Here is a 1073056-nt window from a genome sequence, read left to right on the forward strand (position 1 = left end):
TTCCAAGTCTAATTCTGTCACTAAACCCATACCTGTCACCCAGCGCCTAAATACTAGGCCTCAAATTTATATCCTGCTAAATCTGTCCTTAGTGCTGTAGCTGGGCGAGTTATTTAGTGTCCGTTCATGCACATTTCTTGTTCTGGGTTGAAATACAATTCCCAATTTAGCAATTTCATAATTTAGTGGTTTCTGCTATATCAGAGCTATTTGAAATCTATCCCTAAAAGGGTATATAATATTCAAGGTGCACATTGGGTCATTCAGAATAACTTCACACACACCCGCTACTGTGTATTTCCAAGTCTAATTCTGTCACTAAACCCATACCTGTCACCCAGCGCCTAAATACTAGGCCTCAAATTTATATCCTGCTAAATCTCTCGTTACCGCTGTACTGTTGTTGCTGGGCAAGATATTTAGTGTCCGTCAAAGCACATTTTTTGTTCTGGGTTGAAATACAATTCCCAATTTAGCAATTTCATAATTTAGTGGTTCCTGCTATATCAGAGCTATTTGAAATCTATCCCAAAAAGGGTATATAATATTCAAGGTGCACATAGGGTCATTCAGAATAACTTCACACACACCCGCTACTGTGTATTTCCAAGTCTAATTCTGTCACTAAACCCATACCTGTCACCCAGCGCCTAAATACTAGGCCTCAAATTTATATCCTGCTAAATCTCTCGTTACCGCTGTACTGTTGTTGCTGGGCAAGATATTTAGTGTCCGTCAAAGCACATTTTTTGTTCTGGGTTGAAATACAATTCCCAATTTAGCAATTTCATAATTTAGTTGTTTCTGCTATATCAGAGCTATTTGAAATCTATCCCTAAAAGGGTATATAATATTCAAGGTGCACATTGGGTCATTCAGAATAACTTCACACACACCCGCTACTGTGTATTTCCAAGTCTAATTCTGTCACTAAACCCATACCTGTCACCCAGCGCCTAAATACTAGGCCTCAAATTTATATCCTGCTAAATCTCTCGTTACCGCTGTACTGTTGTTGCTGGGCAAGATATTTAGTGTCCGTCAAAGCACATTTTTTGTTCTGGGTTGAAATACAATTCCCAATTTAGCAATTTCATAATTTAGTGGTTCCTGCTATATCAGAGCTATTTGAAATCTATCCCAAAAAGGGTATATAATATTCAAGGTGCACATAGGGTCATTCAGAATAACTTCACACACACCCGCTACTGTGTATTTCCAAGTCTAATTCTGTCACTAAACCCATACCTGTCACCCAGCGCCTAAATACTAGGCCTCAAATTTATATCCTGCTAAATCTCTCGTTACCGCTGTACTGTTGTTGCTGGGCAAGATATTTAGTGTCCGTCAAAGCACAATTTTTGTTCTGGGTTGAAATACAATTCCCAATTTAGCAATTTCATAATTTAGTGGTTCCTGCTATATCAGAGCTATTTGAAATCTATCCCAAAAAGGGTATATAATATTCAAGGTGCACATAGGGTCATTCAGAATAACTTCACACACACCCGCTACTGTGTATTTCCAAGTCTAATTCTGTCACTAAACCCATACCTGTCACCCAGCGCCTAAATACTAGGCCTCAAATTTATATCCTGCTAAATCTCTCGTTACCGCTGTACTGTTGTTGCTGGGCAAGATATTTAGTGTCCGTCAAAGCACATTTTTTGTTCTGGGTTGAAATACAATTCCCAATTTAGCAATTTCATAATTTAGTGGTTCCTGCTATATCAGAGCTATTTGAAATCTATCCCAAAAAGGGTATATAATATTCAAGGTGCACATAGGGTCATTCAGAATAACTTCACACACACGCTTCTGTGCATTTCCAAGTCTAATTCTGTCACTAAATCCATACCGGTCACCCAGCGCCTAAATACTAGGCCTCAAATTTATATCCCGCTGAATTTGAATACAATACATTGGGCCAAATAATATATTTGTTGTTGTGGTGAACCATAACAATGAGAAAAACATCTAGTAAGGGACGCGGACGTGGACATGGTCGTGGTGGTGTTAGTGGACCCTCTGGTGCTGGGAGAGGACGTGGCCGTTCTGCCACATCCACACGTCCTAGTGTACCAACTACCTCAGGTCCCAGTAGCCGCCAGAATTTACAGCGATATATGGTGGGGCCCAATGCCGTTCTAAGGATGGTAAGGCCTGAGCAGGTACAGGCATTAGTCAATTGGGTGGCCGACAGTGGATCCAGCACGTTCACATTATCTCCCACCCAGTCTTCTGCAGAAAGCGCACAGATGGCGCCTGAAAACCAACCCCATCAGTCTGTCACAACACCCCCATGCATACCAGGGAAACTGTCTCAGCCTCAAGTTATGCAGCAGTCTCTTATGCTGTTTGAAGACTCCGCTGGCAGGGTTTCCCAAGGGCATCCACCTAGCCCTTCCCCAGCGGTGAAAGACATAGAATGCCCTGACGCACAACCACTTATGTTTCCTGATGATGAGGACATGGGAATACCACCTCAGCATGTCTCTGATGATGACGAAACACAGGTGCCAACTGCTGCGTCTTTCTGCAGTGTGCAGACTGAACAGGAGGTCAGGGATCAAGACTGGGTGGAAGACGATGCAGGGGACGATGAGGTCCTAGACCCCACATGGAATGAAGGTCGTGCCACTGACTTTCACAGTTCGGAGGAAGAGGCAGTGGTGAGACCGAGCCAACAGCGTAGCAAAAGAGGGAGCAGTGGGCAAAAGCAGAACACCCGCCGCCAAGAGACTCCGCCTGCTACTGACCGCCGCCATCTGGGACCGAGCACCCCAAAGGCAGCTTCAAGGAGTTCCCTGGCATGGCACTTCTTCAAACAATGTGCTGACGACAAGACCCGAGTGGTTTGCACGCTGTGCCATCAGAGCCTGAAGCGAGGCATTAACGTTCTGAACCTGAGCACAACCTGCATGACCAGGCACCTGCATGCAAAGCATGAACTGCAGTGGAGTAAACACCTTAAAACCAAGGAAGTCACTCAGGCTCCCCCTGCTACCTCTTCTGCTGCTGCCGCCTCGGCCTATTCTGCTGCTGCCGCCTCGGCCTCTTCCTCCGCCTCTGGAGGAACGTTGGCACCTGCCGCCCAGCAAACAGGGGATGTACCACCAACACCACCACCACCACCTCCGTCACCAAGCGTCTCAACCATGTCACACGCCAGTGTTCAGCTCTCCATCTCACAAACATTTGATAGAAAGCGTAAATTCCCACCTAGCCACCCTCGATCCCTGGCCCTGAATGCCAGCATTTCTAAACTACTGGCCTATGAAATGCTGTCATTTAGGCTGGTGGACACAGACAGCTTCAAACAGCTCATGTCGCTTGCTGTCCCACAGTATGTTGTTCCCAGCCGCCACTACTTCTCCAAGAGAGCCGTGCCTTCCCTGCACAACCAAGTATCCGATAAAATCAAGTGTGCACTGCGCAACGCCATCTGTGGCAAGGTCCACCTAACCACAGATACGTGGACCAGTAAGCACGGCCAGGGACGCTATATCTCCCTAACTGCACACTGGGTAAATGTAGTGGCAGCTGGGCCCCAGGCGGAGAGCTGTTTGGCGCACGTCCTTCCGCCGCCAAGGATCGCAGGGCAACATTCTTTGCCTCCTGTTGCCACCTCCTCCTTCTCGGCTTCCTCCTCCTCTTCTTCCACCTGCTCATCCAGTCAGCCACACACCTTCACCACCAACTTCAGCACAGCCCGGGGTAAACGTCAGCAGGCCATTCTGAAACTCATATGTTTGGGGGACAGGCCCCACACCGCACAGGAGTTGTGGCGGGGTATTGAACAACAGACCGACGAGTGGTTGCTGCCGGTGAGCCTCAAGCCCGGCCTGGTGGTGTGTGATAATGGGCGAAAACTCGTTGCAGCTCTGGGACTAGCCAATTTGACGCACATCCCTTGCTTGGCGCATGTGCTGAATTTGGTGGTGCAGAAGTTCATTCACAACTACCCCGACATGTCAGAGCTGCTGCATAAAGTGCGGGCCGTCTGTTCGCGCTTCCGGCGTTCACATCCTGCTGCTGCTCGCCTGTCTGCGCTACAGCGTAACTTCGGCCTTCCCGCTCACCGCCTCATATGCGACGTGCCCACCAGGTGGAACTCCACCTTGCACATGCTGGACAGACTGTGCGAGCAGCAGCAGGCCATAGTGGAGTTTCAGCTGCAGCACGCACGGGTCAGTCGCACTACAGAACAGCACCACTTCACCACCAATGACTGGGCCTCCATGCGAGACCTGTGTGCCCTGTTGCGCTGTTTCGAGTACTCCACCAACATGGCCAGTGGCGATGACACCGTTATCAGCGTTACAATACCACTTCTATGTCTCCTTGAGAAAACACTTAGGGCGATGATGGAAGAGGAGGTGGCCCAGGAGGAGGAGGAGGAGGAGGAGGAGGAGGAAGAGGGGTCATTTTTAGCACTTTCAGGCCAGTCTCTTCGAAGTGACTCAGAGGGAGGTTTTTGGCAACAGCAGAGGCCAGGTACAAATGTGGCCAGCCAGGGCCCACTACTAGAGGACGAGGAGGACGAGGATGAGGAGGAGGTGGAGGAGGATGAGGATGAAGCATGGTCACAGCGGGGTGGCACCCAACGCAGCTCGGGTCCATCACTGGTGCGTGGCTGGGGGGAAAGGCAGGACGATGACGATACGCCTCCCACAGAGGACAGCTTGTCCTTACCCCTGGGCAGCCTGGCACACATGAGCGACTACATGCTGCAGTGCCTGCGCAACGACAGCAGAGTTGCCCACATTTTAACCTGTGCGGACTACTGGGTTGCCACCCTGCTGGATCCACGCTACAAAGACAATGTGCCCACCTTACTTCCTGCACTGGAGCGTGATAGGAAGATGCGCGAGTACAAGCGCACGTTGGTAGACGCGCTACTGAGAGCATTCCCAAATGTCACAGGGGAACAAGTGGAAGCCCAAGGCCAAGGCAGAGGAGGAGCAAGAGGTCGCCAAGGCAGCTGTGTCACGGCCAGCTCCTCTGAGGGCAGGGTTAGCATGGCAGAGTGATGGAAAGTTATCCTATGCTTACACAAACATATGACAAGCTAGTAATGGCTACCGACTACTTGGATGATCAGATTTGGGAAATTATGAAACTGATGAATACATCTAATGTTGTCCAGAATCAGCTCATCATAGTCACTAATCAACACACTTTAGTATTAGACTACTTCACTGCAAAGGATGGAGGTATGTGTCAGGTAGTAGGTAGGAAAACTTTTGTCAACACGCCACAGCTAACTGCACCACCACCTGATACGCAACGTGTTAGCAGGAGGCAACATTTCACTAACATGGTGGAACAGTACGTGTGCACACCCCTCCACGTACTGACTGATGGTTCGGCCCCATTCAACTTCTGGGTCTCTAAATTGTCCACGTGGCCAGAGCTAGCCTTTTATGCCTTGGAGGTGCTGGCCTGCCCGGCGGCCAGCGTTTTGTCTGAACGTGTATTCAGCACGGCAGGGGGCGTCATTACAGACAAGCGCAGCCGCCTGTCTACAGCCAATGTGGACAAGCTGACGTTCATAAAAATGAACCAGGCATGGATCCCACAGGATCTGTCCGTCCCTTGTCCAGATTAGACATTAACTATCTCCCCTTAACCATTATATTATTGGACTCCAGGGCACTTCCTCATTCAATCCTATTTTTATTTTCATTTTACCATTATATTGCGAGGCTACCCAAAGTTGAATGAACCTATCCTGTGTCTGGGTGCCGGGGCCTAAATATATGCCAATGGACTGTTCCAATGTTGGGTGACGTGAAGCCTGATTCTCTGCTATGACATGCAGAATGATTCTCTGCTGACATGAAGCCAGATTGTCTGTTACGGGACCTCTCTCCTCTGCCTGGGTGCTGGGCCTAAATATATGCCAATGGACTGTTGCAGTGGTGGCTGACGTGAAGCCTCATTCTCTGCTATGACATGCAGACTAATTCTCTGCTGACATGAAGACAGATTCTCTGTTACGGGACCTCTCTCCTCTGCCTGTGTGCTGGGCCTAAATACAGACGTGGACAAAATTGTTGGTACCCTTTGGTCAATGAAAGAAAAAGTCACAATGGTCACAGAAATAACTTTAATCTGACAAAAGTAATAATAAATTAAAATTCTATAAATGTTAACCAATGAAAGTCAGACATTGTTTTTCAACCATGCTTCAACAGAATTATGTAAAAAAATAAACTCATGAAACAGGCATGGACAAAAATGATGGTACCCCTAGAAAACACAGAACATAATGTGACCAAAGGGACATGTTAATTCAAGGTGTGTCCACTAATTAGCATCACAGGTGTCTACAACCTTGTAATCAGCCATTGGGCCTATATATATGGCTCCAGGTAATCACTGTGTTGTTTGGTGATATGGTGTGTACCACACTCGACATGGACCAGAGGAAGCAAAGGAAAGAGCTGTCTCAAGAGATCAGAAAGAAAATTATAGACAAGCATGTTAAAGGTAAAGGCTATAAGACCATCTCCAAGCAACTAGATGTTCCTGTGAGTACAGTTGCACATATTATTCATAAGTTTAAGATCCATGGGACTGTAGCCAACCTCCCTGGACGTGGCCGCAGGAGGAAAATTGATGACAAATCTAAGAGACGGATAATCCGAATGGTAACAAAAGAGCCTAGAAAGACTTCTAAAGAGATTCAAGGTGAACTTCATGCTCAAGGAACATCAGTGTCAGATCGCACCATCCGTCGTTGTTTGAGCCAAAGTGGACTACATGGGAGACGACCAAGGAGGACACCATTGTTGAAAACGAATCATAAAAAAGCAAGACTGGAATATGCCAAACTACATGTTGACAAGCCACAAAGCTTCTGGGAGAATGTCCTGTGGACAGATGAGACAAAAATCGAAGTTTTTGCCAAGGCACATCAGCTGTATGTTCACAGACGAAAAAATGAAGCATATCAAGAAAAGAACACTGTCCCTACTGTGAAACATGGAGGAGGCTCTGTTATGTTCTGGGGCTGCTTTGCTGCGTCTGGCACAGGGTGTCTTGAATCTGTGCAGGGTACAATGAAATCTCAAGACTATCAAGGAATTCTAGAGAGAAATGTACTAGCCAGTGTCAGAAAGCTTGGTCTCAGTCGCAGGTCATGGGTCTTGCAACAGGACAATGACCCAAAACACACCGCTAAAAACACCCAAGAATGGCTAAGAGGAAAAAATTGGACTATTCTAAAGTGGCCTTCTATGAGCCCTGACCTCAATCCTATTGAGCATCTTTGGAAGGAGCTGAAACATGCAGTCTGGAAAAGGCACCCTTCAAACCGGACACAACTGGAGCAGTTTGCTCATGAGGAGTGGGCCAAAATACCTGCTGAGAGGTGCAGATGTCTCATTGACAGTTACAGGAAGCGTTTGATTGCAGTGATTGCCTCAAAAGGTTGCGCAACAAAATATTAAGTTAGGGGTACCATCATTTTTGTCCATGCCTGTTTCATGAGTTTATTTTTTTACATAATTCTGTTGAAGCATGGTTGAAAAACAATGTCTGACTTTCATTGGTTAACATTTATAGAATTTTAATTTATTATTACTTTTGTCAGATTAAAGTTATTTCTGTGACCATTGTGACTTTTTCTTTCATTGACCAAAGGGTACCAACAATTTTGTCCACGTCTGTATATGCCAATGGACTGTTGCAGTGGTGGCTGACGTGAAGCCTCATTCTCTGCTATGACATGCAGACTGATTCTCTGCTGACATGAAGCCAGATTGTCTGTTACGGGACCTCTCTCCTCTGCCTGTGTGCTAGGCCTAAATATATGCCAATGGACTGTTGCAGTGGTGGCTGACGTGAAGCCTCATTCTCTGCTATGACATGCAGACTAATTCTCTGCTGACATGAAGACAGATTCTCTGTTACGGGACCTCTCTGCTCTGCCTGTGTGCTAGGCCTAAATATATGCCAATGGACTGTTGCAGTGGTGGCTGACGTGAAGCCTCATTCTCTGCTATGACATGCAGACTAATTCTCTGCTGACATGAAGACAGATTCTCTGTTACGGGACCTCCCTCCTCTGCCTGGGTGCTGGGCCTAAATATATGCCAATGGACTGTTGCAGTGGTGGCTGACGTGAAGCCTCATTCTCTGCTATGACATGCAGACTAATTCTCTGCTGACATGAAGACAGATTCTCTGTTACGGGACCTCCCTCCTCTGCCTGGGTGCTGGGCCTAAATATATGCCAATGGACTGTTGCAGTGGTGGCTGACGTGAAGCCTCATTCTCTGCTATGACATGCAGACTAATTCTCTGCTGACATGAAGACAGATTCTCTGTTACGGGACCTCCCTCCTCTGCCTGGGTGCTGGGCCTAAATATATGCCAATGGACTGTTGCAGTGGTGGCTGACGTGAAGCCTCATTCTCTGCTATGACATGCAGACTAATTCTCTGCTGACATGAAGACAGATTCTCTGTTACGGGACCTCTCTCCTCTGCCTGGGTGCCGGGGCCTAAATATCTGAGAATGGACTGTTCCAGTGGTGGGTGACGGGAAGCCAGATTCTCTGCTATGGAACCTCTCTCCAATTGATTTTGGTTAATTTTTATTTATTTAATTTTTATTTTAATTCATTTCCCTATCCACATTTGTTTGCAGGGGATTTACCTACATGTTGCTGCCTTTTGCAGCCCTCTAGCTCTTTCCTGGGCTGTTTTACAGCCTTTTTAGTGCCGAAAAGTTCGGGTCCCCATTGACTTCAATGGGGTTCGGGTTCGGGACGAAGTTCGGATTGGGTTCGGATCCCGAACCCGAACATTTCCGGGATGTTCGGCCGAACTTCTCGAACCCGAACATCCAGGTGTTCGCTCAACTCTACTTCTCATCTCTCATTCCTGTGGTGGAGAGGACGAGTTAAATGGTGCAATACCAGAAGGTACTTGTTGAGAGATTGCTCCAAAATTTTCCATTTGATAATGCGGCCTGCAGTGTCCGTACTTCCTTAGGCAACCGAGGAAGGGAGACAAGGGGAACACACAGCAGTTCCAACAAAGGCAGGGCAGCACTCTCCAAGGCATGGGAAACTTTCATGACACCTCGCCAGCAACCTCACCCTGAAGCACGGCCTAGTGGTACAAGGAGGGAAACGTTTTGGAAGATGGTGAAGGAATACATAGCAGACCATGTCAGCATCCTAAATGATCCCTCAGTGCTTTACAACTACTGGGTGTCCAAGCTGGACACATGGCACAAACTTGCACTCTACATCTTGGAGGTGCTGGCCTTCCCTGTCTGAGCATGTATTTAGTGCTGCTGGTGGCATTATAACAGATAAGAGTATCCACTTGTCTACTGGCAATGCTGACAGGTTGACTCAAATAAAAAGGAACAAGGCCTGGATAGCCCTTGACTTCCCTACTCCACCAAAGGAGAGCTGAGCTGATGATGAACATAAAGGCAATTTCAATCTATCATTTATATGTACTCAATCTTTTGTAGTGTATTCCCATGCACCTTTTCCACCACAAAAAAAAGAGTATATGGATGAATCTTATTTTCTCCTCCTCCTTCTCATCCAGATTGTATATATTCCCTCCACTCAAATTTTTTTTTTTATAGGAACAGCTGAAACTGCAGGCCCTCAAGTCAATTTTTTTTTTTTATAGGGTCAGCTCAACTGCAGGCCCTCAGCTAAAAATGTTTTATAGGGTCAGCTGAACAGCATGCATTTGCATATAATGTTTTAGAGCATCATCTCACCTGCAGGCACTCACATATAATGTTTTACAGTGTCTGCTCACCTGCAGGCACTAACATATAATGTTTTAGAGCATCTGCTCACCAGCAGGTACTCTCATATAATGTATTAGAGCGTCAGCTCACCTAAAGGCACTCACATATAATGTTTAAGAGCGTCAGCTCACCTAAAGGCCCTCGCCCCTAATGTTTTAGAGGGTCAGCTCAGCAGCAGGCCCTAGCATATCATGTTTTACAGGGTCATCTCAACTGCAGGCCCTCGCATATAATGTTTTACACGGTCAGCTCACCAGCAGGCACTCGCATATAATGTTTTAGTGCGTGAGCTCACCAGCAGGCACTCACATATAATTTTTTACAGGGTCAGCTAACCTGCAGGCCCTCGCATATAATGTTTTACAGGGTCAGCTCACCAGCAGGCCCTTGCACCTAAAGTTTTACAGGGTTAGCTCACCTGCAGGCCCTCGCATATAATGTTTTACAAGGCCAGCTTAAATGTAGGCCCTCGCATATAATGTTTTACAGGGTCAGCTCAACTGCAGGCCCTCACATATAATGTTTTACAGGGTCAGCTCAACTGCAGGCCCTCACATATAATGTTTTACAAAGGGTCAGCTCACCTGCAGGCCCTCACTTAAAATCTTTTACAGGGTCAGCTAACCTTTTGATGAGGACAGCGAAGTCTTGCCTGTTGCTACTCCTGCACACATTACTGACTTCAGGCTGCCTTTCCTGCACATTATATGCATTTTAAACAAGATGGATTACTGGTTGTTCACCCTTCTAAACCCCCGCTACAAAGAGAACTTCTCATCTATCATTCCTCTGGTGGAGAGGACAAGCAAAACAGTGCTATAATAGAAGGTCCTTGTTGAAAAATTGCTCCATAGTTTATAGGGAAGACATCCAAATGGATCGTCGCTGTCACGGGGACGTGCAATCGCCTAGAAGTTATCTAGAGTCAACAAAGCGGCAGCAGGCCCTCACCTATAAGTCCAGTCTCAGTAGCCAAGAGTCTGGTCAACACAATCCTCACCATCATGGCACACTGGGTGAACGTTGTGGAGGCCGGGAACAAGTTGGCTGCTGGCACCAGACTTGCCCTCCAATAGATCCTCGTTAACAGAAAGTGTACTCATTCCAATAACATGGCCACTTAGGAGTGCTGTATTGTTATTTATCGTCACTACCTCCCCGAGTCGGGAGTGGGTAATTCCTTCCTTGTATGCTTCTGCTTCAATAACTTGACCCACCCTCTCTGGGTGGTTCACATTTAGGAAAAAAAAGGGGCAAGGCAACAATAGCCAATCAGATTTCAGCCATTGACCTCCCTTAGATGTGGTATCCGTTTCTCAAGCTCCCTCTCCGGCATCGAACCCTGATTAACCCGTGAACACCATGGTAGGTGCAGAAAAGAACATTGAAAGTTGATATGGCAGACATCCAAATGAATTGTCGCCTTCACGGGGACATGCAATCGCACAGAGGTTATCTAGATTCACCAATGCGGCAGCAGGCCCTCGCTCCTAAGGTTTTAGATGGTCAGATCAGCAGGCCCTTGCTCCAAATGTTTTGAGGGTCACCAGCAGGCCATCAATCATAATTTTTATAGGGTGTGTATGATGCCCTCTTTTATGTGTAACAAAGGGTGTTTTGCACTGCCGATTCCTTGTAATTTTTGGCAGCCCTTTCACTTAGTGCATACTTTCACTTATGAGTGTAGGAGTCCCATTACCTGAACAATTGTACCACAATGTGAATGAGGCCCTCCTTTGTGTGATATACAGGCTGTTTCAGAGTGCCTCTTGCTTAAAATTTTTTGCAGCACTTGCACTTCATATACAATTGAATGTACAGGAAAGAATGTTTCCTAACAATTTTTTATGTAAAATAGATTTTTTGGGGGGGTTTTGTGCGTATTATTGTCAGTCTGTAAAAGTGGCATACAACTCAGACAACATGGTTCCCAGCAGCGACCTGGGAGTCCAAGATGCATCCAGACATGCTGTTCCCGATCCATTTCAGTGGTGTCTCTGTCACTTTCTGACCTTTTCCAATGGACCAGGCACCCTCTCCTATTCAGAGCAGATGGTGCCTGGCTGTCTCCCATTGACTTCCATTATACTCCGGTTCTCGGCCGAGCTGCGAATATAGCAATGTGTTTGGGCCAAACACCCGAATACTTTGGTGCTTGATCATAACTACTGCTCAGGTTGAGGAGCCCTGACTGGTGGAGAAAGAGGTCTGGGCTGCTGGGAGAAGCAGTGTTTGCTGCATCAGATTTTACCACTACATTAGTACCACAGTTTTCCCAAGCCACTTTATGTTGATGCTCCATGTGTTGATCCAGGGCCATGGTGCCATCATTAGCACACTGACCATGATTAACCTTCTGCCCACATATCCTGATTCCTGCCACGCTAACGTCCTCCAGTGACTTGATAGAAAAATTCCCACACTGCCGAGTATGGCATTTTATCCCCACCACTCAGTGTTGACTGCCTCTTGCTGCCTTTATGAACCTATGCACTGATAGTTGTTTCCTGACAGTTAAGACAGTAGCAGACGGTCTACCCAGGGCATATATGGCCCCAGATCTCCCACTGCTTCCACCCTGCTGACTCATCAGCACACTGCCACCCTCACTCCCTGATAATGATGATGATGTCTTGTTCGGATGTGGGAGGAAAGAACCACACCAAACATAGGAGAAAAAAGGGTGAGGGAATGAGAGACATGGACACCTCCTAATAAAACCCTCATCAAAGTCTTGACTAACTACTAGTATAAACAGGCCCCAGAGGTAGGCGAGTTCATACATAGGAATACCTAGTGTCCTAACTGACCCTATAGGACCCTAGTACTAATGTCACGACTGAGACAACCTGTTCCTCCAAAAGGAAAACAACCCAAAACAAAATACAAAAGTAAAAGAAAACACTTAACTTAAATACAAGTGGCTATGGCAGCACCAGGAACTCAGCCGAGATTCACACACCAGCTATCCAAAACTCAAACAGAAGCTATAAACCACATAGCATAGTGGGCAAAACAACAATAAAAAGAAAAGTTTAAATGACCATAATAGCCACACATGGGGAAAGAAGGTGTGCCAAGCGCCAGAAACAACACAAATGTCATTTGATCAAAAAGGAAAACATGTCAGATCAAACCACGTGTTGCCAGTCTCACCGATCTCCTGCCAACTGACGTGGCAATGTCCGTGACAGTACCCCCCCTTCTACGGGTGACCCATGACCAACCTTATCTGGGTGAGACCTGTAAAAGTCTTTTACCAAACGACTGGCATTCACGTCAGATGACGGTACCCACATCCACGCCTCTGGTCCATAACCCTTCCAGTGAACAAGATACTGAAGAGATCTACAGAGAACTCGAGAGTCAATAATCTTGGCGATCTGGAATTCCAAACTGCCGTCCACCATGACAGGAGCTGATGGCAAGGGGGGTAACTCCAAAAGGTCAACATATATCTTCAATAAAGGTTTATGAAACACATTGTGAATTTTCAGAGCCTGAGGAAGTTCAAGATGAAAAGCTACAGGATTTATAAAGGCAGTGATCTTATATGGACCAATAAATCTTGGATCCAACTTCCAAGAAGGTACCATCAACTTAATGTTTCTTGTGGACAGACACACAGAATCACCCACTCTTAGGTCCGAATCATTCATACATTTTCTGTCAGCCACACATTTATACTTGCTGCCCATATTCTTCAAATTATTTAGAATTTTTCGCCATATCAATGACAATGATGACGAAAAACGTTCTTCCTCACAGATACCAGAAGTATCAGAACCAGAAAATGTGCCAAACTGCAGGTGAAACCCATATGCCCCCAAAAACGGCGATTGTTGATGCCAAGGTGTTCTCCTAGTTGGACATAAGGGAGGCATATAATCTGGTTAGAATCAAGGAAGGGGATAAATGGAAGACGGCTTTTAATACCCCAGAGGGTTACTTTGAGAACCTGGTCATGCCTTTTGGGTTGACCAATGCTCCTGCGGTTTTCCAGCATTTTGTCAATGACATTTTTCATTACCTGGCGAGTGGTTTGTTGTTGTGTATTTGTATAATATAATAATTTATTCTCCAGACGTGGAGACTCATCAGGATCACGTTAGACAGGTGTTACAGATCCTAAGAGATAATAAATTGTATGCAAAGTTAAAGAAGTGTGTTTTTGCTGTACATGGGGTGCAATTCTTGGACTACCTGCTGTCATCTTCAGGTTTTTGAATGGATCCAGAGAATGTCCGTGCTGTATTGGACTGACATCGACCCGAAAATCTGAAGTCTCTCTTGCAGTTTTTGGGGTTCACCAACCATTGCCGAAAATGTATTCAGAACTGTTCACCAGTGGTAAAACCATTAACTGACATGACTAAGAAAGGGACGGATGATTCAGTGTGGTCTGATTCGGAGTTGCAAGCATTTTCTGTGGTTAAGGAGTGCTTCGCTTCTGCCCATATATTGGTGTAGCCGGATGTATCACAACCTTTTATTGTGGAAGATGGCACATCCGAGGTGGGTGTAGCAGCAGTCTTATCGCAGGGCCCGTCACATGGTAAATGGCGCCTGTAACAGACCGTTTCAGCAGACAAGGGGTTAAAATCCGTTTAGGCGATATGCCCCTTTCTGAGAGACAGGCACAGCTACTGCAGAACACCAACCTCCCGAACTGGATACAAAATAGCACTCCAAACTGGAACCTCGCGAATAGCTGCTGGCAGACGAACAGGAAAAGCATACAATCGGCTTACACTCCTGGCTTGAGGGTCCAGCAGTGGTCTGACTGTACTTCAGATACAGCCTCTTTTATTCAAAAAAAAACAAACATAGTACTGCCCACAGGGTTTTGAAATCCAACCAATCAATATCTTACAACACACACAATGCAAGTACAGCAACCAATCGTTCACGCCCCCTAGAGGACCAGAAGGGAGACTGCGACACAGAACAGATACAACACATCCCCACAATGCATCATGGTTTCCTCCTCTCTGTCCCAGAGACAACCGAGGGCAATCCAATTATCTCTCAGGACCAGAAGGGAGACTGCGACACAGAACAGATACAACACATCCCCACAATGCATCATGGTTTCCTCCTCTCTGTCCCAGAGACAACCGAGGGCAATCCAATTATCTCTCAGGACAAAGGAGAGATCGCCAATATACATGTGGAGACAACAGTACAGACATCACCATTTAAACACACAATGGGACAATAGAACCACACCCAGCATATTCCTCCCAAGCTGACAAGTTACACTTATTATAAATTGTTACAACTTTGTGAGGTTACATTGTCCATACATATAACTTACATTAATTTAAACAGTATAACTTGGGGACAAACCTATCCAAAATTCACTTGAATAGGTTCAGGGGTTTAAAAGTTAGCAAAAGTATCTCAAAGGGCCTTAATCCTGGGGCAGGAGGCTGGCAACTAGCCCCCTCCAAAACACTGTGGCAAGGTTGGTTTCGCCACACAGCGCCCATGTGCATTTTTTCTCTAAAATACTCTCTGCTGGGCGTGGCCTGGCTGCTGAGCGAGATGGCCGCATGTTAGAGGAGCTCCTGCACCGCAGCGACTATTCCGCAGCCAGCCCATAACCATCAGCTTCTGTGTGGCCGTTCTTCCTCCCACCGCCATCACTGCCGTCCCCTACAGCCATGGGAAAACCGAAGAAGTCCCTCCCGAAGCTACAGTACGGGTCAGTGGACTCTTTCTTCACAAGGGGGAGAGGGAAAGATGGCGCCGACCGCATGACGGAATCCCCGCCGGCATCCCCACTCAGCGCTCCGTCGCCCTCACCTGCAGTCCGCTCCCCGTCCCCACCGGACCATCTGGAGCTGACTCACCTCCTCCATGGCCCCCAGCCATCGCTCCCTCCGACTCCTGCAGACGTCGCAGATCCGGCACATGTTGGACAAGATGGCGCCCGATCCCCCTCAGTCAGCGCGGGCCTCTGCGAGTGGCCACAACTTAGAGATTCCCAGCAGCTGAACCTGGACCTCTCCGAACCACATGCTGGGCAGGTCAGTGACTTTGTTAGCAAGTCTCCTGTTGCTGAGCAGCCAGAAGACCCGTTCCAGAGTTTCCCTGCTTCTAATAATTTAGTCACTGAGGATTCTCTAAAGAATATGCTGCTGGCCTTAAAATCCTCTCTTAGCACTGATATGGGGAAGCTCATTAACCCCGTGCTCGCCAGAGTACAGACAGCTGAAAGAAAAATTACCCATATTGAAACAAAAATGGGCGAGTTTGCAGCGTCCCAAAACGAGCTTATTGACGCTCATAATGAAATGGCGGATCAGATTGAAGCCATTAATTTAAAGATTGCTGATATGGAAGATCGCTCCAGGCGCAATAATATTAAATTTAGAGGCATCCCTGAAGAGGTGACCCCAGAGGACTTGCAACCATACTTGAAAGGCCTCATGAAATTGCTCCTGCCTCAGATTCCGGGTCCAGACATGATTATAGATCGAGCTCACAGGATTCCAAAGCCCTCTCATCTAGGGTCCCATATCCCGCGTGACACCCTGGCTCGCATCCACTTTTTTCATACCAAGGAAGCCATGATGTCAGTGGCGCGAAGAAAACATCCACTCCCAGCGCCGTATGAAACGGTGAAGCTTTTTACGGACTTGTCCCGATTTACGCTCCGCCGTCGCAGAGAACTAATACCTATAACTATGGCTCTTCAGGACAGTGATGTCCCCTACAAATGGGGATACCCCCTGAAAATTCTTATTCGCAGGAACGGGCAAGTCCATGCGATCAAAAATCTGGATGAGGGGAAACATCTCCTCCAGCTCTGGGGTATCCCTTTATCTGCTAAGTCCACTGGAGATAATCCCCCTGTCTCATTATAACCTTATTCATTCTTCATAGGGACTGTGACGGGCCCTCCATTTGATATATAGCACTCCTGACAGGAATGGACACTTTGAATGTATGGAACCCACCGGATGACGGAACTAACACGGCATTCGGACTCTAATAAAGGGCTATTTTCTATTGCTCACACAGAACCGGTGCGATCTCCTACCTCCTTCTACTTGTTCTCTACCTCGCCAGCCCTGGCAGTGGACTTTCGCCCCTAGTTTGTCTAGGTGACTGGTTAGTCGCCTCTCATCCTATCCCGTCCTAACCCTCTTTCCTTCCTCCCTTTGTCGTCTAACCCTTCCTTCTCTGTCTAGGAAAGTTGTTTTTACATCTGTCATTTTAAGGAATATTTGTCTGATTTTATAGTTCCATTTTGTATTGCACTGAGCTGAAGTTGTATCTCCGTTGCTTTCCTAATATATAGGTGTCCTGCACTGTGTAGAGATGGGTCTCAAGATTATGAGCTTCAATGTCAAAGGCCTCAACTGTCCTCAAAAGCGTACCTATCTCTGGTCTGAAGCATTGGCTTCTCATGCCGATGTGCTGTGCATTCAGGAATCCCACCTACTCCAAGCAGACGCCTTTCGAATACATCATCGCCTCTTTTCAAACGTCTTTCACTCACACTTCTCCAGGAAAAAACGAGGTACTTTTATTGCAGTTAAAAACACAGTAGCTTTCACCCTAATTGCCTCCAAGACAGCCCCTTCTGGCCGATACGTGATCTTAGTGTGCTCCATCAATAATATAGTATACACTCTCGTCAATATATATGCCCCTAATTCACATCAGTTGGCGTTCCTACATAAAGTCTTGCGCCAAGTTCACTCACTTAAGCAAGGTAAACTGATTATCTGTGGAGACTTTAATTCGGTCCTGCAACCTACCGTGGATTCTTCCTCCCCCTCCCGTAGAACAGATGTGGGTATAGCCCCCTTTTTGCAGTCAGAGGGATTGTATGATGTGTGGAGGGCCCAACATAGCCTGGAGAGAGACTATACCTTTTTCTCGGTCCCGCATCTCTCCTATTCCAGGATAGACCTTTTTATGGTAGACCATACCTCCCTACTTCATACTACTTCCTCAGAGATAGGCTTGATAAAGTGGTCTGACCATGCCCCCATCACTATCACTCTTGAAGAACAGTACCAATCCCACAGGGCCCCAGTGTGGAGAAACAACACTTTTCTTTTTAATAACCCTAAATACATTGAGGAATTGTCTGCCCATCTCTCAGAGTTCTTTCAGTTCAACGTTGGCTCTGTCTCGAGTGACTTTGTTTTATGGCAGGCCCATAAAGCCTTCATGAGAGGCTCCCTAATTAAATTGAATATTAACTTAAAGAAACACAGGGAGAGGGAGATAGCGTTGATCTTGAAAGAAATAGAGGATCTGGAAACTACCAACAAGTTATCCCCCACTCTACACGGCTCTAATTCCCTCCGAGTAGCGCGGAATAAATTGAGTGCTTTATTGATGCAAAACTATCATAAATCTCTTCTTAGACTGAAAGCAAAGTTCTACGCTCAGGGAAATAAGGCCGGCCGTCTCTTGGCCCAGCAGCTTAAAAAGCAACAAGCCAAATCCAAAATCCCATACTTACTTCACCCGGTTACAAAGGCGAAATTGATGGACCCAAGAGACATCGCCGATCAATTCAAACAATACTATCAAACCCTGTACAATTTAAAAGACCATACCCCTCTGCCGCAAGATTACCCGACACTGGTGGCGGACTTCCTTTCCAAAGCGTCCTTGCCCACTCTAAACGAAGCGCAACTTCTATCTCTCAACTCCCCTGTTTCCTCCCAAGAATTGACCAAAATAGTCATGTCATTACCCCAGGGTAAATCCCCGGGCCCCGACGGGTTGTCGAACGAATATTATCGTCATTTTCTACCCGCCCTTCTCCCTCACCTACTAAGTCTGTTTAATAGGGTAATGGCGGGTGACCCATTCCCGGCGGACATGTTGGAAGCTTTAGTGGTCACAATTCCTAAACCAGGCAAATCCCCTGATGTGCCCCAGAATTTCAGACCGATCTCCCTGTTAAATTCTGATATAAAACTTTTTGCCAAGCTCATTGCAAGCAGGCTCTCTCCCCTGATCCCTTCCTTGATCCATCCGGACCAGGCCGGCTTCGTGGCGGGAAGACAGGCTTCCGACAATACCAGACGCATTGTAGATTTGGTTAACTTTGCGGAGGTGCATTCTCTTCCAATGCTTGCAGTGACCTTGGACGCCGAAAAAGCGTTTGATCGCTTACATTGGGATTACGCTTTTTCCACTCTCCGATGGATGGGGTTCTCAGGTCCGATTATTCATGCCATCTCCAGTCTGTACTCGCACCCCTCGGCGAGAGTATGGGTTAATGGTATCCTGTCGGATCCGTTCATAATCACTAACGGGTCGAGACAGGGCTGTCCGTTGTCGCCGCTTCTATTTATTTTGGCATTGGAGCCACTGGCACAACACATCAGAAACCTGCCCACCATCTCTGGGATTGTAGTTGGTAATAGAGCCCACACAATTACCCTATACGCTGATGACATCATTCTCACGTTGACAAACCCCTCACAATCCCTCTCGGCCACATTCGATGTGATCTCTCACTATAGCTCCCTCTCGTATTACAAGATTAATAGCTCGAAATCTCAGGCCCTCCCTATCAACATTTCACCTGCAGATTTAGCCACTCTGAAAGCTTCCCACGACCTGGACTGGCAGTGTTCAGAGGTTCCCTATTTAGGAATCAAGGTCACCTCGCCCTGTTCTTTATTATACACACAGAACTATGTCCCCCTTCTCAATACCTTGTCTACGGACTTCGCGAGCTTCTCTATGCAGACAATCTCTTGGGTGGGTAGGATTGCATCGTTCCAGATGATGACCTTGCCTAAGCTGATTTATATCTTTCGGGCCCTTCCAATCCCGATCCCAGCTGCATTTTTTCAGAAAGCCCAGGCATTATTGGGCAAGTACATATGGGGAGGTTCTAAGCCTAGGATAGCTCGCGAACTCTTGACCAGAAGGAGACGCGCTGGTGGAGCGGGTCTCCCAAACATTAGAGATTATTTTATAGCAATCGGCCTTTCCTTTGCTAGGGAATGGTGGGCGTCGAGTAATGAAAAAGCGTGGCAACAGATTGAGAGCCATGCGTTGAAACACGTTCCGGTTAGAGATTACTTAATCCACCTGTTGTGGGGTCCTGCTTCCCTCGCACCCACGCTGCTCACAATATCGCATGTGGGAGCCCTGTGGACCACCATACATAATGCATCGAAAGATGATTCATCCCAGCTCTTCAAAATAGCCTCCACACGGGCTATCGAGTTGTCCATACCCGACATTAACTTAGCGCCTTGGCGAGATAAAGGGGTCGTCACTATTTCCCAACTGATAGCTGACCACTCAATTCTCCCGTTTCCTACCATTCAAAGTGCTTTTGCATTACCTCACTCTGAATTTTTCACATATTTAAGAATACGTCACTTCCTTTCAAAGACCCTTCAATCCCCTCCACAGATCAACTCATCCGTGATGCGATTATTCCAGTTTCCCTCCCTGTTCAGAAAACACTCCACAAGATCACTTTATGACATACTGGGGGATAAAGCTTCTTTTGTTAAATCCCCTCCTGTCCTCAGATGGGAAAGGGATCTAAATAGGACCTTTTCAGAGGACTCATGGACTGATGCTATTGGATTTGTAGCTTCAAATTTCAAGTGTGTCACTCACTATGAGGCAGGTCTAAAAACCATCCTACATTGGTACTTTACCCCCCAGAGACTTCATATAATTTATCCTTCTACATCGCCATACTGTTGGAGAAACTGTGGAGGAGGCGGATCCTTACTCCATGTCCTATGGTCATGTCCCATCCTAAACGACTATTGGAAGTCAGTCTTCCGTTTGGTTTCAAATTTAGCGAGGCGGAAAATAGACCCATCCCCTGAGTTAGCCTTGTTGTTTATTGGGATTAAGGAAATACCGCTCCCGAATAGACACATTGTAGGCCATGTTTTGCTCAGCGCCAAATTGGTAGTTACCCGGCACTGGAAAAGTCAGATCCCTCCTTCGATTTTCGAAGTTATACAAGAGATTAATCAGACTTGCAGGTATGAACATTCATTACCCCCATCAACCATACCCATTAAATTGAGACAGGCGACTTGGAGTGAGTGGATCAGTAGTCCCTTCTACTCCCCTTGAGGAGGGAGTCCGGGATACAGGCGGAAGCAGCGGAGATACAGCTGAAATACGATACGGGTATTTCTTAACCCTTCCTTATGTGTGTTCCTCCCCCATCCCTCCGTTATTTCCTCTTCCCTAGAGGAGGCCTTACCCTAGGTTGCTCTGTGGTTATCCACAGCTCTTGGTTTGATCTGTTTATACTGTTGGTGTATACGGCGGCATGGCCTATGCTGCGGAATGTGGATAACACCTGTAGGTGTTTTGGCGTTACACCTGGGTTACTGCTGATATGTACGGTTATGGTGTATTGTGCATTATTGTGTGGCAGTGGCTGCGCCCACTGATGTATTGTCATAACGCATCTTCTCATCTGACTACTGTGATGGTGTCTATGTCCGAATACTTCTTTGTTTTTATTGATAAAATAAAAAACTATTGAAACTAAAATACTCTCTGCTGCAGAGAGAAATTACGATGTGGGTAACATAGAGTTGCTGGCCATTAAGTTGGCTTTTGAGAAGTGGCGTCATTAGTTGGAAGGGTTGATTCATCCGATCACGGTGTTCACACACGGTGTTCACAGATCACAAAAAATCTGGCTTACCTGGTGTCAGCTAAATGACTGAACCTGAGGCAGGCCAGATGGTCTTTATTTTTAATCAGATTCAATTTCATTGTCACTTATCGTCCTGGGGTTCAGAACGTCAAGGCGGAAGTTTTCCTGGAGGTGGTGATTTTGAAAATCCAAGTCTGATACTGTCGGAGGGGGGTGGTGATATCCGCTCCATACCCTGACCTAGCGGTGAAGGTGTTAGAGGCTCAGGGAGACGCTCAGGGAGACGCACCGGAGTCTTGCCCCTCTTGGAAATTGTTTGTTCCATCAGAATTGCATCATAAGGTGTTTGAGGAACATCACTGTAGGGTTCTTACGGGAAACCCTGGGAGTAGATCCACTGCCTACCTCTTCTCTCATAGATTCTGGTGGCCGGGGTTGCATAAGTGAGTTAAGGACTATATGTTGGCCTGTAGTATCTGTGCACGAGCTAATGTGACACATACTCGACCTTCTGGATCTCTACTTTCATTGCCCGTCCAGACCATGGACTCACTTGTCTATGGATTTTATTACTGATCTGCCTAATTCATCTGGAAATACAGTTATTCTGGTGGTAGTTGATTGTTTTAGTAGAATGATGCACTTTATAGCATTGCCTGTCATACATTATGCTAAAACACTTGCGCAAGTGTTTGTTGACAACATTGTGAAACTTCCTGGAATTCCCTCTAACATGGTCTTGGATTGTGGGAATCACTTTGTGTCCAGTTTCTGGAAGGCGTTCTGTACTCGGCTGGGGGTAAAACTGTCTTTTTCTTCTGCTTTTAATCCTCAGATGAATGGACAGACAAAGCGCAATAATCAGAGTCTGGAGACTTACTTGAGATGTTTTGTATCTGAGAACCAGGAGGAGTGGTCTTCTTTTTTGTCTTTGGCAGAGTTTGCCAGGCCCATAAACAATTGTAGTAAGGAGTCCACTGGTAAGTCACTGTTTTTGGGGGCATATGCGTTTCACATGCAGTTTGGCACATTTTCTGGTTCTGATACTTCTGGTATCTCTGAGGAAGAATGTTTTTCGTCATCATTGTCATTGATATAGCAAAAAATTCTAAATAATTTGAAGAATATGGGCAACAAGTATATATGTGTGGCTGACAGGAAATGTATGAATGGTCTGGACCTAAGAGTGGGTGATTCTGTGTGGCTGTCCACAAGAAACATTAAGTTATAGGTACCTTCTTGGAAGTTGGGTCCAAGATTTATTGGTCCATATAAGATCACCGCCATTAATAATCCTGTAGCTTTTTGTCTTGAACTTCCTCAGGCTCTGAAAATTCATAATGTGTTTCATAAACCTTTGTTGAATAGATATGCTGAACCTTTGGAGTCGTCCCCCTTGCCACCAGCTCCTGTCATGGTGGACGGCAGTTTGGAATTCCAGATCGCCAAGATTATTGACTCTTGTGTTTTCTGTAGGTCTCTTCAGTATCTTGTTCACTGGAAGGGTTATGGACCAGAGGAGAGGATGTGGGTACCATCATCTGACATGAATGCCAGTCGTTTGGTGAAAGTATTTCACAGGTCTCATCCAGATAAGGTTGGTCATGAGTGCCCGGAGGTCACCCGTAGAAGGGGGGTACTGTCACGGACTTTCCGGCGACAGGTGGCAGGAGATCGGTGAGACTGGCAACACGTGGTTTGATCTGACATGTTTTCTGTTTGGATGAAATAATGTCTGTGTTTCTGGTGCTTGCCACACCTTCTTTCCCCAGTCATTTAACTTCTATTTATTGTTGTTTCTCCCACTATGCTATGCGGTTTATAGCTTCTGTTTTAGTTGTGGATAGCTGATGTGTGAATCTCAGCTGTGCTCCTGGCGCTGCCATAGCCACTTGAAGTTAAGTGTTTTCTTTCCCTTTTGTTTTTTGTTTGGGTTATTTTGTGTGTTGCATTTCCCTGTAATTTGTATTAAGGCCTGAGGGAGACTCCTGCTTGTCCTTTCTTTTGGAGGAACAGGTTGTCTCAGTCCTGACATTAGTACTAGGGTCCTATAGGGTCAGTTAGGACACTAGGTATTCCTATTAAATGAACTTGCTTCTCAAATTTTGCGTGCAATTTATTATCTCTTAGGATCTGTAATACCTGTCTAACGTGATCCTGATGAGTCTCCACATCTGGAGAATAAATTATTATGTCATCCAAATACACGACAACAAACCTCCCGCCAGGTGATAAAAAATGTCTTTGTCAAAATGCTGGAAAACCGCAGGAGCATTGGTCAACCCAAAAGGCATGACCAGGTTCTCAAAGTGACCCTCTGGGGTATTAAAAGCCATCTTCCATTCATCCTCTTCCTTGATCCTAACCAGATTATTTGCCCCCTTATGTCCAACTTGGAGAAAATCAACAATCTGGTTAAACAAATCAGGAATCAAAGGAAGTGGGTAAGGATCACAGACAGTAATCCGATTAAGCTCACAGAAATCCAGACATGGCCTAAGAGTTCCATCCTTTTTTTAACAAAGAAAAACCCTGCTGCCACTTCAGCTTTGGAAGGTCTTATGTGTCCTTATCCAACCTAGATTTTGTCAACTTAGCTCCGTGAATAAGGTTGATAGGACAATCATATTCCCGATGTAGAGGTAAATCCTGGCATCCACTTTCAGAAAATGCATCGGCAAAATCAGATTTAAAAGAGGGTAATGTTTTAGTGGTTTAAGCATAAAAGATGTATTCAGACGATTGTCAACTCAATAATCAACCTAATCCAGAATCTGTCTAGCTTGCCAATTGATGGTTGAATTGTGCTTGCTTAGCCACGGTAAACCCAGAACCAACGGCGCAGGGAGACCCTCCAACACAAAACACGAGAAAAATTTCTGATAAAAGTCACCCACTCTTAATCCAATGTCATGCACTCAGTATCCGTAGCCCACGTCCTAAACTCAGAGCAATAGATCTCATCAGAACGCTCTGTAATGGGGCGCCGAAGGCACACTCAGCACTTGGTCTCCCATCAGCCGCAGACCTGCTGCTTAGCTTCGGGAGCAAGGATCTATGTTCACCCTGGTTACCAGGGCAGCTTTTTCTAGCTGGGAGGCTCCCTGCTCCTAGGTCTGGCTTCAGCGCTGAGCTGATCACTCGGTGCTTGACTTGTTTGCCTGTCGGTCATGTGACACTGGCCACGTCACATGACCCTCACTCCCTACTATAAATACAGTCAACCTGCTTGCTACAGGTTGCCTGTGATTTTGGTCCCTTAGGCTGTGTATTATTATTGTTATTTAGCTTAACTTTGGATTTGACCCTTGATCTGCTTCCTGACACCTCTTCTGCTTGCTCCCTGAACCTTGACACTACCTCTCGGATTTTGACCTCGGCTTGCTTTTGGATTTTGTCTTTGCCTCTTCTCTTGTACTGACGTGACCTTCTGGACTGACCCTGGCTAGTTGACCCACCTTGCCCTTCCATTTTTGGTGGTACCTTTCTTGTTCCACCTCTCTGTTCGCTCTAGTGCTACCTCTCATTGGCTGTCCACTTCCTTGCTGTCTCTATCTTTCTGCTTGCACTTACTCAGGTCAGGGACTGTCACCCAGTTGCACCCTGTCACCTAGGGCGGGTGGTGCAAGTAGGCAGGGACAGGGGATCGGGTGGCAGCTCAGGGGGTGCACCTCCGCTCTATCTTTATACCCACGACTCTACCCCCGTGACATGCTCTCTCTGATTAAAGCTACGTAGCTTGCTCTCGGCGAGGGAGGTCCGATCCGGGTCATCATAGATACATCAACCGACCGGAGAGACTGCGATCCGGTTGTCAGATAAAAAGCCCATGACTGAGCGTCTCATTTAAGCAATGAAATAACCACATTAACTCTCTGAATCTCATCCTCAAATGAGTGTGGACATAGCCTAAAATACAATTTGCACTCCTACCTAATCAAAATTAAATGATCACTTTCCCCAGAGAATCTTTCCGAGAGGGCAACTTTAGGCTCAAGACAGGTCTGGTAACCACCATTAGGACCAGCAGCCTGTGGTCTCTGGATCTGCAAGACGGTTGTGCGGAGGTCAGCTACCTTCAAAGACGGCCCCTGCAGATTTCCGGCCAGTGCAGCAATAGGATCCATGGCTGTACTGAAACAAGCAAAACAATTACCCTAATCAAAGTCTTGAACTACCAGTATGAACAGACCTCAGAGGTAAGTGAATTCATATGCAGGAATATTTAGTGTTCTAACTCACCCTCTAGGACCCTAGTACTAATGTCAGGACTGAGACAACCTGGTCCTCCAAAAGGAAGGATGAACAGGAGTCTCCCTCAGGCCTTAATACAAATGACAGGGAAATGCAAAACACAAAACAACCCAAACAAAATACAAAAGGGAAAGAAAACACGTAAAGGGATTCTGTCATCAGATTTTACCCCTATAACCTAAAGATATCCTCATGTCCGCACTAAGAAGAAGAATCCTAAACTGGCCTTATTAAACCTCACTGAGGCTCTATTTGTCCAAAAAACAGGTTTTTATAACCTGCAAATCACTTACTTAAGGTGCCCAAGGGGAGGTCCGTTAATACAGTGTGCCCGTCCGCACCCCTCGCCATCCGGTGCCCAGCGCCGCCTTCCGTCTTCATCGCAGCCTTCCCTGTCTTCAGCGCCGCCTTCTACAGCTCAGCACCGCCTCCGCAATCCTCCCCGTCTCTCTGCCAGATCCCGCGCCTGGGCACTAAGCTCAGCCAATCTGCAGGTCATATTAGGGTTGAGCGAAGTGCGCATCACGCTGGCGCATGCGCACTTCGCTCAATGAAGCCGCTGACAGGAGTCCGCACAGGCGCATCAGGCCGAGCCTAGTGCGCAGGCGCGGGATCTGGCAAAGGGACGGGAGGATTGCAGAGGCGGCGCTGAAGACAGGGAAGGTGGCGCTGAAGACAGGGAAGGCGGCGATGAAGACGGAAGGAGGCGCTGGGCACCGGACGGCGAGGGGTGCGGACGGGCACCCTGTATTAACGGACCTCCCCTTGGGAACCTTAAGTAAGTGATTGGCAGGTTATAAAAAACAGTTTTTTGGACAAATAGAGCCTCAGTGAGGGTTAATAAGGCCAGCTTAGGATTCTTCTTATTAGTCCGGACATGAGGATATCTTTAGGTTATAGGGATAAAATCTGATGACAGAATCCCTTTAACTTCAAGATCCACACACCAGCTATCCACAACTGAAACAGAAGTTATCCACAACTGAAACAGAAGCTATAAACCGCATAGCATAGTGGAAGAAAAAACAATAAACAGAGAAGGTTAAATGACCATAATAGCCACACCTGGGGAAAGAAGGTGTGACAAGCACCAGAAACAACACAAGATCACACTAGGTGTTGGCAGTCTCACCGATCTACTGCCTCTTGTTGCGGGATCATCCATGACATGACTTCACCCGGCTCTAATGTTCGATCGGTCACATCATCATCCATTACTGTCAGCTCGTCACTTATGACACCCCCACCAGTCTCATTGCTAGGTCCCTGACTGCTCGCAACACGAGCTCGCACTGACTGTCATCATCGCTAGTTGCACACCTAAAGGAGGATGCAGCAGACGTCTCCTTCAAGTCTCTGCTGGCCTGTATTTGGTGAGTGTCCTCACTACGATCATCCTCACTGAAAAGCTGAGCAGAGCCAGCAGCATACATTACTTCCCAAGCAGGACAGGTGATGGTGCAGAGGTTGTTCCTAGGCCTTTCCAACTAAGTGTGGTGTCAGAGGAAACCACCAATTCCTGGTTGTGTGCGTGTGAAGTCACTTGAGATAATGTTGGAGAGAGTCAACAATTCCAGTACAGCTGGATTATTGGTCAAAACACAACCACTGGATGACAGTGGCAGCTTTAGCCTTTTGCTGCAGCTATTGCTACCACCACCCCTTCTTATGCTGCTACTTGTGCCAGCTACAGCAACATTTTTGCCACTGTCTGTTCCTTTTGAGAGCCCAGGCAACTGTCTGTTGGCCATAGTGTATATTCAGTGAATCGCAAATACAAAAAACAAAATGGCTGTACACCGTTATATATACACACAATAGAGCTAAGAAATGGGGGTCATTTTAGATACAAGTGGTGCAATACGACTATAAATGAGTGATGGAAGCTCTTAGCGCACATACGTGTCGGGCCCATCTACCAGGCGTCAAGGTGGCTTCCGCAGATGGGTCCCTATCACTAAATATACTGCCTCACTTTGGACCTTCTTAAGTCTACAATATTCAGGGAAGTGTAGGAACCAGCTACAAATGTACTCTGCTCAGAAGTCCCAGGTAGATGGGCGTGTTCAGTATAAAAGAGGTGCTACCCTCAATTTATTGCAAGAAAATTTAGACTAGAACCTTCAGAATCACAGGTGCATACGTTTGTAGCTGGGTGCTACACTGCCATGAATATCAAGATCAAAATTAATTTTGTTAACTTCAATTTGCTCAACACTAATGACATGTATACACTATTGCTTTAGGATGTGACCTGGCTGCCATGAGGAAGACTGGTAGAAGCAGGATAGACTTGTTACGATTTGAGATGTTGGCCAGTTCGATTTTCCCACTGTATCCGTTGATGCTTCCTAATGTGCTGCAAATGATCCCTGGTACCTTGTCCAGCGTAAATGCTCCCTGGCCCATGCAAGACAATGACGCCTGTGCCTGGTGGTGTGGTCAGGTACACTTGCAGGTAATTAAAACTGATATTGGGTGGTGTCATGATGTGATATAGTAGCTATATCACAATTGTTTTCCGAACCCTTTGAATAATTGGTAAAATAACTTCAAAAATGTTTGAGGCTCATTTTTCATTTTATAATTTATTGCAGGATATGTTGGAAACTCGGTTCCAATAAGTTTCTTATCCACTAAATCTTTTCCTACAAATGAGTTTATAGATAGATGTTTATCAATCGATAAAAGCCAAGTGTAATTATTCGGAAATTTCCCAAAGCCGATTCTAAACTCCTTACCTGTCTTCCATCCAACTTTGATTACAGCTGCAGCGACAAAACCAAATTGATCAGCAAAATCAGTGTCTTCAGGAATAAAAGAAGAAAACATGGGACAGTAGATGCTGAACCAATCAGTGCCCAGCTAAGACGTAAAGCAATAATACATAATTGCAGGACTCGCCAAGCTGTGCTAGATAAAAGATCGTTCATAATTGTCAAGTAAATTGCATCTTGTATCGAGCTTAGAAAATGAATCATGAGAAGCATTTTCTTATTGATTAGTGGAGTAGAAAGAAGTATTATCCTGCTTGTGCGGAGAAAGGTGCTGTAATTGTTTTCTTATTCAATTTGTTTCTAAAAATAAAATATATCTTGCATTACTTTGATCAGTCCTAAATTATGCTCCTACTTATTTATTTTTATAGAACCATTGCTAAATTATTAAATACAGTAAAGAGCTATAAAGTTAAAGGGGTTGTCCGAGATAATTAAAAATCTCGGATAAGCCCTGCAAGAGTCTAAAATAAAAAATCATCTATATACTCCCCCCTTTCTCCAGCCCTGTTCTATGTGGCACTGGTCCTTTCCTCCTGCTGAGGCTTGTTTGTAAACTGCAGTGGAGACTTGCCAGCATACTGCATGACAGGCCTGCAGCCAATGATTGTCCTCATTGGTCTAGCACTGGGGATAGCAGATAGTTGCACTGGTGTCATTCGATGCACCTGCATGTCACTGTGCACACCACAATGTCAGTTACATGCACAGTCACATGCAGGTGTGTGGCATGTGACCACTGTAGCCAATCACTGATCTCAGTGGTAGACCATTAAAGACAGTGAATGGCTGCAGCAATCATTTGCTGTATAGTCACATGTCCACACTGCAGTTTGTTAACAAGCCGTGGCAGGGGGATAGGCTCAGTGCCACAGAGAGCTGCTGGAGAAATAGGTAACTGTATTTTGGCTATTGCAGGCCCTGTACAAGAGTCTTAATTATCTTAGATAACCCCTTCAAAGGGTATCAATTGTTTATTTTCTTTATTTTTGGGAGGAAAGATTAAATAAGGTGATCATTTATATAAATGTAGTAGTAGCAGTAAGAGTAGTAGTAATAGTATCACTGCCTAAATGTACGGTTAAAAGGAAATCTTTATTTAGAAAATTATTAAAATCACTAGGCTCATATGCCCTTACTAGAACTAAGCAGAAAAGGAAAGGCACCAAAATGAAGCTGTGTGAGGTGATACCTACAGTCCCAATGGCACTTTAAATGGTCAGAGCAGTAGGTATGCTGATAGATGGTCGCAATACCTATGTACAATACAATACTGCTGTATCTCTTCCCTGAACCACTTCCCAAAGAAAATTAGTGGTAATTTGTAAACTCACTGGACCTTTGTGTGCGTCCACAAGTGAGTACTACTAATAAGGCAGTGATACGTTTTGAATTGAGTACGATCTCATGACCAAATATTTTTCAGTGAACCCCGTAGTAGTAATGGTAGTAGTAATAGTAGTAGATCTAATTTTTTTGTAATTTTTATTTAAAGATGAGAAAATGTTTTTCATGTTAGAAAAAGAATGGAGAACATTTAGGGGGAGATTTATCATCTCCCTTTGCCAGCAGTGGTAGGGTTAAAAGGTTGTAAAATGTGATTGACTTTTACATTCTTTCGCCGCCCATTCTACGTTTCCAAAAGATGGCTTGGTGAATGCAGGTGTGGTCAGCTGCATCAAAAAATGTATCTTCATTTACGCCAGTTTTCTTGAACAAATGAAGCCAGAGATGCACGGCAGTTCAAAGCTGCTGTAGATGGCTGTTTAGGTGCACGGACTGCCGGAGGATATGTCTAATTTATCACGAGGCATGCTTCCAGCAGCACAGGGGATATCAAGACTGGTGCTTTAATCTCCCCCTTAAAGTTAATGTTTTGTACTGTAAAACAAAACTTTATTATAGGAAAATATGATTATTTTTTCCTTTGGTCATTAAAAATATATAAATATATAAACAAATTATAGAATTTGTTCATCTCTCAATTAGTTACATATAAAGTAGCTCTAAATATTTCTGAAAGCCTAATGGCAAATTTATTAAATCCCTGTGCTACTGCTAATTTATATTGGACACATCAAACAGATTTGACACAATGGCTATTAAAATACAGTAGAAAACAAAATAAGGTTCACTTTACATCTTACTGAATATATATTTAAAAAAAATGGTTAGCATAAAAACGGGTTGAACAAAGACATTCCAAACGGTGGTGTTGAGTATTCTGACAGCTCAAAGTGAGAGAGTCATGCATCCTAAGGACTAAATCAAAGATCCTGGTAGTTGAGCAATTTGTATACCAAGGCATAGTAGTTCATCGGGATATTAGAACGTTCACAGAACTTAACCTCATTCCTATCATGAATTGTGGCATGGCAATCTTCCTTTATCCTTAGTGGATCGCATACTTTTTTTTAAATGGTGTTACTTCCAAAGTTACTCTATGTGTATAGGGCACCTCTCCTAAAGTTAGCTAAGACTCACATTATAACAATTGATAAACTTTTTCTGTATTTTTTTTTATGAAATAAGCAAACCCCAGACTGGCAAGAGACATGGTGGATCTCTACAGATTCTTTGTTGGGCTTCTGTGAGCCAATTGCTAACTTAGTCTACCCCAAAAGTAAATACAAAGCCCACTGTTACACTTCTAATATGGCTGATTTTGTGGTGGTTTAGAATACTTTTGTTGACTTACATGCAATTAAAGATGATAGAGAGACCTGTTCTCTGTATTTGCCATTTTGGAGAAATGTGTGTCACCCGAGTTATTACATTTAACAGATTTTGATTTTGGTCAAGAATAGGCCTAAAGTACCATATGCAATTATTTGAGGGCACCTCCAGGACCATCATAAATCTAAAACAGCAATTAGTCTATATAGATATTTTCAACTGCAAGATTCATGTGTGACTAAATTTGGTGCCAGACTTAAACCAATCTCCTCCTTTTACAATGCAATATTAGTAGAACTGGAATCCCCTTTGAAGAGATCTTTTGATAAGTAGAAAGAGAATGTTTAAGAACTAGAGGATCAATATCTTGAACTAGAGGATCAGCATCTTAAGAAGTTGAGCTATATGTGGTGATCCTCTGTAATTGGTGCCAAGCATCAACTGATACTGGTTGAATGGCTCCATAGAGACTTTTTGACCCCTTCCAGTCGGTGCCAAGTGCGTAGGCTTCCCCAGCCCATTTGCATCAGATGAAATGCTTCTAAGGGCTCTTTACTAATTATGGTATGAGCCTGTTCTGTTCTACAATAATACTGGTTAGACATTCACAAGTTTATTGATGCTAAACTGAGGCATCCTGCAGTTTTTTCACTCTTAATTGGAACCCCCCTCAATGTCCAACAGTTGGCCAATGGATACAATTGATTAATACTGACCTATCACTCTATGAACTGACCCATGCTGCTAGGGTAATCCCTGACCATTTTCTACCATTTGAGATCCTTGGATCCAAGCTATGATGAATTTTGCATTAAACTATTGTGTGTTGTTATACGTATGATGTATGGATGTTAGTGTGATAATTTGCTGTAGGTTGTTCATGCCGGCTGTTTACTCTGGGTGTTGAGCAGAACAAAATTTTTAGTTGGGCAAAACTAAATTTTTTGTTGTCATATATTGTAATATTGTAGGGTAGCGATGTATAAAGTACTGCCTAATGTACTATTGCAAACTTTTGATTATATAAAAAAATAAAAATATATATTCAAAAAAATAAAAATAGAATATTCTAACAAAATTAGAAATAGAATCAAATTTGATGTTTTTTTACATCTTATTTTGGTTACTTAAAAATTAATGAAAGGTTAGCTTTCATAAATTTTTGTGCAATGGTATGCATAAATATGCTTTTTTTTATTTATTTTGTAGTTTTTTTTTCCCCAATATATTGAGTACATAATTTAGTGATTCATTTTTGTTTTATATATTGATTTATTTATTTCATTTTTAATCATTTATATGGGGCAGGAAAAAATAAACATCATATACACCATAGTTTTTATTTATTGTTTATTCGATAATTTCAGTAGTATCAATTACAGGTCCTTCTTAAAAAAATTAGCATATTGTGATAAAGTTCATTATTTTCTGTAATGTACTGATAACATTAGACTTTATATTTTAGATTCATTACACACCAACTGAAGTAGTTCAAGCCTTTTTTTGTTTTACTATTGATGATTTTGGCATACAGCTCATGAAAACCCAAAATTCCTATCTAAAAAAATTGGCATATCATGAAAAGGTTCTCTAAATGAGCTATTAACCTAATCATCTGAATCAACTAATTAACTCTAAACGTCTGCAAAAGATTCCTGAGGCTTTTAAAAACTCCCAGCCTGGTTCATTACTCAAAACCGCAATCATGGGTAAGACTGCCGACCTGACTGCTGTCCAGAAGGCCATGATTGATACCCTCAAGCAAGAGGGTAAGACACAGAAAGAAATTTCTGAACGAATAGGCTGTTCCCAGAGTGCTGTATCCAGGCACCTCAGTGGGAAGTCTGTGGGAAGGAAAAAGTGTGGCAGAAAATGCTGCACAACGAGAAGAGGTGACCGGACCCTAAAGGAAGATTGTGGAGAAGGACCGATTCCAGACCTTGGGGGACCTGCGGAAGCAGTGGACTGAGTCTGGAGTAGAAACATCCAGAGCCACCGCTGAACCAGAAACAGCGGCAGAAGCGCCTGACCTGGGCTACAGAGAAGCAGCACTGGACTGTTGCTCAGTGGTCCAAAGTGCTTTTTTTCGGATGGAAGCAAATTTTGCATGTCATTCAGAAATCAAGGTGCCAGAGTCTGGAGGAAGACTGGGGAGAGGGAAATGCCAAAATGCCTGAAGTCCAGTGTCAAGTACCCACAGTCAGTGATGGTCTGGGGTGCCATGTCAGCTGCTGGTGTTGGTCCACTGTGTTTTATCAAGGGCAGGGTCAATGCAGCTAGCTATCAGGAGATTTTGGAGCACTTCATGCTTCCATCTGCTGAAAAGCTTTATGGAGATGAAGATTTCATTTTTCAGCACGACCTGGCACCTGCTCACAGTGCCAAAACCACTGGTAAATGGTTTACTGACCATGGTATTACTGTGCTCAATTGGCCTGCCAACTCTCCTGACCTGAACCCCATAGAGAATCTGTGGGATATTGGGAACAGAAAGTTGAGAGACGCAAGACCCAACACTCTGGATGAGCTTAAGGCCGCTATCAAAGCATCCTAGGCCTCCATAACACCTCAGCAGTGCCACAGGCTGATTGCCTCCATGCCACGCCACATTGAAGCAGTCATTTCTGCAAAAGGATTCCCGACCAAGTATTAAGTGCATAACTGAACATAATTATTTGAATGTTGACTTTTTTTGTATTAAAAACACTTTTCTTTTATTGGTTGGATGAAATATGCAAATTTTTTGAGATAGGAAATTTGGGTTTTCATGAGCTGTATGCCAAAATCATCAATATTAAAACAATAAAAGGCTTGAACTACTTCAGTTGTGTGTAATGAATCTAAAATATATGAAAGTATAATGTTTATCAGTACATTACAGAAAATAATGATCTTTATCACAATATGCTAATTTTTTTAGAAGGACCTGTATATATTTTTAGTTTGTGGTCAACTGTTTTTAAAGGATAAAATATTCAAACATGTAACATGTACATTAACACATATAGCTACATACTTCAATGGATTAAAAAATAATAATACATTTTTATTTCTCCTGGAATGGAATAAGGGATTAAACTAAAAGTCCATAATAGACTGGTCCTAAAGAGGTTAAAGATGACTTTTCAATACTGTATTACCAGTTGTTTATCATGTTTCAATATTATATTGAATTTGTTTTATGAGAGGTTGGAGTCCCTAACCAAGTTCAGGAAAGAAATAAAACAAGTTTATTGGCGCTTTTACTTACAAATGTTGTGAGTATTCTGCAAGGAGGGTCAGTTCCGCAATGACAATTTAGAAGAATTCCTGCACTTACTCTCTGACTGCACCTAAGTACCAGTGACTAGTAGTGATGAGTGGCATAGGCAATATTTGAATTTGCAATATTTAGCAAATTTTTGGGTGAATATTTGCCACAAATTTGCAAATTCAAGAGTTTGTGATCTCCAGTCATTTACTTGATTGCGAAAATCTGCAATGTAATATATTCCATTTGTGGCAAACTTTGCGATATTCGCGCCCACCATATTCTTTAGGGCCACAAAAGTATTTTAAGGACTGGTGTGCTATCGATAGGTGTGATACACAGAGGGGTGCGGTATACTTATAATATACTTTTTTAATGAGTCAAAAACACATAGATCTATATAGTGATCACCTGGAAGTCTGGGGCTTAGGGGCTAGGGGCTTACTAGGGCCATTTTCATATAGGGTAAGGTCCCGGAAGGGTCGCTCTTATCAGGGCAGGTGGTCTGTGGTTAGGCTAACAGGGCCAGAATAACACCCCCCTGTAGGGCAATATCAGAGACAGTTCTTTGCCCACCCTGTCCTTCAATGCCACATCATGATCTAGCCCAGGGATAGATGTTTTTTTGCTTTCACTCTGGGATTCATGGATGTGCACTGGAACCCCCCGGATTGTGGTAGGACATATAGTTTCTGATTTGGTGCCGCCGAGCACCTGATTTAGTGCTGCCGAGCACTTGTTATTGCCTACCACATCAATGCTTTTTGCTTAATTTTTATAATTTAATTTATTTTCATTTTGAGGGATATATTTTCCATTCACACGTCCGCATTCATACGTCCATTCATTTTCACTGGGGCCGGAATGTGCTGTCCGCATCCGCATTTGCGGATCCGCACTTCCGCATCTGTGCTTCCGTTTCCGCAAAAAAATAGAACATCTCCTATTCTTGTCCGCAATTGCAGACAAGATTAGGCATTTTCTATTATAGCGGAATGCACATTGCCGGTGTCCGTGTTTTGCGGATCTGTGCTGTTTCTTTCAAATTTAATTAATGCACTGTATTATTATATCTCCTTTTACTATGTTGTTTCTACGTATTGTTTCTCTGCTGCCATCTGCTGGCCGGAATTTGTATGCTGCACGCCTTGTTCCTTATCTATAAAGTTTTTCTCTGCTGGGCGTGGTTTTTGCAGCCTTGGTCCTGGTCACTTCCTGTAGCCATTTTCAGTGCTGCACTCCTTGTGACTGGAGACACACATCTTGGCTTGTTAAGGCATCAGTTTTTGACCAGCAGTTGCCTCAGCAGTTAGCCTCAGGAAGACATCCACATGACAGCATCTACACTGCTACTGCATCCCTGTATTGTATAACCGTATGTTGCTGCTCCGGATCAAATAAACCCACGTTTGATTGCATCCTCATGTCTACGTCTGGATCCATCTAACCTGAGCATCTGCCGGTCCGGTCTGCTCCACTGCTTGGATACGAAGGTAGGACAGTCACAAGGTCATCATCAGTTACACCTTCACTCGCCTTCATGTGGGGACAGAACAGTCAAAAACTGCCTTAAAGCCTTATACCCCAGTAAATACTCGTCTCAACGTCCAATGCCCGGCTACAGGTTCCCTCAGAGCCCAGTGCCACACTCAGGAACCTCCCTTGCAACAGGCCCACTCGCAGCGAATCTGCCCGGCAACAGTGCATGTCCCACAAGCCCAAGGGGAAGCACGGCGTGTCCGCAGTAGATATACTCTTGCCTGGAAGTCCTCCACTACTCACCAAGACACTTTCTACATCCTATATTAACCCTTGCTCGCATGATATAGGAACTGTTCACGCACGCGGGGCCTCCCTCAAACCGAAACCCCGCAATTCACTCAAAATACTTTAGGAACCTCATCGGGGTGCCTCATCTGAGCCGCACTGCAATTTTCAGCCCCCAATTCGAAAGTTCATTTTCTTAAAGAGACAGCGCACCTTAAATCAAAATGGCCGAAAAGGACCTCGTACAGTTCCCCAGTGATGAAACAAAGCAAATGCAACCTGATACTGATCATTATGAAGAGCTGGAGGTAGAATCCACACTTCCAGCAGACCAAGTCACGCGACCAAGGCGCTCTCTCAAACCAACTATAAAGATCACGGAAAATTATCACACCAGGAAAGATGAGCTATGTGACAACCTGGAAGAGCTATGGGAACGAGTTTCCTCCCTCATATCAGGAATTAAGTCCTCCTCAGGCGATGCCACCAGTTTAAAAGTTGCCGTCGGGCGGCTGAACTCAGCCCATGAAAGATACAAGAGACTGTCCACAAGGTATATAACCTTTCTAAAAGACTCTAATATTGAAGAAGCCCCATCAGAATTGTGCAAGGCGGAATCAATAGACAGACAAAGAGACGCCATGGTGACGGATGCCAAAGATAAAGTGGAACTCCGCGTATCTCATTTGCAAGAAACTAGATCACACAGATCGCATTCATCCAAACATTCCTCGCGGTCCTACAGATCATCATGCTCCAGAAGCTCCGCCCTGAGCGACAGATTACTAGAGGCCCGTATAAATGCAGAGCAATCCAAAGTGAGACGTTCCTTCACCGAAAAAGAAGTCCTTGCGAGGGCAGAAGCACAGACAGCGGCCAAGAGGGCTGAAGCAGAGGCGGCAGCCAAGAAGGCTGAAGCGGAGGCGGCGGCCAAGAGGGCTGAAGCGGAGGCAGAAGCCAAGAGGGCTGAAGCGGAGGCAGAAGCCAAGAGGGCAGAAGCGGAGGTAGAAGCCAAGAGGGCAGAAGCAGAGGCTCGAATAAAGATCCTTGAATCAGAGAGGGAAGAGGAAATTGCATTAGCAAAAGTAAGACTACTTGAGCAAGCATTGAGCCAAGGCCTTGATTCAGTCTGTTTACCACCAGAGGAGATAGACGATCCAGTTGATCGGACCAGCGACTATGTACTGAAACAGTTATCTGCACCACCCCCAGTGTGCAGTACTGTCCAAGCCAATAACACTGAAACCTCCAAGCCAGCTCTACCCACAGTGCCAGCGATACCCACAGCACCTGAGCAACCCAATAACAGTTGCCCAGGCGCGCCCTCTCAAGGGCATTTATTACAGCAAGATGGCTACCAGGTGTTTCCTGGCCTACCTCCACAGCTCAAGCGGCAGTCATCAGAATCTACAGAGGCTAGACCACAGCTCAACCCTGCAGCAACATCATTCTACCCGGAAGCATCTCACCCTTTCACGCCACACAGCCTATACGCCCCAGGGGCATCACAAGTTGTCATGGCAACAAGCAGTGAGAGATCAGATATGTCTGAGTTTGCCAGGTTTATGGTGAGCAGAGAGCTAATTAACACCAGTCTCTCAAAATTTGATGACCGTGCGGAGAGCTACAGAGCCTGGAAGGCAACCTTCAAAGCTGCCATCGCCAACCTCAACCTAACTGCAGAGCAGGAGCTCGACCTCTTGATCAACTGGCTGGGCCCAGGCTCCACAAATCGCATCAAGAGCCTTAGAACTGTCTATGTGGGACAAGCAGAAGCAGGTCTCGCTGCAGCCTGGCAAAGACTCGAACGCACCTTTGGCAGTGCAGAAGCAATAGAGAAGGCACTATTCAGGAGACTGCAGAACGTTCCCAAGATCAGTCTCAAGGATGTCCACAAGCTTCAGGATTTAAGTGATTTGCTCATGGAACTGGAGCTCGCCAAAAGAGATCCTCGTCTGTCCGGGCTGTGCTACCTGGATACTGCCCATGGGGTGAACCCAATTGTCGTGAAGCTACCATACAGCCTGCAAGAGAAGTGGGCGGCATCAGTCTCAAGGTACAAAAGAGTGCATGACGTCACCTTTCCCCCATTTATTCATTTCTGTAGGTTCATCGATGAACAGTCCCAGATGAGGAATGACCCCAGCCTCGACTTCCTGGAGTTCAATACTACAGCTTCAGTGACACCATCATCAAGGTATGAAAGTATTGTGCATAAACACAGAGACTTTAAGAGCAGCGTGAATGTTAGAAAGACTAACCTACCATCATCTGCAGTACCCACTGGTAAACAGTACACTACCTCATCAGGAGACAAGGCCTTCAATCGTGAATGCCCCATTCATAAAAAACCACACTCACTAAACAAATGCAGAGGATTTAGATCCAAAACCATACAGGAGCGCAAGAAAGTCCTCACCGAGCTTGGGGTATGTTTCAGGTGCTGCGCTTCATTGGAGCACATGGCTAAGGACTGTAAATCCATTATCAAGTGTGAGGAGTGTCATAGTGAAAGACACGCCTCAGCTATGCACCCAACTCCACTTACAAGGGATTCACCGGCTGCTGTCACCACCAGTCCCGCTCCAAGTCATGGCGGGGAGCCCCAAAACAACGCTAACACAGCCACTGCTGTTTCCTGCTCATGCTTGGACGTATGTGGGGAGGGCCAGAGTGAGAAATGTTGTGCCCGCATATGCCTTATCAAGGTCTACCCGGAGGGGCTACCAGAAAAGGCAGTAAAAATGTATGCCATCATTGACGACCAAAGCAATCGCTCCCTAGCAGGACCTAAATTCTTTGAAGCCTTTGGAATAAAGGGACCGTCAGAACCCTACATCTTAAACACCTGCTCGGGTCGCATAGAGACTAGCGGCAGGAGGGCACAAGGATTCATCGCTTGTTCCGTCAGTTGGAATACAGAAATACCTCTACCGACGCTGATCGAATGCGATCAAATACCCAACCATAGGGATGAAATTCCTACCCCGGAAGCTGCATTTCACCAACCACACCTAAGGCACCTAGCCAACGTTATCCCACCTATGGACAACAACGCCGAGATTCTACTCCTGCTTGGCAGAGACAATCTAAGGGTACACAAGGTGCGTCAACAGTGTAATGGTCCCGACTATGCACCATACGCCCAGAGACTGGACTTGGGATGGGTAGTCATAGGAAATGTATGCTTGGATCAACCAAGAATCCACTCTTTCAAAACGTACGTGCGTGGAGATGGACGCACAACTTGCATTAAGCCTTGCCCTCATCACTACGAGGTGAAAGAGAAGCCTCCAGACCTCATACAACCACCTGACGACATTCCTCCCTTCTTTGCCGACAACTTGGGAAGATTAGTCTTTCACACAAGCAAGGACGATGATAAAGTAGCTTTGTCAGTAGAAGACAGAGAATTTATCAAGATAATGGACAATGAGTTCCTTAAAGACGAAACCAATCACTGGGTTTCTCCATTACCCTTCCGAGCTACCAGGGTGAGACTCCCGAACAATAGGGAACAAGCTCTGTCTCGATTTAACTCTCTTCAGCGTACTATGAACAGTAAGCCTGAGATGAGAGAACACATTGTTGCCTTTATCGACAAAATATTCCGCAACAACCGTGCAGAACCAGCTCCATCCTTAGGGAAGAACGACGAGTGCTGGTACTTGCCTTCATTTGGAGTGTATCACCCACGGAAACCTAATCAAATTAGGGTTGTTTTCGACTCAAGCGCCAAACATCAAGGTGTATCTCTTAATGATGTCCTTCTTACAGGTCCAGAGTTTCTGCTTGAAGAGGCGGACAAATATGTACAGGAAGCTTTCAGCATCCAGGATCCGGAAAATGATCCAGAAATCCGTGCTGAAGTTAGCGCATTAGTCACTGGAACTAAGCAAACAGCCAGCTTCGGTTGTCAGCGCTTCGAGCGTTTCTCCAGCTGGATGAGACTCGTCAGAACTATTGCAAGGTTAGTGCACATTGCAAGATGTTATCATAATACTCACCAAGATAAAGATTGTCATGGTTGGCATGCCTGCCATAAACCCTTCTCTGCTGAGAACATCTCTCATAGTGAGTACCTCATAATACGTCACGTCCAGCAGGAAAATTTCAACATAGAATGGAAGTGCTTGTACAACAAACAGCAGATTCCTTTAAAAAGTCCTCTCGCCAACTTAAATCCAGTTATCGACAATTTTGGCTTGCTGAGAGTTGGTGGTCGTTTGAATCAAGCCCACCTGGGAATTGCAGAACAAAATCCTCTCATCATTCCCAGCAAACATCATATCACCATCTTGCTAATCCGACACTACCACGAAAGGGCCGAACACCAAGGCAGGCAAATTACTGAGGGCAAATTACGGTCTGCAGGCCTTTGGATAATAGGTATGAAAAAACGTGTGGCCCAAGTACTGCATCAGTGTGTGCACTGTCGTAAAGCAAGAGGAAAACAACTACACCAACAAATGGCCGACTTGCCTGCAGATAGACTATGTACAGAGCCGCCTTTCACCTATGTTGGCCTAGATGTCTTTGGGCCATGGATGGTATCCGCACGCAGGACCCGCGGCGGTCACGCAAACAGTAAGCGTTGGGCCGTACTATTTACTTGCATGAGTGTGCGAGCAGTTCACATAGAGGTGATAGAATCTATGGACACATCCAGCCTTATTAATGCCTTAAGACGGTTCTTTGCAATCAGAGGACCAGTAAAACAATTGAGGTCTGACCAGGGAAGCAACTTCATTGGAGCCTGTAGAGAACTTAACATCGACACCAAGTCCATTCAAGATCAGTTGGCGGAAAAGGGTTGCACCTGGATTTTCAACCCTCCTCATAGTTCCCACATGGGGGGCTCTTGGGAGAGAATGATCGGCATCTCACGCAACATCTTAAATTCTATGTTGATGGATGTAAACTCGTCTAGACTCACACATGAGACTCTAGTTACTCTCCTCGCTGAAGTTTCAGGCCATTATCAATTCAAGACCCCTTGTGCCAGTGTCTATGGATCCTGAGACACCAGCCATTCTGACTCCGGCTATTCTACTTACCCAAAAAACTGAGAGTACGCTTATTCCTAGTGGAGAATTCACTCATGCGAACATCTATCAAAAACACTGGAAACGTGTACAATATCTAGCAGATTACTTCTGGAACAGGTGGCGAAAGGAGTACCTCAGTGTTCTTCAAGGAAGAAGAAAATGGCAACACCACAAACCAAACTTGAAGGAAGGAGACCTTGTATTGATGAAAGAGCAACAAACCGAAAGGATTGACTGGCCTGTTGGGCTAATTTCAAAGGTTTTCCCTAGCAAGGATGGTAAGGTCCGGAAGGTGGAGTTGAAGATCTTCAGGAAAGGCGAGCTTAAAACGTTCTCAAGACCAATCAATGAACTCATCTTAATACTACCCATCGAGAACGTCCCTGACGGGTGAACAGGACTGTATTTAGCTTCGCAGATCTTCTCCATTCCAAGTTGAAAACAGGACTATCTATGTTTTGCATTCTAACATGTTTTTTTTTACAGGTTGTTTATATTTTATGGACATTCGTCATAGTGAAATCCCCAAAGTGAATTTCAGACGGGGAGTGTGCTGTTTCTTTCAAATTTAATTAATGCACTGTATTATTATATCTCCTTTTACTATGTTGTTTCTACGTATTGTTTCTCTGCTGCCATCTGCTGGCCGGAATTTGTATGCTGCACGCCTTGTTCCTTATCTATAAAGTTTTTCTCTGCTGGGCGTGGTTTTTGCAGCCTTGGTCCTGGTCACTTCCTGTAGCCATTTTCAGTGCTGCACTCCTTGTGACTGGAGACACACATCTTGGCTTGTTAAGGCATCAGTTTTTGACCAGCAGTTGCCTCAGCAGTTAGCCTCAGGAAGACATCCACATGACAGCATCTACACTGCTACTGCATCCCTGTATTGTATAACCGTATGTTGCTGCTCCGGATCAAATAAACCCACGTTTGATTGCATCCTCATGTCTACGTCTGGATCCATCTAACCTGAGCATCTGCCGGTCCGGTCTGCTCCACTGCTTGGATACGAAGGTAGGACAGTCACAAGGTCATTATCAGTTACACCTTCATTCGCCTTCATGTGGGGACAGAACAGGATCCGCAAAGCACTTACGGATGTATGAATGGACGCTCATAGTAACATTATTAAAGGTTACGTTTTATTTTTATGAATATTCTAATGGATTGCCTTCCTTGTACAATGTTATAATATACTTTCTATGTTACAAAGTATATTATAGTGCATTTGTATTGTGCAGCAGTTGTGTGCGGATCTGCTGCGATACTGCAGGTATATAGAGGGACAAGCGTTATTGGAACAAATAATTTCTACTGGTGTGATATACCAGTCCCCCCCCTAAAAAAAAAAAACTGATTGAAGCGGGGTGTTATATACCAACTAGACATTAAGCCCGTTATAATAACGGGCGCTAGAACACTGTTATGGAGGGGTACCTGTGGATGACACTGTTATGGGGGGGTACCTGTGGATGACACTGTTATGGAGGGGTACCTGTGGATGACACTGTTATGGAGGGGTACCTGTGGATGACACTGTTATGGAGGGGTACCTGTGGATGACACTGTTATGGAGGGGTACCTGTGGATGACACTGTTATGGGGGGGTACCTGTGGATGACACTGTTATGGAGGGGTACCTGTGGATGACACTGTTATGGAGGGGTACCTGTGGATGACACTGTTATGGAGGGGTACCTGTGGATGACACTGTTTTGGGGGGTACATGTGGATGACACTGTTATGGGGGGTACCTGTGGATGACACTGTTATGGGGGGTACCTGTGGATGACACTGTTATGGAGGGGTACCTGTGGATAACACTGTTATGGGAGGGTACCTGTGGATGACACTGTTATGGGTGGTACCTGTGGATGACACTGTTATGGGGGGTACCTGTGGATGACACTGTTATGGGGGGGTACCTGTGGATGACACTGTTATGGGGGGGTACTTGTGGATGACACTGTTATGGGTGGTACCTGTGGATGACACTGTTATGGGGGGTACCTGTGGATAACACTGTTATGGGGGGTACCTGTGGATGACACTGTTATGGGGGGTACCTGTGGATGACACTGCTATAGGGTGGTACCTGTGGATGACACTGTTATGGGGGGGTACCTGTGGACGACACTGTTATGGGGGGGTACTTGTGGATGACACTGTTATAGGGTGGTACCTGTGGATGACACTGTTATGGGGGGTACCTGTGGATGACATGGTTATGGGGGTACCTGTGGATGACACTGTTATGGGGGGTACCTGTGGATGACATTGTTATGGGAGTACCTGTGGATGACACTTATGGGGGGGTACCTGTGGATGACACTGTTATGGGGGTACCGGTGGATGACACTGTTATGGGTGGTACCTGTGGATGACACTGTTATGGGGGGGTACCTGTGGATGACACTGTTATGGGGGGTACCTGTGGATGACACTGTTATGGGGGGGTACCTGTGGATGACACTGTTATGGGGGTACCTGTGGATGGCACTGTTATGGGGGGTACCTGTGGATTACCCTGTTATGGGGGGCATCTGTGGATGGCACTGTTATGGGGGGGAGCCTGTGTGTGTGTGTCCATCCGCTGCGCATGCACACTTCTATAATCGGCACACACGCATGGACACCAGCCCTGAGCACGTACACAGGGCTTTTATTAGTATAGATATATATCCTCTATAATAAAGTCCATGTGCGACCGTGTGTGTGTGACGATTAGTTAAGTGCGCATGCGCGGCGGCCAATCAACACTCGGCGCTCCGCACGCACCGCCCACCCCTTCGCATCGGCCCGCTGCTGTTCCCAGCTCCACCGTGCCTCCTCCTCCTCCTCCTCCTGCTTCCTCTGCAGCTGACTGACACCCCGGGATCTGGGCCCGGCAACCGCCGCCTGCCAGGACTTCAGTAGCGTGGCTCCTGGCTGCCATGGTAACCAATCGGAGCCCCAGCATTACACTGCTCGGACTCCGATCAGAACTGCCCACTGATATGGCCTCTGACCTCCACTCACAGAGACTGCCGTCGGACTCACATGTAAGGGCGCTGAAGGCGGTGTCCGTACGTGAGTGCCAATTGGCCAGCGAGCCGCGCATGCGCACTTAACAAGTCGGCACACACGCACGGACACCACGTACACAGGGCTTTTATTAGTATAGATATACTTTCTTTATAGTGCATTTGGGTACTGTATAATGCATTTGCGCATGCACGTACGAGAAAATTATTTTGCCAATATTTCACCTTGAAAAAAATAATGAATGGAGATCGCAAATTCAAATAATGCATCTGGTATGTCACTGTCTATGTTGTGGGACTATTTGTGCACTTCTAGTAATTATTTATTGGCTGAAAATATGAGCAGAAGGTTTTTCAGGTTCGCATGCTATTAAAATGAATGGGACCCGCCGCGAACTTGCTGTTCGCGAACATTTGATCGCAAACGCGTTTGCGAACCGTCCCGGCGGATGTTCGCCCATCACTACCTATTTGTGCCTGGCACTGCCCTGTTCACTTAAAGCAGGGATTAGCAACCTTCAGCACTCCAGCTACTGTGAAACTGCAACTCATAGCATGCAAACATGATTAGTAGTGATGTCGCGAACATAAAATTTTCCGTTCGCGAGCAGCGAACCGCAATAGACTTCAATAGGAAGGCGAATTTTAGAACCCACAGGGACTCTTTCTGTCCACAATAGTGATGGAAAAGTAGTTTCAAGGGGACTAACACCTGGACTGTGGCATGCCGGAGGGGGATCCATGGCACAACTCCCATGGAAAATTACGTAGTTGACGCAGAGTGTGGCAAGTTGAAATCGCAAGGTGATTAATATAAACTGCATTAATTGCATTGCGATTTGTTGAAATCTTAATGCGATTTATAGAACTTGAATTAATCGCATTGCGATTTCAACTTAGAGCTTCTGCAGACTTCGGTGCTAATGGAGCGTCCCCATCACCATGGGAACGGCTCCATGCTAGAATGTACTGTCGGATTTGAGAAAGTTGAAATCGCAATGTGATTAATTCAAGTTCTATAAATCGCATTGTGATTTCAACTTAGAGCTGCTGGGTTCCTAATGGTTGTATTGCTAGAATATAACGAAGATTGAGAATATAGTGCTATATTCGTTATATTCGTCAATTCTAGCAATACAACCATTAGGAACTTATCTCTAAGTTGAATTCGCAATGCGATTAATATAACCTGCGTTATTTGCATTGCGATTACAACTTAGATCTGAGTTCCTAATGTTTGTATTGCTAGAATTGACAATGAATATAGCACTATATTCTCAATCTTCGTTATATTCTATCAATATAACCATTAGGAACCCAGCTCTAAGTTGTAATCGCAATGCGATTAATATAACCTGTATTAATCGCATTGCAATTACAACTTTGTGACACTGCAGCTTCAGAATTAATATAAGATGGATGCTGTCATTGCTTTTTGATAGGCGGTGGGAGGGTCTGGGAGGGAGGGTCTGCTGCTGATTGGCTGGAATGTGTCTGCTGACTGTGAGGTACAGGGTCAAAGTTTGCTCAATGATGATGTATAGGGGGCGGACCGAACATCGCATATGCCGGCGAATAGTTCGGGCCATCTCTAATGATTAGCTGTTCTTCTAACTCAAATAGAAGTGAATGGAGCTCTCAGGAAGTTGTAGCTTCGGAGTGTCAGAGGTTGCAGATCCCTAGCTTAAAGGATGGAGTTTCTTTTCTCTGTCAAATGCATTAGATGATGTAGTCACTAATGACTGCAGCATACAAAGGCTTAAGCAGCAAGGATTGATTGCACATATCATGATTCACATTTATGGCATACCTATAGATACAGCATTTCTTAATCTACAATGACAGTACATGATGGTGTGAAAAGGCGTAAATGCAGTTAAAGAAGTTGTGCCATGGGTAAATATTACATTTCTCTCAGCATGGAAAACAGAGCTGTTTTTCAATGAATAATAAGCTAAAAATAATAAATTAATAAGCCATGTGCCTAGATATTGCTATTGCATACTTGTCATGGCACCCCAATGATCTAACTAAAGTTTCCAGTGACCTAGGACAGATTGGTAACTTAAAGTGGGAAATCTCGCCCGGCCCGTGACGTCATAAGTCACCGAGCATGGGATTTTGTGTGAGATCTCAAATCAAAATGGTGGTGGCCGGCCTGTCATGAGCAAATGGAGGAGGCAAGTATGAAAGAAAGATATTTTTTTTCTAAAGTTTTAATTATTTCAGTATTTGTTTAAAGTATTATAACACAAGGAAAACTATACTAATGTGGTATAATCGTAATCCTACTGACCCAAGGAATGAAGATCATGGGTAAGTTTTACTGCATAAGGAATGACATAGAAACAAAACTCATAAATCTGTGGAGGAATTGTCCGCCCCCCCCCCCCCCCCCCCCCCCAATTTTACCGCATTTGGATTTTTTTTCCAGCTTCCCGATATGTTATATGACATAGTCAATGGTGTCATTAGAAAGTACAATTTGTCCCACAAAATACAAGTCCTTGATTGTCTATGTGTATTACATTTTTTTATTTTTATTTTAGTAACATGGTAACATAGTAACATAGGGGATCATTTACCATGTTGAAATATGCTTAAATTAGGAGCATTTCAGGCGCACATAGCGGTTAGTTGTGCCCAGGAGCGTAACTAGAAGTGACTGGGCCCCACAGCAAATATTTGTAAGGGCCCCTCCAGCGCGCTTCGCACCTCCCTCCTCCTGTGTGTCCCCATAGATGCCCCCATCATGTGCCAGTATCAAGTGCCTCTCTCACCCCCCCCCCCACATGTCCCAGTATCATAGTGCCATCTCCCCTTCCAATGTGCCAGTATCAAGTGCCTCTCTCCTTCCCACCCCCCATGTGCCAGTATCATAGTGCCAAACCCCCACATGTGCCAGTATCAAGTGCCTCTCTCTTCTCCCCATGTCCCAGTATCATAGTGCCATTTCTCCCCCCAAAAATTGGCTAGTATCAAGTGCCTTTCCCCCCCATGTGCCAGTATCATAGTGACAAACCCACCCATGTGCCAGTATTAAGTGCCAAACCCCCCCCCCCCCCACATGCCAGTATCAAGTGCCTCTCTCCCCCCCATGTCCCATTATCATAGTGCCATCTCCCCCCAAAAAAGTGCCAGTATCAAGTGCCTCTCTCCCCCCATGTGCCAGTATCATAGTGCAAACCCACTCATGTGCCAGTATCAAGTGCCAACCCCCCCACGCATGCCAGTATCAAGTGCCTCTCTCCTCCCCCCATGTCTCAGCATCATAGTGCCATCTCCCCCCCACAAAAAAATGTGCCAGTATCAAGTGCTTCTCTCCCTCCCCCCCATGTGCCAGTATCAGGTGCCTCTCTCCCCCCCCATGTGCCAGTATCAGGTGCCAAACCCCCCTCCCCCCAGGTGCCAGTATCAGGTGCCTCTCTCCCCTCCATGAGCCAGTATCAGGTGCCAACCCCCCCCCCCAGGTGCCAGTATCAAGTGCCTCTCTCCTCCCCCCCATGTCCCAGTATCATAGTGCCATCTCCCCCCCACAAAAAAATGCCAGTATCAAATGCCTCTCTCCCTCCCCACCCCATGTGCCAGTATCAGGTGCCTCTCTCCCCCCATGTGCCAGTATCAGGTGCCAACCCCCCCTCCCACCCAGGTGCCAGTATCAGGTGCCAACCCCTCTCCCCCCATGTGCCAGTATCAGGTGCCTCTCTTTCCCCATGTGCCAGTATCAGGTGCCAACTCCCCCTCCCTCAGGTGCCAGTATCATGTGCCAACCCCTCTCCCCCATGTGCCAGTATCATGTGCCTCTCTCCGCCCATGTGCCAGTATCAGGTGCCAACCCCCCTCCCCCCCAAGTGCCAGTATCAGGTGCCAACCCCCCTCCCCATGTGCCAGTATCAAGTGCCTCCCGCTCCCCCCCAGGTGCCAGTATCAGGTGCCAACCCCCCTCCCCCATGTGCCAGTATCAAGTGCCTCCCGCTCCCCACATGGCAGTAACAGTCGGGTATTAAAAAAACAAATAATAAACACTTCCACTTACCTCCATGTCAGCGATGCAATGCAGTCTCTTCCTGTGTCCCGCCCTGTATGTCCATATATGGAGTCAGTGCTTGTATTTCAGAAAAGTTTCTGCTGGGATTCGATCCCACGACCTACTGTATCAGAAGAAAAGCACTTAACCACAATACCATAAGACCTGCCTTGCTGCTGACTGAAAAAATATGAGACTTTTAATGTTATAGCTGGATTGGACAAGTGTACATCTATACACATGACAGCTGCTCATTTATAGAGATATAGCAGAGCTGAGTGTGCTGGGACAGCTGTCATATAGAGATATACTGTAGCAGTGCTAGGGGTTTGGGGCAGCTGTCATGTGTATAGATGTACACTTAGCTAGCTATAACAGTAGAAGTCTCATATTTTTTCATTCAGTTGCAATGCCCCCCTGATGCACCCCTAGAGTAGAAACTCCATAAAAGTGACCCAATTTTAGAAACTACACCGCTCAAGGTATTCAAAACTGATTTTACAAACGTCATTAACCCTTTAGGTGTTCCACAAGAATTAAAGGGAAATAGAGATACAATTTCTAAATTTCCCTTTTTTGACAGATTTTCCATTTTAATATTTTTTTTCAAGTTATAAAGCAAGGATTAACAGCCAAACAAAACTCAATATTTCTGGCCCTGATTCTGTAGTTTACAGAAACACCCCATATGTGGTCGTAAACTGATGTACGGGCATAGGCAGGGGTGCAGAAGGAAAAGAATGCCATATGGTTTTTGGAAGGCAGAATTTGCTGGACTGTTTTTTTTGACACCATGTCCCATTTGAAGCCCCCCTGATGCACCCCTAGAGTAGAAACTCCAAAAAAGTGACCCAATTTTGGAAACTACGGGATAGGGTGGAAGTTTTTTTGGTACTAGTTTAGGGTACATATGATTTTTGGTTGCTCTATATTACACTTTTTGTGAGGCACCATTTTTTTTGTTATTTACAAAATTCATCTGACAGATTAGAGCACGAGGTATTTTTATAGAGCAGGTTGTCACGGATGCGGCGATACCTAAGATGTATATTTATTTTTTATTTATGTAAGTTTTACACAATGATTTCATTTTTGAAACAAAAAAAATCATGTTTTAGTGTCTCCATAGTCTGAGAGCCATAGTATTTTAATTTTTAGGCGATTATCTTAGGTTGGGTCTCATTTTTTGTGGGATGAGATGATGGTTTGATTGACACTATTTTGGGGTGCATATGACTTTTTGATCGCTTGCTATTACACTTTTTGTGATGTAAGGTGACAAAAATGGCATTTTTACACAGTTTTCATTTTTAATTTTTTTACGGTGTTCACCTGAGGGGTTAGGTCATGTGATATTTTTATAGAGCCTGTCGATTCGGATGCGGTGATACCTAATATGTATACTTTTTTTTATTTATGTAAGTTTTACACAATGATTTCATTTTTGAAAACAAAAAAAATCTTGTTTTAGTGTCTCTATAGTCTGAAAGCCATAGTTTTTTTTTCAGTTTTGGGGCGATTATCTTAGGTAGGGTCTCATTTTTTGAGGGATGAGATTACGGTTTGATTTTCACTATTTTAGGGTGCATATGACTTTTTGATCGCTTGCTATTACACTTTTGGCTTTTTTTACACTTTTTATTTATTTATTTTTTACGGTGTTCATCTGAGGGGTTAGGTCATGTGAGATTTTTATAGAGCCAGTCCATACAGACACGGTGATACCTAATATGTATACATTTTTTATTTACTTTTCACACAATAATAGCTTTTTTAAAACTAGAAAATATCCATTCTGACCTTTAAATGTTTCCATATTCTGAGCCATATATTTTTTTTTGGGGGGTAATTGTCTCAAGTAGGGGCTCATTTTTTGCGGGATGAGGTGATGGTTAGATTGGTACTATTTTGGTGGGCATACTCATTTTTGATTGCTTACTGTTGTACTTTTAGTGATGACAAAAAAATTGTTTATTTAGCACAGGTTTTTTTTGTTTTTTTTTACAGTGTTCATCTGAGGGGTTAGGTCATGTGATATGTTTATAGAGCCGGTCTATACAGACGCAGAGATACCTAATATGTTCACTTTTTTTTTTTTCCTATTTTTTACCAATTTTTTTTAACTTTATTTGGGGAAAGTTATGTTTTTGTTTATTTTTACTGGAAACGTTAAATTTTTTGGGGGGAAAACTTTATTTTTTCAACTTTTTTTATCTTTATTTTTTGTTCCACTTTGGGATTTCAACTTTTTGGGGTCTGATCCCTTTTACAATGCATTCCAATCATTCTGAATTGGAATGCATTGCCTATATGAGTAATACTGTGCTTATTACTCAAACAGCTTCCGGCCTGTGAGATTTAGAGGGCTGGATCTCACAGGCTCAAAATCAGAAGGCAGCGCTGATGACTCAGGAAGGCATTGCGCTGCCTTCCATGCCATCAGGTCCCCCCTACAGCCGCATGGGAACCCGATGGCACCGCAGCCGCCCGCAGCTGCCGCTTAAGGTAAAAGCCGCAAACCGCAGGTCTGAATTGACCTGAGGTTTGCGGCAATCACCAACACAGGGGGGTCACGGGACCCCCCATTCGCATTTTGCCAAGGTGCCTGCTCAATGATTTGAGCAGGCATCGGGTTCCGATCACCGCCCGACACGCAGCAGTGATCGGAAATACTTAATGTCCTTAAGTACCAGGACATCAGGGTGTACCTGTACACCCTGTGTTCGTAACAGATTAAAGGTCAGAAGGCACAAAAGAAGAAATCTACCACTAAAAATATCCCTTCTGACCTTTATAATGGTGGCATCCATTTTCGGCGATTCATCCAAAACAAATAACAAAAAAATTGTATGACAATGCAATACATTTATCACCACCAGTTACTGTCATCCATTTACACATAGCCATTGCAATGTAACGTGGATTCTAAAGATTTGAGAATGAATAAGCTTACACAGGCTTAGTGAATAAATATATTTACTAAGTGTGATTAAATATACGATAGCACAAACAAATCACATAATAAAAAGTAAATAAGCATCACTAATCTAAATGGGGTTGAGACTCAGTCGATCATGCTATAACCCATGGCTGTCTACCACGTTATAACACATGACCAACACGCCAGGGCAAGCCATACCTACATCCTACTTAGGATGAAGTCTTCAGTGGAGTCTCCACCTCATTTAGGTAAGTCTTGTTTATTTACTCTTTATCATTCTATATGTGATTATTTTTGTGTTATCGTATATTTAACCGCCTCCGGCCCGCCTAATACAGGATTGCGTTCCGGCGGCGGTCGATTTGTTCCTCCTTGACGCGCCGGAGCGTCATCTCGCGAGATGCGAGATTTCCTGTGAACACGCGCACACAGGAGCGCGCGTTCACAGGATCGGGAGGTAAACTAGTTCATCTACAGCCTGTCAGCGGCAATCATTCGCTGGCAGGCTGTAGATGCGATTTTTTTTAACCCTTGAAAGGTATATCAGACACTGTTTTGTTAACAGCGTCTGATATACCTGCTACCTGGTCCTCTGGTGGTCCATTTTGCTTGGATCGACCACCAGAGAACACAGGCAGCTCTGTAAGTAGCACCAAACACCACTACACTACACCCCCCACCCCCCTGTCACTTATTAACCCCTTATTAACCCCTGATCACCCCATATAGACTCCCTGATCACCCCCCTGTCATTGATCACCCCCCTGTAAGGCTCCATTCAGACGTCCGTATGTGTTTTGCGGATCCACGGATCCACAAAACACATAGGGAAGTCTGAATGGAGCCTTACAGGGGGGTGATCAATGACAGGGGGGTGATCACCCCATATAGACTCCCTGATCACCCCCCTGTCATTGATCACCCCCTTGTAAGGCTCCATTCAGACGTTCGTATGTGTTTTGCGGATCCACAAAACACATAGGGAAGTCTGAATGGAGCCTTACAGGGGGGTGATCAATGACAGGGGGGTGATCACCCCATATAGACTCCCTGATCACCCCCCTGTCATTGATCACCCCCTTGTAAGGCTCCATTCAGACGTTCGTATGTGTTTTGCGGATCCACGGATCCGCGGATCTGCAAAACACGGACACCGCGGATCTGCAAAACACGGACACCGGCAATGTGCTTTCCGCATTTTGCGGATCCGCACATTGCCAGAACTATATAGAAAATACCTTTTCTTGTCCGCAATTGCGGACAAGAATAGGACATGTTCTATAGGCTCTACAAAAAACGCAGTGTTCGCCCGATCAGGCCTGATCTTGTGCGCACACTTGCGTTCAGTCTGCCCTACCACAGTGACAGAATTTTTTTTTCTGATCACTGCAAAAACACTGTAAAATTACTGTGGCGCTATAAAAAGATCACTTTTGAGGGGCATGGCGAGTTCATAGAAGAATATTTTTTTTTTTGGCACAAGTTAGCAGAAATTAAAAAATATTTTTTTTTTTTCTTACAAAGTGTCATATTCCACTAACTTGTGACAAAAAATAAAATCTCACATGAACTCACCATACCCCTCACGGAATCCAAATGCGTAAAAATTGTGTGTGATATACCTGCTTCCACCAAATATTGATTGAGGTGTTCTATATAACTGCTTCCACAAAATACTGAATATGGGGATTGATATACCTGCTTCCACAAAATACTGATTAAGAGGTTTGATATACCTGCTTCCACAAAATATAGATTGGGGGTGCGATATACTTGCTTCCATAGAACATTGTTTAAGGGGTTCTATATTCCTGCTTCCACAAAATACTGATTAAGGGGATTGATATAACTACTGCCACAAAATACTGATTGAGGGAAGTGATATAACTGCTTCCACCAAATATTGATTGAGGACTGCGATACACCTACATCCACAAAATACTGATTAATGGGTTTGATATACCTGCTACCACCAAATATTCATGAAGGGGTTCTATATAACTGCTTAAACAAAATACTGATTATGGGTTTTGATATTCCTGTAGCCACCAAATAATGATGGAGGCCTACCAGATACCTGTTTCCACAAAAAACTGATTGAGGGGTTTAACCACTACAGGACCGCCACACGCAGGATTGTGTCTTTGCGGCGGCCCTGTTATTTCTCCTGGACGCGCCAGGGCGTCATCTCGCGAGACGCGAGATTTCCTGTGAACGTGCGCATGTGTGTTCATAGGAAGTGCAGGTGAACTAGCTGATCTACATCCTGCCAGCGGCGATCGTTCGCTGGCAGGCTGTAGATGCGATTTTTTTTTAACCCCTAAAAGGTATATTAGACGCTGTTTTGATAACAGTGTCTAATATACCTGCTACCTGGTCCTCTGCTGGTCCCTTTTGCTTGGATCGACCACAAGAGGACACAGGCAGCTCTGTAAAGTAGCACCAAACACCACTACACTACCCCCCGTCACTTATTAACCCCTTATTCGCCCCATATAGACTCCCTTATCACCACCCTGTCATTGATCACCCCCCTGTCATTGATTACCCCCCTGGAAGGCTCCATTCAGATGTCCGTATGTGTTTTGCAGATCTGCGGTGTCCGTGTTTTGCGAATCCGCAAAACACATACGGACGTCTGAATGGAGCCTTACAGGGGGGTGATCAATGACAGGGGGGGTGATCACCCCATATAGACTCCCTGATCACCCCCCTGTAAGGCTCCATTCAGACGTCCGTATTTGTTTTGCGGATCCGATCTATGGATCTGTGTATCCTCAAAACACATACGGACGTCTGAATGGAGCCTTAGAAGGGGTAATCACCCCATTTAGACTCCCTGATCACCCCCCTGTCATTGATCACCCCCCTGTCATTGATCACCCCCCCTGTAAGGCTCCATTCAGACGTCCATATGTGTTTTACGGATCCACGGACCCATGGATCGGATACGCAAAACACATACGGACGTCTGAATGGAGCCTTACAGAGGGGTGATCAATGACAGGGGGGTGATTACCCCAGATAGACTCCCTGATCACCCCCCTGTCATTGATCACCCCCTGTTAGGCTCCATTCAGAGGTCTGTATGTGTTTTGAGGATCCGATCCATTGACCCGTGGATCAGCAAAACACATACGGACCTCTGAATGGAGCCTTACAGGTGGGTGATCAATGACAGGGGGGTGATTACCCCATATAGACTCCCAAATCACCCCCCTGTCATTGATCACCCCCCTGTAAGGCTCCATTCAGACTTTTTTTGGCACAAGTTAGCGGAAATTGATTTGATATTTTTTTTATTTTTTTCTTACAAAGTCTCATATTCCACTAACTTGTGACAAAAAATAAAATCTCACATGAACTCACCATACCCCTCACGGAATCCAAATGCGTAAAAATTTTTAGACATTTATATTCCAGACTTCTTCTCACGCTTTAGGGTCCCTAAAATGCCAGGGCAGTATAAATACCCCACATGTGACCCCATTTTGGAAAGAAGACACCCCAAGGTATTCTGTGAGGGGCATGGCGAGTTCCTAGAATATTTTTTTTTTGGGCACAAGTTAGCGGAAAATTATATATATTTTTTTTCTCTTACAAAATCATTTTCCACTAACTTGTGCCAAAAAATATATATATTCTAGGAACTCGCCATGCCCCTCACAGAATACCTTGGGGTGTCTTCTTTCCAAAATGGGGTCACATGTGAGGTATTTATACTGCCCTGGTATTTTAGGGGCCCTAAAGCGTGAGAAGAAGTCTGGAATCCAAATGCCTAAAAATGCCCTACTAAAATGTACTCATTGGAATTTGGGCCCCTTTGCGCACCTAGGCTGCAAAAAAGTGTCACACATGTGGTATCGCCGTACTCAGAAGATGTAGAGCAATATGTTTTGGGGTGTATTTTTACATATACCCATGCTGGGTGAGAGAAATATCTCTGTCAAATGACAACTTTGTATAAAAAAAATTTTGAAAAGTTGTCTTTTAGAGAGATATTTCTCTCACCCAGCATGGGTATATGTAAAAAGACACCCCAAAACACATTGCACTACTTCTTCTGAGTACGGCAATACCACATGTGTGACACTTTTTTTGCAGCCTATGTGCACAAAGGGGCCCAAATTCTAAAGAGTATCTTTATGATTTCACAGGGCATTTTTTACGCATTTGGATTACAAACTACTTCTCACGCTTCAGGTCCCCTAAAATGCCAGGGCAGTATAAATACCCCACAAGTGCCCCCATTTTGGAAAGAAGACACCCCAAGGTATTCCGTGAGGGGTATGGTGAGTTCATGTAAATATGAGACTTTGTAAGAAAAAAAAAATATAATAATAAATCATTTTCCGCTAACTTGTGACAAAGAATTAAAACTTCCATGAACTCATTATGACCATCAGGGAATGCCCTAGGGTGTCTACTTTCAAAAATGGTGTCATTTGTGGGGTGTTTCTACTGTTTGGGCATTGTAGATCCTCAGAAAACATGACAGGTGCTCAGAAAGTCAGAGCTGCTTCAAAATGCGGAAATTCACATTTTTGTACCATAATTTGTAAACGCTATAACTTTTACCCAAACCAATAAATATACACTTATTGCATTTTTTTTAATCAAAGACATGTAGAACAATAAATTTAGAGAAAAATGTATATAGAAATGTAGTTTTAGTTGAAAAATGTTACAACCGAAAGTAAAAAATGTAATTTTTTGGCAAAAATTTCGGTACATTTCGATTAATATCAAAAACATTTAAAATGTCAGCAGCAATGAAATACCACCAAATGAAAGCTCTATTAGTGAGAAGAAAAGGAGGTCAAATTCATTTGGGTGGTAAGTTGCATGACCGAGCAATAAACCGTGAAAATAGTGCAGTGCAGAATTGTAAAAAGTGGTCTGGTCATTAAGAGGGTTTAATCTAGGGGAGCTGAGGTGGTTAATCACACTTAGTAAATATATTTAATCATTAAGCCGTTGTAAGCTTAATCATTCTCAAATTTTTAGAATTTATGTTACATTACACTTGGTGTCAGAAGTGGGATTTAAGCAATTGAATATGCTTATCGTTGATAGGGTGTTACATAGAGATAGGGAAGCTGGGACCCGCTACTCCTCATGGGAACCAGGGAATTCACGTGCATTAATAATCTGCAGATGGATTATCAGGGTTGTATGTGTTGTGCAAATCTGCATGAGCTGTGAGTGGGACGGTAGTAGGCTTGGTAGAATCTTGCAAGGTTCTTTTGGTAGTTGTAGAAATGAGCAGATTCGAATGACAATCTGTAATACTCTGTGAAGTTAGAAAGTACAGATTGTGGACATCAGGGCTCCTATGATGTTGAGGGGGCTTCTGATTAGTTAGAACGCAGAGTGGTGTCAAGATGTTAATTTCTGGCAATAGCAAGAGAGAAAGCGACCAAGTGTCTGCAATCAGAAAGATACTTATGATTAGAGTTGAGCGAACACCTGGATGTTCGGGTTCGAGAAGTTCGGCCGAACTTCCAGGAAATGTTCGGGTTCGGGATCCGAACCCGATCCGAACTTCGTCCCGAACCCGAACCCCATTGAAGTCAATGGGGACCTGAACTTTTCGGCACTAAAACGGCTGTAAAACAGCCCAGGAAAGGGCTAGAGGGCTGCAAAAGGCAGCAACATGTAGGTAAATCCCCTGCAAACAAATGTGGATAGGGAAATGAATAAAAATAAAAATTTAATAAATAAAAATTAACCAAAATCAATTGGAGAGAGGTCCCATAGCAGAGAATCTGGCTTCCCGTCACCCACCACTGGAACAGTCCATTCTCAGATATTTAGGCCCCGGCACCCAGGCAGAGGAGAGAGGTCCCGTAACAGAGAATCTGGCTTAATGTCAGCAGAGAATCAGTCTTCATATCATAGCAGAGAATCAGGCTTCACGTCAGCCACCAGTGCAACAGTCCATTGGCATATATTTAGGCCCAGCACACAGGCAGAGGAGAGAGGTCCCGTAACAGACAATCTGGCTTCATGTCAGCAGAGAATTAGTCTGCATGTCATAGCAGAGAATGAGGCTTTACGTCAGCCACCACTGCAACAGTCCATTGTCAGATATTTAGGCCCAGCACCCAGGCAGAGGAGAGAGGTCCCGTAACAGACAATCTGGCTTCACGTCAGCAGAGAATTAGTCTGCATGTCATAGCAGGGAATGAGGCTTCACGTCAGCCACCACTGCAACAGTCCATTGGCATATATTTAGGCCCAGCACACAGGCAGAGGAGAGAGGTCCCGTAACAGAGACTCTGGCTTCATGTCAGCAGAGAATCAGTCTGCATGTCATAGCAGAAAATCAGGCTTCACGTCACCCAGCACTGTAAGAGTCCATTTTCATAAATTTAGGCCCAGCACCCAGGCAGAGGAGAGAGGTCCCTTAACAGACAATCTGGCTTCATGTCAGCATTGAATCAGTCTTCATATCATAGCAGAGAATCAGGCTTCACGTCACCCACCACTGTAAGAGTCCATTTTCATAAATTTAAGCCCAGCACCCAGGCAGAGGAGAGAGGTCCTGTAACAGACAATCTGGCTTCATGTCAGCAGAGAATTAGTCTGCATGTCATAGCAGAGAATGAGGCTTCACGTCAGCCACCACTGCAACAGTCCATTTTCATAAATTTAGGCCCAGCACCCAGGCAGAGGAGAGAGGTCCCGTAACAGACAATCTGGCTTCATGTCAGCAGAGAATTAGTCTGCATGTCATAGCAGAGAATGAGGCTTCACGTTAGCCACCACTGCAACAGTCCATTGGCATATATTTAGGCCCAGCACCCAGGCAGAGGAGAGAGGTCCCGTAACAGACAATCTGGCTTCATGTCAGCAGAGAATTAGTCTGCATGTCATAGCAGAGAATGAGGCTTCACGTCAGCCACCACTGCAACAGTCCATTGGCATATATTTAGGCCCAGCACACAGGCAGAGGAGAGAGGTCCCGTAACAGAGACTCTGGCTTCATGTCAGCAGAGAATCAGTCTGCATGTCATAGCAGAGAATGAGGCTTCACGTCAGCCACCACTGCAACAGTCCATTGGCATATATTTAGGCCCAGCACCCAGGCAGAGGAGAGAGGTCCCGTAACAGACAATCTGGCTTCATGTCAGCAGAGAATTAGTCTGCATGTCATAGCAGAGAATGAGGCTTCACGTCAGCCACCACTGCCACAGTCCATTGTCAGATATTTAGGCCCAGCACCCAGGCAGAGGAGAGAGGTCCCGTAACAGAGGATCTGTCTTCATGTCAGCAGAGAATTAGTCTGCATGTCATAGCAGAGAATCAGGCTCCACGTCACCCAACATTGGAACAGTCCATTGGCATATATTTAGGCTCCGGCACCCAGACAGAGGAGAGGTTCATTCAACTTTGGGTAGCATCGCAATATAATGGTAAAATGAAAATAAAAATAGGATTGAATGAGGAAGTGCCCTGGAGTCCAATAATATATGGTTAAGGGGAGGTAGTTAATGTCTAATCTGGACAAGGGACGGACAGGTCCTGTGGGATCCATGCCTGGTTCATTTTTATGAACGTCAGCTTGTCCACATTGGCTGTAGACAGGCGGCTGCGTTTGTCTGTAATGACGCCCCCTGCCGTGCTGAATACACGTTCAGACAAAACGCTGGCCGCCGGGCAGGCCAGCACCTCCAAGGCATAAAAGGCTAGCTCTGGCCACGTGGACAATTTAGAGACCCAGAAGTTGAATGGGGCCGAACCATCAGTCAGTACGTGGAGGGGTGTGCACATGTACTGTTCCACCATGTTAGTGAAATGTTGCCTCCTGCTAACACGTTGCATATCAGGTGGTGGTGCAGTTAGCTGTGGCGTGTTGACAAAAGTTTTCCACATCTCTGCCATGCTAACCCTGCCCTCAGAGGAGCTGGCCGTGACACAGCTGCCTTGGCGACCTCTTGCTCCTCCTCTGCCTTGGCCTTCCACTTGTTCCCCTGTGACATTTGGGAATGCTCTCAGTAGTGCGTCTACCAACGTGCGCTTGTAATCGCGCATCTTCCTATCACGCTCCAGTGCAGGAAGTAAGGTGGGCACATTGTCTTTGTAGCGTGGATCCAGCAGGGTGGCAACCCAGTAGTCTGCACAGGTTAAAATGTGGGCAACTCTGCTGTCGTTGCGCAGGCACTGCAGCATGTAGTCGCTCATGTGTGCCAGGCTGCCCAGGGGTAAGGACAAGCTGTCCTCTGTGGGAGGCGTATCGTCATTGTCCTGCCTTTCCCCCCAGCCACGCATTAGTGATGGACCCGAGCTGCGTTGGGTGCCACCCCGCTGTGACCATGCTTCATCCTCATCCTCCTCCACCTCCTCCTCATCCTCGTCCTCCTCGTCCTCCAGTAGTGGGCCCTGGCTGGCCACATTTGTACCTGGCCTCTGCTGTTGCAAAAAACCTCCCTCTGAGTCACTTCGAAGAGACTGGCCTGAAAGTGCTAAAAATGACCCCTCTTCCTCCTCCTCCTCCTCCTGGGCCACCTCCTCTTCCATCATCGCCCTAAGTGTTTTCTCAAGGAGACATAGAAGTGGTATTGTAACGCTGATAACGGTGTCATCGCCACTGGCCATGTTGGTGGAGTACTCGAAACAGCGCAACAGGGCACACAGGTCTCGCATGGAGGCCCAGTCATTGGTGGTGAAGTGGTGCTGTTCCGTAGTGCGACTGACCCGTGCGTGCTGCAGCTGAAACTCCACTATGGCCTGCTGCTGCTCGCTCAGTCTGTCCAGCATGTGCAAGGTGGAGTTCCACCTGGTGGGCACGTCGCATATGAGGCGGTGAGCGGGAAGGCCGAAGTTACGCTGTAGCGCAGACAGGCGAGCAGCAGCAGGATGTGAACGCCGGAAGCGCGAACAGACGGCCCGCACTTTATGCAGCAGCTCTGACATGTCGGGGTAGTTGTGAATAAACTTCTGCACCACCAAATTCAGCACATGCGCCAAGCAAGGGATGTGCGTCAAATTGGCTAGTCCCAGAGCTGCAACGAGATTTCGCCCATTATCACACACCACCAGGCCGGGCTTGAGGCTCACCGGCAGCAACCACTCGTCGGTCTGTTGTTCTATACCCCGCCTGTTGTTCTATACCTGTGCGGTGTGGGGCCTGTCCCCCAAACATATGAGTTTCAGAATGGCCTGCTGACGTTTACCCCGGGCTGTGCTGAAGTTGGTGGTGATGGTGTGTGGCTGACTGGATGAGCAGGTGGAAGAAGAGGAGGAGGAAGCCGAGAAGGTGGAGGTGGCAACAGGAGGCAAAGAATGTTGCCCTGCGATCCTTGGCGGTGGAAGGATGTGCGCTAAACAGCTATCCGCCTGGGGCCCAGCTGCCACTACATTTACCCAGTGTGCAGTTAGGGAGATATAGCGTCCCTGGCCGTGCTTACTGGTCCACATATCTGTGGTTAGGTGGACCTTGCTACAGAAGGCGTTGCGCAGTGCACACTTGATTTTATCGGATACTTGGTTGTGCAGGGAAGGCACGGCTCTCTTGGAGAAGTAGTGGCGGCTGGGAACAACATACTGTGGGACAGCAAGCGACATGAGCTGTTTGAAGCTGTCTGTGTCCACCAGCCTAAATGACAGCATTTCATAGGCCAGTAGTTTAGAAATGCTGGCATTCAAGGCCAGGGATCGAGGGTGGCTAGGTGGGAATTTACGCTTTCTCTCAAATGTTTGTGAGATGGAGAGCTGAACGCTGCCGTGTGACATGGTTGAGACGCTTGGTGACGGAGGTGGTGGTGGTGTTGGTGGTACATCCCCTGTTTGCTGGGCGGCAGGTGCCAACGTTCCTCCAGAGGCAGAGGAAGAGGCCGAGGCGGCAGCAGCAGAAGAGGTAGCAGGGGTAGCCTGAGTGACTTCCTTGGTTTTAAGGTGTTTACTCCACTGCAGTTCATGCTTTGCATGCAGGTGCCTGGTCATGCAGGTTGTGCTCAGGTTCAGAACGTTAATGCCTCGCTTAAGGCTCTGATGGCACAGCGTGCAAACCACTCGGGTCTTGTCGTCAGCACATTGTTTGAAGAAGTGCCATGCCAGGGAACTCCTTGAAGCTGCCTTTGGGGTGCTCGGTCCCAGATGGCGGCGGGCAGTAGCAGGCGGAGTCTCTTGGCGGCGGGTGTTCTGCTTTTGCCCACTGCTCCCTCTTTTGCTATGCTGTTGGCTCGGTCTCACCACTGCCTCTTCCTCCGAACTGTGAAAGTCAGTGGCACGACATTCCATGTGGGGTCTAGGACCTCATCGTCCCCTGCATCGTCTTCCACCCAGTCTTGATCCCTGACCTCCTGTTCAGTCTGCACACTGCAGAAAGACGCAGCAGTTGGCACCTGTGTTTCGTCATCATCAGAGACATGCTGAGGTGGTATTCCCATGTCCTCATCATCAGGAAACATAAGTGGTTGTGCGTCAGTGCAGTCTATGTCTTCCACCGCTGGGGAAGGGCTAGGTGGATGCCCTTGGGAAACCCTGCAAGCGGAGTCTTCAAACAGCATAAGAGACTGCTGCATAACTTGATGCTGAGACAGTTTCCCTGATATGCATGGGGGTGATGTGACAGACTGATGGGGTTGGTTTTCAGGCGCCATCTGTGCGCTTTCTGCAGAAGACTGGGTGGGAGATAATGTGAACGTGCTGGATCCACTGTTGGCCACCCAATTGACTAATGCCTGTACCTGCTCAGGCCTTACCATCCTTAGAACGGCATTGGGCCCCACCATATATCGCTGTAAATTCTGGCGGCTACTGGGACCTGAGGTAGTTGGTACACTAGGACGTGTGGATGTGGCAGAACGGCCACGTCCTCTCCCAGCACCAGAGGGTCCACTAACACCACCATGACCATGTCCACGTCCGCGTCCCTTACTAGATGTTTTCCTCATTGTTATGGTTCACCACAACAACAAAAATATTATTTGGCCCAATGTATTGTATTCAAATTCAGCGGGATATAAATTTGAGGCCTAGTATTTAGGCGCTGGGTGACCGGTATGGATTTACTAACAGAATTAGACTTGGAAATGCACAGTAGCGTGTGTGTGAAGTTATTCTGAATGACCCTATGTGCACCTTGAATATTATATACCCTTTTAGGGATAGATTTCAAATAGCTCTGATATAGCAGAAACCACTAAATTATGAAATTGCTAAATTGGGAATTGTATTTCAACCCAGAACAAAAAATGTGCTTTGACGGACACTAAATAACTTTCCCAGCCACAACAGGACAGCGGTAACGAGAGATTTAGCGGGATATAAATTTGAGGCCTAGTATTTAGGCGCTGGGTGACCGGTATGGATTTACTAACAGAATTAGACTTGGAAATGCACAGTAGCGTGTGTGTGAAGTTATTCTGAATGACCCTATGTGCACCTTGAATATTATATACCCTTTTAGGGATAGATTTCAAATAGCTCTGATATAGCAGAAACCACTAAATTATGAAATTGCTAAATTGGGAATTGTATTTCAACCCTGAACAAAAAATGTGCTTTGACGGACACTAAATAACTTGCCCAGCCACAACAGTACAGCGGTAACGACCGATTTAGCGGGATATAAATTTAAGGCCTAGTATTTAGGCGCTGGGTGACCGGTATGGATTTAGTGACAGAATTAGACTGGGATATGGCCAAAAAATAACCACACTATTGCTGGTTAAATGCACTTGGTGACGGGCGCAGCTTGCCCCTGATGTAGTATATGGCCAAAAAATGAACAGACTATTGCTGGTTAAATGCACTTGGTGACGGGCGCAGCTTGCCTCTGATTTAGTATATGGCCAAAAAATGAACAGACTATTGCTGGTTAAATGCACTTGGTGTGATAGCTTGACCAACCACACTACTGAGGGTTAAATGCACTTGGTGACGGGCGCAGCTTGCCCCTGATGTAGTATATGGCCAAAAAATGAACAGACTATTGCTGGTTAAATGCACTTGGTGTCACAGCTTGACCAACCACACTACTGAGGGTTAAATGCACTTGGTGACGGGCGCAGCTTGCCCCTGATGTAGTATATGGCCAAAAAATGAACAGACTATTGCTGGTTAAATGCACTTGGTGACGGGCGCAGCTTGCCCCTGATTTAGTATATGGCCAAAAAATGAACAGACTATTGCTGGTTAAATGCACTTGGTGTGATAGCTTGACCAACCACACTACTGAGGGTTAAATGCACTTGGTGACGGGCGCAGCTTGCCCCTGATGTAGTATATGGCCAAAAAATAAACAGACTATTGCTGGTTAAATGCACTTGGTGTGACAGCTTCACCCTGATGTAGGCTTTAGCCAAAAAACAACCACACCATTTAGGGTTAAATGCACTTGGTGACAGGCGCAGCTTGCCCCTGATGTAGTATATGGCCAAAAAATAAACAGACTATTGCTGGTTAAATGCACTTGGTGTGACAGCTTCACCCTGATGTAGGCTTTAGCCAAAAAACAACCACACCATTGAGGGTTAAATGCACTTGGTCGCAGCTTGTGCTGGCGCACCACAAGACACAAAATGGCCGCCGATCACCCCAGAAAAATGTGACTGACAAACGGTCTGGGCAGCCTAAAAACAGTGAGCAATTGAGTATCAGCAGCTCAATGACCCACAGCTGCAGATCGATCAATAATCAAGTCCTTTGGAGGAGTTAATCTGCCTAATCTCGCCCTACTGTCGCAGCCGCAACCTCTCCCTACGCTAATCAGAGCAGAGTGACGGGCGGCGCTATGTGACTCCAGCTTAAATAGAGGCTGGGTCACATGGTGCTCTGGCCAATCACAGCCATGCCAATAGTAGGCATGGCTGTGATGGCCTCTTGGGGCAAGTAGTATGACGCTTGTTGATTGGCTGCTTTGCAGCCTTTCAAAAAGCGCCAAGAAAGCGTCACAAAAGCGCCAAGAAAGCGACGAACACCGAACCCGAACCCGGACTTTTACGAAAATGTCCGGGTTCGGGTCCGTGTCACGGACACCCCAAAATTCGGTACGAACCCGAACTATACAGTTCGAGTTCGCTCATCCCTACTTATGATTAATGCTCAGAACTGAACTATTTAAGCTTTGTTTTGTTACCTTAATGCTATGGGTGTGTTGGTTCAAGTAGGAAAGACATGTGGCTAAAATATTAGAGATTAGAGCTAATAATTAATGAGCATGGTACCTAGTGTGCTAATAGATGTGTGACTAGCACTATGAATACAAAGATGAAGGTGTTAGAAATATATCTCTGTTGAAACATCCCCCTAGTCTGTCTAGCTCTGCTTGAATACCTTTGCTAAAGTCTCAGGAAAAATGGATAAATCCTTGAGAGATAAGAGTCAGGAAAGGGGGACTGACAGCTGTGGTGGGCTAATTTCATCCCCAGCCTTAACAGAGAAGACTTAAGAGACAGTTTGCTAAGTCGCACACATTCCTTAGATAAGGGATTTTGGATTTGGATTGCTTTGCTAAGAAGGGTCTAAAAGTGACTGGTTTGGATTGGAGGGGGAGGGGGTATGATGTATCAGACAGAGGAGTAAGACAAATAGAGTTTAGGATGTGTTTAGTAAGTGATTTGATATGTTTTTCAAGACACAGAAAGGTGAAGATCTTTTAATGGTTTTTCTGTCTTCTTTCCCAAGCAGCTAATTGTATTTTGGGAATCCAGCCTTAAAGGAAAATTATTATATATGTGCACCACAAATTGAGTCACCACCAATATAAAATGATTCAGTTTTAACAAAAATTGTTTTATCATTATAACTTGTATGCTGTCCTATGATAAGATTTTGATTGATCACAGATTGAAGACCAGAAGGCCTTGGAAAGAATGGCAGAACAGCAAAAAAGATTTCTATCTATTTCCAGGAAAGCCTTGTAGATGAAAGTTGTAACACATTCAGTGGAATTTGAATGAATGCAGCTTCAAGTTGTAGTTGTCTTTAATATGTATGAAGTGAAGACTGATGGAAGCTCAGCAGAGCTATGCATGCAGTATACTTCACGTATAAGGGTGGGGTTATGAGCTGTGTGTGGATATGAATAAATTATGCTGCAGCAAGAAATGAATAAATTAAAATGTGAATGTGGCTGGAGTATGATATTATTATTTTTTTATAATGCACATTGGGGATTTTTATTTTTCATGGAAGATTTTTGGTTTTAATTAGTGCAAACATTTTTGATTGAGCTCAAACATTTTTTGATTTTTTAGTTTAATTCAATAAAAAAAAAATGTCATGGTCCCTTCATGTGTTCATGTCTGTATTGTCAGATCTGTTCCTTTTGATGTTTGTGGTTAGGTGTTATATGTTAAACTTTTTGCTAACACCAAAGATCTGTCCTCATAAACAGCTGAGAATAGACTGGCTGAAGGAGGGAGGACCAGAAGGGGTGGATTGAAATGGCTTAGAGGGGAGGGAGGAGAACAAGGTGGACATCATAGACACAAAGACAGCCCTTGTGCCCATCCCCTGGTTAAAAGACACCCCCATTAAAGACAAGTCCTATGTTCATTAAAGAACAAAAAACAGTCTACTCATTTAAACATCAATACAAGCTGGGTACTTCTACAAAATGCCAAAGGGTATTAAGTGCAGAATACACAATATAACACATTAGTAAACAACAAACAGCATTGGGTATCTTAAGAAGAGTCATGAATAAAAATTATATTAATGGTGTTGTGTTTTATTAAGATTATAATTGGTAAAAATGTTTTATATTTACATTAAATAGTTACATAGTTAATATGGTTGAAAAAAGACAAATGTCCATCAAGTTCAACCATGGGATAGGTGGGGACACGAATCCCAGAAGGAAGCAAGGCTCAGATTTCTACACATTTTCATAAGCATTTATGTTTTTTACTTTTAAGAATGCGTCTAAACCCTTTTTGAAACTGTCCACTGTTCCTGCTGTGACCATGTCCTGAGAAAGTCTATGCTACAGATTCACAGTACTTACAGTGAAGAAGCTTTGACAAATCTGGAGACTGAACTTTGTCTTCTTCAGCCGGAGGCAGTGCCCCCTTGTCTTTTGAGAACATTTTACATGGAACAGCTTTTCGTCGTATTTTTTGTATGGCCCATTTATATACTTATACAGGTTAATCATATCCCCCTATAGACGTCTCTTCTCAAGACTAAATACATTCAATTATTTTACTCTTTCTTCATAACTGAGACCCTCCATGCCCCTTATCATTTTAGTCGCTCTCCTCTGCACTTTTTCTAGCTGAAGTGCATCCTTTCTATGTACTGGTGCCCAGAACTAGACTGCGTACTCCAGATGAGGCCGCACCAGCGCTTTGTAAAGTGGTAGTATTACATCCCTGCCCTGCGAGTCCATGCCTCGTTTTATTGTATGACAATATCCTGGTGGCCTTAGACGCAGCTGATTGACATTGTATACTATAATTTAATCTACCATCCACAAAGAAGGCCCAAATCCTTCTCTATAAGTGACTCTCCCAGTGCTACATCACCTAGGAAATATTATTACTACCAAGATGCATAACTTTACATTTGTCCACATTGAACCTCATTTGCCAAGTTGATGCCCAATCACTCAGAGTGTTGAAGTCAGCTTATAGTTTGTGGACATCTTCCATAGACCGTACAGTTCTACACAGCTTAGTGTCATCTGCATAAATAGATATGGTGCTATTAATCCTGTCCTCAATATCATGAATAAATAAATGTAATAATAAAGGGCACAGCACTGATAATAAATGGGACCATTCTGAATAGGAATCATTGACCACAACTCTCTGGACCCGGTCCTTTAGCCAGTTTTCAATCCAATTACATACTATATTTTCCAAGCTAATAGACCTTACTTTACCTATTGTCTATGAGGGACAGTATCAAAATCCTTTGCAAAATCCAGAAACACTACATCCACAGCTGCCCCTCTGTTCAGGCTACTACTCACCTCCTCATAAAAACAAATCAGGTTAGTCTGACAACTTCTGTCCTTGTTAAACCCATGCTGGTTATCACGTATAATATTATTTATAGTCACATACTCCTGTATATAGTCCCTTAAGATTCCTTCAAACATTTTTCCAACAACAGACGTTAAACTAACTAGTCTATAATTACCTGTGGAGGACCTTGATCATTTTTTGAATATGGGCACCATGCTTGCCTTGCGTCAATCACTTGGCACTGTACCAGTCCCTAGAGAAAACTCTGGACCCAGAGTTTTGTTCACATTGACTCTATTTAACTTCTCTTGGACCATATCTACAGTTAGCCAATTGAGTATATCACATTTATATATATAAAAAAAATAATAAGATTTGTTTTGCTTTATTTTGCTGCCTGCTGTTCATTTTGGATCATTGCTAATTTTATCTCCTTTTTGCAGATTTTATTAAGCCCTTTGTAATCTTCAAACGCTACAGCTGACCCTTCAGATTTGTATTTTTTAAATGCCCTCTTTATGTCATTTATTGCTCCTTTTACAGTAGCTGTAAGCCATGGGGGGTTTGATTTTAGCCATTTTTACCTAAAGGGATAAATATTTTAGTGCAATTACTTAATGTGGATTTGAAGCTCTCCCATTTATACTCTGTATTATTATGTGACAGTAGCTGCTTCCAGTCTATGCCCTGAAATGCTGCCCTCAACCAGGAAAATTATCCTTTTTGAAATTCAGTGTCTTTGCTGACAGCGTTTGCTTTTTATAGTTTAAGGGGAATATAATTATATTGTGGTCACTATTACCTAGTGTTTCTCAAACAGTAACATTACCAACAAGCTCTGCATCATTATAAATTACCAGAACCAATAGAGCATCGCCCCTAGTGGGAGCTTCTACAAAGTGACCCATAATGTGGTCCTGCAGCAAGTTGAGGAATTTTCTCCCCTTCGCAGTTGAGGCAGAACCATGACCCCAGTCAATGTCTGGGAAGTTAAAATCGCCCATTATGACTATTGTACCAGCCTGTGCTGCTCGCTCTATTTGGTTATACAGTTGTGTTTCTATCTCTTCTGTGATATTAGGGGTTCTATAGATTACACCAAGTATTATTTTTTCAGTCTTTATATCCCTTTGAACTTCCACCCATAAGGTTTCCACATCCTCACGCACAATTGCCTCTTTCACACTTGTCTTCAGATCACTCCTCACATATAGGCTCCCACCACCACCTTTTCTATTGACCCGATCTTTCCTAAATAGTGTAAAACCCTCTAGTACCATAGCCTCCAGCTCCCCCATTTTGCTAGCTATACTTCTGGCATTTTTGAAAATACATATTAAATTACTATTACCTGTAAATTAATTAGCCAGGATTTTTTGGTTACCTTGGTTAATTTTTGTATGTAAGAGGTTCTTGTTACCAGCAGTTCTATTTATTTTTTTTATAAATGTATAGTTATGCCCAGTCTTCTCCCTATTTTCCTTGCTAACCCCAGCCCCCACTAAATCCCCACTGTCCTCTTCTATAACCCACTCTCTATCTACACTATCTACCCCCTTATTAGTATGACACCTCCACCCCAGATCCTAGTTTAAAAGCTCCCCCAGCCGTCTAACCACTTTTTACCCCAAGGTAGTTGCACCCTCCCCATTGAGGTGCAGACCGCCCCTACTGTAGAGCCTGTAACCGACTGGGAAGTCGACCCAGTTCTCCATGAACCCAAACCCTTTCTTCCTGCACCAGCTTTTGAGCCACTTATTTAACACCCTAAGCTCCTGTTGTTTCTCTAGTGATGCTCGTGGCACTGGTAGTATTTCTGAAAACACTACCTTGGAGGTTCTGGACTTGAGCTTCTCAACTAGCTCCCTAAAATCATTTTTAAGGACCTTCCATCTCCCACTGACTTTGTCATTGGAGCCAATGTGTACCATGACCAACGGATCTTCCCCAGCCCCACCCAGCAATCTGTCAATCTGATCCACAATATGCCGAACCCCAGCACCCGGCAGACAACACACTGTTCAGCATTCATGGTCTTGGCGACAGATGACCCTGTCTAATAATAGAGTCCCCTACCACCAGAATCTGTCTGACCTTTTCTGCACTCCTTTTCCCATCCTTCCTGCAGCAGTTATCCTCCTGTTTGCTAGGAGAAACAACCTGCTGCAGTGTTGCTGGCCCTGGGCTTTCATCCATAATATCAGCCAAACAGTCATATTTACTAGGGCGTTCCAGCTCAGGACTAGCCTCCTTGGCACTTTTAACTCTACCCCTTCTTTCTACATTAACCCAACTGCTGATCTGATAGTCCTGATCTTGCCCTCCTCCACCCCCCTCCATTTCACTGACCCCAGCCAGTGCCTGCACAGTGAGGTCTAAGCCTCTCTCTAGTTTAGCAATGCCCCATAGTATTTCAAGCTGCTTATTTAGATCCAAGATCTGGGCTTCCAAATATGCAACATGATTCTATCTAGTGCAAATGTATTCACCCTTGAATGGCTTTTCAAGGCATGCATACATTTCACAGGACACACACTTGGTGGCATTGTCCATGGAGCACGTGTTTAATGGGGATGAACAGTAAAGAAGGAAGACAGTAAATATTAGTTAGAATTAGACCCTGTCTGCTGTAGTTGAAGGACGAGCTAGAATCAAGCCAACAACACACAAGGAAATTCTATCCAACCTTAGTTTCTTGCTCCTTGTCTTAAACTCCTTTTCTTGAACTCTACTTAAACAGAAGCCATTTGGTACCGCAAGCCTCAGGAAGAGCAAGCTCTGGGAGAGTTCAGTGGTTCAATTTATAGCACCTGGTTGCCCAGGCCACTCCCCTTAATCAATCAGAGAAAAAAAGGGTTTAAATGGCAATACACAGTATAGAGAAAAAAATAAAAAAGCTTTAAATGCCAGTACTAAAATGCAAAAACGTAACTTTCAAGGATCTCTGCTTCAAACCACACTCAGCCACCTGCTATCACTACCACGAAATCACACTCAGCACCAGAAATACTTTTCTTTAGCTCCACTTAATCAGAAGCCGCTTGGTACAGCAAGCCTCAGGAAAAGCAAAAGATACCTGTGCATTGCTATTATTTAATGTGTTGAAGTATGAAGATAAAGATCTCTATCACTTATAAAAATATGTATGTTTGTTATGAAGTATTATCAGTATGAATGTTAATATACAGATAATTAGATCTGGTTTAGGGATTTATAAAAGTTTATGTTGCTTTGGCAAAAGACCTCTATGATACCACAGGAAAGTGTTATTTAAGTACAGTGTTGGACTGACAAAAGTTCTAAGGACTTTTGTTTGTTAATTTGATCTATTTGATGCAGGGGTAGAGAGGAAACCACCCCATCAACATCAGTGATAGACGAACATCGGCCGGCCATTCGCAGCGGGCCCCATTCACTTTAATTGCAAGCAAACCTGAAAAACCTTCAGGTCATATTTGCAGCCACCAAAAACTTACTAGAAGTGCACAAATAGTCCCATAATACAGACAGTGAAATACCAAAGGGGGATTAATGGCAAAAATTCCCACAAAAAATATGTATTTTAATCAGGGGCCATTTTTATGTGTAATAAAGGGAAACTCTGCTGGAGCCTAGAATAATTTTATTTTAGGCCACGGGAGTCGAATTAGGCATTCATCTGACAGAAAAGAATAAGTGATTATGTGGCTGGAGGTATATTAGACGGTCAGTCAATAACAATTTTATTGTAGGCCAGTACAGGCCCCAAAAATTAGAAATTCACCTGACAGAAAAGATCTAGTGATTGGTCACTGGATAGAAATTTTACTGTAAGCCACTGGAGTAGAGGCCCCAAAAATTAGGCATTCACCTGACAGAAAAGGCTTTTTATGCCGCTGTATATACATAAGACAAGGACCATTCTTTGTTCTGGGTAGTGGCAGATATGTGTGGGCTGGCATGAGGAAATTCAATTACATGTGGTCGTCACAGGTGTTGAATTCCTCCGAGATTTATGCCTCATTCATTTTTAGAAATGTGAAGTAGTCCACACTGTTGTAAGCCAGGCGAGTGTCCTTTTCAGTCGCGAACCCCACCTGCTGCGTTGAATGTCTTTTCAGACAGGACACACGACGAGGGGCAAGCCAAGAGTTCCATGGCAAATTGTGCCAGCTCTGGCCATAGGTCAATCCTGCACACCCAGTAGTCCAGGGGTTTCTTGATTCTCATAGTGTCCACATCGGCTGTTAACCCGATGTAGTTGGACACCTGTTGGTCTAGGCGTTCTCTGAGGCTGGACCTGGATGGCGGCTGTCGATGAGTTGACTGCAAGAATGATCTCATATCCGAAGTGACCAACACATCTTCTTTCCTGCGGGGTAGGATTAGTACCCACACCTGTTTCGCTGTGGGTGGAAATTCCTCTGTCAGCACCTGCAACAGCAGAAAGCAGCATCTCTCCCAGCCTGGAAGGCCTGGAAATGCTGCATTCTGAGAGCCCTCTGTGATGCTGGCAACATGGCCTCCATTTTGTGTTTGTACAGGGGGTCTAAGTATGTTGCCATCCAGTACTGGTCCTTGCTCTTTATGCTTTTTATACAGGGGTCCCTCTTCAAGCACTAAAGAAAGAAGGCCACCATTTGCACTAAATTGGAAGTTGTCGAGCGCTCTGGCTCCTTCTCAACACCCAGGAGAATTTTGTCCTCAGTCTCCTCCCCCCAGCCACGGAAAACACCAGTGATCCCAGAAAAGTTTTGTCCCCCTCAAAGCGTGCTCTTCTTGCTACTCCCCCCAGTCAGCATCCTCCTCTGACTCCCTTTTCACACTCCTGCTGACTTGTCTCAGATGGGGTAGTTCCCCCTGTGAATTCATTCAGCATTGTGACTTCCTCATCTTCCAGCTCCTGCTCCTCGACGGCTTGATCGGCTTGATCAATGACACTGCGCAATGCACGCTCCAGTAAGAAGAGCAATGTCACTGATGTCGCCCTGGCTGCGACTGACCAGTTTGGCGATCTCATCAAATGGCCGCAGAATTCTTCATGCATCTTGCATGAGCAGCCACTGTCGCGGTGAAAAAAAAAACAAGCTCCCCAGAACCTGTCCTGCCGCAGAGTTCGTACAGGTAGTCATTAACTGCACATTTCTTGCTGGAGCAGCCTATCAAGCATATACAAGGTGGAGTTCCATTGCGTCGGGCAGTCACAAATCAGAAGTCTGACAGGCGGGTAGTGTCGCCACTAAATGTCAGCAAGGCGAACCATGGCCGTGTAAGAGCTTCTAAAATGGCTAGAGATTATCGTGGCCTGCCGCAAGACGTCCTGGACCCCGGGGTATTTGTCAAGGAATCGCTGCACGACTAAGTTCAGGACATGTGCCATGCACTGCACCGGTATCATTTTGCCCTGTTTCAGCGTGCTGAGAAGATTTGCACCTTTGTCGCACAACACTTTACAAACTGTGAAATTGAGCGGGGTTTGCCACTGATCGGCCTATGACCGCAGAGCTGGAAGCAGTGCAGGACCAGTGTGGCACACCGGCCGCAGCACAGCATGGCAACGTCTCACCTGACACATCAAATAGGTTCTGTCGAGCTTGGCGGGTGCAGCAGATTGGAAAAGGAGGAGTCAGCTGAGGAGGAGACGGAGGATGGAGTAGGAGGAGGAGGAGTAGAAGAGGCAGGCCTGCATGCAATTTGTGGCAGTAAAAGCAAATTCACACTGGTGACACGGGTTACATGCTTGACGGCCGTCAGAAAGTTCACCCAGTGGGCAGTAAAAGTTATGTACCTTCCCTGCCCGTGTTTGCTGGACTATGTGTCTGTGGTCAGATGTATCTTGGCACTGACACTGTGTGCCAGAGATATATTTACTTGCTGCTGAACGTGGCCATATAGCTCTGGGATGCCCTTCTGGGAGAAATATTTCCTTCCGGGTACTTTCCATTGTGGTGTGCCAATGTCCACACATTTTCTAAAGGCCTCCGAGTCCACCAGTTTATATGGCAGTAGTTGGCAGGCTAGCAGTTCTAACAAGCCAGGGGTCAGCCGTTGGGCAAGAGGGTTATCCGCTGTCATCACCTTATGACGTTCAAACATTTGGGCCACGGAAGCCTGCCTTCTGCAAGATGAACGCGACGACTGCACGGTGGAAGGTGGAGTTGAGGAAAAATGGGTGGAGAGAGGAGAAGAGGCAGGACATGGAGCAACGGGAGTGTGGCTTTGTGGGTTCTGACTGCTCCCACTGGGCTCGGTGATGGGAGGACAGGTGCCTTCTTAAGGCGGTCGTCCCTAATTGAGTGTTGGGCCTACCACGACTTATGCGTTGACAGCACAGGCTGCAGATGGCAACATTATTGTCAGTAGCTGACATGTTAAAAAAAGCCCACACTACAGAGCCGGCGTCCTGGGAGTGCCAAATGTGACCGTGCATGGTGGATGGCTCGCTCCAGATGCATTTACAGTCTTCTTTTTGCCTCAGGTGCACTGCGAGTTTTGCCTACTTCTCCTCCTTCTCCTCACTATCTGCTGCTCCATCTCTACCTCTGAACTCTCCTCCTTTTGCTCTCTTGTGGGCACCCATGTGAAGTCTATCAAAACGTCATCATTGTCACCTTCACCACCACTGACATTAGAGATCTCGGAGTATGTAGCAACAGTGGAGACTACCCTCATGGGGCTGATCTGGGTACTGTTGTCAGACTGCTGGGTGGCGGCCGTTGCTACCACCTCTTCCTCATTCGATGCCAAGAATGGCTGCACATCGGTAAGGTCTGGGAATGGATGGAAAAATAATTCCTCTGACTCGAGTGGAGGGGCTATGCTGGTGGTGGTGTCTTTGGAGGAGCACACAGCAGAAAGTAAAGAGAATGCAGATACAGAGGATAAGGATGGTGCAGAAGCGAAAGGCTGTGAGCAACTCAACCAAATCTGGTGAGTCCTTTGATGTAATATAACGCACCTTCTCCAACTTACCAATAAGGCTCCGGCCTGGTGCACCTGCCTGAACCCAACTACCCCTACAGAATGGCCTGACTCTTCTTTTGCCTGTCATTTTCAAAATTACCCTGTGCCAAAGTCCCTAGAGAAGAACAGTATTTGTGGAAGCAGGTATATTGCAGGCCTCAATCAGTATTTGGTGGAAGCTGGTATATGAAAATCCCTTTAATCAATATTTTGTAGAAGCAGGTGTATTGCAGGTCTCAATCAATATTTGATAGAGGCAGGTATACCAATCCACTTTAATCAGTATTTGGTGGAAGCAGGTGTATAGCAGGCCTCAATCAATATTTGGTGAAAGCAGGTATAGTGCACCCCTAAATCTATATTGAGGTATATCAAACCCCTTAATCAGTATTTTTCGCAAGAAGGGATAAATCACCCCTTAATCAGTATTTTCTGGAAGCAGGTGTATCGCAGGCCTCAATAAACATTTGGTGGAAGCAGGTATATTACACCCTTCAATAAGTATTTTGTGGAAGCAGGTATATCGCACCCCTCAATCTGTATTTTGTGGAAGCAGGTATATAGAACCCCTTAATCAATATTTGGTGGAAGATGGTATATCAAATCCCTTCAGTATTTTGTAGAAGCAGGTGTATTGCAGGCCTCAATCAATATTTCATAGAGGTAGGTATATCAATCCACTTTAAATAGTATTTGGTGGAAGCAGGTGTATAGCAGGCCTCAATCAATATTTGGTGTAAGCAGGTATATCAATCCCCTTAATCAGTATTTTGTGGGAGCAGGTGTATCACAGGCCTCAATCAATATTTAGTGGAAGCAGGCATATCCATCCCCTTAATCAGTATTTTGTAGAAACAGGTATATCGCACACCTCAATCAGTATTTTGTAGAAACAGATATATAGAACTCCTTAATCAATATTTGGTGAAAGCAGGTTTATCGCACCCCTCAATCTTTAATTTGAGGGTATTTACTCAAATGTATAGCTTTAATTTGAGGGTATTTACATCCAAATCAGGTGAACGGTGTAGGAATTACAACACTTTGCATATGTGCCTCCCACTTGTTAAGGAACCAAAAGTAATGGGACAGAATAATAATCATAAATCAAACTTTCACTTTTTAATACTTGGTTGCAGATCCTTTGCAATCACTTACAGCCTGAAGTCTGAAATACATAGACATTACAAGATGCTGAGTTTCATCACTCTGGTACAAGTTGATCTTGGTCTCATCTGTCCATAGGATGTTGTTCCAGAACTGTGAAGACTTTTTTAGATGTTGTTTGGCAAACTCTAATCTGGCCTTCCTGTTTTTGAGGCTCACCAATGGTTTACATCTTGTGATAAATGCTGTATTCACTCTAGTGAAGTCTTCTCTTGATTGTTGACTTTGTCACACATACACGTACCTCCTGGAGAGTGTTCTTGATCTGGTCAACTGTTGTGAAGGGTGTTTTCTTCACCAGGGAAAGAATTCTTCGGTCATCCACCACAGTTGTTTTCCGTGGTCTTCCGGATCTTTTGGTGTTGCTGGGCTCAACGGTGCGTTCCTTCTTTATAAGAATGTTCCAAACAGTTGTTTTGGCCATGCCTAATGTTTTTGCTATCTCTCTGATGGGGTTGTTTTGTTTTTTCAGCCTAATGATGGCTTGCTTCACTAATAGTGACAGCTCTTTGGATCTCATCTTGAGAGTTGACAGCAACAGATTCCAAATGCAAATAGCACACCTAAAATTAACTCTGGACCTTTTATCTTGTCATTGTAATTGGGATAGTGAGAAAATAACACACGCCTGGCCATAGAACAGCTGCGAAGTCAATTGTCCCATTACTTTTGGTATATTAAACCCCTTAATCAGTATTTTTCGCAAGAAGGAATATCGCACCCCTTAATCAGTATTTTCTGGAAGCAGGTGTATCGCAGGCCTCAATAAATATTTGGTGGAAGCAGGTATATCGCACCCCTCAATCTGTATTTTGTGGAAGCAGGTCTATAGAACCCCTTAATCAATATTTTGCGGAAGCAGGTAAATCGCAACCCCTCAATCAGTATATTATGAAAGCTGGTATATAAATACCCTTAATCAATATTTTGTGAAACCAGAAATATCAATCCCATTAATCAGTATTTTGTGGAAGCAGGTATATTGCACCACTTAATCAGTATTTGAGGAAGCTGGCATATAGAACCCCTTAATCAATATTTGGTGGAAGCAGGTATAGCAATCCCCTTAATCAGTATTTTGTGGAAGCAGGTATATCACACCACTCAATCAGTATTTTGTGGAAGTAGGCATCTCATATCCCTTAATAAGTATATTGCGGAATCAGGTATATCAATCCCCTTAATCTGTAGTTTGCGGAATCAGGTAAATCACACCCCTAAATCAGTAAGTTGTGAAAGCTGGTATATAATTCCCCTTAATCAATATTTTGTGGAAGCAGGTATATCAATCCCCTTAATCAGTATTTTGTGGAAGCAGGTATATCGCACCACTTAATCAGTATTTTGTGGAAGCTGGCATATAGAACCCCTTAATCAATATATAATGGAAACAGATTTATCGCACCCCTCAATCAGTGTTTTGTGGGAGTAGGTACATCAAATCCATTAATCAGTATTTTGTTGAGCCAGGTATATCAATCACCTTAATCAGTATTTTGTGGAAACAGGTATATTGCACCCCTCAATCAGTATTGCTTGCAAGCAGGTATATAGAACCACTTAATGAATATTTGGTGGAAGCAGGTATATCACACCCCTCAATCAGCATTGCTTGTAAGCAGGTATATAGAACCACTTAATGAATATTTGGTGGAAGCAGGTATATCGCAACCCTCAATCTTTTTTTTGTGGAAGCAGGTATATAGAACTCCTTAATCAATATTTGGTTGAAGCAGTTATATCTCACCCCTCAATCTATTTTTTTGGGAAGCAGGTATATCAAACCCCTTAATTAATATTTTGTGAAAACAGGTATATGGTAGGCCTCCATCAATATTTGGTGGATACAGGAATATCCAAACCCCTTTATTAGTATTTTGTAGAAGTACTTGTATCGCAGGCTTCAATCAATATTTGGTGGAAGCAGGTATATTAATCCCCATCATCAGTATTTTGTGGAAGCAGGTATATAGAACCCCTTAATCAATATTTGGTGGAAGCAGATATATCAAACCCCTTAATCAGTATTTTGTGGATGTAGGTGTATCGCAGGCCTCAATCAATATTTTGTGGAAGCAGTTATATCAATACCCTTAATCAGTATTTTGTGGAAGCAGGAATATAGAACACTTTAATCAATATTCAAAGGAAGCAAGTATATCGCACCCCTTAATCTATATTTTGTGGAAGCAGGTATATCACACCCCTCATTCAGTATTTTGCAGAAGCAGGTATATAGAACCCCTTAAATATTTGGTGGAAGCAGGTATATTGCAACGCTTAATTTTCATTTTGTTGTAGCAGGTATATCAAACCCCTTATTTAGTATTTTGTCGAAGTAGCTATATTGCACCCCTCAATCAGAATTTTGTGGAAGCAGGTATGCCAAACCCCTTAATCAGTATTTTGTTGAACCAGGTATATCAATCGCCTTAATAAATATTTTGTGGAAGCAGTTATATTGCAACCCTCAATCTTTATTTTGTGGAAGCAGGTATATAGAACACCTTAATCAATATTTGGTTGAAGCAGTTATATCTCACCCCTCAATCAATTTTTTGGGGAAGCAGGTATATCAAACCCCTCAATCAGTATTTTGTGGAAACAGGTATATGGTAGGCCTCCATCAATATTTGGTGGATACAGGAATATCCAAACCCCTTTATTAGTATGTTGTAGAAGTACTTGTATCGTAGGCCTCAATCAATATTTGGTGGAAGCAGGTATATTTATCCCCATCATCAGTATTTTGTGGAAGTAGGTATATAGAACCCCTTAATCAATATTTGGTGGAAGCAGATATATCAAACCCCTTAATAGGTATTTTTTGGGATTTAGGTGTATCGCAGGCCTTAATCAGTATTTTGTGGAAGCAGGAATATAGAACACCTTAATCAATATTCGAAGGAAGCAAGTATATCGCACACCTTAATCAATATTTTGTGAAAGCAGATATATAGAACCCCTTAATAAATATTTGTTAGACGTAGGTATATCACAACCCTCAATCTTTATTTTGTGGAAGCAGTTATTTCAAATCCCTTACTTAGTAGTTTGTGGAAGCAGGTATATTGCACCCCTAAATCAATATCTTGTGAAAAGAGGTATATTACACCCCTTAATCAGTATTTTGTGGAAGCAGGTATATAAAAAACTCTTAATCAGTATTTTGTGGAAGCAGATAAATCAAACACCTCAATCTTTATTTTGTTGAGGCAGGTATATAGAACCCCTTAATAAATATTTGGTGGAAGCAGTTATATGTCACCCCTTAATCTAGATTTTTTGGAAGCAGGAATATTAACCACCTCAGCTCCCCTAGCTTAAACACCCTTAATGACCAGACCACTTTTTACAATTCTGCACTACACTACTTTCACCGTTTATTGCTCGGTCATGCCACTTACCACCCAAATTAATTTTACCTCCTTTTCTTCTCACTAATAGAGCTTACATTTGGTGGTATTTCATTTCTGCTGACATTTTTTGTTATTAATCGAAATTTAATAACATTTTTGCAAAAAATGACATTTTTCATTTTTAGTTGTAAAATAAAAAATAAAAAAAATTCTATATAAATTTTTCTCAAAATTTATTGTTCTACATGTCTTTGATAAAAAAAAATGTTTGGGTAAAAAAAAATGGTTTGGGTAAAAGTTATAGCGTTTACAAACTATTGTACAAAAATGAGAATTTCCGCTTTTTGAAGCAGCTCTGACTTTCTGAGCACCTGTCATGTTTACTGAGGTTCTACAATGCCCAGACACTAGAAAAACCCCACAAATGACCCCATTTCGGAAAGTAGACACCCTAATGTGGGCATAGTGAGTTTATAGAACTTTTTATTTTTTGTCACAAATTAGCGGAAAATTATGATTTTTTCATTTATTTATTTTTTCCTTAAAAAGTCTCATATTCCACTAACTTGTGAAAAAAATAAAAACTTCCATGAACTTACTATGCCCATCATGAAATACCTTGGGGTGTCTTCTTTCCAAAATGGGGTCACTTGTGGGGTAGTTATACTGCCCTGGCATTTTAGGGGCCCTAATGCGTGAGAAGTAGTTTGAAATCAAAATGTGTAAAAAATGCCCTGTGAAATCCTAAAAGGTGCTCTTTGGAATGTGGGCCCCTTTGCCCACCTAGGCTGCAAAAAAGTGTCACACATGTGGTATCGCCGTACTCAGGAGAAGTTGGGCAATGTGTTTTGGGGTGTCTTTTTACACATGCCCATGCTGCGTGAGAGAAATATCTCTGTCAAATGACAACTTTGTATAAAAAAATGGGAAAAGTTGTCTTTTAGAGAGATATTTCTCTCACCCAGCATGGGTATATGTAAAAAGACACCCCAAAACACATTGCCCAACTTCTCCTGAGTATGGCGATACTACATGTTTGACACTTTTTTGCAGCCTACGTTGGCAAAGGGGCCCACATTCCAAAGAGCACCTTTAGGATTTCACAGGGCATTTTTTACACATTTTGATTTCAAACTACGTCTCACGCATTAGGGCTCCTAAAATGCCAGGGCAGTATAAATACCCCACAAGTGACCCCATTTTGGAAAGAAGACACCCAAGGTATTTTGTGATGGGCATAGTGAGTACATGGAAGTTTTTATTTTTTGTCACAAGTTAGTTGAATATGACACTTTGCAAGAAAAAAAAATCATCATTTTTCGCTAACTTGTGACAAAAAAAAATAAAAAATTCTAAGAACTCGCCATGCCCCTCACGGAATAACTTGGGGTGTCTTCTTTCCAAAATGGGGTCACTTGTGGGGAAGTTATACTGCCCTGGCATTTTAGGGGCCCTAATGCGTGAGAAGTAGTTTGAAATCCAAATGTGTTAAAAATGCCCTGTGAAATCCTAAAGGTGCTCTTTAGAATTTGGGCCCCTTTGTCCACCTAGGCTGCAAAAAAGTGTCACACATGTGGTATCGCCGTACTCGGGTGAAGTAGGGAAATGTGTTTTGGGGTGTATTTTTACATATACCCATGCTGGATGAGAGAAATATCTCTCTAAAAGTCAACTTTTCCAATTTTTTTATACAAAGTTGTCATTATAGAGAGATATTTCTCTCACCCAGCATGGGTATATGTAAAAAGACACCCCAAAACACATTGCCCAACTTCTCCTGAGTACGGCGATACCACATGTGTGACACTTTTTTGCAGCCTAGGTGCGCAAAGGGGCCCAAATTCCTTTTAGGAGGGCATTTTTAGACATTTGGATCCCAGACTTCTTCTCACGCTTTAGGGCCCCTAAAATGCCAGGGCAGTATAAGTACCCCACATGTGACCCCATTTTGGAAAGAAGATATCCAAGGTATTCAATGAGGGCCATTGCGAGTTCATAGAAGATTTTTTTTTTAGCACAAGTTAGCGGAAATTGATTTTGTTTTGTTTTTTTCTCACAAAGTCTCCCTTTCCGCTAACTTGGGACAAAAATTTCAATCTTTAATGGACTCAATATGCCCCTCAGCGAATACCTTGGGGTGTCTTCTTTCCGAAATGGGGTCACATGTGGGGTATTTATACTGCCCTGGCATTTTAGGGGCCCTAAAGCGTGAGAAGAAGTCTGGAATATAAATGTCTAAAAAATTTTACGCATTTGGATTCCGTGAGGGGTATAGTGAGTTCATGTGAGATTTTATTTTTTGTCACAAGTTAGTGGAATATGAGACTTTGTAAGAAAAAAATAAAAAAAATATCAAATCAATTTCCGCTAACTTGTGCCCAAAAAAGTCTGAATGGAGCCTTACAGGGGGGTGATCAATGACAGGGGGGTGATTTGGGAGTCTATATGGGGTAATCACCCCCCTGTCATTGATCACCCACCTGTAAGGCTCCATTCAGAGGTCCGTATGTGTTTTGCTGATCCACGGGTCCATGGATCGGATCCTCAAAACACATACAGACCTCTGAATGGAGCCTAACAGGGGGTGATCAATGACAGGGGGGTGATCAGGGAGTCTATCTGGGGTAATCACCCCCCTGTCATTGATCACCCCTCTGTAAGGCTCCATTCAGACGTCCGTATGTGTTTTGCGTATCCGATCCATGGGTCCGTGGATCCGTAAAACACATATGGACGTCTGAATGGAGCCTTACAGGGGGGGTGATCAATGACAGGGGGGTGATCAATGACAGGGGGGTGATCAGGGAGTCTAAATGGGGTGATTACCCCTTCTAAGGCTCCATTCAGACGTCCGTATGTGTTTTGAGGATGCACGGATCCATGGATCGGATCCGCAAAACAAATACGGACGTCTGAATGGAGCCTTACAGGGGGGTGATCAGGGAGTCTATATGGGGTGATCACCCCCCTGTCATTGATCACCCCCCTGTAAGGCTCCATTCAGACGTCCGTATGTGTTTTGCGGATCCGCAAAACACGGACACCGCGGATCTGCAAAACACATACAGACATCTGAATGGAGCCTTTCAGGGGGGTAATCAATGACAGGGGGGTGATTAATGACAGGGGGGTGATCAGGGAGTCTATATGGGGCGAATAAGGGGTTAATAAGTGACGGGGGGTAGTGTAGTGGTGTTTGGTGCTACTTTACAGAGCTGCCTGTGTCCTCTTGTGGTCGATCCAAGCAAAAGGGACCACCAGAGGACCAGGTAGCAGGTATATTAGACACTGTTATCAAAACAGCGTCTAATATACCTTTTAGGGGTTAAAAAAAAATCGCATCTACAGCCTGCCAGCGAACGATCGCCGCTGGCAGGATGTAGATCAGCTAGTTTACCTGCACTTCCTATAAACACACATGCGCACGTTCACAGGAAATCTCGCGTCTCGCGAGATGACGCCCTGGCGCATCTAGGAGAAATAACAGGGCCGCCGCAAAGACGCAATCCTGCGTGCGGCGGTCCTGTAGTGGTTAAACCCCTCAATCAGTTTTTTGTGGAAACAGGTATCTGGTGGCTACAGGAATATCAAAACCCATAATCAGTATTTTGTTGAAGCAGTTATATAGAACCCCTTCATGAATATTTGGTGGTAGCAGGTATATCAAACCCATTAATCAGTATTTTGTGGATGTAGGTGTATCGCAGTCCTCAATCAATATTTGGTGGAAGCAGTTATATCACTTCCCTCAATCAGTATTTTGTGGCAGTAGTTATATCAATCCCCTTAATCAGTATTTTGTGGAAGCAGGAATATAGAACCCCTTAAACAATGTTCTATGGAAGCAAGTATATCGCACCCCCAATCTATATTTTGTGGAAGCAGGTATATCAATCCCCATATTCAGTATTTTTGTGGAAGCAGTTATATAGAACACCTCAATCAATATTTGGTGGAAGCAGGTATATCACACACCTCAATCTATATTTAGTAGAAGCAGGCATATTAAAACCCTTAATCAGTATTTTGTGGAAGCAAGTATATTGTAGGCCTTAATCAATATTTGGAGGATACAGATACAGTACAGACCAAAAGTTTGGACACACCTTCTCATTCAAAGAGTTTTCTTTATTTTCATGACTATGAAAATTGTAGATTCACACTGAAGGCATCAAAACTATGAATTAACACATGTGGAATTATATACATAACAAACAATTGTGAAACAACTGAAAATATATCATATTCTAGGTTCTTCAAAGTAGCCACCTTTTGCTTTGATTACTGCTTTGCACACTCTTGGCATTCTCTTGATGAGCTTCAAGAGGTTGTCACCTGAAATGGTTTTGACTTTATAGGTTTGCCCTCTCCGGTTTAATAAGTGGGATTTCTTGCCTTATAAATGGGGTTGGGACCATCAGTTGCGTTGTGGAGAAGTCAGGTGGATACACAGCTGATAGTCCTACTGAATAGACTGTTAGAATTTGTATTATGGCAAGAAAAAAGCAGCTAAGTAAAGAAAAACGAGTGGCCATCATTACTTTAAGAAATTAAGGTCAGTCAGTCCGAAAAATTGGGAAAACTTTGAAAGTGTCCCCAAGTGCAATCACAAAAAACATCAAGCGCTACAAAGAAACTGGCTCACATGCGGACCGCCCCAGAAAAGGAAGACCAAGAGTCACCTCAGCTGCAGAGGATAAGTTAATCCGAGTCACCAGCCTCAGAAATTGCAGGTTAACAGCAGCTCAGATTAGAGACCAGGTAAATGCCACACATAGTTCTAGCAGCAGACACATCTCTAGAACAACTGTTAAGAGGAGACTGTGTGAATCAGGCCTTCATGGTAGACTATCTGCTAGGAAACCACTGCTAAGGACAGGCAACAAGCAGAAGAGACTTGTTTGGGCTAAAGAACACAAGGAATAGACGTTAGACCAGTGGAAATCTGTGCTTTGGTCTGATCTTTGGTTCCAACCACCGTGTCTTTGTGCGACGCAGAAAAGGTGAACAGATGGACTCTACATGCCTGGTTCCCACCGTGAAGCATGGAGGAGGAGGTGTGATGGTGTGGGGGTGCTTTGCTGGTGACACTGTTGGGTATTTATTCAAAATTGAAGGCATACTGAACCAGCATGGCTACCACAGCATCTTGCAGCGGCATGCTATTCCATCCGGTTTGCGTTTAGTTGGACCATCATTTATTTTTCAACAGGACAATGACCCCAAACACGCCTCCAGGCTGTGTAAGGTCTATTTGACCATGAAGGAGAGTAATGGGGTGCTGCGCCAGATGACCTGGCCTCCACAGTCACCAGACCTTAACCCAATCGAAATGGTTTGGGGTGAGCTGGACCGCAGAGTGAAGGCAAAAGGGCCAACAAGTGGTAAGCATCTCTGGGAACTCCTTCAAGACTGTTGGAAGACCATTTCAGGTGACTACCTCTTGAAGCTCATCAAGAGAATGCCAAGAGTGTGCAAAGCAGTAATCAAAGCAAAAGGTGGCTACTTTGAAGAACCTAGAATATGACATATTTTCAGTTGTTTCACACTTTTTTGTTATGTATATAATTCCACATGTGTTAATTCATAGTTTTGATGCCTTCAGTGTGAATCTACAATTTTCATAGTCATGAAAATAAAGAAAACTCTTTGAATGAGTAGGTGTGTCCAAACTTTTGGTCTGTACTGCATATCAATCCACTTTATTAGTATTTAGTGGAAGTAGGTGTATCCCAGGCCTCAATCAATATTTGGTGGAAGCAGGTGTATCAATCCCCTTAATCAGTATTTTGTGGAAGCAGGTATATCACACTCCTCAATCAGCATCTTGTGGAAGCAGGCATATAGAACCCCTTAATCAATATGCAGTGGAAACAGGTATATTGCACCTCTCAATCTATATTTTGTGGAAGCAGGTATATAATACCCCTTGTTTAGTATTTTGTGTAAATAGGGATATTAAAACTCGTAATTTGTATTTTGTCAGCAGGTATATCACACACCTCATTCAGTAGTTTGTGTAAGCAGGTATGTAGAATCCCTTAATAAATATTTGGTGGAAGTAGGTATATCGCAACCCTCAATCATCATTTTGTTGAAGCAGCTATATCAAACTCTTTGTTTAGTATTATGTGGAAGGAGGTTTATCACACCCAATAATCAGTATTTTGTAGAAGCAGGTATATTGCACCCCTCAATCAGTATTTTGCACAAGCAGGTATATTAAACCCCTTAATCAATATTTGGTGAAAGCAGGTATATCACACCTCAATTTATATTTTGTAAAAGCAGGCATATCAATCCCCTTTATTAGTATTTAGTGGAAGTAGTTGTATTGCAGGCCTAAATCAATATTTGGTGGAAGAAGGTATATCGCACCCCTTAATCTGTATTTTGCGGAAGTAGATCTATAAAACCCTTTATTCTGTATTTTGTGGAAGCAGGTTTATAGAACCGCAAAATCAATATTTTGTGGAAGCAGGAATATAGCACACCTCACTCATTAATTTGTAGAAGCAGGTACATATAAAAAATAAAAAAATAAATCAGTATTTTGTGGAAGCAGGTATATTGCACCCCTCAATCTGTATTTTGTGGAAGTAGGTATATTGAACCCCTTAATCAATATTTTGTGCAAGCAGGTATATCAAACCCCTTAATCAGTATTTTGTGATGTAGGTGTATCGCAGGCCTCAATCAATATTTGATGGACGCAAGTATATCAATACCCTTAATCAGTATTTTGCGGAAGCAGGTATATTAATACCCTTAATCAGTATTTTGTGGAACCAGGTATATCGCACCCCTCAATCAGTATTTTGTGAAGGCAGGAATATAGAACCTCTTAATCAATATTTGTTGGAAGCAGGTATATTGCACCCCTCAATCTATAGTTTGTGGAATCAGATATATCAAACCCCTTATTCAGTATTTTGTAAAAGCAGGTATATTGCACCCTTCAATCAGTATTTTGTTGAAGCAGGGATATCAAACCTCTTAATCAGTATTAAGTGGAAGCAGGTATATCACACATATAATTCACTGTAGTAAGGAACGCTATGGGGTTCAGAAAAAACAAATACTTTATTAAATTTACAAAAAGTGTGAGGAAAGGAAACTTAATGACTATATAAAATACCAAGTGACCAGATCTATCCACGGTTCCTGAGGCGGATCAAGGTATCACATGCAAAACCATCATCAGCGGTACCGCTCAGGTGTGGATAAGGTCACCAACAAATCCACTTCAGATGCACTACTAATGGTTGCATAACCACGCCAGCCGGCTGTAGTAATCTGACACAACCAAAAGTGTGCACTGTGGCACGGACAAGGTGCTCAGCTCAAACACCCAGTCTAGATGGCCCTAGACTACATTAACAAACTAATCAATTGATAAACATCTACTCATTGGGTCCGACCAGGATAAAGAACCACCTGTTCATGGATATAAACCAGATGTCTGATTGTCGGCGCTGTGAGCACGAATCAAGGGACGCTAACTACCTGGGTGTGAGCAAAAAGCTTGAGTGCACCAGTTCACATACTACAGAGGGCTGGATTGACGCAGACCACTTATGTTGTGTGAACACAAGTCAAGCGAAAATTAAAAAAACATGGGTTTTCACCCCCTGATCGCTCAACGCGTTTCCCATATTTGGCTTGTCAGGAGCAGTAAAATGTCGGTAGAAGGACAAACAAACAAGTCAGCTGCCTGACCTTGTGACAGAGGCTGCAGCTATCAGCACTGAGTGGCCGTACACGGCTGCACAAGGACAAGAGCTATATAAGGAGGAGACTCCTCCCCTCTTCTGGATCAAGATCCTGGGGCGGCCAGTAAGAAAGCAGGAGGCGCGGAAACGCCGCAGCAACCAACCTGCCCCACTTACCCGCCCCCTCTGTGAAATGATCACAGGCGAATGTCAAAACATTTGCATAATAATGTTAGAGTGACCAAACGGCGGTTTGAAATTAATAAGGTAGCATAGCAATGCAGGAACAGGGATCGTTGTCTTATTCTGGTCAGTGGTCATGTGTAGTAATTATAGTGATTAACTACTGGAATATGAAAAGTACTGGATTCTCTTGGAATAAAGGGGTGATGCATCATCTGACTTTTCATAATGTTTCGAGGTGACGCACAGCGTACCCAACTCTAAGATAAAAATATAGAGCTGGGCAGGATATATCGTATCCTCATTTGATTAAAAACCAAAAGCACTCCCCATAGTAGTATGAGACCAACTTCATGCATCAGGATAGAAGCAGACAAAAGAGTTATACAAATTGAGTCCCTGCGGTTGGAGTGTGTGCAAGCGGTAAATCCACTGTGTCTCTTTTTGTAACAATCGCTTGTCAAAGTTGCCTCCTCTTGGAGATCTTCTTACCACCTCTATGGCCTAACATCCGCATTGCCACCGTGTAAGGTGGATGTATGTCTCGCAATCGGGGTGTCGGTACCCTTGCGAATGTCATTAAGATGCTTTGCGATTCTTCTGCGGAATTCCCTAAAGGTTTTCCCCACATACTGTGGCCAAATATACCAAACCTCTAGTCCTACAATTGACAAAGGATCTGATGGTGAATGTTTGCTCTGTTACAATGCAGGTGAATGTAGCACCTAACTGAACAGAGAGCACGCCACACATCCTCCACATCGGAAGGTCCCTTTGAGGTTGGTACTCAGCCAAGTGTTTGTAGTGGGGGCTTTAGAGAAACTGTGGACCAATCTCTTAGATTGCATCCATGTCGGTACGTTATCAGAGGTGTATCTCCTACCAGATGACCAATATCGGGGTCAGATTTTAAAATACCCTAATAACTGGTAAGTAACTCTCTTACCGTATCCTGTGCCTCGTCATAAGTGGCCACAATGCACAATTGTTCAGGCACAGATGGTCCTGATTTGGGTGTCAACAAAGTGTCACGATTCAAGGCCAAAGAGTGTTGATAGGCCTTGGCTAACACGTGTTGTGGGTATCCCATACTTCTGAATCTTGACTGTAGACCATAAGCGGCAGCCCTAAAGTCAGACATCCTAGAACAATTGTGCCTTACCCTAAGGTATTGTCCTTTGGGGATTCCTCTCTTCAAGGGCAAGGGATGGCAACTGTCCCACCTAAGGAGACTATTCGTGGCCACCTTCTTCCGAAATAGACGTGTACCAATGTTGCCATCACAATCCCTGAAGATGGTGAGATCAAGAAACGTGATTTGAGATTCCTGAATCTCGGCTGTAAAAAACAATCCCATTGTGTTGTTATTCAGGTCTGTGACAAAGCTGTTAAAATCAACTACACTTCCTGATCACAGAATCAGCACATTGTCGATGTAACGTAGCCATAAATTAATGTGGTCAGCCCATTTATGGTTATTCTCAGCAAACACAACTTCCCGTTCCCACCAACCCAGGTAGAGGTTGGCGAAAGTGGGTGCACAGGGGCTCCCCATCGCTACCCCCCCTGAGCTGGTGGTTCATTCAGTGATTAAAATAAATACATTGTGTTTGAGAAGAGTTCAAGAACAAATTTGTTGTGCTACCAAAGATGGATGCCACGTTGGTTTAAAAATGAGGCTTCAACTCCACACCCCTTGTCATGAGGTATGTAGCTGTAGAGTGCCTACACATCCAAACTGGCCAGCATAATGTTTTCACCAATATGGATCCACTCCAATTTCTTGATCACATCCATTGAATCACGTACGTACGAGGATAGGGCCACCCCAAACGGTCTCAAAATCCGATCCACGCACGTACTGATTGGATGTGTCAAGCTCCCTGTCCCAGAAACAATGGGTCACCCCTTCAATGGTGATAAGCCCTTACTGTATGTACTTTGGACAATCCATAAAAGCATGGGATCTAGGGATATTTGGGAAACAGGAATTCATGTTCTGTTCGGCTGATCAGACCGTGCTCCTGTGCTGTATCCAAGAGATTTTTCATTTTTTTCCTGAATAGCTCAGTTGGATTGGACTCCAGCACACGATAGCACAGTACATCACTGGGAATGCTGAGGCACATGATCTTATACTGGTCGTGATTCATAACAACAATGTTCCCTCTCTTGTCAGATGGTTTAATGACAATGGAGGTGTCACATTCCAGAGAGAGCAGTGCGTCAATTTCTCTCTTATTGAGATTTGATTTAGTCCTCTGTCTTTATCTAGCATTCTCAACTGATCAGTCACAACATTTAAGAAATTGTCAGCGGGTGTGCCATCACCTAGAGGTGGGTTCTTTGTAGAGGGCAACTTGAGGTCCGTAAATGGACCCTCTCCAGGATCCCTTTCCCCTTCCTTCAGAAGATCAACCAATAATTGGATGTCAGGCAAATCTTAGATTTCAATGCCAAGTTCACTACATTGTTTTTTTTTCCATTTTTGTCTCCTTATGAATAGGGTCAGATCCTTTACCCACTTAAAGGAGCTAAATGAACAAGTGGGGACGAATGATAATCCTCTCCTAAGGAGCCCCATCTCGGTTTCCGTTAGGGTCCTATCTAATTAATGATTTGCAACTTATCCATTCATTTGCCCAATTCTGTGGTGTTGGCAACTTGAGGGCAGACTGCAGTCGTCCTTTGATAATATGCTATTGTTTTTTTTTGTCCATCAAAGTGTATGACGTTGTGGGTTGATTCCCTGACACCACCCCCCCCCCCCCCCCCGTGATCCTACCCCTTCCTACTCTTGCTCTAGGCCCTCTATTAGAAGGTTGTAAGGTGGGATATTGACTATTAGGGTAAGGTGTACCCTCTATTTAAGTTTCGCTCTCTGAGGATGAGGGTTCTGTCTCAACCTTTAGGGTCCTGGCGGTCTTAGTTGCAAACTCGAGGATGCGCACGTCTTTAAAATCTGCTTTTTCTCTCAAGAATTGGGAGTGTTTGCGCTCTTTTAAGAGTTATAAACCGTTCCACGGTCTGCTGCAAGAATCCCTCCTTGCGAGTAAAGTCAGGGCTGTTGGAGAATTTGTTTATGGCTGTAATTTGCTCTGCAGCAGTTGTGTATTTTTAATATGCAGGGACTTCTCTTCCTCCAAAAGCAATGCCATCAATTTAAGTGAGCTTTCAATCGCCTCCTTTTCCAATTTTTTACGGAACTCCGGCGACTGAACTCTATTAGATGGAAGAAAGGGAATGCACATACCTCTGGGCACTATCTGATGTATATCACACCCCTCAATCAGTATTTTGTGGAAGCAGGAATATAGAACCCCTTAATCAATATTTGTTGGAAGCAGGTATATCGCAACCCTCAATCTATATTTTGTGGAATCAGATATATCAAACCCCTTATTCAGTATTTTGTAAAAGCAGGTATATTGCACCCTTCAATCAGAATTTTTTGGAAGCAGGGATATCAAGCCTCTTAATCAGTATTAAGTGGAAGCATGTATATCGTAACCCTCAATCTTCATTTTGTTGAAGCAGGTATATCAAACCCCTTGTTTAGTATTTTGTGGAAGCAGGTATATCACACCCCTTAATCAGTATTTTGTGGTAGAAGGTATATCACACCCCTCAATCAGTATTTTGAGGTAGCAGGTATATAGAACCGCATAGTCAATATTTGGTGGAAGCAGTTATATCACACCACTCAATCTATATTTTGTGGAAGCAGGCATATCAAACCCCCTATTCAGTATTTTGCGGTAGCAGGTATATTGTAGGCCTCAATCAATATTTGATGGAAGCAGGTATATCAATACACTTAATCAGTATTTTGTGTCAGCAGTTGTATAGAACCCCTTAATCAATATAAAACCCCTAAATCTGTATTTTGTGGAAGCACGTATATTGTGCCTCTCAATCAGCATTTTGTGGAAGCAGGTATTTAAAAACTCCTTAATCAGTATTTTATGGAAGTAGGTGTATCGCACCCCTCTATATTTAGTGGAAGCAGGCATACAGTACCCATTAATCAGTAATTTGTGGAAGCAGGTATATCAATCCCCTTAATCTGTATTTTTTGTAAACAGGTATATTGCATCCCTTAATCAGTATTTTGTGGAAGCAGAAATATAGATCCCCTTAATCAATATTTGGTGAAAGCAGGTATATCGCACCCTTCAATCTGCATTTTGTGGAAGCAGGTATATCAAACCCCTTATTCATTATTTTGTGGAAGCAGGTATATTGCATCCATCAATCAGTATTTTGTAGAAGTAGGGATATCAAACTCCTTAATTAGTATTTTGTGGAAGCAAACTAAGGTATTTTGTGGAAGTAGGTATAGAGAATATTTTGTGGAAGCAGGTATATCGGACGTTTCAATCGGTATTTTGTGGAAGCAAGTATATTGCAGACCTCAATCAATACATGGTGGTAGCAGGGATATATCACCCCTCAATCAGTATTTTGTGGAAACAGGTATTTCAAACCCCTTAATAAGTATTTTGTGGAAGCAGTTATATTGCACCCCTTAATCAGTTTTATGTTGGGCAACAGGTATATCACACCCGTTGCAAATAGTTGTTCCAATAGCGCTTGTCCCTCTATATACATGCGGTATCGCAGCAGAACCACACAAAACTGCTGTGCAATACAAATGCACTATATACATTCTATGTTAGAAAGTATATTATAGGTATATGACACCCCTTAATCCGTTTTTTTGGGGCAACAGGTATATCACACCAGTTGCGATTAGTTATTCCAATAGCATTTGTACCTTTATATATCCGCAATATTGCAGCAGAACCGCACACAACTGCTGCATAATGCAAATGCACTATAATATACTTTCTATGTTGGAAAGTATATTATAAGTATGTCACAGATATTCAGTGTATCACACCTATCGATAGCACACTTATTCCAGTCCTTAAAAGGATTTTTTTGGCCATATTAGCTAGCGTTTGGTGTCCCTAAAAGTCTGTACCTTCTCCACAAAGCAACCTTTCCCTACACTGGCAAAACACAGAATGTTAAATGACTGCTAGATCGGGTTCTGTTAAAGGGTGGGGGAGTGTCCTGTACCACCTGATGGATGCAAAAGAATGTGGCACATGCGAACATTGCCATATGTTCGCATGTTCGGCGAATCGCGAACGAGCAAAGTTTGAAGTGAAAAGGCCGCCAGGCTAACTTTTAAAGCCATCTCTAGTTGCTAGTGTTCATGCCCCTGCTCATTTTGGTACGGCACAGGTTGCAAATGACAATTATTTTATCGTCTGTACTTTCCTCAAAATAGAGCCAGACTGCGGAACACCTACCCTTTGGCAAGGGAGATTGACAGAAAGGGATGCTCCGGGGAACAGTTGCAGGCCTGTTTGGTGTGGCCCATCTTCTCCCTTTTGCCACCCCACTGCCTCTTATTGCCTGTTGTGGTGCAGCAGATCCCTCCCCCTCTGTACTGCTTTCCTCGCTTAGCTTTCCACCTTCCCAGGTTGGGTCAGTGACTTCATCGTCCACCATTTCCTCTTCCACTTCCTCACTCTGCTCATCCTCCTGACTTGTTGACCTAACCACTACCTTAGTGATTGACAACTGTGTCTAATACTCTTCATCAACCTCTTGAGACAGCTATTGCCGTTGAATTATTGGCAACTGTGTCCCATCATCATCCACCTCATTGAACAGTAATTGCCGTTCCCCACCGTCATCTTCTTGTGATTGTGGATGCTTAATAGTTTGGGAATCAGGGCACAAAATCTGTCCATCTTCAAGTGTGCTTGGCGAGAGGGCCAAATCAAGGAATGGCACTGAACAGAGCTCCTCGGACTATCCGAGTGTGGGATTACTTGTTTGCCCAGGCTCTCCATGGTGGGAGGAAGGAGGATCATGGTGATGATTGAGTTGAGCAGACTTTTGGCTACTGAGACTTGGTGGAAGACAGGGTGGTGCTTAACCGACTGGAAGCATTATTTGCTGCAATCCAACCGACCACCTGGTCGCACTGGTCTGGCTTCAAGAGTGGTGTCCTTGGCCACCCTGCAAACTAGGACATGAAGCTAGGTATCATGGATGTTTGTTTTTCTTGTGCTCTGGCAGCAGGCACAGTTTCACCGTGCCCAGGGCCACGGCCTCTGCATGCACCATCATCAGCACTGCCACTTCCCTGTCCCTTAATGTTTACCTTGAGCATATTAAATGGTATATATAGTTGCCAGTATGTCACATGTACAGTAGTGCAGGTTTTGTAAGTGTATGCGCAAATAAATTAGACAGAATGTCACAGATATGTACTATGCACAAACATTATACAGGAGAAGTAGTGCAGGTAATGTCGCTGTCACCACCACCGAAAAAATTGGACTGAATGTCACAAATAGGATGTACAAACGTTGTACAGCAGATGTATCTCAGGTAATGTTGCTGCCACCAGCAGGGAAAAAAATTAGACTGAATTTCACAGATATTTTAGGATGCACAAACGTTATAAAGGAGATGTAGCGCAGGTAATGTCGCTGTCACCAGCGGCGAACAAATTAGACTGTATGTCACAGATATTTAGGATGGGTACTTCTGGGTACCACTGTCCACTGGGCAGCTTCCTTCTGGCTTCTCTCCTCCAGGCTGCAAATTTTGAGTTTTGGCATTATTTTTTCCTTTTTTAGATATCATTTCTTTATTGTTGCAAAAAAAAAAAAACTGTAAGTAACCTACTTTGTTGTATAACCTACTTTGTTGTATACTTTGTTGGTTTAACCTGTACTGGATACTACATGGCTTATTAGTCTATTACACCACTGGGGAATACTCAGCTTGAAAGTTTGGTGAGCTGATAAGTTTTTCCAACTTTTTGGGGGTTTTCATTATTTTTTATTTTTTTTCATGATCATGGTCATGAATGTTCAGCTATTAGAACTGGGATTATTTTCACATATCAAAATTTTTAACACATTGACTCATCTGGATTCTGTACTATCCTTTGGCATGGTAATATATTAATTTTCACTTTAGATATGATATTTCAAGTTCTGAGTATCAAGTATTTAAGTATTGCACATTACATGAGCACGGCTTTTCACTCTAACTGTACAATTTTAAGTCTACACAGGTACTGAACCAATTTCAAGAAACTGAAGAGGCAATCAACACACATCATGAATTTGTATCACTGAAGATAGCTGAATGTAATAGTGCTCATAAAGAACAAGAATCAATAACACAACAAAAACATGACAGACATCATATAAATGATGGACAAACTGAATGCCTTGGTAAACATGGATTTAGAAGTATATAAGGACCAACAATAGTCATTACTTGTGGACACTTTCTATGTTTTCAACAAAGCCTCTTAACTAGGAGCTAACTTGATTTTGAGACTTTGGTGAAGAACTTCGGCCAGTCGGTACTGAAGCCAACTTGGGATTGCTGTATTAAAAAAAAGTTTTACAATCAAAGACCAACGTTTTTCACACAGTCTCGTGAGACTTCGGACTTAACAAATTTCACCTCCACACAGCCCATACATTTGAATGCTGTATGGAGACGGGTTTCCGGACAGCATTAAAAGTTTTGAATGAAATTACTTCAGATCTATGATCCGAAGCGTACTTTACTCAACCCTAATTGTAAGCATTGCCCAAAGTACTCAAAGGGAGTCCAGAATATCTAGGTGTGTGGGTTGACATTCTGTAGAGATTGTTATGAATTGAGATTGTGGATTTTTTTATTTACCTCAAAATGGTCTTGCAGATCTTAATTTTATGTTAGGTTGCTATAATGGTTGCAAAACGCAACAAGGTCAAGCGCCTTTATGCAGATCAGAATAGTAATTTCTATTGATGCAATTTAGAAAAAAATTGAATATTTTTTCATGGATCCATTTTGGAGAACAGAAAATCATACACAGTTGTGTGAATACTCTCTTATTTGAATATTCTTGGGGAACCTAGCTCTCCAAAGGTGCTGTTCAAATGAATTCCAGCTTAAGCACAGACCTTCCTCAGATAAATGGTGCTATGTGCCGGGCGCATCATATGACCTGGAAGAGAAAGTTATTTAAAGAGGCAACCTGCTGGCCACAGGTTGCCTGTGAATGATATTGTGTTTTGCAATTGACTCACTAGCTCTTGGAGAATTCTACTGATTTCTGGATATATGACCTCTGGATTTGGAACCTGACTTTGACCTTGCTTGACCCTCTTCTGGATGTGATGTGCTATCTTGGTTTTGAGCGCTGGCTATGGTTACTCCTCGATTTAGTACTGATTGGATTCTCCTGGTATTGACTTCATCTTCATACGTTTCTGGATTTGACTTCTGTTTTCTGTGTTATTCTGTCACTAGCTTTTTGTTATTTTGTCTCCCTTTTACCCATGCCAATTCGGTCCATGCACTTACTAGTGTTGATCACGAATATTCAAATTGCTAATTTTTATTGCGAATATCGGTACTTCGAGAATTTGCGAATATTTAGAATATAGTGATATATAGTCATAATTTCGAATATAGAAGATTTTTTTTAAATCAGTACACATGATTAGGGTTGAATGAACCCGAACTTACCGGACTTTAGGATTTTTGGACCCCAGACCCGAACCCGAACATTCCTGTAAAAGTTTGGGTTCGGGTTCAGTGTTCAGTGATTTCTTGGCACTTTTTGAAAGGCTGCAGAGCAGCCAATCAACAAGCGTTTAACTGTGTACCCTTCATCACAATGGCATGGCTGTTATTGGCCAGTGTAGCATGTGACCCAGCCTCTATATAAGCTGGAGCCACGTAGCGCTGCACGTCACTCTGCTGTGACTAGTGTAGGGAGAGGATGCTGCTGCTGTGAGGGAGAGAATAGGACATAATCGCCCAAAAACTGAAAAAAACTATGGCTCTCAGACTATGGAGAAACTAAAACCATTTTTTTTTTTGTTTCAAAAATGAAATCATTGTGCAAAACTTACATAAATAAAAAATTGTATACATATTAGGTATCGCCGCGTCCGTGACAACCTGCTCTATAAAAATACCACATGATCTAACCTGTCAGATGAATGTTGTAAATAACAAAAAAAATATATTGCCAAAAAAGCTATTTCTTGTTACCTTGCCTCACAAAAAGTGTAATATAGAGCAACCAAAAATCATATGTACCCTAAACTAGTACCAACAAAACTTCCACCCTATCCTGTAGTTTCTAAAATTGGGTCACTATTTTGGAGTTTCTACTCTAGGGGTGCATCAGGGGGGCTTCAAATGGGACATGGTGTCCCAAAAAACTGTCTAGCAAAATCTGCCTTCCAAAAACCGTATGGCATTCCTTTCCTTCTGCACCCTGCCGTGTGCCCGTACAGCGGTTTATGACCACATATGGGTGTTTCTGTAAACTACAGAATCAGGGTCATAAATAATGAGTTTTGTTTGGCTGTCCAAAAACCGTATGGCATTCATTTCCTTCTGCGCCCTGCCATGCGCCCGTACAGCAATTTACAACCACATATGGGGGGTTTCTGTAAACTACAGAATCAGGGCCTTAAATATTGAGTTTTGTTTGGCTGTTAACCCTTGCTTTGTAACTGGAAAAAAAAATAAAAAATGGAAAATTTGCCCAAAAATTGAAATTCTGAAATGTCATCTCTATTTGCTAATAACTCTTGTGGAACATCTAAAGGGTTAACAATGTTTGTAAAATCAGTTTTGAATACCTTGAGGGGTGTAGTTTCTTAGATGGAGTCACTTTTATGGAGTTTCTTTTCATGGGGTGCATCAGGGGGGCTTCAAAAGGGACATGGTGTCCAAAAAAAAACTGTCTAGCAAAATCTACCTTTCCAAAACCGTATGGCATTCCTTTCCTTCTGCGCCCTGCCGTGTGCCCGTACAGCGGTTTATGACCACATATGGGTGTTTCTGTAAACTACAGAATCAGGGTCATAAATAATGAGTTTTGTTTGGCTGTCCAAAAACCGTATGGCATTCATTTCCTTCTGCGCCCTGCCATGTGCCCATACAGTGGTTTACAGCCACATATGGGGTGTTTCTGTAAACTACAGAATCAGGGCCATTAAATAATGAGTTTTGTTTGGCTGTTAACCCTTGCTTTGTAACTGGAAAAAAAATGGAAAATGGAAAATTTGCCCAAAAATTTAAATTCTGAAATGTCAACTCTATTTGCCAATAACTCTTGTGGAACACCTAAAGGGTTAACAACGTTTGTAAAATCAGTTTTGAATACCTTGAGGGGTTAAGTTTCTTAGATGGAGTCACTTTTATGGCGTTTCTACTCTAGGGGTGCATCAGGGGGGCTTCAAATGGGACATGGTGTCCAAAAAAAAACTGTCTAGCAAAATCTGCGTTTCAAAAACGTATGGTATTCCTTTTCTACAGAATCAGAGCCATAAATATTGAGTCTTGTTTGGCTGTTAACCCTTTCTTTGTAACTGGCAAAAAATATTCAAATGGAAAATATGCCAAATAAGTGAAATTTTGAAATTGTATCTGTATTTTCCATTAATTCTTGTGGAACACCTAAAGGGTTAACAAAGTTTGTAAAATCAGTTTTGAATACCTTGAGGGGTGTACTTTCTAGAATGGTGTCATTTTTGGATGGTTTCTATTATATAAGCCTCACAAAGTGACTTCAGACCTGAACTGGTCCCTAAAAATAGGGTTTTTGAAAAGTTCAGAACAATTTCAAGATTTGCTTCCAAATTCTAAGCCTTGTAACATCCCCAAAATATAAAATATCATTCCCAAAATGATGCAAACATGAAGTAGACATATAGGGAATGTAAAGTAATAAATATGTTTGGAGGTATTACTATGTATTATAGAAGTAGAGAAATCGAAACTTGGAAATTTGCAATTTTTTACTTCATTTTTGGTAAATTTGGTATTTTTTATAAATAAAAATTTATTTTTTTTACTTCATTTTACCAGTGTCATGAAGTACAATATGTGCCGAAAAAACTATCTCAGAATGGTCTGGATAAGTTAAAGCATTTTAAAGTTATCACCACATAAAGTAACACTGGTCAGATTTGCAAAAAATGGCCTGGTCCTTAAGGTGAAAATGAGCCGGGTCCTTAAGGTGTTAAGGATGACTGCTTCTTTAACCGGGAAGCTGAGGAATTTGCATATAATGTCTATTGGTGGGGCTGTGGCAGCAGGCTTCGGCCTTAGAGTTCGGTAAGCCCTCTCTAGAATGACTTCATGGACTGTTTCGGGGCCCAGAAGTGACATGCATATTTGCACCACAGTGCTTGGAATGTCTCCTGTGTCCACAGATTCAGGAACACCGCGGAAACTTAAGTTGTTTCGCCTACCTCTATATTCCTGGTCTTCCAGGGAGTTGCAGAGGCTGTTCATCTTTTGTTGGCTGGTCTGGAACCGCTGGGACACTTCAGTTTAGTGCCGTATGATGGCTTCTTGCGTACATTCAAGCGTTTCCACCTGGCCTCCCACCTGCGAGATTTCTTGCTTGATAGCTGCTAAATCGGAGCTTAGAGGCTCCAGTGCAGATGCCAGGGAAGAGGATAATAGCTCCTTCAGAAAGGTGCGTGAGATAGGTAGGTCGTCTGTGTCCTCCTCACCGCCTGCAGCTTGATCCAGCATCTCAGTGCGTTTAAAGCACGGGGCGCGAGTTGGAGCCGGCGCCATTTTAGGATCTCTGGAAACATGTAGCGTTGCTGCTTTCTTTATGAATTTGTCCATCTCATTCCTCCTGTCTTGTACGGTTTGGTCTCCGGTTCTAGGGCCTCCGATTTTTACCATGATCGGTGCGCCAGCATATGAGAAAAAGGCTTCAGTGGTGATTTCAATAACGGAGCTGCAGCCTCAAGCGTCCATGCTGTTCAGGCGCTAGCTCCACCCCCGGTATTTTTTTTATATAAATGTTTTTTGTTTTTTTTTACTTCATTTTACCAGTGTGACGAAAAAATGGCCTGGATATGTCAAAGCGTTTTAAATTTATCAGCACTTAAAGTGACACTAGTCAGAGTTGCAAAAAATGGCCAAGTCCTTAAGGTGAAATAGGGCTGAGTCCTTAAGGGGTTAAAATATAATGTATAGACGAGCGCTCCTCATTTGGTCTTATGCAGAAATTAATATTTATTAGTAAAAATTTTTTATAACATTTAAAAAAAAAGATATGTTTAAGGAAGATTTGATGTACAGATAAAATGGCATATACAGTTACTTATTGGAATTCCCACAAACATAAAATCAATATGGACTTGATCACATTGGTGCAATTGTGCAAAGAAAGTGCATGTGCAGTGAAAAGAATATTCAAAATTGGATATTAAATCGATAAAGGTAGATAAAAAAATATATGAAAAAATAAAAAAATATGAAAATTATAAAAATTACTAAAATATCATACAAATAAGTGTCCCATCTAGTTGACAAATTGATCCTGGTGCTGGTGAATTAATTGTTGTTGATATTCTTGATAGAAGATCAAAAAGTAGATGAAAAATATGTGTAAGAAAAGTATATATTGTTGTCTTTATTGTCTTCTGTTGTTTGACAAATAAAGATACAAGATTAAAGCAAGAAAGGCAGCTGGGATTTATTTTTATTTTTTATTGGATATCTTTGTCTATGCATGACCTCAGCTGTACACAGAGCTCCTCTCGGCATCCTAGCCAATAAATAGGAGGCATCCTTCTGTAGAGGGCACCAGTCTCCCCTCAATATGCTGATTAACCATAGGCAGGCTCAGAGACTGTTAAAAAGCATCTGTCAGGAGATTACTACATAGAGGTTTGAAACTATCTAAGCCTCTAGGAGCAATGGGGCCATTGCCTTTACTCCTAGAGGCTCCGTTTTTCTAAAATCTAAAACTTTTGTTTTTGTGTGGTGTGAATCAGTCACTGTACTTATAGTAAACCACACTGACTGGTGATCGCTAGATCCCAAGTTTTCCCCTACAGTAATATCAGATACCAAATTCCCATTTGTGAATACTAAATTTTAAAATGGCCTCCTTCCGGGTTGGCCCCTCAGCTACTTGATGTAGAGATCCCAGTAGGGAATTTAGAATCTGTACTCCTGGCAGAACTAGCTAATTTGGTTTTCCAGTTTACATCAGGAAGATTAAAGTCTCCCATAATGATAACTTCCCCCTTCAATGTCATTTTAGCTATTTCCTCAACTAGTAGATCATCTAATTCTTTGACTTGGCTACATGGTCTATATATCACACCTACACGAGTTACCTTATGATTATCAAGCAGCAAGGTAACCCAAACTGACTCTAAATTGGTCTCGTAACTTGTATTAACTCCTTAAGGACTAGGCTCATTTTCAACTCCAGGACCAGGCTATTTTTTGCAAATCTGACTAGTGTCACTTTATGTGGTGATAACTTTAAAACGCTTTGACTTATCCAGGACATTCTGAGAATCTTTTTTCGTCACATATTGTACTTCATGACACTGGTAAAATGGAGTAAAAAAAGAAAAATTAGCAAATTTCCAAGTTTCAATTTCTCTATTTCTATAATGCATATTAATACCTACAAATAGTTTATTTTACATTTCCCATATGTCTACTTCATGTTAGGATAATTTTGTGAATGACATTTTATTTTTGGGGGACGTTACAAGACTTAGAATGTTAGAAGTAAATCTTGAAACTTCTCAGAAAAAAAAAAAAAAAAACTTTTTAAGGACCAGTTCAGGTCTGAAGTCACTTTGTGAGGCTTACATAATAGAAACCACCCAAAAATGACCCCATTCTAGAAACTCCACCCCTCAAGGTATTCACAACTGAAAAGGTTAACGACTTACAGATGTTGTTAACCTTTTAGGTGTTCCACAAGAATTAATGGAAAATAGAGATACAATTTAAAAATTTCACTTTTTGGGCAGATTTTCCATTTATTTTTTTTCCAGTTACAAAGCAAGGGTTAACAGCTAAACAAAACTCAATATTTATGGCCCTGATTCTGTAGTTTACAGAAACACCCTATATGTGGTCGTAAACTGCTGTACGGGCACACGGCAGGGCACAGAAGGAAAGGAATGCCATATGTTTTTTGGAAGGCAGATTTTGCTGGACTGGTTTTGTTTTACACCATGTCCATTTTGAGGCCCACCTGATGCACCCCTAGAGTAGAAACTCCATAAAATTGACCCCATCAAAGAAACTATACCCATCAATGTATTCAAAACTGATTTTACAAACGTTGTTAACCCTTTAGGTGTTCCACAAGAATTAATGGAAAATAGAGATACAATTTCAAAATTTCACATTTTGTGCAGATTTTCCATTTTAATATTTTTTTTCCAGTTACAAAGCAAGGGTTAACAGCCAAATAAAACTCAATATTTATGGCCCTGATTCTGTAGTTTACAGAAACACCCTATATGTGGTCGTAAACTGCTGTACGGGCACACGGCAGGGCACAGAAGGAAAGGAATGCCATACGGTTTTTGGAAGGCAGATTTTGCTGGACTGGTTTTGTTTTACACCATGTCCATTTTGAGGCCCACCTGATGCACCCCTAGAGTAGAAACTCCATAAAATTGACCCCATCAAAGAAACTATACCCATCAATATATTCAAAACTGATTTTACAACTGTTGTTAACCCTTTAGGTGTTCCACAAGAATTAATGGAAAATAGAGATACAATTTAAAAATTTCAAATTTTTGGCAGATTTTCCATTTTAACATTTTAAAATATGATTTTTACGGGATGAGATAACGGTTTGTAGGTCATGTGATATTTTTATAGAGCCGGTCGATAAGGATGCAGTGATACCTAATATGTATACTTTTTTTTTTATTTATGTAAGTTTTACACAATGATTTCATTTTTGAAACAAAAAAAAATCATGTTTTAGTGTTTCCATAGTCAAAGAGCCATAGTTTTTACAGTTTTTGGGCGATAATCTTGGGTAGGGTATTATTTTTGCAGGATGAGATTACGGTTTGATTGGCACTATTTTGGGGTGCATATGACTTTTTGATCACTTGCTATTACACTTTTTGTGATGTAAGGTGACAAAAAATGGTTTATTTAGCACAGTTTTTATTTTTCATTTTTTACGGTGTTCATCTAAGGGGTTAGGTGATGTGATATTTTTATACAGGGAGTGCAGAATTATTAGGCAAGTTGTATTTTTGAGGATTCATTTTATTATTGAACAACAACCATGTTCTCAATGAACCCAAAAAACTCATTAATATCAAAGCTGAATATTTTTGGAAGTAGTTTTTAGTTTGTTTTTAGTTTTAGCTATTTTAGGGGGATATCTGTGTGTGCAGGTGACTATTACTGTGCATAATTATTAGGCAACTTAACAAAAAACAAATATATACCCATTTCAATTATTTATTTTTACCAGTGAAACCAATATAACATCTCAACATTCACAAATATACATTTCTGACATTCAAAAACAAAACAAAAACAAATCAGTGACCAATATAGCCACCTTTCTTTGCAAGGACACTCAAAAACCTGCCATCCATGGATTCTGTCAGTGTTTTGATCTGTTCACCATCAACATTGCGTGCAGCAGCAACCACAGCCTCCCAGACACTGTTCAGAGAGGTGTACTGTTTTCCCTCCTTGTAAATCTCACATTTGATGATGGACCACAGGTTCTCAATGGGGTTCAGATCAGGTGAACAAGGAGGCCATGTCATTAGATTTTCTTCTTTTATACCCTTTCTTGCCAGCCACGCTGTGGAGTACTTGGACGCGTGTGATGGAGCATTTCCTGCATGAAAATCATGTTTTTCTTGAAGGATGCAGACTTCTTCCTGTACCACTGCTTGAAGAAGGTGTCTTCCAGAAACTGGCAGTAGGACTGGGAGTTGAGCTTGACTCCATCCTCAACCCGAAAAGGCCCCACAAGCTGATCTTTGATGATACCAGCCCAAACCAGTACTCCACCTCCACCTTGCTGGCGTCTGAGTCAGACTGGAGCTCTCTGCCCTTTACCAATCCAGCCACGGGCCCATCCATCTGGCCCATCAAGACTCACTCTCATTTCATCAGTCCATAAAACCTTAGAAAAATCAGTCTTGAGATATTTCTTGGCCCAGTCTTGACGTTTCAGCTTGTGTGTCTTGTTCAGTGGTGGTCGTCTTTCAGCCTTTCTTACCTTGGCCATGTCTCTGAGTATTGCACACCTTGTGCTTTTGGGCACTCCAGTGATGTTGCAGCTCTGAAATATGGCCAAACTGGTGGCAAGTGGCATCTTGGCAGCTGCACGCTTGACTTTTCTCAGTTCATAGGCAGTTATTTTGAGCCTTGGTTTTTCCACACGCTTCTTGCGACCCTGTTCACTATTTTGAATGAAACGCTTGATTGTTCGATGATCACGCTTCAGAAGCTTTGCAATTTTAAGAGTGCTGCATCCCTCTGAAAGATATCTCACTATTTTTGACTTTTCTGAGCCTGTCAAGTCCTTCTTTTGACCCATTTTGCCAAAGGAAAGGAAGTTGCCTAATAATTATACACACCTGATATAGGGTGTTGATGTCATTAGACCACACCCCTTCTCATTACAGAGATGCACATCACCTAATATGCTTAATTGGTAGTAGGCTTTCGAGCCTATACAGCTTGGAGTAAGACAACATGCATAAAGAGGATGATGTGGTCAAAATACTAATTTGCCTAATAATTCTGCACTCCCTGTAGAGCCAGCTGATACGGACACGGCAATACCTAATATGTATACTTTTTAATTTATTTATGTAAGTTTTACACAATAACAGCTTTTTTAAAATAAAAAAAATGATGTTTTAGTGTCTCCATTTTCTGAGCCATATTTTTTTATATTTTTTAGGTGATTGTCTCAGGTTGGCGCTCATTTTTTGCGGGATTAGGTGACGGTTAGATTGGTACTATTTTGGTGGGCGTACGCATTTTTGATCACTTGCTGTTGTACTTTTTGTGATGTAAGGTGACCAAAAAATGGTTTATTTAGTACAGTTTTTATTTTTTATTTATTACGGTGTTCATTTGAGGGGTTAGGTCATGGGATATGTTTATAGAGCCGGTCGATACGGATGCGGCGATACCTAATATATCAACTTTTTTATAGTAATACAGTGTGTATTACTTATACAGCTTCCTGCCTGTGAGATCCAGGGGGCTGGATCTCACAGGCACGTCACAGAAAGGCAGTGTCGATGCCTCAGGAAGGCATTGCGCTGCCTTCCATGCCATCGGGTTCCCCCGACCGGCCCATGGGAACTCGATTGCACCACCGCCCGCAATATGAAAAGCCGCAAACCGCAGGTCTGAATTGATCAATGATTTGAGCAGGCACCTTGTTCCGATCACCGCCCGCCGCGCGGCGGTGATCGGAAATACATAGGGCGTTCAGGTACGCCCTGTGTCCTTAAGTACCAGGACATCAGGGCGTACCTGTACGCCCTGTGTCCTAAAGAGGTTAAATTAGATTTTATGCAATCTTTCACATGCAGGGCCACCCCTTATTGCCTTCTCTGTCTTTCCTATATAGAGAGAACCCTGGTATTGTTATATCCCAGTCATTACTCCCATTGAACCACGTCTCAGAAACAGCCACTAAATCTATATTCTCAGATGCCATTATAGCCTCAAGTTCATTGATCTTATTCCCTAAACTGCGAGCATTTGTAGACAAGAATCTGAGCTTGTCATTACTTAACCTATATGCTACTGGCATCTTCTGGCATTGTTCCGGAGGGCAGTCGGACTGCTGGATTATCACTCTTTTGCCCCCTTTCCTAGTTTAAATTTTCTTTAGCAAATACATGGAACTGTTCACTGAGGACATTTGTTCCCTTGAGAGATGAGAAAAAGATGCAAACCATTTTTCTTGTACAGTTCTTTTCTATTCCAACGAGAGCTAACATGAGACATAAAGCCAAACCCTTGGTTCAGACACCATTCACCAAGCCATACATTGAATTCCATAATGTGCATCTTCATGTCATGCTGAAAGTTATGCACAGGCAAAACTGCAGAGAATGAAACAGTTGATGCAACCTCCCGTATATTATTTCCTAGTGTGTGAAAAGCTTCCTTCACCTTTGAAACCTCATTGCAAGCTAGATCATTTGTCCCAAGATGGACAATAACATCCATCTCCGTTTCCTGCTTTGCTTGCCTAACAATATTAAGGAAACGTTGTCTATCTCTGCTAGCGGTAGCACCAGGGAGACATCTCACAACACCATTTTCCTCAAACTTCACACCTCTTATGATGGAATCGACCACCAACAGCTGCTTACTATCAATCCTCACCTTCTCCTTTTTGTTTTTGGGCTGCAGTCTTGCATTTCTTAGGCATGGGAGATGATTGTTTCTCACCCACTGTGCTTGAGCCATCCTCCCTGTTGCTCTTGCACTCTGAAAGATCTGCAAATGAATTATGGAGAGCCACAGACTGTTGGACATGTCTTCTATCAACAACTCTCAGTCTACCAGAACCTGCAGTAACCCATCTTCCATTTCTAGGGGGCCTCTGTGGCAGTGGCATTGCAACGTTCTCAGCCTTAGTTTAACAGTAAATTTACAAATCTCAGATTTCAAAAATGAAATTTCCTGCTGCATTACGGAGAGATGTCTACAGATCAGACAGCATCCAAACCTCCAAAGAGTGGAACCTGAAACAAAAGCACAACAATTTCTGCACAGGAATACCTCAGTAATACCACAGGATTACCTCTTGGAATAGTCCCAGGGTAGTTGGCTGCAGATCCATGGTGTTCTGAGACACTGGTGCAAAGTACCAAGGGAGTAGGCAATGCTTGCAGTGCAGAAACGGTCAGAGATCAAGGGCAGGCAGAGTATGTGTGTAAAATAATAAAAAGTCAGAGGTCTGGACAGGCAGATGAGGGTCAATACGATAAAAAGACAGTGTTCACGGCAGGCAGCAGAGGACCACAGACGGTTAACAAAGACAGTCATACAGAGATATGCACACCTTCATTAGGTCTAAACAAACAAATAATTAAAGCTTAGGCACCCTTCCTTATTGGAAGATGCCTTAAATACCAAAAGATTACCAGTAGTGTTGCTCGAGCAACAAAGTGCTCTGGTGCTCGGGTGCTCGGGTCGAACACCTCGGGATGCTCGGGTGCTCTACCGAATGCCCAAGCACAATGAAAGTCAATGGGAGATCCAGAGCATTAAACCAGGCACCCTCTGCTGTCATGGATGAAGTTGCAGATAGCTGGAACTTATAAATAAACAACCAACTGGCTTGATCCTAAACTAAGGAGCATATACAGTACAGACCAAAAGTTTGGACACACCTTCTCATTCAAAGAGTTTTCTTTATTTTCATGACTATGAAAATTGTAGATTCACACTGAAGGCATCAAAACTATGAATTCACACATGTGGAATTATATACATAACAAAAAAGTGTGAAACAACTGAAAATATATCATATTCTAGGTTCTTCAAAGTAGCCACCTTTTGCTTTGATTACTGCTTTGCACACCCTTGGCATTCTCTTGATGAGCTTCAAGAGGTAGTCACCTGAAATGGTTTTCACTTCACAGGTGTGCCCTGTCAGGTTTAATAAGTGGGATTTCTTGCCTTATAAATGTGGTTGGGACCATCAGTTGTGTTGTGGAGAAGTCAGGTGGATACACAGCTGATAGTCCTACTGAATAGACTGTTAGAATTTGTATTATGGCAAGAAAAAATCAGCTAAGCAAAGAAAAATGAGTGGCCATCTTTACTTTAAGAAATGAAGGTCAGTCAGTCCGAAAAATTGGGAAAACTTTGAAAGTGTCCCCAAGTGCAGTCACAAAAACCATCAAGCGCTACAAAAAAACTGGCTCACATGCGGGCCACCCCAGGAAAGGAAGACCAAGAGTCACCTCTGCTGCGGAGGATAAGTTCACCCGAGTCACCAGCCTCAGAAATCGCAGGTTAACAGCAGCTCAGATTAGAGACTAGGTCAATGCCACACAGAGTTCTAGCAGCAGACACATCTCTAGAACAACTGTTAAGAGGAGACTGTGTGAATCAGGCCTTCAATGTAGAATATCTGCTAGGAAACCACTGCTAAGGACAGGCAAAGTGAGGCAGTATGGGAGGGAATATAAAGGAAGACGATTAGACTAAATAAGTGACACCTAGCAGAAGGAAAGGAGATGACAAAGTGAAACCAAAACAAAGAACATCACACAAGAGGTGGAGAAGAACGTCTGCCAGACCTTCTTTTCTTTTCAATTTTCTTTTTATTGATTTTACATTAATTCTATTGCAAGAACAGAATATAAAGGAGACAGGTAAACGTTTGTTACATAAGATACATAACCAATGAGGCAATTGTAATGTTACAATAACATAGCGGATAAATGCCATATCAAAGCGCTGTGTAAAAATATGAAGCCGAGGTGGTGCGAACCAACAGTCCTGGGATTGTATTGGACAGGACCTTGAAGCGTGTAGTTGCATCAGTATAAAATATAGTGAGGACATGAACTTGGAGCGCAAGCCGTGAAGAATGATGCGCTGACCGATGCCATGTGTGACCTATACTGTAGGGTAGCATCTACTGTTGGTAAGTGATAGTGCAGATATGGCGACAGGGCTAGACATCAGTACAGTATAGTTATGTATCGAGTATGTAACCAATAACATAGTGCATAGTATAACAAGAAGTAGGAAATGGAATGAGGGATAGGGGGTGGAATTAGGATAGGAGTAGGGGTGGGGGGGGGGGGGAAGATGAAAGGGTTGGGATCAGTATCAGAATTTTTAAAGTTTAGAGTCAGACCACAGTGGTTTGTGACATAGATGTGAGTTGTTGCAAAACTTGAGAGGATGATCGGAACTCAATCCAGTCCTGCCAAATTTTTTGGAACTTGTAGTGAGATCGTAGTTCCCACGCTGACAGTTCTTCCATTAGGAAGATGAAATTAACCTTTTGTAACCATTGCGCCGTGGTAGGGGCTTTTGGTTGGTTCCATTGTTGTGGTATTAAGGATTTGGCCGCGGCCATGAGGTGTTGGAAAAGAATCCTTTTCCCGGTAGGGATATTATCTAGTCTAATGTTAAGAAGGATGGAGACTGGATTGGGATCTGAGGTTAGAGAGCAGATTTGTCTGGACAGTTTCAGGACTTCAGACCAAAATGGAGTTATGACAGGACATGACCACCACATATGTAAGTAAGAGCCTTGTGCAGAGTTGCATTTCCAACACACGTCTGTGTCAAGGCATCCCATTTGTTTAAGCCTGACTGGGGTACGGTACCATCTAGAGATGAGTTTAAAAGAATTCTCCTGTAGTTTTGTGCAACGTGAGATGCCGTGAGAGTTCTTGTAAATCTGTTTGGATTCTTGCGGGGTCCAAGTGGTATCAAGATCTTTAGCTCCATTCTGAGATATAGTGCCTATCTGTAGGGGAACTAGTTATTTGTAATATAGAGTACACTTTTGAAAGAATGTGTGGTGGTGGTTTTGAAAGTGAGGACAATTCTTCAAAGGGGGTAAGATCTCTTGGGGTGCCAGCTTGGCGAAGGTAAGGAGATATAAGTTTGGTAATGTGCAATCTTTGTAGATGTTGAAGGGAAGTATTTTCTAATGGGTTCTCCCCGAGATCTTTATTGAGGAAGTTAATGAGGCCTATTTTATTTAGCTCAGGCAGATTGAGTTTAACTTCCTTAAATTTTGGAAGGTATAGTTCTGATATGTCCGTTATTGTCATCAGAGGGGAGAGGGTGGGGCTAATATCTTTTTTATATTTCTTCCAAATCTTTAAGGTGGTTTGTGTGATGGCATTCGAGGAGAGTTGGCTAGGAGGGTTATATGAATCATTATCGCATTGCCATAGAAGGGATCTTAGTGGAAATTTAGCTAGTTGCGATTCTAATGTGAAACTGAGTCTTCTGTCACCATCTCGTAGCCACTGAACTATTCTGGATAGATGTACAGCGTTGTAGTAGTGTCTCCAGTCGGGTAGGGACATACCTCCTCTTAATTTATGTTGAACTAATAGGTTGTGACTCAACCTAGGTCTGTTGCCTCGCCATAAGTAGTTACTAATCAGTCTCCTAATATTTGTGAAAAATTGTACGGGCAATGAGATGGGGAGAGTTTGGAAAAGGTACAGTAATTTAGGTAGAAGGATAGATTTGATTTGATTTTTCCGTCCCATCCATGATAAAAATGGTAGGGCCCAGGAGTCTAAGGTTGATTTGAATTTCAGTAAAATAGGGGCATAATTTAAGGTATACAAGTCTTTCCATGTGGAGCTGATTTTTAGTCCTAGGTATGTGATGTGGGTTTTGGGCCAATGGTATGGGTAGCGTGATTGGAGCAGTTCTGCGTCTTTGCTCGTGCAGATTGAAACCTAAGGCTTCCGATTTTGTAGTGTTGATTTTAAAGTTAGAAATCTGACCATATTCTTTAAGTAACTGATTTGGAGGGTGGGGAAAGCAGAGGTAGGGTTGGTCAATATAAGCAAAATGTCATCAGGCATATGCAGCCGTAGTATGTGACCGGGTACCGTCATTGTAACCTCTAATGTCTGGATGTGATCTAATGGCCGTCAATATGGGTTCCAATGAAAGTATGAACAGGATTGGGGAAAGTGGGCAGCCTTGTCGGGTCCCGTTTTTTATGTGGAAAGGGGCTGAGAGAGACTTGTTAATGCGTAGCCTAGCCGTGGGACTGGAGTACATGACAAAAATCGCATCAATGAAGGCCTGGGGGAATCGGTCCCAAGTAGTACCAATGGTTGCTTTCTGTGTGACACAATTTGTATTAATGAGAGGATCCTCATGGTGTTGTCCCTCCCTTCTCTTCCGGACACGAATCCAACCTGTTCAGGGGAGATCAAGTCGGGGATTATAGGTTTGAGTCTGCTAGCTAAGAGGGTTGCGTATAATTTTAAATCGGTGTTTAGGAGCGAGATGGGCCTATAACTACCGCAACTGGCCGGGTCTTTGCCCTCTTTGTGGATAAGGGTGATATAAGCCTCTAAAGCTTGTTGAGGTATATTTGAACCCGAGAGATATGAATTTAGCGTGTCCGTTAGTTGGGGGAGGAGAACTGAGGAAAATGAGTCATAATAGGAGCAAGGTAACCCGTCTGGTCCTGGGGCCTTATTTTTAGGACATTTTTTAAGCGCCATGCGAACCTCAGATATAGAGAAAGGCTTAAGTAGAGATGAATGAGACTTGGAATTTAGTTTAGGGAGTTCAAGTCGTGATAAGAATTCCGAGATGGCCATTTTGCGCGAACTCTGGTCATGCGCTCCAGCTTCTGAGGGGAGTTGGTACAAGGAGGTATAAAATCGTATAAATTCAGACTCTATGTCTGATGGATTTGATGTGATTTTACCTGAGTCCTGTCTGATCTCTGAGATGTTGGTGTGGGATTTTTTACGTTTCATGAGGGACATCATTAGTTTTAAAGATTTGTCTCCGTGTGCGAAAAATGCGTGTTTGGTTGACATATATATTTTTGTGGAAGATAAGTTCAGTGTATCTTTGAGTTGGAGGCGGGCTTCAGTGAGTTTATGGAGATGAGGGGTGGAAAGGGATTGCTTGTGAAGTCTCTCCAGTTTGAGTATTTCGGAGTATAGTGATAATATTTTTTGGTCTCTTTGCTTTTTATGGAACGAACCTGCTGATATAAATTCACCTCTGACAGTGGCCTTATGTGCTTCCCAAACATAAGGGATTGAGGTGCCTTTGTCTCTGTTTTGCTGGAAGTATAGTTCTAACCGTGCCTTGATCTTATTGTGTATCAAGGGGGCCGATAATAATGTTTCATTGAGCCTCCACGGAGGTTTAGCCTGGGAGGTGCTTGTAATAAGCAAAGACATTTCTATGGGGGAGTGGTCGGAATGGACACTAGCACCGATATCTATAGAGCGGAGTTTAGGTAATGAGGATTGTTGTAGGAAAAAATAGTCTATTCTGTGGTAGGAGTTATGCGGAGTTGAATATAGGGTGTAGTCTCGATCAGTGGGGTGATCAAAACGCCATGCATCTCTAAGGGAGAGAAGTTGGAGGGAGTTTTTTATATGATTGAGTGCCCTGTGGGATAAAGCAGACTTACCAGTGGACGTGTCTAACATAGGATCTAGAGCTAGATTAAGGTCCCCGCCGACTACTAACAGACCCTGTGATATGCCATTAATCAGTGAAAGCACGTCACGCAACCAAGGAGCTTGTTTTGTATTTGGGGCGTATAGATTAGCTAACGTTACTGGTATACCTTCTAGCTTTCCGATTAAGAATCTGCCATCCTTGTCTTTTTGTTGGAGGGTTAGGTCAAAGGATACCCGCTTCGAGAAAGCAATGGCTACTCCCTTTGAGTTCTTGGTAGGAGTGTGGGAATGGTACCATTTATCATAGAAGTGCCCACGCAGAGCCGGTGTCTTTTTTTCCCTAAAATGGGTTTCTTGAAGGAAAATTATATCTGAGTGGGTTTTTTTCAAAGCGTGCAGGATTTGACTGCGTTTTACTGCTGCATTAAGACCTCTAACATTATAAGAGGTAAATTTTATGTTGGCCATATGAAAGTGAGATTAAACTGAATCTTTGGAGAAAATGTGGTCTGAAGAAAATTTGTTAGGTGTGCCCAACGCCTTTGAGGATTAAAGAGGTGGGTGTGGGGGGGGGGAGGGGATGAATGGGTGTGGAAAGGGATTGGAACCAATAAAAACATGCAAATATCAACATAGCCTGATACCATTATCAAGGCTAATAATAACATATGACAAAATATCACAATCATGAGAACTGATAGCCATGAGGGACATGGTTAAAATAAGCACTGCTGTGCGAGTGATGAACAAATAAACATAAGTTGAGAATGTTGGTGACGCCTGTAGGGCCTAAGACCCTTAAACAGAGAGACATGAGACCCTTAGGATGGCTCAGTGGGGGAACCACCTGGTTTCCAGGAATCTTGGGAATTAGGAGGGCGGAAATGTCAGGGCCGAAACAATGGGAGACGGGAGGTAACCCATCGTTCCGGTCCCCCACCCAGTGGTCAGGCAATATCAACTAGTAATAAAGTGACATAAAGTATATAAGACAGAGTGACTATTAAGAAACAACATACTATATACTATATGATCTGCCTGAAAAGGCAGTGGGGTGGAGAGGAGGAGGGAGAATCCCGAGCTCCAGGATGCTCTACCTCTATAAAGGACCGAGATGCCTGGGCTATAATTATGGGAAAAGTGGGGAACAAGAAGGGTAATATCCCACTAGATCGGTATCTCCCCAATCCCCGCCTCCGCAAAAGGGAACACTAACAATATAGCAAGACTCAAATGAGAACAAAAATGGTTAAAACTCAGTGAACCCTGAAATGCGTATATCACCCAGCTTCAATGGGTATCAGGTCGGGTCCATCTCGATTCTTCTGGGGGTCATCTTCCCTTGTCTCTTCCGATTTTTATTTCTTTTTTCTGATCCTGCGGATTCCAATGTAGTGGGGGGAGGGATTCTAGGTAGACTTGTGATGTCTTGGATCGGGGACCAATCTGAGATGTCAACGTCCGAGATATTGAGTTGTGTGAGGAGATCTGGTAGCTCCATGTAGTTTCTAAGGATGTATCTTTTACTCTCGTATGAGAGAGATAGGCCAAAGGGGAAAAGCCATTTGTATGGGATGTTTCTTCTCCGCAGGATTTCTGTGAGAGGCCTCAGGATGTTTCTTTTAGAAAGTGTGACTTTTGCTAGATCTTGAAAAATAGATATCGCTGAGCCCTCTAGTGGATTAGGAGGGTTTGTGCGTGCTAGTCGTAATATATCATCCCTAACTTTGGAATAGAACAGACGACAGATAACGTCCCTGGGGGGTTCTTTTGGTGTAGGTTTGGCTCTGAGGGATCTGTGGGCTCTTTCGATGGTTATCTCAAGGGGGTAGTTATCTCCTAATATTGCCATGAAGATTTGTTTGACAGTGTCAGGGAGGGACTCTGCAAGGAAAGACTCTGGGATTCCCTTGATCCGTAAGTTGTTGCGTCTGGCACGATTTTCTTGGTCCTCCATCCAGTTTACAATCTTATTCATGTGTGATTGGCAGGAGGTGAATGAGGTTGTCGCTGCTTCAGTATAGGAGGCGATTTGAGATTGAACGTTCTCTAGTTGTTCGACTCTGTTACCAATGCTCCTGACATCTTGTTTTATATCTTGTAATTCTTTAAGCACTGGTTCCAAAGCCTTAGAGAGGGCTTTTCCCAGGAAGTTTCTTGAAATTGGGCGGCCCCTATCCTCCTGGAATTCTTCTGTATCGCTATCCATGTCTGAGGTGTCACGTGATGTGTGGACACGATTTTTATCCTCTGTAGGAATCTGTGCAGGGGTGAGTTTGGATGAAGAGACCCCTTGAGTTTTTTGCAAGTAAGAGTCCAGAGATCCTGAAACTTTTATGGTGGAGGTTGTTCTAGATTTCCCTGGTCCGATTTTGACCATATCTGTAGATAGTCAGGGATGGACCTGAAATTTTTTGCAGACAGGCGGTGTAGCTTTTGTGGATCACTCGTTGTAGTTGGCCCTCATTGGCCAGTCAATGAGAGATTATAAGAACATAGTGCTCCAGTAAGTTATTTCCCTTGCGGTAATGTCACTGTAGCATGGGAGAGAAATTGGGTCAGGGGCCCTTTAAGGGACAGAGATCTGTAAAAATTTAGGCTTGGCCTATTGAGAGTTATTGTGAACTCCGGGGGGGATCGGTTATATTGTCGCCTGAATGAAGAGGTGATGTAGTGTAAAGCAGGTGTGGGTATTCAAACAACTTTGCTGGCACTACTTTTGGACTGTGCGGTTAGTTAGAAGGTGGTAGCACAGTGGTGATAGGAAAAACCACCTGATTGTAGGCTGCTGCCTTTAAATTCCTGTGTGGACAGTCCTGCTCTAAAGTGCAGAGTCCTGAGCTCTGCTTTCTCCACAGTCTGGGGCCCGATTATGGAGTTTAGCTGAATGAGCTTACCCGCAAGATTGGTGTCCACAGCAGATGGTCTTGGGCTGTAGGTGAGGGATCTTTTCTGGAGCGGTGACTTTAATAATCGCGGGGATGCTGGTGTCTCTAATTTGCCTTTGATCTACTGCAGATATGTGGGAGCAATCAGCAGAGGACCCACGAGTAGGCAGAGATCTTGGCGCAGTGAGGAGCTGCTATGGATGTGAAAGATCAATATTCAGATGATCTGCAGCTATATCGGCAGCCACACTGGCTGAAAATTGTTTTCAATGTGCCGCTTAGGGGAAGACAGCTAACCGCTGGAGCCCGGTTCAGGCGATTGTATTACCGTGAGTGTCAAAATGGCGCTCACTCAGTGAGACCAACTACGGTGAGAGTCTATGTCCCCTGAATTCGCCAGACTGAGGTAGGCACTCTTTATGCGATCCGCTACCTTGACCCTGGTATGCTACCGACCGGGGCTAAATAGACAATATTAAAGTCGGCCTCACCTCTCTTCCAAGCTGTGGGTTCTTCCTCCGCTAGGCCTCTCTCCAAAATGTCGAGTCGGGGCTGTTCTTTGGACGCAGACGGGCCTCACAGGGTGGCGGGCGTTGGGTATAATCACCGGCTTCAGTTTCCGTCGGGGTCCGGACTTGAGGGGATGTGAACCTCAATGTAATACAGTTGATCTTGGCGAGTCTGGATGGATTCAGGTGCTGTTCATCCCTTTGGGTGTTAATGGGACCCGGGCAGCCGTGGGATGGCATGGGTGTTGCGGCTTTCCTCTGAACTTTAGCCCGGTGCCTTGTGTAAGGTCGTAGGCTGCGGCAGCCGACTATGTCCAAGATCGACAAAAAAGGTGTCTTTCTAATCCAGGAGTTGCTCTGACCCAAGTGGTGGTATTTTTGGGCTCAAAGGACCAACTCTGACTGAGTTATAGCTGTTTAAACACAGATTCTGCTCAGAGCTCTGGTGATGTGCGTCTGCACGGCTTTGCTGCTAGCTCCGCCCCCCCGTCTGCCAGACCTTCTCACAGAACTGGCGGTGACAGTACCCCTCCATGTACGGGTGGACTCCGACACTCAGAGCCCACATTCTCAGGATAAGACCTATGGAATGCTCTGATGAGATGAGTGGCCTTAATGTCCGCCACTGGGACCCACATCCTCTCCTCAGGACCATAACCCTCCCAATAAACGAGGTGCCTAAGAGAATCCACAATCCTAGAGACCTGAAATTCAAGATTTCCATCAACAACAACATTCAGGTCCGGACCAGGCACACATCTCTTATCCGCCACACGCTTATATCTCTCACTAATAGTCTTCAGATTACCCTGAATCTTTTGCCAAATAAATGACAAAGACGCAGAAAATCTCTCCTCAACAGGTAAACCAGAAGATTCCTCTCCAGAGAATGTCCCAAACTGCGCATGAAACCCATATGCACCAAAAAACTGGTAACTTATCAGAGGACTCCTGGCGAAGGTTATTTAAAGCAAACTCAGCAAGGGACAAAAAAGAATACCAATCCTCCTGATTCTCCGCCAGAAAACAGTACAGATATGTCTCCAGATTCTGATTGACGCGTTCAGACTGACCATTCGACTGCAGGTGAAAAGCAGAAGAGAACGACAACCGAACCCCCAAGCGAGAACAGAAGGCCTTCCAGAATCTGGAAACAAATTGTGTGCCCCTATCAAAAATGATGTCTGAAGGAATGGCATGCAATTTAACAATGTGATCAACAAACGTTTGCGCCAGCGTCTTAGCATTGGGTAACCCAGGAAAGGGAATGAAATGTGCCATTTTGCTAAAACGGTCCACTACCACCAGAATCACAGTCTTCCCCGAGGAACAAGGCAGGTCCGTAATGAAGTCCATGAACAGATGCGTCCAAGGACGGTAAGGAATGGGTAATGGGAGGAGAGAACCCGATGGCCGTGAATGAGGGACCTTGGCACGAGTGCAGGTCTCGCAGGCTGCCACAAAACCCTCAACCGTCTTATGAAGAGCCGGCCACCAGAATCTCCGAGCAATGAGATCCACTGTGGCTCTACTCCCCGGGTGCCCAGCAAGAACAGTATCGTGGTGCTCCTTAAAAACCCTGTGTCGTAAAGCGAGAGGCACAAACAACCTCTCAGGAGGACAAAGATCAGGAGCCTCTGCCTGGGCTGCCTGAACCTCTGCCACCAAATCAGGATAAAGAGCAGAGATGACCACCACTTCAGCCAAAATGGGACCCGGGTATTCAAAGTTTCCCCCTCCCGGAAAACAACATGACAGGGCATCCGCCTTCACATTTTTAACCCCAGGCTGGAACGCAACAACAAAATTAAACCTAGAAAAGAACAAAGACCATCTGGCCTGTCTTGGGTTCAGATGCTTGGCCGATTCCAATTAGGCCAGATTCTTATGGTCGGTAAACACGGTAATAGGGTGTCTGGCTCCATCTTACCAATGGCGCTATTCCTCAAAAGCTAATTTGATGGCCAACCACTCCCTATCTCCCACATCGTAATTTCTCTCTGCAGAGTTTTCTTGAGAAAAAGGCACACGGTCGCCATTTGGCAGGAGAGGGACCCTGAGATAAGACCGCAGACCCACCTCAGACGCACCCACCTCAACAATAAAAGGTAGAGAGACATCAGGTTGTACCAAAATGGGAGCGGAAGCAAAACTCTCTTTAATACTAGAAAAGGCTTTAAAGGGCTTCTGTCACCCCCCAAAAGTCATTATTTTTTGGGGCTAATTAAAATAAATCTACTGTGATTTTTCAATATATAGAGCTCTTACCCTATTCTGTTGGCTAGTTTATTTAAAAACGGCACTTTTATAATATGTAAATTACCTCTCTACCAGCAAGTAGGACGTCTACTTGCTGGTAGCCGCCGCATCCCCCTTTAAAAAAAACGCCCCCTCCTCCTGCTGTTTGACAGGGCTAGGGAGCGCTCTCCTCCTCCGACTGGCCCTGTCTGCAATTCAAATCCCGTGCCTGCACCTCATTCGGCGCAGGCGCTCTGAGAGAAGGTTGCTCGCTTCCTCAGCACTCCCTCAGTGCGCCTGCGCCGATGATGTCACCTCTAAACTATAAAGAGAAGACGTCATCGGCGCAGGCACACTGAGGGAGTGCTGAGGAAGCGAGCGTCCTTCTCTTACAGCGCCTGCGCCGAATGAGGTGCAGGTGTGGGATTTGAATTGCAGACAAGGCCAGTCGGAGGAGGAGAGCGCTCCCTGGCCCTGTCAATCAGCAGGAGGAGGGGGCGTTTTTTTGAAAGGAGGATGCGGCGCCTACCAGCAAGTAGATGCCCTACTTGCTGGAAGAGAGGTAATTTACATATTATAAAAGTGACGTTTTAAAATTAACTAGACAACAGAAAAGGGTAAGAGCTCTATATATTGAAAAATCACAGTATAAGGATTTTAATTAGCCTAAAAAAAAATAATGACTTTTGATGGGGGGGACAGAAGCCCTTTAAGCGCATCTAGCATCTACCGACCACGAGGAAAAATCCACCCCCTTTTTAGTCATGTCAGTGAGTGGCTTAACAATAGAGGAATAATTCAAAATTAACTTTCTGTAATAATTGACAAAACCCAAACAGCGCATCAACGCTAGTGTTGATCACGAATATTCAAATTTCGAATTTGTATCGCAAATATAGGTAATTTGAAAATTTGAGAATATTTAGAATATAGTGATATATGTTCGTAATTTTGAATATTTGCGATTTTTTTTATTGTGAATTTTTTGTAATGCTAATTTTTAGCGCAAATTTTAAATACATGTCTCCTCCCTGCTTCTTGCTTGTGGGCCAATGACTCATTGGCCCACAAGCAAGAAGCAGGGAGGAATCATGACTTTAAATGGGAAAAATGACGACTATTCTAAAAAACTTATATATAGCACTATATCGAATATATTAGTTTTTTTCGAATATTCGTAATATTCTAAAACAAGAATATATAGCAATATAGCGAATATTCCTAAAAAACTAATGTAGAACAATTTAGCTAATATAGTGCTATAATCTTCTTTGTCTAATAGTTGTAATTTTTTTCTCATCTGAAGTTCAGATTGGAAAAAAATTCAACTATTCCAAAAAAGATTATAGCACTATATTAGCTAAATTGCTCTATATTCTTTTTTTTTTTTTTTTCGAATATTCGCTATATTGCTATATATCCTTGATTTAGAATATTACGAATATTCGAAAAAACTAATATATTCGATATAGTGCTATGACTCATTGGCCCACAAGCAAGAAGCAGGGAGGAATCATGTTTGTGCTCGGCATCGGCAATTGAAAAATTTGCGATAAATTTGCATTATGAAAATTATCATTACCTTGTCGATTTTTCGAGTTAATTTTTTTTAGAATATAACGAATATTCAAATTTGAGAATATTCGCCAAATATTCTACAAAATATTTGCAAAATATTGCAAATTCGAATATGACTACTGCCGCTCATCACTAATCAGCACCTTCTGATTCTCAGGAAGCTCCCAATCAAGCACTGCGCGGACCTTCTCAGGGTCCATCTGAAAACCAGAAGCAGAGAGAAGAAAACCAAGAAATTGAATCTCTGAAACCGCAAACACACATTTCTCCAGTTTAGTGTACAATTTATTCTCCCACGGAATCAGCAAGACCTGACATAGGTGGTCCCAATGAGTCTTGAAATCAGGAGAAAAAATTTAAATGGCATCTAGATACACCAGTACAAATTTCCCCATTAAATGATAAAAAATGCTTTTCACAAAATGTTGGAAGACGGCCGGAGCATTCATCAAACCAAAGGGCATAACCAAATTCTCAAAATGACCCTCAGGGGTATTGAAGGCTGTCGTCCATTCGTCCCCTTCCCTGACCCTGACTAGGTTGTATGCCCCTCTTAAATTCAACTTAGAAAAAACTTTAGCCCCAACAATCTGGTTAAACAGGTCTGGGATCAGAGGAAGCGGATATGGGTCATGAATCGTGATACTGTTCAGCTCCCTGAAATCCAGACAAGGTCTTAAAGAAGCATCTGGGTTTCATCCGCAGTTTGGGACATTCTCTGGAGAGGGGTCTTCTGGTTTACCTGATGAGGACAGATTCTCCTTGTCTTTGTCATCTATTTGGCAAAAGATTCAGGATAATCTAAAGAGCATGAGTGAGAGATATAAGCGTGTGGCGGATAAGAGACGTGTGCTTGGTCCGGACCTGAATGTTGGTGATCTGGTGTGGTTGTCTACTAAGAATATCAAATTGAAGGTTCCCTCCTGGAAGTTGGGTCCTAAGTTTATTGGGCCTTACAAAATCTTGTCCGTCATCAATCCTGTTGCCTACCGTCTTGATCTTCCTCAGACTTGGAAGATCCATAATGTTTTTCATAAGTCCTTATTAAAACCTTATGTCCAACCCATTGTACCCTTGTCTTTGCCTCCTCCGATTGTGGTTGATGGTAATCTTGAATTTCAGGTCTCTAGGATTGTGGATTCTCGTGTTGTCCGCGGTTCTCTCCAGTACCTCGTTCATTGGGAGGTTTATGGTCCTGAGGAGAGGATGTGGGTCCCAGTGACGGACATTAAGGCCACTCGTCTCATCAGGGCTTTCCATAGGTCCCATCCTGAGAAGGTGGGCTCTGAGTGTCCAGAGTCCACTCGTAGAAGGAGAGGTACTGTCACCACCAGACATCTGAGAAGCTCTGACAGACGTTCTTCAGAACCTCCTCCTTGAGACTCCTTTTGTTTTGCTTTCGTTTTCTCATCTCGTTAGCCTCTCTAAGCTGTCATGTAGTTGCACTGATTGATTCACTTTAAATCCCTTCCCATACTGCATCACTTTGCAGTTTATACAACTTCCTGGAGTGTGTGCATGCTGGATGCTACTACTGAGTTCTACAGATAAGTTTGTTAATTCATTTGTATTTTCCTGTTTGCTGGATCCTAGGTGACCCTGACTCCCTCCGTATTAAGTGTAGGGAGCCGGTGGTTGTGTCCCCTCACTATTATAGGGTGTTCAGGTGTCATACAGTCGAGGAATCGAGGAACGAGGATATGCAATCATCTGCCATAGAGATTTTTGCATAGGCTGAGCAGTAAGGGAGAGAGCCAGCTCTGTTACTGTGCTTACCCTCTGGTTCCTTAGTTTTGGATCCAGTCAGTCGGATCTTCATTTTGTGTCTTCTAGTTTCTGTACACCTTCCGTGACACATGTTTGCCAATCAATGGTGGGGTTATGTTTACGAAGCCAGGGTAGCCCCAACACTAGAGGAGTAGGTAATCCGCTTAAGATTAAACATGACATAGAGCGTCACCCACAGTCAAATGGATATTGTGAACTATGCCCTTTAACGGTCTTTGAGAAAGTGGAGCGGAATCAATAGCAAAAACAGGTATATCTATTTCCAAAGTGCACACCAGGAAACTATGTGTTGTTGCAACTTGATTATCAATGAGATTGACAGCTGCTCCACTATCTACAAAAATCTCACAAACAATGTTCTTGCTGTCTAGCGCCACCCTGGCAGGTAGGAGAAAACGGGAACTACAAGCAAACGGCAAACCTTCAATTTCCGCATCAACCTTGCCAATAGTAGCAAATGGAAAGCTTTTAGAGGTTTTTTTTCAACAGCTAGAGACATGGCAGACTCTAACGACGCTGGTCTCTCATGAAAAGCGAATACATCTTTCAATCTTTCTGAAAGACCATGGCAAAATTGACTTCGGAGTGCAGCATCATTACAACCAGTATCAGCTGCCCATCTCTGAAATTCAGAACAATATATCTCTGCGGACTGTTTCCCCTGGCATAAAAGACGCAGTTTAGTTTCAGTCAGAGCAATACAATCTGGGTCATCATATATCTGCCCCAGGGCTACAAAAAATGCATCCAACGATCGGAGGGGCCATGCCCCCACCGGCAGCGAAAATGACCTAGACTGAGCGTTATCCCTGAGCAGTGAGATGATAAGTTCCAGCTATCTGCAACTATATCTGTGACATTATAAACCGCCATATCCGGGGTGAGGGTCACCCCGGATATGGCGGTTTATAATGTCACGGATATAGTTGCAGATAGCTGGAACTTATAAATAAACGACCGACTAGCTTGATCCCAAACTAAGGAGCATATAGGTGAGCCCTATAAAACCCTAAGAGCTCTCCCTGACTGCTATGCAAATGCAAGGGTCTCAATGGTAGACGATTGCATGCCGATGTACCTAAGACTGTGTGACACCTGAATACCCTATAATAGTGAGGGGACACGACTACCGGATCCCTGCACTTAATACGGATGGAGTCATGGTCACCTAGAATCAAGCCAGCAAGGAAACACAATAAAGTAAAGGACTTATCTGAACAAGCAGCAGCAGCAGCCTCCAGCAGTGAACACTTCATCCAGGAAGTAGTATAAACCGCAAAGTGAGGCAGTATGGGAGGGAATATAAAGGAAGACGATTAGACTAAATAAGTGACGCCTGGCAGAAGGAAAGGAGATGACAAAGTGAAACCAAAACAAAGAACATCATACAAGAGGTAGAGAAGAACGTCTGCCAGACCTTCTCACAGAACTGGCGGTGACATCTGCTCTGTAGAGGGGAGGGTGTCTAGTTCAGAGGAAAAGGTCAGAAATTGATGGAAACACCACTGAAATGATTCGGGAACAGTATGGGGAGGATGTCTGGATAAATCTTAGACTCCCAGGTCACTGCTGGGAAAGATGTTTTCCGAGTAGCACGTCACTTTTACAGACTGACAATGATACGCACCAAACGGAAGGATAAAATCTATTTTAGAGGAAAAGTTGTCAGGAGACATTCTTTCCTGTATATTTATTTGTACATAAAGTGCAAGTGCTGTCAAAAATTACAAGGAAGAGGCACTCTGATACAACCTGCATAAAGAAGGGCCTCATTCACATTGTGGTACAATGGTTCAGGTAGTGGGACTTCTACACTCATAAAGACTATGCATTAAGTGAAAGGAACCGGCACTCCAATATACCCTTTATTACACATAAAGAAGGGCATCATATGCCCTTGAAAAATTATGATTGATGGCCTGCTGGTGAGCTGACCTTGTAAAACATTATATGTGAGGGACTGCAAGTGAGCTAACCCTATAAAAGATTGTAGGTGAGGGCCTGCTGGTGAGCTGACCCTCTAAAATTATATTTGAGGGCCTAAAAGTGAGCTGACCCTCTAAAATGGTGGTGGCCGCCATGGCAGAAGTTATGCCAGTGTGGCTGCGGCTATAGGTGGGGGGGGGGGCTGTCTTTGTTGGTTTCCTCTCTCACAGTCTGGTGATGGTGACTTGCAGTGGCGACTGCTGGAGGCCCTCAAAAAGGTGGAGAGCTCCATCACTGTAGAGGGGAAGACCGCTCAGTTCTTCACCCACAGCCGACCCTGGAGTCAGACGTAATGTGGTATGCCTCAAGTGGATTAGCGATGAAGCCTGCCCTACAAGAAAGAGGGTGGTGGAGCTCCTGCTTGGGATGGGTTTCAAGGCATCTGACATCTTTGCTTTGATCCATCTGTATGGCTACAAGGAGTTTGACGTCAGTTTTGTCCGGCCGGAGGGGCTAGAGCTCTTCTGGTCCGGATATTAGCTGGCAAAGAACATGCCGGACAGCAATAACCTGCCAGAGTCAGGTCAAGAGAGGTACCGTTCTGACCCATAACGAGTCGCTCTCTTGCGTTGACAACATGACCTGGCTGGGCAGATATGGAGAGATCAAGGGGGTTCTATCTAAGAACCTGGATGACCCTCTGCAGGTGAGCTGACCCTGTAAAACATTGTAGGTGAGAGCCTGCTAGTGAGCTGACCCTGTAAAACATTATATGCCAGGGCCTGCAGGTGATATGACCCTGTAAAACATTATATGCGAGGGCCTGCAGGTAGAGATGACTTGCAGTTCGCCCGGCGGTCGTTTCGTAATGAACTTTGCTCATTGCGGTTAACCGAACGGACGAACATATGACGATGTCCGCCGGCACCATTATCTTTTACATTGTTAAGAACTTTGACCCATGACACATTCATCAGGTGGTACAGGAAAGCCAATTGAGAAGTTTCAGCACATAAATAAACGTAATCTGGCCGCTATTTTACATTCAGTCTTTTACCAATGTAGGGAGAGGCTTCTGAGTGGAGCAGGGGCAGACTGTTAGGGACACCAAACGCTAGCTAATAGGGCCACAAAAGTCCTTTTAAGGACTGGTATAGGTGTGCTATCGATATGTGTGACTTGCTGAGCAGTGTAATATACTTATAATATACTTTCTAACATAGAAAGTATATTATAGTGCATTTGTATTGTGCATCAGTTTTGTGCGGTTCTTCTGCGATACTGCAGCTACACAAAGTGCCAAACGCTATTGGAACAAATAATTTCTACTGGTGTGATATACCTGTTGCCCACCTCCAAAAAACTGATTGAAGCAGGGTTGTGGTATACCAATAATATACTTTCTATATAGTGTATTTAGGTAGTTCAGTATTTGTTTGGGGATTTTCTGCATTACCTCAGCTACAGATAGTGACAAACGCCATTGGAACAAATAATTTCTACTGGTCTGATATATCAGTTGCCCCCCCAAAAAATTATTGAAGCAGGGGTGTTATATACCAATTATATACTTTCTATATAGTGCATTTTGGTAGTGGAACATTTGTTTGCAGTCAAGCTGCATTACCTTAGCTACAGAGAGTGACAAACGACATTGGAACAAATAATTTCTACTGGTGTGATATACCAGTTGCCCCCTCCCCCCCCCCCCCAAAAAAAAAAACTGATTGAAGCAGGGGTGTTATATACCAATTATATTATTTCTATATAGTGCATTTGGGTAGTGCAGAATTTGTTTGCAGTCAAGCTGCATTACCTTAGCTACAGAGAGTGACAAACGATGTTGGAACAAATAATATCTACTGGTGTGATATACCAGTTGCCACCAAAAAAACCTCATTGAGGCAGTGGTGTGATATACCAATAATATTCTTTCTATATAGTGCATTTAGGTAGTGCAGCATTTGTTTGTGGTTTTGCTGCATTGCCGTAGCTACAGATAGTGACAAATGCCATTGGAGCAAATAATTTCAACTGGTGTGATATACCGGTTGCCCCCCCCCCCCAAAAAAAACTGATTGAAGCAGGAGTGTTATATACCAATTATATACTTTCTATATAGTGCAATTGGGCATTGCAGCATTTGTTTGCAGTTAAGCTGCATTACCTCAGCTACAGATAGGACATTGGAACAAAAAACGTCTACTGGTGTGATATACCAATTGCACCCCCAAAAAACTGATTGAGGCAGTGGTGTGATATACCAATGATTAGAGATGGGATGGGGGATTCGTAGATTCCACAAATCTTTCGAATCTTAGTTGATTCGTGGGATTCGTAGATTCAAACGAATGGGGGCTCTGTATGGCACATGGGGGCTCTGTATGGCACATGGGGGCACTGTATGGCACATGGGGGCACTGTATGCCACATGGGGGCACTGTATGGCACATGGGGGCACTGTATGGCACATGGGGCATTGTATGGCACATAGGGCAAGGAATGGCACATGGGGGCACTGTATGGCACATGGGGGCATTGTATGGCACATAAGGGCAATGAATGGCACATGGGGCACTGTATGGCACATGCGGGCACTGTATGGTGCATGGGAGCAGGCACGTACATACAGGGATCGCAGTTGCAGAGGGGGGTGGCTTTGACGGGGATGGGGCACCATGAATCAGTTTCGCACTGGGGCCCCATGGAATGTGTGTACTCCACTCGCCTGGGCTAACCTATACTAGGGCACTATACCTGTCTAACCTATACTGGGGCACTATACCTGGCCAACCTATATTTATTGGGGTACTATACCTGGTTAACCTATACTGGGGTACTATACCTGGCTAACCTATATTAAAGCACTATAGCTGGCTATTGTCTAACCTATACTGGGGCATTTATACCTGGCTACCTAATACTCTGGGCAACTATACTTGGCTACTTATCCTGGGGGCAACTATACCTGGCTACCTACAAATGGGGGCATCTATACCAGGCTCCATATACTGGGGGCTACTATATCAGGCTGCCTATACCAAAATTCAAGTGATATAGCTAAGCTTGCTGTTGATAACTGCACTATTCTTAATTGCATATTGACATCTTCTGTGTAGGTCCTGCTCAAGTACTGCTGTTGCCTGCAGTGGAGACCTAACCCGACCTTGTTTGGAGCCGCCGAGCAGGACATCAACCTTGCCTGGAGCAACACAGCTGGTCCTTATGTTTGTTGTGCAGGTAGGTACTTTTGACAACACCAATACCTGGCTACCTAATACTGTGGGCAACTATACATGGCTACCTAATACTGTGAGCAACCATACCAGGCTACCTAAAAGTGTGTGGGCTACTATACCTGGTTACTTATCCTGGGCGTAACCCTTTACTGGGGACAACTGTACTAGGCTACCAATAACAAAATAAAATTCAAGTGCTATAGCTCACTACTGCACTTTAATTGCAAATGCACTTCTTCTGTGCAGGTCCTGTTTAACTACCAGGGTATATCTTATGTGTTTTGACTGGGAGGTTTATATTACTGTTACTTACTAGAGGGGGTTCTATACTGAGGGGTAGTATCTAGTCTACTAAGGGGCATTATATTGAGGTGGCAGGCATGAGAAGAAGGGAGCAGTGACATGGAGCAATACAACATGTAGGGTTAAAGACTTATATATATATATACATATTTTTTTTTATGTCACTTTCTGGCAGAGTGGGCCAATAGCACCCCATATGATGGCATCATCTCAAGTAGCATCAAACTTCCTGGACTATTTCAAAATATCACTGAATGAAAATTATGCAAAATGCAACCTGTGTCCGGCTAAAATATCCAGAGGAAAAGACTCCCATACCACCTCAGCTGCGTGAAAACAAAACATTTCTCCAAATTTCAGGAACTGAAAGGCACACGTTCACCATCGCCACTATTGCCTCCAGCTTCACCCTCAGCCCCTCGGTCTGTCAGTGAGGATTTAACATCCGAAGACCTAGAGGAAGAATTAGCCTTTGTTCACAGTCCGGCATCAACGTCTAGTCCAGCTCCTAGTCCAGGATCAGCAGAGTCATCGTTTACTGAAAGTCTGTTCAAACCACCCCCAGTGAAACGCAAATCAATAACACCACCTTCTCAGCAATGGACTATGTCAGCCTTTCTAGACAAAAAGCTAATTTTCAAAACCAGGAGACAAAAGAGCTAAAACAGTTACACAATTAGTAGCTGAAATGATCTGTCAGGACAACCAACCACTATCCATAGTAGAAGATTAAGCTTTCAGAAAGTTGATAAACCACCTAGAGCCAATATAATGTCATCCCAAGCAGGAAACACATTGCAGAAAAGGTAATTCCAGAAATGTATGAAGAGGTAAAGACAAAAATTCAGGACCTTCTAGTGCAAACCAATTTTATTGGAGTAACAACAGACATGTGGACATCTACATCTTATGATGATTATCTCAGTTTGACAGTTCACTTCATAGATTACAACTTTCTGTATCATCACCTGTGCTTGGAATGTATTCCCTTTCCTGAGGTTGCACATACAGCATCTGCCATAGAAGCTTTCATTACCAGCACTATGACAGAATGGAATCTGTCACAAAAAGTTGTGTGTGTCATGAGAGACAATGGTCCTAATGTGGTAGCAGCTTTACAGAGCAGTCAGTTTCACCACTTGCCTTGCCTGGCTCATACCTTTCAATTAGTTCTGAAAGATGGTTTATTGAACAAGAGTGAAATTAAGGAAATTATGGCATCCTGCCGGAGTATTATAGGACATTACAAACACTCTTCAAAAGCCATGAAAACCTTACGATCCGCTCAAGACAAGTTAAATCTGAAACCTCATTGTCTCATACAAGACAAACCAACTAGATAGAACTATCAGCTTCACATGCTAGCTGGTCTCCTGGAACAAAAACCAGTTGTTTTACTATCTGCTTCTGACCTAAATTTTCAGGTAGATCTTAGTGCTTGGCAGTTGACAATTATAGAAGAAGTGATATGAATCCTTAATGTGTTTGATAGAGCTACTTTTGTGGCCAGTTCAAGCCAAGTGACAATCTCTGAAATAATTCCTTTAGTCAACAGTACAATTCGTGCTTTGCAGAATTTCAAATCTACTATAGCTTCCATAACGGGATTCAGAAATGATTTGCTTGCATCAATGAAAAGGTGCTATCCCTCTGTTGAGTCTGAAAAATTCTATGCTCTTGGTACTTTACTGGATCCCCAATTCAAGGGAACTGTGTTTATCAATAGAGTAAAAATTGAGGAAGCTAAATCCACACTGGCCATTGAGATTACAGATTCAGATGTAAGTATGCAAGTCGAGGACACTGATCGACATTCATCAGCACAAGGACTAGGAAGAGATAACAGTCAAACATCACAAACTGAACAACAAGGAGGTCATAGCATGTGGAGTTATTATTATTCTCAATTGAGGGTACCATCTTCCAGCAGCAGCGAGCATTCTCTATCGCTGGAGGAAGAAATAAATGCCTACTTAGCAGAACCACTGATTTCAACCATCCTCTGATATTTTCAAGTACTGGAAGAAAAACAAAAAATATTAGAATTTGAGAACATTCTCTAAAAAGTTCTTAATTACACCTCCTTCCACTGTAATTTCAGAAAGACTATTCAGTACATCAGGCATCATAGTTGCTAGGAAATGAAGTAGACTGGACCCAGAACGAGTTTGTATGCTGGTTTTCCTGAACAAAAATCTTCCTTGAACAACTTTAGCAAATTGGGATATGGAGGGGGGTGCATTGTTTTAGCTTGAGGCCGGGATATGGAGTGTGCCATGTTTATATACAGGTTGCCTGTTGTCCTGTTCATCTTTCCTGCATCTCTTAATCACATACCAGTAGGTGCAAACATGATTTTTAAAATTCCTGTAAAACTCCAGTCTGAAGTAGATAGAAAATCCAACTGCCTGCTTCCTCAGGGCCTATGTCGAAATAGCTGAGGTGGTATGGGAGTTTTTGCCGGGCACAGGGTGCAATTTGCATTTCAGTGATATTTCGAAATAGTTCCAGATGTTTGATGTTGGTTGAGATGATGCCATCATATGGGATGCTATTGACACACTCTGTCTGAAAGTGACATGAAGAAAAAAAAAAAAAAAGTCTTAAAACCCTACATTTTGTATTGCCCCCTGTCACTGCTCCCTTCTTTTCATGCCTGCAACCTCAATATAATGCCCCCTTAGTAGACTAGATACTGCCCCTTAGTATAGAACCCCCTCTAGTAAGTAACACAGCAATATAAACCTCCCAGTCAAAACACATAAAATATACCCTGGTAGTTGAACAGGACCTGCACAGAAGAGGTGCATTTGCAATTCAAGAGCAGTAGTAAGCTATATCACTTGAATTTTGGTATAGGTAGCCTGTTATAGTAGCCTGTAGGTATAAATATCCCATTTGTAGGTAGCTAGGTATAGTTGCCCCCAGTATAAGTAGCCAGGTATAGTAGCCCACACTATTAGGTAGCCTGGTATAGTAGCCCACACTATTAGGTAACCTGGTATAGTAGCCCACACTATTAGGTAGCCTGGTATAGTAGCCCACACTATTAGGTAGCCTGGTATAGTAGCCCACACTATTAGGTAACCTGGTATAGTAGCCCACACTATTAGGTAGCCTGGTATAGTAGCCCACACTATTAGGTAGCCTGGTATAGTAGCCCACACTATTAGGTAGCCTGGTATAGTAGCCCACACTATTAGGTAGCCTGGTATAGTAGCCCACACTATTAGGTAGCCTGGTATAGTTGCTCACAGAAGCATCACAAGCAGAGGATCAGCTGGACAGCCAGGCAACTGGTATTGTTTAGCAAACATGTCAGCCTCCAAATCCTCCTAACTTCAGGTGCTTTAAAGGACAACTGAAGTGAAAGGTATATGGATGCTGCCATGTGTTTCCTTTTTTAAGCAATACCAGTTGCCTGGTAGCCCTGCTTGTCTATTTGGCACCAGTAGTGTATGAATCACACCAGAAACAGACATGCAGGTAATCTTATCTGATTTTACAAAAATGTCTGATAAACACCTGATCAGCTGCATGCTTGTTCAGGGCCTATGGCTAATGTTTTCGAGGAAGAGGATCAGCTGGACAGCCAGGCAACTCTTATTGCTCAAGTAATGGCAGCCTCCATATACCTCTCATTTCAGTTGTCCTTAAAGGGAACCTGTCACCGGAATTTTGTGTATAGAGCTGAGAACATGGGTTGCTAGATGGCCGCTAGCACATCCGCAACACCCAGTCCCCGTAGCTCTGTGTGCTTTTATTGTGTAAAAAAAAAACGTTTTGATACATATGCAAATTAACCTGAGATGAGTCCGGTCCCTGAGATGAGTCCGGTCCCTATGGGGACTGGGTAAGGCGGATGTGCTAGCAGCCATTTAGCAAACCCTGTCCTCAGCTCTATGCACAAAATCCTGGTGACAGGTTCCCTTTAAGGTTACTTTCTTTCTCTGTTGACGAATACTTTGTTAAAAAAGTAAGGACTCTTTATTTTTTCATATTAAAAGAATATTGAGTTTGGATCACTTTGTTTCTTACACCGTTCACACAATTTATATGTACAGGATTTGTAGGATTTGAGATTCAAAAGATTCAAAAGATTCAAGAACCTTTTCGGATTCGGATTTGAAAAAAATTGGATTCGTCCCACCTCTACCAATAATATACTTTCTATATAGTGCATTTGGGTAGTGCAGCATTTGTGTTATCAAATTTCAACTATTATTTTTAGGGTTTTTTCAAGAGGGGGGTTTTGCCTTGTTTTTAATCCAATTTTATATTTGTAGCTCTTTTAAAACAGTTATATTTGACCTGTATTTGTACTGGCCTGCAGTAAACTTGATATCCATTGACTGTGTAATATACCTCTGGCCACATAATCATTTGATATTTTCTGTCCTGTGAATGCCTAATGTTTGGGGCCTGTAATCCAGTGGCCTACAGTACAATTTTTATACATTGACCGCATAATGTACCTCGAGCCACATAGTCAAAATTTATTTTATGTCAGGTGAATGCCTAATCTTTAAGGCCCGAAACTCCTGTGGCCTAAAATAAAAGAATTTCTAGGCTCCAACAGGGCACATTTCAGAGAATTTCCCTTTAAGACGCATAAAAATGTCCCCTAATTAAGATACATATTTTTTGTTGAAATTTTTGTCATTGATCCCCCTCTAGTCTTTCACTGTCCATGTTGTGGGACTATTTGTACACTTATACTAAGTATTTGGTGGCTGAAAATAAGAGCTTAAGGTTTTTCAGGTTTGCCTGCCATTAAAGTGAATGAGGCACAGCACAAACTTGCGGTTCGCGAACATTTGATCGCGTTCGCTCGATCGCGTTCGCGAACGGTCCGGGCCCATGTTTGTCCATCACTACCTGCAGGTAAGCTGACCCTTTAAAACATTATATGGAGGGTCTGCAGGTGAGCTGACCCTGTAAAAGATTGTAGGTGAGGGCTTGCAAGTGAGCTGACCCTGTAAAAGATTGTAGGTGAGGGCCTGCTGGTGAGCTGACCCTCTAAAAAATTATATGCGAGTGCCTGCAGGTGATCTGATCCTGTAGAAGATTGTAGGTGAGGGCTTGCTGCTGAGCTGACCCTGTAAAACATTATATGCTAGGGCCTGGAGGTGAGCTGACCCTGTAAAACATTATATACGAGGGCATTATATGAGACTAATAAGCATGTTCATATGATGGAAGAGGAGGAGGAGGATGAGAAAAGGAAGATTTAACCATATACCCATTTTTTTTTGGTGGAAGGGGTGCATGGTAATACAGTGTATTCAGTATATTAAAAGCAACACATTTAATGTGCCTTTATGTTCATCAGCTTTCCTGTGGTGGAGTAGAGAAGTCAGGGGAAATCCAGGCCTTGTTCATTTTTATAAGAGTCAACCTGTCAGCATTTTCAGTTGACAGACGGATACGCTTATCTGTTATAATATCACCAGCAGCACTAAATACACGCTCAGACAAAACACTGGCGGCAGGGCAGGTCAGCACCTCCAAGGCGCAGTGTGCCAGTTCGTGCTACGTGTCCAGCTTGGACACCAAGTAGTTGTAAAGCATCGAGGGATCATTGAGCATGCTGACACGCTCAGCTATATACACCTTCACCATCTTCCAATTTTTTTCCCTCCTTGTGACGGGGTGTCATGAAACTGTCCCAGGCATTGGAGAGTGTTGCTGTGTCTCTGTTGAAACTGCTGTGTGTTCCCCTTGTCTCCCCTCCTTGGTTGCCCAAGGAACTACGGACGATGCTGCCAGCATTGTTAGATGGAAATTTTTGGAACAATTTTTTAACAAGGACATTCTGTTATTGCACCGTCCTCTCCACCAGAGGAATGAGAGATGAGAATTTCTCTTTGTAGCGGGGAGTCGAGAAGGGTGAACAAGTCGCAATCTGTGTTGTCTAAAATGCGTATAACGTGCGGTCAAGGGAAAGGCAGCCTATAATGAAGTGCCAGAGTACCAACAGGCAAGACTTTGCTGTCGTCATCAGGCGGATGACTCTTAATTTCCTCATATTCTTCCTCCTCTTCTGCCCACCCACGCAGAACAAATTAAATTAAACTTCCATTGGTACTACCCTCTGTAGCGGAGGCAACCGTCTCCTGCTCCTCCTCCTCTTCAGCCTCCAATTCGCAGTGAGAAGACAAACTAAGGGTGGTCTGGCTATCATCAACCTGTGTAATGTCTTCCCCCATTTCCACCTCTTCAACATGCACAGTGTTGTCCTTAATTGTGAGCAGCGAGCATTTAAGAAGACACAGAAGTGGGATGGTGATGCTGATAATAGCCGCCCACCATCTGTGTTGATTCCTCAAAGTTGTGCAAAACCTCACAGAGGTCAGACATCCATGCCCACTCCTCTCTTGTGAGTAGCGGAATCTGACTGGAAAGGTGATGACCATGTTGCAGCTGGTATTCCACAATTGCCCTCTGCTGCTTGCAAATCTGGCCAACATGTGGACCGTGGAGTTCCAGCATGTGCTCACTTCGCACAATACCCAGTGAACTGCAAATTTCCTGCGCTGCTGTAGCGTTGACAGACCGGCTGAAGCTGTCGATGACTTGCAGAAATGTGCACACACGCGGCGCACCTTCACCAGTATCTCAGGCAAATTGGGGTAGGTTTTGAGAAACCACTGAACCGCTAAGTTTAAGACGTGAGCTAGGAATGGGATGTGTGTGAGCTTGCCGAGCTCCAAAGCCGTCACCAATTTACGGCCATTATCAGAAACAACCATGCCTGGTTCTAGGTTGAGTGGCGAGAGCCACAGATCAGTCTGGTCTCTTATCCCCTGTCATAGCTCTGTGGTGGTGTGTTGTTTGTCCCCTAAGCATATCAGCTTCAGCGCGGTCTGTTACCGCTTCCCCACTGCAGTGCTACACTACTTCCTGCTACCGACTGATGGCTGGTGCTCCACGCAGATAATTCGGAGGTGGAAGTGGAGGAGGAGGCAGAGGAGGAGAAGTGGGGGTTGAAGCCACTAACTTAGGTGCTGGCAGAAACCTGATCGACGTAGAGCCCACAATCCTTGGCGCCGGTAGCACCTATACCATCCCAGGGTACGACTCGCTCATGGCCTCCACAATGTTCACCCAATGTGCCATCAAGGAAATGTAGCGTCCATGGCCGAATGCACTTGTCCATGTGTCTATGATTAAGTAGACCTTCCCAGGAACTGCGTTGGTCAGGGCACGTGTGATGTTAAGGGACACATGTTAGTGTAAGGCAGGCATGGCACACCTTGAAAAATAGTGGCGGCTGGGGACAAAGTAACCTCAGTGTCCACAAGCCTAAATGGCAACATTTCCAGGGTCAGCAATATGGAAAACTGCACATTTAGTGCTATGGCTTGTGGGTGGGTGGCTAGGTATTTGCTCTTGCGTTCAAAGGCCTGGGGTAAAGACATTTGGACGTTGCGCTGGGACACGGAAGTGGATGTGGTCGCTGATGGTGCTTGGAAAGTTCTACGTGCAGGGCAGGAGGCATCCGGGACTGCGCCTTTGACAGGGGATTGGCCAGCACATAACACAGGGGAAGAGGAGGGAGTGGTGTGACCCGCAGACAATGATTGTGGACCCAGGCGTTCGTCCCACTTATTATGGTGCTTGAATGCCATGTGGTGGACCATGCTCGTGGTGGTGAGGTTGCTAGTGTTCACGCCCCTTCTCATTTTGGTGCGGCACAGTTTACAAACTACTATTCTTTTGTCATCCACACTTTCCTCCAAAATGTGCCATACTGTGGAACACCTACCCCTTGGCAAGGGAGATTTCTGTAAGGAGGTGCTGTGGAACAGTTGTAGGCCTGTTTGGGGTGGCCCACCTTCTCCCTTTCCTTAACTTTTTTGCCACCCCAATGCCTCTTCCAGCCTGTTGCGGTGCTGCAGATCCCTCCCCCTCTGTACTGCTCTTCTCGCTCAGCTTTCGACCTTCCCAGGTTGGGTCAGTGACTTCATTGTCCACCACCTCCTCTTCCACTTCCTCACTGTGCTCATTCTTCTGATCTTTTTCACCTAACCACAACCTTATTGATTGACAACTGTGTCTCATCCTCTTCATCAACCTCTTGAGTAATTGCCGTTGAGTTATTAGCAACGGTGTCTCATCATCACCCACCTCATTAAACAGTAATTGCCGTTCCCCACCGTCATATTCTTGTGACTGTGGATGCTCAAGAGTTTGGGAATCAGGGTACAAGATCTGTCCCTCTTCAAGTGTGCTTGGCGAGAGGGCCAAATCAAGGAATGATGCTGAAAAGAGCTCCTCTGAATATCCGAGTGTGGGATCACTTGTTTGCCCAGACTCTCCATGGTGGTAGCATGTAGTGGCAAAGGAGGAGAGAAAGGCGCTCATAGGGTGAATATGTTAATTTCCAGTGCTGCAACCACAATGAAGGCCAAATGGAGAAAGTTACTGGTTGGTGTAGCTAAACTTGTCCGATAAGCTTGGGTGGGAGCCAAGCTGCCGGTCAGGTAAGTAGTAGTGTCAGAAAAACGCTGGACCATAGGAATCAAGCAAGCAGGAGGACAACACAGGGTGCACAACCACAACCAGGAGTCAAATCAATTCAAATGTATTCATAGACTACGCATTTCGGGATACATGACCCCTTTATCACGTATAAAAATATAAATATAGCTTGTGTATATATGTACAGTATATGTACATCAATATAGAAGGTATAAATTCATTTAAATGGATGAATAAATGGGCATAATAAAAATGCATAAGCACATACATTCATAAAAAAATTGATATATAAATGGATATAGATGTAGATATACAGATAGATATAGTATAAAAACACATACTTCCTTATAAGAGGATGGGAATTCGTATAAAAGTGGAGGGCATAAATAAATAGATAAATAAATATAATAAGTATGATGGTGAAAATGCATCCATATAGAGCTTATAATGTAATGTGGCATAAAAAAGGAATGAAGAATGATAAATAATACGTAATAAAAACAATTTCATGACAATAAAAGGGGGGACCCCAAAGGCTGGTGTTGCAATTGTGTAATAGAAGGTTGGGCGGGGTTGTAGCACACTGCTGTACTGTGTGCTAACACAGGAGCAGAGCAATAAGAGGATGATCATACCGAAGGGGACCATGGTGTATGGCAGTGACAGAGGGAATGGTGATACTAAATGGGATAATAAAACTGAGGGTAAAATAATGGTGCATGTACCCGGGAGCTATAATAAAGGTTAAAACACTTTAAAAGACTGTCTATAAAAAAAGGTTATACTAACTTAGGAGCGATGCAATAAAACCTATGCCAATGTGCACTTTAAATCATATAGCGACTTTTCTGTATATGGGTGGGCATTGCAAGGAAGTGTAATGGAATTGGTAAATTGAGCTGAAATTAATACAGTGAGAAAATGATTGAGCAGATGGGGATGGTGGGGGGATTTGGACACATGGCGTGGGAGGATTATGTGTGGATATAATGATGAGTGGTATTGGAGGACATGGAATGGGATGTGGGCCCATCGAGTGGGGCGCCTGCTGGTGGATGGCTTAGTTGGCGAGTACATTAAAAACACTTGTTCTCTAATCTTTCGTTTAAACCCTAAGGTTCAAGGGTCTGTAACTTGAAGATCCAAAACATCTGCCTTTTTTGTAGCGTCCTTAGCCTATCTGGATGGGTATCATTAATTTGTTCAATGGGTATAATGGTGAGTTTGGAAGAGTCCTTGTCATGGGTGGAGAGGAAATGCAGAGACACACTATGCTTCAGGAAACCATGTGTGATGTTCCACTGATGTTTATTTGAACACTCTCTAAGGGACTGGATTGTGCCACCCACATACCCTCCCTCCCAGACCCTCCCACCTCCTAGCAAAAAGCAAGGACAGCATCCATCTTAGATTCATTCGGAAGCTGCAGTCAGGGCCATCTTTAATATTGATTGGACCCTGGGCAAAAATTAACTTGGGCCCCTGGATCCCGCCTTCCCACACCCTAGCAAGCAATCACGCCCTCCACCACAACACACACACAAAAAATCCACACACCTGGTAGAGTACAGTGAATTACTGTAAATACTTCCAGTTCTGAAGACTCCAGCGGCTCAGCTTCCGCTCGGAACCCTGACGCACCATCCTCCTCCAGCTCAGCTTCGGGCACCTCTCAAGTTACCACTGGCCCGCCTGCCGCCACCACCACCAACACTAGCACCACAGCTGCTTCACTTGATCTGTCAGAGGAGTTATTTACACATCAGTTGGAAGAAATGAGTAATGCACAACCATTATTGCCAGAGGATGTAGATAACAGGGATATGTCTCAGTCAGGCAGCATTACACACATGGATGTACGATGTGATGATGATGTTCTACCCGCTGCTGCTTCCTTTGCTAAGTTGTCAGATACAAGTGGAGCAGTTGATGAAGACAATGGGCCAGATTTATCATTAGCTCAGGTCAAAATAATGGAGTGAAAAAGTCCCCAAAAAGTCCCAGACGCTAAAACTGCGCACAAATTTGCGACTTTTTTCTGCTCTGCACTATGCTCGCCAGTTTTCTGAAAGTGGGCGTGTTTTCTTATGTAAATGAATCTCTAGACAGATTTACTATTGGGACTATTTAAAAAGTTGCATTTCACTCCAGTGAGGACCATGCTTATCTTATTAGACTTTTTAATAGAACATGCAACTTTTTCATAAGAACGTGCGACTTTTGTAAAGATGCTTACAGACGGATAAACTGCTACCGTCAAACCACATTTATTACAGTCTTAAAGGGCCGATCATAAATCTGACTTTAGCCATATGTGAAAGTGGAGTGAGCTGTCAGAGTCATGATAAATCTGACCCAAAGTGTCCATGGATGTAACCCGCTCGAAGAGAAGAAGAACATGGGGAAAGTTCAGATGGGGAGACAGAGAGGAGGAGGAGGCGAGTTGGAAGCAGGGGGAGGGCGTCACAAGGAGCTAGTGGCACAGTCAGACAGCATGTACCGGCACCCGGGGTTATCCAGACAGCACGCCAATCAGCGCATGCTGTTGCCACCACCAGAATGCCATCATTGCAAAGCTCAGCAGTGTGGAATTTTTTTTGGGACACTGAGTCGTGGGAAGTCCATCACCCACCTAGGTACAACTGCTTTGAGAAGGCACATCAGTGCTGTTGCAAGTGGGGGTGCCGCCGCACTGGGTGGCACCAGCAGGGCCAGCAACTTGCACACTTCTCATTTGCAAATTGCAGGCATAGTCATCTCAGGAGAGGATGTGTCTGGGATTCAAACCCACGATCTTCTGTATCTTTGTATTTCAGAGAAGTTTCTGCTGGGATTCAAACCGATGACTTTCTGTATCAGAGGCAAAGCATTCACCCACACAACCATAAGAGCTGTAATGCTTCTGACTGAAAAAATATGAGACTTCTACTGTTATAGCTGGCTAAGTGTACATCATATATAGAGATATAGCAGAGCTGAGTGTGCTGAGACAGCTGTCATATAAAGATATAGCAGTGCTGGGTGTGTTGGGGCAGCTGTCATGTGTATAGATGTACACTTAGCCAGCTATGACAGTAGAAGTCTCAGATTTTTTCAGTCAGAAGCATTGCCGTGTGGTTAGGTGCTTTGCATCTGATACAGAAGGTTGTGGGTTTGAATCCCAGCAGAAACTTGGAGGTAAGTATAAGTGCTTTTTTTTTTTCTCCCCATACCCGACTGTTGCTGCTATGGGGGGAATGGGAGGCACTTGATACTGGCACACGGGGGAGGAGGGTTGGCATCTGATACTGGCACATGGGGGGGGGGTTTGGCACTATGATACTGGCACATGGGGGAGGGGGTTGGCATCTGATACTGGCACATGGGGGGGTTTGGCACTATGATACTGGCACATGGGGGTGGGGGGGTTGGCACTATGATACTGGCACATGGAGGGAGAGGCACCTGATACTGGCACTTGGGGGGGTGGCACCACCTGATGCTAGCACTAGGGGGGGGGTTGGCACCTGATACTGGCTACTGACACATGGGGGGGTTGGCACTATGATACTGGCACAAGGGGGGAAGGAGAGAGGCACCTGATATTGGCACATGGGAGGGTTGGCACTATGATACTGGCACATGGGGGGGAGAGAGACACTTGATACTGGCACATGAGGGGAAGCAGAGAGGCACTTGATACTGCCACTTTTTTTGGGGGGTGGCACTATGATACTGGGACATGGGAGGGGGAGGAGAGAGTCACTTGATACTGGCACATGGGGGGGTTTGGCACTTGATACTGGCACATAGGGGGGTTTGACACTATGATACTGGCACATGGGGGTGGGAAAGAGAGATGCACTTGATACTGGCACTTTTTTGGGGGGGAGATAGCACTATGATACTGGCACATGGGGGGGTTTGGCACTTGATACTGGCACATGGGGGGGTGGGAAGGAGAGAGGTACTTGATACTGGCACTTTTTTTTTGGGGGGGGGGCAGCTGTCATGTGTATAGATGTACACTTAGCCAGCTATAACAGTAAAAGTCTCATATTTTTCCATCAGAGGCATTGCACCTCTTATGGCTGTGTGGTTAGGTCCTTTGCCTCTGATACAGAAGGGCGTGCGTTGAATCCAAGCAGAAACTTTTCTGAAATACACAAGCACTGACTCCATATATGCACATACAGGAAGAGGCTGCATCGCATCGCTGACATGGAGGTAAGTATAAGTGTTTTTTTATTTATTTTTTAATACCCGACTGTTGCTGCTATGAGGGGGGCGGGAGGCACTTGATACTGGCACATTGGTGAGGAGGGTTGGCATCTGATACTGGCACATGGGGGGATTTGGCACTATGATACTGGCACATGGGCGAGGGGGTTGGCATCTGATACTGGCACATGGGGGTGGGGGGGTTGGCACTATGATACTGGCACATGGGGGGTTGGCGCTTGATACTGGCACATGGGGGGGTTTGGCACTATGATACTGGCACATGGGGGAGGGGGGTTGGCATCTGATACTGGCACATGGGGGTGGGAAAGAGAGATGCACTTGATACTGGCACTTTTTTGGGTGGAGGGGAGATGGCACTATGATACTGGCACATGGGGGATTTGGCACTTGATACTGCCACATGGGGGGTGGGAAGGAGAGAGGCACTTGATACTGGCACTTTTTTTGGGGGGGTGGCACTATGATACTGGCACATGGGGGGGAAGGAGAGAGGCACCTGATACTGGCACATGGGGGGGGGGGTTGGCACCTGATGCTGGCCACTGGCACATGGGGGGTGTTGGCACTATGATACTGGCACAGAGGGGGGAGGAAAGAGGCTCTTGATACTGGCACATGGGGGGAGAGGCACTTGATACTGGCACTTTGAGGGGGGCACTATGATACTGGCACATGGGGGGAAGGAGAGGGGCACCTGATATTGGCACATGGGGGAGGGTTGGCACTATGATACTGCCACATGGGGGGAGGAAAGAGGCACTTGATACTGGCACTTTTGGGGGGGGCACTATGATACTGGCACATAGGGGAAAGGAAAGAGGCACCTGATATTGGCACATGAGGGGATTGGCACTATGATACTTGCACATGGGGGGAGGAGAGAGACACTTGATACTGGCACATGGGGGAGGAGGGTTGGCATCTGATACTGGCACATGGGGGGTGGGTTTGGCACTATGTTACTGGCACATGGGGGAGGGGGGTTGGCATCTGATACTGGCACATGGGGGGGTTTGGCACTATGATACTGGCACATGGGGGTGTGGGGGTTGGCACTATGATACTGGCGCATGGGGGGGTTTGGCACTTGTTACTGGCACATGGGGGGGTTTGGCACTATGATACTGGCACATGTGGGTGGGAAAGAGAGATGCACTTGATACAGGCACTTTTTTTGTGGGGGGAGATGGCACTATTATACTGGCACATGGGGAGATTTGACACTTGATACTGGCACATGGGGGGTGGGAAGGAGAGAATGCACTTGATACTGGCACTTTTTTGGGGGGTGGCACTATGATACTGACAGATGGGAGGGAAGGAGAGAGGCACCTGCTACTGGCACATGGGGGGGTTGGCACCTGATGCTGGCACATGGGGGGAGGGGGGTTGGCACCTGATACTGGCTACTGGCACATGGGGGGTGTTGGCACTATGATACTGGCACATGGGGGGAAGGAGAGAGGCACCTGATACTGGCACATGGGGGGGTTTGGCACCTGATGCTGGCCACTGGCACATGGGGGGTGTTGGCACTATGATACTGGCACATAGGGGGGAGGAAAGAGGCTCTTGATACTGGCACATGGGGGGAGAGGCACTTGATACTGGCACTTTGGGGGGGAATATGATACTGGCACATGGGGAGATTTGACACTTGATACTGGCACACGGGGGATGGGAAGGAGAGAATGCACTTGATACTGGCACTTTTTTTGGGGGGGTGGCACTATGATACTGACACATGGGAAGGAAGGAGAGAGGCACCTGCTACTGGCACATGGGGGGGGGGGTGGCACCTGATGCTGGCACATGGGGGGAAGGAGAGGGGCACCTGATATTGGCACATGGGGGAGGGTTGGCACTATGATACTGCCACATGGGGGAGGAAAGAGGCACTTGATACTGGCACTTTGGGGGGGTGGCACTATGATACTGGCACATAGGGGAAAGGAGAGAGGCACCTGATATTGGCACATGAGGGGATTGGCACTATGACACTTGCACATGGGGGGAGGAGAGAGGCACTTGATACTGGCACATGGGGGAGGAGGGTTGGCATCTGATACTGGCACATGGGGGGTGGGTTTGGCACTATGTTACTGGCACATGGGGGAGGGGGGTTGGCATCTGATACTGGCACATGGGGGGGTTTGGCACTATGATACTGACACATGGGGGTGTGGGGTTTGGCACTATGATACTGGCACATGGGGGTGTGGGGGTTGGCACTATGATACTGGCACACGGGGGGGGGTTGGCACTTGTTACTGGCACATGGGGGGGTTTGGCACTATGATACTGGCACATGGGGGGTGGGAAAGAGAGATGCACTTGATACTGGCACTTTTTTTGTGGGGGGAGATGGCACTATTATACTGGCACATGGGGAGATTTGACACTTGATACTGGCACATGGGGGGTGGGAAGGGGAGAATGCACTTGATACTGGCACTTTTTTTTGGGGGGGTTGGCACCTGATGCTGGCACATGGGGGGAGGGGGGTTGGCACCTGATACTGGCTACTGGCACATGGGGGGTGTTGGCACTATGATACTGGCACATGGGGGGAAGGAGAGAGGCACCTGATATTGGCACATGGGGGAGGGTTGGCATTATGATACTGGCACATGGGGGAGGAAAGAGGCACTTGATACTGGCACATGGGGGGAGGCACTTGATACTGGCACTTTTGTGGGGGTGGCACTATGATACTGGGACATGGGAGGGGGAGGAGAGAGTCACTTGATACTGGCACATGGGGGGCTTGGCACTTGATACTGGCACATGGGGGTGGGAAAGAGAGATGCACTTGATACTGGAACTTTTTTTGGGGGGTGAGATGGCATTATGATACTGGCACATGCGAGAATTTGGCACTTGGTACTGGCACATGGGGGGTGGGAAGGAGAGATGCACTTGATACTGGCACATGGGGTGGAAGGAGAGAGGCACCTGATACTGGCACATGGGGGGGGGGCTTGGCACTTGATGCTGGCCACTGGCACATGGGGGGTGTTGGCACTATGATACTGGCACATGGGGGGGAGAGGCACTTGATACTGGCACTTTGTGGGGGCACTATGATACTGGCACATGGGGGAAGGAGAGGGGCACCTGATATTGGCACATGGGATAGGGTTGGCACTATGATACTGGCACATGGGGGGAGGAAAGAGGCACTTGATATGGCACTCTTGGGGGGGTGGCACTATGATACTGGCACATAGGGGAAAGGAGAGAGGCACCTGATATTGGCACATGAGGGATTAGCACTATGATACTGGAACATGGGGGAGGAGGGTTGGCATCTGATACTGGCACATAGGGGGGTGGGTTTGGCACTATGTTAGTGGCACATGGGGGAGGGGGGTTGCCATCTGATACTGGCACATGGGGGGTGAGTTTGGCACTATGTTACTGGCACATGAAGGAGGGGGGTTGGCATCTGATACTGGCACATGGGGGGGTTTGGCACTATGATACTGACACATGGGGGTGTGGGGTTTGGCACTATGATACTGGCACATGGGGGTGTGGGGGTTGGCACTATGATACTGGCACACGGGGGGGGGGGTTTGGCACTTGTTACTGGCACATGGGGGGGTTTGGCACTATGATACTGGCACATGGGGGGTGGGAAAGAGAGATGCACTTGATACTGGCACTTTTTTTGTGGGGGGAGATGGCACTATTATACTGGCACATGGGGAGATTTGACACTTGATACTGGCACATGGGGGGTGGGAAGGAGAGAATGCACTTGATACTGGCACTTTTTTTTTGGGGGGGGGTGGCACTATGATACTGACACATGGGAGGGAAGGAGAGACGCACCTGCTACTGGCACATGGGGGGGTTGGCACCTGATGCTGGCACATGGGGGGAGGGGGGTTGGCACCTGATACTGGCTACTGGCACATGGGGGGTGTTGGCACTATGATACTGGCACATGGGGGGAAGGAGAGAGGCACCTGATATTGGCACATGGGGGAGGGTTGGCATTATGATACTGGCACATGGGGGAGGAAAGAGGCACTTGATACTGGCACTTTTGTGGGGGTGGCACTATGATACTGGGACATGGGAGGGGGAGGAGAGAGTCACTTGATACTGGCACATGGGGGGGCTTGGCACTTGATACTGGCACATGGGGGTGGGAAAGAGAGATGCACTTGATACTGGCACTTTTTTTGGGGGGTGAGATGGCACTATGATACTGGCACATGGGGGAATTTGGCACTTGGTACTGGCACATGGGGGGTGGGAAGGAGAGATGCACTTGATACTGGCACATGGGGTGGAAGGAGAGAGGCACCTGATACTGGCACATGGGGGGGGGGCTTGGCACTTGATGCTGGCCACTGGCACATGGGGGGTGTTGGCACTATGATACTGGCACATGGGGGGGAGAGGCACTTGATACTGGCACTTTGTGGGGGGGGCACTATGATACTGGCACATGGGGGAAGGAGAGGGGCACCTGATATTGGCACATGGGATAGGGTTGGCACTATGATACTGGCACATGGGGGGAGGAAAGAGGCACTTGATATGGCACTTTTGGGGGGGTGGCACTATGATACTGGCACATAGGGGAAAGGAGAGAGGCACCTGATATTGGCACATGAGGGATTAGCACTATGATACTGGCACATGGGGGGGAGAGGCACTTGATACTGGCACATGGGGGAGGAGGGTTGGCCTCTGATACTGGCACATAGGGGGGTGGGTTTGGCACTATGTTAGTGGCACATGGGGGAGGGGGGTTGCCATCTGATACTGGCACATGGGGGGTGAGTTTGGCACTATGTTACTGGCACATGAGGGAGGGGGGTTGGCATCTGATACTGGCACATGCGGAGGTTTGGCACTATGATACTGGCACATGGGGGTGGGGGGGTTGGCAATATGATACTGGCACATGGGGGGGTTTGGCACTTGTTACTGGCACATGGGGGGTTTGGCACTATGATACTGGCACATGGGGGTGGGAAAGAGAGATGCACTTTATACTGGCACTTTTTTTTGTGGGGGGAGATGGCACTATGATCCTGGCACATGGGGAGATTTGACACTTGATACTGGCACATGGGGGGTGGTAAGGAGAGAATGCACTTGATACTGGCACTTTTTTTGGGGGGGTGGCACTATGATACTGACACATGAGAAGGAAGGAGAGAGGCACCTGCTACTGGCACATGGACGGGGGGTTGGCACCTGATGCTGGCACATGGGGGGAGGGAGGTTGGCACCTGTTACTGGCTACTGGCACATGGGGGCTGTTAGCACTATGATACTGGCACATGGGGGAGGAAAGAGGCACTTGATACTGGCACATGGGGGGGAGGCACTTGATACTGGCACTTTTGGGGGAGTGGCACTATGATACTTGCACATGGGGGGAAGGAGAGAGGCACCTGATACTGGCACATGGGGGGGTTTGGCACCTGATGCTGGCCACTGGCAAATGGGGGGTATTGGCACTGTGATACTGGCACATGGGGGGGAGGAAAGAGGCACTTGATACTGGCACATCGGGGGGAGAGGCACTTGATACTGGCACTTTGTGGGGGGGCACTATGATACTGGCACATGGGGGAAGGAGAGGGGCACCTGATATTGGCACATGGGGTAGGGTTGGCACTATGATACTGGCACATGGGGGGAGGAAAGAGGCACTTGATACTAGCACTTTTGGGGGGTGGCACCATGATACTGGCACATAGGGGAAAGGAGAGAGGCACCTGATATTGGCACATGAGGGGATTGGCACTATGATACTGGCACATGGGGGGAGGAGAGAGGCACTTGATACTGGCACATGGGGGATGAGTGTTGGCATCTGATACTGGCACATGGGGGGGTGGGTTTGGCACTATGTTAGTGGCACATGGGGGAGGGGGGTTGGCATCCGATACTGGCACATGGGGGGGTTTGGCACTATGATACTGGCACATGGGGATGGGGGGTTGGCACTACGATACTGGCACATGGGGGGTTTGGCACTTGTTACTGGCACATGGGGGGGGGGTTTGGCACTATGATACTGGCACATGGGGGTGGGAAAGAGAGATACACTTGAAACAGGCACTTTTTTTGTGGGGGGAGATGGCACTATGATACTGGCACATGGGGAGATTTGACACTTGATACTGTCACATGGGGGGTGGGAAGGAGAGAATGCACTTGATACTGGCACTTTTTTGGGGGGGGGGTGGCACTATGATATTGACACATGGGAGGGAAGGAGAGAGGCACCTGCTACTGGAACATGAAGGGGGGTTGGCACCTGATGCTGGCTACTGGCACATGGGGGCTTTTTGCACTATGATACTGGCACATGGGGGGAGGAAAGAGGCACTTGATACTGGCACATGGGGGGGAGGCACTTGATACTGGCACTTTTGGGGGGTGGCACTATGATACTGGGACATGGGGTGGAGGAGAGAGGCACTTTATACTGGCACATGGGGGGTGTCACTATGATACTGGCACATGGGGGGGTTTGACACTTGATACTGGCACATGGGGGGTTTGGCACTATGATACTAGCACATGGGGGGTGGAAAGGATAGAGGCACTTGATACTGGCACTTTTTTTGTGGGGGGGGGAGATGGCACTATGATACTGGGACATGTGGGGGGGAGAGGCATTTGATACTGGCACATGATGGTGGGCATCTATGGCGACACTTGCTGGCACATATTTCGGGGGCATTATGGGGGACACTAGGCCGGCAGCCTATCAGAGGACGGACACTGAGGGCATCTACTTGGGCACTATATATGGGGCATTTTATACTGGTACATTATGGGGGGCACTAGCAGGAAGGGGGGAGAGGAGCACTATGAGGGAATTTACTGGGGGCACTATAAAGGGGTATTTTATACTGGCACATTATGGGAGCACTATGGGGACATTAGCTCAACTGGGCACATTACAAGGGGGTATTTTTTGCACTGTCACATTATAAGGAGAATTATTTCTACTGGGGGGGGGGCATTATGGTGGGCTTTATTACTCCCCCATGGTCTGACCCCCTAGTAGCAGCACCGGCCTCTCCCTGCTCTGCTATCCCTCTGCCCTTTCTCCAAATCCTTATTATGAAATCTTTCTCATTAGGATAAAACACAACATCAGCTCCACAAGCCCCCCGGCTAAAGTGTTGAAGTGATGTCCGAGATCCCCAAGGGCCAAGTGACTGTAAGTTTTCATGTGGAATATGTTTGTTATACACATATAACATACACTGTGCCCCACAATTTACAGTATACCGCTACACTGTGCCCCACAATATACAGTATACCTCTACACTGTGCCACACAATATACAGTATACCTCTACACTGTGCCACACAATATACAGTATACCTCTACACTGTGCCCCACAATATACAGTATACCTCTACACTGTGCCCCACAATATACAGTATACCGCTACACTGTGCCCCACAATATACAGTATACCGCTACACTGTGTAGTATGTTCTATAAGCACCATTGTTTTGTGGCGGTGGACAGAAAATAATCTGGAAGTGCCCCTCCCGAGACCAGGCTCTGACTACTAGGGGGGGTCTGCTGAGCTAATGGATATCCCCTATGGCAGTAGCACCACCATAGCCTCCATATATGGCTAAAGAATTATTGCTTCGGGGGGTGGAGAGTGACACAATTTTCTACCGCACCGGGTGACACCAGCCCTAGCAACGCCACTGAGGCACATGATCTCACATCACAAGCGCCTATGGGATAAACACATGATGAGGAGTACAAGCAGCACACAAACTCAAAGCCACCATCCTCCTCCTGGTCCAGCATCTTCAGCCATGTCAACCACTGCTGTCCTCCTTGCCCCCTCTCAACCACCCGCCACTCCGCCTCTCGCCTTGAGCAGTTCCTGCTCATCTGCCCACAGTCAGGTGTCTGTCAAGGAAAAGTTTGAGCGTAAGAAGCCAATGTCACTGAGTCACCCCTTTGCCCGGCGTCTGACAGCTGGCTTGTCGGAACTCTTGGCCCACCAGCTTTTACCATACAAGCTGCTGGAGTCTAAGGCCTTCAAAAAATTTGTAGCTATTGGGACACCGCAGTGGAAGGTACCCGGCCAAAATTTCTTTTCACAAAAGGCAATCCCCAACCTGTACTCTATTGTGGAAAAGGAAGTCATAGCATGTCTGGCACACAGTGTTGGGGCAAGGGTCCATCTGACCACTGATACCTGGTCTGAAAAGCACGGTCAGGGCAGGTATATCACGTACACTGCGCATTGGGCAAACCTGCTGACGGCTGCCAAGCATGAAATGCGCGGCTCTGCAGAGGAGTTGGTGACACCGCCATGACTTGCAGGCAGGCCTGCTGCCACCTCCTCTACTCCTCCTACTCCATCCTCTGAAAGCAGAGAGTCACATCGGACCAGCACTCTTGTCCGCCCTGAACGCACAGGTGGATCAGTGGCTGACTCCGCACCAACTGGAGATCGGCAAAATAGTTTGTGACAATGGAAGCAATTTGTTGGCGACATTGAATTTGGGCAAGTTGACACATGTGCCATGGGGGGAAGAACAGACCTTTAGTGAAATCAGTGAGGAAGAGGAACAGGACATGAGTAGCTCGGCATCCAACCTTGTGCAAATGGGGTCTTTCATGCTGTCGTGCCTGTTGAGGGACCCTCTTATAAAAAGGCTGAAGGAGAACAACCTGTACTGGGTGGCCACGCTACTAGACCCCCGGTATAAGCAGAAAGTGCCTGAAATGTTACCAAATTACCAGAAGTCGGAAAGGATGCAGCAGTTCCAAAACAAGTTAAAAAGTATGCTTTACACAGTGTATAAGGGTGATGTCACAGCACAATGGGAATATAACAGGGGAAGAGGTGAAGTAATCCTTTACAGACATGTTGTTGATGGAGGACATGCAGAGCTTTTTAAGTCCTACGCATTGCCACAGCCCTTTGGGGCCCACCCTCAGAGAACGACTCGACCGACAGGTAGTAGACTACCTCGCCTTAGCTGCAGATATCGACACTCTGAGGAGCGATGAACCCCTTGACTACTGGGTGTGCAGGCTTGACCTGTGGCCTGAGCTATCACAATTTGCAATAGAACTTCTAGCCTGCCCCACTTCAAGTGTTCTGTCAGAAAGGACCTTCGGTGCAGCAGGAGGTATTGTCACTGAGAAGAGAAGTCGCCTAGGTCAAAAAAGTCTAGATTACCTCACCTTTATTATTATGAATGAGGCATGGATCCCGAAGGGACTGACAGTGGGCAATACATTTGACTAAAAAAGGCCTGATGAGATGAGATACCTTGGGCTAAAAATGGTCTACACGCTGCTGTATTTTATCTCTGAATGCCGGATGACTTGCGTGACTTCAAACAGCTGATCGGAGGGGGTGCCGGGTGTTGGACCCCCGCCGATCTAATATTGATGACCTATCCTGAGGATAGGTCATCAATAAATATAACTTGGACAACCCCTTTAAGCACTCATCTTGGCTTTGTTGGCTGGAACTCAAATAGGCCTATTCGATGATTCCCCTGGGAAATTTCTTATTGGAGAATCTTGACCATAAGATTTGGCGTTGTTCAGTGAAATCACTCGTAGTAAGAATTTTAAATCTTTATTTAACACCAACTACAACACAACAGCCGCAGCACAGCATGGCAATGTCTAACCTGGCACGTAACGCAGCAGAACCGCAAACAAATGCTGCACTACCCAAATGCACTATATAGAAAGTATATTATTGGTATGTCACACCCCTGCCTCAATCACTTTTTTTGGGGGGCATCTGGTATATCACACCAGTTGAAATTATTTGTTCTAAGAGTGTTTGCCCCTTTGTATAGCAGCAGTATCGCAACAGGAACACACACAACTGCTGCACAATACAAATGCACTATAATATGCGTTCTATGTTAGAAAGTATATTATAAGTATATCACACCCGTCAGTAAGTCACACCTATCGATAGCACACCTATACCAGTCCTTAAAGGGACTTTTGTGGCCCTATAAGCTAGCGTTAGCTAGCTTTGCTAGTTTGGGAACAAAAATTTTATGTTGATAAGTGCAAGTTAATGCACCTGGGCCAAAAACCCAAGAGCAGAATATAAAATTAGTGATACAGTCCTAACCTTAGTATCTGAGGAAAGGGATTTATGGGTCATTATTTCAGAAGACTTAAAGGTAGGCAGACAATGTCATAGAGCAGTAGGAAATGCTAGCAGAATGCTTGGGTGTATAGGGAGAGGCATTACCAGTAGAAAGAGGGAGGTGCTCATGCAGCTCTACAGAGCACTAGTGAGACCTCATTTAGAGTATTGTGCTCAGTACTGGACACCATATATCCAGAAGGATATTGATACTTTGGAGAGAGTTCAGAGAAGAGCTACTAAACTGGTACATGGATTGCAGGATAAAACTTACCAGGAAATATTAAAGGACCTTAACATGTATAGCTTAGAAGATAGACAAGACAGAGGGGGTATGATAGAAACTGTTAAATACATAAAGGGAATTAACAAGGTAAAAGAGGAGAGAATATTTAAAAGAATAAAAACTGCTACAAGAGGACATAGTTTTAAATTAGAGGAGCAAAGGTTTAAAAGTAATATCGGGAAGTATTACTTTACTGAGAGAGTAGTGGATGCATGGAATAGCCTTACTGGAGAAGTGGTAGCGGCAAATACAGTTTAAGCATGCGTGGGATAGGCATAAAGGCATCCTTCATATAAAATAGGGCCAAGGACTATTTATAGTATTCAGTATATTGGAAAGACTAGATGGGCCAAATGGTTCTTATCTGCCGACACATTCTATGTTTCTATGTTCGGTGTCTATAACAGTCTTTTCCTGCTCCACACTGCAACCTCTCCCTATGTAAGACCGTGAACCGGGGAGGGACCCCCAGGATACAGCAAAGTCATGGAATAAGTATAACGACACAGACACCAGCTCTTGATGCAAATACAGTAACTTTACTGAACAGTGGTATTAAACATTACAACAGTAAGTACAGAGAGTATATATCACATACAGTATCAAATACAATGAACAACACAATGTCAAATTCCCTTCTCTTGCCCCCAAACGACACTGTTCACGTGCCCTGAATACTCTCAGCCTAGACGCTGGAGTAGCCTTGTAATGTCCAGAATACCTGATACTCCAGGCTCAGAGTCACGGTAACAACCCAACAGAACAATCACACCCAAGTCGGCGTACACAGCAGAGCCCGCAAGACGATACTATGCCGCAGGGTAACGGACCTAACTGATGGCACACACAGCATAGCCTACAAGTCAATAACTGTGCCACTAAGTCACTGACCTGGTTATGTCCTGTATTCATTGGTTTCTCCAAACAGAGAGCAAATCCTTGCCACAACATGTGACCCTGCAGAACCTGTAACTCTGACCTTCTGTTCCAATCAGCTTCCTGACACCGGTACTCAATCCTGTGAACAGAATCCGGATCCACATGGTTCTCTCATGCAGCTCACAAAATGGCGGACTACTTCCTCTCCAAGCTGAGCAACTACAGCTCTTCTGGTAGCTCCAACTGTTCACGGCTCTTCCAACCTTCTGGGACCCAATCCTCTCTCTCTCTTTTGGAAGCCTTCTGGATCACTGACCCTGGTCTGGTCCTTATCCGATGGCGACTTACACCAACTCGCAAGTCCTTCCATCCACCACGAGGCCTCAAAGGGTCCGTAACCACGTTCCATGGTCCAACTGACCTTCTGGGAACCGATCCTTTCTTCCTTGACAACATCTGCATTGCTGACAGGCATCAGTCACTTATTAGAGGGGCAAAGGTTTAAAAGTAATCTCAGGAAGTATTACTTTACTGAGAGAGTAGTGGATGCATGGAATAGCCTTCCTGCAGAAGTGCTAGCTGCAAATACAGTGAAGGAGTTTAAGCATGCATGGGATAGGCATAAGGCCATCCTTCATATAAGATAGGACCAGGGGCTATTCATAGTTTTCAGCATATTGGACAGACTAGATGGGCCAAATGGTTCTTATCTGCCAACATTCTATGTTTTTATGTTTCTATGACAGTGACTTTGACCACTCCAAGTCCCACAGACCCAAGGATGGCACTGAATCCTGTCTTCAACATCTGCACAAGCATGTCTCCTCATGTCACCATTTTCTCTCTCTCTGTCACACACAGCAGCATGATTCATCATCTGTTTTGCATATTCAAATCTCAGAGTGTGCTGCCTGTAGCTGCAAAACAGTGGCCTCTAGTGCCCAAAATGCCAAATTACAGTTTTCAGAAACAGCATTCAAGAATCAGTGGCTGTTTCTCCATCTTACACCTACATTGGAAAAATATTGAATGTAAAATGGCAGCCAGATCAGGTTTATTTATAAGGTAGGGAGTGTGTCCATGTGCTGAAACGTCTCAATTGCCTGTCCTGTACCACCTGATGGATGTGTCATGGGTCTAAGTTCTTCATAATGTAAAAGAATATGGCGCAGGCGGACATCGCCATATGTTCGCCCGTTCGACGAATTGAGAACGAGCAAAGTTTGTCGGGAAATGACCGCCGGGCGAACCGCCATCTACAGTCAGGAAAAAAAATTATCTGCTCCTTCCCAGATGAAGAAACAGGAGACTCCCTGAGGCCTAATACCAAAAGATAGGGAAATACAAGAAAATAGAAATAGGAAAAAGACACATAACTCCGAAGTACTCGTACGAGTAGGACCTCAGTGGAGAACCAAACACTAGCACTTTCACAACAAGAAAGGAGCTAGCAGGATGGGTGAGACCAGACTAAATAAAGAAGTTAGAATGACCATTTAAGCTACACCTGAGACAAGAGGTGTGGTCATAACCAGCAACAGCACAGAAACAAGTGAAACCAAAGAGGCTGTCAGATCACATCACGCGCAACCAGAGAATATGAAGTTGAGGACCACAAAGACTGTGTTTGGACTGAGACAGTAAAGGTAACACCTGCATACAGCTTTGGAATTCACTGCATGTCATTAGGGTTAATTGCTTTTGGCACCCAACACATTTCTGAGATGGGTGCATTTATAAATAAATGGGAATTGCATTTATATAAAGGGAGAATTTGCACGTCTATGGCCATTTTGGAATGGTGCATGGCATGTCAAATACTTTAAAACTATGCCTGCTGCTTATATTTTACTGCAACTCTCATCATCTATTCAGTAAAGAGAAATATTATTTATTCTAACCAAGTGGGTCTGGTCACTACCTCCACCACCTGCAGGTCTTTGTGTCTGTCCTTCTGTCTTGCACTTCATTGCAGCTGTGGGAGAGCCAGAGAGTGATCAGCTACTACCCCCTTGTCACCACGACAGCCACTCTTATCTTCTCCACACCCCTTTAGCATACCCCCCCCAGGAAGCCATGCCCCCTGCATTATTATGCAGTTTTATTTAAGCCATTGTGAAGATAGTTTTCTACTTTCAGGGGGATGGGTGTGACACATCATATCTGGCGCAAATAGTGCTGTGCATGGCACCAATATAATGGCATTATTTGATCTCCTGCAAACACAACATTCCTGGTTTTACATAGTATGTACTGTGAGCGTGATTTGCTGTGGAGAACATTTATCCCATATATTTTTTTCTATTAGGATTAGATATTGGACAGATCTATATTAATTATTGCATTACTCTGATGTGTGCTGTGATCATTCCTGTGATCTTTACCCATTTTCTAGGCTTTGTTGTCTGATGTTTTTTCCCCTTTGGTTGTAATCAATAATAATAGCATTTGACATCAAATTTTGGATATTTTTGTACCCCTGTTTTGTGTTGGTTGTTATAAATGATTATATACCTCCATCCAAATTTCCTGGAAATGTCTCCATGCATCAGCAAAAAACAGCTATTACCTGTGTAGTAATGCGAAGAGGAATGACAAGACATCGATCATAGACCGTCTTAATGTGTGGTTCTTAATGGCAAACTTACTCCAGCTTCGTGCTCAGTGTCAGCATACATTCAAAGGAACTTCTTTAGGACCTGGTTGATATGTTCCATTTGACCATCATTTTAAGGCTATGGCTACACGGTCAGGTTTCTGCATGCAGTTTTGGAAGCCAAAATGAAGAGTGGATCATAAAAGAAGATAAAGTACAAAGGACAGATAATTTTCTTTTATTTTTTTTTTGTATTCACCCCAGGTTTTGGCTTCTAAAACTCTACACAGAAACCTGACCCTGTGGTTGTACTATTTGGGCAGGGGTGGCCAACCTGTGGCTCTTGAGCCACATGCGGCTCTTTGCTTCTTCAAGTGAGGTTCTAGCTGTGAAGCCAGGAAAGCTCACTCTCCACCCCATGCTCAGATCTCTTTTCCTGATAGGGCACTGGTACTACTTTGCAGCTCCAGCTCACTCTTCACTATGTCCTAAAGCACACAGTGTGAGAACGTAGTATGTGGAGACCACACACTAGGACCTGACATTGTGCTCATCAGGTCACAATGGAGAGTGTGTCAGACCAGCAGAGTAGCAGGAGCCCAGTGCCTGATCAGGAGAGGGAAGATATTTTTTATTTATTTATAGAACTGAGCATGGGGATCTGATCTTAGCATGGGCAGATCTGATTATGGGGGTCTTGTTTGAGCATGGGTTGGTCAGGTCTGATAATGGGGGGGGGGTCAGATCTGAGAAGGGGGAGATATGAGCATGGGGGGGAGATTCGACACTGGGAGGCTGATTTCTGTTGCCTCATCCGAGCATTGAGGGTCTTATTTTGGAGGTCTGATTTGGAGGTCTGATGAGGTTTAGGGATCTTATTGTTGGTCAGATTAGGATTGGGGATCTCACAGAACCTGGGGTGAGCATTAAATACAGGTAAAGGACCTTTGATGACGTCACTCCGGTCATCACATGGTACGTCACATGATCTTTTACCTTGGTGATTCACCATGGTAAAAGACCATGTGATGACCGGAGTGACGTCATCAAAGGTCCTTTACCTGTATTTAATGTTCACCCCAGGTCCTGTTCAGCAAAGGAGACACAAGGAGATGCCGGGCTTTGCGATCAAGTGGTCTAAGGTGAGTTAAATTATTATTATTATTTTTTTAACCCCTCCAGTGCTGTTTTACAATGCATTCTGTATTCAGAATGCTATTATTTTCCCTTATAACCATGTTATAAGGGAAAATAATACAATCTTCATAACATCAATCCCAAGCCAGAACTTCTGTGAAGAAGTTCGGGTTTGGGTACCAAACATGCACGATTTTTCTCACGCGAGAGCAAAACACATGACAATGTTTTGCACTCGCGCGGAAAAATCGTGCATTTTCCCGCAACGCACCCGCCTCTTATCCGGGCAAAAAAACTGACGCCGTGTGAAAGAGGCCTTAGTGTGGCAGCTTGGAACTTAAACTGCAGGGAGATTGCAGGGAGAGCGTATTGCCATGTGCACTATGTTCTAGTGGATTCATAATTAATCTATTCTGTAGGTAATATGCCGTCAGTGTTACAGGTGTAATTACTCGCCATCCACGTCACTGTGCAGTGCACCAAGATTCATAGCCATTCTCTTCTGTTAAGCAAAATTAAAAACATACAGCACCCTCCAGTAAAGGCATAAACCCGTGCATGCCCCGGCAGGTCCTGTGCCCAAATGGCTCTTTAGTGGAACAAAATGTAAAAAATTAACGCCAATTAAGTAGTGGAGAAAAAAAAAATCCTTTAATGCATGTTGTTGGTAGTCCAAACACATGCTCTTTTTTTATCCTTTCTGTTAGCTGTAGATTAACTGTTCGTCAGTATTACATGTCAATGTTAGTTTCAGGTCTAAATTATTGCTGTGGACTTAACTGTGCAGTTCCCGAAGATTCAAGTAGTGGCCCCATGACATAGTGGAGAGGGTGGGAGCACCATTGGCAGAAACAGTAACAATAGTGGCCCCATGACAGAGTGTGGAGGGTGGCAGCAACAGAAGTTGCAATAACAGTGATAATAGTGGCCCCATAACATAGTGGGGACGGGGGCCAACAGCAGTGGTAGTTACAGTGACACATCACTGTTTATTGATCCGTCAAAAGAGCAGAAAACAAAACAAAAAAAAATAGCCTGTATTTTGCGTATCCATAAAGCCTCTTTCAGACAATCAGTATTTTATCATTATTTGTAAGCCAAAAACAGGAGTAGGTCCAAAACAGAGATAAAATATATTGGGAATTTTTGCATCTCATCTGTGTTTTGAACCCTCTCCTGAATTTGACTTACAAATTCTGATCAAATACTGGTGTAAAATACTGACCAAATATTGACTTTGTGAAAGAGGCCTTATGCTCAATTTGCATCAGTTTTGGCCATTTACAGGTAAGTTTACACCTGTGGGTTGCACAGTTGCCATTATTTGCAGATGTTTCATAGGGACTCTTTATTTTTGACACAGGATTTGTTTTTTTAGGGTTTGCCAGAATATAGTTTTTTCTCCAAAACATTCTGGGATATTGTCCTCACTTTGTGAACCTTACAAATGAAGAAGATATAGAAGGATATGATTGTCCACAACATTGATATCAGATGTCATTTACTGTTAAAGTTACAGTATTTATAAAGCCTGTATAACCTCATTGAAGGGATTGTCTGACCATTAAATAGCATTAATTATGTATAGAAAGTAGAGTTGAGTGAACACCTGGATGTTCGGGTTCGAGAAGTTCGGCCGAACTTCCCGGAAATGTTCGGGTTCGGGATCCGAACCCGACCCGAACTTCGTCCCGAACCCGAACCCTATTGAAGTCAATGGGGACCCGAACATTTCGGCACTAAAAAGGCTGTAAAACAGCCCAGGAAAGGGCTAGAGGGCTGCAAAAGGCAGCAACATGTAGGTAAATCCCCTGCAAACAAATGTGGATAGGGAAATGAATAAAAATAAAAATAAAATAAATAAAAATTAATCAATATCAATTGGAGAGAGGTCTCATAGCAGAGAATCAGGCTTCACGTCACCCACCACTGTAACATTCCATTGTCATATATTTAGGCCCCGGCACCCAGGCAGAGGAGAGAGGTCCCATAACAGAGAATCTGGCTTCATGTCAGCAGAGAATCAGTCTTCATGTCATAGCAGAGAATCATGCTTCACGTCACCCGCCACTGGAACAGTCCATTGTCAGATATTTAGGCCCAGGCACCCAGGCAGAGGAAAGAGGTCCCGTAACAGAGAATCTGGCTTCATGTCAGCAGAGAATCAGTCTTCATGTCATAGCAGAGAATCATGCTTTACGTCACCCAACACTGGAACAGTCCATTGTCAGATATTTAGGCCCAGGCTCCCAGGCAGAGGAGAGAGGTCCCGTAACAGAGAATCTGGCTTCATGTCAGCAGAGAATCAGTCTTCATGTCATAGCAGAGAATCATGCTTCACGTCACCCAACACTGGAACAGTCCATTGTCAGATATTTAGGGCCAGGCACCCAGGCAGAGGAGAGAGGTCCCGTAACAGAGAATCTGGCTTCATGTCAGCAGAGAATCAGTCTTCATGTCATAGCAGAGAATCATGCTTTACGTCACCCAACACTGGAACAGTCCATTGTCAGATATTTAGGCCCAGCACCCAGGCAGAGAAGAGAGGTCCCGTAACAGAGAATCTGGCTTCATGTCAGCAGAGAATCAGTCTTCATGTCATAGCAGAGAATCAGGCTTCACGTCACCCAACATTGGAACAGTCCATTGGCATATATTTAGGCCCCGGCACCCAGACAGAGGAGAGGTTCATTCAACTTTGGGTTGCCCCGCAATATAATGGTAAAATGAAAATAAAAATGGGATTGAATGAGGAAGTTCCCTGGAGTACAATACTATATGGTTAAGGGGAGGTAGTTAATGTCTAATCTGCACAAGGGATGGACAGGTCCTGTGGGATCCATGCCTGGTTCATTTTTATGAACGTCAGCTTGTCCACATTGGCTGTAGACAGGCGGCTGCGTTTGTCTGTAATGACGCCCCATGCCGTGCTGAATACACGTTCAGACAAAACGCTGGCCGCCGGGCAGGCCAGCACCTCCAAGGCATAAAAGGCTACCTCTGGCCACGTGGACAATTTAGAGACCTAGAAGTTGAATGGGGCCGAACCATCAGTCAGTACGTGGAGGGGTGTGCACATGTACTGTTCCACCATGTTAGTGAAATGTTGCCTCCTGCTAACACGTTGCGTATCAGGTGGTGGTGCAGTTAGCTGTGGCGTGTTGACTAAACTTTTCCACATCTCTGCCATGCTAACCCTGCCCGTGACACAGCTGCCTTGGTGACCTCTTGCTCCTCCTCTGCCTTGGCCTTGGGCTTCCACTTGTTCCCCTGTGACATTTGGGAATGCTCTCAGTAGCGCGTCTACCAACGTGCGCTTGTACTCGCGCATCTTCCTATCACGCTCTAGTGCAGGAAGTAAGGTGGGCACATTGTCTTTGTACCATGGATCCAGCAGGGTGGCAACCCAGGAGTCCGCACACGTTAAAATGTGGGCAATTCTGCTGTCGTTGCGCAGGCACTGCAGCATGTAGTCGCTCATGTGTGCCAGGCTGCCCAGAGGTAAGGACAAGCTGTCCTCTGTGGGAGGCGTATCGTCCTGCGTTTCCCCCCAGCCATGCACCAGTGATGGGGTCGATCTGCGTTGGGTGCCAGCCCGCTGTGACCATGCTTCATCCTCATCCTCCTCCACCTCCTCCTCATCCTCGTCCTCCTCGTCCTCCAGTAGTGGGCCCTGGCTGGCCACATTTGTACCTGGCCTCTGCTGTTGCAAAAAACCTCCCTCTGAGTCACTTCGAAGAAACTGGCCTGAAAGTGCTAAAAATGACCCTTCTTCCTCCTCCTCCTCCTGGGCCACCTCCTCTTCAATCATCGCCCTAAGTGTTTTCTCAAGGAGACATAGAAGTGGTATTGTAACGCTGATAACGGCGTCATCGCCACTGGCCATGTTGGTGGAGTACTCGAAACAGCGCAACAGGGCACACAGGTCTCGCATGGAGGCCCAGTCATTGGTGGTGAAGTGGTGCTGTTCCGCAGTGCCACTGACCCGTGCGTGCTGCAGCTGAAACTCCACTATGGCCTGCTGCTGCTCGCACAATCTGTTCAGCATGTGCAAGGTGGTGTTCCACCTGGGGGGCACGTCGCATATGAGGCGGTGAGCGGGAAGGCCGAAGTTACGCTGTAGCGCAGACAGGCGAGCAGCGGCAGGATGTGAACGCCGGAAGCGCGAACAGACGGCCCGCACTTTATGCAGCAGCTCTGACATGTCGGGGTAGTTGTGAATGAACTTCTGCACCACCAAATTCAGCACATGTGCCAGGCAAGGGATGTGCGTCAAACCGGCTAGTCCCAGAGCTGCAACGAGATTTCGCCCATTATCGCACACCACCAGGCCGGGCTTGAGGCTCACCGGCAGCAACCACTCGTCAGTCTGTTGTTCTATACCCCGCCACAACTCCTGTGTGGTGTGGGGCCTGTCCCCCAAACATGAGTTTCAGAATGGCCTGCTGACGTTTACACTGGGCTGTGCTGTGCTGAAGTTGGTGGTGAAGGTGTGTGGCTGACTGGATGAGCAGGTGGAAGAAGATGAGGAGGAAGCCGAGTAGGAGGAGGAGGCAACAGGAGGCAAAGAATGTTGCCCTGCGATCCTTGGCGGTGGAAGGACGTGCGCCAAACAGCTCTCCGCCTGGGGCCCAGCCGCCACTACATTTACCCAGTGTGCAGTTAGGGAGATATAGCGTCCCTGGCCGTGTTTACTGGTCCACGTATCTGTGGTTAGGTGGACCTTGCCACAGATGGCGTTGCGCAGTGCACACTTGATTTTATCGGATACTTGGTTGTGCAGGGAAGGCACGGCTCTCTTGGAGAAGTAGTGCCGGCTGGGAACAACAAACTGTGGGACAGCAAGCGACATGAGCTGTTTGAAGCTGTCTGTGTCCACCAGCCTAAATGACAGCATTTCATAGGCCAGTAGTTTAGAAATGCTGGCATTCAGGGCCAGGGATCGAGGGTGGCTAGGTGGGAATTTACGCTTTCTCTCAAATGTTTGTGAGATGGAGAGCTGAACTCTGCCGTGTGACATGGTTGAGATGCTTGGTGACGGAGGTGGTGGTGTTGGTGGTACATCCGCTGTTTGCTGGGCGGCAGGTGCCAACGTTCCTTCAGAGGCGGAGGAAGAGGTTGAGGCGGCAGCAGAAAAAGAGGCTGAGGCGGCAGCAGCAGGAGAGGTAGCAGGGGGAGCCTGAGTGACTTCCTTGTTTTTAAGGTGTTTACTCCACTGCAGTTCATGCTTTGCATGCAGGTGTCTGGTCATGCAGGTTGTGCTAAGGTTCAGAACGTTAATGCCTCGCTCCAGCGTGCTCGGTCTCAACAATGCCTCTTCCTCCGAACTGTGAAAGTCAGTGGCACGATCTTCATTCCATGTGGGGTCTAGGACCTCATCGTCCCCTGCATCGTCTTCCACCCAGTCTTGATCCCTGACCTCCTGTTCAGTCTGCACACTGCAGAAAGACGCAGCAGTTGGCACCTGTGTTTCGTCATCATCAGAGACGTGCTGAGGTGGTATTCCCATGTCCTCATCATCAGGAAACATAAGTGGTTGTGCGTCAGTGCATTCTATGTCTTCCACCGCTGGGGAAGGGCTAGGTGGATGCCCTTGGGAAACCCTGCCAGCGGAGTCTTCAAACAGCATAAGAGACTGCTGCATAACTTGAGGCTCAGACAGTTTCCCTGGTATGCATGGGGGTGATGTGACAGACTGATGGGCTTGGTTTTCAGGCGCCATCTGTGCGCTTTCTGCAGAAGACTGAGTAGGAGATAATGTGAACATGCTGGATCCACTGTCGGCCACACAATTGACTAATGCCTGTACCTGCTCAGGCCTTACCATCCTTAGAACGGCATTGGGCCCCACCAAATATCGCTGTAAATTATGGCGGCTACTGGGACCTGAGGTAGTTGGTACACTAGGACGTGTGGCTGTGGCAGAACGGCCATGTCCTCTCCCAGCACCAGAGGGTCCACTAACACCACCACGACCATGTCTGCGTCCGCGTCCCTTACTAGATGTTTTCCTCATTGTTACGGTTCACCACAATAAGAAAAATATTATTTGGCCCAATGTATTGAATTCAAATTCAGGCCTTTTTTTTACAGCCACCTAACACTATCTGGCTATGTATTTAGGTACCGTATTACACTAATAAAGGCACAGCAGTAACGACAGATTTAGCTGAATATAAATTTGAGGCCTAGTATTTAGGCGCTGGGTGACAGGTATACGTTTACAGACAGAATTAGACTTGGAATTGCACAGTAGCGTGTGTGTGAAGTTATTGAGAATGACCCTATCTGCACCTTGAATCTAATATACCCTTTTAGGGATAGATTTAAAGTAGGCCTGATACAGTAGAAACCACTAATTTAGAGAATTGCTAAATTGGGAATGGTATTTCAACCCAGAACAAAAACTGTGCTTTGACGGACACTAAATAACTTGACCAGCCACAGCAATAACCACAGATTTAGATGAATATAAATTTGAGGCCTATTATTTAGGCACTGGGTGACAGGTATACGTTTACAGACAGAATTAGACTTGGAATTGCACAGTAGTGTGTGTGTGAAGTTATTGAGAATGACCCTATCTGCACCTTGAATCTAATATACCCTTTTAGGGATAGATTTAAAGTAGGCCTGATACAGCAGAAACCACTAATTTAGAGAATTGCTAAATTGGGAATTGTATTTCAACCCAGAACAAAAACTGTGCTTTGATGGACACTAAATAACTTGACCAGCCTCAGCAATAACCACAGATTTAGATGAATATAAATTTGAGGCCTATTATTTAGGCGCTGGGTGACAGGTATGCGTTTACACACAGAATTAGACTTGGAATTGCACAGTAGCGTGTGTGTGAAGTTATTGAGAATGACCCTATCTGCACCTTGAATCTTATATACCCTTTTAATGAATACATTTAAAGTAGCCCTGATACAGCAGAAATTACTAATTTAGGAAATTGCTAAGTTGGGAATTGTATTTCAACCCTGAACAAAAATATATCCTTTGCCAGACAGCAGACAGTATTACAATTGGCTGGCCACAGCTGGAACACCAGATTTAAGGTACTGATATTTTGGCAATTGTATTTCACCCCTCAATAAAATAGCAAGCACAGCCAAGCCCCTGATGTAGGATATAGCCAAAAAATAGCCACACTGTTGATGGTTAAATGCACTTGGTGACAGCTTGCCCCTGATGTAGGATATAGCCAAAAAATAACCACACTATTGATGGTTAAATGCACTTGGTGACAGCTTGCCCCTGATGTAGGATATAGCCAAAAAATAACCACACTATTGATGGTTAAATGTACTTGGTGGCCACTTGTGCTGGCGCACCACAAGACGCAAAATGGCCGCCGATCACCCCAGAAAAAAGTGACTGAAAACGCTCTGGGCAGCCTAAAAACAGTGAACAGCTGTTGAATCATTGAATAGCAGCAGTTCAATGATCCACAGCTGTAGATCGATCACTGAATTAAGTCTTTTGGAGGAGTTAATCACTGCCTAATCTCGCCCTAACGTCGCAGCTGCAACCTCTCCCTACACTGATCAGAGCAGATTGACGTGCGGCGCTACGTGCCTCCAGCTTAAATAGAGGCTGGGTCACATGCTGCACTGCCCAATCACAGCCATGCCAAAAGTAGGCATGGCTGTGACGGCCTCTTGGGGCAAGTAGTATGACGCTTGTTGATTGGCTGCTTTGCAGCCTTTCAAAAAGCGCCAAGAAAGCGACGAACACCGAATCCGAACCCGGACTTTTACGAAAATGTTCGGGTTCGGGTCCGTGTCACGGACACCCCAAAATTCGTTACGAACCCAAACTATACAGTTCGGGTTCGCTCATCCCTAATAGAAAGTTAATACTGGACATTTACTATTGTATTGTGATTGTCCATGTTGCCTCCTTTGCTGGCTTGATTCATTTTTCCATCACATCACACACTGCTCATTTTCAGGGTTTAGGACCACCCTGCTATTCAGTGGTGGCCATGCTTGCACACTATATGAAAAAGTGTCGGCCTCTCTGGTGGTTGGGACCATGGGAGCACGCATAGGTACCCATGTGTAATACCTCCCATCCTGGCCCCCTCATATCTGTGCTGAAGAAGTTGCCATAACCCCTTGAAACAAGCAGATTATAATGCAATAGAAAAATGAATCAAAGGAGGCAATATGGTCAATCACAATACATAAGTAAGTGCCTTGTACTAACTTTCTCTACATGATAAATGCTATTTGATGAAGTGAGACAACCCCTTTAAACCATTTAAGACCACAAAATTATTCCAGACCCCAAAATTCAGTCCCAGACCAGGTTAGTAATTAATATTGTCAGTTACTTTTGGAATTAATACAATTAACAGAGGCATCTGCAGCAGTAGTGAACTGCTCTGGGCCTACTTACATGGTGTAACCCATCATAGGAAAATTGGCTCTCAACTGAATTGGTGACTTCAGGACACCAATACATTTATACTTTGTGGTAACATAGAGAGACATATATTTTCTTTCCTACCACTCGCTGTCTTGTCTGACACCCAGGGCCCCCGTCGACTAGCTATTTGAGAAGGCACTAGAGCTAGGAAACAAATCCAACTTTGGATCCAAGTTCGAAAATGGTTTTCCAGTTTAAAAATCAAATGTTAAAGTTATTCACAAAGTCTTGCAAGACTTAGGGAATAGCTCACTTCACCTTGTCGGAGGCCATGCATTCTAATGATGTACGGAGACGGATCTCTGTACAGCATTAAACCAAAATTTTGAGCAAGGTGACTTTGGATCCCTAAGTGGCGCTCCTGTGGGCAGGGCTGTGATACCAAGCACAGCTGCTTTACAATGTACAGTGTTGTGCTAAGTAAGCTGCAAGAGCAGTGGTTCATTCTCAAACAGCTAATCGGAGGGGGTCCTTGGTGTCAGGCCTCCAATCCGATAATGATAACCTAGGTCATCAGTAATAAAATCTTGGAAAACCCCTTTAATTTTAAATGTGGCAGGTTCCCTTTAAGTTTTATTAAACAGCAAAGAACAGCAGTTTAGTACTGGACCCCATAACAATAGGTCAAACTTGGTCTGCCTCAATGAAAAGAAGGTATGCCACCACAGTGTCCTTACCATTCATGATGCTGTGCAATCTGGGGAATTTTATGCACCCTCCTAATTCAAAGGTTATACTATCCCTAGTGCAGCAGCTACCAAGTATCTCAGGCAGAGCTGTTCGTTTTTTTAGTTAGGTCCAAACTGACAGAAGGCAGGGCCAACATGAGTGGGTAGGGTCCAGAAATATCATATTGTGGCACATAATACCACCTTAGTAGAGCCAAAGACCACAGTGCATCACAAAATACTGCCCCAGCAGCATAAAATACATGCCTAAAAACTGCCACTGGCCAGCTGTAATGATGGCTCAGGCGGCCCAGTGGGCATCAGCCCACTGGGAAGTTTTCCTGTCCTAACCAATCGTGAACCACAACAGTAGCACAGCTTCTGCTATAATTACTATTACAGATAGCTGACAATGTTGCAACTCACAGCCCGCCAGTCCAGTCCAGTCTACTACCATACAGGGAAATAAGTGGTAGACAAGGAATATCCAATATACAATAAGGACACAATATTGACTTGCATGACATGACCGGACACATTATCCCAGAGGATCACGTACCCCCCCACCTGCGACTGGAATCACACGTACAATTTTAGAGGCCAAACATAGGAGTGGATTTAAAGGAGAGGAGAAGAGACAGGCTTTTAGTGACAAAATCCCTGTTTTAGGAATGCCCAGACTCTTGTATTCCGTCTGCTGTTCATGCACTTAACCCTATTTCACCGTTTAAATGTACACAAACCACCTCATCTGCCTGTGACGCAGTTAGTGAACCCAGTGGACATCAGTGAACACAATGGACATTAACGAACACAATGGATATTGCCCGTGACGCAATCCACAAACACAATGGATATTGCCTGTGATACATTTAGCAAACACAATGGTCTTAGTCATCGACCGCATGGAATTATGTCCGTCCCTTTATACAATTATCTCCAGGATAGAGAGGAGATATTTTACTGTTCATGTGGGAGTGTGTCATATCTTACTGTGAGAGTAACCCTTGCTGGAGGACTTGATAAAAGGCTGAGCTGTGGCCATCAAAAAAGATGATCGTTTTTACCCCCTTCCTGAAGTCCTGGATGCTGTTTGTGGGGGATTGGGAGCTATATATTCACAATACCTTCAGATTTACTTTGGGAGACGCTGTACGGATTTACTCAGCTGGAGTGTAAAATATCTGTAACACTGGTGGCAGCAGTGAGATTTTCTCCCAAATTGATATATTGAACCGAAAGAAGGAGTGAATGGCTCACAGATATGAACGACTCAAACTAACGACATTAAAGGAACTACTGGAAGCTCACGGCATAAAGTCAAGTAACAAGCCGAAAGCCATGATATTTGACGAATAGCTAGAGAGCGACAGAACCAGCGACGCTACTATGGAGATGCCAGAAGAAACAGAATTTCAAAATGACATAAGATGGAGGCTTAGCATTTTGGGGCCCAACCCATCACAAGAGACAATCACCCAAATAATGGCGCAAGCAACGCAGGCACACAGCAGAAGAATACAAGCGACTGCAACACAACAATGGAATGTAATGGCACTACAGAGAGCTGCTAATGGACAGGCACATAAGATTAATTATGCTGCATTTAAAGCCTTTACAGATGGCAAAATGGACATAGACAGCTATTTGCAGGATTTTAAACGACAATGTGCATTTTGAGAACCTGGAGAGAGATAGCTGGGCTGCAATATTGAGCAGTAAGCTATCAGGTTGAGCAGCTGAAGCCTACAGAGCGGTGCCAGATGAAGAGGTCAAGAACTATGACAAGGTAACAGAAATATTGCTGACCCGCAATGCCGTCACGCCAGAGGCATATAGGAAAAAGTTCAGGGCCCTCAGGAAAACGGGCAAAGACACTTTTACTGAGTGGGCCTTTTGTATGCACCGCGCTGCCCGCAACTGGATGCAGGGGTGCCAGGCGACCACGTTGGCAGAGGCCTTACAGTTGTTACTGCTGGAGCAGTTTTTTTATTTTGCTCCGCCAGATGTTAGAGACTGGGTTCGTGACCGCAAGCCTCGGACGATAGAAGAGGCTGCTAGACTCGCTGATGAACACCACAATAGCAGGGCTATGGAGAGTAGCAGAGCACCGACGGTCCAGCATACCCCCACCTACACCCCAACATCCACCACACCAGCCAGGCCCAATGGGTCCCACATCACACTAAGCAATTAGGGAGCACAGAGGCCACCACCGATGTGCTATGGGTGTAGCCAAATAGGACACATCAAACCCAACTGCCCGCAGCATACATCTAACCAAGGGGGCCGACAACCAGCACCACTGCACCGAGCCGCAGCCCATTGCATCCAGGAGGACTACAGTAAAGATACCCAAGGGAGTTATGCAGCGTATTTACCCCCAAACCCACCGAGCAATGGTCCGTACAGCACCAGGTCAACCCTGTACAGGGCGCCGGAGACAACCGGGCACAGCCAGTCCGTCCGCCTAAATGGACAGGAGTCTAGGGGCCTGAGAGACAGCGGAGCCACCATCACCCTGGTCCAACCTCCCCAGGTTAAGCCATCCCAACACACTGGATGCACCGTAGCAGTCCGGGTAGCTGGAGGGGCCCTCCATAAGATACCAACAGCCCGGTGACTACTTGGCAGCAGACTCGGGCAATGGAGACTGCACGCTCTGAGGAACCCCAGGAAGGAATCTGATGTCCTGACTCTTGCCTTAAACCCCACTTTGTATTGGGACACCCCCCCCCCCAAGATTTTGAGAAGGAACAAAGGGAAGACCCTACCCTAGCAAGTTACCGCAGAGTCGTAGAGAAACCCCAGGTAGACACAGGCCAGGCCAGGTTTCAATGGGACAAAGGACGGTTATACAGGGTGACAGATATACAGGGATTGGACAGGGGGCCAAGCAAGTGACCAAAAAACAACTAATAGTACCCCGCAAATACCGACCGAACCGAACTGTTGAGGATTAGCCACGAAATTCCCCTAGCTGGACATTTAGAGATAAAGAAAACCCGGAATATATTGACCCAATGAACGGATCAGAAGATCCTTTCATGTGAACCTGCTCAAGCCATACCTAGAAAGAGCTGAGGAGATATCCACAGTATGCGCCCCAGCCGGCAAAGGTAGCTAGGGCATCCCCTTACCTGATATGCTAGCAGGCAACCCCGTTGGGGTAGAGCAAGTAAGTCTAAGGAAATTTAGCCGTATGTTCTCTGCCATTCCAGGGTACACGACACTGGCAGTCCACAGAGTGGAGATCCCAGATCAGGGACCCCTCCGGCAGCAGCCATATCGCATTCCTGAGGCCGTTAGGGAGAGCATGAAAAATGAGATACGGGACAAGTTAGCCTTAGGGGTGATAGAACCCTCCCAGAGTCCATGGGACTCCCCAGTAGTGTTGGTGCCAAAGCAAGATGGGACGACGTTTCTGCGTCAACTACCGGAGGCTCAATGACCGGTCAGTCACCGATGCCTACCCCGTGCCCTGGGTAGACAAATTGTTAGACCGGATGGCAAAAGGGAGTTACTTGACCACTATAGATCTGTGCAAGGGATATTGGCAGATCCCTTTGGAGCTGGAGGCCATCCCCAAGTCGGCCTTCGTCACCCCATTTAGCTTGTACCAGTTTAAGGTCATGCCATTTGGGATGAAGAATGCTCCGGCTACTTTTCAGAGGATTTCAGGACTTTGCATGTGCATATATAAATGATATAGCCACCTTCAGTTGCACATGGGAGGCCCATCTGGAGCACGTGTCTGTGGTGCTCAAGAGAATCCAGACTGCCGGCCTAACCCTAAAACCGGACAAGTTCCATTTAGGGATGGCAGAGGTGCAGTACCTAGGTCACCGAGAAGGCTCCGGGTAACAGAGGCCCGAACCCGCAAAAGTAGAGACCATAACCCAGTGGCCCCAGCCCTGCACCAAAACACAAGTTATGGCATTTTTGGGGACCACTGGGTATTACCAGAAGTTTGTACAGGATTACAGCACAATAGCTAAGCCCCTCACAGACCTCACCAAAAAGTCTCTACCCAAGCAAGTTGTATGGACCCCAGAGTGTGCAGACTCCTTTCAAAAGTTAAAAACGTCCCCCAGCGAGGCACCTATATTAGCGGCACCAGATCATTCTAAAAAATTTCTCGTCCATACAGATGCCTCAATGTTTGGATTGGGAGCCGTATTGAGTCAGGTCGGAGAGGAGGGCATGGAGCACACAGTGGTGTACCTGAGCAGAAAACTGATACTCAGGGACGTCAGTTATGCCACTGTGGAGAAGGAGTGCCTTGCCCTTGTTTGGGCCCTCAAGAAACTACAACCTTATTTATATGTGTGCTCCTTCACTGTTATGACTGATCACAACCCCCTGATTTGCCTCAATCGGGTGGCAGGAGACAACCCCAGACTATTGAGATGGAGCCTGGCACTGCAGCCTTATAATTTCACTGTGCAATACAGACCAGGGAAACAGAATGCCAACGCAGATGGGTTGTCTCGCCAAACAGAACTGGACCCATTGCCAACTACTTCTCGGGCATCCCCAAGCCAACCCGTTGGGGTCTAGGCGGACCCCTGTTTTAGGAATGCCCAGAATCTTGTATTTCGTCTACTGTTCATGTAATTAACCCTATTTCGCCCTTTAAATGTACACAAACCACCTCGTCTGCCTGTGACGCAGTTAGCGAACACAATGGACATTAGCGAACACAATGGACATTAGCGAACACAATGGATATTGCCCGTGACACAATCCATAAACACAATGGATATAGCCTGTGATACATTTAGCAAACACAATGGTCTTAGTCATCCACCATATGGAACTATGTCTGGCCCCTTTATCCAATTATCTCCAGGATAGAGAGGAGAGATTTTACTGTTCATGTGGGATTGTGTTATATCTTACTGTATATTGATTGGTCACTGTATTTTGTGTGCCTGTTCCCCACAAGGGCCCCTTGGGAGTAACCCTTGCTGGAGGACTTGATAAAAGGTTGAGCTGTGGCCATCAATAAATTGATCATTTTTGAATCCTTCCTGACGTCCTGGATCCTGTTTGTGGGGGGATTGGGAGCTATATATTCACAACACCTTTGGATTTACTTGGTTTTCGGGAGACGCTGTACGGATTTACTCAGCTGGAGTGTAAAATATCTGTAACACTTTCCTTTATACAAATCCTTCCTTTTGCATTCACTCTTCAATTTGACACAAATACTGCATTAAAAGCTGCACCAAAAACGTCATTTGTGACACCAGATTATAGGTAAACTAGATGGGGATATGGAAGTCATATTTATCAATGCATTACATTTTTACAGGTTCAATCAGCTTTGTATTAAAACCATTGTCCTGTGGTCATGAACTATTGATATGTGACCCTCAGAGCTCAGCACTTTTCCCAGTTCTACTACATAAATTGCATTCTTTTCAACTTAATTACTGAGCATGAAAAGATAAAACTGCATTGAGTTGTCCATAAGAACAAATAAACGGTAACCTTTTTTGTTCTCTGAATCCAGTGCACTTGGGAATGGTGCTTCGTAAAGCAAACTTCATTAGCAGTCAAATGCACATATCTCAGTAGAGGGCAGTCATGACTTAGGAATATCTTGCTGCCAGATAGTAAATGTGATTGTGTGAAAAACCATACAAGTATATAGTAATAGAATTAGTAGTGTTATCTTCTGTATGTCCGGCTTCTGTACAGGATTAGAATGCAAAGATTCATGGATACAGCGGATGTGAAAGAGACTATCTGCATATCTTCAGCCTCTCCTGCAGATTGCAGTATTCTACAGACAGATGACTTTTTGGGTATATATGCGGTACGTTGTGAAACTGGTCTGTTGGGACCAGATATTCTGCAAACAATAGATAGATAGATTAAATGCATAGAAAGATAGACAGATAGACTAGCTAGATAGACAGGTAGAATATATATATATATATATATATATATATATAGATAGATAGATAGATAGATAGATATAGATATATAGATATATAATGAATGGATAGATAGATAGATAGATAGATAGATAGATAGATAGATAGATAATAGAGGGATAGATAGATATTAGAAAGATAGATATTATATAAATAGATAGATAATTGATAGATAGATAGATAGATAGATATTACATAGATAGATACTGTAGATAGATATTAGATCAATAGAGATAGATGAGCAGAGGAAACTCCACATCCTACCGGGGGAAGAGGAGTCCACTGTGGAGATTGCCGCCCAATATGTCTCTACCTGTCACCAACTGAGAGGAAGATGATATACCATGGACTATTATACCCCCATACTGCCCCTTTAACCCAACATCCACCCCCTTTAATTCCCACATCAAACCCCCCTCCACAATACCTATTATTTATTTTTCTTTGGCAATGCTAAATGTTTTACTTGGACGTGCCAATAAAGTTTTATAGAATTGATAGATAGATAGATAGATAGATAGATAGATAGATGTGATTGCATTCAGTATCTAGATTATGAGATGCTCCTAATCTTTTCTCTTACATGAGGAGATCTACTGAATCCACATGGCATTGTTATGTTCTTCCTGATGAGAACAATTGCAACTTTCTATTTCCCTGTACCCAGACTTCCATATCTGCTATTGGCTGCCCATGGTATTGTGACTTCTGGTGCTCCCCTAGTAGGTAATGTGCTGGAGTTATGAGGAGTTTCAAGGCTAGAGTCCCATGCCTGCATTCCAAATGTATTTGGACAGTATCAAATCATTAAGTTCTCCAAAAAGATCTAGATTTTGTGCACATCAGAAGTGTATAGGACCTGCTTATCAGCAGTGTTTATTGTATTGGGACTGTTGGAATATTAGAATTAAGATTTAGAGAATGGAATATGTTGTTTGGTTGCAGGGGTATATAAGCTATTGTCGGGAAGTTTGATAAATTATGTGAGCGGACAATGTAATGACAATACATTTTTTGTATTGTTTTTATGGTACATTGTATTTTTTGTCTGATTTTGTATTCATATATGTATATCCCTGTAGGTATATATTGCATTTGTGTCGGCACGTTGTCCACATCCCAGAAGGAGTTACTGCCGAAATCTTAGATGGGTGCTTACAACGTAACTTGGATATTTGTATAAGCACCAATTTATTTCACTACATGTATGTATCGTAAACTATCTTGCCTTTTAACTTTTCCAACTTAATGTGTATTGAGAGCAGAAAAAGATGATGTCTTGGAGATCCCTGGAATACCAGATTAATGTTTGCTGTAAGAAGTGGTTTTCTAAACATCAGCTAAGTGATAAGACATGTGTTTTTCATCTATTCACCTAGTGTGAACGGTGGTGACTAGTGTTGGGCAAGCATGCTTGGCCGAACACTAATTTTAATCGAGCATCACGATACTTGGCACATTGCAGTGTTCGGCCAAATACCGTGTGTGCTTGTGAGCGATGCTCGAGTGTCCTCCCCACACGTTTGTTGGCTGCTTTGCAGCCAATAAACGTGCAGGTAAGTACTACCATTCACTGTAATGTCGTAGCCATGTAGTACAGTGATTAGCTGGCCGGAACGTGTCATCGGGTGCTATATAGCACCCGATGACACGTGTTCGGCTCAGTCTTAGTCAGGGAGAGCTGGAGAGCAGAAGGGAGAGATAGTGTAGGGAGTGAACTAGGAATATTTTAGCTTTTATACTCGTTATAGACCCAAAAGTCCTATTAAGGACTATTGTGTGTGGCAGCAATATATATTTTTAGTGTAACCTGCGGAGACCCAAAAGTCCTTTTCATTTTTTTTGCTGCTGGTGGCAGTGACATTACCTGTGCTACATCTCTTGTATAACATTTGCCCATCCTAAATATCAGTAACATTAATTCAGTGTAATTTTTAATTAGCCGTTGGCAGCAGCAACATAATCTGCGCTACATCTCCTGTGGCGGTGGTGACAGCGACATTACTTGCGCTATACCTCCTGTATAACGCTTGTGCATCCTAAACCTGCAATACTGTACATGTGACATACTTACAATTATATATACCTTTTAATATGCGCAAAGTGAGCAGTAAGGGGCAAGAAAGTGGCCGTGCTGCTGATGGTGCACTCAGAGGCCATGGTACTGGGCGCGGTAAAACTGTGCCTGCTGCCAGAGCACAAGAAGCACACTCATCCACGATACCTAGCTTCATGTCCCAGTTTGCAGGGAGGCGCAGAACACCACTCTCAAAGTCAGACCGGTGCAACCAGGGGGTCGGTTGGATTGCAGCAGATAATGCTTCCAGTTGGTTAAGCACCACCCTGTCTTCCACAAAGTCCAGTCTCAGTAGCCAAGAGTCTGGTCAACAGAATCCTCACCCTGATACTCCTTCCACCCACCATGGAGAGTCTTGGCAAACAAGTGATCCCACACTCGGATATTCCGAGAAACAGTTTTCATCGCCATTCCTTAATTTGGGCCTCTCGACAAGACCGTTTGAAGAGGGACATGAGGAGATCTTGAGCCCTGATTCCCAAACTCTGGATGATGATGATGAGACACAGTTGCCAATAAGTCAACCGCAATTAGTGAGGTTCATGATGAGGATGAGACACAGTTGTCAATAACCGAGGTTGTTGTTAGGTCAACAAGAGTGAGGAAGTGGAAGATAAGGTGCTGGACGATGAAGTCACTGACCCAACCTGGGTAGGTGGCAAGCCGAGCGAGGACAGCAGTACAGAGGGGGAGGGATCTGCAGCACCGCAACAGGCTGTAAGAAGCTGTGGGGTGGCAAAAGGGAGAAGGCAGGCCACACCAAACAGGCCCGCAACTGTTCCATTGATCACCCCATTGCGGCAATTTCTCTTGCCAAGAGGTAGGTGTTTTTCAGTCTGGTGCTTTTTTTTTTAGGAAAGTGCAGACGATAAAATAATTGTCATTTGCAACCTGTGCCGTACCAAAATGAGCTAAGGCATGAACACTAGCAACCTCACCACCACCAGCATGATCTGCCACATGGCATCAAAGCACCCTAACAGGTGGGCCAAACGACTGGGTCCAAAATCAGTGTCTGCAGGTCACACCACTGCCTCCTCATCCCCTGTGTTACGTGCTGGCCAATCCCCTGATCAAGACGCAGGCCCAGATGCCTCCCACCATGCACCTGAACCGTCGCAAGCACCATCAGCTTGGACATATACTTCTATGTCCCAGCTCAGCGTGCAGATGTTTATACCCCAGGCCTTTGAATGAAAGAGAAAATACCTAGCCACCAACCCACAGACCATAGCACTAAATGTGCACCTTTCCAAATTGCTGGCCCTGTAAATGTTGCCATTTAGGCTTTTGAACACTGAAGCTTTCCACAGCCTGATGGTGGTGGTTGTCCAGTGGTACTCTGTTCCCAGCCACCAATATTTTTCATTCTGTGCAGTCCCAGCCTTACACAAGCATGTGTCCTGAAACATCACCTGTGCCCTGACCAACGTAGTTATTGGGAAGGTCCACTTAATGACTGACACATAGACAAGTGCTTTAGGCCAGGGATGCTACATTTCCCTGACGGAACACTGGGTGATTGTTGTGGAGGCCGGGAGGGAGTCGTCCCCTGGGATTGCACAGGTGCTACCAATGCCAAGGATTCTGGGCCCTACTTCCATCAGGGTTTCCGCCGCCACCTACTTTAGTGGCTGCAACCCCCCCTTCTCCTCCTCCACCATCTCCTCCACTTCCACCTCTGAATTATTATCTTTCATCACCAGTCAGCCATCAGTCAGTAGCCGGAAGAAGTGTAGCACTGCAGTGGGGAAGCGGCAACAGGCCGCGCTTAAACTGATCTTCTTATGTGACAAACAGCACACCGCTGCAGAGCTGTGGCAGGGGATAAGGGACCGGACTGAGCTGTGGCTCTCGCCACGTCATCCTCCTGATGAGGATTGCAAAGTCTTGTCTGTTGGGACTCTGGCACGCATGGCTAACTTTATGTTAGGCTGCCTTTCCCATGACCCTCGCATTGTACGCATTTTTGCCAACACTGATTACTGGTTGTTCACCCTTCTCGACCCCCGCTACAAAGAGAACTTCTCATCTATCATTCCTTTGGTGAAGAGTATGAGCAAAATGGTGCAATACCAGAAGGTCCTTGTGGAAAAATTGCTCCAAAAATTTCCAGGTGACAACGCTGGCTGCTGAGTTTGTCGTTCCTTGACCAACCGAGTAGGGGAGACCATGGAAACACACAGCAGTTCCAACAGAGGCAGGGCAACACTATCCAAAGCCTGGGACAGTTTTATGACACCCCGCAAGCACCCTCAACCTGATGCATGGCCTAGTGTCACAAGGAGGGAAAAATTTTGGAAGATGTTGAAGGAGTATGTAGCAGACCATGTCAGCATTCTCAGTGATCCCTCTGTGCCTTACAACTATTGGGTGTCCATGCTGGATACGTGGCACGAACTGGCGCTCTACGCCTTGGAGGTGCTGGCCTGCCCCGCCGCCCGCATTTTGTCGTGTTATTTAGTGCTGCTGGGTGCATAATAACTAATAAGCGTATCCACCTGTCAATTGAAATTGCTGACCGGTTAACTCTTATAAAAATGAACAATGCCTGGATTGCCACTGACTTCTCTACTCCACCAGAGGAAAGCGGCTGAACATAAAGGCACTCTAAATGTACCTTTTATGATGTATTGAATACACTGTATTCCCATGCACCCCTTCCACCACTAAAAAGGGTATATGGTTCAATCTCCCTTTTCTCATCCTTCTCCTCCATCATATCAACATGCTTATTAGGCTACTGTCACTCCTAATGTTTTAGAGGGTCAGCTCAGCAGCAGGCCCTCACCCACAAATTTTTTTAGATGGTCAGCTCAGCAGCAGGCCCTTGCCCACAATTTTTTTTAGCTGGGCAGCAGGCCCTCGCCCACAAAATATTTTTTAGATGGTCAGCTCGCCAACAGGCCCTCGCCCACAAATTTTTTTAGATGGTCAGCTCAGCAGCAGGCCCTTGCCCACAAAATTTATTAGATGGTCGGCTCGGCAGCAGGCCCTCGCCAACAACATTTTTTAGATGGTCGGCTCGGCAGCAAGCGTTTGCCCACAATATTTTTTAGATGGTCAGCTCGGCAGCAGGCCCTCGCCCATAATCTTTTGGATGGTCAGCTCGGCAGCAGACCCTTACCGATAATGTTTTAGATGGTCAGCTCAGCAGCAGGCCCTCACCCCTATTGTTTTAGATGGTCACCAGCAGGCCATCAATCATAATTTTTCAAGGGTGTAATTGATACCCTCCTTTATGTGTAATAAAGGGTGTATTGGAGTGTCGGTGTCTTGTAATTTTTGGCAACCCTTTCCCTTAGTGCATAGGCTTTATGAGTGTAGGAGTCCCACTACCTGAACAATTGTACCACAATGTGAATGAGGCCCTCCTTTATGTGATATGCAGGTTGTATTGGAATGCCTCTTCCTTGTAATTTTTGGCTGCACTTTATATACAAGTAAATATACAGGAAAGAATGTTTCCTAACAATGTTTCCTCTAAAATCGATTTTATCTTCAGTTTTGTGCATATTATTGTCAGTCTGTAAAAGTGGCATACTACTCGGACAACATCATTTCCAGCAGCGACCTGGGAGTCCAAGATGCATCCAGACATCCTCCCCATGCTAATCCCGAACCATTTCAGTGGTGTTTCCATCAATTTTTGACCTTTTCCTGGGAACCAGACACCCTTCCTTCTTCAGAGCAGAGGGTGCCTGGTTTAATGCTCGGTTTCTCCCATTGACTTCCATTGTGCTCATGTGCTCAGTAGAGCACCCGAGCATCCCGAGGACTCGAGCACTTTGGTGCTCAACCAACACTAGTGGTGACAGCACTACTAATTTGAATATTTAGACCTGAGATTGGGGAGAGCTACAGGGCTTTTTATTTGTATACTTTGAACAGGGATTGTGGGCTATCCTTCTGTATTTCCTATTTAGCTTCTGCTATGTCTAGAGTTTGTGATACTGCAGTATAACATGTGCACTGCCTCTTATTCTGGGGTCTCACCATAAGAACAGAGCTTCCTGGGCTTTACCACTGCCAAAAATATACAAAAGAGGTGGGCACCACAGACATAATCTTAGGGTGCTGCTTGATGTGCTTTTAGTACCTGTGGCCTTTGTCCTTTTGCTTGGGTACCATAGCAAAAATGTTAACATTTTCTAAATGTATCTTTTAGTTTCTCTCATGAACCCAACTATACCTCATCAACAATTGGGTGATACCTCGCAGCTTGAGAAGCCCCGCTGTAGATAGATAGATAGATTAAAAAAAAAATTGATATGTTAGATAAATTAGATTACATTAGATATCTGAATAGGTTTCCAATACTTATTTGAAGATACTGATACATTAAGGCTTTCAGCCCCAAAGGATTTTCCTTTATTTTGCATTTCCATTTTTCTCTCCCTGTCCTCACAGATCCATATCTTGTTTATTTTCCCATTCACAGTCGTATTAGGGCTTGTTTTTTTAGGGACAAGTTGTACTTTTTAATGGCACTGTTTAACATTGCACACAAAATAGTGGGAAGCTGGGAAAAAATTCAAATTTAGGTGGAATTGGAAGAAAAAAAGGTTTTGTTTTTATGGAAATCTATGTGCAGTAAAATCGACTTATTGCCTTCATTCTCGGGATCAGTGCTATTACGACTATAACACATTTATAGAGGTGATTTGAATTTTTATATATTTTTTATATGAAAAAAATAAAAAAATATGAACTTTCTTTTTACTTTTTAAACATTTTTTATAATAAGCAATCATTAGGTTTCTTCTACAATACATTGCATTGAATTGCTATTGCAATTCATTGGAGATTTATGTTGCCACCTGCAGGACTCCATAGGAACTACAGCTCTAAAAGGTGTGGTTTCTTCAGAGAGACCAGGGCTTTCCTAGATTACCAATGACTCCCTCAATTACTGCATGGTGGAGCCATTTAGTACTTGAGAGTACAGCGCTCCCGGGTTTTCAGTTCTCAGATGTTGCGGTCACATTTGACCATGGCATGTTAAGGGTTCAATGTCTGTAATTGGTGTTTTCGTAGATTGCACGCAATACCCCTAGGTGTCTGCAGTGTAAGCAAGCATCTGGAGGCTGTGGTGCTCGCTCCAGAGCAGACACCAACTTTAAAGAGCCGACTTCCACCGTATATGTACAGAGCTAGTCATGAAGTGGTTAATATAGACATACAGTACACTGTATATGTTCTTTAAATTTGAAGGTGACAACCGAACAAGGGTGATTGTGGAGAGTTTTGTCATTTGCATTGTGAAGTCTGCTAAAATTTATCTACAATTGGCACTGTTCATGACATACACTCATTATCCATCCCTTTATTGCTAAAAGAAAGTGTGTGGGGGGGTTAAAACCATTAAAATAAGTAAAACCCAAGCTGATAAAGCTTTTTTTTTTTATCTATCTTCCGTAGTTTGAACTATAAATTCAGGTTAATGGGAAAAGACCAGTTCTAATTTTATGAAGATGTTCTGCAGATTAGTAGCTTCTTCAGCAGAAGGCCAGGGGCTGACAGCAGCAGGATGGGAAAAATATGATGCTGCAAGAGACAAGTGAAATGTTCCTGTAAAATGCTGCAAGGAAAATAGAGGCTTGTACTGTAGCTGTGATGGAAAACATGCAACCGTTTTAGCTGGGGATCGGTGGGGGATTACACCAAACATGTATGTAGTCTTTGCAGGTAAGACAGATAAATATTAGTGCTCGGCAGACATGGAGCACAGTGATGTGACCTGGATCCATGAAGCAGGTTGGTACAATGGAAAGGTACGTAGCACAATGGGAAGCAGGATAACATTTAATTCACCATCATACAGTAAATCATGGAGCACCCTATGGTTATCTCTGGCATTTCCAGTGTGAACATGCTCTAAATGTAATGCAACACATCCTTCTATATGCATAGATACCAACAGAAAGCCAAATTGGGCTCTACTTCTGAAAGGAAATGTGTAAACGTATGGTGATATTCTTTCATCTATTCCAATATCTCTTGCTAAAAAAAACTCTATTGGATATTTAAATAATTTGACTGGATTTAGTTTTTATTAAGGACTCTGGTGATATCATAAAAGTCTGATCTTTGGGGATGCAACTGCTGGAAATCTATGATGCTAAGAACAGGGTATCTAAGAAAAGGGTTGTGGGGTTCTGTCCTTGGTGAAGTGGCTGCACCTGTTTGGACAAGCTCTACAAGCACCCAGACCCCAACCTGGACTTTTTAACTGAGGTATGGGTTTGGATTCGGTGTTCAGGTGATTTTATTATTTTCCGTTATAACATTTTTATATCAGAAAATAATAGCATTCTTAAGACAGAATGCAAAACAATATGGCCATTTAGGGGTTAAAAAAAAACCTCACCTCATCCACTTGATTACGCTGCAGGAGCTTCTCATATCTTCACTGAACAGGACCTGACAAAAAGGACCTGCAATGTGCGCAATGATGTCACTGCACTCTGGTGCACGTGGTGCCGTCATCACGCAAATCGCAGGCCCTGTTCAGTGAAGATAGATGCTGCTGCAGCATGATCTAGTGGATGAGGTGAGGTTTGTTTTTGTTTTTTTACACCAAAATGGCCATATTGTTTTGTATTCTCTCTTAAGAATGCTATTATTTTCCAATATAACCATGTTATAACGGAAAATAATAAAGTGATGCTCGGGTCCAGGTGAACCCAATCACACGGCCCTGTCAATCAAAGTGCAGAATGCGCCGCAGTTTCAAAGAAAGCTGAGCCTCTAGGAGTAACGTCAAAACGCCCCATTGCTCTTTGAGGCTCATTTGCATATATTCAATCTTCATATGAAAACGAGACCAACACAGATGCCGTCAGCTGCCAAATGGACATACAACCGGTCAGCCAGTTTCATCTGCTGACAGATGTCCTTTAAAGCCACCCTCCAGTTTAAGAGAAAAAATAAATAAATCACATTAACTGGGGAATAAACAGATACATTTACCTGGTGACCTCCTTTTCCTCTTTTTAGCTGCAGATCCACTCCTCTTCTGCTATCCAAGATGGCTGACCAACTTCTCAGACTACCTGATGCAATTGGGTAGCCCAAAGTAGTTCCTACTGCCCTTGGATTGGCCAGCATTGTTCACATGAACAGGGCTGGCCAATCCATAAGGAAGTCTCGGAATGTGTCTTGGGCTGCAAATGCACAGTGTGCTTCATGTAGTCTGAGAAGCTGTGTAGCCATCTTGGATAGCAGAAGAGGAGCCTGAGAATTAGGAGATCTGCAGTTGAAAAGATGAAACGGAGGTCACCAGGACCTGTTTGTTTCCTAGTTAATGTGATTTTTTTTTTTAACCAGAGGATCAATTTAAAGATGCACGATAAGAAATGTTGGCGGCTATAAATAATTGTTGGCTTAAACTTACATATTGATGTATTGATGTGTTTTCAGCCTCCATTACTTTTTAGCAGTTAGATCATGTTAGACCAGTGAGACTCACTGGATCTCATAACGTATGCTGAGTGGAACAGGAACTCAGTTTCTTTATTCATTCCTATATTCCTATGACAGCCTTGTTTTCAGTCTCATAGGAAAGAATAGAAGACCTGACTTTCTGTCCACACAGCAGATGCTATGAAATTCAGTGAGTCTCATCCGGAGGTCAATGATCTAACTGTCAAAAGAAATGGCGGGTGCAAATACTCAATACATCAATAGGTACATTTGTTAAACAAATGATTACATATACCAGCTCATTTACAGAAGGTAAGACCAAAGATGTCTTTCTGGCAGTGACTCTTTAAATGCTCCCCTTTTGAAATGTTGTGCTACTGATTAGTCCCATCTTCTGTCATGATTGCCAACTTCTAGCTACTAGAGATGGGTCGTTGATCCAGGGAGTTATTCTGATTGCCTGATTTGAGTCAGGAAGGATTTTTTTTTTTCCCTTAAGTTGGGAAAATTGGCTTCTACCTCACAGTCTTTTTTTTGCCTTCTTCTGGATCAACTTGCAGGATAACAGGCCGAACTGGATGGACAATTGTCTTTTTTGTCCTTATATACTATGTTACTATGTTACTTCTCAGACTTCCTCCACTATGCATAGTAAGCTGCTGTTGTCTGACACCTCCTTCTTCCATGTAAATGATAATGATTGTGAAGGAATATGTGGGGAATGACCCAGGTAGGATAGACACTGCCTTGATGTCATCAGTGCTGGTCCATCTGTCTCACGTTACTCCACGTTACTGTACAAAGGGTAGTCTGAGAAGTTGGTACCCATCTTATGTACAAAAAGTGGGGCCTGGAAATCAATGGATCCATGGCACAAAACTTAAAAATGAGGGGCAGTACATGATAACAAAATTCAAGTAACACCACTCGTTTTTCTGGAATGTTCTTTAAAGGTGTACTACCATCTGATAAATTCATGACATATCCATTGAATAGGCCGTAAATGTCTGAAAGGTGCAAGTCCCATCTCTGGGCCCCATCCCTATCTAAAGAATGGGGCCACACTGTGAATGGTGAACACTTTGCCATTTGCAGCCATTGGACTTCCAAAAATAGCCAAACACTGGCTTAACTATTTTTGGAAGTACTATAGCAGTGAATGAAGTGGTGGTAGTGCATGCACAGTGTCATATGTATTCACTGCTATGGAATGTCGAAAAATAGTGAAGCCAGTGCTGCTCTATTTTTGGTCATGTATATGGTATGCTCTACATGCGTGGCGGCACCCTGTTTGTAAGATAGTAGCAGGTCCCAGAGGTACCCACATCTATTTAACATTTATGGGACAACCCTTTAATATATCTGGTCAATGCAGTTTAATAACAGCATAAGAGAGAAATATTGAACTTTTTATTCAGTTGCTTAAATATTTTAACTGGTTCACAGTATAGATTATTTGTGCCTTTAAATGAAAAAACTAAATAAAATCCAAAGGGGGTTAAATGGGATTTGTGTCCTTCCATCATGGTGTTCCTTGCAGTCTGCCTGATTATATATCTAGATGCTTAGTTGGCTAACGGTAGTAACATTGCTCCAGTTACATAAATGGTACCCGTTTAATACAGTATTGCTACGCTCCATTATCTGTGTATGTGATTGCTATTTGAGTGTGATCTTATATAATAGCGATACAGATATAAATAGCTGCCCTCATATCCCCTGTGTGCTGTCTCTGCCCAGAAGTACCTCTGCCCTCTCCACTTGCATCGCTGATATGGAATGTGGTCTTAGGTGGGATATTTCCCTCTTTTCTCCAAACTGACAGTTTAATTGAAAAGTTTCATGCTGCAGTGGCCAAAACGTCATCTCTAGAAACTGTCAGGTCTATACTAGGTAGAGGAAATTGCCTTAATTGCTCATTTCTCTTCTGTTAACCCTCTCTCGGCCAGCACAGCATAAAATGCTTATATAATGCTTCCACTGCCCATTACATGCTGTGCAACAAATTCAGGTTCGGACAGAAAACTCTAGGGGATAGACCTATGCATTAATGTTTGTACACTACGCAACCTACAACACAAAACATGTTTCTTCCCTTCTGGTATTCTTCTATTCAACAGTTTCTTATACTAAGTCTCTCAGCATGATCATTTTTCTTTTATATTTATGTTATACTTAGAGACAAAGACAAGACAAACATGGCTTTTCATCATCAAGTCTATACCCTGAGTTCTAGGACTGTTGCTAAATGAATCTACTTTATACATCCCAATGTGTAAAATGATTAAGTCATTAATGTCAAAGAGTGTCACAGAGTGTCATCAGTAGGTTGCAACAGAGAGACAGAGAGACTGGAAAAGTCACAGAAAGGCCTAGAAGTGGACGTCCTTTGGCCACATACTCTATTGCGGAAACAGATGATGAATGCCACACAACTCCAGGCACAGTTAAGGGAAGTGAGAGGCATCCAAGTGTCACGTCAGACCATTTTAAACCATTTACATCAGTGTTTGTCTGTGTGATAGATGACCTGCAAGGGTACCTGACCACAGGCAGGTAGTCATCATCTTGCATGGACCAGGCAACATCAACTCTGGACTAGGAACCAGTGAGCCTCAGTGTTGTTCACTGAGCAGAAATGATGGCCACCAACGATGTTGGAGACATCAAAGAGAGTGCTATGAATCAGCCACATAGGAGCCTTTGGTGATGGTGGTATTACTGTGTGGGCAGGTGTGTCTAGTCATTACAAAACTACCCTACACTTTGTGAATGGTACAGTGACAAGTCCATACTACTTAAATAACATCATTAATGCAGTCATTGTGCCTATGCATGAACAACACAGGTCTAATTTCATCTTCATGGATGACAATACGCTACCTCCTCAAAGTTCCATCATTAGGGAATGGCCGCTGGAGACTGGGGTACCTCAAATCGATTTTAAAATGCATACTATCCTTTTCCCTCTACCCATCCATCTTTCATGTATCTGTAGAATGATCCACAGTTTCCTGTAGCAACTCTCCCACCTCTGTCTTTGGACTTTCTTATATATACACATCTGTCCTTTTTTAACTGTCCTTGACTCAAAGTATCCTGAGATGTCTAATGTGATATAAGTAGCCCAAAAAATGACAACAATAAAAAAAAAAGGTTTTTTTTAATGCGATGTCTATGTTACATGTGTCTATGTGTTGTTGTTTTTTTGTAAATTACAGTCCGTCAAGAGTTTGGTTAGCATGTCACAATATTGTATTGAATTTGTCTCATGAGAAATTAGACTACCTAATGGAATTCGATAATTGGTATGGGTGGACTCATCTGTAGGGGGTTGTAAAAGTGTTCAGGTGGCGTGGATAACCTTGATGATTTGCTGTGTGTCACTCTATGGATCTTGGAATATATCCCTTTGATGACATTTATGGAAGCTTGTTTGCCAAGGGATGTAGGGGTTCTATGAGTGGATGTGACCGTCCGGGAGCTCACTAGTTTTCTGTAAATGTTATATATATATTTTTTTATCACTATCATCAATTGTCATTGAAATGACCATGACTGGTAGCTATGTCTTTCATTTTCATCACAATTCACATAAGGCACTCTACACATTTAGCAACTTCAAGCATTATCTTTCAAACATGTCTAACGGCATAGCATGAGTGAAACCTCTTTTCATTCATATGAAATGTACAAAAATGGAGTCACTAGGTTTCATATCACAGAGAATCAGCTTATCCGCCTTCTCAAGATCTCTTATATGAGGTAATTTATTTAAATGCCTCTCGACCTTGTGAAAAATCACCCTTTGGGATCCACAAGCTGCTTCTTATAAAGAGTCACTCTCTTATGCATGGCATGACATTGATCTTTGATCCCTATGCCTATAGCTATTTGTGTACACCGTTTATTGGGTATGTACAGTACTATGGTTAGCATCACGTTTTTTTTTTTATTATTGTTGTTGCACCCACTTGAGAACAGTTGAAGCAGAATAATTTGCTGGTATACACACATTTTTATTTCTCCCATGTACAAATAGCATCTTGAGAAAGGATACATTAATCATGTATTCCATATTCTCTATCTATTTCACTACATGGGACATATTTCAAGTTTGTTCTTTGTTTTTATACCCAATATTCCACTAAGTAAGTTTATCTTATTCCATGTAAGTTTATCTTATTCTAATGTAGAGCATAAAACGCACTGTCTTATGACGATAATCGGTGAGAAATATCACTGTCATATTAATACTGCTAGATAAAGCACTTTACAGACGCCAAGTGAAACCCTCATTCTGAGAAATAGGAATCAGAAGAGACAATAAACCACACCTTCCTTAGAAGCACCTGCAAAACTAAAGATTCATTTTTCCATCCCTGTGTCACCAAGCCAGAAAAACGCACGATGATAATGCCAAGTAAATGCTGGCAGGTTACCCGCTCCAACTAAGTAGCTTCATTGTCAAAAGGAGGGGCTCTCTGAAAGCCACCCTGTGTGAATTCAGCCCTGACACCCCTATTTTTGAATGTCTAAGATTTTGCTTGCTATCCAGGTTTACCCTCTGGTTTGTCTCGATTTTCAGTCCACCCCTAAAGACTACACACAAGTGCAATGAATTGTATTCTCCCACTGAACAAATCACAGTCATGAGATGGTAGCTGCTTTGCATGTGGAGCAGGCAGGCTGCCTGAGTGTGTCTGCCTTTGTCAGTCCAATTCTCTCACTTGTGCTAAATCTCTGAAGCTCGAGACGGGAATATACATTTTTTTTCCTTCAACTGCAGGATGGCTTTTGCTGCATCTGTCTTTCCATTTTATGAAGCCCCAGGGAGCTCCTGATTTCTATGTCTGGGATTCCACTCCGCAGCTTTGCTAAGGACCAGTTGATAGCATCAATGAGGACTGCATCTAAGCGTCTAGTCTCCAGCAGGTGAATGGGACTGGGAGAAGCAGAAAGCAGTGGAGAGCACACAAGCGGGAAGCTTTTTGTGGTTAGGACAAATATCATCTAACCTTTGATTTCATCTGCTCAAGCTTGGGGGATAGTCTGCTAACATGTGCAGTGCAAAGGCATTCAACTGTGACTGTCTTGGACTATCACTGGAATCTTAAAATCAAGAAGGAAGTCCCAGGGAATCCCATATTAACTTAACTTCAGGGGGATTTTGTATCTAACAATGACACATTACTGGCTCTCTATTAGGAGTATGGTTTTAGAATGCTGGGCAGTTTTGCTCTGCTACATCTTCTTGCTTCAGGACTGTCAAGGAATGCCACATGTCATTCGAATAGGTAAGTCCAGCATGCTCTTCTGTCACCTATTTCTTGAGGATAAAGTGTAAAATGTCACTCAGAGCTGTGTTAATGAATGGGTTAACTGCATAGAAGTCCCTTTTGACTGCAAAATGTAAGCTCAAAATAGTAATGGCCAGGTATCCAGGACATTTGGATGTATATGTGCTGTACCTTCCTCTGACTGGAAGACTTTATGTAAGAGGTCCCTCGGGACATAGCAATGGGATGTAACTGTATCTGTATATCTGCATGTAGGTGGATTCATATCATAGGAAGTTATATGATTTTATAACAGTTAAAGCAATGCTCTCTTAAAAGTTATGGAGCTACAGAATAAACCTCATGCCTTTATGTAAGCCCACTTGGTACACAAAGGGTAGGGTTATTATTCAGTTGGAATTCAGTATGTACATTGTGGGCATGCAGATCATCAAGTAGAGTCATTCAGGTTGATATTATGCAGATGCCTGGTCTCTAAACAACGGTTTCACCCATTATCCTTAGCAATGTCTCAGATCAGCAGTGAATCCTGCTCTCAGGGCTGTCTCCTGCTCAGTGGTATTTGTACAGAGAACTGTGATAGCCTGGGAGAAGTCACACAATTGTGATCGGATGAAGAACACAAAGTTAATCTGCTAAGAAAGAGGCAAAGTAGGAGGCAGGAAGCTTCCCAGCTCCTAATGCTGTTAAGGTTATGGACTAGGTTGTCTTCACTTATTGACCTTGGGTGTCTATTAATCTCCTTGCTCCCCAAGGAGAGGCTCTATCAAATTAGGTTAACATCTGCATTTTATTAGGTACAGAGATAGGACAGTTCTTCCAACCTTATGACAACATATGAAGTCACCACAGTGTGATAGCTATCAGTAATGGTAATGAACTCACGTATACCAACATGGCCCAAGGAACACATATGCAAATCAGTGTAGGTATCTACAGTACTTATGTGGTGACCCTTATAATTTGCCCATGTATGGTGGCAGTATACAGTATATATATATATATATATATATATATATATATATAGAGAGAGAGAGAGAGAGAGAGAGAGAGAGAGAGAGAGAGAAGAGTTAATGCTTCTATGCGTATGAGTGTACTCTGTATTTCTCCTTACCTATAGATTATTTATTTCACTATATCTATATTTTTTATTTTTTTTCTGAGAACATGATTTCATTTTTTATAGTTTTGCCATTCTCCGGTTGGTCTTATAGTTTTTCCATTCTCAGGTTGGTCTTCAGTTTACAAAAAATATTTGATCCTCGACAATACGTTTTTTCTATATATCTTTTTCAGTGTTGTAAGCAAAACAGTTTAGTGAGTCCTAGGAGAAGCTTTTAAAAAGGGTATGGTTTGCAAGGAATTAATGGAGATTCTAAAGTGAATGCCTTTGACACTTTGTTACGAGTTTACTACAGTGAATATGCTGCAGCACAGGTAGAAAGTGCTCAATTGACCCATAAAGTGACCTAGAAATAGCAAAAACAAAAATAACATAGTATGGCAATGAAGCAGTGCTGGGGTTGCCTTTAGCTGAGGAGCTCACTTAATGTAGACAATCCATGGAAGGGTCATTGACCAGAGCGAATTGGAGAATACCTGTCAATATGACAATAAATGGAAATACGCACTCAATACTTTCGACTCCTATCCCTAATGTTGCAAAGCACAAAGTCTACTGCAAAATGTGTTGGATTTATGTTTTGTGTGCAAGGTTCTCACTGCAGCAGGACGGTACAGAAAACTATCTATCTATCTATCTATCTATCTACAAATGTACATGAAAAGAGAAATAGTACAAAATATACGCATATATAATATATATATATATATATATATATATATATATATATACATTTTTATGTATACTGTATATGCAGTCATTTCTGCATCTTGAGATTCTGATCCTTTTAATCCAGTGGTATCTTGGCCAATAATCTGTTGTTAGTGATTCATTACTTTTCTTTTTACAATATGATCTATTAGGAAGTTAGGAAATCGATGTATGTATGTGGCATGGTCATGAAATAGCATGGCAGAGTACTGTCAGATCATCAGCTGAGGCCATAGAGGAAACTGCAATGCTTCAGGCTGATAGTAAACTTGAATTCACCAAGTAGGTCAGAGAGCAAATAGGGTTAACATTGCAGACTACTATACAGACAGGACTGGGAAGTGGAACCTTTTTTGGCCATTTTTCCGTAGTATTTTTTCTATATTACTATATAGCGATGGTTAAGTGCAATTTTTTTTTTTTTAGTTTTTAAATGAAGGTGTACAGAAATAATATTTTTTATGTAATAAATGGCTTTATGTTATAAGGATAGGAACCCTAATATCATTTCTTGTAGTTTGAGAAGAAGAAATTATGCTATATATCCAATGCAACTCTGATTTTTCGTAAAATAATTTTAGGATATTCAAAGGATGCAAAATATGCTTAGATTGCTATAGCCATTATATAACATGCACATGTAGACTCACTTGGAATCATCAAGGGTGCGGAGCAGCCATTAAGACAATACTTTTCTATACCTTAATTATATAGCTGTAATGGACAGTATCTCCATATCTATACCGCCACTTAATTACCCACTTATCTATACTGCCACTATAAATATTTACTCATTTTTGCAAGAAATTAGGAAAAATAAGACCGAATATGATTGTGGTCATGACTGTCATGTCTTTGGACATCTATAAGCTGTGATACATCACCGCAAAGCCGTAGCAAAGATCCCTGATGGATGTGTTACATTGTGACATCTGAACCTGTGGAGCTTAGCCACCACACCAAGAAGACACTTAGTGTTTCATACTACTATGCATTATCTGACACCTGTTCACCTGGAACTCCCAATGCCCTCTATAAGCAGGACCCTTATTTCAAATATGAAATAAGACCTACACTAATACTCGGATTCGATTTCATGGAGAGAGAAGTCAGACTTCTTCACACTTTGATATTATTTTTTTACATTTAGTGACCATTAATTCCTGCTTTTGAGATTTCAGGGCTCATTTCTCCAGTGTGGCTCCCTCTATCCAGACAGTATTATCTGCTGTATTGCCTTTTCTTTAATACCCACCATAAACATTATCTTTACAACCAAGGCTTTTGCTCCTCTGGCAATTGTCTTGTTCTTTATTATGTTCATAGATGAGCTTTAGTACCATCCTGGTGATAATATTGGAATTATTAGATGATAAAGGGTTAATGTTCAGTAAAAGACACAAAAACTGAACTGGTCATAGAAAAGAGAGGCTAGAGGGAGAGCTATCTATCTCATATCTATCTATCTATCTATCTATCTATCTCATATCTATCTATCTATCTATCTATCTATTTATCTCATATCTATCTATCTATCTATCTATCTATCTCATATCTATCTATCTATCCCATATCTATCTTTCTATCTATCTATCTATCTATCTATCTATCTATCTATCTATCTATCTATCTATCTATCTAATATCTATCTATCTATCTACTATCTATCTATCTATCTATATATCTCATATCTATCTATCTATTATCTATCTATCTAGATGATACAATAAACAGGCTTGACAAAGGCCTCATTGTGCTGGGCTGAAACGTTGTAACTGGGGAAATAAATGGGTCTAAGAACCTTCACTGATACCGGAGTGTTGCCTCATCATTTGTTTGCTTTTTATATCTATCTATTCATCCATTCATTATGTATCTATTATCTATCTATCTATCTATCTATCTATCTATCTATCTATCTATCTATCTACCATATCTATCTATCTATCTATCTATCTATCTATCTATCTATCTATATCCCATATCTATCTATCTATCTATCTATCTATCTATCTATCTATCTATCTATCTATCTATCTATCTATATCCCATATCTATCTATCTATCTAGCTCTCTATCTATCTATTTATCCATTCATTATCTATCTATCTAGTTATCTTTATGCATGTATCTCTATCTATATTCCATATCTATCTATCTATCTATCTATCTATCTATCTATCTATCTATCTATCTATCTATCTATCTCCCATATCTATCTATCTATCTATCTATCTATCTATCCATTCATTATCTATCTATCTATCTATCTATCTATGTCTCTATGTCTCTATCTATCTATCTATTTATCCATTCACTATCTATCTATCTATCTATCTATCTATCTATCTATCTATCTATTTATCCATTCACGATCTATCTATCTATCTATCTATCTATCTATCTCCCCTATCTATCTATCTATCTATCTATCTATCTATCTATCTATCTATCTCTATCTATTTATCCATTCATTATCTATCTATCTATCTATCTATCTAGTTATCTTTATGCATGTATCTATATCTGTCTATCTATCTATCTATCTATCTATCTATCTATCTATGTTATAATATACACATTACAAATATAAATTAACTTGACATGGTACTGACAATTCAAAATGTAATAAAAAATGTTGGAAGCTCAAATTACATGATAACACAGTATGAAATCTTGCTAATTTTAACATTATGAAAAATGATACTTTCTTCACGGTCACTGAAACCGGGAATGAAAAATGTACGATAGTGATCTCTTGGCTTTACTAGAAAATAATATTGCTGTATACAGTACTTTTATTTCCTCGCCACATTTCTCATGTGTTTCAGCTCTCCACTTCTAGAAGGTTTCCTTATCTTAGTTGTTACACATCAAGTACATTTTGTCTGTGACCACCAACTGTACAAGGGAGCTGCAGGATTATTAATAAAATGAAGCACTTTCTGAGGATAAAATGGCTAACACCAGGTGGCCTACACACAGCTATCAGATCACCCAACATAATAAAGAGCTGTGTCAGGATACACAGCAGCTGAGCTTTTGATGTTCACCTTCCTCACCCAGTGTGATCATTAGCTCTGGCAACCAATTAAAAGTTGCAAAATGACCAGCGTTATGTCAACGGCTAAAAAGAGAACAGTAAGGTAAAGGCTGGGTAGAATCAGACAACACGGTAGAACCTTGGAACCACTGGTTCACATATTTGATCAAGTTGAAAGTATATTCTTACTGAAGAATTCATTCTAAAGTCTTTTATCTGCATATGAAAACGAATATAGTGTTACAACATTAATGCATCCATACGGTTTCTGTAAAATAGTCACAGTTTTGATTACAAATGAAAGGGTTGGCCACTTTCTGGTTACTGTTGACCAATGTGTTTGTGAGATGATTATATGGCTCTTACTAATAGAGTCTTTGTTGAAAGTCTGTGCCATTTTCTATATTTTGTAAGACATTTCCCCTTGTTGACCAAGTCTTGTTTGCTGCACACCGAGAAGTCCTGTCTATAAAATGGCTGCTGGTGGTGGGTCATTTGACCAGACACATCGCTCGGTCTCATCCACTCAAATACACTGGACCTATCATCTGTATTTCACTGTTGAGAGTTTAGTATAGGTGCAGTGTGTTTGAAAGGAGGAGGCTGAGTGTTGTGTCTGGTCACATGACTCTCCATCAGCGGCCATCTTGTGGACAGGACCGATATGTGGACAGAACAGAGGATCTGTCTAACAAAGAGGCCTGACTTATAAAATCTAGAAACACGACACACACTATCAACAAATACTATATTAGTAATTGTCCTGCAGTCATCTTACGACACTGGTCAACAATAGACAGAAAGTGGCCAACCCGTTTAAGACTTTGACAGGCCTAAAGAATGTTTTGTTCTCAAGACAATGTGAAAACTAAAGATCCCCTACTCTGTGTAATGTCACATCTGGTCGCTGAAAATCAGAAAAACATGGTTAAACGTAAAAGAAACATGGTGTCTGAGCTGCAGGCAGAATGGTGTGGAGGAGGGGCCGAGCAGAATGATATATATACATTTATGAGAAAAAATTCTGTATAATTGTATTTGATTCATTTTAATTCCTGCTCATTCTGGGCTTTGAAGTCAAGGCCCTATCAGTGATTGACCGCCTTCCCTCTATGACTGTGTGTACACATAGCTGTCAATCACTGATAGCCCCGCCTCCTTGACTTCAAAGCCCAATGAGCAGGAATTAATATGAATAAAATGCAAGTTATATTGAATATTTTCCCATAAAACTATATATCAATCTGTTTGTCCTCTCCTGCTCTATAAGCTACTGCTTGCACCATAGATATCATGTTCAATGTGACAGGTTCCCTTTAAATATTTCAACTTTTACGTGTTGAAGTATTTTTGTAAGATTTATAGTGGTCCTATAAATGTCAGTTACCTATTTATTCCTTTTTCATTCAAGCTATCTACTATAAACTGTATGGTACTAACTATCCCAGTTCACACATAATCCCTTTATTTTACATGTGAAAGATTGCTGATAATGCACTCTCTGCGTATTCAGCTCTACCAGTCACTATTATGTTTCATCCCATCATGCATTATTTCTGTGGGTGGAAATTAATGAAGCCTGTGGTCATAGAGTGAACAGTTCAATTCACGCTTCTGACATACTTGAGCTCAGCGCCAAGTTAGAATGTTAACGCTTTGGCATACGTCCATTTGGCATATAGCCAACAAATGCATACTACAGCACAACAAAAACGACAACAAAAAATAGTCTAACAAAGGCAAGTGATGAAGAGGTCAAGGAAAATATAAGTAACAGGTATAGAAAAAACTAAGGTGTTTCAGGTCCAAATATGCTAATGTTTCTGAAACATTCATTAGTGAAGTATTCCAAGGCCATACCATTCTCAGATTAGAGGTAAGGACTAAATCCGTCACCTTTATTATGGAGCAAATTAAATCCAAGCGTATCCTTGAAGACTTAATTTTCATTCATAATTGTGACTGGTGCTACTTAAACTGATATAGTCACAGCAATGTATGATCCATTTGAACAGACCAATGATCTGGGCTTTATGAAGGATGAACAGAGTGACTAAACAGAAGAACAGTCTCGATGGAACCACTCAATAAACCGTATAGTACGACATATTCATTTCAGTGGTTTCTGAGCAGTGTCCCCATCCTGTAGTAATATGTATTGCTCGGTAAGGCTAAGTACGAACCACATAGTAACTGCATTAACTTCAACGATGTGACTGTACTATGTACAAAATCCATTTCCCGAATGTGATGTATCCCCGACGTTCACTAAACCACTTGTCTAAAGCCATTTGCTTTTAGCTGGAAAACCCCCAAACATATTGATTTTCATTCAGGATCTGTCTGCCTCTACACCAGCAGATGTATCCAGGAATCTCCGAGAGACACAGAGACTGCAAGCTACCCGCAGTGGCAGAAGCAGTAGGACTTTCAGCTTAGAGGGCAGTTGAAGGTTAAAATTAGCGTGTCGAAGACCAGAGATGGGCCTTTTCTATTAAGGAGGACCATATTGATTGCGGTGGGGTTTTTACTTCCATTTATTGTTTTATTTTACGTGGATAAACTGCATCTTTAATCATATGGTATAGTAGAATTAAATCTAAAAATAGTCCGTCTACGTCACTGTTAACCCTGAGTGTAAAATGACAGGAATAATACTAAGAGCTTTTGACGGTATGATTTTTCAATCAGTGAAGCACAGATGGAAGAAATTGCCACCTATGGCTATGAGAGAGAGTTCAAAAATCTTAAAGATGCATTTCCTCATCTTGGCCAATTTTTGAGAAAAAAAAAAGATTACTATTAATAATATAATTTTGATCTATATTAACTGTAAATATAATGTGCAGAACATGGAATTTTGTGTATAAAAACCTTGTGTGGTCATAGCAGCGATAAAAATATTTGTCAGCAAGGGCTATCAGGGTAGTACCATACAGTAGAGGCGTTTACAGGGTCAATGCTTCCCTTAGGTGTTGACAGAACATGTAATTCTACCTAGCACAAGCAGAGGGGAAGCAAGAGCTTCTCCCTGGTGCCTGAAGTCCCTGTGAAGTATGCATATTAATGCAAAATTGCAGAGCGATCATGTACCAGCTTGGTGACCAGGCATAGCTTAGCAAAGGGTCTCAAGATAATGCAATTGGGTGTATTTGACCTTCTTTCATATCAAAGTCAAAGGTACACTATTAAGGTTTTTTATATGTGGCAAAAGGGGTGATTAGATAGATACATAGATATGAGATAGATAAATAGATAGATAGATAGATAGATAGATAGATAGATAGATAGATAATGATGATAGATAGATAGATAGATAGATAGATAGATAGATAGATAGATAGATAGATAGATAGATAGATATGACAAAGGCTCCATAGAGAGAGCTGAAACGTTGCTGTTTTCACATGGGTGAATAAAATACCCTTTTGCTTTTTATGGATATTTGTGTGCTGCCTTGGATTTTTTACTACAGATAGATAGATAGATAAATAGATATAAGATAGATAGATATGAGATAGATAGATAATGATAGATAGATAAATAGATATAGATATTAGATATTAGATAGATAGATAGATAGATATGAGATAGGTAGATAGTAGATAGATGATGATGATGATAGACAGATAGATAATAGATAGAAAATAGATGATAGATAGATAGATAGGTAGATAGATAATGAATGGATAGATAGATAGATAGATAGATAGTATGCACAAAAAGAGTTAAAGAGCAGCACACAAACAAAGGCTTGACAAAGGCTCCATGGAGTGAGCTGAAACGTTGCTATCACATGGGTTAATACATTTCCCACTGTTTGACAGTGTGCTGCTTTTGCTTTCTTTTTTTGGTATAGATAGATAGAAGATAGATGATGATGATAGATAGATAGATAGATAGATAGATAAATAAGCAGTCTGTGCAATGGTTTGTACTCTTCTAGACAACCAATCAGCATATGAACCCCAGTGTGTGGAGGAGCGATCGTCTGGTCCTGGTGCACCACTAACGACTAAGGGTCCATTCACACATCTGTTGTTTCTTTCCTGATCTGTTCCGTTTTTTTTTGCGGAACAGATCTGGACCAGATCTGGACCCATTCATTTTCAATGGGTCCTGAAAAAAATCGGACAGCTCAATGTCTGATTTTTTTTCAGGACCCATTGAAAATGAATGGGTACAGAACTGGTCCAGATCTGTTCCGCAAAAAACTGAACAGATCAGGAAAGAAACAACAGATGTGTGAATGGATCCTTAATGTGTATTGAGAGCAGAAAAAGATGATGTCTTGGAGATCCCTGGAATACCAGATTAATGTTTGCTGTGAGAAGTGGTAATCTAAACATCAGCTAAGTGATAAGACATGTGGTTTTCATCTATTCACCTAGTGTGAACGGTGGTGACAGCTCCCCAAATATCATTTTTAGACCTGAGATTGGGGAGAGCTACAGGGCTTTTTATTTGTATACTTTGAAAAGGGATTGTGGGCTATCCTTCTGTATTTCCTATTTAGCTTCTGCTATGTCTAGAGTTTGTGATACTGCAGTATAACATGTGCACTGCCTCTTATTCTGGGGTCTCACCATAAGAATAGAGCTTCCTGGGCTTTACCACTGCCAAAAATATACAAAAGAGGTGGGCACCACAGACATAATCTTAGGGTGCTGCTTGATGTGCTTTTAGTACCTGTGGCCTTTGTCCTTTTGCTTGGGTACCAAAGCAAAAATATTAACATTTTCTCAATTTATCTTTTAGTTTCTCTCCTGAACCCAACTGTACCTCATCAACAATTGGGTGATACCTCGCAGCTTGAGAAGCCCCGCTGTAGATTAATGGATAGATAGATAGATAGATATGAGATAGATAGATAGATATATACTGTAGATTGATAGACTGACAGGGAAGTACACTGTACATTACTTTGATTTAGTGATGAGCGGCAGGGGCAATATTCGAATTTGCAATATTTTGCAAATATTTGGGTGAATATTCGTCATATATTTGCAAATTTGCGATTATTTTCTTGAATGCGAAAATCAGCAATGTAATATGCAATACAGGCTGGGTCACTGTTGTTACATTTTCCAAGCTGCTAGAAGTTTCACATTTTATCAGGTCTGAGTAGATATTACTGATTGGTGCACTATCTATTGTTGTGACATCACAGACCTATGTCTGTAACATGTATGTATGGACAGCAGAACCTATCACACTACCTAACACACTGCACTGGAACCTATCAGCTACACTCTATCACTATCTAACCTACACTATGATGAAGTGGAGAACCGCACTCAATTCGATGGACTCTGGTGCCAATCAAGGGCTGAAATCAGCCAATACACATGCAGTGACATTGAGGCACACAGCTTTGTTTAGTGTTGCAATTAAATTATTTATTTGGTTTTGCAGTAGTTTCATCCAATTACCCAATAATTATCTTCAAGATACACACAGAATATCTAGACCGGACGTTTCGGTCACATCAGACCTTCATCAGCACCCCAGGTACCACGTGACTTCCGGTAACATGAGCGGAACTACTAGGAGCCCATACACTTTAAAACCGGATAGTTGCGATGCAGACGCCGCACATCCGAGCCCAGAAGACCCATTCTTCCCTCCCAGAACAGGTACAGATGGATTAACCTTTCTTCTTTTGTAGGTAGCGAGCTGGCCCGGCATCCTCCACGCACCATGTATTACGGTCCCCATTTGGAGGCAATAGTACAATTCCACTATATTTTATACCAGCAGCCTCCAGGCACATGACGATTCTATGGACTTTAGACTCAATTTACTTCACTACTACTCCTTGTTGTACCCAGCATGATAACTTGTGGCATGGCATTGTTCTTCATGTACCCAGCATGTATTACTCAGGATAAATATGTTCGTCAACTTATAGCAAAGCAGTCTCTTTTGATGTTAGCAGCACGTACCACTCTAATATAAGACAACTTATAGCAGAGCATTGTCCTTTGAAATACCCTATATGTACTACTAGGATGTACTGTATGTGTTCAACAACCTACAAACAATCTGTGGTCTTGACAATGAGCACTCTTCCTTTAAGCTCCGTACTTGGAAATACATCGTAACCTACCGTTTGTTCCAAACTTTTGTTTAGTGTGGATCGCACACACCAATATAGATGGCCTATATAGAAGATCCATGGTTTGGGGCGTCCTGACTACATCCATCCATCACTCTCCTCAACAAGCCACAATCTAATCTATACTAATACTTTATGTATTTTATGTAATCTGGATTATATTTATTCATTATGTGGTTCCCTTCCATTGTACCTGTGGACTTGCCTTGTGTCGTTTTACTTGTATATCTAACAATATGTTGGATAGTTTTTTATAGATATATATATATATATATATATATATATATCTTCTATAGTATTGAATGTACCCACTATGAATCTTCCAGTGGGATGACTCCAGCTCATCTCCTTTATTGTATATGATTACAGATAAAAATGTGACCGCTGATGAAGGTCTGATGTGACCGAAACGTTGGGTCTAGATATTCTGTTTGTACCTTGAAGATAACCATTGGGCAATTAGATGAAACTACTGTGAAACTAAATAAATAATTTAATTGCAACACAAAAAAAATCTGTGTGCCTCAATTTCACTGCATATCTAACCTACACTGACTATCTCCAACTAACTATCTGTAATATATATATATATATATATATATATATATATATAAGCTATCTATCTATTGTAATGACACAGCAAAGCACAAAGCACAGCAATAACACTGATGTCTCTCCATAAAACTACAGAAAATGGCTGCTGAGGAGGTTCTTATATAGTAATGGGTAGGCAACTTTCCTATTCCTTCTCATTGGCCCACAAGCAAGAAGCAGGGAGGGATCATGGGTTCAGATGGAAAAAAAAAATCTAGAATATTCGCAATTATGAATATATAGCACTATATTCTAAATCTTAGGGAATTCACGATTAAAATTTGCCATTCGAATATTCGCGCCCAACACTACTTTGATTGCATAAGACCAGAAAATTCATTAATCTACTTTTCCACAGACCTGTTATCTATTTTCTAAATGCTAATCCTAGTATTACTCTTTACCAGTATGTGTCACAATGAAAAGAAATGTTCTTGTACATTCCAGGAAGTGTCCAGAGCGGTGGAGTGATTGCTGTGTGATTGCACATACCTGTATGGATCAATAACTTTCATCTATAGAATAGCTCAATCTCAAGGCATGTATAGGAGGCAGGTCCTCTTTACCCACTGCTCGCCATTGTGGATGAAATCACAGGAAGATGTTGCTAACCTTTAGATGTAATAACAGCAAAAGCTTCACATATAGATTTCTTTTTTCTCATTGTAAATTGATTTTAAATGTAAAATTATACATCATAAATGCTATTTCATATTTCTGAAGTTTCAAGAAGCAGAATATGTGGATGCCAATAAGGGTTTGTGACCATTGAGAAAGGACTCTTCTTGACAAACTAAAAGCATGCACTTTTTATTATTGATGGTGAATAGTAGGTCATGAAGCCGCTATATGAAATTATTGGGAAAACACATTATCTTCTAATAGGTTCACCAAAGGTAGACAATACATTACTAGCTTTACTTATCTCTATTTATCAGCCACTGTTACTGCTAACATGATCATTTTGAGGTCTATGTGCTTCTATTAACCTCATTCTGACCTTTTGATCCCACTATTCAGCTTGCATTTACTATGTGTCCATTAAAGAAATTGTCTCACAAAAATATTCTACATTTTTCAAACCAGCACCTGGTTCTGAATACTTTTTGCAAATAAACGTAGTTAAACACGTATTATATCCAGTGACTTATTCAATAAAATATGTATGTATAGTGCCACTGTTTGTCTTTTTCTTATTTCTCTGTCCACCTCACTAAGGTGGACGTACATGCTCAGGCTAAATCATCAACTGTCACCAGCTGTATCTACTGCTAGAAGCTGTCACAGTTTACCTGTTACAGGTAAAAACTGCAGAAGAGCGGACACACCCTTGAGCTGTGATAGGGACAGTTGCAGAGAACATATACATACCCTAAGCTGTGATAGGGAGAGAGCTGCAGAAGAACGGACACACACCCCAAGCTGCCAGCCCAAAATACATCTAGCAGAGCAATGAATGGGGAGAGCGCTGGCTCATGTGAGGTACAGAACTGGTTCTAGCTTTGTTAGAAAAAGGTTATGTACTAGATGGTACTTCATGGGATGATCCCTTTAAATCCTCTCAAAATCACTTTTCAATTAGCACCTTGTTAGCTGATAACATCTTTTCATCTATTTAAATAGATAGATATAACAATATGGACCACATTCAGTAATTTGGTCATCTTAGACATTTATGTTTCATAGGTGAGGGTCCTAACTCTGTCTATAAACATGATTGTAAAGTTGTCCAAACCACAAATTTTGGCAGACCAACTCACTAACTTGCATGTATGGGATTGTACCAGCTGTACCCATGATGTCAAGGGGAAAACTCATTGGGATTGTTGAATTTAAACTTCCTATCTTTTTTATTCTCAATGGAGAGGAACAACTGCAGGAGTTTCTATCAGCATATTTTTCACCTCTTCCCACTGGAAACACGTGCTTAGCCAAAACCAGAATGTATGTGTTTGGTGGAGTTGGGAAGAACAGCTGTTGGATAGTCAACAGCTATTGTATATGAGCACCTTTACTTTTGAGAACCACACCTTTTAGAAGAACAAGGTTCCCATGACCCCTGTTCTGCTATATGAGGTAGTTGGCCATGACCACATTCAGACAGGACATAAATGCACTGGTGGGTTTTTATATATAAAACTCTTTTGAGTCAAGTCTACTTGAATGTCCGAAATGGCAAAAATTCTAAATTGCTTGAATGTTTCTGGACTTCTCATAAAATACTCCATTCTGTCTGCAACTGGATATTATCTGTGGATATGTCATAAAAGTGGAATCTTAAAGCATATTAGGTTTTATTATTAGATTTTTTATTAACCTAATTCTTATTGCCATACAGTAAGAGTAGGCTGTACTACAGTTCACAATAGAATTGCAATACAGATGTAGCAGGCTGAGTTTACCATTTAACACAATTTATTTTGATATGAATGAAAGTGATTCAAGATCATTACTGTATGTTAAAAGGATTTTCTGAAATATTTTAACTGATGATCTATCCTCTCGATAGGTCATCAGTATCTGATTGGTGGGGGTCCGACACTTTGGACCCCTGTTTCTCAGCTGTTTGAGAAGGCACCGGTGCTCGCAGTAGCGCTGTGGCCTTCTCTCTGCTCACCAAAATCAGCACTGTACATTGGATAGCAACTGTGGTTGGTCTTGTAGCTCACCCCTATTTACTTCAATAGAACTGAACTGCGCCTAGGCCACTTGGCGAATGAACGTGATGTCATTGGCCTAGGCAAAGCTGCAAGAAGACCATGGTGCTAATGCGAGCACCTGTGTCTTCTCAAACAGCTGATCAGTGGGGGTCTATTTACTTGTATATAAAGTGCAAGTGCTGCCAAAAAATTTCAAGGAAGAGGCACTCCGATACAACCTGTATATCACATAAAGGAGGGCCTCATTCACATTGTGGTACAATTGTTCAGGTAGTGGGACTCCTACACTCATAAAGCCTATGTACTAAGTGAAAGGGCTGCCAAAAATTACAAGGAACCAACACTACAACACACTCTGTATTGCTCATAAAGGAGGGCATCATACACACCCTTGAAAAATTTGGATTGATGGCCTGCTGGTAACCCTCAAAAACTATTGGAGCAATGACCTGTTGATCTGACCATCTAAAACAATAGGGGCGAGAGCCTGCTGCTGATCTGACCATCTAAAAAATTAGGAGTAAGATTCTGCTGCTGAGCTGACCATCTAAAACATTAGGGGTGAGGGTCTGCTGCTGAGCTGACCCTCTAAAACATTAGGGGCGAGTGCCTGCTGCTGATCTGACCATCTAAAACATTAGGGGCGAGAGCCTGCTGGTGACCCTCAAACACATTACGAACAGGGGCCTGCTGGTGACCCTCTAAAACATTATGGGCAAGGGCCTGCTGGTGACCCTCAAAAACATTAGGAGCAAGGGCCTGCTGGTGACCCCCAGGACAGTTGATACAAGTCGTGACGTCACTCGGCCAGCGGTAAACAGTGAGAAGGCCTGGGCGGGTCTAAGCTCCATTCAAGGGAACGGAGCTTAGCCGCACCCAGGCCAGTGATACTAGTCGTGGCGTCTGGAGCGTCGCTGCCGTCCCAAACAGCTGATCGGCGGGGGTCCCGGGTTTGGACCCCCGCCGATCAGAAGCTGATGATCTATCCAGAGGATTGATCATCAGTTTTAAACAAAGTGCAGAACCCCTTTAAGAGCGAGGGCAGCCCAATAAGCATGTTGATATGATGGAGGAGGAGGACGAGAAAAGGGAGATTGAACCATATACCCTTTTTAGTGGTGGAAGGGGTGCATTAGAATACAGTGTATTCAATGCACCATAAAAGCCACATTTAGAGTGCCTTTATGTGCAGCTGCTTTCCTCTGGTGGAGTAGAGAAGTCAGCGGCAATACAGGCGGATGCTAAATACACGCTCTGACAAAACTCTGGCGGCGGGGCAGGCCAGCACCTCCAAGGCGTAGAGCGCTAGTTCATGCCATGTGTTCAGCTTGGACACCCAATAGTTGTAAGGCACAGAGGGATCACTGAGGAATCTGACATGGTCTGATACGTACTCCTTATCCATCTTCCAAAATGTTTCCCCCCTTGTGACACTAGACTGCACATCAGGTTGAGGGTGCTGGTGGGGTGTCATAAAACTGTCCCAGGGCTTGGAGAGTGTTGACATGCCTCTGTTGGAACTGCTATGTGTTCCCCTCATTTCCCCTCCTCGGTTTGCCAAGGAACTACATACTCTGTAGGAGATTTTTGGAACAATTTTTCCACAAGTACCTTCTGGTATTGCACCATTTTGCTTGTACTCTCCAAAACAGGAATGAGAGATGAGAAGTTCTCTTTGTAGCGGGGGTCGATAAGGATGAACAACCAGTAATCGGTGTTGGCTAAAATGCATACAATGCGAGGGTCATAGGAAAGGCAGCCTAACATAAAGTCAGCCATGTGTGCCAGAGTCCCAACAAACAAGACTTTGCTGTCCTCATCAGGAGGATGACTCTCAATCTCCTTACTCCTCTTCTTCCATTCCACACTGAACAGATAACACTTCCATGGGTACTACATTCTGTAGAGGAGGCAACCGTCTCCTGCTCCTCTTCCTCCTCCTCTTCCTCATCATCCAATTTGCGCTGAGAAGACAACCTGAGGATGGTCTGGCTATAACCCTGTGTATTGTCTTCCCCCATTTCCACCTATTCCACATGCAAAGTGTCTGCCTTAATTGTGAGCAGCGATCATTTGAGTAGACACAGAAAGGGGATGGTTACACTGATAATAGCGGCATCGCTGCTCACCATCTTTGTTGATTCCTCAAAGTTGCGTAAAACCTCACAGAGGTCAGACATCAATGCCTACTTGTCACTTGTGAAGAGCGGAAGTTGATTTGAAAGGCAATGACCATGTTGCAGCTGGTATTTCACTACTGCCCTCTGCTGCTCACAAAGCCTGGCCAACATGTGGAATGTGGAGTTCCAGCACGTGATCACGTCGCACAACAGTCAGTGAGCTGGCAATTGCAAGCGCTGCTCAGGCAAATTGGGGTAGGTTTTTAGAAACCACTGAACCACTAGGTTGATCACATGGGCTGAGCATGGTTTGTGTGTGAGCTTGCCGAGCTCCAAAGCCACCACCAATTTATGGCCATTATCAGACACAACCATACCTGGTTGTAGGTTAAGTGTCAAGAGCCACAGCTCAGTCTGGTCCCTTATACCCTACCACAGCTCTGAGATGGTGTGCTGTTTGTCACCTATGCAGATCAGTTTAAGTTTGGCCTGTTGCCGTTTCCCCACTGCAGTGCTACACTGCTTCCAGCTAATGACTGATGTCTGACTGGTGCTGTAAGAGGATAATTTAGAGGTGGAAGTGGAGGAGGAGGCGGAGGAGGAGAAGTGGGGGTTCCAACCACTAATGTAGGTGGCGTCCGAAACCCTAAAGGAAGTAGGGCCCGCAATTCTTGGCGTCGGTAGCACCTGTGCCATCCCAGAGAACGACTCGCTCCCGGCCTCCACAACATTCACCCAGTGTGCCGTCAGGGAAATGTAGCATCCCTTGCCTAAAGCATTTGTCTATGTGTCAGTCATTAAGTGGACCTTTCAATAACTGCGTTAGTCAGGGCACGGGTGATATTACGGGACACATGATGGTGTAAGGCTTGGACTGCACAGAATGAAAAATATTGGTGGCTGGGGGCAGGGTACCGCAGGACAGCCGCCACCATCAGGCTGTGGAAAGCCTCAGTGTTTAAAAGTCTAAATGGCAACATTTCCAAGGCCAGCAATTTGGAAAGGTGTGCATTTGGTGCTATGGCCTGTGGGTGGGTGGCTGGGTATTTGTGCTGTCGTTAAACGGCCTGGGGTATAGACATCTGTATGCTGCGCTGGGACACATAAGTAGATGTGCTAGCTGATGGTGCTTGCGAAGATCCAGGTGCATGGCGGGAGGCATCCGGGCCTGTGTCATAGATATAGGATTGACCAGCACGCAACACAGGGGAACTGGTGTCACCCACAGACACTGATTGTGGACCCAGTTGTTTGGACCACCTCTTAGGGTGCTTTGATGCCATGTGGCGGATCATGCTGGTGGTGGTGAGGTTGCTAGTGTTCATGCCCCTGCTCATCTTGGTATGACACAGGTTGCAAATGACAATTCTCATCCTCACTTTCCTCATAAAAGCGCCAGACTACGGAACATTTACCCCTTGGCAAGGGAGATTTCCGCAAGATGGTGCTGCGGAGAACAATTGCGGGCCTGTTTTGTGTGGCTCGCCATTTCCCTTTAGCCACCCCACTGACTTCTCCAGCCTATTGTGGTGCTGCGGATCCCTCCCCCTCTGTACTGCTGTCCTACCTCGGCTTGCTACATTCCCAGGTTGGGTTAGTGACTTTATCGTCCACCACCTCCTCTTCCACTTCCTCACAGTGGTTATCCTCCTGACTTGTTGACTTAACAACAACCTCAGTTATTGACAACTGTGTCTAATCTCATCATCAACCTCTTTAGAAACTAATTGTGGTTAACTTATTGGCAACTGTGTCTCATCATCATCATCATCCACATTGTGAAACACCAATTGACGTTCCCCACCATCATCTTCTTGTGACTGTGGATGCTCCAGAGTTTGGGAATCAGGGTGTAATATCTCCTCATGTCTCTCTTCAAGAGGGCTTGTCGAGAGGCCCAAATCAAATAATGGTGATGTGAAGAGCTCCTGGTAAAATCCGAGTGTGGGATCACTTGTTTGCCAAGACTCTCCATGTTGGGAGGAAGGGGTGTCAGGGTAAGGATTGCTTTGAGCAGACTCTTGGCTACTGAGACTGGACCTGGTGGAAGACAGTGTGGTGCTTAACTGACTGGAAGCATTATCTGCTGCAATCCAACCAACCACCTGGTCGCACTGGTCTGACTTCGAAAGTGGTGTCCTGCGCCGCCCTGCAAAATAAAGTTAGGTATCGTGGATGAGTGTATTTCTTGTGCTCTGGTAGCAGGCACAGTTTGACCGCGCCCAGGACCACGGCCTCTGCGTGCACCATCAGCAGCACGGCCCACTTTCCCCTCTCTTACTTCTCGCTTTGCGCATAATAAATGGTATATATGCTTGCAAGTATGTCACACGTACTGTAGCACAGATTTTGTAGGTGTATGCAAAAAAAAATTACACAGAATGTCACTGATATTTTTAGGATGCGCACACGTTAAACAGGAGATGTAGCACAGATAATGTCGCTGTCCGCAGCGTCTATGAAAAAATTGCACTGAATGTCACAGATAATTTTAGGATGCGCAAACGTTATACAGAAGGTATAGTGCAAGTAATGTCGCTGTCACCAGCAGTTAATAAAAAATTGCAATGAATTAATGTCACTGATATTTAGGATGGGCAAACGTTATACAGGAGATGTAGCGCAGGTAATGTAGCTGTCCGCAGTGGACACTGTCTACGGAAAAAGTGCACTGGATGTCACAGATATTTTTTGGCTGCACACACGTTACACAGGAGATTTAGCGCAGATAATGCCGCTGTCATCAGTGGTGAAAAAAATTACACTGAATGTCACTGATATTTCGGATGCGCTAACGTTACACAGGAGATGTAGCGCAGGTAATGTCGCTGTGACCAGCAGCCAAAAAAATTTGACGGAATAACACTGATATTTCGGATACGCAAACGTTACACAGGAGATGTAGTGCAGGTAATGTAACTGTCCGCAGCAGACACTGTCTATGATAAAAGTACACTGAATGCCACAGATATTTTCAGGCTGCGCACACGTTACACAGGAGATGTAGCGCAGATAATGTTGCTGTCTGCAGCAGCCAAACAATTGCAAGCTATTTAGAGCAGGTTGCGCTAAAAATATATATTGCTGCCAGATACAATAGTCCTTAAAAGGACTTTTGGGTCTCTATAACAATTGCACGCAATTTAGCGCAGGTTGCGCTAATAATTACATTGATGCCAGATACAACAATAGTCCTTAAAAGGACTTTTGGGTCTTTAACAAGTTTTCTTTTTAAAATCTTACTATTTCACTCCGTGCACTATCTGTCCCTTCTTCAGCACAGCTCTCCCTAAGACTGAGCCAAACACGTGTCATCGGGTGCTATATAGCACCCGATGACCCGTTCCGGCCAGCCAATCACTGTAATGCCAGTAGCCATGCATAGCAGCCAACAAACGTGCGGGGAGGAGACTCAAGCACCGCGCTCGAGCACACATGGTGTTCAGCCAAACACCGCGATGTGCCAAGCATAGCGATGCTCTAGCCGAACTGGTGTTCAGCCGAACATGCTCACCCAACACTAGTCATCAGCTATATCTTGGCAATCCCCATAAATTCAGAGCATGACCAAATTCCTTAAAACCAGTACTAGAGTACTGAAACTGGATACCAAATGACACATCCATCCTGATTCATGATATGTTGCTGCATTGACCAATTCAGCACTTCTACATCTGTACCTTGGAAGTGAAGCTGCTCATTTTGCAAGACGTCAGTATACCTACACAAATTAAGACGTACAGTAATTCCAGGAAGACTTTCTAGAATTTAACATGGAAGAGATGCAGTATTAATAGATCTCTCTCAAGCGTATGGTTCTCTAAACATGTAGCTCTGCTGGTTTATATAGTCACAGTGACAACTAACCGCCAGTAGAGGGCAGTATATCATACCAAGATAGCACCAGCATGAGATTACAGTACTGTGAATGTCCCCATTGTATTACATTGTAATAAATAATCTATATTTTCTAAACTACTAATATAGAGATGATGAAATAGAAGAAAGTGATAAACACAGAGAAAAACATGGCCATGCAAAATATCATTGTCTTTTTTTCTCTAAATGTTTATATTTATATTTTATATCATTTTATATATTAAAGAAAATTACAGAGAGTCAATAACATGCCTCTTTAGAAGTGTACAACGTTGTAGTCTGGTGTTTTGGATCTTCTAGAGGACATTACAGTGCTAGGATCTGCGGTGGTAATAATTACTTTATTACTTTAACTGGACAGAGTGTCCTAAGCTGCACCTCTCTTATTACTATATGGTAGTAAACTGTGAAGATGGGAGGCAAGGACATGCAAAACTGGACATAAAGGAAGCATAGTTAAAGCGGCGGGCGGAAAAGACATAGAATAGTAGAACACCATATAATTTAATGAAGGTGTAATATTAGATTTTTATTTGCCAATATTATTGGCATATTCATGCACCATTTTCATATACAAGGCTGTTATACCAGTTGTTAAACCACGCAGCCATCCAGTGATGGATAGTTGGGTCCAGGACTTAAATAGTTTCATTCTTTTTTTTTTTTGCTTTAAGTTTACCTTTCTAATAGATTTTCAATATCACAAAAGCCAAACTATTCTGGTTAAATCCAAATAAATGGAAAATCTATACAAATAAAGGACAATCCACTTAAGGTAAATTATTTCAGGCTTCAGTTTTTCATCAGACACGTGCATCCCGGATTTGCTCCGGGTGCGTCCCGGGTGCATTGCGGGAAACCCGTGCGAGTTCAGTCAGTTTTGACTGCGATTGCGCTGCGTTGTTCAGTTTTTATCGAGTGGGTGCAATGCGTTTTGCACGCGTGTGATAAAAAACTGAATGTGGTACCCAGACCCGAACCCGGACTTTTTCACTGAAGTTCAGGTTTGGGATCGGTGTTCTGTAGATTTTATTATTTTCCCTTATAACATGGTTATAAGGGAAAATAATAGCATTCGTAATACAGAATGCTTACTAAAATGTCAATTGAGGGGTTAAAAAATAGAGAAAATTTACTCACCTCATCCACTTGATCGCGCAGCCGGCATAGTCTTCTTTCTTCTTCTTTCAGGACTTGCAAAAGGACCTTTGATGAATTAATCGCAGCGCAGGTCCTGCTGAATGAAGATAGAAGATCCTTCTGTCTTCATTCTGTGCTGACGTCACCATGCTCACCACGTGGTGTGCACGATTATGTCATCAAAGGTCCTTTTGCAGGTCCTGAAAGAAGAAGAAAGAAGACTATGCCGGCTACGCGATCAAGTGGATGGGGTGAGTTAATGTTTTTTTTATTTTTTAACCCCTCAATCAACATTTTAGTAAGCATTCTGTATTAAGAATGATTTTATTTTCCGTTATAACCATGTTATAAGGGGAAATAATACAGTGAATTTACTTTAATGGGGTCCGGGGTTGCTCATCCCTATCATCTCCTAGCAACCATGCGTGAAAATCTCACCGCATCCGCACTTGCTTGCGGATGCCAGCAATTTTCACGCAGCCCAGAATATAGAACGTGCTGCGATTTTCACGCAGCGCACAAGTGATGCATGAAAATCACTGCTCATCTGCACTTCATCTCACGCATTGTACCCACGCGGAAAACTTGCCCGTATAAAAGGGGCCATACTGGACAGTTTTTTTTATATGTTCTACCCAGCAATGTAACTCATAGTGTGACTATAGCAGAATCAGAAGGTTTTATGAGGATTTCATGACTGAAAATGCTTTCTTTAAAGGGGTTGTTCAAAACTTTTATATTGATGGTCTCTCAGGTCATCAGTATCTGATCACTGGGGTCTGACTTCCGGCCTGTTTGAAGTGGCTGCATTGCTCAGGTGAGTGTTGCAGTCTCTTCGTAGGCCATTGACGTCACAGTCATTGGTCACATGGTCTAGGCTCAACCCTTTCCCATTGAAGTGGACGCTGCTGAGCTGCAATACCGAGCGAAGCCGTTATACAATGTACAGTGCTGTGCTTGGTAAGCTGGGAGGAGGCCACTCCCTAGAGCACCAGAGCCTTCTCAAACAGCTGATCGGCGGTGTGCCGGGTGTCAGACCCCTATCCTGAGGATATGTCATCAATATTAAGCACCCAAGAAAACCCTTTAGATGCATAGTCCCATATCTATGTGAATAAAAGGACATATATCACATACTCTCACTGTAGAGGACTCTCACCATTCTTCCACGATATCAATGGGTATGATATAATGCTTCACTTTTCCTGCTATGATATTGCATACTTACTGAGATGTTCCCATTATAATGTCAACTGATATGGGGCTCAGTGGCAGTGATCAGCCATATAACTTATTTTATATGAATAACTTATTTTATATGAATTTTTCAAAGAGATCAATAAGTAAGTATTTACAGTTTGTGTTGTCAATGGGAGAGGGGAGAAAGCCTCTGCTAGATAGTTCTGGCAGCAGCTTATCTCCTTGGCAACAAAAGGCTGAGACACTTATCTTCCCCAACACTTGCCATCAGGCAGGAATTGGGGGTCACCATACATATTAGATGTTTGACCAATCAAAATAGTCGGATTCAACCAACATACAATATTGGGGTACATTTTTCAAAGCTGGTTTAAATGAAAACTGGCTTAGTTGCCCATAGTAAGCAATCAGATTCCACCTTTCAGAGTTCCTTTGGAAGATGAAAGATGGAATCTGATTGGTTGCATTGGCGTAACTACCGGGGGAGCAGGGGAAGCGGCTGCTTCGGGGCCCGGGCTGACAAGTGGCCCGGCGCCCGACAGCGTGCCAGTCAAGTTTAATCTTTTTTATTTATATGCAAATTACCTTCCTAACATGCCCAAGAGGTTGTCCCTCCTGCCATTTGTGCCCAGCCACGCCCATTATCGCCAAACCCACCACTGCCGCGCTGTTAATTATTCACTGCTATCCTTGTCTTTTTTTTTTTCTAAGTGCGCTGTATTCTTGCACATGCGCTGATGTTACTCACGTCTGGGTCCATGCAGTGTCCAGGCAGCAGCCTCAAGTAGTGTAAACACGCATTCGCCAGCTTTCTCCGCTTTCTGGCGCATGCGCGATTACATTACTTGAGGCTGCTGCCAGGACACCGCGCCGGTCCGCACGAGAGTAACATCAGCGCATGCGTGAGATTACGGCACTCTTAGAAAAAAAAAAGACGAGGGCAGCAGAGAATAATTAATAGTGGGACGGCGCTGAGCTTGGCGATAATGGATGCAGCTGGGCACAAACGGCCAGAAGGACAGCCCTTTGGGCACGTTAGGAAGGTAATTTGCATATAAATAAAAAAATGTTTTATCCAAAATAAAAGGGACAGGTGGGGGTAAAAATAGTATATAAAAAATTGGGGGGCTAGGGAGGCCCATACAAAAATTTGCTGTGGGGCCCAGGCACTTCTAGTTACGCCCCTGATTGGTTGCTATGGGAAACTAAGCCAGTTTTCCTTTACAACAGTTTTGAGAAATCTACCCCACTGTACGGGTAACCATGTCTCAAAAATGCTACAAAAGTGCTAAAAAAAGTTTTTTGTAAGTTTTCTTTTTGTACTCAAAAGACACAACACATAACTGTAGGAAACAGTGCCTTACGGGCCTCTACACAAATTTGCTTTGTCATTTTTGACTCACTAAAAAATATAGTATATAGAGAATATGTCCGCTATTTTTTCATACTGCATGTATTTTTTAAGGAAATTTATTTTAACATTATTTATTCAAAACTCCTGTATGAACCATATTTCTTTTAGTTTTTTGTGGGTTTTTTTTGCCTATAGAGAGCTGATTGTTAAAATGCCAGAAAAACACCACTAACAATGCAAATGTGTAGTTTATTTTTTAAAAGAGTATATCTTGGCCAATAGGAATTATATATAGGAGATATTTATCTAGTGGTTTTTTTGTCCCTTGGCTTTTTTTCTTAAATTTTTTTTTTCCTAGTGATTGCATGCTCTAGATTTGGCATTTTTTCAGGAGTTTTCCCATGGACTTATCTATAGGAAATACAGTGTGTCTAATGTGTGTGGCTATCTTAAAGAGAACCTGTCACCAGTAAATTATCTGTTAAATCAGACAAACTGCATTGTAGCAGTATCTCAACTGAATACTTTCAATAATATGCAAATGACAAGAGCACTTTGGGTGGGCCCAAGCCACTCTGTACACCCTTGCTCCATGTACTACCTCAGTGGTTGTGGACTACTGTACCAACTAACCGGTTTGACTTTGGGAAAGTCCTAAAGACCTTATCCTGGTCATCCCCTGGTTTTTACGCTTTAACCCCTATACAGGGATGTGGTCGCCACAGCAGGGGACCCACCAGGTTGCTGCCTCCTGAAATAGTCCCGGTGTAGTTCCTGAAACTATATGAGGTCAGGGCAGGCAACGGAGTATCAGAGTTAGGCTCATGCACATGGCCATTGTTCAGCCGTGCCTGTGTGCACCCCGCATCATGGATGCGGACCCATTCACTTGAATGGGTCCGCAATCTGTAAGGTCAGTGTGGAGCGGGGGCACAGAAACCCACAGAGTGCTTCTGTGGGGTTTCTGTCCGTGCCTCCGCACCGCAAAAACATATAACATGTTCTATTTTTTTGTGGTGCGGACAGATCACGGACCCATTTAAGCTGAATGGGTCTGCATCCATGACGGCAGCCGCACGGAAATTGCAGCCCCCAATCCACAAAACGGCTGAACAACTGCCGTGTGCCTGAGCCCTTAGTAAACAGGCCGGAATTCGGTACACAAGCAAAAAGAATTGCACACCTTTAATAGTAAACTAGTAAATTAGGAACCTAAGCTCAGGCAAAGAGTGAGAGGACAGAGCAGCACTCATAGCAGAAGATGATTAACAATTTGAAGCAGCCATGCAACAACACACAGAGCAAGGAGAAGAGGGGACTGGTGGTTATAGCAAAATGGGAGTAGTAGTACTTCAATGAATAATGCTTCTAAAAGAAGTAGTAGGCCTTCAACAGACATGGCCACTGATGTAACAGAGATCAAGTAGTAGAAGGATAAGAAAAGAACCGGAATGAAGCAAGAGATTGCTAAAGTGAAAAGTATCATTTCATTTCACTGTGGCAGTCAGTCCTACAAGGCAGGACCTGGTTTAACGGTGAATTTCCTGGTGACAGACTCTCTTAATAAAAATAGAACTTTTTTTCTGATCACATATAAAGACTTCTATTGTTCAGATTAGAGAACCATAGGGAAGTGTGGAAAACATAGTCTAGCCATATAGTTTACGTAATGGCATTTTCTTTTCCTATGTTACCATAACATGTCTTCTTCTAACACAACTCAAGGAGTATAACCATTTACTTGTCCTTTGTTACATGACATGCCTTGTTATAACACAACTCGAGTATAACCATTTACTTGAAGTAAAATAATAGACAGAGTTGTTAAACTTGTATTTTTTTAGGTCTTTGCGACATTCAACCAGGAAAAATGAAATTTTCAAGGTCAAAGGAAGCCATGCTATGATTTGAACTTAGGTTACTGACAATAAAATTACTACTAACCTGCTCTGTCATCCATAACCACTTTAATACCCTGACTGCTATTTGTTCACTCTAGTCTATAGTCTGCCTCAACACCTTTCTCTCTCTATTCTTTAAGAAGATGACAGCAGCTTCTGCTAAAAGAGTTTTATAAGGCAGGTAGCTGACAGCAGAGCGTCTCTGATAAAACTTCTCTCATTTTCACTATAAAGGTTATTTATTCAGCAGTTCTGCTTACAGGTGACAGTTAACATGTTATACATGTCTTTCTTGTTTGTACCAATTGCTGGATATCTTCCACATCTGATGACAGTGATAGGTGTCCATGGTTCATATGAGGTCATAGTAATCTTTTGTGTCTTTCTGTTATTGGCTGTCTGGATGGTGTCTAGCTATGTGGTTACTTTGTTAAAGGCCGTTGTGAATATATCAATAACTAGGGAGCGTTAGTTGCATCCAACTAAGTGATCATACCAGATAAAGGAAAAAGGGGAAGATCTCCTCAAGAGTCTTACACAGTAGAAGCAATTGTGCACATCAGCCAGAAAGTTCTCAGGTTCTCCACAATGACAAAGATGTTACAAAATGTAATCAAGTGGAGGTGCAAAAATCTGATTTTGATATATTTGTCACACTATGGATTTAGAGATCAACATGGAGGCCAATTTTATGTATTTATGGTAATATGTAGATCATGTTATGCATCATCTATATTTAAAGAAGATTTTTTGGGCTCTGGGAGAGTATATAGTGAAATAAATGAATTCCCTATAATCTGAAAACTATTTTTTTTTTAAATGCGAGGACCTGCCCATCAAGATAACCAACTCTGGTATCTGGCTCCTTGGACCACTGCATTTTTTCGCCACTGCATGGGAAATGTGGTACTGCATACTGGTCATGCACATGATTTCCTAACCATGCAATACTGGCCAGGTCTCTATGATGCCCTTATCCCCAATTAGGAATTAAGGAATGAATTGCCTTGACCATATCTTTAATGTACAGTCGACGGCTTCTAATACTAACATGGATCAAGATGTTGGCCATACATTTTAAACATGTGTTTTCAATAATTACAACACCAACTACAATCAGCTAGTCTTAGTCATGTAGAGCATGTTGAGATCACAGAATATAATTCACAATTTGTAGCTAGTAAGGCTCTCATCTATAATTTCTCCCAACACACCTGTTAAATTCTTTCTTCTGTTCCCCTAACTGATGTTTCCAATCAAGATGAGTTTTTTTATCTTAACAATCTAAAGTAAAATCTGATGCCTTTATTCCAACACCCTGTGGAACTTCTTTCATAACCGAAATAAAATGCCATATTAAATATCATTCAAATTAATAAAAAAAAGGTTTTGACTTGAATTTTGGAAACATAAACTCTTGACTCAATCTTATGTTAACCCCATCTGAGAATGTAGTAACATAGTGTGCCAAAGTAGGACATGATGTGTTGGAAAAGTACTGTTTGAGACAAAACATTTATGAACTTATCAGTGGCGGAACTAGCACTGACTGGGCGCCACCGCAAATTTTGAACAAAACCCCTTTCTCCTCTTGGTCCCCTTAATGCAGACCTCAGAACAGACAACAAAAATGCTCACATCTCTTCTCTTCCTACAGGAACGGTGAATAATACCATGAAGGGGTGAGTAATACCAGTGCTAGAACTATGAGCACTGTACTCACCAGTCCCTGGGCTCTGAAAATAAATCCATTTGTCCTCTTCCTGAGCCCCTTCCTGAGTTTGGGCCCTATAGATTCCCCCGCTTCCAAGGACCTTACAGTGTATAAAAGTGTTCCTATTTTTTATACTATAGTTGTTATAGTTGAAATTCACCTCTTCGCCATCTACAATGACCTAATGTTCACCTCTCTCATTAATTCCACCCTTGCATGCCTCTAAGATTTCCTTGAAGCTGATCATATATTTTTGAACTTTTTTCTTTTCCTTATTACATTTTCCATCCTTAAAGCAAATATGTCATCCTGCTATGGCACAGTGGATCAGGACCACTCTCCTACTAGCCAAAATTTGGGCAGATTTACTAATCCTGTATAATCTTTAAACCCATAAATTTATCAGAGGGGCTGATGCTACATGCTAAATTTGGGTGTCTTTAGACACGTCCTAATTTATACCACCCATGGGTTGGCTTACTTTTGCCACAATTTTGGTATATGTTGTTGCATCTTAAGCCATGCCCCTTTATCTCTAAGACACTCCCCAAAAAAAGATGGCACACAACTTGTGCACCAGAATTCTGGCCTATTTTCATTAGTAATTATGCCCAATTCTGCTATTTGGCTAAAAACAACAATGAAAGAATAAACTGGATCAGGCATCAACAACCTTTGGTGCTCCAGCTGCTGTGAAACTATAACTCTCAGCATGCACACATACTCAACTGCTATTGTAACTTCTATAGAAGTGAAAGGAGGATTCTAGGAGTTTCAGTTTCAGAACAGCTGGAGTGCCAGAGGTTACTGATCCTTGCACTAGACACATAGTTATAAGTCCAGTGTCTTTATGATGAGAGTATTTTTTCCTGCTTCTTACGGAATCCCCAGAAATCTCAGTAATGATTAATGGCTGGTTGCTCGGTATCTGCATGCACAGTATCCCATCAATCACTGTTAGGGTTGGGGAAGGTGGAGAGACTGGACTCATAACTACTTGTCTGGTGTATTTTTGATCAATACTATTAGCCAAATTGAATAATATTTTTTGTGTCATTTCAGCTAATAGTAGAGTGGACCTGCCCCAATACTATGCTGCTCTTATATTAGACAGTCTGATGACAGATTTGCTTTAAAAAAAAAAAAACTGTCACCATGAAATATAATGCAATCTGCAGGATGCATGTTATAGAGCAGGAGGAGATGAAGAGATGAATACATTTATATATAGTTTCATGTGAAAAGATTTAGCAAAACTTTTTATCCATTTAATTATCTGCTCTTTCTGAGTTCAGTTGTACAAAGGGGAGGGGTTATCAGTGACTGGCAGCTATCTCTGTGTACACGCTCACACAGAGAATTCTATCAATCACTGATAAGATAAAAAATGATATTTACATGTATAAAATTCAGGTTTATTGCATCCTTTCCAAAAAAAAACTTTATATCAATCTGCTCAGTTCCTCCTGTTCTATAACATGCTGCCTTCAGATTGTACTGCATTTCATGGTGACAGGTCCTTTTTGAGCTTTTTACTCAAAATTTGAGATGAGTGAATCGAATCCCACGTAGTGGAATTCGATCCGAATTTCAGGATAAATTTGAATTTCCTCATGCTTCGTGTCAGCAAATCGATTTAACCTGAAATAGTATAAAAAACTAAAACATTCAAACTTACCTCCTCCATTTGCTCGTGACAGGCTGCCAGCCTCCATCTTGCTTAAAGATCTCAGCTGAAATCCTGTGTGGCGCGAGATTACATCATGACAAAGGCCAGCCGGCGTAATGATGTAAATTCGCGCCACACAGGATTTCGGCCAAGATTTTCAAGCAAGATGGTGGTGGCCGACCCGTCACGAGTAAATGGAGGAGGTAAGTTTGATAAAATATTTCGACCCAAGTGCTCTGATTGCCTAGAAAAGTCTCTCTCTCTCTCTCTCCCTCTCCCATTGTCTCTCTCTCTCTCTCACTCACTCTCTCCCTCACTCTCTCCCTCACTCTCTCCCTTTCTCTATCTCTCCCTTTATCTGTCTCTTTCCCTCCTTCTATCTCTCTCTCTTCCCTCCCTCTCTCAATCATGCAAAATGAGTTTTGGAAAATCAGAACTTTTTCCAAAAAATATAGATTAAATTGCAGAATTTTAGAATTGATTCACTCATCTCTAGTAGAGATGGGCAAGTTTCTTAAAAGTTTGATTTGGCTGATTCGCCAAATTTCAAAAAAAATTGCTTTGGGACGAATTACTTTGTCATGAAGCGCTTTTTTTGTAAGTAGTGGGTGCAATGACAGGGAGCTGCGATAGTGCCACCCTCATCATTGTAACCCTCAGATGCCACTTTCATACATGATCGCAACATTTAAGTGTAAAAAATTTTTTTACACTTAAATGTTGCGATCATGTATGAAAGTGGCATCTGAGGGTTACAATGATGAGGGTGGCACTATCGCAGCTCCCTGTCATTGCACCCACTACTTACAAAAAAAGCGCTTCATGACAAAGTAATTCGTCCCAAAGCAATTTTTTTTGAAATTTGGCGAATCAGCCAAATCAAACTTTTAAGAAACTTGCCCATCTCTACTAGAGATGAGTGAATCAATTCTAAAATTCTGCAATTTAATCTATATTTTTTGGAAAAAGTTCTGATTTTCCAAAACTCATTTTGCATGATTGAGAGAGGGAGGGAAGAGAGAGAGATAGAAGGAGGGAAAGAGACAGATAAAGGGAGAGATAGAGAAAGGGAGAGAGTGAGGGAGAGAGTGAGGGAGAGAGTGAGTGAGAGAGAGAGAGAGACAATGGGAGAGGGAGAGAGAGAGAGAGAGACTTTTCTAGGCAATCAGAGCACTTGGGTCGAATTTATTTGGACCCAAATTGAATTCTCTGAAATTCTCTTATTTCTGCTGTCTTCCATCTGCATCCCAAATACCTTAAAAATACCCCTACTCTGTGTTGCCACTGCCTGACCCTGTCAATAAAAACAGCGAGGAAGAGACTTACCACAGAAAAGAATGAAGCATGGGTACAAGAGCAGCGGTGATGCTCTCATTGCTCCAAAGTCCTAATTTGCATATTAAGGGGAAAAAATCATAGCTCAGGAGCCTCTGATCAACAAAAGAGAAACAGCACGTTAATCAGGTGAACTACAGCTATGTGTCTATGCAAACTATTTCATAGGGAGGTCGCTGGTGACAGACTGCCTGTGAACTGATCTCTTTGGGCAGAGCCCTCCTCTCCTATATATTTTTTATCCCCTTGATCATATAATAAATTACACTAATGTTATCTACTCAATAGAAGCATACAGATAAAGATTAAAAAAGATGATGTATTTATCACCAGATCCTATTGATACTATAGGACCGAAATGAAATAGATTTTGATTTAAATAAAAAAAAAAGAATTAACATATAAGCTATGATCTATTTAAAAAAAAAAAAAAACAAGGGTGCTCCTTACGCTAAGCTATCAACAAGCAAGTTAAACCTCCCCCTGAAACTCCATCAGTCTAGGGTGTCAAAGGGGAAATCACTTGAAGATGCATTTCCAATCCATTATTTGGTATTACAGTGATGTTGGAAGAATATGACCTTGTTTATTTCATAATTAGCACTTTCATCTATAACGTTTTGTGCTTCGACATTGTAGCTCTCTTATACCATGAATTACATTAGGTTTGAATGTTTTTTTATGAATATATTGTGAATTTTTCATTCATACATGTAAATGTGTAAAAAAAAATGTGATTAGATATTTTTCTTGCGCTATAAATCCTTTTGAAATTGTGCTGGGTTACAAATCTCAGAAACTAATTTGAAATGGATTTTCTTCTAAAGTCATACAAAATTACATCCATTTTTGTTAAATCACAGCAAGGTAATGAACAGAAGAGAATTTGGAACATTCATAGCTTAGGTGCTTTTGCAACAAACTTCAGTCTATATTTCATTTACATGATGGACATTGATGTTAATACAAGTCCATCAAGTAAAAGTCCATCATTCCATCATGGAGAAATGAAAGGTAATTGTGTGTGGTGTGATTGTGGGGGGGGGGGGGGGTGAGTAGTAGGCAATTTCAAGCTTAGGTACAAGCTTGACAGCACTTAGGTAGGGATGAGCGAACTCGAACTGTATAGTTCGGGTTCGTACCGAATTTTGGGGTGTCCGTGACACGGACCCGAACCCGGACATTTTCGTAAAAGTCCGGGTTCGGGTTCGGTGTTCGTCGCTTTCTTGGCGCTTTTGTGACGCTTTCTTGGCGCTTTTTGAAAGGCTGCAAAGCAGCCAATCAACAAGCGTCATACTACTTGCCCCAAGAGGCCATCACAGCCATGCCTACTATTGGCATGGCTGTGATTGGCCAGAGCACCATGTGACCCAGCCTCTATTTAAGCTGGAGTCACATAGCGCCGCCCGTCACTCTGCTCTGATTAGCGTAGGGAGAGGTTGCGGCTGCGACAGTAGGGCGAGATTAGGCAGATTAACTCCTCCAAAGGACTTGATTAACTGATCGATCTGCAGCTGTGGATCATTGAGCTGCTGATCCTCAATTGCTCACTGTTTTTAGGCTGCACAGACCGTTTGTCAGTCTCATTTTTCTGGGGTGATCGGCGGCCATTTTGTGTCTTGTGGTGCGCCAGCACAAGCTGCGACCAAGTGCATTTAACCCTCAATGGTGTGGTTGTTTTTTGGCTAAAGCCTACATCAGGGTGAAGCTGTCACACCAAGTGCATTTAACAAGCAATAGTCTGTTCATTTTTTGGCCATATACAAAATCAGGGGCAAGCTGCGCCTGTCACCAAGTGCATTTAACCCTCAATGGTGTGGTTGTTTTTTGGCTAAAGCCTACATCAGGGTGAAGCTGTGACACCAAGTGCATTTAACCAGCAATAGTCTGTTCATTTTTTGGCCATATACAAAATCAGGGGCAAGCTGCGCCTGTCACCAAGTGCATTTAACCCTCAATGGTGTGGTTGTTTTTTGGCTAAAGCCTACATCAGGGTGAAGCTGTCACACCAAGTGCATTTAACCAGCAATAGTCTGTTCATTTTTTGGCCATATACAAAATCAGGGGCAAGCTGCGCCTGTCACCAAGTGCATTTAACCCTCAATGGTGTGGTTGTTTTTTGGCTAAAGCCTACATCAGGGTGAAGCTGTCACACCAAGTGCATTTAACCAGCAATAGTCTGTTTATTTTTTGGCCATATCCCAGTCTAATTCTGTCACTAAATCCATACCGGTCACCCAGCGCCTAAATACTAGGCCTCAAATTTATATCCAGCTAAATCTGTCCCTAGTGCTGTAGCTGGGCGAGTTATTTAGTGTCCGTTCAAGCACATTTCTTGTTCTGGGTTGAAATACAATTCCCAATTTAGCAATTTCATAATTTAGTGGTTCCTGCTATATCAGAGCTATTTGAAATCTATCCCAAAAAGGGTATATAATATTGAAGGTGCACATTGGGTCATTCAGAATAACTTCACACACACCCGCTACTGTGTATTTCCAAGTCTAATTCTGTCACTAAACCCATACCTGTCACCCAGCGCCTAAATACTAGGCCTCAAATTTAAATCCCTCTAAATCTCTCGTTACCGCTGTACTGTTGTTGCTGGGCAAGATATTTAGTGTCCGTCAAAGCACATTTTTTGTTCTGGGTTGAAGTACAATTCCCAATTTAGCAATTTCATAATTTAGTGGTTCCTGCTATATCAGAGCTATTTGGAATCTATCCCTAAAAGGGTATATAATATTGAAGGTGCACATTGGGTCATTCAGAATAACTTCACACACACCCGCTACTGTGTATTTCCAAGTCTAATTCTGTCACTAAACCCATACCTGTCACCCAGCGCCTAAATACTAGGCCTCAAATTTAAATCCCTCTAAATCTCTCGTTACCGCTGTACTGTTGTTGCTGGGCAAGATATTTAGTGTCCGTCAAAGCACATTTTTTGTTCTGGGTTGAAGTACAATTCCCAATTTAGCAATTTCATAATTTAGTGGTTTCTGCTATATCAGAGCTATTTGAAATCTATCCCTAAAAGGGTATATAATATTGAAGGTGCACATTGGGTCATTCAGAATAACTTCACACACACGCTTCTGTGCATTTCCAAGTCTAATTCTGTCACTAAATCCATACCGGTGACCCAGCGCCTAAATACTAGGCCTCAAATTTAAATCCCTCTAAATCTCTCGTTACCCACCGCTGTACTGTTGTTGCTGGGCAAGATATTTAGTGTCCGTCAAAGCACATTTTTTGTTCTGGGTTGAAGTACAATTCCCAATTTAGCAATTTCATAATTTAGTGGTTTCTGCTATATCAGAGCTATTTGAAATCTATCCCTAAAAGGGTATATAATATTGAAGGTGCACATAGGGTCATTCAGAATAACTTCACACACACGCTTCTGTGCATTTCCAAGTCTAATTCTGTCACTAAATCCATACCGGTGACCCAGCGCCTAAATACTAGGCCTCAAATTTAAATCCCTCTAAATCTCTCGTTACCGCTGTCCTGTTGTAGCTGGGAAAGTTATTTAGTGCCCGTCAAAGCACATTTTTTGTTCTGGGTTGAAGTACAATTCCCAATTTAGCAATTTCATAATTTAGTGGTTCCTGCTATATCAGAGCTATTTGAAATCTATCCCAAAAAGGGTATATAATATTCAAGGTGCACATTGGGTCATTCAGAATAACTTCACACACACGCTTCTGTGCATTTCCAAGTCTAATTCTGTCACTAAATCCATACCGGTCACCCAGCGCCTAAATACTAGGCCTCAAATTTAAATCCCTCTAAATCTCTCGTTACCCACCGCTGTACTGTTGTTGCTGGGCAAGATATTTAGTGTCCGTCAAAGCACATTTTTTGTTCTGGGTTGAAGTACAATTCCCAATTTAGCAATTTCATAATTTAGTGGTTTCTGCTATATCAGAGCTATTTGAAATCTATCCCTAAAAGGGTATATAATATTGAAGGTGCACATAGGGTCATTCAGAATAACTTCACACACACGCTTCTGTGCATTTCCAAGTCTAATTCTGTCACTAAATCCATACCGGTGACCCAGCGCCTAAATACTAGGCCTCAAATTTAAATCCCTCTAAATCTCTCGTTACCGCTGTCCTGTTGTAGCTGGGAAAGTTATTTAGTGCCCGTCAAAGCACATTTTTTGTTCTGGGTTGAAGTACAATTCCCAATTTAGCAATTTCATAATTTAGTGGTTCCTGCTATATCAGAGCTATTTGAAATCTATCCCAAAAAGGGTATATAATATTCAAGGTGCACATTGGGTCATTCAGAATAACTTCACACACACGCTTCTGTGCATTTCCAAGTCTAATTCTGTCACTAAATCCATACCGGTCACCCAGCGCCTAAATACTAGGCCTCAAATTTATATCCCGCTGAATTTGAATACAATACATTGGGCCAAATAATATATTTGTTGTTGTGGTGAACCATAACAATGAGAAAAACATCTAGTAAGGGACGCGGACGTGGACATGGTCGTGGTGGTGTTAGTGGACCCTCTGGTGCTGGGAGAGGACGTGGCCGTTCTGCCACATCCACACGTCCTAGTGTACCAACTACCTCAGGTCCCAGTAGCCGCCAGAATTTACAGCGATATATGGTGGGGCCCAATGCCGTTCTAAGGATGGTAAGGCCTGAGCAGGTACAGGCATTAGTCAATTGGGTGGCCGACAGTGGATCCAGCACGTTCACATTATCTCCCACCCAGTCTTCTCCAGAAAGCGCACAGATGGCGCCTGAAAACCAACCCCATCAGTCTGTCACATCACCCCCATGCATACCAGGGAAACTGTCTCAGCCTCAAGTTATGCAGCAGTCTCTTATGCTGTTTGAAGACTCCGCTGGCAGGGTTTCCCAAGGGCATCCACCTAGCCCTTCCCCAGCGGTGAAAGACATAGAATGCACTGACGCACAACCACTTATGTTTCCTGATGATGAGGACATGGGAATACCACCTCAGCATGTCTCTGATGATGACGAAACACAGGTGCCAACTGCTGCGTCTTTCTGCAGTGTGCAGACTGAACAGGAGGTCAGGGATCAAGACTGGGTGGAAGACGATGCAGGGGACGATGAGGTCCTAGACCCCACATGGAATGAAGGTCGTGCCACTGACTTTCACAGTTCGGAGGAAGAGGCAGTGGTGAGACCGAGCCAACAGCGTAGCAAAAGAGGGAGCAGTGGGCAAAAGCAGAACACCCGCCGCCAAGAGACTCCGCCTGCTACTGACCGCCGCCATCTGGGACCGAGCACCCCAAAGGCAGCTTCAAGGAGTTCCCTGGCATGGCACTTCTTCAAACAATGTGCTGACGACAAGACCCGAGTGGTTTGCACGCTGTGCCATCAGAGCCTGAAGCGAGGCATTAACGTTCTGAACCTGAGCACAACCTGCATGACCAGGCACCTGCATGCAAAGCATGAACTGCAGTGGAGTAAACACCTTAAAACCAAGGAAGTCACTCAGGCTCCCCCTGCTACCTCTTCTGCTGCTGCCGCCTCGGCCTATTCTGCTGCTGCCGCCTCGGCCTCTTCCTCCGCCTCTGGAGGAACGTTGGCACCTGCCGCCCAGCAAACAGGGGATGTACCACCAACACCACCACCACCACCTCCGTCACCAAGCGTCTCAACCATGTCACACGCCAGCGTTCAGCTCTCCATCTCACAAACATTTGATAGAAAGCGTAAATTCCCACCTAGCCACCCTCGATCCCTGGCCCTGAATGCCAGCATTTCTAAACTACTGGCCTATGAAATGCTGTCATTTAGGCTGGTGGACACAGACAGCTTCAAACAGCTCATGTCGCTTGCTGTCCCACAGTATGTTGTTCCCAGCCGGCACTACTTCTCCAAGAGAGCCGTGCCTTCCCTGCACAACCAAGTATCCGATAAAATCAAGTGTGCACTGCGCAACGCCATCTGTAGCAAGGTCCACCTAACCACAGATACGTGGACCAGTAAGCACGGCCAGGGACGCTATATCTCCCTAACTGCACACTGGGTAAATGTAGTGGCAGCTGGGCCCCAGGCGGAGAGCTGTTTGGCGCACGTCCTGCCGCCGCCAAGGATCGCAGGGCAACATTCTTTGCCTCCTGTTGCCACCTCCTCCTTCTCGGCTTCCTCCTCCTCTTCTTCCACCTGCTCATCCAGTCAGCCACACACCTTCACCACCAACTTCAGCACAGCCCGGGGTAAACGTCAGCAGGCCATTCTGAAACTCATATGTTTGGGGGACAGGCCCCACACCGCACAGGAGTTGTGGCGGGGTATTGAACAACAGACCGACGAGTGGTTGCTGCCGGTGAGCCTCAAGCCCGGCCTGGTGGTGTGTGATAATGGGCGAAATCTCGTTGCAGCTCTGGGACTAGCCAATTTGACGCACATCCCTTGCTTGGCGCATGTGCTGAATTTGGTGGTGCAGAAGTTCATTCACAACTACCCCGACATGTCAGAGCTGCTGCATAAAGTGCGGGCCGTCTGTTCGCGCTTCCGGCGTTCACATCCTGCCGCTGCTCGCCTGTCTGCGCTACAGCGTAACTTCGGCCTTCCCGCTCACCGCCTCATATGCGACGTGCCCACCAGGTGGAACTCCACCTTGCACATGCTGGACAGACTGTGCGAGCAGCAGCAGGCCATAGTGGAGTTTCAGCTGCAGCACGCACGGGTCAGTCGCACTACAGAACAGCACCACTTCACCACCAATGACTGGGCCTCCATGCGAGACCTGTGTGCCCTGTTGCGCTGTTTCGAGTACTCCACCAACATGGCCAGTGGCGATGACACCGTTATCAGCGTTACAATACCACTTCTATGTCTCCTTGAGAAAACACTTAGGGCGATGATGGAACAGGAGGTGGCCCAGGAGGAGGAGGAGGAGGATGAGGAAGAGGGGTCATTTTTAGCACTTTCAGGCCAGTCTCTTCGAAGTGACTCAGAGGGAGGTTTTTTGCAACAGCAGAGGCCAGGTACAAATGTGGCCAGCCAGGGCCCACTACTGGAGGACGAGGAGGACGAGGATGAGGAGGAGGTGGAGGAGGATGAGGATGAAGCATGGTCACAGCGGGGTGGCACCCAACGCAGCTCGGGTCCATCACTGGTGCGTGGCTGGGGGGAAAGGCAGGACGATGACGATACGCCTCCCACAGAGGACAGCTTGTCCTTACCCCTGGGCAGCCTGGCACACATGAGCGACTACATGCTGCAGTGCCTGCGCAACGACAGCAGAGTTGCCCACATTTTAACCTGTGCGGACTACTGGGTTGCCACCCTGCTGGATCCACGCTACAAAGACAATGTGCCCACCTTACTTCCTGCACTGGAGCGTGATAGGAAGATGCGCGAGTACAAGCGCACGTTGGTAGACGCGCTACTGAGAGCATTCCCAAATGTCACAGGGGAACAAGTGGAAGCCCAAGGCCAAGGCAGAGGAGGAGCAAGAGGTCGCCAAGGCAGCTGTGTCACGGCCAGCTCCTCTGAGGGCAGGGTTAGCATGGCAGAGATGTGGAAAACTTTTGTCAACACGCCACAGCTAACTGCACCACCACCTGATACGCAACGTGTTAGCAGGAGGCAACATTTCACTAACATGGTGGAACAGTACGTGTGCACACCCCTCCACGTACTGACTGATGGTTCGGCCCCATTCAACTTCTGGGTCTCTAAATTGTCCACGTGGCCAGAGCTAGCCTTTTATGCCTTGGAGGTGCTGGCCTGCCCGGCAGCCAGCGTTTTGTCTGAACGTGTATTCAGCACGGCAGGGGGCGTCATTACAGACAAACGCAGCCGCCTGTCTACAGCCAATGTGGACAAGCTGACGTTCATAAAAATGAACCAGGCATGGATCCCACAGGACCTGTCCGTCCCTTGTCCAGATTAGACATTAACTACCTCCCCATAACCATATATTATTGGACTCCAGGGCACTTCCTCATTCAATCCTATTTTTATTTTCATTTTACCATTATATTGCGATGCTACCCAAAGTTGAATGAACCTCTCCTCTGCCTGTGTGCTAGGCCTAAATATATGCCAATGGACTGTTGCAGTGGTGGCTGACGTGAAGCCTCATTCTCTGCTATGACATGCAGACTAATTCTCTGCTGACATGAAGACAGATTCTCTGTTACGGGACCTCTCTCCTCTGCCTGGGTGACGGGGCCTAAATATCTGAGAATGGACTGTTCCAGTGGTGGGTGACGGGAAGCCAGATTCTCTGCTATGGAACCTCTCTCCAATTGATTTTGGTTAATTTTTATTTATTTAATTTTTATTTTAATTCATTTCCCTATCCACATTTGTTTGCAGGGGATTTACCTACATGTTGCTGCCTTTTGCAGCCCTCTAGCTCTTTCCTGGGCTGTTTTACAGCCTTTTTAGTGCCGAAAAGTTCGGGTCCCCATTGACTTCAATGGGGTTCGGGTTCGGGACGAAGTTCGGATCGGGTTCGGATCCCGAACCCGAACATTTCCGGGATGTTCGGCCGAACTTCTCGAACCCGAACATCCAGGTGTTCGCTCAACTCTACACTTAGGTCAACCCAGGGATGTTAACTTTTCCACTAATTTGAGAAACAAAAGTTGTTGTAGCCCAAGAGGTCAGCATTGTGCTTCCTCTCTTATTAAAATGTATATAAAAAATTGACAAGTGAGCATAACAATTCTTCTTGCCAATGAGTCTTCTTTTACACTCTGCCACTGTCCAGTCAGTGATAACTTGTAGGAATGTGTCTTTGGGCAGAGCCCTCCTCTCCTATATATTTTTTATCCTCTTGATCATATAATAAATTACACTAATGTTATCTACTCAATAGAAGCATACAGATAAGGATTAAATGGAAACTGGAAACACTCAGTTGCCCATTGCAGAACAATGCTAAAATGCTGCATTCTAAGAAAATATTCTCCAAAATCATTAGTTTTTGTGCAGTGCAAAGTATTTATTCCACATGCATCTCAGGAGAGCTGACAAGTCATTTTTGAAATAGTTGCGTGGGTGGAATGCGTTCCTTGGCAAGTATGCAGTACTTCCATTTCCATTAGAAACTCTCATTAGAATACCAAAAATCCTGACACCAGGTTAACCATTGTTAATGTCATTATATTGGACAAAATTAGTACCTTGTTGGCTTTATTCTCCCTCATGGGTGGTAGTTGATGGCAATATATGTACATAATGAACTAAACCTTTTCTTCTTTGATTCTCTGCAATACTTAATTATCCAGCAATTTGTTGTCCTAATTGTTTGCATTGTATTTCTCTTAACCAAGCTGGGGCAATGTGAGGATTAAACAGAGCTATGTTCGGTATAATTCACCTCAGCACTAACGCACATGCTTTTTATGCCTAGAGTTATTATCGCTGATCGAGCCGTGATTGGAATAGTGTTCACAGAAATCTATGCCATCAGTCACACACATGGAGACTGGCACTCTATGGAGTCCTGATTGTGTTCACTTATTTTTTTCCTAAAGCTTTACTGCAAGAGCCGGCAATTTATTTTTCAGCCTAGCAAGCAAAGTGTGTTAACCTCCTTCGCTGCCAGAAGGATTTGTTTAACGTTCTAAATCTATTGTACATTTTAATGACTTGAAAGCCTGTTTGTCTATCTTATAATCATCTTTAGAAAAAAAAAAGTTATTTGAGGCAAAATTACCAGCAATTTATGGTAGGATATACTTAGTAACAAATTGTGCTAATGGACAATGGATTGAAAATGTGGTTTCTTTTTTAGATATAGGCGATCCAAACAATGCCTGCTCACTAATCTAAGAAAATATAGACATATAATGGTCAAAATCCATAATCAATCCATTAAAAAAAACTACATACAGCGCATGTAGATCAACATTGCTTGGTAAAAGTTGACATGGGAGAGGGAACTAGTCCCACTCACCTGATGTTATGCTGGGCGCATATGCTGAGCGCACAACAGCCCAAAAGACCTGGAGTGGTGGCTGCAGCACAGTGGTTCCGCCAGAATGATGTCTGGAGACCAATGCAAATAAATGTGGAAAAAGGAACCTTTAACTGGCGCTGCTACCCAATGATGGATTCAGAAAACTGGCATCTCTCCAATATTTAAACAATAGCAGAGAATTTGGCGGCTCACTCACTGTTTACCTATGGAGTAGGTGCACTGCCGCACAGCACTCCCTATTGCTGGTAAATTGCAAGGATTTAAAATAAGGTTGGGCGTCACTCAATATCGGGCATCAAACAGACAACACCATATAGTCTGAAAATATTATATTTGTATTATGCTTACAACATGTTGTATAAAACTTGCAATAAAATTACATAAAATACTCTAAAATCACACATATAACACATATAACCCCCTATAAGACCGCTGGTTGGATCTCCAAAGCTCAAATATATCAATGTCCCCGATGGTTCAATTGGCCACCAAGGTGGAGCCAGGGAGGCAAAGAGTCAATATTGAATTGCAAAGAGTCACAAAGATACTTAGGCGTTAGTTGTAATAAAACGCAGGGTTACTTTACCACTCCTATAGACTGCTTGTCCTTTGAAATGCAATTGCTCTGTGAGCTGTAAGGACCTGTGGATCCGATCTCTTCTATTGGAAATCCCCGGTGTTTAGCAATGTTATTTATGCCTTTGGCCTTCCAGGATCTGCTTGTGGCGTCCCACGTGGTGCTACTGGATAGGTCAGGTGACTTTCAATTCCAGACAGGGTTTTCAAATCTGTTCGGCATCCGATCGTGAATGTAAATTTCTTCCTTATGTCGTCCCTCACTGTCTGTTTACCATACGCGTTTCGGGGTACAGCAGCCCCTTCCTCAGTGGTGACCCCGTAACCATGGGAATGCATGGGGGTTAGAATATAGAAAAAAAGGAGAAGTTTTTGCAGCTCTCACCTCTAATCACCTTAGCGAAGCACGGAAAGAAAGTGGCTTGAACCCAGCCACACTTGATATGTCCAAAAACAAAAGGGTCGATTCCAGCTTCTGACGTATAAAATAATATGTTCTTTATTCGGCCTTCAAAGTTTAAGATCCAACATATATCACATGGAGAGACACAGAGTAATTGTGATGCGTTTCAGGCTATAGTATTGAGCCCTTCATCAAGACAATACATAGTGTGCTAAAAACAAGTTCTTATATATAACATAAATGGGTTCCTCCTCCTTCTCTAATTGGATAGAGGTTGCATCCCAGGCCCAGGTGCTCCAGGATTAGGAAATCCACCCAGGAACACATGGGCGGGGAAGCAGCAATTCAGTGTTATACATTCAGGATCACATACTGATGAACTACATATACTGCAAAGTTAAATCATATTTTCTGTTTAGACCCTTTGGTATACAAGTTTCCAGAATAAACATCCAATATGTTTCGCTACTCAAAAGCTTTTGTTTGCGATCACCTCCTCTGATAGGTGCAGAAACAACCTCCACCCCCTGCACAGAAAACGCAGAGATATCGCCCTTGTGAACAGTGGCAAAATGCATTGTTGCCGCTGAAACATTTCGGGACATAAAATGAGGGACATCATTTAGATGCTTTCTTATGCGTACCTTCAGATCATTTGTGGTGCAGCCTACGTATTGTAGACTGCATGTTCTACATGTTATAACATATACTACGTGGTCTGTATTACAGTTTATGTACTGTTTTAGCATATGTTTTTTGTTGTTGGCTGTAGATGTAATCTCTTTTGAGATAAACATGGGGGTTAGAATATACCATCGGATCTGAGTTTTCACGATCTCATTGATTCTCACTATGAAAATTCGCATTATGAAAATTCGCAATCAACAGTACTCCTAAAGTCAAAGATATTGCAGCCTTCTCATTGGCCCACAAGCTAGAATCAGGGAGGGATCATGTGTACTGAAAAAAATATTGAATATTTGAAATGACAAATATATATAACTATATTCTAAATATTCGCAAATTCTCGAAGTGCCAATATTTGCGATAAAAATTTGCAATTCAAATATTTGTGATGGACTAGTTCCTTCATCAGGTGCTACACAGTGTACATCATCAGTAAATATATGAAAGAGATGCCATCTTTGTGAATCCATCATTTAGCAGAAGAGCCAATTCAATGCTCCTTTTTTCCTCATTTATCTTGAAAGATCAAAAGACAGATATAAAAGAAATTCTAACATGTCAATCAATAAAAAAAAAAAAAAATATTCTGAGTAGTAAATTTTGTAACAAAGTTTTCAGGTATTATTTTTATGCAAATTAGCATACATTAGTCAAACCAGCAACTCCTCCTAAAAGAAGAGCGACCCATCTGTAGAAAGCAGTTTCAGAGCAGGGTACTAGTTGGCTCGCTGAGATACCTTAGCCAACCAGTATCCTATTCTATGCTGAACAGCATCAAGAACCCTGAAATAGTCTATAGATGCGTCACTCCTCCTATTCAAGGAGTGTCTGATTTGGTTGACACAAGCTAATTTACATACTTGACCCATGGTACATTCACTGTGTATAGATCTCCAGATACCTGTTGAGTCCCCTCAATGACAACAAAATGGTGTGATGAGCAAATTCTTTAAAATTCGATTCAGGTTCAATTTGGCCGAATCAACTGTCCGATTCAATTGAAGTACGAATAACTTCTGCTTGAAGTGCTCTGATTGCCTGTAAAAGTCTCCCATCTCTCTTTCTATCCCCCTGATTATCTAAAATTAAATTATATGAAATTTGAGTTCGGCAGAATTAGAACATTTTGAAAAATTCTAATTGATTGGCTCATCTCTAACAGTCACCCATTACCCCCCTCCTCCACCAAAGCTATTATTTCTACATAAGAATACTATTACAGATTCAGCTTTTTCTATGAAAGTAACTGTATTTTCTCCTTAAGCCATCTTGATCTATAAATATAATTTAGGAGGCCAATTGGATATTTATTCCAATCATGTCTATGACAAGCAATTGAATTCTCATTCAAAGGGACATGTTACAATCAACTTTTATCACAACCATGGAAAAATGAATCAGTCTCTTGATGCTAATTCAGAAAGGCTTGTGTTACAGCCCCTTATGAGAAAATCTAAAATGAGCAAACTGGGCAGCTGTCATTTCATCTAATCTGTCTGACATTATTACAGGGTAGGACGACTGCCGTAGGTAACCTGTCCTGTTGCAGTCCATGAGAGACATTTTTTAGTATGCAATTAAGCACTTACCCTACAGAGCAGCAAATGAGAGGCCTGCAGTGGTGTGCAGGGTGCCAGCTGGGGACTGTCCAGCTGTGTCATCAAAGCATGTCCTAGAACTGTCACATTCTAGGCAGTATGGCCCGTTATTAATAAAGCACTACACAGACATAAAATAATCCTTCATTTTACATATCTTCTGGAATATCAGACGTCAGATGACTGCTTTAGGAGGTCTTTAAGCTACTTGTAGTGAATATTGTTTTATAACTGTCACATGCACCAATACTGAAAAGGACACCAGAGGCTTGGGGTGTGAGGAACAGGAGAAATGTACAAGGGCTCTCCTCTATCCAGAATCTGATTGGGATATAGCAATGCGCTCACTTCCTAGGGTTCTGTCTTGGGCACAGTTCCAAATACTAATGGAAGATGGAAATATATTGTTTAGTTTCACATCTCATAAGCTGTAAAATTGTCATAAGAACCCTGGTGCTGGTTTACTTGCCATGTTTTGGCATGCATTGCAAGATAAGCTCAAGCTTTTTTTGAGGCTGAATTTATGTCTTCTCCAATGCAAGTGGTTTCAGACTACCTCCAACCTGAAGACTGTAATGTTTGTAGAGCTGAACCCTAGACTGTGGAATGAGTTGTGACTGGAGACTGTAACCCAGCCAGCCTACTAGGCACTGCAGATGCACGCTGCATGTGTACTGAGGACTGTGATAGCTGGCCCTGTTAAAGTGTACCGTGAGACACACTGTGGCCTGAGTAAACAGATTGACCTGTACCTATTGGCGCCCACCTGCTGTGAGTAAACTGTGTAAGCAAATGAAGTGTCTATATTTTTGCTAGGGGCAATGCAGCAAGCATTGGAAGCAGAGCGGAGGATGGGAGTGCCAGTGGATCTGACTATAGGTTGTGTCACAAGGGTTTCCTTCAGACCATAGCCCCCTAGAACCGATGCAAGGAGAGGAGGATGCACCCTTTCTTCCCTAAGGGAACGCCCTGTAGTTAGTGCTCCTGCCTGATGGTAGTTTGGGGTGCCCTTGATGTTGGTGGCTATATGTGTGCCTGGGAGGAGGTGTAGTAAGTAGTTCAACAGCAGCATATGGTGTAATAGAAGTCAGAAAACCAGGCCATAGGTAGAAGAATAAATATTTATTTTTACTTAAGTGAAAAATAGGGGTTGTAAAACATCCAACAACAATCTGTACACAGTGCAAATCTGTTTCCCCAAAGGCTAGGTATGGAGGCTGGCACTCTTTCTATGATATCTTGCTGTCTCTCTGTCTGAACATCTCTCAGTCTTTCGTTCTAGAATATCTGGCTAGCAACTGTAATTTGACAATTATGGCTGTAATTAGAGATGAGCGAATCTAAGCTGACAAAGTGGAATTTGATCAGAATTTGATCAGAAATTATTTCATTCGTACTGAATCTAAAATTTCCTCACGCTTTGCGGTAACGAATCACATTTTTTTCCTAAAATGTCTGCTGCACGTGTTAGGACATGGAGCAAGGATCTCTGGGAATGAGGGATCACCCACAATGCCATTCATGCAGCCAATCAGCAGCCAGCCAGCCCTGTGATGTCACAGCCTTTTAAAAAGCCTCAGCCATCTTGGATTCAGCCATTTTCCAGTGTAGTTAGTGTAGGGAGAGACGTCAGCAGGCGCTAGGACAGTGCTAAGAAAGACTTAAAAACGTATATTTTGTTTAATAGAAGTTCAGGGAAAGAGCATTAGAAGTGTAGGGAAATGATAGGGAGGAATTATTCCACAGTATTAAAACAGAACAGGGTTCAATAAGGGAGTGGACAGCCTGGGTAATAGGAACAATCCTATTACACCTTGCTGCACTGACTGGGGATCCAAATTGCCACCATTACACTGCTGCTCATTTTAGGTTTGCAATACCTCTGTAATTCCAGAGACCCCAATTGCTATTGGGGTCTTATTAGCCCTGTGCGGTGCAGTTATATATATATATATATATATATATATTTATGGTCAGGGCTAGGACAACGTCGGCGCACGCAGAGACACCTGCCCTGAACATAGTGGCTGAATTGTGCCGGGAGCCACGGCGCGGGTACACCAGTGAAAAAAAGGGGGCATACCTGAAGGGAGTTTAGAGAAAAAGGGCGGGAGGGAGGGGCGTGAGGCTCGGGCGCCTGGCTGAGCGGCAGGTAGGGGGATAAATAGCCAGACGCCCCTCCCACAAATGCAGGCTGTTAACAGCCTTATTATTTATGGTCAGGGCTAGGACAACGTCGGCGCACGCAGAGACACCTGCCCTGAACATAGTGGCTGAATTGTGCCGGGAGCCACGGCGCGGGTACACCAGTGAAAAAAAGGGGGCAAAAAACATCAGTTAGGTACAACACTTTGCAAACTACAAAGCCAGTGATCGAAAGGCGCGAGATATCTCTACTCGAGGATTGGGTATATACCTAGTGAAGCAGGAGGGCCGCCACCGCCCCATGGACCGGATGACATGAGCTGGCACCTGATGCCGAGAAGCAGCGGAGTCTGCCCCTAGTGACATGAGTGGCCCGAATTTACCCTGGGGTCATAGCCTAGACCCTGGGCGAGGGCACGGATGAAGATATAAACTGAGGGTGCTGAGAAGCTTGCCTGCGTGTGGCAGGAGCGGGCTATCTGGTGATGAACCTTGGATGAGGCCTAGCAGTTGACGCAGCACCTGAACTGGGCACCAATCGTTCAGCGTGGGATAGAATTTACCTCAGAAGGGGGTCCCGTCTGAATGGTTTTGGTGGAAGGTAGCAGGGGAGTGTAATGGCCCTGGCCCCATAACAGATGCTGCTTCAGAGGATGGTTATGGCGATTTGAACCCGCCAGAACCTCACCGGGCCGGAGGAATCCATAAAAGGTGAGATGCATGGCCGCTTTCAAAATCAGGTTAGTGAAGGGCCCAAAAAGGATTACCATCCAATGACGAAAAAGATCCCTGAACAATTTACCAGACACAGGTTGCCTATGGCTCACGGACCCCTTCCCCTCCTTTTGAATACCCCGAAGGGTGGCTTTAGAAAACGAAGACAGAACCTGGGTGATCCAGGAACGCTGACCACCTGGGCGATCCAGGAACGCTGACAACCTGAGCGATCCGGGAACGCTGACAACCTGAGCGATCCGGGAACGCTGACAACCTGAGCGATCCGGGAACGCTGACAACCTGAGCGATCCGGGAACGCTGACAACCTGAGCGATCCGGAAACGCTGACAACCTGAGCGATCCGGAAACGCTGACAACCTGAGCGATCCGGGAACGCTGACAACCTGAGCGATCCGGGAACGCTGACAACCTGAGCGATCCGGGAACGCTGACAACCTGAGCGATCCGGGAACGCTGACAACCTGGGCGAAGCGGGAACGCTGACCACCTGGGCGATCCGGGAACGCTGACCACCTGGGCGATCCAGGGACGCTGACCACCTGGGCGATCCAGGGACGCTGACAACCTGGGCGATCCAGGGACACTGACAACCTGGGCGATCCAGGGACGCTGACAACCTGGGCGATCCAGGGACGCTGACCACCTGGGCGATCCAGGGACACTGACCACCTGGGCGATCCAGGGACACTGACATTTAAAAGAAGACAGAACCTGGGCGATCCAGGGACACTGACCACCTGGGCGATCCAGGGACGCTGACCACCTGGGCGATCCAGGGACGCTGACCACCTGGGCGGTCCAGGGACGCTGACCACCTGGGCGGTCCAGGGACGCTGACCACCTGGGCGGTCCAGGGACGCTGACCACCTGGGCGATCCAGGGACGCTGACCACCTGGGCGATCCAGGGACGCTGACCACCTGGGCGATCCAGGGACACTGACAACCTGGGCGATCCAGGGACACTGACAACCTGGGCGATCCAGGGACACTGACCACCTGGGCGATCCAGGGACACTGACAACCTGGGCGATCCAGGGACGCTGACCACCTGGGCGATCCAGGGACACTGACAACCTGAGCGATCCGGGAACGCTGACAACCTGAGCGATCCGGGAACGCTGACAACCTGAGCGATCCGGGAACGCTGACAACCTGAGCGATCCGGGAACGCTGACAACCTGAGCGATCCGGGAACGCTGACAACCTGAGCGATCCGGGAACGCTGACAACCTGGGCGAAGCGGGAACGCTGACCACCTGGGCGATCCGGGAACGCTGACCACCTGGGCGATCCGGGAACGCTGACCACCTGGGCGATCCGGGGACGCTGACCACCTGGGCGATCCAGGGACGCTGACCACCTGGGCGATCCAGGGACGCTGACCACCTGGGCGATCCAGGGACACTGACCACCTGGGCGATCCAGGGACACTGACAACCTGGGCGATCCAGGGACACTGACATTTAAAGGAAGACAGAACCTGGGCGATCCAGGGACACTGACCACCTGGGCGATCCAGGGACGCTGACCACCTGGGCGATCCAGGGACGCTGACCACCTGGGCGGTCCAGGGACGCTGACCACCTGGGCGGTCCAGGGACGCTGACCACCTGGGCGATCCAGGGACCCTGACCACCTGGGCGATCCAGGGACACTGACAACCTGGGCGATCCAGGGACACTGACAACCTGGGCGATCCAGGGACACTGACAACCTGGGCGATCCAGGGACACTGACAACCTGGGCGATCCAGGGACACTGACCACCTGGGCGATCCAGGGACGCTGACAACCTGGGCGATCCAGGGACGCTGACCACCTGGGCGATCCAGGGACACTGACCACCTGGGCGATCCAGGGACACTGACATTTAAAAGAAGACAGAACCTGGGCGATCTAGGGACACTGACCACCTGGGCGATCCAGGGACGCTGACCACCTGGGCGGTCCAGGGACGCTGACCACCTGGGCGGTCCAGGGACGCTGACCACCTGGGCGGTCCAGGGACGCTGACCACCTGGGCGATCCAGGGACGCTGACCACCTGGGCGATCCAGGGACGCTGACCACCTGGGCGATCCAGGGACGCTGACCACCTGGGCGATCCAGGGAAGCTGACCACCTGGGCGATCCAGGGACGCTGACCACCTGGGCGATCCAGGGACGCTGACCACCTGGGCGATCCAGGGACGCTGACCACCTGGGCGATCCAGGGACCCTGACAACCTGGGCGATCCAGGGACCCTGACAACCTGGGCGATCCAGGGACACTGACAACCTGGGCGATCCAGGGACACTGACAACCTGGGCGATCCAGGGACACTGACAACCTGGGCGATCCAGGGACACTGACAACCTGGGCGATCCAGGGACACTGACAACCTGGGCGATCCAGGGACACTGACAACCTGGGTGAACCAGGGACACTGACAACCTGGGCGAACCAGGGACACTGACAACCTGGGCGATCCAGGGACACTGACAACCTGGGCGATCCAGGGACGTTGACAACCTGGGCGATCCAGGGACACTGACAACCTGGGCGATCCAGGGACACTGACAACCTGGGCGATCCAGGGACACTGACAACCTGGGCGATCCAGGGACACTGACAACCTGGGCGAACCAGGGACACTGACAACCTGGGCGATCCAGGGACACTGACAACCTGGGCGATCCAGGGACACTGACAACCTGGGCGATCCAGGGACACTGACAACCTGGGCGATCCAGGGACACTGACAACCTGGGCGATCCAGGGACACTGACAACCTGGGCGATCCAGGGACACTGACAACCTGGGCGATCCAGGGACACTGACAACCTGGGCGATCCAGGGACACTGACAACCTGGGCGATCCAGGGACACTGACCACCTGGGCGATCCAGGGATACTGACAACCGGGGCGATCCAGTGACACTGACAACCCGGGCAATCCAGGGACACCGACAACCCGGGCGATCCAGGGACACCGACAACCCGAGCGATCCAGGGACCCTGACAACCTGGGCGATCCAGGGACCCTGACAACCAGGGCGATCCAGGGACACTGAAAACCTGAGCGATCCAAGGACACTGACAACCTGGGCGATCCAGGGACGCTGACAACCGGGGCGATCAAGGGACCCTGACAACCTGGGCGATCCAGGAACATTGACAACCTGGGCGATCCAGGAAACACTGACAACCTGGGCGATCTGGGAGGCACTGAGATCCCGGGAGGGCCAGGGGACCCCGGCCATACGTAAAGACCAGGAGACAGAAGCAGATTTGAACCGGAAAACGAAAAACCTGTGTTTTCTGAGACCGTGAAGTGAAAACACGTAAATCGCTAATTCTGGTATTGTGATGCAAGGCAGATAAACTAAAAATTAAACGTACAGAGCCCCAAATAATTTGGCAGGGGACCCAAAACTGCGCCCCCCCCTGAAAGCGGGAGGGCAACCTGCATCCCAAAACCAGAATTAATAGATATGCAAGATAGCATGGTTATATGTGAAAACAACCTCTGACACCATTTTTAACACAATAGGCTCTCATGCTGAGCCGGCATGTGACCGGCAGTTCCCTGACTAGAACGCCGCTCCCCCAACCCTGCCGCCCGCACACGTGCGAGCGCAACATGCTGGGGGGGAGCGGCAATCAAGCGTGCACCAACAGGTCATATGCACACCGGATCCGAACCTGACTAAACGCCTAACAACCCCAATTGACCCTTGCTATATGTGCTGCACTGATGCTGCCACAATTATTGATAGCGCAGCATCGCACTGCGTGCATTCATCCGCTGGAATACCATCAAATGAACTCCTTTTCCAGAGTGTAATGCTACTTTCGCCTAAAAGAGCGGTCTGAGCCTTAATACAATATAAACTTGCTGGAGTGTCACCGTATGACTATCACGTCAGCCTGCCTGAGCAGCCCACACATCTCAGAGCGGAGAGGCAAAACATAGTACTGTGACGCCGCTCCCCCCCCCCGCCCCCGTCACCTGAACCAGCGAGGGGGATCCGTGCTGGGGGAGAGCGGCGTCTAAAACCAGCCCCGGGAGCTGGAAACCGGCTGGGAGAGGAGCTGAGCTAGACCGAAGCTAGCCGAGCCCTGATTACTTTCTGGGAGCCAGACGATCGACGATCCAGAATTCGGTGGCGCAGGCGCAGAAGACCGGAAGCCACTTGGACGGACGAAATGAGGAAGCGCGATACGCAGGAGATGCGTGAGGCTCGGGCGCCTGGCTGAGCGGCAGGTAGGGGGATAAATAGCCAGACGCCCCTCCCACAAATGCAGGCTGTTAACAGCCTTATTATATATATATATATGTGTGTGTATATATATATATATATATATATATATATATACAAACTGGATTCCCAAAAAGTTGGGACACTAAACAAATTATGAATAAAAAATGAATGCAATGATGTGGAGATGGCAAATGTCAATTTTTTTTGTAATGGAACGTAGATGACAGATCAAACGTTTAATCCGAGTAAATGTATAATTTTAAAGGAAAAATACGTTGATTAACATTTTCACGGTGTCAACAAGTCCCCCAAAAGTTGGGACAAGTAGCAATAAAAGGCTGGAAAAAGTAAATTTGAGCATAACGAAGAGCTGGAAGACCAATTAACACTAATTAGGTCAATTGGCAACATGATTGGGTATAAAAAGAGCTTCTCAGAGTGGCAGTGTCTCTCAGAAGCCAAGATGGGTAGAGGATCACCAATTCCCACAATGTTGCGCAGAAAGATAGTGGAGCAATATCAGAAAGGTGTTACCCAGCGAAAAATTGCAAAGACTTTGCATCTATCATCATCAACTGTGCATAACATCATCCGAAGATTCAGAGAATCTGGAACAATCTCTGTGCGTAAGGGTCAAGGCCGTAAAACCATACTGGATGCCCGTGATCTCTGGGCCCTTAAACGACACTGCACCACAAACAGGAATGCTACTGTAAAGGAAATCACAGAATGGGCTCAGGAATACTTCCAGAAACCATTGTCAGTGAACACAATTCACCGTGCCATCCGCCGTTGCCAGCTGAAACTCTACAGTGCAAAGAAGAAGCCATTTCTAAGCAAGATCCACAAGCTCAGGCGTTTTCACTGGGCCAGGGATCATTTAAAATGGAGTGTGGCAAAATAGAAGACTGTTCTGTGGTCAGACGAGTCACGATTCGAAGTTCTTTTTGGAAATCAGGGACGCCATGTCATCCGGACCAAAGAGGACAAGGACAACCCAAGTTGTTATCAACGCTCAGTTCAGAAGCCTGCATCTCTGATGGTATGGGTTTGCATGAGTGCGTGTGGCACGGGCAGCTTTCATGTCTGGAAAGGCACCATCAATGCAGAAAAATATATTCAGGTTCTAGAACAACATATTCTCCCATCCAGACGTCATCTCTTTCAGGGAAGACCCTGCATTTTTCAACAAGATAATGCCAGACCACATTCTGCATCAATCACAACATCATGGCTGTGTAGGAGAAGGATCCGTGTACTGAAATGGCCAGTCTGCAGTCCAGATCTTTCACCTATAGAGAACATTTGGCGCATCATAAAGAGGAAGGTGCAACAAAGAAGGCCCAAGATGATTGAACAGTTAGAGGCCTGTATTAGACAAGAATGGGAGAGCATTCCTATTTCTAAACTTGAGAAACTGGTCTCCTCGGTCCCCAGACGTCTGTTGAGTGTTGTAAGAAGAAGGGGAGATGCCACACAGTGGTGAAAATGGCCTTGTCCCAACTTTTGGGGGATTTGTTGACACCATGAAATTCTGATTCAACATATTTTTCCCTTAAAATGGTACATTTTCTCAGTTTACACTTTTGTTCCGTGATTTATGTTCTATTCTGAATAAAACATTAGAAGTTGGCACCTCCACATCATTGCATTCAGTTTTTATTCACGATTTGTATAGTGTCCTAACTTTTTTGGAATCCGGTTTGTATGTTCTAAAGCCTTTTTTGTTATGTATTAGTGATGGAGAAAAAAGAGGCTTATTAGCCATTGTGTGTTAAAGTTAGAAAATTTCAGCCCTTTTTGGCGTGTATTAGTGGCAAAAAAAAAACTTTATTTACTGTTCACGGCTGCAGTTATCTGCTCTAAAGCCTTTTTTTTGGGGCGTGTATAAGTGGGGAAAAGAAAAAGGGCTTATTAGCCATTGTGTGGTGAAGTTACAAAATTACAGCCCTTTTTGGTGTGCATTAGTGGCAAAAAAAAAGTATATACTGTTTACGGTCACAGTTATATGTTCTAAACCCTTGTTTGGCGTGTATTAATGGGGAAAAAAGGCTTACTAGCTGTGAAGTGAGAAAATGAAAGCCCTTTTTGACGTGTATTAATGTAAAAAAAAACTTTATGCGCAGTTCACGGCCGCAGTTATATGCTCTAAAGCCTTTTTTGGTGTGTTTTAGTGGGGAAAAAGATAAATGGCTTATTAGCCATTGTGTGGTGAAATAGGAAAATTACAACCTTTTTGGCGTGTATTAGTGGCAAAAAAGTTTTATTTGCCATTCACGACCGCAGTTATATGTTCTAAAACCTTTTTTTGTCGTGCATTAGTGGGGGGAGGGGCTTATTAGCCATTGTGTGGTGAAGTGAGAAAATGACAGCCTTTTTTGAGTGTGTTAGTGGCAAAAAAATATATTATTTGCTGTTCACTGCCACAGTTGAATGTTCTAAAGCCTTTTTTTGCTGTGTATTGGGGGGGAAGGGGCTTAATAGCCGTTGTGTGGTGAAGTGAGAAAATGTAGCCCTTTTTGGCATGTATTAGTGGCACAAAACAAAATATTTGCAGTTATATGTTCTAAAGCCTTTTTTGTCATGAATTTGTGGGGAAAAGAAAAAGGGCTTATTAGCAATTGTGTGGTGAAGTGAAAAAATGAAAACCCTTTTTGGTGTGCATTAGTGGCAAAAAAAACCTTTTTTTTTATTAGCTGTTCTGCGGTGAATTGTGATTGCTATATTTTTTTTTTTGGGGGTGTGTTAATAGGAAAAAGAATATGTCTTATTAGCTGGTCTGCAGTGAACCAACATTGTTATACAGCCATTGTTGGTGTGTATTAATGGGGGAAACAAGTAAGTTTTATTAGCCATTCTGTGGTGAATTTATATTGTCATACAGACATTGTTGCGCTGTATTAATAGCAAAAATAAGTATGTGTTATTAGCCATTCTTCCGTTGACATTGTCATACAGGCATTGTTGGTGTTTATTATTAGGAATAAAAGGTATTTCTTACTAGCCATTTTGCAGTGAATTTACATTGTCATTTAGTATTGAAATTTTTTCTGTGAAACAGCCTTGTTTGGGAAAATTGGTCGGTGAATGTAGACTTTCTTCTGTAGGGACTAATTGTGTCAATTAGCCATTCAGTGGTGACATTTTTAGTGAAAATGTTTTTTGGGGGAAATTGATGGATGATTATAGAGTAAATTTTGTAGGGACTAACAATTTGTTGATTAGCCATTCAATGGTAAAAATTGTTTGTGATAGCCTTTTTTGGGAAAAAATTTGCGGACAACTGTAACTATGGTCAAGGACAATATATGTTCTTTACAGCCCACTGGGTAAATATGGTTCCTACCTAGCCACACCAGCAACTTGGCCATGTGACGCCTCTTCCGCCTCCTCATCCTCCACCGACAATGTCCGCCTCTGCCTCCTTATACTCCACTGTGTCCTCATCCTCCACTGCAGTGACAATTCACAGAGCTCCTCCAGCATACCACATGTGCACGGCACGGCGGTGTCATGCTGTTCTACACTTGGTTTGCCTGGGCGAATGGAGTCACACAGGGGAGGAACTGCTCAGTGTCCTTCATCAAGAAATCAAATCCAGGAAACTTTACATGCACGTTAGCCACTCGTACACCGCCAAGCAGACCCTTCTTGAGCTGCAGCGGCAGAACGGCATCCCCCAAACATAGGCTGATATGCGACGTTTCCCCAGTTGGAATTCCACCCTCCATATGTTGGACTGACTATACGAAAAAGGCCATAAACGATTTCTTGATGATCCATGTGGACAGAGGTACTCCCCCTGCAAAACTTCGATGTTAGCCAGTGGCAGAACATGCGTGACAACTGCCGTTTGCTCGTGCCCTTCGAGAAGGCCACTTAATTTGTCAGTCGCCAGGACAACGGAATTAACAATGTCATTCAACTGATTCATTTCCTGAAAAAGATACTGATAAATCTGGCTGGTCAGAAGACTGGAGACGTAGCGCCTATATCTCACGGCCACAAAAGCGCTGTAGGGGCTGAACTGGAGGAGGTGGACATTGGAGCAAAATCAATGTGTAGCAAAATTTGTGTTTTTCTACACAGGTGACAGGATAGGAGGAACAGGAGCAGCCGGAGGAGCAAGAGGGAGATGAGGAAAAGGAGGCAAAGGACCTAGACACCCTGTGGCAGTATGCAGTGGAGATGGAGGCAGGGAGTCCCTACAAGTCACTTACTCAAATGTCACAATGCATGCTAACTTTCTTGCGTAGAGACAGCCAAATTGCTACCATTCGCCAGAGGGATGACTAATGGCTCTCCACCATGTTAGATCCTCGCTACTGGTCCAAAATGGGGGGCTTTTTTACACACGCTGAGAGGGAGGACAAACTGAAGTACTATAGAGACATCCTACGTAGTTAGTTGGCCGCTGCCTATGTGAGCCATTGTCCTTCCTCTCGCAGGTCTAACCAGAGGGGTGCCCTCTGAGCTCATGTTCCACTGCCATGGCTGCTGGGGGGTGGGAAGCAGGAGCAGTAGCTCCATCAGCAGCAGCCTGAGTTTAAAGTCGCTGATGAGCAGTAGCTTCTAGACCTGGAGCAGGACCTGAACCAGCAAGTGGTGGCATACTTGACAGGACCCTGCCATCTCACATTGAAGATCAGCTGGACTACTGGACAGTCAAACTGAATTTGTGGCCACAACTAGCAGAGTTTGCCCTGGAAAAGCTGTCCTGCACAACCAGTAGTGCGGCATCAGAGCGTGTGTTTATTGCGGCGGGGGCCATAGTTACCCCAAGAAGAACTCACCTGTCCACTCAAAATGTGAAGAGACTGACCTTTGTAAAGATAAATCAGGCGTGGATCAGTCAGGATTTCCACCCACCAATGCCTGATGCATCAGACTAGATCATCCATGGTGCGACAGCAACACTTTGACAAAAGAGACCGGTTTCTTCTGGCTACCTGTCTCAGCTACTGTTCTGATGCTGCCACCTGCCTGATGCCACACATCTGATGCCAAGTGCTCCTTATTAAACCCACTATTGTCAGCGGGTATTGTTATTGCTACCCACCTTCCCACTTTGTCACCGGGTCACTCTGTGGTCTCCTCATGCTGCTGCTGCTACCTCCACACTATATCACCTTGCCACTCTGTGGTCTCCTCATGCTGCTGCCACCTCCACACTCTGTCATTGTGTTACTCTGTGGCCTCCTCATGCTGCTCCACACTCTGTCACTGGGCCACTCCCTGACTGGGCAACTATTTTGCCTTTTTGGCCTGGCTGACATCACCATTTATTTCACCTTTCTTCTGATCTGTCAGAAGGAAGGTAAAATGACACACACAACATATCCTGCCTGTGTAGCAGCTGTAAGGCCTGTATGATCCTATTAGAATTGGATTATGATTTGGTAGCCAAAGGCAGGAGTGGGCACAAAACACAGAAGACATGCAAATATTCCATTCACATGTCATCTCTGTTTTGGATCCACCTCTATTTTTTGGGGAATTAGCAGTACTGATGGATTACTGACCAAATGCTGACCAAGTGAAGGTGGATCCATTTTTTGGGGGTTATTGTTCTGACGGATCAGAGGAAGGGCAATATAATCAGTTACTGCTGACACCCTCTCCACTCTGTTGGGGGGCTCTACTTGTTTAAGCATTTAGTAGACATCTATGTGAAATCAGTTGTCGACGGTGTAAAAGGAGTGCTCTTCTTCATGATGCTAGCATTGACCTGTAAGGGCTCATGCACACAAAGGTATTTTCTTTCCGCTTCCGTTCCGTTTTTTTTTTCGGACTGTTTGTGGAACGATTCACTTCAATGGGTCTGCAAAAACAACGGAAGGTACTCCGTGTCCGTGTGCATTCCGTTTCCGCATTTCCGTTCCACAAAAAAGTTATGCATGTCCTATTATTATCCACAAATCACTGTCCGAGGCCCCATTCAAATCAATTGGTCCACAAAAAATACGGAACACACACGGAACACATCCGTATTTCATCCGTATTTTGCAGATCCATACTGTAGAAATTCTATGCCAGCTCATATTGCTCATGTGTTTGGTGATTAATAAGTTGCTGTTTCTGTTTCCAATTTGCAAGAAATGGATTGCATACGTATATGTTTTGTGGAATAACAGAATGGAAGAGGACTTAAAGAGGACCTTTCACCAGAATTAAATTTCTAAAGTAACTTTACAGGCATGTAGAGCGGTGCCCAGGGACCCCCCTGCACTTACTGTTATACCTGGGCGCCGCTCCATTCTCCCGTAATTGCCTCCGGTATCTTTACAGTAAGGCTCCACCCAGGGGAACCTCATTCTCCCATGCTGTAGCGCTGGCCAATCACAGTGCTCAGCTCATAGCCTGAGAGAGAAAAAAGCCTCTCAGGCTATGAGCTGAGCGCTGTGATTGGCCAGCGCTGCAGCATGGGAGAAGGAGGCGCCGGCAGGTTCCCCTGGGTGGAGCCTAACTGTAAAGATACCGGAGGCAATTACGGGAGAACGGAGAGGCGCCCAGGTATAACAGTAAGTGCAGGGGGGTCCCTGGGCGCCGCTCTACATGCCTGTATAGTTACTTTAGAAGTTTAATTCTGGTGAAAGGTCCTCTTTAAATCAGAGGAAAAAAAACTTAGATACGGAACAACGGATCCGTGAAAAACGGACCGCAAAACAGCAAAGGTTGTGTGCATGAGCCCTAAGGCTGAATTCATACTTGAGTTATTTGATCAGTTTTGGCCCCATAACTGCCCAAATAAGTGAAGTGTGCAGTGATTTTAAGGGCTCATGCACATGACCATTGTTGTTTTGCGGTCCGTTTTTCATGGATCTGTTGTTCTGTATCTGAGTTTTTTATTTTTTTTCTGATTTAAGTCCTCTTCCGTTCAAGTTCATGGGGTCGCGATCTGCATGCGGTAGCCCCACGGTCGGTGCCTGTGCATTGTGGACCGCAATTTACAGTCCACAGCAAGGGTAAGGAGGGGCAACGGTTGTGTGAACAATCCCTAGGAGTGACGCCTGTCATCTGCGTGTCATACTGACTCACAGTATTGTTTCACTACCATAGCAGACTCCCTATGCATGTTACTGCAAGGCACAGTGTTCTACACCACTATAAAGGCTCTCTGCAGCCAGGAAATAGCCGTTTTTTAATGTGATTCACTGCAAATAAATTTGGATCAAATCAAATTGTTTCGGAAAATTTGGTGTATCGGCCATATTGAATTTTTCGATCACCTCTAGCTGTAATGTTACAAACCTATCTAAGAGTCTTAAGGTGGCACAGTGACTGACATTTTTGCCTTGCAACACTGTGGTTCTGGATTAAGCTAAATCTTCATCTTTCCCCGCATTTTTTTCTAAAAGCAATTTGCAATACACAGAAGATGAGTTGACAAAATTCTAATGAAAGTGCAAAAACTTGTTGTCCCTTTTAAATCTATTCCTAAGGCTACCCAACTTAATTCTTAACGGTTTCTTGGCTGCCAAACATCAAGGTTCTTTTTAGTTGACAGGCAATCAATCAATTAACTACAATATAATTCAGGAAGAAAAAGTGTTTATTGAAGCAGGTTGTCAATGGAGCAAGGTTGGGCAATTTCAAATAAAGCTTAAGTTAATTAGACTTGAAAAAACAATCTCTTATAATGAAGGGCAGGGTCAACATAGCTGTATGTGTATTTCTGAATAAATAAATGCATCTTCCTCAAATTGACACCAGTGTACTCAAGTACTGGGCACATTTGTTTTCACAATCTATGCAAAATGCAGAGTTGTTTTAATTAAACATTAAATTACTGTATGGAAGGGGCATTTTCATCTCACAGTAGTGACATATTTCAAGGATACGCTATTGCTGATTAACGTTGGGGGTTTGACCACTGGTACCCCTACTGATTCTGAGAAGGAAGGCCCTGTAGCACTGAATTTGCAATGTTGCCCTTTCACAGTTTTCCCCTACACATTACCACTCCGGCCATCACTTTGTCTCATAGCTCTGTTCAACTTAATGAGTCCCACTGGTGCCTTAGTTCCCAGCTGTCTGGTAGCCGAAGCACCACTGTGCAAGGAAAAACAAGGAAGGAGCCACAGCTATGAATCAGCCTATATATTCTAGGCATCATTAGGGTCCTAGAGGTCAGTCTATCAGGTGATGACATATCATACTTCTTCAACTCAGCATGAGCGGTGTAAAAAAAAAAGAGTCTTCTTCAATGGGTAGTGGGAGAAATTGAATGTGCAGATTAAAATTGCTGGCATGCCTGCTCTGTTACATAATATATATATATATATATATATATATATATATATATATACTTGACAATATTGCAAAACATGTACAGTAGGGCAGATTTTAATTTAATTTTACTTGTATATTTTCTTTTATTCTTACTTTATTTTTTTGCAAATATGTGTGCATTCCCAAGGGGAGATATTAAAGGGGTTTTGCAGTGCTGAAATATTGATGACCTATCATTATTATCAGATCGGCGGGGGTCCGATTCCTGGCTGCCCTACTGATTAGCTACTTGAAGAAGTAGCATTGCTTGTGTGAGCGATGCTTCTATTTCAGTATTACCTGCACATTGTTCTGCTTGTAGTGTAATTACAACTGCTTGACCCTTTCAAGTCAATGTGATGAGCAGTTCTTACACTGCTCCACCACTGCAATAAGAGGGTGCATAGGTTTTTTGAAGCAGAAGCAGCACAAGCTCTGATACCCCTTCAAGCGGCTGATTGGCAGTGGTGCCAGGAGTCGGACCCTTACTGAGCTGATATTGATGTCCAATCCAGAGCATAGGCCATCAATATTTTAGCACTGCACAACCCTCTTAGGTGTGAAAAACAAGACCTTATTTTTTAGTTTAAACTCCTCTTTCTCCCCATTGCACTTTTCTTTTTGTTTTCTTTTTTTTTACCTGGGATTTATATTTTATTTTACACCTAAAATAGAAAAATAGAAGGATTGAGTATATTTTGCATTCTGAGAAAATATACATTACATCTGTTCCATAACTTAATTTTCATTTGTAAAATAAATTTACTTTTTCCAAGTGTTTTGCAACTGAAAGGTTTTACTGTACCAGTTAAAACATAATAGACATGATTAAAATGGAGCAATACCCCTCAACCTCCTTCAGATCCTGATTTATAATATGTGTTCTATGCATCCTTTTAAACTGCAGAAGTTGATTTATTGGATAATCAATTCTTGTATCTGTCTAATACTTTCAAGTGATCCATCAGTGACACACAGTCAATCTTGCTTGAAATGCGGAGCACAGTTTCTGTGCCACATCCTGGGAGAGATGGCAAGGGCATGCATCATTTTTCATTTCATTCTGTTCTTTTTTTTTGTAATTCATTGGTTTCTATATGATCTACTTGTATCAGTGTGGTGTGCAGTTCTTGGGCACGTATTTTTAATTTTCTTACCCTTTTGCATAGAACATATGCTTAAGCAGAAGTCATGTATAAGGTACTCCTTCTTAAACCTAAAAGCAGAAAACTTGAACATATTTGACTAATGACACATTTAGGAGCATTTATTAAAGCTTTTACGTCACAACTGTGGAGTAAAAAAAATTAAAAATAATCCCAAATTATGATGCACACCGTATTTGTGCCATAATTTGAGATTTTTTTTGATTATTGCAACTCTTCTGAAGTGTTGACTAGTGATGAGCGGCAGGGGCAATATTTAAATTTGCTATATTTTGCAAATATTTTGTAGAATATTTGTCATATATTCGCAAATTCGAGATTATATTCTTGAATGCGAAAAATCGCCAATGTATTATTTGCGAAATGTGTGGGAAATACTGGCGTGGGTCACTAATGCTACATTTTTCAAGCTGGTATAAGTTTCCTGAGACTGGAGAAAATGGTTGGCACGGCAGAACATTAGAATAGCTTTATATGCAGATAGAGTGCTCCAATATACTTGTGCTTGCGAATATTCGGCAATTAATGATGCACATATTTTTTTCGCAATATGTGCAACTTGTGACATCACAGCACTATGTCTGTAGCATGTATGTATGGGCAGCAGAACCTATCAGCTACACTATAGATCAATCTAACCTACACTGACTATCTCCCACTAAATATCTGAATTTTATATATATATATATATCTATATATATATATATATATATATATAAATAAGTTAACTGTCTAATGCAATAACACAGAACACAGCAATGACACTGCTGTCTCTTTCATAACTGCAATAAACTTTAGAAAATAGCTGCTGGGGAAGTTCTTATATAGTAAGGGGTAAGCAACTTTTCTATTGGTTGTTAGGGATGTTGCTAAGCTGTGACAAAGCCTTCTCATTGGCCCATAAGCTAGAAGAAGGGAGGGAAAAGCAAATATTCGTCATTACGAATATTTAGCACTAGATTCTAAATATTTGTGAATTCTCGAAGTGCCAATATTCGCGATAACAATTCGTAATACGAATATTCACGCTCAACACTAGTGTTGAGAAAGGAGTGGTGTTAATATGGGGTGGGACTTAATTTATGGGGTGGGACTTAATTGGGGTGCGGCTTAGCGGTAGGGCATGGCTTCCAAACCACCCACCTGATTTACTATAACTTGCTCCAAAAATTGGCGTAAGTTATAGCTCATGTCTAAGCCAGCTCCTGGCTGTCATAGACTTGAACTTCTGGTGCAAGGACCAATAGAGATATGACTTATTTATTAAGCCCCTAATAGTGCATTCACATAGGCATTACCTACACTTTCAACTAATTAGTCCTACTTTATCAGCTATTGGCTAATTCAGTAGCATGCCAGAGTTGTAAACCCTTTATTCCAGTTTTAAAGACCACCAGTTTTGTACTTCTAGCATTTATATTTGAAGTTGAAACAGAATGTATTCATGATATGCTCCTGTGACAACTCAGAGTCACTTAGCTCTCCAGGATCGCCATCTTCTGCGCCGAGACGGTTGGCACATCTCAAGAAGCCACTCCAACACTGCAGATGTGTGTGAAAACTGGCCACGACCCGCTTTATTGTCACTTTTGCAGGCATCAAAACATAACCCATAAACATAAATCCTCAGCCGTCTGGCCACTGACTACACAGTAGTTTTCCCTCTCTATTGGGATCTTGGTCTACCACCCAGCTCCCCAAAACACAACTCAGTGCTTACCCCACACAGGGTTAGAGGGTCCCAGCCCCCACAGGCCTTGGTACAGCCTGCTTCTTCCTCAGACTGGGAGCCATGATTAAGGAGCTCAGCCCACATTTACCTGATCTTGACAGCTGGCTACTAGTTATGTTTATTATCAGCCTGGTTGGTGCAGACAGAGGAAAGATCCTATTTTATTAGCCTTTCTTGTCCTCACCCAGCTTCCTCTGGGTAAGATACATCATTTTAATGGCTCTCATATGGCCCTCTGGCAGCTCCACTGTCACACTCCTTATAAATTACTGTTCCCCAGATGTATTTATTTTTATTTTATTTATTTATTTTTATTTTTATTTTCTTCCTAAATGCAAAACTAAAAAATCTTCTGCATGCTCATCATTAAAAAATTTCTCTCATGTTTTTTGCATGTAAGTCTGTCACCTAGCTGTGGTCCCAACTTAACCTGGCATGAATCCTAAAGAGATTCAGATTCTCTTACTCTCTTACTCTCTCTGCTCTCACCCTCCCTTCTATCAGTGTTTGAGATAGCATTAGGAGGTTATACACAGCAGATCAAAGAGTAGAAAGTGGAAGAGGGAGATGCCCATATGGGAAATGTCTGAAACTAGGAGCAGGTTACAAACTGAGTATGAAGAGAAAATAGATGGTCGGCAGACTGAAGCTTATTTTTTTTTATTTATTTTTTTACTCAAGTTAACCTCTAATATACATATATACAGTGGTGTCGCTAGGTCAAAACATCCGGGGCTTGAGCCCTGGATGTTTTGTTCAGTGCCCCAAATGTTATGCTGCCTGCCTGGTAGCATTCCAGGGCGGCAGCTGGCAGGGCTCTTAATTGATTGGTCCCTATCGTGGGCAGCCAGTGGCGAATCCTGCAAACAACCAAACCACCCCCCCCCCCACCAGTACCGCGGTGCACCCACACTTACCTGTGGGCTACTGGCGCAGGGCAGAGGTTTACTCATTCAGGACTCAGCAGCACAGCCACTGACTGCATGGGGGGGGGCGGACCCGGAGGAGGCAGAGTGTGCAGGCTGGTGGCATCCTGCTGCGTGCCTGCCTATGCGCCTGCTGGACCTGGTAGCAAGGTGAGGGCGGCAGCACGGCAAACTTCAAGAGTGTGTCAGCCAGAGCCTGGCCGACTAGTTAGAATACTGTGCAAGAAGAACTGTGCCCTCTTCCTCACCCTGGCCCCAGTGCCCTGCTGAGCCTGTGACTGGAATTGAAAAGTATGTACCTTACCCAGCGGGGGATCTGTGGATGACACTGTTATGGGGAGGGGGATCTGTGGATGGCACTGTTATGGGGAGGGAGATCTGTGAATGGCACTGTTATGGGGAGGGGGATCTGTGGATGGCACTGTTATAGGGAGGGGGATCTGTGGATGGCACTGTTATGGGGAGGGGGATCTGTGGATGGCACTATTATGGATGATCTGAGGGGTTGCCCAGATGGCTAGGCCCTTCACTGTAGTTATTAACCCCATTTAGCAGTCCCCCATTCACTGAAGGGGGGACTGCTGAAAGAGGTTAATAACTACCAGTGGTGATGAGGGCGTGGCTTCATGGGATGGGGGTGTGGCTTCACGTGGGCTCGTGCCCCAGATGTCTTTAGACCCTAGCAACGCCCCTGCATATATATATATATATATATATATACACACAGTATATATATATATATATATATATATATATATATATATATATATACATTTCAATGCCATAGGTAGCCATAACCTTTAAATTAAGATCTTGCACTACATAAGACAAGGTGACTCCATTCACGTACAGCAAAATAAAGATTTTGGGGATCATTTAGTAAAAGAGTAGTTATTTTTTTGTCCTTTGTCTGTTTCTAACTAGGCAAACATAAGGGCTTTACCATGCACTTACTGCATCTGCAGTGGCTGCTTTCTCAGATTTCACTGATGGTCACATGACCTGTGATGTCAGCCCCTCTCCCTGCTCTGATGATGTTTTATGCACAAGCCTGAAAGTGCTGGCCACGACCACCTGCACTGTCTGCTGCTGTCTGTCCTCTCCCTGGATTGTTCAAAAAATGTTAATTGCTTCAGCAGCAGAGAGGGCTGGATGCTTTCCTGAGTAGCTGTAGGCAGTGAAGAGACACAGGATCTTCCCTCCTCAACCTGCAGACACAGACTGGAGGAGTTCTGCAGAGCATTGCATAAGAACAGGTAAGAGGAAGATCCTGTCTGTATCAACAGTGTCATTGTACAGCTGGGACTTGTTGTCCTACACATACAACATGCTGCAGAGTCTCCCAGCAGGCAGACATGTTACTCAGGGCAGCACTGTATTCACTCCCTTTGCAGAGCAGGGGAAGGGGCACAAATATTCATGAGGAAACTCCAGAGATTGTTGTTATTGCATTTAAACAAAGGGCCAGAAGAGAACCAGGGAAATTAGGAAATATATATTTTTTTTGTCTAAAACTTGCTTAGCTTAGCTATACATTGCTTACCATCAGATGTACAGTGCTATATAAATGTTTGTTTCATAACTCAGACAACCCCTTTAAACAAAACTACGCCTTTATTAGATGTATTTCTGGCACAGATTACAGCTCAAAGATTCTTTGCCCCATAATCTACGACATTTCCTCACTCTAGTCAGGCCTAAAGGGAAGGGAACGAGCTGGCAGGCCCATCTCATTTACTATTTTCTACGCCTGTTTTAGGCATAGAAAAATGTCCAAATAAAAGACATCTAGAAAGCTGTCTTACATTTAGAAGCGACGGTGGATCCGCCAAAGTTATGTAGAGGCCTGCACCTCTTCATAACTGCGGCGGATCCACTACCAGTGCAGGGCCTTATTAAGGCTACTTTCACACTTGCGTTCGTCGGTCCGCTCGTGAGCTCCGTTTGAAGGAGCTCACGAGCGGACCCGAACGCCTCCGTCCAGCCCTGATGCAGTCTGAATGGAGCGGATCCGCTCAGACTGCATCAGTCTGGCGGCGTTCAGCCTCCGCTCCGCTCGCCTCCGCACGGACAGGCGGACAGCTGAATGCTGCTTGCAGCGTTCAGCTGTCCGCCTGGCCGTGCGGAGGCGAGCGGATCCGTTCAGACTTACAATGTAAGTCAATGGGAACGGATCCGCTTGAAGATGTCACCATATGGCTCAATCTTCAAGCGGATTCGTCCCCCATTGACTTTACATTGAAAGTCTGAACGGATCCGCTCAGGCTACTTGCGCACTTAGAAATTTTTCTAAGTTATTAATGCAGACGAATCCGTACTGAACGGAGCCTCCGTCTGCATTAATATGATCGGATCCGTTCAGAACGGATCCGATCAAGCGCTAGTGTGAAAGTAGCCTAAGACTGACATTTAAAACACCAGTCTTAATAAATGTGCCCCTTTATTCTTATACTTATGCAAATACATACATGACTTTATTATTATAGCTTTCATGTTTTTATCACAGTGTTTTCACTGTTAATGGACACTTTACACAATAAGTTCATTCTTTACCAAAAACATATTTTTGCTTTAAGAAATTGATGAAATAATTAGACATACAAATCAACCATTTAAATAAAAAGTGTCTGCATCATAAGATGACTGACAAATGCTTATTAATCTCATGCACATGGTAACATTTTTAGTTTATCCAGCATTTGACTTTAGGCATATTTTTTGATGTGTAAAATAGCAGAGAATAAAAATGTGTACACAATGCTCTGTTTTCCAAGATTATATCTCTGTTATATCTGTTGAGAATTTAGCTGGTATTTTGAAGGTCATGCACATGTTCAGAGCATCACAACATGGTGCTTTGTAGATAATAAACAAATGATATTAAAGTCACTATACAATTATCTATGTTAACCAGTGTCTGCCATATCAACAAGAGAGAAAAACCTTTGACATTACCTGAAGAGAGATAACCAGGTGTTAGTGGAAATTATACACTACACTACTAGTGGAAATAAGAATTCAGATATGAATATTGCCCAAAAATATTTATAAACCTCATTCAGGACCCTGCAATTTTTCACCTTAAGGGCCAGGACATTTTTTGCAAAACTGTGCAAATGTGTCACTTTATATGGTGATAACTTTAAAATGCTTTTACTTATCCAAGCCATTCTGAGATATTTTTCTTGTCACATATTGTACTTCATGACAGTGGTAAATTTGAGTCAAAATATTTCATTTTTTATTTATAAAAAAATACCAAATTTACCAAAATTTGATACCTCCTAAAATAGTTATTACTTTATATTTTCCATATGTCTACTTCATGTTTGGATCATTTTTTAAATTACATTTTCTTTTTTGGGGACGTTAGAAAGCTTAGAACTTTAGAAGCAAATCTTACAATTTGTAAGAAAATTTCAAAAAAACTATTGTTAAGGACCAGTTCAGGTCTGAAGTCACTTTGTGGGGCTTACATAATGGAAACCACCCATAAATGGCCCCATTTTAGAAACTAGGTGTTCCACAAGAATTAAAGGAAACCGTAGATTAAATTTCTGAATATCACTTTTTTGGCAGATTTTACATTTTAATCCATTTTTGCCAGTAACAAAGCAACGGTTAACAGCCAAACAAAACTCAATATTTATCACCCTGATTCTGTAGTTTACAGAAACACCCCATATGTGGGGTCGTAAACTGCTGTTCGGGCACACGGCAGGGCACAAAATAAAAGGAACACCACATGGTTTTTGGAAGGCAGATCTCACTGGGATAATTTTAAGTTTCCATTTCACATTTGAAGACCCCCTGATAAACCCCTAAAGTAGAAACGCAAAAAAAATTGAGGGTACATATGATTTTTGGTTGCTCTATATTACACTTTTTGTGAGGCAAGGTTTTTATTTTTTGTTTTTTACAATGCTTATCTGATAGGTTAGATCATGTGCCATTTTTATAAAGAAGATTGTTTTTTGGTTGTTTGTTTCAGTTTTACATAATAAAGCATTTTTGAAAAAAAAAGATTTTGTTAGTGTCTCCATATTCTGAAAGCCATATTATTATTTTTTTTTTTGTTTTGGGTCGCTGTCTTATGTAGAGGCTCATTTTTTTGGAATGATATAACGGTTTGATTGGTACTATTTTAGGGTGCATATGACATTTTAATCACTTGTTATTACACTTTTTATGATGTAAGGTGACAAAAAATTGCCTTTTCTACACCATTTTACATCATGTGATATTTTTATATAGCAGGGGGTTACGTCATGTGATATTTTTATATAGCAGGTTGTTACGGACGCGGCAATGCCTAATACTTATACTTTTTAATTTAATTAAGTTTTGCACAATAACAGCATTATTGAAACAAAAACAAAATATGTTTTAGTGTCTCCATATTCTGAGAGCCATCATTTTTTTTTGGGAGAGGGGCAATTTTCTTAATTAGGGTCTCATTTTTTGCGGAATGAGATGATGGTTTGATACCATTTTGGGGTGCGTATCACTTTTTAATCGCTTGGTATTACACTTTTAGTGATGTAAGGTGATAAAAAAAATAGCTTTTTTGACAACTTTTTTTATAGGGGTTAGTTCATGTGATATTTTTATACAGCAGGTTGTTAAGGATGTGGCAATACCAAATATGTTTACTTTTTTATTTATTTATGTTTCACACAATAACAGATTTTTTTAAACCCACAAATCATGTTTTAGTGTCTCCACATTCTGAGAGCCATAGTTTTTTTTTTTTTTTTAGAAGATTGTCTCAGGTAGGGTCTCATTTTTTGCGGGATGAGATGACAGTTGGATTGGTACAATTGTGGTGTGAGTATGACCTTTTTATCGCTTGGTATTAGACTTTTTGTGATTTAAGGTGACAAATAATGGCTTTTTTTTTACACCTTTTTTTTTTTTTTATGGTGTTCACCTGAGGGACTAGTTCATGTGATATTTTTTATACAGCAGGTTGTTACGGACACGGCTATACCTAGTATGTCTACGTTTTTATTTTTTCATTTTTAACAGAAGAAAAGCATTCTTGAAATATAAAAAAAAAACATGTTTTAGTGTCTCCATATTCTGAGAGCCATATTTGTTTTTATTTTTTGTCCTATTGTTTTATGTAGGGGCTTATTTTTTGCGGGATGAGGTGATGGTCTGGTACTATTTTGGGGGGCATACACATTTTTGATCGCTTAGTGTTTTACTTTTTGTGATGTAAGGTGAAAAAAATGATTGTTTTAGCACAGTTTTTATTTTATTTTTTCTACGGCGTTCAGGTGAGGGGGTGGATCATGTGATATTTTTGTAAAGCCAATTGTTACAGATGCGGAAATACCCAATATGTCTGGTTTTCTTTTTTTCAATTCTTTTTTTTTTTTTTTACAATTTTATGTGTTTTATTTTGGGAATTTTATTTGTAAAACAATTTTTTTTTACTTTTTATTTTTGTCCTACTCTGGGACTTTAACTTCTGGGGTCTGATCCCTCTGCAATGCATTACAATAAAACCTGTATTGTAATGCACTGGCTGTCAGCTTTTATGCTGACAACCTGCCTGTGAGACCAAGCCTAAGGGCTGGATCTCAAAGGCTTCCATAGAAGGAAAGCTCCGATGCCTATGGAAGGCTTCGGGCTTGTCTTCTTTGCCATCTGGTCCCCACTACTGCAGCGAGGGGACCCGATGGGGAAGCGGAGGGCACCCATACCCTCCGCGAACCCAGTGCATGCCACGGTCAGCTTTGACCTCGGCATAGAAGTGGTTAAAATGCCGGCATCTGTGTTTTCACCGATGCTAGCGTATGCAGCAGGCGCCTGGCTGTCAGTGACTGCCGGGTGCGTGCCACTGATAGGGCAGGCGCAGCTCATGCATCCACCTGATCAGCCGGCCGTGCATGTACGGCGCTGATCCTTAAGTTACGTCCACCAGTGCCGTACATGTACGGCTCGGGTCCTCTATGGGTTATAAAATGTCTTTCTTAGATTTGTTATAGTTGATTCCCAAAAATCTAAATTATGTGTATTGACTAGAAATTAGCAAGAAGGGAAACTACAGTGAATGTTTGCCTGTTAACAAATCAGGTCCTTTTTTTAGTTTATTTCAACTTTCTGAATTTAACCAATGACAAGGTAAATAGCGGCTTACATAATTTTGGAATTGTTCTTATAAAATATTTTACTTTACAAATTGGACTAATAGGTCCATATATGACTGTGTTTTGATCTATCCTGATAATTCAGTTGTTGGTGTGATTAGGAAAAACAATGAGAGTAAATACAGGAAGGAGGTTAAACTACTAGTCGGGTGGTGTGATGATAACAAGTTGGCTATGAATATCGAGAAGACACACGAGAATAAGCTACAATCTAATTCATATAAATGATGTGGTGGAAAGAGTGAACTTGTATACATTTTTGGTAGTTTCCATCTCTGAGAATCTTACAGGGGCTACATAGGGTGATCTTTAAGAATGCCCAGCAGAGAGTATATTTTTTAAGGTGTTTGAAAAAGGTGAACCTGTGCCAAACAATATCAGTTGAGTTTTATGATTGCACTATAGAAAACAATTTAACGAATTGCATTTCCACCTGGTACGGAAAGTGTTCTGTTCGTGACCGTAGAGTACTACAACGGGTGGCTAATACTGCACAACGGATCATTGGAGTACAATTGCCTCCCATTGAGAGTTTGTACATCAATGCTGCTTGGGAAGTGCACATAGGATTATGGAGGACAATTGTCACCCATCCAAGCATCTGTTCGAGCTGTTATCTTCATCCAGGTGTTACAGATGCCTTGGGTGCCGGACGAACAGATTACAAAACAGTTTTTTTTTTCCTGCAGGCAGTGATATTGTTAAATGAGGAGATGTCTTTGTAAATTATTGTCTTACGGCTTCCAGTACTAGACGGTTGGATTGTATTACTGTTTTGTTGATAATGTGCAGTATGGTACTTGTACAATAATAATAAATTGAATCTAATCTAATATAGAAGGTAAAATATATGTCTTATAATTGCAATAGTGGCTGTTTTCCATGTCAGTTTTAAAATATTTCATTATCAGGAATCAGGTTTTCTTGGCTTATTTCAAGGCATCTAGCAGACAGACAACTGTGGTTACTGAAAGGAGTAGATTTTAAGAAAAAACAAACAGGTACAAATCATCCATTGAAAATATTTGATGATTTATGTATGATAGAGAAACTTTTACTGTGAAAAATATTTCAAAAACATACTCTAGATCTGAGTCTAAGGGTGCATTCACATGAACGTATGAATGGGACTGCATCCGCTCTGAAATTTTGTGGAAAGAGTGCAGAATCATTTCAATGGGGCTGCAGAAGATGCGGACAGCACACCGTGTGCTGTCCACATCCATAGTTGCGTTCCACAGCCCCACAAAAATATAGAGCATGTTCTATACTTGTCCGCAATAGCGGACAAGAATAGGCATTTTCTATATAAAAATGCAGAACAACCACGGACGGTGTCCATGTTTTGCAGATCTGCAATTTGCATACTGCAAAAAACTTAGGGCTCTTTCACATGAGCGGATCCAAAAACTTGTCACCGTGATTTTGTAGTAAAAAGATCAGAGAGAGGCACAGAGCATAATCAATCATAATAATGCTCCGTGTCTCTGCTGTCCGGAGCGCAGCTTGGCACTCTTTCACACAGCGGATTACCCGCACGGCATCCGCTCGTGTGAAAGAGTCCTTACAGTAAATGTAGCCTTAGGCCTCTTTCACACGAGCGTGACGGATTAGGTCCGGATGCGTTCAGGGTGCATTCAGGGAAACTTGCACCTTTTTGCAAGCAAGTTCAGTCAGTTTTGTCTGCACGGGTGCAGTGCACTTTGATGCGTTTTTCACGCACGTGATAAAAAACTGAAGGTTTACAGCCAACATCTCTTAGCAACCATCAGTGAAAAACGCATTGCATCCGCACTTGCTTGCGGATGCAATGCATTTTTCACACAGCCCCATTCACTTCTATTGGGCCAGGGCTGCGTGAAAAACACAGAATATAGAACATGCTGCGATTTTCACGCAACGCACAAGGGATGCGTGAAAAACAACGCTCATGTACACAGATCCATTGAAATGAATGGATCAGGATTCAGTGTGGGTGCTATGTGTTCACTTCACGCATTACACCCGCGTTGAAAACTCGCTCGTGTGAAAGGGGCCTTAGGGGAAGATCACACAGAGTTTTTGGTGCTGATTTGGGATTTTTTTTTTTTTCAGGTGGGCCTAGAAAGCCCCAGTAAAACTCTGAATTGACAACTCCAATAAAGAGTGTTATGTTGTGTCAATTTATATGTATTTTACTTATTGACTTCTAAGTTGTACACATTTCTAATATCAAATAATATATCAAATATCATAATAAGTTGTTTACAAAATATAACATTTTATTAAACTTCCAAAATGACCAATGTTTACCTAAAAGAAATTTAGAAAAAAACTTTAGCAGCATGTAACCAGGTTGAGGTTAACAATGGCTACAACTTAGGTGTCATGTTAATCATATACTGTATTAGTAGAATGCCAGGTTTCAGTTTTCCATTACATAGGATTTTGTGACCTGTTATTTCTCATATAATGTGATATGGGGGTGATTTATCATCTCCTGTGGACAGGGTCATACAGGGTCATAAGAAATCTTTTTTTATTTTTTATTTAACAGATGGGCTTTATGTATTAGATTATATGAAACTTATTTAGGTTTCTTCCATACATGGTTGAGGTTACTTATAATCTTTAACATTTGTTCATGTATATAATTGTAATTCATCTAAATCAGGAGCCAGTAATACCATAACTGACAAAATTGTATCTGGTGCCCCCATATAATTATAATGCATAATAAAATAATGGCAATACGAAAATAGCACAAATGATTGACATGCGTCTAATACAAGGTCAAGTCATCAATTTTTTTTAAAGAAATATAAATCTTAACATGAATATCTTGATACCATATGTAAAAAACTGTAAAAACGTAAGTTCCCTTTACATGGTCAATTCAGCAGGCGATATGTTCCTTCCCTGCAATCGCTTGCTCATCAGTGGAGGGGACTTCTGCATTTACATGCAGCGATCACCTTCACAGTATGGGAGGAGCGATCACTAACACTATCGCTCCTCTCCATACAGAATCATTATTTGCTGGGAGCAAAGTGTGGTTTAGGCAGCACAACTTGCTGTCGGCAAACAACAATTTAGGAGACTGCATAAAAGATGTGATTATGAGGAAAAAGCATTTTGCTCGTTCATCAGGTAATCTGCAGCACCTTAACACTGCCAATCACTAATGAGCATTCCTATTAAGTCTTGTTAGCGATTATCTGGCCAATATTCGGCCCGTGTACAACGGCCTTTAGTAACGTCCATTAAAAAACAAAGAAAAATAAAGACACCATAAATCAGATCGGGAAATAAACCCCCCAGCAACAAATAAGGATGAGCGAACCCGAACTGCTAAGTTTCGGTTTGTACCGAACTTTGCGAGTTTGGGTACCCGGAACCCAAACCCAGACCTTTTCACTGAAGTCTGGGTTCTAGTTTGATGTTGGGGTGATTTTATTATTTTCCATTATTACATGGTTATGTCGGAAAATAATAGAATGCAACAAAACAGAATGCAAAACAATATGGCAATTTAGGGGTACAAAAAAACACTCACCTCATCCACTTGATCGCGCTGCAGCAGCTTCTTCTATCTTCACTGAACAGGACCTGCTAAAGGACCTGCAATGTGCGTGATGATGTCACTGCTCTCCCACGTGGTGCCGTCATCATGCATATCGCATGTCTTTTGGCAGGTCCTGTTTAGTGAAGATAGAAGAAGCTGCTGCAGCGCGATCAAGTGGACGAAGTGAGTTTTTTTTTTTACCCCTAAATGGCCATATTGTTTTGCATTCTGTCTTAAGAATGCTATTATTTTCTGTGCCTTGTTGACCATGTTATAACGGAAAATAATAGAGTGTAGTTCGAGTCCCCATTGACTTCAAATTGATACATTTCCATAGATTAGCTGAAAGAGGTTTTTTCTTTTAACTACAGGCCCAGAGTACCTACTTAAACTTAAAGGGGTTGTCCAGGTTCAGAGCTGAACCTGGACATACCTCCATTTTCACCCCGGCAGCCCCCCTGACATGAGCATCGGAGCAGTTCATGCTCCGATGCTCTCCTTTGCCCTGCGCTAAATTGCACAAGGCAAAGGCATTTTTCTGAGTTCCGGTGACGTGCCGGGGCTCTCTATGGGGCTGACAGGAACCCCGGTGACGTCCCCGGCACTGATGGGCGGGATTTGGCTCTGCCCTAGCCAGTAAAGTGGCTAGGGCAGAGCTAAAGCCCGCCCCTCAGAGCCGGTGACGTCACCGAACACACCGCTGGGCGGAATTTACCGCCCGGCAGTGTGTTATTGAAAACAAAAGAGCCCGTGCTCTGCGCGATCTAGCGCAGGGCACTGGAGCGCATCGGAGCATGAGATGCTCCGATGCTAGGCTCAGGGGGGCTGCCGGGGTGAAAATAAGGGTATGTCCGGGTTCAGCTCTGAACCCGGACAACCCCTTTAATGCTTGTGGAACCAACTTACAATGAAATATTTTTTTTAATGTGAGATTGCAGTCAGCTGTAATTGATCTTTCCTAGCTGAGTGCACAGTGGCCATACAGAATGTACATGATCTGCAGCAAAAGTAATGTGTGCCAGGGAAAAAAATCCTGCATCTTCACATCTTTACTAACTTGAACCACTGGCAAGATGGACCATTTTCATGGTATAGTGAACATAAAACTTCTAAGTTTAGGCAATATTTTTTTTTAACTTTTTGGTGAACTTAGTGTGTCCAGCAGAAAGTTCCTTGAAATGTGTCAGTTGCTAGTCTCTTGCTCCCTATGGCAAGAAACATGTACCTGTATGTTCAGCCAATGGATACTTATACTAACAATGCAGGCATTTGGGGCATCAGTGATGTAATCAATGAATCTCTTTTGACACATATAAAAAAAAAAAAAACTTTCAACTCTCGTATAGCAAGTGGTGGTGATGGTCCCTGACAATTTCACCTCATATGCTCTATATAATCTGTTCCTATTAGTAGAAATAATATTGCTGTGTCTAAAAGAGTACTAGTAATGTAGAGATACTTGCTCTTGCTTTTGCCGCTAGCCAAAGCATTAGAAAATAAAGGAGATAAAAAAATATATCATATTTAAATAACCCAAAATGCTGTTGTCTACTTGTTCCCCAAACTAATTGCAAAAGTAGCCATGCATTTAATTTGTATAGCCTTAACTATGATAAACTTAAGCAATATATGTACAAAATGAATGGCCTTTCTCTCTCTGACATTCTGTGTTCCGGCCTTTGTACGGATTTTTTTTATTATATTTCAATGCCATTGCCTCGTACCTCTGACTCACACCAATAATAAATTACAGTGGTATTAAAGGCCATGTTTCAGAAAAAGACAAAAATGGATACATTCTAAATAATTTGTAATCATATTTCATCTTATTGATATACCCATTATTTTATACTGTGCACAGCATATCTTCAAGGGGCTACAATACTGTGGGTGAGTTATTATTAAGCCTGATCTTGGAAGTTTGCATCATACTGTGATATTTGATTGCAGCAGGAAAGACGTGGCCAGCATCAGGCATTAGCAAATCTTGGCATTGGTCAGGACAGTGGTGCCCACCTGTCTGGTCTGGATTGTGGCCCAGTGCAGCTGTTACTGCACTGGAACATAGATCTGTTTTTCTGGGCAGATATTCTACATTTTAACTTAAGCTATAGTGACATGTCTGTCCTGAGACCTACTAGAAGCATAAAATTGATGATGGTCAAAAACCTCTGGTAATATATCAGTCTTTCCGTGACATGCTTCCAATTTCACTTGTTTGGCAACAGCATGATTTTGGAAGGTGCTATACACAGTGATATTATGACACAAGTCATGAATAAAGCAAGATTAAGGTTATTCTCTCTTTTGCTGTAATTAGTTCTATGTCATATGGTATTTATATTTATTTATAAGACATTTCTGTGCCAAAATTGTCATTTTAATCTTTTATCTAGATAAATTTTAGTATGTTTTACAGTAACCACAATTTTAAAGTTTTTACTTACAGCTATTACTTTTTCAGTGTTTGTATTTATTTGTGTGTTTTAATTATTTGTGTATTTATTTATTTAGGCTGTGTTCAAATCTGCTCAAGACTTTTGCTGTTGTGTTCCGCCTAGGAACGGAAAAAAAATATCTGCAAGATCCAATTTGTGATGGAAACAAACATTATCTGATGGATTGATTACAGTTTTTTTTTTTTTTTACTGGACAAAGTAGGGTAGCAATTTTTTCTGGTTTTGTAATATACAAGTGAACAGAGCCTTATTTTTTTGTTCAAAGATGAGTAAAGAAAAGAGGGCAGCAATTACCACTGCTGTATCAAACTTCTTTTATTTTTACAAAAGTCCTCATTAAAACAGGGCTGGGGCTGATTCCACCTTTACACAGACCACTGAGTGGCGACGGCCTTTTTTTCTGCTTTTGTGACAACCTGATTATTAATCTCACGGGGTGCAAGCTGCCGCCTGGCTGTGTGACAGTCCTCAATAAGGGACTGGGATACAGCTTGGTGGAGCGGTTCGACCCAGTGAGCTTTGAAGTAGATTTGTAAAAATCGATACGTAAACTGAACTTGCATAAACTATTCAATGATACACAGATACAAGTGCGCCCAAAATACCAGGGTGATATCCCAGTAGATACTAACTATTTAGGTTTCAACATTTTAGAAAAAATGTATGAGATTGAGGTCTCCTGTTTGGAGTTTTTGGCAGACATGGATTTACAGCAGGAGGCTGCAGAGGGTCCTCAGTCTGACAGATTTGAGGGAGGGATTAAGTCCACATATTGTTCCCCTTTGCCCGCCGGTAGCAGCATCAATATCTTTCATAAGCGTGTATTGAGGGAAGTCAGAGCACTGGTTTACCCGAGTATTCAGGAGAATATCACCAAGAAGGAAAAAGCAGTGTTGAACTGGTTAAGTGCACAAGAGGATGTTGTTGTGAAACCGGCGGACAAGAAGGATAATATTGTCTTAATGACTAAGGATTATTATTTACAGGAGTCCAATAAACAATTTGGAGACAGTTCACTGTATAAAAAACTTCCTGGTCATCCCATAATAGCCATACAATCACAGCTCAAGAGGATGTTAGCAAAGTATGTGGCCTTGGACTTCCTCGCTAGTAATACGATTGATAAACTTGTGCCATTGTTCCCTAGTAAACCATCATGGTACTTTGTATCTAAGGTCCACAAGTCACTGACCCAGCCCCCTGGCTGCCCTATTGTGGCGGGGATTGGGTCAGTGACGGAACCATTGTCAAAGTACATTGACTGGCTCTGGAGACCACTCTTGAAAAAAGCCTCCGCTTATCTATGGGACACCAACAAGTTCCTGCTGACAGAGAAGAACAGGGATACAAGTAAAATTTGGGAAGGGGGGGGGGGCTATAAAAGTCCAGCCCAGCAAAGAAACCCCCCAGATGGGGATGGCACTGTTAATGGGGGATCTGGGCATGGCACTGTTAATGGGGGATCTGGGGATGGCACTGTTAATGGGGGATCTGTGGATGGCACTGTTATGGGGTGGAGGATCTGTGGATGGCACTGTTATGGGAAATCAGTGGATGGCATCCACAGATCCCCCATCCTATAACAGTGCCATCCACAGACCCCCCATCATATAACAGTGCCATCAACAGACCCCCCCACCCCATAATAGTGCCATCCACAGACCCCCATCTTATAACAGTGCCATCCACAGACCCCCCCACCCCATAACAGTGCCATTCACAGACCCCCCTTAACAGTGCCATCCACAGACCCCCCCACCCCATAACAGTGCCATCCACAGACACCCCTCTTAACAGTGCCATCCACAGACCCGCCCACCCCTTAACAGTTCCATCCACAGACCCCCCCCCACCCCTTAACAATGCCATCTACAGACCCCCCATTGCCGCTCCAGTACAGTTATAAAATGTGTAGTTCAATGAATAATGATTCATGCTGCCCCCTCTGTAGTATAACATTCAATATATCCTACTCACAGGGCTACTGTTATATCGTAATGCAGGCCGGCCGGGCAGACAAGCGGCAGCGTCACTCACTGATGTCACGTGCCTGCCCGGCCTACTTTATGAATAAAGTAGGCGGCGCAGGCACGTGACGTCAGTGAGTGACGCTGCCGCTCGTCTGCCCGGCCGGCCTGCATTACGATATACCAGTAGCCCTGTGAGTAGGATATATTGAATGTTATACTACAGAGGGGGCAGCATGAATCATTATTAATTGAATTACACATTTTATAACTGTACTGGAGTGGCGGGGCCGGAGCACAGTGAACGCACCGGCCCCAGCTCCTCCTCCCAGTCCCTCCCCGCTGATACATCACAGCCTGCCGATGCTGGAGCATGGCAGGCTGTGATGTCAAAAGGTGGCGGAACGCCATTCCGGTGCGTTCCGCCAGAAAAAAAAGCCCTGGTGCTTACTAACACTGTGTTTAAGTTTGGTGTACAATGGTATAAGCAAGTGTATGGCACAGCCATGGGGACATCAGTATTGTGCTCTTTTGCCAATATTGTTTTGGATATGTTTGAAGATAAATATGTCTTCTCTACGAAAAATCCTTACCTATGTCAAATGCAGCTTTTCCTGCGCTATGTGGACAATGTTTTATTTGTGTGGTCGGGTTTCTCACCTGAATATGAAGTTTACTTTAAATTATGGCAGAACGGAATTGGAGTTCCTTATGGAGTTCCTTGATGTCTTGGTCGCGGTGAGAGAGGGTGACTTGATCACTAAGGGTCATCACAAACCTACTGCCACTAACTCCCACCAGGAGAGCTTTCATTCACCTAGCGTGAAAAGTTCTGTCCCCTATGGTCAGTTTATTAGACAAAAAAGATATGAAGAACAAGCCTTGGATTTAAAGGGCAGATTGTTGAAGAGAAGGTATTCGGAAGACTGGTTAAAAACAGTTATGGACAAAGTAAAGTCTTTTACACAGGAAAAAATACTCAAAGGTGATAACGCAGAAAAATAAATAAATTAAGGTTTGGCTTTTCATTTAGATATAGTCCTGATGCTAACATAATCACACAGGTCATTCACAGCAATTGGGATATATTAGGGAATGAGGAAGGCCTGAAAGAATATCTAGAGAATAGGCGTTAATAGCTTTTAAAAGGTGTCACACACTCAAAGAAAAATTGGTCAGGAGCCGTTTCAGAGGGAAAAGGGCTAGTGACTGGCTAACAGATGGCCAACCCATAGGTAATTCAAAATTTGGGAATTGTTCATTTTGCAAATATAACAGCCCAAAAAAGTTCCTGTCATTTGGAGGTTTACAACACAAGGTGACTTAGTTCATTACATGCAGAAGTAGCTATGTAGTATATGTGATCCTGTGCAAGTGTGGCACTTTCTATATAGAGAAGACTGTTAGACCGCTATTCGAAAGATTTAGGGAACATATTAACTCCATAAGAGCAGAAAAAGGGTGCCTCCGACTCATTAACCATGTGTGTGATAGGCATGAAGGTGATCCAGGTTGCCTCAGCTTTGCCGGCATTGAATTGATCTTGAACATGCCGCAAAGAGGTGATAAGCAGCGCCTATCATTACAAAGAGAGGCAAGATGAATCATCCGTGCAGCAGCCATGGGACCCATAGGTTTAAATTAAAGAAACGATCTGAGTGTATTTGTATAACGAAATGGCTTCCATGTATCCAATGTGCATTGCAGTGTTGCTTTTAGCGAATTAAGCGTCTTAAGTTGCCTCTACGACCAGGGATAGTGACGCTTAAAAGGGAGCGCAAGTCGGCGCAATTATGTCAGTGGCCTGAGGGAGCGTGCAAGTGCGAAACGGCAGTCGCCACTCAGCGGTCTGTGTAAAGGTGGAATCCGCCCCAGCCCTGTTTTAAAGGGAACCTGTCACCGGGATTTTGTGTATTGAGCTGAGGACATGGGTTGCTAGATGGCCGCTAGGACATCCACAATACCCAGTCCCCATAGCTCTGTGTGCTTTTATTGCTTTAAAAAAACGATTTGATACATGTGCAAATTAACCTGAGATGAGTCCTGTATGTGAGATGAGTCAGGGACAGGACTCATCTCAGGTTAATTTGCATATGTATCAAATCGTTTTTTTCCCACAATAAAAGCACACAGAGCTATGGGGACTGGGTATTGTGGATGTGCTAGCGGCCATCTAGCAACCCATGTCCTCAGCTCTATACACAAAATCCCGGTGACAGGTTCCCTTTAATGAGGACTTTTGTAAGAATAAAATAAGTTTGATACAGCAGTGGTGAGTGCAGCCCTCTTTTTTTTTTACTCATCTTTGAAGATTATATGCATCTCTAATATTGGGCTGTGCACCATGTATTCTGCGGGAGGATGGGGATACGTGAGAATCCACTAATCTCGGTACAAACATTAGCAGTGCCACCCCATTCACTTTGATTCAAATGGGACAGTCTTATATTTTGTATTTTTTTATAAAAAAATATTATGTCCTTAGCACATTCTTTGAGTCTAGAAATGAAGAATCATATGGCATATCTTGAAATGAGTGGCCTGTCTGTGTAATGCCTTTGCCCCTATTGAGTCAGGGGGGGGGGGTAGAAGGGTCATAAGGTATTTGAAAATGAGTTTTATAAAACAAAAAACACTTTTCATTACTTATCATCTATTACTTGATGCATAGCAGTAGTTAACTATATTTGCTTCAAGAGTTGATTGTGAATTTCCTGACGGTGCTCTGAGAATGCAATCTTTCCATGTTTTACACAGAAAAGTCTATGTAAGTAACTCTCCAGGTGCTGACTCCAAGAGATAAATCGTTTACAACTTTTAGCTGTTTCACACCAAAATAGTAAATGTCTTTGGATGGCAGTGATCCATCTTCCAGCCATTGCAATTTGCATGTCATTACCTCTTCCATCTTTCTGCAGTAGTCTCCTACCTTATTAAATCACTGGCGTTTTCAAGAAAATGACACTTTTCATGGTAGTGATTAGTGTTGATCGAGCACCATAGTGCTCGGGTGCTCGGGCCGAACACATCGGGATGCTCGGGTGCTCTACTGAGCACCCAAGTAAAATGGAAGTCAATGGGAGAACCCGAGCATGAAACTAGGCTCTGAAGAGGGGAGGGTGCCTGGTTCATAGGAAAAGGTCAGAAATTGATGGAAACACCACCGAAATGGTTCGAGAACAGCATGGGGAGGATGTCTGGATGCATCTTGGACTCCCAGGTCGCTGCTGGGAATGATGTTGTCCGAGTAGTACGCCACTTTCACAGACTGACAATAATACGCACCAAACTGAAGATTAAATCGATTTTAGAGGAAAAATTGTTAGGAAACATTCTTTCCTGTATATTTACTGTATATAAAGTGCAACTGCTGCCAAAAATTGCAAGGAAGAGGCACTCCGATACAACCTGTATATCACATAATGGAGGGCCTCATTCACATTGTGGCACAATTGTTCAGGTAGTGGGACTCCTACACTCATAAGCCTATGCACTAAGTGAAAGGGCTGCCAAAAATTACAAGGACTCCTATACACCCTTTGTTACACATAAAGGAGGGCATCATACACAGCCTTGAAAAATGATGATTAATGGCCTGCTGGTGACTCTCAAATACATTAGGAGCAAGGGCCTGCTGATCTGACCATCTAAAACATGATGGGCGAGGGCCTGCTGCCGCTTTGGTGACTCTAGATAGCCTGGGACCAATCGCACGTCCCCGTGATGGCGACAATCCATTCGGATGTCTGCCCTATAAACGTTCGATGTTATTTTCAGCGCCAACCATGGTGACCCCGGGTAAGGGGGAATCAGTGTTCGATTCTGAAGAGGGAGCCTGAAAAACGGCTATGGCTACCACATCAAAGCAAGGCAGCATGCGCGGAAATTACCTATTAGGTATATTTAGGTGAGAGCCTGCTGGTGAGCTGACCCTGTAAAAGATTGTAGGTGAGCGCCTGCTGGTGAGCTGACCCTGTAAAAGATTATAGGTTAGGGCCTGCAGGAGAGCTGACCCTCTAAAACATTATATGCAAGGGCCTGCAGGTGATCTGACCCTCTAAAAAATTATATGTGAGGGCCTGGTGCTGAGCTGACCTTCTAAAACATTATGGTTGAGGGCCTGCTGCTGAGCTGCCCATTAAAAAAACTATGGTAGAGTGCCTGCTGCTTAGCTGATCATTTGAAAAAAATTGCAATGTTCAAAGTAGGTTGGGTCGCCTGAATACTTCAGCTAGGAATAAGGGAATATGACTCCAGTTCTATTTTGTTAGTTTTCAGAACTGGGGCCATGACTAAGAGGGATGGCTGGGGGCATCCTTATCGCGCCACTAGAGGTGAAATTCTTGGACCAGCGCAAGACAAACCAAAGTGAAAGCATTTGCCAAGAATGTTTTCATTAATCTAAAACTTAAGTCAGAGGTTTGAAGACGATTAGTTACCGCCGTAGTACTGACAATAAACGATAACAACCGGCGATACGGCGCCATTATTCCCATGACCTGCTGCTTCCGGGAAAACAAAGTCTTTGGGTTCCAGGAGGAGTATGGTTTCAAAGCTGACAAAGTACACTGTATCTCACAGAATTTTTTATTTTTTAAGCGTACACATTACACTGCAGATGTGGCCCTGGTATAGTCACTGTCAGAAGCAGACACCGTGTACGGAAAAATTACTATGTATGTCACAGATACATTTTTAAAGCACACATGTTACACTGCAGATGTGGCCCTGGTAAGGTCACTGTCAGAAGCGGACACCGTCTACGGAAAAAGTACAATGTATGTCACAGAATTGTTTTTTTTAAGTGCACACGTTACTGTGATGTTACTAGTAGAATACTGCTGGAATCCAATGGCAGGGACAAGGCCTGAACACAGGAAACACTGGAGTCTTGAACAGGAGGTAGCAGGATAGAAGGATGAAGCAGAGCCAGGCAGGCAGAGCCATTACCAGTAGCAACCATGCAGCATTGAAGGAAGAATTAGAGCCGAGGTCAGACGAGCAATGGGTCAGGGCAGGCGGCACAGGAACATAGTCAGGCAATCTGGGTCGGCAACAGGAGGTAGCACAGTAAACCCCAAGGAGGAGGAACAAAACGGAGAGCAAGTTCCAAGCGAGAGGACTGCACAAGCATGAGCTCAAATACAATACTCAAGCAATTAGTAACAGGCTTGTGAGGTTTAAATGTGAAAGAGGAAGTAAGATGGCATCCAGCTAAGACACAATCCACCATCTTAACTGAGGGAAAACTTGAGGGCAAGACAATCTGAACTAAACAGACATAGCAGGATGATTCCTGACAGTTATACTGCAGATTTGCCCTGGTAAGGTCACTGTCAGTAGCGGACACCGTCTACGGAAAAAGTACAATGTATGTCACAGAATTTTTTTTGAAGCGCACACGTTACACTGCAGACGTGGACCTGGTAAGGTCACTGTCAGAAGCTGACAATGTCTACAGAAAAAGTACACTGGATGTCACTGATATTTTAGGGATGCGCACACTTTACACTAGAGATGTGGCGCAGCTTATCTCACTGTGCGCAGCGGACACCATCTATTGAAAAAGTACACTGGATGTCACAGATATTTTTGGGGATGCAAACACTTAACAATGGAGATGTGGCGCGGCTAATCTCACTGTCCACAGCGGACAATGTCTATTGAAAAAGTACACTGGATGTCACAGATATTTTTGGGATGCGCACACTTTACACTGGAGATGTGGCACGGATAATTTAACTGTCCGCAGCAGACACCGTCTACGGAAAAAGGACACTGGATGTCACTGATATTTTAGGGATGAGCACACTTTACAATGGAGATGTGGCGTGGATAATTTACCTGTCCACAGCGGCCTATTGCACGGTATTTAGCGCAGGATGCTCTACAAACATATATTGCGGCTGTCACACACAATAGTCCTTACAAGGACTTTTGGGTCTCTGAAACATTTTTGCAGAAAAAATATTCAATTACTCTCCCAAACACTCTCTGTCCCTTCCTAAGCTCAGCTATCCCTGACTACGAATGAGCCGAACATGCGTCATCGGGTGACGATATATAGCACCTGATGACGCGTTCTGGCCAGCCAATCACTGTAATGCCAGTAGCTAACATGGCTATTGTCATTACAGTGAGGGCAATACTTACCTTCATATTTATTGGCTGCGTTTTAGCCAAGAAACTTGCGGGAAGGAGACTCAAGCATGGCGCTCGAGCACATGTGATACTCGGCCCAGTACCATGTGCTGAGCTTCGAGATATTAGAGCCGAATAGGTGTTCGGCCGAGTATGCTCGATCATCACTAGTAGTGATACTATAGCCAAATATGTTGTGCTCAATCTCCTTCAGATTTCTGTGTCATCTAAGAAACTGTGACATTTGTGTATGCCAATCTGTAAGAAAGTTAGCCTGATGGTTACTGAAACGAACCTGAATGTCTTTTAATTTATAGGGAGAGGAAGAGAGGGAGAGAAATACATTACCAACTGGTGGTTGCCTCAAACTGTTCAATCAATACTTTATCGTAATAGGTTTTCCTATGGTGGTAGCCTCAAACTTTTCAATCAGTGCCGGATCTGACACAAAAAGAATTAATCTAAGTAAAAAGTAAAGTAATCGTCTTTATTGGCATAGTGGCAACATATTCTGCAGCACTTTACAATGCAGAAGATACATGTAAAAACAAGATCAGACATTACAAAGTAATGAGCAAATTAAACAATTAGGTTCTGTTAGGGTCCTGCTTATAAGAGCATTCACCTATGAGAATTATCACACTATAATCCTTTGGAAAGGTGAAATGAGAGCAGTGCGGGATCAGTGAATAGACGAGTATGATGTATGTATGCTTTGTGGGGGTTCGCTCTGTTAGGCAAGGTAAGCGGACACAGTACATAGGCACAAAACAGTTCTTAAACACAAGTTCAGTGTTTATTCATACAAGCAGGTTAACAAAACCAAACGTCACCTTAGGTTGTAAGTCCTGGTGCTCAATTCACACTGTGCCGCGGGTACTGCTTAAGAAGGTCCAGGGACAAGTCCAGGTGATCGCCAACATGCCACAGGCCTCACACACCCTATTGCCGCCCAGCTGGCCTTTTAAGACATTCAGCTGTCATCAAAGCCTGGACCGGTATATGAGATACAGTCCGGTCCTTGAGCTCACCTGGGTGTCAATCAGTCCAGCAGCACATGCTGGGAGGAAAATACCTTCCTCTCCACACCAGATGTGTGTATGTATGTTTTTTTTTTTTTTTTTAACATAATTCTGACACTAATTCTGAGAATAATTTCTATCCCCTGGTCTGAATAGACCTGCAGTGATCAAGGGTGATCACTTCTCCATTCAAACAGGGGAGAGTGGGCTGCCATTCCTATGATTGGCAGGAGCTCCAGCAGTCAGACCTCTGCCAATCAGAAACTTATTTTCTATCTTGTATCTACAACTTTGTCTACACGTGACTGCAAACCAGGAGAATTTCAGGACCATGGATAGTACCATTTGACATAAGGATCTGTAGTTAAAGTATCATTAAGGGATCATCGGACCCGTGGATGTTCGGGTTTGGCCGATCTTCGGGTCAAAGTTCAGGTTTGGAACCTGAACTTGACCCGAACTCGAACCTGACCTCCATTGAAGTCAAAATAGCTGTAAAATAGTCGTAGTAAGGGCTAGAGGGCTGCAAAACGAAGCAAAATGGGGGTAAGAGCAGGGTAAATGCTTTGCAAAAAAATGATAGACATAATAGAAAAAAATAAAATTAAAAATTATAATCTTAAACTAGGAGGTGGAGGTCAAATTGGAGTAGGAGGTGGAGGAGGCAATGGACGTGGCAGTGTAGGTGGAAGCGGTGGTGGAGGAGGAGGAATAGGTAGCCAACATGTTTTTGTTGTTATTTTTTTCCTTTTTTTTTTAAACACATGATTGGACAGGCCACAGAGCTCCAGCAGTCAGACCTCTGCCAATCAGAAACTTATTTTCTATCTTGTATCTACAACTTTGTCTACATGTGACTGCAAACCAGGAGAATTTCAGGACCATGGATAGTACCATTTGACATAAGGATGTGTAGTTAAAGTATCATTAAGGGATCATCGGACCCGTGGATGTTCGGGTTCGGCCGAACTTCAGGTCAAAGTTCGGGTTTGGAACCTGAACTTGACCCGAACTCGAACCCGACCTCCATTGAAGTCAAAATGGCTGTAAAATTATAGACATATAACAGAAAAAATAAAAATAAAAATTATAATCTTAAACTAGGAGGTGGAGGTCAAATTGGAGTAGGAGGTGGAGGAGGCAATCGACGTGGCAGTGTAGGTGTGATCACTACCTCTTCCTCCGAACTGCACACGTCATTCGCATGACCTTGATTCCATGTTGGGTATAGGACCTCATCATCCGCCACATCATCTTCCACCCACTCTTCACCCCTGCCCTCTTTGCTGGCCTGCACACTGCAGAAATCAGCAGCAGTTGGCACCTGTGTTTTGTCATCATCATCAGAGACATGCTTGCTGCGGTGGTCCTTCCATGTCCACATCCTGAAACATAAGTGGTTGGGCATCAGTGTACTCAATCACTTCCACTTCTGGGGCAGGCTAGGTGGATGGCCCACGGAAACCCCGCCAGCAGTCATCAAAAAGCATAAGAGAATGCTGCATGCCTTGGGGCTAAGACTGCTTGGCTGATTTGCAAGGGGCAGGGGGTTCAAAGACAGATGCCCATGGGCTGCAGGCGACAACTCTGTGTTTTCAGCAGGGGGCCAAATGGGAGACAATGTGAAAAAACTAGAAGCACTGTCAGCCATCCAATCTACTACTGCCTCTACTTATTACCTCACCATTTGTACACCGGTATTCAGGCCTATAAAATGATGCTAAACGTCCTGTCGTCTACGTGCACCTGAGAAAGATGTTTCATTTGGGCATGTAGCTGGTACAGATCGACCACTTCCTCTCCCTACAACAGGAGCTCCACTAGAAGCACCACGGCCACGTCCCTTTTTTGATGCTCTCCTCATTCTTTGAGGTCACCCATTGAACTATCAGACAGATTAACTAAATTAATTTCCCTGTCACTTATGCAGTGCAGGTGTAGCTTGATCCAAAAATTGGTATATGTCACCCACCAAACTAACATACAGATTAATTATGTTAATATCCCTGCCTTGTATGTAGTGCAGGTGTACCTCACACCAAAAATGGGTATGTGTCACCCACCGAACTAACATATTGATTAACTATGTTAATTTTCCTGTCACGTATGCAGTGCAGATGTACCTCACACCAAAATTGGGTATATGTCACCCACCAAACTAACAGACGGATTACCTATACTAATTTCCCTGTCATGGATGCAGTGCAGGTGTACTTCACACCAAAAATTGGTATATTTCACCCACTGAACTAACAGAAAGATTAACTATATTAATTTCCCTGTCATGGATGCAGTACAAGTGTACCTCACACCAAAAATGGGTATATGTCATACACCGAACTAACAGAAAGATTAACTATATAAATTTCCCTGTCACGTATGCAGTACAGGTGTACCTCACACCAAAAATGGGAATATGTCACCCACTGAACTAACAGACTGATTACCAATATTAATTTCCCTGTCACGGATACAGTGCACATGTATCTAACACGAAAAATGGGTATATGTCACCCACAGATCTAACAGACGTATTAACTATATTAATTTCCTTATCATAAATGCAGTGAAGGTGTACCTCAAGCCAAAAATGTGTATATGTCACCCACTGATCTAACAGACGTATTAACTATATAAATTATCGTGTCACATACAGTGCAGGTGTACCTCACACCAAAAATGGATATTTGTCACTCACCAAACTAACTGACAGATTAACTATATTAATTTCCTGTCATGGATGCAGTTCAGGTGTACTTTACACCAAAAATGGGTATATGCCACCCACCGATGTATCAGACGGATTAACTTTAGAAATTTTGCTGTCATGTATAAAGTGCATGTGTATCTTACACGAAAAATGGGTATATGTCGCCCACCGAACTAACAGACAGATTAACTATTATATTTTTTGTTTCACAAAACACAGCATTTAATAAATTAAACAAATATTTTATTTAATACATATTAGAAAGACACATAGATAAAAAGTAGCAGCAGCATATATACACCATATAATAAGAACCATATAATAAGTCATATTTCAGATATCCAGACTCCTTAGTCAGTGATAATCATATCAACATCTATCACACTTGTATGTGGATAGTGTGAAATCACACCGCATAACAGATAAGAGAAACTTCAAGTGGACGTCAAGTGATTAATAGATGTGAGTATCACATGAACATTGTAAACCAATCTAAAGTGCCAAGTTCCATAAATAACATATAAACAACAAAAAGGAGTACTAATTGTAATGAGTAATACTGACCAAAATGGTTCAAAACCCATATTTCAAAATAATTTATTTCATTATATTTTTTTCATGATATATTATGCATTATATTCTATTTAATTATAGTTGTATTAATTCTCACTTGATATTGACAATTTTTATGGAATGTATTATGAATTTCAACATACTATGTCTGTCAATAGTTTTTATTTTTTTTATAATCATGTACTTTATTAATTATATATAATTGTGTACATGTCTGTCACTCGTTTTCTATAATCATTTACTTATTTATTTATTATATATAATTATGTAATTAATTTATTCATTGCAATTATCATTTGAATCATGTATTACATTTTTATATCACATCATTGTATTACATTTTTATATCACATGATGAATTTATATGTATTTTCTAGTTCTTTGTTTGGTCCTGTTTTCATCACTGTATCGATTATTGGTAGATGTTGGTTTGGTCATTATATCTAATATGTGTTTGTCTATTGTTCCATCCTGCTGTTCTCACATACATTTAGGTGCTCATTGGCGCGACTGTCGCCGGTATATTATCATTTCAATTCATTGTTACGCCGGCCGATGGATCGCTAATATTGGTGGTGATCCCTGCTTCCCTGTGCATTCTAGGTTGTGTTCCACCTGGTCACGTGACTTCCTGTCGCGTTCCGGGGTGAAACGCATAACGGATTTCCAGTTTTTGGCGGGTGCTCCCGACATCACCGGTCAACCTGCCTGCCGATATTCTATATTGTTATGGGTACATTTACCTTCTTCCCCCTTTTAGTCTCTGTTGATCAAGTTCCTTTTAACCTTGAATCCTCCAAATATGATAAATGGCTAATTTCATCTGGGGCAGTCCCTATTAGATGACAGGGTGTGACGTTGTGCCCGTGAACATCCTTACATGTGTGGCCACACATTAACAGGCCTTCCTGCATATGATTTTAATTAAGCACTGATAATTATAATGGTATATAAAGCTAGTGAGCACAGTGTATATTCATCCCTTGAGGAAGCTGCACACAAAACAGGCATCGGTATTACTCATTACAATCAGTACTCCATTTTGTTGTTTATATGTTATTTATGGCACTTGGTACTTTAGACTAGTTTACAATGTTCATGTGATACTCACATCTATTAATCACTTGACCTCCACTTGAAGTTTCTCTTATGTGTTATACGGTGTGATTTCCCACTATCCACATACAAGTGTGATAGATGTGGATATGATTATCACTGACTAAGGAGTCTGGATATCTGATATGTGACTTATTATATGTTTCTTTTTCTTTCCTGTGTATATATGCCGCTACTACTTCTTATCTAAGTGTCTTTCTAATATGTATTAAATTAAATATTAGTTAAATGCTGCGTATTGTGATTTGGTGTAGAGGTGCAAAGATGTTGCATTGCACCTACAAAAAATCGCTATAGGTCACCCACAGAATTAACAGCCAGATTAATTATTGTATTTCTGTGTCAGGGGTGCAAAAATCACTATAGGTCACCCAGAAAATTAATAGCCAGATGAAATTCCTAACACTTTCCATAACTTCAGCTGCCTGCTTCCTGCCTCTGCATAATTTAGAGCTGACGGGCGGTGCTACACGTGATTCAGCTTGTATAGAGGCTGGGTCACATGATGTACCGGCCAATCACAGCCATGCCATTAGCAGGCATGGCTGTGATGGCTTCTAAGTGCCCACAGCTTCAAAGCTTGTTGTTCGGCTACTCTGCAGCCTTTCAACAAGCTTTATTAAATGCACGAACACTGAACTCGAACCCAAACTTTTACGACAAAGTTCGGGTTCGGGAACCCGAAATCCCAAAGTTTGGTACAGACCCGAAATTTACAGTTTGTGTTCGCTCGACACTAATCATTACTCAACAAAGTGAAAAAAAAATATAATGCCGACAAAGATGAGGCAATTTTATTCACTCTGCTTGAAACAGAGTGGAGGGGTCCTAAAATTACCAAATTAGAGGATTAGAGGATTTGCCAGTACAAGTAGACTTATTCTAAAAAATAAATTCCTCACATAAAAGTATTCATAGTGCCATCTAATAGAAGTTCCTTTTAGAGTATGGTCAACTATGAGACTGCTTCAGTGCTTATTATATGTGTATATATATTTAAATAAAATATTTGGCATTGAGTTGGCTTGAACACAAACCTCATACATAAACAGTTACACATTTGTTAAGAAAATTATCACACTTACCCATGCGCGTAAATATTCACCGCTCACTTTGATAAAATATACATGTGAGCTGACTGGGAATCAACATGCAAATTTTATCTCATGGTTTTATGACTTTGATGAATAGACCTGTTAGTGTCTTTGGTTACTCTCATTGTCATAATATTTCAAGCAGATAGAGCTGCAGAATAAATGTGCAGAAGCCAAGCATAGAGAAGTGATGTTGTGCTCCACTAACTCACTATAGGAAATGTACACACCGGAAAAGCTTGGAGTATACTCCATACACTAAGAGATTGTGTTTTTCAACTGAACCTAGACATCTAAATCAGGAAAGAAAAATTAAGCCATTCCTATTTAAAAATCTGATAAGCGGGTATTCCTGCTTCTGGGATCCTAAGCATATAGCTCCCCTGCAACACCCTCATAGGAGAAATGAAGAACTACACAGTTATTTATTTTAAGAGACTCGTTCACGTAATTTCTGCTGTCATGTGACATGATCCCATATGAGGGGAAAAAAATCTGAGCTCTGAAATATAGGTAGATATCATTTGGATCAAGATTTGAGTTTAAAGCAGAGTAAATATTGACAGACTCTTAGGAAAGATAGCGAGAGTTATGATTATTCTACCCATACAAGATAATTGGCAGACTTCCCTGTACACTGATATAAGGATATTTGTCAATCAATGTGTATTGGCGGGGAAAGTAGGACTCTCACTGTCTCTGCCAGGAGTCCAGGTTGTTGTTTTTTCCTAACAACTCATACTTCATCTAAACATATGCATATCACAGCACTCATATAATAGATAAGGGTTCTGTAAGGCCCTTCAATTAACTCAGGATTTCCTAATATAAAATATCTGAAGAATCGTTCTCTAAACCGGAATCTCTCCTAAAATATTGAGGAACTGCCAAACTGCAATAAATGGATCTCTGCTTAACAGCAAAAAAAATTTTGACAATAGCAAGTAAGGGAAGAATATAATACAATGCAAAATAGTACACCAGGGGTTTGGTAAAATGTGTTAGCACAGGGCTGCATGGCAACAATAGCGGCTGCAACATAACAGAGTTCATACCGTCATCAACATGTGTCCCAAAAATAAGACAATAGCAAGTAAGTGAAGAACATAATGCAATGCAAAATAGTACACCAAGGCTTTGGCAAAATGGGTTAGCACAGGGCTGCATGGCAACAATAGCGGCTGCAACATAACAGAGTTCATACCGTCATCAACATGTGTCCCAAAAATAAGACAATAGCAAGTAAGTGAAGAACATAATGCAATGCAAAATAGTACACCAAGGCTTTGGCAAAATGGGTTAGCACAGGGCTGCATGGCAACAATAGCGGCTGCAACATAACAGAGTTCATACCGTCATCAACATGTGTCCACTCTGATAGCTTGGGCCCAAGTCTGATGAGTGGCTCCAAGAAGATAAAGACAATAAGTATTGATTAGCCCTTTTGTTCTATCAATTTATGAATAGCCAGACATGTCTTGTGCTGTAATAGGAATGCTATAAAGCCATAACAAGAACAATATTGATTGTAAGTGATAATAAAAGAAGAAGCAACATAATAAACCATATAATAGATGAAAAATGTAACACAATTATGTCCATTACATAGTGTTTTTCATAGTAAACCTTTCACAACTACTCAAAAGATTTGTCTGTCATATAACTTTCCCAGACACAATATCTTAGATATACCAGTGTCGAGCTGGGGTAGCAGTAACATTCATTCTACAGGCCACTGTACTGGTACATGCAGACATTACCTGACCTCGGTTTGCAAATTCCCAGGTGCTACATTCTCCATGCACTTCAATAGAAAGTCAACTGTATTTGCACTGAAGCATGTTCTGTACTGTATATAGGGGGAGCGGGAATTCATGGACAACTGGACCCCTGTTTACCTGATAGGTGTGGATCCCAGTAATATAATTTATGGCATGTCCTGTAAAGGGTGGCACTCACATAATGGCCAAGTGACCCAAAATTGTACTAACATGCAGTTCTACTGCAAAACAGTAGAGTTTTTAGAGAAATTCGTTATGGCTTCATGTTTTGCAAAATAAAAATAATAATAATAATAATAATATTTATATAGCACCACCATATTCCGCAGAGCTTTACAATTTCAACAGCAGTTTATCTGTGAAACCATGTTATCATTAAAGAGGTTTTCCAGAACTTAAATGTTAATGGCCTGTCTTCAGAAGGCTCATCAATATCAGATTGGTGGGGGTCTGACACTCCCATCGATCATCTGTTTCAGGTAGCTGCTGGTGCTGGGAAAATATACAGTAGACAGAGCTGAAAGGACAAGGTTCTGTCCACCATGGAGAGTCTGTGATGGAGTACTGCAGTTCACCTTCTACAAGTGAATGAGAGCTAAGCTGTAGTAGACCTCTGCTGGAAACCTCGCCGTGGATAGTACCTTCCACTTTATCAATTCATTTGAAAACTGCACTGATTGCCAGTAAAATAGAATGATAATGTGGTTTTCCTCTGCATTTCCGAGAGTTTTAGTTATCCATGGAGGGAAAAGGAATCACAGGAATCAGATTTTTTTATTTTTTTATATCTAGTAGGAGATGGAGCATGCACACTTTTTTTTATATAGTAAACTGTTGCCTGGTATTTGCCTCAGACTCTTTCTGACCTGGAGACCCTCTCACTAGCCTACTACTTGGCTTTTGCATTGGCCCAGGGACCCTCTTAGCTCTGTGAAACAAAGAAATGTGTTTGCACAACAACAGGACTCAGGAAGGAGCAAGAAACTATAACATGATAGTGATGAGGGCCCTTGCATATATGTCGAGAAGGTCGGTCCCAGGAGGGGGATACAGGCCAATCTGCCAGTGGGCTTAGTTGTCATCTCAGCCAGTCTACACCATGCACCTGTAAGTTCATGAAATAAATTGCCCAGTTTTCTATATGAGCACACAGGCTTGCTGAGCTGTTATATGCTGCTAAACTGTGTGTCGCCAGTTAGGCCAGGATGAGGGACTATAGCACTCCGTAATTGACTTCTTTATAGAGAATATTTATTAATACACTGGTAAGAATTCACTATTCCTAAGCTCCAATTCCATGTTTCTCCTTTTCTTCTCTGGCAAATAGCGTTTGAAAAAGTTCACCATCTGACTGAAACGTTGCACTTTCTTTTGACATTAAATTTAATAAATATTCTCTATAATTGCATAAATTATAGACTGATATAGTCTCTCTTTTGCTATACTACGGGTGGGCAACCCTACATAGAGCACCTGCCTTGGAATTAACAGAGTGCAGTTGAACTGGATTTAGTGCAGGATGAGGGACACTTCTGTGTCTAGGGTCCATGAGGGGATTCAACTGTACCCTTGTGAGCTGGTCGGAGTACAGTAGGAAGATTAGCCTTTTAGAACTATAGAAATGGTGGGTGACAACCTCTATGACAGTTCTAATGGTGACATAGTTTTTTTTCCATATTTTAAATATTTAGATTTAACTGACATAGGGAAAAATAGAAATGTTTTAATAGAATTTTTTAAAACTATTAATGACATAAATTAGCTGTTAAATTGTATTTTAAGGAACAAATGCTAATTCAGAAATTATATTTGTCAGGTTAAATATATAAGAAAACCTTAGTATATAAGTACTCAGACATATAGAAGAACATTCCCTCCATTGACAGTTCCCTCATGGTGATATTCACCCCAGGCATCATGGCCTTTTGTGAAATCAGGAATGGTTGCAAGTACATGGATCGGTGGTACAAATATCAGGATTACTACTATCACCAGCACAGCAAGCAAAGGATGAAGACTAGTTGTGTCATATGTTAAGTTCCGCTGATGTACAGGAACAACATCAGAACAAGCCACATTTCAGTTTAAAATCTTTCCACCATGTAAATTAATGGTTGGGCTCTCTCTGTCAGAGAAAAAGTTGCCCTTTGTGAGCCTTTGTGGCTCATAGATAAAGTTGACTTCTATGACTTATATATGCCCTAACAGGATTAAACAGTGACACAAACAACCCATTAGGACCTTGGCATTGATACAACACAATTATAACATACACAACTGACTATAAAATTAAAGACTTAGTTCTTAAGTCTATGAGATAAAACTTGGGTGAAAATGAGAAGAAAATGGGCATACGCAACTTAAATAATAAATTAGAGGAATATTCTTAAATGTAGACAGTTTAAAGGTGTGCTATGGGATTTCATTGTAGGTTTAGTAATAAAACGGGCAGTTGGTATCTTATTAATGTATCTGCGAGATCCAGTGTCTAAGCACATGTATTTTACTGTTCACAATATGATGTGTACTCATTGCTCATTCCCAGCCGGACTCCACAGTGAATTAAACCTCTGGCAGCTTTAGTGCACTGTAGAAAAATGTTGATTTTCCTCTCTTTAATGCAGCAAGGAAAACATATTTTTGAATGATTTGGTTGGCTGAAGATTTTCCAACGGAGAGATTTCTGTGATGACTCTTCTCCGCAAAGTTAATTAAGTGGAGAGTACATTAAAAGCTTAATATATTGGGGTCAGCTGAGTTCTCACTTTGTAATGTTAAAAGCATGTTAAAAAGACTGCTGTGTTGCTTTTGAAGATGCCTCGCATAATATGAATCAGTGACATAAAGTAATGATGTGTATTGTAGGTAGCGCAACTGCAAAACATGCCACACAGCACAATTTACTAATCAGTTTGTAAAATTTGCCTCATGCATAATTAATCACCATATGTTTTAATTACTAAACCATATTTAGCAAAAGTATCCTTTAAAGTGAACTTGCTTTAATTACTAAGCCATATTTAAAGGGAACCTGTCACCAGTTTTATGGTGTCCTAACTAAGGGCAACATAAATAAGTGACTGATTCTCTTAGCAAAATGCTGGGCCACTTTCTTTAATTGACCCATTCAATCTGCCAACATCTTGTATTCTAGTCATGAATATTTATGAGCTCCTGACTCTCCCTGCCCACCTGTTGCTGAATGACAGTTTTTTCCCAAATGAATCAGCAGCAGGTGGGCAGGGGAGTGGCTATAGCTCTGAATTAAATATACGCTGGTACTCAATGACATCACGCTGGACTCAAATCAGCTCATTAGCATGTTGCATGCGGCATCTTTTTGTGTATATTATGAGGTAACCATCTGTCACACCAGTAAGTGAATACATCTAAGGTACTTTTTAGCAGTTAATGATTGTATATAATTAGTTAGATTATAATCAAATATCCACATGACAGGTTTCCTTTAACAAAAATGATTCTTCAAAGTAAACTTGCACTTAGAATATAAGCTTTCTTGGAGGCTTTGCTCCACAAACATATAGTTTCTTATCATTGCGTAAAAGGCCATGACCTTCAATAAAGTTGTTGCTTACACATACACCTCCTGTGCAGACAAGATGGTAGGTGGTTAGTGTCCTAGCACGTTGTCCCTTAATCTAGTTGATTCACAAGGACCAAGTCCAGTGGCATTAGGGTTTCATGTATATGAATTCCTTTGACATCTGCTTTGTTCACAGGCACTCTGGTGTCAAAATATGGGTCTAAGGCTGCTTTTCATCGGTTATCCCTGGAGGGGCATAAAATATGTACAGGAGTAAAACTGTCCAAACTTGCATCAGGCTTCACTGAGCTCTGATGTACAGAATATTATAGTCTTCTGCAGCCTTGATAGACCTATTATTGGTCAGTATGATGCTTTACATAATGAATCCATCATGGCTCCTATAATAGAGAAAGTGATGACTCCAGTGTAAGCAAAGAAGGAGACTTCTTATAGCAACAGGTCAGCAGAGGTACAGTACAGATGTGTCCATCCTTACCTTTCCTCCTTGGTAAAGCTATGTACTTTACTCACAATATGTTAGAATATCACAAAAGACTGCTTTTCAAAGCTGGTTATCTCTAGTGATCAGCGGCAGGGGCAATATTCGTGATATTTAGCGAATATTTGGGTGAATATTTGTCATATATTCGCAAATTTGAGAATTTATGATTATTTTCTTCATTGTGAAAATTAGCAATGTAATATATGTGCATTGTGTGCGCAATACAGGTGTGGGTCACTGTTGCTACATTTTACAAGCTGCTAGAAGTTTCCTGAGACTGGATAAAATGGATGGCATGGAAGAACATCACAATAGCTTTATATGCAGATAGAGTGCTCCAATATATCCGCAATAGCGCAAATCAGCAATTAATGATGCACATATTTTGGCAGAATGCTTGCAACTTCATATTTTAGCAGGTCTGACTACATATTACTGATTGGTGCGCTAAGTATTGTTGTGAACTTGTGATATCACATCACTATGTCTGTAGCATGTATGTATGGACACCAGAACCTATCACACTAACTAGCACCCTTCACTGGAACCAGCTACACTATATCAGGATATAACCTACACTGACTATCTCCTACTAACTATCTGTATTATATATATATAAGCTAACTAACTAACTATCTAATGCAATTAAACAGTAAAGCACGGAGCACAGCAATGACACTGCTGTCTCTCTCAGAACCCCATAAAACTACAGAAAATGGCTGCTGGGGAGGTTCTTATATAGTAAGGGGTAGGCAACTTTCCTATTGGTTGCTAGGGATGTTGCTAATCTCAGACAAAGATATTGCAGCCTTTTCATTGGCCCACAAGCAAGTAGGGAGGTTACTGATGAAAAAAAATCTAGAATATTTGCAAATATGAATATATAGCACTATATTCTAAATCTTCTCAAATTCTCGAAGTGGTGATATTCGCGATTAAAATTTGCAATTCGAATATTCGCCCCCAACACTAGTCATCTCACTCTGCTCATGTCAAGATATCTTGATTCACGAGTAAAGGTATCTTTACACTGCCCAATGTTCTGGCAAATTATCGTTAATGAGCATTTGTATGAGCGCTCGTTAGCAATAATCTGCTGGTGTAAAGGTACCACTGATTACCCAATGAACAAGCATAACAATCGTTCATTGGGCAATAGGATAGTTGGTGTGGACGCCTAAATCATTGTTTGCCGGCAGCAGATAGACTGTCTAAACAGTTGCTGCCGGCAAACAATGATTCTATATAGGTTAGCATCTATACAAACTCAGATAGACTCACTGGATTTCCCATACCTCTCTTGGTTTGGAAGGAAAAACATCCTAATGTCTCTAATCATACCCAGACTCACCTACTTAATGCAGGTACTCCCTATAGAAATCCCTAAATCCTTTTTTGCCTCCCTTAATAAGCTCATACGAAAATGTATTTGGAATGGTAAAAACTCCCGCAGCTCATTCCTTACCCTAACTAGATCTAAAGCTAAAGGCGGTATTGGACTTCCCGACCCAGAGACATATATGAAGGCCATACAACTCTCTCGGGTAGTCGACTGGATCAGAAATCCACCCCATAAATATTGGCCCATAATAGAGAATGCCTTTTTATCCTCCCCCATCAGGGCCCTCCTACTAGCTTATAAACCACCTCCCCCACCTGGCTCCATTCCAAACCCCCTCATCCGTAATACATTGAAGGTCTGGAGAAGTTTTTCTCTTGACTCTAAGGTCTTAAACCTGCCTTCCCCTCTTCTTCAGATAAGAGATGTTATTAATCTGGCCCCTAAAGACTTGAGAGATAGCTGTCCTTTAGCTTTAAGATCCCTTGAAACTCCTGTTTCTCAGCTCCTAGACCCAAACGGATGTGTACTCTCAGAATTAGAAATTTGTAAAGTACTAAACACACAGATCCACAACCCTGTCCTTATGAGCTTCATTAGATCCGAGTCCCTTCTCCTCACAAAAAAATCCCCCTCTTCCAACACTACCTGCTGGTTTGAAGGATTGATAAGTATTAGGAAATATCCCCCTAGAATCATCTCCACAATATATAAAAACCTGACGTCCCCCCCTACAACCCTCAAACCCGCAGTCATTGGTTTATGGGAAAAAGACCTCCAACGAACTCTGACACCTCCCGAAATTGCCAAAGCTTTAATTGCCCCACATAGGATCTCCAGATGCGTGCGTATCCAGGAAAATAGCTATAAGATCCTTATGAGATGGTACAGAACTCCAGACAAGACATGCCTATATAATCCTAGCGCCACGGATAGGTGCTGGCGTTGTTACAAATCCAAAGGTTCGTTCTTGCACATCTGGTGGTCATGTGAGCTAATCAACCCGTGGTGGCTTAACTTAATCAAATTATGCAACCAGATCTGCCAGACTTCCTTCTCTTGCTCACCAGATATGGCTCTGCTATCTTTAGGAATAGGGGGGGTTAACTCATTTAAGTCCTCAGTTTTCTCACTCTTGATAGCTGCTGCCAGACTACTACTCCCGACTTGTTGGTTGTCTTCTGCAGTTCCTAGTCTGGAACAATGGATTAGCAGAGTTGACCAGATCTACAGAATGGAGGAGATCTCCCATTGGGAATCTCGCACCAGACACACTTTTCTCCAGATTTGGTCCCCATGGAGAGCCTATAGAAACTTCTCTTAACTCTCTTCCACTACCCCACTGTTCCTGGGCCAATACCTTGATTTCACTCTAATGGTTCTCATACATGCACCATGTCGGTTCTATCTTAGTAACCTGTCACAAAGTTGAATTAATTTAGTGTTATTGTTCACTTTTATTTGACACTTGCCCTTATGAGGCCTTATAGGCCTCTCTCTGCGTTTACTAATGCAATCTGTACTTATGCCTGTTGATTACAGTTATCACATATGTATAACTTTCTACATTGTATACCGGTCAATGCTCTTTATTATGACTGTGAATATGAAAAAGGAAAAAACAATAAAAATTGTCAATATAAAAAAAAAAAACAATGATTCTATATAGGGACGAGCAATGGCATTAGCTATCGTTTCACGCGATACTGTAGATGAGATGTAAATACAGCGGTCTCCTCCGCTGATGAGCAGGCTATTGTCGGGAAGAAACACTTCCCTCCCAAGAATTGACTCCTCAATTGAGCAGTGTAAAGGGCCTTTAAGGTAAGAAAGGGCACATCTGTAACCAGATTATCAGAAGATTATGGATAGGACATAAAAATTTTTTACAAGTATAAGTGAGCGCCAGAGAAGAGCATCAATTTGGACAATGATAGACAGATAAAGCTTAGGTCACAAAGTAAGACACCACTGGCAATGCTACCCTGTCCTTGGCAGCTTACATGCACTTTAACTACCCATGTAATACCTACCATCCTAGCTTATACTCTGTGCATAAAGCTGAAATAGCTGACTCTGTTAAAAGATGTGTCCATCTATGCAAACAATTTTTATTGTCTAAGTTTTATGGTCTATTTTCAACATCTACTACAATTTTGTATCTACAGCTATATATATCTATCTGTCTATGTGCTAATGGCAGAAAAGCAAGACATAGAGATCAAATGGATAGGAGTACAACTGCAGGTCTTTCAGTGCAGTACTATATGTATCACTCATCTTCATGTGGCATCAAACAAGTTGGTAAATCTGCAGGCAGCATGCTATAGAGCAGTGTTTCCCAACCAGTGTGCCTCCAGCTGTTACAAAACTACAACTCCCAGCATGCCCGCACAGCCAAATGCTGTCCGGGCATGCTGGGAGTTGTAGTTTTGCAACAGCTGGAGGCACACTGGTTGGGAAACACTGCTATAGAGTATGAGGAGCTGAGCAGATTGATCTAAATCTATGCTAATTCTGGACTAAGTTGTCCAATGGGTGGTACTTAGTGATTGGACAGCTGTGCACTAGGACCACTCACTTGACCCCTGAGTCTAGAATGAGCAGAGATTTAAGTCAATAAATTTCAAGTTATATTTAAAGAGGACCTTTCACCGATCCTGACATTGTGAACTAAGTATACAGACATGGAGAGCGGCGCCCGGGGATCTCACTGCACTTACTGTTATCCCTGGACGCCGCTCCATTCTCCCACTATGCCCTTCGGTATCTTCGGTCACTAAGTTATGGTAGGCGGAGATTTCGGTCACTAAGTTAAGGTAGGTGGAGTCTGCCCTTGTTCTGCTGTAGTGCTGGCCAATCGCAGCGCAGAGCTCACAGCCTGGGAGGTTATTTTCTCCCAGGCTGTGAGCTCTGCGCTGCAATTGGCCAGCGCTACAGCAGAATAAGGTCAGACTCCGCCTACCATAACTTAGTGACCGAAATCTCCGCCTACCATAACTTAGTGACCAAAGATACCGGAGGGCATAGCGGGAGAATGGAGCGGCGCCCAGGGATAATAGTAAGTGCAGTGAGATCCCCGGGCACCGCTCTCTATGTCTGTATACTTAGTTCACAATGTCAGGATCGGTGAAAGGTCCTCTTTAATGTTTTCCCATAAAACAACAGATCAATCTGCTCAGCTCCTCCTGCTCCATAATATGGGAGAAAGAACAACGTGTTCAACATAACAGGCTCACTTAAGCTATTCAGTTGACTTTTATGACCAGAGAAGAATGTTTTCCTTCCATTCAGTGTATTTGCTAAGTGAAATAACTACATAGCACTGATTTGTAGAAGATATGACTATCATCAATAAAAATATGGCTAATTATAAAATCAAATAAAATGTATTAGAGGTGACAAATTGTTTCCTTAAATCACTTTACAACATTCACTGCTAAATTAGATCTTAACCAGTCCCTTGCTAGAGCGCTCCGACAAGGAGCCTGATCTAAGAGGGAAAGGTTAAGTGATTTATAAATGATTCATTACCATGACAACCAGCCGTCCTGCATTTCTCACGAGGAAAGGCGACTTCCTCAGCCTTTCCAAGTTACACCATCCTGAAAATGTCCACAAGCATTTGTATTTTGCTCAAATACTGTTTTCTTGGAGAATATGGGCCATAAATTATAATTTTACGAGCAATAAATGCTATGAGTAGAGAATATATTAATAGACTTGTTTACTGATATTTTATGATTAGATTTATGACTTGAATTTCACATCTATGACCCGACAAACCATGTACCTTTCAGAAAGCCAGAATAGGCTGCATTTTAAGCTTTGTGTTTCAGCATCCAGACCCCATATGGTTTTACTAATTGATCTTTGCTTACCAAATAAGAACTTTATTGCAACTGAAGTGTGGGTCATTAGCACCTAAGGTGTTACAATATAGACTTTTAAATGCATCCATAGCACAACCGTTTAAATCTTGCCTTAGACATCCCAAAAAATCTACAGTGTATATTATTGCTGATTGATTTTATGTAATTGGGGGATATGAAATATTAGCTAATTTGAAGATAAATTCTTATTTGGCTTCAAATATAATTATTGGCTAAAATAAAAGAATACCCCAATCAATCATACATTTCCCCTCCGTAGAGGAGCAGAGCAGCAAAAAATATTAGATAGAAGAGTGTGTAGCATAGTATGTCAGTGGACTAATATAGAGCAAAGAGAAAAGGAAAAAAGCAAAGTACAAAGGAATAGCCCATGCAAATCCCGGAGATAATAGAAATGTTATAAAAAAAGAAATTCACAAGAAAATATATATGATTGCATATTAGGGATAAGTATCTGTGCAAGAGATATTTTTGTCATATGACAGAACCCTGTTCATACAGGGAGTGCAGAATTATTAGGCAAATGAGTATTTTGACCACATCATCCTCTTTATGCATGTTGTCTTACTCCAAGCTGTATAGGCTCGAAAGCCTCCTACCAATTAAGCATATTAGGTGATGTGCATCTCTGTAATGAGAAGGGGTGTGGTCTAATGACATCAACACCCTATATCAGGTGTGCATAATTATTAGGCAACTTCCTTTCCTTTGGCAAAATGGGTCAAAAGAAGGACTTGACAGGCTCAGAAAAGTCAAAAATAATGAGATATCTTCCAGAGGGATGCAGCACTCTTAAAATTGCAAAGCTTCTGAAGCGTGATCATCGAACAATCAAGCGTTTCATTTAAAATAGTCAACAGGGTCGCAAGAAGCGTGTGGAAAAACCAAGGCGCAAAATAACTGCCCATGAACTGAGAAAAGTCAAGCATGCAGCTGCCAAGTTGCCACTTGCCACCAGTTTGGCCATATTTCAGAGCTGCAACATCACTGGAGTGCCCAAAAGCACAAGGTGTGCAATACTCAGAGACATGGCCAAGGTAAGAAAGGCTGAAAGACGACCACCACTGAACAAGACACACAAGCTGAAACGTCAAGACTGGGCCAAGAAATATCTCAAGACTGATTTTTCTAAGGTTTTATGGACTGATGAAATGAGAGTGAGTCTTGATGGGCCAGATGGATGGGCCCGTGGCTGGATTGGTAAAGGGCAGAGAGCTCCAGTCCGACTCAGACGCCAGCAAGGTGGAGGTGGAGTACTGGTTTGGGCTGGTATCATCAAAGATGAGCTTGTGTGGCCTTTTCGGGTTGAGGATGGAGTCAAGCTCAACTCCCAGTCCTACTGCCAGTTTCTGGAAGACACCTTCTTCAAGCAGTGGTACAGGAAGAAGTCTGCATCCTTCAAGAAAAACATGATTTCCATGCAGGACAATGCTCCATCATACGCGTCCAAGTACTCCACAGCGTGGCTGGCAAGAAAGGGTATAAAAGAAGAAAATCTAATGACATGGCCTCCTTGTTCACCTGATCTGAACCCCATTGAGAACCTGTGGTCCATCATCAAATGAGAGATTTACAAGGAGGGAAAACAGTACACCTCTCTGAACAGTGTCTGGGAGGCTGTGGTTGCTGCTGCACGCAATGTTGATGGTGAACAGATCAAAACACTGACAGAATCCATGGATGGCAGGCTTTTGAGTGTCCTTGCAAAGAAAGGTGGCTATATTGGTCACTGATTTGTTTTTGTTTTGTTTTTGAATGTCAGAAATGTATATTTGTGAATGTTGAGATGTTATATTGGTTTCACTGGTAAAAATAAATAATTGAAATGGGTATATATTTGTTTTTTGTTAAGTTGCCTAATAATTATGCACAGTAATAGTCACCTGCACACACAGATATCCCCCTAAAATAGCTAAAACTAAAAACAAACTAAAAACTACTTCCAAAAATATTCAGCTTTGATATTAATGAGTTTTTTGGGTTCATTGAGAACATGGTTGTTGTTCAATAATAAAATTAATCCTCAAAAATACAACTTGCCTAAAAATTCTGCACTCCCTGTATAGCTGCATGTTATAATTTATAAAATATCACAGACTGCTGATTTGATGCCAAAACGTCTACAGTTTAATATCAGTTCTATACATTTGAAAGGGGTTGTTTCTGCAGGAAGCAAATATATTTCTTCAACCTCATTCAGATGACCGAGAGAGAAATTTCTGCAACCATTCTGCTGAATGTCCACATACCAGTAAGGTTGGGTTCACAATACATTTTTATATTATGTTTAATGCATACAAAAACATATAGGTAAATGGATGCCTCACACGGTTGCCATACCGTGGCATTCATCACCATAGAGTTCTGTTGCAAAAAAAAAAAAGCTGCTCTTTAACATAAAGGGTGGAATCTGATTGGTTACTATAGACAATTAAGTCAGTATTCATATTTATGTAAAATATGCCTTACAAATGTCTTAAAATACATCGTTTTGGTTTCTCACTTTGATGGGAAGGAACAACAGCTTCCTTCTAATGACTTTGATGAACTGACTGCTGGAGAGGGGGTGTGGGCCAATGGGAGATGCAACAGTTGGCATAAGGCTGTAAGACTAAAGGCTGTAAGACTAAATGAGTGGCGTGGTTTTCTCATGGCACTTTATGATATTACTCCATGTGTTGATGCAGGGCCGTCATGCCAACATTAGCACCCTGCCCGTGCCTCACTTTTTGCTAACACATCCTGCATATCGCCACGCTAAGGTCCCTCAGTGACTTTGTGAAATATTTTCACACTGCCACGTATTGCATGTTCCGTCTTGCCCGCTTGCTGCTGCTTTCATGAACCCATGCACTCCTAGTGTGTTCCTCACAGGTAGTCTCTCAAGTAGCATACCGTGTATCCCTCCCACATTTGGCTCCAGATCTGCCTCTGCTTCTACCCTGCTGTTTTACGGGCATGCTGATGCCCTTGCCCCCTGATGATGACGATGCCCCCTCTTCACCTGGCTCCCATGTAATATCAGCTATATATAAAATAATCTATGTTTTGTGATATGTTTGAGAGTCACTTGTGTCACCCTCACCTGTCTCGCGTGCATGTTCCTGACCTCCAACATGTGCTCCCACCCGACTGTCATCATCAGTAGTTGCACTCCTAAAGGAGTCCGAAGCAGGCCCCTCCTCCAATTCTGGGCTGGCCTGTAACTGCTGACTGTCCTCATAAAGGTCATTGTAGCAGAGCCCGTGACTACATTACTTGGTTAACAGACGGAGCAGCAAAAGCAAGAAGCAGGTTCAGGACGGTTGAAGGCATAGAGGCAGTTCCTAGGTCATGCCAACTCAGCATGGTGTCTGAAAAAACACAGATTCCTGGCTATTTGTATCTGTTGTAAGTTGAGATGATTGTGAAGAGCGAGTCAACCATTCCAGTTAAAACACCACCACTGGATGACAGTGGCAGCTTTGGCATGTAGCTCCTGCTGCTACCAGAACCCCTTCTTCGGCTGCTACTTGCTGCCAGCTACAGCATCATGTTGCCACTGCCCATTCCTTTGGTGAGCCCAGGCAACTGCCTGTTGGCCATAGTGTAAAAAAACTGTATCACTAACAGAACAGATTAGCTATGAATATTGGTGCACTACACAGTTATGTACATGGCCATAAATTAGACCTGCCTATAGTACTAATGCACAATAACTTTACAGCAAATAGAACGGATAAGTTCTGAATAGTGGTGCACTGCACACATATGTACATGGCGATAAATTAGACTTGCCTGTAATACTGACGCATAGTAACTTTACAGCTAACAGAATGGATTAGGTATGATAAATTTTGGTGCACTGCACAGTTATGTACATGGTGATAAATTAGACTTACCTGTAATATGGATGTACATATTTCTATTTTTTTTGTTATAAAAAAGGAATAGAGACACAAAAATAAAATTTAGAGTTAAACAGTGTAATGCTAATATACATTCTTTCTGGTAAGGTTAAAGGATGCAATTTTTGTCCCTAAGGCTGCTTTCACACTAGCGGCAGGAAGGATCCGACAGGCTGTTCACCCTGTCGGATCTGTCCTGCCACTATTTTGCTGTGCCGCCGTACTGCCACTCCCCGCCGTACTGCCACTCTGTCCCCATTGACTATAATGGGGGCGGGGGCGGAGCTCCAACGCAGCACAGCAGTGCACGGCGAGAGGCCGCCGGACTAAAAGTCCTGCAAGTCCGACTTTTTAGTCCGGCGGCCTCTCAACGCGAACTGCTGTACTGCGCCGGAGTTCCGCCCCGTCCCCATTATAGTCAATGGGGACAGAGCGGCAGCACGGAAAAATAGTGGCAGGACGGATCCGACAGGGTGAACAGCCTCTCGGATCCGTCCTACCGCTAATGTTAAAGTACTCTGTCAACATGTATAAATCAGTTTAAATAAACATTTAAAAATCTTTTCATGGCCATGTTTTATCAGCTACATATTAGCTCCCCCTCACTCACGGAAGCCATCTGGCACCAGGAGAGAGATAGTGTGTGGACTCTCATTGCAGTCTTTGGTGACCTTTTGGCGCCAGTGGTGGTGTGGAGTGGGCCCGGCATGCATGCTGGTAACTGCTTTCCGTGGATATAATGGAGGCCATTTTGGTACCAAAAATGACAGAAATTCAGGCGGATCCAGAATGCATGTGGAACCTGCACTTTCTGAATTATATGGTAGCCGTCATGGCACATAACAGGTAAAATTTTGTGTTAGGAACCCGTCTAACTAAAGATCGCCTTGACGTGTTGCAGATGGGCTCAAATAATTTTGTACAAAACGATTTGCTCAGCATCTCTAACTTATTAGTATAGCATTTGCAATTATGATGCAATTTTGTACTTTATTTGGTTTGCAGTGAGCTGTTGCATTGCATGTTTTGTTTAACAGTCTTGTTCTCAGCCATAGCAACGTGCCCCTGCGCTTTGGGATGTGCTGACTGACACCCTTTTTCTTTGCATCCTCTGACCGCGAACTGCCGTACTGCGTCGGAGCGCCGCCCCGTCCCCATTATAGTCAATGGAGACAGAGCGGCAGCACGGCAAAATAGTGGCAGGACGGATCCGACAGGGTGAACAGCTTGTCGGATCCGTCCTGCTGCTAATGTGAAAGTACCCTAAGTCAACATGTATAAATCAGTTTAAATAAACATTTAAAAATCTTTTCATGGCCATGTTTTATCAGCTACATTTCACCCATAACAAATTCCTAAGCCCCAAAGGCAAGAAATGAGATTTGCATGCCTTTGGAACCCTGTGCTTGACACAATGCTAAGAGTCATGTGGGGTCTTTTCACTGTCGCTTGATAAAAGGCAAGAGTTTCCAAGAATCGCCTTCATTAATCAGCCTTTTCAGACTGAAATGCTTTGTCATCACTGATGTCTTCTTTGGAACATACTAAATTGCTGCTCTTTTCACAAAATGTCTACCACTGACATCTTTCAGCTACCAACTCCATGGCGTTCTGTTTTTAGTTCTATTAAGTGTCTTTACTTAAGGTGATGTTACTGGTGGCTGTTTACCAGGAATATGTCTTTAAGTACATTACTTTCAATGTACTGTTCAAATGGACGTAGGTAGATATTGTTCCAGACACTGCGCATTCTATGGCACAATAATATAGAAAAAGTAAGGGTTCAATTAGAGGAAAACAGCTCAGTATAATTGTACCTCGGATGCTATTTAAGAAAGAATTAAGCTACATGTTCACCAAAGATGACTGTGTGAGATGTTAAAGGCTATGTACACCTCCGGTGGCATGTTTTTCTGATTACATTTTACTCATTTTGATCTAAAGATCTTTTTTCTTTTTTCTATTGGTCTTGAATAAAAATGTACAGGAGTTTAAAAAAAATCTGTGTGTTTGCAAGGGGCGACTTTCTGTTTTCTTCCAATCTTGTCATCTGATGGCTCATGCACAGCTCAAATCTCTGACCTCCTTACCTCATATACACTTATTTAATCCACGTTCTTATCAGTTTGATAAGAATTGATCTCTAGTAATACATGTTTATGAAGTCAGGAAATCAGAGATAAGAGCTCTACATGAGCTATCAGATTATGTGGTTCAAAGAAAACAAATAGTCACTGCTTGCAGACTGATTTTTTTTAACCCTTATTTGTCAGAAATGGATGAACATTTTTAATAAAGAACTCAAAAATTATGTTAGTCCAAAATTAGTAAAGTGTAATCATTAATGCCTCAAAGGTTTACATAGTCTTTAAAGAATGCTTGTCAGTAGGGATGAGCGAACTCGAACTGTATAGTTCGGGTTCGTACCGAATTTTGGGGTGTCCGTGACACGGACCCGAACCCGGACATTTTCGTAAAAGTCCGGGTTCGGGTTCGGTGTTCGTCGCTTTCTTCGCGCTTTTGTGACGCTTTCTTGGCGCTTTTTGAAAGGCTGCAAAGCAGCCAATCAACAAGCGTCATACTACTTGCCCCAAGAGGCCATCACAGCCATGCCTACTATTGGCATGGCTGTGATTGGCCAGAGCACCATGTGACCCAGCCTCTATTTAAGCTGGAGTCACATAGCGCCGCCCGTCACTCTGCTCTGATTAGCGTAGGGAGAGGTTGCGGCTGCGACAGTAGGGCGAGATTAGGCAGATTAACTCCTCCAAAGGACTTGATTAACTGATCGATCTGCAGCTGTGGATCATTGAGCTGCTGATCCTCAATTGCTCACTGTTTTTAGGCTGCACAGACCGTTTGTCAGTCTCATTTTTCTGGGGTGATCGGCGGCCATTTTGTGTCTTGTGGTGCGCCAGCACAAGCTGCGACCAAGTGCATTTAACCCTCAATGGTGTGGTTGTTTTTTGGCTAAAGCCTACATCAGGGTGAAGCTGTCACACCAAGTGCATTTAACCAGCAATAGTCTGTTCATTTTTTGGCCATATACAAAATCAGGGGCAAGCTGCGCCTGTCACCAAGTGCATTTAACCCTCAATGGTGTGGTTGTTTTTTGGCTAAAGCCTACATCAGGGTGAAGCTGTCACACCAAGTGCATTTAACCAGCAATAGTCTGTTCATTTTTTGGCCATATACAAAATCAGGGGCAAGCTGCGCCTGTCACCAAGTGCATTTAACCCTCAATGGTGTGGTTGTTTTTTGGCTAAAGCCTACATCAGGGTGAAGCTGTCACACCAAGTGCATTTAACCAGCAATAGTCTGTTCATTTTTTGGCCATATACAAAATCAGGGGCAAGCTGCGCCTGTCACCAAGTGCATTTAACCCTCAATGGTGTGGTTGTTTTTTGGCTAAAGCCTACATCAGGGTGAAGCTGTCACACCAAGTGCATTTAACCAGCAATAGTCTGTTCATTTTTTGGCCATATCCCAGTCTAATTCTGTCACTAAATCCATACCGGTCACCCAGCGCCTAAATACTAGGCCTCAAATTTATATCCAGCTAAATCTGTCCCTAGTGCTGTAGCTGGGCGAGTTATTTAGTGTCCGTTCAAGCACATTTCTTGTTCTGGGTTGAAATACAATTCCCAATTTAGCAATTTCATAATTTAGTGGTTCCTGCTATATCAGAGCTATTTGAAATCTATCCCAAAAAGGGTATATAATATTGAAGGTGCACATTGGGTCATTCAGAATAACTTCACACACACCCGCTACTGTGTATTTCCAAGTCTAATTCTGTCACTAAACCCATACCTGTCACCCAGCGCCTAAATACTAGGCCTCAAATTTAAATCCCTCTAAATCTCTCGTTACCCACCGCTGTACTGTTGTTGCTGGGCAAGATATTTAGTGTCCGTCAAAGCACATTTTTTGTTCTGGGTTGAAGTACAATTCCCAATTTAGCAATTTCATAATTTAGTGGTTTCTGCTATATCAGAGCTATTTGAAATCTATCCCTAAAAGGGTATATAATATTGAAGGTGCACATAGGGTCATTCAGAATAACTTCACACACACGCTTCTGTGCATTTCCAAGTCTAATTCTGTCACTAAATCCATACCGGTGACCCAGCGCCTAAATACTAGGCCTCAAATTTAAATCCCTCTAAATCTCTCGTTACCCACCGCTGTACTGTTGTTGCTGGGCAAGATATTTAGTGTCCGTCAAAGCACATTTTTTGTTCTGGGTTGAAGTACAATTCCCAATTTAGCAATTTCATAATTTAGTGGTTCCTGCTATATCAGAGCTATTTGAAATCTATCCCTAAAAGGGTATATAATATTGAAGGTGCACATAGGGTCATTCAGAATAACTTCACACACACCGCTACTGTGTATTTCCAAGTCTAATTCTGTCACTAAATCCATACCTGTCACCCAGCGCCTAAATACTAGGCCTCAAATTTAAATCCCTCTAAATCTCTCGTTACCCACCGCTGTACTGTTGTTGCTGGGCAAGATATTTAGTGTCCGTCAAAGCACATTTTTTGTTCTGGGTTGAAGTACAATTCCCAATTTAGCAATTTCATAATTTAGTGGTTTCTGCTATATCAGAGCTATTTGAAATCTATCCCTAAAAGGGTATATAATATTGAAGGTGCACATAGGGTCATTCAGAATAACTTCACACACACGCTTCTGTGCATTTCCAAGTCTAATTCTGTCACTAAATCCATACCGGTGACCCAGCGCCTAAATACTAGGCCTCAAATTTAAATCCCTCTAAATCTCTCGTTACCCACCGCTGTACTGTTGTTGCTGGGCAAGATATTTAGTGTCCGTCAAAGCACATTTTTTGTTCTGGGTTGAAGTACAATTCCCAATTTAGCAATTTCATAATTTAGTGGTTTCTGCTATATCAGAGCTATTTGAAATCTATCCCTAAAAGGGTATATAATATTGAAGGTGCACATAGGGTCATTCAGAATAACTTCACACACACGCTTCTGTGCATTTCCAAGTCTAATTCTGTCACTAAATCCATACCGGTGACCCAGCGCCTAAATACTAGGCCTCAAATTTAAATCCCTCTAAATCTCTCGTTACCCACCGCTGTACTGTTGTTGCTGGGCAAGATATTTAGTGTCCGTCAAAGCACATTTTTTGTTCTGGGTTGAAGTACAATTCCCAATTTAGCAATTTCATAATTTAGTGGTTTCTGCTATATCAGAGCTATTTGAAATCTATCCCTAAAAGGGTATATAATATTGAAGGTGCACATAGGGTCATTCAGAATAACTTCACACACACGCTTCTGTGCATTTCCAAGTCTAATTCTGTCACTAAATCCATACCGGTCACCCAGCGCCTAAATACTAGGCCTCAAATTTATATCCCGCTGAATTTGAATACAATACATTGGGCCAAATAATATATTTGTTGTTGTGGTGAACCATAACAATGAGAAAAACATCTAGTAAGGGACGCGGACGTGGACATGGTCGTGGTGGTGTTAGTGGACCCTCTGGTGCTGGGAGAGGACGTGGCCGTTCTGCCACATCCACACGTCCTAGTGTACCAACTACCTCAGGTCCCAGTAGCCGCCAGAATTTACAGCGATATATGGTGGGGCCCAATGCCGTTCTAAGGATGGTAAGGCCTGAGCAGGTACAGGCATTAGTCAATTGGGTGGCCGACAGTGGATCCAGCACGTTCACATTATCTCCCACCCAGTCTTCTGCAGAAAGCGCACAGATGGCGCCTGAAAACCAACCCCATCAGTCTGTCACATCACCCCCATGCATACCAGGGAAACTGTCTCAGCCTCAAGTTATGCAGCAGTCTCTTATGCTGTTTGAAGACTCCGCTGGCAGGGTTTCCCAAGGGCATCCACCTAGCCCTTCCCCAGCGGTGAAAGACATAGAATGCACTGACGCACAACCACTTATGTTTCCTGATGATGAGGACATGGGAATACCACCTCAGCATGTCTCTGATGATGACGAAACACAGGTGCCAACTGCTGCGTCTTTCTGCAGTGTGCAGACTGAACAGGAGGTCAGGGATCAAGACTGGGTGGAAGACGATGCAGGGGACGATGAGGTCCTAGACCCCACATGGAATGAAGGTCGTGCCACTGACTTTCACAGTTCGGAGGAAGAGGCAGTGGTGAGACCGAGCCAACAGCGTAGCAAAAGAGGGAGCAGTGGGCAAAAGCAGAACACCCGCCGCCAAGAGACTCCGCCTGCTACTGACCGCCGCCATCTGGGACCGAGCACCCCAAAGGCAGCTTCAAGGAGTTCCCTGGCATGGCACTTCTTCAAACAATGTGCTGACGACAAGACCCGAGTGGTTTGCACGCTGTGCCATCAGAGCCTGAAGCGAGGCATTAACGTTCTGAACCTGAGCACAACCTGCATGACCAGGCACCTGCATGCAAAGCATGAACTGCAGTGGAGTAAACACCTTAAAACCAAGGAAGTCACTCAGGCTCCCCCTGCTACCTCTTCTGCTGCTGCCGCCTCGGCCTATTCTGCTGCTGCCGCCTCGGCCTCTTCCTCCGCCTCTGGAGGAACGTTGGCACCTGCCGCCCAGCAAACAGGGGATGTACCACCAACACCACCACCACCACCTCCGTCACCAAGCGTCTCAACCATGTCACACGCCAGCGTTCAGCTCTCCATCTCACAAACATTTGATAGAAAGCGTAAATTCCCACCTAGCCACCCTCGATCCCTGGCCCTGAATGCCAGCATTTCTAAACTACTGGCCTATGAAATGCTGTCATTTAGGCTGGTGGACACAGACAGCTTCAAACAGCTCATGTCGCTTGCTGTCCCACAGTATGTTGTTCCCAGCCGGCACTACTTCTCCAAGAGAGCCGTGCCTTCCCTGCACAACCAAGTATCCGATAAAATCAAGTGTGCACTGCGCAACGCCATCTGTAGCAAGGTCCACCTAACCACAGATACGTGGACCAGTAAGCACGGCCAGGGACGCTATATCTCCCTAACTGCACACTGGGTAAATGTAGTGGCAGCTGGGCCCCAGGCGGAGAGCTGTTTGGCGCACGTCCTGCCGCCGCCAAGGATCGCAGGGCAACATTCTTTGCCTCCTGTTGCCACCTCCTCCTTCTCGGCTTCCTCCTCCTCTTCTTCCACCTGCTCATCCAGTCAGCCACACACCTTCACCACCAACTTCAGCACAGCCCGGGGTAAACGTCAGCAGGCCATTCTGAAACTCATATGTTTGGGGGACAGGCCCCACACCGCACAGGAGTTGTGGCGGGGTATTGAACAACAGACCGACGAGTGGTTGCTGCCGGTGAGCCTCAAGCCCGGCCTGGTGGTGTGTGATAATGGGCGAAATCTCGTTGCAGCTCTGGGACTAGCCAATTTGACGCACATCCCTTGCTTGGCGCATGTGCTGAATTTGGTGGTGCAGAAGTTCATTCACAACTACCCCGACATGTCAGAGCTGCTGCATAAAGTGCGGGCCGTCTGTTCGCGCTTCCGGCGTTCACATCCTGCCGCTGCTCGCCTGTCTGCGCTACAGCGTAACTTCGGCCTTCCCGCTCACCGCCTCATATGCGACGTGCCCACCAGGTGGAACTCCACCTTGCACATGCTGGACAGACTGTGCGAGCAGCAGCAGGCCATAGTGGAGTTTCAGCTGCAGCACGCACGGGTCAGTCGCACTACAGAACAGCACCACTTCACCACCAATGACTGGGCCTCCATGCGAGACCTGTGTGCCCTGTTGCGCTGTTTCGAGTACTCCACCAACATGGCCAGTGGCGATGACACCGTTATCAGCGTTACAATACCACTTCTATGTCTCCTTGAGAAAACACTTAGGGCGATGATGGAACAGGAGGTGGCCCAGGAGGAGGAGGAGGAGGATGAGGAAGAGGGGTCATTTTTAGCACTTTCAGGCCAGTCTCTTCGAAGTGACTCAGAGGGAGGTTTTTTGCAACAGCAGAGGCCAGGTACAAATGTGGCCAGCCAGGGCCCACTACTGGAGGACGAGGAGGACGAGGATGAGGAGGAGGTGGAGGAGGATGAGGATGAAGCATGGTCACAGCGGGGTGGCACCCAACGCAGCTCGGGTCCATCACTGGTGCGTGGCTGGGGGGAAAGGCAGGACGATGACGATACGCCTCCCACAGAGGACAGCTTGTCCTTACCCCTGGGCAGCCTGGCACACATGAGCGACTACATGCTGCAGTGCCTGCGCAACGACAGCAGAGTTGCCCACATTTTAACCTGTGCGGACTACTGGGTTGCCACCCTGCTGGATCCACGCTACAAAGACAATGTGCCCACCTTACTTCCTGCACTGGAGCGTGATAGGAAGATGCGCGAGTACAAGCGCACGTTGGTAGACGCGCTACTGAGAGCATTCCCAAATGTCACAGGGGAACAAGTGGAAGCCCAAGGCCAAGGCAGAGGAGGAGCAAGAGGTCGCCAAGGCAGCTGTGTCACGGCCAGCTCCTCTGAGGGCAGGGTTAGCATGGCAGAGATGTGGAAAACTTTTGTCAACACGCCACAGCTAACTGCACCACCACCTGATACGCAACGTGTTAGCAGGAGGCAACATTTCACTAACATGGTGGAACAGTACGTGTGCACACCCCTCCACGTACTGACTGATGGTTCGGCCCCATTCAACTTCTGGGTCTCTAAATTGTCCACGTGGCCAGAGCTAGCCTTTTATGCCTTGGAGGTGCTGGCCTGCCCGGCAGCCAGCGTTTTGTCTGAACGTGTATTCAGCACGGCAGGGGGCGTCATTACAGACAAACGCAGCCGCCTGTCTACAGCCAATGTGGACAAGCTGACGTTCATAAAAATGAACCAGGCATGGATCCCACAGGACCTGTCCGTCCCTTGTCCAGATTAGACATTAACTACCTCCCCATAACCATATATTATTGGACTCCAGGGCACTTCCTCATTCAATCCTATTTTTATTTTCATTTTACCATTATATTGCGATGCTACCCAAAGTTGAATGAACCTCTCCTCTGCCTGTGTGCTAGGCCTAAATATATGCCAATGGACTGTTGCAGTGGTGGCTGACATGAAGCCTGATTCTCTGCTATGACATGCAGACTAATTCTCTGCTGACATGAAGCCAGATTGTCTGTTACGGGACCTCTCTCCTCTGCCTGGGTGCTGGGCCTAAATTTATGACAATGGACTGTTGCAGTGGTGGCTGACGTGAAGCCTGATTCTCTGCTATGACATGCAGACTGATTCTCTGCTGACATGAAGCCAGATCGTCTGTTACGGGACCTCTCTGCTCTGCCTGTGTGCTAGGCCTAAATATATGCCAATGGACTGTTGCAGTGGTGGGTGACGTGAAGCCTCATTCTCTGCTATGACATGCAGACTGATTCTCTGCTGACATGAAGCCAGATTGTCTGTTACGGGACCTCTCTGCTCTGCCTGTGTGCTAGGCCTAAATATATGCCAATGGACTGTTGCAGTGGTGGGTGACGTGAAGCCTCATTCTCTGCTATGACATGCAGACTGATTCTCTGCTGTCATGAAGCCAGATTGTCTGTTACGGGACCTCTCTGCTCTGCCTGTGTGCTAGGCCTAAATATATGCCAATGGACTGTTGCAGTGGTGGGTGACGTGAAGCCTCATTCTCTGCTATGACATGCAGACTGATTCTCTGCTGTCATGAAGCCAGATTGTCTGTTACGGGACCTCTCTGCTCTGCCTGTGTGCTAGGCCTAAATATATGCCAATGGACTGTTGCAGTGGTGGGTGACGTGAAGCCTCATTCTCTGCTATGACATGCAGACTGATTCTCTGCTGACATGAAGCCAGATTGTCTGTTACGGGACCTCTCTGCTCTGCCTGTGTGCTAGGCCTAAATATATGCCAATGGACTGTTGCAGTGGTGGGTGACGTGAAGCCTCATTCTCTGCTATGACATGCAGACTGATTCTCTGCTGTCATGAAGCCAGATTGTCTGTTACGGGACCTCTCTGCTCTGCCTGTGTGCTAGGCCTAAATATATGCCAATGGACTGTTGCAGTGGTGGGTGACGTGAAGCCTCATTCTCTGCTATGACATGCAGACTAATTCTCTGCTGACATGAAGACAGATTCTCTGTTACGGGACCTCTCTCCTCTGCCTGTGTGTGTGCTGGGCCTAAATATATGCCAATGGACTGTTGCAGTGGTGGCTGACGTGAAGCCTCATTCTCTGCTATGACATGCAGACTGATTCTCTGCTGACATGAAGACAGATTCTCTGTTACGGGACCTCTCTCCTCTGCCTGTGTGCTAGGCCTAAATATATGCCAATGGACTGTTGCAGTGGTGGGTGACGTGAAGCCTCATTCTCTGCTATGACATGCAGACTGATTCTCTGCTGTCATGAAGCCAGATTGTCTGTTACGGGACCTCTCTGCTCTGCCTGTGTGCTAGGCCTAAATATATGCCAATGGACTGTTGCAGTGGTGGGTGACGTGAAGCCTCATTCTCTGCTATGACATGCAGACTAATTCTCTGCTGACATGAAGACAGATTCTCTGTTACGGGACCTCTCTCCTCTGCCTGTGTGTGTGCTGGGCCTAAATATATGCCAATGGACTGTTGCAGTGGTGGCTGACGTGAAGCCTCATTCTCTGCTATGACATGCAGACTGATTCTCTGCTGACATGAAGCCAGATTCTCTGTTACGGGACCTCTCTCCTCTGCCTGTGTGCTAGGCCTAAATATATGCCAATGGACTGTTGCAGTGGTGGCTGACGTGAAGCCTCATTCTCTGCTATGACATGCAGACTAATTCTCTGCTGACATGAAGACAGATTCTCTGTTACGGGACCTCTCTCCTCTGCCTGGGTGCCGGGGCCTAAATATCTGAGAATGGACTGTTCCAGTGGTGGGTGACGGGAAGCCAGATTCTCTGCTATGGAACCTCTCTCCAATTGATTTTGGTTAATTTTTATTTATTTAATTTTTATTTTAATTAATTTCCCTATCCACATTTGTTTGCAGGGGATTTACCTACATGTTGCTGCCTTTTGCAGCCCTCTAGCCCTTTCCTGGGCTGTTTTACAGCCGTTTTAGTGCCGAAAAGTTCGGGTCCCCATTGACTTCAATGGGGTTCGGGTTCGGGACGAAGTTCGGATCGGGTTCGGATCCCGAACCCGAACATTTCCGGGATGTTCGGCCGAACTTCTCGAACCCGAACATCCAGGTGTTCGCTCAACTCTACTTGTCAGCTCTTTTATTAAATATTTGTATTCCCTATAATTAGAGATGAGTGAAATAAAGCTGCAAACGAATGCACATTTTTCCTAAAATGGCTGCTGCAACTGTGAGGACATGGAGAAAGAAAGTCTGGGAAGGCGGGATCACCCATGCATGCAGCCAATCAGCAGCCAGCCAGCCCTGTGATGTCACAGCCCTATAAATACGGTGGCCAGCTTAGATTCAGACATTTTCCAGTATTCTGAGTGCAGGGATAGACATGAGAAGGCGCTAGGGACAGCAATTGTAAAAAGCTGACTATGAAAAAAAAACTGAAAAAATTATTTATAAGTGCAGGGAAAGAATAGGGAGGAATCATTTCACAGCATCTTAGTGCAGGGAAAGACGTCAGAAGACGCTAGGGACAGTGCTAGAAAAGCAATTTACAAGTGCAGGGAAAGATTATTTGGGCATGCAAATAGCCATTTTATAGCTCTGTCATTCCAGCTATTGGTTCTTGTTATTGGGGTGCAAGTGCTTTGGTGAAAAGCATTTAGTGGCCTATTTTAGAACAAAAAGAAAATTATATACGCACTTCGCTGTTGCTGTTATTTGTGTTGAATGCGTTTAGTGGCCTATTTTAGTACAAAAAAGAAAAATATATACATACGTCACTTGTTGCAGTTATTTGTGGTCAAAGTGTTTAGTGGCCTATTTCAGCACAAAAATAAAAATATATTTTCAGTTCACTTCTGCAGTTATGTGTGTTGAAAGCATTTAGTGGCGTTTAGAAAGAAAAATATATTTTCAGTACAAAAAATATATTCTCAGTTCACTTCTGAAGTTATATATGTTGAAAGCGTTTAGTGGCCTATATCAGTACAAAAATAAAAATATATTCTCAGTTCACTTCTGCAGTAATATCTTGTGAAAGCGTTTAGTGGCGTTTAGAAAGCAAAATTTATGCGCAATTCAAAATTGCAGTTATTTGTGACGAAAGAATTTAGTTGCCTATTTCAGTACATAAAGAAAAATATATATGCATTTCAATATTGTAGTTATTTGTGGCAAAAGCATTTAGTGGCCTATTTCAGTACAGAAAGACAAATATATACGCATTTCTCTTCTGCAGTTATATGTATTGAAAGCATTTAGTGGCCTATTTTAGTGCAGAAAGAAAAACAGATACACACTTCACTGTTGCAGTTTGTTGTGGCAAAAGCATTTCGTGACTTAACAAAAAGAAAAATGTATTCTCAGTTCACTTCTGCAATTATATGTGTTGAAAGTGTTTAGTGGCTGATTTCAGTACAAAAAGAAAAATATATAAGCACTTCACTGTTGCAGTTATTTGTGGTGAAAGCATTTAGTGTCTTATTTCAGTACAGAATGAAAAATATATACGCACTTCACTGTTGCAGTTTTGTGGCGAAAGCATTTAGTGGCCTATTTCAGTAAATAAATAAAAATATATTCTCAGTTTATTTCTGCAGTTATAGGTGTTAAAAGTGTTTAGTGGCCTATTTCAGTACAAAAAGAAAAAATATATACACACTTCACTGTTGAAGTTATTTGTGGTGAAAGCATTTAGTGGCCTATTTTAGTACAGAAAGAAAAATATACACGCACTTCACTGTTTCAGTTATTTGTGGTGAAAGCGTTTAGTGGCCTATTGCAGTACAGAAATAAAAATATACACACTTTACTGTTGCAGTTGATTGTGGTGAAAGCGTCTAGTGGCCTATTTCAGTACAGAAATAAAAATATATTCTCAGTACACTTCTGCAGTTATATTTGTTGAAGGTGTTTAGTGGCCTATTTCAGTACAAAAAGAAAAATATATACCGTATTTTTCGCCCTATAAGACACACCGGCCGATAAGATGCACCTAGGTTTTTGAGGAGGAAAATAAGAAAAAATATATTTTGAACCAAAAGGTGTGCTTTTGGTGGGCTTTGAACTAATGGTAGCCTGTGAATGACACTATTATGGGGGATGTGTGGATGATGCACTGTTATGGGGGATCTGTGGATGACACTGTTATGGGGGTTTGTGGCTGACACTGTTATGAGCGTTTGTGGATGGCACTGTTATGGGGGTCTGTGGATGGCACTGTTATGGGGGATCTGTGGATGACACTGTTATGGGGGTCTGTGGATGGCACTGTTATGGGTTCTGTGGCAGACACTATTATGGGGATCTGTGGCTGACACTGTTATGGGCGTCTGTGGATGGCACTGTTATGGGGGCATCTGTGGATGGCATGACACTGCTATGGGGGGATCTGTGAATGAGGAGGCCACCAGGCCCCACTCACTGTACTAATCGTATCTAACAGCAGGCAATGTTTAACTATAGAATATCTTCAATCCAGCAGCCTGTACTTACATCCATGCAAGAGGAGGCAGGAGGCAGGGGGCTGGGCGGGCGGGCACTGGCAGCGTAACTCACTACGTCATGCACCCACGCCGCCTGTTTCATTCATAAAGTGGGCGGAGCAGGCGAGTGACATAGTGAGTTACGCTGCCAGTGCCTGCCCACCCAGCCTCCTGCCTGCTACAGACGTAAGTACAGGCTGCTGAATTGAAGATATTCTATAGTTAAACATTGCCCGCTGTTAGATACGATTAGTACAGTGAGCGGGGCCTGGTGGACTCCTCATACTGCTGCCACCTCCCGGCTTTCGGCCTGGCTGACATCATCATTTATTTGACCTTTCCTCTGATCTTGACACACACAACAGATCCTGTCTGTGTAGCATCTGTAAGGCCTGTATGGTCCCCTCAGAATCGGCTTATGATTTGTAAGCCAAAAGCGGGAGTGGGTACAAAACACAGAAGACCTGCATAATCTCTGTTTTAGATTCACTTGTGTTTTTTTTGGCATTAGCAATATTGATGGATTATTGAGCAAATGCTGACCTAGTGAAGGCGGATGCTCCACAGACAGGATCAGTTTTTTGTGGGTTATTTCTCCGACGGATCAGAGGAAGGATAAATGAATCAGTGATGTCAACACAAACTTACTACTGACACCCTCTCCACTCTGTCTGGGTGGGGGGAGGGGGTGCTCTACTTGGATAAGCGTTTAATAGAACAGGATCTGTTGACATCTATGTGGAATCAGCTGACAACAGTTTAAAAGGAGTGCGCTTCTTCTTGGCGCTAACATCGACCTGTAAGGCTGAGTTCATACTTAGTTTTGGCCCTACAACTACCCAAATAAGTGAAGTGTGCAGTGATTCTAAGAGCAACACCTGTCATCTGCATGTTATACAGACTCACAGTACTAATTTACTACCAAAGCAGACTCCCTATGCGTGTTACAGCAAGGCACAGTGTTCTACACCACTATAAAGGCTCTCTGCAGCCAGGAAATAGCTGTTTTTAACGTAATTTGCCGCAAATATATTCGGATCAAACCAATTTTTTCCGGCAAAATTTGCTCGTCTCTACCTACTGTATAATGCAATATCTTTTCTCAAATTATTTTATAATTTTCTATGAGGAATACGAGAGTAATGGCACAACATAGAGTTATGAGAAATGATGCTTCAGAATTATGGGGATATAAGCATTTAATTGGAAGTAAAGACAATTGATGTAGGTAATGCTACTGAAGTAATTTCATGAGAGTTTATTGCTAGGAACAGAAATTCGATCCCAGTTCCACTACAGCCAGCTAACTTAATGCAAATCTCCAGCACTTTAATATATTGAGGCATTTCAATTAAAAGGGGTTATCCAGCATTAAAAAAGGCTGCTTTCAAAAACAGCACCACAGTGTTAATGTAGATGGGGTTCAGCTGCAATACCAGACATCACCTATGCATAAGTTTGACACTTTATTACAAGAAAGTATGTTTTTCTTATCCTGGAAGACCTCTTTTGGGTGGTTTCAGACATTACTTAAAAAAAAAGTGATTCTGGCATTTTTTCATGTATTTTAAATCAAAGCAAGTAATAGATTCAGAAATACCGTAATTGGACTTGAAAGCTATGAACACCATTGTAGCTCAGTTCTTTGATGAGAATTTGCCTATAAGAACTGTTTAGGCACTATCAGGAGTTCAGAGTTAAGGGCTACACATGATCTTCAATTTAAACAGAAAGCAATAGTTTGCAAATACACAGAAACTGGCAGCTCTACAGGGAAAACTGCTGAAATGTTTTAAAACTTGGAACAGAACTCAGGTTCAGTTCCGACTGGTACCTCGGAACTGAAGCCAAGCTCAGTTTCAAATTTCAAAGTGGTTTCCACTTTAAAAATCAGCTACCGAAGTTATTCAACGAAGTCTTGCACGACTTTGCGAATAACTAACTTCGGCTTATCAGAGCCCATACATTCTAATACTGCACGGAGACTAATCTCCGTACAGTATTATTCCGAAGTTTTAAACAAATCGACTTCGGATGTAGCGTCTGAAGCTCACTTCGCTCAACATTAATAGCCATAGTAGGATCCTTTTCTGACTCAAAAACTGTAGTAGTTAAAAAAAATACAGTTTGGAAAACTCACCTATATATTACCAATGTTATCATGATATTCTTACCATTGTAAACTATTCTATAATGCATATTACATTAATGTGTTGTTGTACTGGCCTGTATGAACATTTTACACATTTTTTAATAGCTTGTGTGTCGGTGTACAGATGTCAGTTATTTTCTTTTTTTATTCACAGTTCACTTTTCTGTCAAACACAAATATTTGAAATATTCATTTGTAGTGTACCTTGAAATGATAGGCAGCTGGACTTTAATGGCAAGAAAGTAATATAATTTGGTAGGAAAAGAGTCAGTATAACTTTGGTTTATTTATATCCCTGTTTTGTTTTTTTTTCTTTCTATTCTTAGAGGTCCATTGAGCGATCCTACTTAGTGACTGATAACTAGAGTATTTACATGCTTAATAATACAGGGAAGACTTTCCACCACTGAAAAGACTGGTTACTCTACTCCTAATCCTAGGATTAGCCGGGATAGAACTAATAAAATGCATGTTATACTGCATATTTTCCTACAAAACTATACAGTATATCCATCTGTCTACCTCCTTCTGCTCTGTTACCCTGCACGCTCCTATGGTAACTTTAACACTATTATTTTTAGTGTTTTACACTTATCTTGTCTAGTCTCAGACTGCACAATAATGGAGCTATATTATAAATAGCTACAGAAATATGGCAATTTAAATTTAGAGTTCTAGGGACTGGAGAAGTTTGTTGCTCAGTTTAGTTACGGTATACTTCTCTTGAAATAAGTAGCTATAAGTTAGCTATAGTTAGAAGGATAAAGTAAGCAGCTATTGACATACTGAAAGAACACTAATGTTGTGTCGTAGGAAACCTAGACCACTTTAGAGGAGCTGTCCAGCTAAAAAAAAAAAAAAAAAACTGATTTGAATGTATTTAACTAGTATGTTTTTATTTTTTCATTATTTGAGCCAAATTGCCATTTTTTTTATATTTATCTGGACAACCTGTTTAATTTTTTTTCTCCCATTTTAACTTTTTAATGCATATACATAATGAACATTTTTTCACATTCCTCTGCCTTGTAAGATGGTACATATTTAGAGTGTGGCCCTTGAAATTGACAAGTTATCCTGTTGTAGCATTAACAAAAGTGGGCACAGTACAGTTCTAAGGAACAGAACTTTATCCTTTTTTTCAGAGAATGCAAAGTTAAAAGACACTTAGCTTGGTGGAAAATGCAAATTCTACGGTTTACTTTTCATAAATGACCACATTATTCATATTATTAGTGTATCTCTTGCATGTTATAGTCACTAACGTCAACCACCGGAATTATGAAACCTAATATGTTAATATGTTATGGTTAGGCTGAAGGTACATGTTGTTTTTTATTGAGGTTTAGTTGCATACCCTACATTGATTTTCATCCCAAGTATATGAGATCTTACATTGGTATTCTCTAGTGATGATCAAGCATGCTCGGCCAAACACCAGTTTGGCTCGAGCATCTCGATGCTCGGCACATGGCGGTATTCGGCCGAATACCGCATGTGCTCGAGTGCAATGGTCGAGTCTCTGCCCTGAATGTTTCTTGGCTGCTACGCAGCCAATAAACATGCAGGTGGGTACTCACTGTAATGCCGTAGCCATGTTGGCTGCTGGCATTACAGTGATTGGCTGGCCGGAACGCGTCATCGGGTGCTATATAGCACCCGATGACGCATGTTCGGCTCATTCTTAGTCAGGGAAGCAATAATAGAAGAAAACGTACGGCAGCTCTCACCTGCAGTAGTAAAATCACCAGAGGTGCACGGATGCCGCTCCTGGATGCGGTATATACAGTAAGAAAAAGAAGAAAATCCAGCTCTCTCCGGTGAAAAAATGAAAAACTTTAATCCAGCAAGTTTAAAATCCATACAGGTGTACAAATAGCAGTCAACGCGTTTCAGACCTCAGAGAAATATGGGTCCTTCCTCATGACAAACAAGGAGATTCTTAGTCAGGGAGAGCTGTGCTGAGGAAGGGACAGACAGTGTAGGGATTAATTAAAGAATATTTTTACCACCAAAACTATTCAGAGACCCAAAAGTCCTTTTAAGGACTACAGTGTGTGGCAGCAATCTATAATTTTAGCGCAACCTGAGCTAAATTTCTAAAACTTTACAGACCCAAAAGTCCTTCTAAGGACTATTGTGTGTGGCAGCAGCAAATATCTTTTTTTTGCGCAAACTGCACTAAATATCAAAAAATTTCTGTGGCCGTGTCTGCTGCGGACAGTGACATTAGCTGCGCCACATCTCCAGTGTAAAGTGTGTGCATCCCAAAAATATCAGTGACATCCAGTGTACTTTTTTCATAGTCGGTGTCCGCTGCAGACAGTGACATTAGCTGCGCCACATCTCCAGTGTAGAGTGTGCACATCCCCCAAAAAGTGACATCCAGTGTCTTTTTTCCATAGACGGTGTCCACTGCAGACAGTGACATTAGCTGTGCCACATCTCCAGTGTAAACTATGCGCATCCCAAAAATATATGTGACATCCAGTATACTTTTTCCGTAGATGGTGTCCGCTGCGGACAGTGACATTAGCTGCGCCACATCTCCTGTGTAAAGTGTGCACATCCCCAAAAATATGTGACATCCAGTGACTTTTTCCATAGACGATGTCCGCTGCCGACAGTGACATTAGCTGCGCCACATATCCAGTGTAAAGTGTGCGCATCTAAAAAATATCTGACAACCAGTGTACTTTTTCCGTAGACGGTGTCCGCTGCGGACAGTTACATTAGCTGCGCTACATCTCCTGTGTAAAGTGTGCGCATCCCAAAAATATCTGTGACATACAGTGTCCTTTTTCAATAGAATATGTCCGCTTCTGACAGTGACATAACCAGTGCCACATCTGCAGTGTAACGTGTGTGCTGAAAAAATGTATCTGTGACATAGTGTCTCTTTTCCGTAGATGGTGTCCGCTGCAGACAGTGACATTAGCTGAGCCACATCTCCAGTGTAAAGTGTGCGCATCCAAAAAATATCTGTGGCATCCAGCATACTTTTTCCGTAGACGGTGTCTGCTACGCACAGAGGACATTAGCTGCACCACATCTCCAGTGTAAAGTGTGTGAATCCCAAAAATATCTGACATTTAATGTACTTTTTCCGTAGAAGGTGTCCTCTGCGGACAGTGACATTCGCTGTGCAACATCTCCAGTGTAAAGTGTGCGCATCCAAAAAATATCTGACATCCAGTGTCCTTTTTCCGTAGACGGTGTCCGCTGCGGACAGTGACATTAGCTGAGCCACATCTTCTGTGTAGAGTGCGCGCATCCAAAAAATATCTGTGGCATCCAGTGTTCTTTCTCCGTAGACAGAATTTTTTAGAGGGTCAGCTCAGCAGCAGGCCCTCACCTACAATGTTTTACCGGGTCAGCTCACCAGCAGGCCCTCTCATATAATTTTTTAGAGGGTCAGCTCACCAGCAGGCCCTCGCATATAATGTTTTACAGGGTCAGCTCTCCAGCAGGCCCTCACCTACAATGTTTTACAGGGTCAGTTCACCAGCAGGCACTCGCATATCAATTTTTACAGGGTCAGCTCACCAGCAGGCCTTCGCCTACAATTTTTTAAAGGGTCAGCTCACCTGAAGGTCCTTGCATATAATTTTTTAGAGGGTCAGCTCACCTGCAGTCCCTCACCTATAACTTTTAGAGGGTCAGCTCACCTGCAGTCCCTCACATATAACCTTTAGAGAGTCAGATCACCAGCAGGCCCTCACCTACAATCTTTTACAGGGTCAGCTCACTAGAAAGCTCTCACATATAATTTTTTAGAGGGTCAGCTCACCAGCAGACCCTCGCATATATTTTTTTACAGAGTCAGCTCACCTGCAGGCCCTCACCTACAATCTTTTACAGGGTCAGCTCACCAGCAGGCCCACACTTAAAATATTTTACAGGCTCAGCTCACCAGCAGGTCCGCATCTCAAATATTTTACAGGATCAGCTCACCAGCAGGCCCTCACATAGAATGTTTTACAGTGTCAGCTTAACAGCAGGCCCTCACACATAATGTTTTACAGGGCCAGCTCACCAGAAGGCCTTCACCTACAATCTTTTACAGGGTCAGCTCATCTGCAGGCCCTCGCATATAATGTTTGACAGGGTCAGCTCACCAGCAGGTCCTCATCTACAATCTTTTACAGGGTCAACTCACCTGCAGACCCACACCTAAAATTTTTTACAGGGTAAGCTCCCCGGAAGACCCTCACCTAAATATGCCTAATAGGTAATTTGCACGCATCCTGCCTTGCTCGGATGTGGTAGCAGTCGACGTTTCTCAGGCTCCCTCTCTGGAATCGAACCCTGATTTCCCTTTACCCGCGGTCACCATGATTTGCGCTGAAAATAACATCAAAAGTTGATAGGGCAGACATCCGAATGGATCGTCACCGTCACGGGGACGTGCAATCTGCCCCAAGTTATCTAGAGTCACCAAAGCGGCAGCTGGCCCTCGACCATAATGTTTTAGATGGTCAGATCAGCAGGCCCTTGCTCCTAATGTTTTTGAGGGTCACCAGCAGGCTATCAATCATAATTTTTCAAGGCTGTGTATGATGCCCTCCTTTATGTGTAACAAAGGGTGTATTGCATAGGTTTTATGAGTGTAGGAGTCCCACTACCTGAACAATTGTACCACAATGTAAATTAGGCCCTCTTGTATGTGATATACAGGTTGTATCAGAGTGCCTCTTCCTTGTAATTTTTGACAGCACTTGCACTTTATGTACAAGTAAATAAACAGGAAAGAATGTTTCCTAACAGTTTTCCCTGTAAAATCGATTTTATCTTCGGTTTTGTGTGTATTATTGTCAGTCTGTAAAAGTGTTGTTCTACTCGGACAACATCATTCCTAGCAGCGACCTGGGAGTCCAAGATGCATCCAGACATCCTCCCAATGCTGTGCACAAACCATGTTGGTGGTGTTTCCATCAATTTCTGAACTTTTCCTATGAACCAGGCACCCTCCCCTCTTCAGAGCAGGGGGTGCCAGGTTTAATGCTCGGGTTCTCCCATTGATTTCTCATATACTCGGGTGCTCGGTAGAGCACTTTGGTGCTCAAACAACACTAGTATTCTCAGTAGGAGGAACAGTAATGGTCTACAACATAGTCAGTTAGATGAGTATATTAATTTGAGATGAATTGTTTTGATCCAAATTTTGTAAACATTTGAGTTGCATCAGAATCCACATTTGTGATGAATTTTTTGGAGACAGATAGAGAGAGACTGAGAGAGAGAGAGACAGAGACAGAGAGAGAGAGAGAGTGAGACAGAGAGAGAAAGAGAAAGATTAGGCCTAGAAAACCTCAGATTGCCATACACAAGTTTTCAAGCCAATTGCTGCACTTTCGATTTGGGTAGAATTGATTCATACCCAAATAGAATCGGTCGTCTGATTCAGCAGAACCAAATAGGTGGACCAATTCAGCCAACCCAAACCTGAACTAAATTAAAGCAATTCACTAATCTCTATCAGTTACCTTTTTCTGTTAATGTAAAGGCTGATCATGCCCATTATATAGTTGTCAGCCAAAAATGTGTTCGTAAAGTAGGTATTCCTCCCGACCCCCCTCCATATACAAACTTCTGCCAGATACCTCTGGCGGTGGCTTGTCTCCTTTAAGAATAAAAGGATCTGGCAAGTTGAAATATAACTGCTTTTTTCCTCCAATATGTACAGTAAGTAAATGGTCTGCTGTACCAACCAAAATCTGTGATTTTTTATGAAAATAATCTAGTTGTTACGGGAATGGGTGTGGAACCACTGTGCCAGCCAAAAGATTTGACGTAGAGCCAAACCTGAGTGTATTATTCTGATGGTTCCCTGGTTTTCACCATTCAACCTATATACAGGGATCTGGACTTCTCTGCAGGGAATGCACCAGGTTTTCACCTATTTAAGAAGTGTTGTGTGGTTGGCTAGTGACCCACAGGGTTCAAGAGACACCAAAGGGGAAGGCAAAACTGATAGTCCGTAACAGGCCAAGGTCAGGGAAGAGTATATCTAAATCCATGAAACAGTCTGAGTTCAGTGCAGTTAGTGAAGGGTCACTATGGAAATCAGGCACAGGTCAGGTCAAGCAGAGGTAAATCAGAGTTGGTAAACAGGCTAGGATTAGAACATAGGCAGACAAATGCACAGCACACCTTTGCAGACTAGCAACCCTATTCCTTAGGCACTCTGCAAAATATGCCTTAAATATCCCAAGGTGACCAGCCATAGGCTTGTGGAGATGTGAGCTTGCACACAGTAGCCTTTTAAGAGATGGAGGAAACATGTGTCTATTCCCTAAGGACAGAGTGAAAGAGGCTAGAATGGTGAGCAGACTGAGTGGAGGGCACTGCGAGCGAGAGACGGGTCTGCACTGTCGAGACCAGAAGTGCTAGAGAGAGATTACAGTAAAAATTCAATGTGCACAAATACTGCACAATATATTACGGAAGATTTACTGCCCTTAGCAAACAAAAAAGCTATGTGTATGGCACAGACAATTATAAAATTGGCAGATCCTGTAAAAACAGACTGAATTGCTGTTATAAACATAATTTTTGAGTTTTGCAGGACCTAACTATTTGCTATCTATATATCGTATTTGGATTCATGCAGTAGAACAAACTAAACCACAATAGGCCTAGGTACATATGTAGCCAGAATTATTTTGACTCCAGGCGTGGCAGAATGGCCACTTTAATTAGATGTGTTGTATTACTTTAATGTGATTTTATTGCGTTAATGTGTTAAGCCAGCCAAAATAACACTGGCTACATGCGTATGTTTGTTTGAAAATTTGATCAGTTCTGGTAACTGTTTTGCCACTGGAATAGTGATGAAAAAGTGACCAGAGAAAACAAAGAGAAAACAGGATAATTATAAAGATAAAAATGTCATCCTATCACAAAAGCAATCCCACAATGCATGTATTTGCATGACATTAAGACAAAATAAAAGCAGAACAGAATCAGAACAGAGGTTCGGTTGTAAACATGTGTAGTCTCCATTGAGCCACCCTGAAAGTCTTTCTGTGTGCAGCAGGAAGAGGGAAAAAACAAAACAAAAGAAGATTTGTCAAGGACGTCTTTGTCTGAAATCTCCTTCTGTGAGGCAGCCAATGCAAGAAATGCCTTTGAAGCAGTGGCAAGGAGACATGAGGAGCCATTTACTGAGCAGGATAGCTTTCTGTGTGACTGGCCTCAGTTCAGATCTGCAAGCTCATGCTTCTAACTTGGCTTAGAGCTAGACTTATTAATGTTGGATATGCAGTACGGTTAAGTGCCTGAGGCATAAATCTGGCAGTTAGTAACAATTCTTTATGTCTCTGACTTTGCTTCAACACATTAACAGTAAGTGTATGGAAACATGTTGATATGTCCAAGAGAAGAATAGAATTGGCTCATTCACATAAAGCAAATAGTAATGGGTACATGTATATTGTTGGGAGCGCCACACATTAACATTTCTCACCTCATGAAGTTCCATCCTAAGGCTGGTATATCATGGGGTTAATAACGCTACATTAGAGCAGCCATAATACATTGGCAGACAGTGTTCACAATGTGTCGCTCATATGCTTTGACATAGAGAGCATGCATTGATTATGAATTTCACAGAAATTTGTCTGTCAAACAAATGTAATGTTTTGGTGATTTGTTTCGGAGGAATTAGGCAAAAACAGTGCCAGCCCCATTTTACTGTGAAAATTGGAAAGAAAAATGACGGGTAGGAAGAAGATGGAGGAACACATGACACTGGGAGGGGGGAAGGCTTGCTCTGATTGTCTCAGAGGCTGACAGCCTGATCAGCCAAAGAGGGATGAGATTCAGGGAGGTCCGTTTGCTGAGAACACCATAGAACACTATTATGTGTTAAACTTGTGACCTGAGAGCATGTGTTGTGGCTACGTAAAGCAATTGCAGAGCAGACACAAGCCAATACTCAAGCTGTACTAAGGACACATTATAAGCCGAAAAGAGGGTGATGTAATTTATTAAATTTTAGGGCTTTATCTGGAAAAGCTTATCACACAGAGTGAGGGACTGGTAACTCTTGTGTCATAGTTGATACAGCTTGCTTGCAAGTTCTATTCAGCAACAAACATTTTTTTCATCTTTATGGACAGCTACCCAGCTTTTTATGTGAAAAACCTTGTTTATACAGTTCATAGTCTTATTGCCAGAACCCCAATAGCATACATTCTGCTACAGAGCAATTGCCCCCTTTTTTTTTCTAAAAAATCTTTTAATCACTTAAGTGTATCAATATACCAATGTTAGTGAATATACTTCTGTTCAGTTTTTACAAAGGAAAATGAAGGAAAAGGACCTCAGTTAGGAAGGAAGACTAATGAATCTGTTGATGCATGTGTCTTTACAGAGGAAGAGGTTCTAAGTCAGCTGTCTAAAATTAATACAAATAAGTCACAGGGGCCTGATGGGATACACCCAAAGCTTTTAAAAGAGCTTAGAGGTGAACTAGCAAAAGCATTAACAGATTTATTTAACCAATCACTGGTAACAGGAGTCGTGCCAGAAGATTGCAAATTAGCAAATGTTGTGCCCATTCACAAGAAAGGCAGTAGGGAGGAATCGGGGAACTATAGGCCAGTAAGCCTGACATCAATAGTTGGGAAATTAATGGAAACCATACTCAAGGAGAGGATTGTGGAACCTATGGATTGAAAGATGAAAAACAGCATGGGTTTACTTCTGGGAGATCATGTCAAACTAATCTTATAGATCTTTTTGATTGGGTGACTAAAATAATAGATGGTGGAGGTGCAGTAGACATCGCTTATCTAGACTTTAGTAAGGCTTTTGATACTGTCCCACATAGAAGGCTTATCAATAAATTAGAGTCTTTGGGCTTGGACTCCCATATTGCTGAATGGATTAGGCAGTGGCTGAGGGACAGACAACAGAGGGTTGTAGTCAATGGAGTATATTCCGACCATGGTCGACCGAGGTACCTCAGGGATCTCTTCTGAGACCCATATTGTTTAATATCTTTATCAGCGAAATTGCAGAAGGCCTCGATGGTAAGGTGTGTCTTTTTGCTGATGACACAAAGATTTGTAACAGGGTTGATGTTCCTTGAGGGATACACCAAATGGAAAAGGATTTAGGAAAACTAGAGGAATAGACAAAAATCTGGCAACTAAAATTTTATGTTGATAAGTGCAAAATAATGCACCTGGGGCGTAAAAACCCAAGAGCAGAATATAAAATCAGTGATACAGTCCTAACCTGAGTATCTGAGGAAAGGGATTTAGGGATCATTATTTCAGAAGACTTAAAGGTAGGCAGACAATGTCACAGAGCAGCAGGAAATGCTAGCAGAATGCTTGGGTGTATAGGGAGAGGAATTGCCAGTAGAAAGTGGGAGGTGCTTATGCCGCTCTACAGAGCACTAGTGAGACCTCATTTGGAGTATTGTGCTCAGTACTGGAGACCATATATCCAGAAGGATATTGATACTTTGGAGAGAGTTCAGAGAAGAGCTACTAAACTGGTACATGGATTGCAGGATAAAACTTACCAGGAAAGATTAAAGGACCTTAACATGTATAGCTTGGAAGAAAGACGAGACAGAGGGGAAATGATAGAAACTATTAAATACATAAAGGGAATCAACAAGGTAAAAGAGGAAAGAATATTTAAAAGAAGAAAAACTGCTACAAGAGGACATAGTTTTAAATTAGAGGGGCAAAAGTTTAAAAGTAATATCAGGAAGTATTACTGTACTGAGAGAGTAGTGGATGCATGGAATAGCCTTCCTGCAGAAGTGGTAGCTGCAAATACAGTGAAGGAGTTTAAGCATGCATGGGATAGGCATAAGGCCATCCTTCATATAAGATAGGGCCAGGGGCTATCCATAGTATTCAGTATATTGGGCAGACTAGATGGGCCAAATGGTTCTTATCTGCCGACACATTCTATGTTTCTATGTCTATGTTTCTATTGTATGACTTCAAGGTACTGTTGAGTTACAGCAATAGCATTTTACTCTAAAAATGACTAAACCCATGTTAGTTAATTTATATTACAGAAAAAACTGCATTACTGTAGCCATGTAACTGAACACGTTTTACTGCTAACATTGCATTACTATACCTGTGTTATTGAATGTGTTTTACTGCAAAAACTGCATTAGTATAACCGTTTAAGTGAACATGTTGTATTACTTCAAGATGTGTGGCTACAGCAAAAACATTTTACAACAAACATTACATTATTATACCTGTTTTAGTGAATGTATTTTACTGCAAAAACTGCATTAGTATACCTATTTTAGTAAACGTGTTATATTACTTCAAGATACAGTGTGGTTACAGCAAAAACCTTTTTCTACAAAAACTGCATTAGTATACATGTGTTATTGAGCGTTTTTTTTTACTGCTAAAGCAACATTACTGTACCAATGTTAATGGATAGTGATGAGCGGAGTGAGCTTTAGATGCTAACATTCAAAGCTAACTTTGCATCAATACTGCATGGAGATCCGTCTCCATACCGTATTAGAATGTATGGGCTCCGATAAGCTGAAGTCAGTTATTTACGAAGTCCCCCAAGACTTTGTGGAATAACTTTGATACTTGATTTTTAAAGTGGAAAACCATTTTAAAACTTGGAACTGAACTCGGCTTCGGTTCCAAAGTACCAGTAGTTTACAAGGCTACAGCAAGAGAGAGAGAGAGAGAGAGAGACAGCAAGGTAAACCAGTTTAGGGCAATCCAAACCTTGCTGCTGCAGAGGGATAACAAGTTGCTCCCTATGCACCCCAGAATAGTGGACACTACGGCCACTGTTGCCAAAGCAGAAATTTTAGCTAGATAGATCTGAGGACAATGATGTATTTATCTGCTTAGAACATGATTGGACATCTGAGAGGACTTTGTATTGTATACCAACCAATCCTGAATGTACTACAACTTCAATCCTGCATATAGTAAAGAGAGACCTTTAGACATAGGTCTCTTAACACCACATGCTGGTCATTGCATCTCTTACATGCGCTTTGCCTAGCATCCACATACACATTAACACCATGATCACCCCCAAACTACCTTTAGGCAGGGAGCCCACAGCTACAAGAAGTTCCCTGAGGGAACAGAAGGTACCCCTCCTTGACTGCACTGACTTGAGGGAGTACACCATGACACATTATACTTAGGCCACTACCACTCCCATACTCTGATTCAGCTCCTCAATGGCTCGCTGCACTTCTGGTATGACATAAACTGGAACGCACGCCAGTTCCAGTATGACGTGACTTGGAATGCATGATATTTTATATATGACATAGTCACAAGAAGAAAACTCTCCATGGATTTTGGTCAGATTGTAGTGATGACAAGTTTTATGTCCTCAAGTGGAGACAGTCCACACATGATGAGTCCTACAAGGCTATATAAAGGAGGCATTTACTAAATGGCACACACCATTATATACCATGTGTTCACAAATGCTGCTGTGTTCAGTGAAACATGTTGGGGGGACTTTTGCGTGATGCACAATCATTTCAATAGCTAGTGTCATATGTGCCTATTGTTACATTAGATTGCCAATTTGGTACACTAATCTAGTAGTGAAATAATAGATTAAGGCCAGTGGCTGCTAGTTATCAGATAATATTATAGAAACCTTTTGGAATACCCTTTGTATTTTCAATATTTTTCTTTTGATATCCAAATCATTTGAAAGACATTAAATAATGTTTTGTTTTTTTAGTAACCTATTAGTGGGATGATTCCTCAGTGAACGTTATTCCCTTCCCACTTAAAATCTATGTGCATAATTGAGATGGGAATAACCCATTGTAAGCACTGGCCCGGAGAGCAGTAGTTGCTGAAATGGCGGAACAACTGTGACTCTTCTGCTTTCATAATTTCCGTAGAACTGAATAGCGGCTACACAACTATCATAGCACAGAAAGCTTGCATAGATCCCATTTAATGTTATGGGAGTTGCAGAAACAGTGGAGCACCGGCTACTTGGATGTAATCCTGGCCACCCTGGGCTGGCACTTGCTTTGTTTTTTGTTTTTTGCATCAAAAGATGTAACTAAAACAAATAAGACAAAAAATATCTGCTGATTACTCCCCATACTATACATACCAGATTATCTCGGTTTCCCTATAGGTTCATCTTTATCTTTTACGTCAAAAGCATACAATTTACATTGTTTAATATGTTTGCTTAAATATTTGATAGATAATTATGCAGTTTGGAAACTGTAAACCAAACTTATTTCATCTCCTCAGGAATCGAGTGAAACATATTGAAATGCATTAGCATAATAATTGGTAAGCTGTTTCTTTCTCTTTCTTTACCTTTTTATATTTTTTTTTCAGATGACTAGTTTAAAGACTGATAGATGTTCCAAGCCTGTGAAGGTTATGGCGAGGGTGAAAACATTTCACGGTGTCAATGAACATACTTAATTTCCCTGGAAGTGCCGTTCTAAATCGCACTTGGGGTATGGCATTAGCATAACAAAGAGATAATGCATTCATTTGGGCTTTAATAGGCGACGCTGCCCTGCAGTTGTTCATTAAATGGAGCCATGCACCAAAGGGTCAGAATTCCCCCATCCGCTTGCAGCCCACTGTAGAAAACATTTCAATTCAACTAGGATGGAAGTTGCTGTTTAATGGCTCATAATATTTTTATGCTACCTGCAGAAAGGAAGAAAACAGATTCTCATGTTTATTTTCTTAAAACACTAAAACACAGCAAAACCACTAAACAGAATGACAGATGCAATTGAATCCTTGATAGTTATAAGGGTTTTCCAAGCTTTTGATATTGATGACCTAACCTTTGGATAGATCATCTGTCTCTGATCGGTCAGGTCCGATACCCGGAACCCCCGCCGATCATATGTTTGAAAAGGCATTGCTCAGCCTCATTCACTTCTATGGCCACGTGACCGATGAATGTGTCGTCACTGGCTAGGGAAGGCAGCGAGTAGGCCGCAGCCCTAGTGTGAATGACGCTGCCTTCTCGGACAGCTGATCGGCGGGGTTCCCGGGTGTCGGACCACCAGCGATCAGATACTGATGACTAGTGTCAAGGGAAGTGGACTTCGATCAAAACTTCAGAAAAAATTCGATTCACTATGAAGTCAAATCTCCTTGTGCTTTGTAGTAACTATCGATTTTCCCTGAAATGGTGGTAAAAAAAAAAAAAATCGTACTTACCTCATCTATTTGAGAATGAAGAGGTGGCTGTGGCCAACTTGTTTGAAGAACCTGCTCAAAATCTCATGCGTCATCACACGCTGTGCGAGATTTCGCTCTGGGTCTTCAAGCAAGATGGCCACAGTGGTCTCTTCGCAATCAACTGGATGAGGTAAATACAATTATTTAATTGTTTTTAAAATTGCAAACACTAAAATACTTTAATATGGATCTCAAATGCCGCTATCAGTGATGAACGCGGCATCTGAGGGTTTCAATGATGGATGGGGAGGTTCAGTCGCCATTCCCTGTCATTGCACCTGCTATTTACAAAGAAATTTGCTCTGTGGCAAAGTAATTCAAAGCAATTTTTTTTGTAAAATTTGGCAAAGCAGTCAAATCAAATTTTAGAGAACTTCGCTCATCTCTAATGATGTTCAAGTGAACAGAGCTTAGCCCCAGAACAGAGCAGATGCTGATGATCTAACCAGAGGATAGATCCTCAGTTTAAACAAACTGCAGAACACCTTTAAGGAATATTTACAGGGGTTGTCTACAGCAGAAATCTGAACTGAAGGTTGGAAAAAAATCGGACCTGTAATGTCTACAGTAGAAATCTGAACTGACCCTGACGTGGATGTGAAATTTTATCTGCTAAGGAGTCCGAACAGGGATTAACCCCAGTGTCATTCGATGAGTTTCATCCTCTGCTTTCTGTATACAATCTGTAAACATAATTACCATGCTACTTATTTATTGGGCAGAATTTTGGGGGCATTGCTGAAAATCCACATAGAATATTTCAGATGCTTTCGAATGGTGTTATGGAAACACCATTCACATGCATAGGATGAGGATTACGGCCAGATTTCATGCAAATTTCAATGCAGAATCTGTACTGATATCCATATCATATCCAACCTGTGAGAACATAATTTTAAGATCACTGCACAGTCGTATATCTACATATCATAAAAGTGTGCAAATGTACAATTTCCTTTCCTTAGTACTGCCTCTCCAAATAAAAAAATAAAATAAAAAACACTAACTTGAACCATGGTGGTCAAGAAAGAAGGCTAGTTCTTGTTCTGTTGTGATCCTGTAAGGGTCCTTTTGCACAGGTTAATACAGCGGGCAACGATCGGGAGGGAATGTATGAAACTTCATTCCTGATCATTGCCTAATCATTAAGCTGCAGTTACATACAGCAGTGAATCCTGTCATATGAGGCTGAATGATCATTATTTCCTTAGGCCTGTATTCGAACTGCAGATGGTCATCCAGATCATCGCTAACAAGGGTTTGTACGAACACTTTTTAGCGATGATCTGCTTGTGTAAATGTGTTGCCGATCACCCGATGAACAAGCAACGTCAATGCTCAGCTGTTGGCAAATAATGATTATGCATGGAGACGAGCAATTGCTCCTCACCATACTGTTGAGGAGATTGCTGCTTGTAATAGCAGCGGCCTCCTTCATTGACGAGCAGACGATTTTGGGAAGGAATGCTTCCTTTCCTACCATCGTGATGCTCATCTGCAGGTGTAATATAGCCCTTACAGTATTATTGCTTGTCAACAGCATATCCCTGGTTACACTAGGCAATCTGCTGCCAACAAACAAGGATTCCATGTGTCGCACAGGCACATTTATATGGGCTGATTATAGGAAATAAAGGCTTAAACAATTGTTTATTCCCAGTAATGGTCTTTATCATTGACCCATACAAAATCACTTTAAGAAAATGTTTGATCCACGGTTCTCCAAAGTAGGAAAAAAAGGGTCTGATTTCTTATAGTCTTGTGTAACGTATCTGGATTCACCACAGTGATCTCATTTTCTAGGAGATACTTAGCAAAGCATAATGAGTTGACCTGGTTCTGAATGCCGTATAAAAAAAAAAAAAAAAAAGGTAAAATGCACAGATGGGGAGAAGGGGTTGGAACCTGTCATAGATTAGACATTGGAGTCTAAGTTTAAAGGGTCACTGAGCTTTCGAAAAAACATTTTATAGGTCATAGAGGCCTATCAATTTTTTTTATTGTGGGGGGTCTGAGTGCTGACACCCCCACAATCACTAGAATGAGACAGAAAAAGTGCTGGCATATTGTGCTCTTACTCCTCGCTGCAGGAGGCTACCTCAATAGGCCCATCTCTATTCTGTTCTCTGCAGTGCAGAGAGAGAGCTAGATATGTGAGTGCTCTGCTTGCCTTGTTCTAGTGATTGGTGAGGGTCTCTGCATTCAGACCCCAAAAATCAAAAATTTGGATATGCCTCTACATATAAAAAAAAAAAATTGAAAACTCAGTGACCCTTTAAACTTACCCTTCTGGGACAATAAATCTGGAATTATGGCTTTTAGAATCATATACTTGTATTAATGTAAAGCTTTGTCCTGGCACTTCTTTATTGTCGAAGATGGGTCTCAGAATAATCCTTGAATGTTATTTCTCTGTAATATTTCCAGCTTTGCTTCATGCCTTGATGGATAGCCGCTTGCTTTGACCTCCACTTTATCCATTCCCTTGTACTGTGACTTTGCACACTGCTGATCATACTATTGCTGATGCTGGCTGCTGAGTGTATGTTGTTTGTTTGCCTTCTTTTTTAGCTGCTATATAAGAGAATATCTGAGAGTACATACAGTTTACAAGACCTTGGGTCAGCTAAATATTGTTAAACGAGCTTGCAAAGACAGACACTGCCTTCAATCTAAACTTGTATTAGATTTTTTCTTAACTTTTTATTTTTGGAGCACCATAAAACACCTCAAGTAGTGATTTAATTAAAAAAATTAGTCAAAATAACTTTTGAGCAATGCTGTCACGGTAATGATTTTTCATATATATAAATTATGCAGCCAAAGATTTTTCCATCTAGCATTGAATATTATATGCCAAAGGGCATAGCATAAAGTCACCTTCTATGGCTAACCATGAAAAACTGTTCATTTCCACAACCACCATTAGAAAAGATAATGTCCTACACAGGTTTCTGTACATTTGGACTGAGATATGTGTCTCTTGGACTGCTGTTTGCATTCCACCACTTTTCTGTGAGGTAAGATTAGCTGGTTTCATAATACATGTTTACAGAGATCCAACAGCCACAGAGTTAAAGGGAACCAATGGGAGTTTTTGAGGCCTACCCGCCACCATTTATTGCTTTAACCAATAAAGGTTCAAATTCCATCTGGCTTGATTGACTAGCCAGATCCATATTCTTCTTAAGGAATATTCATGCAGGTTATGATCAGATTTTGTTCAGGTAATCCCTTGACGACCTTCACCGTGCAGGTATGGTGGAAATTCTTACTTTAAAGATGAGGCCCACTTGCACTATAGACATGGGTTACTTTTGTTTCAAACACCAGAGACCCAGGGTTAATGTCTGCTATCAGCCATAAGACCGATTGTGGACATTTAACTCCTCAAATGTCATGGTCAAATGTGACCACAGCATCTGAGCAGTGAAGTTACAGGAGCCGTGTGCTCCTGCACCAGTAATAGCCTCCCCTGGCTGAAATTGGGGAAGCTGTTACATTAATTTTATTGCCCAGAGCCTGCTTGAGGCTCCAATATCTATCAGTGGTATATTCCAATACAGACCACATATGGCAGCACTGTAATGAAATATAGTGAATGCTGTGTTCTGTGATGGATAAATATCCATGACAAAATACAATTGGCAATCTAATTATTGGTTATAGTCACCTAGGTTGACTTAACCTCTTCCGGACACAGGGCGTACAGGTGCGCCCTTATGTCTTGGTGATCGGAACCTGATGCCTGCAAACCTGCGGTTTGCTGCGTTTCCGAGTTATTCGGGTCTCTGAGGACCCAATAACTCGGAACAGGATAGTGATCGGTGGTGTGTTTTTACCCCACCAACCACCATCCTTAGATCCTGAGTGGTGAAGGTGACATCACCTCTAAGCATCGCCTCTGATTGATAGGAGGGCGGGCCGGCTGGAGATACAAATGATAGTAGCGCTCCTCTCCTCCTCCTTTTGTGTACAGAGCACATGTGGAGCATCACCCCATCTGTGCCCCAGCACCCATCCTTGCCCCCAGGACCCGATCTGTGCCCCAGCACCCCCAATCTTATCTGCAGGTAATTAGGGAAAGTCTAGAGAAAAGTTGGGCTTGGCAGGGAAAAAAAAGGGAAATTTAGTGGTAAAAAAAAGTTCTCTTGCATCACCCTAAGTAGGGTGTCTGGGGTCCACAGCACAGCTGTGTGACCCTAGACCCCCCAGGGGTGCTGCCGCTTGCCCCCATGCCCCCCTCCCCCCCACAACTTTTTTGGGGCATAGGCATTTTTTTTTGTGCGTACGTTGACTGTGGCAGGCACGCTACTCAGTGCAACACGTGCCCCGATCATCCTGGCCTTTGCATTGACGGTTGCGTCAGGGAGTACCACACTTCCATGGAGTACTAAATTTATATTCTAATTTAGCCACTGACTATCGGATAAAAAAACTGTTTCTCAGACTTGAGACACCCAAAAATGTTTTAAAAACTAAAATAATTTTTTAAAAAAGTATACAAATTAGGTATTGCCGCATCGGTAATAATCTCCTCTATAAAAATACCCCATGACCTAACCCCCCAGATTAACATGGCCCAAAAAAAAAATAATGCAAAAAAAGAACTTTTTTTGTCACCTTACATAACAAAAATTTTAATAGCAAGCGATCAAAAAGTCATATAGCCCCCAAAATAGTGCCAATACAACCGTCCTCTCATCCAGCAAAAAATTAGCCCCTACATAAGATAATCAGCTAGAAAACTAAACAATTACTCTTAGACTTTAGAGATAGAAAAAAAAGTTTTTTGTATCAAAAAGGATAATATAGTCTAAAACCTAAATCATTGTAAAAAAGTAGACTTATTAGGTATCACCGCGTCCGTAAGAATCTCCTCTATAAAAATACCCCATGACCTAACCCCCCAGATTAACACAGTAAAAAAAAAGACGGTGCCAAAACAGTTATTTTGGGCACTTTTCCATTTCAATCCGTTTTTTCCGGTAACAAAGCAAGGGTTAACAACCAAACAAAACTTAATATTTATTACCCTGATACTGCATTTTACAGAAACGCCACATTTGTGGTCGTAAACTGCTGTATCAGTAAAAGGCAGAGCGCAAAAGGAAAGGACAGACATGGTTTCTGGAAGGACGATTTTGATGGCCTTTTTTATTGACACCATGTCCCTTTTGAAGGCCCCCTGATGCACCCCTAGAGTATAAACTCCCTAAAGGTGACCCCATCTAAGAAACTACACCCCTCAAGGTATTCAAAACTGATCTTACAAGCTTTATTAACCCTTTAGGTGTTCCTCAACAGTTAATGGCAAATGGAGATGACATTTAAGAATTTCAATTTTTGGTAACCTTACCTCACAAAAATGTAATATAGAGCAACAAAAAATCATATGTACCCTAAAAATAGTCCCAACAAAACTGCCACCTTATCCCGTAGTTTCCAAAATGGGGTCACTTTTAGGGAGTTTCTACCTGAAGGGTTAACAAAGTTTGCAAAATCAGTTTTGAATACCTTGAGGGGTATAGTTTCTTAGATGGGGTCATTTTTAGGGAGTTTCTAAGGGTGCATCAGGGGGGTTGAAACAGGACACGGTGTAAATAAACCAGTCCATAAAAATCAGCCCTCCAAAAACCAAATGGTGCTCCTTTCCCTCTACGCCCCGCCGTGTGGCCGTATAGCCACCGTGTGACTATGAAAATTGTAGATTCACACTGAAGGCATCAAAACTATGAATTAACACATGTGGAATTATATAAATAACAAAAAAGTATGAAACAACTGAAAATATGTCATATTCTAGGTTCTTCAAAGTAGCCACCTTTTGCTTTGATTACTGCTTTGCACACTCTTGGCATTCTCTTGATGAGCTTCAAGAGGTAGTCACCTGAAATGGGCTTCCAGCAGTCTTGAAGGAGTTCCCAGAGATGCTTAGCACTTGTTGGCCCTATTGCCTTCACTCTGTGGTCCAGCTCACCCCAAACCATCTCGATCGAGTTCAGGTCCGAGGACTGTGGAGGCGAGGTCATCTGGAACAGCACCCCATCACTCTCCTTCATGGTCAAATAGCCCTTACACAGCCTGGAGGTGTGTTTGGGGTCATTTTCCTGTTGAAAAATAAATGATGGTCCAACTAAACGCAAACCGGATGGAATAGAATGCCGCTACAAGATGCTGTGGTAGCCATGCTGGTTCAGTATGCCTTCAATTTTGAATAAATCCCCAACAGTCTCACCAACAAAGCACCCCCACACCATCACACCTCCTCCTCCATGCTTCACGTGGGAACCAGGCATGTAGAGTCCATCCGTTCACCTTTTCTGCATCGCACAAAGACACAGTGGTTGGAACCAAAGATCTCAAATCATCAGACCAAAGCAAAGATTTCCACTGGTCTAATGTCCATTCCTTGTGTTCTTTAGCCCAAACAAGTCTCTACTGCTTGTTGTCCTTAGCAGTGGTTTTCTAGCAGATATTCTACCACGAAGGCCTGATTCACACAGTCTCCTCTTAACAGTTGTTCTAGAGATGTGTCTGCTGCTAGAACTCTGTGTGGCATTGACCTAGTCTCTAATCTAAGCTGCTGTTAACCTGCGATTTCTGAGGCTGGTGACTCGGATGAACTTATCCTCCGCAGCAGAGGTGACTCTTGGTCTTCCTTTCCTGGGGCGGTCCGCATATGAGACAGTTTCTTTGTAGCACTTGATGGTTTTTGTGACTGCACTTGGGGACACTTTCAAAGTTTTCCCAATTTTTCGGACTGACTGACCTTCATTTCTTAAAATAATGATAACAGTCTATTCAGTAGGACTATCAGCTGTGTATCCACCTGACTTCTCCACAATGCAACTGATGGTCCCAAACCCATTTATAAGGCAAGACATCCCACTTATTAAACCTGACAGGGCACACCTGTGAAGTGAAAACCATTTCAGGTGACTACCTCTCATCAAGAGAATGCCAAGAGTGTGCAAAGCAGTAATCAAAGCAAAAGGTGGCTACTTTGAAGAACCTAGAATATGACATTTTGTTGTTTCACACTTTTTTGTTATGTATATAATTCCACATGTGTTAATTTATAGTTTTGATGCCTTCAGTGTGAATCTACAATTTTCATAGTCATGAAAATAAAGAAAACTCTTTGAATGAGAAGGTGTGTCCAAACTTTTGGTCTGTACTATATGTGGAATCAGCTGAAAAGGGGGAGAAAGGAGTATACTTCTTCTTGACGCTAACATCGACCTGTAAGTCTGAGTTAATACTTGAGTTATTTGGTCAGTTTTGGCCCCGTGACTGCCCAAATAAATGAAGTGTGCAGTGATTCTAAGAGCGACGCCTGTCATCTGCATGTCATACTGACTCACAGTATTGTTTCACTACCAGAGCAGACTCCCTATGCGTGTTACTGCAAGGCACAGTGTTCTACAACCATATAAAGGCTCTATGCAGCCTGGAAATAGCCGTTTTTTTGTATGTGATATGTTGTAAATTAATTCGTATCAAAGCAAATTTTTCTGGAAAATCCGGCGAACCGGCCGAATCGAATTTTTGAGAAATTTGCTCATCTCTAGTTAGAATATGGCAATAAAAATTAATTTGGATAGTTTCTATTGTTTATTATTTAAACACAAAAAATATACAAATGTGGTACTGTTGTATTTACACTGACCTGGATAAGGGAGGTAACGGGTCAGTTTTACCTCATAGGGAATGCCTTAAAAACAAAACCCATAAAACTGTGGCAGAATTGCTTTTGTTTTTCAAATTTCACCCCATAAGTTAGGGCTCTGGGAAGTCAGGTAAAAAAAAACAACACAAAAACTGCCAAGGATTAGAAATCAAACTGATCATACTGTCATGTAATTCTGTCTTACAAGAGGGGCAAATCAGCACCAGAGAAATCCATCTCCTCTTTGTGGAGTCATCTTCTTAATATATTCCAAACCATTTCAATACTAACAATATTTTTCCACATTCAGCTTCAGCAAGATGTTCTTCACGGCAAAAAACCATACCTACCTTAGAATAATGTATTATAAAAGGATACAGATTTGTCATGATAAGTTATAATTATGCAGCTTTCAGACTTGTTTGATCATTTATACAAGAAACAAAAAGGGCACACTAGATACACCTTATAAATAGAGTTGAGCGAACACCTGGATGTTCGGGTTCGAGAAGTTCGGCCGAACATCCCGGAAATGTTCGGGTTCGGGATCCGAACCCGATCCGAACTTCGTCCCGAACCCGAACCCCATTGAAGTCAATGGGGACCCGAACTTTTCGGCACTAAAAAGGCTGTAAAACAGCCCAGGAAAGAGCTAGAGGGCTGCAAAAGGCAGCAACATGTAGGTAAATCCCCTGCAAACAAATGTGGATAGGGAAATGAATTAAAATAAAAATTAAATAAATAAAAATTAACCAAAATCAATTGGAGAGAGGTTCCATAGCAGAGAATCTGGCTTCCCGTCACCCACCACTGGAACAGTCCATTCTCAGATATTTAGGCCCCGGCACCCAGGCAGAGGAGAGAGGTCCCGTAACAGAGAATCTGTCTTCATGTCAGCAGAGAATTAGTCTGCATGTCATAGCAGAGAATGAGGCTTCACGTCAGCCACCACTGCAACAGTCCATTGGCATATATTTAGGCCCAGCACCCAGGCAGAGGAGGGAGGTCCCGTAACAGAGAATCTGTCTTCATGTCAGCAGAGAATTAGTCTGCATGTCATAGCAGAGAATGAGGCTTCACGTCAGCCACCACTGCAACAGTCCATTGGCATATATTTAGGCCCAGCACACACACAGGCAGAGGAGAGAGGTCCCGTAACAGAGAATCTGGCTTCATGTCAGCAGAGAATCAGTCTGCATGTCATAGCAGAGAATGAGGCTTCACGTCAGCCACCACTGCAACAGTCCATTGGCATATATTTAGGCCCAGCACACACACAGGCAGAGGAGAGAGGTCCCGTAACAGAGAATCTGGCTTCATGTCAGCAGAGAATCAGTCTGCATGTCATAGCAGAGAATGAGGCTTCACGTCAGCCACCACTGCAACAGTCCATTGGCATATATTTAGGCCCAGCACCCAGGCAGAGGAGGGAGGTCCCGTAACAGAGAATCTGTCTTCATGTCAGCAGAGAATTAGTCTGCATGTCATAGCAGAGAATGAGGCTTCACGTCAGCCACCACTGCAACAGTCCATTGGCATATATTTAGGCCCAGCACACACACAGGCAGAGGAGAGAGGTCCCGTAACAGAGAATCTGGCTTCATGTCAGCAGAGAATCAGTCTGCATGTCATAGCAGAGAATGAGGCTTCACGTCAGCCACCACTGCAACAGTCCATTGGCATATATTTAGGCCCAGCACACACACAGGCAGAGGAGAGAGGTCCCGTAACAGAGAATCTGGCTTCATGTCAGCAGAGAATCAGTCTGCATGTCATAGCAGAGAATGAGGCTTCACGTCAGCCACCACTGCAACAGTCCATTGGCATATATTTAGGCCCAGCACCCAGGCAGAGGAGGGAGGTCCCGTAACAGAGAATCTGTCTTCATGTCAGCAGAGAATTAGTCTGCATGTCATAGCAGAGAATGAGGCTTCACGTCAGCCACCACTGCAACAGTCCATTGGCATATATTTAGGCCCAGCACCCAGGCAGAGGAGGGAGGTCCCGTAACAGAGAATCTGTCTTCATGTCAGCAGAGAATTAGTCTGCATGTCATAGCAGAGAATGAGGCTTCACGTCAGCCACCACTGGAACAGTCCATTCTCAGATATTTAGGCCCCGGCACCCAGGCAGAGGAGAGAGGTCCCGTAACAGAGAATCTGTCTTCATGTCAGCAGAGAATTAGTCTGCATGTCATAGCAGAGAATGAGGCTTCACGTCAGCCACCACTGCAACAGTCCATTGGCATATATTTAGGCCCAGCACCCAGGCAGAGGAGAGAGGTCCCGTAACAGACAATCTGGCTTCATGTCAGCAGAGAATCAGTCTGCATGTCATAGCAGAGAATCAGGCTTCACGTCACCCACCACTGCAACAGTCCATTGTCATAAATTTAGGCCCAGCACTAGTGTTGAGCGGCATGTCCCATATTCGAATTCGCGAAATTTTGTGAATATTCGAAAGAATATTCGTAAAATATTCGCGATTATTCAAATTCGTTATTATTTCGCATATGCGATAATTCGAATTATCGCATAATACATATGCTATGCAAAATTCACATGTGCGCTAATGAAATCGCCTTACGAAGATTCGCAACTCAATTCAATCACTAATGTATGAATGCAATGCCCTTTGCCTCTGTTCTGGGACAAGTGTAGATATTCGCATGTGCGCTAATAAAATCGCCTTACGAAGATTCGCACCTCAATCACTTTCTAGGGAATGTGAGACTTTTGGGAATCAATCGAGATACAGTGGGGGGTGATGACAGTAGTTGACAGAGTACAGATCAATGTAATCTGTAAGGTGGAAAGTAAAATAAAAAATACGAATATTCGTAAATCGACTTTTACGAAGTTCTACGTATTCGCGAATATGGTGCTATACTATATGAATGCACAGGCCTTTGCCTCTCTGTTCTGGGGACAAGTGTAGATATTTGCATTTGCGTTAATAAAATCGCCTTACGAAGATTCGCAGCTCAATTCAATCACTAATGTATGAATGCAAAGCCCTTTGCCTCTGTTCTGGGACAAGTGTAGATATTCGCATGTGCGCTAATAAAATCGCCTTACGAAGATTCGCAACTCAATTCACTAATGTATGAATGCAAAGCCCTTTGCCTCTGTTCTGGGACGTGCCGATATTCGCATGTGCGCTAATAAAATCGCCTTACGAAGATTCGCGCCTCAATCACTTTCTAGGCAATGTGAGTAAGATCTGAGCTGTTGGACCTTTGGGAAACAATCAATTATATGTGTACTGTAATTTTGTGGGGGGGGGGGGGGAAACAAAAAACGAATATTCGTTTTTACGAATATATAGCACTATATTCGAAATATTCGCGAAATCGCGAAGTTGCGATATTCGCGAAAAAAATTTGCTTTTCGAATATTCGCGCTCAACACTACCCAGCACCCAGGCAGAGGAGAGAGGTCCCGTAACAGAGAATCTGGCTTCATGTCAGCAGAGAATCAGTCTTCATATCATAGCAGAGAATCAGGCTTCACGTCACCCACCACTGTAAGAGTCAATTTTCATAAATTTAGGCCCAGAACCCAGGCAGAGGAGAAAGGTCCCGTAACAGACAATCTGGCTTCATGTCAGCAGAGAATCAGTCTTCATATCATAGCAGAGAATCAGGCTTCACGTCACCCACCACTGCAACAGTCAATTGTCATAAATTTAGGCCCAGCACCCAGGCAGAGGAGAGAGCTCCCGTAACAGAGGATCTGGCTTCATGTCAGCAGAGAATCAGTCTGCATGTCATAGCAGAGAATGAGGCTTCACGTCACCCACCACTGCAACAGTCCATTGGCATATATTTAGGCCTAGCACACAGGCAGAGCAGAGAGGTCCCGTAACAGACAATCTGGCTTCATGTCAGCAGAGAATCAGTCTGCATGTCATAGCAGAGAATGAGGCTTCACGTCACCCACCACTGCAACAGTCCATTGGCATATATTTAGGCCTAGCACACAGGCAGAGCAGAGAGGTCCCGTAACAGACAATCTGGCTTCATGTCAGCAGAGAATCAGTCTGCATGTCATAGCAGAGAATGAGGCTTCACGTCACCCACCACTGCAACAGTCCATTGGCATATATTTAGGCCTAGCACACAGGCAGAGCAGAGAGGTCCCGTAACAGACAATCTGGCTTCATGTCAGCAGAGAATCAGTCTGCATGTCATAGCAGAGAATGAGGCTTCACGTCACCCACCACTGCAACAGTCCATTGGCATATATTTAGGCCTAGCACACAGGCAGAGCAGAGAGGTCCCGTAACAGACAATCTGGCTTCATGTCAGCAGAGAATCAGTCTGCATGTCATAGCAGAGAATGAGGCTTCACGTCACCCACCACTGCAACAGTCCATTGGCATATATTTAGGCCTAGCACACAGGCAGAGCAGAGAGGTCCCGTAACAGACAATCTGGCTTCATGACAGCAGAGAATCAGTCTGCATGTCATAGCAGAGAATGAGGCTTCACGTCAGCCACCACTGCAACAGTCCATTGGCATATATTTAGGCCTAGCACACAGGCAGAGCAGAGAGGTCCCGTAACAGACAATCTGGCTTCATGACAGCAGAGAATCAGTCTGCATGTCATAGCAGAGAATCAGGCTTCACGTCAGCCACCACTGCAACAGTCCATTGTCATAAATTTAGGCCCAGCACCCAGGCAGAGGAGAGAGGTCCCGTAACAGAGAATCTGGCTTCATGTCAGCAGAGAATCAGTCTTCATATCATAGCAGAGAATCAGGCTTCACGTCACCCACCACTGTAAGAGTCAATTTTCATAAATTTAGGCCCAGAACCCAGGCAGAGGAGAAAGGTCCCGTAACAGACAATCTGGCTTCATGTCAGCAGAGAATCAGTCTTCATATCATAGCAGAGAATCAGGCTTCACGTCACCCACCACTGCAACAGTCAATTTTCATAAATTTAGGCCCAGAACCCAGGCAGAGGAGAAAGGTCCCGTAACAGACAATCTGGCTTCATGTCAGCAGAGAATCAGTCTTCATATCATAGCAGAGAATCAGGCTTCACGTCACCCACCACTGCAACAGTCAATTGTCATAAATTTAGGCCCAGCACCCAGGCAGAGGAGAGAGCTCCCGTAACAGAGGATCTGGCTTCATGTCAGCAGAGAATCAGTCTGCATGTCATAGCAGAGAATGAGGCTTCACGTCACCCACCACTGCAACAGTCCATTGGCATATATTTAGGCCTAGCACACAGGCAGAGGAGAGGTTCATTCAACTTTGGGTAGCCTCGCAATATAATGGTAAAATGAAAATAAAAATAGGATTGAATGAGGAAGTGCCCTGGAGTCCAATAATATATGGTTATGGGGAGGTAGTTAATGTCTAATCTGGACAAGGGACGGACAGGTCCTGTGGGATCCATGCCTGGTTCATTTTTATGAACGTCAGCTTGTCCACATTGGCTGTAGACAGGCGGCTGCGTTTGTCTGTAATGACGCCCCCTGCCGTGCTGAATACACGTTCAGACAAAACGCTGGCTGCCGGGCAGGCCAGCACCTCCAAGGCATAAAAGGCTAGCTCTGGCCACGTGGACAATTTAGAGACCCAGAAGTTGAATGGGGCCGAACCATCAGTCAGTACGTGGAGGGGTGTGCACACGTACTGTTCCACCATGTTAGTGAAATGTTGCCTCCTGCTAACACGTTGCGTATCAGGTGGTGGTGCAGTTAGCTGTGGCGTGTTGACAAAAGTTTTCCACATCTCTGCCATGCTAACCCTGCCCTCAGAGGAGCTGGCCGTGACACAGCTGCCTTGGCGACCTCTTGCTCCTCCTCTGCCTTGGCCTTGGGCTTCCACTTGTTCCCCTGTGACATTTGGGAATGCTCTCAGTAGCGTGTCTACCAACGTGCGCTTGTACTCGCGCATCTTCCTATCACGCTCCAGTGCAGGAAGTAAGGTGGGCACATTGTCTTTGTAGCGTGGATCCAGCAGGGTGGCAACCCAGTAGTCCGCACAGGTTAAAATGTGGGCAACTCTGCTGTCGTTGCGCAGGCACTGCAGCATGTAGTCGCTCATGTGTGCCAGGCTGCCCAGGGATAAGGACAAGCTGTCCTCTGTGGGAGGCGTATCGTCATCGTCCTGCCTTTCCCCCCAGCCACGCACCAGTGATGGACCCGAGCTGCGTTGGGTGCCACCCCGCTGTGACCATGCTTCATCCTCATCCTCCTCCACCTCCTCCTCATCCTCGTCCTCCTCGTCCTCCAGTAGTGGGCCCTGGCTGGCCACATTTGTACCTGGCCTCTGCTGTTGCCAAAAACCTCCCTCTGAGTCACTTCGAAGAGACTGGCCTGAAAGTGCTAAAAATGACCCCTCTTCCTCCTCCTCCTCCTCCTCCTCCTGGGCCACCTCCTCTTCCATCATCGCCCTAAGTGTTTTCTCAAGGAGACATAGAAGTGGTATTGTAACGCTGATAACGGTGTCATCGCCACTGGCCATGTTGGTGGAGTACTCGAAACAGCGCAACAGGGCACACAGGTCTCGCATGGAGGCCCAGTCATTGGTGGTGAAGTGGTGCTGTTCTGTAGTGCGACTGACCCGTGCGTGCTGCAGCTGAAACTCCACTATGGCCTGCTGCTGCTCGCACAGTCTGTCCAGCATGTGCAAGGTGGAGTTCCACCTGGTGGGCACGTCGCATATGAGGCGGTGAGCGGGAAGGCCGAAGTTACGCTGTAGCGCAGACAGGCGAGCAGCAGCAGGATGTGAACGCCGGAAGCGCGAACAGACGGCCCGCACTTTATGCAGCAGCTCTGACATGTCGGGGTAGTTGTGAATGAACTTCTGCACCACCAAATTCAGCACATGCGCCAAGCAAGGGATGTGCGTCAAATTGGCTAGTCCCAGAGCTGCAACGAGATTTCGCCCATTATCACACACCACCAGGCCGGGCTTGAGGCTCACCGGCAGCAACCACTCGTCGGTCTGTTGTTCTATACCCCGCCACAACTCCTGTGCGGTGTGGGGCCTGTCCCCCAAACATATGAGTTTCAGAATGGCCTGCTGACGTTTACCCCGGGCTGTGCTGAAGTTGGTGGTGAAGGTGTGTGGCTGACTGGATGAGCAGGTGGAAGAAGAGGAGGAGGAAGCCGAGAAGGAGGAGGTGGCAACAGGAGGCAAAGAATGTTGCCCTGCGATCCTTGGCGGCGGAAGGACGTGCGCCAAACAGCTCTCCGCCTGGGGCCCAGCTGCCACTACATTTACCCAGTGTGCAGTTAGGGAGATATAGCGTCCCTGGCCGTGCTTACTGGTCCACGTATCTGTGGTTAGGTGGACCTTGCTACAGATGGCGTTGCGCAGTGCACACTTGATTTTATCGGATACTTGGTTGTGCAGGGAAGGCACGGCTCTCTTGGAGAAGTAGTGCCGGCTGGGAACAACATACTGTGGGACAGCAAGCGACATGAGCTGTTTGAAGCTGTCTGTGTCCACCAGCCTAAATGACAGCATTTCATAGGCCAGTAGTTTAGAAATGCTGGCATTCAGGGCCAGGGATCGAGGGTGGCTAGGTGGGAATTTACGCTTTCTATCAAATGTTTGTGAGATGGAGAGCTGAACGCTGGCGTGTGACATGGTTGAGACGCTTGGTGACGGAGGTGGTGGTGGTGGTGTTGGTGGTACATCCCCTGTTTGCTGGGCGGCAGGTGCCAACGTTCCTCCAGAGGCGGAGGAAGAGGCCGAGGCGGCAGCAGCAGAATAGGCCGAGGCGGCAGCAGCAGAAGAGGTAGCAGGGGGAGCCTGAGTGACTTCCTTGGTTTTAAGGTGTTTACTCCACTGCAGTTCATGCTTTGCATGCAGGTGCCTGGTCATGCAGGTTGTGCTCAGGTTCAGAACGTTAATGCCTCGCTTCAGGCTCTGATGGCACAGCGTGCAAACCACTCGGGTCTTGTCGTCAGCACATTGTTTGAAGAAGTGCCATGCCAGGGAACTCCTTGAAGCTGCCTTTGGGGTGCTCGGTCCCAGATGGCGGCGGTCAGTAGCAGGCGGAGTCTCTTGGCGGCGGGTGTTCTGCTTTTGCCCACTGCTCCCTCTTTTGCTACGCTGTTGGCTCGGTCTCACCACTGCCTCTTCCTCCGAACTGTGAAAGTCAGTGGCACGACCTTCATTCCATGTGGGGTCTAGGACCTCATCGTCCCCTGCATCGTCTTCCACCCAGTCTTGATCCCTGACCTCCTGTTCAGTCTGCACACTGCAGAAAGACGCAGCAGTTGGCACCTGTGTTTCGTCATCATCAGAGACATGCTGAGGTGGTATTCCCATGTCCTCATCATCAGGAAACATAAGTGGTTGTGCGTCAGTGCATTCTATGTCTTTCACCGCTGGGGAAGGGCTAGGTGGATGCCCTTGGGAAACCCTGCCAGCGGAGTCTTCAAACAGCATAAGAGACTGCTGCATAACTTGAGGCTGAGACAGTTTCCCTGGTATGCATGGGGGTGATGTGACAGACTGATGGGGTTGGTTTTCAGGCGCCATCTGTGCGCTTTCTGCAGAAGACTGGGTGGGAGATAATGTGAACGTGCTGGATCCACTGTCGGCCACCCAATTGACTAATGCCTGTACCTGCTCAGGCCTTACCATCCTTAGAACGGCATTGGGCCCCACCATATATCGCTGTAAATTCTGGCGGCTACTGGGACCTGAGGTAGTTGGTACACTAGGACGTGTGGATGTGGCAGAACGGCCACGTCCTCTCCCAGCACCAGAGGGTCCACTAACACCACCACGACCATGTCCACGTCCGCGTCCCTTACTAGATGTTTTTCTCATTGTTATGGTTCACCACAACAACAAATATATTATTTGGCCCAATGTATTGTATTCAAATTCAGCGGGATATAAATTTGAGGCCTAGTATTTAGGCGCTGGGTGACCGGTATGGATTTAGTGACAGAATTAGACTTGGAAATGCACAGAAGCGTGTGTGTGTGAAGTTATTCTGAATGACCCAATGTGCACCTTGAATATTATATACCCTTTTAGGGATAGATTTCAAATAGCTCTGATATAGCAGAAACCACTAAATTATGAAATTGCTAAATTGGGAATTGTACTTCAACCCAGAACAAAAAATGTGCTTTGACGGACACTAAATATCTTGCCCAGCAACAACAGTACAACGGTGGGTAACGAGAGATTTAGAGGGAATTAAATTTGAGGCCTAGTATTTAGGCGCTGGGTCACCGGTATGGATTTAGTGACAGAATTAGACTTGGAAATACACAGTAGCGGGTGTGTGTGAAGTTATTCTGAATGACCCTATGTGCACCTTCAATATTATATACCCTTTTAGGGATAGATTTCAAATAGCTCTGATATAGCAGAAACCACTAAATTATGAAATTGCTAAATTGGGAATTGTACTTCAACCCAGAACAAAAAATGTGCTTTGACGGACACTAAATATCTTGCCCAGCAACAACAGTACAGCGGTGGGTAACGAGAGATTTAGAGGGAATTAAATTTGAGGCCTAGTATTTAGGCGCTGGGTCACCGGTATGGATTTAGTGACAGAATTAGACTTGGAAATGCACAGAAGCGTGTGTGTGAAGTTATTCTGAATGACCCAATGTGCACCTTCAATATTATATACCCTTTTTGGGATAGATTTCAAATAGCTCTGATATAGCAGGAACCACTAAATTATGAAATTGCTAAATTGGGAATTGTACTTCAACCCAGAACAAAAAATGTGCTTTGACGGGCACTAAATAACTTTCCCAGCTACAACAGGACAACGGTAACGAGAGATTTAGAGGGATTTAAATTTGAGGCCTAGTATTTAGGCGCTGGGTGACAGGTATGGGTTTAGTGACAGAATTAGACTTGGAAATACACAGTAGCGGGTGTGTGTGAAGTTATTCTGAATGACCCTATGTGCACCTTCAATATTATATACCCTTTTAGGGATAGATTTCAAATAGCTCTGATATAGCAGAAACCACTAAATTATGAAATTGCTAAATTGGGAATTGTACTTCAACCCAGAACAAAAAATGTGCTTTGACGGACACTAAATATCTTGCCCAGCAACAACAGTACAGCGGTGGGTAACGAGAGATTTAGAGGGAATTAAATTTGAGGCCTAGTATTTAGGCGCTGGGTCACCGGTATGGATTTAGTGACAGAATTAGACTTGGAAATACACAGTAGCGGGTGTGTGTGAAGTTATTCTGAATGACCCTATGTGCACCTTCAATATTATATACCCTTTTTGGGATAGATTTCAAATAGCTCTGATATAGCAGGAACCACTAAATTATGAAATTGCTAAATTGGGAATTGTACTTCAACCCAGAACAAAAAATGTGCTTTGACGGGCACTAAATAACTTTCCCAGCTACAACAGGACAACGGTAACGAGAGATTTAGAGGGATTTAAATTTGAGGCCTAGTATTTAGGCGCTGGGTGACAGGTATGGGTTTAGTGACAGAATTAGACTTGGAAATACACAGTAGCGGGTGTGTGTGAAGTTATTCTGAATGACCCTATGTGCACCTTCAATATTATATACCCTTTTTGGGATAGATTTCAAATAGCTCTGATATAGCAGAAACCACTAAATTATGAAATTGCTAAATTGGGAATTGTACTTCAACCCAGAACAAAAAATGTGCTTTGACGGACACTAAATATCTTGCCCAGCAACAACAGTACAGCGGTGGGTAACGAGAGATTTAGAGGGAATTAAATTTGAGGCCTAGTATTTAGGCGCTGGGTCACCGGTATGGATTTAGTGACAGAATTAGACTTGGAAATACACAGTAGCGGGTGTGTGTGAAGTTACTCTGAATGACCCTATGTGCACCTTCAATATTATATACCCTTTTTGGGATAGATTTCAAAGAGCTCTGATATAGCAGGAACCACTAAATTATGAAATTGCTAAATTGGGAATTGTATTTCAACCCAGAACAAGAAATGTGCTTGAACGGACACTAAATAACTCGCCCAGCTACAGCACTAGGGACAGATTTAGCTGGATATAAATTTGAGGCCTAGTATTTAGGCGCTGGGTGACAGGTATGGGTTTAGTGACAGAATTAGACTTGGAAATACACAGTAGCGGGTGTGTGTGAAGTTATTCTGAATGACCCTATGTGCACCTTCAATATTATATACCCTTTTAGGGATAGATTTCAAATAGCTCTGATATAGCAGAAACCACTAAATTATGAAATTGCTAAATTGGGAATTGTACTTCAACCCAGAACAAAAAATGTGCTTTGACGGACACTAAATATCTTGCCCAGCAACAACAGTACAGCGGTGGGTAACGAGAGATTTAGAGGGAATTAAATTTGAGGCCTAGTATTTAGGCGCTGGGTCACCGGTATGGATTTAGTGACAGAATTAGACTTGGAAATACACAGTAGCGGGTGTGTGTGAAGTTATTCTGAATGACCCTATGTGCACCTTCAATATTATATACCCTTTTTGGGATAGATTTCAAATAGCTCTGATATAGCAGGAACCACTAAATTATGAAATTGCTAAATTGGGAATTGTACTTCAACCCAGAACAAAAAATGTGCTTTGACGGGCACTAAATAACTTTCCCAGCTACAACAGGACAACGGTAACGAGAGATTTAGAGGGATTTAAATTTGAGGCCTAGTATTTAGGCGCTGGGTGACAGGTATGGGTTTAGTGACAGAATTAGACTTGGAAATACACAGTAGCGGGTGTGTGTGAAGTTATTCTGAATGACCCTATGTGCACCTTCAATATTATATACCCTTTTTGGGATAGATTTCAAATAGCTCTGATATAGCAGAAACCACTAAATTATGAAATTGCTAAATTGGGAATTGTACTTCAACCCAGAACAAAAAATGTGCTTTGACGGACACTAAATATCTTGCCCAGCAACAACAGTACAGCGGTGGGTAACGAGAGATTTAGAGGGAATTAAATTTGAGGCCTAGTATTTAGGCGCTGGGTCACCGGTATGGATTTAGTGACAGAATTAGACTTGGAAATACACAGTAGCGGGTGTGTGTGAAGTTACTCTGAATGACCCTATGTGCACCTTCAATATTATATACCCTTTTTGGGATAGATTTCAAAGAGCTCTGATATAGCAGGAACCACTAAATTATGAAATTGCTAAATTGGGAATTGTATTTCAACCCAGAACAAGAAATGTGCTTGAACGGACACTAAATAACTCGCCCAGCTACAGCACTAGGGACAGATTTAGCTGGATATAAATTTGAGGCCTAGTATTTAGGCGCTGGGTGACCGGTATGGATTTAGTGACAGAATTAGACTGGGATATGGCCAAAAAATGAACAGACTATTGCTGGTTAAATGCACTTGGTGTCACAGCTTCACCCTGATGTAGGCTTTAGCCAAAAAACAACCACACCATTGAGGGTTAAATGCACTTGGTCGCAGCTTGTGCTGGCGCACCACAAGACACAAAATGGCCGCCGATCACCCCAGAAAAATGAGACTGACAAACGGTCTGTGCAGCCTAAAAACAGTGAGCAATTGAGGATCAGCAGCTCAATGATCCACAGCTGCAGATCGATCAGTTAATCAAGTCCTTTGGAGGAGTTAATCTGCCTAATCTCGCCCTACTGTCGCAGCCGCAACCTCTCCCTACGCTAATCAGAGCAGAGTGACGGGCGGCGCTATGTGACTCCAGCTTAAATAGAGGCTGGGTCACATGGTGCTCTGGCCAATCACAGCCATGCCAATAGTAGGCATGGCTGTGATGGCCTCTTGGGGCAAGTAGTATGACGCTTGTTGATTGGCTGCTTTGCAGCCTTTCAAAAAGCGCCAAGAAAGCGTCACAAAAGCGCGAAGAAAGCGACGAACACCGAACCCGAACCCGGACTTTTACGAAAATGTCCGGGTTCGGGTCCGTGTCACGGACACCCCAAAATTCGGTACGAACCCGAACTATACAGTTCGGGTTCGCTCATCCCTACTTATAAAGGAAGGAAAAGCAAACATATCTTGCACATTTCAAGACTGACATTTTCCTGCTAAGAACTGCACAGCACGAAACCTTTGGTTGTTCGGAGGCAAAATAAAATAGTTAATTATGACTTTTGTTTATAGTTGTCAAACACACACTTGCATTGCCAGCTGCTCGTACAATATAATTTACACCCAGATAAAAGGAAATGCACATAATTAGCCTGATTTGAATTGTGCTTAAGAACTGCAGCAAAACATTTCTCCTTTGCGAGACAGAACCTGTTATTTCTTTTTTTTTTTCTTCTTCACATCTGCTCTCCAAATTGATTCAAATTAAAATGGAATTTGCATACAGAATCTGCCGCACTACCAGATTCTATAGCATAAACCTTCCACATCACTTTCCTTCCCAATTAGTTGTGCCGTGAATGTTTGCAAATCTGTTTTAACTGTGGTAATCTCTATTGTCACAACTGTGGGCAGTTAGCAGGAAGCTTTGCTGTATATAATAGCAGTGCCTCTCATTGCTTAGGGATTCACATGTTTTCACTATACAGTATATGAGATGTATGTGTATTTAGAACATGATGGGAATGGTGCTGTGGACAGAGTATTTTACAGTAAAATATATTCTTATTGGAAATACACAGTTCCTATTTCACTTCTTTATCATAAGTCAATTGAACTTCTTCTCCCAATTTACAGTATTAAGGTTTAAAACAGATGTCTATCAAGTTTACCATTTCTAAGACCTAGCCTTCTGATCCGGAAGAAGGTGAAACCCTGGACAATTTTGCCTTATGGGGGGAAAGTTGATCTGACTTCAACCAGCCTTAGGTGGAATGGTGCCCTGTGTATTGAAGTCATGGTATACTATATAGTGCATAAATTAAATTCTTGGAACATTTCCAAATAGCAGAGTCCATTCAGTAAAACTAGAGAATGAAACCAATTTCTATAGAACTGTCTTTACACAGGTTCAGGCACCAAGCATGTGAGCTCTGGGTACCCATGCCATCAAAGTCAGTGGTGTTCCCTATGCCTTCTAGAGCAACACTGTTTGCAAAATTACTAGAGCTGGCCCTAACTGTACAAAGCACCAGTAGGTCCAAAGGCCAAGGATATTAAATGAGTTTTAGGACAAGGGACAAAATGGACAAAATTTCTTAGTCATCAACAGATGAACATATTCTGACCGTGGAGTTAATATTGGACAACTGACGTGACTGAAAGAAGACAATGATCTTGAGTGAAGTTGGCCATAAATGTTAGATCTATGTCAGGTAAAACCCACCAATTTGTGTGACTTTGGACAAAAATCTACTGTAATATTTATTGTGAATCTTGTCTCTCTACCAACACTGTTGCTTTCAGCTGCCCAATCCTTTTTTTCTCAGGGAGATAAGGGTTTGCTACAGGTGTCTGGCAGTGGCTTTTCCCCCCATCTCTATTCATTACATATGCATACTCGATCAGTTTAAGTATGCATACGTATAGGAGGTTCGGGAGAAGTAGTTGTTGGTAGAATGAAAGTTTGGCCAACAGTTATTGTGTGTATTTCTGGCTTAACCTAAATATTCACCTGAAATTGGACAGAGCTTTGAGTCATCTTGGACTGAACTATAAATAATTGAGCCTTTATAAACTCTACACTGACACATTACACATTGACGTAGAGGGATGTAGAGCTTATATTTAATGATAAAAGCTCATATGATATTTTCTATAAAACTGTATGTGAAGATGTTGTATGTACTGTGCACCAAGCTATAGACTTTAGAAGTAAATAACAATTTGATAAAAGGCAAACTTGAGATGGAAGCAGATGCTTTTGGGCAACTTTGTTGTGGATCCCAAAATAGCTAAAAACACCACTCACTGTTTCTATGCAGGAATGCTATGTGGAAAGAAAAAGGCTTTATATAATTTTTCTTTCAGCTTCCCTATAGATATTTTAAAAGAAATTCTTTTTGAAAGCCTGTATGAATTAAAGCTTACATTGACTTATACATCATTCTACAGATATGAGTGTTATCTCTCAATTCCATTAAAGAAGTATTCCAGCACAAAGAAAAACCTTGTCCCAGGGCTGACCTGGGGAAAACAATAACAGAACTTATACTTAATCTTTTTCATCCCCCAGAGCTGCCTTTCTCCACTTTTTAATGACATCTCGACTATGACTGTGAATGCAGCTCAACCAATCACTGACTGCAACCAGTAGGATCTTACTGTATACTATGATAGTATTCAGCTCCCTCTAGTGGTGGCTGCAGGTGTTCATCATGCTATATTTTACACCCATGCCTATGCAAGGGTTTTGGAGCTCTAACTGTTATAACTGTATATTAGGAAAACCATCAGCACAGAATTTTAAACTTATTAGATTTTTTTATGTGATTTAGGATGGACATTCATGTTAAGTTTGAGGTGGATTTTACAATATTTTGAAAAAAAAAGTTATCAACAAAGAGTTAAATTTTGGGAAAAACATATTTGTTTGTACAATTCATTGTTGACTATAAGCTGATCCGCGCCCTCTATTATCTGCTCTACTGGTGATGGCTATATAATTGTATTCTGAAACAGTGAGAAAAAGAATAACAAAACAATAATTATGTATATGAAGGCTTAAAGTGTTCTGAGCGGACAAGATTACTGCATGATTTTACGAAACCATTGAAAAGATTGTATGCACACTGCTTGAATCAAGGGAACATAAATAATCACATTTGATCCAAAGTAAGACACCATTTACATCTCTGAAATGAAAAATAATCTCCTATCATCAATGTGCACATTGTATAAAAGCACATTGCTTCTTTTGAAATTCCCTTTTAAGCTAAACATCTGTCAAACAATGCCAGCTTGCGACTACATTTAAAAGACCCATTGACATAAAGTAAATCTGTACACCTAAGACTGCAGTACAGTAGTGGTTTCAATAGTCCTCAATGTCAAGATCAATAGGACTAGATATTATGACAGTATGATGAGTGATAATACATGATGACAAGATACTCTGTCACAAGATGTCTATACTTTATGTATCTATGTGTTACCATAGGAATTGCAGCCTGTCAAGAGTTTTGCTAGCATTGTATTGATTTTTATTTTATTTTTTGTGAGAAATTGGAGCCTTGAACAAATATAATAAAAGCTGATCTCAAAATAGGTTGATCCAAGAATGGAATGACACTCCCACTATACAGTTTTGTTACTAGGAGCACTGCAGAAATGCAGGTGTTTTCATGTGGAGTCCAGTATATCCATTGGGAGAGCACTTCCTATCCCCCACCCCCCTCCACCAGGGTTTTGTTAGCATGTTGCAGATTGTGATGTGATCATAATTTTTACCAATTTATTGGGCATAAAATATTCTCATAACATGCACAATAAGCTTACAACTCCTGACAGAATCCAAAATGTCTTAGCATGTTCATAGACTGCAATACCACCAAGTGGAGCGACACACACACTTTACATACATGAATAAAGTCTGAAGTAGAACTTTACCCTGAATGTACATGTTGATACATTGTATTCTAGGCAAAATTTTGTATTGTATGTAGAGATAAGAGAATCATTCAAAATTCAATTTGCGTTTGATTTGGTCAAATTAGCTCAACCTAACCGATTCAGGTCCTCATTGATTCTACCTAGGTTGAAAGTGCTTCAATTGGCTTGGATTAAGGAGAGTTTGTTAAGAGCTGATTTGCATATCCTCTTCCCATCATTCAGTTTGAAAATTTGCATGAGACACTATGAGGTTTCCTAGGATTCTTTATTTTTTCTCTAGTCTCTCATTTTTTCCTTTTTTTTTTAAATCTCTCTCTCTTTACAAAATTTAGGTTGAATCCAATCAGTTTTAAATCAACCTGATCTTGTAATGGTGCAGAACCTCAAGCGATCAGACAGAGGTTAAAAAATTGTGAATTTATTAAATAAACGGCAGTACAGTCCAAACCAGTAAGCATATACAGGTATTCAACCCAAATAATAACCTGTGCAGGGAAACGCCAAGGGGACAGCTAGTGACTAGGCCAAAGTTCATATGTGCAGTAGTCCATGTAACGTGGTACCTAGGGATGAGACATCAGGATTTCCAGGGTCCGATCCAATGTCATACATGAGACTGTTCAGCAAAGATGAGGTATCCAGAGGCAGTCTGTAGAGATAAATCGAGGAAGGTAGAGATCATGCACAGGTAAGTCTGGGAGAATATGAACTGCAACATACACCTGTGCTGTCAAAACAACAGTGGGCACTGACCAGCCAGGGAGATTACCTTTTAAGTACCTGCTAGCCAATCACAAAGTGCCATGTGTCTATTCCTCACAGGTCATATAATAATCCTAATCCCTGACACTTGTGTGGCCTAGGCTGGTCACTTAACCCATGCCTGCCCTCTAATCTACTAGAATTCATGTACCAGTATTTTCCCCGTCAGCGGCCGGCTTAGCGAATAAGATGTGTGTACGTTCGGACGCATATATCTTTTGCGAACCTCCTCTCGAGCGTGCAAGAGGACGCTTGAGTGTCCCAGCATGAATACACGATCGCGACGGCACGGGGTCCCCCGCAGGCCGAGCCCCACGAGGACCCTTGGGGGCCCCAGTGGATCGTGGGACAGGAGAGTGTCTTACAGACCTTCTGTGAGAAAATTAATGCCCATGCATTTTTTCCTCTTATTGGATTTACAATACTTCAATGAGCTAGCTTCTTCTAACTATATTTACTCAGTTTCTTAGCATATAAATTAATTATCAGGCTTTGTAAGACATAGACATGAGTACTAAGTATTATGAGTCTGCAAAGATTTTATGTTAGTTTTTTTTCTGAGACATAGGTTAATTGTTTTGCCACAATATTGCAGAACCTATTATCACCTCTGGATGAACATAGTTTTATACGGCACATTCCTGTGAGCCAGTAATTGTGCAGTACATTGGGTTACAATGCGATTTAATGAAACGATCATCTTCTATTAGTGTAATGTTGTCGTACTGGCATTAAATTAACTCAAGGGGTTACCTTGTGTCCTATTAACACCAAGCACAATTAGGTATTAGCATTAATCAGCTCTAAATGCCTTCGGACTGCTAATAGATTTGATCATTCACCTGTTATTTTAATTATGTCAACGTTGCTTTATTATCTAATTGCATTTAATTAGTTTACCACCAGCAGAGACAGATTTTGGTCTCCACTGTACCTGCAGCCAGCTAGGACAAAGTTGTTTCCTTTATTAGAACTAAGATAATTTGGTTTATATTAAAAAATGAACCCATGTTTGAAAATAGATGGATCTTAAAGGGGCATTCCAGTCTACTGATAGTGATGCCATAGCCTCAGGATAGGTACTGAATGTCGAATCAGTGGTGGCTTGACATCCTGTACACCCAATGATCAGCTGGTGCCTGAACAGGATGTATAGCTCTGTTCAAAGTGTAGTAACCATACCAGGTTACTGCAGCTAAACTCCTATTTATTTCAATGGGAGATGAGCTACAATACCTGCATGTTATTTTTTATCGAGTCTTATTGTGGGGGAAAGATATGTCATATTTTGTGCTCTGATGCCTTGTTATAGTTACTTGATAAAAGATCTCATTGGTGGCATTTCTAAACTCAGACCAAATGTGATTTTCAGAATGAAGAGGGTGTAGCTTTCTGTTGCAGTTCCTCAATCCCATTGCCGTTGATTTCTGTACATCTTCGATTTAACCCCTGGGCCACTGCTTTTTTTTATGGCGGACCAGTCTAAGCACTGCATGGGTCCCCCGTGCAGAGGGGAGCAGGGAACCAGCTCTCACATGAGAGCTTCAGCCCTCCTCTAACGCTATTTAACACTTTACATGCGGCGGGCAATGGCACTGTCATGGTCTTACCTTCTCACTGTTCTCCTTCGTTTGACATGTGCTGGCGGCCATCTTGGTTTCTGGGTTTCTTGTAGCCTCCCACCCTGCGGCTTCTCCTTCCCACTGGGAGGAGCTGGATGCCTAGCTCATATATATAGGAGGTCTGTGGCTTCAGTTCCTTGCTTGGTCCTCCTGTGTTCACATGCTTCTAAGACTGCTGCTGCTCCTGGTTCCTGATCCTGGCCTCGTCTGACTACCCCGTTGGTTCCTGATCCTGGCTTCGTCTGACTACCCTGCTGGTTCCTGATCCAGGCTTCGTCTGACTACCCTTCTGGTTCCTGACCTCTGTCTACGCAAGACCCTGCTTCGGTTTAGCCATCCGTTTGGACTTTTGCTTACAGCTTGACTTTCAATAAAGCCTTCTTATTTCCACTTATCTCTTGTTGTACGTCTGGTTCATGGTTCCATGACATTAGGACCAAGCCATGAATTTTGACGGTACAGGGCCATCCTCGCTACCTACGCTGGTTGCCAGACTTGATCAGCAGGATCACCTGTTGGGTCGGTTCGCTGTGGCGTTGCAAACCCTGCTTGAACGCACGGCTCATTTCGCTTCCGTTGTCGATGGGTCGGTTGTCGCTCCTGGGCCCGCTCCTACTGCCGCTCCAGTTGTTGCGCCAGAGTCTACCCTGACACCTGTTGCTGCGCCTGCGGTGTCTCGGGGTATGACCGGTTCTGCCCCCCTTCCACAGCGCTTTGGGGGAGAGCCAACTCAGTGCCGAGGTTTCCTTAACCAGGTGGGCATTTATTTCGAGTTGCTGCCACATGCCTTTCCTACTGAGAGATCAAAGGTGGGCTTCTTGATCTCGCTGCTCTCGGACAAGGCCTTGGCCTGGGCCAGCCCTTTATGGGAGAACAACAATCCGGTGGTTGCCGAGTTTTCCGGTTTTGTTGCTTCTCTTCGGAAGGTATTCGATGTGCCGGCTCGTGCTGCCTCTGCTGCGAAGCTCCTTATGTCCATCAGACAGGGTTCACGATCCGTAGCTGAATACGCCATTGAGTTTCGTACCCTGGCAGCAGAGGTGGGCTGGAATAATGAGGCTCTGGTCGCTGCTTTCTCTCATGGTCTCTCGGATGCCTTGAAGGATGAGGTTGCAGCTAAGGACCTACCAGTGGAGCTCGAGTCTCTTATTTCTTTCCTGATTTTGATTGACACCAGACTCAGGGAGAGACCTTCCTTTAAGGAGAGCCTGCGGAGGTCTTCTAACAGATTGGCGCCTACGTTTGCTGTCCCACCCGTGCCTCCCTCTCCTCCCACGCCTCCTGGGGATGACTCGTCTGGGGGTGAACCCATGCATCTGGGGTTTGCTCGCCTGTCCGAGGGGGAGAGGGTACTCCGGAGACGCGAGGGCCGATGCATGTACTGTGGTCTCGGTGGGCATTTTCGGTTGGCATGTCCGAACCGTCCGGGAAACGCTCGCACCTGAGATCCTGTCGGGGGCAGATCTTGGGTGGAGTCTCCTCGTCCCCGGTTTCCCGTGTTGACAAACCACTGATCACTGTTGTCCTCTCCTGGGTCGGGGGCTCGGTGACGACCCAGGCATTGGTGGACTCTGGTGCTGGTGGTTTGTTCATTGATAGTGTGTTCGCTGCCGCCAATTCCATTCCTCTGCAGCCTCGAGGTTCCCCACTGGCTCTTGAGGCGATAGACGGCAGACCCCTTTTGCCGCCACACGTGACTCATGAGTCCCTTCCAGTGGGGATAGCCATTGGTGCCGTTCACAGAGAGTCGGTCTGTCTCCAGGTGATTTCGTCTCCACACTACTCGGTGGTCTTGGGGTACCCCTGGCTCCAGAAGCATAATCCGACTTTCGATTGGAGATCGGCCGAGATCCTCTTGTGGTCACCGCAGTGTGGGGCTAGTTGCATCCATGGGCCTGTCAAGTTGCTGTGTACTTCCTCGGACTCTCTGTTGCCTTCTGAATACGAAGAGTACCGGGATGTATTCGATAAGGTGCGCGCGGTTGCCCTACCTCCGCACCGCCCATACGATTGTGCCATAGAGTTACAATCTGGTGCCGTTCCTCCTCGTGGCAAAGTCTATCCACTGTCGGTAGTGGAGAATGAGGCCATGGAGGAGTACGTGAGGGAGGCGCTTTCACGCGGACACATTCGCAAATCCTCGTCCCCGGCAGGGGCTGGATTTTTCTTTGTGAAAAAGAAGGGCGGTGAGTTGAGGCCTTGCATCGATTACAGGGGTCTCAATCGCATCACGATCAAGAACGCTTACCCGATACCCTTGATTTCCGAGCTGTTTGATCGCCTCAAAGGGGCCACGGTCTTTACCAAACTCGACCTGAGGGCGGCATATAACCTGGTAAGGATCAAGGCGGGCGATGAGTGGAAGACCGCGTTTAACACCAGGACCGGTCATTATGAATCCTTGGTTATGCCCTTTGGGTTGTGCAATGCGCCCGCAGTCTTCCAGGAATTCATCAACGATGTTTTCCGTGACCTGTTCCAGCAGTGTGTGGTGGTCTATTTGGATGACATCTTGGTATATTCTGAATCCATGGAGGCCCACATTATGGATGTCAGACGAGTGTTGCAACGGTTACGAGAGAACAGGCTGTTCGGTAAGCTTGAGAAATGCGAATTTCACCGATCCCAGGTAACCTTCTTAGGTTACATCATTTCCGCTGAGGGGTTCTCCATGGATCCTGAGAAGGTTTCGGCTGTCTTACAGTGGCCCCAGCCCAGTGGTCTCCGTGCCCTGCAGCGCTTTTTGGGCTTCGCCAATTATTATCGGAAGTTCATCAGGGACTTTTCTATGCTAGCCAAGCCTCTCACGGATCTGACCAGGAAGGGCAGTAATTTCCAGGTCTGGCCGCTCGAGGCCATCCGAGCTTTTGAGGCTCTAAAGTCCGCCTTTGTGTCGGCTTCGATTCTGTCGCATCCCAACCCTGGGTTGCCCTTTGTCCTCGAGGTGGACGCGTCTGAGACGGGAGTAGGCGCCCTTCTGTCTCAGCGTAGAACACCAGAGGGTCCTCTGCTTCCTTGTGGGTTTTACTCCCGGAAACTGTCTTCCGCGGAGTGCAACTATCAGATTGGTGACAGGGAGTTATTGGCCATCGTGCAGGCCCTTAAAGAATGGAGGCTCTTGCTCGAGGGTTCGGTGGTTCCGGTTCTCATCCTGACGGACCACAAGAATCTGACCTACCTTTCTGAGGCCAAGAGATTGACACCACGTCAGGCCAGATGGGCTCTGTTCTTGTCACGTTTTAATTACGTGGTCTCCTACCTACCCGGTTCCAAGAACATCAGAGCGGATGCCTTATCACGGCAGTACTCCGAGCTGTCCGGGGAGGAGTCGATTCCGACTTCGGTCATACCTCCGAATCAGATCCTGGCCGCCATTCGCACCAGCCTGACCTCTCCCCTGGGTGAGCAGATTTTGGCGGCTCAATCTGGTGCTCCCTCTGGGAGATCCAACGGCAGGTGTTTTGTGCCTGAGGAGTTGCGCACTCGGTTGTTGCGAACCTACCATAACTCCAAGGCCGCGGGGCATCCTGGAAAGAATCAGCTGTCCTGGGCTGTTTCACGTCTGTTCTGGTGGCCTTCTCTACGTTCCGACATCGCCGCATATGTAGCGGCATGCTCCGTTTGTGCCCAGAGTAAGTCCCCTCGGCACCTTCCGTTGGGCCTTTTGCAACCCATAGCCACCGGGGAGCGCCCATGGTCACACCTGGGGATGGATTTCATTGTGGACCTCCCTGCATCCCGAGGCCATACGATCATTCTCATGATTGTGGATCGGTTTTCCAAAATGTGCCACTGTGTTCCTCTCAAGAAGTTACCCTCTGCACAAGAGTTGGCCACGATTTTCGCCAGGGAGGTCTTCCGGTTGCACGGTTTGCCCAAGGAGATTGTGTCGGATCGGGGGAGTCAGTTTGTGTCCAGGTTCTGGCGCGCCTTTTGCTCCCAGTTGGGGATTCATCTCTCTTTCTCCTCGGCCTACCACCCTCAGTCCAATGGGGCCGCAGAACGATCCAATCAGGCCTTGGAGCAATTCCTTCGTTGTTATGTCTCCGATCACCAAGAAAATTGGGTTGACCTCCTGCCTTGGGCTGAGTTTGCCAGGAACAGGGCGGTGAACTCTTCCTCTGGGACGTCTCCCTTCATGGCCAATTATGGGTTCCAACCTGCCGTGTTACCGGAGGTATTCTCTCCCCAGGATATTCCGGCTGTGGAGGATCACCTTTCCGTCCTACGTGCTTCTTGGGTACAGATCCAGAGGTCCCTTGAGGTCTCTGCGCAGCGCCAGAGACTCCAGGCTGATCGCAGACGAGCGCCCGCTCCTTCCTACCAGGTCGGAGACCGTGTATGGTTGTCCACCCGCAACCTCAACCTTCGAGTGCCCACTCCCAAGCTGGCGCCTCGCTTTGTTGGTCCCTTCCGAGTGCTTCGCAGGGTAAACCCGGTAGCCTATGCCCTTGCGCTTCCTCCTGGCATGCGGATCTCCAACGTGTTTCATGTCTCCCTGTTGAAGCCATTGGTGTGTAATCGTTTCACTTCCTCGGTTCCTCGGCCCCGTCCGGTCCAAGTGGGCAATCGTGAGGAATATGAGGTGAGCAATATCCTGGACTCACGCCTGGTCCGCGGTCGGTTGCAGTTTTTGGTCCATTGGCGTGGTTATGGTCCAGAGGAGCGTTCCTGGGTTCCCTCCGCAGATGTCCATGCTCCTGCTTTGCTCCGAGCCTTCCACGCACGCTTCCCTCAGAAACCGTTCCTTACTCCGCGGAGGAGGGGCCCTTGAGGGGGAGGTACTGTCATGGTCTTACCTTCTCACTGTTCTCCTTCGTTTGACATGTGCTGGCGGCCATCTTGGTTTCTGGGTTTCTTGTAGCCTCCCACCCTGCGGCTTCTCCTTCCCACTGGGAGGAGCTGGATGCCTAGCTCATATATATAGGAGGTCTGTGGCTTCAGTTCCTTGCTTGGTCCTCCTGTGTTCACATGCTTCTAAGACTGCTGCTGCTCCTGGTTCCTGATCCTGGCCTCGTCTGACTACCCCGTTGGTTCCTGATCCTGGCTTCGTCTGACTACCCTGCTGGTTCCTGATCCAGGCTTCGTCTGACTACCCTTCTGGTTCCTGACCTCTGTCTACGCAAGACCCTGCTTCGGTTTAGCCATCCGTTTGGACTTTTGCTTACAGCTTGACTTTCAATAAAGCCTTCTTATTTCCACTTATCTCTTGTTGTACGTCTGGTTCATGGTTCCATGACAGGCACCCACCGCATTTAAAGTGCTGACAGAGAGAGCAGACTCCCTCTGTCTCCCATCGACATCCCACAAATACGATTGCGGGGTGCCGATGTGTGTGAAGGCTGGCTGGGGTCTCATGTAGGCCCCAAACCAGCCTTGAGTAATTTAAAGCAGGCTGTGCCTCTCTGGTGCAGCCTGCTGGTCAATGTCAGAATAGCACTGACATTAAAATGCAATGCACTATAGGGATAATGCATTGCATTTTAAAATCAATCAAAAAGCTGTCTGTTAGGCCTCTTTCACACGAGCATGACAGATTAGGTCCAGATACGTTCAGGGTGTGTTCAGGAAATCTCGCACCACTTTGCAAGTTCCGTCAGTATTGTCTGAGATTGCGTTCAGTTGTTCAGTTTTTTCCGCGTGGGTGCAAAGCATTTTGATGCGTTTTTCATGCACGTGATTAAAAACGGAAGATTTACAAACATCTCCTAGCAACCATCAGTGAAAAATGCATTGCATCCGCACTTGCTTGCCGATGCAATACATTTTTCACTGAAGCCCCATTCACTTCTATGGGGCAAGGGCTGCATGAAAAACGCTGAATATAGGACATGCTGCGCTTTTCATGCAACGCAGAACTGATTACAAAAAAAAAAAAAACACTCATGTACACAGACCCATTGAAATGAATGGATCAGGATTCAGTGCGGGTGCTATGCGTTCTCATCATGCATAGCACCCGTGCGGAAAACTCGCTCGTGTGAAAGGGGCCCTATAGTCCCCTTGTGGGACTATTAAGTGGTAAAAAAACACATTTATTCAGTGAAAAAAATCCCATTAAAAAATGACCCTAATTTTTGCATTGAAAATACGCTTTTCAATGAAAAAAATTGCAAAAGAAAAATCTCCCCCATATGTTTTGTATTGTCACGTTCATAACAACTACATACATATAACGTAAATAATACCCTATGGTGAACACCGTAAAACATTTATTTTTTTTAAAGACAGAATTGCTAATTTATTCTTAGTTGCCACCCAAAAAATGTAATAACAAGCAATCAAAAATCACCATTTACTCTAAAATAATACCAATGAAAAATACAAGTAATCCCATTAAAGTCAAGCCCTCACACAACTCCTGGGAAGCGAAAATGGAAAACCATTTTTTTTTCTTTAAAAAATAAGTTTTTTTTGCAAAAAAAGTTGTAAAACATAAACAAAACTACATGTATTTGGTATCAGTGTAATCGTACTGACCCAGAGATTAAAGATAGTTTGTTATTTATACTGGAAAAATGAACACCATAAAATTTATAACATAGAAACGCAGTGCCAGTCTTGCTGTTTTTCCCATCTTTCTCCCAGAAAGAGTTAATAAAAGTGAATGAGATAGTTATGTGTACCCCTTAATGGCGCCATTAAAACTTCAACTTGTCTTGCACAAAACAAGCCCTCATAAAGCTGTATAGACGTACAAATAAAAAAAAAGTTTTAGCTCTTGGAACGCGACAATGAAAAAAGGAAGAAAAACGCTTGGTCAGTAAGGCCCAAAACAGGCTGGTCAGTAAGGGGTTAAGCAAAGTTTATTGATGTCAATAGCCTAGTATTTGCAATCTTGCTTCAGAGATTTCAAATTATAACAATCTCTAAGCAGTATTGCATAGGTTTCGTCCCTTGACACAGATTAATGACATGTCAGAAGATCAGCCTTGTTAACGGTTATGTGTGGGTCTGTGAAACTTCTTTTGTAATAATGAGCGAATGGATTTCCACTGGTTTAGAATTCATTCTGAATTTCAACAAAATTTTCGATCATAATGAAGTTAAATTTTTTGTGAGAGAGTAGGACCTTTTACAGATTTGCATGTACTCTGCCTTCCGTAACTTTTGCCTGTTACTGACTCTGAGTCTTGTCTCCCTAGAGATGAGCAAATTTTTTTTTCGAGTCTGAGACTAGTATGCTACTCTGGGTTTCTGGGAACTGTATATGTGTTGTCTGGGGATACTCTTTCTTACAGCAACTGTCTATTATGCATAGTATGTTTGTGGAGTATTGTAGGCCAGGCAATGCTCTTCTGGGTTTCTAGGAAAGATTTTCAAATTAGCTTTCCTAAGCCAATATGATGCAAGCAGATGTAAGATATGCTAATTTTCATATATTTTCCCAGAAACCAAGAAGAGCTTTGGCTGGCTTATGATACTCCTCTTGGTTACTCGGCACCCTCTATGAGGAGAAATAGTACCTCAACCAAGGCCTCTTAAGCAGCCAAGCAAAGTTTCTTTGCTCAGGTCTGTTAAAAAGTTGTTATCCAATCAGCATTTGACTTGGAATGAATTTGAAGGCACGTGGTCATCACTAATCCATTGTCTGAGCTCCCTCATATACCAAAATATATCTCCAGAGGTTTTTCATTTCATTTACATTATTTTTACACTGATTTAACCATTGAATCTGATAAAAGAAGCATCTTACTGAAATGTATCATAGTTATGAAAACCATCAATTATAGGTTCTTATTACTGTTAGAAATAGAACAAAAAGATATTGGGTTTTCCTAGATGTGGCACACTGTACTTCATTATTAATATCAGGTTACGAATGATTATCAATGTAAATTTGTGGTCTAAATACAAATTGTTCAACTCTAGGGTAAGCAGATGTCCCTGGTGACTAGGGACCTACATACATACAAGGCGATTGCATTAAAATAGGAGAATAGTACTAAAGACAACATGTAACTATTGGGGGTGGGGGCAAAATATTATAGGGTTTAAAATAATTGTATCCACTATAGAACAAATAAAGCAAACCAACTGTCTAAATTGTATGAATTGCAAAGACTAAAATATATGTCCTACCAGTAATAAAAATAGGAAGCAACACAAATTGACAGTGAGTGAAATAAAACAATTTTAGGACTTTAGACATGCTTTTGTTTTAAGATACCAAATTATCTATTCAGTACGACTCAAAATAATATGGACCAGAGAAATTGAACCAGAAGTGGCCACTGACAGCAAATGTGCTATATATGTAGTGGCCTTATTCGTTTATTGGCATGTCGCCCATGGACCAAACAGAGATTGGGCCCATCTAACATACACTCCACTCCTAGTTTGGACACATGCCGCACAAGCACCACTCGCACTTTCATACTACACAGACAAATTTGCCAAATCTATTTTGCCGTGCAGGCGAAAGATAGGCATCTCCCTCTGTAGAAAAATATCCTTTGTCACCTAAGCCACACACACATTGTTGTTAAGGACCCTCCCAAGGACTGGTAAAGGACCTCACACAGTTTCTATATATGTCCTGCTCCCTAATCCTATTGTGATCAATGGCCCTTGTACAACTGCACAGATGGTATGCCCATCCCCAAAAAATTGTATATCAATTTTATTTCCTACATAATAAAAAGTATGTTTGTAATATAATTACAGATGCAGTTTGGAAAGTCATGTTTTTGTTTATGACCAATCATTTTGCATATTAAAGAGGCATAAACTGTACATAATTAATTAGACCTTTTTATTAGATGTCAACGGGATACATTTGAGATAAAAGACTCAGCTTTTTGATGATGTCCTGGGGAAACATTGCTGGCAAAAAATTGAGCAAGATAGAAAAGTGTAACTGCTGTCACAAGCCATAGGCACAGACAAATCCATAACTTGTAGTGAACAATTCAGATATAATTATTGTATACCACAGAACATCACCATGTATTCTGAGATTTGCAAATACTGTAAATTCACATAATCTATGTAACAGAAAAGATGGAAAAGAAATTAAATCCTTTACAATTTGAATTGCAATCATGCATGCACATGCTAGATACCATTTATACATATATATATATATATATATATATATATATATATGATTATTCTACATACGTATGTGAAGTTGTGTGTCTTTGTACTACTTTTGTGCATACAGCATATTTCTATGTTACACTTTTTATACCGAGTTGCAACCTTTAAAGTATGCGTCTTCATTTCTGCAGTGGGGTGGTGTATCTTCACTGCCTATGACATGCATCACCTCCATTTGTGAGACTTGGGCATGGCACCATAACACATGTAGATACCAGGGCTGATGCATACAAGGAGTATTCTCTTGTTAAAAGAAGTTATAGGTTGTTATTGGCTGAAATAGGAGAACACTCTTGTAATGGCATCTAGACTAGTGGTTAAAAGATTCATTACTTGATAACTGGTAAATGTACAAAATCACAATACTAATGGGATTCTCTGGAGTGATTTAAAATATCCATAAGCAGCCCAATCTAGAGTGTGACTAGGACAGATTGCCTCCATCTGTTGAGCTGCCTAGGGCAAGTACTATGCTATTTGGGTACAAGGAAATTTGACCCAATTAAAAGTGCCCAGTTGTGTATGGCACTCTGTATGGCACCCTAGCATTGTATCCAACCCATTTCAATCTCTTTAACACCAAAGCATCATTAGTAATGTCAAAATAACAGCAACATACATGGCTATGGGGAAACAGATGGTAGCGATTTAATGACACACTGCAATATAGGATTTTATGTTTTTCTGTGTTTGGACCTGTAAAATTACTATTTTGAGAGATTCATCTGAACTAAATTGCAAACTCTGGGATCTGAATTTGTGGGAAATATAGTAATGATGCAATCTTATGTGTGATATGTCATAATGGCTGAGCAGCCTTACAGGCAGGGGGAGCAGGATCGTTCTATGATAAACAGTGATTATGTGATCCTGCTCTCCATTCCTACGAGGCTGCTCAGCCATGATGACATATGATGACATATTACACATAGGAATGTAGAGCATAGTTCCTGCTCTACAATAGATAGTAATGGAGCAATCCTGTGTGCAGTATGCTGTCAGGCTGAGCAGCCTCACTGGAACGTTCACCAATATGGAATATATGCAGGCACTGGATCGCAGTGTGTAGCAAGGTCTCTCTCCCCTCACCTCCCCTAAGCAGCTCTACGAGTAGAGGCAACCTGTCCTAGTCACATTCCAGGATGGATTGCTTGCTGCCGTTTTAAATCATTCCCGGAAAATCCCTTTCATGTACATAAATGTCCCTATTTTTCTCTGCTAAGAGAGAGTTTCAGTAAGCTGACATCCACAGAACTGTATTTTCAGGTTTCATCCAAATATAAAACCAAATAGATGGACTCTTACTTTGCACTTCTCATATACAAAGATTTAGTGTATAAGAACAGAAATTTGTGGAATAGCCTCTGATTTTACTACTTTCAAACAAAACACAAATACAAAATGGTTAATATGGCCATAAAGCTCTTGTATCTTGGTACACAATGACAGAACAGTCTGCATGCATAGAGCGAAAAGGCATTGTTATATTTGGTTGGACAGCATGAATTCCTACTTGACTGTCTCTCCGATCATCTCAGGTAGAAAACAACACAGGACATCTCTGGTGACAGATGCAGATGGCAAATGGAAGCACGTGTCATAGTGCTATTTCCAGAGATGGCCTGGAGCTGATCAGCAATATTATCCTGATGTTGGATATGAGAAGTCTACAGAAGCAAGAAATGGAGGATCATTGTCAGCTTGATTCCAGAGGATGCAGCTAACCTTAGAGTCAATTGCAGCAGCAGTTTATTTACAACGGTGACAAGCGCCCGCTGGAGTTTTTAACTCTTAGGTCTAAGGATAGCAACATGTTAAATGACTGCTATAAATGGAGTACCCAAGATTTAGTGCGCGATCCCTTACTATTCCGAATATTTATTACAGATCTTGAGGATGATCTTAATTGCAATTTTGGAAAATGTGATCCAGTGTTTCCCTTTTTAAAATTATTGCAAAGTATATGAATCACTGCAAGACATTATTTTCTTTCTTCTAACAATAATGGCACAGCACATTTAACCCCTTGAGGACACAGGGTAGTTTGGTACATACGGCTCAGTGATTTTTTTTCTCACTTTTTGATCTCCACACTTCAAAAGCCATAGCCATATAAGGGCTTGTTTTATGTGCTGCGTGTTGTATTTTTTAGGGGCACCATTTTGAGGTTCACGGTTAAACTGTATAATTTTTTTAAGGGAATCTGTCACCAGCGACCTCCCTATTAAACTATTTGCAGTTTCCTCAGTTGAACCTGATGGACATGTGTCTTTTTTTACTGTGCTATGTAGCTATAAAAAACTGTTTCTCAATGCATTCATTGGCCTAATATAATGTAAGCAATACCATTCTGCCTTGTTCATTGATGTCAAAAACATCAAAGTGATTAGACAGAGGAAAGGGGTATTCTCTGTTAACTCTTTGAAACTTGATTGTGGGGTGTCAAATGGTCCTCTCTGTCTGCCTTCTATGAAAGCCTATTAAGCCTTTCCTGTAACAGGGTCTAACTGTCAGTGTAAAACTGACGCGTATAATGTACTACAGTACGGAAGTATTGAAGTATATTATTTTAACTATCAACGTGAATGTAAAAACTTTAATAAAATGTAAAAAAAAATAAAAAATATATAAAATAAGCCCACAAAAATGTTTTTGTCGTACTGACTGCTTTATTGTGTAAAATAGATAAGTCAATAAAAAAAAATAACCCTACACATAATTGGCAATGCCATTTTCATAATGACTTGATGTATAAAGTTATCCCAAAAATTGGAAAAAGTTGCATGTACCCCAGAATGGTACCAATGAAAACATCAATTTATCCCACAATACACAGCTGCATCAATGAAAAGAATTAAAAAGTTGAAGACTCTTTGAACATAACTAGAGATAAGCAAAGCTTGCCAAAATTCGATTTGGCTGCTTCGCCGAGGTTTGCAAAGAAATTCAATTAGTGACAAATTACTTTGTCATAAATCACATTTCATTGTATTAAGTGGGCGCAATAATGGGGAATGGCCGCCCAATGTCATTTAATCCCCGAGATGCTGTGTTCAACGCTGATAACGGCATCTGATGGTCACATTCAGCCTATCAGGAGGTTTAATCTGGGATTGAAAAAATATATACATGTAGTCACCTCATCCATTTGCTCGAGGAGAGGCTGTCGTAGCCATCGTGATTGAAGAAAACCTGCCAAATGTTGCTTGAACTGACATGATGATGTCACCATGCCATCAAGCTGGGTGGAAGCAGTGACATAATTAAAATAATAAAAAAAAATAATGCATTGTATATACCCCTAAATGATGCCATTAACCCTTTCCCGACCGCCCCATTTAATTCAGAACTTTTTAATCAGCAGGCACCAGGACTAATGTATGTGATCAATGAGAATGTTGATCGCATACATATACTGTAACTCCTCAGATGCTGTGGTCAAATCTGTAAGGTTTAAAACCGGGACGGCAAGGATCGGGGGAGCCAGATGTAGTGTGTGGCAGCCCCTGTACTCAGGAGTGATAAGGGTTGCTGCACATTAGTTCGTATGGAGAGTTTGCCTGTGGCAGGGCTCTATAGGAGCAAAGTGTTATTCTTATAGACTCCAATACTAATGTATTGGAGTCTATGAGAAAATAAATCGAATGATTGCTTGCTATAGTTCCTTAGGGGAACTATTAAAAAGTGTAAAAACAAAAAAGGTTGAAAAAATATTTAAAAATATAAAAATTCACATCACCTCCTTTTTTCCAAAATAAAAATACATAAGTAATAAAAAAAAAAATCATGGGCATAACTGTGTGTGAAAACACCTGTACTATTAAAATATAAAGATATTTATCCCATATAGCAAACAGTGAAACAGAAAAAAAAATCTAAATGACTGATTTACCATTTGTTGGTTGCTTCATCGCCCACAAATAAAATTAATAAAAGTGACCAAAAAGTCATACACACCCCAGTATCAATGAAAGCTACATTATCATCTTGCAAAAAATGAGTCCTCACACATCTCCGTATACATAATAGTTTTTTTTTTTCAGTATTAGGCCGAATGAACGGTCCGTAGTATCCCAGCCTGAATTCCTGCTGAGAGCGGGAGCATACGGCGCCATTCGCTTCATGCCGCCACTGCACTACAGTAATACACTCGGCATTCGGCCTTAAAACACTAAAAAAAACTACACATATTTGATATTGTTGTAATCATGCTGACCCAGAAAATAAAAGTAACAGTTCAGTTTCACTGCATAAGAAAAGACATAAAAAAACTGTAGCAGAATGGTGTTTTTTTTTATAATTCCACCCCATTCAGAATTTTTTTCCCCGCTTCCCACCACATTAGAAAGTGCATCTTGTCCTGCAAAAAACAATAAAAAAAAGTTATGGCTTTGAAAGCACTGTGAGTATGTATATCCAGCCTTGAAAGGGTTAAAAAACAAGCCTTTATTCAGCTATGTCAATAGAAAATAAAAAACATATTGGGAAATTTTGTAGAAAGTAACCAGTTAATGATCAAGTCTGTTTGGGCCTTAGGAACAAATCATTTTTTTTATCTTTTCACACACATTCTGAGAGCCGTAATGTTTTTATTTTTAGTAGTAAAAACAAATATAAGAAACTTTCTAATATACCTTATTAGAGTAATTCACTCTTTCTCCACTTTAGTGGCATTTCTCCTCCCTCATGCCTCCTGACCTGATCCTTCACTCCCAATTCACAGACAAAATTGATCTTGATAGATGAGACAAACTATCACCTCATAGAAATCAGAATGCATGCTGCTCATAGAAGTCTACAGGGAGGGGAGAAGGAGTGAGCTACTGGAGACAGAGATACAAAGCACACAGACACTGCAAGTTTTCTAGCTGTCTAGTCTCCACCTACTTGCTCAGGGAATAATGACAAGCTCAGGGGAGCTTAGAAAAAAAAAAGCCAGCTACAAGCCATATAATGACTATATATAGTGGGATTTCTCATGTACACACAGATGGCATCTTATTCTAAAAAGTCACCTTAAATTTGATATTTTAAAAACAACAGATTATAATTTAAAAGCAAAAAAAAAGCCTAAACTGTGTGATAAAGGTTGACATGGAAATGGTTAAGTCAAGATGCATGGTATATGAAACGCAGGGACATTGTAGCAGTAAGGTCAGTTTCTTAGATGAAATAAATCTGGATGTCTTCAAAAATAATTACCTGTTAAACAAGACTTGAAGTGTTTTTATGGCATTTTGTAAATTCTCAGCCCATGAACATAACCTCTGAATAGGAAGATGGGTGAAATGATGAAATCTGTCATACATCTACCATTCTCGCCTCTTTCATTCTACAGAGGTGAACAGGGCCAGAAGAAGCAGCATGTCCCTGGCTGATATCACACATCTCTTATCTCTGGCCAATATTAGCTGTGTGTTTGTCTCTTTCTGTTCCAGTGCCCAGAGATAGTGTTTTACAAGACTGACAAACATATGGAGGCTAAAAGTAATATGCTGGAGATGGAAATTGCTGATATTCCGTTCTCTGTTTATCAGTAGTCCTCATTGTTCTGTTCTCCAACTCATTTTCGCTTTTATTTCTCCCAACTCTTGAACAAATATAGAGTTGGATGATGGTTAGTCTACAGTTTCAGCCAAACCTGATTCACATTGTGTTGTGTTCTTGGCTGTTTGCAGTGTGTGAAGCATGTTCATATCTTACGGCCAGAACATCAGGCTGTCTATTCTACTAGTTTAGAAAGGAATGTTTGTCTCATTTATTCTCTACATCCATACATACAGCTTTTTATAGACCCAGAAAACAAACAATACATCTTCAGTAAGTAATGTCTAATATAGTCATTTATTACAGCTTTCTGTAATGGGTTTTAAAAGTGGACACTTATCTATTTCTTATCAATATATTCCATGTATTTTTTTTCTGGATGTTTTTTGGTATATAATTTTTTTTAAGTTACTCCACTAATTACTTCCTGTCCTTCAGTGTCCTTTTATCCCAAAAAACTGGCGTGAAAGATGATAAATCTGGTGGGGCCACTAACCCTGTCCCCTCCCCACCCTTCATCATGCCCATTTTTTGAGAAAACATTTAAAAGGGCGGGTGGGGACAAACATAAATTGTGTGACTTTTTCATGCCAGAAGAACCAACAAAACATAACAATCTCCTTATGTGTCTTTAGTATTTGCTCTTGCTTTATCAGATAATCACAATTGCAGACCATGAAAAAATAAAGTAGAAAAGTAGTGCATTGTATTCTTAGGCTGCAGCAATCTCTTCTTCTCCTCCTTCCCCTCCCTGCTCTGATGCTAATACATGTGGCCCAGGAAATTTAGAAGGAGGGGGCTACGTTTAGTGTGGATAATTTTTGTCTACATAGTGAGAGTGGCCATTTTACATAGTAACATAGTACATAAGGCCGAAAAAAGACATTTGTCCATCCAGTTCGGCCTGTTATCCTGCAAGTTGGTCCAGAAGGATTTGGAAGGGATTTCTTAGTTACTAATAATGCAAAATAGAATTGGTAACGGCACCAGCCATAGTCCCAGCTGTAGTATATACATAGTTCCACCTATAGTACATATAGCCGAATAGGTAATCTGCCCAGTTACACAGTGATAATTCCTCTCTTCATTGAATAATTGTGCAGATTTGTCTTTCAGCATCTTTAGAAAGCCGGGTGGCATGTGGCGGTATGCTGGAAACTAAACCACATATATAGTATATACTCACAGTTGCACTGATTTTATACTTATGGATATAGTATATACAGAATGTATTTATCAAGTGTGGCCTCCATTATATCTCTGCAGAGGTTGTTACTCAGCTTTCCCAGACTGCTGAATTCCAAATTTGCCTAGTTATATAGTAATAAATCCCTTCAGACCAATTTGCCGTTCAGGATCCTAGAGAAGCTGGGTGACAAAACTGTAGCGCTGCATTGGCGGCATCAGATTATGCTGTCCTGGTAGCATATGATTGATGTGCACAATCTATCATATGTGCCAGATCTTGACATTGATACCAACCACCATTTGAAGTCATCTATATGGATTACGTTGAATAATATCGTCAAATATTACTATATGTATCCAGCAGAATACTTGATTCTACATATGTACCCAGCAAAACATCAGATTTAACATACACATTCTGTATATTGTAATACTGCCATATTCTATATATATCCTTATAAATTATCATTCAATTAATTGAGTACCCTGGAGTAACCGAAGGCAACTACATTAATAAGGATATAGAGAGATGGATCATTGACGCTGTTGGTTTTAATTTTTATACATAGTTTCAATTTGATTTGGGATTTTAAAAATTTTTGTATATACATGTTCTTTTTTTTATAAAATACTTTTAGACATACAGTATGTTTACATATAAAAGACCAGATAAGAGCGTGCCCTCCAATTTTTTTATATTCCTTTACAATTGGCAGTTGCCATAGGAGAGTGCACCTAAGGCATCTTTCACACGGGCGTCATGTTTTTTTCCCCGGATAAGATGCAGGTGCATTGCGGGAAAATGCACGATTTTTCTGCGTGAGTGCAAAACATTTTAAAGCGTTTTGCACACGCGTGATAAAAATCAGCATGTTTGGTACCCGAACCCGAACTTCTTCACAGAAGTTTGGGTTTGGGTTCGGTGTTGTGTAGACTGTATTATTTTACCTTATAACATGGTTATAAGGGAAAATAATATAATTCTTAATACAGAATGCATAGTACAATAGGGCTGGAGGGGTTAAAAAATAATATATTTTTTTTAACTCACCTTAATCCACTTGCTCGCGCAGCCCGGCATCTCTTCTGTCTTATTCTTTGAGGAATAGGACCTTTGATGACGTCACTGCGCTCATCACATGGTCCATCACATGATCCATCACCATGTGATGAGCGCAGTGACGTCATCAAAGGTCCTTTTCCTGTGCACAGCAAAGATGAAGACAGAAGAGAAGCAGGTGGGATTAAGTGGATTAAGGTGAGTTAAATATTTTTTTTAATTTTTTTTTAACCCCTCCAGCCCTATTGTACTATGCATTCTGTATTAAGAATTCTATTATTTTCCCTTATAACCATGTTATAAGGGAAAATAATAATGATCGGGTCTCCATCCCGAACGTCTCCTAGTAACCGTGCGTGAAAATCGCACCGCATCTGCACTTTCTTGCGGATGCTTGCAATTATAACGCAGCCCCATTCACTTCTATGGGGCCCATGTTGCGTGAAAAATGCAGAATATAGAACATGCTGCGATTTTCATGCAATGCACAAGTGATGCGTGAAAACCAACGCTCATGTGCACAGCCCCATAGAATTGAATGGATCAGGATTCAGTGCGGGTGCAATGCGTTCCCCTCACGCATTGCACCCGCGCGGAAATCTCGCCCATGTGAAAGGGGCCTAGTTCTCTGGATATTTGTTGGTTGAGCCACCTGACCGATATATATAATAAGCAAATATTTACTATGGTAAAAAGAGGCTTACTGATTTTATAAATCTTTGTAACATCAGGCTACAACTGCACGGCCTCTTTTACACATTTGTAACTGAGCTGTATTCTTGTTGCGTTACATGTCAGAAGATAGAAAACTTAGTAGTTGCCGAAAGCATTATACCAAAGCAATAATTTTTCTTACTGTGCTGTTAAATTTACCCCCTGCTTCATACATTGGCAGAACAATGAAGTGAAAGAATAAGCTAGACAACGACAGTATGTGAATAAAGAACTGGAAAAATCTGAAGATCTCTCAGGGCAGCTATTATTCACCCTTTTACATGGCTTTTAATGCAATATGTTTGGTAAAAATAAGCTGCCACTGCTTGCAAGGCAAATATATTCAATTGTCAACCTTATAACACTTTATCGTCTAGATCTACACATTTCTTAAGGTACAAAGGCAACCACCATAGACCTTTGCATGTATTTTTAAGTAGTCTTACATTTAAAGAGGTTTTCCTTAGGAGAGTCGATAGACCATCAATATGATGTTGGTGGGGGTCTGACTCTTAGCACCCCTGCAGATCTGCTGTTTGAAGGGGACATGGTGCTTGTGTGAGCATTAGGGTCCATTCACACGTCTGTAGTGTATTGCGGATCAGCAATACATCCGGCCGACACCCCAATAGAACTGTCTATTCTTGTCTGCAATTGCGGACAAGAATAGAACATGTTCTATTTTTTTCATAAGCCGTGGAACGGAAGATCGGGGCCGCGCTCCGGAAATGCAGATAAGGACAACACACTGTGTGCTGTTGGCATCTCTTCCGGCCCCATAGGGAATTTATGGGTTCGGATTTGTTCCGCAATGTTGCGGAATGGATCCAGACCCATTCTACGACTGTGTGAATGGACATAGAGCCCTTTAATGTTTACATGGGTTATAGACTGGTTTGTAATTGAAAATGCTGTGCTTTTCAGAGTGGAAGAGCGAGGTTTCAAGTGACTGAAACAGCATGGACACAATTCATGCATTCAGAACTTTTTTCTGCTGTGTATCCCTAATGGGGCTGTTATTGCTCCCATTAGGGAGGACAATCAGGAGTGTATGCTGTATGGTAAAGAGCATATATTCACTAACCATGGCACCAACATGAAAGAGGAATGTAAAACAGGCTTAGATTTATTAGTACCCTAAATGAAAGAATATCTGCCCACTGGCAGAATCTCTTAAAGGGAAAAAGTACATTACCTGCTGAGGAAAGCTTGTCTTTACCTCTTTCTACTTGGACATCTTAGGAGATTTCCTGCTGTCAGACATGTCCCTCATTGCTCCCTGCTTTTCCATCTTTGGCTGGAGACAGGCTGTTAGCCGTTCATGTGCACTAACGTGATCTCACAGTCACACAGGAAATTCAAGAAAAGGGTGAAGCTTAGCTCCACTGCACTTCAATATACAGAGCACTGTGAAAGCCCTGGAAACTGCAAAACTTAGCAGCTTCTAACAAAGCCTCCTGAGTGTGTCTGCGCAGGGATACTAAACAAGAATCACAGTACCAGTGCACTGACACGCGGCTACCCAGCTTTCCCAGGTGCATGAATGTCAAGGCAGGAAGGATTTCTCATTGCCTGTCCAGACAAATCGTGGTTGTAGTGGATGGCACTCCTTGTTTATAGTTGTCGGTGCTCAGTGGAAGAGGTAAATCAGAATATATATAGAGACCACGGACTATTGTCCATCCCAAACAGGATCCTTTTTGTTGCAAGTGGCCAACATTTCGGTCCACTAGGACCTTGATCACGGCCTTAATGCAGGAGATCGGGAGGTCCTCCCGATGCCTTCGATCTCCTGCATTAAGGCCGTGATCAAGGTCCTAGTGGAACGAAACGTTGGCCACTTGCAACAAAAAAGGTCCTATTTGGGATGGACAATAAATAAATGAATTAACTTTGAATAACGATATATCGAGTGCCGTGGTCTCTATATATGTCCAGACAAATCAGCGTGGGAAAGCTGGATAATTTTACTCGTACATTATGCAATTAATAGCATTGAGCAAATCGAAGCTGATGAAGTAGACTTTGATCCGATCTGGAAAAATTAAATTTGTTGCAAAGCTGAATTTCCTTGTGCTTCATGGCAACGAATAAATTTTCCCTGAAATGGCTGTAAAAAAATAAATACAATCATACCTCATCCATTTGAGTGCGAAGAAGCCACTGCAGCCATCTTGCTTGAAGATCCCACGTGAAATCTCGTCATCACCAGCCACAAGAGATTTTGAGCTGGATCTTCAAGCAAGATGCAGCATCTGAGGGGTTCAATGTCAGGGGGGAAGGGGCAATCACCAGTCCCTGTCATTGTACCTGCTATTTGCAAAGAAATGTGCTTTGTGGCGAAATAATTCATCACAAAGCTAATTTCTTAATTTCTGTAGATTTGGTATTCTGAATTCTGTTACTGTAGACTGATCTGGCATTTTGTAGTGTGGAAAAACTGAGTAGCAATCTCTGGGATTGTGATGGGGGCATATTGGTTTTACTATATGTCCAGATCTGGCACATATGAGGTTAATTATTGCAAAAATCCTCAATGTGTCAATTATACTTTAATCTTTATGTGTGTACACAATATCCTCTTTGGAGTCCGTTTCAGATATATGCAAGACCCCTGGCAGATATAGTATTTGTAATTTTACTAAACAGTCATTAGTTATCAACACTTGGTAAGTATTATAGAGAGATAAGGTAGATGGTTGCGTTACCACTACTGGTGTATATCCGGGGGAGCTCTGTGTTCGGAGCGTAGATAGACCGCAGTGCCTTTGATGTATGCACTTGCCTCGCCAGTTTCGGCGTCCCACGTGTCGTCCCATGTGTTCTCGGGATGCCGGTAGTGATGAGCGGCAGGTGCCATATTCGATTTCAACGAAATTCGAGAATATTCGATAGAATATTCATTTCATATTCATCGAAATCGAATATTCGCCATTATTCTAGTTATCGCGATTAATATGCGATTTAAATAATCGCGTATTGCGATTTTTAACTTAAAAGGCTACTCTCCTATTGAAATAGCAATGCGAATAATTCAAGTTATAATAATCGAATTTCGATTTCAACTTAGCACAGCTATATTCCATATTCGTTAAGATAACTTTGTTATCTTCGTTTTGTAAAATATGACGAATATATTCGTTATCTTCGTTTTGTGGCATATGACAAATACATTTGTCATATTCGCTAATTCTACCAAGCCAACCATAGTAAACCAGGTCCAAGTTGAAATCGCAATGTGATTAATATAACTCGAAGTAATCGCATGGCGATTTCAACTTAGTAATGCTATATTCCATATTAGTTAATTCTAGCCTAATATGGAATATAGCAGTGCTAAGTTAAAATCGCAATTCGATTATTTCAAGTTATAATAATCGAATTGCGATTTCAACTTAACACTGCTATATTCCATATTCGTTAATTCTAGCCTAATATGGAATATAGCAGTGCTAAGTTGAAATCGCCATGCGATTACTTCGAGTTATATTAATCGCATTGCGTTTTCAACTTGGACCTGGTTTTTTACTATGGTTGGCTTGGTAGAATTAGCGAATATGACGAATATATTCGTCATATTCCACAAAACGAACATAACAAAGTATTCTGCATCTTCGTTTTAGCTACCTATTCATCAACTTCGCTAATTCTAGCAATCAATCATATAGGAAAGTTTAGTATAGAGACAGCTAAGTTTAATTCGCTATGCGATTATATTACTTAGCTTTTTTTTTAAAATAAATAGAATAATTATAATACCTGATAATTATTATAATTATTCTATTTATAAAAAAAGGCAAAGTAATATAATCGCATAGCGAATTAAACTTAGCTGTCTCTATAGTAAACTTTCCTATATGATTGCTAGAATTAGCGAAGTTGATGAATAGGTAGCTAAAACGAAGATGCATTCTTCATATTCGCTAATTCTACCAAGCCAACCATAGTAAGCCAGGTCCAAGTTGAAATCGCAATTCGATTATTATAACTTGAATTAATAGAATTGCGATTTCAGCTTTAGCACTGCTATATTCCATATTAGGCTAGAATTAACGAATATGGAATATAGCAGTGTTAAGTTGAAATCGCAATTTGATTATTATAACTTGAAATAATCGAATTACGATTTCAACGTAATTCTCAAATCCGACAGTACATTCTAGTATATGGAGACGTTCCCATGGTGATGGGGACACTCCATGAACACGGAAGTTGGCAGAAGCGGCAACGGGCAATGACTGGAGCAGTCAGGAAGCCAGGAATCCAAAGGACAGGTAAGAACAACTTTAGGGAAGTGGGAAATAAAAAAATATAACAATAAACAAAAAAAAAAAAAAAAAAAAGAATATTCGAAATATCGAATTTATAGCACTATATTCGAAATATTTGCAAATTAGCGAAGCGCCAATATTCGCAAAAAAAAAATCGATATTCGAATATTCGCGCTCAACACTAGATGCCGGCCCCCTCTACTCTCTGCTGCTAATCGCTTAAGGTTCCGAAGCGTTCCTATTCACCATAGGTGGATATAGTTTACAATGGATCCAGCATATCTTAGAATAATATCAATTGTGCATGTATTGTCTGTCTCAAGCCCAGACGCATTTGGGGGCTTTGTGCTCCTTCACCAAGTGTTCCTTCACAAATGGCTTCTTTCTGTTTAAAGTACAAAAAATTATCACACTAACCTTACAGACCCCATTACCAGTCATAGGTGTCACAACTCCTTTATGAGGCAATCACACTAGTGTGAAGTGTTCCAATTTTTACTGAATATTTTCTTACTGAAATTTTCATCTGAAGGTGCATGTAAGTAAAACATGTTCCTGTCATAGCAGAACAGTATATTTTGAAGCAATTTTATTATTCACTAAAGTGGGTACGAAACTGTTGGACTGGGGTTCCTTGTGCAGAGAGCCTAAGTGAGGAGACAAGACTGGTGGTGGTGAGAAAAGTGTTAGTACTCATGGTGGCAGTCCTCACTCTGGTGTTCTCTGGGCCATGCAGCTAAGGGAAATGAACACCCTTTTTACCTCTTGATCACACATTCAGGGTCCTGGGGTCTCCTGACAGCTAATAGGTGGGGTTTCCTCGTGGTAGTGGGTTTTGAGTTGCAAGGCGGCGCTCCCGTGACACTGCAGGAGGGCAATGTAAAGCAAAGATGAGGCAGGTTCTTAAGTACTTTACTGAAGCAATTTTGCAGGTGGCACATACAGACACTTGCAAGATTAGACTCAGTGTTTACAGGGTGCACAGACAGTTTACCCAAGGCTGCATCTATGGAAGAATAAGCATTACGATAGTAATGAGTCAATGAGTCCCACTCCAGTTAATCTGTGCAATCTTCCCAATCTGGCCAAGGGGGGAAAATTCATTTTTTCTTAATAAATTCTCACTCTCAATACGGCACTACAATCCTTAATTGTAGGATGTAGTATTTTAAATAATGGCCAGTCTGTATCTTTAATATGGAAGGGTGCCTGAAGTACTAAACCACAGTCTGGCACATGCGTTACCTTCACTGGTTTGAGTCCATACACCGTTCCTTGTAATGGCCCTCAAGCTTCTATAAAATTCAATGCTTCTGTCACTCACAGGCTGGCTTGTCTTAAAGCCATTTTTCTGGTTGCTCTTGGATTATAGGGTATGGTAGGTATGTCCCTATCTGCTGCTTCTCCTAGCAGATCCTGATTCATTAGCTACTACAAACAGACTACCTACAGCTCCAAGACCAGAGGGGTGGGGCCAGCTTACACCTATGAATTGCATCTAGGGCTAGTAAGTACCCTAAAATATTTTACAATGTATTCCTCAGGTAGTTTTTATTACTAACAATCTGTTAACCTTGAAGATTTGGAGTGAATTATTGTAGTAATTCAAAAATCAGTAAAAACAGATTAAAATAACATGCCAAATATAAGTTTGTAAGAAGATTGAGACTGGCACATCCAAAATCACAGGTGCACATCCATAAAGCTAGCAATCAGCTATCAAACAAAATATGTATGGCAGCACAATGTTATACATAAGAACAACAGAACTATGGATTAGGGATTATTTTGGATTAGAGTGGTGCTATACCTACTATACATGAAAGTGGTAGCGCCTTGCACACATTTTTGATCAGACATGTGTCAAGCCCATCTACCGGCATCAAGGTGGCTTCTGCAGATGGGTACCTAACACTAACAGAACTGCCTCTCCTGGGCCTAACCTAAGCTTACAATTTTCAGGGCGTTGTAGGAACCAGCTATTTATGAATAAGCAGAATATGGCTACGCTCAGGTTTCTTTATGCAGTTTTGGAATCCAAAATCAAGAGTGGATCATAAAAGGAAATAAAGTAAATACAATTTCTCTTTTTTGAATTCATTTCTGGTTTTGGCTTCCAAAACGGTATCAGGAAACCTTAATTTGGGTCCTTACCATAAGGGATTATTCATACAAATTATGGGTCCACCCTGTATCTCCAAATGACTCTAATTCAATTTGGAGGAATAAGACTTATTTTCTGTAGGATTCTGTGCTACTATTTTCAAATAGCAATGTACCAAAAAGAGGACATGTATTTATTGTGTTACACAAGAAGCCAGGTATAGTGTATATAGTAATAAAGCAAGGCTGCAGTGGAATTTCACAGCTAGCCTATAATCTATATCCCATTTGCTATCCACCATGTGAAAAAGTACACTCCAACAAAAATAATACAAAAGAAAATTGAGCACTGGAATAGATGAAATAGAGCTCTTAGGAATGCTATATTCTATAAACGTATAAGAATAATGACATGACTGGCGCCTATACTGCAGTAACTCTGTCACTAGAAACCATAACAAATGCATTTCCATTGAAATCTCTTATGTTTTACTGCAGATTTTCACACCAGCAATTTACTCTGAGTCATGTGATTCTGCAAAGTATGTAGTTTAGTACAGCCGGTAAGCATTAATAGAAAATACTGATCTGTTCTATTCAACTGTACTAAAAGCTGTATTCACACTGCTTTGTTTTACATAAAGGGTAAAATATTATTAATTTAGAAGAAAGAAGTTAAATTCTCCCCATCCCCCCCCAAAAAAAACATTATAAAATGTGGTGTCATAATCTGATCCATGTGTTTTCCTAATTCTTATGTTTGTTCCACAAAATGATAGAATATGTCCTATACTTGACTGTAAACTGAGTACCATGTGTCCTCAAGAAGTGAGGACAAAACACAGAAATACGTGGAAATATGATTTACATACAAAATAAAAATTGTAAACTCGTGCATCAAAAATGACAATATGGAACTTGGGGCCTATAGACACCAATGAGAGTTCAGCTAACATGATGTAAACTTTACTGCAAAAAAAGCAAACCGTTGTGCAAAGAGTAAGTTTGTAGTATGACATTTCATGGCACACACCACACATTTTTTTTCAGATTCCATACAGTTGGACAGAGGAATACAGTAAATTGGACCCATGAATTTGTTTCCCCCTTCTGAACTCTACAACATACTAAACAAACTGTTTATGTCCACATTTATGGCATTTCAGTACCCAGTAGAACCTGTCTAACAGTTTAAAGAGTGTGGTATGTCTTAAATAGCACCAGATGGACCCAACATATTGGACACTAATATGCCATATCTGTGGAAAACTTGCAATTATAATTTTGCACAGTCCCCTCATTAATTAGATTTTTGGGCTTTCAAAATGTTTACTCTTCCCCTTGATAAATTACTTGAGGGGTATGTTTTCCAAAATGGGGCCACTTATAGGGGTTTCCACTGTATGTATATCTCAGGGTCTCTGGAAATGTGATGCAGTGCCCAAAAACCATTCCAGCAAAATCTGTGTTCCAAAAGAAAAATGTGGCTCCTTCCCTTCTGAGCCCTGCAGTGTGTGCATACAGGAGCTTATGTCCACATTTATTGCATTTCAGTACACAGTGTAACCTATATATCAATAATTCAAGTAGTGTGATGTGAGTCTCAGATGGCACCAACTGGGTACTGCTTATTGGGCACTGAAAACTGTGGAAAACTTGCAACTTTCACTTTGCACTAAGACGAGCTTAAGACTAAGAGGGCTTACCTTTCACACGGCCATTCGCTGTACACAACATATTGGGCACTGAAATAGCGCATCTGTGTAAAAATTCCAATTTTCACTTTGCACTATCTGATATGAATTAATGTTTGTGAAAACCTGTGGGGTCAAAATGCTCAAAATACCCCCTGGTAAATTCTGTGAGGAGTGTGGTTTCTAAAATTGGTTCACAGGGTATTTCTTCTTTTATTTCACCTCAAAGCCACTGCAGTTGCAGCAAGTGCAGTATCAAATGGGTTGCCCTGCCATTTATAATGATGACCTATCATCAGGATTAGTGATGAGCAGCATAGGCAATATTCGTATTCACAATATATCCCAAATTTTTGGCCTAATATTCGCCATAAATTCGCAAATTCTAGAATTTGTGATCTCCAGTCATTATTTTCTTAATTGCAAAAAAAAGCAATCGGAAAATTTGCGATATGAAAATTAGCAATCAACACTACTCCTAAAGTCAAAGATATTGCAGCCTTCTCATTGCCCACAAGCAAGAAGCAGTGAGATATAATGGGTACTGATGAAAAAAAAATCTAGAATATTCGCGATTACGAAGATATAGCAGTATATTCTGGATATTCGCAAATTCTCAAAATGCCAATATTTACAATAAAAATTCACAATTAGAATATTTGCGATCAACTCTAGTCAGGATAGGTCATCAATATTTTATGTATCTGATCGATAGGGATCCGACACCCGTCACCCCTGCTGATCAGATGTTTGAAGAGGAGATGGTGCTCCATGCAAGTGTTGCTTCTCGATCACTACACTGCCTGTTGTCTCCAGTGGAGTGGTAACATAGTGTAATTACAAGCACTCGCTCCGTTAAAGTGAATGAAGCGAGTATTTATATCACACTGCACTTCCCGGATGACGGGCAGTGTAATGAACAGGGAGCAGCGCTTGCAGGGAGTATACTCTTCAAATAGCTGAATGGCGTGGGTACTGAGTGTCGGACCCTCACCAGTCAGACATCAATTACCTATCGTGGTGATAGTTCATCAATATAAATGGCAGGACAACCCCTTTAATCACAAAACTAGGCCTCAAATGCCAAGTGCCCAAACAGCAGATTAAGACAACACATTGTCACCACCAGACATCTGAGAAGCTCTGACAGACGTCCTTCAGAACCTCCTCCTTGAGGTTCCTTTTGTTTTGCTTTCATTTTCTCATCTCGTTAGCCTCTCTCAGCTGTCATGTAGTTGCACTGATTGCATCCCTTTAAATCCCTCCCCATACTGCATCACTTTGCGGTTTATATTCCTTCCTGGAGTGTGTGCATGCTGATCCTACTTCTGAGTCTTCTACAGATAAGTTTTGTTTGTTCATTTGTGTTTTCCTATTTGCTGGATCCCAGGTGACCCTGACTCCCTCTGTATCAAGTGTAGGGAGCCGGTGGTCGTGTCCCCTCACTATTATAGGGTGTTCAGGTGTTATACAGTCGAGGTACGAGGATATGCAATCATCTACCATTGGGATTTTTGCATAGGCTGAGCAGTTAGGGAGAGAGCCAGGTCTGATGCAGGGCTCTCCCTTTGGTTCCTTAGTTTTGGATGCAGTCAGTCGGATCTTCATTTTGTGTCTTCTAGTTTCCTGTACACCTTCCGTGACATACATGAGGAGTTGTTGTATTGTAAGGTGTTGGAATTGTCACTGGTAGATGGTCCTGAAACTATTTTGATCAAGAATGTCTCTCAATAGCTCTTAATTTTCATTTAGTAAGTATAGCAGTAATGCAATATAGATGTATTCATATTTCCAGTTCTTGTATGTGTCTTTGAGCATGGAGGGGTGTACCGCTGCATAAAGTGTTTGCTGGCTTTTGCATTCCAGCTGTGGTAGAATGCACCTGTATTTTATTTCATATTATGTTGAGGTGTTGGTCTAACTTTGATTTTTATCATAGAAAAGTGTCAACAAAAAGACAAAAATTGCACACAAAAAATGAATAAAAATTCAATAATCCACTTTAAATCTGTTTATATTCTGCTTCCTAGAATAAGAGACACTTGGGGCTTTGATCTGCCATGTCACATTATAGAACATCCTCTGCAGGCCAAAATATATTAGACAGCTCCAGTCTTGCAGAAATCTACTCCCATATATTTGTATAACTCTTTCAACCATGGCTTGCAGCTAACAAGGCAACAAAAAGCTAGAGTTTTATGGGTGACTATTAATATGCCGAAAATGCTAAGAAGGAGCATAACCCAAGGCATACCACTAATAAGATAAAAAGGTGAGATGGTGCTCAGGTTCAGATAAGAGAAGGTTATAGGCAAGTCACTTTCATAACTGAATCTGTTGTTAGAAAATCTTCATTACTGATGAAAAATGCCTCCCTACATTCCTTTAATTATAGTGTTGATCACAAATATTCAAATTGCTAATTTTTATCGCAAAATAGGCCACTATATGCTTTTACCAGAAAACAATTAAAAAGTGCAGTGCATATACAGTACAGACCAAAAGTTTGGACACACCTTCTCATTCAAAGAGTTTTCTTTATTTTCATGACTATAAAAATTGTAGATTCACACTGAAGGCATCAAAACTATGAATTAACACATGTGGAATTATATACATAACAAAAAAGTGTGAAACAACTGAAAATATGTCATATTCTAGGTTTTTCAAAGTAGCCACCTTTTGCTTTGATTACTGCTTTGCACACTCTTGGCATTCTCTTGATGAGCTTCAAGAGGTAGTCACCTGAAATGGGCTTCCAACTGTTTTAAATGAGTTCCCAGAGAGGCTTAGCACTTGTTGGCCCTTTTGCCTTCACTCTGCGGTCCAGCTCACCCCAAACCATCTCGATTGGGTTCAGGTCCGGAGACTGTGGAGGCCAGGTCATCTGGCGCAGCACCCCATCACTCTCCTTCATGGTCAAATAGCCCTTACACAGCCTGGAGGTGTGTTTGGGGTCATTGTCCTGTTGAAAAATAAATGATGGTCCAACTAAACGCAAACCTGGATGGAATAGCATGCCGCTGCAAGATGCTGTGGTAGCCATGCTGGTTCAGTATGCCTTCAATTTTGAATAAATCCCCAACAGTGTCACCAGCAAAGCACCCCCACACCATCACACCTCCTCCTCCATGCTTCACGGTGGGAACCAGGCATGTAGAGTCCATCCGTTCACCTTTTCTGCATCGCACAAAGACACGGTGGTTGGAACCAAAGATCTCAAATTTGGACTCATCAGACCAAAGCACAGATTTCCACTGGTCTAATGTCCATTCCTTGTGTTCTTTAGCCCAAACAAGTCTCTTCTGCTTGTTGCCTGTCCTTAGCAGTGGTTTCCTAGAAGATATTCTACCATGAAGGCCCGATTCACACAGTCTCCTCTTAACAGTTGTTCTAGAGATATGTCTGCTGCTAGAACTCTGTGTGGCATTGACCTGGTCTCTAATCTGAGCTGCTGTTAACCTGCGATTTCTGAGGCTAGTGACTCGGATGAACTTATCCTCCGCAGCAGAGGTGACTCTTGGTCTTCCTTTCCTGGGGCGGTCTGCATGTGAGCCAGTTTCTTTGTAGCGCTTGATGGTTTTTGTGACTGCACTTGGGGACACTTTCAAAGTTTTCCCAATTTTTTGGACTGACTGACCTTCATTTCTTAAAGTAATGATGGCCACTCGTTTTTCTTTACTTAGCTGCTTTTTTCTTGCCATAATACAAATTCTAACAGTCTATTCAGTAGGACTATCAGCTGTGTATCCACCTGACTTCTCCACAACGCAACTGATGGTCCCAACCCCATTTATAAGGCAAGAAATCCCACTTGTTAAACCTGACAGGGCACACCTGTGAAGTGAAAACCATTTCAGGTGACTACCTCTTGAAGCTCATCAAGAGAATGCCAAGAGTGTGCAAAGCAGTAATCAAAGCAAAAGGTGGCTACTTTGAAAAACCTAGAATATGACATATTTTCAGATGTTTCACACTTTTTTGTTATGTACATAATTCCACATATGTTAATTCATAGTTTTGATGCCTTCAGTGTGAATCTACAATTTTCATAGTCATGAAAATAAAGAAAACTCTTTGAATGAGAAGGTGTGTCCAAACTTTTGGTCTATACTGTATATTTTTCTTATTTTACTGAAATATTCCCCTATATGTTTTTCACCAGAAATAACTGCAACAGTGCAGTGCATATATATTTGTCTTTTTTTACTGAAATATGCCCCTATACGCTTTGAACAGAAATAACTGCAACAGTGCAGTGCGTATATGTTTTTCTTATTTTACTGAAATATGCCCCAATATGCTTTCACCAGAATTAATGGCAAAAGCGACGTGAGAATATAAATTTCTCGTTGGAATGAAATAGGCCACTATATGCTTTAACCAGAAAACAAATAGTGCAGTGTGTATATATTTTTCTTCTTTTACCTGAAATATACCCCTATACACTTTCACCAGAAATAACAAACAGTGCAGTGCATATATATCTGTCTTTTTTTTACTGAAATACACCCCTATATACTTTGAACAGAAATATCTGCAACAGTGCAGTGTGTATGTTTTTCTTATTTTACTGAAATTTGCCCCTATACGCTTTCACCAAAATTAACGGCATAAAAGCACTGAGAATATATTTTTCTTTTTTTACTGTAATACACCCCTATACGCCCCTATATGCTTTGACCAGAAATACCTGCAACAGTGCATTGCGTCTATATTTTTCTTGTTGTACTGTAATACGTCCCTATACACTTTCAACAGAAATGCTTTGAACAGAAATAACTGCAGAAGTGAAATGCGTATATATTTTTGTTGTACTTAATAAGATATAGGCCTCTTGCACATTTTTTTCCCGTTTACGTTCAGTTTTTTTGCGTTCCATATCTGGACCATATTGCTGAACCATTCATTTTAATGGATCCGCCAAAAAAACGGAAGGTGCTCTGTATGCCCTCCGTTTCCATATTTCAGGTTTTCCGTTTGGTTCAAAGATAGAACATGTCCTAATATTGTCCGCATAATGGACAAGATTAGTACTGTTCTATCAGGGGCCAGCTGTTCCGTTACGCAAAAAACAGAATGCACACGGACGCCATCCATATTTTTTGCAGTTCCTTTTTTTTGCAGACCGTAAAATACTGAAAAAGCCATACTGTCGTGTGCAAGAGACCATAAGCAACTAAAGGCTTTCCAACATAACACTAACAGCCCAATAACAAAAAGCTGGAATGACAGAGCTGTATAATGGCTATTTGGATCCCCAAATAATCTTTCCCTGCACTTGTAAATCGCTTTTCTAGCACTGAGCCTAGCGCCTTCCGACGTCTCTCCCTGCACTAAGATGCAGTGAAATGATTCCTCCCTATCCTTTCCTTGCACTTATAAATCCTTTTTTCATATATTTTTTTTAAACCTAGAGTTTTTTTTACAATTGCTGTTCCTAGTGCCTTCACACGTCTGTGTCTGCACTCTGAATGCTGGAAAATGGCAGAATCTAAAACATTAGGGCAGCATATGGATTGCTGCCCGCATCTTTTGGGGCCCCATAGATATGAATGGATCTGCATATAATCGGCAAAATTGTGGATCAGATGTGGCAAGCAACATACGGCTGTCTGAATGAGCCCTTACAGTCTTTGAACTATATTATGTGAAAATACATGCTCTCTCCTCCTACATTATGGTGTAAAAGGAGAAATAGCTCTTTTAACTATTTTATACATAGTTTATTTCTGCACAAACAGGCATAATCCTAATTTATAGCAATAAGAACAATATATTGCATAAAGAAAATGAGGTATAAAACAAATATGCCGGTCTAGCAAGCTATCCTGAAAAGATGTGCATGCACTGTATAAATAGGCCCAAGGCATAGAAATTAATAAAACATGACTTAGATGCCCTTAATACTGGGAAGGAAGGATGGGTGATACACCTCAAATGTTTATCTGCAGTATATACTGATATCTCTTAGGTCAGCTCTGTTCAGAGTAATAACAGAACATTAATACAAATTTAATTCACACCACAAGAAGCTCATTTATTAAGAAGTCATTGAAAATGCAGTAGGCCAAGTTGACTCACAGAAGACTAGAACAAGATGCTGCACACTGATTGAACAGGCTGAAAGTTCAGCCACCTGTAGTTCTTCAAAGCTCCTATGCTCTGCAGGTACAGTTCAGATTTCTCCATACTGGAAATTTACTTCTTTCAGTGGCCTCACTCCAGTTAACCCATGCTGAGTTTTCAGTTCAAGCAGGAAACATCAAAATAGTAAGTCAAGCAAGGTGCATACTTATCTCTTTTCAAATGCTACTTGAGGTCTCTTCATTTCTTTGATGATATTGAGCATGAGTTTGAAAACATGTTTTAAAAAGAAACTATTTTACTATTTAAAATTCAAGGAGGCATACATCTAAAGCTACGACCCAAAAAATCCTACAACATGACTAAAACTAAATGATATCATCATAGGGAGTCTGTCAGCAGTTTTGACCATGCTAAACTGCTGACAGCTGTAGGTAGGGGCTGGTGATAGCAATACAAACATATGTCTTTGTGGAGCATTCATCATGAAGAGTAGTAAGAATATGACGTTTTATTATGCCAGATTTACAAGCCTTGACTTCAGTGCTCTAGAGGCAGGGCACTTATAAAGTGCTCTCTCCATTGAGCTGCTTCATAGCCCCTCCCCTCTGCTTTGAGTAATAGATGTAATATCCAACCAGGTGACTATAGCCCCTCCTCCAGAGGGAGGGGCTGTGAAGTATCTCAGAGCAGAAGGCACTTCAAAGTGAAGTTCCACCTCTACTGCACCCAAAGCGCAAGATCTGGCAGAATACAATTCATATTTTCACCACTCCTGGTGGGTGATAAAAGTTCTACAAAAGGTATGTTTATACTGCTCTCTCCAGCCCATACCTAATGCTTCAACAGTTTAGCATGGCCAAAACTGCTGACAGATTCCCTTTTTGTTGGTTTCCCTATCTTACTGTATAATGGATTGCATTGACACAGTGTAACGGGGTTCCCAAGGTGCACTCGGTCTCCCATTAGCCGCAGACCTGCTGCTTAGCTTCGGGAGCGAGGATCTGTGCTTGACCTCGTTCCCAGGGCGGCTTTGCTAGCTGGGAGGTTCCCTGCTCCTAAGTCTGCCTTGAGCGCCGAGCTGATCACTCGGTGCTCGACTGGTTGGTCTGTCGGTCATGTGACGCTGGCCATGTCACATGACCCTCACTCCCTACTATAAATACAGGCAGCCTGCTGGCCACAGGTTGCCTGTTATTTTAGGTTCCACCTGTGATGTTGTATTTTCTGGTGTACTTACCCCCTGCTGTTTCCTGACGATCCTCTGCCTGCTCCTTGTGTACTTTGCTGCTCTCCTGGTTTTCCGACCCCGGCCTCCTCCTGACGATCCTCTGCTTACTCCTTTGGTACTTCACGACTCTCCTGGTATTTATGACCCCGGCTTCTCCTGACTATTCTCTGCTTGCTCCATTTGTACTTTGTAGCTTTCCTGGTATTGACTTGGTGCGTTCACGTTTGGTTGTTTGTCTGTCTGTCATCCCTGCACTTAGTTCAAGCTAGGGATTGCCGTCCAGTTGTCCCCTGTCATTAGGACTCTCGAGGCAAGTAGGCAGGGCCAGGTGTAAGGGTGGAGCGCAGTGGTCACTTCCCTCCCCCCTGTGTGTGTGTGTATGCGAGCGTTACACACAGAAACAGAGGGGTTCAAAGGCTCTTTTGTAAGTAACCAGAGGTGACAATAGAAATTGAAAGTACATGTAGTAACATGCTGTCACATTTGTATGTCACCTTTAATGCCACATATCCCTGGAGGTGTAGGGGCATAACATTAAGGTATAATGATAATAAAAGGGGGAAACAATGGCTATGTAAGTATACAGTATCTATCATTTCATTTTACTTGCTCTAATTCAGTTCAGAGTTCTTTATAAGGTCAGAGTTTTTCTGAAACAGATATACACAGGGTAGAAAACTGCAGCTTTATAAGTGTCAGTGAGGGGGATGGAAAGTAGTTTACTATGTATTGTATGTCCTTGCATCTGATTGGTGACCTAATCTGTCCCTCTGATTGCTTTCTTTTGGAAGATAGCTATTTTGCATGCTGATGATAAATTTCCTTTAGATGCTTGAAAACCAAACTTCTCACATTAGAAACTACTGCTGACGTTCAACATCTGATACCATCTGTGTATTGTTCCCATGCAATAAAAATCGGTTTATTTTATACTTTCTGTGATTAGATTTTTTCTTCACTTTCTTATGTTCTTTGTTATAATCAGGGATCCTTTACACTAGGGAATATGATTTTTTTCACCCAGTAGTGTCAAATGATAAATTATTCTACAATTGTAGACTGCAGATCCTAATCATTGCGCTGAGTGCACATGATTAGGTTTTGTGATGTAGTTTTGGAAGCCAAAGCCATGGATCATAAACTGAGGACACATTTAAAGAAAAGACTGCACCTTCTCCTTGTTTTGAATTGACTCCTAACTTTGGCTTCAAAAACTGCATTCAAAAACTTGAATGTGTACTGCTAGTCTCATAGACAAACACACAATGATCATAAATAGTGATGAGCGAAGTTTTCCAAAATTCAATTTGGCTGCTTTGCTAAACTTCAACAAGAAATTTGATTTGTTACGAATTACTTTGTCATGAAGTGCATTTCTTCTTAAGTAGTGGATGCAATGACAGGGAGCAGTGATTGTGCCACTCCCCATTATTGTACCCCTCATAAATGATCGCCGCATCTGACATTGATATTACAGTGTAAAATAAAAAATAAAAACAATTAAATCATACATACCTCATCCATTTGCTCACGAAGAGCCGGCTGCTGCAATCTTGATTGAAGATCTGGCGCGAAACCTCGCATGGCCCATGATGATGTCATCAAGTCGACCGGCACTGAGACGTCATACGTCACTGTGCACAGAATTTAGCGTGAGATCAATCAAGATCGCGGTGGCCAGACCATTGCAAGCAAATAGATGAGGAAAGTATGATTTATTTTAGTTTTTAATTGATTTTGGAGAGGCCATCATGGCCATCTTGATTGAAGAAAATGCGTCAATTCTCGAGCATGCTGATGTGACGTCGCTGCGTCATCACGCTGAGCGGGCTCGATTATGTCCTCAGTGATGTCCGCAACAGCCTCTCTGCAATCTAATGGATGAGGTGAGTATGTTTTTTTATTTTCACTGCCAATTCAGGAAAAATTTATTCGCTACCACGAAACGCCAAGAGATTTTAATTTGTGACAAATCAAATTTTTCCTTAAATTCAGATCGAATTCAACTTTGTTAACTTTGACTCGCGCTCAACACTAATCATTAATGCTGGTCACATGGGAAGTGAATCATGACATTTTAGTCTATCTGCATTTTATGTTTGAAAAAAATGGCAGCACTCTTAAGTTGTCCCTAAAAACTGAACAGTATAAGGGTACTTTCCCACTTGCGGCAGAGGATTCCAGCAGGCAGTTCCTTCACCAGCGATGTATCAGCGGGGAGAAAGAGCTGGGGGCCGGCAACTGATATTGGAATGGAAGCAGTCACTGTATTCTATTACACCGGACCCCGCTCACTGTAGTATTCATATGTAACGTGTAGGCATAGGAGCTTTGTTAAACTATAGAAATCCTCTGCAACAGTAGCGAAATCCACATCGTACTCACTTGAAACTCCCATAGCAGGCAGGCCGGGCGGCAACGTAACGTCACTCACTATGTCACGTGCCGGCTCTGCCTGCTTCATTCATAAAGTGGGAGGAGCAGGCGCGTGACGTAGTGAGTGATGTTACGCTGCCGCCCGGCCTGCTACACGAGTTTCAAATGAGTAATATGTGGATTTCGATACTGCTGCAGATGATTTCTATAGTTTAACAAAGCTCCCATGTCTACATGTTACATATCAATACTACAGTGAGTGCGGGGTCCGGTGTAATAGGATCCGTTTTGCCGGAACACTTAATGCTGGATCCGGCACTAATACATTTCAGTGGAAACTAATGCCAGATCCAGCATTCCGGCAAGAGTTCAGGATTTTTGGCCAGAGAGAAAACTGCAGCATGCTGCGGTATTTTCTCCGGCCAAAAAAACGAGGGACTGATGCATCCTGATGCATACTGAACGGAATGTTCTCCATTCAGAATGCATTAGGATAAAACGGATCAGTTTTTTTTCGGTATTGAGCTCCTGTGACGAAACTTAACACCAGAAAAGAAAAACGCTAGTGTGAAAGTACCCTAAATGTGGTGTCACGTGTATGCCCAGGTACACAAATGGCATATAACGTGTGACAGGAGGATCATATATGCTGTCAGATTCAATGTCTCTTTATATAACACAGTTGAGTGACCCCGGAAATGCCTTGGGGCCTAGCAACGTATTGTAACAGGGTTGAGTAGAAGATTTCATTACTCCTAAAATTCATTTTCCTTAGGTGAAAAATACTGAGCCATTGACAAGCAGCAATAAGAAGAGGATGAACATGTTCAGCCTGAAGAAATACATGGCTGAAAAACAAGGGACTTGGAATTATAGCCCCGGAGAATAGAAAATGACATTCCCTTTAGAAGAGAAAAATCATAATTACAGCCTAAGGTGTTCTGTCTAAAATAGCAGCTATCTGCACCAAGACTTGTCATATGACAAGAGGACGAAAATAAAATAGAGCGATACGGGAAGAGGAGAACAGGGGATGCGAACTTACGTTAACTTCATCATAATCGCATCAATCAAATTCCAATTTACCTTTTACCCTTTTGAATGACATATTTTGGCAATGCACCTTGTTATATTAGGATTTAGAAATAAAGAGGGAGATTAATCAAACTGGTGTAAAGTAGAACTGGCTTAGTTGCCCATAGCAACCAATCAGATTCCGCCATTCATTTTTCACAGCTCCTTTGGAAAATGAAAGGTGGAATCTGATTGGTTGCTATGGGCTACTTTACATCAGTTTGATAACTATTTCGCAAAATTATGATTTCTGCATTGGATCATCATTCAGCCAAGTGATATCCATACTACATGGCGATTTCAACATCATAAATTATTGGACTTTTATTATGCAGACAAAGGGAACTCGAGCATGACTAAGCCAATATATACAATATAAGGTCTATTACGGTACCCACCCTGGAAAGGAGGGTGCCTTCACCCGCACCAATTAGGTACCCCTGCCACAGGTGATGCCAGCTGAAGACAGCTTGGTAAACTAGCCATGCCTTTCTGAGATGTGACAGAAAAAAGGTAAAGGGTACTGTCCACACAGGACATAAAACGTGACAGAAAAAAGTGCCCATTTGCAGCAGAATTGGTGGTGAAATACACTGCAAAATCTGCATCCAGTGATTGTCATCCTAGGCAGTGCTCTTTCTCTCTCTGCAGTAGCAGCTCCCTCCTCCCCCTCCACATCTACTCTATTGTAATACATATTTCAAAGTTTCTTTCATAATTTGTACAATTGATTCATGGGAGAGAATACATAAATGCTACTTGTGTAAAGGCCCTATTACACAGGCAGATTATTGTTAAGATGAACACTAACGAGTGTTCGTAGTAACCCTCATTAGCGATCATCTGGCAGTGTAATGCTGCCACCGATTACCCAATAAACGAGCAAGCACTCGTTCATGGGGTAATCGGAATCTTTTAACATGTTCAAAAGTCCTGGTTTGTCTGTGTAATAGGCTCTCTGCAGTCTGCAAACAGTGAGACAGAATAGGGACGAGCGATGCATTAGCGATCACTATATTGAGGAGGAGGTGGCTGCATATAATAGCAGTGGCAATAGCAGGAGAATGACAGGAGGGAACGCTCTCCTCCGGACAATCGTCTGCTATATCTGCCTGTGTAATATGGCCTTAAGACTACTCTTCAGGGTATTATGCTCTAGTCTATAGGGACATACAAAAGATTTTTACATTATTTTCTACAAAAGTGTATTTTATGTTAATATAGAGATGTAGCATTGCTGATTGTGTCATTGAACTGTTTGTGTTATAGACCAGGTTAACTCAGAAATGGAATATATGGCTTAAGTTCTCCTTGAATAAAATATTTCTACAATATTGTGCTATGTATGAATAAGTATTACAAAAAGGTTAACTATCTGTAAGATCCAGCTCATGCTTATGTCACCTGCTTCAGTTTTTTTTTTCTCCCCTTTTGTTACTTTATATTTTCTTGCTTTTCAGTTTTTTTCTATTATTATTTTATATACCTTGTTAATATTTTTTTTTGCCTCATTTGAAAGAGCTGTCTATTGACAATGATTACGATGCCATGTGTTCTATATCTAATTTAAAGGGGTTGTCCAGGTTCAGAGCTGAACCTGGACAGCCCTCCATTTTTACCCCAGCAGCCCCCCTGACATGAGCATCGGAGCAGTTCATGCTCCGATGCTCTCCTTTGCCCTGCGCTAAATCGCGCAGGGCAAAGGCATTTTTCAGAGTTCCGGTGACGTACCGGGCTCTCCATGGGGCTGACAGGAACCCCGGTGACGTCACCGGCACTGATGGGCAGGATTTGGCTCTGCCCTAGCCAGTAAAACGGCTAGGGCAGAGCTAAAGCCCGCCCCTCAGAGCCGGTGACGTCACCGAACACACTGCTGGGCGGAAGTTACCGCCCGGCAGTGTGTTATTAAAAACAAAAGAGCCTGTGCCCTGCGCGATCTAGCGCAGGGCACTGGAGCGCATCGGAGCATGAGATGCTCCGATGCTAGGCTCAGGGGGGCTGCCGGGGTGAAAATAAGGGTAAGTCCGGGTTCAGCTCTGAACCCGGACAACCCCTTTAATGACAATGTATCTCTGTTCAAGCATAAGACAAATTTATTGATTGTTAAATGGTTTTGATAAAAAAAAATAGCAATGTTAAAAACAAAAAAATAAAAAAATCAGTCCAATGGAAATCAGCATTTTGATATTATAATGAGTCGTGTTAAATGACAAAATCAGCTTTGCTATGCTGGAAAATTTAGCACTGCTAAACCTGTATGTCTACATATTTTCCATGCGGTAAACTGAGCACTGTAATCCTTTGCAGTACCAGTCTGGATGTACTATCTGAGCAGATTCTAGGGTCATACAAACACATAAACTGCTAATCCTTCCTTGATGTCTACAACCATGTTGAGCATTGAAATACTAATCTGGATTCGCGAGTAACAGCGGTGCGAATCCTACTAGAAGCTCTTCATCCTCTTAGCAGCTTCCAGCTTTTGTTTTTTCTCTGCATCCAAAACCCAATTAATTTTAGATCCAGGGTTTTGGGGGTGGATGTGTTTTGAAGAAAACTCGCTTTTTTGGCAAGAATAAGAGCAAACATGTTAGAATTACAAAATGTGTTTTTATAGAATGATTACTAGTGACAGTAAATGGGAAGGAAATATGCTTTATCAATAGGCTACCAAGAAGTGAACTTGCACATCACTGTCATCCAGAGATAGACAAATACATATTTAATCATCTTTTATTTTAATAACCTTCTTAAAATGCAATCCCTGCTCTTATTGTGACGGCTGTCAAATGCCATTGCTTTTTAAAGGCTTTGTTATGGTTATTTGATGGGTCTGAATTATTTTACATATATCAAATGTCACAATATTGGCAGGATGATAAGCTTTAAAGGGGTTGTCCAAGTTATTTTTATTGATGACCTGTCCTCAATATCAGATCAGTGGGGGTCCGACACCCAGTGAGGGTACAACACAAGTGTTTAGGAAAGAGCCATCCCATTGAAGTGAATGGGACAGCTTAGGTGTAGGTATGCCTGCTTGCTGTCGCAACAGCAATGAAGAGAAGGAAGCATTGGCACAGCACACGGGGGTGCCGGGTGTCGGACCCACACAGATCTGATATTGATGACCTATCCTGAGGATAGGTCAATAAAATTACTTGGGAAATCCCTTTAAAGGGATATTCTATGTTCTAATCATTTCTAGTTGATATTTTACCTTCCTAGTCTAAATAAAAAGCAATGTAAGGACTAATTATAAATTTGTGCCAGCAGTTATGGGCAAATAATTCCAAAAATGAATGCAAACCAATGTGTCTCCATGGAAACAGACTACGAACAAACCCTATGTAGTCTGATTTAGCAGTCATTTCTTCCCCCACTATTCAGTTTAACAGTATTTCAGTAGGTGTATAGCACATTGGAGAATTAAAAATATTATTATTATTTTACAAATAATTGTTTTACACATAATATAAGGATCACTAGTCTGGGGTGGCATTGGGGAAAGTATCTAACATCTCTAACGAGTTGCATCAAATTTATTATTCCATATCTGTTATTGTATGCCTCTTTGTCTTCTAAAAGGCATTATCCACCTAGTAAGTACCAGCCAAATCTGTAAACTTAAAATGTAACTTAAATCATCATTGTCATTTCAAGCAATTTGTGATGTCTTTTAGAAGAAATCATCATTGTCATTTCAAGCAATTTGTAATGTCTTTTAGAAGTTCTCCTGCTTGCCAGATTTGATTCGGTAGAGTCAGAAAGTAATTTTTTTTCCCTAAGATGATAAAAATTGGCTTCCATTCCATCAGAGTTTTGCCTTCCTCTAGATCAATTTTTCAGAATAATAGGATGAACTGGATGGGCATATATCTTTTTCAGTCTATGGGGAGAATTTATCATTGTAGTTGTATTTGATGTTAGTTTTAAGATCTCAAATTTGCGAATATATGACGAATATTCACCAAAATATTTGTGAAATATTGTGAATTCGAATATAGCCCCTGCCGCTTATCACTAGTCTATAATTCATTGATGCAAGATAGAAAATGCTTGAATTTGGCCATTTGCATCATGGAATAAAAAAATGAGTTAATACCGAATAACAATGACATAAATTGCTCTGTCAGGGAAGAGATGACATATCTAATTCAAAAATTATAAAACAAATCCATTTTGTAGACGGGATTAGTGATTCATTTGTTCTGTATATGATCATTATTGTAATCAGAGCCAAGAGTCTGACTAATTATATCCTGGATATTCTCTAACTCGCAAACATCCTGTGTTTCCGCTCTTCTGTTATACTGTTATTCAGAACTTCTTTCTGCTTTTTACACATAATTTATAAGACTGTGTGCATATTTTGGCATTTATTAGATTGTCTATGAAGATGATACTCATGAATTATTTACTCCATTATTGGAAACTCAATCAATAAATGATGATTAAAATAATACACTCAATTTTCATTAAAAATTGGAGGGCAAAGTAGGGAAACTAAATAACAGAATTTATCAATCTTTGTCATTTTCTCTTATGTTCTATTTATAGTGCAGTATAGTTGATAAGTAGGGATGAGTAAAGTGAGCTTCGGATCCAAGACCTGAAGTCGCTTCTTTCCAAAATTTGTTTTGATGATGTACAGAGATCTATCTCTGTACATCATTAAAATGTATGCACTCCAGTGAGGTGAAGTGAGTTATCGCCAAAGTCTCACACGACTTTGGTGAATAACTTCAGTCTTTGATTATTAAACTTGAAAAACATTTTAAAACAAGTATCCGAAGTTGGCTTTGTTACCGATTGGTACTGTGGTACTGAAGCCAACTTTAGAACCAAGTTTTAAAATGGTTTTCAAGTTTCAAAAATCTAATCCTGAAGTCCCTCGAGACTTCGGTGATAACTCACTTCATCTCACCGCAGCACATACATTTGAATGCTCTATGGAGATGGATCTTCCTACAGCATTAAAACAAATTCTGGATCAGAAAGGAGAACCTTCCTGAAAGTTTATCATCATCACTTCACCAATCTTGACTTTATTGCAGAGTGGCCACAAATAAGCCTCTCTTTAGTAAAGGACAAATGAAAGCCGAACATGCGAACATATGGCGATGTCCACCTGCGCCATATTCTTTAGCATTGCGCCAAACTTTGACCCATGACACATCCATCAGGTGGGACAGGACAGCCAATTGAAATGTTTTAGCACATGGATACACCCCCACCCTATAAAAGAACCCGATCTGGCAGCCATTTTACATTCTGTGTTTTGCCAGTGTAGGGAGAGGTTGCTTTGTGGAGCAGGGACAGACTGTTAGGGACAACAAACGCTAGTTAATAGGGCCACAAAAGTCATTTTAAGGACTAGTATAGGTGTGCTATCGATAGGTATGATATACTGAGGGGTGTGACATACTTATAATGTACTTTATAACATAGAAAGTATATTATAGTGCATTTGTATTGTGCAGCAGTTGTGTGCAGTTCTGCTGCGATACTGCAGCTATATAAAGGGACAAACGCTATTGGAACAACTAATTGTACAGGGTGTGATATACCTGTTGCCCAAAGAAAAACTGATTGAGGGGTGTGATATACTGCTTCCACAAAATACTGATTAAGGGGTTTGATATACCTGCTTCCACCAAATATTGATTGAGGCCTGCGATATACCTGCTTCCAAAATTACTGCTCTTCTCTAGGGACTTAGGCAAAGGGTTATTTTAAAAATGACAGGCAGAGGAAGAGGCAGTACGTTCCGCAGGGGTGGTAGGGGTCAGGCAGGTGCACCAGGCCGGAGCCTAAATGGGAAGTTGGAGAAGGCGCGTGTGATTACTTCAAAGGGCGCACCAGAGTTGGTTGAGTGGCTCACTCAGCCTTCCGCTTCTGCACCCTCCTCATCCTCTGTATCTGTACCCTAATCACTCTCTGCTGTGTACACCCCCAAATACACCATCACCAGCAACATAGTCCCTCCACTCGAGTCAGAGGAGAAGCAGGCAGAGCTCGCAGGGCACAGTAGGTAAAAAGCAGACTGCAAATGTATCTGGAGCGAGCCATCCACCATGCATAGTCACTTCTAGCACTCCCAGGATGCCGGCACTTGACTCTACAGTGTGAGCTTTTATTAAAGAGTCAGCTGCTGGCAATAGTGCTGTGCAATCTGCAGCCTGTGCTGTCAACGCATAAGTCGCGGTAAGCCCAACACTCACTTAGGAATAACAGCCTTAATAAGGCACCTGGCCTCCCATCATCGAGCCCAGTGGTAGCAACGCCGTAAGAACCCACAAAGCCACACTTCCGGCGCTCCACTTCCTGCTTCTTCTCCTTCTCTTCTCTTCTCCCATTTGTCCTCCCCTCCACCTTCCACTGTGCCGTAGTCATGTTCATCTGGCAGAAGGCAGTCTTCCATAGCCCAAATGATGACGCCGGAAAACCCTCCTGCACAACTGCTGACCGCTCGCTTGTCGGAACTGCTAGTCTGTCAACTGCTGCCATATAAACTGGTGGACTTGGAGGCCTTTAGAAAATTTGAGGTCATTGGCACACAGCAATGGAAGGTCCCCGGAAGGAAATATTTTTCCCCGAAGGGCATCCCAGAGCTATATGGCCAAGTTCAGCAGCAAGTGAATATATCTCTGGCACACAGTGTTGGTGCCAAGATAAATATGACCATAGACACCTGGTCTAGCAAACACGGCAGGGAAGCCACATAACTTTTACTGCCCACTGGGTGAACCTTCTGACGGCCATCAAGAATAAAACCCACGGCTCCCGCCTGGATTTGGTGTTACCGCCAAGGATTGCATACAGGACTGCCGCCTCTTCTCCTCCTACTCCATCCTCCGTCTCCTCCTCTGCAGACCCCTCCTTTTCCACTGCTACCGCCTCTTCCGCTGTGCCCCCTAAGCTCCCTAGAACCTATTTGATGTCCCAGGTGAGATACTTCCATACTGTGCTGCGGCTGTTGTGCCTGGAAGCCAAGAGACACACGGGTCCTGCACTGCTTTCAGCTCTGTGGTCACAGGCCGATCAGTGGCTAACCCCGCTTAATTTGACAGTTGGTAAAGTGGTGTGTGTCAATGGTGCCAATCTGCTGAGCGAGCTGAAACAGGGCAAAATGACACACGTGTCGTGCATGGCACACGTCCTGAACTTAGTCGTGCAGTGATTTGTTGCCAAATACCCAAGGGTCCAGGACATTTTAGAAGATCTTACATGGCCATGGCTCACCTTGCTGACGTTCAGCAGCGACACCACTTGCCCGTCAGATGTCATATTTGTGACAGCTCGATGCACTGGAACTATACCTTGTATATGCCTTTATAGGCTGTTTCAGCAGCAATGTGCCATTAGCGACTACCTGTATGAACTCTGCAGCAGGATAGGTTTTTGGGAGCTTGGTTTCTTTTCACCACGCTAGTGGCTACTCATGTGTGACACATGCAGACATCTGTGGCCATTTGCTGAGATCACCAAACTGGTCAGTCGCAGCCAGGGCACCATGAGTGACATTGTACCTTACTCCTTCTTTCTGGAGCGTGCATTGCGTCGTGTCATTGATCAAGCCAACAAGGAGCAGGAGCTGGAAGATTAAGAAGTCGCAATGCTGAATAAATTCCCAGGGGGGCTACTCCATCTGAGACAAGTCAGCAGGAGTCTAAAGAGGAGTCAGAATAGGATGGTGGCTGGAAGGGGGAGGAGGAGCAAGAAGAGCAGGGTTTGAGGGGGACTTAAAACTTTTAGGGGATCCCTGGTGTTGTCCATGGCTGGGGGAATGAGACCGAGGACGACATTCTCTTGGGCGATGAGCAGGAGTCAGGGTGCCCCACCGCTTCCAATTTAGTGTAAATGGAGGCCTTCATGCTGCGTGTTTGAAGAGGGACTCCCATATAAAAAGCATAAACGACAAGGACCAGTACTTTGTGGACCCCCGGTACAAACACAAAATGGCAGACATGTTACCAGCATCACAGAGGGCTGGTAGAATGCAGCATTTCCGGGCCTTGCTGCGAGAGATGCTGCATTCTGCTGTTGCGGGCGCTGGCAGAGCAATTTCCACCCACAGCGAAACAGGTGCGGGTACCAATCCCACCGCGCATGCGAGAAGAGGGCGGTTTGAAGATGTTTTGGTCGCTTCGGATATGAGATCATTCATGCAGCCAACCCATCAACAGCCGCCCTCACGATCCAGCCTAAGGGAACCCTTAAACCGTCAGGTCTCCGACTACATCGGGTTAACGGCCGATGTGGACGCTCTGAGAAGCGAGGAACCCATGGACTGTGGCTAGAGCTGGCACAATTTGCCATGGAACTTTTGGCATGCCCCTTCGTCGAATGTCCTGTCTGAAAGCACGTTCAGCGCAGCAGGGTGGATCGTGACCTGACAAGCACAGGCATGGTTCTCTAAGGAATTGAACACCTGTGACGACCATGTGTAGTTGAATTTCCTTATGCCAGCCCACACCTATCCACAACCACCCAGAACACAGAATGTTCCTTGTCTTATGTATATACAGCAGCATAAAAGGCTTTTTTGTCAGATTAATGCCTAATTTTTGGGGCCTGTACTTCAGTGGCCTACTGTAAAATGTTTATTCAGTGACCACCTAATGTAACTCCAGCCACATAATCAAAAGTTCTATTCTGTCAGGTGAATGCCTAATTTTTGGGGCCTTTACTGGCCTACAGTAACATTTTTATCCAGTGACTGCCTAATGTACCTCCAGCCACATAATCACAAGTTATTTTCTGTCAAGTGAATTCCAAATTTGTGGGGCCTGTTCTCCAGAAGGCAAATTTCTAATTTTGGGGCCTCTGCCTACAATAACATTTTTATCGAGTGACCGCCTAATGTACCTCCAGTCACATAATCGCAAGATTCTTTTATGTCAGGTGAATGCCTAATTTTTGGGGCCTGTACTGGCCTACAGTAAAATATTTATCAAGTGACCGCCTAATGTACCTCCAGCCACATAATCACAAGTTCTTTAATGTCAGATGAATGCCTAATTTTTGGGGCATGTACTCCCGTGTTCTAAAATAAAATGTTTCTAGGCTCCAGCAGGGCACATTTTTGAGAGTTTCCCTTTAAGACGCATAAAAATGGCCCCTGATTAAAATACATATTTTTTGTGGGAATTTTTGCCAATAATCCCCCTCTGGTATATCACTGTCCATGTTGTGGGACTATTTGTAAACTTCCAGTAAGTATTTGGTGGCTGCAAATATGATATGAAGGTTTTTCAGGTTCACCAGCCATTAAAGTCAATGGGGCATGCTGCGAAGGCGCAGTTCACAAACATTTGATCGCGAACGCACATTCGCAAACCATCCCAGCCGATGTTCATCCATCACTATCCTTCATGGATTTGCAAAAACAGATTTGTTATAATACAACCGCATGTATCCGCCATGACCCGATCCGTTTGCATTATGTGTAACATAGCCAAGACGGATCTGTCATGAACTCCATTGAAAGTCAATGGGAGACGGATCAGTTTTTTATTGTGTCAGAGAAAAAGGAACCGTCCCCTTACATTGTGTGCCAGGACAGATCCGTTTTGCTAAGTTTCGTCAAGGGGACAGCAAAACACTGCAGGCCACGTTTTGGTGTCCGCCTCCAGAGCGGAATGGAGACTGATCGAAGGCAAACTGATCCATTCTGAGTGGATCCTTTTCCATTCAGAATGCATTAGGGCAAAACTGATCTGTTTTGGACCGCTTGTGAGAGCCCATGACGGATCTCACAAACGGAAAGCCATAACACGAGTGTGAAAGTAGCCTTAAAGGGGTTTTGCCACTTCAGCAAATAGCATTCATTATGCAGACACAGTTCCATGGTTACGACCACCCTGCAGTCCAGCAGCATGGCTGTGCAGAAAAAAGTACCAGCTTACTTGAGCTCCCACGTTCCCAGTCACCAGAGAGGCTGGCAATTTTTTCTTATAGTGTGCAAGCACGAGCACCACTGCTGGATTACAGGGTGGTTGTAACTATGGAAATGAGCAGTGTATAATATGATAGAAAAATTAAACAAGCCAGCAATGCTGGTGCTTTTTACTATAGTGTACAAGCACAGCCACTGCTGCTGGACTGCAGGGTGGTCGTAACCATGGAAACTTTCTCTGCATAATAAATGCTTTTCCGAAGTGGCAAACCCCTTTTAAGTAGCAGTTTTGTGTCTGATTTAGCAATCTCTAGAGTTCTTCACACAGTAATTTATTTATACTATTGGTACCCCTGCCTCTGCAGATACATGTCACCAGTAACTTTTGCTGCTTCTCACATTGCCTAGCTGCTCCATAGAGTCTCTGCATCTCTGGTGTGCTTTAATGACCTGATGGATCTGAGGATGATGCAACCCACATGCAGTCTCCACTGCTCTGCACGACACTCTCCTCTGGTTTGCTCCCTGTGGATATACACTTCTGTGAAACCATTTTATATCATTCTGTGCCCTCTGGCACATGCTTCACATGAGTGGCATGACTAACGTATTTGCTATCAACTTCATCCAGTTCACCGTGCTCTTATGAGACCAAATTACTAGTGGGCCATCATGTAAAAAGTCATCTTCTAGCTAACTCTATTGTCTTTCTCCAAATTTCAGTATTTACTACAATTACTATTTTTTTACGCCATGTAGTCATTTTCTAAAGCTTGTGTAATGCAATTATATTTCTGATGAAAGGACATTATTTTTCTTGCAGTAGCTAATAATAGCAGTTTTTGGATTGGTAGCTCTGCCAGCATTCCTTTATAAGTCATTTTAAAGGATTGATCCTCCAATAGCCTACATGGGCAAAGTGCATCGAAGAAACATATGCTGTAAATCCTGGATGGTCTTCTCAAAGAGGTGGTCATTCAGAAAGGTTTCTATGTGTGTTTTTAGATAGACTTTACAATAAGTATTGAAGCAGCTCTTATTTATGTGTCTGTTTAATGAGGAATTGTCAGACAAATGCCTTCTATGAAATCTATGTACATCTGGCTTATAGTATCATCCAGTTAATTCATAAGGTTATATAGAACTCCTCTTGACATGTGCATATTGCATAACCAGAGGGCAGATAAGTAATAAATTATTGTTACATGGAGGCAGACAGGAGTTTAAGTGAAGCGTATAAGAAATCCACATAGGTGGAGGAGGCTGAAGTCTGGGGGCTAGAGCGAAACCCCGTAATTCAGGACCTGTGGAAATGACGGGCAATATAATCTTAGTACAGACACAACTTCATGCTGCATTCCACAAGCATAAACAAAGTAATCATTATTAATATGGTTGTCATGTTTTTTTTACTACAAGACAGCTTAATCCAGGTCAGGTGTAATCTACAATATGAAGCCATCGCTTGATTTTACTACGAAGAGATTTCATTATTAAATCACTGCTAAGTGATGCGGAAAATTTCTGACAACACAGCTTATGATTTAATTTTGTATACCCATCTGCATAATTTTGTCACCTGACACTTTGCAATCTTTGTCGTAAACCAGATAATATTAATATTAGCCAATTTGTCATTTCTAATGACATAGTCATCTATTTCACAAATTGTTGGCCGGATAAATATGACGTCTAAGGACTCAAAAAGTCAGGGCTATAAAGTTGGCATGCCAAACTTCAGACTCTGACTCCAAATCCGCTATTTTTCTAGACTCTGGTTCCAACCACCCAAAGATGACTCTGGCTCCAAAGTCTTGCATTGTTTGTGATAAAAAGAAGAGCATTAGATTAATAGAACATATCTGTATGCATCAAATGTCTAAACATCCGATGAAAGTAAATATGCCACAAGGGATATGTTTAATAAATGTATGATTTAATGCTAACAAAATATATTTAATATTTTTATTATGAAGCTGAAGTTGGAGTCAGATATAAGCCTCTTGCAGTGGCTTATCTCCCTAAGGACAAAAGGACTGGGAAGTTGAAATTCAACGTGCCTGGTTCCTATCTCCCTCAAATTACCCTCACCTACTGTGTAAGCTTTTGAGGGCAGGGTCCTTTTCCCTCACTGTACCAGTGTGTTAATAATTTCTTGTTTTTCGTATTTGTATTTTTTGGGTTGTGTATGTGTAGCCCCCTCTTGATGTACTATGCCATGGAATTACTGGTGCTTTCAAATAAATAAATAATAATAGTAATAATCTGGAGGACCCATACACATTACTGGGCCAAACCCGGTGAAATCAATGGACTTGGCCAACATGGATCTAATATGTACAGCTAGAGTAGCTTATCCAATGACAGACACTTCAGACAGCAAACCTACAGTATCTGCAAGTGTAACAAAGGATCAGGCAGATATAAATCCAACATTCTTTCATCTAATGTCTGCCAAGAGATTGTTGTGCTGTAACTAGGGATGAGCAAATAGACTTTGGATGCTTCATCCAAAGTCGATTTGCATAAAACTTTGTTTTACTACTGTACGGAATTCTGTATCAAGATTTTGTACAGTAAATAATTAATTCTCGAAGTTATTACACAAAGTCTCACAAGACTTCACAAAGTATTAACTTCAGCTCATAGGAGCCAATACATTGCAATACTGTACGGAACTCCACTCTAATACCGTACAAAGTTTTATGCAAATCGACTTCGGATGAAGCATCCAAAGTTGAATCGCTCATCCCTAGCTGTAACTATAAACATTCTCAGAGAATTTTGCAGGCATTCATATAATGTGTAAGGCTAGCTTTAGCGAATCTGAGAATGGTGTAGACTGGTATTATAGTCTCCCCTTGGTGCTTCAATCTAAATATTGATGTTGATATTAACACCATATTTCATAGCACAATTCAAAAGAGCTAAACATGTTGCACGATGAACAGGCAGTAGGTCAGCATTCAATCATGTGAAACAGATTTAGGCTCTTGAGACAAGTCCTGCTGCTTCGAACTAGGAACATTACATCTATGGCTTGTGGTAGTGAATATCAGATAATGGAGCTAACTATTCTTCACTGGTGCCAAGTAGTCAGATTCTACTGGTCTTTTAGGCATATTTGTGTATATTACATGTTTAACTGTTGTCACTTTCATCTGATATCGCAATAAACATTTATATGATTTGTCATTATATACCCTTGTTAGTAAAAGTTCTAATTTTTCACCATTGCTGTTCATTAACTATAGTCAGCTGATAATTTTTCCAATTCTCTTGGTATGGTATTCAATTTTAAGTTTAGTTTAGATAAATTTCTCAAAATCTATTTTGGGTCCGATTAGGACAAATTGGCCAACAGAATCAGTTTGGTCAAAATTAATTTTCAAGTGTCCCAATAGTCTTGAAAAGCTGTGTGTGACACTCTGGTGTCTCCTAGAATTGTATCCAACTTGATTCAGGATATTTAATGCCATATAACATAGGACATACAATTGCAAGAAAAAGTATGTGAACCCTTTGGAATGTTATGGATTTCTGCACAAATTGGTCATAAAATGTGATCTGATCTTCATCTAAGTCACAACAATAGACAATCACAGTCTGCTTAAACTAATAACACACAAATAATTAATTGTTACCATGTTTTTATTGAACACAACATGTAAACATTCACAGTGCAGGTGGAAAAAGTATGTGAACCCTTGGATTTAATAACCGGTTGAACCTCCTTTGGCAGAAATAACTTCAACCAAACGTTTCCTGTAGTTGCAGATCAGATGTGCACAACGGTCAGGAGTAATTCTTGACCATTCCTTTTTACAGAACCTGTTTCAGTTCAGCAATATTCTTGGGATGTCTGGTGTGAATCGCTTTCTTGAGGTCATGCCACAGCATCTCAATCGGGTTGAGGTCAGGACTCTGAATGGGCCACTCCAGAAGGCGTATTTTCTTCTGTTTAAGCCATTCTGTTGAAACATGGTGTCATCTAATTCTTTGTGTGTTATTAGTTTAAGCAGACTGTGATTGTCTATTGTTGTGACTTAGATGAAGATCCGATCACATTTTATGACCAATTTGTGCAGAAATCCATATCATTCTAAAGGGTTCACATCATTTTTCTTGCAACTGTATAAGGCTATGGCAAACTGATTGAAGTAACTGGTGGCAGCAAACAGCTTGGTTAATAATACACTGAACTATTGGATTTTTTTTTTTTTTGTTAAAAATGGTGTAATTTTTTTGCTGCCATTTGGTGTGATTCCTCAAAAGTTTCAGATTCATTTAATTCCAAATTCTTTGTAAAATTTGTAATAAATTTGATTTGCATCAAATTCTTTGTATGTAGTTAATAGTGAACTATGTATAAAACAAATGCAATGTACAAGTAAGCAATAATACTATGCCAAGCAAAATGGCAAACAAAAATGTACTGCCTAATTTATATATGTTGCATCTAAAAATCCCAAGTTGGTTTACAGTTCATTAACCAGAAGTCACCCATGGCGTTTTTTTATTTTTATTTTTTTACTGCAGGTGCTACTCCATACAACATCTGGCATCAGAAAGGTTAACTGTGCCAATGCTAATACCGCATTAAAAAAAAGCAAAGAGGGGAGCAATGCAGATGGTAATTTAGAAATGTGATGATTGCTGGGACTGGAAAGAACACAATTTTTGCACATTAGTTATGTAGGCAGGGGATTATCAATGTGTCAGTTTGGCAGGAAGACTTGGCAGGGAAAGGAATTAATCACAGCAAAAAATGTCAAATGTCAGCAAGCAAGGGACAAAGTATAGGACTGGTAAATACAGCCCTACAAACGAGAGCCATTCTTAGAAATGCTGTCATTTTCCAGTGAATAGATGTAGCCACATAGAGTTTCAAGTTGCAGGTCAGCTACATAATTATATTTTTAGCTACTCTCGAGAACATGGTCCTCCATGTGTCAGTATCATGCAAATATGTAAAGTCTAAAATGATAACAATAAAATTAAAGTGCATAGTAAATCTACATTTGCTCTATATTAGATTTGGATTGTGGAGTATATATAAAAAAAAAAAAAACATGGATGCTTTCCTTCTAAACAGTGTCATATGGTATATACAGTATGTCAGTGTAGCTCAGACATGTTGATTTTATTGGAACAAAGCTATAATACCCTAGACACAACAAGCATAAAAGTGCTCTCTGGTTGGCAGCACATCTGCCTGTTGTACATAGCGAATGTGCTTCTGACATAATGTGAAGGTACAGGAGGTACCATGGTCTTCCCACATACAATTTCCATTGCACATTGTTAAGGCAATTCAACTAAGCACTGATTAACTTGGTAAATAATTTGCTGGCGTTACCGTATCTAATTGTCATGCCCTGCTCAGGTTATGTGCGGAGGTCCTCCAGGCTATCAGCACATGTGTAGTTTGTTTTGTTTTGGGTTTGGATTTCAGCTGTATCCGCCTCCTTCCAGGTGCACTGGGTGGGGTCGTTTGTATGAGTTTAAATTACTCCCTTTCCCAGTGTCCTGTGCGGGTTATAGCTTCTATCTTGCTCTGTGGAAGGAATGAAGGAATTAAGGAATTTAGGAATTAATTAATTGATGTTTCTGCTCAGCTACAGATAAGTTGGTTTTGTTTCTCTCTTGTGTTCTTTCTAGGCTGTTAGGGAGACACCTCCTCCCTCCTTGCTTGAGGAAGCAGGCTGTCTTTTTTCCCCTTTTCCACTATCTTAGGGATCTTAGGGTTTTTTCAGTCTTAGGCATGGGGGCACGTTTATTCCCACCTTCAGGGTCTGAACGTGGGCACAGAAGTCCAAGGAGAGTTGGTAGGGATTTGCTAGGAGGCGACCTTTATCCACAGCTTCTGACCTAGACACTTGTTTCATGTTTTTCTTTGTTTCTATTGTATCTTTTATCCTACCCAGCGTGACACTAACAGGTCCCCATGTATTGTCAAACAGTTGCATACGTCTGCCTATATGTTCCGTAGGTCTATTTCAACTGGTTCTACAGAATGTGTCCACTGAACGTGGCGTTTTTTAGTCTTCAAAGTTTTATACATGAAATGCAAATGTGATTGGAGGGTCGGAAATGCTACTGATGAGATGCATTTATTGATTTCCTAAGAAAGTATTATTGCGCTCCTGGCTTTAAAGGGTTATTCCCATCTCAGACATTTGGGGCATATTGCTAGGATAAGTTCCCAATATTTGATAAACCTGTTTTTTGTTGGTCCAGCAAAAAAAAAAAAAGCCCTCATATGGCTATGTGAACAAAAATTTAGCAAAGAGATATTTATGACTCCGGGGAGGCAGGGAGTGAAAAAACAGAAAATTGCTTGTGGTAGAAAGGGATAATATAGGAAAATATTCACTTTTGTCCATATAGAATAGACACTTAAGCATGTTTTTAGATCTTCTAACAAAAATATTAAATTGTAGAAAGCTGAAGTCTGCAGTAGAGTATCATATTGCTCCTTGGAGCAGGAGAGTTATTCTTTAGTCTAGGAGCATACATCACCATTTCAGACCTAATCGTAGCAATTGGCAAAGAGCAGAAATGAACAAAGAAAACAAAATAAATCTACCTTTTTAAAAAGTCAAGAGGGCTTAGCATATTCAGAGCGAAACTGCCAACATTTCAGGGCAAAGTAGCCTTTTCTGAAGGCAGCTGTGATTGTTTGGTAATAACATTTACAAAACATGGCCATTTAATTGTGAGAAATGGAGCAGCATACTGAGATGAATGGAGGATGCGTTTCATTCGACCTGGCAGCAGAAAGCAGCAGAAATATGGAAAGATCACAGCAATGAATGTCACAACTGTGAGCCAGCGGTGTCTGCAATGTCATCAGCACCACCTCTGTCATGGACAGCTCCAAACCACTAACAGTTTTAAAAGTAGAGAATTATCCAGCTTATTAACCCCTTAAGGACCGGGCCATTTTTCACCTTAAAGGGATTCTGTCACCTTGTTTTCGGTTATAGAGCTGCGGACATGCACGGCTAGATCGCCGCTAGCATGTACCTGTCCTATAGGGCTGAGTGCTTTTATTTAGTTAAAAAAATTATTTTAGAGATATGTAAATGAGTCTTGTAAGGTGCCCAAGGAGCTGTACGAACCTTCCTGGTGCCCAGCCACGCCCCCCTGTGAAGGAGCCCAGCACTCTGAATCTTCTCCTTTCAACACAGTTAGATTGCCGTAATCTCAAGATGCGTGAGCTCGCGCATGCGCAGTTCCTTCCCTGAGGATGATGCCAGCACAGGAAGGGAACACTATACTGGCACTGCGCATGAGCGAGCTCGCACATCGTGCGATTGCGGCAATCTAACTGTAAAGAAAGGAGGAGATTCGGAGGACGCAGGCAGTGCTGGGCTCCTTCACAGGGGGGCGTGGCTGGGCACCAGGAAGGTTCATACAGCCCCTTGGGCACCTTACAGGACTCATTTACATATTTCTAAAATCATTTTTTAAACAAAATAAAAGCACACAGCCCTATAGGACCGGTATATTGTCAGACATGCTAGCGGTGATCTAGCCGTGCATGTCCGCATCTCTATAGCCTAAAACGAGGTTACAGAATTCCTTTAAAGACCAGACAGATTTTTTGCAAATCTGACATGTGTCACTGGTGATAACTTTAAAATGCTTTTACTTATCCAACCATTCTGAGATTGTTTGCTCGTCACATATTGTACTTCATGACAGTGGTAAATTTGAATAAAAAATATTTATTTTAATTTATAAAAAATACAAAATTTACCCAAAAAATTTAAAAGTTTGCAACTATCCAAATTTAAATTTCTCTGCTTTTAAAACAGATAGTTAGTTATACCTCATATAATAGTTAGTACTTTACATTTCCCATATGTCGACTTCAAGTTTGGATCATTTTGACCCCATTTGGAAACTACGGGATAAGGTGGCAATTTTGTTGGTACTATTTTAGGGTACAGATGATTTTTGGTTGCTCTGTATTGCACTTTTTGTGAGGCAAGGTAACAAAAAAAAAGATGTTTTGGCACTGTTTTTATTTTATTTTATTTACAACGTTCATCTGACAGGTTAGATCATGAGCTATTCTTATAGAGCAGGTTGTTACAGGCATGACAATACAAAATATGACAATTTTACATAATAAAGCATTTTTGAAAAAAAAAAATTTTTTATTAATTACATTTATTTAAGTTTTACACAATAATATCATGTTTTAGTGTCTCCATATTCTGAGAGCCATTGTTTTTTTTATTTTTTGAGCGATTGTCTTAGCTAAGGTCTCATTTTTGCGGGATGAGGTGACGGTTTGATTGGCACTATTTTGGGGTGCGCATGACTTTTTGATCGCTTGCATTTTGCACTTTTTGTGATGCAAAGTGTCAAAATATCTTTTTGATACCATTTTTATTAGATTTTTTTTATGCTGTTCACCTGATTGGTTAAATCATGTGATATTTTTATAGAGCAGGTTGTTTCAGATGCGTCAATACCTAATATGTATACATTTTTATTTATTTAGGTTTTATACACTAATATCATTTTTGAAACAAACAAAAAAATCATGCTTTAGTGTCTTCATAGTCTGAGAGCCATAGTTTTTTTTTTAATTTTTGGGTGATTGTCTTAGTTAGCATATCATTTTTGCGTGATGAGATGACAGTTTGATTGGTACAATTTTGGGGTGCGTATGACTTTTTGATCGTTAGCTATTATACTTTTTGTGATGCAAGGTGACAAAAAAAATGGCTTTTTTGACACAGTTTTTTTTTTTTTTACGGTGTTTAACTGAGGGGTTAGGTCATGTGGTATTTTTATAAATCAGGTTGTTACGGATGCGGCGATACCTGATATGTATACTTTTTTTTTTACATTTAACACAATAAAAGCATTTTTAAACAAAAAAATCATGTTTTAGTGTCTCCATAGTCTGAGAGCCATAGTTTATTTTTAATTTTTTAGGCGATTGTCCTATGTAGAAGCTGATTTTTTCTGGGATGAGGTGATGGTTAGATTGGTATAATTTTTGGGGGCATACCCTTTTTTGATCGCTTGGTGTTGCACTTTTAGTGATTTAAGGTGACAAAAAAGGCTTTTTTGACACAGTTTCTTTTTATGGTGTCTATCAGACAGGGTGGGTCATGATATATATTTATATAGCCAATCATTACGGATGCGGCAATACCTTTATATGTGTGTTTTTTTCCATTTTTTATTATAAAATCAGGGGAAAGGAGCATTGTTTTCGTTTTTTGACTTGAAACTTATTTTTTTTCTATTGAAAACACTTTTTTTAAACTTTTTTTTAAAAATTTATTTCTGTCCCACTCTGGGACTTCAACTTTTGGGGGTCTGATCCCCTCTGCAATGCATTACAATACATCTGTATTGTAATACATTGCCTGCTAGTGTATTACATGCTCTGTGACCTGAGCAGAGGTCAGGAAGGGGTAGATAAGCTTTGACAATCACCTACTGTGAATGGTGGATCCTACATTCTCTAACTATATAGAGGTGATATATGTACTTCAGCATCTTGGTTTTCAGTGTGGCTAACCTACTTTCTGAAGGTGCCCTCAATGCTAAAATCTGCTTCAAAGAAGTAACATACCACTTCTGAAGTGGATTTAATATCAGTGGTAGAAAACAAGCTCTCTAAAGTCAATGGGAAGCATTTTTTGCCATTTTGATAGTTGATTACATAGATGTTTTCCACAACAGAATCTGTAGAGGATTTTAACTGTGTGAACATGTCCTCAGACTACTTTCCCTTTTGGAGTTCATCTCCATCAGTGATGAGTAACCTACCGTTCCTACTGATTGGACTCCTAGTTTGGCAGACCTGCTGTCTTTTCCAGTAGTCAACCTTTTTTGGAACATATCTAGTCAATCCATGGGTTTACAAAGATTAAAACAGGTCCTGTTTCTGGTCTTGGTTACTTATCACTGCACAAGAAGGCTGGTTTCTAGAGTCCATGGACATAGAATCTAATTCTGTACACTTTTACCATTATTCCAGGGAATGTTGTAGGTTATGTAAAATAACCACTGGCAAGAAGCCAATTGAACATGTTAAAATAATGTTATGAGTTTGATATTTGGTAGTTGAAAACCTGAACACAGAATGTAACACTTACTACACATACCGAAGTGTATCCAAATAGCTGATTTCCAGTTTATTGGGCCTGCTGATTCCATTATAAAGCTTCCTGGAAGATGAATAAATCATACAGACACATGCAGTCCTGCAGGAGAGCAACTGAATATTGATCACTTGGTTCTTCTATTCATCCTTATGTTTGTTTACCTAACTTCCAACATTTCCCATTAATCCCCGTTGAGAATGACCACAGTGATTATCTCTCATAATTCCTAGCTCATGTGCATTAATTATAACAGAGACATGATGATACGACCTGCACAGGTACTTACATATGCCATTCATGATTCTGACAATGTTGTAACAGTATAAATACACAGATACAGTGTCATTTAATATTTTTACTCCTGATTTCCCAATATTATACAGTGTCATAAAATATCTTTGGATAATTTGACCCTTTCTCCACTTGGTTTTACAATCAAAACATCTTATAGTAAAGGGTTGTCTCACTTCAGCAAATGGCATTTATCATGTAGAGAAAGTTAATACAAGGCACTTACTAATGTATTGTGATTGTCCATATTGCCTCCTTTACTGGCTGGATTCGTTTTTCTATCATATTGTACAGCCTGTGCACATTCCCAGCCACCAGAAAGGCCTGCGCCTTTTCCTAAAGTGTGCAAGCAGGGAGGTCGTAACCACTCTAAATGATCAGTGTATAATGTGATGGAAAAATAAATCAAGCCAGCAAAGGAGAAAATAAGGACAATCACAATACATTAGTAAGTGCCTTGTATTAACTTTGCATAAATGATAAATGTCATGTAAGACAAATCCTTTAAGCATTCATTTTGCCAGGGCCAAGGTCAAAAGATTTCAAATTTCAAGGGAATTAGAGACAAGCAAATTTCCTAAATTTTATTTTAGGTCCAATTAGTCTGAATCAGCCAAGAAAATTGATTCTCTCTCTCTCTCTCTCTCTCTCTCTCTCTCTCTTTCTCTGGGAAAATTCCCCCCAAATTGAATCTTAAAATATTTGGATTCTAACTAACAAATCCGAATTTTGGAAAAATGTAGCTTGAATTTTTATTCTAATGAATCAATTAGCTAATCTCCAAAAATAATCAACTTTGAGCATAGGATACATCTAGAATATTTAAATTGTGCAATAATTGGATGGAAGGGAACATAAAAACGTTATTGGGGGGGGGGGGTTTATGGCACAAAAAAGTCACAAATGTTGTGTTTGAAACTTTTTAAACAAAATTGTGTCCAAATCAAGGTACAAATATACCAGTCTGTAGAAAAAAAAGATATGGGTCCCACAGCCACATGCCATGCATGATCTACTTTGGAATTTGAGAAAATCCTAATCCTGGATGCTTAATCCTTTAGATGCCATGGTCAATAGTAGTCACTGCATGTGTGATTTCAGAGGCCTTCTTTTTCAACCCACAATGCAATTGAGGGGTTTCAGGGTTCCTAGAGCACCCACATTCCTAACATTGACCTCTGGGTCTTGGAAGCCTATTAAGCCCTGCCAAAGGCAGGGTCTTAATAGGCTACGTGTTTATTCAAAACAACATGCATAATATATTGTGATACAGAAGTAGTGTATTTTATTGTGTTGGGAATCAAATCATTGCTTGTTCAAGTCTTCTTCTGGGACTAAAAGATTTAATTTAAAAAAAAATCACTAAAGTATTTAAAAAATCCCAGATAAAAAAAAATTGCCTACAAAAATTTGCATTTCCCCTTTTTCTTGTGAAAGAAATCCATATAAAACACACACATATATATATATATATATATATATATATATATATATATACCCATATACAGTATATAAGAAAATTCCCCCCTTTCCACCCGTACATATGGCAAACGGCATAATGGAAAAAAAAAATCTAAACGGCCAATTCGACTTTCTTTCTCCCCCTAAAAAATTTTAAGAAAAAGTGATGAAAAAGTTGTATACACTCCAAGGTCAGAATATGACAAGAAAATGATTTATTTTCATTGTTAAAGCACAAGAATAATTATATAAATGTGGTATTTCCTAATTGTACTCACCTGGAAAATAAAGGTAACTAGTCAGTTTGACTGCATAAGGAACGCTGTAAAAAACAAACAAACATTAAACTTTGTCAGAATTGCGTTCATTCCACCCCATATGAGGCCTTATTTTTTGTGGAATAAGTTGTATTTTTTAAAGGGACCATTTAATTTACCATGTCTTTTATTGGAAACTGGGAAAAAAATATTTTTGGGGTTAAATAAGAAAAGAAAAACTACAATTCTGCAAAGATATTTGGGGTTTTGACATCACGCCATTCACTGTGTGCTAAAAATGACATGACATCCTTATTGTGCAGCTCAATATGAATACGGCAATATCAAGCTTGTATAGTTTTTTTTTTTTAATACTTTAAAAAAATAAAACCTTTGAGAAAATCAAAATTTTCTTTGCATTGACATTTTCTGACAACCAGGCTTCTTTTTTGTGGATGAACTGTAGTTTTTATTGGTACCATTTTTGTGGTACATACAAATATTTGATCACTGTTATTCAATTTTTTGAAGGGGAAAATGTGACTAAACAATGGAGAATCATGTGGTTTTAATTTTTTTTTTCATTACAGCGTTCACAACAAAGGAATTTTTTTAAATAAAATATTTTAATAGTTCAGACATTTTTGAACGCGGTGTTACCTGATAAGTTTATTTTTTATGGTAATATATTTTTATATGGAAAATTGGAAAAGGCGGGTGATTTAAACTTTTAATGTTTTCATTTCTTTTAGTTTTATAATAATACCTTTTAACCCCCTTAAGAGGCTAGACTTTGTCCCATTCACTGTAATAGATATCTATTAGGGTGAATGAGATTCAGGCATACTCCCTGCTGACCTGTGCTTTGTGAACAGGTCAGCAGGGAGTTTACCATGGCAGGCCTGGTAAGCGAAGCTTCCAGGCTGCCATGGTAATCGATCTGAGCCCCCTGCAGTGAAATTGCTTCCCTCTGCCTAACCGTACTCCATCAATGTTGATTGAGGCATCTCAAGGGTTAAATGACAGGGTTCAGCACAATTTCAGTCGGGTGTCTGCTGTATTATACAGCCAGAACCTGCCATGTATGGAGCAGGCTCACAGCAGCAGCCTGCTCTATACATTCCTTAAACCATCCTGATGTACTGGTACATCACGGTGGTTATGGGATTAATAAAGCACTCCCACAAAAATGTTTATTCTCTGATCTATTAGAAAGGTAGATGATGTAACTTGTAGTGAAGGTAATCTTACTAACACGCTGCCTCTCCAACTGACACCGGACAGGAAGTCATTTATTTCTCTATTCAGACCCATGAGACTGACATTGTGGCTGCCATAGGAATACATAGAGAAACTAGATTCCTGTCCACACATAAGATGCTGTGCTATTTGAAGATCAGAGAGTTGGTCATATAACACAGCTGAGGATCACAGGGGAGGTTATAACTCACAAATACAATTACTGGTACGAAGATTAACTTGACTACATATTACATCTAGTACCTTTCTAAGAGGTCAGTTAACTGGGTTTTCCAGACATTTATATTGATGGTCTATTCTTTGGAAAGGTTACTGCCTGTTAGCATATACTGATTTCAGCCCCATTTACTTTATGACTGTACTCCTTAATATTGGTCAATAATGTAATTCCTGACAAAGACATAGTTCATAGACAAGAGAATTGGTGTTTCTTTAAAATAAAGTTTTAAACAATAATGTGTTTGCAAACCCATTAGGTTAGAACCACTTGCTTAACTATACGGGTCACAGCGGTCGCAGTTACCAGACCAGGCCCCTAAGCCAGGGGGGCCCAGAGGGCCACCCTTGCCAGTGGTACTGTAATTTCCATAATGGAAGCACTTACTAATCTGCAGGAGGAAGGAGAGAGAAGCGCTGTGAGCGCTGTCCAGTACTTACCCCTCCTCCTGCTTGCTCTTCTCAGGACCCACTCTGCTGTGTCCTGGCTGCCTGCAGCATCAGAACGTACAGAGCGCACTCTGACCTGACGCTGCAGGTGGTCAGGTGACTGCAGCGCGGGCCCTGAGAAGAGAAGACAGCCAGGACAAGGAGAGTGATGGCAGGAGAGGTAAGTAACTTTATTACTTTACAGTCTGATCTGAGGTCTGTTATGGAGTTCTAATGGGGGGTCTGGAGAGGTATAATGGGGGTCTGAAGTAGTCTATGGGTGGTCTGGAGGTCTGACTGGGGATCTGGAAGTCTGACTGGGGGTCTGAAGTTGTCTAATGAGGGGGTCTGGAGGTCTGACTGGGGGTATGAAGGTCTGACAGGGGGGTCTGGAGAAGTCTGACTGGGGGGTCTGGATAGGTCTGACTGGGTGTCTGGATAGGTCTGACTGGGTGTCTGGATAGGTCTGACTGGGTGTCTGGATAGGTCTGACTGGGTGTCTGGAGAGGTCTGACTGTGGGTCTCATTGGGGTTCTAGAGGTCTAATGGGAGTCTGGAGGTGTAATGGGGGTCTAGAGGTCTGATATGGGGGTCTGGAGAGGTCTGATTGGGGGTCTGGAGGTATAATTGAGGGTATGGGGGTCTGAGACGGGGGTCTGGAGGTCTAATGAAGGTCAGATATGGGGGTCTGGAGGTCTAGTGGGAGGCTGGAGGTCTAATGGGGGTCATTTAGGGTTTTATATGGGGGTCTGATCTGAAAGGAAGTTTTTTTTTTTTGTACTAGCGCACAATATGGATGGAAAAGTAGGAAAGTAAGATGTCTGTTTGTTAAACTCTGCAGAGATGAGGGTTACTGAAAGACGTCACCATGGCGGTCGGTCTAACAGTAGAAGAAGAGGAAAGAGACTATCTACATCATAGAAGAGAAGTCACTGGATGTAAGAGGTACATATGTGGCATTGTATTACCCTGTATGTTCTGTAGCACTGTATGTAATGTTTTCCATTACATACAGTGCTACATGTAAGTTAATATGTAAGTTAAAGGGGTTGTCCGCTTTTTTTTTTGTATGAGCGCTACCTTCTCTGCTCTGTTTACCTGCTCATCACTGCAAGCTATGGCGAGCAGGTGAACAGAACAGAGGAATCAGCTCTGATATGAGCGCTGCCCTGTCTTCAAATAGCTGATTGTCGCGGGTGCCGGATGACCTCTGCTGATCTGATATTGATGACCTATCCTAAGGATAGGTCCTCAGCAGTAAAAAAGAGGACAACCCCTTTCACAGTAGGACTGGAGGGAAGAGGGGAGACATTTCAATATTTGCCTTGGGCAGCAGAAAATCTAGGTGCACCAGCGCTGAGTAAAGGGGGGGGGGGGGGGGGCAAGGGGCAAGATGAACTCTTGCACCAGGGCCCATAAGCCTTAAGCTACGCCCCTGGTTATAACAGTCTATGACCATCCATCGAAAAACAATTTATACATGAAAAATGTCTCCAGCTTTATGGAGTATTTTTCTTATAAAATATATTACACACATTTTCACAAGGTTATTTGACTTCCAAATGTCCTTAGTTGACAAAAAAGAGACAAGATTGCCAAGTGATGAAGTGTAGAGATGAACTGTAACACTGGGGATACTACATTGTTAATGAAGCTCCACTTGATATGAAAGATTTTATTAAAATCACACTTCTCAAATACCTCCAGCTGTTACCAAGACTCTGTGTCTATTAGATACAGTCTTTAGGAATATACGATGCATCTGGACCTTGCTAAATTGCATTAGGGAGTTGGCTAGAATATGGGTTTAGGTTGAACTAATTTTACTTAATACTGTTGAACTTGGTTGTGAACTGACTATGCGCTGTAGTTGGTGAGTGTGAAAGTCAAGTTTAGAAAGTAAAGATGAGGCTTTGTTAATATGGCCACCAGTAATGCGAGAAGTACTTAGTCTAGTGCATGCGCAGTTATTCTTAGTCACTTGCATACATTAATGTTTCAAAATACGAATCGGAACTCAGGTTTATGGCGTGCGTCACGATCATTAACAAACCCAAGTTCGGATTAGTATTTTGAAACATTATTGCATGTGACTATGAGTAACAGCGTGTGAACGAGACTAAGCATGTCACGCCTTACTGGCGGCGATATTAACAAAGCCTCATCAGAGGCAATACATTTTATCAAGGTATGGAACGCAATTAATGAATGATGGTTAGGAATGAACCTGGTTCGCTCATCATTACTATGGCCCTTCTCAATCTGCCCCTTCCTGCATGTTGTCAGAAAGCAAGGTCCTTTATGATTCAGAGTGCCCATCGCAACCAATGATTTAGTGTGCATTTTATAAACTAATGTAGCTGCTGAGACACTGCTTCTTATTCTGCCTCTCAACTCCCCTGCATTTCTGATTATCTCTCATCTCCCTGCATGTGCTGTCTAAAAGACAAATTGTTTGTTGCCCATAACTACCAATGAGGCAGCATATTGCAGCTGTTGAAAAACTACATCTCCCTTTGTGCCCCAACAGACTGCAGCCATTAGTGCATGATGGGAGTTGTGGTTTTTCAACAGCCGGAGAGAGACAGTTCGGTAAACGTAGGTCTACAATATTAGATGAAGTATTGTAGTAAAATAAAAACTGTGCTTTGATTAGTTTATATAGGAAAAAATGAAAGCTATGCTGTCATTGATTGCTATTGGCAACAAATAGTTTGCCTTTTAGACAGCACATGCAGGGAGATGAGCGACAGACTGAAATGCAGGGGGTGAACGATTCAACAGATTCTGTGCAAAGTGGCACTCCCTAAACAGGTGCAAAGGTGGTTTATCCATGAATGGGCACCTAGGGCAATATTTAGATTTGCAAAATTTGCAGGTATGACCAAAGTGTTAGGGCAGGCATACACATTCAATAGATGCTGACCAAATGATCAGAGTCAGGAGCTCATCATGCACATTACATTGCCGACCAAACCTGCTAAGGATGGTGGTTTTGGCCAATAATATACTAATGTAAATAGGGGCTTATAAAGAAAGAAAAGAAAAAATAACATATGTTATTAAAAAAATTACTTGGTAATTGAGCCAAAGATAACAATAGGTAGTTCTAGGTAAGAAATAGCACTACAAAATATTTCTCTAGATCAATGTACACTAGTATAATAATATAGACACTACAATTTAAAGTGTAAGTGTTTTCATAAAATAATCTATTTTAGCATATCTTACTGCTGCAACAGCATTATGCATAAAGCAATCTTTATTTTTTTCCACTTACCACTGTTTTCCTTGAGTTTTTCCCCTTAGTTACTGCTGTTTAAACATTTACAGTATGAGGACCTTCTCAAGATGGCTTCTCTGCCAGTTCTCTGAGGACAAAACTGCTTTCCCTCACTTCCCATACACACTTGCTGTAGCCAGCAGCTCACTGCCAGCCAATCAGATTGGATTACTGAGAGACACGCCTCCTCACTCTGAAGCCTAATGCAAGCATGCAGTGTGGAAGACCACCCCTCTGTCTTCCTGTCTTCTTAGCCAGAGACAGACAAGCCATAGCAACTGTCTTTTAAGGGAGCAGTGGAAAGGGACAGGGGACATAAATAAAAGCTGTTATTATAAGGTAATTACAAATCTTTTGACGATCATTGACAGATTAACTCAGGTATACACGCCTAGTTCGAATAAACTGGCAAATAAAAAAAATATGACAGTTACACTTTAAGCTTCAAATATTAAATACAAAAAAAAATGGTATGAAAATAAATAGTTTATGGAAAAACAGTAAAAATATTCTTTCATGTATCCACAAGCCATGAAAATAGGTCTGCAACTAGGGCACTATATTACCTGGCCTTTAAATATCAATATACTATAATATAACTGCATTTCCTGTTTTTGTTCCCATGGTTACTTCATTTTGCATAGCCAGGAAAGTTTTCCCAGAAGTGATATTTTTAAAAGTTGGCAAGTTATGGGCAAAATCCTTTGCTAAGCAGAATCCCAATGACTGAGTGCAGTGTCTGATTACAATATGCTGTGTGCGTGTATAAAGTCTGTTCCTCAGCTCCCAGAAGATAAAGCACCATGAACCTGATTACCAGCTGTATCTGCTGATCTTCTGCAGCCCCTCACGTTCTCTGCCTGTCATTTGAATGAGGGAGAGCAGAAGGACAAAATGAACCACTTGGCAAGCCTAGGCAAAAAGTTTGGCATAGGAGATATGTGCACCCTGTGCACTTGATGACACAAGAGCCAATTTACTCTCTCTCAATAGGTTGTGAAAGAACAAGGATCATAACTCTAATGTGTTGCATGGTTGAGGGCCTCATTAAGATGGGTCGGCAATCAATAGAACAGCAGGTCTGCATGTTATCAGCTTCAGCCTACACAACAAAACACAACCTAGGGAGTTGACATTGTAGTGAACTTGTCCAATCTGAACAAGGAAGGTCTGATTCCAAATGATGTGAAAACCAGGGTTACTTTTTATTGTGAGAATTGCAGAAATGTCCTACATGTCCTAACACAAAGCTAAAAGATGCAGCAGAGCTGAGTTAGCCAGTACTGCTGAGAAAGGTTTCAGTATAGCTGAAAGTATAACTTTTCAGTGCATTATTGAAAAGCACAAATATACTGACTGAGCTAAATTCAGCTCTGCTACATTATTTATTATAGAATAGTAACCTCGTATAAGGTGTTCAGCACTCAGGGATGGACTGGACGTAGAATCTACAAACATATTTCCTGGTGGGCTGATGCCCAGGGGGTCGCCAGAGTCTTCCTCTTGGCCGTTGGCCAGGTACATAACCATGTGACACTTTCTGTGTTAATTAATGTTGGAAGCATCTTGTACTTGTGTATCTGGCCATAGGAGTCCTCCTAAATTTAAGTTAGACTGAGTACTGCAGCAGGGCATGGGAGTCCATAGTTGTCTAACCCACTGTTCATCCTCATAGGCCAAAGTATGCAGCGATCTCCTCCGCAGCATGGAGCAGTGTGATCACAATGCCATTGCTCGTTGCCATGCTATATAGTGGTTTGCTGGTTGCAGATGGTGATTAGACACCATGATCTGCCGCCTGCAAATGATAATATAATATAAAAGATTTGTTTTGCTGATGAATGAGCATTTGCTCATTCATCGGGCAATCAGCGGCAGTAATACATTGCAGAATGTACTTGCAGATTTCCAACCAATTCTTTGTTTCTGTCACAGCAGTGCTTGGCGAACCAATTTGTCAACCAACAGATTTGACTTTGGGCTACTCCTAAGGGTGTTATCCTGGCTGACCCCTGTAAAGGAATCTGGACTTCTCTGCAGGTGAACCACCAGCCCACTACCTCTGGTAGCTGTCTCTGTATGATTCACAGCTAACCCACGGGGCCAAGCCACTGCTTTAAAGCACCAAGAGATTAGACAAAACCATATTCCTGGACAGGATGGGGTCAAGCCAGGCAGAATACGAACAATATGTTAAACAAATCAGGCCAGACAGCACAAGGTCGAAACAGAATACAGGCACAGTTCAGGTCAGGTAGTAGAGGATCAATATTTAGACAACAGACAGAAGTCAGTTTACGGGCAGATAAACAAAATACAGCACTTAGCAGGATACTAGTGGGCTAGGAACCTATTGCTCAGGCACCTTCCTTCAGTTGCAAATACACCACTCCCGTGGAATCATCCAAGTAAAAAAGCTCTTCAGTCCTCAATGCTGGAAAATAATATAGGTACACCTTTAAAACAATATAGTAAGAATGTGTCTCACAATATAGAAATAATATGTCCAACACGTGGCTCTAGGCGTGCTATCCTTTAATCCCAATCTTCTTATATGCTCTTTGATGTCTGCATCTCATCCACTGTGCAGCGGTGTATATAGATCTTTACGCTCCTAGTACATTAAAAAGTAAATGGAGAAAAGAAACATGAGCCAGACAATCCAGCAATGATAAAATAGTCTTTATATACTCACAAAGGCATTAGCTCATCAAGTGAAATCACACATAGGACTCCAAAGTTACAGTAAGTATTGAGATAAATCCCACAATTAAAATAAAATAAATAACACTGCCACATCCCAAAACACATGCAGTATTAAAACATAATTGTATTTATTCCGTGTGGCAAATGTCATAGGTAAAAAAAATCTAAATAGATGATTTGCTGGTATTTTGTTACTTCACCTCCCCAAAAAAATAAATAAAAAATTATCAAAATATCATACATATTCCAAAATGGTATTAATAAAAATTTCAGATCACCTCACAAAAAATGACCCCTCTCACTGCTCCATAGACATAACTATAAAAAAGCTATGGGGGTCAGAATATGTTGATGCAAAGAAAAAAAATTCTAAAGTTTTCTTTTTTTTTGTATTAGAACTATGAGCAAAGTTTAGAAAAATTTGATTCGGCAGCTTTGCCAAAGTTTGACAAGAAATTTGATTTGTTACAAATTAATTTATTACAAATTGCTATGTTAAAACGCCATTCAGCCACCATTTTTAACAGCCACTTAAGTGCACCTTTCTAACAGCAGTTAAAAACAGTAATACGCTAGTGCAATATGGTTTTTGGGTTTAAAAAAAAAAAACACTCACCTCATCCACTAGCATGCGCATTAGGCACTTTGCTTCTCTCTTGATTGAAAAAGTCCTGCCAAAGGACTTGCACTGAGCGCAATGACTAGAGATTAGTGAATTATTATTATTATTATTTATTATTATTATTTATTATTTAAGCGCCATTCATTCCATAGCGCTGTACATAGATAAGCGGTGCACATACATAACAGACAATTGTACTAATCATAAACAAGATGAGTTACAAACTGGTACAGAAGGAGAGAGGGCCCTGCCCGTGAGGGCTTACAATCTACATGGTATGGGAGAAGGACACAGTAGGTGCGGGTTGAGTTGGTCATGGCGGTATAGAGGCAGCAGGGTCATTGGTTGTAGGCTTTTCTGAAGAGGTGGGTTTTCAGGTTTCTTTTGAAGGATTCCACTGTAGGTGAGAGTCTGATATGTTGGGGTAGCGAGTTCCAGAGTATGGGGGATGCACGGGAGAAATCTTGGAGTCGATTGTGGGAAGAGGCGATAAGAGGAGAGGAGAGAAGGAGGTCTTGTGAGGATCGGAGAGTGCGTGTGGGGATGTATCGGGAAAGTAGCTCAGAGATGTAGGGAGGGGACAGGTTATGGACGGCCTTGTATGTGTTTGTCAGTACTTTGAAGTGGATTCGTTGGGCAATGGGGAGCCAGTGAAGGGATTGGCAGAGGGGAGAGGCAGAGGAGTAATAAGGTGAGAGGTGGATTAGTCGGGCAGCGGAGTTGAGGATAGATTGGAGGGGTGCGAGGGTGCTAGATGGAAGGCCACAGAGGAGAATGTTGCAGTAGTCTAGGCGGGAGATAATGAGGGCATGTACGAGCATTTTCGCAGATTCAAAGTTAAGGAAAGCACGGATGCGGGAGATGTTTTTGAGTTGGAGGCGGCAGGTGGTGGAAAGGGCTTGGATGTGCGGTCGGAAGGAAAGGGCAGAATCTAAGGTCACTCCAAGGCAGCGGGCTTTTTTGACTGGGGATAATGTGCAGCCATTGATCGTGATAGATAGGTCTGTTGGGGGGGTTGAACAAGATGGGGGAAAGATTATGAATTCTGTCTTATCCATGTTAAGTTTAAGAAAGCGAGAGGCGAAGAAGGATGATATAGAAGATAGACATTGTGGGATTCTTGATAGTAAGGTGGTGATGTCTGGACCAGAAAGGTAGATTTGTGTGTCATCAGCATAGGAGTGATACTGAAAGCCATGGGACTCTATGAGCTGTCCCAGGCCAAAAGTGTAGATTGAGAAGAGCAGGGGTCCTAGGACAGAGCCTTGCGGGACACCAACAGAGAGGGCATGAGACGAGGAGGTGGTGCGGGAGTGGGAGACGCTAAACGTCCGGTATGTGAGGTATGATGTGATCCAGGAGAGAGCCAGGTCAGTGATGCCAAGAGATGAGAGAGTTTGCAACAGAAGGGTGTGGTCAACAGTGTCGAAGGCAGAGGACAGGTCAAGGAGAAGGAGGACAGAGTATTGTTTCTTGGTTTTGGCTGTCAGTAGGTCATTGGTGACTTTGGTAAGGGCAGTCTCGGTCGAGTGGTGGGTTCGGAAGCCGGATTGTAGGCGGTCAAAGAGGGAGCAAGAGGAGAGGTGGGAGGACAGTTCAGAATGGACATGTTGTTCAAGTAGCTTTGAGGCATACGGAAGAAGTGATATGGGGCGATAACTGGACAGGGAAGATGGGTCAAGTGAAGGCTTTTTGAGGATGGGTGTAATGGTAGCATGTTTAAAAGCAGAGGGGAAGACACCAGAGTTTAGTGATAGATTGAAGAGATGAGTTAGGGCTGGGATAAACACTGTGGTGAGGTTAGGGATGAGGTGGGATGGGATCGGGTCAAGTGCACAGGTGGTGAGATGTGATCTGGAGAGTAGAGTGGAGAGTTTTTCTTCTGTAATGGTGGAGAAGCGGGTTTTAGGGGGAGAGGACCGAGCAGATGTGTAGAGGGTCTGTGGGGACTGTGTAGTAAAGCTTTCTCTGATGTGGACTATCTTTTGTTTGAAATATTTGGCAAAGTCCTCAGCTGAGAAGAGAGGAGAGGGTGGGGGCGCTGGGGGGCGGAGAAGGGAGTTAAAAGTGCTAAAAAGTTGTTTAGGGCTGTGTGACAGGGAAGATATGAGAGATGAGAAGTAGATTGAAAAAGTCCTGCCAAAGGACTTGCACTGAGCGCAATGACTAGAGATTAGTGAATCAAAGTTGACGAAGTGGAATTTGATCCAAATTCTGTAAAAATTCGATTTGCCCCGAATCCGAATTTCCTGATGCTTCGTGATAACGAATCACACAAATTTTTTCCTAAAATGGCTTCTGCACATGTTAGGATATGGAGCAAAGAACTCGGGGAACGAGGGATCACCCACAATGCTATGCATGCATCCAATCATAAGCCAGCCAGCCCTGTGATGTCACAGCCCTATAAATAACCTCAGCCATCTTGGATTCAGCCATTTTCCAGTGTACTTAGTGCAGGGAGAGTTGTCAGCAGGCGCTAGGGAAAGTGCTAGGAAATACTTCAACACTTTTTTATTTTGCTGAATAGAAGTTCAGGGAAAGAGTATTAGAAGTGTAGGGAAAGGATAGGGAGGAATTATTACACAGTATTGAAGCAGAACAGTGTTCAATAGGGGAGTTTACAGCCTGGGTAGTAGGAACATTCCTATTACACCTTGGTGCACTGACTGGGGATCCAAATTACAATTATACTGCTGCTTTCAGTTTTGCAATAGATGATACCTCTGTAATTCCAGCAAACCCGTCTTTTTATTGGGATGCAAATGCTGTGTGATACAGCCATTAACAGGGTGTATTACTAGAAAATATTTCTATATCTTATTAGCCTTTGTGTAGTGCCGTTATATGTTCTGAAGCCTTTTTTGACATGTATAATTGCAAAAAAAAAAAGGCTTATTTGCCATTCAGTGGTGCAGTTATATGTTCTAAAGCCTTTTTTGGCGTGTATAAGTGGAAAAAAGTAAGGGCCTATTTGCCGTTAAGGGGTGCAGTTATATGTTCTAAAGCCTTCTTTGGTGTGTATTAGTGGGAAAAAAGGGCTTATTAGCCGTTGTGTGGTGAAGTGAGAAAATTGCAGCCCTTTTTGGCATGCATTAGTGGCAAAAATAAAATATTATTTGTCTTTCAGCAGTGCAGTTATATGTTCTAAAGAATTTTTTGTGGCGTGTATAAGTGGAAAAAAGTAAGGGCCTATTTGCCATTCAGGGGTGCAGTTATATGTTCTAAAGCCTTCTTTGGCGTATATTAGTGGGAAAAAAAGGATTATTAGCCGTTGTGTGGTGAAGTGAGAAAATTAAAGGCTTTTTGGGGGTGTTTTAATTTCCTTTGTATTTATTTATTTGATCTAACAGTATATCAGACAGAGAAGTGCCAGGCCCTGTACAGGGGATTGGCAAAGGCCTAAATGTTTCTGCTGCAGACACATGTTGCAGCAGAATAAGGGGACGTGGCAGAAGGAGTCGCAGCAAGAGGCCTGAGCTCCCGGTGTGATCTACCGGTCGTGTCTTGACTCGGTCATACACTTCGTCCCAAATGACATCAGACACCCACAGCCAAGAGTCGGTGGGTTTGTCAGACACAACCCTTAGTTGGCATGGCCTGACAGCAGGCCTTGTGCTCTCACCTGTCCTCAACCTGTCTCTGTCCTTTTCTATTCCCTCAGCCAGACAAGTATTATATGCTGTGGGCTCAGCTCCACTATACAGCGAGGACAAGCTACTAGAGGACAGTCAGGAGGAGACATCCGCCGCTTTCTCTGGTAGGCGGGCAAGTAGTGATGAGGAGAGTGGCATGGGAGCTGGTGTTGCGAGCGGTCATGGTTCTGGCCCTGAGAATGTTGAGTAGGACATCAGTGACATGCAGACAGTACTCGGTGATGATGATCGTACTTGGAAGCCGGGTGAATTAGGGGCTTCATCATCATCGGGAGAAGAGGGTCGCAGCTTACCTGTGATGCAGCAGCGAAGCTAGCAAGTCGCTAGCGTGGCCGGGAGTCAGCAGGGTGACAGAAGTAGGAGGTTTAGAGCCAAACATACCTGGAAGAGACCACCCACTTCGCAGGAGCCTACCTGCCCGGAAAGTACTGGTGCAAGGGTTCACGGAAGCAGCGGCAGTAGCAGTCAGTCAGTGCGGAGTGTTGGGGGAAAAATCACCTACTCGGTGGTGTGGCAGTTTTTTGTTAAGCAACCGGAGCAGGTGAACATGGCCATTTGTAGAATCTGTGGGCAGAAGGTGAAGCATAGCCAGGGTGCCAATGTTGGCACCATTGCCCTGCGTCAACATATGGAGCGTCACTACAAGGTGGGCTGGGAGAACTGTGGCTCTGATGTTGTGGTCCAGCCTGACGCAGCAACCGCTGCATCACCCAGTGGCACGTGGCCGATTTCAGGCAGTCATGACTCCACCACCTCAGCCAAAGGGAGCTGTCTGTCCTTTCCATCATCTGCTTGTCCTGATGATCCTGCTCCTCCTCCTCGGCAATCAATCCGTCAGCAATCGATCACCGAAGCGATTGCCAGGAGACAACAATATGTGTGCACTCATCCAACAGCACAGGAGCTGAATGTGCTCCTAGCCAAGTTGCTAGTGCTGCAGTCCCTCCCTATCCAAGTGGAGGAATCTGCACCTTTCAGAGAACTGATGGCTTGTGCCGAGCCGAGGTGGAGAGTCCCAAGCCGTCATTTCTTTGCCAAGGTGGGCCACTCCTTGAGCCTGTCGGTGTCTGCCACAGTGCAAGGCAGCCACACCAGCAACTTGGCCAGGTGACGCCACTTCTGCCTCCACGTTCTCACGTCGTTGGTCCTGTGACAATGTCCGCCTCTGCCTTCTCATCCTCCACTGTGTCCTCAGCTTTCACTGCAAGGACAATTCACAGTGCCCTTCCAGCATAACGTATGTGCAGGGCTCGGCGGTGTCATGCTGTTCTGCCTGGGCGAATGGAGTCACAGTCACACAGGGGAGGAACTGCTCTGTGTGCTTCATCAAAAAATCTAATCCTGGCTTTCTCCCCGACAACTCAAAATCGGAACCATGGGGACTGACAACGGGAAGAACATGGTGTCGGCGCTGCGTCAAGGAGGGCTGAGCCATGTGCCCTGCATGGCACAACTGTTCAATCTGGTTGTTAGGCAGGTCCTGAAGTCTTCCACCCATCTGCAAGACATCCTAAAAATGGCCAGGAAACTTTGCATGCGCTTCAGTCACTCGTACACCATAAAGCACACCCTCCTTAAGCTGCAGCGGCAGAACAGCATCCCTCAACATAGGCTGATATGCAACGTTTCCACCCGTTGGAATTCCACCCTCCATATGTTGGACTGACTATACGAACAGAGAAAGGTCATAAACAATTTCTTGACGAACCAAGCGGACAGGAGTACTCCCCTGTGTAACTCTGATGTCAGCCAGTGACAGCTCATGTGTGACACCTGCCGTTTGCTCAGAGCCTTTGAGGAGGCCACATTATTTGTCAGTCGCTAAGACTATGGGATGAGCAACGTCATTCCACTGCTTCATGTCCTGAAACAGATACTGGTAAATCTGGCTGGTCAGAGGACTGGAGGCATGGTGCCTAGATCTCACCACCACATGAGCCCTGTAGGGGCTGAACTGGAGGAGGAGGAGGACATTGTAGCACAAGCAATGTGTAGCGAAATGGGTGGTTTTTATACATAGGTGACAGAATAGGAGGACCAGGAGCAGCCAGAGGACTGCCAGAGGACGAGGCAGAGGACACAGACACACTGTGGCAGTATGCAGTATAGCTGGAGGCAAGGAGTCCCTCCAAGTCACTTGTACAAATGGCCCGAATTATGCTCACTTGCTTGCGTAGTGACAGCCAAATTGTCAGCATTCGGCAGAGGGATGACTTCTGCCTCTCCACCTTTTTGGACCCCTGCTACCGGTCTAAAATGGGGGTCTTTTTTACACCCGCTGAGAGGGAGGACAAACTGAACTGCTATAGAGACATCCTATGTAGTCAGTTGGCCTCTGCCTATCTGCGCCATTGTCCATCCTCTCGCAGGTCTGACAGGGAGGGCCCTCTGCGCTCACGCTCCTCTGCCACAGCTGCTGTGGCAGGGTGGGGGGGGAGCAGTTCCAGCTCCATCAGCAGCAACTTGAGTTTAGAGTCGCTGATGAGCAGTTTTCTTTAGCCGCCTAGTGAAGAAACTACTCACCAGCAGCACCAGCTAGAACTGGAGCAGGACCTGAACCAGCAGGTGGTGGCATACTTGGACAGCACCCTTCCACCCTACATTGAAGATTTGCTGGACTACTGGGCAGCCAAACCAGATTTGTGGCCACAACTGGCAAAGTTTGCCCTGGAAAAGCTGTCCTGCCTGGCCAGTAGTGTGGCATCAGAGCAGATGTTTAGTGCGGCAGGGGCCATAGTTACGCCAAGAAGAACTTGCTTGTCCACCCAAAATGTGGAGGGACTGACCTTTGTCAAGATGAATCAGGCATGTATCAGCCATGATTTAAACGCACCAATGTCTGATGCATCAGACTAGATCATCCATGGTGCCACACCAACACTTTGACAAAAGAGACCGGTTTCTTCTGGCTACCTGCCTCAGCTGCTATTCTGATGCTGCCACCCGCCTGATGCCATACATATGATGTCAAGTGCTCCTGTTTTCACCCCCCCCATGTTCAGCTGGTACTGGTATTACCACCCACCTCCCCACTCTGTCAATGGGTCACTCTGTGGTCTCTTGATGCTGCTGCCACCTCACCACTCAAGTCTCCTGATGCTGCTGCTGCCACCTCCACACTGTAATTGTTTCACCCTGTGGCCTCCTCTTGATTCTGCTGCTGGCTCCATCCGCACACTCTGTCATTGTCACACTCTGTGGCCTCCTGATGCTGCCGCCACCTCCACACTTTGTCATTGTGCCACTCTGTGGCCTCTTGATGCTGCTGATGCCACCTCCACACTGTCATTGTGCCACATTTTGGCCTCATCCTCATGCTGCTGCCGCCATCTCCACACTCTGTCATTGTGCCACTCTGTGGCCTCCTGATTCTGCTGCTGCCACCTCTACATTTCATTGTGCCACTCTGTTTCTTCTTCCTGATGCTGGTGCTGCCACCTCCATATTCTGTCATTGGGCCACTTTGTGGTCTCCTCATGCTGTTTTCACCTTACTACTATGTCATAAGGCTACTCTGTGGACTTCTAATGCTGTTCCAACCCTCCCCACTTAATGACTGGGCCACTATTTTGCTTTTCAGCCTGGCTGGCATCATCATTAATTTGACCCTTCTTCTGATCTGTCAGAAGGAAGGAGAAATGAGACGCACAACAGATCCTGTCTATATAACAGCTGTAAGGCCTGCATGACATTGTCCCTATTTTGCATCAAAATTGTCTTTTGATTTGGTAGCCAAAAGTCGGAGTGGGTACAAAACACAGAGGGCATTCAAATATTCCATTCACGAGTCATCTCTGTTTTGGATCCACTGCAGTTTTTTATTGGTCATTAGCAATACTGATGGATTTCTGACCAAATGCTGACCGAGTGAAGGCGGATGCTCCACAGACAGGATTTGTTTTTTGTGGGTTATTGTTCAGATGGATCAGAGGAAGGGCAAAATAATCAGTGACATCAACACTAGTGATGAGCGGCAGGGGCAATATATGATTTAGCGATATTTCACAAATATTTGGGCGAATATTCAACATATATTTGTGACCGCCAGTCATTATTTTCTTGATTGCGAAAGCCGGCAATAAGAAAATTCACGATACGAAAATTCACAATCAGCACTACTAAAGTCAAAGATATTGTAGCCTTCTCATTGGCCCACAAGCAAGAAGCAGTGAGGGATCATGGGTACTGATGAAATAAAATCTAGAATATTTGCGATTACAAAGAAGTGCGCTCTTTCATGCTATAGAAGGATCTTGGGCCTCTGCATGGTTCTTTATACCTGGCGCTAACATTGACCTGTAAGGTTCACACTTGAGCTCTTTGGTCAGTTTTGGCCCCGTAACTGCCCAAATAAGTGAAATATGCAGTGATTCTAACAGCGAAGCCTGTCATCTACATGTCATACGGACTCACAGTATTATTTCACTACCACAGCAGACTCCCTATGCGGGTTACTGCAAGGCACAGTGTTCTACACCTCTATAAAGGCTCTCTGCAGACAGGAAATAGACGTTTTTTTAACGCAATTCGCCACAAATAAATTTGGATCAAATCAAATTTTACCTACTGGGTCGAATAGAATTTTTGAGAAATTCGCTCATATCTAGTAATGACACTACCACGCACTCCCAGCATGATCACGTGGTGACTTCATCAGTGATCGTGCTGGGAGCACGCAGTGATGTCATCACACTCAGAGCTGGTCCTCCAGCATGTCTTTTTCAATCAAGAGATGAGCGGAATTGTGTGAGCAAGTGGATAAGGTAAGTACTTTTTCCATTCTTTTAACAATAGCCACCATTTTAAGAAAAAATGTTTAATTACCATGAAAGGCCAGGAAATTCAGCTTCATTTAGAATCATTTTTTTCCTAAAATTTGGACCAAATTCCACTTTGGATTCTTCGCTTTGCTCAATACAAGTGAAAACACAAGAAAAACTATATAAATGTGGTATTACTGTAATTGTACTGACCCAATAAATGAAGGTAACAAGTCAGTTTTATGACATAGGGAACAACTTTAAAAAAAAAAAGACCATAAAACTGTGGCAGAATTTAGTTTAGTTTTTTTTTTTCCAATTCAATCCCATTTGAAGGTTTTTTTTTCGAGCTTCCCACTATATTGCATGCAATATTAACTGGTACAACATGTCCCAAAAAAAAGCAAGCCCTCATATGGCCATGATAATGGAAAAAATAAAGATGCATGGCTCAAGAACAGCAAGGAGTGAAAAACATAAATGCAAAAATGTAAAATCCTCTGGTCTGGAAAGGATTAAATATTTATTTTATATTGTAGCGAACGACTTGTAATATAATAAAGTGTTTATTCTATTAGGCAGGCTTATAATATATTTCAATAAAATATTAGCATACTATGGTTATTTCATACAGTCAGATAGCTTTCCATCTGTTTAAAGGGGCTCCATAGTGCTCTTACACATCCCAGATCAACTAAACTTCAAGGATTTGCGATAACATAGCTTGAAGATACATGCACAGGTAGCAAATGTTAACTTGACACATAAAAAATACTTTTGAACAATCAAATTAATGTTTTCAACCTCTGTAGATCTCCAACCTAGGAGCCGAAGGAGTAATAATGTGGCTAGAGTCTTCATTCCAGTGATCACTGGAAGATAGATAGATAGATAGATACACTAGATCACTCTGTTGTACTTTATAGTAGCTTTGGAACTAGTTAAAAGGTTTATACTGTCTCCTGCACTAAGTTTGTCCTTGTGCTCTGTTTTTTCTTGCTTCAGAAAGTAGCTTTGGGCATTAGATATTATGACTTCTGGTGACTATTAGAGCCTATATCTATTAATGAAGGCACTGGCCATGTTTCAGTAACAGGCTGTAGGGAATGGGATGACATACATGAGATTGTAATTTAGATTCTAGTCTTGTGTGACCTAAAAATAGGAGAAGCCTCACCCCTATAAGACCTTCCCATTAATCTGCAGTCCCACTGCACTTGGCCACAGAGGAAGTAGGACAGAAGTGACTTTGAGGTAGGAAGGACACCTTGTATCACAACACACTTTCTATAAGATATTATAGAAATTCTATTATAGATATTCTAAAATATGATAAAGCTTTTATGATCAGACTACACTTTATAAAATCACAAATTAGTGATATAAAATAACATGAATGTATTAAAAACATCAAGCACATTTTTCAATTATATGTACATGTACATTACAGGGTTTGACAGTGATAAGAATCATGTTGTTATCATATAGTGTCTTCATTAGACTTTTGGACACAGGGGAAAAGTTCAGTGCCAAACTTTCAATATTTTTACTACTTTTAATTCACTTCAAGGACTTATGTAGCTTTTAGTGATGTTCGCTTGGTAATAACAAAAATAATAATAAAAAAAAAAAACATTAACATTAAGTTATTTCCAGCTAAGACATTTATGGCATTTCCACAGGAAGGTATCAGGTCTTGTCTGTGGTGGGAGGTGGGATGCAAAACAATTGTCAATTCCTTATTCTGGTGAAGCTGGTGTCCTGCATATTCCAGCTGTGTAATCACTACTGTGGGTTCTCATTTTGACTGCTGATGTTTTAGTGAACAGGTCTGACCTTTATAACTCTTTCCTGGTGATCAGGAATGTGAATTCCTAGCCTCCTTTGCCTCCTATCGTTGCTCTAACATCCACCTTATGTCATAATTTAGTGTATTCAACCCTTGTAGCAGAAAACCAGTGCATCTCAGTGCTCTTATTGTTATTTACCTAATGTAATATGACATCTTCCCTTTGGCTCCACCTTTGTCCTGTTTGTTGCCTTGGTGGTAGGGTCTGATTTTAGGGGGTGGTTTCAGTTCTCATTAATTTCAGGCATCTGGTTTTGCTTGTGTAACAATTTTAGGGGTCTGTTCTGGGATCTGACATATTTTACGGGTCTGTTTCGAGGACTGAATTAATCTCACGGGTAGATCTGTGGTATTAAAAATTTTTATGGGTATTATCTGGGGTCTGTATTCATTTTAGGGTTTGTGGTCTGAATGATTTTAGAGGTCTGATCTGGGGTCTGAATGAGTTTAGGCTTTTGGGGTCTTAATTAACACTAGAATCTCATGTAATTTAGTTTTGGGTCTGTCATAGTTTATCTATAAACAAAAGTAATGCGTCTTGATTGAAATCTTGTGTGTGGTGACGTATGACATCACCACGCCAACCAGTGTGATGATGTCATCAGGCACCGAGCAAGATTTTGCATGGCCTTTTCGTCCTCAAATTGATAAGTTGAGCTATTTTCTTTTTTTTTTTAATGCTTAACCCCTGAAAGTCCTACATTTTCATCTCAGATGTTGTGACCAGCGATGAACACGGCATCTGAGGGGTTAAATGATTGGGCGGTGCAATCATTGCTACTTACAAAGGAATGTGCTTTGTGACAAAGTAATTAAACACAAAGTGAATCTCTTTCTGAAATTCAGTAAAGCAGCCAAATCAAATTTCCGCTCATCTCTATTGATCAGTGTAAAATATATCTTTGTTTTTACTTTACCCATATATGGGTTTCTTAACCCTTTCATGACCAAGGGTCATTAATTCCCCAGTGTCCAGGTCACAATTTACAAATCTGAGATGCGTCACTTTATGTGGTAATAGCTTTGGAACACTTTTACTTATCCACGCCATTCTGAGATTGTTTTCTCGTGACACATTGTACTTCATGAATTTCCAAAACGCACTTTTTAAGGACCAGTTCAGATCTGAAGTCACTTTGTGGGGCTTACATAGTGGAAACCCCCATAAATGACCCCATTGTAGAAACTACACCCCTCAAGTTACTCAAAACTGATTTTTACAAACTTTGTTAACCCTTCAGGCGTTCCACAAGAATTAAAGGAAAATGGAGATGAAATTTCTAAATTTCACTTTTTTTGGGGCAGATTTTCCATTTTATAATTTTTTTTTTCTTTAACACATAGAGAGTTAACAGCCAAACAAAACTCAATATTTATTACCCTGATTCCGCGGTTTACATAAACACCCCACATGTGGTTGTAAACTGCTATACGGGCACACGGCAGGGTGCAGAAGGAAAGGAATGCCATACGGTTTTTGGAAAGCAGATTGTGCTGGATTGGTTTTCGGAACGCCATATGTTTTTTTATTTTTCCGCCTATCGTCTTGTGCAGGGGCTCGTTTTTTGCAGAAAGAGTTGAGGTTTTTATTGGTACAATTTTTGGGTACATAGGATTTTTTGATCATTCATTATTACACTTTATGGGGCAAGGTGACCCAAAAATTGGCTGTTTTGGAACAGTTTTCATTTATTTATTTTTACAGCGTTCATCTGAGGTCAGTTTTATAGACAAGATCGTTACGGACGTGGCAATACCTAATATGTATACTTTTTCTTATTTAAGTTTTACACAGTAATAGCATTTCTGAAACCAAAAAAATGATGTTTTAGTGTCTCTATAGTCTGAGAGCCATAGCTTTTTTATTTTTTGGGCGATTGTCTTAAATAGGGTATCATTTTTTGCAGGACGAGGTGACGGTTTGATTGGTACTATTTTGGGCCTTTTTGATCGCTTGCTGTTGCACATTTTGTGATGTAAGGTGACAAAAATAGCTTTTTTGGCACTTTTTTTATTTTATTTTTATGGTGTTTATTGGACGGGGTCTATCATGTGATATATTTATAGAGACAGTTGTTACGGTCGCGCTGACACCTAATATGTGTATTTTATTTTTTCATTTTTTTATAGGAAAAGGCAATTTCTTTTTTTTAAATTACATTTTTATTTATTTATTTATTTTTACTTTTATTATTCTCACTTTTTTTTATCAGTTTCCTCTTGGATCTTGAAGATCCAGTGGGGCTGATAGTTGTATTATACTTTGCAATGCTCTTGCATTCCAAAGTATAATACTTCCAGATGTCCTTTAGGTGGCAGTACTGGACACCTTTCCATGGCAACCATCGGGTGCTGCAATCACAGCGCTGCAGCCCCGATGGTTGAGAGAGGGTGCTCCCTCCCTCTGTTAACCCCATGGATGCCGCAATTGCGGCATCTATGGAGTTACAGGAGAGTGTCAGCATAGAGCTGACACTCTCTGCTGATGGCGGCGGCTCAGTAATGGAGCCGCCGCCATCGCACACAGCAGGGGGATCAGGGGACAGCGCTGGAAAGGGGGGGCTGGGGCAGGAGGGGCGGCTACAAAATGACTGCATGGGGCGGGGAGGGGGCGGACCGCATCAGGGCAGCTAGGAGTTGAGCTGCAGGCGGCACAAGGGGGGGCACAGCCACAGATCGGGGGCACAGATCGGGGGGGTGTATTACGAGGACACATTTGTCCTTTTTGCAGAGCGCAGATCAGAGCATGAAACCGGCATTTTTTCACTGCCGCGATCCGATTGGTTAGTCTGCACAGACTAACCAATCTGATCGATTGCCGGCAAGGGGCCACTCTGATTGGTCCCTTGCCGGCATTACTGCACTGTATGCTGTCCATGACAGCATACAGGGCAGGGGCAGAAGCTTTAATCCAAGCGCTTTGCAGCGCTTGGATTAAAGAGCTGCCAGAACGTTTATATACGTGGTAGCTGCACGGGGTATGTGCAGCAATCACATATATATATACAGATTGCGGTCGGGAAGGGGTTAAAGATATCATTTTCAAATCTCCTAAAATCCAGGTGAACCTCTTAAAATACATATTATTTAAAACTTGTAGTATGTGAGCAACATCATTAATTGTCACGTATCCAAGAAGATACCCCCCCCCCCCCCCCGCTAATTGCAGAGACTGCACTGCTACATGGGAGATTTATATCTCAAGTGCTAAATTTAAACAACTACATGACTATACCTCTATGTAATGTCCTTCATCATCCTGGGGCATACTTCTTAGTGCATAAAAGAAGGCTATGAAGCAAATTCTTCTCTACTTTTAGGCATGCATTGGATGGTAGCTAGTCTCTGGGAATCTTAAAACTAGACATAAAATAGATAATAAATGCCAGATACAAGTGATAGAGTGCCCAGAAATAGTGTTATTCCTCATGTACAGACTCTGTACTCTGCTGATTAATGCAGAGTTTGTTGAAAGGTTAGGTATGCTTAAGAATGTGTAGAAAATAGTCAAAACATAACAAATCCTGCATACAACCACTGTGAAGCATTTTAATCCCATTCAGGGAGAGAAGAAGTTAATTATTGCCTGTGGTGCAATATAACATTTTACTTGGACTTAATGGGGTATGATTTTTGTTGTTCTTTTCATTGTGCTCCTTTAATGAATGGAGCCATGTCCTTTGATTCTGCTCGGTTGCCTTTGTATAAATCATGATTTGGCAGAGATCGGAAAGGTCGTCTAACCACCCCATACGCTATGTGCTATCCAGCTATATTATGTGGTGGGAGGTTACCCTCTGTATCACTTCATGATGTGAATGGGAATATGAAAGGCTATTAACCGCTCTTTGCCAGTAAGAGTTTGCATGGTGTAAATAAACAACTGTCAGGGCCCAATGATCCAAAAGACGGTTCTGAGCCAGTGTAGTGAAGTGGATACATTCCCATTTAACTAGATAGGATTTGTCTTCCTAGGGAAAAAGCTAAAGCACTATATAAAATGCATTAGCAAATGTCTTGCTTGGTGAGCTTAGCATTTGAATAAATAGACACATGCTTTAATATACTGCAAAATGTGTAGACAAATTAGTGCTTCAAATGTAACAAAAAATACTATATTTCCATTGTTATAATATTTCATTAGGTAGTCATTTAACCTCATAACAGTCAAATTAAAATTGTAAAAACCCTCCCAAAAATGTCTCTATTTTAATTGTAGATTTTTAATGTGTCTGTGTAAATCTTGTTGGTGCACACCTCATGGGACACAACTGCATTTCTAACCCCTTAGTGACATAATTAATTTTAGCCTTTAAGACCAAATATATTTTCCCCCTTTGTGTTCCAGCAGTCATAACTTTTAAATTTTTTCTTCTAAATATTTTTATTTTTATTTTGTGGGATTTGTTGTAGGTTTTTAGGAACCATTTTATTTTTAGGGAGAAAGAAAAAAAAACACATCAATTTTAACATTATTCTGTCGAATATATTTACGGTGTTCATTGACTGTGATAAAAATAACGTATAAAGTATATTAGTAAGCTACATTTTTCTATGATTTTTCTAAGGCTTTTGCTGCTGGAAAACCCTGTTAAAGAGGTTTGGGTGATTCATATTAGTGACCTATCTTCAGGATTGGTGGGTAGGTGGGGTTTTAACTCCTTGCATCCTCGTTGATAATCTGCTTGAGGAGGCCACGTGATCTTCTCGCAGTTTACCAAGCCCAATGCTGTCCATTTAATAGTGGCTGTAAATAGTATTGCAAATCAGACCCATTCCCCAAGTCTGATATTGATGACCTATCCTGAGGATAGCCCATCAGAATAGAAATCTCAGACAATTCCTTTAACTTAGATCCAAATAAATATATAACAATGTCAAGGATCGATCCTTACCCCATAATTGTGTTTGGAGACAGCATTAAATTTGGAACATTTTCAGCACAAAAGTTAAAGCACATAGTTGTACCCGTTAGCAGAATTCAGACATTGTCTTTTGTCAGAAAAGATCAATGTTCCTCCACTGGAGTGGGCCCTTTTCTGCCTCTAGGCCCCATTGCATTGGCTATGGCTGTAGATATGCTAATGCTTAATAATTTTGTACAGAATAGGACATGAGTTTTTAATGCATTGAAAAGAATCATAACTAGCAGGTGCAAATATCCATGACAGAGTACAAAAGAGTACAAATGTTCCAAGTGGTGGCCGTCTGCGCAATCAATTGACTTCATTGTAATTTCAATGAGTTGTGTAATGCTAGTCCATTACTATAAAACCCATATTTTACAATGGAAAGAGCCACATACATGCATTGTATCATCTTTGTAATGCTTATTTGTTTAAAAGGCGAACCACATTCTCTTAGTTAGTGGCAGTGGAACCCGCACCTATCAGGCATTTATGGCACATACACATAAATGTTGCAGATGCTAATATTCGTAACCTGTAATTTAATGTGGTGTTTGAGCTGAAGGTGGCATTTTATAGAGCAAGAGGAACGGAGAAGGAAATGATTCAGTATGAATTGCAGTTTATTCATTTATATCCATGTTCATTGTAGACTTTGAAGTCAAGGAGATAGTCCTATCCGTGATTGACAGCTATATGTATACATAGACATAGAGGGAAGACTGTCAATCACTGACACGACCGTCTCCTTGACTTCAAAGCCTAAAATTAGCAGAACCTACTGTAATGAAATACAAGTTATGTAGAATATTTTCCCACAAAACTATACATCAATCTGCTCCGCAGCTCTTACTTTATGTCATGCTGCCTGCAGATTGCTTTGCCTTTTCATGGTGACAGCTTCCCTTTATTTGCGGCCCTTCCTAATGGTTTAATATGACAATTAGAGATGGCCTTGCGGTTCGCCAGGGGGTCATTTTGCGGCAAACTTTGCTCATTTGTGTTTCACCGAACATGCGAACATATGGAGATGCTCACATGCGCCATGTTATTTTGCATTGCACCGAACTTGACCCATGACACATCCATCAGGTGGGACAGGACAGCCAATTGAGACGTTTCAGCACATGGGCACACAGCCATACTATTACAGAACCCGATCTGGCAGCCATTTTTTGCATTCTGTGTTTTGCCAGTGTAGGGAGAGGTTGCTTTGTGGAGCAGGGACAGACTGTTAGGGACACCAAATGCTAACTAATAGGGACACAAAAGTCCTTTTTAGGACTGTTTTAGGTGTGCTATTGATAGGTGTGATAAACTGAGGGGTGTGATATACTTATAATATACTTTCTAACATAGAAAATATATTATAGTGCATTTGTATTGTGCAGCAGTTGTGTGCGATTCTGCTCTGATACTGCAGCCATATAGAGGGACAAACGCTATTGGAATAACTATTTGCAACAAGTGTGATATACCTGTTTTCCCCAAAAAAAGCTGATTGAGGGGTGCAATATACCTGCTTCCACAAAATACTGATTAAGGGGTTCGATATACCTGCTTCCACAAAATGCAAATTGAGGGGTGCGATATACTTGCTTCCACAAAATTTTGATTGAGGCCTGTGATACACTGGCTTTCAAAAAATATGGATTGAGGGGTGTGATATACCTGCTTCCACAAAATACTGATTAAGGGGTTTAATATACCTTCTTCCACAAAATACAGATTGAGGGGTGTGATATATCTGCTTCCACCAAATATTGATTCAGGTGTTCTCTATGTCTGTTTCCACAAAATACTGATTGAGGGGTGTGATATACCTGCTTCTGCAAAATACTGATTAAGGGGTTCTCTATACCTTTTTCCACAAAATACTGATTGAGGGGTGTGATATACCTGCTTACACAAAATACAGATTAAGGCGTGCAATACCTGCTTCCAAAAAATACTGATTGAGGGGTGTGATATACCTGCTTCCACCAAATATTGATTCAGATGTTCTATATACCTGTTTTCACAAAATATTGATTAAGGGGTGGTATATACCTGCTTCTACAAAATACTAATTAAGGGGTTCTATATAACTGCTACCACAAAATACTGATTGAGGTGTGCGATATACCAGCTTCCACCAAATACTGATTGAGGCCTGAGATATACCTGCTTCCATAAATAATGCTCTTCTCTAGGGACTTTGGCACAGGGTCATTTTGAAAATGATAGGCAGAGGAAGAGACAGGCCGTTCCGCAGGGGGTGGTAGGGGACGGGCAGGTGCATGAGGCCGGAGCCTAAGTGGGAAGTTGGAGAAGGTGCGTGCGATTACGTCAAAGGACGCACCAGAGTTGGTTTAGTGGCTTATCAGCCTTCCGCTTCTGCATCCTCCTCATCCTTTGTGTTTGCATCCTCCTCACTCTTTGCTATGTGCACCCCCAAAGACAACAACACCACCACCATAGCCCCTCCACTCAAGTGAGAGGAATTATTTTCCCATCCATTCCCATACCTTACCGATGCACATCCATTCTTGGCATCAGATGAGGAAGAAGAGGTAGCAACTGCTGCCACCCAGCAGTCTGACAACAGTACCCAGATCAGCCCAAGGAGGGTGGCCCCGCTGTTGCTGCCTACTCCGAGATCTCTAATGTCAGTGGTAGTGAAGTTGACGATGATGACGTGTTGATGGACGTCATGTGGTTGTCCACAAGAGAGGAAGAGGAGGGGAGTTCAGAGGGAGAGATGGAGCAGCAAATAGGAAAGAGAAGAAGGAGAAGTAAGCAGAACTTGCAGTGCACGGAAGGCAAAAAGCAGACTGCAAATGTTACTGGAGAAAGCCATCCACCATGCACAGTCACATCTTGCGCTCCCAGGACGCCGGAACATGGCTACGCAGTGTGGGCTTTTTTTTTAACGTGTTAGCTGTTGACAATAGTGTTGCCATCTGCATCCTGTGCTGTCAACGCATAAGTTGCGGTAAGCCCAACACTCACCTAGGGACGACCGCCTTAAGAAGGCACCTGGCCTCCAATAACCGAGCCCAGTGGGAGCAACGCCGTCAGAACCCACAAAGCCACACTCCCAGCGCTCCACATCCTGCCTCTTCTAGTTCTCTCTCCTCCCATTTGTCCTCCACTCCACCTTCCACCGTGCCATCGTCGTGTTCATCTGACAGAAGGCATACTTCCATGGCCCAAATATTCGAGCGTAAAAAGTCGATGATGCTGGATAATCCTCTTGCCCAACGGCTGACCACTGGCTTGTCAGAACTGCTAGCCTGCCAACTACTGCCATATAAACTGTTGGACTCAGAGGCCTTTAGAACATTTCTCCCAGAAGGGTATCCCAGAGCTATATGGCCACGTTCAGCAGCAATTGAATATATCTCTGGCACACAGTGTTGGTGCCAAGATACATCTGACCACAGACAAGTGGTCTAGCAAACACGGGCAGGGAAGATGCATAACATTTACTACCCACTGGGTTAACCTTCTGACGGCTGTCAAACATGTAACCCATGGCACCATGTGGATTTGGTGTTACCGCCACGGATTGTATGCAGGCCTGCCTCTTCTTCTCCTCCTCCTGCTCCATCCTCCGTCTCCTTCTCAGCTGACTTCTCCTTTTCCACTGCTACCGCCTCTTCCACTCCACCCCCCAAGCTCCCCAGAAGCTATTTGACGTCCCAGGTAAGATGTTGCCATGCTGTGCTATGGCTGTTCTTCCTGGAAGCCAAGAGCCACACCGGTCCTGCACTGCTTTCAGCTCTACCGTCACACGCCGATCAGTGGCTCACCCCGCTCAATTTGACAGTTTGTAAAGTGGTGTGCAACAATGGTGCCAATCTGCTAAGCATGGTGAAACATGTCAAAATGACACATGTGACGTGCATGTCAAATGTCCTGAACTTAGTCGTGCAGCGATTCGTTGCCAAATACCTTGGGGTCTAGGATGTCTTGCGGCAGGCCAGGAAAATCTCTGGCCATTTTAGAAGATCTTACACAGCCATGGCTCGCCTTGCTGACTTTCAGCGGCGACATCACCTGCCCGTCAGATGTCTGATTTGTGACAGCCATTTGATGAGATCACCAAACTGGTCAGTCACAGCCAAGGCACCATCAGTGACATCGTACCTTACACCTTCTTTCTAGAGAATGCATTGTGTTGTGTCATTGATCAAGCCGTTGAGGAGCAGGAGCTGGAAGATGAAGAAGTCGCAATGCTGAATTAATTTCCAGGAGGGCTACTCCATCTGAGACAAGTCAGCAGGAGTCTGAAGAGGAGTCAGAGGAGGATGGTGGCTGGGGGGAGGAGGAGGAGCAAGAAGAGCAGGCTTCGAGGGGGACTTCAAACTTTTTGGGGATCCCTGGTATTGTCAGTGGCTGGGGGGAGGAGACAGAGGACAACATTTTCCTGGGCGATGATCAGGAGCCAGGGCGCTCCACCGCTTCCAATTTAGTGCAAATGGGGGCCTTCATGCTCCAGTGTTTGAAGAGGGACCTCTATATAAAAAGCATAAAGGGCAAGGACCAGTACTGGGTGGCAACGTACTTAAACCCCCAGTACAACTACAAAATGGCGGACATGTTACCACCTTCACACAGGGCTGTCAGAATGCAGCATTTCCAGGTCTTGCTGTGAGAGACTCTCAATTCTACTGTTGCGGGCACTGGCAGAGGAATTTCCACCCACAGCGAGACAGGTGCGGGTACCAATACTACCGCAACTTCAAGAAGAGGGTGGTTTTAAGATGTGTTGGTCACTTCGGATATGAGATCATTCTTGTAGCCAATCCATTGAGAGTGGCTAGACCAACAGGTGACTGACTACATCGGGTTAATGGCCAATGTGGACGCTCTGAGAAGCGAGGAACCCATGGACTATTGGATGTGCAGGCTTGACCTGTGGCCAGAGCTGGCACAATTTGCCATGGAACTCTGTGCTTGCTGCTCGTCCAGTGTCCTGTCTGAAAGGACGTTCAGCGCAGCAGGGGGATCATGACCGTTAAGCGTTCTCGCCTAGCTCACGACAGTGTGGACTGCCTCACATTTCTAAAAATGAATGAGGCATGGATCTCAGAGGAATTTAACACCTGTGACGACCACATGTAATTGAATTTCCTCACGGCAGCCCACACATATCTACCACCACCTAGAACAAAGAATGTTCCTTGTCTTACGTATATACAGCGGCATAAAAGGCCTTTTCTGTCAGACGAATGACTAATTTTTGGGGTCTCTACTCCAGTGACCTACAGTAAAATTGTTATCCAGTGAACGCCTAATGTACCTCCAAGCACATAATCACTAGTTCTTTTCTGTCAGTTGAATGCCAAATTTTTGGGGCCTATACTGGCCTATATTAAAATTTTTAGCTGGTGACTGCCAATTTGTACCTCGAGCCACATCATCAGAAGTTCTTTTCTGTCAGGTGAATGCCAAATTTTTTAGGCCTGTACTGGCCTACAGTATAATTTTTAGCCAATGACCGCCTAGTGTACCTCCAGCTACATCATCACAAGTTCTTTTCTGTCCAATGAATGCCTAATTTTTGGGGCCTGTACCGGCCTTCGGTAAGATTGTTATCCACTGTCTAATATACATTCAGACACATAATCACTTGTTCTTTTCTGTCAGGTGAATGCCTAATTTTTGGGGCCTGTTCTCCACTGGCCTACAGTAACATTTTTATCCATTGACCGCTTAATGAACCTCCAGCCACATAATCACTTGTTCTTTTCTGTCAGGTGAATGCCTAATGTTTGGGACTGTACTGGCCTACAGTAAAATTGTTATCCACTGACCGTCTAATATACCTCCAGCCACATAATCACTTGTTCTTTTCTGTCAGGTGAATGCCTAATTTTTTGGCGCCCGTACTCCCGTGGCCTAAAAAAAATTCTAATCCAGGAGGGAACTTTTTTGAGAGTTTCCTTTAAGATGTATAAAATGGCCTCTGATTAAAATACATATTGTGGGAATTTTTGCCATTGATTCCCCTCTGGTTTGTCACTTTCCATGTTATGGGACTATTTGTTCACTTCTAGTAAGTATTTGGTGGCTGAAAATATGATGCAAAGGTTTTTCAGGTTCGCCTGCCATTAAAGTGAATGGGGCCCCCAAAACGTCCCGTCCGATATTTGTCCATCACTGATGAAAATACAGCCCCGGGACCAGAAAAGTCTGTCTCAGGCTGACATTGCAGAAATGCTATTGCAAAAGTTGATGTTAGCATTTTTGATTAGGAACCCTTTCTTATTTATTTCTAATCATCATGGTTTTGATAGCCTTAAGCTATTTATTACTGAAAAGTTTATGGAAAGAATGCAATAGAGGACCAATCCCCCCACCATGCTACAGAGTTAAACTCCATTTCTTACTTATCTGGCAAGCCCTCAGTGAAGAATTCTCACTATAGACCTCGTAACAATAGATGTTCTGTTCCCAATGGGCATGTCTAATTATAGATCATCACTCTTTTTTTGTCCTAACAAGGAAGTTTCTATGTGAATAGTGCCAAATGGTATTAATCATCCTAAACTGACTTGAGTGAGTCTTCAGTTCTTCCTCTCAAATTTCTAATAATTTTTATCACCTATAAAAACGTTTGTACAATGGCCAAATGATGGAGAAGTGTAGTTTAATGCAAGTAGTGGCACTGATAGTCCAAAACACAGTGATTATTTCTAATAAAACTAGTGTTAAAGGGACATCACATGGAAATGCTGTTTAAAATTACATTCCCCCCACACATACACACACACACAAAAAATTATTACTGCTATAAAATCAGAAAGTCTTTGCTTCCTATGATATCATTTCAATCATGACATGATTTGGACTCTCAGTTTTGGCCCAGATCCATTTGTAATCTTGAGGTTCAGGAAGTGCTGATTCCTTAGTTCTTCAGTTACAAAGGTAAAGAATGCATTGATAATTTCAAAAGAAAAAAATTAAATCAATTTATGACATATTTGTATTTCCTGGCATTCTGGAGGCAATTATAAGTGTGAATTTGTTTTTCAGAATCATGACTATTTGAAAATAGAGAAATGGTTTTTGAAATATGCATGTGTTAATGAGGTTAGAAGCCTTTTATCTTTAAAGGACTTATCCTAGGATTAATGCAAAACATGAAAATCTGACTTCATATAGTACAAAGCTAGTACTAGCCCAGTACCTGACATTGAACCAGAGTTCTCCCCGTTTATAGCTCCAATTTCTCTGTTTCATTTAATTCAGGCTGGCAGCTCAGGAGGTGTGTCTTTTCTGCTGCAACTCTCTTCCTATTACAGCTCATGGGGGTGTTTCCTTTCTCAGGAGGTGTAGGTACCGTCTCTTGCAGCTATCCCCTTATAACTGTCACAGCTTCTAACATAAGAGGGTTGATGGCAGTTGAAGGTTTAGACTAAGCATTTACGACCACCAGTTGATGCTATAGAATCAAATAACTCAGTGGCTATACTAAATATTTAATTATATGCAATGATAAAAGTATTCCTATTCAGCTGTTGGCTTGAAAAAATATATAATATTTTTTGTGAGATCAACCATTTAAGAAAATGCACTAAGACAGGCTAGGTGAGTAATTGTACCTGTTCCAGAAGGATTTGGATAATTTTGTGACTCTACTACTACTTTTTCAAATGATAGCCAAATAATAGTTAGTTTGGAATCATATTTGCATCTCCTCACTAAAATGATTAATATTAGTTATAACTATTGTTGAGCAAATCGTAGTCCACGAAGTGGACTTGAATCCGAATTTTAGGGAAAATTTGATTTGTCGCAAAGCCAAATTTTCTTGTGCTTCAGGGTAGCGAATCTATTTTTCCTGAAATAGTGTAAAAGAACAAAAAAAATCATACTTACCTCATCCATTTGCTCATGACGGGCTGGCTGCCACCATCTTGATTGAACATCTTGCACAAAATTCCGTGCTTGGTGAAGTATGACGGCGGTGATGGCCCATTGCAAGCAAATCAATGAGGTAAGTATGATTGCATTTATTTTTACTTTGCTATACATTATTATTGCTATCAGATGTCACAATCAAGTATGAACATGGCATCTAAAGGGGTACAGTGATGGGGCGCGGCGCAATCACAGCTCCCTGTCATTGTACCCACTACTTACAAAGAAATGTGCTTCATGACAAAGTAATTAGTCACAAAGCAAATTTTTGGGTCAAATTCTGTGAAGCAGCCGAGTCAAATTTATGAATACTTTGCTCATCTCTAGTTATAACAAAAGCACTAAACTGTCCTCTGGTCTTGCTTCAAGTTTTTCTTTGGCATCTACTATGGTATATAGCATAACAAATTATAATTTTTTAAATATATGCTCTATTTTATTTTGAAAGATTAATTGACCTCTCATATTTAGAAAAGTAGGCTTTTCTTCTGCTTCTATGTGCCTAATGTACATTACCTTCTATAGAATTTGTGTTGTTAATGAGTTAATTCCCTTGGGGGGTTGCTTAAAGGGTAACTGTCATTTATTTTTTTATTTTTGCTAGTTTATTAGAGCTAGGCATATATACCTGAGTTAGTCTGTCAATGATCGTCAAAAGATCTGTAATTACCTCATAATAACAGCTTTCATTAATGTCCTCTGTCCATTTCCACTGCTCCCTTAAAAGACAGTTGCTATGGCTTGACTGTCTCTGGCTAAGAAGACAGGAAGACGGAGGGGTGAGGAGGCGTGTCTCTCAGTAATCCAATCTGATTGGATGGCAGGCAGCTGCTGGCTACAGCAAGTGGGTATGTGAAGTGAGGGAAAGCAGTTTTGGCCTCAGAGAACTGGCAGAGGAGCCATCTTGAGAAGATCTTCATATTGTAAATGTTTAAACAGCCGTAACTTAGGGAAAAACTCAAGAAAAACTGTGGTATGTGAAGAAATTAAAGAATGCTTTATGCATAATGCTGCTGTAGCAGTAACATATGCTAAAATGGATTTTTGGATGAAAACATGACAGTTACCCTTTTAACCGACTGGTCTATTTAACACGAGTTCTGAGAGGCTAAATATAGACTTATAATTAAACTCCTAGTTTGTAAAATATGAAGTGCAAGGTTATCTTTCTTGTTGACCTCCATGTGTTTATTGGGTTGTGAATATAATCTTGATATCTCTTTTGGATAAGGCGCAAAATTATTTTTTGTTTGCCTTTGATTCAGTAAAAAGTAGCAGGATTTGGTTTATGATTACGTGGAACTACTTGCCATTTTTTTTATTCCATACTTTTGGGATTGTGCTACTTATACAAATGTATTCCACCCAACAGATATTGCTGTTATATACATTTTCTCCAAACTGCCTTATTCAAAACTTATTAGCCTACCACTGCACCTTGTGGTAAATCTGTTTTGCTATTCAGTTGCTGTAGGTTATGTCCTGCATTGGAGCTTTGTAACGCTGGACCTACAAGTGTCATTGGTACAAACAAGGGGCGTGGTTGGTGTCACATTATCTGCTGATGTCAGGACACATCTCGCTGCCCTAAGACATGAGGGGACAAGTTATATGACAAACCAGGAAGTAGGATTTAAGCATGGGGGAAAACTGAGAAAACTGCTAATGCATGCTGCTATACAATGCATGGCACTGAGCTTGGTAAGCACAGGTGTTGGACCCCACTGACCTGAGGATAGGTCATAAATATCAAAATCTTAGAAAACCCTTTCAAGAATTAGCTCTTTGATTATTCAAGAATTTTAGAAATCAACCTCCATTTATTAATGTGTTGCCATAAATATGTTATGATGTGGACTGAAATATAAGGAGAGCAAATGGGGCATTTCGTTCTGAGGCTTCCAACATGGCCAACATTAAAATCATTCAGACCTCCTCAGTTTTATTACTAAAAAGAAGAAATAAGCAAATTGTTTTAAATTTGATTTGGGTCCAATTTGGCATTGCATTCAGGTCAATATAAATTCAACCCAAATCAAAAGTGCTTTGATTGCCTGGAGAAGTTTATTTTTCTCTCTCTCCCTCTCAAAAGTTCACTGATTATCTAGAAATGTTTCTCTCTTTTTCCCTCACACACACACACACACACACACACTCTATCCTGATGCACCCTAATCAAATCACACAAAATTCATATTTTTTAGAATCCAAATAAAAAAAAAATTTGGTCAAATTTCCAAATTTTAGTATTGATTCATTTTTATGAAAAATCGGTATAATAGATATTGCATTTATTTTTCACTCAATGTTTTTTTTCCCCAGGGGTTTCCATCAGTGCTAGCTGTGCCACACTTGCCTGCAGATTAGCAATTTTAATGCTGCTCATTATTCAAGAAGGATTTCTAGGAATAGATGTACTGGTCAAGGAAAGATAGCCAAACTTGTGCATGGTCATTACCATTTATGGCTAACAAGATTGAATACCTTTGAAAAATAAATTAAGGAACATAAAAATTCAGCCTAGAATACCGATAATAAGCATTCCTATTTATGTAAACGCTCAGATTTCGTAATGGTGTTGATGGTGGTTTCTGTAAGAAACTTCTAAATATTCTGAAAAAAAGCCAAACATTTATTTTGTTTTCTTTTTTTTCCAGAAAACATCCCTGTGGCTCTTTTATTTAGGTTTTCTATAATGAAAACAAACTTATTTATAGAATACTGTCAGTTGAAATGACCACACTTTTATGTGAATTTTATGCCTGACTGCTCCAGTCACTTTTAAACCTGACTTTAAGTCCACTTTTAAACCTGACTGCTCCAGTTCAGACACCACCTTGAATTTTAGATTTAGTAAAGCTATGTGCCCTGCTACCAATCCTATGATGCACATTATCACATAAGCAGGTGGAGGCATCATCACCCCATCTATTGACTCTACCTAGGGAGTACTGTGCAATTATCCATCCCTCAACGTTCACCTAAATAGACTAATTGGCTATAACTAGAGATCCAGGGAGACTGAACAGTTACCTACTGCATTAAAACTGTAAGAGGATTTGGTGTAGTAAGCCTGCAGTGTGCAGTAAAATTGCAGACTACCATTGTTCAATCTCAATGCTTTCCAACATAGCTACACTTTTGTAACTTTTTAAAATATTTTTTTTTTTTTAAGATTTTGTAATAACAATCATGCAGCGATAACAAATGAATTCAGTATATGGCATAAGTATTCCCCAATCCAAATTTACATGAACCACTGTACAAGCATAAGGGGAAAAAAATCTAATAGAATTCTCAAAAATGTTTAATCACTATTTTGTCTTTCTAAAGGTATGACCACACAAGATGGCCATTGTGCACATGGGATAGGGCTGCCATTGGCTGAATACAGGGCAGCCATACAAGCCACGGCTGCATTTTATTAACTAAACACAACCATATTATTTGGCCATTAAAGCAAATATCTCACCATAATATTTGACTATTATCTTCAGTATTGACTTAAGACTAGTACTGCAGACAAGGAGTCCAGATCACCATTTTTCATTTGAAAGTCTCCACTAATGTCCTGTGAGCTGAGCATAGGGAGAGATTTAGCTCATCCGCTAGGGACAGTGTTGCTGAAAAACGATTAATAGAAGAATATTGGAGAGGGAGAATGCAGGGAGAGTGCAGGGAGACTTATTCTGCATCCATTTTATTTATTCCTACAGTAAATTTACTTATCCCTACATCAGCTATAAATTTTATTTAATACCAATAAGATGGGTGCCTTTTTTATTCCAGTGTCAGTGTTCCAACCAATACCAACCAGTCTGCACCCCTTATGGGGGCCAGGTCTTAATGATGACCATCCTCATCTTTGCTGGCTTCACTTCTTCCAAATCATCTTTCAAAGTCTCCATGTTCTATAAAAGTCCGCAAGAAACAGAGAGAGGAGGAGCTGGATGTTCCTGATGACATATTGTCATCGATATTAGATGTGAAAAAGGAGGGAAAGCAGATGGCAGAAGAAGGGCTCCAACCTGTAGGGCAGGTGAGTGGGCATGCCTGCATTTTGTGCTCCCACTTAACCAGCCAAACCCTATAGCAGCAACAGCCCTGTTTAAAGGTGCCTTAAAGGTGCCGTGCAGCCATTAACAAAGAAAAACAACTATACAATGCTGTCCTCATTAATAAATGAAAGGCAGCTGTGGGCTAATTGACTGCAACCCGCCCGCGGCAAGGCCACTCCATGTGGCTGTACCTCAAAGGGCTTCTGTCACCCCCAAAACTCATTTTTCATTTTTGGGCATATTAAAATCCTTATTGGATGACTATTCCCTATATAGGGATCTTACCTTGTTCTGTGGCTTGGTTTCACTAAAAATTGATCTTTTAAAATATGCAAATTACTTCACTACCAGCAAGTAGGGTGTCTACTTGCTGGTAGCTGCTGCATCCTCCTTTAAAAAAAAACGCCCCCTCCTCCTGCTGATTGACAGGGCCAGGGAGTGCTCTCCTCCTCCAGCTGGCCCTGTCTGCAATTTAAATCCTGCACCTCATTCGGCGCAGGCGCTCTTAGAGAAGGACGCTCGCTTCTTCAGCACTCCCTCAGTGCGCCTGTGCCGATGACGTCTTCTCTTTCGGGCGACGTCATCGGCGCAGGCACACCTATGTTGGGGGATCCTGATCTGCCGTTTTGTGCCCGAAACATTCCGGCCTCTGTCACTCCTTTGTGCATGGCCTGGAACTTCTCTGCCTGACATACTTGTAGCTGAACTGCACAAATTAAACAGAAATTAAAACACTCCTGCAGTGCGTATATAGTTTTCTTTTTTTACGGTAATACACCCCTATACGCTTTTACCAGAAATATTTGCAACAGTGCAGTGCATATATATTTATCTTTTTTTACTGTAATAAACCCCTATATGCTTTAAACAGAATTAACTGCAACAGTGCAGTGCGTGTGTGTGTATATATATATAAAATGATCTTGGCGCCCCTGCACAGGTGCGACGGTGTGAGTTGTTTTTAACTCTAGTTATTATAATTGCACTTTTTATTAATACACAGGTGATTTTGAGTGTGTTGATGAATTATAGACCAATAATTAATTCACAGTTGAGGCTGGTATCAGAATTGTTGGATCTGTACACACTGTAATGTATCATGATATGTAAATCATCACATTATATGTAATCATGTTTGATAGATTCACTGTAGATTGCACTATGCACTTTATTATATTTTGTATGGACTAATCATGTTGTATATGGAATAATTGGCACTATAATTGCTTGCTATGTATTGTGGGTATATATACCCTTGTATGACACCTTGTGATATGCTTGAGAAAGACCGCATTGAGACGGTTGAAACGTTGCAGAGGGAATAAAAGATCCACCATTTCACTTTATCTGGAGTGCTGCCTCATCCTTTTGATGTTTATCCATTTATAGCCGCTTGAGCCCACGGCTGAGAGGACTTGCACCTATATCTTTGTCTTGTGCTCCTGGGACCCGCATTTTGGTTTCTTTCTCTCTCTCTCTCTCTCTCTCTATATATATATATATATATATATTATTTTTATTTTTTATTTTTTTACTGTAATACGCACCTGTATGCTTTCACCAGAAATAACTGCAACAGTGCAGGGTGTATATCAAAGAGTGAAGTGCATTTATAATTTTCTTGTAGTTCTGAAATACACACCTATGCGCTTTCACCAGAAATAACTGCAACAATGGAGTGCTTATATTTTTAATTTCTTTACTGTAATACGCCCCTATACGCTTTTAGAAGAAATAACTGCAACAGTGCAGTGCGTATATATATATATTTTTTTACTGTAATACACCCCTATATGATTTCAACAGAAATAACTGCAGAAGTAAACTGAGAATTCATTTTTGTTGTTCTACTGAACTACGCCCATATATGCTTTAAACAAAAATAACTGCAACAGTGCAGTGCGTATATATTCATACATATATATATATATATACATATTATTTTTACTGAGATACACCCCTATGTGCTTTCACCAGAAATAACTGCAACAGTGCAGTGCATATATGTATTTTTTTTGTTGCACTGAAATACGCCCCTATACGCTTTCAACAGAAATAACTGCAAACATGAAATGCCTAAATATTTTTCTTGTTGTACTGAATAAGATACTAAGGTATAAGCCACTAAAGGCTTTTCAACGTAACACTTGCAGCCCAATAACAAAAAGCTGTAATGATAGAGCTGTCTGATGTCTATTTGGATCCCCAAATAATCGTTCCCTGCACTTGTAAATCACTTTTCCTATCAATGTCCCTAGCGCCTTCTGACGTCTCTCCCTGCAGTAAGATGCTGTGAAATTATTCCTCTGCACTTATAAATCCTTTTTTTTTTTCACATGTCTGTCCCTGCACTCTGAGCACTGGAAAATGAAAGAATATAAAATGGCTGCAGTATTTAAAGGGCTGTGACATCACAGGGCTTGCTGACTGCTGATTGGGTGCATGCAGGCATGTTAATCTGGGTGATCCTGCCTTCCCAGAAGTCCTTGCCCCATGTCCTTAGTCCTGACACGTGTAGCCAACATTTTAGGAAAATTGTGACTCGTTATCACAAAGCGCCAGGAAATTCACATTTGTTGTGAATCTAATTTTTCCTGAAATTCAGATCAAATTCCACTTCATCAGCTTCAATTCGCTCATCTCTAGTCATCAGTATGTGACTGGTAGGAATCCAACTCCCAGCACCCCTTCTTATCAGCTGAAGAGGTATCGGCACTTCAGTGAGTGCTGCAATCTCCTCACTGCTTACCAAACACAGCATAATCTATTGCATAGTGGCTTTGTTTTGTATTGTTGCATAGCCCCATTAACTTGAATGGGACTAAGCTGCTTCTAGGCCATGTGACAGATGAACATGACGTCAGTAGCCTAGGAAGAAGTTGTGGCGTTGAATGGAGACTTTAAGCCTTCTTAAACAGCTGGATGTCAGGAATCCAATACTTACCAAAAAGATACTGATGATTAGAGATGAGCAAATTGAAGTTGACAAAGTGAAATTTGTTCTGAATTTCAGGAAAAATTTGATTTGAACAGAATCTGAATTTCCTCACGCTTCGTGATAACAAATCACATTTTTTATTTTTTTTTATTTTCATAAAATTGCTTCTGCAAATGCTAGGAGATGGAGCAAATAACTCGGGGAATGAGGGATCACTCACAATGTCATGCATGCAGCCAATCAGCAGCCAGCCCCTATAAATAGCCTCAGCCATTTTGGATTGTTCCATTTTCCAGTGTTCTTAGTGCAGGGAAAGGACGTTAGCAGGTGCTAGGGACAGTGCTAGGAAAGACTTTATTGTGCTGAAAAAACGAGAAGTTCATGAAAAAATTTGTCAAGGTCTAGGGAGAGGATAGGGAGACATCATCTACACTATAAAAGGAGAATAGGGTGCAATTGGAGAGTGTACAGCCTGGGTAATAGTAGTGATTCTATTACACCATGCTGCACTAATTGGGGATCCAAATTGGTGTTATACTGCTTCTTTTAGGTTGTTTGCACTATATGATATATCACTAATTCCAGCAAACCTTTCTTGTGATTGGGTGTCAGGGTGGGGAGTGGGGAAAACCCCCACCATACAATGTCAGGTATAAAGGGGAAGCAGCTAGGCCAGGACGCCGGAATCACGGAGCAGGTCACCTCCTATTGCGTCCCTAATCCTCACCCTAACTCCTCACCGTATGAGGGGACCTTAATGGTAGGACGACTCATACCCTGGATACCTTTGAGCCTGAGTTGCCCTGATAATCCCTCACATAGGAGCAGGTGAGAGATGACCTGTTCTTCCCAGACATGGATGAACAGGAGTTTCAAATGGCCAAGCAGCAGGGAAAGGAAAAAAAAACATATGCAGCAAGAGAATCGGCAGGTAAGAAGAACAAGACAACTCACTTACCTGCCGAAGCCTACACAACTGGAACCCGTGCATCAGTACAGGAGCCCGAACACACAGGTAATAAAAACAGTGCACACAACCCACACAGGAATCCAGAATACTAACTCTGCCAGAGCCCCCCATGCTCACACAGTGCATGGCAGCCCCAGGCAGCACTGCATACAGAATTATGGTTCACCCCTCCAGGAAACCAGCCCCCTCACAGAGGTACAACACACACACACAGGGAAGACGTCTTGCGCACATGCAGGGACAAACACCAACAAGAGCCCAGAGACGTAACAACAAATAGAACGAACAACAAACCCTGAACATAAACCCACACTAAACCTACAAGTGAGGTTGGATACATAGAAGATAAGGAAAACCAAGGAACGACATTGCAGCTGACATCGATGCCTACAAGGTGGCCCTCAAGGATTGGGCAGGTAGATCACCCTGGACTGGAGCAGAGCTCCAGCACCAACAACAGCTGAAGTACAACTGACTCCAGCCAGGAAGCCACAGGAGATAAAACCCAAGTGACCACACCCAGTTAGGGAGCTAACCCTTACAGCACAAGACACAGGAAGGCTACAACTTAAAGGGGAAGTGCACACACCAGCCAACATGCAACACGTTACCACCGGCAACAGCATGCCTGGCATCCATGTCACGGCGCAAGCATGGCATGAGTGTCACGGATTGCACAGCAAAAGCCATGACATTGGGTGCAAGTTCTGTGTGATGCAGCCATTTACAGGGTGTATTAATAGGAAAGATACTTACTTCCTTTTAGCCATTCTGCATTGATTTTGCATTGTTTTACTTTTTTGTGGTAGGGTGTATGGAATGAAAAATATATGTCATAATTGCCGTTCAGCGGTGAAGTTATATTGTACTACAGCCATTTACGAGGTGTAAATTAGCCGTTCTGTGTTGATTTTACATTGTTGTGGGTTTTTTTTTTGGGGGGGGGGTGTATTAATGCCTAAAAAAAGGGAAAAAATATATGTCATATGTGCCGCTCGGTGATGAAGTTACATTGTCCTTTTTTTGGGATGTAGAAATAGGGAAAAAAAGGAAAGAATATATGTGACAGAGTGAAGGCGGATGTTCAACAGACATAATCCATTTTTTAGTGGTTATTCTTCTGACGGATCAGAGGGCAAAATAATCAGGGACGTCAACACAAACTTACTGCTGATAGCCTCTCCACTCTGTCGGGGGCTCTACTTGCATAAGCATTTAATAGAACAGGTTCTGTAGACATCTATGTGGAATCAGCTGACGACGATGTAAAAGGAGTGCACTTCTTCTTGAAGCTAATATCGACCTGTAAGGCTGAGTTCACACTTGAGTTATGGGGTCAGTTTTGGCCCTGTAACTGCCCAAACAAGTGAAGTGTGCAGTGATTCTAAGAGCGATGCCTGACATCTGCATGTCATGTGCATTACTGCAAGACACAGTATTCTACATCACTACACAGTCTCTCTGCATCCAGAAAATAACTGTTTTTTAACAGGATTTGCCACAAATAAATTCTTCAAATCTTTTTGGAAAATTCTGCAAATCGACCGAATCAATTTTTTTAAAAATTTGCTCATCTCTACTGATAATCCATTCTCAGGATAGGTCATCAGTATAAAACACGTGGATAACCCCTTTAAGTTTGTAGCTGTGCCATATAATACATATAGCAGGCAGTTTAATGTTTTGGTACATAGGGTATAATGCTAATGCTTGTAAAGATTAATGCAGTGAATTATATTTTAGGATAGTGTTCAGGAGAATTCAGTTACAAATCATTATATATATATATATATATATATATATACATATATATATATATATATATATATATATATGCCCCGCAATTCTATGCTTGAGTTTACAGAACCCCACCGTGTCAATAGTGGCCTCTACAAGCAATTTTTTCTAGGATATATTCCTTGGACAAACTTGCCTCTTCTGAATCACAGCAAATCAGACAGAAAATTATATGTAATAGACATACTCAAGCGTCCTCAAAAGATGCTGCCTATAATTAAAAGCTATGGGGGCCAGCAGACAAAGTGCAGGGAAGGAAATAAATATGGAAACAGCAGGCTGTGAAATCCTATTGACATTTCTACAGCTCAACATGGAAATGCAACGTGCTAATAGCACAGGACAGATCCTGCTGGACTATACAGTTGGAGACAATGAAATGGTTACCTGCTGTAGCCTGTCTTTCAACAGGAATACAGACCGAGAACTAATAAGATGTTTGGGGAAAACAAGACCTTACCGTTATGTTCACTGCCTCTTCTATGCTTTTAGGGACACGAGGCTCTAGTATTGAACTGCCATAGAATATTTTGGAGACATTGTGTTTTCCGTCACTTTAGACACAGATCAACATGTTATACTGTACAGTTTGCATACATGTAGGTGTCTGAGCACCACACAGACTCAGAAAATCGCATGTTAACCAAGACTGGGAAATCACATTTTCCATATGATAAAATGATAAATGTAATAACATAACATAGCATAACAGCTCACTTATCAACTTTGCTGTGTAGGCTGGTGAATTGCTAGCAGAATCATCTCATCATTAGAGACCAGGAGATTTAATAAAAGCTCTGTTGTAATCAGGATCACAACACAGTTTAGTATACACACAGATAGGGCATTGTATTGTCCCCCATCCTTTGCAGTAACCCTAAAGCTACTACATAAAAAGAAAGTAATAGTTTGTAGTTTACCTATTGATGTGTGGTCGTTGCCGCTTTTATATAGGTATAACTATAAGGTGTTTATTTGAGAGGGTCAGAGAACACTTTAACACATGGAGGTAGTGTGGAGACCCTGACTTTTGCAGGTTTAGAACTGGTGTCTAAACCACCTCAGGGCGGTGACAGACACCGCCTATTATTGGAAAAAGATGCTAGGTGGATAATACGCACTGGAGCATTAGGTCAGCTTGGCCTGAACGACGGGAACAATCTCAGTGTATTTCTGTAAAATGTGATTGTCTTTTTAATGTTCGCAATGTTATTTTTAACTTACCTTTATTTTTGTATATTAATGTCTGGCGTATATATGGCAACTCATTGCGAGCTCTTTAAGTGGCCTGAGGAAGTGCAATTTGCGCGGAACGGCCGTCGCCGCTGCTATGTGCGTGTTTTAGGCTGACTACCCCTAGCCGTATGTATTGTTTTATATGATTCTTCAATAAAGCGTGAAGTAAGAAGTCCACAGTGGTGAGTGCCGCTCGTTTTACTTTCTTCAGTTTGGGATTATTTGCTGGTACTACACAGAGTTGTGCACAGCGGAGAGCGTCACAGCCAGGGAGAAGGTGACGTTCTCCTTTGTGATTGGACCGCGCTACATCCAGGGAGTAGGGGACGCTCATTGAGAAGCCCTGGCATCTCCTCCTCCCTGTTCTGATGCTATTACGTAGCGGGAGAATGTTACAGGGGCACAGCGGGTGAATGGAGCGGCGCCCAGGAAAAATAGTAAGCGCTATTAGATCCCTGCTTTATGCCCTACATAACCAGCTACTTATTTTATAATGTCTGGACCCATGAAAGGTCTGCACAAAATATTCCCTTTTTTTCTTTGTCCACAGAGCATGAAAGAGGAGGTCAAGTCTTTTTTTAAAACTGCATTTTTTTAAGCTGTGACATTACTGGCATCTTTATATTACTAGCGCTGTGAACAGTAAATTAGGCTATTAAGAGTACAAACCTGTAGTAATATTGCAAGGTTACAGGCTATAGCTACTAGAGAGGGGTCGTTGATCCAGGGAGTTATTCTGATTGCCTGATTGGAGTCGGGAAGGAATGTTTTCCTCTAAAGTGAGTAAAATTGACTTCTACCTCACAATTATTTTTTTTGCCTTCTTCTGAATCAACTTGCAGAATAACAGGCTGAACTGAATGGACAGATGTCCTTTTTCAGCCTTATAAACTATGTTACTATGTTACTAAGTATTATAGTACAGGTATATTAATGCAGTTAGCAGTAATTTAATACTTAGCAATGTTATACAATAACAAAAGGAATAATTACCTGCTGAATCTGCCATTTTATACAGCTGAAGCCAGCAAATGGCTGCAGTCCAGTAAACAAGCGGCATTGGTGTATTAGCAGATCCAACATGTAAGCAATGCTTCTTTTACCCTAAGTTCACACCTGAGCGTTTTACAGCGCGTTCAAACGCGCTGTAAAACGCTCAACACATGAAAACCAATGCTTCCCTATGGGAATGGTCCTCACCTGGGCGTTTTACAGCGCGTACGATCGCGCTGTAAAACGCCCGACGCATAATCAAGTTCTTGAGCTTCTTTGGGGCGTTTTGACACGCGTTTGTGGCCATAGGACACTGCAGTCAATCACACAAACGCGTGTCAAACGCGCGTTTACTATTGCAAAAAACGCGCATAAAAACGCTCGACAAAAATGCGCGTAAAACGCGTGTTTGAGAAACGCTCAGGTGTGAAAGCAGGGTTATTATTTCATACAATTGCCTGCTTTGCAGGACCTGGTAGCATAATAAAGAATATTTGTTTCCTGTGTAGATTTGCATATGCTTACTATTTCCTTTTTTTTACAAAATGAATATACTTCACACCCACGTATCAGGAGATGGAAGTGTGATGAGCTCCTGTCGTCTGTGGCTCTGTGCCAATGATCCTTTTCTATCCTAAATGCCATGAATTAATTGAGCAGGCTGCCCCAGACTTTAAGACAGCGGCCATTATAATTTTATTTATAACAGTAATTGAGGATTTCTGCTCTTGGTCAGTCTCAGGTCATCTGAGATTAGTTTTAGACATTACATCTATTTTCTTAATGACTGATTGGAGACTCCACTAACCCTTTAAATCACATTGTTTTTGTATGGGGAATTGTCTGTGAATGGAGTAATATTGATTTAAACCAGCGGATTGACTAATGTATTCTCTGTTGGAAAGGCATTATTTACAGTGCAGGAATGGAGCCTGGAATTAAGCAAAAGAATGACAACATGAAAATTGCTTTTGTCTTAATTGGAAATTGTGTACCATAGGAGTTTCTTTTCAATGCGGCCATTTTGCCTGATCATTTAGTTTATTGAAACTCAAATAAATAAATGCAAAGCAGAGCAAGCAATTCAGGAAAGTCTGTGTTATGACTTAGACAGCTCTAGCTGTCTCCTGTTGGACAGTAAAGCTGTCACTCAGAGCAGAGGGGAGGGACTGAGGAGTGTCCCGTACAGAGAGTCCAGGGGACTGCCTCCTGGGCACTTACAATTATTGCGCCAAGGGGATTAAACGTAAACATTTTCGACCATGCAACCTGCATAACCAACACGTTAAATACATGTATATCTGTACTAATTTCAAAGCCTTCTATATAGCGCCGTCAGCAGTGTTAAGGGGTCAAAAACAGTAGCCCCTCACCTTATCTATATCTATTTATACCCCAGATTTTGCAGTAAATCTACAGCAAAAAACACGTGTTATATGTGGAGTTTGTTATGGCTTTGGCTGAGGATTTTATCTTATGCAAGGGTAAATTCCCATGTGAAAAACCACTGCTTTTCGGCATTTAAAAAAGCGTAGTATGCCTATATGTTTTCACAGGTTTTTTCTGCTTTGTGAAAATGAGGTAAACCTCATACACATAGTTGTACTGTAAATTGTCACACACAGGTTTGTGGCACGGAAACCCACATTGTATATCCACAACAATTCTACAATGGCTGGAACTGGCAGAAAAAATAAATAAATAACATCAGTATTCTAGGCAGCACCCTATATAAGGTGTGTGTGTATATATATATATATATATATATATATATAGTTGGAAAGCGCAAGGGGCCTTCATTGATGGAAGATATGTGTCACCGAGGTTCCTGGCCTCGCTGAGGTAAGAGACGGTAATTTTAAGTGTCAGCGGTAGCTAGTGCTGACTGACACTATTGGTTATTTAGTGTGGCTCTTACTGGGAGCAGCCGAAGTGCAGGGTGGGTGGGTGGCTGTTCCCCACGTTCCAGGCCGGGTTCTGGTTAGGGATATAAAACCCAGTCTCAGTCTCAGCTGGTGTGGATTATCCTCCATCTGACAGTGGAGCTTTGCCAGTCTCTGTGTTGGAGCCTGAGAGTTTGGGCCGGGATTAAGGCCTGCTATCTTGTTTGGATGAAAGCACGTTGACTTCTGTTTCACCCAAGGACTTATGTGTTGCTGCCTGGTGTGAACAAACACCAGACTCAAGGTGACAGTTTTTTCCTTGAAACTGACTTTTTATTGTTACTTTCCTTATGTGTGAATAAAACACTGAACTGTTTAAGTTAAAGACTTTGTTGTTGCCTCTAAACTGCGTCCGCAAGCCTGTCTACCGGAGCAAATCCCCACCACAATATATATAAATATATATATATATATATATATATATATATATATATACAGTACAGACCAAAAGTTTGGACACATCTTCTCATTCAAAGAGTTTTCTTTGTTTTACTGACTATGAAAAATGTAGATTGACACTGAAGGCATCAAAATTATGAATTAACACATGTGGAATTATATACATAACAAAAAGTGTGAAATAACTGAAAATATGTCATATTCTAGGTTCTTTAATGTAGCCATCTTTTGCTTTGATTACTGCTTTGCACACTCTTGGCATTCTCTTGATGAGCTTCAAGAGGTAGTCACCTGAAATGGTCTTCCAACAGTCTTGAAGGAGTTCCCAGAGATGCTTAGCACTTGTTGGCCCTTTTGCCTTCACTCGGCGGTCCAGCTCACCCCAAACCATCTCGATTGGGTTCAGGTGACTGTGGAGGCCAGGTCATTTGGCGCAGCACCCCATCACTCTCCTTCATGGTCAAATAGCCCTTACACAGCCTAGAGGTGTGTTTGGGGTCATTGTCCTGTTGAAAAATAAATGATGGTCCAACTAAACGCAAACCGGATGGAATAGCATGCCGCTGCAAGATGCTGTGGTAGCCATGCTGGTTCAGTATGCCTTCAATTCTGAATAAATCCCCAACAGTGTCACCAGCAAAGCACCCCCACACCATCGCACCTCCTCCTTCATGCTTCACGGTGAGAACCAGGCATGTAGAGTCCATCCGTTCACCTTTTCTGCGTCGCACAAAGACACGGTGGTTGGAACCAAAGATCTCAAATTTAGACTCATCAGACCAAAGCACAGATTTCCACTGGTCTAATGACCATTCCTTGTGTTCTTAAGCCCAAACAAGTCTCTTCTGCTTGTTGCCCGTCCTTAGCAGTGGTTTCCTAGCAGATATTCTATCATGAAGGCCTGATTCACACAGTCTCCTCTTAACAGTTGTTCTAGACATGTGTCTGCTGCTAGAACTCTGTGTGGCATTGACCTGGTCTCTAATCTGAGCTGCTGTTAACCTGAGATTTCTGAGGCTGGTGACTCGGATGAACTTATCCTCCGCAGTAGAGGTGACTCTTGGTCTTCCTTTCCTGGGGCGATCCGCATGTGAGACAGTTTCTTTGTAGCGCTTGATGGTTTTTGTAACTGCACTTGGGACACTTTCAAAGTTTTCCCAATTTTTCAGACTGACTGACCTTCATTTCTTAAAGTAATGATGGCCACTCGTTTTTTCTTGCCATAATACAAATTCTAACAGTCTATTCAGTAGGACTATCAGCTGTGTATCCACCTGTCTTCTCCACAATGCAACTGATGGTCCCAACCCCATTTATAAGGCAAGAAATCTCACTTATTAAACCTGACAGGGCACACCTGTGAAGAGAAAACCATTTCAGGTGACTACCTCTTGAAGCTCATCAAGAGAATGCCAAGAGTGTGCAAAGCAGTAATCAAAGCAAAAGGTGGCTACTTTGAAGAACCTAGAATATGACATATTTTCTGTTGTTTCACACTTTTTTGTTATGTATATAATTCCACATGTGTTAATTCATAGTTTTGATGCCTTCAGTGTGAATCTACAATCTTCATAGTCATGAAAATAAAGAAAACTCTTTGAATGAGAAGGTGTGTCTATACTTTTGGTCTGTACTGTATATATAGTATACTGTGCCCCAATAGATACCACCTACAATAATATATAAATAATATAATACTGTTTCATCCTCTATGCACCCTGTCCCCTCTCATACCCTGTGTCCCCATCTACATACTGTATACCCTGGGCACCAAGTTTAGTCTATTCCCTCATCTAGATAAATGCTTTCTGCATCTCATATGCAAATGTTGCCTCCGCTCACCTGATGGTGTGGATCCCCAACTCATCCACCATGCCTCCTCATGTGCAATGCTATAAATAAAGGTAGACAAACATCTCCAAACATGAACTAAGGTGTGCATGCTACCATGCCTGCAATGCTAAAGCAAATGCTATATGCAAAAGCACATTGAAATCACTGGAAATATGAATAACTGTAAACTGCATTACTGCTATACTTAATATATGAAAATGAGAAGCTCTTTGTGTACATTTTTAATGCAAATTGTGCTGAGCCCAAGTGGCAAGGTGGCTTCAAACAGATGAGACCTACATTATCAGACTCGCCTCTAATTGGCCTAAGCCTACAAAATTCAGGGCAATGTAGAATTCAGCTATATCACATTCTGATTAAGAACCCTGGGCAGATGGGTGGAAATACATCGGCAAAATGGAGGCAGCCACTCCCCTAATGTACAATTAAAAAAAACTAAGTTACAACAGCACCTCCAAACAACATGAAATAAAGTGGGCATTCTACCAAGCAAAGACTTCATGTAAAAGCACACTGCTCCGCACGCAAAGACACATGCAAATAAGTCTCCTCATGTGAGTTAGGCCTCGGTCACATCTCCCATTAGGAGATTTGACATGCTGTACCGGCACAGAGCAGTCTGCCAGATCTCACAGGATCCGGCTTTGCCTGATCTTCTATTTCACCTCTGGATCCCTATTAACTGCTGTGAGGTCTGGTGGTGATCCGGCCACTCTCTGGCATAAATGCCCTGTTTTGCCAGACAATAGCTGGCATTTGTGCTGGAGCAGGTAGCTAGATCTCCAAAATGGAGATATGAACCTAGCCTTACCAGTAGATGTGTCTTGTACAGTATGAAAATACCTGGCTCCAGCCGGAAAGGTGTCTAGAAATAGCCACAGAGAACGAGCCGGTTTCTAGCCGCAAAGCTTTCCAGATTTTCACATGCCTCCTCACTATGAGTGCCTTGTGGCAGACGTGCAGTCTTTTGGGCTGTCTTGGCAGTCATTGTCCCCCTATGAACATCAGGTGGCCACCCAGACTGCCCATATTATAATCTTCCACTGTCAAAGTGCTGACAGACTTCCTTTAATAATTCCTATAAGCATTCAGTAATACGTTGAAATGAAACATGATGACAGAATCATCCATTTATAATGACTTCACCAAGAAATTCCAAGCCTCAGTATTCACAGAATTAATTTAATACTATTTAAGCAAAAAGATCTATTGTGATATGTAGAAAGAAGCACTTGAGATTTCTGCTCCACTAAGAATGTAGAAGAAAGCGAGCCATATATTCATCACCTTCACAGCAGCACTGCCTGGCTCTGCAGTTTCAGAGGGTGCCCATCCATGCGTTAGAATTTGAAGCATCATCTTCTTTGAGAAGAAAGACACTTTTTCACAAACAGCACGAATCAAAATCATTCTTTCCAGCATTCTGCTTATTCAAACAGAAATGAGAGTCTTTGTGTGGCAGCTGCAAACATTTGGCCAATGCAGCTCCATCTAGTTATTTAGAGAGGTTCAGCAGGGGATAGCAGAGATGTAATGTGATGTTTCTAAGTCACGTATGAGCAGCTTATTGATATGGTCGCACAAGTATATGAACCTAGACATGTTTTATCGCTGTGTGATGTTTAAAGGAGAACTGCCAGACATCATACATACAAGACCCTTGAGTGGATGGTAAAAATGTGAAAAACATTTTTGATACAATATTGCTTTGTGACTTTGTTACTGCTTGCGCTTACCAGCTACATTTCTGTAGCTGCTCTGATTCTTGTTTTTTGTGTTCATCACCCAGATTAATATTCACACATATACACACTTAAAGGGAATATGTCACCAGTTTTATGGTGTCCTAACTAAGGGCAACATACATAAGTGACTGATTCTCTTAGCAAAATGCTGGGTCACTTTCTTTAATTGACCCAGTCAATCTGCTAACATCTTGTATTGAAAAGCTCCAGCTCATAATGATGAGTCATGAATATTCATGAGCTCCTGACTCTACTCGCAAACCTGCTGCTGAGTGACAGTTTGTTGCCATAGGAATCAGCAGCAGGTGGGCAGGGGAGTGGCTATAGCTCTGAATTAAATATACGCTGGATTCAATGACATCACGCTGGACTCAAATCGGCTCATTAGCATGCGGCATGTGGCATCTTTGTGTGTATAATATGAGGTAACCATCTGTCACACCAGTAAGGGAATACATCTATGGTACTTTTTAATAGTTAAAGGGGTTGTCCAAGTTATATTTATTGATGACCTATCCTCAGGATAGGTCCTCAATATCAGATCGGAGGGGGTCCAACACCCGGCACCCCTTCCGATCAGCTGTTTGAAGAGAAGGCGTGCGCGGTGTCAGCGCTGCCTCCTCTTCACTGTTTACCTTCTAGCCGTTGCATCTGCAGTGGTGAGCAGGTGTAATTACACCCAAGCCTTCCTATTGAAATGAATGGGACGGCTTGGGTGCAATTACACCTGCTCACCACTGCAGATACAACGGCTAGAAGGTAAACAGTGAAGAGGAGGCAACGCTGACACCGCACACGCTTTCTCTTCAAACAGCTGATCGAAGGGGGTGCCGGGTGTTGGACCTTCTCCGATCTGATATTGATGACCTATCCTGAGGATAGGTCATCAATAAATATAACTTGGACAACCCCTTTAATGATTGTATATAATTAGTTAGATTATAATCAAATATCCACATGACAGGTTCCCTTTAAATATCACTATTCGAACCTGATGGGATTCAAGATTGATATTAACTGTGGTGTTGCACTACTAAACTGGGCGGATTTACAACTGAAAAGGTGTCACAGATTTGGACATAAAACTAGTTTATATGCTTTGTGCCACATTTATGAATTAAAATTGTTAATTACAATTTAGACACTTAAAATTTTGGAATTTTTACACTCTCATCCAACAAAGGGTGAGAAATGAGGAATGGAAAGGGGCAAGACCATCATGTGCCAATAAAATACAGCAAAAAAAAATGACACTTAAAAAAACTAAAGTCTAATGCGACAATAAGTCACGCGATACATAGGGTACAACTACGCTGAACCATGTGTTGCGCGACAATAATGCGGCTCTACAATTTTTATAATAGTAGTCTATGGTGTCGCACTGCGACATGCTACATGCCGCGACTGTGACGCGACAGTCGCAGAAAAATCCATCTTGAATGGTTTTTTTGTGACTGTCATGTAGACCTAGCCTAAAGGTGACCCACATTTATCATCCAGCATCAATCACCAAGATAAATCTGGTACATTTTTTACGGTCAACTAAGCCAACAAAGAGGTGGAATAAAGTTAGACTACATAGTCTGTTGGTACATCAGATTTATCACCCAGCATCAGCCACTATGCTAAATCTGGTGGACAAGAATAGACATTTCTATCATAGGGCCGGCCATGCGTATTCTGCAAAATGTGGAACCCACTCGGCCGGTATCTGTATTTTGTGGATCCGCAATTTGCGGATCACAAAACACTTACGGACGTGTGAATGGACCCTAAGACTGTATGGTCCAGTTTTAAACTATTAGACAGTATTCGTAAATTTGTTCCAATTTGTGATGGACGAACATCTGCCGAGACGGTTAATGAACGCGATCGCGTGAACGCGATCAAATGTTCGTGAACCGCAAGTTTGCGGCGGGTCCCATTCATTTTATTGGCAGACTAACCTGAAAAACCTTCAGCTCATATTTGCAGCCAAGAAATAATTACTAGAAGTGCAGAAATAGTCCCACAACACGGACAGTGACATACCAGATGTATTATTCAAATTTGCAATCTCCATTTATTTATTTTTTCAATGCAAAATATCGGCAATATAATTTTCGCATACGCGCCTGCACAAATGCACTATACAGTACCCAAATGCACTATACAGTACCCAAATGCACTATAAAGAAAGTATATTGGTATATAACACCCCGCTTCAATCAGTTTTTTGGGGGACGACTGGTTTATCAGACCAGTAGAAATTATTTGTTCCAATAACGCTTGTCCCTCTATATACCTGCAGTATCGCAGCAGAACCGCACACAACTGCCGCACAATACAAATACACTATAATATACTTTCTAACATAGAAATTATATTATAACATTGTACAAGGAAGGCAATCCATTAGAATATACATGAAGATAAAACGTAACCTTTAATAATTTTACTATGAGGGTCCATTTACACGTCCGTAAGTGTTTTGTGGATCCGCAAAACACGGACACTGGCAATGTGCATTCCGCAATTTGCGGACCGCACATCGCCGGCACTGTAATAGAAAATGCCTAATCTTGTCTGCAATTGAGGACAAGAATAGGACATGTTTTTTTTTTTTTTTTCGGAAACGGAAGCACAGAGGCGGAAGTGCGGATCCGCAAATGCGGATGTGGATCCGAAAATGTGGATGTGGACAGCACATTCCGGCCCCATTGAAAATGAATGGGTCTGCACCTGTTCCGCAAAATTGCGAACAGATGCGGACCCATTTTGCCGACGTGTGAATGGAAAATATATCCCTCAAAATGAAAATAAATTAAATTATTAAAGTTAAGCAAAAAGCATAGATGTGGTAGACATTAACAAGTGCTCGGCGGCACTAAATCAGGTGCTCGGCGGCACCAAATCAGAAACCATATGTCCTACCACAATCCGGGGGGTTCCAGTGCACATCGATGAATCCCGGAGGGAAAGCAAAAAGCATCTATCCCTGGGCTAGATGATGATGTGGTGTTGAAGGACAGGGTGGGCAAAGAACTGTCCCTGATGTTGCCCTACAGGAGGGTGCTATTCTGGCCCTGATAGCCTAACCACAGGCGACCCGCCCTGATAAGAGCGACCCCATCCAGAACCTTACCCTATATACAAATGGCCCTAGTAAGCCCCTAGCCCCAGGTGATCACTATATAGATCTATGTGTATTTGACTCATTATAAAAGTATATTATAAGTATATTGCACCCCTCTGTGTATCACACATATTGATAACACACCTGTACTAGTGCTTAAAAGGACTTTTGTGGCCCTATTAGCTAGCGTTTGGTGTCCCTAACAGTCTGTCCCTGCTCCACACAGCAATCTCTCCCTACACTATCAAAACACTGAATGTAAAATGGCGGCCAGATCAGGTTTATTTATAAGGTAGGGGGTATGTCCATGTGCTGAAACGTCTCAATTGGCTGTCCTGTACCATCTGATGGATGTGTCATGGGTCAAAGTTCTTCACAATGTAAAAGAATATGGCGGGCACAAATTTCTCGATATGTTTGCATGTTCGGCGAATCGCGAACACGCAAAGTTTGCCACGAAACGACCGCCAGGCGAAACGCAAGGCCTTCTCTAGTTCCAATGTCCCTAAGATAAAGTTGGCAGGGCACTTTGTCTTAAAGGCATACGGTATGTATGGATCACCTACTGGACTTTATGTATTAACTTTTAAAAGGGTATTTCAGATAAAGTGCCCATCACCCAAAACTGCACAACCATGGTAAGGAAGAGTTTGCAAGAGGAGGGCTGTGATGCATGGGCACTGCCACTACATACAGTCTCTAGGGAAATGAAAAAAAACAGGAGAGTGAGTCCATCATTGTAATTCTCCATTCTTACTGGAGATGCCAGCAATCATACTGTCACCATTTTAACATTTCCCAAAACATTTGCCCTTCACGACTACCTACATTCACCGTATTAGACCACACATGCACCGTGCAGCTAGCACGTATATAAACGTTATGGCACCTCTTTAATCCAAGCGCTGCAAAACACTTGAATTAAAGCTTCTGCCCCTGCACTGCCGCTGTCACAGACAGCATACAGTCCAGTAATGCTGGCAAGGGACCAATCAGAGTGGTCCCTTGCCGACGATCGCTCCGATTGGTTAGTCTGTGCAGGCTAAGCAATTGGATTGCGGCAGTGTTAAAATGCTGGTTTCAGGCTATGATCTGCACTCTGTGCACCATGCCTCCAGCTTTGCCGGCCGTGCACTGTGTATGTGCCGGCCGGCCTGCCCCCATCCATGGTCCCTAAGACTGCCCCCATCCATGTCCCCTGCCCATCTCTGTCACCTACCCAGCCCTAGTTTGTGCCCCCTTATGCGGTCCCCCTTCTGTATCTGATGGCTCTGTTCCTGAGCCGCCACCATCAGCAGCGAGTGTCAGCTGTATGCTGTCAGGGGCTCCCTCTCTCAACCACCGGGCTGCCGCGCTGCGATAGCAGGGGTCCGATGGTTGCCATGGCAACTGGACACCTTCCAAAGGCATCCAGTGTTGCCCTCTTTAAGTGAAAAACTGATAGTATTATACTTTGCTATGCAAAAGCATTGCAAAGTATAGTACAGCCATCACCCCAACTGGATTTTCAAGATCCAAGTGGTAATTGCTAAAAAAGTGTAAAAATAAAAAGTTAAAAAATAAATAAATAACATGTAAATTAAAAATCAAATAAATTGCCTTTTCCTATATCCGCTCATTTATAACAGATTTAAAAAATAATAATAAACTACACATATTAGGTATCACCGCATCTTTAATGACCGGCTCTATAAATACATCACATGATCCAGCCTGTCCGATAAACACCATAAAAAAATAAAAAAAATCGGTGTAAAAAAAAGCCATTTTTGTCACCTTACATCACAAAAAGTGCAACACCAACCGATCAAAAAGGCATATGTACCACAAAATGGTACCAATAAAACCGTCACCTCATCCTGCAAAAATTTAGCCCCTACATAAGAAAACCGATTGAAAAAAAAAAAAATAACTTTAGCTCTTAGAACGTGTAGACACAAAAAAAAAATTTTTGGGGGTTTCAAATATGCTATTATTGTGTTAACGTAAAATAAATTTTAAAAAGTATACATAAGTGTCCGTGACAACCAGCTCTATAAACCAAACCGTCATCTCATCCTGTAAAAAATAAGACTCTGCCTAAGATGATTGGTTAAAAAATATGGCTCTCAGACTATGGTGATACTAAAACATATTATTGTGTAAAACTTAAATAAATAAATAAGAAAAAGTGTACATATTAGGTATTGCCATGTTTGAAACAATCTGCTCTATAAAAATGTCAGATGACCTAACCCTTTAGGTGAACACTGTAAAAATAATTAAATAATAACTGTTCCAAAACAACCAATTTTTTTGTCACTTTGCCCCATAAAGTGTAATAATGAATGATTAAAAAATAATATGTACCCAAAAATGGTACCAATAAAAACATCAACTCTTTCTGCAAGCCCCTGCACAAGAAAATCAGCAGAAAAAAAAAATGGAAAGGAGACACAAAAACATTTAAAAAAAAAAAATGCTTTATGGTAAAACTGAAACAAACAAAGAAAGTAGATATATTTGATATAATTACGTCTGTAACAACCCTCTCTATAAAAAAAGCACATGATCTACCCTGTCAGATGAATCTTCTAAAAAATATAAAATAAAAACAGTGCCAAAACAGCCATTTTTTGGTTACCTCGCTTTATAAAAAATTTAATATAGAGCAATTAAAAATCATATGTATCCCCTAGTTTCCAAAATGGGGTCACTTTTTGGGAGTTCCTACTGTAAGGGTGCATCAGGGGGGCTTCAAATGGGACATGGCATCTAAAAACCAGTCTGATCTTCCTTTCAAAAACCATATCCTTTTCTTCTGCGCCCTGTCGTGCGCCCTTACATCAGTTTACGACCACATGTGGGGTGTGTCTGTAAACTTCAGAATCAGGGTAATAAATATTGAGTTTTGTTTGGTTGTTAACTCTCGATGTGTTAAAGAAAAAAATAGATTAAAATGGAAAATCTTCATTTTCCTTTAATTCTTGTGGAACACCTAAAAGGTTAACAAAGTTTGTCAAATCAGTTTTTAGTAACTTGAGGGTGTAGTTTCTGAAATGGGGTCATTTATGGGGGGGTTTCACTATGTAAGTGCAATGTGTTACGAGAAAACAATCTCAGAATGGTTTGGATAAGTAAAAGCGTTTCAAAGTTATTACCACATAAAGTGACACATATCAGATTTGCTAAATTAGACGTGGTCACGGGGGCATCAATTGACCTTGGTCATGAAAGGGTTAACCACCATTCCTTATTAGCTGAAGATGGGTTTATAAATTTCTATGAGCAGTTTTCCGTGGCCAAGAAGAACTAATTACAGCGGAAGTGTCACAACACTTGGCTGAGTTCTTCTGGCCCTTCAATCCATATTGTGGACATCCTCGTATTACAGTAATATGTTCACCTTTTGTTTCTTATTCTTAGCCTCCTTCCAGCTATACACTTGTGTGGCACAGGCTGCACAGTGATACAAGAAATGGTTATAGAAGTGTGAGACTTGATAGAATATTTCCTAGCAAAGGAGTACTCTCATTTTTTATGCATCAGCAATAAAGCGCAGAGGCAGCATCTTCACAGTCTACCATTGCACTTCAGTCCAATCTTCATTAAGATTAAAGTTAATGTTCACTGAAAAGCAGCATGAGCTGAGTATATACTGTAGATCTCATCTCCGTGCCCTCGGGCAGCACTAAGTTTCTCTATTCATTGTTGGTACTGCTTAAACATGCACTTCACTTGCAGGAAATTGGGATTAAAGCCTCTCTTGTTATCAAAATGCAGAATATATTTTGACAGACAATTAAAATGATTTAAAATGTAATAAAAAGAGTTGTAAGGGTATTGATGAAAACAAAAGTTATAAGTAAACTGTATAAACCTTCATAATGTCATCAAATGGAGGCAAATAAGCTGTCATTCATGTAAGCAAATCCACCAGTTTTAGTTAAGGATCATGTATGTTAGCTTCCCTAGTTATCCTTAGAGACAAAAGAGTTTGGCTTATGTCACATGAGCATCACAGGCAAGAATTTCTATATCTGAAAAATCTAATGGGGGTCAGTTGTCAAAGACTAATATTTTTTAAATCCCCAGTGCTACAGGGCACTGCGCCAAATTTATGATAAGGCACAGGCCTTGTCATAAATTAGGTGAATCATTTAACACTCTGTTTGCCTAGACTGAAATCTACTACAGCTCCTAACTGGAGTAGATTTCAGCCACCATTTATGCCAGTCAACTGGTGTAAATGATAATGAATATTACACCAGTTGACTGGCCCTGCCATTCCCCCTTTTCAGAAAGTGGCAAGGGCTATGCACCAATGCCATGCACCCCTAAATTTAGCTATAGTGGCATTCCAAAAGTCACAAAGCATGGGCTTGTGACTTATTTATGCCATTAAAAAATATATATATTTAGAATTTTTATAAATTGGTTAACTTTAACTAGTTAATTAGTTATTTAAGTTAACTAATAGCTCAAGAAGGCAAATGAAATGGTCACTTATTTTTCCCTACCTTTTCTTGAAAAATATAATAGTTAGATATATACAATAAGAGTTCTTAATCATAAAAAGTTCTTACTTACACTAAGGCCATTACTATCTTATCAGTGGGGTTATACTTCTAGAGCCCCATCATTGTTTAACAGGCAGAGCAAGAAATGTACTTCCAACAAGCACATATTAATAGCATATTCTAAGAACAGGGCAACAAAATTACAGTCCCCTAAAAAACACCATAAGTGTTGTTTGTGCTGGCTGTAACCATCGGTTGCTTTATTTATCAATAGTGTAGATTGTGAATATTCTAATCGCACATTTTTATCCTGAATATCGGCACTTTGATAATTCGCGAATATTCCACATCAGTAACCTCCCTTCTTGCTTGTGGGCCAATGAAAAGGCTGCAATGTCTTTGTCTGAGCTTAGCAACATCATTAGCAATCAATAGGAAAGTTCCCTATCCCTTTACTATATAAGAAACTCCCCAGCAGCCATTTTCTGCTGTATTTTTTTTGCAGTTCTGAGAGAGAGAGAGCAGTATCATTGCTGTGTTCTGTGCTTTCATCTGGATCCTATTCCTTATCCAATTACATTAGATAGTTAGATCATACATACAGTACAGACGAAAGTTCGGACACACCTTCTCATTCAAAGAGTTTTCTTTATTTTCATGACTATGAAAATTGTAGATTCACACTGAAGGCATCAAAAATATGAATTAACACATGTGGAATTATATACATAACAAAAAAGTGTGAAACAACTGAAAATATGTCATATTCTAGGTTCTTCAAAGTAGCCACCTTTTGCTTTGATTACTGCTTTGCACACTCTTGGCATTCTCTTGATGAGCTATATATTACAGCTAGTTAGTAGGAGATAGTCAGTGTAGGTTAGATCCTGATATAGTGTAGCTGATAGGTTCCAGTGCAGGGTGTTAGGTAGTGTGATAGGTTCTGCTGTCCATACATACATGCTACAGACATAGTGCTGTGATGTTGCACCAATACTTAGTGCACCAATTAGTAATATCTACTCAGACCTGATAAAATGTGAAGTTGCATGTATTGCGCAAAAAAATATGCGCATCATTAGTGCCGATTTGCACAATCGCAAAACTAATGACTGGAGATCATGAATTCTAGAATTTACAATTTTTGTATTTATTGTGAATACTATGCGAAAAAGTCACGAAATATCGCGAAAACGAATATTGTCTATGCCGCTCATCACTATTTATCAATTGCCACTCTATATAGGCAAACATTGCAGGGGCATAGAACCCCTATAACTATACCTCTGCAACTACCACATTGATGCTAAGCATGCATATTATTTCAATACAGGGCAACCAATTTTAGAAATGTATGAGATTACAAGCAGTATATAAGATTTTTAGATGGATAAAAACGAGTGAATCACGACTTCAAATTCAAAATGCATCCTGAATAAAAAAAATAAAAAAAAGGGACAAAAGTGCTTAATGTCCCGGTATTATACTTCTCTGAGTGAGATTTGCAAGCAAGTTCTCCATCCAAATGAACAAGAGTAACGAGTGTCTCAAGAGAAAATTGCTTTGGTTAGCTGAGAGGCCTTGGTAGTTCTCTTTATGATTAGAGAGACCACATATTATGTATGAAGTAGTCTAGCCAATGCTGCTCTGCATTTCTGGGAAATGTTTCTTCAAATTAGCATATCTTACAACTGTGGAATTAGATAGGCTTAATGTTATTTTCTTTCATTTTTTGAAGAAATTGGTGAATCGGAGAAGAAACAAATTTCAAGAAATGTGTTCATCTTTAAGATAAATAAATATAAAGCTAGATAGCTGGATAGATATATAGATAGAGAGATAGATACTGTAGGTTCATTAACACATTTCATTTCCCATTTTTGCTTGAAGGCAACATTCATTTTACAAATACAACTGATTTTGGCCTCTGGTCTGTATAGACTTGCCCAGGAGGCTCCACTCAAGCTCAGGGTCAAGCTTTATCCAGAAACTAGTAACTGAAAAATGGAAATTCAAGCAGAGATGTGAGTGAGCAGTGACATGGTGGCAGCCTATTAGTGACCTTGGTGGTGGATTTAACAGGCTTTGTAGCTCATACATCTATTTCTGTATAACATTGGCGTTATAGCTTAGGAAACCAAATTTCAGGTAAAAAATGAATGCTTCTTCTAAGTAAAGATGAGAAAAGAATGCAGCAAAGTGTGAAGTCAACACGCGATTGTTTACCTTTGTCTCGCTGATGTGTGTTTTCAAACACACACAGAGAAAGCATTAATAGGTAAAGTTGAAAATTGCCTTTGATGAACGTAATTAAAATATTGCAGTAAGCCGTTATATGTGTAAAATTAATTTATTCCCAAAGGAGACATTTCAGGAATTCACTGGTTTTGTGTTAACATGTTCACTGAGCTATGAAAACACAGGCATCAGATTTTAATTATACTCACCACGTAGTGAATAAATCCATTGCTAAGCTACTGAATCAGTAGTAATGGTAGGATGACGCAGTTTGCCACATGGTGCGTTCTACAACCAAAATAGAAATGGCAGTTTTAAGAAGCAGAGTGCAGTGATTAACAGCTTCTATTAGGAAATGGCTTTGTTTCATATACTTACCATATTTGGCTGATTAAAGGAATGGGAATGCATACACTGTTATTTGGAGGAACAATCAACCTAAAAAGTAATATCATAAGGCATGTCTCTGCACCTCAGAAGGAAGTTACTAAGAGAACCTAATACAAATCTGTCAAGTTTGCAAGAGATTTCAGCAGCTTAAAGGGTTATTCCCATTTCGGCTTTTCATGGATAAATTAGGCATAACCACAATAAACGGCATTAAAAACAGTGTAGCTTGTTGTGCTACTCAGAAATTGAAGGATTTTCAGTATGTGATTCACATTGACCCACAGGTAAATACTGTTAAATAGCCAGCATGAAGGCTTCCTTATAGCCTCAGATGACCTGTTCAGCCAAAGCTTGCTGAGCTACTGAAACTTTATTGGACCAGAGGAAGAGCCTTCTTCCTAGGTGTCTCCCTCAGTTGTACCAAAGTAAACTGAAATTCCTATCCGTGTAGATATGAGACATGCTAAATGAGCAGTGCTCAGAGACACCATTGTGCATATTCGGTAAGAGATGAATGGTGGAACTGTTTTAAAAAAGTTGGTTTTAAAATAGGACTATCAACACATTGAAGTAACCCCAGTTTCCAGGGTCTTTGTGACTTTTGCACATCATAAAGTAGTTTAGATACAAGAGACTGATGTTTGGAGTATTTTCAGCACCTTAGACCCATCAACATGTGATTCAGTTATTCCTATAAATGGTAATCGTTAAGCCCTCACAGGATTTTAGATGACATCATTGTGTGAGTCAAAATTGTTGTTTTGAGCAGTGCTTGAACGCTTAAAGGAAAATGCTTTGATATTAAATAAAAAAGTGCAAATTTCTAATGAATAAAATAAAATTCTTGGATCATATTCAAGGGGCACTATATCTCCTTATGAAGAGCGCTTAGTTGATGTGAAGAGTCTTATATAACAGGCAATGCTCCTTTGGAATTCTGGGAAGAGGGTATGCAAATGAGCTCTTAATAAGCTCTTCCTATAATGCCACCAGATATGAGGTAGCGTTTTCTATATGTCAATGTTTGACCTTTTAAACAGGCCTTGATACATGACTTGGATAACAATTAAGGCCATATTCAGACAAAAGGTATCCAGGGACAATATAATAAAGGCTGACTCTGACCCTAGAAATACTAAAAACCAAGATTCATACCATATATGGAAACTGTCAGTGAATCTTTAGTATTATTAAATCAAAAAAACAGTTTCATGAAGGTGGGCTCCTGCTGAGCTTTAGCTGTTGTTTGGGGATGTGAATGCTTTCACAAATATCCTTTGAACTCAACTTTAATGTTTTAAATTATAATAAGTATGAGTCAATGGAGATTATATATTCCCCTTGTTCAAAACCATTGACCCGAAATGAAAGATCGGTTTGGATCGGTTAAAAGAAAGACAAATGCAGCCAATGCATTCCTATAGTTGTCCTAGTCATTAGCACTATCTCATAATCTTGGAGATGAGTGTATTCACTTTTTTGCTGCTAAAGCTAGGGATGGATTGGCCATAGACCTTATAGGGAAATTTCCCAGTGAGCCATTGCCCATCCGAGCACTCCTCTCTGCCACTAGCCAGGTACATAATGAGCATTCAGCATTAATTAATGTTGTGAGAATCAAGTACTTGACATGTATCCGACCAGTGATGGCAATGCCCACCTGAGTTCAACTGTTGCGGCCCACATCTCACCTCCTAATCCCCCTGCTCCATATCTTAATCTGAGACAATTGGAGGAGGACAGAAATGGAATCTATTGATGGCCACCATAGACAACAGCTTTTGGAGCAATACATTTTGCTGCACTGTGGTAAATGTTTCTGCTGGGATGGTATTTTGTGCTATGGTATTGCTTACCACGGTGTCTATCAATATGGAGTCCCCCCCCTCCTAAAACATGGGGCCACTTTTAGGTTTCTTTTCCAGGGCTACTTTAAGTTCTAAGTACACCCCTGGCTAAAACAGTTCCCCATGTATTGACTACTGAAGAGGTTGAGAAATGTTCAGTGGCAGATGCAGAAATATTATAGTTGTGACAATGTATAGGACAATGGACATTGGGTCATTGTAATCCAGCATATCAAAGAGTTAACCATGAGCTGAGGCATTGCAGGGCATTTAATTTCTTCATCGAAACTCAATCTTGATGCCTTAAAAATTACAAAAACAGTTACGTTTGAAGGTTTGGTGCAGAAGTATGGGAGTTTCAAAATTGGTCATATAGTGGTGAATAGAGAATGCAGCCATTGACCACTACGGAACTGCTGGAAATAGCTGAGCTGTCTCTCAGCTATTTTCAGAACTCCCATAGTAGTGACTGGAGGATGGCTGCACATGCACAGTTGTTCTCTGTTTGCATCAGGAACCCCATTCTGACGATAGGAGTGGGTTCTAGAGGTGGGACCCACACCTATCTGACATTGATGGCATATTCTAGTAATATGCCATCAATGTATGAAATGAGACAACCCCTTTAACCCCTTAAGGACCGAGGACGTACCGGTACGCCCTATTTCCCGAGTCCTTAAGGACCGAGGACGTACCGGTACGTCCTGACTTAAAATCTGCATTCCGGCGCCGCGGGGGTTAATCGGAACGGGACGCCGGCTGAAATCATTCAGCCGGCATCCCGTAACAATGCAGGGGGGGGTCATTTGACCCCCCCGTGTCGGCGATCGCAGCAAACCGCAGGTCAATTCAGACCTGCGGTTTGCTGCGCTTTTTGCAGTTTCTGATCCCCGCGGTCCCTGACCGCGGGGATCAGAAACTTCAGAGTGCCTAAAATCAATATTGCGCCCCCCCCCCTGCACCCCTGCATGATTTGATGGCGGCGGGTGGTGCAGGGGGGGTGTCGCAGGCAGTGGGGGCGTTGCGGGAGGCGGGCGGTGCGGCAGGCGGGATCGCGATCCCCCGCCCGCCTCCCATTGCATAATCGTTGGCGTCTAGTGGGTTATACCAGGGTGCCAGCACATTGCTGGCACCCTGGTATAAACGGCTGACATCGGTGATGCGATGCCAGCCGTTTAACCCTTTCCATGCAGCGGTCCGTACGGACCGCTGTATGGAAAAGGTTAACAGCGCAAGGAGCTCCCTCCCTCTCCGATCGGGGGGCTGCTGTGCCTTTGCAGCCCCCCGATGGGAGAGGGAGAGAGCCCCCAGAGAGCCCCCCGAAGCCCCGTCCTCACCCTTCCCCGTCTGCGAAGTTGTGACAGACGGGGAAGGTTCCCATGGCAACAGGACGCCTGCTCAGGCGTCCTGCTGTCCATGGTGCTGAACAGATCTGTGCTGAAAGCATAGATCTGTTCAGTGTAAGTAAAATACAGTGCAGAAAACTATAAAGGTTCTGTACTGTATTTTACAGACATCAGACCCACTGGATCTTCAAGAACCAAGTGGGTCTGGGTCCAATTTTTTTTAAAAAAGTGAAAAAAGTTAAGATAAAATAAAAAAACATTTATCACTGAATAAAAATAAAAATAAAAAAATACACTACACATATTAGGTATCGCCGCGTCCGTAACGACCTGATCTATAAAACGGTCATGTTACTTTCCCCGCACGGTGAACGCCATAAAAATAAAAAAATAAAAACTATGAGAAAATTGAAATTTTGCCCACCTTACTTCCCAAAAAAGGTAATAAAAGTGATCAAAAAAGTCGCATGTACGCCAAAATAGTACCAATAAAACCGTCATCTCATCCCGCAAAAAATGGGACCCTACTCAAGATAATCGCCCAAAAACTGAAAAAACTATGGCTCTTAGACTATGGAAACACTGAAACATGATTTTTTTTGTTTCAAAAATAAAATAATTGTGTAAAACTTTTATAAATAAAAATAAAGTATACATATTAGGTATCGCCGCGTCCGTATCGACCGGCTCTATAAAATTATCACATGACCTAACCCCTCAGGTGAGCACCGTAAAAAAAAAAGAAAAAAAAAGTGTAAAAAAAGCAATTTTTTGCCATCTTACGTCACAAAAAGTGTAATAGCAAGCGATCAAAAAGTCATATGCACCCCAAAATAGTGCCAATCAAACCGTCATCTCATCCCGCAAAAAATTAGACCCTACTCAAGATAATCGCCCAAAAACTGTAAAAACTATGGCTCTTAGACTATGGAGACACTAAACAATTTTTTGGTTTTAAAAATGAAGTTATTGTATAAAACTTACATAAATAAAAAAAATTGTATACATATTATGTATCGCCGCGTCCGTGACAACCTGCTCTATAAAATTACCACATGATCTAACCTGTCAGATGAATGTTGTAAATAACAAAAAAAAAAAACGTGCCAAAAAAGCTATTTCTTGTTACCTTGCCGCACAAAAAGTGTAATATAGAGCAACCAAAAATCATATGTACCCTAAACTAGTACCAACAATACTGCCACCCTATTCCGTACTTTCTAAAATGGGGTCACTTTTTTGGAGTTTCTACTCTAGGGGTGCATCAGGGGGGCTTCAAATGGGACATGGTGTCAAAAAAACTGTCCAGCAAAATCTGCCTTCCAAAAACCGTATGGCATTCCTTTCCTTCTGTGCCCTGCCGTGTGCCCGTACAGCAGTTTACGACCACATATGGGGTGTTTCTGTAAACTACAGAATCAGGGCCATAAATAATGAGTTTTGTTTGGCTGTTAACCCTTGCTTTGTAACTGGAAAAAAAATATAAAAATGGAAAATCTGCCAAAAATTGTGAAATTTTGAAATTGTATCTCTATTTTCCATTAAATCTTGTGCAACACCTAAAGGGTTGACAAAGTTTGTAAAATCAGTTTTGAATACCTTGAGGGGTGTAGTTTCTTAGATGGGGTCACTTTTTTGGAGTTTCTACTCTAGGGGTGCATCAGGGGGGCTTCAAATGGGACATGGTGTCAAAAAAACTGTCCAGCAAAATCTGCCTTCCAAAAACCGTATGGCATTCCTTTCCTTCTGCGCCCTACTGTGTGCCCGTACAGCAATTTACGACCACATATGGGGTGTTTCTGTAAACTACAGAATCAGGGCCATAGATAATGAGTTTTGTTTGGCTGTTAACCCTTGCTTTGTAACTGGAAAAAAAATATTAAAATGGAAAATCTGCCAAAAAAGTGAAATTTTGAAATTGTATCTCTATTTTCCATTAAATCTTGTGCAACACCTAAAGGGTTGACAAAGTTTGTAAAATCAGTTTTGAATACCTTGAGGGGTGTAGTTTCTTAGATGGGGTCACTTTTTTGGAGTTTCTACTCTAGGGGTGCATCAGGGGGGCTTCAAATGGGACATGGTGTCAAAAAAACTGTCCAGCAAAATCTGCCTTCCAAAAACCGTATGGCATTCCTTTCCTTCTGCGCCCTACTGTGTGCCCGTACAGCAATTTACGACCACATATGGGGTGTTTCTGTAAACTACAGAATCAGGGCCATAGATAATGAGTTTTGTTTGGCTGTTAACCCTTGCTTTGTAACTGGAAAAAAAATATTAAAATGGAAAATCTGCCAAAAAAGTGAAATTTTGAAATTGTATCTCTATTTTCCATTAAATCTTGTGCAACACCTAAAGGGTTGACAAAGTTTGTAAAATCAGTTTTGAATACCTTGAGGGGTGTAGTTTCTTAGATGGGGTCACTTTTTTGGAGTTTCTACTCTAGGGGTGCATCAGGGGGGCTTCAAATGGGACATGGTGTCAAAAAAACTGTCCAGCAAAATCTGGCTTCCAAAAACCATACGGCGCACCTTTCACTCTACGCCCCGCTGTGTGGCCGTACAGTAGTTTACGGCCACATTTGGGGTGTTTCTGTAAACAGCAGAGTCAGGGCAATAAAGATACAGTCTTGTTTGGCTGTTAACCCTTGCTTTGTTAGTGGAAAAAATGGGTTAAAATGGAAAATTAGGCAAAAAAATGAAATTCTCAAATTTCATCCCAATTTGCCAATAACTCTTGTGCAACACCTAAAGGGTTAACGAAGTTTGTAAAATCAGTTTTGAATACCTTGAGGGGTATAGTTTCTTAGATGGGGTCACTTTATGGAGTTTCTACTCCAGGGGTGCATCAGGGGGCTTCAAATGGGACATGGTGTCAAAAAAACTGTCCAGCAAAATCTGGCTTCCAAAAACCATACGGCGCACCTTTCACTCTACGCCCCGCTGTGTGGCCGTACAGTAGTTTATGGACACATATTGGGTGTTTCTGTAAACAGCAGAGTCAGGGCAATAAAGATACAGTCTTGTTTGGCTGTTAACCCTTGCTTTGTTAGTGGAAAAAATGGGTTAAAATGGAAAATTAGGCAAAAAAATGAAATTCTCAAATTTCATCCCAATTTGCCAATAACTCTTGTGCAACACCTAAAGGGTTAACGGAGTTTGTAAAATCAGTTTTGAATACCTTGAGGGGTGTAGTTTATAGAATGGGGTCATTTTTGGGCGGTTTCTATTATGTAAGCCTCGCAAAGTGACTTCAGAGCTGTAGTGGTCCCTAAAAATTGGGTTTTTGTAAATTTCTGAAAAATTTCAAGATTTGCTTCTAAACTTCTAAGCCTTGTAACATCCCCAAAAAATAAAATATCATTCCCAAAATAATTCAAACATGAAGTAGACATATGGGGAATGTTAAGTCATCACAATTTTTGGGGGTATTACTATGTATTACAGAAGTAGAGAAACTGAAACTTTGAAATTTGCTAATTTTTCAAAATTTTTGGTAAATTAGGTATTTTATTATGCAAAAAAAATAATTTTTTTGACTTTATTTTACCAGTGTCATGAAGTACAATATGTGACGAAAAAACAATCTCAGAATGGCCTGGATAAGTCAAAGCGTTTTAAAGTTATCAGCACTTAAAGTGACACTGGTCAGATTTGCAAAAAATGGCCTGGTCCTTAAGGTGAAAATGAGCCCGGTCCTTAAGGGGTTAAGTAAAGCATATAAATAGAATAGAAAGTGTAAACACAGTAGTATTAGGACTAGGAATCATTTTGTTTCTTTAAATATCTGGTGGAACAGGTCCATATAGAACAAGGTTATACTCCATACTTTATGTACTTGAGAAAGTAAAACTGTCTTTCACACTTTGATCTACAGTGTGTCCTAATTTTGCCTTCGGGTTCAGCATGGCATTGTGTGCGCAAACAGTAATATGCCTTAATTAATTTAGAAAAAAGACTCTGAAGAGGCACTTCACTTAATCCCTCTCATAGCATTAAATGTTAAATTATATATTTCACCCACACTTGGCAGACTATGCATGAGTCAGTCTAGATTGAAAGGTATTCGTCCAGTGGCCGTAATAGACTCTATTTCATCCTTCCTCTGCTTTCAAGACAGACATTACTTACAAATGGGTTTTTGGTAATGTTGGTTTTAGAACAGAAATGTCTCTCAACAGTGCAATGATTTTACTTTGCATTATCTTTAATCTTGAAAAGTGCTCCCAGGCTCTAAATGAACCAATAACATTGATGTTAATCGAATTTGGACTCAGGTAAGAGCTCTTGTATACAACCCACAGATGTCCCTTTCATATTTTGTGAAACAGATATTCTACATTACAACATCATTTATTATATACAATGCATATCTTTTTCATCTTTATGTCAACGCAAAGCACTTCCTAAATGCCTCACGCACGGACATATTTTAATTGCACACTTTAACTTGCCTAGTGAGCAGTTGTCCACGTTCTAGGCGTCCATTACTTTATCTCAATTTTGGCTCTCTCCTTTTTCATTTCCTTTTTTAGCACATAAATTAACACATACTGTATATTCTTACTGTAAGTTTTTGATGGCTTATGCCATGTTTTTGTCCTATGTTAGGATATACAGTATATCATATATATCTGGACTCTGGATACAAAAAAAACTGTCCTGACAAATACTGCACAGTACCATTAGACTTCAATAGTACCAATGCCAAGAGTTTTTTTTTTTTTTTTTTTTGTCATATTATATATTTGCAGGTTTACATCTGAATTTTTTTCAATACAGAAAAGTTCAACTTTTAAAACTATTCAAAGCAAAAAATGTAACTATAAGGCTACATGCACACAACTGTGCCATATTTTGCAGTCCGCAATTTGCGGATCGGAACAAGCCGCCCATTATAGAAATGCTTATTCTTGTCTACAAAACTGACAAGAATAGGACATGTTCTATTTTTTTAATTTTTTTACGGACAGCACACCAATTTCTGCCCGCATGTTTTGCAGCCCCAAAAAATGCAGCTCAGATGCGGACCCAAACAATGGTCATGTGCGTGAGGCCTTAAGGTATACTTTTTATAATTGAAGTGGTGGTCAAATGCAATTGTATAGGCTTTGCATCCATTTGAAACTACATTACAGGGTCCATAATGCAGATAACAGTTGAACCTTTGCACTCCTGAAATGTAAGCTTCAGTAACTACCTGCATTCTCCATATTAATAATATATAATTAATTATATAATTAATATTTGTGTATAGTAACATTTTATAATTATAATTATGTATAGTATAATAATATATACTAATACATCATATAAATAATATATAATAATATATACAAATGTAATAATAATAATAATAATTCAAGAACATCTTTTCAAATAACTATGTTTTGCCGTTCTCTGTTGCTAATACTAGAGATTTATGAATGAATTGCAAGCAATCTTCAGAAATCCAGCTGGGTATAACCAATTGGAGGGTGTCCCTGCAAAGTCTGACAGACAAAAATTGCAACCAGTGGCAGACTGTGCAGGGACACCCCCCCCCCCCCCCCCCCCCCGCTGGTAACACCCAGTTGGACCTTTATTGCACACTTCTAGCAATTCATTCACAAACCTGCAACAGGAATATTGAAGGAATGGTGCATAATAGAGTCATAAGAATAGATCCTCCAGAACTGTTATTACATCTGGAAAGCACATAGTTACTAAAACAGACATGTCAAGAGAGCAAGTCCTCTTAAAAGAGTTATTCTCATCTTATAAAGCCGTGGCATTTTGCCAAGATGTGTCGTTATGTCCTTAATTAATGATTAGGGGGTCTGAGGTGAAATAAGCAAGAACATACATATAAGAGGTGCAGATGATATAGTCGGACCCAGGCCCTGAGGCCTGAGGAGATGCCTAAAGCTCTGCCACACAGTAAGCCACCTGCCTTATAAATGGCACATGGTAACTGAGTGGTCCTATTACAGATTTCAAATAGGTAATTGGTTGTTTCAAGTTATAACTGTACACTTAGTTCAATAAAACTGTGAGGGCCAAGTGTTTAATGCACAAAATTGAAAAAATACTGTTCTAAAAATCTAAAACTGACCTAAGGGGAAGTGTAAGAGCCAAGAAGAGCCTATATATAAGAGTCACTTGGTGACTGGAGATTGGTGAATAGCCTAAGAATGCTATAAAATTAGTGCGTAAATATGGAGTTAAAAATGGTATACTTTCTCCTATTGTATTAGGCCTCATGCACAGGACGGTAGGACCACTGCGCCCGTGTTGTGAACCTCAAACTGTGTGTCCACAAAAAACATTGCAGTGCGGAACCTTTGACTTCAATGAGTCCACGATCTGCAAGATGTGGGAAAAGATAGGACATGTTCTATCTTTTACAACATGGAGGCACGGTTATGGGTCCGTGCCCCCATGCCACCAAAGATAGTTCTATCTTTCCCCGCATCTTGTAGATCACTGACCCATTGAAGTCAAAGGGACCACATCATGATGTGGTGTGCACATAGCAGGTTGCCCATGTTTTGTAGATTCACAATTTGCGTTCTGCAACACTGACACGGCGGCCCCATGATTCTGTGCATGAAGTTTATATTACAAAACTACTCTTTCAAAAATGATTGCATTTTTTCCTGCATTTCTGCAGCTGCCCCAGTCATTTGAATATGGTTTGCAGAAATCCATACACATGCAGCAGCACCATTTAGATGTTCGGAACTGATTTTTCAGCTACAGAATATGATGTGAACCTACCTCTGTGGTTTTCCCTATAATATACTCTAAGGGCAGTAAAAAACATCTGTGAAAACCACATCAAAGTATGGCATCCTGAACGTTTCTGCGAGTGCTCAGGGCATGGTCATTATTTATGATGTCGGGTATGAAGGACATGTGGTATGGAAATGAGCAGATTAAAAGAATCAAGAACATCTCTTGAGTTTTTACATAAATTGTGCAGGGAAGTAAACCTGCTTACAGTACATACAGTACATCCCGCAATGCCACATATATATAATTAAACAAAGACACTTTCTTGAACTTAGTGTGACTAAGGATTTTCAAAGACAAATAATTCTGACTGTTCTGGGAAACTTTGCTGGAAACCTGCTAACCCATCATAGCGCTGTACTAGATGTGGAATGAGATTACTTCTATAAATGACCAGTAAACAACTAAAGTAAATCAATGTTGTTTTATAGTTTGACAATATAAACCAAATGTTCCTGTTAATAATCTTTTAAAGTAACTCAAACATTGGGGTAGTGACCCAGGGATTTATTCTGCCACATTCGGAGTATTCTCCTAATAAGGGGTAAATGGATGTTACCTAATAGGGTTTTTTGTCTCCCTTTGGATCAACATGGTAGGCATATACTGTAGGTGGGACTTGATAGATTTGTATGTGTTTTCAACCTTATCCACGATTTAACCACTAGGACACAAATAAATATCCAAATAAATCCTTAATCCCCCCCAAAAAATGTAAAACTGACCACAAGACTGATCTTTTACATTATTATATGTGTTTAATAAGGTAACTTAAATATTAAGCCTGGGGAGTTGATAGAGAAGTCTGCAGTGTAGAGGGTGAAGAGGAATGGTGCCAGCACAGTTCCCTGTGGTGCCCCCGTACTGCAGTTCAACTTGTCAGAGACACAACCCTAAGATTTAACAAACTGTGGGTGTTCTGTGAGGTAGTCAAGTATCCAATTTGACATGTGGTGGTCCACTCATGCCATCTCCAGCTTAACTTACTGCTGATGGATCTGGTACTGCTCCTGAAGCCCCCCCCCCCCAAGCAGTCATGGCAGTGGAACGTGAGCGCAGAGGGCCCCCCGGTCAGACCTGCGAGAGGATGGAAATGGCTCAGATAGGCAGCGGCCAACTGACTACATATGATGGCTCTATATAAGTTCAGTTTGTCCTCCCTCTTAGCGGGTGTAAAAAAAGGTTGCCATTTTGAACTAGTAGCGAGGGTCTAACATGGTGGAAATCCAGTAGTCATCCCTCTGGCGAATGGTGACAGTTTGTCTGTCATTACAGAAGCAAGTTAGCATGCATCGGGCATTTGCACAATTGACTCAGCGGGACTCCCTGCCTCCATCTCCACTGCATACTGCCACGGTGTGTCTGGGTCATCTGCGTCTTCATCCTTATCTCTGTCTTGCTCCTCTGGTTGTTCTTGCTACTCCTTTTATGTCGCCTATGTAGAAAAACCACCCATTTCACTATACATTGCTTGTGCTCCAATGTCCTCCTCCTCCTCTTCCTCTAGTTCAGCCCCCACAGGGTCATGTGGCCGTGAGATATAGTCGCCACGTCTCCAGTCCACTTACCAACCAGATTTAGCAGGATTTGTTTCAGGACATTAAGCAGTGGAATGATGTTGTTCATCCTGTAGTCCTGGCAACTGACAAATAACGTGGCCTCCTCAAAAGGACTGAGCAAACGGCAGGGTTAACACATGAGCTGCCACTGGGTAACATTGAAGTTAAACAGGGGAGTACTTATGTCCACCTATATCATCAAGAAATTGTTTAAAGCCTTTCTCTGTTTATATAGTCGGTCCAACATATGGAGGGTGACGTTCCAACGGGCGGAAACGTTGCATATAAGCCAATATTGGGGAACACCATTCTGCCTTTGCAGCTCAAGGAGGGTGTTCTTTGCAGTGTAAGAGTGGCTGCAGTGCATGCACAGTTTTCTAACAATTTTTAGGATGGCTTGTAGATAGGTGGAAGACTTCAGGAATCTCTTTATAATCATATTGAACATGTGCGCCATGTAGGTCAAATGGCTCAGCCCTCATTGAAGCAGTGCCGACACCATGTTCTTCCTGTTGTCGGTGACCATGGTTCTGATTTTAAGTTGTTGAGGAGAAAGACAGGATTTGATTTCTTGATAAAGGACGCAGAGCAATTCCTCCCCTGTGTGACTCAGTTCGACTAGGCAAATGAGGTGCAGAACAGCGTGGCACCGGAGTGCCCTGCACATGTTGTATGCTGGAGAAGCACTTTGAATTGTTCCTGCAGTGGAGACTGAGAACACCGTGGAGGATGAGGAGGCAGAGGCGGACATTGTCCCAGGACCAACGGCATGAGAACGTGGAGGCGGAAGTGGCTTTACCTTGCCAAGTTGCTGGTGTGTCTGGGCAGGTACCACATTGACCCAGTGGGTCTTAAAGGACATATATTGTCCCTGACTGCAGTTAAGGCTCAACACGTTGGTGCTGCTGTGCACTTTGGCGGACACTGACAGGCTCAAGGACTGGCAGACTTTCTGTTCAACATAGGTGTGCAGGGCTGTTACTGCCTTTTTCACAAAGAAATGTTGGCTTGGGACTCTCCACCTTGGCTCGGCAGAAGCCATAGTTTCTCTGAAAGGTGCAGTCAACCACTTGGAAAGGGAGGGACTGCAGCACTAGTAACTTGGCAGGGAGCACGTTTATCTTTTGCACCGTTGGATAAGTGCACGCATACTGTTGCCTCTTGGCAATCGATTCGGTGGTTGATTGCTGACAAAATGACTGAAGAGGAGTAGGAGGACTAGTAGCAGGAGCATCAGGATCAGTAGATGATGGGAAGGACAGACAGCTCCCTTCGGCTGAGGTGGTGCAGCCTTGACTTGCGGAAAAGAAGTGTGGGCCACTGGGTAATACAGCTGCAGCAGGCTGGAACACTACATTAGCACCACGGTTCTCACAGGTCACTTTATGGTGCTGCTGGCACCGTGGCCATGCCTCACCTTCTGCCCACAGATTCGGCAAATGGCCGTGTTTACCTCCTCCAGTAGTAGCTTGACAAAAAACTGACAGACTGCTGAGTGTGGCATTTTCCCCCCAACACTCCATGCTGACTGCCTGCTATTGCTGCCTTCATAAACCCCTGCACTGCTACTTTCCAGGCAGGTAGGCTCCTGCCTATGGCATAAAATACTTCTTGCGCTGAGGGAACAGAAAATGACAGAGGCAGATTGAGGACAGTTGGGGGTACAGGGCCTGCTCCTGGGCCATGCCAACTAAGCGTTGTGTCAGAGGAGCCCACCAACTCTTGCTTGGAAGTATCTGATGTCACTTGCGACAAAGTCGAAGACTGAGTCAACCATTTAAGCACTGCTGGGTTGCTGGTCAAGACACAACCGCTAGATGACACTGGGAGTTCAGGCCTCTCTTTGCAACTCCTGCTGCGACCCCCCCCCCCTTCTTCCCAATTCCCTTTGAAGGGCATGTAATTTGTCTGTCTGAGATACTATAGAATAAAATAATAAATTAGAAGTAAATAATACACCCCAAAAATGTCTATAAAACAATATATGTTCACCACTGAACGGATAATAACACGCCTTTTTTTTCTTATTAATGCACCACAAAAAAATGTCTATAAAACAATATACGTTCACCACTGAACGGCTAATTAGATGTACTTTTTTTATTAATACACCCAAAAATTTCAATAAAACAATGTACGTTCACCATTAAGCGGCTAATAACATTACATTTTTTCTTAATGCACCACAAAAATGTGCCTTCACCGCAAAATGGCTAATAAGATGTATGTATAGTTCCTATTAATATACCCCATAAATGGCTGCATCACACAGCACTTGTACCCCAATAACAAGCAAGGTTTGCTGGAATTACTAAGCTATCATATAGTGCAAACCTAAAAGCAGCAGTATAACAGCAATTTGGTCCCCCAATTAGTGCAGCAAGGTGTAATAGAATTGCTCCTATTACCCAGGTTGTACACTCTCCTATTGCACCCTGTTCTCCTTTCATAGTGTAGATAATGCCTCCCTATCCTTTCCCTACATCTTGAATAATCGTAATCGTTCATAGCTGATTGCGGCATCTGATGTAAAATTGGTGTCCTTTCAGGGATTAAAAAAATAATAATACTCACCTTATCTATTTGAGCTGTAAGTGGCCACTCCACACAAAATCTTGTGCGGTTCATGACATCATCATGCTGGCTGGCATGGTGACATCATACATCATCTCACACGAGATGTTGCATGGGATCTTAAATTCAAGATGTTTACAGCTGCCTCTTCGCGCTCAAATGGATGAGGTGATTATGTATTTAGTTTTTTTTACACCAATTCAGAGAAAATTGATTCTTTACCACGAAGCACAAGAAAATTTGACTTTGTGGTGAATCGGATTTGCCCTTAAATTGGGATCAAAATCGCCTTTGGATCCTTTGATTCGCTTAACACTAATAACTTACAGGGTCGAAAAAACTACGAAAACTATGCAGAAATGTACTGTATGTGTTAAATATTATTAAAATAGCATTTAAAAGGTGAACAAGTATTGCTTTATCCTTTGAATCATATACAGTCTCCATTTTTGTATATCATATGATTTATTAAAGTGAGCGCATCAAAAAGCAATAGAGCCAACAGAACTTTTTCTGACAGAGACATGGAAATTATCAGCATATATAAAAGTAAAGGATTTGTTGCTTAGCATGTTATGTATGCCTTTAGAATATTTTCATCTAAAGCTTTAGTCTGATGCATTCCCTGGATCTGACTCAGTGGTAAGACAAAATGCTCTTTTACTCCTAAAAGAAAACCTGGCAAACACCCACATCAGAACTGCAAATCTTGATATTTGTGGAGGTTAACATAATTATACAATAGTGTTATTTAGATACTAGTGGTATCTAAAAATGTTGTGTGATGAAAGTAATAAGGACAAGGTGTAAGAAAGGTTTAATCTGAAAAATAAGTCACAGTTCAAAAAATCTATAATATTTATGGAAACATTTTGGCACTTATGGACATTTGAAGGGAAATGTATTAATGCTTTAATTGCACTTTGCTTGCCTTTTAAAGTCACACATTATGGCACACGGCACATGCTATATTTTCGTCATAATTTGTGACTTTTTGAGCTTAAGGATTTACTATAACAGCCTCTAGCTGGCATAGATTTGAGTTTTTTGCATACAGCGGGCCAGAGCTGTGCCTAATTTATTAAGAGGCATCTGCATTTTAATAAATTAGGCACATATCGCTCTGGCACATAGAGGATCGAGACTTGATAAATCTCCCCCTTGATCCCTATCTAAAATGTGCAAACAGGTAAACTGACAATAACTTGAAAGTTGACTAAGAACTTAAAAAACACACAAAAAACCCCAAATAGGAACAGATTGTTGATCAAGTCTAAGCTTCCATTTCAATTATACAGATGATGCACACTATTGTAGAATCCAAGAACAGCCATGGACGAGCGTAAGGGATGCTGAAAAGCACAGTGGCCTTGAGAAATAGTCTTTACAAGTTAAAATTTAATTAATGCCACTTAATAATTTTAACTTTTAGAAAATCAGCAATGTGAATACTTCACATTAAACAGAATGTGTCACCAAACTTTATCTGCCGGTGAAAACCAGTTAATAACACATATCCTTTTTATTCTATTCCCTGAATATAATTATGGGGGCTGCCGTCTTGCCTGAGCTCTTCTTAGTAGCATTTAGAGAGCATGGGCCATAAACACAATGGTCTGGAGCTAACCCTATGGACTTCTATAGGAGAGTTTTCTAGGCATGCTTTGTGACCTGTGCAGAGGTACAGGGAAAGAATTGTGCTCATTTTGAGCTAAAAATCATTTTTCCATTGATCTTTATTAAAAATTCTGAGCCCTTTTCTCTGTGCAACCTTGAGATTCTTTAGTAGCAGGTTCTGTATTTGTACGGTTTTTCATCAGGTAGCTCAGCTGACAGCTCCTTATCTCTGACCTTATAAACACTCATTATAGCTCAATTCTATCTTATTGATAAGAATGTGGCTTAACCCCTTCAAGACAGAGCCATTTTCCACCTTAAGGACCAGGCCAAAGGTGTCACTTTATATGGTAATAACTCTGAAATGTTTATACTTATCAAAGCCATTCTAAGATTGTTTTTTTAATTACACATTGTACTTCATGACAGTGGTAAATCTGAGTTAATATATTTCACATTTATTTATAAAAACATTTAAAATTTACCAAAAATGTCTCTGCTTTTAAGACAGACAGTGATACCTCATGAAATAGGTATTACTTTACATTTCACATATGTCTAGTTTTATGTTGGCATCATTTTGTAAATGTTATTACATTTTTTGAGGATGTTAAATGGAGTAGAAGTTACATTTATCCACTTTTTAATCCACTTTTATCCAGATTTTTTTTAATCCACTTTGTTATGGACCAATTCAGTTGTGAAGTCACTTTGTGGCGCTTACATAATAGAAATCACCCATAAATGTAGAAACTACATCCCTTAAGTTATCCAAATATAAGTTTGTTAAGCTTTGCTAACCCTTTAAGTGTCCCACAAGAATTAAAGGAAAATAGCAATCTGTATTTTTCTGTAAGGCAGCCAGCTTTAACAGCCAAACAAAACTCAATATTTATTACCCTGATTCTGCAGTTTACAGAAACACCTCATATGCGGTTGCATACTGTTGTATGGGTACAATACAGGGTGTAGAAGAGAAGGAGCAACCCCATAGATTTTGGAGATCAGATATCACAGTGCACATATTAAGTTGCCATGTTGCATTTGAAGATGCACCCCTACAATAGAACCCCCCTCCCCCAAAGTCACATATGGGGCCAAGGGGTTAAATAAGTGTTATGATCTTTAAGTAATTTAGAGATTTAGAGATAAGGTTTATGAGATGACTGGATCAAAGTGAAAGTATTATTCTCATAGCTAGACAAACAGTTAACCCTTTCAGACAGAACAGCTGAATATGTTTAATAACCGATTGAAAAACGATTTTTAGCCCAAAATGAGTAAAATGCAATCTCTAAAAAGCCTTTAAATATAGATATTGACATGGAAAATTAAAAATATCACCAAAAAGTTTTTAAAAATAAGTTTAACATAAAAATGTGATTTAAACAATAGGTCATTTTCTGATTTAATATTCCCTTTAAGTGTCACATAACAGGAGAAATACTTTTTTTTTTTCTTACTTCACTCCTGTGTTTGTCCTGACCATGCGGCCAAACTTTAGGAAAGAAAGAGGGAGAGATTTATCAAAATTGTTGCAAATGAAAACTGACAGCTGCCCACAGCAACTCATCAATTTTGACCTTTCATTTTTCACAGCCTCTTTTTTACAAAAAGAACGGATCAATCGGGTTGGTTGCTATGGGCAACTAAACCAGTTTTCCTTTGCACCAGTTTTGATTATTCTCCCACAGGGTGTCCTATATTTGAAATAACTTGCTTCTTGTGAAGCAAGCAAACAGCTTTTGTACATCCACATGCTGCCGATTCACAAATCCTCCTTAAACCTAAAATCAACAGGTTTGTAGTTTTATAACTTGACATATGCAGGTGCAGATTTTCCTATTACACAGTTTGCAGTCTGTGCTGCGCAAATGACTGTGAAGTTTGTTATAATTAGAGTATTTTCTTTTCATAGAAGATTGACTTTCTCTGGAGATCAATTAGCCTGCCTCTCAGTTAAAAAGCGAGCAGAGAGAGAGTTTAACCTGCATATTGATTGATGTTTAAACACTATTGAAGCTGGCATAATAGAGTGTAATGTAGGCTGCGTCCTACTGTTAATATTTCATGATATAGATTTTTCATATGTCATATGATGTGACAGTTTAAATGAGATGAATGCAGAACCCAAAACATTTGTCTGTGAGTTACAGCAGGAATTTCCTCAATGAGATTTACATGATTATATACCAAGTGAGTGTCAGTTACTTCCTCGCCTTCAGCTCAGACACAGTTGGTCTGGTTGGCATCATGTTGTGAGCGTTCAGACTGCCAGACTTTTGTATTGACAGCCAAGGAAATTCTAATATTAATAATTGACTTCCATGGGTGACTGCATATCAGTGAGATCTGCAGCAACTGATTCTTGGTAGTTTCATATCTCTACTTATTGTATGGCCACGCAACTAGATTTCGTGAAGCCCAAACTGGAAGTGAATTCAAAAAAGAGGAAAAGTCATATCTGTCCTTCATACTTTATCTACTTTTATGATCCACTTCAGATTTCGGCTTCAAAAACTGCACCAGGAAACCTGACTGTGCAATCATACCCTTAGTTTCTTAAATCTGCTGTCACTCCCATAAAATGTATTCTCTGACCTGTTAGAAAGGTGTGTGATGTAATCTTATCCCTAGTGAAGGTAACCTTCTTACCGTGACTGAATTTGTGAGTTATAGCCTCCATTTTGATCCTGAGCTGTTTTATGTGACCAACTCTCTAATCTCTAACTGACACAGGACTGAAAGTCAGTTACTTCTCTATTCATTCCTATGAGATTGACATTGAGGCTCCCATGGGAATACATAGAGAAACTGACTTCCTGTCCACACATAATATGATGTGCTATTCGGAAAGTCTGAATCACCAATGGCTTCGAACCCTCAGACAAGGTTGTTGGAAAAATGCACGTCGGGTGTAGTGGGTGAGCCTTCATATTGTATTTGGGATGTAGACGTTTTGAACTGTGAATTTTTAGTGATACATTTTTGGCACTGGCTTGTATATTGTATTATTCATTGGACTTGTGGCTACATCATTGTAATTTGAATGCAGATTCACCCTGATTGTCTTTTATCTGTGTCTTATGTGGCTTTTTTATGTTTTAATTTTGCTTTCTAATAAAGATGGTAGTTTTATTACTGGATTTTTGGTCTATTACCTTTTTTATTTGTTTAGTTATATGGAATACTGAATTAGTCCTTTTGTCATGGTGAAGCTCTGTGCCAGGCACCATCCCTCTATACGGGGCAGGCATGGATGTCACATCACTCACCTAGTCCCTGTCCGGTGGCCAGGCTTCAATGGCCATCTTCTGTCCTCCATCCGCACGACTGTCTGCCAAAGTCCTGTGTCACTTGCTGGAGGCTGCAGCCTACACCAGACACCAAGGCCCCTGTCTGTCTCCCATAGGGTGTGTGCATATGCTTCCCGATTCTTAAAGGTCCAGTACAAAAGTACTCCAATCTCCACTAGCCAATGCCTAGACAGTGGACACCTTGATACAAACATTACTATTAATGTTTTAAGGACAGAAGAACATCATTTCGAGATTTATTTGTCCGCCATGCAGTTTTACACTAACACATTGAAACTTTTTATCTGAGCATACCATTTATTCATCTTAGATGTAGATTACCACAAAAAAATGTGCCATATTCTGCCTTATTTTCTTAGTAATCTTTCTAAAAGATATCCACTAACTGAAAACCCAGAAAACGATGCTAACTTTTCCAGACACTTTCAATTCTAGTATAGTAACTAGTGTTGCACAAAGTTTTGTTAAATTCGATTCAGCTTCTATGACAAAATTCACAAAGAAATACGCTTCATGACTAATTACTTCATCACAAAGCAAATTTATTTGTAAGTGGTAGGCACAATGATGGGGAATGGCGATCGTGCCACCCCCCTCCCCCAGATGCCACGTTTATCGCTGATCGCGGCATGTGAGAATAATAGTGAGGGCTCTTTGGGGTTAATCTGGAAAAAAAAAATACTACCTTATCTATTTGATTGCAAAGAGGCTGCCGTGGCCATCATAATTGAAGAAATAGCGCAAAATCACGCCAAATGTCACAGCACACACAATTTTGCAAGGGATCTTTAATCAAGATATCTGTGGTGGCCTCTTTACTCAAATGGATGAGGTATGTTGTTGTTTTTTAGCATCATTTCAGGGAATATTGATTAGTTACCACAAAGCAAGAGGAAATTTGGCTTTGCAGCGAATCTAATTTTTCCTAAAATTTGGATCAATGTCCACTTCAGATACTTTGATTCAAATAGCAATGTTTAATATGCAACACGTGGAGGAACAACTTTCTCATAAATAGTGATGTCTCAAAAATATGTCTTCTGTATTCTTTATTGTTTTTAGTGGCCAAGTGGCATGTAATTATGCTGTTTTGGATTCTAGAGATGTGAACCTGTAGCTATAATATGCTATCCTTCCATAGGACAGCATATTAAGCTGATAGATCCACATGACTAACACTCTGAAAGTACTCTTGCTATAAGTAATGCTATTGGACATTTACATACAGTATATGGCAGAGAGGTAAATTGTGCTCACATCTAAAGCTCCAGAATAGAAAATGCCTCCATTATTTTAGTATCAAGTTCTACAGGTCTTTTTTCCCTGATAGATCTCAGTCGGACTTTGCAAGGTGTAAGGGCCTATTTAATGGGCAGGCGATTTGGCCAATGAATGTTAATGATCATTCATTCCTCATAACACCCATGTAAATGTGCTGTTCATCAGCTGGCAAATCAGAAAACGCTAATTTATTTGGCGACCTGATCCTTTATGGTGCAGATTGCCCTGTGTAAATGCCTAAAATGAATGTTCATTCCTGATCATTGTCCACTCTATCAATGCATGTAAGGCACTCTAGTGCCACATTCTTACAAGTTTTGTTACTGGGGATAAAAGAAGGTGCATGCTTTCCTTTATAGGGTATATTTTTGGTCATACATGGTCTTAACAGCCCTAAAATGGAAAATGCACTAGCCAGTATACATGGATATAGAGAAGGAACCAATATTTTTTTTTTTAGAAGAAGATGAAGTAAAGGTTCCATTTTCCATAACAGTCTTAATAGACAACACCCAGTGTGCCTGCAGTGACTCTGCTTAAAATGTAATGTACAAAAACAGTATCCTTTAAGAGAATGGCTTCAATGGCTTCAGAGTTCAGACCTGCATCTCTGTGTCAAACCTTCTATTCTGCAGCACAGAGAAAAAGCCATTCCCCAGGGGACTCTGTATGAAAACACCGGCAGAGATTCCTGCTGAAAATAATCTAGCCGATCAATACCACCTGGATCGGTGCCATTTTTCTTGTGTTAATTTGTGTTCACCCAGCTCCCCAATGATAAGGCTTCTTGCATGGAGTACGCAGCTAAGCAGTCTCTAGAGAGAACGTCCTATCAGGCTGATCTCATCGCCTCGGGATTGGCACTGCTACAGAATGAATTCATGAATAAGCACAAATCACATACACAGGAGACTGCAGAACCAAATCGATTCACCATCATCAGAAAGTGACCACGCTCATCTCAGGACCAATTATTTTTTATGCAGTGTTGTTTTTTTCTTTGTCAATTTTTTATAGGTTTTCAGTTATATAGGAAGGGTCTTGAACTGTGGAGTATTTTATTAACTGCTTTAATGCTTTGAGCCTTTTTTGCACCAATAAATAAGCCTTCTGTGTTCTGGCTGTCCATGCTGGCATGGTTACATGTAGATCACATTGCTTTGACCGTACCTAATGGATTTTCTTACACAAGTTGTATACACTTACTTACACACAATTATAATGGATATTATTATTTTGACTTGGTTGCTGATATAACAATTTACATGGTCAACTTCTGCACCAAACCTAAAATTGGAATATATCACATCTCTCCTTGTGGTATGCAGACTTAATGAGGCGCTATAGGTTGGAAAAATGGAAATTGTTTATGGCCCCATAATGCATCTCCATGTGCCTCTGTTGTCATAGGGCGGGCTTTCTGTGTGAATCGTTTATACGGGAGTATACTGTGCAACACAGTAGTACCATATGGGACGACAAATGTAAATGGAGTGTCTACGACTCCGTAATATAGAACCATAGGAGTTCTGTATACTGATGCACAGGGTCTGGGTCATAGACATTACATTTTAGTGTTTACATCCCGCCAATTTTACCAGAAGCTGCTGAGAATCTTATGACTATGGCTCTGTTCTGCCATCAGGGTAAACAAAGTTTTCATGCATACAGGTTGGATTTATATGCCCTACCCTTTTTTCTCTATAGAGATAATTAGAATTAGAAGTGTCTGGCAGCTTCATTACCCTTTAGGCTTCATTCCCATCTGTGTTACAGGCTCCTTAGACGTTGTTTTTACATTTTCCATCAAAAAATGCCAGACAAAATAGTGCAGCAATCTATTTTATCTGGGAAATTGAGGAGGATCATGACTAAAACCCGACATACCCATTATACTTTACGGGGTTATGCCTTGATTGATGAAAAAAATAAATAAAAATCAGACATCTATACCTTTCTAACAAAGCTAGAACCATCCCTGTACCTCACATGGAACTAAAGATCTCCACTTATGTTGCTCCAATTGTTCTAGTAACATAGCAACATAGTAACATAGTATATAAGGCCAAAAAAAGACATTTGTCCATCCAGTTCGGCCTGTTATCCTGCAAGTTGATCCAGAGGAAGGCAAAAAAAAAACTGTGAGGTAGAAGCCAATTTTCCCCACTTAAGGGGGAAAAAATTCCTTCCCGACTCCAATCAGGCAATCAGAATAAATCCCTGGATCAACGACCCCTCTCTAGTAGCTTATAGCCTGTAATATTATTACACTCCAGAAATACATCCAGGCCCCTCTTGAATTCCTTTATTGTACTCACCATCACCACCTCCTCAGGCAGAGAGTTCCATAGTCTCACTGCTCTTACCGTAAAGAATCCTCTTCTATTTTTGTGTACAAACCTTCTTTCCTCCAGACGCAGAGGATGTTCCCTCGTCACAGTCACAGTCCTGGGGATAAATAGATGATGAGATAGATCTCTGTACCGACCTCTGATATATTTATACATAGTTATTAGATCTCCCCTTAGTCGTCTTTTTTCTAAAGTGATCCAAATGCTAATTTTGATAATCTTTCAGGGTACTGTAGTTGCCCCATTCCAGTTATTACTTTAGTTGCCCTCCTCCGAACCCTCTCCAGCTCTGCTATGTCTGCCTTGTTCATAGGAGCCCAGAACTGTACACAGTACTCCATGTGTGTTCTCGATTTGTAAAGTGGTAGGACTATGTTCTTATCAAGGGCATCTATGCCCCCTTTGATGCAACCCATTATATTATTGGCCTTGGCAGCAGCTGCCTGACACCGGTTTTTGCAGCTTAGTTTGCTGTTCACTAAAATTCCTAGATCCTTTTTATGTGTTACTCACTCAGTGTTTTACCATTTAGTATGTACGGGTGATTTATTGCAATGTTCCGCAGATGTTTCCTTTCTCAGCGGGCATCTCCTTTCTGCTGTAGCTCTTTCCCTGTAAATAATAGTTTCCAACAGAAGATATAGCTAATGGTAGTTGAATATTGAAACTGAGAACCTGCGATCTCCACAGTGAGGTGGATGGAGAAATAAGTAAAAGAAAAAACAGCAGGTGGCGCTATACGGATACATTTAATTGATCAGTGGCTATGCTAAATTATAAATTACATGGAATTACAAAAGCATTCATATCTGTGTGCTGGTATGAAGAATGCTGAATATTTTTTTAGTAGCACAACTCCTTTAATAGGGCCTATTCAAATACACTGCATTAGCTATATGCACTTTTGTCAGTTTAATGCAGGTGCATTGTGTTTGAAAGAGGAGGCTGAGTAATGTGTCTGGTCACACGACCCTCTATCAGCGGCCATCTAATGGACTGGAGTTCTATGCGGACAGCACAAAGGATTTGCCCACCAAGGAGACATGACATGAAATATAGAAAGCAGCTTAGAATATCAAGAAAGGCTATGTTAGTGAATACCATTTAGTCAGCTTACATACAGATTGATCAACAGCAGCTGGAAAGTAGCCAACCCTTTTAAGCAAAGCCAAATGGAGTTGTCAAATGATAACTTTCATTTGTTCATTCGAGATCTTAGATTTTATGTCAACCTAAAGAGGAACAAGATACCTCCATCAATGGTGATTTATAGGTCGTTCACGTCACACTTTTGCCCTTCACTGGCTAAAATTTGCTTATTAGAGTATATTCATATGCACAGATTTTGATGCAGTTTTTTTTTTAGCCAAAACCAGACAATAAAGTAGAACAGTAGTGCCTGTTCACTGTACTTTTTCCCCTTTTATGATCCAGTCCTGGTTTTGGCTTCAAAAGCTGCATTAAAAAACCTGATACAGCCTAATCAAAACCTGTATGTATGAACATACCCTTACTGTATCTGAAATTCCTTTACTGATTCCTTTCAGATTGCAATCTTTCTTATACAGTCCTCCATCCTCTTTTTCTATCAGTCTTTAATTCTTTGGTCTATAATTGGAAGAGCTAATGCACACAGAAGAGCTGGTGCAGGAGACTATACAGAGGTTCACAGTAGTCCTTAGGCCTCTTTCACACAGGCGTTCCGGATTTGCTTCAGATGCGTCGCGTGTGCATTGCAGGAAACCCACGCGAGTTGCAATCACAATTGCAGTCAGTTTTGTCTGAGATTGTGTTCCGATGTTCATTTTTTTTCTGCGCGAGTGCAATGCGTTTTGCACGCACGTGAGAAAAAACTAAATGTAATACCCAGAACCGAACTCGGACTTCTTAACTGAAGTTCGGGTTTGGGTTAGGTGTTCTAATCATTTTATTATTCTCCCTTATAACATGGTTATGAAGGAAAATAATAGCATTCTTAATACAGAATGATTACTAAAATGATGCTTGAGGGGTTAAAAAATAAATAAAAATTACCTCATCCCATCCTCGTGGTGAGCGCGGTGATGTCAGCGCAGGTCCTGCTGAATGGAGATAGAAGGATTACATCATCAAAGGTCCTTTTGCAGATCCTGAAAGAAGAAGAAAGAAGATGATGCCGGCTGCGCGAACAAGATGACCCCTCCATCACTATTTTACTAAGCATTCTGTATTAAGAATGCTATTATTTTCCCTTATAACCATGTTATAAGGGAAAATACTAAAATCTACAGAACACCTAACCCAAACCCGAACTTCAGTGAAGAAGTCCGGGTTCCGGTCTGGGTACCACATTCAGTTATTTAACACTCGCGTGCAAAACGCAATGCAAAACTGAACAACGCAACGCAATTGCAGTCAAAACTGACTGAAATGTTCACTCGTGCGGGTTTCCCGCAATGCACACGCAACGCATCTGGAGCAAATCCGGGACGCCCATATGAAAGAGACCTCATAGTTTCTTACTATGCCACTATATAAAACGATATTATATTTAAAAATGACAGTATACAGGGAGTGCAGAATTATTAGGCAAATGAGTATTTTGACCACATCATCCTCTTTATGCATGTTGTCTTACTCCAAGCTGTATAAGCTCGAAAGCCTACTACCAATTAAGCATATTAGGTGATGTGCATCTCTGTAATGAGAAGGGGTGTGGTCTAATGACATCAACAACCTATATCAGGTGTGCATAATTATTAGGCAACTTCCTTTCCTTTGGCAAAATGGGTCAAAAGAAGGACTTGACAGGCTCAGACAAGTCAAAAATAGTGAGATATCTTGCAGAGGGATAAGCTTCTGAAGCGTGATCATCGAACAATCAAGCGTTTCATTCAAAATAGTCAACAGGGTCGCAAGAAGCGTGTGGAAAAACCAAGGTGCAAAATAACTGCCCATGAACTGAGAAAAGTCAAGCGTGCAGCTGCCAAGATGCCACTTGCCACCAGTTTGGCCATATTTCAGAGCTGCAACATCACTGGAGTGCCCAAAAGCACAAGGTGTGCAATACTCAGAGACATGGCCAAGGTAAGAAAGGCTGAAAGACGACCACCACTGAACAAGACACACAAGCTGAAACGTCAAGACTGGGCCAAGAAATATCTCAAGACTGATTTTTCTAAGGTTTTATGGACTGATGAAATGAGAGTGAGTCTTGATGGGCCAGATGGATGGGCCCGTGGCTGGATTGGTAAAGGGCAGAGAGCTCCAGTCCGACTCAGACGCCAGCAAGGTGGAGGTGGAGTACTGGTTTGGGCTGGTATCATCAAAGATGAGCTTGTGGGGCCTTTTCGGGTTGAGGATGGAGTCAAGCTCAACTCCCAGTCCTACTGCCAGTTTCTGGAGGAAATGCTCCATCACACGCGTCCAAGTACTCCACAACGTGGCTGGCAAGAAATGGTATAAAAGAAGAAAATCTAATGACATGGCCTCCTTGTTCACCTGATCTGAACCCCATTGAGAACTTGTGGTCCATCATCAAATGTGAGATTTACAAGGAGGGAAAACAGTACACCTCTCTGAACAGTGTCTGGGAGGCTGTGGTAGCTGCTGCACGCAATGTTGATGGTGAACAGATCAAAACACTGACAGAATCCATGGATGGCAGGCTTGTGAGTGTCCTTGCAAAGAAAGGTGGCTATATTGGTCACTGATTTGTTTTGGTTTTGTTTTTGAATGTCAGAAATGTATATTTGTGAATGTTGAGATGTTATATTGGTTTCACTGGTAAAAATAAATAATTGAAATGGGTATATATTTGTTTTTTGTTAGGTTGTGTATTAATTATGCACAGTAATAGTCACCTGCACACACAGATATCCCCCTAAAATAGCTAAAACTAAAAACAAACTAAAAACTACTTCCAAAAATATTCAGCTTTGATATTAATGAGTTTTTTGGGTTCATTGAGAACATGGTTGTTGTTCAATAATAAAATTAATCCTCAAAAATACAACTTGCCTAATAATTCTGCACTCCCTATATAACTGCTAGTCCCATTGTTATCTAGTGTTACTATTCTAACATTGTATTGTCAAGTGAACAGTTGTTAGCGTGACCAAATCTTCCTTATATCAGGTCCTCATTAGCATTTTCCTAGAAGTGTTATATCAATGTCTTTTTAGCTGTTTGTGAATGCTCCTTCGGTTCACGTCTGTCTCCATTCAACTGAATGCTTACTTGCAGTGATGGTCAGTTTGCGGTGTTCGCCAACGAACACATGCGGACTACCATCTTGACTCACTCGTCCTGGCGATGCACAGGTAAGTCCTTACCTATGCCTGTGTCGGGAGCCAGTCTGAAATCAAATGCAGTCACCGGGAGCAGGCAGTTCTGAGAACAGCCCCTGGGGGCCTTCATTGGGCTGTTCTCGGAACTGCCTGCTCCCGGTGACCACATTTGATTTCAGACCGGCTCCCATCACAGCCTCAGGTAAGGGCTTACCTGTGCATCGCCGGATGGGTGAGTCAAGATGGCAGCCGGCATGTGTTCGTTGGCGAACACTGCAAACTGACCATCACTGCTTACTTGATCTGTTCTCATGGCGTCTCTGCACCTCTACTACCTTATATTGAAATATGCTCAGAATTTTTTGATTCATCACAGAATACAAAATACTCCCACGTAGAATAGAAGAAGGGCATTATGTTGGCCAACATTAATGCAGAGATGGTCTGGTAAAGCGCCATTTGTGAAGATTGTCTCTATATAATCTTAGACATTTGTTGGCAGTCGCCTAGTCTCAGTATTTGCTGGCAGACATTTTATGTAGGGAAACAATTACAACATACATTCGCTTCACTCTAGTTTATTGGAAGGCTAACAGAGTATGATAATATAACACAGTGCTGGTAATATCACTAATTAAAATGAAGTCTCCCTCCCTGAATATCATTATCCAATACCACATTATACTCTGACTGAATGAGGGTCAGTTTCACTCACTGGAAAGAGAGAAGATCATTGTATTAATTACTCTATGGAGCTCACAAAATAATTGGAAGTGAGTCTGATTTCCTGGCATTGCCAAATTAAGACAGATGCGATTGATCTTACTGAAGTGTAGCATGTGTACTTTCATAGTGAATCTGGACCATATGTCTACATGGCTTTTATTACTCATTGCAAAAGCAAGGCAGTTTGAAAAGCTCATTTTATTCTATTCATTGCTCTATCATTCCTATGTCAATTAATTGTCTCAATTAGAAACAAAATGAGGAACAAAAGTAATTTAAATGAGTTGTCCAGGAATTTGATATTGATGGCCTGTCTTCAGGATAGGTCATCAATTTCTGATCGGTGAGTGGCCTTTTCAAACTTACCTGTTTGAAGAGGCTATGGTGCCAAAGTTAGCAGTGGCTTAATTTTCAATGGTCATATGGCTTAGGTGCAGCTCATTTCCATTCAAGTGACTAAGCCTGAGCTGCAATACAAAGTACAGCCACTATAAAATGTGTGGTGCTGTGCTTAGTATGCTGTGAGGAGGTAGCAGTGCTCACTGGAGTGCCATGGCCTCTTGAATCAGCTGCTCGACGGGGTTAAGGCCCCTTTCACATGAGCAAGTTTTCCATGCGTAATGCGGGAGCATTGCACCCGCACTGAATCTGAACCCATTAATTTCAATGGGTCTGTGTACATGAGCGTTGTTGTACACGCATCAGTTGTGCATTGCGTAAAAAAATTGTAACGTTCTATATTCAGCTTTTTTCACGAAGTAATTTACAAGATATGGAAGCGAGCACTCAATTCTACGGCACCACTCAGATTTTATTCATTAAAACTCACTGGTTAAAAATGACATTAATAAAATGACATGCAATCAATAATGGTTAAAACAATAATGTAAAACAATATAATATAGGACAATTTCAACGGTCGACCGTGTGAACACTGAGACAATATAATCCAATGCAATATAAAAACTCCTACAGCATATAATGGGGATTCCAATGGTACCCAAAAAATAATCAGTGAAAAATACTAGTGAATAAATAAATACAATTAATCAAATGGTGTTAATGATAAAATGCAATTCATAAGCTTAAACGTGATAAATTGGTGAAAAAACGATGAGTAAAATAGGTGGACACTGTTGGAGTCCAGCACGGTATAGCGCAATATGCTGTGCTTGATTCCTATGGAGAAAGTGGATGGGTCCGAGTCTATGGTGTCGTACACCGCAACACAAATAGCTTGGCTGTTTAATAGTGCAGTCCCAGAGCACGATGTTGTATCGGCTATAGTCTTACCTCTATCTGGAAGGAGCCGTCAAGGGTCTGGTCTCCTATGATAAGGTAAAATTTCTTTAGGACGCTGAACAATCTGCTCGGGACGCCGCTCTGTCTCCGCGGCTCACAAACTCTGACGGTCTAGCCCAAATCTCGCGATACTTCAAGCGGGACTTTCGTCCAGTTTCAGCGCTTGCTGAGATATCCCGGGCAGTAAGATCGTCACAGAAAAGCAGTTGTTAAATAATTCATCTGTAAAGCATGGCCATGCAATAAGTCCTTGTTACGGAGGTAAATGCGGAGTATCTGTTACCCAATCAGTAACAGATACTCTGCATTTACCTCCGTAACAAGGACTTATGATTTTTATGGAGCCTGATTTTTACGGATCCATGGATACATGGATCGGATCCGCAAAACACATGCGGACGTCTGAATTGAGCCTTACAGGGGGGTGATCAATGACAGGGGGTGATCAGGGAGTGTATATGGGTGATCACCCCCTGTCATTGATCACCCCCCTGGTAAGGCTCCATTCAGACGTCCGTATGATTTTTACGGATCCATGGATACATGGATCGGATCCGCAAAACACATGCGGATGTCTGAATGGAGCCTTACAGGGGGGTGATCAATGACAGGGGGTGATCAGGGAGTGTATATGGGTGATCACCCCCTGTCATTGATCACCCCCCTGGTAAGGCTCCCTTCAGACGTCCGTATGATTTTTATGGATCCACAGATACATGGATCGGATCCGCAAAACACATACTGATGTCTGAATGGAGCCTGACAGGGGGGTGATCAATGACAGGGGGGTGATCAATGACAGGGGGGTGATCAATGACAGGGGGGTGATCAATGACAGGGGGTGATCAGGGAATCTATATGGGTGATCACCCGCCTGTCATTGATCACCCCCCTGTAAGGCTTTATTCAGACGTCCGCATGTGTTTTGCGGATCCGATCCATGTATCCATGGATCCGGAAAAAATCATACGGACGTCTGAATGGAGCCTTACCAGGGGGGTGATCAATGACAGGGGGTGATCACCCATATACACTCCCTGATCACCCCCTGTCATTGATCACCCCCCTGTAAGGCTCCATTCAGACGTCCGCATGTGTTTTGCGGATCCGATCCATGTATCCATGGATCCGGAAAAAATCATACGGACATCTGAATGGAGCCTTACCAGGGTGGTGATCAATGACAGGGGGTGATCACCCATATACACTCCCTGATCACCCCCTGTCATTGATCACCCCCTGTAAGGCTCCATTCAGACGTCCGCATGTGTTTTGCGGATCCGATCCATGTATCCATGGATCCGTAAAAATCATACGGACGTCTGAATGGAGCCTTACCAGGGGGGTGATCAATGATGGAGGTGATCAGGGAGTCTATATGGGTGATCACCCCCCTGTCATTGATCACCCCCCTGTCATTGATCACCCCCCTGTAAGGCTCCATTCAGACATTTTTTTGGCCCAAGTTAGCGGAAATATATATATTTTTTGTTTGTTTTTTCTTACAAAGTCTCATATTCCACTAACTTGTGTCAAAAAATAAAATCTCCCATGAAATCACCATACCCCTCACGGAATCCAAATGCGTAAACATTTTTAGACATTTATATTCCAGACTTCTTCTCACGCTTTAGGGCCCCTAAAAAGCCAGGGCAGTATAAATACCCCACATGTGACCCCATTTCGGAAAGAAGACACCCCAAGGTATTCGCTAAGGGGCATATTGAGTCCATGAAAGATTGAAATTTTTGTCCTAAGTTAGCGGAAAGTGAGACTTTGTGAGAAAAAAATATAAAAAAAATCAATTTCAGCTAACTTATGCAATAAAATAAAAATTCTATGAACTCACCAGGCCCCTCATTGAATACCTCGGGGTGTCTTCTTTCCAAAGTGGGGTCACATGTGGGGTATTTATACTGCCCTGGCTTTTTAGGGGCCCTAAAGCGTGAGAAGAAGTCTGGGATCCAAATGTCTAAAAATGCCCTCCTAAAAGGAATTTGGGCACCTTTGCGCATCTAGGCTGCAAAAAAGTGCCACACATCTGGTATCGCCGTACTCAGGAGAAGTTGGGGAATGTGTTTTGGGGTGTCATTTTACATATACCCATACTGGGTGAGAGAAATATCTTGGTCAAATGCCAACTTTGTATAAAAAAATGGGAAAAGTTGTCTTTTGCCAAGATATTTCTCTCATTCAGCATGGATATATGTAAAATGACACCCCAAAACACATTCCCCAACTTCTCCTGAGTACGGCGATACCAGATGTGTGACACTTTTTTGCAGCCTAGGTGGGCAAAGGGGCACATATTCCAAAGTGCACCTTTCGGATTTCGCAGGCCATTTTTTACACATTTTGATTGCAAGGTACTTCTCACACATTTGGGCCCCTAAATTGCCAGGGCAGTATAACTACCCCACAAGTGACCCCATTTTGGAAAGAAGACACCCCAAGGTATTCCGTGAGGGGCACGGCGAGTTCCTAGAATTTTTTATTTTTGTCACAAGTTAGCGGAAAATGATGATTTTTCTTTTTTTTTCCTTTTTTCCTTACAAAGTCTCATATTCCACTAACTTGCGACAAAAAATAAAAAATTCTAGGAACTCGCCATGCCACTCACGGAATACCTTGGGGTGTCTTCTTTCCAAAATGGGGTCACTTGTGGCATAGTTATACTGCCCTGGCAATTTAGGGGCCCAAATGTGTGAGAAGAACTTTGCAATCAAAATGTGTAAAAAATGGCCATGCGAAATCCGAAAGGTGCACTTTGGAATATGTGCCCCTTTGCCCACCTTGGCTGCAAAAAAGTGTCACACATCTGGTATCGCCGTACTCAGGAGAAGTTGGGGAATGTGTTTTGGGGTGTCATTTTACATATACCCATGCTGGGTGAGAAAAATATCTTGGTCAAATGCCAACTTTGTATAACCAAATGGGAAAAGTTGTCTTTTGCCAAGATATTTCTCTCACCCAGCATGGGTATATGTAAAATGACACCCCAAAACACATTCCCCAACTTCTCCTGAGTACGGCGATACCAGATGTGTGACACTTTCTTGATGCCAAGGTGGGCAAAGGGGCACATATTCCAAAGTGCACCTTTCGGATTTCGCAGGCCATTTTTTACACATTTTGATTGCAAAGTACTTCTCACACATATGGGCCCCTAAATTGCCAGGGCAGTATAACTACGCCACAAGTGACCCCATTTTGGAAAGAAGACACCCCAAGGTATTCCGTGAGGGGCATTGCGAGTTCCTAGAATTTTTTATTTTTGGTCGCAAGTTAGTGGAATATGAGACTTTGTAAGGAAAAAAGAGAAAAAAAAATCATAATTTTCCGCTAACTTGTGACAAAAATAAATAAATTCTAGGAACTCGCAGTGCCCCTCACGGAATACCTTGGGTGTCTTCTTTCCAAAATGGGGTCACTTGTGCCGTAGTTATACTGCCCTGGCAATTTAGGGGCCCAAATGTGTGAGAAGTACCTTGCAATCAAAATGTGTAAAAAATGACCGGCGAAACCCGAAAGGTGCACTTTGGAATATGTGCCCCTTTGCCCACCTTGGCAGCAAAAAAGTGTGACACATCTGGTATCACCGTACTCAGGAGAAGTGGGGGAATGTGTTTTGGGGTGTCATTTTACATATACCCATGCTGGGTGAGAAAAATATCTTGGTCAAATGCCAACTTTGTATAAAAAAATGGGAAAAGTTGTCTTTTACCAAGATTTTTATCTCACCCAGCATGGGTATATGTAAAATGACACCCCAAAACACATTCCTCAACTTCTCCTGAGTACGGCGATACCAGATGTGTGACACTTTTTTTATGGCAAGGTGGGCAAAGGGGCACATATTCCAAAGTGCACCTTTCGGATTTCACCGGTCATTTTTTACACATTTTGATTGCAAAGTTCTTCTCACACATTTGGGCCCCTAAATTGCCAGGGCAGTATAACTACGCCACAATTGACCCCATTTTGGAAAGAAGACACCCCAAGGTATTCTGTGAGGGGCATGGTGAGTTCCTAGAATTTTTTATTTTTTGTCGCAAGTTAGTGGAATATGAGACTTTGTAAGAAAAAAATCAAATAAAAAAATCATCATCATTTTCCGCTAACTTGTGACAAAAAATAAAAAGTTCTATGAACTCACTATGCCCATCAGCGAATACCTTAGGGTGTCTACTTTCCGAAATGGGGTCATTTGTGGGGTTTTTCTACTGTTTGGGCATTGTAGAACCTCAGGAAACATGACAGGTGCTCAGAAAGTCTGAGCTGCTTCAAAAAGCGGAAATTCACATTTTTGTACCATAGTTTGTAAACGCTATAACTTTTACCCAAACCATTTTTTTTTTGCCCAAACATTTTTTTTTTATTAAAGACATGTAGAACAATAAATTTGGTGAAAAATTTATATATGGATGTCGTTTTTTTTGCTAAATTTTACAGCTGAAAGTGAAAAATGTCATTTTTTTGCAAAAAAATTGTTACATTTTGATTAATAACAAAAAAAGTAAAAATGTCAGCAGCAATGAAATGCCACCAAATGAAAGCTCTATTAGTGAGAAGAAAAGGAGGTAAAATTCATTTGGGTGGTAAGTTGCATGACCGAGCGATAAACGGTGAAAGGAGTGTAGTGCCGAAGTGTAAAAAGTGCTCTGGTCATGAAGGGGGTTTCAGCTAGCGGGGCTGAAGTGGTTAAAAAAAATAAAAAATGATAATAATTGTGGCATGTTATACAAAGATGCCATACAGAGGTGAAAGCAATGCATATGCTGCAGAATACACGATGCACCTGCAATACTTGGCCTTAGGAACAGAAAATCTGTTGTAGTTCATCAGTAGGCATTTTTTTCTGCCATGAATACCTTCATAGAAACATAGAAGAATGATGGAAGAAAAAGATCATATGATCCATCTAGTGTCCCCCTATTGCTGAAAGGGAGCACATTTGGCACGTGCACCTTCTGATATTCTGCGGTAGGTCACATCATAGCAAGATCATTGTGGTGTGTGTGAAAATTGTCAGTTTAGACATTTTTATTTAAATCCACTTTGTACCTTTTCATATGTAAATTTGGGTCATAGAGTCATCAGGACATCTTCTTACACTGCCAAAGTCATGGAGTCATTACTGCAGGTCCCCCCAGCTCATTGTGATTGACATCCCCCGAAATCTCAGCTTGTGCCGTAAATACTGTAATACAAGTTCCTTTCTCCTCTGGTCTATAGAAATGAGATTACTGTGCATGTCATGAGAGGAGAAAAGAATAAGTACTATGCCTCATTCACACGTCAGTGGTTTTTATTAGTGATTGATTTTGAGCCAAAACCAGGTGCGGCTCTAAACGCATACCCGGTGCAGATCTTTTCCTTTACCTTATCTCTGTGGAGGCTCCAATCCTGGTTTTAGCTCACAATCACTGATGGAAATCACTGACCAAGACAGTGACGTGTGAATGAGACTTTAGAGTATTATTTATGGCACAGGCACTAGCTTACAAATGGCCGACTGGTATTTGAGGGGGCTGTCAAGCACAATGAGCTGCAGCAAAGACTCTGTGATTTCGACAGTCTAAGGCTAGGTCTACACGACGACATTTGTCGCGCGACATTTTGTTGCACAAATGTTGCGCAACAATTTTTATAATGGCAGTCTATGGTGTCGCACTGCAACATGCGACATGCTGCGACTGCGACACGACAGTCGCAGAAAATCCATTCAAGATGGATTTTTCTGCGACTGTCGCGTCGCAGTCGCAACATGTCGCATGTTGCAGTGCGACACCATAGACTGCCATTATAAAAATTGTCGCGCGACATTGGTGCAACAAAATGTCGCGCGACAAATGTCGTCGTGTAGACCTAGCCTAAAGCTACTTTCACACTTGCGTTCGGAGCGGATCCGTCTGGTGTCTGCACAGACGGATCCGCTCCTATAATGCAGACGATGGGATCCGTTCAGAACGGATCCGTCTGCATTATAGTTTAGAAAAAATTATAAGTGTGAAAGTTGCTGAAACGGATCCGTCCAGACTTTACATTGAAAGTCAATGGGGGACGGATCCGTTTGAAAATTGAGCCATATTGTGTCAACTTCAAACGGATCCGTCCCCATTGACTTACATTGTAAGTCTGTACGGATCCGTTTGCCTCCGCACGGCCAAGTTCAGGTGTCCGCCTGCTGAGCGGAGCAGAGGACAGACGTGCCAGACTGATGCATTCTGAGCGGATCCGCATCCACTTAGAATGCATTAGGGTCGTACGGATCCGTTAGGGGCCGCTTGTGAGAGCCTTTAAACGGAACTCGCAAGCGGAGCCCCGAACGCTAGTGTGAAAGTAGCCTAAGACAAGTGGATTTATATCAAAATGTCCAAACTGAGAGTTTAACAGACCTTACAATAATCTTGCTGTGATGTGACCTACAACACCATATTATTTGGTACATATGGCAAATGTGTTGGCAGGTTCCCTGCATCAGGCATGCACTGGGCACAATGTATAGGCAAGCACAGTTTTCTTCAATTGCCTGCTAACAAAAGAATGTATACCAACCCAACAGAGGCCAATGGTGAATGGGGATTTTTACGACATACTGCACACAGCCTTACTAGACCAATAACTAAAAAATGGAAACATTCACATTGTGCTAGGTTTCAGCAGGATTACAGGATTATTTTTAAATCAATGAACCTTTTATTTTCTTTGATGTCGTTTCTGCTTATGCAGTTTTTTATGATTAATATTTGTTATATGTTTGATGCTTTGGTGGGACATGTTGTTCTATCTTTACACAGATTCTAAATGGCTATCATATCCTAATCTCTCGACATCGGATCAGTGATGATTATGTTTGATCTGGTAGGACATCCCTCCTCCTCCTCTCTCCCTCGCTGCATATTTATATGCTTGCTTCAATATGTTTTCTGCTCATCTCAGAAATGCAGCGTGTCAGACCCTCACTGTAAAACACTCATCACTTATCATCGTTAGCCAACGTTGTGTCACACAGGTCTTATTTTCTATTGATTTCATCTTGGATTGACATTAACTGCGTTGTTAACCTTTATAAAGACGAGGGGCCAAGTGTGTATCATCTTAACTGGATGTTTTTATGGCTTCCTCACTGTTGACCTAGCTCCTGGGAGCTGTATCGGGTGCTTGACGCAGAGTGCCTTCTTCTCTGAATTTTACAGTATTGATAAATTATTAATGCACATTTCCAAATACATACAATTACATGAATTTGTCTGCTTTTAGAAAAAAGTTCCAATGATAGTAAAATTACTGTTCGATTCGGCTGCTTCACCGAATTTTACAAGAAATTAGCTTTGTGACTAATTACTTCATCACAAAGCACGTTTCTTTATAAATAGTAGGGGCAATGACATGGGAGCGGCTATTGCGCTATTCTCTGTCATTGTACCGTTCAGATGCCTCGTTCATAGGCAATCGCGGCAACTGATAGCAATATTACAGTGTAAAAAAATAAAAATGTCATCATACTCATCTATTTGCTCATGCTGGGCCGACTGCTGCCATCTTGATTGAAGATCTGGCAAAAAATCCCATGCGGTGGCGGGGTGACATCATGCGTGATTTTGTGTGAGATCTTCAATCAAGATGTCGAAAGCCAGCCCGTCATGAGCAAATGGATGAGGTAAGTATGATGTTTTTTACACTATTTCAGGGAAAATCAATATGCTACCAGGAAGCACTTTGATTCGCTCAACACTAAATAGAATGTATAGACTGAGAAAAACAAGTAAAATAAAGGTATCTATACTGAAAAGTATGTAGGTCTCACATATATTGTAGCACAACATACAGTAGTAAAACATGTAGTAATAGTAAAGTTAACATTAGTGTAGTAAACAATATAGACATTTGTGTATTTTTTCATCAGATGCTTTTTTGAGATGGTAGTATGTGCATTCCACAAACAAAAAAGTTAATGCAGTGAAATCTCTTCAGGTCACGTCTTTGAAAAGACCACCCCTTGATCCAGATCTGATTTCGTTTATCAGAGTATCAGTTTCACCCAATATTATGCATATTGGTTATCTTATTTGAGAAGACTAAAGCCCCTTTCACACAAGGTGGATTGGCTAAGGATGCGTTCAGTGAAACTCGCACCATTTTGCAAGCAAGTTCAGTCAGTTTTGTCTCCAATTGCGTTCAGTTGTTCAGTTTTTTCTGCGCAGGGTGCAATGCGTTTTGATGCGTTTTACACCCTTGTGACAAAAAAACTGAAGGTTTACAAAAAACATCTCCTAGCACCCATAAGTGAGAAACGCATTGCACCCGCACTTGCTTCCAGATGCAATGTGTTTTTCACAGAAGCCCCTTTCACTTCTGAGGGGGCCAGGGCTGCGTGAAAAACCCAGAATATAGAACATGCTGCAATTTTCACGCAACGCACAAGTGATGCGTGAAAAAAAACCGCTCATGTACACAGACCCATTGAAATGAATGTTAGGAGTCAGTGCGGGTGCTATGTGTTCACGTCATTCATCGCACCCTGGCGGAAAACTCGCTCATGTGAAAGGGGTCTAACACTATACAAGACCACATTTCAATATGGTTTTGGGTAGTTGTCTCAAAGTGGTTTAACTGTATGTCTAAAAAGCTCTAATAAATGAAGGACAGTATTCTAATTGTCAGGATTAAAGATAAGCAAATTTCTCGAAAATTTGATTTGGTCAGTACGCAGAATTTTCCAAAAACATTCAATCCAAATTAATTAGTGGCAAATCACATTTAGAAACAGCTATTTTCTGGCTACAGAAAGCCTGTATAGTGGTGTAGAACACTGTGCCTTGCAGTAATATGCATATGGAGTCTGCTGTAGTAGTGAAACAATACTGTGAGTCCGTATGACACATACATGACAGGCGTCGCTCTTAGAATCACTGCACGCTTCACTTCTTTGGGCAGTTACAGGGCCAAAACTGACCAAATAACTCAATTGTGAACTTAATCTTACAGGTCGATGTTAGCGTCAGGTATAAAGAACCATGCAGAGCCCAAGATCCTACTATAGCGTGAAAAAGCACACTTTTTTAAATAGTGATGAGCGGCAGAAGCAATATTCCAATTTGCAATATTTTGCTAATCTTTGGGTGAATATTTGTAATAAATTAGCATATTAGAGAATTCGCAATTATTTTCTTGACAACAAAAATTGGCAATTTAATATTTGTGAAAAAAAACTTGCAATACAGTCGCGGGTCACTTTTGCTACATTTTTCAAGCTGCTAGAGGTTTACTGAGACTGGAGAAAATGGTTGGCACGGTAGAACATTACAATAGCTTTATATGCAGAGTGCTCCAATATGTTAGCGATTGCGTAAATCGGCAATTAATGATGCACATATTTTGGCGCAATATGTGTAACTTCACATTTTAGCAGGTCTGACTACATATTACTGATTGGTGCACTATGTATTGTTGTGACATCACAGCACTATGTATGTAACATGTATGTATGGACAGCAGAACCTATACTATATCAGGATATAACCTACACTGACTATCTCCCACTAACTATCTGCATTATATATATGAGTTAACTAACTAACTATCTAATGTAAAGCACAGAGCACAGCAATGCCCCTGCTATCTCTTTCAGAACTACAAAAAACTGTAGAAAATGGCTGCTGGGGAGGTTCATATATAGTAAGGGGTAGGCAACTTTCCTATTGGTTGCTAGGGATGTTGCTAAGCTCAGACAAAGACATTGTAGCCTTCTCATTGGCCCATAAGCAAGAAGCAGTGAGGGATCATGGGTTCAGATGAAACAAAATCTAGAAGAATATGAATATATAGTACTATATTCTAAATATTCTTGAAGTGGCAATAATCGCGATTAAGATTTGCTATTCGAATATTCACACACAACACTATTCTTTTACACCATCATCATCTGATTCCACATAGATGTCTACAAAACCTGTTCTATTAAACACTTATACAAGTAAAGCCCTCCTAACAGAGTGGAGAGGGTGTCAGCAGTAAGTTGGTCAGTAATTTGGTCAGTAATCCATCAGTATTGCTAATGCCCAAAAAAACTAAAAACAGGAGTGGATCCAAAACAGAGATGACACGTGAATGGAACATTTGCATCACTTCTGTGTTTTGTACCCACTCCTGCTTTTGGCTACTAAATCATAAGACAATTCTGATGGGACCATACAGGCCTTAAAGCTGTCTCATTTTTCCTTCCTTCTGACAGATCAGAAGAAAGAACCCTGTTCTGCTTCAATACTGTGGAATAATTCCTCGCTATCCTTTCCCTACATTTCTAATGCTCTTTCTCTGAACTTCTATTCAGCAAAATATACATTTTTAAGTCTTTCCTAACACTGACCCTAGCACCTGCTATATCTCCCTGTACTAAGTGCACTGGAAAATGGCTAAATCCAAGATGGTTGAGGCTATTTATAGGGCTCATATAAAACAGAAAATTGATTCTAGCTCACTAATAGTCGCACGTGCAATGGAGAAGTAAGGCAAACTTTGTGGTACCAATTTGTGGTCTTAATTACATATCTAATCCACAGGCTACCAATATCTCAAATATAGCTCAACATTTCATACAAACACATAACCGCAATACCGATAGTTTATGTGCATTTTCTTTGGAAAAAGTCACTGTCCCAGCTAGAGGAGGTAGTATCAAAAAGAAAATATTACTACGAGAAGCTTACTGGATTTTCCGATTGAACTCTAGGTGCCCCCATGGACTTAATCGTAAAAAAGAGCTAATGTATCTGTATTGAATCAATTAATGTCATTACTCATCCCTAGAATATATTTTCTCATTATTATTGCTACCATTTGTGTCGGATGTTAAGCTGGAGTTTTTTAGAAAATGTTTTTTTCTTTTATTTTTGGTAATTTTCCTTTCCATTCTTTTACTCCTCCATAGTGTTTCTTTTTCTCTCCTACTCTGTAACTTAAACAGTGTAACACGTGGGGCTTCATGCACACCATGCGGTTTCCTTGCTGGTCATTTTATTTCTTCAATTGCCTCTGCATGGTTAGGTATGCATGGTACCTTGTGCATGGGACCCCAGTGCATATTTTCCTTTATAAGGATTTTATATTATAGACATACTTTTTTTTCACTTGTGGTATTTAATCTCAATGTTTTTTGAGTAGGAGCTGCCCCAGTTTGAGCTTTGTTTGGACTCCACTGCCAGTCACCTGTGCCTTTTTTTTTATTTTTCTTCCCTCCCCACTTCTCCCCCTCTCTTTTTTTTTTTGCGCACCTGATTGGATTTGGAGTTTTACAAGTATGCTCAGGACTCGGGCAGTTTTCAGATCATGACTAAGAGCCTGTCGGCTCGAAACATGTCGATCTGACGGGAGGTGTTGGGAGAGTTTGTCCACTGCACTGTATGTACCTGATGGATATAAATATATATATATATATATATATATATATATATGAGGAAAAAAGAAACCAAAAAATTAGGATATGAAATAAAGACTGCAAGATTTTCCATCTGTTGATATTTATAGGGCTGTGACATCACAGGTTTGGCTGGCTGCTGATTGGCTGCATGTATGGCATTGTGGGTGATCCCTCCTTTCCAGAGTTTCTTGCTCCATGTCCTAACATGTGCAGCAGCCAATTTAGGAAAAAATTTGATTCGCTAACACGAAGCGTGAGGAAATTCGGATTTGGTGTGAATCGAATAATTCCTGAAATTCGTATAGAATTTCACTTTGTCAGCTTCGATTTGCTTGTCAAGATAAAAAAAAAACATAGGGTAGTCACTGTCAAGCAAAGGAGTAATTGTAAGTAAAATGAGGGTACCAACTTACACATAGTAAGAAAACTCACCATGATTAATAAATGTGATAAGGTAAAAATCAAGCTGAAGTTCAAAGGTGGTAAAAACTAGCAGTCAAAATCTGGGGTGAAAGACATTATTCAGCACAAGCAAAACAAAGTAAACATGCCAGTCACATATTTTAAAGGGGTTAGCCACTTACTGGCTATTGATGTGTATGTAAGATGACTATAAAATACTTACTAATATAGATTCTGTTGAGAACTACTATATTTCATAAGTCATGCCCCCTTCTTGGCCAAGTCTTGTATACTGTCGACATAGAGGTCCTGTCCATAAGATGGAGGGTCATGGCCACTGATGGAGGGTCATGTGACCAGATACATCTCTCTGCCTTCTCCTTTCAATCACAAGTTACCTGCACTAAACTTCCAACCATGCAAGTGCAGATATAAGGTGTAGTGTGTTTGTCTGAAGGGTACTGAGTGTCTTGTTATATGACCCTCCATCAACAGCCATCTTATGAAGAGGACCTCTCTGTGGAGAGCACAAAAGACTTGACCAAACAAGGGACATACCATTTGAAATAAAGAAAATGGAACAGAATATCACCAGAGACTATATTACTAAGTGCCATTTTACAAATACATTGATCAAGGGTAGCCAGAAAGTGGCCAACATCTTTAATTGTTCAATTGGTTTTGGCATATACAGCATTCAAGATATAATTTTCCACATAATAGATTGAAATTGCGTGAGATCTAGTGTGATAGCCCAATCAGTCTTCAGACAACCCTGCCAAAAAGAGTAGAGTAGTGGCAGATGTGACTAAGACACTAAAAGACACTGCTGGAGCTTCCAGTGGTTAACCTGCTCCGCTTTCCAAAAAGTCATCATAGTTTTGTAGGACAATTGTAGTTAATTTGCAGTCTGACATCAAAATTTCTAGAGAAAAGTTTGAAAGTTCTTTTTTCAATGGCATGATGTCTGTGGAGAAATATACTATTTTTATTATTATTAATGATGCCTCTGAACAGCACAGTGAACAGAGGAGCCAACATATGGCCATGGCTTGCTTCATTAAAAGACTTCTCGTTATTTTGATCTCTACTGTTTATTTTTCTCATTGGGGACATATTTCTTTAATTGTTGTTTTAATTTTCTCATGTCTAATTGACAAAGGATCCAGATGGACTAAATCTTTATGGTTTCAGTATGTATTAGGAAGAGTTATGGACCATTTATTTGTCTATTAACACTATCAACGGTTGAGAAACTTTATCTGTAGATGTTTAACATCTCATGTGCCAGTCAATCAGATGGTATATTACAGCATTTTAAGCAGTTAGGATTTTCTCTCTCTTTATACTTTCTAAACACTTTTTTTTTTAACATTATTTTACAATGTTTCATCATATATAGCCATAATCAAAATGTTATGAATTTATGCTCAATCCCATGAGGAAACTAAAGCAAACATAAGTTTTACAATCATTATGAACAGGGTAAAATCTAGGCATACCTGGGTCAATGGTATAGAAGATGCAATTTTTTTAGTAGGTAAATATTGCACATTAGCCTTACCAACAAATACATTTGGTTCCATCATACTCACTGAAATCAATATAAAATGGCACACCTTCAAAGAATATTCATATACTAAAACCATACCAATGCTGCATTAGACCACTTTACAAAAACCTCATAATACTACCATATCATGGCAATACATTTCCATCCATACCAGACCCAATATTACCAACATAGCATGCCCAAATATGATCACTAGATAGTAACATAATAATATTATAACATAGTGATTAATATTACATCTACATTGTGTCACACAGGTGGTATGTGGGGCATTACCATTATAATACACACCAGACAAATCAATAGTGCACTGTCCAGATGGAGTAAAAGGCATATTTTAACAGACATGGAATTCCATTAACTTACAGCAATGTATTTCATTTCTAAAGCACAGAAATGCAACATAAATTGATAACTGCTTAAACTAGGGGATAGAAGACCATGTGGCCCTAGTGCTACCTCTGTTTTATTTGTGTGTTCTTACCTTACCATACTATAGTTGCTGGCCATACAGATGAAAGATTCTGTAAAATATGTTCATGGTTCACAAATACCAAGTATCAGGGTACAAACGTAAGGTATGTTTCATAAACTTATCTATAAAGATCTGCAAATGGAACCTTTCCGTATAAGATTAGTCTCCGTTCTCATATTTTTTTATCATTAAAATGAGAGATTCCTGCATTCATAATTACATTATCCCCAATGCTTTTTAATGCTTTAAAAAATGTGTAGATTTGTATGCTAGATTTGAAAATGCTAGGTATACTTTATCCAACATAAAAAAAAAAAAAAAAAGTTCAATGTTCTCAGATCAAGACAATCAATCTTTTCATCCAACCTCAAAGATTGTTGTTCATTGAAATAGTTAACTGCAGATCAAAGAGTAAGCCAAATGTCATTTACATGTGCACTTTTAGCTTCCTCAGTCTTTGGAAAACTGTACAAATTTTTCTCAACTAATACACCAAATTTGCTTTATCATGATTTTATTGTTTGAATTGTGTTGCACAGGCAAAGATGTTTCAAAGAACCTCAAATTACTATTCTTTAAAGTTTATTGGACTCAGCAGACCCCACAAATATCTCACATTTAGAAGAAAGTTTACAATATTCTTATTAACTTGAAGTTGCTTGGATTGGCCACGTGATGCTATTCTTCCGAAAATGGTGCCAGAACTATTTGCCTCAGTGGCACATGCGCAAAGTCAGAAATCCACCTCGTGTGGGCATATGTCATGGAGGCAAATTATTCTGGCCCTGTCTACAGCACTTCCCCAATCCTGGGCTGTGGAGGTCAAATATTGCCCAAGCTAAAAACCTGGTTAAGCATGTGAGGTCGGTGTATGCAGAATTTTCAGAAAAGGAACTTTGAGATGTTATCCTACAAATAGGAATGAGCGAACCCGTGGAAGTTAGGGTTCGCCGGGTTTGGCCGAACTTCAGGTCAAAGTTCAGGCTCGGGACCCGAACTTAACCCCGAACCCATTAAAGTCAATGGGGACCCGAACTTTACTTTATTATTTTCCATTATAACATTGTTTACAATGGAAAATAATAGCATTCTTAAGATCAGGTGATTGTATTATTAGACAGAATGCTAAATAAAATGGCAATTGAGGGGTTAAAAACAATAAAAAAAGAAACTCACCTCATCCTCTTGATTGTGCAGACGGTATCCTCTTCTTTCTTCAGGACCTGCAAAAGGACCTGCGATGAGGTCACCTGCTCACCACGCTTAACCCCTCAATTGCTATTTTATTTAGCATTCTGTCTAATAATAAAATCACCTCAACACCGAACCTGAACTTCAGTGAAAAATTCCAGGTTCGGGTCCGGGTACCCAAACTCACAAAGTTCGGTACGAACCCGAACTTTGCAGTATGGGTTCGCTCAACCCTAATTATAAACTGTCTTCTACAGGCAAGATATGAGTAATCAAGGTGGGTTTGCAAGGCTCCCTGCGTCCCTGAAATCCCTTTAACTATTCGCATTTCTTGGCTGGCTGTAAATATTACATCTTATCTTTCTGCATAATGTATTTGCGCATACGTGCATTTAGTCAGATCAAGGATCACTTGTCTAAGTGTGCTCTATTGTATTTACAGGAGGCATCTTTGAGTTTCTGGAAGGACCCACTGGGCAGATTGTCAGTGCAGAAGAACAAGCCTTTAGATTTGCTGCAAACATCATCAACAGAAATCGAACGCTATTACCAAACACAACACTGACCTACGATATTCAGAGAATCAATCTCTATGACAGTTTTGAAGCCAACAGGAAAGGTCGGAGGTTTTATAATATATTAACTCCTTTGGGAACAGAGTTTTATATGAATTTTCATTTTTTCTGCTCCACCTTCTAAGAACCAGAAATGTTTATCTTTTCTGTTCACATAGTTGTATGAGGGCTTGTTTTTGTAGGACAATTTGCATTTTTTTTACATTTAATTTGCCATATATTATACAGAAAAAATTGAAAAAGAAATTATTTGTGGGGCAAAAAAAATCATCAAAGTTTTTGGGGTTTTGTTTTTACATTGTTCATTGTCTGCTAAAAATTATATAAGTATGTTATTCTACAGGTCAGTAGTGTTGAGCGTGAATATTCAAATTACTAATATTTTTTGTGAATTTTGCAAATATTTTGCATATAGTGCTATATATAAATTTTTTGAATATTCGTCATTTTTTTACTAGAAAAATCTTCAAGGTAATGATCACGTAATATGCAAATATTACAAGATCAATACAGGCGTGGGTCAAAAGCGAATAAATAGCACTATAATTTTTTAGAATATTCGTATTTTTTTCCATATTCATATTTTTTTTTACTATATTTAATATAGTGCAATATATTCATTTTTTTGAATTCATAATCATGACTTCAGATGGAAAAAATAACGAATATTCTAAAAAACAAATATATCGCACTATATTTGATATTGTGCTATATATTCGTTTTTTAGAATATTCGTAATTTTTTTCCATCTTAAGTCATGATTCCTCCCTGCTTAAGTTGCTTGTCATAAATTTAGATGGAAAAAAATGATGAATATTCTAAAAAAACGAATATATAGCACTATCTTCTATTTGTTTTTGACCCACGCCTGTATTGATCGCCTAATATGCGAATCATTACCTTGACGATTTTTCAAGTAAAAAAAATGTAGAATATAATGAATATTTGACAAAATATTTGTGAAATATCGCAAATTCGAATATGACCCCTACCGCTCATTACTACAGGTCAGTACGACTACATTGATAACAGATTTATTGTTTTATGATGTTTTACTACTTTTAAAAATTAAAGCCTTTTTGAAATATTTTGCCACTACAAGTTTTCACATATTTCTTATTGCTATATTAAGGCTTGTTTTTTGTGGGATAAACTGTAGTTTTCATTAGTATCATTGTGGGATACATACAACTTTTGTATAACTTTTTATTAATTAGTTTTTTATCAAGCATTTAGATTTTTTTTCCCATTATGGCATTCACCATGCAGGATACATACTTTTTTATTTTAATAGTTCTGACATTTTTAGATACAACTATTTTAGATCAATTGTGTCTGTTTTTTTATATTTATTTTTGCATATCAAATGAGTAAAGGGTTGATTAGAATTTTGAATTATTTAGCTTTTCTAATTAAAAAAATAAACTTTTTTTTTTCATTTAGATATTTTTGGGGAACTTGAACATGCAATTGTTCGATCACTAATACAATAGACTGTAGTAGTACACTTTTGAAGTCTATGGGGAATCTCCACACTTGCTATTAAGCCCTGCTGTAGGCAAGGCTTAACAGGTGTTTTCCTATAGCATGCCTAAGAGCCTTCACAAACTTCACGCTCTCTTCCACTTACTGACCACTTAGGTGATCTACTGATTACTGCATCAAAAGACCAGGATTGGAGTCACTTCCCACTCTGATCATTGCAATTGAGCATTAATTGTAATACATAGTCAGTACTCACCTCATATTGAGTGGGTACTGCTCGTGAACCTACTACACACAACCCTCACACATCTCAGATGCATAGGTACGTGAAGGTGTGTGAAGGGATTAAAACAGATGTCTTAAATCTGAATAAGATAAATGCAATTGGCTGTCAGTTCCATATATATCCCTCGTAGGTTTGTATTTAATTCCTTAGAATTTTATTGACACTTTAAGATATCTTTCTGATCATATGTAGTTATGAGTAGGGATGAGCGAACTCGAACTGTATAGTTCGGGTTCGTACCGAATTTTGGGGTGTCCGTGACACGGACCCGAACCCGGACATTTTCGTAAAAGTCCGGGTTCGGGTTCGGTGTTCGTCGCTTTCTTCGCGCTTTTGTGACGCTTTCTTGGCGCTTTTTGAAAGGCTGCAAAGCAGCCAATCAACAAGCGTCATACTACTTGCCCCAAGAGGCCATCACAGCCATGCCTACTATTGGCATGGCTGTGATTGGCCAGAGCACCATGTGACCCAGCCTCTATTTAAGCTGGAGTCACATAGCGCCGCCCGTCACTCTGCTCTGATTAGCGTAGGGAGAGGTTGCGGCTGCGACAGTAGGGCGAGATTAGGCAGATTAACTCCTCCAAAGGACTTGATTAACTGATCGATCTGCAGCTGTGGATCATTGAGCTGCTGATCCTCAATTGCTCACTGTTTTTAGGCTGCCCAGACCGTTTGTCAGTCACATTTTTCTGGGGTGATCGGCGGCCATTTTGTGTCTTGTGGTGCGCCAGCACAAGCTGCGACCAAGTGCATTTAACCCTCAATGGTGTGGTTGTTTTTTGGCTAAAGCCTACATCAGGGTGAAGCTGTCACACCAAGTGCATTTAACCAGCAATAGTCTGTTTATTTTTTGGCCATATACTACATCAGGGGCAAGCTGCGCCTGTCACCAAGTGCATTTAACCCTCAATGGTGCGTTTGTTTTTTGGCTAAAGCCTACATCAGGGTGAAGCTGTCACACCAAGTGCATTTAACCAGCAATAGTCTGTTTATTTTTTGGCCATATACTACATCAGGGGCAAGCTGCGCCCGTCACCAAGTGCATTTAACCCTCAGTAGTGTGGTTGGTCAAGCTATCACACCAAGTGCATTTAACCAGCAATAGTCTGTTCATTTTTTGGCCATATACTAAATCAGGGGCAAGCTGCGCCCGTCACCAAGTGCATTTAACCAGCAATAGTCTGTTCATTTTTTGGCCATATACTACATCAGGGGCAAGCTGCGCCCGTCACCAAGTGCATTTAACCCTCAGTAGTGTGGTTGGTCAAGCTGTGACACCAAGTGCATTTAACCAGCAATAGTCTGTTCATTTTTTGGCCATATACTACATCAGGGGCAAGCTGCGCCCATCACCAAGTGCATTTAACCAGCAATAGTGTGGTTATTTTTTGGCCATATCCCAGTCTAATTCTGTCACTAAATCCATACCGGTCACCCAGCGCCTAAATACTAGGCCTCAAATTTATATCCCGCTAAATCTCTCGTTACCGCTGTCCTGTTGTGGCTGGGAAAGTTATTTAGTGTCCGTCAAAGCACATTTTTTGTTCTGGGTTGAAATACAATTCCCAATTTAGCAATTTCATAATTTAGTGGTTTCTGCTATATCAGAGCTATTTGAAATCTATCCCTAAAAGGGTATATAATATTCAAGGTGCACATTGGGTCATTCAGAATAACTTCACACACACCCGCTACTGTGTATTTCCAAGTCTAATTCTGTCACTAAACCCATACCTGTCACCCAGCGCCTAAATACTAGGCCTCAAATTCATATCCAGCTAAATCTGTCGTTAGTGCTGTAGCTGGGCGAGTTATTTAGTGTCCGTTCAAGCACATTTCTTGTTCTGGGTTGAAATACAATTCCCAATTTAGCAATTTCATAATTTAGTGGTTTCTGCTATATCAGAGCTATTTGAAATCTATCCCTAAAAGGGTAGATCATATTGAAGGTGCACATAGGGACATTCAGAATAACTTCACACACCCGCTACTGTGCATTTCCAAGTCTAATTCTGTCACTAAACCCATACCTGTCACCCAGCGCCTAAATACTAGGCCTCAAATTTATATCCAGCTAAATCTGTCCTTAGTGCTGTAGCTGGGCGAGTTATTTAGTGTCCGTTCAAGCACATTTCTTGTTCTGGGTTGAAATACAATTCCCAATTTAGCAATTTCATAATTTAGTGGTTTCTGCTATATCAGAGCTATTTGAAATCTATCCCTAAAAGGGTATATAATATTCAAGGTGCACATTGGGTCATTCAGAATAACTTCACACACACCCGCTACTGTGTATTTCCAAGTCTAATTCTGTCACTAAACCCATACCTGTCACCCAGCGCCTAAATACTAGGCCTCAAATTTATATCCAGCTAAATCTGTCGTTAGTGCTGTAGCTGGGCGAGTTATTTAGTGTCCGTTCAAGCACATTTCTTGTTCTGGGTTGAAATACAATTCCCAATTTAGCAATTTCATAATTTAGTGGTTTCTGCTATATCAGAGCTATTTGAAATCTATCCCTAAAAGGGTAGATCATATTGAAGGTGCACATAGGGACATTCAGAATAACTTCACACACCCGCTACTGTGCATTTCCAAGTCTAATTCTGTCACTAAACCCATACCTGTCACCCAGCGCCTAAATACTAGGCCTCAAATTTATATCCAGCTAAATCTGTCCTTAGTGCTGTAGCTGGGCGAGTTATTTAGTGTCCGTTCAAGCACATTTCTTGTTCTGGGTTGAAATACAATTCCCAATTTAGCAATTTCATAATTTAGTGGTTTCTGCTATATCAGAGCTATTTGAAATCTATCCCTAAAAGGGTATATAATATTCAAGGTGCACATTGGGTCATTCAGAATAACTTCACACACACCCGCTACTGTGTATTTCCAAGTCTAATTCTGGCACTAAACCCATACCTGTCACCCAGCGCCTAAATACTAGGCCTCAAATTTATATCCAGCTAAATCTGTCCTTAGTGCTGTAGCTGGGCGAGTTATTTAGTGTCCGTTCAAGCACATTTCTTGTTCTGGGTTGAAATACAATTCCCAATTTAGCAATTTCATAATTTAGTGGTTTCTGCTATATCAGAGCTATTTGAAATCTATCCCTAAAAGGGTAGATCATATTGAAGGTGCACATAGGGACATTCAGAATAACTTCACACACCCGCTACTGTGCATTTCCAAGTCTAATTCTGTCACTAAACCCATACCTGTCACCCAGCGCCTAAATACTAGGCCTCAAATTTATATCCAGCTAAATCTGTCCTTAGTGCTGTAGCTGGGCGAGTTATTTAGTGTCCGTTCAAGCACATTTCTTGTTCTGGGTTGAAATACAATTCCCAATTTAGCAATTTCATAATTTAGTGGTTTCTGCTATATCAGAGCTATTTGAAATCTATCCCTAAAAGGGTATATAATATTCAAGGTGCACATTGGGTCATTCAGAATAACTTCACACACACCCGCTACTGTGTATTTCTAAGTCTAATTCTGTCACTAAACCCATACCTGTCACCCAGCGCCTAAATACTAGGCCTCAAATTTATATCCTGCTAAATCTCTCGTTAACGCTGTCCTGTTGTGGCTGGGAAAGTTATTTAGTGTCCGTCAAAGCACATTTTTTGTTCTGGGTTGAAATACAATTCCCAATTTAGCAATTTCATAATTTAGTGGTTTCTGCTATATCAGAGCTATTTGAAATCTATCCCTAAAAGGGTATATAATATTCAAGGTGCACATTGGGTCATTCAGAATAACTTCACACACACCCGCTACTGTGTATTTCTAAGTCTAATTCTGTCACTAAACCCATACCTGTCACCCAGCGCCTAAATACTAGGCCTCAAATTTATATCCTGCTAAATCTCTCGTTAACGCTGTCCTGTTGTGGCTGGGAAAGTTATTTAGTGTCCGTCAAAGCACATTTTTTGTTCTGGGTTGAAATACAATTCCCAATTTAGCAATTTCATAATTTAGTGGTTTCTGCTATATCAGAGCTATTTGAAATCTATCCCTAAAAGGGTATATAATATTCAAGGTGCACATTGGGTCATTCAGAATAACTTCACACACACACGCTTCTGTGCATTTCCAAGTCTAATTCTGTCACTAAATCCATACCGGTCACCCAGCGCCTAAATACTAGGCCTCAAATTTATATCCTGCTAAATCTCTCGTTAACGCTGTCCTGTTGTGGCTGGGAAAGTTATTTAGTGTCCGTCAAAGCACATTTTTTGTTCTGGGTTGAAATACAATTCCCAATTTAGCAATTTCATAATTTAGTGGTTTCTGCTATATCAGAGCTATTTGAAATCTATCCCTAAAAGGGTATATAATATTCAAGGTGCACATTGGGTCATTCAGAATAACTTCACACACACACGCTTCTGTGCATTTCCAAGTCTAATTCTGTCACTAAATCCATACCGGTCACCCAGCGCCTAAATACTAGGCCTCAAATTTATATCCCGCTGAATTTGAATACAATACATTGGGCCAAATAATATATTTGTTGTTGTGGTGAACCATAACAATGAGAAAAACATCTAGTAAGGGACGCGGACGTGGACATGGTCGTGGTGGTGTTAGTGGACCCTCTGGTGCTGGGAGAGGACGTGGCCGTTCTGCCACATCCACACGTCCTAGTGTACCAACTACCTCAGGTCCCAGTAGCCGCCAGAATTTACAGCGATATATGGTGGGGCCCAATGCCGTTCTAAGGATGGTAAGGCCTGAGCAGGTACAGGCATTAGTCAATTGGGTGGCCGACAGTGGATCCAGCACGTTCACATTATCTCCCACCCAGTCTTCTGCAGAAAGCGCACAGATGGCGCCTGAAAACCAACCCCATCAGTCTGTCACATCACCCCCATGCATACCAGGGAAACTGTCTCAGCCTCAAGTTATGCAGCAGTCTCTTATGCTGTTTGAAGACTCCGCTGGCAGGGTTTCCCAAGGGCATCCACCTAGCCCTTCCCCAGCGGTGAAAGACATAGAATGCACTGACGCACAACCACTTATGTTTCCTGATGATGAGGACATGGGAATACCACCTCAGCATGTCTCTGATGATGACGAAACACAGGTGCCAACTGCTGCGTCTTTCTGCAGTGTGCAGACTGAACAGGAGGTCAGGGATCAAGACTGGGTGGAAGACGATGCAGGGGACGATGAGGTCCTAGACCCCACATGGAATGAAGGTCGTGCCACTGACTTTCACAGTTCGGAGGAAGAGGCAGTGGTGAGACCGAGCCAACAGCGTAGCAAAAGAGGGAGCAGTGGGCAAAAGCAGAACACCCGCCGCCAAGAGACTCCGCCTGCTACTGACCGCCGCCATCTGGGACCGAGCACCCCAAAGGCAGCTTCAAGGAGTTCCCTGGCATGGCACTTCTTCAAACAATGTGCTGACGACAAGACCCAGGTGGTTTGCACGCTGTGCCATCAGAGCCTGAAGCGAGGCATTAACGTTCTGAACCTGAGCACAACCTGCATGACCAGGCACCTGCATGCAAAGCATGAACTGCAGTGGAGTAAACACCTTAAAACCAAGGAAGTCACTCAGGCTCCCCCTGCTACCTCTTCTGCTGCTGCCGCCTCGGCCTATTCTGCTGCTGCCGCCTCGGCCTCTTCCTCCGCCTCTGGAGGAACGTTGGCACCTGCCGCCCAGCAAACAGGGGATGTACCACCAACACCACCACCACCACCTCCGTCACCAAGCGTCTCAACCATGTCACACGCCAGCGTTCAGCTCTCCATCTCACAAACATTTGATAGAAAGCGTAAATTCCCACCTAGCCACCCTCGATCCCTGGCCCTGAATGCCAGCATTTCTAAACTACTGGCCTATGAAATGCTGTCATTTAGGCTGGTGGACACAGACAGCTTCAAACAGCTCATGTCGCTTGCTGTCCCACAGTATGTTGTTCCCAGCCGGCACTACTTCTCCAAGAGAGCCGTGCCTTCCCTGCACAACCAAGTATCCGATAAAATCAAGTGTGCACTGCGCAACGCCATCTGTAGCAAGGTCCACCTAACCACAGATACGTGGACCAGTAAGCACGGCCAGGGACGCTATATCTCCCTAACTGCACACTGGGTAAATGTAGTGGCAGCTGGGCCCCAGGCGGAGAGCTGTTTGGCGCACGTCCTTCCGCCGCCAAGGATCGCAGGGCAACATTCTTTGCCTCCTGTTGCCACCTCCTCCTTCTCGGCTTCCTCCTCCTCTTCTTCCACCTGCTCATCCAGTCAGCCACACACCTTCACCACCAACTTCAGCACAGCCCGGGGTAAACGTCAGCAGGCCATTCTGAAACTCATATGTTTGGGGGACAGGCCCCACACCGCACAGGAGTTGTGGCGGGGTATTGAACAACAGACCGACGAGTGGTTGCTGCCGGTGAGCCTCAAGCCCGGCCTGGTGGTGTGTGATAATGGGCGAAATCTCGTTGCAGCTCTGGGACTAGCCAATTTGACGCACATCCCTTGCTTGGCGCATGTGCTGAATTTGGTGGTGCAGAAGTTCATTCACAACTACCCCGACATGTCAGAGCTGCTGCATAAAGTGCGGGCCGTCTGTTCGCGCTTCCGGCGTTCACATCCTGCTGCTGCTCGCCTGTCTGCGCTACAGCGTAACTTCGGCCTTCCCGCTCACCGCCTCATATGCGACGTGCCCACCAGGTGGAACTCCACCTTGCACATGCTGGACAGACTGTGCGAGCAGCAGCAGGCCATAGTGGAGTTTCAGCTGCAGCACGCACGGGTCAGTCGCACTACAGAACAGCACCACTTCACCACCAATGACTGGGCCTCCATGCGAGACCTGTGTGCCCTGTTGCGCTGTTTCGAGTACTCCACCAACATGGCCAGTGGCGATGACACCGTTATCAGCGTTACAATACCACTTCTATGTCTCCTTGAGAAAACACTTAGGGCGATGATGGAAGAGGAGGTGGCCCAGGAGGAGGAGGAGGAGGAGGAAGAGGGGTCATTTTTAGCACTTTCAGGCCAGTCTCTTCGAAGTGACTCAGAGGGAGGTTTTTGGCAACAGCAGAGGCCAGGTACAAATGTGGCCAGCCAGGGCCCACTACTGGAGGACGAGGAGGACGAGGATGAGGAGGAGGTGGAGGAGGATGAGGATGAAGCATGGTCACAGCGGGGTGGCACCCAACGCAGCTCGGATCCATCACTGGTGCGTGGCTGGGGGGAAAGGCAGGACGATGACGATACGCCTCCCACAGAGGACAGCTTGTCCTTACCCCTGGGCAGCCTGGCACACATGAGCGACTACATGCTGCAGTGCCTGCGCAACGACAGCAGAGTTGCCCACATTTTAACCTGTGCGGACTACTGGGTTGCCACCCTGCTGGATCCACGCTACAAAGACAATGTGCCCACCTTACTTCCTGCACTGGAGCGTGATAGGAAGATGCGCGAGTACAAGCGCACGTTGGTAGACGCGCTACTGAGAGCATTCCCAAATGTCACAGGGGAACAAGTGGAAGCCCAAGGCCAAGGCAGAGGAGGAGCAAGAGGTCGCCAAGGCAGCTGTGTCACGGCCAGCTCCTCTGAGGGCAGGGTTAGCATGGCAGAGATGTGGAAAACTTTTGTCAACACGCCACAGCTAACTGCACCACCACCTGATACGCAACGTGTTAGCAGGAGGCAACATTTCACTAACATGGTGGAACAGTACGTGTGCACACCCCTCCACGTACTGACTGATGGTTCGGCCCCATTCAACTTCTGGGTCTCTAAATTGTCCACGTGGCCAGAGCTAGCCTTTTATGCCTTGGAGGTGCTGGCCTGCCCGGCAGCCAGCGTTTTGTCTGAACGTGTATTCAGCACGGCAGGGGGCGTCATTACAGACAAACGCAGCCGCCTGTCTACAGCCAATGTGGACAAGCTGACGTTCATAAAAATGAACCAGGCATGGATCCCACAGGACCTGTCCGTCCCTTGTCCAGATTAGACATTAACTACCTCCCCATAACCATATATTATTGGACTCCAGGGCACTTCCTCATTCAATCCTATTTTTATTTTCATTTTACCATTATATTGCGAGGCTACCCAAAGTTGAATGAACCTCTCCTCTGCCTGTGTGCTAGGCCTAAATATATGCCAATGGACTGTTGCAGTGGTGGCTGACATGAAGCCTGATTCTCTGCTATGACATGCAGACTAATTCTCTGCTGACATGAAGCCAGATTGTCTGTTACGGGACCTCTCTCCTCTGCCTGGGTGCTGGGCCTAAATTTATGACAATGGACTGTTGCAGTGGTGGCTGACGTGAAGCCTGATTCTCTGCTATGACATGCAGACTGATTCTCTGCTGACATGAAGCCAGATCGTCTGTTACGGGACCTCTCTGCTCTGCCTGTGTGCTAGGCCTAAATATATGCCAATGGACTGTTGCAGTGGTGGGTGACGTGAAGCCTCATTCTCTGCTATGACATGCAGACTGATTCTCTGCTGTCATGAAGCCAGATTGTCTGTTACGGGACCTCTCTGCTCTGCCTGTGTGCTAGGCCTAAATATATGCCAATGGACTGTTGCAGTGGTGGGTGACGTGAAGCCTCATTCTCTGCTATGACATGCAGACTGATTCTCTGCTGACATGAAGCCAGATTGTCTGTTACGGGACCTCTCTCCTCTGCCTGTGTGCTAGGCCTAAATATATGCCAATGGACTGTTGCAGTGGTGGCTGACGTGAAGCCTCATTCTCTGCTATGACATGCAGACTGATTCTCTGCTGACATGAAGCCAGATCGTCTGTTACGGGACCTCTCTGCTCTGCCTGTGTGCTAGGCCTAAATATATGCCAATGGACTGTTGCAGTGGTGGGTGACGTGAAGCCTCATTCTCTGCTATGACATGCAGACTGATTCTCTGCTGTCATGAAGCCAGATTGTCTGTTACGGGACCTCTCTGCTCTGCCTGTGTGCTAGGCCTAAATATATGCCAATGGACTGTTGCAGTGGTGGGTGACGTGAAGCCTCATTCTCTGCTATGACATGCAGACTGATTCTCTGCTGACATGAAGCCGGATTGTCTGTTACGGGACCTCTCTCCTCTGCCTGTGTGCTAGGCCTAAATATATGCCAATGGACTGTTGCAGTGGTGGCTGACGTGAAGCCTCATTCTCTGCTATGACATGCAGACTAATTCTCTGCTGACATGAAGCCAGATTGTCTGTTACGGGACCTCTCTCCTCTGCCTGGGTGCTGGGCCTAAATTTATGACAATGGACTGTTGCAGTGGTGGCTGACGTGAAGCCTGATTCTCTGCTATGACATGCAGACTGATTCTCTGCTGACATGAAGCCAGATCCTCTGTTACGGGACCTCTCTCCTCTGCCTGGGTGCTGGGCCTAAATTTATGACAATGGACTGTTGCAGTGGTGGCTGACGTGAAGCCTGATTCTCTGCTATGACATGCAGACTGATTCTCTGCTGTCATGAAGCCAGATTGTCTGTTACGGGACCTCTCTGCTCTGCCTGTGTGCTAGGCCTAAATATATGCCAATGGACTGTTGCAGTGGTGGGTGACGTGAAGCCTCATTCTCTGCTATGACATGCAGACTGATTCTCTGCTGACATGAAGCCAGATTGTCTGTTACGGGACCTCTCTCCTCTGCCTGTGTGCTAGGCCTAAATATATGCCAATGGACTGTTGCAGTGGTGGCTGACGTGAAGCCTCATTCTCTGCTATGACATGCAGACTAATTCTCTGCTGACATGAAGCCAGATTGTCTGTTACGGGACCTCTCTCCTCTGCCTGGGTGCTGGGCCTAAATTTATGACAATGGACTGTTGCAGTGGTGGCTGACGTGAAGCCTGATTCTCTGCTATGACATGCAGACTGATTCTCTGCTGACATGAAGCCAGATCCTCTGTTACGGGACCTCTCTCCTCTGCCTGTGTGTGTGCTGGGCCTAAATATATGCCAATGGACTGTTGCAGTGGTGGCTGACGTGAAGCCTCATTCTCTGCTATGACATGCAGACTGATTCTCTGCTGACATGAAGCCAGATTCTCTGTTACGGGACCTCTCTCCTCTGCCTGTGTGTGTGCTGGGCCTAAATATATGCCAATGGACTGTTGCAGTGGTGGCTGACGTGAAGCCTCATTCTCTGCTATGACATGCAGACTAATTCTCTGCTGACATGAAGACAGATTCTCTGTTACGGGACCTCCCTCCTCTGCCTGGGTGCTGGGCCTAAATATATGCCAATGGACTGTTGCAGTGGTGGCTGACGTGAAGCCTCATTCTCTGCTATGACATGCAGACTAATTCTCTGCTGACATGAAGACAGATTCTCTGTTACGGGACCTCCCTCCTCTGCCTGGGTGCTGGGCCTAAATATATGCCAATGGACTGTTGCAGTGGTGGCTGACGTGAAGCCTCATTCTCTGCTATGACATGCAGACTGATTCTCTGCTGACATGAAGACAGATTCTCTGTTACGGGACCTCTCTCCTCTGCCTGTGTGTGTGCTGGGCCTAAATATATGCCAATGGACTGTTGCAGTGGTGACTGACGTGAAGCCTCATTCTCTGCTATGACATGCAGACTGATTCTCTGCTGACATGAAGCCAGATTCTCTGTTACGGGACCTCTCTCCTCTGCCTGTGTGTGTGCTGGGCCTAAATATATGCCAATGGACTGTTGCAGTGGTGGCTGACGTGAAGCCTCATTCTCTGCTATGACATGCAGACTGATTCTCTGCTGACATGAAGCCAGATTCTCTGTTACGGGACCTCTCTCCTCTGCCTGTGTGTGTGCTGGGCCTAAATATATGCCAATGGACTGTTGCAGTGGTGGCTGACGTGAAGCCTCATTCTCTGCTATGACATGCAGACTAATTCTCTGCTGACATGAAGACAGATTCTCTGTTACGGGACCTCTCTCCTCTGCCTGTGTGTGTGCTGGGCCTAAATATATGCCAATGGACTGTTGCAGTGGTGGCTGACGTGAAGCCTCATTCTCTGCTATGACATGCAGACTGATTCTCTGCTGACATGAAGCCAGATTCTCTGTTACGGGACCTCTCTCCTCTGCCTGTGTGTGTGCTGGGCCTAAATATATGCCAATGGACTGTTGCAGTGGTGGCTGACGTGAAGCCTCATTCTCTGCTATGACATGCAGACTGATTCTCTGCTGACATGAAGCCAGATTCTCTGTTACGGGACCTCTCTCCTCTGCCTGTGTGTGTGCTGGGCCTAAATATATGCCAATGGACTGTTGCAGTGGTGGCTGACGTGAAGCCTCATTCTCTGCTATGACATGCAGACTAATTCTCTGCTGACATGAAGACAGATTCTCTGTTACGGGACCTCCCTCCTCTGCCTGGGTGCTGGGCCTAAATATATGCCAATGGACTGTTGCAGTGGTGGCTGACGTGAAGCCTCATTCTCTGCTATGACATGCAGACTAATTCTCTGCTGACATGAAGACAGATTCTCTGTTACGGGACCTCTCTCCTCTGCCTGGGTGCCGGGGCCTAAATATCTGAGAATGGACTGTTCCAGTGGTGGGTGACGGGAAGCCAGATTCTCTGCTATGGAACCTCTCTCCAATTGATTTTGGTTAATTTTTATTTATTTAATTTTTATTTTAATTCATTTCCCTATCCACATTTGTTTGCAGGGGATTTACCTACATGTTGCTGCCTTTTGCAGCCCTCTAGCTCTTTCCTGGGCTGTTTTACAGCCTTTTTAGTGCCGAAAAGTTCGGGTCCCCATTGACTTCAATGGGGTTCGGGTTCGGGACGAAGTTCGGATCGGGTTCGGATCCCGAACCCGAACATTTCCGGGATGTTCGGCCGAACTTCTCGAACCCGAACATCCAGGTGTTCGCTCAACTCTAGTTATGAGCAAAGTTATCAAAACTATAATTCGGCTACTTGACAAAATTTCACAAATAATTTTGCCTCTTGATAAATTACATTGTCATGAAGCACATTTCTTTGTAATTAGCGGGTGCAATGATGGGGAACAACAATTGCGCTGCCTTCTGTCATTGAACCCCTCAGATGTCACAATCAGCAATGTGATGAACATTGAGGGCTTTCAGGGTTAAATCAGGTAGGGGGGAAAAAAACACATTATCCACTTGATTGCATAGATGCTGCTATCATCTTGATTTAAGACACCGCACAAAATCTTGTGTGCTGACGTGATGATGTCATCATGTCTGCCAGCGTGGTGACCCCTATACGTCACCGTACGTGAGATTTCACGCAGGATTTTAAATTAAGATGACTGCGCCTGCTCTTCGTGTGCAAATGGATGAGGTGAGTATGATTTTTTTCCCCTCCATTTCAGGGAAAATTGGTTTGTTACCACAAAGCACAAGGAAATTCTGCCTCACGGCGAATCAAATTTTCCCTGAAATTCAGATCGAAGTCCACTTTGGACACTTCAATTCGCTCAACCATAATCATATGTATATGGTTTTATTGTATAGAGAAAATTTAAAGTTATGTGCTACATCCTAAAATTTGGGTTTGACCTTCAGAGAGAGAGATTTTAATAATACATGACTATTTGGCATTAAAGAGAGATTTCTACAGTATCTATAAAATGCAACCAATGAGTCATCTAAAACATTCACAATACCAAGCTATTAAATGCATACTTTGTTTCATAGAGTATAGAGACAAATGGTTTCTTGTGTTGTAGGGTAGAATTTGTTCATGTAGTTATCCTTGTTGATTTACTTTTGAGTACTACACATAATCAAGAGTTCTGTGGTCAAGTTTCCATCTCATCCAGTTAGTTCATGGACAGTTTATGATTCCATTGTCTATTGTGGCCAGAGCTAAACCAATAAAAATTAATCTTTGCCTCCCACCGATTTAAATTGCACTTAACAAACCCATAGTAAATAATATACATTGTCTACTTATTGTCACGGCCACGGTTATGGTTGTGACTCCTCAACCGCATGCGGTTGCCTGTGGTTTGGTTTTGGTGTTCAATCACAGGTGAGGGCCGCTGGTGTGTGGCCTCACTTGTGGTTGCCGCGGGCAACTAGTTTTATGCTGTTGGTTTCAGCAGAGCAGCCTGAGCGGTGCTGGGCAGCTTGCTGGATGGCATGCGGTTGCACCTAACAACCTTCATGTTGGGTGTTGTGTTTGTTTGTCTGGTGTGCACTGTGTTTTGTGTTGTGTGTGCACTAGGACTCTTCCCTTCACTGTGGCTGCCCGTGGCAACTTTTGGTTGGATGTGTACATGTGGTGGCAGTGTCCCGGCCTTCGGGCTGACTCCCAGGACATGGTTGCACCCATGTCGTTGCCTGCGGCAACAGCCACAGTGTGATCTTGGTTTGGACACTTCCCCTTTAAGTGGTGTTTTCCCTTCCCTGGTGTTGGAAGGGTTAACTCCCTTTCTGTGTGTGTGAGACACTGGGTGTGTCTGTGTGGGTGTGGCCTCTTAGGCCTATAAAACCTCAGTGTTTGGCATGTGTCAGTGGGTTGCTTCAGCCATGCTTAGCTGGAGCAGCCTCCTGTGTATATCATCTGCCAGTGGGGGCCACCCTTGTGGTCATAGGTTTATCTGTGAAGTTTATGTCTTGATGTTCAGTTGATGTTTTCCTTTGTCTCTGTTTATTGGCAACTACGTATGTCCTGGTTACCTGTGTGTTATGTGTGCTGCGTCCTCTGGTTGTTCTGTGGACATTAGTAGTGCATGCATGGGTTCCAGTCAGAGTGGCTGTGACAGGTACGTGTGGAACTAGTAGTTTGCCTGTCATATCTGTATGTTGTATGTGTTTCCCCATTCCTTGTAGCTTGGCCAGTGAGACCCCTGTTCCTCTGTGTCCAGAAAGAACAGGCCATCTTACCTTGACTCCTAGTTCAGGGACCGGTCGGAGGGTGAGTTAGGGATCCGAGGTTCCTGAGCATGGGCCCTCCTACCTTCAAGGTCGGCCCATGCAGCTAGGAGTTAGGGTCAGGTTAGGGACGCTTTAGGAGATGACCTGCTCCCTAATCCTGTCGTCCTGGCCGAGCAGCCTAACGTCTTCTGGCATCGCACGGCTCAGGATTTTACCCATCCTCAGCCGTGACACTTATCCCTTGTTGTACAGTTCAGGAGCTATAGTTGTCGTAGTACACACTTAAGGCTACTTTCATACTCACATTTTGTGTGGATCCGTTCAGAACGGATCCGTTTGTATTATCTTTAACATAGCCAAGAAGGATCCATCTTTAACACCATTGAAAGTCAATGGAGGACAGATCCATTTTCTATTGTGCCAGATTGTGTCAGTGAAAACGGATCCGTACCCATTGACTTAGATTTTGTGCCAGAACGGATCTGTTTGGCTCAGTTTTATCAGACAGACACCAAAACACGGCAAACAGCATTTGGTGTCCGTCTCCAAAGCAGAATGGAGACGGAACAGAGGCAAACTGATGCATTCTGAGTAGATCCTTTTCCATTCAGAATGCATTAGAATGCAAACTGATTCGTTTTAGACCGCTTGTGAGAGCCCTGACAGATCTCACAAGCAAAAAGCCAAAACGCGAGTGTGAAAGTAGACTAATGTGCTACATTTACTTTATGTGACTTGAGGGCTGAGGAAAAGTGCTGGACTAAAACAATATTCATGGATCATTTATGTATATGTATATATATATATATATATATATATAACAGAAAAAGGGATTTGGCGGCACCAGTCTGTTGGCTCAGGTGCTCATTTTATCTCTCTTGCGTATTGTTCTACATTGGAATTATTGTTTCAAGATTCCTTTTATATTGTTTTTAAGATTCCTTGTTTCAAGATTCCTTTTATAAGCAATTAAGGGGAGTAGCGATGGGGTCGAATGTGGCCCCAACGTTTGCGAATATTTTTATGCGAAAATTTGAGGAAGACGTCATCTATATTTCACACCACTTCAGACATGTTCTGCGGTGGTGGCGTTATATCGATGACGTCTTCCTCATTTGGACTGGCACGGAGAAGGAATTAATTGACTTTCATATGTATTTAAACAGCATAAATAGTGATCTTCAATTCACATTGATTTTTTCACATACTGAGGTACAGTTCCTTGATACCACGGTTGTCTGGTCTGGGGAAAAATTCCTCACTAAACTATACACTAAACCTACGGACAAGAATACCATATTAACCACTTCAGCCCCGCTAGGTGAAACCCCCTTCATGACCAGAGCACTTTTTACACTTCGGCACTACACTACTTTCACCGTTTATCGCTCGGTCATGCAACTTACCATACAAATGAATTTTACCTCCTTTTCTTCTCACTAATAGAGCTTTCATTTGGTGGTATTTCATTGCTGCTGGCATTTTAACTTTTTTTGTTATTAATCAAAATGTAACGATTTTTTTGCAAAAAAATGACATTTTTCACTTTCAGCTGAAAAATTTTGCAAAACAAACGACATCCATATATAAATTTTTCGCCAAATGTATTGTTCTACATGTCTTTGATAAAAAAAAAATGTTTGGGCAAAAAAAAAAAATGGTTTGGGTAAAAGTTATAGCATTTACAAACTAGGGTACAAAAATGTGAATTTCTGCTTTTTGAAACAGCTCTGACTTTCTGAGCACCTGTCATGATTCCTGAGGTTCTACAATGCCCAAACAGTGTAAAACCCCCACAAATGACCCCATTTCGGAAAGTAGACACCCTAAGGTATTCGCTGATGGGCATAGTGAGTTCATAGAACTTTTTATTTTTTGTCACAAGTTAGCGGAAAATGATGATGATTTTATTTTTTTAATTTTTTCTTACAAAGTCTCATATTCCACTAACTTGCGACAAAAAATAAAAAATTCTAGGAACTCACCATGCCCCTCACAGAATACCTTGGGGTGTCTTCTTTCCAAAATGGGGTCACTTGTGGGGTAGTTATACTGCCCTGGCAATTTAGGGGCCCAAATGTGTGAGAAGAACTTTGCAATCAAAATGTGTAAAAAATGACCGGTGAAATCCAAAAGGTGCACTTTGGAATATGTGCCCCTTTGCCCACCTTGGCAGCAAAAAAGTGTGACACATCTGGTATCGCCGTACTCAGGAGAAGTTGGGGAATGTGTTTTGGGGTGTCATTTTACATATACCCATGCTGGGTGAGAAAAATATCTTGGTCAAATGCCAACTTTGTATAAAAAAATGGGAAAAGTTGTCTTTTGCCAAGATATTTCTCTCATCCAGCATGGGTATATGTAAAATGACACCCCAAAACACATTCCCCAACTTCTCCTGAGTACGGCGATATCAGATGTGTCACACTTTTTTGCTGCCAAGGTGGGCAAAGGGGCACATATTCCAAAGTGCACCTTTCAGATTTTGCAGGCCATTTTTTACACATTTTGATTGCAAGGTACTTCTCACACATTTGGGCCCCTAAATTGCCAGGGCAGTATAACTACGCCACAAGTGACCCCATTTTGGAAAGAAGAAACCCCAAGGTATTCCGTGAGGGGCATGGCGAGTTCCTAGAATTTTTTATTTTTTGTCACAAGTTAGCGGAAAATGATGATTTTTTTTTTTTTCTCTTTTTTCCTTACAAAGTCTCATATTCCACTAACTTGCGACAAAAAATAAAAAATTCTAGGAACTCGCCATGCCCCTCACGGAATACCATGGGGTGTCTTCTTTCCAAAATGGGGTCACTTGTGGCGTAGTTATACTGCCCTGGCAATTTAGGGGCCCATATGTGTGAGAAGTACTTTGCAATCAAAATCTGTAAAAAATGACCGGTGAAATCCGAAAGGTGCACTTTGGAATATGTGCCCCTTTGCCCACCTTGGCATCAAAAAAGTGTCACACATCTGGTATCGCCGTACTCAGGAGAAGTTGGGGAATGTGTTTTGGGGTGTCATTTTACATATACCCATGCTGGGTGAGAGAAATATCTTGGCAAAAGACAACTTTTCCCATTTTTTTATACAAAGTTGGCATTTGACCAAGATATTTTTCTCACCCAGCATGGTTATATGTAAAATGACACCCCAAAACACATTGCCCAACTTCTCCTGAGTACGGCGATACCAGATGTGTCACACTTTTTTGCTGCCAAGGTGGGCAAAGGGGCACATATTCCAAAGTGCACCTTTCGGATTTTGCAGGGCATTTTCTACACATTTTGATTGCAAAGTTCTTCTCACACATTTGGGCCCCTAAATTGCCAGGGCAGTATAACTACCCCACAAGTGACCCCATTTTGGAAAGAAGACACCCCAAGGTATTCCGTGAGGGGCATGGCGAGTTCCTAGAATTTTTTATTTTTTGTCGCAAGTTAGTGGAATATGAGACTTTGTAAGGAAAAAAGAAAAAAAATGAAAAATCATCATTTTCCGCTAACTTGTGACAAAAAATAAAAAATTCTAGGAACTCGCCGTGCCCCTCACGGAATACCTTGGGGTGTCTTCTTTCCAAAATGGGGTCACTTGGGCGTAGTTATACTGCCCTGGCAATTTAGGGGCCCAAATGTGTAAGAAGTACCTTGCAATCAAAATGTGTAAAAAATGGCCTGCGAAAGCCGAAAGGTGCCCCTTTGCCCACCTTGGCTGCAAAAAAGTGTCACACATGTGGTATCGCCGTACTCAGGAGAAGTTGGGTAATGTGTTTTGGGGGGTCATTTTACATATACCCATGCTGGGTGAGAGAAATATCTTGGCAAAAGACAACTTTTCCCATTTTTTTATACAAAGTTGGCATTTGACCAAGATATTTTTCTCACCCAGCATGGGTATATGTAAAATGACACCCCAAAACACATTCCCCAACTTCTCCTGAGTACGGCGATACCACATGTGTGACACTTTTTTGCAGCCAAGGTGGGCAAAGGGGCCCAAATTCCTTTTAGGAGGGCATTTTTAGACATTTGGATCCCAGACTTCTTCTCACACTTTCGGGCCCCTAAAAAGCCAGGGCAGTATAAATACCCCACATGTGACCCCACTTTGGAAAGAAGACACCCCAAGGTATTCAATGAGGGGCATGGCGAGTTCCTAGAATTTTTTTTTTTTGCATAAGTTAGCGGATATTGATTTTTTTTTTTTTTTTTTCTCACAAAGTCTCACTTTCCGCTAACTTAGGACAAAAATTTCAATCTTTCATGGACTCAATATGCCCCTCACGGAATACCTTGGGGTGTCTTCTTTCCGAAATGGGGTCACATGTGGGGTATTTATACTGCCCTGGCTTTTTAGGGGCCCTAAAGCGTGAGAAGAAGTCTGGAATATAAATGTCTAAAAATGTTTACGCATTTGGATTCCGTGAGGGGTATGGTGCGTCCATGTGAGATTTTATTTTTTGACACAAGTTAGTAGAATATGAGACTTAGTAAGAAAAAACAAAAACAAAAACAAACAAAAAATTTCCGCTAACTTGTGCCAAAAAAAATGTCTGAATGGAGCCTTACCGGGGGGGGGGGGGGGTGATCAATGACAGGGGGGTGATCAATGACAGGGGGGTGATCACCCATATAGACTCCCTGATCACCCCCCTGTCATTGATCACCCCCCCTGTAAGGCTCCATTCAGACATCCGCATGATTTTTTACGGATCCATGGATACATGGATCGGATCCACAGAACGCATGCGGACGTCTGAATGGAGCCTTACAGGGGGGTTATCAATGACAGGGGGTGATCAGGGTAATCAGGGTGATCACCCCCCTGTCACTGATCACCCCCCCTGTAAGGCTCCATTCAGACATCCACATGATTTTTTACGGATCCATGGATACATGGATCGGATCCACAAAACGCATGCGGACGTCTGAATGGAGCCTTACAGGGGGGTTATCAATGACAGGGGGTGATCAGGGTAATCAGGGTGATCACCCCCCTGTCACTGATCACCCCCCCCCTGTAAGGCTCCATTCAGACATCCGCATGATTTTTTACGGATCCATGGATACATGGATCGGATCCACAGAACGCATGCGGACGTCTGAATGGAGCCTTACAGGGGGGTTATCAAAGACAGGGGGTGATCAGGGTAATCAGGGTGATCACCCCCCTGTCACTGATCACCCCCCCTGTAAGGCTCCATTCAGACATCCGCATGATTTTTTACGGATCCATGGATACATGGATCGGATCCACAGAACGCATGCGGACATCTGAATGGAGCCTTACAGGGGGGTTATCAATGACAGGGGGTGATCAGGGTGATCACCCCCCTGTCACTGATCACCCCCCCTGTAAGGCTCCATTCAGACATCCGCATGATTTTTTACGGATCCATGGATACATGGATCGGATCCACAGAACGCATGCGGACGTCTGAATGGAGCCTTACAGGGGGGTTATCAATGACAGGGGGTGATCAGGGTGATCACCCCCCTGTCACTGATCACCCACCCTGTAAGGCTCCATTCAGACATCCGCATGATTTTTTACGGATCCATGGATACATGGATCGGATCCACAGAACGCATGCGGACGTCTGAATGGAGCCTTACAGGGGGGTTATCAATGACAGGGGGTGATCAGGGTAATCAGGGTGATCACCCCCCTGTCACTGATCACCCCCCCTGTAAGGCTCCATTCAGACATCCGCATGATTTTTTATGGATCCATGGATACATGGATCGGATCCACAAAACGCATGCGGACGTCTGAATGGAGCCTTACAGGGGAGTGATCAATGACAGGGGGGTGATCAATGACAGGGGGTGATCAGGGAGTGTATATGGGTGATCACCCGCCTGTCATTGATCACCCCCCTGTAAGGCTCCATTCAGACGTCCGTATGCTTTTTGCGGATCCGATCCATGTATCCGTGGATCCGTAAAAATCATACGGACGTCTGAACAGAGCCTGACAGGGGGGTGATCAATGACAGGGCGGTGATCAATGACAGGGGGGTGATCAGGGAGTTTATATGGGGTGGTCATGGGTGATCGGGGGTTTATAAGGGGTTAATAAGTGAACGGGGGGGGTGTAGTGTAGTGTGGTGTTTGGTGCGACTGTACTGACCTACCTGAGTCCTCTGGTGGTCGATCCTAACAAAAGGGACCACCAGAGGACCAGGTAGGAGGTATATTAGACGCTGTTATGAAAACAGCGTCTAATATACCTGTTAGGGGTTAAAAAATTCGGATCTCCAGCCTGCCAGCGAACGATCGCCGCTGGCATACTGGAGATCCACTCGCTTACCTTCCGTTCCTGTGAACGCGCGCGCCTGTGCGCGCGCGTTCACAGGAAATCTCGGCTCTCGCGGGAGGACGCGTATATGCGTCCACCCAGAAGAGCAGGACCGCCGGCAGGACGCAATCCTGCGTACGGCGGTCCTGAGGTTGTTAAGGTATGATAGCAATCATCCGAAAAATATGGTTAGGCATTTACCATACTCGCAATTTTTGCGGGTACGTAGGATAACGTCAGAGGATAGCAATTTGACGGAGGCCCTTGAGGATATGTCAAGGAAGTTTAAAGACAGGGGCTATCCGCCAATGTTGCTACATACACACAAACATAAGGCCTTGGAGATGGATAGAAAATTGACCTTAGTGAAGAAAGATAAAGAAAATCCCCAACGTCGGATTCCTTTTATCTCCACACATACGGAGGAAAGTGCAGCTATCAGTAAGATTATTAAAAAACATTGGAGTATACTGGGTAATACCTTTAGTGATATTCAAGAATTCAGACTGCCTCCCCTGTTTTCGTACCGGAGAGCTAGCAGTCTGAAAGATCAATTGGTGAGAGCAGATTGTGGTTCAAGGCAGCGAACACGCCAAGTGAAATTGTCAAAATATGGATTGGGCAGCTTCCCGTGTTTAAGCTGCGTAAATTGCAAATACATAGGCAAGGGACGCAGCTTTATACACCCTGCCACTGGTAAAACTTATCCTATTAATTTTCATTTGACGTGCAATTCTAATTTTGTAATCTATGTGTTAACCTGCCCATGTAAAATTCTATATGTGGGAGAAACCTCCACTGATTTGAAAACCAGGTTAAATAACCATAGATTTTCAATACGCCAAAAACGATATGATTTACCAGTACCGAAGCATTTTTCTGAGCAGAAACATACAGAACGTGAATTAATATGCTGGATTGTAGACCATGTACCTCCCCCCAGGAGAGGGGGCAACCGATTAAAAATATTGAAAAATGAAGAAATGTGGTGGATTTACACTCTAGATAGCCTAAAACCTAAAGGGTTAAATGTGGAATATAATCCTGGATGTTTTTAGATGACTGTTTGCCTGATACCCCATAATTTATGCTTTCTGACATGATCCCTGTTGTGAAGATGGAATTTAGATAAGATTCACAAGCACATGAGTAATTTTCTCTTTTTGCTTTTTAGACACCATGCAGACTGATGCGGAAACAGTGAACATAGAAGTCTGGACACATGTGACGGCTCGCAATGTTCTATGTGTATAAATTTAACTGGATAGATTTTCCTCTGTTACTGTATCCACGCTGTGTCAAAATCAATTTCTGCTATTAAGTGATTTATATGGGAGATCCCCATTACACTGTCCATGGACCGTAACAATGAGACGGTTCGGGGTGCACTACATTCGCATGTGGTGTCCCTCTTACCTGACCATAACTTTGGAGGGGTTGATCCACCCGGAAGGATGGATCCCTCTCTGATGGGCCCAGACAGTTAAGTATATACAGTGTTAAGCGCCTGACTACAAAGACGATGCCTTAAAATAATGTCACATTATGTGCGTGCAATAGCTCCTACACGGCAACATTATGAAATCTGGTTGCTGATGATGTATTGGAGCGTAGCTGCGAGCGCACAGTGTAGGCGGAGGTCTGTCTTTGACATTCTGTGGTATTGACAGTATTAGTTAACAGTGCTGCTTTTGGCCAGTATTCACATGAACATGCTGGTTTTGTCGAACATGATCAAACCTTCACTGTTTTCCCTCAGTCTCCGTGGTGTATGATTTTAAACATCAATATATGATTTATCTTTTTTGTACCTTTATGCACTTTATCTATGCACATATGCGCTTTGTTATATACATTATTCAAATGTTACAAGTCTGGATGCAACACTAATGGACACACCCCTGTGTATCCAGCAGTATGATACTTTGCATAAGTAATTGTTCACATGATCCAATGAGGTGAACTACTTTCACATGTTGAATAGTCACATCATGTCTTGATTTGTAAAATTCATTGGTTGTCTGATTTTTGAAAAAGCTGTATAAGACATGCACAGTCTTGTGTTTCATTGCTTGAGAAAGGCTCGATTGTGAGCTGAAACGTTGCAATTATTTTTCACATGGGTGAATAAAGATTTCTACTTTTTTCAAGTCTTGGAGTGCTGTCCGATTCTCTACATATATATATATATATATATATATATATATATTATATTTTTTTATTTTGTGGTGTATATTTTTCAACTTTCAGTGTGCATTCAAATATTTTATCTACATAAAAAAAATGTATTCTAATTTTTGTCCTACCTAACAGTAGAATTATTCAGACAGTTTTTTTTGTAGAGTGTAAATCTATAAAATAAGAAATGTCATTATTATAAGAGTAAATATAAGTTCTAGGCCCCATTTTATTCATCTTATCCTCTTAAAAGAAGTAGTGAGACTTGTAAAAGATGTATAGCCTCCAAGCACCTCACAACTGATTGCTATACTACAAGGTCCTTTTACACAGGCTAAAGATTAGGACAATTATCAGGAATGAACATTTGTTTAAACGTTTATTCTCAATAATATTTCCATGTAAAGGTCCTGCTGATCACCTGACAAGGCAGTGATCATTCATCCCTATAGGGGAGAAAATGAATGCTGAATGTAAGTGTATTTCTACTGCAATTGAATGATCAGGAAATGATCAGGAATGAACAGAACACAATAGCGCTAACATAGCTCATACAAATACAAACATTATATATAGACTAATACTGCTAACAACCTCTACGTTATTTATCATATGAAAATATGAAGATATATATATATATATATATATATATATATAGATAGATATATAAAAACACATCTGAGACCATCTACTACAGCAAGGTGACCCAAGTGCAGGCAGGAACGTACTCTATTTAAAGCTATCTAGTGCACATATACTATGTTGCTACTCAGCTACAGTATATGTATCACCTAACCAAAAGCAGCCTGTAGAAAAGGTGGGATAATAAGAGTGCATTCATTTTAACCATATTTTATTTTACAATTTTACATTTTTTTGCAATATTAATTGTTTAGGCTCCATTAAAGATCACATTGTTTCTATTTTGCAGCTTGTGACCAGTTGGCCCTTGGAGTTGTTGCCATCTTTGGTCCATCACATAGCTCTTCATCCAACGCTGTCCAGTCTATCTGCAACGCACTAGAAGTGCCTCATATTCAGGTCCGATGGAAGCATCATCCCTTAGATAACAGAGACTCCTTCTATGTAAACCTATACCCAGACTATGCCTCTCTTAGCCATGCTATTCTGGATCTTGTGCAATTTTTAAAGTGGAGGTCAGCCACCGTGGTCTATGATGACAGCACAGGTATGGTGATTACATCATGAAAACTGTCTATTTGTGAATAGTGTGTTTTTTTTATTTTAAAGAGGACCTTTCATGGGTTCAAAAATTATAAACTAAGTAGCCGGATACATAGGGCATAGTGCAGGGATCTAACTGCACTTAGTATTTTTTCTGGGCACCGTTCCGTTCGCCTGCTGTGGCCCTGTTGTATTCTCCCACTTGGTATGCTAATTTTAGCATCGGAACAATGAGGAGGAGACTGAGTATTTCTCAATGGGCGTCTCCTTCTCCCTGGCTGTAGTGCTGTCCAATCACAGTGGAGAGCGTCACACAGCAGAAAATATCACATGACCGTGATAGAATGCAGGATCAGTTGTTCAATATCACGTGACCGCCAGTCAACAGTTTGAAGAGAAAACAGCCTCATACTAGCACTGTGTTCTCTTCTCTGCCTACGTGTTTGCAGTCACAACTGCAGCGGTGAGCAGGTGTAATTACAACTCTGCCATATTGATTCACATCAATAGGTTGGCTCCTTTTTTATTCACTTGAATAGAATGGAGCCATCCTATTGAGGGATGGAGCAGTTGTAATTACACTTGCTCACCACTACGATTTCTACTGTGAGCAGGTACATTAAACAGTGTAGAGAAGGCAGTGCTCATATGAGCACTGCTTTCTTTTCAAACAGATCCTTGGCTGGGGTGCCAGGAGTCGTCCCCACAATGATCTGATATTGATGGCCTATCATGAGGATTGACAATGTTGAATAAGCCACGGCACTCCAGAGGGATTCCAATCAATTTCTTTATTACACCTTGTGTAGCAACGTTTCAACCTGATGGTCTTTGTCAAGCTCCCATTACACAAATGACACAGTGAACATTACATACAGTCCCCTGGCTCCGCATTGGTTACTGCTGAGCCCTACCCTTTAACCCCCTCATTACTTCTTACAAACATTTACATATTGCCCACTCCATAATCCCTAATAACATACTTTCATCCTTTGCTCCCTTGTTTGAAAGTATGTTATTAGGGATTATGGAGTGGGCAATATGTAAATGTTTGTAAGAAGTAATGAGGGGGTTAAAGGGTAGGGCTCAGCAGTAACCAATGCGGAGCCAGGGGACTGTATGTAATGTTCACTGTGTCATTTGTGTAATGGGAGCTTGACAAAGACCATCAGGTTGAAACGTTGCTACACAAGGTGTAATAAAGAAATTGATTGGAATCCCTCTGGAGTGCCGTGGCTTATTCAACATTGTCTATTACGGAAATCCTAGGACCAGGATTTAATACTACAGGCACCACCACGTACTGGATTTGCTATAATAATAGTGAGTAGTGCTGGCCTATTTTTTATCTATCATGAGGATTGGTCATCAATATAAAAAGAGCAGACAACCTCTCTAAGTCCAAAAGTTTTTAACACTTTTTCATTAAGATGAACAAATCAAAATACAGCCTAGCATTGTTCATTAGCTGCCCATATCCTAAATTTACTTGCATGCGCTTGGGGAATAAAGTCACACTAGGCTGCATTTACTGCTCTGCCAATAAAGATAGATACACAATGTGCATGTTAGTTCTAGATCCGTATTGCATTTCTTTACCAGTGGTTAAAAACATTTTTGATTGACCAGGTCACATAAGGTTTTACAAAGTTTAAAGAGGACCTTTCACCACTCCTGACACGCCTGTTTTAATAGCTTTGTGCATTCCCCATGTAATAACATTTCTGGGGCATCTATTCTTATGGCTCTATGTTGTGCCATTCCTTTATTATTTCTACTAGAAATTATGAATGAAATGCTAGCAGTCTGCAGTAAGGGTACAAAGGGGAGGTAACAAGTTGGGCGGATGTACCTGCACAGTCTGCAATGGCAGCACTGATTGGATAGAGGGAGTCTGTGCAGGTACACCCCCCCAACTGGTTGCCACCCCTCTGTACCCTTACTGCAGACTGCTAGCATTTAATTTATAATTTCTAGTAGAAATAATAAAGGAATCACACAACATAGAGCCATAAGAATAGATGCTCCAGAATTGTTATTAGATGGGGAACGCATGAAGCTATTAAAAAAGGCATGTCAGGAATGGTGACAGGTCCTCTTTAAATGTAAAATAATAGTGTAATGTTTTCTGCAAGAGCACATTTTCTGAAATGGCCTTAACTGTTTGTACATTGTTTAGGTAGCCTAAAATTTTCTTACATTTTTCACCATTGTAGTTACCCTATATTTACATGAATGCTCCCCTGTTTATTGTGGGGAGCCTATTTACACTGCACAGTTAGCTCTTATCTCCATGATAAGCAGCAGTAAGATACCTTGAGAAATTAGGCATCGCATGGTCCCCATGAAGTGCGAGCCGCTAACTAACAGAAAATAAAAGGACATTGTCTGAGGCACGCAGCCCCTTTACTTGTTTTTCAAACTAATGTGTAATGTGCAAGATTACCATTTGAATATGTATTTGCGAGGTTGAGATTGGTTGTATATCTATCGTATTTATCCCTCACCTTTCATCATAAATAATATAGATCTTTATAATTGATAGGTTTATTGTTATTTTATGGTAAGCCACATAAAATGTGTCTTTTTCTGAGGATTTCCAAAGTTCATAGTTTCTGAATTGCTTTCATAGGTCTCATCCGTTTACAAGAGCTCATTATGGCCCCTGCCAGATATAACATCCGGTTAAAAATTCGCCAGCTCCCCCCAGAGTCTGAAGATGCCCGACCACTTCTGAAAGAGATGAAGAGAGGAAGGGAATTTCGCATTATTTTTGATTGTAGTCACGTCATGGCAGCACAAATCCTCAGGCAGGTGGGTACAAAAAAGAAATTATTCATTGGCTTTGTATTCTGCCCAGCAATCCAGTCTTGATTAGAGGCTTGTGGCGCTGGTGTTTTTGATTTACTCTTGAACTATACCGCTGCTTATTAATTTTCACACCGATGGCCCAGTGGGATTCATCACATCTCTCCATATGTTCAGTGTCGTTCATTAGCAAGTGTTAATCTTTGTCCTTCCTGTTACCTAGTGTATGCTCAATCAATATTCGAGGCAGAGACTTTGGTAATTGTTTTTCCTTAATGCTATGTTTTCTTCATGAACCTTTCTGTTATTTTAACTGGATTGCTTATTGGATTGCAGCTTACTCCCTTCATTAGCAGAGTTATCTAGGCTTTAAATGCACTATGTTATACTCACCATATTCAATGTGGGATACACTTAAAGAAATGATCATTAGCAAATAATATACATATTGAATTAATGGTACATAAGTAGCTACATTGTGTTTTTTTATTTTTATAATAGCATACTTAAAGGGGTTGTGTCACTTTAGGCACTAGTGGCATATCATTAGGATATGCCACCAATTTCAGATAGGTTTAATTCCCACCTCTGGGACCCACACCTATCTCCAAAGTGAATAAGATCACACATTGCAAAAGAAGTGTATTTTCCATTCACTGGAATTCTGAAAATAGCTTAATGAACATGCTTAGCTATTTTTGCAAGTCCCATACAAATTAATAGAGCGCACATGGAGCAAGCATGGCTGCAGCTCCATTCACCTTTATAGAACTGACACAATTCAGCTATTTACAGAACTTTTATAGAAACGAATGGTGGTCAGCCGCAAAAGCATGGTGTGCTTTCTTTCACTTTTGGGGCCCCATTCTAGAGATAGGTACTGGTCCCAGGGTCTTTGCTTCCTGTTCCTGCCTCAACAAGCTGGAAAGGCCTGGAGATGTCTGCTCAGCCAATTTCTAGCTACAATAATCACCTGCTTGAGCCAGTGATTGGCAGACTGGACAACTCCAATCATTTTCTGCTTGTCAAGACTAGACGAGGCAACAGAGACCAGGGGGGACCCTGAAAATGTCGGAGGTAGAGGTGTGGAATCAATCAGAGCATGGCTTCTTTTATTTTATGTTTTATCACACTCTGAGACCTTTTCCTTATAATTTTTACTTCCTGCACAACTCCTTTAAGAACACTTTTAAATAGAAACCATTAGTAATCTAATATTCTGCCTCATCTGAGGAAAGTATCATAGAGAAAAATCCTGAACTGGGGGACATGCCATTTTGTAATATCTGTTTTAGTATTTGATAGAAGAAAACATTAAAATGACTCAGAGAAAGCTTTCTAATAGGGACTGTTGTGGATGATGTATACCGTAGATTTCATATTGATTGTTTTGAATATTATAAACCAAACTGACTAAAGATATTAATGTATAATAACTGATTATAAAGGGACTTAAAAAATTCCCAAAATTTCCAAAAGTTTGGGATTTCAGCAAATTAGAATCATTTGGGTTTTATTTTTCATAAGTCACTCCAAATGGGGCAGCCATTTTACAGATCAGAAGACAGAGAAGAAGGATCAGACAACCTTAGCAGTGGACTGGTGGGCTTCGCCATAATGCCTTAAAGATAGCACTTCTTCTGAAACAATCATAAGGGACTATAGCTGTTAGCAGTGGCGTAGCATGGGGTAGGCCCAGGTGGGCAGTTGCCCTGAGTGATAAAGTGGATGGGGTTCCACACAATGTTCACTTAAAGTTTAGGCCTCCATTATGGCCCCACTCACCATTGCAGGCCTGCCCCAGAACTTCAGGTCACACAGTACTTGTTCTGAATTCTAGACCTCTACAATGCACTCAATTTTCACTGGCCCCAGAACTTGGGACAGGCACAAGCTGTGTGGGACTCCAAGCTGGCTCTTCCCTCTTGCTGGGGAGGAGGAGGACACAACTGCATGGTGGCAAGATGAAGTAGAAGGAAGTGTTAGCTATGAGTCATTTGGAACAGAGAACTTAATAAACTTACGTTTTTGTTTTTTTTCAATGTAACTATGTAACAGCCAGGCCACTGACTGCAGGTAACGTCTACTACACTACCTGCACTCAGAGACTTACCACTCAATTGTGTTATCTGTGGTGTTGAATGGTACTGAAGGTGCCATCTACAGCATACCTGCATTCAGAGAGTAATCACTAGGTTATCTGTGGGTTTTCATGAGACTACTACAGGCAACATCTACTATCTTACCTGCACTCAGAGAGTTATCACTCAATCACTGTGTTATCTGTGGTGTTACATGGGACTCCAGGTGGCATCTACTACATTATCTGTGCTCAGAGAGATACTCAGAGTTGTCAATGTGTTATATGTGGTGTTACATAGGACTGCAGATAGGTAGAAAGGGTTGTACCAACAGGTTAGGGGGCACAATACTTGGCAATACCCTGGGCGCTAACATCCCACAGTATGCCACTGGGTGTTAGGCACTGATGCCTTAATGAATAAGCCATGGCCAGCATAAAACATCCTAACCAGGAAATGCTGCTGTTTTTTCTGGATAGAGACAGGAGTGAAAGGATGTCAGAGAGAAAACGAGAGATAGCAAAACACAGAAAATAGAGTTTGGTGAATGTGATTAACAGGGAGCCACTGTGTCACTCCTTGCTTTGTATATTTCTAATAGTGCCACCACAAATTGGTGTATTGTTCTGCATCAAGCATTTATACAACACCATTATACTGCAGTCAGATTTTTTATACATTTACATTTTAGTGCTGATAGTGTGCCACTGCCTGCTGACACACCGATGTCACAGACACGACGTCACTCATAGGTTTGCACACATAGCTACTACTGCCATGCAAATTTCACCTATTGTTCCACATCAGCATTATCCAATAATAACAGCCCAAACCAGCAACTATACAGAACACTAGTATATAGACTGTGTGATTTCAGATTTTTTTTTCCTTCATCGCTATGGGTCACAAGGCAGAATAACCAGCCAGGCTCAGTGGTGTATCACTTAAAAATAAAATGTCAGGCAAAAAACATGGCATAATGTATTTCATGCACCGGTAAGAAAGTTGGTGGACGCAATGTTAAAAAGTATTTTTTTTAAATATGATATTGCCACGTAATAATAACCAGGTGCTAAAATTCAGACAGTCTCTGCTTTCTGTGGTTACTGATCGGTGCTGCAGAGCCACCAAACGACCTGGGTAAAGTTCGCTTCACAGTCAAAAGTTCCAAAAGATGATAATCTCACTTCCTATGAGTGTAGGATTCCACTCCCAGATTCTTATCCCAAATGCGCAGTTGTTTCACCTTGTAGCCAAACATTTGGATTCCAGAGATTAGGCGCACTCACGTACACCCGCAAACTAGACAGAAGTTTTAACACAATAGTGAAGTTCCACCAGGTGATTCCGCTAAAAGCAATTTATTCTACTTACAAAATGGACATAAAAATTCAGCCTTCTAGAATTAAAATGTCCTCATCTCAAAAGTCCACCCTGGACTTTTGAGATGAGGACATTTTAATTCTAGAAGGCTGAATTTTTATGTCCATTTTGTGATACCTCATAAAATATTTATAACTTAACATTTCCCATATGTCTACTTCATGCTGGCATCATTTTGTAAATGTCATTATATTTTTTTAGGACGTTAGAAGGCTTAGAAGTTTAGAAGCAATTCTTAAAATTTGTAAGAAATTTTCCAAAACCCACTTTTTAAGTACAAGTTCAGGTCTGAAGTCACTTTGTGAGGCTTGCATAGTGGAAACCCCCTCATAAATGACCCCATTGTAAAAACTACACCCCTCAAGTTACTTAAAACTGATTTTACAAACTTTGTTAACTGCTTAGGTTACTTTTTCTTATTTATTTGAGTTTTACACAATAATAGCCTTTTTTAAACCCAAAAAACTGATGTTTTAGTGTCTCTATAGTCTGAGAGCCATAGATTTTTTTATTTTTTGGGCAATTGTCTTAAGTAGGGTATCATTTTTTTCAGGAGGAAGTGAAGGTTTGATTGGTACTATTTTGGGGAGTATACGCCTTTTTGATCGCTTGATGTTGCACTTTTTGTGATTTAAGGTGACAAAAATTGCTTTGTTTGTTTACGGCGTTCACCTGAGGGGTTAGGTAATGTGATATTTTTTATCGAGCATGTTGTTACGGACACGGCAATACCTAATACAGTATGTATACTTTTTTTTATTTATTTCACTTTAACACAATAATAGCATATTTGAAAACATTTTTTTTTTATGTTTCAGTGTTCTGAGAGCTATAGTTATTTAATTTTTTTGTGATTTTCTTATGTAGGGTCTCATTTGTTGCCGGATGAGGTGACAGTTTTATTGTTACAATTTTGTTTGACATATGCCTTTTTGATCGCACTTTTTATGATGTAAGGTGACAAAAATTGCTTTTTTGCACAGTTTTTTTTTTTCTTTACGGTATTCACCTGAGGGGTTAGGTCATGTGATACTTTTATCGAGCATGTTGTTACGGACATGGCGATACCTAATATGTATACTTTTTTTTTTTCACTTTAACACAATAATAGCATATTTGAAACAAAAAAATGATGTTTTAGTGTCTCGATGTATAATTTTTAGATTTTTTTTAGGAATTTTTTATTTAGGTTTTCATTTTTTGCGGGATCAGGTGACAGTTTTATTGGTACTATTTAGTTTGACATACACCAGTTGAACGCTCGGAGTTGCACATTTTGTAATTTTTATTTAAGTTTTTATTTAATTTTTTTTATGGTGTATCGGACGTGGTGGGTCATGTGATATATTTATAGATACAGTCATTACGGATGCAGTGATGCCTAATATGTCAATTATTATTTTTTTTGATATATAGGAAAAGGCAATTTATTTTATTTTTAATTTGCATTTTTATTTATTTATTTTTACTTTTATTATTTTCACACTTTTTTTTATCAAGTCCCACTTGGATCTTGTAGATTGTAAAGTATAGTACTTTCAGATTTCCTGTAGATGGCAACACCGGACGCTGCCATCGCAGTGCAACAGCCCCGATGGTTGAGAGAGGGAGCCCCCTCCCTCTATTAACCCCATAAATGCCATCATAGAGCTGACACTCGATGCTGATGGCAGAGGCTCAGGAACGGAGCCACCGCCATCAAATACAGCAGGGGGACCGCATCGGGGGCAGTATACATGGATGGGGGGACCGCATCGGGGGCAGGATTCATGGATGGGGGGACCACATCAGGGGCAAGCTGGGACAGGGGCAGGCGGTGACAGAACCTGTTCTATTAAACGCTTATGCAAGTAGAGCCCCCCAGACAGAGTAAAGAGGGTGTCAGCAGTAAGTTTTTGTTGAAGTCACTGATTATTTTGCCCTTCCTCTGATCCATCAGAACAATAACCCACAAAAAACGTATCCTGTCTTGGGAGCATACACCTTTACTCGGTCAGCATTTGCTCAGTAATTCATGAGTATTGGCAATGCCAAGAAAATCAGGAGTGGATCTAAAAGAGAGATAACACGTGAAGGTAATATTTGCATGTCTTCTGTGTTTTGTACCCATTACTGATATTAGCTACTTAATCTTAATCCAATTCTGATGTGAAGATACAGGCTTTACAGGTGCTACACAGACAGGATCTTTTGTGCGTCTCCTTTTTCCTTCCTTCTGACCGATCAGAAAAAAGGACAAATAAATGGTGATTTAAAAAAGGCCAAACAAGGATAATAGCGACCCCGTCATAGATTGGGGAGGGTGGTAACAGCATTGGAAGTCCACAGAGTGGACCTATGACATAGTGGTGAGGTGGAAGCAGCATGAGGAGACGACCAAGTGGCACAATGACAGGGTCTGGAGGTGGCGGCAGCATCAGGAGGCCACAGAGTGGCACAAAGACAAAGTGTGGAGGTGACAGAAGCAGTATGATTAGGCCACAGAGTGGCATGGTGACATAGTGTGGACATGGCAGCAACAGCAGCAGCAGCATGATACCATAGAGTGGCACGGTGACATAGTGTGGAGATGGATGATCTAATCAGATGCATCAGGCATTGGTGGGTGGAAAGCTGCTCATCAGTGACTTTAGACTCAGGCTGCTGGTGCTGCTGTCACTTCCAACAAAGTCGAATATCCAGTCAACCAATCAAAAACTGCTGGGTTGCTGGTCAAGACACGACCGTTAGCTGACATGTTAACCTGAGGCCTTGGGAACAAACCCCTGCTGTCACGCCCCTTACTCAGCTGCGACCTGTGCCTGCGCCAGAATCATTTACGCCTCTGACACTCCCCTGTGCAGGGCATTTCTCTGTCTGATATACTTTTAGCAACTACAGGATTTGAAATTTGCAACAAAATGATTTCAGCTTGAATAACAGTAAAAGTGAACTGCGTATATATTCTCGTATTGGACTAAAATAGGCCAAAAGTGACCTGCGTAAATATTTCTCAAATTGTATTGAAATAGGCCACTAAATGATATCAGCGCAGTGAACAGCAAAAGTGACCTGCATATATATTTCTCTTTTTCCACAGATAAAAGCCACTAAAGGCTTTTCAACCTAGCACTTGCACCCCAAGAACTAATTGCTGGAATGACAGAGCTGTATTATGAGACTATCTGGATCCCCAATTAATGTTTCCCTGCACTTTTAAATCACTTTCTTTCACAATGAGGATTTTACTATGACTCTCCCTAGCATCTGCACACTTCTCTCCCTGACTGTGAAATGATTACTCTCACTATCCTTTCCCTGCACTAGTAAATCACTTCCTTCCTTTTTTTTTTTTAAGAATGAGTTTTTCTTTCACTCTCTCTAGCACCTGAATACACATCTGTCCCTGAACAAAGTACGATAGTGAATGGCAGACTCTAAGATGGCCACTGTATTTATAGGGCTGTGACATCACCAGGCTGGCTGGCTGCTGATTGGCTGCATGCATGGCATTATGGGCCATCCTGCCGTCCCAAAGTTCCTTGCCCCATGTCTTCACACGTGTAGCTGCCATTTTAGCCGCCACTGTAGCTGTCTAGCCGCTATGTTAGGAAAAATTGTGATTCCTTACCATGAAGCGCAAGGAAATTTGCATTCATTCAGAATCAAATTTTTCCTGAAGTTTGGAACGAATTCGACTTCGTCAGCTTCGATTCGCTCATCTCTAATTATAATTATAATATAATAGTTTTATGTTCATTATGATTATTAATTTAATAAAATGTAATATCCAGTAGTTACTTAATAATAAGTATAATCCTGTAGGACTTTGCTTAAGCATTGTTCCTCCTTTTACCATTTCATAGATATTCCCATTGCATATCATATTAAAACTAGAGCTGTATACAGTATTACTAGTTAGTTTTCTCTCATCATTCTTCTTCTCACTACTCCGCTATATGTTGTTCCTCTTCCATACCATAGACTGTGTTACTCCCTTTGGGATAAGTGAAACCATCATTCTACAATGATTTAACTGTTCTTAACTAGGGATGAGCGAACTCGAACTGTATAGTTCGGGTTCGTACCGAATTTTGGGGTGTCCGTGACACGGACCCGAACCCGGACATTTTCGTAAAAGTCCGGGTTCGGGTTCGGTGTTCGTCGCTTTCTTCGCGCTTTTGTGACGCTTTCTTGGCGCTTTTTGAAAGGCTGCTAAGCAGCCAATCAACAAGCGTCATACTACTTGCCCCAAGAGGCCATCACAGCCATGCCTACTATTGGCATGGCTGTGATTGGCCAGAGCACCATGTGACCCAGCCTCTATTTAAGCTGGAGTCACATAGCGCCGCCCGTCACTCTGCTCTGATTAGCGTAGGGAGAGGTTGCGGCTGCGACAGTAGGGCGAGATTAGGCAGATTAACTCCTCCAAAGGACTTGATTAACTGATCGATCTGCAGCTGTGGATCATTGAGCTGCTGATCCTCAATTGCTCACTGTTTTTAGGCTGCCCAGACCGTTTGTCAGTCACATTTTTCTGGGGTGATCGGCGGCCATTTTGTGTCTTGTGGTGCGCCAGCACAAGCTGCGACCAAGTGCATTTAACCCTCAATGGTGTGGTTGTTTTTTGGCTAAAGCCTACATCAGGGTGAAGCTGTCACACCAAGTGCATTTAACCCTCAGTAGTGTGGTTGGTCAAGCTATCACACCAAGTGCATTTAACCAGCAATAGTCTGTTCATTTTTTGGCCATATACTAAATCAGGGGCAAGCTGCGCCCGTCACCAAGTGCATTTAACCCTCAGTAGTGTGGTTGGTCAAGCTGTGACACCAAGTGCATTTAACCAGCAATAGCCTGTTCATTTTTTGGCCATATACTACATCAGGGGCAAGCTGCGCCCATCACCAAGTGCATTTAACCAGCAATAGTGTGGTTATTTTTTGGCCATATCCCAGTCTAATTCTGTCACTAAATCCATACCGGTCACCCAGCGCCTAAATACTAGGCCTCAAATTTATATCCCGCTAAATCTCTCGTTACCGCTGTCCTGTTGTGGCTGGGAAAGTTATTTAGTGTCCGTCAAAGCACATTTTTTGTTCTGGGTTGAAATACAATTCCCAATTTAGCAATTTAAAAATTTAGTGGTTTCTGCTGTATCAGAGCTATTTGAAATCTATCCCTAAAAGGGTATATAATATTCAAGGTGCACATAGGGTCATTCAGAATAACTTCACACACCCGCTACTGTGCATTTCCAAGTCTAATTCTGTCACTAAACCCATACCTGTCACCCAGCGCCTAAATACTAGGCCTCAAATTTATATCCAGCTAAATCTGTCCTTAGTGCTGTAGCTGGGCGAGTTATTTAGTGTCCGTTCAAGCACATTTCTTGTTCTGGGTTGAAATACAATTCCCAATTTAGCAATTTCATAATTTAGTGGTTTCTGCTATATCAGAGCTATTTGAAATCTATCCCTAAAAGGGTATATAATATTCAAGGTGCACATTGGGTCATTCAGAATAACTTCACACACACCCGCTACTGTGTATTTCCAAGTCTAATTCTGTCACTAAACCCATACCTGTCACCCAGCGCCTAAATACTAGGCCTCAAATTTATATCCTGCTAAATCTCTCGTTAGTGCTGTAGCTGGGCGAGTTATTTAGTGTCCGTTCAAGCACATTTCTTGTTCTGGGTTGAAATACAATTCCCAATTTAGCAATTTCATAATTTAGTGGTTTCTGCTATATCAGAGCTATTTGAAATCTATCCCTAAAAGGGTAGATCATATTGAAGGTGCACATAGGGACATTCAGAATAACTTCACACACCCGCTACTGTGCATTTCCAAGTCTAATTCTGTCACTAAACCCATACCTGTCACCCAGCGCCTAAATACTAGGCCTCAAATTTATATCCAGCTAAATCTGTCCTTAGTGCTGTAGCTGGGCGAGTTATTTAGTGTCCGTTCAAGCACATTTCTTGTTCTGGGTTGAAATACAATTCCCAATTTAGCAATTTCATAATTTAGTGGTTTCTGCTATATCAGAGCTATTTGAAATCTATCCCTAAAAGGGTATATAATATTCAAGGTGCACATTGGGTCATTCAGAATAACTTCACACACACCCGCTACTGTGTATTTCCAAGTCTAATTCTGTCACTAAACCCATACCTGTCACCCAGCGCCTAAATACTAGGCCTCAAATTTATATCCTGCTAAATCTCTCGTTAGTGCTGTAGCTGGGCGAGTTATTTAGTGTCCGTTCAAGCACATTTCTTGTTCTGGGTTGAAATACAATTCCCAATTTAGCAATTTCATAATTTAGTGGTTTCTGCTATATCAGAGCTATTTGAAATCTATCCCTAAAAGGGTATATAATATTCAAGGTGCACATTGGGTCATTCAGAATAACTTCACACACACCCGCTACTGTGTATTTCCAAGTCTAATTCTGTCACTAAACCCATACCTGTCACCCAGCGCCTAAATACTAGGCCTCAAATTTATATCCTGCTAAATCTCTCGTTAACGCTGTCCTGTTGTGGCTGGGAAAGTTATTTAGTGTCCGTCAAAGCACATTTTTTGTTCTGGGTTGAAATACAATTCCCAATTTAGCAATTTCATAATTTAGTGGTTTCTGCTATATCAGAGCTATTTGAAATCTATCCCTAAAAGGGTATATAATATTCAAGGTGCACATTGGGTCATTCAGAATAACTTCACACACACCCGCTACTGTGTATTTCTAAGTCTAATTCTGTCACTAAACCCATACCTGTCACCCAGCGCCTAAATACTAGGCCTCAAATTTATATCCTGCTAAATCTCTCGTTAGTGCTGTAGCTGGGCGAGTTATTTAGTGTCCGTTCAAGCACATTTCTTGTTCTGGGTTGAAATACAATTCCCAATTTAGCAATTTCATAATTTAGTGGTTTCTGCTATATCAGAGCTATTTGAAATCTATCCCTAAAAGGGTATATAATATTCAAGGTGCACATTGGGTCATTCAGAATAACTTCACACACACCCGCTACTGTGTATTTCCAAGTCTAATTCTGTCACTAAACCCATACCTGTCACCCAGCGCCTAAATACTAGGCCTCAAATTTATATCCTGCTAAATCTCTCGTTAGTGCTGTAGCTGGGCGAGTTATTTAGTGTCCGTTCAAGCACATTTCTTGTTCTGGGTTGAAATACAATTCCCAATTTAGCAATTTCATAATTTAGTGGTTTCTGCTATATCAGAGCTATTTGAAATCTATCCCTAAAAGGGTATATAATATTCAAGGTGCACATTGGGTCATTCAGAATAACTTCACACACACACGCTTCTGTGCATTTCCAAGTCTAATTCTGTCACTAAATCCATACCGGTCACCCAGCGCCTAAATACTAGGCCTCAAATTTATATCCCGCTGAATTTGAATACAATACATTGGGCCAAATAATATATTTGTTGTTGTGGTGAACCATAACAATGAGAAAAACATCTAGTAAGGGACGCGGACGTGGACATGGTCGTGGTGGTGTTAGTGGACCCTCTGGTGCTGGGAGAGGACGTGGCCGTTCTGCCACATCCACACGTCCTAGTGTACCAACTACCTCAGGTCCCAGTAGCCGCCAGAATTTACAGCGATATATGGTGGGGCCCAATGCCGTTCTAAGGATGGTAAGGCCTGAGCAGGTACAGGCATTAGTCAATTGGGTGGCCGACAGTGGATCCAGCACGTTCACATTATCTCCCACCCAGTCTTCTGCAGAAAGCGCACAGATGGTGCCTGAAAACTAACCCCATCAGTCTGTCACATCACCCCCATGCATACCAGGGAAACTGTCTCAGCCTCAAGTTATGCAGCAGTCTCTTATGCTGTTTGAAGACTCCGCTGGCAGGGTTTCCCAAGGGCATCCACCTAGCCCTTCCCCAGCGGTGAAAGACATAGAATGCACTGACGCACAACCACTTATGTTTCCTGATGATGAGGACATGGGAATACCACCTCAGCATGTCTCTGATGATGACGAAACACAGGTGCCAACTGCTGCGTCTTTCTGCAGTGTGCAGACTGAACAGGAGGTCAGGGATCAAGACTGGGTGGAAGACGATGCAGGGGACGATGAGGTCCTAGACCCCACATGGAATGAAGGTCGTGCCACTGACTTTCACAGTTCGGAGGAAGAGGCAGTGGTGAGACCGAGCCAACAGCGTAGCAAAAGAGGGAGCAGTGGGCAAAAGCAGAACACCCGCCGCCAAGAGACTCCGCCTGCTACTGACCGCCGCCATCTGGGACCGAGCACCCCAAAGGCAGCTTCAAGGAGTTCCCTGGCATGGCACTTCTTCAAACAATGTGCTGACGACAAGACCCGAGTGGTTTGCACGCTGTGCCATCAGAGCCTGAAGCGAGGCATTAACGTTCTGAACCTGAGCACAACCTGCATGACCAGGCACCTGCATGCAAAGCATGAACTGCAGTGGAGTAAACACCTTAAAACCAAGGAAGTCACTCAGGCTCCCCCTGCTACCTCTTCTGCTGCTGCCGCCTCGGCCTATTCTGCTGCTGCCGCCTCGGCCTCTTCCTCCGCCTCTGGAGGAACGTTGGCACCTGCCGCCCAGCAAACAGGGGATGTACCACCAACACCACCACCACCACCTCCGTCACCAAGCGTCTCAACCATGTCACACGCCAGCGTTCAGCTCTCCATCTCACAAACATTTGATAGAAAGCGTAAATTCCCACCTAGCCACCCTCGATCCCTGGCCCTGAATGCCAGCATTTCTAAACTACTGGCCTATGAAATGCTGTCATTTAGGCTGGTGGACACAGACAGCTTCAAACAGCTCATGTCGCTTGCTGTCCCACAGTATGTTGTTCCCAGCCGGCACTACTTCTCCAAGAGAGCCGTGCCTTCCCTGCACAACCAAGTATCCGATAAAATCAAGTGTGCACTGCGCAACGCCATCTGTAGCAAGGTCCACCTAACCACAGATACGTGGACCAGTAAGCACGGCCAGGGACGCTATATCTCCCTAACTGCACACTGGGTAAATGTAGTGGCAGCTGGGCCCCAGGCGGAGAGCTGTTTGGCGCACGTCCTTCCGCCGCCAAGGATCGCAGGGCAACATTCTTTGCCTCCTGTTGCCACCTCCTCCTTCTCGGCTTCCTCCTCCTCTTCTTCCACCTGCTCATCCAGTCAGCCACACACCTTCACCACCAACTTCAGCACAGCCCGGGGTAAACGTCAGCAGGCCATTCTGAAACTCATATGTTTGGGGGACAGGCCCCACACCGCACAGGAGTTGTGGCGGGGTATTGAACAACAGACCGACGAGTGGTTGCTGCCGGTGAGCCTCAAGCCCGGCCTGGTGGTGTGTGATAATGGGCGAAATCTCGTTGCAGCTCTGGGACTAGCCAATTTGACGCACATCCCTTGCTTGGCGCATGTGCTGAATTTGGTGGTGCAGAAGTTCATTCACAACTACCCCGACATGTCAGAGCTGCTGCATAAAGTGCGGGCCGTCTGTTCGCGCTTCCGGCGTTCACATCCTGCTGCTGCTCGCCTGTCTGCGCTACAGCGTAACTTCGGCCTTCCCGCTCACCGCCTCATATGCGACGTGCCCACCAGGTGGAACTCCACCTTGCACATGCTGGACAGACTGTGCGAGCAGCAGCAGGCCATAGTGGAGTTTCAGCTGCAGCACGCACGGGTCAGTCGCACTACAGAACAGCACCACTTCACCACCAATGACTGGGCCTCCATGCGAGACCTGTGTGCCCTGTTGCGCTGTTTCGAGTACTCCACCAACATGGCCAGTGGCGATGACACCGTTATCAGCGTTACAATACCACTTCTATGTCTCCTTGAGAAAACACTTAGGGCGATGATGGAAGAGGAGGTGGCCCAGGAGGAGGAGGAGGAGGAGGAGGAGGAAGAGGGGTCATTTTTAGCACTTTCAGGCCAGTCTCTTCGAAGTGATTCAGAGGGAGGTTTTTGGCAACAGCAGAGGCCAGGTACAAATGTGGCCAGCCAGGACCCACTACTGGAGGACGAGGAGGACGAGGATGAGGAGGAGGTGGAGGAGGATGAGGATGAAGCATGGTCACAGCGGGGTGGCACCCAACGCAGCTCGGGTCCATCACTGGTGCGTGGCTGGGGGGAAAGGCAGGACGATGACGATACGCCTCCCACAGAGGACAGCTTGTCCTTACCCCTGGGCAGCCTGGCACACATGAGCGACTACATGCTGCAGTGCCTGCGCAACGACAGCAGAGTTGCCCACATTTTAACCTGTGCGGACTACTGGGTTGCCACCCTGCTGGATCCACGCTACAAAGACAATGTGCCCACCTTACTTCCTGCACTGGAGCGTGATAGGAAGATGCGCGAGTACAAGCGCACGTTGGTAGACGCGCTACTGAGAGCATTCCCAAATGTCACAGGGGAACAAGTGGAAGCCCAAGGCCAAGGCAGAGGAGGAGCAAGAGGTCGCCAAGGCAGCTGTGTCACGGCCAGCTCCTCTGAGGGCAGGGTTAGCATGGCAGAGATGTGGAAAACTTTTGTCAACACGCCACAGCTAACTGCACCACCAGCTGATACGCAACGTGTTAGCAGGAGGCAACATTTCACTAACATGGTGGAACAGTACGTGTGCACACCCCTCCACGTACTGACTGATGGTTCGGCCCCATTCAACTTCTGGGTCTCTAAATTGTCCACGTGGCCAGAGCTAGCCTTTTATGCCTTGGAGGTGCTGGCCTGCCCGGCAGCCAGCGTTTTGTCTGAACGTGTATTCAGCACGGCAGGGGGCGTCATTACAGACAAACGCAGCCGCCTGTCTACAGCCAATGTGGACAAGCTGACGTTCATAAAAATGAACCAGGCATGGATCCCACAGGACCTGGCCGTCCCTTGTCCAGATTAGACATTAACTACCTCCCCATAACCATATATTATTGGACTCCAGGGCACTTCCTCATTCAATCCTATTTTTATTTTCATTTTACCATTATATTGCGAGGCTACCCAAAGTTGAATGAACCTCTCCTCTGCCTGTGTGCTAGGCCTAAATATATGCCAATGGACTGTTGCAGTGGTGGGTGACGTGAAGCCTCATTCTCTGCTATGACATGCAGACTGATTCTCTGCTGTCATGAAGCCAGATTGTCTGTTACGGGACCTCTCTGCTCTGCCTGTGTGCTAGGCCTAAATATATGCCAATGGACTGTTGCAGTGGTGGGTGACGTGAAGCCTCATTCTCTGCTATGACATGCAGACTGATTCTCTGCTGACATGAAGCCAGATTGTCTGTTACGGGACCTCTCTCCTCTGCCTGTGTGCTAGGCCTAAATATATGCCAATGGACTGTTGCAGTGGTGGCTGACGTGAAGCCTCATTCTCTGCTATGACATGCAGACTAATTCTCTGCTGACATGAAGCCAGATTGTCTGTTACGGGACCTCTCTCCTCTGCCTGGGTGCTGGGCCTAAATTTATGACAATGGACTGTTGCAGTGGTGGCTGACGTGAAGCCTGATTCTCTGCTATGACATGCAGACTGATTCTCTGCTGACATGAAGCCAGATCCTCTGTTACGGGACCTCTCTCCTCTGCCTGTGTGTGTGCTGGGCCTAAATATATGCCAATGGACTGTTGCAGTGGTGGCTGACGTGAAGCCTCATTCTCTGCTATGACATGCAGACTGATTCTCTGCTGACATGAAGCCAGATTCTCTGTTACGGGACCTCTCTCCTCTGCCTGTGTGTGTGCTGGGCCTAAATATATGCCAATGGACTGTTGCAGTGGTGGCTGACGTGAAGCCTCATTCTCTGCTATGACATGCAGACTAATTCTCTGCTGACATGAAGACAGATTCTCTGTTACGGGACCTCCCTCCTCTGCCTGGGTGCTGGGCCTAAATATATGCCAATGGACTGTTGCAGTGGTGGCTGACGTGAAGCCTCATTCTCTGCTATGACATGCAGACTAATTCTCTGCTGACATGAAGCCAGATTGTCTGTTACGGGACCTCTCTCCTCTGCCTGTGTGCTAGGCCTAAATATATGCCAATGGACTGTTGCAGTGGTGGCTGACGTGAAGCCTCATTCTCTGCTATGACATGCAGACTGATTCTCTGCTGACATGAAGCCAGATCGTCTGTTACGGGACCTCTCTGCTCTGCCTGTGTGCTAGGCCTAAATATATGCCAATGGACTGTTGCAGTGGTGGGTGACGTGAAGCCTCATTCTCTGCTATGACATGCAGACTGATTCTCTGCTGTCATGAAGCCAGATTGTCTGTTACGGGACCTCTCTGCTCTGCCTGTGTGCTAGGCCTAAATATATGCCAATGGACTGTTGCAGTGGTGGGTGACGTGAAGCCTCATTCTCTGCTATGACATGCAGACTGATTCTCTGCTGACATGAAGCCAGATTGTCTGTTACGGGACCTCTCTCCTCTGCCTGTGTGTGTGCTGGGCCTAAATATATGCCAATGGACTGTTGCAGTGGTGGCTGACGTGAAGCCTCATTCTCTGCTATGACATGCAGACTGATTCTCTGCTGACATGAAGCCAGATTCTCTGTTACGGGACCTCTCTCCTCTGCCTGTGTGTGTGCTGGGCCTAAATATATGCCAATGGACTGTTGCAGTGGTGGCTGACGTGAAGCCTCATTCTCTGCTATGACATGCAGACTGATTCTCTGCTGACATGAAGCCAGATTGTCTGTTACGGGACCTCTCTCCTCTGCCTGGGTGCTGGGCCTAAATTTATGACAATGGACTGTTGCAGTGGTGGCTGACGTGAAGCCTGATTCTCTGCTATGACATGCAGACTGATTCTCTGCTGACATGAAGCCAGATCCTCTGTTACGGGACCTCTCTCCTCTGCCTGTGTGTGTGCTGGGCCTAAATATATGCCAATGGACTGTTGCAGTGGTGGCTGACGTGAAGCCTCATTCTCTGCTATGACATGCAGACTGATTCTCTGCTGACATGAAGCCAGATTCTCTGTTACGGGACCTCTCTCCTCTGCCTGTGTGTGTGCTGGGCCTAAATATATGCCAATGGACTGTTGCAGTGGTGGCTGACGTGAAGCCTCATTCTCTGCTATGACATGCAGACTAATTCTCTGCTGACATGAAGACAGATTCTCTGTTACGGGACCTCCCTCCTCTGCCTGGGTGCTGGGCCTAAATATATGCCAATGGACTGTTGCAGTGGTGGCTGACGTGAAGCCTCATTCTCTGCTATGACATGCAGACTAATTCTCTGCTGACATGAAGCCAGATTGTCTGTTACGGGACCTCTCTCCTCTGCCTGTGTGCTAGGCCTAAATATATGCCAATGGACTGTTGCAGTGTTGGCTGACGTGAAGCCTCATTCTCTGCTATGACATGCAGACTGATTCTCTGCTGACATGAAGCCAGATCGTCTGTTACGGGACCTCTCTGCTCTGCCTGTGTGCTAGGCCTAAATATATGCCAATGGACTGTTGCAGTGGTGGGTGACGTGAAGCCTCATTCTCTGCTATGACATGCAGACTGATTCTCTGCTGTCATGAAGCCAGATTGTCTGTTACGGGACCTCTCTGCTCTGCCTGTGTGCTAGGCCTAAATATATGCCAATGGACTGTTGCAGTGGTGGGTGACGTGAAGCATCATTCTCTGCTATGACATGCAGACTGATTCTCTGCTGACATGAAGCCAGATTGTCTGTTACGGGACCTCTCTCCTCTGCCTGTGTGTGTGCTGGGCCTAAATATATGCCAATGGACTGTTGCAGTGGTGGCTGACGTGAAGCCTCATTCTCTGCTATGACATGCAGACTGATTCTCTGCTGACATGAAGCCAGATTCTCTGTTACGGGACCTCTCTCCTCTGCCTGTGTGTGTGCTGGGCCTAAATATATGCCAATGGACTGTTGCAGTGGTGGCTGACGTGAAGCCTCATTCTCTGCTATGACATGCAGACTAATTCTCTGCTGACATGAAGACAGATTCTCTGTTACGGGACCTCCCTCCTCTGCCTGGGTGCTGGGCCTAAATATATGCCAATGGACTGTTGCAGTGGTGGCTGACGTGAAGCCTCATTCTCTGCTATGACATGCAGACTGATTCTCTGCTGACATGAAGCCAGATTCTCTGTTACGGGACCTCTCTCCTCTGCCTGTGTGTGTGCTGGGCCTAAATATATGCCAATGGACTGTTGCAGTGGTGGCTGACGTGAAGCCTCATTCTCTGCTATGACATGCAGACTAATTCTCTGCTGACATGAAGACAGATTCTCTGTTACGGGACCTCCCTCCTCTGCCTGGGTGCTGGGCCTAAATATATGCCAATGGACTGTTGCAGTGGTGGCTGACGTGAAGCCTCATTCTCTGCTATGACATGCAGACTAATTCTCTGCTGACATGAAGCCAGATTGTCTGTTACGGGACCTCTCTCCTCTGCCTGTGTGCTAGGCCTAAATATATGCCAATGGACTGTTGCAGTGGTGGCTGACGTGAAGCCTCATTCTCTGCTATGACATGCAGACTGATTCTCTGCTGACATGAAGCCAGATTCTCTGTTACGGGACCTCTCTCCTCTGCCTGTGTGTGTGCTGGGCCTAAATATATGCCAATGGACTGTTGCAGTGGTGGCTGACGTGAAGCCTCATTCTCTGCTATGACATGCAGACTGATTCTCTGCTGACATGAAGCCAGATTGTCTGTTACGGGACCTCTCTCCTCTGCCTGGGTGCTGGGCCTAAATTTATGACAATGGACTGTTGCAGTGGTGGCTGACGTGAAGCCTGATTCTCTGCTATGACATGCAGACTGATTCTCTGCTGACATGAAGCCAGATCCTCTGTTACGGGACCTCTCTCCTCTGCCTGTGTGTGTGCTGGGCCTAAATATATGCCAATGGACTGTTGCAGTGGTGGCTGACGTGAAGCCTCATTCTCTGCTATGACATGCAGACTGATTCTCTGCTGACATGAAGCCAGATTCTCTGTTACGGGACCTCTCTCCTCTGCCTGTGTGTGTGCTGGGCCTAAATATATGCCAATGGACTGTTGCAGTGGTGGCTGACGTGAAGCCTCATTCTCTGCTATGACATGCAGACTGATTCTCTGCTGACATGAAGCCAGATTCTCTGTTACGGGACCTCTCTCCTCTGCCTGTGTGTGTGCTGGGCCTAAATATATGCCAATGGACTGTTGCAGTGGTGGCTGACGTGAAGCCTCATTCTCTGCTATGACATGCAGACTAATTCTCTGCTGACATGAAGACAGATTCTCTGTTACGGGACCTCCCTCCTCTGCCTGGGTGCTGGGCCTAAATATATGCCAATGGACTGTTGCAGTGGTGGCTGACGTGAAGCCTCATTCTCTGCTATGACATGCAGACTAATTCTCTGCTGACATGAAGACAGATTCTCTGTTACGGGACCTCTCTCCTCTGCCTGGGTGCCGGGGCCTAAATATCTGAGAATGGACTGTTCCAGTGGTGGTTTCAAAGGAAAGGACCGGCACTTCGCTGATGTAGATCACAATGTAGATTTATTCAGTCACATATTCAAAATGGCATAGTGACGCGTTTCAGCACAGATGTGCTTTCATCAGACTGCATAAAACATCTTACACTCCAGCTATTTATACATAAATGAAACACAAAGGAACTGACATCATCAAAGAAGCTCCGCCTCCCTCATTAAATAAAATTCGCATATCAAATAATCGCAATGAAAAATTTGCATTGAATAATTCGCAATTGAAAATTCGCAACTGAAAATTCGCAATTGAAAATTGAAAATTCGCAATTGAAAATTCGCAACTAAAAATTCGCAACTGAAAATTCGCAATTGAAAATTCGCAAAAAACATATCCACTCTATACTGGCGAAGATTTTCAGTCACATAGTCCATTCTTGCAGTGATTAATCACGCTGAAGAAAAAAAGAAATATATTTATCAGATTGCATAAGGCCGAATGCCTTATAGGAAGCAGGACACATTGTACTCACGATTGAGGCCCCTGGGCTCCATTGTCTGAAGACGATGGATCCAGTAAGCCTCCCTTTTCAATAACAATTTATTTCTGTCACCCCCTCGACGGGGTAATGATACACCTTCAATAATCTGATACCTCAACTGCGAGATGTTGTGTTTTTTATCATAAAAATGAAGGGGTATTGGGAGTAATAAATTCTGTTTACGGATAGTAGATTTGTGTTTACTTAGTCTGTCCTTCATTCTCATTGAGGTTTCCCCCACATATAGTAATCCACATGGACATTTAAGAATGTAAACCACAAATCTACTATCACAAGTGAACGTGCCCCTTATTGGAATATTTTCACCTGAGTGAGGGTGGGAGAAACATGAACCCTTTATAACGCTGGAACAATTGACACAGTTTAAACAAGGAAAAGTGCCCCGTCTAGGTGTAGATAAAGTACTCTGTCCTCTTTCTATTTTATTACTTCCCACATCCGCCCGGACTATTTTATCCCTAATATTTTCTGCCCGTTTATAGCATATCATGGGTGGCCTCTGGAACTCTCCTATCCGTGGATAGGACTTAGATAATATGTGCCAATGTTGATTAACAATAGTCCTAAGGCGCTGGGACCAGGGATGGTATTTAATCACTAAGGGGATCCTTGTTTCTTTCTTAGTTCTATCTGGTGGTGTAATCTCAGCTTTATTACGCTGTATTTTCAATAGATCAGGGGGGTAGCCTCGCTCTCTAAATTTATTGGTCATATCGTCTAATCTTGTTTGACACATATCCCTATCACTAACGATCCGTCTAACCCTCTGGTATTGCCGCCCTGCTTCTTACTAGAATTGTTCCAGTGGTGGGTGACGGGAAGCCAGATTCTCTGCTATGGAACCTCTCTCCAATTGATTTTGGTTAATTTTTATTTATTTAATTTTTATTTTAATTCATTTCCCTATCCACATTTGTTTGCAGGGGATTTACCTACATGTTGCTGCCTTTTGCAGCCCTCTAGCTCTTTCCTGGGCTGTTTTACAGCCTTTTTAGTGCCGAAAAGTTCGGGTCCCCATTGACTTCAATGGGGTTCGGGTTCGGGACGAAGTTCGGATCGGGTTCGGATCCCGAACCCGAACATTTCCGGGATGTTCGGCCGAACTTCTCGAACCCGAACATCCAGGTGTTCGCTCAACTCTATTCTTAACCCTTTCATGACCAAGGGTCATTGATGTCCCAGTGTCCAGGTCAAAATTTACAAATCTGACATGTGTCACTTTATGTGGTAATAGCTTTGGAACACTTTTACTTATCCACGCCATTCTGAGATTGTTTTCTCGTGACACATTGTACTTCATGATAGTCATATATTTGAGTCAATATATTTCACCTTTATTTATGGAAAAATCCCAAATTTACCAAAAATATGGAAAAATTCACAGTTTTCCAAATTTCAATTTCTCTGCTTCTAAAACAGAAAGTCATACCTAATAAAATATTTATTAATTAACATTCCCCATATGTCTACTTTATGTTGGCATCATTTTGGAAATGTCATTTTATTTTTTTAGGACGTTAGAAGGCTTAAAAGTTTAGAAGCAATTCTTACAATTTTTAAGAAAATTTCCAAAACCCACTTTTTAAGGACCAGTTCAGGTCTAAAGTCCCTTTGAGGGGCTTACATAGTGGAAACCCCCATAAATGACCCCATTGTAGAACCTACACCCCTCAAGTTACTCAAAACTGATTTTACAAACGTTGTTAACCCTTTAGGCGTTCCACAAGAATTAAAGGAAAATGGAGATGAAATTTCAAAATTTTACTTTTTTGGCAGATTTTCCATTTTATATATTTTTTTTCTTTAACACATTGAGAGTTAACAGCCAAACAGAACTCAATATTTATTACCCTGATTCCGCGGTTTACAGAAACACCCCACATGTGGTCGTACGGGCACACGGCAGGGCGCAGAAGGAAAGGAATGCCATACGGTTTTTGGAAGGTAGATTGTTCTGGATTCGTTTTCTGAACGCCATATGTTTTTTATTTTTCTGCTGATCGTCTTGTGCAAGGGCTCGTTTTTTGCAGAAAGTGTTGAGGTTTTTATTGGTACCATTTTTGGGTACATAGGATTTTTTGATCATTCATTATTACACTTTATGGGGCAAGGTGACCCAAAAATTGGCTGTTTTGGAACAGTTTTCATTTATTTATTTTTACAGCGTTCATCTGAGGAGTTAGGTCATGTGATAGTTTTATAGAGAAGATCGTTACGAACGTGGCAATACCTAATATGTATACTTTTTCTTATTTATTTAAGTTTTACACAATAATATCATTTCTGAAACCAAAAAAATGTTGTTTTAGTGCTCTATAGTCTGAGAGCCATAGCTTTTTTATTTTTTGGGCGATTGTCTTAAATAGGGTATCATTTTTTGCGGGCTGAGGTGACGGTTTGATTGGTACTATATTGGGGGTCATAAGCCTTTTTGATCGCTTGCTGTTGCACTTTTTGTGATGCAAGGTGACAAAAATAGCTTTTTTGGCACAGTTTTTTTTATTTAATTTTTATGGTGTTTATCGGATGGGGTCCATCATGTGATATATTTATAGAGGCGGTCATTACGGACGCGGTGACACCTAATATGTGTATTTTATTTTTTCATTTTTTTTATAGGAAAAGGCAATGTCTTTTTTTTAATTTACATTTTTATTTACTTTATTATTAATTTATTTTTACTTTTATTATTTTCACTTTTTTTATCAGTTCTCCTGAAGATCCAGTGGGGCTGATAGTTGTACTATACTTTGCAATGCTCTTGCATTGCAAAGTATAATACTTCCAGATTGCCTGTAGGTGGCAGCACTGGACGCCTTTGCCATGGCAACCGGACGCTTTTGCAAAGCGTCCGGTTGCCATGGCAACCATCGGGTGCTGCAATCACAGCGCTGCAGCCCCGATGGTGGAGAGAGGGAGCTCCCTCCCTCTGTTAACCCCATGGATGCCGCAACCGCGGCATCTATGAGGTTACAGGAGAGTGTCAGCATAGAGCTGACACTCTCTGCTGATGGCGGCAGCTCAGTAATGGAGCTGCCGCCATCACACACAGAATGGGGAATCGGGGGCAGCGCTGGAAGGGGGGGGTCGGGGGGTACTGATTACAATGGGGCAGGAGGGGCGGCTACAAAATTAATGCATGGGGCGGGGAGGGGGCGGATCGCATGCCACAGGGCAGAAAGGAGATGAGCGCAGGAGGCACAGATCGAGGGAAGGGGGGGCACAGAGAGGCACCAAGAGCTTGGAGGGTCGGGGGGCATGAGGAACACTATCGGCTTTCAGGCTCTGATCTGCAGAGCGCAGATCAGAGCCTGAAACCGGCATTTTAACACTGCCGCGATCCGATTGGTTAGTCTGCACAGACTAACCAATCGGATCGATTGCCGGCAAGGGGCCACTCTGATTGGTCCCTTGCCGGCATTACTGCACTGTATGCTGTCCGTGACAGCAGCAGTGCAGGGGCAGAAGCTTTAATCCAAGCGCTTTGCAGTGCTTGGATTAAAGAGCTGCCAGAACGTATATATATACGTGGTAGCTGCACGGGGTATGTGCAGCTATCACGTATATATACAGATTGCGGTCGGGAAGGGGTTAATATACAGTGACCCAGTAATGAAATTGCTTGGTTATGTGGTATTATGTGGATTCTGTGACAAGTAAAAATGACCATTGAATAATCAAGCATTGGTTGTATAATTCTTAATTATTGATTTTTGTGTTAGTGAATTATTACTTGAGCAATCCAAAAGTTATTTCTAACAAATACCTTACCTAAGTCTAGGTATTAGTTACTAGAATGCATATGTTCTATATATTAATTGTTTTCCCTGAAACCTTTCAGATGATCAGAAGAGGGTTCATGTGTCAGGACTTAGCAAATGTACATACTATATCAGCCTTCCTTTCAAAGATGAAGGAAGAAAACATGTCAGCTCTCTTGGTTCTTCAGATTGGCTGGGAAGGCCTCTCACCAGTTTTATTATTAGGTCATTCAATAAATAAAGGGGTTTTCATGGTAATAGTGTTCTCAATAAAATGTGAGGTAACCAGCCACTGTAGCAAGGGGATGTTTTTGAATGGTTATGCTGAGAGGGCAAACATACCCCTCAGGCTCATAAAGGAGTATTTTCCATATGATCTGCTTGCCACAAGCTCCTTTACTTCCTAGTCTATCTAACTGATTTTACGACCTAGACTATCTCACTGGCAATACTACCTAGACTATCTAACTGACATTACTAACTAGACTATCTAACTGACATTACTAACTAGACTATCTAACTAACATTACTAACTAGACTATCTAACTGACATTACTTGGGTCCTTTGTTATTTACACCTATATTTAAAGTGCCCCTTAGTGCTCCTACCAATAAATAATGTCTCCTTACATCATTGCTGCCCCCTTTTTGCCATTAAAATAAAAAAATGCATAAGTAATATTACTCTACAATATTCATGTATTACTATACTATAACATTATAGTAGGCATCTGCTTATTAGGTCTGCCATCACATGGCTATAATGCATTGTAATACTACTGCATGTATTACAAGGCAACAATTGAATGACTATAGCTTCTAGTCTTTCTAAAATGCAATAAAGTGTAAAAAAATTAATAAATAGACCCCCTAAAAAATTCATTACTTATTATTCCACACTGTGCATTGCATGAGAAAGAAAAGAAAATGCCGTTTTCCCCATTCCCACTGTAGAAAAAGTAAAGGTCATGCAATAAATTCAACCAAAACAGTGCAAAAATTAGATCTTTCTGTCTCATAAAAACAAGCCATGTCCCATGATAATTAATTAACTATATCTTGACTGATTGCATCACTATTAGTTTGAGTGAATCAAAGTTCACAAAGTAGACTTCGATCCGAATTTCAGGGAAAATTTGATTCACTGCGAAGGTAAATTTCCTTGTGTTTCGTGGTAACAAATCTATTGTTTCTGTAATGGTGATTTAAAAAAAAAAACATACTTACCTCATCCATTTGAGTGTGAAGAAGCCGCCGTGGCTTGCTTGAAGATCCCGCTCGAAATCTCATGCGCAGTGGCGTATGACCTTCACCATGCCGGTCAACATGATGATGTCATCGCACACCACGCTAGATTTTGTGCTGGATCATCAAGCAAGACGGCCTTTTCCCGATCAAATAGATTAGGTACAGTACAGACCAAAAGTTTGGACACACCTTCTCATTCAAAAAGTTTTCTTTATTTTCATGACTATGAAAATTGTAGATTCACACTGAAGGCATCAAAACTATGAATTAACACATGTGGAATTATATACATAACAAAAAAGTGTGAAACAACTGAAAATATGTCATATTCTAGGTTCTTCAAAGTAGCCACCTTTTGCTTTGATTACTGCTTTGCACACTCTTAGCATTCTCTTGATGAGCTTCAAGAGGTAGTCACCTGAAATGGTCTTCAAACAGTCTTGAAGGAGTTCCCAGATATGCTTAGCACTTGTTAGCCCTTTTGCCTTCACTCTGTGGTCCAGCTCACCCCAAACCATCTCGATTGGGTTCAGGTCCGGTGACTGTGGAGGCCAGGTCATCTGGCGCAGCACACCATCACTCTCCTTCATGGTCAAATAGCCCTTACACAGCCTGGAGGTATGTTTGGGGTCATTGTCCTGTTGAAAAATAAATTATGGTCCAACTAAACGCAAACCGGATGGAATAGTATGCCGCTGAAAGATGCTGTGGTAGCCATGCTGGTTCAGTATGCCTTTAATTTTGAATAAATCTCCAACAGTGTCACCAGCAAAGCACCCCCACACCATCACACCTCCTCCTCCATGCTTCACGGTGGGAACCAGGCATGTAGAGTCCATCCGTTCACCTTTTCTGCGTCGCACAAAGACACGGTGGTTGGAACCAAAGATCTCAAATTTGGACTCATCAGACCAAAGCACAGATTTCCACTGGTCTAATGTCCATTCCTTGTGTTCTTTAGCCCAAACAAGTCTCTTCTGCTTGTTGCCTGTCCTTAGCAGTGGTTTCCTAGCAGATATTTTTCCATGAAGGCCTGATTCACACAGTCTCCTCTTAACAATTGTTCTAGAGATGTGTCTGCTGCTAGAACTCTGTGTGGTTTTGACCTGGTCTCTAATCTGAGCTGCTGTTAACCTGCGATTTCTGAGGCTGGTGACTCGGATGAACTTATCCTCTGCAGCAGAGGTGACTCTTGGTCTTCCTTTCCTGAAGTGGTCCGCATGTGAGCCAGTTTCTTTGTAACACTTGATGGTTTTTGTGACTGCACTTGGGGACACTTTCAAAGTTTTCCCAATTTTTCGGACTGACTGATCTTCATTTCTTAAAGTAATGATGGCCACTCGTTTTTACTTTACTTAGCTGCTTTTTTGTTGCCATAATATAAATTCTAACAGTGTATCCACCTGAATTCTCCACAACACAACTGATGGTCCCAACCCCATTTATAAGGCAAGAAATCCCACTTATTAAACCTGACAGGGCACACCTGTGAAGTGAAAACCATTTCAGGTGACTACCTCTTGAAGCTCATCAAGAGAATGCTAAGAGTGTGCAAAGCAGTAATCAAAGCAAAAGGTGGCTACTTTGAAGAACCTGGAATATGACATATTTTCCGTTGTTTCACACTTTTTTGTTATGTATATAATTCCACATGTGTTAATTCATAGTTTTGATGCCTTCAGTGTGAATCTACAATTTTCATAGTCATGAAAATAAAGAAAACTCTTTGAATGAGAAGGTGTGTCCAAACTTTTGGTCTGTACTGTAAGTACAATTAAATTTTTTTGCAAACATTAAAATCCTTTAATATGGGTCTCAGATGCCACAATCAGAAATAAACGCAGCATCTGAAGGGTTCAATGACATGCACTTCGCTATGAAGTAAGCCGAATTTTAGAGAACTTCACTCATCTCTAATCACTATTGATAATCATAGCTTTCTCTACAGGCTATCTGCATGGACCTACTGGAGGACACTAATTATCTTTATGTTTACAATTTAAAATGATGTTCAACATTCATTTCTCATCTGATACTTGTATGCTTGTTTTGCAGGCCATGGCCATGGGAATGATGACAGAATATTATCATTACATCTTTACCACACTGGTAAGGTCCACAATTTAAAAATGGTATTTCTTCTTGATTGTCCTCTGTGTCATTGTCCTCTGTGTCTTTTATTTTTGTATGCTTGTTATGTTTGTAATACTGAAATCTTTATATTATCTTAGCAAAATTAAATATCAGAAAATGAGAGTTCAGGTAACAGAAAAAACTCTGGGGGTCATTTATGAAGGTTGAGGTTTAAGACGCCGGTCTTAATAACCCCTTTGCCTGGCAGTGCACCTGCCAAAGTTATGAGGAGGCGCAGGCCTATACATAAACTTTGGCACATCCAGCCCCGGCCTAAAACAGGCGCAGAAAATGGTAAGTGAGATGGACCTACTTACGTGAGTTGGCAAAAGTCACAGAATGCAGAGTAAATAACCTGTGCACCAAAAGCTGCACCAGAAATAAGTTTAACATGGGTGTATTTCTGGATAATAAATGATGCCCCCTGTAAAGGGGTTTTTACTATTTTTGATAAATAGTTTGTGATCAATGTATAAAAGTTTCACATCTTTCTGTCTTTGTTGTTTCAGTTCCTCATGATTTTTTTAAGATATTAGTTTGCTGTGATTGAATTATCACATTGGCCCAAATTTACTAATGTGATTGCACCTAGACTTTGTCTTAAAAGGCACCAACATTTGATGCAATTTTAGTGCAATCTGGAACATCTCGTTTTAGAGAACTCTACTTCACCCAGCTTACCATTTGAGTGTGGATTAATAGGGAAGGTGCATGGCCTAAGATGCAACATTTTGCACCAAAATGTCAGACAATAGGTGGTATGGAATTAGAAAAAAGTGTCTAGCTGTGCACCAAATTTATCATCCAGCATGAACTCCTGTGGTGAATTTTGCACATTTTTAGACATCCTGCCTAAGCTTACATTAGCTATAGCATTCAAAAATCTGCTCCACTTGCCTGTTGTTTTCATTCCGAGGCTAAAAACCTGAACATAGGTAGTCCTCCTCTCAGCTTTCTAATCTAGGCAATGGTCTTTGAACTAAATACATCAGCTTCATTTACACAAATCTCTCCATCTGCAACAACAATTCTCGAAGACTAGTTCGCTAATCTTATAGAGAATAAAGATGATAAGACTAATGTAAAATCACACATAAAAGAATCACACTTTTTTTGCACATATAATGCTAACTAAACACCAATGTTTTGCAGTGTCTTTTATTTCATGCTTCCTCAGTTGAATCCATATATTTTGAGCACTTTCATTTTAGGTAGTTGTTCATGTGATCTCCAGTCTAATTAGCCACCATTCCCCAGTCCAATGCATACTTACCTCTGTTAACAGAGTAGTCTCCACTGTGTGGCTGACTTTCTGTGAACTGCAGTATTACCCTATCACCTATCAAATCCCTTCTGACAGCTCTCAGGCACCATTCAGATGTTCAGCTCTCAGGCACTGACAGCTGTTGAGTTCATACGTAGGGTAGCACTACATTGATAGTAGTGAATGAAAGTTCAGAAGTGAAAAAATATCTTCTCCTTTCTCTCTTTAGCATAACTCTAATTAGACTTTCCCCCCCCCCCTAGAAACAAGTTTGGGTTGGAAAAAATTTAATCTGCTAATCTGATAGGGAATCTGCTACCAGTAAACTCCCTATCCAACTGTCTGTGTAGACACATAGCTGTGGTCCACCTGATTATAACAGTGTTTTATTTTTGTTGTTCCGAGGTTCCATTCCCGAGTTATGATACTTTTTCTAAATATGCAAATTAGGCCTTTGGTGCTTTGAAGGCATCACCATTGCTCCTATTGCAACTCCCCTCCAATTTGTGCTCAGCCCCTCCCTGGCTGCTTTGCCATTGCCTGACCCTGTCAATTAAAGCATTAAGGGAGGAGCAGGCCACAGGAAGGTTCCCTTTGTATTAAAAAAAGACAATCCAAACCAGCGCATTGAGTGTTTGATAAATGTGCATAATGACTTATGACTGCATGGCATATGGATTCAGTGTTCTTTAATATCTGTGCTCAAATGCAATTTCAAAAATGCATCTCCTATAGAGATATCAATGACTTGATGCTGACTGTCAGCATTATAGATAAAGTGCACACACAAGAACATTACCCAAGCTCTGTCTGCTACAGCATTTCATCTCTCCGTAATGAATTTGTTTTAAAATAATTTATATTATATATTGTTTTCATATGAATTTTTGTACCAGTGTGATACAGTGAGGGGTTGTGTCTGGCAAGGCAAGTATTTTCCTCCCAGCATGTACAGGTGAGGTCAAATACCGGACCAGAGTTTAAGTGCCAGTCCGGGTTTTGGCAGCACCTAGCTGTCCTTAAATAGGCAGCTGGGCTCAGCAGAGAGGTCTCTGTTTTGGGGATCTGAGGCTTGGTGCCATGCTGGAGGGCTGAGAGATGCATACTGGGGAAACAGGCCCCCTGAAGCCTGCTGTGGACTACTAGAGGCAGAGCTGCCAGCAAGGTGACTTGTGTTATATGAACTTTCCATTTGTGTGTGAATTAACACCAAGACTGGAAAGTTACGTGCTGTTTTGTGCAATTGCCTCAAGTGTCAATAAACACTGACGTTTTGAGTTAAGAACTTGTATTTTGCCTCTGTACTGCGCCCGCTTACCCTATCTACCAGAGCAAAACCCCACACCAGATATATTCATGAATCATAAATCACTGTGAAATATAAATAAAGATTATTATTATTATTATTATTATTATTATTATTATTATTATTATTATTATTATTATTATTATTATTTCCAATTAGAGTTTACCTTGCTAACATGCACACAATAACTAACATAAAGATAATATGGCCACTGCCCTATGAACTGGTATGCTTTACCTACATTGGTGTCTGTGTCCTTAAAGGGTTAAGACAGAATGCTAAATAAAATGGTAATTGAGGGGTTAAAAATTATTTAAAAACTCACCTCATCCACTTGATCGCGCAGCCTTGATAGCGCAGGTCCTCTTTCTTCAGGACCTGCGAAAGGACCTGCGAAAGGACCTGCGATGAGTTCACCTCACTCACCACGTGGTCAGCGCGGTGATGTTTCACAGGACCTGAAGAAAGAGGACCTGCGCGATCAAGTGGATGAGGTGATTTTTAAAAATTATTTTTAACCCCTCAATTGCCATTTTATTTAGCATTCTTTCTTAACCCTTTAAGGACACAGACATATTTCACCTTAAGGACCAGGCCATTTTTTGCAAATCTGACCAGTGTCACTTTATGTGTGAATAACTTTAAAACACTTTTACCTATCCAGGCCAATCTGAGATTTTACCAACAACACCCCTCAAGGTATTCAAAACTGATTTTACAAACTTTGTTAACCCATTAGGTGTTCCACAAGAATTAATGAAAAATAGATATAAAATTAAAAAATGTCACTTTTTTAGCAGATTTTTTATTTGAATCCATTTTTTCCAGTTACAAAGTAAGGGTTAACAGCCAAACAAAACTCAATATTTATGGCCCTGATTCAGTAGTTTACAGAAACACCCCATATGTGGTCGTAAACCTCTGTACTGGCACACGGCAGGGCGCAGAAGGAAAGGAATAGTGATGGACTAACATGTGCTGGAACGGTTCACGAACGGTATATCGCAAACACGATCAAATGTTCGCGAGCCGCAAGTTCGCGGCGGTTCACATTCATTTTATTGGCAGGCGAACCAGAAAAACCTATAGCTCATATTTGCAGCCAAGAAATAATTACTAGAAGTGCACAAATAGTTCCACAACATGGACAGTGACATACCAGACGTATTATTCGAATTTGCGATCTCCATTCATTATTTTTTTCAATGCGAAATATCGACAATATAAATTAAATGACCGCCGGGCATCTCTAGAACGGAATGTCATATGGTTTTTGGAAGGCAGATTTTGCTGAACTGTTTTTTTGACACCATTTCCCATTTGAAGCCCCCCTGATGCACACCTAGAGTGGAAACTCCAAAAAAGTTACCCCATTTTGGAAACTATGGGATACCCTGGCAGTTTTGTTGGTTCTATTTTAAGGTACATATGATTTTTGGTTTCTATATTACAGTTTTTGTGAGGCAAGGTAGCAAAAAATTGCTGTTTTGGCACCGTTTTTATATTTTTATTTTTTTACAACATTCATCTGACAGGTTAGATCATGCGGTATTTTTATAAAGCAGGTTGTCACGGACGTGAAAATATCAAATATGACTACTATTTTTGGTTATTTTTTTCAGTTTTATATAACAAAGCATAAAAAAAATGATTCTTTAGTGTCTCCACATTCTGAAAGCCATAGTTTTATTTATTTTTTGGGCTAGTGTCTTGTGTAGGGGCTCTTTTTTTTCGGAATGAGATGACGGTTTGATTGGCACTATTTTGGGGTGCGTATGACTTTCTGATTGCTTGCTATTACACTTTTTGTGATTTAATGTGACAAAAAAATGGCTTGTTTTACACTGTTTATTTTTTGTTTTTTACGGTATTCACCTGAGGGGTTAGGTCATGTGATACTTTTATAGATCAGGTTATTACGGACGCGGTGATACCTAATTAGTCAACTTTTTTTTTTTTTTATGTAAGTTTTACACAATGATTTCATTTTTGAAACAAAAAAATTATGTTTTAGTGTCTCCATAGTCTGAGAGCCATAGTTATTTCAGTTGTTGGGCGATTATCTTGGGTAGGGTATGATTTTCGCGGGATAATATGATGGTTTGATTGGCACTGTTTTGGGGTTTTTCATCGCTTGCTATTACACTTTTTGTGAAATATATAAATAATGTCTCTGTTAGGAATACTGGTTCCCTCAGGAGCTGCAAATCCAAAAGACAATGTGGGAAAAAGTCTGTACAGATCAAGAAAATATAGAAAAGGATTGCGCTGCTAGAGAGAAATCTTCTCTGGGTAATAAAGTTCTTTTTATGTAATCTTCAGCTAATGGGACCACATGCAAACTTCACAATCCAACACTGGTAGGAAACCTGTAATGTGATGAGAAAGTGCACTATGGTGTAGTAAGCCCCAAACACCTAACGCACCATGTGAATGGGCTATACTCACAGAACTCCGCTAGTAAAGGCGTGTAGATGTCTGAATAGTGTCTTTCTTCGAAATCTGTTACAAGAAGAACACTATAGTGTAGTATGTAACAACACTTTGCAATCCTGCAAACAGATTGTACTCACAGGACTTCGCTGATAGCGCGCGTACATTACCATCTACGCACGCTATCAGCGAAGTCCTGTGAGTACAATCTGTTTGCAGGATTGCAAAGTGTTGTTACATACTACACTATAGTGTTCTACTTGTAACAGATTTCGAAGAAAGACACTATTCAGACATCTACACGCCTTTACTAGCGGAGTTCTGTGAGTATAGCCCATTCACATGGTGCGTTAGGTGTTTGGGGCTTACTACACCATAGTGCGCTTTCTCATCACATTACAGGTTTCCTACCAGTGTTGGATTGTGAAGTTTGCATGTGGTCCCATTAGCTGAAGATTACATAAAAATAACTTTATTACCCAGAGAAGATTTCTCTCTAGCAGAGCAATCCTTTTCTATATTTTCTTGATTACACTTTTTGTGATGTAAGGTGGCCAAAAATGGCTTTTTTTACACCGTTTTTTTTTTTTTTGTTTTTTTACGGTGTTCATCTGAGGGGTTAGGTCATGTGATATTTTTATACAGCAGGTTCTTATGGACGCGGCAATATTATACTTTTTTTATTTACTTAAGTTTTTTATAATACCAGCATTTTTTAGTGTCTCCATATTCTGAGCCATAGTTTTTGTATTTTTTGGGGGCAATTGGCTTAGGTAGGGGCTCATTTTTTGCAGGATGAGGTGACGGTTAGATTCGTACTATTTTGGGGGCATACGCATTTTTGATCACTTGGTGTTGCACTTTTTGTGATGTAAGGTGACAAAAATAGCTTTATTTTACACCATTTTTATTTTATTTTTTTATGTTATTTATCGGACCGGTTGGATCATGTGATATTTTTACAGAGCCGCCAGACGTGGCGATAACTAATATGTGTGTTTTTTTTCTTCTTTTTATTATAAAATAAGAGGAAAGGGTCGTTTTTTTTTTTACTGTATTCATTTTATTACTTTATTCGTTTTATTAAAAACATTTTTTTTCACTTTTTTTCTTTACTTTATTTCTGTTGTTCACTTTTGGGGGTCTGATCCCCTCTTCAATGCATTACATTTGTGTTGTAATGCATTGCCTGTTTGTGTACTACAGTGAGTAGTACACAAACATATTGCCTAGGAGACCCAGCCTGAGGCTGGATGTCCTCGGCTCCTGTAGAAGGCAGGTCCTGATGCCGTGCAAGGCATTGGGCAGCCTCTGCACGGCATCAGGCTGCCTTCTGAGACATCAATTCCACGCCACAGCAGCGCCCGGACTCGATGCACTCCCTCAAACACAAACCCCTTCTATGCCACGGTAGCGGCATAGAAGGGGTTAATCTGCATTGATCACCGATACGGGGGAGTCACAAGACCCCCCACGGCATTGACCCAGGGTGCCTGCTGATTGATTTCAACAGGCACCCAGTTCCGATCACCTACGCCCTGTGTCCTTAAGTACCAGGACATCAGGGCGTACCTGTACGCCCTGTGTCATTAAGAGGTTAAGAATGTTATTATTTTCCGTTATAACAGAAAATAATAAAATCACCCAAACATCGAACCCGAACTTCAGTGAAAAAGTCTGGGTACGAACCCCAACTTTGCAGTTTGGGTTTTCTTAACCCTAATAAAGATATTTTGCATGTCACACAACTTCCATAATGGTCAATGTCATTTGCTATTAGATATGCATCTTATCCTTTTTAAATGCTGACATAGTACCTGCCATTACTACCTCTTGGGTAAGGCATTCCACAGATGGACTACACTGATTGCAAATAAACCTTTCCAGTATTGATGTCAAAACAAACAAATAATGTGCCAGTTCTTTGTACTCACACATATACTATATAGAAAAAAGTATTGGGACAACTAGTTATGCCTACAGGAGCTTTTATAACATCCCATTCTAAATCCATAGGCATTTCTACATTTGGGGTCAATCTGTGGAAATTTTTGCCTCTTCATCCAGAAGAGTATTTGTGAGGTTATCAGGGGCTGACTGGGAACTTAAAGTAGCCCAAGGAAAAACTAAAAATGGCTATAATGATATAGGTCTGTCCACATTTAAAGACGTCGAGGCAACACAAGCAGACGGGTACAATAGAAGTTGGAATAGTCAATAATACTATAGTGTAGCCCAGAATATCATACCACAGAACCAAATACCATAGTGTGGCACAAAATAGCTCCCCAGAAGCTGTCCCTCTGTGGAGACCATCAATAATTGCCACATTCTGTCCTTCTCCTCCTCCTCCAATTGTCTCTAATATAGATATGGAGCATAAAACGGATTATGATGAAGAACAGAAGTGTTCGAAATGCGTAAATCGGGTGTGAGTGGGAGAAAGTGTCACTGGATTTGTATATGTCTATTGGTGAAATAAAGACCGGACCGAAAACTTTCACAGTGGTGCTGTATCCTTCCTTTCTGGTTACATGAATATTCATCAGGACTTACTTGGGTCTTTTCCGTGCACCTACCCACAGGAGAATTAGCTGGATATATTGATCCTATGGTGAGATGGAGATATCGATCCTATAGCTCCTTCAGTGGCATATACTTGACCAGCACAGTAAGAAGAGCTTGTGTGGTCCTATGAGCATCAATCCATTGAGAAAATTCCCTGTAGGATCTATAGCCAGTCCACCTCTGAAGGGTCTGTCTTGAAATGTTCTTTCTAGTTCTTCCCAAAATTATACGATGGGGCTGAGGACAAAGTGCTGAGTCCAAATAAAATTTGCTGAAATTTACTCTTTTAACTAGCCAAGAGTCAAACTTATCCCCTATCCTTTACTTAGCTATATTCAGCAGTTCCATAGAAAATGGATCGAGCAAAGAACATGCATTCTCAAGTAGCCACTTCCTTCATATGGTCACTTGATTTTTCGTCGATACCAGCAGTGATGCCTGCGCTGATCAGATATTTATCACCTGTCCTGTAGCTTCTCAAGACACAACCAAATAGTGCACAGCACAGTAATAATGGGAAGTTTATTTACAATGGTAAGAATTTCCTTCAGGTCATTCTTGACATTCTCATCAATGAGTTGATTGATTCACAAATTTGCACACAGTAAATTTTCATAGCAGTATAGAGAATTTACAGTCATTTGATCACGGAAGAGACAAATGTTTCCTGCTTGCCTAGCCAATGCTACTTTGTCCATTCTTCAAACTTTTTTTATGTTTACGCACAAAGAAGCATATGAGGCTACAAAGAAGCATTTATGTTATGATTGTTTTATACTCCATCCTTTAGCGACTGATTTTCCATTTCCTTTTTAATTTCTGACTCCACATGATAGAAATAAAAATGTTAAGAACATTGCACTGCACAATAGCCCATTGATATCTATTTTTATGAAGTTCAGTTCCTAGGAAAGAAATTCTCTAGTTATTTTAGAAGACGACAGCCAACAAATTTGTGTTGATTACTATCTATTCCTCTAAGCTCGAGGAAAACCTTCTATTAATTATGGCTTACGCATTTATGTGTGACTATGCCCAGAGGTAGAGAAAGAAGGTATCTGTATTAAATGAGGAGATAAGAAATCTCTATTAACGCCATTGGTGAGCAGTGACAGATATATTGCAGAGGTGATGTTATAATGCAGAATTCCTTCAGGCTGTGTTCTTAGCTTGTTCTTCGTGAGCCTAGGATTCTGTAGTATGAGGCCCTGGGGATCCTAATGAATTGGCCTATTACCTCATACTGTAAGCATCTAAATGCTCCAGAGTCTAAGCTTAGTCCCTTATATTAACACTTGCCTCTGAAAAAAGCAAAATGTCAAATCCTATGGGTAAATACAATATATTTTTTTAAAAAGGCAATCACAAAAACAAATGCTATAGTGTCTTTTTTTTGCTAATTACTTTATTGTATTGATTTTAATGTATATATCACAAACAACAATGCTCTAAAAACAAGATTTGTACCATGTATTTGGTCATATGCAGTACAGAGATAACATAGCAATCTTTTGTTTTACTCTTTTTGTTGATTATTAAAGGGAATGTGTCGGATTTGTTTTCTAATCCAGCATGTAATGATAAGCAGGTAAATGTATTAAAATGATCCTTACAGACAGAAGTGCCGCAAATTATTAGGCTTAGTGGCCAGTAAGAAAACAAACTGCATAATTTCATTTATTTATTTTTTATTGATAATGACATGGAAAATAAAAAATACCATTAACAAAAACATCTTCTAAAATATAGTTAACATAAAATCATTATTTAAACAATATATATATTTGTTTTCAAATGACACATACCCTTAAAAAAAATGGTTTTCATGAAGATAATACATTGGCTTACATTTACTGATATGATTGTTCCTGGAATTTGGCTTAAAATATGTAAAACTGGAGCATTTTGGTTTAGACTTGTCAATGTTAAAAAAATGATAATGCATCATGACAGGTTTTTCTTGTAGGGTATGGCTTAGCGGATAAGGGAAGTGGCCTATAAGCAACAATCTGCTACAAAATTGTTTGGCTAAGCAAGGTTTATATATGTGATTCCCTTAAAAAAGTCTAAAATACTACTGCATGTGGCAGTATTTTGTCCAGCAAAATATCGGTATGCCAGACCGTCAAAGAACCCAATTACAGTGAAGAGGATCCTTTTGCTGCTGGCATTGTGTGGCACATGCCAGATCTGGAGGTTCTGGTATTCTGTTCCTATGATGGAACAGAATACCGGAATCCTAGCACAGATGTCCACTTATTCTTGGCTCTAAAATGGTGTTACAAAATTTTGGTGAGAGGTAAGTCAATCAATAGTTGATGCAACATTAGAAAAAAAAATTGCAATCTTGCACCAAATTTATCATCCAGCCTGAGCCACTATGATAAATTTATGCTGTCTAAATATTAAACAAGATTAGTAAATCTGCCCCAATGTGTGTAATAGCAGGACTATGTAAGACAAAGCCGTCAGTAGCTAAGTTAGACCTCCCACTGGACTCCAAAGCCCAGATTGAACAGACATGGTGTTTACTAAATTACAACCTTTTCCCACAGAACTATATATCAGTCTGCTCAGCTCTTCCTGCTCTATAACATGCTGCCTATAGATAGAACACCACATCAGCATGACATAGACTTGTTTGATTTGCTCTCTGACTCCACTGTCAAACATTGCGATAATGGGAAACAAATGGGCTAATGGGTAAATGTTAGTTTGTCTCTACCTCTACACTCTGGTCATTTTGATTAGACTTTATGTATATTATGTGGGAATCTCCACATTCTATACATAAGGATAGTTGAAATAACACAACAAGCATCTGTGTTGGCTGAGAGTTGGGCAAAGGTTCATCAATTATCACAACAGTTTGACAGATGAAGATGAATGTTAATCTTCAAAAAGATATCAGCAATCAAAGCAAACTTTAATAACCATTCATTATAAAATCTAAGTAAAACCCACCAGACACCCAAAGGGCATTTAAGGCTATACACAACATTTATTCACTTTTCAATTTTTTTTATAGAATACTGAATCACAATGAAATTTTATGAGATTTCTTGAAAGCAAAGAATAAAGAAAAAATCTTATTTAAAAAAGGTTGTTACAAACGAAGCTGTCATCTTCAAAGTTGTGACCGAAGATTTTTACCAACTTTTTAGCTAAAGACCCGTGGCCAGGTGTTACTTTAAACCTTAAATGGGTTGTCTCACTTCAGCGAGTAGCATTTATTGTGTAGAGAAAGTTAATATGAGGTACTTACCAATGTATTGTTTTTATCCAAGTTGCCTCCTTTGCTGGCTGGTTTACTTTTTCCATCACATTATACACTGCTCATTTCCATGGTTACGACCAACCTGCAATCCATCAGTGGTGGTCGTACTTGCAGACTATAGGAAAAAGCACTAGCCTATGTGAGCTCCCATGGTCCTGGCCACCAGAGAGACTGGTGCTTTTTCTATAGTGTAAAAGCACAACCACCATTAGTAAGTGTCATGTCTTAACTTTCTATACAAAATAAATGCTATTTATAAGTGAGACAACCCTTTTAATTTTGGAATTCAATGGAATTCCTGGAGGTTTTTTTGGGGGTTTTTTTTATGCAGCCAGACATTGGTACAATTTGGCACATCTAAGATTTAAAAACTTTTTTCCCTACATGTTATACAGGGAATAGGGCTTAGCAGAAAGTGGACAGTACTTTACAGGAAAGGGGGCATGCTCTTAGATACCATTTGCACAAAAAATCGGTGCAATTCTGGCATAAAAATCTGTCTTAAAGTAAGCCAACCAATAGTTAGTATAGAGTCAGAGAAAAGTGTGTATCCCTGTACCAGTTATCATCCAGCCTGAGCCCCTGTGATAAATCGGGTGCAGGTCTAGTCAACCTGTCTAAGCTTATGTCATCTTTACTATTAGTAAATCTGGGCCAGCATGTTCTTGGCATGGTTTTAAAGCTAATGTTTTAAACCTTACAAATGTTTTAAAGCTTACAAAATAAAAACACCACCATAAACTGTGTTTTTTATACGTATTTAAAAACATGACTAAAATGTGTTTTTGTGTGTGTCTGTAACGTATCCCTAAATAAGACTACTCCTAAGATGTCAAAGTAAAAGCAAATTATACAAATTGATGGACTTTTATTACCACTATTAAGAAAAAAAATACATTAAGGGTAATAGTTACTAAGATCAGTGTAAAAAAAATTCACAGTAGAGAAATATATATATAGTGTAGGAATATAAACTGTATATCACTGAATAGTTATCCTACTTAAAACTTAACTTTTAGTCATTATCATTTAAAATAGGTCCCACAGAAGTGTTTCGATAGCTGCATATATCAGATACAGTGGACTTATGCACAATGAGGCACAGGGTAAATGAACAAAATAAAGAGCACAAATTTGGACTAAATAGTCCCACTCACGGTTTGATGATTATTCTGTTTACGGAGATGAATCATACCGCAGCAGGATATACGTGTTTGTAGTGGGAAGGTCCACAAGAACTGATAGAGGAGTATTGTAGTTACCGGCTCTTCATATAGAGGACAGGTGGATAGCTGGGAAGATAAAATCCCTATCCGACTGGTGAGGCCCTGCCTTAAAGCGGAGAGGTCTCCCGCCTATATGCGGGAGAATCACCCCCAGAGGGAGCGACCCCACTTATCGACGGCTGTCCCTGTTATCCTGTCCCTGAAAATATCTCCCAGTGTCAGTACAGCCAAAAAAGAGTTGTTCTATAATCCCAACACGTTTCCTCCGATATATATATTACCGGATTCATCAGGGGATGTAAAAAATATAAAGATAGAGATAACCAGATGGATAAGTGGCACGATAGCCGTCAGCCCAATAGCTCTCTGTAGATATGTCCAACTGAATGATGCAGTCCAGAGTAATCTCTGCAACTGCCCCTCTATATATACCGATTCTAATTAACGTAATATATTGGATAAATACCTCATAGTTTATGATGTGCGGCGTGCGTTCCACCATCGCCCATGCCGAGACCGGAAGTGCGTCATGATATGAGCGCCGACCGCTACCATTGGCTGTTGGTGGAACGCAAACCGGAGATGGAACGCATAGAAGACCGGAAGTCGGCATAATGCGCCGGAAGTGACGTAAAAGGACACTGGAACACATGATATATGCGTTCCATACTGATCCGATCATAGAAATGCGCTAGAATTTTGAATAATACATCGCATAATGGAAAAAATATTATTACATGTAAGGGCATAATCAATAAACATGGTTAGAGGTTATAATTCATTGAGGTAAAAATATCAGTGTATTGCACACCAGTCTTAACCTTCCCCTACTGACATCAGATGCAACACAATTATTAAAATTTGCGCGTGTCCACGGTTGGACTGGCTCACCAGAGGATCCTTCGATGGGCCCAGACTCTGATCCCATAGAGACCCGAAAGGTCCAGGAGAAAAAAGATATGGAGCTTCCTTTGAAGCTAATCATTCACCACTAGGGTCTTTTTCTTTGAATCACAATTTGTTCAACTGTACCTGAGAGTTGTGCTCCAAGAATAATTTCTTCAAGTGGACTCAAGGAACCCCAGTCCAAAACTGCACACGCCTCTTAAAAGTTGTGGTGCATCTCTGGAGGTCATTGCACCAAAGCAAAAATCTATACCAGCAAAGAAGCTTCTGTAGGTTTATGCTAAGTTTATGCTATGATCTATGCCAATTTCCTGGCAATGATTATAGAAAATGTGAAGGGCTAGTCCTGTACAGTCTGCTCATCATCCTGCTCCACCCTCTATCACCTCTGGCACCTACGATATGTTGAGATGGACTGGCCATTTGTATCTATAGTTTCTGCACCCCTCAGCCTGGGAACTCCAGAAGAAGTTAACCAGAACAGTATAGCACTGCTGTGGTTATCTTGCTTAGATAGCAAAGTGTTTGGAGTCAGACTCAGGGAGTATTACAGCTGCCATAATTGTTATACTGTTATTGAGAAAATATTGCACTTTGATATACTTTGGGATTTTTGTTGCTATATGTACTACTCCTACTCCTACTATTAACTCAGTAATAAGACTAATTTATTGCAACCTGTGGCATGGTTATTGACTTAATAGTAATATTAAGTATTACTACCCCTCTAAAGGCCACAACCACCACTCCCATCTTCTCTGCCCTGTGCCTTCTCCCCAGGTCACTGAACTAATCAACCATGGATCTAGTTTTTGTCCAGTATTTTGTTTTGTGGAGTTAAGGATATTGACCAAGCTGAGGTGCTTGAGGCTACAGTGTTGTGCTTTTGAATATTTCCAGTGGCTTGTATGATGAGTTGTGGCTGCTTTCTTGGGGAAAGTGTGTCATGTTGATATACTGTAGCTCAACAACTTTGTCTTTTTATTTCTATTAAATATGACATAGCGATACTAAAGAAAACTTGTGATGGCTATTTCATTCTTATAGTAAATGCTACACAATATTATAGCCTGAAGATTTAACAGTGATTTAAAAGACTAACAGGACAGCACATGGACGCCAACCGTCTGCAGTACATTTTTCACTTATGTTGCTGGGAGATGCTGAGTTTGCATTCCTTTTTTGGAGGACGTTTCCCAAATCCCAAGCATCTATCGACCTGTGGTAGAGATGAATTTTATGGGATAACCCCTTTAATGTAGAGTTTTGGAAGAAAAGCATGACATAGAGAATATTTCATGGGTGTTTTGTGAATAAGGTATCATGTGCTGACCCTTGTGCCCTGCACTAGGCATAGCAAGGTACATACAGTACTTTTTACAAGACATAAACACAGAAATATAGTGGCAAATCTACAGTACTTTTTACAAACCTAAAAGGAATCTGTCACCAGTGACATCTATCTCCATCTGTTTGCATAGACACATAGCTGTTAGTTATATGATTCTGAGTCTCCTTTTCTTAGACATGATACTTATTCTTAATATGCAACTTAGGCCTTTGGTGCAAAGAGAGTGTCCCCTTTGCTCTTCCTGCACGCAAGCTACCCTCCTGTCTGTGGCTAGCCCCTCCCTGGCTGCTTTGCCACTTTCTGGCCCTTTTAATAAAAGCAGGCAGAAAGGGTCTGGCAACAGAAAGAAGGGTAGTTTGTGTGCAACATGAACAATGGTGATGGCGTCATTGCACCAAAGGCCAAATTTACATATTAAGAGAAAAGTTTCATAATTCAGGAATGAAGCCTCTGATCAACAAAAGTTCTTTAATCGGGTGAACCACAGCTATGTGTGGATACAAACAGTTTCATAGGGAGGTCGCTGGTGACATATTCATTATAATTACTACTTACTTATAGTGATGGCCTTGCGGTTCGCCCGGTGGTCGGTTCGCAGCGAACTTTGAGTGTTTGCGATCTGCCGAACATGTGAACATATGGCGATGTTCACGTGCGTCATATTTTTTTTCATTGCGCCAAACTTTGACCCATGACACATCCATCAGGTGGGACAGTACAATTGAGACGTTTCAGCACATGGACATACCCCCACCCTATAACAGAACCCGATCTGGCAGCCATTTTACATTCTGCATTTTGCCAGTGTAGGGAGAGGTTGATTTGTTAAGCAGGGACAGGCTGTTAGGGTACATCAAACGCTAGCTAACAGGGCCACAAAAGTCCTTTTATGGACTGGTATAGGTGTGCTATCGATAGGTGTGATATACAGAGGGGCGTGATATACTTATAATATACTTTCTAACATAGAAAGTATATTATAGTGCATTTGTACTGTGCAGCAGTTGTGTGCGGTTCTGCTGCGATACTGCAGCTATATAGATTGACAAACGCTATTGCAACATAAAATTGCAACGGGTGTGATATACCAGTTGCCCACCCAAAAAACTGAATGAGGTAGGGGTGTGATATACCTATAATATACTTTCTATATAGTGCATTTGTATTGTGCAGCCTTTGTGTGCGGTTCTGCTGCAATACCGCAGCTATATAGAGGGACGAACGCTATTGGAACAACAAATTGCAATGGGTGTGATATACCAGTTGTCCCCCAAAAAACTAATTGAGGCAGGGGTGTGATATACCTATAATATACTTTCTATATAGTGCATTTAAACTGAAGCAGTTGTGTGCGGTTTGGCTGGGATACCGCAGCTATATAGAGGGACAAACGCTATTGGAACAACTAATTGCAACTGGTGTGATATACTATTTGCCCCCCCAAAAAAACTGATTGAGATAGAGGTGTGATATACCTATAATATACTTTCTATATAGTGCATTTAAACTGTGTAGCAGTTGTGTGCGGTTCTGCTGGGATACCGCAGCTATATAGAGGGGCAAACGCTATTGAAACAACTAAATGCAATGGGTGTGATATACCAGTTGCCCCCCCAAAAAAACTGATTGGGGCAGGGGTGTGATATACCTATAATATACTTTTTATATAGTGGATTTGAACTGTGCAGCACTTGTGTGCAGTTCTGCTGTGATAACGCAGCTATACAGAGGGACAAACGCTATTGGAACAACTAATTGTAACAGGTGTAATATATACCAGTTGCCCCCCAAAAAAAATGATTGAGGCAGGGGTGTTATATACGTACTTATAATATACTTTTTATATAGTGCATTTGAAATGTGCAGCAGTTGTGTGCGGTTCTGCTGCGATAAAGTAGCTATATAGAGGTTCAAACAGTATCGGAACAACTAATTGCAACGGGTATGATATACCTGTAGACCACAAAAAAACTGATTGAGACAGGGGTATGATATAACTATAATATACTTTTTATATAGTGAATTTGAACTGTGCAGCACTTGGGGGCTTTTAGGAGTTAGATTTACCTGCTTCCACCAAATATTGATTGAGGCCTGCAATATACCTGCTTCACAAATACTGCTCTTTTCTAGGGACTTAGGCAGATGGTCATTTTGAAAATGACAGGCAGAGGAAGAGGCAGGCCGTGGTATAGAGGTCGGGAAGGTGCACCAGGTCAGAGACTAAGTGGGAAGTTGGAGAAGACACGTGCAATTACTTCAAACTACAAGTGAATATATCTCTGGCACACAGTGTCGGTGCCAAGATACATCTGAAAACAGACACGTTTTCTAGCAAAAACGGGCAGGGAAGGAACATAACTTTTACTGTCCACCGAGGGAACCTTCTGATGGCCGTCAAGCATGTAACTTGTGGCTTCCGTGTGGATTTGGTGTTACCGCCATAGATTACATGCAGGCCTGCCTCTTCTTCTCCTCCTCCTACCCCATCCTCTGCCTCCTCCTCGAATGACTCCTCCTTTTCCACTGCTACCACCTCTTCTGCTGCGCCCCTCAATCTCCCCAGAACCTATTCGAAGTCACAGATGAGACATTGCCATGCTTTGCTGCAGATGTTGTGCGCGGAAGCCAATCTGTTGAGAGCGCTGAAACAGGAAAAAATGACACAGGTGCCGTGCATGGCACACATAATGAAATTAGTCATGCACCGATTTGTTACCAAATGCCCCGGGGTCCAGGACGTCTTGCGGAACTCCACCTTGCATATGCTCCAGCAGCATTGTGATGTTAACGACTACCTGTATGAACTCTGCAGCAGGACAGGTTCTGGGGAGATTGGTTTATTTTCACTGTGCCAGTGGCTGCTCATGCACGATGCATGCAGACTTCTGCGGCCGTTTGATGAGATCACCAAACTGGTCAGTTACAGCCAGGGCACCATCAGTGACATTGTACCTTACGCATTCTTTCTGGAGCGTGCATTGCATCGTGACATTGATCAAGCCATAGAGGAGCAGGAGCAGGAAGATAAGGAAGTTGCAGTACTGAATGAATTTCCAGGGGGGGCTACTCCATCTGAGATAAGTCAGCAGGAGTGTGAAGAGTCAGGGGAGGATGGTGGCTGGGGGGAGGGTGGAGGAGGAGCAAGAAGAGCAGACTTTGAGGGGGACTTAAAACTTTTATGGGGATACCTGGTTTTGTCTGTGGCTGGGGGGAGGAGACCGAGGATGACATTCTCCTGAGCGATGAACAGGAGCCAGGGAACTCCACCACTTTCAATTTAGTGCAAATGGGGGCCTTCATGCACGAGTGTCTGCAGAGGGACCCCCGTATAAAAAGTGTAATGGGCAAGGACCAGTACTGAGTGGCAACGTACTTAGACCCCCGGTACAAACACAAAATGGAGGACATGATACCAGCATCACAGAGGGCTGTCAGAATGCAGCATTTTCAGGCCTTGCTGCGTGAGATGCTGCATTCTGCTGTTGCGGGTGCTGGCAAAGGAATTTACACCCACAGTGAAACAGGTGCGGGTAACAATCCTACTGCGCTTGCAAGAAGAGGACGGTTTGAAGATGTGTTGGTCACTACAGATATGAGATAATTCTTGCAGCCAACCCATTGACAGCCGCCTTCCGGATCCAGCCTCAGGGAACACCTAGACCGACAGGTGTCCGACTACATCAGGTTAATGGCCGATGTGGACTCTCTAAAAAGCGAGAAACCCCTGGACTACTGGGTGTGCAGGCTTGACCTGTGGCCAGAGCTGGCACAATTTGCCATGGAACTCTTGGCTTGCCCCTCGTTGAATGTCCTGTCTGAAAGGACGTTCAGTGCAGCAGGGGGGATCATGACCGATAATCACACTCGTCTAGCTCACGACACTGTGGACTACCTCACATTTCTAAAAATGAGGCATGGATCTCTGAGGAATTCAACACCCCTGACGAGCATGTGCAATTGAATTTCCTCATGCCAGCCCACACATATCGGCCACCACAGAGAACAAAGAATGGTCCTTGTCTTATGTATATACAGCGGCATAAAAAGACTTTTCTGTCAGGTGAATGCCTCATTTTTGGGGCTTCTACTCCAGTGGCTACAGTCAATTTTTTATCCCGTGACCGCTTAATGTACCTACAGCCACAGAATCACAAGTTCTTTTGTGTCAGGTGAATGCCTAAGTTTTGGGGCCTCTACTCCAGTGGCCTACAGTTCTGTTTTTATCCAGTGACCGCCTAATCTACCTCCAGCCACAGAATCAGAAGTTCTTTTCTGTCAGGTGAATGGCTATACTTCAGTGGCCTACAGTTCTGTTTTTATCCAGTGACCGCCTAATGTACCTCCAGCCACAGAATCAGAAGTTCCTTTCTGTCAGGTGAATGGCTAATTTTTGGAGCCTGTATTGGCTGTCAGTAACATTTTTAGCCAGTGACCGCCTAATGTACCTCCAGCCACATAATCCCTACTTATTTTCTGTCAGTTGAATACCTAAATTTTGGGTCCCGTACTCCCGTGGCCTAAAATACATTTTTTCTAGGCTCCAACAGGGCACATTTTTGAGAATTTTCCTTTAAGTCGCATAAAAATGGCCCCTGATTAAAATACATATTTTTTGTTGGAATTTTTGCCTTTGATCCTCCTCTGGTGTATCACTGTCCATGTTGCGGCACTATTTGTGTACCTCTAGTAAGTGTTTGCTGGCTGAAAATATGACCTGAAGGTTTTTCAGGTTTGCCTGCCATTAAAGTGAGTGGGCCCGCCCTGAACATACGGTTTCGCGAACATTTGATTGCAAACTCGCATTGTGAATTGTCCTGGCCAATCTTTGTCTATCACTGCTTACTTATATCTTTAATATTTATTAAAATTGTCCAATAATATTTGTTAAAAGATCAGGAAACAATTGAAATATGTATACTAGGGGTGAAGCAAAGAAGAGGTAGTTTTAATGGCACTACATGGATAAATTCCAGTACTGTCTAATATGAAGTGTATATTTCAATCCTATTTTTGTGAACTTTTTTTATATTCTTTATTCATATTTTGCATTTTGCTGTGAATTTATAGGTAGATATGAAATCTCTATAAATGTTACGGGTAAGCAGTAACTGATATATTGCACGTGTGATCTTTTAAGGCAGAGTTCCTTCAGGCGGTGTTCTTAGCTTGTTCTGCGTTCGCCTAAGATTCAGTGGTACGAGGCCCTGGGGATCCTAATGAATTGGCCTATTATGTTATACTGAAAGCATCTAAATGCTCCCAAGTCAACACTCAGTACTTTGTGTCAACATTTGGCTCTGTAAAATGCAAGTTTTTGCCAAAAACCAAGGTTGCATACAGTTCAGTGAATCAAACACTGGCAGATGGTATTCAACAAATGGCTGTTCAATGGATTTTGGAATATGGGCTTATCCCCATCGCCACCAAGGAAAAATGGAGGCAGATAAATTAAATTATGAATATACTACAGCAACTTTTACTTAAATCTAGCTTAAGGTCAATGAGTATAAGATTAATGCAGCTCATAAGGAAACTGCATGAGAACATTATTATTATTTCATTTTATTACATTGCTCTGAGAATTGGTGCCTGATATGAATGCAAATTAACATTTGTTTTGTCAATAATTTTATATATGTCAACATTTGTCCACTAGAATTAGAATACAATGTGGCTATTAGTGAACATTTTAGTCTAATATAGCTGACATTTAGGATAGGGCTACACGGCGGCATGTGTCAAGTGACTTCTTGTCGCAGAAAACTTGAGCAACATCTTTTAAAATGACAGTCAATAGTGTCACACTGCGACATACGACATGATGCGACTGCGACATGATAGTCCCCAAAAATCCATCCAAGTTGGATTTCTGTACAACTGTCACATTGCAGTCGCAGCATTTCGCAATGCGACATAATCGACTATCATAATAAATGTTGTGCAACATAAATGAAACGCTACACGTCACAATGTAGTTGTACCATTTTTATTGTGTGGCTTATTGTCGCGTTGTAGTCCTAGCCTTAGTGTATTTTTTGCAAATCTGTACCTATTTTGTGGGTAAAGGTGGCAGCTGTTACCTTTGTAGCCATATCTACCATAACTTCTGTGCCTTTATTCTCTGCCATTATTGCTTCTGTTAGTTGTGGCACCCAATAGCAATGAAAAGTAGGGCTTTCTGAGCACTTGAACTAAGCTCTGAAGACACGGCTAACAGAAGAAATAACTAGTGTCAATGATAGAGGCCAAACGAGGAAGTCTAGGAGATAAAAAAAACATGCATGAGAATAGATGGATTCAAGTTTTGCAGCCAGTTGTATATCTGTGAGGACATGAAGCCCTTTCGAAAAATATGTGACTTTCCTTGAACAAAACATTTCACCTCACTGCAGCACGATGCTAAACATTTGATAAATTGAATGAGAGCAGGTTAGACACTTGGTAAACATACACAGCCTGTGCTAGTGTCTTATTTAGAAGCACTTCACGCCTGGTTCATTTATAACCCATCCAAATAAAACAATGCCCTGTTTTATACTGTGGGGTATAACAGGATGTCCCCACCACTTCAAAATGAATATAGTTATAGAGTTTTAATGCTGATTCTTGCTCCAATTTTTCCAGTATGTTTGGGGTTGGTTTTCTGGCACGTGATGAATGTCTTAGTTCATCTGTTTAGGCTATATTTGTTTGAGGCAAGACTAATGCTGCATCAGACTCTTCTACCTCTGAAGGGTTCCCTTGCTCTTCCCCCTCTACTCTATCTATCTTTGTATCCTCTAACAGTGGCATGGTAATACTAAGCTCAGACATTTTACTTTAAATGCTATAACAATCAATACAATTATTAAGAGTCCTTTCACTTTAAATGCAATATTGATGAATGCAGAAATAAATGACTTTCACTCTAAATTCAACAGCGATTAATGCAGGTAATAAATGACTTTCACTTTAAATGCTTTAGAGTTCGTGTAATACAAACTGTCCTTTATTTTTATTTAACGTCTTAGTTCTGAACACAAAAAAAGTCTCTTTATGCCAAAGACTATATGCAGTGATAAGTAATAAAAGGAAAGCTCTGACCTTATTCTTAAGAGCAGGATACTGCAATCTGAAGGTTGCTGGAACAAATGTCTTAAAGGAGACTTGTCTTTTTGTGATGTGATGCGATGCTCTGCGCTGATTGGCATGCTCTGTGCAGATTTTACGATGCTCTGTGATGACTTGCGGTGATCTGTGATGACTTGCGATGCACTGACTTGGATATGCTGCTGCAGGCTTTGGGCCTAGTGGTGGGAAAATAGCTGCAGTACATGGTCTCTCCGTGGATAGCGGTGCAGGCACTCTAGCTCTGGACTTTGGCCTCCCACCATGCGTCTCTTTCTCTCTCTAGGGATCGCAGGAGGGTTGGCGCTCTTTCTCTGTCTATTTTGCCTTTGCCGTTATGCCACTTTAAGAGTCGCCTGCAGTTTGACTAATGTGCACGTTCTATGGCCTCTATGGTAGCTCTGCTCAGATGTCTTTGCTTGCTCACTCATGGAACAGTTTCTGCGACGGTATATGCTGGTGCTCAGCTGCTCTAATGCACTCTTTACTCTGCAAGTTTAGGAGCACTATTGCTTTGCCCTCTGAGGGAAATAGTTCCACTGTGGCAGGCGCAGCACTATGAAGTGCCTTTTGCGCTGTGGCATTAGAAGAATTTTGATATCTCTGACTTTTAGTCTAACCAGACTGTCTTACTCTGTAACTCCTCTAGTGCCATTCTATGGAAACAGTAGGTTTAAAGAGCACACCAAATGCATCAAATAACTTCTTTATTAACTTCAACTTTTCTTCATATATAACACTGCCGCCTCCGCAGCATATAGTCCATGTACATAACACGTGTTGAAAAAAATATCACAAAATGGCGGTATGATTAAGAAGGTGGTTCAACTGTTCAATCTTGTCATTCAACATAAAATGGTGGATATATTTCTCTCTTGAGTATCTGTACTGTCACTTTAAGTTATTTAAGCACTTTATGATCTCTCTGAGAGGTTTATCTAAGATTTGACCAATAGTTCTACTGATCTGTATGCAATTTGTATGGATTGCTATTAGTATGTTATTTATAGTTTGCAATTGTATGGTTGCAACTGGTGGAACTGTATATAAACACATATATATAGAAACATAGAAACATAGAATGTGTCGGCAGATAAGAACCATTTGGCCCATCTAGTCTGCCCAATATATCTGAATCCTATGAATAGTCCCTGGCCCTATCTTATATGAAGGATAGACTTATGCCTATCCCATGCATGCTTAAACTCCTTCACTGTATTTGCCGCTACCACTTCTGCAGGAAGGCTATTCCATGCATCCACTACTCTCTCAGTAAAGTAATACTTCCTTATATTACTTTTAAACCTTTGCCCCTCTAATTTAAAACTGTGTCCTCTTGTGGTAGTTTTTCTTCTTTTAAATATGCTCTCCTCCTTTACCGAGTTGATTCCCTTTATGTATTTAAAAGTTTCTATCATATCCCCTCGGTCTCTTCTTTCTTCCAAGCTATACATATTAAGGTCTTTTAACCTTTCCTGGTAAGTTTTATCCTGCAATCCATGGACCAGTTTAGTAGCTCTTCTCTGAACTCTCTCTAGAGTATCTATATCCTTCTGGAGATATGGCCTCCAGTACTGCGCACAATACTCCAAGTGAGGTCTCACCAGTGATCTGTACAGCGGCATAAGCACTTCACTCTTTCTACTGCTTATACCTCTCCCTATACATCCAAGCATTCTGCTGGCATTTCGTGCTGCTTTATTACATTGTCTTCCCACCTTTAAGTCTTCTGAAATAATTACTCCTAAATCCCTTTCCTCAGATACTGAGGTCAGGACTGTGTCAAATATTCTATATTCTGCCCTTGGGTTTTTACACCCCAGGTGCATTATCCTGCACTTATCCACATTAAATTTCAGTTGCCAGAGTTCTGACCATTCTTCTAGTTTTCCTAAATCCTTTTCCATTTGGCGTTTCCCTCCAGGAACATCAACCCTGTTACATATCTTTGTGTCAACAGCTATATCTAGTTCAGTATACAGTTCTAAACACAATACTAACAATATGAGCATTATAAAACAGTTTTAACTACCTATTTTGGTCTCTTGTTCCGATAGAACTCAGCTCTCAGTGGAGTGAATGTCTCTTCAGCTCATGTCTCTGGTGAATAATGATTCTAGCAGCAGTAGCTGGGGGAATTCCCAGACATGCTGTGTGTGAGGCTGGCTGTGATTGGTGAAAACTCTTGCTGTGTGAGAAGCTGTCTGTGATTGGTCTAGACTTCTGCCCAGCAACAACAGATTAACACTATGCTTTCTATTGTTTCTGCTGTGTCACTGAGCTTACCTTACATTACCAAATTAATATTAAAGGCATATTATCTTTTTCAAAACATGATGTCACAGCAAATAACTCTGCTTTCATCTTTACTAACACATAAACATAGGAACTGTATTAAGGTTATTAGCAGGTTTAGCTGTATACACATATAAGCTATACTAGCAACCTAGGACACATCTTAGCTGGCCAGCTACACTCCCACCAAAATTAACTATAATTCTATGTTCTTAGTGGTAGGACTTGAACATAAATTTGAGGAATTTTCCATCAGGTTCTTAACTCCCAAGTGACTTTTATCACTCTCAAGTAGAACAAATAACTTTTATATAGGACGTTCCAACCTGAGTGGAGTAGTGAGACGTTTTCCTTTTTTATCAAGTTTTGAGTCTCCTATTTGTAACAACACTCTTCTTACTAGTTTGTCTTTATCCTTTTAAACTTCTAGAACTTTGGCCAATTTCCATTGACTTTTAGGTAAATCTTCTTCGTTCACTAACACTATGTCACCAACTTGGACAATTCTTCTGGGTGTTTGCCATTTACTTCTTAGCATAAGATTGGCTAAGTACTCTTTCCTCCATCTATTCCAAAACTGTTCTGATAGATATTGAACTCTTCGCCATCTCCTTTTAGCATATAAATCCTCTTTGGTGAACTTTCTAGGCGGTGGCTGTATGTAATCAGATTTAAGGTGAAGTAGATGGTTGGGAGTTAAAGGGTCCAAACTTATTGGATCGTTGATGTTATCAATTGTAAGTGGACGACTGTTAACAATAGACATTACTTCATAGAATAGGGTCCTAAGTAAAGCATCATCTATTTTTCTGGCATTCTTTTTTAACACTGAACTTAACACATTTATCACAGTTCTGATTTGTCTTTCCAAAACTCCTCCTGTATGGCTTGCATGTGGAGCATTCATATGAAAATCACACTGATTCTCTAACAAATACTCAGTTACTTTTTCTTTATCAATCTCTTTTAGAGCTTTCTTCAATTCATTCTTTGCTCCGACAAAATTATATCCTTGGTCAGATCTAAGCTCTCTGACAGTACTTCTAATGGCTATGAAACATTTCAAGGAGTTGATGAATGCGTCAGTTGACATATCTTCTAACATTTCGCTCTGGAGCTCAGACATGTAAATATTTGTCCGGTTCTGTTTGGTGATGAATGGGCCAAAATAATCCATTCCGCTATAAAGAAAGGATGGTGATGGGTTTACATGATCGGCCGGTAAATCTGCCGGTAAATCTGCCATTCTTTGTTCTTCGGTACGTCTTCGTGCTTTTTTGCAGACTACACATTTACTTATATACTTTGCTATAACTTTGCTTCCTTTCACAATCCATTAACCATGTTCTCTCAAACAGCTTTGGTTAAAGCTTCTTCCTTGATGCAAGGAAATGTTGTGGTAGTGATCAATAATCAATCTTGTGAAGGTAGAGTTTTTGGGTAGAATTGCTGGATGCTTCAATTTACTAGGTAACAATGCACTTTCCAGTCTCCCTCCAACCTTCAGTATACCATCCTGCAGAACAAGATTACGCTTGTATAATGGGTGGCTGTTTGGAAGCCTTTTAGGTTCTTGGCTAAGTCTCTGTTGAATGAGTCTTGTGTCTTTCTTTTACATTTAATGATTCCTTCTTTCTGATTCCCTTTGTCAAACGTTGAATTCGAGCTACTACGTTTATGACTGTATTCCATTTTGAACATCTGGCTAGTCTTTCAAGTATGTCATCTTGACACTTGGCAGCAGTGCTCAATGTTTATACAACTTTTACTTCTGGATCACCCCTAGGCAATTCTGTGGAAAAAAAATACTCTTATCTTTTTCCAATTCCATTTCTTCTCTCAGAAACTAGCTTACTGATGCTGAAACTATTGCTGCTGTCAGTTCAAGTCTTGGTATTGTCTGAATACTGATAGGTGCAACTCTGGCCTTCCCCATAACCAGGGCACAGTGTATCTTTTCTTCTCCTATTACTCTGATGTAGGAGTACTGACTATAACCATAACTACTGGCATCTGAAAAATGATGAAGTTCTATTTTCTTATACTTTCCGAAATCACGAGGTACAAAACATATGGGTATCCGAACTTCTCTCAAGTTTTGCAAGCCTTTTATCCAACTCTCCCACCTTGGCCTAAAATTTTCAGGTATGGGCTCATCCCATTCCAACTTCTGTCTGCATAATTCTTGCAGCATTTCATTTGCTCTGAGGATTACTGGGGCCAAGAATCCCAATGGATCAAATATAGAAGCCACTGCGGAAAGAATGGTTCGTCTAGTAACATAGTAACATAGTACATAAGTCATCCTGCAAGTTGATCCAGAGGAAGGCAAAAAAAAAATATCCTTCCCGACTCCAATTAGGCAATCAGAATAACTCCCTAGATCAATGACCCCTCTCTAGTAGCTATAGCCTGTAATATTTTTATGCTACAGAAATACATCCAGGCCCCTCTTTAATTCCTTTATTGTACTCACCATCACCACCTCCTCAGGCAGAGAGTTACATAGTCTCACTGCTCTTACTGTAAATAATCCTCTTCTATGTTTGTGTACAAACCTTCTTTCCTCCAGACGCAGAGGATGTCCTCTCGTCACAGTCCTGGGGATAAATAGATGATGGGATAGATCTCTGTACTGACCCCTGATATATTTATACATATTAATTAGAGCTCTACCTCAGTCGTCTTTTTTCAAAAGTGAATAACCCTAATGTTGATAATATTTCAGGGTACTGTAGTTGCCCCATTCCAGTTATTACTTTAGTTGCTCTCCTCTGGACCCTTTCCAGCTCTGCTATGTCTGCCTTGTTTACAGGAGGCCAGAACTGTACACAGTACTCCATGTGTGGTCTGACTAGCGATTTGTAAAGTGGTAGGAGAATGTTCTTATCGCGGGCATCCATGTCCCTTTTGATGCAACCCATTATCTTATTGGCCTTGGCAGCAGCTGCCTGACACTGTTTTTTGCAGCTTAGTTTGCTATTTATTAAAATTCCTAGATCCTTTTCCATGTCAGTGTTACCGAGTGTCTTACTATTTAGTATGTATGGGTGACTTGCATTATTCCTACCCATGTGCATAACCTTACATTTGTCAGTGTTAAACCTCATCTGCCACTTATCTGCCCAAGCCTCCAATCTATCCAGATCCCTCTGTAGTAGTATACTGTCCTCTTCAGTGTTAATTACTTTACACAGTTTAGTGTCATCTGCAAAAATTTATATTTTACTATGCAAGCCTTCTACAAGATCATTAATAAATATATTGAAGAGAATAGGGCCTAATACTGACCCCTGAGGTACTCCACTAGTGACAGTGACCCAATCTGAGTGTGTACCATTAATAACCACACTCTGTTTTCTATCACTGAGTCAGTTACTTACCCACATACAGACATTTTATCCCAGTCCGAACATTCTCATTTTATCCACTAACCTTTTATGTGGTATGGTGCTAAATGCTTTGGAGAAGTCCAGATATACGACATCCATTGATTTCCAGATGTCAAGTCTAGAACTTACCTCCTCATAGAAACTGATTAAATTAGTTTGGCATGATTGATCCCTCATGAAGCCATGCTGATATGGCGTTATTTGCTTATTTCCGTTGAGATGCTCTAAGATAGCATCTCTTAAAAAACCTTCAAACTGTTTACCCACAACAGATGTTAAACTTACCGGCCTATAGTTTCCAGGCTCTGTTTTTGGACCCTTTTTGAATATTGGCACCACATTTGCTATGTGCCAATCCTGTGGGACATTCCCTGTCAGTATAGAGTCCGCAAATATCTGAAATCAGGGTCTGGCTATGACATTACTTAATTCCCTTAGGATACAGGGGTGAATGCCATCTGGTACTGGCGATTTGTCTATTTTAATCTTTTTAAGTCGCTGATGTACTTCTTCCTGGGTCAGACTGGACACTTTTAATAGGAAATTTATTTTTACATTCAGAATTTCATCTTATTTTCCTCAATGAATACATTGGAGAAAAAAATATTTAACAGCTTTGCTTTCTCCTCATCGCTCTGTGCGACTCCCCCTTCATTACTCTTTAAAGGGCCGACACCTTCAGATTTATACTTTTTAACATTTATATAGTTGAAGAACATTTTAGGGTTAGTTTTACTCTCTTTGGCAATTAATCTTTTATTAGTTTTTTACATGTTCTATTTTTTCCTTATAGTTTTTCAGTGCTTCCGTGCTACCCTCCTGTTTTAGTGATTTATATGCTTTCTTTTTGTCATTTTTTGCTTTCTTTACAGTACTATTTATCCACATTGGTTTCTTTTTGTTCCTTAACCTTTTATTCCCATACGGTATGTACCTCTCACAATTAGATTTTAGGATGCTTTTAAAGATATGCCATTTTGTGGCTGTATTTTTATTTTTGAGGACTTTGTCCCAGTTAGTTAGGCCTATGGCCTAATTTAGCTTTTTTGAAGTTTGGTATTTTTGTTCCTCCCTGTAGAAACGCTCTTTTGGATGATAATTGGAAGGTTATTACTTTATGGTCACTATTTCCCAGGTGTCCCCCGACCTGCACATCTGTTGTTCTGTCAGGCCTATTGGTTAATACTAAGTCCAGTATGGCTGTCCCTCTAGTTTGATCCTGAACCAGTTGGGAGAGGTAATTGTCTTTGGTTATTGCCAAGAACCTGTTTCCTTTCAGGAAACACCAACAAAATCGTTCAACATTGTACTTTGCTAAGCAATCAAATACTACTCTAATTTTATCTGGTTTCTTTGAGTGGTAAACACCTTGATGTGGGATGTACCACACTTCTCCTTCTTTAGGTTTGTTATTAGCTTTCTCTGCATGTCCTTCTTCGAGGATGCCTTCCATGAATTTCAAATAATCCTGCTTGAATTTTGGATCTCTTCCCATCTTTTTCTTCAAACATTTCAATATTGCTAGGGCAAGATTTCTGCTATTTGGCAGAGGTCGTTCTCTAAAATGTAAGGGCATTTTAAGATGACCTTGTTTATTCTGCTGAATATTTTCTTCAAGAGTGTATACAAACTTTGTTTTCTTGGGATACACTCTTTTCTTTAGAACTTATAGCTGCAAAGTCGGATTCAAGGCTCTTGATTACTTTTGCTGGACTTACAGTTCGTAACTCTTGGACAGATATTCAATGACACAATCCTGTCACCTGTCTTGAGTTTGTGATCTGCTGTTTTCCTTCAACAACACCCCATCCTAGATAAGTTTGAACAGCATAGGGTTCACCCCTTCCTTCTGTGATTATATTTTGTGGTACCAAGGCTTCGGGACAACCGTAGCCTATCAACAGTCCAACAACAAACTCCTTCATCGGGGACATTTCATGAGATATGACAGATAGGTGTACCCATTCATTGGCTGTTTTACAGGTAGGTATGTGATTTCGATCTAGAGGTATATTGTCTTTTGTATAAGCTGGAGGTAGATCTAATGTGCAGTTTGAATGAAGTCCTCTAACTCTCAGTCCTTTGACCCTTTGACTGTTCACTAATGTGTCTCTCCCCATCATTGTAGTGAGTTTGAGCATCACTGGTTCTGTAGCCACTTTTAATTTCTTGATCAATGAAGGTGACATCACTCTAGGCATCCAGTAGCGCATAGGCGTATACCTTTTTGTTCCTCCTTTTAGGATTTAATATGCACACTGGTATAACCATTGATGTGCCATTGCTTTCTCCTTCCCTCACTCTGCAAGAGAATATCACTACTTTCTTTCCTTCCTCAGTATCTTTAGGTATTGAGGATTTATCTTTCTTTGGATGTTCTTCATGTAGTGGTGTAGGATGGCGTCCTTTGCAAACGCTGCATGTGGCCTTTTTTTACACTCCTTAGTAACATGGCCTTTTCTTAGGCATCCAAAACACAGTTGGTTATCCAGCACAATTTTTTTCTTCTTTTCTTCTGGGGACTTCGCCTTCAATTGTTGTCACTTATGTATGGAGTGGTTCTCTCCACAGAACATACACTTGAAGGTAGTCTGAAGATTTGTCGGTTCTGTCTCTCTACTGATCCCTGTAGTGACTTTGAACTTGCTCTCGTAGGTATCTGGACCTTTAGCTGCTGTGTTGGTTGCAAAGCTAGTTGCTCTTGCACGTCTTATCTCTCTTGCAGGCCTTTCTTCTAAGGATTTTAAGACGTAAGATGATGCTACTGGCATACATGCTATCCTTGCTTCCTTATTGACAAACTTAGAGAACCTTATAAAACTTGGGAAGTTCTTACCTAGATCTAACTGTTTAGTCACATATAAATTCCATCTAGAAGCCACTTCTTCAGGTAGCTTACTTAGCATTCAGTGGTTTTCTAGATAGTCGTTCAGTACTTCCAGTCTTTGAACATGTGGCATGGCATTGCTTCATGCTTGCAGAAAGTCACTATACAGGTCCTTCTCAAAAAATTAGCATATTGTGATAAAGTTCATTATTTTCTGTAATGTACTGATAAACATTAGACTTTCATATATTTTAGATTCATTACACACCAACTGAAGTAGTTCAAGCCTTTTATTGTTTTAATATTGATGATTTTGGCATACAGCTCATGAAAACCCAAATTTCCTATCTCAAAAAATTAGCATATTTCATCCGACCAATAAAAGAAAAGTGTTTTTAATACAAAAAAGTCAACCTTCAAATAATTATGTTCAGTTATGCACTCAATACTTGGTGGTGAATCCTTTTGCAGAAATGACTGCTTCAATGCGGCGTGGCATGGAGGCAATCAGCCTGTGGCACTGCTGAGGTGTTATGGAGGCCCAGGATGCTTCGATAGCGGCCTTAAGCTCATCCAGAGTGTTGGGTCTTGCGTCTCTCAACTTTCTCTTCCCAATATCCCACAGATTCTCTATGGGGTTCAGGTCAGGAGAGTTGGCAGGCCAATTGAGCACAGTAATACCATGGTCAGTAAACCATTTACCAGTGGTTTTGGCACTGTGAGCAGATGCCAGGTCGTGCTGAAAAATGAAATCTTCATCTCCATAAAGCTTTTCAGCAGATGGAAGCATGAAGTGCTCCAAAATCTCCTGATAGCTAGCTGCATTGACCCTGCCCTTGATAAAACACAGTGGACCAACACCAGCAGCTGACATGGCACCCCAGACCATCACTGACTGTGGGTACTTGACACTGGACTTCAGGCATTTTGGCATTTCCCTCTCCCCAGTCTTCCTCCAGACTCCGGCACCTTGATTTCCGAATGACATGCAAAATTTGCTTTCATCCGAAAAAAGTACTTTGGACCACTGAGCAACAGTCCAGTGCTGCTTCTCTGTAGCCCAGGTCGGGCGCTTCTGCCGCTGTTTCTGGTTCAAAAGTGGCTTGACCTGGGGAATGCGGCACCTGTAGCCCATTTCCTGCACACGCCTGTACACGGTGGCTCTGGATGTTTCTACTCCAGACTCAGTCCACTTCCGCAGGTCCCCCAAGGTCTGGAATCGGTCCTTCTCCACAATCTTCCTCAGGGTCCGGTCACCTCTTCTCGTTGTGCAGCGTTTTCTGCCACACTTTTTCCTTCCCACAGACTTCCCACTGAGGTGCCTTGATACAGCACTCTGGGAACAGCCTATTCGTTCAGAAATTTCTTTCTGTGTCTTACCCTCTTGCTTGAGGGTGTCAATGATGGCCTTCTGGACAGCAGTCAGGTCGGCAGTCTTACCCATGATTGCGGTTTGGAGTAATGAACCAGGCTGGGAGTTTTTAAAAGCCTCAGGAATCTTTTGCAGGTGTTTAGAGTTAATTAGTTGATTCAGATGATTAGGTTAATAGCTAGTTTAGAGAACCTTTTCATGATATGCTAATTTTTTTAGATAGGAATTTGGGGTTTTCATGAGCTGTATGCCAAAATCATCAATATTAAAACAATAAAAGGCTTGAACTACTTCAGTTGGTGTGTAATGAATCTAAAATATATGAAAGTCTAATGTTTATCAGTACATTACAGAAAATAATGAACTTTATCACAATATGCTAATTTTTTTAGAAGGACCTGTACTTTTGGAGTCTGAAGTGTTCTTTAGGATTTATTTTAGGCCAGTTATTCCGTTTCTCTCTTCTTTGTACTAAGAAAGGATGACCATATCTTGCATTACATTTTTCCCAAGTTTGTTTGTAGGCTTTTTCGTCTTTTCTATAGAAGTCACCTTCAAGAACTTCCTTTGCTTCTTTGAAGGTAGAATAACTTGTCAACTGGACTGAAGCAATGGTGCTCAATGATCATTTCAAAGCCTGCCTTCCACTCTATGAACTTAAGCACGTCTCCTGAATATACAGTGGGTTCCGGAACAGGAAGTCTAGGGACTTTTCTCTGTTGTCTAGCTGGGACAATGGTTGTAACACTCTCTTGAGCATTGTTGTGACATCTAGGAATAGAATCACCTGGTTCTATTTTCTCACTTTTTTCTGAATAAGGTAAGTCCTTTTCTTCATCTTTTCGGGTAGAGAGGATAAATTCACACACCTTTTTTCCTACCACTGGACTAGGCCTCTCTTTGTTTTTATGAGCAGGGATGGAAGGATATTAACTTATTTCTTCACTACTTGCTGGAGATTTCCTTCCATTCTCCTGGGTGTATGGAGGAAAGTAGGAGTCTGTTTCTTCACTTAGTACAGAATTGAACATAAGACTACTCTGATTCATATCCTCTTTGTGTACTCTGAGTCTGGCTTCTATAATCTTAACTTCTTTCTGCCTTATTAGACTTTTCATCTGTTGGCGCTGTGCCTTGATTTTAGCTTCCATTTGAGCTTCCATTTAATGGCATTGTGCATCCATTTCAGATTCCATTTAATGGCGTTGTGCATCCATTTCAGCTATCCGATGGCGCTGCGCCTTGTTGGCAGCTTCCATGTCAATTTCAGCTTTTTTGACAGCAAGTTGTTCAGCTAATTCCTTTCTTTTGCCTGAAGTATTTGAGGACTCTGATATATGGGTGGCACTTCTGCTAGCGAAGGAAGTCACACTTGAGATTGTGGTTCCCCCTAAGGACCTAGCATGGTCTCTCATAAAAAGCTCATTCATTCTACTTCTTGCTTTAAATTCATTATAGTTTTCTGCAGATAATAGTTCTTTCATGAGCTTTACTAAATCTTTAGTGACCACAGTACATGTGTCCATGTTCCTTACAATGTCCTGGGAAGGTGTCCTAAGTGACCGCAGGTTGACATCTGCTGCCATAAGCTCTGATTCAGATTATTCTACCGTCTCTACCATATCACTCAAGTTCCCTTTTATACTTTCTTGTTTTAACTTTCCACGAATGCTTTTAATGTACAATTTTCTCTTCTCATACATTCTGGCAAACTTTTTTCCTTTTAATGCTGCTTCTTGCTCCAAGTTTTCCAGTATCTTTGGGGTTGTTTTTTTTTTCCACGTGATGAATGTCTTAGTTCATCTGTTTGGGCTATATTTGTTTGAGGCAAGACTAATGCTGCATCAGACTCTTCTACCTCAGACAGGTTCCCTTTTTATTCTTCCCCCTCTACTCTATCTATCTTTGTATCCTCTAACAGTGGCATGGTAATACTAGGCTCAGACATTTTACTTTAAATGCTATAACAATCAATACAAATATTCTGGACTTTGGCCTCCCACCATGCGTCTCTATCTCTCTCTAGGGATCGCAGGAGAGTTGGCGCTATTTCTCTGACTATTTTGCCTTTGCCGTTCTGCCACTTTAAGAGTCGGCTGCAGTTTGACTAATGTGCACGTTCTATGACTTCTTTGGTAGCTCTGCTGAGATGTCTTTGCTTGCTCACTCAGCAAACAGTTGCTGCACGGCAGTATATGCTGGTGCTCAGCTGTTCTAATGCGCTTTTTACTCTGCAAGTTGAGAAGCACTATTGCTTCACCCTCTAAGGGCAATAGTTTCACTCTGGCAGGCGCAGTACTATGAAGTGCCTCTTGCGCTGTGGCATTAGAAGAATTTTGATATCTCTGACTTTTAGTCTAACCAGACTGTCTATTACTCTGTAATGCCTCTAGTGTTGTTCTATGGAAACAGTAGGTTTAAAGAACACACCAAATGCTTCAAATAACTTCTTTATTACACTACGTGCAGAATTATTAGGCAAATGAGTATTTTGACCACATCATCCTCTTTATGCATGTTGTCTTACTCCAAGCTGTATAGGCTCGAAAGCCTACTACCAATTAAGCATATTAGGTGATGTGCATCTCTGTAATGAGAAGGGGTGTGGTCTAATGACATCAACACCCTATATCAGGTGTGCATAATTATTAGGCAACTTCCTTTCCTTTGGCAAAATGGGTCAAAAGAAGGACTTGACAGGCTCAGAAAAGTCAAAAATAGTGAGATATATTGCAGAGGGATGCAGCACTCTTAAAATTGCAAAGCTTCTGAAGCGTGATCATCGAACAATCAAGCGTTTCATTCAAAATAGTCAACAGGGTCGCAAGAAGCGTGTGGAAAAACCAAGGCGCAAAATAACTGCCCATGAACTGAGAAAAGTCAAGCGTGCAGCTGCCAAGATGCCACTTGCCACCAGTTTGGCCATATTTCAGAGCTGCAACATCACTGGAGTGCCCAAAAGCACAAGGTGTGCAATACTCAGAGACATGGCCAAGGTAAGAAAGGCTGAAAGACGACCACCACTGAACAAGACACACAAGCTGAAACGTCAAGACTGTGCCAAGAAATAGCTCAAGACTGATTTTTCTAAGGTTTTATGGACTGATGAAATGAGAGTGAGTCTTGATGGGCCAGATGGCTGGATTGGTAAAGGGCAGAGAGCTCCAGTCCGACTCAGACGCCAGCAAGGTGGAGGTGGAGTACTGGTTTGGGCTGGTATCATCAAAGATGAGCTTGTGGGGCCTTTTTGGGTTGAGGATGGAGACAAGCTCAACTCCCAGTCCTACTGCCAGTTTCTGGAAGACACCTTCTTCAAGCAGTGGTACAGGAAGAAGTCTGCAAGGTAAGAAAAACATGATTTTCATGCAGGACAATGCTCCATCACACGCGTCCAAGTACTCCACAACGTGGCTGGCAAGAAAGGGTATAAAAGAAGAAAATCTAATGACATGGCCTCCTTGTTCACCTGATCTGAACCCCATTGAGAACCTGTGGTCCATCATCAAATGTGAGATTTACAAGGAGGGAAAACAGTACACCTCTCTGAACAGTGTCTGGGAGGCTGTGGTTGCTGCTGCACGCAATGTTGATGGTGAACAGATCAAAACACTGGATGGCAGGCTTTTGAGTGTCCTTACAAAGAAAGGTGGCTATATTGGTCACTGATTTGTTTTTGTTTTGTTTTTGAATGTCAGAAATGTATATTTGTGAATGTTGAGATGTTATATTGGTTTCACTGGTAAAAATAAATAATTGAAATGGGTATATATTTGTTTTTTGTTAAGTTGCCTAATAATTATGTACAGTAATAGTCACCTGCACACACAGATATCCCCCTAAAATAGCTAAAACTAAAAACAAACTAAAAACTACTTCCAAAAATATTCAGCTTTGATATTAATGAGTTTTTTGGGTTCATTGAGAACATGGTTGTTGTTCAATAATAAAATTAATCCTCAAAAATACAACTTGCCTAATAATTCTGCACTCCCTGTAATTTCAACTTTTCTTCATATATAACACTGCCGCCTCCGCAGCAGATAGTCCATGTACAAAATACGTGTTGAAAAGATATCACAAAATGGCGGTATGATTAAGATGGTGGTTCAACTGTTCAATCTTGTCATTCAACATAAAATGGTGGATATATTTCTCTCTTGAGTATCTGTACTGTCACTTTAAGTTATTTAAGCACTTTATGATCTCTCTGAGAGGTCTATCTAAGATTTGACCGATAGTTCTACTGCTCTGTATGCAATTTGTATGGATTGCTATTTGTATGCTATTTGTATGGTTGCAATTGGTGGAACTGTATATAAACACATATATATCTAGTTCAGTATACAGTTCTAAACACAATACTAACAATATGAGCATTATATAACTGTTTTAACTACCTATTTTGACCTCTTGTTCCGATAGAACTCAACTCTCAGTGGAGTGAATGTCTCTTCAGCTCCTGTCTCTGTTGAATAAAGATTCTAGCAGCAAGAGCTGGGGGAATTCTCAGACAGACTGTGTGTGAGGCTGGCTGTGATTGGTGAAAACTCTTGTTGTGTGAGAAGCTGTCTGTGATTGGTCTAGACTTCTGCCCAGCAACAACAGATTGCCACTCTGCTTTCTGTTGTTTCTGCTGTGTCACTGAGCTTACCTTACATTACCAAATGAATATTAAAGGCATATTATCTTTTTCTGCTTCTGTGAACACAAAATATAACTGTTATATGGCATCCAAAACATGATGTCACAGCAAATAACTCTGCTTTGTCTTTACTAACACATAAACATAGGAACTGTATTAAGGTTATTAGCAGGTTTAGCTGTATACACATATAAGCTATACTAGCAACCTAGGACAGGTCTTAGCTGGCCAGCTAATGGCACCCCTTGCTCTGAAGAAGTGAGAATGTCTGGTTCACAAACAAAGGTTAGAAATTGATGGAAACCCCATCAAAATGGTTTGGAAACAGAAATAAGAGGATAGCTAGATGCATCTTGGACTCCTATTATCTACGACATACAATAGACAACCACACAAAAGCTATATGCCAAAAGCCAGGTATATGCAAGTAATTAACCTATCCATGAGACAGATGACAGGCTTAGTCAGCATACCTTACCATTGCAGCCTTGTGCACTATGATACATTCCAAACCAGCTCTCATCTGACTGAGAGCCAATAAGCCTCAAAGTTACTTCAGATCTGTTGGATGACTTGGGTGGACCTGCACACCTAGATCAATATCATTAGAGAGACAAAACATTTTCTAATTGTCCTAACATAATATTCAATAAGCTTTCCATACAGTTTTGTCATGTAAAAACAAATTTGCATAAACATGGGCATATGTGAAAGACATGCAAATGAGCAGAATCTGCCTTGTTTTTCAGCTGAAAAATCATTTGCATGGAAAATTTGCAATCTACACTACTGATGAACAGCACCATCTATTGGTTTCATAGTCTTACGACAAGAGTAATAGTCTTGTCATAAGACTATGAAACCAATATATGGCACTGTGCATGAATCATGAAGAGCGTCATCTATTAGTTTCATAGTCTTATGACAAGCCTTTTAGTGTAGCCTTTTGCATGGAAAATTTGTGATAAAAATTAGCGATTAGAATATTTGCGATTTACTTCTCATGAACAGCGCCATCTATTGGTTTCATAGTCTTATGACAACACTATTACTCTTGTCATGAGACTATGAAAAGTAAGTGGGGCACACTGCTCAACAAAGTCCACACACTGTGTAGCACTCAGCCTATAATAGCCTGCACTTACAATGATGTGTATATTGGATTGCTGTTATCATTCACACATCTTCTAGCACTTTATCTGCGGTAATATAAGCTTGCTAGGATGTAACTGAGGACTATTGCCATGCTTGTAATGACTCTTAAACAGCGCCATCTATTGGTTTCCTAGTCTCATAATTGAATTTCATATAGTCTTGTCATAAGACTATGAAACCAATAGATGTCGCTGTTCATGACTCATGAACAGCGCCATCTATTGGTTTCATAGTCTTATGACAAGATTATTATTCTTGTCATAAGACTATGAAACCAATAGATGATGCTGTTCATGAGTAGTGTAGTTCGCAAATATACTAATTTCAAATTTTTATTCCAAATTTTCCATGCAAAAAGCTACACTAATTGTCTTGTCATAAGACTATGAAAGATCGTGCATGTCTTCCTTTATGCAAATCATTTTTTATATGACAAAACTGTATAGAAAGGTTATTGAATATTATGTTAGGACAATCAGAAAACATTTTGTCTCCCTAATGATATTGATCTACGTGCGCAGGTCCACCCAAGTCATCTGAAGTATCTTTGAGGTTTGGAATGTCTCATAGTGCACAAGGCTGCCATTGTAAGGTATGCTGACTAAGCCTGTTATCTGTCTCATGGATAGATTGATGGCTTGCACATATGTGGCTTTTGGCATATAGCCTTTGTGTGGTTGTCTATAATATGTTGTAGAAAATAGAAGTCCAAGACGCATCCAGCTATCCTCTTAATGCTGTTTCCAAACCGTTTTGATGGGGTTTCGATCAATTTCTAACCTTTTTTTGTAAACCAGACACCCTCTTCTCTTCTGAGCAGGGGGTGCTTGGGGTTCTTCCATTGTGCTCGGGTGCTCAATAGCTCACACAAGCATACCAATGTGTTCAGCCCTAGCACACAAGCACTTTGGTGCTCGATCAACACTACTGCTCCCCTTACCTGTAAGGACGTGAGCAGCCATTTGTACCCCCACATTAGTACCACTTACCCACAGGAGGCTGGGAACCTCAATTTGAAGGCTCTACCCCCATGAAACGGTGACTGACTAACCAGTAAAATTGTCCCGTGGGCAGCCATCTCCGCTCAGCTCCTCACCGGGTGGCTTATGAATACCAGCTCACTATGCCAACTTGGAAACTAACGCACCCTCTTAGACAATCCTAGACAAGGGACCTACTTCCAGGTGTGTATAAACAGCCTTGGCTTTTCATCCACTTCCGTGTAGAGTGAGACACATCAGAATTACGTCACCGCGCATCAGCTAATAGCTCGGCTCCAGGAGTTCCAGCACATGACACGATGATGAAACCAATGAGGTCAGTATGCAGTACAGCCTGCAATGTATCAGGCACATGCAATGCGGCGGCCATTTTTTCTTCTTCCTGTATTCATCTTATAAGATGCATTATCATTCCCCCCCCCCCCCACACACACACACTTTTGGAGGGAAAAAGTGAGTCTTATAGGGCGAAATATGCAGTACATGCCACCACACAAAAGTTTCTGTGAGGGATAAAAAATTGTATGCCTAAATAAGTTTTTGTGTCCACCAACATGTTTCCAATAAATGCTTTATTACTAATATTATTGGGTACTGATTATATTCAAACCAGCAGCATTCATACATGATTACTACACCAATAGATAGAGTTGCACACAAAAGTATCTGGGAGTGATAAAGAATTTGGCCCAAATCTGTTTCCCTATATTCACACCTTTTTAATCAATTTTTAATTTACATTTTTTTGAAGTTTTTGATTATATTCAAACGAGCAATATATATGCATGTTTACTACACCAATAATGCACATGCATTATTGAAATGCACATCTGAGAGACCCAAGGCTATGGAAAGTTTCCAAGCCAAAGATCAGGAGACAGAATGAGAGTAGTAGCCACACCAACCATCCGGCCAGAAGTATTAAATGTAGTAGTAATAGTAGGTCGCAGTTGTCCCTGATGGCTTCGGAAAGGCACAACATTATAGTTGAGGAGAAGGAGGATGAGATTGTGGATTGGATGGCTCACTCCTCTCAGTTGCAGCTGGATGATGTGGAGGTGACTTCAGAGTCTGACATCGTGCCATGAAGCCAGGGATCGAAGCGTTCCTCCCACCCCTCCTCCTTGCAGCCCCAAAGTGGAGTCATCTCAGTCTTCATTGCCCTTTACTACATGGGCACCTTCCTTTTTCCTTAGAAGTGACAAGAAATCCCCATCACACCCTACGGCAGATAGTTAAGAGAGTCTCCCTGTGAACAACTCCCGCATAGTACTTTTTCTCCACAGGGTGGGAACACAAAACCACAGCGATGTGCAAGATCTGCAGGATTAAAATAAAACTGTCTCTTGAGGCACAGTAGCCAGAATGGCGACCTCTAGACTTGCTTACTTACTCAGTGACAGGTGTATCATTAACATCAAGCAGTCTGATGATTACTGGATAGCCAGGCTTCTAGACACTCGCTACCAAGGCAAATTTGGGGAATGTTTTCCTCTCACAGAAAGGGAGGACAAATCACGCTACTATCAGAAAACACTGTGCATGAAGCTTGCTGCAGCTTATGGTGAGCAGATGAGTGATGGGCGGCATAGGCAATATTTGTTTTTGTGAATTTTTAGCATACTATTTGCAATAAATTTGCAAATTCTAGAATTCATGATCTTCAGTCATTATGTTTATGATTGCGCAAATTGTCACTAATTATGCCCATATTTTTTGCACAATACATGCAACTTTATATTTTATCAGGTCTGAGCAGATATTACTGATTGTTGTGACATCACAGCACTATGTCTGTAGCATGTATGTTTGGACAGCAGAGAAAGAGTAATTCCTATCAGCTACACTATATCACTATCTAACATACACTGACTATCTCCCACTAACTATCTGTATTATATATATATATATATATATATATATATATATATGAGCTAACTAGCTATCTAATGTAATTGGATAAGGAATAGGATCCAGATGAAAGCACAGAGCACAGCAATGCCACTGCTCTCTCTCTCTCTCTCTCTCTCTCTCATATAGTAAAGAGATGGGCAACTTTCTTATTGATTGCTAGGGATGTTGATAAGCTCTGACAAAGATATTGCAGTCTTCTAATTGGCCCACAAGCAAGAAGGGAGGTTACTGATGAAAAAAAAAATCTAGAATATTCACAATTACGAATATATAGCACTATATTCTACATCTTCGCAAATTCTTGAAGTGCCAATATTCACGATAAAAATTAGTGATTAGAATATTCACGACCAAACCCCCTACAGAGTCACCCCTGTGGTCGCAGCAGCGGTATCTGCTTCTTAATAAATTAGGTGCATCTTACTTCCAAGCAGTGACATCAAGACTGGAGTATGGGAATACTAGTCTTGATAATTCTCCTCCACCATCTTCTCTCTCAAACTAATTAGCATACCTTTTTCCTGGAAACATTGTATGAATCTCCACAGAAACATCACCCGAGATTGTTTCTAAGTTTGTAGATACAGCATATAACCCAGTTAAGTGTGAGCAGAGGACGAATAGGACTGCTATCTAGTAAGTGAAAACTTTTAATGCTTTCTGTTTCTACAATTTATTTTATACCAAAAATGAGTCCATCTTGAAGAAACTAAGATGTTTTAAGCCTTGTGGTTGCTATCACAGTGTACCCTGAAGAGGTTAACAGTTTCCTGTCCCTATCCCAGTCATCAGATTTCCTGAAATAGCAGATCTTTGTGTGATTAAACACAATAGCCAGACATCCATCTCAGCCAAAGAATGCATTAAGATGTGTTCCTTAGCTGTACCCTTCCACTTTCTGTCTGGCAACCCTACACAGTTGGTTTCATGCCAAGCAAGACACTCTTTGCTATGGTGGATTACTCTTGGGATTTAAACACTATAAAGATACAATCTCTCAGATTTAAAAGTAAAAATTCAGGTACAGTACATACATGTATTTCAGCCTGTTGTACAATAAATAATTGAAGCCCAAATGATTTGTTTTGTTTGTTTTTAAGTTAACCTATAAAATGTATACATGCTTTCTATCACCAATTTGTTCCAAAATTATTTTTATTAATTTCTCATGACTTTTCTAGAGGTTAGTGCTCCATTTTTTCTGATACAGAGCTCCAAATACATAATGTTCTGAAAGCCTGTTACTATCATTAAATGGATACTGTTTCATTATTCAGTTCTATGTACAAAATCTACCATTCTTCCTATAGTGGTGACTGCAGGCAACAAAAATGTAGTGTTTTAAATCTATGCTCTATGCAGGAGCTATGTATCAGAAAAATGTAACACTTTGGGCCATAAATATAGAAATTAAGCAGTATAGATTTTTTTACCTATTTAGACAAAAAATCATACCAAAACTATGTTCAAGGATAGATATTAACCTATAGGTCCTTTTTAGTCTTATGAAGTACAAAGGGATTCTCCAGAGGTACTGTAATCATTTTTAATATATCACTCATAGTGACTTAAAAATAATGAAATCATGCTCTCTATAAGAGATCCAGTGCCACTGCTGATCCTTGCCTCTTCTCAACGTATTGGAAATGCCAGGAGATTCCTGCTCAGATAGCAGGATTGTTCTAATTTAACTCTTTGTAATGGGGACGAGGGACTTTGCAGGTTTTTTTTTTTTTTTTTTTTTGTCTGCTATAAAGGCAGGTTAAGAAACTAATCAGTACAGAATGTTGTACCTAGAAGAGTGGATCTTTTATCTCCCACCGATCTCAGTGCTCTAACTTTCTTATCTTATACCAAAGTATCTCAATGAGGCCTTACTTTTACATTTACATAATATGTTATATGCATTCTTACAGTTTTGGGGGTGCAATTTTTTTTTTGTTTTTGTTTGAGGAGGTAGCTCATTAATGTTTGTTGTTTTCTTTATTCAGTTTATTGGCTTTTTTAAATTTTTTATGAAAATTTAACTAAAGTCTTTTTGAGAAAGATTGCTCGCTTAGTGGAGATTTTAGCTATCCTGCTTTTATTCACCATGAAATGCCAACTCTGTGTCCTTAGATCTCTTCATTGTGACATTCCTCGGTTTTTCTTTCTAGAAAAGTAAAAATGTATAGCCCACTAGGACTTACACATTCCCTTGTCAGTAGGTGTGCCCGTACACTTTCTGATACTATCAGTAATGATTGGCATGTCTCATTGGAAAGGTATACGGTAACATCCATTTGTTTTTCAGTAGGGAATACAAATATTTACTAAAAACAGACAGATCAGGAGAGGATCCCGTACACACAAGACAAAAATAACCTTCAGCAATGTCTTAGCCATATCAAGCAGCATCAGATATGTATCAGCTCTCTGATACATATGGGACAACTTGCCTGTCACAGATTTTTGTCACGTTTGCTAGTTTACAATTCCAATCCTCTTTGAGCATATGTTAAGAATCTTATTATGTTTTCTTGATTTGGGGTAGTCACCATTTGCATCACCACTACAGACCACTACACACCTCCGGGTGTCTGCTGTTTTAAAGAGCAGACATCTAGAACTAATGTCCACGACCGGCGATAATGCGGGTCGCTGTCTTTTAACCCTTCAGATGCTGTGGTCATCCAGGTGTGCTCCGACTCCCCCCGGGGGGTTATGGGGAGCTGGAACATTATGCAGTAGCCCCTGTCTTCCTGTGTGATGGTACCAGAGAAGGTACACAACATTTCGATGTGGAAACCATTCTAAAAGCAATAAAATTAATTAATTCACAACAGGGATGACCATAATCCTATGTGGATCACTCCATAAGGTCCTGGATCCTTCCCTACTATGAAACTAATGGTATTTTGTTTTTAAAATTATTAGAGGTATAACCAGATGCAGAACATGGTGGATGGATCAGACCTTTCTTTTGAATTGTGGTTCAACAGAATAATTTATAAAACAAACTAATGAAACTGGCCTAGACAAAATTGTTGGCACCCTGAACTTAATAATTTGTTGCATAACCTTTTGAGACAATCACTGCAATCAAGTTATTTCTGTAACTTTCAATGAGAATTCTGCACCTGCCCACAGGCATTTTGTCCCACTCCTCATGAATAGGGTTGAGCAAACCCGAACTGTAAAGGGTTCGGGTTCGGTGTTCGACGAGTTAATGATGCTTTTTGAAAGGCTGCAGAGCAGCCAATCAACGAGCGTTTAACTTGTGTGCCAGCAATTCCTACTAATGGCATGGCTGTGATTGGCCAGTGTAGCATGTGACCCAGCCTCTATATAAGCTGGAGTCACGTAGCGCTGCACGTCACTCTGCTCTTATTAGTGTAGGGATAGGATGCTGCTGCTGTGAGGGAGAAAATAGGAGAGAATCAGTTATTAGAAGTGCTTGTTAACCTAGCGATCTACAGTGATTTTGTTTTGTGGGTGCAGTGCACCATTTTTTTTACTCTGCTTTGATCCCAGTGACACCGAAAAATAACTTTTATCCGTCTGTTAGTTAGGTGGGCGGCGGTGGCCACTTTATGCAAGTTCAGTGCACCAGCAAAGCATATTTGCATTTCTGACAGTGAAATACAAGCTTGAAATACTGCAATTATATTCTGGGTTTAAAAAAAAACACCCATTTTTTGCAATATTCTACATCTGGGGCCTTTGCTGCATTTGTCACAGTGAAATACAAGCTTGAAATACTGCAATTATATTATGGGTTTTAAAAAAACACCCATTTTTTTGTAAGACCCTACATCTGGGGCCTTTGCTGCATTTGTCAAAGTGAAATACAAGTTTGAAATACTGCAATTATATTCTGGGTTTAAAAAAAACAACACAATTTTTTTTGCAATACCCTACATGTGGGGCCTTTGCTGCCTTTGTCACAGTGAAATACAAGCTTTAAATACTGCAATAATATTCTGGTTTAACAAAACCACACCCAGTTTTTGCAATACCCTACATGTGGGGCTTTTTCTGCATTTTTCACAGTGATATACATGCTTGAAATACTGCAATTATATTCTGGGTTTTAAAAAAAAAAACACCCATTTTTTGCAATACCCTACATCTGGTGCCTTTGCTGCATTTGTCACAGTGAAATCCAAGTGTTAGATAGTGCTGTCATATTCTGGTATTAAAAAAACACCCATTTTGGGCAAAATAATACATTTGTGGCCTTTGCTACATTTCTGACAGTCCAAACAAGTGTGATATACTGTTGTTATATTCTGGTATTCTTAAAACACCAATTTTGGGCACGATAATACATTTGTGGCCTTTGTTGCATTTGTGACAGTGAAATACAAGCTTGAAATTGTCATGGTCTTACCTCCTTGCTGTTCCTTTCGTTTGACATGTGCTGGCGGCCATCTTGGTTTCTGGGTTTTCTTGTAGCCTCCCACCCTGCGGCTCCTCCTTCCCACTGGGAGGAGCTGGATGCCTAGCTCATATATATAGGAGGTCTGTGGCTTCAGTTCCTTGCTTGGTCCTCCTGTGTTCACATGCTTCCAAGACTGCTGCTGCTTCTGGTTCCTGATCCTGGCCTCGTCTGACTACCCCGTTGGTTCCTGATTCCGGCTTCGTCTGACTACCCCGTTGGTTCCTGATTCCGGCTTCGTCTGACTACCCCGTTGGTTCCTGTTCCTGGCTTCGTCTGACTACCCTTCTGGTTCCTGACCTCTGTCTCCGCAAGACCCTGCTTCGGTTTAGCCATCCGTTCGGACTTTGCTTACGGCTTGCTCTTCAATAAAACCTTCTTATTTTCCACTTATTCCTTCTTGTACGTCTGGTTCATGGTTCCATGACAGAAATACTGCAATTATATTCTGGGTTTAAAAAACAACACCTATTTTTTGCAATAGCCTACATCTGGAGTCTTTGCTGCATTTGTCACATTCCAATACAAGTGTTAGAAACTGCTGTTATATTCTTGTTTTAAAAAAAAACACCCATTTTGGGCAAGATAATATATTTGCGGCCTTTGTTGCCTTTGTGACAGTCAAATACAAACTTTAAATACTGCTGTTATATTCTGGGTTTATGTTTACTGTTGTGTGACCTCAAGACATTTTTCCTTTTTATAACGGCATTGCCTTACTCTCAGTGAACTTAATTGTTGACTATTAGCGGTTACATTGTCACCTGACAAAAAAACATCTGTTAGTTTGGTGGGTGAACGCAAAGAATAAGGAGAGTGTCAAATAAGGGACGTGGCCCCAGTCGTGTGGCCCCGGTCGTGGTGCTGCTGCTGGAGCTCCTGTTGCAGGGAGGGGATGTGGTCGATCTGTGTAAGCTACACGCACAAGTGAAACACCTTCCTCTACTGCTGCAGTCTCGGCCTCTTCATCCACCTCTGGAGTGACAGTTGCACCTATCACCCTGCAAACAGAGGATCTGCCAGCAACGCTACCACCTAGGTCACCAAGCATCTCCACAATGTCCTACGGAATCGATCAGCTCTCCATCTCCCAAACACTGGAGTGGAAGAGGAAGTAACCCCCTACCCACCCTAAATGCCAGCATTTCAAAATTACTGGCCTTTGAAATGCTGTCATTCCGTCTGGTGGAGACGGAGAGCTTTAAAAGCCTTATGGCGGTGGCTGTCCCACAGTATGTTGTGCCCAGCCGCCACTACTTTTCCTGGTGAGTCATCCACATAGCAGGGGTGACATTTATTAATTTTTTGCTGTGATATACCCCTGCTCTACCTAATGGTCAAGGAAATACATTTCACTAATATGTTTGTTACATTCTTGGGTGATATTTTACCATTTTTGCCGTGAATAAACCCCTGCTCTGCATAGGTGACAGGGACCTAAATTTCAAAAAATCGTCTGTTACATTTTGTCAGGTGACATTTTGTCAGGTGACATTTTACCAATTTTGCCGTATACAAACCCCTGCTCTGCATAGGTGATAGGGACCTAACTTATGTAAAATCGCCGGTTTAATTGGTGGGTGACATGAACACAATTTTGTCATGAATAAACCCCTGCTCTGCATAGTTGACAGGGCCCTAAATTTTTAAAAATCGTCTGTTCCATTGGGGGGTGACATTAACCCATTTTTGCCGATGAAAAACCCCTGCTCTGCATAGGTGACAGGGACTTAAATTTCTAAAATTTGTCTTTAATTGGCCCTTTTAATCGATTCTTCTGCTTTAATAACTTGTCCCACATTTAAGCTCGATCACATTGCAGCCATTGACCTCCCTTGGATTTGGTATCCATTTCTCACACTCCCTCTCCGGCATGGAACCCTGATTCGCTGCTAACCGTGATCAACATGGTAGGCGCAGAAAAGAACATCAAAAGTTGATAGAGCAGATATCCAATTAGATCGTGGACATCAAGGGGATGTGCGACATGGTGGAGTAGTATGTGTGCACACACCTACACATACTGACTGATGGGTCTGCCCCCTTCAACTTCTGGGTCCCCAAATTGGGCACGTGGCCTGAGCTTGCCCTTTACGCCTCGGAGGTGCTGGCCTGCCCTGAAACCAGTGTATTGTCTGAATGTTTGTTTAGCACGGCTGGAGAGGGTTATCACAGGTTATATTTCCCAATGTTTTGGGGTGTACCCTAATTTAAACAAAAAAATAACAATTTAAACCAAAAACCAGTGTTGGCTACCTTTTCCACCACCGCTTCCACCTACACTGCCATATCCACCGCCTCCTCAACATCAAACTCCGTATGGACCTCGTCCTACTAAATCAAGATTTTTTTTTAATGTATTTTATGTTATTTTAAGTCATTTCCCTATCCACATTTGTTTGTAGATAACTTGCCATGCTCTTAACCACATTTTGCTGCCATTTGCAGCCCTCTAGCCCTTTCCATGACTTTTTTAGAGCCTTTTTATTGCTCAAAAGTTTGGGTCTCCATTAACTTCAATGGGGTTCAGGTTCAGGGTCAAGTTCGGGTCACGTTTGGGTCCCGAACTCAAACTTTTTTGTGAAGTTCGGCCGAACCACTCGAACCCAAACATCCAGGTGTCCGCTCAACTCTACCCATGAACAAAGTGATTCAATTGTCTTAGGCTTGAAAGGTACCTTCTCCAGACTGCTTATTTCACAGATGTTCAATAGGATTTAGATCAGGGCTCATAGAAGGCAACTTCAGAATAGTCCAATACTTTTCTGTTAGCCATTCTTGGATGTTTTTGGCTGTGTTTTGGGTCATTATCCTGTTGGAGGACCCATGATCTGTGACTGAGAGCAAGCTTTCTGACACTGGTCAGCATATTTCTCTCCAGAATACCTTGATAGTCTTCAGCAGCCCTAAAACATAACCAGGCCTCTTCAATGTTTCATAGTAGGTACAATGTTCTTTTGCTTGCATGCTTCATTTTTGAGTCTGTGAACATAGCACCGATGTGACTTGCCAAAAAGCTTCAATTTTGTCTCATCTGCCCAAAGAACATTTTCCAGAAGCTTTGTGGCTTGTCAATATGCATTTTGGCAAATTCCAGTCTTACTTTTTTCTGGTTTGCTATCAACAGTGGTTTCTTCCTCGGTAGTCTTCCATTAAGTTCACTTTGGCTAAGACAGCGACATTTGGTGTGATCTGACACTGTAGTACATTGACATTGGAGGTGACCTCTAATCTCTTTGGCAGTTGTTCTGGGCTCTTTGGTTCTCATTGGTCTTATCTGTCTCTTCAATTTGTCATCAATTTTCCTCTTGCGGCGATTTCCAGGGAGGTTGACTACAGCCCTGTAGACCTAAAGCTTCTAAAAAAATATTTGCAATGGTAGTAACATCAAATTATTTGAAGATGGTCTTTACCTTTAACATGTTTGTCTATAATTTTCTTAGATTTATTTGGCCCAAGTTCACTGTAGTACACAACATGATACCAAATGGCATGGTGACTACTTTTCATCCCTTACTGTATAAAGGCAGACTGAGTGATTACAAGTTTAAAGACTCCTGTGATACCAATTACAGGACACACCTTAGTTTAACATATGGTGAAATTATTTTTTAATCCTATTTGTCCAGTTTCATTATTTTTTATTATTATTATGTTTAACCACATTTCAAACAGTCTGATTTTCATTAGTTTATTTTCAGTAAATCTTTATTTACTATTACAGTTCTCAGTTTCAAGTTATTTCAGTGACTATTGCATGTTTTTCTTTCTTTAACGGAACTCTACCAAGTATTCTGTCCATATGTGTATATAAATAACTGCTAGTAGTGAAATACTGATATTGTGGGTGCAAATATATTCAAATTCATATATGCATATTTAATATCCATCTCCATTTCTAGGCGTCTGTATATCAATTTGTACACAATATGACATTTTCATTTAAATGCATTTGCCATATAAAAAATTTGTTCAGCCTCTGTCAAAATGACTAGCTTTTCATATATTAACTGTTAGGAAACATCATACAAAAACATGATGAATGGTATGTTTTTAACAATGTTTTTTATGCTCCCGAATAGGACCTCTACGCACTGGACCTTGAACCATATCGTTACTCTGGAGTAAATTTAACTGGTTTCCGGATTCTAAATGTGGAAAACCCTTATGTCAGCACCATAGTAGATAAGTGGTCAATGGAACGTCTACAAGCCCCACCAAAGCCGGAGACTGGTCTTCTGGATGGAGTAATGACGGTACGGACAACAGAGTCAGAGCACTAGCCTGTAGTAAATGACTTAACCCATTAGTGACCATCCATACGTGTTTTTACGGCGGCCCAGTCTAAGGGCTGCACGGGTCCCCCGCGCAGTGGGAAGCGGTGACCCGGTTCTCACATGAGAGCCATGGCCCTTCTCTAACAGCCCAGATTAGCAGGAGTGCCAAACCAGGCTGTTTAACACTTTACATTCCCCACCGCATGAAAAGTGCTGAAAGAGGGAGCGTACTCTCTCTGTCTCCCATCGGCACCCCGCAAATGCGATTACGGGGTGCAGATGTGTGTGAAGGCTGCCTGGGGTCTGATGTAGGCCCCAGACCAGCCTTCAGTAATTTCCAGCAGGCTGTGCCTCTCTGGCGCAGCCTGCTGGTCAATGTTAGAATTAAATGCAATGCACTATAGGGATAGACGTTGCATTTTAAAAGCAATCAAATAGCTGTCTGTTATAGTTCCCTTGTGGGACTATTAAGTGGTACGAAAAGTAAAAAATAATAATATATATATATATAATTTATTCAATTTAAAAAATCCCATTAAAAAAATTGTGCTTTTTTTTCCATTGAAAATACACTTTTCAATGAAAAAATTGCAAATAAAAAAATCTTCCCCATATGTTTGGTATTGCCACGTCTGTAACGACCCAGCCTACATAAATATCATATAAGTTATTCCCTACAGTGAACGCCGTAAAAAAAATAAATTAAAAAAATGGTAATTTATTCTTAGTTGACACCGAAAAAACTTAATAACAAGCAATCAAAAAGTACCATTTACTCCAAAATGATACCAATCAAAAATACAAATTATCCTGCAAAAATCAAGCCCTCACACAACTCCATAGAAATAAAAATTAAAAAGTTATGGGTCTTGGGAAGTGGCCAAGTAAAAACATTTTTTCTTTAAAAAAAAGGTGTTTCATTGCAAAAAGTAGTAAAATGTAAAAAGAAAAACTATATGTATTTGGTGTCACTGTAATCATACTGACCAAGAGAATAAAGATTTTATGTTATTTATACCGAGAAATGAACGCCATAAAATTTATTATGTAAAAACGCAGTAGCATTATTGCTGTTTTTTCCATCACCGTCCCAGAAAGAGTTAATAAAAGTTCATCAGAAAGTTATGTGTACCCCAAAATGGTGCCTTTAAAAACTACAACTTGTCCCGCAAAAAACAAGCCCTCATAAAGCTATATAGATGGAACAATTTAAAAGTTATAGCTCTTGGAACGTGACGATAAAAAAAGGAAGAAAAACACTTGGTCATTAAGGCCCAAAACAGGCTGGTAGCTAAGAGGTTAAAGATGACAGATATGTAAGGTGGAATATAACAGTAGATCCAAAAATGACCTCAACCTTAGGTCACCACAGCAGCTTGTGATGCATTATTCTTTGAAGCAGTCAGAAGTTACACCTACTTGTATCATTTGACTTGCATGAGAATCATTTACAAAGCTTTTTCCATTTTATGTATAAATTAAATTTTCCCATACATATCAGAGGTTGTCTATATTCTTTCCTATGGACCCTAACTAGCAAGGCTTCCATGAATAATGCCTGTATTACAAAATATATAATAAAAATTCTTTAGTTTTGCAAACCATAAAAAACCTCACAGATCTGTCTAGAATAAAGATGTAGGACAACTAATTGCATGTCTGTGGACATGTACTCCCCTGTGACAATTGCTTTGACAAATGTTTTATAAAGTAATATGATGGGAACGTGTATTAAATCTGGATGTGATTATTTATCATGCAATAAGAAAGGTTCAAAATCTGCTATCAATTCACGGATAGCTCTGTCTAAATATCTATCTAATATCTGACTATCTAATCTCCATCTATCTATCTGTCTATCTATCTGTCTGTCTATCTATCTATCATCTAGCTTTTTGTCTGGGAAAGCTAGAACAACCATGTAATAAAGGGGGCAATTCTCATATTTTATTAGTGTCCGTGTAACAGTGGCTGCTGTTCCCCTGCTTACCGCCGCGGTCCCGGTCGCCGTGTTCAGCGGTGATCTGCGGCCAGTGCTTTCCATTCACCTCTGCAGTCCTAGGCTTTGTCTATGTAAGTACTGTTGTTCTGGGATCCGCTCCACAGTTTCCTCTTAGTCCTGGCCACAGCATACTTGCTGCTTGTTTCCTGCAGCACTTCCTTAAGGGCCGGCACGCGTCACTTCCTGGGCTTTATGGGTTAGGTCATGTGACCTCACTAACCAATCCTAGCCCTACTGCACATATATAAGTGGCTCAGCCCCCTTCCCAGGTACCTCAGTGTCAAGGTCCTTGTACCCTGCTAAGGTTCCTGATATCTGCTTGTGTTCCTGTGTTTCTGACTCGTACTTGTGTTCCTGGATTCTGCTACCCGTTTGATGTCTGCTTGCCCCTGACTCTCCTGTTGCCGACCCGGATTGCCTGACCTATACCTGTGCTGCCTGCCCTGTCTGATTTTGCCTCTGCCTCATTCTTTGGTCCTGCACTGTTGCTCCTGGTAATGACTCAGCCTGCTGACAACGCCTGTACCTCTGGTACCTCCTGGTCCGCCTGGGCCAGCTGCCTTGTGTGTCTAACTCAAGAGGTAGCGATCTGGTGTTCCCCTTGGGAAAGTCTATCCCCACCATCAGGGGTACTGTGAAGATCGAGGGGTTCACTTAGAAAACACCCTTAGAGGAGGTGGGACATGTGGCACAGTGGGTTCACACCCACTGGTTCGTAACAGTCCTAGGGGTATAATTCTGTGTTAACTATGGTTTCTTTCTTATACTGTATACATTTCATTACTTCTCATCTTCAGAGTTTAGTCTAGAAGGGGGCACATATTCATTACATTGTATTACAGACTGATTATACAGTTTAGTGTTATTTTCTGCGAGTTCTGTGAGAATCATAATGGAAAGTAGGCACTGAGGTTAATTTGATATTGATTTTTATTTATTTTCTGCTTATTACAGGAAGCTAGAGGGAGCTTTTGAGAACAGGCATAGAGGAAGATATTTATCTGTATGATTATGTTAATGCCCCCATAAATATTAGGAATTATTAGCTTTGCACTACTAAATGCTCTGAGGCCAAACAAAGCAGAATTGTTTTGTATCTATCTATCTATCTATCTATCTATCTATCTATCTATCTATCTATCTATCTATCTATTTAGCTATCTATCTATATATCTATCATCTATGTATCTCCTATCTATCTAGCTATTAGAGTTGAGCGGACACCTGGATGTTCGGGTTCGAGAAGTTCGGCCGAACTTCCCGAAAATGTTCGGGTTCGGGATCCGAACCCGATCCGAACTTCATCCCGAACCCGAACCCCATTGAAGTCAATGGGGACCCGAACTTTTCGGCACTAAAAAGGCTGTAAAACAGCCCAGGAAAGGGCTAGAGGGCTGCAAAAGGCAGCAATATGTAGGTAAATCCCCTGCAAACAAATGTGGATAGGGAAATGAATTAAAATAAAAATTAAATAAATAAAAATTAACCAAAATCAATTGGAGAGGTCCCATAGCAGAGAATCAGGCTTCACGTCACCCACCACTGGAACAGTCCATTTTCATATATTTAGGCCAGGCACACAGGCAGAGGAGAGAGGTCCCGTAACAGACAATCTGGCTTCATGTCAGCAGAGAATCAGTCTTCATATCATAGCAGAGAATCAGGCTTCACGTCAGCCACCACTGCAACAGTCCATTGTCATATATTTAGGCCCAGCACCCAGGCAGAGGAGAGAGGTCCCTTAACAGAGAATCTGGCTTCATGTCAGCAGAGAATCAGTCTGCATGTCATAGCAGAGAAACAGGCTTCACGTCACCCACCACTGTAACAGTCCATTGTCATAAATTTAGGCCCAGCACCCAGGCAGAGGAGAGAGGTTCCGTAACACAGAATCTGGCTTCATGTCACCAGAGAATCAGTCTTCATGTCATAGCAGAGAATTTAGGCCCTGGCACCCAGGCAGAGGAGAGAGGTCCCGTAACAGACAATCTGGCTTCATGTCAGCAGAGAATCAGTCTGCATGTCATAGCAGAGAATCAGGCTTCACGTCACCCACCACTGTAACAGTCCATTGTCATAAATTTAGGCCCAGCACCCAGGCAGAGGAGAGAGGTTCCGTAACACAGAATCTGGCTTCATGTCAAAAGAGAATCAGTCTTCATGTCATAGCAGAGAATCAGGCTTCACGTCAGCCACCACTGCAACAGTCCATTTTCATAAATTTAGGCCCAGCACCCAGGCAGAGGAGAGAGGTTCCGTAACACAGAATCTGGCTTCATGTCACCAGAGAATGAGTCTTCATGTCATAGCAGAGAATCGGGCTTCACGCCACCCACCACTGTAACAGTCCATTTTCATAAATTTAGGCCCAGCACCCAGGCAGAGGAGAGAGGTCCCATAACAGACAATCTGGCTTCATGTCGGCAGAGAATCAGTCTGCATGTCATAGCAGAGAATCAGGCTTTACGTCACCCAACATTGGAACAGTCCATTGGCATATATTTAGGCCCCGGCACCCAGACAGAGGAGAGGTTCATTCAACTTTGGGTAGCCTCGCAATATAATGGCAAAATGAAAATAAAAATAGGATTAAATGAGGAAGTGCCCTGGAGTCCAATAATATATGGTTAAGGGAAGGTAGTTAATGTCTAATCTGCACAATGGATGGACAGGTCCTGTGGGATCCATGCCTGGTTCATTTTTATGAACGTCAGCTTGTCCACATTGGCTGTAGACAGGCGGCTGCGTTTGTCTGTAATGACGCCCCCTGCCGTGCTGAATACACGTTCAGACAAAACGCTGGCCGCCGGGCAGGCCAGCACTTCCAAGGCATAAAAGGCTAGCTCTGGCCACGTAGACAATTTAGAGACCCAGAAGTTGAATGGGGCCGAACCATCAGTCAGTACGTAGAGGGGTGTGCACACGTACTGTTCCACCATGTTAGTGAAATGTTGCCTCCTGCTAACACGTTGCGTATCAGGTGGTGGTGCAGTTAGCTGTGGCGTGTTGACAAAAGTTTTCCACATCTCTGCCATGCTAACCCTGCCCTCAGAGGAGCTGGCCGTGACATGGCTGCCTTGGCGACCTCTTGCTCCTCCTCTGTCTTGGCCTTGGGCTTCCACTTGTTCCCCTGTCACATTTGGGAATGCTCTCAGTAGCGCGTCTACCAACGTGCGCTTGTACTCGCGCATCTTCTTATCACGCTCCAGTGCAGGAAGTAAGGTGGGCACGTTGTCTTTGTACCGTGGATCCAGCAGGGTGGCAACCCAGTAGTCCGCACACGTTAAAATGTGGGCAACTCTGCTGTCGTTGCGCAGGCACTGCAGCATGTAGTCGCTCATGTGTGCCAGGCTGCTGTGGACAAGCTGTCCTCTGTGGGAGGCGTATCGTCATCGTCCTGCCTTTCCCCCCAGCCACGCACCAATGATGGGCCCAAGCTGCGTTGGGTGCCACCCCGCTGTGACCATGCTTCATCCTCATCCTCCTCCATCTCCTCCTCATCCCCGTCCTCCTCGTCCTCCAGTAGTGGGCCCTGGCTGGCCACATTTGTACCTGGCCTCTGCTGTTGAAATAAACCTCCCTCTGAGTCACTTCGAAGAGACTGGCCTAAAAGTACTAAAAATGACCCCTCTTCCTCCTCCTCCTCCTGGGCCACCTCCTCTTCCATCATCGCCCTAAGTGTTTTCTCAAGGAGACATAGAAGTGGTATTGTAACGCTGATAACGGCGTCATCGCCACTGGCCATGTTGGTAGAGTACTCGAAACAGCGCAACAGGGCACACAGGTCTCGCATGGAGGCCCAGTCATTGGTGGTGAAGTGGTGCTGTTCCGTAGTGAGACTGACCCGTGCGTGCTGCAGCTGAAACTCCACTATGGCCTGCTGCTGCTCGCACAGTCTGTCCAGCATGTGCAAGGTGGAGTTCCACCTGGTGGGTACGTCGCATATGAGGCGGTGACCGGGAAGGCCAAAGTTACGCTGTAGCGCAGACAGGCGAGCAGCGGCAGGATGTGAACGCCGGAAGCGTGCACAGACGGCCCGCACTTTATGCAGCAGCTCTGACATGTCGGAGTAGTTGTGAATGAACTTCTGCACCACCAAATTCAGCACATGCGCCAAGCAAGGGATGTGCGTCAAACCGGCTAGTCCCAGAGCTGCAACGAGATTTCGCCCATTATCGCACACCACCAGGCCGGGCTTGAGGCTCACCGGCAGCAACCACTCGTCGGTCTGTTGTTCTATACCCCGCCACAACTCCTGTGCGGTGTGGGGCCTGTCCCCCAAACATATGAGTTTCAGAATGGCCTGCTGACGTTTACCCCGGGCTGTGCTGAAGTTGGTGGTGAAGGTGTGTGGCTGACTGGATGAGCAGGTGGAAGAAGAGGAGGAGGAAGCTGAGTAGGAGGAGGTGGCAACAGGAGGCAAAGAATGTTGCCCTGCGATCCTTGGCGGCGGAAGGACGTGCGCCAAACAGCTCTCCGCCTGGGGCCCAGCTGCCACTACATTTACTCAGTGTGCAGTTAGGGAGATATAGCGTCCCTGGCCGTGCTTACTGGTCCACGTATCTGTGGTTAGGTGGACCGTGCCACAGATGGCGTTGCGCAGTGCACACTTGATTTTATTGGATACTTGGTTGTGCAGGGAAGGCACGGCTCTCTTGGAGAAGTAGTGGCGGCTGGGAACAACATACTGTGGGACAGCAAGCGACATGAGCTGTTTGAAGCTGTCTGTGTCCACCAGCCTAAATGACAGTATTTCATATGCCAGTAGTTTAGAAATGCTGGCATTCAGGGCCAGGGATCGAGGGTGGCTAGGTGGGAATTTACGCTTTTTCTCAAATGTTTGTGAGATGGAGAGCTGAACGCTGCCGTGTGACATGGTTGAGATGCTTGGTGACGGAGGTGGTGGTGGTGTTGGTGGTACATCCCCTGTTTGCTGGGCGGCAGGTGCCAACGTTCCTCCAGAGGCGGAGGAAGAGGCCGAGGCGGCAGCAGCAGAAGAGGCCGAGGCGGCAGCAGCAGAAGAGGCCGAGGCGGCAGCAGCAGAAGAGGCCGAGGCGGCAGCAGCAGAAGAGGCCGAGGCGGCAGCAGCAGAAGAGGTAGCAGGGGGAGCCTGAGTGACTTCCTTGGTTTTAAGGTGTTTACTCCACTGCAGTTCATGCTTTGCATGCAGGTGCCTGGTCATGCAGGTTGTGCTAAGGTTCAGAACGTTAATGCCTCGCTTCAGGCTCTGATGGCACAGCGTGCAAACCACTCGGGTCTTGTTGTCAGCACATTGTTTGAAGAAGTGCCATGCCATGGAACTCCTTGAAGCTGCCTTTGGGGTGCTCGGTCCAAGATGGCGGCGGTCAGTAGCAGGCGGAGTCTCTTGGCGGCGGGTGTTCTGCTTTTGCCCACTGCTCCCTCTTTTGCTACGCTGTTGGCTCGGTCTCACCACTGCCTCTTCCTTCGAACTGTGAAAGTCAGTGGCACGACCTTCATTCCATGTGGGGTCTAGGACCTCATCGTCCCCTGCATCGTCTTCCACCCAGTCTTGATCCCTGACCTCCTGTTCAGTCTGCACACTGCAGAAAGACGCAGCAGTTGGCACCTGTGTTTCGTCATCATCAGAGACATGCTGAGGTGGTATTCCCATGTCCTCATCATCAGGAAACATAAGTGGTTGTGCGTCAGTGCATTCTATGTCTTTCACCGCTGGGGAAGGGCTAGGTGGATGCCCTTGGGAAACCCTGCCAGCGGAGTCTTCAAACAGCATAAGAGACTGCTGCATAACTTGAGGCTGAGACAGTTTCCCTGGTATGCATGGGGGTGATGTGAGAGACTGATGGGGTTGGTTTTCAGGCGCCATCTGTGCGCTTTCTGCAGAAGACTGGGTGGGAGATAATGTGAACGTGCTGGATCCACTGTCGGCCACCCAATTGACTAATGCCTGTACCTGCTCAGGCCTTACCATCCTTAGAACGGCATTGGGCCCCACCAAATATCGCTGTAAATTCTGGCGGCTACTGGGACCTGAGGTAGTTGGTAAACTAGGACGTGTGGATGTGGCAGAACGGCCACGTCCTCTCCCAGCACCAGAGGGTCCACTAACACCACCACGACCATGTCCGCGTCCCTTACTAGATGTTTTCCTCATTGTTATGGTTCACCACAACAACAAAAATATTATTTTGCCCAATGTATTGTATTCAAATTCAGCTGGATATAAATTTGAGGCCTAGTATTTAGGCGCTGGGTGACAGGTATGGGTTTAGTGACAGAATTAGACTTGGAAATGCACAGTAGCGGGTGTGTGAAGTTATTCTGAATGACTCTATGTGCACCTTCAATATGATCTACCCTTTTAGGGATAGATTTCAAATAGCTCTGATACAGCAGAAACCACTACATTTTTTAAATTGCTAAATTGGGAATTGTATTTCAACCCAGAACAAGAAATGTGCTTGAACGGACACTAAATAACTCGCCCAGCTACAGCACTAACGACAGATTTAGCTGGATATAAATTTGAGGCCTAGTATTTAGGTGCTGGGTGACAGGTATGGGTTTAGTGACAGAATTAGACTTGGAAATGCACAGTAGCGGGTGTGTGAAGTTATTCTGAATGTACCTATGTGCACCTTCAATATGATCTACCCTTTTACGGATAAATTTCAAATAGCTCTGATACAGCAGAAACCACTGAATTTTTAAATTGCTAAATTGGGAATTGTATTTCAACCCAGAACAAGAAATGTGCTTGAACGGACACTAACTAACTCGCCCAGCTACAGCAGTAACGACAGATTTAGCTGGATATGAATTTGAGGCCTAGTATTTAGGCGCTGGGTGACAGGTATAGGTTTACTGACAGAATTAGACTGGGATATGGCCAAAAAATAACCACACTATTGCTGGTTAAATGCACTTGGTGTGACAGCTTGACCAACCACACTACTGAGGGTTAAATGCACTTGGTGACAGGCGCAGCTTGCCCCTGATGTAGTATATGGCCAAAAAATAAACAGACTATTGCTGGTTAAATGCACTTGGTGTGACAGCTTCAACCTGATGTAGGATTTAGCCAAAAAACAACCACACCATTGAGGGTTAAATGCACTTGGTGACAGGCGCAGCTTGCCCCTGATCTAGTATATGGCCAAAAAATAACCAGACTATTGCTGGTTAAATGCACTTGGTGTGACAGCTTCACCCTGATGTAGGAATTAGCCAAAAAACAACCACACCATTGAGGGTTAAATGCACTTGGTCGCAGCTTGTGCTAGCACACCACAAGACACAAAATGGCCGCCGATCACCCCAGTAAAAAGTGACTGACAAACGGTCTGGGCAGCCTAAAAACAGTGAGCAATTGAATTTCAACAGCTCAATGATGCACAGCTGCAGATCGATCGATTAATCAAGTCCTTTGGAGTAGTTAATCTGCCTAATCTCGCCCTAGTGTCGCAGCCGCAACCTCTCCCTATGCTAATCAGAGCAGAGTGACGGGCGGCGCTATGTGACTCCAGCATAAATAGAGGCTGGGTCACATGGAGCTCTGGCCAATCACAGCCATGCCAATAGTAGGCATGGCTGTGACGGCCTCTTGGGGCAAGTAGTATGACGCTTGTTGATTGGCTGCTTTGCAGCCTTTCAAAAAGCGCCAAGAAAGCGTCACAAAAGCGCCAAGAAAGCGACAAACACCGAACCCGAACCCGGACTTTTATGAAAATGTCCGGGTTCGGGTCCGTGTCACGGACACCCCAAAATTCGGTACGAACCCGAACTATACAGTCCGGGTTCGCTCATCCCTACTAGCTATCTATCTATCATCCTAATTTCTATCTATCTATTTATCTATCTATCTATTATCTATCTGATACCTATCTATCTATCTATTTATCTATCTATCATCTATGTATCTCATATCTATCCATCTATCTATCTATCTATCTCATATCTATCTAACTATTTATCTATCTAATATCTATCTAACTATCTATCTATCATTTGTTTGTTCATTCTTTTATATACATATCTATCGGTCTATATTTTATGTAATATCTATCTATCTATCTATCTATCTATCTAATATCTATCTATTTATCATTTGTTTGTTCATTCTTTTATATACATATCTATCTTTTATGTAATATCTATCTATTGTTCATTCTTATATCTATCTATTTGTCTTTCTAATTGCTTTCTATCATTCTAATATCTATCTATCTATATTATATTTATCTATCTATTTAATATCTATCTATCTGACGATCTATCTATCATTCGTTTGTTCATTCTTTTATATACATATCTATCTATCTATCTATCTATCTATCTATCTATCTATCTATCTTTTATGTAATATCTATCATCTATCTATATATTTAATAACCATCTATCAAATCAAATCAAATAAGCTTTATTGGCAGGACTAAATACAGTTTAGCATTGCCAAAGCAAGTGGGAAATAATTGGGTAGGGTTGGGGGATGGGGACATATACAGGGTGGGGGTATAGGAGTCCATGGTATATCAGGCTCCTCTCAGGTTATGGCAGGCAGTAATATATTGTGCTGCTGTGGCCGCTGTGTTCTCCTCTTCCCCAGCAGTATGGAGAGTCTCTCTTCCTCTATCTACCTGTCTGCCTCCTATCTATTTGTCTTTCTAATTACTATCATTCTAATTACTATTAATCTATCTATCTATCATTCTAATTATTATCAATCTACACTGAGCAAAAATTAAAATGCAACACTTTCGGTTTTGCTCCCATTTTGCATGAGCTGAACTCAAAGATCTGAAACATTTTCTATATACACAAAATACCCATTACTCTCAAATATTGTTCACAAATCTGTCTAAATCTGTGTTAGTGAGCACTTCTCCTTTGCCGAGATAATCCATCCCACCTCACAAGTGTGGTATATCAAGGAACTGATTACACAGCATGAATATTGCACAGGTGTGCCACCTGGATTTAACTAAGCAAATAGTGATGAGCCTCCAGTAAGATAATTACTGCATGGGCGATTATCTTTTAGCTGGCAATGAGTTATTTAACCCCAACTGGTGCAATGAGTTGATTCTCATTTCTTAAACAACCATGTTGAAAGACACATCTCGTGGTCGTGGAAAAGATGTTAGTCTGTTTGAGAAGGGTCAAATCATTGGCATGCATCAAGCAGAGAAAACATCTAAGGAGATTGCAGAAACTACTAAAATTGGGTTAAGAACTGTCCAACGCATTATTAAAAACTGGAAGGATAGTGGGGACCCATCGTATTCGAAGAAGAAATGTGGTGGGGAAAAAATCCTGAATGATCGTAATCGGCGATCACTTAAACGTTTGGTGAAATCAAATAGAAGAAAAACAACAGTAGAACTCAGGGCTATGTTTAATAGTGAAAGTAAGAGCATTTCCACAAGCACAATGTGAAGGGAACTCAAGGGATTGGGACTGATCAGCTTTGTAGCCGTAAGAAAACCACTAATCAGTGAGGCAAACCAGAAAAAAAGGCTTCAGTTTGCTAGGGAGCATAAAGATTGGACTCTGGAGCAATGGAAGAAGGTCATGTGGTCTGTTAAGTCCAGATTTACCCTGTTCCAGAGTGATGGGCGCATCAGGGTAAGAAGAGAGGCAGATGAAGTGATGCATCCATCATGCCTAGTGCCTACTGTACAAGCCTATGGGGGCAGTGCTATGATCTGGGGTTGCTGCAGTTGGTCAGGTCTAGGTTCAGCAACAGTATGTGCTCCAAGAATGAGGTCAGCTGACTACCAGAACATACTGAATGACCAGGTTATTCCATCAATGGATTTTTTTTTCCCCTGATGGCACGGGCATATTCCAAGATGACAATGCCAGGATTCATCGGGCTCAAATTGTGAAAGAGTGGTTCAGGGAGCATGAGACATCATTTTCACACAGGGATTGGCCACCACAGAGTCCAGACCTTCCTTAACTTCATAGAGAATCTTTGGGATGTGCTGGAGAAGGCTTTGCGCGGCAGTCAGACTCTACCATCATCAATGCAAGATCTTGGTGAAAAAAGTATGCAACACTGGCTGGAAATAAATCTTGTGACATTGCAGAAGCTTATCGAAACAATGCCACAGTGAATGCGTGCCGTAATCAAAGCTAAAGTTGGTCCAACGAAATATTAGAGTGTGACTTTTTTTTTTTTTTTTTGGTGGCAACTTTTTTAAGGGACAGGCAGTGTATCTATCTATCTATCTATCTATCTATCTATCTTTTTAGCTAACATTCTAAATTCTATCTATCTATCTATCTAATATCTCTCTATCTACAACCCAATAGTAAAAAAAAGTCAATGCACTGTAATTGCTTTAATATAGCCAGTAACCCTTAATTTCAAGGAAACATGTTGGTAGATTTATTTAAAGAGGTTGTTTCAGCTTTAAATGTTATTTTACTATAATACAACATGAAAAACTTGTTAATGTTGTAATTTACTTTGTGTCACAAAAGTGCTCCAGCTGTGAGGAATTGTCAAAACCCCTGGTGTTTAATTAGTATGTGCACGTCCACTTACTGTGGTGGTTGCACATGCTCAGTTTCATACTTTAACTGCCACTATTTTCCGCTAAAATCTGTGACAATAATAATAAACAAGCTGCAGCAGAAAAGAATGCCCCCTGAGAAAGGACACACCTCCTAAACTTCCAACCTGAAATAAATCTAGCAGAGCAATGAATGTGGCTATCTCTTGAGCCATGTGAGGTACAGGGCTGGTTCTAGCTTTATTAGAAAGAAATTGTCATCTATATAATGTCTAATTCTTTCTTTTTTAAATGTCAATCATGGAATAACCCCTTTAAAAGAGAATCTGTCAGCAATACCCCTCTGCCTGAGACATTGCTTCTCCACTTTCTGCATGAGGCTGTGCACCACAATGCATAGGGGTGTGAATCGGACCTCATTGTATGTACTGCACATGTGCATCACTGCTTGTTCTTGCCGCTCCCACATAAGCCCTTTTGTTAGGAGTACTGAGAGAGCTCACGTGCACTCATTTGAAACTTCTGCATTCCTGTTTAGTAGTTAAAGATACCGAGAGAGCGTCTTCTAGTGACCCGTGTTCTTTCATTAGAAGAGCTCTGTCTCTGCAGGACAGCAGCGCTCCCATACTGATGAAGCCAGTATAGCTGCGCATGTGCAGTACATATAGAAAGGTCGATGCCCGCATTATGTGCTGTGGTGTGCAGGCCCAGACTGGGAGCGGAGACAGAGGTATAAGCACGCAGAGGAGATACTGGGCTCTCTGAAGAGGCAGGATGGGGATCCTTGGAAACTCTCCTGGGCACTTTGTGGCTCATTTTCCTATAGAACAAACTTATTTTTCTTTCAATCACAAAAGCAGAGCACTGTAGTATAGCAAAAGATTCCCTTTAATTGAGAAAAAAAAATACAGTACACAATGCAATGATGGTTGAAACCAATGCTTAACAAAGCTATGCAATTCACACATATAGTTTTTTATTTTTTTTTCAAATATTGTGAATAACGTATTTGGACATTGTGCACATCCTTCCATTTCCAAAGACTTAAATGAAACTTGTTTTTCTAAATCTTCTATTTAGTTTTAAATGTCCTGTAATACTTGGAGCTGTTTTTCTTTAACATTGTTGCTTCTGTTAGACGTTATTGCCATCCCATCATTTATCTCCAGCTATTTTTTTTTTACATTCTGACATTCTTCTATGACCCTATGTATTTTAGAACTTTCTTTTTCACTTAAAGAATTCCAGACATGAAATTTTCTGCGTAGCCTGTGGTTGTATCTGTGGAGTGAGCTCCACCTCCAATCACAACCTCTTCAGAGTCCAGATGCCACTAGCCTCCAGTGCTGTTCATCATCTGCTCCTTCAGTAAGGAGGTCACATACACACTCAGTGGTGGATACATTGGCAGCTTCAGAGGTTCCAGGTCATTGGGCCATTGTACTGCGGCAGTTCTGGAGCAGGTTCAGAAATAACACTAATAAATAGTATTTTTCTTCCAATAATTGAGGTCATTTAATTTTTAATACTACCAATAGCCTTAGTCACAAATGTCAAAATGTATGATCCAGGAGATTACTAAATTCTCTCAATAATCAATACAATTGAAATCAAAACAAAAAGAGAAAAAAATGAAAAAAGGGCTTGATTGATGTAAAAAATTTAAATCTCACATCTTTTAGTACATGACAACTAGTGTTGAGTGAATCGAAATGTATAAAGTGGACTTTGATCCGAATTTCAGAGAAAATTTGATTTTCTGCAAAGACAAATTTCCTTGTTTTTTGTGGTAATGAATAGAGTTGAGCGAGCATACTCGGCCGAACTGCTGTACGGCTCGAGCATCGCTATGCTCGGCACATGGTGGTACTCGGCCGAATACCGCCATGTGCTCAAAACCCATGCTTGAGTCTCCTCCCCGCAGCTATATAATATAGCCATACATTTTTTTTTCCATACTTTTAAATACTTTTTCTATGGAGGGTGTCTTCAGTGACTTGTGACATCTGTGCAATACCTTCTGAGTGTCAGGGCCAGAGATAGGAAACATATAAGTGAAAATTTGTATATTTTTTCCATACTTTTCAATACTTTTTCTATAGCGGGTGTCTGCAGTGACTTGTGACATCTGTGCAATACCTTCTGTGTGTCAGGGCCAGAGACAGAAAAAAGATAAGTGAAAACTAATACATTTTTCCCATACTTTTCAATACTTTTTCTATAGAGGGTGTCTGCAGTGATGTGACATCTGTGCAATACCTTCTGTGTGTCAGGGGCAGAGATAGTAAAAAGATAAGTGAAAACTAGGATATTTTTCCATTCTTTTCAATACTTTTTCTATAGAGGGTGCCTGCAGTGACTTGTGACATCTGTGCAATACCTTCTGTGTGTCAGGGCCAGAGATAGGAAAAATATACTGCATTTTTCGCCCTATAAGACACACCGGCCCATTAGAAAAAATATATTTTGAACCAAAAGGTGTGCTTTTGGTGGGTTTTGAACTAATGGTGGTCTGCGGATGACACTATTATGAGGGATCTGTGGATGACACACTGTTATGGGGGATCTGTGGATGGCACTGTTATGGGGAATCTGTGGATGGCACTGTTATGGGGGCATCTGTGGATGGCACTGTTATGGGGCATCTGTGGATGGCACTGTTATGGGAGCATCTGTGGATGGCACTGTTATGGGGGCATCTGTGGATGGCACTGTTATGGGGGCATCTGTGGATGGCACTGTTATGGGGTCATCTGTGGATGGCACTGTTATGGGGTCATCTGTGGATGGCACTGTTATGGGGTCATCTGTGGATGGCACTGTTATGGGGTCATCTGTGGATGGCACTATTATAGGGGCATCTGTGGATTGCACTGTTATGGGGGCATCTGTGGATGACATGACACTGCTATGGGGGGGATCTGTGGATGACACATATATAGCATCTTATGCTATGTGTCATCCACAGATACCCCCCATAACAGTGCCCCTGTGTAGTAATTGACCCCCAATACGGGGGGTGGGGGTCGACATCTGGTTTTGTAATGTCAGCGGGGCCCGATGCAGTCACGTTATTCTATTATACCGGGCCACACTCACTGTAGTAATCATATCTAACATGTAGGCAATGTTAAACTATAGAAATCATGTGCAATCTAGCCTGTAGTACTTACTACAATCTTCCGTAGCAAGCAGAAGGCCGGGCAGGCAGGGCAGCGTAACTCACAACGTTATGTGCCTGCGCCGTGTGCTTCATTCATAAAATGGGAGGACCAGGTGTGTGACGTAGTGAGTTACAGTGAGTTATGGGTGCCTGCTACGGAAGATTGTAGTAAGTACTACAGGCTGGATTGCACATGATTTCTATCGTTTAACATTGCCTACAGGATAGATATGATTACTACAGTGAGCGGAGCCCGGTGTAATAGAATACAGTGACTGCACCGGGACCCGCTGCCATTACAAAACCAGATGCCGGCCCCCAGCCCCTCCTCCCTCCCCGCTGATACACCCGCTGGCCGCACTGTGCAGCATCACGGCGGCTGTGTATCAGTGTAAATTGCAGCATTCACCCCATAAGACGCACAGACATTTTGCCCCCACTTTTGGGGGGGGGGGAAGTGCGTCTTATAGGGCGAAAAATACGGTAAGTGAAAACTAGTATATAGTGACTTGTGACATCTGTGCAATACCTTCTGTGTGTCAGGAAAAGAGATAGAAAAAATATAAGTGAAAACTAGTATATTTTTCCATACTTTTCCTATACTTTTTCTATAGAGGGTGTCTGCAGTCACTTGTGACATCTGTGCAATAGTGATGGACAAACATCTGCTGGTACGGTTCGCGAACGCGATCAAATGAAAAACCTTCAGCTCATATTTTCAGGCAATAAATAATTACTAAAAGTGCACAAATAGTCCCACAACATGGACAGTGACATACCAGACAGTATTATTCGAATTTGCGATCTCCATTCATTATTTTTTGCAAAGCAAAATATCGGCAATATAATTTTCGCGTACGCGCATGCGCAAATGCACTATACAGTACCCAAATGCACTAAAAAGAAAGTATATTGGTTTATAATACCCTTCTTCAATCAGTTTTTTTTGGGGGGCGACTGGTATATCAAACCATTAGAAATTATTTGTTCCAATAACGCTTGTCCCTCTATATACCTGCAGTATCGCAGCAGAACGGAACACAACTGCCACACAATACAAATGCACCATAATATACTTTCTAACATAGAAAGTATATTATAACATTGTACAAGGAAGGCAATCTATTAGAATATATATAAAGATAAAACGTACCCATTAATAATGTTACTATGAGGGTCCATTCACACGTCCGTAAGTGTTTTGCGGATCTGCAAAACACGGGACACCGGCAATGTGCATTCCGCAATTTGCGGACTGCACATTGCCAGCACTATAATAGAAAATGCCTAATCTTGTCTGTAGTTGCGGACAAGAATAGGACATGTTCTATTTTGTGCGGAAACAGAAGCACAGATGCTGAAGTGTGGATCCGCAAATGCGGATGCAGATTCGCAAATGCGATTGTGGACAGCACATTCCAGCCCCATTGAAAATGGATGGGGCTGCACCCGCTCCGCAAAATTGCGGAACGGATGCGGACCCATTTTGCGGACGTGTGAATGGAAAAGATATCCCTCAAAATGAAAATAAATAAAATTATTAAAGTTAAGCAAAAAGAATAGATGTGGTAGGCAATAACAAGTGCTAGGTGGCGCTAAATCAGAAACGATATGTCCTACCACAATCCTGGGGGTTCAAGTGCACATCCATGAATCCCGGAGGGAAAGCAATATCTTCATATGTTCGCATGTTCGGCGAATATAAGTGAAAATGTATATATTTTTTCCATGCTTTTCAATACTTTTTAGATAGAGGGTGTCTGCAGTGACTTGTGACATCTGTGCAATACCTTCTGTGTGTCAGGGCCAGAGATAGGAAAAAGATAAGTGAAAACTAGGATTTTTTTTCCATACTTTTCCATACTTTTTCTATAGAGGGTGCCTGCAGTGACTTGTGACATCTGTGCAACACCTTCTGTGTGTCAGGGCCAGAGATAGGAAAAATATACTGCATTATATAAGTGAAATCTATTTTCCTTTTTCCATACTTTTATGTACTTTTTGCATATACCGTGCTTGCTGTAAACTGTGACATCTGTTCCACATCTAGTGTGTCAAGCGTGCTTATAACATTTAATATGAAGAAGGCAAGCATTAAAGTAAAGGAGAAGTGGCCGTGATGCTGATGGTTCACACAGATGCCGTGACCTTGGGCGTGTTGAAACTGTGCCTGCTGCCAGAGCACAAGAAAAACAATCATCCATGATACCTAGCTTCATTTCCCAGTTTGTAGAGTGTCGCAGGACAAAACTCTTGAAGTCAGACCAGTGCGATCAGATGGTCGGTTAGATTACAGTAGATAATGCTTCCAGCCGGTTAAGCACCACCCTGTCTTGCACCAAGTCCATTCTCTGTAGCCAAGAGGCTGGTCAACAAAATCCTCACCCTGATCCACCTTACTCCCACCATGGAGAGTCTGGCCAAACAAGTGATTACTTGATTTGGCACTCTGGCCAAGCACGCTTAAAGATGGACATGAGATCTTGTGCCCTGTTTCCCAACGCCTTGAGCATTCACAGTCATAAGAACATGACAATGGGGAATAGCAATTAGTGTTTAATGAGGTGGACGATGATAAGACGCAGTTGCTAATGAGTCAACCGCAATTACTGTTTTAAGAGGTTGATAAAGAGGATGAGACACAGTTGTTAATCACTGAGGTTCTGGTTAGGTCAACAAATCAAGAGGATGATCAGAGTGAGTAAGTCGAACAGGAGGTAATGGACGATGAGGTCACTGACCCTACCTGGGAAGGTGGAAAGCCAAGTGAGGACAGCAGTACAGAGGGGGAGGGATCTGCAGCACTGCAAAAGGCTGGAAGAGGCAGTGAAGTGGCAAATGGGAGAAGGTGGGCCACACCACACAGGCCTACAACTGTTCGACGGAGCACCCCCTTGCATAAAAATCTCCCTTGCCAAGTGGTAGGTGTTCCACAGTATGGCAGTTTTTGGAAGAAAGTGCGGACAACAAAAGAATAGTAGTTTGCAACCTGTGACACACCAAAATGAGCCGGGCATGAACACTAGCAAACTCAACACCACCAGCATGATCCGCCACATGGCATCGAAGCACCGTAATAAGTTGACCGGACGCCTGTGTCCACAATCTGTGTCTGCGGGTCACCAGTCAGCCATCAGCTGGTAGCTGGAAGCAGTGTAGCACTGCAGTGGGGAAGCATCAACAGGCTGTACTGAAGCTGATATGCTTACGGGACAAACAGCACACAGCCGCAAAGCTGTTGCAGGGGATATGAGACCAGACTGAGCTGTGGCTCTCGCCAATCAACCTACAACCAGGCATGGTTGCGTGTGATAATGGCTGTAACTTGGTGGCGGCTTTGGACATCGGCAAGCTCACACACATCCCATGCCTAGCCAACGAACTTAGCGGTTCAATGTTTTCTCAAAACCTGACCCAATTTGCCTGAGCTACTGGTGAAGGTGTGCCGCGTATGTGCATATTTCCGCAAGTATTGTCAGCTTCAGCCGGCCTGTCAACGCTGCAGCAGCGCTTTAAATTGCCAGCTCACCGGCTGTCTTGCGACATGAGCACGCGCTGGAACTTGACGTTCCACATGTTGGCAAGGCTTTGTGAGCAGCAGAGAGCAGTTGAAAAAAAAAACAGCTGTAACATGGTTGTTGCATTTCCAGTCAGCTTCCACTAATCAGAAGCGAGGAGTGGGCATTGATATCTGACCTCTGTGAGGTTTTAAGAAACTTTGAGGAATCAACACAGATGGTGAGCGGCAATAACGCTATTATCAGCGTAACCATCATACTTCTGTGTCTACTCAAACGCTCGCTGCTCACAATTAAGGCTGATGCTTTGAATGTGGAAGAGGAGGAAATGGGGGAAGAAGACATTACACAGGGTGATAGCCAGACCACTTTCTGTCCGTCTTCTTAGCGCAAGTTGGACGATGAAGAGGAGGAGGAGGAGCAGGAGACGGTTGCCTCCGCTACAGAGGGTAGTACCCATGGAAGTTTAATTCCATCTGTTCAGCGTGGGTGGGCAGAAGCGGAGGAAGAGTATGAGGAGATGGACAGTCATCCTCCTGATGATGACAGCAAAAGTCTTGCCAGTTGGTACTCTAGCACACATGGCTGACTTCATGTTAGGCTGCCTTTCCCACAACCCAAGCATTATACACATTTTAGACAACACGGATTACTGGGTGTTCACCCTGATCAACCCCTGGAACAAAGAGAACTTCTCATCTCTCATTCCTATGGTGGAAAGGACAAGCAAAACAGTGCTATACCAGAAGGTCCTTGTTGAAAAATGTATCCAAAGTTGATAGGGCAGACATCCAAAGCGATCGTCCTCGTCACAGGGACGTGCAATCGCCTAGAAGTTATTTAGAGTCAACAAAGTGGCAGCAGGCCCTCACCTACAAGTCCAGTCTCAGGAGCCAAGAGTCTGGTCAACACAACCCTCACCATGACGGCACACTGGGTGAATGTTGTGGAGGCCGGGAGAAAGTCGACTGCTGGCACCAGACTCCAATATAACCTCATTAACGGAAAGTGTTTTCATTCCAATAACAGGGCCTCTTGTTATTTTCCTCACTACCTTCCCGAATCGGGAGTGGGTAATTGCCACACAACTGCTGCTTTCCTTGGACGCTTGTGCTTTAATAACTTGACCCACCCTCTCTGGGTGGTTCACAATTAGGAAAAAAAAAAGGGGCAAGGCAACAACAGCCAATCTTATTTCAGCCATTGACCTCCCTTGGATGTGGTAGCAGTTTCTCAGGCTCCCTCTCCGGCATCAGATTCCTCGTTACCCATGATCACCATGGTAGGCGCAGAAAAGAACATCAAAAGTTGATAGGGCAGACATCCGAATGGATTGTCGCTGTCACGGGTACGTGCAATCACCCAGAGGTTATTTAGAGTCACCAATGCGGCAGCAGGCCCTCGCCCCTAATGTTTTTGAGGGTCACCAACAGGGCATCAATCATAATTTTTTAAGGCTATGTATGAAGCCCTCCTTTATGTGTAACAAAGGGTGTTTTGGAGTGCCGGTTCCTTGTAATTTTTGGCAGTACTTTCACTTATTGCATAGGCTTTATAAGTGTAGGAGTCCCACTACCTGAACTATTGTACCACACTGTGAATGAGGCCCTCCATTATTTTATATACAGGTTGTATCAGAGTACCTCTTCCCTGTAATTTTTGGCAGCACTTGCACTTTATATACAAGTATATATTTTTTGGGGGTTTTGTGCGTATTATTGTCAGTCTGTAAAAGTGGAGTACTACTCGGACAACATGGTTCCCAGCAGCTACCTGGGAGTCCAAGATGTATCCTTCCCTTGCTGTTCCCGATCTATTTCGGCTGGTGTTTCCATCAATTTCTGACCTTTTCCTATGAACCAGGCACCCTCCCCTCTTCAGAGCAGGGGTGCCTGGTTTAATGCTTGAGTTCTCCCATTGACTTCCATTATACTCGTGTGCTCTGTAGAGCACCCGAGCATCCGAACGTGTTCGAACAGAGCACCCGAGCACTTTGGTGCTCGATCAATACTAGTAATGAATTGATTTGCTCTGAAATGGGTTAAAAAAATAAATGATACTCACCTCATCCATTTGAGAGAAAAGAGCCCGCCATCACCATCTTGATGGAAGATCCCACGCAAAATCTTGTGCGCAGTGACCACGCCGGCCAATGAGATGACATCATCGCTGCGTGAGATTTCACTCTGGATCTTTAATAAAGATGGCAGCAGTGGACTCTTTGCGATCAAATGGATGAGGTAAGTATTGCCATTGCCATTGTCTGTCATTGCACCCAGTACTTACAAAGAAATTTGCTTCACGCCAAATTAATTCATCACGCAGCAATTTTTTTTGTAAAATTCCGCAAAGCAGCTGAATCGAATTTTCAAGAACTTCACTCAACACTAATGACAACCTATAACAAAGTTAAAATCAGCCCTGTACTGTCATGGAACTAGAGATTTCCCCATTCGTTGCTCCAAATGTTCTGCTAGATTTATTTCAAGCTGACACCTCAGAGGGTATGTTCATTCTCAAGGGGACTGTCCTTTGTGCTGCAGATTTTTCCTTATAACAGTTTCTAAGTATCTAGAATAGGGATAGGCAACCTATGGCACTGCATCTGTTTTGAAACAACAACTAGAGATGAGCGAAATTTTCAAAAATTTGAATCGGCTGGTTCGCCAAATTTTTCAGAAAAATTTGTTTCGATCCGGATTTATTTGCAGTGAACCGCATTAAAAAATGACTATTTCCTGGCTGCATAGAGACTTTATAGGGGTGTAGAACACTGTGCCTTGCAGTAACATGCATAGGGAGTCTGCTGTGGTAGTGAAACAATACTGTGAGTCAGTATGACAAGCAAATAACAGGCGTCGCTCTTAGAATCACTGCACACTTCATTTATTTGGTTAGTCACAGGGCCAACACTGACCAAATAACTCAAGCATGAACTCAGCCTTACAGGTCGATGTTAGCGTCAAGAAGAAACACACTCCTTTTACACCATCGCCAGCTGATTCCACATAGATGTCTGCAGAATCTGTTATATTAAATGCTTATATAAGTAAAGCCCCCCCGGACAGAGTGGAGAGTCTCATCAGTAAGTTTGTGTTAACGTCACTTATTAATTTGCCCTTCCTCTGATCTGTTAGAACAATAACCCACAAAAAATGGATCCTGTCTGTGGAGCATATGCCTTCACTCACTCAGCATTTGCTTGATAATAAAACAGGAGTGGATGTAAAACAGAGATGGCACGTGAATGGAATATTTGCATGTCTTCTTTGGTTTTGGCTACCAAATCATAAGCCAATTCTGATGGGATCATACAGGCCTTACAGCTGGCATTACAGATGGTATCCGTTGTGCGTTTCATTTTTTTCCTTCCTTCTGACAGATCAGAAGAAATATCAAATAAATAATTGTCAGGCAGGCCGAAAAGCAAAATTGTGGACCAGTCATGTGGTGGAGGGTGGTAACAGCATGAGAAGTCCACAGAGTGGTCCTATGACATAGTGGTGAGGTGGAAACAGCATGAGGAGGCCACATAATGGGACAATTACAAAGTTTGAAGTTTGCAGCAGCATCAGGAGGCCACAGAGTCGTAAAATGACCGAGTCTGGAGGTGGCGACAGTAACAGCATCAAGGGGATACCACAGGTTGGCAAGGTGACATAGTGTGGAGATGGCAGAAGCATGAGGAGACCACAGAGTGGCAAGGTGACATAATGAGGAGATGGTAGCAGCAGCAAGATACCACAGATTGGCAAGGTGACATAGTGTGGATATGGCAGCAGCATGAGGAGACCACAGAGTGGCAAGGTGATATAGTGTGGAGATGGCAGTAGCAGTAGCAGCATCAGGAGACCACAGAGTGGCAAGGTGACATAGTGTGGAGATGGCAGCAGCAGCATCAGGAGACCACAGAGTCGCAAGGTGACACAGTGTGGAGAAAGAAGCAGCAGCATCAGGAGACCACATAGTAGCAAGATGGCATAATGTGTAGATGGCAGTAGCAGCAGCAGCTTCAGGAGGATACCACAGAGTGGCAAGGTGACATATTGTGGAGTTGGCAGCAGCATGAGGAGACCAAAGAGTGGCAAGGTGACATAGTGTGGAGATGACAGTAGCAGCAGCAGCATCAGGAGACCACAGAGTGGCAAGGTGACATAGTGTAGAGATGGCAGCAGCAGCATCAGGAGACCACAGAGTCGCAAGGTGACACAGTGTGGAGAAAGAAGCAGCAGCATCAGGAGACCACATAGTAGCAAGATGGCATAATGTGTAGATGGCAGTAGCAGCAGCAGCTTCAGGAGGATACCACAGAGTGGCAAGGTGACATATTGTGGAGTTGGCAGCAGCTTGAGGAGACCACAGAGTGGCAAGGTGACATAGTGTGGATATGGCAGCAGCATGAGGAAACCACAGAGTGGCAAGGTGACATAGTATGGAGTTGGCAGCAGCATGAAGAGACCACAGAGTGGCAAGGTGACATATTGTGGATATGGCAGCAGCATGAGGAGACCACAGAGTGGCAAGGTGACATAGTATGGAGTTGGCAGCAGCATGAAGAGACCACAGAGTGGCAAGGTGCCATAGTTTGGAGGTGGCAGCAACATCAGGAGGCCATAGAGTGGCAAGGTGACATAGTGTGGAGATGGCAGTAGCAGCAGCAGCATCAGGAGACCACAGAGTGGCAAGTGACATAGTGTGGAGATGTCAGTAGCAGCAACAGCATCAGAAGTCTGGAGGTGGCGACAGTAACAGCATCAGGAGGATACCACAGAGTGGCAATGTGACATAGTAGTGGAGATGGCAGCAGCATGAGGAGACCACAGAGTGGCAAGGTGACATAGTGTGGAGTTGGCAGCATCAGCAGCAGCATCAGGTGGCCACAGAGTGGCAAGATGACATAATGTGTAGATGGCAGTAGCAGCAGCAGCATAAGAAGGATACCACAGAGTGGCAAGGAGACATAGGTGGAGTTGGGAGCAGCATCAGGAGGCCTTAGAGTGGCAAGGTGACATAGTTTGTAGGTGGCGGCAGCATCTGGAGGCCTTAGAGTGGCAAGGTGACATAGTGTGGAGATGGCAGTAGCAGCAGCAGCAACATCAGGAGACCATATAGTGGCAAGGTGACATAGTTTGGAGAGGGTGGTAGCAGCAGCAGCAGCAGCAGGAGGCTACCACATAGTGGCAAGGTGACATAGTGTGGAGATGGCAATAGCAGCAGCATGAGGAGGCCATATAGTGGCAAGGTGACATAGTTTGGAGATGGCAGCAGCAGCTGCATCAGGATAACACAAAAAAATGTGCTTATACGCTTTCACCAGAAATAACTGTAACAGTGCCGTGCGTATATATTTTTCATTTTTTACTGTAATACACCTCTATACGCTTTAAACAAAAATAACAGTACAATGCGTACACATATTTCTTGTTGGACTTAAATATGCCACTATACGCTTTGACCAGAAAACAATCAAAGAGTGAAGTGCATATATATTTTTCTTGTAGTTCAGAAATACGTCCCTGTTCACTTTCATCAGAAATAACTGCAACAGTGCGTATATATTTATCTTTTTTTACTGTAATACGCGTATATATTTTTCTTTTTTTACTGTAATACGCCCCTATACGCTTTAAACAGAAATAAGTGAGTATATATTATTCTTGTAGTTCTGAAATATGCCCCTATAGGCTTTCACCAGAAATATCTGCAACAGTGCAGTGCGTATATATTTTTATTTTTTTTATGAAATACGCCCCTATACGCTTTCGCCAGAAATAATTGCAACAGTTCAGTGCATATATATTTATCTTATTTTTTTTGTTGTTTTACGCCCCTATATGCTTTAAGCAGAAATAACCAACAGTGCATATATTTTGTGTATATATTTTTATTTTTTTATTGAAATATATTCAACAGAAATAACTGCAGAAGTGAACTGAGAATATATTTTTCTTGTTGTAATGCACTTCAGAAATAGCTGCAACAGTGCAGTACATATATATTTTTATTGTTGTAATGAAATCCCCCCTATACTCTTTCAACAGAAATAACTGTAGAAGTGAAATGCATATATATTTTTCTTGTCATACTGAATAAGATACTAAGATATAAGTCACTAAAGGCTTTTCAGCATAACACTTGCAGCACAATAACAAAAAAAAAACTGGAATGACAGAGGTGTCTAATGACTATTTGGATCCCCAAATAATCGTTCCCTGGACTTGTAAATCACTTTCCTATAAATGTCCCTAGCACCTTCTGACGTCTCTCCCTGCACTAAGTTGCTATGAAATGATTCCTATCCTTTCCCTCCACTTCTAAATTGTTTTTTCAGTCTTTTTTTTTTCCCCCATAATCAGTTTTCCACTTGTTGTCCCTAGCGCCTTTACACGTCTGTCCCTGCACTCTGAAAGCTGACATCACAGGGCTGTCTGGATGCTGATTGGCTGCATGCAGGCATGTCAATCTGGGTGATCCCGCCTTCCCAGAGTTCCTTGCCCCATTTCCTCAGTCCTCACATGTGTAGCTGCCATTTTAGGAAAATTGCGATTTGTTACCACGACGCGCGAAGAAATTAACATTCGTTGTGAATCTAATTTTTACTGAAATTCGCATTGAATTCAACTTCGTCAGCTTCGATTTTCTCATCTCTAACTACAACTCCCAGGGTGAATACTTGTTCTGCACTTCTCAGAACTGTCATACAAATGAATGGAGCATGCTGGGAATTGTAGACTCACAACCACTGAAGTGCCGAAGGTTGCTGACCCCTGATCTCTAACATATGTCTGGTGACAGCTAAAGATTTGAACTGAGCATGTATGACCATCTTAGTGAGATGAACAAGAAAAGAACAAAAAGCAGGTGGTGCTATACAGATATATTTTATTGAATAGCTCAGTGGCTGTACTAAATTTGTAATTACATGAAATTACAAAAATATTTAAATCCTAGAGCTGGTTTAAAAATGTAGAATGTTTTTTGTGGCGTGTTCTTTTTAACTAAAAGAAGGAATTAAAAGAACAAAATACAGCATACTGCATGTGATTGACTATGGTCTTGGTTTATGTGACAATACAGTGACAATAGGGTAAACAAATTTTAGGAAATTCGCTCATCTCTAATTGAGACTAATGATATATACGGTACTCACCATTTTTCTTCTTGAAATATTAAAAATATATTATGCTTTTTATAGTCTCTGATATAGGCATGGTTAGGAATACAGGCATGAATGTGTATGTGCTTGAATAAAGAGGACCTGTGCTCTCTTGTCTGTTTTGGGAAATAATTTGATCCCCATAAAATAACTCTGGAGCACCTTTTCTTACAACTCTGCATTATGCTCATCCTCTATTATTCTTCTTGGAAATGTCTGAGTGGGACAAACTCTGTGGACAAGGAGAACGTTAATATTATAGATTTCCAGGTGGAGCAATAAAGAAATGGCACAATGCTCCAGCATTATTTCACAGAGAAGACAAGTACATACTGAAACATGATGCATTTCATATATACCGTACTTTACTCTAGTTTTCTGTATCAGATAAAGTCTAAAGTTGTGTTTCCACAGAACAGCTATGTGGTGCTAGTGCTCTCCATTAACTGTGTGGCAAATCTATTATGATCTGTCACAAATTGTTGCTTTGGCAGTTTCTTGCCAAGTTCATATAAAGTAAAATGAAGAGGATGTGCTTTCACCTGTACTCTCCTATAAACTGCAGCAATTTGTGGCAAACCACTGAGGTCTTGCCCCTGAGTTTCCAGTCATACAGCACACTATAGTACTGAGGCTGCTACACAGAAAACTTAAGTGATACGAAGGGAGACTTAACATAGTGGCTAATTTTACTGCTTGTTTTTATGTTTGTTTTTTTTAAAATTCATATCATAAAGCTATATAGTGCTGAGATTCTTGTCAATCCCAATGCCATTCCCCTTTATTTTAGACAGATGCTGCTCTGACATACGACGCGGTTCATATTGTATCTGTTTGCTATCAGAGGGCACCCCAGATGACGGTCAACTCATTACAGTGCCATCGACATAAAGCTTGGAGGTTTGGCAACCGCTTCATGAACTTCATCAAAGAGGTAAGATACTAATTTGTGAATGAAATTGCATCATTCATTTAAGATAAGGTATAAAAGTTGGTAAACCTTGCTAGTCTTCAGACCCTTCCACTTTTTGCTATGTAGCTGCCATGTCCTGACATTAATATCTAGTTTTTCCTCATCATTCTGTTTTCAATGCCCCATAAGACAAAAAATCTTTGCTAATTTATTGAAAAGGAAAAACTAAAATATTACATTGACATAAGTATTCAGACACTTTACTCAGTACTTACTCTGACTGGGCGACTCAAATACAGTCACAGTTTTCCCTAAGTCACTCCAGTGTTGTCTCGGCTGCATGCTTAGGGTCATTGTCTTGTTAGAAGGTAAACCTTTATTCCAGTCTGAGATCCAGAGTGCAATGGGTCAGGTTTTTATTAAGAATATCTCAGTAGTTTTCTCCATTCAATTTTCCCTCAACACTGACCAGTATCCCTGTACCAGCTGCTGAAATACACCCTCAAAGCAGGATGTTTGCACCACCATGATGAGTAGTGTTTGGTTTCCCCCAGGCATCATGCTTATAATTGAGGCCAAAAAGTTCAACCTTGGTTTCATCAGAACTGAGAATCTTGTTTCTCACAGTCTCTGCAGATGGGCTTTCATTTTTCTTTTACTAAGGAGAGGCTTCTTTCAGCCATAAAGCCTAGAATGATGGAGTTCTACAGTGATGGTTGACCTCCTGAAAGTTTCTCCTTTCTGCACATAGATTCTTTGGAGATCAGCCAAAATGACCATTGGGTTCTTGGTCACCTTACCAAGGCCCAGCTCCCCCGGTTACTTAGTTTGGTGGGGTGGCCAGCTCCAGGAAGAGTTCTAATTGTTCCAGACTAAATCCATTAAATAATTTTTGAGGTCACTGTTCTCTTGGGAACTTTCAGTGCAGCAGAAATGTTGTTGTACCCTTCTCCAGATCTTTTCTGTACCTCCACTCAATCCTGTCTCTGAGCTCTCTATGAAGTTCTTTCTTCCTCATGCTTGGTTTTTGCTCTGCCATGCATTGTCAACTGTGAGACCTTATATAGACAGGGGTGTGTCTTTCCAAATCATGACCAATCAACAGAATTTACCACAGGTGGACACTAATCAAGGTGGAGAATCATTTCAAGATGATCAAAAGAAATGAAAGCCCCAAAGCTAAATTTGAAGTGTAATAGCAAAGGGTCTAAAATCATGTTTGCTCTATCTCTTTATGGGGTATGAACTGGAGATTGATGGGAGAAACCAGAGTTGCAACTGAACAAATGTGAAAAAAGTGAAAGGGTCTGAATTCCTACTTTTATTGAAGACAGATTTTGAATTTGCCAACAATCCTAATTTATATTGCATGGAAATACATTTATTGCAAAGATCCCACAATCTCCCAATCTCCCTACCTTGAGCAGTGTTCTGTTGAGTCAGCAGTTTGATGCTCCTCTAATTGCTTCCTATCCAGGGGCATAGCCGCAGGGGAAGCTTTGGGGCCCAATGTCAGAAAGGGCCAGTCCAGAAGAAGGACTGAAAGATTTTATTGTCAAGGTCACCTCAACAGTATTATATAATGACTTTATATAAAGTGACAGTATAAAGAGTTACATGACATACGGGATATAGTAACATAGTTTATAAGGCTGAAAAAAAGACATCTGTCCATCCAGTTCAGCCTGTTATCCTGCAAGTTGATCCAGAGGAAGGCAAAAGAAAAACTGTGAGGTAGAAGCAAATTTTCCCCACTTAAGGGGAAAAAAAAATCCTTCTCCGGCTCCAATCAGGCAATCAGAATAACTCCCTGGATCAACCACTCATCTCTAGTAGCTATAGCCTGTAATATTATTACGCTCCAGAAATACATCCAGGCCCCTCTTGAATTCCATTATTGTACTCACCATCACCACCATCTCAGGCAGAGAGTTCCATAATCTCACTGCTCTTACCATAAACAATCATCTTCTATGTTTGTGTATAAACCTTCTCTCCTCCAGATGCAGAGGATGTCCCCTTCTCACAGTCACAGTCCTGGGGATAAATAGATGATGGGAGAGATCTCTGTACTGACCCCTGATATATTTATACATAGCTATTAGATCTCTCCTCTGTTGTCTTTTTCTAAAGTGAATAAACCAAATTTTGATAATCTTTCAGGGTACTGTAGTCTCCCCATTCCAGTTATTACTTTAGTCGCCCTCTTCTAACCCCTCTCCAGCTCTGCTATGTCTGCCTTGTTCACAGGAGCCCAGAACTGTACACAGTACTCCATGAGTGGTCTGACTAGTGATTTGGCAGGACTATGTTCTCATCACGTGCATTTATGCCCCTTTTGATGCGACCCATTATCTTATTGGACTTGGCAGCTGCCTGACACTAGTTTCTATAGCTTATTTTGCTGTTCACAATTCCTAGGTCCTTTTCCATGTCAGTGTTACCCAGTGTTTTACCATTTAGTATGTACGGGTGACTTGCATTATTCCTTTCTATGTGCATAACCTTACATTTTTCAGTGTTAAGCATCTTCTGCCACTTCTCTGCCAACGCCTCCAATCTAATCCAATCCATCTGTAGTAGTATACTGTCCTCTTCCATGGCAGTTACTTTACATAGTTTAGTGTCATCTTCAAAAATTTATATTTTACTGTGCAAGCCTTCTACAAGATCATTAATAAATATATTGAAAAGAATAGGGCCCAATACTGACCCCTGAGATACTCCAGTAGTGACAGTGACCCAATCTGAGTGTGTACCATTAAAAAACACCCTCTGTTTTCTATCAGTGAGCCATTTACTTACCCACATACAGACATTTGCTCCCAGTCCGATCATTCTCATTTTATATACTAACCTTCTATGTGGTACAGTGTCAAATGCTTTGGAGAAGTCCAGATATACGACATTCATTGATTCGCCACTGTCAAGCCTACAACTTACCTCCTCATGGAAACAGATTAAATTAGTTTGACATTACCGATCCCTCATGAAACCATGCTGATATGGCATTATTTGCTTATTTTCATTGAGGTACTCCAAGATAGCATCTGTTACAAAACTTTCAAACAGTTTACCCACGACAGATGGGCTTGATCTGAGAGAACGATTTTGACAAGTCACAGAAGTGGGGGTTGTACGAAAGTATGGGGGTGCAAGGAAGTTGCTGGGGGAAGGGAGGCCCGTTTGAAAGTTTGCTATGGGGCCCAGTAATTTCTAGTTATGCCCCTGTGCCAAACCCTTTAAATACCTAGCCAATTTCCTCTTTTCACAATTTCCATTCATGTAGCCAAACGAAGGCTTATTTATTTTCCAGGACAAGTTGTATTGTTTAATGGCACCATAACTACTGAAAAACAAGAAAAAAATATTTGTGTGGTGAGATATAAAATAGCAATTCTGATGTGTTTTGGGGGGGGTTTCTTATTTACATCCAAAGTCGATTTGCATAAAACTTTGTTCCAATACTGTACGGAGCAAGAGTTCAAAAGAATATGGCCATTTACAAGTAAAAAAAAATATATATAAAAACTCATCTCATCCACTTGATCACGCTGCAGCAGACTCTTCTATCTTCAATTAGCAGGACCTGCCAAAGGACCTGTGATGTGCGCGATGCCGTTTTTTTTTTTTTAACCTGTAAATGGCCATAGTCTTTTGCATTCTGTCTTAAGAATGCTATTATTTACCGATATAACCATATTATAACTGAAAACAATAAAATCACCCAAACACCGAACCCGGACTTTAGTGAAAAAGTTCAGGTTTGGGTCTAGGTACATGAACTCACAAGATGAACTTTGCAGTTCGGGTTCGCTCATTCATAGTAGGTACAATTATGTCATTACTACTTAAAAAATGAAACAATAACCTTAATTTTTTTTCTTTGCATTGCCATATTTTGACAGTAATAACTCTTTTTGTTTTCCATCTATAGAGAGGTAGTTTTTATTGGCACCATTTTGGGGTAAATATTACTTTTTTTATTATTTTTATTCATAAGCAACTCCTCTAATCTCACCCAATTCCCTTAGTGCCACCTTTCAATACTGATGCCCCTTAGCGTTCTCCAGTCATTATGATACCCCTTTAATGCGCCCTACAGAGTATCATTCCCCCATAGTGTGTCCACTGACAGTAATTTATTTTTTAATATATAAAAACATGATTTCTATTTTCCCACTTTCTTTTACTATTTTCCCTCTACAACCCATCCCTCCCCAAAAAATAATAATACTCTCCCCTCTCATAACCCCCACCAACCCTCACTCCAGACCCCCCAACCGTCTCCCCTCATACCAACCATCTCATCAAATTAACCCTTTTTTCTGATATTATATTTTATCTTTCACAAGCTATTGCACATTTTGTATAGTTCTCACATTCTTTAATTGTAGGGTCTCTTTTTTCTACAAAGTGCTTAATTATACATCTCGTTGACTGAAATTGAAGTTTGATTACTATCTCTTGATATCTTGTGTCCCCAGTTCCTCCTATTTCTCCCAGGATACACGCTTCAATAGTCCTAGGTGATTTCACCGAACGGTAGCTATTTGTAAGATCACCTTATTTAGGTGTATATAATCTACTCCTATTTCTCTGCACTTATGGCATTTAAACTCCCTATATTTATAGAATCTCATTAACTTTTTTGAGTAGTAGTATAGGCGATGTAATACAAAGAACGGAGTTAATCTGTGGGAGGGGTTTCTTGTGGCCCTCCTTATGACCCGTGTTATCTGATCCCATCTTTATTCATTCATAGATACCACTATTCCCTCCCATTTATACTTCCCATTTAGTATTCCCGCTTTATTAGATCTTTGAGATATTAGAATGTTATAAACTGTGGATATCTTCTTTTTCTCTGTTGTCAAATTTGAGATCTTTATTAGTGGTTGAGGGAGTCTTTTTACATGGTTCCCCTTACCTATTTTAACTCTTAATGCGTGTCTCAAAGTGGAAGTAATAAATAATTTCCCTATCAGAAATTCCAAAACATTTTTTTTTTACTTCTTGTCCACTGACAGTATGATGTTTTCTTAGTACCTCTACTCACAATATGATACCCCCTCCCAGTATAATGCTCCATTAGTGTCCCCCATGCAGCATGATGCTCCTAAGTGCCCCCTTACATTAGGATGCACCTTAAGTGCCCCTTCACAGCAGGACTCTACCTTAATTGCCTTCACACAGAATGAAGCCCCCTTAAATGGCTCCCACACAAAGTAATACCCTTTAAGTGCCAACCACACCGCATAATGTCCTTTTAGGTGCCCCCTTTCAGTGATGGCATCTTACTAGTCCCTTCAAAATGATACAACCTTAAGAGGCCCTCTAAACATTTTTTTTTTTTTTGGGGGGGGACCCCATGACCAAAATACTGTAATTAGGCTATTTACATTTTGTGACCCTTACTGTATTTGCCAGGCAAGATAAATATTGTTATATTTTATTAGTTCAGACATATTAGCCTGTAGCAATATCAATGCTGTATTTTTTTTATTATACATTTTTTGTGTGAAATGTGAACTAGGGGAAGGGGGTGATCAGAATTTTATTTGTGCTTTTTCTATATCTGTATAGAGGCCCAAGGCTACCAAGGTAACTAATAGGAGCCCTGCAATTTTAGTCATAGAGGGCAGAGAGAGCTCCTTCCTTCTGTCTAACCCCAGTGGCACCTGAGGGAATAAATTACTAGGATCAGAGTTACTGAATGTTGTTCAGGTTCACTGCCAAAGGGTGTTGGCTTTATTATACCTTGTGAGTATGGAGCTAGCTCAGTAGAGGAACCTGGACCATATTTCACCTTATGACACATAGATATGTGCGCTAAGAGTTTAAGGCCCCCATGCACATTAGTGTATTGCCAGTTGAACCCAAGTAGAATAGCTTGGCTTGTCAAAAGTCTAATATATATGGAGAACTCCAATATGGATAGGGCATGTAGAAATTGACAATAGTTATATTCAGGAGACAACCCATTTTTATGTGGGCACCATGTAGCTTCATTACATAGGTGCTAGGGACAGAGCTTATTATACGGAATAGAAAAATAATTATTATTTTTGACTATTTCACACCTGACCAACACCCCTAGTGTCAAAATCCTCCCCGGAAGTTTTCCAGAATGTTGACAACTAATGTAGTAGAAATACTAGTGAAGTACTAATGTGTAATGTGTTTTAGACGTTCCAGCCAGAATAATTTATCACCTTTCACTGCATAGGTGATAGATAATGGTTTGTTGGCCATACAACTGCTCTAACCACTGATCTCAAGACCATGGCTATGAGGCATTTGACTGGAATTCGGGCCAAGCATGTGTACTGCCACTCCAAAGTCTGTGGAATGTGTTGTAAGGGCTGTTGAGCTTCATGATCAGTACATCAGTGATAAATGCTTAAGGCTAGAATATCCCTTTAAGAAAAAAGTCATTGACACCCATAACAACTAATCAAGATGCAGTGTTCATATTTTCCTAGAAGTTTAAGATCTTAAAACTGAGCTGAGCTTTTCTCAACAAGGCCAGTGTTTATGTTAAACAGTTATGAGAAATAAGGTCCATTATGTGTACTTTATATACAGGTATAACACATTAAAGGGGTTTTCCAGGTTAATGATGTTGATGGCCTATCCCAGCGTGGCCATTACACTTGGAATGCAACTGTTCGTCTTGCTCAATTCAAAGTGTAAGTTTAAGCACTGGCGGGTGCATGAAACAACTGATCAGAAAGGGTACTGGATGTCAGACCCCGACCAATCTAACACTGATGACCTTTCCTGGGGGAGGGAGGGTTTAGTGTTGTAATCACTACCTTTTAAGTAGGGTAATAACACGTTTATTTTATATCACCATTCCTTGGGCACAATAGGAATCAGTTCACTTTGATGGAAACTGAACACCCACTCTTTCACGACAGACCGACCAAGGTGCCAATCAAAACTATCTCATTCGCTCTCTCTTAGCTGTGGCTAAATTGGAATAGACCATTGCCGGAAAGCATCCCTTTTTGTACAAGCAATGCTAGAATCTTTGCCTCCTCAGTCATCTATACCGAAGAAAAATGTAAAAACATTATACAGAACATCTGATGTAAAGGTACAAGAGCTAAGAAATGCATTAAACGTCAAACACTCCTTTCTCCCCTATAAGTTTGCAATGCAGCATATACAAATTCAGCCTAAATATATAAAGCTTAAAGGGCTAAATTATCATTTAAGGTGGTTTTATGTCATTTTAAGGTCTGGCTTTGCTTTGTGTGCCTGCACCAAATTTATGAACAGGTGCACCTTAATAATGCTTGTGGCATGAGTGTAATGTGGTTTATACCTTTAGGTGTAAAGGTAGATCAGGGGGTTGTCTGGTGTGACATGCGACATTTAGAAAATTAGGAAATAGTAAATATGGAGTTTTTGCCTAGAAAATGGAACTCTTGCAGAATTGATGTACAGGCCAAAATGTTGCATCAACAAAAAAAGACTAAAAGTTGCAAAAAAGTCACAAAAACACCATCTGCAACTTTTTTAGACCAGAAAACAGGTATACCATAGTTCATAAATGAGCTCCTATGAGTCACATCCAAGGCACATATTAAACATTCCAAGGAAAGTTTCAAAAACCAGCATTTCTTCAATAATATTCAAATATATATTTTTTTTTAATCCATTAAAAGCGTGGCATGAGTAAAGATGCACTGTAGTCATCCAAAACATGTAGACTGTATCTACCTTACCATGGTTTTAATATATTAAAATTACATTTTTATATTAAATAAAATTATATGGACAGAGTGCGGTTTTTGGAAATTTTCTTTGGACTGATTACTGCAGATGATGCAGACACATCCGTGCATTGTCCTGGATGGGTGTCCAAACATATGGACTGCAAGTGGCGAGCTGAACGAGTTTTCATGACAGCAGCTACAAGTCAATGCTGGATCCACCATGCTACAAAACTAAGTCGGGCCTGATGATCACTGCTAAGCTGTAGTGGGGTTCATTGTGGGTTCCTTGTGATTTCTGTCATTTTAATTAAATGGCACTGAACTCTGCACTATTTGTGGTGTCAAATTTAACAGAACTGCCAACATAGGCCCTGAACAGCAATGTTAATATAGTCTATATAGGCTGCATGATGCATTTGTAGATCAGATTTTGTGTACGATCAATGCCTGTATTCTGTGTTTACACATATGAACCACTTTGGTTGAAATAATTTAAAATGACATTTTCTTCCATACAGCAAACTGTTTTAATAATAAGCATTTGCGTTTGACAGCATTTGATATTGAGCAAACTCATAAAGCAATAGTGTCCTCTAGGGGCTGGTATTCTACTTGAACAGCACAGGCTTTGAGTTGCTTTTTACCATTAGAGTTAGAATTTTGCATCTTAACAGTTTTTAAGAAAATTCAGCAATTTGGAAAAAAAAGCACAAAAATAATTTGCAACTAAATTCATGTTGGGAGTTCTTTCATACTGAAATTCATCATTCAACCTTGAAGCTGAAATGATCTCTGGTGAAATGAAGGACTAATGATTTATATGGTCTTCTATTTTGGACCAACAGTAGAATATACTATACGTACCTGCCAACGTGTTGGGTAGTCAAAGAAGGACACTGAAGGACATTATGTGATAATAAAATAATACACCAATTGTAGATAAATTATATTTAGGAAGTACATCAACACTTTCTGGAGCAATATAGTACATTTGCAAAAAGGCAAATCTATGTATGACTTCTAAAAGGGGGAGGGCATTAGTGTTGAGCGCGAAAATTCGAATAGCGGCACTTCGAGAATTTGCGAATATTTCGAATATAGTACTATATATTCGTCATTTTTTTCCATCTGGACACATGATTCCTCCCTGCCTCTTGCTTATGGGGCAATGACGTCATTAACCCACAAGCAAGAAGCAGGGAGGAATCATGTGTTCAATTCAGATGGAAAAGATGACGAATATTCAAAAAAACGATTATATAGCACTATAATGAATATCGTGCTATATATTCGTTCTTTAGAATATTCGTCATTTTTGTCCATCTAAGTCATGATTCCTCCCTGCTTAAGTTACTTGTGGGCCAATGACTCATTGGCCCACAAGCAAGAAGCAGGGAGGAATCGTGTTCAGATGGAAAAAATGATGAATATTCTAAAATCGAATATATAGCACTATATTTTATAGTGCTGTATATTCGTTTTTGACCCACGCCTATATTGAGCGCGTAATATTCACAAATAATTACCTTGCCGATTTTTGCATAAAAAAAAATGTAGAATATAACAAATATACGAATTTGAGAATATATGACAGATTTTCTACAAAATATTAGCGAAATATCACAAATTTAAATATGACACCTGCCGCTCATCACTAGAGGGCATCATATTTCTGTTTTTAAAAGGATCTGTGTGCTTAATCTAAGAAACTCACTGCAGGTACTGTTCTGGTCTACATTTGCGGGTCAGACTTGCCAATTAAATGGAAGACATCTGTGTGTTTTTCGCGCTTTATAGATGCAGTTTTACAGATGTGAAAAACACTCAGCTCTCAGACAAAGTATGATGCACTACTCAACATTGAAATTCTAACACCAAGAAGGAAAAGTCAAGAAAATTGCAGGATCAACATACATGTTAATGATGATGCAAATGCTCAAAATGTAAACTAAATATTTCTTGATTTATTCAGGATAGAGTATGAATGCCATGCACAGAAATACATGCATCTACACATGCCTTGGCATGCTATCAGTGAGGTTATTAGTAGTTGTCTGAGTAATGTTCTGCCAAGTTGAATGAACCTTTGCTGACAACCTTCTTTGTAATTTCCGACCAAAGATGTCCCAAATGTGCTTTGTGGGAAAAAGTTTTGAGGTTCTGCAGGTCATTAGAGCATGTTTAGGCTAAGCAGGCTACTCACAGTAGCATGATCAACATGCAACCTGGTGTTGTCCTGTTGGGACACTGGAGAAATGGCTGTACCACTAATTCCACGACCAAATATATGTAGAGCTGAGCTGTTAGTGTAAATTAAATCAAGGTGGGGGCTGGCAACAATAAATTATGCCACCTCACACGATAATGCTATTGTCACTATATTCAACTGTATCACTGTCGTTAGGATGCAAAAATACCCGATGATCCTACAGTAATTAATGCTGAGAGCATCAGGAAATGTCCCTGAATGTTAGCTTGTAAACCCCTTTTCATGGCAACAATAAATTATGCCACCTCACACGATAATGCTATTGTCACTATATTCAACTGTATCACTGTCGTTAGGATGCAAAAATACCCGATGATCCTACAGTAATTAATGCTGAGAGCATCAGGAAATGTCCCTGAATGTTCCCTTGTAAACCCCTTTTCATGTCATTGACAGTGTGTCCAAGACAAAAGCAAACTCTCTGAAGAGGTTAGACCTCCCCTCCAGTCTCCATTGCCATCTTGTTGCACACCATGGTAGCCTTTGAGGGCAGTGTCATGGGGTCAATGGAACTCCTATAGCTTGTAGCCCAATGTTGTTCAAATGTCTTGTGATAGTTTGTGCAGATGCTGTTGACTGGCCTAAGCTTGGGATCTGGTGTCCAATTTCACTTGCAGTACAGAATGGATTACCATGCACCATTCTTCTAATCAGATGATCTGTCCATGCAGAGATTCTGCTCTGTGCACTTTATGCTGTCATTCCAGTTTGTTGTTGTTCTCCCAACCATCAAATATGCAATGTTGAACAGTGCTGAAATCTTGGCCTAGACGTGTAGCGATCTGCCAGAGTGATAAACTAAGGTCTCTCAGTTTCAAAGATTCTGTCCCTCTCAGTTTGCTACCGCACAACTATCCCACACATCTTGATCCAATTTTGTAGCTTTCAGGTGAGTAAAACTTTGCTTTTAATCTGGCTTTAATGCCCATCCCACATGCTACAGATTAGAGCTAGGTTCTTGAAAATGTTATAATCTGCAGACCTTAACGATAGCTGCTACTTTGGCAATTTGGATAACCTTATGACTTGTCTTTCTTAGTGTTGCAATTTCAAAGTTGAAAAGTATAATACTGATAAGATAATATTAACCCCTTAAGGACCCAGGACGAGAATGCTTGTCCTAAAGGGCCTGTACTTTGTGCCCCAAGACAAGCATTCTCGTCCTGCAGTCCTTCCTCCCCCCCACGTGTGGTGCCTGCTGCATCCACCAGCATTGGTGATAATGCCTATGCCCGTAGATTAACCTCTCATATTCCCATGGTCAGCGCTGACAGCGGCATATTGGAGGTTTGCGCTTCCTCACCTTAGCCATCGGGTCCCCGCACTGCTGTGGCCGGGACCCAATGGTTGCCATGGCAGCCCCAAAGCCATTCCAAGTATGTAAGGAGGCCTATGAGGCCTAGCTCCCAGGCTGGGTCTCATAGGCAAACTATCAGTGTATTACACTGTGTAATACACTGATAGTCAATGCATTACAATACAGATGCATTGTGCTGCTTTGAAACAGGGATCAGACCCTGTAATGTTGAAGTCCCATAGTGGGACAAAAAATAACGTGAAAAAAGAAGTGCCAATCAAACCGCCATCTCCGCCCTCAAAATATAATATGCTACCTAAGACAATCGCCCCCCCCCCCCCAACAAAAAAACAAAAACAAACTATGGCTCTCTGGCTATGGAGACACTAAAACATGTTTTTATTTTTATTTTAAATCCTGTAAAACTTAAATAAATAAAAAAGTTTACATATTGGGTATTGCAGCGTCCGTAAGAACCTTCTCTATAACATGACTTAACCCCTCAGATGGACACCGTAAAAAAAAAACTGCCAAAAAAGCTATTTTTTTTCACCTTTTGTCACCTTACATCACAAAAATTGTAACACCAAGCGATCAAAAAGGCATATGCCTCCCAAAATAGTACCAATCAAACTATCACCTTATCCTGCAAAAAATAAGCCCCTACCTAAGACAATCAAAAAATACAAATAAATATCACTCTCAGACAATAGAGGCACTAAAATATGATTTTCTTTGCTTCAAAACTGCTATTATTGTGCTAAAGTGAAATAAATAAAAAAAGTAGACATATACGATATTGCCGCGTCCGTAATACCCTGCTGTATAAAAATATCATATTACCTAACCACTCAGGTAAACACCTTAAAAAAGTGTGTCAAAAAAGCTTTGTGCCCAGCCTCCCCCCAACTGTTGCTTCCTAGCGCCGCCCAGCTCATTATTATTCACTGCACCAGGGTCTCCTGCTGCATTGAACTCACTTGTACCTTCTGCGCGTGCGCCGGATAACTTGCCCAGCACCCTCACTCGCAGTGCGCCTGCGTCCCTTATTCAATGCCAGCGTCTCCTGCTGCGCCTGCGTCGGCTCGGGAGGATCGGGGACTGTAAAAGCCGCCCAGCGCAATGATTAATAATGAGCTGGGCGGCGCTAGGAAGCTACAGTTTGGGGGCGGCTGGGCACAAAGGTAGGAGTAAAAACGTCCCTTGGGCATAAAGAAATGTGAAAAAACGCCCCTTGGGCATAAAGGAAGGTGATTGACAGATGATTATAAAGTTGTTTTTGCATGGTTTAAAATGCGGATAGGGGGTACTCTTATGTGATTGGAATACACTTTAATAGACCTATGACTGCATAGGAATAACTAAATATGTTTATCGGGCCTGTCAGTGTCCCTTTAAGTAGATGAGGTAATACAATCCAAACCTAATGTGTCCAAAATTCATACCCAAAACACCACTCGCACATGCTAAGTCCCTAATCCAATTGGCAACAAGTTACTGTGGTAGGGTAAAAAACTTTCCCCAACCCCAGTGGCCATTGAACATTTGTATACTCCAATCATATCTTGTTGCCACCCTGGGCAGATTTTGCTCAAAGATGGCATCACTACACTACACACAACCACTCCCTTTTGGTCCAACAGGACAGCACTGTTGCAGTTTCTACATAAGCTCTCTACTGTGTATTACACAATGATTATGTAGCCATGTGACGGATGCAGTCAAGGCCTCAGGGGTGCCTTGCATTACACTGATGAGGCCAGTGAGTTGCAGGTTAGTTTTTTTTTTTGTTTGTTTGTTATTTTATGACATTTCATCCCTCTGTCCAGTTTTTTTTAACATCTTGTAAATCCATGAGTGATGCTATGGTAGACATGTCTATATAATTGTAAGGAATACAGCTACTTACTGACAATAGTAATCTGACAATGTGTGGTCATTATATAGAGTGATAATCTTCATGTAGGTTATGCCTGATGTACAGTATCACTGAGGTCCTAGGAAAGCAATTCAGAAAAGCCTATAGTGAAAAACATAACAAGAGTCAGGGGCGTTGCTAGGTTAAAACATTTGGGGCCTTGGCCCCTGATGTTTTGTCCCAGGCCCGAATGTCCTGCTTGCCTGCTAGATACAACTGTATTGCCGAGGAGGGCAATACAATTGAATCTAATGCACTGGAAGAGCTGAAGGACCTATGGTGACATCACAGGCCATGTGATCAGTAAAACAGGCAATGGTTGAAAAGGACCTGCGATGATATCACCATCATGTGACCAGTGTAGAAGAGGAGGGCAGTGAAAAGGAAAAATCCTGGGGGAAGAAGCTGTGGTGAGGTCTGCTACATGAGGAGAGGTAAGTGAAGGGAGAGGCAGAGCAATGCTGGGAGTTGTGGCTATTTAACTGGGACTGTATGTTAGGTCTGAAGGGAAGGATGTTTTTTACATGGAACTGTGTGTTGGAGGTGGCTGTGGAGGGTGTCATGTTATTTACATGGTACTGTATATTGGATAGGCTGTAAGAGGGAGTGATGTTATTTACATGGGACTGTATGTTGGAGGCGGCTGTGGGGGGGAGTGATGTTATTTACATGGGCCTGTTTGTTGGAGGGGGCTGGGGAAGGCAGTGATGTTATTTACATGGGACTGTATGTTGATGGCGGCTGTGGGAGGGATTGATGTTATTTATATGGGACTGAATGTTGAGGGGGAAATATTATTTACTTGAGACTGTATGTTTAAGGTGGCTGGTGGGGGGAGAATAATGTTATTGACATGGGACTGAATGTTGAGAGGGTGAGGTTTACATGGGATTGCATATTGGAGGCATCTGGGGAGGGGGTGATATAATTTACTTGGGACTGTATGTTGAAGGCGGCTAAGGGGAGGTGATGTTATTTACATGGGACTGTATTTTGGAGGGGGCTGTACATAGAGAGGGATGTTATTTACATGGGACTGTATATTGGAGGGGGCTGAAGGGAGGGGAGTGATGTCATTTACATAGGACTGTATTTTGGAGGGGGAAGAAGAGACGGTGTAATGTTATTTACATGGGACTGTATGGTGGAGGGAGGAATATAACTACAGGGGACATTGCAAATCCAGGGGACATTATAGGCATTCTTATTACTACTGGGGAATCTATAGGAGGGACTTATAGATCTGCCTTATTTCTATATTTCTACTAAGAGCACTATAGGTACCTTATTCCTATTGGGGGCTCTGTGAGGGTATTATTAATACTGGAGGGCTCTTCTATTAATGGCGGCACTCTTGGGGACTGTTATCATGGTTGCAGCACTGTAGGGGGCAGTATTACTATGGGGGGCACACATTTTTCTACAGGATAGTATTTGGGGGTATTGGAAGGCACAGCGAGCAGCAGGATAACACTTTGGGGACTCCTGGTTGGGGGATGATGATAGAAAAGTGAGAAAGTTAAGATGTCTGTGCGTCACGAGACACAACTAAAAGAAGTGGTCCAGACCAAATGGAGAAGATAATGACAGAGAAGATCTACATCGAAGGAGACGTCACTTGGGATGCCCTGCATGTGAGAGGTATGTGCTGCTGTATAGCAAGTACAGCAAAATGCGGTGTGTGTGGGGAAGAGAACTGGGCCATATTCATTGGGGTTTGGGCTCCGGATCTTTTGAGACCCTAGCAACGCCCCTGACAAGAGTACTTACTGCTTAAGGAACATATTGGTGGTCTGCTGCACATAGTGTAAAGTGTTTAGCAGGAGACTAGTACTAGTGAATACTGATTAGACCCAGAAATTGTAAACCATTGTGCCAGGTTAAGACCTTTTCTAAGAAGGCATTAAAAATCTAGCTTTGAAATTAATTTTTCTACACTTTGCACATTTGCATAACCCAGGCAGAGACAGTCACAAAAGGCCCATTTCTAGTTGCAAAGAGTTTTCATTACAAAGCGGCCACAAGAGCTACCTGTGGAGAGAAAAGCGATTCATTTCTAAAAATAACTGCGTGGCGTCCGTCTATAGTGGGATTTTATGCAAACTTCTACCATTAAAGAACAGAAAATGATAGGCTGGTTAAGTGCAAGCAGTGCAATATTTGATATTGGAAAATGTATTCTTCCTGCTGAATTTTGATATGCATGATGCCACGTTATGTACAGTATGTTATGAAATATTACAGCAAATGGGAATTGTGTAAATTAAAGGAAATGTAGGAAATGAAATGACTTATCCCAAGAATTTAAAGCAGTCCTGTGTTTGAAAGACTTGCTTTCTTTTCTGTGGGTGGGCAGCAGCTCTTCAAGCCCCTGCATCTCTTTCTGAGACCCAGTTAGCTCTATAGCCAGGACTGACCGTCAGCTACTAAAGATACACCTGCCATTTCATTAGTTTCCGATCAAGTCTGATGCAATTTGGTGGATATCAGTCTCCGCCACACTCCCATAGATGTGCCCTCACGACTCATATTATCAGTTTTCCATGTTTTTTTTTTTTTTTATCTTTATTTTATCATGTTTTATTTCTTCTTCACTATAGCTATGGATGCTATTTCTTGTGGGTACTATGCTCAATTATACTTTACTTTTCTGGATCCTCGCCAGAAAAATGTCAGAAAAGTAAAAAGGAAGAGTGTAAATAATTTGTAAGACTCTATTCTTTTTGCAAATGCCTGGAAGCTTCCTAGCTGCTGAGTGCTTGCTGGTTGAGACTGCTTGCCACATGACAACTTATCAGAGCACCTTCTGCCCTTAAAAAAGACACTTTATTAACGTGAAGTGAACACATCATCCTATAACATCTACAAATTATAGGCAACATGCAAATAAACTTTAGTGTTTACTACCATATCGTGTAGACTTGTCTTCTTCAATGGCAGTCTTTTTGTAGGAATATAAATAATGCATAAAGTGCCAGTGGCACAGTAGTGAAAATTCTTTAAAGTGCCTCGCTGCTTAAATAATAGAACTTGCAATGCTGTAAAAAATCATGTCCCTTATTGTTAAATTTTTTAGCATCTAAATATAGACAGATTTTATGGTGCTCATTGAATAGTTTTAAGGCCCATTCACACGAATATAAGTGATCTGTGCCCTTGCTGTGAACCAAAAAATTGTGGTCCACAATGCACGGGCACCAGCCGTGTGATTCCCATACCAACTGACTTGACATGTCTATCTGTTGCAGTGTGGAGACATGGACCAAAAAGCCCACAGAAGTTCTTCCGTGGGCTTCCGATCTGTGCCTCTGCACCGCGCTGTATCTTGCGCATTGTGGACCCATTCTAGTCAATGTGGTTCGCAATACGGGCACGGATGGCCTACAGTCGTGTGAATGGGACCTTTTTGGGAGTAGGACACTAATGACCTATCATCAGTATCGGACATTAATAGCTAATTGGTGGAGTTTTGGCTCCAGACTTCCTTGCAAATCAGCTGTTTGTAAAGACTGAGACACTCCGATCAGGGCTGCAGCTATTTCCTAGGCTAGTGACATCATATTCATCGATCATATGGCCTATGTGTTGTTCTATATTCTCACTGCTCTTACCATAGAGAATCCTCTTCTATGTTTGTGTACAACCCTTCTTTCCTCTAGACGCAGGGGGTGTCCCCTCGTCACAGTCCTGGGGATAAATAGATGACGGGATAGATCTCTGTACTGACCCCTGATATATTTATACATAGTATTTAGATCTCCCCTCAGTCATCTTTTTTTTGTAATGTGAATAACCCTAATTTTGATAATACTGTATTTCAGGGTACTGTTGTTCTGTCTTTCCAGTTATTACTTTAGTTACCCTCCTCTGGACCCTCTCCAGCTCTGCTATGTCTGCCTTGTTCACAGGAGCCCAGAACTGTACACAGTACTCCATGTGTGGTCTGACTAGTGATTTATAAAGTGGTAGGACTATGTTCTCATCATGTGCATCCATGCCCCTTTTGATGCTGCCCATAATCCTATTAGCTTGGCAGCAGCTGCCTGAAGCTGGTTTTGTACAGCTTAGCTTGCTGTCCACTAAGATTCCTAGGTCTTTTTCCATGTCAGTGATAGGCCTCATGCACACAGCCGTTGTTTTGGTCCGCATCCGAGCCGCGGTTTTGGCGGCTCAGATGGGTACCTATTCACTTCAATAGGGCTGCAAAAGATGTGGACAGCACTCCGTGTGCTGTCCGCATCCGTTGCTCCGTTCCGTGACCCCAATAAAAAAAATATAACATGTCCTACTCTTATTATAGGCAGTTATATTAAAGGCTGTATTATAGGCAGAATAGGCAGTTATATTAAAGGCTGTCCATGCCATTTTTCAAATTGCGGAACGCAAACATAGGCCATCCGTGTTTTGCGGATCAGCGATTTGCAGACCGCAAAACATACAACGGTCGTGTGCATGTAGCCTTACCCAGTGTTTTCCCATTTAGAATGTACTAGTGAAATGTATTTTTCTTTCCCATGTGCATAACCTTACATTTATCAGTGTTAAACCTCATCTGCCACTTCTCTGCTCAAGCCTCTAATCTATCCAGATCCCTCTGTAGTAGTATACTGTCCTCTTCAGTGTTAATTACTTTACACAGTTTAGTGTTGTTAATGAATATATTGAAGAGAATAGGGCCCAATACTGACCCCTGAGGTACCCCACTAGTGACAGTGACCCAATCTGAGTATTTACCATTAATAACCACCCTCTGTTTTCTATAATTGAGTCAGTTACTTACCCACATACAGACGTTTTCTCCCAGTCCAAGCATTCTCATTTTATATACTAACCTTTTATGTGGTACAGTGTCAAATGCTTTGGAGAAGTCCAAATATACGACATCCATTGTTCAAGTCTAGAACTTACCTCCTCATGGAAACTGATTAAATTAGTTTCACATGACCGATCCCTCACGAAGCCATGCCGATATGGCGTTATTTGCTTATTTTCATTGAGGTACTCCAAGATAGCATCTCTTAGAAAACCTTCAAACAGTTCACTCACGACAGATGTTAAACTTAGTGGCCTATAGTTTACAGGCTCTATGTTTGGATCCATTTTGAATATTGGCACCACTCCCTGTCAATATAGAGTCCTTAAATATCAGAAATAAGGGTCGGGCTATGACATTACTTAATTCTCTTAGGATACGGGGGTGTATGTCATCTGCCTTTTTTTTTTTTCAGCTGTCATAAGACTATGAAAACCAATAGATGGCGCTATTGAGTTATGAACAGCGCCTTCTATTGGTTTCACAGTCTTATGACAAGAAATATTCTTGTCAGAAGACTATGAAACCAATAGATGGCGCTATTGAGTTATGAACAGAGCTCTCTATTGGTTTCACAGTCTTATGACAAGACAAATATTCTTGTCAGAAGACTATGAAACCAATAGAGGGCGCTGTTCATAAGGCCTCATGCACACGACCGTTGTGTGCATCCGTGGCCATTGTGCCGCTTTCCGGTTTTTTTTCGCGGAACCATTGACTTTCAATGGGTCCGTGGAAAAATCAGAAAGTGCACCGTTTGGCAACCGCATCCGTGATCCGTGTTTCCTGGCCGTGAAAAAAATAGGACCTGTCCTACTTTTTTCATGGCCAACGGTTCACTGACCCATTCAAGTCAATGGGTCCATGAAAAATCACGGATGCACACAAGATTGTCATCCGCGTCCGTGATCCGTGTCCGTTTTTTCCTATAATTTCAATGGCAAACTTGACTTAGTTTTTTTTTTTCATTTTTCATGTCCGTGGATCCTCCAAAAATCAAGGAAGACCCAAGGACGAAAAAACGGTCACGGATCACGGACCTACGGACCCCGTTTTTGCGGACCTTAAAAATAAACGGTCATGTGCATGAGGCCTACCTCAATAGCGCTATCTATTGGTTTCATAGTCTTCTGACAAGAATATTAGACTGAGTCTTATGACAAGCTTATTAGTGTAGCCTTTTGCATTGAAAATTCGTGATTAAAATATTTGCGATTAGAATATTTGCGATCTACACTAGGATGATAGCTGACACTGGGAAAGCTGGTTAATAACTCAGTGATAAAATCTGACACTGGGAAAGCTGGGTAATAACTTCCGATCTACACTGAGTTATTACCCAGCTTTTCCAGTGTCAGATATTATCACTGACTTACTACATAATTATTACTTAATATTTGCTATATTGCTATATATTCCTTTTTTAGAATATTACGAATATTTAGCGAGTCGAACAAGAATAAGTCATGTTCTATCTTTTTGCATGGCTGCGGAATGGACATACAGATGCGGATGGCATAGGATATGTTGTCCGAATTTTTTATGAAACCATTGAAATGAAATATGCGGATTGGATGGTGCCAAAAATACTGTACAGTGTTGTGAATGGGACCTTAACATTGCAACCTATGGTCCTCTGTAAATAAATAGGTTAATTGTATAGTGGTACTCCAAAGGGTTTCATTATTTTAAAAATAATTTAGAAGCCTCCATCTATGTTTAAATCCATCCATTTAAACATAGTTGTCTAATTTATCCATGCTGCTTACATTTCTCAAGTGAGTCTGGCTTACTTTAGATAAATCCTTCTAATCTTATAACAAATTCACAAAGGTCTTCCAGTCGTTTCTGGTGTATAAATTTAACTTTTGGATAAGCTGTGTCAGGAATCACGTAAAGGGGTTGTCTCTCTTCAGCGAATGGCATTTATCATGTAGACAAAGTTAATACAAGGCACTTACTAATTTATAGCGATTGTCTATGTTGTCTTATTTGCTAGATTTTTTTTTTTTTTTCATTTTTCTTACACTGCATGTTTCCAGGGGTTAGTGACTGTGCTTGTACTCTATAGGAAAAAGCATAGGTCTCTCTGGTAGGTGAGACAGCGAGAGTTCACATAGACCAGCTCCTTTTCCAAAAGTGTGTAAGCATGGTCAGTACTGCTGGATTGAACGGCGGTTGTAACCACTGAATGTGAGTAGTATATAATGTGATAAATAAAAAGGAATCAAGCAAGCAAAGGAGGCAATATAGACAATTACAATACATTGGTATGTACTTTATATTATTTTTTTTCCACATGATAAACACCATGTGAGACAACCCCTTTATTGAGGACCTAAAAGAAGGGGCATTTATATATATATATATATATATATATATATATATATATTATCAGCCCTATTCTCCTGAGAGAGTGCAATTTGTGCTTACCATATTGATTACCCATGGGCCATTTCCCTAGTATAAGCATAAAAGTTAAAACTGTCTGCTATTCATTGGCCAGAAGCAATATAAATATGACCATATGCAGTGCCCCGGAGGACCACTGCAAAGGTTTAATATTTGCAATTTGGTTTAACGTAGTATTATTTTTTTGCTTTGATGTTATTCCAAAAGCTGATTGATAGCACTATTTAGTTTATTGAGAGTGCTATAGATGGGGCTGTCTGCCTGTATGACCTCTACTTAGTAGAAATGTTTTGGGATATTGCAGCTTTGAACATAACAAAACTGTAATACCCTGCTGTGACAAACCAAACCTCGCAGCCCTACCTGACATCACTATTACATCAGGATCATGGGGTCTCTTCTCTTTCACCAAGAAGTCACGTTCCACACCCCATGAAGGTATGTAAGGTCAGCTTGACAGAGTTTTACACAGACACTCCCTTTCCACAGGGGCACAGGGAGGCACAGGGAGTGAGAAAAGGTGGCCCAACCTTTGGCATGGCACAACACTTGCTCACAACCCTGACAGGCTGATAGAGCCCTTTCACTGCCCCATTGAAACACAGCCCTGCCACTCTGGTAGACTGCCCGATAACAGGATTATACCAGGTCAGAAACCAGCCCAGGTGACATGTAACATTAAACGACATGTGGATTTTTGGATCGAGAAAAAATTGTATATTTAATCACCTTAAGGGCACACTAGACAACAACACTATATGCACTAAGAAAATAAACAATGGTCAGAGATGCAAATATGGTTGGTAGTACAATCAGAATTAGCAGATAATGTGAAAGTCAGTTACCTGATAGATATTTTGGCATTGGTACTGCAGTCACATGGGAGGCAGCAGGGTTTCCTGGGCTCTTACAACATGATGCACAATGTGACCTCGCTTCAGAAGAAATACCCCTAGAAGGTCCTGGCGGTTCTGATGCTAATGGTCCGGCCAGGGCTCTGATACATTTGGAGACCAAACATGGCATTCCTTTTTGGCTTCTACTATCAGTTCTCCATATCTCCCCTTCCCTGGGTCCTGCAAGCAAGGGAGGCCCAGGGGAACATTCAGCTCGTTTCCAGGGTATCGAAGATGTAACCAATATACATCTAAGACATATAGTAATTTAATAAATCCTTATGATCTTATGGTTCCAGACTATCTGGGAGGTTTCTTTGATGCATTTGACCAGCTCGTTCCCCCAAGCAGGGGGTCATCCTCTCAGAGAAGCTTGCTTCCAGTCCGGCAGCTGAAGGTGTGAAATGTTATCACTTTGAGGCGGGGCCACCTGTGGAGCCTATTTCCTATGCAAGATGTCCATCACCCTTGACATAAAATTATATCAGGCATCAAATTATATTTCCCCATATTCCTCATAGCTGCCTTCAAACAGCTGACTGGAGGGGGTGTTCCTGAGGATAGGCCATCAATATCCTGAACCAAGACAACCCCTTTAACGAATGGCACAGCAATAATCAATGGCTTCACTTTATATTGCAGTTCACTCTCATTCACTTGAATACAATACCAGACCCATCCCAAGGACAAGAGAGGTGCTGCTTCTAAAAAGAAACCTCTATTTGTAAGCTAAAACAAACTAAAACAGCCTATCATTACACAAAGAATCAGCTGTTCAGTCTTTGCAGCAGCAAGGATCCTAAAGCATAGCGGGGCAGCTATGCGAATTAGTTTCCTGATAACTTTCCTTAGATCATGTCAGAAAACTACAAGTGGAACATAAGCCACCTACTGCCTTGTGACAAGCTGGCAGGGAAGCTTTGCTTTATTTTCAGAGTGAGCTATTTTGTTAATATCAACAATACATTAGGGAATTTCTTATTACTTATGAAACATGTTGTAATATGCAGTTTATGTGGCTTCTTTTAATAAGATATTATTTCTGACTAATCTACAAATTATGCATATCTGTGAAGTCTGTTTTCTTCATTAAGAGAAGACGTTATTGGGTTCTCTATTTATCTGACCTTTAATTGCAATAAATTTACATGCATGGGCAATGATGACATATTAATATAATAAATATAAGGCAAAAAAACAGCTAACAGTATGTTATATATTTTATGTTCTTTTATGATATAATTTGCTGTGTCACTCTCGAAAAGCCATCATACAACTGCCATGCCTAAAGATCAGAGATGTTTATGAGTTAAAGGGTTGCTTGTCTAGTAACTTTCCTATACCAATAACTGGATGGACTGTGATTGCCTGTGTATCAAGGGGGAGATAGGAAGTAGAAATAAGAGGGATCCACAACTAGTGATGTCGCGAACATAAAATTTTCCGTTCGCGAACAGCGAACGCGAGTTTCCGCAAATATTCGCGAACGTGCGAACCGGGCGAACCGCAATAGACATCAATAGGAAGGCGAATTTGAAAACCCACAGGTATTCTTTGTGGCCACAATAGTGATGGAAAATTAGTTTCAAGGGGACTAACACCTGGACTGTGGCATGCCGGAGGGGGATCCATGGCACAACTCCCATGGAAAATGACGTCGTTGACGCAGAGTGTGGTAAGTTGAAATCGCAATGCGATTTATAGAACTTGAATTAATCGCATTGAGATTTCAACTTTCTCAAATCCGACAGTACATTCTAGCATGGAGTCGTTCCCATGGTGATGGGGACGCTCCATGAGCACGGAAGTCAGCAGAATTTCTGTTGAAATCGCAATGCGATATATAGAACTTGAATTAATCGCATTGCGATTTCAACTTAGAGCTTCTGCCGACTTCCGTGCTCATGGAGCGTCCCCATCACCATGGGAAGGGCTCTATGCTAGAATGTACTATCGGATTTGAGAAAGTTGTAATCGCAATGCGAATAATGCAGGTTATATTAATCGCATTGCGAATTCAACTTAGAGCTGCTGGGTTCCTAATGGTTGTATTGCTAGAATATAACGAAGATTGAGAATATAGTGCTATATTCGTTATATTCGTCAATTCTAGCAATACAACCATTAGGAACTTAGCTTGCATTCACTAGCTTGAATTCGCAATGTGATTAATATAACTTGTATTAATCGCATTGCGATTACAACTTTGTGACACTGCAGCTTCAGAATTAATCTAAGATGGATGCTGTCCTTGCTTTTTGATAGGCGGTGGGAGGGTCTGGGAGGGAGGGTATGCTGATTGGCTGGAATGTGTCTGCTGACTGTGAGGTACAGGGTCAAAGTTTGCTCAATGATTGCGTATAGGAGGCAAACCGAACATCGCATATGTTCGCCCGCAGCGGCGAACGCGAACAAGCTATGTTCGCCGGGAACTATTCGCCGGCGAATAGTTCGGGACATCTCTATCCACAACATGTTGGAACAGGAATCATGGGGGATGTGGGAGGCATTGCTTGTTTTATGTCATTCTTAGTCTCTCTTTGTTTTACTTACTAACCAGAAACCCCTTTAAGATCATTTTACCCCCCCCCCCCCCATCATTATAACAGTATGGAGTGCAGAGCAGAGATGAGCACATTTCTTGAAGTTTGTTCTATGTCTGATTTGTTGAAATTTTGAAAACATTTGAGTCACATGGAATTATTTCTACACAAATAGAAGTTGTTCCAATCCCCTGAAAATTGCTATATAACACCTACTAGTCTCCCAGAACTTAGCTTTTTGTTAATTTTGCATTTATTTTGCTCTTTCTCAACCCCCCTCATTAAGGTCTTGAATGCAATCACCAAAGACAGCAATAGCATATAATATCACAGTGACACTGATATACATAACACATAACACACTACAATGCCGCATATGCTATGCTTTTTTATATTAGAAAGCTTTTAAAAGTGATCCTTTATTGGGACAGATGGTGTTTACATAAACACTGTGTTATGCGGAAAGCAGTGGCTTGTTGGGACCAAGCGTCCAAAAATTATGCCTTAATGGGGGGCAGAATGCCTGCCCCTATTTGCATATGTACTGTTAACAGTTAACTGTAGAAGGAAGAGTGGCTTGTCCTGAATAAGCCCGGGAACATTTTCCCTTTAATTAAGAGCAGCAGCAGCAGTATAATGTGGATTTGAAAAGTGTAGGGTGATAGTGGTATGCGGCAGCAGTAGAGCACAGCATGGGACAGGAAAGTCAAAAGATGTGTTAGTGTGTGGCTGTTTAGGGGTAGTAGTAGTAGTAGTAGTAATGGTGAATCTGTACCAGTAATGGTAGTGGCAGTAGGGGTAATGAAAGTTGAATCAGGGGATCAGAAGCAGGGAGCAGCAGAATATAGTCCAGACAATGATGATAGGCAGGCAGATAATGGCAGTGGCATGATGGGGCACTGTCAACAAGGACAGATCTCTTTATTAACCTCAGCCAGAAGTGTGCTTGCTTGTTCTGCCCAGGAGTTTCCCTGCCTTCTACAGCCCTCATTTGACTGAGAGTGTCACGTGACCATCCTTTTTTCACACCAGTTCTCACAGTAAAATTATTTTAAGTGCTATTTTTATGTTATTTGCCCAAAATTACATTTCATATTGATTTACTCTTACTTAGTGCAGAGTTAACAGTGACACCTGGGGGCTGGACCTGAAAATTAGTAGTTAAAAGGGTTTTCCAAGACTTTTATAGCTTTTCCTTATCACACATGATTAGACTTCAAGGTATGCCTGTTATTGTGCTTGCCTTGATACCCAAAACATTTAGGTCACACCTCAGCGCTGAACCTAACCATGACTGATGAAATCAGTGAAAGGGGTTTTCTGAGACTTTTATACTGCTGACCTATCCTCAGCATAGGTCTTCAGTATCTGATCGGTGGAGATCTGACACCCGGGATCCCTGCTGATGAGCTGTTTAAGAAGGCGGGAGTGCTCGTAGTGGTAGTGCTGATGGCCTTCTCAAACAGCTGATTGGCAGGGTTCCCGGGTGATGGACCCCCACTGATGAGATACTGATGATCTATGCAGAGATAGGTCATCAGTATAAAAGTCTTGGAAAACCCTTTTAACTACTAATTTTCAGTGCACTATAATATCACAAAGAATTAATAGTCCAGTCAGTTTATCCATGGGAAATAACTGAAATTGTGATATGATATATGGTGTTAGCTCATCAATGCTGTATTGACAAATCTGTATTTGCATTATCTGTCATTTCTGAACTATTTTCTTGTTCTTATTATTATATCTTCTTTTATTACTTTATATATTTCTTTGATGTCTTTGTACTCACATATCCTACTTAAATTGTGGCACCATATATTAAAACTTCTGAATTTTCCACTAACTTCATCACATACAGTATTTATGAGGAGTAGGACCTAGAAGTATATCTCAGTATGCTGAGGAGTGAAGGCAAAAGCTATAATTTTACATAAATCTGCATCACGCACCTTTAGCAGCCATTAACATGAACTTCGGAATGTCAGCGCATGGACAGTTTGCATCAGGATAATGTCTACTATCTTGACATTTCACAAAGTATGCTAATAGAAATCTTTTTTTTATTGATTTAAAAATGTTCTTTAAGGAATAAGGTAGAGACAGACCATTTATAAGAAAGACTTTTACCAGAAAGACTGAGTCATGGCCCCAGTGAACCCCCAAAAATGTGCAGCCACGCATTTGATTTTCAAATTAACTCTTTAAAAAATCCATTGTCAATTGATTATTAAATGAAAATGGCCATGTGGTATAGCAAAGAACTGTGTCTAGGCTACTATGATGGGCACTACATTGGCTCTACCCAAAGGATGTCAATTAGCTTTACTTTTTTTTGTAGGCTCAAGTTCACACGTAGTCGCTATGGCACAGTTGAAAATCACAATAGCATGTGGTTTTACTGCAAAACAAATTCCATTTTTCTTTTAAAAGAAGCAAAATCCAGTGAAAGTTTCTCTTTTTAACTATCCATTGGTGACTTCTTTCAACACACTTGTGAGACAATAAAGGGTGTGGAGAAAATGGGGTCCACTGTTTTCGATACCTCCTGGCTCAATAACACGACCTCAAATGGTTGAGGCTAAGAAAAAACGTGACATCTGTACCAGGAGGCACGGATTCCAAACTTAAAAAACAAATGTTTTTCATCTCCGAAACGCGTTGTCACCTATATCTATATAAAAGGAATTATCTCCAACCATTTGAGGTTGTGTTATTGTGCCAGGAGGTATTAAAAATGGTGGACCTCATTTTTTCCAAACCCTTCATTGTCTCTCATAACTCCTCCGGAGGACTGACAACTCCATAAGTAAGAAGCGAACAATACTGGCAGCACTGACCATTATCCAAATATACACTTACACTAGTGTTGTGCCTACCTTTGCACAGCACCAAACGGTGAGCATAGCCATTTTTTCTCTAACCAATTCACTAAAAAGCTATTACACTATGAGCGCCTCTCCCTTTTTGAGATATAAGCACACTTGTGAATAATTTCTGCAAGCTTGTGAGCCTTATGTAACTCAGTTGTTGATGGAAGCTTCACAATATTTTTCTTTGTTTGCAGCAGTCCTTGTTTTAGCATTATGACTAATTTCTTTTGTCCTAAATTTTTGTGTTTGAGACAGATTTTAAGGGTATGATCACATGAAGCAGTCATGACACTGTCTGTGGTTGAGTATTACATGCCCTTACAGGTAGCAGCTCGATACTCAACCACAGTGCAATCATGTCACAACCACATCATGGCCACACTATGTGGTCATACCTTAAGAAACTTTTTTTTAAATGACCTAGCCTGAAACAAATGGCGAAGCCCAGGCATCATTTGTTCAGGCTGGAGAGGCCTTGGCAGATAAAGGACAGAGGAACCTTAAAATAGGCAGTTATTTTCCGCCGTATTACATTGAGTTCTATTGTTTTTTTTTGTTTTTTTTTTATGCAGTTGCTTTGCCGAAGAACCAGTATTTTTAATTATTCCAATAAAGAGGAAATGCATGATATATAATGCTGATTATCTGGCTTTAGAATGCAGTGAATGTGAAGAGTGACATGCTACAAAGTGCTAATACTGGACTAATGACTAGCAATTATTTACCTTTTAACAATATAAATTTATGAATTCAGAGTTCTCACTCATGGCTTTTGTTAAAAGTCACCCTTTTGATCTATTATCTCTCAAATGCTCCATCGAACTGCTTTCTTCCTGCTACTTCAGTCTCCTTTTCACTGTTCCAAACCTTTTCTCTCATTGACTTGCAATTATTTTTTTAAAGCTTCATGCAAACAAAACAAGCATTTTAAAATGTTAGCATTGTACAATGCACAACAAGATGGCAAAGGAAGCTGGAATGGAGGCCTAAACTCTTCATTGATGAGTCCTGCTTTTGTCTCAGATGCAATGATAGGCAGAGACTGGTCTGGAAACCACGTAGGCAATGCCATGAAGGAGTCTTCACAAGGGAACATCACACTTACCTCTGGAAATTATGGTATGGGGTGGCATAATGTATAGTAACTGGGTCCTTCTGGTTTTTATTTCCACTAACAGCTTGGTTGTACATTAATTTTTTTGTGGAACCAGTGGTACGGCCATTTCTCCAAAGTATCCCAGGAGCTGTTTTTTAACAGTATGCATGTGGCTTGTGCTACTGTGAGCATTCTGCATGGTCTAGCATCTTTGGACTTGTCTCCATTCAAGCACAGCTGGAACTTCATTGGTCAGCAATTGTCAGGGGAGCTGCCAGCAGCAAATCTTGATGATTTGCATGCCCAAGTTCATTCAGCATGGCAGAACATTCCTCAGACATCCATTAAAAATCTCATTGATAGCATGTCATGGTGTGTAAGTGCATGCATTTTTGTTCATGACGCTTACACTTGATAATGGATAAATTAAAATGTTTTCAATATTGTGTTTACATTTTTTATAATTTACATATCATTAACATGTCTATTGATACTGTGATTTCCATATTTCCCAGATTTTTATATCTTGATGTTGCAATTCTACTTTTGAGGAGTATATATAACAAAGTCTGAACATCTCTTCAAACTTGTTTCCCAAGACTATCACCTCATAAATCTAGGTTCCTTTAAAATACATCTCCCTTGAAAGAAATTAAATGGAAAAAAAGAGTAAATGGAATGAAGCAGCAAAATTTAGAATATTTCTTTTATCCTTGATTTAATTTATCATCTGTGAAGAGGCTTTTGAATGTCTGGCAGATCTTAGAATAGGTTTCAGGCCAATTACGCAAAATTACTTGCAGAGAGGACTGCATTAGAGATATCATGGAGACATTCATGTTAGTGTGTAAGGGTTTATTTTCCATTTGTACTAATCTAAGTATAGCAGAAAAGATAAGGGAGGCATTAGAAACCAAAGAGCATATATATATATATATATATATATATATATATATATATAGGGACACAGTGAGAGGTTTGGTCTGGAAAAATAGACATTTTCCTCCCAGCATGTGCTGCTGGGCTGATTTACAATTAGGTGAGGTAAAATACCAGACCGGATTATAAGTGCCAGTCCGGGTTTTGGCAACACAAGGCTTTCCTTAAATAGGCAGCTGGGCTCAGCTCTCTGTGTTGGGATCTGGAATCCTTGTGTCTGGATGAAGGCTTGCTACCTGTTTGGCGTGAAAACAGATTGGTGCTGCTATGCTCAAGGACTTTTTGAGACAGAATTGCTGCATGGTGCGAATTACCACCAACACAGCAAGATGACTATAAGATCTTAGCCTTTGGTCTGCATGGCGCCCCCACCACTTTTCAGCGACTAATGGACATTGTGCTTCGTCCACATCGTTGGTATGCTTTGGCTTACCTGGACAATATTGTCATCTACAGTACCCACTGGTAAAGTCACCTACCCAAAGTGCAGGCTGTAGTGGACTACCTTCGGAAAGATGGCCTAACCTCTAACGAAAAAAAATGTGTGATAGGGTTAGAAGAGACTAAGTACCTGCAGTATGTCATTGGGGCATGGAGTCATCAAACCCCAAGTGAACAAAATAGATGCAATACGGAATTGACCCCGGCCAGTCACCACTAGGCAAATAAAGTCATATGTGGGAATGGTGGGCTATTACATGAGGTTTGTTTCCCACTTTGCTACTCTAGCTGCGCCCTTGACAAGACTCTTGAAGGGACACAAGTCAACGATGATTCGATGGGATGATTGGACAGAAGAGGCTTTAGTATAGTGGAGAGAGAGTGGAGAGAGAGTGCCTGGCTATCAAGTGGGCACTAAAATCTCTCCTTTATTATTTATTGGGGAAAAAATTCCGCCTGGTGACTGACCACTCCCCTCTCAAGTGGATGAGCCAGGCCAAGGACAGAAATGCCCGGGTCACCCAATGGTTTCTCTTCATATAAAACTTTATGTTTTCGGTGGAACACAAGGCAGGCCGGTTACAGGGAAATGCGCATGCCCTGTACAGGGTACACTGTCTGGCGTGTGTTTAAACCCCCAGTGTTTAACAAAGGGGGGGGTATGTGACACAGTGAGAGGTTTGGTCTGGGAAAACAGAGGTATTTTCCTCCCAGCATGTGCTGCTGGGCTGATTTACAGCCAGGTGAGGTCAAATACCGGACCGGATTTTGAGTGCAGGTCTGGGTTTTGGCAGTACCTGGCTGTCCTAAATAGGCAACTGGGCTCAGAAGCGAGGTCTCTGTGTTGGGATCTGGCAGCCTTGTATGTGGATGAAGGCTTGCTACCTGTTTGGTGTGAAAACAGGTTGGTGCTGCTATGCTCAAGGACTCTTTGAGGCAGAATTGCTGCATGGTGTGAACTACCACTAGTGATGGACAAACATTGACCAGGACAGTTCACGAACCACAAATTCACGCCAGGCCCCTTTCACTTTAATGGCAGGCGAACCTGAAAAACCTTCAGCTCATATTTGCAGCCACCAAATACTTAGAAGAAGGGCACAAATAGTCCCACAACATGGACAGTATCATACTAGAGGGGGATAAATGACAAAAATTCCAACAAAAAAATATGTATCTTAATCAGGGGACATTTTTATGTGTCTTAAAGGGTAAGTGTCTGAAATGTGCCCTGTTGGAGCCTAGAATTTTTTTTATTTTAGGCCACAGGAGTTTGGGCCTTAAAAATTAGACATTCATCTGACATAAAATAAATTCTGACTATGTGGCTCAAGGTACATTATGCGGTCAATGGATAAAAATTTTACTGTAGGCCACTGGACTACAGGCCCCAAACATTAGGCATTAACCGGACAGAAAAGATCAAGTGATTATGTGGCCGGAGGTATATTACACGGTTAATGAATATCAATTTTACTGCAGGCTGCAGGCCAATACAAATACAGGTCAAATACATATGTTTAAAAGAACTAAAAATATAAAATTAGATTAAAAACATGGCTAACGAAATCCCCCCTCTTGAAAAAAACCACTAATGGTAGTTGAAATTCGATAACACATGGTCGTCACTGGTGTTGAATTCCTCCGAGGCTGCAACAATTATTCATTCAGCGTACTTAAAAGAACAAGTAAGTATGTGGCTGGAAGTAGATCACTAGATATCAATTTTCCAGCAGGCCAGTGTACTACAGGCCCCAAAAATTATGCATTCAGCGAACATAAAAGAACAAGTAAGTATATGGCTGAAGGTAGATTACACGGTCATTAGATATCAATTTTCCAGCAGGCCAGTGTACTACAGACCCCAAAAATTATGCAATTAGCGTACATAAAAGAACAAGTAAGTAAGTGGCTGAAGGTAGATTACACGGTCATTGCATATCAATTTTACAGCAGGCAAGTGTACTACAGTCTCCAAAAATTATGCATTCAGCGTACATAAAAGAACAACTAAGTAAGTAGCTGAAGGTAGACTACGCAGTCATTGGATATCGATGGTGTTGAATTCCTCCGAGATCCATGCCTCATTAATTTTTAGAAATGTGAGGTAGTCCACACTGTCATGAGCTAGACGAGTGCTCTTATCAGTCACGATCCCCCAAGCTGCGCTGGACGTCCTTTCGGACAGGACACTGAACGAGGGGCAAGTCAGCAGTTCCATGGCAAATTGTGCCAGCTCTGGCCACGGGTCAAGCCTGTACACCCAGTAGTCCAGGGGTTCCTCCCGTCCACATTGGCCGTTAACCCGATGTAGTCGGACAACTGCCGGTATAGGCGTTCCGTGATGCTGGATCCGGAGGACGGCTGTCGATGGGTTGGCTGCAAGAATGATCTCATATCCGAAGTGACCAACACATCTTCAAACCGCCCTCTTCTTGCATGCGCTGTTGGATTGGTACCCGCAACTGTTTCTCTGTTAGTGGAAATTCCTCTGCCAGCACCCGCAAAAGCAGAATGCAGCATTTCTCGAAGCAAGGCCTGGAACTGCTGCATTCTGACAGCCTTCTGAGATGGAAGAAACATGCCCGCCATTTTGTGTTTGTATCGGGGGTCTAAGTACGTTGCCACCCAGTACTGGTCCTTGCCCTTTATGCTTTTTATACGGGGGTCCTATTTTAAACACTGGAGCATGAAGACCCTATTTTGCACTTAACTGGAAGCAGTGGAGTGGCCTGGCTCCTGCTTATCGTCCAGGATAATGTCATCCTCGGTCTCCTCCCCCAAGCCACAGACAACACCAGGGATCCCAGGAACATTTAAAACATGCTCTTCTTGCTCCTCCTCCATCCCGGCACCATCCTCCTCTGACTCCTCTTCAGACGCCTGTTGACTTGTCTCAAATGGAGTAGCCACCCCTGGGAATTCACAGCTTGATCAATGACACAACGCAATGCACCCTCCAGAAAGAAGGCTTAAGGTACGATGCCACTGCGAATGACCAGTTTGGTGAGCAGCCACTGGCACGGTGAAAAAAAAACAAGCTCCCCAGAACCTCTCCTGCCGCAGAGTTTGCACAGGTAGTCGTTAACTGCACGTTTCTGCTGGAGCAGCCTATCAAGCATATATAAGGTGGCATTCCATCGTGTCGGGCAGTCACAAATCTGACGTCTGACGGGCAGGTGGTGTCGCCGCTGAATGTCAGCAAGTCGAGACATGGCCATGTAAGATCTTCTAAAATGGCCAGAGATTTTCCTGGCCTGCTGCAAGACGTCCTGAACGGGGTATTTGACAACGTATTGCTGCACGACTAAGTTCAGGACATGTGCCATGCACAGCACTTGTGTCATTTTGCCCTGTTTCAGTGCGCTCAGCAGATCGGCACCATTGTCGCACACCACTTTACCAACTGTAAAATTGAGCGGGGTCAGCCACTGATCGGTCTGTGACCGCAAAGCTGAAAGAAGTGCAGAACCAGTGTGGCTCTTGACTTCCAGGCACAACAGCTGCAGCACAGCATGGCAACGTCTCACCTGGCACATCAAATAAAATCTGGGGAGCTTGGGGGGGCACAGCAGAAGAAGCAGTAGCGGTGGAAAAGGAGGAGTCAGTCAAGGAGGAGGATGGAGTAGGAAGAGGAGAAAAGGCAGGCCTGCATGCAATCCGTGGTGGCAACATTAAATCCACACGGGTGCCACTGGTTGCATGCTTGGCGGCCGTCAGAAGTTTCACCCAGTGGCCTTTAAAAATGATGTACCTTCCCTGCCTGTGTTTGCTAGACCACGTGTCTGTGGTCAGATATATCTTGGCATCAACACTGTGTGCCAGAGATGCCTGAACGTGGCCATATAGCTCCAGGATGCTCTTCTGGGAGAAATATCTCCTTCCGGGTACATTCCATCACGGTGTGCCAATGGCCACAAATTTTCTAAAAGCCTCCGAGTCCAACAATTTATATGGCAGTAGTTTGCGGACTAGTAGTTCCAACAATCCGGCGGTCAGCCATTGGGCAAGAGGGTTATCCGGCATCATCTTTTTTCGCTCTAACATTTTGGCCACGGAAGCCTGCCTTTTGCCAGATGAACACGACGACGGCATAGTGAAAGGTAGAGTGGAGGACAAATGGAGGAGAGAAGAGAAGGAGAAAGAGAAAAGGCAGGATGTGGAGCACCAGGAGTGTGTCTTTGTGGCTTCTGACGGTGTTGCTCACACTGGGTTCGGTGATGGGAGACCAGGTGCCTTCTTAAGATGGTCGTCCCTATGTGAGTGTTGGGCTTACCGCGACTTATGCGTTGACATCACAGGCTGCAGATGTCAACACTATTGTCAGCAGCAGACATGTTAAAAAAAAGCTGACACTGTGGGGCCATGTGCTGGCGTCCTGGGTGCGCCAGAAGTGACGGTGAATGGTGGATGGCTCGTTCCAGATACATTAGCAGTCTTGTTTTTGCCTCCTGTGCAAAGTAAGATCCACCTTCTTCTCCTCCTTCTCATCCCTATCTGTTTCTCCGTCTCTCCCTCTGAACTCCCCTCCTCTTCCTCTCTTGTGGGCACCCACGTGACGTTTATAGACACATCATCATCGTCCCCTTAACCACCACTGAGATTAGAGATCTTGGAGTAGGCAGCAACAGCAGGGACCACCCTCCTTGGGGTGATCTGGGTACTGTCATCAGACTGCTGGGTGGCGACTATTGATACCTCCTCTTCCTTATCCGATGCCAAGAATGGCTGCACATCAGTAATGTCTTGTAATGGATGTGAAAATTATTCCTCTGACTCGGAGAGGCTATGGTGGTGGTGGTGGTTTCTTTGGGGATGCACACAGCAGAGAGTAAAGAGGGTGCAGATAGAGAGGATGAGGAGGGTGCAGAAGCGTAAGGCTGAGTGAGCCACTCAACCAAGTCTGGTGCGTCCTTTGACGTAATCGCACGCCCCTTCTGCAACTTCCCACTTGGGCTCAGGCGGGGTGCACCTGCCCGACCCCTACCACGCCTGTGGAATGGCCTGCCTCTTAATCTGACCCTGTGACAAAAGTCCCTATAGTAGAACAGTATTTGTGGAAGAAGGTATATCACACCCTTGCGTCAATCAGGTTTATTGGGGGCAAGTGGTATATCACACCAGTAGAAATTATTTGTTCCAATGTCGTTTGTCACTATCTGTAGCTGAGGTAACACAGCTAAACCGCAAACAAATGCTACACTACCCAAATGCACTATATAGAAAGTATATAATTGGTATATAACACCCCTGCTTCAATCTTTTTTTTTTTTTTTTTGTGGGGAACTGGTAAATCACATCAGTAGAAATTATTTGTTCCAATGGCGTTTGTCACCCTGTGTAGCTGAGGTAACGCACGCCCGAACCGCAAACAAATGCTGCACAATACAATTGCACTATAATATACTTTCTATGTTAGAAAGTATATTATACGTATATTACACCCCTCAGTAAGTCACACCTATCAATAGCACACCTATACCAGTATACAATTGGTATATAACGCCCCTGATTCACTCACTTTTTTGGAAGGGCAACTGGTAAATCACACCAGTAGAAATTATTTGCTTCAATGTTGTTTGTCACTATCTGTAGCTGAGTTAACACAGCTAAACTGCAAACAAATGTTGCACTTCATAAATGCACTATATAGAAAGTATATTATTGGTATATAACACCCTTGCTTCAATCAGTTTTTTGGGGGGCAACTGGTATATCACACCAGTAGAAATTATTTGTTCCAATGTTGTTTGTCACTCTGTGTAGCTAAGGTAATGCAGCTAAACTGCAAACAAATGCTGCACTACCCAAATGCACTATATAGAAAGTATATTATTGGTATATAACACCCCTACTTCAATCACTTTTTTGGGGGGGCAACTGGTATATCACACCAGTAGAAATTATTTGTTCCAATGTTGTTTGTCACTCTGTGTAGCTAAGGTAATGCAGCTAAACTGCAAACAAATGCTGCACTACCCAAATGCACTATATAGAAAGTATATTATTGGTATATAACACCCCTACTTCAATCACTTTTTTTGGGGGGCAACTGGTATATCACACCAGTAGAAATTATTTGTTACAATGGCGTTTGTCTCTCTGTGTAGCTGAGGTAACACAGGAAAACCACAAACAAATGCTGCACTACCTAATTGCATTATATAGAAAGTATATTATTGGCATATAACACCCCTGCTTCAATCACTTTTTTTTCGGGGGGCAACTGGTATATCACACTAGTAGAAATGATTTGTTCCAATAGCGTTTGGCACTCTATGTTAGAAAGTATATTATACGTATATTACACCCCTCAGTAAGTCACACCTATCGATAGCACACCTATACCAGTCCTTAAAAGGACTTTTGTGGCCCTATTAGCTAGCGTTTGGTGTCCCTAACAGTCTATCCCTGCTCCACACAGCAACCTCTCCCTATACTTGCAAAATGAATGTAAAATGACGGCCTTATCAGGTTTATTTATAAGGTAGGGGGTATGTCCATGTGCTGAAATGTCTCAATTGGCTGTCCTGTACCAGTTCATGGATGTGTCATGGGTCAAAGTTCTTCACAATGTAAAAGAATATGGCGCCAGCGGACATCGCCATATGTTTGCCCGTTCTGCGAACCGCGAACGAGCAAAGTTTGCCATGAAACGACCGCCGCGTGAACCGCAAGGCCATCTCTTATTACCACCAACACCGCAAGGTGACTTTTTGCTTGTTTATGACTGCTTGTTTTGTCACTTGCCACTGATCTGTTTGATCCAAAGAACTTGTTGTTGCCTCTATACTGAGTCCGCTAATCCTGTCTACCAGAGCGAAACGCCACAATTGGTGGAGGATGCGGGCAAGAGTAGTTAGGCTGGCATAAACGGCAATATTTTTGGTTTCTGCATTCTTCAGGCACGTTTGTAGGTCGTACATTAAACCAGCTGTATTACAACCAGTGCCCCACGACAAAAAGGAGGCTAATGTACGAGAAAGTGGCCATCAGTGAAAGCTACCCCATGACCAGTGGGCTGAGGTCGTCGCTCTGTTCCTGGCATACGATTCCCAGCGGGTGTTTTTTTTAATGACTTGCAGGACAATAAAGCAGAAAGTCAAGGGTGAGATTCTGGCAAGACTGGGGGTGAATGTGTTGGTCCGGGCCCAGCAGGTGCATCAGTGGGGTTCAACCCAGCTGAACCTGCAAGACCCCAGTATTATAACTTACTTCACCTCTTGTAAAAATGGCTACAGCCTGACGTGCTGATTCCCACTGCTATGTTGGATCGTCTATTAGCCAATATGTTCTGGAGGGCTTTGCCATACCCTCTCCAGCACTGGATCGGTCAGGTGTCTCCTGGCAATGCCCTTGAGATGGTAGACCTGGTGGAATGCTATGAAGCTACCAGGAATCTAAAGGAGAGTTCTGTCGGGAGAGGGGTTGGCAAACCCCAGAAATCTACACCACAGGCCCGGAGATTTGAGCCAATAAAACCCACCCGTCATGTACCCACGCCGGACCTGGCTCAGATAGTCTGCTGGCGGTGTCAGGAACCTGGCCATGTAAGGGCTGACTGTCCCCATAGGGTTGAGCCCATGGACACTAACTATGGCTACCATCAGTCACTATATGCCAGGAGGCTGTGTGCAACAGGTATTGCGGTTTTGTAACGACTTTCGAAAATATAACAAGGTTTCCAAATTTGATGCGTATCCAATGCCCCGGTGCATGAGCTCATCGAGAGGTTAGGAGAAGTCCGGTATTTTTCTGTTTTAGACCTCACAAAAGGGTACTGTCAGGGGCCCTTTACTGAGACTGCCAAAGAAAAAAACGGCCTTTATCACGCCTGAGGGGCTGTATCAATAAAAGTTCTTACCCTTTGGTCTACATGGCGCCCTCGCCACTTTTCATGGCGCCCTCGCCACTAATGGACATTGTGCTTCGTCCACATCGCCGGTACGCTTCGGCTTACCTTGACTATATTGTCATCTACAGTACCGACTGGGAAAGTCACCTACCCAAAGTGCAGGCTGTAGTGAACTACAAACCGGATTCCAAAAAAGTTGGGACACTAAACAAATTGTGAATAAAAACTGAATGCAATGATGTGGAGATGGCAAATGTCAATATTTTATTTGTAATAGAACGTAGATGACAGATCAAACATTTAATCCGAGTAAATGTATCATTTTAAAGGAAAAATACGTTGATTTAAATTTTCACGGTGTCAACAAATCCCAAAAAAGTTGGGACAAGTAGCAATAAGAGGCTGGAAAAAGTAAATTTGAGCATAACGAAGAGCTGGAAGACCAATTAACACTAATTAGGTCAATTGGCAACATGATTGGGTATAAAAAGAGCTTCTCAGAGTGGCAGTGTCTCTCAGAAGCCAAGATGGGTAGAGGATCACCAATTCCCACAATGTTGCGCAGAAAGATAGTGGAGCAATATCAGAAAGGTGTTACCCAGCGAAAAATTGCAAAGACTTTGCATCTATCATCATCAACTGTGCATAACATCATCCGAAGATTCAGAGAATCTGGAACAATATCTGTGCGTAAGGGTCAAGGCCGTAAAACCATACTGGATGCCCGTGATCTCCGGGCCCTTAAACGACACTGCACCGCAAACAGGAATGCTACTGTAAAGGAAATCACAGAATGGGCTCAGGAATACTTCCAGAAACAACTTTTTGGGAATCCGGTTTGTACCTTCGGAAAGCTTGCCTAACTGCTAACCCATCAGCTTACATCACAAAAAGTGTAATAGCAAGCAATCAAAAAGTCACACGCACCCCAAAATAGTGCCAATAAAACCGTCATCTCATCCCGCAAAAATCATACCCTACCCAAGGTAATCGACCAAAAACAGAAAAAAATATGTCTCTCAGACTATGGAAACACTAAAACATGTTATTTTCTGCTTCAAAAATGAAATCATTGTGTAAAATGTACCTAATATGTATATTTTCTTGTTATTTATGCAAGTTTTCCACAATGATTTCATTTTTTAAGCCAAAAAAAACATGTTTTAGGGTAGGGTATGATTTTTGCGGGATGAGATGACGGTTTTATTGGCACTATTTTGGGGTGCGTGTGACTTTTTGATTGCTTGCTATTTCACTTTTTGTGATGTAAGGTGACAAAAAATTGCTTTTTTACACCGTTTTAATATTTTTTTTTTTTACGGTATTCACCTGATTAGGTCATGTGATATTTTTATAGAGCAAGTTATAATGGATGCTGTGATACCTAATATGTATACTTTATTTTTATTTATGTATCACATCATCCGTAATAACTTGCGCTACAAAAATATCACATAACCTAACCCATCAGGTAAATACCGTAAAAAAATAAAATAAAATTTAAACGGTGTAAAAAAGACATTTTTTGTCACCTTACATCTCAAAAAGTGTAATAGCAAGCGATCAAAAAGTCACACGCACCCAAAAATAGTGCCAATAAAACCGTTATCTCATCCCTCAAAATCTTACCCTACCCAAGGTAATCACCCAAAAACTGAAAAAATTATGGCTCTCAGACTATGGAAACAAAACATGATTTTTTTTGCTTCAAAAATGAAATCATTGTGTAAAACTTACATAAATAATTTTTTTTTAATAAATATTAGGCATTGCAGCGTCCGTGACAACCTGGTCTATAAAATATCACATGATCTAACCTGTCAAACGAATGTTGTAAATAACAAAAAATAAAAACGGTGCCAAAACAGCTATTTCTTGTTACCTCGCCTCACAAAAAGTGTAATATAGAGCAACCAAAAATCATATGTACCCTAAACTAGTACCAACAATACTGCCACCTTGTCCAGTAGTTTCCAATTTTTTGGGGGAGTTTCTACTCTAGGGATGCATCGGGGGGCTTCAAATGGGACATGGTGTAAAAAAAAAACAGTCCAGCAAAACCTGCCTTTCAAAAGCTGTATGGCATTCCTTTCCTTCTGCGCCCTGCCGTGTGCCCGTACAGCGGTTTACGACCACATATGGGGTGTTTCTGTAAACGACAGAATCAGGACCATAAATATTGAGTTTGGTTTGTCTGTTAACCCTTGTTTTGTAACTGGAAAAAAAATATTTAAATGGAAAATTTGCCCAAGAAGTAAAATTTTGAAATAATTTCTCTATTTTCCATTAATTCTTGTGGAACACCTAAAGGGTTATTGACGTTTGTAAAATCAGTTTTGAATACCTTGAGGGGTCTAGTTTCTTAGTTGGGGTCACTTTCATGAAATTTCTACTCTAGGGATGCATCAGGAGGGCTTCAAATGGGACATGGTGTAAAAAAAACAGTCCAGCAAAACCTGCCTTCCAAAAACCGTATGGCATTCCTTTCCTTCTGTGCCCTGCCGTGTGCCCATACAGCGGTTTACGACCACATAAGGGGTGTTTCTGTAAACTACAGAACCAGGACCATAAATATTGAGTTTGGTTTGGCTGTTAACCCTTGCTTTGTAACTGGAAAAAAAAATATTAAAATAAAAAATCTGCCAAAAATGTGAAATTTTGAAATTGTATCTCTATTTTCCATTAATTCTTGTGGAACACCTAGAGGGTTAACGATGTTTGTAAAATCAGTTTTGAATACCTTAAGGGGTGGAGTTTATAGAATGGGGTCATTTTTGGGTGGTTTCTATTATGTAAGCCTCGCAAAGTGACTTCAGACCTAAATTGGTCCCTAAAAATTGGGTTTTTGAAAATTGCAAGAATTGCTTCTAAACTTCTAAGCCTTGTAACATCCCCGAAAAATAAAATATCATTCCCAAAATGATCCAAACATGAAGTAGACATATGGGGAATGTAAATTAATAACTTTTTTTGGAGGTATTACTGTGTATTATAGAAGTAGAGAAATTGAAACTTGGAATGGTTCACTGGGATGATCGGGCAGAAGAGGCTTTCTCCACTGTGAAGTCGGCCTGGTTTTGTTGACGCCCGACTTCAAAAGGAAGTTTTTAGTACAGACCGATGCCTCCGAAGTAGGCCTCAGTGCTGTACTGTCTCAGGAAGTCAAAGGGGAGGAGCATACCATTGTCTTCCTCAGCTGTTAGCTCACCCCAGCCGAGACCCAGTATAGTATAGTGGAGAGAGAGTGCCTGGCTATCAAGTGGGCACTAGAATCTCTCCTCTATTATTTATTGGGGAGAAAATTCCGCCTGGTGACTGACCACTCCCCTCTCTAAAGGATGAGCCAGGCCAAGGACAGAAATGCCTGGGTCAACCGATGGTTTCTCTCCCTACAAAACTTTACGTTTTTGGTGGAACACAGGGCAGGCCGGTTACAGGGAAATGCAGATGCCATGTCCCGGGTACACTGTCTGGCGTGAGTTCACCCCTCAGGGTTGAACAAAGGAGGGGGGGTATGTGACACAGTGAGAGGTTTGTTCTGGGAAAACAGGTATTTTCCTCCCAGCATGTGCTGCTGGGCTGATTTACAGACAGGTGAGGTCAAATACCATACCAGATTTGAAATGCCGGTCCGGGTTTTGGCAGTACCTTGCTGTCCTTAAATAGGCAACTGGGCTCAAAAGCGAGGTCTCTGTGTTGGGATCTGGGAGCCTTGTGTCTGGATGAAGGCTTGCTACCTGTTTGGCGTGAAAACAGGTTGGTGATGCTATGTTCAAGGACTCTTTGAGGCAGAATTGCCGCACGGTGTAAATTACCACCAACACCGCAAGGTGACTTTTTGCTTGCTTATGACTGCTTGTTTTGTCACTTGCCTAAAGTGTGAATAAACACTGAACTGTTTGATTCAAAGAACTTGTTGTTGCCTCTATATTGCATCCGCTAATCCTGTCTACCAGAGTGAAACACCACAATATATATTGTGGTAAAGTGTATGGAAAAGTCTTAAAAGGGGTGTATATCTCACCCAGGCTCCTCAACAGGGGTAACGTAAGTAAAATCCAGAAAAAACTAATATGTTTTCAGCAAGGTGTAGCTTGCTGAGATGGTTTGTTTAAAAGTTCAAGGGCTGGATTTAATTTGGACTGGGAAGGTAGGTTTGGTAATAGGGACCTCCCCAGTCCACCCCTATTCCAGGGCAGGTTTTCCCCTAGCTTGAGGGATCCCAAGGTGTAGGCAGCTGGGTTTCTTAGGGGGAAATAAAAATTTGTCAGTCTGGGAGAGTTATGCCTAGAAGAAGTCTGGGAAGCTGGCTGCCTTGCTGGCTAGAGACACTGGAGTCTCTCTGTGTGACCTGCGCTCAATAGGCGAGCTAGAAACTCATCTGTATTAGTTAGAGCTTAGCCGGGCAGAAGTTTATTTTGCTTGGCTTTTGTTTTGTGGTGCTGGAACTTCACTGTACCTAGAGAACTATAATTGGGTTTGCCTATTAATTGCCAGAGTGTCATAAAATAAAGCATCAATTTGGACTTTAATCCTGTTGTCTGCAAACAAATCTGTCACCGTCTCCCTGCTAGAGAGAGAAACCAGTTAATATATATATATATATATATATATATATATATATATATATGCTTTGAAATGAGGATGCAGCACACTGTAAGTTGCGGGTGCAAGATCAGGCCTATGTGAACCGGCACCTAGGTCCAATGTAATATAAAGAAGAAAGAAGGCCAGCAGCACACCACGGATTTCACCGGAAAGCGTGTAGTTTATTCACCCAGAGTCAGCAGCGACGTTTCAACAGCTTGTTGCTGTCTTTCTCAAGACAGCTTGAGAAAGACAGCAACAAGCTGTTGAAACGTATCTGCTGACTCTGGGTGAATAAACTACACGCTTGAAATCCGTGGTGTGCTGCTGGCCTTCTTTCTTCTTTATTTTTATATATATATATATATATATATATATATATATATATATATACAAATACAGAACAAAAGTTTGGACACACCTTCTCATTCAAAGAGTTTTCTATATTTTCATGACTATGAAAATTGTAGATTCACACTGAAGGCATCAAAACTATCAATTAACACATGTGGAATTATATACATAACAAAAAAGTGTGAAAAAACTGAAAATATGTCATATTCTAGGTTCTTCAAAGTAGCCACCTTTTGCTTTGATTAATGGCTTTGCACACTCTTGGCATTCTCTTGATGAGCTTCAAGAGGTAGTCACCTGAAATGGTCTTCCAACAGTCTTGAAGGAGTTTCCAGAGATGCTTAGCACTTGTTGACCCTTTTGCCTTCACTCTGCGGTCCAGCTCACCCCAAACCATCTCGATTGGGTTCAGGTCCGGTGACTGTGGAGGCCAGGTCATTTGGCGCAGCACCCCATCACTCTCCTTCATGGTCAAATAGCCCTTACACAGCCTGGAGGTGTGTTTGGGGTCATTTTCCTGTTGAAAAATAAATGATGGTCCAACTAAACGCAAACCGGATGGAATAGCATGCCGCTGCAAGATGCTGTGGTAGCCATGCTGGTTCAGTATGCCTTCAATTTTGAATAAATCCCCAACAGTGTCACCAGCAAAGCACCCCCACACCATCACACCTCCTCTTCCATGCTTCACGATGGGAACCAGGCATATAGAGTTCATCCTTTCACCCTTTCTGCGTCGCACAAAGACAAGGTGGTTGGAACCAAAGATCTAAAATTTGGACTCATCAGACCAAAGCACAGATTTCCACTGGTCTAATGTCCATTCCTTGTGTTCTTTAGCCCAAACAAGTCTCTTCTGCTTGTTGCCTGTCCTTAGCAGTGGTTTCCTAGCAGATATTCTTCCTTGAAGGCCTGATTCACACAGTCTCCTCTTAACAGTTGTTCTAGAGATGTGTCTGCTGCTAGAACTCTGTGTGGCATTGACCTGGTCTCTAATCTGAGCTGCTGTTAACCTGCGATTTCTGAGGCTGGTGACTCGGATGAACTTATCCTCCGCAGCAGAGGTGACTCTTGGTCTTCCTTTCCTGGGGCGGTCCACATGTGAGCCAGTTTCTTTGTAGCACTTGATGGTTTTTGTGACTGCACTTGGGGACACTTTTAAAGTTTTCCCAATTTTTAGGACTGACTGACCTTCATTTCTTAAAGTAATGATGGCCACTCGTTTTTCTTTACTTAGCTGCTTTTTTCTTGCCATAATACAAATTCTAACAGTCTATTCAGTAGGACTATCAGCTGTGTATCCACCTGACTTCTCCACAACGCAACTGATGGTCCCAGCCCCATTTATAAAGCAAGAAATCCCACTTATTAAACCTGACAGGGCACACCTGTGAAGTGAAAACCATTTCAGCTGACTACCTCTTGAAGCTCATCAAGAGAATGCCAAGAGTGTGCAAAGCAGTAATCAAAGCAAAAGGTGGCTAGTTTGAAGAACCTAGAATATGACATAGTTTCAGTTGTTTCACACTTTTTTGTTATGTATATAATTCCACATGTGTTAATTCATAGTTTTGATGCCTTCAGTGTGAATCTACAATTTTCATAGTCATGAAAATAAAGAAAACTCTTTGAATGAGAAGGTGTGTCCAAACTTTTGGTCTGTACTATATATATATATATATATATATATATATATTTGTAAGGGCATGGATGTCCTAGTTATGAGGAAAAAATAAAGGAATTACATTTATTTAGTCTTGAGAAGAGACGTTTAAGGGGGACATGAGTAACCTATCTAATATATAAAGCTGAGTGTATGTACAGTTGTGTTCAAAATAATAGCAGACATCACTAACCTGATCAATCACTGTTTTTGGTAGAAATGATATTTCTACATGGCAAATAATTTACTAGCAGGTGTAGTAGAGTAATAGAAACCAAACAGTCATGACATGCATGCTGCTGATTCTCTGCAATTCAATCACTTATTGAAAGGGGCGTGTTCAAAATAATATACAACAAAATATTAGTTAAGTGACTCAAAGGAAATCAAAATCTTCAAACATTTTTTCAGTTTTTAGAGTGAATGGTTGAGTTTGTAAAGAAGAATACAAACACTGCTATTTTTCTTCAATTTTTTTAGAGGAACAACAAAAATTGGATATATTTTTATTCATGTTTTGATTTGGAATAGAATGTGTAGTGTTCCCAATGCATTTGTGTGTATGGAAATAAAAGCTATTAGAAGGATTTTGAGCTTTGGTGTCAAGGCTTCTTTGATATAAGATCTGTAAATCTATGGTATAGTGTACTTCAGGATGTGTTCACAGCAGGAACAGTGGTCATTAATAAAGGCTTAGCTTAATTTTTAAAAATAAATAACATCAATGCTTATGAAAATACGTAGAAGTTTTGGTATCACTCCAAAAACTCACATCCTCACCCATCCTTTGGTTGAACTTGATGGACTTATGTCTTTTTTCAACTGTATCAAGTATATGTAACTATATTGCAAAGCACTGTAAAGAGAATGTCATCAACTCACAGTCCACACTGTGGCTCACAATCTAAATTTCAAATTAACCCACAAGTATGGTGATTTTTGAAATGTGGGAGGAAACCAGAGTGCACCCACTCATACACTCTGTGAAGATGTTACCCTTGGGCACATACAAAACCTGAGCTATTGTGCTGCAAGGAAACAGTGCCAACCGCTGAGCCACCATGCTGCTACTGCTCTAGCAAGTAAAATAGATTGTTATATTCTGTGATGGCTGTAACAGTGAAAAAGCTGTGCATTCTTTTTTAGACATAGTTAGTGTATTTTGCACCATTTAAAGAAAAAAAAAAATTGAGCTTGTGCTTCATTATAAGCTAGGCAGAGGACACAAGATACAAAATAATCCCTAAAACTATCAGTATAAGTTGTTGAATATCAAGATTATATATCATTTCCTGAAGAATTCCTTAGAAATCAATTACATGCAAATGTAGACATGTATAAGATATTGTGTAGCCTTGAATGTTGTATGTAACCTGCATATTGTTTTTTCCCTTTATGGTTGGTTCTATAAATGCAAATTGTCCCTCTTACATTCTTGCTAAGGGGAGAGGCTCTTCTGTGTGTGATGTTAGAGATGGTCTGTTTGCTCTGAGCCAATTAGACATCTCCCCTTGCTATCTCTCCCGGGGAACCCTGAAAAAAAAAATTCTAACAAATTACACAAATGCATTTAATAAATAGTCCAAATACAGCTGTGTCTACAAGATGCTCCTCAAACTCCTATCATAAGCAGTTTAGGATAGATCTTGGAGACAAATAACTTCACCCAGGAACGGCTGGGTGAACATGACTGACATTACACACACACTGAACAGGAAGTTCAGGAGGGGGACGTGGCTTAGGGTGCATTCACATCACCGTTTAGCTTTCTGTTCTTCTGATCTGTCAGAAGAAGAGAGAGAGAAAAAAAAAAACAGGATCCTGTAAAAAAAAACGGATCCTGTTGCATCAGTTAGGGCTCATGCACATGACCGTATGCCCTCTGAGACATACGGTCCATGAGCGGGCCATATGTCCTAGAGCGGCATACGTCATGCACACGGGAGCGCACAGCATCATAGGTTACCATGATACTGTGCGCATCAGGCCGCCCGTGGGACTATCGTCCCACACTCATATAATCATATTAGTGCAGTACAATAGTCCCGCGGGTGGCCCAATGCGCACAGTATCACAGTAACCTATGATGCTGTGCGCTCCTGTGCGCACGACGTATTCCGTTCCGGGACATATGGCCCTCTCACGGACAGTATGTCTCGGAGGGCATACGGTCGTGTGCATGAGCTCTTATGCATAGGATCCGTTTTTTTTTTTACAGGATCCATAAAAAAAATATAACGATTCTGTTGCATCAATTGTCATCCATTTGAGCCATTTGTGTCTGAGATCCATTTTTTTATATGGAAGCAAAAGTAGTGCATGCAGTTTTTTCCTGTGTAAATTACCGATCTCAGATGGAAATGGCTCAATAGGATCAGAAGAACGGAAAGCTAAATGGGGATGTGAATGGACCCCAGATAAGGCTACTTTCACACTAGTGTTTTTGCTGGATCTGGCAGGGTCCAGCAAAAATGCTTCCATTATTGATAATACAACCATCTGCATCCGTTATGAATGATCCGTTGTATTATCTTTAAAATTGCCAAGACGGAACCGTTATTAACTCCATCTAAAGTCAATGAGGGACGGATCAGTTTCTATTGTGACAGATTGTGGCAGAGAAAACAGATCCGTCCCCAATGACTTGCATTGGGGGTTATGACGGATCCGTCTTGATCCATTTCCCAGGACGGAAAGCAAAATACAACATGTTGCAGTTTGCTCCCCGGTCTGCGAACGCAACTAAATGGAACGGAATGCATTTTGGATCATTCCGTTCTGTTCCGTTTTGTTTCCATTGACAATGAATAGGGACAAAACTGAAGCGTTTATTTCCGGTATTGAACCCCTATGACGGAACTCAATACCGGAAAACGTAAAAGCTAGCTAGTACCCTAAACTAAAATGCTGGCAAATTGATCCTCCAGCACTGCAATAGGAGTCCCTGCCTCTGGTCCCGACAGCCACTTTCTCTCCCACTCCCCTGAGATCTTTCATCTCCCTCCCAGCCTTTTCAACTTGCTAATTCCAGTCCAGTCAATTTCTTTTCACCCCATTTAGACAAAGCTCAACAGTGCAGAGAAGAGGAGGGTTTCCCTCTATAAGTTGTCAAATGCTAGGAGTTGCAGTATTTTTCCTATACTCACTCCCTGTAATGTCCTGTGATAGCTCATAAAAACATCCTAGAAATGCTGGGAGTTGTAGTTTTCTCCTCATATCCTTCTCCATGTAATGTCAAATGATGTCCCATATTAACAGTCTGGTCATGCTGAGAGTTTCATCATATCCATCACCCTATAATGTCTACTGATGGACTGTAATAACACCCTTACACACATTAGTAATATTGACTATCACTAGTGAGGATCTAATAGGTTTCCAGTTAGGTCCATAAATATTTGGAAACCGACACAAATTTTGTTTTTATTACCTGTTTACTAAAACATATTCAAGTTATAGTAATACAATGGACATAGACATAAAGTGCAGACTTTTAGCTTTCATTAGAGGGCATCCAAATAAAAAATGGATAAAGGGTTTAGGAGATTAAGCTCATTTACATGTGGCACCTTGTTTTTAAAGGGACCAAAAGTAATTGGACAATTGACTCATAGGCTGTTTCATGGGCAGGTGTGCGGAATTCCTTCATTATTTCATTCTCAATTAAGCACATAAAGGGTCTGGAGTTGATGTGAGGTGTGGTGCTTGCATTTTGAAGATTTTGCTGAGAAGGAAACATGCGGTCAAAGGAGCTCTCCATGCTGGTGAAACAAGCCATCCTTCATCTGCAAAAACAGAAAAAACTCATCCGAGAAATTTATACACTATTAGGAGTGGCAAAATTACAGTTTGGTACATCCTGAGAAAGAAAGAAAGCACTGGTCAACTCAACAATGCAAAAAGACCTGGACACCCATAGAAGACAACAGTGGTGGACGATAATTACCATGGTGAAGAGAAACCCCAGCCAACCAAGTGAACAACACTCTCCAGGATATAGGCATATCAATATCCAAATCTACCATAAAGAGAAGACTGCATTAAAGTAAATACAGAAGGTTCACTGCACGGTGTAAGCCACTCATAAGTGCAATGGGCGGCCTCCCCCCAGGGCCCTGTATATCTCGTCCCAGGTTTAGTAGGAATGCCAAGCGGTGTAGTGAGACCTAAATGTCTCTTTATGTGTGTCACTGTGAGCCTACTTGGATATAGCTTGACCCCAGGCTTTGGCTACAAAGCAATAAATAGGGGGAATAAATTAGGGATTTGAAGAATACAGACCTTAAGATGGTGGCTTTACTTGAATAACCATTTCTCCAAACCGTTTCCGGCTTTATCTTGGCTCCTACAGGCCTTTAACTGTCAGGCAAACTCAACTGTGCTATATTTTACTCTCACTCTGACAAGCTAAATTGGTGTCTTTGTTTCCTTTTTATGCTGCACTTCACTCTTGTAGTTGGACTTATCTTCAGCCAAAAAGTAGGTTAGAATCCTGGTAGCTACAATATGGAGTCTCAACCAGAATAAACCAGAACTGCCCTACCTCCTTCTGGTAGCAAGCAGAACTGGCCCACTTCTGACCAAAGGGGAGGAGAGTGGAATGGTGAGTTCCATTCTATCTACCTATAGCTCTGCAGTGTTTGCTGCCACCTACTGGTGAACCAGGCACATTACATATGAACAATTGCATAACAAGATTATGAATGCACATTGTGGAGGACCTGGAAAGACATACATAAGATGATGTTTTGTTAGCCCATTAGAGATAGTAGAAGGGTAGAAGGGTGCAGGAGTGGTAACACCACTCTGGGGTGTTACATAAGCCTCAAAAATAAGAAGTCTAGATTGGACTTTGCTATAAAAACATATTTAAAAACCAGCACTCTTCTGGAAGAACATTCTTTAGACAGATGAATCCAATTTCAACCTCTACCAGAATGATGGTAAGAAAAAGGTATGGTGAAGGCATGGTACAGATCATGATCCAAAGCATACCACATCATCTGTAAAACACGACAGAGGCAGTGTGATGGCTTGGGCATGCATGGCTGCCAGTGGCACTGGGTCCCTAGTGTTTATTGATGATGTGATACAGAACAGAAGCAGCCAGATGAATGTTGGTGTTTTCAGAGTCATACTGTGTGCTCAAATCCAGCCAAATGTAGCCAAACTGATTGGTTGGCGTTGCATAATACAGATGGACCCAAAACATAAAGCCAAAGCAACCCAGGAGTTTATTAAAGCAAAGAAGTGGAATATTCTTGAATGGCCGAGTCAGTCACCTGATCTGAATCCAATAGAGCATCTCACTTAATAAAAACTAAACTTCAGACAGAAAGGCCCACAAACAAACAGCTAAAAACCCGCTGCAGTAAAGGCCTGGCAGATCATTAAAAAGGAGGAAACCCAGCGTCTGGTGAGGTCCATGAGTTCAAGACTTCAGGCAGTCATTGCCAAAAATACATTTTCAACCAAGTATTAGAAATTAACATTTTATTCATAATTATTTAATTTTGTAGTTTATTACAGTTCCACATGATTTGTAACACAGCTTTCTCAGGACTCTGAAAGGCAAATCTGCCTAGTTGTGAATTAATGAATAGGGGGGTTTTCCTTGTAGATTTATTATTCTGAAGTCTATTATAGTTCCATATGAAAATCTTCTTAGTCGTAATGACACCTCAGCACACGTCTAATTTGAATGGCTTTTGTGGGTGCTCGTCTCTTGTTACCTCCTTCCACCCGTGGAGTGAGATTGTGGCTTTAAATAAGTTTTTCAGAAACAGCACACCGATGTAGTTTGTAATTCAACCTTTATTTACCAGTGGTACATTCTCAAGTTATTTTATGACATTTATTGCTGTCTGCAACGTTTCGGGCCCATTTGGTGCCCTTTGTCAAGCTGGATGGAAACACAGACCGGCCATCCAGCTTGACAAAGGGCACCAAATGGGCCCGAAACGTTGCAGACAGCAATAAATGTCATAAAATAACTTGAGAATGTACCACTGGTAAATAAAGGTTGAATTACAAACTACATCGGTGTGCTGTTTCTGAAAAACTTATTTAAAGTTCCATATGAAAAGCCAGGAACCTAAAATGTAAATCTGCCTTTGCACTACTTAGGAATGAGGAGGAGGGTTTATCTTGGCAGATTTAGTATGCTGTAGTCTATAATGTTCCTGGTACCCTAAATGGCAAATCTACCTAACTATGGCTATCCATATGGTAACCTAATTTCCAGAAACCTTAAAGGCAAATGGTAACACTACTTAGGAGTGGGTAGAGGAATTTATATGGGTAGATTTAGCATTCTGTATTCTATTTCAGTTCCATATGGTAGCAAGAGATCTTTACCAGGAACCCAAAAGCCAAACCTGCTTTGTTATGGTACTACTTAGGAATTGAGAGGGGTATTTATCTAGGTAGATTAAGTATTCTGTAGTCCATTACAGCTCCACATGGTGGTAACCAACTGTATGCTGTACAATTATTAATTAAGGGATTCCTTCAAACAAAATGGTGACTATCAAGGGAAAGTTATTCAGACCCAGCTCCCTCCTTCTATACTTCCTGGCTCACATGCACTAGAAGGAGAGGGGGAGAGGTAGATGACATGGCTGCAGCTGGAGAGAACATTGCACTGCTTTTCTATTGAATTTCTGATGGTCTGGAATTGCGAAATCTAACATAGTAACATAGTTTGTAAGGCTGAAAAGAGACATCTATTCACCCCTGATCCTGTAGAAATAAGCGAACGCAGAGGTGAATAGCATTATAAATCATTATAATGCCATGTGCTCCTGCAAGACGAGCAGTGTCCAGAATGGCAGATCACACGCAGAGCATGATTTCCTGACTGGACATGCTTGTGTGAAAGAGCGCTTACTGTGCATTTCACTGTATGCATTATACTTCAGATCAGTTTCCACACAGATTTTTTTAATGATATCTCATCCATGCTGCTACTGTAAATGCTATGGATTTTCTACATTTAACTCAATGGTTCCCATGGAATATATCCTTTCAGAGGCAGGAAACTGAACTACAGGCTGCTGGAAGGTAAGGAAGAGGACACTTTCACATAGCGATCCATGGCTTCATTTTGGAAAAAAAAATCTTTTTTATACATAGGCAAAAGAACACTTAAGGCACTGAGGGAGGGCCTAAGCCACTACCTGCACCCTTGCTTTTCCTGCTTCCTTTGCCTGCCTCTCCCACTCCTTCTTGGCTGACAGAGTCAGGCATGATCATTTTCCAAGAACGTGTCAGTCATCAAAAAGGGGAGTGAAGAGGTGACAATGGATGCAGGAATAATGTGCACAGAAGGGTGCACAGTGGCTTGAGCCCACCTTGTGCACTTTACTGCTTATTTGCATATGGATTACAACTACTTTTTCTTAAGAATGAAGCAAGAGTGTGCTAAGTGGAAGGTATAATTACATTCAGCTGAGCTAGTCCTACAAGGAAATGTGGTTTAACTGTGAATTTCCTACTGAAAGACTTTGGGAGTTTCATATTGATGGCCTAACCTAAGAATAGGTCATCAATGTGAGATCGACCTACTTGCAGCTTACCAGGCACAGTGACATCCATTGGATCACAGATCAGCCACCTTCAGTTCAATGGGACTGAGCTGCACCTAGGCCATGTGACCGATGAACGTGACTAGGCTTGAGCAAATCAGTGAATGACTACTGTATTCATATCTGCGTATTGAAAACATTTTAAAATAGGAATCCAAAATGGGCTGTGGTACTAGCTGGTACTTTGGGCGAGACAAAGTTTGGCTCCACCGTTACATTTTAATGCTGTATGGAAGTTTGATTTGCTCAAGCCTAAAAGTGATGTGACATGGCCTAAGAAGAGGCCTAAGCACTCACAGAGCTCCGAGGCCTCTTTGTACAACTGATCAGCGGGGGTGCTGGGTGGAGTCGGGACACCACAGATCTGATATTGATGACTTATCCTAAGGATAGGCCATCAATATCAAATTCCTGGAGAACCCCATTAATGTAACATCTAATGTTTCTTGCAACTGATATTAAGAACTGTGTGCATAAAATGCATGGTTACTTTAAAGGGAGTCTGTCACCAGAATTTGCATTTATACACTCCTTACATAGCGCCGTAGCATAACTATAGATGAGTCAAATGGTACCTTTGTTCTTTTGTTTTGATGTTCACCAGGGCCAAAAATGGCATTTTATTGATATGTACAGTAAATGAGGGCTCGCAAGTGCTAGGGGCGGTGTTCGGGCTGTAAGTGCCCAGGCCGCTCTGCCTTCTTCTCACATAACACCTCCCCAGCCTGTTGCTTGGTCTGCCCTGTATGCCTCTTGCGTCATCCAGTGTACTGGACAAGATCCTACTGACGCATGCGCACTGTGATGACCATAATGGGCAGCAGCATTGTTCCATGCTGTGTGGTCTGCAGAGTGGCCTGGGCACTTTCAGCCCGAATTTCGCCCCTGGGAACTTGCAATTCATCACTTACATATCAATAAAACTGTGTTTTTGGCCCTGGTAAACATCAAAACAAAAGAACAAAGGTATTTGACGCAACTATAGTTATATCTGTAAAGAATAAATCAAGGCAACTGGATTTACTGTAGATTTCTTGAAAACGTTTCACTCGTTCTTCCAACGAGCTTTCTCAATTCTGAGTGACTGTACTAGAATTCTCTGGGAATAAATATGTAACTGAGTCTCAGTTACATATTTATTCCCAGAGAATTCTTGTACAGTCACTCAGAATTGAGAAAGCTCGTTGGAAGAACGAGTGAAACGTTTTCAAGAAATCTACAGTAAATCCAGTTGCCTTGATTTATTCTTTACAGATATACCATTACCTGGATAAATGAGAACCTTCACAGACATCTATAGTTATGCTACGGCGCTATGTAAGCAGTGTATAAAGGCAAATTCTGGTGACAGACTCCCTTTAACGTCATGGTACACCTATCAATGTTAAGAACAGGAAACAGCACTGCAGCAGATAATGTAAAGTTACAGAATTTATTCATCCATGCTTACCACATTGCAACTCCTCCATGGAACCAATTTCAAGTCTTAAAATTGGTTCTCCTTTTTTATATTGTTTGGATTGGAGGCCTTTGAGTTGAGCCCTTTGCAAGCAATTGCATCAACATTTTATTTAAAGCCTCCAGCTATAAAGCTGCTCCATTTTTGTGGATGTATAGCACAAGGAGAAATATATTATAAATTTGTACTAGCTTTATGAATATCAAATTTGTATGATTAATTTTTTCTAGAAAATAAAAAGAATGATTGCTGAATTACCATTATATGTGGATTCAGGTTTGAAATTTTTAAAGCACCGTTTTAGTGTTTTCTTGTACATTGACAATGATGGATACAGAAAGGCATAGCGTGAAATTAGATAAAAGCAAGTGTTTTTTTAAGCTTTGTGGTATTATTTTCAGTTCACAGCAGATTTAAAGTCAATGTCTGAGCAGCAGCATTTTGCTTAATATAAAAATCTCAACACAATGGAAGATATGCAAACATAATAATCAATTTATTTTAATTCATCGAGCAGTCCCCCGTGCAAGGAGCAAAGTAGGACCTCACACAGCACAATTCAAAGTCAGAATTGTAGTTTGGATTCCGTGCCAAAATTCCTCTGGCGAATGCATGGTGTCCGCTTCCAATTGTTTGCAGTGGGGGGGCTGCACTGCCATTTGTCCAGCCAGCTTTTTAATGCCCCGACCATGGCAAGAAAAAACATGTACCTTCTTGGCTTGGTGTCTGGACAGATGCCACTAAAAGCCGTGATGAGTGCCAGCTTGCGATTTAGCTTCATGCAATGGGGCTAAACTGCAAGTGGTTCTGGAACATCGAAAGTAAATACGTGGCAGATTTTGACAATGTCAAAATCCACCAAGTGAATATACACTTACAGTTACATAGTTTGGACGGTGGCCATGGTGAAAATAAAGAGCAGAAGAAACATATGGCCAAAATCTTCAAAAAAGCTGGCAGAGCCAGATCTGTTTCTATTGGGGTCAGCTCAGAAACTAGTGATGACACTGATACTCTGATCACAGGTTCAAAGCATGCCAGACCATGGCCAAGTTCGGCTGCCTCTAGCTCTGTGCGAGAAAATCCCATATGGTGGTTTTTCTCCACTGTATGGCAGTCTTTCTCCACAAGGCTGGCACACAAAACCACAGCTGTGTGCAAGATCTGCAGGATTACCGTAAAAAAAGCCATAGGCATTCTAACACAAACATAGTTACCAGGGCTCTATAGCATCCCTGGGAGCAGCATCACATTCCCTGTGGGAAAATTAAACTAGCCAGCATTAAGAATCAGAACAAGTCTGTCCTCTTTCGCCTGGTCTTCCTTGTGGCAGCCAGCCTACATCCCCAAACAGTACATTGTTCTTGTCATCATCATCTACTTCTTCTCCTGCTTGGAATCCTCCACCAACTTGACCTCCACTCCATCATGAGACATCCATAATAGAATGTATGGCCATGAGAAAACTGTTCTCGACCAGCCATTAGCGTGTGTGCAAGTTGAACTTGGCCAAATTGTTGGCAGTGCAGTTGCTGCTGTACAACTTAGTTGTGGAAGTGGTGCGCAGTTCTGTGCCTTCACCAAAATTTTATTCTGCTTTATGCTATTTATATTACTGCCCAAATCAATTGTATAAATTGCAATTCTCACAGTGCAGTAAGTTAGGGATAATACATGTCTTTCACAACCCACTGGATCAATGTTTTTTGTGGCAACAGCAATGCCGCAACAAGACCAGGTCCTATTAAAACCTCTACATTTGTGTCGGTCTGGTTCCCATACCAAGTGCTTATCCGTCTCCTCCATGGACATCCCTTCCATCCCTAGTGTTGAGCGCAAATATTCTAATCGCAAATATCGGCACTTCGAGAACTCGCTAAAATCTAGAATATAGTGCTATATATTCATAATCGTGAATATCAAATTTTTTATTTCATCAGTAACCTCAGTACACAGCTGATCACTTGCTAAAGTGCATCAAGCAACAATCATACCACTGCCTGCTCCTGGAAGGAGAAACTTCCACGGAGGAGGAAGTGGATAATGAGGAGCTGCCGCCGGAGGAGGATGATGATGATGACACCAGCCACAAGGACAATTAGTGCTCAGCAAAGTGAAGCATTCAAAGCAGAATTCGGTCTGAAGTTTAGGAAAACTTTGATTTGCAACAAAAACTGAAGTTCTTTGCTCTTCGTGGTAACAAATCAGTTTTTCCTAAAATGGCAGCTGCAATTGTTTCAAATTGAAAGTAAGAAGCCTCGAAACGCAGTCAGCCAATCTGCAGGTTACCATCCCTTGTAATGTCACAGTCCTGTAAAACCCTCATCCTACGCGGTCCCCACCATTGTCCTGTGAGCTAAGCATAGAGAGAGATGTGGAAAATGCCCATGCGCTAGGGACAGTGTTGCTGAAAACGATTAATAGAAGAATATTGGAGAGGGAAAGTCAGGAAGAGTGCAGGGAGACTAATTCTGTGTCAGTTTTATTTATTTATTCCTACATTTAGGTGCATCAGCCTTAAACTAAGATATGCAATTCAATACTAGGGATGAGCGAACCCGTGGAAGTTCGGGTTCGCCAGGTTCGGCCGAATTTCAGGTCAAAGTTTGGGACCCGAACTTGACCCCAAATCCGGACCCCATTAAAGTTAACTTCACTTTATTATTTTAATTTTAAAATAATAGCATTCTTAAGACAGAATGCAAAATAAAATGGCCATTGATGGGTTAGAAATAATAAAAAAAAACTCACCTCATCCACTTGATCGCGCAGCCTGTATCCTCTTCTTTCTTCTTTCTGCAGGACCTGCAAAAGGACCTGCGATGAAGTCACCGTGCTCACCAGGTGGTGAGCACGGTGATGTCACTGCAGGTCATTCTATCTTTATTCAGTGACATCACCGTGCTCACCATGTGGTGAGCGCGTGACGTCATTGCAGGTCCTTTTGCAGGTCCTGCAGAAAGAAGAAAGAAGAGGATACAGGCTGTGCGATCAAATGGATGAGGTGAGGTTTTTTTTTAATAATTTTTAACCCCTCAATGGCCATTTTATTTAGTATTCTGTCTTAAGAATGCTATTATTTTCAGTTATAACCATGTTATAATGGAAAATAATAAAATCACTTGAACACTGAACCCAAACCCGAACTTTGCAGTTCAGGTTCACTCAACCCTATTTAGTAGCAATAAGATAGAAGCCTTTATTATTCCAGTGCCAGTGTGCCAACCTATACCACCCAGTCTGCACCTCTTAGTGGGGTTAGGTCTTATGATTATCCTCATCTTTTGCTGGATTTAATTCTTCCAAATCATCCTTCAAAGTCTCCTAGAAAAGGTAGCAAGATGTAGAGAGAGGACGAGCTGGATGTTTCTGATGACATATTCTCATCAATATTAGTTGATGTGGAAAACAATGACTCATTGGCCCACAAGCAAGAAGCAGGGAGGAATCATGACTTTAAATGGGAAAAATGATTAATATATTCAAAAAAACGAATATATAGCACTATATTGAATATATTTGTTTTTTCAAATATTCGTAATATTCTAAAACAAGAATATATAGCGAATATTCGGAAAAAAAAAGCGAATATAGAGCAATTCAGCTAATATAGTGCTATAATCTTCTTTGTCTAATAAGTTGAAATGGATAATCAGGGGGCACTCGACTATCTGGAACCAATGGATATTCGATATAGTGCTAAAGTTGTATTGCAATGGATGTAATCGATCAATAATACATATATATATATATATATATATATATATATATATATATAATTACAATTTCATCCACATTAAATCACAGATTTCTATCACAATTTTATAAAAGGCGCCAATACAGTAACATACATAATCTAATCCACATATATAAAAAAACTCTAGATAAGACACTGGGTAAAACAGTAAATAAATAAAATATATGGAGTCTTGTATTTGGACAGCTGTTCAGAGAACTCCTAATAGTGTCACTGGTTTGCAGGTTGAGGATTACTATGGCTGTCCTCACACTTGGGCCATAGCAGACCAGTGTATTCCAGTCCTCAATGCCACAAAGTGATTGCTAGTCCACAAGGGGTCAATAGTGCAGTCTATGAAAACGAGGGTTAACAGCACTGTGTGGTTCCAGATAGTCGAGTGCCCCCTGATTATCCATTTCAACTCACTTTCTCTACTGCGACCAATGGTAGGCCGCAAGGGTTGTGCACCGTATCCAGGTGGTATAGGAGGTCGAGCCACTGTACTATATACTTTTTCTTGTAGTTAATAGTTGTAATTTTTTTCTCATCTGAAGTTCAGATTGAAAAAAAAAAAAAAAAGATTATAGAACTATATTAGCTAAATTGCTCTATATTCGTTTTTTTTATATTCGCTATATTGCTATATTTTCTTGTTTTAGAATATTACGAATATTCAAAAAAACTAATCTATTAGATTTTTCAAATATTCTTAATATTCTAAAACAAGAATATATAGCAATATAGCAAATATTCAAAAAAAATGAATATAGAGTAATTTAGCTAATATAGTTCTATAATCTTTTTTTTTTCAATAGTTGAATTTTTTTTCCAATCTGAACTTCAGATGAGAAAAAAATTACAACTATTAGACAAAGAAGATTATAGTACTATATTAGCTAAATTGCTCTATATTTGTTTTTTTTTTTTTTGAATATTCGCTGTATTGCTATATATTTTTGTTTTAGAATATTATGAATATTTGAAAAAACAAATATATTCAATATAGTGCTATGACTCATTAGCCCACAAGCAAGAAGCAGGGAGGAATCATGCTTTTGCTCGGCAATTGAAAAATTTGTGATAAAAATTCACATTACGAAAATTTGCATTGCAAAAATTTGCATATTAAGCGATCATTACCTTGTCGATTTTTTGAGTAAAAAAAATCATAGAATATTACAAATATTTGAATTTGCGAATATTCGCTGAATATTCTACCAAATATTTGCAAAATATCACAAATTCAAATATGACTCCTGCCGTTCATCACTAGTCATCAATAGCAGGTTGGCGAGCGTCTGACTCCTGGATCAGCTGTTTGAAGAGGCCGCAATCTTCACCAGAGCTTCAGCGCATGTCGTGCTATGGTCTTCTCACAGCTTAACAAGCACAGCCACATACTATACATTGGATAGCAGCTGTGCTTGGTATTGTAGCTCAAGCCCACTGATCTGATAATGATGTTCTATTGTGAGGATAGGTTATCAATAACAAATTCCTGGATAACCCTAGATTAATAATTGAACTATTAGTGGACAAGGTACTGAACCTTGGGGTACACCACTTATAGCTAATGACCATTCGGAATAGCAATCATTGACCCCTATAGCCAGTTTTCAATCCAATTACAAACTATATTTTGCAAGGGTACTTTCACACTAGCATTATTCTTTTCCGGTATTGAGTTTCGTCCTAGGGGCTCTATGCCTGAAAATAAATGATTAGTTTTATTCTAATGCATTCTGAATGGAGAGCAATCCATTCAGGATGCATCAGGATGTCTTCAGTTCCGTCTTTTTGACTTTTCAGAATGGAGATAATACCGCAGCATGCTGCGGTTTTATCTCCGTCCAAAATTCCGGAACACTTGCCAGAATGCTGGATCCAGCATTTTTTCCCATTGAAATGCAGTAATGTCGGATCCGGTCCCGAGGGTTCCGGCAAAACGGATCCGGCATTGTGGTCTGTGCATACTGAGACCGCAAAAAAAATAATAAAAATAAATAAATGTTGGATCCATCTGTCCGAATGACACCAGAGAGAGGGATCCGGCATTTCAATATATTTGTCATCAGTTTGCATACGTTTTGACGGATCAGGCAGGCAGTTCCGGCGATGGAACTGTCTGCAGGAATCCTCTACCGCAAGTGTGAAAGTACCCTAAGCCTATATACTTTATTTTACCTATTTAACATCTATGAGGGACAGTATCAAATGCCTTTGCAAAATTTAAAGAACACTACATCCACAGCTCTCCCCCTGTCCAGGCTTCTACTTTCTTCTTCACAAGAACAAGTCAAGTTAGTATGACAACTTCTGTCCTTGATAAATCCATGCTGCTTATCACTTTGGTTATGGTTATATACTCATGTGTATAGTGCCTTAAGTGTCCTTCATTTTTTCCACAAGAGAAGTTTATTGGTCTATAATTTCCTAGGGGAACCCAAAGCCTGATTTCAAAATGGCAAATCTGTACTGTTGAAAGCTAATGGGGTGGAGTCTTCAGCCCTGCACCTCTGATAGTGGGTTCAATGGACAACTGGTATTGCTGAAAAAATGAGAGGTCTGATACATAGGTAGATAAAAGGAGCTCTGCAAAATGCGATAACAAGAGAGAAAGTGGTATGGGGCATTTAGGAATTAGGAGCAGGGAAGGAATTTATAGTGAAGATCTATAGTGAAGAATTATCAGCAAGCATGCAGTTTAATGGTACCTTTGTCTTTTGCTGGAACTTTTAGCCATGTTATGTAAAACAACACCATCCGATGTTTTAATTGTAGTGCACTAGAGCAGGGGTACTTTGAAGTCTGGACGTTTATGGACATTTTCCCTTATTTCCCCTATGCAAATTCATCAACTCCTTACTTCATTTCACTTGAAAGGGTTAACTTGCACTGACTTAGGCTACTTTCACACTAGCGTTCGGGCGGATCCGTTCTGAACGGATCCGCTCATAATAATGCAGACGGAGGCTCCGTTCAGAACGGATCCGTCTGCATTAAAATTGCAAAAAAAAAGCTAAGTGTGAAAATAGCCTCGGACGGGTCCGTCCAGACTTTCAATGTAAAGTCAATGGGGGACGGATCCGCTTGAAGATTGAGCCACATTGTGGCATCTTCAAACGGATCCGTCCCCATTGACTTACATTGTAAGTCTGGACGGATCCGCACGCCTCCGCACGGCCAGGCGGACACCCGAACGCTGCAAGCAGCGTTCAGCTGTCCGCCTGTCCGTGCGGAGGCGAGCGGAGCGGAGGCTGAACGCCGCCAGACTGATGCAGTCTGAGCAGATCCGCTCCATTCAGACTGCATCAGGGCTGGACGGCTGCGTTCGGGTCCGCTCGTGAGCTCCTTCAAACGGAGCTCACGAGCGGACCGACGAACGCTAGTGTGAAAGTAGCCTTATACTGTTTAATAGTGTCTAATAGATTGCAAATATTGTAATTGCTAATTTTTATCGCGTATATCGGCACTTCGAGAATTTGTGAAGATGTACAATATAGTGCTTTATATTCATAATCCCGAATATTCTAGATATTTTTTTTCCATCCGTAACTTCCCTTCTTGTTTGTGGGCCAATGAGAAGGCTGCAATGTCTTTGTCTGAGCTTAGCAATATCACTAGCAACTAATAGGAAAGTTGCCTACCCCTTACTATATAAGAACCTCCCCAGCAGCCATTTTCTATAGTTTTATGGAGTTCTGAGAGAGAGACGGCAGTGTCATTGCTGTGCTCTGTGCTTTCACCTGGATCCTATTCCCTATCCAATTGCATTAGATAGTTAGCCCATATATATATATATATATATATATATATATATATATATATATATATTACAGATAGTTAGTGGGAGATAGTCAGTGTAGGTTAGATAGTGATTTAGTGTAGCTGATAGGTTTTGGTGAAGGGTGTTAGGTAGTGTGATAGGAATTATTGTTTCTCTGCTGTCCATACATACATGCTACAGACATAGTGCTGTGATGCCACAACAATACTTAGTACACCAATCAGTAATATCAACTCAGACCTGCTAAAATGTGAAATTGCATGTATTGCACAAAATATATGTGCATCGTTAGTGCCGATTTGCGAAAATAATGACTGGAGATCACAAATTCTAGAATTCGCAAATTTATGGTGAATATTATGCAAAAAATTTGTGAAATATCGCAAAAACAAATATTGCATATGCCACTCATCACTACTGTCTAAATGCATTTTTTTAAATGTTTGTTGTGATATATATTGTGTTCATTTGCATGGCATTGTTGAAAGAGTTAATGAATACTGAGAGACTTTTGGGACTTTCTATCTGATAATGAGAAGTTAGTAATTTTCCACAGTTACCATAAGAGTATGTTTTGGAGGGAAAATGCTAGCTGTGTTTGCCACCAAAACCAGACAGACTGACCTTTTGGATATCAGGTTTGACTATGTTATTATGTCTGAAGCCTTTTTTTTTGTCTGGAAAAACTGCTTTGTCATTCCCATTAGGGATTACTGATGTTCTAATGCAAGTCTATGATAGATGGGAAGTTGAAACTTTGTATCTGTTTGGGCTGAGTTTCTCAACTCTACCCCTCCCACTAGAAGGTTCTAGCTCAGCTAGAAACTGTATATATAAGGAGAGCAGTCAGTGCCTCTAGTGTTCTGCAGCTATGGATCAGGTCTTAGAAGAAGATACTATGCCAGACTACTTGAGTGACCAGAAGAAGACACTAAGACAGGGATACTCTGCCACAGACCCTGGCCTTCCAGCCTTTGGCCAGGGTACTAGCCTGGTATTTTGCACATGAATTACACCAGTAAAGAAGCACCCTGGTTTACTGCACACCCTGACTCTCTGGACTTATTTACCATTGGGGTACAACATGCCTTACCACCCCTTCCAGAGAGTAGCAACACATAGTGACACTTGGACAGTGTCAGAGGTACCCAGTGTGGCGTTAGGGCTTCACCAAAACCAGGCAGTGCATACAGTACTCCAGTGGTCATGTGTAGACCAGATACATCATCAGAAGGGACTATTAAACTAAGACAGGTAAGAAACTCAGTAAGTATCACTACAGAAGAAGAAGGTTTTATTTTTATTTTAGACAGTCTCTGCACCTTGGATCTTATTGTAGATCTGTAGGTATCTTGCAGCAAAAACCACAATAATTATTTTATTCTGTCTCACCTGAAGTGAGTCACAGGTCTGGATGAGTAATGTGCATGAGTAATGATGAACAAGCACTGTAGTACACGTAGAGTAGCTAAGCTGTAGTAGTGCTGTACCATGCTAAGCTGTAGAAGTGCAGCAATGAAACAATGCTTAGGATCATTGGCTGTAGTGGAGCTGTAGTAATGCTGTACAATGCAGAGCTGGAGATGTGCAGTGACGAAGCAGTGTTGTAACACTTGGACTAGCAGACTGTAGTGGTGCTGTACCATTCTAAGCTCTATAAGTACAGCAATTAAGCAGAGCTGAAGATCATTGAGTGTAGTGGAGCTATAGTAGTGCTGTACAATGCAGAGCTGTAGATGCGCAGTGATGAACCAGTGTTGTAACACTTGGAGTAGCTGAACTGTAGTAGTGCTGGACATTGCTGAGCTGTAGACATACAGCTGTTAATCAGGGTTGACGAACACCTGGGGTAGCTTAGTTGTAGCATAGCTAATGTAGTGGCAGGGGCAATATACCAGAGTTGCTACATTGGCAAGTCTGATGTAGCAGTGCTGGAGGTAGCAACGTTGAAATAGAGGGCCTATGTAGTAGAGTTGGAATAGTGGAAAATTGGATGTAGTAAAGCTAGATGTAGTAGTGTGATATAGTGCCAGAATCATTGTAGCAGTGTTAGAATAGTGGCACACAAATGAAGAACCTGTCAGCAAAAGTGCCAAACTTCCTGAATATTCTGGACCTGCTGTCAAGGGCAGGATTAAATAACCTTCTTGCTATGGAACCCTATGCATAGCAGTGACAGAGGTTCCAGAGCAAGGAGAGGAGTAGGGGAGCCTGCAGCACACGGTTCGGGACAGGTGAGCAACAGTTCTGTCCCCTGCATGATGTTCCTGCTGTGTGTTGGGTTACATAGTAACATAGTACATAAGGCCGAAAAAAGACATTTGTCCATCCAGTTCGGCCTGTTATCCCGCAAGTTGATCCAGAGGAAGACCTCTCTCTAGTAGCTATAGCCTGTAATATTATTAAGCTCCAGAAATACATCCAGGTCCCTCTTGAATTCCTTTATTGTACTCACCATCACCACCTCCTCAGGCAGAGAGTTCCATAGTCTCACTGCTCTTACCGTAAAGAATCCTTTTCTATGTTTGTGTACAAACCTTCTTTCCTCCAGACGCAGAGGATGTCCCCTCGTCACAGTCACAGTCCTGGGGATAAATAGATGATGGGAGAGATCTCTGTACTGACCCCTGATATATTTATACATAGTAATTAGATCTCCCCTCAGTCGTCTTTTTTCTAAAGTGAATAACCCTAATTTTGATAATCTTTCAGGGTACTGTAGTTGCCCCATTCCAGTTATTACTTTAGTTGCCCTCCTCTGGACCCTCTCCAGCTCTGCTATGTCTGCCTTGTTTACAGGAGCCCAGATCTGTACACAGTACTCCATGTGTGGTCTGACTAGCGATTTGTAAAGTGGTAGGACTATGTTCTCATCACGGGCATCTATGCCCCTTTTGATGCAACCCATTATCTTATTGGCCTTGGCAGCAGCTGCCTGACACTGTTTTTTGCAGCTTAGTTTGCTGTTTATTAAAACTCCTAGATCCTTTTCCATGTCAGTGTTACCGAGTGTTTTACCTCGGTAACACTGACATGGAACCTTATGCACAACAGAGACAGAGGTTCCTGAGTGAGCAGAGGAGTGACGCAGCTTGCAGTGCAGGATCCGAAACAGGTGAGTAACAGTTTTGTTGACTTTCCATTAAACTCAATGGAGAAAATCTGCAACAAATCCATGACCAAGCTGTGAGACAAACTGACATGTGGATTTAAAAATCTACAATACAAGTCATGTCTGCATGGATATTTTTTCCTACTTTCAGTTGAGAGTTGTTAAAGTCTCACCTATGTGGCTGGTACTGTAATCGGCTGTGGATTCTCCATTCATAATCAGCATTTCGGAAACATGGACTTGGGCCTCTTTCACACGTACGTATTAGTTCCATTCCGTGCATTGGGGACTGCAATTTGGGGTCCCCAATGCATGGGCAATGTCTGTGCGGCGTCCGGGAAGGATCCAGACCCATTTAACTTGAATGGGTCTGTGATCCATCTGTTCCAAGTACTATTTTTTTACGGAAGGGAAGCACGGTGCGGAACCCCACGGAAGCACTCCGTAGTGCTTCTGTGGGGTTCTGTTCCGTGCTTCCATTCCTCATTGCACTGCATCTCTGGATATGTGGACCCATTCAAGTGAATTGGTCCGCATTCGTGATGTGGAATGCACACATCCGGTGCCCCGTGTATTGCGGAACCGCTGTTTGCGGCACGCAATACGGCCACGGGAGAACTACTGCTGTGTGAAAGAGGCCTTAGGCCTCTTGCACACGACTGTATGACTTTTTTAGAATTTTGTGGTCCGCAAAAAAACGGATCCACAAAAAATACTGATGACGTCCGTGTGCATTCAGTTTTTTGTAGAACGGAACAGCAGGCCACTGATAGAACAGTACTATCCTTGTCCGTTATCTGGACAATAATAGAACATGTTCTATCTTTGAGGGTACATTCACACGACCGTATAATTTTATCTGCACCCGATTTTCATCCGTTCCGCATTTTGTGGAATAGATGCGGATCCATTAACTTCTATGGGTAAATAAAATGTGCTGATAACATTCAGTATGTTGTCAGCGTCCGTGTTGCCGCATTTCTAGTCCGCAAAAATATGAAGCTTGTACTACTATTGTCCGCACAGATCGGTCTGTAGTCCCATTGAAGTCAATGGATATGCAAATTGCGCATTACATACGGAATGGTTTCCGTATGGCCTCATGCACACGACCATTGTTCTGGTCTGCATCCGAACCGCAATGCACAGGCACTGACCGTGGGCTAGCCGTATGCGGATTTGCGGACCCATTCAAGCACTCCGTAGTGCTTCCGTGTGGTTCCTTTCCGTGCTTCCATTCCGTTATGCACAGCATCTCTGTATTTGCGGACCCATTCAAGTGAATGGGTGTGCATCCGTGATGCGGAATGCACACGGCCAGTGCCCCGTGTATTGCGTTTGTGGGCCACAATACGGCAATGAAGGGGCAACGGCCATGGGAATAAGCCCTAAGGCTTATTGCACATGAACGCTTGCGCTCCGTGGCCATATTGCGGACCGCATTTGCGTATCTGCAATACACGGGCACCATTTACTTTAATGGGTCTGCAAATCCGGAGATGCGGAATAGTGCGGAACGGAAGCACGGAACGGAACCCTACGGAAGCAAGCACTAAGGAGTGCTTCCGTGGGGTTTTGTCCCGTACTTCGGTCCCGCAAAAAGATAGAATATGTCCTATCTTTTTGCAGAACGGCCGGATCGCAAACCCATTAAAGTGAATTTGCAGGCCGCAGCACGGCCACCGGGCACATACGTTCATGCGCACTGTAAAAATCGGAAGACATACGGAACACAAACTGAAGTCATTTGTCCGCAAAATGCGGATACACGGTTCCGTTATTTGCAGACGGCAAAATGGAAAGGATTATACACAGTTGTGTGACTGTACCCTGAACGAAACGGAAATACGGAAACGGAAGGCATATGGGGTACCTTCCGTTCTTTTTGCGCATCCATTGAAATTAATGGTTACGTATATTGTCCGTATACAGAATGCATAAAACGGAACGTAAACAGGGATAAAAACGTATTCCATATACGGACCGTATACAGAACCATTCATTTCAATGGATCTGCAAAAAGAACGGAAGGTACTCCGTATGCCTTCCGTTTCTGTATTTCCGTTCAAAGATAGAACATGTTCTATTATTGTCCGCATAACGGACAAGGATAGTACTGTTCTGTTATGGGCCAGATGTTCCGTTCTGCAAAAAAAGGAACGCACAAGGATGTCAACCGTATTTTTTGCGAATCCGTTTTTTGCGGACCGCAAAATACAGAAAAAGACATACGGTTGTGTGCAAGAGGTCTAATAGAAATAAACACCTATAATCCACAAATTGCCTAGCTGAATGATCACGGACTGACTGACAACACCTTGATTCAAATACCACACACCATAAGAGTCCATTCAAACGTCCGTATGTGTTTTGCGGTTCTACAAAACAAGGATACAGGTAATGTGCGTTCCGCATTTTGCAGACTGCACATCGCCGGCACTGTCATAGAAAATGCCTTTTTTTTGTCCGCAATTGCGGACAATAGGGCATGTTCTTTTTTTTTTTTTTTGCGGAACGGAAGTGCAGATCCGCAAGTGTGGATCCGCAAATGTGGATGCGGATAGCACATTCCGTCCCCATTGAAAATGAATGGTTCTGCACCTGTTCCGCAAAATTGCGAAACGGATGCGGACCCATTTTGCGGACCTGTTAATGGACCCTATGACCTCATGCACACGACTGTTCTGTTCTGTTTTTTTGCGGTCTGCAGCCCATTGTAGAAATGCCTATTCTTGTCCCCAAACGGACAAAAATAGGACATGTTCTATTTTTTTTTTTTGCGGGGCCATGGAATGGAGCAACAGATGCGGACAGCACACAGACGTTTGTGTGCAAGAGGCCTAAGTGTAATTTTCAAACCATTCAAAGACATGATGGGTGTCAGTTATCAAACTCGTGTAAAGTAGAACTGGCTAAGTTGCCCATAACAACCAATCAGATTCCTTCTTTCATTTTTCAAAGGAGCTGTCCGAAATGAAAGGTGGAATCTGATTGGTTGCTAGGCATCTAAGCCAGTTCTACTTTACACCAGTTTAATGACACCTGATATATGCTCGGGGCAGCAACCTCCACCTTGGACCCTGATGTGCTTTTCACCCTGTAGCTTCTTCTGGTGGCACTAATGTGGAAGAGGCCATCCAGTAGTTATAGGACCATATACAGATAAGCTGTAAAGAGGGAACTATAAGCTTCTAGAAGGTGAAGAAGATGTTTTCCCCTGATAAAATATACATTAAAGTTTTATATATGAACTACTTTTTTTATAAGCCTCCTCCCCAATAGAAAAAAAACATTAAAAAATAATGCTTCATTGATTTCTATTTCAGGGGTTCTGTTTTTTTTTTTTTTTTTTTTGCAATAAATGCCTCTCAACCTTCATTGATCACAAATGATGAATGGATTTATGGTGAGCCTATGTATACCAGTGCAAAAAAGCCCTAAAGAGCGTGAAGAAGCCGGGTGACTAATTGTGATTTAAAAGCACAGCATGTGATGGAAATTTCTATGTCTTCGATTTCCGTCATTATGGTAATGACAGGACTCTGGTGTTGAGGCAACCGAAGTTAACAAAGTGGACTTCAATCCGTATTTCAAAATTTGATTCACCATGAAGCCGAATTTCCCTGTGCTTGGTGGTAAAGAATATATTTTTTTCTAAAATGGCAGTAAAAAAAAAGATAAACATACTCACATTATCCATTAGTCTGCAGAGATGCCATTGCAGCCGTCTTGATTAGAGTTGAGCGAACACCTGGATGTTCGGGTTCGAGAAGTTCGGCCGAACATCCCGGAAATGTTCGGGTTCGGGATCCGAACCCGATCCGAACTTCGTCCCGAACCCGAACCCCATTGAAGTCAATGGGGACCCGAACTTTTCGGCACTAAAAAGGCTGTAAAACAGCCCAGGAAAGAGCTAGAGGGCTGCAAAAGGCAGCAACATGTAGGTAAATCCCCTGCAAACAAATGTGGATAGAGAAATGAATTAAATTAAAAATTAAATAAATAAAAATTAACCAAAATCAATTGGAGAGAGGTTCCATAGCAGAGAATCTGGCTTCCCGTCACCCACCACTGGAACAGTCCATTCTCAGATATTTAGGCCCCGGCACCCAGGCAGAGGAGAGAGGTCCCGTAACAGAGAATCTGTCTTCATGTCAGCAGAGAATTAGTCTGCATGTCATAGCAGAGAATGAGGCTTCACGTCAGCCACCACTGCAACAGTCCATTGGCATATATTTAGGCCCAGCACCCAGGCAGAGGAGGGAGGTCCCGTAACAGAGAATCTGTCTTCATGTCAGCAGAGAATTAGTCTGCATGTCATAGCAGAGAATGAGGCTTCACGTCAGCCACCACTGCAACAGTCCATTGGCATATATTTAGGCCCAGCACACACACAGGCAGAGGAGAGAGGTCCCGTAACAGAGAATCTGTCTTCATGTCAGCAGAGAATTAGTCTGCATGTCATAGCAGAGAATCAGGCTTCACGTCACCCACCACTGCAACAGTCCATTGGCATATATTTAGGCCCAGCACCCAGGCAGAGGAGGGAGGTCCCGTAACAGAGAATCTGTCTTCATGTCAGCAGAGAATTAGTCTGCATGTCATAGCAGAGAATGAGGCTTCACGTCAGCCACCACTGCAACAGTCCATTGGCATATATTTAGGCCCAGCACACACACAGGCAGAGGAGAGAGGTCCCGTAACAGAGAATCTGTCTTCATGTCAGCAGAGAATTAGTCTGCATGTCATAGCAGAGAATGAGGCTTCACGTCAGCCACCACTGCAACAGTCCATTGGCATATATTTAGGCCTAGCACACAGGCAGAGGAGAGAGGTCCCGTAACAGACAATCTGGCTTCATGTCAGCAGAGAATCAGTCTGCATGTCATAGCAGAGAATGAGGCTTCACGTCACCCACCACTGCAACAGTCCATTGGCATATATTTAGGCCTAGCACACACACAGGCAGAGGAGAGAGGTCCCGTAACAGAGAATCTGGCTTCATGTCAGCAGAGAATCAGTCTGCATGTCATAGCAGAGAATGAGGCTTCACGTCAGCCACCACTGCAACAGTCCATTGGCATATATTTAGGCCCAGCACACACACAGGCAGAGGAGAGAGGTCCCGTAACAGAGGATCTGGCTTCATGTCAGCAGAGAATCAGTCTGCATGTCATAGCAGAGAATCAGGCTTCACGTCAGCCACCACTGCAACAGTCCATTGTCATAAATTTAGGCCCAGCACCCAGGCAGAGGAGAGAGGTCCCGTAACAGACAATCTGGCTTCATGTCAGCAGAGAATTAGTCTGCATGTCATAGCAGAGAATGAGGCTTCACGTCAGCCACCACTGCAACAGTCCATTGGCATATATTTAGGCCTAGCACACAGGCAGAGGAGAGAGGTCCCGTAACAGACAATCTGGCTTCATGTCAGCAGAGAATCAGTCTGCATGTCATAGCAGAGAATGAGGCTTCACGTCACCCACCACTGCAACAGTCCATTGGCATATATTTAGGCCTAGCACACAGGCAGAGCAGAGAGGTCCCGTAACAGACAATCTGGCTTCATGACAGCAGAGAATCAGTCTGCATGTCATAGCAGAGAATGAGGCTTCACGTCACCCACCACTGCAACAGTCCATTGGCATATATTTAGGCCTAGCACACAGGCAGAGCAGAGAGGTCCCGTAACAGACAATCTGGCTTCATGACAGCAGAGAATCAGTCTGCATGTCACAGCAGAGAATGAGGCTTCACGTCACCCACCACTGCAACAGTCCATTGGCATATATTTAGGCCTAGCACACAGGCAGAGCAGAGAGGTCCCGTAACAGACGATCTGGCTTCATGTCAGCAGAGAATCAGTCTGCATGTCATAGCAGAGAATGAGGCTTCACGTCAGCCACCACTGCAACAGTCCATTGGCATATATTTAGGCCCAGCACCCAGGCAGAGGAGGGAGGTCCCGTAACAGAGAATCTGTCTTCATGTCAGCAGAGAATTAGTCTGCATGTCATAGCAGAGAATGAGGCTTCACGTCAGCCACCACTGCAACAGTCCATTGGCATATATTTAGGCCCAGCACACACACAGGCAGAGGAGAGAGGTCCCGTAACAGAGAATCTGTCTTCATGTCAGCAGAGAATTAGTCTGCATGTCATAGCAGAGAATCAGGCTTCACGTCACCCACCACTGCAACAGTCCATTGGCATATATTTAGGCCCAGCACCCAGGCAGAGGAGGGAGGTCCCGTAACAGAGAATCTGTCTTCATGTCAGCAGAGAATTAGTCTGCATGTCATAGCAGAGAATGAGGCTTCACGTCAGCCACCACTGCAACAGTCCATTGGCATATATTTAGGCCCAGCACACACACAGGCAGAGGAGAGAGGTCCCGTAACAGAGAATCTGTCTTCATGTCAGCAGAGAATTAGTCTGCATGTCATAGCAGAGAATGAGGCTTCACGTCAGCCACCACTGCAACAGTCCATTGGCATATATTTAGGCCCAGCACACACACAGGCAGAGGAGAGAGGTCCCGTAACAGACAATCTGGCTTCATGTCAGCAGAGAATTAGTCTGCATGTCATAGCAGAGAATGAGGCTTCACGTCACCCACCACTGCAACAGTCCATTGGCATATATTTAGGCCCAGCACCCAGGCAGAGGAGGGAGGTCCCGTAACAGAGAATCTGTCTTCATGTCAGCAGAGAATTAGTCTGCATGTCATAGCAGAGAATGAGGCTTCACGTCAGCCACCACTGCAACAGTCCATTGGCATATATTTAGGCCCAGCACACACACAGGCAGAGGAGAGAGGTCCCGTAACAGAGGATCTGGCTTCATGTCAGCAGAGAATCAGTCTGCATGTCATAGCAGAGAATCAGGCTTCACGTCAGCCACCACTGCAACAGTCCATTGGCATATATTTAGGCCTAGCACACAGGCAGAGGAGAGAGGTCCCGTAACAGACAATCTGGCTTCATGTCAGCAGAGAATCAGTCTGCATGTCATAGCAGAGAATGAGGCTTCACGTCAGCCACCACTGCAACAGTCCATTGTCATAAATTTAGGCCCAGCACCCAGGCAGAGGAGAGAGGTCCCGTAACAGACAATCTGGCTTCATGTCAGCAGAGAATTAGTCTGCATGTCATAGCAGAGAATCAGGCTTCATGTCAGCCACCACTGCAACAGTCCATTGGCATATATTTAGGCCTAGCACACAGGCAGAGGAGAGGTTCATTCAACTTTGGGTAGCATCGCAATATAATGGTAAAATGAAAATAAAAATAGGATTGAATGAGGAAGTGCCCTGGAGTCCAATAATATATGGTTATGGGGAGGTAGTTAATGTCTAATCTGGACAAGGGACGGACAGGTCCTGTGGGATCCATGCCTGGTTCATTTTTATGAACGTCAGCTTGTCCACATTGGCTGTAGACAGGCGGCTGCGTTTGTCTGTAATGACGCCCCCTGCCGTGCTGAATACACGTTCAGACAAAACGCTGGCTGCCGGGCAGGCCAGCACCTCCAAGGCATAAAAGGCTAGCTCTGGCCACGTGGACAATTTAGAGACCCAGAAGTTGAATGGGGCCGAACCATCAGTCAGTACGTGGAGGGGTGTGCACACGTACTGTTCCACCATGTTAGTGAAATGTTGCCTCCTGCTAACACGTTGCGTATCAGGTGGTGGTGCAGTTAGCTGTGGCGTGTTGACAAAAGTTTTCCACATCTCTGCCATGCTAACCCTGCCCTCAGAGGAGCTGGCCGTGACACAGCTGCCTTGGCGACCTCTTGCTCCTCCTCTGCCTTGGCCTTGGGCTTCCACTTGTTCCCCTGTGACATTTGGGAATGCTCTCAGTAGCGCGTCTACCAACGTGCGCTTGTACTCGCGCATCTTCCTATCACGCTCCAGTGCAGGAAGTAAGGTGGGCACATTGTCTTTGTAGCGTGGATCCAGCAGGGTGGCAACCCAGTAGTCCGCACAGGTTAAAATGTGGGCAACTCTGCTGTCGTTGCGCAGGCACTGCAGCATGTAGTCGCTCATGTGTGCCAGGCTGCCCAGGGATAAGGACAAGCTGTCCTCTGTGGGAGGCGTATCGTCATCGTCCTGCCTTTCCCCCCAGCCACGCACCAGTGATGGACCCGAGCTGCGTTGGGTGCCACCCCGCTGTGACCATGCTTCATCCTCATCCTCCTCCACCTCCTCCTCATCCTCGTCCTCCTCGTCCTCCAGTAGTGGGCCCTGGCTGGCCACATTTGTACCTGGCCTCTGCTGTTGCCAAAAACCTCCCTCTGAGTCACTTCGAAGAGACTGGCCTGAAAGTGCTAAAAATGACCCCTCTTCCTCCTCCTCCTCCTCCTCCTCCTGGGCCACCTCCTCTTCCATCATCGCCCTAAGTGTTTTCTCAAGGAGACATAGAAGTGGTATTGTAACGCTGATAACGGTGTCATCGCCACTGGCCATGTTGGTGGAGTACTCGAAACAGCGCAACAGGGCACACAGGTCTCGCATGGAGGCCCAGTCATTGGTGGTGAAGTGGTGCTGTTCTGTAGTGCGACTGACCCGTGCGTGCTGCAGCTGAAACTCCACTATGGCCTGCTGCTGCTCGCACAGTCTGTCCAGCATGTGCAAGGTGGAGTTCCACCTGGTGGGCACGTCGCATATGAGGCGGTGAGCGGGAAGGCCGAAGTTACGCTGTAGCGCAGACAGGCGAGCAGCAGCAGGATGTGAACGCCGGAAGCGCGAACAGACGGCCCGCACTTTATGCAGCAGCTCTGACATGTCGGGGTAGTTGTGAATGAACTTCTGCACCACCAAATTCAGCACATGCGCCAAGCAAGGGATGTGCGTCAAATTGGCTAGTCCCAGAGCTGCAACGAGATTTCGCCCATTATCACACACCACCAGGCCGGGCTTGAGGCTCACCGGCAGCAACCACTCGTCGGTCTGTTGTTCTATACCCCGCCACAACTCCTGTGCGGTGTGGGGCCTGTCCCCCAAACATATGAGTTTCAGAATGGCCTGCTGACGTTTACCCCGGGCTGTGCTGAAGTTGGTGGTGAAGGTGTGTGGCTGACTGGATGAGCAGGTGGAAGAAGAGGAGGAGGAAGCCGAGAAGGAGGAGGTGGCAACAGGAGGCAAAGAATGTTGCCCTGCGATCCTTGGCGGCGGAAGGACGTGCGCCAAACAGCTCTCCGCCTGGGGCCCAGCTGCCACTACATTTACCCAGTGTGCAGTTAGGGAGATATAGCGTCCCTGGCCGTGCTTACTGGTCCACGTATCTGTGGTTAGGTGGACCTTGCCACAGATGGCGTTGCGCAGTGCACACTTGATTTTATCGGATACTTGGTTGTGCAGGGAAGGCACGGCTCTCTTGGAGAAGTAGTGCCGGCTGGGAACAACATACTGTGGGACAGCAAGCGACATGAGCTGTTTGAAGCTGTCTGTGTCCACCAGCCTAAATGACAGCATTTCATAGGCCAGTAGTTTAGAAATGCTGGCATTCAGGGCCAGGGATCGAGGGTGGCTAGGTGGGAATTTACGCTTTCTATCAAATGTTTGTGAGATGGAGAGCTGAACGCTGGCGTGTGACATGGTTGAGACGCTTGGTGACGGAGGTGGTGGTGGTGGTGTTGGTGGTACATCCCCTGTTTGCTGGGCGGCAGGTGCCAACGTTCCTCCAGAGGCGGAGGAAGAGGCCGAGGCGGCAGCAGCAGAATAGGCCGAGGCGGCAGCAGCAGAAGAGGTAGCAGGGGGAGCCTGAGTGACTTCCTTGGTTTTAAGGTGTTTACTCCACTGCAGTTCATGCTTTGCATGCAGGTGCCTGGTCATGCAGGTTGTGCTCAGGTTCAGAACGTTAATGCCTCGCTTCAGGCTCTGATGGCACAGCGTGCAAACCACTCGGGTCTTGTCGTCAGCACATTGTTTGAAGAAGTGCCATGCCAGGGAACTCCTTGAAGCTGCCTTTGGGGTGCTCGGTCCCAGATGGCGGCGGTCAGTAGCAGGCGGAGTCTCTTGGCGGCGGGTGTTCTGCTTTTGCCCACTGCTCCCTCTTTTGCTACGCTGTTGGCTCGGTCTCACCACTGCCTCTTCCTCCGAACTGTGAAAGTCAGTGGCACGACCTTCATTCCATGTGGGGTCTAGGACCTCATCGTCCCCTGCATCGTCTTCCACCCAGTCTTGATCCCTGACCTCCTGTTCAGTCTGCACACTGCAGAAAGACGCAGCAGTTGGCACCTGTGTTTCGTCATCATCAGAGACATGCTGAGGTGGTATTCCCATGTCCTCATCATCAGGAAACATAAGTGGTTGTGCGTCAGTGCATTCTATGTCTTTCACCGCTGGGGAAGGGCTAGGTGGATGCCCTTGGGAAACCCTGCCAGCGGAGTCTTCAAACAGCATAAGAGACTGCTGCATAACTTGAGGCTGAGACAGTTTCCCTGGTATGCATGGGGGTGATGTGACAGACTGATGGGGTTGGTTTTCAGGCGCCATCTGTGCGCTTTCTGCAGAAGACTGGGTGGGAGATAATGTGAACGTGCTGGATCCACTGTCGGCCACCCAATTGACTAATGCCTGTACCTGCTCAGGCCTTACCATCCTTAGAACGGCATTGGGCCCCACCATATATCGCTGTAAATTCTGGCGGCTACTGGGACCTGAGGTAGTTGGTACACTAGGACGTGTGGATGTGGCAGAACGGCCACGTCCTCTCCCAGCACCAGAGGGTCCACTAACACCACCACGACCATGTCCACGTCCGCGTCCCTTACTAGATGTTTTTCTCATTGTGATGGTTCACCACAACAACAAATATATTATTTGGCCCAATGTATTGTATTCAAATTCAGCGGGATATAAATTTGAGGCCTAGTATTTAGGCGCTGGGTGACCGGTATGGATTTAGTGACAGAATTAGACTTGGAAATGCACAGAAGCGTGTGTGTGAAGTTATTCTGAATGACCCTATGTGCACCTTCAATATGATCTACCCTTTTAGGGATAGATTTCAAATAGCTCTGATATAGCAGAAACGACTAAATTATGAAATTGCTAAATTGGGAATTGTATTTCAACCCAGAACAAAAAATGTGCTTTGACGGACACTAAATAACTTTCCCAGCCACAACAGGACAGCGGTAACGAGAGATTTAGCGGGATATAAATTTGAGGCCTAGTATTTAGGCGCTGGGTGACAGGTATGGGTTTAGTGACAGAATTAGATTTGGAAATGCACAGTAGCGGGTGTGTGAAGTTATTCTGAATGACCCTATGTGCACCTTGAATATTATATACCCTTTTAGGGATAGATTTCAAATAGCTCTGATATAGCAGAAACCACTAAATTATGAAATTGCTAAATTGGGAATTGTATTTCAACCCAGAACAAGAAATGTGCTTGAACGGACACTAAATAACTCGCCCAGCTACAGCACTAGGGACAGATTTAGCTGGATATAAATTTGAGGCCTAGTATTTAGGCGCTGGGTGACCGGTATGGATTTAGTGACAGAATTAGACTTGGAAATGCACAGAAGCGTGTGTGTGAAGTTATTCTGAATGACCCTATGTGCACCTTGAATATTATATACCCTTTTAGGGATAGATTTCAAATAGCTCTGATATAGCAGAAACCACTAAATTATGAAATTGCTAAATTGGGAATTGTATTTCAACCCAGAACAAGAAATGTGCTTGAACGGACACTAAATAACTCGCCCAGCTACAGCACTAAGGACAGATTTAGCGGGATATAAATTTGAGGCCTAGTATTTAGGCGCTGGGTGACAGGTATGGGTTTAGTGCCAGAATTAGACTTGGAAATACACAGTAGCGGGTGTGTGTGAAGTTATTCTGAATGACCCAATGTGCACCTTGAATATTATATACCCTTTTAGGGATAGATTTCAAATAGCTCTGATATAGCAGAAACCACTAAATTATGAAATTGCTAAATTGGGAATTGTATTTCAACCCAGAACAAGAAATGTGCTTGAACGGACACTAAATAACTCGCCCAGCTACAGCACTAAGGACAGATTTAGCGGGATATAAATTTGAGACCTAGTATTTAGGCGCTGGGTGACAGGTATGGGTTTAGTGCCAGAATTAGACTTGGAAATACACAGTAGCGGGTGTGTGTGAAGTTATTCTGAATGACCCAATGTGCACCTTGAATATTATATACCCTTTTAGGGATAGATTTCAAATAGCTCTGATATAGCAGAAACCACTAAATTATGAAATTGCTAAATTGGGAATTGTATTTCAACCCAGAACAAGAAATGTGCTTGAACGGACACTAAATAACTCGCCCAGCTACAGCACTAAGGACAGATTTAGCGGGATATAAATTTGAGGCCTAGTATTTAGGCGCTGGGTGACAGGTATGGGTTTAGTGCCAGAATTAGACTTGGAAATACACAGTAGCGGGTGTGTGTGAAGTTATTCTGAATGACCCAATGTGCACCTTGAATATTATATACCCTTTTAGGGATAGATTTCAAATAGCTCTGATATAGCAGAAACCACTAAATTATGAAATTGCTAAATTGGGAATTGTATTTCAACCCAGAACAAGAAATGTGCTTGAACGGACACTAAATAACTCGCCCAGCTACAGCACTAAGGACAGATTTAGCGGGATATAAATTTGAGGCCTAGTATTTAGGCGCTGGGTGACAGGTATGGGTTTAGTGCCAGAATTAGACTTGGAAATACACAGTAGCGGGTGTGTGTGAAGTTATTCTGAATGACCCAATGTGCACCTTGAATATTATATACCCTTTTAGGGATAGATTTCAAATAGCTCTGATATAGCAGAAACCACTAAATTATGAAATTGCTAAATTGGGAATTGTATTTCAACCCAGAACAAGAAATGTGCTTGAACGGACACTAAATAACTCGCCCAGCTACAGCACTAGGGACAGATTTAGCTGGATATAAATTTGAGGCCTAGTATTTAGGCGCTGGGTGACCGGTATGGATTTAGTGACAGAATTAGACTGGGATATGGCCAAAAAATAAACAGACTATTGCTGGTTAAATGCACTTGGTGTGACAGCTTCACCCTGATGTAGGCTTTAGCCAAAAAACAACCACACCATTGAGGGTTAAATGCACTTGGTGACAGGCGCAGCTTGCCCCTGATTTAGTATATGGCCAAAAAATGAACAGACTATTGCTGGTTAAATGCACTTGGTGTGACAGCTTCACCCTGATGTAGGCTTTAGCCAAAAAACAACCACACCATTGAGGGTTAAATGCACTTGGTGACAGGCGCAGCTTGCCCCTGATTTTGTATATGGCCAAAAAATGAACAGACTATTGCTGGTTAAATGCACTTGGTGTGACAGCTTCACCCTGATGTAGGCTTTAGCCAAAAAACAACCACACCATTGAGGGTTAAATGCACTTGGTCGCAGCTTGTGCTGGCGCACCACAAGACACAAAATGGCCGCCGATCACCCCAGAAAAATGTGACTGACAAACGGTCTGTGCAGCCTAAAAACAGTGAGCAATTGAGGATCAGCAGCTCAATGATCCACAGCTGCAGATCGATCAGTTAATCAAGTCCTTTGGAGGAGTTAATCTGCCTAATCTCGCCCTACTGTCGCAGCCGCAACCTCTCCCTACGCTAATCAGAGCAGAGTGACGGGCGGCGCTATGTGACTCCAGCTTAAATAGAGGCTGGGTCACATGGTGCTCTGGCCAATCACAGCCATGCCAATAGTAGGCATGGCTGTGATGGCCTCTTGGGGCAAGTAGTATGACGCTTGTTGATTGGCTGCTTTGCAGCCTTTCAAAAAGCGCCAAGAAAGCGTCACAAAAGCGCGAAGAAAGCGACGAACACCGAACCCGAACCCGGACTTTTACGAAAATGTCCGGGTTCGGGTCCGTGTCACGGACACCCCAAAATTCGGTACGAACCCGAACTATACAGTTCGAGTTCGCTCATCCCTAGTCTTGATTGAAGAAAACGCACCAAATTTTGCGCACGATGCCGTGTGACATCACCACGTCAACATGCTGGGTGGGAGCGCTGATGTCATTTCACCCAGCCAGCATGATAATGTGGTGACATCATCACATCACCATGTGAGATTTTGCGCCGTTACTTCAATCAAGATAACCTCGACGGCCTCTCCGCAAGCAAATGAATGATGTGAGTATGTATGTTTTTTTCCACCCCTGATTAACCCTTGAAAGGCCTCAATGTTAATGTCAGATCCCGCAATAAACGTGGCATCTGAGTGGTTCAATGACGGGGGTGGTGCGATCGACGTTCTCCGTCATTGTGCCCGTTACTTACAATGAAATTTGTCACAAATCTCTCTCTCTCTCTCTCTCTCTATATATATATATATATATATATATATATACACACAAAAAGGAACGTGGTGGCGGCACTGGACAATGAGAGTAAGTGGGTGCTAAGTCCAGGGATATAGCTGCTTACCCGGTGAAGATAGTGAAGAAAATCGGACAGCACTCCAAGTAAAAAGCAAAATGGTGTTTATTCACCCATGTGGAAGGCAACGTTTCAGCTCATACAAAGAACCTGAGAAAGGCTCTTTGTATGACCTGAAACGTTGCCTTCCACATGGGTGAATAAACACCATTTTGCTTTTTACTTGGAGTGTTGTCCGATTTTCTTCACTATATATATATATATCTGTAAAAGCGAGCAGCACTCCAACACGTAATAAAGTGAGAAGAAGAAAGTTTGTTCACCATAAGGTGTTGCGACGTTTCGGCTCTATACCAGAGCCTTTCTCAAGCAAAGTAGCGGGACAAAGTGAACAAGCTATATACCCACAAAACATTACATCATAGTGAATTTTAACCATTAAATGTGCCAATACATCAAGTTAAAAAAATACAAAATATCTATGTGTGCACAATTCGTTATTAAAATATCTCAAATTCCATATCTAATATAATAAATTATCCAAATACAATTTCTAAACTATTGTGCCCTAAAATTCCTACATACAAGGTGCATATGCATGTATACATACAGCATTGAACTGGTTAAACATGTAAAGTGCCAGGTGCTAGTGATTAAATGCACTGAGGGGGAATAAGATCTATGCTGTATAAGGACACACTGACCCGGTGTAACACGATCCCATGTGCGCTTCAATATCGGCACTGGCTTGTAGAGAACCTTACTACTCATGCCCCATATTGCGTGCATAATGCCCGCGTCATCATGACGAAAATGAACTGTACTGGAGTTTGCGCTGAACGTTCCTTCCATCCAGCGGCCATATTGGAAAAGGTCGATGACCACACATGCCACAGCGCAGGCGCCGGGACTTCGTGTAGGTCCCGCTTATATCCATCCGGCCAATGTCATTCATACTTTGCATACAAACGGGCTGTTTAATAGTGGATCAATGTAAGAAACAGCTGTTCACAGTCAGGGGCATGCTATTCTTAACCAACACAGGGAAAGTCGGATGGAGACTGGCAAACAAATGCTGCATCCATCGCTGTTATCCCTATGGATCCTAAAAAACACAGCCCATGAGGGATCTCCTCTACAGAAATGTATTCATACACTATAGATATCACACTCGGAAGAGCCATCCATAACCAGAGTACGCAATCCGAGTACATACAGTAAAACAAAAAATATATCTATTATGCATATCCATAGGGTCATGTAGACATCAGACCAGTGTATCCCACAGACGTCCTTGTGTCATTCCATACCCAGCGCTTTATCAAAAAAAAGAGAAAAAGATAAATTAGTAATCAATTCTTAAGGGTTAGACATTTATGTCTGTCCCAAAAAATACATAATAAAATAGAACCGCGGCAATAGAACCGAGTGCCGCGGTTCTATTTTATTATATATTGATTGACGCTACCACTGAGCACCGGACCATTGTTAAGGAGTGCCGTCCAAACTACCTTTCTATTGTCCCAAAAAATTTAGGCCTTAGGCCTCATGCACACAACCGTTTTTTTTTGCGGTCCGCAAAAACGGGTTCCGTAGTTCTGTGATCAGTGTCCGTTTTTTCTTCCGTGGGTCTTCCTTGATTTTTGGAGGATCCACAGACATGAAGGAAAAAGTCGTTTTGGTATCCGCCTGGCCATGTGGAGCCAAACGGATCCGTCCTGACTTACAATGCAAGTCAATGGGGACGGATCCGTTTGACGTTGACACAATATGGTGCAATTGCAAACGGATCCGTCCCCCATTGACTTTCAATGTAAAGTCAGGAGTCCCTAATAATATACCATAGGATCGGAGTTTCAAGCTTCTCTTGAAGCGTCCCTATCACCATGGGAACGCCTCTATGTTAGAATATACCATCGGATTCGAGTTAGATCGTCAAAACTCAGATCCGACAGTATATTCTAACACAGAGGCGTTCCCATAGTGATGGGGACGCTTCAAGTTAGAATATACTAAGAACTGTGTACATGACTGCCCCCTGCTGCCTGGCAGCACCCGATCTCTTACAGGGGGCCTTGATCAGCACAATTAACCTCTCAGGTACCGCACCAGAGGGGTTAATTGTGCGTATCATAGCCCCCTGTAAGAGATCAGGGGATGCCAGGCAGCAGGGGGCAGACCCCCTCCCTCCCCTGTATTTAACTCATTGGTGGCCAGTGCAGCCCCCTCCCTCCCTCCCCTGTATTTAACTAATTGGTGGCCAGTACGGCCCGCCCTAATTAAAATCCCCCCCACCCCCCCCATCATTGGTGGCAGCGGAGAGTTCCGATCGGAGTCCCAGTTTAATCGCTGGGGCTCCGATTGGTTACCATGGAAACCAGGACGCTACTGCAGTCTTGGCTTCCATGGTTACTTAGCAATTTTAGAAGCATTATACTTACCTGCGCTGTCTGTGACCGGCTGGACGCTCCTCCTACTGTTAAGTGAAAGGTGTGTGCGGCGCATTGCCTATAGAGGTCTAGCAGCAGACACATCTCTAGAACAACTGTTAAGAGGAGACTCATGGTAGAATATCTGCTAGGAAACCACTGCTAAGGACAGGCAACAAGCAGAAGAGACTTGTTTGGGCTAAAGAACACAAGGAATGGACATTAGACCAGTGGAAATCTGTGCTTTGGTCTGATGAGTCCAAATTTGAGATCTTTGGTTCCAACCATCATGTCTTTGTGCGACGCAGAAAAGGTGAACGGATGGACTCTACATGCCTGGTTCCCACCGTGAAGTATGGAGGAGGAGGTGTGATGGTATGGGGGTGCTTTGCTGGTGACACTGTTGGGGATTTAATCAAAATTGAAGGCATACTGAACCAGCATGGCTACCACAGCATCTTGCAGCGGCAAGCTATTCCATCCGGTTTGCGTTTAGTTGGACCATCATTTATTTTTCAACAGGACAATGACCCCAAACACACCTCCAGGCTGTGTAAGGGCTATTTGACCATGAAGGAGAGTGATGGGGTGCTGCGCCAGATGACCTGGCCTCCACAGTCACCGAACCTGAACCCAATTGAGATGGTTTGGGGTGAGCTGGACCACAGAGTGAAGGCAAAAGGGCCAACAAGTGCTAAGCATCTCTGGGAACTCCTTCAAGACTGTTGGAAGACCATTTCAGGTGACTAGCTCTTGAAGCTCATCAAGAGAATGCCAAGAGTGTGCAAAGCAGTAATCAAAGCAAAAGGTGGCTACTTTGAAGAACCTAGAATATGACATATTTTTTGTTATGTATATAATTCCACGTGTCAATTCATAGTTTTGATGCCTTCAGTGTGAATCTACAATTTTCATTGTCATGAAAATAAAGAAAACTCTTTGAATGAGAAGGTGTGTCCAAACTTTTGGTCTGTACTGTATAGATATATATAGATATATATATATAGACAAAGAAAATCCGCAGCACTCCTTCAAGTAAAAAAAGTGTGTATTTTATTCACACATATCGGCAAAGACAACGTTTCGGTCCTCTCACAGGACCTTTATCAAGTCACTTGACTTGATAAAGGTCCTGTGAGAGGACCGAAACGTTGTCTTTGCCGATATGTGTGAATAAAATACACACTTTTTTTACTTGAAGGAGTGCTGCGGATTTTCTTTGTCTGCTGATTCTGTCCTGTATCGAAGGACCGCCGCTGGGCACCCATACAACTGTATCTGCATTTGGAGGAGTGCTGCCTGACCTTTTTCCATATATATATATATATATATATATATATAAAAAAAAAAAGTGGAAAAATGTGGCAGCACCAAAACATAACAGTGTAGCGGGTGCTATGTCCAGGGTTATCACTGCTTACCCAACATTTGTATGTAGAAATGGACAGCACATCCAGTAGAAAAATATATTCAAAAAATTTTATTCAGCCACAGTGGCACAAGAGGCGACGTTTCGGCTCAAAATCCTGAGCCTTTCTCAAGCATAAAGACATAAGTGAAACATATCATATAAATAGGTGACATGATTAAGGGGTGGAGTCAAACAATTCATGAAAATAATGTGATAAAAAAGAATGTGCAAACATAATTACAATAATTCATACAACCATATAGATATTGCAGATGATGATACACCACTTAATGTGATACATGATCAAAAAATGATACAGTGAGATAACATAATAAGCATGTAAGTGTAAATGCCGCCGATTGCCATCAGCTGTTACATATCAGCATAAATATATTAATTTAATCAATTTTTTTTAAAAAGAAGAGGGAAACCAGATGGGAGGGGTGACATACCGCATGTAGACCACGTACTTCCCCAAGTCCGCCATAGCCGAACCTTAGCGTCTATCATTAAGCAATGCGCAGGCGTCAGGATGCGTCTCGGCAAAATGACATCATGCTACGTTCACGTAGTTCTGAGCGGCGCATCTGAAGACCGCATCAGTCCTCCGGTGCGCATGCCCACATGAGGTCTAGTATGGAAGCGCCATTTTAGAAGCTGGCAGTGTGGTCCCAAAGTAGAAAACTGTTATCATTAATTATAAATCAGGCTCATATGAGGCGAAAAAAAGGAGACGGGTGCCCCTGTCAGGGGGCTCCAGTATCCATATGTTGGGCAAGCAATATAAACATGATCGGCATTCTCATGTCAATCATGTGTACCAATGCCGCCCCAATCACACCTCCTTCTAAAGCCTATGAGAGAGGGATTCTCCTCACAACTATGCGGTCAACACATGCATTGTCTAAAACTCTGTCGAGACACAGCCTAAAACCAGACCATCGGAAAAAATAATAATCAGCTATAGTAAGGCGGACATTTGGGTACGGTGTCATCCAATACAGTAGATCAGCTCCACATCCCTTTTGTTCCTCTTCATATATGACATCATATCATCTATAGAAACAGATGAAAAAATACATGAAAAAAGAAAAATTAGAGACATGAGTTAAAACATGTTGAAACACTTATGTCTAACAAACACCACCGACCCCAAGGAAAGAAGACTAGATAATCAGACATACAGGAACATTTGAAAGGCAAACCACTTATTTATGTATAAACCCCTAAATTATAGTCTACATTGAGACCGTGGGGTCTCAAGGTATTGAGTGTATATATCCAAAAAAGTTCTTTCTTTTTTAATAACAGGTTTCTATTACCCCCTCGTCGAGGCTGTGGGATATGATCAATAATCCAACATTGAAGTTGGCTTTCTGAGTGATTTTTTTCCACAAAATGTTTTGGAATAGGTAGATCCTTCCGTTTTTTCCTAATTGTAGAGCGGTGATTATTTAGCCGTGTTTTAAGGTCAGTAGATGTCTCGCCTACATATAAGAGTTTACAGGGGCAACTCAAGACATAAACGACAAAATTAGAAATACAAGTAAGGTAAAAAGAAATGGGGTATTCTACTTTCGTAGTTGGATGTATAAATACCTTACTTTTACAAATATGTCTGCAGTTGACACAGCTGAGACAAGGAAAACATCCCTTGCTCCGCTGGGCCAATGTGCTTTGTCTCAATCCAGGACCTGGGCCAATGTCTGCTCGTACTAATTGATCTCTCAAATTCCTAGATCTCCGATAGGAGAACAGGGGAGGAGATTTAAATTCAGGAATATGCCCCAGACACCCACCTAGAATTCCCCAATGTTTACTGATAACTCGGTTGATGGTTCGACTGTGTGCAGTGTATTTCGTAATAAATGGAATCCTATTCTGTGGAGTTTTTTTGATATTCCTTTTTAATGATTCACTTCTGTCCATGTCTTTGACTATATCAATTTGAGATTGAAGTAATCTAGAGGGATAACCTCTTTGTTTGAACTTGTAAGCCATGGTATCGAGTGATTTCTCCAAGTCCTCATGGTTGGAGGTAATTCTCTTAGCCCTGAGGAATTGAGAGAAAGGGAGGTGCTCAACCATATTCCGTGGGTGACTGCTCGAAAAATGCAAGAGAGTATTTTTATCTGTGGGCTTGGTAAACAAGGTAGTATGTATACAACCATCCTGGATTTTAACAGTTGTGTCCAAAAATTGGATCTCTGTATCCGAATATATTAAGGTAAACTGTAGATCCTTGTTAATACTATTGAGATAGCCCTGAAAGTCCAACAAACTAGAGCTATCACCAGTCCAGATGAGGAAGACGTCGTCGATGTATCTCCACCACCTCAGAATCTTGCTGTGGTGGTGGGATACATAGACGACATCCTCCTCAAAACACCGCATAAAGATATTGGCATAAGTTGGGGCCACATGGGACCCCATTGCCACACCCCTAATTTGCTTGTAAATGTATCCTGAAACAGAAAATAATTCTGTCTCAGAATAATATTCAAGAGGTCTATCACAAAGTCACAAGTATGTATAGTTAGAGATGATAGCTCCAACATACGCCTAACCGCACTGACTCCAAGGTCATGGTCAATAGACGTATATAAAGACGTCACGTCAAATGATGCCAGAATAATAGATTGTGTATCCCCAAGGTCCACCTCTCCTAGTTTGCATAAAAATCAGTGGTATCCTGAATGTATGATCCCGCTCCACATGCATAAGTTTGTAACATTTTGTCTAAAAAAATTGAGATATTGCTAAAAATGGACTCTGATCCTGATACAATCGGACGACCAGGGGGGTCGACCAATGATTTGTGTACTTTTGGAAGTACATATATAACCGGTGTAACCGGATGACCAATGGTACAAAACTCCACAAGATCATTATCAATAATACCGGCCTGGGCCGCACTGGTTAGACACTTGTCAATCATTCTAGCAATCTCAAATTTGGGATCCGCTTGTAATGCCAAATAAACCTCAGTATCACTGAGCTGTCGTCTAATTTCCCCAATATATTTGGGGGTATCCAGAACCACTATCCCACCACCCTTATCCGCAGGTTTTACAGTCAGGAGGGGATCATTTCTTAGTTGTTCAATTGCCTCAATCTCTGAGGTTGTTAGATTGGGGTTCTTGAGTGTGTTCATATCACAAGATGATCTATAACACGACAGCTCAGTTCTCACTGCGGCCATATAGGCATCTATAGCGGATACATTAATCATAGGGGAAAAATTACTCTTTAGACGTAGATCAAGACTACCCAACGTGAGCTCACTCTGTTGGGCAGTATTGGTCCACGTCTTATTATGAAACCAGGCTTTTAGCTTGATCCTACGGAAAAAAGCAATTAAATCAATGTCCAAATCAAACCAATCAAGTGTGGCGGAAGGGCAAAAAGTTAGTCCTCTACTTAGGACACTTACTTGCATCGGAGTAAGGACCTTGGAAGATAAGTTGAAAACAGTTATTTCTTTTTCGACATCTGTGCTTTGCCCACCTGTGTGCGAATCTTGTTGTTGCGCAGTTTTGGGGGTCCGTCGGTGTCTGCGGCCACCACGTCTAGTGCGGCCTCTCTTTGGTGCAGGATGGTGGTTGTACTTCCTAAAAAAGGCGAGAAGGAGGAAGAAGACTGCTCTGTTCCTGATATCTGTATATTTTTTTCTCTATATTTTTCTTTCTTCTTTTATCTTTGGAGTGAGACTGATTGTTCTCAAACTGCCAGGTGTAAACCGAACCTCGTTTGTAATCCTCCAAATCACGAATCCATTTAATGCGTTTGCCCTCTTCAAGTTCCACTTTAAATTTAGAAACATGATGAGACACACTATCCGAGTATGCTGTAAATTCCTCAGGGGATAATAATGTCTGTAGTGCCCGTTCGACATCACCTATTTCAATAACAGTGGAAGATAATTCCTCCTGTATGTATTGTATATTCAGAAGAATAAAGTCCAAGGAATATCTGTTAGACAGAGATTCCAATTTTTTACAATAAACAGAATTGTGAAAAAACAAATTAGGTCGAAGATGGGACCTCATGCCTCTGGGTATCCTCTGGGCTTTGTAATACTCGCCCAGCGTGGTCATGTGTAGACCTAAAGAAGCCGTCTTTTTGGACAAAAATTCTAACTGTCTTTTTAATTCCTTAGCGGATGGGGTATTTAAAAAAGTGGCATCTCCCCCAATGCCCTGCATGATCTGATCCGCTTCCTCCTGTGAGAAGGTGGAGCCACGTGGAAAATCATTAGCCATCATCAAAAAATAATATGATTAAAGTCCGTATAAATACAGGTTGTGCTAAGCCACTAGTGAAAAATATAAAAAAGTGGAAAAATGTGGCAGCACCAAAACATAACAGTGTAGCGGGTGCTATGTCCAGGGTTATCACTGCTTACCCAACATTTGTATGTAGAAATGGACAGCACATCCAGTAGAAAAATATATTCAAAAAATTTTATTCAGCCACAGTGGCACAAGAGGCGACGTTTCGGCTCAAAATCCCGAGCCTTTCTCAAGCATAAAGACATAAGTGAAACATATCATATAAATAGGTGACATGATTAAGGGGTGGAGTCAAACAATTCATGAAAATAATGTGATAAAAAAGAATGTGCAAACATAATTACAATAATTCATACAACCATATAGATATTGCAGATGATGATACACCACTTAATGTGATACATGATCAAAAAATGATACAGTGAGATAACATAATAAGCATGTAAGTGTAAATGCCGCCGATTGCCATCAGCTGTTACATATCAGCATAAATATATTAATTTAATCAATTTTTTTTAAAAAGAAGAGGGAAACCAGATGGGAGGGGTGACATACCGCATGTAGACCACGTACTTCCCCAAGTCCGCCATAGCCGAACCTTAGCGTCTATGAGCCTGATTTATAATTAATGATAACAGTTTTCTACTTTGGGACCACACTGCCAGCTTCTAAAATGGCGCTTCCATACTAGACCTCATGTGGGCATGCGCACCGGAGGACTGATGCGGTCTTCAGATGCGCCGCTCAGAACTACGTGAACGTAGCATGACGTCATTTTGCCGAGACGCATCCTGACGCCTGCGCATTGCTTAATGATAGACGCTAAGGTTCGGCTATGGCGGACTTGGGGAAGTACGTGGTCTACATGCGGTATGTCACCCCTCCCATCTGGTTTCCCTCTTCTTTTTAAAAAAAATTGATTAAATTAATATATTTATGCTGATATGTAACAGCTGATGGCAATCGGCGGCATTTACACTTACATGCTTATTATGTTATCTCACTGTATCATTTTTTGATCATGTATCACATTAAGTGGTGTATCATCATCTGCAATATCTATATGGTTGTATGAATTATTGTAATTATGTTTGCACATTCTTTTTTATCACATTATTTTCATGAATTGTTTGACTCCACCCCTTAATCATGTCACCTATTTATATGATATGTTTCACTTATGTCTTTATGCTTGAGAAAGGCTCGGGATTTTGAGCCGAAACGTCGCCTCTTGTGCCACTGTGGCTGAATAAAATTTTTTGAATATATTTTTCTACTGGATGTGCTGTCCATTTCTACATACAAATGTTGGGTAAGCAGTGATAACCCTGGACATAGCACCCGCTACACTGTTATGTTTTGGTGCTGCCACATTTTTCCACTTTTTTATATTTTTCACTAGTGGCTTAGCACAACCTGTATTTATACGGACTTTAATCATATTATTTTTGATGATGGCTAATGATTTTCCACGTGGCTCCACCTTCTCACAGGAGGAAGCGGATCAGATCATGCAGGGCATTGGGGGAGATGCCACTTTTTTAAATACCCCATCCGCTAAGGAATTAAAAAGACAGTTAGAATTTTTGTCCAAAAAGACGGCTTCTTTAGGTCTACACATGACCACGCTGGGCGAGTATTACAAAGCCCAGAGGATACCCAGAAGCATGAGGTCCCATCTTCGACCTAATTTGTTTTTTCACAATTCTGTTTATTGTAAAAAATTGGAATCTCTGTCTAACAGATATTCCTTGGACTTTATTCTTCTGAATATACAATACATACAGGAGGAATTATCTTCCACTGTTATTGAAATAGGTGATGTCGAACGGGCACTACAGACATTATTATCCCCTGAGGAATTTACAGCATACTCGGATAGTGTGTCTCATCATGTTTCTAAATTTAAAGTGGAACTTGAAGAGGGCAAACGCATTAAATGGATTCGTGATTTGGAGGATTACAAACGAGGTTCGGTTTACACCTGGCAGTTTGAGAACAATCAGTCTCACTCCAAAGATAAAAGAAGAAAGAAAAATATAGAGAAAAATATACAGATATCAGGAACAGAGCAGTCTTCTTCCTCCTTCTCGCCTTTTTTAGGAAGTACAACCACCATCCTGCACCAAAGAGAGGCCGCACTAGACGTGGTGGCCGCAGACACCGACAGACCCCCAAAACTGCGCAACAACAAGATTCGCACACAGGTGGGCAAAGCACAGATGTCGAAAAAGAAATAACTGTTTTCAACTTATCTTCCAAGGTCCTTACTCCGATGCAAGTAAGTGTCCTAAGTAGAGGACTAACTTTTTGCCCTTCCGCCACACTTGATTGGTTTGATTTGGACATTGATTTAATTGCTTTTTTCCGTAGGATCAAGCTAAAAGCCTGGTTTCATAATAAGACGTGGACCAATACTGCCCAACAGAGTGAGCTCACGTTGGGTAGTCTTGATCTACGTCTAAAGAGTAATTTTTCCCCTATGATTAATGTATCCGCTATAGATGCCTATATGGCCGCAGTGAGAACTGAGCTGTCGTGTTATAGATCATCTTGTGATATGAACACACTCAAGAACCCCAATCTAACAACCTCAGAGATTGAGGCAATTGAACAACTAAGAAATGATCCCCTCCTGACTGTAAAACCTGCGGATAAGGGTGGTGGGATAGTGGTTCTGGATACCCCCAAATATATTGGGGAAATTAGACGACAGCTCAGTGATACTGAGGTTTATTTGGCATTACAAGCGGATCCCAAATTTGAGATTGCTAGAATGATTGACAAGTGTCTAACCAGTGCGGCCCAGGCCGGTATTATTGATAATGATCTTGTGGAGTTTTGTACCATTGGTCATCCGGTTACACCGGTTATATATGTACTTCCAAAAGTACACAAATCATTGGTCGACCCCCCTGGTCGTCCGATTGTATCAGGATCAGAGTCCATTTTTAGCAATATCTCAATTTTTTTAGACAAAATGTTACAAACTTATGCATGTGGAGCGGGATCATACATTCAGGATACCACTGATTTTTTATGCAAACTAGGAGAGGTGGACCTTGGGGATACACAATCTATTATTCTGGCATCATTTGACGTGACGTCTTTATATACGTCTATTGACCATGACCTTGGAGTCAGTGCGGTTAGGCGTATGTTGGAGCTATCATCTCTAACTATACATACTTGTGACTTTGTGATAGACCTCTTGAATATTATTCTGAGACAGAATTATTTTCTGTTTCAGGATACATTTTACAAGCAAATTAGGGGTGTGGCAATGGGGTCCCATGTGGCCCCAACTTATGCCAATATCTTTATGCGGTGTTTTGAGGAGGATGTCGTCTATGTATCCCACCACCACAGCAAGATTCTGAGGTGGTGGAGATACATCGACGACGTCTTCCTCATCTGGACTGGTGATAGCTCTAGTTTGTTGGACTTTCAGGGCTATCTCAATAGTATTAACAAGGATCTACAGTTTACCTTAATATATTCGGATACAGAGATCCAATTTTTGGACACAACTGTTAAAATCCAGGATGGTTGTATACATACTACCTTGTTTACCAAGCCCACAGATAAAAATACTCTCTTGCATTTTTCGAGCAGTCACCCACGGAATATGGTTGAGCACCTCCCTTTCTCTCAATTCCTCAGGGCTAAGAGAATTACCTCCAACCATGAGGACTTGGAGAAATCACTCGATACCATGGCTTACAAGTTCAAACAAAGAGGTTATCCCTCTAGATTACTTCAATCTCAAATTGATATAGTCAAAGACATGGACAGAAGTGAATCATTAAAAAGGAATATCAAAAAAACTCCACAGAATAGGATTCCATTTATTACGAAATACACTGCACACAGTCGTACCATCAACCGAGTTATCAGTAAACATTGGGGAATTCTAGGTGGGTGTCTGGGGCATATTCCTGAATTTAAATCTCCTCCCCTGTTCTCCTATCGGAGATCTAGGAATTTGAGAGATCAATTAGAACGAGCAGACATTGGCCCAGGTCCTGGATTGAGACAAAGCACATTGGCCCAGCGGAGCAAGGGATGTTTTCCTTGTCTCAGCTGTGTCAACTGCAGACATATTTGTAAAAGTAAGGTATTTATACACCCAACTACGAAAGTAGAATACCCCATTTCTTTTTACCTTACTTGTATTTCTAATTTTGTCGTTTGTCTTGAGTTGCCCCTGTAAACTCTTATATGTAGGCGAGACATCTACTGACCTTAAAACACGGCTAAATAATCACCGCTCTACAATTAGGAAAAAACGGAAGGATCTACCTATTCCAAAACATTTTGTGGAAAAAAATCACTCAGAAAGCCAACTTCAATGTTGGATTATTGATCATATCCCACAGCCTCGACGAGGGGGTAATAGAAACCTGTTATTAAAAAAGAAAGAACTTTTTTGGATATATACACTCAATACCTTGAGACCCCACGGTCTCAATGTAGACTATAATTTAGGGGTTTATACATAAATAAGTGGTTTGCCTTTCAAATGTTCCTGTATGTCTGATTATCTAGTCTTCTTTCCTTGGGGTCGGTGGTGTTTGTTAGACATAAGTGTTTCAACATGTTTTAACTCATGTCTCTAATTTTTCTTTTTTCATGTATTTTTTCATCTGTTTCTATAGATGATATGATGTCATATATGAAGAGGAACAAAAGGGATGTGGAGCTGATCTACCGTATTGGATGACACCGTACCCAAATGTCCGCCTTACTATAGCTGATTATTATTTTTTCCGATGGTCTGGTTTTAGGCTGTGTCTCGACAGAGTTTTAGACAATGCATGTGTTGACCGCATAGTTGTGAGGAGAATCCCTCTCTCATAGGCTTTAGAAGGAGGTGTGATTGGGGCGGCATTGGTACACATGATTGACATGAGAATGCCGATCATGTTTATATTGCTTGCCCAACATATGGATACTGGAGCCCCCTGACAGGGGCACCCGTCTCCTTTTTTTCGCCTCATATGAGCCTGATTTATAATTAATGATAACAGTTTTCTACTTTGGGACCACACTGCCAGCTTCTAAAATGGCGCTTCCATACTAGACCTCATGTGGGCATGCGCACCGGAGGACTGATGCGGTCTTCAGATGCGCCGCTCAGAACTACGTGAACGTAGCATGACGTCATTTTGCCGAGACGCATCCTGACGCCTGCGCATTGCTTAATGATAGACGCTAAGGTTCGGCTATGGCGGACTTGGGGAAGTACGTGGTCTACATGCGGTATGTCACCCCTCCCATCTGGTTTCCCTCTTCTTTTTAAAAAAAATTGATTAAATTAATATATTTATGCTGATATGTAACAGCTGATGGCAATCGGCGGCATTTACACTTACATGCTTATTATGTTATCTCACTGTATCATTTTTTGATCATGTATCACATTAAGTGGTGTATCATCATCTGCAATATCTATATGGTTGTATGAATTATTGTAATTATGTTTGCACATTCTTTTTTATCACATTATTTTCATGAATTGTTTGACTCCACCCCTTAATCATGTCACCTATTTATATGATATGTTTCACTTATGTCTTTATGCTTGAGAAAGGCTCAGGATTTTGAGCCGAAACGTCGCCTCTTGTGCCACTGTGGCTGAATAAAATTTTTTGAATATATTTTTCTACTGGATGTGCTGTCCATTTCTACATATATATATATATATATATATATATAAAATATATATATGTACATATATATATATATATATATATATATATATATATATATATAGAAGCAAAAAGAATCCGGAATGCACTCCAAAGTAGATGTGAAATAAGTGATTTATTCACCCATAAAAAGGCACAACTCGCGACGTTTCGGCTCACAGAGCCTTTCTCAAGCATGGAAACAGTGAAAGTGTGGGTTTATAAAAGACATTTCATTAATGTGGAACCAATCGGATAGAAGTTGCAATTAACATCCAATTACATACATCTGTTACAGACATCTAAAGTGCACGTGCATCAAATAACATGTGTCGTATAATCTATGTTCTCAGAATAAGAATCTTTTTATAAAAATATACTGCCAGTGAAGACCATAATAAAAACTGTGATATGAGGAGGGATGCGGATCACAGAAATAATGCCGGGAGGAGCAATAGCGTCCACATAGACCGTAATGCTGGTTTGGCGTCTCAGTCTCTTCAGTGCGCAAGTCCAGCAAAGCGTCATCTTGTGAATCATATTGCTGACGCATGCGTTCTATAGTATCGCCCAAAAGTCGCCATCTTAATTAAGGGCAAGTTGCCCTACATATTGCTAGTGTGAGCTGTACCTGATATCATCAACATTAGATAAGTAGCTGTAGTAGGGATCTCCTACCTATTTTTAATGTCAGTGGATGGACGGGGATCCCACCCTGCCGAGAGGGACACCGAACCAGAGGGCCAAAGGTATCGACAGGGGACACTTCCATGGACCATATCGACATCAGCGGCCAAATCACTGACAAAAGACCAGCTACAGGGAGATCATCCCTGAATAAGGGACAGCATCACAATCGGACAATAATAGAGATTCTACATATAAAAGTAGAAATTATAAATCTGGATTAGTGCATATAGAAGAGACACAGGACGTGCATTCTGATGTCCATTGTCTCCAACGAGCATAATTCATGGATCCGCATTCAACATCAGGTGTATTAAAATGTTCTAAAAGGCAAAGAGAAAGAAAAATGCATGTTGTTATTCGTATAAATTATGTTACAATTATATATATTAGTCTTTCACAGTTCTCTTGCACATTTATACATTTCAGAGAAGGACAAATTGCACACAGGGAGGGTGGGGAGCGAACCATGGATCTCAAGACTCTCACCTGAACTCTACATTGAGGCCTCTAGGGTGTAAGCTATCTAGATCATAGATCCACCGCAATTCTCTTGTTTTAAGTATTGTTGAGCGATCACCTACTCTCCTAGGGAGCGTGATCTGGTCAACTATCCAGCATCTCAGATCACGCTCACTATGTTGGAGGGATCCAAAATGTCTGGCTACAGGTAAATCGGTGCGTTTTTTTCTGATAGAATTTCTATGATTGTTTAGTCTCAGTTTTAATTCTGTTGTTGTTTCCCCTACGTAAATTAAATTACATGGACAGGACAATATGTAAATGACATATGATGATGAACACGTTAAATGAAATTTAATAGGGAATTCTTGGTGTGTAACTGGATGTATGAAGGATCTGGATTTGCAAATGTAACGGCAATTTACACAGTTGAGGCAAGGAAAACATCCAAGACCCAAAGGTGCCAATGTCCGCTGTATGCTGACTATCTTGGGGCCAACATCTGCCCTCACTAAATGGTCTTTAATGTTTTTGTTTTTACGATAAGACATAAGTGGGGGGACTCCAAACTCAGGTATATCCTGTATGGATCTGCTCAAAATGCTCCAATTGTCCCTTAAAATACGTCCTATCGCCACACTGTGATCGCAAAATGTGGACATGAAAGGTATCCTACGTATTTTTGGAGTGGCAGTGGGAGCAACTTCAGTATCAGTATGTAAAATTTTATTTTTATGTTTGTTCAGCAGTCGACGAGGATAGCCTCGTTCCTTGAATTTATCTGCCATCATCTCCAGAGTGGCAGCAAATTCAGTCGGGTCCGACACAATACGCTTTGTGCGTAAAAATTGTGAGTAAGGTAAGTGCTCAACTAAACTATGCGGATGGTTGCTTTCAAACCGTAAGAGGGTATTTCTATCGGTTGTCTTGACATACAGGCCCGTATGGATAAAACCATTGATCAATCGCACATTAGTATCCAAAAAAGACAATTCTGTTTTGGAAAAAGATATAGTGTATTGCAAATCCGCATCAATGCTATTTAAATAGGCATGAAAATCGATCAATTGAGACTCTGTGCCAGTCCACAGGAGGAAGACGTCATCTATGTATCTCCACCACCTCAGAACATGCCGAAAGTGGTGGGATACATAGATAAAGTCCTCCTCCATGTGGCGCATGTATATATTGGCGTACGTTGGGGCCACGTTTGACCCCATCGCAACGCCATGCTTCTGATTATAGAAAGTATCTTGGAACAAGAAATAATTTTTCTCCAAGATCAATCTCAACATATTGTTAATGAAATACTTGGCATTTAATGTGACGGGCGAATTGTCCAAGAATTTGTTGACCGCAGCAATACCCTTTTCATGTCCTATTGATGTGTATAATGATACAACATCAAACGACACAAGAATAAAATTTTGTATATTATTAATATCAATACTTCTCAACTGTTGTAAAAATTCACCTGTGTCTTTAATATATGATCGACCAGCGGTCGAAAACTCTCTTAGCAATTTATCCAGAAAAATGGCTATTCTACTGAACACAGAATCAGATCCAGATACGATGGGGCGGCCGGGGGGATCCACAAGACTTTTGTGGACTTTCGGCAGTATGTATATAACCGGAGTGATGGGAAAGGAGACCGTCAGGTACTCCTTCAACCCCTCATCTATAATGCCCCCGGCCACCGCATCGGATAGGGTCTGACAGATACTATTCATAATGTTGAATTTAGGGTCACCATGTAGTATGTCATATACATTAGTATCACTCAGTTGGCGTACAATTTCATTGATGTATTTAGATGTATCAAGTACTACAACACCTCCGCCTTTATCGGCCGGTTTAATCGTTAAATGGGGATTACTTCGGAGTTGGGATAGTGCCTCAATCTCTGCAGTTGTCAGATTCGGATGATTGAATCTGTCAACGTCCCCAAGACGGGATTTAAGTTCTCTGATATCTCTTTTGACTGCAGAGATGTAGGCCTCTATCGCAGGCTCATCCACATTAGGGTAGAACGCACTTTTATTAGTTAGACCCACTTTTTTAAGTGAGAATTCGCTAGAGCAAACCTGCGCACTGGCAATACGACCCTTAAAAAACATTTTCAACTTAATAGAACGAAAAAAGTCATTCAAATCCATTTCAAGATTAAACCAATTTACCTTGGAATTTGGACAAAATGTAAGTCCCTTGGATAATACGCTGTGTTGAGCTACAGTCAATTCTGATGAAGATAAATTAAAGACTATGGTTTCTTTCTCTGAGATGATGTCTTCATTGATTGTAGTCTTGTTCTGTTGTATCGCTGCTTGCCTTTGTCTTCTGAACCTTTTGCCTCCCCTTCTGGTTCTCGCTCTTTTCTTTCTTTGATATCCAGATCGTTTCCTAAAAAAAGCGCCATTTTCATCTGTGGACGGCTGTGTATTTTTCCTTTTCGTTTTACCATTTTGGTTGAAGGACTTCCGTGGTGGATCTGTCTGCCAAGCATAAATGTCACCTCTCTTATAATCATCCGCATCGCGAATCCACTTGCTCCTTTTACCCTCCTCCAATTCCATCTGCATTTGGAAAGCATTTCAAAACGTTTGCAAAATAACTCATTGTTGGGAAACAAATTTGGGCGCAGATTTGAACGCATACCTCTAGGGATCTTCTTTTCTTTGTAATATTGTCCAAGTGTAGCCATATGTAATTTCATTGCGATGAGACGTCTAGATAAAGTAATAAACTTATGTTTGAGTTCTTTAGTGGTAGGAGTCTGGAGAAACGAGGCATCGTCCACAATCCCCCGCATGATACAATCAGCCTCCTCTGTAGTATACGTGCCGCCAAAGGGTGTTTCAGTATAAGACATGATGGAAAAGGAAAAAGCCTGTGTGCTCACTCACGGTGCCGATATAGAGAAACGAAGAAATCCAGCGGGAGCAACAACCTGAATGTGGGTGCACTATCCAGCACAAGGTAGCGGCAATACCTCAAATATTATAGAAGCAAAAAGAATCCGGAATGCACTCCAAAGTAGATGTGAAATAAGTGATTTATTCACCCATAAAAAGGCACAACTCGCGACGTTTCGGCTCACAGAGCCTTTCTCAAGCATGGAAACTGTGAAAGTGTGGGTTTATAAAAGACATTTCATTAATGTGGAACCAATCGGATAGAGGTTGCAATTAACATCCAATTACATACATCTGTTACAGACATCTAAAGTGCACGTGCATCAAATAACATGTGTCGTATAATCTATGTTCTCAGAATAAGAATCTTTTTATAAAAATATACTGCCAGTGAAGACCATAATAAAAACAGTGATATGAGGAGGGATGCGGATCACAGAAATAATGCCGGAAGGAGCAATAGCGTCCACATAGACCGTAATGCTGGTTTGGCGTCTCAGTCTCTTCAGTGCGCAAGTCCAGCAAAGCGTCATCTTGTGAATCATATTGCTGACGCATGCGTTCTATAGTATCACCCAAAAGTCGCCATCTTAATTAAGGGCAAGTTGCCCTACATATTGCTAGTGTGAGCTGTACCTGATATCATCAACATTAGATAAGTAGCTGTAGTAGGGATCTCCTACCTATTTTTAATGTCAGTGGATGGACGGGGATCCCACCCTGCCGAGAGGGACACCGAACCAGAGGGCCAAAGGTATCGACAGGGGACACTTCCATGGACCATATCGACATCAGCGGCCAAATCACTGACAAAAGACCAGCTACAGGGAGATCATCCCTGAATAAGGGACAGCATCACAATCGGACAATAATAGAGATTCTACATATAAAAGTAGAATATATATATATTATTTTTTTTCCATCTTTGTAGGAAAGTATTCAGTAAGACCTCTAATTTATACATTTATATCTCTGCTTTCTTCACCTCCCATCAACAGCTGTTGGTACAGAGGAGAGGTGTTATCAGTGATTGATGGCATTGGGTGCATAAGAGACAGCTGTCAGTCACTGGCAACTCCTCCCTCCTGTACCGATAGTTCTTCATAGGAGGTGGAAAAAGCAGAGATCTAAATGTAGAAATTACAGGCTTTACTGAATCTTTCCCCACAAAACTATATATCAATCTGCTCAGCTTCTCCTGCTCTATAACATGGTGCTGTCAGATTGCATTGCATTTTGTGGTGACAGGTGCGCTTTAACTTCTACAGTGCACCCTATGTGCAATAGTTTGTTCTGTTTATCGAAGAAAGTAGCAAGGACTATATGGTACGTAGTTTCTAATAGGATTTATGGAAATGTATAGCTTGTTTCATGGATAAAGCAATGATGAGATGATTATTAATTAACCAGGGCCTTTAGGGAACACGCATAAGATAGGGGAGGAAAAGAATATCATGTAAAGAGTAATTACAATTTAGCATTGTGTTATAGTGATGATTCATAAGTCTTCCTAATTGTCATAAATGTCCTACTTTTATCTACAGGCCCAGTGGGAAGGGCTGACCGGACGAATTGTATTCAACAAAACCAGCGGACTTCGAACAGATTTTGATCTTGATATCATCAGTCTCAAGGAAGATGGCTTAGAGAAGGTAATGACACAGATCATTGTGTTACGGCATATCATGTCACTCCAATATATGTCACCCTATTCTGCTGCTTGCATATATGACCCTCACTACCAGCCCATACATCTTAGTTACTAAAATTTGTAACAGTTCCAACATTGAATGCCAAATCATGCAACACCATAACCTCTTGTCAAACATTACAGTTGTATTGAAATACTTGGTTGACATTTTTAATACAGATGCCTGATTCTGAAATATTGTAGCCAAACACATGTTTAAAGGGTTTTCCAAGACTATCCTCGGGATCAAGATGCAAGTAAAATGCCTTCAGGGAATTTGGATGGTCATTTTTTGCTAGTTAAAACCAGATAGTGACACATCTTTTTTCTAATCTGTTTTTATTTTATGATTGTAGAATTTTTTAAGGCTAAATGAGCTGCTGATAACAGCATTTAGAGATATGCTTTACAGCAGCTGTGCGGGCCATAGGCGCAATGGACATGAGCAGACGTCACTGACTTTTATTTTCTAGTCATGCTCTGGGACCTGTTCAGGGGTCATGTACAAGTAAGGATTAGATACACTGTGACAATCACCTATCGTGTGTGGTGGATCCTGTTGTATTTATATATTGGGTGATATTCTGTCATTGTAATCCCAACAGTGATGATATTCAGATGACTGCTGAAAATTGACCTGTACAGGACAAGAAGTGGCACCTATTACTAGGCTTAGTGGCCAATGTGAAAACTGCAGGATTTAAGATATATATATATATATATATATATATATATATATATATATATAGTATATATAGTAAAATTTAAAATGTGAAAAAATAACCACCCAAAATTCTTTCAAAACATGTTTAACATAGAAATGTGATCCAAATAATATTATTTTCTGATGACACCCTCTTGTTAAGTAAAGGCTAAATTGCAATGCATTTCACAACAGTTCACGGGCCCATTCAAGTCAATGGGTCCGTGAAAGAACACGGATACACACAAGATTGGCATCTGTGTCCGTGATTTGTGGCCGTAGGTTACTTTCATACAGACGGATCCGAAGATCCGTCTGCATAAAAGCTTTTTCAGAGCTGAGTTTTCACTTCGTGAAAACTCAGATCCGACAGTATATTCTAACACAGAGGCGTTCCCATAGTAATGGGGACGCTTCTAGTTAGAATATACAACAAACTGTGTACATGACTGCCCCCTGCTGCCTGGCAGCACCTGATCTCTTACAGGGGGCTGTGATCAGCACAATTAACCCCTCAGTGTGCGCCCCACCTCGCCCCCCCCTCCCTCTATTGCATTAATAACATTGGTGGCCAGTGTGCGGCCTCCCCTCTCCCCCTCCCCCAATCATTGGTGGCAGCGGAGTTCTGATCGGAGTCTCAGTTTAATCGCTGGGGCTCCGATCGGTAACCATGGCAACCAGGACGCTACTGAAGTCCTGGTTGCCATGGTTGCTCAGCAATAGTAGAAGCATCATACTTACCTGCTGGCTGCTGCGATGTCTGTGTCCATCCGGGAGCTCCTCCTACTGGTAAGTGACAGTTCATTTAGCAATGCGCCACACAGACCTGTCACTTACCAGTAGGAGGAGCTCCCGGCCGGACACAGACATCGTAGCAGCCAGCAGGTAAGTATGATGCTTCTACTATTGCTAAGTAATCATGGCAACCAGGACTGCAGTAGCGTCCTGGTTGCCATGGTTACCGATCGGAGCCCCAGCGATTAAACTGGGACTCCGATCGGAACTCCGCTGCCACCAATGATCGGGGGAAGGGGAAGAGGGGAGGCCGCACACTGGCCACCAATGTAATTAATGCAATAGAGGGAGGCAGCACACTGGCCACCAATGTTATTATTACAATAGAGGGAGGGAGGGGGGCCAGGGGAGGCCGCACACTTGCCACCAATGTTATTATTACAATAGAGATAGGGAGGGGGGGTGGGGGAGGCCGCACACTGTGCCACCAATGTTATTATTACAATAGCGGGAGGGAGGGGGGGCCGCACTGGCCACCAATGATATTCAAACTGGGGAGGGGGGGTCTGCCCCCTGCTGTCTGGCAGCCCTGATCTCTTACAGGGGGCTATGATACGCACAATTAACCCCTTCAGGTGCGGCACCTGAGGGGTTAATTGTGCTGATCACGGCCCCCTGTAAGAGATCGGGTGCTGCCAGGCAGCAGGGGGCAGTCATGTATACAGTTTGTAGTATATTCTAACTAGAAGCGTCCCCATCACCATAGGAACGCCTCTGTGTTAGAATATACTGTCGGATATGAGTTTTCACGATGTAACTCATATCCGACAGTATATTCTAACATAGAGGCGTTTCCATGGTGATGGGGACGCTTCAAGTTAAAATATACCATCGGATTGGAGAAAACTCTGATCCGATGGTATAATAGGGACTCCTGACTTTACATTGAAAGTCAATGGGGACGGATCCGTTTGCAATTGCACCATATTGTGTCAACGTCAAACGGATCCGTCCTCATTGACTTGCATTGCAATTCAGGATGGATCCGTTTGGCTCCGCACGGCCAGGCGGACACCAAAACGACTTTTTTTTTCATGTCCGTGGATCCTCCAAAAATCAAGGAAGACCCACGGACGAAAAAAAGGACAGTGAAAAAATACTGTTGTGTGCATGAGGCCTAAGTCAGTATGACATGCAGCTGACAGGTGATGCTCTAAGGCCTCTTTCAGACAGGCATTGCGGGAAAAGGTGTGGGTGCGTTGCGGGAACACGCACGTTTTTTCCGAGCGAGTGCAAAACATTGTAATGCGTTTTGCACGCAAGTGAGAAAAATCAGCATGTTTGGTACCCAAACCCGAACTTCTTCACAGAAGTTCAGGCTTGGGATCGGTGTTCTGTAGATTGCATTATTTTCCCTTATAATATGGTTATAAGGGAAAATAATAGCATTCTGAATACAGAATGCATAGTAAAATAGCGCTGGAGGGGTTGAAAAAATATATAAAAAATGTAACTCACCTTAATCCACTTGATTGTGCAGCCGACATCTCTTCTGTCTTCTTTCTTTGCTTTGTGCAGGAACAGGACCTGTGGTGACGTCACTCCAGTCATCACATGGTCCATCACATGATCCATCACCATGGTAAAAGATCATGTGATGGATGATGTGATGACTGGAGTCCTGTTCCTGCACAAAGCAAAGAAAGAAGACAGAAGGAGATGCCGGCTGCCCGGTCAAGTGGATTAAGGTGAGTTCATTCTTTCAATTTTTTTTTAACCCCTCCAGTGCTATTTTACTATGCATTCTGTATTCAGAATGCTATGATTTTCCCTTATAACCATGTTATAAGGGAAATTTAAAATTATCAGGTCCCCATCCCGATCGTCTCCTAGCAACCGTGCGTGAAAATCACACCGCATCCGCACTTGCTTACGGATGCTTGCGATTTTCACACAACCCTATTCATTTCTATGGGGCCTGCGAAAAACACACAAAATAGAGCATGCTGCGATTTTCACACAAAGCACAAGTGATGCGTGAAAATCACTGCTCATGTGAACAGCCCCATAGAAATGAATGGGTCGGGATTCAGTGCAAGTGCAATGCGTTCAACTCACGCATCGCATCCGCGCGGAATTCTCACCCGTGTGAAAGGAGCCTTAGAATCACTGCACACTTCACTTATTTGGGCAGTTACAGTGGCAAAACTTTCCAAATAACTCAAGTATGGATCCACAGGATTTACTTGGACTATCTGGACTGGATTCTTGCGCCCTGGGATATTTTATCTATTTATATCTGTAGCAAATAACTCAAGTGTGAACTTGATAGCATCAGGTATAAAGAACCGTGCAGAGGCCCAAGATCCTACTATAAAGTGAAAACCCCCCCTTTTTTACACCGTCGTCAGCTAATTCCACATAGATGTCTACAGAACCTATTTTATTAAACGCTTATACAAGTAGAGCCCCCCTGACAGAGTGGAGAAGTAAGTTTCTGTTGACATCACTGATTATTTTCCCTTCCTCTGATCCGTCAGAATAATAAATGGATCATGTCTGTTGAGCATTTGCCTTCACTCGGTCAGCATTTAATCAGTAATCCATCAGTATTGCTAATGCCAATAAAAAAACAGGAGTGGATCCAAAACAGAGATGACACGTGAATGGAATCTCTGTATGTGTCCTGTGTTTTGTACCCACTCCTGCTTTTGGCTACCAAATCATAAGCCAATTCTGATGGGACCATACAGGCCTTACAGCTGCTACACAGACAGGATCCATTGTGTGTCTCATTTTTCCTTCCTTCTGACAGATCCGCAGAAGTGTCAGGTAAATGATGATCTCAACCAGGCCAAAAAGGCAGAATTGTGGCCCAGTCATGAAGTGGGGAGGGTGGGAACATCATGAGAAGTCCACAGACTGGCTTAATGACATAGTGTGAAGGTGGTGGCTGCCACAGCATGAGGAGGCCACAGAGTGGCAAGGTGACATAGTGTTGAGGTAGCAGCAGTATCAGGAGACCACATAGTTAAAGCACAGCCTTTTTGCTCCTTCCCCACTGCAGGCTACATTGCTTCCAGCTGCTGACTGGGGCTGCAAGATGATAATTTAGAGGTGGAACTGGAGGAGGAGGCGGTGGAGGAGGAGAAGGGGGGTTGCAGTCACTAATATAGGTGGTGGCAGAAATCCTGATGAAAGTAGGGCCTGCAATCCTTCGCATCGGTAGCACCTGTGCCATCCCAGGGTACGAATCGCTCCCGGCCTCCACAACATTCACACAGTGTGCCATCAGGGAAATGTAGTGCCCCCGGCCACAAGCACTTGTACATGTGTCAGTTGCTAAGTGGACCTTCTCAATAATTGCAATGGTCAGGGCACGGGTGTTGTTACATGCTGGTGTAAGGCGGGGACGGCACACTGGGAAAAATAGTGGCGGCTGGGGACTGAGTATCGAGGGACGGCCGCCACCATTAGGCTGCGGGAAGCCTCTGTGTCCACAAGCCTAAATGGCAACATTTCCAGGGCCAGCAATTTGGAAAGGTGAGCATTTAGTGCGATAGCCTGTGGTTGGGTGGCTTGGTATTTGTGCTTTCGTTCAAAGGCCTGGGGTATGGACATCTGTACGCTGTGCTGGTACACAGAAGAGGATGTGCTAGCTGATGGTGCTTGTGAAGGTCCATGTGCAGGGCAGGAGGCATCTGGGCCTGCGTCTTGGACAGGGGATTGGCCAGCACGTAACACAGGGAAAGAGGCATAAGGGGGTGCTCCGGGGAACAGTAGCGGGCCTTTTTGGTGTGGCCCGCCTTCTCCCTTTTGCCACCCCACTACCTCTTCCAGCCTTTTGCGGTGCTGGGGATCCCTCTCCCTCTGTACTGCTGTCCTTACTAGGCTTGCCTCCTTCCCAGGTTGGGTCAGTGACTTCATCGTCCACCACATCCTCTTACACTTCCTCACTCTTCTCACCCTCCTGACTTGTTGACCTAACAAGAACCTCACTTATTGACAACTGTGTCTCATCCTTATCATCAACCTCTTTAGACACTAATTTCCATTGACATATTGGCAACTGTGTCTCCTCATCATCATCCACCTCGTTAAACACTAATTGCCGTTCCCCACCATCATCTTCTTGTGACTGTGGCTGCTCAAGAGTTTGGACATGAGTGCTCACAATCTTATCATGTCCCTCCTCAAGCGGGCTTGGCGAGAGGCTCAAATCAAGAAATGGCAATGAAAAGAGCTCCTCGGAATATCCGAGTGTGGGATCACTTGTTTGCCAACACTCTCCATGGTAGGAGGAAGGAGCATCAGGGTGAGGATTCTGTTTACCAGACTCTTGGCTACTGAGACTGGACTTTGTGGAAGACAGGGTGGTGCTTAACCGACTGGAAGCATTATCTGCTGCAATCCAACCGACCATCTGGTCGCAACTGGTGCGACTTCAAGAGTGGTGTCCTGCACCGCCCTGCAAACTGGGACATGAAGCTAGGTATCGTGGATGAGTGTGTTTCTTGTGCTTTAATAGCAGGCACAGTTTAACTGTGCCCAGGGCCACAGCCTCTGCGTGCACGTTCAGCAGCATGGCCACTTCCACGTCCCTTACTGCTCGCCTTCTGCATATTAAATGGCATCTATCATATATAATCTTTCTTCTTTATTACTGGTATCAGCACTTCTCCCATTCGGCACAGGTGGTTTTAATTTTGCAGAAGTCTGCATATTAGTGGTAATTGACCTGTAGCTTGTGATAGCAATGGACATTTTGTGTTAGGCCCCTTTCACACGGGTGAGTATTCCGCGCGGGTGCAATGCGTGAAGTGAATGCATTGCACCCGCACTGAATCCTGACCCATTCATTTCTATGGGGCTGTTCAGATGAGCGGTGATTTTCATGCATCACTTGTGCGTTGCGTGAAAATCACAGCATGCGCCTCTTTGTGCGTTTTTCACGCAACGCAGGCTCCATAGAAGTGAACGAGGTTGCGTGAAAATCGCAATCAAGTGTGGATGCGGTGCGATTTTCACGCACGGTTTCTAGGAGACGATCGGGATGGAGACCCGATCATTATTATTTTCCCTTATAACATGGTTATAAGGGAAAATAATAGAATTCTGAATACAGAATGCATAGTAAAATAGCGCTGGAGGGGTTAAAAAAAAAAAAAAAAAAGTAACTCACCTAAATCCACTTGCTTGCGCAGCCCGGCATCTCCTTCTTTCTTGATCTTAGCTCTGTGTAGCAACAAGGACTTTTGGTGACCGTCACAGTCATCACATGATCTTTTACCATGGTGATGGATCATGTGATGACCGGAGTGACGTCACCACAGGTCCTGTTGCTACACAAAGCTAAGATGAAGACAGAAGGAGATGCCGGCTACGCGAGCAAGTGGACTAAGGTGAGTTAATTTATTTATTTTTTAACCCCTCCAGCACTATTTTACTATGCATTCTGTATTCAGAATGTTATTATTTTCCCATATAACCATGTTATAGTGGAAAATAATATAATCTACAGAATAACGATCCCAAGCCTGAACTTCTGTGAAGAAGTTCAGGTTTGGGTACCAAACGCGCGCGATTTTTCTCACGCGAGTGCAAAACGCATTACAATCTTTCGCACTTGTGCGGAAAAATCGCGGGTGTTCCCGCAACGCTCCCGCACATTTTCCCGCAACGCCCGTGTGAAAGGGGCCTTAGACAACTGTTCGCATGGTGCAATACTGTGTGGTGGCCTTTGTTTTTGTGGTGCTGTGCTGGTGGGTTGGTGGAACCCAGTGCCATGGGTGGCATTGTCAGACAGCAGGGTTGCTGTTTGACTCCTGGGTCCCGCCGCCTACTAGGGCAGTGCCGCTTTGTCACCGCATTGTGCTGCGCCTTTTTGTCAGAGTAGGTCCCACTCAAGGAGGCGACCTTGGCGTGATGAGTGGGCTTATGCCCTTTGATCAAAATGTACACTAATGCCTCTTGTACAGCATGTAGTATTGGGGGCTATACACTTTAATATGACGCTGAGAAGTGAGTTTAATTAGATCAAAGCATAGCATTGTGGATGTGCAATCCAGTTCTGTTTTTCTCCCCCTGACATATTAAATGGTATATATGCTTGCAAGTATGTTACAAGTGCCGTAGCACAGTCTTTGTAAGTATATGCGCAAATAAATTATACTGAATGCCACTAATATTTAGGATGTCCAAACGTTATACAGGAGATATAGCACAGGTAATGTCACTGCCACCAGCAGAGAAAAAATTAGACTGAATGTCACTGATATTTATGAAGCGCAAACATCATTCCTCCCAGGAGATGTAACACAGGTAATGTCGCTGTCGCCAGCGGCTAATAAAAAATTACAGGGAATATCACTGATATTTCTGATGTGGAAACGTTATACAGGAGATGTAGCTCAGGTAATGTAACTGTCCGTAGCGAACACAGTCTACATAAAAAGTACACTGGATGTCACAGATATTTTTAGTATGCACACACCTTAAACAGAAGATGTAGCGCAAATAAAGTCGCTGTCTGCAGCGGCCAAACAATTGCACACAATTTAGAGCAGGTTGTGCTAATAATATATATATTGCTGCCAGATACAACAATAGTCCTTAAAAAGACTTTTGGGTCTCTAACACCAACCCTGCCTAACCAAAAAATAAAATTCAATTACCTACACTATCTGTCCCTTCTACAGCACAGCTCTCCCTGACTAAGACTGGCCGAATCACGTGTCATCGGGTGCTTTATAGCACCCGATGACGCGTTCCGGCCAGTCAATCACTGTATTGCCAGTAACCAACATGGCTACGGCATTACATTGAGTGGCAGTAGTTACCTGCACGTTTATTGGCTGAGTAGCAGCCAACAAACATGCGGGGAGGAGACTTGGCTGAACACCTTGATGTGCCAAGCATGCTCGATCATCACTAGTCACAACCATTCAGTGTGGAAACTGATGCATCTGAGGTAGTGGTAGGAGCAGTTTTGTTGCAGGGTCCTTCACCTAGTAAATAGCGCCCATGTGCTTTCTTCTCTAAGAAACTCTTGGCTGCAGAGAGGAATTTTTTTATGATGTGGGTAATAGAGAGTTGCTGGCTATTAAGTTAGCTTTTGAGGAGTGGCGTCATTGGTTGGAAGGAGCAATCTATCTGATTATGGTGATTACCAATCACAAAAATCTGGCTTAGCTGGAGTCGGCTTAACGTCTGAACCCAAGGCTGGCCAGATGGTCATTGTTTTTTACCAGCTTTAATTTTGTTGTCACCTATTGCCCTGTGATTAAGAACGTCAAGGCGGATGCTTTGTCTCGTAGCTTTCCATGAGGTAGGGGGGGGGGGGGGGGTGATTCGGAAGATCCTGGTCCAATTTTGCCTGAAGAGGTGGTAATATTCACCCTTTATCCCGACCTTGAGGCAGAGGTGTGGGAGGCTCAGGGAGATGCACCGGATTCCTGTCTTCCGGGGAAGTTGTTTGTTCCTTCCGAATTACAACACAAGATGTTCAAGGAACATCACTGTACAGTTCTTAAGGGACACCCTGGGAGCAGTTCCACGGTCGATATCATTTCTCGTAGATTCTGGTGGCCGGGGATGCGATAATGTGTTGAGGGCTAGGTGTCAGCTTGTGGTACTTATGCACATGCTAATGTGACACATACTTGGCCTTCAGGAACTCTACTTCAGTTGTCCTTCCCGTCCCAACCTTGGACTAATTTATCCATGGACTTTATCACAGATCTGCCGAATTCCTCAGGAAAAACTGTGATTTTGGTGGTTGTTGATCGCTTCAGCAAGATGTTGCATTTTATAGCATTATCAGGTCTACCTAATGCTAAAACTCTTGCACAAGTGTTTGTCGATAACATCGTGAAGCTACATGGTATTCCCTCTGATGTGGTGTCTAATAGGCAGACTCAGTTTGTTTCCAGATTCTGGAAGGCGTTCTGTACTCACCTGGGGGTACAATTGTCCTTCTCTTTGACCTTTTATCCTCAGTTGAACAGACAGTCAGAACGCACTAACCAGAATCTGGAGATGTATTTGAGATGTTTTGTCTCAGAGCATCAGGAGGCGTGGTATTCAAGTATAAACAGATGGCTGACAAGAGACATATGAGTGGTCCAGACCTGAGAGGGGGTGATTCTGTGTGACTGTACACAATAAATATTAAGTTGAAAGTACCTTCTTAGAAGTTGGGTCCAAGGTTTATTGGTCCATACAAGATCTCTGCCATTATTAACCCATTAGCCTTTCGTCTTGAACTTTTGCAGGCTTTAAAAATTCATAATGTTTTCCACAAATCATTGATGAAGAGATATAAAGAACCTGCTGAACCGTCCTCCTTGCCTCCTGCTCCTGTCATGGCGGACGGTAATCTTGAATTTCAGATTGCCAGGATAGTGGACTCTACCTCCAGTATCTCATTTACTGGAATGGTTACGATCCATAGGGGAGAATGTGGGTTACAGCAGTCGACATTAGGGCTGTAACATCACAGGGGCTGGCTGGCTGCTGATTGGTTGCATGCATGGCATTATGGGTGATCCCACCTTCCCAGATGTCCTCACACATGCAGCAGCCATTTTAGGAAAAAATATGATTCGATACCACAAAACATGAGAAAATTTGGATTTAGTGTGAATTGAATGATTCCTGAAATCGAATTCCACTTTGTCAGCTTCGATTTGCTCGTCTCTAGAGGCTGGAATGGAGTTCCAGGATGAGTCCTGCTTCTTTCTTGGACGCAATGGTATCCAGAGAGTGGTCTGGAAATCATGTGGGCAATGCCATGAAGACTCCTATAAACGGGAACCTCCACTAACACTGGGCCTATTTCTGGAGTTTATCATGTGGGGTGGCATAATGTACGGTAGCTAGACCCCTCTATTCTTCACTTTAGGTGCAATAACAACTTGGATTTTCAAAGATTTTTTCGTGGAACCAGTGGTATGGCCATTTCTCTAAAGTGTCACAGGGGCCATTTTTCAATAGAGCAACGCAAGGCTGCATGTTGCCTGTGCTACCGTGAGCAGCTTCAGTGGCCTAAATGTGTTACCATGGCCTGCAGTGCCTCAGGACTTGTCTCCCATTGAGCATATCTGGCTCATCATTGGTCGTCAACAACAAAGAATGCCGCCAGCAGCAGATCTTGATGATTTATATGCCGAACTTGTATTCAACTTCACAAAATATTCGTCAGACAAGCATTAAGAACCTAACTGATAGCATGTAAAATTGTGTAAGTTTGTGTATTTCTAAATGTGACGCTCATATTCTATACTGTATAGATCAAGATGTTTGAATATTTTGTTTAAATTGTATTATTATTTGCGTGTCATTAACATATCGATCATATGATATTTATAATTTAATGACTTTTTCTTCTTTCTGTTACAATTTTCATGCTTAGGTGTTTATGTTATGTAGATTTAGTGATTTTGCTTGAAAATAACAGGTTTTGATCTTAACAGACCCAAATTTCTTATTGATATATTTGTAAAAGAGCATGGACGTGACATTTTTGGGTGATGATTCTTTTTATAGAGAGGCAATATGAATTTGTTAACCACAAGGGAAAAACTTATGTTTATTGAATTCATTTACATGTTGATTGGATGGAAAGGAACTATTCTTTGTAGCAATTAAAGGCCAAGAATAGTCTCTCTGATTAAAATTACATTCTATTCTTGTATGTTAGAGTTCCCACTGGTATACAGCATCTAGCAAAGTGGTATCATGTAGCTGAGAAAAACTAAACCCATTTCTTTATGAAAAGTACAGCTAATAATTTAAGACTTGTGTAAATATGAATTGGTCTTGAGAGAAAAATGGCAATTACTTGATACTTTTTTAGTAAACAGATAAAGTGGTCATTGGGAGACAATAAAGTTGTCATGTTCTAGACAAGGAACAACCACCTCTAGAACATATCAGGGCAAACACACAAGCACACGTGGTAAGCAGAGACAAGACATGACAGTAAGCACGAAACCAGATAAGCAGGTAAGGGCTCAGCGGCAAGAGATACCACTGGACCAAATGCATTGGAATTACTTGGGGCCAAACCCCAGAGGACAGAGACAAAGTGAGCCCCGTTCTTCACAGAGCCCCAGATGGTAAGGATGAACTTAGCCGGGGCTCACTGGTTGCACCTCCAGCATGATCCCGGTGCACTTGGCCACTTACTTGCGGAGATTGCTGGAGAAGCACCAGCAGTCAAACACAAACAGGACTGGAACCCAAGCAGGCTGCTATAACTTGAACAACCGAACAGGACCAATAAGACAGGGTAAACAGGAGTCAGTACACTAGCAGCTGCCTGGACCCCGTGTAGACTGATACATGCCGGTCACAGGCAGAGTTGCACACACACAAGATGTCCTCCCTCATGAAAACCCAGGAGCCCTCTCACGAAGGCAAAGACAAACCAGACAGAAACAGAAGCAGTAGCACTGCCAGGCTTGAGATGGATAGCAGATGTCTGTTCCCCATGCGTAGTTAGTCCATGGGTGAACAGACAGAGCTGCACAGACAAGGGGATGTATGGACTCCTTGCAGGATGATACATGGTAGTTACAGATCAGACACGGAACCACTGACAAGACATGGCACAGACATGAAAATGTCTGGACTCCATGCAAGATGACGTGGTTGCAGTCACAGACCAAACACAGAACCAGGCAAAGGCAGGAAGACCAGGTGGCCTCTGTGACATAGTAGATGGCCACACAAAACAGGGCAGTTGGAATCACCCAGGTAAGGCCCGTAGCTCCTGCCCAAGCAAGGCTGGAGACAGACTGCCCTAACCCAGGCACACAGGAATATAAAGAGCACCTAGTGACCACACCCAGACCAAGACCATTAACCCCAACAGAACCAAACAGGGAGGGGAGCTTGCACAAACACAGAAGTGAGCACAGGCTGCAGTGCTGGATGTTTCCGCTGGCAACTAGCATACACGGAGTTCACTGCAGCCAGTACACCAGAGCACAAACAACCTGTGTCACAGTGACCACACTGTGACACTACCAGAACTGAGACAATAGGGAAGGGAGCAAGCATACACTAGGAGTAGTACACACACAGGCTGCCACAACTACACGTAGGCCATAGCAACCACCACAGCCAGTACACCCGAGAGCTACTAAAGCGAGCAACATGGCAACCCATGTCACACTGAACTACACTGTGACGATAGTTCATGCATTCGGCAGTTCAGTGGTGGCAGTTCTTCTAAAACATCCAATTTTTTCACAGAAGTGCTAGTTACTATACTGTACGTTCCTATTCTACCCAAAATCATGCCTGTGATGAACCTTGTAGGAAGAAGTCACAGCTATGTGCAATATTGAAGGGCATGAGGTGATCAAAACTGTAGAATGTAAGAAAAACATATTAAACGTAAAGCTTAACCCTTTGAGTCATGTTAAATTGTATGTTAGACAACTGTATAGTTACCATTTCCTTTTGAATACCTGCCTCCAGCATCAATGATTGAATTGCAGGGAATTTCTTTTACTCGGAATCCTAGCAATCAACTGTTATCTCGTAGTTGACAAGACACAACACATTCCTTAAAGGGAACCTGTCACCTGCAAAATGCATATTAAACCGACCACAGTACCTTACAGAATCCCCCAGTGTGTTGCTAATCAGGTTTTTCTTTCCTCTTTGTGTTTCTTCATACTTGTTAAAAACGCTGTTTTAATGACGGTTGGCGCTCTCTCCGAGTCAGGCTTGAAGTCAAGGGGCAGCGGCTTCAAGTAAAGCTAAGCCCGCCCCTTCTTGCGCATGTGCGGTAAGCTGCCTGTTACAGCGTGATCTAACTGTCCGGCGCATCCGCAGTCAACAAAATGCAGACAGGTGAGTGAGGATCGCGCTGTAACAGGCAGCGTACCGCACATGCGCTAGAAGAGCGCGATCCTGGCATCACGTCCATCTAATTGTAGAGAGGAGGGGTAAGGGGCGTGCTTAGCTTTACTTGAAGCAAGGAGACCGCTGCCCCCTTGACTTCAAGCCTGACTCGGAGAGAGTGCCAACCGACATTAAAACAGCGTTTTTAACAAGTATGAAGAAACACAAAGAGGAAAGAAAAACATGATTAGCAACACACTGGGGGATTCTGTAAGGTACTGTGGTCGGTTTAATTTGCGTTTTGCATGTGACAGGTTCCCTTTAATTTAACTCTGCTATGCCCTTTGAATTCTATGCCTGGTCTTCCAAATGCAGAGAGATGTAATACGTAATGGCCATCACAACATGGAGCTGTGGTGGACAGTAAGATGGTGCTAAATTGCTTCTCTTGCTTCCAACACAGACTTTAACTCTAGAAAGGGGCATATTCAAAGTTTTGTAATGGGCCATAGATGTGTACATCTAAGGAAGACTGTCAATTTAATATCTCTACAGGTGTAAACAGCAGCCTGTATTGTGTTGAAATATAAACCAGGGCCAAAGAATCTGAAAATGTCACTATGGGTAGAAATACAGGGTGTGAGTGACAATAATAAAATATTCATAAGGGGTGCACATAAAATCTGTGACTAAGGGAAATAGACAATGGGGACAAATCATAATCAATGAGAAGTTGTTATTATGAGGGACTTCAACTACCCTGATATAGACTAGGAATCTGTAACATGTGGATCTCATGAAGGAAACACTGCAACATAAACACAATTACCTATTCTAATTAAGGCATGATCCAACTAGAGAGATGGCCACACTGGACTCATTATTAAGCAACAGACCTGACAGAACAACAAAGATGCAGGTTGGGGGACACCTGGTAAATAATGATCATAATATAAAAAACTTCCCGATGCTATTCAAAATGGTGTTTATTAGGGAGGCTCAAAAATGCTGAACTTTAAGAAAGTGAAATTTTATCAGCATACAGTAGCCTCACTAACTGGAACACCGACCGCAAAGTCTGCTGACTATAACTCTGTAGCTTTGTAGAATATCTGCACTTTTGTTGTTGAAGTCTCTCTGGAGTATTGGTCTCACACATAAGTTACCTCTTTGGTCCCTATTTTCCTTGGAGCAGGAGCAATAGGACATGTTTTCTCACTCCTCACAGTCCTAGTTAAGACTCCCCTCTCCTGGTAGGAAGTAGTATCAGTCCACTCCTACCTAGAGGAGCGAATGGGGTGTCTAGCCCCATTGCTGATATCAATGGTACGTCACCTGCCAGTGTACAGAGAAAACATTAAATAGCATTAAAAAACAAACATTTGCAGATGCCCCTGTACGAAAGTACTACAGAAGCACTACCAAACTATAACAAAAAATAAAATGTGTAAAGAGAAACAGATAAACAGATAAAGGCAAACAACTGGAGACAGAGAGGCTCATTGCCAAAGAGAGTAAAACTAACCCTAAAATGTTCCTCAGTCATATAAACGGCAAAAAGGTTAAACCTGAAATTGTTGGCCCTTTAAACATTGATGAGGGAAGAAATATCAAGGAGAAAGCAAATTTATCAAATATTTTTTGTCCACTGTATTCACCGAGTAAAATGCAATGTCAGTGTCAAAGTAAATTTTTCATTAAATATGGCCTATCTGACCAGGGAAGAAGTGCAGCAGCATCTTAAAAAGATTAAAGGAGACAAATCACCAGGTCCAGATGGCATACACCCCATATCCCCATATATTAAAGAATTAAGTAATGTAAGACACAGACCCTAATTTCTGATATTTAATGATTCTTTAATGATAAGGTTGGTACTTAGCAAATGTAACGGCAAAATTTAAAAAGGGGTCAAAAACTAAGCATGGAAACTAGGGTTGAGCGAAACCAGTGGAAGTTCGGGTTCGCCGAGTTCGGACAATCTTTAGGTCAAAGTTCAGGATCGGGACCCGAACTTCAACCCAGACTCCATTTAAGTCAAAGGGGACCCAAACTTCACTTTATTATTTTCCGTTATAATATGGTTATAACAAAAAATAATAGAATTCTTAAAACAAAATGCTAAATAAAATGTATATTTAGGGGTGAAAAAAAAATTATTAAACTCACCTCCTCCACTTGATCGAGCAGCCGGTAACTTATTTTCTTCAGGACCTGCAAAAGGACCCACACGATCAAGTAGATGAGGTGAGTATTTTTTTTTTTTTTTACCCCTCGATAGACATTTTATTTGTGGTCGGGGCACTCACGAAAGAAGGACTCCTACCTGCTGGCTAGCTAAAGCGGTTAGAGTTATGCCGGAACCGCGACGTTGAAGGAATAGCTGAAGGAGGCCATCCCCTTGGTGTGAAGCTGAGAATGAGGGTGGGTAGGGTGGGAGAGTTTGACACGTCGTTCATTGAAGGAGGGGCAGAGGTGCCATGATATAGGCAACCGTGCCCCTCCCACAAATACAGGCCAATGAATCGGCCTTAACACTTGTGGTCGGGGCACTCACGAAAGAAGGACTCCTACCTGCTGGCTAGCTAAAGCGGTTAGAGTTATGCCGGAACCGCGACGTTGAAGGAATAGCTGAAGGAGGCCAAAAAGAGCAACAATTCCTATCATATCGGAACGCTACAAACATTTATTCATAACACCAAATTCTGACAAGCAAGACTCATTTCAGTATATGGACAAGGAATGTAGCGGCTGAAACATGACGAACGCCAACGACCTAGTCTTATGATTATATGTGCTGGAACCCGATTCCGAACCCGCATATTGAGGACGGGTCTACTGCCAGATTAGTCAGTAAAACGCGAATATGAGTTATGAATTGGGGACAGGTAAGGTGAGTATTATGGAATGGTAGCAAAGGACTGTCAGGCGGTTTGTTTGGCAGAGAGGACAGAAGCTATTGCAGCACGCGCACGGGGCCCCATTGATGAGAGGTCGGGAAGAAACACCTGGGTCGGGGTGCCTACCTGAGAGGTCTTGGTGATGAGTAGCGAGAGTATGTAACCATCTCTGGAAGCCGAGAGCTGACCGAGAGTGACGTATCTGCTACTGTTAGCCAGGGAGGTAAACTCGGCCGGTCTCAACCCGTAAAAGGCCAGGTACATGGCAGCTTAATTATCAACTATGCAGTGCACCGAATGGTTTTGTCTAGCAGGTCGGAAAGGTCGCGGAAAAGCTGGCCAGTGACGGGTAGCCGGCGAGTGCGTGTCTCGCAGTCGCTTCTCTCGAGACCCCTCAGAGTAGCTTTAATGGCATGGATTGAAAACAACGAACCTGGCTGGGTGAAACTCATGGCTCTAAAATGTTGCACCCCTGCGAGGTAGGACTTGACCGCGGCGTGGGATAGTTTCAGATTGGGGTGACAGTAACCTATAAACGCCAGGATGTACGGAACGAACTCAGTGTCACCTTGCGGACAGGAGTCCTGAAATCTCTGGAAGGCTCTCCAACCTGTCTGGTAGGCTCTGGCTGTATTGGGTGAGAGGGACTTGTCTAACAGTGACCGAGCGGTGGCGAGATGAGCGTCTATGGAAGGAATAGAGCAGCGTATGGCGGGACTGGACTCCCGATGACATCGGCTTCTGGACAGATCTGTGAAAAGAGGGTAATAAACGAGATAATGCGTCGGCTGCTGTGTTGTGGTTACCGGCTATGTGAAGCTATGTAACGAAACTGGTGTTGTAATGACAGAAGGACCAGGCGCCTAAGAAATAACATGACATACAGACTTAGAAGAACCACTATTGAGAAACTCGATGACGGCTGCATTATCGGACACGAAGGACGTTGTCTGACCTGACCAACTTTGACCCCAGGTATGGGATGCTGCCACTAAGGGCTAGAGTACAAAACTGCTGAGGTACGGAAAACCCAGGAATGGAACTGACTTCGATTGGCCATCTGTCTGCTAACCAATGATTGCCAAAAATAGCTGCGAAACCTGTATTGGCAGCGGCGTCGGACAAAATTACGGGGGAGTTGCCGGATATTGTGGGAACAAAGAGCGAGATGCCATTCCATTGCGTGAGAAATGATTCCACATGTTCAAGTCAGCTATGACCATATCGCCCAGACCTATGCTGCTATCCTGGGAAGGGGCTGTAGGAAGGAGTGAAAGTAACGAGATACGAATGCCCTACCTTGCGGAATTGTACGCATGGCAAAGTTCAACATACCTAACAGGGACTGAAGCTGAACTTTATAATCACTCTAGTGGATGTGAAACTATGAACGACTTCCCTGATTCTCTGTAATTTGTCCCTTGGCAACCATGTTCTGGGTGTCCAATACTATACCAAGGAATGTGATGACTGCGGAGGGACCTTCCACTTTCTTGGGAGAGACAGGAACCCCTAATTGTCTGAAACACTCCAGTAGCAACGAAGGTCTTTGGGGGGAGCGTCAGGACGCTCAATAATTAAAAACTATTCAGGAAGTGAATAACATAGCTACAGTGGAATTCATGGACTAAATCCAGTGGAGAGCCTTGGCTAATTGGTCAAATAACCACAGGCTACTCTTAGACCCGAATGTGAGATTGAAAGCAAAATAATAAAGGTCCCTCCATTTGATGCCATGCCATTGCCAGAGGGATGGTTTGATCGGTAGTAATTTGAAGGCGTCTGCAATATCAGCTTTAGAAAGGATGGTGCTGGGACCTAACTGTAAGATAAGAGCGATGGCTTGATCTATGGTGACATATCTCATGCTAACCTCTTCTGATGGGACGAGAGTTGATGTTAAGTATGGGAACTGCTGCAACCGAACTATATTGACAACACACATGTAATTATTATCTTCTTTTAATGAACAGACTACTTAGGGTGGGCTCTGAAGCAGTTAGTACATATGTGTAGCAAGCGGCACTGACTGAAGTTACAGGACGCATGGTTGAAATTATTACAATTTGTGACCTGCCGAGTAGTTTGATGGGTCTACCCAGCTTGTCACCTAAACCAGAGGATCTGTGTGAATCGGACGGGCCGGAAACAGGACCTGTAGAACTAGACCCCTCACTCTGGGCAGCCTTATGACACCACACCGTAGAATGGTCAATTGACTGGCACAGGGAGCATGATAGTGCTTTAAGCCCGGCGAAATGCCTACAAATCTCTGAATCAATATTGGCCCAGTTAGTAAGAAACTGGAACTGACTTGAGGTGGCAGCTGCCTTGACCGAGAAGAACAATGGTAGTCGTAGAAGGAACTCCCACCGTACTTGTAGCCCAACTCTGTTATCCTGAACAAGTATAAATCCAGTTCAACCCTTCTCTCGGGACGAACTGAACAGACTACGTCTCTGTACAAACTAAAAACGAGCACAAACTCAGGTACCGTGAGCTTGCGGTTCAGCCTGTGGTCCCGGCCTTCCAGGACCACTGACACATCCCGACAGGCAATTACCCTACTGTTTTCAACAACAGATGGATCTGTGTCAGCGAGTTCTGAACAGTGACCACTGAGACTTCTACCTGCTGCTGAGGGCCTTAGTTAATGACAATAACCGGTATAACTTAGCCTTCCCAGCAGAAGCGGGATGCGAAACACCCCGTCTGGACATCTCCGTCATCAGCCTAGGGACGGTCCAAGTGCGAGGAGACGACACATTGCCCCCTTCTGACATCCTGGCGGGGTTCTTGTCGACCGAAGCCTCCACTATGTCTGAAGCGCGTGACATATCCTGTAAATACAGCATGCACAAATCAATTTCTGACTGCCAACCGACACCGGGATCATGTGACGTAAGCTGTGGGAAGGTCGAGACCCATGCAACTGTGAAGAATACGAGTGAAAAGGGACGAGAGGACCTGAGCCGAGGAGAAGCGATAGCTGAACCTAGAACACCCCAGTGATTGATGAGTCTGACGGTGGCACAACTGACCCACCACCAGAAGGAGAGAAGAGGAATAGTGACACGACACAGCTACTGCCATACTGTACCCTGATGGTTGAACAACGTGCAGAATATATTGGAAGAAGGACGACACAGATCCTGGAATAATTCATATGTAAGATCCCTGCGTACGACATACCGCCAGGCGTAGAGGCGTGTGCCCAACAATACGGAGATCCTCTAACTAGCACTGAACAAGTATATCGCCCCTTCCTTAAACTCCATCAGTGAAGCATGGGTAACACTCTATAATGATTCTTTTCTCCCCCTTTTTTTTTTTTTTTTATTAAATGTATATATATATATATATATATATATATATATACACACACACACACCCCATTTCTCAACACTCCCTTTTTTTTTTTTTTTTTTGTGGTCATAACCCCTGGTGGCCACTAGATGGAGCCAACACAGGGCACAGCACCATGGACTGTACAGCCGGCAGACGCCACCAGAGGGAGCCTGTGACAACCAACACTGCTCCATGGACTGCATTGACTCCGGCGGCCACCAGGGGGAGCTCACACAGCGCCGGCCACCTGCAGCACGGGCAGACAGCGGAGGAGACAGCAAGCAGGACGCTGAGGTGAGTGTGCGGCTGACATGACAAGGGCCAGAGCGGACATGGGGGACATGAGGGGCATGAGGGGAAAGAATTAACTACAGCTACCGAGAGCCCTACCTAGCTAATGGCACAGCGGCCCGTGCCAGACATTAGGGGAGGAGAGACGTATGAATCGGGATCGCGCTGATCCCTGCACCCTACGATTCATGCCACGTGGGAGTCGGGGCTCCTGGCAGACGCTCCGGTGCAGTGTGGCCCCCTCTTACCTAAGGGAGCCGGCACTGCCGGCCGGACTTGTGAGCCGAGACTGCAATTGTGGCAGCCACTTACCTGATCTAGTAGCTTGCTTTGCGTGGAAACGAACTTCCAGGACCAGACGCAACTTCACGCACCGAACGAGGCCAGCGTTTGACACGTCGTTCATTGAAGGAGGGGCAGAGGTGCCATGATATAGGCAACCGTGCCCCTCCCACAAATACAGGCCAATGAATCGGCCTTAACACTTAGTATTCTGTTTTAAGAATGCTATTATTTTCCGTTATATCCATGTTATAACGGAAAATAATAAAATCACCCGAACACTGAACCCGAACTTTAGGGAAAAAGTCAGAGTTTTACCGTTCAGGTTCGCTCAATTCTAATGGAAACCATTGGCTGGTGAGTTTTACATCTGTTGTGGGTAAAATGTTTGAAGGTTTTTTTTCTATGAGGAGGTAAGTTCTAGACTTGACAGTGGTGAATCAATGGATGTCGTATATCTGGACTTCTCCAAAACATTTGACACTGTACCACATAAAAGATTAGTATATAAAATGAGAATGCTCGGACTGGTAGAAAAATGTCTGTATGTGGGTAAGTAACTGGCTGAGTGATAGAAAACAGAGGGTGGTTATTAATGGTACACACTCAGATTGGGTCACTGTCACTAGTGGGGTACCTCAGGGATCAGTATTGTATTGGGTCCTATTCTCTTCAATATATTTATTAATGATCTTGTAGAAGGCTTGCATAGTAAAATATCAATTTTCACAGATGACACTAAACTGTGTAAAGTAATTAACACTGAAGAGGACAGTCTACTACTACAGAGGGATCTGGATAGATTGCAGGCTTGGCAGATAAGTGGCAGATGAGGTTTAACACTGACAAATGTAAAGTTATGCACATGGAAAGGAATAATGCAAGTCACCCGTACATACTAAATGGTAAAACACTCGGTAACACTGACATGTTAAAGGATCTAGGAATTTTAATAAACAGCTATTTAAGCTGCAAAAACCCGTGTCAGGCAGCTGCTGCCAATGCCAATAAGATAATGGGTTGCATCAGAAGGGGCATAGATGCCATTGATAAGAACATAGTCCTACTACTTTACAAATCGCTAGTCAGACCACACATGGAGTACTGTGTACAGTTCTGGGCTCCTGTGAACAAGGCAGACAGAGCAGAGCTGGAGAGGGTCCAGAGGAGGGCAACTAAAGTAATAACTGGAATGGGGCAACTACAGTACCCTGAAAGATTATCAAAATTAGGGTTATTTACTTTAGAAAAAAGACGACTGATGGGATATCTAATTGCTATGTATAAATATATCAGGGGTCAGTACAGAGATCTCTCCCATCGTCTATTCATTCCCAGGACTGTGACTGTGACGAGGGGACTTCCTCTGCGTCTGGAGGAAAGAAGGTTTATACACAAACATAGAAGAGGATTCTTTATGGTAAGAGCAATGAGACTATGAAACTCTCTGCCTGAGATGGTGGTGATGGTGAGTACAATAAAGAAATTCAAGAGGGGCCTGGATGTATTTCTGGAGTGTAATAATATTACAGGCTATAGCTACTAGAGAGGGGTCGTTGATCCAGGGAGTGGGGAAAATTGGCTTCTACCTCACAGTTGTTTTTTTTGCCTTTGCCTTCCTCTGGATCAACTTGCAGGATAACAGGCCGAACTGGATGGACAAATGTCTTTTTTCGGCCTTATGTACTATGCTACCATGTTACTATGTTTTCTAAGAGATACTATCCTGGATAATCTCAATGAAAATAAATGTATAATGCCATATTAGCACAGGTTTAAGAGGGATCAGTTCTGTCAAACTAATCTATTCAGTTTCTATAAGTAGGTAAGTTCTAGACTGGACTGTGGTGAGTGAATGTATGTCGTATATCTTGACTTCCTTGATACTGTGCCACATAAAAGGTTAGTATATAAAATGAGAATGCTTGGACTGGAAGAAAATGTCTGTATGTGGGTAAGTAACTGGGTTAGTTATAGAAAACAGAGGGTGGTTATTAGTGGTACACACTTAGATTGGGTCACTGTCACAAGTGGAGTACCTCAGGGGTCAGTATTGGACCTTTTCAATATTTTTTATTAATGATCTTGTAGAAGGCTTGCAAAGTAAAATATAAACTTTTGCTTTTGATACTAAACTGTGCAAAATAATAAGCATATGGAGTAATGTGTACAGTTCTGCATAATAAAGACATAGCAGGGATAAAGAGGGTTCAGAGGAGGGCAACTAAAGTAATAACTGGAATAGGTGGACTACAACACCCATAAAGATGATCAAAATTAGGGTTTAGTAAAAAAAGAAACAGTCCAGCAAGAGTACCCTGTTAGATCAAGAGATAACTAAATTTAATAAGAAATGTGAAAATATACATAAACAAAAGAATCCTATATAGTTAATCCGAGGTAAGAGGCCAGGGTATAGTCGAATGCACTAGGTAGGTGGTAGATATAAAGGGGGGGGGGGAGAAATCCCTAGCACTGATACCCTGATACCCTCAACTGGTCCTCCTAAACCGTGGTACCGTCATCTTTCGTGTGCTTATCAGGTATCTATGTAGGATCCTCTTTCTTGGGCTCTATTTAATATGGGTCATGTATTCGGGGAACATTAACCTCATCTTGTGTTTTATACAGCTAGGTAGGCTGGGTGCTCTTATTCAGGAGCCTCCTCACTAATGATCCGTACGTGATCCTTTGCCCTCGCCAATCTCAGGTACTTACTATTACCTTAACATTTAGCGTAATGGGCGTTCATCTTTGGTTGTCCTATATTTTCTTACCCAAGTCCCTGTTTTCTATTTAGATCTGCAGTGTGTATCTAGGCGGTTGATTTCACTAACCATGCCGCCGAGTAACCGTATGTAATTTGCCATTAGGCAATCACTTATTTATTCTGGGTCTGTCGTCGTGTCACAAATGATTATCTATTCACGCATCCATTTACGCACGTATCATTGGACTGGGACAGCTATAATCACTGGTTCCAGGTCCCTAGTACACCTACCCAGTATAACCCCCTGATGATCCCACTGGTATGGGTGAAACGCGTCGGGGTTGTAGGTCATCTATTGTTTTTTATATCTGTGTTTGTTCGTGCGTGTGTCTGTTCGTGTTAAGTATCTTTTATCCTCTTGGTGTGCCCTGTACCTCCTGGCAACGCCACGAGGGCAGTATACAGTGGACACCTCTTTACCTCTCTTATTCTGTGCTAGTTATCCGTTAGGGCACCACTTATCACCAGTCTCCCTCCACCGTTTACCTCACCAGGGACAGTCAGGAGTTGGAGATTAGGTACGTGGACAGGGCGTCCCCACCACCAGGAGACGTCCCTGGGCAGAGGACCAGTTTAGGGATATCAGTGCTAGGGATTTCTTCCCCCCCCCCTTATATATACCACCTACCTAGTGCATTTGACTATACCCTGGCCTCTTACCTCGGATTAACTATATAGGATTCTTTTGTTTATGTATATTTTCACATTTCTTATTAAATTTAGTTATCTCTTGATCTAACAGGGTACTCTTGCTGGACTGTTTGTTTTACACACTAATACCCTGACTCGGTTTAACTTTGGTATCTTTATTGCTGGACTTTTATATTTTAGTAAAAAAAGGGGAGATCTAATAACCATGCATTAATATACCAAAGGTAATTACAGAACTCTCTCTTATGATCTATTGGACTGTGGACAAAGAGAATTCTTTAAAGTAAGAGCAGTGAGACTATGGAACTCTCTGCCTGAGGAGGTGGTGGTGATTGTGAGTTCACTAAAAGAGTTCAAGAGGGGCCTGGATGTATTTCTGGAGTATAATAATATTGTAGATTATAGTTATTCGATTTTTGGAGAAGGGTTGTTGATCCAGGGAGTTGTTTTGATTGCCTCATAGGAGTTGGGCTAGATATTTTTTCCTAATAGGAAAAACAGTGGCTCAACCAACCTGAGAAACAGTGGTATGGTGCTCTCTCCACGACACACCCGTGGTCGGTGAAGGGAAGAGTTATAAAAAGATAATTGGGGGGCACTCCAATATCTAAGTGTATGGATAAAATGCTCAGATAATTGTAAATAATAAAAATAAATGTATTCATATACTACATAGATGAAACATACTATATCATGAAGTTATATCAAAAGTTATATCAAAATTCCCTCCCATGCATAAACACAAGTTTATCAACGTATAATAAAAAATAAAAATAAAAAAAATATATATATATATATATATATACATATATATATATATATATATATATATATATAAATAAACACAAATGGTATCCAGTTCCGTTATAGATATTATTGTTATTTATATTCAGCTAGTTGGTACATATATACTGTCAATCACTTAGATTGAAAATTACAGATTTTAAAGTCACTGTAATGATGTATATAGTGATGTAACAGATACGTTATATTATTCTTCAAGAAAATAGTGGTTCTTTCTAGGTGAGACGGTAAAGGGTATTGTGGTAAGGTGAACTGTAACCCTGGGTTCAGACCTGAGCGTTCTGAAAGGAGCGCTCTGTATGCGCGATTGTGCGGCCGTTTACAATAGCGCATACAGAGGTACGATCGTACGCGTTGTAAAACACCCAGGTGAGAACCATTCCCATAGGGAATCATTGGTTTCTCCTTGTTGAGCGTTTTACAGCGCGTAGGAACGCGCTGTAAAACGCTCAGGTCTGAACTTAGGGTTAAATGTATGAGAAAAGTCCCGGACGGGGTGTATATCTAATCCTGGTTCCTCAACTGGGTGAGATAAGTAAGATCCGGGATGGTGCTGGATTCAGCGAACATAGTTGCTGAAGCTAATTTTCTTTAGTAAATCAAGGGCTGGATTTTATTTGGTTTGAGAAGGTAGGTTTGGTAGTGAGACCTTCCCAATCCAACCCATTCCAGGGCATGGTTTTCTCTAACCTGAGGATATAGCAAGTGAATCCTGCTATAATCAATCTGGCACAACTCTACCCTCAGTGTGTCAGTCAAAGAGAAGAGTGTGATCCTGGAACAGAGCCCTGAAAGGCCCTGTGTGGTCTCAGATAGCAGGGTTGAGGGGCCACAGGCTGTGTAGCCAAATCTCTTACCTGGGTGGAACTGCACACGGTGTAGTTACTGCCTGGAGGCTGCTGGACTGTTTGGCTGGAAAAGCCAAGCCTGATGAAATGTGAGAACTGTGTTCTGTAGGTGAGCCAGAGAATTACCCTTTATGCTTTAGTTAGAGCCTAGACAGGCAAGTGTTTATTATTTTGTGTTGATGTCACACGTGATGAGTTGAAGCTGTGACTTCATAACCTGTTTTGCTGAAGTGTCATGAATAAAGCACGGGTTTGGACATTCTACCCTTGTCTGGTGAAGTAATCTGTGATGGTGACCCCCTCAGAGTAACAAATCCCTTACAGTATATATATATATATATATATATATATATATATATAGTTAAGGCTGCAGTGCAGCCTGTAATTGTGGGAGGGGCATGCAGTACTTACCTGCACTCACCTCCTCTCCAGCCTGACGTTCCAGCGGCGTGCAGTACGGTCCGGTCCTCAGCTGTGGCCTCCTCACTTCCGGGTCCGCCCCTCAGCTTCCTCCTGCTGCGTCTCCAGCGTTCGGCTCTCCTCAGCTCCCGGCGTCAAGGACACCACGCGTGCAGTGCGCTCCGGTCCTCAGCTGTGGCCTCCTCACTTCCGGGTCCGCCCCTCAGCTTCCTCCTGCTGCGTCTCCAGCGTCGGCCTTCTTTCGCTCCCGGCATCTCAAGGTATGTCTAGCGCAGCTCCTGCCTGCCACCTCACGCTGCCTGGGTGAATCGGCCGCCAGGGTCTCGCTTCTAGTGTTGATCACGGATATTCGAGTTGCGAATTTTAATCGCGAATATCGGCACTTCGAGAATTTGCGAATATTTAGAATATCGCAAAATATATTCGTAATTGCGAATATTCGATTTTTGCGAAAATACTAGTTCATGCAAATTTTTATGCAAAAATTTGTATGCGAATTTCATGAGAATTTTCGCAATCAAGAAAATAATGCCTGGAGATCATGAATTTGCGAATTCTCGAATACATGGCGAATATTCGTCCAAAATATTCACGAAATATCGCGAATTTGAATATTGCCCCTGCCACTCATCACTACTCGCTTCCCGCGTCTGTCTGGTCTGAATGCCTGTCCCTTACCCTCCCTCATCTTTTTCTGTCTGCCCCCCTCTGTCCACTGGGGCTTGGTCTTTTCTCTGCTTCCCTGGAGGTACTTGCGCGTTTCTGGGACTATTGTCGCGCGTTCCCATAGTCTGGTGGGGCGCACAACAATAAACGCACGCTTGTTCTGAGGCTGCACCTGTTGGACGCCTGCGGCTTGCGCCTACAGAACACAACATGAATGCTCAGGTCCTAACCCATCGAGCCGTCCCCCAGCTGCAGCATGTTTTTCCTCCAGCCACTGCGGAATCTTGTTCCATGCTCCGAGTATGTCGGCCTCCGCAGTCGCTAGTTCATGTCTCTGGGCCTCATCTCTGGTTGTCCTTTTTCTATCACACCACCTCTTTCCATTACACCGCGGCCCTCGGTCTCTCTGAGTGTTCCGCATCACAGCATTCTCGCCTTATTTTCTGTCGTGGCTTATTCTTCCTGGGTCCCCGGGCTCCCTCTCTTGCGGTGTTCGTCCTGTCTCAAGCCTTGGATTGCCCAGGGTCGTCTCTTTTCCGGTTCGCCCCGGTTCGCGTGTTTGTCTCCTGGATCGCCCAGGTCCCTTCCCTAGTTCGCCTGGGGTTCTTCTTTCTCCTGGATCGCCCAGGTCTCTTCCCTAGTTCGCCTGGGGTTCTTCTTTCTCCTGGATCGCCCAGGTTTCTACCCTGGTTCGTCTGGGGTTCTTTTTCTTTCTCCTGGATCGCCCAGGTCTCTACCCTAGTTCGCCCGGGGTTCCTCCTTCCTCCTGGATCGCCCAGCTCTGTTTTTCAGTTCTCGGTTACCTGGTCTCTCTGCTATTCACGGGTGTGGGTTGTCCATGCTTCTTGCTTCCAGTCGGCTGTCCCTTGTACCCCTGGGTCCTGTCTCAGGCTCTCCCATCTCCTGGGCCAGTCTGGTCGACTGATCCTCTTCTGGCGTCTTACCTGTCTTCGCTTCCTTTGGGGGTTCGCCTCCCATCTCGCTTCCCAGCTGTCGCTCATCTGGTCCTCATATGCGTTATCTTCAGATCGCAGGTTTGGTCCGTTTTTTTTTTCGGCTCGCGTCAGTCAAAGGTTTTAAAATCTTTCCTAAGGTAAGTTCAGGTCTTGTTCGGTCCCTCTGAGGACCGTATTTTTTGTTTGTTTTCCTCTTCTCTTCTGAAGGTCTGGATTTTTCTTTAGCTTACCGGTTCGCATTCGGATTCAGATCTCCTTTTCCTTGGTCTTGGGCGTCTTCTGGTAAGTATTTTAAATAGTTTTGTTTCCCTCACTTTTCATCTTCATTTTCGGCTGCTCCCTCGCGTCCGCAGCTTCGTTTTTCCTCTCATTTACATTCTTCCGCAGGTCGGTGACCCGGAGGCCGTGGATGCCCTCCTTCGATCCGAAGTGGAAAAGGGTTTCATCATCGGTCCCTTTCTCCACATTCCGTTTCAGTCCTGGCGGATCAACCCTATCGGGCTGGTTGTGAAACAATCCTCCAATGAAAAACGCCTCATCCACGATCTGTCAGCGCCTCATATGTCATCCACCCCAAGCCTGAATTCCCTTATCCCCTCTGAGGAGTATTCCATGCAATACTCGTCAGTTGAGGAAGCCATTCTGCTCATTCTCCAGTCGGGGGTTGGGTCCTGGCTTGCCAAGGTAGACATAGCTGATGCCATCAAGCTTCTCCCGGTCCACCCGCATCTTTGGAGGTACTATGGTATCAATTGGTCGGACAGGTTTTATTTTGCCAACCGCTTAACCTTTGGGTCCAAGAGCAGCCCCTGGCTGTTCGACCAGTTTGCCAGGGCTCTCCATTGGATCCTGGTGCATCACGGAGGTCTTCCCATGGTAATTCATTACCTGGACGATTTCTTGCTCATTGAGAATCCTCATCCGGTCCCTTCAATTCCCGCTACCCTCTTGGAGTTCTTCTCCCTCCTCCAGGTGCCCGTGGCCTCCTCCAAGACCGAGGGCCCTGCCACCAGGGTGACCTTCTGGGCATCACATTAGATTCCGTCAAGATGGAGGCCAGTCTGCCACCTGAAAAGTTGACCAGGATCCGCTCTGCCTTCTCCCGGGCGGTCAGCGCTCTGTCCCTGACCAAGGCGGAGCTTCAGTCCTTACTGGATCTGCTGAATCACGCCACGAAGATCATGCCCCAGGGCCGGTCTTTTCTGGCCAGCCTGTTGCATCTTCTTTCCACAGTTCGTGACCAGGATTCTGTTGTCCACCTCGACCGCCACGCCATCTCGGATCTTGCCATGTGGAACACCTTTCTTTCAGAATGGAACGGCATTTCCCTCTTCGTTCCCCGCTGGGACTCGGCTACCCCGATTATTTTCTCGGACGCAGCCGGTTCCATCGGCTTTGCCGCCATCTTCAGGTCCCACTGGCTGGCGGCCAGGTGGCCCCCGGAAATCCAAGCAGACCCAGCTGCCATCGGGTCTCCTCCTTTCCTGGAATTATATCCCATCGTGGCTGCCGCCTTGGTCTAGGGCAGCTCCTGGTCCAACTTGCCAGTCTTGTTCGTCACGGACAACCAGTCCTTGGTCGATATTATGAATTCCGGCAGGTCCAGATCTCTCCGGGTCATGGCTCTACTGCGGAAATTAGTGTGGCTATCCCTCACCCACAACTTCCACGTCCGTTGTGCTGACATTCCAGGGGATTCCAATACTGCCGCTGACGCCCTCTCCCGTTTCTGTTTTTCCTCTTTCTTTCAGGAAATGCCCAGAGCAGATCATTCCGGTTCGCAGGTTCCTCCACTCAGCTCATTCATCCTGGATTAGCATCCCTGGTGGTCCAGGCAGAGAGACTGGTCAAGGGTTCTCTTTCCCACAACACAGCCAGGAATTATCGGGCCGGCTTCACAGCTTTCAGCAAGTTTGCTCGAGAATTCCCAAGGGGTCAGCTGGAGGAAACCTCATATGTCTTGGCGTTCATTGCATTTTGCCACACTCGCCTCTCCTTGTCGCACAACACCATCAAGCTATATTTAGCAGGGCTCCAGCATTATCGCATGATCGCCAAGCCAGATGGGGTTCCATCCTTGCTTCACAAGCCGTCAAGGCAACACTCAGGGGTCTGCAGAAAAAGGGGAAGTGTCCACGCACCCGTAGACTGCCAGTGTCGGGGGAATTGTTCAGAGCCCTATCCTCGGCCTTAGACGGCAGTCCTTTTGGGTCCTCTCTCAGCACGGTTCTGAAGGCGGCTATTTACCTCGGGTTCTACGGCTTCCTCAGGCCTGGTGAATTCACGTCGGGCTCCGGGCGTCATAGCTTCCTCCAGAAACGCCACCTAGCCTGGTCCACAGACCATTTTGTCCTCCATCTCCCGTCCTCCAAAACCAACCAGTCTGGTCCTCCCACGGAGATTAAGTTCTTCCCTTCAGGTAACCGTTGGTGCCCTGTCAAGGTTCTGTGGCAATTATCGTACTGCTTCACGGTCTCTCCACCAGACTCCCCTCTTCTGCCTTGCGTGGGTAAGCCACTCACCACATCAAAATTCATGTCCCTCGTCCGGTCCCTGATGCAGGGGTTGGGTCACGACCCCAGTATCATTTCAGGTCATTCCTTCCGCATTGGGGCTGCGTCAGCAGCTTCCAAGCATCAGGTCCCCGCACATGTCATCCGCTGCATGGGGCGTTGGCGTTCATCCTGTTTCGCCCGCTATATACCAAATCCCCAGGCAGAAATCTCTCAGGCCTTCCGTACACTGGCTTTGTGATATTTAATAAAACTATGTTACCTATTCAGAGTCTTTGGCCCCTTTTCTTGGCGTACCCGCGACCATGGCTCCCGGCACACCCCAGCCTCTAGGTTCAGGGTTAAGGGTTTCCCCTTTCCCACTTCCACCATCCTAGCCCTGACCACAAATAGTTAAGGATGCAGCGCAGCCTGTAATTGTGGGAGGGGCATGCAGTACTTAGGCCGGCACTCACCTCCTCTCCAGCCTGACGTTCCAGCGGCGTGCCCCTCCCTCCCTCCCCTTTTCTCCACTCTCACCTTGGGTATGCCCCCTTTTCTTGGCGTACCCGCGACCATGGCTCCCGGCACACCCCAGCCTCTAGGTTCAGGGTTAAGGGTTTCCCCTTTCCCACTTCCACCATCCTAGCCCTGACCACAAATATATATATATATATATATATATATATATAAATCCAAATTAGGTTATTTATTAGTCAATGAAGATAGATGGTAACAATGTGCACTATATATTACCAAGTCTAGTCATTCACAAAATGCTGTGTTATAAATAGCAGTAATGCATGCTGTGCATAAAAAAGGCAGATAAAACTCCTATTCAAGTGCCGTGATACCTGTTAGTTCATGAGTCCCTGTATCGCATAGATTAGTATGGTTAGCAATGGCTATTTATAGCCAAATTAAAACAGTATAAGTTGTTTTTTTTAAGGATTTATTTATTTTCTTTATTTTTCTGTTATTCTGATGGATCAGAAGAACGGAAAAATAACTGATGTGAAATCACCCTAAACTGGATGCATGTCTTTTTCCAGCCTTATAAACTGTTTTACTATAATATGACTCAGATGCTGCATTAGAGGCATGTTTATGGACAAATCATAGATATGTAGAACTCTCTCTGGCAGTCTAGAGAAGGAGTAAATGAATATAGTAAAAGGCAATGCACCAACACCTAGTACTGACACAATTCACTGCTGTGACTAAAAAGCCTTTAAGATGGAACAACTATTGTGTGAAGTTTCATATGATCATTTGAACTTGAGAAATTATCGATGCATGTAATAGCATTCAGCGATCGAACAATGAGCAATAAATCCTTCATTTTTCATGGATTAGACAAATCTGTCTGAAAGATTCAGAAAGATCTGCCAAACTTTGGCAATGCAAATGCTCTTGGAACGAATGATAGCAATCATGATAGAGAACAAATAGCAAAAGATATTTAGCGATTATTCTTTAATGTAATTGAATGTCTTCTGATTGCAAACAACTCTCTCTGCTCGTTAATGAAAAAATATCTCCTCGTCTAATTGGACTCTACACTGTAAAGTGGAAGATAAAACTTTTATGGGTTAATTCTGATTAGTCTTGTTTAAATCCGGGCCAATTTTCTGTTTTGCTTCTTTTTTTCCTTTTTTTTTTTTTTTCACTCCCTGCTTACCCATTACTTTTTTTTTTTTTTTTTTCACTCATATAGCTGTATAAGAGCTTGTTTTTTGCAGGACAATTTGGGCTTTCAAATGACACCATTTTATATTGCATACAATGAAGTGGGAAGCTGGAAAAAAAATTCCAAAATGTGCTGGGATTGGAAAAAAATGCAATCCACCATAGCTTTATGGGTTTCATTTTTGCTGCCATCACTATGCTGTAAAACTGAAATGTTAAGCAAAAATCACAGAGAAAAAACTAAGATAAAAACATCCTGCACAATATGATAAATAAATATGGAGATGTCCATGGGTAAATTTATGGGGAAAAAATCACAGAAAACTAATAATAATGCATAACACAATAGATGCCAACATTATATATGGAATAAGCCCTCAGTCTGATGTGATAAAATCTGAGACTCTCATCCAATATATTTCTGTGCCTGCCTACCATTGCCAAGGTGGTCTCAGTCAGGCAGGTCGTAGGCTAAACCTACCTATGTCATTGGGCATCTATGTTCAGGAGAGAAGACCCTGCACATATAGTTTGCTGCTCATAGTCACCTCTATCTGCATCCAGCAACTGATGAGAGGAGCAGGCACAGCTATATGTACCACCTAATCAAGGCCGCATGTTTGATCGGAGGGGCAAAAGTGCACAAGAATGCTACTCCCAGGATAAAATTGAAGCAGATTCACAATTGATGGTGCCACTCCCTCAAGTGTATACTACAAACTAAGCAAAAAAACACAGAGAAAAAAAACTAAGATAAAAACATCTTGCATGATATGATAAATACATTTATGGAACAAAAATCACAGAACACAGATAATGCACTAAGACAATAGATGCAAGCATTATATAAGGACTAAGCCCTCAGTCTGATATGATAAAATCTGAGACTCTCAACCAATATATTTTGATCAAAACAAATCTGTGCCCGCATAGGGTAGGACCTGCCTGACTGAGACCACCTTGGCATGGGTAGGCGGGCACAGATATGTTTTGATCAAAATATATTGGCTGAGAGTCTTGGATTTTGTCATATCAGAGTGAGGGCTTAGTTTATATATAATGCTTGCATCTATTGTGTTAGTGCAAAACTGAAATGTTACCTTCATTCTCTGGGTCAGTATGATTACATAATATCACATTTGGTTTTTCTAACATTTTATTACTTAAAAAAATAAAGAGAAAAAATATGTCTTTGCATTGCCATATTCTTATTCCCTTGACTTTTTCATAGTTATGCCGTTGGAGCTGTGTGAGGGCTCATTTTTTACAAGGCTATCTGTAGTTTTATTGATATCATTTTGGAGTGTTTATGACTTTTTGATCACTATGCCATTTATTTCGGGGCGGTGCAGCAACGAAAATCATCTATCTATCTATTATCTATCTATCTATCTATCTATCTATTTATCTATCTATCTGTGTCAATGATAATTACAGCATGGTGTTTCCATTGTGGCATATATGGCACCGCTCTTCTGTGCGATAACAGGGTCTATGAGTCCCTCAAGACTAGATTCTTAGGCTCATTGTAATGCTGACCATATGCGTGAGATAGCTGTTGGCAGAATGCTCTTTGGAAGATAGCTATTTCTGCTAACTCCACTCTAAACATATTCAATGTTTCATTGGACAGAGAAGAATAGGGCAACTTATCCCTTGCGGAAATATGTTGGAATCCATACACCTGATCCTTCCTTCCTCAGGAGTTTGCTTCATTCAGGGACAGTCGAGAGGCCCTTATACACATTATACCTTTGACCAATCTTGTTAAAATTGGTGCTGATGATTTTGTCTCGTGTATGGCCAGCTTTAATACTAGAATCCTAAATTAGATGGGGTCATGTTTACAGTTTACACAAATCAAATTACTCACTAATATCGCTAATTGTCATTGACAAGTTTAATTCAACACAGCAAATACTGTATGTCACATAATACAAGCCCCTTCTACAGAAAATGTTAAAAAAATAAAATAAAGTAGGGGCGGAGCTATCGCCGGACGGAGATGGCCGCATAGTTCTGTGCTCTCCTAAGAGGATTGTGTATAACATAAGCTATCAGCAGCGCTTTTGGGTGAAAATGGTCAAAATCGGTAACCCGAGACAAGGGGACTCCTCCGCTACCTCTAAAAATCAAGTTCCTCCGGGCGACATGGAGAAATTTCTTAGGAAGGCTGCAACAACGGTCGCGCAGAAAGAAATCAAGATGGCGCCGACACCACAGCCTAAAGCTTCAAAGCGCGCTCCAGTCCCATCGGAAGGAGAAAGTGAGTCGGAAGATCCCCAGGCCAGCTCCGACCTACCCTTAACCAGAAGGTATCTGGATCGGGCCCTGAACAGGGTAATGGAGCCTATCCTCACGGAACTCGCGGCGTTTAGGCAGGAGGTACGGCACATTGGGGACCGGGTGGATGCCTTAGAAACACACCAAGCAGCGTCCCTGAACCACCATACGGCAGTGTCTGATGCCTTACGCCGTTGCTCTACCTACCTGAACGGGCTTCACAACGCGATTGAAGACCAGGAAAACCGAGGGCGCCGTAACAACCTGAGGTTCCGTGGGATCCCAGAGGCGGTACTACCGGGGGATATTCCGGCGACCGTCCTGACTATCTGTAGCTCATTACTGGGCCCCGATTTCCCGCAAGAGGTGATCATCGAACGGGCACACAGGGCATTGCGCCCGAAACCCAAGCCTTCCGACCCACCCAGGGATGTTATCTGTAAATTCTTGAACTTCCCGGTTAAGTCCGCCATTTTAGAAGCTGCCCGAAACAGCGCAGACTTATCCTATGAAGACTTCAAACTTGAAATCTACCAGGATCTGGCCCCCTCTACTCTGAGGAAACGCAGAGCATTAAAGCCTCTGACCGACTGGCTTCGCTCTAACAAGATCGTATACCGCTGGTCCTATCCTTTTGGACTTTCATTTACCTGCGCAGGGAAGAAAGTTTTCATCTCGTCTTACACAGACCTGCAAGCTGCCTACGACGTCCTGAGCATTAACCCTTTGCCGATTGAAAATTGGGAGCTCTACCAGGACTTAAACGACCTACCGGATCTACCTACAATAGCTCCTTTTGAGGTTCTGTGTAGCCCGAAGTCATCCAGATCCAGGAAGAGAGGTCTGCAGTTTACCCCCAGAAGCACTTCCCGAGACCACCAACCTACTCAGTAGTGACTCTTCTCTGTATGTATGAGACTCATGTTGTTTTGCTTTCCTCCCTGAGTAGGTCCTCATTTGGTATTTCTGCTGTATATCCTTTAATGGTTTAACCGTTATAATGTATATGTCTGCTATACCAACCAGGCAGGCCCATTATCCCCGACTGCCCACTAGATTTCTGATGTGTTATACGACCTCTTACATGGTCACAAGACCTCACTCCCCCCTCATGTACGTTGCATATACAATTATGCTCAGTTCTTTTTTTTTTTTTTGTTTCCTTTGTTATGTTCTGTCCTATTTCCTTACTTGTTCCTTCCCCCAGGGTACGAGACATTCCTATTTGCATCACGCGTCCATTGCTGCATCCTGATCCTGCTAACGCATTCTGAGAAGAGATTGCACGACACCCCTTTGCTCTCCTGGAGGGGACACCATTGGCTTAAAGGTAACCCCAATCACACTATGTCATATGGCTGAACTACTTATTGCTTCTTATAATGTCAAGGGCTTTCACTCCCCTTCCAAGAGGAGTCAAGTTTTTGCCGTTCTAAGAAAAGCCAAAGCCGAGGTGGTGTTCCTCCAGGAGACGCATTATCGCTTTAATCGCTACCCCAACATGCAGTACTCCTATTATTCCAATTAGTATCACTGTGGTGGTAACTCCTCCGCGTCCAGTGGGGTGAGCATAGGTTTTCATAAAAAGATTCCATTCAAGCTCGCTGACCAAGTACTTGACCCAGAGGGAAGGTATATGCTGATTAAGGGCTCAATTGGCCAACAAATTTACACCTTCGTTAACATCTATGGCCCTAATTCCAACCAGTCCCACTGGATAGCCAGCCTAGCCCCTATTATCAACCCTTTCAGTGAAGGGATTGTGGTAGTGGGAGGAGACCTAAACATCGCCTTATTCCCACAACTAGATATATCCACGCACAAGTCGTCCCACTCTGGCAAATCCCTCAAATTTATCAGGAAAACCCTCTGGGATCTCCATCTGATTGACACCTGGCGTTCCCTTCACCCCAATGACCATGATTACACCTTCTACTCTCCAGTTCATGGCACGTACCATCGGCTGGACTACTTTTTTATCTCAAAGGAACACCTCCATCTATGTAGTGCAGCGTCGATAGGTTCCATCCACTTGTCTGACCACTCTCCTATATTTATTAAGGTCTTAGCCCCCGTAAAAAATCCCTCATGTTTTAATTGGCGACTAAACGAGACCCTGTTAGGCTCCCAGGATTTAATAGACCAAATCTCCAAACATTTAGCTAACTATTTCTCCTTAAATGAGAGCTCTGACATCTCATTTAACACCCTCTGGGACGCCCATAAACCGGTTATTAGGGGTCACTTTATTAACATTGGGTCCTATAGGAAAAAACTACAAGAAAAAGCTATAGACGAAGTCCTGAAGAAAATTCAGAGTCTAGAGTATAGCCATAAATCCTCCCCCACTGAACCCCAGTTAAGAGAGCTCTCTGAATACAGAGCAAAACTTAAATCCCTACTATCGGCAAGAACTGCTAAATATTTCATGAGCATGCAGCACAAGTTTTTTGCTCATGGGGATAAAGCCACCAAATTTCTGATGAGCAGAGTCAGGGGGAGAAGGTCCTCCAATTATGTCCACCAGTTATCTTCCTCTGGTGGCAAACCGATCTTCTCAGTTTCCCAGATTGCAGCTCAGTTCCGGGATTACTATAATAGTTTGTATAACCTTTCCCCCCCTGACTCTACTGACAGCAGAAGATCGGCTATAGAAAGCTTCCTAGACTCATCCGAGATGCCCCGCCTCTCACCCGAACAGAAATTAAAATTAGAAGCCCCTTTTACCATTTTGGAACTTAAGACCGCTATGTCACAAATGCCCCTAGGGAAGAGCCCGGGCCCGGACGGCCTTCCACTGTCATATTATAAGACCTTTCAGAACCTTCTCCTCCCCCACCTCTTGAAGGTTTGTAATCAATCTCTACTCGGCTGTCCACTCTCCAGAGATATGACGGTGGCGCACATCTCCCTTATACCTAAAGAAGGGAAAGACCCCAAACAATGTTCCAATTACAGGCCCATATCCCTCCTAAACATAGACCTCAAACTCCTGGCTAAGATGTTAGCCAATAGGCTTGCTGTTTTCCTTCCCCTCCTCATACATGGTGATCAGGTTGGCTTCATCCGGGCCAGAGAAGGCAAAGACAACACTACCAGAGTGATCAACGTCCTGTGTCACGCCAAGAAGCGCTCCTCCCCCCTGCTTCTCCTTAGTACAGATGCGGAAAAAGCATTTGATAGGGTCAATTGGCAATACCTAAAGCGCATCTTGCTTAAATTTGATCTCCCTGACCCCTTTGTAAGGGCAACATTCGCCATGTATGAGCAGGCATCAGCTAGAGTACAGGTTAACGGAGGTCTATCTACCCCTTTTCCGATAAGTAACGGGACAAGACAGGGCTGCCCCCTCTCACCCCTCCTGTTTGTCTTGGCTTTAGAGCCGCTTCTTGCTAACATTAGGCGAGATGAGGAGATTTCAGGTCTATGTTTGGGAGGCAGGGAACAGAAAATTGCAGCATTTGCCGACGATGTCCTCATGATGACGACTAACCCTAAACTTTCCCTACCTCGGATTCAGGCCCACCTGAATGCTTTCAGCTTAGCATCAGACTTTAAAATTAATGCAAGTAAATCCCTCGTTCTATGTAGGGGAATTCCCCAATCCACGCAGAACGATTTAAAGAGAGACTCACCCTTCAACTGGTCGTCTCCCACTATTACATACTTAGGGATTAAACTTTGTCCTAATATTAATGACCTTTTTTCCCTTAATTATATCCCTCTACAAAAATCCATATTTGAGGCCATTGATAAGTTGGCACAATCCAACCCGACTCTGTCTTGGTTCGGCCGCAAAAATCTCCTCACATCTTTAATCCTCCCTCGACTGACATATCTACAACAAGTCCTACCTATCCCCGTTCCCAATCAATACTACGTGCAAATCTCCAAGAAGTTTAGATCTTTCATCTGGAATAACAAAAAAGCTAGACTGTCTCATTCCCTACTAACCAGGCCTAGACACGCAGGAGGGATTGGAATGCCAAACCCCGAAATTTATGGTAGGGCTATCCTCCTTACTCGAGTGGTAGCCTGGCTGCGTCCTCCCCCGCACTCTCTCTCGGTGGAAACTGATATGGCTATATTGGAAAAATCCCCTAGGGCCCTACTCCTTGGTTCCCAAATGGTTCTCTCTGGACAATATTCCCATTACCCAATAATAAAGGCCACGTTAGAGGCCTGGAAATGGTTCTCGTCCTCACACTGCTCTGTTCCATTTCCATCCCCCCTATTGACAATAAAGGATATTGTAGATACAGCTCCTTACCCCATAAGATCTGCGACCTCCCAGGGGCTAAAGTCTTCTTCCTTGCATATCAACACTTTGGCACTCCCCTGGGGCAACTGGATGGATCATCAAACAACGAACGCCCTTTTAAACCCCCATCCTTGTGATATCTTCACCATCGTCTATATTAGAGCTTTCCTGAAAAAACATGTAGATATAGGAGACCTGTCTCGCCCCATGGTGTGGTTTGAGTCGATTGTCTCTCACCACTCAGTCCCTAGGAAGCTCATATTGTTAATCTATGGCAGACTCCGCTCGCCTCCCATGCTTACCAAGCCATCATTTGTCAGTAGTTGGGAAAGGGACCTCAATATTGTGATCCCTTTTAGTAGTCTGTCCCGACTGCTGTGCTCTCCCCATGGTGCCTCCCGCTGCGTACGAATTCAGGAAAACAACTATAAGATCCTCACCAGATGGTATAATACCCCTGACAAAACGTCACTGTATTCTGCTTCAGCCTCTGACGTCTGCTGGAGGTGCCATGGGGAGAAGGGAACTTTTTTCCATATATGGTGGTCCTGTCCCTCTATTTATAAATGGTGGACGGAGATTTTTGCTCAGTCAAACATGATTTGTGGGACCTCTATTCCCACCTCACCTCAGCTAGCTCTCCTCTCCATCCCTCCAACAGTACATGCGGTAAAACCGCCATACGTGTTTACTCAAATGTTGATTGCTGCCCGCCTCTTGCTTCCCAAGCATTGGCTACAACCCCATGTCCCAACTATTGAAAACTGGTTACAAAAAATAGACCAACTTCACAGATTTGAAGAGCTCTCATCGTGGGAAATGCGGTCCCATGGAACCTTTCTCAAGAAGTGGCTCTTATGGTCGGCTTATAGAGACCCTCATAAGTAACTCAGTTCGCCAGAGAACTTCTACTTGATGCTTCGGGGTCTTTCCTCGTTAATTCACCCTCTTGACAGTCTTCTACCACGGTGACCATTGGGTTGGTTATTTACCCCCTGGGTTTGGTGGCTGTTCGCACAAAATCGCCCAACTCGCCCCTTATAGATAATGTCCTGTATGGGAACAGGTGTCCTCTCCAGCCGACACGTCTACATGATCCTGTCCACAGATTTTTCAATCTTGCTGAATACCACGCCCCTTGCCTCCCCCACTGACACACCTTTGCTGATTGGGTTTTTACCTATGGTTCTTTCCATATTGTATGACATGTATGACTTGAACTTGTGCAACTCTTAATGCTAAACAGTAATGTAATAAATTGAGTAAGTACATAAGCAGGCCTGCGTGCCTCTATCCTGGTACCTTGTTACCCCCTGTTTTTTGTTGAAAAACCAATAAAAATATAATTAAAAAAAAAATAAAAAAAAATAAAGTAAAATGAAACATGCTGAAGTTTCTTGAATCTGCACTTATTGGAGAAAGCAAAGTCAAGTTACTAGAACTTTTTTTTTTTTTCATAAAGTGCTTATCTTCCAAGCCACAAAGTCACTTCATAGTATTTTCTTCTAGCTTTTCATGTGAATCTGCAGATTAAAGTCGTGGCTTCACAGCATGTGAGCAATGGACCTGAGTTCTACGGAGAGGCAGGTATGCATCTTAGAGTTTGGAAGACTGATTTATTGGGAGCTTGTGACAGAGCAGTCTTTTCATATTGAAGAGTCTGATCTCCCAAGATGCTTCATGTCTACAGACTTCTGTGCTCTCATCGGGCCAGAAAGCAAGAAGTCATTTGCAATTGATTTTTCTTGATGCTGCCAGCTTTTAATGAAATGTGCAGTATCTGTAGGGACAAAAAGCAAGAGAATAGTCTTTCTCCAGGTTTTGCATGCATGGCTAACCTTTCTGCAGATGACATCCCCAAGGTCTCCATCGTATTATGGTTGCTGTCACTGATTCTTTTCTTGAATATAGCATCATAAATCATGGTTTGTGTCTCAACCAATCTAACTTTCCCATTCTTAAGTACTAAGGCACCCTCCTCTGTGCCTAAAATAGACAGACTGTTAAGAGCTATTTTACCTTGACTCAACTAATTTTAAAGCAGCACATTTACTTAAGATATTATAATTTTTTGACATTTGACAAAGATATTCAGAGAATTTTATATTCCCACCCTCTGTCTGTTCTTTATTAATAAATTTACATTAATATTGTTTATCACCGACTCCACATTTCTAGAGGGATGATCAAACGCATGCAAATTTAGTATTTAGTATTGAATAGAACTTTTTCACTATCACTAGAGATAAGCAATGTTTTCAAAACTTAGTTTTGGCTCCTTTGTCAAATTTCACAAAGAAATTTACTTTGTGAGTAGTGGGAGCAATGACGGGGAACGGCAATCACTAAACCCCTCAGATCCCATGTTCATCACTGATCACGGCATCTGAGATGACCATTGATGGCTGTCAGTGGTTAATCTGTTAATAAAATAAATAAATAATACTTGCCTTATCCATTTAATTTCAAAGATTATCAGATCCTTCATGACAACCACTTGGTACTTAGAGATTGTCTCACGAGAAGGGTTCAGCTGGGAGACAGAAGGAGCTCCTTCCCTCTGTCTAGCTGCTCATATGAGTTAAATGGGGTTAAATGGACAGAATCGTAATTATCTCTGATCCTGTCCACTGCAGGTGGGTGTCAGATACTGTACAACACAGGCAGATCTCACAGTGTCTGGGAGAGCTCAGCCTGCTCCATAAAAATTTTTCTGACTTCTGCCATACCAGTTATATTGCAACATCCACATTTATTTTTTTTGAAATTTATTTATTTTTTTGCTGTTTTTGTAATAGTTTTGTTGTAAGTGTTTTTTTTTGTTTGTTTGTTTTTTTAACTTCAGAAGGGTAATAGTTAATAAATGCCTCTCTTCTACACGGTGCATTTATTTCCTTATTTCGTCAGTTACCCTATATTGAATAGCCTAACACAATTTATGGTAATTGATACAGTACATTGGTTGCTGTTTTCCCAAGCCGTGCTGTTCTCATAATCTGTTTGTTGAGTCAACATGAACGTTCCCTGTATCATAACAGGGATGTGCAGCTGCATCCTTCAGTCAATAGGTAATCCTATAATAAACTGGATCTGCTTCCATGGAGACCCTGCTATAACCCATGCAACACTTGAACATGCTGCAAAGCTCGGACGCAACCACCAATAAATGTCAAATATGGTAAACAAAACAGCAGTATAAACCCTTCAGATGACACGTACACAGATCTACAAGACTGATTTCATGTGCATACTCACCCGGAGCATTGCTTGTTCAAATGGTAGGGATTTCTCTACATTTTACTTTATTTGAGGTGATGTGTCTTACATTTAGTTTTTTACACGCATTATCAGTGTCTGTTGAATGCTTTCCAAACATACAATGTGAGAAATTGTCATAAATGTTCCTTCATAGGATCCCATTGCTTAGCTTTTTGATGCTGTAAGGAAAATATGTTATCTGTTATTATAATAGTAAATTAGTAGAATTATTGCTCATTCCGCATATATCTGTACTTCTAATAACTCGCCTGGCGGTCATTAACGATTGCACGGCAGGTGTGGTTTGAATTTTCGGTCATTGCATAAGTATGTACATAGGTGTTATTTACAGTCATTATCATTCCTTCAACCATTGGGTACAGTTCATCTGAAGTGGATGGGTCGATATTGAAGAAGTTACGTTTGGACATTCGCTAGAAGATTCGTTAGGGAGATTCCCTTGGAGAGTAACAAAATCATGTAGTACATGTACAACTACATGTAGTGGTGGCTGCAATACTAATCGTCGACGTTCCTTTATAGACATCTTGAAGCAGCCAAAAGCATACCAACAACAATGTCTTCAGTTTGCAGTGTACTAATCGAAAATGGTTGCCTTTTATTTGTTGCATATGGAGGCGGTAACAACTCACTAACAATTTGATCGTCTATCGGCATCTCTATGAAATCTTCTGGTGTAATACAGCCATTACTGAACACAATGAATGGCCTAAGAAAGTGTAGTGAGGCTGTTTGCTGTAATAAAAATCCAAATAAAGAGTCACGGGAGGAAGTGCAAACATAGGGTGACTTCAAAAAATCATATCCAGAAAACCATCCACCCATTTAAAAAAATACATTGAATATTCATAAAAACAATGATGGCAATGTCCCTTAAAAGATATTAGCTTCAGGTGAAGCTTTGAATAACAGGCTATGTTTGGGATTGGGAGTCAGGGAAGTGCTATTATTGAAATACATTCAGGTCCAAAAGGTGTGATCCACATTTATTAGATATTTATGCCATATGTTGTAATATCTAAGATGACAATACAGCTTCTACTGGTTTTCTTGGTCATAACTAGAGATGAACGAATCGAATCCCATGAAGTGGAATTCAATCCAAATTTCAGGATAAATTCGATTTGCCTTGAAGCTAAATTTCCTTGTGCTTCGTGTTAGCGAATCGATTTAATCTGAAATAGTGTAAAAATCTAAAAAAATCATATTTACCTCCTCTGCTTGCTTGCATTGGGCTGCCAGCCGCCATCTTGATGAAAGATCTCGGCCGTTGCAGGAGATTTAGCTACAGATCTTCAAGCAAGATGACAGCAACCTGCCCGTCACAAGCAAATGAAGGTGGAAAATTTGATTAAAAAATGTTTTTATATTAATTTCACTCATGGAGCTAATATTTTTTTTAAATTTGGCGAATCAGCCGAATCGAACGTTTCATAAATTTGCTCATCTCTAGTCATAACACTTGTTTTATTGCATACATTATTATAATCACTGTTATTAAAATGCATAACCTTTATTTAACATCCACTATAGTGCATCCGTCTGATGTCCATAATAAAGGGAGTCTTTCACCTAAACTGATCATTATAGAACACTAACACCATAATCTGCATTATAGTCCCCATTTTGGAATGCTATATACCGTATAGCTGTCCGTCGCTTATTTTCGCTAAAAACCACACTTTTATTTCATATGTTAATTAGGTTCTGAAGGTGCCCAGGGGCGGAGTTCAAGTGGCCGGTGCCCAGGCCCTCGTCTCTTTTCATATGAAACCCCCTCCCCCCTTTCACCGCACTGGCTCGCCCTAGGTTCTTCAGAAATCCAGCTCCAGAGCCGTTCACAAGATTTGCCGGGCCTGCGCACTTCATTCCCCATTATGGGCAGAGGCACAAGGCCGGATAGATGTACAGGCCGGCACTTGCGCATTAAACGCTCTTGTGCCTCTGCCCATAATGGGGAATGAAGTGCGCAGGCGCGGCAAATCTCGTGAACGGCGCTTGCACAGGATTTCTGAAGAACCTAGGGCGGGCCAGAGGGGTAAGGGGGGAGAAGTTTCAAAAGCGACGAGGGGTCTGGGTACCGGCCGCATGAACGCCCCTGGGCACCTCCAGAACCTGATTAAATTATTGAATAAAAGTGTTTTTTAGCAAAATTAAGCAATGGACAGCTATACGGTAAGTAGCATTCCAATATGGGGACTGTAATGAAGATCATGTTGTTAGTGTTCTATAATGGTCAGTTTAGGTGAAAGACTCCCTTTAACTTTCCATTACTACAGTCCCTTACTACACTTATGACATATTGTAATTAGCCCTTTTTTCCAGTTGGTGCTAGTGCACATAAACACTCTGGTATAATATGCCTATTTGTGCTACCATGTTAAATCCTCTACAATTTTCTTTTCTTTTATACAGTATGTGCCTTACATAATATTACTAGATAGCGCACCTTCTATGGAAGATGTTCTTAGTAATATATATGTTTAGATATCCACTAGTGATGAGTGAATCGAAGTCCACAAAGAGGACTTTGATCTGAATTTCAGGATAAATTCAATTAGCCAAGAACATAAAAAAAACATCCTTACCTGATCCATTTGCTTGTGATGGCCCAGCCGCAGCCATCTAGCTTGAAGATCTCAGCCTAAATCCCTTGCGTGGTGACATATGACGTCTCCACGCCAAGCGGTGGCATTTCACACCAGACCATCAAGCAAGATAACAGTGGCTGGCCCATCACAAGCAAATGGATCAGGTAAGTATTTTTATTTTTGCTATTAATATGTATGAACAAGGCATCTAAGGGGTACAAAGATGGGGGAGCTGCGCAGTCGCAGTTCCCTGTCATTGCACCCACTACTTACAAAGAAATGCGCTTCATGGCGAAGCAATTCATCACAAAGCGGATTTCTTTGTAAAATTCAGTGAAGCAGCTGAATCAAATTTTTTAATACTTCGTTCATGATTAATCCCCACCCTTCACTGTTATGATCTTTATTTCCTCCTCATCTGTATATTTTCTTTGAAGAGGAATTTGAGTGGCAGTGATTGGTGGGGGCTTCGAATGATCAAGCGTTTATTGCCTATTTATTGCCTATTTTTGACATTCCTTTACTGCCAAACTATGCCACAAGTCATTTAACACCAGAACATTTATAATATGGATGATTGTTTTTCATTCCTAGGTGGGAACATGGAATCCCACTGATGGGTTAAACATTACTGAAACCGCTAAAGGACGAGGACCAAATATTAGCGAGTCACTGACTAACCGCACGCTTGTTGTCACCACAGTGCTGGTAAGATTTTTATTTCTAACTCTATTCTAGAGATGGTAGAATTGGTTTGACTGGTTTCAGATCTTAAGCAAACTGGAGTGAATCACATTTTGGGAAGTCAATAGACAATGGAATGAATTCTCCTCTAAAGACAAGACATACAGAGTTGTATATATTTAGACCAACATTTGCATGTGTCTACTCCTCAGATCATCTCTTGCTGTACATTCATCTGTATCTTTTAAATATTTTTGTCAAATTAGGTTGTTATTCTGACTATTCATTGTAATGTTATTTATATATCAAGTAAGGGATGCCTCCTTCCGTTATGTTGAAAATTCCCAATGCTCTGCAAAAAGGATGCCCTGATTGTGATTTAATCATATGCAAAAGCTACTGAATGAATGAATTTCTAGATGAGCGACTTCCTATTTTATTTTGCCTTTTCTCATTGCTAATATTAATATGACTTATTCAAGGAGAGATATATGAACCTAGCAGCAATAGCCCTTCTCCCACAGCAATTTCACAGCTTACAATATTCAATATCGAGGGCACCTCTAGCCACAGAATCGATTTAGAAAAGAAGTTGATGCCTTCAAATACAATACCTGTCCGTTTTGAGCAATAAATAGGGAAAGAGGCTACAAGAACGAGTTTCATGCACTTAAGAATTATTCTGACACGAAGATGTAAAATGAAATGCACATTACACGATTTTAGCAGCTACAGCTATTAAAATATGCATATTGCTATTTCATGACAACAGAAAATTAATAGCAGCTTATGATTTATAAAAGCTGTTGGCTCTCTAATAATTGCAGATTTGCATTTTATAAATTCATTACTATAAATACATTTTTATTTCTTCTGCAAGAAAGCAGGGCACACACAGATGTATACAACACATTTTATGCACACACAGTGTGTCTCTGTTCTATGCAGCTCACCATGTAATTCTGCTGTCTGAGAACCAATGACCTTCACAGTGTCACTGTAGGTGAGAAGAATGACACAAGTGAAAGTGAACCAAGTAGGAAAAACACATTTTTTTTTGTATATTTCACAGTTTGGAATGTTACCCCCATTAAAGAAGGAGGTTTATGAAGATGTTGAAAGATAATGTGCTAGAATCAATAAATGAAGAAACTTCTATGAACAGGCATCAGTTCATCCATATTTCCTTTCTGCGTATGAATAAAAGAGATTATGGAGAGCATTCCATTCATTGGGCTAGAAAGTTGGACAACAAATCTGATGAAGTCATGCTGTTCGCAACATCATTGTATTTATTAGACTGCTAGCAAATGATGAAACCATGTAAGCCTATGGCTTTGGTGTGGGAAGACCTACTCTCAAAAATTGTTAGGAATTTGGTCCTGTTTTTCCCATCTATCCACAATGGCATGTCCAATGCCATTCTCATTTTATAGAAATGGGATACAACTGTTTTGACAACACCAAACCAACTTCTCCCTGTCAAGTCCACTGGGTTATAAAGTATTAAGAATTTTGCCAAGAAAAATGGCTTACCAATATTTTTATCCTACCACAATTGAAGCAAAAAGAGAATGTTCTTGTTCCACCCATGTGTTTGACAGTCAGATACAAGTCACTGAGAAGGGGGAGGAAGACATTGCTAATCTCCTGGAACACAGACTAGATTACTTTATATACTGTATTTCTCAGTTTTAATTGTAATATTACACAAAATAGGTTTAAAGGAAAAGATTACGAGAGGAAGAGTTTATATATTTAGATTTTTTAAAGAGGACCTTTCACCGATCCTGACATAGTGAACTAAGTATGCAGACATGGAGAGCGGCGCCCGGGATTTCACTGCACTTACTATTATCGCTGGGCGCCGCTCCGTTCTCCAGCTATGCCCTTCGGTATCTTCGGTCACTAAGTTATGGTAGGCAGAGATTTCGATCACTAAGTTATAGTAGGCGGAGACTGCCCTTGCTCTGCTGTAGTGCTGGCCAATTGCAGCGCAGAGCTCACAGCCTGGGAGGTTATTTTCTCCCAGGCTGTGAGCTCTGCGATGCGATTGGCCAGCGCTACATTAGAACAAGGGCAGACTCCGCCTACTATAACTTAGTGACTGAAATCTCCGCCTACCATAACTTAGTGACCGAAGATACCGAAGGGCATAGCAGGAGAACAGAGCGGCACCCAGGGATAATAGTAAGTGCAGTCCTTTCACAATGTCAGGATCGGTGAAAGGTCCTCTTTAAGCTTTTCTTTATCTGCTCATTCCTTGACTTGTAGGATATTAAGGCTTCATGTCTTCTCAAAGATATAAGGCAAATGAACAACAATAAATCACAAATTAATCAATAGACACATAAAATTTAGTTTAATATATAATGTAATTGTATATAACTATAGGGGGCGTAGCTGCACCAGAACCCTGGTGGTGGGAATAGATCCTTCCACACAAGGGTTTACCAGTACTCATGTAAAGTACATGATTGTTGAAGTAACAGATATCAAATTGGGTCCCAAGAGTTTCAAATTATGACTGTGATCATTTCCTCATGATGTTATATGGATACTGTAGATTGTCTGAAAATTGAAATCTACCAAGAATTAATGGCACGGCTAGTACTTTTTCTCCTTGTTTCAGCAAATAGACATCTTGTGAAGAAGAATCTCTTCCTATTATACTACACCATTCAATTCTTCCTTCCCTCCCTCCTTCCCTTGTCCATCCTGCTTTCCTCTTTCCTTGCCCTCTTTCCCTTCTTCCTTTGTTCCTTCCTTCCCTTTTTTTATCTTTCATTTTTCAGAGCTTCTTTGGAAAACATAAGCGGCAATCTGATTGGTTGCTATGGGCAACTAAGCTAGTTTTCCTTTATGCCAGTTTTGATGAATCTCACAGATAGTATTCAAGCACCACATTCATGGACACCATTTTTATTTTATTTTTTTAAACAGGAAGAGCCTTACGTTATGTTTAAAAAGTCAGATACACCTCTTTTTGGCAAAGACCGGTTTGAAGGCTTTTGCATCGATCTTTTAAAGAAGATTTCCGAAATTCTTGGATTTGAATATGATATACGTTTAGTTGAAGATGGCAGATATGGATCTCAAGATGAAAAAGGACAATGGAATGGCCTAGTCAAGGAGCTAATTGACCATGTATGTAATTTTTGTTACGTTATAATACACTGTGTTCAGTAATCTTTTTCTTTAACGAGGTTGTCCACTTCAGAAAACCTCGTTTGACATGCCATGTAAGAGCATATAGATGTACCTGATGTAGATCCCTCTTCTCATTAAACTAGACTAGAGAGCTACTCCAAAATGTCATTTTCTGGCAAACTAGACATAACCACACAGGGCTCATTGACTTCAAACTGAAGCAGTAGACAGAATTGATTATTTTATTGTCAAGAATGCCTGCAATGATAAAGGTTTATCTAAACTGATTTTAGCTGCAATCAATTTGAATTTTACACTAATAGGTATGTCCGCAATATGGACACATGTGAATCCAGCCTTATAGGGGAAATCTCAAAAACCAAAAACATCAAAATGGGCTATTGTCACAAGTATTATCACTCACAGTTCACATAGATATATTTTCCACTTTTTCTAGAATCTTGTTTACCCCTTTTAGACCCCTTTCTACTAGGCTTTCTCTGATGAGCTACACAGTCCCCACTTTGTGCTCCCACTCTTCCATCATGCACTAGTGCTATCTGTCATGCATTAAGGTCAGAAAATCATCTATTTGCTCCATAGCTCTTTTTCTCCTCACCGCCTACCACTTGATACAATAAAGAATTCCCTAGACCAGAATGCGGAAGTAAACAGGTCTGAGCATGTGCAGAAATAACACTCCACCTAGTTTAATTGTTTGGAACAGCCAGAAATAAGGGTGTAGATATGCACATGCTGGACAACCTAATTTGTTTCCGAACATCAATGTTCACAGCCTGTTTCCTTGTTGATATATGTATATACAGGTCCTTCTCCAAAAATGTGCATTCTGTGATAAAGTTCATTATTTTCTGTAATGTACTGATAAACATTAGACTTTCATATATTTTAGATTCATTACACACCAACTGAAGTAGTTCAAACCTTTTATTGTTTTAATATTGATGATTTTGGCATACAGCTCATGAAAACCCAAATTCCCTATCTCAAAAAATTAGCATATTTCATCCGACCAATAAAAGAAAAGTGTTTTTAATACAAAAAAAAATCAACCTTCAAATAATTATGTTCAGTTATGCACTCAATACTTGGTCGGGAATCCTTTTGCAGAAATGACTGCTTCAATGCGGCGTGGCATGGAGGCAATAAGCCTGTGGCACTGCTGAGGTGTTATGGAGGCCTAGGATGCTTCGATAGCGGCCTTAAGCTCATCCAGAGTGTTGGGTCTTGCGTCTCTCAACTTTCTCTTCCCAATATCCCACAGATTTTCTATGGGGTTCAGGTCAGGAGAGTTGGCAGGCCAATTGAGCACAGTAATACCATGGTCAGTAAACCATTTACCAGTGGTTTTGGCACTGTGAGCAGGTGCCAGGTCGTGCTGAAAAATGAAATCTTCATCTCCATAAAGCTTTTCAGCAGATGGAAGCATGAAGTGCTCCAAAATCTCCTGATAGCTAGCTGCATTGACCCTGCCCTTGATAAAACACAGTGGACCAACACCAGCAGCTGGCATAGCACCCCAGACCATCACTGACTGTGGGTACTTGACACTGGACTTCAGGCATTTTGGCATTTCCCTCTCCCCAGTCTTCCTCCAGACTCTGGCACCTTGATTTCCGAATGACATGCAACAGTCCAGTGCTGCTTCTCTGTAGCCCAGGTCAGGCGCTTCTGCCGCTGTTTCTGGTTCAAAAGTGGCTTGACCTGGGGAATGCGGCACCTGTAGCCAATTTCCTGCACACGCCTGTACACGGTGGCTCTGGATGTTTCTACTCCAGACTCAGTCCACTGCTTCCGCAGGTCCCCCAAGGTCTGGAATCGGTCCTTCTCCACAATCTTCCTCAGGGTCCAGTCACCTCTTCTCGTTGTGCAGCGTTTTCTGCCACACTTTTTCCTTCCCACAGACTTCCCACTGAGGTGCCTTGATACAGCACTCTGGGAACAGCCTATTCGTTCAGAAATTTCTTTCTGTGTCTTACCCTCTTGCTTGAGGGTGTCAATGATGGCCTTCTGGACAGCAGTCAGGTCGGCAGTCTTACCCATGATTGCGGTTTTGAGTAATGAACCAGGCTGGGAGTTTTTAAAAGCCTCAGGAATCTTTTGCAGGTGTTTAGAGTTAATTAGTTGATTCAGATGATTAGGTTAATAGCTCGTTTAGAGAACCTTTTCATGATATGCTAATTTTTTTAGATAGGAATTTTGGGTTTTCATGAGCTGTATGCCAAAATCATCAATATTAAAACAATAAAAGGCTTGAACTACTTCAGTTGGTGTGCAATGAATCTAAAATATATGAAAGTCTAATGTTTATCAGTACATTACAGAAAATAATGAACTTTATCACAATATGCTAATTTTTTTAGAAGGACCTGTATACTGTATCACTCAATGGCAGGTGCCATTGTACGGAGATAATCAGTGTTATTCACCTTTAATGTTATGGCTGATTCACATTAGAGATGAATAAATCGATTGTATAGAATCACAATTCATCCTGCATTTTTGGAAAATTTGGGATCCTAGAGAATTCTAGAGGCGATTCAATTCCCAAATTTTTTTGATGAGAGAGAGAAGAGAAAGAGAGAGAGGAGTGATTAAGCAGAGTGTTATTGACAGCTTTTCAAGGCAATTGATGCATTTTTAATTCAGGTACAAACTGAATCTGACAGTTGATTCGGTCAAATTCGACCTGTATCAAATTCACAGACCTTTAATTTACAGATTTCTGTACAAGGAGGATTCTATGGAGTAAAAAAATTAAAATTAAAAATTAAACTTTTTCTATAAGCACCTTTGCTATTTGTAACACAATACAAACTAGAAAGGGCTGTGTGACAATAATACATATAATCAATTCTAGAAAACGCCTGCATTCTCTATGAAATAACTATACTGGATTGCATTGTACCAACCCTCTGTTATTCTTCCTGAATAATTATGAATAACAACTGGGCATGTTCATTCCCTTTACAGTGATGGACAGTGTCAGAGTATGTAGGGTCATGTCTCCACCAGGTAACACCTAGCTGCCAATGTATTCATAAATTTCTGAGAAGAATAACAAAGGGGCATCACAAGAAAAGATGCTCTAGACTGAGGAAGTATTTACTCAAACAGACATTTCAAGGTCGGCAACAGGTCTTCTTCGAATATAAAAAAAAAATAACCTATTATAAATGAAGGAGTGTTGTTTTTTTCATGTTTGTTTCATTTTTCTTTTCTTTCTTTTTTTTTTCTTTTCATGTTCATTTATGACATATTATAACATTTTTACCATGTAAATGGTATAATTACTATTTAACCATTATGTAACTCAAAGCACAGAGCTCGCTAGGGGTTAAATACTTTATTTTTAGCTGCTCTTGGAATGTCTCCTCAGTCTGACATGAAATAACCCTTCTGAAATTACCTCTACTGTTTCACATGCAATCATTGATTTGGTTTTCAAGGGAGAAAAGGTTACTGAGATATTTCAGATAATTTCATTGGTTAAACTAGTGAGAGTCATTTAATGGATGCAGTGTCCTCTGCTTCACCAAGAGCCATCATTATTAGCATTATGAAAACAGGTCTCCATGGCAACAAGCTCTCCCGCTAATCAAGCTTTGATTGGTCAGCTTAGATGCCCCGATTTTCTGAGTTATTTAATGTCTATCTAATTGCATAGAATGCGATAACATTAGAGTTTGGGCGACTTTAAGGCACTCACCTCAGTCATGCTATAGCACATTCAGGGACGATGTTCAGAGCGATTCCTAAATTTATATTGTTTTACAGCTAAAGAGTGTTGTGTGTTGATTTTCAAAAGCAGAAAGAGTCAGGAGATTGGGAGTAATTATTCTATTGTGGACATCTTTTTTAATGGTATATATATATATATATATATATATATATATATATAAACTTGATAGAGAGCACAAAAGAACCATAATTATGGAAAAGTACAAGTAGACGTTTCTTCATCTGTCAGTTTATTTGCTTCGCTCTCACATTTTTCCGTGTGTAAACTGCAGCCATTCAATGAACTCCACAGTTTCTGAGCATTACCTCACAGCATTAAGAGTCGTCAGACGCTGACCACATTGCCATTGCTCACCTCTGAATTGGAAGCAGTTGTTGACTTGCAGACATAAACAAATGATGTATGCTGCTCTGTATAAACCACAAAAATTAAGTGAACTGGCTAAATAACAGATAATATCAGCTTCCACGAGAAATGTCACACATGACTACGGCAGGCACATGAGCAGTCAAAGTGCTGTGTCACTTTTTTCAATGCATTGTGGAGGACTTCAATAAAAAAATATGCCTGTTAAATGGTAACCGGCATGTTTTCATCAAAATAATCAATTTTAGCATATGTTACTGATGCAACAGCATTATTCATAAAACAATCTTTAGTTTCTTCACTTACCACTGTTTCCCTTGAGTTTTTCCCTTAGTTATGGCTGTTTAAACATTGACAATATGAGGACATTCTCAAGATGGCTCCTCTGCCAGTTCTCTGAGGCCAAAACTGCTTTCCCATACACACTTGCTGTAGCCAGCAGCTCCCTGCCAGCCAATCAGATTTGATTACTGAGAGACACGCCTCCTCACTCTGAAGCCTAATGCAAGCATGCAGCAGTGTGGAAGACCGCCCCTCTGTCTTCTGATTATACTAAAAGGAAGACAGACAAGACCTAGCAAATGTCTTTTAAGAGAGCAGTGAAAAGGGACAGATGATATTAATGAAAGCTGTTATAAGGTAATTAAAGATTTTTTGACAGTCATTGACAGACTAACTTAGATATACATGCCTAGCTCTAATAAACTAGCAAATAAAAAACGAAATATGACAGTTACCCTTTAACCCTCAGCATTCATAGCTTGAAAAGTACAAACAGATTAGAAGCACTGTGCAAGGCCATAGAACTACATTGCTGCTTTTATTCAGCAGTTTGAAAGTAATGATCACTAGAAAAACACAAAGGCCTAGTTATGTTAACATTTAATGCTTCACAAAAAGGTCTTTACATTGATTGTACCATTAAAAACTAGTTCAGAGTAAATGTGCTACTGTGAAAGCTACTTATGCAGGCATACATTGTATACGATATGATATGTGTGTAGCAGAGATAGAGTTTATCATGGACACCCACCCTGTTGTATCTATGATTTTAAACAGGACTGGGGGTAAATCTTACATTATTTCTACTCAGGGGGTTATCATTGTACACAATCAATCGACAACTTGGGTGGAGGGGGTTTAGAAGTTACTATTAAAGATAACCTATCACCATAACAATGCAATGCAATCTGAATATTGCAGTGCAGGAGGGGCTGAGCAGATTGATATGTAGTTCTATGGGGAAAGATTCAGTAAAATGTGTAATATATACATTTAGCTATTTGCTGTTTCTGAGTTCAGCTGTACACATGGGAGGTGTTATCAGTGATTGATAGCATTCTCTGTGTAAGTGTGTATTCAGAGATAGCTGTCAGTCACTAATAGTTGAACATGGGGGAGGTGTTATCAGTAATGGTATTCTTTGTATAGCTGTGTATACATACCTAGCTGTCAGCCACTGATAGCTGTACACAGGGGAGGTGTTAAAGGTGATTGATAGCATTTCTCTGTGTGTATACATATATAGCTGTACATGGGGAGGTGTTATCACTGTTTGATAGAATTCTCTGTGTAAGTGTTTATATAGATATAGCTGTCAGTCATTGATGGTAGTGATTGATAAGTGTGTGTATACAGAGATAGCTGTCCGGTACTAATAGTTGTACATGGCGAGGTGTTATCAGTGATAGCATTTTCTGTATAAGTGTGTATACATAGCTAGCTGTCTGTCACACCTGTGACAGGTGTTAGAAGGTCTGAAAAACCGACTGCACATCAGTGATCTGACAGCCTCTTTTGGTTTCACTTTGTCTGTGTGTTGCTGGTATGTTCACACCTCCTGTTTAGGTGTGGATCATGTGACCTTTACCTATCCCTATTTAGGGATTTAGTCCTGTTCATCCATCATCCTCAGAAGTTAAGTGTTCCGCTTGTTGTGTTTTGTATTTACCCCCCCCCCGGTTGTTTACTAGGCCTCAGCGAGACTCTGGTTCCTGCACTGTCATTACCTTTAGGGCATCCGAGGGCTACCAGGGATTTCCAGGTTCCTGTGTATGGGCATCTCTACCATCGAGAGGTGCCCATACGGATAGAGATAGAGCCAGGAGCTGGATTTTATGGTGACCCTTTTCCATCCCTAGCGGTAAAGCCTAGTGTCTTTCCTCTTCTTTCTTATTGTCTTTTGGGGTTCTCTGCTACTACATCCGTGACACTGTCATCAGTTATTGATATCATTCTCTGTGTAAGTGTGTATTCAGAGAAAGCTGTCATTCACTAATAGTTGAACATGGGGGAGGTGTTATCAGTAATGGTATTCTTTGTATAGGTGTGTATACATACCTAGCTGTTAGTCACTGATAGCTGTAGACAGGGGGGTGTTAAAGGTGATTGATAGCATTTCTCTGTGTGTGTATACATATATAGCTGTACATGGGGAGGTGTTATTACTGATTGATAGCATTCTCTGTGTAAGTGTTTATATAGATATAGCTGTCAGTTATTGATGGTAGTTATTGATAAGTGTGTATGCAGTGATAGCTGTCAGGTACTAATAGTTGTACATGGGGGAGGTGTTATTGTTATCAGTGATAGCATTTTCTGTATAAGTGTGTATACATAGCTAGCTGTCTGTCACACCTGTGACAGGTGTTAGAAGGTCTGAAAGACTGACTGCACCTGAGTGATCTGACAGCCTCTTTTGGTTTCACTTTGTCTGTGTGTTGCTGGTATGTTCACACCTCCTGTTTAGGTGTGGATCATGTGACCTTTACCTATCCCTATTTAGTCTGACCTTACCCATCACTCCTTGCTCTGGATAGCTTCATTTGATTTTGGAAGAGCTGGAGTGTGTTTCTTGTTGAAGTCCTGTTCATCCATCATCCTCAGAAGTTAAGTGTTCCGCTTGTTGTGTTTTGTATTTATCCTCCCCCCCTCCCGGTTGTTTACTAGGCCTCAGCGGGACTCTGGTTCCTGCACTGTCATTACCTTTAGGGCATCCGAGGGTTACCAGATATTTCCAGGTTCCTGTGTATGGGCATCTCTACCATCGAGAGGTGCCCATACAGATAGAGTTAGAGCCAGGAGCAGGATTTTATGGTGACCCTTTTCCTTACCTAGCGGTAAAGCCTAGTGTCTTTCCTCTTCTTTCTTGTTGTCTTTGGTGTTCTCCCCTACTACATCCGTGACACTGTCATCAGTTATTAATAGCATTCTCTGTGTAAATGTGTATTAAGAGAAAGCTGTCATTCACTAATAGTTGAACATGGGGGAGGTGTTATCAGTAATGGTATTTGTTGTATAGGTGTGTATACATACCTAGCTGTCAGTCACTGATAGATGTACACAGGGGAGGTGTTAAAGGTGATTGATAGCATTTCTCTCTGTGTGTGTGTATACATCTATAGCTGTACATGGGGAGGTGTTATCACTGATTGATAGAATTCTCTGTGTGAGTATTTATATAGATATAGCTGTCAGTCATTGATGGTAGTATATGGGGAGGTGTTATTAGTGATTGGTGGCATTCTCTGTGTAGTTGTAAACGGGGGAGTTGTTATCAGTGATGGATAGCATTCTCTGTGTAAGTGTGTATACATAGATAGCTATGTTATCTGTGTTTGATAGCATTTGCTATGTAACTGTGTATACAAAGATAGCTGTCAGTCATTGATAGCTGTACATGGGACATTCTTATCAGTTATTGGTAGCATTATCTTTTTGCATATACAGAGCTAGCTGTCAGTCACTGATAAGGCAGTCTCTGTGCACAACTGAACTCAGAAAGAGCAAAGAGATAAATGTATGTTACAAGTTTTTCTATTTTTTTTTTTTATAAAAGTACATATTAATCTTCTCAGCTCTTCCTGCTCTATAACATGCATCCTACAGTTTGCACTGCATTAGATTGTGACAAGTTCTTGTTAGTTATTATGATAAACCATATAAAACACAACATACTGTATGTAATCTAAGTAGATATTTTAGGTTTGCACAATGACCTATCAAAAATCAATGTCCATATGAATCAGAATAAAGGTGTTAATGCCCTCTTCTTTAACTTAACCAGTTAGTTTGTAGCAACCTCTAGACTCATTGATGGACTCACCAAGCCAAAGGCCATGGGAATTGCAGGTAGAGGCCGCTTCTAAGCAGCTAATTTTACTTTTGGTCTAAAATCTATAAAACAGGGTAATGAAAAAAAAAATGTCAACCTAATTATCACTTGTCCTCGGATGTTCTCTACTGTTTTCTATAAGCACTAAGAAGGACCCATGTTGTTGGACAGACAGAGGCTACATTATATTATGAACAAGGCCTTAGACTGCTTGCTTCTCTGTTATACATACACATGTACAGTGCGAAACAACTAACAATAATTGATTCTGGTTTGGATGCACAAGGCACTGATTTTGTCCCATTTATCTAACTTTTTCTTTAAACTGTACAGACCTTTATTAATCAAGCTCCAGACAGGTCTTCCCTATCCCTGGCTGGGCAGCTTAGTACTTCAGCCTTTAGTCTATGAAGATGGATGACTACACAACGCAGTTGTTAACATACATTACAGATTGTTCTGCGGGAGTCGTGATCAACTGAGACTTTCGAATTACCAGCTTCGCTGTTGAGAGACAGCAGCCGCAGATTGGTGCTGACAGCAAAAATGTAGGAGGAGGAGCAGGCAGTGGGAGAGAGGCAGAGGTGAAAATTGAAAGTTTTATAGGTATAATAAGAGATCAAGGGACACTGATTGAGCTACAGAGTAGTTACCAGCTCCACTCCATTGTTAGTGCTATAAGCCTACTTTTTTTTTAATTAAGAAAATATCATTTACTTCCCTTGAGAGACCTGTAAATATTGCATGCATATATGTATATAGTTCCTGTAGGTACAACTATAAATAATATATGTTGTAGAACAAGCAAAGAGCAAAGACACCTTGTTATAATAACATGCAAACACATACACAATACATTCTGATTACACTGAAACAATGATCCGGGGAGGTCAGATCCCATGTTTATTGTGTGTAAATTATTTTTAGCTTGTTTCACATCTGCATTGTGGTTTCTGTCTATAATGGGAGCCACAAAGTTGGGCTAGATATGTCCAATGTCAAATACCAGTAGCACCCATACGACTCTTGTAACATAATGTCTTTCGAGTTTGTCCAAAGTGTTTGTTTTGAAAGAGGAATATAGCTGCATGCAGCTCTCTTTTTCCCAATCAAGATGATGGAATCTTCATAGAGTCTTCTAAGAGGTAGCTCTAGCTACTAGCTAGAAATAAAAACTTGTTTGTGCTTTTTAATACTTATCTGTGTGCTCAAAATGTATCCTCCTGCAGTTGACTTCTAGCTAGCTCATCAGCCACATTAGCTCTCATTAATCAACATCTTCTTCCACACCTCTACTGGATTTGGCTGCAGCTTTCCCTTTCTCCACAGCTAGAAGGGTTTGGTTCCCCAGGCAAAAGGACACTCCTGCCACATATTGCTTGAAGATTGTGGGTTATTCCCTTTCCTGACTCTTGCTCCTGGTACAACTGATCCTAACTGATCCTAATTGACCATGATTTTGACATCAGCCTTATTCCTGGGCATCACTTCTGCCTACATTGTTTGCCTGCTACCTATTGTTCTAATCCTGGCTCTGATTCTTGAATCTGTTTTTGGCTACCATACTGTCTCTAATTCTGGCTTGTCTCATTCTGATCACTGTTCCAATATTTTCCCGAATAAACACCTGCTACATTAGCAATACTGGTGTGACCTTGGCCTAGGAATCAGACTGGGAAAGTCTATGCCTCCGTGCAGTGGTTAAGGGTGACAAGCATGGAGATTCTTCACAATTACAGTGCTATAACAACTATGGGTACTTTTTGGGCAAGAGATATTGCAGTACAACTAGATTAATGTTTAAAGGTCAGATCTCCTCTCATACAATAATGGAACCATATTCCCACTCCGGAAATATAGGGGGAGATTTATCAAAACTGGTATAAAGGAAAACAGGCTTAGTTGCCCATAGCAACCCACCAGATTCGACATTTCATTTTTCCAAAGGAACTGTGAAAAATTAAATTTGAAATCTGATTGGTTGCTATGGGCAACTAAGACAGTTTTCCTTTACACCAGTTTTGATAATTATCTTCCATGGTCACTTCACACACTATTGCAGACTAAATTTGTTCATTAAGTTGGTCATATACCTGAGACTTGAAGTGTCCAATAAATGGACAACTAAGCTCCAGGAAACAAATGCTGTCAGCTGTTACTGCCAGGAAGATCTCTGGACGACCATACATTTCCTATATGTTCTAGCTCCTGGCTTTGGTTTTTATAATTCATTCATATAATATCCATATGCTCAAACAAAGTTTTTAATATAGCTAGTAATGTCCTACTTAACCGCATGAGAAAAAAAGCAATACATTGGGCAAGCATATCAATTTTCTTTTCTAACCTTAGATGCATGACCTAGGTAGCTTTTGTCCTGTAACTATAGAAGAAAATATTCTTACACATGAAGGTTAGAAATGTTACTAGGCACTTGTCCTATCATTGTAGGTAGAAAGAATGCTTTGGGTTATATATTATTCATTCCAATTTCAAAACTGTAATGAGAGGGCATGAAAAATGACAACTAGATCGAACAGAAATCATAAACTTCATATTTGTGCAATGACTGCTCGGTCACTTGATTTTGCAGTTTCATGAACTCAGTAGACTTTGTGATAGTCAGACAGCTGCCGATGCCATCAAAGCTATGAGCAGGTGTACCAGATTAGGTACGCTCTCACTGCCCTGCCGAGCCTTTACAAAGAAATGGGGCTTTCTCTTTCACTTTCTTCCAGCTCAGTGGTCATACGTGCCAGAAGCTGGGGTAGACTGAGGTTATCAGCAGGCAATGCCACTTAACTTTCAGTGGAAAGGAAAGAGTGAATGTAGACTGGCAGAAGGTGGGGATTTAGTTTCTGATGGTACAATATTTAACCTTATAGGAAAGTTCCAAAATACATTTTTATTGGCACATCATGTAATGTTGTTAATTAAATCCCAGTGTGCAGACATCTAACGTCTGTAAGATACATTATAAATGCTGCATGTCGTGGGGTTCTTATATACAGTAATACAAGGTCTTATTTTCAGTCATTCAGTGTAAGGAAAGCTCAACAAAGCAACATCTGATTGCCCCGTGAGTCATGATAAAATAGTAACAGTACTGCAACTCACCCTTGAAATTTCCCTTTTGTGTGGGGGCAACTTTGTGACTATTGTAAAAAGTAGTAGTAGTCCAAATATATATGTAAATTATTAATGGAATGTATATATAAATAAGCTCATATACTGGAGAATAAAAGCTGGTTCTCTAGTGCCACTTATTGGATGGGCACCCTATAATATACAACAGGTCTTCGAACAGTATAAGCCAACACCAGAACCTCTCAGATTGTAAACCTTTAGGTGCAACTTATATCAAACTGGTGTAAAGTAGAACTGGTCTAGTTGCTTATAGCAACCAATCAGATTCCACCTTTCCTTTTCTGAAGGAGCTGTGCAAAATTAAAGGTGGAATTTGATCACATCACATCAATCACCTAACCAAACCAGTATCCTGGCCTGCATTGATGAGGAGTGAAAATCCCAAAACAGCTGTCTGCAGATTGGTGTTTTTTTTGTCTTATAGAAGATGCTTTTTTTTTTTTTACTTCTATCTCTAGTTATTGTTTCAAGGCCTGTTTTAAAGGGATCTAACTGCCTTACAGGGTAGCCATCCAATAGGTGACATTAATAACAGCTTATTTATATTAACTTTTTCCTAGAGAGTACTCCTGGCCTATAAGACTCCTTATCTATCCTCAAAGAGAAACTTAATATCCCCAGACACAAATTAAAGTTTAAAGTAATTTAAAGGCGTATTCTGATCAAACATATTTATGGCATATCCATGGGACATGCTCTAAATGTGTAATAGATGCAAGTTCCACCTTTCCAAAACACGAGTCTATTTCAGGCAAAGAGGGAATAGAAAGATAGCCATTTACATTTATGGGGGTCATAGATTCATACAAAAACAGGTGACCTGTGACTGCATGGCCACCTCTTTATTCACTCTTAGTCTGGATGCAGTTGCTAGTGTTCACTTCACCAGTTGGGATATAGGTTGGTAGACAGCTGTTCTAAAGATCAGTGTGGGGCCCACATGTGACATTTATGGCATATCCTGTAGATATGCCAGTTTCTAATATGTAAATATCCCTGTAAATGAAATATTTTGTCCAGCTTTTCACATGCCTTTATTTCAATTGACCATGTCTGGAAAACAAAATTGCATCTACTGTATATACAACATTATACAAAAGTAATATTTGATAAGGAAACAGTACATAAAAAAGTAGCAAAGAGTGGGTGTACTGTAGTTTAAATACCAGAAGAAAAAAAAATTGTGGCATGGAGGAAACCTCCATGTGTTGAACTGAATCCATGCTTTATGGAAAAGAAAGAGAACAGCTATGAGCTATTATTATTTATAACTACTATTATTTTCTTCAAAGAGCATAGGAAAAGGTTATTTTCTGTGAAAGATAAAGTACAAAAACTGCATTTACAACTTAAAGTAGAGTTTGTCACTGTGCCAGATCAGTTGAGCTATGGCTCCTATTTGGCTCAAATCGTTGTATAATCACAAGGAGAGGAGGGAACGGGAGAGAGGCCATTGGGACTGCAAAATTGGAGTGGTGGAACCAGTGAGCAGAGTAGGAGCACTCATGGGCCACAGCTGTAACATCTTGTATGAAGCTATGATGGCACTTGCTCTTTAGCAGCCATGTCTAATATATTAATAGCATTTATAACAAGTATCTAACAGCTATAGCTTTATCACAAATAGTGGGCCATTTATTAAGCTGAAATACGCCTATATTAGTTGTATTTCAGACACGACTTCTCCCCGCTTACATCAGGTCTAAAAAAGTGGACATGGGGTGGAAGGGGAAGGGGACGGACCTTACCATTTTGTATGCTTGTTTTAGGTGTAGAAAATGGTCTAAATTTAAAGCAGCTACAGTAGGAAGCTGTCTTATATTTAAAACTGGCGGATCATCTGCCGAAGTTATGTGCAGTAAGCCGGATTGGGGTAATGCACACTGACACTATGACATGCAATGACTGGGTCAGGTGTAGGTAATAGTTAATAGTTTTTGTTTGTGACGCCAATTGCAGCGTGGGCAGGGTACAGTCTCAGGGCCCTTTAAGGTGTTGCAACTCACATACCAGGTTAGAATGCCAGAGTGGGGTAATGTCTCTGTGTAGTAGTCGGTATAGTGTCAACGATGTCACCTACCTTGGTACGGCTGGACTCCTGGATCCTGGCTCACTTGCAATAAATGAGTGTGTCGCTAGTAGGAGTAATTGAGGGATTTAGTAGCAATGAATGAGATCCAGACTTGGAATATAATTCAACTTGTCTTTACTGGAGGCAGCATTAATCCACACGAGATACAGCAATAGTCTTGGGTCCCAGCAGGTATTGGCAATGAATGGCAGGAATCTGTCTTCTGCTTCTATCATATGCCTGGAGAATATGGCAGGAATTACTATCTTCTGCTCCGTCTATCTTCTGCTGTATATGGAACTGACTAGCTGAGGAGGAATTTGGCTTCTCCTGGTCTCTGGACGGAGCTCACAGTTGTGCTCACAGGGTATGCTTCTTCCTGGAGTTCTGGAGGTGGCTGCTTGCTTGTCACCATCTCAGGCTGAAGGGTGATCTTTTGTCTCAGCCGAGACAAGATGCTGGCTTGGATCCCTATATCTGGGAGCTCCTACTTGCACAGCCTTCCCCTAGCCGGCGTGGCTGGCACACTAACTCTAACTTCCTTCCCCACCCATGAGGCAGGATGTGGGAACATTCCACACCTCCTCAAAGAGGGGGAGCTAAACTGGAATGTACTATTCCAGTCTAGAAATGCTAAACTGAATTAAGTCCCTTCTCAACACAATGCTTCCACCTGCTGGTGAACATAGAAATTACAGCAAATACATTTAAAAAGGGTTCCAATGCACATTTGTGAGGAATATTAAATAAATTCACATTAGATGACAATGCACATGTTACCAACAAATAGTAGCGGGGAAAAAGAGTTTAGCAACATAACTCTGGGATGTTACATATGAAGAGGCCAGCACCTCTTCACAACTTCATTGGAACCATCTCCAGCTTAGGGGTTAGGGGAAAACACTGATCTTAATAAATGTGCCCCATAGTTTCTATTCACTTTGCAAAGTCTTTATTACATGTATGTTGAGCTTTGTTGCTTACTGATAGCAAGGATAACAAACATTGGGGGAATCAATAATTAGGGTAATATTTGAAGTCAGTTTTGCTTGAGTCTACATTGGTTTTAAATGTCACACATCTTTTGTTAAATCTGGCACTTCTCTAAAGCTAGCCTTTTTGTCTTGAAACGATACTCATTTTTTTTTTTTACAGCATCCCTCAACTTCTGTGAATTTGCAAATTTTTTATGACTTTTAAAAAAAGCCCCAGTGAAAAATCTGGAGTGAAACTAATTAATATGGCTAACCACACCTACTTTTTTCCCACCTAATTTTCAAAACTGGAGTGAATGGAGCAAAAATATAAAAGGCAGTGTTTTTATTGCCATAATTCAGTTTTGAATGTGTCATCTAGACATAATAGCTTTCTGTTATCAACTTCCTTAGTCTGGTGTTTGTTGGGAGGAGCTTCTTTATGTTTCAAAAAACATTTATTGGATTTTAGAATAAAGTAAAAAAAAAGTACAATGGGTAACAACAATATAAGGTTACAAAGAAATTTGAGAAAAGCCGCATAACAAACTCCATGAGTACCACTGGTCAGACATATGTAAGAGCAATGTAAGGGCAAGAGAAGCAGACAAGCTCCACCAAGAAAATTACTATCTAAGACTGTTTTGAAACAGAGAGTAGTAGAGCTCCACTTGAAAGCTACGGTATATGAATTCTGGTGGCTAATAGTATGCATTGTGAAAGCTTAAACTTGGCAAACGTCAACCAGGGTGGCAATGATGTGGGATATGTATACTCCAATACAGTGGATAACAGGGTAAAAACTCTTATACAAAACTTCCTCACCACCAGACATGCCCACCATATATGAAGCATTGTACCCTCCTTGTCACAACCTCGGAAACACCAAGGAAAAATTGAGGGGTAAATATAATGTAGCTGGGCTGGAACCATATAGGTCCTATGAACGACCTTGATAGAGGTTTCTGCTACATTGGTTCTCCAACTGCTTTTGGTGAAAGTCTTGGACCGCTGGTGCCATCCAGAGGCAGAGAAAATAAGACCCAAGTCCTCCTCATATATAGCAGTTTAGCTCCCTCTGGATCTGCATTTAATAGAACATAAATTCTAGACAAAAGGCCCCATTTATATGAAGAACAGTGATAAGCGGCAGGGGCTATATTCGAATTCGCCATATTTCACGAATATTTAGTAGAATATTTATCATTTATTTGCAAATTTAGAGAATTTGAGATTATTTTCTGGACAAAAGGCCCCATTTAGATGAAGAATAGTGATAAGCGGCAGGGGCTATATTCAAATTTGCCATATTTCATGAATATTTTGTAGAATATTTATCATATATTCGCAAATTTGGATAATTTGAGATTATTTTTTCGAATGTGATAAACCGGCAATGTAAAAATTGCGTAATGCGAATTTATAATGCGAAATACAGGCGTGGGTGACTTTGGCTGCATTTTTCAAGCTAGTATAAGTTTCCTGAGACTAGAGAAAATGGTTGGCACGGCAGAACACTAGAATAGCTTTATATGCAGATAGAGTCAAGTGCTCCAATATATTTGCGATTGTGCTAATCGGCAGTGATTAGAATATTTTATCGCACTACGTGTAACTTCACATTTTAGCATGTCTGACTACAGATTACTGATTGGTGTACTAAGTATTGTTGTGAACTTGACATTGCTTCCTTCTCATTGGCGCACAAGCAAAAATTCTATATAGCACTATATTCTAAATATTGGTGAATTCTCAAAGTGGCGATATTCGCGATAAAAATTTGCTATTTGAATATTCGTGCTCAACACGAATAAAGAATAGGCAATAAAGAGCTCAAAGGGCTATAGGTAAAAGAGTCGTTAGGGGGATGAATGTACACAGATTGTAATGAACACTTAATTCACACTGACCACCAGAAGAGTAAAGAATAGTGGAATAACCTATTGATGGCAATGGGGATTGTTGCCATTGCAGGGTCTTCCAAGTATATGGAGCAAACAATGATTGTTCTAAAGAAATACACAGAAGATGAGCCTCCGACTCTAGATGTGTCAGAAACATCTGTGCCATATGAGCAGCCTTACAGTATTTAAGAAAATCAGAAACCAACAGGCACCCCTGGGATTTATGACGATACATTGTTTGCTTAAATACGCAAGGATGTTTTGAAGCCCATATAAATTTAAGGACATCAACTTCTAATGCTTTCAAATCTGGGCTGGGCACTGGGATGGTCAGAGTCTGGAATACATTTAGGAGTCTTGGGAGACCCACCATTCTAATGATGTGAATCCTTTCTATCCAGCATACCAGCAGGGAGTTTGACATATGGAGCTCCTCCCTAATTTTGTGAAACAGGAGGTGATATTTTACCTGGAATGGAAACTTTTGAGAAAGAATGTATCTCATTTGGAGTGAGAAGAAGTTCTGATTTGGAGTGAGAATGCAGAAAAAGAGCCAAACACCTTCAACGGATTAGGGAGTGACATGTTGGGTTTAGTGAGGGAAAGAAGTAGATCATCAGCAAAGAGACTTAAATTCTTATTTACCCAAGGAAAATCCATAAATATTGGATCTGATCTGATTTTTATGACAAGGGGTTCCATTGTAAAAGTAAATAAAGCAGGGGCCAAGGGACACCCTTGAGGAGTACCACTTTGGATTTGAATAGGTAAATAATTTGTAGTCAGTAATTTCAAATAGCCTTCTGGTGTGGTATATAGGGACTGGACTGCCATCAAAAAAGGTTCTCTGATGCCCATAATGACCAGAACTTGCGAGAGATACTCCCAAGAGGCAAAAAAGCCAGTGGAGTAAGGAACTTGTTGGCAGCAGCAACTAAATTCAAGATTTTTTGAATGTTATCTGGTTCTTCTGACCTGATATGAAACCAACTTTGTCCTTATGTATAAGATCGGAAAGGAATCTATAAAGTCCACAAGACAGGATAGAGGTAAAGATTTTGTTTTCTTGATCAAGGAGCGAGATCAGTCTTTAATTAGAGGGTGCCAGGGGGTCTCTATTTAACATAGGAATGAAATTTAGAGGGGGGGGGGGGTGGCTGGGTACCATGTAATAGATGGCTACGATTAGAGAGGAGTAAAGTTTTGGAAATTTTGATTTGGCTGCTTTGCTGAATTTCACAAAGAAAAAGTATTTGTGATAATTAAACGTCAGTTCTTGTTCCTCTGTCCATGGCATCTAGGATTGCTCCAAACAACATTTCATTGTATTGTACATTGTATTACATTGTATTGTACAGTGACAATAAAGGCATCTTATCAAATCTTAGTTACAAACCAGATTCCAAAAAAGTTGGGACACTAAACAAATTGTGAATAAAAACTGAATGCTGGAGATGGCAAATGTCAATATTTTATTTGTAATAGAACGTAGATGACAGATCAAACGTTTAATCCAAGTAAATGTATCATTTTAAAGGAAAAATACGTTGATTCAAATTTTCACTGTGTCAACAAATCCCCAAAAAGTTGGGACAAGTAGCAATAAGAGGCTGGAAAAAGTAAATTTGAGCATAACGAAGAGCTGGAAGACCAATTAACACTAATTAGGTCAATTGGCAACATGATTGGATATAAAAAGAGCTTCTCAGAGTGGCAGTGTCTCTCAGAAGCCAAGATGGGTAGAGGATCACCAATTCCCACAATGTTGCACAGAAAGATAGTGGAGCAATATCAGAAAGGTGTTACCCAGCAAAAAATTGCAAAGACTTTGCATCTATCATTATCAAATGTGCATAACATCATCCGAAGATTCAGAGAATCTGGAACAATCTCTGTGCGTAAGGGTCAAGGCCGTAAAACCATACTGGATAAAATATTTTTTTTTTTTTTACTGCTATTTCAGGGAAAATGACCATGTCATAGACACAAAGCACAAGGAAATTTAGCTTCGACGTGAAGAAGATTTTTCCAGAATTTTGGATTCAAGTCAATTAGTTTGACTTTGATTTGCTCAACACTATTTACAATAGTTAAAAATGTGTGGGATAAGAAGGGATGATATATTTTTTTAATAACAGATAGCCGATAAGCCGTTGGGTTCCAGGGGCTTTGCCTACCTTCAGGGCTTTGGAGGATACCTGAGGGATAGGATTTGATAAGAAGTCTTCATCCACGGTCCCAGGGGCAGCAGAAGGCTTGGTGTAAAGCTTTTGGTAGAACTCCGGAAAAACATCATAAATAGAGTCAGGGCTCATGCACACGACCATATATATTTTGCAGTCCGCAAAATATGGATTCACAAAAATATGTATGACGTCTGTGTGCATTTTGTGTTATGTGGAACGGAACAGCTGTCCTCTAATAATGCAAACAATAATAGGACATGTTCTATTTTTTGGCGGAACGAACATATGGAAACGGAATGTTCATGGAGTAAATTCCTTTTCCCGTTGAAATGAATGGTTCTGCATTCAGTCCGCAAAAATAAATAATTGGATTCTAAAGCAATCTGGGTAGAATATTGTTCCTTCTTAAGGCAAGATGCCATTATTATAATTCTTCCAACCACCCCACGGATTAAAGCCTTATGGGTCAGCCATACTAACATAGGATTGGCCTCAGGGGTAGCTCTCTATAATAAAAAAAAGAAAGGTCTGCAATTTGGAGAGAAGTTAATCAAGAATAATAGGGTGGGTCAAGAGAGGCATTCAATCTGCATGAGAAGGGTGTACAGCCCGGACTTGAAAAAGCAAACTCAGTAAAGATCACTTCATGATCAGACCAAGGATACACAAGGTGCCTACAGTACAGCATGTACATTAAACAGGATGTAGAGGCCAATATCATATCAATATGGATGTATAGTTGATGGACTGGGGAGTAATAAGTCTAACTTCTCTGGGACCCATTATGGGGAGGGTCTTCTTTACTGTTTTACCTTTAAATACCTTTAGTTTTGTGCCTTTCTGCTGGGTATAACGAAAACTAAGTTGCAAAACCTAGTCTTGGAATTTGTGGTTGCTGGTCTTCTTTTGCCTTTATTGCAGTTATGTTTGATGTGGGCCATCTTTTTGTTTGCTGTTTGGGTTTTGTCATTTTAGGTCTAATTGGATTTAGCAGTTCAGGGTCAGTTCCTTCTAGGGTGCATTCCTTTTACACAGATGCATCACCTCCCATCTGAATGCCATTTACAACTGCCATGTCTTTCATCATCCTCATACAGTTCTCTGTCATCTATTAGTGAGTTCATTATTCTGTATTTATTGTCATATATCTTTTCTTGAGACTATCTGTTCTGTAATTTTGCTCTACTGAAATCATAGAGTATGAGTATCAAGACTTATTGATTAGGACTTATTGATTAGGATTTTTGGAAAAGCAACTGCTATAGTAGAAGTCAAGTTCTAAAGACTTGCAAATAACCAGCACATTATTTTTCCTCACACTGCCAAACACCATAGCAGTGAGTGGAACATGCATATGTGGGGAGCTAACACACATACATACACACACACACAAACAAACAGACAAACACATACACATACATACACACACAAACACAAACACATACACATACACACATACATACACACACACACTACTTTTGATAGCAAAAACACTGTAGCCTTCAGCTCTAGTATAGCTTAAAACTATCCATTATAAGACATTAGATTGGACAAGATTTTTTTAAAATTAAGAACAATCTTGAGTAGCCACTATGCTAATGAGAACTGAGTTTGAATAATCACAGCTCTTTCCTTCTTTGAATAATTGTTATAAACCTGCTACAAACTTTTTGCAACTGAATTCTGTTATATTAAAGACATATGGTCCATACTTTTCTTTCTTTATGACAATATGCTTTTTCAACATTTTCTTTAGGAAAGAATCTGCTTCTTAAGACATATGTGTCTTATATAAATATATCTGTCTATAGAACCATAGCTAACAATTGAATAGAAGTACTTTTAAATGCTGACCTCACTTCCAGGCAAATGTAGCTTAGGAGGAACCAATGTTTTCAATTGAAAGGTGCCTATTATACTTTCACAGGAACAATACTGATGGATCATTTAAAGTGTAGGAATTGACTGTAGCCTGCCAAAACTGCAGAGAATGTCAGCAGCTCACAGCTGACAAACACGCTAAGTAGGTGTCTAAGCCATCAAAAGGTACTTCACAAACAACACTGTCATTTATCTTCTCTGAAACTACAAGTTTGTCAAAGTCTTCTAAACATCCCGACACATCAGAACATCAGAGGGTACTTTGATTAAGTTCTTTTAATTTACTTAAGGCATTCACTTTTATAACATTGTGATCTCTATAGATTGAACTTGATTTAAGTTCAAATATAATTTATTTTTGTATCATAGAAATTTGAACCAAATATCTTAGAAGTCAACACTTATCTTAAGACTCGATTTTTTTTCTGTACCTTGACACATACTTTACAGAATGTCCATTGAGGCCATATTCAGCCATTCCAATGTATCCTCAAATAAAAAGGACATATATCAATCCATGTGGGCATCCATTCAGAATCCATATGCATATATTTTTTCATGTGGAATCCATTTTTTTGGGGTGTATATAGCACATACCCAAATGAGTCTCTATAGATGCCACTGATAAGCTACTACAGGTACAAAGCTTTATTATGGTTTCAAAAAGACTATTTGTGTGACTTAGTATTAACAGAAAAGCTAAGACTTGGCATTCACATACTACCAATATCATCCAGCACCATAGGAGCTTTATTTTGTCATTGTTAATAGAGATGGCCTTGTGGTCCGCCTGGCGGTCGTTTTGCGGCGAACTTTGCATGTTCGCGATTTGCCGAACATGCGAAGATATAGAGATATTCGAGCCCGCCAAATTCTTTTACATTGTGAAGAAATTTGACCCATGACACATCCATCAGATGGTACAAGACAGCCAATTGAGACATTTCAGCACATGGACATACCCCCTACCTTATAAATAAACCTGATCTGGGCGCCATTTTACATTCAGTGCTTTGCCAGTGTAGGGAGAGGTTGCATGTGGAGCAGGGACAGACTGTTAGGGACACCAAACGCTAGCTAATAGGGCAACAAAAGTAATTTTAAAGATTGGTATAGGTGTGCTATCAATAGGTGTGATACACAGAGGGGTGCGATATACTTATAATATACTTTTATAATGAGTCAAAAACACATAGATCTATATAGTGATCACCAGGAAGTCAGGGGCCTAGGGGCTAGGGGCTTGCTAGGGCCATTATATAGGGTAAGGTTCCGTACAGGGTTGCTCTTATCAGGGCGGGTGGTCTGTGGTTAGGCTATCAGGGCCAGAATAGCACCCCCCTGTCCTCTAATACCACATCATCATCTAGCACAGGGATAGATGTTATATGCTTTTCCTCTGGGATTCATAGATGTGCACTGGAACCCCCTGGATTGTGGTAGGACATATGGTTCCTGATTTGGTGCCGCCGAGCACCTGATTTAGTGCCGCCGAACACTTGTTATTGCCTACCACATCTATGCTTTTTGCTTAACTTTAATAATTTAATTTATTTTTATTTTGAAGGATATTTTTTCCATTCACACGTCCGCAAAATGGGTCCGCATCCGTTTCGACTTATTTGCGGAACGAGTACAGACCCATTAATTTTCAATGGGGCTGGAATGTGCTGTCCGCATCCGCATTTGTGGATCCGCACTTCCGCATCCCTGCTTTTGCTTCTGCAAAAAAAAGAACATGTCCTATTCTTGTCCGCAATTGCAGACAATATTAGGCATTTTCTATTATAGTGCCGGCGATGTGAGGTCCACAAGTTGCGGAATGCACATTGCCGGTGTCCGTGTTTTGCGGATCCGCAAAACACTTACGGACGTGTGAATGGACCCTCATAGTAACATTATTAAAGGTTACGTTTTATCTTCATGTATATTCTAATGGATTGCCTTCCTTGTACAGTGTTATAATATATTTTCTATGTTAGAAAGTATATTATGGTGCATTTGTATTGTGCGGCAGTTGTGTGCGGTTCTGCTGCGATACTGCAGGTATATAGAGGGACAAGCGTTATTGGAACAAATAATTTCTGCTGGTGTGATATACCAGTCGCCTCCCCAAAAAACTGATTGAAGCGGGGTGTTATATACCAATATACTTTCTTTATAGTGCATTTGGGTACTGTATAGTGCATTTGCGCATGCACGTACTTGAAATTTATATTGCCGATATTTCACATTGAAAAAAATTATGAATGGAGATCGCAAATTCGAATAATACATCTGGTATGTCACTGTCCATGTTGTGGGACAATTTGTGCACTTCTAGTAATTATTTCTTGGCTGCAAATATGAGCTGAAGGGTTTTCAGGTTCGCCTGCCATTAAAATGAATGGGACCCGCCACAAACTTGCGGTCCGCGAACATTTGATCGTGTTCGCACGATCGCGTTCGCGAGCCGTCCCGGAAGATGTTCGTCCTTCACTAATTGTTAAAATGCAGATGCTTTAAAGTGTGCTATCATTGTGTACATGATTAGCGCGCAAACAGAAGACACCTCCACCTGAATAAGGACTAACAATGTATTAATGCTACTAGATTAATTCAAACCTGGATTTTGAATCCTAATGGGAAAAGGTACAGATGTGAGTTTTCCCAATCTTGGTACAGCACTGCAGAATATGTTAATGTTATATAAATAATAAGGTTATAAGAAAATGTTATATCTTTGATCGATATAAATATAACCCAATAATACAAATGAGAAGTACACAAATATATATTTATATATTTACAGAAAAATACATTGACAAATCTATGAAAAGACAGTGAAGATTGGTATCTTTGTGTCATTGTATTAATGAATAGCACAGGTTATTATCAACAATAGTTTTGTAGTGCCTCTACTGCTCCGCTCTTATATCTTGAGGAACTAGTGATTAAAGGGACACTGACAGGCCCAATAACCATAATTAGCTGTACATATCCATGCACAGGTCTTCTAATGTGCATTGAAAACATATAAGTATCCCCCTGTCCACATTATGAATACAGTTAACTCACGTTTTATAACCTGAACTAATCGCTGTTCTTTCTGCCCAAGGGGCGGGGTTTCAGCTTCTCTTGCGCCCAGCCAGCATCAGCCCAACCGCCGTTTTTGAAGCGCCGCCCAGCTCATCAATATTCACTTAGCTGGGCGGCTTCTGCAGTCCCCGACCTTCCGAGATCCGGCACATGCCCAATAGAAAGCTATGGGTGCCGGGCGCATGCGCAGAAGCTGAAATCGAGTCCGATGCCCATAGCTTTCTATTGGGCATGCGCCGGATCTCGGAAGGTCGGGGACTGCAGAAGCCGCCCAGCTAAGTGAATATTGATGAGCTGGGCGGCGCTTCGAAAAAGGCGGTTGGGCTGATGCTGGCTGGGCGCAAGAGAAGCTGAAACCTCGCCCCTTGGGCAGAAAGAACAGTGATTAGTTCAGGTTATAAAACATGAGTTTACTGTATTCATAATGTGGACAGGGGGGATACTTATATGTTTTTAATGCACATTAGAAGACCTGTGCATGGATATGTACAGCTAATTATGGTTATTGGGCCTGTCAGTGTCCCTTTAAAGACTGCTTTAATTATAGAAGGAAGTGTAGTTCATATGGTAGTGTATATATTAGCCTTTATTTTTGTTCAACTTAAACTAGAAACTAGAAAACATTGATAATAAACATTTTTATAAGAAACATTTGATAATAATTGATAACATTTTTTTCAATAGACGTTATTTATTGATTTTGCATTTTGCAATGTAAAAACTGACCTTTTATTTGACTTTTGGCAATAAGCTGCCCATCTTCATTGTTCAGCACAGTACTGAATAGTGAAGATGTTCCTCGCTCACTGCGCTTCCCTTCCTTTACTGCCTCTCTCGTATATTAGCTAAACCTGGCCAAAAAATACTCTCTCTCTCAGCAAAGCAAAACTCAATATTTATTACACTAATTATGCAGTTCACAGAAACATCCTATATGTGGTCATAAACTACTGACTATGAAATAAAAGTTACTCAATTTGTTACCCATTTTCTTCTGAATACAGCAACACCCAACATATGGTTGTAAACTTCTGTATGGGTGCACTGCAAGGCTCAGAAGGGAAGAAGCACCATTTGACTTTTGGAGGGAAAATTTCTCTGGAATGGTTCTCAGGTGCCATGTCACATTTTCAGAGCCCCTGAGGTACTAGCACAGTGTAAAACCCCAACATATTACTACATTTTGAAAATTAGGTCCTTCAAGGAATTCCCTTGGGAGTATAATGATTGACCCCAAAGGTATTTAATATAATATTTTAAATTGGGACATTTAATCTTCAAATGTTTTATTTTCTCAAGTGGTAATACATGATTTTTTGCAAGTACAACAATGCCCCCTATGTGGTTATAAACTGCTGTTCAGAGGTTCTGATGTTAAATTTAAAAAAAAAACATGCAGCGACTAGGCAGGTGGCTGGATGGGTGTAATAGTGGTTGTAGTCACAGTTCTATAGCTCATTGTGCTAATGTGCGGTGATAGAAGGGTGCACCTGTTCTTCCCTTACGGCACACTCCAGTTCTGGGGTCCTCTTGCTTGATAACGATTGAGCCTCTGGTGGTGAAAGCAGTTTTCAGTGCAATAGTTGTGCAGGGAGCAATGAATAGTGTTGAGCGTGAATAATCAAATAGCAAATTTTATTGCAACTTTGAGAATTTGTGAATATTTTGAATATAGTGCTACATATTCGTTATAGCGAATATTTATGATTTTTTTCCCATCTGAACACATAATTCCTCCCTGCTTCTTGCTTGTGGGCCAATGAGTATATTCAAAAAAATAAATATATTCAATATAGTGCTATATATATATTTTTTTTTAGAGTATTCATAATAAATGTATTCTAAAACAAGAATATATAGCAATATAGCGAATATTCAAAAAAACTAATGTAGAACAATTTAGCTAATATAGTGCCACAATATTCTTTGTCTACTAGTTGTAATTTTTTTCTCATCTGAGGTTCAGTTTGGAAAAAAATTACAATTATAAAAAAATAAAAAATATAGCACTATATTAGCTAAATTGCTCTACAGTATATTCATTTTATTCAAATATTCGCTACAATGCTATATGTTCTTGTTTTAGAATATTGTGAATATTCGCAAAAACAAATATAGTACTATATTTCCTATGATGCTCTATATATTCGTTTTTTAGAATATTCATCATTTTTTTTCCATCTGAAGTGATGATTCCTCCCTGCCTAGGTAACTTAAGCAGGGAGGAATCATGACTTCAGATGGAAAAAAAATTATGAATATTTAAAAAAACTAATATATAGCACTGTATTCTATAGTGCTATATATTTGTTTTTGACACACGCCTGTATTAATCGCGTAATATTCGCCTCATGCCTCATAAAATAGTTATCAGTCATCATTCCCAATATGTCTACTTTCTGCTGGCATTATATGTAATGTCATTTTTTTTAGGACATTAGAAGGCTTAGAAGTTTAGAAGCCATTTTTCAAATATTCAACAAAATTTCCCAAAAACTTTTTTTAAGTACCAATTCAGTTATAAAGTGATTTTGAGGGGCTTACATAATGGAAACCACCCATAAAAACCCCTATTTTAGAAAACTACACCCCTCAAATTATTCAAAACTGATGTTACAAAGTTTGTTAACCCCGGAGGCAAAATTTAAAAATGTAATATTTTATGCAAATTTGTCATGTTAATCAATTTTTTCTTGCCACATAGCAAGGATCAACAGCAAAATAAACCTCAATATGCATTACTCTGATTCTGCAGTTTACAGAAAAAAAAATATATATGGTGGTAAACTGCTCTATGGGCACGTGGCAGTGGTCAGAAGGAAAGGAGCGCCATATGGATTTTGGAGGCAGATTTTGCTAGAATGGTTTTTAGGCACCATTTTGAAAAAGAGACCCCGGACATTTTGTTTGAAGAGACCCTGATGTACCCCTACAGTGGAAACTCTCAAAAAGTGACCCTTATTTTGGAAACTACACCCTTCAAAGAATATATTAAGGTGTCTGAACACGTTGACCCCCTAAGCGTTTTATGGAATTTGAAAACACTTGACTGTGAAAATGAAGTTTCATTTCTTCCAATAAAATGTTGCTTTAGCCCCAAATTTTCCATTTTCAAAAGGGGTGGCTGTTTTGGCATAGATTTTTTTTATTTATTTTTACAGCATTCACCTGAGGGGGGCATATAATCTGGTATTTTTATAGAGCAGGTTGTTACGGACACGGCAATACCAAATATGTCTATAATTTTTATTTTTATTAATTTTTACACAGTGAAATCATTTTTAAACTGTATATTTGTATTTATTTTTTTGGGTAAGGGCTTTATTTTTCCTGGATGACATAATGGTTTGATTGGTGCTATTTTGGGGTACATAAGACTTTTTGATCACATGGTATTACACTTTTTGTGATTCAAGGTGAAAAAATGGCTATTTTGGCATATATATTTTTTTTTTATAGCATTCACCTGAGGGGGCATATAATGTGATATTTTTATAGAGCAGGTCTTTACGGATTTGGCGATACCTAATATGTCTATCACAACTTTTGGTGGTCTGATCCCTTGTACAATGCATTACATTACTCTATTATAATGCATTGGCTATAAGTGTATTACAAACTGTAGCACCCTTTTCAGCCTCCTGCCAATGAGATCCAGGGGGTTGGATCTTACAGGCTTACAAGGAAGGCAGACTCGATGCCTGTGCATCGGGCTGCCTTCCCTGCCAACGGGTCCTCGTCACAGCAGTGCTGGGACCCGATGTGGAAGTGGAGGGAGCTCCCTCCACACACCATGACACGCTGACCGCGGCATCGGTAGGGTTAATGTGCTGGCATTTCTGTTTTCACCAATGCGGTGCATACAGCATAGGTCCGGCTAATGGGAACAGCCAGTCCCCTGCAGCTGATCGGGCGGGTGCAGCTCCTGGTCCTTAAATGTCATTAGGCCTTCGGGCCTTCTAATGTCCCGAAAAAATAAAATGTAATTTTCAAAATGATCAAATCATGAAGTAGACATATGGGAATGTTTCCCCTATAAACCCGGAAAGAGCTAAAGAAATCCTTCAGTGTACAGTACTCCTGCCATTTCTGTCCACATGTCCTCTACCATGTGTGTGTTTGTGGGGGAAGGGGAGCAGAAAACAATAGACTTGTTAATTCGCTCATTAACAGCACAATACATCAACATGTTATAGTACCTACATAAAGATTAGCAGGAACATGAGAAGTGGGCAGAAAGGAGAGGATCGCTGCCTCATTAACTACATTATATTCATGCTCTATTAGCTATATTATTCTTGTCACCTATAGTCTGCAAAATAGTCTCATAACATTGTGTTTTATTATGTCAAAGGGAATAGCACATAAAGAACATGTCATCTTGTGTCCTGACTCTTTTGGTTCCCTAGAATGAGTTTATTCATATCTTGTAGCTTTCTTTGGTTATATTACAATAGGCTTGTTAATTAGTTCATTTTTTGAAACCTTTGTACACCTAGGTTTAATATCTGTCATAGAGAGGTATATTTTGGGCCTGTGTCTAAGGGCACTTTATTAGGGACAAATACAACATGGATCCAGGGTTGGCTCCAGGTTCATGTGGGCCCTTAGGTAATAAATCTCAGTGGGCCACCCACACGGTATAATGACCCAACAGTGGCCCTTTATTCAGAATAACGATCCCCAGTTACCCCCCCATACAGAATAATGACCCCTAATGTCCCCCACTGGGGGTTATACTGTATGAAGGGGGCACTAGTTTTTAGTTATTTATTTTTTATGGTGTTCACCATGTGGGGAAAGTAACATAACCCTTTCATAGATCAGGTTGTTACAAACATGGTGATATCAAACCTGTGTAGTGCATTTTTTTTTTTTTTTTTAATCAATTATAAATGTGAGGTTATAGGAAGAAATTAGATTTTTTATTTTTTTTTCACTTGAAGATCCAGTGGGTCTGATACCTCTATAATACACTGCAGTACACTATACAGTGTACTGCAGTGTATTGTGACATTACACTAAGCCTGATCAGGCTTAGGTATACCATGGCAAGCAGGAAGCCTATGAAGGCATCTGGTTGCCATGGTAACTATTAAGACCCTGCCACAGTATCACAGTGTGCAAATGGGGGATGGATGGAGCCCTCTCCCTCTGTGAACTGGTCAAGCATGGGGATCACTACAACTGCACAGTAGCAGCCAGGGGGGATAGGGGGATAGGGGGATAGGGGGATAGGGGGATAGGGGGATAGGGGGATAGGGGGATAGGGGGATAGGGGGATAGGGGGATAGGGGGATAGGGGGATAGGGGGATCTCTTCCTCTTAACCCTTCCCATACAGCGGTCCCTATGGACCGCTAGTCTCAGCTGTATAATGACACGATGCCAGCCGCTTGGCCATCCAGAATCAGATCGGGGCGGAAGGGGGATCAGCAGCGCTGTGCAAGCCATTTTGAAATTAGAGGAGCACAATGAGAGCAAGAGCCTACAGGGAGGAGGGATATTATATATACTGTAAACATTAGAGAAGGCTCTGATCCCTACAGTCACTGACTATTTTTCCTATCATTAATAAACTTTTTTTGATAGTTATTTTTTACCTATAATTAACAAATTTATTTAAAAGTTATTATTTTACCTAACATTTACAATTTCCTTTGATAGATTCTATATTATTATTTATGAAATGCAAGAAAAAACATAGAACAGATAATCGCACAGGCTATAAGCCAAAAGCCATGTATGCGCAAGCCAACAATCTATCCAAGAAAAACATACAGTCAGTATACCTTACAATGGCAGCCTTAAGTGCAATAAAACATTCAAGCTCATCGCTCATAGAGCTGATAAGTCTCAAAGTTGCTTGAATCCTGTTGGATGGCTTGGGGGACCTGCACACCTAGATCATTATCATTAGGGTGACAAAAGTGCATTATTATTTTTTGGATACCAGCTAACTCTTCTTTCACTGCTTAGGAGGGCTGCATAAGTTTTCAGTTTTTTAATTGTTCTAACATTTATTTATTCACCTTTTAATACTGCTTTGTCATGAAAATGAATTTGCATAAACATGGGCATATGGGAAAGACATGCAAATAGTGTTTCAGCTAAAAAACAAGGCAGATTCTGCTGCTAATTAGTATTTATTTCCCATATGCCCATGTTTATGCAAATTAGTTTACATGACAAAACAGTTATTAAAGCTCAGAGGACTGTGAGCTTCAGGAATGGTACAAGGGGAGTAGTTACTGTGTTTGTTAGTTTTTTATTAAATATTCTAATCGCAAATTTTTATTGCGAATATCTAGAATATAGTGCTATATCTTCGTAAACACGAATATTCTAGATTTTGTTTTCATCAGTACCCATGATCCCTCCCGCTTCTTGCTTGTGGGCCAATGAGAAGGCTGCAATATAATTTTTTTTTTTTATCTCAAATTTCCCAATTGCCGATTTTTGCAATGAACAAAATAATGACTGGAGATCACGAATTTGCGAATTCACAAATATATGACGAATATTTGCCTAAATATTTGTGAACTGTCGCAAATTTGAATATTGCTCCTGCCGCTCATCACTGGACTTGAGCACTCTGAGTGTTTGGACATTAATTTTGCAAATGAGGTTCAATGTGGACAAATGTAAAGTTATGCATCTTGGTAGTAATAATCTCTGTGCTTTATATGTCCTAGGGGAGGGATAAGCAAACTGCAGCTCTCCAGCTGTTGTAAAACTACAACTCCCAGTATGTCCAGTCTGCCTACAGCTATCAGCCTACAGCAGGGCATGATGGGATTTGTAGTTTTGCAACAGCTAGAGATGGGATCCGTTTCAAGTTCTTCACAAGCGGCCCCAAACGGATCAGTTTAGCCCCAATGCATTCTGAATGGATAAGGATCCGTTCTGAATGCATCAGTTTGGCTCCGTTCCGCCTCCATTCCGCTCTGGAGGAGGACACCAAAACGCTGCTTGCAGCGTTTTGGTGTCCACCTGGCGGTGTGGAGCCAAACGGGTCCCTTCTGACTTGCAATGTAAGTCAATGGGGACAGATCCGTTTACATTGACACAATATTTTTGCAATTGTAAACAGATCTTTCCCCCATTGACTTTCAATGTAAGTCAGGACGGATCCGTTTGACTTACACTTAGACTTTTATTTTACTTAGTTATGCAGACGGATCCGTACTAAACGGATACCAGCGTTTGCATTTATAGGTGCGGATCCGTCTGTGCAGATACCAGACGGATCCGCACCTAACGCAGGTGTGAAAGTAGCCTTAGTTATGAAGAAAGATTAAAATAATTCAATTTATTTAGTCTTGAGAAAAGACGTATAAGGGGAGACATAAATAACCTATACAAATATATAAATGGACCATACAAAAAATACTGTAAAAAACTGTTCCATGTAATATGCCCTCAAAAGGCACTGCATACGACTTGAGAAGAAAAAGTCTCTAGAAGCGTCAAAGCTTCTTTACTAGAGTTGGGCGGACACCTGGTTGTTCGGGTTCAACGGGTTTGGCCGAACTTCACAAAAAAGTTTGAATTCGGGACCCGAACTTGAACCTAACTTGACCCCGAACCCTATTGAAGACAATGGGGAACCTAACTTTGGAGCATTAAAATGGCTCTAAAAAAAGTAATGGAAAGGCAAATGGCAGCAAAATGTGGTTAAAAGCATGGCAAGTGCTCTGCAAACAAATGTGGATATGGAAATGACTTAAAATAACATAAAATACGTTAAAAAAAATACAAATAATAATCTTGATCTAGGAGTAGGAGGTTGAGGAGGCGGTGGATGTGGCGGTGTAGGTGGAAGTGGCGGTGGAGGAGGAGGAGGTAGCTGGTTTTTGGTTTTCATTTTTGATTTATTTTTTGTTTAAATTAGGGTACACCCCAAAACATTAGGAAATATAACCTGTGATAACCCCCTCCAGCCATGCTAAACAAACATTCAGACAATACACTGGCTGCAGGGCAGGCCAGCACCTCCAAGGCGTAAAGGGCAAGATCAGGCCATGTGCCCAATTTGGAGACCCATCAGTCAGTTCGTGTAGGCGTGTGCACACATACTGCTCCACCATGTCGCACGTCCCCCTGACGTCCACGATCCAATTTGATATCTTCTCTATCAACTTTCGATGTTCTTTTCTGTGCCTACCATGGTGATCACGGGTAGTAGGGAATCAGGGTTCCAGGCCCGAGAGGGAGCCTGAGAAAGAGAGACCACATCCAAGGGAGATCAATGGATGAAATTAAATGTGATCGAGCGGAAATGTGGGACAAATTAATGAAGCAGAAGCTTCCAAGTAAAGGAGGGGGAGCGCAGCAATTACCCACTTCCGACTCGGGGAGGTAGTGACGATAAATAACAATACAGGACTCTTAAGATGCCCTGCTATTTGAATGATTAATAAAAAATACAGGGAATGTTACTCTATTGACTCTAGATAACTTCTAGTGATGGCCTTGCGGTTCGCCCGGCGGTTGGTTCGCAGCAAACTTTGCTCGATCGCGATTCACCGATCATGCAAACATATGGCTATATTCGCACCCGCCATATTCTTTTACATTGTGAAGAACTTTGACCCATGACACATCCATCAGGTGGTACAGGACAGCCAATTGAAAAGTTTCAGCACATGGACATACCCCCTACCTTATGAATAGACCCAATCTGGCCGCCATTTTACATTCAGTCTTTTGTCAGTGTAGGGAAAGGTTGCTGTGTGGAGCAGGTACAGACTGTTAGGGACAAAAATGCTATCAAATAGGTCCACAAAAGTCCTTTTAAGGGCTGGTATAGGTGTACTATTGATAGGTGTGCAGTACAGAGGGGTGTAATACACTAATAATATACTTTTTAACATAGAAAGCATATTATAGTGGATTTGTATTGTGCATCAGTGGTGAGTAGAGATTTCTCAAACATAAAATTTTCAGTTTGCGAACGGCGAACGCAAATTTCCTCAAATGTTTGCGAACGGGCAAACCGGGTGAACTGCCATAGACCTCAATAGGCAGGCGAATTTTAAATCCCACAGGGACTCTTTCTAGCCAAAGTAGTGATGGAAAAGTTGTTTCAAGGGGACTAACACCTGGACTGTGGCATGCCGGAGGAGGATCCATGGCAAAACTCCCATGGAAAATTACATAGTTGACGCAGAGTTGGGTTTTAATCCATAAAGGGCATAAATCACCTAACAATCCAATTTTTTTTTGAACAACGTGGTTTAAAACATTCAGTGTGTGTAATACGATCAGGTATGATGTTGTATCGATCAGGCAGTGTAAGGGTTGCACCCGCTTCACAGACATTGACAGACCAAGCTCCCCTTTTAATGCACCGCAAACAACCACAAACAGTCCATTTGCCTAACCGCAAACTCCCCATTTGCACAAGGTTGGATACCAAGCTAGCCATGTCCCATTGATGTCATTGAAGGTTTTTTCCTCCACCCAGCCACGTACAACACCAAGGGACCACAAAAGGTGAATTTAATTTTTTTTTTGAACGGGGAGATGGTTAAAAAAACGCTGGCTCCATCCCCTTTGTTTGAATCCAAGGTCACTGCGTCTGCGCCGTGCAATTTACTCTCACACCCGATACGAGTGCAATTTTCTGTAGTTCTCTTCTCATTAGTTTAATCCCTGTTACATCCCCATTCTGGGGTTCACTTATTGAATTGATTTTTCAAACGGGGAGATGGTTAAAAAAACGCTGGCTCCCTCCCCTTTGTTTGAATCCACGGTCACTGTGTCTGCGCCGTTCAATTTACTCTCACACCCGATATGAGTGGTATTTTCTGTAGTACTATTCTCATCAGTTTAATCCCTGTTACGTCCCTTATCAGGACGTGAATTGAATGGATTTTAGACAACCGCAAACAGTTGTCAAAAGTTGGCAAACTCCTTGCAGAAATGTGATTTATCTGTGTGCGTCCTTCTTGTTACTTCCAATTTGGGGCACTGCGTGTGTGCCGTGCAATGTACTCTGCCACACGATATGAGTGGTGTCTTAACTAGTACTATTCTTATCAGTTTAATCCCTGTTACGTCCCATATCAGGGATTGCCTTTGGTGAAAAAAAATTTAGGCTGGGTACCTTCGACTGCCTTCACAGTGACAGAAGACCAAACTCTGATACACCAAACTGAACCGGGAGATGGAAAAAGCATCTTGGTCGGTCCTCCTACTCCAAAGTTGGGGCACTGCGCGTGCACGGAGCAATGTGCTGTGACACCCTATATGAGTGGTGTCTTAACTAGTACTATTCCTATGAGTTTAATCCCTGTTACATCCCCTATCCGGAAATGTGTGTCGAATTGATTAACCATTGTCGAATTAACAAACCATTACGACATCCTGAAATAATTTAGTTCTGAGCTCTGTACTTGCTTTGTATTGGAATTGATGGGGATTTTTTAAATTGTCTGCATTATTTCTAATAAACTATTTAGAGACTTTATTATAATTTTTTTTATTTTATGTATTAAAAACCCCATACAACTTAAAAAAAAAATAATAATTTTTTTTCTATGAAAAATTATCCAGCCGATCGCTTTTGGTCTGATCATAATGAAGCAACAGCCTTATCATCTAGGGTGTGGCAACATTGCCAACATACTCATAGAGGTGATGATCGCTTCATTGTGATACGCAAGCCCCTTCACCTCAACAAGGTAACAATTACCAAGGGGAATTTACACTTGCATGTGCCTTTTTTTTGTTTGTTTTGTTTTTGCATCCTCATTCATCTTAATGAAGGTGAGGTAATCAACACTTTTTTGACCGAGGCGACTTCTCTTGTCAGTGACAATGCCTCCTGCTGCACTGAAGGTCCTTTCTGACAGGACACTTGAAGCTGGGCAGGCCAGAAGTTCTATCGCAAACTGGGATAGCTCAGGCCACAGGTCAAGCCTGCACACCCAGTAGTCAAGGGGTTCATCGCTCCTCAGAGTGTCGATATCTGCAGTTAAGGCGAGGTAGTCTGCTATCTGTCGGTCGAGTCGTTCTCTAAGGCTGGATCCCGAAGGGCTATATGTAGGACTGAAAAAGCTCTGCATGTCCTCCATCAACAACACATCTGTAAAGCGTCCTGTCCTTGCCGCCGTGGTCGTGGTAGGAGGAGGATTACTTTCACCTCTTCCCCAGTTAGATTCCCGTCGTGCTGTGACATCCCCCTTATAAGCTGTGTAAAGCATATTTTTTTGTTTGGTTTCGAACTGCTGCATCCTTTCTGACTTTTGGTAATTTGGTAACATTTCCGCCACTTTCTGCTTATACCGGGGGTCTAGTAGCATGGCCACCCAGTGCAGGTCGTTCTCCTTCATCCTTTTTATACGAGGGTCCCTCAACAGACATGACAGCATGAAAGACCCCTTTTGCACAAGGTTGGATGCCGAGCTACTCATTTCCCGTTCCTCGTCCTCACTGATGTCATTGACGGTCTGTTCTTCCTCCCAGCCACGTACAACACTACGGGTCCCAGATAGGTTACAACAACGAGCACCCTGGGATGCCTGCTGTGGTTGGTCTTCCTCCTCCTCAAAGCCACATTCCTCCTCTGACTCCTCTTCCTCATACTCCTCTCCCAGCGTTGCCGCAGGTCCGGCAAGCGATGATGACAAGGCTGTTTCTGGTGGTGATGGTGACCACAACTCTTCTTCTTCCTCGTCACGCTCATCTACAGCCTGATACAGCACTCTTCTCAGGGCACGCTCAAGGAAGAAAACAAATGGGATGAGGTCGCTGATGGTGCCTTCGGTGCGACTGACTAGATTTGTCACCTCCTCAAAAGGACACATGAGCCTACAGGCATTGCGCATGAGCGTCCAGTAACATGGCAAAAAAAATCCGCAGAGGCTGTCCTAGCACCCCGGTCATACAAATACTCATTGATGGCTTTTTCTTGTTGGAGCAGGCGGTCGAACATTAGGGGTGTGGAATTCCAAAGTGTCGGGCTGTTGCAAATCAAGCGCCTCACTGGCATGTTGTTTTGCTGCTGAATATCGGAAAAGTGCGCCATGGCCGTGTAGGAATGCCTTAAATGGCCACACACCTTCTTGGCCTGCTTGAGGACGTTCTGTAAGCCTGGGTACTTAGACACAAAGTGTTGTACGATAAGATTCAACACATGTGCCATGCACGGCACATGTGACAACTTGCCCAAATTCAATGCCGCCAACAAATTGCTTCCATTGTCACACACCATTTTGCCGATCTCCAGTTGGTGCGGGGTCAGCTACTGATCCACCTGTGCGTTCAGGGCGGTCAGGAGTGCTGGTCCGGTGTGGCTCTCTGCTTTCAGGCAAGACACTGTCGTATCGGGATGTGGAATAGCCCCTGGGGAGCTGGGGGGATTCAGTTGATGTGCAGCCAGACGCCGCAGCAGAAGAGGACTCAGCCGAGGAGGTTATGGATAAGGATGGAGTAGGAGGAGTAGAGGAGGTGGCAGTAGGCCTGCCTGCAAGTCGTGGCGGTGTCACCAACTCCACTGCAGAGCCACACATTCCATGCTTGTCAGCCGTCAGCAGGTTGACCCAATGCGCAGTGTACGTGATATACCTGCCCTGTCCATGCTTTGCAGACCAGGTATCAGTGGTCAGATAGACCCTTGCGCCAACACTGTATGCCAGAGATGCCATGACTTCCTTTTCAATAACAGAGTAGAGATTTGGGATTTCCTTTTTTGAAAAAAAAAATTTGTCCGGGTACCTTCCACTGTGGTGTCCCAATAGCGACACATTTTTTGAAGGCCTCAGACTCCACCAGCTGGTATGGTAAAAGCTGGTGGGCTAAGAATTCCGTCAAGCCAGCTGTCAGACGCCGGGCAAGGGGGTGACTCTGTGACGTTGGCTTCTTACGCTCAAACATTCCCTTGACAGACACCTGACTGTGGGCAGATGAGAAGGAACTGCTGAAGGTGAGAGGCAAAGTGGCGGTGGTTGAGAGGGGGCAACTAGGACAGCAGTGGTTGACGTGGCTGAAGATGCTGGACCAGGAGGAGGATGGTGGCTTTGAGCTTGTGTGCTGCTTCTACTCGTCATCATGTGTTGATCCCATAGGCGTTTGTGATGTGCGATCATGTGTCTTCGCAAAGCAGTTGTACCTAGGTGGGTGTTGAATTTCCCACGACTCAGTTTCTTTTGGCACAGGTTGCAAATGGCATCGCTGTTGTCAGAGGCAGACACACACAAAAAATGCCACACTGCTGAGCTTTGCAATGACAGCATTCTGGTGGTGGCAACAGCATGCATTGATTGGTGTGCTGTCTGGCTGACCCCGGGTGCCGATACATGCTGTCTGACTGTGCCACTAGCTCCTTGCGACGACTTCCCCCTGCTTCTAACTCATCTCCTCCTTCTCTCTGTCTCCCCTTCTGAACTTTCCCCCTCTTCTTCTTCTCTTCGAGCAGGCATCCACGGACACATTGTCATCATCAACCACTTCACTTGTATCTGACACCTCAGCAAAGGAAGCAGCAGCGAGTACAACATCATCATCATCATCATCACACTGTACAGACGTGGACAAAATTGTTGGTACCCTTTGGTCAATGAAAGAAAAAGTCACAATGGTCACAGAAATAACTTTAATCTGACAAAAGTAATAATAAATTAAAATTCTATAAATGTTAACCAATGAAAGTCAGACATTGTTTTTCAACCATGCTTCAACAGAATTATGTAAAAAAATAAACTCATGAAACAGGCATGGACAAAAATGATGGTACCCCTAACTTAATATTTTGTTGCGCAACCTTTTGAGGCAATCACTGCAATCAAACGCTTCCTGTAACTGTCAATGAGACATCTGCACCTCTCAGCAGGTATTTTGGCCCACTCCTCATGAGCAAACTGCTCCAGTTGTGTCCGGTTTGAAGGGTGCCTTTTCCAGACTGCATGTTTCAGCTCCTTCCAAAGATGCTCAATAGGATTGAGGTCAGGGCTCATAGAAGGCCACTTTAGAATAGTCCAATTTTTTCCTCTTAGCCATTCTTGGGTGTTTTTAGCGGTGTGTTTTGGGTCATTGTCCTGTTGCAAGACCCATGACCTGCGACTGAGACCAAGCTTTCTGACACTGGCTAGTACATTTCTCTCTAGAATTCCTTGATAGTCTTGAGATTTCATTGTACCCTGCACAGATTCAAGACACCCTGTGCCAGACGCAGCAAAGCAGCCCCAGAACATAACAGAGCCTCCTCCATGTTTCACAGTAGGGACAGTGTTCTTTTCTTGATATGCTTCATTTTTTCGTCTGTGAACATACAGCTGATGTGCCTTGGCAAAAACTTTGATTTTTGTCTCATCTGTCCACAGGACATTCTCCCAGAAGCTTTGTGGCTTGTCAACATGTAGTTTGGCATATTCCAGTCTTGCTTTTTTATGATTCGTTTTCAACAATGGTGTCCTCCTTGGTCGTCTCCCATGTAGTCCACTTTGGCTCAAACAACGACGGATGGTGCGATCTGACACTGATGTTCCTTGAGCATGAAGTTCACCTTGAATCTCTTTAGAAGTCTTTCTAGGCTCTTTTGTTACCATTCGGATTATCCGTCTCTTAGATTTGTCATCAATTTTCCTCCTGCGGCCACGTCCAGGGAGGTTGGCTACAGTCCCATGGATCTTAAACTTATGAATAATATGTGCAACTGTACTCACAGGAACATCTAGTTGCTTGGAGATGGTCTTATAGCCTTTACCTTTAACATGCTTGTCTATAATTTTCTTTCTGATCTCTTGAGACAGCTCTTTCCTTTGCTTCCTCTGGTCCATGTCGAGTGTGGTACACACCATATCACCAAACAACACAGTGATTACCTGGAGCCATATATATAGGCCCAATGGCTGATTACAAGGTTGTAGACACCTGTGATGCTAATTAGTGGACACACCTTGAATTAACATGTCCCTTTGGTCACATTATGTTCTGTGTTTTCTAGGGGTACCATCATTTTTGTCCATGCCTGTTTCATGAGTTTATTTTTTTACATAATTCTGTTGAAGCATGGTTGAAAAACAATGTCTGACTTTCATTGGTTAACATTTATAGAATTTTAATTTATTATTACTTTTGTCAGATTAAAGTTATTTCTGTGACCATTGTGACTTTTTCTTTCATTGACCAAAGGGTACCAACAATTTTGTCCACGTCTGTACGTCCATATGTGTAATGCTGCCTGACTGAGACATATCCCTGTTATCTACATCCTCTGGCAATAATGGTTGCGCATCACTAATTTCATCTAACTGATGTGTAAATAACTCCTCTGACGGATCAAGTGAAGCGGCTGTGGTGGCTGTGGTGGTAGTGGTGGTAGTGGTGGTGGTGGTGGCGGGCGGGAAAGTGGTAACTTGAGAGCAGGTGACCAAAGCTGAGCTGGAGGAGGATGGGGTGTCAAGGTTCTTAGCGGAAGCTGTTGAAGATTGGGTGTCCTGTGTAAGCCAGTCAACTATGTCCTCAGAATTTTTCGGGTTCAGGGTACGTGGCCTCTGAACACTGGGAATTATTCCAGGGCAGGTGGAAATCACAGCACCGCGACCACGACGGCCCCTGCGGGGTGGCCTGCCACTGCCTGTCATTTTTTTTTTAGATAAGTGGTATTATGCATGCAAGGTACTGTGCCACGCTATATAAGTGGGGGGCAGTGGGCACAGTACAGTCTGTGGGCCAGACACTCACTGGCTTGCAACTGCGATTATATTTATTACAGATAAAAAATACATTGACTTTAGTTTTATCTGCAAGGTATTGTGACACCCTGTAACGGTATGAGTGGTGGCCTGGCCAGTGGCCACAGTACAGTCTGTGGGCCAAACACTCACTGGCTTGCAACTGCGATTATATTTATTACAGAGAAAAAAATAAATTGACTTTAGTTTTATCTGCAAGGTATTGTGACACCCTGTAACGGTATGAGTGGTGGTCTGGCCAGTGGCCACAGTACAGTCTGTGGGCCAGACACTCACTGGCTTGCAACTGCAATTATATCACAGAGAAAAAATAAATTGACTTTAGTTTTATCTGCAAGGTATTGTGACACCCTATAACAGTATGACCAGTGGCCACAGTACAGTCTGTGGGCCAGACACTCACTGGCTTGCAACTGCGATTATATCACAGAGAAAAAATAAATTGACTTTAGTTTTATCTGCAAGGTATTGTGACACCCTGTAATGGTATGAGTGGTGGCCTGGCCAGTGGCCACAATACAGTCTGTGGGCCAGACACTTACTGGCTTGCAACTGCGATTATATCACAGAGAAAAAATAAATTGACTTTAGTTTTATCTGCAAGATATTGTGACACCCTGTATAAATAGTGTGCACACAGTACAGTCTGTGAGCCTGCAGCCTCTCACTGTCTGGCAACTGCGATTATATTTAAAAACAAAATAATAAATTGACTTTTTTTATCTGCAAGATACTGTGACACCCTATATTAGTGGTGTGCACACAGTACAGTCTGTAGGCCTGCAGCCTCTCACACACAGTCAGGCAACTGCAATATATATATATATATATATATATATATATATATATATAAAGCAGACTGATGTACCAGCCCTAAAAAGGGCTTTTGGGGGGTGCTGTCAGGATGCTGTCCTTACAGCAGATGAGTCTGTGGACACAGAACACTGCCCTAGCTATTGATTTCCCTATTAGATCAGCAGCAGCTACACTGTCCCTCCTCTCACTTAGAATGCAGCTTCCGAATGAATCTAAAATGGATGCTGTCGAGGAGATGGGAGTGTCTGGGAGGGAGGGTCTGCTGCTGATTGGCTGGAATGTGTCTGCTGACTGTGAGGTACAGGGTCAAAGTTTGCTCAATGATGATGTATAGGGGGCGGACCGAACATCGCATATGTTTGTCCACCGCGGCGAACGTGAACAAGCCATATTCGCCGTGAACTGTTCGCCAGCGAATAGTTCGGGACATCACTAGTGGTGAGCGGTTCTGAAACGATACTGCAGATACACAGAGTAACAAACGCAATTAGAAAAATTTATTATAACTGGAGTGATATACCAGTCGCCCCCCCAAAAAACTGATAGAAGCGGGGTGTTATATACCAATAATATGCTTTCTATATAGTGCATTTGGGTACTGCAGCATTTGTTTGCGGTTTTGCTGTGTTCCCTCTGCTACACACAGTGACAAATAATATTGGAAAAAATTATTATAATTGGTGTGATATACCAGTCGCCCCCCCAAAAAAACTGATAGAAATGGGGTGCATAGCAATAATATACTTTCTATATAGTGCATTTGGGTACTGCAGCATTTGTTTGCTGTTTTGCTGCTTCCTTCTGCTACACAAAGTGACAAACGGTATTGGAAAAATGAATTATAACAGGTGTGTGCATGCGTGTACGCAAAAATTATATTGCCAATATTTTGCATTGAAAAAAATAATTAACGGAGATTGCAAATTTGAATAAAACATCTTAAAATTAATGGGACCCGCCGCGAACTTGCGGTTAGCGAACATTTGATCGCGTTCGTCCATCACTAATAACTTATGCCTGATCACACATCCCCGTGACGTCCACGATCCAATTGGATATCTTCTCTATCAACTTTCGATGTTCTTCTCTCCACCTACCATGTTGATCACAGTTAGCGGCGAATCAGGGTTCCAAGCCGGAGAGGGAGCGTGAGAAAGGGAGACCTCATCCAAAGGAGGTCAATGGCTGAAATGTGATCGAGCGAAAATGTGGGACAAGTTGTTAAATCGGAAGGATCGATCGAAAGGAGGGGGCGCACGATAATGGGTTAATGTCACTCACCAATGGAACAGACATTTTTTTTTATATTTCGGTCCCTGTCAACTATGCAGAGCAGGGGTTTATTCATGGCAAAACTGGGTTCATGTCACCCAACAATTGAACAGACGATTTTACAAACATTTGGTCCCTGTCACCTATGCAGAGCAGGGGTTTGTATATGGCAAAATTGGTAAAATGTCACCTGACAATGTAACAGACGATTTTTTGAAATTTATGTCCCTGTCACCTATGCAGAGCAGGAGTTTATTCACGGCAAAAATGGTAAAATGTCACCCAAGACGCTTTTGCACCCTGCTCCCTCTTTTGCTGTGCTGGTGCCTCTGTGCGACCACCACCTCTTCCTCTGAACTAGACAGGTCATTTGTATGACCTTGATTCCATGTGGGGTCTAGTACCTCATCATCCTCCACATGATCTTCCACCCACCCTCATCATCAGAGACGTGCTGCCGTGGTCTTCCTATGTCTTCATCCTGAAACATAAGTGGGTGGGCATCAGTGCACTCAATATCTTCCACTTCTGGTGCAGAGCTATGTGGATGGCCCACGGAAACCCTTCCAGCAGAGTCATCAAAAAAGCATACCAGACTGCTGCATGACTTGGGGATCAGACTGCTTGCCTGATTTGAAAGGGATGAGTTGAAATACAGATGGCCATGGGCTGTAGGTGCCAACTCTGATCTTTCAGCAGGGGACTGGGTGGGAGACAATGCAAAGGAACTGTAGGCACTGTCAGCCCCCAATATACTATATTCTGTACTTGTTCTGGCCTCACCATTCGTACTGTCCTAAATGCAGTGTAGGCCGCAAATGTACTGTCACCCAACAATATAACAGACGAATTAGTGAAATGTATTTCCTTGTCCACTAGGTAGAGCAGGGGTATATCACAGCCAAAAATTGGTGAATGTCACCCAACAATCTAACAGACAAATTAGTGAAATGTATTACATTGTCCACTATGTAGAGCAGGGGTATATCACAGCTAAACTTTGGTAATTTCACCGGATAATGTAACAGACAAATTAGTGAAATGTATTTCCCTATCTACTAGGTAGAGCAGGGGTATATCACAGCCAAAAATTTGGGAATTTCCCCCGGTAATGTAACAGACAAATTAGTGAAATGTATTTCCCTGCGCACAATGTAGAGCAGGGGTATATCACAGCCCAAAATTTGGCATATGTCACCCAACAATATATATATAATGTAACAGACAAATTAGTGAAATGACTTAAAATAAAATACGTAAAAATTAAAAATAATAATCTTGATCTATGAGGTGGGGGTCCATATGGAGTAGGAGGTTGAGGAGGCAGTGGACATAGCGTTGTAGGTGGAAGCAGTGGTGGAGGAGGAGGAGGTAGCCAACCCTGGTTTTTGGTTTATTTTTTATTTTTTTTGTTTAAATTAGGGTACACCCCAAAAGAGTGGAAAATATAAAAAATACAACAATGAGCAATTGCACTAGAGTATAACAATGGCTGGGTAATGTCGGCATGCGTTTCTATTCTGCACAAGGTATGGACAAGTCCTGTGGGATCCATGCCTGGTTAATTCTAATGAACATGAGCTTGTTCACATTGGCTGTGGACAGACGGCTGCGCTTGTCTGCGATAACCCCCCCTGCTGTGCTCACATGTTCAGACAATACACTGACTGCAGGGCAGGCCAGCTCCTTCTGGGCGTCAAGGGCAAGCTCAGGCCATGTGCCCAATTTGGAGACCCACAATTTGAAGGGGGCAGACCCATAATTCAGTATGTATAGGCGTGTGCACACATACTGCTCCACCATGTTGCTGAAATGCTGCCTCCTGCTAAGACGTACCATATCAGCTGATAGGGCTGGTTGTTGTGGGGTGCTGACAAAGCATTTCCACATTTTGGCCATGCTAACCCTGCCTTCTGAGGTGCGGGCGGTTCCCCAGCTGTGTTGGCAACCTCTTCCTCCTCCTCTGCCTTCGCCTTGTGCTTCCACTGAGCCCCCACTGTCAGGTGGGAATGCCACCAGCAGCGCATCTACCAGTGTGTGCTTGTTCTCGCGCATCTTACGATCACGCTCCAGTGACGGAATTAAGGATGGTACATTATCCTTGCAAAAGGGATTCAGCAGCGTGGCCACCCAGTAATCAGCACAAGTTAGAATGTGTCCAACTCGGCGGTCGTTCTTGAGACACTGCAGCATGTAATTGCTCATGTGTGCCAGGCTGCTCAGCGGAAACAAAAAGCTGTCCTCTGTGGGAGGTGTATCGTCTGTGTCCTTTGTATCCCCCCAGCCACGATGGCCATGGCCAGTGATGGCCATGAGCTGGTTTGGGTGCCACCCTGCTGTGAACACGGTTCCTCCTCCTCCATCTCCTCCACTTCGTCATCTTTCAGAACTGTGCCCTGGCTGGACAATTGTGCAGCAGCTCTGACATATCGGGGTAATTTTTAAGGAACCTCTGCACCACCAAATTCAGCACATGCGCCAGGCAAGGGATGTGTGTCAAACTGGCTAGGGCCAGTGCTGCTACGAGATTTCACCCATTATCGCACACCACCAGGCTGGGCTTGTGGCTCTCTGGCACTAACCACTCATTGGTCTGTTGTTCAAGTCCCGTCCACAGCTCCTGCGCAGAGTGGTGTTTGCCCCCCTGTGGGACAGCCACCACCATAAGTCTTTTAAAACTCTGTCTCCACCAGACGGAATGACAGCATTTCAAATGCCAGTAATTTTGAAATGCGGGCATTCAGGGCCAGGGATTGCGGGTGGGTAGGGGGTACTTCCTCTTTCTCTCCAGTGTTTGGGAGATAGAGAGCTGAACGCTTCCATGGGACATTGTGGAGATGCTTGGTGACCCAGGTGGTGGCGTTGCTGGCAGATCCTCTGTTTGCGGGGTGGCAGGTGCCACTTTCACTCCAGAGGGGGATGAAGAGGCCGAGACTGCAGCAGAAGAGGAAGCAGGAGGAGACAGAGACCTTTCTTTGTTTTTGAGGTGTCTACGCCACTGCAGCTCGTGCTTTGCACTTAAATGCCTGGTCATGCAGGTTGTGCTCAGGTTGACAACGTTTATGCCTCGCTTCAGGCTCTGATTGCACAGTGTGCAAACCACTGGTGTCTTGTCGTCAGCACATTGTCTGAAGAACTGCCTCGCCAGGGAACTCCTTGGAGCTGGCTTTCGTGTGCTCGGTCCCTTGCTGCGGTGGGCAGTAGCAGGCGTGCTGACTAGGGGATGGCCGCTCCACTTTTGCACCCTGCTCCCTCTTCTGCTGTGCTGGTGGCTCTGTGCGACCACCGCCTCTTCCTCCGAGCTAGACAGGTCACTCGCATGATTTTGATTCCATGTGGGGTCGAGGACCTCATCGTCTTCCACATCATCTTCCACCCAGTCTTCACCCCTGCCCTCCTTGTCGGTCTGCACACTGCAGAAAGCCACAGCAGTTGGCACCTGTGTTTCATCATCATCCGAGACGTGCTTCGGTGGTCCTCCCATGTACTCATCCTGAAACATAAGTGGTTGGGCATCGGTGCACTTAATCTCTTCAACTTCTGGGGCAGGGCTATGTGGATGGCCCTGGGAAACCCTACTAACAGAGTCATCAAAATGCAGAAGAAACTGCTGCATGACTTGGGGCTCAGACTGCTTGGCTGATTTGCAAGGGGGTGAGGTGAATGACTGATGGATATGGGCTGCAGGTGCCAACTCTAATCTTTCAGCAGGAGACTGGGTGGGAGACAATGTGAAAGAACTGAAGGCACTGTCAGCCACCCAATCTACTATCGCCTGTACTTGTTCAGGCCTCACCATTCGTAGAGCCGCATTCGGCCCTACCAAATAACGCTGAAGGTTCTGTCGCCTACTCGCACTTGAGGAAGGTGTTTCACTTCTGCATATAGCTGGCACAGATCGACCACATCCTCTCCCTGCAACAGGAGCTCCACCAGCAGCACAACGACCTGGGCCACATACCTTATTTGATGCTCTCCTCATTATTTGTGTTCATCAACCAAACTAACAGATGATTTATGTCAGGCGACAATGTAACCACCAATAGTCAACAATTAAGTTCACTGAGAATAAGGCAGTGCCGGTGTCTTAAAGAGGAAAAATGTCTTGAGGTCACACAACAGTGTGACTGGCAAATTTTATACAATTACTTCACGGTCAATTTTTTTTTTTATTTGTCAATCAACAATGTAACTGCAGTATTGACTGGTTGTATTGGACTGTCAGAAATGCAGCAAAGGCCCCAAATGTAGTGTCTTGCCACAAAATGGGTGTTTTAATTTTTTTTAAGCAGGCTATAGCAGCAGTATCTACCGCTTGTATTGGACTGTCAGAAATGCAGCAAAGGTTCCAAATGTAGTGTCTTGCCACAAAATGGGTATTTTTTTAATAATAGAATATAACAGCAGTATCTAACGCTTGTATTGGACTGTCACAAATGCAACAAAGGCCGCAAATGTCTTATCTTGCACAATTTTATTTTTATTTTTTTCCCTAAGGCTTGTATTTGACTGTCACAAATGCAACAAAGGCTGCAAATGTATTATCTTGCCCAAAATGGTTGTTTTTTTAAAACCAGAATATAGAAGCAATATCTAACGCTTGTATTGGACTGTGACATATGCAACAAAGGCTGCAAATGTATGGTCTTGCACAAAATGGGTGTTTTTTTTTATTACCGGAATATAACAGCAGTATCTAACGCTTGTATTGGACTGTCACAAATGCAACAAAGGCCGCAAACTTATTATCTTGCCCAAAATGGGTGTTTTTCTAATACCAATATATAACAGCAGTATCTAACGCTTGTATTGAACTGTTTGAAATGCAGCAAAGGCCGCAAATGTATTATCTTGCCCAAAATTGTGTTTTTTAAAACCACAATATAACAGCAGTATCTAACACTTGTATTTGACTGTGACAAATGCAGCAAAGACCCCATATGTAGGGTCTTGCACAAAATGGGTGTTTTTAAAACCAGAATATAACTGCAGTATTTATAGCTTGCATTTGAGTGTCAAAAATTCAGCAAAGGACCCAAAATGTATTAACTTGCAAAAAATGGGTGTTTTTTTTTTTTTTGAAACCCTGAATCTAACTGCAGTATTTAAAGCTTGCATTTGACTGCCAAAAAAGCAGCAACGGCCCCAAATGTAGGGTCTTGTAAAAAATTTGTGTTTTTGTAAAACCAGAATATAACAGCAGTATCTAAAGCTTCTATTTGAATGTGACAAATGCAGCAAAGGCCCTGAATGTAGGGTCTTGCACAAAATGGGTGTTACTGTTTTTTTAAAACCAGCATAGAACTGCAGTATTTAAAGCTTGTATTTTACTGTCACAAATGCAACAAAGGCTGCAAATGTATTATCTTGCCCAAAATGGGTGTTTTTTTAGTACCAGAATATAACAGCATTATCTAACGCTTGTATTGTTGATTGTCAGAAATGCAGAAAAGGCTGAAAATCTATTATCTTGCACAAAATTGGTATTTTTGTAAAACCAGAATATAACAGCAGTATCTAATGCTTGTATTTGACTTGACAAATGCAACAACGGCCCCAAATGTAGAGTCTTGCAAAAATTGATGTTTTTTTTAAACCCAGAATATTTACAGCTTTTATTTGACTGTCACAGATTCAGCAAAGGACCCAAAATATATTATTTTGCAAAAAAATGTTGTTTTTTTTAAACCCTGAATATAACTGCAGTATTTAAAGCTTGTATTTAAATGTCAAAAAAGCAGCAAAGGCCCCAAATGTAGGGTCTTGCAAAAAACTGGTGATTTTTTTTTAAACCCAGAATATAACTGCAGTATTTACAGCTGGTATTTAACTGTCACAAATTCAGCAAAGGACCCAAAATGTATTAAATTGCAAAAAACTGGTGTTTTTTTTTTAAACTTTGAATATAACTGCAGTATTTACAGCTTGAATTTGACTGTCAAAAAGACAGCAAAGGCCCCAAATGTAGGGTCTTTCAAAAAATGGGTGTTTTTTTAAACCCTGAATATAACTGCAGTATTTACAGCTTGTATTTGACTGTCAAAAAAAGCAGGAAAGGCCCCAAATGTAGGGTCTTGCAAAAAAAAAGTGTGTTTTTTTAAACCCTGAATATAACTGCAGTATTTAAAGCTTGTATTTGACTGTCAAAAATGCATATATGCTGTGCTGGTGCACCGAACTTGCACAAAATGGCCGCCAACGCCCACTTAACTAACATACGGATAAAAGTTCTTTTTCTGTGTCACTGGGCTCAGGGCAGGGTAAAAAAATGGTGCACTGCACCCACATAACAAAATCGCTGTAGATCGCAGAGTTAACAAGCACTTCTGATAACAGATTCTTTCCTATTCTCTCCCTCACAGCAGCAGCATCCTATCCCTACACTAGTAAGAGCAGAGTGACGTGCAGCGCTACGTGACTCCAGCGTATATAGAGGCTGGGTCCCATGCTGCACTGGGCAATCACAGCCAGTAGGCATGGCTGTGATGGCTTCTAAGAGCACAAGAGTAAAATGCTTGTTGATTGGCTGCAGCCTTTCAAAAAGCGCCATTAAATCGACGAACACTGAACTCGAACCCAAACTTTTACTGAAAAGTTTGGGTTCCGGTCCGGGGTCCAAAAATCCTAAAGTTCGGTACTAACCCGAACTTTACAGTTCGGCTTCACTCAACCCTATTCTTTACTGTAAGAACTGTGAATCTGTGGAATATACTTCATCAGGATGTGGTCACAGCAGGAACAGTGGACAGTTTTAAAAAGGGTTTAGATGAATTCTTGAAAGTAATTGACATTAGTGCTCATGAAAATGTTTAGAAATCTGAGTCTCACTTCCTTCTGGGATTTGCATCCCCATCTATCCCTTGGTTGAACTTGATGGATTTGATGTCTTTTTTCAACTGTATTAACGAAGTAGCTATGTAAAAAGGTAGTAATTATAACACTGTATTGTAATATGTTGCAAGTGTTAGTTTCACGGTGACTTGCCCAAAATACCCTGCCTTTCACAGGGCCTGTTGGGCTTCCATAGTTGACAAACATAGAGACCTTTTTAAGGCCTCCTGCTGCCATAGCAACCAACAAAACTGTGCAGTCGCATTGTGCGGAGCCAATGGGGTGAGAGAAGGAGTCTGCTCCCTCTGCAAACTGCTTAAATGCAGCGGTCAGCATTGACTGCCATATCTAAGGCAGTCAACACTCCTAAACGCTAATTTACATATCATAAAAGTTAAAATTGTGCAGTAAGTGGAGGTGAACGTCAGCTACGAAGGTGCCCGAGGATGGACTGACTAGTGTTGATCGCAAATATTCTAATCGCAAATTTTTATCACGAATATCGGCACTTCGAGAATTTGTGAAGATGTAGAATATAGTGCTATAGATTCATAATCGTGAATATTCAAAAAAATAAAATAAATCATTAGTACCCTTACTACTTCTTGCTTGTGGGCCAATGAGAAGGCTGCAATATCTTTGTCTGAGCTTAGCAGCATCCCTAGCAACCAATAGGAAAGTTGCCTACCCCTTCCTATATAAGAAACTCCCTAGCAGCAGTTTTATTCAGTTTTTTGCAGTTCTGAGAAAGAGAGCAGTGTCATTGCTGTGCTCTGTGCTTTGCTGAGTCATCTGAATCCTTATTTAATTACATTAGATAGTTAGTTAGCTCATATATAATAGATAGTTAGTGGGAGATAGTCAGTGTAGGTTAGATAGTGATATAGTGTAGCACTGTAGCTGATAAGTTCCAGTGCAGGGTGTTAGGTAGTGTGATAGGAATAATTGTACTCTGCATTTTCTCCAGTCTCAGGAAACTTCTAGCAGCTTGAAAAATGTAGCAAAAGTGAGCCGCGTGCGCAATACTCACATATTACATTGCCAATTTTTGCAATTAAGAAAATAATGACTGGAGATCATGAATTCTAGTATTTGCGAATTTATGGCGAACATTAGGCCAAAAATTTGCAAAATATTGTGAAAACAAATATTGCCTATGCTGCTCATCACTAGGGCTTCCCACCTACAGTGGAAAGGCTAACCATCAAAATGAACCAGGGGATACCAGAAGTATGTCTAAAAAAAGCAGTTCAGCAAACTCTCCTGAATATAGGGCTCTGAGGCAGACTGATGGCTACTGCATCCCTGCTAATGAAGCTGCATCAGCAGAAAAGGCTTCAATTTTTGAGGCAGTATCAAATTTGGACCTCCTCTGATTGGCAAAGGGCTGATTTCTCTGATGACTCACATTTTATGCTTCATTGACTGGATGGATCTTGACTTAGGTGAGAAACCTCAGAGAACAATCCCCTTATAGCCGTAGTTGGAAGAACACAAGCTGTTGGTGGCAGTGTTTTGGTCTGGGAAACGTGTTTGTGGCATTCTCTGGGCCCACTTATCCATGGGGAAAACACTCTCAACTGATTTAGGTAAGAGCCCATCCTTGCAGATCACATACACCCATGCCTGCTGATTGTCTTTCCTGGGATGGATGGAATCTTCCAGCAAGACAAACTGATATGTCACACCGCTAGAAATATCTAAAAATGTCTAACATTACTTGGAAGAGCATGACCAAGGCTTTCAGATACTGTACTACGCTGGCCTCCTAATTCACCAGACTTGAACCCAAACAAGCATGTATGGGACCACTTTGTTGCCCTCTAGATTCTCCCCCATGCACACCATACCAGGAACTTTTTGAATCACTCCCAAGCCGTTTAGCTGTTGTCTGTGCTACACACAGCAGTTACTCTGGATATTAACTGGTGGTCATAATAATGTGACTCGGATATAAAGTATATATATATATATATATATATATATATATATAAAAAATTCAACAGAAATAGTGTCCAGTAAATGAAAAGCTATTTTCCAGTCCGTGCTAGCTCCAATAAAATTTAAGAATACAATTGTACCTCAGACTCTTGAGGAGTTAGCCATTATTCCACCAAAAGTGACATTTCAAGTCTTCAGAAAATCTTCCGTGACCTGACACATTGCATATTTAATGATATGCCCTGCAGTGGTATTCTTCCTTTCCGGCATATGTTACAAATATATATTTTCTGTATTCTTGTGTATCTTCAACAGCAAATCTCCATGTTAGAACTGCATAATACTAAGTAATGTAATGCTCTCTCAACACACAGTGCAACTTCAGAAATAGAATGCAATTTTTAATAGAATATTTAGCTGTGAATAGTGTTTTTTTTATTCTTCATGGATTTAAAATTGGCAAGTAGGTATCCATTAATAATTCTCACTAATATGATTGTGTTTAGGAGTAACCTTATAGCTTTGAGACTAAAGAGCTATTTAGATGGAAAAAATTGACTTAGCTATTGTAAGCCATCAATGTGTGGGCTTAATGCAACCTCTCCATACACTAAGCACAGAGAACAATGCTGAGCTGGCAATATCCCAAGCCGGTTTCTCTCAACACTTCATGTTAGAAATTTCAAGGCAGAAAGTACTATTATCTTTTACTGTTTTATAAGACCTGTTTAGTAAGTTGAATGTTCATGGCCTTGAGAAATGAAACCATTCATTTAAATAATCACTGGTTAGTTAAGAGCCTGATGTTTAACGGCAGCTATTTCTTTTGGAAACCAAGTGTAAACTTATGCATTAATAGATTAGATTGTTTAATGTGGAATAGATTGGGATAAAATACAACAAAATAAACTTTGTCTGCCACACAATACTTCAGAAAGTCTGACTTATTTTAATCACTTACATAGAGTTGAGATATTCCGCTCTGCTTTTCAGACATTACCAATTCTTGCAGTCCTCATTGGGGTTCACAATCCAAGGAGGGGAGAATACCCACGCAAACGCAGGACCTACAAACTCCATCCAGATGTCGTCCTTAGCATGATTTGAACTTAGGACACAGTGCTGAAAGGCACCAGTGCTAACCACTGAGCCACCATATTGCCATCTGATTCTATGGAATTTAGCAAAACCAGAGAAAGAAAACTAAGGAGAGAAAAATCATTTAGTAATAGCAAAGTGATCATGGCAGATTTTTTGTTAAGTGGAATCCATCAGGAGATTCATGCTACCTGAATGATGGGCAACATGAAATTACAACTGGTTGCCTCTTTGCAATCGTTTGCAGCGTTTCAGAGAATGTGTAGTTGACAAATGAGCTGGGAAAAGAAAAGCTATGTCCCCTGGGGTTCTCCACTCCAAATTCTTATCAGCCTATTTAGTTTAATTGACATTGCTTCAATTTACGTAAATAAAGAGAGACCTGTCAATCAAGCCAAGCCTAATCAGCAGTGAACAACAGCCCAGTTGACTCGTGATTTCTGACTTGTTTTTCAAAGAATGTTTTCCATGAAATGCCACAGTGTTTCAGAGTAAAACATAGATCCAGGGGATTTGATAATCTGGCTTTTACTTAGCCCAATTGATTCCAGATTCTATGATTTGGTGAGTATAAACTATATATATATATATATATATATATATATATATATATATCTCGTTTATTTAAAATTTAGCAGCTGTTTTCCTAAATGTGTGCAACATAAACTGCAGCCCCCCTAAGGCACTGCAGTAGTTAAACTAATTCTTCATGTACTGAAGAAAGGATTTTAAGCGGCTCTTCACCTTTTTGTTATTAGCTTCACTATTATCCCAGTCCACATGACCCGAATGAAAAATGGAAACAGTAAAAATTCATAGACACGAGTAGATATGTAGGCAGTAGAAAATACAATGAATATATTCATTTTGCTATTTTCCACGTCCCCATATATTTTGTGCTTGACTGTCACTGCACTCTTGTGAATGGTGACAGTCCTAGTGGTCAAAGCCGCACCAATCAGACACTTGTCTTGTAACTAGTTGATAAGTTGTCATTCAGGTCAACCCCTAAAGGCTATGGACTTGTTTTGGTCTAATTTGTCCTACTCTGCAAAGAAATTTGATTTGGGCACAAATCAATTCTACCAAATTCAAAAATTCTTTCTCTCCTGCTCTATCTGGAAAAATGTAAGCCAAATAATTGTAAATAAATTCTCATTCTATTGAACCAGAATAAAAAAAAAAATCTGGAAAAAAGGTTGAAAATTGATTCTAACAAATTGATTTGCTCATCTCTACCATAGACACCTTTGGGGACATTTTTGTATTATTGCATTCTACTCATGGTGGGATGAAAATAATTTTCAATTGGTCTTTATTAAAACTTTATGTTGTACATAGAATCTGCCAGGCAGCTCTGATGGCTCACTCTGTAGCCCTTATCTCTGAAATCCAAACAGCTCATAAACACCCACTATAGCAAATGTCTTAGCAGTTTGATGAGAATCTAGCTTAAATGAGTGTCTATGAGCTGTTATGAGTTCAGAGATAAGGGCTACAGAATCGTCAGAGCAGCTATCTAATGGCATTCACAGTGAATGGAAAGCCTGTTAGTCTACAAAGGCAATGAACCTGAAATCTGTAGAGCACAAACTATTGAAAAAAAAATGAATAAAGACAACTGAAAAAAATATTTGAACCTTGGAGTCAATCAACTCAATCCTCAAAAAAAAAAAAAAAACATATTTGCAGTACTATTGTTCCTGCACACCGCAACCCCACTCCTGGCTGCCTTGGGGTCCCTGTCAGACCTGAAGTGGTTTGGTCCCATGACTACAGTGGCCAATTATTGGCCTCAGTAATTAAATGTGCTAGAACAGCACATAATTGGTAGTGATCGGTCACAAGAATAAACCACTTCTGGTCTGATGGGGACTTAAAGCAGCCAGGAACAGAGCACAGCATGGTTAAAGGGGTATTCCCATCTTAGACAATGGGGGCATATCGCTAGGTCATTTAATGCCCCTGAGCTCCCTTTCATGTCCCCCTTCATGTCCTGGGTTTCACTCACCCAGAAACTAAGTTAGACAGTCCATTGAATGCCAGTGTCATTCACTTTACTGCCTTCCTTCCTTCCTTTAGCAGTGATGCACGGCTGGGCGGGAGTAAGCTGATGGAGGTGTTGGAGCAGTAGTTCCTGCCGGCTCCTTGTCGGATGGGCTACAGCTGCCCCTTCTCCCGCTCTTCTCCCCATAGACTTGTCCATTATTTACTAGCTCTGCCCCTGCACTTCCAGGACTGATTATCCCTTCAGTCTTCCCAGGCCGCTCTGGTTGGATCCTAGCACAGCTAGTCTTGTACCTGCCAGGAAATGCGGGGACATAAGCGGTGGAGAACACCCGGGGCTGGAAGTTTTCTGTATCGAAGTCTCTGGGGATAATCTGGGAAGGGACGGGCAGCAGAGAAAAAGGAGAATAGCTCTTCTCCTCTCTCTTCGGCTATGGAGAGACAGCAGGCAGGCTGGCAGCATTTAGCTTCACTGACAGCTTCAATGCCGCCACCCATGCTTCAATGCCACCACCACCCGCCCCAAACTTCACTTCAAGGTCCAGGCTAACATAAACAATGTGCCGGCCATGATTTTTGGCACATTTGCTTTATAAGATGCACTGACTTTCCCCGTACTTTGGGGGGGGGGGGGGATGCATCTTATAAAGCGAAAAATGGGGTATATATGCTGTGTGTAGGTGTGCCCATCTATCTGTCAGTCTATATCTATTTATCATTTATATATCTATGTATCTAATCTTATCTATCTATTATATATCTCATATCGATCTATCTATCTACTATCCTGTTCGCTTTCTAAGATGCACTTTTTTTCCCAAAAATCGGGGAGGGGGGGTCAGTGCATCTTATAAAGCAAATGTGCCAAAATCATGGTGGCCAGTGCATTGCCGAAGATGAGTTGGTCATTCAGCAGCGGCAAGATATAGTGTGGGGTGGGTGGCAGCGACAGTGAGGCATGATGTAGTGCAGGGTGGGTGGCACGGGCAGCAAGGCATGCTGTAGTGTGAGGCTGGGCGGGCGGCAGCAGTGAGGTATGCTGTAGTGTGAGGCATGCTGCAGTGCAGTGCAGTGCAAGTGAAGCATTCAGTGAAATTGAATGCTGCAAGCCCTCAGCCGGGGTCCATTTCTGAGGAGGATAGAGGTGAGCCATTCTCCTCCTTCTTCTTCTCCTCTGCACTGCCGACTGGTGGAGATCACCGGCGGGAACTGTTGCTCCACCGCATCCACCAATCAGCTTGCTCACGGACGGATATGCGCGCTGCTGCTATTAGGAAGGAAGATGGGATGCCTTCTGTTGCCCCTGAATGCTGTGCTATCCCCTGGACAGTCTCCACCTCAAGTTCCTAGATGAGTGACAGCCAGGATATGAAGGGACGCTCAGGAGCAGACCTGGACTTTAAATATGTATTAAATATAACTATAACCCCACTCATCCATAGGAATGTACTGCAGTACATGGATGTATTCTTAAGGATAAGGGGGATTATAGTCATATTTAATATAAACACTGTTGAGGTACTGGACCGTAATTGGTGTTCATTGGTAGGTGTTTATATTAAATTTGACAATAACCCCCCTAATTGTTTAGAATTAGAGTTGAGCGAACACCTGGATGTTCGGGTTCGAGAAGTTCGGCCGAACATCCCGGAAATGTTCGGGTTCGGGATCCGAACCCGATCCGAACTTCGTCCCGAACCCGAACCCCATTGAAGTCAATGGGGACCCGAACTTTTCGGCACTAAAACGGCTGTAAAACAGCCCAGGAAAGGGCTAGAGGGCTGCAAAAGGCAGCAACATGTAGGTAAATCCCCTGCAAACAAATGTGGATAGGGAAATTAATTAAAATAAAAATTAAATAAATAAAAATTAACCAAAATCAATTGGAGAGAGGTTCCATAGCAGAGAATCTGGCTTCCCGTCACCCACCACTGGAACAGTCCATTCTCAGATATTTAGGCCCCGGCACCCAGGCAGAGGAAAGAGGTCCCGTAACAGACAATCTGGCTTCATGTCAGCAGAGAATTAGTCTGCATGTCATAGCAGAGAATCAGGCTTCACGTCAGCCACCAATGCAACAGTCCATTGTCAGATATTTAGGCCCAGCACCCAGGCAGAGGATCTGGCTTCATGTCAGCAGAGAATCAGTCTTCATATCATAGCAGAGAATCAGGCTTCACGTCAGCCACCACTGCAACAGTCCATTGTCATAAATTTAGGCCCAGCACCCAGGCAGAGGAGAGAGGTCCCGTAACAGAGGATCTGGCTTCATGTCAGCAGAGAATCAGTCTGCATGTCATAGCAGAGAATCAGGCTTCACGTCAGCCACCACTGCAACAGTCCACTGTCATAAATTTAGGCCCAGCACCCAGGCAGAGAAGAGAGGTCCCGTAACAGACAATCTGGCTTCATGTCAGCAGAGAATCAGTCTGCATGTCATAGCAGAGAATGAGGCTTCACGTCACCCACCACTGCAACAGTCCATTTTCATAAATTTAGGCCCAGCACCCAGGCAGAGGAGAGAGGTCCCGTAACAGAGGATCTGGCTTCATGTCACCAGAGAATCAGTCTGCATGTCATAGCAGAGAATCAGGCTTCACGTCACCCACCACTGCAACAGTCCATTTTCATAAATTTAGGCCCAGCACCCAGGCAGAGGAGAGAGGTCCCGTAACAGAGGATCTGGCTTCATGTCACCAGAGAATCAGTCTGCATGTCATAGCAGAGAATCAGGCTTCACGTCAGCCACCACTGCAACAATCCATTGGCATATATTTAGGCCTAGCACACAGGCAGAGGAGAGAGGTCCCGTAACAGACAATCTGGCTTCATGTCAGCAGAGAATCAGTCTGCATGTCATAGCAGAGAATGAGGCTTCACGTCACCCACCACTGCAACAGTCCATTTTCATAAATTTAGGCCCAGCACCCAGGCAGAGGAGAGAGGTCCCGTAACAGAGGATCTGGCTTCATGTCACCAGAGAATCAGTCTGCATGTCATAGCAGAGAATCAGGCTTCACGTCAGCCACCACTGCAACAATCCATTGGCATATATTTAGGCCTAGCACACAGGCAGAGGAGAGAGGTCCCGTAACAGACAATCTGGCTTCATGTCAGCAGAGAATCAGTCTGCATGTCATAGCAGAGAATGAGGCTTCACGTCACCCACCACTGCAACAGTCCATTTTCATAAATTTAGGCCCAGCACCCAGGCAGAGGAGAGAGGTCCCGTAACAGAGGATCTGGCTTCATGTCACCAGAGAATCAGTCTGCATGTCATAGCAGAGAATCAGGCTTCACGTCACCCACCACTGCAACAGTCCATTTTCATAAATTTAGGCCCAGCACCCAGGCAGAGGAGAGAGGTCCCGTAACAGAGGATCTGGCTTCATGTCACCAGAGAATCAGTCTGCATGTCATAGCAGAGAATCAGGCTTCACGTCACCCACCACTGCAACAGTCCATTGTCATAAATTCAGGCCCAGCACCCAGGCAGAGGAGAGAGGTCCCGTAACAGACAATCTGGCTTCATGTCACCAGAGAATCAGTCTGCATGTCATAGCAGAGAATGAGGCTTCACGTCAGCCACCACTGCAACAATCCATTGGCATATATTTAGGCCTAGCACACAGGCAGAGGAGAGGTTCATTCAACTTTGGGTAGCCTTGCAATATAATGGTAAAATGAAAATAAAAATAGGATTGAATGAGGAAGTGCCCTGGAGTCCAATAATATATGGTTATGGGGAGGTAGTTAATGTCTAATCTGGACAAGGGACGGACAGGTCCTGTGGGATCCATGCCTGGTTCATTTTTATGAACGTCAGCTTGTCCACATTGGCTGTAGACAGGCGGCTGCGTTTGTCTGTAATGACGCCCCCTGCCGTGCTGAATACACGTTCAGACAAAACGCTGGCTGCCGGGCAGGCCAGCACCTCCAAGGCATAAAAGGCTAGCTCTGGCCACGTGGACAATTTAGAGACCCAGAAGTTGAATGGGGCCGAACCATCAGTCAGTACGTGGAGGGGTGTGCACACGTACTGTTCCACCATGTTAGTGAAATGTTGCCTCCTGCTAACACGTTGCGTATCAGGTGGTGGTGCAGTTAGCTGTGGCGTGTTGACAAAAGTTTTCCACATCTCTGCCATGCTAACCCTGCCCTCAGAGGAGCTGGCCGTGACACAGCTGCCTTGGCGACCTCTTGCTCCTCCTCTGCCTTGGCCTTGGGCTTCCACTTGTTCCCCTGTGACATTTGGGAATGCTCTCAGTAGCGCGTCTACCAACGTGCGCTTGTACTCGCGCATCTTCCTATCACGCTCCAGTGCAGGAAGTAAGGTGGGCACATTGTCTTTGTAGCGTGGATCCAGCAGGGTGGCAACCCAGTAGTCCGCACAGGTTAAAATGTGGGCAACTCTGCTGTCGTTGCGCAGGCACTGCAGCATGTAGTCGCTCATGTGTGCCAGGCTGCCCAGGGATAAGGACAAGCTGTCCTCTGTGGGAGGCGTATCGTCATCGTCCTGCCTTTCCCCCCAGCCACGCACCAGTGATGGACCCGAGCTGCGTTGGGTGCCACCCCGCTGTGACCATGCTTCATCCTCATCCTCCTCCACCTCCTCCTCATCCTCGTCCTCCTCGTCCTCCAGTAGTGGGCCCTGGCTGGCCACATTTGTACCTGGCCTCTGCTGTTGCCAAAAACCTCCCTCTGAGTCACTTCGAAGAGACTGGCCTGAAAGTGCTAAAAATGACCCCTCTTCCTCCTCCTCCTCCTCCTCCTCCTGGCCCACCTCCTCTTCCATCATCGCCCTAAGTGTTTTCTCAAGGAGACATAGAAGTGGTATTGTAACGCTGATAACGGTGTCATCGCCACTGGCCATGTTGGTGGAGTACTCGAAACAGCGCAACAGGGCACACAGGTCTCGCATGGAGGCCCAGTCATTGGTGGTGAAGTGGTGCTGTTCTGTAGTGCGACTGACCCGTGCGTGCTGCAGCTGAAACTCCACTATGGCCTGCTGCTGCTCGCACAGTCTGTCCAGCATGTGCAAGGTGGAGTTCCACCTGGTGGGCACGTCGCATATGAGGCGGTGAGCGGGAAGGCCGAAGTTACGCTGTAGCGCAGACAGGCGAGCAGCAGCAGGATGTGAACGCCGGAAGCGCGAACAGACGGCCCGCACTTTATGCAGCAGCTCTGACATGTCGGGGTAGTTGTGAATGAACTTCTGCACCACCAAATTCAGCACATGCGCCAAGCAAGGGATGTGCGTCAAATTGGCTAGTCCCAGAGCTGCAACGAGATTTCGCCCATTATCACACACCACCAGGCCGGGCTTGAGGCTCACCGGCAGCAACCACTCGTCGGTCTGTTGTTCTATACCCCGCCACAACTCCTGTGCGGTGTGGGGCCTGTCCCCCAAACATATGAGTTTCAGAATGGCCTGCTGACGTTTACCCCGGGCTGTGCTGAAGTTGGTGGTGAAGGTGTGTGGCTGACTGGATGAGCAGGTGGAAGAAGAGGAGGAGGAAGCCGAGAAGGAGGAGGTGGCAACAGGAGGCAAAGAATGTTGCCCTGCGATCCTTGGCGGCGGAAGGACGTGCGCCAAACAGCTCTCCGCCTGGGGCCCAGCTGCCACTACATTTACCCAGTGTGCAGTTAGGGAGATATAGCGTCCCTGGCCGTGCTTACTGGTCCACGTATCTGTGGTTAGGTGGACCTTGCCACAGATGGCGTTGCGCAGTGCACACTTGATTTTATCGGATACTTGGTTGTGCAGGGAAGGCACGGCTCTCTTGGAGAAGTAGTGCCGGCTGGGAACAACATACTGTGGGACAGCAAGCGACATGAGCTGTTTGAAGCTGTCTGTGTCCACCAGCCTAAATGACAGCATTTCATAGGCCAGTAGTTTAGAAATGCTGGCATTCAGGGCCAGGGATCGAGGGTGGCTAGGTGGGAATTTACGCTTTCTATCAAACGTTTGTGAGATGGAGAGCTGAACGCTGGCGTGTGACATGGTTGAGACGCTTGGTGACGGAGGTGGTGGTGGTGGTGTTGGTGGTACATCCCCTGTTTGCTGGGCGGCAGGTGCCAACGTTCCTCCAGAGGCGGAGGAAGAGGCCGAGGCGGCAGCAGCAGAATAGGCCGAGGCGGCAGCAGCAGAAGAGGTAGCAGGGGGAGCCTGAGTGACTTCCTTGGTTTTAAGGTGTTTACTCCACTGCAGTTCATGCTTTGCATGCAGGTGCCTGGTCATGCAGGTTGTGCTCAGGTTCAGAACGTTAATGCCTCGCTTCAGGCTCTGATGGCACAGCGTGCAAACCACTCGGGTCTTGTCGTCAGCACATTGTTTGAAGAAGTGCCATGCCAGGGAACTCCTTGAAGCTGCCTTTGGGGTGCTCGGTCCCAGATGGCGGCGGTCAGTAGCAGGCGGAGTCTCTTGGCGGCGGGTGTTCTGCTTTTGCCCACTGCTCCCTCTTTTGCTACGCTGTTGGCTCGGTCTCACCACTGCCTCTTCCTCCGAACTGTGAAAGTCAGTGGCACGACCTTCATTCCATGTGGGGTCTAGGACCTCATCGTCCCCTGCATCGTCTTCCACCCAGTCTTGATCCCTGACCTCCTGTTCAGTCTGCACACTGCAGAAAGACGCAGCAGTTGGCACCTGTGTTTCGTCATCATCAGAGACATGCTGAGGTGGTATTCCCATGTCCTCATCATCAGGAAACATAAGTGGTTGTGCGTCAGTGCATTCTATGTCTTTCACCGCTGGGGAAGGGCTAGGTGGATGCCCTTGGGAAACCCTGCCAGCGGAGTCTTCAAACAGCATAAGAGACTGCTGCATAACTTGAGGCTGAGACAGTTTCCCTGGTATGCATGGGGGTCTGCATGACAGACTGATGGGGTTGGTTTTCAGGCGCCATCTGTGCGCTTTCTGCAGAAGACTGGGTGGGAGATAATGTGAACGTGCTGGATCCACTGTCGGCCACCCAATTGACTAATGCCTGTACCTGCTCAGGCCTTACCATCCTTAGAACGGCATTGGGCCCCACCATATATCGCTGTAAATTCTGGCGGCTACTGGGACCTGAGGTAGTTGGTACACTAGGACGTGTGGATGTGGCAGAACGGCCACGTCCTCTCCCAGCACCAGAGGGTCCACTAACACCACCACGACCATGTCCACGTCCGCGTCCCTTACTAGATGTTTTTCTCATTGTTATGGTTCACCACAACAACAAATATATTATTTGGCCCAATGTATTGTATTCAAATTTAGCGGGATATAAATTTGAGGCCTAGTATTTAGGCGCTGGGTGACCGGTATGGATTTAGTGACAGAATTAGACTTGGAAATGCACAGAAGCGTGTGTGTGAAGTTATTCTGAATGACCCTATGTGCACCTTCAATATGATCTACCCTTTTAGGGATAGATTTCAAATAGCTCTGATATAGCAGAAACCACTAAATTATGAAATTGCTAAATTGGGAATTGTACTTCAACCCAGAACAAAAAATGTGCTTTGACGGACACTAAATATCTTTCCAAGCAACAACAGTACAGCGGTAACGAGAGATTTAGCAGGATATAAATTTGAGGCCTAGTATTTAGGCGCTGGGTGACAGGTATGGGTTTAGTGACAGAATTAGACTTGGAAATACACAGTAGCGGGTGTGTGTGAAGTTATTCTGAATGACCCAATGTGCACCTTGAATATTATATACCCTTTTAGGGATAGATTTCAAATAGCTCTGATATAGCAGAAACCACTAAATTATGAAATTGCTAAATTGGGAATTGTACTTCAACCCAGAACAAAAAATGTGCTTTGACGGACACTAAATAACTTTCCCAGCTACAACAGGACAGCGGTAACGAGAGATTTAGCGGGATATAAATTTGAGGCCTAGTATTTAGGCGCTGGGTGACAGGTATGGGTTTAGTGACAGAATTAGACTTGGAAATACACAGTAGCGGGTGTGTGTGAAGTTATTCTGAATGACCCTATGTGCACCTTCAATATGATCTACCCTTTTAGGGATAGATTTCAAATAGCTCTGATATAGCAGAAACCACTAAATTATGAAATTGCTAAATTGGGAATTGTATTTCAACCCAGAACAAAAAATGTGCTTTGACGGACACTAAATAACTTTCCCAGCTACAACAGGACAGCGGTAACGAGAGATTTAGCAGGATATAAATTTGAGGCCTAGTATTTAGGCGCTGGGTGACAGGTATGGGTTTAGTGACAGAATTAGACTTGAAAATACACAGTAGCGGGTGTGTGTGAAGTTATTCTGAATGACCCAATGTGCACCTTGAATATTATATACCCTTTTAGGGATAGATTTCAAATAGCTCTGATATAGCAGAAACCACTAAATTATGAAATTGCTAAATTGGGAATTGTACTTCAACCCAGAACAAAAAATGTGCTTTGACGGACACTAAATAACTTTCCCAGCTACAACAGGACAGCGGTAACGAGAGATTTAGCAGGATATAAATTTGAGGCCTAGTATTTAGGCGCTGGGTGACAGGTATGGGTTTAGTGACAGAATTAGACTTGAAAATACACAGTAGCGGGTGTGTGTGAAGTTATTCTGAATGACCCAATGTGCACCTTGAATATTATATACCCTTTTAGGGATAGATTTCAAATAGCTCTGATATAGCAGAAACCACTAAATTATGAAATTGCTAAATTGGGAATTGTACTTCAACCCAGAACAAAAAATGTGCTTTGACGGACACTAAATAACTTTCCCAGCTACAACAGGACAGCGGTAACGAGAGATTTAGCAGGATATAAATTTGAGGCCTAGTATTTAGGCGCTGGGTGACAGGTATGGGTTTAGTGACAGAATTAGACTTGAAAATACACAGTAGCGGGTGTGTGTGAAGTTATTCTGAATGACCCAATGTGCACCTTGAATATTATATACCCTTTTAGGGATAGATTTCAAATAGCTCTGATATAGCAGAAACCACTAAATTATGAAATTGCTAAATTGGGAATTGTACTTCAACCCAGAACAAAAAATGTGCTTTGACGGACACTAAATAACTTTCCCAGCTACAACAGGACAGCGGTAACGAGAGATTTAGCGGGATATAAATTTGAGGCCTAGTATTTAGGCGCTGGGTGACCGGTATGGATTTAGTGACAGAATTAGACTGGGATATGGCCAAAAAATAACCACACTATTGCTGGTTAAATGCACTTGGTGACGGGCGCAGCTTGCCCCTGATGTAGTATATGGCCAAAAAATGAACAGACTATTGCTGGTTAAATGCACTTGGTGTCACAGCTTGACCAACCACACTACTGAGGGTTAAATGCACTTGGTGACGGGCGCAGCTTGCCCCTGATGTAGTATATGGCCAAAAAATAAACAGACTATTGCTGGTTAAATGCACTTGGTGTGACAGCTTCACCCTGATGTAGGCTTTAGCCAGAAAACAACCACACCATTGAGGGTTAAATGCACTTGGTGACAGGCGCAGCTTGCCCCTGATTTTGTATATGGCCAAAAAATGAACAGACTATTGCTGGTTAAATGCACTTGGTGTGACAGCTTCACCCTGATGTAGGCTTTAGCCAAAAAACAACCACACCATTGAGGGTTAAATGCACTTGGTGACAGGCGCAGCTTGCCCCTGATTTTGTATATGGCCAAAAAATGAACAGACTATTGCTGGTTAAATGCACTTGGTGTGACAGCTTCACCCTGATGTAGGCTTTAGCCAAAAAACAACCACACCATTGAGGGTTAAATGCACTTGGTCGCAGCTTGTGCTGGCGCACCACAAGACACAAAATGGCCGCCGATCACCCCAGAAAAATGTGACTGACAAACGGTCTGGGCAGCCTAAAAACAGTGAGCAATTGAGGATCAGCAGCTCAATGATCCACAGCTGCAGATCGATCAGTTAATCAAGTCCTTTGGAGGAGTTAATCTGCCTAATCTCGCCCTACTGTCGCAGCCGCAACCTCTCCCTACGCTAATCAGAGCAGAGTGACGGGCGGCGCTATGTGACTCCAGCTTAAATAGAGGCTGGGTCACATGGTGCTCTGGCCAATCACAGCCATGCCAATAGTAGGCATGGCTGTGATGGCCTCTTGGGGCAAGTAGTATGACGCTTGTTGATTGGCTGCTTTGCAGCCTTTCAAAAAGCGCCAAGAAAGCATCACAAAAGCGCGAAGAAAGCGACGAACACCGAACCCGAACCCGGACTTTTACGAAAATGTCCGGGTTCGGGTCCGTGTCACGGACACCCCAAAATTCGGTACGAACCCGAACTATACAGTTCGAGTTCGCTCATCCCTATTTAGAATGCATCCATGTATTGAAGGACCAGGATGCATTATTAAGGATGAGGGGAGGTATAGTCACATAACAATGTGTCATCCACAGATCCCCCATAACAGTGTCATCCACAGATTCCCAATAACAATGTGTCATCCACAGATCCCCCCATAGCAGAGCATTATCCACCAGATCCTCCATAACAGTGTGTCATCCACAGATCCCCCGCATAACAGTGTGTCATCCACAGGACTCCCATAACAGTGTGTCATCCACAGATCCCCCATAGGAGTGTGTCATCCACAGATCCCACCATAACAGTATCTCATCCCCAGATTCCCTCCATAACGGTGTGTAAGCAATAGATCCCCCATAACAGTGTGAAATATTTTTTCTGTTATTTTATTACATTTTTTAGCACACCTTTTGGTTCAAAATATTTTTTTCTTATTTTCCTTCTCTAAAACCTAGATGTGTCTTATGATCAAGTGTATCTTAGAAAGTGAAAAATATGGTATCTATCGATCTATCTATCTATCTATCTCATATCTACCTATATATTATATACTCTATATATATACTATATCTTTTACTCCCCAGTAAGCAGTACTTTCAGGCTCATTTAACCCATGGTGCTAGCTCAGAAGCTGAGCAGGTGCCATAGCTGCTGGGTTTCTGTTGTTTCACACTGCAGACACCTAGAAGTTTAACCACTCAGATGTCATGGTTGCAGTTGACCACAGGATCTGAGGGGTTAACCATGGGAGCACTGCACCCTCAAGATCAAGGGAGCTGTCTGGTTGCTATGGTGCATTGGGCCCATTTTGTGGCAGGGCTCTATAGGAACCTAGTTAATCTTCCATAGACAGCAATAATAATTAATTGCAGTATAGGGGAGAAGTGAACAAATTACATCATAGACATAATGTCCCATAAAATATTAATGCATTTAACCCATATAGCGAATGCCATAATGAAAAAAAAAAAAAAATCTAAATGGCCAATTCATAATTTTTTGCTTGCTTCACCTCATCCAAAAATGTTTATAAAAACAGATCAGAAGGTCATACACACCCCAGAATTGTAAAAATAAAAACTACAGATCGTCCTGCAAATAATGAACCCTCTCACAACTTTATAGACATAACTATAAAAAAAAAGTTTTGGAGAGTTAGAATATGGCGATGAAATGAAAAATGTTAACACACAAGAATCTTTAATCGTACTGACCTGAAGAATGGAGGGAACACACATGTTCACATATTTGTTTTCATTTACAGAATTCATGGAATGGAATTGTGTTGGTAGCCCATTATTACATGCTTTGATTTTGATTTTGTCTAAAACCGGCCGAGCTACCAGGTGACACAATATCTCTTTCTGAACTTAGCAGAGTTTTGTCCGAGGCTTTTTATCTATAAATAAATTATTAAATTTAGTAATGATAAGTCTTAACAAAATGACAGTCCAGTAATTGACTGGCTGGTTTTCTAATGTCATAACATGACTAATTGAAGCTTCAGTTTGGCTGGTTTGTGCAGTGGAAATCTGCTGTCAGCAGAACCTCTAATTGGAGATCACCTTTACCAACTTCACCAATTTCATAAATATTCAGCAGAACAATTCAGGCATAAACTGTGTGAGATGACTAATTTGCTCCCTGCTTGACATTCATTGTCAAGGACATAGCGATGACATTCCCCCCAGTACTCAGTTCCAGTAACCATAGACAAAGAAGATAATGCATTACAAGAAGGAAATTGTAAGTGCCATCAACCTGTCCACCATTCAGGATTAGAGCATCATGGACCAAGCAGTCTAAAAATGATGTGAGCAAGACAGATAGAAGAGGGTGTTACTGTTCTTCAGCGACTGCTGTATAATTCCTTAACACCATTTTACATTTTTACGTTTTCATTTATCACTCCCCAAATTCCCATAGTCCTGACTTATTTTTTATTTTTCCATTCACATAGCCTTATGAGGGCTTATTTTTTGCGGGACAAGTTTTACTTTCTAATGTCACCATTTACGCTTGCATACCATGTAGTAGGGAGCAGGAAAAAATTCCAAATGGGGTAGAATTTAGATAAAGTTTTTTTTTTCTTCTTTTTTTACACTATACACTAGGCAGTAAAATTGGCCTGTTATCTTCATTTTCCAGGTCAGTACAGTTCAAATAATACCACTCTTGTATAATTTTTCTTGTGTTTTAATACTGAAAAAAAATAATTTCATAACCATATTCTGACCCTTATAACTCTTTTGTAGCAATGTGTACGGGGCTGTGTGAGGGCTCAGTTTTTTGCAGGACGATCCATTCTTTTCAGTGATACCAATTTTAAGTGTGTGCAACTTTTTTTTATCACTTTTTATTTAAAAAATTATTGGGTAGTTGAAGTGACAAAAATTTGCAAATTGGCTATTTTTATTGTTTTTCCCACTACGCCATTTGCCGATGGTGATGGCCATAGTGTTTTTTTTTTTTTTTTTTAAGTATTTTTTTTTTTATTTTAAGGAAAGGGGGTGATAGGACTTTTAGGTTTTAATTTATTTTTTTGTATATTTGTAAAAACTTTTTGTCTACTTTTTTTTAAGTCACCTTTGGTGACAATAACTGGCAATTGTTCAATTGCACATAGTATTCAGTGATGGCTAAATAGCCATCTTTGAAGACTTCATTTGCACTATATCAATACAAGGCTGCCACCTAGTGGTCTGTATTGATATATACATTTAATTGACTCTGAAGCGTGCTTGAGGCTTTGGTCAATTAGCGCAAAGTAACAGACTCCCCGATCTCAGCCGGGGAAAGCTGTTACCGGACCGGAAGCGTGCGACTTCCGATTGCGGTCTGCGCAGATGCCGTGGTCCCATTTGACCACGACATCTGAAGGGTAAGATGTATACGATCAGCCTTATGGCTGATCACATACATGTGCCATGGGTCTCTGCTATTTAAAATAGCAGAAACTGCGCTGCTAAGGTGCCCGCTGCACGTGCGAGCGGGCGCCATGTTTAGAGCACGGACCGATGACGTACAGCTATGTCATGGGGCCTTAAAGCGTTAATACATTTAATATTACCAGATGCAAATGCAGCAAGCCTTTGAGGAGCAGGTGCAGAGGATGTGGCCTCGATGAGGTTTTGTGTCACGTTATACTTCTTCAGGCCGTTGCTCCCTGTGGATGGGTGCAGTGGAAAGGTGGTTTGAAGAATCAGGCCAGAATAAACATATAAAGTTTGTCTTTACATAGTGCAAGATATAACTTGTGGGACATTGAGCAATATTAAATAGAAAGTGCAGTTTCTGGCACCAGATAAGGATGTATGGTGGTTGGTTGTGTGGTCATTTAATGAGACTTACAAGCACTGTAATATAGGCTTAGTGGATTTTATATCCTCAGCAAGTCAGTTTATATTACAGATTTCTGCCATGGATTCCCCCTGGCAATTCAGAGGTTGCAGACCGCTTCCAAATTACCAAGACTTATTCTACCATAAAATTTCCACCATTTGCTGCTCCAGAATTCTGGCTGGCATGCTGCATCTAGAAAATCAACAGCGGATAAAGCACATGTTGACGTACCCTTATATTTTTACTTATAAGTTCAGCTCATTGCTTCTTAACAGTACAGTAATGCTGGATGTGTACACTTTTGAGATAAATGGTTGGAGAGGCATATTCATATACCATTTCCAAGAAGACATAGAGGGCTGCCGGGACATTATGTTAAACTGAAGGAACCAAGTTTGAATACAGGTGGAGGGATGCAGCATCTATTGTCAGTCACTTACAATGCTGTTCTAACAGCTCTCCCAAGACAGTTTAATCACACCTAATAGCTTCAGTCATTCAAATGCAATCAAAATCTTACCTCCATAATTCTTGTACAAGCTGTGCTAATTGAGAAAGCCATTCAGATGACTATCAAAACATCTTCAAGAAGAAAAAAATGCAACAAGTCCAGTAGTTATGACTTATTTCAACTGCTATACCATGACCTGGACGAATAGGAACCTTCACAGACATATCAATTTTTAGTTTTTTAGTTTTTTTATGTTGTGCTTTTGCATATATATCTGAACAAGAGCTAAAGGGGCGTTCGTTCCTTCTCCTTTTTAATACAATGAGGTGACTAAATATACAGTAATAATATAGGTGGTGAAATTGACTTGACCTTGCTATGCTTCAGAAATGCATTCATCTTCTATGCCCAGTTCGGACAGGATTTTCAACTAACCTGAAAGGGAGTTCCTGGGCTTTTTTTTCACATGTCAGGGACAGTCTAAATATGTAATTTATATGCCCTTTCTGGTTACAGAGCACCTACTGAATAAGCTAACTGTTTCTGCTTGATACAGGGGCGTTGCTTTATCTGTGCAATGGCGCAGAAAATCAATATGAATGAGACAGGGCAGCGAAGGCACAGAACAGATACACAGATATGAGGTGAATGCAATGTTATATTTAAAGGTATAGGCTTATCTAACAGTCCAAGTATAAGCACATTGCTTGTTCTACCATTTAATATAATATGGTTTATTACTCATAAGCAGTCCATGCACATTGTGTACCTAGATGACATTTAATCAATTTATACAGGACAAAGGCAGCTTTATCTATGTAATATATTTAGAACATGATTTATTAGTAATGCTAAGAGCTCCTGAAAAGATGTAACGCACAGACTTCCATGTCACATGTACTGTACTTTTCTCAGAGCACTGCAAGAGCATTTAAAAAAAAAAAAAAAAGAATACATTTTTTCACTACCAACCCTCACGCATTACAGCTTATTCACACAGATTTCTTTGTAGCGTTTGTTGTCCCGCTCTGTATGGCAACATTTTCTCAAAGTGACATAGAATATGTAGGCCAAATTATTTTACACTGTCAAAAGTCATAAATGATGGGCCCAGAAAGATTGTTAATACCTCAATCTGTTGAAATATTTTCCTCTTCTTTACTACAATACATCAAAGGAACCACCTATTCAAAGCATTTTCCATTCCACTGCTCTACACTAATGAGTGGCAATCACCCCGAAACAGCCGTCTGCAGATGAGTCGCTGGCTTATTTAATATCCAAGTAATGTCTCAAAGCCTATTTAAAGGATCAAATATTGACTTGTAGGATAGCTACCTTACATCTGGTGGCATTAGAGGCAGAGCTTCTTATGCGAGTGGAGAAACACAGAAATTCTGTATTTTTCCTATTTTTTACATGGCCTCTAAAACACTATAGAGGTCATTTATTAAACAGAAACATGCCTATATTACGCATATTTCTGGTGCAGATTGTGGCACAAAAGTTATTTGCCTTTCAATCTGCATATCTACAAAAGTGGGTGTGGTGTGGGCGAGGATGGGGACAGGCCAGCATGCCCATCTCATTTGCCATTTTCTATGCCTGTTTTAGGCATAGAAAATAGTCTAAATGTAAGACAGCTCAGAAGCTATCTTACATTTAGATGCAGAGGTGGATCCGCCAAAGTTCAGTAGAGGCCAGCGCAGGGCCATATTTTGTGTTGTTTACACAGAGGTCCTGTCCATAAAATGGCCACTTATGGAGGGTCATGTGACCAGGCAGATCTCCTCCATGTGATGTCTCCTCTATTCAAATACATTGCATCCATCAGCGGCCATTTTATGGACAGGACCTCTGTGTGGACAGCACAGAAGACTTTGTAAACAAGGGGGAATACCTTATGAAATATAGAAAATGAGGCAGAATTTCAACAAAGACTATATCAGTAAGTGCAATATAATCATCTCACAAACACATTGGTCATCAGCAACCTGAAAGTGGCCAATGCCTTTAAGCAGATACAGGAAACAATAATATATATATATTTTTTATATAAACCTCTCCATCAAACTGGATCATATATTTATTCATATATTCTTGTATCTATCACAAACATATCTGAATTCTGTTCAAGCAGCAGGTCTACTCAATGAAATTAAATCAATGCAGCCCTCCTGTGTGTGTGTTAACTTAATTGTCCTAAGGCAGCGCACTAATGCCAAGTAAATCTGCAATGAAAAAAAAAAAAAAGGAAAGACAAAATTGCTTTTAACTGAGAAGACATAAAATCTTAAAACAAGCAGTAAAACAAATGTTCCCGTTAAGGATTTTAAATGTAATGAAAGCAGAGCTCCACAGATTTAGGTCACATAACAATTAATGTGTTTGCATGCATCTCATTGTGGTGGCATGCTATATTTCATTGTGATATTGCATCCAGGATAATATAGCAGTTGCCAGGGTAATTACTTATTTTGTTTGGCAAAAACATCAAAGTCAAAATGCCAGATAAACATCACGTCGTTCTAATTTAAAACCCATCAGTACATTTAATTAATAGCTGAACTTCCTCCATATTCAGTACTAAACTGCTTTAATGTCCCCCGTCCTTCCTCCTACATCTGTCCCCTCCATATAACAGGCTCTTATATATAGCACTGCTGTGCTGCTATAAAGTATCCCGCTGTCATTGTACTTGGGGGATTTTGTTCCTACTACTTCCTACTGTAAAGTTCTTTGATTTTATTCAATTTAAACCTAGTTGCTTTTCTCCAGTTCATGTCTGTATTGTGTTTTTGTAATGTATGTCCTGTGGAGGATATGGAAGTAAATTATTAGCCAATAAATCTACCACTCAATAAAGGGAGTCTGTCACCAGGAAATTCACCGTTAAACCAGTCTCCATGCCTTGTTGGAAAAGTTCAGCAGAATGTAATGATATACTGGGGGACATTTATTAATAATGGCATAACTTACGCCAAAAAATTACTAACATTACAAACCAAAAGTAGTGGTTTGTTTAACCTCATATCAAAAGGCGCATGCCACTTTTAAAATGTAAACTTTTTAAATATAAACTTCATTATCCGCTATTTCTTTAGATTCTTTACCTTTTAACAGCAATAGCACTAAAATGTGACTTTTTGTAAACCAGCCATCACTGCCAGACCACACCTGCGACTTTTGAGACATATTTGCGACTTTTGAAGCATATTTACGACATTTCCAGTGGTAAATTGCGAATTTTGTCTCAGACTCGGGATGTTTTTGTTATTGCTTTGTTTTTTGCTGGATGTCAATTTGCTGACAGAACCCTGTTGTTTAGCTCATTTATTTACTACTTACCTGTCACTTGTTCCCACGACAAGTTGATTTTATTTTTCATAAATCTTTATGCCATAAATCGGACTTTTTACACAAAACACTACCACATAAGCTGGCTTAACTGTCTGCAACAATTTGAGCCATTTCTGCTGATAGGAGGATGATAAATGAGGCACAATATGCACCAATTTGATAGCCCTGCCCACTTTGACATTTATAACTCTTTTTTGGCGCGTTGCATTCTTTATGGTGAAAATTCGGGAGAAAACAGTTGATATATTTCACACAAATCAAAACTCCATTCTTTTTGGCACATTTTATGCCATAATTCTGGTGCAATATGCTTAGTAAATGTCCCCCACTGTATTTTACTTATGTATAAGTGGTTTAAAGACCCACTCTGTCCTGGGGGGGCTAGAGATGAGGGCCAGACCAGTGAAAGCAGTATAATAGAGACGCTGCACTCCAAGGGATGATATGCAATAACAAGTTATTTATTTGAAAATATTCTAGTAGTATATTGCAGTAATATATTAACATTTTAGGCAGTAAGCCTTCTTAAGATACTCGACAAAATGACAAAATGATAAAATATCAGCATGAAATTACACCACATTTTGTCAGGTATGGAAAGTACAATATATGAACAAAATATCCATATGTACAACATTATTTACAGAATACAGCAAACAAGGTTTTATAAAGCAGAGAGTATTTAAAGATAAAGTCCATGAGTATATGACTTATCCTGAAGGAGTCAATAAAACATTTGTGGATAATAAGTACACAAGTGCAAGAAAATGTAAATGTGTTGAATGAATACCCCGCTCATGAAGTAACCTAAAAGATCACAACATTCAGCTGATTCTACTTGCTCTTGATTGAGCTAATCTTTAGGTATAAGGCCAACATAAATTTCCATGATCTTATACTGTAGCTAAGTTTGTGGAATTATTAGTTTAAAAATTCTTCTGATTCCATAACTATGGCCTATCAGTCTAATAGTGAAATGAAAAGGAAATACATTAAAATATGAGAAGATTACCAAAAGAATAAAGACGGAACAAGTTTATAATGGACTGAGCTTATATTCCTATAAGAATAGGGATGAAATAATTATATGATTTCATAAAATATGGCAAAATTCCCAATGAGTTTTAAAATCCCGAAACATCAGAGTTACTGATTTTAATTTCAGTCTTTTTTTATGTAGCAAGAGATCCATGCTAGGGTACATCTTGCTAATGTTCATTGATGAATTTAGTCAATTATAGATTTTTTTAAAGCAAAATTATTAATTTTAATAAAGCAAAAAAAACTAAAAACTGTAATAATACAATATATATATACTATAATTAGAGAACAGCAAATTTTTCAAAAATTCAATTTGCCGGTTCTCCGAATTTTTTGGGAAAAATTTGCTAAGATCCGAATAAATTTGCACAAATTATGTGAAAAAACAGCTATTTTCTGGCTGCAGATAGACTTTCTAGTGGTGTAGAACACTGCCTTGCAGTAACACGCATGGGGAGTCTGCTTTGGTAGTGAAATAATACTGTGAGTCCGTATGACATGCAGATGACAGGCGTCACACTTAAAATCACTGCATACTTCACTTATTTGGGCAGTTATAGGGCCAAAACTGACCAAATAACTGAAGCATCAACTCAGCCTTACAGGTTGATGTTAGCGTAAAGAAGAAGCGCACACCTTTTACACCGTCGCCAGATGATTCCACATAGATGTGTATAGAACCTGTTCTACTAAATGCTTATACAAGTAGAGCACCCCCCCCCCCCCCCCCGACAGAGTGGAAAGGGTGTCAGCAGTAAGTTTGTGTTGACGTCACTGATTAATTTGCCTTTCCTCTGATCTCTCAGAACAATAACCCACAAAAAACGGATCCTGCCTCTGGAGCATACGCTTTCACATGGTCAGCATTTGCTCAATAATCCATTAGCATTGCTAATGCAAGAAAAAAAAAACTGAGATGGAATGGAATATTTGCATGTCTTCTGTGTTTTGTACCCACTCCTGCTTTTGGCTACCAAATCATAAGCCAATTCTCATGGGACCATACAGGCTTTATAGCTGTTGCACAGACAGGATCTATTGTGCGTCTCATTTTTTCGTCGAAAGTTTGAAAGGCAAAATAGTGGCCCAGTCATGAAGTGGAGAGGGTGGAAACAGAATGAGAAGTCCACAGAGTAGACCTATGACATATTGATGAGGTGGAAGCAGCATGGGAGACCACAGAGTGGCCCAATGACAGAGTGTGGAGGTGGCAGCAACAGCAGCAGCATCAGGAGGATACCCCAGAGTAACAAGGTGACATAGTGTGGAGATGGCAGCAGCATCAGGAGACCACAGAGTGGCACAGTGACATAGTGCGGAAATGGCAGCAGCATCAGGAGACCACAAAGTGGCTACCAGTGTGTTTATGGCAGCAGCAGCAGGAGAATACCACAGAGTGGCAAGGTGGCATAGTGTGGAGATGGCAGTAGCAGCAGCATCAGGAGACCAGAGAGTGGAAAGGTGACATCGTGTGGAGATGGCAGCAGCAGCATCAGGAGACCACAGAGTGGCAAGGTGACATAGTGTGAAGATGGCAGCAGCAGGAAGATACTACACAGTGGCAAGGTGACATAGTATGGAGATGGCAGCAGCAGCTGCATCAGGAGACCACAAAGTGACAGAGTGGGGTGGTGGGTGGCAATACCAATACCCGCTGACAAAAGTGGCTGAAAGAAGGAGCACTTGTCATAAGATGTGTGGCATCAGGCAGGTGGCAGCATCAGAGTAGTAGGTGAGGCAGGCAGTCAGAAGAAACCAGTCTCTTTTATCTGAGTGTTGATGTGGCACCATGGATGATCTAGTCTGATGCATCAGGAATTGGTGGTTGAAAATCCTGGCTGATCCACACCTGATTCATCTTGACAAAGGTCAGTCTCTCCACATTTTGGGTGGACAGGTGGGTTCTCCTTGGGGTAACTATGGCCCCCACCACACTAAACTCCCGCTCTGATGCCACACTACTGGCCAGGCAGGACAGCTTTTCCAGGGCAAACTCTGCTAGTTGTGACCATAAATCCAGTTTGGCTACCCAGTAGTCCAGTAGATATTTAATGCGGGGTGGAAGGGTGCTGTCCAAGTATGCCACCACCTGCTGGTTCAGGTCCTGTTCCATGTCTACCTGCTGCTGCTGGCGAGTAATGTTTTCACTATGTGAGTGAAGAAAGCTACTCATTAGCGACTGTAGACTCAGGCTGCTGATGATGGAGCTTGCACTGCCCATGCCACCGCACCCCTCCCCAGAAGGGACTCCCTGCCTCCATCTCCACTGCATACTGCCACAGTGTGTCCGAGTCCTCTGTCTCATCTTCATCATCTCCCTGTAGCTCCTCTGGCTGATCATGATCCTCCTGTCCTGTCAGCTGAGTAGAAAAACCACCCATTTGGCTACACATTGCCTGTGCTCCAATGTCCTTCTCCCCTACTTCTCCTCTTCCATATCAGCCCCCACAGGGCTCATGTGGCCGTGAGATCTAGGTGCCATGTCTCCTGTCCCTGACTAGCCATTGTTACCAGCATCTTTTCCAGGAGATGAAGCAGTGAAATTACATCATTCATCCCGTAGTACTGGTGACTGACAAATAACGTGACCTCCTCAAAAGCTCTGAGCAAACGGCAGGTGTCACACATGAGCTGCTACTGGCTGACATCGAAGTTAAACAGTGGAGTACTCCTATTGGCTTATATCATCAAGAAATCATTGATGGCCTTTCTCTGTTGGTATAGTCGGTCCAACATATGGAGGGTGGAATTCCAACGGGTCGAAATGTCACAAATCAGTCTATGTTGGGGGATGCCATTCTGCCTCTGCAACTCAAGGAGGGTGTGCTTTGCGGTGTATGAGTGGCTGAAGTGCATGTAGTTTCCTGGCCATTTTTAGGATGTCTTGCAGATGGGTGGAAGACTTTCTTTTGTCGCGGAGAATGCCAGGATTTGATTTCTTGATGAGTCACACTGAGCAGTTTCTCCCCTGTGTGACTCCGTTCACCCAGGGAAAAAAGGTGCAGAACAGCATGATACAGCCTTGCCCTGCACATGTGGTATGCTGGAGGAGCACTGTGACTTGTCCCTACAGTGGAGGCTTAGGACATGGTGGAGGATGAGGAGGCAGAGGCAGACATCGTCGCAGGATCAACGGCACGACAACGTGGAGGCGGAAGCAGAGTGACCTGGCCAAGTTGCTGGTGTGGCTGTGCAGGAACCACATTCACCCAGTAGGCCATAAAGAACATGTAAGGTCTTTGACCGTAGTTAAAGCTCCACACGTCGACGCTGCTGTGCACTTTAACAGACACCAACAGGGTCAAGGACTGGCCCACCTTCTGTTCTACATGTTTGAGCAGGGCTGGTACTGCCTTTTTCGCAAATAAATGACAGCTTGGGACTCTCCACCTCGGCTCGACACAAGCCATCAGTTCTCTGAAAGGTGCAGAGTCCACCACTTGAAAAGGGAGGGACTGATGCACCAGCAACTTGGACAGAAGCAAATTCAGCTTCTGTGCTGTTGGATCCATGCACGCATACTGTTGTCTCTTGGCAATCGCTTTGGTGACGGAATGACTGAGCTGGAGTATCTTTACAAGCAAAAGATCGGAATGACAGACAGCTCCCTTTGGCTGAGGTGGTGGAGCCTTGACTGGCTGAAACCGGGTGCATGCCACTGGGCAATGCAGCTGTAGCTGCGGCAGGCTGGAGCACCACATCGGACCCACGGTTTTCCCAGGTCACTATATATTGATGCTGCATATGTTGACGCAGAGCCGTAGTGCTAACATTGGCACCCTGCCCACTCTTCACCTTCTGCCCACATATTCTACATATTGCCATATTGAACTCCTCCGACGGCTTCACAAAAAACTGTCACACTGCGGAATACCAGATTTTACCCCCAACACTACTCATTGGTGGATTGCTACCGCCGCTGCCTCAGTAAACTCGTGCACCACTTTCGAGGCAGGTAGGCTGCTGCAAACCGGGTTGTCTACCCCGTGCCTGCCTGGTTTCCGACCTCCTATTGCTGCCAACCTGCTTACTTCCAGCGATGCTAACGACTTGCTGGCTCAGCTGCTGCCTGACATGTAAGCTGCCACCCTCTTCTCCTGATAATGATGAAGTCCCTTCTTCACTCGGTTCCCAAGTGTGATCAGCTTCATCAACATCAAGTAGTGTCTGCACGTCACTGATGGTCTCCCCAACGATCTCTGGGCCAGGAGCCTGACGGCTCAAACCACAAGCTTCTGCGCCACTCTCCTCATCACTACTTGCCTGCCTAACGGAGGAATGGGCGGATTCATCCTCCAGGTCTTGGCTGGGCAGTAGCTGCTGACTTCTCTCTAGTAGATCTTCCTTGCTGAAAAGTGGAGCTGAGCCCACAGCATATGGCACTGCTCACGGTGAGGGAACAGAAAAGGGAAGAGGCAGGTTGAGGACAGGTGAGGGTACAGGGCCTGCTCCCGGGCCATGCCAACTAAGGGTTGTGTCTGACGAACCTACCGACTGTTGGATGGGGGTGTCTGATGTCCTTTGGGATGACGTGGATGAACGAGTTAACCAATCAAGAACCGCTGGGTTGTTGGTCAAGACAGGACCATTAGATGACACCAGGAGCTCAGGCCTCTTTCTGTGACTCCTGCTGCCACGCCCCCTTACTCTGCTGCAACTTCTGCTTGCGCCAGAAACATTTAGTCCTCTGCCACTCCTCTGTGCATGGCCTGGGTCTTTTCTGCCTGACATACTTGTAGCTGAACTAAACAAATTAAACAGAAATTAAAACCCCATTAAAAGAGATGAATATATTTTTTTCTTTTTGTACTGAAATAGGCCACTAAGGCCTCTTTCACACAGGCGTCGCGCGTGAGGGCCGGACAAGATGCGGGTGCGTTGCGGAAAAATGTGTGATTTTTCCGCGTGAGTGCAAAACGTTCTAATGCATTTTGCACGCGGGTGAGAAAAATCGGCATGTTTGGTACCCAGATCCGGACCCCGACTTTTATCAAAGAAGTACGGATTTGGGTTAGGTGTTAATATTTTATTGTTTTTCCTTATAACATGGTTATAAGGGAAAATAATAGCATTCTTAATACAGAATGCTAAGTAAATTAGGGATGGACCATGTGATGAGCGCAGTGACTTCACCAAAGGTCCTTTTCCTCCCAGGTCCTCAAAGAAGAAGAAAGAAGACAAGCCGGGCTGCGCGAACAAGTGGAAGAGGGGAGTTTCATTTATTTATTTTTAACCCCTCCATGTTATAAGGTAAAATAATAAAGATCGGGTCCCCATCCCGATCGTCACCTAGCAACCATGCGTGAAACTCGCACCGCATCGGCCCTTTTTTGCTGATGCTTGCGATTTTCACGCAGCCCCATCCACTTCTATCGGGCCTGCGTTCTTGGGAAAAATGCACAATATAGAGCTTACTGCGATTTTCACGCAACACACAAGTGGTGCGTGAAAATCACTGCTCATGTGCACAGCCCAATTGGAGTGAATGGGTCTGGATTCAGTGCAGGTGCAATGTGTTCCCCTCACGCATTGCACCCGCATGGAATTCTCGCTCGTGTGAAAGGGGCCTAAACGCTTTCACCACAATTAACTGCAGAAGTGAACTGAGAATATATATTTTTTTGTTGGACTGAAAAAGGTCACTATACGCTTTGAAAAGTAAAAACTTAGAGTGAAGTGCGTATATATTTTTCTTGTAGTACTGAAATATGCCACTATACGCTTTCACCAGCAATAACTGCAGAAGTGAACTGAGAATATATTTTTCTTAAAAAAGTGTTGTGCAGGAAATAGCTCACCTCCTCACAACCACAGAGAGGTGCTCAAGTCTATATTGATTCACCCTTCAAAAATGCAAAAAATGGTATCCAGTACTAGAAGACTGGCACACTCGACATATGGTATTACCACTGAGCCGTCCCCGAAACGCGTCTGGCTTAAAGATCTAACACAAGATCGGAGTATATGACCCTTTTGTGAAAAGAATGGATCCCATCATGCAAACTAACAGTGCACTGTAAGACTGATACAAGATTACTGCTTTGAAATTGTCGAGTGTTGAAGCGAAGATTTAGATCAAAAAAGATTACTATCTACACCAAAATTGATAACCACCAAATAATATTGTACAAAAGGATACAACTACACTTAAAGCAATATTAAAAAACTCTCATCTTGGTTACAATATCGACTTTACTGCAGTGGTAATAATTACTTCCCTGCACCCTTTTTTTTACAAAGGACACAATCAAGGAAAAATTTATGTTTTATCTCACTGTATCATGCGATAATTAAGACAATTACTATGTGATTTTTATTGAACAAGTATTGAATGTCTATTACCATATTGCATAAGGTTTTAATCATCAAACATTTTAAACCACATTTATCTTTTATTCTATTTCATTTATATGTATAATACATTTCTCTGTGATTTATATTGACCCATAGAGTTCCATATGTCGAGTGTGCCAGTCTTCTAGTACTGAATATATTTTTCTTGTTGGACTGAAATAGGCCACTATACGTTTTCACCAGAATTTCCTGTAGAAATGCACTGAGAACATATTTTTCTTGTTCTGAAATATGATCCTATACGCTTTGACCAGGAAAAACTTAGAGTGAAGTGCGTATACAGGTGAAAGACGAAAAATTAGAATATTGTGCAAAAGACTATTTATTTCAGTAATGCAAATTAAAATAATTTGCATTATTGCAGTTTAAAATTTGAATTTTGTGAAAATGTTCAATATTCTAGGCTCAAAGTCTCACACTCTAGTCAGCTAATTAATCCATATCCCCTGAGCAAAGGGTACCTCAAAATTGTGACTTTGGAGTTTCATAAAGCCATAATCATCCAAATTATAACAAATAAAGGCTTGAAATATCTGGCTTTGCATCTCATATGTTAGTTTCACCTTTTAAGTTGCATTACTGAAATAAATAAACTTTGCACAATATTCTAATTTTTCGATTTTCATCTGTATATTTTTCTTGCAGTACTAACATACGCCCCTATACCCTTTCATCAGAAGTAACTGCAACAGTGCAGTGTGTATATATATTTTTTTTTTACTAAAATATGCCCCTATACTCTTTCACCTGAAATAACTGCAGAAGTGAAATGATATATATTTTTCTTGTAGTACTGATATAAGATACTAAAGATACTAAGATATAAGCCACTAAAGGCTTCTCAACATAGCACTTGCAGCCCAATAACAAATTGCTGGAATGACAGAGCTATCTAATAGCTATTTGGATCCCCAAATAATATTTCCCTGCACTTGTAAATCGCTTTCCTATCAATGTCTGTAGTGCCTGCGCTAAGATGCTGTGAAATGATTCCTCCCTATCCTTTCCCTGTACTTATAAATAATTTTTTCTGTCTTTTTTTCCACAATCAGGTTTTTCTAATTGCTGTCCCTATCACCTTCTTACATCTGTCCCTGCACTCTGAACGCTGGAAAATGTATTTATAGAGCTGTGACATCACAGGGCTGGCTGGCTAGTGATTGGCTGCATGCAGGCATGTCAATCTGGTTGATCCCATCTTCCCAGAGTTCCTTGCCCCATGTCCTCACGCATGTAGTTGCCATTTTAGGAAAAATGTGATTTGTTACCACGAAGTGTGAGGAAATTTGCATTTGTTGCAAATCAAATTTTTACTGAAATTCTAAACGAATTGCACTTTTTCTAGCTTCGATTCGCTCATCTCTAACTATAATATAGCTGCGGACAGTCCCTGAATTAGCTGATGATTGTACCTTCCAACTGCTATTTACCAGATTTCTGCTGAGTCAGGTGCTGGAGGTTGGTCCTATTATAGAAGTGCTGAAAGAATTTTTGAGCATAGCTGTTGGCTAGAACCATACCACCTACTGCATAGTAAGAAAAAAAAAGGCTGAATGTGACTGACTTCTTATGCACAGCAAAGCTGTAAAAGGTATAGGGATGGAGCAGAGCAGCTGCAATCTTACTTAGTATTGTGAATAATTGTTTTAGCACTTGCTTCATAATTGTTTTAGCACTTTACTTAATTAGCTGAGTTTGGAACAGCATAAGTAACTAGTTTGTACATTTTTGCTATTATGAAGAATATAAAGTATGAAATAAATAGAAACAGACAATATATTTTAATTATCAATATAAATGCCTTCTAATATAAACATTTTTAGCTCAAGAGCACCATTCAAATATAAAGTTGGTGTCAAGAAAATGTCAGTTAAAGTATATGATACTATACCATGTTTTATTAATACTATGACATCAGGTGTTCGTTTTGGTTTATGATAGTGACCAGAGCAGACAGCAGATGAGCCACACTTATGCAGTATGAGAACAACATCCTGAGGCTCTTTAGCTGGGGGAAATAAAATGGCCACTAACCTTAAAAAAAAAAAAAAAAAAAAAACTTTGCATACATACAGTACAGGATAAATGCAAGAGACATTATATATTTTCTCCAATTTTCTCCAATTTTCAGGCCCCTATACTTTCCCCATCCTTTACTAAATTGTGCACCCACATGAAATTCTCTGCTAAATCCATCTTGGTCTCCCAAGATGAACTGGCAGATCACAGAAGGAAAAATGACATGCTGTTTGTAGAAATATATGGAAAAAATGAAGGGATAAACATAAAGAGGAAGATGGAGGAGGTCCAGAGAGAAATTTACAGAAATATTGGTTATAGAAGTCTATGAAAAGGGGAGGGCATAGAAGATAGAGGAGCAGAGTTAGAGAGAAGCAGAAAAACACAAACCACAGACACTGCTACGGCTAATAGCAAGTTTTCTATCTCACCACAAGTGCTTTATTCACATCAATACTGTTCAATACTTCTCTATAATGTCCTATATGGTGCTGCTTCTGATTGAATGAGTGAGTGAATGTGTGAGAGAGAGAGAGAGCGCTGAGGAGCAGAATAATCTGTTATCTTCATGTGCTATGTATGGGATACATTACAACAGCTAGTCTCCACTCATCAGCTCAGGAAGAACTAAAAATTACAAATAGAGCATGTAAAGTAAACAACTGCTAAAACACAATATATTATAATTAGAGATGTGCAAAGTTATAAAAAAATTCATTTGGTCACTTTTGTCAAAATATTTGCATTGTTATGAATTCATTTGTCACATCAGGTCTATCCCAGCCTGCAATTAAACTTTAGGGAGAAGGTATCCTGTGTATATCAGTTTGCATTGCAGCAACATGCATAGCTAGTCCTTTCTGGAAGTGAGACAGTTACTGAGCGTCAAAATGACAGGCAGGTCACATATATGGACGTGCATATCATTGTGCAGGCCACCAACATTCCTAGCTAACCCCTCGCTAAACCAAAAAAAAGCATACATCATCCTTTAGTAAAGGAAACAAAAAACACTGCACACCCCTGCAGGTGTCCCAAATACTCTTAAGTAGAACAGAATAAGGACATAGAGGCAGCACCAATAATGTACTGGAGAAAAATAAGGTGTGTTTAATCCTTGTTGTAGAATGACTGTGTGTCACTAATAGGCTTAGTTTGCAATTCACTTATTTAGTCAGTTATTCTCATCACGTATTGTTAGCCCAAAGCAGGTGCAGGTCAAAACCACAGAACCAGGGGCGTGACTACCATCATGGCAGACCATGTGACTGCCACGGGGCCCAGGACAAGAGTGAACCCAGTCTTAGTTGGGATTATCTACTCTTCTACTGGAGGTGAAAACTTGATCAGGACTCTACCCTCTAAAGCAGGGATCAGCAACCTTCGGCACTCAAGTTGTTGTTAAACTACAGTACCCAACATGCTTCATTAATTTCTATAAGAGCTCTTAGAAGAGCAGAGCAAGTATGCATGCTGGGAGTTGTAGTTTCACAACAGCTGGAGTGCCGGAGGTTGCCTACCCCTGCTCTAAAGGAACAACTTTTAGCAAATGAAGGGGGTCATTAAAAAGGATTTAGGCAGAAACCCTCCTGTTCTGTGTGGGGGGCATGGTCTGATCTTTGCTATGGGGCCCTTACTTCTCTATGTACGCCGCTGATGCAAAATAGTGATATAGAGGCCTCATGCTCGATTTGCATGAGTTTTGGCCATTTACCACTGAAATTGGTTTTATTCAGATGCAAAGGAAGTCCTGCATGCAGGACTTTAATGACCTCTATAACACAGTCAGTAGTTGGTCAGTGTTTTGCATCAGTATTTGATCAGTATTGGTAAGGCAAAACCAGGAGTTCCTCCAAAAAAGAGATAACATGTGATAGAAATATTTGCATCTCTTCTGTATTTTGGACCCACTCCTGATTTTGGCCTCCAAATCCTGATGCAAAATATAAATCATGTGATAGAGGCCTTATGGACGCTCAAATGACAGTGTCTGTTCTTCAGACGGATCAGAAGAATAAAAAAAAAAATGGTGATGTCAACACGGCCAAACAGGGAAACTAGCGGTCTTGTAACAGACTGGTGAAGGTCGCAACAGCAAGAAGAGTCACAATAGTGTCCCGGTAACAGAGTAGTGAGGGTGACAACATGAGGAAGAGTCACAATAGTGGCCCCAGGACAGAGCGGGGGGTGGGGTGGGGGCAACAGCAATGGCAGTAACAGCACACGATGGTGGCAGATCACAGTAGAAGCAGATGGAAGTAGAGGCAGCAGACATGTGGTATCAGGCAGGTGACAGCATTAGAATAGTGGCAGCAACAAGTAGGCAGAAGTAATTGGCTATTTGTCACAATGTTCCGGTATGGCAGCACACTACAGTCAGATCATTACTGTCAGAATGCTCTAGTGTGTTGCATCAGAGCCTGGAAATCCTTATTCCTGGTTGATCCAGGCTGGATCCATCTTTGTAAAGGTTAGTCTCTTGACATTTTGTGTTACTCTAATGCCACACTACTGGACAGCCAGGAAAGCTTTCCCAGGGCAAACTCAGCCAGTTGCAGCCTCAAGTTTGGCTGCCCAGTAGTCTGGGGGATCTTGGATGTGGGGTGGCAGGATGCAGTCTAAGTATGCCACCACCTGCTGGTTCAGGTTCTGCTCCATGTCCTACTGATGCTGGGTGGTTCCTTACCACCTTTACCAGATGGGTGAAGAAAAATGTTCATTAGAGAGTCAAGGCTCAAGTTTCTGCTAATGGAGCTGGTGGTGCTCCTTTTTTCCCCAACCCCCCTCCAGCAGTCATGGCAGTGGGTGTAGGCAGCGACCAACTAACTACAAAGGATGTCTCGATAATTGTTGAGTTTTTCATCCCTTTCCGAAGGTGTATAAAAGGCTGCTATTTTGGACTGGCGGTGAGAATCTGACATTATGGAGAGCCAGTAGTCATCCCTCTGCAGAATGGTGATAATGCAGCTGTCAGTACGCATCAGCTTTGCTTCCATCTTGATTGCATAATGCCACAGTCTGATGGGGTCATCTGCGTCGTCTTACTCGTAGCCCTCTAGCTCATCATGCTCCTCCTGCTCCTCTCCTATTTCTCGGGCAGATAAACCACCTAGCTTTGTATAGAATTCCTGGGTGTTTATGTCCTCTTCGTCCTCTTCCTTCTCCTGTGCCAGTTCAGTCTCAACAGGGCTTAGGTGGCCATCAGATGTAGGAGCCACATCTTCAATTCCCTCACCAGTCAGATTTATCAGCATCAACTTCAGTATGTGAAGATATAGAATGACATCATTCATCCTCTAGTCCTGGTGACTTACAAATAAATTGGCCCCCTCTAAGGGCCTGAGCAAATGGAAGGTGTCACACATGAGCTGCCACTGTCTAATGTCAATGTTCCAGGGAGTAGTTCTGTCCGTCTGTATCACCAAGAAATCAGTCATAGATTTCCTCTACTTATACAGTCGGTCCAAAATGTGAAGTTCAAACATGTGGAAATGTTGCATATCAGGCAATGTAGAGGAACACCATTCTGCCTTTGCAGCTCCAGGAGGGCATGTTTTGCACAGTAAGAGTGGCTGAAGTGCATGCACAGTTTACTTGACAGCCAGATTTAAGACATGCACATGGGTGAGCCCTCTAATATGCAGTGCAGACAGAATGTACTTACTGTTGTCGGTGACCATGATTCCTATATCTAGTTGGCGAGGAGGCAGCCAGGATTTGATTTGTTGGTTGATGATGCAGAGCAGTTCGCAGTTCTATCTTTTGCTTGCCATTGTTCACTTAATGCTTCAACTATCAAGTTTAACTAGGCCACATGTTAAGTTAGTTTCTTTGCAGAATCTATTTAACACCTCTTCAAATATGCAGTTTTAGATTTTTTAAAAATATTGCTGGGCACAGCAATATGTTTTGTCAAGATCCAATAACTGGTCTGAAATATTATACTACATTTCTTTGGAGCTCACTGAATTAATGTAGTAGGAGTAGTCATAAAAACGGTGCCTATAAAAAACACTACAAGAAAAACATCTTCCTCCCAAAGAAAATGTGTCACCGATTAGTTTTTTTTTTTTACCCATATTTCCTTTAAAGGAAATGTGTCACCATTTTTTTTCTGCCAGTTAAAACCAAATAGCAACACATACCCACTTTTCCAATCTGTTTTTATCTTCTGATTGCAAATGTATTTATTTTGTTTCCTGAACAGGATTATTGAGGCTTTTTAACTTGCCTAAGATGTTCATAACGGCATTTAGATGATAACTGCTTTATGGCAGCCACATGGGCCATAGACACAATGGACAGGAGGGGACCTCATTGACTTCTATTTTCTAGGCATGCTCTTTGACCTGTGCAGAGGTAATTTTACAAGCAGGAGTAGACATCACCTATTGTGAATGGTGCATCTTGTGTTATCTATACACAAAAGTGATATCATTATAGGCAGGATTAGAAAGACAGGTAAGTGGACAACTGCAATAAAGTGATCTGTACAGAACAAGAAGTGGCACCTATTATTAGCCTTAGTGGCCAGTGCAAAAACTGCAGTTTTTTTTTTAATGAAATGTAGATATTGATATGGAAAATTAAAAATGCCATCAAAACAATTATTTAAAGATATGTTTACCATAAAAAGTGATTTAAACAATAGTTCATTTTCTGATGGCACACTCTCTTTAAGTGAATTCAGTTTTTTTTTATCCATTTCACCTTGAATTTAGAAATATGTGCTCTGTAGTTGGCTATCCAGCATTTTGCTATTTTTAGTAAACATGCTAAAGAAGATTTCAGAACAATGTAGAAATGATTTCACCTGAAGAATAATAACACCTCCATGTAAGATTGGTGGGTTCTCGTTGGACATTTTTCATGCTGGATTCACATAAAAAATAAAGACGATTTTATTATATCTTTGACCCCCCCCCCCCCCATGAGGATTGGCAACCCAGTTTTTAAAGCACAGATGTGATTAAGTGACTTTCAAACAGCAAATAGCCCATTTCTGTGAACTTGTACCATCTGTCTCAATATTTATTGATGTTTCCTATAGATCACAAGGAGTAGCGAGAACCTAATACAGTATGATAACTTTGATATGCCCTGGAGTGACAGATTCATATATTGCTTTACCTTTATTTTTTATAGCATAAGAAAATGTTTACATCTACTAGGTTAGAATGCATAGTTGCCCACAGAAACATTGTTGCCTAATTTACTACTAATCAACTAACTCACTCGACCGCTCCATCCTCAATGCGCCTGCGCCAGGTGTGACGTCATCGGCGCAGGCGCATTGATGATGGAGCGGCCACCTCTCAGTGCGCCTGCGCAGATTGAAGATAGGTACGGCCGTGGCGCAGGCGCCGGATTTTGAATGCAAACAGGCAGGGCCAGCAGAAAATGATTCCGTTCCCTGGCCCTGTCAATCACAATGCGGAGGGGGCGTCATTAGGATAGCTACCAGCAAGTGGCTGCCCTACTTGCTGGTAGCAAGGTAATTTACATATTTAAAAAAATAGCTTTTTTATCAAATTCTACTGAACCAAAATGATTATTTAACTTATGTATGCAGAGCTAGTATAGGGATTATTAGTAAACAAAAAAAAAAACGGTTTAGTGGGCTGACAGAAGCACTTTAAGTGTACTTCTCTTGGTATTTTGTTGTTCCCATTTGCTAGTTGTTACTAGGCCTCAGGGAGATGCGGGCTCATTCAACTGGGAAGGAACCAGTAGTCTCAGACCTTGTCACTAATCCTAGGGATTTTCAGGATTTCTAGGGCCTAGGTTTCCAGTGTATAAATATTCTCACCTTCAGGGTCTATTCATAGTAACAGGAGTCAGGGATAGGTTTAGGGTTTCCGTAGGTGGTCACCATTTCCATTTCGCTAGCCTTGAGGTCTAGTTCCTGGTCATTTTTACTTCTGTTGTTATTCTTGTGTTTATCCCCTCCCCCTACACCGTGATACTGTTAGAGATGAGTGAATTTCTCAAAAATTCAATCCGGCCGGTTCGCCAAATGTTTTGAAAAAATTTGGTTCAATCCAAATTTATATGCGGCGAATCGTGTTAAAAAATGGCTATTTCCTGGCTGCAGAGAGACTTTATAGTTGTGTAAAACACCGTGCCTTGCAGTAACACGCATAGGAAGTATGCTGTGGTAGTGAAATAATACTGAGAGTCAGTATGACATGCAGATAACAGGCGTTGCACTTAGAATCACTGCACACTTCACTTATTTGGGCAGTCACGAGGCTATAACTGACCAAATAACTATGAACTCAGCCTTACAGGTCGATGTTAGTGTCAAGAAGAAGTGCTCTCCTTTTACACCGTCGTCAGCTGATTCCACATTAATGTCTACAGAACCTGTTCTATTAAATGCTTATACAAGTAGAGCCCCCTGACAGAGTGGAGAGGGTGTCAGCAGTAAGTTTGTGTTGATGTCACAGATTTTTTTGCCCTTCCTCTGATCTGTCAGAACTATAACCTGCAGAAAACTGATCCTATCTATTGAGCATCTGCCCTAACTCAGTTAGTATTTGGTCAGTAATTCATCAGTATTGCTAATGCCAAAACAAAGTAGTGGATCCAAAACAGAGATGACCGAGTAAACCATGTAAAAACCTCTGGGTTGCTGGTCAAGGCACGTCTGCTAGATGACACAGGGTGCTCAGGCATCTCACTGTGATTCCTGCTGCCACTCCCCTGTACTCTGCTGTTACCTGTGCCTACACCAGAAACATTTAGGCCTCTGCCACTACCCTGTGCAGAGCCTTGCACTTCTCTATCTGACATACTGTTAGATCTGATAAATAAATTAAAAGGAAATTAAAACACCCCAAAAAAGCCTGTCATTTTCTCACTTCACTACACAACGGCTAATAAGCCCTATTTTTCCCACTAATACATGCCAAAAAGGGCTGTAATTTTTCTCACTTCACCACACAACGGCAAATACTTTTTTTGTGCCACTAATACACACAAAAAAGGGCTTTAGAACATATAACTGTCCCTCTGACTGGCAAATATATTTTTCTTTTGCCACTAATGCATGACAAAAAGGGCTTTAGAACATATAACTGCACCACTGAACGGCCATATATTTTTCTTTTACCACTAATATACGACACAAAAAGGGCTTTAGAACATATACTGCAACTGCACCGCTGAAAGTCAAATAGGCCCTTATTTTTTTCTACTTATACACTCCATAAAAGGCTTTAGAACACTTTTAATGTGACCATTCAATTGAAAAACAAACTTAAATCTTTTAGGTGGAGGAAAAAAAAACAATATAAAATAATGTGGTTGCATAAGTGTGCACACCCTCTTATAACGGGGGATGTAGCTGTGTTCAGAATTAAGCAATCACATTTAAATTAAGTTAAATAGGAGTCGGCATACACCTGCCATCATTTAAAGTGCCTCTGATTAACCCCAAATAAAGTTCAGTTGATCTAGTTGGTCTTTCCTGAAGTTTTCTTAGTCACATCCCACAGCAAAAGCCATGGTCCACAGAGATCTTCCAAAGCATCAGAGGGATCTCATTGTTAAAAAGGTATCAGTCAGGAGAAGGGTACAAAAGAATTTCCAAGGCATTAGATATACCATGGAACACAGTGAAGGCCGTCATCATCAAGTGGAGAAAATATGGCACAGCAGTGACATTACCAAGAACTGGATGTTCCTAAAAAATTGATGAAAAGACGAGAATAAAACTGGTCTGGGAGGCTACCAAGTGGCCTACAGCAACATTAAAGGAGCTTCAGGAATATCTGGCAAGTACTGGCTGTGTGGTACATGTGACAACAATCTCCCGTTTTCTTCATATGTCTGGACTATGGGGTAGAGTGGCAAGATGAAAGCCTTTTCTTACGAAGAAAAACATCCAAGCCAGCCTACATTTTATCAAAAATACATCTGAAGTTTCCCAAAAGCATGTGGGAAAAGTTGTTATGGTCTGATGAAACCAAGGTTGAACTTTTTGGCCATAATTCCAAGAGATATGTTTAGCGCAAAAACAACAGTGCACATCACCAAAAGAACACCATACCCACAGTGAAGCATGGTGGTGGCAGCTTTATGCTTTGGGGCTGTTTTTTATTCAGCTGGAACTGGGGCCTTAGTTAAGCTAGAGGGAACTATGAACAGTTCCAAATACCAGACAATGTTGTCACAAAACCTTCAGGCTTCGGCTAGAAAGCTGAACATGAAGAGGAACTTCATCTTTCAGCATGACAACGACCCAAAGGATACATCCAAATCAACAAAGGAATGGCTTCACTAGAAGAAGATTAAAGTTTTGGAATGGCCCAGCCAGAGCCCAGACCTAAATCTGATTAAAAATCTGTGGGGTGATCTGAAGAGGGCTGTGCACAAGATATCTGACAGATTTGGAGTGTTTTTGCAAAGAAGAGTGGGCAAATCTTGCTGAGTCAAAATGTGCCATGCTGATAGACTCATACCCCAAAAGACTGAGTGCTGTAATAAATCAAAAGGTGTTTCAACAAAGTATTAGTTTAAGGGTGTGCACACTTATGCAACCATATTATTTTATTTTTATATTTTTTCTTCCCTCTACCTAAAAGATTTCTGTTTGTCTTTCAATTGAGTTGTACAGTTTATAGGTCACATTAAAGGTGGAAAAAGTTCTGAAATGATTTATCTTTGTCTCATTTTTTCTTACATCACAGAAACATTCACATTTTAACAGGGGTGTGTAGACTTTTTATATCCACTGCATCTCTCTCTCTCTCTCTCTCTCTCTCTCTCTCTATATATATATATATATATATATATAATATTAAAACAATGTACAAAACTATATGCATAATTTTATCTCAATAAAAAGTCATAAAGTCTAATGTGCCAGTGTTGTGTTCATAAATTCATATAGTTACAGTGCATAACATATGAAACCTTTAATTAAACACTATCACATCCCAGGTGTGCATGATTGTGGTGATTAAAAACAAATAACTTTTTTAATCAAAAAGTTCTCACAAGCAGCTTGAGACGGCAGGACCTGGTTGGCGTCCGAGATTGCGTAGTGCGCAGGCGTGAAGCACTTCTCATCCCGCGAGACTTTTCTAACACATAGAAGACATACTAGGAGGAACACAATGGAGGAACCCTAAACTTCTCAATATTGTCCAACCCACTGGCCAAAACCGACCAGTGTTTCCTGACAATAGATGAGACCTTTTTTATTTTATACTTCTTGTATAATGTTGTATGTAATCACATTGAGACATATGACGACACAGACATGATTTGACCCTGCATAATTTTTTTAACACTATGTGGTCTTTGGCATGGTGCAGATTGACACCTGACGGGGGTCATGTATCTGTGCACATTGGTTCCAGGGCCGGATTAACGTAGGGGCTGATGGAGCTGCAGCTCTAGGCCCCTACCATAAAATAGGCCCATCCGTGCCAGGCAAAAGGCCGTCGGGAGCGGCCTTTTGCCGATTTGTACACAGCGCATCGCATCCGCATGGTGCAGGAGGGATAATCGCGGGCGCACTGAGTTCATATCCGGCGGGCCGCGTCATTACAGGAACAGCACCAGCTGCTCTCACGTCCTGCCACTGCCACCGGATATACGTCACAGCCGGATATCCTGAGGCAGGACGTCAGAGCAGCTGGTGCGGTTCCTATAAATAATGCCCGCCAGATATGAACTCAGTAGTGTGCCCGCGATTATTCCTCCTGCACCACAGTTTCAACCAGGCCAGCACAGGACGGTGACGGCCCACAGCCACAGGCGCTGGGTCACAGGCAGCCCACACCACACGGAGAGTCGGACTCGGAGACAGCAGGCAGCAGCAGGAGCTTCTGGAGGCAGGCTGCAGCAGGTGTGAGATGCCCTGCCTTCCAACTAGATGAGTGTATCAGGGCAATCATAGTGCTGTTATGATTTATGGACACAGCTCTCAGCAGGCTCAGAAACAGCCTGTGGACTGTGACTCAAGAAGGCTGGCTAAGCATGCTGAGAGCTGTGTCCATAAATCATAGCAGCACTATGAAAATTACTGACTGGCTAAAAGGCTACTTTCACACTAGCGTTCGGTTCAGAGCGGATCCGTTCTGAACGGATCCGTTCATATAATGCAAATGGTGGCTCCGTTCAGAACGGATCCGTCTGCGTTATATTGTCAAAAAAAATGTCTGTGAAAGTAGCCTGAACGGATCCGTCCAGACTTTTACATTGAAAGTCAATGGGGGACGGATCCGTTTGAAGATTGAGCCATATTGTGTCATCTTCAAACGGATCCGTCCCCATTGACTTACATTGTAAGTCTGGACGGATCCGCTTGCCTCTGCACAGCCAGGCGACACCCGAACGCTGCAAGCAGCGTTCAGGTGTCCGCCTGCTGAGCGGAGGACAAACAGTGCCAGACTGATGCATTCTGAGCGGATCCGCGTCCACTCAGAATGCATTAGGGCTGGACGGAAGCGTTCGCGTCTGCTTGTGAGCCCCTTCAAACGGAGCTCACAAGCGGACACCCGAACGCTAGTGTGAAAGTAGCCTAAGTCAATGGGGACGGATGCGTTTGAAGATGACACAATATGGCTCAATCTTCAAACGGATCCGTCCCCCATTGACTTTCAATGTAAAAGTCTGGACGGATCCGTTCAGGCTAATTTCACAGACATTTTTTTTGACAATATAATGCAGATGCATCCGTTCTGAACGGAGCCACCGTCTGCATTATATGAGTGGATCCGTTCAGAACGGATCCGCTCTGAACGCTAGTGTGAAAGTAGCCTTACATTGTAAGTCTGGACGGATACGTTTGCCTCCGCACGGCCAGGCGGACACCCGAACGTTGCAAGCGGCGTTCAGGTGTCCGCCTGCTGAGCGGAGCCTGAACGCTGCCAGACTGATGCATTCTGAGCGGATCCGCGTCCACTCAGAATGCATTAGGGCTGGACGGAAGCGTTCGGGTCCGCTTGTGAGAACCTTCAAACGGAGCTCACAAGCGGACAGCCGAACGCTAGTGTGAAAGTAGCCTAAGCATGCTGAGACTGAGCTCAGTCTAAATAACAACACATAAAGAAATTACTGTTTCTAGCTGCTAGTCCACAGTCCACAGCAGCTAGAAACAGTAATTTCTTTAAAGGGATTCTGTCACCAGGTTTCACCCCTCAGCTAAAAATATGCTGATGTTCAGGGCGTCTTCATGATTCCTAATGTGGGCTTATAAATGTAATCTGTGGGCTTATTTAGCTATAAAAAAACTGCTTTTACTAACCTGTCAGTCAAACAAATAAGGTGCCCAAGGGGATGTTAATGGATGCAAGGTGCAGTCTGCACCCGCCGCCATTCGTGCCCAGCGCCGCCTTTACGGACTTCTGCGCCGCCTCCTAATCCTCTGTGCCGCCTCTCTCCCTCCCTCCCCCTTCTTTTGCTGTAAGATTTTGCGCACAGGGCTCTGCCTGATGCGCCATGCGGACTTCTCCATTTGGCTTCTTACAGCGAAGTGCTCATGCGCCGGCACTTCGCTCAACCCCTGTATGCGCGAGATCTTACAGCAGGAGGGGGAGGGCGGGAGGCGGCGCAGAAGTCTGGAAAGGCGGCGCTGCGCACGAACGGCGGCTGGTGCAGACGGCACCTTGCATCCATTAACATCCCCTCGGGCACCTTATTTGTTTGACTAACAGGTTAGTAAAAGCTGTTTTTTAGCTAAATAAGCCCACATATGACATTTATAAGCCCACATTAGGAATCGTGAAGACGCCCTGAACATCAACATATTTTTAGCTGACAAATGGATATTTAAGGATAGTGACCGGGATACAGAGTCGTTTCACGGAGACGGTGGTGTCCATTGGCCCCATTTGGACATGCTGTCCCCGAACAGATGACCCCTGGTGGGGACGCAATGCCTCCTGAGAGAATGTGCGACTGCCTATGACAAGTGGACTACTATATTTACGGGGAGTTCATCACTAAAACTAATAATACATGAGATTATGGGAGTAAGTCTGAAAGGGTGACAATGGCGGGATGCCACTAGCCCAATGTATTATTTGGCTCCCTTTTTTGAGTAAATATCAAAGAAATACTACAGTATGGAGTGTCCGCTGATATGAATGGTGGTCATGTGACTTTGTCATGTGATCAACAGATTGTTTCCACCTTACTATGGGTTTGAGCATGCTTAGTTAATGCACAATGTGAGGTTGCCATCTTGGTTGTGAGTGTCTTCTATGTGTTAGAATAGTTTTGCGGGATGAGAAGTGCTTCACGCCTGCGCAGTGCTTCACGCCTACGCCGACCAGGTCCTGCTGTCTCAAACTGCATGTGAGAACTTTTTGATTGAATACGTTATTTGTTTTTAATCACCACGATCATGCACACCTGAGATGTTATATTGTTTAATGAAAGGTTTTATATGTTATGCACTGTAACTATATGAATTTATAAACACAACACTGGCACATAGCACTTTATGACTTTTTATTGAGATAAAATGATGCACATTGTTTTGTACATTGTTTTAATATTGCGTTTATTGTTAATGATGTATAATCATGCAATCACTTTGTTAATTATGTATGCTATATAAGCACTTGATTTTGCACTATGTATTATGGCTTGACAAAGGCTCAATGGAGTGAGCTGAAACATTGCTGTTACCACATGGGTTAATAAAATACCCTCTGTTTTTCCAGAATATTTGAGTGCTGCCTTGGCCTTTTTTACATATATCTAATAAGACCGAGTCTGTGGTCTGTTTTCAAGGTATTGCACCAGCTTTGATTTGTGTGCTGCTCTTCAATTTTTATAATATATACTGTACATCTAATGGGAGGAAGGGCAAGCTTTATAGGCTTGTAGCAATATGGGCTTCTGTGCACAACAGTATACTTACTGTTAGGAATTACTCTTAAAAGGACGATATCACCAGTTTTATGGTGTTCTAACTAAGTGCAATATAAATAAGTGGCAGATCCCCTAAGCAAAAGACTGAGTAATAATACAGATAAAAAATATATCAAAATACATAAAAGGTCAATTATCATCACTAAAAGATAAAGTGACAAAGTGCATATTGTAAATCAGATACATTGTACAGTACATTACATACAACCCCATATAATGTGCATAATTAGATCCATCTGTATCGCATATATGTGCAATCAGTGCATACACGTAATCAATTTGATCATAAGTGGGAGGAGAGAACAAATTGATACCTGGATGAACGATGAAGCCCACACATACCGTCGCGCGGATCGACGCGTCTAAAGATTACCTCTGTGCATGTTCCAACTGCATTACATCATCAAAGTAGGGCTGAATGGAGACACGAGTGAGCCGCAAAGTCGGTAACCAATGACATGCGCAGAGGTAATCTTTAGACGCGCCAATTGGCGCAACGGTATGTGTGGGCTTCATTGTTCATCCAGGTATCAATTTGTTCTCCTCCATGCAGCAAGTGCACCATGCTAGTGTACTGTGACGCTGTACAAAATAAAGAGGAAGTGGAGCATAAGCATAGGAAATTGGTAAAGCATAGTCGCATTTGTCAAGTGAAAGACGTTAGTATACTGAAGTGTAGTGAAAAAAGGAACCTCAGCTCCAGGTACATACCTAAACTGAAATATGGACAAATCAAACCTGGAGATAGGAACATAAATACAATAGACAGCTGTAGGGAATAGGGTTATAACTAAAGAAAGGGGTTAACCCACCCATAAAATGAATGCAGAATCTAGGAAAAAAAAAAACTGAAGGAAATACTAAAGAGGTCCAAGAGGGGAAAAAAAACTCAAAAACAAGGATATGGGGTCATAATAAAAAGTGTATGTCGAGGGTAACAATGGGTAGTCATAGAGAAAAGTCACTAAGTGGGATTACTTTTTACAGATAGGTCAATGATTTGTTCATTAATGTATTCATGGCATTTTAATGATTAGATGCTATTAACTGTCTTTGGAACAATTTTTTAGGACACCATTTGTCTAGAAATATATTTTTTTTTCTTATTTTCCACCATCTAAAACGCAGGTGTGTCTTATGGTCTGCCTCATTTCCTCCCTTTGGTAGTTTTTTTAACCCCTTTGACCCTTAGGCTACCGGAGGTTTTTTGTTTTAATTTTTCTTCCCTATCTTTGAGCCATAACTTTTATTTCTGGTCACAAAGCTGTATGAGGGCTTATATTTTGTGGGACAGGTTGTACTTTCTAATGCCACCATTAATTATGGCATAAAATGTAGTGGGAAGCAGTAAAACAATTCCAAATGGGGTAGAATTGGAAAAAAAACTCACAGTTGTGCGGGTTTTGTTCCCACTGTGTTTTGCTTATGGCAAAACTGACCCATGCCCTTCATTCTCTTGGTCAGTGTAATTACAATGATGCCCCATATGTATAGGTTTTTTATTTATAGGTTTAAATAAATTTTGACATCACCATATTCCGACCCCCATAACTTTTTTATACTTAGTCTACTGAGCTGTTTAGGGGGTAATTTTTTGCGGAACAATCTGTAGTTTTTATTGATACCATTTTGTAGTGTGGGTTACTTTTTGATCACATTTTATAAAAAAAAATTGGGTAAGAGAAGCAATGAAAAAATGGCAAATCTTGACCCCTTTTTCCATTACACCATTCGCCATATTGTAAATTCTTTTTCTATTTTAATAGCTTGGGTGTTTTCAGTCGCGGTGATACCCATGATGTTTATATTTATTGTTATTTAGTTATTTATTTTTTAATTATACAGAACAGTGGTGATTTAAACTTTTATTTTTATTAAATTTTTTGTGATGATTTTGTGGCTCATATATGAGCCTATAAATGTATTTTTTTATTTTAAATTTTGTTCTATCAGGGATTTTTTAAATGCTAATTTCTTGTTCTGGTCAAAATAAGAATTGCAGCATGAATACTTTCAGCCTCGTGGCCACATGGGCATCGGTAGGAAGCCCGGAAGCGTGAGTTTCCAGGTTTTTGTGGATTTAGATACTGTGATCTCACTTGGTCACGGCATCTAAAGGATTTAATTACTGCAATCGCATTATTGCCGTTCACGGAAATTAGTCTTAAGTCTTTATTGTTTAAAACAGCAGAGATCTGCCGGCCATGGCGCCCGATGCATGTGCGATGGGGCGCCATGTTTACACATCGCTCCAGCGCAGTACATGTACAATGCGTTAATAGATGCACAACGGGTTAATAGATTTGACTAGAAATATTTTTTTCTGTTATTTGTGATTTTATATGTAATGGTACTACGTCATCAAGGACTCAAGAAGATTGGGAAAGCTAATTGTATGCCATTTGCAGCAGCTACCCACTTAGAGTGTTATTATGTTGCAGGAAATTGTATAATACGTTGGCAGTGAAGTGTGCACATTATATGTCCTGTCTGATTGCCACTTATTGAAATTACAAATTCAAGAGTTGCTATGTTTCATAACCTTTAGTCTGTTTATGCTCTTTCAGAAAGCTGACCTGGCAGTGGCTCCACTTACAATCACCCACATCCGAGAGAAAGTAATAGATTTTTCAAAACCGTTCATGACTCTGGGGATTAGCATACTGTATCGAAAAGCCAATGGTACCAGTCCCAGTGTCTTCTCTTTTTTAAATCCTCTATCTCCTGACATCTGGATGTACATCCTACTTGCTTACCTTGGCGTGAGTTGTGTCCTGTTTGTCATAGCAAGGTAAGTAAGTTATTGATACATACTGTATTAGTGTGACTGTCATAAAAAAATTTAAAAAAATTACGTTTAACGTCACAGTGATATTTAGAAGAGTTTATAAATCGGGATCCTGATGCTTAGACCCACACCAATCTCTAATATTAAAGGATAAAATTATTTAGTTAAATGCTGTGCCCGTTCGATTCTAATCATTTCTTAGAGTGTTGAGCAAGCAGACTTCCATCAGTCATGGCTACTAGGATGCCACTATCACATGTCAAAAGTTTTTAAAAAGTGACAGCTACACTTTAACAAAGTATATTATGTGGGGCAAAATTTATTATAGACCCCTCTAAATATTAGATTTTAAATCTAACAAATGTTCTGAAATGATTCAGTTAGCAAATGAAAGAACATTGGCAAAATACTTGCATATATGTTGTTCCCTGATACAAATCAGAGGCGATACAAAATGGTACATAAGGAGTACCCATTATGCACAAACCAAAATGGCAAGTAGAAGTATCATCTATAGACATGTCTAGCACATATTGTAGCTCATTGGTTAGCATTGTTCCCTTTGAGTGGGAGCAATATCTGCAAAGAATTATGGTAAAAGATGGTAGAATTAGACTGTAAGCCTTATTGTAGGACTTGGACTTAGTAATTACAACCTACCTAAAGCACTGTGGAAAACATTAATGCTATACTGAAAATGAGTAATAAAAAGGGTTTGCATAAAATTAAAAAAATTGCTTTTCTCGTCGAGATATTGAAGCTCAGCTCTTTTCTCTTGAATAAGGCCTCTTTCACACTTCCGTTTTTCACTGACATGGGCTGTCTGCATTTTCTGCAGACCGCACACGTACCCATTGTTTTAATCATGGGTGGTGGCATGTACTACTTTGGTTAGTGATGCAGACCAAACATGCAAAGTCTATGGGTCTGTGAAAATCACGGACACAACACTAATGGCATTCATGTTTGGATCATGTTTTCTCTGTTTTCACTGAACAATGATAGGAGATTCTCTTTAAATGCACACGGACCAAGCATGGATCTTTTATGGATGAAACACAGGCAGATTTTTTCACGGACATCAGATGGACACGATAATGTGAATTAGGCCTTAGACTGAGCTTTTCCTTTATTTAATAAAACTTTATTTAACTTTTTTAATTACTTAAAGGAGATTTTAACAGGTGATCTTTTGATTGTGTTTATAGTATACTGTACTGCATATGCAGTACAGTGTATTATAGTGTCATTGCTACACCAGCAGGCTGTACCAGAGAGGTGCAGCATGATACTGATACATGGCAGCGAAGGACTGGGGCCTTGATTAAGCTCTATGCTGCCATGCAAATATATGGAGCATGTTGAACAATGGAGCATGTTGAAATCCAACAACCCAAGCAATCTCTCCCCAGACATCTTTGATAAAAGATAGTCAGGAGGCCCCTAGCAGTTGGCAGGGGCCATTCAAATCAGACATACATCTGATGTGTATCTAATGTGTATGGCCAGCTTAAAGGGAACCAGTATATGTGACACAGAGTTATGTCATTTTTATCTTCGTAGTCACTTGCATTCTGATGTTGTGCTCCAACAAACCAGTAACAAAATGCATTGAGAGGACTCCTCTTTGAGTCCTCTCCATTATGTGCATGAGCTCAGGAGTCCTGCTGGTTGTGTTGGAGGAAAGTGTCAGAATGCAAGAGAATATGAAAATAACTATGACATAACCAGAGTCCTCGTCACTTATACTATACACCGCTAACTTTAGTTTGGAGGGTGCTTTGGAGCTGACAGATTTCCTTTAAAGGGGATGTCCAGGATTAGAAAAACATGGCTACTGTATTTCAAAAGCTGCACCACACCTGTCCATGCGTAATGTCTGGTATTGCAGCTCAGCTCCAATGAAGGGAATTAAACTGAGCTGTAATACCACATACAACCTGTGTAATACCACACACAACAAGGTGTGGTGCTGTTTTTGGAAGAAAACAGCCATATTTTTCTATTACTGGACAGCCCCTTTAACACACAAGTCATAAGCAGACTAGTCTTCTTTTAAACTGGAATCTGTTTTAAAAAACAAAACAAAAAAAAACACACATGCATCTTACATTAAAGCATAGTTCAGACACTGGTTGTCTTTGTCATGCAGGCATTGCTGACGATAGCCATCTCCATGAAAATTCACTTAAAAAGCAAACCACTCATCACAGGCATTCTTAACAGAATATATTTGTCCTCAAGCAAAAACATAAGTAAACAAAGTAAAAATTGCCAACAATGTATTTGTATGCTCGCGAGTAAATAATAAAGTCCTTTACCTGAAGAGCGGATGTTCAATGCCAGACATAGTGGCCCGGATTAATTTATTATTGTGCGTCCTGTACTTAAATATTATAAGCAAGACTTCTTTCCCTACATTCAAGCCAAACCACTCTAAACCCTAATCTCCGCTTTCTACAATACCTACACCTTCCTGCTCTTTCTGATCTTATCTATAATGGATTTCAGCTAGTGCGATCTCTAATCCTTATTTATGGAATAAGCATAAATCCAGGATATGCGGCACACTGGATGCCCGTAAGGCGATGCTGGTGTTTTAGAATGGATAGCACCAGGTTTTCTATATTAAGGGATAGAGAATGGCCTTTTCAATCACTGCCTTTCCACTCTCACAGCTGCCTTTTTGAGAAAGTGGAATATTGGGCTTGATTTATTAACAATACTAAACTCTTCCCTCTGCACGTCTTGCATTCATAACTAAATCTTGATCAACGTGAATGGAAATGTGCTACCCTAAATGTAATTTTCCTTGTACCTATTTTTTTATATTGAAACGCATAGTTATCCTCCATAGAGAATTTAGATATTCTATTTTAGATATACTTTCTTGGGAAAGATTATGGGCAGAGGAATGTATCCATATGTGTGGAAAGTGATTTCGTAATAAAAAGCTGAGGATATTTGAAAAAGTAACGGTTAAGGTAATATATTTAACCGTAAAGACAGTGGAATATATTCCATCCAAGCTTTCCGGATGCTATAGTCAACTTTCTGTGTCATGTATTCCTTTTTGATTGGTTTGGGAAACAAAAGTAGTTTTATGTTTGAATGAATACTTCATATTTCAATGTACTAGGCATTTAAAATTTCAGCTATTATACAAAAGTAGTAAATATTTTTGATGCACAGTCGGGCAGCTTTAATAAGACCAGCATTTTAGACGCCGGTCTTAATAACCCCGATCCCCGACGGTGGATCTGCAGGAGTTATGAAGAGGCGCTGGCCTCTACATCACTTTGGCGGATCTGCCGCCACTTCTAAATGTAAGACAGCTTCCTAGCTGTCTTATACTTAGACCTTTTTCCTATGTCTAGAACAGGTGCACGTCCCCGCTGACGCCAAGCCCACTTTTTTAGACCTGGCTTGAGCGGGGAGTAGTTGCAGATTGCAACACAAACTCCTTCAAGACTGTTGGAAGACCATTTCAGGTGACTACCCCTTGAAGCTCATCAAGAGAATGCCAAGAGTGTGCAAAGCAGTAATCAAAGCAAAAGGTGGCTACTTTGAAGAACCTAGAATATGACATATTTTCAGTTGTTTCACACTTTTTCGTTATGTATATAATTCCACATGTGTTAATTCATAGTTTTGATGCCTTCAGTGTCAATCTACAATTTTCATAGTTATGAAAATAAAGAAAACTCTTCGAATGAGAAGGTGTGTCCAAACTTTTGGTCTGTACTGTATATATTAGGCTACTTTCAGATCTGCGTTTTTGCTGGATCCTTCATGGGTTCAGCAAAAACGGATCTAGTATATAATACAACTGTCTGCATCCATTCAGAAATCCATTCCCAAATGAACAAGATGGATCCGTCACTAAATGCATTGTGAGCCATTGAGCACTGGATCCTTTTTTTTTTTTTTGTGTCTGAAAAAATGGATCCGTCACTATTGATTTACATTGTGTTTCCTTCTTGATCAGTATCCCATGACGCACTCAAAAACTCTGCTTGCAGCCCTTTTGTGTGCATCATGGGAACGCAACAAAATGGAATAGAAAGCAATCTATTCAGTTCAGTTTTATCTCCATCAACAATGGGACAAAGTGAAGCGTTTTCCTCTCCTTTTTTGATCCTGTGACAGATCTCAATAGCGGAAAGGAAAACACTGATGTGAAAGTAGGCTTATATGAATTGTATCTAAATGAAGTATTACATTTGCTCATAGATAATGAAAAGTAACAGAAGAATGTGAGTTGCGATGTAAATTATGTAACAGAAGATAGGAGTTTGTTTAATGATTCCAATCTGAAAATAATGTTTTGAATGATCTGGGAAACATATTTATTCGTAGGACAACGTTTTTAGTGGACACTTTAAATAAGGGTTTCTCAAACTTACCATACCAGTAAGAACATGGATGTTCTTGGGCTCCACTAATGGTCAAAATCTCAGTGAAAGGGGTACATTTTCTCATCAGAGACATTCATGGTATATATTCAGGCTAAGTTATAAATATCTGATGTGTGTTATCCCCATCTCTAGGACCCATGACCTATCTCTGGAATGAGTCCCATGAAAGGAGAGGTGACACTGCATGTGCAGCTATGTTCATTCATTTCAGTTATTTTTGGAACTCTCATAGAAGTGAACTGAGAGATCCACATCTGCATGGCCATCTCTTCATTCATTGTAACCGTAGGATGGGACCCTGTTCCTGGAATAGGAGTAGGTCCCTGCCATTGTGGTGTGGATGCCTTTTAGTCTGGTTCAAGTGGTGATGTGTTAACACAAAATGTAACCTCTCCAAAGGAAGTAAGGGTGACATGTTGACACCTATGAAGCTATTGCTGCAGTCACTATTTCAAAATGTCATTGCTGGAGCAAGATGAACACAGACAGGCAGGGAACAAGGGAGGCATTAACATGGGAGCAGCAAGAGATTAGTGCTATGGGTATTACTGCTGTGCTGCTTTGCATAGAAATGAATAGTATGCACAGTAGATGCACAATCTCTTTAAGCACAAGAAAGTGAATTATATTGCAATATCGGATACCACAAAGAAATGTGTGGCAGAAGAGATCACTGTATGATCATTACTATCAAAACTGCCTAGCCACACTTTTCATTGATGTCTAAGAGTGTTACAAAAAGAGCTTAACAAGCAGCTGGTGCCAACTTTATATCATTATTCATGGGGTCAGGAAATGACCATTTTCTGGGTGGAGGATATGCTATCATGTTCCTAATAGGGTTGTCCACATTCAGTGGCCTTTTGGCCTGATCTCTCCATATCACTGCACGTGTGGAAAGAGGTATACTTACCTGCTCCCTGCTACTAGGTTCTTTTGGTCCCCTGCTGCTATTGACACTCACTGGTCCCAGTGTAAACATCTGGTTTAACGGGAGTCATGTGTTTCATTGTAGCCAGTGATTGGTCACAGCGGTGATGTATTCCTCATGCATTACTACAGTGGGTCACATAACACATGTGACATGTGACCACTGAGGCCCGTCATTGGTTGCAATGGCCCATGTGACACCCATGAAATCTGAAGTTGACTCATAGGACCAGAGCATGTTTGTGGTGGGGAGGGGGGAGGATGGGAGGAGTCCTGAACCCAGTGGAGGGGAGCAGGTAGGTATTCTTCCATCCGCATGTCTGGCAACATGGCCGAAAAGCCCTGGACTATAGACAATCCCTTAAAGGGGTAGTGCAAGAATGGGGGGGGGTGAGTTTGGCAAACTTCCCCACTTAACCAACCTGTAAAAGAAACATTACTTACTTGCTTCCTGGTGCTGACTCCTTCTCCTCCAGGTCCGAGATGCTCTTCAGGGCTCTCTCGATGTTAACATCTTGTTTGAAATCACCAGCAGAGACCAGATCCCCTGTCCTCATGTTTATATCAAATGAGCGCAGCAGAGCATCACAGGTCTGAAGGAGAATGACCAGGAGCCAGTGACGGGAAGCATACAAGTAATTTTCCCTTTATAGGTCTAGCCAAGTTGGGTTGCCAAGCTCCTATCCCTCCCCATTCTTGCACAACTCTTTTAAGATAGGAATACATAATTTACAATGGAATGATAAAGAAAGGATTGATCAGTGTTTCCTTTATACTTTTAATTTGTATCCCCACTCCTGGTTTTGGCCCCAAAAAGTGCATCAAAAAGTGCTTTAAAAATTGTTCCAAAAATAACATGTGTGATTCCAGCCTCTTTTGGTAGCTGGATCTAGTACTAAGATTGTCAGAAGTCAGTTGTTTGTTTTATTGTGCCATGAGAATTCATACAGACACATTAGTAGGTTGAAAAAAATAATAATGTTTATTAGTTACAACCAGTAGAAGGCTGAAGAGGTGGATGAAGTGAAGAGGAGGGTTATGTATTAACCGCCTACGGACCACCTAATGCAGGATCGCGGTCCGGAGGCGGCTGTCTCAGGCAGAGTCACGCATCTACGTGTCATATCGCGAGACGCAAGACTTCCTGTGAACGCGCGCACACAGGCGCGTGCGTTCACAGGAACTGTAGGTAAGTGAGTGGGTCTACAGCCTGCCAGAGGTGATCGTTCGCTGGCAGGCTGTAGATGCGATTTTTTTAACCTCTAACAGGTATATTAGACGCTGTTTTGATAACAGCATCTAATATACCTGCTACCTGGTCCTCTGGTGGTCCCTTTTGCTTGGATCGACCACCAGAGGCAGCAGCTCTGTAATAAGTAGCACCAAGCACCACACTACACTACACCCCCACGTCACTTATTAACCCCTTATTAACCCCTGATCACCCCATATAGACTCCCTGATCACCCCCCTGTCATTGATCACCCCCCTGTAAGGCTCCATTCAGACGTCCGTATGTGTTTTACGGATCCACGGATCCATGGATCGGATCCGCAAAACACATACGGTCGTCTGAATGGAGCCTTACAGGGGGGTGATCAATGAAAGGGGGGTGATCACCCCATATAGAGTCATTGATCACCCCCCTGTCATTGATCACCCCCCTGTAAGGCTCCATTCAGACGTCCGTATGTGTTTTACGGATCCACGGATCCATGGATCGGATTTGCAAAACACATATGGACGTCTGAATGGAGCCTTACAGGGGGGTGATCAATGACAGGGGGGTGATCACCCCATATACACTCCCTGATCACCCCCTTGTCATTGATCACCCCCCTGTAAGGCTCCATTCAGACGTCCGTATGTGTTTTGTGGATCCGATCCATGGATCCGTGGATCTGCAAAACACATACGGACCTCTGAATGGAGCCTTGCAGGGGTGTGATCAATGACAGGGGGGTGATCAGGGAGTCTATATGGGGTGATCACCCCCTGTCACTGATCACCTGATCACCCCCCTGTAAGGCTCCATTCAGACGTCCGAATGTGTTTTGTGGATCCGCAAAACACGGACACCGCGGATCCGCAAAACACATACGGACGTCTGAATGGAGCCTTACAGGAGGGTGATCAATGACAGGGTGGTGATCACCCCATATAGACTCCCTGATCACCCCCTGTCATTGATCACCCCCCTGTAAGGCTCCATTTAGACATTTTTTTGGCACAAGTTAGCGGAAATTGTTTTTTTTGTTGTGGGTTTTTTCTTTTTTTTCTTACAAAGTCTCATATTTCACTTACTAAATAAAATCTCACATGAACTCACCATACCCCTCACGGAATCCAAATACGTAAAAATTTTTAGACATTTATATTCCAGACTTCTTTTCACTCTTTAGAGCCCCTAAAATGCCAGGGCAGTATAAATTCCTCACATGTGACCCCATTTTGGAAAGAAGACACCCCAAGGTATTCGCTGAGGGGCATATTGAGTCCATGAAAGATTGAACTTTTTGTCCCAAGTTAGCGGAAAGGGAGACTTTGTGAGAAAAAACAAAAAAAAGCAATTTCCGCTAACTTGTGCCTGAAAAAAAATCTTCTATGAACTCGCCATGCCTCTCATTGAATACCTTGGGGTGTCTTATTTCCAAAATGGGGTCACATGTGGGGTATTTATACTGCCCTGGCATTTTAGGAGCCCTAAAGCGTGAGAAGAAGTCTGGGATCCAAATGTCTAAAAATGCCCTCCTAAAAGGAATTTGGACCCCTTTGCGCATCTAGGCTGCAAAACAGTGTCACACATTTGGTATCGCCGTACTCAGGAGAAGTAGGGCAATGTGTTTTGGGGTGTCATTTTACATATACCCATGCTGGGTGAGAGAAATAGCTTTCTATAATGACCTCTTTGTATAAAAAATTGGAAAAGTTGACTTAGAGAGATATTTCTCTCACCCAGCATGGGTATATGTAAAAATACACCCCAAAACACATTGCCCTACTTCTTCTGAGTGCAGCGATACCACATGTGTGACACTTTTTTGCAGCTTAGGTGGGCAAAGGGGCCCACATTCCAAAGAGCACCTTTAGGATTTCACAGGGCATTTTTAACACATTTGGATTTCAAACTACTTCTCACGCATTAGGGCCCCTAAAATGCCAGGGCAGTATAACTACCGCACAAGTGACCCTATTTTAGAAAGAAGACACCCCAAGGTATTCCGTAAGGGGCATGGCGAGTTCCTAGAATTTGTTTTTATTTTTTGTCACAAGTTAGCGGAAAATGATGATTTTTTTTCTAGCAAAGTCTCATATTTCACTAACTTGTGACAAAAAATAAAAACTTCCATGAACTCACTATGCCCATCAGGAAATACCTTGGGGTTTCTTCTTTCCAAAATGGGGTCACTTGTGCGGTAGTTATACTGCCCTGGCATTTTAGAAGCCCTAAAGCGTGAGAAGTAGTTTGAAATCAAAATGTGTAAAAAATGCCCTGTGAAATCCTAAAGGTGCTCTTTGGAATTTGGCCCCCTTTGCCCACCTAGTCTGCAAAAAAGTGTCACACATGTGGTATCGCCGTACTCAGGAGAAGTTGGGCAATGTGTTTTGGGGTGTCATTTTACATATACCCATGCTGGGTGAGAGAAATATCTCGGCAAAAGACAACTTTTCCCTTTTTTTTTATACAAAGTTGGCATTTGACCGAGATATTTATCTCACCCAGCATGGGTATATGTAAAATGACACACCAAAATACATTGCCCAACTTCTCCTGAGTACGGGATACCACATGTGTGACACTTTTTTGCAGCCTAGGTGGGCAAAGAGGCCCACATTCCAAAGAGCACCTTTTGGATTTCACAGGACATTTTTTACACATTTTGATTTCAAACTACTTCTAACACATTAGGGCCCCTAAAATGCCAGGGTAGTATAACTACCCCACAAGTGACCCCATTTTGGAAAGAAGACACCCCAAGGTATTTTGTCATGGGCATAGTGAGTTCATAGAAGTTTTTATTTTTTGTCACAAGTTAGTGCAATATGAGACTTTGTAAGGAAAGAAAAAATCATAATTTTCCGCTAACTTGTGACAAAAAATTAAAAGTTCTATGAACTCACTATGCCCATCAGCAAATACCTTAGGGTGTCTACTTTCCAAAATGGGGTTATTTGTGGGGGTTTTCTACTGTCTGGGCATTGTAGAACCTCAGGAAACATGACAGGTGCTCAGAAAGTCAGAGCTGCTTCAAAAAGCGGAAATTCAAATTTTTGTACCATAGTTTGTAAACGCTATAACTTTTACCCAAACCATTTTTTTTTACCCAAACATTTTTTTTTATCAAAGACATGTAGAACAATAAATTTAGAGAAACATTTATATATAGATGTCATTTTTTTTGAAAAAATTTACAGCAATGAAATGCCACCAGCATGTCAACAGCAATGAAATACCACCAAATGAAAGCTCTATTAGTGAGAAGAAAAGAAGGTAAAATTAATTTGGGTGGTAAGTTGCATGACCGAGCAATAAACCGTGAAAGTAGTGTAGTGCAGATTTGTAAAAAGTGGTCTGGTCATTAAGGATGTTTAAGCTAGGAGAGCTGAGGTGGTTTAATGTGTCATATTTTGATGACTTTTTTTTTGTTGCTAATATTAACTAAGATTCCTGCTTATTAATAGACTCTACTCTCCAATTGTGTTTACAGTATATTATCACAGATTGAAAGACATAAAAGTATTGAGGAAATATCATGAAGTCTAGTCATATCATTTGGCTTTTAAAAATGATATGCAATTTATATATAAAATAAAACTATATCTTACAATTGAATTACTTTATTTTATTTTTTCATGTAAATCATGCTACTAACATTTTCCATAGAAGCTTTGAGTCCGAATAAACAGCTACAGAACAAGTTAAAACAGGGCAGATACTTGTAAGGAAAGGCACATTTTCACTAAGAAGTCCCAAAGCTGTGCTTTTGTAAACGGTCTATGGGAGATTAGCCTATTGTCACACACAAACACTAGACTGAAGTATGCACCAGGGGCACAGTAGATGTTATCATTGTAGGTCAATGCCACTTGAAGACTACTAAGGGGCTGTTAAAATTGCATGCAAGAGGATAGATTTCATACTTGCTTATAAATGAGACTCTCAGTCTCATGGCTGTGCCGCTGCATCGAAGCCATTTAATCCCTCAAGAGCACAACACATTAGACCCAAATGACTGCTTGCTATTTGCATTCACAGCTTGTAGGACAAAGTCCCTGGAGGAATAACTCCTTATTTCAACTTGTTAGCAACTGAACATTTAGTGGTCTTTCCACTGAGGATTCTGTCCCAAATTACAGCTTTAAATGCACAATTTTACTTCCTATAGTGGCAGATATGCAGAGTGTTTTCACAGCAAAGAAAACTGCAAATTACTATGTCAACATTTATGCTGGGGTTTTCTCAGTCGGTTTCAACGGAAAAAAATCCTTTTGACATAGATTCTAAATAAAAGTGATAAACACCCCTTAGTTTTACTTGCATCTGCTAGGAAAAGCAGAGAAATTAAAGTATTAACATTGAGAGCTTGCTATGTAGCCACAGATATCAATCAACATTGAGCAGGCTCCACAGTCCTATTAGCACGGTGTTTCTGAATGTATCATATATTATAGTGACTTAGAAAGGATGGCTGCACCATGACTGGTCACAGGTTATTTGTGGTATTGCAGCTCAGCCTTAATTACTTCAAAGGAGTCAAGTTGCAATACCAGACACAACTCCATGGACAAGTGTGACACTGTTTTTAGAAGAATGCAGCCTGTACATCCACTTTAACCCTAATATAGCCTTACATAGCACATCAAACCTCTATGGCCATTAGATAGTGTAGTCCCAATGGAATCAGTAACTGGCTGAGGTTCAAAGAGTTGTCTCAGAAAGGTGACCTCTTGTCCTTATGCCCTATTGAGTCCTTAAGGACATGATTTCTGCTGTAGTTCAGTCAGTCAAGCCGTGACTTAAATGTTTTGTAAATTATTAGAATGAGTGTAATTCAATACCATATTTTCCTTGTAGCAGCTGTTGCAAGGATCTACAGAGGTGTCCACCCTTACCTATTCTTGAATTTGGTTAAGGACTCCAATTTCCCAATAATCAAATTCAATAAAGCATGCTAGCAAAACTCTTGAAAGACTGCAATGCAGATCTCAACCACTGGGTGGCCAAACATAGACATCTTGTGACATAGTAGTATTAAATTATTATTTTTGACATAAGTTGAGAGAAGAACAAATGTAAGGAAGGACACATCTGTAGCAGGTCATACGAATATATGCTGATCAAATGAGCTTCAAAAAGAAGGAACTGCAGTAATTAATTGCAAGTTTGGCTTTCATTTAAGTCTACCGTATGTTTATGATCAAGTCTTCAGAGAAAGCTGTATAATTTATTGCTTGATTTAGACCAGGGGTGCACAAACTGCGGCCAGGACCACAGGTGGCCAGTGATACCATTCTGTGTGGCCCCCAACCATCTGGACACAAAAATGCTTGTCTGTCTATGTAGCCATGACTGGATTCCCATGTATCAGGAAACAATTTAGGTTCCTTAAGGAAAGGGGTTCTCTATACTCTAATTTATGGATATTGTGAAAAGCTAAGCTGCTACCACTATATCCATGATTTTCAGAGGAGAGAGACACACGCATGTGCTGAATGGGGTAGAAGTGGACATTTAAGTTGTATTGTGGACTTTGGGATTGGTTCAGTATGATAATGTGGACTCTGAGTCAGAAAAACAAGTGCACCCCTGCAGGTTTTTGCATGCTAGTGTATACAGTATGTCTATATGCATAGAAATATAACAAACAGAAGCCATGGAGAGCGTCATCACGGCAAAACTATTTTGATGTTGTGGTCACCTTCCCCAGTGTTTTACTCCCCCAGTGCATGGGCAGGAGATGGCCATACCCCGAAGCAAGTAGGATCTGTGTGCCTTGGACATCTATGCTAGAAGCAGCAGTATATCCAGCCATATAAAACAGTAAAACAGTTGCACAGACTCTATAACAAAAACATAGTAGTACGTTTTGAATGAAGACTGTTTTGAAGTTTTTCTTTTTTATTATTACATTTGGGAAGCACATGAAAAAGAAACAAATGTCATTGCATCTTTATACTTAGTCTTTAAGGATGGCATTAAAATATCTTAGGTTATTATCACAGTTGTACAGGATATGTGTCATGTCATTCTATGGCAGTTTTTTTTTTTTTTTGGGCATTTTAACAGAAAAAATTTGATACAAATACACATTTACTGAACCTACTACATAGACCCTTAAATTCCAAGAAGCAGTAACATTGTGTTCATACCTATTGGATTTTATTGGAAAACTATGTTAATTACTCAAGAAAGATGAACTTACAAGTTGTTGATTTGTGGTCAGCTAAGGTCATTTTGTGTTACACTCAGGTGAAGTACTGTACACATATGGCAAACCTTCTATAGGTGCAGACCATGTAACTGCTATGAAGGTCCTAGTGGAAAGTGCCAGTGCTTTTCCTGCTCTCCAATACACAGGCAATATTATTTGTCTGCAACTGCCACTAGAGGGAGCTTTTCTTGTGTGCCACTAGCTGATTTTCTGAGATGTTATGCTGAATTAACCAGTCTATAGCCCAGGATAATCATTTGGCCTCCTGCAAATAGATCTACAGGACACACCTATAATGTTTTCATAAGGTCTCATGCACACGGCAGTATTTTTTCACGGTCTGCAAAAACGGGGTCCGTAGGTCCGTGATCCGTGACCGTTTTTTCGTCCGTGGGTCTTCCTTGATTTTTGGAGGATCCACAGGCATGAAAAAAAAGTGTCCGCCTGGCCGTGCGGAGCCAAACCGATCAGTCCTGAATTACAATGCAAGTCAATGGGGACGGATCCGTTTGACGTTGACACAATATGGTTCAATTGCAAACGGATCCGCCCCCCATTGACTTTTAATGTAAAGTCAGGAGTCCCTTTTATACCATCGGAGTTTTCTCCAATCCGATGGAACATTTTAACTCATTGGTATCCAGTGGGCCCCCCCTCCCTTCCCTGTAGTTAACTCATTGGTAGCCAGTGGCCCCCCTCCCTCCCCTGTAGTTAACTCGTTGGTGGCCAGTGGGCCCTCTCCCCTCCTTCTCCCTCCTAATTAAAATCTCCCCCTATCATTGGTGGCAGTGGAGAGTACCGATCGGAGTCCCAGTTTAATCGCTGGGGCTCCGATCGGTAACCATGGCAACCGGGACGCTACTGCAGTCCTGGTTGCCATGGTTACTTAGCAATTTGTAGAAGCATCATACTTACCTGCGAGCTGCGATGTCTGTGTCCGGCCGGGAGCTCCTCCTACTGGTAAGTGACAGGTCTGTGCGGTGCATTGCCTAATTGCTACCAATGAGTTAACTACAGGGGAGGGAGGGGGGGGGGCCCACTGGCTACCAACGAGTTAACTACAAGGGAGGGGGGGGGGCTGGCTACCAATGTGTTAACTACAGGGGAGGGAGGGGGGGCTCACTGGCTACCAATGAGTTAACTACAGGGGAGGGAGGGGGGGGCGGCCGCACTGGCCACCAATGTGTTAACTACAGGGGGGGAGGGGGGGTCTGCCCCCTGCTGCCTGGAAGCACCTGCCAGGCAGCAGGGGGCAGTCATGTACACAGTTCCTTTAGTATATTCTAACCTGAAGCGTCCCCATCACTATGGGAACGCCTCTGTGTTAGAATATACTGTCGGATCTGAGTTTTCACGAAGTGAAAACTCAGCTTTGAAAAAGCTTTTATGCAGACGGATCTTCGGATCCGTCTTTATGAACGTAACCTACGGCCACGGATCACGGACACGGATGCCAATCTTGTGTGCATCCGTGTTCTTTCACGGACCCATTGACTTGAATGGGTCCGTGAACCGTTGTCCGTCAAAAAAATAGGACAGGTCCTATTTTTTTGACGGACAGGATACACGGATCACGGTCTCGGCTGCAAAATGGTGCATTTTCCGATTTTTCCATGGACCCATTGAAAGTCAATGGGTCTGCGAAAAAAAAATGAAAATGGCACAACGGCCACGGATGCACACAGCGGTCGTGTGCATGAGGCCTAAGGCACATTTTAATTAAACTTGCCCATAAGTGGATATTGAGTTGAAAAGATCAAACTCATATGTTCATTTATAAAGCATCTCATACTGTATTTTGCATCTTTTCCTATATCTCGCCTCTATATATTTTACAAGAATGGTGCAAGGGGCTAACAGCAGCAGAAGTAGAGATTAAGTGGTCCCATATCAAATAATAAAATGTGGTTCCTTTTTGCTGAACACCACTGCAATCCTAACCACATAGGACCTGGATTGTCTATCGAGGATTCCTGAAATGAAGTAATTATCATGGGGAGAAAATTAGCTTTTAAAAAGGGCTTTTAAAAACATGGTTAAAATATAAAAGAAAACATTACTTACCCTCATCGATCCCTGCCATTGCCGTTTCGATGCTACTCCAGTCCACACTGTTTTCCATTTCCTGGTCCTAGAATGACAAGTAGCAAATCACTAGCGATCACTTGCTGCAGGGGTGAGCTATCTCAGCCAATGATTGGCAGAGGGGGATTTTTTAATTAATTCCTGTGTGTTGATTCAGAACCAGGAAGTAGAGAGCAATAGGAATTGGATCAGGATCGGAATGACAGCAACACAAAATCGGTGTGGGTAAACTAAGCCATTCTGGTGTTTTAAAAGAAATAAATTCTTCCCAAATAAAACCCCTTTAATTCTGCATACTCACCGTTTGCTTTCGTTGTAGGGCCAGTGAGAGAAGTTCTCTTCACTCTATCTTAGCACTCATTAAAATATGGGATGTAGCCAACCTGGACGCCCTCTCTCTATTGGCCCCAAAGAAGTGAGAAGGGCTACCTCTATGGCACATGTTTGGGCATTGACATTATTTGGAAGCCTGATACTATTGATCATTGCTGGTGTACTCAATGGTGTAGCTAAGCTTTCCAGCTCCCAGAGCAAAGATTTACCATGGTGCACCCTCCCCCCCCCCCATCCCCCACACACACGCCACCCAATTTTATTAGATCAGAAAGAGGGACAACATCAGTGGCACACAAATAGTTTCAATGCTAAGCCATGCCTCTAATTCTGACCAATGCATAATTGTACTCAAGTAATCCCACCCATTCCCCTTAGGTTATGGGTAAATAGCTTAAAACCTAACTTCAATAATATCCTTACGAATATTTTTATGCCTGTTTTAGGAGTAGAAATAGTTGCAAGCCCCGTTTTTGCAACTACGTTTAGGAGTGGCGTGTGTGTGACAGGGACCTGGACTCCAGACACGACACATTTATTATCTTTTATGCTAGAAAACTGAATAAAAGAGAGTCCTAGGGTCCTAGGTTTTTATTCCAGGAGCACAGACTACCAGAAGTGCACCTAATTCATAAATTAGGGTAATCCTCTAACAGGAGGGGGACAGAGTCTTTGTAAATGACCCCCAATATGTTTCCTGAAAAAAATCTACCATAGAGTACACGGTGGTCCTTATAGATACAGAAAGTCAGATTTCAGCGCTCACCTGCGTCTCGTATCAGAGGCACGGATGTGGCCAGGACGAAGCCAGCATAAACTGTGTAAAAAGTAGAAGTGTCCAGCTTCTGATAAAGCGATATTCTTTATTTGATGCGGTAAAATCCATAGAAAACAAGACAGATGCAAAATCGACACGTTTTTGATCTCAAGTAAACGATCCTTACTCATGATATAAAATGCCATCTGTCACTCTCCCATATAAATACACTTCCTCCAATTAAATGCATAGAAACAACATCACATGATAATCAGGTGTGGGCAGATCACAAACCATGGAATGACAAATCCAACATGTGCAGGAAAAAAACCAAAAACATAAATTAATTGATACTGTAAAATCATGTTTTTTGTTCATGCCTGTGGGGAAGCAGCTACCAAGTTCGAACATCCAATATGCCTCTCTACTTAGTAGTTTGTGTCTATGGTCGCCCCCCTAACTGGGAGCGTGACCCTCTCCACACCCTGAACTCTAAAACTTTTTGCATTACCCTTATATACAACGGCAGAGTGCAAAGTGGCAGAAGAAACATTGTGTGTTTGATAGTGAGGTATGTTAGATCAATGTCTCCGTATTCTGGTTTTAATCTGTTTAGTGGTACATGCTATATATTGCATAGAGCATTCAACTCAATGTTGCAGTTAATATATTGGTTTAGGGTACTTTCACACTTGCGTTGCCGGAACTGCCTGCCGGATCCGGAAATCCATATGCAAACGGATATCATGCAAACAGTGTCATCCAAAAAAACTAATCTGTTATTTCATTTTTTTCCGCATTTTTAAAGGTCTGCGCATGCGCAGACTGGGATACATGATCTGGTTTTCCGGAACACTTAGTACCGGATATAGCATTAATGCATTTCATGCTGCGGTATTTTCTCCGGCCAAATACCGTAAGAGGGACTCAACTGAAGACATCCTGATGCATACTGAATGGATTGCTTTCCATTCAGAATGCATTAGGATAAAACTGAAGTCAATACCTGAACTCAATACCGAAAAAGAATAACGCTAGTGTGAAAGTACCCTTATTTTGTGATTTCTGCCATTCACTGTGGACGTGACCGTTTGACTAACAGACATATGTTCACAGCATGTGCATTTTCTGTGGCCGCATTTACAGTATAACTGCTCTGATATGAAATCTACACTGGTTTGGCCTTCGGGCGGTCAGAGAAAAGGCTGGGACTAATCCTATGTCCCAAAGTAGGGGCCCTGCGCGCAGCACATCTAATGCCTGCTGAAATCACTTCACTCCACTCGGCATCATAATTTAGCACTGGTGGATGTTTTTTTTTTTTACAATTTTACAGATATTCTCACTATAACGGCCGTGTGCGGGCCGTGGAACCGCGGCCTGGATCCCTCCTGAGAGCAGGAGCGCACGGCGTCACTGGTTGCTATGACGCCGTGCGCTCCCTGCTGCCGGCACAGTACAGTAATACACTGGTATAGATCATACCAGTGTATTACTGTACTGTGCCGGCAGCAGGGAGCGCACGGCGTCATAGCAACCAGTGACGCCGTGCGCTCCTGCTCTCAGGAGGGATCCAGGCCGCGGTTCCACGGCGCGCACACGGCTGTGAAACACGGCCGTGTGCATGGGGCCTAACTGGTGGTAAAAGTAACTGATTTCATTTTTTCTTGGGTATTTGCTTTGCTAATAGGTTCTCCAGGAAATACTAGTCTATTCCTATGTAATGCTGACGCCCATTGTCTGGCTTTCCTAATACATTGTGCAGTGTATAGCCTAGAGCTCTTCAGCATATGATAGGGGCCCAGTGTATTTGATATACCGGATCAGTTAAATAAGATGTACTGGGGATTACTATAATTGTAGTATTCAGTACTACTTTAAGCAGCATATCGTCTGAGGTTGCCAGTTAATTGCAGATATTGTACAACACGTTTATTATTATGTTCATCTAGAGATACAGTGCATTGAAAAATGAAAGAGGTTCTCTCAATTAGCTAAGAGATATGCAGTATATCAACTGGATGGAGAATTTGTACAATCCAACAAGTAAAAGATTCCGACCTCTCCCTGGAGATGCCATTTGTTCATGAATAGCCATTATTCATTCATACGCTCTCACTCCCAGCTCTCTGAACATTATTTCCTGGTGTCAGGGCAAGAAAGACAGAGGGGAAAAAGTAATGTGTTAAATAAGAAATCATATTTCTACTTAAACCTACCATGAGATGGAAGGAGCCTGAGGGTGATTGTCAAACAGCCATGACTTCTAATATGCAACTTGCATGGGTAGAAGGATTGAACATGGAGTAAATGTCACTTCATTATGTCTCCAGACTGGTTTTAATGGGTTTTACAAGCTTTCTTTCACTGTGCTTAAGTTCCTGCGTTTCAGCTTTTAGAATATTCTCCTTGATTTGATTTTGACGGTTGAGGCTCACATTTCTGAGACCAGTCGCATGGATCCTGACTTCGCTTTGATCTATTTGTACTCAGCCACATTTCATCTCTTTAGTCAAGGAAAAGCTCTCAAACTGAAATAGCTCTGCAGACTGAACCGGCTAATTGATTGCAATTTGGAGATCGGCAATTCTTAATGAGAAGATATTGTACATAGCAGAACACTAATAGTTTATTTCGTGTATCATTTCATATCATGGAATCCAGATACAATTTTTATGCCAATTTCGACTGAAGAGTCTTAGCTTAGACAAAGGGTTTACGCTTGTGAGCAGTAAGATGGAAGCCTAAAAGCACAATGGTTTTCTTTAGAGACCACTCCAAAGACATTTCTACAGAGTAGACAGGGAGAGACAGCTCAAGTAATTAGAGGTGATGTAATCAGTCAAGCTATAAGTGAAAGTCACAGAGAAACATTTTGGGTTTGGATAAGTTTAAGGCCCCTTTCACACGGGCGTCATATTTTTGGCCCGGATAAGAGGCGGGTGCGTTGCGGGAAAATGCGCGATTTTTCTGCGTGAGTGCAAAACATTGTCATGCGTTTTGCACTCGCGTGAGAAAAATCGCGCATGTTTGGTACCCAAACCTGAACTTCTTCACAGACGTTCGGGCTTGGGATTGATGTTCTGAAGATTGTATTATTTTCCCTTTATAACATGGTTATAAGGGAAAATAATAGCATTCTGAATACAGAATGCAGAGTATAATAGTGCTGGAAGGGTTAAAAAAAATTAAAAAAGTTAACTCACCTTCTCCTCTTGATCGCGTAGTTCCCGGTCTCTTTACTTCTTGAATGAGCTGTGGGCTAAATGACCTGTGGTGACGTCAGATCACATGCTCCAATCACATGGTCCATCAACGTGGTGATGGAGCACGTGATCTGATGTCCCCACAGGTCATTTAGCCCACAGCTCATTCAAGAAGTAAAGAGACCGGGAACTACGCAATCAGGAGGAGAAGGTGAGTTAACTTTTTTTTAACCCCTCCAGCACTATTATACTGTATTCAGAATGCTATTATTTTCCCTTATAACCATGTTATAAGGGAAAATAATACAGTGAATAGACTGTCACCTAGCAACCATGCGTGAAAATCGCATAGCATCCGCAGTTGCTTGCGGATGCTATGCGATTTTCACGCACCCCATTCACTTCTATGGGGCCTGCGTCGCGTGAAAATCGCACAATGTAGAGCATGCTGCGATTTTCACTCAATGCACAAGTGATGCATGAAAATCAACGCTCATGTGCACAGCCCCATAGAAATGAATGGGTCAGGATTCAGTGCGAGTGCAATACGTTCACCGCACGCATCGCACGGACACAGAAAACTCGCCCGTGTGAAAGGGGCCTAAGGGCTCATGCATGCAACCATTGGATGTTTTGCAGTCTGTAAATTGCAGATTCCGCATTTTGCAGAACGGAAGGGCTGGCCTCTAATAGAACAGTCCTATCCTTGTCCATAATCCGGACAATAATAGGACATGTTCTATTTTTTGGCGGAATAGCATGTGGACATATGGACATGGAATCCACACTGAGTCATTTCAGTTTTTTAAGTTGCTTGTGGGCCAATAACTCATTGCGCCGCAAGCAAGAAGCAGGGAGGAATCATGTGTTCAGATGGAAAAAAATGATGAATATTCGTCATTACGAATATATAGGACTATATTCTAAATATTCGCAAATTCTTCGCAAGTGCTGATATTCGCGATTAAAATTAGTTATTCGAATATTCACGCTCAATACTACAGCACACAGGTGATGAGAACACCTGACTACCTGGTAATCAAACACAGGTTAATTAAAGAATTAACCCTACAAGATCCAGAGCACACAATTCACATGGTACAGTTCACACTATAGAAAGCCACAACCAGTACTCAACACACAAACAACCAGCATACACGGAAATGTCAACCGCAGCCAGTATGGAAGTGCACAGGCAGCCAGCCTACAAAGTATCACAAAATCACAGTAAACTGCAATATGTTACATACACAAAGAACACAATACTCACAGGACATAGTTCACAGACTAAGAAAGCCGCAGCCAGTAGGCATCACCCGAACAACCAACATGCACAGAAATGTAAAGCAAAGCCAGTACGCAAAACACAAGCAACCAGCATACACGGGGTTGCAAACTGCAGCCAGTAAGCAAGAATGCATACAGCCAACCTACACGGCAACCTAGTGTTACAGTGAACTGCACTGTGACAATTTCCTACTACATGTGGAGAGCTGGAATTTACTTTCCAAACTTTAAAACTTTATTTTAACAGTTTAAACCCTATGACACCATGAGGTATCAACTATTTGTACATGTGTCTGAAAGCTTAATTTCCATAGAAAACCATTATCTTTCTTGCATAAACTGCCAGCAGTGCATAGCAGAACCACCCACTTCATCATCCCAATGATGTCACAGAAAATATGCAGAATATAATACTTAAAGACAGATTATTCTGTTTGCTATGGGCTACCTATTAATTATTGGTATTCCAATTAGTCTTGAAGAACATACACATGAAGATGACAGGAGGGATCTTGGTAAAGTCAGTTATTTCCTATAGGAAAAAAAGTTCCAGGAGTTATGGAGATTTATTGTTTTCAACTTTCTTTTCCATAAGGAGAAATTAAAATTTAACTTCTGCAATTTCACTATGGCTAATGTGCAAATCCATGTGTAAACCTAGCCTTAATTTAATGTAATTTTTTACCATCACAATTGTATATTGCAAATAATTACATAATTTACAGTCAGTGTCAGACTGGGGTTCCTTGGGTCCACCATAGGAAATTATTCTTGGGGTCCGACCCCTATATTCAATGAAGTCTAATAGATATTGATAAAAATAAAAAATAAATAGACACTAATGGCAATTGATTGTATCCAAATGAAGCTTCAAATATTTTGTTATTTTTTCTCCTGGACCTTTGGGGCCCATTATGGTATCAGTGCTAGACCCACCACAGGATCCTCTGGTGCTCTCGCCCTGGTCTGACACTGTTTACAGGTAGGCTGGATATACACATGACATAGATGTGGTTCATCCAACAAATATTCCCCTGGACATGTACCCTTAGTTCAGCTAAGAATGCATGTATTCTTAATAGGCCAAGTAGAAGAAGCCGCTACCAGAGGACAAAAGGAAAGGGCATGTTAAAACCAAACAGCCTAATATTTCCCTCCTCTGAGACATTAGGTAGTGAGCTGGTCCTGCTAAAATATCTGGGTTTACCTGATATACATCTAATGGGGGGGGGGGGGGGGGGCAAGCTTTATAGGCTTGTAGCAATATGGGCTTCTGTGCACAACAGTATACTTACTGTTAGGAATGACTCTTAAAGGGACTATGTCACCAGTTTTATGGTGTCCTAACTAAGTGCAATATAAACAAGTGACAGATCCCCTAAGCAAAATACTGGATCCCTTATTTTTTTTTTTTATTAAATAAATCTTGCATTGAACAACTCCATTGCATGTCGATGAGGCCTGAATATTCATAAGCTCCTGGATTTCTCTACCCTAACTGTCAATCAGAGGGGGGGGGGGGGGGGGAGGAGAAAGCCAAGAGCTCATGCATATCAGGACTCAATGGCGTGCACTTTTTAAGAACCTGAAAGCATAAAACTGGTGACAGAATCCCTTTAAACAGCCCTCTTCCTCCAAACTCATTAATGCTGTAGAGTTGGGACTGGGTATATATGAGAAATCGGAGCTTCAATTTCATTACAGTACAGGTAGTTAGGTTTTGTATAGTATAACAATAGATTGCATTGTTCTTTTTTATTGAAATAAGAAAATAAGCATTGAGTCATAAGAAAGAAATACTCCTTGAATTCCACCCACTTTCCATTTAGTTTTCAGATTTTCACATTAGGATACCTTGTTAAAATTGAGGCAGTTGGTGGGTGTGCGACAGTAGTTTATAGTTAATAATAGATTTTTGATTGTCTGCTGTGAGAGGAAACGTTAGATTCAAATGACCTAATCATACAAATTTGCTGAATGGTAAATGCAAAAGAATAGCGTTTTAGTGAAAACTTTTTTTTTTTAAAAAGGACATCTAAATACCATAACTAGAAGCTTTAGAAGCCCTTCCTACTCAATTGTATTTGTAGCATTTATAAGGCAGCCATTCTCCATAGCATTCAGACATGTGTCATTTGTCTCGCCTCTTGCTATATTGTGTAAGTCATACTTATCTGCAGCCATAGAGAATAGAATGGAGCTAATATAGGAGGGGTACATTATGCAAACAGTTAGCTGCCTGGGGGACTTGAGTATTGTGCTTCACATTAGAATTTACAGTTTACCTGGATTCTTTCTGGACTGCTTCTTTAAAGATATTTCAACATAAAGGACAACAAGATAGAAAATAAATGTCCAAACGCTGGGGGTCTCACAACCGTAACCCTCACAGATCACTGGAAAGGGGATCCCCCACCACTTTCATTCCTCCTTACTGCACAAACACAGTAAAGAAGAGTTTGAATGGAGTGTGGGTAATACATGTTCTCCATTTAATGTCTATGGAGCTGACAAAAACAGCCAAGTGCAGAAGATAGGTGACCGATTCAATGGACAACCCCTTTAATGGGCAGTGCTCCTGTACACTCCGAGAATCCATGCATAGTTTGTCAGAATCATCACATAAAATGTCTGCATATGATGTGATGAGTCAGGATGTTCATGGGTAGAGATGATTCTGCTGCTTTGTCGAATTTCACAAAGAAATTTGTTTTGTGATGAATTACTTCATCAGGAAGATCATTCCTTTGTATGTATCGGGCGCAATGATGGAGAATGACGATCGCGCAGCCTCCAGTCATTCTTCCCCTAAGATACCAAGTTCATCGCTGATTGCGGTATCTGAGGCTACAATTTTTGCCTTCAACCCTTAGGCCCCTTTCACACGAGCGTGACGGATTAGGTCCGGATGCGTTCAGAGTGCGTTCAGTGAAACTCGCACTATTTTGCAAGCAAGTTCAGTCAGTTTTGTCTGCGATTGCGTTCGGTTGTTCAGTTTTTTCCGCGCGGGTGTAATGCGTTTTGATGCGTCTTTCACGCGCGTGATAAAAAACGGAAGGTTTACAAACAACATCTCTTAGCAATCATCAGTTAAAAACGCATCACACCCGCACTTGCTTGCTGATGCAATGCGTTTTTCACGCAGCCCCATTCACTTCTATGGGGCCAGGGCTGCGTGAAAAACGCTGAATATAGAACATGCTGCGATTTTCACGCAACGCAGAACTGATGCGTGAAAAACAATGCTCATGTACACAGACCCATTGAAATGAATGGGTCAGCCAGACAAAACCTATAGATATAATAAGACAGCCAGTGATCTTTGTTGGAGATGTCATGACGCTAAGGGTACTTTCATACACGTATGGTGGGCATGTGCCCTGATTAACCCTTGGTGGCACACTATAACCCAGCTAGGTAACCAGATTTGTCAGTCATCTCTCACCTGTTCTCCCGAGTTGGTACTATTGTCACTTGGATTAGAAGGCCTGGGCCCATCTAAAAGAACTCTTTTTACACTTCTGTTGGCAGCAGCCAGGTTACTTTTACCAACCCTCTGGTTATCCTCTGATGTCCCTAGCATTGAACACTGGTCCAACAAGGTTGACCAGATTTACAGACTAGAGGAGATTTCACACTGGGAGTCACACTCCAGACCTTCTTTTATCAAAACGTGGTTACCGTGGAAACAATATAGACACTTTCCTTAGGCGCTGGGCTTAACAATAACCTCTTGCTGCCATGTCTTCCCTGTCCCTCTTGAGACTGAGATCTATTTATTTATTCATACCAATATTTCCTCCCCCCCCCCCCCTCTAGGTATTCGCTCTCTTCATAGACCCCTGACTTGGGTTCCCATGAATTGGACTTAGTCTGCCATTTGAATATGGTTTCATTGACCCTCTCATTCTTTTGCCAATGCCTGTCTTGTTGGGCTTAACCGCCCTTATGTTATATGTATCTGTGACATCTTGTAATATGCGACTGTCGCTTCTGTTTATGTCACATGGATTGTTGTGTACTATGCTTATACTTATTGGAACTGTCTATGCGCTGAAAAAATTGAAAACAATAAAAAATTTCAATACAAAAAAAAAAAAAGAAATGAATGGGTCAGGATTCAGTGCGGGTGCTATGCGTTCACGTCACGCATTGCACCCGCGCGGGAAACTCGCGTGAAAGGGCCCTTAGGTGCGATGTGTAAACATGACGCCCGCTCGCACGTACAGCAGGCGTCATGGCCGGCATATCTCTGCCGTTTCATACAGCAGAGACCTGCGGCTAATTACCGTGACCTGCAATAATTCCGATTGCGGTAATTAAATGCTTTAGATGCCATGATCAAGTGAGATCACGGTACCTAGATGCGGATCTGGGCATAGGTAGTTGCGCTGAATAGTGTAAGCCTTACTAAGCAGGCTAACAGTATTCAAACTGCAATTCTTATTAGGATCAGGATAGGAAATGAGCAAAAGTGAGCAAAATAAGCTAATAATAAATTCCTGATTAAACCAAAATAAAAAAATTACAAAAAAAGTAATAAGCTCATATATGAGGCACATAATGAACACAAAAAAATAAAAAAAGTTGCAAAATATATAAAAAAAATATATAAAAGTTTAAATCACCCCCCTTTCTGTATAATTAAAAATAAATACCTAAATAACTATAAATATAAACATCATGGGTATCACCACGACCTAAAATGCCCATACTATTAAAATAGAAAAAAAATCCAATACGGCGAATGGCGTAACGGAAAAAAGGGTCAAAATGGCCAATTTGGTATTTTTTCATTGCTTCTTACCCCCCAAAAAGTTTAATAAAATGTGATAAAAAAGTCATGCATACTCCAAAAATGGTATCAATTAAAAGTACAGATTGTTCTGCAAAAAAATTAACTCCTAAACAGCTCAGTAGACATAAGTATATAAAAGTTATGGGGGTCAGAATACGGTGATACAAACATTATTTTTTTCAAAGTTTAAATTTATTTTTACATTATTTAGACATAAAAAACTATTATAGGGTATTGTTGTAATCGTACTGACCCAGAGAATAAAGGGCATGGGTCAGTTTTGCCAGGAACAAAACCCGTAAAACGGTGGAGGGATTTATTTATTTTCAATTCCACCCCATTTGGAATTTCTTTACCGTTTCCAACAACATTTTATGCATAATAAAAAAAAGTGGCATTAGAAAGTACAACTTCTTCCGCAAAAAATAAGCCCTCATACAGCTATGTGACGGAAAAATAAAAACGCTATGGCTCACGGAAAATAGGGAAGAAAAATGAAAATGCTAATATGAAAAAACCTCCGGTAGCCAAAGGGTTAAGGGGTTAATCAGGGTTAAAAAAAAGTTAATAAATACTCCCCTTGTCCATTTGCTTGCATAGAGGCCTTTGCGGCCATCTCGATTGATGACAACGCACAAAATGTTGCGCGGTGACGCAATGATGTGATTATGGCATCACGCTGGCCAGGCGTCGTGACATCATCACAGATGATGTGACCGCATCTGGACAGAGAGCCGGTGTGGTGACATTGTATGTCACACAGCGAGAGATTTTGCACGGTTTCTGCAATCGGTTTGGCTGTGACGGCCTCTTCAAGTGCAATTGAATGTATTTTTTAATACGACTTCAGGAAAAATAGATTAGTCATTTGGCTTTAATTTGCTCAACACTAGTCATGGGTATGAAATGTGCACATTATTGATTAAATGTGATGATAGATGGTGACACCCCTATGGCTTGTACTTGTTGTGATAAATGAGTGCACAGATATGGCACAGAGGGAGGAGAAACCCACTGCCAGATACCTTCAGGGCGTCCAGACATCTCTGAGGAGAAAAAAAAAAGGATTGGTTAAAGAAATTCTATTTGTCCCAACCTTCTATTCCTCTGTAAGCATCTGTAAGGGAGAGTCAGGAGCTCCTCATGCATGTTAAATTAATGGCTGGTCCCTCCAAAAATTGAGGGATTGGTAAATAATACACTAATATGTATGAGTCCTAGAAGTCTTCTATTTTATTGCCTGCATTCATCAGGGACATCATTATGATTAATTTGCTGTAAAATTATAATGTTTTAATAATTGTTTAGGAATAATTTTAGTTTTCCCATATTTCCCATACTGTTTTACTTTCCTTTGGTTTGTACATGGTTAATATGGAATGGTCTTTTCCTATCCTGTTGCATTGTCACGTCTTTTATTCTTCGCCTGTGTGTTTCCAAAGCTATGTATAACAGTCAGTATTTTATTACGTGAAAACACAAAATGCAATCGCACACTGCAACCAGCACTCTGCCCTGCCTTTATGCTGGATGTTGAATAAGGCATTGGTGTACATTTTGGCCAAAGCGTAATAAGCCACTCACCACGTCAAGGTCGCCTCCATGAGTGGTCCCTAACACTAGTTCCTACCTTTTATGGGCCATGACAGCCACACAGAGTCCAGGGAGCGCAGGTACAGCATGCACGCCAAGCACAATCTGCTTTTAACCCCGTCCGGTGCCATTACAGCTTTCATCGGATCCAGGCGATCTCCAAGCAGTCAAGCACACCTGTCCAGTTAATCTGCCCCCCTGGAGGCTGGTTTTAAAGTCAGTATAAAACTGAGTCTGCTTATATAGCACCTACCAGTAGCCATTAGGCTCCAGGAGAAGTATATAGTGGGCTCAGCATGCATGTTGGTACTTGCATCCCTGGATCCGATGAAAGCTGTAATGGCACCGGACGGGGTTAAAAGCAGAGTGTGCTTGGCGTGCATGCTGTACCTGCGCTCCCTGGACTTTATGTGGCTGTCATGGCCCATAAAAGGTAGGAAGTAGTGTTAGGGACCTCTCATGAAGGCGACCTTGACGTGGTGAGTGGCTTATTACGCTTTGGCCAAAATGTACACCAATGCCTTATTCAACATCCAGCATAAAGGCAGGGCAGAGTGCTGGTTGCAGTGTGCGATTGCATTTTGTGTTTTCACGTTTGTATTTGTATTTCGCCATAGCAATCTGCACCTGCTAGGGGTTGTGCGGGCTGAAATTTCCATATTTTTTCTTTGTAGTATTTTATTACTATGTTATCCGAATGACTGCTGAGAGACATCAGTATATACAGTGAGGAACAGAAGTATTTGAACACCCTGCAATTTTGCAAGTTCTCCCACTTAGAAATCATGGAGGGGTCTTAAATTCACATTTTAGGTGCATTCCCACTCTGAGAGACAGAATAAAATAAAAAATAAATCAGGAAATCACATTGTATGATTATTAGCTAATTTATTTGTCTTGCACTGCTGAACATAAGTATTTGAACACCTGAGAAAATCAGTGTTAATATTTGGTACAGAACTATGTGTTTGCAATTACAGAGGTCAAATGTTTCCTGTAGTTCTTGACCAGGTTTGCACACACTGCAACAGGGATTTTGGCCCTCTCCTCCACACAGATCTCCTCTAGATCTGTCAGGTTTCGGGGTTGTCCCTCCAAGGATGTTCTATTGGATTTAGGTCTAGAGACTGGCTAGGCTACTCCAGAACCTTGATATGCTTCTTACTGAGCCACTCCTTGGTAATCCAGTCTGTGTGATTTGGGTCATTGTCATGTTGAAAGACCCAGCCTTGACCCATCTTCAGAGCTCTGACTGAGGGAAGGAGGTTGTTGCTCAAAATCTCACAATAAACACGACGAGTGAAGTTTAGACCAAAAATTTCAACTTTGGTCTTATCTGATCACATGACTTTCTTCCATGCCTCCTCTGGATCATCCAGATGGTCATTGGTGAACTTCAAATGGGCCTGGACATGTGATGACTTGAGCAGGGGAACCTTCCGTGCAATTCATGATTTTAAACCATGATGGCGTAGTGTTCTACCGACAGTGACCTTTGAAACTGTGGTCCCAGCTCTCTTCATGTCATTGACAAGCTACTCCCTTGTAGTTCAGGGCTGATTCCTCACCTTTCTAATCATCAGTGATACCCAACGAGGTGAGATCTTGCATGGAGCCCCAGTCCGAGGGAGACTGACAGTCGTCTTTAGCCTCTTCCTCTTAATTTTTTAATTCTGTCTAAGTGGGAATGCACCTACAATGTGAATTTCAGACCCCTCCGTGATTTATAAGTAGGAGAACTCGCAAAATCGCAGGGTGTTCAAATACTTCTGTTCCTCATTGTATTTCAGTCTATAATAAATGTTTGACTCTTAGGGCTCTTGCCCACGAATGTAAGGGCTCCGTGCCCATGCTGCGGACTGGAAATTAAGGTCCGCAATGCACGGACACTGACTGTGGGCCAGCCGCATGCGGATCGCGGACCCACTCACTGGAATGGGGTCCGCGATCGGTCCATTCCGCAAAAAGATAGAACAAGTTCTATATTTTTGCGGACCGGAAGCATGGAACGGAAAACCACAGAAGCACTCTGTAGTGCTTCCGTGGGGTTCCTTTCCGTGTTTCCGTTCCACACCGCATCTCCGGATTTGTGGACCCATTCAAGTGAATGGGTCTGCATCCGTGATGCGGAATGCATGCAGCTGGTAACCCGTGTATTGCGGAACGGCCGTATGCAGCGCACAACATGGATAAAATATTGAGATATGCAAAAGAGATTTTAGGCATTTTATTTTTCAGTTCACAAATATAATGGCTTTAGCTTTACGGGGAGGCTTTACACAATGCATTATGAACAATAACTTAAATTAGACTGAAAAATCTTTATTCAGTTCTGCATCTGAAATGTTCTTTGGCACACAGATTTAATGAAAATTAGCCTGAATTGTTGTGTCTTTAGATCGCTTTCACAGTATGCAACCTCTGTGACTCAATGTCTTACATTTCTTCCTTAAAAAGCAATGTAACAGCAAATTCCCACTTGGTAAAACCATTTTTGATCATCTACATTCTTGCCCCCAATTATGAGCTGCAAAGCTGAATTCTGATTAGTGGAATTGGATGCTTTTCACGTAGCAGTTTATCAATACTTTATACTTGGTTCTCAATGCCTCAGAAGTCTTTCTTCAGAGTGTTCTTCACAGCATAAAAGTTTTATACCTTTTATCTTTGATGCAGTGTGAGAGTTAGCCTGCAGTTCTGTTTGCTGAGTGACTTATTCTATCTATACTGGAAGGGGTGACATTGTATTAATGACACTTTCTTTGATCCACAAGAGCTTAGTGCTTGTGACTGGCAGAGGTCACTTCATCAGTGCAATCAACGCAAGGTCACCTCTTAAGATTATAGAAAAAAATAAAATAAAATCTGCGGCTGCAAATAAAATAGGACGTCTGTTCCTAGTTCAGATTACCCAGTATTTATTCACATTAAATATTTCTTATTTATGAAATTAAATCAGCAGCTCAGAATGGATATAACACTACATTACTTTAAAATATTTATATGAATGAAAGATATTAGGTAAAAGATTGTCCTTTATCAAAGATTCCTTATTTATGACAATGGTTGTGCAACTAGCAACTATCCTTACTATCTATAGACTTTAATTCCTTAAAGGCATTTTCCCAAAAATATATAATTAGGGGCTTGTCCAATTAAAAAATAATAATAATAATGTCTTAGTGGTCAAGAAGAGTACATGAATAGCATATGACCACTGGCACCAGTGATTGATGACATGTGAACGATAACCAGCACTGGGACCCCTGAAGGATCAGCAAGGATCAGAACGCATCGGCCAGATTGGCAGCAAAGGATATTTACAAGATGAATGTGGGTTTTTCTTCATGTCATACAGCCCTCTGCTTTCTTGCATGTAGTCCTATGCTCAACAGAACCACTCTCAAGCCTGGGATTCACATACACACGTGGAATGTGATCTCAGTTAGGGCTCATTCAGACGGCTGTATGTGTTTTGCGGTCCTCAAATTGCGGATCCGCAAAACAAGGATATAGGCCTGTGTGCGTTCCGCAATTTGCAGACCGCACATGGCCCTCACTGTCATAGTACATGCTCTATATTTAATTTTTTGCAGGGCCACAGAAAGGAACAATGGATGAATGGATCCGCAAAAATGTGGAACGGGTGCGCAACAAAACATATGGCTGTCTGAATGATCCCTTAGTATGCAGGCTGGCCTGTAGGAATCTGCTCTCTAGAAGAAGCTGCATGTCACTGCCTCTGGACACATTAGGTGGACATTCTTATAGGAATTCAAAAGAACAGCAAAGGGCACTATAGCAATTAATTATCCACAATATCTAGGCGTAGAAGCAATTTTTTAATAAATCAGAATAAATGTGCTATGCCATGCTGTCGCGGAGAAGAGCGAGTACAAGCAGGAACAGTGATGTGCTATGCAGAGCTCCTGTCGGTCTTCGTTCCACTCTGCTAAAGCCTGGAATAAGCCTGCACTGATGTGCAGAGACAGGAACAGTGACGTGTACTTCTGTCAGTACGGTGACCACTACGGGGGATATTGTAGAAATCAGAATCCATACATCGTATACATGGCTGTGGTGTACCAATTCTGTATGTGCTGCAGTGAAAAATACTATAGAAAAGCCTGAACTTCAGGGGCCTATTTGGCAGTAAAAATCTAATTTCAATTAATAAACTATATTACAAAAATTATCTTAGGGGATTTGTAACAGTTAAAATAAGGTTTAAATGTTTAAGTACACTTTAAAGGATTCGTCCTGGTAAAGAAATAAAACTAGGATACGCCATTAATGTCTGCCTAATGAAAGAGGCAGATGTGAGATGTCCCTTCATTTACTAATGGTTTCCACACAATAAACCTATACAAAGGGATATCATGCATAAACCCTTCATTTCTTCTTTGTATTATATTGGCCATTTTGCTAGTTAATGATAGAGATATTATACCATTAGTGCATAAGCATTCCCAAAACAATGATCAAATTATATCATGTTACTTCATGAGTTCTACAAAGGCTAAATTGTCTATTTTGTGACTTCTTTCCAATAGTTTTGTGCTTGAAAGTGACACTGTTCATTAATGTTTTGAAAAACAGATGTAGGGAAAATATGACAAATACAATGGCCAGGCCATCCCAGTGTGCACTGTGTCTCCAGGAGACTGATATCCTCTGAAACAGTCAGATGGGAGTACCTGAAACTGAATTTGCTATTTTTGTGTGAACTAAGCACATTGAAATATTACTTTAAAAAATGTCTGTAGCATCAACATTAGTGTTGATCGAGCACGGGTGCTTGGGTGCTCTGGCCGAATACATCATGATGCTCGGGTGCTCTACCGAGCACCCAAGTATAATGGAAGGCAATGGGAGAACCTGAGCATTAAACCAGGCACCCCCTGCTCTGAAGAGGGGAGGGTGCCTCGTTCATAGGAAAAGGTCATAAATTGATGGAAACACCACCAAAATGGTTCGGGAACAGCATAGGGATGTCTGGATGCATCTTAGACTCCCAGGTCGCTGCTGGGAACAGGTCGCTGCTGGGAACTTTGTTGTCCAAGTAGTACGCCACTTTTACAGACTGACAATAATACTCACAAAGGCCCCCCCAAAAAAATTTGGAGGAAAAATTGTTAAGAAACATTCTTCCCTGTATATTTACTTGTATATAAAGTGCAAGTGCTGCCAAAAATTACAAGGAAGAGGTACTCACATTTGATGTTCTTTTCTGCGCCTACCATGGTCATCACGGGTAATGGGGAATCAGGGTTTGATGACTGAGAGGGAGCCTTAGAAAGGGCTACCACATCCAAGGGAGGTCAGTGGCTGAAATCTGATTGGCTGTTGTTGCCTTGCCACCTTTTTTTCCTAATTGTGAACCACCCAGAGAGGGTGGGTCAAGTTATTAAAGCACAAGTGTCCAAGACAGGCAGCAGGTGCGTGGCAATTACCTACTCCCGACTTGGGTAGGTAGTGACAATAAATAACAATACAGCACTTTTAAGAGGCCCTGTTATTGGAATGAGTACACTTTCTGTTAACGAGGATCTATTGGAGGGCAAGTCTGGTGTCAGCAGACTCCACAACGTTCACCCAGTGTGCCATCATGGGGAGGATTGTGTTTATCAGACTCTTGGCTACTGAGACTGGACTTATAGGTGAGGGCTTGCTGCCACTTTGTTGACTCTAGATAACTTCTAGGTGATCGCACGTCCTCATGATGGGGATGATCCATTTGGATGTCTGCCCTATCAACATTGGAGCAATTTTTCAACAAGGGCCTTCTGGTATAGCACCGTTTTGCTTGTCCTCTCCACCAGAGGAATGAGAGATGAGAAGTTCTCTTTGTAGCGGGGGTCAAGAAGAGTGAACAACCAGTAATCCGTGTTGACTAAAATGTGTATAACGTGCAGGTCATAGGAAAGGCAGCCTAACATGAAGTAAGCCATGTGTGCCAGAGTACCAACACGTAAGACTACACTGTTGTTATCAGAAGGTGAGCTGACCCTGTAAAAGAATGTAGGTGAGGGCCTGCATGTGAGCTGACCCTGTAAAACATTATATGCGAGGGCCTGCAGGTGAACTAACCCTGTAAAACATTATATTTGAGGGCCTGCAGTTGAGCTGACCCTGTAAAAAATTATATGTGAGGGCCTGCAGGTGAGCTTACCCTTTAAAACATTATATGAGAGGTCCTGCATGTGAGCTGACCCTGTAAAATATTATATGCGAGTGCCTGTAGGTGAGATGACCTTGTAAATCATTATATGCTAGGGCCTGCAGGCGAGCTGACCCTGTAAAACATTATATGCAAGGGCATGCAGGTGAGCTGACCCTGTAAAACATTATATGTGAGGGACTGCATGTGAGCTGACCCTGTAAAACATATTTGAAGGCCTGCAGTTGAGCTGACCCTGTAAAAGATTATATGCGAGGGCCTGCAGGTGAGCTTACCCTTTAAAACATTATATGAGAGGGCATGCAGGTGAGCTGACACTGTAAAACATTATATGCGAGGGCCTGCTGTTGAGCTGACCCTGTAAAACATTATATGAGAGGGTCTGCAGGTGAGCTGACCCTGTAAAACATTATATTTGAGGGCCTGAAGTTGAGCTTACCCTGTTAAACATTATATTCAAGGGCCTGCAGGTGAGTTGACCCTGTAAAAAATTATATACAAGGGCATTATATGCGACAAATAGGCATGTTGATATGATGTAAGAGGAGGAGGAGAAACTGAAGATTTAACAATAAAGCCTTTTTTGTGGTGGAAGGGGTGCATGGGACTACAGTGTATTGAGTACATTAAAAAACACATTTAAAGTTCCTTTGTTCATCTGCTTTCCACTGGTGGAGTCGAGAAGTCTGGGGCAAATCAGGTCTTGTTCATTTTAATAAGAGTCAACCTGTCAGCATTTTCAGTTGACAGGCAAATACGCTTATCTGTTATAATGCCACTAGCAGCACTAAATACCCACTCAGACAAAATGCTGGTGGCAGGGCAGGCCAGCACCTCCAAGGCGTAGAGCGCCAGTTCTTGCCACCTGTCTAGATTGGACACCCAGTAGTTGTAAGACACTGTGGAATCAATGAGGACGCTGACATGGTCTGCTACATACTCATTCACTATCTTCCAAAACTTTTCCCTCCTTGTGACACTAGGCCGCGCATCAGGGTGAGGGTGCTGGCGGGGTGTCATGAAACTGTCCCAGGCCTTGGAGAGTGTTGCCCTGCCTCTGTTGGAACTGCTGTGTGTTCCTCTTGTCTCCCCTCCTTGGTTGCCCAAGGAAGCACCGACTCTGCCGCCAGCGTTGTCAGATGGAAATTTTTGGAGCAATTTTTCAACAAGGACCTTTTGGTATTAAACCATTTTGCTCGTTCTCTCCACCTGAGGAATGAGAGATGACAAGTTCTCTTTGTAGCAGGGGAACACCCAGTAATTTGTGTTGTCTAAAATGCGTATATACGCGCGATCGTGGGAAGGCAGCCTAACATGAAGTTAGCCATGTGTGCCAGAGTACCAACAGGCAAGACTTCACTGTCATCATCAGGAGGATCACTCTCAATCTCCTCATCCTCTTCCTCCTCTTCTGCCCACCCACGCTGAACAGATGGAATAAAACTTCCATGGGTACTACCCTCTGTAGCGAAGGCAACCGTCTCCTGCTCCTCCTCTTCTTCATCGTCCAATTCGCACTGAGAAGATGGACGGAGGGTGGTCTGGCTATCACCGTGTGTAATGTCTTCTTCCCCTATTTCCACCTTTTCGACATGCAAAGTGTCGCCCTTAATTGTGAGAAGCAAGCGTTTGAGTAGACACAGAAGTGGGATGTTTGCGCTCATAATAGCGTTACGGCCGCCCACCAACTGTGTTGATTCTTCAGAGTTTCTTAAAACCTCACAGAGGTCAGACATCCATGCCCACTTCTGATTAGCGGAACCTGACTGGAAAGGCGATGACCATGTTGCAGCTGGTATTCCACTACTGCCCTCTGCAGCTCATAAAGCCTGGCCAATATGTGGAACGTGAAGTTCCAGCGCATGCTCACGTCGCACAATAGCCGGTGAGTTGGCAAGTTAAATCGATGCTGCAGCGTTGACAGACCGGCTGAAGCTGTCAATGACTTGTGGAAATGTGCACACACATGGCGCACCTTCACCAGTAGCTCAGGCAAATTGGAGTAGGTTTTGAGAAATCGCTGAACCACTAAGTTTAAGACGTTGGCTAGGCATGGGATGTGTGTGAGCTTGCCGAACTCCAAAGCCACCACCAAGTTACGGCCATTATGCCTGGTGGTAGGTTGAGTGGCGAGAGCCACAGCTCAGTCTGGTCTCTTATCCCCTGCAACAGCTTGGCAGCAATGTGCTGTTTGTCCCCTAAGCATATCAGCTTCAGCATGGCCTGTTGATGCTTCCCCACTGCAGTGCTACACTGCTTACAGCTACCGGCTGATGGCTAACTGGTGCTGCACGCGGATAATCTGGAGGTGGAAGTGGAGGAGTAGGAGGAGAAGTGGGGGTTCGAGCCACTACTGTAGGTTCTGGTGCAAACTCTGATAGAATTAGGGCCTACAATCCTAAGCGTCGGTAGCACCTGTGCCATCCCAGGGTACGACTCGCTCCCGGCCTCCACAATGTTCAACCAGTATGCTGTCAGGCAAATGTAACGTCCCTGGCCAAATGCACTTGTTCATGTGTCAGTGGTTAAGTGGTCCTTCCCAGTAACTGCGTTGGTCAGGGCACATTTGATGTTTCGGGACAAATGTTGGTGTAAGGCGGGCACAGCACACCTTGAAAAATAGTGGCGGCTGGGGACAGAGTACCGTGGGACGGCCGCCGACATCAGGCTGCGGAAGGCCTCAGTGTCCACAAGCCTAAATGGCAACATTTCCAGTGCCAGTAATTTTGAAAGATGCACATTTAGTGCTATGGTCTGAGGGGGGTAGCTGGGTATTTGCGCTTGCATTCTAATGCCTGGGGTAATGACATTTGGTGGCTGACCTGGGACAGGGAAGTGGATGTGGTCGCTGATGGTGCTTGTGAAGGTCCAGGTGCAGGGCAGGAGGGATCCTCGCCTGCACCTTCAACAGGCATTTGGCCAGCTTGTACCATACGGGAAGAGGAGGCAGTGGTGTGACTCACAGACACAGATTGTGGACCCAGGCGTTCGTCCCACTTATTACGGTGCTTGAATGCCATGTGGCGGATCATGGTTATGGTGGTGAGGTTGCTAGTGTTCACGCCGCGGCTCATTTTGGTGTTGCACAGGTTGCAAACTACTATTCTTTTGTCGTCCGCACTTTCCTCAAAAAAGCGCCATACTGCGGGACACCTACCCCTTGGCAAGGGAGATTTACGCAAGGGAGTGCTGCGTGGAACAGTTGCGGACCTGTTTGGTGTGGCCCGCTTTCTCCAGTTTGCTTCCCATTGCAGCCTGTTGCGGTGCTGCAGATCCTTCCATCTCTGTACTGCTGTCCTCGCTCGGCTTTCGACCTCCCCAGATTGGGTCAGTGACCTCATCGTCCACCACCACCTCTTCCTCTTCCCCACTGTGATCATCTTCTTAATTTGTTGACCTAACCACAACCTCAGTGATTGACAACTGTGTCTAATCCTCTTCATCAACCTCTTGAGACAGTAATTGCGGTTGACTCATTGGCAACTGTGTTTTATCATTATCCACGTCTTAAAACACTAATTGCCGTTCCCCATCATCATGTTATTGTGACTGTGGATGCTCAAGAGCTTGGGAATCAGGGCACAAGATCTCATGTCCCTCGTCAAGCGTGCTTGGTGAGAGGGCCAAATCAAGTAATGGTGATTAAAAGAGCTCCTCGGAATTTCCGAGTGTGGGACCTCAAGAGTTTTATCCTGCGACGCCCTGCAAACTGGGACATGAACCATCAGCATCACGGCCACTTCCCCATCCCTTAATGCTCGCCTTTTTCATATTAAATGTTATATGCACGCTTGACACACAAGATGTGGCATGGATGTCACAGTTCACAGCAAGCACAGTATATGGAAAAAGTACGTAAAGGTATGGCAAAAGGAAAATAGATTTCACTTATATTTCTCCTATCCCTGGCCATAACACACAGATGGTATTAGACAGATGTCACAAGTCACTGCAGACAGCCTCTATAGAAAAAGTATTGAAAATGAGGGGAAAATATAGTAATTTTTACTTATATTTCTCCTATTTCTGGCCCTGACACACAGAAGGTATTGGACAGATGTCACAAGTCACTGCAGACACCCTCTATAGAATTTTCTTTTTAATGATGGAAAAAAAAAATGGTACTGTAGCTATAAAACACTGCTAGCCTTTTCACCACACAATAGTCCTTAAAAGGACTTTGGGTTTTTTGAAACGTTTTTCTACTAAATACCTGTCCCTACCTGTCCCTTCCGAAGCGCAGCTCTGCCTGACTACAAATGAGCCGAACATGCGTCATCGGGTGCTATATAGCACCCGATCACGTGTTTCGACCAGCCAATCACTGTAATGCCAGTAGCCAACATGGCTACTGGCATTACAGTAAGGGGAGTACTTACCTGCACGTTTATTGGCTGCATAGCAGCTGCAAAATGTTTGGGGAGGGGACTCAAGCATGGCGCTCTAGCACATGCTGTACTCGGCCGAGTACCGCCATGTGCCGAGCATAGCGATGCTCTGGCCAAACAGCATTTCGGCCGAGCATGCTCACTCAACACAGATTTTTATTATTATTTTTTCTTAAATGGTTATCTCCATCTTATGAAATAATGGCATATTGCTAAGATATGCCATCACTTTCTGATAGATTGATAGATAGATAGATACATACATACATAGATACATAGATTAGATTAGATAGATAGTGTCCAACCTTTGGAACCCCACCATTACTAAGAATGAAGGTGATGCATCTCTTAGTGTGACTCCTTCACAGTTTTTTCTGCATATAGACACCCTGGCCGAGTGCTGTGCAGGGAACAGCAGCATAACCCCATTCAAGTGAATATGTGATATGCCTTTATTTAATAAAATGAGAATAACGCTTGAAGTTACCTCACCACTCTTGGGATCTAGAGATAAATTAACAAATAATGCCATAATGCAAATTTAGGCCATTTGGATGGAGATGGCTGCTTGCTGTAATGGCATGGGCCATTAATAACAACAATTGAATGGGAATTTGCTAGTGTAACATTAGTGGTATCCTAGGCAGATTCAAATGTATACAATCCCTTATGCATATGGAATTATGCTTATTTAGAGCTGTTATTACAGAAATAGCTTGTAATTTGACATGAGATGCAGATGATAACTGCATTATCCATCTTTTTTATTTGTGGATGAAGAATTTTACTCTTTAGCACCATCACATATGAAATAAAGCATTGACTGAACCTGGCAGGTGAATTCTGCTGCCCTATCCAAGAGCAAAACATGACAGAGGGCGAGAAACTGAACTCTGTGATATATAGCTTTATATGATTTGGAGCAGGATTTCTGTGAAAAAAGCTGTGCAAATCCTGACAGGACTCCTAGGTGAGATAGCGAGAGTCCTGATTATCCCTCCCACTTGTCAATCATCCTGTGTGGGCGGGGTGATCTGGACTCCCTGCCATAACCATGGTAAATTTGTATGGAAAAAAGCTGATTGTCTGCTATGGGCTCCTTCACGAGTTATGACAGTGGCATAGTTATAAGGATTGCAGAGGTCGCAGTTGCAAAATGGCCCATTATTCTGAGGAACTACAAGACTCTCTCACCATAGTAATACTAAGCACATTAGACCACAATTGTCAAACTGTCGTTCATGCAGGTATGTAACTTATTCATTTTCAGCAGCAGATGGTACTGTTCTTTGCTGCCCAGAAACAATGCAGCTGTATTGCAATAGCCATCGCCCATCTTTATATTGTGGAGCTGATCTCTGTATGTAAATTCACCCCCACTGAACGATCTGCCAGTCCTTCCCAATAATTAGCTGCTCCTCTGGCCGCGTAAACCTACCATTAGATTTGACCCCCGATGCCAATAAATGAGGAGGCCCAAAAACACTGGTGCCACATAAGAAGACACCGATATTACAGAAAGTGCATGCTGGTCAAGTTATGCCTCTGACTGGAAGGGGTTAGGTCAAGAATTTGACATGGGGTAAAGGGGGTGCTGCCCACAAAAAATAAAGGTATGCTGTCAGTTTTAGTTTTGAGAGGATGTGACATATCCTCTTTAAGATTAACTACAAGGCCATTTTTACAAAAGTGTTTTGCACATATGTCATGTACCAATGTTGTAGAAGCAATGTTTATCTGCTAAACTTTTAATATGGTGGTATAAAATATTAGCGAATTTAAAATGCCTGGTTTGTGCATCTTTTATCTGCACTCACAGAATGCCTCTTAAAGTCAATGGACAATGCTCAGAAACATCCATCTGTATGATTGGTGTATCATGGATCACTCTGACATTACTAACTTCACATGAATACTCCTCCATTTTTCAGCACTAGAAGACCCTATATATGATATTCCTTATTCACATAACCACTGTAGCCAGTCACTGATCTCATGCACATGTAAACACTGAGGCCAGTGATTGGCTGCAGTGGTCACATGAATGATGAGAGGCACCTCTGCAGGCCCAGTGGGGGCCGGAGCAGGGTTATGAGAGGAGCATCACATTTACAAGGTGGCAATGGGTTTTTCTTTTTTTCATACAGTGCTTTGTAGTGATGAGCAAACACTAAAGTGTTCGGGTGTTTGGCCCGAACACATTGCTATATTCGTGTGCTCGGCCGAGCACCCGAGTATAATGAAAGTCAATGGGAGACACCCAGGCACCCCCAGCTCGGAAAACAAGAGGGTGTCTTGTTCATAAAAAAAGGTTAGAATGGTTTTGAAACAGCATTAAGAGGATATCTGGATGCGTCTATGACTTCACTTCTCATTTGCATGTCTTTCCCCTAAGCCTGTGTTTATGCAAATGAGTTTTTACACAACAAAACTGTATAGAAAGGTTATTGAATATTATGTTAGGACAATCGGAAAACTTTTTGTCGCCCTAATGATATTGATCTAGGTGTGCAGGTCCACCCAAGCCATCCAACAGATGCAAAATAACTTTGTGGTTTACTGGTTCTCAGTCAGAAGAGAGCTGGTTTGGAATATCTCATAGTTCAGGAGGCTGCCATTGTAAGGTATGCTGACTGTTATCTGTCTCATGGATAGATTGGGCACACCCCTGGCTTTTGGCATATAGTCTTTGTGTGTTTGTCTATTGTACAGTATGTCATACATAATAGGAGTCTAAGGCACATCCAGCTATCCTGTTAATGCTGTTGCTAAACATTTTGATGGGGTTTCTATCAATTTCTAACCTGTTTTTATGAACCAGACACCCTCTTGTCTTCTGAGCAGGGGGTGCCTGGTTGTCTCCCATTGACTTCCATTGTATTTGAGCACCTGAATTATTTGGCCAAGCACTCGGATATGCCGAGCATAGCTCGAGCCGAACAGGTATTTGGCAAAGCATGCTCGCTCTTCACTAGTTCTTTGCTATCTGGTAATAAAAAATAAAAAAATCTTGGCAAAACCATTTAAATACATAACTAAGAAGGTAATTGCAACATTATCAGTGGAGGATGCTGCTGAATTATTATTTTTTTGTATTCGCTCTTTCAGGTTTAGTCCTTACGAATGGTACGATGCTCATCCATGTAACCCAGGAACTGATGTTGTGGAAAACAACTTTACTCTTTTGAACAGTTTTTGGTTTGCCGTTGGTGCATTAATGCAGCAAGGTAAGGCATTATGTCTTATGTGACTGTTTAATTTTTGTGTTCCTTCAGATCTCCAAAACAAGAGGTTTGACACATTTTGACAGCTGTGAGATAAAAAAAAGGAGTAGCTCTTGTCAAGAAAATTATGTAAGAAATCATGTTGTCATCTTCTTGTCACAAAACTCAAAGAGGAACTTTTTCATGATTTGCTATCATTGAAGAGCAGCATATAGTGTATATTTTATATGTGCCCGTGTATTGTCTCCAACAACAAGCAATTCAGTAGTTTGGAAAAAAGAAGACATAAATCACTTTGGCCCAGGTTCATTAATGATGTGAATAACATAAACGTAGGTTGTGTAGACCTGGACTGCGGCTCAGGTTGGGTGAAAACGTGGTACAAGGTGAAACACTTTTGTTTAGCTCTACACCAATTATTGGTTGGCTTACTTTAAGACAGGATTTTATGGCAGAATTGTGGTGCATTTCTGTAGCAAAATGGCATGTCTTAGGCCCAACGTATTTCCTTCTAAGCCCCATCCCTTCTAGCTTAGCCATGCCCCACTCTAGCAAATTGTCAAAAAAGTGTGAAAACCCTAGTTGCACCAAAATGATTTCCATTCATGCTACTTCTAGGCATAGACACATTAGTAAATCTGGGCTAGTGTGTCCTTCATAGGACAACATAGTTTCTATGATATGCCCTAAAAAATGGTCAGCTATCCCATTAACCTGAAGGGGTTGCATAATGGGAGGAGCTGAATGTGTGGTTATTGTGTGCATGCTCCCTTCAGTATAGCAGTGAGACCCCACTAAACTGAGAATAAGACGATACGGAAGATTGGATGAGGTAGACTGTAAAGACATACACTCCAAGGAATCAATAGTAGGACTGGCACCGTCACCTATAACTTTTGGCATCCCCTTTCCCCATGAAGAGTACTGTCATACAGTGTGCAAATAAGCATACAGCGGTTCAATATCAACACACAGTTTTGTGGCCAAATAACAGTGCGATATGTTTGTCAAATACCCCTTTCATACAACCTAAATAATGACAGTATAAAGTATAATGCTGCTAAAGTAGTATACGTAATGGTGCTTAAAGGGGTTCTCCGGTCCAAACCTAAAAATTACTGGCTAAATCTACTTTGACACTAGCGTTTTTTGCTGGATCTGGCAGGGTCCAGTAAAAACGCTTTTGTTACTGATAATACAACCATCTGCATCCCTTATGAACGGATCCGGTTGTATTATATTCAACATATCTTTAACATTGCCAATACGGATCCATTATTAACTCCATTGAAAGTCAATGGGGGACGGAACCTTTTTCTATTGTGTTAGATTGTGTCAATGAAAACGGATCCGTCTCCATTGACTTGCAATTGGGGGTAATGCCGTATCCGTCTTGCTCTGCATCCCAGGACGGAAGGCAAAATACAACATGTTGCGAATTGCTCTCCAGTATGGCAATGCAACTAAAACGGAACAGAATGCATTTTGGAGCATTCCATTCTGTTCGATTCAGTTTTGTCCCCGTTGATAATGAACGGGGACAAAACTGAAGCGTTTTTTTCCGGTTTTGAACCCCTATGATGGAACTCAAAACCGGAAAACTTAAAAGCTAGTGTGAAAGTACCCTAACCTGTGGAGGGAAGGTTAGTGGCCTTATACTTACCTTCCACAGTGCAGCCAGTTTGGACATCCACCTGCCGGTCACGTGGTCCCTCTTGATGGATTTTCTATCTTCCAGCCAAAGTCCGTCTTCTTATCTTTCTTTCTCCAGCAGGGGACATCACCGCCTCCTGCTGGAGAAAGAACAGTCCGGCAGTCTTCACAGAGCACTAGGCTGAATGCTAGTGCGCATGTGCAGGACCGCCGGCCGACCATCAGTCTCTGTATCGTACAGGCTTGCGCTGTGCAGGAGTGACAGCATAGCGATCAGCCACAGAGGCTTATCTCTATGCTGTGCATGTCACAGGGGGCACTTTGGATGGCAAACAGGGGCACTAGATGGCAAACAAGGGGGCACTGAATGGCAAACAAGGGGGCACTGGAGGGTACATGGGGGCACTGGATGGCACAAGGGGGCATTGGATGGCACAAGGGGGGCACTGGATGGAAAACAGAGGGCAATGGATGGCACAATGGGGGCATTGGATGGCACAAGGTAGCAATGGATGGCACAATGGGGGAACTGGATGGCATAAAGGTTGCAAAAAATGGCATAAGGGGGCAATGGATGGCACAATGAGGACACTGGATGGCAAACAGGGGCACTGGATGGCAAACAAGGGCACTGGATGGCAAACAAGGGGGCACTGGATGGCACAAGGGGCAATGGATGGCACAATCGGGGAACTGGATGGAACTAGGGGGCAATGGATGGCACAATGGGGGAACTGGATGGCACAAGGGGGCAATGGATGGCACAAGGGGGCACTGTATGCCAAATAGGGGGCACTGGATGTTACTGTTATGGACGCACTTTGGATATCACTGTTATGGATGCACTGTGGATGTCCCTGTTATGGGGGCACTGTGGATAATACTGTTATGGGAAGACTGTGGATGTCATTGTTACGGGGGCACTGTGGATATCACTGTTATGGGCGCACTGTGGATGAAACTGTTAAGGGAACACTGTGGATGAAACTGTTATGGGAACACTGTGGAAGTCACTGTTATGGGGACACTGTGGAAGTCACTGTTATGGGGGAACGGTGGATGTCACTGTTATGGGGGCACTGTGGATGTCACTATTATGGGGGCACTGTGGATGTCACTGTTATGGGGGCGCTGTGGACGTCACTGTTATGGGGGCGCTGTGGACGTCACTGTTATGGGGGCGCTGTGGACGTCACTGTTATGGGGGCGCTGTGGACGTCACTGTTATGGGGGCGCTGTGGATATCACTGTTATTGGGGCACTGTGGATGAAACTGTTATGGGAACACTGTGGATGAAACTGTTATGGGAACACTGAATATCACTGTCATGGGGGCGCTGTGGATGTCACTGTTATGGGGCGCTGTTGACGTCACTGTTATGGGGGCACTGTTGATGTCACTGTTATGGGGGCGCTGTGGACGTTACTGTTATGGGAGGCACTGTGGATGTCACTGTTATGGGGGCACTGTGGATATCACTGTTATTGGGGCACTGTGGATGAAACTGTTATGGGGCAAGGTGGATGTCACTGTTATGGGAGCACTGTTGACATCACTGTTATGGGGGCACTGTGGATGTCACTGTTATGGGGGTGCTGTGGATGTCACTGTTAGGCCCCTTTCACACGGGCGAGTATTCTGTGCGGGTGCGATGCGTGCGGTGAACGTATTGCACCAGCACTGAATCCTGACCCATTCATTTCTATGGGGCTGTGCACATGAGCGTTGATTTTCACGCATCACTTGTGCGTTGAGTGAAAATCGCAGCATGCTCTATATTGTGCGATTTTCCCGCGACGCGGATTAGATACACATGTGAGGGCAGAGCCTGTGGAAGGTCAGTGATGGGATTTAGATACTGAGTGAGAAGTAGATTCCTGTCTGGGTGTAGAAAGATGGACACAGAAATTGTAGTTGGTGTGGCTGTTGCAGATAGAGTAGAGTGGGGGGCGTGGCCAGCCTGTGACTCATCACTCTGCAGTGCAGCCAAGCTTGTGTATCAATAAAGTTATGTATTCAACAAAACAAGAAGGGGAGAAAGTAAACAGATCTGCCAGGATAATCTGATGTCTTCCAGGGGGGAAGGAAAGCTCAGACATGAAAAACAGCTATTGGGGGCATATGTATGCATGGTGAGGGGTGTTAGGAGCACAAAAAAATCATTTTGATTTTGGGACCGGACAACCTTAAATAAAAAGTACACAAATTAGAAAAATAACATTCCTGAAATTCCTAAATATCATCATACAGTGCCTAAATAATTTTTTACAGGCAATGACCTAATAGCAGTGCCGTGCAATGTCTATATAATGCTAAAATGACATTACTATAAGGGCTTATTCACATCTCTGCAGATCACAAATCTGTGCTGTCCATGTTCTCCATATCCATAAGGAATTGCGAAAACCATGGACCAAACACGGATGACATATGTGTTCAGTCTGCATTTTAAGGACCTATGCTAGGAGATGCTCAGGAAATCCCCTTTTCTTCTTAGCTATGTACATGGGAAACGGACGACACTTGGCAGTGTGTTAGAGAGCAGGAGGAGCTGAGCAGATTTATCAATTTAAAACTCTGCCCTTTGTAGGCTTAGGAACCTTGCGATTAACAACTAACTCTATATACATAGAAATAGAGTACAGACTGTCATCCATTGATTAGGACCGCCTACTGGAGATTAAAAAACTATATACATTACAGTGAATTATTTTGTATTAAAGTTATATATGCTTTATCTGCTCAGCTCCTCATTCTCTATAAAAAACAAAAATATACCCATGGACCCATAGACTTCAATAGGGGTCTTTGGTCCGCATCACAGACCAAATTAGTGCTTGTTCCCATGATTAGTGAAAATGCTAAGCAAATAAATGCACTTAGTGTGCCATAAGTCTAAGGCCTCATGCACATGACCGTAGTTCGGGTCCGCAGCCGAGCCGCAGTTTTTGCAGCTCGGGTGCGGACTTTTGCATTCCGTGTGCTGTCCGCATCCTTTGCTCCGTTCCGTGGCCCCGCAAAGAAAATATAGCATGTCCTATTGTTGTCCGTTTTGCGGACAAGAATAGGCATTTCTACAATGGACCGCCCGTTCCGTTCCGCAAATTGCGGAAGGCACACGGGAGGCTTCTGTTTTGCGGATCCACAAGGAACGGTCGTGTGCATGAGGCCTCAGGGGAAAAATTATCCCTCAAAATTTAGCAGTTAGTAATTGTCTAGTAATCATTTTAGAGTACATGCATGTGTGCTTTCCCTATCATAGGTATTTTATGGTGTACTATTCATATGTTATGTGACCTAGTGTTGTGTGACAATTTTGCCTATCTTTACAAATTTGACCTATTTTATGTAAGTTTTATTATGCAGTTTTTAAATACATATTTTTAAAAGGAATATAATATATATATATATATATATATATATATATATATATCGGTATTATGAAGAATAACAGTGTATGTTCTATAAGAGAATAAATGGCTGGCACATTACAGTGATATTTGTGTTGTAGGATCTGAACTAATGCCAAAAGCTTTGTCGACAAGGATTATTGGTGGCATTTGGTGGTTTTTCACTCTTATCATTATATCATCCTACACTGCCAACCTTGCTGCCTTCCTCACGGTGGAGAGGATGGAATCTGCCATTGACTCAGCAGATGACCTGGCAAGGCAGACAAAGATAGAGTATGGAGCTGTCCTTGATGGAGCAACAATGAATTTCTTCAAGGTAGGAAATTACCTTAGTCTTTTTTTGTGCTGCATTGCAGTTAGTTATTTTAGGTGAGCTTCATTTTTAAAATCTATTCCAATGTATGACATATATTTTTTACTATATAGTATTTCAATTTCTCTGCTTTTAAAACAGATAGTGAAACCTCCTAAAATAGTTATTACTTTACATTTCCCATATGTCTACTTCATGTTTGGATCATTTTATATAATTACATTTTCCTTTTTTAGGACGTTAGAAGGCTTAGAAGTTTAGAAGCAAATCCTAACATTTTTAGGAAATTTTCCAAAACCCAATTTTTACGGACCAGTTCAGGTCTGAAGTCACTTTGTGGGGCTTACATATTAGAAACCACCCATAAATGGCCCCATTTTAGAAACCACACCCCTCAAGGGATTCAAAACTGATTTTAGAAACTTTGTCATATGCCATATGGTTTTTGGAGGGCAGATTTCACTGGGATAATTTTAAGTTGCAATGTCACATTTGAAGACCCCCTGATGCACCCCTAGAGAAGAAACTCCAAAAAAGTGACCCCATTTTGGAAACTATGATATAAGGTTACAGTTTTGTTGGTACTATTTTAGAGTACATATGATTTTTGGTTGCTTTATATTACACTTTTTGTGAGGTAAGGTAACAAAAAATAGCTGTTTTGGCATAGTTTGTATTTTTGTTTTTTACAATGTTCATCTGACAGCTTAGATTATGTTCTATTTTTATAGAGCAGGTTGTTACGGACGCAACAATACCAAATATGACTATGATTTTTTGGTTGCTTGTTTCAGTTTTATATAATAAAGCAGTTTTGAAAAAAAATATTTTTTAGTGTCTCCATATTCTGAAAGCCATAGTCTTATGTAGGCGTTCATTTTTTTTCAGTATGAGATGATGGTTTTATTTGTACTATTTTAGGGTGCATATGACTTTTTGATCGCTTGGTATTACACTTTTTGTGATATAAGGTGACAAAAAATTGCTTTTTTGACACTGTTTTTATTTTATTTCCTTTACGGTGTTCACCTGAAGGGTTAGGTCATGTGATATTTTTATATAGCAGGTTATTACTTTAATTAATTTTTTTATTTTTATTTAAGCTTTACACAATAAATGCATTTTTGAAACAAAAAAAATCATGTTTTAGTGTCTCCATATTCTAAGTGCCATAGCTTTTTAATTTTTTGGGCAATTGTCTTAGCACAGTTGTTTTAGCATATATATTTTAATTTTTTCCTATGGTGTTCAGGTGAGGGGGTGGATCATTTGACCCCCACCAACCATATACTGATGACCTACCCAGGGGATAAATCATCAGTTCCAATAAATCGCAGAAAACCCTTTTAATGAAAAGTTTTGATGTAGGTTTTGCTTCACTGTTCTGGTTTTCTACTGATATTCAGCCAGAAGGCACTGATATTAGATTCTGCTCAAAGATATCAGCATAATGATAAAAGCCCAAATGCAACTTTTATTCCTCTGCTGCTCCATGCTATGATCCCATATTACTTCACATCTCTATCTATATGTATAAAAATAAGGGAACAACATTTTCAGAAATCATAGTACCTTTGAACATTTAGGGAGGTCAATGTACCCAGTCTCTCTGTTGTTGAGAGGTTGTTTCAATGAGAAACCCTGATGTGAGAACCCCTTGAAACCTTTGAGGCATAGAAGCTATTGTTATACATTCAATGATGAACTTAATCTGAAAAGAAGTTCAATATTAAAAAAATAATAATAAAGATCATCCATAAGATACTTCATAAAACCTAAATTTGGCTAATGAAACATCATTTTGGCTACAAACTTACTGAAACTATGTCAACACTTTTGCTACTAATATATTTTAGATTTAGTTTGCAGAAATATCATGTTTAGAAATCTCTCCATGTAAGTTAATAGCCACTGTGCACCTAACTTTGTATGTTCACCAAAGGTGCAACTTTTGCATTTAAATATAAATGACACAATTGTCTACATTTTACAATTTTGATTATTTGATAATTTGTGTTAATGATTCATAGATATGCCCTGTCGCAGTGAGACACAAAACTGTAGAAAAGGAAGACATCCAGCAACCAGGAATAAAATCCAATAACTTTGTTTGGGACATATAGAATTTTTTTTATTCAGGTTGTCAAATATTTCTGTGCCAAATAGTCTGTGCACTAAGAGAATTTATTCTAACTTCAGAGACCCTAAGGCCCCTTTCACACGAATTGGGTACGGATGCGTTCAGGGTGCATTCAGGGAAAATGGTGCGATTTTGACACTAAAACAAATCAGTTTTCACTGCGATTGCGTCCCATGTATGCGTTTTTTCCAAGCGGGTGCAAAACATTTTATTTATTTTTTTATAAATTCTTTATTTTCAGAATTTTTAATAGAGATACAAACAAAAGGTATCCAAAAGGCAATAATTGACCTCTATAAAAGGAGGGATACTGATTCCAGGCATGACAAAATTAGGTATCACACGACAATGTCATAGTCATTTAAATAGTGACAGCAACTTTATGTCTAACTAAGAGATTATGTGAGAGTCTAGATCTCTTTCCGTTCCATAAGAACTGTGAAAAGAGTCTCCTTATCTCCTGGAAAAATGTTTTTGGCAAGTGAATCGGGACCATTTGCATTACATACAGGATCTTGGGAAAAATATAGGCTTTAATCACATTCTTCCGACCCATCCAGGATAAGTATGGCAAATTGTATTTTTGTAACAGTCGTGAAGTGTCGCTTTTGAGGGGAGTAAAGTTACATCTATATAAATCCTCCAGGTTTCTAGGTATCAGTATCCCAAGATATTTTAAGGGGCCTTTGGTCCAGTGAAAAGGAAGGTGGGACTGAAAAGAAGTTGCTCGTGCTTCAGAAAATGAGATGTTTAATATTTCGGACTTGGTTGACCTTGAAGTCAGAAATTTGGCTAAAAATCTCAATCTTTTTGGTTAAGTGATCTAGTCCTGTCTCAGGGTTAGCCACCAGAAATAAAAGATCATCTGCGAAAGCAGTACATTTCAAGTCTGCTTTACCATAACTAACTCCTTTAATCCCAGGGGCCTGTCTGACTAACTGGATAAGCGTTTCTACAACCAAGATGAATAGGGAGGGGGACAATGGGCATCCCTGCCTAGTGCCGTTTGAAATCTCAAAGGTTGGAGACATCGTGCCATTGACCTTCAGCCTGGCATGGGGTTGCTGATAGAGAGTGAATATTGAGTGTATGAAAGGTTCTGGTATGGCAAATTTTTCTAGCGTCATTTCCATAAAGTTCCAGTTGACTCTGTCAAACGCCTTTTCCGCATCTATGCTTAACAGAGTCAACGGGAACCTTTTTGTTTTAGCTGCATGGATTGCATGGAAGATTCTATGGGCGTTGTCTTTCCCTTCTCTACCCTGGATGAATCCTGACTGTTCTGGGCCTATTAGGTAGGGAAGCAGCTTGCCTAGTCTGGTTGCTAGGATTTTGGCCCAAATCTTTAGGTCCAGATTCAAGAGGGAAATCGGCCTGTAGCTTCCGCAGTTCTGGGGGTCTTTGCCTTCTTTATGTATTAGGGTGACATACGATTCTTGTGTCTGCCTGGGCAGCTGGCCTCCTTGTAAAAGCATATTGCATATGTCAGTGAGTCTGGGTGATAAAATGTCTTGGAAAGTCTTATAGTAGAGAAGAGGCAGACCGTCTGGTTCTGGACTCTTTCCTGGTGGGAAACTGCTCACAATGGAGTTTACTTCCTCTAGTGTGATTGGGGTAGTCAGGGAGTCTAGGTCAGCTGTGCGTACTACCGGGAGCTTTAGTGAGTCCAGAAAGTTTCTGATACGCGTCCGCCTAGTTTCATTATGGTTTAGGGGTTTATCTTTATTTAGGTTATAGAGGTCTTCATAGAATTTTTGAAAGGCCTCAGCTATTTCAGGAGTTTCCTGAGTTACGGTTCCATCTGCCTTCCTTATTTTGGGAATGTGTGACAAATTTTTAGTCTTTTTTAAGATCGCTGTCATCATTTTACCTCCCTTATCACCATGTGCGTACACTTTGTGCTGAAAGTGTAGCCACTGCTTCCTCACTCTCTGGGTTAATAGTTTTTTAAGCTGGGTTCTGAGCTCCACAAGTTCATCCTGTTTTTTTTTTTTTACATGAAGATAATTTGTTTAGCTTTTCAATCTTAGATATCTGGTCTAGTATGGAATCTATGGCCTTCTGCTGCTCTTTTTTGACCCTCGTCCCAATAGAGATGAAGCAGCCCCTAATGTATGCCTTATGGGCTTCCCATTCTATAGGAGAGGTGCTGTGTGCGGTGGAATTGGTCTCGAAATACAGTTCCAGTTGAGATCTAACCTGTTCAATGTGTAGTCTGTTGTTCAACAGGGATTCGTTAAGTTTCCAGTTCCACTCTCTTCTCGGTAGGGAGGCGAGGGCGAGGGTCACGTGGCAGGGAGCGTGGTCGGAGATGGTGATGCTCCCAATCTGGGCTGCGCTGGAGACAAGCAAAAGAGAAGCAGAAGTTAGGATGTGGTCAAGTCTCTGATAGGAACCATGCGGAATAGAGAAGAAAGAATAGTCTTTAACAGAGGGGTTGCTAGTTCTCCATACATCAATCAGTTGCAAGTTCTGTAGTTTTTTGTGTAACCTGCTAATGTGTTTCTGAGCGATGTGTGACTTGGCGGTAGAGGAATCAAGTTCCGGGTTCAGGACCAGATTAAGGTCAGCGCCCAGAATCACCTGGCCCTCCGCATAATGCTTGATGGTTTCCAATGCTTTGAGAAGCCATTGGACCGTAGCCTTGTTAGGTGCGTATAGGTTAGCTAAGGTATATCTTCGCAAAGCAATCTCCCCTTTCAGGATCAGAAGTCTACCCTCATCATCCTTGTGTTGCTGGTGTAAAAGGTACAGAATGATGGATGGCAATAGAGACTCCCTTGGAAGCTGAAGCAGGGTGGGTGCTGTGAAACCATTGGTCAAATACACGCGTTGGAAAATTAGGTATTTTTTTCTGTCGTAAGTGTGTCTCTTGTAGAAAGACTATGTGGGCTCCCATTTTCTTTATAGCTAGCATCACCTGACCTCTCTTTTGAGGTGAGTTGAGGCCTTTTACGTTAAATGTTGTTATTTTCACTTCCGCCATTATCTCTTAGATGACAGGCCTCTAGTTATCTTTACTAATGCAGTTAATTTGCGGGTGTTAACGATGTAGAGAGGGGGGAGGAATAGAAGGGGGTAGAATAGGACTAAGCAGATAGAAGGAAAAGAAAGGAAAATAAATTATATAAAAACAGTACAACTGAATCTAGTGAATGGGAGTCGGGAGGAAGTAAGAGATTGGACTTACCCCTCGCACTCCAAGCCTGCAAACCAGGCTATATTTTACAAACTGGTTGGTGATCCCACTAAACTGAGCAAGCTTTCCCTGCTCCTAGGGATGGAGAAACATTTTTTCCAAAATCTGTAACTTGCTAATGGGTCCAAAACTTACATGAGGCAGGCAGAGGTGTATATCGCTGTGTATTCATTTCGTCATCAGCATGTTGGGGTTATATTAGCCTTTTTTTTTTTTTGGCCTTAATGTAAAGACAAGGGGATATGGGGAAGAGAGGTGGGAAAGAAGGAGAAAGGGGGGAGGTGAGGCAAATGGAAAGGGGGGGGGGAAAGAGGAGGAGGAGGGAGGGGAAGAGGGAAATGTATTAGTGATTCTACTTCTAGGAAGCATTAGAGCGCCTCACTATAAAGGGGTGATGACAATATGAGCATATTGTTATTTATCTATTCGCATACAGCATAGATATACAGTGGGATCTAGAGTAGATGCGCAAGCCCCATTTTGTGAGCAAACAACAGAGTCCTAATGACTCATACGCTGACATGTAATGTTAGGTAACATAGAAACATAGAATGTGTCGGCAGATAAGAACCATTTGGCCCATCTAGTCTGCCCAATATACTAAATACTATGGATAGCCCCTGGCCCTATCTTATATGAAGGATGGCCTTATGCCTATCCCATGCATGCTTAAACTCCTTCACTGTATTTGCAGCTGCCACTTCTGCAGGAAGGCTATTCCATGCATCCACTACTCTCTCAGTAAAGTAATACTTCCTGATATTACTTTTAAACCTTTGCCCCTCTAATTTAAAACTATGTCCTCTTGTAGCAGTTTTTCTTCTTTTAAATATTCTTTCCTCTTTTACCTTGTTGATTCCCTTTATGTATTTAAAAGTTTCTATCATATCCCCTCTGTCTCGTCTTTCTTCCAAGCTATACATGTTAAGTTCCTTTAATCTTTCCTGGTAAGTTTTATCCTGCAATCCATGTACCAGTTTAGTAGCTCTTCTCTGAACTCTCTCCAAAGTATCAATATCCTTCTGGAGATATGGTCTCCAGTACTGAGCACAATACTCCAAATGAGGTCTCACTAGTGCTCTGTAGAGCGGCATGAGCACCTCCCTCTTTCTACTGGTAATTCCTCTTGCTATACACCCAAGCATTCTGCTAGCATTTCCTGCTGCTCTGTGACATTGTCTGCCTACTTTTAAGTCTTTTGAAATAATGATCCCTAAATCCCTTTCCTCAGATACTGAGGTTAGGACTGTATCACTGATTTTATATTCTGCTCTTGGGTTTTTAAGTCCCAGGTGCATTATCTTGCACTTATCAACATTAAATTTTAGTTGCCAGATTTTTGACCATTCCTCTAGTTTTCCTAAGTCCTTTTCCATTTGGTGTATTCCTCCAGGAACATCAACCCTGTTACAAATCTTTGTATCATCAGCAAAAAGACACACCTTACCATCGAGGCCTTCTGCAATTTCGCTGATAAAGATATTAAACAATATGGGTTCCAGAACAGATCCCTGAGGTACCCCACTGGTAACAAGACCTTGGTCTGAATATACTCCATTGACTACAACCCTCTGTTGTCTGTCCCTCAGCCACTGCCTAATCCATTCAACAATATGGGAGTCCAAGCCCAATGACTGCACTTTATTGATAAGCCTTCTATGTGGGACAGTATCAAAAGCCTCACTAAAGTCTAGATAAGCGATGTCTACTGCACCGCCTCCATCTATTATTTTAGTCACCCAATCAAAAAAATCAATAAGATTAGTTTGACATGATCTCCCTGAAGTAAACCCATGCTGTTTTTCATCTTTCAATCCATGGGACTTTAGATGGTCCACAATCCTCTCCTTAAGTATGGTTTCCATTAATTTCCCCACTATTGATGTCAGGCTTACTGGCCTATAGTTGCCCGATTCCTCCTTACTACTTTTCTTGTGAATGGGCACAACATTCGCTAATTTCCAATCTTCTGGGACGACTCCTGTTGCCAGTGATTGGTTAAATAAATCTGTTAATGGTTTTGCTAGTTCACCGCTGAGCTCTTTTAATAGCTTTGGGTGTATCTCATCAGGTCCCTGTGACTTATTTGTATTAATTTTAGACAGTTGACTTAGAACCTCTTCCTCTGTAAAGACACATGCGTCAAAAGATTCATTAGTCTTCTTTCCTAACTGAGGTCCTTCTCCTTCATTTTCCTTTGTAAAAACTGAACAGAAGTATTCATTGAGGCAGTCAGCTAGTTCTTCATCTTCTTCCATATACCTTCCTTCTTTAGTTTTTAATTTGGTAATTCTTTGTTTTAGTTTCCTTTTTTCATTTATGTATCTGAAGAATGCCTTATCGCCTTTTTTTCCTGACTGAGCTAATTTCTCTTCTGCCTGTGCTTTAGAAGCTCTTATAACTTGTTTGGCCTCTCTCTGCCTAATCTTATAAATTTGTCTGTCATCCTCATATTTTTTTTTTTATAATTCCTAAATGCTATCTTTTTGTTTTTAATAATTTTGGCCACTTCTGCTGAGTACCACAGTGGTCTATTCCTTTTTTTGCTTTTACTGACAAGCCTAATGCAATTTTCTGTTGCCTTCAATAGTGCCAGTTTTAAGTAGTCCCATTTCTCCTGGACTCCAATGAAACTGTTCCAGTCTGATAGGGACTCGTGTACCACTAATCTAATTTTAGAAAAGTCAGTTTTTCTAAAATCTAAAACTTTTGTTTTTGTGTGGTGTGACTCAGTCACTGTACTTATAGTAAACCACACTGACTGGTGATCACTAGATCCCAAGCTTTCCCCTACAGTAATATCAGATACCAAATTCCCATTTGTGAATACTAAATCTAAAATGGCCTCCTTCCGGGTTGGCTCCTCCACTACTTGCTGTAGAGATAATCCCAGTAAGGAATTTAGAATATCTGTACTCCTGGCAGAACTAGCTATTTTGGTTTTCCAGTTTACATCAGGAACATTGAAGTCTCCCATAATGATAACTTCCCCCTTCAATGTCATTTTAGCTATTTCCTCAACTAGTAGATCATCTAATTCTTTGACTTGGCTAGGTGGTCTATATATCACACCTACACGAGTTACCTTATGATTATCAAGCTGCAAGGTAACCCAAACTGACTCCAAATTGTTCTCGCTAACTTGTATCAAATTAGATTTTATGCTATCTTTCACATACAGGGCCACCCCTCCCCCTTCTTGCCTACTCTGTCTTTCCTGTATAGAGAGAACCCTGGTATTGATGTATCCCAGTCATTACTCCCCTTGAACCACGTCTCAGTAACAGCCACTACATCTATATTCTCAGATGCCATTATAGCCTCAAGTTCATTGATCTTATTCCCTAGACTGCGAGCATTTGTAGACAAGACTCTGAGCTTGTCATTTCTTAACCTTTGTGCTACTGGCCTCTTCTGGCATTGTTCCGGGGGCAGTCGGACTGCTGGATTATCACTCTTTTGCCCCCCTTTCCTAGTTTAAATGCTTCTTAGCAAATACTTGGAACTGTTCACCGAGGACATTCGTTCCCTTGAGAGAAAGATGCAAACCATCTTTCTTGTACAGTTCTTTTCCATTCCAACAAGAGCTAACATGAGACACAAAGCCAAACCCTTGGTTCAGACACCATTCACCAAGCCATACATTGAATTCCTTAATGCGCATCTTCCTGTCATGCTGAAGGTTCTGCACAGGCAAAACTGCAGAGAATGAAACAGTTGATGCAACCTCCCGTATATCCTTTCCAAGTGTGTGAAAAGCTTCCTTCACCTTTGAAACCTCATTGCAAGCCAGATCGTTTGTCCCAAGATGGAGAATAACATCCACTTCCCTTTCCTGCTTTGCTTGCCTAACAATATTTAGGATCCGTCGTCTATACCTGCTAGCGGTAGCACCAGGGAGACATCTCACAACACCATTCTCCTCAAACTTCACACCTCTTATGATGGAATCGCCCACCAACAGCTGCTTACTATCAATCCTCACCTTCTCCTTTTTGTCTTTGGCTGCAGTCTTGCATACTTTAGGCATGGGAGATGATTGTTTCTCACCCACTGTGCTTGAGCCATCCTCCATGTTGCTCTTGCATTCTGAAAGTTCTGCAAATGAATTATGGAGAGCCACAGACTGTGGGACATGCCTTCTATCCACAACTCTCAGTCTACCAGAACCTACAGTAACCCATCTTCCATTTCTAGGGGGCCTCTGTGGCAGTGGCATTGCAATGTTCTCAGCCTGAGTTTGTTTAGTGGCTAATTTAAAAATCTCATATTTCAAAAAGGTAATTTCCTGCTGCATTATGGAGAGCTGTCTACAGATCAGACAGTATCCAAACCTCTGAAGAGTGGAACCTGAAATAAAAGCATAACAATTCCTGCTCAGAACCAGGTCTGCCATTGTAAAGAGGGGAAAGATTTTAAACAAACAAATCTTACTTGTTTAGATTGTATCCACCTTCAGATTACCTCCTGAGTATCTCCAATGCACTTAGACAAGCAGCACTTGAATTAGCAGCAAGCAAGTGGTTAAAACATAAGAGAATAACTCAGAGATCAAACCCTGCAAGAGGTATTAGCTCTCTGAAGGCCTGCGATCAGATATTTCTCTCCGAACCGTCCTTCATAGGATGTGAACTGCGAACTCAAGTTCCTCTTTTAGGTCGGTGGGGAACGCATCTCGGCCGCCGCTCTGTTCATCTTGGACTTCTGTTTCTGGATCTTCCTCCAGGGTTCCATCTGCGGGAGGCTCTGTAAGTCTGTAGATGGTGCTAACGGCATCCATGAGGCGACTTCCACTGGGCGAATACCGATGGCTTCCCAGGCTCTTTCCAGGTCGTCTGGGGTGTGGATCGGGATGCGTTTTCCATTTTTTATAATCGCAATTCCGAATGGGTACAGCCAGACGTATGGAATCTTATGCGCTCTCAATTCATCCAGAAGTGGCTTCATTGTGCGCCTCTTTGCGAGCGTGGTAGGCGCGATGTCTTGGTATAGGGCTATGTCAGCTCCACCGTAGACTATTTGCAGTTTTTCTCTGGCGGCCGCCATTATGCGAGCGGTATCCACAAATGATAACAGGCCACAGATGACGTCTCTGGGCCTTTCAGTCGGCTTTGGGGCAGGTCTCAGTGCCCTATGAATCCGCTCGATTATTATCGCACCAGCAGACTCCTCGCCCAAAAGATCAGCGAATATTTCCAGGGCAACTTTGCGCAGGGATTCAGCGGCCCAAGATTCGGGTAACCCCTTAATGCGAACATTTCGCCTCCTGCTTCTATTTTCTTGATCTTCGAGCATTAACATTGCTCTATTAATCTCTGCGGTATGGAAGTCCAGGTATTCCGCTACTCCTGTGGAGTGTGACACTATCTCCTGTGTTGCGGTTTCAAGAGATTCCACTCTATGCCCCATTTGTGTTATCTCCGATTTGATGTCGGACAGTTCATTTAGCACTGGCTTTATTGCTTTTTCCAGTGCCTGCCCCAGTACCTGTAAGAAAGTACTTCAAAACTGGTAGAGGGGTCACGGGATTCCACTGCTTCTCCTTGAGAGCTGGCTGCATTGGAGTCTTCGCCATCTTCGGCACATGCTGCTGCCACCGCCATCTTAGGTCCCGTGCCTGGAGAGATGAGGGCTTTCTTTTTGAGAAATCTCTGCATGGCTTGTTGGCTCTTTTAAGTTCTCGGGGTGTCAGGTGATGTCAGCACCCCTATCTCTCCCATATTTGACCATTTTGAAGTGGGTCACTGCTGTATAAATGGTTTGAATCGCTTGAGTGCGGAGGAGCCGAGGTCTCACACAGCCATCTGCAGTCACGGCTAGGCTCCGCCCCCGGTTGCAAAACATTTTAATGCGTTTTGCACGCGCGTGAAAAAAATCGTCATGATTGGTACCCAGACCCGAACCCGGACTTATAACATGGTCATAAGGGAAAATAATAGCATTCCTAATACAGAATGCTTAGTACAATAGGGCTGGAGGGGTTAAAAAACAAACAAAATATATAACTCACCTTAATCCACTTGATCGCACAGTCCGGCTTCACTTCTGTCTTCTTTTTTGCTGTGCACAGGAATAGGACCTTTGATGACATCACTGCGGTCATCACATGGTCCATCACATGATCCATCACCATGGTAAAAGATCATGTGATGAGCGCAGTGATGTCATCAAAGGTCCTATTCCTGTGCACAGCAAAGTTGATTAAGGTAAGTTATATTATTTTTTAACCCCTCCAGCCCTATTGTATTTTGCATTCTGTATTAAAAATGCTATTATTTTCCTTAATAACCATGTTATAAGAGAAAATAATAATGATTGGGTCCCCATGCTGATCGTCTCCTAGCAACCGTGCGTGAAAATCGCACCGCATCCGCACTTGCTTGCGGATGCTTGTGATTTTCACGCAGCCTCATTCACTTCTATGCGGCCTGCATTGCGTGAAAAACGCAGAATATAGAAGCATGCTGCGATTTTCACGCAACGCACAAGTGATGTGTGAAAATCACCGCTCGTGTGCACAGCCCCATAGAAATGAATGGGTCCGGATTCAGTGCGGGTGCAATGCGTTCACGTCACGCATTGCACCAGCGGGGAAAATTCGCCAGTGTGAAAGGGGCCTAATACACTGCTCTATGTTCGTGCAGTGCAAGCACACATGGATGAACTCATTCAAAACTAATTTGCACTGGCATGATTGCAAAGGCCGATGCAAACTTTAAATTTGGGAGGAACAAATGTGTCAGCAGTCCTTCCTCTTTCATTCTCTTCTATTCATTATTCGCAACACATCCCTGAATACATAGGGAGATGTGCTGCCAATAATCGGGCATCTTTCATCCTTAGTAAGATGGCAACCAGCAGATGACGAGGTCCCATCTAGCTATGTGAAAGGAAAATTTAAGATGTTGTTGCTCTTGGAAGATGAAGAGGAAAAAAACATAAATGCAAACAAAAAAATTGTCCCAGTTCTTAAGGAGTTAAATAGTATTTGGATTGAGATAAAAGAAGATTGAATGCCTTCCAGCCTTACTTAGCAAAGGGTAGCTTTGCATTCTGTTGACTTGTCTTTATTCTCTAGGGGGTCTGAGGAGTAACGTTGTTGCAGATAATGTCTATTATATGCATCAGTGGCAATGGAACTTGATGGTAGAGATTCAACGTCAATAAACTATATCATCAAAGTTCTGCAGCTTGTCTTATTAGTTTTAGGAGACCCAAGATAAAGATACTGAAGTTCAGAGGTCCTGGTGAAAACCCAGTTTTATGGCTTTGTACCACAAGTCAGTCGCTAAAGTACTGTCAAGTCTAAGAAAGATATGGCTTTAAAGAAAAGAAAGAATATGTTGATATTGATCAAGGTGGAAAATAACATAACATAGCATACCAATGTATTTTCTTAATTTCCAAAAACCATCTTCAAGGACACTTCAACCTCTATATGTGGCAGCATTTGATAGCATAAGTGCATTTCTTAAAGATACATTTCTTTAAGAAAAAGTATAGATATGAATGGCAGACCTACCAGTGACACATTGTGAGACAGTTATGCTTCTGTTTTACTTAATAGGATATATATATTTTTTTAATTCTTTCATAACATAGCCACAGCTTCATGTGTACTAAAAAGGTGCAGTATAGAGCTTTTTAAAAAGATAAGGACTGTTTAGAAAACTGATCCCTAAAGGGGTTCTCCGGGAATTAAGAAAATGAAACTCCGTAAATATTACTTTATTATAAATATATTCCCAAATACCTTTCATTAGTTATAATTAGGGATGAGCAAATCAACTTTGGATAAAACATCCGAAGTCGATTCGCATAAAACTTTGTTTCAATACTGTACGGAGCGAGTGCTCCGTACAGTATTAGAATGTATTGGCTCCGATGAGCCAAAGTTATTACTTGACAAAGTCTGGTGAGACTTTGCATAATAACTTCAGAAATTGATTTACAGTATACTGTAAAAAACTATTTCCCGAACTCGGGTTCCGTTCCAAGGCACCACTTGGAACCGAACCCGAGTTCGGGAAATGTCTTTTTACAGTATAAATCAATTTCTGAAGTTTCACCCAAAGTAGATTCACTCATTGTTAGTTATAATGGCTCGTTTTGTATAGGGAGCAATGATTAGGAGAAACAAAATGGCCGCTGTTCTATTAGTACACACAAAACCTGTCCTAATCATACAGGAGGACAATTTACTTTTACAACACTGAGGCAAAAAGCTGCCTCATCCTCCTCCCTGCTCTACATGTCAGGGATTATGATCCTGAATACAGTTTAATATGATATTTAGCTGAATCTTTGTGGGAATGGAGTTCATGAGGAGATATGAAGTACAGAAAGGATGGACATGACAGACTATGGTAAGTATTTTTTAATTTTCTTAATTCCCGGAGAACCCCTTTAAAGTGGAGCTGTCACTTCTCCTGACATGTCGGTTTTAATAACTTGCAATCTCCATGGAATAATTGTGCATCACTATTTCTTTTATGTATTGCCAATTCTCTATTAATCCACAATAAGAATTGCAGTAAAAGTCTGCAATATAGTTGAAGGGGATGTTACCAGAGGTGTGTCCCTGCACAGTCTTCTACTGACAATAGACTATGAAGAGACACACCCCACACTGGTAACCGTTGGACTGGTAACCATTGTAGACTGTTGGCAAATCATTCATAAACTTCTGGTAGGAAGGAAAGAGGACAACAGAAATAATCCATAAGACATGACATACCAGAATTGTTATTACATGAGGAATGTAGCAAGTTACTAAAACAGACATGTGACTAGAGGCGATAGGTCCTCTTTGTACATTTATGATATATATACAGTACAGACCAAAAGTTTGGACACACCTTCTCATTCAAAGAGTTTTCTTTATTTTCATGACTATGAAAATTGTAGATTCACACTGAAGGCATCAAAACTATGAATTAAAACATGTGGAATTATATACCTAACAAAAATGTGTGAAACAAATATAAATATGTCATATTCTAGGGTCTTCAAAGTAGCCACCTTTTGCTTTGATTACTGCTTTGCACACTCTTGGCATTCTCTTGATGAGCTTCAAGAGGTAGTCACCTGAAATGGTTTTCACTTCACAGGTGTGCCCTGTCAGGTTTAATAAGTGGGATTTCTTGCCTTATAAATGGGGTTGGGACCATTAGTTGCGTTGTGGAGAAGTCAGGTGGATACACAGCTGATAGTCCTACTGAATAGACTGTTAGAATTTGTATTATGGCAAGAAAAAAGCAGCTAAGTAAAGAAAAACGAGTGGCCATCATTACTTTAAGAAATGAAGGTCAGTCAGTCCGAAAAATTGGGAAAACTTTGAAAGTGTCCCCAAGTGCAGTCACAAAAACCATCAAGCGCTTCAACGAAACTGGCTCACATGCGGACCGCCCCAGGAAAGAAAGACCAAGAGTCACCTCTGCTGCGGAGGATAAGTTCATCCGAGTCACCAGCCTCAGAAATCGCAGGTTAATAGAAGCTCAGATTAGAGACCAGGTCAATGCCACACAGGGTTCTAGCAGACACATCTCTAGAACAACTGTTAAGAGGAGACTGTGTGAATCAGGCCTTCATGGTAGAATATCTGCTGGGAAACCACTGCTAAGGACAGGCAACAAGCAGAAGAGACTTGTTTGGGCTAAAGAACACTAGGAATGAATATTAGACCAATGGAAATCTGTGCTTTGGTCTGATGAGTCCAAATTTGAGATCTTTGGTTCCAACCACCGTGTCTTTGTGCGACGCAGAAAAGGTGAACGGATGGACTCTACATGCCTGGTTCCGACCGTGAAGCATGGAGGAGGAGGTGTGATGGTGTGGGGGTGCTTTGCTGGTGACACTGTTGGGGATTTATTCAAAATTGAAGGCATACTGAACCAGCATGGCTACCACAGCATCTTGCAGCGGCATGCTATTCCATCCGGTTTGCGTTTAGTTGGACCATCATTTATTTTTCAACAGGACAATGACCCCAAACACACCTCCAGGCTGTGTAAGGGCTATTTGACCATGAAGGAGGTGTGATGGGGTACTGCGCCAGATGACCTGGCCTCCACAGTCACCGGACCTGAACCCAATCAAGATGGTTTGGGGTGAGCTGGACCGCAGAGTGAAGGCAAAAGGGACAACAAGTGCTAAGCATCTCTGGGAACTCCTTCAAGACTGTTGGAAGACGAGTTCAGGTGACTACCTCTTGAAGCTCATCAAGAGAATGCCAAGAGTGTGCAAAGCAGTAATCAAAGCAAAAGGTAGCTACTTTGAAGAACCTAGAATATGACATATTTTCAGTTGTTTCACACTTTTTTGTTATGTATATAATTCCACATGTGTTAATTCATAGTTTTGATGCCTTCAATGTGAATCTACAATTTTCATAGTCATGAAAATAAAGAAAACTCTTTGAATGAGAAGGTGTGTCCAAACTTTTGGTCTGCACTGTATATATATATATATATATATATATATATATATATATACAGACCAGAAAGTGAACGGCACTCCTTTATTTACCCCCGCACGGGTAAATAAGGGAGTTATTATTTTTTATCATCTAAAGGAGTGCCGTTCACTTTCTGGTCTATTATTGGGGTAAGAAGTCTCTTTCCTTGAGAACGTGCACCCACATTTCTTTCATGTAGCTGGTGCCGCCATTTTTCTTCAGTATATATATACAGTACAGACCAAAAGTTTGGACACACCTTCTCAATCAAAGAGTTTTCTTTATTTTCATGACTATTCACACTGAAGGCATCAAAACTATGAATTAACTCATGTGGAATTATATACATAACAAAAAAGTGTGAAACAACTGAAAATATATCATATTCTAGGTTCTTCAAAGTAGCCACCTTTTGCTTTGATTACTGCTTTGCAAACTCTTGGCATTCTCTTCATGAGCTTCAAGAGGTAGTCACCTGAAATGGTCTTCCAACAGTCTTGAAGGAGTTCCCAGAGATGCTTAGCTTGTGTTGGCCCTTTTGCCTTTACTCTGCGGTCCAGCTCACCCCAAACCATCTCGATTGGGTTCAGGTCCGGTGACTGTGGAGGCCAGGCCATCTGGCGCAGCACCCCATCACTCTCCTTGATGGTCAAATAGCCCTTACACAGCCTGGAGGTGAGTTTGGGGTCATTGTCCTGTTGAAAAATAAATGATGGTCCAACTAAACGCAAACCGGATGGAATAGCATGCCGCTGCAAGATGCTGTGGTAGCCATGCTGGTTCAGTATGCCTTCAATTTTGAATAAATCCCCAACAGTGTCACCAGTGGCTACTTTGAAGAACCTAAAATATGACATATTTTCAGTTGTTTTTCACTTTTTTGTTATGCATATAATTCCACATGTGTTAATTCATAGTTTTGATGCCTTCAGTGTGAATCTACAATTTTCATAGTCATGAAAATAAAGAAAACTCTTTGAATGAGAAGGTGTGTCCAAACTTTTGGTCTGTACTGTATATATATATATATATATATATACACATTTTTTGCACGCATTTTGTGGCCATGTATAGGACAAGTTCTTTTGCTGAACAGACATAAGGATGCAGAAAGCACAAGGATCATCTGTTTGCTTTCTGCAGCTGTATGTCCGTTCTGCAAAACGATAGAAAATGTGCACAAAATGTGGCCTACAAACTCATTGAAAATTATGGGTCCACAAAAAAATTCAGCACACAGACCACATCTGTATTTTGCGGATCCACGGTTTGTGGACCACAAAACGGACATGTTCATGTGCACCTATGACCAAAATTGTGGTCTGCTTTTCCTACCTGGTCAGGTGACCTCTGTCCACCACATATAGGCGGGGAATGAATTGAGATTGCTGTGAATTTATATGGCTCTCTTCATTCACTTTTATAGGACATAGGGAAGGGAAACAGCTGAGCATGGCAGAAGCCTCCTCACCAAGAGAGTAGGAAGCCCTCGTTTTCAAGATGGTGGAACCTGTAGATATGCCACAAATGTTTTTAATTAGAATGCCTCTTTAATGTAGCAACCAATCTATGTGAAAAGCTATAGAATGTATGCAAACATTGTTTCTTAAACTGTAATGTACATCAACTTCCAAGTCTGCGGTGACAGGGCTGCCAGACAAGACTAGAAGATCTTTAGTCCCCTTCACTACTGGGCAAATGAGGCACCTTTTTTTGTAGGTGGAACAAATAAAAATTCATTTAAAATATCCTAAAATTAGAATGTGACAATGAATATAGTCTTAAAGATGGCTTTTGGTTACTCTGTGTAATTCTTTTCACATACTTAGATGATGAGGATCAGACTGTGATTATGAGAAATGTAGTGTGAGATCAAATGAAGTCTATAAACCTATTGACCCAGTGCCCTCAGAGACTTTTTCCAGAAAAGGAAAATTAAAATGCACAGCAATGAATATCCAGCAAAGCCATGCATGACAGGAAGGGAGAGAGCTGGCATGAGCATTGCTATTCTTGCATTAAAAAATCTTTTAGGTTTAATTAAATAGAGCATGCTAAAAAGCATTAACCCATTATAAAAAAAGAGGTTGTAGCTTGCCACTTCTTTTCATACAGGATGCAAAGAAGGCAATCTTATTGTCAAGAACAGTTTGTCACATTCACTACATTTGTAAAGTCTGAGCAGCTAATTCAATTATTTATTTTGCATTGACAAGCAAGGTGCAAGGTGCACTTTCATGATAAAGGAGATATTTAAAAGGCTCTGCATGTTGTAAATTAATAAAATAATTCATGCCATACCAATGCCCTGCCCCCTCTTGTTCCAATGCTTCATAACCTAACATCACCCTCTGTTCTCCGGTCCCTCTCGACACTTGGGACCACTCAGTCAATCACTGTCAATCACTGGCCTCGGCTATGATCTGCCTTAGCTAATGGTTTGATGAGCAGTCGTATTCTGTGTGTCAAGAGCCTTTTTAAAATTAATCTGATTTCTATATTGATTGCTACAGGAAAAAAGTATACTTTCTGTCATGCATTTCCTTAGAATATTTTCATACCTCTACCCAGGATACACACACACTGGAAAACAAGCCTAGGTCAGAATTTGTCAAGGGCCAAAAGGCAGTACACAGAGACACAAACTTAATGATAGACAAATTAGCTGATCCAAAACAAATTTCTGTTAGTTGCAACCATAGGACATCATGTGAACTAAGTAAGATGGAGTAAAATTCAATATTGCGTCTGAATAACTAAGCAAAATTGATCTTTAGCTTGAAAGTAGTAATAGCACTCAATGAAACTGACCAATCTATTTATTTTTATGTTTGGATCATTTTACAGTAAACATGTAAGTAAATCACTATGTATTACATAGTTTAAGGAAAAATTGAAAATTTTAGAATTAATGAAAAAATTCTAATTTCTCCTTCATTGTGTCATATGTGAACATGTTAGAAAACATCTTTGAACCTCTTTACTGGCATAATATTTCAGCTCACACTTATTCCTGGAAATGCATACATGTGCTTTTTCACATAATTTTTTTCATTAATACTACAAGGGCAAAAAAGCTTTCACGTTTTTCTAATGACCAGAGAGTTTTATGACCTAAAGTAAACCCTTAAATACCGCAGTAGCTTTTTTTTGGTAACTTTTTTATATTGATAAAATAAAAGTAAAACCATAAGTGGAAAATGTGATAAGTAAATAAAACCTCAAATACTTGAAATGGTTGCACAATCCACTTTAAGCCATCCCCTAATCCAGGCATCCTCAAACTGTGGCCCTCCAGCTGTTGCAAAATTACAACTCTCAGCATACCCAAACAGCCTACAGGTATCAGCCTACAGCAGGGCATTGTGGGAGTTGTAGTTTTACAACAGCTGGAGGGCCGCAGTTTGAGGATGCCTACTCTAATCATTACGAGGTGAAAAAAAAAACTTGTAATGAGGGTATCATAGTGGTCTGGGATAATGGCGAAAATGAGGAAAGAAAATAAACTCTCATTAACCTTATTCGGGCATTAGACATCATTGCTACTCCTTACAATGTCTTAGGTAGATCATTGTTTTACTCAACACAAGATTATCACAAAATAGTCTTGTTCATAGAAGATAAAGAGTTAAAATTATGGACTGTAGATTCTCCAAAGATAAATCTAACTATGTTGAAAGGATCACCAAAATGATTCTGTAAAACTGAAGAATGACACTATGTTACACCCCATCTAAACCCTGCTGATTGTGCCAAAAGACCAGTGTACTGAGAACATTAATGGTTATTGTTGTAGTTGGTACGTGTGTTATAAGTAGGGATGAGCGAACTCGAACTGTATAGTTCGGGTTTGTACCGAATTTTGGGGTGTCCGTGACACGGACCCGAACCCGGACATTTTCGTAAAAGTCCGGGTTCGGGTTCGGTGTTCGTCGCTTTCTTGGCGCTTTTGTGACGCTTTCTTGGCGCTTTTTGAAAGGCTGCAAAGCAGCCAATCAACAAGCGTCATACTACTTGCCCCAAGAGGCCATCACAGCCATGCCTACTATTGGCATGGCTGTGATTGGCCAGAGCACCATGTGACCCAGCCTCTATTTAAGCTGGAGTCACATAGCGCCGCCCGTCACTCTGCTCTGATTAGCGTAGGGAGAGGTTGCGCTGCGACAGTAGGGTGAGATTAGGCAGATTAACTCCTCCAAAGGACTTAATTATTGATCGATCTGCAGCTGTGGGTCATTGAGCTGCTGATACTCAATTGCTCACTGTTTTTAGGCTGCCCAGACCATTTGTCAGTCACTTTTTTCTGGGGTGATCGGCGGCCATTTTGTGTCTTGTGGTGCGCCAGCACAAGCTGCGACCAAGTGCATTTAACCCTCAATGGTGTGGTTGTTTTTTGGCTAAAGCCTACATCAGGGTGAAGCTGTCACACCAAGTGCATTTAACCAGCAATAGTCTGTTTATTTTTTGGCCATATACTACATCAGGGGCAAGCTGCGCCTGTCACCAAGTGCATTTAACCCTCAATGGTGTGGTTGTTTTTTGGCTAAAGCCTACATCAGGGTGAAGCTGTCACACCAAGTGCATTTAACCAGCAATAGTCTGTTTATTTTTTGGCCATATACTACATCAGGGGCAAGCTGCGCCTGTCACCAAGTGCATTTAACCCTCAATGGTGTGGTTGTTTTTTGGCTAAAGCCTACATCAGGGTGAAGCTGTCACACCAAGTACATTTAACCAGCAATAGTCTGTTTATTTTTTGGCCATATACTACATCAGGGGCAAGCTGCGCCTGTCACCAAGTGCATTTAACCCTCAGTAGTGTGGTTGGTCAAGCTATCACACCAAGTGCATTTAACCAGCAATAGTGTGGTTATTTTTTGGCCATATCCCAGTCTAATTCTGTCAGTAAATCTATACCTGTCACCCAGCGCCTAAATACTAGGCCTCAAATTTATATCCCGCTAAATCTGTCGTTACTGGTGTACTGTTCTGGCTGGGCAAGTTATTTAGTGTCCGTCAAAGCACATTTTTTGTTCTGGGTTGAAATACAATTCCCAATTTAGCAATTTCCTAATTTAGTGGTTTCTGCTGTATAAGAGCTATTTGAAATCTATCCCTAAAAGGGTATATAATATTCAAGGTGCACGTAGGGTCATTCAGAATAACTTCACACACACGCTACTGTGCATTTCCAAGTCTAATTCTGTCAGTAAATCTATACCTGTCACCCAGCGCCTAAATACTAGGCCTCAAATTTCTATCCCGCTAAATCTGTCGTTACTGGTGTACTGTTCTGGCTGGGCAAGTTATTTAGTGTCCGTCAAAGCACATTTTTTGTTCTGGGTTGAAATACAATTCCCAATTTAGCAATTTCCTAATTTAGTGGTTTCTGCTGTATCAGGCCTACTTTAAATACATCCCTAAAAGGGTATATAATATTCAAGGTGCACATAGGGTCATTCAGAATAACTTCACACACACGCTACTGTGCATTTCCAAGTCTAATTCTGTCAGTAAATCTATACCTGTCACCCAGCGCCTAAATACTAGGCCTCAAATTTATATTCAGCTGAATTTGAATACAATACATTGGGCCAAATAATATTTTTGTTGTTGTGGTGAACGATAACAATGAAGAAAACATCTAGTAAGGGACGTGGACATGGTCGTGGTGGTGTTAGTGGACCCTCTGGTGCTGGGAGAGGACGTGGCCGTTCTGCCACATCCACACGTCCTAGTGTACCAACTACCTCAGGTCCCAGTAGCCGCCAGAATTTACAGCGATGTATGGTGGGGCCCAATGCCGTTGTAAGGATGGTAAGGCCTGAGCAGGTACAGGCATTAGTCAATTGGGTGGCCGACAGTGGATCCAGCACGTTCACATTATCTCCCACCCAGTCTTCTGCAGAAAGCGCACAGATGGCGCCTGAAAACCAACCCCATCAGTCTGTCACATCACCCCCATGCATATCAGGGAAACTGTCTGAGCCTCAAGTTATGCAGCAGTCTCTTATGCTGTTTGAAGACTCTGCTGGCAGGGTTTCCCAAGGGCATCCACCTAGCCCTTCCCCAGCGGTGGAAGAAATAGAATGCACTGACGCACAACCACTTATGTTTCCTGATGATGAGGACATGGGAATACCACCTCAGCAAGTCTCTGATGATGACGAAACACAGGTGCCAACTGCTGTGTCTTTCTGCAGTGTGCAGACTGAACAGGAGGTCAGGGATAAAGACTGGGTGGAAGACGATGCAGGGAACGATGAGGTCCTAGACCCCACATGGAATGAAGGTCGTGCCACTGACTTTCACAGTTCGGAGGAAGAGGCAGTGGTGAGACCGAGCAAACAGCGTAGCAAAAGAGGGAGCAGTGGGCAAAAGCAGAACACCCGCCGCCAAGAGACTCCGCCTGCTACTGACCGCCGCCATCTTGGACCGAGCACCCCAAAGGCAGCTTCAAGGAGTTCCCTGGCATGGCACTTCTTCAAACAATGTGCTGATGACAAGACCCGAGTGGTTTGCACGCTGTGCCATCAGAGCCTGAAGCGAGGCATTAACGTTCTGAACCTTAGCACAACCTGCATGACCAGGCACCTGCATGCAAAGCATAAACTGCAGTGGAGTAAACACCTTAAAAACAAGGAAGTCGCTCAGGCTCCCCCTGCTACCTCTTCTGCTGCTGCCGCCTCGGCCTCTTCTGCTGCTGCCACCTCGGCCTCTTCCTCCGCCTCTGGAGGAACGTTGGCATTTGCCGCCCAGCAAACAGAGGATGTACCACCAACACCACCACCACCTCCGTCACCAAGCGTCTCAGCCATGTCACACGGCAGCGTTCAGCTCTCCATCTCACAAACATTTGAGAGAAAGCGTAAATTCCCACCTAGCCACCCTCGATCCCTGGCCCTGAATGCCAGCATTTCTAAACTACTGGCCTATGAAATGCTGTCATTTAGGCTGGTGGACACAGACAGCTTCAAACAGCTCATGTCGCTTGCTGTCCCACAGTATGTTGTTCCCAGCCGCCACTACTTCTCCAAGAGACCCGTGCCTTCCCTGCACAACCAAGTATCCGATAAAATCAAGTGTGCACCGCGCAACGCCATCTGTAGCAAGGTCCACCTAACCACAGATACGTGGACCAGTAAGCACGGCCAGGGACGCTATATCTCCCTAACTGCACACTGGGTAAATGTAGTGGCAGCTGGGCCCCAGGCGGAGAGCTGTTTGGCGCACGTCCTTCCGCCGCCAAGGATCGCAGGGCAACATTCTTTGCCTCCTGTTGCCACCTCCTCCTTCTCGGCTTCCTCCTCCTCTTCTTCCACCTTCTCATCCAGTCAGCCACACACCTTCACCACCAACTTCAGCACAGCCCGGGGTAAACGTCAGCAGGCCATTCTGAAACTCATATGTTTGGGGGACAGGCCCCACACCGCACAGGAGTTGTGGCGGGGTATAGAACAACAGACCGACGAGTGGTTGCTGCCGGTGAGCCTCAAGCCCGGCCTGGTGGTGTGCGATAATGGGCGAAATCTCGTTGCAGCTCTGGGACTAGCCGGTTTGACGCACATCCCTTGCCTGGCGCATGTGCTGAATTTGGTGGTGCAGAAGTTCATTCACAACTACCCCGACATGTCAGAGCTGCTGCATAAAGTGCGGGCCGTCTGTTCGCGCTTCCGGCGTTCACATCCTGCCGCTTCTCGCCTGTCTACAGCGTAACTTCGGCCTTCCCGCTCACCGCCCCATATGCGACGTGCCCACCAGGTGGAACTCCACCTTGCACATGCTGGACAGACTGTGCAAGCAGCAGCAGGCCATAGTGGAGTCTCAGCTGCAGCACGCACGGGTCAGTCGCACTGTGGAACAGCACCACTTCACCACCAATGACTGGGCCTCCATGCAAGACCTGTGTGCCCTGTTGCGCTGTTTTGAGTACTCCACCAACATGTCCAGTGGCGATGACGCCGTTATTAGCGTTACAATACCACTTCTATGTCTCCTTGAGAAAACACTTAGGGCGATGATGGAAGAGGAGGTGGCCCAGGAGGAGGAGGAGGAGGAAGAGGGGTCATTTTTAGCACTTTCAGGCCAGTCTCTTCGAAGTGACTCAGAGGGAGGTTTTTTGCAACAGCAGAGGCCAGGTACAAATGTGGCCAGCCAGGGCCCACTACTGGAGGACGAGGATGAGGAGGAGGTGGAGGAGGATGAGGATGAAGCATGGTCACAGCGGGGTGGCACCCAACGCAGCTCGGGCCCATTACTGGTGCGTGGCTGGGGGGAAAGGCAGGACGATGACGATACGCCTCCCACAGAGGACAGCTTGTCCTTACCCCTAGGCAGCCTGGCACACATGAGCGACTACATGCTGCAGTGCCTGCGCAACGACAGCAGAGTTGCCCACATTTTAACGTGTGCGGACTACTGGGTTGCCACCCTGCTGGATCCACGCTACAAAGACAATGTGCCCACCTTACTTCCTGCACTGGAGCGTGATAGGAAGATGCGCGAGTACAAGCGCACGTTGGTAGACGCGCTACTGAGAGCATTCCCAAATGTCACAGGGGAACAAGTGGAAGCCCAAGGCCAAGGCAGAGGAGGAGCAAGAGGTCGCCAAGGCAGCTGTGTCACGGCCAGCTCCTCTGAGGGCAGGGTTAGCATGGCAGAGATGTGGAAAAGTTTTGTCAACACGCCACAGCTAACTGCACCACCACCTGATACGCAACGTGTTAGCAGGAGGCAACATTTCACTAACATGGTGGAACAGTACGTGTGCACACCCCTCCATGTACTGACTGATGGTTCGACCCCATTCAACTTCTGGGTCTCTAAATTGTCCACGTGGCCAGAGCTAGCCTTTTATGCCTTGGAGGTGCTGGCCTGCCCGGCGGCCAGCGTTTTGTATGAACGTGTATTCAGCACGGCAGGGGGCGTCATTACAGACAAACGCAGCCGCCTGTCTACAGCCAATGTGGACAAGCTGACGTTCATAAAAATGAACCAGGCATGGATCCCACAGGACCTGTCCGTCCCTTGTCCAGATTAGACATTAACTACCTCCCCTTAACCATATATTATTGTACTCCAGGGCACTTCCTCATTCAATCCTATTTTTATTTTCATTTTACCATTAAATTGCGAGGCTACCCAAAGTTGAATGAACCTCTCCTCTGTCTGGGTGCCGGGGCCTAAATATATGCCAATGGACTGTTCCAATGTTGGGTGACGTGAAGCCTGATTCTCTGCTATGACATGCAGACTAATTCTCTGCTGACATGAAGCCAGATCCTCTGTTACGGGACCTCTCTCCTCTGCCTGGGTGCTGGGCCTAAATATCTGACAATGGACTGTTTCATTGGTGGCTGACGTGAAGCCTGATTTTCTGCTATGACATGCAGACTAATTCTCTGCTGACATGAAGCCAGATCCTCTGTTACGGGACTTCTCTCCTCTGCCTGGGTGCTGGGCCTAAATTTATGAAAATGGACTGTTGCATTGGTGGCTGACGTGAAGCCTGATTTTCTGCTATGACATGCAGACTAATTCTCTGCTGACATGAAGCCAGATCCTCTGTTACGGGACCTCTCTCCTCTGCCTGGGTGCTGGGCCTAAATATCTGACAATGGACTGTTGCATTGGTGGCTGACGTGAAGCCTGATTTTCTGCTATGATATGAAGACTGATTCTCTGCTGACATGAAGCCAGATTGTCTGTTACGGGACCTCTCTCCTCTGCCTGGGTGCTGGGCCTAAATATCTGACAATGGACTGTTGCATTGGTGGCTGACGTGAAGCCTAATTCTCTGCTATGACATAAAGACTGATTCTCTGCTGACATGAAGCCAGATCCTCTGTTACGGGACCTCTCTCCTCTGCCTGGGTGCTGGGCCTAAATTTATGAAAATGGACTGTTGCAGTGGTGGGTGACGTGAAGCCTGATTCTCTGCTATGACATGAAGCCAGATTCTCTGTTACGGGACCTCTCTCCTCTGCCTGGGTGCTGGGCCTAAATATCTGACAATAGACTGTTTCATTGGTGGCTGACGTGAAGCCTGATTCTCTGCTATGACATGAAGACTGATTCTCTGCTGACATGAAGCCAGATTCTCTGTTACGGGACCTTTCTCCTCTGCCTGGGTGCTGGGGCCTAAATATCTGAGAATGGACTGTTCCAGTGGTGGGTGACGTGAAGCCAGATTCTCTGCTATGGGACCTCTCTCCAATTGATTTTGGTTAATTTTTATTTATTAAATTTTTATTTTAATTCATTTCCCTATCCACATTTGTTTGCAGGGGATTTACCTACATGTTGCTGCCTTTTGCAGCCCTCTAGCCCTTTCCTGGGCTGTTTTACAGCCTTTTTAGTGCCAAAAAGTTCTGGTCCCTATTGACTTCAATGGGGTTCGGGTTCGGGACGAAGTTCGGATCGGGTTCGGATCCCGAACCCGAACATTTTCGGGAAGTTCGGCCGAACTTCTCGAACCTGAACATCCAGGTGTCCGCTCAACTCTAGTTATAAGCACTCTCTGCAGAGGAAATTGCACTAAAGTGACATGATTGTGATACGTATTGTACAGCAGAGTGTTTGTAACACGGAACTGAAATGTATATGTGACAAGCAAGAAATTCCCAAAACAAACTGCCCCATCACCAACTTAAAACCAGTAATTGACAGTCATGGCATACTGAGGGTTGGTGGTACTGGTCACCTAAATAGGATCAAGATGGAGAATTTAGAAAACAATCCACTCATTATTCCCAGCTATCACCATGGTGCCACACTAATAATGAGACATTGTCATGAAAGGGTGAAACACCAAGGCAGAGATTTTACTGAGGATGCTTTCAGAGCTACAGGAGAGTAGGAGCAAAAATATAGATTGCCTACCTAATTCATCATTGTGTTCAGTGTCGCAAATCAAGGGAAAAATTGCAACAACAGCAAATATCTGATTTGCCAGGAGATATAACAAGTACTGAGACACCTTTTACTTACATCGGCCTGGATGTCTTTGGGCCATAGGCAGCTACTGTACGTAGAACCAGAGGTGGTCATGCAGGGAACAAACAATGGGCAGTATTGTTTACATGCATGAGCATACACGCTATTTACATAGAAGTGATAGAATCAATGGACACTTCTGGTTTTATCAATGCTTTAAGATGATGTCTCACCATCAGCGGACCAGTAAAGCTATTGCGATCGGACTGTTGGACAAACTTCACTGGTGCCTGTTGAGAATTACAAATTAACTCTAAGCCAGCATTACTTGGCTGACAGTGATAGCACTTTAACCTTCTTTACATCCCCCTTCCCCCACAAGCTTCTCATATAGGCAGTTCATGGGAACTGGCTTACTCATGAAGCTTTGACCACCTTGAAGTGTCCGCTATTGTCAACTCAAGGCCTCTTGTTCCTGTATCCATTAATCCAGAATTCCCTATTATTCTCACTCCAGTGACTTTTCTCACTCAGAAACTTGGAACTGTTCCTAGGCCACCAGAAGACTTTACATCTGGTAACCTATTCCTGAGAAGGTAGAAATATTTTCATTATCTGACTGTTTCTGGAGTAGATAGAAAAGGGAATATCTTACTTTTCTTTAAGGACAAAGAAAATGTCAGCATGCTAAACCAAACTTACAGGTAGATCTTGTTTTCATGAAGGACCAGAAAGTAGAAGGACATATCTCAAATATCTTTCCTAGTAAAGACAGCAAGGTTCTTAAGGGGGGAGTTACCATTGCAAAACAAGGTATCTGAGGTTGTCTTGATCTTTTCTGAGAAGAAAAGCGCTGTCAAGCCAGAAAGGAACTTCAAAGAAGTTTCCTTCAACTTAGGTTTTCATCCTTGGCTATGTACCCTGAACATTGTCTACTGGATTACAACTGGTTGTAATTTCAAGAATTGGCTTACTGCAACGTCTCCAATATGAAGATGTGCAATCTATTTGAGCAAACTAAGGACAGCTGCCTAAATTCAGAGAACCTTCATTGACTATCAGACTGACATTTCTGCTAAATGTTACATAGTTACATAGTTAATATGGTTGGAAAAAAAATAAAAAATTAATCCATTAAGTTCAACCAAGGCATATGTAGGGGCATGAATCACAGAAGGAAGTGAGACTCAGATTTATACACATTTTCATAAACATTAATGTCATTTACTTTTAGGAATTCATCTAAACCCTTTTTAAAACTGTTCACTGTCAGTCCATATAGTCAAATCCAAGGAGTCTGCTGTCCCAACTAATAGCTTCAGAATTAATTTAATTATATTCAGTGTCATATCTGTTATCCACTATACGTAGTGTACTTTGCTGCCATCTAGTGTCAATTGTTATATTTGGTTAATGAAGTTATTTATGGTTGTAATTTCACATATCATTCATCCTGTAACTCCACCTCTATTGTAAGCTCACATCCCATGTCCTGCAGTCTTTTCCTGTTTGTAAGATACGCATCATAGAGCTGGAGAGAGGATTTTCTTTTGACCTCTACAATCATTTCTCAAGGTACATTCAATAAATTACCTCACTGGAATTTTTACATAAAATTGTACCGAGTTCACTTCCATTGCTTGTACAAGTGATTGCAACTCACACTTATTAAAGACTTATCGCATGTACCTCAGCAGCAGAACAGCTCTAAGCCAGACGTAAATGCGACCTTACAGTCTTTTTGTTGTCATGCCATTTTTCCAAAACACAGTTTTTTACCATAGGTTTTTCTATAAGACTTCAAAAACACCAGGAAAGCCTATATTCAAGTTGTCAGAATTTTTTTTTTAAATTACCTCCAAAGATGCTTCTCAAAAAGGACAAAAATGCATGCCATTTTTTACATGCATTTCAAACACCAAAAAAAGTGCGTGAGAAAGAGGTCTTAGATAGGTAGTAATGAATAGTAGAGTTACCTCAGCTCAACACCATGATTCTGATATTGTGATAATTTATTGGCAGGCAAAGCTGGAAAAGCTATTATAAGTATCATGACAGACCTCCAAAGAAATTTTTTTATTTTTTTTCCTACAGCCATTCTATTTTTTTATTTATTTTAGAACTCACATATCATTTAATCTTAGTATATCAATTTATCAGTATATCAATGCATTTGCTCATTCTGAGTAATACTGAATTTCTAACCTGTAATAGCTAACAACCATTTTGCATGTGAGATTGTACAGTTGCTAACAGGGACACTTAGGGCTATCTGTGCCATCATTGTTTGCTATCAATTTTCCTAGCCCTGGAGGATTCACAGTTAAGGAAAAATGAGAATGTAATAATAGCATGTGCTAATTTACTCTTGTTTGCCATTTGACAGTGAGAAGCAAAAAGTGCTTATCTGATAAACAACATGAATCCCAACACCCCTCTCTTATTTGTTTACTCTCCAGAAATCTCACATTTCGACCTTTGAGAAGATGTGGGCATTCATGAGCAGCAAGCCATCGTCGCTCGTTAAGAGTAATGAGGAAGGCATCCAGCGAGTCCTCTCTTCCGACTATGCTCTGCTAATGGAATCAACAGCTATTGAATACATAACTCAGAGGAACTGCAATCTAACGCAGATAGGAGGACTCATAGACTCAAAGGGATATGGAATTGGGACACCCATGGGTAAGAAAAGAGCAATGATTTGACAAAGCAAGGATTTTCTGAGGTGTATGCTTCTTGTTTAATTTATAGACAGCTAAAAAGGTTACTTCCTCGAAGCAAACATCTATCTATAAAGAAATTCCTTTCACACTTGAGAAATTCTTAGACATAATAAGAATCTATGTCAGTCTGAAGCGGTTAATGTGAAAAAATATAACTAGAGCAGACACCCTCTTTAACATATTATAACAGTTTATACTTGATGGAAATTAAATATAACTTATATTCTTTATACTACTTTTTGTGGAGGTTACTTACCCTTCTAATAACATTATGCTTAATTAAAACATAGCGATTATTGTTTGCACAGGCATTTTTCACAAATAAATTAATTGTATTCACTGTCACAAATTGATTTTGTTTGGAGTATGCAAAATTTACTTGATAATATTATAGAGGGGAAATATCATACTCTGAATAAATATTCAGAACATTCTAACCATCATAGTAACGCTCATTAGCGATGATCGGGCAATGTAAATGTACCGCCAATTACTCAATGAATAAACGAAACGCTCGTTCATCGGGGAATCCAATCATTTGTGCGCATGCAAAAAATGATCCTTTACCAGCAGCAGATTGTGCCATGTAAACGAGTTCCCAAACTCTGGAGGAGATTGCTGCGAGCGATCAGCAGATTGTCGGGAAGGAACGCTTCCTTCCCAACAATCTGCTGTAATATGGTTCTGTGTCATAGATATAAGCTCATAAGGTACTATATATAGCATTTAATTTAAGATGGAGAGACACAGTGGTCAGTTCACAGAGTTTTCTATTTTTATCACAAATTCTATTAAAAAAAAATATATTGTGTTCTATGACAGTCCACATTACAGAAGCATTCTCCTAGAAAAGCATTGCTCCTAAAAAAGGATACATTTCCATGCAAAGATACCATATGGTGAGACATGAAATGCCTACAGCTCTATAATACATAACTGAAGACATTCCATCTGTTGCTATAGAGACCTCTAGCTTTGCCATGTGCTTGAGGTCCTAATGTTAAATTGTGGTGGATTGGAGATAGACCATAATTTTTGTATGTGAAAATTAAAATACTGTAGTGTTTTATAACAAAAAAAAATGTTCTGTTTTTCAAGGGTCTCCATATCGAGACAGGATCAGTATTGCTATACTACAGCTTCAAGAAGCCGATGAAATCCATAAAATGAAAGAGAGGTGGTGGAGAGCTGGAGGCTGCCCAGAGGAAAAAAATAAGGAAGCCAGTGCACTGGGCATCCAAAACATGGGAGGCATCTTTATTGTGCTGGCAGCAGGTCTGATTCTTTCTGTAGTAGTAGCAGTGGCCGAGTTTATATATAAACTGAGGAAGACAGCAGAAAGAGAGCAGGTCAGTTCTTTCATTGTAAATGGTAACTTGGGCAGGGTGACCTAAATAATGTTGCTGTGATTTTTATTTGTGTTCCTAAATTTTCCTAACATATACTATATGTAGTATATGCAAGTGCCAGAGCGTAATGTGGAGTGAGGCCCGCCCCCTAAGTCCTCTTGGCTGCTCTGCAGGTGGTGATAACCAGTCCTGCTCACATTCTAGGCCAGGTTGCTGGTGCCCATTTTAAATCATTACCAGAGAACCCATTTAAAGACTTAAAGGACCTGTCACCACAAAATGCAATGTGATTTGCAGACAGCTTTTTATAGATCATAAGGAGCTGAGCAGATAAATATATCGTTTTGTGGGAAAATAATTTTTTTATGCATTTTATATCTCTGCTGCTTCTGAGTTCCGTTGTGCATGAGTAAGGTGTTATCAGTGACTTACAGCTAGTGTTGAGCGAATGGAAGGGAAACAAATTGACTTCGATCTGAATTTCAGAAAAATTTAGATTTGTCACAAATCTGAATTTCTTCATGCTTTGTGGTAACAAATCATTTTTTTTAAATAGCAGCTGCACGTGTTGCAAAGTCAAAGCAAGAAAACTGGGAACGCTATATGATCCATAATGCCATGCAGCCATTCTCTGTGAGGTCACAGCGCTACAAAAGCCTCATCACACCCAGTCTCTGCCATTATAGTGTGAGCTGAGCATAGCGACAGACGTGTCAATCGCTAGGGACAGAGGTTAACATAGTTCATAATTGTAGAATATTGGATAGGGACTGAGCTAGGAAAGTGTAGAGAGGAGTGTTGAGCACGAATATTCGAAAAGCAAATTTTTATTGCAAATATCACCACTTTCGAGAATTCGCAAATATTTTGCTAATCACCGCTAGGGATGAGCAAACTTGTGTTTCAAGTTTGGCGTACAAGGTTTGGGTTATCTGAGAATTTTGTTATAGATTCTGCTACTTATGATCCGTGGTAGCGGAATCCATAATAGAATTTGTAGATATCCCAAACCCAAACTTTGCACACCTAACTTGTGAACAGAAGTTCGCTCAATACTACTCATCGTCTTTGTTAATCCTTGGTTCATGGATCCTTAGGAGAAGCAAATCCACTGTAGAAACAAAGTAGCTGGTCGAGCACTAGTTTCTTGAATAAAACCATAAATTGTTTATTTCAAATATTTTAAAAAAAGCCCCAAAATGGATCACAGCAAGACATCTGCCCACACCAGTCAATACTGTTTGGACTTCTACATTAATATTTAATCTGTTCTGTTATACATATACTTACTGTCCATTAGGCATACAACTAGTGATGATAACAGTCGGGTGGGAGCACATGTTGCGACCGGTCAGGGATGTGGCCATGAGACTGGTTAGGGTGACATAAGTGACAAACAGACAGTAATGGGTGAAGATGTAGTCGATCGCATGTGGGAGTCAGGTGAAGAGGGGGCATTATTATCATAATCAGTGGTTGAGGGTGGAAGCAGACCCATGAGACAGCAGCTGTTTGGCAGCATGTAGATGAGCCAGCAGGGTGGAGCAGGGGTGGGATTCAAATTTTTAACAACAGGTTCCCTACTCAGCGGTGGATACGCAGCGCGTCACGAGTCATGACACATATTTACATACACCATATATATGCAACACAGTCACGACATATTTACATACACCATATATACACTACACACAAATACACTATATATACACTACACACATACCACTCAACTTTTAAAAAGCCTTAGGCCCCCTCTTTGTTATTACTGTAATGGCCCCCTCTTTATTATTATTATAATGGCCCACTCTTTATTTTTAATGTAATGGCCCCCACTTTATTATTAATATAATGACCCCCTCTTTTTTATTAATATAATGGCCCCCTCTTTATTGATAATATAATGGCCCCCTCTTTATTATTAATATAATGGCCCCCTCTTTGTTATTACTGTAACGGCCCCCTCTTTGTTATTACTGTAACGGCCCCCTCTTTATTATTATTATAATGGCCCACTCTTTATTTTTAATGTAATGGCCCCCACTTTATTATTAATATAATGGCCCCCACTTTATTATTAATATAATGGCCCCCTCTTTATTATTAATATAATGGCCCCCACTTTATTATTAATATAATGGCCCCCTCTTTATTATTATTATAATGGCCCACTCTTTATTTTTAATGTAATGGCCCCCACTTTATTATTAATATAATGACCACCTCTTTTTTATTAATATAATGGCCCCCTCTTTATTATTAATATAATGGCCCCCTCTTTATTATTAATATAATGGCCCCCTCTTTGTTATTACTGTAACGGCCCCCTCTTTGTTATTACTGTAACGGCCCCCTCTTTATTATTATTATAATGGCCCACTCTTTATTTTTAATGTAATGGCCCCCACTTTATTATTAATATAATGGCCCCCTCTTTATTATTAATATAATGGCCCCCACTTTATTATTAATATAATGGCCCCCTCTTTATTATTAATATAATGGCCCCCTCTTTATTATTAATATAATGGCCCCCACTTTAATAACAAAGAGGGGGCCATTACATTAATAACAAAGAGGGAGCCATTACATTAATAATAAAGAGGGGGCCATTATATTAATAATAAAGAGGGGGCCATTACATAGTGGAGTACCGCTTAAAAAAGCTGCTCTTACTCTGTGGGCAAAATAGATGTGTTTCCCTGTGTGTGGCCACCTTAAATATTGTCATCAACCCCATCCATAACTCTTGTTTGGCTAAAAGAATCTAAACATTGGGTCAGGATGAGGGGAAGGTGGAGTAGGCACCTGCTTAGGAGAAATAATTAATACTTACCTCTCTCTCCTTCACAGCTTGTGGCATCCTGGTACAGGCGGTCACCAATGCCTCGCTCACTGTGCCTTCCCGCGCCGCGTCATCGCGTCATCTCGCGAGATCCGCCGCAGGAGGTCACAGTGAGGTACGTGACTAAGTCCTGCGTCGCACCTCAACTGAAGCCGCTCCCCCGGCCCCTCCTCACTTCGCCTGCCCAGCTGCCCTGCACAGTGCGCGTCACACAGGGCCTCTCCTCTCGGCTTCCGCTCCGCCCCCACCCCTATAGCTACGCCACTGGTGCAGGCGCAGCTGCAGGACCGGGTCGGGATCCCTGCTTCTCACCGGTCCTGCGAACCGCCTGTAATTTTAACAAACGGTTCGGCAGAACCGGAGAGAACCGGCTGGATCCCATGCCTGGGGTGGAGGTAGTGAAACATCTGGAGCCAAATGCACCCAGAGTATACTGTCTGCTAGTGATGGACAAACATCGGCCGGGGCGGTTCAAAAATGAGATTGCGCAAACGCGATCAAATGTTCGCGAACCGCAAGCTCGCAGCAGGCCCCATTCATTTTAATGGCAGGCGAATCTGAAAAAAACTTCAGTTCATATTTGCAGCCACCAAATACTTAGTAGAAGTGCAAAAATAGTCCCACAACATGGACATTGACATACTAGAGGGGGATCAATGGCAAAAATTCCAAAAAAACATATATGTCTTAATCAGGGGACATTTTTATGCGTCTTAGAGGGAAATTATCTTTAATGTGCCCTGTTGGAGCCTAGAAATATTTTATTTTAGGCCATGGGAGTATGGACCTTAAAAATTAGGCATTCTCCTGACATAAAAGAAATTCTGATTATGTGGCTCGAGGTACATTATGCGGTCAATGGATAAAAATTTTACTGTAGGCTACTGGACTACATGCTTCAAACATTATGCATTCAGCGTACATCAAAGAACAAGTATGTGGCTGGAGGTCTATTAGAGGCTGGAGGTAGATTACACGGTCATTGGATATCAATTTTACTGCAAGCCAGTGTACTACAGGCCCCAAAAATTATGCATTCAGTGTACATAAAATAGGAAGTAAGTATGTGGCTAGAGGTAGATTACACGGTCATTGGATATTAATTTTACAGCAGGCCAGTGTACTACAGGCCCCAAAAATTATGTATTCATTGTATATGAAAAGAACAAGTAAGTATGTGGTGGAGGTAGATTACACGGTCATTGGATATCAATTTTACAGCAGGCTAGTGGACTACAGACGTAAAAAATTATGCATTCAGCGTACATAAAAGAACAAGTAAGTATGTGGCTGGAGGTAGATTACACAGTCATTGGATATCAATTTTACAGCAGGCCAGTGGACTACAGACACCAAAAATTTTACATTTAGCGTACACAAAAGAACAAGTAAGTATGTGGTGGAGGTAGATTACACTGTCATTGGATATCAATTTTACAGCAGGCCAGTGGACTACAGACGCCAAAAATTATGCATTCAGCGTACATAAAAGAACAAGTATTTGTGGCTGGAGGTAGATTACACGGTCATTGGATATACATTTTACAGGAAGCCAGTGTACTACAGGCCCCAAAAATTATGCATTCAGCGTACAGAAAAGAACAAGTAAGTATGTGGCTGGAGGTAGATTACACGGTTATTGGATATCAATTTTACTGCAGGCCAGTGGACTACATGCCCCAAAAATTATGCATTCAGTGTACATAAAAGAACAAGTAAGTATGTGGCTGAGGTCTATTAGATGGTCAAGGGATATAAATTTTATTGAAGTCCAATATAAATACAGTTCAAATACATATGTTTAAAATAACTAAAAATATAAAATTGTATTAAAAACATGGCTAACGAAATCCCCCCTCTTGAGAAAACCCCTAATGATAATAATTGAAACACGTGGTAGTCATAGGTGTTGAATTCCTCCGAGGCCCAAAACATTAGGCATTTATCAGACAGAAAAGGCCTTTTATGCCGCTGTATTTACCTAAGACAGGGGACCATTATTTCTTCTAGGTGGCGGTGGATATTTGTGGGCTGTCATGAGGAAATTCAATTAAATGTGATCATCACATGTGTTGAATTCCTCCAAGATCCATGCCTCATTAATTTTTAGAAATGTGAGGTAGTCCACACTGTTGTGAGCCACAGGTCAAGCCTGCACACCCAGTAGTCCAAGGGTTCCTAGCTTCTCAGAGCGTCCACATCGGCCATTAACTAGATGTAGTCAGACACCTGTCGGTCTAGGCGTTCCCTGAGGCTGGATCCGGAGGGTGGCTGTTGATGGGTTGGATGCAAGAATGATCTCATATCCGAAATGATCAACACATCTTCAAACCGCCCTCTTCTTGCATGCGCTGTTGCATTGGTACCCACAACTGTTTGTGAGTAGAAATTCCTCTGCCAGCGCCAGCAAAAGTAGAATGCAGCATCTCTCGAAGCAAGCCCAGCAAGTGCTGCATTCTGACAGCCCTCTGTAATGCTGGTAACATGTCTGCCATTTTGTTTTTGTACTGGGGGTCTAAGTATGTTGCCTCCCAGTAATGGTCCTTGCCCTTTATGCCCTCTTCAAACACTGGAACATGAAGGTCCCCATTTGCACTAAACTGTAAGCAGTGAAGTGGCCTGGCTCCTGCTCATTGTCCAGGATAATGTAGTCCTCGGTCTCCTCCCCCCAGCCGGACAACACCAGGGATCCCAGAAAAGTTTTAAGCATGCTCTTCTTGCTCCTCCTCTGCCCCAGCACCATCCTCCTCTGACTCCTGTTGACTTGTCTCAGATGGAGTAGCCCCCCTGGGAATTCATCTAGCATTGCGACTTTCCTCATCTTCCTGCTCCTGCTACTCAACGGCTTGATCAATGACATGACGCAATGTCACTGATGGCGCCCTGGCTGCGACTGACAAGTTTGGTGATTTCATCAAATGGCCGCAGTAGTCTGCATGCATCACGCATGAGCAGCCACTGACGCGGTGAAAAAAAACAAGCTTTCCAGAACCTGTCCTGCCGCAGAGTTCATACAGCTAGTCGTTAACTGCATGTTTCTGCTGAAGCAGCCCATCAAGCATTTACAAGGAGGAGTTCCATCGCGTCGGGCAGTCACAAATCATACGTCTGACGGGCAGGTGGTGTTGCCGCTGAATGTCAGCAAGGCGAGCCATGGCCGTGTGAGATCTTCTAAAAAGGCCAGAGATTTTCCTGGCCTGCCACAAGACGTCCTGGACCCCGGAGTATTTGGCAATAAATCGCTGCATGACTAAGTTCAGGACGTTTGCCATACACGGCACGTGTGTCAATTTGCCCTGTTTCAGTGTGCTCAGCAGATTGGCACCATGTTCGCACACTATTTTACCAACTGTCAAATTGAGCGGGGTTAGCCACTGATCGGCCTGTGACCGCAAAACTTAAAGGAGTGCAGGATTGGTGTGGCTCTTGGCTTCCAGGCACAACAGCCGCAGCACAGCATGGCAACATTTCACCTGGCACGTCAAATAGTTTCTAGGGAGCTTGGGGGGCACAGCGGAAGAGGCGGTAGCAGTGGAAAAGAAAGAGTCAGCCGAGGAGGAGACATAGAATGGAGTAGGAGGAGGAGAAGAAGAGGCAGGCCTGCATGCAATCCGTGGCGGTAACACCAAATACACACGGGTGCCATGGGTTGCATGCTTAACGGCCATCAGAAGGTTCACCCAGTGGGCAGTAAAAGTTATGTACCTTCCCTGCCCGTGTTTACTAGACTACGTGTCTGTGGTCAGATGTATCTTGGCACCAACACTGTGCCAGAGATAAATTCACTTGCCGCTGAACGTGGCCATATAGATTTGGGATGCCCTTCTGGAAGAAATATCTTCTTCCGGGGACCTTTCATTATGGTGTGCCAATGGCCGCAAATTTTCTAAAGGCCTCTGAGTCCACCAATTTATATGGCAGTAGCTGGCGGGCTAGCAGTTCCGACAAGCCAGCGGTCAGTCGTTGGGCAAGAGGGTTATCCGGTGTCATCATCTTTTTTCGCTCAAACATTTGGGACACGGAAGCCTGCCTTTTGCCAGATGAACGCGACGAAGCACGGTGGAAGGTGGAGTAGAGGACAAATCGGAGGAGAGAGGATAATAAGAAGAGGCAGGAAGTGGAGCACCGGGAGTGTGGCATTGTGGGTTCTGATGGTGTTGATCCCACTGAGCTTGTTGATGGGAGGCCAGGTGCCTTCATAAGGTGGTCGTCCCTAGGTGAGTGTTGGGCTTACCGCGACTTTTGTGTTGACAGCAACACTATTGTCAGCAGTATACACGTTAAAAAAATCCCACACATGTGCCAGCGTCCTGGGAGCGCCAGATGTGACCGTGCATGGTGGTTTGCTCGTTCCAGATACATTAGCAGTCTGCTTTTTGCCTCCTGTGCACTGTAAGTTCTGCCTGCTTCTCCTCCTTCTTCTCCCTATCTGCTGCTCTGTCTCTCCCTCTGAACTCCACTCCTCTTCCTCTATTGTACTTCCACATCATCATGGTCAACATAACCACCACTAACATTAGAGATCTCGGAGTAGGCATCAACAGAGGGGACCAACCTCTTTGGGTTGATCTGGGTACTGTCGTCAGACTGCTGGGTGGTGGCTGTTGATACCTCCTCTTCCTGATCCGATGCCAATAATGGCTGCGCATCGGTAAGGTCTTGCAATGGATGGAAAAATTATTCCTCTGACTCGAGTAAAGGGAATATAGTAGTGGTTGTGGTGTCTTTAAAGGTGCACACAGCAGAGAGTGAAGAAGGTGCAGATAGAGAGGATGAGGAGGGTGCAGAAGCTGAGTGAACCACTCAACCAAGTCTGGTGCATCCTTTGACGTAATTGCACACACCTTCTGCAACTTCCCAATTAGGCTCCGGCCTGGTGCACTTGGCTGACTCCTACCAGCCCTGTGGATTGCCCTGCCTCTTCCTCTGCCTGTCATTTTCAAAATAACCCTGTGAAAAAGTTCCCTATAGAAGAGCAGTATTTGTTGAAGAAGGTATATTACACCCCTGCCTCAATCACTTTTTGAGGGGGCAACTGGTATATTATACCAGTTGAAATTATTTGTTCCAATAGCAATTGTCACTCTGTGTAGCTGCGGTAACGCAGAAAAACCGCAAACAAATGCTGCACTACCTAAATGCACTATATAAAAGGTATATTATTGGTATATAACACCCCTGCTTCAATCAGTTTTTTTGGGGAACTACTGATATATCACACCAGTTGAAATTATTTGTTCTAATAGCGTTAGTCACTCTGTGTAGCTAAGGTAACGCAGCAAAATCGCAAACAAATGCTGCACTACCTAAATGCACTATACAGGTCCTTCTCAAAAAAATAGCATATTGTGATAAAGTTCATTATTTTCTGTAATGTACTGATAAACATTAGACTTTCATATATTTTAGATTCATTACACACCAACTGAAGTAGTTCAAGCCTTTTATTGTTTTAATATTGATGATTTTGACATACAGCTCATGAAAACTCAAATTTACTATCTCAAAAAATTAGCATATTTCATCCGACCAATAAAAGAAAAGTGTTTTCAATACAAAAAAAGTCAACCTTCAAATAATTATGTTCAGTTATGCACTCAATACTTGGTCAGGAATCCTTTTGCAGAAATGACTGCTTCAATGCGGCGTGGCATGGAGGCAATCAGCCTGTGGCACTGCTGAGGTGTTATGGAGGCCCAGGATGCTTCGATAGCGGCCTTAAGCTCATCCAGAGTGTTGGGTCTTGCGTCTCTCAACTTTCTCTTCCCAATATCCCACAGATTATCTATGGGGTTCAGGTCAGGAGAGTTGGCAGGCCAATTGAGCACAGTAATACCATGGTCAGTAAACCATTTACCAGTGGTTTTGGCACTGTGATGACATCTTCATCTCCATAAAGCTTTTCAGCAGATGGAAGCATGAAGTGCTCCAAAATCTCCTGATAGCTAGCTGCATTGACCCTGCCCTTGATAAAACACAGTGGACCAACACCAGCAGCTGACATGGCACCCCAGACCACCACTGACTGTGGGTACTTGACACTGGACTTCAGGCATTTTGGCATTTCCCTCTCCCCAGTCTTCCTCCAGACTCTGGCACCTTGATTTCCGAATGACATGCAAAATTTGCTTTCATCCGAAAAAAGTACTTTGGACCACTGAGCAACAGTCCAGTGCTGCTTCTCTGTAGCCCAGGTCAGGCGCTTCTGCCACTGTTTCTGGGGAATGCGGCACCTGTAGCCCATGTCCTGCACACGCCTGTACATGGTGGCTCTGTATGCTTCTACTCCAGACTCAGGTCTGGAATCGGTCCTTCTCCACAATCTTCCTCAGGGTCCGGTCACCTCTTCTTGTTGTGCAGCGTTTTCCTTCCCACAGACTTCCCACTGAGGTGCCTTGATACAGCACTCTGGGAACAGCCTATTCGTTCAGAAATTTCTTTCTGTGTCTTACCCTCTTGCTTGAGGGTGTCAATGATGGCCTTCTGGACAGCAGTCAGGTCGGCAGTCTTACCCATGATTGCGGTTTTGAGTAATGAACCAGGCTGGGAGTTTTTAAAAGCCTCAGGAATCTTTTGCAGGTGTTTAGAGTTAATTAGTTGATTCAGATGATTAGGTTAATAGCTCGTTTAGAGAACCTTTTCATGATATGCTAATTTTTTTAGATAGGAATTTGGGGTTTTCATGATCTGTATGCCAAAATCATCAATATTAAAACAATAAAAGGCTTGAACTACTTCAGTTGGTGTGTAATGAATCTAAAATATATGAAAGTCTAATGTTTATCAGTACATTACAGAAAATAATGAACTTTATCACAATATGCTAATTTTTTGAGAAGGACCTGTATAAAAGGTATATTATTGGTATATAACACCCCTGCTTCAATCAGTTTTTTTGGGGAACTACTGATATATCACACCACTAAAAACTATTTGTTCCAATAGTGTTTGGCACTCTGTGTAGCTGCAGTATCGCAGCAGAACCGCACACAACTGCTGCACAATACAAATGCACTACAATATACTTTCTTTGTTAGAAATTATATTTTAAGTATTTTACACCCCTCAGTAAGTCACACCTATCGATAGCACACCTATTAGCTAGTGTTTGGTGTCCCTAACAGTTTGTCCCTGCTCCACACAGCAACCTCTCCCTACACTGGCAAAAGACTGAATGTAAAATGGTGGCCAGATTGGGTTTATTTATAAGGTAGGGGGTATGTCCATATGCTGAAACATCTCAATTGGCGGTCCTGATGGATGTGTCATAGGTCATCGCCATATGTTCGCCCATTCGGCAAAGTTTGCCGTGAAACGACCGCCGGGCGAGCCACAAGGCCATCTCTACTGTCTGCTATTTAGGAGCCTACCTGTCAGGAAACAACTTGTGTTGCATAGGTGCACAGGGAGTCAGCACAGAGTGGTGGGGTAAAATGGCATATTTGACAGAATTGAAATTTTTTATCAAGTCGCTGGAGGATGCTAAAATGGCAGTATGCAGGATATGTGGGGAGAAGGTGAAGCACGGTAAGGGTGTTTATGCTAACAGTACGGCCCTGTGCACATGGAGCATCACCATAAAGTGACCTGGAAAATCTGTGCCACTAATTTAATGGTACAGCCTGATGCAGAAACCACTGGAGCTCCCAGTGACCTACACGCCTTCTCCAGCATTCAGGACTCCTAAACCTCAGCAGAACCTTCATCTATTCCTCCTCCTCTTCCTTGCCACGTGTTTCAGCAGCAATCTATCTAGGTGATGGCAAAGAGACAGCAGTATGCGTACACTCATCCAGCGACGCAGAAGCTGAATGTTCACCTGGCCAAGTTGCTGGTACTACAGTCCCTCCCTTTTCATGTTGTAGACTCTAAACAGTTCAGAGAATTTATGGTTTGTGCCCGCCCAAGGTGGAGAATGCCAAACTGTCAATACTTCTCTAAAAAGAGCTGTACCAGCTCTGCACACGTACAGTTTGTTGAGCAGAAAGTGGGCTAGTCCTTGACCCTGTTGGCGTCTGGTACAGTTTATGCAAGTGTTGAAGTATGGAGCTGTAGCTATGGTCAAGGACAATATATCTCATTTACAGCCCACTGAGTAAATGTGGTTTCTGGCCCAGGCACACTAGCAACTTGGCCAGGTGATGTCATTGCCGCTTCCGCATTGTAGTGCTGTGATTTATGCGCCAATGTCTTCCATTGCCTCCTCATCACCTCCTCCACCTTGTCCTCAGCCTCCACTGTAGACACAGTTAAAATTGTTTATAATTATGGCCTGGATCAACCAGGATTTCCAAGCAGCAGTTCCTGATTCAACAGACTAGGTCATTCTGGCATTAATGATCTGACTCTAGTGTGCTGCCACACTGCAACATTGTGACCTGTTACTTCTGGTCATGTGCTGATGCCACTATTCTGCTGCCTTTACTGCCATCTGTTCCTACTGTGATCTACCACCATCTTGTGCTGTTACTGCCACTGCTGTTGACCCCCCTCCCCACTCTGTTCCCGGAATACTATTGTAATTTTTTATGCTGTTGCCCCCTCCCAACTCTGTTTCGGGACCACTATTGTGACTTGTCATGCTGTTGCCACCCTAACACTCAGTTCCAGGGCCACTATTTTGACTTTTCTTGCTGCTATTACCCTCACCAAGATGCTCCAGGGCCACTATTGTGACTATTCTTGTGACTATTCAGAAGGTTGTGAGTTTGAATCCCATCAGAATCTTTTTAGAAATAGAGGCTAAATTAAATTAATATATTTTATATTTTTTTAGTAATTGTAAAAAATGTGTAATTATATTAAAAAAAAAAAAAAATATATATATATATATATATATATATATATATACTTCTGATATATATGAATGCATAATATGTGGGAAACTACTAAACTACTACTGATGTTTTATCCATAATATATTTGCATATATTATATATTCTAAATATATAATAATATATGTAAATATATATTTTGGCTAAAAACTTGTATATATGTTTAAATTAAATTTAGCCTCTATTTCTGAAAAGTTTCTGACGGGATTCAACCTCACAACCTTATACATTACAGCCCAGAATGTTAACCACTACACTAGAGCTGCATGGCCAGTTACCTTAAAAAAAATATATATATACAAATATGAGACTTCTGCTGTATAGGAATAGAACTACTAGTAAGCATTCCTATACAGCAGAAGTCTCATAATTATCTGTTTATTTTTTAAGAAACTGGCCATGCAGCTCTATAGAGTAGTGGTTAAGATTCTTGGCTGTAATGTAGAAGGTTGTAAGTTTGAATTCTGCCAGAAACTTTTCAGAAATAGAGGCTAAATTAGATTTAATTACAATGGGTGTTCCCAAGCACTGACTCCATATATTGACATAGCTATATATGGAGTCAGAGCAGGGACTCCTAACCCGAACTAGAGTCCCGACACCCTCCCCTCTTCAGAGCAGGGGGTGTCTGGTTTAATGCTCGGGTTCTTCCATTGTGCTCGGGTGCTCTTCTCTACCGACAGCTATCAATACATTGTAGGGATATAAATGTATAAATTACAGGTTTTACTAAATCTTTTCCCATAAAACTAAATATAAATTTGCTCAGCTTCTCCTGCTCTATGACATGCTGCCTGCAGATTGCAGTGCATTGTGTGATAACAGGTTCTCTAAAAAATGGTCATCAAATTGAGTTAAAAAACGTCTATTTCCTGGCTCTAGAGAGCCTTTATAGTGGTGTAAAACACTGTGCCTTGCAGTAACACGCGTAGGGAGTCTGCTGTGGTAGTAAAATAAAACTCAATATGACTTGCAGATGACAGGCGTCGCTCTTAGAATCACTGCACACTTCACTTCTTTGGGCAGTCACTGGGCCAAAACTGACCAGATAATTCAAGTATAAACTCAATAGAATAGAGGTGGGGGGGTTAGACATCTATTGTCTGCCACATACAATGCTGTCTTGACACCTTTTTCTGGGAAGTCTTTATCACCTACTGACTCCAATTAGGATAATGGAATCAACACCTTTGACCCAATGCTGGGTATAATTACCAGATGTGGATTCAGTTGCATGTTTATTCCCAGAATTTTTGTACAATCACTCAGAATTGAGAAAGCTCGTTGGAAGAACGAGTGAAACGTTTTCAAGAAATCTACAGTACGTCCAGTTGCCTTGAATTATTCTTTACAGATATATACCATGACCTGGATAAATGAGAACCTTCACAGACAAGTACAAACTCAGTCTTACAGGTCGAAATTAGCGTCAAGAAGAAGCACACTCCTTTGACACAGTCATCAGCTGATTCCACATAGATGTCTACAGAACCTGTTCTATTAAACGCTTATACATGTAGAGCCCCCCATCAGAGTGGAGAGGGTCTCAGCAGTAAGTTTGTGTTGACGTCACTGATTATTTTGCCCTTCCTATGATACGTCAGAACATTAACCCACAAAAACAGATCTTGTCTGTGGAGCATCCGCCTTTTCTTGGTCAGCATCTGGTCAATAATCCATCAGTATTGCTAATGCCCAAAAAAAAAAAACAGGAGTGGATCCAAAACAGAGATGACACGTGAATGGAATATTTGCATATCTTCTGTGTTTTTTTACCCACTCCTGCTTTTGGCTACCAAATCACAGGCCAATTCTGATGAGACCATGCAGGCCTTACACAGACAGGATCCGTTGTGCATCTCATTTTTCCTTACTTCTGACAGATCAGAAGAAGGGTCAAATAAATGATGATGTCAGCCAGGCCGAAAGGCAAAATAGTGGCCTAGTCATGAAGTGAGGAGTGTAGGAATAGCATGAGAAGTCCACAGAGTGGCCCTATGACTTAGTGGGGAGGTGGAACTATCATCAGGAGGCCACAGAGTGGCAAGGTAACATAGTGTGGAGGCGGCAGGAGCATGAGGAGACCACAGAGTGGCAAGGTGACATAGTGTGGAGGTGGTAGCATCATCAGGAGGCCACAGAGTGGCAAGGTGATACTAATTAACGCCACAAAAGGCTTCAGAACATATAACTGCACCGCTGAACGGCAAATATATTTTACTTTTGCCACTAATACATGCCAGAAAAGGCTTTAGAACATATAACTGCACCGCTGAATGGCAAATATATTTTACTGATACATGACAAAAAGTGTTATAATTTTAGCACTTCACCACATTAATAAGCCCTTTTTTCCCACTAATACAAGCCAAAAAATGATTTATGACATATAACTGCACCACACAAGGGCAAAAAGGAAATATAAATATTTCCTTGTAATAAACCCTGTTAATGGCTGTAACACCCTAATAACAAGAACGGTTTGCTGGAATTGCAGAGCTGTATAATGGCAATTTGGATCCCCAGTCAGTGCAGCAAGGTGTAATAGGATTGTTCCTATTACCCAGGTTGTAACCTCCCCTACTGAACCCTGTTCAACATAAATGCTGTGGAATGATTCCTCCCTATCCTTTCCCTACACCTTGAATAATCTTTCCCTGCACTTGTAAATTGTATTTTTTTAGCACAATTAATTTTTTCTAGCACTGTCCCTAGCGCCTGCTGATGTCTATCCCTACATTAAGTACACTGGTAAATGGCAGAATCTAAGATGGCTGATGCTACGAATTATAGTGCTGTGACATCACAGGGCTGGCTGCTAATTGGCTGCATGCATGGAATTATGGGTGATCCCACCTTCCCAGAGTTTCTTTCTCAATGTCCTTACACTTGCAGCAGCCATTTTAGTCAACTTTGATTCTCTCATCTTTAAGCAGGAGTATTGCAGAGGTGCACTGTAAAGTTCCTTACAACCAGGTACCAGGTTAGAGAGTCAGTTGATACACAATAACTGTTTGTGAAGATGTAAACATACAACTAGTGATGCTGGCAGATCAAACAACAGTGCACAAAACATCATTGAAGTATAGAGAAGACGGATATGGTTATCACACAAATAAATATTATATTTTATTTATAAATCAGATATATCTTGTTTTCATTTGGAACCATTTCAAATAAGTGGTCCAGTGTAGATATTACTAGTACAAACTTGTTATGGCAAGTGATGTTCTTTTGATTTCCTCTCAGAAATTCCACCTAATGTGTAGAGTAACAAGTGAGAAGATAGACCTAGTGCACTGATTCATATTGGCTCAAATTGGCCTACACAACAGAATAACCTGCTCCACTGTCCATGTGCAACAGGATCTGGGAAGTGGGACTGAGCTACTGAGCATGTGTGACCACCAATACTGGAGATATAAGGTGAATTTTCTGAGAAATAGTCAAATGTACAGTACAGACCAAAAGTTTGTACACACCTTCTCATTCAAAGAGTTTTCTTAATTTCATGACTATGAAAATTGTAGATTCACACTGAAGGCATCAAAACTATGAATTAACTAACACATGTGGAATTATATGCATAGCAAAAAAGTGTGAAACAACTGAAATATGTCATATTCTAGGTTCTTAAAAGTAGCCACCTTTTGCTTTGATTGCTGCTTTGCACACTCTTGGCATTCTCTTGATGAGCTTCAAGAGGTAGTCACCTAAAATGGTTTTCACTTCACAGGTGTGCCCTGTCTGGTTTAATAAGTGGGATTTCTTGCCTTATAAATGGGGTTGGGACCATCAGTTGCATTGTGGAGAAGTCAGGTGGATACACAGCTGATAGTCCCACTGAATAGACTGTTAGAATTTGTATTATGGCAAGAAAAAAGCAGCTAAGTAAAGAAAAACGAGTGGCCATCATTACTTTAAGAAATGAAGGTCAGTCAGTCCGAAAAATTGTCTTTGTGCGACGCAGAAAAGGTGAACGGATGGACTCTACATGCCTGGTTTCCACCGTGAAGCATGGAGGAGGAGGTGTGATGGTGTGCGGGGGCTTTGCCGGTGACCATGTTGGGGATTTATTCAAAATTGAAGGCATACTGAACCAGCATGGCTACCACAGCATCTTGCAGCGGCATGCTATTCCATCCGGTTTGCGTTTAGTTGGACCATCATTTATTTTTCAACAGGACAATGACCCCAAACACACCTCCAGGCTGTGTAAGGGCTATTTAACCATGAAGAAGAGTGATGGGGTGCTGCGCCAGATGACCTGGCCTCCACAGTCACCGGACCTGAACCCAATCGAGATGGTTTGGGGTGAGCTGTACCGCAGAGTCAAGGCGAAAGGGCCAACAAGTGCTAAGCATCTCTGGGAACTCCTTCAAGACTGTTGGAAGACCATTTCAGGTGACTACCTCTTGAAGCTCATCAAGAGAATGCCAAGAGTGTGCAAAGCAGTAATCAAAGCAAAAGGTGGCTACTTTGCAGAACCTAGAATATGACATATTTTCAGTTGTTTCACACTTTTTTGTTATGTATATAATTCCACATGTGTTAATTCATAGTTTTGATGCCTTCAGTGTGAATCTACAATTTTCATAGTCATGAAAATAAAGAAAACTCTTTGAATGAGAAGGTGTGTCCAAACTTTTGGTCTGTACTGTACATCTAGGGGCACTAAAACAAGAATGTAGCAGCAGTATTTAAGCATAAGAACATTTTTAAGTGGTCTAGATAGAAAAAATATTCTCTTTCACATTATATAATAGAGAAATGTAATATAAAATCATGAGGCTTTATAATTTAGTTTTATTTAATATAGCTTTATTATTCTAAGGTGCAAATAGTAACTACAACTAGTAACTTAGTAGGTATACTTTCAATCTACCTTGGTTTTTACATGTGCACTTAGTAACTTGATGGGAACCTGTCAACTACAGTATGTTACCTTCAGTGAAGGCAGCACAGTGTAGTGACAGACATCTTTGCTTCAGCAGTTTGTCACTTCTGTGATGTTGACATGCCAAGAGAGATGAGTCTGATGAGGCTTTCTGTCCTTGACCCCATCTTCAGACAATGATAGCTGTGCATTGCGGGTTTCAGCATGTTAGTATTCTAAAAGTACCAATTGAAATCCCCTTTTATAGCTGACAGATTCCCTTTAATACAAGTAATAATAAAGTTTGCTATACTATGAAGTATAAAAGTGTGTTCTCAATATTAATCACACTTTAATCATGTCTACTATCTTCAGAGCCGGCGCCACCCATAAGCAAAGTACGCCACCGCGTAGAGCGCACTCTTGCTGGGGGTGCCGGCGCCGCTCTGGCAAGGCTTAGCATTAGGACCTTTTTATCTGGCCCGCAGCGCCACCTCCTAGTTCATTTATTCACTTCACTTGCCTGGCTATGAGCTGTGCGCTGCAATTGGCCAGCACTGCAGCAAGGGACATGCCTCCTACAAAAAAATCAGTCCAGTACAACAGACGGAGCTGAGACACCGGAGCCTATACCGGGCGAACAGAGCGGGACCCAGGCATACTAGTAAGTTCAGGGGGACCCCTAGGCGCCGCTCTGCCCACAGGTATAGTTAGTTTTTAGTTTGTATACTAGTGAAAGGTGCTCTTTAAGTTTGTCCATAACAATGTGTAACTCAGACACCTCCTTTAATGAGTAGGTGACATATTGTAGCAGTTATTAGTAAATGCTCGTTTAACGGACATATTTTTAGAGCTTTCACACAATTTTGTGCCTTTGCTTCATGAAGGTAGAGTTTTATATATTTATATATATTTTTTTTACAAATGTTATTAGCCACTCCAAATTATTTTATATTCTGTGAACACTTTGGATATAGAATCAGAGAAGACAGAAGTGATAAAGTGCTAATTGTCTTCTGTCCTGCGTGGTAATGTTAAGTATCCAATGATACTGTGTGAATGCCATTGCCAAGACAGAATTTGCTGTGATCCAGTAGGCCAGTCATTGTTTTATCCAGGTTATACTGAGGGACTTTTAACATGTTTTAGAGTTGATGAAGATTTTGCAGAGGATTACCAATCACATGCTCCAGAAAAAACAAACGTGTGGAGTTTTGTACAAGCTCATCCACAAAAAGAATTGCAATGTTCACATATTTTATGGATTATGCATTGAAAAACCATGGATTAGCCATATATAGATTATTACCACCATTGATTCTGCATGAAAAAGCTGCACATTGACCATGTGCCGATTAAGGATTAATTCATTAATTCTTTTTTTCATTTTCTCTCCCTCCTTGATTCAGGTTTTGTGGTCTGGGCGTTGGGTGGGTGATTGGGAGTTAGTCTTTTTTTTTTCTACTTCCTTGTCTTAAATTTAGTACTTTGTTATCTGTTGATATATCCAATTCATGTTTATTTCAGAAATCTGAGTGTCCCAATCGATTAGTGCTCCAGATCCTTTTGAAAACACATATCTTCTTTGCTATAGGCAAATCCTCCATGTGTGGACATAACCTCACAGTCACTAGTTGCAAATGTCATATAGTTTAAGTGTTGTGATCGTTGGTTTGTTCCGTGTTGAGTGGTTATTTTAGAAAAATTGTGATATGTTATATGACTATACAAATACACATGATGAAATGAAATTGATTCTTATGCCTTTCCTTCTACAGCGTTCCTTTTGCAGTACAATGGCTGATGAGATCCGATTATCTCTAACCTGCCAGCAGCGTGTCAAACATAAATCCCAGCCACCTGTCATGGTCAAGAGTGACGCTGTAATTAACATGCACACTTTTAATGACAGAAGACTGCCTGGAAAGGATAACATGACCTGCAATACTGGATTAACCCCAGTATTTCCATAAAACAATGAAAAGTGTGCACAATGCCCTTCAACAATAATGACTTATATATACCAAGGGCATCCGGTATCCTTATACTCTACAGCCAGAAGTCTCTTGTTTACACACAAAACTTACAGAGGCATTTTATCGCCAAGTTAATTTCACCCTTGGTGGACGCTGAGAAGCCACAAAGACTTTGTGTCATAATTGAGCATGGCAATAAAAATGAAAATGACTGTCTTTGCTGGATGCTTTGACTCAGAAGAAAGAAGATCAGTTCTGTCTTGGTGTACACAGCACACTTGCTACATATGTATGGTCTGCCAAACTGCTCAGTAGGAACTCATACCTCAATGCTGTGCCTATGAGGAGTTTGCAAAAGGCGCAGACTTTAAGATATGTCTGAATCAGACAGCTAATGGGTCCTTTAACTCGGCTGAAACATGAAGATTACTACTTCAGAACTAATGCCGATCTAGAAGAACATGCCTAAGCTGAGGAAAGAGGACTATAGGACACCACCATATTACTTATGTGCTTTCCTTTGCACAGTCCAACAAAACTCTAAGCATGAACTTTCAACCTTCAAGGAAAAACATATCACACAGTAATGCCATTCTGTATACATTTATTTTTACCATAGGTCTTTATTGCAGTGATTCTTTATGAAGCTAACACAAGTCTCAAAATATCCCACAGGACCATATTGCCAACCCAGGAAATAAAGTAACCAAAGATACAGTGTTATCTGCTATCACTAGTCAAATCACAGTGTGATTCGCTAGAGCAAAATTTTCCAGTATATCAATAACAAATGGGAAAAGTTGTTTTTGGCCTAAACACAGAAAATACATGGATATGGATGGCAGCTATGGTACTCTGTGCAGGATTACACTTTGGGATTTGTGTATAGAGAAATTCAGTTATAGTGACCCAGCTGTCATAACTGTGTGCCCATATTGCCATCTTCATGCTTCTCAGTGGTAAAGACATACTGTTAAATACACAGTTTTGCAATACATATACATATCTTGGTGCAACTTTTCTGAGCTGTTAATATTGCACCAAAACCATGTCAAATGTGTAAAGTAATGTAATGAAGCAAAAATATATGTTTTTCTTCTCTTTTTCTTAACTCGATTGTATTCTGTCCTGCTCAATAATGATATACTTTCATGGCTAAATGTCAAAATTATTTCTTATAATCAGACACCATTTTTTGGCTGAAGTAATAGTCTTATACACAATATCAAGAAAGATCTGCACATTTCTACAATTACGTTTGAAAAAAAGTATCCTACCATTTTTAGTATGCAGACCTTGTGCATCAGCATCTGTAGGAACAGATTTAAACAAACCCTTAATATAGTATGATCCTGTAGACATCTCTCATGCTACTCCTTCCACTTTACTTGGAAGACAGCAAAATCATACTACACAAAGAGTAAATCAAATTACAAAAAAGGCTGCAGACACAAATTGTAAGGCATTTGACATAAATATTATTTGCTGTTTGCTATTTTAAGATTTGTTTTACCTTAACAATTCACCAATATAGAATGGAGGAAGTCCATACATGGCCTAACCACCAAGTATCGGAGCCCCTAATTTGACCTTCTAATGTTCAAATGAGACATGGTACTGTCTGTTTTGAGCAAGGCCTCTTTCACATATCCATGTCTATGATAATTAGGGATGAGCGAATCGACTTTGAATTAAAAATCCGAAGTCGATTTGCTCATCCCTAGTGATGAGGTCCATGATAAGATGGTCTGTGTTTCATTTGTGAAGATGCCTGTGAAGGGTTCATTTTTGGTCCATGTGTTCGTTTTTGCCCTCGAGTTGTAAACAGTGAAAGAGGAATAGCACTCCAAGAAGTCACATTAGCTCATCTGGGTGCTCACTGCCATGTGGTTTAGTCCAACAGTACTATGATCCAGAAAGAATAAAAAGTGGAAGCAGCAGTCCATGAAGATACAATTCTGATGATTTATTCTAGATATGATGTTCCCTCAACTATGCCTTTCTCAAGCAGAGAAGGAATGGCACAGTTGCAGAAATGTCACATCTATAATAAATCATCAGAATTGTATCTTCAAAGAGTGTCGCTTTTTATTCTCTCCATATTTCAATTGGACTGCTAGGTTGACAAAGGGATTTCCAGAACATCTCCTACCAATAGTCAGTGAAAAACACTGACAGAACAAGGATGCCATGTGTGTTCAGTCAATAATATTCATGGACCCATAGTTTTCAATGAGAGTGTTTGGCTTGCATTACAGTCCATGGTCAGTGAAAAAACAAGGGTGTGCAAATAAACACATTAGAACATATAAAAAAGAAAATTATGCTAGCAATTCAACTTAAAACTTTAAACTAACACAATGTAAGGACCTAGATTTGGCTTTGTAATATTTTCAGTTGTAATATTGCTTCCATTAATTTTCTATTTACTTAGTACAATTTGGGAATCAAGAGAAATCCTTGAAGGAACACTAAACTAAATATAAATAAATTACTAAAGTAAACAAAGGATAAAACAAAGGCTGCAAGGGGCAGCTGATTGTTGGTAAGGAAGTGTTCCTTCTCAACAGTTGTCTGCTCATTAAGTTTAGCCATCACCTCCACAGTATAAGAATGAGCAATGGCTGCTGTTATCGCTCATTGCTTGATATCTTATTGTGATTAAAGGTTTTTATTAGAGGGGGTCCAATGCTAACATCCCTCTCTATTGGTAGGCGTGCTGTCAGTGCTGCTGGTGTCAGACTGGAGACTGGCTAACAGAATTTTTTACTGAGCCTGTTTTTAGCAGAGAGGAGAAAAAGTTCTCTGAGTGCTTCTACCTCTACCTAATTCTAGTGATTGTTGGAGGCACAGCACCTTTGATGTGTCACTACTTTAGAAATAACATGTATATATTAACCAAAATAAACAAATGATATGTGTAATATAAAGGCAGAACAATGTTGGGAACATTGTCCTGTCTTGCTACAGTGGTGCTTGAAAGTTTGTGAACCCTTCAGAATTTTCAATACTTCTGCATAAATTTGGCAGTAAACTACATCAGATTTTCTCACAAGTCCTAAAAGTAGATAAAGATAAGAAAATCACAAAGGTTATTTATTGGAAATGTTTGTTCATGTCATGATACAGTTCCAAAAACATGTGTTGTGATTATCAAACTTTGATAGATCCCTATTATTTAACCCACTTCTGACATGTGCCATACATGTACAATGCAGTAGCAAGTGACTTCCCGCAATCTACTGTATATGTACCGTGCACTAATTGAGTAGGCACGGGGGTTGTGTTCACTTAATCAGTACAAGGACCTGGGCCAGGCTTCCAATACTGACAGCGGCATCTAAGGGGTTTACAGACAGAAGGAGCTACGTCTCAAACTCCATTGGCTCCTCGCAATGTGATCATGGTTGCTTTACAAAGGCTTCCAGAAGCCTTTAAAGGGGTTGTATGACTTCAGCAAAAAGCATTTATTATGTAGAGAAAGTTATTAAAAGACACTTACTAATGTATTGTTATTATCCATATTGCTTCCTTTGCTGGCTGGATTAATTTTTACATCATATTATACCACTGATCGTTTTCATGGTTACGACCACCTTGCAATCCATCAGTGGTCATGGCCGTGCTTGCACTGATACAAGTGACAAGTCACCTCATCCCATAAAAAAGTCGAGCCCTCACAAAAGACCATTATCATAAAAATAAAATAAAGGTTTTCAGAAAATGGTGATTCAAAAATAATTAACTTTTTTAACGCTTTGTGTAAAAGTGGTAAAATGTTTTTTAAAAAAAGAAAACTATGTAAAACTGTTATCGCTGTAATCTTACTGGCCAACAGACTAAAGGTAACCTGTCATTTTGGTGTACCCTTTAATAACAAGACCCGAAAAAGAAGGGTGGACTTGCTAGCCAAAAAGCAAAATAAAAAGTGATAAAATGTCATATGTATCTCAAAATAGAATGGCAACTCATCCAGCAAAAAATAAACCCTCACAAAACTCCATTGAGAGTAAAATAAATAAAAAAACATATAGTACTGTATGTTTCTCAGAAAATGGTTATATTACTGTCCCAGGCTGTTCAAAAACAACATGGAGTCCATAAACCAATCCATTGAAATCTGTGCAGAAAAAGCCAAAAGTGCCCAGTAGAACCCGTCTAACAATTTAAAAAGTGTGGTGTGTCTTAGATGACATAAGCTGGACACAGAATAGTGAGCATATCTGTGGAAAACTTTTTTTTTTTCATTTTTTCATTTAGCATTTTTAATTTCACACCATTGCCTGCTCATTAATTTCTGCAAATCACCTGTGGTATCAAAATGCTCACTCCACCCCTCGATAAATAACTTAAGAGGCACAGTTTCCAAAATAGAGTCACTTATAGTGGGATTCCACTGTACAGGTACCTCAGAGGCTCTGCAAATGTGATGTAGCACCCAAAAGCCCATCCAGCAAAATCTCTGCTCCAAAGGCCAAATATTGCTCCTTCCCTTCTGAGCTCTGCAATATGCACATACAGCAGTTTACATCCACATTTTTGGATTGTCTGTACCCAGTGGGAGGTTCTCAGGGGTTACATTTATTATTTTACCCCAGAGCCCTTTACAGTTGTCAGCACAAGCTGTATTTATCACCTCATTTGGCCTCAAATGCACATGGTGCTCTTTTACTCTTGAGCCTTGTATGTCCAGGCAAAATATTAGGGCCATATGTAGGGTGTTTTTAAACCAGGAGGTACAGCATAGTAATACGAGTGCTGACTTTTCACACTGACATATGCGGGCAACAACATATCGGGCCCTTAAATGGTATATCAGTGTAACATCCACAATTTTTCCTTCAGAGCACAATCTGCTGTGAATACATTTTGCAAAACATCTGTGGGATCAAAATGCTCACTTCACCCCTTGGTAAGTTCTATGAGGGATGAGGTTTCTAAAATGGAGTCATTTCTTGGTTGTTTCTTTTTATTTTAATTTCAGATCCATTGCAGTTGTTGACCAGTGCTATATAAATCATTAAACTAGGACTCAAATGCACATGGTGCTACTTTTCTTCAGCATCACCAAACGGCAGTTTGCCATACTCAGGATAAAATGGGTAACATAATTGGCAGTGCTCCCCCCTACACACACACACACACACACACACACACACACACAATTATAAAACTGGGAGTAAAACAATATATCTTTTGGGGATTATTTTTTTTTTTTTTTCAGATTTACTAAATTCTACAAAATGCCTGTGGAGTAAACACACTCTACACCCATCAATAAATTCCTTGTAAGGTGTAGTTTCAAAAATGGGGTCACTTCTTTTGGGGGGGGGTTTCACTGTAGGGGTATCTCAGGGTATCTCCCCTCCGCTATATGGTACTCTCTCCCTTCTGATCCCTGCTGCATGCTCATTCAGCAGATTATCACCACATATGAGATGTTGCCATGTTCAAGAGAAAATGTGTGGGGTGCTTTTTCTCCTGTTACCCCTTGCTAAAATGAAAAATGTGAGGCTTATGCAACATTTTATTGGAATAAATAACATTTTTCATTTTCATAGACAATTATTTCAAGTGCTTAGTACACCCCTTGAAAAATTTGAGAGGTGTATTCTTGAGGGGTTTAATTTGGGGTTTCTATTTTAGGGGTACCTCAGGATCTCTTCAAATGTGATATGGCACCATAAAAACATTCCAGTAAAATATGGCCTTCAAATAACTTATGATTCTCTTTTCCTTCTGAGCTCTGCAGTGTGCCCATACAACAGTTTATGACCACATTTGGTATGATTATGTAAACTGCAGAATCAGGGTAAGAAATATAGAGGTTTTTTTCTTTTCCTCTTAACTCTTGCTATGTTACAAGAAAATAGAAAATATTTTAAAAAAGTAACATTTTGAAATTTCACTGTCATTTTCCTTTCATTCTTGCGGAACACAAAGTTTGTAAAATCAATTTTGAATAATTTGAGGGATATCATTTTTAAAATGGGGTAAGTTATGGGTGGTTTATACTATGCCCCCCCCCCCCCAAGTGACTTCATAACTGGATTGGTCCTTTAAAAAGTTGGTTTTGAAAATGTTCTTGAAAATTTGAAAAATTGCTTCTAAAATTCAAGGTCTAAATAATTCAAACAGAAAATTATGCTAAAGTCGACATATGGTAAATGGTAATTAATAACTATTTTGTGGGGTATCACTATCTGTCTTAAAACCAAAGAATTTGGAAAATAGCAATTTTTAAAACATTTTCTGTAAAAATTATCAACTCAAATTTTCCAGGTAAGATGTGTCGCAAGAAAACAGTATCAGAATCGGTTGAACAAAAAATGTAAAATCATTAGAAATGTATTACCACATAAAGTGACACATGTCTGATTTACAAAAATTGATTCTGTCAGGTAGGTGAAAAATGTCTGTCACAAAGGGGTTAATAAAACAGGTTGTCCACTTACACATGATTTTCAATTTTCAATCCCATTGATTGAAAACACCTGGCTCTAATTTCAACTTCAAATTATATGCTAATCCTAAAGGCTCACATACTTTTACCACTCAAAGACATGTAATATTGGATAATTTTCCTTAATAAATAAATAAGTACAATATTTTTTATTCATTTGTGTGATTTTGTTATTTTATCAACTTTTAGGGCTTTTGTAAAAATATAATGTAGTTTTAGGTCAAATTTGTGCAGAGCTTTAGAAAATTCTGAAGGCTGCACAAACTGGCAAGTACTACTGCAGAGGTTTGGTTTTGGTAGGAAAATAAAATAGGATAAATATAGTAAATACAAATCTCATTTTATAGCGAACACATCTTGAGAGATTTTTAAAAAAAGAATGCAAGTGAAAACATAAAATATTTGACTACCAATTAGAATGCAGCTTTGCTTCACCATTGCCTTTTAGAAAAAGAAAGCTGCAATCAGATTGGTAACTATGCACATCCACTTTTTTCTCATTAACTTTCATAAATCCCAATATTTCCTGACTCTTTTTTACTTATTAATCTAATGATTAGGGTCAAATTTACATCAAAGCACAGTAGGTCTGTGCCTATAGGCCTAGGGTATAGACAGCCTTGGAGGAGGAGCAACTTCTTATTTTTTTTTTCTTTTATATACATGAATACATTATACAGTATGTGTTTATATAGAAAATACGGGCATTCATATTAATCAGACACTCATATTTGACTTATGGATAGACTACTATATGGGTGGAGTCTGAGGCGCTAGATATATAGACAAGATCAAATTGCTCAAAATTCGGGTTTGATTCTGTCAGATTGGTAAACTGATTTAATTTGGGTCGGAAATTCTACACAAATTAAAAGTGCTTCAATTGGCTTTGGGTATAACCCTTGAAGGTCTCCTAGAAGCTATATATTTAGCTTTCTAGTCGCATTTTATATATATATATATATATATATATATATATATATATATATATACACACATATACATATACACCATATGTTTCTCTGTCTCCCTCTCAAAATTCTAATTTGCCCAAATTGAACCACAAAAAATTCAGATTCAGATGTAACCGAAATATTAATAATATGTAATTTAAACTCAAATCAATTAGAATCTATTCACTCTTCCCTGGTGCTAGACAATCTGTACCTACAACATCCTGCTAAAATTAATTCCTGCTAACAGTGAATTTGGAAATCTGTAAAGCAATATGTGGTATTTTTGCCTTGCAAGTACTGAACATCCCTTTACAATGTGCAATAAGCCCTTTGACAGAAACTACATATTTTTTTCTGGTTAATCACCCCAGCATATGTGTTTCAGGAAATTATATTTTTTCCTAATGAAATAACAACCACTTCTCTTAGATATCTGCTTGGTGTCATTCTTCTGTAATTGTCTACCACAGGGAGTTACCTTTCTCCTATGCAGGGAAATTTACTATTTACCAGGTGAAAAGTAAAACTCCAGGATGTATACTAGGTTTAGAGTTTTTATTTTATTTTATTTTTATTCGATAAGAATGATAATTCTATAAAATAATAATTCAAACTACACTTGTTATAATGACTAATTAAGAAAACAATGGTATAGAAACCATTATGTTGCAAATAAAAAGAATACCTTTTTATTCCATAATAGTAACACTGTTTATAAGGCTGAAAAAGACATAGACATGAAAAAGACAAAGTTAATCCTGAGAAAGGCAAAAAAAAACATTATGAGGCTGAAACCAATTTTCCTTTTTTGGGGGTGGGGGGATTGCTTCCTGAGTCCAATCAGGAAATAAGAATAATGATAAAAGGCGAACTTTGCGCATTTGCGATCCGCTGAACATGCGAACATATGGCGATGTCCGCGCAGGCCATATTCTTTTGCATTGCACCGAACTTTGACCCATGACACATCCATCAGGTGGGACAGGACAGCGAGAAAAACTTAAATCCAGCTCACCTCCCAGTTAGTATAATCCCGATTCTGAGACCCTAGGGGAGTGACCCCGTCGCAGGCTGCAGGTAATTTAGAAGAAGGTCTCAGATTCAAGTAGGGTCCATGTTAAAATCGCTTCTTTATTTGGACATCATACAGACATGACAGACTGCCACACAGTACAACAGATGGACAGGACAGCCAATTGAGACATTTCAGTACATGGACACACCCCCAACCCTATAACAGAACCCGATTTGGCAGCCATTTTACATTATTTGTTTTGCCAGTGTAGGGAAAGGTTGCATTTTGGAGCAGGGACAGGCTGTTCGGAATTTAGCGACACCAAACACTAGCTAATAGGGCCACAAAAGTCCTTTTAAGGACTGTTAACGTTGTGCTATTGATTGGTGTGATACACAGAGGGGTGTGATATACTTATAATACACTTTCTAACATAGAAAGTATATTATAGTGCATTTGTATGCTTCCAGAAAATAATGATCGAGGGATGTGATCTATCAGCTTCCACAAAATAGTGATTGAGGTTTTTCATATACCTGCATCCACAAAATTACTGATTGAGGGTGATATACCAGCTTCAACTAACAACTGATTGAGGCCTGCCATATATCAGCTTCCACAAAATAGTGATAGAGGTTTTCCTTATACTGCTCTTCTCTAGAGACTTTGGCACAGGGTCATTTTGAAAATGACTGGCAGAGGAAGAGGCAGGCCGTTCTGCAGGGGTTGTAGGGGTCAGGCAGGTGCACCATGCCGGAGTCTAAGTGGGAAGTTGGTGAAAGTATGTGCGATTATGTTAAAGTACGAACCAGACTTGGTTGAGTGGCTCACTCAGCCTTCCGCTTCTGCATCCTCCTCATACTCTGTATCTGCACCCTCCACACTCTCTGCTGTGTGCACCCCCAAAGACAACACCAACACCACCATAGCCCCTCCACTCGAGTCAGGGAAATTATTTTCCCATCCAATCCCAGACCATACTGATGCGCAGCCATTCTTGGCATTGGATGAGGCATCTGACGACAGTACCCAGATCAGCCCAAGGAGGGTGGTTCCCACTGTTGCTGCCTACTCTGAGATCTCTAATGTCCGTGGTGGTGAAGGTGATGATAATTACGTGTCAATGGACGTCACATGGGTGCCCACAGGAGAGGAAGAGGAGAGGAGTTCAGAGGGAGAGACGGAGCAGCAGAGAGGGAGGAGAAGGAGGAGCAGGCAGAATTTGCAGTGCACAGGAGGCAAAAATCAGACTGCAAATGTATCTTGAGTAAGCCATCCACCATGCACGGTCACATCTTGTGCTCCCAGGACACCTGCACATGGATCCGCAGCGTGGGCTTTTTTTAACGTGTCCGCTGCTGACAATAGTGTTGCCATCTGCAGCCTCTGCTGTCAACGCATAAGTCGCAGTAAGCCCAACATTCACCTGGCCTCCCATCACCGAGCCCAGTGGGAGAAACACAGTCAGAACAAAGCCACACTCCCGGCACTTCACGTCCTGCCCCTTCTCCTCTCTCCTCCCATTTGTCCTCCACTCCACCTTCCACTGTGCAGTTGTCTCGTTCATCTGGCACAAGGCAGGCTTCCGTGGCCAAAATGTTCGAGAATAAAAAAATTATGACGCTGGATAATCCAACGGCTGACCGCTGGCTTGTCGGAACCGCTAGCCCGCCAACTACTGCCATATAAATTGGTGGACTCAGAGGCCTTTTGAAAATTTGTGGCCATTGGAACACCGCAATGGAAGGTCCCCGGAAGGAAATATTTCTCCCAGAAGGACATACCAGAAGTATATGGCCACGTTTAGTGGACAAGTGAATGTATCTCTGGCACACAGTGTCGGTGCCAAGATACAGCTGACCACAGACACGTGGTCTAGCAACACGGGCATGGAAGGTACATAACTTTTACTGCCCACTTGGTGAACCTTCTGACGGCCATCAATCATGTAACCCGTGGCACCCGTGTGGATTTGGTGTTACCGCCATGGATTGCATGCAGGCCTGCCTCTTCTTCTCCTCCTCCTACTCCATCCTCCGTCTCCTCCTCAGCTGACTCCTCCTTTTCCACTGCTACTGCCTCTTCCACTGCACCCCCAGAGCTCCCCAGAACCTATTCGACGTGCCAGGTGAGATGTTGCCATGCTGTGCTGCGACTGTTGTGCCTGGAAGCCAAAAGTCACACCAGTGCTGCACTGTGGTCACAGGCTGATCAGTGGCTAACCCCGCTCAATTTGACAGTTGGTAAAGTGGTGTGCGACAGAAGTGCCAATCTGCTGAGACAGGGCAAAATTACATGCTTGATGTGCTTGGCACAAGTCCTGAACTTAGTCATGCAGCGGTTCTTTGCCAAATACCCCGGGTCCAGGACGTCTTGCAGCAGGCCAGGATAATCTCTGGCCATTTTAGAAGATCTTACACGGCCATAGCTCGTCTTGTTGATGTTCAGCGGTGACACCACTTGCCCGTCAGACGTCTGATTTGTGACTGCCCGACACACTTTAACTCCACCTTGTATATGCTTAATAGGCTGCTCCAGCAGAAACGTGCCGCTAACGACTAACTGTATGAACTCTGCGGCAGGACAGGTTTTGGGGAGCTTGGTTTCTTTTAACTGTGCCAGTGGCTGCTCATGACCGACACCATTTGATGAGATCACCAAACTTGTCAGTCGCAGCCAGGGTGCCAACAGTGACATCGTACCGTCAGACGCAGCCAGGGCACCATCAGTGACATCGTAACTTATGCCTTCTTTCTGGAGTGTGCATTGCATTGTGTCATTATGAAGCTGTCGAGGAGCTGGAAGATGAGGAAGTTGCAATGCTGAATGAATTCCCAAGGGGGCTACTCAATCTGAGACAAGTCAGCAGGAGCCTAAGGAGGAGTCAGAGGAGGATGGTGGCTGGGGGGAGGAGGAGAAGGAGGAGCCAGAAGAACAGGCTTTCAACTTTTTGAGGATCCCTGGTGTTGTCCGTGGCTGGGGGGAGGAGACCGAGGACAACATTTTCCTGGGCGATGAGCAGCAGCCAGGGAGCTCCACAGCTTACAATTCAGTGCAAATGGGGGCCTTCATGCTTCAGTGTTTGAAGAGGGACCCATGTATTAAAAGAATAAAAGTCAAGGACCTGTACTGAATGGCAAAGTACTTAGACCCCCAGTAAAAACACAAAATGGCAGACATGTTACCAGCATCACAGAGGACTGTCGGTATGCAGAACTTCCAGGCCTTGCTGCGAGAGATGCTGCATTCTGCTGTTGCGGGCACGGGGAAAGGAATTTCCACACAAAGCGAAACAGGTGCGGGTACCAATGCTACCGCGCCTGCAAGAGGGTGGTTTGAAGATGTGTTGGTCACTTCTCAAATGAAATCATTCTTGCAGCCAACCCATCGACAGCCGCCCTCCGTATCCAGCCTCAGGGAACGCCTAGAACGACAGGTGTCTGAATACATTGGGTTAACTGCCGATGCGGACGCTCTGAGAAGCGAGGAACCCCTGGACTACTGTGTTTGCAGGCTTGACCTGTGGCCAGAGCTGGCACAATTTTCCATGGAATTCTTGGCTTGCCCCTCGTCGAGTGTCCTGTCCGAAAGGACGTTCAGCGCAGCAGGGGAGATTGTGACCAATAAGCGCACTCGCCTAGCTCACAACAGTGTGGACTACCTCACATTTTTTAAATGAATGAGGCATGGATCTCGGAGGAATTCAACACCTCTGATGACAAAGTGTAATTGAATTGACTCATTCCAGCGCACATATATGCGCCACCACCTAAAGCAAAGAATGGTCCTTGACTTATGTATACAGGGAGTGCAGAATTATTAGGCAAATGAGTATTTTGACCACATCATCCTCTTTATGCATGTTGTCTTACTCCAAGCTGTATAGGCTCGAAAGCCTACTACCAATTAAGCATATTAGGTGATGTGCATCTCTGTAATGAGAAGGGGTGTGGTCTAATGACATCAACACCCTATATCAGGTGTGCATAATTATTAGGCAACTTCCTTTCCTTTGGCAAAATGGGTCAAAAGAAGGACTTGACAGGCTCAGAAAAGTCAAAAATAGTGAGATATCTTGCAGAGGGATGCAGCACTCTTAAAATTGCAAAGCTTCTGATCATCGAACAATCAAGCGTTTCATTCAAAATAGTCAACAGGGTCGCAAGAAGCGTGTGGAAAAACCAAGGCGCAAAATAACTGCCCATGAACTGAGAAAAGTCAAGCGTGCAGTTGCCAAGTTGCCACTTGCCACCAGTTTGGCCATATTTCACAGCTGCAACATCACTGGAGTGCCCAAAAGCACAAGGTGTGCAATACTCAGAGACATGGCCAAGGTAAGAAAGGCTGAAAGACGACCACCACTGAACAAGACACACAAGCTGAAACGTCAAGACTGGGCCAAGAAATATCTCAAGACTGATTTTTTAAAGGTTTTATGGACTGATGAAATGAGTGTGAGTCTTGATGGGCCAGATGGATGGGCCCGTGGCTGGATTGGTAAAGGGCAGAGAGCTCCAGTCCGACTCAGACGCCAGCAAGGTGGAGGTGGAGTACTGGTTTGGGCTGGTATCATCAAAGATGAGCTTGTGGGGCCTTTTCGGGTTGAGGATGGAGTCAAGCTCAACTCCCAGTCCTACTGCCAGTTTCTGGAAGACACCTTCTTCAAGCAGTGGTACAGGAAGAAGTCTGCATCCTTCAAGAAAAACATGATTTTCATGCAGGACAATGCTCCATCACACGCGTCCAAGTACTCCACAGCGTGGCTGGCAAGAAAGGGTATAAAAGAAGAAAATCTAATGACATGGCCTCCTTGTTCACCTGATCTGAACCCCATTGAGAACCTGTGGTCCATCATCAAATGTGAGATTAACAAGGAGGGAAAACAGTACTCCTCTCTGAACAGTGTCTGGGAGGCTGTGGTTGCTGCTGCACGCAATGTTGATGGTGAACAGATCAAAACACTGACAGAATCCATGGATGGCAGGCTTTTGAGTGTCCTTGCAAAGAAAGGTGGCTATATTGGTCACTGATTTGTTTTTGTTTTGTTTTTGAATGTCAGAAATGTATATTTGTGAATGTTGAGATGTTATATTGGTTTCACTGGTAAAAATAAATAATTGAAATGGGTATATATTTGTTTTTTGTTAAGTTGCCTAATAATTATGCACAGTAATAGTCACCTGCACACACAGATATCCCCCTAAAATAGCTAAAACTAAAAACAAACTAAAAACTACTTCCAAAAATATTCAGCTTTGATATTAATGAGTTTTTTGGGTTCATTGAGAACATGGTTGTTGTTCAATAATAAAATTAATCCTCAAAAATACAACTTGCCTAATAATTCTGCACTCCCTGTATACAGCGGCATAAAAGGACTTTTATGTCAGGTGAATGCCTAATAATTGGGGCCTATACTGGCTAACAGTTTCATATTTATCCTGTGACCGTCTAATGTACCTCCAGCCACAGAATCCAAAGTTCTTTGCTGTCAGGTGAATGCCTATTGCCTAATTTTTGGGGCCTGTACTGGCCGACAGCTAAATTTTTATCCTGTGACCGCCTACTGTACCTCCAGCCACATAATCCAAAGTTCTTTGCTGTCAGCTGAATGCCTATTGCTTAATTTTTGGGCCCTATACTGGCCGACAGTTACATATTTATCCTGTGACCGCCTAATGCACCTCCAGCCACAGAATCCAAAGTTTTTTGCTGTCAGGTGAATGCCTATTGGGTAATTTTTGGGGCCCGTACTGGCCGACAGTTACATATTTATCCTGTGAACGCCTAATGTACCTCTAGCCACAAAATCCAAAGTTCTTTACTGTCAGGTGAATTCCTATTCGCTAATTTTTTGGGCCCGTACTGGCCAACAGTTACATTTTTATCCTGTGAACACCTAATGGGGAAATTCAATCAAACGTTTGTTGAATTCATCCAAAATCCATGCTTCATTTATTTTTAGAAATGTGAGGTATTCCACATTGTCGTGAGCTAGGCGAGTGTGCGCTAATCGGTCACGATCCCCCCTGCTGCACTGAACGTCCTTTCGGACAGGACACTGGAAGAGGGGCAAGCCAACAGTTCCATGGCAAATTGTGCCAGCTCTGGCCACAGGTCAATCTGAACACCCAGTAGTCTAGGGGTTCATCGCTGCTCAGAGCGTCCACATCGGCCGTTAACCGGATGTAGTTGGACACCTGTCAGTCTAGGCGCTCCCTGTCGATGGGTTGGCTGCAAGAATGATATTATATCCGAAGTGACCAACACATCTTCAAACCGCCCTCTTATTGCATGCGCTGTTGGATTGGTACCCGCAACTGTTTCTCTGTGAGTGGAAATTCCTCTGCCAGCGCCTGCAAAAGCAGAATGCAGCATTTCTGGAATCAAGGCCTGGAAGTGCTGCATTCTGACAGCCCTCTGTCATGGTGGTAACATTTCCACCATTTTGTGTTTGTACCGGGATCCCAGAAAAGTTTAAAGCATGTTCTTCTTGCTCCTCCTCCGCCTCGGCACCATCCTCCTCTGACTCCTCTTCAGACTCCTGTTTTTGACTTGTCTCAGATGGAGTAGCCCCCCCCCTGGGAATTTATCCAGCATTGCGACTTCCTCATTTTCCTGCTCCTCGACGGCTTGATCGATGACACAATGCAATGCATGCTCCAGAAAGAAGGAGTAAGGTACGATGTCACTGATGGCGCCCTTCTGCGACTGACTAGTTTGGTGATCTCATCAAATGGCCGCAGAAGTCTGCATGCGTCGTGCATGAGCAGCCACTGGCTTGGTGAAAAAAAACAAAGCTTCCCAGACGCTGTCCTGCCGCAGAGTTCGTACAGTTAGTTGTTAACTGCACGTTTCTGCTGGATCAGCCTATCAATCATATACAAGGTTGAGTTCCATCGCATCGGGCAGTCACAAATCAGACGTCTGATGAGCAGGCGTTGTCGCCACTGAATGTCAGCAAGGCAAGCCATGGCCGTTTAAGATCTTCTAAAATGGCTAGAGATTTTCCTGGCCTGCCTCAAGACATCTTGGACCAGGGGTATTTGGCTGTACGACTAATTTCAGGATGTGTGCCATGCACGGCACATATGTAATTTTTTCCTGTTTCAGCGCACTCAGCAGAGTGGCACCGTTGTCGCACACCACTTTACCAACTATAAAATTGAGAGGGGTTAGCCGCTGATCGGCCTGGGACCGCAAAGCTGAAAGGAGTGCAGGACCGGTGTGGCTATTGGCTTCCAGGCACAACAACTGCAGCACAGCATGGCAAAGTCTCACCTGTCATGTGGAATATGTTCTGTGGAGCTTGGGGTGCGCAGTAGAAGAGACGGTAGCAGCAGAAAAGGAGGAGTCAGCCGAGGAGGAGAGTGAGGATCAAGTAGGAGGAGGAGAAGAAGAGGCGGTAACACCAAATCTACATGGGTGCCAAGGGTTGCATGCATGACAGCCGTCAGAAGGTTCAACCAGTGGGCAGTAAAAGTTATGTACCTTTCCTGCCCGTGTTTTTCTAGGCCACATGTCTGTGGTCAGATGTATCTTGGCACCGACACTGTGTGCCAGAGATACATTCACTTGCCGCTGAACGTGGCCATATACAGTACAGACCAAAAGTTTGGCCTCCACAGTCACCGGACCTGAACCCAATCGAGATGGTTTGGGGTGAGCTGTACCGCAGAGTCAAGGCGAAAGGGCCAACAAGTGCTAAGCATCTCTGGGAACTCCTTCAACACTGTTGGAAGACCATTTCAGGTGACTACCTCTTGAAGCTCATCAAGAGAATGCCAAGAGTGTGCAAAGCAGTAATCAAAGCAAAAGGTGGCTACTTTGAAGAACCTAGAATATAACATATTTTCAGTTGTTTCACACTTTTTTGTTATGTATATAATTCCACATGTGTTAATTCATAGTTTTGATGCCTTCAGTGTGAATCTACAATTTTCATAGTTATGAAAATAAAACTCTTTGAACTGCTGGGTGGCAACCGTTGATAGAGCCTCTTCCTGATCCCAATAATTGCTGCACATCGGTAAGGTCTTGTAATAGATGGGGAAATAATTCCTCTGACTCGAGCGGAGGGGATATGCTGGTGTTGGTGTCTTTGGGGGTGCAGATAGAGAGGATGAGGAGGGTCCAAAAGCAGAAGACTGAGTGAGCCACTCAACCAAGTCTGGTGCGTCCTTTGATGAAATTGCATGCACCTTCTGCAACTTCCCACTTAGGCTCTGGCCTGGTGCACCTGCCAGACCCCTACCTCCCCTGCGGAATGGCCTGTCTCTTGCTCTGCTTGTCATTTTCAAATTGACCCTGTGACAAAAGTCCCTATAGAAGAGCAGTATTTGTGGAAGAAGGTATATCACACCCCTGCCTCAGTCAGTTGTTTTGGGGGCAACTGGTAAATCACACCAGTATGTGTAGCTGTGGTAACACAGCAGAACCACAGACAAATGCTGCACTACCTAAATGCACTATATAGAAAGTATATTATGGTATATAACACCTCTGCTTCAATCAGTTTTTTGGGGGGCAACTGGTAAATCATACCAGTAGAAATTATTATTTTCAATAGCGTTTGTCAGTCTGTGTAGATGTGGTAACGCAGCAAAACCGCAAACAAATGCTGCACTACCTAAATGCACTATATAGAAAGTATATTATGGTATATAACGCTCCTGCTTCAATCAGTTTTTTGGGGGTCAACTGGTAAATCAAACCAGTAGAAATTATTGGGTATAATAGCGTTTATCACTCTGTAGATGCGGTAACGCAGCAAAACCAGAAAAAAAATACTGCACTACCAAAGTATATTATTGGTTTATCACACCCCTGCTTCAATCAGCTTTTTTAGGGGGCAACTGGTATTTCACACCAGTAGAAATTATTTGTTCCAATGTCGTTTGTCACTATCTGTAGCTGAGTTAACGCTGCAAAACCGCAAACCAATGCTGCACTACCCAAATGCACTATATAGAAAGTATATTATTTGTATATACCATATTTTTCGCCCTATAAGACACACCTGCCCATAAGACGCACCTGGGTTTTTGAGGAGGAAAATAAGTGGAAAAAAATTGAACCATAAAGTGTTCTTTTGGTGGGTTTTGAACTACCGTAATGGTGGTCTGTGGATGACACTATTATGTTGGATCTGTGGATGGCACTGTTATAGGGGGCATATGTGGATGGCACTGTTATGGGGGCATATGTGGATGGCACTGTTATGGGGGCATCTGTGGATGACACATATATAGCATCTAATGTGTCATCCACAGATCCCACATAACAGTGTCCCTGTGTAGAAAATAGGGGCCGGCATCTGATTCTGTAATGGCAGTGGGGCCCAGAGCAGTCACTGTATTCTAGTACACCGGGCCCCATATCAAACTTGTGGCTATTGTTTAAAGCAATCCAATCATCTTAAATCTAACGCTGTACTACTTACAACTAACTTCTTGGCAGTAGCTCACTACGTAGCTCACTACGCTACGAGCGCCTACCCGGCCTCCTGACTGCCAAGAAGTTTGTTGTAAGTAGTACAGCGTTAGAGTTAAGATGATTGGAATACTTTAACCAATAGCTACAAGTTAGATATGATTACTGTATACTACAGAGAGCGGGGCCCGCTGTAGTAGAATACAGTGATAACCGAAAAGCTTCTCAAAAACTGTGAGAAAACCATGTGTGAGCAAAACTCAAATGGATCCGATAAACAACAACACACATATACGTAAATAACAAAATATTTTATTAATTCATCACATAAAGGACAAAAACCGTAGACATGAACTAAATAAATAAATAGCAGCAATAAAGTGGCGACACTGGAAGTCAGCGCCCCACCAAGGTGTATCCCCCAAGCGCTCGTCACTTACTAGCCTGTGCCAACCACATGGTTAAAGCGAGAACATTGTTCTCATACACCGGCCAGGTAGAAACGTGGGCTCAAAATAACAATATAATAATTGCCATGCTAGCTGTAATAGGAATATGAAATGGATGCAGTGTGTGGAAATTCACCTCAACAACAGCACCATAGCGTGCAAAAATGCATCAAACATATAACACTGAACTGCCAGCATGGAAAATACATATAATATCAAGTGAAGGAGAACCAACCTTGAGACCTTGGTAAGCGCACCCCTGACGCGCGTTTCGCTCAGCTTCTTCAGAAGGGGGGTGTCTATTCAGTCAAGCTACTCCACTTTTAAATCCCACCACAGCTGGGAGATTGCCCCGACCACCTATCACACTATACCTAACTTACTTGCCTATTACATCGCCTCCGCCCATCCCCGGCTGCAGCAATCAAACCACCGACGTCACCACTACATCACATCCGCTTCGTCATATCCGCCCAAAGTTGCCGGCACGAAGCCTGTTGAGCACATCACTTCCGCCCATCCTGTCAGCAGTCAGGTCCGTACATAAATACAGATACACAATGGTAGGATTGCAAGAATAATGATAATCATAACTCCATCACAAGTGTCATACATAGTATATGCAATAAATATTAATTATTAAAAATATATATATATATTGGATATTAGGCATATATTACAAAGTGATTAATGCAGCATAATCAATAATTGCACAATTCATAGGTGTGTGCAAACCCCACCAGAGTTTTGCACAGGACCCAATCACTAATAGCTAACCTCAATAAATTAACTTAATTACAATAAATAAGTACATTATGACCTTTACACACATACACAACATATCCACACATCCACACTCATACCACCTGGTATGAAGCCACATATACATATACACTCACCTAAAGAATTATTAGGAACACCTGTTCTTTTTCTAATTAATGTGATTATCTAGTCAACCAATCACATGGCAGTTGCTTCAATGCATGTAGGGTTGTGGTCCTGGTCAAGACAATCTTCTAAACTCCACACTGAATGTCAGAATGGGAAAGAAAGGTGGGCTACAACAGCAGAAGACCGCACTGGGTACCACTTATCTCCACTAAAAATAGGAAAAAGAGGCTACAATTTGCACAAGCTCACCAAAATTAGACAGTTGAAAACTGGAAAAATGTTGCTTGGTCTGATGAGTCTCGATTTCTGTTGAGACATTCAAATGGTAGAGTCCGAATTTGGCGTAAACAGCATGAGAACATGTATCCATCATGCCTTGTTACCGCTGTGCAGGCTGGTGGTGGTGGTGTAATGGTGTGGGGGATGTTTTCTGGGCACACTTTAGGCTCCTTACTGCCAATTGGCCATCATTTAAATGCCACGGGCTACCTGAGCATTGTTTCTGTCCATGTCCATCCCTTCATGACCACCATGTACCCATCCTCTGAGGGCTACTTCCAGCAGGATAATGCACCATGTCACAAAGCTCGAATCATTTCAAATCGGTTTCTTGGACATGACAATGAGTTCACTGTACTAAAATGGCCCCCACAGTCACCAGATCTCAACCCAACAGAGCATCTTTGGGATGAGGTGGAACGGGAGCTTCGTGCTCTGGATGTGCATCCCTCAAATCTCCATCAACTGCAAGATGCTATCCTATCAATATGGGCCAACATTTCTAAAGAATGCTATCAGCACCTTGTTGAATCAATGCCACGTAGAATTAAGGCAGTTCTGAAGGCAAAAGGGGGTCCAACACCGTATTAGTATGGTGTTCCTAATAATTCTTTAGGTGAGTGTATGTTAATCCTTTCTTTTTTCTTTTTTGTGACATCGGATCCCCAGCTACAGGAGGCGATACCCCCACAGGCTTCGATAACCTTCCGGAGGTCTAAATATCTGCGGGACCAACTGGTCCGCAGCCATTATGTCCGCAAGGAAATGAGGCTGTTTGGCAGTAAAGGGCCACCGTGGGGGAGCAAAGAATGTGGGAAGTGTGTTGCCTGTGTGTTTACGATCACACACACCATCAGCTGCACAACAATAGGTGTTGTGTATTGTGCAATTTGTCCTTGCAATCTCATCTATGTGGGATTGACATCCCGGCAGTTAAGAAGAAGGGTGAGGGAACATGTCCTTTCCATTGAGGTAGCAAGAGAAGAACAAGATGTCACAGAATTGAAGACCTTACCGAGACATTTTAAAGAGAAACATAACTCGGATGGGACATTGTTAAGGATTAGAGGTGTGGACCGTGTACTTATCTCCCCAAGAGGAGGTGATTGGAAGAAAACACTAGCTCAAAAAGAAACAAAATGGATATTTCTGTTGAATACAGTTGCACCATCTGGGTTGAATGAGGGCAATAGTTTTGCCCCATTCCTCTGATTAAGCAATTTGGGTGATAACGATTCCTCCCTCCTCTTGGACCTCTGGTTTAGTGGTATCTTCTCCTCCCCTCGCTATTCCCCTTCCCCTTCCCCCCCCCCATATTCTCCCCTCCCCCCTCCCCTTTTTCCTTCCTTTTTCTCCCCCCCTCCCCTTTCCCTTTTCCCCTCCCCCCCCTTTCCTCCCCTTTTTCCTCTTTTCCTCTCCTCCCCTTTAGTCATGTCGTAGTGTGGTGCTCCTCTGTGCCCTCAGCTCGGACCAGTAGGCCTCCTGGGATTCATCTGCTCCTGGTCTGGGTCCAATACCCAGGACTTATTAATTGGTTTTAACTGTCATTATTAATGGTTTTATTCTTTGTATTTTAACAGGTCTTGATTTATTTAGTGTTCTATTCGGGATGTACCCACTTGACTTCATATGCTGCAGATTGAGAGATGTGTACCCGATTCCTGTCACCACCGATGCCCCGCCTGTATCTCAAGACTTTTGGGACTGTAGTGACCACTATAGGATCTGGTACCCGTATAAAGATAGCGGATATGTCATAGTGTGATCAATATGTCGTATATTTTCACAGATGGTTATTCACCTATGTAGTTTATATTTTATTCTGCGTTTTTGGAGGAATGCAATTTTAGGTATTTATGTCACATGTACTTGCATTTATAATGAGCTTGGTATAATCATTATTCTTATTTATTATTACGTATTATTTTTCTCAGTTTTCACTTTTGCACGTCACGGCATGCGCACTGAGCACTTTTCACTTTGCACTTTTGCACTTTATTTTAGGGCATTGATTCACATTTGTGTACAAAAATAACAGAAATGCTTCATCTAGTAAGATGGCGCATAAGAAAATAACCATGTATGAGGCATGGTATTATATTTATTGTTAGGGTTAGGTTGGTGTATGGGTGGATATGTGGTCACAAAAAAGAAAAAAGAAAGGATTAACATATACGTATATGTGGCTTCATACCAGGTGGTATGAGTGTGGATGTGTGGATATGTTGTGTATGTGTGTAAAGGTCATAATGTACTTATTTATTGTAATTAAGTTAATTTATTGAGGTTAGCTATTAGTGATTGGGTCCTGTGCAAAACTCTGGTGGGGTTTGCACACACCTATGAATTGTGCAATTATTGATTATGCTGCATTAATCACTTTGTAATATATGCCTAATATCCAATATATATATATATTTTTAATAATTAATATTTATTGCATATACTATGTATGACACTTGTGATGGAGTTATGATTATCATTATTCTTGCAATCCTACCATTGTGTATCTGTATTTATGTACTGGGGAATGAACCTTGGGGCTGGTGACGGGCGTCATAGTTAAGGATATAGTACTGTTAGTTTACCCCACAATATCTGCCGTTAGGTTAATAAATGGTGTTTCAATATCAATTGGGACCGGGTGTGAGGATGTAAGATGGGGCGATGAGATACGAGTACGGACCTGACCACTGACAGCGCGAGTACGGACCTGACTGCTGACAGGATGGGCGGAAGTGATGTGCTCAACAGGCTTCGTGCCGGCAACTTTGGGCGGATATGACGAAGCGGATGTGATGTAGTGGTGACGTCGGTGGTTTGATTGCTGCAGCCGGGGATGGGCGGAGGCGATGTAATAGGCAAGTAAGTTAGGTATAGTGTGATAGGTGGTCGGGGCAATCTCCCAGCTGTGGTGGGATTTAAAAGTGGAGTAGCTTGACTGAATACACGCCCCTTCTGAAGAGCTGAGCGAAAACGCGCGTCAGGGGTGCGCTCACCAAGGTCTCAAGGTTGGTTCCCCTTCACTTGATATTATATGTATTTTCCATGCTGGCAGTTCAGTGTTATATGTTTGATGCATTTTTGCACGCTATGGTGCTGTTGTTGGGGTGAATTTCCACACACTGCATCCATTTCATATTCCTATTACAGCTAGCATGGCAACAATTATATTGTTATTTTGAGCCCACGTTTCTACCTGGCCGGTGTATGAGAACAATGTTCTCGCTTTAACCATGTGGTTGGCACAGGCTAGTAAGTGACGTGCGCTTGGGGGATACACCCGCACTGTAACCTTGGTGGGGCGCTGACTTGCAGTGTCGCCACTTTATTGCTGCTATCTATTTATTTATTTAGTTCACGTCTACGGTTTTTGTCCTTTATGTGATGAATTAATAAAATATTTTGTTATTTACGTATATGTGTGTTGTTGTTTATCGGATCCAGTAGAATACAGTTACTGCACTGGGCCTGCTGCCATTACATAAACAGATGCAGGCTCCCAGCCCCTTCTCCCTCTCAGCATATTCACCGGACGTTTGCAGCATTCGCCCCCATAAGACGCACTGCTATTTTCCCCCCACTTTGGGGGGGGGGTGCGTCTTATAGGGCGAAAAATACGGCAACACCCCTGCCTCAATCAGTTTTTTGGGGGGCAACTGGTAAATCACACCAGTAGAAATTATTTGTTTCAATAGCGTTTGTCACTTTGTGTGGCTGCATGACTGCAGTATTGCAGCAGTACCGCACACAACTGCTGCACAATACAATTGCATTATAATATACTTTCTATGTTATAAAGTATATTATAAGTATATTACACCCCTCAGTATGTCACACCTATCGATAGCACACCTATACCAGTCCTTAAAAGGACTTTTGTGGCCCTATTAGCTATCCTTTTTTGTCCCTAACAGTCTGTCCCTGCTCCAAACAGCAACCTGTCCCTACACTGGCAAAAGACTAAATATAAAATGGCATCCAGATCAGGTTTATTTAAAAGGCAGGGGGTATGCCCATGTGCTGAAACGTCTCTGTTGCAGTTATTTCTGGTGAAAGCGTATAGGGGTGTATTAATGTAAAAAAATAAAAATATATACGCACTGCACTGTTGCAGTTATTTCTATTAAAAGTGTATAGTTGCGTATTTCCGTACTTCAAGAAATATATATATATATATATATATATATATATGCACTTGAATCAGATTTTTTCATTTTTTTTTCTGGTCAAAGTACATAGTGGCCTATTTCTGTCCAACAAGATATACAGTCAGGTCCATAAATATTGGGACATTGACACAATTCTAACATTTTTGGCTCTATACACCACCACAATGGATTTAAAATGAAACAAACAAAATGTGCATTACCTGCAGACTGTCAGCTTTAATTTGAGGGTATTTACATCCAAATCAGGTGAACATTGTAGGAATTACAACAGTTTGCATATGTGCCTCCCACTTGTTAAGGAACCAAAAGTAATGGGACAGAATAATAATTATAAATCAAACTTTCACTTTTTAATACTTGGTTGCAAATCCCTGCAGTCAATTACAGCCTGAAGTCTGGAATGCATAGACATCACCAGACGCTGGGTTTCATCCCTGGTGATGCTCTGCCAGGCCTCTACTGCAGCTGTCTTCAGTTCCTGCTTGTTCTTGGGGCATTTTCCCTTCAGTTTTGTCTTCAGCAAGTGAAATGCATGCTCAATCGGATTCAGGTCAGGTGATTGACTTGGCCATTGCATAACGTTCCACTTCTTTCCCTTACAAAACTCTTTTGTTGCTTTTGCAGTATGCTTTGGGTCATTGTCCATCTGCACTGTGAAGCGCCGTCCAATGAGTTCTGAAGCATATGGCTGAATATAAGCAGATAATAATGCCCGAAACACTTCAGAATTCATCCTGCTGCTTTTGTCAGCAGTCACATCATCAATAAATACAAGAGAACCAGTTCCATTGGCAGCCATACATGCCCACGCCATGACACTACCACCACCATGCTTCACTGATGAGGTGGTATGCTTAGGCTCATGAGCAGTTCCTTTCCTTCTTGATACTCTTCTCTTCCCATTACTCTGGTACAAGTTCATCTTGGTCTCATCTGTCCATAGGATGTTGTTCCATAACTGTGAAGGCTTTTTTAGATGTTGTTTGGCAAACTCTAATCTGAATTATATCTGATAAATGGGGTTACCTTAAAATATAACTTTTAATAGTCAATGGTTAAAATAATAGGCCCAATAGTTTGACTTAAAACTACAAACGTCAGTAGTCATACACCACCAGATAATGTAAAATGGTAGAAGATGAAAGCAAGTGTGAGATATAAACACTCGCTGAGAGGGTGAGTTTACAAAACATAGGGATACCAATAAAGAGGGAGACAGATACTAGGTCTCTTACCCTAATTAATCCTTGGGTTCTAACTAAATATGAAACCCTCCCTGTATGTCCCTTGGTGTCCCTTGCAAACAGTGACAGTGACTAGAGATGTCCCAAACTATTTGCCTGCGAACTTGTTCGCATTCACCGCGGCGGGCGAACATATGCAATGTTCGGTCCGCCCCCTATACGTCATCATTGAGCAAACTTTGACCCTGTACCTCACAGTTAGCAGACACATTCCAGCCAATCAGCATACCCTCCCTCCCAGACCCTCCCGCCTCCTATAAAAAAGCAAGGACGGCAGCCCTCTTAGATTCATTCTGAAGCTGCAGTGTTAGTTAGAGCAGGGAGAGTGCTGCTGCTGCTGCTGAATTAATAGGGAAATCGTTAGCTAGGCCAGTGTTCTGTGTCCACTGCAGTCCTCAAAAACTCATCTGCTGTAAGGACAGCGTCCTGACAGCACCCAAAAAAGCCCTTTTTAGGGCTTGTACATCAGTCTGCATTTATTTATTTTTTCTATATATATATTGTAGTTGCCTGCACGTGTGTGAGAGGCAACAGGCCCACAGACTGTACTGTGTGCACACCACTCATATAGGGTGGCACAGTACCTTGCAGATAAAAAAGTCATTTAATTTTTTCTCTGTAATATAATTGCAGTTGCCTGCCAGTGAGTGTCAGGCCCACTGACTGTACTGTGCCCACTGCCCACCACTCATATAGGGTGGCACAGTACCTTGCACGCATAGTACCACTAAGGCTACTTTCACACTAGCGTTCGGGTGTCCTCTTGTGAGCTCCGTTTGAAGGGGCTCACAAGCGGCCCCGAACGCATCCGTCCAGCACTAATGCATTCTGAGTGGACGCGGATCCGCTCAGAATGCATCAGTCTGGCAGCGTTCAGCCTCCGCTCCGCTCAGCAGGCGGACACCCGAACGCTGCTTGCAGCGTTTGGGTTTCCGCCTGGCTGTGCGGAGGCGTGCGGAGGCGTGCGGATCCGTCCAGACTTACAATGTAAGTCAATGGGGACGGATCCGTTTGAAGATGACACAATATGGCTCAATCTTCAAACGGATCCGTCCCCCATTGACTTTCAATGTAAAAGTCTGGACGGATCCGTTCAGGCTACTTTCACACTTAGAAATTTTTTTAACAATATAATGCAGACGGATCCGTTCTGAACCGAGCCACCGTCTGCATTATATGAGCGGATCCGTCTCAGACGGATCCGCTCTGAACGCAAGTGTGAAAGTAGCCTAATATATTTAAAAAAATGACCGTCGTGGTCGTGGTGCTGTGATTTTCTTTGGCCCTAGAATAATGCCCAGTGATCAGAGGCCATGTACCCTGAACTCGAAAAATTCTGAGGACATAATTGACTGGCTTACACAGACCCAATATTCTACAGCTTCCGCTCAGAACCTTGACACACCATCCTCCTCCAGCTCAGCTTCAGGCACCTCTCAAGTTACCACTCGCCAGCCCGCCGCCACCACCAACACTAGCACCACAGCCGCTTCACTTGATCTGTCAGAGGAGTTATTTACACATAAGTTGGAAGAAATGAGTGATGCGTAACCATTATTGCCAGAGGATATAGATAACAGGGATATGTCTCAGTCAGGCAGCCTTGCACACATGGATGTATGGTGTGATGATTATGATGTTGTACCCACTGCTGCTTCCTTTGCTGAGTTGTCAGATACAAGTGAAGCGATTGACGATGATGATGTGTCCGTGGATGTCACGTGGGTGCCCGCTCGAAGAGAAGAAGAACAGGGGGAAAGTTTAGATGGGGAGACAGAGAGGAGGAGGATACGAGTTGGAAGCAGGGGGAGGTCGTCGCAAGGAGCTAGTGGCACAGTCATACAGCATGTATCGGCACCCGGGGTCAGCCAGACAGCACGCCAATCAATGCATGCTGTTGCCACCACCAGAATGCCGTCATTGCAAAGCTCAGAAGTGTGGCATTTTTGTGTGTCTGCCCTGATAACAGCGATGCCATTTGCAACCTGTGACAAAAGAAACTGAGTCGTGGGAAGTCCAACACCCACCTAGGTACAACTGCTTTGCGAAGGCACATGATCTCACATCACAAACGCCTATGGGATCAACACATGAGTACAAGCAGCACACAAACTCAAAGCCACCAACCTCCTCCTGGTCCAGCATCTTTAGCCATGTCAACCACTGATGTCCTCCTTGCCCCCTCTCAACCACCCGCCCCTCCGCCTCTCACCTTCAGCAGTTCCTGCTCATTTGCCCACAGTCAGGTGTCTGTCAAGGAAATGTTTGAGCGTAAGAAGCCAATGTCACAGATTCACCCCTTTGCCCGGCGTCTGACAGCTGGCTTGTCGGAACTCTTAGCCTGCCAGCTTTTACCATACAAGCTGTTGGAGTCTGAGGCCTTCAAAAAATTTGTAGCTATTGGGACACCGCAGTGGAAGGTACCCGGCCGAATTTTTATTTTACAAAAGGCAATACCCAACCTGTACTCTATTGTGGAAAAGGAAGTCATGGCATGTCTGGCACACAATGTTGGGGCCAGGGTCCATCTGACCACTGATACCTGGTCTGCAAAGCATGGTCAGGGCAGGTATATCACGTACACTGCGCATTGGGTAAATCTGCTGACGGCTGCCAAGCATGGAATGTGTGGCTCTGCAGCAGAGTTGGTGACACCGCCACGACTTTCAGGCAGGCCTGCTGCCACCTTCTCTACTCCTCCTACTCTATCCTCTTTGCAAACTTCCTCGGCTGAGTCCTCTTCTGCTGCTGCATCTTGCTCCACATCAACTGCACCCCCCAGCTCCCCAGGGACTATTCCACATCCCGGATACGACAGTGTCACGCCATCTTGGGGTTGACTTGCCTGAAAGCAGAGAGTCACACCGGACCAGCAATCCTGTTCGTCCTGAACGCACAGGTGGATCAGTGGCTTACCCCGCACCAACTGGAGATCGGCAAAGTGGTGTGTGACAACAGAAGCAATCTGTTGGCGGCATTGAATTTGGGCAAGTTGACACATGTGTTGAATCTGATCGTACAACGCTTTGTGTATAAGTACCCAGGCTTACAGGACGTCCTCAAGCAGGCCAGGTGTGTGGCCATTTCAGGCGTTCCTACACTGCCATGGCACACTTTTCTGATATTCAGCGGTGAAACAACATGCCAGTGAGGCGCTTGATTTGCGACAGCCCGACACATTGGAATTCAACACTCCTAATGTTTGACCGCCTGCTCCAACAAGAAAAGCCGTCAACGAGTATTTGTATGACTGGGGTGCTAGGACAGCCTCTGCGGAGCTGGGTATTTTTTTTGCCACGTTACTGGACGCTCATGCGCAATGCCTGTAGGCTCTTTTGAGGAGGTGACAAACCTAGTCAGTCGCACCGAAGGCACCATCAGCGACCTCATCCCATTTGTTTTCTTCCTGGAGCGTGCCCTGCGAAGAGTGCTGGATCAGGCAGTAGATGAGCGTGAAGAGGAAGAGTTGTGGTCACCATCACCACCATAAACAGCCTTATCATCATCACTTGCTGGACCTGCGGCAAAGCTAGAAGAGGAGTCTGAGGAAGAGGAGTCAGAATGTGGCTTTGAGGAGGAGGAAGACTAACCACAGCAGGCATCCCAGGGTGCTCGTTGTCACCTATCTGGGACTCATGGTGTTGTACGTGGCTAGGGGGAAGAATATACCTTCAATGAGATCAGTAAGGACGAGGAACGGGACATGAGTAGTTTGGCATCCAACCTTGTGCAAATGGGGTCTTTCATGCTGTCATGCCTGATGAGGGACCCTCGTATAAAAAGGCTGAAGGAGAAGGACCTGTACTGGGTGGCCACGCTACTAGACCCCCGGTATAAGCAGAAAGTGGCTGAAATGTTACTGATTTACCGGAAGTCGGAAAGGATGCAGCAGTTCCAAAACAAGTTAAAAAGTTTGCTTTACACAGCGTATAAGGGTAATGTCACAGCACAACAGGAATCTATCAGGGGAAGAGGTGAAAGTAATCTTCCTCCTACCACGACCATGCCGGCATGGACAGGACGCTTTAAAGACGTGTTGTTCATGGAGGACATGCAGAGCTTTTTAAGTCCTACGCGACCGACAGGTAGCAGACTACCTCACATTAACTGCAGATATCGACACTCTGAGGAGCGATGAACCCCTTGACTACTGGGTTTGCAGGCTTGACCTGTGGCCTGAGCTATCCCAATTTGCGATAGAACTTCTGGCCTGCCCCGCTTCAAGTGTCCTGTCAGAAAGGACCTTCAGTGCAGCAGGAGGTATTGTCCCTGAGAAGAGAAGTTGCCTAGGTCAAAAAAGTCTAGATTACCTCACCTTTATTAAGATGAATGAGGCATGTATCCCAAAGTGACTGACAGTGGGGGATGCATTTGACTAAAAAAGGCCTGATGAGATGCCTTGGGCTAAAAATGGTCCCCACGCTGCTGTATTTAATCTCTGCATGCCGGGTGACTTGCGTGACTTCTCTGCCACCAACTAGGGTTCAAGCCACAATGTTTTAGTACACTCTCTGCCTGGAAAACAATACCTAGTTTTTCTGGCCTCTGGTGCTGCACTGTGGCTGCAAAAAGCAAAACAAAAAAAGAGGCACATACATGTGTCAATTCCCCTTCGTGATCGTTACCTTGTTGTGATGAAGGGGCTTGTGTATCACAATGAAGCGATTACCTCTATGAGTGTGTTGGCAATGTTGGCACACCCCAGATGATAAGGTCGTTGCTTCATTGTGAACAGACCTAAAGCGATCGGCTGGATAATTTTTCATAGAAAAAACATTAATTTTCTTTGTGATCTTCTAAGGCAGGCATCCTCAAACTGCGGCCCTCCAGCTGTTGCAAAACTACAACTCCCAGCATGCCCGAACAGCCTACAGGTATCAGCCTACAGCAGGGCATTGTGGGAGTTGTAGTTTTACAACAGCTGGAGGGCCGCAAATGGGGGATGCCTGATCTAAGGTGATCTTTAAAGCCTACTAGGCCAACAATGGGCTACACTCCAGAATCATTATTTTCTGGGTCACTTAACTGTCACTGAACTACCTCAGCACGACCATAGGCTTTGAAAAACCTCCATTGCCTGCAATCTCCCGAATGTGCGCACGAGCACAGTCATCACTACATTAAGATTGATGCATAGAGGATTAAAATTTATGTCATGAGTGTGTCAACTATTGATGACAACTCTTTGCAGTTGTTTGCGGTGCGTTAAACGGGGAGTTTGGTCTGTCAGAGTTTGGTCTGTCACTGTGAAACGGGCGTAACCCTTACACTACCTGATTGATACAACATCATACCTGATCGTATACACACACTGGATGTTTTAAAGCACGTTATTCCAAACAATTTAGGAATGTTAGGTGATTTATGGCCTTTATGGATTAAAACCCGACTCTGCGTCAACTACATAATGGAGTTTTGCCATGGATCCCCCTCCGGCATGCCACAGTCCAGGTGTTAGTCCCCTTGAAACAACTTTTCCATCACTATTGTGGCCAGAAAGAGTCCCTGTGAATTTTAAAATTCTCCTGCCTATTGAAGTCTATGGCGTTTCGCCCGTTAGTGAACATTTGCGCAAATTCGCGTTCGCCTTTTCACGAACAGAAAACTTTATGTTCACGGCATCTCTAACAGTGAGTGCCCAGCTTCGTCAGAATACAAAGGTATCACTCATCAGAGAACACACAACTTGCACACACAATTGAAACAAAACAGTGCCGACGCGTTTCACTGGCAGTCAGCCAGGTCATCAGGGGACCAATGTAAACAACAGAATACACAGATGTGCACAATGAGCAAACATCCCAAAAGCATGGCTCTTCCAAGTATGCTGGAGCCGGCCAGGAAGAAATAGTATTGTAGGTAATACTAATACTTATGTATCACTGAGGGCAAGGACCTAAAACTTAACTTTTATTTATAATCACAATAAAATAAAATTTTTACTTGGATAAAGCATCCTAATTGGTGTGTAGAAAGCTATCAACGGTAAACAAAGGGTGGTAAAAGGCTGAGAAACTGGGATACAGGGAATAGCTATCCTTAAACTTTCCCTCCACAGCTGCTCATCCCAGAGATACACCTTAATGGTAGGTGTACTCTGCCCGCGTACCTAGGACTGAACTGTCCTTGAAAAGACCATATTACCAGATGTATCCCAATTTCACAGCTCGGGACCTGTGAAATTGGGATACATCTTGTAATAGAGTCTTTTCAAGGACAGTTCAGTCCTAGGTACGCGGGCAGAGTACACCTACCATTAAAGGATAACTGTCACACTTAGACCCTAATTTTAATTTTCATATATGTAGTTACTAATAACATGATATTCCAGAATCAGTTACTATTAGACTGACTTACCCCATTTTTAATAAGATTCAGCCCTTAGCAACCAGTCTGCATAAAACTGCAATCTCACTATTCAGTTAAGATGGCCGCCACTGCCCTCACCCTGAGGCTAATCCTGCCTGCCCTCACTAGCCAGTAACAATAGCCCCCCAAAAGTGTCAGTAACCAGAGCCCTCCCCCCTAAAGGGTTAATCTCCTGCAGCACAAAGGGATCCTCTTACCACATGTTGCTTTCATTTATACACTGAGCAGATGTCAGATCTCCCTTCCCTGGACTGCGCTGCTCCAACTCTGCATTCTCCAGCTCTGCTGAGTGAGGGAGTGTCTGCCAAGTGCAGGGACAGGGAGAAGTGCACACAGCCCAGGCACTGTTATCAGCTGCTGGGGAGGACCTGGCTTTAATCATTTACTTACAGTCCCTGGCTGTCAGTAATGTGACCTTTGCACGCAGCGTCCTCCAACACAAAGATGGCCCTGCTTACCGTAAAGAATCTCCTTCTATGTTGTAGTAACCTTCTTTCCTCTAGATGCAAAGGATGTCCCCTCCTCACAGTCACAATCCTGGGGATAAATAGATCTTGGGAGGAATCTTTGTTCTGACCTTAGATATTTTTGCATAATTATTACTAGTGTTGAGCAAAGTTTAGAAAAATTTGATTCCGCTGCTTTGTCTCAATATGCATTTCTTTGTAAGTAGTTTGCGCAATGACGGGGAACAGCGATCGTGCCGCCCCCTATCATTAAATCCCTCAGATGCCACGTTCATCACTGATTACGGCATCTGAGAATAATAGTAAGGGCTTTCAGGGTTAATCCGGTAAAAAAAAAAAAACTCACCTTATCCATTTGATGATGAAGAAGCCACCGTGGACATCTTGATTGAAGACACTGTGTGAAATCTGTGCATAATATTTTGCATTGGATCTTCAATCAAGATAGCCTTGCATTTGTCATTTTTAAACCTCATCTGCCCAAGCCTCCAAACTATCCAGATCCATCTGTAGCAGTATACTGTTCTCTTCCATGTTAATTTCTTTACACAGTTTAGTGTAATCTGCAAAAAAATGATATTTTACTATGTGTGCCTACAAGATCATTAATAAATATATTGAAGAGAATAGGGCCCAATACTGGCCCCTGAGGTACTCCACTAGTGACAGTTACCCAATCTGAGTGTGTACCGTTAATAACCACCCTCTTTTTTCTATCACTGAGCCAGTTACTTACCTACATACAGATGTTTTCTCCCAGTCCGAGCATTCTCATTTTATATACTAACCTTTTATGTGGCACGGTATCAAATGCTTTGGAGAAGTCCAGATATACGACATCCACTGACACCCCAGTCAAGTCTATAACTTACCTCCTCATAGAAACTGATTAAATTAATTTGACATAACCAATTCCTCATGAAACCATGCTGATACAGCATTATTTGATTATTTTCATGGAGGTGCTCCATGATAGTATCTCTTAGAGAACATTCAGTTTGCCCACACAAGATGTTAAAAGGAGTCTCTCACGTTTTATTTTTTTAACCAATATAACAGCATTTCCCCACAGAAGATTGCACATGCATTCTAAACATGCCTGTGTGTACTTTGTGTGATTATTCCATGTCCAGGAAAAGTACTTTTATTCTGCTGGAAAACGGCTTCCAAGTGCCCAGCTGGCAAGGCTTTGCTTTTCCAAATGCCCAAAGCAAAACCCACCCAGCTGGGCACTTGGGGTGTATGCCATCTGAACCCAGTGTTCTGTCTATTTTATTCTTTTTGAGATGCAGCTTCACTTCTTCCTGGGTTAGACAGACCACTTTTACATTCTGCATTTCATCTGGCAATTCATTGTTCTCAGTGAATACAGTGGCGAAAAAAATATTTAATAAGCTTGCTTTCTCCTCATTGCTTAATGCTTATTACAACTCCTCCCTCATCACTCTTTTAAGGGCCAACAGGTTTAAACCTTTTCCAGTTAAAGTTGAAGAACATTTTAGGGTTAGTTGTATTCTCTTTGGCAATGAGCCTCTCTGTTTCCAGCTTAGTTGCCTGAATCTGTCTTTCACATTTCTATTTTCTTCTATAATTTTTAGTGCTTCTTTGCTTCCTTCCTGTTTTAGTAATTTAATTGCTTTATATTTGTTGTGTATTGTCCTTTTTTACATTTCTAATTATCCCCATCATTTTTGTCTTGTTCCTAACCCTTACAGTCTCAAAATGTATGTACTGTGAGGCAGGGACATGCCTCATGGTTGTTAGGGGAGATGGCAGGATTTGCTGTGTCTTCCCTCAGAATTGCCAGGTCTGAAGAAAGACCAGGTGCAGTAATCACCTGGGGATAAAGGAATCCTCCGAGTGAGAGGGGGTGGGGACTTGCACACAGAAGGCTGGAGTGGCTCTGTGTGGTCTGAGCTTGGAGGGCTGAGAGACCACTATCCCCAAGGAGACATTGTTGTGGGAGCAGCCAGGAGGCTGTGGGACATTGGCTGACAAAGCCGCATGGGTTCACAGGGTGTGGACAGTGACTTAGGTGAGTCAGGAACGTCATGTTTAGTTAGAGCCCAGCCGGGCAGGTATTTATTTTTGTATTTATGTTTGGTTTGCTGACGTGCAATAAATGCACTGTTTGGACCTGAAACCTGGTGTCCTGAAGCCGTATCTGTGAGAATGACCCTGAAGAAGAGCTAAACCCCCACAATTGGTGTCGGATGCGGGCAGGTGTCCCTGCTGATAAGTAAAAGTGCTGGAAGCCTGCTAGTTTGCAGAGCAGAGACTGCTGGTGTTAAACTGGACATTTTTTTTTTTTCTGTGGTGCAAACAGTGCAGAACTTAAAGGGCCAGTAGTCGAGTAAAAGAGACTGATCAGTGGAAATGGCTGCAAAATGGTATAGCCCGTGGGAGAAATCCTGCGAGTTAGTGATTGGCGGAATCCCGCTGGGGGTCATTCTAGACTCCCGCCAGCAAGTGTCTCGGGTCCTGCCTGTAATTCTGGACTTTGTAACAAGGGGGCCAGAGACAAAAACTACGGTGTCACTGACCTTTGTGACGGATAATGGCTCTGTGCAATGGGAGCTGTTAAAATGTGAGACACTGGAAGTGGAATTTGTACTGGGCAAGGACTTTCCATTGTTTGGGCAGTTGTGGAGCGGAGTTCCTGATAAAAGGCAAAGATATGCCGTTGCCAAGGGCAAACGTCAGGAAGAAAAATGGGTGAAGAGCGGTGCGGTTCTCGGGAGTGCATATCTTCCCTGTGACTGTGCCCGGAGTCCTAGAGAGGAAGTGCGGAGGTGCAGTAAAGCTGTTGCTAGGAGCAACCACAACCTTGATGAGTCCGCGGGAGAGAATGTCACTGCTTTACCAGATCGGTTGATTACAAAGGGTAAGACTGTTCCTGTTATTAACTATGTGGCAGAGCCAGTGACAGTGAGCCAGCGGCAGGGGGTATCTGCTGGGCCGGTAGGTGATAAGTCACACAGAGAAAAAGCTGTGTCTGAACAGGCGGATAAGCCTGCTGTGATTGCTCCCTCGCAGAAACCTGCAGGGGAGAAGGTTTCTGTGTTTCCTCAGTTGCCCATGACCAAAGCTAGTTTTGGGATGACAAGGATCCGGGATCCCATGCTAGCCTGGGTAAGGGGTAGCACAATATTGAAACCTGAGACTGGTAAAATAATAAAGGTGCTGGACAGTCGTGCGGAGAAGGACTATCCACTGATTTTCACTGAGCGTGAGACTCCAATGAGAACAGAGACTGATGAACTTGATGTTACAGATAAGCTTATGCAGGGTTGGGGTGTACTTTTCCCTTATGCTGGGAGTTGTGGAGTAATGGAGACACTTCTGCAGAGAGTGCAAAAACTCCTGCAGAACTTGTACCTGTACCTTTAAGTGAGGATCTAAGGGAGCTGCACTTTGACCTGCATGGGAAAAGCATATTGACCATTGGAAACAATGGTGCTGGTCAAATACAAAGTGATGGTGACAAAAGTGTGGAAATGCATAAGGAAGATGTGATGTCATATGAAATATGTGATAATAATGACATGCCTTTTTCTTTGCAGGCTGTGATTGGGGAAAAAGCTCCCCCTGCGGGTAAACATGTGTCTGATATAAAAGTGTTGATAAATGTTGAAGAAACACCGCTAGGAGACCCCATTGTAGACAACGTGGCGGGGCTAGAGGGTGTACCACACGGACCAGAGGTGGATGTGCAGTCTCCACAGGTTTCTATGATTAATAAAATGTCCCAGGTGGGGATTGACTCAGGGGTGCCCCTAGAGGCCAGGGTTAATAATGACACGAGCCGTATAAGTGGCCTATGTGCCGTGACAGTTAGCAACTCCGAGAGTGAGGCTACCATGTCAAGACCCAGCAAAACTAAAGTCGTTACTAGTAGCAACCAGGTGACAGTTATATCTGACGAGACGAGAGTTCAGTCGGGTGACAGCCTAGTGTCTAAAGCTCATATCCTGACAGTTGTAGATGACCTGACAGGACAGTACAGCTACAAACTTGATGTTTTCGCTCGCTCTGCACAGTCCCTAGATACACTAGAGACGGGGCTAGCGGTTCTCGCAGAGCAACTGCAGGAATCTCCAGAGGAGTCACAGAAAGAGATGAATGAACTGAAGGAACTAGAGTCACTAATAGAAGCGGAAATTCTCCAACTTCAAGAGGAACTTGCAGTTTCTGAGCAATCCAGACTTCATGCAGAGCAGGAAAGAGATGAGCTGGCTGATGAGGTTCTAAACAGCGCTTCAGAAAAATCTGCTCTCTTGGAGGAGAAAAGACATTTGGAAGCCAGGATGGCTCAACTTGATCAAGAGTTATGTGATCGCATGGTGGACCTGGACCACCAGAGACAAACTGTGTCTAGATTGGAGAAGAAACAAAAGAATGGAAAAGAATTGTGATGGCACACTCGCATTTGGATAGAATGGAAGGATTTTTATTGTTCTATAAAATACTTAGTAATATTATTTGAATTTCATAAAAGTTATAAAAATATAAGAGATCCTATATGTATATAAAGTATATTATATATTCTGATCAAAGTAACTGTTCTTGGTATTATTCAGTACGAAATATATATTTCATTGGGTATTGTTAAACAGGGATTCCCTAGAATTGAAAAATAATGTCCATAGATGTTTAAAAGAGTTCTTCAAGGAGGTCCTGAAATCAGCGAATTTACAATCCACAAGAAGGCTAAATAGTAATTGATGACTGTCTTTAGTTAAATAGTGATATTCTTAAAGAATGTGCAAGCTCGCATATAAGGTCCAATATATTATGAAAAAATATGAAAAAATATATTTTAAGAAAAAAGTGCCGTGCAAAAAATTGAAAAAGTTGAAAAATGTGCTCAATGAGTAAAATACGTTGTGCACAACAAAGGTAATTTATAACATGCAGTTATTCTTAAAAAATGTGTTGATAAAAACGTACACCATATAGATAATGTTCATATATTATGATGATGAGGAGTCGATGTTATTATGAATACACCAGTATTTGGTCCTGTATTCACCGGGTTTTCAAGTGTTGGTGTCCGCCTTTTAAAGAGAGAGCGACTCTCCTGGCAATTTTCCAATTCACTTGAAATTGGATGATAATTATCCCGATATATTTCAGTGCTTTGCCGTTGTTGTGGGCAGAGTACATATGTTGTATTTATGGAGAAATAATACAAGAAGATGTAGTTTACTTTACCCCTATTCAGTTCGTTACAGCGTCTTCCGTCCTGCAAGGACCTTCGTGGCGTCCCACGTGATCACTTGCCTTACCACGTGATGCTGCACGTGATGATGATGTAGCCTGACGTCACGCGGTGGTTGTTCCTGATTGGCCAATCTTCCTCGCTGCGGGAAATTTGAAAGAATATCGCCGTGGCGAGTATTTTCTTCCGATGATTTTCAGTTTAGTATTGTTAATTTCCTTATGGTCCTCACTGCTTCCTCTGACCAGACGCGTTTCGGGACACTTTCTGGTCCCTTCTTCAGTGGTCACGTAGTGATGAGTCCGGAGCAAGTGAGGGTTTTTATGTGCGGTCTTCTTTAAGGGGTGTTGCCTTAATTCCATTGGGTTAATTGTAAATCCTGGACTGGATTTTTTTCCCGTGGCTAACTAAGTTTGTGTCGGCATAGTTTATTTTTGGGATATTTTAATATGCTGTTACAATATGGATGCTTTTTTGGCAAAAGTGTATAAATTATGTTTCTGTAAAAGAGGTCTATTTCTATAAGAACTTAGTAGTAATCATTCAGTTCCACTAGAACGCATTGTGTGCTACTTGCGGTTTTTTTGTGTGCGGTTTTAGTGCGGTTTTTTTAAAAGGTGCGGTTTCAATGCGTTTTTTATAAAAGTTTTAATTTTGAGATAGGATCCTTTATAGATATGCTTCTATCATGTTAGTCCATACCACTGAACGCTAGCAAACGTTTATAATGGAATTGATAATAAAAATTAAAATTGATAATAAAAATTATATATTTCATATTTTATTATTTTTCTATGAATCTCTTATTTAGGTATGATCTAAGTTTTTTTGATAGTGTGTATAACTTGTGTTTTAGATAGTCTTTCACTATATGGGATTATTACTGATTATCTTGATGTAGATGGGAAGTGTATGTAGGGGAGGCGCCTAAATAGGAAAGGAGATAGAGGTGCTGGTAAAGTCTTTCACTATGTGAGATTATTTCTGATTTTCTTGATGTAGATGGGAAGTGTGTATAGGGGGGAGGGGCCTAAATAGGAGAGGAGATAGAGGTGCTGGTAGAACAGCCTGACCTCTATTTCTCTTTCCCAAAGAGGCACATCCCCATTTATATGAAGCCAAAAATTTCTAATTCGGCGTTTAATCCTGCAGGCATTAGGGTGTCAAATTCATAAATTCTCTTGGATTCGGTTCTTGACATGTTGTTGATGTGATTTCCCCCTCTCCAGGATTTGTTGATTTTTTCAAAGGCTATGAATTTAAGGGATGATGGGTCACAATTGTGGTGAATTTTGTAATGTTTGGATAGTGTGTGTTGTTCGTATCCTTTTTTGATGTTTGCTATGTGTTCTGATATTCTTTTCTTCAGTTGTCTTTTTGTTCTCCCAATGTATTGTTTGTGACAAGGGCATTCCAGTATGTATATGACGTCTGTTGTGTTACATGTTAGGCACTCTTCTATTTGGACTTTGAATGAATTTTGTGTGGAGCAGACTTGTATAGTTTTTTTAGGAAATTTTGTCACTCTGCAATTGCTGCATCGCCCACATCGAAAGAAACCCTTTAGGGAGAGCCAGTTGTGTTGTGTGTTTGTTCTTTTTTGTTTTATTGTTGGAGCTACTTTTAATCCTAAATTTGGAGCTTTCGTGTATACTATAGATGGTGTAGTGTTTAGTAAGGGGCCTATTATTTTGTCTCTGAGTAAGTGATGCCAGTGTCTATTGATGATTTTAGCGATAGTTTTATATTGAGCATTGTAGGGTAGAATCAGTCTGGCTTCTTCTTTTTGGTGTGTGTCGCTCTTTTCTTTTTCTTTGAAAAATTCTGATCTATCCATTTTTTTAACTTTATTTAGTGCATTATCTAATAATTTATCTGGATATTTTTTATATGTAAATTTTTCTTTCATTTGAATTGCCTCTTCTTCGAATTTAGTGTTGATGGTACAATTTCTTTTTAGTCTTCTGAATTGATTTGTTGGAATATTGGTTAACCATTGTGGAAGATGACAGCTGGAGAAAAGAATATGGTTGTTTTTCATTACCGGTTTTTGGTATGTGCTACATATTAGTTTTGTATTTTCTACTTGAATGTTTAGGTCAAGAAATTCTAGCTGTGTTTTTGTTGTGTTGGACGTGAATCTTAAGTTTAAATTGTTTATATTAATTTCATTTAAAAATGACTGTAGGGAACTATCTGTGTCTTGCCATATAAAGATCACGTCATCTATATATCTTCTCCATAGCACCAGACTCTCCCCGAGTCTAGGGCCAACCATCTCACGCTCCCATTCGGACATAAAGATGTTGGCGTAGCTCGGGGCGAATCTGGTGCCCATTGCCGTGCCGACTTTTTGTTGATAATATTCAGAGTTGAAAATAAAGTAATTATGTGTTAATATGAAGTGGACCCCAGATGTGATAAAATCTATTTGGTCTGTCTTGAGTGGTGAATAGTCTGTTAAGTGTTTTTTGAGTGCTGTTGTGCCTTGTTTGTGGTCTATTACTGTATATAAGGAATTGACGTCAAGAGTGCCAAGTGTCCAGTTTTCATTGTATTCTATTGCTTCCAATGTAGTGATAATGGCCGTGGTGTCTTTTATGTAAGAGGGAATGATTTTCACATATGGTTGTAGCATGTTATCAATGTATTCCGATAGATTTGATGTTATTGACCCTATGCCTGAGATTATGGGTCTTCCTGGGGGAGCTATTGGGTTTTTGTGTAATTTCGGTATGCAATAAAATGCTGGTAATCTTTTTTGGGTGGATATGATGAATTTATGTTCCCGTTCTAAGAGTATATTTTCATTCAGGCCTGTATTGCAGTAATCTATCAGTTTTTTTTGGTATTCTTCTGTTGGGTCATGTTTTAGTTTTTGATATGTTAAACAGTCAGTAAGTTGGCGCATGCATTCTTGGTTGTAGCTGACGGAGTCTAATATAACTATCGCCCCTCCTTTGTCTGCTGGTCGGATGGTGATCTCTTCCATAGCTTGAAGTTGTTTCATTGATTCCCTTTCTTTTCTTGTTAGATTATTGAATGTTGAATGTGTTTTTAATTTTCTGATATCTTGCTCTACACTTTTACGGAATGTTATGATCTCATGACTTATTTCTTGTCTTGGAAAATGTTTTGATTTATTTTTTAGGGCAGTATGTAAAAATTCGTTACTTTCTGCTGTTTGCGGAGTGAGTGGGTTTTTTAAATGGTATTTCTTTAAACATAGTTTTCTGATATATTTTTCTATACCTATATAGGTTGCAAATTTATTTAGATTGGTTGTTGGTGCAAAATTAAGTCCCTTGTTTAGTAAGTTTTTCTGATCTGGTGTTAGGTTTATATGACTCAGATTGACAATTATGTCTTCTTGTTCTATCTGTTGTGGTGTCTGTTTGAATAGTGTTCTTCTTCTTCCTCTTCGTATCTTTCTCTTCGTTGATATGTACGTGTTTTGGGTGGAATCCATGTTTGTTGTGACGATTTTTCCCTCTGATATTGATTTTGGTGTGAGGTTTGGTGTCTGTGTTGAGTTGGACAATCTCGTGGTTGGTAGGTCGGTTTGTTGTTCTGTTTGTATCTCAGGTTGTAGTCGTGAGTGGAAAAGTGTGTCTGATTGTATTTTTTCTCTAAGGTTGGTAGCGGTGTCGTTTTTTGTCTGGTTTTGTGATGGGGGGAGTTACATCTAAAAAATGTGGGGTTGCTAATGTTTCATATCTATTAGAAGTTGATACATTGTAATGGGTGGGAGAGTTGTCTGTGGTTAGGTTGTGTTGTTTTCTATTTGTCCCATTGTTTATCTTTTCTTTAGTTGTTTCTGAGTCCCCTCCTTTATCTTTATTTGAGTGATTTTCTGAGTGATTAGGAGGTATATGGTTTGTGTGTTCTACTGATTGGTCATAGTGGTCATGTTCAGAGTGTTGTGTGGTATGCTCTTCATATTGGTAATGTCTTAATTTTTTTGTTTTCTTAAGTATTATTTCCTTTTCTAGTGTATCTAGTCCCTTGCATACTCTCTCTGACCATTTATGGTATTCTTCATCTCTTACAAATAATTCCATTTTTTCTTTTAGTTTATCTATTTGTGTGATGATTTCTTCTAATAATTGTTTTCTTCTTTTTATTATTAGTTCTACCAAAGTGCATGATTGCTTTTTTAGAAAAGAGTCCCATTCTTCTTTAAATTCTGAACTATATAGGTCTTGTGCTGGATCTTTTAGTAGTGTCAACCCTTTTGGGATTTGACCTCTCTCTAAGCACTGAGTTAGTGCCTTTATTTCCCATCTATGTTTCAGTTGTTTGTGAAGAAGTTTCTCTAATTCTTTGAATGTGATTGTTAGTGATATTGTGGCATCTGGTGTGAGTTTGCTATTGTTATGTTCGTCAAAGGAGTAGGTATCTATTTTTCTGCATTTGTTTTCCATATGGGTCCAAATGTCCATATTTGATCGGCTGGGAGCGCACCAGATAGGTGTGTATGTAGTTATAAAATAGAGGGGGTTCTGTGGCTCACCAGACGGTCAGTATGGATAGAGGTGCTCAATCACCGGTACACCTAAAACCGTGAGGATGTGTTAAAATGGAAAAGAATTGTGATGGCACACTCGCATTTGGATAGAATGGAAGGATTTTTATTGTTCTATAAAATACTTAGTAATATTATTTGAATTTCATAAAAGTTATAAAAATATAAGAGATCCTATATGTATATAAAGTATATTATATATTCTGATCAAAGTAACTGTTCTTGGTATTATTCAGTACGAAATATATATTTCATTGGGTATTGTTAAACAGGGATTCCCTAGAATTGAAAAATAATGTCCATAGATGTTTAAAAGAGTTCTTCAAGGAGGTCCTGAAATCAGCGAATTTACAATCCACAAGAAGGCTAAGTTCTTATAGAAATAGACCTCTTTTACAGAAACATAATTTATACACTGTTACCAAAAAAGCATCCATATTGTAACAGCATATCAAAATATCCCAAAAATAAACTATGCCGACACAAACTTAGTTAGCCACGGGAAAAAAATCCAGTCCAGGATTTACAATTAACCCAATGGAATTAAGGCAACACCCCTTAAAGAAGACCGCACATAAAAACCCTCACTTGCTCCGGACTCATCACTACGTGACCACTGAAGAAGGGACCAGAAAGTGTCCCGAAACGCGTCTGGTCAGAGGAAGCAGTGAGGACCATAAGGAAATTAACAATACTAAACTGAAAATCATCGGAAGAAAATACTCGCCACGGCGATATTCTTTCAAATTTCCCGCAGCGAGGAAGATTGGCCAATCAGGAACAACCACCGCGTGACGTCAGGCTACATCATCATCACGTGCAGCATCACGTGGTAAGGCAAGTGATCACGTGGGACGCCACGAAGGTCCTTGCAGGACGGAAGACGCTGTAACGAACTGAATAGGGGTAAAGTAAACTACATCTTCTTGTATTATTTCTCCATAAATACAACATATGTACTCTGCCCACAACAACGGCAAAGCACTGAAATATATCGGGATAACTATCATCCAATTTCAAGTGAATTGGAAAATTGCCAGGAGAGTCGCTCTCTCTTTAAAAGGCGGACACCAACACTTGAAAACCCGGTGAATACAGGACCAAATACTGGTGTATTCATAATAACATCGACTCCTCATCATCATAATATATGAACATTATCTATATGGTGTACGTTTTTATCAACACATTTTTTAAGAATAACTGCATGTTATAAATTACCTTTGTTGTGCACAACGTATTTTACTCATTGAGCACATTTTTCAACTTTTTCAATTTTTTGCACGGCACTTTTTTCTTAAAATATATTTTTTCATATTTTTTCATAATATATTGGACCTTATATGCGAGCTTGCACATTCTTTAAGAATATCACTATTTAACTAAAGACAGTCATCAATTACTATTTAGCCTTCTTGTGGATTGTAAATTCGCTGATTTCAGGACCTCCTTGAAGAACTCTTTTAAACATCTATGGACATTATTTTTCAATTCTAGGGAATCCCTGTTTAACAATACCCAATGAAATATATATTTCGTACTGAATAATACCAAGAACAGTTACTTTGATCAGAATATATAATATACTTTATATACATATAGGATCTCTTATATTTTTATAACTTTTATGAAATTCAAATAATATTACTAAGTATTTTATAGAACAATAAAAATCCTTCCATTCTATCCAAATGCGAGTGTGCCATCACAATTCTTTTCCATTTTAACACATCCTCACGGTTTTAGGTGTACCGGTGATTGAGCACCTCTATCCATACTGACCGTCTGGTGAGCCACAGAACCCCCTCTATTTTAAGAAACAAAAGAAGTTTGACCAGCTCTTGGTTGAAGAGAAATACATATCGGCTCAATATGCCGAAGAACACGACCGAGTGGAGGCTGATGCTTGGGAGAAAGAGTCCAAGACCCTCTCCTTGGCTAGAGCCCTTGAAGAAGTGCTTGAGGAGCAAAATGAATTAGAGAGGCTGAACAAGCAACTCAGAGCAAAGATGGAAGCTCTCATGAGCTCAAAAGATGCCATCTATGAGGTGGAGAAGCCTAAGTGTGCTCCTGCACAGCAGGTGGAAGAAAGTGAGAAACCAGAAGAGGAAGATCCTCTGGAAGGTGCCAAGAAGTCAGAGCTTGGTAAGAGTGGGTCTGGAGATGTTGGTGCCAGGGTACTGGCCAAGACAGCTGAACCAGTTGATGGGGCTGATGTCGATGCAGAGGCCAAGAGTCTCATGACAGTGTGTAACCAGGACCAGGTCGCAAAAGACATCCCCTCCGCCTACAAGGCCTTCCAAGTAGCCAGCTGCCTGCTGGGGAAGAAATATGAGGAGACGGGCGACCAGTATGCAGATCCGGGGTATTGCGATGGGCTGTCTCTCCTGACTCCTCCCCAAAAGGAGACCAGTCTCCTGGGGAAAACACCAGAAGACAAGAAGTATGCTGAAGACCCCAGTGCCTCCAACCTTGATGCGAAAGGGAAGGAGGAATTAAGAAACCAAGGATATGATGCCATGTCCCTGAATGGGGAGAAGGCTAATAAAGTAAAGGCCAAAGAGACAGAGGCCAAGGAAGCTAAGGCCGAGCTCTTGAAATGGGAGAAAACTTTGGATGTCCCAGAGACCAAGGTTAGGGCGGAAAGAGCGACTGCTGAAGTGGGAAAAGCCACTGAAGACGCAGAAGACTCTGAAGCTGGCTCCAAAACACCTGCTGAGAATAATAGTAAAGGGGTCCAGAGGCGTGGAAAAGGAGCGAGACATAAGAAACCTGCTCTGCTGAAGGAGCCCTGCAAGGCAAACGAGAAAGGGTTGGGACACGACCATGACTGGGACCAGTTCAGTCAAGAGTTGCCGCAGTCCAAGAAAGGACGTGAGGGGTCTGTGCAGAAGCCAGGAAATATAAAAAGACAGTACCTGCTCATGAGATGGACAAGAAATACCCAGTGGCCTTGTCAGCTCTGTAATAAACTCATGAGGGTGACAAACCAAGCGCTGTTGTCCTGGGTCTGGCAGAATAAGGGGAAGACTGTAGGCCAGATTAATGCCCGTTCACGTGCATCTGGATTTGATGCTAGTGTTCACCCCTACAGGCTTGAACAAAGGGGGGGGGGGTATGTGAGGCAGGGACATGCCTCATGGTTGTTAGGGGAGATATATGGCAGGATTTGCTGTGTCTTCCCTCAGAATCGCCAGGTCTGAAGAAAGACCAGGTGCAGTAATCACCTGGGGATAAAGGAATCCTCAGAGTGAGAGGGGGTGGGGACTTGCACACAGAAGGCTGGAGTAGCTCTGTGTGGTCTGAGCCGAGAGGGCTGAGAGACCACTATCCCCAAGGAGACATTGTTGTGGGAGCAGCCAGGAGGCTGTGGGACATTGGCTGACAAAGCCGCATGGGTTCACAGGGTGTGGACTGTGACTTAGGTGAGTCAGGAATGTCATGTTTAGTTAGAGCCCAGCCGGGCAGGTGTTTATTTTTGTATTTATGTTTGGTTTGCTGAGGCGCAATAAATGCACTGTTTGGACCTGAAACCTGGTGTCCTGAAGCCGTATCTGTGTGAATGACCCTGAAGAAGAGCTAAACCCCCACAGTACCTTATCTTTGCCTTTGAGTTATATGTAACATTTCACTACAGCACTATAGCAGTGTCCTCCATTTTTTATTCATATAAATAGATGTGAAAGTTATTGGTGACTAGGACAGTATATATGTCATCATGCTTTTGTCATTGTAGAGCGTCCAGATTCCTGTCAATCAGGTATGTTATAGAAATGTAACCTTAGCAGTAATATACTGTATACTTGCTGAATTCTACCGTTGGCTGCATTGCAATACATTTAGTGCAGATTCAACTTAAGGGTTTTCCAGGATTTGTTTTTACTGTGAGCGCTGCTGCCTTCTCCCTGAAGCTGTACTTAAATGGGGCTGAGCTGCTCCTAGGCCCACATGACGCATAAATGTGTCATCACTCAGCCCAGGAAAAGCAGAGAGAAGGCTGTGGTGTTCAAAGGAGCACCAATGCCTTCTCAAACAGCTGATCGGTGGGGGTCCCGGGTGTCAGCCCCCACCGATCAGATACTGATAACCTATCCTGAGGAAAGGTCATCAGTATCAAAATCTCGGAAGACCCCTTTAATAACAAGGATCAAAATGGAAAACTAAAGGACAAACTGGTGTATTGGTTGGTCAATGTTCTAGCAAATTATTTAAGCATCAGCCTCAAAAGGGCCCTTAACAGCCCTACTTCTCACCCATTTTCTGCTAGGGCTTAAATCATTGTTATTTCACAAATAAACTCTCAGTTTGTAACTATGATATCATTGGTGTGTACAATAAAATCGATTGCAATTTCGATGGAGAGTCTAATGCAATACACTGTAAATGAATACTTATAGCATATCAGACACATAGAGGTATATTAGTAACCTTTACATATTATTATTAATACTTCAACTAATTTATGTGGGCTTTCCAAATGATTTCCATATATTACTGATTATCATGACTATCTAATGAAGAGGACCTATCAGACTAACCAGTAATTGGATAGCATTAGCATATGAACACATTAGATACCAGTTGGCCAAACACTTATTCTGCAATATCTCACCACATCTTCCTTCATACATACCCACATTTGGCTCGTCCAAGAGTGCATGTGTTACAAACAGAGAGAGGCAAATTTTCCAAAGGACAAAAGGGTCAGGCGTGTTGAACTCTAACAGCTCAATCCTAATCACTCCTGACATTTGCTGTCAAGCGAAGCTACCGATACCTCTGTGCACAGATGACCGGCTGATCCTGTAGGATTCTACCGATATACAATTCATCTCATGTACATTTTCAGCTTAATAGTAGGAGCACAGGTAGCATACTAATGCTAGATGACTTCTAATTGATAAATATAAATATATTACATTTTGCATTAAAGGGGTTCAAGGGGAATTATTATAAAATGGCCGCCATTAACCTGTCCTAGAATGTGAGCAGTACTGGTTGCCTCCCCTTGCAGAGCTGCCCAAAGTGGTGAAGGCAATCTTTACTACAGACTATGCTCTGTAACTTGCAGATACTATACACATGACAGCTGCCCAAACACACCTAGCACTGCTATATCTGTATATGACAGCTGTCCCTGCACACTCAGCTATATCTCTATATATGACAGCTCCCCCAGGAAACCCAGCTCTACTACATCTATACATGACAGATGCCCAAACACACCCAGCTCTGCTACATCTATACACATGACAGCTGCACTAGCACACTCAGCTCTGCTATATCTCTATATATGACAGCTGCCCCAGCAAACCCAGCTCTACTACATCTATACACATGACAGCTGCCGAAACACAGCCAGATCTGCTACATCTATACACATGACAGCTGCCCCAGCACACTCAGCTCTGCTATATCTCTATATATCTATCTACTGTATAGCAATACTTAGAGATATATAGATGTAGCAGGGCTGGTTGTGCTGGAGCAGCTATCATATATAGAGATATAGCAGAGCTGAGTGTGCTGGGGCAGCTGTCATATAGAGATATAGCAGTGCTGGGTGTGTTTGGGCAGCTGTCATATGCATAGATGTAGCAGAGCTGGGTTTGCTGGGGCAGCTATCATATATAGAGATATAGCAGAGCTGAGTGTGCTGGAACAGCTGTCATATAGAGATATATCTGAGATACTGCTATATCTGTATATGACAGCTGTCTCAGCACATTCAGCTCTGCTACATCTCTATATATGAGCAGCTGCCATGTGTATAGATGTACACTTAGCCAGCTATAACAGTAGAAGTCTCATATTTTTTCAGCCAACAGCAAGGCAGCTGGTATGGTCTAGTGGTTAGCTGCTCTGCCTCTGAAGCAGAAGGTCGTGGGTTCGAATCCCAGCAGACTCTTTTCTGAAATACAAGCACTGAGTCCATATAAGGACATACAGGGTGGGACACAATACAAGGCGGGACATCGCATCGCTGACATGGAGGTAAGTAGAAGTGTTTATTATTTTTTTTTTAATACCCGACTGTTACTGCCATGGGGGAGCGGGAGGCACCTGATACTGGCAGTGGCACCTGATAGTGGCACATGGGGGGAGGGGGGTTGGCACCTGACACTGGCACCTAGGGGGGGAGGGGGGTTGGCACCTGATACTGGCACATGGGGGGGGGAAGAGGCACCTGATACTGGCACATGGGGGGGAGTGGGGTTGGCACCTGATACTGGGGGGGGGGGGGGGAGGGAGAGAGGCACTTGATACTGGCACTTTTTTTGTGGTGGTGGGGGGGGGAAGATGGCACTATGATACTGGGACATAGGGGGGGGAGGCACCTGATACTGGCACCTGGAGGGGAGAGGGGGGGTTGGCACTTGATACTGGCACATGGGGGGGCACCTGATACTGGCACATGGGGAGGGGGGAGGGAGAGAGGCACTTGATATTGGCACTTTTTAGTGGGGGGGGGGAGATGGCACTATGATACTGGGACATGGGGGGGAGGAGAGAGGCACTTGATACTGGCATGTGGGGGGGGGGGTTGGCACTATGATACTGGCACATGGGGGGGGGAGAGGCACTTAATACTGGCACTTTTTTGCGGGGGAGATGGCACTATGATACTGGCACATGGGGGAAGAGAGAGGCACTTGATACTGTCGCATGGGGGGAAGAGAGAGGCACTTCATACTGGCACATGGGGGGTGGGAAGGAGAGAGGCACTTGATACTGGCACATGGGGGGAGATGGCACTATGATACTGGGACATGTGGGGGGGGGGGAGAGGCACTTGATACTGGCACATGATGGGGGGCACTTACTGGCACATTATTGGGGGGCATTATGGGGGACACTAGGCCGGCAGCCTATCAGAGGCCGGACACTGAGGGGCATCTACTGGGGCACTATATATGGGGCATTTTATACTGGTACATTTTGGGGGGCACTAGCAGGAAGGGGGGAGAGGAGCACTATGGGGGAATTTACTGGGGGCACTATATAGGGGTATTTTATACTGGCACATTATGGGGGCACTATGGGGACATTAGCTCAACTGGGGGCATTACAAGGGGGTATTTTTGCACTGTCACATTATAAGGAGAATTATTACTACTGGGGGGGGGCATTATGGTGGGTTTTATTACTGCCCCATGGTATGACCCCCTAGTAGCAGCACTGGCCTCTCCCTGCTCTGCTATCCCTCTGCCCCTTCTCCAAATCCTTATTATAAAATCTTTCTCATTAGGATAAAACACAACATCAGCTCCGCCGAGACCCCGGCCAAAGTGTGGAAGTGGCGTCCGAGATCCCCAAGGGCCAAGTCAAGAAATTGTAAGTGTTCATGTGGAGTATGTTTATGTTATGCACATATAGCCTACACTGTGCCCCACAATATACAGTATACCGCTACACTGTGCCCCACAATGTACAGTATACCGCTACACTGTGCCTCACAATGTACAGTATACCTCTATACTGTGCCCCACAATGTACAGTGGTGGGCTCCAGTGGTGCATGGCCCTGCCTGGCTGTGGCGAATATGGTGAACTACAGCAGCCTACCGGACACTTTACCATAGGTGTGCAAGTAGCCTAATATTCCAAACTAACCTGCAATTCATGAAAAGTCTCAACCAATTTGCCCTTGTTTCCACAATCTCATTATGCAAATGAAATGCTGCTTTTCATCGTCTTGAGAATAAAGTTTCATTTGTGTGATTGTTCCTGTACATAACAAGATCCATCTATGCTTATACTGACATGTAGGGTTGTGAACCTATAGAAGTGACATTGTTATGTTCCATAATTCAATGTGCCTAATGAAGCTCATTTATAGAAATCAAATTGCAAATCAGAAAAATGCCTTTGCAAAATGGTACACCTCCTTAGTTTTTCCTTTGAGCATATGAGATCCAAGTATACATTCTTATAGTTCACTATGCTTATAATAATCTTATTTTCTTTATTACCTGCAACTTCAATATAAATATATATATATATATATATATATATATATATATATATATATATATATAGTTTCAAAACACTTTTTATTGAAGAGTATAGATCATAAAAGTATTTTGACTCTTTATTTTTATTTATTTTTCAGTAAAAGAGTAATACTTTCTCTTAAAATGTCAAATGTGCAGTAATCATTGTACAGAATCATAAAATGAGGATCATGAATAATCACAAATAACTTGAAAAATAAACATTGGGTAGGTAATGGGGGGGAAAGGGAAGGGTGGGGGGGAGGGTATATAGCTTGTTAAGTCGTCAAGTCTGGAATGCAGCCATCTGGAAGGTTTAATCTACTGTAGGGTTTTGTGTAGTAATACTGGAGATCCCTTGTTTATCGAAATCTCTAAATGATGTCCAAGGAAACCAGATCTTCTGAAAAACTTGAGTGTATCTGGTTTCCCAACCAGCTATCTGCTCTATTCTATAGATATCGTCACATTTATTAAGCCACATAGTTAATGTGGGAGGAGAGTCACTTCTCCAATTAGAGGCAATAAGTGTCCTAGCAGAGGCTAGCAAGGAGGTTATCAATTTCATTGCATGCTTAGGGAGGGGTATCGGATCCAACAGGTTAAGTAGGCATATTTGTGGAGTTGGCTGAACTTTGGTTTTACATATCTCAATAATCGAGGAACATATGGTTTCCCAAAAGGAAGTTATAAGGCTACACTGCCACCATATGTGGATAAATGTGCCGGAATCTCGTTTACAACAACAGCATAGGTGGCTGATGTCTGGATATATTTTGTGAAGGACCTCCGGGGTGCAGTACCAACGTGTGAGAATTTTATAATAATTCTCCTGTAAGCGAACGCATGAGGAGATCTTTGGGGTGAGTGCTAAGCACTTATTGAGGGATTCTTGTGACAGTGTCATTTGTAGGTCCTTTTCCCATTTAATCATAAACGATAGGGGGTAGGGTGGGGGGTAGATTAGGGGATAGGCCTATTTTGAGAAAAAGAAGTAAGGAAATTAGAGATAGAGATAGGAAATAAGAAATAAAACTCTGGATAGATTCAGAGTTCAGAAAATGAGAACGCAGTAAGTGAGAACAGTAAGACTGGACTCAGCATCATCTTTTAACTTTTAGCCAGTAAAAGGGGTACTGAATCTGTAGAGTAGTCCCTTGACCCTATGGGTATTTCAAATGAAGGTCTGCTTGTAGGCCAGGAGTGGAGGTTCCCTCAAAATAGAAGAGGAGCAGGAAACCTGTGGAGAGTCAATCTGGGTCCAGGGAAATCCATCTTGGAGTCGTCTTCATCATCCTTCTCCTTGAGCGTTGGGTTCTGGAGGAAGCACTCGGGGTCCAAGGTTCCAAAACAGGTATAGCAGGTAAGTCCGTTAGATAGTTAACGATGTATCAATCCGGTATATCCAGCGGCTCTATCTCCAGGGTGTTGTAAACCTGGGGAAGGTCAGAGGGAGATCTAATCACTAGCTTGTGCCCCGGGTTGTTAATCAGCAAACCAAACGAATGGAGCCAACGGTAGGTGATAGATTTCTGCTGCAATACTCCCAGAAGGGGTTTTAGCGCTCTTCTTTTTTGTAACGTCATTGGTGACAAATCCTGGAATAAAGAGACAGTGGTCCCGAAGCAAGCAAGTGGGTGTTTTTCTCTCGCCGCTTTAAGCAACTTTTCTTTGGTGCTAAAACTGACCAGCTTGCAAATTATGTTGCGTGGAGGTTCTTGTGGCTTGGGAGGTGAGCGAAGCGCCCTATGAGCTCGATCCATAGTGAGGTCGTCTGTGGCTCTTTCAGTGCCGGCATGATAGAATCAGGCAATACAGTCTCTGGAATGCCCTTGATACGGAGGTTGTTTCTCTGTCCCCTGTTATCTTGGTCTTCGACCAGGCTGTACAGGTGGTTAATGTGAGCCTGTGTGTGTTCAAAGCTGTGGGATGCTACGGTGTTAAAAGCCAAAGCTTCCTCGTGGCTGGCCTCTAGTACCTCTACACGCTCTCTGAGTTGCTTTTGGTCGCTATTTATGTCTTGTAAGTCCTGTTTTAAAGGAGCTAATGCGACTCCTAAAGGGATTCTGCTAATGCGCCTCCTGTGAAGGGATTCTGCTTCACTTTCCCTACCTCCATCTGAGTCTGCAGAAGCATCTGCCTGCTCGTCTCTTATTGCTGGCTCTCTATCCCGCGCCATCTTGGATTCAACGCAGGGTCTCTGAGCGCTTTTCTTAAAGAATTTCTCCATCTCTCTATGGACTGGGTTTGATCCCCGTGTTTAGGGGGTGTAACGGACCGTTTCAGCAGACAAGGGGTTAAAATCCGTTTAGGCGATATGCCCCTTTCAGAGACAGGCACAGCTACTGCAGAACACCAAACTCCAGAACTGGATACAAAATAGCACTCCAAACTGGAACCTCCCATGAAGCTGCTAGCAGACAAACAGGAAAAGCATACAATCAGCTTACACTCCTGGCAATCAGTCTCTAACAGCATACAGGGAATCCCCCCAATAACGAGACAAGGCTCCGTGTTGAGGGTCAAGCAGTGGTCTGACGTGCTGGCACACCCAGCCTGGTTTTTATTACAGTTGTTGCAAATACAGGACAGATACAACACATCCCCACAATGCATCATGGTTTCCTCCTCTCTGTCCCGGAGACAACCGAGAAGTAATTCAAATTATTTCTCAGGACAAAGGGGAAATCGCCAATACACATGTGGAGACAACAGGACAGACATCACCATTTAAACACACAATGGGACAATAGAAACACACCCACACAAAATTCTCCCCTCTGCCGGTGAAGATTATTGAACACAAGGGCGAATATAATTATCAAAGGCAGAGAAATACAGTTTTATAAAACATATCACAAGAACCCCAAAACATGCAATAACCCCATAACCAATATATCCTCGGAACCGAGGGATCTGGGTGAACCACATATCCAAAATTCACCCACATCCGTTCAGTAGTTTGGAAGATACAGTTTTATGCCAGTTACACCGAAAATATACAAGTTATGCAAAAAATAGTCACTAAAAAACGTGTCCCCTGTTTGGTAGTTTCAAACTATTGAATGATGTCTCTGTGCACCAAATACAGGCAAGATAGCACCGTGTTGAAAAGTCAGAACAGTGTCTGCGAGTTAAAATGGCTGCTATCTATTGTTCTCACCATGTGTCTCATCCATTGTTCTCACCATGGGGATAGTAAAATCCAATCAAGTAAGGCAAATGATGCAATCCAGGGACAGAGGGCTCAGTCCCAAGTGCCTTAAGACCCAATAACTTAAGGGACCATAATCCCAGGGCAGGAGGCTGGCAAACAGCCCCCTCCAAAACACCGTGGCGAGGTTTGTTTCGCCACACATCTCCCCCTCCCAGGGAAGACTAACCAGATACCTGACCTCACGGTCAGTACCTGAGTTAGTCTGGCAGCCCACCCACAACCAAATACTGGACCTGTTGAATTTAGTAGCCTGTCTCTGTCCAGTGAATCCACCAAGGTTATATTGGTAGCTGGTACTCCCGGTCTATGAGTTGCTCCCTGGCTTGGAGTGGAGGTTGCTTTGTGGGCAGGTATCTGCGGTACTCTGCCCTGGTGCCAGCGTTACCATGGAAGAAGCCGGTTGTGGCCTGGTTGTTGGAGGGGGAGACCGACTGTCTCTGCTCCCAATACAGTGTCCTGCTGCTGGGGAAAGGAGACTGGGCTCTCTATTCCCTGCTGGACACTCTGCCGCTGGGGGACAGGACCCACTGTCTCTGCCCCCTGTAACTCCGCCTGCCGCTGGGGAATGGAGACTCGGCTCCCAATTCCCGAAAAATCATGCTGCTGCTGGGGGGAAGGAACAACTACCTCTGCCCCCTGTAATTCAGCCTGCCACTGGGGAGGGAGGACGTTGCTCTCCTCTCCCTGCATTTCACACTGCCTTCCCGGCATATCACTCTGCTGCTGGGGGGCAGGAACAACTACCTCTCACACTGCCTTTGAGGAATGTGGATTAATATTTACTGTCAGCCATGTCCTCACACCCCCCATTCGCTGACAGATAGCAGAGATACGAAACTCCACAGGATTGCCATGCTTCAAAGCCCCAGCCCTGATTGTAATTTGCTGCACCTCTTGGCATGATTCAGTGTACATGCAAAATAAGTTTCCACCCCCCCCCCCAGCCATCTGAGTGTCAGTGGGCCAGGAAGACGCCCCAGGGGGTCCAAGCTTCAAGGAGAAGTTCACACCTCTGTGCAGCAGTTGGGAGCCACCTGAATCTGCAGGAAAAACCCCTGCTGTGGGTATCTGCTCTTGCCCCGGATCAATGAGACTTCCCAGACATATTGGCACCTACCTCTCATAAGGAATTATGAAGCGCCTGGCCATTGCAGGCGCAAACCAGATACATATTTGTGTCCCGGTGGCCACGAGGTACGGTCCCATGGTCTTTGTTTACTCGTACCCAGTCGGGGTGGGGAGATACCCATATCTCCCATAGAAACCACATACTGGTTTCAGGTTTGGGCTCTACTTGTAGCCGGAACCCAGGCAGGTCCATTAGTCCCAGAACCATCTCCCTGTGACCCTCTGGTCTGGAGCTATGAACCCTAAAGGGTTTTGTGGGTCATTTGCCGTCAGCCCAGAAGAGGGGGAGTTGACCCCTCCCTGAGGCAGGGAGGGGATGGGCCGGCTACAGGTTAAAAGTCTGGTGCCAGCAAGTAGGCATGTCTTTCTCTGAAGAGGGGTCACATCCTACACATGTGTTTAGAGGGACCCAGTAAATAGCTGAGTTCATGGCCCTTCATGTGGACTGCAGCAGAAGAACATCTCCAAGGAACTTTCATCATACTCGGTAACTGACTTTCACACTGCTTAACCCTGTTGTAACCATATACCCTGTAATCTATAACATCAGACCACTGTATATATTGTCTGTGTATATTGTGTCATATCTAGTGTGCTCTTACAGCGATTAAATCTATAATTTAATCTTGTGCTATCTTGTATCTCGATCACGAAACCCCACGTCCGTGTTTTGGCCTAGTTATAAGCTAGCGCGGGTTGGTTTCTGACCCTATATAATCCCGTTAGCGGACCAGGCTTATATCAAACGAGAAACTGGTGGCAGTTACCCGAGCTGAGGGCGTGCAGTTTTCACTGCAGCAGTGAAAAGGCTCTCTCAGCTTGTTGCCTCTCTGTGCCCGCGTGGACAGGAGGTGTGTGTGTGTAAACTATACCAGCCTGACCTTACGTGCTCCTCTGGAGGGCGTAACTTCACGTTTTGGTAAACCCTGTGATCATACCAGGTCTCGTGAGCTTGACGTGGTTGACGTCAGCGGGCACGAGGGGTGGTATTCATCACACTGCCGCTGGGGAGTGGAGACTGGGCTCCCTCTGTCCCGCAACTGTAACTTCCGATGGAGGACCACCCAACGTGGCAGCTGATCGTCACCTTCTGCCCGGTATAGTAGGGTCTGTAACACTAGACTCCTCACGAACTTCACGTATTTCTCAGCTGGATTGGGTCCGAAGAAGTTCAGCCACAACCACATCATACGGTCAAATTCCTCAACAGAGTATCTGTACTCTACTGCTGGTTCCATCCTGGTGCATTTAGGGTCGCTGTACTGAGACATGCATTGCCCTTAAGCTGCAAAATCCAAAGAAATGGTGTATCCTGTAGCTGTCCTTCTGGCTGTAGGAACGATCCCGCTGCTTGCCACCAATTGTAACGGACCGTTTCAGCAGACAAGGGGTTAAAATCCGTTTAGGCGATATGCCCCTTTCTGAGAGACAGGCACAGCTACTGCAGAACACCAAACTCCCGAACTGGATAAAAAATAGCACTCCAAACTGGAACCTCGCAAATAGCTGCTAGCAGACGAACAGGAAAAGCATACAATCAGCTTACACTCCTGGCAATCAGTCTCTAACAGCATACAGGGAATCCCCCCAATAACGAGACAAGGCTCCGTGTTGAGGGTCAAGCAGTGGTCTGATGTGCTGGCACACCCAGCCTGGTTTTTATTACAGTTGTTGCAAATACAGGACAGATACAACACATCCCCACAATGCATCATGGTTTCCTCCTCTCTGTCCCGGAGACAACCGAGAAGTAATTCAATTATCTCTCAGGACAAAGGGGAAATCGCCAATACACATGTGGAGACAACAGGACAGACATCACCATTTAAACACACAATGGGACAATAGAAACACACCCACACAAAATCCTCCCCTCTGCCGGTGATGATTATTGAACACAAGGGCGAATATAATTATCAAAGGCAGAGAAATACAGTTTTATAAAACATATCACAAGAACCCCAAAACATGCAATAACCCCATAACCAATATATCCTCGGAACCGGGGATTCTGGGTGAACCACATATCCAAAATTCACCCACATCCGTTCAGTAGTTTGGAAGATACAGTTTTATGCCAGTTACACCGAAAATATACAAGTTATACAGAAAATAGTCACTAAAAAACGTGTCCCCTGTTTGGTCGTTTCAAACTACTGAATGATGTCTCTGTGCACCAAATACAGGCAAGATAGCACCGTGTTGAAAAGTCAGAACAGTGTCTGTGAGTTTAAATGGCTGCTATCTATTGTTCTCACCATGTGCCTCATCCATTGTTCTCACCATGGGAATAGTAAAATCCAAGCAAGTAAGGCAAATGATGCAATCCAGGGACAGAGGGCTCAGTCTCAAGTGCCTTAAGACCCAATAACTTAAGGGACCATAATCCCAGGGCAGGAGGCTGGCAAACAGCCCCCTCAAAAACACTGTGGCGAGGTTGGTTTCGCCACAGGGGGTATCTCTGGACTTGTTTTGCCCGATTTTCCCCATATTCTACGCTCAGAATGTACTTATTAAGCTCGCTTTCACCGTGTCTGCAGCAGAGCTCACACAAGCATGTGCGTCTCGCTCTGCGGCCAAGCTCCGCTATATATATATATATATATATATATATATATATATATATATATATATAAAAAGTACAGACCAAAAGTTTGGACACACCTCATTCAAAGAGTTTTCTTTATTTTCATGACTATGAAAATTGTAGATTCACACTGAAGGCATCAAAACTATGAATTAACACATGTGGAATTATATACATAACAAAAAAGTGTGAAACAACTGAAAATATGTCATATTCTAGGTTCTTCAAAGTAGCCACCTTTTGCTTTGATTACTGCTTTGCACATTCTTGGCAATCTCTTGATGAGCTTCAAGAGGTAGTCACCTGAAATAGTCTTCCAACAGTCTTGAAGGAGTTCCCAGAGATGCTTAGCACTTGCTGGCCCTTTTGCCTTCACTCTGCGGTCCAGCTCACCCCAAACCATCTCGATTGGATTCAGGTCCGGTGACTGTGGAGGCCAGGTCATCTGGCACAGCAACCCATCACTCTCCTTCATGGTCAAATAGCCCTTACACAGCCTGGAGGTGTGTTTGGGGTCATTGTCCTGTTGAAAAATAAATGATGGTCCAACTAAACGCAAACCGGATGAAATAGCATGCCGCTGCAAGATGCTGTGGTAGCCATGCTGGTTCAGTATGCCTTCAATTTTGAATAAATCCCCAACAGTGTCACCAGCAAAGCACCCCCACACCATCACACCTCCTCCTCCATGCTTCACGGTGGGAACCAGGCATGTAGAGTCCATCCGTTCACCTTTTCTGCGTCGCACAAAGACACGGTGGTTGTAACCAAAGATCTCAAATTTGGACTCATCAGACCAAAGCATAGATTTCCACTGGTCTAATGTCCATTCCTTGTGTTCTTTAGCCCAAACAAGTCTCTTCTGCTTGTTGCCTGTCCTTAGCAGTGGTTTCCTAGCAGATATTCTACCATGAAGGCCTGATTCACACAGTCTCCTCTTAACAGTTGTTCTAGAGATGTGTCTGCTGCTAGAACTCTGTGTGGCATTGACCTGGTCTCTAATCTGAGCTGCTGTTAACCTGAGGCTGGTGACTCGGATAAACTTATCCTCAGCAGCAGAGGTGACTCTTGGTCTTCCTTTCCTGGGGCGGTCCGCATGTGAGCCAGTTTCTTTGTACCGCTTGATGGTTTTTGTGACTGCACTTGGGGACACTTTCAAAGTTTTCCCAATTTTTCGGACTGACTGACCTTCATTTCCTAAAGTAATGATGGCCACTAGTTTTTCTTTACTTAGCTGCTTTTTTCTCGCCATAATACAAATTCTAACAGTCTATTCAGTAGGACTATCAGCTGTGTATCCACCTGACTTCTCCACAACGCAACTGATGGTCCCAACCCCATTTATAAGGCAAGAAATCCCACTTATTAAACCTGACAGGGCACACCTATGAAGTGAAAACCATTTCAGGTGACTACCTCTTTAAGCTCATCAAGAGAATGCCAAGAGTGTGCAAAGCAGTAATCAAAGCAAAAGGTGGCTACTTTGAAGAACCTATAATATGACATATTTTCAGTTGTTTCACACTTTTTTGTTATGTATATAATTCCACATGTGTTAATTCATAGTTTTGATGCCTTCAGTGTGAATCTACAATTTTCATAGTCATGAAAATAAAGAAAACTCTTTGAATGAGAAGGTGTGTCCAAACTTTTACTCTGTACTGTATATATATATATATATATATATATATATATATATCTCATTGTATGGGTATAGAGTGTTTGTAAAAGTGTCGTATTTTAGGAAATTACTTAGGCACAAGACACATTGGGAGAATATTTAAAAAAGGAAAAGTACTAGATTCAGGTTCCAGTTCTTAAATCTCAAATGTTCTCAGTAAAGATGAGCACATTTTTCAAAATTTCGATTCGCCGGTTCGACAAATTTGTTTGAAATTTTTTTTTGTTTCAATCCGAATATATTTGCGGCAAATTTTGTTAAAAAACTGCTATTTCCTGGCTGCTAAGAGCCTTTATAGTGGTGAAGAACACTGTGCCTTGCAGTTACACACATAGGGAGTCTGCTATGGTAGTGAAATAATACTTTGATTCCGTATGACATGCAGACGACAGGCGTCGCTCTTAGAATCACTGCACACTTCACTTATTTCGGCAGTCACTGGGCCAAAACTGACCACATAAATCAAGTATGAACTCAGCCCTACAGGTCGATATTAGAGCCAAGAAGAAGTGCACTCCTTTTACACCGTCGTCAGCTGATTCCACATAGATGAAGAGGGTGAAGAGTGAAGAGTGAAGAGGGTGTCAACAATAAGTTTGTGTTGATGTTACTGATTATTTTGAACTTCCTCTGATCCATCAAAAAAACGGATCCTTTCTGTGGAGCACCCGCCTTCACTCCGTCAGCATTTGTTCAGTTATCCATCAGTATTGAACTGAATATTTGCATGTCTTCTGTGTTTTGTACCCACTCCTGCTTTTAGCTACCAAAACATAAGCCAATTCTGATGAGACCATACAGGCCTTAAAGCTGCTATACAGAGAGGATCAATTGTACATATCATTTTTCCTTCCTTCTGACAGCTCAGAAGAAGGGTCAAATAAATGATGATTTCAGCCAAGCCAAAAAAAGGTTAAATAGTGGCCCAGTCATGAAGTGGAGAGGGTGGAAACAGAATGAGAAGTCCACAGAGTGGCCCTATGACACAGTGGTGAGGTGGAAGCAGCATGAGGAGACCACAGAGTGGCCCAATGACAGAATGTGGAAGTGGTGGCAGCATCAGGAGGCCACAGAGTGGCAGAATGACAGTGTAGAGGTGGCAGTAGCATCAGAAAACCACAGAGTGGCAAGGTCACATAGTGTGGAGGTGGCAGCAGCATGAGTAGACCACAGAGTGGCAAGGTGACCGAGTGGGGAGGTGGGTGGCAATAACAGTACCCACTGACAATGATGGGTGTAAGAAGAAGCACTTGGCATTAGATGTGTGGCATCAGGAGGGTGGCGGCATCAGAATAGTAGCTGAGGCAGGTAGCCAGAAGAAACTGGTCTCTTTTGTCAAAGTGTTTGTGCAGCACCATGGATGATCTAGTCTGATGCATCAGTCATTGGTGGGTGGAAATCCTGGCTGATCCATGCCTGATTCATCTTGACAAAGGCCAGTCTCTCCACATTTTGGGTGGACAGGCGAGTTCTTTTTGGGGTAACTATGTCCCCGCCTCACTAAACACCCGCTCTGATGCCACACTACTGGCTGGGCAGCACAGATTTTCCAAGACAAACTCTGCCAGTTGCGGCCACATATCCAGTTTGGCTACCCAGTAGTCCAATGGATTTTCAACTTGAGGTGGCAGGGTGCTGTCCAAGAATGCCACCACCTGCTGGTTCAGGTTCTGCTCCAGGTCTAGATGCTGCTGCTGGTGAGTAGTTTCTTCACTAGGCAGGTGAAGAAAGCTGCTCATCAGTGACTGTAGACTCAGGCTGTTGCTGATGGAGCTGGAACTACTCCTGCCACCCCACCCATCCCCAGCAGCCATGGCAGAGGAACGTGAGTTCAGAGTGCTCCCCCGGTCAGACCTGCGAGAGGAGAGGATGGACGATGGCGCAGATAGGCAGCAGCCAACTGACTACATAGGATGTTTCTATAGTAGTTTAGTTTGTCCTCCCTCTCAGCGAGTGTAAAAAAGGCCGCCATTTTGGACTGTCAGTGAGGGTCCAACAAGGTGGAGAGCCAGAAGTCATCCCTCTGCTGAATGGTGACAATTTGACTGTCACTACGCAAGCAAGTGAGTATGCATCGGGCCATTTTTGCAAGTGGCTCGGAGGGACTCCCTGTCTCCATCTCCACTGCATACTGCAATGGTGTGTCTGGGTCCTCTGCCTCTTCTTCCTCATCGCCCTGTAGCTGCTCCTCCTCTCCTGTCACCTGTATAGCAAAACCACCCATTTTGCTACATATTGCTTATGCTCCAATGTCCTCCTCATCCTCCAGTTCAGCCCTTACAGGGCTCAAGTGGCCATGAGATCTAGGCACAACATCTACAGTCCCATAACCAGCCAGATTTACCACCATCTGTTCCAGGATATGAAGCAGTGGAATGATGTTATTCATTCCTTATTCCTGGCAACTGATAAATAATATGGCCTCCTCAAAGGGCCTGAGCAAATGGCAGGTGTCATGCATGAGCTGCCACTGGCTGACATCAAAGTTACACAGGGGAGCACTCCTATCTGCTTGGATCATCAAGAAATTGTTTCTGGGCTTTCTCTGTTCGTTCAGTCTGTCCAACATATGGACAGTGAAATTCAAACGAGTGGAAATGTCGCATATCAGCCTATGTTGGGGGATGATGTTCTGCCACTGAAGCTCAAGGAGGGTGTGCTTTTCAGTGTACGAGTGGCTGAAGTGCATGCAAAGTTTCGTGCCCATTTTGAGGATGTCTTGAAGATGGGTGGAACACTTCAGGAACCGCTTCCCAACCAGAATGAACACATGTGCCATGCAGGGCACATGGCTCAGCCCTCCTTGAAACAGTGCCAACACCATGCTCTTCCCTTTGTCGGTCACCATGGTTCCGATTTTTAGTTATCGCTGAGAAACCCAGGATTCGATTTCTTGAGGAAGGACACGGAGCAGTTCCTCCCCTGTGTGACTTAGTTTGCCCAGGCAAACGAGGCGCAGAACAGTGTGACACCGCTGTGCCCTGCACATGTGGTATGCTGGAGGAGCATTGTGAATTTTCCCTGCAGTGGTGGCTGAGGATGAGAAGGCAGAGACAGACATTGTTGCAGGAGCAATGGCAGTGGCAACGTGAAGGCGGAAGCGGCATCACCTGGCCAAGTTGATGGTGTGGCTATACAGGAACCACATTCACCCAGTGGACCGTAAAGGACATTGATTGTCCCTGACTGTAGTTACAGATCCACACGTCGGCACTACCTTGAACTTTGGCAGACACCGACAGGCTCAAGGACTAGCCCACCTTCTGTTCTACATGTGTGTGCAGGGCTGGTACTGACTTTTTGGCAAAGAAATTATGGCCTGGGACTCTTCACCTCGGCTCGGCACAAGCCATCAGTTCTCTGAAAGGTGCAAAGTCCACCAACTGGAAAGGGAGGGACTGCAGCACCAGCAACTTGAACAGTAGCACATTCAGCTTCTGCCAAGTTGGATGAGTGCACTCATACTGTAGTCTCTTGGCAATCGCTTCGGTGATCGATTGCTGACAAAATGAGTGACTAGGAGTAGGAGGGCAAGGAGCAGGAGCATCAGGACCAGCAGATGATGGGAAGGACAGACAGCTCCCTTCGGCCGAGGTGGTGGAGCCTTGACTGCCTGAAATTGGCTGTGTGCCACTGTGTAATGCAGCGGTTGCTGCTGCAGGCTGGGCAACCACAATAGAGCACTGAATGACTGCGACTGCAGCTGCCTCTGTGAGCCCATGCACTGCTACTTCTTGGGCACGTTTGGCTCCTGACCTCCCACTGCTGCCACCCTGCTGACTCCTGGCCACTCTAGCAAATTGCTGGCTCATGGGCAAGCTGCCACCCTCTTCTCCTGATGATGATAAAGCCCCTTTGTCACCTGTTTTCCAAGTGCCATGAGTTACATCATCATTGAGTACTGTCTGCACGTCACTGACGTCCTCCTCAACCGTCTCTGGGTCAGGAGCCTGACCGCTCGCAAGACCAGCTCCCATGCCACTCTCCTCATCACTACTTGCGCTACAAGTGGAGGAAGCAGCGAATGTTTCCTCCACATCTTGGCTTTCCAGTAGCTTCTGACCATCTTCTAGTAGCTCGTCGTCTCTGTATAGTGGAGCTGAACCCACAGCATACAATACTTCTCTGGCTGAGGGAACAGAAAAGGACAGAGGCGGGTTGCGGACAGGTGAGGGTACACGGCCTAATCCCGGGCCATGCCAACTAAGGGTTGTGTCTGACAAATTTACTGACTCTTGGCTGGGGGCGTCTGATGTCACTTGCGACAAAGTCGTAGATAGAGTCAACCATTCAAGATCCGCTGGGTTGCTGGTCAAGACACAACCGCTAGCTGATACTGGGAGCTTAGGCCCCTCAAAGTGACCCCTGCTACCACGGTTCCTTACTCTGCTGCAACCTCTGCCTGCGACATAAACATTTAGGCCTCTGCCACTCCCCTGTGCAGGGCCTGGCACTTCTCTGTCTGACATACTGTTAGATCAAATAAATAAATAAAAATGATATTAAAACACCCCAAAAAAGTCTGTAATTTTCTCACTTCACCACACAACGGCTAATAATCCCTTTATTTTTACACTAAGGGTCCATTCACACGTCCGTGTGTGTTTTGCGAATCTGCAAATTGCGCATCCGCAAAACATCGCAGGCACATCATCAGCACCCTCATAGAAAAATGCGGACAAGAATAGGACACGTTCTATTTTTTGTGGAACGGAAGTGCGGATCCGCAAATGCGGATGCGGACAGCACAATCCGGCCCCATTGAAAATAAATGCGAACCCATTTTGCGAACGTGTAAATGGACCCTAATACACACAAAAAAGGGCTTTAGAACATATAACTGTACCACTGAATGGTAAATATATTTTACTTTTTCAACTTATACACGCCACGAAAGGCTTTAGAACATACAGTCCTTTGCAAAAGTATTCACCCCCTTTACTTTTTTTTCGTATTTTGGTGCCTCAAAACCTAAAATTAACATGGATTGTTTGAGGATTTGCATCATTTAATTTACAGAACATGTCCACACCTTTGAAGATGTTTTTTTTTTATTGTGAAAACAACAAATAGGACAAAATAACAGAAAAAGTCAATATGCATAACTATTAACCCCCCTTAAGTCAATATGTTGTAGAGCCACCTTTTGCTGCAATCACAGCTCCAAGTTGCTTTGGATAAGTCTCTATGAGCTTGCCACATCTTACCACTGGGATTTTTGCCCATTCCTTGCAAAACTGCTCCCGCTCCTTCAAGTTGGATGGTTTGCGCTTGTGAACAGAAATCTGACCACAGATTTTATATTGGATTGAGATCTGAGCTTTGACTAGGCCATTCCAACACATTTACAAACCGGATTCCAAATAAATTGGGATGGGACACTAAACAAATTGTGAATAAAAACTGAATGCAATGATGTGGAGATGGCAAATGTCAATATTTTATTTGTAATAGAACGTAGATGACAGATCAAACGTTTAATCCGAGTAAATGTATCATTTTAAAGGAAAATTTTCCCAGTGTCAACAAATCCCAAAAAAGTTGGGACAAGTAGCAATAAGAGGCTGGAAAAAGTAAATTTGAGCATAACGAAGAGCTGGAAGACCAATTAACACTAATTAGGTCAATTGGCAACATGATTGGGTATAAAAAGAGCTTCTCAGAGTGGCAGTGTCTCAGAAGCCAAAATGGGTAGAGGATCACCAATTCCCACAATGTTGCGCAGAAAGATAGTGGAGCAATATCAGAAAGGTGTTACCCAGCGAAAAATTGCAAAGACTTTGCATCTATCATCATCAACTGTGCATAACATCATGCGAAGATTCAGAGAATCTGGAACAATCTCTGTGCGTAAGGGTCAAGGCCGTAAAACCATACTGGATGCCCGTGATCTCCGGGCCCTTAAAGGACACTGCACCACAAACAGGAATGCTACATAGTAACATAGTACATAAGGCCGAAAAAAGACATTTGTCCATCCAGTTCGGCCTGTCATCCTGCAAGTTGATCCAGAGGAAGGCAAAAAACCCGGTGAGGTAGAAGCCAATTTTCCTCACTTTAGGGGAATAAAAATTCCTTCCCGACTCCAATCAGGCAATCAGAATAAATCCCTGGATCAATAACCCCTCTCTAGTAGCTATAGCCTGTAATATTCTTACGCTCCAGAAATACATCCAGGCCCCTCTTGAATTCCTTTATTGTACTCACCATCACCACCTCCTCAGGCAGGGAGTTTCATAGTCTCACTGCTCTTACCGTAAAGAACCCTCTTCAATGTTTGTGTACAAACCTTCTTTCCTCTAGACGCATAGGATGTCCGCTCGTCACAGTCACAGTCCTGGGGATAAATAGCTGATGGGATAGATCTCTGTACTGACCCCTGATATATTTATACATAGTAATTAGATCTCCTCTCAATCGTCATTTTTCTAAAGTGAATAACCCTAATTTTGATAATCTTTCAGGGTACTGTAGTTGCCCCATTCCAGTTATTACTTTAGTTGCCCTCCTCTGGACCCTCTCCAGCTCTGCTATGTCTGCTTTGTTCACTGGAGCCCAGAACTGTACACAGTACTCTATGTGTGGTCTGACTAGTGATTTGTAAAGTGGTAGGACTATGTTCTCATCACGGGCATCTATGCCCCTTTTGATGCAACCCATTATCTTATTGGCCTTGGCAGCAGCTGCCTGACACTGTTTTTTGCAGCTTAGTTTGCTGTTTATTAAGATTCCTAGATCTTTTTCCATGTCAGTGTTACCGAGTGTTTTACCATTTAATAAGTACGGGTGACTTGCATTATTCCTTCCCATGTGCATAACTTTACATTTGTCAGTGTTAAACCTCATCTGCCACTTATCTGCCCAAGCCTCCAATCTATCCAGATCGCTCTGTAGTAGTATACTGTCCTCTTCAGTGTTAATTACTTTACACAGTTTGGTGTCATCTGCGAAAATTGATATTTTACTATGCAAGCCTTCTACAAGATCATTAATAAATATATTGAAGAGAATAGGGCCCAATACTGACCCCTAAGGTACCCCACTAGTGACAGTGACCCAATCTGAGTATTTACCATTAATAACCACCCTCTGTTTTCTATCATTGAGCCAGTTACTTACCCACTTACAGACGTTTTCTCCCAGTCCGAGCATTCTCATTTTATATACTAACCTTTTATGTGGTACAGTGTCAAATGCTTTGGAGAAGTCCAGATACACGACATCCATTGATTCGCCGCTATCAAGTCTAGAACTTACCTCCTCATAGAAACTGATTAAATTAGTTTGACATGATCGATCCCTCTTAAAGCCATGCTGATATGGCGTTATTTGCTTATTTCCGTTAAGATGCTCTAACATAGCATCTCTCAGAAAACCTTCAAACAGTTTACCCACAACAGATGTTAAACTTACCGGCCTATAGTTTCCAGGCTCTGTTTTTGGACCCTTTTTGAATATTGGCACCACATTTGCCATGTGCCAATCCTGTGGGACATTTCCTGTCAGTATAGAATCTGCAAATATCAGAAATAAGGGTCTGGCTATGACATTACTTAATTCCCTTAGGATACGGGGGTGTATGCCATCCAGTCCTGGCGATTTGTCTATTTTAATCTTTTTAAGTCGCTGTTGCACTTCTTCCTGGGTCAGACAGGACACTTTTAATGGGGAATTTATTTCAAGGGTGGGTTTAGTGTTGAAAGGTGTTATAGACCAAAAAGTCCTTTTAAGGACAATTTTTTTAACTGGCTGCAATATATATTATTAGCGCAACCTGCGCTAAATTGCGTGCAATTGTTTGGCCGCTGCTGACAGTGACACAACCTCTGCTACATCTGTTGTGTTATATTTGTGCATCCTAAATAAAATATCTGTGACATTCAGCGCAATTTTTTGGCCTCTGCTGACAGCGACATTACCTGCGCTACATCTGGTGTATAACGTTTGCGCATCCTAAATATCTGTGACATTTAGTGTAATTTATTTGCATATACACTTACAAAACCTGCGCTACTGTTTGTGTGACATACTTGCAAGCATACATACCATTTAATATGCTCAAGGTGAGCAGTAATGGACGGGGAAGTGGCCATGCTGCTGATGGTGCACTCAGAGGAAGTCGCCCTGGGCGCGGTGAAACTGTGCATGCTGCCAGAGCACAAGAAACACACTCATTCATGATACCTAGCTTCATGTCTCAGTTTTCTGGGCGGCGCAGGACCCCATTCTTGAAGTTAAACCAGTGCGACCAGGTGGTCAGATGGATTGCAGCAGATAATGCTTCCAGTCGGTTAATCACCACCCTGTCTTCCACAAAGTCCAGTCTGAGTAGCCAAGAGTCTAGTCAACAGAATCCTCACTCTAATCCTCCTTCCTCCCACGAAGGAGAGTCTTGGAAAACAAGTGATCCCACACTCGTATTGTCCAAGGAGCTCTTTTCATTCCCAGTCCTTGATTTGGGCCTCTCGCCAAGCCCGCTTGAAAAGGGACATGAGGAGATCTTGCGCACTGATTCCCAAACTCTTGAGCATCCACAGTAAGAAGAAGATGATGGTGGGGAACAGCAATTAGTGTTTCACGAGGTGGATGATGATGATGATGATGAAACACAGTTGCCAATAAGTCGAAGGCAATTAGTGTCTCAAGAGGTTGACGATGAGGATGAGACACAGTTGTCAAAAAGTGAGGTTTTTGTTAGGTCAACAAATCAGGAGGATGACCAGAGTGAGGAAGTGGAAGATGAGGTGGTGGACGATAAAATGACTGACCCAACCTGGGAAAGTGGCAAGACGAGCGAGGACAGCAGTACAGAGGGGTAGGGATCTACAGCAAAGCAACAGGCTTGAAGAGACAGTGGGGTGGCAAAAGGGAGAAAGTGGGCCACACCAAACAGGCCCGCAACTGTTCCCCGGAGTACCCCCTTGCGGCAATCTCTCTTATCAAGGGGTAGGTGTTCCGGAGTCTGGCGCTTTTTTGAGGAAAGTGCGGACGATATAAGAAATGTCATTTTCAAACTGTGCCATACCAAAATGAGCATGGGCGTGAACACTAGCAACCTCACCACCACCAGCATGATCCGCCACATGGCATCAAAGCACCCTAATAGGTGGGCTGAACGCCTGGGTCCACAATTGGGTAACGCCACTGCGTTCTCTTCCCCTGTGTTACGTGCTGGCCAATCCCCTGTCCAAGATGCAGGCCCAGATGCCTCCCGTTCTGCACCAGGACCTTTGCAAGCACCATAAGCTAGCAAATCCACTTCTGTGTCCCAGCGCAGTGAACAGATGTCCCTACCCCAGGCCTTTGAACGAAAGTGCAAATACCCAGCCACCCACCCACAGGCCATAGCACTAAACGTGCATGTTTCCAAATTGCTGGCCCTACAAATGTTGCCATTTAGGCTTGTGGACACTAAGGCTTCCCGCAGCCTGATGGCGGCGGCTGTCCCTCGTTACTCAGTCCCCAGTGGGCACTATTTTTCCCTGAATTCCGTCCCTGCCTTACACCAGCATGTGTCCCACAACATCACCCGGGTCCTGACCAACGCAGTTATTGGGAAGGTCCACTTAACTACTGACACATGGACAAGTGCTTCTGGCCAGGGATGCCACATTTCCCTGACGGCACACTGGGTAAACGTTGTGGAGGCTGGGAGTAAATTGTACCCTGGAATGGCACAGGTGCTACCGACAACAAGGATTGCGTGCCCTACTTCCATCAGGATTTCTGCCACCACCTACATTAGTGGCTGTAACCCCCACTTCTCCTTCTACACTTCAACCTCTGAATTCTCATCTTGCAGCACCAGTCTGTAGCAGGAAGCAGTGTAGCACTGCAGTGGGGAAGCAGCAACAGGCCGTGCTGAAACTAATTTGCTTAGGTGACAAACAGCATACCACCGCAGAGCTATGACAGGGTATAGGGGACCAGACTGAGCTGTGGCTCTCGCCATTCAACCTACAACCAGGCATGGTTGTGTCTGATAATGGCCGTAACTTGGTGGCGGCTTTGGAGCTTGGCAAGCTCAAACACATACCATGCCTAGCCCACGTGTTCAACTTAGTGGTTCAGAGGTTTATCAAAACATACCCTAATTTGACTGAGCTACTGGTGAAGTTGTGCCGCGTGTGTGCCCATTTCCGAAAGTCATCTACAGCTGCCGCCGATCTGACAACGCTGCAGCAGTGCTTGCAATTGCCACCTCACCGACTGTTGTGCGACGTGAGCATGTTGACCAGGCTTTGTGAGCAGCAGAGGGCAGTAGTGGAATACCAGCTGCAGCATGATCATCACCTTTCCAGTCAGCTCCCGCTCTTCACAAGCAACGATTGGTCATGGATGTCTTACCTCTGTGAGGTTTAACACAACTTTGAGGAATCAACACAGAAGGTGAACGGCAATGCCGCTATTATCAGCGTAACTATCCCACTTCTGTGTCTACTCAAACGCTCTCTGCTCACAATGAAGGCGGACGCTTTGCATGTGGAAGAGGTGAAAATGTGGAAATGGGGACAGACACAGGGTGATAGCCAGACCACCCTCAGTTCATCTTCTCAGCGCAAATTGGATGATGATAAGTAAGGGGAGCAGGAGATCTTTGCCTCTGCTACAGAGGGTAGTACCCATAGCAGGTTTATTCTATCTGTTTAGCGTGGATGGGCAGAAGAGGAGTAAGAGGATAGGGAGATTGAGAGTCATCCTCCTGATGAGGACAGCAAAGTCTTGCCTGTTGGGACTCTAGCACACATGGCTGACATTATGTTAGGCTGCCCTTCCCATTACCCTTGCGTTATATGCATTTTGGCCAACACTGATTACTGTTTGTTCACCCTTATCGACCCCCGCTACAAAGAGAACTTCTTATCTCTCATTCCTGTGGTGGAGAGGACTAGCAAAATGGTGCAATACCAGAAGGTCCTTGTGGAAAAATTGCTCCAAAAATTTTCAGCTGACAACGCTGGCGGCAGAGTACGTAGTTCCTTGGACGACCGAGGAGGGGAGACGAGGGGAACACACAGCAGTTCTAACAGAGGCAGGGAAACACTCTCCAAGGCCTGGGACAGTTTCATGACACCCCACCAGCACCCTAACCCTGATGTGCGGCCTAGTGTCACAAGGAGGGAAAAGTTTTGGAAGATGTTGGAGTACGTAACAGACAGTGTCAGTATCCTCAGTGATACCTCTGTGCCTTACAACTATTTGATATCCAAGCTGGACACGTGGCACAAACTGGCGCTCTATATCCTGGAGGTGCTGGCCAGCCCTGCCACCAGCATTTTGTCAGAGCGGATATTTAGTGCTGCTGGGGGCATAATAACTGATAAGCGCATCCGCCTGTCAACTGAAAATGCTGACTTGTTGACTCTTATCAAAATGAATAAGACCTTGATTGCCCCTGACTTCTCTACTCCACCAGAAAAAAGTGGCTGAACATAAAGGCACTTTAAATGTGGCTTTTATGGTGTATTGAATACACTGTATTCCCATGTACCCCTTACACCACAAAAAAGGGTAAATGGTTTAATTATCCTTTTCTCGTCCTCCTCCTCCATCATATAAACATGCTTATTAGGCTGCCCTCGCTCCTAATGTTTTAGAAGGTCAGCTCAACAGCAGACCCTTACCCCTAATGTTTTAGAGGGTCACCAGCAGACCCTCGCCCACAGTGTTTTAAATGGTCAGATCAGCAGCAGGCCCTTTGACCCTAATGTTTTAGAGGGTCAGCTCAGCAGCATACCCTCACCCCTAATGTTTTAGATGGTCAGATCAGATGCAAGCCCTCGCCCCTAATGTTTTAGAGGGTCAGATCAGCAGCAGACCCTCACCCCTAATGTTTTAGATGGTCAGATCAGCAGCAGACCCTCAACCCTAATGTTTTATATGTTCAGATCAGCAGCATGCCCTCGCCCCTAATGTTTTTGAGGGTCACCAGCAGGCCATCAATCATAATTTTTCAAGGGTGTGTATGATGCCCTCCTTTATGTGTAATAAAGGGTGTATTGGAGCGCCGGTTCCTTGTAATTTTTGGCAACCCTTTCACTTAGTGCCTAGGCTTTATAAGTGTAGGAGTTCCACTACATAAACAATTGTACCACAATGTAAATGAGTCCCTCCCTTATGTGATATATAGGTTGTATCGGAGTGCCTCTTACTTGTAATTTTTGGCAGCACTTGCACTTTATATACAAGTAAATATACAGGAAAGAATGTTTCCCAACAATTTTTCCTCTAAAATCGATTTTATCTTCAGTTTTGTGGCGTACTACTCTGACCACATTGTTCCCAGAAGCGATCTGGGAGTCCAAGATGCATCCAGACATGCTCCCCATGCTGTTCCCGAACCATTTCAGTGGTGTTTCCATCAGTTTCTGACCTTTTCCTGTGAACCAGACACCATCCCCTCTTCAGAGCAGGGGGTTCCTGGTTTAATGCTCTGGTTTTCCCATTGACTTCCATTGTGCTCTGGTGCTCTGTAGAGCACCCGAGCATCCCAAATTAGTTCTACTCGAACACTAGAACACCAGAGCACTTTGGTGCTCGATCAACACTACATATAATTGCACTGCTGAACGGCAAATATATATTTATTTTGCCACTATTACATGACAAAAAGGGCTTTAGAACATATAACTGCAACGCTGAAAGGCAAATACATTTTACTTTTGCCACTATTGCATGCCATAAAAGGTTTTAGAACATATAACTGCATCGCTAAACGACAAATATATTTTTCTTTTGCCACTAATACACGCCACAAAAAGCTTTAGAACATATAACTGCACCGCTGATCTGCAAATATATTTTACTGTTGCCACTAATACATGCCTCAAAAGGCTTTAGAACATATAATTGTAATGCTGAACGGCAAATATATTTTTCTTTTGCCACTAATGCACGCCACAAAAGGCCTTAGAACGTATAACTGCACCGCTGAACGGCAAATATATATTTTTTGCCACTAATACACTTAATAAAAGGTTTTAGAACTTGTAACTACAACGCTAAACAGCAAATATATTTTTCTTTTGCCACTAATACACGCCGCAAAAGGCATTAGAACATATAACTGCACCACTGAACGGTAAATATATTTTACTTTTGCGACTAATACATGCCACAAAAGGCTTTAGAACATATAACTGCACTGCTGAATGGCAAATATATTTTTCTTTTGCCACTAATGCTCGACAAAAAGTGCTGTAATTTTAGCACTTCACCACATAACGGCTAATAAGCCTTTTTTTTCCACTAATACAAGCCAAAAAATGCTTTAGATCATATAATTGCACCGCACAAGGGCAAATAAGAAGTAACATAGAAACATAGAATGTGTCGGCAGATAAGAACCATTTGGCCCATCTAGTCTGCCCAATATACTGAATACTATGGATAGCCCCTGACCCTATCTTATATGAAGGATGGCCTTATGCATATGCCATGCATGCCTAAACTCTTTCACTGTATTTGCAGCTACCACTTCTGCAGGAAGGCTATTCCATGCATCCACTACTCTCTCAGTAAAGTAATACTTCCTGATATTACTTTTAAACCTTTGCCCCTCTAATTTAAAACTATGTCCTCTTGTCTTGTTGATTCCCTTTATGTATTTAAAAGTTTCTATCATATCCCCTCTGTCTCGTCTTTCTTCCAATCTATACATGTTAAGGTCCTTTAATCTTTCCTGGGACATAACCATACCAGGGTACTCTTTATACAGAAGAGACAGAGAAGGCAAGAAAGGAGGAGGAGTGGCCCTGTATGTGAAAGATAGCATTAAATCTAACCTAATACAAGTTGGTGAGGCCAACATAGAGTCAGTTTTGGTTACGTTGCAGTTTGCTAATCATGCAGTAACTCGTGTAGGTGTGATATATAGACCACCTGGTCAAGTTAAAGAACTAGATGATCTACTAGTTGAAGAAATAGCTAAAATGACAATGAAAGGAGAAGTTATCATTATGGGAGATTTCAATCTTCCAGATATAAACTGGAAAACCAAAATAGCAAGTTCTACCAGGAGTACAGATATTCTAAATTCCCTACTGGGGTTATCCCTACAACAAATGGTTGAGGAGCCAACCCGGAGGGAGGCCATTTTGGATTTGGTATTCACAAATGTGGAGTCGGTATATGATGTCATTGTAGGCGAAACCTTGGGATCTAGTGATCACCAGTCAGTGTGGTTTAATATAAGAACAGTGAAAGAGTCCCACCACACAAAAACAAAAGTTTTAGATTTGAGAAAAACAGACTTTTCAAAAATGAAATTAGTCATAAATGAGTCCTTATCAGACTGGAACGGATTACATGGAGTCCAGGAGAAATGAGACTACTTAAAAGGTGCATTATTGAAGGCAACAGAAAATTGCATTAGGCTTGTCAGTAAAAGCAAAAAAAGGAAGAGACCATGTGGTACTCAGCAGAAGTGGCCCAAATCATTAAAAATAAAAAGCTAGCATTTTGTAATTATAAAAAAAAACAGAGCAATGAAGATAAGGAAATCTACAAGATTAGGCAGAAAGAGGCCAAGCAAGTTATAAGAACTTCTAAAGCGCAGGCAGAAGAAAAACTAGCTCAGTCTATGAAAAAAGGGGATAAGACATTCTTCAGATATATAAATGAAAAAAGGAAATTAAAACAAGGAATAACTAAATTAAAAACAAAGGACAGAAGGTATGTAGAAGAGAATAAAGGGCTAGCCGGCTGCCTGAATGAATACTTCAGTTCAGTTTTTACAAAAGAAAAAGAAGGAGAAGGACCTCCACTAGAAAGGATGACTAATAAATCGTTTGATGCATGTGTCTTTACAGAGGAAGATGTTCTAAGTCAGCTGTCTAAAGTGAAGACAAATAAGTCACAGGGGCCTGATGAGATACACCCAAAATTATTAAAAGAGCTTAGTGGTGAGCTGGCAAAACCGTTAACAGATTTATTTAACCAATCATTAGTAACAGGAGTCGTCCCGGAAGATTGGAAATTGGCAAATGTCGTGCCCATTCACAAGAAAGGTAGTAGGGAGGAATCGAGCAACTATAGACCAGTGAGTCTGACATCAATAGTAGGCAAATTAATAGAAACCCTATTAAAGGATAGGATTGTGGAACATCTAAAATCCCATGGATTGCAAGATTAAAAACAACATGGGTTTACTTCAGGGAGATCATGTCAAACAAATCTTATAGATTTTTTTGACTGGGTGACTAAAATAATAGACGGTGGAGGTGCAGTAGACATCGCATATCTAGATTTTAGTAAGGCTTTTGACACTGTCCCACATAGAAGACTTATCAATAAACTGCAGTCATTGAGCATGGACTCCCATATTGTTGAGTGGATTAGGCAGTGGCTGAGTAACAGACAACAGAGGGTTGTAGTCAATGGAGAACATTCAAAACAAGGTCATGTTACCAGTGGGGTTCCACAGGGATCTGTACTGGGACCAATTTTGTTTAATATCTTCATAAGTGATATTGCAAAAGGCCTCGATGGTAAGGTTTGTCTTTTTGCTGATGACACAAAGATATGTAACAGGGTTGATGTTCCTGGAGGGAAACGCCAAATGGAAAAGGATTTAGGAAAACTAGAAGAATGGTCAGAACTCTGGCAACTGAAATTTAATGTGGATAAGTGCAAGATAATGCACCTGGGGCGTAAAAACCCAAGGGCAGAATATAGAATATTTGACACAGTCCTGACCTCAGTATCTGAGGAAAGGGATTTAGGAGTAATTATTTCAGAAGACTTAAAGGTGGGAAGACAATGTAATAGAGCAGCACGAAATGCCAGCAGAATGCTTGGATGTATAGGGAGAGGCATAAGCAGTAGAAAGAGTGAAGTGCTTATGCCGCTGTACAGAACACTGGTGAGACCTCACTTGGAGTATTGTGCGCAGTACTGGAGGCCATATCTCCAGAAGGATATAGATACTCTAGAGAGAGTTCAGAGAAGAGCTACTAAACTGGTCCATGGATTGCAGGATAAAACTTACCAGGAAAGGTTAAAAGACCTTAATATGTATAGCTTAGAAGAAAGAAGAGACAGAGCGGATATGATAGAAACTTTTAAATACATAAAGGGAATCAACTCGGTAAAGGAGGAGAGCATATTTAAAAGAAGAAAAACTACCACAGGAGGACACAGTTTTAAATTAGAGGGGCAAAGGTTTAAAAGTAATATAAGGAAGTATTACCTTACTGAGAGAGTAGTGGATGCATGGAATAGCCTTCCTGCACAAGTGGTAGCTGCAAATACAGTGAAGGAGTTTAAGCATGCATGGGATAGGCATAAGGCTATCCTTCATATAAGATAGGGCCAGGGACTATTCATAGGATTCAGATATATTGGGCAGACTAGATGGGCCAAATGGTTCTTATCTGCCGACACATTCTATGTTTCTATGTTTCTAAGTTTTATCCTGCAATCCATGTACCAGTTTAGTTAGCTCTTCTCTGAACTCTCTCCAAAGTATCAATATCCTTCTGGACAAGAAATAAACAATAAGACAGCACTACTCACTATTGTTATAGCTACTCCGGTACGTGGTGGTGCCTGCAGCATTAAATCCTGGTCCTAGGATTCCAATAGTTAACAGTGTAGAATAAGCCACGGCACTCCAGAGGGATTCCAATCGATTTCTTTTTATTACACCTTGTGCAGCAACGTTTCAACCTAACGGTCTTTATCAAGCTTGATAAAGACCGTTAGGTTGAAACGTTGCTGCACAAGGTGTAATAAAAAGAAATCGATTGGAATCCCTCTGGAGTGCCTTGGCTTATTCTACACAATATCCTTCTGGAGATATGGTCTCCAGTACTGAGCACAATACTCCAAATGAGGTCTCACTAGTGCTCTGTAGAGCGGCATGAGCACCTCCCTCTTTCTACTGGTAATTCCTCTCCCTATAAACCCAAGCATTCTGCTAGCATTTCCTGCTGCTCTATGACATTGTCTGCCTACCTTTAAGTCTTCTGAAATAATGATCCCTAAATGCCTTTCCTCAGATATTGAGGTTAGGACTGTATCACTAATTTTATATTCTGCTCTTGGGTTTTTAGGTCCCAGGTGCATTATCTTGCACTTATCAACATTAAATTTTAGTTGCCAGATTGTTGTCCTTTTCCATTTGGTGTATCCCTCCAGGAACATCAACCCTGTTACAAATCTTTGTGTCATCAGCAAAAAGACACATCTTACCATTGAGGCCTTCTGCAATTTCGCTGATAAAGATATTAAACAATATGGGTCCCAGAACAGATCCCTGAGGTACCCCACTGGTGACAAGACCTTGGTCTGAATATACTCCATTGACTACAACCCTCTGTTGCCTGTCCCTCAGCCACTGCCTAATCCATTCAACAATATGGGACTATGGGAGTCCAAGCCCAAAGACTGCACTTTATTGATAAGCCTTCCATGTGGGACAGTATCAAAAGCCTTACTAAAGTCTAGATAAGCGATGTCTACTGCACCTCCTCCATCTATTATTTTAGTCACCCAATCCAAAAAATCAATAAGATTAGTTTGACATGATCTCCCTGAAGTAAACCCATGTTGTTTTTCATCTTTCAATCCATGGGATTTTAGATGTTCCATAATCCTCTCCTTAAGTATGGTTTCCATTAATTTCCCCACTATTGATGTCAGGCTTACTGGCCTATAGTTGCCTGATTCCTCCCTACTACCTTTCTTGTGAATGGGCACAACATTTGCTAATTTCCAATCTTCTGGGACGACTCCTGTTGCTAGTGATTGGTTAAATAAATCTGTTAATGGTTTTGCTAGTTCACCGCTGAGCTCTTTTAATAGCTTTGGGTGTATCCCATCAGGCCCCTGTGACTTATTTGTATTAATTTTAGACAGTTGACTTAGAACCTTTTCCTCTGTAAGGACACATGCATCAAAAGATTCATTAGTCTTCTTTCCTAACTGAGGTTCTTCTCCTTCATTTTCCTTGGTAAAAACTGAACAGAAGTATTCATTGAGGCAGTCAGCTAGTTCTTTATCTTCTTCCATATACCTTCCTTCTTTAGTTTTTAATTTGGTAATTCCTTGTTTTAGTTTCCTTTTTTCATTTATGTATCTGAAGAATGCCTTATCGCCTTTTTTCCCTGACTGAGCTAATTTCTCTTCTGCCTGTGCTTTATAAGCTCTTATAACTTGTTTGGATGGCCTCTCTCTGCCTAATCTTATAAATTTGTCTGTCATCCTCATTTTTGGACTCCAATGAAACTGTTCTAGTCTGATAGGGACTCGTATACCATTAATCTAATTTTAGAAAAGTCTGTTTTTCTAAAATCTAAAACTTTTGTTTTTGTGTGGTGTGACTTAGTCACTGTACTTATAGTAAACCAAACTGACTGATGATCACTAGATCCCAAGCTTTCCCCTACAGTAATATCAGATACCAAATTCCCATTTGTGAATACTTAATCTAAAATGGCCTCCTTCCGGGTTGGCTCCTCCACTACTTGCTGTAGAGATAATCCCAGTAGGGAATTTAGAATACCTGTACTTCTGGCAGAACTAGCTATTTTGGTTTTCCAGTTTACATCTGGAAGATTGAAGGCTCCCATAATGATAACTTCCCCCTTCAATGTCATTTTAGCTATTTCCTAAACTAGTAGATCAGCTAATTCTTTGACTTGGCTAGGTGGTCTATATATCACACCTACACAAGTTACCTTATGATTATCAAGCTGCAAGGTAACCCAAACTGACTCTAAATTGTTCTCGCTAACTTGTATCAAATTAGATTTTATGCTATCTTTCACATACAGGGCCACCCCTCTCCCTTTCTTGCCTTCTCTGTCTTTCCTGTATAGAGAGAACCCTGGTTTATCCCAGTCATTACTCCCCTTGAACCACGTCTCAGTAACAGCCACTACATCTATATTCTCAGATGCCATTATAGCCTCAAGTTCATTGATCTTACTCCCTAGACTGCGAGTATTTGTAGACAAGACTCTGAGCTTGTCATTTCTTAACCTTTGTGCTACTGGCCTCTTCTGGCATTGTTCCGGGGGGCAGTTGGACTGCTGGATTATCACTCTTTTGCCCCCCTTTCCTAGTTTAAATGCTTCTTAGCAAATACTTGGAACTGTTCACCGAGGACATTCGTTCCCTTGAGAGAAAGATGCAAACCATCTTTCTTGTACAGTTCTTTTCCATTTCAACAAGAGCTAACATGAGACACAAAGCCAAACCCTTGGTTCAGACACCATTCACCAAGCCATACATTGAATTCCTTAATGCGCATCTTCCTGTCATGCTGAAGGTTATGCACAGGCAAAACTGCAGAGAATGAAACAGTTGATGCAACCTCCCATATATCCTTTCCAAGTGTGTGAAAAGCTTCTTTCACCTTTGAAACCTCATTGCAAGCCAGATCGTTTGTCCCAAGATGGAGAATAACATCCACTTCCCTTTCCTGCTTTGCTTGCCTAACAATATTAAGGATCCGTCGTCTATCCCTGCTAGCGGTAGCACCAGGGAGACATCTCACAACACCATTCTCCTCAAACTTCACACCTCTTATGATGGAATTTCCTACCAACAGCTGCTTACTATCAATCCTCACCTTCTCCTTTTTGTCTTTGGCTGCAGTCTCACATACTTTAGGCATGGGGAGATGATTGTTTCTCACCCACTGTGCTTGAGCCATCCTCCATGTTGCTCTTGCACTCTGAAAGTGCTGCAAATGAATTATGGAGAGCCAAAGACTGTGGGACATGCCTTCTATCCACAACTCTCAGTCTACCAGAACCTACAGTAACCCATCTTCCATTTCTAGGGGGCCTCTGTGGCAGTGGCATTGCAATGTTCTCAGCCTGAGTTTGTTTAGTGGTTAATTTAAAAATCTCATATTTCAAAAAGGTAATTTCCTGCTGCATTATGGAGAGCTGTCTACAGATCAGACAGTATCCAAACCAGTATCCAAAAATCCAAGTAGAAATATTTCCTTGTAATAAACCCTGTTAATGGCTGTAACACCCCACAACAAGAATGGTATGGTGAGAGCTATACAATGGCAATTTTAGTACCCAGTCAGTGCAGCAAGGTATAATAGGATTGTTCCTATTACCCAAGCTCTAACCTCCCCTACTAAACCCTGTTCAACATGAATTCTGTGGAATGATTCCTCCCTATCCTTTGCCTACACCTTAAATAATCTTTTCCTGCACTTGTAAAATGTTTTTTTTAGCACAATGAAGTTTTGCTAAACAGTGCTATACAATGGCAATTTTAGTCCCCAGTCAGTGCAGCAAGGTGTAATAGGATTGTTCCTATTACCCAAGCTATAACCTCCCCTACTAAACCCTGTTCAACATGAATTCTGTGGAATGATTCCTCCCTATTCTTTCCCTACACCTTGAATAATCTTTTTCTGCACTTGTAAATAGTTTTTTTAGCACAATGAAGTTTTTTCTAGTACTGACCCTAGCGCTTTCTGACCTCTCTCCCTGCATTAAGTACAATGGAAAATTGCAGAATCCAAGATGTCTGAGGCTCCATTATTAGGGGAACAACTCCATTATTAGGGGAACACATAGGGAAATCTGTCACAAAGACCATGATCGCCGAACAGTGTGCTGTCTTCCTGGCGCTAGAGTTCGACACATCGAAGATCGGGTTGACAGATTACTGGGAGGGGCTGGAGAAGATCCAGTGGTCATGGTACATATTGGAACTAATGACAAAGTTAGAGGTAGGTGGAGAGTCCTTAAAAATGATTTCAGGGATTTAGGTCAAAAGCTTAGGGCAAGGACCTCAAAAGGAAGTATTTTCGGAAATACTGCCTGTACCACGAGCCACACAAGAAAGGCAGCGGGAGATTAGGGAGATTAACAAGTGGCTCAAGAACTGGTGTAGGAAGGAGGGGTTTGGGTTCCTGGAGAACTGGGTCGACTTCTCTATCAGCTACAGGCTCTATTGTAGAGACTGGCTGCACCTCAATGGGGAACAGGCAGCTGTGCTCGGGAGATAGATGACTAGAAGGTTGGAGGAGTGTTTAAACTAGGGACTGGAGGGGAAGGAAATTACATTATAGGAGGGGAAGATAGGGCAGATAGAGACCGGGGGCAAGGTAGTGGGATGGGGAGAAATGAAAGTAGGGATTAGAACAGTTCAGAAGGAAAGGTGTAGGGTAAAAAATATACATAAACCTCTCAAATGTATGTATATGTAACGGTCACGTACACACACACACACACACACACACACAGGGGGGAGGATAGTGACCACTGCGCCCCACCCTCACCCCTGGCCCTGCCTACTTGCCTCAGGAGTCCTGATGACAGGGGACAACTGGACGGCAGTCCCTAACTTAGGATACATGTGGGAAAGACAGACAAGACAAATAACGGATAGTGAACGGACCGGGTCAAAACCAAGAGGACAACGCAGTACAGAGGGATAAGCAAAGAAAGGTCAGGAGAAGCCGGGGTCATAAATACCAGGAGAGTCGAGAAGTACCAAAGGAGTCCGCAAAGAATAGTCAGGTGGAAGCCGAGGTCAATATACCAGGAAGGATGTGCAGTACAGGAGGAGTAGGCAAAGGATCGTCAGGGAACAGGATAAGGTAAGTATACAGGTATCCAACAACTGCCAGGAACCTAAATTAACAGGCAACCTGTGGCCAGCAGGCTGCCTGTATTTATAGTGGGGAGTGAGGATCATGTGACGTGGCCAGCGTCACATGACCGACAGACCGACCAGTCGAGCACCGAGTGATCAGCTCAGCACTCAAGGCAGACCTAGGAGCAGGGAGCCTCCCAGCTAGCAAAGCTGCCCTGGGAACGAGGTCAAACACAGATCCTTGCTCCCGAAGCTAAGCAGCAGGTCTGCGGCTGATGGGAGACCGAGTGCGCCTTCAGCACCCTGTTGTAGTACCCCCCCTTTTACGAGGGGTCACCGGACCCAAGACTTCAGGCGATGGCCTTTCAGGGTGTTCTAAATGAAATTTTCGAACAAGTCTAGGAGCATGAACCTCCCTGGCAGGTACCCAAGATCTCTCTTCAGGTCTATACCCCTTCCAGTGAATCAGGTACTGCAAGGAATTACACACCTTCCTGACATCCACTATTTTAGACACCACATACTCGACAGCATCATTAACAAGAACCGGCAGAGCCGAGGCTTTCGATGGCACTACTGGTTCAAAATATTTTTTAAGCTGAGATTTATGGAACCGGGCAGCTTCAACCTAAATGATACCAGGTTAATCACCTCCGTGATCTTATATGGTCCAATAAAACGAGGAGCAAACTTTTTAGAATCTACCTTAAGAGAGAGATTCTTGGAGGACAACCATACCTTATCCCCAACCTGAAAATTCACCGTCCTTGAACGTCTCCTATCGGCCTTGAGTTTCTGAGAACTTTGAGCCTTTTCTAAGTTTGATTTAACCCGGGCCCAAACTGTGCACAGTTCAGAGGAGAGCCTATCCGCCTCAGGGTTAGAGGAGGAGACGGATGACCCAGAATGAAAACGGGGATGGAAACCATTGTTACAAAAGAAAGGTGAAACCCCAGCAGAAGAATTGACACGGTTATTCAAAGCAAATTCAGCCAATGGAAGTAATTTCACCCATAATTGCTGGTCATCAGCAACATACAACCTCAAGAATTGCTCCACAGACTGATTAAGGCGTTCAGTCTGGCCATTACTCTCAGGGTGGTAGGCAGAGGAAAAAGACAATGAAATTTGACATTTTTGACAGAAGGCCCTCCAGAATTTGGACACAAACTGCACACCCCTGTCAGAAACAATATTTTCCGGGATACAATGCAATCGAACAATTTCTTTCACAAAAATAGACGCCAGGGTCTTTAGACAGGGGAATGAAATGGACCATCTTGCTAAACCTATCGACCACTACCCAAACTACAGTCTTACCCTCCGCCGGCGGTTATAAAGTCCATCGAGATATGGGACCAGGGTCTACTGGGAATGGGTAGGGGTCGTAGGTTACCAGCAGGGCGAGTCCTAGGTGTCTTGGACCTGGCACAAACCTCACAGGGTGAAACGTAGGACTTGACATCCCTAGTTAGAGTGAGCCACCAATAAGATCTAGAAACCAGATCCTTAGTGTCCTCAACACCCGGATGTCCACAAAAGGCAGAATCAGGACACTCACCCAACAGCTGGAGACGAAATTGTATGGGAACAAGCAACTTATCTGTTGGGGTGGATACCGGTGCCAGATGTTGTTCAGACCTAATGCGAGCCGAGATATCCTGGGTTAGAGCTGCTATGAAGATCTTTGCTGGTAGGACGGATTCAGGTGGTACCTCAGTAGGTTGAAAAGCATGGACGCTCCGAGATAATGCGTCCGCCTTCACATTTTTACTTCCCGGCCTGAACGTAATGGAAAAATCAAAACAAGTAACAAACAGAGCCCATCTGGCTTGACGGGGATTCAACCTCTTAGCAGACTTGAGAAACATAAGGTTTTTATAGTCAGTGACAACAGTTACACAATGCCTTGCCCCCTCCAGAAAATGCCTGAACTCCTCAAATGCCCATTTAATGGCCAGCAGCTCCCTATTCCCTATTTCGTAGTTTCTCTCAGTGGGAGAGAATTTCCTGGAGAAGAAGGCAAATGGTCTCAGGTTAGTAAGGCTAGCAGGACCTGGTGAAAGGACTGCTCCTGCGCCGTCCTCAGACGCATCCACCTCCACAATAAAAGGTCTCTGCTGATCAGGCTGGATCAGAATGGGAGCGCTACTAAATGCCTTGTTTAATTTTTCAAATGAAGAAATGGCCTCAGTAGACCAATTCTCCAAATCCGCCCCTTTCTTAGTAAGGTCGGTCAACGGTTTAGCAATTACGGAAAAATTCATAATAAATTTACGATAGTAATTGGCGAAACCTAAGAACCGTTGTAAGGCCTTTAAGGATGAAGGTCTTACCCATTCCTTAATTGCTAGTACCTTACCAGGATCCATCTTGAAGGCGAGAGGAGTCAGAACATGCCCTAGAAACAGAATCTCTTGAACACCAAAGACACATTTCTCTTGCTTAGCGGATAGCTGATTCTACCTCAATACCTCTAATACTTGTTTAACATGAGACACATGGGATTCAAAGTCAGGAGAGAATATCAAAATGTCGTCAAGATAGACAATAACAAATTTACCTAAGAACTCCCTAAGAATGTCATTCATGAAGTTTTGGAACACAGCTGGGGCATTGCTGAGTCCAAAGGGCATCACCTGATATTCAAAGTGTCCTGCCGGAGTATTGAACGCCGTCTTCCATTCGTCTCCCTCCTTGATTCAGATTAGATTGGATGCCACTTTCAGGTCAATCTTGGAAAACCAGGTTGCCCCCGGAACCTGGTTAAATAAATCCGGAATCAATAGGAGAGAGTATCTATTCTGGACAGTGATTTTATTCAATCTCCAGTAATCAATACATGGCCTAAGACCACCATCTTTTTTCTTAGCAAAGAAAACCCCCGCCCCCATAGGAGAGACTGAAGGTCTAATATGCCCTTTACCAAGGCTCTCCTTAATATAATGTTCCATGGCCTTGCGTTCGGGCTTAGAAATATTATAAATTTGCCCCTTAGGAAACTTGGCCCCCTCTACTAGCTCTATAGTACAATCATAAGGTCTATGGGGGGGGGGGGGGTAGAACCTCCGGGGTTGGTGATGAGAATACATCAGAATATTCCCTAACAACAGTGGGTAAAGTATCAGACTTTACTGAGACCCCAGCTTGTACCACGGACAAGCACGAGTCACACTTAGGCCCCCATCTCACCAACTCCCCCTTGGACCAATCTATAGTGGGGTTATGTAGTCGGAGTCAAGGCAACCCTAGTACCACCTCAGCCGGTAGGTTCTCCAGGACTAAAAGGGAACATCTCTCTGAGTGGCACACACCCACGGTTAGAGAAATCTCTGAGGTACATGAGCTCACCGTACCACCAATAAGAGGAGTAGCATCAATAGCCATGACATGGATAGGAGTTGGTAAAGCAAACATTGGAATACCCAATATTACAGCGTACTCAGAGTCAATAAAGCTGGCCGCTGAGCCAGAATCAATAAAGGCCTTACCCGGCCATTTATCTACCCCCAGAGAAATCGTAATGGGTACCAAAAGCTTATATTTAGAAAAATTAGGGTGTACCTGGTCTTTAGGTTGCCTTGCCTTAGGATACTTGACAAAGAGGATCTTCTTAGGACACTGGTTGATCCAATGGTCAGGATCTCCACAGTAAAAGCATTCTCCACGTCTGCGGCGAAGATTCCCTCGGGTCTTGCCAACCTGCATGGGTTCCTCGGTGGAGACCTCAGCATTGTCTCTGGGATAGGCCTCTGACTGGACCACCATCTGGGAAGAGAACTGTTGTTCCTGTAATCTCTCTCTAACCCGTCGGTCAAGTCGGACAACAAGGGTCATCATCTCCTCTAAGGTCTCTGGAAGTTGATAACTGACCAGAAGATCCTTTAAATTATCAGACAGACCTGACCTGAACTGACTCTTCAGGGCTGGTTCGTTCCATCCTGAGGGAACACACCACCTTCTGAATTGGGTGCAATAATCCTCCGCAGGTAGATTGCCCTGAACCAGTGCCTTTAGAGTCGTCTCGGGTAGGGATGAGCGAACCCGAACTGTATAGTTCGGGTTCGTACCGAATTTTGGGGTGTCCGTGACACGGACCCGAACCCGGACATTTTCGTAAAAGTCCGGGTTCGGGTTCGGTGTTCGTCGCTTTCTTCGCGCTTTTGTGACGCTTTCTTGGCGCTTTTTGAAAGGCTGCAAAGCAGCCAATCAACAAGCGTCATACTACTTGCCCCAAGAGGCCATCACAGCCATGCCTACTATTGGCATGGCTGTGATTGGCCAGAGCACCATGTGACCCAGCCTCTATTTAAGCTGGAGTCACATAGCGCCGCCCGTCACTCTGCTCTGATTAGCGTAGGGAGAGGTTGCGGCTGCGACAGTAGGGCGAGATTAGGCAGATTAACTCCTCCAAAGGACTTGATTAACTGATCGATCTGCAGCTGTGGATCATTGAGCTGCTGATCCTCAATTGCTCACTGTTTTTAGGCTGCACAGACCGTTTGTCAGTCTCATTTTTCTGGGGTGATCGGCGGCCATTTTGTGTCTTGTGGTGCGCCAGCACAAGCTGCGACCAAGTGCATTTAACCCTCAATGGTGTGGTTGTTTTTTGGCTAAAGCCTACATCAGGGTGAAGCTGTGACACCAAGTGCATTTAACCAGCAATAGTCTGTTCATTTTTTGGCCATATCCCAGTCTAATTCTGTCACTAAATCCATACCGGTCACCCAGCGCCTAAATACTAGGCCTCAAATTTATATCCAGCTAAATCTGTCCCTAGTGCTGTAGCTGGGCGAGTTATTTAGTGTCCGTTCAAGCACATTTCTTGTTCTGGGTTGAAATACAATTCCCAATTTAGCAATTTCATAATTTAGTGGTTCCTGCTATATCAGAGCTCTTTGAAATCTATCCCAAAAAGGGTATATAATATTGAAGGTGCACATAGGGTCATTCAGAGTAACTTCACACACACCCGCTACTGTGTATTTCCAAGTCTAATTCTGTCACTAAATCCATACCGGTGACCCAGCGCCTAAATACTAGGCCTCAAATTTAATTCCCTCTAAATCTCTCGTTACCCACCGCTGTACTGTTGTTGCTGGGCAAGATATTTAGTGTCCGTCAAAGCACATTTTTTGTTCTGGGTTGAAGTACAATTCCCAATTTAGCAATTTCATAATTTAGTGGTTTCTGCTATATCAGAGCTATTTGAAATCTATCCCAAAAAGGGTATATAATATTGAAGGTGCACATAGGGTCATTCAGAATAACTTCACACACACCCGCTACTGTGTATTTCCAAGTCTAATTCTGTCACTAAACCCATACCTGTCACCCAGCGCCTAAATACTAGGCCTCAAATTTAAATCCCTCTAAATCTCTCGTTACCGTTGTCCTGTTGTAGCTGGGAAAGTTATTTAGTGCCCGTCAAAGCACATTTTTTGTTCTGGGTTGAAGTACAATTCCCAATTTAGCAATTTCATAATTTAGTGGTTCCTGCTATATCAGAGCTATTTGAAATCTATCCCAAAAAGGGTATATAATATTGAAGGTGCACATAGGGTCATTCAGAATAACTTCACACACACCCGCTACTGTGTATTTCCAAGTCTAATTCTGTCACTAAATCCATACCGGTGACCCAGCGCCTAAATACTAGGCCTCAAATTTAATTCCCTCTAAATCTCTCGTTACCCACCGCTGTACTGTTGTTGCTGGGCAAGATATTTAGTGTCCGTCAAAGCACATTTTTTGTTCTGGGTTGAAGTACAATTCCCAATTTAGCAATTTCATAATTTAGTGGTTTCTGCTATATCAGAGCTATTTGAAATCTATCCCTAAAAGGGTATATAATATTGAAGGTGCACATAGGGTCATTCAGAATAACTTCACACACACCCGCTACTGTGTATTTCCAAGTCTAATTCTGTCACTAAACCCATACCTGTCACCCAGCGCCTAAATACTAGGCCTCAAATTTATATCCAGCTAAATCTGTCCCTAGTGCTGTAGCTGGGCGAGTTATTTAGTGTCCGTTCAAGCACATTTCTTGTTCTGGGTTGAAATACAATTCCCAATTTAGCAATTTCATAATTTAGTGGTTCCTGCTATATCAGAGCTCTTTGAAATCTATCCCAAAAAGGGTATATAATATTGAAGGTGCACATAGGGTCATTCAGAGTAACTTCACACACACCCGCTACTGTGTATTTCCAAGTCTAATTCTGTCACTAAATCCATACCGGTGACCCAGCGCCTAAATACTAGGCCTCAAATTTAATTCCCTCTAAATCTCTCGTTACCCACCGCTGTACTGTTGTTGCTGGGCAAGATATTTAGTGTCCGTCAAAGCACATTTTTTGTTCTGGGTTGAAGTACAATTCCCAATTTAGCAATTTCATAATTTAGTGGTTTCTGCTATATCAGAGCTATTTGAAATCTATCCCAAAAAGGGTATATAATATTGAAGGTGCACATAGGGTCATTCAGAATAACTTCACACACACCCGCTACTGTGTATTTCCAAGTCTAATTCTGTCACTAAACCCATACCTGTCACCCAGCGCCTAAATACTAGGCCTCAAATTTAAATCCCTCTAAATCTCTCGTTACCGTTGTCCTGTTGTAGCTGGGAAAGTTATTTAGTGCCCGTCAAAGCACATTTTTTGTTCTGGGTTGAAGTACAATTCCCAATTTAGCAATTTCATAATTTAGTGGTTCCTGCTATATCAGAGCTATTTGAAATCTATCCCAAAAAGGGTATATAATATTGAAGGTGCACATAGGGTCATTCAGAATAACTTCACACACACCCGCTACTGTGTATTTCCAAGTCTAATTCTGTCACTAAATCCATACCGGTGACCCAGCGCCTAAATACTAGGCCTCAAATTTAATTCCCTCTAAATCTCTCGTTACCCACCGGTGTACTGTTGTTGCTGGGCAAGATATTTAGTGTCCGTCAAAGCACATTTTTTGTTCTGGGTTGAAGTACAATTCCCAATTTAGCAATTTCATAATTTAGTGGTTTCTGCTATATCAGAGCTATTTGAAATCTATCCCTAAAAGGGTATATAATATTGAAGGTGCACATAGGGTCATTCAGAATAACTTCACACACACCCGCTACTGTGTATTTCCAAGTCTAATTCTGTCACTAAACCCATACCTGTCACCCAGCGCCTAAATACTAGGCCTCAAATTTAAATCCCTCTAAATCTCTCGTTACCGTTGTCCTGTTGTAGCTGGGAAAGTTATTTAGTGCCCGTCAAAGCACATTTTTTGTTCTGGGTTGAAGTACAATTCCCAATTTAGCAATTTCATAATTTAGTGGTTCCTGCTATATCAGAGCTATTTGAAATCTATCCCAAAAAGGGTATATAATATTGAAGGTGCACATTGGGTCATTCAGAATAGCTTCACACACACGCTTCTGTGCATTTCCAAGTCTAATTCTGTCACTAAATCCATACCGGTGACCCAGCGCCTAAATACTAGGCCTCAAATTTAATTCCCTCTAAATCTCTCGTTACCCACCGCTGTACTGTTGTTGCTGGGCAAGATATTTAGTGTCCGTCAAAGCACATTTTTTGTTCTGGGTTGAAGTACAATTCCCAATTTAGCAATTTCATAATTTAGTGGTTTCTGCTATATCAGAGCTATTTGAAATCTATCCCTAAAAGGGTATATAATATTGAAGGTGCACATAGGGTCATTCAGAATAACTTCACACACACCCGCTACTGTGTATTTCCAAGTCTAATTCTGTCACTAAATCCATACCGGTGACCCAGCGCCTAAATACTAGGCCTCAAATTTAATTCCCTCTAAATCTCTCGTTACCCACCGTTGTACTGTTGTTGCTGGGCAAGATATTTAGTGTCCGTCAAAGCACATTTTTTGTTCTGGGTTGAAGTACAATTCCCAATTTAGCAATTTCATAATTTAGTGGTTTCTGCTATATCAGAGCTATTTGAAATCTATCCCTAAAAGGGTATATAATATTCAAGGTGCACATTGGGTCATTCAGAATAACTTCACACACACACGCTTCTGTGCATTTCCAAGTCTAATTCTGTCACTAAATCCATACCGGTCACCCAGCGCCTAAATACTAGGCCTCAAATTTATATCCCGCTGAATTTGAATACAATACATTGGGCCAAATAATATATTTGTTGTTGTGGTGAACCATAACAATGAGAAAAACATCTAGTAAGGGACGCGGACGTGGACATGGTCGTGGTGGTGTTAGTGGACCCTCTGGTGCTGGGAGAGGACGTGGCCGTTCTGCCACATCCACACGTCCTAGTGTACCAACTACCTCAGGTCCCAGTAGCCGCCAGAATTTACAGCGATATATGGTGGGGCCCAATGCCGTTCTAAGGATGGTAAGGCCTGAGCAGGTACAGGCATTAGTCAATTGGGTGGCCGACAGTGGATCCAGCACGTTCACATTATCTCCCACCCAGTCTTCTGCAGAAAGCGCACAGATGGCGCCTGAAAACCAACCCCATCAGTCTGTCACATCACCCCCATGCATACCAGGGAAACTGTCTCAGCCTCAAGTTATGCAGCAGTCTCTTATGCTGTTTGAAGACTCCGCTGGCAGGGTTTCCCAAGGGCATCCACCTAGCCCTTCCCCAGCGGTGAAAGACATAGAATGCACTGACGCACAACCACTTATGTTTCCTGATGATGAGGACATGGGAATACCACCTCAGCATGTCTCTGATGATGACGAAACACAGGTGCCAACTGCTGCGTCTTTCTGCAGTGTGCAGACTGAACAGGAGGTCAGGGATCAAGACTGGGTGGAAGACGATGCAGGGGACGATGAGGTCCTAGACCCCACATGGAATGAAGGTCGTGCCACTGACTTTCACAGTTCGGAGGAAGAGGCAGTGGTGAGACCGAGCCAACAGCGTAGCAAAAGAGGGAGCAGTGGGCAAAAGCAGAACACCCGCCGCCAAGAGACTCCGCCTGCTACTGACCGCCGCCATCTGGGACCGAGCACCCCAAAGGCAGCTTCAAGGAGTTCCCTGGCATGGCACTTCTTCAAACAATGTGCTGACGACAAGACCCGAGTGGTTTGCACGCTGTGCCATCAGAGCCTGAAGCGAGGCATTAACGTTCTGAACCTGAGCACAACCTGCATGACCAGGCACCTGCATGCAAAGCATGAACTGCAGTGGAGTAAACACCTTAAAACCAAGGAAGTCACTCAGGCTCCCCCTGCTACCTCTTCTGCTGCTGCCGCCTCGGCCTATTCTGCTGCTGCCGCCTCGGCCTCTTCCTCCGCCTCTGGAGGAACGTTGGCACCTGCCGCCCAGCAAACAGGGGATGTACCACCAACACCACCACCACCACCTCCGTCACCAAGCGTCTCAACCATGTCACACGCCAGCGTTCAGCTCTCCATCTCACAAACATTTGATAGAAAGCGTAAATTCCCACCTAGCCACCCTCGATCCCTGGCCCTGAATGCCAGCATTTCTAAACTACTGGCCTATGAAATGCTGTCATTTAGGCTGGTGGACACAGACAGCTTCAAACAGCTCATGTCGCTTGCTGTCCCACAGTATGTTGTTCCCAGCCGGCACTACTTCTCCAAGAGAGCCGTGCCTTCCCTGCACAACCAAGTATCCGATAAAATCAAGTGTGCACTGCGCAACGCCATCTGTAGCAAGGTCCACCTAACCACAGATACGTGGACCAGTAAGCACGGCCAGGGACGCTATATCTCCCTAACTGCACACTGGGTAAATGTAGTGGCAGCTGGGCCCCAGGCGGAGAGCTGTTTGGCGCACGTCCTTCCGCCGCCAAGGATCGCAGGGCAACATTCTTTGCCTCCTGTTGCCACCTCCTCCTTCTCGGCTTCCTCCTCCTCTTCTTCCACCTGCTCATCCAGTCAGCCACACACCTTCACCACCAACTTCAGCACAGCCCGGGGTAAACGTCAGCAGGCCATTCTGAAACTCATATGTTTGGGGGACAGGCCCCACACCGCACAGGAGTTGTGGCGGGGTATAGAACAACAGACCGACGAGTGGTTGCTGCCGGTGAGCCTCAAGCCCGGCCTGGTGGTGTGTGATAATGGGCGAAATCTCGTTGCAGCTCTGGGACTAGCCAATTTGACGCACATCCCTTGCTTGGCGCATGTGCTGAATTTGGTGGTGCAGAAGTTCATTCACAACTACCCCGACATGTCAGAGCTGCTGCATAAAGTGCGGGCCGTCTGTTCGCGCTTCCGGCGTTCACATCCTGCTGCTGCTCGCCTGTCTGCGCTACAGCGTAACTTCGGCCTTCCCGCTCACCGCCTCATATGCGACGTGCCCACCAGGTGGAACTCCACCTTGCACATGCTGGACAGACTGTGCGAGCAGCAGCAGGCCATAGTGGAGTTTCAGCTGCAGCACGCACGGGTCAGTCGCACTACAGAACAGCACCACTTCACCACCAATGACTGGGCCTCCATGCGAGACCTGTGTGCCCTGTTGCGCTGTTTCGAGTACTCCACCAACATGGCCAGTGGCGATGACACCGTTATCAGCGTTACAATACCACTTCTATGTCTCCTTGAGAAAACACTTAGGGCGATGATGGAAGAGGAGGTGGCCCAGGAGGAGGAGGAGGAGGAGGAGGAAGAGGGGTCATTTTTAGCACTTTCAGGCCAGTCTCTTCGAAGTGACTCAGAGGGAGGTTTTTGGCAACAGCAGAGGCCAGGTACAAATGTGGCCAGCCAGGGCCCACTACTGGAGGACGAGGAGGACGAGGATGAGGAGGAGGTGGAGGAGGATGAGGATGAAGCATGGTCACAGCGGGGTGGCACCCAACGCAGCTCGGGTCCATCACTGGTGCGTGGCTGGGGGGAAAGGCAGGACGATGACGATACGCCTCCCACAGAGGACAGCTTGTCCTTATCCCTGGGCAGCCTGGCACACATGAGCGACTACATGCTGCAGTGCCTGCGCAACGACAGCAGAGTTGCCCACATTTTAACCTGTGCGGACTACTGGGTTGCCACCCTGCTGGATCCACGCTACAAAGACAATGTGCCCACCTTACTTCCTGCACTGGAGCGTGATAGGAAGATGCGCGAGTACAAGCGCACGTTGGTAGACACGCTACTGAGAGCATTCCCAAATGTCACAGGGGAACAAGTGGAAGCCCAAGGCCAAGGCAGAGGAGGAGCAAGAGGTCGCCAAGGCAGCTGTGTCACGGCCAGCTCCTCTGAGGGCAGGGTTAGCATGGCAGAGATGTGGAAAACTTTTGTCAACACGCCACAGCTAACTGCACCACCACCTGATACGCAACGTGTTAGCAGGAGGCAACATTTCACTAACATGGTGGAACAGTACGTGTGCACACCCCTCCACGTACTGACTGATGGTTCGGCCCCATTCAACTTCTGGGTCTCTAAATTGTCCACGTGGCCAGAGCTAGCCTTTTATGCCTTGGAGGTGCTGGCCTGCCCGGCAGCCAGCGTTTTGTCTGAACGTGTATTCAGCACGGCAGGGGGCGTCATTACAGACAAACGCAGCCGCCTGTCTACAGCCAATGTGGACAAGCTGACGTTCATAAAAATGAACCAGGCATGGATCCCACAGGACCTGTCCGTCCCTTGTCCAGATTAGACATTAACTACCTCCCCATAACCATATATTATTGGACTCCAGGGCACTTCCTCATTCAATCCTATTTTTATTTTCATTTTACCATTATATTGCGAGGCTACCCAAAGTTGAATGAACCTCTCCTCTGCCTGTGTGCTAGGCCTAAATATATGCCAATGGACTGTTGCAGTGGTGGGTGACGTGAAGCCTCATTCTCTGCTATGACATGCAGACTGATTCTCTGCTGACATGAAGCCAGATCCTCTGTTACGGGAGCTCTCTCCTCTGCCTGGGTGCTGGGCCTAAATTTATGACAATTGACTGTTGCAGTGGTGGGTGACGTGAAGCCTGATTCTCTGCTATGATATGAAGACTGATTCTCTGCTGACATGAAGCCAGATTGTCTGTTACGGGACCTTTCTCCTCTGCCTGGGTTCTGGGCCTAAATTTATGAAAATTGACTGTTGCAGTGGTGGGTGACGTGAAGCCTGATTCTCTGCTATGATATGAAGACTGATTCTCTGCTGACATGAAGCCAGATTGTCTGTTACGGGACCTTTCTCCTCTGCCTGGGTTCTGGGCCTAAATTTATGAAAATTGACTCTTACAGTGGTGGGTGACGTGAAGCCTGATTCTCTGCTATGATATGAAGACTGATTCTCTGCTGACATGAAGCCAGATTCTCTGTTACGGGACCTCTCTCCTCTGCCTGGGTGCTGGGCCTAAATTTATGACAATGGACTGTTGCAGTGGTGGCTGACGTGAAGCCTGATTCTCTGCTATGACATGCAGACTGATTCTCTGCTGTCATGAAGCCAGATTGTCTGTTACGGGACCTCTCTGCTCTGCCTGTGTGCTAGGCCTAAATATATGCCAATGGACTGTTGCAGTGGTGGCTGACGTGAAGCCTCATTCTCTGCTATGACATGCAGACTGATTCTCTGCTGTCATGAAGCCAGATTGTCTGTTACGGGACCTCTCTGCTCTGCCTGTGTGCTAGGCCTAAATATATGCCAATGGACTGTTGCAGTGGTGGGTGACGTGAAGCCTCATTCTCTGCTATGACATGCAGACTGATTCTCTGCTGACATGAAGCCAGATTGTCTGTTACGGGACCTCTCTGCTCTGCCTGTGTGCTAGGCCTAAATATATGCCAATGGACTGTTGCAGTGGTGGGTGACGTGAAGCCTCATTCTCTGCTATGACATGCAGACTGATTCTCTGCTGACATGAAGCCAGATTGTCTGTTACGGGACCTCTCTGCTCTGCCTGTGTGCTAGGCCTAAATATATGCCAATGGACTGTTGCAGTGGTGGGTGACGTGAAGCCTCATTCTCTGCTATGACATGCAGACTGATTCTCTGCTGACATGAAGCCAGATTGTCTGTTACGGGACCTCTCTGCTCTGCCTGTGTGCTAGGCCTAAATATATGCCAATGGACTGTTGCAGTGGTGGGTGACGTGAAGCCTCATTCTCTGCTATGACATGCAGACTGATTCTCTGCTGACATGAAGCCAGATTGTCTGTTACGGGACCTCTCTGCTCTGCCTGTGTGCTAGGCCTAAATATATGCCAATGGACTGTTGCAGTGGTGGGTGACGTGAAGCCTCATTCTCTGCTATGACATGCAGACTGATTCTCTGCTGACATGAAGCCAGATCCTCTGTTACGGGAGCTCTCTCCTCTGCCTGGGTGCTGGGCCTAAATTTATGACAATTGACTGTTGCAGTGGTGGGTGACGTGAAGCCTGATTCTCTGCTATGATATGAAGACTGATTCTCTGCTGACATGAAGCCAGATTGTCTGTTACGGGACCTTTCTCCTCTGCCTGGGTTCTGGGCCTAAATTTATGAAAATTGACTCTTACAGTGGTGGGTGACGTGAAGCCTGATTCTCTGCTATGATATGAAGACTGATTCTCTGCTGACATGAAGCCAGATTCTCTGTTACGGGACCTCTCTCCTCTGCCTGGGTGCTGGGTAGTGTTGAGCGCGAATATTCGAAAAGCAAATTTTTTTCGCGAATATCGCAACTTCGCGATTTCGCGAATATTTCGAATATAGTGCTATATATTCGTAAAAACGAATATTCGTTTTTTGTTTCCCCCCCCCCCCCCACAAAATTACAGTACACATATAATTGATTGTTTCCCAAAGGTCCAACAGCTCAGATCTTACTCACATTGCCTAGAAAGTGATTGAGGCGCGAATCTTCGTAAGGCGATTTTATTAGCGCACATGCGAATATCGGCACGTCCCAGAACAGAGGCAAAGGGCTTTGCATTCATACATTAGTGAATTGAGTTGCGAATCTTCGTAAGGCGATTTTATTAGCGCACATGCGAATATCTACACTTGTCCCAGAACAGAGGCAAAGGGCTTTGCATTCATACATTAGTGATTGAATTGAGCTGCGAATCTTCGTAAGGCGATTTTATTAACGCAAATGCAAATATCTACACTTGTCCCCAGAACAGAGAGGCAAAGGCCTGTGCATTCATATAGTATAGCACCATATTCGCGAATACGTAGAACTTCGTAAAAGTCGATTTACGAATATTCGTATTTTTTATTTTACTTTCCACCTTACAGATTACATTGATCTGTACTCTGTCAACTACTGTCATCACCCCCCACTGTATCTCGATTGATTCCCAAAAGTCTCACATTCCCTAGAAAGTGATTGAGGTGCGAATCTTCGTAAGGCGATTTTATTAGCGCACATGCGAATATCTACACTTGTCCCAGAACAGAGGCAAAGGGCATTGCATTCATACATTAGTGATTGAATTGAGTTGCGAATCTTCGTAAGGCGATTTCATTAGCGCACATGTGAATTTTGCATAGCATATGTATTATGCGATAATTCGAATTATCGCATATGCGAAATAATAACGAATTTGAATAATCGCGAATATTTTACGAATATTCTTTCGAATATTCACAAAATTTCGCGAATTCGAATATGGGACATGCCGCTCAACACTAGTGCTGGGCCTAAATTTATGACAATGGACTGTTGCAGTGGTGGGTGACGTGAAGCCTGATTCTCTGCTATGACATGCAGACTGATTCTCTGCTGACATGAAGCCAGATTGTCTGTTACGGGACCTCTCTCCTCTGCCTGGGTGCTGGGCCTAAATATATGCCAATGGACTGTTGCAGTGGTGGCTGACGTGAAGCCTCATTCTCTGCTATGACATGCAGACTAATTCTCTGCTGACATGAAGACAGATTCTCTGTTACGGGACCTCTCTCCTCTGCCTGGGTGCCGGGGCCTAAATATCTGAGAATGGACTGTTCCAGTGGTGGCTGACGTGAAGCCTCATTCTCTGCTATGACATGCAGACTAATTCTCTGCTGACATGAAGACAGATTCTCTGTTACGGGACCTCCCTCCTCTGCCTGGGTGCTGGGCCTAAATATATGCCAATGGACTGTTGCAGTGGTGGCTGACGTGAAGCCTCATTCTCTGCTATGACATGCAGACTAATTCTCTGCTGACATGAAGACAGATTCTCTGTTACGGGACCTCCCTCCTCTGCCTGGGTGCTGGGCCTAAATATATGCCAATGGACTGTTGCAGTGGTGGCTGACGTGAAGCCTCATTCTCTGCTATGACATGCAGACTGATTCTCTGCTGACATGAAGCCAGATTCTCTGTTACGGGACCTCTCTCCTCTGCCTGTGTGTGTGCTGGGCCTAAATATATGCCAATGGACTGTTGCAGTGGTGGCTGACGTGAAGCCTCATTCTCTGCTATGACATGCAGACTGATTCTCTGCTGACATGAAGCCAGATTCTCTGTTACGGGACCTCTCTCCTCTGCCTGTGTGTGTGCTGGGCCTAAATATATGCCAATGGACTGTTGCAGTGGTGGCTGACGTGAAGCCTCATTCTCTGCTATGACATGCAGACTAATTCTCTGCTGACATGAAGACAGATTCTCTGTTACGGGACCTCCCTCCTCTGCCTGGGTGCTGGGCCTAAATATATGCCAATGGACTGTTGCAGTGGTGGCTGACGTGAAGCCTCATTCTCTGCTATGACATGCAGACTGATTCTCTGCTGACATGAAGCCAGATTCTCTGTTACGGGACCTCTCTCCTCTGCCTGTGTGTGTGCTGGGCCTAAATATATGCCAATGGACTGTTGCAGTGGTGGCTGACGTGAAGCCTCATTCTCTGCTATGACATGCAGACTGATTCTCTGCTGACATGAAGCCAGATTCTCTGTTACGGGACCTCTCTCCTCTGCCTGTGTGTGTGCTGGGCCTAAATATATGCCAATGGACTGTTGCAGTGGTGGCTGACGTGAAGCCTCATTCTCTGCTATGACATGCAGACTAATTCTCTGCTGACATGAAGACAGATTCTCTGTTACGGGACCTCCCTCCTCTGCCTGGGTGCTGGGCCTAAATATATGCCAATGGACTGTTGCAGTGGTGGCTGACGTGAAGCCTCATTCTCTGCTATGACATGCAGACTAATTCTCTGCTGACATGAAGACAGATTCTCTGTTACGGGACCTCTCTCCTCTGCCTGGGTGCCGGGGCCTAAATATCTGAGAATGGACTGTTCCAGTGGTGGGTGACGGGAAGCCAGATTCTCTGCTATGGAACCTCTCTCCAATTGATTTTGGTTAATTTTTATTTATTTAATTTTTATTTTAATTCATTTCCCTATCCACATTTGTTTGCAGGGGATTTACCTACATGTTGCTGCCTTTTGCAGCCCTCTAGCTCTTTCCTGGGCTGTTTTACAGCCTTTTTAGTGCCGAAAAGTTCGGGTCCCCATTGACTTCAATGGGGTTCGGGTTCGGGACGAAGTTCGGATCGGGTTCGGATCCCGAACCCGAACATTTCCGGGATGTTCGGCCGAACTTCTCGAACCCGAACATCCAGGTGTTCGCTCAACTCTAGTCTCGGGTACTACTGCCCTGTCTGGTTCATCATAGAGGGTACCCAGGGCCTGAAAGAATCCTTCCACAGAAGTTAAACAACTGGTGCCAGCAGGTAAAGAGAACGCCCAGTCCTGGGGATCACCCTGTAGTCGGGAAATGATAATGCCCACGCGTTGACTCTCGGGGCCAGAGGACACGGGGCGCAAACGGAAGTAAAGTCTGCAACTCTCCTTAAAGGAGAGAAACTTCGTCTGGTCTCCAGAAAAGGGTTCTGAGAGCTTAATCTGGGGCTCAAAATGCGGACTGGAGGCCTGAGGAGTGGAAGAACCTTGCCCTAACTCAAAAGAACAGAGTTTTTCCCCTAGCTCCTGCACCATCTGCATCAGATCAGATCAGAGACATGGTCAGTCAGGGTCACCAGAGGATTCATTAAACAGTGGTTATTGGGCCTGTTAATCTGTAACGGTCACGTACACACACACACACAGGGGGGAGGATAGTGACCACTGCGCTCCACCCTCACCCCTGGCCCTGCCTACTTGCCTCACGAGTCCTGATGACAGGGGACAACTGGACGGCAGTCCCTAACTTAGGATACGTGCGGGAAAGACAGACAAGACAAATAACGGATAGTGAACGGACCGGGTCAAAACCAGGAGGACAACGCAGTACAGAGGGATAAGCAAAGAAAGGTCAGGAGAAGCCGGGGTCATAAATACCAGGAGAGTCAAGAAGTACCAAAGGAGTCCGCAAAGAATAGTCAGGTGGAAGCCGAGGCCAATATACCAGGAAGGATGCGCAGTACAGAAGGAGCAGGCAAAGGATCGTCAGGGAACAGGATCAGGTAAGTATACAGGTATCCAACAACTGCCAGGAACCTGAATTAACAGGCAACCTGTGGCCAGCAGGCTGCCTGTATTTATAGTGGGGAGTGAGGATCATGTGACGTGGCCAGCGTCACATGACCGACAGACCGACCAGTCGAGCACCGAGTGATCAACTCAGCACTCAAGGCAGACCTAGGAGCAGGGATCCTCCCAGCTAGCAAAGCTGCCCTGGGAACGAGGTCAAACACAGATCTTCGCTCCCGAAGCTAAGCAGCAGGTCTGCGGCTGATGGGAGAACGAGTGCGCCTTCGACACTCCGTTACAGTATACTAATGCCAGAAGCCTGACTATTAAAACTGGGGAGCTGAAAGTGATTTGTGAGGAGGACTATGACATAGTGGGAAAAACATGGCTGGATGATAGCTATGACTGAGCAGTTTATGTACAAAGTTACAGTCTGTTCAGAAAGTATTGTCAAAACCGGAGAGGGGGAGGGGTTTGCCTTTTTATGTAAAGTCTTGTGTAAAGCCCACACTCCGTGAAGATATAAGTGAGGGACATGAACATGTGGAGTCACTGTGGGTAGAGATACATGGAGCTAAAAACAACAATAAATTACTAATAGGAGTTTACTATAAACCACCTAATATACCAGAGTCCACAGAAAATCTACTACTAAATAGACGAGGAGGCAAATCACAATGAGGTGGTTATTATGGGGGACTCCAACTATCCAGATATAGACTGGGAAACTGAAACTTCCAATTATCATTCAAAAGAGCGTTTCTACAGGGAGGAACAAAAATACAAAGCTTCAAAAAAGCTAAATTTAGCCAACTAAGAGAGGCCATAGGCCTAACTAACTGGGACAAAGTCCTCAAAAATTAAAATACAGCCTCAAAATGGGATATCTTTAAAAGCATCCTAAAATCTCATTGTGAGAGGTACATACCGGAATAAAAGGTTAAGGAACAAAAATAAACCAATGTGGATAAATAGAACTGCAAAGAAAGCAATAAATGACAAAAAGAAAGCATATAAATCACTAAAACAGGAGGGTAGCACGGAAGCACTGAAAACTATAAGGAAAAAAAAATAGAACATGCAAAAACAAATAAAAGCAGCCAAACTAGAGACCGAGAGATTAATTGCCAAAGAGAGTAAAACTAACCCTAAAATGTTCTTCAATTATATAAATGTTAAAAAGTATAAATCTAAAGGTGTCGGCCCTTTAACCACTTCAACCCCCCTAGCTGAAACACCCTTAATGACCAGGCCACTTTTTACACTTCTGCACTACACTACTTTCACCGTTTATTGCTCGGTCATGCAACTTACCACCCAAATGAATTTTAACTCCTTTTCTTCTCACTAATACAGCTTTCATTTGGTGGTATTTCATTGCTGCTGACATTTTAACTTTTTTTGTTATTAATCGAAATTTAACTAAATTTTTGCCAAAAAATTACATTTTTCACTTTCAGTTGTAAAATAAATAAAAAAAAAATGACATCTATATATAAATTTTCCCCTAAATTTATTGTTTTACATGTCTTTGATTAAAAAAAAAAATGTTTGGGTAAAAAGAAAAAATGGTTTGGGTAAAAGTTATAGCGTTTACAAACTATGGTACAAAAATGTGAATTTCCGCTTTTTGAAGCAGCTCTCAATTTCTGATCACCTGTCATGTTTCCTGAGGTTCTACAATGCCCAGACAGTAGAAAAACCCCACAAATGACCCCATTTTGGGAAGTAGACACCCTAAGGTATTCGCTGATGGGCATAGTGAGTTCATAGAACTTTTTATTTTTTGTCACAAGTTAGCGGAAAATGATGATTTTTTTTATTTTTTTTATTTCCTTACAAAGTCTCATATTCCACTAACTTGTGACAAAAAATAAAAACTTCCATGAACTCACTATGCCCATCACGAAATACCTTGGGGTGTCTTCTTTCCAAAATGGGGTCACTTGTGGGGTAGTTATACTGCCCTGGCATTTTAGGGGCCCAAATGCGTGCAAAGTAGTTTGAAATCAAAATCTGTAAAAAATGGCTGGTGAAATCCGAAAGGTGCCATTTGGAATGTGGGCCCCTTTGCCCACCTAGGCTGCAAAAAGTGTTACACATGTGGTATCGCCGTACTCAGGAGAATTTGGGGAATGTGTTTTGGGGTGTCATTTTACATATACCCATGCTGGGTGAGATAAATATCTTGGTCAAATGCCAACTTTATATAAAAAAGTGGGAAAAGTTGTCTTTTGCCGAGATATTTCTCTCACCCAGCATGGGTATATGTAAAATGACACCCCAAAACACATTACTCAACTTCTCCTGAGTACGGCGATACCACATGTGTGACACTTTTTGCAGCCTAGGTGGGCAAAGGGGCACACATTCCAAATGGCACCTTTCGGATTTCACCGGCCATTTTTTACAGATTTTGATTTCAAACTACTTTGCACGCATTTGGGCCCCTAAAATGCCAGGGCAGTATAACTACCCCACAAGTGACCCCATTTTGGAAAGAAGACACCCCAAGGTATTTCGTGATGGGCATAGTGAGTTCATGGAAGTTTTTATTTTTTGTCACAAGTTAGTGGAATAGGAGACTTTGTAAGAAAAAAAAAATCATCATTTTCCGCTAACTTGTGACAAAAAATAAAAAATTCTAGGAACTCGCCATGCCCCTCACGGATTACCTTGGGGTGTCTTCTTTCCAAAATGGGGTCACTTGTGGGGTAGTTATACTGCCCTGGCATTTTAGGGGCCCAAATGCGAGAGAAGTAGTTTGAAATCAAAATCTGTAAAAAATGCCCTGTGAAATCCGAAAGGTGCACTTTAGAATGTGGGCCCATTTGCCCACCTAGGCTGCAAAAAAGTGTCACACATGTGGTATTGCCGTACTCAGGAGAAGTTGGGGAATGTGTTTTGGGGTGTCTTTTTACATATACCCATGTTGGGTGAGAGTAATATCTTGGCAAAAGACAACTTTTCCCATTTTTTTACAAAGTTGGCATTTGACCAAGATATTTATCTCACCCAGCATGGGTATATGTAAAATGACACCCCAAAACACATTCCCCAACTTCTCCTAAGTACGGCGATACCACATGTGTGACACTTTTTTGCAGCCTAGATGCGCAAAGGGGCCCAAATTCCTTTTAGGAGAGCATTTTTAGACATTTGGATCCCAGACTTCTTCTCACGCTTTCGGGCCCCTAAAATGCCAGGGTAGTATAAATACCCTACATGTTACCCCATTTTGGAAAGAAGACACCCCAAGGTATTCAATGAGGGGCATGGTGAGTTCATAGAAATTATTATTTTTTGGCACAAGTTAGCGGAAATGAATTTTTTTTTGTTTTTTCTCACAAAGTCTCCCTTTCCGCTAACTTGGGACAAAAATGTCAATCTTTCATGGACTCAATATGCCCCTCAGTGAATACCTTGGGGTGTCTTCTTTCCAAAATGGGGTCACATGTGGGGTATTTATACTGCCCTGGCATTTTAGGGGCCCTAAAGCGTGTGAAGAAGTCTGGAATATAAATGTCTAAAAAATTTTACGCATTTGGATTCCGTGAGGGGTATGGTGAGTTCATGTGAAATTT

At 42.6% G+C, this 1073056-nt stretch overlaps 2 protein-coding genes across 2 annotated transcripts in view; both read left to right on the forward strand.

Annotated features, from left to right (window-relative positions):
• The first annotated feature begins 182466 nt into the window (after positions 1 to 182466).
• GRIK3 (glutamate ionotropic receptor kainate type subunit 3) lies at positions 182467 to 972439 on the forward strand. Its single transcript, XM_044284783.1, has 16 exons — positions 182467 to 182581; positions 505553 to 505729; positions 530705 to 530962; positions 533591 to 533772; positions 560307 to 560360; positions 608926 to 609099; positions 636249 to 636392; positions 733584 to 733691; positions 778149 to 778262; positions 781182 to 781385; positions 876879 to 877102; positions 917617 to 917735; positions 922898 to 923115; positions 952302 to 952524; positions 953664 to 953914; positions 972245 to 972439. The coding sequence occupies exons 1-16, from the start codon at positions 182467 to 182469 to the stop codon at positions 972437 to 972439; spliced, it is 2760 nt and encodes a 919-aa protein (XP_044140718.1).
• A 78762-nt stretch (positions 972440 to 1051201) lies between these two features.
• Positions 1051202 to 1073056, forward strand: part of LOC122931568 (protein AATF-like) — a 60035-nt gene continuing 38180 nt past the window's right edge. The window contains exon 1 of the mRNA XM_044285642.1: positions 1051202 to 1051235. Within this exon, the coding sequence (XP_044141577.1) occupies positions 1051202 to 1051235 (34 nt within the window). The remainder of the gene's footprint in view (positions 1051236 to 1073056) is intronic.

The sequence above is a fragment of the Bufo gargarizans genome, chromosome 3, assembly GCF_014858855.1.
Source record: "Bufo gargarizans isolate SCDJY-AF-19 chromosome 3, ASM1485885v1, whole genome shotgun sequence".
NCBI lineage: Eukaryota > Metazoa > Chordata > Amphibia > Anura > Bufonidae > Bufo > Bufo gargarizans.

Coding starts and splice junctions, on each gene's coding strand:
- GRIK3 (XM_044284783.1), top strand. CDS start 182,467: ATGACACATTACTGGCTCTCTATTAGGAGTATGGTTTTAGAATGCTGG. Junction 917,736..922,897: donor TGGTGCATTAATGCAGCAAG/GTAAGGCATTAT, acceptor TTTGTGTTGTAG/GATCTGAACTAATGCCAAAA. Junction 923,116..952,301: donor CAACAATGAATTTCTTCAAG/GTAGGAAATTAC, acceptor TTTACTCTCCAG/AAATCTCACATTTCGACCTT.